This window comes from Eupeodes corollae, chromosome 1 (genome assembly GCF_945859685.1).
Source record: "Eupeodes corollae chromosome 1, idEupCoro1.1, whole genome shotgun sequence".
Lineage (NCBI taxonomy): Eukaryota > Metazoa > Arthropoda > Insecta > Diptera > Syrphidae > Eupeodes > Eupeodes corollae.
In genome coordinates this window covers 28,335,230-29,326,619 of record NC_079147.1, presented here as the reverse complement: position 1 = coordinate 29,326,619, position 991,390 = coordinate 28,335,230, and the positions used below count along the sequence as shown (strand labels likewise).

The 991,390-nt window shown below is 34.6% G+C and overlaps 36 protein-coding genes and 4 long non-coding RNA genes across 61 annotated transcripts; 21 read left to right on the top strand and 19 right to left on the bottom strand.

Moving 5' to 3' along the window:
* Positions 1-14,899: 14,899 nt before the first annotated feature.
* On the bottom strand, positions 14,900-20,682 carry LOC129940089 (uncharacterized). Its single transcript, XR_008780606.1, has 2 exons — positions 15,664-20,682; positions 14,900-15,610 (listed from the first exon to the last, which is right to left on the bottom strand). It is a non-coding gene; the product is annotated as an uncharacterized LOC129940089 (long non-coding RNA).
* Positions 20,683-99,232: 78,550 nt separating this feature from the next.
* LOC129941419 (uncharacterized) lies at positions 99,233-100,051 on the bottom strand. Its single transcript, XR_008780857.1, has 2 exons — positions 99,968-100,051; positions 99,233-99,902 (listed from the first exon to the last, which is right to left on the bottom strand). It is a non-coding gene; the product is annotated as an uncharacterized LOC129941419 (long non-coding RNA).
* A 2-nt stretch (positions 100,052-100,053) lies between these two features.
* On the top strand, positions 100,054-100,942 carry LOC129941420 (uncharacterized). The gene is made up of 2 exons (XR_008780858.1): positions 100,054-100,483; positions 100,551-100,942. It is a non-coding gene; the product is annotated as an uncharacterized LOC129941420 (long non-coding RNA).
* A 34,645-nt stretch (positions 100,943-135,587) lies between these two features.
* On the bottom strand, positions 135,588-149,819 carry LOC129942686 (uncharacterized). Its single transcript, XM_056051726.1, has 3 exons — positions 149,512-149,819; positions 148,714-149,458; positions 135,588-136,367 (listed from the first exon to the last, which is right to left on the bottom strand). Exons 2-3 carry the CDS (start codon positions 149,434-149,436, stop codon positions 135,816-135,818), a joined length of 1,275 nt encoding a protein of 424 aa, XP_055907701.1. The 5' UTR covers positions 149,437-149,458; positions 149,512-149,819; the 3' UTR covers positions 135,588-135,815.
* A 14,956-nt stretch (positions 149,820-164,775) lies between these two features.
* Positions 164,776-167,799, top strand: LOC129940504 (protein lethal(2)denticleless). Its single transcript, XM_056048859.1, has 4 exons — positions 164,776-164,937; positions 165,150-165,334; positions 165,392-165,850; positions 165,954-167,799. The coding sequence occupies exons 1-4, from the start codon at positions 164,895-164,897 to the stop codon at positions 167,709-167,711; spliced, it is 2,445 nt and encodes an 814-aa protein (XP_055904834.1). The 5' UTR covers positions 164,776-164,894; the 3' UTR covers positions 167,712-167,799.
* A 5,348-nt stretch (positions 167,800-173,147) lies between these two features.
* Positions 173,148-176,349, bottom strand: LOC129941245 (ankyrin-1-like). Of its 2 annotated transcripts, none has more exons than XM_056049829.1 (3): positions 176,228-176,349; positions 176,096-176,172; positions 173,148-176,037 (listed from the first exon to the last, which is right to left on the bottom strand). In XM_056049829.1, the coding sequence occupies exon 3, from the start codon at positions 175,953-175,955 to the stop codon at positions 173,370-173,372; it is 2,586 nt and encodes an 861-aa protein (XP_055905804.1). In that variant the 5' UTR covers positions 175,956-176,037; positions 176,096-176,172; positions 176,228-176,349; the 3' UTR covers positions 173,148-173,369. The 2 variants fall into 2 exon arrangements, with proteins under 2 accessions (XP_055905804.1, XP_055905805.1); XM_056049830.1 differs by having other exon boundaries at positions 173,148-176,032.
* Positions 176,350-176,829: 480 nt separating this feature from the next.
* Positions 176,830-177,684, top strand: LOC129953750 (uncharacterized). Its single transcript, XM_056067182.1, has one exon. It carries the CDS (start codon positions 176,830-176,832, stop codon positions 177,682-177,684), a length of 855 nt encoding a protein of 284 aa, XP_055923157.1.
* Positions 177,685-192,391: 14,707 nt separating this feature from the next.
* On the bottom strand, positions 192,392-202,695 carry LOC129941184 (lethal(2)neighbour of tid protein 2). Its single transcript, XM_056049751.1, has 2 exons — positions 202,308-202,695; positions 192,392-193,650 (listed from the first exon to the last, which is right to left on the bottom strand). Exons 1-2 carry the CDS (start codon positions 202,594-202,596, stop codon positions 192,410-192,412), a joined length of 1,530 nt encoding a protein of 509 aa, XP_055905726.1. The 5' UTR covers positions 202,597-202,695; the 3' UTR covers positions 192,392-192,409.
* Positions 202,696-207,985: 5,290 nt separating this feature from the next.
* Positions 207,986-259,010, bottom strand: LOC129954020 (trichohyalin-like). Of its 3 annotated transcripts, none has more exons than XM_056067616.1 (5): positions 258,714-259,009; positions 248,754-249,690; positions 245,864-246,484; positions 208,331-208,385; positions 207,987-208,272 (listed from the first exon to the last, which is right to left on the bottom strand). In XM_056067616.1, exons 2-5 carry the CDS (start codon positions 249,582-249,584, stop codon positions 208,262-208,264), a joined length of 1,518 nt encoding a protein of 505 aa, XP_055923591.1. In that variant the 5' UTR covers positions 249,585-249,690; positions 258,714-259,009; the 3' UTR covers positions 207,987-208,261. The 3 variants fall into 3 exon arrangements, with proteins under 3 accessions (XP_055923590.1, XP_055923591.1, XP_055923589.1); XM_056067614.1 differs by adding an exon at positions 229,065-229,586 and having other exon boundaries at positions 207,989-208,385; positions 258,714-259,007; XM_056067615.1 differs by having other exon boundaries at positions 207,986-208,385; positions 258,714-259,010.
* Positions 259,011-303,275: 44,265 nt separating this feature from the next.
* LOC129939217 (uncharacterized) lies at positions 303,276-305,325 on the top strand. Its single transcript, XM_056047148.1, has 2 exons — positions 303,276-303,740; positions 304,308-305,325. The coding sequence occupies exons 1-2, from the start codon at positions 303,411-303,413 to the stop codon at positions 304,779-304,781; spliced, it is 804 nt and encodes a 267-aa protein (XP_055903123.1). The 5' UTR covers positions 303,276-303,410; the 3' UTR covers positions 304,782-305,325.
* Positions 305,247-386,153, bottom strand: LOC129939218 (electron transfer flavoprotein subunit beta). Of its 3 annotated transcripts, none has more exons than XM_056047150.1 (3): positions 386,149-386,153; positions 306,194-306,252; positions 305,247-306,085 (listed from the first exon to the last, which is right to left on the bottom strand). In XM_056047150.1, exons 2-3 carry the CDS (start codon positions 306,242-306,244, stop codon positions 305,372-305,374), a joined length of 765 nt encoding a protein of 254 aa, XP_055903125.1. In that variant the 5' UTR covers positions 306,245-306,252; positions 386,149-386,153; the 3' UTR covers positions 305,247-305,371. The 3 variants fall into 3 exon arrangements, with proteins under 3 accessions (XP_055903125.1, XP_055903126.1, XP_055903124.1); XM_056047151.1 differs by lacking the exon at positions 386,149-386,153 and adding an exon at positions 344,730-344,734; XM_056047149.1 differs by lacking the exon at positions 386,149-386,153 and adding an exon at positions 306,334-306,379 and having other exon boundaries at positions 306,194-306,265.
* On the top strand, positions 309,838-310,935 carry LOC129939220 (D-aminoacyl-tRNA deacylase-like). Of its 2 annotated transcripts, XM_056047153.1 has the most exons (4): positions 309,839-309,998; positions 310,076-310,166; positions 310,226-310,464; positions 310,534-310,935. In XM_056047153.1, the coding sequence occupies exons 1-4, from the start codon at positions 309,956-309,958 to the stop codon at positions 310,632-310,634; spliced, it is 474 nt and encodes a 157-aa protein (XP_055903128.1). In that variant the 5' UTR covers positions 309,839-309,955; the 3' UTR covers positions 310,635-310,935. The 2 variants fall into 2 exon arrangements, with proteins under 2 accessions (XP_055903129.1, XP_055903128.1); XM_056047154.1 differs by lacking the exons at positions 310,226-310,464; positions 310,534-310,935 and having other exon boundaries at positions 309,838-309,998; positions 310,076-310,170.
* LOC129939216 (interaptin-like) lies at positions 317,018-322,583 on the bottom strand. 3 transcript variants are annotated; one of them, XR_008780520.1, is made up of 4 exons: positions 322,012-322,583; positions 317,746-318,132; positions 317,357-317,665; positions 317,018-317,207 (listed from the first exon to the last, which is right to left on the bottom strand). XR_008780520.1 is itself a non-coding variant. In XM_056047146.1 (3 exons), the coding sequence occupies exons 1-3, from the start codon at positions 322,399-322,401 to the stop codon at positions 317,441-317,443; spliced, it is 1,002 nt and encodes a 333-aa protein (XP_055903121.1). In that variant the 5' UTR covers positions 322,402-322,583; the 3' UTR covers positions 317,270-317,440. The 3 variants fall into 3 exon arrangements, 2 of the variants coding, with proteins under 2 accessions (XP_055903121.1, XP_055903122.1); XM_056047146.1 differs by lacking the exon at positions 317,018-317,207 and having other exon boundaries at positions 317,270-317,665; XM_056047147.1 differs by lacking the exons at positions 317,018-317,207; positions 322,012-322,583 and adding an exon at positions 320,241-320,375 and having other exon boundaries at positions 317,270-317,665.
* LOC129939214 (transcriptional adapter 2B) lies at positions 325,004-339,030 on the top strand. Of its 2 annotated transcripts, none has more exons than XM_056047143.1 (5): positions 325,004-325,139; positions 325,220-325,317; positions 325,476-326,345; positions 337,567-337,631; positions 337,709-339,030. In XM_056047143.1, exons 1-5 carry the CDS (start codon positions 325,133-325,135, stop codon positions 338,265-338,267), a joined length of 1,599 nt encoding a protein of 532 aa, XP_055903118.1. In that variant the 5' UTR covers positions 325,004-325,132; the 3' UTR covers positions 338,268-339,030. The 2 variants fall into 2 exon arrangements, with proteins under 2 accessions (XP_055903118.1, XP_055903119.1); XM_056047144.1 differs by having other exon boundaries at positions 337,503-337,631; positions 337,709-337,972.
* Positions 340,878-342,779, top strand: LOC129939219 (uncharacterized). Its single transcript, XM_056047152.1, has 2 exons — positions 340,878-341,663; positions 341,942-342,779. Exons 1-2 carry the CDS (start codon positions 341,592-341,594, stop codon positions 342,482-342,484), a joined length of 615 nt encoding a protein of 204 aa, XP_055903127.1. The 5' UTR covers positions 340,878-341,591; the 3' UTR covers positions 342,485-342,779.
* LOC129939213 (DNA polymerase iota) lies at positions 345,165-355,747 on the bottom strand. The gene is made up of 2 exons (XM_056047142.1): positions 355,439-355,747; positions 345,165-347,406 (listed from the first exon to the last, which is right to left on the bottom strand). The coding sequence occupies exon 2, from the start codon at positions 347,402-347,404 to the stop codon at positions 345,329-345,331; it is 2,076 nt and encodes a 691-aa protein (XP_055903117.1). The 5' UTR covers positions 347,405-347,406; positions 355,439-355,747; the 3' UTR covers positions 345,165-345,328.
* LOC129939221 (uncharacterized) lies at positions 363,777-364,423 on the top strand. The gene is made up of 3 exons (XR_008780521.1): positions 363,777-364,156; positions 364,220-364,309; positions 364,368-364,423. It is a non-coding gene; the product is annotated as an uncharacterized LOC129939221 (long non-coding RNA).
* On the top strand, positions 364,450-365,064 carry LOC129953747 (ankyrin repeat, SAM and basic leucine zipper domain-containing protein 1-like). Its single transcript, XM_056067168.1, has one exon. It carries the CDS (start codon positions 364,450-364,452, stop codon positions 365,062-365,064), a length of 615 nt encoding a protein of 204 aa, XP_055923143.1.
* LOC129953739 (GA-binding protein subunit beta-1-like) lies at positions 365,084-365,566 on the top strand. Its single transcript, XM_056067154.1, has one exon. It carries the CDS (start codon positions 365,084-365,086, stop codon positions 365,564-365,566), a length of 483 nt encoding a protein of 160 aa, XP_055923129.1.
* LOC129939215 (putative ankyrin repeat protein RF_0381) lies at positions 365,558-367,229 on the top strand. Its single transcript, XM_056047145.1, has one exon. The coding sequence runs from the start codon at positions 365,662-365,664 to the stop codon at positions 367,027-367,029; it is 1,368 nt and encodes a 455-aa protein (XP_055903120.1). The 5' UTR covers positions 365,558-365,661; the 3' UTR covers positions 367,030-367,229.
* On the top strand, positions 379,834-397,928 carry LOC129939212 (protein claret segregational). Its single transcript, XM_056047141.1, has 3 exons — positions 379,834-380,180; positions 380,258-381,075; positions 396,580-397,928. Exons 1-3 carry the CDS (start codon positions 379,994-379,996, stop codon positions 397,792-397,794), a joined length of 2,220 nt encoding a protein of 739 aa, XP_055903116.1. The 5' UTR covers positions 379,834-379,993; the 3' UTR covers positions 397,795-397,928.
* A 6,723-nt stretch (positions 397,929-404,651) lies between these two features.
* On the top strand, positions 404,652-406,429 carry LOC129953735 (uncharacterized). Of its 5 annotated transcripts, none has more exons than XM_056067135.1 (5): positions 404,652-404,782; positions 404,836-404,991; positions 405,117-405,195; positions 405,379-405,492; positions 405,989-406,429. In XM_056067135.1, exons 1-5 carry the CDS (start codon positions 404,780-404,782, stop codon positions 406,210-406,212), a joined length of 576 nt encoding a protein of 191 aa, XP_055923110.1. In that variant the 5' UTR covers positions 404,652-404,779; the 3' UTR covers positions 406,213-406,429. The 5 variants fall into 5 exon arrangements, with proteins under 5 accessions (XP_055923110.1, XP_055923109.1, XP_055923113.1 ...); XM_056067134.1 differs by having other exon boundaries at positions 405,114-405,195; XM_056067138.1 differs by lacking the exon at positions 405,379-405,492 and having other exon boundaries at positions 405,114-405,195.
* On the bottom strand, positions 406,427-407,531 carry LOC129953736 (uncharacterized). Its single transcript, XM_056067141.1, has 3 exons — positions 407,480-407,531; positions 407,002-407,260; positions 406,427-406,946 (listed from the first exon to the last, which is right to left on the bottom strand). Exons 1-3 carry the CDS (start codon positions 407,529-407,531, stop codon positions 406,439-406,441), a joined length of 819 nt encoding a protein of 272 aa, XP_055923116.1. The 3' UTR covers positions 406,427-406,438.
* Positions 407,532-410,155: 2,624 nt separating this feature from the next.
* Positions 410,156-411,115, top strand: LOC129953734 (uncharacterized). Of its 2 annotated transcripts, XM_056067133.1 has the most exons (3): positions 410,156-410,471; positions 410,529-410,616; positions 410,693-411,115. In XM_056067133.1, the coding sequence occupies exons 1-3, from the start codon at positions 410,324-410,326 to the stop codon at positions 411,006-411,008; spliced, it is 552 nt and encodes a 183-aa protein (XP_055923108.1). In that variant the 5' UTR covers positions 410,156-410,323; the 3' UTR covers positions 411,009-411,115. The 2 variants fall into 2 exon arrangements, with proteins under 2 accessions (XP_055923108.1, XP_055923107.1); XM_056067132.1 differs by having other exon boundaries at positions 410,159-410,616.
* Positions 411,116-411,769: 654 nt separating this feature from the next.
* LOC129953733 (major heat shock 70 kDa protein Ba) lies at positions 411,770-413,998 on the bottom strand. The gene has a single exon (XM_056067131.1). The coding sequence runs from the start codon at positions 413,798-413,800 to the stop codon at positions 411,890-411,892; it is 1,911 nt and encodes a 636-aa protein (XP_055923106.1). The 5' UTR covers positions 413,801-413,998; the 3' UTR covers positions 411,770-411,889.
* Positions 413,999-419,967: 5,969 nt separating this feature from the next.
* LOC129953729 (uncharacterized) lies at positions 419,968-424,505 on the bottom strand. The gene is made up of 3 exons (XM_056067127.1): positions 421,615-424,505; positions 420,942-421,435; positions 419,968-420,578 (listed from the first exon to the last, which is right to left on the bottom strand). The coding sequence occupies exons 1-3, from the start codon at positions 424,503-424,505 to the stop codon at positions 419,968-419,970; spliced, it is 3,996 nt and encodes a 1,331-aa protein (XP_055923102.1).
* Positions 424,506-431,693: 7,188 nt separating this feature from the next.
* Positions 431,694-432,131, top strand: LOC129953722 (uncharacterized). The gene has a single exon (XM_056067115.1). The coding sequence runs from the start codon at positions 431,694-431,696 to the stop codon at positions 432,129-432,131; it is 438 nt and encodes a 145-aa protein (XP_055923090.1).
* Positions 432,132-434,337: 2,206 nt separating this feature from the next.
* Positions 434,338-436,634, bottom strand: LOC129954226 (major heat shock 70 kDa protein Ba). The gene has a single exon (XM_056067990.1). The coding sequence runs from the start codon at positions 436,391-436,393 to the stop codon at positions 434,483-434,485; it is 1,911 nt and encodes a 636-aa protein (XP_055923965.1). The 5' UTR covers positions 436,394-436,634; the 3' UTR covers positions 434,338-434,482.
* Positions 436,635-441,134: 4,500 nt separating this feature from the next.
* LOC129938590 (major heat shock 70 kDa protein Ba) lies at positions 441,135-443,277 on the top strand. Its single transcript, XM_056046245.1, has one exon. The coding sequence runs from the start codon at positions 441,272-441,274 to the stop codon at positions 443,180-443,182; it is 1,911 nt and encodes a 636-aa protein (XP_055902220.1). The 5' UTR covers positions 441,135-441,271; the 3' UTR covers positions 443,183-443,277.
* Positions 443,278-445,540: 2,263 nt separating this feature from the next.
* Positions 445,541-445,978, bottom strand: LOC129953715 (uncharacterized). The gene has a single exon (XM_056067102.1). The coding sequence runs from the start codon at positions 445,976-445,978 to the stop codon at positions 445,541-445,543; it is 438 nt and encodes a 145-aa protein (XP_055923077.1).
* Positions 445,979-452,743: 6,765 nt separating this feature from the next.
* On the bottom strand, positions 452,744-563,089 carry LOC129943208 (cystinosin homolog). Of its 6 annotated transcripts, none has more exons than XM_056052494.1 (9): positions 562,898-563,089; positions 483,086-483,184; positions 482,917-483,019; positions 477,690-477,875; positions 477,250-477,610; positions 477,005-477,175; positions 463,767-463,884; positions 463,606-463,708; positions 452,744-452,904 (listed from the first exon to the last, which is right to left on the bottom strand). In XM_056052494.1, the coding sequence occupies exons 2-9, from the start codon at positions 483,150-483,152 to the stop codon at positions 452,784-452,786; spliced, it is 1,230 nt and encodes a 409-aa protein (XP_055908469.1). In that variant the 5' UTR covers positions 483,153-483,184; positions 562,898-563,089; the 3' UTR covers positions 452,744-452,783. The 6 variants fall into 6 exon arrangements, with proteins under 6 accessions (XP_055908469.1, XP_055908467.1, XP_055908471.1 ...); XM_056052492.1 differs by lacking the exon at positions 562,898-563,089 and adding an exon at positions 538,919-539,230; XM_056052496.1 differs by lacking the exon at positions 562,898-563,089 and adding an exon at positions 500,647-500,741.
* LOC129943207 (major heat shock 70 kDa protein Ba-like) lies at positions 454,655-457,110 on the top strand. Its single transcript, XM_056052491.1, has one exon. The coding sequence runs from the start codon at positions 455,027-455,029 to the stop codon at positions 456,935-456,937; it is 1,911 nt and encodes a 636-aa protein (XP_055908466.1). The 5' UTR covers positions 454,655-455,026; the 3' UTR covers positions 456,938-457,110.
* A 5,768-nt stretch (positions 563,090-568,857) lies between the features above and the next one.
* LOC129942403 (ATP synthase subunit d, mitochondrial) lies at positions 568,858-645,873 on the bottom strand. 3 transcript variants are annotated; one of them, XM_056051317.1, is made up of 2 exons: positions 645,864-645,873; positions 568,858-569,549 (listed from the first exon to the last, which is right to left on the bottom strand). In XM_056051317.1, exon 2 carries the CDS (start codon positions 569,521-569,523, stop codon positions 568,999-569,001), a length of 525 nt encoding a protein of 174 aa, XP_055907292.1. In that variant the 5' UTR covers positions 569,524-569,549; positions 645,864-645,873; the 3' UTR covers positions 568,858-568,998. The 3 variants fall into 3 exon arrangements, with proteins under 3 accessions (XP_055907292.1, XP_055907290.1, XP_055907291.1); XM_056051315.1 differs by lacking the exon at positions 645,864-645,873 and adding an exon at positions 569,964-570,085; XM_056051316.1 differs by lacking the exon at positions 645,864-645,873 and adding an exon at positions 569,869-569,965.
* Positions 573,279-573,852, top strand: LOC129942404 (39S ribosomal protein L55, mitochondrial). Its single transcript, XM_056051318.1, has 2 exons — positions 573,279-573,559; positions 573,630-573,852. Exons 1-2 carry the CDS (start codon positions 573,365-573,367, stop codon positions 573,777-573,779), a joined length of 345 nt encoding a protein of 114 aa, XP_055907293.1. The 5' UTR covers positions 573,279-573,364; the 3' UTR covers positions 573,780-573,852.
* Positions 579,268-898,791, top strand: LOC129942402 (uncharacterized). Its single transcript, XM_056051314.1, has 7 exons — positions 579,268-580,713; positions 607,824-608,439; positions 794,480-794,601; positions 885,880-886,078; positions 893,449-893,534; positions 893,608-893,863; positions 893,928-898,791. The coding sequence occupies exons 2-7, from the start codon at positions 608,158-608,160 to the stop codon at positions 896,139-896,141; spliced, it is 3,159 nt and encodes a 1,052-aa protein (XP_055907289.1). The 5' UTR covers positions 579,268-580,713; positions 607,824-608,157; the 3' UTR covers positions 896,142-898,791.
* Positions 898,792-918,485: 19,694 nt separating this feature from the next.
* Positions 918,486-966,037, top strand: LOC129942082 (uncharacterized). Its single transcript, XM_056050882.1, has 3 exons — positions 918,486-918,921; positions 938,676-938,725; positions 961,298-966,037. Exon 3 carries the CDS (start codon positions 961,309-961,311, stop codon positions 965,539-965,541), a length of 4,233 nt encoding a protein of 1,410 aa, XP_055906857.1. The 5' UTR covers positions 918,486-918,921; positions 938,676-938,725; positions 961,298-961,308; the 3' UTR covers positions 965,542-966,037.
* A 5,466-nt stretch (positions 966,038-971,503) lies between these two features.
* LOC129939182 (pre-mRNA-splicing factor 18) lies at positions 971,504-972,835 on the bottom strand. The gene is made up of 3 exons (XM_056047091.1): positions 972,680-972,835; positions 972,490-972,613; positions 971,504-972,429 (listed from the first exon to the last, which is right to left on the bottom strand). Exons 1-3 carry the CDS (start codon positions 972,740-972,742, stop codon positions 971,582-971,584), a joined length of 1,035 nt encoding a protein of 344 aa, XP_055903066.1. The 5' UTR covers positions 972,743-972,835; the 3' UTR covers positions 971,504-971,581.
* Positions 972,836-977,886: 5,051 nt separating this feature from the next.
* Positions 977,887-978,972, top strand: LOC129939159 (coiled-coil domain-containing protein 124). Its single transcript, XM_056047061.1, has 2 exons — positions 977,887-978,478; positions 978,547-978,972. The coding sequence occupies exons 1-2, from the start codon at positions 978,027-978,029 to the stop codon at positions 978,725-978,727; spliced, it is 633 nt and encodes a 210-aa protein (XP_055903036.1). The 5' UTR covers positions 977,887-978,026; the 3' UTR covers positions 978,728-978,972.
* A 173-nt stretch (positions 978,973-979,145) lies between these two features.
* LOC129938373 (uncharacterized) lies at positions 979,146-980,534 on the bottom strand. The gene is made up of 2 exons (XM_056045883.1): positions 979,433-980,534; positions 979,146-979,373 (listed from the first exon to the last, which is right to left on the bottom strand). The coding sequence occupies exons 1-2, from the start codon at positions 980,206-980,208 to the stop codon at positions 979,310-979,312; spliced, it is 840 nt and encodes a 279-aa protein (XP_055901858.1). The 5' UTR covers positions 980,209-980,534; the 3' UTR covers positions 979,146-979,309.
* A 2,859-nt stretch (positions 980,535-983,393) lies between these two features.
* LOC129942060 (serine palmitoyltransferase 2-like) lies at positions 983,394-984,689 on the bottom strand. The gene is made up of 3 exons (XM_056050855.1): positions 984,407-984,689; positions 983,904-984,333; positions 983,394-983,669 (listed from the first exon to the last, which is right to left on the bottom strand). Exons 2-3 carry the CDS (start codon positions 984,171-984,173, stop codon positions 983,640-983,642), a joined length of 300 nt encoding a protein of 99 aa, XP_055906830.1. The 5' UTR covers positions 984,174-984,333; positions 984,407-984,689; the 3' UTR covers positions 983,394-983,639.
* Positions 984,690-991,390: the final 6,701 nt, after the last annotated feature.

The following is a 991,390-nucleotide window of genomic DNA, read 5'->3' as shown; positions in this document are numbered from 1 at the left end:
AAATAACGTTTAAGGCGTCCGTTGGGCAAGTACGCATGGCCCCTGTGGTGCCCACGCAAGCTGTTCTCTGAACCTTCTCTAGCTTATTAATATTATAGGCTTTGCTAAGAGCAGGCCACCACACAATCGAACCATATGTGAAGATTGGGCGTACTACGGCTGTGTACGTCCATAAAATCATCTTCGATTGAAGTCCCAACTTTTTGCCGAAAGTTTTGCTGCGGGCGTAGAAGGCAACACAGGCCTTGCTACAAACGATTTAAAAGAGTCACTAGCAATCCTGCGGGCAAAGCCTTGACAACGAAAGGAACTGGTAAAAGAAAGCCTACCAAAGTCAACGAAGATGAAACAGGATCGGAGCCCACATAGGCCTTATCCTAATCTGCTAATGTAAGGCTAATATTGACATACTCATATTTGTAATAGTGGCCAGCACTTGAAAGGGTTACCTATCTTGAATATATGGAAACATTTTAATGAATTGTATGTATAGCTTCTAAAAGTGCCATGAGGAATACAGCAACTACAGCCCTAGAGACATAAATAAATCTTGTATCTATCACTTTGGCTTCCGTTGCTTCTTCGCATGGCATTGGGGCAGTCATTTCACTTATTTACCCGGATGGTACAGAGAAACCAATCGCGTTTGCCACAAAAACATTAGATGCCTCTCAAAAAGGTTATTTAGCCAGAGAGAAAAGGAGTCTCTATCGATAATATTCTTCGTGACTAAATTTCAACAATATTTATATAGTCGTCAATTTGAGCTCATCACCAGCCGTTCACTATTTTCAACCCTATTCAATTTTTCTAATGGGGTACACCTACACAATTCTCTATCGCCCAACAACAAAGCATGGAAATGCTGAATGCTTGTCACGATTACCTGCGGGCCCTGATGAGGAATTTGATAAGTCGGAAGAATCATGCCACCAAGTGGATGACAGTATTTCAGCCTTTAAAGATTTTCCAATCAATCCATATGTCATCGCAAAATTTTCAAAAATGAACCCGATATTCGCAAAGCACGTTTGCCTGCCACTCAAAATAGTTTACTTCCTTATTTTCGTCGAAGGCTTTGTCTAAGTGTTTCTGCTAACATTTTTTCTTTTTCAGAGCTAAAGTTCAAGGGTGGTTATACCTTCTGTACTGCAACCTAAAGTGCTAACACTTCTTTATCAAGGTCATTGGGGGGTAACTCGGATGAAACAAATGGCCCGCTGATGCTGTTGGTGGCCCAAGGTTGATGACATCATTGAGTCAACAGTAGCTAAGTGCATTGCTTGTTAATCGAATGCAAATAGCTCACCAAAGGATTATTCCAGTTGGACGACATCAGAGATCGTTTGGGAACGCATTTACATAGATTTTGCTGATCCTTTTCAAAAGTCTATCTGGTTAATTGTGGTAGATTCGAATTCAAAATTTCCATTTGTCATTCGAATGTCTTCAAGAACTTCCCAGGCAACCATTCACACTTTACGTTCCATATTCGCATTAGAGGGCTTACCAAAAGTCATCGTGTCCGACAATGGCAGACAATTTACCTCTAAAGAGTTTCAGCAGTTCTGTCAAGATCATTCCATTCGGCACATGATCTCAGCTCCATTCAATTCGGGACATGACCTCAGCTCCATTCAACCCCGATCGATCCACACCGGACGAAATGGGAATATCTCCAGAAGAAAAACTTCACGGTCATCCACATCGAACTTTACTCTCTGCGATGATTTCTGAACAAAAAATATCTATTGTGCCAAATCAACCGAAGTTTCGTACGGGTCAATCCGTATTCTTCGACAGTATCCTAAAGGAAAAAAGTGGGTTACAGGCAGAGTGAAAAAAAATCTCGGGAGAAGGATGTACGAAATAAAAACAGATCAAGGGGTCTGCAGACGCCACCAGAACCAGCTAAGATGTAATGCAAGAAGATATAGCGACACCGACTTTTCTCTTCACCAACAAGAATCTATGGATCGAAGACAGGCAATCTATTACAATTCACTTTCTGATAATACTTCTTTTCCAAGTCAAAAACCAGCAACATGACAACACTTGTGATGACGATGTTTTCATTGATCCGGACTCCTGTCCTCCAATGGTTGACTTGTCAGGAGATCAACAAACAACAACTGCGGACACACCTGTGAACTCAAAAGAACAGGAAAGAGGTCCTTCACATTCAGCAGATAATCGAACCGTGCCAACACTAAGAAGATCATCGCGTCCCAAATTCAAGATCGTTCGTTTTACTCCAACTGAAACGAAGGGGTAATTGTTGCACCCTGTACTTAAAATCATATAATTGCACATGCAAATTCAAGTAATGACAAAAAGTCAAAATATGTTTTTATCTATTCTTGGCGCGAAATGGAGATTCGTTTTCCCGCGTCGTTGAATTAAATAAAGTTCCCGAATTTATTAACCCTACAAAATATTTCTAATAACATATCAGTCATGAACAATACACCAACTACAGCCCTAGGACCATTCCTGAAGGAACTGCCGGCCAAAAACGCATTGCTTCTTTTACAATGCAATAACTAGAAAAGGGCTTCTTTGATCACAGAAATATAAAGGGTTCTATGGATGTAGCCATTGCCACTCAAACAGACTTTCCAAAGATTTTAATTCAGAAGCACTAAGAGAAGTTCCCACAAGAAAGAACTGGATGGAAAACAGAGAAATAGAAATAAATCTTGTATGTCCTTACGGAGGGGTCTGGCATCTTTTCATTTAATGTAAGTGTGTTTCAAGTAGAAGTAAGGCGGTTTCTAAAGCCGATAAGGATCTTTCTTTCAATAATTTTATCGACAGCCTAGCAGCAGTCAAGGGCATATCTGCTACTGTCACAAGTCAAAATTGGTAAAGCAATACAGTAGGGAGCATCGTTTACGAAGCAAACACGAAGTTTCTTTCTTTACATTCTTAAGTTCTCTCAGAAATCAGATTGGTTCAATGCGGCATACTCAATCTAAATCCTTACCAACCTTCATATACTTATAAAATATACTTACCAAATCATTCCCCCCATTCCTTGGGAGCACAATGGATCCAAAGAGATCCAAGTGAGATGTTTCTTGGCCTTTACGAATGCATCACCCCATATAACTTAACCTAACTATTTTCAAGGTCTTAAAGGGATTGTGGAGAATTGTTTTAGAACTTACCTTTCAATTGCTTTAAATTGTTTGAATAATACTTTTCTGCGAGAAAGAACAACGTTTGATTAGGAAAACGTCAATTTATTATTATATAGTGAGAAATAAGCCTTATTTATTGTTAACACAAAATGAAATTGCCTTTAAATTCCAGAATTTCGCTATCAATTCCATCTTTGTTTTTTGACACACACAAAGATTGTTTCTTCTTTTAAAATTGATAACCTTTTAAATGCAACAACATTTAAGAAATTATTAAATACAAGGAATCTACTTGTTAAAATACATTTGCTTTCAATGTTCTATGATAATGTTTTAACCACGAGTTTCAAGAATATAATTGTCCTAAAAACAGCAAAAATTACTCTCTCGTAAAACTTATGGCTAATTGACAAAACAAAATGAATGTTTCGTATCTAAAAATTTAATATAAAGGCTTTAAATCCCTCGATAACTTAAGTGAGAAAAGTTTCTGCAACTTGTTATTTGTGAGTGCCACAGTTAAAGTTTCTTCTCAACTTATTTGCATACCTTAATATGTTTCTATTTAATTTTTAGGGAAATTATCAACCTAAATTCACCTATTTTTTAAATTCAAGAAACAAACATTTTTCTTTCTGAAATTTGTAAGTTTTGTTGACTTCTTTTGATCAAAATATTTGCAAAAGCATCACGCAAAGCAATAATTTTTTTGAATTTGTTTTCTAAAATCAGCTTCAATCTACGAGTAAGCAGACTTAAAATGGTAGTCATAATGGCCTTCCGAAAATTGCGTCAGAATACAATATTCCAGAAAATTCTGTTTCTAAGAAAAATATATCGAATTTGTCTGGTAAGCTTTTGCATTAATAGAAATTGCAACAAGAACCCAATAAATTATTTTTGGAAAAACAAAAACTAAGCTTTAACGCAATTTCTAAAACTTATACATGATACGCAACCCGAAACCCTTCTTAATTTTTGTATGTTTAGAGTTTTAGAAAACTTTTCTTATCTTGGAATACTTGTACGTGTAGGAAGTCGTCCAAATTAAATAGTTAAAAATCTATATATATAAAAATCAATGCCATTTTTCGCTGTAATGTTATAACTCAACAATGCCTTTACCGATTTGGCTAATTTTGGTTTTGAATTATTCGTGGAAGTCCAGAGAAGGTTTGTACGCAGAAAAACTAAAAAAAAAGAAATCTTGAAAAGGTGCAAAATCCACATCTTTCTATACTCCAATTTGTACTAATACGATTTGTTGATTACTCGTACCTTGGAAATGTACTAACGATTGTAAATAAAGCATTAGCACAATTGGGTATGACCGCACCAAATCGTGAGATACATGATTTTTTTGAACGTGAATTGCAGGAGTACAATTCTAATGATTTGCTTTTATCTGTACAATCGAATAGTTAGTTTGTATTACTTTTTATTTAACTTGATTAATACAATGTAATATAATATTATTATGTTTTTTTTAGCAGAAAATCTTAAGGTTATGGCAGTAAGCCGTCTACCAGATTGACATATTTTTTGTATTGATAAACATTATTAATTATACAAATAAGTAATTTGAATCAAAATTAATGCAATTAAAATAAACTTTAAGTTAACATGTATTTTATAACTAAAAATCTCCTTCTCTTATTCGATTTCTATATTCCAAAGCACTTTTAGTATATCTATAAACTGGTTCCCATCCTCTCTCACCATTCAAAATACTCATTATATCGTCTTTTGGTATAGTATTTACTCCAAAATAGATCCTTCGAATTTCATTTAGCATCGGATCACAGAAATGAAATGAAAAATATCCTTTCTCTCAGCGCGGTTGCAGATGTCACATAAGATTGGTAGTTCGGGTCGATGTGGTACCTAATTTAGTGGGATTAGTTCACCTCTTAACATAAAGATTATTCTTATCATCTCAGTTTTATTCTTATCCAGAAAGTAAGTGTTTTCTTGAAGATCATATTTCACATTACTGTAGTACATTCTGTGTTGGGAAGACTGTGCCTCATTCTTGTATTTGTTGTATAGATATTTTCCAGCTTTTTCCAGAATGTGTTCAAATTTCACCCTCAATGAAGAGGCTCCCTCACAACGGTCAAAAATTATGTCACATCCATAGCAATCAGCAAGTTCTTGCCACTCCTGAATGCAGTGTGAGTAATTTGTTATCATGTGCTTTAGAATGATCTTTGGTAAGCGGAGCTCTTCCATTTCCATCACTTTAAGTACATATTTGAAGTGTTACCTCAACGTTACTAAGATAAGGGGTGGGCAACCTGTCTCCAGATGAATCATGTAGTTAGGAGTGCTATTAGGTAATCAAAAAATTCGTTTAATGGAGTAACGTTGGAATTTTTCTACTGGCTCAAAATAGCTTTGTCCCCAAATTTGTGCAGCATACAAAAGAATCGACTGAGCTGTAGCTTGAATGACTTTTTGCTTAGAGCTAGGGGATACAAATTTGTTTTGGATGCAGGGAAGCCAGACTGAACACGTAGCCCGTTTAGCTTCTGATAATTTAACTTTAAGGTGTTTTTCCATATTCAGTTTAGCTGTTATCAAAACGCCAAGATACTTATATTCTCTTATAACTTCTCGTTTCTCGAGAATCTGCCTCCACCGTTTCTGAATACGAGAATTTTTGTCTTTTCAAGATTCAGAGATAAATTCCACGCTTTACAATACTTTTGAAGTCTGTTGATCATAAGTTACAAACTTGTAACTGAACTAGCAACAAAAACAATATCGTCAGCATACATAAGTCCTGGAATCATAGTGCCGTTAACCTCAACTCCACCACCAATATCATCTGTTATATCATTTATAAACAATATGAAAAGAAGTGCGCTTAAGATGCAGCCTTGCTTCACACCCATCGTAGTTTCAAAATCATTAGATAAACCTTCTCCATCCCATACCGCAACTTTATTATTTGCGTATAAAGCTCTTATGATGTTCACAATTTTGCTACTTATACCAATCTTATGTAGCTTGTAAAAGAGTGCCTTGCGTGGAACTCGTGTAAAATGTTATTATTTCTGATCCAGTCTTTAAGTCTCTTGTAAATTAGAGCGGTAAATAGTTTGCAGGTTGTATTGAGAAATGAAATTCCTCTGTAGTTGGCCGGATTTGTATGGTTTCCTTTTTTATGGAGCGGGAATATTATTGATTTTTTAAAGCTTTGTGGGAATTCTGTGCTTTCGAAAAGTCGATTATACTCTTTTAGAAGGGCTTGTGCGAATTAAGTAGAACAGTTTTTGTAGAACTCGAAGGGAATCCCATCTTGTCCTGGGGCTTTGTTGTTCTTGGCATTGTTTAATACTTGAAATATTTCTGATTGTTCGAAGGGTTCATCTAGAAACACATCAATTATTTTAGGCTCTGCATACTGAATATCAAGTGACGTCTGAGCAGTGTTTAAAAGTGTTCTAAAGCGTGTTTTTAGATATTGTGCTTGAAGACCAGTTCTTTCCACTTCTTTTATTCAGAAGTTTGGCTGCTTTCCAAAAGTCGATTGAAGATCTGCAATTGTTTATCTTTGAGATATTTTGTTGTTCATATGCTAGTCTTTTTGCATGACATATGTTTTTGAACTCCTTGTTTGCATTAGCATAAAATGATTTAAATATATAGCAGTTATGCTTTCTAAGCAATTTTAGAAACGTAAATGACTTTCGTCTTGCCATCATGCAATTTTTATCGACCCACTTTTGTTTCTTCGTTTCTTGTTTGTTTGTGCAGTATAAGTTTTGTGAAGATATCTTGATGACATCTGAAAGTTGGTCGATATTCGGGAAAGCTTCGGTTCGGTAAAGATTATGAAGCTCAATGTTTAAATTGGTGTGGTAAGTATTTGCCACTTTTTGGTTCCAGAAAAGTTTCGGTATTAGACTAAGCTCATTATAATTATTTGAATTTTCATTAAATCCCACTTCAAATTGAACTTCTAACGGCATATGGCCCGAGAACGTCTGCTGCCCTATTCGAAAATAACTGGAAATAATGTATTGCCAGTTTCCAGCGACGAAGCAGTAGTCTATAACTGAACATGATGTCCCTCTCAAAAAAGTATATTCGTCTCTAAGATCTCCATAACAACTTCCATTTAGAACTGAGCAATCGAAAGAATCTGTTTATTCCAATATTTTAATTCCTTTACTATCGCACAATTCATCTTTCGACTGGCGTTGAGGATTTAAAAGCTCTGTATTCATACCCGACACAAAATTATTCTGAGAAAGCCCTATTCGGCCGTTGAAGTCACCAATAAGCATCAAGTTGGTGGAATCAATATTATTTAGAAGGTCGATAAATGTATCAAAGTCACGTTGCCAGTAGTTGCAGTTGAGATAGATAGGAACTATATAAAAAGTTTGCATTTTTATTACTAGTTTAACAATATATGAATCGTTCTTTTCTTCAAATTCTAATTTTACTCCTCCAAGGTTTTTACGGTATGCTAATAGTTCTCCTCCACTTGCTCTTCCAAAAGTACTTCTTTTAATACCAGTTATCCATATGAGTTCATAATTCTTAAAAATATTAGTGTATCTATTATGTTCTATGTTAAGTAAATGTGTTTCATATAGTAAATATATGCGGAATTCTTTTAAATAGTTAAAAAATTCAACAATAGCTAATTTAATTTTCATTCCAGCGATCGAATACAATCGAATATAACCGAATCGAATATTCAACAAAACCATGTGTATGACACAATTATGCAAGCCGTTCCCAATAATACAGGTGGATTATATTTCTAGGATGCACCTGGTAGTACAGGCAAAACTTTCGTTGTATCATTGATTTCTGCGATTATTCGGTTGGAACAGAAAATTGAATTTGCACTTGCATCTTCGGGAATTGCTGCTATATTATTAGAAGGTAGTCGGACCGCACACTCTGCATTAAAATTGCCATTGAATGTACGGGTGATTGAAACTCCAACTTGAAATATTTCGATAAATTCTGCTATGGCAAAAGTTCTGCGATTAACTTCAATTATTTTATGGGATGAGTGCACAATGGCGAATAAAAAACAAATAGAAGCATTTAGTCGAACAATGCAAGATTTACGAATTAGTCAACAGCTGTTTTGGTGGTGCTCTGATATTGCTGACAGAGGACTTTCGTCAAACATTGCCTGTCATTCCTCGATCAACTCCTATTGATGCAATTAACGCCTGTTTGAAGTCATCAGTTCTTTAGAGATATGTACCAAAATTGACACTGAACATTAATATGCGTATTCACCTACATAATGATGCAACTGTTATCAAAACAATTGTAAGAAATTTGTGATGGGAAAATACCAATCGACAGTACCAAGGGATCACTTTACCGAACAATTTGTGTACAATAGGGCAATCTATAGATGAGTTGATTTAATGTATTTTCCGAATATTCTTCCGAAATAAAGAAGAAATCATGATTGGTTGAGAGAACGCACCATTTTAGCACCAAAAAACAATCATATCAATGGTATTAATTTTCAAATTCAATCGAAACTGCCAAGTGTAGTCACGACATATAAATTTATTGACAGTGATAGAATCAAGATGAGGCAATAAATTATCCAATTGAATTTTAAAATTCATTGGAACCGGCTGGTATACCCCACATTGCTTGAATCTAAAATTTGGTTCTTTGATTATATTATTGCGAAGCATTAATCCATCAAAACTGTGTAATGGCACCAGATTGGCAGTGAAAAAGTTATTGCCAAATTTGATTGAAGCTACAATCTTAACTGGTAAATCAAAGGGAGACGTGTGTTTGATACCGAAAATTCCTATGATTCCAACTGATATGCCATTTGAATTCAAAAGATTACAATATCCTGTGCGATTATCATTTGCAATGTTCATAAATAAGGCCCAGGAGGAATCATGTTTTTCACATGGCCAACTTTATGTTACTTGTTCCAGAGTCGGCACACCCAACTGTTTATTTATTCATGCTCTAAATGGTAAAACTAAAAATATTGTTTATCCAACTGTTCTAGACTAACCCAATAAGAGCCACCATAGTAAGAGTACCCAATTCTTTTTTTAGGTTTTACTCTTTGCAAATAAATATAATATAAACAATATATCATTTGGGTCATTTGGACTTTTAAATAGCTTCCAATTTAAAATATTTTTTTTGTTTGAATTAATGAACTTAATAATCATTTTTGTTTTATTACTATGCCTTATACTTAGCGAAGCACGTACCGAGCCGCTAGTGAAATATAATAACTTAAATTTTCACTTTAGCCCTTGAAATATGTGAATGTAAGGTTAAGATAATAATTGTGTTATTTCAATTTCGCCAGCCTCCTTGAAAGAATACTTAAGAGCATTTTTAACGGGCGTCTAAAACCTCCTAGTTTAGATCCGTCCTTGATTGTCAATATCTCTATGAGCAATAACTCGCTCTTAAAACTTTTCTTGCTAAATTCGTACTTGTTCTTATTCGGCAATTACGTGAACAATACGTTAACTTCCATAATCACAAAAATCTTATACAATAGCGATACGTTGAGGATGGATATGGTTCTTCTTAAATTGTATGAAGACAAAGGGCATCATCACTGAATATACTGTGTCGATGAAAATTGGGACATGTCGATGCATTTCAAGGATCCGAACAGAAAAGATACTACGTTACACCTGATTGAATGGCTTGAGTTAATGTGTTAACTGAAAATTAAAAGGCTTAAGATGTTAGTTTTCATACAAAACAAAGTGAAGTGTCGTTTGTGGAAGCCTGATTAGACGGCACAGTTTAGCAACTTTACTTTACTGGTGGTTGTGCGTTGGACTGTCATGTCATGCAAGAAGTCTTGGGTTCAATCCCTGCTTGTGCCACCTTAATTTAAAAAAAAAATAATTTTCGCGGGTACTGCCTCTTGCGAGTAGCCGTTCGAATTCGGCCTAAAATTGTAGGTCCCTTCCATTCCTGACAACAGTACTCGCACAAAGGAATGGTTGAGAGTTGTAAGTCACTAGGCCCGGGATTCAACGGACTGTTGCTCCACCCAATTTAATATTCTATAACCCTTTTTAGACCCTTTCCTTCACATTTAATGACTGTCCACGCCCCAGGAACCACGGCTTATTTATTATATTTGAATATTTCAACAACAAAAAACGGAAGAAACGGAATAAAATTTCAAATACGAATATTCTAACTTCAAGAAGTAAATTTTTCTCAGATGGAGATGGCGCTGCATTACTACATGGTATGTCAAAATTATATCGATTTTTTAGTTCGCATATTATTTAACTTAACTTTCATTTATCCAATTTGTTCTTTTTTTATTTTAACACTACCTAACGTAGTTTTGAAAGGCTACATTTAGCATGATTTTAAGTTTTTAAAAATTACTCTGCAAGGTTTTTACTATGCAAAAAGTTGATTAGCTCATAAGGTATACTTTTGCCACACCCTAAAATAATGTAGCTCCATCTTCATGTAAAAATTGAAATTCACTTCGAAAGGTTTTAAAACAAGGAAACTGTGTTATAATCTTTGTATATGAAAACTTTGTATATGACAACCAAAGTACCTTTGTATATGAAAACCATTTTTAATAGTTTTCATATACAAAGGCCTCGGTTGCTAATTTACATACGTCTAGGTTCAGCATTTGACTTTCACTCGGAATAAAATTCAAATTGAAAAATACTGTACAAATTTGACTCAACGTTAGAAAACTTTTTCCTTTTAAGACTCAAGGAAGCTCCTAATAAATAACAAGTAACAAATTTGCTAGTTTTTGAAATTCTAGGTTTTAAATTTTACATAATCCTAGTCCAGTAACTATATTCATCAAAATTTGCGATAATTCAGGTTTTCCAGTTTTTTGGTGAGTTGTTTATGAGATACCCTAATTGTTGATAACACAAAAATCCGACCTATAACGGCTAACGCAACAAGTCCAAAATTTAATGATGTTAAGTCTGCATTACTTCTTCTTTAAGTCTACTTCATTAATTGTAATTAGAGGCAAAGAATGTATATACATGTATGTAATCTAGAACTTGAAAAAACTTAAAGTTGCAGCAATTGAAAATAACAATAACAATTTTCTTGCCTACAAAAATCTAACGAGTGTAAAATAAAGTAATAAAGATTATTATAAATTACGAAATGCTAACACAAAAAGTGGTGCAGACATTTTTATGCGTGATAGTTTATTTGAATCATTTATTTATAATCCAATTAACTCAGGGTGATATAACTTAAAAGTATTCCAAAGCTCTCATATCAAATTGTAAAGGGTTTTCGGGCGACTTTCCATTGCTATTGTAAGGAAGAAGTCTCAACAGACCAGGTTTAAGATATTCAGGCGGGGAAAAACCGTTAAGTTAAAACAAAATGATCTTTTTCAGATTTAACCATACTTTTTTGAATTTTGGTTTTTTGATCCCAAAACAAGTTTTTTTATGAACCATCTTTAGCGATGAAGCAAAATTGCAAGATTTGGGACACTACCAACTAACTAGTGATTCACGACAAGCCAATTCATCCAAATAAAGTTACTGTTTGTTGTGCATTTTTGGTTGGAGTGGAGGGGTCATCGGTCCATTCTTCAATAAACTGAATTCGGTCGCTTAATAATGGGGCCAATCGTGGAATCTGATCAGGACTAAATTTTTTCCCAATTTTGAGGAATATTAAAAATTCCAAAAATATCACTTAATTTTTTATATTTTCAAGCGACCGTTGAACAAGTAGTTTTTAGGGTTTTACCATTAGCTCGATTTCATGACTTTGAATTCTTTCGAAATCACTTGAAATAAAATTATAACAGCTGGCATGATGTACATCAAATCAGGCAATAAATAATTCAGTTGATGGTCATAATTTGTATGAATTCGTAATGTTTTTATTTGTTCTGTACTTTTGAATAAAGTGAAAATAAAATATTAGCGTTGTTGTTTTCAATTGAACTCCGATCAAAAAAACTATTCGTAGAAGAAACTGCCAAACTTCCTATTCATTCGGGGCTATTGAAACCACTTTTTTTACGAATTCCGAATTTCGAAGCAAATTTTTTTTTTTTTAGTACGACGGGAGCAATGATACTTTTTTCTGGGTTCGTATTACGAATTTATTACGACGACGATGCCTGTTATTAGGCTGATTGTTTTACTCGAAATGTTATGGAAAAGACAAAAACAAAAAAATTTAAATCAACCAAATTCAAGTCACTTGAAAATCGGAATCGAAATGTAAAACACGCAAATTGATTTTGTATGAGTTCGAAAATGTAAATCGACATCGATAAAAGTGAAGTGAAAGAACTCCTGTTTATGTTTTGCTTTTGAGCCTTTGTATACATATATATTTCAAATATATATACAAAGTTCGAGCGTTTTTCAATTCCATTTCGAGTGAAATTGAAGTATGGAAACTTTACGGTTATTTGCGATAAGCAGTTTCCAATAATAGGTTGGAAAGGCTCTAATATCGAAGCATAGATTTTGAAAAAACTTTTTTTAAAGACATTTGGTATGTTGAAAAATTGTTTTTAATGCTTTATATTTCCTTAAAAGAAAGTTAGAAACTGCAACTTCTCTAGAATCAATGGAACCAAGAGCATTCTATAAAAAATAACTTAGGTTTGTTTTCTTTAAGTAAAAATATTACTTTTTTTCGTTTCTATTGAAAGTGAAATGTAGAACCCAGCTAATGTGATTTTTGTATTCATTGGTTATACCTTAAATTAAATATGCATCCTTTGCATTACATTCTAATAAGAAAAAGTCCGATATAGCAGAAAAGTTATGTTGAAAAACGCAACAGTCTGGTCAAAACGGCAAAAGTCCATTTTTGTCAAATTTGAGTTAAGTATACAGAAATGTAAAAAAAAATCTACTTTCGTTTAGTCTTAACAGTGTAAGTCCATATAAACCGATTGAAAAGATATTCGATCTTACATTTCTTATTTAAAATTGTGTTTAGTTAAAACGGCATAACTTCACTTACATATATTGTTTTAACCAAACAAAAATGTTCTATTTTCTAAACGCAATGTGGTCCAACAAAATCTTCTTTTTTTTTGTCGCTACATAAAATACTCGAGGTTCTGTAACACACGGTTTATTTTCAGTAAAGTATGTTTCAAGGAAAATTTACGATAGAAAATTTCATAAAATGAAATTTACTTTTAAAAGACGCAAGCAGTATACATGCAACACCTGTGATACCTTACAAAATTAAATTAAGGTTGCATAGGAAGAAAAGAGTGATGAATTAGACCATCCTAAAATGTTGCTAGAAAGCCATCATGAAGAGGCAGATATGGCATATAAAAAGAAGAAAAGAGACAATATTTAAGGTCAAGAAGACCGAACGAAGGCTTGTTTTGTCTTCGATTTGCAACACCAAGCTTGTCTAGATTAGTTGCCTTTTATAATAGGCAGCTTTGGACATTTAATCTTACCAAACATGACCTATCAGATGGAACATCAAAAAACTATATGTGGTATGAAGGAATCGCAGGAAGAGGGGCAAATGAAAAAGCTTCGTGTCTTCTGCATCTTAAAAATCTTCTAGCAACAATCAGATCAGTTAAGGGCAAAATAAAACACACAATAGTTGTTGCAATGTTTCTACTGTCCATGGAAACATCCACAACTAGAATAGAGATAAGTGAGCATACATTTTTAGTTCCTGGTCAAACGCATATGGAATGCGATATTGATCACGCTGTCATCGAAAAAAAAAGAAATATGCTAACTCCGAAATATACCATCCTTATGTTTTTATTCAGCTTGTGGAATCATGCGCAAAAAAGCAAAAATTCTTGGTTCATGAATTGAACCCGGAAGAAGTTTGAAATTTTTCAAACATATTGAAAGGCATGGCGGGGTTGTCCGCAAAAAAGACTAAGACGGAAATATGTTTGGTTTCCAAACAACCAAATGGATAAGATATTTGAAATCAGACCCAGTAGCACCTAATGTTTTTGAAGACAACATTAAATAAAAAAACGGATTTTCGACGTGTAAGTTTCAAACAAAGAGGAACAAATTCGTCGAACCATGTTTTGGAAAATGTGGTACCGGCACCGTTATCTGAAGAAAACAAAATGACATAATTTTCCTTTTACAACTAATTTCAACAATTTTTCATGATTTCTATACAAAATTGAAGTCAATGGAGACCGTAGGAGACAAAGATCTAGTTGATTCATCTGATCAGAAAATTAGTTGTTACAACAAAAACACTAAAATTTTACCTTCGAATTTTATATTTTTTTAAACTATATTTGTTATTGTTTTTGCTATTATTTTTATTGCTGTGAAATAAATGTTTATTTTAATGTAGGAAATTATATCCACGAATTTAAAATGAAATGAACAATTCGCTTGGTCAAAACAACATATATCCCTTAAAACATGTGTACAAACATAGATTTGAAATAAAAACATTATTTTCATATAAATTCATCATTCCTAGATATATTACAACAAAATATTCCTGAAATAAGCACAACGGGATTCAGAAAAAAAAAAATTACCTTTAAACGCGTTTTTCTCAAAACTAAGATTTTTTACTTATGTTGTTTTGACCAGACTCCATAGATTGTATAAAGTTATCAAGGTTTAAAGTTGCAGAAAGCATTTGAAGAAGCTTAAAATGTAAACAGTAGCCTCACAGTAAAACGTCTGGACAAAAATGTTTGTAATCAGGGGATTTTTTTTGCGGGCCGATTGCCATTCGAAAACAAAAACACATAATTGGAAGTAATTTAATTTTTAATTTAAAAATATTCTTTTTTATTTATTTATGAGTCATTTCTTTAGGCTAAACTACCCACGAAATTTCCTTACATGAAATGAACAATCCTTAACTAATTGTAAATATTTTTGTTTTTAATTTTTGAGTACAATAAATTAAATTGTCCTCCAAAATTTGAATTTATAAAATGACTACTTAGGAATGATTACATAAAAACTTCCTTTGATGCTATCATTTAAATATTTAATTTGTTGTTACTTTACTGAATCTTAAAATATCAACTTAAGAAATGCAATACAAAACTAAAATATTCAACTATTTTGATGCATAGAAAGTATTTTATTTACATAAAAGATGTATTTTTTTTAATGTTTTGTTACAATTTAATTCATTTTTAAAAAAAGTTCTAAAAAGTTTTGTTTGGTTTCTGATTAATGATGAATTTATGTAGTTTTTTAGTTTTTATTTTTAAACTATCTTTTACTTTATTTATCTTGAATTGTTTTTTTAAATTTGACTTAAACTAATTACATACTAATTTCTAAATCATTCATGATTCTTGATAAGCTTACTAATTAATTTAAATTAATAGAGGTAAGTTTTATTATTTAACACAAATAAAATGTGTCTTGCAGGTTTAGATGTAGTTTAAGGCATCCATGTTGAAAGATATTTGGAAAAACAGCTTTTGATATTTTCTAATGGCAAATCTGTGAAATAAAAATTAAATTAGAATATGTTCTTTAATTAAATTACAACTCACAACAACAGCATCATCCCCTATAATTACATTTCTACCACTGGATGGATTGTTGGTGTCTTCGGTATCTTCTCTGCGAGCGTTAAAAGGTTTCTCAAATCCATGTCATAGCTTCTCAGATAGGCACGCTCTGTTGTTTAATATCTCTTGTTCGTCATCTCCCAGATGGTATAGGCATATTCATCTTCTAATGTTTCATATCTCTTGTTTTCGTCCTAATAAGGACGTGTTTTTCAAGTATGTATCTCTTTTCAGATTTTATTTTATTTCAAAAACAAAATTGAAATTCAAGTTTTGTATCTCTTTGAGAATCTTTTGGGATGGTGGGATTTGTTTTGGGAAAGGATCAATTATCTTAAAAAAGACAATCGAAAGGTAAGGGATATTATTTTATGCACAAAATTTTATTTTATCATTTCACCAAAAAATGATATAAAATTATAGTTGAACAAATCCCACCGGACAATTGGTGTTTTGAGCATCCTTGTGGATGAAAGGAATTTTATATATTGATATATATATTTAATTTTTGGATCACAAATGTGTCCATTATAATTTATATTATAGTTTTGTTAAGATGCATGAAATGTATGTACTTAAAGTGTAGATTTTATTATAAAACAGCATAATTTTGAAACATAAATAAAAGCTGAATAAATGAATACAAATAAAACATTTTAAAAAGTTTAAATTTTGCGTTCTTTGGATAGAGCAAAACAACCAATTATCAAAAAATTCTTTTATTTTTGAAATAATCGTTAGAAATAATCATTTAAGTGTGCATATGATTTATTTAAGAAAAAGTTAAATAACTTTAAATTAAAATATGCATGAATTGATTTTTTGATGAATCTGTGATGAAATTAAAGCTGAAAAAGCCAATTTTAAACTGTTGATATCTCTCCAGTAGGTACATACCCATGCATCTGTTAATTTTATATTTAAAAACAAAAGTACTTAAAACTGAGCTGAAAATTTTAAAATCCCGTACATACATTCATAAAGGCAACGCATCATTCTGTTCATGTACACATAAAAGTCATCAAAATAACTTTTTAAGTTATAAAAGATGCTTAAAGTGTCCAATATTACGTTCAAATGCATTGCCAAAAAGTTGACCTATAACTGGGAGAGAAATTGTAAAGACCCAATTGAATTCAATCCTTGGTAAAAATAATTGTCAAGAATTAAAAAAAGAAAAACGAAACATTTTTTAATTTAAGAATTATTTTTGTATTGAACTGGAAAAAAGAGGGTCTTTGAAAAGTATGTGTTTTTTTTAAACGGAGTTATTTTCGAAAAAGGAATAAGTAATGTAAAAAGTAACGAAAATAAACGACTTATGTTTTGTAAGAAATTATTAAATCGGAGAAGAAAACAAATGAAGACTTAAATCAGTAAAAAATTGAATAAGTCGCTTTTAGGTCATAAAAGTAAGGAAATCGTAAAGTGTAGGCGTAAAAACTTAAGGCAAAAGCCTAAATGATTTTCGTAAAATTCAAATACATCAATAGTTGTCAATTTTAGGAAAATAGATTTCCTAAATTTAAGAACTATTTTTAAGTGGAAGGAAACGAAAAAAATGTGGTTTTGTAGTTAAAATTTTTAACTTCTTAATAATAATTAAGAAAATATATTTGAATGAGTGATGAATTTAAATGTGTTAAGAGATAAGACCTATTTTTCTTCGACGATGATAAGAAAATTAAATAATTAAGTTTTTGGGATAAAAAATAGTATCAATAAATAACTGGAAAATAAGAACATTGAGAAGAATAAAAACATATTTAAATTATATAAAACATATTTTTTCAATCACAAAAGTGGAAATTATTATTTATAAGGAAACAAAATTTCAAAATAATTAATTCAGCAATATTATTATTTATAGTGCAGCGATATTTTTGTATTTACTCATAATAAATAATATTTATTCAAGTGTTTTGTTTCCATGCATTTATTTATATACCCATACTTCGAATAATGAATAATTATTACGACGCACGTTAGTAATCTTACATTTATTTACCAAAACATTTCTTAAATTTTGCGTTAAGCATTTTTGTTTTTGAATAAGAAAATATTCATGCATGGAACGTCAAAATATCAGCGCAAAATATTCTTTTTTTTGGGTTCGTTTTTCAATTTTTTAAGAGGAATTCATCGTCATCACATCTTTTCCAAAAAAAAAAGGAAGAAAACCATTAAGTAAGTTTTTACCTGAAAATATTATTAGTAACGAACCCCATTTATCTAAAAAAGCATTTTTATTTCAAACTCTAAACAATTAACTAAATATTTATATTATTTTAATTATTTATAGTACGAATTTAATTTGTAGCTATATCTGACGACATTAAAAAATTTCGAAAATGCTATAAAAAGGAATAAAGTAAAATGTTTGAAATATAAATAAAAATCAATTCAAAAACAATTTACCTCAGTGAATTATTTTTTAAGCAAACCTCATGTACATGGTAATTATGGGCAGAAGTAGAGAGTAATATATATGTATATTAATTTAAATATATTAACGATAAATAAATTTTCAAAATTAAGACAAAATATATAAAACATTAAAATTCCAAAAACAAAAATAAAACTTACATTTCCAATAACCAACATTTTAATTTTTTATCAAATGTACTTGTTTTTATTTTTTTTGAAACGTGCTATTTTATTTTTTAAGAGAGACCAGAACTGGATAACATCTTCAAAAATAAGAAATATACAAAGTTGAATTTAATGCAATTTTCAAAAGTACCTGTTTTTCAAGGGTTAATATTATGCGCAAGGAAGCATTTTCTTTCGTTTATTTTTGTGTTTTTTAATTTCATGCTGTATTTAATTTATACTTTAAATAAATCCATCACATTACACATCTCAAGGAGACACATCGATTTCATCAATTTTTCTATGTTACTTTTTACTGTTACTATTTTCGTGTTGTTAATGGGAAAAATACCAAATACAAAATCCATACCAATCTTGCTAAAAATTCGGTTTTCTTTCTAAAAAAAAGATTATTTGAAAACAGGAAAAAACATATTCCTAAAGAAAAGTGATATTAAAAAAAAAGTTTTTGGAAAAGAGGATTTAAAAAATGTTGTTAGAAATAAAATATCGAAAACTAATGAAACAAAAAAAAGGAAATAAATGAAAAGATTTTATTTATACCTTTTATTAATTATGTATATTAAAATGGATGTTATAAATATAATATGGTTAAGTAAGTCGAATAAAACTAGTCTCAAATACCTATAAACATTTGTTTTGTTAAATTATAGAGCATTTTTTAAGCGAATCTAAAAATTTCAATAAAATAAAAACTCTAAAACTTGTTGAAAATAAAAATATATATATATTTTGTATTTTGAAATATAGAATAGCATTATTATACCGACTTACGTATTTGCACGGTAACTGCGGGTATGGGACCCTGATTTATTTCTTTTTGGGTAAATGTTGAGTTTTATACGTCCTGAAACTTGATTCTTGACTCTTGAGTACCTATTCAAAAAAAATCTTAAAAATCCAAACAATTTATTGTTTAAAAGAGATTATTCGAAGACTCGAAGACCTATTTGAAGCTTTTATAATCGTAATTGTTGTTTTAATTTTTATATGTTTTGTACCATTGTGTTTTGATTTTAAATATTTTATTATATTAACCTTTTTCTATTCTCGTCAAATTTATTTAAATGTTTTCCGCTCTAATCACCTTCAAAATTTGTAATTTAATCAGGAAGAAAAAATCTCTTTACAGTACGCTCCGGTTTTATTTAAAAAAAATATGATTTTATTTTATATTTCAAGAAAAAGTTTAAGTTTAAAAATAAAAAGGATCCTAGATTTAATGTTTTTCGATGGTTTATATTTGTTGTTTTTTTTAAATATTTATTAAATATTTTTTTATTCCGCTTGTATAATTAAAAGTTTTTAATATTTTTTTTTTTTTAAAACCTATCCTAATTGGGGATGTTGAGAGAAGTTTGAAAAAGAGAAGTTGATAAGATGTGCAGAATTGTTTGTTGATGATGAAAATTTAATTGTGAATTCTTTTGTAAGTTTTTCAAACTATTACCTAAACTTTTTTATTAAAACCTACATAAAAGACACAGTTCCATATCTGAATTACTTATGCCTATCTATTTTTTCTAAATTAAAAGAAAGAAAGTTCAGCCTTTTTCAAGTCTTATCGAAAACTTTTGGAGTAGGCCTTTTTGAACTTATTCCTTAAAAAGCCTTCAAAGGAATTTTTATTTAAATTCTGATAAGTGCAGATACGTCTGTCTTTTCTAATTAATAAAATAACGAATTTATTTCGATTCTTGTCGTGGAAAGTTCGGCCTTATTCAAGTTTAAGCGACCTTGCCAAATTTTGAAGCAACCCATCTTGAACTTATTCCTTAAAAAGTCTGTTATAAGAATTGTGATATGGTGTTTCATTATGCAGTTCAGTTATATTTATGATAATATTTGGGATATTTTTTAAATTAGCGTATTATTTTTAACTTGATACTTCTAATAATGGTTTTGTTGAATTTTAGGTCCTTTTCTTTATTTTTTATTCTTATTAATCTAATAAATTAATTTTATTTGTATTTATTTAATATTAGAATTGTTCTTTTTTTTTAATATTTAAATTTATTTATTATTATATCGTAGATTAAAATTGTTATAATTTATTTGACTAAGATTTTGGTGAAGAAGACTTAGCTGAATACATTTTCGTATTAAATTTATAATTTTAATGCAGAAGTAAATATTTTATTATATTTAATATATTCAAACAATCCTAGAGATTCTAATACTTGGTTGTTTTGTGAAATTATGTAAATAATTAATGATAAATCATACTCGAAAATATTATTATTTGCGAAGTTATGAAAATAATTCAATGTTTAATCATAATTATACGTACGGCCTAATATTTGGGTATATTTTGCGAAATTATAGAAATAATTAATGATAAACCATAATCGACAGTATTATAATGTGCGAAGTTAAAAAATTAGTTCAATGATTAATCATAATTATACGAACGGCCTAATATTTGGTTATAATTTGCGAAGTTATAGAAATAATTAATGATATTATTATCGAAAATATTATAATTTGCGAAGTTATGAAAATAATTCGATGTTTAATCATAATTATACGTACGGCCTAATATTTGGTTATATTTTGCGAAATTATAAAAATAATTAATGATATTATAATTGAAAATGTTATAATTTGCGAAGTTATGAAAATAATTCGATGTTTAATCATAATTATACGTACGGCCTACTATTTTGTTATAATTTGCGAAGTTATAGAAATAATTAATGATATTATTATCGAAAATATTATAATTTGCGAAGTTATGAAAATAATTCGATGTTTAATCATAATTATACGTACGGCCTAATATTTGGTTATATTTTGCGAAATTATAAAAATAATTAATGATATTATAATTGAAAATGTTATAATTTGCGAAGTTATGAAAATAATTCGATGTTTAATCATAATTATACGTACGGCCTACTATTTTGTTATAATTTGCGAAGTTATAGAAATAATTAATAATATTACTATCGAAAATATTATCATTTGCGAAGTTATGAAAATAATTCAATGTTTAATCATAATTATACGAACGGCCTAATATTTTGTTATAATTTGCGAAGTTATAGAAATAATTAATAATATTATTATCGAAAAGATTATAATTTGCGAAGTTATGAAAATAATTCAATGTTTAATCATAATTATACGTACGGCCTACTATTTGGTTATAAATTGCGAAATTATAGAAATAATTAATGATATTAGTATCGAAAATATAATAATTTGAGAAGTTGGAAAAATAATTCAATGTTTAATCATAATTATACGTACGGCCTACTATTTGGTTATATTTTGCGAAATTATAAAAATAATTAATGATATTATAATTGAAAATGTTATAATTTGCGAAGTTATGAAAATAATTCGATGTTTAATCATAATTATACGTACGGCCTACTATTTTGTTATAATTTGCGAAGTTATAGAAATAATTAATGATATTAGTATCGAAAATATAATAATTTGCGAAGTTGGGAAAATAATTCAATGTTTAATCATAATTATACGTACGGCCTACTATTTTGTTATAATTTGCGAAGTTATAGAAATAATTAATGATAAACCATAATCGACAGTATTATAATGTGCGAAGTTAAAAAATTAGTTCAATGATTAATCATAATTATACGAACGGCCTAATATTTGGTTATAATTTGCGAAGTTATAGAAATAATTTATGGTAAATCATAATTGAAAGTTTAATAATTTACGAAGTTATTAAAATAATTCAATGTTTAATCAAATATTTAGGTTTGATATTTGTTCATGTGATAAAATAAATTATTATATTTTGCGAAGTTATATAAATAATTAAATACGATTATCATACTCAAAATTATTATATTTTGCGAAGTTATTCAAATAATCAAATAATTATCATAATTATCAGGGAAAATAAATAATCTGAACGATTATGTGCGAAGATACGTAGGGCCTGATATTTGTTTATATGATATAAATAATTAACCATAATTATGATAATATAAATTATTATATTTTGAGAAGTTATATAAATAATTAAATAATTTATCATAATTATCAGGGAGAATAAATAATCTGAACGATTATATGCGAAGATACGTACGGCCTGATATTTGTTTATATGATAAAATAAATTAATATATTTTGCGAAGTTATATAAATAATTAAATACGATTATCATAGTCAAAATTATTATATTTTGCAAAGTTATATAAATAATTAAATAATTTATCATAATTATCAGGGAGAATAAATAATCTGAACGATTATGTGCGAAGATACGTAGGGCCTGATATTTGTTTATATGATATAAATAATTAACCATAATTATGATAATATAAATTATTATATTTTGAGAAGTTATATAAATAATTAAATAATTTATCATAATTATCAGGGAGAATAAATAATCTGAACGATTATATGCGAAGATACGTACGGCCTGATATTTGTTTATATGATAAAATAAATTATAATATTTTGCGAAGTTATATGAATAATTAAATACGATTATCATAGTCAAAATTATTATATTTTGCGAAGTTATTCAAATAATCAAATAATTATCATAATTATCAGGGAAAATAAATAATCTGAACGATTATGTGCGAAGATACGTAGGGCCTGATATTTGTGTATATGATATAAATAATTAACCATAATTATGATAATATAAATTATTATATTTTGAGAAGTTATATAAATAATTAAATACGATTATCATAGTCAAAATTATTATATTTTGCGAAGTTATTCAAATAATCACATAATTTATCATAATTATCAGGGAAAATAAATAATCTCAACGATTATGTGCGAAGATACGTAGGGCCCGATATTTGTTTATGTGATATAAATAATTAACCATAATTATGATAATATAAATTATTATATTTTGAGAAGTTATATAATTAATTAAATACGATTATCATAGTCAAAATTATTATATTTTGCGAAGTTATTCAAATAATCAAATAATTATCATAATTATCAGGGAAAATAAATAATCTGAACGATTATGTGCGAAGATACGTAGGGCCTGATATTTGTTTATATGATATAAATAATTAACCATAATTATGATAATATAAATTATTATATTTTGAGAAGTTATATAAATAATTAAATACGATTATCATAGTCAAAATTTTTATATTTTGCGAAGTTATTCAAATAATCAAATAATTTATCATAATTATCAGGGAGAATAAATAATCTGAACGATTATATGCGAAGATACGTAGGGCCTGATATTTGTGTATATGATATAAATAATTAACCATAATTATGATAATATAAATTATTATATTTTGAGAAGTTATATAAATAATTAAATAATTTATTATAATTATCAGGGAGAATAAATAATCTGAACGATTATATGCGAAGATACGTACGGCCTGATATTTGTTTATATGATATAAATAATTAACCATAATTATGATAATATAAATTATTATATTTTGAGAAGTTATATAAATAATTAAATACGATTATCATAGTCAAAATTATTATATTTTGCAAAGTTATATAAATAATTAAATAATTTATCATAATTATCAGGGAGAATAAATAATCTGAACGATTATATGCGAAGATACGTACGGCCTGATATTTGTTTATATGATATAAATAATTAACCATAATTATGATAATATAAATTATTATATTTTGAGAAGTTATATAAGTAATTAAATAATTTATCATAATTATCAGGGAGAATAAATAATCTGAACGATTATATGCGAAGATACGTACGGCCTGATATTTGTTTATATGATAAAATAAATTATAATATTTTGCGAAGTTATATGAATAATTAAATACGATTATCATAGTCAAAATTATTATATTTTGCGAAGTTATTCAAATAATCAAATAATCAAATAATTTATCATAACTATCAGGGAGAATAAATAATCTGAACGATTATATGCGAAGATACGTACGGCCTGATATTTGTTTATATGATATAAATAATTAACCATAATTATGATAATATAAATTATTATATTTTGAGAAGTTATATAATTAATTAAATACGATTATCATAGTCAAAATTATTATATTTTGCGAAGTTATTCAAATAATCAAATAATTATCATAAGTATCAGGGAAAATAAATAATCTGAACGATTATGTGCGAAGATACGTAGGGCCTGATATTTGTTTATATGATATAAATAATTAACCATAATTATGATAATATAAATTATTATATTTTGCGAAGTTATTCAAATAATCAAATAATTTATCATAATTATCAGGGAGAATAAATAATCTGAACGATTATGTGCGAAGATACGTAGGGCCTGATATTTGTTTATATGATATAAATACTTAACCATAATTATGATAATATAAATTATTATATTTTGAGAAGTTATATAAGTAATTAAATAATTTATCATAATTATCAGGGAGAATAAATAATCTGAACGATTATATGCGAAGATACGTACGGCCTGATATTTGTTTATATGATAAAATAAATTATAATATTTTGCGAAGTTATATGAATAATTAAATACGATTATCATAGTCAAAATTATTATATTTTGCGAAGTTATTCAAATAATCAAATAATTATCATAATTATCAGGGAAAATAAATAATCTGAACGATTATGTGCGAAGATACGTAGGGCCTGATATTTGTGTATATGATATAAATAATTAACCATAATTATGATAATATAAATTATTATATTTTGAGAAGTTATATAAATAATTAAATAATTTATTATAATTATCAGGGAGAATAAATAATCTGAACGATTATATGCGAAGATACGTACGGCCTGATATTTGTTTATATGATATAAATAATTAACCATAATTATGATAATATAAATTATTATATTTTGAGAAGTTATATAAATAATTAAATACGATTATCATAGTCAAAATTATTATATTTTGCGAAGTTATTCAAATAATCAAATAATCAAATAATTTATCATAACTATCAGGGAGAATAAATAATCTGAACGATTATATGCGAAGATACGTACGGCCTGATATTTGTTTATATGATATAAATAATTAACCATAATTATGATAATATAAATTATTATATTTTGAGAAGTTATATAATTAATTAAATACGATTATCATAGTCAAAATTATTATATTTTGCGAAGTTATTCAAATAATCAAATAATTATCATAAGTATCAGGGAAAATAAATAATCTGAACGATTATGTGCGAAGATACGTAGGGCCTGATATTTGTTTATATGATATAAATAATTAACCATAATTATGATAATATAAATTATTATATTTTGCGAAGTTATTCAAATAATCAAATAATTTATCATAATTATCAGGGAGAATAAATAATCTGAACGATTATGTGCGAAGATACGTAGGGCCTGATATTTGTTTATATGATATAAATAATTAACCATAATTATGATAATATAAATTATTATATTTTGAGAAGTTATATAAGTAATTAAATAATTTATCATAATTATCAGGGAGAATAAATAATCTGAACGATTATATGCGAAGATACGTACGGCCTGATATTTGTTTATATGATATAAATAATTAACCATAATTATGATAATATAAATTATTATATTTTGCGAAGTTATTCAAATAATCAAATAATTTATCATAATTATCAGGGAGAATAAATAATCTGAACGATTATGTGCGAAGATACGTAGGGCCTGATATTTGTTTATATGATATAAATAATTAACCATAATTATGATAATATAAATTATTATATTTTGAGAAGTTATATAATTAATTAAATACGATTATCATAGTCAAAATTATTATATTTTGCGAAGTTATTCAAATAATCAAATAATTATCATAAGTATCAGGGAAAATAAATAATCTGAACGATTATGTGCGAAGATACGTAGGGCCTGATATTTGTTTATATGATATAAATAATTAACCATAATTATGATAATATAAATTATTATATTTTGAGAAGTTATATAAATAATTAAATAATTTATCATAATTATCAGGGAGAATAAATAATCTGAACGATTATATGCGAAGATACGTACGGCCTGATATTTGTTTATATGATAAAATAAATTATAATATTTTGCGAAGTTATATGAATAATTAAATACGATTATCATAGTCAAAATTATTATATTTTGCGAAGTTATTCAAATAATCAAATAATTATCATAATTATCAGGGAAAATAAATAATCTGAACGATTATGTGCGAAGATACGTAGGGCCTGATATTTGTGTATATGATATAAATAATTAACCATAATTATGATAATATAAATTATTATATTTTGAGAAGTTATATAATTAATAAAATACGATTATCATAGTCAAAATTATTATATTTTGCGAAGTTATTCAAATAATCAAATAATTTATCATAACTATCAGGGAGAATAAATAATCTGAACGATTATGTGCGAAGATACGTAGGGCCTGATATTTGTTTATATGATATAAATAATTAACCATAATTATGATAATATAAATTATTATATTTTGAGAAGTTATATAAATAATTAAATACGATTATCATAGTCAAAATTATTATATTTTGCGAAGTTATTCAAATAATCAAATAATTTATCATAACTATCAGGGAGAATAAATAATCTGAACGATTATATGCGAAGATACGTACGGCCTGATATTTGTTTATATGATAAAATAAATTGATATATTTTGCGAAGTTATATGAATAATTAAATACGATTATCATAGTCAAAATTATTATATTTTGCGAAGTTATTCAAATAATCAAATAATTATCATAATTATCAGGGAAAATAAATAATCTGAACGATTATGTGCGAAGATACGTAGGGCCTGATATTTGTTTATATGATATAAATAATTAACCATAATTATGATAATATAAATTATTATATTTTGCGAAGTTATTCAAATAATCAAATAATTTATCATAATTATCAGGGAGAATAAATAATCTGAACGATTATGTGCGAAGATACGTAGGGCCTGATATTTGTTTATATGATATAAATAATTAACCATAATTATGATAGTATAAATTATTATATTTTGAGAAGTTATATAATTAATTAAATACGATTATCATAGTCAAAATTATTATATTTTGCGAAGTTATTCAAATAATCAAATAATTATCATAATTATCAGGGAAAATAAATAATCTGAACGATTATGTGCGAAGATACGTACGGCCTGATATTTGTTTATATGATAAAATAAATTAATATATTTTGCGAAGTTATATGAATAATTAAATACGATTATCATAGTCAAAATTATCATAAATAAATTATTATATTTTGCGAAATTATAGCAATAATTAATGATAAATCATAATCGAAAGTATTATAATTTGCGAAGTTATGAAAATAATTCAATGGTAAATCATAATTATACGTACGGCCTACTATTTGGTTATAATTTGCGAAGTTATAGAAATAATTAATGATATTATTATCGAAAATATTATAATTTGCGAAGTTATGAAAATAATTCGATGTTTAATCATAATTATACGTACGGTCTAATATTTGGTTATATTTTGCGAAATTATAGAAATAATTAATGATAAATCATTATGAAAATAATTCAATGGTAAATCATAATTATACGTACGGCCTAATATTTGGTTATAATTTGCGAAGTTATAGAAATAATTAATAATATTACTATCGAAAATATTATAATTTGCGAAGTTATGAAAATAATTCAATGTTTAATCATAATTATACGTACGGCCTAATATTTTGTTATAATTTGCGAAGTTATAGAAATAATTAATAATATTATTATCGAAAAGATTATAATTTGCGAAGTTATGAAAATAATTCAATGTTTAATCATAATTATACGTACGGCCTACTATTTGGTTATAAATTGCGAAATTATAGTAATAATTAATGATATTAGTATCGAAAATATAATAATTTGCGAAGTTGGGAAAATAATTCAATGTTTAATCATAATTATACGTACGGCCTAATATTTGGGTATATTTTGCGAAATTATAGAAATAATTAATGATACTTTTATCGAAAACCTTATAATTTGCGAAGTTATGAATATAATTCAATGTTTAATCATATTTATACGTACGGCCTAATATTTGGGTATATTTTGCGAAATTATAGAAATAATTAATGATAAATCATTATGAAAATAATTCAATGGTAAATCATAATTATACGTACGGCCTAATATTTGGTTATAATTTGCGAAGTTATAGAAATAATTAATAATATTATTATCGAAAATATTATAATTTGCGAAGTTATGAAAATAATTCGATGTTTAATCATAATTATACGTACGGCCTAATATTTGGTTATATTTTGAGAAATTATAGAAATAATTAATGATAAATCATTATGAAAATAATTCAATGGTAAATCATAATTATACGTACGGCCTTATATTTGATTATAATTTGCGAAGTTATAGAAATAATTAATAATATTATTATCGAAAATATTATAATTTGCGAAGTTATGAAAATAATTCAATGTTTAATCATAATTATACGTACGGTATAATATTTGGTTATATTTTGCGAAATTATAGAAATAATTAATGATAAATCATTATGAAAATAATTCAATGGTAAATCATAATTATACGTACGGCCTTATATTTGATTATAATTTGCGAAGTTATAGAAATAATTAATAATATTATTATCGAAAATATTATAATTTGCGAAGTTATGAAAATAATTCGATGTTTAATCATAATTATACGTACGGCCTAATATTTGGTTATATTTTGAGAAATTATAGAAATAATTAATGATAAATCATTATGAAAATAATTCAATGGTAAATCATAATTATAGGTACGGCCTACTATTTGGTTATAATTTGCGAAGTTATAGAAATAATTAATAATATTATTATCGAAAATATTATAATTTGCGAAGTTATGAAAATAATTCAATGTTTAATCATAATTATACGTACGGTATAATATTTGGTTATATTTTGCGAAATTATAGAAATAATTAATGATAAATCATTATGAAAATAATTCAATGGTAAATCATAATTATACGTACGGCCTTATATTTATTTGATTATAATTTGCGAAGTTATAGAAATAATTAATAATATTATTATCGAAAATATTATAATTTGCGAAGTTATGAAAATAATTCGATGTTTAATCATAATTATACGTACGGCCTAATATTTGGTTATATTTTGAGAAATTATAGAAATAATTAATAATAAATCATTATGAAAATAATTCAATGGTAAATCATAATTATACGTACGGCCTACTATTTGGTTATAATTTGCGAAATTATAGAAATAATTAATGATGTTTTTATCGAAAACATTATAATTTGCGAAGTTATGAAAATAATTCGATGTTTAATCATAATTATACGTACGGCCTAATATTTGGTTATAATTTGCGAAGTTATAGAAATAATTAATAATATTACTATCGAAAATATTATCATTTGCGAAGTTATGAAAATAATTCAATGTTTAATCATAATTATACGTACGGCCTAATATTTTGTTATAATTTGCGAAGTTATAGAAATAATTAATAATATTATTATCGAAAAGATTATAATTTGCGAAGTTATGAAAATAATTCAATGGTAAATCATAATTATACGTACGGCCTAATATTTGGTTATATTTTGCGAAATTATAGAAATAATTAATGATAAATCATTATGAAAATAATTCAATGGTAAATCATAATTATACGTACGGCCTAATATTTGGTTATAATTTACGAAGTTATAGAAATAATTAATAATATTATTATCGAAAATATTATAATTTGCGAAGTTATGAAAATAATTCAATGTTTAATCATAATTATACGTACGGTATAATATTTGGTTATATTTTGCGAAATTATAGAAATAATTAATGATAAATCATTATGAAAATAATTCAATGGTAAATCATAATTATACGTACGGCCTTATATTTATTTGATTATAATTTGCGAAGTTATAGAAATAATTAATAATATTACTATCGAAAATATTATAATTTGCGAAGTTATGAAAATAATTCAATGTTTAATCATAATTATACGTACGGCCTAATATTTTGTTATAATTTGCGAAGTTATAGAAATAATTAATAATATTATTATCGAAAAGATTATAATTTGCGAAGTTATGAAAATAATTCGATGTTTAATCATAATTATACGTACGGCCTAATATTTGGTTATATTTTGAGAAATTATAGAAATAATTAATGATAAATCATTATGAAAATAATTCAATGGTAAATCATAATTATACGTACGGCCTTATATTTGATTATAATTTGCGAAGTTATAGAAATAATTAATAATATTATTATCGAAAATATTATAATTTGCGAAGTTATGAAAATAATTCGATGTTTAATCATAATTATACGTACGGCCTAATATTTGGTTATATTTTGAGAAATTATAGAAATAATTAATGATAAATCATTATGAAAATAATTCAATGGTAAATCATAATTATAGGTACGGCCTACTATTTGGTTATAATTTGCGAAGTTATAGAAATAATTAATAATATTATTATCGAAAATATTATAATTTGCGAAGTTATGAAAATAATTCAATGTTTAATCATAATTATACGTACGGTATAATATTTGGTTATATTTTGCGAAATTATAGAAATAATTAATGATAAATCATTATGAAAATAATTCAATGGTAAATCATAATTATACGTACGGCCTTATATTTATTTGATTATAATTTGCGAAGTTATAGAAATAATTAATAATATTATTATCGAAAATATTATAATTTGCGAAGTTATGAAAATAATTCGATGTTTAATCATAATTATACGTACGGCCTAATATTTGGTTATATTTTGAGAAATTATAGAAATAATTAATAATAAATCATTATGAAAATAATTCAATGGTAAATCATAATTATACGTACGGCCTACTATTTGGTTATAATTTGCGAAATTATAGAAATAATTAATGATGTTTTTATCGAAAACATTATAATTTGCGAAGTTATGAAAATAATTCGATGTTTAATCATAATTATACGTACGGCCTAATATTTGGTTATAATTTGCGAAGTTATAGAAATAATTAATAATATTACTATCGAAAATATTATCATTTGCGAAGTTATGAAAATAATTCAATGTTTAATCATAATTATACGTACGGCCTAATATTTTGTTATAATTTGCGAAGTTATAGAAATAATTAATAATATTATTATCGAAAAGATTATAATTTGCGAAGTTATGAAAATAATTCAATGGTAAATCATAATTATACGTACGGCCTAATATTTGGTTATATTTTGCGAAATTATAGAAATAATTAATGATAAATCATTATGAAAATAATTCAATGGTAAATCATAATTATACGTACGGCCTAATATTTGGTTATAATTTACGAAGTTATAGAAATAATTAATAATATTATTATCGAAAATATTATAATTTGCGAAGTTATGAAAATAATTCAATGTTTAATCATAATTATACGTACGGTCTAATATTTGGTTATATTTTGCGAAATTATAGAAATAATTAATGATAAATCATTATGAAAATAATTCAATGGTAAATCATAATTATACGTACGGCCTAATATTTGGTTATAATTTGCGAAGTTATAGAAATAATTAATAATATTACTATCGAAAATATTATAATTTGCGAAGTTATGAAAATAATTCAATGTTTAATCATAATTATACGTACGGCCTAATATTTTGTTATAATTTGCGAAGTTATAGAAATAATTAATAATATTATTATCGAAAAGATTATAATTTGCGAAGTTATGAAAATAATTCAATGTTTAATCATAATTATACGTACGGCCTACTATTTGGTTATAAATTGCGAAATTATAGTAATAATTAATGATATTAGTATCGAAAATATAATAATTTGCGAAGTTGGGAAAATAATTCAATGTTTAATCATAATTATACGTACGGCCTAATATTTGGGTATATTTTGCGAAATTATAGAAATAATTAATGATACTTTTATCGAAAACCTTATAATTTGCGAAGTTATGAATATAATTCAATGTTTAATCATATTTATACGTACGGCCTAATATTTGGGTATATTTTGCGAAATTATAGAAATAATTAATGATAAATCATTATGAAAATAATTCAATGGTAAATCATAATTATACGTACGGCCTAATATTTGGTTATAATTTGCGAAGTTATAGAAATAATTAATAATATTATTATCGAAAATATTATAATTTGCGAAGTTATGAAAATAATTCGATGTTTAATCATAATTATACGTACGGCCTAATATTTGGTTATATTTTGAGAAATTATAGAAATAATTAATGATAAATCATTATGAAAATAATTCAATGGTAAATCATAATTATACGTACGGCCTTATATTTGATTATAATTTGCGAAGTTATAGAAATAATTAATAATATTATTATCGAAAATATTATAATTTGCGAAGTTATGAAAATAATTCAATGTTTAATCATAATTATACGTACGGTATAATATTTGGTTATATTTTGCGAAATTATAGAAATAATTAATGATAAATCATTATGAAAATAATTCAATGGTAAATCATAATTATACGTACGGCCTTATATTTGATTATAATTTGCGAAGTTATAGAAATAATTAATAATATTATTATCGAAAATATTATAATTTGCGAAGTTATGAAAATAATTCGATGTTTAATCATAATTATACGTACGGCCTAATATTTGGTTATATTTTGAGAAATTATAGAAATAATTAATGATAAATCATTATGAAAATAATTCAATGGTAAATCATAATTATAGGTACGGCCTACTATTTGGTTATAATTTGCGAAGTTATAGAAATAATTAATAATATTATTATCGAAAATATTATAATTTGCGAAGTTATGAAAATAATTCAATGTTTAATCATAATTATACGTACGGTATAATATTTGGTTATATTTTGCGAAATTATAGAAATAATTAATGATAAATCATTATGAAAATAATTCAATGGTAAATCATAATTATACGTACGGCCTTATATTTATTTGATTATAATTTGCGAAGTTATAGAAATAATTAATAATATTATTATCGAAAATATTATAATTTGCGAAGTTATGAAAATAATTCGATGTTTAATCATAATTATACGTACGGCCTAATATTTGGTTATATTTTGAGAAATTATAGAAATAATTAATAATAAATCATTATGAAAATAATTCAATGGTAAATCATAATTATACGTACGGCCTACTATTTGGTTATAATTTGCGAAATTATAGAAATAATTAATGATGTTTTTATCGAAAACATTATAATTTGCGAAGTTATGAAAATAATTCGATGTTTAATCATAATTATACGTACGGCCTAATATTTGGTTATAATTTGCGAAGTTATAGAAATAATTAATAATATTACTATCGAAAATATTATCATTTGCGAAGTTATGAAAATAATTCAATGTTTAATCATAATTATACGTACGGCCTAATATTTTGTTATAATTTGCGAAGTTATAGAAATAATTAATAATATTATTATCGAAAAGATTATAATTTGCGAAGTTATGAAAATAATTCAATGGTAAATCATAATTATACGTACGGCCTAATATTTGGTTATATTTTGCGAAATTATAGAAATAATTAATGATAAATCATTATGAAAATAATTCAATGGTAAATCATAATTATACGTACGGCCTAATATTTGGTTATAATTTACGAAGTTATAGAAATAATTAATAATATTATTATCGAAAATATTATAATTTGCGAAGTTATGAAAATAATTCGATGTTTAATCATAATTATACGTACGGCCTAATATTTGGTTATATTTTGCGAAATTATAGAAATAATTAATGATAAATCATTATGAAAATAATTCAATGGTAAATCATAATTATACGTACGGCCTAATATTTGGTTATAATTTGCGAAGTTATAGAAATAATTAATAATATTATTATCGCAAATATTATAATTTGCGAAGTTATGAAAATAATTCGATGTTTAATCATAATTATACGTACGGCCTAATATTTGGTTATATTTTGCGAAATTATAGCAATAATTAATGATAAATCATAATCGAAAGTATTATAATTTGCGAAGTTATGAAAATAATTCAATGGTAAATCATAATTATACGTACGGCCTAATATTTGGTTATATTTTGCGAAATTATAGAAATAATTAATGATAAATCATTATGAAAATAATTCAATGGTAAATCATAATTATACGTACGGCCTAATATTTGGTTATAATTTGCGAAGTTATAGAAATAATTAATAATATTATTATCGCAAATATTATAATTTGCGAAGTTATGAAAATAATTCGATGTTTAATCATAATTATACGTACGGCCTAATATTTGGTTATATTTTGCGAAATTATAGCAATAATTAATGATAAATCATAATCGAAAGTATTATAATTTGCGAAGTTATGAAAATAATTCAATGGTAAATCATAACTATACGGCCGGCCTACTATATGGTTATAATTTGCGAAGTTATAGAAATAATTAATGATATTATTATCGAAAATATTATAATTTGCGAAGTTATGAAAATAATTCGATGTTTAATCATAATTATACGTACGGCCTAATATTTGGTTATATTTTGCGAAATTATAGCAATAATTAATGATAAATCATAATCGAAAGTATTATAATTTGCGAAGTTATGAAAATAATTCAATGGTAAATCATAATTATACGTACGGCCTAATATTTGGTTATATTTTGCGAAATTATAGAAATAATTAGTGATAAATCATTATGAAAATAATTCAATGGTAAATCATAATTATACGTACGGCCTAATATTTGGTTATAATTTGCGAAGTTATAGAAATAATTAATAATATTATTATCGAAAATATTATAATTTGCGAAGTTATGAAAATAATTCGATGTTTAATCATAATTATACGTACGGCCTAATATTTGGTTATGTGCGAAATTATAGCAATAATTAATGATAAATCATAATCGAAAGTATTATAATTTGCGAAGTTGGGAAAATAATTCAATGTTTAATCATAATTATATGTACGGCCTAATATTTGGTTATAATTTGCGAAATTATAGAAATAATTAATGATTAATCATAATCGAAAGTATTATAATTTGCGAAATTATTTTTATAAATAATTAATTATTATTATTAAGATCATTAAGATTATATTATATATATAATTTTTCAAAGTTGTATTTATTTAAATTATTTTTAACTTTCATTAAAAGTTATCCATACATTTGTAAAAATTATACTTGTGCGATTGGGTTGGATAAGGGTGTATTGTGCGTTTTGAATTTTTTGATTGTTTTATGTTCCATTATGGTAATTTAATTGTAATTGTTGTTTTTGGTGATTTTGATATATTATTTGAGTGCATTTGATAGGTTATACAAATTTTAAGTAGGGTTTAACTCTTTGCTTTATTTCCATTCTTGTATATATTTAACTTATTATGTCATGCAGTCAACCAAAATCTGCTCCTACAAACTGGAATCTACCTAAAAATTTCTTAATCTATTTTAATGGTGTTTTAGAAGGGGAATTTTAAACAGGACTTTTTTCTAAACTTATTCTAAATTGGAGAAGTAGAAAATACCATGTTAAAAATTGATTTAAATTTGATTTTTGTTTAACGTTTTAAGATTTGTTCGTTTTTGTGTTAAAAATTTTAAAAAGTTTATTAGATATGCATATTTGTATGTCATACATATTCTTGTTGCTATATTCGATTTGTTGATTATTTGTTGAAATAATTAATCCATTCAAAAGGTTTGGGCCTTTTTTAAAGGTTTAAAGGTGTTTTCTTATAAATTTCGAAATAATGATATGAAAAATTTGTTTGTCGCTCAATTAAAATTCAGTGTTGATGTTATTTATTTTAAATTTGTTTAAAATCGTTTATTGATGTGAAAAGAAAGTCGTGAATTAATTTGTACGATCTTAAATATAAAAACGTTTTTTTTTTTAAACTAAATATAAATTTGCAGTCGTTTTAAAAGTGTAAGTGAAGTTCGGAGGAATTCTAAAATTCTTAGTAAGGATGCGAAGAAGTGAAGATATTGGTTAAGGTGTACAATTTTAATTTTGCTTTAAATATATTAAGGATTATAATTATTTATTTGTATAATAACAATTATTTGTCTTTATTATATTATTGTAGAGGAAAAATACAAATATTTATAATTTTATAAAAAGAGAAGATTGAAGGATCAAAGATATTATTAAGATACAAACAAAATAAATAAATTGTTGAACCTAATATTAAAATCTCGATATACAACTGAAGATTTAGAATGTTGATTGTAGTTGATAAATTTTGATTGATGAATAATTGTTTGATTTTTTGAGGATTTAGATATTGTTGCAGGAATATTATTTGAGTTGGAACGGAAAGAATATTTTTGTCTAAATCTATACATAAAAAGGTATTGGTGAATATTTGAATTGGTAAAAAAGATAGTTTCCCTATGCCAGAAGCAATTTTGTTATTCAGAAATATAAATACATTCTTTTTCAGTTCGTTGTCTTGGATCTCAGAAAATTTAGTAAGTAAAATTTATAAAATACAGTATTTGATAAAATAAATTAGTATTCACAAAAAAAGGTTGTATGAGCCCATATTTAACAATGTTTCTATTGTTTTCATTTCAAATTAAAGTTTGAGAGAAATTTTTGAAACAAGGCAGAACAAATTTCACAAAACGAATAAATCAGTAATAAAGAAATTTTAAAAACATAAATAAGTTTAAACAAATATTATAAAAATGAATAAGTTATGGTTTAACAATACTTCTTATTAAATTTGTATCTAAAAAGTTGATGTTACAGAAATATCTACTTATAAGCCAGGCAAATATGAATCATTCAGACTTTTCAGATAAATTCCTCGTCAACAGATTCATTCATACATTTTTTGGTTATTTTATTATTTTGAATTATTGATTATTTTTCTTACATTCGTATTATGTAAGTTTAGGTTTTTTTATTTTGTATTATTATAATTTTTTTAAAAATATTAAAAGAAGAAATTAAAAGAACAAATAAAAAACACCATATTAACACATACATTTTATTTAAATAAAAATCTTTAAAATTCATAAGAGTGGAAGAGAATTGTACAGGAAGTCAGTTCGATTTCTAACACTCATTTACACATTTATTTGAATGAAGTTTTTAATTTAGTACTGTTTTAATTGTTTAAATTATTTTTGAAATAATTTTGAATTTAAAGACAACAAATATCCAATGATTAAATCATGCATAAAATATAAGATTTAGTGTAATAATATTATTTTTGGAATGCTTTCATTTGGAGTACGTGAGATTGGTTTTGTGAATATTTTTAAAATATTTTACTACTCTAAGATACTGAGATTCTAACTAAGATTTAAATTATTATTACTTTTTGCAACACAGGGTGTTAGTTAGAAAATAGTATTAAATATTTAAAATGGATACAATTCCATATAAATAACAATATTTTGTCGTCTTTTACAATTTAAATGATGTATGGAAACTATATGTTTCAAAAATACATTATCGAATATTTGTGCAGATAAGGAGATGTGTACTTTTTTTACATTATTAGAAACGAATATTTAAACGATTTTAAAACCTGATTTTGTGACTTAGATACAACCAGGAATTTACAGATATTATTCTTAAAACAAAATATAATAATAAATAGTTCGTGAAGTAAAAATATGTCTTTCAAAACTAACAAATACGAGTATTATACTGATTAGAAACTACGCACGACACAGGTAGTAAGATACAAAAATCGTAATAATCAAAATTTCCTACAATTTTAGTAAAAATTCTGTACATAATTAAAATAGACACATATCCTAATAAATTACATACAAATGTAGGGTATTGTACATTTTTGTAAGTACCAGTAAAGGTTTTTGTTGCTCTTTGACTACAAAAATAAATTTACAAAACTTTTCGAAAATAATATTAAAAACAGTGAAGTTTGGTTTTTTTGTTGTTTGATAAGTTTTAGTTTTGTTTTAAGAGTGAAACTTTTAATTAACTTAAAATAAAATTTTAGCTCGAAGTAAGATTAACATTTGTTTCAGAATTGTCAAGGAGTGAAATTTATAGATGTTGTTGTTGTTGTTTGGTTCCCTTTTCACCCCCAACATTTTTTTGACGAAAGTTTAAATGAAATAAATTATAATATTTAGTGATTTGTTCTTATTTCTTAAACATAAGGTATAAAAATAAAAAAATTTTGATTTAAATTAAGAAAATAAATAAATAAATAAGCCTATACACATGTCTAGAGTGTGGCCGTTAAAGCATTACAAATTATTTTGAAAATATTTAATTACTGAAAGGCCTACATAATATTTTTTTTAAACTTTTAACGCTTGTTTGTTTTTTTTTGGGTGCATACTTTTTGGTAAAATCTTAATTTTTAAAAAATTACACAAAGTTACAACATATTTACAAAAAATTTCTAAATTCTACTCACATCAGTTTTAAAGCGTTTTGAGACTTTGTCTTTTTTTTGCGAAAAGTATTTTAAAAGATGAATTTTTAAGAAAAATTAACAAAAGTATTTTTTTTGTTTTTAATTTTGATTAAATAGTTGCACGATAAATATACAAAACAAATGCACACAAAATAATTTTGTACATAAAAATATAATTATAAGAAGGAATGACGAATATCGAGAAGAATAATTAATTAATTAAATTCATTATTATGCTTAAATCCTAAAATTTGCATTGATTTATTTTTTTAAATTGAAGTTAAATGAAGTATACATATTTTACACCTATTTAATTTGATACAAATTTGAGGGAAGTAATGTTTCAAAAGTTCATGGAAATGTCGAAATATTTAAATTGATGGTTTTTAAAAAAACTTTTTTACGAATTAGGAATTACGAAAGTTTATTGCTTAAATGTAAATAAATGTTTGATAGATTAACGACTGTGCTTTATTATTTACTACTCTTACTAACGGTACTTTTTTGTGATTTTTGAAATAAGTTATTGCTTTGGAAAAATAGTAGCTTTTCAGGGAGTCAAAAATAACGAACCTAAAGGTGTTTCTAAGTTTGGTAAACATTATAATAGGTTTTGTTTGTTATAATTAGAGGTTCTTGTTTTATGTTTCAGTGGACGAATATTAAATTGTTTTATAATTACTTTTAAAATGTTTGATATCTTAACTAGGAGCAATCAATTCTCTTAATTCAGGGTTCAAAAAACAACGCAAATTTTATATCCCTGGTTCTAAGTATAAGACTATTTTAAAATATATATTTTTACCTAAGCATTTTATAAGGATTTTTGAATTTAAATCGAAGCTCAAAATTAAAATTTAGCATTTGTTTCTGATCTTTTAATAGTTTGCTCTTATAATTCCGCATTTAAAAACTAAAATCAAGCTTAGATTTGAATAAAAGTATATAAGTTTGAAGACGACACAAGTGTCAAGGTCTGAGCAAATTGGACCAATCTTACAAAAATAAATCTTTTTTTTTATTATACAAATCATAATACATATATTCAATAATTATTAATAAAATTAAAATGTAAATATTATATTTTACAAAAAAAAAACCACAGACATTTCGAGGAGGGTTTTAATTTGTTTTACTGATTTGACTTTTCTATTTTTACCAAGAAGACAAAAACATACGTTCTTTTGTATATTTACTCATGCACAAATCTTTACATGTACATTTATCTGATGATGTTATTTTGAGAAATATTTTGAAAGCTTAAATTTATGGAATGTGTGAAATTTTTGGACTAAAAAAGCACATAATTTTGAATTTGTTGTTCATTTTTTGAAGAATAAGAATAAAATAAAAACAAAACAACATTTTTACTTATGCAAGACACAAAGACGTAAAAAAATGATGGGCACACCTTTTTATGGGAACCGCAATGATGGCAACACCTTTTCTACTTTTTTTTGTTTAAATACAGAATGAATATTTTTCAAGAAGCAATAAGTTTTATTATTCTTTTGTGGTAAATTTAATCATTTTTATTTGTATGCAGCAATTAACGACGAATATAAGCGCCTACTAGTATGCAATATGCACTATAATAACATTAAATAGATTAAGAAGAAAATTATTAACATTTGTTTAATTTATGTAAAGTATTTGTTATTGTATAGTATTTTTAAATGAACCCATTTCAAGACGTTTCAGTTTTAAATAAATTGTGTGGAAATTATTAGAAAGTAAAATTAAAACGAATAATTGAGCTAGGCAAAAATATTTGGCGATGTTGTCAAAGCTTTTGTACGTCAACAAAATGATTTATCTTCATTTTAATTAAATTTATTGTTTTATTTGTTTAAACAAAAGTGATTCGGTGATTTTATGATCTTAGCGATGAATACAGAATAACACATATTGATTCAACTTGAATTTATTTATTAGAAACAACACACACCTTTTTTTTGAATTCTACGAGAGACAAAATCAACTAAGTATTAAAATAACACATAATTAAGAAATATAAAATTAGAAAAAAATATTTCGAAATTAATTAAAGCCGAAAAAATGCCCAGAAACAATATTTTGCCTATGAATACTTTTTAAGAACCTTTATTGTCAGTACTATATTAATATTGTTGTATTTTTGTGCAATTTAGATATTTCAATGAAAATTATTATCATGCACCATATTTATATGGAGCTAATTTTACAGATTAAAAACGTACATGTTTACTTTTCAAAAAATACAATTTTTGCGACGAATATTTTCATGCATACAAATTTCTATACAATACCCTACACCTAAAAAGCTCTGCGATGTGTACAGAATTTTTATTTTAAATGAAACCATTGCTTTGTATTATGAACGAGTTTTTAAGTAATAAATTGTTAGCAAACGATTTAAGTACAAAGCATAACTCAAAACATTTAAGGATCAATTGTAAATAATTGTAATTTATTTATAACGTTGCATATTTTTAGGAGGATGTAGTTTTTGTTTACTAAATATTTGAAAGATACAATTTGTACTTTAAGTCTAAATATTTTCATTGTTGCTGGCTAATTGGGCACAAAAGTAAGCCTGTAATAATGTTTCAAAAAATAAATAAAATATAAATGTAAATATATAAAAAAACATATTATATTTTTTGTTTATAATTTATGGTACCAAGTAAATCCATTGGTTTTAGGTTTTTATAACCACTACCTATTATTAAAGCTTTAAAAATTAATTAATTAATTTGAAAATTGTTTAATTTTGGTGTTTTTACATAAAGCGATGACTTTTGTATAAATGAAACTAAAAATGTTGCATATTTTTAAGTAAATATGGTCTTTTTCCTATGCTATGGAATTTAACATATTTTTGGAGGGTGTAGAATTGTGAAATGTACATTTTTGAAATTCAAGCACCCATCTTCATTGTGTAATAGTTTGAAGGATATGCATTTATAACTACAAACATTTGCATAGTTTTAGAAGTCGGTGCGTAAGGATCTTCTAAAGGAGGCTTATCTGTACTATAAAACGCATTTACTATTTAATTGGTAATTTATTATTAACATTAACTATTAAAGCTACAAGATGTACAATTTGTATTATTTTAAGAATTAACGTGTTTTAAGGTGAAATTCGTACATTGCTCTGGCTTAGTTTATACACTGTGAAGTAAATCTTATGAGATTTTTTTTTTCAAGCTATTATTCGATTAGAATGGATTAATGTTTATCAAACATTTTTAAATTATTCAATTCGTGTAGAGGTTCTCTATTTATTATTATATTTTTTAGTTTTATTTAAGGATACTCCAATATTATTTTGAAAAACAAACCAAGACAGACAAATGCGGAAGCGAACAGAAACAGGAGTAATAATTTGATTTTGCATAAGATTTAATATAAAAAACAACTTTTGTTTAAGGCTCACACTTTTAACATTAATAGATTTTTTAATTTTGTTGGTTAAAATAAATACATTTGGTTTGATGTTCTTTTAATATTATAAAGGTATTTATAAAACAGGTTTAAAGATAAAAGTAAAATTAAATTGAAAACATTTATAGGAAAAAATAAAATTATATTAAACTTCTAGAAAAGCATTGAGTGTTTCTAAACATTGATTTTGTATAGGAATAAAATATGTATAGTTTATTCTTAAACAAATAAACGAGATAATAATTTAAAAAGGTATTAAGGCACTTTTGGGAAAGAGAAATAAGGTAGATAATTTTATTTTATGATCTTTTATAAATTTCAAAACCATTTTGCCTTTTAATAAATTAAAATTTACATATTCTTAAACCAATGCATTTTCAAATTCAAAAAATTAAACTTAAATACTAGTTTGATGTTGTGTTGTCTTGATTCCCTTACAAACACGCACCTAAATTTTTTTTCAAATTTTAAAGCAAAATGTGTAAAAAATAATATATAAATAAAGGTATTGGTATAAGAAATTTAAAAGATTTTTAAATAAAATTAATCGTTTTGGGAAAAACTTGCTTTAATTGGATACGTTGGTGTAAAAAAAATATTAGAAAATAAACGCATCAAAGAGTGTGTCGAAAAAGTAAAGTTAATATTAAAATATAAATAAGAATACATTTAACACAGAACTATGTATAAAGACATTAGAATAAAAGGCGATTTCATGATGTTTAGAGAAAAAAGGAATACACTATCAGTAGTAAATGTTTCAAAAAACCAAATAATATCAAATAGGTTCCTATTGCCTCCTAATTCTGGCCAACGGGACCATGCAAATACTTCCCAATGATTTATATTCTCAACTAAATAAAGCATTCTTTAAACTTATTCGATGTATTTCGTAGACACTCTCTTTTATATCAAATACTCATAAAGTTAACTGCCTTAAAAGACCAAACACTCATCGACACTATACATACACTACTCTCTTGATTCAGGACTTTTCAATTCAAGTACGCTCTCAATATTATTCGTGGCCAACGGGACCAAAGACATACAATTTTCATTCTGGCCAACGGGACCAGGGACATAATTTGAAGGTAAATTCTGGCCAACGGGACCATAAGTCAAATTCGTCGAACACTTTCTCGTATCAAATACTCATAAACTTAAATGTCTTAAAAGACCAAACACTTATCGACGCTAAGCATACACTACTCTCTTGATTCAGGACTTTTCAATTCAAGTACGCTCTCAATATTATTCGTGGCCAACGGGACCAAAGACATAAAATTTTCATTCTGGCCAACGGGACCAGGGACATAATTTGAAGGTAAATTCTGGCCAACGGGACCATAAGTCAAATTCTTCGAACTCTTTCTCGTATCAAATACTCATAAACTTAAATGTCTTAAAAGACCAAACACTTATCGACGCTAAACATACACTACTCTCTTGATTCAGGACTTTTCAATTCAAGTACGCTCTCAATATTATTCGTGGTCAACGGGACCAAAGACATAATTTGTTAATTCTGGCCAACGGGACCAGGGACATAATTTGAAGGTAAATTCTGGCCAACGGGACCATAAGTCAAATTCGTCGAACTCTTTCTCATATCAAATACACATAAACTTAACTGTCTTAAAAGACCAAACACTCATCGACGCTATACATACACTACTCTCTTGATTCAGGACTTTTCAATTCAAGTACGCTCTCAATATTATTCGTGGCCAACGGGACCAAAGACATAATTTGTTAATTCTGGCCAACGGGACCATAAGTCAAATTCGTCGAACTCTTTCTCATATCAAATACTCATAAACTTAACTGTCTTAAAAGACCAAACACTCATCAACGCTATACATACACTACTCTCTTGATTCAGGACTTTTCAATTCAAGTACGTTCTCAATATTATTCGTGGCCAACGGGACCAAAGACATAAAATTTTCATTCTGGCCAACGGGACCAGGGACATAATTTGAAGGTAAATTCTAGCCAACGGGACCATAAGTCAAATTCGTCGAACTCTTTCTCGTATCAAATACTCATAAACTTAAATGTCTTAAAAGACCAAACACTTATCGACGCTAAACATACACTACTCTCTTGATTCAGGACTTTTCAATTCAAGTACGCTCTCAATATTATTCGTGGCCAACGGGACCAAAGACATAATTTGTTAATTCTGGCCAACGGGACCAGGGACATAATTTGAAGGTAAATTCTGGCCAACGGGACCATAAGTCAAATTCGTCGAACTCTTTCTCATATCAAATACTCATAAACTTAACTGTCTTAAAAGACCAAACACTCATCGAGGCTATACATACACTACTCTCTTGATTCAGGACTTTTCAATTCAAGTACGCTCTCAATATTATTCGTGGCCAACGGGACCAAAGACGTAATTTTTTCATTCTGGCCAACGGGACCAGGGACATAATTTGAAGGTAAATTCTGGCCAACGGGACCATAAGTCAAATTCGTCGAACTCTTTCTCGTATCAAATACTCATAAACTTAAATGTCTTGAAAGACCAAACACTTATCGACGCTAAACATACACTACTCTCTTGATTCAGGACTTTTCAATTCAAGTACGCTCTCAATATTATTCGTGGCCAAGGGGACCAAAGACATAATTTGTTAATTCTGGCCAACGGGACCAGGGACATAATTTGAAGGTAAATTCTGGCCAACGGGACCATAAGTCAAATTCGTCGAACTCTTTCTCATATCAAATACACATAAACTTAACTGTCTTAAAAGACCAAACACTCATCGACGCTATACATACACTACTCTCTTGATTCAGGACTTTTCAATTCAAGTACGCTCTCAATATTATTCGTGGCCAAGGGGACCAAAGACATAATTTGTTAATTCTGGCCAACGGGACCAGGGACATAATTTGAAGGTAAATTCTGGCCAACGGGACCATAAGTCAAATTCGTCGAACTCTTTCTCATATCAAATACTCATAAACTTAACTGTCTTAAAAGACCAAACACTCATCGAGGCTATACATACACTACTCTCTTGATTCAGGACTTTTCAATTCAAGTACGTTCTCAATATTATTCGTGGCCAACGGGACCAAAGACATAAAATTTTCATTCTGGCCAACGGGACCAGGGACATAATTTGAAGGTAAATTCTAGCCAACGGGACCATAAGTCAAATTCGTCGAACTCTTTCTCGTATCAAATACTCATAAACTTAAATGTCTTAAAAGACCAAACACTTATCGACGCTAAACATACACTACTCTCTTCATTCAGGACTTTTCAATTCAAGTTCGCTCTCAATATTATTCGGGCCAACGGGACCAAAGACATAATTTGTTAATTCTGGCCAACGGGACCAGGGACATAATTTGAAGGTAAATTCTGGCCAACGGGACCATAAGTCAAATTCGTCGAACTCTTTCTCATATCAAATACTCATAAACTTAACTGTCTTAAAAGACCAAACACTCATCGAGGCTATACATACACTACTCTCTTGATTCAGGACTTTTCAATTCAAGTACGTTCTCAATATTATTCGTGGCCAACGGGACCAAAGACATAAAATTTTCATTCTGGCCAACGGGACCAGGGACATAATTTGAAGGTAAATTCTAGCCAACGGGACCATAAGTCAAATTCGTCGAACTCTTTCTCGTATCAAATACTCATAAACTTAAATGTCTTAAAAGACCAAACACTTATCGACGCTAAACATACACTACTCTCTTGATTCAGGACTTTTCAATTCAAGTACGCTCTCAATATTATTCGTGGCCAACGGGACCAAAGACATAATTTGTTAATTCTGGCCAACGGGACCAGGGACATAATTTGAAGGTAAATTCTGGCCAACGGGACCATAAGTCAAATTCGTCGAACTCTTTCTCATATCAAATACTCATAAACTTAACTGTCTTAAAAGACCAAACACTCATCGAGGCTATACATACACTACTCTCTTGATTCAGGACTTTTCAATTCAAGTACGCTCTCAATATTATTCGTGGCCAACGGGACCAAAGACGTAATTTTTTCATTCTGGCCAACGGGACCAGGGACAAAATTTGAAGGTAAATTCTGGCCAAAGGGCCCATAAGTCAAATTCGTCGAACTCTTTCTCATATCAAATACTCATAAACTTAACTGTCTTAAAAGACCAAACACTCATCAACGCTATACATACACTACTCTCTTGATTCAGGACTTTTCAATTCAAGTACGCTTTCAATATTATTCGTGGCCAACGGGACCAAAGACATAATTTGTTAATTCTGGCCAACGGGACCAGGGACATAATTTTAAGGTAAATTCTGGCCCATAAGTCAAATTCGTCGAACTCTTAATCATATCAAATACTCATAAACTTAACTGTCTTGAAAGACCAAACACTCATCGACGCTATACATACACTACTCTCTTGATTCAGGACTTTTCAATTCAAGTACGCTCTCAATATTATTAGTGGCCAACGGGACCAAAGACATAATGTTTTCATTCTGGCCAACGGGACCAGGGACATAATTTGAAGGTAAATTCTGGCCAACGGGACCATAAGTCAAATTCGTCGAACTCTTTCTCATATCAAATACTCATAAGCTTAACTGTCTTAAAAGACCAAACACTCATCTCTTTTTCTTCTAGACATTTCAACTAAAAATAGTTCGCATAAATTCAAGCACACTTTCTAAGCTTTGAAATCAATCATCTCAATATTATTCGTGGCCAACGGGACCATAGATATAATTTGTGAATTTTGGCCTACGGGACCAGGGACATATTTGAAAAGTAAATTTTGGCCAACGGGACCATATGTCAACTTCGCAATGATTTATTTTCATAGCTTAAAATAGCATTCTTTTATTCTGTTCGAAGTATTTCGTAGTCGATCTCTTTTTCTGGCCAACGGGACCAGGGACATAATTTTAAGGTAAATTCTGGCCAACGGGACCATAAGTCAAATTCGTCGAACTCTTTCTCATATCAAATACTCATAAACTTAACTGTCTTAAAAGACCAAACACTCATCGAGGCTATACATACACTACTCTCTTGATTCAGGACTTTTCAATTCAAGTACGCTCTCAATATTATTCGTGGCCAACGGGACCAAAGACATAATTTGTTAATTCTGGCCAACGGGACCAGGGACATAATTTGAAGGTAAATTCTGGCCAACGGGACCATAAGTCAAATTCGTCGAACTCTTTCTCATATCAAATACTCATAAGCTTAACTGTCTTAAAAGACCAAACACTTATCTCTTTTTCTTCTAGACATTTCAACTTAAAATAGTTCGCAAAAATTCAAGCACACTTTCTTAGCTTTGAAATCAATCATCTCAATATTATTCGTGGCCAACGGGACCATAGATATAATTTGTGAATTTTGGCCTACGGGACCAGGGACATATTTGAAAAGTAAATTTTGGCCAACGGGACCATATGTCAACTTCGCAATGATATATTTTCTTAGCTTAAAATAGCATTCTCTTATTTTGTTCGAAGTATTTCGTAGTCGATCTCTTTTTCATATCAAATACTCATAAACTTAACTGTCTTAAAAGACCAAACACTCATCGACGCTAAACATACACTACTCTCTTGATTCAGGACTTTTCAATTCAAGTACGCTCTCAATATTATTCGTGGCCAACGGGATCAAAGACATAATTTGTTAATTCTGGCCAACGGGACCAGGGACATAATTTGAAGGTAAATTCTGGCCAACGGGACCATAAGTCAAATTAGTCGAACTCTTTCTCATATCAAATACTCATAAACTTAACTGTCTTAAAAGACCAAACACTCATCGACGCTAAACATACACTACTCTCTTGATTCAGGACTTTTCAATTCAAGTACGCTCTCAATATTATTCGTGGCCAACGGGACCAAAGACATAATTTTTTCATTCTGGCCAACGGGACCAGGGACATAATTTGAAGGTAAATTCTGGCCAACGGGACCATAAGTCAAATTCGTCGAACTCTTTCTCGTATCAAATACTCATAAGCTTAACTGTCTTAAAAGACCAAACACTCATCGACGCTAAACATACACTACTCTCTTGATTCAGGACTTTTCAATTCAAGTACGCTCTCAATATTATTCGTGGCCAACGGGACCAAAGACATAATTTTTTCATTCTGGCCAACGGGACCAGGGACATAATTTGAAGGTAAATTCTGGCCAACGGGACCATAAGTCAAATTCGTCGAACTCTTTCTCATATCAAATACTCATAAGCTTAACTGTCTTAAAAGACCAAACACTCATCTCTTTTTCTTCTAGACATTTCAACTCAAAATAGTTCGCATAAACTCAAGCACACTTTCTAAGCTTTGAAATCAATCATTTCAATATTATTCGTGGCCAACGGGACCATAGATATAATTTGTGAATTTTGGCCTACGGGACCAGGGACATATTTGAAAAGTAAATTTTGGCCAACGGGACCATATGTCAACTTCGCAATGATATATTTTCTTAGCTTAAAATAGCATTCTCTTATTTTGTTCGAAGTATTTCGTAGTCGATCTCTTTTTCATATCAAATACTCATAAACTTAACTGTCTTAAAAGACCAAACACTCATCGACGCTAAACATACACTACTCTCTTGATTCAGGACTTTTCAATTCAAGTACGCTCTCAATATTATTCGTGGCCAACGGGACCAAAGACATAATTTGTTAATTCTGGCCAACGGGACCAGGGACATAATTTTAAGGTAATTTCTGGCCAACGGGGCCATAAGTCAAATTCTTCGAACTCTTTCTCATATCAAATACTCATAAACTTAACTATCTTAAAAGACCAAACACTCATCGACGCTATACATACCCTACTCTCTTGATTCAGGACTTTTCAATTCAAGTACGCTTTCAATATTATTCGTGGCCAACGGGACCAAAGACATAATTTGTTAATTCTGGCCAACGGGACCAGGGACATAATTTTAAGGTAAATTCTGGCCCATAAGTCAAATTCGTCGAACTCTTATTCATATCAAATACTCATAAACTTAACTGTCTTGAAAGACCAAACACTCATCGACGCTATACATACACTACTCTCTTGATTCAGGACTTTTCAATTCAAGTACGCTCTTAATATTATTCGTGGCCAACGGGACCAAAGACATAATTTTTTCATTCTGGCCAACGGGACCAGGGACATAATTTGAAGGTAAATTCTGGCCAACGGGACCATAAGTCAAATTCGTCGAACTCTTTCTCATATCAAATACTCATAAGCTTAACTGTCTTAAAAGACCAAACACTCATCTCTTTTTCTTCTAGACATTTCAACTCAAAATAGTTCGCATAAACTCAAGCACACTTTCTAAGCTTTGAAATCAATCATTTCAATATTATTCGTGGCCAACGGGACCATAGATATAATTTGTGAATTTTGGCCTACGGGACCAGGGACATATTTGAAAAGTAAATTTTGGCCAACGGGACCATATGTCAACTTCGCAATGATATATTTTCTTAGCTTAAAATAGCATTCTCTTATTTTGTTCGAAGTATTTCGTAGTCGATCTCTTTTTCATATCAAATACTCATAAACTTAACTGTCTTAAAAGACCAAACACTCATCGACGCTAAACATACACTACTCTCTTGATTCAGGACTTTTCAATTCAAGTACGCTCTCAATATTATTCGTGGCCAACGGGACCAAAGACATAATTTGTTAATTCTGGCCAACGGGACCAGGGACATAATTTTAAGGTAATTTCTGGCCAACGGGGCCATAAGTCAAATTCTTCGAACTCTTTCTCATATCAAATACTCATAAACTTAACTGTCTTGAAAGACCAAACACTCATCGACGCTATACATACACTACTCTCTTGATTCAGGACTTTTCAATTCAAGTACGCTCTCAATATTATTCGTGGCCAACGGGACCAAAGACATAATTTTTTCATTCTGGCCAACGGGACCAGGGACATAATTTGAAGGTAAATTCTGGCCAACGGGACCATAAGTCAAATTCGTCGAACTCTTTCTCATATCAAATACTCATAAGCTTAACTGTCTTAAAAGACCAAACACTCATCTCTTTTTCTTCTAGACATTTCAACTCAAAATAGTTCGCATAAATTCAAGCACACTTTCTAAGCTTTGAAATCAATCATCTCAATATTATTCGTGGCCAACGGGACCATAGATATAATTTGTGAATTTTGGCCTACGGGACCAGGGACATATTTGAAAAGTAAATTTTGGCCAACGGGACCATATGTCAACTTCGCAATGATTTATTTTCATAGCTTAAAATAGCATTCTTTTATTCTGTTCGAAGTATTTCGTAGTCGATCTCTTTTTCTGGCCAACGGGACCAGGGACATAATTTTAAGGTAAATTCTGGCCAACGGGACCATAAGTCAAATTCGTCGAACTCTTTCTCATATCAAATACTCATAAACTTAACTGTCTTAAAAGACCAAACACTCATCGACGCTATACATACCCTACTCTCTTGATTCAGGACTTTTCAATTCAAGTACGCTTTCAATATTATTCGTGGCCAACGGGACCAAAGACATAATTTGTTAATTCTGGCCAACGGGACCAGGGACATAATTTTAAGGTAAATTCTGGCCCATAAGTCAAATTCGTCGAACTCTTAATCATATCAAATACTCATAAACTTAACTGTCTTGAAAGACCAAACACTCATCGACGCTATACATACACTACTCTCTTGATTCAGGACTTTTCAATTCAAGTACGCTCTCAATATTATTAGTGGCCAACGGGACCAAAGACATAATGTTTTCATTCTGGCCAACGGGACCAGGGACATAATTTGAAGGTAAATTCTGGCCAACGGGACCATAAGTCAAATTCGTCGAACTCTTTCTCATATCAAATACTCATAAGCTTAACTGTCTTAAAAGACCAAACACTCATCTCTTTTTCTTCTAGACATTTCAACTAAAAATAGTTCGCATAAATTCAAGCACACTTTCTAAGCTTTGAAATCAATCATCTCAATATTATTCGTGGCCAACGGGACCATAGATATAATTTGTGAATTTTGGCCTACGGGACCAGGGACATATTTGAAAAGTAAATTTTGGCCAACGGGACCATATGTCAACTTCGCAATGATTTATTTTCATAGCTTAAAATAGCATTCTTTTATTCTGTTCGAAGTATTTCGTAGTCGATCTCTTTTTCTGGCCAACGGGACCAGGGACATAATTTTAAGGTAAATTCTGGCCAACGGGACCATAAGTCAAATTCGTCGAACTCTTTCTCATATCAAATACTCATAAACTTAACTGTCTTAAAAGACCAAACACTCATCGACGCTAAACATACACTACTCTCTTGATTCAGGACTTTTCAATTCAAGTACGCTCTCAATATTATTCGTGGCCAACGGGATCAAAGACATAATTTGTTAATTCTGGCCAACGGGACCAGGGACATAATTTGAAGGTAAATTCTGGCCAACGGGACCATAAGTCAAATTAGTCGAACTCTTTCTCATATCAAATACTCATAAACTTAACTGTCTTAAAAGACCAAACACTCATCGACGCTAAACATACACTACTCTCTTGATTCAGGACTTTTCAATTCAAGTACGCTCTCAATATTATTCGTGGCCAACGGGACCAAAGACATAATTTTTTCATTCTGGCCAACGGGACCAGGGACATAATTTGAAGGTAAATTCTGGCCAACGGGACCATAAGTCAAATTCGTCGAACTCTTTCTCGTATCAAATACTCATAAGCTTAACTGTCTTAAAAGACCAAACACTCATCGACGCTAAACATACACTACTCTCTTGATTCAGGACTTTTCAATTCAAGTACGCTCTCAATATTATTCGTGGCCAACGGGACCAAAGACATAATTTTTTCATTCTGGCCAACGGGACCAGGGACATAATTTGAAGGTAAATTCTGGCCAACGGGACCATAAGTCAAATTCGTCGAACTCTTTCTCATATCAAATACTCATAAGCTTAACTGTCTTAAAAGACCAAACACTCATCTCTTTTTCTTCTAGACATTTCAACTCAAAATAGTTCGCATAAACTCAAGCACACTTTCTAAGCTTTGAAATCAATCATTTCAATATTATTCGTGGCCAACGGGACCATAGATATAATTTGTGAATTTTGGCCTACGGGACCAGGGACATATTTGAAAAGTAAATTTTGGCCAACGGGACCATATGTCAACTTCGCAATGATATATTTTCTTAGCTTAAAATAGCATTCTCTTATTTTGTTCGAAGTATTTCGTAGTCGATCTCTTTTTCATATCAAATACTCATAAACTTAACTGTCTTAAAAGACCAAACACTCATCGACGCTAAACATACACTACTCTCTTGATTCAGGACTTTTCAATTCAAGTACGCTCTCAATATTATTCGTGGCCAACGGGACCAAAGACATAATTTGTTAATTCTGGCCAACGGGACCAGGGACATAATTTTAAGGTAATTTCTGGCCAACGGGGCCATAAGTCAAATTCTTCGAACTCTTTCTCATATCAAATACTCATAAACTTAACTATCTTAAAAGACCAAACACTCATCGACGCTATACATACCCTACTCTCTTGATTCAGGACTTTTCAATTCAAGTACGCTTTCAATATTATTCGTGGCCAACGGGACCAAAGACATAATTTGTTAATTCTGGCCAACGGGACCAGGGACATAATTTTAAGGTAAATTCTGGCCCATAAGTCAAATTCGTCGAACTCTTATTCATATCAAATACTCATAAACTTAACTGTCTTGAAAGACCAAACACTCATCGACGCTATACATACACTACTCTCTTGATTCAGGACTTTTCAATTCAAGTACGCTCTTAATATTATTCGTGGCCAACGGGACCAAAGACATAATTTTTTCATTCTGGCCAACGGGACCAGGGACATAATTTTAAGGTAAATTCTGGCCCATAAGTCAAATTCGTCGAACTCTTATTCATATCAAATACTCATAAGCTTAACTGTCTTAAAAGACCAAACACTCATCTCTTTTTCTTCTAGACATTTCAACTCAAAATAGTTCGCATAAATTCAAGCAAACTTTCTAAGCTTTGAAATCAATCATCTCAATATTATTCGTGGCCAACGGGACCATAGATATAATTTATGAATTTTGGCCTACGGGACCAGGGACATATTTGAAAAGTAAATTTTGGCCAACGGGACCATATGTCAACTTCGCAATGATTTATTTTCATAGCTTAAAATAGCATTCTTTTATTCTGTTCGAAGTATTTCGTAGTCGATCTCTTTTTCTGGCCAACGGGACCAGGGACATAATTTTAAGGTAAATTCTGGCCAACGGGACCATAAGTCAAATTCGTCGAACTCTTTCTCATATCAAATACTCATAAACTTAACTGTCTTAAAAGACCAAACACTCATCGACGCTATACATACCCTACTCTCTTGATTCAGGACTTTTCAATTCAAGTACGCTTTCAATATTATTCGTGGCCAACGGGACCAAAGACATAATTTGTTAATTCTGGCCAACGGGACCAGGGACATAATTTTAAGGTAAATTCTGGCCCATAAGTCAAATTCGTCGAACTCTTATTCATATCAAATACTCATAAACTTAACTGTCTTGAAAGACCAAACACTCATCGACGCTATACATACACTACTCTCTTGATTCAGGACTTTTCAATTCAAGTACGCTCTTAATATTATTCGTGGCCAACGGGACCAAAGACATAATTTTTTCATTCTGGCCAACGGGACCAGGGACATAATTTGAAGGTAAATTCTGGCCAACGGGACCATAAGTCAAATTCGTCGAACTCTTTCTCATATCAAATACTCATAAGCTTAACTGTCTTAAAAGACCAAACACTCATCTCTTTTTCTTCTAGACATTTCAACTCAAAAAAAATCGCATAAATTCAAGCACACTTTCTAAGCTTTGAAATCAATCATCTCAATATTATTCGTGGCCAACGGGACCATAGATATAATTTGTGAATTTTGGCCTACGGGACCAGGGACATATTTGAAAAGTAAATTTTGGCCAACGGGACCATATGTCAACTTCGCAATGATATATTTTCTTAGCTTAAAATAGCATTCTCTTATTTTGTTCGAAGTATTTCGTAGTCGATCTCTTTTTCATATCAAATACTCATAAACTTAACTGTCTTAAAAGACCAAACACTCATCGACGCTAAACATACACTACTCTCTTGATTCAGGACTTTTCAATTCAAGTACGCTCTCAATATTATTCGTGGCCAACGGGACCAAAGACATAATTTTTTCATTCTGGCCAACGGGACCAGGGACATAATTTGAAGGTAAATTCTGGCCAACGGGACCATAAGTCAAATTCGTCGAACTCTTTCTCATATCAAATACTCATAAGCTTAACTGTCTTAAAAGACCAAACACTCATCTCTTTTTCTTCTAGACATTTCAACTAAAAATAGTTCGCATAAATTCAAGCACACTTTCTAAGCTTTGAAATCAATCATCTCAATATTATTCGTGGCCAACGGGACCATAGATATAATTTGTGAATTTTGGCCTACGGGACCAGGGACATATTTGAAAAGTAAATTTTGGCCAACGGGACCATATGTCAACTTCGCAATGATTTATTTTCATAGCTTAAAATAGCATTCTTTTATTCTGTTCGAAGTATTTCGTAGTCGATCTCTTTTTCTGGCCAACGGGACCAGGGACATAATTTTAAGGTAAATTCTGGCCAACGGGACCATAAGTCAAATTCGTCGAACTCTTTCTCATATCAAATACTCATAAACTTAACTGTCTTAAAAGACCAAACACTCATCGACGCTAAACATACACTACTCTCTTGATTCAGGACTTTTCAATTCAAGTACGCTCTCAATATTATTCGTGGCCAACGGGACCAAAGACATAATTTTTTCATTCTGGCCAACGGGACCAGGGACATAATTTGAAGGTAAATTCTGGCCAACGGGACCATAAGTCAAATTCGTCGAACTCTTTCTCGTATCAAATACTCATAAGCTTAACTGTCTTAAAAGACCAAACACTCATCGACGCTAAACATACACTACTCTCTTGATTCAGGACTTTTCAATTCAAGTACGCTCTCAATATTATTCGTGGCCAACGGGACCAAAGACATAATTTTTTCATTCTGGCCAACGGGACCAGGGACATAATTTGAAGGTAAATTCTGGCCAACGGGACCATAAGTCAAATTCGTCGAACTCTTTCTCATATCAAATACTCATAAGCTTAACTGTCTTAAAAGACCAAACACTCATCTCTTTTTCTTCTAGACATTTCAACTCAAAATAGTTCGCATAAACTCAAGCACACTTTCTAAGCTTTGAAATCAATCATTTCAATATTATTCGTGGCCAACGGGACCATAGATATAATTTGTGAATTTTGGCCTACGGGACCAGGGACATATTTGAAAAGTAAATTTTGGCCAACGGGACCATATGTCAACTTCGCAATGATATATTTTCTTAGCTTAAAATAGCATTCTCTTATTTTGTTCGAAGTATTTCGTAGTCGATCTCTTTTTCATATCAAATACTCATAAACTTAACTGTCTTAAAAGACCAAACACTCATCGACGCTAAACATACACTACTCTCTTGATTCAGGACTTTTCAATTCAAGTACGCTCTCAATATTATTCGTGGCCAACGGGACCAAAGACATAATTTGTTAATTCTGGCCAACGGGACCAGGGACATAATTTTAAGGTAATTTCTGGCCAACGGGGCCATAAGTCAAATTCTTCGAACTCTTTCTCATATCAAATACTCATAAACTTAACTATCTTAAAAGACCAAACACTCATCGACGCTATACATACCCTACTCTCTTGATTCAGGACTTTTCAATTCAAGTACGCTTTCAATATTATTCGTGGCCAACGGGACCAAAGACATAATTTGTTAATTCTGGCCAACGGGACCAGGGACATAATTTTAAGGTAAATTCTGGCCCATAAGTCAAATTCGTCGAACTCTTATTCATATCAAATACTCATAAACTTAACTGTCTTGAAAGACCAAACACTCATCGACGCTATACATACACTACTCTCTTGATTCAGGACTTTTCAATTCAAGTACGCTCTTAATATTATTCGTGGCCAACGGGACCAAAGACATAATTTTTTCATTCTGGCCAACGGGACCAGGGACATAATTTTAAGGTAAATTCTGGCCCATAAGTCAAATTCGTCGAACTCTTATTCATATCAAATACTCATAAGCTTAACTGTCTTAAAAGACCAAACACTCATCTCTTTTTCTTCTAGACATTTCAACTCAAAATAGTTCGCATAAATTCAAGCAAACTTTCTAAGCTTTGAAATCAATCATCTCAATATTATTCGTGGCCAACGGGACCATAGATATAATTTATGAATTTTGGCCTACGGGACCAGGGACATATTTGAAAAGTAAATTTTGGCCAACGGGACCATATGTCAACTTCGCAATGATTTATTTTCATAGCTTAAAATAGCATTCTTTTATTCTGTTCGAAGTATTTCGTAGTCGATCTCTTTTTCTGGCCAACGGGACCAGGGACATAATTTTAAGGTAAATTCTGGCCAACGGGACCATAAGTCAAATTCGTCGAACTCTTTCTCATATCAAATACTCATAAACTTAACTGTCTTAAAAGACCAAACACTCATCGACGCTATACATACCCTACTCTCTTGATTCAGGACTTTTCAATTCAAGTACGCTTTCAATATTATTCGTGGCCAACGGGACCAAAGACATAATTTGTTAATTCTGGCCAACGGGACCAGGGACATAATTTTAAGGTAAATTCTGGCCCATAAGTCAAATTCGTCGAACTCTTATTCATATCAAATACTCATAAACTTAACTGTCTTGAAAGACCAAACACTCATCGACGCTATACATACACTACTCTCTTGATTCAGGACTTTTCAATTCAAGTACGCTCTTAATATTATTCGTGGCCAACGGGACCAAAGACATAATTTTTTCATTCTGGCCAACGGGACCAGGGACATAATTTGAAGGTAAATTCTGGCCAACGGGACCATAAGTCAAATTCGTCGAACTCTTTCTCATATCAAATACTCATAAGCTTAACTGTCTTAAAAGACCAAACACTCATCTCTTTTTCTTCTAGACATTTCAACTCAAAATAGTTCGCATAAATTCAAGCACACTTTCTAAGCTTTGAAATCAATCATCTCAATATTATTCGTGGCCAACGGGACCATAGATATAATTTGTGAATTTTGGCCTACGGGACCAGGGACATATTTGAAAAGTAAATTTTGGCCAACGGGACCATATGTCAACTTCGCAATGATATATTTTCTTAGCTTAAAATAGCATTCTCTTATTTTGTTCGAAGTATTTCGTAGTCGATCTCTTTTTCATATCAAATACTCATAAACTTAACTGTCTTAAAAGACCAAACACTCATCGACGCTAAACATACACTACTCTCTTGATTCAGGACTTTTCAATTCAAGTACGCTCTCAATATTATTCGTGGCCAACGGGACCAAAGACATAATTTTTTCATTCTGGCCAACGGGACCAGGGACATAATTTGAAGGTAAATTCTGGCCAACGGGACCATAAGTCAAATTCGTCGAACTCTTTCTCATATCAAATACTCATAAGCTTAACTGTCTTAAAAGACCAAACACTCATCGACGCTAAACATACACTACTCTCTTGATTCAGGACTTTTCAATTCAAGTACGCTCTCAATATTATTCGTGGCCAACGGGACCAAAGACATAATTTTTTCATTCTGGCCAACGGGACCAGGGACATAATTTGAAGGTAAATTCTGGCCAACGGGACCATAAGTCAAATTCGTCGAACTCTTTCTCATATCAAATACTCATAAGCTTAACTGTCTTAAAAGACCAAACACTCATCTCTTTTTCTTCTAGACATTTCAACTCAAAATAGTTCGCATAAACTCAAGCACACTTTCTAAGCTTTGAAATCAATCATTTCAATATTATTCGTGGCCAACGGGACCATAGATATAATTTGTGAATTTTGGCCTACGGGACCAGGGACATATTTGAAAAGTAAATTTTGGCCAACGGGACCATATGTCAACTTCGCAATGATATATTTTCTTAGCTTAAAATAGCATTCTCTTATTTTGTTCGAAGTATTTCGTAGTCGATCTCTTTTTCATATCAAATACTCATAAACTTAACTGTCTTAAAAGACCAAACACTCATCGACGCTAAACATACACTACTCTCTTGATTCAGGACTTTTCAATTCAAGTACGCTCTCAATATTATTCGTGGCCAACGGGACCAAAGACATAATTTGTTAATTCTGGCCAACGGGACCAGGGACATAATTTTAAGGTAATTTCTGGCCAACGGGGCCATAAGTCAAATTCTTCGAACTCTTTCTCATATCAAATACTCATAAACTTAACTGTCTTGAAAGACCAAACACTCATCGACGCTATACATACACTACTCTCTTGATTCAGGACTTTTCAATTCAAGTACGCTCTCAATATTATTCGTGGCCAACGGGACCAAAGACATAATTTTTTCATTCTGGCCAACGGGACCAGGGACATAATTTGAAGGTAAATTCTGGCCAACGGGACCATAAGTCAAATTCGTCGAACTCTTTCTCATATCAAATACTCATAAGCTTAACTGTCTTAAAAGACCAAACACTCATCTCTTTTTCTTCTAGACATTTCAACTCAAAATAGTTCGCATAAATTCAAGCACACTTTCTAAGCTTTGAAATCAATCATCTCAATATTATTCGTGGCCAACGGGACCATAGATATAATTTGTGAATTTTGGCCTACGGGACCAGGGACATATTTGAAAAGTAAATTTTGGCCAACGGGACCATATGTCAACTTCGCAATGATTTATTTTCATAGCTTAAAATAGCATTCTTTTATTCTGTTCGAAGTATTTCGTAGTCGATCTCTTTTTCTGGCCAACGGGACCAGGGACATAATTTTAAGGTAAATTCTGGCCAACGGGACCATAAGTCAAATTCGTCGAACTCTTTCTCATATCAAATACTCATAAACTTAACTGTCTTGAAAGACCAAACACTCATCGAGGCTATACATACACTACTCTCTTGATTCAGGACTTTTCAATTCAAGTACGCTCTCAATATTATTCGTGGCCAACGGGACCAAAGACGTAATTTTTTCATTCTGGCCAACGGGACCAGGGACAAAATTTGAAGGTAAATTCTGGCCAAAGGGCCCATAAGTCAAATTCGTCGAACTCTTTCTCATATCAAATACTCATAAACTTAACTGTCTTAAAAGACCAAACACTCATCGACGCTATACATACCCTACTCTCTTGATTCAGGACTTTTCAATTCAAGTACGCTTTCAATATTATTCGTGGCCAACGGGACCAAAGACATAATTTGTTAATTCTGGCCTACGGGACCAGGGACATAATTTTAAGGTAAATTCTGGCCCATAAGTCAAATTCGTCGAACTCTTATTCATATCAAATACTCATAAACTTAACTGTCTTGAAAGACCAAACACTCATCGACGCTATACATACACTACTCTCTTGATTCAGGACTTTTCAATTCAAGTACGCTCTTAATATTATTCGTGGCCAACGGGACCAAAGACATAATTTTTTCATTCTGGCCAACGGGACCAGGGACATAATTTGAAGGTAAATTCTGGCCAACGGGACCATAAGTCAAATTCGTCGAACTCTTTCTCATATCAAATACTCATAAGCTTAACTGTCTTAAAAGACCAAACACTCATCTCTTTTTCTTCTAGACATTTCAACTCAAAATAGTTCGCATAAATTCAAGCACACTTTCTAAGCTTTGAAATCAATCATCTCAATATTATTCGTGGCCAACGGGACCATAGATATAATTTGTGAATTTTGGCCTACGGAACCAGGGACATATTTGAAAAGTAAATTTTGGCCAACGGGACCATATGTCAACTTCGCAATGATATATTTTCTTAGCTTAAAATAGCATTCTCTTATTTTGTTCGAAGTATTTCGTAGTCGATCTCTTTTTCATATCAAATACTCATAAACTTAACTGTCTTAAAAGACCAAACACTCATCGACGCTAAACATACACTACTCTCTTGATTCAGGACTTTTCAATTCAAGTACGCTCTCAATATTATTCGTGGCCAACGGGATCAAAGACATAATTTGTTAATTCTGGCCAACGGGACCAGGGACATAATTTGAAGGTAAATTCTGGCCAACGGGACCATAAGTCAAATTAGTCGAACTCTTTCTCATATCAAATACTCATAAACTTAACTGTCTTAAAAGACCAAACACTCATCGACGCTAAACATACACTACTCTCTTGATTCAGGACTTTTCAATTCAAGTACGCTCTCAATATTATTCGTGGCCAACGGGACCAAAGACATAATTTTTTCATTCTGGCCAACGGGACCAGGGACATAATTTGAAGGTAAATTCTGGCCAACGGGACCATAAGTCAAATTCGTCGAACTCTTTCTCATATCAAATACTCATAAGCTTAACTGTCTTAAAAGACCAAACACTCATCTCTTTTTCTTCTAGACATTTCAACTCAAAATAGTTCGCATAAACTCAAGCACACTTTCTAAGCTTTGAAATCAATCATTTCAATATTATTCGTGGCCAACGGGACCATAGATATAATTTGTGAATTTTGGCCTACGGGACCAGGGACATATTTGAAAAGTAAATTTTGGCCAACGGGACCATATGTCAACTTCGCAATGATATATTTTCTTAGCTTAAAATAGCATTCTCTTATTTTGTTCGAAGTATTTCGTAGTCGATCTCTTTTTCATATCAAATACTCATAAACTTAACTGTCTTAAAAGACCAAACACTCATCGACGCTAAACATACACTACTCTCTTGATTCAGGACTTTTCAATTCAAGTACGCTCTCAATATTATTCGTGGCCAACGGGACCAAAGACATAATTTGTTAATTCTGGCCAACGGGACCAGGGACATAATTTTAAGGTAATTTCTGGCCAACGGGGCCATAAGTCAAATTCTTCGAACTCTTTCTCATATCAAATACTCATAAACTTAACTGTCTTGAAAGACCAAACACTCATCAACGCTATACATACACTACTCTCTTGATTCAGGACTTTTCAATTCAAGTACGCTCTCAATATTATTCGTGGCCAACGGGACCAAAGACATAATTTTTTCATTCTGGCCAACGGGACCAGGGACATAATTTGAAGGTAAATTCTGGCCAACGGGACCATAAGTCAAATTCGTCGAACTCTTTCTCATATCAAATACTCATAAGCTTAACTGTCTTAAAAGACCAAACACTCATCTCTTTTTCTTCTAGACATTTCAACTCAAAATAGTTCGCATAAATTCAAGCACACTTTCTAAGCTTTGAAATCAATCATCTCAATATTATTCGTGGCCAACGGGACCATAGATATAATTTGTGAATTTTGGCCTACGGGACCAGGGACATATTTGAAAAGTAAATTTTGGCCAACGGGACCATATGTCAACTTCGCAATGATTTATTTTCATAGCTTAAAATAGCATTCTTTTATTCTGTTCGAAGTATTTCGTAGTCGATCTCTTTTTCTGGCCAACGGGACCAGGGACATAATTTTAAGGTAAATTCTGGCCAACGGGACCATAAGTCAAATTCGTCGAACTCTTTCTCATATCAAATACTCATAAACTTAACTGTCTTAAAAGACCAAACACTCATCGACGCTATACATACCCTACTCTCTTGATTCAGGACTTTTCAATTCAAGTACGCTTTCAATATTATTCGTGGCCAACGGGACCAAAGACATAATTTGTTAATTCTGGCCAACGGGACCAGGGACATAATTTTAAGGTAAATTCTGGCCCATAAGTCAAATTCGTCGAACTCTTATTCATATCAAATACTCATAAACTTAACTGTCTTGAAAGACCAAACACTCATCGACGCTATACATACACTACTCTCTTGATTCAGGACTTTTCAATTCAAGTACGCTCTTAATATTATTCGTGGCCAACGGGACCAAAGACATAATTTTTTCATTCTGGCCAACGGGACCAGGGACATAATTTGAAGGTAAATTCTGGCCAACGGGACCATAAGTCAAATTCGTCGAACTCTTTCTCATATCAAATACTCATAAGCTTAACTGTCTTAAAAGACCAAACACTCATCTCTTTTTCTTCTAGACATTTCAACTCAAAATAGTTCGCATAAATTCAAGCACACTTTCTAAGCTTTGAAATCAATCATCTCAATATTATTCGTGGCCAACGGGACCATAGATATAATTTGTGAATTTTGGCCTACGGGACCAGGGACATATTTGAAAAGTAAATTTTGGCCAACGGGACCATATGTCAACTTCGCAATGATTTATTTTCATAGCTTAAAATAGCATTCTTTTATTCTGTTCGAAGTATTTCGTAGTCGATCTCTTTTTCTGGCCAACGGGACCAGGGACATAATTTTAAGGTAAATTCTGGCCAACGGGACCATAAGTCAAATTCGTCGAACTCTTTCTCATATCAAATACTCATAAGCTTAACTGTCTTAAAAGACCAAACACTTATCTCTTTTTCTTCTAGACATTTCAACTTAAAATAGTTCGCAAAAATTCAAGCACACTTTCTTAGCTTTGAAATCAATCATCTCAATATTATTCGTGGCCAACGGGACCATTGATATAATTTGTGAATTTTGGCCTACGGGACCAGGGACATATTTGAAAAGTAAATTTTGGCCAACGGGACCATATGTCAACTTCGCAATGATATATTTTCTAGCTTAAAATAGCATTCTCTTATTTTGTTCGAAGTATTTCGTAGTCGATCTCTTTTTCATATCAAATACTCATAAACTTAACTGCCTTAAAAGACCAAACACTCATCGACGCTATACAAACACTACTCTCTTGATTCAGGACTTTTCAATTCAAGTACGCTCTCAATATTATTCGTGGCCAACGGGACCAAAGACATAATTTGTTAATTCTGGCCAACGGGACCAGGGACATAATTTTAAGGTAAATTCTGGCCAACGGGGCCATAAGTCAAATTCTTCGAACTCTTTCTCATATCAAATACTCATAAACTTAACTATCTTAAAAGACCAAACACTCATCGACGCTATACATACCCTACTCTCTTGATTCAGGACTTTTCAATTCAAGTACGCTTTCAATATTATTATTCGTGGCCAACGGGACCAAAGACATAATTTGTTAATTCTGGCCAACGGGACCAGGGACATAATTTTAGATAATTCTGGCCCATAAGTCAAATTCGTCGAACTCTTATTCATATCAAATACTCATAAACTTAACTGTCTTGAAAGACCAAACACTCATCGACGCTATACATACACTACTCTCTTGATTCAGGACTTTTCAATTCAAGTACGCTCTCAATATTATTCGTGGCCAACGGGACCAAAGACATAATTTTTTCATTCTGGCCAACGGGACCAGGGACATAATTTGAAGGTAAATTCTGGCCAACGGGACCATAAGTCAAATTCGTCGAACTCTTTCTCATATCAAATACTCATAAGCTTAACTGTCTTAAAAGACCAAACACTCATCTCTTTTTCTTCTAGACATTTCAACTCAAAATAGTTCGCATAAATTCAAGCACACTTTCTAAGCTTTGAAATCAATCATCTCAATATTATTCGTGGCCAACGGGACCATAGATATAATTTGTGAATTTTGGCCTACGGGACCAGGGACATATTTGAAAAGTAAATTTTGGCCAACGGGACCATATGTCAACTTCGCAATGATTTATTTTCATAGCTTAAAATAGCATTCTTTTATCCTGTTCGAAGTATTTCGTAGTCGATCTCTTTTTCTGGCCAACGGGACCAGGGACATAATTTTAAGGTAAATTCTGGCCAACGGGACCATAAGTCAAATTCGTCGAACTCTTTCTCATATCAAATACTCATAAGCTTAACTGTCTTAAAAGACCAAACACTTATCTCTTTTTCTTCTAGACATTTCAACTTAAAATAGTTCGCAAAAATTCAAGCACACTTTCTTAGCTTTGAAATCAATCATCTCAATATTATTCGTGGCCAACGGGACCATTGATATAATTTGTGAATTTTGGCCTACGGGACCAGGGACATATTTGAAAAGTAAATTTTGGCCAACGGGACCATATGTCAACTTCGCAATGATATATTTTCTTAGCTTAAAATAGCATTCTCTTATTTTGTTCGAAGTATTTCGTAGTCGATCTCTTTTTCATATCAAATACTCATAAACTTAACTGCCTTAAAAGACCAAACACTCATCGACGCTATACAAACACTACTCTCTTGATTCAGGACTTTTCAATTCAAGTACGCTCTCAATATTATTCGTGGCCAACGGGACCAAAGACATAATTTGTTAATTCTGGCCAACGGGACCAGGGACATAATTTTAAGGTAAATTCTGGCCAACGGGGCCATAAGTCAAATTCTTCGAACTCTTTCTCATATCAAATACTCATAAACTTAACTATCTTAAAAGACCAAACACTCATCGACGCTATACATACCCTACTCTCTTGATTCAGGACTTTTCAATCCAAGTACGCTTTCAATATTATTATTCGTGGCCAACGGGACCAAAGACATAATTTGTTAATTCTGGCCAACGGGACCAGGGACATAATTTTAGATAATTCTGGCCCATAAGTCAAATTCGTCGAACTCTTATTCATATCAAATACTCATAAACTTAACTGTCTTGAAAGACCAAACACTCATCGACGCTATACATACACTACTCTCTTGATTCAGGACTTTTCAATTCAAGTACGCTCTCAATATTATTCGTGGCCAACGGGACCAAAGACATAATTTTTTCATTCTGGCCAACGGGACCAGGGACATAATTTGAAGGTAAATTCTGGCCAACGGGACCGTAAGTCAAATTCGTCGAACTCTTTCTCATATCAAATACTCATAAGCTTAACTGTCTTAAAAGACCAATTACTCATCTCTTTTTCTTCTAGACATTTCAACTCAAAATAGTTCGCATAAATTCAAGCACACTTTCTAAGCTTTGAAATCAATCATCTCAATATTATTCGTGGCCAACGGGACCATAGATATAATTTGTGAATTTTGGCCTACGGGACCAGGGACATATTTGAAAAGTAAATTTTGGCCAACGGGACCATATGTCAACTTCGCAATGATTTATTTTCATAGCTTAAAATAGCATTCTTTTATTCTGTTCGAAGTATTTCGTAGTCGATCTCTTTTTCATATCAAATACTCATAAACTTAACTGTCTTAAAAGACCAAACACTCATCGACGCTATACATACACTACTCTCTTGATTCAGGACTTTTCAATTCAAGTACGCTCTCAATATTATTCGTGGCCAACGGGACCAAAGACATAATTTGTTAATTCTGGCCAACGGGACCAGGGACATAATTTGAAGGTAAATTCTGGCCAACGGGACCATAAGTCAAATTCGTCGAACTCTTTCTCATATCAAATACTCATAAGCTTAACTGTCTTAAAAGACCAAACACTCATCTCTTTTTCTTCTAAACATTTCAACTTAAAATAGTTCGCAAAAATTCAAGCACACTTTCTTAGCTTTGAAATCAATCATCTCAATATTATTCGTGGCCAACGGGACCATAGACATAATTTGTGAATTTTGGCCTACGGGACCAGGGACATATTTGAAAAGTAAATTTTGGCCAACGGGACCATATGTCAACTTCGCAATGATATATTTTCTTAGCTTAAAATAGCATTCTCTTATTTTGTTCGAAGTATTTCGTAGTCGATCTCTTTTTCATATCAAATACTCATAAACTTAACTGTCTTAAAAGACCAAACACTCATCGACGCTATACAGACACTACTCTCTTGATTCAGGACTTTTCAATTCAAGTGCGCTCTCAATATTATTCGTGGCCAACGGGACCAAAGACATAATTTTTTCATTCTGGCCAACGGGACCAGGGACATAATTTGAAGGTAAATTCTGGCCAACGGGACCATAAGTCAAATTCGTCGAACTCTTTCTCATATCAAATACTCATAAGCTTAACTGTCTTAAAAGACCAAACACTCATCTCTTTTTCTTCTAAACATTTCAACTTAAAATAGTTCGCAAAAATTCAAGCACACTTTCTTAGCTTTGAAATCAATCATCTCAATATTATTCGTGGCCAACGGGACCATAGATATAATTTGTGAATTTTGGCCTACGGGACCAGGGACATATTTGAAAAGTAAATTTTGGCCAACGGGACCATATGTCAACTTCGCAATGATTTATTTTCATAGCTTAAAATAGCATTCTTTTATTCTGTTCGAAGTATTTCGTAGTCGATCTCTTTTTTTATTCTGTTCGAAGTATTTCGTAGTCGATCTCTTTTTCTGGCCAACGGGACCAGGGACATAATTTTAAGGTAAATTTTGGCCAACGGGACCATAAGTCAAATTCGTCGAACTCTTTCTCATATCAAATACTTATAAGCTTAACTGTCTTAACAGACCAAACACTCATCTCTTTTTCTTCTAGACATTTCAACTCAAAATAGTTCGCATAAATTCAAGCACACTTTCTAAGCTTTGAAATCAATCATCTCAATATTATTCGTGGCCAACGGGACCATAGATATAATTTGTGAATTTTGGCCTACGGGACCAGGGACATATTTGAAAAGTAAATTTTGGCCAACGGGACCATATGTCAACTTCGCAATGATATATTTTCTTAGCTTAAAATAGCATTCTCTTATTTTGTTCGAAGTATTTCGTAGTCGATCTCTTTTTCATATCAAATACTCATAAACTTAACTGTCTTAAAAGACCAAACACTCATCGACGCTATACATACACTACTCTCTTGATTCAGGACTTTTCAATTCAAGTACGCTCTTAATATTATTCGTAGCCAACGGGACCAAAGACATAATTTTTTCATTCTGGCCAAGGGGACCAGGGACATAATTTGAAGGTAAATTCTGGCCAACGGGACCATAAGTCAAATTCTTCGAACTCTTTCTCATATCAAATACTCATAAACTTAACTGTCTTAAAACACCAAACACTCATCGAGGCTATACATACACTACTCTCTTGATTTAGGACTTTTCAAATCAAATACGCTCTCAATATTATTCGTGGCCAACGGGTCCAAAGACATAATTTGTTAATTATGGCCAACGGGACCAGGGACATAATTTGAAGGTAAATTCTGGCCAACGGGACCATAAGTCAAATTCGTCGAACTCTTTCTCATATCAAATACTCATAAGCTTAACTGTCTTAAAAGACCAAACATTCATCTCTTTTTCTTCTAGACATTTCAACTCAAAATAGTTCGCATAAATTCAAGCACACTTTCTAAGCTTTGAAATCAATCATCTCAATATTATTCGTGGCCAACGGGACCATAGATATAATTTGTGAATTTTGGCCTACGGGACCAGGGACATATTTGAAAAGTAAATTTTGGCCAACGGGACCATATGTCAACTTCGCAATGATTTATTTTCATAGCTTAAAATAGCATTCTTTTATTCTGTTCGAAGTATTTCGTAGTCGATCTCTTTTTCATATCAAATACTCATAAACTTAACTGTCTTAAAAGACGCAAACACTCATCAACGCTATACATACACTACTCTCTTGATTCAGGACTTTTCTATTCAAGTTCGTTCTCTCTATATTATTCGTGGCCAACAGGACCAAGGACATATTTTTTTCATTCTGGCCAATGGGACCAGGGACATAATTTGAAGGTAAATTCTGGCCAACGGGACCATAAGTCAAATTCGTCGAACTCTTTCTCATATCAAATACTCATAAGCTTAACTGTCTTAAAAGACCAAACACTCATCGACGCTATACATACACTACTCTCTTGATTCAGGACTTTTCAATTCAAGTACGCTCTCAATATTATTCGTGGCCAACGGGACCAAAGACATAATTTGTTAATTCTGGCCAACGGGACCAGGGACATAATTTGAAGGTAAATTCTGGCCAACGGGACCATAAGTCAAATTCGTCGAACTCTTTCTCATATCAAATACTCATAAGCTTAACTGTCTTAAAAGACCAAACACTCATCTCTTTTTCTTCTAGACATTTCAACTCAAAATAGTTCGCATAAATTCAAGCACACTTTCTAAGCTTTGAAATCAATCATCTCAATATTATTCGTGGCCAACGGGACCATAGATATAATTTGTGAATTTTGGCCTACGGGACCACGGACATATTTGAAAAGTAAATTTTGGTCAACGGGACCATATGTCAACTTCGCAATGATTTATTTTCATAGCTTAAAATAGCATTCTTTTATTCTGTTCGAAGTATTTCGTAGTCGATCTCTTTTTTTATTCTGTTCGAAGTATTTCGTAGTCGATCTCTTTTTCTGGCCAACGGGACCAGGGACATAATTTTAAGGTAAATTCTGGCCAACGGGACCATAAGTCAAATTCGTCGAACTCTTTCTCATATCAAATACTCATAAGCTTAACTGTCTTAAAAGACCAAACACTCATCTCTTTTTCTTCTAGACATTTCAACTCAAAATAGTTCGCATAAATTCAAGCACACTTTCTAAGCTTTGAAATCAATCATCTCAATATTATTCGTGGCCAACGGGACCATAGATATAATTTGTGAATTTTGGCCTACGGGACCAGGGACATATTTGAAAAGTAAATTTTGGTCAACGGGACCATATGTCAACTTCGCAATGATTTATTTTCATAGCTTAAAATAGCATTCTTTTATTCTGTTCGAAGTATTTCGTAGTCGATCTCTTTTTCATATCAAATACTCATAAACTTAACTGTCTTAAAAGACCAAACACTCATCGACGCTAAACATACACTACTCTCTTGATTCAGGACTTTTCAATTCAAGTACGCTCTCAATATTATTCGTAGCCAACGGGACCAAAGACATAATTTGTTAATTCTGGCCAACGGGACCAGGGACATAATTTTAAGGTAAATTCTGGCCAACGGGGCCATAAGTCAAATTCTTCGAACTCTTTCTCATATCAAATACTCATAAACTTAACTATCTTAAAAGACCAAACACTCATCGACGCTATACATACCCTACTCTCTTGATTCAGGACTTTTCAATCCAAGTACGCTTTCAATATTATTATTCGTGGCCAACGGGACCAAAGACATAATTTGTTAATTCTGGCCAACGGGACCAGGGACATAATTTTAGATAATTCTGGCCCATAAGTCAAATTCGTCGAACTCTTATTCATATCAAATACTCATAAACTTAACTGTCTTGAAAGACCAAACACTCATCGACGCTATACATACACTACTCTCTTGATTCAGGACTTTTCAATTCAAGTACGCTCTCAATATTATTCGTGGCCAACGGGACCAAAGACATAATTTTTTCATTCTGGCCAACGGGACCAGGGACATAATTTGAAGGTAAATTCTGGCCAACGGGACCATAAGTCAAATTCGTCGAACTCTTTCTCATATCAAATACTCATAAGCTTAACTGTCTTAAAAGACCAATTACTCATCTCTTTTTCTTCTAGACATTTCAACTCAAAATAGTTCGCATAAATTCAAGCACACTTTCTAAGCTTTGAAATCAATCATCTCAATATTATTCGTGGCCAACGGGACCATAGATATAATTTGTGAATTTTGGCCTACGGGACCAGGGACATATTTGAAAAGTAAATTTTGGCCAACGGGGCCATATGTCAACTTCGCAATGATTTATTTTCATAGCTTAAAATAGCATTCTTTTATTCTGTTCGAAGTATTTCGTAGTCGATCTCTTTTTCATATCAAATACTCATAAACTTAACTGTCTTAAAAGACCAAACACTCATCGACGCTATACATGATTCAGGACTTTTCAATTCAAGTACGCTCTCAATATTATTCGTGGCCAACGGGACCAAAGACATAATTTTTTCATTCTGGCCAACGGGACCAGGGACATAATTTGAAGGTAAATTCTGGCCAACGGGACCATAAGTCAAATTCGTCGAACTCTTTCTCATATCAAATACTCATAAGCTTAACTGTCTTAAAAGACCAAACACTCATCTCTTTTTCTTCTAAACATTTCAACTTAAAATAGTTCGCAAAAATTCAAGCACACTTTCTTAGCTTTGAAATCAATCATCTCAATATTATTCGTGGCCAACGGGACCATAGACATAATTTGTGAATTTTGGCCTACGGGACCAGGGACATATTTGAAAAGTAAATTTTGGCCAACGGGACCATATGTCAACTTCGCAATGATATATTTTCTTAGCTTAAAATAGCATTCTCTTATTTTGTTCGAAGTATTTCGTAGTCGATCTCTTTTTCATATCAAATACTCATAAACTTAACTGTCTTAAAAGACCAAACACTCATCGACGCTATACAAACACTACTCTCTTGATTCAGGACTTTTCAATTCAAGTGCGCTCTCAATATTATTCGTGGCCAACGGGACCAAAGACATAATTTTTTCATTCTGGCCAACGGGACCAGGGACATAATTTGAAGGTAAATTCTGGCCAACGGGACCATAAGTCAAATTCGTCGAACTCTTTCTCATATCAAATACTCATAAGCTTAACTGTCTTAAAAGACCAAACACTCATCTCTTTTTCTTCTAAACATTTCAACTTAAAATAGTTCGCAAAAATTCAAGCACACTTTCTTAGCTTTGAAATCAATCATCTCAATATTATTCGTGGCCAACGGGACCATAGATATAATTTGTGAATTTTGGCCTACGGGACCAGGGACATATTTGAAAAGTAAATTTTGGCCAACGGGACCATATGTCAACTTCGCAATGATTTATTTTCATAGCTTAAAATAGCATTCTTTTATTCTGTTCGAAGTATTTCGTAGTCGATCTCTTTTTTTATTCTGTTCGAAGTATTTCGTAGTCGATCTCTTTTTCTGGCCAACGGGACCAGGGACATAATTTTAAGGTAAATTTTGGCCAACGGGACCATAAGTCAAATTCGTCGAACTCTTTCTCATATCAAATACTTATAAGCTTAACTGTCTTAACAGACCAAACACTCATCTCTTTTTCTTCTAGACATTTCAACTCAAAATAGTTCGCATAAATTCAAGCACACTTTCTAAGCTTTGAAATCAATCATCTCAATATTATTCGTGGCCAACGGGACCATAGATATAATTTGTGAATTTTGGCCTACGGGACCAGGGACATATTTGAAAAGTAAATTTTGGCCAACGGGACCATATGTCAACTTCGCAATGATATATTTTCTTAGCTTAAAATAGCATTCTCTTATTTTGTTCGAAGTATTTCGTAGTCGATCTCTTTTTCATATCAAATACTCATAAACTTAACTGTCTTAAAAGACCAAACACTCATCGACGCTATACATACACTACTCTCTTGATTCAGGACTTTTCAATTCAAGTACGCTCTTAATATTATTCGTGGCCAACGGGACCAAAGACATAATTTTTTCATTCTGGCCAAGGGGACCAGGGACATAATTTGAAGGTAAATTCTGGCCAACGGGACCATAAGTCAAATTCTTCGAACTCTTTCTCATATCAAATACTCATAAACTTAACTGTCTTAAAACACCAAACACTCATCGAGGCTATACATACACTACTCTCTTGATTTAGGACTTTTCAAATCAAATACGCTCTCAATATTATTCGTGGCCAACGGGTCCAAAGACATAATTTGTTAATTATGGCCAACGGGACCAGGGACATAATTTGAAGGTAAATTCTGGCCAACGGGACCATAAGTCAAATTCGTCGAACTCTTTCTCATATCAAATACTCATAAGCTTAACTGTCTTAAAAGACCAAACACTCATCGACGCTATACATACACTACTCTCTTGATTCAGGACTTTTCAATTCAAGTACGCTCTCAATATTATTCGTGGCCAACGGGACCAAAGACATAATTTGTTAATTCTGGCCAACGGGACCAGGGACATAATTTGAAGGTAAATTCTGGCCAACGGGACCATAAGTCAAATTCGTCGAACTCTTTCTCATATCAAATACTCATAAGCTTAACTGTCTTAAAAGACCAAACACTCATCTCTTTTTCTTCTAGACATTTCAACTCAAAATAGTTCGCATAAATTCAAGCACACTTTCTAAGCTTTGAAATCAATCATCTCAATATTATTCGTGGCCAACGGGACCATAGATATAATTTGTGAATTTTGGCCTACGGGACCAGGGACATATTTGAAAAGTAAATTTTGGTCAACGGGACCATATGTCAACTTCGCAATGATTTATTTTCATAGCTTAAAATAGCATTCTTTTATTCTGTTCGAAGTATTTCGTAGTCGATCTCTTTTTTTATTCTGTTCGAAGTATTTCGTAGTCGATCTCTTTTTCTGGCCAACGGGACCAGGGACATAATTTTAAGGTAAATTCTGGCCAACGGGACCATAAGTCAAATTCGTCGAACTCTTTCTCATATCAAATACTCATAAGCTTAACTGTCTTAAAAGACCAAACACTCATCTCTTTTTCTTCTAGACATTTCAACTCAAAATAGTTCGCATAAATTCAAGCACACTTTCTAAGCTTTGAAATCAATCATCTCAATATTATTCGTGGCCAACGGGACCATAGATATAATTTGTGAATTTTGGCCTACGGGACCAGGGACATATTTGAAAAGTAAATTTTGGCCAACGGGACCATATGTCAACTTCGCAATGATATATTTTCTTAGCTTAAAATAGCATTCTCTTATTTTGTTCGAAGTATTTCGTAGTCGATCTCTTTTTCATATCAAATACTCATAAACTTAACTGTCTTAAAAGACCAAACACTCATCGACGCTATACATACACTACTCTCTTGATTCAGGACTTTTCAATTCAAGTACGCTCTTAATATTATTCGTGGCCAACGGGACCAAAGACATAATTTTTTCATTCTGGCCAAGGGGACCAGGGACATAATTTGAAGGTAAATTCTGGCCAACGGGACCATAAGTCAAATTCTTCGAACTCTTTCTCATATCAAATACTCATAAACTTAACTGTCTTAAAAGACGCAAACACTCATCAACGCTATACATACACTACTCTCTTGATTCAGGACTTTTCTATTCAAGTTCGTTCTCTCTATATTATTCGTGGCCAACAGGACCAAGGACATATTTTTTTCATTCTGGCCAATGGGACCAGGGACATAATTTGAAGGTAAATTCTGGCCAACGGGACCATAAGTCAAATTCGTCGAACTCTTTCTCATATCAAATACTCATAAGCTTAACTGTCTTAAAAGACCAAACACTCATCTCTTTTTCTTCTAGACATTTCAACTCAAAATAGTTCGCATAAATTCAAGCACACTTTCTAAGCTTTGAAATCAATCATCTCAATATTATTCGTGGCCAACGGGACCATAGATATAATTTGTGAATTTTGGCCTACGGGACCAGGGACATATTTGAAAAGTAAATTTTGGCCAACGGGACCATATGTCAACTTCGCAATGATATATTTTCTTAGCTTAAAATAGCATTCTCTTATTTTGTTCGAAGTATTTCGTAGTCGATCTCTTTTTCATATCAAATACTCATAAACTTAACTGTCTTAAAAGACCAAACACTCATCGACGCTATACAAACACTACTCTCTTGATTCAGGACTTTTCAATTCAAGTGCGCTCTCAATATTATTCGTGGCCAACGGGACCAAAGACATAATTTTTTCATTCTGGCCAACGGGACCAGGGACATAATTTGAAGGTAAATTCTGGCCAACGGGACCATAAGTCAAATTCGTCGAACTCTTTCTCATATCAAATACTCATAAGCTTAACTGTCTTAAAAGACCAAACACTCATCTCTTTTTCTTCTAAACATTTCAACTTAAAATAGTTCGCAAAAATTCAAGCACACTTTCTTAGCTTTGAAATCAATCATCTCAATATTATTCGTGGCCAACGGGACCATAGATATAATTTGTGAATTTTGGCCTACGGGACCAGGGACATATTTGAAAAGTAAATTTTGGCCAACGGGACCATATGTCAACTTCGCAATGATTTATTTTCATAGCTTAAAATAGCATTCTTTTATTCTGTTCGAAGTATTTCGTAGTCGATCTCTTTTTTTATTCTGTTCGAAGTATTTCGTAGTCGATCTCTTTTTCTGGCCAACGGGACCAGGGACATAATTTTAAGGTAAATTTTGGCCAACGGGACCATAAGTCAAATTCGTCGAACTCTTTCTCATATCAAATACTTATAAGCTTAACTGTCTTAACAGACCAAACACTCATCTCTTTTTCTTCTAGACATTTCAACTCAAAATAGTTCGCATAAATTCAAGCACACTTTCTAAGCTTTGAAATCAATCATCTCAATATTATTCGTGGCCAACGGGACCATAGATATAATTTGTGAATTTTGGCCTACGGGACCAGGGACATATTTGAAAAGTAAATTTTGGCCAACGGGACCATATGTCAACTTCGCAATGATATATTTTCTTAGCTTAAAATAGCATTCTCTTATTTTGTTCGAAGTATTTCGTAGTCGATCTCTTTTTCATATCAAATACTCATAAACTTAACTGTCTTAAAAGACCAAACACTCATCGACGCTATACATACACTACTCTCTTGATTCAGGACTTTTCAATTCAAGTACGCTCTTAATATTATTCGTGGCCAACGGGACCAAAGACATAATTTTTTCATTCTGGCCAAGGGGACCAGGGACATAATTTGAAGGTAAATTCTGGCCAACGGGACCATAAGTCAAATTCTTCGAACTCTTTCTCATATCAAATACTCATAAACTTAACTGTCTTAAAACACCAAACACTCATCGAGGCTATACATACACTACTCTCTTGATTTAGGACTTTTCAAATCAAATACGCTCTCAATATTATTCGTGGCCAACGGGTCCAAAGACATAATTTGTTAATTATGGCCAACGGGACCAGGGACATAATTTGAAGGTAAATTCTGGCCAACGGGACCATAAGTCAAATTCGTCGAACTCTTTCTCATATCAAATACTCATAAGCTTAACTGTCTTAAAAGACCAAACACTCATCGACGCTATACATACACTACTCTCTTGATTCAGGACTTTTCAATTCAAGTACGCTCTCAATATTATTCGTGGCCAACGGGACCAAAGACATAATTTGTTAATTCTGGCCAACGGGACCAGGGACATAATTTGAAGGTAAATTCTGGCCAACGGGACCATAAGTCAAATTCGTCGAACTCTTTCTCATATCAAATACTCATAAGCTTAACTGTCTTAAAAGACCAAACACTCATCTCTTTTTCTTCTAGACATTTCAACTCAAAATAGTTCGCATAAATTCAAGCACACTTTCTAAGCTTTGAAATCAATCATCTCAATATTATTCGTGGCCAACGGGACCATAGATATAATTTGTGAATTTTGGCCTACGGGACCAGGGACATATTTGAAAAGTAAATTTTGGTCAACGGGACCATATGTCAACTTCGCAATGATTTATTTTCATAGCTTAAAATAGCATTCTTTTATTCTGTTCGAAGTATTTCGTAGTCGATCTCTTTTTTTATTCTGTTCGAAGTATTTCGTAGTCGATCTCTTTTTCTGGCCAACGGGACCAGGGACATAATTTTAAGGTAAATTCTGGCCAACGGGACCATAAGTCAAATTCGTCGAACTCTTTCTCATATCAAATACTCATAAGCTTAACTGTCTTAAAAGACCAAACACTCATCTCTTTTTCTTCTAGACATTTCAACTCAAAATAGTTCGCATAAATTCAAGCACACTTTCTAAGCTTTGAAATCAATCATCTTAATATTATTCGTGGCCAACGGGACCATAGATATAATTTGTGAATTTTGGCCTACGGGACCAGGGACATATTTGAAAAGTAAATTTTGGTCAACGGGACCATATGTCAACTTCGCAATGATTTATTTTCATAGCTTAAAATAGCATTCTTTTATTCTGTTCGAAGTATTTCGTAGTCGATCTCTTTTTCATATCAAATACTCATAAACTTAACTGTCTTAAAAGACCAAACACTCATCGACGCTAAACATACACTACTCTCTTGATTCAGGACTTTTCAATTCAAGTACGCTCTCAATATTATTCGTGGCCAACGGGATCAAAGACATAATTTGTTAATTCTGGCCAACGGGACCAGGGACATAATTTGAAGGTAAATTCTGACCAACGGGACCATAAGTCAAATTAGTCGAACTCTTTCTCATATCAAATACTCATAAACTTAACTGTCTTAAAAGACGCAAACACTCATCAACGCTATACATACACTACTCTCTTGATTCAGGACTTTTCTATTCAAGTTCGTTCTCTCTATATTATTCGTGGCCAACAGGACCAAGGACATATTTTTTTCATTCTGGCCAATGGGACCAGGGACATAATTTGAAGGTAAATTCTGGCCAACGGGACCATAAGTCAAATTCGTCGAACTCTTTCTCATATCAAATACTCATAAGCTTAACTGTCTTAAAAGACCAAACACTCATCCACGCTATACATACACTACTCTCTTGATTCAGGACTTTTCAATTCAAGTACGCTCTCAATATTATTCGTGGCCAACGGGACCAAAGACATAATTTTTTCATTCTGGCCAACGGGACCAGGGACATAATTTGAAGGTAAATTCTGGCCAACGGGACCATAAGTCAAATTCGTCGAACTCTTTCTCATATCAAATACTCATAAGCTTAACTGTCTTAAAAGACCAAACACTCATCGACGCTATACATACACTACTCTCTTGATTCAGGACTTTTCAATTCAAGTACGCTCTCAATATTATTCGTGGCCAACGGGACCAAAGACATAATTTGTTAATTCTGGCCAACGGGACCAGGGACATAATTTAAAGGTAAATTCTGGCCAACGGGACCATAAGTCAAATTCGTCGAACTCTTTCTCATATCAAATACTCATAAGCTTAACTGTCTTAAAAGACCAAACACTCATCTCTTTTTCTTCTAGACATTTCAACTCAAAATAGTTCGCATAAATTCAAGCAAACTTTCTAAGCTTTGAAATCAATCATCTCAATATTATTCGTGGCCAACGGGACCATAGATATAATTTGTGAATTTTGGCCTACGGGACCAGGGACATATTTGAAAAGTAAATTTTGGTCAACGGGACCATATGTCAACTTCGCAATGATTTATTTTCATAGCTTAAAATAGCATTCTTTTATTCTGTTCGAAGTATTTCGTAGTCGATCTCTTTTTCATATCAAATACTCATAAACTTAACTGTCTTAAAAGACGCAAACACTCATCAACGCTATACATACACTACTCTCTTGATTCAGGACTTTTCTATTCAAGTTCGTTCTCTCTATATTATTCGTGGCCAACAGGACCAAAGACATATTTTTTTCATTCTGGCCAACGGGACCAGGGACATAATTTAGGAGGTCAGGAAATCTTAATTTCAGGCTAATTTCCAACTATAATCTTCGAGGTAATTTTTTGAATGTTGTTACTGTACCAGATTTTCGCAGCACGGCTTTCCGTAACTTTTGTTCTGTGTTTTCATTTCGTCTTTTTAATAAACTTCCCCAGTCTATAAGATCCATAACAATTTCTGGAATATTTTTAAAACGCATAAAACAATGGCTTTTCAATTTTGATTACCTAAATATTGAATCACTTTTCACCGATATTTTGGTTTGATAGAGAGTTTATCACTATTTCTTTTCGTTTAGCTTTTATTAAATTTTATTTGGAGAATATACACATTTCTAAAACACTACTTTTTTTCTAGTTCTGTTAAATTAATTATAGAAATGTTAATTTTGTATGCATTTTTATAGATTTTTATTAATTGAATTCATTAAATTGTACTTTGGGTCACCCCACCCTCATTAATCTTTTGAATTTGTTAAGCCTATTGAAGTGGCATTTAACACTATTTTTAATGCTTTATTGTATCAAAAAATACAAAATGTCATTATTATTTTGATTAATTATTAATTATTTATCTTTATTATAATGTATTTGAATTTTAAGCGAAATAAAATATACTCTATACTCTATATACACTACTCTCTTGATTCAGGACTTTTCAATTCAAGTACGCTCTCAATATTATTCGTGGCCAACGGGACCAAAGACATAATTTGTTAATTCTGGCCAACGGGACCAGGGACATAATTTTAAGGTAAATTCTGGCCAACGGGACCATAAGTCAAATTCGTCGAACTCTTTCTCATATCAAATACTCATAAGCTTAACTGTCTTAAAAGACCAAACACTCATCTCTTTTTCTTCTAGACATTTCAACTCAAAATAGTTCGCATAAATTCAAGCACACTTTCTAAGCTTTGAAATCAATCATCTCAATATTATTCGTGGCCAACGGGACCATAGATATAATTTATGAATTTTGGCCTACGGGACCAGGGACATATTTGAAAAGTAAATTTTGGCCAACGGGACCATATGTCAACTTCGCAATGATATATTTTCTTAGCTTAAAATAGCATTCTCTTATTTTGTTCGAAGTATTTCGTAGTCGATCTCTTTTTCTGGCCAACGGGACCAGGGACATAATTTTAAGGTAAATTCTGGCCAACGGGACCATAAGTCAAATTCGTCGAACTCTTCTCATATCAAATACTCATAAGCTTAACTGTCTTAAAAGACCAAACACTCATCTCTTTTTCTTCTACACATTTCAACTCAAAATAGTTCGCATAAATTCAAGCACACTTTCTAAGCTTTGAAATCAATCATCTCAATATTATTCGTGGCCAACGGGACCATAGATATAATTTGTGAATTTTGGCCTACGGGACCAGGGACATATTTGAAAAGTAAATTTTGGCCAACGGGACCATATGTCAACTTCGCAATGATAGATTTTCTTAGCTTAAAATAGCATTCTCTTATTTTGTTCGAAGTATTTCGTAGTCGATCTCTTTTTCTGGCCAACGGGACCAGGGACATAATTTTAAGGTAAATTCTGGCCAACGGGACCATAAGTCAAATTCGTCGAACTCTTTCTCATATCAAATACTCATAAGCTTAACTGTCTTAAAAGACCAAACACTCATCTCTTTTTCTTCTAGACATTTCAACTCAAAATAGTTCGCATAAATTCAAGCACACTTTCTAAGCTTTGAAATCAATCATCTCAATATTATTCGTGGCCAACGGGACCATAGATATAATTTGTGAATTTTGGCCTACGGGACCAGGGACATATTTGAAAAGTAAATTTTGGCCAACGGGACCATATGTCAACTTCGCAATGATATATTTTCTTAGCTTAAAATAGCATTCTCTTATTTTGTTCGAAGTATTTCGTAGTCGATCTCTTTTTCATATCAAATACTCATAAACTTAACTGTCTTAAAAGACCAAACACTCATCGACGCTATACATACACTACTCTCTTGATTCAGGACTTTTCAATTCAAGTACGCTCTTAATATTATTCGTGGCCAACGGGACCAAAGACATAATTTTTTCATTCTGGCCAACGGGACCAGACATAATTTTTTCATTCTGGCCAAGGGGACCAGGGACATAATTTGAAGGTAAATTCTGGCCAACGGGACCATAAGTCAAATTCTTCGAACTCTTTCTCATATCAAATACTCATAAACTTAACTGTCTTAAAACACCAAACACTCATCGAGGCTATACATACACTACTCTCTTGATTTAGGACTTTTCAAATCAAATACGCTCTCAATATTATTCGTGGCCAACGGGTCCAAAGACATAATTTGTTAATTATGGCCAACGGGACCAGGGACATAATTTGAAGGTAAATTCTGGCCAACGGGACCATAAGTCAAATTCGTCGAACTCTTTCTCATATCAAATACTCATAAGCTTAACTGTCTTAAAAGACCGAACACTCATCTCTTTTTCTTCTAGACATTTCAGCTTAAAATAGTTCGCATAAATTCAAGCACACTTTCTAAGCTTTAAAATCAATCATCTCAATATTATTCGTGGCCAACGGGACCATAGATATAATTTGTGAATTTTGGCCTACGGGACCAGGGACATATTTGAAAAGTAAATTTTGGCCAACGGGAACATATGTCAACTTCGCAATGATATATTTTCTTAGCTTAAAATAGCATTCTCTTATTTTGTTCGAAGTATTTCGTAGTCGATCTCTTTTTCTGGCCAACGGGACCAGGGACATAATTTTAAGGTAAATTCTGGCCAACGGGACCATAAGTCAAATTCGTCGAACTCTTTCTCATATCAAATACTCATAAACTTAACTGTCTTAAAAGACCAAACACTCATCGAGGCTATACATACACTACTCTCTTGATTCAGGACTTTTCAATTCAAATACGCTCTCAATATTATTCGTGGCCAACGGGACCAAAGACATTATTTGTTAATTCTGGCCAACGGGACCAGGGACATAATTTGAAGGTAAATTCTGGCCAACGGGACCATAAGTCAAATTCGTCGAACTCTTTCTCATATCAAATACTCATAAACTTAACTGTCTTAAAAGACGCAAACACTCATCGACGCTAAACATACACTACTCTCTTGATTCAGGACTTTTCAATTCAAGTACGCTCTCAATATTATTCGTGGCCAACGGGACCAAAGACATAATTTGTTAATTCTGGCCAACGGGACCAGGGACATAATTTGAAGGTAAATTCTGGCCAACGGGACCATAAGTCAAATTCGTCGAACTCTTTCTCATATCAAATACTCATAAGCTTAACTGTCTTAAAAGACCGAACACTCATCTCTTTTTCTTCTAGACATTTCAGCTTAAAATAGTTCGCATAAATTCAAGCACACTTTCTAAGCTTTAAAATCAATCATCTCAATATTATTCGTGGCCAACGGGACCATAGATATAATTTGTGAATTTTGGCCTACGGGACCAGGGACATATTTGAAAAGTAAATTTTGGCCAACGGGAACATATGTCAACTTCGCAATGATATATTTTCTTAGCTTAAAATAGCATTCTCTTATTTTGTTCGAAGTATTTCGTAGTCGATCTCTTTTTCTGGCCAACGGGACCAGGGACATAATTTTAAGGTAAATTCTGGCCAACGGGACCATAAGTCAAATTCGTCGAACTCTTTCTCATATCAAATACTCATAAACTTAACTGTCTTAAAAGACCAAACACTCATCGAGGCTATACATACACTACTCTCTTGATTCAGGACTTTTCAATTCAAATACGCTCTCAATATTATTCGTGGCCAACGGGACCAAAGACATTATTTGTTAATTCTGGCCAACGGGACCAGGGACATAATTTGAAGGTAAATTCTGGCCAACGGGACCATAAGTCAAATTCGTCGAACTCTTTCTCATATCAAATACTCATAAACTTAACTGTCTTAAAAGACGCAAACACTCATCGACGCTAAACATACACTACTCTCTTGATTCAGGACTTTTCAATTCAAGTACGCTCTCAATATTATTCGTGGCCAACGGGACCAAAGACATAATTTGTTAATTCTGGCCAACGGGACCAGGGACATAATTTGAAGGTAAATTCTGGCCAACGGGACCATAAGTCAAATTCGTCGAACTCTTTCTCATATCAAATACTCATAAACTTAACTGTCTTAAAAGACCAAACACTCATCGACGCTATACATACACTACTCTCTTGATTCAGGACTTTTCTATTCAAGTTCGTTCTCTCTATATTATTCGTGGCCAACAGGACCAAAGACATATTTTTTTTCATTCTGGCCAACGGGACCAGGGACATAATTTGAAGGTAAATTCTGGCCAACGGGACCATAAGTCAAATTCGTCGAACTCTTTCTCATATCAAATACTCATAAACTTAACTGTCTTTAAAGACGCAAACACTCATCAACGCTATACATACACTACTCTCTTGATTCAGGACTTTTCAATTCAAGTACGCTCTCAATATTATTCGTGGCCAACGGGACCAAAGACATAATTTGTTAATTCTGGCCAACGGGACCAGGGACATAATTTGAAGGTAAATTCTGGCCAACGGGACCATAAGTCAAATTCGTCGAACTCTTTCTCATATCAAATACTCATAAGCTTAACTGTCTTAAAAGACCAAACACTCATCTCTTTTTCTTCTAGACATTTCAACTCAAAATAGTTCGCATAAATTCAAGCACACTTTCTAAGCTTTGAAATCAATCATCTCAATATTATTCGTGGCCAACGGGACCATAGATATAATTTGTGAATTTTGGCCTACGGGACCAGGGACATATTTGAAAAGTAAATTTTGGTCAACGGGACCATATGTCAACTTCGCAATGATTTATTTTCATAGCTTAAAATAGCATTGTTTTATTCTGTTCTAAGTTTTTCGTAGTCGATCTCTTTTTCATATCAAATACTCATAAACTTAACTGTCTTAAAAGACGCAAACACTCATCAACGCTATACATACACTACTCTCTTGATTCAGGACTTTTCTATTCAAGTTCGTTCTCTCTATATTATTCGTGGCCAACAGGACCAAAGACATATTTTTTTCATTCTGGCCAACGGGACCAGGGACATAATTTGAAGGTAAATTCTGGCCAACGGGACCATAAGTCAAATTCGTCGAACTCTTTCTCATATCAAATACTCATAAACTTAACTGTCTTAAAAGACGCAAACACTCATCAACGCTATACATACACTACTCTCTTGATTCAGGACTTTTCTATTCAAGTTCGTTCTCTCTATATTATTCGTGGCCAACAGGACCAAAGACATAATTTTTTCATTCTGGCCAACGGGACCAGGGACATAATTTGAAGGTAAATTCTGGCCAACGGGACCATAAGTCAAATTCGTCGAACTCTTTCTCATATCAAATACTCATAAACTTAACTGTCTTAAAAGACCAAACACTTATCGACGCTTAACATACACTACTCTCTTGATTCAGGACTTTTCAATTCAAGTACGCTCTCAATATTATTCGTGGCCAACGGGACCAAAGACATAATTTGTTAATTCTGGCCAACGGGACCAGGGACATAATTTGAAGGTAAATTCTGGCCAACGGGACCATAAGTCAAATTCGTCGAACTCTTTCTCATATCAAATCCTCATAAGCTTAACTGTCTTCAAAGACCAAACACTCATCTCTTTTTCTTCTAGACATTTCAACTCAAAATAGTTCGCATGAATTCAAGCACACTTTCTTAGCTTTGAAATCAATCATCTCAATATTATTCGTGGCCAACGGGACCATAGATATAATTTGTGAATTTTGGCCTACGGGACCAGGGACATATTTGAAAAGTAAATTTTGGCCAACGGGACCATATGTCAACTTCGCAATGATATATTTTCTTAGCTTAAAATAGCATTCTCTTATTTTGTTCGAAGTATTTCGTAGTCGATCTCTTTTTCTGGCCAACGGGACCAGGGACATAATTTGAAGGTAAATTCTGGCCAACGGGACCATAAGTCAAATTCGTCGAACTCTTCTCATATCAAATACTCATAAGCTTAACTGTCTTAAAGACCAAACAATCATCTCTTTTTCTTCTACACATTTCAACTCAAAATAGTTCGCATAAATTCAAGCACACTTTCTAAGCTTTGAAATCAATCATCTCAATATTATTCGTGGCCAACGGGACCATAGATATAATTTGTGAATTTTGGCCTACGGGACCAGGGACATATTTGAAAAGTAAATTTTGGCCAACGGGACCATATGTCAACTTCGCAATGATATATTTTCTTAGCTTAAAATAGCATTCTCTTATTTTGTTCGAAGTATTTCGTAGTCGATCTCTTTTTCTGGCCAACGGGACCAGGGACATAATTTGAAGGTAAATTCTGGCCAACGGGACCATAAGTCAAATTCGTCGAACTCTTTCTCATATCAAATACTCATAAACTTAACTGTCTTAAAAGACCAAACACTCATCGACGCTATACATACACTACTCTCTTGATTCAGGGCTTTTCAATTCAAGTACGCTCTCAATATTATTCGTGGCCAACGGGACCAAAGACATAATTTGTTAATTCTGGCCAACGGGACCAGGGACATAATTTGAAGGTAAATTCTGGCCAACGGGACCATAAGTCAAATTCGTCGAACTCTTTCTCATATCAAATACTCATAAACTTAACTGTCTTAAAAGACCAAACACTCATCGACGCTATACATACACTACTCTCTTGATTCAGAACTTTTCAATTCAAGTACGCTCTCAATATTATTTGTGGCCAACGGGACCAAAAACATAATTTTTTCATTCTGGCCAACGGGACCAGGGACATAATTTGAAGGTAAATTCTGGCCAACGGGACCATAAGTCAAATTCGTCGAGCTCTTTCTCATATCAAATACTCATAAACTTAACTGTCTTAAAAGACGCAAACACTCATCGACGCTAAACATACACTACTCTCTTGATTCAGGACTTTCCAATTCAAGTACGCTCTCAATATTATTCGTGGCCAACGGGACCAAAGACATAATTTGTTAATTCTGGCCAACGGGACCAGGGACATAATTTGAAGGTAAATTCTGGCCAACGGGACCATAAGTCAAATTCGTCGAACTCTTTCTCATATCAAATACTCATAAGCTTAACTGTCTTAAAAGACCGAACACTCATCTCTTTTTCTTCTAGACATTTCAGCTTAAAATAGTTCGCATAAATTCAAGCACACTTTCTAAGCTTTAAAATCAATCATCTCAATATTATTCGTGGCCAACGGGACCATAGATATAATTTGTGAATTTTGGCCTACAGGACCAGGGACATAATTTGAAGGTAAATTCTGGCCAACGGGGCCATAAGTTAATTTCTTCGAACTCTTCCTCATATCAAATACTCATAAATACTCATAAACTTCGCTGTTTTCAAAGATCAAATACTAATCGACGCTTGATCATCTCAATATTATTTCATTCCCTTTCTAAAATCATTTCTCTTTACTTAAAAGTTATGTATTTACGCATATTTGTTTCAGTTTTCTATTATTTATTTTGTATTTCTTTTTTAAATACTGTGTAGATGTTTTTGTTCATATTTTAGTTTTTAAAGACTTGGATTAAAATGTTGTACATATGAGTTTTTCGTAGGTTTTAGTTCAATTTAATTTCATTGCTTGATTAAATTATAGTTTTAACTTAGTTTCTGTTTTTTATTTTTATGTTGTATGTATTTTGTTTATTGTAGATTATATTTATTTTCTTAAGTTAATTTATTAACTTATTGATAAATGTTTGAATAAAATTTTCTTTTTTTTAAGAGAATTGTTTAAATCATTCGTATTTTATGAAATTCGAAAATTCTTTGCCTAATCTGAATTACAGGGACATGAGATTTTATTAACTATGCGTTATGTTTCTTAGGTTAGAATTATTTATTTTATGTTAAAATATTTTGTTTTTCATTTTATTTTATTTTTATTAAAGTTTGAAAATCAAAGACAAATTGAGGAAATAAGTTCAGATGGAAATATGCTAACAGAATCTGGCTAAAGTTACATCTCAGTCCTTTTAACAATTTTATAATAAGAGTCGGGCTAATTTGAAAATCATTTTCAAAGTTAAACTTTGCAATGTAAAAAAATTGAGGTTTACAGAAAAATTTGCGTGACGGCCCCTTTTTGATTCCCTTTTGGGCATGCAATTTAACTGGTATTGCTCTACATTTTCGAGTTTTAGGACCCTTATTTTTTTTAGTTTGTTTTATTTTTTGAGAGCACCTCTAAGCCAATTCAATATAGTAAAAAAGGATTTTGCGAGATTAAGACATTGTTATGATAATTTCTTTTAAAATTCAGCAGTTTAAATATTTTTCGTTCATTTTTAATTTTATTTGTGTGGATTATTTTGTTTTATTTAGTTGATAGTCAAATTGGTTTTTAATTTTAGATTTAAAAACTTAACTTAATTTAAAATTAAAATAATTTCAGACTGTATTTTTATGAATTCTTTTATGAATTAGGTTCTTGAATAGTTTTATTTTTATAAATAAGATTTGTTGGATATAAATTTCATTGCAATGCAATTATTCGTTGTAATTTTAAATATTTTGGATTTTTAAGATTGAGATTTTTTCTTTTTAGATTATTTTGTGAAAATTATAAATTTATTGACATAGAAACAACATAATATTGGCCTTAACTTTCAATTCATTCATTTAAAATGCATACCTATTATATAATAGCTCAAAACTTTGCTAATTTGTTTCTTATAAATAAAAAAGATCATAGTTTTGAAAATGCAGTAATGCAATCATATGAAGACATTATAAAAATTATAAAGACGAGATTATTGATTCATAGAAATGTATATTTGTATAAGACGCATAAGTATTATAAAGGTTCAAGAATTTCAAATAATTTTTAATACATAAGATTGAAATATAAAATTTAATAAAACGATAGCTTATTTCAGATCTCTCCAAAGCAATGGTGCTTGTTATGTCAGGTATACCTTGAAGTATGTTTTAAGTGATGTTATTACAGGAATGCATCAGGGATGAGTAGTAGGACGATAACTTAATTATATATTAATAATGTGTAAAATAAAGCTGATCCTTAAAAATCGTATTCTAAGATGAAAGACAGATGGAGGGAATGGCAGTAGACCTGAAGATCTTGTAAGTATGCTTGGATGAAATCGACTCAAGGTTCGAATTGATGAAGTAACATAGAATGCTGAAGATCGAAGAGCCATCAGATCATACTCTAATTCCATAAGCTGGCTTTTAACTATTATGCTCATAAATTGACACTTAAGTTCACAAACGACTTTCTTTTAACATTTACACCACAAGTAACGAGACAATAACGTTACTACGACGATAAAAGACTCATTCATACCGAAAACTTATATCAGGAACTTTTTATGATCAGAAACCACGTACACGTGAAAGTTATCTAGACGAACTCTAGACCTCGGATGGATTCTTAAGATTGTGCTGTAAATTCATTCAAGTTGTAATTTGTACTCATTTTGTAGAATTTTTGGAATGATCAAATAATCGTGAATTTCGTTATCGTTGTGAGCCTGCTCTTGATGGAAAAATGAAGTAAAATGAAATCCTGTAAATGATAAAATACTTCTAGGAATATGATGAAAAATAGATTTGATATTTTCAAGTAAATTCTTTTCTTAAGGTTGAAAATTATATGGTGGGCTCGAATAAGAGTCTTATATGTTGATAAAACTAATGATGAGTAACTGCTTTTTCAAGTATTGGATTGTTTCGTAAAATAATTAAGCGTAAACAGGTCCATTCCCAAATAAAGAAATCATTTTATATTTATTTTTTTATCGTAGCATTATTTGTGTCAAACAAAATAATTGAGAAGAATTAAATATTTGATAATTTATAAGATTGTTGGTGACCATTGAAGAAATGTCATGTTATATAGCTTAAAATCTAATGATGATTCAATGTGATGCATTATCGCCTTTTGGCATTACAACTTAGAAGATACAAAAATCAACTGTTTGGTTTTTTTTTTTTCTTAAATAGCTTTAGGCAACTATCTTTAATCTTTTAAAAGTTTTAAACGTCGAAGTTATTCATTCCCATTTATGTACATATATGTACATATCATTTATTAAATGTTGAATTTTTCTTATAATATGCCTCATCTTATAAATACTTGGACTTCATTATTATGTTCTTTGGTGGTTTGGTCCAAAACTTTGGTATTAGTTCCGTGTTTTTTATTTTAACTCAAACTTTACATTTGTTGTGATGTGTTTTACATTTGTATATAAAATTCGATTTGAGAGCAGACATTTTGATGATAATCGTGGATACTTGTGCAGTAATGGTTAGAAATTCTAATTTCGAAGATGGAGGCTATAGTTGCATGTGAGCTTCAATCATTGTAAAATATTTCCGCTTTCTTAATTTCAATTTGAAGTTGATGAAATTAGGAAGCAATTTATCGATGGGAAGAAAATGTGCAATGTGATTTAAGACTCAGAATTTTCTTGTCTTGAAATTTCAATCTTGTATAAGTAGATGAGGATCTTGGGGAGCTTAGATATAAATATGATTTTTAGTGCAACAATACTTATTGTTCAGATGAATGCCAGTTGATGATTATTTTGTAGGAAAACCTTATGACTAAAAAGACGTTCTTATATCAAAAGAAGATGCGAACATAAAGTAATACTCTCCAAGTCTTTAGACTTTAAATCAAAAGCTTTGAAAAACATTCAGATTGGCTTGATATCGGTCGATGGTAGTCATGTAGAAATGTGAATGTGAGTCTAGGTGCAATAATATCAGCATAAAATCATGGGACAAAATCATGAGAAGTCGATGATAAATGTGATATGAAATTCCATGATCGTTGCTTGGTTCTTGTAAATGATGCGATTGGCGAAAAATAATTGTTGAGTCATTGAGGGAATCTTATTCTTATAAGCTGGTGTAGAATTAAAATTCAAAAATTGGTGTATACAGATGGGTTGAAAAAATAAATCATTTGAGTTCTGAAAATAATCAATTTCAATCGTGCCTTTGTAGATAATAAAACGATGCGATGATGTTTTTGTTTTGTCTGGATTCACAAAAATTGATGAATGTCGGTAAAGTGATTATAAACTTTAGGGCTTAGTCATATAATTTGAAAGTGTCGGCTATAATAAAGACTACTTCTTATTTGCTGCTTTCTATTTAGTTATTTTCTTTTGAAATCATAAGAATCATGAAAACTTGAAGACTTGTAGACTTGAAGATATTTGAGGATGAAGATATTATTCAATGATCGTTGACATATTATTAAGCAGACTTATTAAATCCATCAGTTGTAGGTATGATGTGAGTCTTAGTTTCAGTTTAAGAAACTTTTTAATGATTCGAAAATGATGATAGCTTCTTGAATTGTTTGTATTAAAAAAGATAAACCTTAAGTTGATGTTTGGAAAATACACAATAAGATGCATTTGGATGAAGGTGGGGGTTGTTGTGCCGTTGTATTTCAATCCAAGACTATTGTAATGTAGAGATATTCTTGCAGTTATGGTGATTTTCTTGGTACGCAAAGGAGGAAATCTTTGGGGTTTGGTTTTAGTAGCTTATCGTGAGCATTTTTAAATGACTCAAAATTTTTCATAAAAATTCCTATATTAGTTTAAATTACTTAATTGAAGTTGCATTGTAGATGATATTTGAAAAACTTGTGATGTACAGAAATAGAAGTGATCTTGAAGTTAATTATGTAATAAAGGTGCTGTAAACGTTACGCTTTTTCTCTTAATCTATTCCAAGAGGTTTCTTTGTAGGTTATTGGTTCTAAATTTATGTCTCATGTTTTATTGAAGTCACACGAAAGATTATGTTCGAAGATTATTTTGATGGGACCGTTGTCGTTTTGGGGACATATTATTGGGCAGACTTATTAAATCCATCAGGTTTAGGTACGATGTGAGTCTTATTTTCAAGTTAAGAAACTTTTCAATAATTCGATGAAAGGATTTCGAAAATGATGACAGCTTTTTGAATTTTTTGTTTGTTAAAAAAGATAGCCCCTAAGTTGATGTTTGGAAAATACATAATAAGATGCATTTGGATGAAGGTGGGGGTTGTTGTATTTCAATCCAAGACTATTGTGATGCAAAGATGATGTTCTTGTTGTTATGGTGATTTTCTTTGTACAGAAAGAAGGAGGAAATTTTTGGGGTTTTTGAATGACTCAAAATCTTTTATAAAAATTCCTATTTTAGATTAAATTGAAGTGATCTTCATTATGTAATAAAGGTGCTGAAAACGTTACGCTTTTTCTCTTAATCTATTACAAGAGGTTGCTTTGTAGGTTTTTGGTTTTTAATTTATGTCTTATGTTTTATTTAAGTCGCATGAGAGATTATATTCGAAGATTATTCTAATGTAGGTTCTAAAGGATGGTCTTGTAGTTCATTTTCTTGGTAGAGAGATTACGAGGAATGAAGGTGGAAATGAAATGCAATCAAAGCGCCAAAAACGTTATTGGTTCTTAATTTATGCCAAATATATTATTGAAGTCGCATGAAAGAATATGTTCGAAGATTATTCTGATGTAGGTGCTTAAGGATGATCTTGTAGTTTATTTTCTCGTTGGAAAGATTACGAGAAATGAAGGTGGGTATAAAATGCAATCAAAGCGCCGAAAACGTTGGGTTTTTGTTTTTAAATATTTTTATTTTCAAACAAGTACTTTCTTTGAATGGTTATTTGTTCTTAACTTATGTTTACTAATCGAGCATATTTTAAAACTGTTAAAATCTTTTGTTAATTACTATAAACGGTTTAATGGGGTAAACATTCCTGGTGGGTTTCTATTTGTTTACAAGAATACTTAACATACATAAAGTGAAGTGATGGCTTGAAATCATTTTCATTTTTTTTTTTAAACATTTTATTTAGTTATATTCTATTGAAATTATAATAATCATGAAAACTAGAAGACTTGAAAGATATCTGAAGACGAAGAAAATGTTGAATGACCGGTGTTGTTTTGGGGACATATTATTAAGCAGACTTATTAAATCCATCAGTTGTAGATATGATGTGAGTCCTAGTTTCAGTTTAAGAAACTTTCAAATGATTCGATGAATCGATTTCGAATATGACAGCTTTTTGAATTTGGATGAAGGTGGGTTGTTGTGACTTTGTGTTTCAATCTAAGACTGTTGTGATGTAGAGATGTTCTTGTAGTTATGGTAATTTTCTTGGTAGAGTAATAAGGAGGAAAACTTTGGGGTTTCTTTTAAGTAGCTTATCGTGAGCATTTTTAAATGACTCAAAATCTTTCATAAAAATTCCATCGTGGATGATATTTGAAGAACTTATGATGTACACGCATAGAAGTGATCTTGTAGTTGATTTTGTAATAAAGGTGCCAAAAACGTTACGCTTTTTCTCTTAACCTATTTCGAGAGGTTTCTTTGTAGGTTACTGGTTCTTAATTTATGTCTAAGGATGATCTTGTAGTTTATTTTCTTGGTAGAGAGATTACGAGGAATGAAGGTGGAAATAATAAGCAATCAAAGCACCGAAAACGTTATTGGTTCTTAATTTATGTCTAATGTTTTATTGAAGTCGCATGGAGATTATTATGATGTAGGTACTAAAGGATGATCTTGTAGTTTATTTTCTTGGTGGAGAGATTACGAGGAATGAAGGTGGAAATAATATGCAATCAATACGCTGAAACGTTTGGTTTTTGTATTTAAATATTTGTACTTTTAAATAAGTAGTTTTTTTAATGCTTTTTTGTTCTTAACTTATGTCTACTAATCGACCATATTTTAAAATTGTTGAAATCTTTTATTAATTACTATACCTATAGGTTTAATGAGGCAAAAATTCCTGGTGGGTTTCTATTTGTTTACAAGAATATTTAAAATACATAAAGTGAAGTGATGGCTTGAAATCATTTTCGTTGTTATTTGGAACATTTTATTTGATTTTATTTTAAGCTTAAATTAAATAGCATTTATTAAACGCAAGAAATATTAATCTTTTTAAATAGAGATTTTTTAATAAAGTATTTTTGTAAACGCTTTTATTTCTCTGGTTTTTCTTTATATATTATGTTTCATGGTTTTGTTGCGTAGTTTCGATTTTTAGTAAAAATTTCTTACTAGTTTTATTTGTTGTCAATATTTTATCTTGATTTATTGATATTTAAATCATTTTTCTTTGCCTTCCTACATTGTGCTTTAATTTCATATACGGCGCATATAAATTGTATTATACCTGTTTTCTTAGATACTTATAAGAATTCTCTAGAATTCAATCAACTTTATATTATGTTTAACGGAGGTATTATAAATTTGTTGACTTTTTTTCTCAATTTAAAGTGTATTTCTTATTCTTGATAAAAAGATGCTGACATGTAAATATTTTTTTATAGTTATGGTTTGAGTTCGTGTTTGCGTTGTTTTCTTTAAAAAGATTTAAATTATTGGTATAAGTAGAATATTCAGGTTTAAAATTATTTTGATTTTTAAGGTAGGTATACGAAGATAGGTAGTAATAAAAATTGGTTGAATTATAAGAAGTTTAGGTTTAAAATAAATAAATAACGAAGAAGGATTAATTCAGACATAAATAAGTAGTTTTATAAATTATTGATTTAATTGAAATAATTATTAAAATAACGAACGAAGTGAAAATTACTCGGTGGGTTTAAGTTTTAGAAGATTAAGTGTTTTAAGTATGTATTAAATAATTTTTCGCTTTGATAACGAGATTTATATAGTAGTTGATAATTTTTTGATAATATTTAAAAATTATTAAAGATATAAATATTAAATTTGTTGAGTGTAATAATAATAAGGATGATTTTCTTTAAGACTTGTAAAATTAAAAAGGTTTGGTATCTATGTACCTGTGCTCGAAATAATGTTGTAAGAATTTGAATGTGTATTATTTTATAATATTTATGAATTAAAAGTAAAATTAGAAGATGTTGCTTGAAGATAAAAGAATGAATTGAATGTTGATATGATGTCAAAGAAAGTACTTGAAAAATTATTATTTTATTTTGAGAAGCGCTTTTATTTCCTTTATTCTTATCATTTTTGTAAGCTGAACCTTTTTTTTATTTATTTTGGTTTCAGTTTATGTTTTCTTTTTGTTTATTTCATTTTTATTTTTCAAATTAATAGTGAGGGGGCCATTTTATTCAAAATTAACCATTTTAGTTTTCAATATGTTTTATACTTAATAAATATAAATAAAGGCTTTTTGTTTTTATGGAAATCATTTATTTATCTATTAATAGAAATTATTTGTTGATGTTGTTTTTCTCTTGAAGTAAAAAATTGCTTTTTCTTTTGTTTTCTTAATTTTTGTTTTATTTCTAATATTTTTATTCTTATTCTAAAGTGTCATGTTACAGTGTTTCTTCTGTGGAGATATCATTGTGCGCTACCAATGAAGAGAGTATGAGGTTACTTCTTTGAATATATTTCTTGGTTTACCGATGTCTTCCAGGGCGTTCGGTATTTAAAAATACAATTGATGTGGGGAGCCGGGAATGTGGAAGATGCTTTTTTTGAAAATCTGGCCCATGAGGTGGTTGGGAAGATGAGAACTTGAAGGGATTTTAGGACTCAAACTCCAATTCTATGTGAAAGGTGACTTAAGGTCCTTCGAAGTACTTTTTAATTTGAATATCATCATATTGCCGAGAAGAGCGCTGAGAAGGTAATTTTGTTTGGTCATGATGTGGTTACGAAAAATGTGTACTATTTGGTGGTTGGGAAGATGAGAACTTGAAGGGATTTTATGACTCAAACTCCAATTCTATGTCAACAGTGACTTAAGGTCCTTCGAAGTGCTTTTTACTTTAACTTTCATCATGTTGCCGAAAAGAGCGCTGAGAAGGTAATTTTGTTGGGTCATGATGTGGTTACGAAAAATCTCTATCATTTGGTGGTTGGGAAGATGAGAACTTGAATGGATATTATGACTCGAACTCCAATTCTATGTCAACAGTGACTTAAGGTCCTTCGAAGTACTTTTGAATTTGAATTTCATCATAATGCCGAGAAGAATGCTGAGATGATAATTTTGTTTGGGTATTGCAGTGGTTATAAAAAAATCTGGAAAATCTGGACCATTTGGTGGTTGGGAAGATGAGAAATAAAAGGGATACTCGACTCGAACTCCAATTCTATGTCAACAGTGACTTAAGGTCATTTGAAGTACTTTTTAATTTAGCTTTCACCATCTTGTCGAGAAGATAGTTAGTAGTTAGGAAAAATCTGGACCATTTGGTGGTTGGGAAGATGAGAACTTCAAGGGATATTATGACTCAAGTTCCAATTATAAGTTAAAGTTGACTTAAGGTCCTTCAAAGTATTTTTTTTTTTCACTTTCATCATATTGCTGGGGGAACGCCGAGAAGATGAAAGATTTTTTCATTTTTATGGAAAATCTGGATCATGTGGGGTTGGGAGGAGATGAGAATTGTTTTACTTTAACTCTAATTCTATGTGAACAGTGACTTTGGGTCCTACAAAGTACTGGGCAGCACTATTTTAGTGATGGTTTGATCTTAGACTCGAACGAGATTCACAGTGAAGATCTCCAATACATATTTTGTTTCTCTGTAGGTTTTCCGCCCATATTTATTACATCTTGTAGTTTCATCAAGTGAACAGAATGTCTGATATAATGGAAATTATTATGGGTCTCAATGTGTAACCTTTTGCAGTTTTAGGCAATTGAAAATCCTTTTGTAACTTGTTATTGTATAAGACAATCTTCAGCAGTGAAAAATATGCAGTTATTTTATGAAGTGGCAATGTTATGATCAGATCATAAGAAGAGAATGATGTTCTGATGGCTTCTTTTTTTTGTAGAATGGAGAGTGGAATTGGTTGACTTTAGTTGAATTGAATCTGCACTTCAGATCACAAGTTTGAATATTTTCCGAAAATCCTTTAAACGGATGTTTTTTTTGGTTGTATGTATCGGCAGTTCAACATTTTGCAACACTTTTTAACAAAGGTACACACCAAAAGACAAATATTTACTTAAAATATATTAATTAAATCCAGCCGACATTTCATGATAGAACACGAGCCCTTCGGGTGCATAAGTGCATATAATTATTTTATGATAATAAATTAGAAGCCTTGAGTTTTAAAGAAAATCTTATTAATAATTTACAGTTTGCAACATGTTCGTTTTAAAGGTAACTCTTGGTCGATTAGAAACTAAGGACTTGGAATATAGGTATGCTCTTTTACTTATTTGTAATAAAGAAATAGAAGACTCTGATAAAGGTGAGACTTTATATTTTCTTTAGATAATTTAACTTTTCTTCATGATCTTATATTAGTTTTATTATATTTTTATAAGAATTTCCTAATATTTGATTATCAATCAAATTTAATAAAGACATTATTTTATTTGTTTTATTATTTACTTAAAATTGTATTCCTTGGTAGGTAAATAGACTCTCATTTATGAAAGCTTCGTTTAATAACTATTAAAGGTTTTGTTTTGTATGGTTTTGTATTTTAAATATTTAAACGCTCATTTTGTTTTTGAAAAATTTATAGCTTTATACCATTTTATTTTTTCAAATTATGGCTTAAAAGTTGTTTTTAATAAAACTTGTGAACTTTTTTTCGTTGTTCATGTTTTGAGCTTTGGAGAATATATTTTGTAAATTTGTATAAAATGCAGTTAAGGCCAAAATTGTTGTTTTCTATAGATCGTTCTTTATCTATATTATTGTGGAAGTTAGGTTTACTTATTAAGGCTTATAAAAAAAGATTCATTATGTTGCTATTAGAAACTCACAATAATTAATGTAGGTATATATTTGAATACATAAAATTGTTTGATTTTCGTCCTGAATTTTTTTGTGGACGTTTCATTTTTGATCTTAAGAAATTGAATCTCTGCTTTATCTCCTATCAGAGTAGGTTTATATTTTTAACTCATCATTTAGTTTTTGTTTCTATTTAAAACGAATTAGGTTAACTATTTTCGTTATTGTATTTATCATATGTATAAAATTTGTGTTTATAATTTCATTCTTGTTTTATAAGATCTTTGTATTTGAAGTTTTTAGTAATTCTTTTCCGATTTTTATTATACCATAAAGATTTTTCATACTTCTTTCAAAAATATTGCGCTCTCTTTTTTGTTATAGCTTTAAAGCATGGGTTTATAGATTTTTAAGGATGTTTACAGAATGGTCTAAGTAAAAATAGTTTAAAAAATGATGGTCTTTCATTATGAAAATTGTTGTCTTATAAGAAATTATTTTTGGTACCTATTTAAAAATGGTTCTTTAAAAAATAGTTATCGTATTTATCTTGAAAGTTTTATATTTTTGAATTGCATTCGGTTTGTTTTGATCTTTAAATTTTGATGTTAATAAAAATTATTTCATCATGGACTTTGTTTATTTAATTATTTTGTTTGTATTGTAATTTTGTACGTTTTTATGAGCTCATTCTGGGTTGTCTACCTCTACAACTACATATTTCTTAATAATTAATCTAAACAAAACTTTGTGGAATTAGGAAAAATAAAAGCGACGAGATTTTCAGTCGTTTTTTAATTATTTATTTGGGGAGACGTTCTTTAGATTGATGTTTAATTTTATATTCGAAGCAATTATGGAGTGAAGTATTTGTTTAATTTTAGTTCCTAAAAATCATTTTAAAATTAAGTTTTACTCGTAAAAATTATTATCAATTAGTGTTAGATTTTTGTCAATATTTTTTAAATGTTTTAAGGCTGATGTGATAGCATTTTTCAGCATGTTTGATTACGTTTTTGGTGTTGTAGGTTTATTATTTCATTTAAATTATTTTAAAAGTAAAAATATCTACGTTAAAGATGGGAGAATGGACATTTCAACTCCTAACAAACCAAACCTACCATGTTTTCATCTTATAACAAGATCTAGGGGTACCTACTATAAAACCTGAAAATTCATTTAAATTCATAAAAATAAGTAAATAGGTATATGGGTATACCTACTCTGAGTTAAAAATTACCATAATTATTATAGTAAATCATAAAATATACTTAGTTTATATTAAAAATTATTATTTAGTTCAACAATAAATTATGATGGATTTAACAAAAAAGGATGTAGCACTTTGTAAAAATATTTGATAAATGTGTGATCCTGAGATATATTTGAGAACAAACAAACAATTAAAACAAAAAGATTTATGATTTTGTGCGATTAGAGGTATGCTTTTGGTTGTTTTGTTGAAGAAAGAAAAAGGTTATTAACTAATTTTTTAATTAAGTACATTACATACTAAAATATTATCAATTTAAATGTCTACTTACAGTTCGATGAGAATTGTTTTTGTTTGCCAATATTATGTGAAAAAAACTGTTTTAGTTTGTATTTTGAATAAAAATACCTACTTAAATCGCATTTTTATATTTCAATATGGCATCAAAACAAAAGACGTACGCAACTGGGACTCTCAGATTCGATTCAATTGGATTTGAAATCGTTGTTGGTTTGGTCGATAGATCGAAAAGCAACAATATTTTGTGTCAAAATTAAATCGATAAACGATTAAAATTTTGTATTGTGCGCATACATAAAAACATAGATTTTTGTTTAAGATTCATAAATTATATTTATTTATTCCTTTGCTTATTATTTTTTTTTTAAATATTTTTCTAGCTCTTTTTTCTTATATTTTTTAGCATATTTTATTTTTGCAGATTGTTATAAATTATTTTTTGATTGCAAGTAATAAGTAAAATAGACGATTTTCGTCTTGTTTTCTTTGACAAGTATATTATGTTTTGTGTTGATTTAAAAATTGATTTTTTTTTTCTTTTTTTTAAATTATATCAAAAGCTAAAAACGCTAACAGCTCTCGAATTGTGATTTTTTAAACTTTTAACAATTTAACCTGTTACAAAAATTTCGTTCTATTTAATTAATTTTCCTTACAAATCAGTTTTTGTTTTCTTCTTTTTATGTGGAGACCGAAGTCTGCTTTTGTTTTTAAAATAAATAAATACATTTAGTTTTTTTCAATAGTTTTATGATGAATTTTTTAAATTGAATCAAAATTTAAGTTGTGATAACCTGGTATCATCCATTGCGTCGCATCGCGATACATATTTGTCATTCATTGCAGAATTTTGATTGTAGATAGGATTGTAGGTAGGATTCATGAATATGTAGCTATTACATTAAGAAGAAATGGACACACGCCTATGTTTTGTAATATATTTTTTTTTAATTTTTTGGTCGCAAGTAGAATGAAACTATTATTATTATTACAAAACATGCCTCTCTCAGGTCAGGTCAGGCAGGACCTTAGGAGTCGCAATCTCAGTCGGGTCAGAAAAAACGCATATGCCTATTTATAGGTTTTTATCTGTCTGTAAGTCGCTCCCTTTTCATCTCACAATGCATTTATAATGTTGCTCTTAGTGGGAGAGCGCAAGGCATACACATATATATATGTAGTATATTTTGGAAGTATATACATATATATATTCTCTGATCATATATATTCAGACTTGACTGACTGACTATAGGTATACACTAGCTTTTTATTATCAAATTCAGCAACTCATTCATGTCCCAAAACTATAAATTTGCAAAGAAAAGAATTTTGTTTGTTGGTTAAGAGAAAAATAAAATTTGTTGTTTATGTATAAGAATAATAACAAATAAGCTATATTAATAAAAATATTATTAAGTGCTTAGTCAAAATGCTTAATATATCTATAAAATAGATACGTAAGTAAGAATAGGTCTAAGAATATAGAAACAAAAACCTATAAAAACTTATATAGCTTAAAAAAAACAAAGCTTACAATCTAAGGGAGAAAGGTTTTTCTATCAAGTTGAAGCTTTTTCGTTTATCGATTTATTTGCAGCTTAAAGTTGAGCTTTTTTTTGTAAATTAATTAAGAGTTAGCTTTTCTTAAGTTATTTTTATGTTAATATAGATTTGTTTTTAAGTTCTTCGTTGCGTTGTTGAAAACAGCAAGTTTAGATATATATTTTTTTTTGGTTTTAAAGTTGAACTGTAAAAAAGCTTTTCAATCAAACAACCGAGTAGAGAAAAAGCTCCTATTGTTCGGGAAAGTTTGTTAATTTTTATACATCTATATATTTAAATATGTTGAAGATGAAGCGATTTTGAGGTGGTTTCCTGTCCTCACGAAATGGAGGCCAAGAAGAAGAATATTCGTGTGTGATGTGATGTACACGTTCATATAAATTATGTATTTTTTTTTTTAAATGCGAAACTTTTGATGATGAAATGAATATTTATTTTGTTTTTGCACTGCGCAGTGGAATAAAATAATGATATCGATTGAAATTTGTTGTCGAGAAGTTTCTTGAATATTACATTTTCAGTACACAGCGTTAAAGTATATGTAAAAAATTTTAAAACGCATTTTTTGGAAAGATTTGATGTGTTAATAACTTTTCTTTAAAAAAAAAAACACTTATGAACTATTGGATTTTAATTAAAACTTTGCACTATTGTCGATTTCTTTTTTTTTTTGTTTAATTTATTTACCTTCCTATGCAAACCTGGATTGAGGTCTTTATTGAATTAAATCTCATAATTTCCCTTAATTTTGCACGCCCTTAATCTCCAGCACCATCTTATGCCAGTTGGTTCTCTTTAAACTTCTTTAAAATTCCTTCCAAATTTTGTGAGTGTTTCGAGATTAAAAAAACGCCCTTCACAGGAAAATAACGCCTATGCGCAACCTCTTTTAAGGGCCCATCGATGATAGGAGAGAAAAATTTTCTTTTTTCACACACCAGCTATTCCAGAATTCAGCAAATTTTTTATATAATATACCAAACACTATCCAGGATCTAGCAGACGTTGATTGATGCCAATGCAATTTTCCAACAACAAAGTGCACTTTTTCAAAACTTTTTCTTCACACTTCAAATACATTTTCTTTTCTACTTTTTCAAACAAAAATTGAAAACTTTAACCACACAATAAAAAAGAAACTTTTCTTTTTAATTCAACTTTTAAACTATAGATGTCACTTGTAATACACCAGATAAACGAATGAGCTGGCAACTGAATTAACGGTCTTATTTATAGTCAGAGTTGTTGGGAAAGGAAAATTCCATTGCGTTCTAGAAAATAGGGGAAATAAATTGTTATTTACTTTGTTGTATATAAGGGGAACGGACTTATATACTCGGCAATGAGACAATGGAATTGAATTTTGTGTACGTGAGAAACTGAGAAGTTTATTTGTTTGCTTGGTTGGTTTTTGCCTTTTTGGTTTTTAGGCAGCTGCAGGTATTGAGAATCGGAGGGTAGGAAACGTTTTAAAGTATGTAGCAATGAGTGTACACATATCTTCAAAATGTTGTTGTTGTTACAATGGGAGGATGTACAAAATGAAAATGTGCAATGAAAATGCCTGTTTTCTCATCTAGAATGCGCGAATTTATTGATTTTTCTTTTTTGAGAAAATTCTAGAAGCGAAATTTTAGATGTTAAAATTTATAGCTTAATTTTTCTAATAAATTAAATTGAAAATAGCATTTTTCATCAGGTTTTGTGCTTTATCTTTATTTTTCTTTATCACTATAATCTTGATTTCTTTTCACGTTGCACGTAACTACGGAGAAATATGAACCCCCCTTTAAAAGCTAGAAAATAGCCTACAAAACATACCTACAAAGCTATAACTACTAATTTGAATTAGGTTTTATTAATTAAATACCTTCATACATCTTATACTCGTAGATCATTAATGCTTTCTTTTAAACTAGGTTCAACAGTCAGTGACTTGGATGCCGAACCTGTTTGCGGTGCTTTTTCAAGGCAAATATTTCAAATCCATTTGGATCTTTTTTATACCTACCTACATAAATCTCGGATTTGCATTTCAAAGAGGAATCTACATTAAGCAAAAAGAAAATTCATGTTATTGTTTAAACTATAACACAATTTACATAGTATTTTATTACTTAAATTATTTCAAACGCAAAACAATGGGGACCATGCGGCATGCCTATACCTATGTATCTACAATAGTTCTATAACTTATACTTACTCAAGTATATTTGTTTTTAGACTTTAGCATTAATGTATTAGTTACTAAAATAGGTTTGTTGTTATTTGGTATCTAATTATAGTTGTTTGTTTATTTGAAGAAATTTCTTGGCACTTTAAAATTGAATTGAATTAAAAAGGCTTATCGACCTATGAAGGTATAGTTAGAGGTATCTGATAGGTGCAAAAATATTCTAATTTTCTGTATTGTAACATGAAACAAATTTAATTAATTTTAGGTTCTTTTTCTCTTGAATAATTTTTTTAAATTTCTTGGCTTCCTAAAGCTTCCCTGAAATATCGAACTTAAAGTCGATTCACCTTTTATAGGTACCTACCTACCTAAATTTATTTGGTTTCCTAACTCGAATAAGCGTGTAGGTATATAGATAAATATGATTATTGTAAATTAGTCTATTCAAATTATCAATAAAGGAACTTCATTTCGGCAAGTTTACTGATTTCAAGCATTAAACATAGGTACAATTTAAGATAGGAATATAAAACTTTGTTTTAAGACTTAAAATACATGTTGGTCTTAGGAGAGTAGGTACCCATAGTAGAAGTTAAGTTCATTCCGAACTATGAGAAATATTAATATTTTAAGCCTTGCATTTAAATTTAAAATAGAAACAATGGGCAGGTTAAGACAACATAAGGGACTAAATTTACAGTCAGCTACATTTTTTGACAGGACAACTAGTAAGTTTTAGAAACGTCATAATCCGAACTTTATTTCACTAACCTCTACCTTCAGTTGATCGTGGACAAACTACAGACCCACGCTGATAACTTCCCATGCCCATCCCGTCTGTCGATTTGTCTTGCTCAAAAGTTTGTCTATATGTACTAGTATCAATTTTACCAAATGTTCGTACTATTTTTTGTAGATTTTATTTTTTATGAAAAAACGGACTGTTGGATTTTTATATAAAAATCATTGAATATTGAAAATAATATTTTTGAAAAGATATTTGAGCCGAAAATCAATTTTTACCAACTTTTATTCATTTTTTTAGGTTTTTATTTTTTGTAAAAAAACTGTCAATTCGATTTTTCCCAAAATTTTACCCAATGTTAAAAAAACAATATTTCTTATAAGATAAAATTAGTTTGAAGCCAATATTTCAAAGTTTTGAAAAGATATTTGAGTCGAAAATCAATTTTTACCAACTTTTATTAATTTTTTTTCGGTTTTTAATTTTTTGTACAAAAACTGTAAATTCGATTCTATTCAAAGCTTTACTGAATGTTGACCACAATATTTTTTGAAAGATAAAAGTAAATTAAAGCCAATATCTCAAAGTTTTGAAAAGATATTTGAGTCGATATTCAATTTTTACCAACCTTTGTTATTTTTTTCGGTTTTTAATTTTTTGTAAAAAAAACTATCAATTCGATTTTTTTCAAAATCTTACTGCACGTTGAAAACAATAGTTTTTGAAAGATAAAAGTGAATTTAAGCCAATATCCCAAAGCTTTGAAAAGATATTTGAGTCGAAAATGAATTTTTACCAACTTTTATTATTTTTTTTAGGTTTTTATTTTTTGTAAAAAAACTGTCAATTCGATTTTTTTCAAAATTTTATTGAATGTTAAAAACAATATTTGTTATAAGATAAAATAAGTTTTAAGCCTAAATTTTAAGTTTTTGAAAAGATATTTGAATCGATATTCAATTTTTACCAACTTTGAGTAATGTTTTTTTTAGATTTTTATTTTTTATAAAAAAAACTGTCAATTCGATTTTTCTCAAAATTTTATCAGATTTCAAAAACATTGTTCCCCGTTGCTCAAAATTGTTTTCGAGATAAAAACAATGCTCAAAATTGTTTTCGAGATGAAATTATATTTTAGTCGTTAAATTTTGGAGGCGACAATTTTTTTTTTCAGTTTTTTTGATTTATAAAAAAAACCGTTAGATAGATTTTTTTCAAAAAATATATTTCTTTGAGATCACGTTAAAATTTATTATATAAAATTTAATTCAAGTCTCTAGCGTTTTTAGTTCGTAAGATATTTAGGGTTAACCAACATTTTCACCTTTTTTTAAACTGCTATGGTAAAAAAACCACCCACGCAATTTCCTTGAGAGCCCTTTCTGCATCTTTCTGCCTTTTGAAGTCGATATCTCTTCTGGTTCTTGAGCTATGGACAATGAAAAAAACGTCGCGAACGTACGGACGTACGAACGTACGGACGTACGAACGTACGTACACACGCACGCACAGACATCTTTCTAAAAATCTTTTATTTCGATTCTATTGACCCTGAAACGTCGAGAAATGTCAAAATTTTCAATTTGACAAATCGGACCCATTACAATAACTTCCTATGGGAAGTTAAAAAACAACTATGGTAACTAGTGGGTACGTAGTCAAAAATCAACTAGCTTTGTGAATGCATAATTGCACTACAAAGCTAGTCAATACGGAACTGTCATAATTATGACAAATACAAATATATAAAATAAGAAACATTTGTTTTCAGAGCTTTAAATTTCTTTTTAAATTCAATAAAACCAAATAGAAGATATAATATGATTGATTTATATATGTATTTAAATACCGAAAGATTCATTTCATTTTGAATTCTCGTGTCCTTACCAAGCAGCTGACTGTGAAACGTCAAAACCATGTGTGCACTAACTTTGGAGCCGAAATTTTAACACTACGTCGGAGGGGAAATTTCAACTTCTTTTGTAGTTAGATTAAGCCAATCAGAATCCCTTGACTATTTAGCCACTAGCTTTGTGAATGCGACCTATTTTGTTAACAACAAAATATAAAATTTGGGTATACGAGAGATTTAGCTAACGGAACTATTAATGCAAATTGTTGATTGAGTCAAGAATATGGGAAAATAAATCCGGTCACAAGAATACACGTAAATTGTAACGTTTCGGAAAAACGTTACCGTTAATAAATTATCTTTTCTCATTTGGGTACCACAGTTGTTTTTTTTTTTTTTAATCCATCCTGTAACAGGAAAAATATCAATTTTGCTACTCAAAAATGACTGCTTATCACCGGCTGGCATCGTATTTCTTTTTCAAATTGACAAGGAACCTTATTACAATAAACATTAGATGAGATTGCACAGAAAATAAATAAACCATTGAGTAATAAAGTTGAGCTTTTTGTTGAATGAAAAAATATGATCAATTTTGATTTTGACATAAGTAGACTTGACGTAATAGTAAGGGAGATTTTTCTTGACTAACGTTCCAGTCAACTTTCCAATAAAGTTGCCTTAATTGGAAAGCAATTTTTTGGCAACTGACCAATCAGATGCCTAGCTTTCAAGTCCCTTATGTCGTCTGAACCTGCCAAATTAGATTGTGTTATAATTGCATACTTTTGCATACAAAATACAAACATTTTTGCAAAATAAAAAAAAAATTGTGACTTGTGTAGGTATGAAAATAGAGCAGTTAAAAAAAACAAAACATATTCGCTATCGGTATGGAACGCCAAAGAAAAGATTAATGCTTGATGTCGTATTGAATAAAAAAGCTTACCTGGGGCTTTCTGCTATAGAACTTACGATTCCCTTAAATGATGATAAGCGGAAACCCGAATGTGAGCTACACCTAAATGTAATATTTGTTTGCATTTCATTTGACATTTCACAACTTCAGTCTATTACGAAAATGGGCTTTCAAATCAAAATGCGTGGACTTCGTGATTTTTTCGGTCAATTTAACCGTTTTAAGGTGCATGAAATTGGAAAAAATCGTGCAAAAATTTGAGTAAACCGAGCCTGTAGAAGATATGGAAATAATTGCTGTTGTTCACGATAGTGTGGATAAAGAACGGTCCATCTCAATTCGTCGTCATGTCCAACAATTGCACAATTGCTTAAAAACTTGCATTTACACGCCTACAAGGTGCAGGTGACTTAAGAATTAAAGTCTTGTGACCATTTCAAGTGCCGTCGTCAATGGTCAGAATGGTGGATAGAAAAAGCAACAGGGGATGATCAATTTTTGAAGAAAATCACCTTCTCACCTCAGTGGATTCGTCAATGAGCAAGGGCGAATGATTCACCAAATAGTGGGCGTTTGTTTCGTCTTTGGCGGCATCATGAGGCCGTATTTTTACGAAAATGAGGCCGGTCAGGCAGTTACTGTGAATAGTGTTCTCTACTGTGAAATGATAACGAACTTTTTATGACCCAAATTGGAAGATATGGATGTGGATTAAACTGGTGCCACTTGCACACCTAGCGAAGCAATGGCTCTTTTGCGCTTACGTAAAAAATTCAATGGCAGTGTTATCTCACATGGTGGAGATGTCAATTGGCCGTACATTGACAACTTTTGGCTATTGTACCCGGACAAAGATTAGTTTCTGGAATGTGAGAATGCTCTTGGATGCAGAAAGCGAAGGCTTACACGACGCAAAATTCATTTTTTTTTTTTTCATTTCATTTTTTTTTTTATTCATTCATATAAATTACTTAAAGCTAGATACAATTATACAAATTAAATTAAATTGAATGAAGTAAAAAATAGTAATCATTCTTTAACTTATTAAGTTAGTGTTGAATGACACGTTTCAATAAATATAATTTTAATAAAGGTCTGATGTGGGGTGACAATCAGTACAAAGTAAATTCGTTATTATAATTATAATAAATGAACACAATATTTTAATCATTATACAATTATTTAATTTAAGATGCAAAAGTAGAATTAAAAGATAAAAATGAAGAAGAAGGTTAAAAATGAAGAAAAAATCAAAAAACGTAGGAAGAAATAGAAAAAAATTAACTTAACAATTTCAAAAGGTAAATTAATTATTGTTATTTTGTGCTGATAATTAATTTGGGATTCTTAAAATGGATTCAATATGCTCAGTTTCAACAGTGAATAGCCAGTCCTTGACTTTTTTCAAAAAAGAACTCAACCGGGTAGTGTTTCTGATAAAAACAGGTAGTTTATTAAAAAATTTAGGTGCTGTAGCAATGTAAAAAAGTGAAAAATGTGTTCTACGAGTGAAAGGTTCATTCATAAGGTGCAAGCTGTTTGTGCGTAGATCATAAATTTCTGAGTTTCTACTGGGGATGTTGCCACTTTGTTTAAAAAATTCTTTGAGTACTTTAAAAACATAGAGATGTCTCATTGGTAGAATTTGCAATTCCTTGTATAGGGGCCAACTTGAAGCTAGTCGATTTTTGTTAGAAATAATTCTTATCAAGTGTTTTTGTGCTATCAATAGAGGTCTAAAATTATTAGCATAGCACCCACCCCAACTGGTTATACCATATTGAAGTTTTGACTGTGCAAGACCGTTATAAATACATTTTAATACTTTTTTTGAGCAAAATGGTTTTATAAGATACATTTTCCGAGAAACCAACATCAAATGCGATTTTAAAGTGCGAGTATGTTCCTTCCAGTTCAAATTTGAATCAATTAAAACCCCTAAATATTTAAAATGCAATACTGATTCGATTTTAAAACAACTATTGGAGCATTGAAATCTAGGATTAAAATTGCTCCTACCATACTTGTGAATAGGAAGACAAAATTTTTTGCAGTTATGGGCATGAAAGTATAGGTTGTAATCAGGAAGACTATTTCCAGATACTTTGAAGGTCACCAGTTTTGTTTTTTCGCTGATGATAAGCTTATGAGCAGTAAACCATGTCCTTAGTGTTTCTAGATCTTCTTCAATTTTTGTTATACAATCAAATAACGTGCTAAATTGATAAGTGAAGGCTATATCATCTGCAAAAGCAGTAGATGATCCATTAAGTTTTAACTCGAATATTGAGTTTATATAAATTAGGAAAAATAACGGACCAAGGACAGATCCTTGTGGAACACCATTTTTTAAATAACGGGAATCGCTATAGGTCCCATTTACAACAACTTTTTGTTCCCTTTCTATCAAATAGGATTGAAGCCATTCAAAAGTTTTTCCTCTTAAACCTGCACTGTAAAGTTTATCGAGAAGAATGCTGTGTTCAACCATATCAAATGCTTTTGTCATGTCAACAAAAAGTGCAATGGTGGACTTATTTGCATTAAGGCTGCCATATAATTCACTACATAATCGTAGAATAGCATCTTCTGTAGACATGTTTTGTCTAAAACCAAATTGGTTTTTACTAAAAAAGTTATTTTTATCCAAAAACGACATGATTCGCACCTTCATAAGTTTTTCGAAAACTTTGGAGATAGTTGGAAGCAAAGATATCGGTCTATAGTTTGATATATTATTTTTTTTACCTTTTTTAAACAGCGGAATAACTTCGGCACTTTTTAAATTTTTAGGAAAACAACCGCTTTCAACACTTGCATTAAATAAGTACATCAAAACATCCACAACATAAAACGCAATTTTTTTAAGAAGAGTACTAGAAATTCCATCAGAAGTACTTGAATTTTTGTTTTTAAGCGATAGAATAACTTTTAATATTTCTTGTGATGTTATAGAATTATAGACAAAACTATTACATTGTATACCAGACATTAAAATTGAACTCATCGAGCAATCACAACTACAGTAAGAATCAACTCTAGGCTTAATTTTATCAGATATTTCAGTGAAGTATTTATTAATTTGATTAGAAATTGAACTTGAATCAGTAAAGGAAACACCATCAACTTCTAAATTTTTTATTTCAATTGGTTGCCTTTCTTTACCTAAAATGTTATCAACAACTCTCCATTCCTCTCTGACATTTCCTCTAGCTTTTAAAAACGCATCCGTATATCGAGCTACCTCAATATGTTTCTTAACAGTTTTACAGAGAGAAATATAGTGTTTTCTAAGATTTTCATTAAGCGGATGTTTTTTACATTTTTTACTAAAAGCATTCTTCCTATTTATGAGTTTGAGGAGCCCTTTATTCATCCAAGGCTTTAAATGCTTTAACCTTGAACTTTTGGTTGACGAAGATGTTCAAGATTTGATATGCTTTTCTAAGATTGAAAAGAATACATCAAAAGCTTCAGAAGGGTCACTTTCTAAAAACACTGGATCCCAGAATTCATATTTTAAGCACTCATTTAGTAAAAAGTAATCAATATAATTAATGGTTTTTTTGAGATTTTTTTGACGTGGCGTTAAGTCAGAATTAAAAAAAATTAGTCATCGCTATCATTCTGTGGTCTGTTATCATTAGATCATACACTTTTCCATTTGAAGATTTCTTGTAATTTTTAAACCTAGCAAATGTGTGGTCTATACAAGTACTAGAGGAGTCTGTCACACGAGTTGCTTCGTTTATGTAACTTTTAAGACCATTAGCTGCCATAAGTAGTAAATAATTTTCAGAATCATTATCCGTTTCATTTAAAATGTCAATATTTATGTCACCTAATAAGAGTAAGTTCTTGGCCTTAGTTATACTCAAGACATTGCTCAATTCATCAATGAAAATACTTTTACAAAAACTATGCAGCCTATATATACAATACATGACATATAGCTATCATTTTTATAACAAAATGATAACTTCAATACATCCGCACTAGTAATTTCAACTTTTGAGCTTCACAAAAAATATCATCTCTTACATAAACAGCTATACCACCTGAGGCATATACTTCATTGCAATTAGCAAACATTGCGTTTCAATATGCGCTAAAAAAGATGAAAAATTTTTTCTTAAACTACGAATATTTTGATGTAAACAAAAACAATTATCAACAAAATTAGATGCAATGACTGGATAAACACATATTTCAGGGACTGAAGGCGGGACAGAAATAGAACTATTAATATTCATATTTTATCAAAATCAGCAGCACAAAATATTCTTACTGGTTTGTCACCCTCACTCCTACGCATATAAACTCTCCCATTCTTAGTCCAAACATATTTAAATCCCATCTCAGTTTTCAGTGATAATGCCTTGTTAAGCAATTGGCGAGTCTCATATGTTAAGCAATCGTTCACAAAAATATTTTCTGATTTTCTTTTCGCATCAAACAGATTAGTTGTAAGCTTCAATTACAGTGAGAGTTAAGGCGTTATAAGATGGATATCTTAGGGCTTATAGTGAAGTACGATGGTTGAGGTTGGACAAATATAAGTATCTAACGCGTAACCCTGTAATTTTTTATTCCGGAAAATCAGACGAGTCGATAGACCGAGAAGCGTGTGGAGAAAAAATGTCGAGAAGGAACCGTCGAAATTGGGTAAGAGCTCAAACACATCAAAAACATCACAAGGTTTCTATGACATTAATAATAGCCGCGTTTTATTATCACCATGATAGATTAAGATCCAGCTTTGTGTTTGGATCTAAATTTGAAATCCATTCATCAATTTGAAGGCCGAAAACGAAACGAAAATTTATCTTTTAATTATAAAATTTTATATTGCTTTAGCGTAAATATGTCTATTAACATCGTTATCAAGAAATCGACAGTACAATCCCTAACTTATCACTCTTGATATGAAATTTTATTAACATACCTACATAGATTACAGAATATTGCACATTTTTAAATGGAATAACTGAGGACATATAATAATAAGAAATACATTAATAAATTAGGGTATGAAAATAAAAGGTGAAACTTTGTTTTAAAAGTTTTGGTATCATCTTACACCTATAAATTATATAAATAGTTAGGTTACTTCTTTACTGAAAGAATTCGACAAAGATTCCAAAGACTTTTTACTTACCTTCAATTGACCATTTCCCTTAAATTATTTTAGTTTTTAAATCAGGATAGATAAAAACCTAAATTTGTACATAAATAGAATATAGACAGGTAACCAGTTGTTATTATTTGATTTTTAAGTCCAGAATTTATAAAATGTCTAGCTAACTGGTTCTTATCCCAGTTCATTATACATATTTTGATGCCTCTTTGATGGTGTAAATAGGTATGTTAAAAAAAAGACCGGTAGATACGAAAACCGGTATAGTTCAATAATAACACAAGTTCTAAATCTTGTGTCTAAAATAAAAATTCGAAATTAATCTTCCTTGGTTTGAGAATTTCAATTTTAAGAATTTCCGGGAATTTTGCAAATATTCGAGAAGTTTCTGAAACAAACAAAGCATGGGTAGTTTTTATGTTTATATATATTCAGAAAAGATATGTACCTAAAATAGTTATGGACCATCCTTCTTGCCTACATAGCACACAAATGGTTTAACTACCTATGTATCTTTTTATACAAGCCCTGCCATCTGCGCATAATCCTGAAAACATTCAGAAATATGTACCTATCTAACTTATACGCTTATGTAAGATATGAACTCCGTTTTTTTCTGTTTCAAATAAAATATAAACAGAAATCTAGATTCTGGAATATTCTTCATAACATGTTCCTTCCTACATATATGGGTACTTGAACAAACACATTTTTTTTATTTGAGATCTGCTGAACTGGAAATAGGTGTTTCTTCAAAAAGAGTTTATAGTTAGAAAGCTACAGAATATAATTTTTTTGTTACAAAAAGAAGGGTGCAAGGTATCACGTGTGTTAATGTAGAAAAATCTCCAATAGACAAAATTTACGTGGTTAGGAAACTACCTAACTTATTTTTTTAATGACAGGTACCTTTATGAACACAAGGTTCTTATTTTATTTTATTGACAAATTGTTAAATATCGTGGTGAATAAAATAATTATTTAACATATAAAATGGCAGCACTAGACATTGTATCTCAAACGGATTTAGTAATTTTGATAATTAGCAAGCTACTTATTGTGGGCACTTAAGATGCACAAGTCAAATTAAAAAGACAATATAAGGGACTTCATTTGCATTCAACTGGGTTTTTTAAAAGCAAATTTTGACATATTTAACTAGTTGGTTTTCACGTCAAACTAGAAACCTTACTTCACTAACCTCAACCTTTACTTGAGAGTGGAAAAAACTACCAAAAAACAAAACTCTCCTCAGGCAAGCTAATTCCTTCTCTACCTGTATTTTATATCTAAAAAAAAATTAATTATTCATTTTCTAATTTGACAAAGAACCCTTTTACAAAAAGCATTGGATGGAATTGTGTAAAAAAATAAATAAATCACGGAGTAATAAAGTTCAGCTTTCAGTTGAATAAAAAAATTATGAAAGTATCCTTTTTGTGAGCTGTCATTTTGACATATGTAAGTAGAATTGACTTGGTGGTCAGGGATATTTGTCTCACTTCAATAACGTTGCTTTAAATAAAAGGCCATTTTTTGTTAGCTGGCCAATCAAATAGTAGAAACTTACCTTGCTTCAAGTCCCTCTTCTTGGAACTTCAGTGAGGACCAATTTATAAATGTGAACTTCAACGTTCAAATAGAATAACATCCGTACCAAAATTTTGGATCTTTTTTTAAGCATGAGTGATTTCAAAAATGTTTGCTTTATGCCTTCGCTTATTATAATTAGAGTCTATATTTGGTTATTATGTCTTGAAGCTTATAACTATTGACAATATCGAAACCAAAACGGAAACCTTAATCTTTATTAAACCAAGTTTGAAAGAAAAGTAATTTTTCATTTAAAAAATTGACAAACTATTTTTAAAAACTTAACTATAGATAGGTAAATAACTAAATATAAAGTAGAAGTATATGATTCATATTATAAAATTATAGGTACAATACTGGGCAAAACTTTTTCAACTTTTGAGGTTAGTAAGCTTGATTTCTCAAGTTAGTTTTGGCCGGGACTTTGATTCAAAAAACTGTTTGATAGGATAAATTCTTACTAAACAACGTTGAAAAATATAGGGGAATTTGTAAGTTATCTGCCATTCCTACACTTTTAGAAAGTTTAATTAAAATAAAACTATATTTTCTTGTGATCCAACATGGATTTATTTCTGGAAGATCGTCCGTTACTAATTTAGCTAGTTTTTCTTCTTTCGTGGTTGAATCTATTGAAACCCAAAGCCAAGTTGATGCTATTTATACTGACTTCAGCAAAGCCTTCGATTCTGTATGTCAGAATATATTACTTCGTAAGCTTCAATTATTCGGCATACATTAAAGTCTACTTAAGTGGATCGGCTCATTCCTAATTGGTAGAGTGCAAGAAGTAAAAATAGGAATATACTTCAAGGCCTTTTAGATGTACTTCAGGTGTTTCTCAATGTAGTCATCTTGGTCCTTTGCTGTTTATAATATTTATTGATGATGTTGTCAACCATATTAATTTTAGCCAAATTTATGCTGATGACCTCAAACTATTTTTAAAAGTAACAAGAGACTACGATTGCATTAAACTTCAAATGGATTTAGATAACTTATCCTGTTTGTGTAAGTCAAACAGCCTAAACCTCAACGTTAAAAAATGCTTTGTTATTTCTATCTCCAAGAAAAATTTTATTTACGAGTTTCCTTATTCTCTAGGATCCAGCCACCTTCAAAGAACTTTTAAAGTTAAAGATCTAGGGGTTACATTCGATCCCAAATTTTCTTTTGTTCATCATGTTAATGCCACCATCGCCAAAGCTAACTCAATGTTAGGATTTATAAAAAAAAATTCAACTGTTTTTTCCGACCCCTACACCTTTGTTGCGTTCTATACTACTTTAGTAAGATCTACTTTGGAATATGTTGATGTCATCTGGAACCCTCAAAAGATCCAAAATCGTTTTACAAGGTATGTTTTTATAAAATGCATTGGAATTTCTGTCCAAACTCCCTAGCCAGGCAAAGTCTTCTAGGTCTGCAGCTGCTCAAATCTCGAAGAACTATTCATGATATAATTTTTGTGCGTGATATTATGTGCTACCATATTAAATGCCCTACCTTACTGTCTTTAATTTGTATTTATGCTACAACAAGACCGTTGAGGGAAAGACACCTTCTTCTTTAACCTAGACATAGAACAAACTACGGAATGAATTGATCAATTTCAAGGTCAGTTAGGGAGTTCAATGAAATAAATGGATCAAGATGATCATTTCCATTTCCAGAATAAAATTCAAAAATGATTTATTGTACTTATTTAATGTAATTTCATTTTTGTTTAATGTTAACTTTATTTACCTAAATAGTTCTAAGGTAATCTGTGGAGCTTGTTACTCGTAGGTGAAATAAATAAATCAATAAATAAATAAATAAATTTAAAAAAGGTTTTGTTTCAAAAATGGCGGATCGGATCATCGGATTAAAATCCAGAATTTTGATTGATTTCAAAAAAGGAGCATCACAAAAAGAAACTTCAAAGATAAATTCCATTCCCAAATCAACTATTTGTAGAATCTTTAAAAGTGGAAAGGTGTTATCATATAAAGGGGAGGAAGATGATTAAAAAATAACGGATTTCTTCCGGAGAAGAAACCCCACGGCCGCGCAGGCCAGATTCGTTGTTTTCAGATATCAAAAGAGTCATTTATTTAACAAATATAATATGAAAGCTCGTTTGGCTTTTCCAAAAACTCATCTCAATTGGATTCCCCAAAATGGAAAACGGTCTTATTTTCTGACAATTCAAATTTTAATATGCAGTGATCGGGTGGAAAACGACATGTCAGGAGGGCAAAAGGTGTAAAGGTAAATCAAAAATACAATAAAGGGACGGTCAAACATGGAGGTGGTTCAATTTTGGTCTTGAGCTTTTTCTCTGACCAAGAAATCGGGCCAATTCAACAAGTGGAGGTCATAATTAAATCTGAAGACTATGTAGACATCCTTTGTAACACCATACTGCCTTATGCCCATTGTTCCAACACGACAATAATCCCAAACACAAGTCGAAGTTGGCCACAAGGTGGATTACAGAAAAAAAGAGGTTTTACCATAACCAACCCAACCGCCAGACCTAAACTCAATAGAGAACCTGTAGAATATTGTGAAGAGAAGAATTCTTAGCAAAATGTTTAAGCACAAAACTGACCTATTTGCTGGAATTCAGAGGCAGTGGAATGACATTCCAAAAACGGTTAGTAATAAGTTTATAGCTTCTATGCCTAGAAGATATACAGCTGTTGTAAAAAATAAAGTGTACGCTATTAAATATTAGCATTAACTTGTCTGAAAGAAGAAGTTTGAAATTTAGTTGTAAGGTCTAAGTTGCAAAAGTTTTGCACAGCAATTTTACGAAGTATTAAAGTATTTAGTTATTTATTTTTTGTTTAAGTGAAGAGTGTTAATTTTGTTTCCAACAATTATAATAACGTTATATCAAAAAAGTTTAGAAAACTAAAGAAAGAATTTTAATGTTTGATTTTCTAAGCAATCTTTTTTAATGAAAAATATAGCTTCTGTATATAGGTGTACGTTATCAAGATAACTTGTCTTCTTACTCGCCTAACACTTATAACAATTTTTGTTTATTGTAAAATAATTAACCTTTAAGATGAATTCATTGAGTTTGAATTTACTTTTTGAATTCGCACATGTATAAATATCATAAACCGGGCTCTTACGACACAATCTCAATATACCTCCAATTGAGGTTTGTGCAATTAACTAATGTTGTGAATGGTGTTATGTGTGCTGTTTGAGCAGTTAACTGTCGAAAAATTTAAAAAAGAAATTAAAGAAATGTATTCCAAATGTCCTTTAGGACTAAACGAAAATAAATTTATTCGGAATGGATGGAAAACAGTTTGTTCGTCACCCAAAGTGCGAGGCTTACAATCCGCAGTACACAAAACCAAACGTGAAGCATAGTAGTGGCAGTATAACGTTATGGGGTTGTTTTTCTTAGCTGGACGTTGGTCCAATATTCATTATAGATGGCATAATGACAAAGGAGTCGTATGTGGACATACTGCAAAATGTTATGCTCCCGTGGGCTGACGAAGATATGTCACTTAAATGGCGTTTCCAGCAAGACAACGACCCTAAGCATACGGCAAAATCAACAAAGCTCTGGTCTCAGCGAAACAAATTGGACGTAATGGAGTGGCCTTCTCAATCAGCGGATCTAAATGCTATTGAGAACCTCTGGAATGAACTGAAAATTGAGGTTAGTAAGCATAAGCCTACCAACAAAGCTGATCTATGGAGAATTGTCCAAGAAGTGTGGTATTCTATTCCACAAGAAAAGTGCAAGACTCTATGCCAAATCAAATGGATGAAGTGTTGAAAAATAAAGGGTTTTCAACGAAATATTAAATATTCATTGCTAATAAATAAAAACAAATGCATTGGTTAACAAAGTGTGTTGAGTTTTGTTAAATTAATCAAGTGTTGCTCTTATTATGACCAACTTGTTGGGAAGCTTAAAATGGACTACAAAATTTTGCACACCTCTTTTAATTTAAAAAAAAATGTATATACAAAAATAAAGAACATACTTTTAGTGGTATAAAACAATAATATTTTTTAATATTTGCCTACTGTAAGTACTACACACAATATTAGCATTTTTAAGTATGAATGTACATATGTATGTACATATATTAGTATCTTATTTCGGAATGAGTGGATGTGTATTAATTGTGAAAATAATATACATACATATATACTATATACTGTTTATACCACTGTTCACTAAACACCAAATTAAGCCAATTGGATGTGACATTTAACCTTATTGGCTTACTAACCTCGCCTACACTTTTTCTAGGTAAATCAATTTTAAAATTAATATGACTCACTCTACATTCGGCGATGATGTAATTAATTTTAATGTGTCATCATTTTCAATGATTGTTTTATAATTTCACAAGTTTACAAAATTCGTTTGTTTTACATTCTAGAGCAAATTCATATTTACATATACAGCTGCGACCAAAAAAATAGCACTGAAACGTATCAAAAGGTTTATGATGCAGAAAAACTTTATTAATAGATATTATTTAATAATATTCTGTTAAATTAAAAACTTTCTTCAGTTCTTTGAATAATTATGAGAAAAATGGAACTAAAATGCAGTCCATTTTTTTAAGATTTCTTAACTTTTCTCATCTGTCCATAGAACATTCATTTCCTTTGTTATGGGCCATTCTACATGGGTTTGCGCGAATTGCATCCATTTGGTCACGTTTTTTTTGTCAGAAGCTGTACGTTTTTTGGACTGCGGGCATATAAACCATTATCCCTTAATTGCCTGCGCACTGTTTCTACACTTCCTGTCACATTTAACACCACTTTCAGCATTCACTTCCGTAGCTGCTAAAAACGGTTCCTTTTTGCTCTGTCCAATCAGTCGCCTCACCATCAGACAGACATTGCTCGCTTCCGCCCACGTGTTTCGGATTTTATAGCAAATATTAAGGCATTGCCGATCTATTTATTTGAACACCCGAGCTTGAATTTTGGATTTTTCTGTTTCAATGCCGCCACGCGGCTTTGTTCTAAATAATTTCAAACACACATAACCGAATGAAGCTTCACATGTACGATTGGTGCTATTTTTTACCGGCACTGTATCTTGTCTTTGGTCTGCTCTAAAGCATTTAAAAAAGAAACTTTTGTTAAGAAGATATGTAGATCCTATCAACACTTTGCAAATAATAGGCAAACTCCATTCTGACCTGACACGAAGATTCATCATAATGGGATCTGAAACACTTTTGCAATTTTAATTGACTGGGTCAATAATTCCATGTCTATTGTCTTTTGATATCTTTAAGAATACCTCAAGAGGACTTTATCGACTACAAGAAACTAAACTTCGAGAGATTTCAATTTGATATCGAAGGAAAAATTGTGCTTCCACCAGCGAATCGAAACCTCCAGGACAATGAAATTGATGAGGCTGTCGAGTCCATAGAATCAACCATTTCAATCGCTCTTGATACCCAACAAATTCATAGTTCAACGAAGGACAGATACCAATAACTCCCGGAATATGTTTAAAATGTATACTCTCACCAACAAGGCTGGGAAAGCGCCTTCAGAGGATCCATTAGAGGGAACTCAATAGGGTAAACTCCGAATACCGGACTATCAAGAGTGAACTGGAATGTGTGAACATCATGTTCCGAAACTCCATCAGACACCACAATGACATAAAAGAGATTGAGGGAGATAAAACCTGGACCAAATGCCTTCAAGGAAATCAACCGCTTCATCGGTAGGAGGAAATCCCTGCCGGAAGTCATGATGAGCAACAATACCGAGCTAACGTCTTCCTGGACGAAGTAGAAACCTCCATCTAGTTGACTCAACTGCCAAACATTGTAGTTCAATTTGACGACAACTGCAAAGCCGATGAACCAGCTAATATCCACAGATTCTGCAATCCTGAAGAGATAGCTTAACATCATTTATAACTTGAAGCCGAAGAAGCCAACTGGAATGGACGGGATTTCTAACTCTACCTGTCCTGAAAAGACTTCCGCACGTTTTTATAATCTTGACTATTATCATAAATAACTGAATCAACACCGGCTATTTCATAAAAAACTGGAAGACAGCCAAAGTAGTGGCAATTCCCAAGAAAGGCAGCACCAATATGATCTCCAACTACAGGCCGGTATCACTCCTCAACAACATCAGAAAAATTCTGGAAGAAGTGATATTAAGAAGGCTGGAGAAATTCTGCAACGAACAAAACATCATCCCCGACATGCAGTTTGGATTCCGACAAGCTCACTCAACGATCTATCCACTCCTAAGTTTTCAGTCCGATGTCACCGCCGCTCTCAATAGCCACCGAGCCACAGTTGGATGCTTTCTGGATGTCGTGAAAGCTTTCGACAGCGTATGGATTGAGGCCCTCATCCATAAGCTCCGAATTTTTAATATCCCACAGCCAATAATGAAAATTTTGTTTTCTTTTCTTTCTTGCAGAAACTTCTTCGTAAAAATCGACAGTTGCAAGTCAACGATTCAAGACGTAAAGGCGGGAGTCGACCAAGGATCAAAACTTGGACCGTTCCTCTACAGCCTGATGACATCTGACCAGCCAGTGCCAATGGATTGTGAGAACTTGCTGTTTGCGGATGACTCACTCAGCAGCCCAAAAAGTCGAAGCACACATAAGCAAACTCTACGACTACTACCAGAAGTGGGGAATAAGGATAAACACCTCCAAATCGAAGCTGGTGTGCTTCCGGAAATCGTCACCAACATTAGCCGCTGAAGAAGAAAACAATAACTAATTACTAGGTTATCACCTACAGTTTTCCAATATGGTTCACCATATCAAAAACTGCAATGAAAAAACTTAAAGTCTTCGAGAGGCAGTTACTTAGGATATGCACTAATATACAATTCGATCGTCAACCACAGAAGCACTTTAGCAATCGAAGAGTCTACGAAAAAGCTTAAATCAAGCTGGCCTGAAGTCAGCATACTACCACGGCTGAGCGCCGCCACACCCAACCAACCTCCATCAAGACAACCGGGACTGAACGACCCGAGATGAACCTCGCCAACGACAATCTTTTTTTTAGCCATCGATTCCATGTTAAACACATGCCTGTCCCAAAAAAAGGCGAATCCTCCTCTCCCTCTAACTATCATCCAATAGCACTTACGTCCCTTCTTTGCAAGGTCATAGAAACGCTGATTAATTATCAGCTCAGGAAATATCTCGAAGAACGGAAGGTTTTTAATGACCGACACTATGGCTTTCGTAGCAATAGGTCCACTGGTGATCTCATGGTTCATCTCACCGAACAGTGGAACAAATCTTTACATCGTTTTGGAGAAAGTAAGATTATTGCACTTGCTCTCTTATCGAAAATGCATGCATTTGGTATTGATGAATCCCTTCTTCGTTGGGTTAGAAATTACCTTTCTAACCGTTCAATACAAGTTGTATTGGATTGTTTCAAGTCTGAAATTTATAAAATAAATGCTGGTGTCCCCCAGGGCTCCGTTTTGTCTCCGACTCTCTTCCTTATATTCATAAACGATCTTTTGTCTGTCACTTCTAATCTATTAAACTGTTTCGCCGTCAGTTTTTCATATTCGTTTCTAGATTCACATCCTTGTCCTTCGGATGTGGAACTTCAACGTCAGCGTATGATAAGCTCATTAAATTCTGATCTTGACAGCATTGTCCAATGGGGAATCAAAAACCTGTCTCCTGTCGTTAAAGCGTAACGTAACCCCGATGCCACTATCTATGAGTGGCACTTGCATCCAGGAAATCAATCAACTATCAATACTCGGTATGTGTATTACAGACCACCTCTTATGGAATGATCACATATTCGATATCGCCAAAAATTCTGCCAGGTGCTTTGGATTTCTCCGACGATGCAAAAAATTTTTCACCCCTTCTGATCTGGCTATAATCTGCAAAGCTTTCATCCGTCCAAAGCTTGAATATAATTCGCATAAAGATCCTAGAACCAACTCCGCACTCCATCTTTGAGCCGTCAGTAAAGATGGTTGTGTCGAAACCTATCGACACGATGTCATCCTCCCAATCTTCTCTGGATGGGAAAATAACCTTAAAACCCTTACTAAGGCTCAAAGTAGGAGTGCAGTAGTCAGTGCCTACCGAGATAATATCAGAGGGAATCAATTTCGTGGTGTTGCTGTGACCATAAGGTTTTGAAAACAGCTGTTTGATTCCTTCAGCCTAATATCGCTGCAGGAAACTATGTATTTAATAAAAAGGTCGACTGGTAGAAGATCCAAAATAACGTTTAAGGCGTCCGTTGGGCAAGTACGCATGGCCCCTGTGGTGCCCACGCAAGCTCTTCTCTGAACCTTCTTTAGCTTATCCAGGCCCTAGTTCTCAACGAACTGCTGCGCCACCTAATTTATTGTTAAGGCACCAACAAACCTCTATGGAAAAAATAAGGTTTACTGTGTTTTTACGTTCACCCTTCTACAGCCTACTTTTAATTCTTTATCTTCTGAACGTCAGTTTTTCGTGGGTACCAACTACTATGATATTCTCTGCTGTGCATCTGGTTTTGACGATATTTTGCTATCGCTTTTAAGTAGTGAGTAATTGATTTGTATAATTTCTGTATTGCTTCCTTTATTTAAAATAATCTGCAGGCCTAGAAACTTTTTTGAAAAAGTTACAAACTTTATGCTTTTTTCAAATCAAAAGATTCAACGATCTAATGTGAAAGATTAAAAATTTAAAGAAAATATTTGGAAGAGAAGTGTTAATCCTACGAATAATTAATGCACTTAGTAGTACCCATGGTTAGGCCACAGTACTCCCACGCAGAAACGGTTGAGAGTTGTAAGTCACTAGGCCCTAGTTCCAATGGACTGTTGTGCCACCCAATTTATTTATGTATTTTATTTTTAAGTTTGTTGCATTCTAAAACTTATCTAAGAATTCAGGGCAAATGAAACGCCGGAAACCGCTTAGTTACTAAATTGTTAATATACCTACGCATATTTTAGATATGATTTAAACTCTGTGCGTATGTATAATGCAGCTATGCATTTATTTAGATATGTACATGGAAATGTAAGGAGCCTCTTATCTTTTAAATATAAAATGTTTGCAAATTTTATTTGACAAAAATTAAAAAAAAATCCTTGACCTATGAATTTCTTAGGAGGGGAAATAAGTATAGGCAAAGCCAAATTGTATATACTGCTACACATATATACATATATTCATTTTTATCTGTGTTTTAATTCTACATTATTTCAGTTTCAAATCTCATCCCATACCACACACACACACCATTTTGCTAATTCAACGAGTTTTTATATACTTCAACGAGAGGGGAAATGAAAATAAAAATAATCTATTATATCTATATATAACTTTATCATGTCGAAAAATACAGTATGAACCATGTGTGCGTCATTTTTCCCAAATAAATCATATACCTACCTATGTACGTATATATTTAAAAAACACGCATTATAAATTGATTGCCGCCTGCTATGATGAATTATTATACCTACCTATAGATAAAAAAGAAAACGTTTATTTACGTTTTGAAATTATATTTTTAAAATAAATTAATATTTAAAAGTATCTTACCTACTCATTGCGCTTACAGAGCTTCCACTTCGATCAAAAACTACCCGTTGGTCTATATTTTTGAAGAAGTTGTTCACTTGTTTAATTCCTGTGCATAGGTAGGTAGAAACGAGGCTTATATGAGCCTGAGATTGCAATAGTGGTCTACCTTGATTTTTCATTATTTTCATTAAAGCAATAAATAAGAAACACTTGATCTTGAGTTATACTATTTTTTTCGATGGTTGCCCATACCAAATTGCATTGTTTTGATTTTGTATTCAATGGTGCAATGAAAAGCTTTCAAGAATAAAAAATAATAATATGGTTCTACCAGAGACAAATCTTGCCAAATATTTTGATGTCTTGAGCTAAGTAGGTATATAGGTAAATACATCTGTGGCAATAACCCATAACAACATAAGTCGACTTATGCTCAAATTGAGTTAATGATGCAATTTTTTTCCATTTTCTTGTTGCTTCAGTCTGTGAATTTTTCATTTTAATATCTTTGTCCGTTACAAAGATATATGTAGCTCTTTGAAAAAAACATAAGTCAGGAAATTCCAAATAAGCAAAAGGAAAAACAACACAAGTCATAAGTATCCGAAAAACCGAACTACTTATGTCATTAAAGCAATTTCGTTATTCGAAAGCCCACAGACATAAGCCAACTTATACTTTTTTTCCTAATTTTTTTCATTCATTAATGTAGGCACATGTCTACTTATGCTTTTCTTCCGAATTTCGTTAATTCATTCATGTAAGCACATGTCTACTTGTGCTTTTTTCCATTTCAGTGAAGAACACAGTGCCTAGACCTAACTGTACTTAGGTTGTTTTTCCATAATAAGAAATCATCACACATCTGCAGCTAAGTTGACTTATGTCATTTTTCCCTTATTCGTTTCAAACATTTTGTATAAAATAACTGCACTTATTCGTTTATTCCCCAAGCAAATATCCTCTGCTTAAGGTAGTTGTGCTGTATTTGTATAAGGTTCTCATCCAGTTGGTGAACGATCGTCTGCGATTTTCCTAAAAAGTTTGAGTTGTTACAGTGAGTCTAAATTAGTTGATGGAAATAATAATAAACATTATTACTCGTTCCTATTGTTAATTACCTTTAAAAAAAAACTGTGTTAAATATAAAAAGTGTTAAATATATATTAAAAAAAATCATTTGTGAAATAATGAATACTCGGGCAGGTAAAATGTTGGCACTAGCCATTACTAAGGTGGATACAAACTTTGAAAACAAGACTATAAATGCAACAGTGAAGAGTGTTGGTTAGTTTAATTTTGTTTTCTGTTTGATGTTAAACTTAGTATTTGTTTCATAATCTTTTAATAAGTTCCAGTTAAAATAACCGGCAGTAACATTAGTTTTTTATAAAAATAATTATTTGCTTTTATTTTATGTCAAATAGGTCTTAAATATCTTAACTGAAACGAATAAGATATTGTGAAGCAAAGCCTAAGAATAACCTATTTCTCAAGGGATACAATATAATATTACCTTAGTTCAAAAAATCTTTGTAAATTCAGATGCTACTGGCTCTTAACAGATATCCAGCAAAATAATTTTTTTTCTTAAATCGCATCTCCAAAGCACCAAATATTGCATTCCTTTTTGATTTGTGTTTGTTCTTGTTATTAGCATACTTAATGTAGTTTTAATTTCGGATTCTCAATATTGCGTGTAATTTTATTGATAGCCCAACAAAACTTGACTCTTTCCGAGTTTGAAAACGCTCTTCTCAATGAATGCCTTCGAGACGCTACTGCCAATGAAACAACTGTCAATGAACCCGTTTATGACTACTTTGTCCCTTCTCCGTCAGATCCTGTTAACCCCGAGCAGCTAGGAATGACTACTGTCAATAGTGTTGTTCCAGATACCCCCCTTACTGTCCTTGGAGTTCCATCACATCAGCCTTTAGATGCTGACAATGTAGACAAAGAATGCCATGATAATAACAATTCTAAAAAAAAATACGACAGCGACAACGAAATAAGGGCTTGCCCTATAAGTCGCAAGCCGGAAAAGCTGTCGGAGGAAGAAAATTAAAGTACTTGTCTTCATTTCGAAACAACTGCAAGGACAAAATTTCCAATGAAAAACAAAAACTCTTTTTTGAAAAATACTGGACACTTGGGAGCTACAACGCACGAGTTCTTTTCATGAACTCAATGATCACCGTAAAAGATAAGGCCTCAACGAAAGCCAAGAAACCAAACACTGTTTACAAAAAAAAAAACAAATTTCTATTGAATATTCAATTGAATTTGCAAAAGAAAAAATAAAAGTCTGCAAAAAATGTTTCTTGGATTGTTTCGGTGAAACAAATTCATTTATTAGAAGCGTAATTGCAAAAAACATTACATCGGATGGTCTAGATTTGCTGGACAAAAGAGGTTCATCAACACCTACTAATAAACTGCCGTTGAGTAAACTTGATGAGATAAGAAATCAAATAAATAGATTTCCAGCTTATGAGAGCCATTACTGCAGGCGCGACACGACCAAGAAATATTTGCAGCCTGGCCTTACTATAACAAAGATGTACGAGCTTTATTGTTCCGAAGTGGACACCCCAGTCAGTTTATCAAAGTACTCTCAGGTTTTTCGAGAACTTAATCTAAAAATTAAGAGTCCTAAACTGGATACCTGTGGAACTTGCGATAGATATGCTACTAAAATATCGATTACCCATAACCCTGAAGAAAAGAACACCCTACTGGAGATTCAAACGCTTCATCAAAAAAAAGCTGATGCGGCATATAGCTGCAAGAGACAAGACAAAGTTTTGGCCAGAGAAAACCCAAACACAAAAGTGTACGCTTTTGATTTGCAGTAGTGCCTCCCTACACCTTTCCTAAGATCCAACATAGCTTTTTATAAGCGTCAACTCTGGACATACAATCTCACAGTGCATGATCTTTCAACAAATAAGCCCTTCTGTTATATGTGGCATGAAGGTACAGCAAAAAGAGGAGGAAATGAAATTTCATCTTGCTTATACGAACATCTTTTAAATGTTCCAATCAATGTCGGCAATCTGATTTTATATAGCGATTCTTGTGCGGGGCAGAACAAGAATTCACACGTGAGTGTTATGTTTATGGCAGAAAGAAATCCCAGTCTTTTGACAATTGACCATAAGTTTTTAGAACCCGGAAACACTCATTTAGAGTGCGATGTCGATCACTCAGTCATCGAAAGAAAGAAAAAACACACAGGGATTGGATGAACTTGGTTGCGTCAGCAAGAAATTTAAACCCTTTCCACGTAGTAGAAATGCCGAACGAAAAATTTCATGATTTCGCCGATCTTGCAAAGGAAAAATTTACTTGGCGGAAGGTCAATACGGATGGCGAAAAGTATCTTTGGCGCGATTTTAGATGGATCCGTTATAGTAAAACAAATTTCGGTACTATTAACTACAAAAACAGTTTAAATGAAGATGAGCCATTTAAGGAAGTAAACATTCGTAAACGCGGGTATAACGCGATCAACGCAATTACTGACTTAAATGTTATTAAAAAGGCCCCTGAGATTTCAAAAGAAAAGAAGGAAGATCTGCTATTTTTGCTAGATTTTATTTCCCCTGAATTTCATAATTTTTATAAGGAAATTATTAAAGGACCTAATGCTGAGCAAGATATTCATCCTGGTATTTTAAGCAGTGACGAAGAAAATGATTAAAACAAAATTTTTGATACTTAATTCAGTATATTTGAAAAACCCTATAATATAATAATTTATTTTTTTTTATTTTTTAAACCTAAATTAAAATGAATTTCTGTTTTCAAAACACTTTTTGCAATACCCCAATTTTTAATAATACAAAAACATGTATGTAACATTAACAAATTAATATATTTTCGTTTTTATTGAATAAATGAAAATTTGTTGTTTAACAGCATTTTTTGCATAATTATAATCGTAAATCAGAAAATCAGTGAATAATTTTACTTGAAAAAAAAACAAGCGTAAGTTTAAATTTTTGTAAATGCCGTAAAGGAATACAAGCGTAAGTACACTTGACGAACAAATACCAATTGTTGTTAAAAAGGCAAAACAACACAAGTTAATTTATTATTCGCATATTTAAAAATCTTTGTAAGGAATAACGACATAGGACGACTTAAATTAGTAATAAAGACATTTTGTGTTCAAGGCAAAACAACACAAGTCGGTTTTTTGCTCAAAATCACAGAATAATAAAAGAATTTAAAAGAAATTTAAACTTCAAAACAAAGATAATTATTTTTTATCACTTAACAACTTAAAAACTGTTCTTTTGGTAATATTTTTGTCTGTAAAAGCGTTTCTACCGATGACAAAAACTTCAAATGCTTCTCCTGAAAATTATCGAAAATTGACTTATGCTGTTATGGGTTATTGCCACAGACATTATTGTAAGATCCTCCCATCTTGGCACATTTTCACAAAACAATTCAACCAATTTTCTATCAGCCATGTAAAGACCCAATTTCATCTGTCAAAAGTTACAGAAAATACAATTGGATATTAGATTTTGATTTTTTTTTTTACAAAAGTTTAAACGATTTGAAAGAATTTCAAAGCACAAAAATCGGAAAGAAATAAGATGTCACCATTAGGCAAAATAACAAAAAGTTTGAAAAGTGTTGGACGCATGAACAAATTTTATAAGAAAGTCGTTTTTGCCTGCTTCATTATTGTTTCACTTTTTTGTATTTCACATTTTTAAAATTCATAAAAAGTAAGCGTACTTTTTGCCTTGGTCAAAATTAACGTTCAATGAATGCAGTTGACTGCAAATGAAGTCTCTTATGTTGCCTGAACTTGCCCAATTTCCATATTGATCAGGTTCAAACGACATAAGGGACTTGAAAGTAAGTCAAGTTTCTTGCATCTGATTGGCCAGATACCAACAAATTGCCTTTCAATTAAGGCAACTTTATTGGAAAATTGACTGGAATAATCTCCCTTAGTTTCAAGCCAAGTCTACTTATGTCAAATTGATAGTTAATGTGGGAGTATCCGGGGCATGTTGGTTAGTGTGTCGGACTGTCATGCCAGAGGTCACGGGTATATACTCTTGCGAGGAATTGAAAAATTCTTCAAGGGTAACTCTTGTCATAAAAACTGCTTTCTTATGTAAGCCGTTTCGATTCGATTAAAACTGTAGGTCCCCTCCATCTCTGACAACTAGGCCCTAGTTCTGAACGGACTGTTGCGCCACCTAATTTATTAATTACCATATGAAGTTATTGTAATGGGTCCGATTTGTCAAATTGAAAATTCTGACATTTCTCGACGTTTCAGGGTCCCTAGAGTCGAAATAAAAGATTTTTAGAAAGATATATGAAAGATGCAGAAAGGTCTCTCAAGAAGATTGCGTGGGTGTTTTTTTTACCATAGCAGTTGAACATTTTGATTAACTCTAAATATCTCATAACCCAAAAACTCTAGAGAATACAAAATACGAATACAGAATACGAAAACTAACGTTTTTACATCTGGTAAGATTTTGAGAAAAATAAAATTAAGTTCATTCATCCAATTTGTAAAAATTTAAGAAATGCTACTTAAATTGGTAAAAATTTGTTTTAACAAAACTAGATTTGAAAATTTAAATTTATAGTTAGTTAGTTAAATAAACTTTATTTATAATATTTCAATTATATCTACAATAAATTTCATAGTTTAATATGGTTTGGCTTAAAGCCGTCTACCAGAATGACATTATAACAATATTATACATTTCTTACTAAAATAGAAAAATAAAATAAAATTTAAAAGTCGCCTTCGGCTATTCGGGCTCTATAATTCAGTGCCATCGTTGTGTAATTATACAATTTCTCCCAACCAAGACTTCCATTCAAAATACATAAAACTTTGCTCATAGTCATGGTTGAATCTGTAACCTTTCTCCACACTCAACGCCTATTTCTTCCCATTTTTTGACGAGGTTGCCTCTTAAAGTAATTATCGACTTGAGGATCAATTTGGGTAGTCTTGTTTCATCCATCTCCAGCAGCTTCATTATATAATCGAAGTGTATTTTTAGCGTATTTAAGAATAACGGTGGCATTGTAGTTTCAAGGTGCACCATGTAATTTGGAGTACAGGCCGCAACCGAAAAATGCGTTTAAGAAAATATCTTTGAAACTTTTCAACAACCTCAAACTGCCTGCAACCCCACACTTAAGCACCATACAACATGATGGAAGAAGCAGTGGCACGAAATATCTGGATCTTTGCGCTATGGTCCACAAACCTACTCTCTATACAACGTCCCCAGATTGAAGAAATAGCTCTCTTTGCCTCAGCTAATTTAGTTTCGAAATGTTTTTTAAAGTTAAGGTTAGCATAGATCAATACACCGAGATACTTATACTCTCGAACAATTTCCAAATTCTGACCCTTGTAGGTCCACCTTTCGTTTCTCGAGTATCTTCCACCTCCATCCCTGAAGATCATCATTTTAGACTTTCCAAGGTTAACAGTCAGGTTCCAAAGATCACAGTAGCGCTCCAGACGGTTGATCATGAGCTGCATTCCGTCAACTGATTCCGCCAGAAAAACTATGTCGTCAGCGAAAATGAGGCACGGTATTCGTAAACTTTCGAACTCAATACCCCCTCCCACTTCCTCGACAATGTCATTTATAAACAAAATGAACAGCAAAGTACTCAACACACAACCTTGCCTTACTCCCATTTCCGCTCCAAAGTCCTCTGATGTAAATTGTCCGTCCCAAACATAAGACACATTGTTTTCATTCATTGCTTTCAGCAGATTCACAACTTTGCTTGAGATACCCAAGGTATAGAGCTTATATAATAACGCTGCACGGGCAATGGAGTCAAAAGCAGCTCTGAAATCTACGAAGAAAGCATATAGCTTCTTCTTTTTGCTTTTAAGGTAATCGGCAATGTGAAATAAGGTGAAAATCTGACCGTCTTTGAGCATAGCTTTAACTTGTGGAAAATTAGCACGCAAGCACCTGTGGATTGGGACCAAATGGCTTCGTCTGCATCGCATTTTGTATGGGAGATCTTTATGAATGTAAATTTGAGATCCCTTTAAATCCTTCGCATTCTTAAGAACTGTCCATGCTGCATTGCGGCTTTTCATTTTAACAACTATTATTGCTGATCGGGAATCTTTAGCTGATATTGGACGCGCGTAATCAATATCGGAAACATCTGCAGATGAAAGCAAGCCAGCACAAATTGGTTTAGCTTTCTCAGTCAAATCAGCATCTCCAACCGCCGGCATATGTACCACGGCATTAGACTCCGTGCCTTTTTGCAGTAATTTTTCAATTGGTCTTCGAGCAAATTGTTTTTTCTCTCCAACTCAAGAACTCTAGCTGAGATGCGATCGTTCTCCTGCTTCAACCCCATAATTTCGGCGTGGAGCTCCAGAAAGTCGGCCTTCGAAGGCAGCTGTTGATAAAGCTCCTTGTTGTTGTCGCGCAGAATCTGCACAAGATTCTCTGTAGTAATTTTGTTGGGGGCGGTCATTGTAGGTTTGGAAGATACTGTTGGTGATATGTTTATGCGCTTTTTTTCTCGTTGTTGTTCGGGTGATATTTCAAGCAGACCACTTTTGCTCATTTCTATTCTATTTTTAGCTTAATAGCATAAACTTACTCAGTTGTTTTGATTTTTTGTGGAAGCACACTGGTTAGTTACCAAATTCAAAATATTTTTTAAGCACTTTAATGAAATTTTATTACTTTAAAACGACTTTTTTCAGGAGCTTTCTTAACAAAGACACTTTATTTTTGACAGTTCAAATATCATCATAACTTTATATTAAACATATTGTTAGTAATTTTTAAAGTTTTAAGAATAATTCAACCAAAAACTTTTTTAACCCAACCCTACAAACTTTTAAACAAGACAAATCTAGAGATGGGATATTAAATAAAATTGTGCGAAAAATAAATAAATCGTAGAGGAATAACTAAAAAAATGAATAATTGTCATTCTGACATAAGTTGACTTGATAGTTAGGGAGATTTTTCTTGACTATCTTTCCAGTCAAGTTTCCAATAAAGTTGCCTTAATTGGAAGGCAATTTTTTACAGCTGGCCGATCAGATGCTAGAAACTTGCCTTACTTTCAAGTTCCTTATGTCGCCCGAACCTGCCCAATTAATCATGTGGATACCTATAGGAAACATTTAGTTAAAAACTTCAGGTGCTAAGTTGATGATAACAAAGGAATAATGGTCCGAAAAGAATGGAGAGGTTCTAATAACATAAGGGACTTCATTTGCAGTTAACTGCATTCCTTGAACGTACATTTTGAGTTTTCGTCCAAGGGATCTAGTTAGTTTTTCAAGTGTCATAAATTTCAAAGTTGGAACTTTACTTCACTAACCTTTACCTTCGTGTCATCGTACAAAACTATCAAAAACAATATTGTCAATTAAACACTTCTCAGGCAAGCTACAAGTCCAAGTAAGGAATATTACTCATTCTTTTCCAATTCCCCTTATGTCGTCTGAAGCTGCCCAAATAATTCCCGAGATAATCAGAAAAAAATCAACGTCACTTGTGTTACCTTTATGTCCAATCTTCAATAAGTCTCAAAGAATATGTCAGTTTTTAGGTGAATGGAAAACGTCGCGTCGTTCATATCTCCGATTCTCAAGTCCGAGATAAAGCAAAAAATATGTGATTATAATAATATAAAATTATCCGTTATTACAATATTTGAAAACATTTTATTACTTAAGCTTATGTTTCTGCCGAAATAATTCGTAACTGATTCTCAGCATGAATTTGTTGCAGGCGATCTACAGCTACAAATCTTGCTATTTTGCTTAACTCAGTTGTCAATGGATTGGAAATTTGTCTTTAAAAAGATATCATCTTTACTGACTTCGCCAAAGTATTCGATAGGGTTCAATATGAAATATTTTTGCAAAAATTATCCAAGCTTTCCATTCAAAATTTTTAAAATAGGTACGTTCTTATCTCATTGGTTAAACCCAATAAGTTTAAATAGATAGTTTTTTTTAGTTTCTAAGTGCATAAAAGTAACCTTGCTCGTCCAAAAGGTGACCACATTTGTCCTTCGTTCTTTAATTTATTTTTAAATTATACAGCAAAAATTTGTCAATATAAATTCCCAAATTAGTTGTTACTATATGCAACAAGATTTATGTAAACTTGTATTATAGTAAAAATAGGGAACACCCTAATAAGGTACGCTTCGTAGAATGGACTAAGTCAAGAATAAATTTGAATCTTAAATCAACTAAATAATACTTTTGAATGTATTCTTAAATGGTTAATAAAGTCTTTTAAAAATTTGTTAGATTTGTTTTCGTTTTTTAATGCTATATAAACCAAGCAAAACTGCGTTCATATCAATAGACATATCGCCAATTTTCATATTCGTATATTCAAATCCGGACCGGACCTTTCAAGTAGACGTCGAGGAATGTTCTTCGGATCCGATGCATGCTTTGTTGATACTTGCATGCATTATATGAATACTAATACCAAGAATAGCAATGCAATTCAGCACTTTTGGTTGCATCTCTGATCTGATAGAATATATATATATTAATAATGTTTTACTTCCTTAAAAAAGCTACAGCATTTTTTTTTTTACTATGTGTGACTTCACCCCTCCTCCTTAAAAAGAAGCTTATCGTACCAATAGTTTAAAAGACTATTAATCGAATCGGCTAAAGATAACTACCTAAGGGGTTAAGAAAAAAAAACATCATAACTAAGTTTGAATTTGGTCTGTGCCCCACAGTATATAAGGAGTCATTTGGCTCTTGAATTTTACACTCATCCCTAAATGTTCCTATGATATTAAGTACTTACCCTGTTTTTAAATAGCTATAAATTTGCCAAAGTGCAACAACTTATTGGTATATTTTTATTAATATATTACGGAAAATTGTTTTAACAACACTAAAGCCAACGAAAAGGTACGAAAAATCTAAATTGTCTCATAAGACTTTTAACTTAACATAAGCAGAGTGTCCTGCACCCTATGTACAACAAGACCCCTTATTATAGGTTATGTTCGGTTAAAGTGGCTGCGAATTCAGAATCCACGAATTTAGGCCAAAAGAAAAGGCCCATTGTAATACCACATGAATCTAGAGAATTACTTCTTACTAGTCGAACCATTTTGAGCTTTTTTATAAAGCGAAGAAGATATTTGATATCTTTTTTAGCTAGTTCACTGGGATTGTCAAAAGACTAGTCTCCCAGATGAAGTTTGCGTTTTAGTAAAAGAGCAGGGCAAGTGCAGAGAAGGTGAGAGATTGTTTCCTCTTCTTCCTCGCCCATACAGCTCCTGCAGAAGTCATTTGAAGCTACACCAAGTCGTATTGCGAGTCTGCCTATAAGACAGTGTCCCGTAAGGACACCTTTTAGGGAGCTATTATAAAGTTTGCTTTGAGATAACGTAAGTCTTTAGAGCGCTTTAGGTCCAGTGAAGGCCATATGAGTTTTGTGACTACGCATGTTTTTAAATTTTGCCACCTAGAGTTTGCTATCGCAAAAGCTGTTTCTTTTAGTAGAAGTTTACATGTAGTTATCGGTATACCTATCTTCTCCCTTTTAGGTGAAATAGGTATGACGGTTCCATTTTTAGCGAGTTAATCGGCTTTACAATTTCCTGTGATGTCTCTGTGGCCCGGCACCCAAAAGAGGTGAATGTTAAATTGCTGCGCCATCTCCATAAGAGAGGATCGACAATCAAGGGCCGTTAGAGATTTAGTTGAGACACCGTCAAGGGATTTGATAGCAGCCTGACTGTCAGATAAGATGAGGATATCAGAAGTTGATATCACGTTTTCTCTCAGCCAGTAGAGAACCTCTTTGATCGCTAAAATTTCCGCTTGGACGACGCTACAATGATTAGGGAGGTGGAATGAGATGCTTATATTAAGCTTTTCTGAGTACACACCACTACCAATTCACTAATTTGTCTTGGTTCTATTTGTATAAAAATTAATGCTTTTGTTATCCAGGAGTTTTTTGTCTTCCCATTCAACCCTGGATGGAATGAATACCTGAAAGTTTTTTTTTTAAATTGGGGTTTAGGAATAGTGTAGTCTATGTACTTTGGTATAGAACCAAAGAGCTTCAAAATGATGGAATGCCCCACATTGTTGTTGGTCCATTGAGATGAGGCGTTGAGTCGTATAGCTATACTCGCTGCCTCTTGTTTGGTGAAGATGTCTAGGGGTGTTAGGGTGCCCCTTATTATAGAATGATAACATCTAACTTAGCATGTACAGATTCATTTTTGCTTTTAAATAAATGTCCTTAAGATTCTACTTCGGACCACTATTACAGTAACGGACTGTTAAGATTCTACTTTGGACACCTATTACGCTAACGGACTGTTTACTTACTTACTTAAGGTGGCGCTACAGTCCTGTGTGAACTAGGGCCTCACCCAACAAACTTCTCCATCTAGCTCGGTCCTTAGCTAGATGTCTCCAGTTTCGCGCTCCAAGTTGGGTGAGGTCACCTTCCACTTGTGCGCGCCACCTGATCCGCGGTCTTCCTCTACTGCGCTGTCCTGTGGGTACGGATTCGAAGACTTTCCGGGCCGGCGCATTGGTTTCCATGCGCTCTACGTGACCCAGCCATCTTAGTCGTTGGACTTTTACTCTTCTGGCTAAGTCTACGTCGCTGTACAGCCCGTACAGTTCGTCGTTCCATCTTCTCCTCCACTCCCCTTCGATGCATACGGGACCGTAGATCACACGAAGAACTTTTCTCTCGAAGCGACCCAAGGTGCTTTCATCCGCTTTTGTCATGGTCCATGCTTCTGCACCGTATAGCAGGACGGGGATGATAAGGGTCTTATATAGCAACACTTTGGTCCCTCGAGAGAGGACATTACCACTCAATTGCTTTCTTAGTCCAAAGAAACAGCGGTTAGCAAGAGTTATTCTGCGTTTGATCTCAGCGCTGGTGTTGTTTTCTGCGTTTACAGCGGAGCCTAAGTAGACGAAGTCCTTGACTACCTCAAAGTTACGTCTGTCGATTGTGACGTTTTGACCAAAACGTCGGTGTTGTATGTCCTTATTAGACGACAGCATGTACTTTGTTTTGCCCTCATTAACCGTTAAACCCATTTTTGCCGCTTCTGCCTCAATACTCACAAAAGCCCCATTGACATCACGCTGAGTTCTTCCGATTATGTCAATGTCATCAGCATATGCCAGTAATTGGACAGACTTTTGAAAGATAGTGCCTCTAGTGTTGACGTGTGAGCTCTGCACTATTCTTTCAAGCACGATGTTAAAAAAATCGCATGACAGCGCATCACCTTGTCTAAAACCTTTTTTGACATCGAAAGGTTCTGTTAAGTTGTCTCCAACCTTTATGGAGCAGCGTGAATTCTCCATGGCCATCCTGCACAAACGGACGAGTTTGGCAGGGATGCCAAAACTAGACCTGGCTCTATACAGCTCGTCCCTGTAGATGCTGTCAAATGCGGCCTTGAAATCGATGTCGATTAGGTGCTCTTGAGTTTTTTCCAGGATCTGCCGTAATGTGAATATTTGATCAACTGTGGACTTTCGTGGTCTAAAACCACACTGATAAGGACCTATCAGGTTGTTGACGATGGGCTTTAGACGTTCACATATTATGGCAGAGAAGATTTTATAGGCGATGTTAAGTAGACTTATTCCTCTATAGTTGGTGCAGTTTAGAGGGTCTCCTTTTTTCAGGATCGGGCAAACAATACTGAGGTTCCATTCATCGGGCATGTTTTCTTCCGACCATATCTTACAGATAAGTTGGTGCATGCTCCTAACCAACTTATCTAGAGCTGCTTTAAAGAGCTCGGCATTCAAGCCATCTGCTCCAGCGGCTTTATTAGACTTCAACTTAGATATAGCAATCTTTACTTTGTCTAAGTCGGGAGGACGGGATTGTTGGCTTTCGTCGTCTATATCGAATGGGTCATCCTGCCTGACAGCGGAATTCAGTTCTTCATCGCCGCTATACAGTCTGCAGAAGTGGTCCTTCCATATCGTCAGCATTGACTGCGGTTCCACTATGATGTTTCCACTTTCGTCTTTGCAGCCTTCGGTTCTAGGTTTATGTACCTGTGAATTTCGTTTCACCTGCTTTTATACCTCTCAACATCTTCGACCGCACGCTTCTCATGCCCTCTCTTTTTCCTTCTGAGAAGTCGGCGTTCCTCTCGCCTCTTCTGCTCATAGAGCTCACGAGCAGCTCTCGTCCTTTTATGCAGCGCCGCTTTGCATGCCTCTTGTTTGGCTGCATTTGCCTGCCGACATTCCTCATCAAACCAGGGGTTCCTTGTTGGTGGCTGTTTGAAACCTAGCACATCAGAGGCGGCTTCTCTGATTGCATCTTGGCACTGGTTTTCGATACATTGTATTGGCGGCGGAGAACTTCGAGAGAGGTTACTTGTAACTCGGTCGGAAAAGGATTTGGCGATCTCTGGCGATTGTAGCCGTTCGACGTTGTATCTTCTCCCAGCGCCTCCCTGTCTTGCCTTGGGTCTGGAAATCCGAAGTGCTACCTTGGCTACAACGAGGTAGTGGTCCAAATCGATGTTAGCTCCTCGGAAAGTTCGTACATCCATGATGCTGGAAGCGCGTCTGGCGTCGATCGCAATATGGTCAATCTGGTTGACGGTAGATTGATCTGGAGAAGTCCAAGTTCCTTTGTGGATGTTGAGGTGTGGAAAACGCGTACTGGTTACCATTACGTTTCGCCCCGCAGCAAAATCTATGAGCCTGAATCCATTGTCGGAAGTGTTGTCGTGCAGGCTGTTCTTCCCGATTATTCCACCAAAGATGTCTTTCCTTCCTAGCTTGGCATTAAAATCGCCCAGGACTATTTTAATATCGTAGCTAGGGCACTGCTCATATGTTTTGTCTAAATGCTCGAAGAACATATCTTTGGTGTTGTCGTCTTTCTCTTCTGTGGGGGCGTGCGCGCATATCAGGCTAATGTTGCCGAATTTAGCCTTGATGCGTATGGTCATGAGGCGCTCATTGATGCACCTATAGCTCAAGACTTCTTGCCTAAGTCTGGCTCCGATGACGAATCCGCATCCAAATAAGCGCTGTTGGTTTTCGTGGTAGCAGTCACCATAGTAGATATCGCAGTTTTTCATCCTCTTTTTGCCCGGCCCATCCCATCGTATTTCCTGGATGGCGGTGATATCTGCTTTATATCGTTTTAGGGCCTCCGCTAATTCTTCGGCCGCACGTGGTCTGTTAAGGGACCTAACATTCCACGTGCATATCCGAAGTTCGTTGTCCTTTATTCGTTTGCGTTTGCGTTGGTTGTCAAACGGACTGTTTAGTTCATTCAAAATTAGATAGATACAAACTTCAAGGTATCTATATGTTATATACCTACTCACTAAAGAAAAGAAAACATTACCCATACGCCTAGGTGGACCATCGTGGCTATAGTCACATTTATAACACATATCTTTAAATAAGTTGTTTCAACAATGAAAGTTTTTTAGTCATTTAACGAAATTTAAAACGACAACTTTTGAAAAATAGAGCTGAAGCTGTACTTAGGAACGTGTCGACATGTACATATTAACGTGTTTACAATGAGCTTTATAAATTAATCGTTACAAAAATGGAGAAACGAAATCATCGAGTTATTACAAACGATGAGAGCTGGTGGTATAGAAGACGCACTGGAATCGTTGTAAAGCTGCCCAAGGAAACTACTGTTAAGGGGATGACAGAATATGATTTAGAATAATTTTTAAATACATATACGGTTTTTATGGAATAACTCTTTATACTTAAGTGTCTTAGCCCACTTTTTTCTTAAACTATACAGAAATAATGTTACCTGTTTAAGAGTTCTTTTGTGTAAATAAAAAACTGAAAACCCTTATTTGAAGTTCCGAAATAAATGACATTATCCAAACGAAAAACATTCGTACTACGAATTGAAATTAAAAATATGAAAGCAGCAGTTGTAACTTAAAAATGTATACAAACATAATTCGAAATTTGATACAAAAAGTTTTCATTTATGTTTTTAGTTTTGAATACAATGACAATAAGTATTAAATTAAAATAGATATTTTTAATAAACATTTTTTTTTTAATTTTACATACAGAATACAAACAAAATCTTAAAAAAATACCTAAAACTAATCAATAATAGTAAACAATTTGTATTTGTTTTATTTTTTTACTACGTTTCTTCATTTAAAGAAGCGCAATTAATCACTGAACTGCTTGTATTTGTTAAACTTGATGTTGTCCTTAATCTGACTCTGTCATCTTGAAAACCATTCGACTGGCTTTTTGCAGATGAATTTTTCGGACAAGTTTGTCGTTTCTCTTGATAACTCCACGAGTTATTTGTCAGCTTTTGTCTGTTGTTATTATCAACAATACCATTTGTTGAATTATTTTCATAAGGCCTAACCTGAGATACTTCTCGTGCATAAGAACCCATGGACAAGTTAAAAATTACATCATCAATATTATGTTGAGCAATGTATATCTCATAGTTGTCTCTCTCTTTGGCATGTGCCCGTAATCTACGTGCAATGTAGTCACCATAAATTGAATATATATCCTTGGGGTCATTTTCAACAGTTGAATTCTTTGTTTTCGAAAATTGACTTCTTTCATATTCTTCATCGGAATCAATAATTCGATATTCAAAATTTGGTTGATTTTTCATTTCAACTGTTTGGAACGGTTCAGAATGATCTAGAGATTCATCATCTTGATGGTTCTGAAAATAAAACATTGAAAAACAAATTATTATTATTATGTTACAAGCTATAAAAATTATTATGCATATCATTGAGCGTTAGTTTTGTAGTTTGGACAGTAATTGAATAAAATTACAGTCCTGAATTCGAATTCCTTATTATTTTTGTATCACATTAAGTTTTTAAAATATACCTCTTCAAAAATGTCAAAGGCAATCAAAAATCATGTTTTTAAGTCTCAGGTTAAACACAATATAGTCCTTTACAATAAATTATATGATGATTTTGAAAATTACAAATTATTGTCTTCTAGATGCAGTTATTATCATTTAAGTATTTTATATAGTTTCTAGAAATTATCATTACTTATGAGTGAGAACTTTTGAGAAACATTCATGGTTTTAAAGAAATACTTTTTGGAATGGATTTTTAGTTCTGTTCTGTTTTCGATTTTAAAAATACCAATTTTTTTTTTAAATATTTTCCAATATAACGGTTTCAAAAGTATAGGGCTGAAATTCGAAATCTTCCAAACTGAGTTGTTAAAACAACTTTTTTTTAGTTGAAAGTCTAACAATTATTAAAACCTACTACAAAAATGGTGATTCTGCCTAAGCCACATATCGTGCTTTAAGTACAGATTATGGTTTACTTAATCGTTCAACTACGGAGTGGTTACTTATATTGTAAGGCCTGTAAATCATCATTTCGCTAGTACCACTGAAAAGACCCAAATTCTTTGCACAAGGACGGATCAAGATCTTTAATCAGGGGTGGAAGGGTGACGCACTGAACATATAGACGAGTTTTTACTTACTACTTAAAAATGTTCTCTAAAGAAGGCTGCTAACAAAATTCAAATAACATAACGTGCATCTTAACTTTAAATGTACACTTTTCAAGGGCTAAAGTGACAACTTTAGTAATTAAATAGTTTAAGAAGGCTTTTATCCAGCAAGAAATAGTCTAACTATTTAACAAGATTCTAACAGTTTTCTAAATTTGCCATATTTAAGAGCAAAACACAATTGTTTAGAGGGTTTTTATTGCTTTACGAAAATTCAAAAACCCAAAAAATGAGAAAGAATCTCCTGATATCAAGAATTTTCTGTTTTTTTACGTAGTTTTTTCGGACTCAATTTTCGGCAGTCTATTATTACTATCGCTACCAGTCTGCTTACTCGTAGCTGATGCTTCATCTCAAGGGAGTCAACAAAACTTTAAGATTGTAGAAATTAAAATGTTTGGCTCTTGAATTTTAGGAAATAAGTGCATTTAAGTACATAATTTCTCTAAATATAAAATAAAAACAAACTTAGGTAAACAAATAAGATAGGAAGAAACTTTTGTGTGGCAGTCACAAACTAAACGTTTCAGTTCTCTTTTCACTTCGGTTCTCATGAGATTCAAAGCTTTTATATTAAGAAGATATGAAACGTGCATTGTGTTTTTAAATCAGCCATTAGTTTAACAAAAGTGACACTTTTTCTGTTTTTGGGACATTTATATTCTTGAAATTCGTTTTTGGAATCTCAGTTCTAGAACATCCAATAAAAATGTAAATTTCTTTAATTTGTTACGACCTTAAAAGTTTTATTCAACAGAAAATCAATTTTGAAAGAAATATACTGCCCGGCTGCAATACCTGCAAATAAAATGTTCTGAACAATTTAAATGCCATTCAAAAAAATTAAAGACATTTTCGATCATCAGAAATCATCATCAATTAGAAAATTTGACCATCGACAAGAGCTTAAAATCTGATTAAGTTCTAGAGAAAGTTTGATAACAAAATAACGGCTTTAGGAGAGGCACCCTTCTGGAGTAATACCAAAATATTTTTTTCTTGTATAAAGAAGCCGAATTAAGAAAAAAATTAGAGAAAGTTATAAAAAAATCTATCGGTTCATCCCTGATAAAATTCGAATTTTCGAATTTACACCAAAAAATTTGTATGGGGATTACTGCTTTTTTTAGTATTATAACATAATAAAGGGAGGTACTAGCACAACTGCTTAATCACAATCTTCTTAAAAGCTCTTCCAGTAAAGATGAACTAGAGCTTTCTGTAAATCATCTCACCGAAGCCTTACAGTACGTTTCCACAAAAAAAAATAATCCGAGATTTAAGGCAAATGATTTAAAATAAATCATGAGGTGTTTCCACCAAAGAAAAGGAGGTTAATTTGAAGTTATCATAACAACCAATCGTAATTATTTTTATTTTATTCTTGTACCTATGTATTTATTATTTTTGTATACTTACATTTTATTTCGTTTTTGATTTCTTTCGTTTTTGAGTTGTTTATTGTTTATTGTCGGTTCAACAATTATTTTCCGAAACAAAAAATTGTTTGATTTGACAAACTAATGTTTCCAAGTAGATTTCAATGAGTTTTATTTGAAATCTTCATTTGAGGAGATTAAAATTTCTATTGTAAATCTGTGAGATTTCAAGGAGATTTGTGACAAATATAGCTAAATCTCGGTTTAGTGCCCGGTGGAAACGTAGTATGTATTAAATGAATCAATGAGATCTTCATGCCCTGTAACCATTTTAAAGGGTAAAAAGATACCTCATTGGTGGCATAAAGAACTAGAACCATTCAGAAAGAGCTGTCGCAAACTCTTCAACAGATCTAAGTACACTAAATCTCCTTCTGACTGGGACTTATACAAACAAGCTCTAAAGCAATATAAAAAAGAATTAAGAAAGAGTAAGAGGTGTTCTTGGAGAATTTTTTGTGGTAAAATAGAAAATACTTCAGAAGCCTCAAGACTCAGGAAAATTCTCTCAAAAAGTCCAACAATACCCAGTGCTTTAAAGACAGAAGCAGGCACATGGACTATCACAGATGAAGAATCTCTTAATCTGTTATTAGACACCCACTTTCCAGGTAGCTCTAACATAATCAATGACTTAAAATCAGAGTCTTTAGCTTATATTTACAAGCGATTTAGTTGATCTAATAACGCGGGAAAAACTGCAATGGGCCATAGACAGCTTTGATCCATATAAATCTCCAGGACCAGATGGAATCATTCCGGCCGAACTACAAAAATGCTCAGACATGATTATTCCACCATTGGAAATCATTCTGACAAGCTGTGTAAGGTTGAGATATATTCCCAAAGCCTGGAGAATGGCAAAAGTAGTCTTCATTCCCAAAGCAGGAAAACCCTCACACGTTAACCCTAAAGATCTACGACCAATCAGCCTATCATCCTTCCTTCTTAAAACCTTGGAAAGATTGATTGAAATTTATATCAGACATAATTTAAAACCATGTCTTATTTCCACAGCTCAACATGCTTACTCTAAGGGAAAATCAGTAGAATCAGCACTTCACTCACTGGTACGTGAGTATTCCCTCGAATACAAAAAATATAACCTGGTAGCGTTCCTAGATATTGAAGAAGCTTCGAACAACGTCAGTTACCAGGCGATCACAACAGCAATGGATAAGCTGAAATTAGAGAAGTCACTCATAGATCTTATAAGTCTCATGCTCAAAAGCAGGACAATAATTTCTAACATGAGAAGTTTTACTACCACCAGATCGGTGAATCGAGGCCATCCCCAAGGTGGAGTCCTTTCGCCTCTTTTATGGAACATGGTAGTAAACGACTTACTTACAGCATTGGAAACAGAGGGTTTCAAGGTGATTGCCTACGCTTATGACGTTGCGATATCCGTATCTGGAAAGCACCCCCAAGTTCTCTCGGAACTCCTACAAAATGCCCTAAACAGGCTAACTAAATGGGCTAAGCAATGTGGATTGGACGTCAACCCACACAAAACAGAATTAATACTCTTTTCGAGAAGATATAAAATTCCTCAGATTAGCCCACCCAAGATTAAAGGAATACCATTAAGCTTTTAAGACCAAGCTAAATATTTGGGCCTCATTTTAGACCAAAAACTAAATTGGAAGGCAAATACTGATGAAAGAGTCAAAAAGGCTACTGTAGCGCTTTTTACTTGTAAAAAGGCCATAGGATCAAAATGGGGTTTCTCCCCAAAAATAACCCACTAGCTATACACTTCGGTAATCAGGCCGATACTCATTTATGGAGCCGTCGTATGGTGGACCGCACTGGACAAGATGGTAAATCTAAATAAATACATTAAAGTCCAGCGGTCAGCAGGTATGTGCATCACAGGAGCACTTCGCACAACACCAACCGCAGCACTGGAAGTGCTTTTAAACCTAACACCACTTTACATCTTCTCTAAAAAGGTGGCTGCCAACTCAAGTGTAAGGCTTAGAGCCACCTCTCAATGGACCAGTAACAATACTGGACATACAACCATTCTAGACAATTTCAGATATATCCCAGATCGCTTGGACTATACCACCCCAAAAATGGTATTTGGTAAAAGATTCCATGTGTCCATCCCCTCAAGATCCTCCTGGGAAGAAGAGGGACCCCTGGAAGACGATGCGGTACACTTCTATACTGACGGTTCAAAGACCGATCACGGAGTTGGAAGTGGTATCTTTTCAGAACAACTGAATCTCAGTCTATCCTATAGACTTCCCAATCAATGTAGTGTATTCCAGGCAGAAGTAATGGCGATTAAAGAAGCACTATCCTGGCTCAAAGAAAACGTTATATCTTGTAAGGATATACGAATCTTCTCGGACAGCCAAGCCGCTCTTAAATCTCTCGCGTCTGTCTCCACAAACTCTCGAACAGTCCACGATTGTCAATCATCTCTGAAGGAGATGACGGAACAGTTTAACATTCACCTCATTTGGGTGCCGGGCCACAGAGACATTCCGGGAAATTGCAAAGCCGATGAGCTCGCCAAAAACGGAACACTTCTGCCTTATGTTAGACAAAAACATAACATAGGAACACCACTTGCTACATGCAAATATCTTCTCAAGCAATATGCTTTAGAAACAACAAATGCTAGATGGTCACAAAGTACCACCTGCCTGGCAACCAAGCAAATATGGCCAAGTATTGACTTAAAACGGTCAAAAGGCTTGATATCACTGAGCAGACAACGTATAAGCTCTATAATTGAAGTAATAACGGGACACTGCCTCATAGGTAGACATGCTCTGAGGCTAGGGGTCTACACAAATGACTTCTGTAGAAGCTGCATGGACGAGGAGGAAGAGTAAACAGTCCAACACCTTCTATGTACATGTCCAGCACTCTCCATTAGATGGAATTACTTTCTCGGTAATCCCTTCTTCGATAATACCAGTGAACTGGCAACGATTGACACAAAACGTCTCTCTAACTTTATTAAAAGTACAAAATGGTTTGTTTAAATTCATTACTCTCCCATGAGTAACCTCATTAGTGGTATCACAATGGACCCTTGAGGTCTACGTGTGTCAATGACATCTGGACAGCCACTCCAACCTAACCTAACCTAACATAACACAAATAGGTTTAAGCTAATCGGCTTAGTTTCAATCGGCACAGTGGTTTATGCTTTAGGGGCCAGGCCAGACAGACTGACGGATGGAATAGGGGGCTAACATCACAATGTCATGTTTGATTCGAAATTTTTTACGAATGCAATACTTGCCATATACATAGTTCTCATGTGTCGCAAGTAAAAATCATTTCAATGTTCACTAAACAAATTTTATAAAAATAATTTAAAGCATTACTCAAGTTACAAAAACTTTAAATGATTTTGACAACAAACCACTTTTTGGTGAATGTCGTTAAATTACTAATAAATCTCTGCTTACACAACTTAACTGCTTAAGCTTTATGGCTCATATGACCCCCCTCTGGATCGTCCATTTGTCAAAATTTAATGAATAGGGCTGAATGTCAGATTCATATTATGTTCTTGGTCCAGCCCTCAGTTAAAAGTAGTACTTTTTGCAACAAAGTTTAGAAAGTAAAATAAAAATTTTGTTTTCGTATGCAAAAAATAAATAATTCAAAATATAATAGGGGTCATATCCATTGACTCAATACGATTAGTTTTGAATTGAAGGGAATTCCTACAAAAATACAAACAAATTATCTCCCAGGGGGAGATCATGACCCCTACGACTCCCCTCTGGATCCACCATTGATTCGACGTCATTAGGATTAGAATTAGGACTGTCTTACCCTTCACAACGCCGTAGATACGTCGAATGGGTGCTTGACCAACAGGCAATAGACGACGATTTTTCAAAAAAAATAATTTTTTTAGCAACGAAGCACATTTCTCACTCGTTTTTTCTACTAACAAAGCTTAGCGCATGTAAATGAACAAGACTGTACTATTTGGGGTTTGTGTCACCAATCAGTTCCGTGATTGGACCGCACCTCTTTGAAAACGACTAGACATTCGAAGCGTCATATGATAACCAACTTTTTTGCCTGCTATTGAAGAAAACAACTTGGAGAATATGAGATTTTAACAAGACGGTGTCAGTTGCCACACAACTCGAGCGAATATGGCTTATTGCAAGAGAGATTTCCTGGCCGAGTAATTTCTCATCGTGGCGATATCAACTAGCCACCAAGGTCATGCGATTTGACACCGCTGGACTTTATTTTTTGTGGGGCAACACGAAAGACCGTGTTTATGCACATAAACCTTGAGCACTTAAAACTAACATTAGTCAAGTATTAGCTGAGATATAGCCTAGTACAGTCCCTGGCCATATTATTAGACGCACTTTAGATTTTATTCAAAATCTTTATTTCCAGCTATTTTGAGTAGGTTTTCGAATATTGTACTGCATTTAAATTATTTTGTATGCATAATATAAACTACTTCCAGAAATAAAGCAACAAATTTAAAGATTTTTTTAAATTAATATTTTCAGTTTTGTTGTTGTTATTTTTGCAAATTTGTTCAATATTTTGTTAAACCTCCTATTGCTTTAATAAGAGCCTCAATTCTGAGCGGCATACATACAATGCATGATTTGACTGTTTTCTGCATTTGTGGGTGATGATTTCACACGTGAATTACTCTTTCAATAAGTGATCGCATCTTTAGCTTCTTCCCTCTTCATCAGCTCCCACACGATTTCAATTGGGTTCATATCAGGGCTGTTTCCCGGCCAGTCTAACAGAGGGATGTTTTCTTCCCTCAAATAAGTTTTTATGGACCGTGTTGTGATGCATGGTGCTCCATCTTGCAAATTTTTCACACAATATCACTGTATTATTGCTTTTCTTTAAATTTTTTTTTTATTTTATAACTGACATCAAAAGCAAGCAATTTATTTAATTTATTTGCATTTATATCAAATTTTACACTTTTCACTAATCAGCCCAAAGAAATGTCTTGGGCTAAAATATTTTATTCTCTCGGGAGCGCCCTCTTTTACAAAACACTACGAAATTTTTGAGTACGCGAACTGGATTTGGTTAAATTTCGTATTTTTTCGCAAAATTGGACTGTTTTAGGAGGGTATGCGAACGGACCTAATGTTAAGGTTCAAACTTTATAGTAAAAAAAATTTGTCATGCTAACAAATATTTTATATGTGTTTTATTTACGCTTACTTTTGAAACCGTAAATTGGCTAACCCTGTATAAGACATCGCTCAAAATAGGAAGCATATAATCGTGTTAAAGAAATAGTTGATTCGAGTTCAAACAATAATTAATAGTACGGGTAACTAATTTAATGGGGGTTTCCATGGGTCAATCAATTAGTGCTCAAAAGGTAAAGGCACTTAAGTCCACTTAAGTGAGTTTAGCTGTTTAGCACAGCTACAGATCCCTTACAGTTTGTTGACAGAAACGACGAATGTGAAATACCATTTGTCACGCTCAAAGAAGTAAGAAGCATGTGTCAACATATGTTGTCAAACATAAAATCACCAGGGTACGATCTTATAACTGCTCAGGTTCTGAAAGAAATGCCTCTTATAGCCTTCAAGAAACTCCAATTTATAATAAACGCATGCCTTAAACTAAGATATGTGCCACATCATTGGAAAATTGCAGAAGTCATTGTTATACCTAAACAAGGTAAGCCACCAACAGAAGTTACATCTTACAGACCAATATCGCTTATACCAATCATGGGAAAAAGTTTTTGAAAAACTGCTACTGAAAAGGCTTAGCAAAATAATTGAAGAAAGAAGACTAATTCCGAGCCATCAGTTTGGATTAAGAAATAAACATTCCACGATAGACCAAGTGCATCGAATTACGGACGTTGTGGAAAAGGCACTTGAAGAAAAACAAGTATGCTCGTCTGTATTCTTAGATGTTGCTCAAGCTTTTGACAAGGTTTGGCACTTGGGACTTGAGTACAAACTGCATAGGGACTTCCCCAGGCAGTACTACGAAATACTGAAATCCTACGTTACGAACCGACTCTTTAGAGTACGGTACGACCAAAATTACTCGGAACTTAAGAAAATTGAAGCCGGTGTACCACAAGGAAGTGTCCTAGGACCAACCCTGTATCTGTTATGTACAAGGGATATTCCAGTGGACATCAACGCTATCATGGCCACCTTTGCTGATGATACTGCAATATTGGTGCCAGATAAATCCGTTACGAAGGCTACACAAAAATTGCAAAATGCAGTCGATAAAGTTAGTGATTGGACGCACAAATGGCGTATCAAATTAAACGAAACAAAATCGACGCATATAAACTTTACAAACAAAAACATAAACAATGTTCCAATTTTTATAAACAGTACAGAAGTACCTTACTCCAATACCGCCAAATACCTTGGAATGAATTTGGATGCAAAGCTTAATTGGAAAGAACACATCAAAAAGAAAAGAGAAGAACTAAACTTGAAGTACAGAAAAATGTTCTGGTTAATAGGAAAGAACTCTGACCTATCTATCCAGAACAAACTAATGTTATATAAGCAAGTTTTGAAACCCGTTTGGACATATGGCATCCAACTATGGGGCTGTACAAAGAAAACAAATGCTGAACCCATCCAAAAATTTCAAAGCAAGGTCCTTCGTGGAATAATAAATGCCCCTTGGTATATAAGAAATAGCGATCTACATCGCGACCTTCAAATTGAAATGGTTACAGAAGTGGTTAAGAAACACGCTGTATCACACAATCAGCGACTGCAAAGTCATACTAACTCTAAAATGGAGACCGTATTAAATGTACGAGACAATGTTCGGAGATTAAGAAGAACCAAGCCTCATGAGCTGATGGGCTAAAAGCTACGGGAAAGTGTTATAACCTTATACTGATTCACTTAGGACAAGTAACAACTGTTTTAAATACTACACTTATCAAATATGGGGAATGCAAGAATACGAAAAAATTGAAAAGTTTCAAAGAAATTTCATAAAGAAAATATTCAATATTCCCTTAACCGGACCAAACGGTTCTATTTATTTGGAAACAGGCCTGCCAAAACTTTTTACTTTAACTCTAAAGTTACAGGCTGGTTATTATATTAAAGTGCGTGGTCTACGGAAAACTCGGTTTTGTAAGATAATGATGCTCTACGAAATTCGGAATAAGGATTGGTGGATGGGGATATGGGAAAACATTCCTCTGGATAAGTTGTGCAGATCAATCTCAACAATATTATTCAGATGTTCAGATGAAAACGAAGTTCTACGAAATCATCCAAGAACTTGAAAAATATAATCGAAATCAGATGATTGAAAATGCCCGTCAATCGGAGAGCAGATTACTCTATAGCCAGCTTAATTAGGTATGACAAGAACTACTTCCAAGATTTTTTCTCGTATAAAGATATTTCCCTAATTTTTAAATCAAGATGCGAACTTCTACATTTAAAGTTGTGTTCATAAAAAAAGCAGTGCTGGTCACATTTTATCAGATTGACAATTATTTAAATAACGGATATTCTTACAAAAAAAAATATAATATTACTTGCATCTAATGGTCTTTCATTTTCATTATAAAAAATTTTAACTTGAAGTTATACTCTACTTCTCCTAATGAACACACACTATTTTAAACTCTCTGGATATAGAGTGTTCATAAAAATAGCAGTGCTTTTGATTTTATAATTAAAAAGTGTTAAAAATATTTTTTTTTTATTTTTCGGTAAGTAAGTATTTTAATATTTAAAGTTTTAAGTATTTGTAACATACTAGCATATAAAAAATTAATAAATATAAGCTTAAAAATAAACAATGGGACGGTCAAGACACTGCACCGAAAAAATTCGAAGACTTATTAGACAACTGCGTTTGCAGGGAAAAACCTACCAAAATATTCAAGACATCCAAGGCTACTCCCCAAAAATGTTCAGTAACGCCTTAAAATGGCAAAATAAACTCAAAACGCTAGGCCCAAAAAGGATGACTACTGAAAGAACTGACAGAAAAATTGTTCAGTTAGCAATACAGAACCCTTCCATAGGCTCTAGGAAAATAAGAAATGGACTTTAAATGTCTGTTAACGCTGTCACAATACGAAGACGTCTGTTATAAGCGAAGTTACCAGCCCAAAGTCCAAGCAAGATACCATTCTTGACGAAACGGCATGTGGCCAAGAAATGGAGTTTGTTAAAGCGCATAGAGATTAGACAAAAGAGAAACGGACGAATCTTCTGTGGAGCGATGAAAGCAAAGTCGTCCTTTTTGGGTCCAAAGGTCGTCGGGAATATGTGACAAGACAAGACCCTGAAATGCAGCAATCGATCCACGGTACGCTATAAAAACAGTGAAGCATGGTGTATACAAAATTATGATACGGGGTCGGGCCTATTTATAATTTCGGGGGTATAAGGGATGCAACCTACTATGTGAAAATTCTCGAGGAGGTTATGTTACCCTATGATGAAGAGGAAATGCCGTTGGTTTGGGTATACCAACAAGACTATGACCCAAAGCATACGTCAAAAAATGCAAAATCATGGTTTGCACAGAAGAAGTTATCCGTTATGGAGTGGTCCGCTCAATCTCCCCGACCTTAACCTCATCGAAAGAATTGTGAAGCAATGCGTGATTCGTGGAACGAAATACCAGTCGAGAGGTCTAAGGTTGTAGTGGACTCGAAGGTCAATTTTGTAATTTATATAACTTGCATTAAATGAATATTTGAATTGAATACTCCACTTATCAAAATTTTATTTTATATTTTCATAATTGTATACATATATAAAAACTATAAATACAAACTTAAGAGCTTTCGGACACAACATTTATTCCTGATATAGATCTGTCAGAACATAGAACGCCTCTGTATTTGCATTCCATGGGGCAAAACAAAATGATTTATTTTTGATTTAAGATCAAATCTGTAGATCTTGATTTTTTGGCAGATCTTCACCTTATTACACTAATAATAATAAATTTTTTAAAAAAAGCTGTTTTTCAGACATTTCTCGCACTATAAGTTTTTTTCAAATAACAATTTTGAGTAGTGGGGATGAAATGCTCTCAAAAAGATAGCAAACTTTTAAAATGTCTGGAACGGTTTTCGCACCAATTTGCAAGAGTTTGAAATACTATTTTCAAAAAATATACTTGAGCAGAGTTACCGTAGATCACCGATGCATTTTAATCTACTTAATCATAAATAAGAATCCAATAAAAAAAATATCAACAAATATAAACTTATATATACTTTAAATAAAAATAAAATGATTTCTTAAATTATGAAACTTAAATAAATTTTTTTTCAAAACATCATTTTTTGTACTACAAATTTCTTCTTAAGTAATAGTTTAAAAAAAGATATAAATGTTATAATTAAAAAAAAATATAAAATATGAACAATATTCACATTTATCAAAACTAAAATGGAAATAAAAGAATTACTTGCCCCTCCCGCCTAAACGGGGGGAGATAGACCCCCTCCTATAGTAAAAAATGATTGTTTTTAACTGTTCTATACAAATCCGTCATAAAACTTTAACGCCTAAGTCAATAGGCCACTCAAGTTTTTTTTTCTGTCATTACTTGCTGCGAATGTCAAATCGAATTTGACAGCCAGCCCAGAAATCAACAGAAGAAATTCCTCGGGCTTAACCTGGCAAAAAGCGGAAATATTTTAATCTCTCACGCGCTCTCTTTTGTAAGAATTAGCACCACTTTTGAAGTGTGGATACGTCTACTTACTAAAAATGACTAAAATTTTAAGTCTAAAGCTGTTTGAAACTAGGAACTGCTTTAGCGCACTCGTTTACACAAATACAATGACAACAAAAAAGTTCAATTCCAATCGTGTTTCATGCGGCACGAAATCAATTTTTGAAGGAAATCTGAATTTACCCATGGAAAACCTCATAAGACATACAAGAATAAAGTTTAAAATTTTGAATTTGGTTCCCTAAGTCTGTCAAAAATTGCTACGGTTTTGAATACCTACCTATAGTCAATTTTCTATAACGCAAACTTTGATCACTCTATCATAAATCCGAACTTCAATCTATAAACAAACATTCTTCAAAAATGTCTTACCTTTGTTGTGTCGTCTTTGCCATTAATCAAACATTCGTTGGGATAGTTATTTCGACTGGGTTCATTATCACAGACACCTTCATCACGGCTTTCGTTATCAAAAACAACTTCCGCTTCAAAAGGATTCCTTTGAAAGTCATCTACTTCCTCTTTCACAACCACACTCATTTCAGAATGTGACACTCCACTTTCTTCCAACCCATTCGGTATATTCTGCCAAGGGACATTCCTATTCGAGTCATCAAAACTTTGAATAGATGTATTTTCATAAAAATCATTTTTTACATCCAAAACGCTTTGCATTTTTCTTGCTGTCCTTCCCAAACCGGAAGTATTAAATTTAACATTTTCCCTTTGCTGCCAACGCCATAGCCAACCATTATTTGCCTCAAATGTTTGATTATTCATCATTCGGGCAATTTTCACCGCCTGTTGCCGCAATAGCGGTCCATTTACGAAAATATTTTGTTCCTTCATGGAACGATACCATTTCGAAACGGCTTCGTCGACAAGTCGATTGGATCCACTGCGAATGCGCCGCAACTTCGAGTTCTTGCTATTCTTCAATTCAGACTCACGCGACATAATTCTGGTTAATGTGGGTTTTGTGATTTTGTAACGTTCCTGCAGATCTTTGCGTGAGCATTTTTTGTTATTCAACGATTCGATAATTTCTAATTTTTCTTTTATTGTTAGTTCTGTACGTTGGGGTCGAGATGTCATCTTTATTTTTCTATTTATTTACCTACAAAAAGATTTGTTTATTAATTTAAAACAATGTAAATATATTTTGTATACCTATTTAAATGAACAAATTACAAGTGTTCCATCAACAAATGACGCACCACACACAATTTTTGTGTATTCAACAATTTTTATTTAATAAATGAAAAATAAAAACCCCACAAGGAACGACGTACGGTCGACGAGTAGAGTATCGTCGTTCAACCACTTTTCTCAGAGAAACTATGTTTATTAATCGGGTTCTTTTTGAACTGAACAACTGGGGTGCCAGAAGATATACACAGAACATTTATTACCCTACCCGCGCTAGACCTTTTAAGCTATGTATTATAAAAAGGGGAAATTAGAGAAAGGCATATAATACGGCCGGCACAGCAATACGGGTCCCCTATTGAAATGAGGTATTTTCTGAAATGGTGAATGCGTAGCGTTAGCGTAGGTATCTGGAATAGGAATTGAGACCGAGAGAGAGGGTCTCTATCTTTAAGTGTTTGGCTTGACTTGTGATGATGTTAATGATATAAATCCACAACTAAGTCGTTCTTTGTTGCTCTTATATTTCTACATAGGTATAATAACGCGCGTACAATAAATTATACCTGTAAAGAAGTTTTAATAAAAACTTGGGTTACCTTTTTTTATCCTGATAATAATAGATGGTTGCCTGGTTTAAAGAGGTAGGTTCGCAAAATGTATATATGGCCTCATCTACTTTGTAATTGATTTTGGTATCAAATGAAAGATTATTAAATTCTATTTTCAAACCTAATGGAAAGTTGGCATAACCCAGAGTCAGTTATGGTAGGAAACCTAGAACGACATTCAAGATATTTTGCAAATAGTTTTGTAAGAAATATTTGAAGACAAGAATGAAAATACTAAGAACTAGGTACAAGTTAAATGTGATTGAAGAAAATTAACCCTTTCGTTTAAAGCCTTAAAATTGCAGAGTATTAATACATAAATACCTACATAGGTATTTTTTAACCCTAAATGTATGTTGGAATACCTGACAGAAAAAACCGGGAAATTTAATTAAACAACATCGTATAACACCGAATGTGGTCAAACATGACGTTGTCCTACCCTACCCCTAATAGTAATCTCAAGTTCAATTTGTTAATAATGATGTATCTATGTATGTTATAAAGGGCAAGTTTTTGATTCGTGAAAAAAAGTTAATTCGTAATTTTAACCAGATATATGGTTAGGTAAGATGTTCAAATGGTAGACATGTGCATTCAAGAGGACACAAGCGTCCACAGGTTTTTCTCAAAACCCACCTCTGTCTATCAACTCCTACTCTCACCTCCCCGCGGTGAACATCGGGTGCCTAGTACCTCAACTGGAGATTGGGTTCCAACCCCAGTGGAAAGTTGTTGGGGGCAGCAAACGAGAGAGGGGGGGAGAGGTGTTTCCACTAAGGCACCTCTCCTTATCCAGGCGGCAGCGGACGAATTCTCGAGATAGAATCAACGGTGGCGTCTACAGTTCCAGTAAGGTCGAACTACTTAGTGAACACCTTATAGGGCTTCTTCGACATATTCGGAGCCCAGGCCTATAAGGAGCGGTTCATCCGGCTCCCCTTCCTTGGAGTTATACTAAGGATCTGGCCCTCCAGGTTGGGGGTTGTGCCGTCGGGGTGACTTCCTGGCCACGTAAAAACATCATAGTTTCGAAGCAACAACAAGCCTCGGATACGGACGGATTCACTGTTGACAACCCACGCAAACTAAATAAGGACAACGAACTTCGGATATGTACGTGGAATGTTAGGTCCCTTAACAGACCACGTGCAGCCGAACAATTAGCGGAAGCCCTAAACTGCTGCAAGGCAGATATTACAGCCATCCAAGAAGTGCGATGGGATGGACCGGGTAAACGCAAACTAAAAGACTGCGATATCTACTACGGCGACTGCTACCGAGAACAAAGACAGCGTCTATTTGGGTGTGGATTTGTTGTTGGAACTAGGCTCAGGCAAAAAGTCTTGAGTTTCAACAGTGTGAGCGAGCGCATCACGACAATCCGCATCAAGGCTAAATTCGCCAACATAAGCCTAATATGCGCGCATGCCCCAACAGAGGAGAAAGATGAAGACACCAAAGATATGTTCTTCGAGCTCTTGGACAAGACATATGAGCAGTGCCCTGGCTATGACATTAAAATTGTCTTAGGAGATTTTAATGCCAAGCTAGGAAGAGAAGACATCTTTGGTGGCATAATCGGGAGATACAGCCTGCACGACACCACCTCCGACAACGGATTCAGGCTGGTCGATTTCGCTGCGGGGCGAGACGTTCTGGTAGCTAGTACGCAGTTCACGCATCTTAATATCCACAAGGGGACATGGAAATCTCCTGATCAATCAACCGTCAACCAGATTGACCACATTGCGATCGACGCACGACACTTCTCCAGTATCCAGGATATCCGAACATTCCGAGAGGCCAACATTGACTCGGACCACTACCTCGTTGTAGCCAAGGTACGGCTACGGATATCCCGATCCAAGCCAAAACAAGGAGGTACTGTGAGAAGATTCGACGTTAGACGGCTACAATCGCAAGAGACTGCCATGTCCTTTTCCGATCGAGTCTCTAGTAACCTCCTAAGGAGTCCTATGGTTCCTGCATTAAGCATTGAAAACCAGTGGCAACATTGCCTTGCAGCCATCAGAGATGCCGCCTCTGAAGTGCTAGGTTTCACACGGCCACCACAGCGAAACCCCTGGTTTGACGACGAATGCCGGCAAGCGCACGCAGCGAAACAAGAGGCATACAAAACGGCGCTGCACAAAAGGACTAGAGCTGCTCGCGAGCTCTACGAGCAAAAAAGGAGAGAGGAACACCGGCTTCTTAGACGGAAAAAAAGAGAGCATGAGAAGCACGCGATCGAGGAGAAAGAGGGATGTCACAACAGGAATGAGGTTCGTAAATTTTACCAAAAGGTAAAAAAAACCTCCCAAGGGTACCAGCCACGAACCGAAGCCTGTAAAGACGATCAAGGGAACATCGTAGTAGAACCACAGTCGATGCTGAGAATATGGAAAGATCACTTCTCCAAATTATATAACGGCGATGACGAACCGAACTCCGCTGTAAGGGAGATAGAACCACTCAACCTAGGCGACGCAGATCAACAATTCCGCCTACCCGACCTTGACGAAGTGAAGATAGCTATATCTAAACTTAAGTCAAACAAAGCTGCTGGAGCTGACGGCATCACCGCCGAACTATTCAAAGCAGCAGGCGATGACTTGGTAGGGAGCATGCACCAACTCATCTGCAAAATTTGGTCGGAAGAAAGCATGCCCGATGAGTGGAATCTCAGCATAGTGTGCCCGATACATAAGAAAGGAGACCCTCTAAACTGCGCCAACTACAGAGGCATCAGTCTCCTTAACATTGCGTATAAGATCCTCTCTGCCGTATTATGTGAAACTCTGAAGCCATTCGTCAACAACCTGATTGGTCCTTATCAGTGTGGCTTCAGACCAGGAAAGTCCACTATCGACCAAATATTCACACTACGGCAGATCTTGGAAAAAACCCAGGAGCTTCAAATCGATACCCACCATCTCTTTATCGATTTTAAAGCCGCGTATGACAGCATCTATAGGGAAGAGCTCTACCGAGCAATGTCTAGTTTTGGCATCCCTGTCAAACTTATCCGTTTGTGCAGAATGACGATGGAGAATGCACGCTGCTCTATCAAGGTCGGAAAAGATCTTACCGATGCATTTGATGTCAAAAAAGGTTTTAGACAAGGCGATGCACTGTCATGCGACTTCTTCAACCTCGTTCTGGAAAGAATTGTGCAAAACTCAACCGTAAACACTAGAGGCACAATCTTCCAAAGATCCATCCAATTACTCGGATACGCAGATGATATTGACATAATTGGAAGATCAAAGCGTGATGTCAGTGGAGCGTTTTTGAGCATTGCGAAGGAAGCGAAGAAGATGGGTTTAGTGGTCAATGAGGGCAAGACCAAGTATATGCTGTCATCAAAAAAGGACACTGAACGACGACGTCTTGGACAAAACGTCACCATGGACAGCTATAACTTTGAGGTAGTTAAGGACTTTGTCTACCTAGGCACCGCTATTAATGCAGACAACGACACCAGCGCTGAAATCAAACGAAGAATAACTCTTGCAAATCGCTGCTTCTTTGGACTTAGAAGGCAATTGAGAAGTAAAGTCCTCTCTCGAGCATGTAAAATCACCATCTATAAGACACTCATCATCCCGGTTCTCATTTATGGCGCTGAGGCCTGGACCCTGTCAAAGAAAGATGAGAGCGTCTTAGGATGCTTCGAGAGAAAAATTCTTCGGGCGATTTTTGGTCCCGTACGCATAGATGGAGAATGGAGGAGAAGATATAACGACGAGCTGTACGGGCTGTACAGCGACACTGACCTAGTTAGCAGAATCAAAGTCCAACGGCTTAGATGGCTAGGTCATGTAGAGCGGATGGACATCAACGCTCCAGCCCAGAAGGTCTTCGAATCCAATCCCGAGGGACGGCGCAGTAGAGGAAGACCGCGACTCAGGTGGCGCACCCAGGTGGGAGAGGACCTCAACCAACTTGGCGTGCGAAACTGGAGACAGCTAGCTAGGGACCGAGCTGGCTGGAGACGCTTGTTGGTTGAGGCCCAGGTCCGCCCCGGACTGTAGCGCCACCTTAAGTAAGTATGGTTAGGTAAGGTTAAAGTGGCTGTCCATGATGGAATCGGACACCCTTAGGGAAGTTTAATGGCCCATTGTGATACCACATGAATCTTGAGTCTTCCTTCTAAGCTCAATGGAACCAGTTTAAGTCCGCTAAGAAACGTGATAGTCTGATTATGCTGATATGATTTAGATCGTTAAAGAAGAATTCTCCTAGGTTATTCTTGCGTTTGGCTACAACAGGGAATGTACAGAGAAGGTGAAGAACTGTTTCCTCCTCTTCCTCGTCCATACAGCTTCTGCAAAATTCATTTGAGAATACGCCTAGCCCCGTGGCATGCTTTCTTATTAGACAGTGTCCGGTTATGACACCTAGAGATAGCAAGCACCTTGAACGCTTTAAACCTAGTGTTGGCCAGATGTTTTTCGTGACCTGTTGTTCCACCTAGGGTTTGCCTTCTTCCTAGCGTCTTGCATTACCAACAGTTTACAAACAGCGATTGGTATGCCAGAATTTTGCCAGACGTGGTAGGATGGGCTTCACTGTACCGTGCCTGGCAAGTTCATCGGCATAACAGTTACCTGGTGAATATAAAACTGTTGTACCATCTCCATTAGAGATGATCGACTGTTATAGAGTTCGTAGGAGCAGAGTTCTTTTATCGCCAAAAGTTCCGCTTGGAACACGCTACAATTATTGGGAAGGCAGAATGAGAGACTTAATTTCAGTCATTCAGAGAACACCTCCACCAACCCCTTCTTTTGTTTTTGAACCATCTGTATAAAAATGGATTGAATCGTCTTCCAGGAATTTCCTATCCTCCCAGAAAGGTCTGGAAGTTATAGAAATCTGGAAGATTCTGTCGAATTGAAGTTGGGGGATGGAGTAGTGTGGGTGCTTTGGAATTGATTCTAAATACCTAAGAATTACGGAGGGGCCAATGTTGTTGTTAATCCACTGCGACGAAGCTTTGAGGCTATTTTATATCTTTGCTGAATATATCAAGAGGAGTTAATCTCAGACAGATAGGGTATCCGGATGCCTTTTTGTTAGTGTTTCACGTGTAAAATAACAGCTGATCAAAAACAACTGAGATTTCAAAAAAGGGAGCCAAAGGTATCCAAGAATTTCTGGAGTATGTAGGTATCTGACAGAACAGCTGATTCAACAAACTTAAAAATTGATTTCAGCTTTTTGTATTTGTTGCTAAACGAAAAGACACAAAATGTAAGTTGAAGTTGTATTTGAGGAAGTTCTGTACATAATAGACGATAAAGAAGCTATTTGCCAATTAAGCTAAAAGGAAATTAAACATAGATTACAGATAAAGGTTATCTTTTATTTATTCAATTGTTACGCACCTATCAATTCATCATCGTCCTACGAATCATTTGAATTATCCATTAAATGTTTTATCTTACAACAATTTTGACTTCGAATATTTTTTTGCTTTTTGTGAGCAGCTGAAAGTTGTTTTTGTTTTTCGACAGCTATCTCAAAACAGCTATCCAACTCGTTGAACAAGGTATCTGAAAATCCACCTATCCAACACGAGATTGAACGCAGCCATTAAGTTCACTGGAAATTAAGTCAAGAAAAACATCCTTAACTATCAAGTTAAATCTACTTATGTCAAGATGACAGTTAATCAAGTTTTTTCATTCAACTGAAAGGTGAACTTTATTGCTCTGTGTGATTTTCTGCACAATTCCATTTCATGTTTTGTGTAAAAGAATTTCTTGTCAAATTGGAAAATAAATAAGTAATATTACTTGATAACACAAATGGTAATGGACTTGTAGCTTGACTGGTTAGTGTTTTGTAAACAATAATGTTTTTAGCAATTTTGCACGATTAACTGAAGGTAAAGGTTACTGAAGTCAAGTTCGGAGTTTAAAATAAATGACACTTGAAAACTAACTTCAGTGTTCCCCGCTTAATTGCACTGGCCACTTTGTCAGATTTGCCGGTCAATAATCTTTGTAGTTTAATAAGCGAAATCCCGTTTAATTGACCAACCTGTTCAATTAAGCGAAAACCACTCAATTGAACAAATTAGTCAATTAATAGATAAAATATTGATCGCAATTAAAAATTATTCGCAGCGTTTTTTTAGTAAGCCAAGTTTCTAGTATCCGATTAACTAGCTGCCAAAATATTACCTCTCAATTAACAATTTAAATGGAAATTTGAATGGAAAGTAAGTCAAAAATCAAATCAACTATTAAGTCAAGTCTACTTTTATCAAAATGGTAGTTGATATGATTTATTTATTTTCTCCACAACTTCCTTTAATGCTCTCTGTAAAATGATTCTTTGTCAATTTGGAAAAGAAATAAGTAATATTTCCTATTTTTGAAGTAAAGTTCTGAATTTGAAATTCATGACACTTGAAAAACTAACTAGTTGCTTAGTCAAAATGTACGTTCAAAGAATGAAGTTGACTGCAAATGAAGTCCCTTATGTTGTCTGAACCTGCCCAATTTTAAATTTAAAAAAATATCATGAATGATGTACATACATACATATATTTCATTTATTTTAATATTTTCTGTTAAGTAAATTGAAGCAAATTGAAATAAGATTTGAATGAAAGTGGTTCGTTCGTAGATTGTGTTATTATTAAGTTTAGTTTAGTGTGCACCAGATGGCGCTGTATTTGTGGACCCTCGCTTTTTTCAAAATAACAAACGAATATTTCAGCTTATGTTTAGTTTCAAATTATTGACAACTTATGCGAGTTTGCTTATAAAAACAAATAGTCCGAGAGCCAATAACCGATATATATGACCAAGTTCCTCTCAAGTGATAATTAGTAAAATGCATCAGAAAATCGAACCATAAAGCCTAGTGAACGTTAGCTAAGGCTCGGTGGGGGGATGAGAGGTTGTAACCTCCCACGCTTGAAGAAAAAAAATACATTCACTCATTTCCTCTCGGCTAAAAATTTATCAAGTTATAGCTAACCCAATATCTCAACAACAAAAAAAATCAGCTGGCTATAACATAGTGTATTGTTCGTCAGCTGATGTCTCGATCATGGAAAAAAATAGAAAGGGGACTAATGTACGTTTAGAATAGACGAGCCAACGTAGTCAGACGAAAAGAATATTCTAAAAACATTATTGTTGCATCTGTGAAAAACTATAAAAATGTCTAATACAACGCCATTTTGCGTTTTTTGTAAAAAAACAAAATCTACTTCCAATTTAAAATCGTTCAGTGGAGAAAATCTCATTAAGTGCAGTGCTATATTGAGTGTTCGAAAAAATAATAAACTAAATCATCATTAGAGGATAGAGACAATATTTTTGAGAAAATAGAAGAGTTTGTTTGCCATATGTAGGGATTAAATCGTCTGAAATAGGTTCTTGGATACTGAGACATTCAAGTTACCAAAAAAAGGTATTGATAGCTCTTCTCTACCACCTCGCAAATCAGAGCTATATCAGCAATTTTTAAGAGCATGTTACATTGCTCAAATTTGGTCAAATGCACACTTGAAGGTTCCAACTTTTGATGATCCGGAAGACTATGGTTTTGGAGAAATCGACAATAAATATAATTTCACCTGTTTCTTTGGAAGTCAGTTGCCAACATCGATTGATGAAATAACTATCCAGCCCGAAAAAAGTAACATTTTATTATCAAATTAATGATTTTAAAATACGCATTCTAATTTTTTTTTTGTACAGATGATGACGATGAAAATATTAGAGCAAACAGATCTGACAGCGACTCGGACAATGGATCAGAGAGAGATGATTATGACTCAAGCCAAGAAAAAAGTAGTGCAAAAGTCTAGGTACTTTTGCACTTTACTTGTTTTAAATGCTTAAATTTGTACCGGTCCTGTTGGCTTTGTTTTTTTTTACATGAAGCTTGTAATATGACATGTGTGTGTCAATCAGTACAAAGCGATCAGTCGTGCAGGTTAAGGTTAAAGACATTTTGTTTTTTAAAACCAAAAAAGCGATGTTTGGAAAAGAATTAACGGTAAATGAGCGTCAAATTATTATTTATTGCCATGAGCAAGGTAAAAGTTATGCGGATATTAATAAAATAGTTGGACAACCCAAATATACCATACAAAATGTGATTAACCGTTACAATAAAGAAAACCGAATCGAAAATAAAGTCAGGTCTGGTCGTCCGCGCAAGCTTACAGAAAGAGCTGAACGAAAAATCGAGAGTATAATAAAAAAAGATCCATTCAAAAGTGCTCCAAAGATTGCTACCGATACACAGATTAGTTTAAATAAAACAGTTTCTCCGTGGACAGTTGCAAGATCGCTCCAGAGATCTGGGTTTAAGTCGTGCACACTTCGTAAAAAGCCGTTCGTAAGTGAAATAAATAAAAAGAAAAGACTGGACTTTGCAAGGGATTATAAAAATAAATGACATTAATTTTGGGACAACGTAATATTCTCCGATGAGTCGAAATTCTACATTTTTGGCTCAGATGGGAGGATTAAATTGTGGAGAAAACAAGGCGAAGCCTTGTAATGCTATAGGGGTGTATGTCATCCAGTGGTGTCGCGAATTTAACAATAATTGATGGAATTATGAATAAGGAAGTTTATTTGATCATCTTAAAACAAAACTTACAACAAAGTGCAGAGAAACTTGGGATCGTAGACACATATCACTTCCTACAGGATAACGATTCCAAGCATACGGCTACAAATGTAAAGTTGTGGTTCTCCTACAACAAGACCCAAATGTTAGTTACACCCCCCCCCCCCCCCCCCCAAAATCTTAACCCAATCGAACATTTATGGGATGTCTTAGAGAAACGACTTCGAAAACACAATATAACGAGCAAAATCCACCTTAAAGAGCTCCCGGTATCAGAATGGCAATTAATAGGGTCAGATGTCACGCGAAAACTTGTGAACTCTATGCCAAATCGTTTAAAAGAGGTTATTAGGCTCAAAGGTTTTCCTACAAAATATTAGGTAATTATATTCTTAACAAAAAACATTCGAAACCGAATTAAATTCTTTTGTCCTTCTAGGGTACCAAGACTTTTGCACTTTTGTTGTTAGGGACTAATACTTTTATTTCAACTTTTTTGAGATCCTTGAAGGATATTTTTCTGTTTTTCTTGTGTTAATTTGTTAAATAAACTTAAACTTGAATAAATCAAAACATAAATTGAAAATTTTGTCTTTATATCATTTACACAACTCATTTTTCAAGAATACCCACACGGGTACCAAGACTTTTGCTCGACACTGCATATAAAAGTTTAAAAAATATTGATACGAAATGATTGTTTCACCTCAACACTCATATTGGAGTGCTATGCCGAATAATTAAACAGACGTCATTTCCTCCCGCATGAAAATTTGTGAGCTGATTTTAAATATACTTCTGTGATGAATAAAAAAAAATCAGCTAGCAGTAAGTCGAGGGAAACCTGGTCAGCTGATGCCTTTAAATAGTCAGTAAATGCTTCTGGCTAACTTCTATGTAACGATCTTGAAAGTATCAGCTGACTATTTTTCCACCTAGATACAGCCAGCTGACGTATATATTTATCAATAGTTACAAATAAGCTATCATCAAGTAAATTTTTATTTGAGAGGACATCACTGAAATTGAAGATTTTTTTTCCGTGATCGAGACATCAGCTGACGAACAATACATTATGTTATAGCCAGCTGATTTTTTTTTGTTGAGATATTGGGTTAGCTTTAACTTGATAAATTTTTAGCCGAGAGGAAATGAGTGAATGCATTTTTTTTTTCTTCAAGCGTGGGAGGTTACAACCGCTCATCCCCCCCACTGCGCATATCACCAATTATCTATCGAGAAGAAATAATTAACCAAATTTTCACCTGGCTCTCGGACTAAAAGCTATAAGATCTGAATGAAAGGGGCTCGTTCTTAGATTATGTTATTACTGAGTTTATATCTTTGCGTGAAACAGGTGGCGCTATATTTGTGGACACTTACTTTTTGCAAAATAACAAACGAATATTTCAGCTTATGTTGTACAATTAGAGAACTCAAAGATCGATTATATGCTAAGTCACGTTGAAAACATACATAAATGAGAAATAAGACTTGAATTTTCTTATCTCTAAATCTTTTAAAGCCATTCCAAGGTACTTTTAAGGTTTTTTTTTTCTGAAAGGTAGTCGTACTACAGATGATACAGACCAATCACAAAATTGTGTAGGAATATAAACAATTTAAAAACATCACAAAAAGTGGAGCAAATAGTAAAAGTTGTAAGCTTTTACGGAATAAAACTAAATAAGTCCGATATTACACGACGCATATTTTGTCTCACATGGATCAAGAGCGAAAGAGAGAGAGAGGAAGAAAGAAAAAATAAACAGGAGTAGATGTTTTTGACTGGGTTTTTTTGACGTTTCTATTAATGCTAATTCGTTGTTTTCGAATATTTTCTCATAATTAAAATGTATTGAAATTCGGTAAAAATGTTTTCAATTTCCCTTATATTTTATTTTACATTGGTTATTCGCTCAATTATATCGCCTAACTTTAACGGAGTAAGCAACTTTGAAACTGAAGGGATATACATAGGTACAAAGAAAAAAATGCACTACAAAGCTTAGTGGGCATCAGAGTTCTTAAAAGTTACCGATTAAGTTGGAATTCGTGATACCCTTGAATAACTAATTTTATTATGCCATCTCTTGTTTGTAGGTCTCAAGTTTTTGAAACAAAAAAAAGGACATCTATTAGTTAAAAAAAAAAACAAAGTCCCTTAGCATACTAGATATTGACTACTAGTCGATTGATATTCCCATATAAAATACACCTGGTGATTCCACGTATCTAGCTACACATTGTCCTATTGTAGGTTTCAAAAATAATAATTAATTTTAAAACACCATCTCCAGCTCTCAAGCATCAACAAACTATTATAATAAAGTTTGGTTAAAAAAAAATGATCTCCATATTTCCGCTGAACCTACACTAGGGCTAGTAGCGAAGAGACGACATCAACGCGAAGTTGGTGTTCATACAAGTTTTAACAGCCCGAATTCACTTCAAAAATGGCGAAAACATAAATTGCCCACCTAGATTTTGTGATTTAGCAAAAGGAAGGTATGGCGACCATTTTTAATAAAAAGAAAACTAGTGTGCGCGAGATAAAATGACGCCTCGAAAGAGTCCAATGTGAACGCATTCATCTGTTCTAGCATTCAATTTAATGAACTTATAAATACCCTATTCTAGTTAATTGAAATACAGTTGAGATTCTTTTCTTTCTATAACTAATCAAAAGCTTCAGGAAATTTCAAACTACTGCGAAACTGAAAAAATGCCGAAATTTTGAAATTTCCCAAGAAATTGGTCATTTAGCTCAGACAATTTAAGAGTTGTGATCTGTCTTTGTAGAGTTGTTTTACGGGTTAAAAATTGAATTTATTCAAACGACATGTATCATAAATTGGCTCCACCTAGACATTTGGATATCTAGAAAATTAGTATTATTCTACCAACTTTAACTAAACTTGAGTTTCTCCAGTTTCAATAACTATATGATCTTCTAGATTCTAGAACATCAATTTTGTATCGTGATCGTTAAATAAGCTTACATTTGTGCTAAGGTTTTATCCATCGAAAGCGAACAAAACACACTACAACTGAAAACCATGCATAAAGTGGTTCACCGCTAGGGGGATATACATTTTGCTTATAAATACATTTTCCTGCTGTTAAACTCGATCTGTGAAGTTTTAAAGTGACATATTTTTACAGCCTGAGATCCAATTAGCGCTCTCTATCTTAGCGCTGTAGTGCGCAGTTTTGATACCAAAAATTCGTTTGACTTTTGATTGAAAGGGATAGATTTATAGAGAAGCTTCATAGCGATTATGTTAGAGCCATTTTTTTGCATTGAGAAAAAAGATTAGATTAAAGCAGAACATTTGCAGAGGAAATGGATTATCGTTTCACTTTCTCTTTAGTCACTACAACTACGGCAAAAGGTGTTGTAAAAGATACCCAACTTCTCTGCATGAACTCTTATAGGCCAATGTCCGGTACAGACCGCAACAATCCTGGCTATGTCTTGCCTTGGCCTGCATAGTTCGTTTGTACGGGTTTTGTTATAGGTGGACCATATCTTCCTAGATATAATGCAGTTGGGTAAATTGCTCCACCTTCGGTTTGATTCAGTTTGGTAGATAGAAAAGATTTTACCCTTCACCAAGAGGAATGTTAACTATTTCCGCAAGTGAGCTATGAAGGGCCGATCCTTGCCTGGCTAGCTCGTCAGCCCGTTCATTTCCCATGATACCACTATGACCCGGAACCCAGATCAGGGTGACACTGAGGTTAATATTCAGGCTCGCAAGCTCATCGCGACATTGCTGGACCAATTTATATGAGGATATGGCCGAGTTAATGGCTTTGACAGCTGCCTGACTGTCTGTAAAGATATTCGCATTTCGGTTTTGGTTTGGGTTTTGTTTAAGTATCTTACATGCCTCCCTTATTGCCAGCAGTTCAGTCTAAAAAACGCTAGCAAAGTCAGGAAGCCTAAAGGATTTGGCTACATTTAGGGACTCAGAAAAGATCCCAGAACCAACTCCGCACTCCATCTTTGAGCCGTCAGTAAAGATGATTGTGTCGAAACCTATCGACACGATGTCATCCTCCCAATCTTCTCTGGATGGGAAAATAACCTTAAAACCCTTACTAAGGCTCAAAGTAGGAGTGCAGTAGTCAGTGTCAACCAAGATAATATCTGAGGGAATCAATTTCGTGGTGTTGTTGTGACCATAAGGTTTTGACAACAGCTGTTGGATTCCTTCAGCCTAATATCGCTGCAGGAAACTATGTATTTAATAAAAAGGTCGATTGGTAGAAGATCCAAAATAACGTTTAAGGCGTCCGTTGGGCAAGTACGCATGGCCCCTGTGGTGCCCACGCAAGCTGTTCTCTGAACCTTCTTTAGCTTATCAATATTATAGGCTTTGCTAAGAGCAGGCCACCACACAATCGAACCATATGTTAAGATTGGACGTACTACGGCTGTGTACGTCCATACAATCATCTTCGACTGAAGTCCCCACTTTTTGCCGAAAGTTTTGCTACAGGCGTAGAAGGCAACACAGGCCTTCTTAGCCCGTACTTTAATATTTAGTTTCCAGTTTAGTTTAGAGTCAAGTATAACTCCCAAATATTTTGAACTGGAAGACAATGATAGGATTTGACCGTTGAGGTAAAGAGCAACAGTTCAGTTTTACTTTGGTTAACTCCTAGTCCACAATTCGGGGCCTAGTTGCTAACTTTCTTCAAAGCTGACTCCGTGATTTCACTAATCACAGAGGTGTACTTTTCTGACACCAATAGCACCAAATCATCCGCATAGGCTACCGCCTTCACTCCCCATCTCTGTATTTTAACGAGAATTGTATCCATGACCAGAAGCAAGCTTGAAGCTCGCCTCAATTCTTTATATACCTGAATCGAGTTGAGATTTATCTATTCTAAACTGAGATAAACCTTTTTTGGAAACATAGCAAAACATAAATCTCTTTTCTATTGTTTTTTCTTGCAAAATAAGCCCAGTTAGTCCATTTTCACTAACAAAACTAAATAATATCAACAGTAATAGATTCGTTTTTTCCGCAATGGGAAACACACATGATTCCAAATGCAGAACTACTCAACGAACACAGCCATCGAGATACAAATGCAATATCAATCGTACCAACATTTGAGAACGAAATCACATAAGATCCATTACAGGATGGTATAAATGTCAAAAACCTATCCATAGTGAGATTCTACTCTAACTTTTATCGGTGTTATTCTCACTATGGATATTGTTTTTGTTATTCGTGTAAAATCCTACTTTACTATGGATAGATCTCCCAACAAAACACGGGTTATGTCAAATTAAATAAATATGCAGCTGTATGCATCGATAGCTAAATATCTAACTTAAATATTCAAGATATTGGTCGTTAGCGTAATCCATTCAGCATCGTCATTTTCGACTAAGTAAGCTCCAAAAAGGAGTAAAAGTCCGTTGAGAACTAGTTGTAGTGACTTACAACTCTCAACCATTCATGTGTACAAGTACTGTTGTCAGGGATATGTCCCCTCCATATAGTTTTAAACCGAATCGGAACGGATAATTTAAGAAAGCACTTTTAATGACAACACTTACTCTTGGAGCATTTGTTAATTCCTCGCAAGAGACATTGCCCGAGAAAAAACTTTAGTCACTGTCCCAAACCCTTTGGCATGACAGTCCAACGCACTAACCATCATGTAACACGTACTACAGAAAAATAGAATGAAATGTTTCATCGAACAAAAATAAATAATTATGACAATAAACTGACATTTAATACTTATTAGAACAAACTGTTTGTTCCAAATTGTTCAAGAATCGTTTAAAGCGAATTCATGAAATAATAAAATGAAAAATCCCAATTGAAACTGAAATTATATTTTTTTATCAGTTCATAACTTCACAAATTTAATTATCTTCAAAATGTTTGAATTTACAAAATGAACGAAAAACAGAACTTATCATATCAAAACTATTATACAAAGTGGCATCACTGATATGAGGGTCATCACTTGAAAAGAAATCAAACAGTTCTTAGTTTGACAATTGCGCGCAATTTGAATTTTTGACACTTGCATTTTTCCTCAACCAACTACTTTTACACATATTTTATAAAATCCCCGCTCGAATAGTTTAAGCTAGTTAACTTTTTTTTAATGATTTCTATTAATAAATAAATTAATAACAAAATGAACAGAGTTGTGTCGTTTTTCGAAAAACAACAAGGCATATGTAAGTAAAGTAAATTCCAGAAAATATCTTGGAGTAACCAAGAAAAGTCATCTTAAATTGTTGTTTACTGCAACTACTTGGCAAAACTTGGAATTGCGCCAAAAAAAACAATTGCCATAAAATTTGTCAATGACTTAATTATGTTAAATTCCTCATTTATCCATAATTCCATTACTACTTATTAATCTACAATCGTTTAATCAAACTTTCAGCTAACGATTTTACTTATGACTTCGCTCTCCGCCGTTTGTGCGTTGCCAAAGAGGACAGCTGGAGGGGTATAACCCCAAGTACCTATAGTTCAGACTATAATCCAGAGCCACCATTGTTTTCGGCGAAATTTGCCAATTGTGAAAATTATAAACACATCCTGGCAATAGCCAATGAAGACGGAAAGGTAAGTCTTGCAATAACTTTTGCTTTGAAAGCTATTCATGCCTTCATCTCCTTCTAGATTGCGTTGCAGGATACAACCATCAGAAACACAGACTGCGAAGAGAAAGCCCTAAATGCCCCTCAATGCCATTTCAATGCGGTTTTCGATCTGGAATGGTCACCCGGAGAAATGAAGTTTGTTTCGGCTTCAGGCGATCACACAGCACGTCTTTGGGAAGTTGCGGGACCTGATATTCGAGAATGTCGGTCGTTTAATGGCCACACGCGTTCTGTCAAAACCGCTGCATTTCGCAAAAGAGACTCGTCAGTGTTTGCCACTGGCGGACGAGATGGAGCTATTTTGATTTGGGACACGAGGGCAAATTTGAATTTAGACTTGACTCCGAGGGCGGATAACTGCATTTACAGCGGTCATTCAGGCGGGCCTGGTACGCCTGTTTCACAAAAGAAAAAGACTAGGACGCCCAAGCTTGGACACAATGCTACTTCGAGTAGTATCACAGGTTTAGTTTTCCAGGTAAGTTTTTCTAAAGTGAATTAGTTGATAATCTTCTTTTGTTTTGTTTGTAGAGTTCCTTCCTACCTTCGTTTAAAATAATCATTTTTGTTTTGTATTTCAGGACAGTAACACATTGATTTCATGTGGAGCTGGAGACGGCGTCATTAAGGTTTGGGATCTACGACGGAACTATACATGTTACAAAAAAGAGCCTTTGCCGAAATACAGCTTGCCATATGCAGGCTCCTCAACATTTAAGGGCTTTACAAATCTAATTATTGACGAAGCTGGCGCCAAACTCTATGCCAATTGCACCGACAACTCCATCTACTGCTACAATCTGTTTTCATATTCAACAAAGCCACTTCAAGTGTATCATGGCCTTCGGAATAGTACGTTCTTCATAAAGTCTTGCCTTAGCCCCGATGGCAAGTATTTGATAAGTGGCAGTAGCGATGAGAAAGCTTATATTTGGAATCTTAAGCGATCAGAGCCACTGGTGGCTCTTGCTGGACACACCGTAGAGGTGACGTGTGTAGCTTGGGGAGCGTATGGTGATATGCCGATTGTAACGTGCAGTGATGATGCTCGTCATAAGATTTGGCGAATAGGACCCGAAGCAATAGACCAAGCGAATGAAACACTCTACCGTGGACATGCTGAGCTTTGTCAATCGGATGAAAACCGAGTCGCCAAGTCCGGAATGAACACACAACCCAATTTAAAGGAGCTGGAATGTACTCCAAGATCGCTAAAACGGATTGTGGAACAAAATGAAAAGACGCCCAGTACCGAGGAGAAAGTACCATCGAAGAGATCCTTTGCGGATATGTTGGGCGAGAGTTCTTGCTACGAGAACGGAGGCAGTGAACAGAAGCGACAAAAGCTAATCGAGTCTAGGGGAAGGAGATTGTTCAGTCCCACAGGACCATGCACATCGAAACTTTGTGCTATTTCAGAGGAAATGCCCACTGCCCACGAACCAATTATCAGTTCCATTGCCGATAATCCAGAAGACAGTAATCAAGAAAACAAATACAATAGAAATGCGAATGACTCCTCAGCCGCCACCGCAAACGCTGTTCTCCCTTCCACGAGTGCCTTTGCTTTAGCCAAGTTAAAACTGCTCTCGCCACTGAGCGAGCGAATTCTATCGAATGGCAATGCATCCACATCGGGAGCGACTCCATCGCCTCCGGCATCCAATTCAGCCTTTTCATCTGTGATCTTCTCCCCCACTTCAAACCTGCCCAACTATGTTGTCGACGGTGATGCCCCACATCTGGGCATAATGTCACCCAAAAGAAAACTCAAAGACAAAGTCGATTGGCTGACCAAAATTCGAAAGCAAAAACTAATGACTGGTCGCAGTACAATACTGTCGGATAAAATTCAGGACGAAAGACAAGCGAATAGGGACGATAGCTCTGCAAGCAACCCTCCTAGCCAATGTCTTTCGTCGCCTCGATTACAGAGTCTTCGAGCTGTCGAAGGAAGTTCTAGGCTACAGAACTCGGTGTCTCGGAGACGAACCTCACACTCGGGCACAAACAATGCCGACCATTTAATGTCCCCGTCATCGTCGTCGTCACATTCAAACTCCCATCACCCGCAGCATCATACACAAAGAACGCCAACGTCTAGTCGACGGAATAGTGAAACTTCAATTCTAAGGTTTTTCTCAACCCAACATCGTTCAAGTTCACAAGATCAAATGCATCAGATGCACCATCTGCAGCAACACAAAGAAGAAGAAGAAGAAGACGAACAACAGAGGCCTTTGTCAGAGTTACAGTTACAGTCACAGTCACTGACACAGTCACAGTCACAAACAGCGACAACACTTCAGCAAACGACTGCATCATGCGCTGCTGACTAAAATTGTTATCGTTGTTGTTCGGTTTGGTTTATTATGTATTAAATTTAATTAATCATTTATTCGTTGTAATAAATATCTATTTTATTAATTAATTTAGTTAATTATTTGTCTTATCAACGAATAACCCTTTATTTGTTAGCTAAGGGGAAGGGTTTAAAATGATGTACTTTTTCACCTAAAACTAAATTAAGTGGCGCCAATTGACTTACATTTCTCAATCATTTATGTGTGCCAGATGCATCTAGTGATCAAAAATCAATGTGGAGAACAATTAAAACTCTGGTCTTAAAAAAAAATCTATGAAGTTGCGTTCAATAACAGTTTAGAAAATAATAATAAACTAATAGCAAACAAGTTCAATTCTTTTTTCATAGAAAGTATAAACAATATTAGTGATTCAATTCCGGTTAACAATTATTCCATTCATCTAAGTCTCATTTCAAACACCCAAAGTGTATTTTAACTTGACACCATACATTTTCTTGAACTAAATTCAACACTTTGACATCCACAAAGGAACTTGGAGTTCTTCAGATCAATCTACCGTCAACCAGATTGACCATATTGCCATCGACAACAGACACGCTTCCAGCATCATGGATGTAGGAACTTTTCGAGGAGCTAACATAGACTCGGACCACTACCTCGTTGTAGCCAAGGTAGCACTTCGGGTTTAAAGACCCAAGGCAAAACAGGGAGGTGCTGGGAGAAGGTACAACGTCGAACGGCTACAATCGCAAGAGATTCCGACTGAGTTATAAGTAATCTCTCTCGAAGTTCTTTGCCGCCAACACAATGTATCGAAAACCAGTGGCAATATTTTCAAGATGCAATCAGAGAAGCCGCCTCTGATGTGCTGGGTTTCAAGAAACCACCAACAGGAAACACCTGGTTTGAGCCGATCATGAGCTCTATAAGCAGAAGAGGCGGGACGAACATCGACTTCTCAGAAGGAAAAAGAGAGGGCATGAGAAGCGTGCGGTCGAATATGTTGAGAGGTTTAGAAGCAGGAATGAAGTTCGAAGTTTAATGAACAGGTGAAACGAAATTTACAGGTACATAAACCTAGAACCGAAGGCTGCAAAGACGAAACTGGAAACATCATAGTGGAACCGCAGTCAATGCTGAGGATATGGAAGGACCACTTCTGCAGACTGTATAACGGCGACGACGAACCGAATACCGCTGTCAGGTAGGATGATCCATTCAACATAGACGACGAAATCCAACAATCACGTCCTCCCAGCTTAGACGAAGTAAAGATTGTCATATCTAAGCTGAAGTCTAATAAACACGCTGGAGAAGATGCCTTGAATGCCAAGCTCTTTAAAGCAGCTGTAGATAAGTTGGTTAGGAGCATGCACCAACTTATCTGTAAAATATGGTCGGAAGAAAGCATGTCCGATGAATGGAACTTCAGTATTGTTTGTCCGATCCTGAAAAAAAGAGACCTTCTAAACTGCACCAACTGTAGAGGAAACAGTCTACTTAACATCGCCTAGAAAATCTTCTCTGCCATAATATGTGAACGTCTAAAGCCCATCGTCAACAACCTATAGGTCCTTATCAGTGTGGTTTTAGACCAGGAAAGTCCACAGGTGATCAAATATTCACATTACGGCAGATCCTGGAAAAAACTCAAGAGCACCAAATCGACACCCACCATCTTTTCATCGATTTCAAGGCCGCATATGACAACATCTACAGGGACGAGCTGTATAGAGCCATGTCTAGTTTTATAGCATCCCTGCCAAAACTCGTCCGTTTGTACAGGTTGACCATGGAGAATTCACGCTGCTCCATAAAGGTTGGAAACAACTTAACAGAACCTTTCGATGTCAAAAAAGTTTTTAGACAAGGTAATGCGCTGTCAAGCGATTTTTTTAACACCGTACTTGAAAGAATAGTGCAGAGCTCCCACGTCAACACTTGAGGCAGTACCTTTCAAGAGTCTTTCAAATAACTAGCATATGCTGATGACAATGACATTGACATAATAGGCGTGTACCATCAACTGAGCGCTCCGAGCTCTCAACTATTTTTTTAATGATACAAAAAATCTCAGCTAAACACTGAGATTTTTTGCGGAGATTTCTGAACCAACAAAATTCATGGATTCATTTCTCAATTTGCTTGCTCACCCAAAACATCTGTTCAGTTGTCATTTGTCTGGTGTGGCGCGTAATTTAAATAATTTTTAAGAAAAGAAATAAAATTTAAACATTTTTATAAATTAATTAACATCAGTGAAGAAGTTCAGTAAATTTTTTAGGTCGACGGGGTGCAATATCTTTTGATCGATACAGCCGAAAATATAGATGTATTGAGAACGAAAAGCAAATGTTTTTTTTAACTAACTATCTATCTAATACGTTTTTCTTTCTATTTAAGAGTGAGACCCCGTAAGACTACATCGGCTCATCAATGAAAATGTCAACTCCAAACTGCAACACCACCAACCATCAACCAGTTCACCACAACCCCACTCCAATCTGCGACACCACCAACCATCAACCACTTCACCACAACCCTATGAGATTGTATATTCTCAAGAGCTGAAGGAAGAACGCATTCAAATTTCATTGAAAGATCTTTGAAAGAAGCTCATAACTAGACATTGGCAACAAATGGAAATTCAAAATAAAAAGGATCAATTTGGAAATATCAGCAAGTTAGGTTAGGTTAGGTTATAGTGGCTGTCCAAGATGGAACGGACACACTTAGGCCAGTTTAATGGCCCATTGTGATACCACATGAATCTTGAGGCTTCCTACTAAGCTCAATGGAACCAGTTAGAGTCCCTTACGAAACGTGAGAGGCTGATTATCCCGATATGATTTAGATCGTTTAGATCGTTAAAGAAGAATTCTCCTAGGTAATTCTTGCGTTTTCGAGCTAGAGCAGGGCATGTGCAGAGAAGATGAAGAACCGTTTCTTCCTCGTCCATACAGCTTCTGCAAAAGTCATTTGAGAATACGCCTAGTCTCATGGCGTGCTTTCCTATTAGACAGTGTCCGGTTATGACACCTATTATCGAGCTTATATGCGATCTGCTTAGAGAGAGCAAGCACCTTGAACGTTTTAAATCCAGTGTTGGCCAGATGTTTTTTGTGGCTTGACACGTGGTGATGTTGGTCCACCTGGTGCCTGCCCTCCTCACAGCGTCTTGCATTAGTAGCAGTTTACAAGTAGCGATTGGTATGCCAGTACTTGTCAAACGTGGTAGGATGGGTTGTACTGTACCGTTCCTGGCGAGTTCATCTGCCTTACAGTTACCTGGAATGTCTCTATGGCCCGGCACCCAGCAAAGGTGAATATTAAACTGTTGCGCCATCTCCATTAGAGATGATCGACAGTTATGGACTGTTATAGAGTTTGTAGAGACTGAGTCCAGAGATTTGATAGCGGCCTGGCTGTCGGAGAAAATACGGATATCAGATGTTGATATCACGTTTTCTTTGAGCCAAGACAAGACTTCCTTAATCGCCAAAAGTTCCGCCTGGAACACGCTACAATGATTGGGAAGGCGGAATGAGAGACTTAATTTCAGTCGTTCAGAGTACACACCACCACCAACCCCTTCTTTGGTCTTTGAGCCATCTGTGTAAAAGTGGATTGACTCATCCTTTAAGAATGTCCTATCCTCCCAAAAAGATCTGGTAGGTATAGAAATCTGGAAATTCCTATCGAATTGTAGTTGGGGGATGGTGTAGTCTGTGTGCTTTGGAATTGATTCTAAGTACCTTAGAATTACGGAGTGGCCAATGTTGTTGTTAGTCCAGCAAGTACAAAGCCCTTTTTTGGTTTCCAAAGGTTTTGCCCAACGGATTGTTTTGACTATACCGAAACATATGCACCTGTAGCAAAACTAACGACTGTACCTACGAGTACTTTTAGCTGTAGCATAAGTACATTGATCAGATGGACGAGTTGACATTCTTGAATGGCAACATAAATGAAGAAGTCTATAGAAAGCCGGAAGATTTTGAAACAGGCAATACCGTTTGCAAATTAAATAAATCGTTGTATGGTTTGAAACAAGCTTCAAGAATGTGGAACGAGCGATTTCATAAACTTATTATAAATAAAGAAAGAAAATCAATTGATTTGTGTCGATGACCTATTAATCGTTGGAAAAGACTTGGAAGAAATAGACAACGTAAAGAAAGTTCTATCCCCGGAATTTCAAAAGAAAGACACGAATGACTTTCAACATTTACTTGGCATACACATCAAACGAAGTGCAAGCAAAAGGTGTATTTAAGGAACTTGTTTACAAGATTTGAAATGCAAGATGTCAAGGAAATGTATACTCCAATGGAATACAATTTGCAAATCCCCAAAGGTGACAAAATAGACACCCTTACAGAGAACTCATTGGCTGTATATGTGATGATGTCTTGTCGTCCAGACTTGAGTGAATCGGTGAATTATTTCAGTCGCTATTAAAGCTGTTACAGAGAAACTCACTGGAAGCATTTGAAATGCGTTTTAAGTAATATATAGAAAACCATAGACTTTGAGCTGGTGTATTCGAAGACTGACTGCAAGGTTACGCAGATGCTGATTGGGGAAAAGACACAAATGACCGAAGATCTATCCCAGGGTATGTGTTCAAAGTTTTTAATTGTACAGTTTATTGGTGTTGCAGAAACAATAGTCAGTTGGCTTGTCTTCAACGGAAGCTGAATTTGTAGCTTTATGTAATGCTGCATGCGAAGGAATCTGGCTAAAAGAACTACTTGGTGATGTTGGTATAAAAGTAGACACCGTTCACATATTCAAAGATAATCAAGCATGCATCAAAAATGCAGAAGAACCAAGAGAGCACTAACGAATGAAGCATATTAAAAAATTATTAAACTATAATTTATACCTTCGAAGAATCAGATACCAGTTATGATGACAAAGGCTTTACCTAAAGCTCAATTTACTGAATTACGAAAACATTTATCATCAAGCTGAGGAAGAGTGTTTTATTATTACACTTGATATAAATTACTTTATCATATTCAATCAAAAATATCGTACAACCTATATTTTTAATATTATGAATTACTTCTGAAATCATTCTACTGCTCTGCTGTTGTTTTTCATCCAACAATAAATTGTTCATACTATTTTTCTCTTACATGTACTTAAATTGTTTCAATTGTATCTTGGGTAGTTAACAATTTTTTATGTAGCATCCCTTTTTTTGGCAAAAATCAAATGCAGATTAGTTAACATTAATCTTAACTTTAAAAAAATATTTTGATAGAATAACAAAAATTTGCTTAGCGAACAAGAAGCAACAGTGGTTCTTTAAACATAGTTAAAAAGATGTGTTAATAATAATAAATAAAAAACTTTATTTTAACATGTCATCAACAACTATAAGCAAGATGTTCTAAATCTTCTGGATGAACTTTCAAGTAAATATAAATAAAATACAAAGTTTATCACATGATTCGCAACAAATTTTATTTTGACATATGTAAGGGCAAAATATGTAAATACCATAGCGTGAAAAAATTGTGATAGCTATATTTATACAAAAATATTAAATGGTTTTATTTATTGCATACAAAAATATTTCCTTGAGTTTAAATTGAATTCAAAAGGACTATGTATTATGGAAGTGAATCCTTGATTGATTAAGGCATCTTTGATACAATATTACCTAATTATATTTTCCAAATCAGCATCACTTAAATACGTCAATATGAGCTCAGAGCAATCAATTGGCAACTTTAAATAACATTTGAAAAACATATGTCCCTGTTCAAGCAATAAACGCCTTCTATAACCATTCTTGAAGTTTCGTTCAATAAAAGGAGTATATATAACGAACTTTGTTTTATAGTTTTCTGAATTAAAATATTGTATTACGTCTGCATTTCTTGCATAGTTTGCCAATGAATGGATATTTTTCGTCAAAATATCGTACAAACTTATTTTATTATTTGCAATTTTCTCTTGCTTTATTTTATTTATTTCACTTTCACAATCAAAAAAGAAATCGTCAAATTCCTCATTGTAACTCAGAAAATTAATATTTCTTTTTGAAACATATAAACCCGCAATTCTTAACTTTATTGTGTGTTTTTTTAGAACATTGATGATTGCGAAGTTTTTAGTATTATAACAATATCTATCAACATAATAATCATTGTCTTCGTCGTCGCTAATATACATTTGTGGGGTTCTAACATTTTGCGAAATTTCAAATAGTGTGTAATTATCGTTAAGCACAACATTAATATCGGATCCAAAGTCGAGCAGTAGTTTTACAATCGAGGAGTGACATGATTTAACGGCCAAAACAAGAGGTGTTCTACCCTCGTTGTCCTTCAAATCACTATGAGACATGTTTTGCAAGAGAAGCGAAGCTATTTCGTCATTGGGATTACATGAAGCATAGTGAAGTGGCGTTTGACCCTCAGAGTTTGTGAAATACACGTCAGCATCGTTTTCAAGTAATACCTTCAACGCATCTGTATGACTTGTCCTTGCTAAAATATGGAGAACTGAATCGCCATTATTTCGCTTTAAATTAACGGAAGCCCCATTTGCTATGAGCATTTTCATAATTGAAGCATTACCCCTCTTTGCAGCAATCATCAATGGTGAAACATCTCCGACAAGACAATTAACATTTGCTTTGTATTCTAAAAGTACTTCAACGACATCTGGGTTGGTTTGAGAACATGCAATATGAAGTGCAGTTAGGTTTTTGTCTTTCGTCTTAGCATCAACATTTGCACCCATGCTAAGGAGCATTTTGGCTATTTCGGCCTTCGTTGCGAAATTATTAACACTGTAGCTCAGCTCTATTAAGCTCAAAAATAGATTCTGTGAAGCATTCAAGTGCAATGCTGTCCTTCCGTGCTCATCAATGGCGTCAATATCAGCTTTATTTTGAAGCAGAATCTCAACTAAATCCTTACAAATATTTTTGGTAGCAATCCTAAGCAGCTCCGGACTTTTTTGAACACTAGCTCCGTGCGATAGCAGCAATTTAGTCATAACCACATCTGAATTCTTAACTGAATAATATAAAGCGCGTTTCCCCAATTTGTCTGTTGCATCAACATTAAATCCATGGGTAAGAAATAGTTCTACTATCTCAACATTTTTACATTGTACAGCAATGTGTAGGAAGTTACAATTGGCATCCTCATAACATAACAAATGAAGTCCATGATCAAAAATATGTTGTAAAATGTTAATATATGAAGCTTTGATGGCTCTTGGAATTAAATCTACAACATCATTCTGATCAACAGAAAAGCCGTATTTCATAAGGTCTTGAACAATTTCCAAATAGTTATCTTCCAATTTGTTTGCTGCAATTGCAAGTACACTTTTGTTGCTCGCATTATTTTTATCTGGGCTGTATTTAAGAACTTCTTTGACTATTAAGGATAATCCTTTTGAAACAGCTAAGCTAAGTATAGTTTCTTGGGTTTTGAATTCGAAATTGATGTCGGCGCCATAATTCATCAATAACTTAGCCGCTTCGGTCTGAGATGCGTGTACAGCCAGGTAAAGTGGAGTTAACATATCTTTGCAACGAGCATTGACATCGGCATTGCTTCTCAACAGCACTTTCATTGTTTCAACATGACCACGTTTAGATGCTAAGTGCAATGCAGTTTGTCCTTCTGTTGATACAGCATTCACGTTTGCTCCATGTTTTAAAAGCAGTTCAACAACCGAGGAGTTTTCAACATATTGTGCTGCACTGAGAAGAGGAGTAAATTGTTGATTTGAATAATCAGTACAATTTGCAGAAACACCGAGTTGCAATAGTTTTTCAGTAATTTGTCTGTTTTGTACTGCCAGATGAATACAGGAAGCACTCACGTATGCTCCTCTATCAAAAAGAATATCAATTATTTTTTCGTTGCCTATGGTGATAGCTAACATTAGGGGAGTCACACGTCTTTCATTTGCTAAATTAATGTCAGCATTATAATTTAGAAGCAATTCAACAGTTTCTATATCACCACGTCCAACAGCATAGTGTAGTGGAGTATGTGAAGGATGTGTTTCGTTTCTTTTGCTGTTGGCCTTTGCACCGTTTACTAAAAGCAATTCAGTTATTTTTCGGCACCTTGAACCTGAACTTACAGATTTACGAAGAAGAACATATCCATTTGCTTCGGATGCACCGATGCCATATTGATTTAATAAATCCCTTACAGTTTCCACTTTTCCGTACTCAACAGCTTGTAACAGTTTCCTGTTTATTTCATTCATTGTTGGTGTCTAATTAAGATATAAAGTTTACAGCAATGGGGTTTTGAGTTTAACCAGTTCGTCATTCGCTTAAACCTCTGCACTGTGAATGGTAGCTCTTAAAATATAAATATGGAAAGGCCTTGTTTAAATTCACGTACCTTTAGGTTCTGCTTAAGGGCCACTGCAGCTATTAACGCTTTTAGATCCTCTTCCTCTTATATTCCTCGAAAGCCAACTACAATACAATATAGACTTATGTATATGTACTTAGGAATTTAATGAATACCTACTATGTTTTTGATCAAAAACACTTTATTTATTCATATAGTGTTTTGGTCATGTTGATTACTTTCCTGCAGAGTTTTCGATTGTTGATGGTTCTTGAGGCTTGACAGTTCCAGAATCAAGAAGTGCTAATCAGGGATGAAAAATTCGATACAAGTGTACCGAATTTGATACAATTAGTTCAATTTGGTTGGGGTTTTGAGAGAGAGAGTCAAAGTGATCGGTCGCAAAATTATATACGGAAATTAAAATTAAATTATTACCAAAAAGCTAAATAGAAAATAAACGAAGCTTAACTTGTGTTTAAAACTAGTTTCAAATTTTTAATAAACTGTGAAAAGATATGGAATTTTCCTGTCGAAAGTGTGATAAAAACTTTAAAAAAGAAACTCCATTGATATGTAGTGGTTTCTGTAACAAAGCAATACATCGCTCGTGTGCGGAGTTCTCAAAATATGATGTTGATGTTTTAAATGCGAAAGCTAATATTTTCTACTTATGTGATGAGTGCATTGATTTTATTAAAATATTAAATGAAAATCATATAAAGTTAATTAAAACAATTAAAGAAAATCAAGAAAATTTATTAAATATGATGGAGGTTAATATGAAACAAATTTCGGATAAAGTGAGTGAGATAAAAAATGTATGCAAGCCGGTAATGATCGCGAGTGCCAATAGAGAAGTGCATAACGAGAAAGAAACATATGCGTCTAAGGTAAAAAAGGGTCCGCAAGTTATCTTAAAGCCCAAAAGCATACAAGAAAGTGCGATAACAAGGGAAGAAATAAAAAAGAATATTAACCCTTCATCTCTATCTATCAATGTAAGCAGTGTTTCCAATCGCCGGGATGGTGCAATTGCTATTGAGTGCGGGAATGATGAATCGAGTGTAAAAATGCAAAATGCAATCAAAGAGAAAATGAGTGAAAAGTATGATATTCAAATACCAGAAATGAGAAATCCTAAAGTGCGAGTATGCGGCATGAGTGAAATGATGAGCAGTGATGTTATTATTGAATCAATTCAAGCTCAAAATAAAATTGTATTCAAAGTTATAAAATGCATTAAAGTTTATCAGTCTCCAAAAAATAAAAAAATGTTCAATGCTATTTTGGAAGTAGATGGTGGAGCATTTCAAGAGTTATTGTGTGCTAAAAGAATAAATATTCAATGGGACAGATGTGTTATTTATGAAGAAATTAACGTCAAAAGGTGTTTTAAGTGCTGGGGTTTTAACCATAACGCGAAAAAATGTACCGGGGAGGAAACCTGTGTAAAATGTGCCGGAAACCATAGTAACAAAAACGATTGTGATAGCGAAAATACGAAGTGCGTGAGTTGTATCAGAGCAAATAATACCCTTCATCTGAATGTTGATGTAAATCACGATACAAGAAGCTCTAAGTGTCCTGTTTTGCAAAGAAAAATGCAAAGTGAGATGCAAAAAATTGCCTACTAGCAATTAAATAGCTGTAGGTGTTTCTTTGCCAACATACAGGGGCTGATAAATAATTTTAGTGAGCTTGAAAGCATAGTCTATCTGGAAAGTTTTGATTTTATTATAGTGGTGGAAACACATGTAACGTCAAATATTGACAGTACTGAAATTTGTTTAAGTGGTTTTACGACAGTAAGGTGTAACTCTGTTTCTTCCCATACGGGTGGAATTGTTTGTTATGTTAAAGAACAGTGGCAAGTTGTTACTTTAGAAAGTGTTTCAACACATATGGATTGGTGGATTTCGGTTATTAAAGTATCTTCAGGTTCACAAAGTTTTATATTAGCCGGTCTTTATAGGTCCCCAAGTTCGTCTTTAGCAAGTTTTTGCGATTGCTTCAAGGAATTAATGGAGCGAACAGTAATGTATGGAATAGACATTATTCTCATGGGTGACTTTAACATAGACTGGCTTGTGAACAGTACTTATAAAATTCGTGCTCAACAGGTAATTAGTGACAATGCATGTAAACAGTTAATATCCGAACCAACAAGAATAACTCCTACATCTCGTACTTTACTTGATTACGTCGTTACAAACAGTTTTAGAGTTCACGCTGAGGTAGTTAAAAAATGGAAAATAAGTGATCATGAAAGCATAGAAATAACAATAGAAACAAGAGACAAAGTGAAAAACGTAAAAAAGCAAATACAAATTCTGAAATACAGCAAGTCTTCATTCTGTGATAATCTAATCGGGAACATTGATTTATTGAATAATATCTTTAACTGTGATAACGTTAATATTATGGGGGATAACTTTTGTAATATGACAGCTTGCGCGGTTGATTCCCTTAAAATTACAAAGACTGTTAATGCTACTGATAGAAACGAATGGTACAGTAATGAGCTGAAAAGAATGAGAGACACTAAAATTTTAAAATATAATCAGGCCATTTGGTCAAATACAGCTAATGATTGGCAAAATTATAGAGTCGCGCGTAACAGGTTTAAAGCAGAAATAAATAAAGCCAAAAATAAATATGTTTCGAATAAAGTTCAGGGTGCAAAAGACCAAAAGTCAATGTGGCGCATAATTAAATCCCTAGTGTTAAATCAAAAGAAGAGTTCTATTAAAAGTATTAATTTTGATAACGTAATAGTGGACGACAAATACCAGCTAGCGGAAAAACTTAACCATTTTTTCGTCAAGAGTGTTATTGAAATCAATAAACTAATTCCAAATGTTTCTTATTATGATTACATTGAAGACAATGATAAAACATTTAGGTTTGAGTTTGTTACTTTTATTGAGTTAAAGACTTTTATCAAAAATATGAAAAATAAAAAAGATGCAAATATGTTGTCTGTTAATATGATAAGTGATTCATTCCACATAGTTGGTGACGGTTTGTGCAGATTAGTAAATGAATCTCTAAGAGAAGGTATTTTCCCAGATTGCTGGAAGGAGTCAATGGTGGTTCCTATCGCTAAAGTCAATAACCCGTTGTATCCTGAAGAATATCGTCCAGTAAATATGTTGCCAAATGATGGAAAAATTTTGGAAAAAATTGTTCAAAAGCAACTTCAAAAATACATGGAAGAAAGCCAGTTGTTTGTGGAAAGCCAATCAGGGTTCAGAGAGGGACACAGCTGTGAATCTCTGATCAATCTTATTATTGCTGACTGGAAGACAGCAGTACATCAGAAAATGAAAATAGTTGCCGTGTTTATTGACCTGAGGAGAGCCTTTGAAACTTTGGACAGAGAAATTCTATTAAAAAAACTTTACAAATATGGAGTGAAAAATAAAGAACTGAGCTGGTTTCAATCATATCTGCAGAGGCGTACGCAAAGAACTAAGGTGGAAGAAGCTGTATCCGAATCGATTAATGTTAATTTAGGTGTTCCGCAAGGGTCGGTGTTGGGAACATTATTATTTATAATTTATGTTAATGAAATGCCTAGGGTTGTTAGATATTCATTTTTAAAACTGTTTGCCGATGATGGTCTATTATATTTTGTTGGTAAAAGCATTGAAGAATGTATTGAAAAGGTTAATTTTGATTTAATGGAGCTAAACAAATGGTTTCATATGAATAAATTAAGCTTAAACGTGGGAAAAACAAAATGTATGTATATTAATGGAGAATCAGATACTGAAATTAAAATTGATAACCAGGTGTTAGAAGTTGTAGAAAATATAAAATATCTTGGAATTATGTTTGATAATAAGTTGGAATTTAATACACACATTGACTATATATCAAAGAAAATTGGAAAAAAGATTGGTTTCTTTTCAAGAATTAGAAAAAGAATGTCGACTTTATGTGCAATAAATGTGTATAATACAATAATTAAGCCCCATTTTGAATACTGCTCGACCATAATTTATCTTGGTAATATAACGATGATAGATAGATTGCAAAAATTACAAAATAAAGCAATGAGGATAATTTTAAAATGCCATTGGTTAACACCAATTGCAAGTATGTTAAGTATGTTAAAATGGCTTAGTATAAATCAGAGAACCATTATGAATGTGTTAGTCTATGTTTTTAAAATGAAAAATGGAATGCTTCCCAGTTACTTGTGTGATAAAATCAATTATGTTAGTAATGTACATAGTCATAATGTAAGAAATAGATCAGATTTTCGTCTTCCACATTTTAGAACTCGATCAGCACAAAATATGCTTACACATAATGGCCTTAAATTGTTTAACGGGCTTCCAAATGATTTGAAAACAGAAACAAATTTGAAAATATTTAAGAAAAAAGTTGTACACTTTGTAAGAAATAGATATGCATATGTATAAGTTTAATTTTATTATTTATTATTAATAGTAAGTTGTAAATAGCTAAAATATTGCTAAATAAACAAATCAAATCAAAAAATCAAAAAAAAAAGTATGTATGGAACAAAATCGGTGTGGAATCAAAGTATGTTAGCCGCGACCTCGGTGACATACCTCGATCCAATGGACCAAATTTTCCATGTAGCTATAATTGAGGTTCAATGTTCAATTAGAGATGTACCCCTTTTCTTTCAAATAACCTCAAAGGAAAAAGTCTCAAGTTTTCAAATTGCATGATCTTATCGGCAAATTAACAAGGCCACCACGTGAAATAACACAACCATTGAATTTATTGCTTAAAAGAGCCATTGTTAGTTGTGTGGTAAGTGGAACAGTCCTGTTCATCGAATTTGGGCCATAAAAAGTACGTTATCATATCAAGATAACGAACACCATTCATAGTAACTGCCTGATTTTGGAAAAGTACATCGTGTCGTACAAAACATTCACTCTTTATGGGTGCATTGGTTTTCCCATAATGACTTGGATTATCATTTCACGAAATGTGGCAATTCGGCTTATTGACGAATCCACTGAGGTGAAAATGTGGCTCATTATTAAACATGATTTTCTTGGAAAAAAAGTGGATGATCTTTTGCCATTTCTTGCCACCATTCTGACTATTGACGACACTTAAAATGGTCAAGAGACTGTAGTTCTTGAGTCAATTGCACCTTGTAAGCGTGTAAATTCATATCTTTTTGCATAAGGTTTATCAACGTACGACAACGAGTTGAGGTGGACGGCTCTTCAGCCACACTATTGCGAGCAGCAACAATATTTTGCAGTATGAGTTATTCGAGCATGCATTCAAATTTTTGCAAGATTTTTCAAATTTGTACACACTTTTGAACGATTAAATTGACGGAACAAATCACAAAGTGATTTGCATTTTGATTTAAACGCCTTTTTTCATAATAAGCTTGAATAACTTTAACGCGTATCTCGATTGTGTACCTTTCCATTTTTCAAATTGAGTATTCATTTGACATTGTTAACTTGACGTTTAATTGTGGTTTACATTTAACATCGGCCCTTATAATTGTACCACCCTTTCTTACAAAAGATAGTCAATCAGGAACTATCACATCCTCCGTAAAGATAAGTTGTGTTCACCGAGGTTTTGTCTAGATCAGAACAGCACCCAACAGCACAGTTTCATGAGAAACGTCAGATCAAGTTAGAACAGTCAGTTAAACGTCAGTTGTAAGAAAAAAACAAAACAAATTGCAAATTGTGTGAATTTTTCGTTTCTCGCTTATTTTTTTTTTTCATTTTTTGTGTTTTTACTTTGAAAAATATTATTAAAAATTATTGAAATGGAAAATCAAGTGATTGCTAAGATAATACTTAATGAAAATGTTAGTGGTTCAGACACCGATAGTGATTTTTCGTCGGATTCCTCTTCAGATGATTGGAATGAAAGTGTGACGAATGTTACTACCTTTTCTTTTTTCAATTTATTTTATAATTATTTAATTAAACAAATTGGGAAAACAACTTTATTTTACTTTTTTTAAATCACGAGAAAAAAAACACAAAGCACAGCCAAATGAAAGCGCAAACAAAAAAATGACAACTTCGATTTTGACATTTCTCACGAGTCTGTTCTAACCTGATCTGACTCAAAAGCAAGAACAGAAAATCCTGTTCTAGGTTTGTCCATGAACAGGAAAGTAGAACAGTTCAGCACAGAAAACACTTCAATGAACAGCAAAAAGCTGTACTTTTCTGTCTAGAACAGTCCAGCACAGCGTCAGTGAACACAGCTATAATGGAGACGGAATCGGAACAGAATTCAACTGTATGTATACCAAAAATACTCCATTACCAAGATCAAAAATACTCCATTACCAAGATCGGAATCTCAGACTGACATTTCGGTTTGCCTACAAGCTAAGTGCCTGTCTATACGCGTTGTGCCCACAACGTTGTGCCCACAACACTATGTGTCTACATGTGTTGCGACTACTCATGACCCCTTTTCCATTTTGTGTTGTGGAACGATAAACTTGAAACATTTGTGTTTGAAATTTTGAGCCGGTGTTACTTCCGACCGACTTGTATACATATAGTAATACGGTTGCCACTTGAAAAAAGTTTGTATACACAGATTAATGAATTCATCATATTTTGTTCAACATATTTTCCATATTATGCAGATGACATTTATTTTTTAATTACGTACAAATAAACTTACAAAATCCCTAACATACTTTATTAAATTATATTAACCCAAATACAGATGCCGAAATATAAAAACAAAGCGTTTTAACATGAGATCACATTATATAAGTTTTTACAATAATTTAGATTTCGAGAATTTTTAAGGCTTGTGTAATGCGTAGATAATTCTCTCTGTTCCCTAAGTCCAATTCAGATCAAATTTTCTTAAATGATTTTAACAGTTATTTTATTTAGCCAAGTGAGTATGTTAAAAGAATTTTTTCGTTACTCAAATTGTTGAACATCTTTTGCCATTTCCGAAAAGTATGACCAAATGGAATACAAAATTGCCATTTGCCAAGTGAAAAAATAATGACCAAATTTGGTCACATATGACCAATGTGGCAACAGTGTATACACTATGTTCAAAGCCGAAGAGCAAAACAAATGGACCTCTCGCATCGACGAACAGAAAATAATGAGAAATTCGGAACGAAATGAGAAAGGAACTGTACTGCCCAAGCAGAAAATTCAATTTCTGCGATGAGCATCCCGTCCCTTTACTCAGCTCCTCTCTTGCCCACAAACTCTCGTCACAACGTTGTGCCCACAACGTTGTGCCCACAACACTATGTGTCTACATGTGTTGCGACTACTCATGACCCCTTTTCCATTTTGTGTTGTGGAACGATAAACTTGAAACATTTGTGTTTGAAATTTTGAGCCGGTGTTACTTCCGACCGACTTGTATACATATAGTAATACGGTTGCCACTTGAAAAAAGTTTGTATACACAGATTAATGAATTCATCATATTTTGTTCAACATATTTTCCATATTATGCAGATGACATTTATTTTTTAATTACGTACAAATAAACTTACAAAATCCCTAACATACTTTATTAAATTATATTAACCCAAATACAGATGCCGAAATATAAAAACAAAGCGTTTTAACATGAGATCACATTATATAAGTTTTTACAATAATTTAGATTTCGAGAATTTTTAAGGCTTGTGTAATGCGTAGATAATTCTCTCTGTTCCCTAAGTCCAATTCAGATCAAATTTTCTTAAATGATTTTAACAGTTATTTTATTTAGCCAAGTGAGTATGTTAAAAGAATTTTTTCGTTACTCAAATTGTTGAACATCTTTTGCCATTTCCGAAAAGTATGACCAAATGGAATACAAAATTGCCATTTGCCAAGTGAAAAAATAATGACCAAATTTGGTCACATATGACCAATGTGGCAACAGTGTATACACTATGTTCAAAGCCGAAGAGCAAAACAAATGGACCTCTCGCATCGACGAACAGAAAATAATGAGAAATTCGGAACGAAATGAGAAAGGAACTGTACTGCCCAAGCAGAAAATTCAATTTCTGCGATGAGCATCCCGTCCCTTTACTCAGCTCCTCTCTTGCCCACAAACTCTCGTCACAACGTTGTGCCCACAACGTTGTGCCCACAACACTATGTGTCTACATGTGTTGCGACTACTCATGACCCCTTTTCCATTTTGTGTTGTGGAACGATAAACTTGAAACATTTGTGTTTGAAATTTTGAGCCGGTGTTACTTCCGACCGACTTGTATACATATAGTAATACGGTTGCCACTTGAAAAAAGTTTGTATACACAGATTAATGAATTCATCATATTTTGTTCAACATATTTTCCATATTATGCAGATGACATTTATTTTTTAATTACGTACAAATAAACTTACAAAATCCCTAACATACTTTATTAAATTATATTAACCCAAATACAGATGCCGAAATATAAAAACAAAGCGTTTTAACATGAGATCACATTATATAAGTTTTTACAATAATTTAGATTTCGAGAATTTTTAAGGCTTGTGTAATGCGTAGATAATTCTCTCTGTTCCCTAAGTCCAATTCAGATCAAATTTTCTTAAATGATTTTAACAGTTATTTTATTTAGCCAAGTGAGTATGTTAAAAGAATTTTTTCGTTACTCAAATTGTTGAACATCTTTTGCCATTTCCGAAAAGTATGACCAAATGGAATACAAAATTGCCATTTGCCAAGTGAAAAAATAATGACCAAATTTGGTCACATATGACCAATGTGGCAACAGTGTATACACTATGTTCAAAGCCGAAGAGCAAAACAAATGGACCTCTCGCATCGACGAACAGAAAATAATGAGAAATTCGGAACGAAATGAGAAAGGAACTGTACTGCCCAAGCAGAAAATTCAATTTCTGCGATGAGCATCCCGTCCCTTTACTCAGCTCCTCTCTTGCCCACAAACTCTCGTCACAACGTTGTGGGCACAACGCGTATAGACAGGCACTAAGGACACATTAAATGTGAGACAGTGTGCGTGAAATGATGCAAAATTCAAACACATTCTCACATTTAGTGTTCCGGCTCATCAAAATGCTTCATTATAGTCTGCAGGCACATCTAAATGCTTTATTTTGAATGTTTTATGGCCTCGTTCAAAAACTAAACAATCTTAACCAACAGAATCTGAAGTGCTGACATGGTCTTAAATTGGAAGATTTGTATAGCTTTTTAATTTCAATCCAAATAAATGTTGTAAATGTATATTATTTAAAATAAAACTGACCAAATACATATTTAATGATTTATTAGTGCTGTATTTTGTTTCGTTAAGTATAATTAGAAATGGACAAAAGTGTAACTCAATACTTTGTAGAACAACAAAACAGACATAAGTAAGTCTGTTGAATAATTCTGCATAATAACCAAAAATGCTAAAGAAAAATCATTGCAATTTTTGTGTATTTTATGAATTTCCTTTAATTTTTGGAACTCTATTTCTATACTGCAATGTTATTTTATATTTTTATATTTTATAAAATAAAGATATGAAATATATTTTTTTTTTCATATTGTCAAACATTAGGTACGCTTTAATATATCTTTGATTTTTTATAATATTTAATAACTTAACTGTATCACCATTTTAATAGAACATTCGTTTGTTTTCCTTAAACATTTTACTGCAACTGATTCAATTTTATAAAAAAGTTTATTAAAATATCTTGAGTACCAATCATTTTATCGCTTAAAGAAGTAAACAAGATGTTTTTGTCTGTGCATAGCACTCAAATGGAATGAAATTATTAAAATGCAATAATATTAACAATGCTAGTTTTATTTTGTATAAACCAGTTTAAACAAGTGTGTATATACGACCTATTTCATCAAAAATTCATATGAAATGCATGAAATCCCACTTGCAAAGTCCTGCCGTTCCGAAACTATTTGATCCTTTCACATAATTCCAACGGTTCTAAGTCATAATTATCCTCCTCTAAGTGTTTCTCACAACCACTTTCAATTTAAATTGTTTTTTTCTAAAAATTTCTATATAGGACCTATTTCATCAAAAACTTTGGTAATTAAACATTTTTAAGGAACGAATGTAAATTATATTATGCGTTAAACTGTGAAAATTTACTAAAAACAACTTCTGTACGTCAAGAATAAACATTCAAGTCGAATACATGATCTTTTGAATGAGTTGTGCATGAATTCAGAAGGGTTTTTGACATTTTAATTTTGTGATAAATGTCAAAATTTGCATTTTATTCGCTCTGCGTTTATTAAACGGGTTCGCTATAGCCGTTCTGATTATTTTTTTTTAAATTGATGTTCCTTTGATGTGTTACATAGTTTTGTTTGATAGCAAATACACGTATGCTTCCATCAATCAAGAATGTTATGCATAGCTAAGGTATTTTTCGCTTATAAATCTTTTTTTTTTTTAATTTAATATTTATAAATCAAAATGAAATTGAAAAATAGTCCCAAACTTAAATTATGGAGAAAACTATTTACATACTTCGATTAATCAATTTAATACAGATTTTAATTGCAAAATAAATATTCGGGCCGTTCATTAACGAAAATTTAGTAGAATTCAATAAATAGCGCTCGCACCCTTAATTTGATGGTTCTTCGAACGCATCTTTAATACAAAAATTCGAGGTTAATTATGAAATTTAAAGAATTTCGTTGTGATTATTCTAAATTAGTGAATTTATTGCAATTAAATGATGTTGAACATGTTTTTTCAAGACAAAAATGTACATTGGTTCGCTATCAACAAAATGACTGCAAAATTAAAGCTTAAAACTGACTTTTTCATCGAAAAAAGCAAAAAGAAAAACCTGAAAAAAACATATTAACCTCCCCATTTTGTTTTTGCTTTGCAAAGTGCCGCTAGCCCACGGCATCGTTTTTTGTGTTGTTTGTTTTCACATCTATTCATGGACTAATTGTCAAAATTACAAATACAACAATGTAAACAAACGGGTTTGGGAGAGTGAAACGTACGAAAGATTCCGATCTTGGTAAATGGAGTATTTTTGACGTATACCTGAATCGAAATTCAATTTTTAAATTCGATTCAATAGAATTATATAAATACTTTCAAAGTTTAATTTTGAGATTATGAAAAGACACTTACTTAAGGTTGCGCTACAGTCCTGTGTGAACTAGGGCCTCACCCAACAAACTTCTCCATCCAGCTCGGTCCCTAGCTAGATGTCTCCAGTTTCGCGCTCTAAGTTGGGTGAGGTCACCTTCCACTTGTGCGCGCCACCTGATCCGCGGTCTTTCTCCACTGCGCTGTCCTGTGGGTGTGGATTTGAAGACTTTCCGGGCCGGAGCATTGGTTTCCATGCGCTCGACGTGACCCAGCCATCTTAGTCGTTGGACTTTTACCCTTCTGGCTAAGTCTACGTCACTGTACAGCCCGTACAGCTCGTCGTTCCATCTTCTCCTCCACTCCCCTTCTATGCATACGGGACCGTAGATCACAAGAAGAACTTTTCTCTCGGAGCGACCTAAGGTGCTTTCATCCGCTTTTGTCATAGTCCATGCTTCTGCACCGTATAGCAGGACGGGGATGATATAAGGCTCTTATATAGCAACTTTTGGTCCCTCGAGAGAGGACTTTACCATTCAATCGCTTTCTTAGTCCAAAGAAACAGCGGTTAGCAAGAGTTATTCTGCGTTTGATCTCAGCGATGGTGTTGTTTTCCGCGTTTATAGCGGAGCCTAGGTAGACAAAGTTCTTGACTACCTCAAAGTTACGTCTGTCGATGGTGACGTTTTGACCAAGACGTCGGTGTTGTATGTCCTTTCTTGACGACAGCATGTAGTTTGTTTTTCCCTCATTAACCGTTAAACCAATTTTTTTGACTCTGCCTCAATATTCACAAAAGCCCCATTCACATCACGCTGAGTTCTTCCGATTATGTCAATGTCATCAACTAGTAATTAGACAGACTTTTGAAAGATAACGCCTCTAGTGTTGACGTGTAAGCTCTGCACTATTCTTACAAGCACGATGTTAAAAAAATCACATGACAGCGCATCACCTTATTTAAAACCTTTTTTGACATCGAAAGGGTCTGTTAAGTTGTTTCCAACCTTTATGGAGCAGCGTGAATTCTCCGTCATTGAGTTTGGCAGGGATGCCAAAACTAGACATAGCTCTATACAGCTCGTCGATTTGGTGTTCTTGGGTTTTTCCAGGATCTGCCGTAATGTGAATATTTGATCGACTGTGGACTTTCCTGGTGTAAACCCACACTGATCTATCAAGTTGTTAAGGATAGGCTTTAGACGTTCACTACGGCAGAAAAGATTTGTTAAGCGATGTTAAGTAGACTGATTCCTCTACAGTTGGTGCAATTTAGAGGGTCTCCTTTTTTAGAATCGGGCAAACAATACATCGGGCATGCTTTCTTCCGACCATATCTTACAGATAAGTTGGTGCACGCTCCTAACCAACTTATTTCCAGCTGCTTTAAAGAGCTCGGCATTCAAACCATCCGCTTCAGTGGCTTTATTAGACTTCAGCTTAGATATGACAAACTTTACTTCGTCTAAGTCGGGAGGACGGGATTGTTGGCTTTCGTCGTCTATGTTGAATGGATCATCCTACCTGACAGCGGAATTCGGTTCTCCGTCGCCGTTACACAGTCTGCAGAAGTGGTCCTTCCATATCCTCAGCATTGACTGCGGTTCCACTATGATGTTTCCACTTTCGTCTTTGCAGCCTTCGGTTCTAGGTTTATGTACCTGTGAATTTCGTTTCACCTGTTCATAAAACTTCGAACTTCATTCCTGCTTCTAAACCTTTCAACATATTTAACCGCAGACTTCGATACATTGTGTTGGCGGTAGAGAACTTTGAGAGAGAGTACTTGTAACTAGGTCGGAATCTCTTGTGATTGTAGCCGTTCGACGATGTACCTTCTCCCAGCACCTCCCTGTTTTGCCTTGGGTCTGGAAACCCGAAGTGCTACCTTGGCTACAACGAGGTAGTGGTCCGAGTCAATGTTAGCTCCTCGGAAAGTTCGTACATCCATGATGCTCGAAGCATGTCTGGCGTCGATCGCAATATGGCAATCTGGTTGAGGGTATATTGATCTGGAGAAGTCCAAGTTCAAGAAGTGGATGTTGAGGTGTGGAAAACGCGTACTGGCTACCATGACGTTTCGCCCCTCAGCAGAATCTATGAGCCTGAATTCGTTGTCGGAAGTGTTGTCGTGCAGGCTGTTCTTCCCGATTATTCCACCAAAGATGTCTTCCCTTCCCAGCTTGGCATTAAAATCGTCCAGGACAATTTTAATATCGTAACTAGGACACTGCTCATATGTTTTGCCTAAGTGCTCGACGAACATATCTTTGGTGTTGTCGTCTTTCTCTTCTGTGGGGGCGTGCGCGCATATCAGGCTAATGTTGCCTAATTTAGCCTTGATTTGTATGGTCATGAGGCGCTCTTTGATGCACCTATAGCTCAAGACTTCTTGCCTAAGTCTGCCTCCAATTACGAAGCCGCATAATAGTAAACATCGAAGCTTTTCATCCTCTTTTTGCCCGACCCATCCCATCGTATTTCCTGGATGGCGGTGATGTCTACTTTATAGCAGTCTAGGGCCTCCGCTTATTCTTCTGCCGCACGTGGTCTGTTAAGGGACTTAACATTCTATGTGCATACCCGAAGTTCGTTGTCCTTAATTCGTTTACGTAGGTTGAACAGTAAATCCGTCCGTATCCGAGGCTCGTTGGTGCTTTGCAACTATGAGGCTTTTACGTGGCCAGGAAGTCACCCCGAAGGCACAACCCCCAATCTAGAGGGCCATATCCTAAGTATAACTCCAAGTATGGGGAGCCGGATAAAACCGCTCCTTATAGGCCTGGGTTCCGAATAAGTCGAAGAAGCCCTATAAGGTGTTCACTAAGTAGTTCAACCTTACTGGAACTGTAGACGCCACCGTTGATTCCATCTTGGGAATTCCTCCGCTGCCGTCTGGATAAGGAGGGTGCCTTAGTGGAAACACCTCTCCCTCTCTCTCGCTTGCTGCCCCCAACAACTTTCCACTGGGGTTGGAACCCTATCTCCAGTTGAGGTACAAGGCACCCGATGTTCACTACGGGGAGTTGAGAGTAGGAGTTGATAGACAGAGGTGGGTTTTGAGAAAATCCTGTGGACGCTTGTGTCCTCTTGAATGCACATGTCTACCATTTGAACACCCTTATTTTCAGATTGCTTTTGACAATGATCTCTTAGGCGCTGTGGTTCTTTTCGTACTTGACTTCAGAAAGTAACCACCGATCAGCGCATCATATTTCAAGTACATTTATTGTTAAACAGAGTGTGCCCCAAGAGTCAGTTCTAGGACCACTACTATTCACGCTATTTGTAAACGATATTTCTGATATTGTTTTAAGCTGTCACATTCACATATGTACATACGTACATATATACAGATGATGCTTTTGCTTTATATTTAGAGAATTGAACCTATTCGATTATTGTCTTGTGCCGGTAAACAAGGATCTTATTAAAACTCAAAACTGGTAACTTGAAAATAAACCTCTACTTAATCCATTAAAAATTCTGAGTATGATTTGTCGAGAAGTGAAGTTATTCTTGAAGATTTTACCAAACGTGTTGATACACTATATCAAAAAATTGTTCGTACAGGTGATTCTTCAAAATAATGGCTAAGGTATTTAAAGAAAAATAGATTTTCAACCATTATTTTTTTTCAATTTTGGTATTGTTTATTATATGAGGATTAAAAAGAAAACAAAATAAATTAGTACAAACTTCATGAAGAAAAAAAAGCAACAAATTAGCCAAAGTAGGAAATCAAAGGTGAAAAAAAATTCATAGAGAGAAGAAGTTTTGAAGTGACTTCCTGCGAAATTTTGTTTTATTACTTATTTTTGATTCTCGGACCTTTCTTCCTAAATATTCCCAAAGATGCTCAATTGCGATTTAACATTATAGAATGGCCACTCCTTTACTATCCTTGATAAATGTGATCGTTGTTATTTTAGGAGCACTTAACTTGGGAGCAGCCTTTATCATTCTTTCAATTTTTCGTTCCATATGAGCGTCTAGTATTTTTTTCGACCTCTTCCTGCGGAAACTTCAAAGCTTTTATTTTTCAAATAATTTTTTAATACATATTGAACTGTAGACCATGGTCTACCAAAAGTTGACGATATCTCAGCATAACTTTTTCCGCCGTTTCTTTGTTTAAAAGTCAGTTTTCTTACTTCAATAGGAGAAGCCCCCTTTTCAAATTAAACTTCCCAAAATTAAAAACAAAACAATTGAAAAGATCAATACACCACGGCATATTGAGCCTAGCTCCTCCATATCGTTACATTGCACAATTTACATTTCAAAAAGAATGAAATTCCTGGCAAAATTCAACTAACTTTAAAGAAAAAACCTTGAGGCAAAGTTCGAACATTTTGTTGCATTTCCTATTATGCATTATAATTTTATCAAATAAAGTCAATAAGCTCTGATTTTTAAGATTTTTGGTAGGAAGTTCATAGTGTAAGGGAAACCTGTTTATTTTCAATTGCTGTACGTGCAATTTTTTTATGTGGGGTAAGTTGTTGATTATGTCTCAAAAGTAAAACAGTGGGGTTTTAAAATTAACAATTTACTTGTTTTGATGCTGCCTGTGATTCTATAAGACACGTTTTACTATAGTATATTCTGTATGCTACTGTATATTTTCTAAGGATAATTAATTTTGTAAATTTACTTTGTAGGGAAGTTTTAAACATTTTCGGACTTATCCGGTAGATAGCAGAATGCAGATTTATACGAGTATTGCAGAGTAGGGCTGTATAGTGTATAGATAGGCTGATAAAGAACAATTTTGTAGGCTTAAATTCTGTAGACTTAAAGTCCAAAGGGTTATTAAAATCGAAACAATTAACAAGTTAAAATGAAACTTACAACTCACAAAGTAATTAGGAACGGCGGCGGTCACAAGAAAGAATCAACTTCGCTTTTCGAAATGAGAACAAAAATGCAGAAGTAACAATTTCTGGTTTTAATTACTTAATTTTTAATACCTAGGTATTATTATTAATCAAAATATGAGTTGGTGTTATCAAATACACTTAAGAAGTTCATATTTTATGATCCCTGGTGCTATACACCGCTTAAAGAAATTTCTTAATAATCAATATTTAAGAATATGGTTTATACTTAGGATTTGTTAACTTCAAGTTGGAGTATAGATTAAGCTGTTTAGGAAGCTCTTATAACTCTAGAATTGAATCAACAATTATTTTACAAAAAAGAGAAAAGGCTACATAAAGCTTTTTTTTTAAAGGAATTACATTTTTAGATAGAATAAAAAATAGTTTTATTATTTTCTGTTCTCATTGAGATTTATTTAATTTCTCGCTCACTACTTTGGTTTGAAAAACATTTCTTGCTACACCAAGCAATAAAACAAAATGACAAAAGTGTAACATTGCACTTGAGAAATTCGTACTCGGATAGGTGTTCCAACAAAATTCAATAAGACCCAAAATCAAGTAGCGTGTTCCCAAATTAAAGCTCGTACACCAAACCAAATAAGGCAACGAATGGAAATACCATACATAAAATTGATAGTGAAGACTTCTAGCACAAATTACTCCAATAAAGTTGCATAAGAATAACGGTAATAATGCCAATTGGGTGCATTTATCAAACTGAATTGAATACTTCTCTGGTTCATCGGCGGTGTCTAGTTCTTGTTTTGAATCCTGTGCCATTTTATTTGGTTTTGTTTGCCCTGATGATTTTTTGAGGGATTTTTCAAACGAATCAAGGAAGCTTTGTTGATCGGGTGTGATTTCTTCGGAAGTATCTTTAGGAGCAGGTTTTTTGACTTTCATCATCTTTGCTTCCAAGTTCTTCCTCTTTACTTGCGGTTCTAATTGCTTTTGTAGCTCACGTAATCGACAATAGCTTTTAAAGAAGTTAAAGGTCACCGATGCAAAAAGTATTAACAGCCCCAAATGTAACCCAAGCAATGATAGATGAAACACTTTGCTCTCAAAGGTACTGCGACTCAAAAAGCGATAGTTTACTGTCCATTTATGCTCAAAAACTCGTCCCAAATCAAAACTTCCTTTGATATATGCCCATGGATAGGATAGCAAGAATGGAGCTCCAAGAACAAATTGTATACTTGCACAAACAATGAGTTGTTGCAAGGCACGGAGATATCCCAGGTTTGTTATAAATAGTAGAAGGACGGCTGGAGCGAACAGCAATACGTTCATCTTAATAGAAACTCCTAAACTGAAGCATATACTGCCATAGGTCCATCGTTGATCTAGGAACAAATTGATGGCCAAGTATAGGAATAACATTGCAATGGGATCGTTGAAGAGTCGCAGGGTGTATATAGAATGAATGCGGTATGATGTAAATACACTTAGTACGAGGACATACGGAGGTACCTTGCTGCTTTTTGCATACAAACGAATTACAAGATAAATTTGCAATAAATATATAAATGCAAAAATATATTGCGCCAGACGAACATTTGAGCCATGTGAAGTGATGTAGTATAGAGCGCTGTAGATGTATACAAAACCGGCAGGATAGACCAAGGGCCCAGTGTCACCTGAAATTAGATTAAGAATATAGTTAGTAAGGTTTTTTTTTGTTCAATTTTAATAAAAATGTACTATCACAGATTATTTAAAAGGTTTAAATTAAGAACGTGTAACTCTTCCTTGCTATAAGAATATAAGAAGCAATTCGAGGTAGGTCATTATGAGAAAAATCCCACTTGACTTAATTTTTGACTTAGCTCATTTCCCCTTATGAATAGCACCGACGAATACTTAGAGAATCTTTATATGAAGTTTTATTTTATATCTTTTGGGAGTTAATTCGTAGAGGCTCGCAACATAACCAGCTTTATAATCAGTTTTGCTGAAAAAAAAAATATTTTGCCGGAAAGTGTTTTGTTCATCTGGAATTTAAAAAATCATTGGGTCTATTGCGTATTAAATTTCCCACAAAACTGTTCCCATCTTCGAAAATTGGAAATGTGAATCATTTCAAAACTATCACTTAGAACTTGTTAATAAGAACAATTCAGTATCAGTGGAATCTCAGCTCTTAGTTTAATGTGTAAGGTTTGACCTAACATAGTAAAGTAGAAAGTTATAGGCATTTTAAAATTTAGTTGAAGAGCAAAATTTTTTCACTTCAAATTGAAAATAAAATTTCGAACAGTCTTCAAGAAAATAAGAAAAAAATTAAGTCTTCAAAATTGGGAAAATCTGTTTGTTTCCTCGTTTTTTTTTGTCCGTTCTTCACGTCCCAGTGCAGCAATATTATGAACACAATACAATATTTAAGAACACTATTTTGTAGCATATCATTAGTTACTTCCTGCTTTTGGACTTATCATCGTTTTCTATCATTAGGCGTTTTTTCTTTTATTTCTTGGATTGGATATAAACAATAAAATTTGTAATATTAATTGGTTGTGTTTTTCATTATTTAGTGATTTATTTTATTATAATCAAAATCAGTTGCATTTCGAGTAGATGTGTCATCACAAGTGAACAGTTTAGAACAACAACTTTATTTTAAGATTATATTAATTTTTGGCCAGAAAACCTTTAATGTGCACTAATAATCCATTTTTGATCCATTTTTTGATCTTTAACTTAATAATATTATCGTATCTCGAAAAACTGCCATTGCTTACATACATAGATGTGTATATCACTGGCGTAAATACTACTACTAAAAACTGTACCAAAACACCATAGCATATATTTACAAAATACAAGCTGTGATCCTAAATGCGAAGAATGGAAAAGCTCCAGGTGAAGACGGGATTCCATATGAGTTTTTTAAAAATGCTGCACCCACATTCTTTTACAATCTCCAAATTCTGTACAACAAAGTACAGAAAGCTGAAATCCCCTCTTCTTTTAAAAAGTATGTAACATTTCATAGTTTCGAAGCAACAACAAGCCTCGGATACGGACGGATTCACTGTTGACAACCCACGCAAACGAAATAAGGACAACGAACTTCGGATATGTACGTGGAATGTTAGGTCCCTTAACAGACCACGTGCAGCCGAACAATTAGCGGAAGCCCTAAACTGCTGCAAGGCAGATATTACAGCCATCCAAGAAGTGCGATGGGATGGACCGGGCAAACGCAAACTAAAAGACTGCGATATCTACTACGGCGACTGCTACCGAGAACAAAGACAGCGTCTATTTGGATGTGGATTTGTTGTTGGAACTAGGCTCAGGCAAAAAGTCTTGAGTTTCAACAGTGTGAGCGAGCGCATCACGACAATCCGCATCAAGGCTAAATTCGCCAACATAAGCCTAATATGCGCGCATGCCCCAACAGAGGAGAAAGATGAAGACACCAAAGATATATTCTTCGAGCTCTTGGACAAGACATATGAGTAGTGCCCTGGCTATGACATTAAAAATTGTCTTAGGAGATTTTAATGCCAAGCTAGGAAGAGAAGACATCTTTGGTGGCATAATCGGTAGATACAGCCTGCACGACACTACCTCCGACAACGGATTCAGGCTGGTCGATTTCGCTGCGGGGCAAGACGTTCTGGTAGCTAGTACGCAGTTCACGCATCTTAATATCCACAAGGGGACATGGAAATCTCCTGATCAATCAACCGTCAACCAGATTGACCACATTTCGATCGACGCACGACACTTCTCCAGTATCCAGTATATCCGAACATACCGAGAGGCCAACATTGACTCGGACCACTACCTCGTTGTAGCCAAGGTACGGCTACGGATATCCCGATCCAAGCCAAAACAAGGAAGTACTGTGAGAAGATTCGACGTTAGACGGCTACAATCGCAAGAGACTGCCATGTCCTTTTCCGATCGAGTCTCTAATAACTTCCTAAGGAGTCCTATGCTTCCTGCATTAAGCATTGAAAACCAGTGGCAACATTGCCTTGCAGCCATCAGAGATGCCGCCTCTGAAGTGCTAGGTTTCACACGGCCACCACAGCGAAACCCCTGGTTTGACGACGAATGCCGGCAAGCGCACGCAGCGAAACAAGAGGCATACAAAACGGCGCCGCACAAAAGGACTAGAGCTGCTCGAGAGCTCTACGAGCAGAAGAGGAGAGAGGAACACCGGCTTCTTAGATGGAAAAAAAGAGAGCATGAGAAGCGCGCGATCGAGAAGATAGAGGGATGTCACAACAGGAATGAGGTTCGTAAATTTTACCAAAAGGTAAAAAAAACCTCCCAAGGGTACCAGCCACGAACCGAAGCCTGTAAAGACGATCAAGGGAACATCGTAGTAGAACCACAGTCGATGCTGAGAATATGGAAAAATCACTTCTCCAAATTATATAACGGCGATGACGAACCGAATTCCGCTGTAAGGGAGATAGAACCACTCAACCTCGGCGACGCAGATCAACAATTCCGCCTACCCGACCTTGACGAAGTGAAGATAGCTATATCTAAACGTAAGTCAAACAAAGCTGCTGGAGCTGACGGCATCGCTGCCGAACTATTCAAAGCAGCAGGCGATTACTTGGTACGGGTCATGCACCAACTCATCTGCAAAATATGGTCGGAAGAAAGCATGCCCGATGAGTGGAATCTCAGCATAGTGTGCCCGATACATATGAAAGGAGACCCTCTAAACTGCGCCAACTACAGAGGCATCAGTCTCCTTAACATTGCGTATAAGATCCTCTCTGCCGTATTATGTGAACGTCTGAAGCCATTCGTCAACAACCTGATTGGTCCTTATCAGTGTGGCTTCAGCCCAGGAAAGTCCACTATCGACCAAATATTCACACTACGGCAGATCTTGGAAAAAACCCAGGAGCTTCAAATCGATACCCACCATCTCTTTATCGATTTTAAAGCCGCGTATGACAGCATCTATAGGGAAGAGCTCTACCGAGCAATGTCTAGTTTTGGCATCCCTGTCAAACTTATCCGTTTGTGCAGAATGACGATGGAGAATGCACGCTGCTCTATCAAGGTCGGAAAAGATCTTACCGATGCATTTGATGTCAAAAAAGGTTTTAGACAAGGCGATGCACAGTCATGCGACTTCTTCAACATCGTTCTGGAAAGAATTGTGCAAAACTCAACCGTCAACACTAGAGGCACAATCTTCCAAAGATCCATCCAATTACTCGGATACGCAGATGATATTGACATAATTGGAAGATCAAAGCGTGATGTCAGTGGAGCGTTTTTGAGCATTGCGACGGAAGCGAAGAAGATGGGTTTAGTGGTCAATGAGGGCAAGACCAAGTATATGCTGTCATCAAAAAAGGACACTGAACGACGACGTCTTGGACAAAACGTCACCATGGACAGCTATAACTTTGAGGTAGTTAAGGACTTTGTCTACCTAGGCACCGCTATTAATGCAGACAACGACACCAGCGCTGAAATCAAACGAAGAATAACTCTTGCAAATCGCTGCTTCTTTGGACTTAGAAGACAATTGAGAAGTAAAGTCCTCTCTCGAGCATGTAAAATCACCATCTATAAGACACTCATCATCCCGGTTCTCATTTATGGCGCTGAGGCCTGGACCCTGTCAAAGAAAGATGAGAGCGTCTTAGGATGCTTCGAGAGAAAAATTCTTCGGGTGATTTTTGGTCCCGTACGCATCGATGGAGAATGGAGGAGAAGATATAACGACGAACTGTACGGGCTGTACAGCGACACTGACCTAGTTAGCAGAATTAAAGTCCAACGGCTTAGATGGCTAGGTCATGTAGAGCGGATGGACATCAACGCTCCAGCCCGGAAGGTCTTCGAATCCAATCCCGAGGGACGGCGCAGTAGAGGAAGACCGCGACTCAGGTGGCGCACCCAGGTGGGGGAGGACCTCAACCAACTTGGCGTGCGAAACTGGAGACAGCTACCTAGGGACCGAGCTGGCTGGAGACGCTTGTTGGTTGAGGCCCAGGTCCGCCCCGGACTGTAGCGCCACCTTAACTAAGTAAGTAACATTTCCTATTCACAAAAAAAAAAACACATCTTCCAACTTCATTAGAGTGATAAAAGAAATGTACACTAACACAAATGCAGCTCATCCTATACTGAATGGTTTGAGACAAATACTGGCTGGAAACAAGGATGTTCAATGCAGTAGTTAAATCAACTCTTTGCTGTACTTCTCAAGTTTGGGGGTCATATGAGTACGAGAAAATTGAGAAATTCCATAGGAATTTCATAAAAAAGCTCTTCATCTACCCTAAAATACGCTTTGTTACGCTATATACTTCAAAAGCGGACTACCAAAACTCTTGAAAAATACACCCAAGTCACAGGTTGACTTCATAATAAAGTTATGCTGTCATTATGAGGAATCAAAGCTTTCAAAAACACTTCTTTTGTATGAGTTGAGGAATAAGGACCGGTGGTATGAAAAATGTGAACAACCATCGTAATTTTAAAAGACCAACTCTACCGCATTATTCAGAAAAACGAAGACTCCATTCGAGATGCCTTCATCGTTAAGGCTCGGAATTCTGAAAGTAGAATCTTATACAGTCAGCTTAATTATAATCTAAACAAGAAAAACTACTTTCACGACTCATTTAGCTATGATGAAATATCCGTGATATTCAAAGAATGGTGTGAGCTCCTTTCCTTAAATGGTAACCCCTATAATGGAAGCTTTAATCAATTCTGTACGCTTTATAACCTAAAATCGAAAGAAGATTGCTTTCGTATCATAAGTATATGCCCAATATTCAAAGCACAAAGGCAAATTTCCTTTGGAAAACAATCATTAACTACCTATGCAGGAAACTATCCAACTTCTAAACGAGTGTGACTGGAAAACCCTAAGCAATTTCTTAAAAACAGTTTACAAGTATAGGATTTTATTAATACCAGAATACGTTTGAAACTTTAGTTCTTTTTTTGTTCATTATTGAAAATTGAATTAAATTTTAAAATAAACATTTATAAACTTGTCAACCAGGCTGACTGCTTAGCCATAGCTCTTAAATTCATAATTTGTATCCTATTTTGTATATTGAAATGTAAATAAATGAATAACTTACTACTATAGTACCTGAATCTTGCACTAAAACCGCTTTTAGCAGTATAAATGTCACTTTCATGTAAAGTGGCTCACAGCTTTAATGATGCACTTAATTTCTAAATTTAAAAGTTATATTTTATAGGGAAATGATACCATTTTAAATAAAACTATTTGGTCAATACTTTTGTACGTAATTTAACAAATTACTATACATTTAATATTGAAAACATGACTTAAATTTTTGTGTATTCAAAAATAACGCCTCAGCTTAACTGATGCAGGTTTAAATAACGAATAACAAAACACTTAAAAGAATTTAACATTAATTGAAAATAAGTCTCAATACTGAGTTGGATATCCTTTTTGTGTACGCTCAAGTTTTGAACACAAATTTTTAATTACATTCAGGTCTCGGGATTGTGTTTGGCTTCTTCTTAACGTATTCCAAACGCATCCATGAAGGTTACACAAGGTTGCACAAGGTTATATTTACTTTCCCCTGTTAAAATTACCGTATTCCAAAACGTGTCATTCTTTTTAATACGGCCTCGAGTTATTTAGGGGCACTTCTTCTGTGAAAACCTGCATTTCTGAGTATTCTTCGTATAGTTTCGGTGCTGCTCTTTTTTTTACAATACTTTCCTGCTTCTTTAGCTATTTAAGGCGCACTTAAGGTCGGATCTTCCTTTACTTTTCTTACAATCCATCTTTGGTCGCTAAAGGAAATATTTTTTTTGGAACTTCCCTTTCTTTGTTGACGATTCGTTTTTTACTCAATAATCTACTGAACGATCGATGATTCAGCCCTATGTTTGTTGTCTTTAATTTACGTCACAAATTAATAACTTGAACAACAAATTAGTTCGATTGTATGATTAAAACAAAAACATATGTGGCATATGAATAATAACTTCCAAAGACTGTATAATACTCGCTTTTTGAAAACGTTTGCCATATTTTAGTTTATAAAACGTAAGATTTTAGGCAAATTAAAAGAACGCATCATTCAAGCTGAGAGCCACTGTAAGTATGTAACTACTCGAATTGTTTCAGATTCCAGAGATTCAAGCAATTTTTAAGAAAAAGTAAGGAACAAACTGAAGCTTAAGCAATAGACACTTTAGAATTATCAAAGTAACACAAAAAACAGATACTTTTTATGATCTTCGGAAAAACCGCCATAAAACTTGTACTTATCAACTTAATCCAAAATGTTTGTTCCCAATACAAACTTAATACATACAGTGCTGCACTTAATTATTGGCACAGCAAGCTTTTTAAACTTTGAAGCAACATTTTGAGCCTTGGAAACACGCTATTTTGATATTTTTTGTTTGTCTGGTATATGCACATATTACTATCAAACCTAGTTAGTTTGATTAAAAATAAGTTTTCCAGTTTTAATGAAAGAAATATTGAGTTAGAAAAGACCTAATTTTTCTAGCACAAAATTATTGGCACAGGAAGGAATTACTGCTTTTCTACTGTTCTGTCAGCCAAATAAAAAAACTGTATTTTGTTTATGTGGATGTCACTTGTTATTTTGAAGAAAAAAAATTGTTTTGTTGCGAAAATAAATTAAAATAATACTAATGAGCCCAAAACAAAAAAGCCATCGAATCGGAGAAAAAAATAATTATTTTCATGCATAGTCAAGGCAGGTAATATGCGGAGATTGGACAAATTATGGAGAGGGGCCGATACCCAGTTCGCAGCATTGTGAAGCGTTTCAATGGGGAGTCAAACTTTAAAAATCAGTATAACCTATGACAATAAGAAGAGTACTCCATAACGCTGACTACAACAAACTCATTGTTAGCCGTAAGCAAAAGATTTCGCCAGCCAACCAGAGAAAACGTTTTAAATATGCCTTTAAGTACTGGAGAAAGTCAAATTCTTTTTGGAATGATGTACTCTTTTCAGTGGGAGTAAGTTTAATGTTATCTGTACTGTTGGCCATACAAAGTGTGGAGAAAACCAAATACAGCGCTCAAAACAAAATTACTTAACATCTGCAATAAAACATGGTGGTTGTATGGGGGTACAAGAAAGTTAATATTAACATTTTAAAAGGAAGCTTAAAAAAAACGTTGAATTTAACAGGTTCGTTCGCTTTTCAGCACGACAATGACCCGAAACATACGGCTCACGACGTGCGTATGAGGTTTGCATATAATATTGCACATGTGCTTCAACACCCCCCACAATCGCTGGATCTTAATCCAATAGAGCATTTATGGGAAGACTTGGATAGACGCGTAAAAAAGCTAGTTTCTTCTTATAAAGTTAAACTAAAACAAGCGTTGATTGAGTAATGGTATAACATTGGAGAAGAAACTACCAAACATTTAACGCATTCTATGCCAAGGCGTTTTAATACTGTTATAAAGCAAAAGGAACTGCCAACTCAGTACTAATATTAACTCATTTTTATGTAAATAACTTTGTTTAAAACTTATTGGCACCATGCCAATAATTTTGTGAGATATGAATTGTTTTCTTATTAATTATTTTTGTCTATAAATCTGGAAAACTTATTTAAAATTAAACTAACTGCATTTTAATAGTGTTTAAATATATGCATATACCAAACGAACAAACATTTTAAATAAAGAATTTCTCCAAGGCTTAAAATGTTGCTTCAAAGTTTGAAAAACTAGTTGTGCCAATAATTAAGTGCCGCACTATATGTACCTCGTTCATTCCACATTTGGGTTTTTCCAAAAAACCTAAGGGTTTGAAAAATAAAATCAAATAAAAAACGAAAAAAGCTTGTCCCTATTAATGTGACACGAAGTGTACGCACATATTCAAACTTAATTTCAAACATTTTATTGTAATTTTAAGGACAAAAAGGACTTTGCGTCTGGTTTTGAAACGAGGCCTATAAAATAACATATGTAAATATCTGTCCTTTATGGTAAATAACAAGAATTGACAATTTAAAATAAGAAAAGACGATTTTTTATTATTATATAATACTGGACAGGATTCCAAGAGTTCCAATTGAATATTAAGTTTGTAAGGTACGAGTGCGTGTATTTTTAGAAATCTCTATTAATTCACAGGGAAAATGTGCTTTTGGTTATCACAGTATATAAATAGTCTACAGCTACTTCATAAACAGGTAGGTAGGTTTATTTTTATAACTTAAATTATATGTCCCAAAACAATATAAAGCATTGATGATCAAATAGGAAAACAAAAACCATCCAAATGACCAACCTTTGAGAAGTGCATAATTTGTAGTTCCATTCAGAAATCCTTCACATTCCTGCATATATGCAATCCAGTCTATTTCTGTGTACGGCACTTTGTGTATGACTAGAATATTTACTATCAATTCGCCGATAAGAATTAGAGCACCAACAATGGACATAGCCCTTGGATCGAAGATTAAGTACTTCAAAAATTCAATAGTTACATATTTATTGTACAAGTAACTTATTGAATATTTATTGACGTGATTTAATTTTCGGTTAATATGCCGCGTTTGACCTGGCCTCGGAGCCATTCCGACAAGTTAAAGAAATTTGTTTTTAGATGAACACTTTTCCGACTTCTGTTTACAAAAATACAAATAATTTCCACTTGGCATATCCATCCATCCCTACGTGACAAATGAAATGTCATGTTGAAGTTTGTCAAAATAAAGGTCTGTTTGGTAACATGAGTGATGGTAGGTTCAGACAAGAAAATACACAAGTTCGGAGTTCGAAAGATTTCCGATTCGGTTACTTTTTTATATTTTACAGGCACTCAAGGGGCTATTAGTACCCTTTATAACACAGTGCGAGCGTTAGGAAAACAGGGAAGATTTTAACCATTGCATATTGATCTTAAAGTTCTGAATATCAAAATGGGAGGTAAAAACTGATTTGGTCAATGCATTCTATACACTTTACAGTGCGACCGAATTGATCTTAAGGGTAAACTGGTGAGCATTGCTGGAACTGCTTATGGGTAGCGGCATTGGAAGTGGGTTACGCTTTAACGACAAGAGACAGAAATGATTTTTTGAAGCAATCAATTCTACATGGTTAATAATTTTCCAATGGACAGAGCTTTCGAGATAGCAATTTATCATACTTTTTCGTTTGTAGTCCACATGGTAAAAGCTACAATACTACCGTCAAGCGAAACAGTTTAATGGATAAGAAGTAGGAGGAAAGAAATCGTTGATAAATATTAGGAAGAAATTTGCAGAAAAAACGGGGTCCTGGGTAACATAAGCATTTATTTTATAAACTTCAGGTTTGAAACCATCCAATTAAACTGGTATCAAATGGTAAGAGAGATAGTTTCTAATCCAACGTTGGAGAGATTTACCAAAAGCACGCATTCAAAAATCCTACTGCCCGTCATTAAGAAGCTTCCGTTCTTCGAAATGATTCTTAAGCTGATAATTAATCAGCGTGTCCATGACCTTGGTAGGGACCTAAGTGCAAATGTTGAAATCCAGTTCACGGATTAAATCGCTTTCAATGCTCAAGAGAGAGAGCTTTGATAGACGGTTTTGTCCCATCGAGCATATTTCTTATATTTTTCATTTTTGAAAATGAGCGCACTCCAGTGTTACCATCAAAACCAAATACATTCTCAATGCAATTTCGATATTTGGGAATGCAGCTCCGAAATTTTGATTTTCGAGCATTTTGTAGTAAAATAGTTCTGGCGATTGATATGTTCCAAAGTCCTTTTCCTTTCTTATGAGTCAACCAAAAACACAAATTGAACCAACTGATTACCAATACTAGGCTCTAAATCATCCGGATACACTTTCATCAATGCCTCTGCGTGCAAATTTTTAGCAACCATCTTCTTGATGTGATTCAGGAATCCAAATCTCGAACGTACAGCTTCTTTCAGTAAGAAAAACGGATAACCATCACTGGGATGAAGGCGGATACTTTGCTTTCTCGTAATCGAGCGGATTCAACCTCACATTTCTCGTTCTGGTGCGGGTGAGTGATTGTACTATTCATCGGTATGGGATATTTTTTTGGCTGCTTTCTTGTATTTATCAAATTCATTTCGTTTGGATTCCAAGAATGATATCAATGATTCTAGTGTACGCATTGCCGATTCAGGAATCATTTTCCGGTATTGCAACATGTTGTTTGTAGCGTTGAATCGCTCTAAGATACAGTTCCAAAATGTTGTACACAAAGCGGTTTCGAGACTACTCATCTTCTGTAGAACGTACGTTGCTTTATTCTTCACCATGTCTTTTTGCTCTTTATTGGAAGATATGCTGGTTAGAGCTTTTTCGATTTTCGAATAACAGGCTTTCGTGGCTTCAGGTCGACAAGACCAACGAGTGTCGATGAGCTTTTTCAAGACTAAAAACTGGCCACTTTTCTTCTCCGAAAATTTGTCAATCAGAATTCGGTGCAGCTCGGTATTGGTTGTTGAAAATGTGTACAAATTCTGCACGAAATCAAAGACTTGAGCAAACGATGGACAAGAGTAAGTAGCTGCTGAATGGTTTTTCCAGGAAAAATATATCTTCAGAACAATAGGGAGGATACTATCTGGGCCAGCGGATTTTTTATGTCTTGCAGCTGCACGAGTGCAAAAGAAGATTTGTCTTATAATTTACGCTCTCAAGTACACGAGGACTCATAATACTCTGTAACGAGCCGCTTTGCCTGTGTGGGTTCTCGTGACTGGCTAAATAGAACCCTTAGCTCAGCGGTTTCGAAGGTTCTTCGACCCAGGACTCATCACAAAAAATAAAACCAGTCTACCATCCCGGTGGTAGTGATGAGCGATAGATTTACCTTAAACCCTACCTACCTGGTTGTCTTCCTCGCTAAGAACAACCCCATTTCTCGGCTTCTTTTCGTTACCACTTTATCCCCATTTCCCCCTCACTCTCTCATCTCTTTAGAAAAAATTTAAGCCATCATCTTTATGGCTTCATAAAAAATCCATATCATTCCTTTTTAAATAACAAAATATTTTATCGAAATATTTAAATTTTATAAGGCTTTAATCTTAATTCATTAAGTGTAAGCATATGTACATATATATATGTAGCAAAAATTAAATTTAAATTTTACAACAAAAATTGATTTATCACATCAATATTAATTGTATTTATTTTACAAACTAAATTAATTTTAAGTGGCAATCATACGCCAATCGAGCGAAATCTATAATTGATTCGATAAGAATCGTCTTCGATTTTATTAAAAAAATTGGATCTTCAAAATCTCTTTTACTTCTTTGTTCTTTTGAAATCTCAACTCCCCTTTATGCGGAACCCCTCTCTTTATTTGAAGTTATATGTATGTATGCATATCCGACTTACCCAAATAAAGCCGACTTACCCCGTTCTTCTGCTGTAGTGGCGTCTGCTGCTGGAAGGCTGGGTCAATGAATGATTTATATGGTTAATATATGTATGTACGAAATTGTTCACTTTTGCTTAACTTCAAACAAAGTAAATTAAACTAATTTTATATTACGTTTCGCGGAATGTATCTAATCAAAAGATTTTCGTATTTTAATAACAATATTCTTACCACAAAACAAACAAAAATAGTTAAACTTTAGAAAAACTATATGGATTAATAATGGGTTCCGAAGTGAAGTAGGTTTAACTGCGGGGTTTTTTGTCGGCGCCTAGACACTCTAGGCTACCGGGCTTCTATAGCTTGGGTGTGCTGAATGCTGATGATGAGTCCGGCAACGCAATCCTGTTGAAATTCTTTATAAATGTCTCCTTTTTCAGGAAAACCTTGTTGATATTCAATATTATATATATCCTTCAGGATACCTTTCTGGAGTTTGATTGTTGGATAATTAATTTCCTTTTTGTTCCTGGCACACCAAATATTTAATTTAAAAAAAAAAAAAATGTCCGTTGAAAAAAAACTTTAACTTTTATTTAACCAAAAATAATTAGAGTATTTAACTTATATTATTCACAAATTTTATTTTGGTTACATGACCGACTGTTCTTTATTTGAGAATGTTTCTCTCAGGCTAATATTTTTGAAAAGAGTCTAGGCTTCCTAGCCAACCTGCGGACTACCCATTTACATATATTAGAGAAAAGCTCCTATCCCGTTGATGGTTCCCTACTTCACCAACACACGAATTCCAGTTTCTATCTCATGCTTCTGAATCAGCGCGGATTGGTCTCTTCTTGTAAAGTGGAAATGTAGCTTCTTAGAAACTCTACTCAACCTAAGCTTCCTAAGTCTGATATTACACGATGAATCTAGATGCATGCGACATCTTCGAATTCTTCTTTGTGATCCTATCCTGTTTCTCAAGTGCTATTACACGTTGAAACTAGATTCATGAATCTATTTTGACAGTTCTCTTTCATTTTTATTTCGTCATCGACTTGTTTGTTTGTCTATTTACTTTAATTAATCGAGAAAATTTTGTTATTCTTTAAAATCAATAAAAAACATTTTGTTTTGTAAAATCTATGAGTTTTATTATATATAGAAAGGATTTATACTGACAACAATTGTGCGTAGTAAATAAAATGTAAACAAAATGAACTGTCCGTCGGAGTTTGCTTCTCGAACAACGAAACCATATGAAAGAGAATAGCAAAAATACGAATAAGAGAACAGAGAAACGTCAAATTGTCGCAAGGAAAATTTTACCCGTGCGACACAGGTCGATTTTCTTGCGTCTCATGTTTTCAAATTTTTTTTCTCTTTTGCACTTATGTTGTTCGAAGTGTCGCATGCATCTAGATTCATCGTGTAATAGCAGACTCAAAAACACTCTAGTAAAGATATAAATCCTTCGTACGTATCACCCTCCAAAACCCATTTTTTACATTGTTGTATTTGTAATGTGGACGAATTCAACGAGAAAAATTGACGTGTTTTCACGCATACATAGACACACTTACTGAGGTTTTTGGGGAAATTTAATAAATTAGAGGAGAAATTACACGCATACTATGAAAAAGTTTATGAGGCTGATTTCCGGTTTAGCTTGTAGGCAAACCAAGATGTCTACCGCGGATTTATATCTTTATATAGAGTGTTTTTGAGCAGACTAACCAACATTTCCACTTTACCGCCTCCGTATCTGCAAAGATTGCTATCTGCTAGTAAGTTTTAACTTCTTTTTGTTGCATACTTTAGGGATACCGGGTTTCGGTTAGTTTGAAATTGAGCTATGTAGGTAACAACTCCCTGGTAGTGGTGAATTGACAGTATATTGTACTGCAAACAAATTGGCTTTATCAATCGATCTTACTTAAGGTGGCGTCACATTTCTGTGTGAATTGGGACCTCATCCAACAAATTTCTGCATCAACCTCGGTCTGGAGTTGTGCACCAAGTTAAGCGGAGTAACTTGTATTCCACATAATCCACAGTGGATCTGGAAAGGTACAATCTTGCTTAAAACTTTATCAGCTAGATTACCGATTTTATAACATAGCTTCCAATAGTTTTCAAAATTTGTTATAAATTCTTATGTTTTCAATTGTTCTTAATAGGTTCATCGAAAATACCGCAAAACTTTTGATCTTGATTATTTTTGCAAACTTTATAATAACAGATGTCCTAAGTTGAGGTAAAGGAACACGAGATCGCCTTTAGAAAGATGGCAAGCACAGCTTAAGAGGTGGAATCACTTTTAAGGGGGTTTTCTATGAAAATTAGTATCGACTAGTTTACTAATGGGAAAGACATTTGTCGTGCTAAATATTTATTCAAAATGCTTTTAATTTTCCATTATTAAAATTACTTCTGTTTTTAAAGAATTTGAATTTATATAACCCCATTTCCCATTTTGAATGGATTGAAATTTCATTTCGAGTGAAAGTCAATTGTAAAACTCTGATTAAGAATGTTGGAAATGTGTATATTTTTATAGTCAGTCAGCTCTCGGACTAATTTAGGAAACAAATAATAAAAGTTCTGTCCAGCAAATAATTTTTTTATTTTGTTTTACTTTAATAAAATAGATTTCGCCCTCGTTCACACTTTCAAAGTTCTATTATAAAATTATTTTAATTTTATAACATAAGTTAGCACATACAATTATTTTACCCTAAATTATTTAAATAATTAAGATAATTGTACAAGAATTTGAACTGTCAATAATATATTAATAATACATGTCAATGATATTATTTATATCAGATTATAATATTACGGAATTGAGACTTAACGGTGATATCAATGCAATTATCACTGTTGCTGCTACATTAATATTTCTTATTTTATTATAGTTGTCCCAATCTAAAAATATCTGCTTTTCCTGATAGCAGCTTTTAATTACTCTCTTTACATATATGTACATATGTATGACGATCTGAAATATACAACAAAAATTAAATTGATTCAACTTTAGGGCATAACTGCTAAGAATGGAAACATCAAGTTACATAGAAGTGGCGCATATTGGAATTATGCAATAATTATGTAAAAAAGGGTTCATACAAAACAAACAAAAAATACCAGAGCTTAACATATTAATATAATAATAAAACCACAAATATTAATATTCATTTTTTTTAAAAATAATTGTTTAACTATCTAACAAAGCCGTTAATCACTTGAGTATACCATAGAGAAGGTTTGTTACTTTAATGTCGTCTTAATTATCTAATGTTTCGAAAACATATACATGACTAATGGCACTCTTCAGCACCTCCGTAATGTTCAATGGGACTCATATCATAACATTGCGCACATTCAGACGACATAAAGGACTTGGAAGCAAGGAAGTTTCTGGTATCTGATTGGCTAGCTGTCAAAAAAATGCCTACCATTGAGACAGATATATTGGAAGGTTGACTGGAAAGCTAGTTAAGAAGAATTCTTATTACTATCAAGACAAATCTACTTATGTCAAAATGACAGCTGACCATACTTTGTTCATGCAACTGAAAGCTGAACTTTATTTATTTTCTGCACATTCAATTTAATATTATGTGTGCACAGAATACATCACAAATTGGAAAAGAAATAAGTAATATTTCTTTAAAATACAAAATACAAATCTTGAGGAACTTGTAGCTTGTCTGTAGAGTGTTTTGTAGACAATATTGTTGTTAGTAGTGCGATGAACGGAAAATACACGTGTTTTGTTGGAAAATCTATCCATAGTATAGTAGGATTTTACACGAATAACAAAAACAATATCGATAATATGTGTATAATGATATGATTATCTTTAATTTGTTTTTAAAGAAATGCTGGTTCGAGAAAATTATAATAAGAAGAAAATTAATAAAACGCGTGTGCTTTGTTAAGTTATCAAATAATTTCTAGTTTTTATTGAAATTTGTGAGTTTGACAGATGATTGAAAAATTATTTCGAATGCAAGTGTTTTTTTTACTCTTTCTAATGAGTTTTACTTTGTTGCTATTTTCAAATCGAACATTCTCCCGGCAATGACAACATGGTTGTTATTTAATAAGAAAAAAAAAAATCATAAAATCTGTACTTTAAAATAATGGAAACAATAACAAATTATTACGTTAAAATTCAAATCAAATAAAGTATTACATAATATTTAACTGATTAAAAAAGGAAAGATACAAAGGTAATAATTGAGTTATTTATATTTCAAGTAAGAGTCGGTTTTATGATGAGTTGAATGATGGTTGCTTCTTGTCGCTCGCAGAGTCGTAGAGGAGCGTAAGTGACTAAAAACAACCTCGAATGGCAAACTAGTTAGAATCTTATGGTTGGACAGTGGTTGGTATCAAAGCGAGTTTAACGATTGGTCTATTCAAAAGGCCGGTGGGTGTTTTGATTGTAACAACTCGAACGAGATCGTCGCTTCCTCGATGTAATGAAATGACAAGTCCCATGGGCCAATGACCGACTGGAAAACGATCATCTTTGATGATTACTAAATCATTTTCTTTGATGTTAGGTTGCTTGGTTCCCCATTTTGTACGAATTTGCATGCTGGACAAGACATCTTCCTTAAAACGTTTCCAAAAATGTTGAACCATTGACTCCATTAGTTGATGTCGTTTGATCGGATTTAATTCTGAGGGTGGTTGAGGTCGTGATAAAAGAGCATTTCCCGTTAGAAAATGTCCCGGTGTTATTGCCGTGAAGTCATTTGCATTCTCAGTGACTGGCGAAATCGGACGTGAATTGAGAACAGCTTCAATGCGAGCCAATACAGTTGAAAATTCCTCGAATGTGAGTTTTGCATCTCCAATTATTCTTGATAAGTGAAATTTCATTATTTTCACAGCTGCTTCGGCTAATCCATTGAAATGCGGTGCTCCCGGTGGACTTAAATGCCATTGAATGTATCGATTTGCTAGTGCTGGTATGATTTCCTTTTCGATTGATTGAATAAATTTGTTAGATTCTCGTTATTGGCACCAACAAAGTTAGTCCCACAATCGCTAAACACATCATGACAAAATCCACGACGAGCGACAAATCGGTCGAACGCATGAAGAAATGTTTGTGTTGTGAGATCACCAGCTGCTTCTAAATGAACAGCCTTCGTTGTCATGCATGTGAAAACGGCAACGTAACCCTTGTATGAAGTTTGACCGCGGCCTTTTGAAGCACGAATATCATAAGGGCCCGCGTAGTCAACGATAGTCGCTGCAAATGGTCGTGAATTAGTATTAACACGCGCAGTTGGTAATGCAGCCATTTGTTGTTGTGATAAAACTGGACGTGCTTTGAAACAAATGACACATTTGTTTATAAAATGTCGTGCGAAATTGCGTACATCAAGAATCCAATAAATTTGCCGAATTTGATTGACCGTCACTTGAGGTCCACCGTGTAATGTAAGACGATGATAATAATCCGTGATCAACTTTGCAATGTAGCTTTTCGAAGGGAGAATTATTGGAAATTTTTCTTCAAATGACATAAATGCATTTTGTAAACGACCGTTGACACGAAGAATATTGTTGTCGTCGATGAATGGGTTAAGTCGATATAATTTGCTGGACTTCTTGATTGGGTTTTGATCTTGAATAGTTTTGAGTTCACATGAGAATTCATTTGATTGAATCCACCGAATAAGTGAAAGTTCACTGTTTTGAATTTCATCGACGGTGAGTGTAGGAACTAGTTCAATGAGTTCCTTTCTTGGAATCGATAGCATTGATTTCGATGGTCGTGGCAATTTGAGCTTGATTGAAGAGCGAACAATTTTAACGAAACGAATGGCGTATGCCAGGGCACGACGAAGACGGTTGAAATTTGAAAAACGCTGGACACTTCTTCTTTGATGTTGAGGTTAATTGATTTCACCTTTGAACGGAGCTCATTTCGATCGTCGTCATGAACTTCGAATGGTGAATCTGGCCAGTCAGATTGGGGTAGTGAAAGAAATTGTGGTCCATGCCACCATAGTGATGAGTCACGCAGTTCGATGATAGTTAGCCCACGGCTATTAAGATCAGCTGGGTTTTCAAACGTGCGGACATGGTGCCATTGTCCAATTTAAGTTGACGATAGAATTTTGTGAATTCGATTACAAACAAAAACTGACCAACAATTTGGATCTCCTCGAATCCATGACAAAACGACGCTGGAATCAGTCCACATAAAAACATTATTGAATTGGATTCTCAATGATTTTTTTACCAGTTCAAGTAAATTTACTGCTAAAACGGCACCACATAATTCTGCGCGAGGTGTTGTTAACGGCTTGCGCATTGGTGTCAATTTACTTTTAGCCATGATTAAATTTACATGGATTTGCTCATTTGAATCGATGGTTCTGAGATAAATTGATGTAGCGTATGCTCTGTTCGAACTATCGCAAAAAACGTGAAGCTCATTATTTTTGTTGGTTGATGATGTGCAAAAATACTCCATTTACCAAGATCGGAATCTTTCGTACGTTTCACTCTCCCAAACCCGTTTGTTTACATTGTTGTATTTGTAATTTTGACAATTAGTCCTTGAATAGATGTGAGAACAAACAAAAAAAAACGATGCCGTGGGCTAGCGGCACTTTGCAAAGCAAAAACAAAATGGGGTGGTTAATATGTTTTTTTCAGGTTTTTCTTTTTACTTTTTTCGATGAAAAAACAGTTTTAAGCTTTAATTTTGCAGTCATTTTGTTGATAGCGAACCAATGTACATTTTTGTCTTGAAAAAAAAACATGTTCAACATCATTTTATTGTAATTAATTCACTAATTTAGAATAATCACTACGAAATTCTTTAAATTTCATAATTAACCTCGAATTATTGTATCAAAGATGCGTTCGAAGAACCATCAATTTAAGGGTGCGAGCGCAATTTATTGATACTACTAAATTTTCGTTAATGAACGGCCCAGATATTTATTTTGCAAATAAAATCTGTATTAAATTAATTAATCGATGTATGTAAATAGTTTTCTCCATAATTTAAGTTTGGGACTATTTTTCAATTTCATTTTGATTAATAAATATTAAATTAAAAAAAAAAGAGTTATAAGCGAAAAATACCTTAGCTATGCATAACATTCTTGATTGATGGAAGCGTACGTGTATTTGCTATAAAACAAAACTATATAACACATCAAAGGAACATCAATGTTTAAAAAAAAATAATCAGAACAGTTATAGCGAACCCGTTTAATAAATGCAGAGCGAATAAAATGCAAATTTAGACATTTGTCACAAAATTAAAATGTCAAAAACCGTTCTGAATTCATGCACAACTCATTCAAAAGATCATGCATTCATTCATGTTTATTCTTGACGTACAGAAGTTTTTTTTAGTAAATTCCCACAGTTTAACGCATAATATAATTTTCATTGGTTCCTTAAAAATGTTTAATTACCAAAGTTCAAGTTTACTTATTATTATTTGAAGGGTATGTATCGTAAAAATGCTGCTTATAATGAAAAAAATAATGAGAATTAATGAATAAAATTAATTTGAAGTCAATGTCTTCTATTATTCCCGAGACATCGAAAACCAAACATCAATTTTTACGAATTTTCCGTACTTAGTTTCGGAACGGCAGGACTTTGTAAGTGGGATTTTATGCATTTCATACTATTTTTTGATGAAATAGGTCCTATATAGAAATTTTTAGAAAAACCAATTTAAATTGAAAGTGGTTGTGAGAAACACTTAGAGGAGGATAATTATGACTTAGAACCGTTGGAATTATGTGAAAGGATCAAATAGTTTCGGAACGGTAGAACTTTGTAGTTTGGATAAGCCTAGGGAAAAGTAGAACAAGGTACATTTTCGTTACGTTTATTTGGAACAAAGATTCAATCGATATTTTAATTGTTCAAACCATAGCAGCATGGTGTTTCGATTAAGTTTAGTTAATTAAACACATTAATCAATTTATTACCTGTTATCATCAGGAGCACCGAAAGTATGGTTGAAAAATTTACAACCAAGGATGCATTCGCGTTTCTTTCGTGATTTGTCCATATTTTGCATATGAATATGAAAAACACTATGATTTAAATCCAATTTGTTTTTAAAAAAACAATTTTGATAGCTTTTATAAAAAATCAACAAGTTCGTATTGGAATTGAATTCAAAATTCAATGAAATTATTGAAGTTTCATAATTCACCACGAAAAATAACAGTTAATATTCCGTAGGAAAATTTTCCAAAGTGCTTATTTGGGGTGCCTCCACACTTTGTTTAAATTGGTTTATACAAAATAAAACAAGCATTTTTAATATTATTGCATTTTAATAATTTCATTCCATTTGAGTGCTATGTACAGACAAAAACATCTTGTTTACTTCTTTAAGCGTTAAAATGATTGGTACTCAAGATATTTTAATACATTTTTTTTATAAAATTGAATCAGTGGCAGTAAAATGTTTGAGGAAAACAAACGAATGTTCTATTAAAATGGTGATACAGTCTAGTTATTAAATATTATAAAAAATAAAATATATATTAAAGCATACCTAATGTTTGACAATATGAAAAAAATATATATATATTCCATATCTTTATTTTATAAAATATAAAATAACATTGCAGTATAGAAATAGAGTTCCAAAAATTAAAGGAAATTCATAAAATACACAAAAATTGCAATGATTTTTCTTTAGCATTTTTGGTTATTATGCAGAATTATTCAACAGACTTGCTTATGTCTGTTTTGTTGTTCTACAAAGTATTGAGTTACACTTTTGTCCATTTCTAATTATACTTAACCAGTTGCAGCTCATATTGCGTTCGCAAATAATTTAAGTAAACAAAATACAGTACTAATAAATCATTAAATATGTATTTGGTCAGTTTTATTTTAAATAATATACATTTACAACATTTATTTGGATTGAAATTAAAAAGCTATATAAATCTTCCAATTTAAGACCATGTCAGCACTTCAGATTCTGTTGGTTAGGATTGTTTAGTTTTTGAACGAGGCCATAAAACATTCAAAATAAAGCATTTAGATGTGCCTGCAGACTATAATGAAGCATTTTGATGGGCCGGAACACTAAATGTGAGAATGTGTTTGGTTTTTGCATCATTTCACGCACACTTTCTCACATTTAATGTGTCCTTAGCTTGTAGGCAAACCGAAATGTCAGTCTGAGATTCCGATCTTGGTAATGGAGTATTTTTGATGATGTGTTAATCCAACGAGGAATTTCGATTTCTTTGATAAATTGAAGTTGATCAAAAGTTTTTTCCCATTCAGATTGAAGGTCGATAGAAGTTATAATGTCGTCCCAGTCAAATTTACTCTCCCACAATTTGTTCAAAAATAATTTTTCTTTGGTGACAAATGGATTGAGCCATCCAAGTGGGTCAAACAAGCGAGCGACTGTAGATGACACATTGCGTTTTGTGAGTTGTTTATTGGTTGGAAAGTTAACGCAAAATGTGAACAAGTCTTTGATGCTGGACCATCCCAAACCGAGTGTTTTGATAGCGTCTTCGGCATTGAACAAACACATTGTATTTTGATCATGATACTCAATGGGAATTTGTTGAAGAATCTCAGGTGAATTACTAGCCCACTTACGGAGCTCAAAGCCGGCACTTCGCAGCAAATGAATGATTATTTGAATCATCTCAATGGCATTTTCGATAGTCTCGCTACCTGTTGTGATGTCATCTACATAAGTTTCGAGTTTTAATGCGGTGTAAACAGTTGGTGAAATAGCTTTGATTTCTTCAGCTACCATATGAATGGTTTTAATTGCCTGATATGGTGATGGTGCAAGGCCGAATGTGACGGTTTGAAGAGCGTATGTTTGAATGCCTAAATCTCGTTGTGCGTACGCCAGTTCAGAATTATTGAAACCAAATCTGCTTGTAAAACAGGACCGGTAGTCAAAATATCATTTAATGATTTTCCATTTGTTGATTTAGCCGAGCCGTCAAATACTTGGCGGAGTTTTGTTGTGAGACTGGCTTCTTTAACCACGGCATGGTGAGGCAAATAGAAATGTTTTTCGTCAATCTCATGAACTAGTTTGACCTGATTGAGCTCCTTATATTCATTAAATACTTTGAAATATTCTTCTTTGAATTTTTCGTCGTGAGCGGAACGACGTTGTAGCGATTGAAAACGTCTGAGTGCCATATCGTACGACGAACCTAATTGAATTGATGAATCAAAATTTGATTTGAATGGTAAACGTACCATGAATTTCCCATTCGATTGGCGAGTTGTAGTTTGTTCGTAAAACTTCTCGGTCCATTCATCCTCTTTAGACATTGTTTTTTCTGTTGGTACTTCCTCCAGTTCATGGAATTTTGTTAAATATTCACCAATTTCCTTTGTCGAGATGTGATGGCAATCAATCAATGGGAATGTAAGAACATGATTTTCTTGAAATAATTCTCCAAATAATATCCACCCCAAAGTCGTGTATTGAGCAACGGGCTCACCGAATTCACCCTTGCGTAGGCCTTCCTCAATGATGCGACCATAGACATCACCGCCTAATAATAGATCGATTTGACCCGGAGTTGCATAATAAGGGTCAGCGAGTGGCAAATTATCAAGATGATGCCATGATTTTACCTTAACTGAGTGCAAAGGTAATTCTGACGTAATCGATGGAAGAACAGCGAATTTCGAAGTAAAATTAACTTTCGGATTGACGATCGAATGAATGTTGAGACTCAATTCCTTGTCGGCGATTTTGTATTGGATCTCGCCCATAGGACGATAACCAATGCAGAATGGAATGAATGCTAATTTTAATCGTTGAGCGGCACGCTCAGTGATGATTGATTGTTGTGATCCCTTATCAACTAATGCCCGAAGTCGTATGAGCTGACCAGATGCGTCAAGCACATTTACAATTGCTGTAGCAAGAAGAACCGTTGAATTAGTGTGTACCAAATTGTTTGAGACGATTTGGGGATTAACGGTCGGTGCATGATTCAACTGATTTGAAGTCGATGCCGTATTTGGGTTTTAGGAATGAAGCTGCATTCAATGATAAGTTTGATTTATTAAAATGCAAGAGAGTGTGATGTCGACCACCGCACGTGAAACATGTGTGTTTGCTGGTGCATTGTGTTGACGTTGAATGACTAAGGCAATTGAAACACAATTTTTGTTGAGTGGCAAAGTCTTTACGTTCAAACGGTGACCATTGCAAGAATTGCTGACATTTACGTAAAACGTGAGGGCCCTTGCACCTCTCGATCGGACAAACAATTGATTTTTTTGAGACATGAAAATTTCGTATTTCCTTTCGACCCTGAGATTTATTGGAAGAGTTATTTGTTTTTTGGTGCAACGATGATGACCTTGATTCGCTATTGCTCGTTGCGTGTGCGGCATCAGCAATGAGAAATGTCGATTTAAGAAAGTCCAACAATTGTTGAAGTTTTGCAACTTTCTTTGGTTCTTTACGGTGTTTTTCGAATTCGAGACGTGTAGCTGGCGATAGTTTTTCGAGTAAATGAAATGCAAAAAATTCGGAGTTTTCATCGGTATGAAATTTGAGGTTCCTTAACTGGAAAATGCAGGCACGTGCAGAGTCATGGAATGATTTTAATTGCGCTGCTGATTCTGGTTGGGTGTATGTTGGTAAATTCATAAATTTTTTCATGAACGCATTGAACAGAACTTGGTCATTGCTGTAACGATCTTTCAAATCTTCCAGGGCTTCATCATACGTTTCGCCCGTAACATCCAAATGAGCAATAGATGAGGTCACGTTTGCAGTTAAAAAAGATTTCAGATAGACGAACTTTTGATGTTTCGACAGTTTTGAATTGTTGTGAATCGTTTGAAACGCTGCATAAAACGTTGGCCATTCGGTAGGCTCACCGTCAAATTTTTCGATTTTAAATTCAGGTGGCCTGAAAGAACTATCGGTGTGGACTTCGCGTATTATCGTATTGAATGACTCATTTGAAATTTGTTCCGACGACGTGGAAGCCTGGGGAGTAGTTTTTGCGTGACGCTCGGGATGAAATTTGTCAAATGCTAATTCAATATAATCTGTGGCATCCGCATATTCGGACTGAAAAGACCCAAAAATATCATTTTTGAAATAAATATCGTCGCGAGATAATTTTAAGCGTACCAATGTTCGATGATTTGCATTAAAGGTCTGAAGATTTTGTGCAATGCGATTGAGACGTGTCATAAATTGCCCTTTGGATCTTCGACTTGGACCATCTTTGTCGAAATTTGGGCGCTCTCTCCGCAGTTGTTCGAGCAAATCAATTTGTTCGGCCACTAATTGCTCTAGTTCAGTGGGGATTACTGAGGTTTCTTTCCCGTCATTGGACATGTTAAACTAAAGTTTGCCAAACGAAAATGCTTAAAGTCACTTACCCCTATAATCTGCGATTCTTCTGGTTCTGGATGCCTCCTTTCACACGATGTTCCCTTGGAGCGTGGTGCTCGTGTACGTGTAGTGATGAATGCAGGAACCTTGTACAGACACGATTGACGGTGATCAATTAAATTATTTCAACAAATAATTTCTTGGTCGGATTTTAAGTAGTGGATGATTTGTGAGTAGTTACCATGTGGCATAGCACGATATTTGAGGTTAGTACTTAGATGCGACACAATCGATTGGTGCCGGTGTTGAGAATTCACAGAAAACTTGATATGTTTGTAAAATCTACGGAGAACTATTTTAAATTGAAATTAAAAAGTTAACCGGTTCGAAAGACCATGTATAATGATATGATTATCTTTAATTTGTTTTTAAAGAAATGCTGGTTCGAGAAAATTATAATAAGAAGAAAATTAATAAAACGCGTGTGCTTTGTTAGGTTATCAAATAATTTCTAGTTTTTATTGAAATTTGTGAGTTTGACAGATGATTGAAAAATTATTTCGAATGCAAGTGTTTTTTTACTCTTTCTAATGAGTTTTACTTTGTTGCTATTTTCAAATCGAACAATATGAATAACATTGATAAAAGTTAAAGTAGAATCTTACTATGGATGGGTTTTTGACATTTATACAAGTCTCGAATGGATCTTATGTGATTTCGTTCTCAAATGCTGGTAAGATTGATATTGCATTTGTATCTCGATGGCTGTGTTTGTTGAGTAGTTGTGCAATTGGAGTTATGTGTGTGTTTTCCATTGCGGAAAAATCAATCTGTTATTGTTGATATTATTTAGTTTTTTTTTTTAATGAAAATGGACTAACTGGGCTTATTTTGCAAGAGAAAACAATGGAAAAGTTAATTAAGTTTTGCTATGTTTCCACCAAAGGTTTATTTTAGTTTGGATCACATAAATCTTTTTTGTGTTTCCACCGCACAGGAAGAATTAAAAATAATTAAGTTTGATAGCACTTTCTAAATTGCAAATGGTGTTTCGATGTTTCTTATGAAGTGCAAGTGAGATAGTTTGATTCGTGTTAAACAAAGAAAAACTGAATATGTTCCATGTTAATTTTTTTTTGTAATTTGATTAAAACAAAACTATAATTTTTGTACACAAACAAACAAATAAACAGACCATAATGCATTATCTGTTAAACCAACACCCAAGTTTTTTTTTTTTTTTTTTTTCAAATTTTGACTCGACTCCGATCGCCGACGGATATCGAGTCAAATCAAGCTTATTTTAACTCTATCCAGGTATATAAAGAATTGGGGCGATCTACAAGCTCACTTCAACACCAATTGTTAATGTAGTAGTCTACGAACAACCCCCTCCTTGAAGCAATTATTAAATGAACTTTTTTTTTTATAGAATCTCAATTTCCAGATGTTTTCTTACCATTTATTCTTGAAAATTGTCCATTTTATTAGTTTTATTTTGCTAACTTAATTTTAACATTTGATTTTCGTAAAACTTTTTTCTATTTGTGTGTTTTTTTTTCTTATTATTATTCTGACAGATCTTCTTTCATTGGCACCAATTTTTAAATAAAAAACTCTGGCTACTGCGGATCGTTTTGTTGGCAATTCCTCACTGTACTATATATGGAATAACAACAAAACGCACTTATAGTGAAATTTATGACACTTTAAAAACTAATTTGGTCAAAATTTACTTGTTTTTTAAAAAATGCAATTGACTGCAAATGAAGTCCCTTATGTTGTCTAAGCATTCCCCATGAGCCAATTTTCTATCAACTATGCAAATACATTGTAATAAAGGGTGATTTTTTTGAGGTTAGGATTTTCATGCATTAGTATTTGACAGATCACGCGGGATTTCAGACATGGTGTCAAAGAGAAAGATGCTCAGTATGCTTTGACATTTCATCATGAATAGACTTACTAACGAGCAACGCTTGCAAATCATTGAATTTTATTACCAAAATCAGTGTTCGGTTCGAAATGTGTTTCGCGCTTTACGTCCGATTTATGGTCTACATAATCGACCAAGTGAGCAAACAATTAATGCGATTGTGACCAAGTTTCGCACTCAGTTTACTTTATTGGACATTAAACCAACCACACAAATGCGTACAGTGCGTACAGAAGAGAATATTGCGTCTGTTTCTGAGAGTGTTGCTGAAGACCGTGAAATGTCGATTCGTCGCCGTTCGCAGCAATTGGGTTTGTGTTATTCGACCACATGGAAGATTTTACGCAAAGATCTTGGTGTAAAACCGTATAAAATACAGCTCGTGCAAGAACTGAAGCCGAACGATCTGCAACAACGTCGAATTTTCAGTGAATGGGCCCTAGAAAAGTTGGCAGAAAATCCGCTTTTTTATCGACAAATTTTGTTCAGCAATGAGGCTCATTTCTGGTTGAATGGCAATGATAAGCAAAATTGCCGCATTTGGAGTGAAGAGCAACCAGAAGCCGTTCAAGAACTGCCCATGCATCCCGAAAAATGCACTGTTTTGTGTGGTTTGTACGCTAGTGGAATCATTGGACCTTATTTTTTCAAAGATGCTGTTGGACGCAACGTTACGGTGAATGGCGATCGCTATCGTTCAATGCTAACAAACTTTTTGTTGCCAAAAATGGAAGAACTGAACTTGGTTGACATGTGGTTTCAACAAGATGGCGCTACATGCCACACAGCTCGCGATTCTATTACCATTTTGAGGGAAAACTTCGGAGAACAATTCATCTCAAGGAATGGACCGGTAAGTTGGCCACCAAGATCATGCGATTTGACGCCTTTAGACTATTTTTTGTGGGGCTACGTCAAGTCTAAAGTCTACACAAATAAGCCAGCAACTATTCCAGCTTTGGAAGACAACATTTCCGAAGAAATTCGGGTTATTCCGGCCGAAATGCTCGAAAAAGTTAACCAAAATTGGACTTTCCGAATGGACCACCTAAGGACGCAGCCGCGGTCAACATTTAAATGAAATTATCTTCAAAAAGTAAATGTCATGGACCAATCTAACGTTTCAAATAAAGAATCGATGAGATTTTGCAAATTTTATGCGTTTTTTTTTTAAAAAAAAGTTCTCAAGCTCGTAAAAAATCACTCGTTATATGTATGTATGGCCGATTGCTTGAAGTCGTTTGTACTCGTCTACATAATCAATTTTTTGTATTTCCTAATAATTTGACCATTATTGTCCTCTAATTGGATTTTGAACGATGTTCTTTCCAAACAACATCATCCAATTTTTATTTGAAAAGGAAACAACAACAAAAGTTAACAGAATAATGAAAGAAATTGAAAACTACGAAAATCGAAAGAAATTAGAATTCACCGTTTGGAAAACATAACGAAAAAGAAGTTATACAGAAAAAAGATAGAAAAGTATGGGACGCACGTACAAATTTTACAAAGATAGTCGTTATTACCTGCTTCATTATTGTTTCATTTTTTATGTTTTATAATTAACTTTCCATAGGAAGTTATTGTAATGGGTCCGATTTGTCAAATTGAAAATTTTGACATTTCTCGACGTTTCAAGGTCCCTAGAGTCGAAATAAAAGATTTTTAGAAAGATGTCTGTGCGTGCGTGTGTACGTACGTTTGTACGTCCGTACGTCCGTATGTCCGTACGTCCGTACGTCCGTACGTTCGCGACGTTTTTTTCGTCGTCCATAGCTCAAGAACCAGAAGAGATATCGACTTCAAATAAATTTTGTTATACAAATAATAAGGCAGAAAGATGCAGAAAGGGCTCTCAAGGAAATTGCGTGGGTTGTTTTTTTACCATAGCCGTTTGAAAAGAAGGTGAAAATTTTGGTTAACCTTAAATATCTTACGAACCAAAAACGCTAGAGACTTGAATTAAATTTTATATAATATATTAAAACGTGATACCAAACAGGTATATTTTTTGAAAAAAATCAATATAACGGTTTTTTTTATAAATCAATAAAACTGAAAAAAAAAAATGTGTCACCTCCAAAATTTTACGACTGAAATATGATTTCATCTCTAAAACAATTTTGTGCAACGAAGAATAATGTTTTTGACATCTGATAAAATTTTGAGAAAAATCTAATTGACAGTTTTTTTTACAAAAAATAAAACCTAAAAAAAAAATGTATAAAAGTTGGTAAAAATTGTTTTTCGACTCAAATATCTTTTCAAAACTTTGAGATATTAGCTTTAATTTACTTTTGTCTTTCAAAACATTTTGTTGTCAACATTCAGTTAAAGTTTGAAAAAAATCGATTTGACAGTTTTTGTAAAAAAAATTAAAAACCGAAAAAAAAAATTAACAAAAGTTCGTAAAAAATGATTTTCGACTCAAATATCTTTTAAAAATTTTGAGATAATAGGTTCTAACTAATTTTTTCTTATAAGAAATATTGTTTTCAACGTTAAGACAAATTTTGAGAAGGATCGAATTGACAGTTTTTTTACAAAAAATAAAAACCTGAAAAAAAATGTATAAAAGTTGGTAAAAATTGATTTTCGACTCAAATATCTCTTCAAAAATTTTAAAGATTGGCTTCAAACTAATTTTATCTTATAATTCAAATTGACAGTTTTTTTACAAAAAAAAACAATACTAAAACTTGGTAAAAATTTACTTTCGGCTCAAATAGCTTTTCAAAAATTAAAAATATTGGCTTCAAACTTATTTTATTTCACAGAAAATATTGTTTTCAATATTCATTAATTTTTATAGAAACATCCAACAGTAAGTTATTTCATAAAAAATAAAATCTACAAAAAATAGTACGCAAATTTGGTAAAAATTGATACGAGTTCATATAGACAAACTTTTAAGCAATACAAACCGACAGATGGGATGGGAAGTTATCAGTGTGGGTCGCATCCCAGCCTCTTTTTTTTTAAATATTTTTGCACGACCTGTTGTTTTTACTTTTAAAATAAATGTTCATATTCTCTGTCATATGTCAAGAAAATTGGGCGCATTCATAAGAGTAGGGGAGCCCAAGAAGGGATTTTGGGATTTACTACAGCGCGGCAGATTAATATACAGGGAGGTACCTATTACCCCATTGAATACCTCCACCAAGTATTAGCCCTGTATATGTGGCCGCGCGTCAAGGATAAAGGATCAGATTAGTAAAAAAAATTGATCATCTGAAATTCTCGAGCGCGTAAGATTAAGGTAGGGTAAGTTAGTTATATGCTAAAAAGTGTATATTCTACTAATCTGACAATTTTCGATTGACGATAAAAGTAGGCGGGTTACAAACTTGTAAAAAAAACGTCATCTTGACTTTCTCCAGCGTGGCTAAATTTTTTTTTATTTTGAAGGTAATAATTCAAATTTCACAAATAATATAATAATAATCTGACGATTTCCGTTAGCCGAAGTGAGGGGAGGGGCAATTTAAAAAAAAAAATATGATTTAAAATGGGAACAATAATTATAAAATAACGGTGATACTTACAATTAAGATTTATAGATTTTTTTAAAGCCAACATTCTGTTTTATTAGCCAGTTTTTAATTCAAGTCAGAACAATGCGTAGTTTTTAAAAAATTTAATTTTAAACTCAAAATTTGAGTAAAATTAAAAAAAAAAAAAAGGGTTTAAAGTGTAATTTTTCAATACTTTAAGATTATCTACCATTGTTTTTATTTCAGAATTTATTGCTCTTATTTGTTTTTGATCTAAAACTGAAAATAAGATGATTTTATGTCTTTTAGTTTTTGAGAGAATTGAAAATAACCACAACTACTATTTTAATTTAATTCTTTTTTTTTGCTTGAGTGGTCTTATTTTTATAGTAATAATAGTAGGTGTGAGTGTGGGTGTATGCAACAGTGGAATGTGTGCGAGTTTGGCTGTACGCCACACCGAGGTGTGTATGGGGGCATGCTGCCCCCTGCAACCCCCCTGCTTGGGCACACTATAGGTATTGGAGTGAGTCCAAGGTGCAGTATGTGCAAGGTGGGGAGGTTGAAAGGTGCGATAGATGCAAGATGGGGTGCATGCAAAGTTTCTTGCATTTAAATAATAAGGGTTTAAAAAATATTAATTTATCTCAAATACTCAAGCAAGGAAAAATAATTTAATTAAAAAATTTTTGGTTTTTGTAATTTTCAATTAGCTCTTCAATTTGTTAAAAGATTTGAAAAAAAAAATCTTTCCATTGTCAGAATAGGCGAATCCCTCCAGATAATCGTCAGATTAAGAGACCACACGTTTAGGGTATTTCAAAATGGCGATTATTTTTTGCAAGTTCTAATAATGGCCGCGAGTTTGGGTCACATCCAAATCGTCAGATTATTACATAAGAGCATTCTTTTAGGTTCACTTAACATCCCCTTTGAAAATCTGACGCGCTCGGATAATTTTTCTTTTACCGTTTTCAACCCTTTTTTTTTATAATAAGCGCACACTCAAAGGGATATATTACCCTTATTATGAAGACACAGTGTGAGCACTAGGAAAGGGAGAGAGGGTTTGAAAGGAGATGTCGGTGCACATTGGTTTTGAATTCCTGAATATTGCAATAGCTGGGAAAGACAGAGTGTGGCAAGGCATTCCACATTCGCATAGTACGGCTAAAGAACGAATCTCTGTACTTGACAGTAAGACCGAAGTTGGGCTCGAGTGTATATTGATGAGCATTCCTAGAAGCGTGAGTATTACGGTTGAACTGTTTAAGGGGAGGAATGCAGCTGGCTATTTCTCTAGAGCATAAACATATAATTATGGTGGTAATATCACCAATCAATAAGTAAGTTGCAGGAGCACCAGCCCAGATATGTGAGTTATACTCAAGCTTTGGACGTATATAATTCTTGTAAATAACAGCCAGATCAGAGGGGGAGAAAAACTTCTTGCATCGCCTTAGAAAACCCAAACATCTTGCGGCATTTTTGGCGACATCGCGTATGTGATCGTTCCACAAAAGGTGGTTGGTGATACACATACCGAGAATATCGAGATGTTCAGTTTCCTCGATGCAAGTGCCATTTATGGATAATGGCAGGGGGGTATATTTCGCTTTAACGATACAAGACAGCATTGCGTTTTCGAAGCATTACATTCCACGCGGTTTCTTATTCCCCATTGTACAATGCTGTTTAGGTCGGAATTTAATGAGCTTATCATATTTTGTCGTTGCAGTTCCACATCCGAAGAAGAGGGGTGTGAATCTGAAAACGAATATGAAAAGCTAAGAGTACTATCGTCAGCGAAACAATGTATTGGATTAGATGTTGCAGACAGGAGATCATTAATAAAAATGAGAAAGAGTGTTGGAGATAGAACAGAGCCCTGGGGCACACCAGCATTTATTTTGTGGTTTTCAGGCTTGAATCCATCCAATACAACTTGTATTGAACGATTCGAAAGGTAATTACTAATCCAATGAAGGAGGGATTCATGCAAACCGAAAGCACGCATTTTCGATAAGAGAGCCTGATGCCAAACCCTATCAAATGCTTTTGAAATATCAAGTGCAATAATCTTACTTTCTCCAAAACTATGTAAAGATTTGTTCAACTGTTCGGTGAGATGAACCATGAGATCCCCAGTGGACCTATTGCTACGAAAGCCATACTGTCGGTCATTAAGAAGCTTCCGTTCTTCAAGATATTTCTTGAGCTGATAAATAATCAGCGTTTCCATGACCTTAGAAAGAAATGACGTAAGTGCAATCGGTCGATAATTAGACGGTGAGGAAGATTCGCCTTTTTTGGGAATAGGCTGGACAAATGCGGTTTTCCATCCGCTCGGAACGAGACCTGAGGAGTAGGACAGATGAAAAAGCTTACGCAGTGGTTTTGCCAGCGATGAAGAACACCTCTTCAGAACAATAGCGGGGATACCATCCGGACCAGCAGATTTGTGTATGTTAAGATCTTTTAGGACTCTCGCTACAGTACGAGTGCGAAAAAAGATTTGCCCCATAGAATCATTAACTCGCTCAAGTACAGGCGGAGTCATAACACTCACTGGCAGCGTTGAATTGGCGGCGAACTGCCTAGCAAAGAGATTTGCTTTCTCTTAAGAGATAACAAATGGAGTGTCGTTCACAACGAGCGTAGGAACCGAGGAAGAGGAAGAATTCCTCATATTTTTTACAAATGACCAAAAATTTTTACTGCCTTTGGGACATTGCAGAATTTTTTGCCGTAATTTTTGGTCATGTAAAAATTTGGTCCGTCGAATATGGGCGTTGCAGGTCTTCCTGGCTTGCTTGAACTTATTCCGGTTTTCCTCAGTTGGATTGGCTTTAAAACAACGGAAACTTACCTTCTTGACCCTAATAACCTCTTTACAGCTCGCATCGAACCATCCGTTTTCCTTAGGTCTGATGCTTTTAACCCTCTTCGGGATAACAGTTCTCATCCCCAAGAGAATCAAACTTGTGATCATATCAGCTCAGGCGTCAACGTCACTATCGAGGAAGCGTAGTGACCAGTTAAAGATCCTAAAATAATTATTGAGACCGTCCCAGTTGGCTTTCTCGTATTGCCAAACGGTTCTCTTAGGAGCTCTTTCTTTAACTGGAGAGTTTTTACACTAGAAATTTGCTGATATGACACAATGGTCAGATGTGCCTAGAGGAGAAAGAACACTAATAGTGTACTTACCAGGGTCAGAGGTAAGAAACAAGTCAAGAGTGTTTTCTGCTCGACCTACCACGTCCGATATTCGAGTGGGCTCGTTGACCAGCTGAGTTAGGTGGTTTAACTCAGCGAAGATCTCAGCACACACTCCTTCTGGTGTTGACTGGTTGAATTCAGTGGGATCGGAATCCTTTCCCACTTGGGTTTCACTTAGTGCCAATACAGCTGGCTTGTTTAAAGCAGTATGGGAGTACACAGAAAGAAAATTCGATCTAAGCCCACGAATATTACAATAATCTACCCTGAAATTTCCAGCCATTGCAAATAAAAGAAACACAAAAACCAGAACAGACGAAGACTATAAGAAAAATATTACTGAGTTGAACCACAGAATGCAATTCGATACACGCCACTACTAGTGTTATGCCTTAGTAGTGACAAGAATCGAATACGGCCCTGTTAATTCAAAACAGTAAAATTTTTGTTGTCAACAATCTGTTATCAACGATGACGTAGTCTGTGTATCAATTGCATTAGTTATTAAACACAATGCAATTTGATACACATGCTAAGCCATGCGACTGTACGAGAAAAGGGGAAAGTGAAGGATGGTACTCACTGTGCTATGTTGAGTTGGCTTATCATGATAATGTATTATTTTTTTGTTGGTTGTTTGTTGTTTTTGCTTTATTGTAGTTGATTTGGTGTGGCGTGGTTTATTGTTTTTCTATTTTTTTTGTTGTTTTTTTTTTATCATGTTAATATTTTATTTGCTAATTTTTTGCTATTTTTTTTTTGTTTGTTTATGTTCTTATTTGTTTCTTTTTGTTCTGTGTTAACATTTAAAATATGTATGGGAAATAATTAAACACATATCACGTTTAGGCACAAGACTCGAACAAGACGCGCATGGGCAACGGACGCACAACACAGAGGGGACCTTCCCCAACGAAAGTTCACTGACGTCCCTTACGTACGACCACCCCCGTCATGGAAACGGTCAGATTAACATACGTAAACTTTCAAAAATACGTAGGGATGCTATTAATATCTGACGCGCTCGAGTATGTCCATGCAACTGTTTTTTTTACATTTTTTAAAACTTATAGCCGATCCCCCCACCGATAAAAGTGTATATATGATATAACATTTGTTTGTTCTTATCATCTAAGCTTCGCAATCCAATAGGTCTCTTTGACGCTCGAGTAAATCCCGATTTAGCATCCTGGGCTCCCCTACTATAAACCTAGTGACTACGTAGCTAGCTTTGCGTGTGCAAAATTGCACTACAAAGCTAGTCAATTCGGAACTGTCATATTAATGACAAATACAAAAATATAAAATAAGAAACATTTGTGTGTTTCAGAACTTTAAATAGTTATTTTTTTTTTAATTCAATATATACATACATATAAGCTATAATATGATTGATTTATATTTGTATTTAAATAACAAAAGATTCATTAGATTTTGAATTCTTGTGTCCTTACGGAGCAGCTGATTGTGATACGTTGAAACCAATGTGCACTAACTTTGTAGCCGAAATTTGTACACTACGTCGGAGGGAAATTTCAACGACTTTTGTAGTTAGATTTATCCAATCAGAACCCCTTGACTACGTAGCCACTAGCATTGTGAATGCAACCATTGGGCAGGTTCAGCCTACATCAGGGACTTGAAAGTTAGGCAAGTTTCTATTAACTGATTGGCCAGTTGGCAAAAATTACGTTCCAATTTAGGCAACTTTAATGGAAAGTTTACTAGAACGTTAGTCAAGAAAAGTCTCCCCAACTATTAAGTCAAGTCTACTTTTATCAAAAATGACAGTTGATCATGAACGCTGAACTTTATTGTTCTATGATTTATTTATTTTCTGCACAGCTTCATTTAATGTTATCTGTAAAAGAGTTCGTTGTCAATTTGGAAAAGAAATAAGTAATAGTTCTTTACAATACAAAATACAAAGCGTGATGGACTTGTAGCATGCCTGAGGAGTGTTTTGTAGACAATATTTTGTAGGTACTTTTTGAACTATGAACTTAAAGGAGAGGTTTGCGAAGTAAAGTTCTGAATGTGAAATTCATGACACTTGAAAAACTAACTAGTTGCCTTGGTCAAAATGTACGTTCAAAAAATGAAGTTGGCTGCAAATGAAGTCCCTTATATTGCCTGAACCTGCCCATTGTCTTTCAAAGATACTACCAATTTCTAAAACAGTGTTAACAGACAATTATTAATTGGAAAATAAAAAAATTGTCAGCCGGTTTTCTGCCAAAAAATTTTATAATATTTGGATATAATCAACCAACCGTACAAACGGACAATTTTCAATTGATAGAAATGCTAATATTTGAAGATCTTCCAATCGTGCATACTTAGTTTAATTGTCAATTACAAACCTGGCAATTAACTGTTCAAACTTCACATAATATGTGAAGGAATATTATTCCTTTAGAATGTTGCTGATACACTACCTATTGTTCAGAGATTCTTCCACGTAGCACAGTTTCCGAAGACTATTTTCTACCCAATCGTCGACGACAATCTGGTGTGGGTTTAGAAAACCTGGACTCATCAGTAATAAAAACACATGAAAATGTATTACTGCGCCACATTTTTTGTAACTCGTGCATTGCACATATTTCTACTACACAAGAAAATATATTTTAAAACACTTACTTCTAAATTACTTCTGCTTATTCTTCCAATTCAGTCCTTTTTGCCATAAAGTTTTATTGAAATTTTTTGATTCAATCGCTATGAAGGACTTTCCATTATAAATTCATTTTTCAGGACTTGTACACAGTTAGCATCAATTGCCAAGCTTTGCAGCACGTTATCAATAAGTATTTTCGCAATATTAACCTCATCTTCACTTCTTTTGCTATTAGTTAGCTTCTGAGCGATGTGTTTACCAAAAATCGCATAACTATCACCTTTTGCTGTCACGTCTATTAACTCTCTCATACAATTTAAAGATGTTTCTATTGTTGTTTTTCTTCTCTTAATTTTTGTCGAATGATTTCTTGGAAGATCTAAGTGGTATTTTGTTGCTCCAGTAGGCCGGGAATTTTCACTTGATTCTCCATACCAATTACAAGATGGTAATGGTAAATAGGGAATAGTTTTTATATTTATTTCTTGTAGAATTTCTTCTTCAACTTTAATCACTTCAACTGCAATGGGCAAATTTGGGGCAATCTAAAATAATTAAATAAGAATTATTTAGCTTGATATCAATTTAATAAAATATTGAAGAACACAATGTTAATTAAAGCTTAAGTTTGTAAACGTTCCTTTAGATAATTTATTATAAAAATGTATTTCTTTATAGATGTTCAAATGGTAGACATGTGCATTCAAGAGGACACAAGCGTCCACAGGTTTTTCTCAAAACCCACCTCTGTCTATCAACTCCTACTCTCACCTCCCCGCGGCGAACATCGGGTGCCTAGTACCTCAACTGGAGATTGGGTTCCAACCCCAGTGGAAAGTTGTTGGGGGCAGCAAACGAGAGAGGGGGGAGAGGTGTTTCCACTAAGGCACCTCTCCTTATCCAGGCGGCAGCGGGCGAATTCTCGAGATAGAATCAACGGGGGCGTCTACAGTTCCAGTAAGGTTGAACTACTTAGTGAACACCTTATAGGGCTTCTTCGACATTTTCGGAGCCCAGGCCTGTAAGCAGCGGTTTATCCGGCTTCCCTTCCTTGGAGTTATACTAAGGATCTGGCCCTCCAGGTTGGGGGTTGTGCCATCGGATACGGACGGATTCACTGTTGACAACCCACGCAAACGAAATAAGGACAACGAACTTCGGATATGTACGTGGAATGTTAGGTCCCTTAACAGACCACGTGCAGCCGAACAATTAGCGGAAGCCCTAAACTGCTGCAAGGCAGATATTACAGCCATCCAAGAAGTGCGATGGGATGGACCGGGCAAACGCAAACTAAAAGACTGCGATATCTACTACGGCGACTGCGGATGTGGATTTGTTGTTGGAACTAGGCTCAGGCAAAAAGTCTTGAGTTTCAACAGTGTGAGCGAGCGCATCACGACAATCCGCATCAAGGCTAAATTCGCCAACATAAGCCTCATATGCGCACATGCCCCAACAGAGGAGAAAGATGAAGACACCAAAGACATATTCTTCGAGCTCTTGGACAAGACATATGAGCAGTGCTCTGGCTATGACATTAAAATTGTCTTAGGAGATTTTAATGCCAAGCTAGGAAGAGAACACATCTTTGGTGGCATAATCGGGAGATACAGCCTGCACGACACCACCTTCGACAACGGATTCAGGCTGGTCGATTTCGCAGCGGGGCGAGACGTTCTGGTAGCTAGTACACAGTTCACGCATCTCAATATCCAGAAGGGGACATGGAAATCTCCTGATCAATCAACCGTCAACCAGATTGACCACATTGCGATCGACGCACGACACTTCTCCAGTATCCAGGATATCCGAACATACCGAGAGGCCACCATTGACTCGGACCACTACCTCGTTGTAGCCAAGGTACGGCTACGGATATCCCGATCCAAGCCAAAACAAGGAAGTACTGTGAGAAGATTCGACGTTAGACGGCTACAATCGCAAGAGACTGCCATGTCCTTTTCCGATCGAGTCTCTAATAACCTCCTAAGGAGTCCTATGCTTCCTGCATTAAGCATTGAAAACCAGTGGCAACATTGCCTTGCAGCCATCAGAGATGCCGCCTCTGAAGTGCTAGGTTTCACACGGCCACCACAGCGAAACCCCTGGTTTGACGACGAATGCCGGCAAGCTCACGCAGCGAAACAAGAGGCATACAAAACGGCGCTGCACAAAAGGACTAGAGCTGCTCGCGAGCTCTACGAGCAGAAGAGGAGAGAGGAACACCGGCTTCTTAGACGAAAAAAAAGAGAGCATGAAAAGCGCGCGATCGAGGAGATAGAGGGATGTCACAACAGGAATGAGGTTCGTAAATTTTACCAAAAGGTAAAAAAAACCTCCCAAGGGTACCAGCCACGAACCGAAGCCTGTAAAGACGATCAAGGGAACATCGTAGTAGAACCACAGTCGATGCTGAGAATATGGAAAGATCACTTCTCCAAATTATATAACGGCGATGACGAACCGAATTCCGCTGTAAGGGAGATAGAACCACTCAACCTCGGCGACGCAGATCAACAATTCCGCCTACCCGACCTTGACGAAGTGAAGACAGCTATATTTTAACTAAAGCCAAACAAAGGTGATGGAGCTGACGGCATCGCTGCCGAACTATTCAAAGCAGCAGGCGATGACTTGGCACGAAGCATGCACCAACTCATCTGCAAAATATGGTCGAAAGAAAGAATGCCCGATGAGTGGAATCTCAGCATAGTGTGCCCGATACATAAGAAAGGAGACCCTCTAAACTGCGCCAACTACAGAGGCATCAGTCTCCTTAACATTGCGTATAAGATCCTCTCTGCCGTATTATGTGAACGTCTGAAGCCATTCGTCAACAACCTGATTGGTAATTATCAGTGTGGCTTCAGACCAGGAAAGTCCACTATCGATTTTAAAGCCGCGTATGACAGCATCTATAGGGAAGAGCTCTACCGAGCAATGTCTAGTTTTGGTATCCCTGTCAAACTTATCCGTTTGTGCAGAATGACGATGGAGAATGCACGCTGCTCTATCAAGGTCGGAAAAGATCTTACCGATGCATTTGATGTCAAAAAAGGTTTTAGACAAGGCGATGAACTGTCATGCGACTTCTTCAACATCGTTCTGGAAAGAATTGTGCAAAACTCCACCGTCAACACTAGAGGCACAATCTTGTAAAGGTCCATCCAATGACTCGGATACGCAGATGGTAATGACATAATGGGAAGATCAAAGCGTGATGTCAGTGGAGCGTTTTTGAGCATTGCGACGGAAGCGAAGAAGATGGGTTTAGTGGTCAATGAGGGCAAGACCAAGTATATGCTGGCATCAAAAAAGGACACTGAACGACGACGTTTTGGACAAAACGTCACCATGGACAGCTATAACTTTGAGGTAGTTAAGGACTTTGTCTACCTAGGCACCGCTATTAATGCAGACAACGACATCAGCGCTGAAATCAAAAGAAGAATAACTCTTGCAAATCGCTGCTTCTTTGGACTTAGAAGGCAATTGAGAAGTAAAGTCCTCTCTCGAGCATGTAAAATCACCATCTATAAGACACTCATCATTCCGGTTCTCATTTATGGCGCTGAGGCCTGGACCCTGTCAAAGAAAGATGAGAGCGTCTTAGGATGCTTCGAGAGAAAAATTCTTCGGGTGATTTTTGGTCCCGTACGCAAAGATGGAGAATGGAGGAGAAGATATAACGACGAACTGTACGGGCTGTACAGCGACACTGACCTAGTTAGCAGAATTAAAGTCCAACGGCTTAGATGGCTAGGTCATGTAGAGCGGATGGACATCAACGCTCCAGCCCGGAAGGTCTTCGAATCCAATCCCGAGGGACGGCGCAGTAGAGGAAGACCGCGACTCAGGTGGCGCAACAAGGTGGGAGAGGACCTCAACCAACTTGGCGTGCGAAACTGGAGACAGCTAGCTAGGGACCGAGCTGGCTGGAGACGCTTGTTGGTTGAGGCCCAGGTCCACCCCGGACTGTAGCGCCACCTTAAGTAAGTAAGTATTTCTTTATAAAAATTACCACAAATTTAAGCTTTCGAACTGTTTTAACCGACAAGTTGAAGAATATATTGTTCTATGATTGTTAATGTTAATTCAATTTCTTTACATGTTTGGAACGTAACTTTTATATATTTTAATTAAATTGTTTTTTTTTTCTTTTGTATGGATCAAAATTTATTTATCAAATATCTTCCTTTACTTTAGTAAATATTTCTTTTTAAAGTTAATATTTTTACAATATTCAATAACATGAATAGAATACACAAATATTTTTTTAAGATAAGATAAGATAGGATAAGATAAGATATTTATAAGGACGTACAGTAAAAATTGCTAATCGGGACACTATAATGCCACCTTCTATTTTTACCGGATTCCCTGCTATAAATGTATTTCTCTCTCTAATTGTACCAAACCTGTAGCATATAAAGCCTTGCATTTATTTTTATTTTTTTTTAAATTAAAAACTTGATCTTTTTGACTTCTGACATGCCTTAAGGTAGAAATAAGTGGATCCAAAGAGGTTGCAAGCATGTTAAATAGGTCCTCATTCTGCCGAATCCTTGAGACTTTACACGTATTCTGATGTCGATATTTCTAGAAGTCTTTATTTTGGCATTCCTGGGCTTCTTCTGACAGTTCTCCAAGTGGTAGTGATTGATATTCAATGATATTTTGACTATGAACCAATATTTTGTGTAGAATAGGTGTGAGTAGTTTTTTGGGATACTTTAGTTTTAAAGCTCTGCCGTTTTCTTAGTATAGGTAGGTAGAAATGGCGATTTTGAAGCTTCATAGAGATTATGTTAGAGCCATTTTGTCGCATTGAGAAAAAAGATTAGGTCTCTAATTTTTGTCTCAGATAGCTCATCAAGTTCAAAGAATGCTTTTCCAAAGTATTTCATTCTAGTGTTTGCCAAAGCAGGACATTTGCAGAGGAAATGGATTATCGTTTCACTTTCTCTTTGGTCACTACAGATACGGCAAAAGTTATTGTAAGAGATACTCAACTTCTCTGCATGAACTCTTATAGGCCAATGTCCGGTACAAACCGCAACAATCCTGGCTATGTCTTGCCTTGGCCTGCATAGAAGATCGTTTGTACGGGTTTTATTATAGGTGGGCCATATCTTCCTAGATATAATGCAGTTGGATAAATTGCTCCACTTTAGCCCGTTCATTTCCCACGATACCACTATGGCCCGGAACCCAGATCAGGGTGAAAATGAGGTTAATATTCAGGCTCGCAAGCTCATCGCGACATTGCTGGACCAATTTAGAAGAGGATATAGCCGAGTCAATGGCTTTGACAGCTGCCTGACTGTCTATAAAGATAGCCGCATTTCGGTTTTGGTTTGGGATATGTTTAAGTATCTTACATGTCTCCCTTATTGCCAGCAGTTCAGCCTGAAAAACGCTATCAAAGTCAGGAAGCCTAAAGGATTTGGCTACATTTAGGGACTTAGAAAAGATCCCAGAACCAACTCCGCACTCCATCTTTAGCCGTCAGTAAAGATGGTTGTGTCGAAACCTATCGACACGATGTCATCGTTCCAATCTTCTCTGGATGGAAAAATAACCTTAAAACCCTTAATAGGGCTCAACGTAGGAGTGCAGTAGTCAGTGTCTACCGAGATAATATCTGACGGAATCAATTTCGTTGTGCTGCTGTGACCATAAGGTTTTGACAACCAGCAGTTTAATCCCTTCAGCCTAAAAGAGCTGCAGGAAACTATGTATTTAATAAAAAGGTCGATTGGTAGAAGATCCAAAATAACGTTTAAGGAGTTCGTTGGGCAAGTACGCATGGCCCCTGTGGTGCCCACGCAAGCTGTTCTCTGAACCTTCTTTAGCTTATTAATGTTATAGGCTCTGCTAAGAGCAGGCCACCACACAATCGAACCATATGTTAAGATTGAACGTACTACGGTTGTGTACGTCCATAAAATCATCTTCGACTGAAGTCCCCACTTTTTGCCGAAAGTTTTGCTGCAGGCGTAGAAGGCAACACAGGCCTCCTTAACCCGTACTTCAATATTTAGTTTCCAGTTTAGTTTAGGGTCGAGTATAACTCCCAAATATTTTGCACTGGAACACAATTATAGGATTTGACCGTTGAGTCGAGGTAGCGTGAAGGACGGTACTTTAGTTTTGGTGAGAAAGAGCAACAGTTCAGTTTTACTTTGGTTAACTCCTAGTCCACAACTCGTGGCCCAGTTGCTAACTTTCTTCAAAGCTGACTCCGTGATTTCACTAATCACAGAGGTGTACTTTCCTGACACCAATAGCATCAAATCATCCGCATAGGCTACCGCCTTCACTCCACATCTCTCTAATTTAACGATAATTGTATCCATGACCAGAAGCCATAGAAGAGGCGAAAGGACACCACCCTGGGGTGTTTCCCTACTCACGTGTTTTGTTGCGATTGTATTGCCTAGAGAGGCTCGAATCTTCCTACCACTAAGCATGGAAATAATCCATTCTCGAATGAAGTCTTCGGTAAGGACGTTGTTAAAAGCACCTTCTATGTCTAGGAAGGTGGCAAGAGTAAATTCTTTATAATGGATTGTTTGTTCTACAGTACGCACTACCTCATAGAGGGCAGTCTAAGTAGATTTGCCCTTAAGATAAGCATGCTGAAATCTTTCGAGACGTCGTCCAACTAGGATTTGTCTAATATGGTAATCAAGAATGCGCTCCAAGGTTTTAAGCACAAAAGATGTTAAGCTTATTGGTCTGAAATCCTTCGCGGATTCGTGACCTCGCCTACCCACTTTCGGGATAAAAACTACTTTGACCTGTCTCCACGACATTTGCACATGTTTGAGAAGGAGGCATCCTTTAAAAATTTGTTGCAGCCCTGGAGCTGCCACATCATGCAACTTTTGAAGTATAACTGCCAGTATGCCATCCATGCCTGGGAATTTATATGGAGAAAAAGTATTGATGGCCCACAAAATATTTTCTCTGGTTATAACGGAATTGACTTGCTCCACATGAGCTACGTTTAGCTCTGTGGTTTCAAGCGAAACCAATCTACTTTTCCATTCTATTACAAATTTCATCTCCTGTAAGCAGGCACTTAATTCTTACACAGATACAGTGTGAAATAAGAATACCTGCACGCTCTAAATCGTATGATTCCGTATAAATAAGTTTTTTTTTTTAAATACCTCCCATGTTAGTTTCTATTCTATTGACCATTTTTAGTAGTAGGTAGCACAGCAACGTACCTGCACTCTTTTTTCGGAGGCATTTTTATATTGTTTTTTTTTTTTTTTTGTAGAAGAGAACTCACATACAGAGTTACGGTGCATAATACAAAACCTGCGCTTATATTAAAAAGAATATTTCGACCAGAAAACACGCCAACGTGTATACATATGTACATGTTGCTCCTTGAAACTGGCCTACCTCCAATGTACATATATGCTCTTGATTAACACTTCTTGTACAGACCAAAAACTGAAAAACACCCTACCCACGGCTCACAAATAAAATCGGAACTACTTTAATGACCACAACAGTTAAGATGTGTAAACTCCTAAGACTTAAATACGTACCCTACATAAGTGAGCAGGACACAGAATGTACTTTGTGCAATATGAGAACTAGAAAAGACATTTCAACTCAATCAGAAGATCAATTGGGAGCAAAATACCTTTTCTGGAGATGAAATTCAGTGTATTCTAAATGGCGATACTTGAAAACTACTTTACTCCTCTATATTAAACTTTGTACTTAGATCTTATATAAATGTTGATTAAAACACACTTACTACTAAAAGAGCTTTAAATTAAAAGAATGATTTTGAAAAGTTTTCTTACTTCTTCCTTTATTCTCTTTCTAGTATTTTGCTCATCCACTGGCACCAGAGCGGTTCTCCGCCCAATCGTCGTCTTATTTTGATTTTTCCGACGGTATTCCCTCATTTTCTCCGTTGCTTGCCATCTTTTTTTCAATGCTAGAAGACTTGTTTCCTCATCATCATTAATTCGTTTCAGTCTACGATCCTCGATTTCTTCGGGCTTACACAATTGACCCTTACAATCTCTGCCAGGTAAGTTTCTTAGTTTTGTAACAGATCTTCTTTTTTGAATTACTAATTTTAATCGTAGGGCTTCTTTTTCCTCAGGTGTTTTAGCTAAACTTTTTAGTTTTTCACGATAATTTCTCGAGTATTCTTTTCTTTTTTGTAATAAAGCTTCTTTTTCCTCAGGAGTTTGGGCAGCTTCAAGTTGCTCCTGACGGTATCGTCTTGTATATAAGGCATTTTTCAATTTATATGCTTCTTTTTGTTCGGGTGTTCTAGACGATTTATATTCTCGTTGTTTTTCAAGACGCTTTTCCCTTTGTTCAGGGGTTTCATTTAAATGGCGTAATTGTTTTTGTTTTCGTTTTTTATCTGATTTGTCTTCGGATTTCTTCTTTAGTGTATTGGGATTATTTGTTTTAACTTTGATATTTTGATTTTCTTGATTATTGTTTGAACTATTTCGAAAGATAGTTGAAAATTTTGATGCCAAACTAACATCTTTTTGAGCCGGCAATGTCATATTGATATTAGATCCGAGAAGTTAATAATTTCGTCTTTCTTTAGATTCACCAGATTTAGGTTCAAGCTTTCACCTCCAAAGTACTTCGAGCAGTTTTCTTGATTTTTTTTTCTCAACTTGTCTCAAACTGTGCAGTTTATCTAATCAAGAGTTGATATTACACTTAAGTTTAAAAGTGATGTTGAAGATTATTTTATTTAAACAAGTATGCTTTTCAACTTCTATTTTTCTCGGGAGTCAAGAAAATCTAAATTAATGTAAACAAGACATGGATATCGCAAGTTTGAAGTGTCAACTTTGACTAACTTTTACTGAAGAAAATCCGCCTTAGAGTTTTGTTGATTGCGATACATCGCCCTTAACATGCATTCTCTTTCTTTTAATTCCAAGATAAATGTCATCCCCTTAAAATGGAATCAAACATTTTATTGGATGCTTAAAATTGTTCTCTTGCTTTTTCTTGTTTAACAGCTGTTTCTTGTTTGCAGCCTAATGCAGAATTATGAAAAATTATTGTTTATATGGAACGTTTTTCATTTACCAAGCACGTGTTTTTACACAGTCCGTCTCTCTTGACTTGTTGATATTAATAATATGATTTATATGTATGTAAGTTGTTTGTAAATTGAAATCTCTTGTATCAAAGTTTCTGCTTTCCCATTTTTTGTATCGCTAATTGAAATCTTTAATGTTTAATCACATTTCCAAAAAGTTGCGACTAGGTAAATCGTAAACTATATCTAATGTAACGAATAAATGATAACAAACTTGCCCCGAATCCCGAGTGTAAGAAAACAAAACAACTTCAAGCCCGATCGCACTTTGAATTGAAAAAATATAAGAATAAGAATAAGAAGTTTTGTTTCCCCGTGCCTAGGGCATAGTCAAGCATAATTGTAGTTGTAGATGCTCATCTCATACAGAATGAATTAAGAGAATAGCTTAAGAGAAGAAAAGGGGTATGATCTTTTATTGGCTTTTAACACATACTTTGTAATTTTGTATCATCAACAGCTGACTTTTTACCTCAAGCCAAGCTATAGTGACAGCCGAGCCGAGGTTCACGGTTAACAGTCAACATTTGATTGGAGTACAGTCAAACTCAATTAATTGAAGTTTTTAACTAAAAATCAAGAATTTAAAATTTAAAAATAATCGTTAAAGAGTCACTTTTAAGGATGTTACTTGAAGTCGATTCGATTTCAATCTTTTTGGCTATTTTAAGTCTTTAGAGGAATTTTAAATTAATTTCCAATTTGAAAAGTTAATTTTGAATTCAAGCTAAGTTTTATACCTAATAAATTATTAAATGGATATTTGAGAGAGATTAGATTGTATAAGTGTTATATACGTAAAGGTTGAGAAACATCTCTCTAGGATCTATTTAGATTCGTTGTGCTCCTCAGAAAAGGGGGAAGGGTAGTGTATATGGAAGTTGGATAGGATTTTGGTGAAAATCTAGGTGGTAACAGGAACTCATTACAGAGTTTACTAGAACCTGGAGTATCTAGTCCTTCCTCTAACGCTAACGAACTTGACAACAAAGTCAATGACCTTACCTCAGCTATGAACAGATCGCTAGAAATTGCTTGTCCACTTATACACATAAGAGGAAAGAGGAAACCATAATGGTGGGCCTCAGAGCTTGACTCGCTCAGGAAGGAATGCAGGAAACTTTTCAACCGGGCCAAAGCTGCAAGACTAGCCTCTCATTGGGACTCCTACAAAGAATCCCCAAGAATCTACAAGAAGGCACTAAGGAAATACAAGCGATCTTCTTGGCGATCCTTCTGTGGCATGATAGAAGAAACTTCTGAAGCCTCTAGGTTACGGAAAATTCTTTCAACTAATCCAGCTATGCCAAGCTGCTTGAAAAATACAGGCTCCTCGACAAATTCAATTAATGAATCGCTGAACTTACTATTGGACACTCACTTTCCTGGTAGTTCTCTTACCGAAACTTGCAACAGTTTTGATACTTTCAAGTTCAAATACAACATATCCACAAGGTCTGATCACAAAGGATAAGCTACAATGGGCTCTCAACAGCTTCAAACCATTTAAAGCTGCAGGACCAGATGGAATAATACCAGCGGAATTACAAAAGGCTTCTGATATAACTGCACCAATCCTTGAGGCAATTTTTACCAGCTGTCTTTACCTGGTCCATGTTCCCTCGGCATGGAGAGAAGTTAAAGTTGTTTTTATACCTAAAGCAGATAAATGCTATAGTCTATCATCATTCTCTCTTAAGACCCTGGAAAGATTGATTGATATCCATTTAAGGGCACGTATCGATACAAGAAGCTGGGTGCCGGGCCAAAGAGACATTCCAGGTAACTGTAAGGCAGATGAACTCGCCAGGAACGGTACAGTACAGCCCATCCTACCACGTTTGGCAAGTACTGGCATACCAATCGCTACTTGTAAACTGTTGCTAATGCAAGACGCTGCGAGGAGGGCAGGCACCAGGTGGACCAACATCACCACGTGTCAAGCCACAAAAAACATCTGGCCAACACTGGATTTAAAACGTTCAAGGTGCTTGCTCTCTCTAAGCAGATCGCATATAAGCTCGATAATAGGTGTCATAACCGGACACTGTCTAATAGGAAAGCACGCCACGAGACTAGGCGTAGATATTCTCAAATGACTTTTGCAGAAGCTGTATGGACGAGGAAGAGGAAGAAACGGTTCTTCATCTTCTCTGCACATTCCCTGCTCTAGCTCGAAAACGCAAGAATTACCTAGGAAAATTCTTCTTTAACGATCTAAATCATATCGGTATAATCAGCCTCTCACTTTTCGTAAGGGACTCAAGCTGGTTCCATTGAGCTTAGGGGGACGCTTCAAGATTCATGTGGTATCACAATGGGCCATTAAACTAGTCAAGTGAGTCCGTTTCCATCTTGGTCAGCCACTATAACCTAACCTAATCTAACAAAGGTGGTAAGGACGAGACATCGCATAAACCGTCGAAAAAATTATTTTCTAATATTGTTATTCTTCTTTTAGCTAGGCTTTGTCATTCGCATAGAATGTTTGCAATGTGGAAGGTATCTTCGTCCATCTCCCCGTCATCTTACTTACATACTTAAGGTGGCGTTACAGTCCTGTGTGAACTAGAGCCACCCAACAAACTCCTCCATCTAGCTCGGTCCCTAGCTTAATGTCTCCAGTTTCACGCTCCAAATTGGGTGAGGTCACCTTCCACTTGTGCGCGCCACCTGATCCGCGGTCTTCCTCCACTGCGCTGTCCTGTGGGTGTTGATTCGAAGACTTTCCGAGCCAGAGCATTGGTTACCATGCGCTCTACGTGACCCAGCCATCTTAGTCGTTGGACTTTTACACTTCTGGCTAAGTCTACTTCTCTGAACAGCCCGTACAGCTCGTCATTCCATCTTCTCCTCCACTCCCCTTCGATGCATACGGGACCGTAGATCACACGAAGAACTTTTCTCTCGAACCAACCCAAGGTGCTTTCATCCGCTTTTGTCATAGTCCATGCTTCTGCACCGTATAGCAGGACGGGGATGATAAGGGTCTTATATAGTGACAATTTGGTCCCTCGAGAGAGGACTTTACCACTCAATTGCTTTCTTAGTCCAAAGAAACTGCGGTTAGCAAGAGTTATTCTACCTTTGATCTCTCGCTGGTGCTGTTTTCTGCGTTTATAGCGAAGCCTAGGTAGACGAAGTCCTTGACTACCTCAAAGTTACGTCTGTCGATGGTGATGTTTTGACCAAGACGTCGGTGTTCTATGTCCTTTCTTGACTACAGCATGTACTTTGTTTTGCCCTCATTACCCGTTAAACCCTCGTCATTACCTCCTCTTAATAAATAGGATGAGCTGATACCCATTCTGTTAATGAGGTTAATGAGTTGTGGCCTGTTGGAATACCTGTTAATAAGGACAGCGAATGTCTACCTCGAAACTTTGCGATTTCAATGAAACTTTGATGAATTAGTTCATGTACTTTCTCATTGGCTTGTCTCAGACTGAATTTAATCAATTTTGTAGCTATTTCATCTGACTTTTCATTACCGTCAATGTTACAGTGTCCTGGGACCCAACGGAGAATAACCGTGTTGGCTTAGACGAGTTAACGATGCTCCCTACAGTTTTGGCCTTGTTACAGTGGCAGATATGGTCTTTTATGCTGTCTGGCTGTTGATAAATATGTCTATTTTTTGTCTTTCAAATTGTGGGAAGAAAGATCCTTAGCAAATTCAGAAACCTCCAGTACTACTGCTTCAAAGACGTTGCAGTAATTTGGAAGCTTTATTGATCTTTCTAGAGAAGGATTATAGAAATCATCCATAGACAGATACATGATTTATTTCTATTACCCTGTTTTCCATCCAGTCCTTCCTTGTGGGAATTTCTGATGGGGCTACTGGGTTAAAATCTATGTACGACTTTAAATAGTCTATTGGAGTACCAATGACTATGACCAAAAGAAGCCCTTTCCCATTTCGTACACTGTATTATACGTTGTGCGCTTTTGAAAGCTAGTTCTTTCACGAATATATCGAGATGGGCTCATGGCACTTATAGTACCTATACTACATATATACGCGCATCTAGCAAAAATTAACTTTTTTAGTCCAGTTCAGTTTGGGTTTAGGGAAGGATGTTCCACTGAGGATGCTCTTTTATGTTTTTGCTCTTTTATTAACAAAGCCTTGGATGAAAGGAAGTTTTGCGCTGGTCTCTTTGTGGATATTACCAAAGCATTTGACATGGTTGTTCATGATATTCTTTTGGATAAATTATATAATGTCGGTTTTCGTGGCTTTATATACAATTGGTTCGCTTCTTACTTAAAGAACCGTAAACTAAGAGTAAAAATCGGTGATTTCTTAAGTAGCCCCCAGGTGCTAAGGTTAGGTGTCCCCCAAGGGTCAGTCTTAGGACCGGTTCTGTTTTTGATTTTCATTAACTCTCTGTTTTCCCTACCGTTTGCAGGTAGAGTTACAGCTTTTGCAGATGATCTTGGAATCGCATATGGCTCAACGAGCCCACTGAATCTGACAGCTGAAATAAACCACGATATTCACTTATTGAGATTATGGTTTGCTTCACATAAGTTAATTGTAAGTGTAAAAACCAAATTAATGTTTTTCAGATTAGGTTCACTTGAGCCACCATATGTCGATGTCAAGTTCCACTCGTTTGACTGTCAGCGTTTCAGCTTAAATGGTTGTGTTTGTACATCTGTGTCTGAAGCAACCTTTAATGAAAATGAGGCCTGCAGTTCGAACTGTTTTCAAATTGAAGTGGTCAGGAACTTTAAATATCTTGGTACTACGATCGATCAAAACATGAGTTGGATGCAACACATTTCTAGTTTGAAACAGTACTTGCGCTCTTCTATTAGGTGTTTATATCGGTTAAGAAAGTGTTGTTCTAATAGAACACTCATTACTGTTTACCATGGAATCTTCCATTCAAAACTGCAATATGGGATTAGTGTTTGGGGAGGTGCCTACATGTCCAATCTAAGGCCAATCGTCATCTTACAAAAGTGCGCCATAAGAAAAATTAGTAACGCTCATCGCCTTGCTCACTCTATGTCATTGTTTAGATTCTTGAGAATTCTTCCAGTTAGGCATTTATTTAATTTTAGGGTCTCTAAAATATTTTATATGAGAGGTGGCTATATGCAAAGTCCTATATTTGATTCACGTAACTTACGTAGCATTAGCCGTCATGTTGTCTTAATTCCAGCTTTCCGCACTACTCATTATAGGAACTCCTACCCAGTTGTGTCTTGTAAACTTTTTAATAATCTTCCTCATGATATAAGAGTTATAAGAACCCAAAGTAAATTTTTAAAAAATGTTAAATCTTGGCTTCTTGATTTTGATCACGATGAGATAGAAGATTTGCTCTCCTATGTTGCATAAATATTAGTTTAAAATCTTTAAAATTTTAATTATATTTGTAAATTTTATTGTTAATTTTGAAAAAAAGAAAAAAACAAAGAAAAAAAAAAACAATAATGACTGTCACCCCACTTTGATTAATTTTGTCTTTTTTAAAGTGACATCTAACACTATTTATAGCTTTTATAAGCAAAATACAAAATGTCACTAGCTATTCTCAATTGTAAAAAGTAAGATTTTGTAACTATGTATATACGTTAGTTTATTGTGTAAAAGAGAATAATGAATGAATAAACTAATAATAAAAAATAATAAACTTCAAATTATTTTATATTTTGTCATATTTTTAAGATAGATAACCCTTTAAGTACTGGACACCATACCAAACATGCGTAAGTTAACATTGGCCTTATAATGGCTGTGTACATCTACAGAATGGTTTTAGCGCTTGGACCTCATCTTTTTCCAAAATCTGCTGCAAGTATAGAAGACGATTGAAACGACCAAGAATCAGAATCAGTCCAAGATATTTTTATCTGTACCAGTAATGTGTAGAGAAACACCAGCAATAGTTGGGCAAATTGGAATTAAAATTACTGAGCATTATTACCTAATTGTAGAAGTTCACAAAGTGTAGGTATACATAACGATGTCGTCTCTATATGCAACGACCTTTAATCCACTTACACTGAATTCTTTTAATATTTCGTTAATAACTAATGGCCAGAGAATGAGAAATAACACATCACCTTGCGGAAAACCTCTGCATGTCCTAAATTTTTTCGCAACTTGATTATAATATTGGTAAACGTTATATGAATATGTATTAACTATATTTTTTGGGAAAAATTATTAAATAGCTCAATTTAATTTTTTTTAAATTCAAATAACACTATTTGACATTGAACAGGTCCATCCACATAGGGGACATAAAGGTAAGGTAAGTTTTTAAGGCAAGCTAATTAAAAGTTACCTCCCAATAAGGGCAACTTTATTGGAAAGTAAGCCAAAAAATATCTGCCTAACTATCAAACTATGAAGTCTACTTACGTCAAAATGACAGCTGATCATGTTTTTTTTTCATTAAACTGAAAGCTGAACTTTTATACTCTACTCTGCAAAATGTATTAATGTTTTGTGTAAAAGCGTTCCTTGTCAAATTGAAAACGTAATAAGTAATTTATCTTTACAATACACAATACAAAATATGATGGACTTGTAGCATGAAGGTAGAGTAAAGCACCAAGTTTGAAATTATTGACATTTGACAAATTAAGTTATTACCTTGGTATTAGTTTAGGTTCCAAAAATAAAGTTGACTGCAAATAAAATCCCTTTCGAACCTATCCTGACATTCTAGACGAGTGCTATTTCGAGGAACTAACTCCAGCTGTGACTACCTCTTGGTTACAGCGAAGATCTAAGTTGCTACATAAGCGAAAAACGCTTAATAGTTAGGGAGATTTTTCTTGACTAACTTACCAGTCAACTTTCCAATAAATTTGCCTTAACTGGAAGGCAATTAAAGGTGGAGGTTAATGACGTAATGTTCCGAGTTTGAAGTTTGTAACACTTGGAAAACTAACTTGGTCAAAATTTACGTTAAAAGAATGTAGTTGACTGCAAATAAAGTCTCTTATGTTGTCTGAACCTGCCCATTTTCACAACCGCTCAAAGGGAAGTCAAAAAACATTGGCAATTTCAATAGGCGTAAATCAAATCCTTAACTAATTGTAACAGAAATGAAGCACAAAATCAGATAACTGCGGACGTAATAAACGGTTTTAGATTTTGTTTCTCAACTCGCATTTTCAAAACCTTTATAGCATTGGAAAAGTGGAATAACTAACAAGTAGTTACGTGCTACATACATTTATAAAAAAGATGGATAAATAAATAAATTAGGTGGCTCTACAGTCGTTGAAGAACGAGGCCCGTGTGCGAGTAATGTTGTCAGAGATGGAAGGACCTACAGTTTATATGCCGAATCCGAATGGCTAATTTCAGAAATCACTTTTCATGACAAGAATTACTTTTGGAGGATTTGTCAATTCCTCGCAAGAGGCAGTGCCCGTGAAAAAAGTTAGGTGGCACAATAAGGGATTGAACCCAAGACCCCTTGCATGAACCCAAGACCCCTTGCATGACATGACAGTCCAACGCACTAACGCTACGGGACTAACGTCGATGTGAAATGCAAAATTAGCTAATTGGGGGATTTAACTAAGCAGTCGATTAAGTGGTGTTTAACTACTGATAACTGTATTTGTACATTGTGAAACAGGCTCTAAATGAAATTTTACTTTGCGTGAATAAAAAAAAAAAACTAAAATCTAATCAACATTGAATAATTTAAAACATAATCTTACTTGTTTCTTTGTTTTCAATCTTTGTTTATCGCTTTTCTGTTTAAGCGGTTTTCGAGTTTCACATTCTTCAGGAGATTTTCCCAGCCTAGCATATCTTCGATTTCGAACTTGCCGTTTTTTCTTTAATCTATTGTTTTCTATGATTTCTGCTTGTCTTAAAATCTCTTTATCTTCGGGGGACATTTCTTCTTGTTTCACATTTTGACTTAGCAATTCAGTGGCTTTTCTTTTTATTAAATCTTCTTTTTCTCGTCTTTTTTGACGTGCTCGTTTAAAGTATATATTATTTTTTATTCGTCTTGCTGCTTTTACTTCTTCTCTCTGCTTAGCAAATCTAAGCTTTTTGGCTTCTCTATTTTTGATTCGCTCATTTTCTAAGATTTCAGCTTTTCTTAAAATCTCCTTATCTTCGGGTGATATTTCTTCTTGGCTCACGTTTTGATTGAGCAACTCGATGGCTTTTGTTTTTAATAATTGTTCCTTTTGTCGTTTTATTTGAAGAGTTCGTTTTTGATATGCCCTAATTTTTAACAGTTTTGCTTTTTTTTCTTCTGGTGTATAATTTAATCTACGCTGCCGAGCTATTTCAATCTTTCTTTTTTTTGCCATCTGCTGTGCGATCTACATTTATGGGAGAAATAATGAAGACTTGATAAGATGAGTGTTTGAAAATTGGAGATTAATGTAAGTAAGCCTTAAATTTATGAAAGTTTAGTGTATGAACAAAAGGTCCATAATATAATATTATGATTTTTATTTATAAAATGTGAAATGGTAATAGTAAGCTTTTGAAATATTTATCAGATAAAATTCCATCTCATTTAAGGAATTATAATGACTAATAAGAACGGAACAATGTAGTCTAAGCGGAACTTAAACCTCAATCTTACATGATGTAATTATTTATAATAATAATATGAACTATATACCGAATAATAATATGAACTATATACCGAATAAAGTCTAAAATATCAAGTTTAATGACTTAGCAGGAAAAATGTGGTGAGGCTTCTTTACGTATTTCTTGCTGACGTAATTAAAGAATGCTTTCTTGGGGCGGGAATGCTTTATTTGAGAACAAAAAGGATGCTCTTGAGACGATACGACGGATTCCGTTATCTGCTTCTACTAGTACCAGAAATACACACGTTTTAGCAGAAGAAAATCATTTTGATTTGAAACGGCAGTTAAATAATGCAAACTATTACGACTGGGCTATGGATGCATCATGCGATGTCACTGATACGGCACAATTAATTATTTTTGTACGCTACCTGGACAAAACGAGAGAAACTTTTGCTGAGGAGATATTGGCTCTTTTGCCGCTCTTAGGAAGAACCCTGAGGAAAAGACATGATCAAAACAGTGAGAGATGTAATTGATATCCTACCACTGTATTATTCATCAAACTGTGCTTTGCTGCAAACGCAATCATAATTTTGAGCGTATTATGCAAGAAGTAATAAAAATAGTAAACTTGCTCCGTGCTAAATCATCATTGCAACATCGTGAATTGAAATCATATAACGATCTACTATTGCATAATAACGTCAGATGGTTAAGTAAAGGCTGCGTCTTAGAAAGATTCCTTAGCATTTTAGAACACTTGAAGACATATCTTTTTAACAGCGATCGGCCTTCAGTAAACGCTTACTTAAGTTGTCTGAACGAAAAAGAAAATGTTGCTGTCATTGTTTTCTTAACGGATACTTTTAAACATGTCAATGACCTGAACCCTAAATTTCAAGGCAAGGGAAAGACATCTGAGCTCATGTCAGATGTCGAAAGTTTTTCTCGAAAACTTGGTCTCTTACACTTCCCTTACACAATTTAAATAAAATAATCAGCAGTGACAACGAGACTGACATCGGCCAATTCAAGACGTTCATTACGGATCTTAGAGCGGAATTTCAAAAAAGGTTCACAGATTTGAAGAAAATTGAAAATGTTGTAGAAATCCTTCGCAGCATTTACTATCTGCATCTTGATGGTGAATGGAGCAATGAAGTTGCAATTGTTTTCGGATGCGATAAAGCTACTCTGCAGATGAAAATGATCGTTTTCCAAGAAAACACAGTTTTAAAACACAAACAAGCGGAAGTTTCCAGTGAAGAATTCTGGATAAAATTTGTGTGTGGTAATAAATATCCAAAATAACAATTAGCTTTGAAACTTCTTACTTTGTTTGGATCAACATATATTTGTGAAGCAGCATTTACCAAGATGAAGTTCATTAAGAATAATATCGATCTTGAATTACTACTGAACATCTCGAGGTCAATTGCTTGCACCAATTTTACACCAAACTTCAGAGAGATAATTCGCAACTAAAAATGTCATTTTTCGCATTGATATCTATGTATGTAACAAAATACCTTTGTTATTTCCTTAATTACAATTGTTTAATAAATATTTGTTCTTATAAATAAAATGTGCGGACCACAATGATCATTTTTCTTAAAACGGACCCCGAGCGAAACTAATTGGAGACCACTGATATAGTATATTAAAACGCGACAAGGCCATTGCTTCACGCCAACCAACAATCAGTCCTATCGTCTATTTAAAAAAAAAGAGGTACCAGTCAATAGTAACCTACCACCACTAATAGCAGACTTTAAACCGATAAATTTAGTAACATAGTCACCGAAGCATAAGGTATAGTTAAAAATTTGAGCAGCATTTCCAGCAACATCTGAAAGGGAATAATGTAGAGAATATAATGGGGATAAATAAGACCCGCGGTACCAAAACCCCAATTGACATTTACAGATATTCGGTTTTATATTTGTTGGTGGTCTTAGAAACCTAAACTTCCAAAACAAAGTACACGTTAGAGTGCAAAAAGTAATTTACAAATAATATAAAATATTTTAATAAATAATCTTACTTCGTTTTTTGTTTCCAATGAACAATATTCTTGACCTTGCGATTCCATAGCTTTTCTTTTTAAATATTCCTCTCGTTCAATTTTTTTCTTTTGATAAAGAGCAGTTACATTTTTAAGTCTTCGAGCTTCACGTTCTTCAGAAGTTTCCATCTCATATTTTAATTTAAGCCTTCTGTGTCTCAGACGGGCTTTCATTCGACTAGCTTCTAATTGTTCTTGTGTCATTTTACAATTTTTTCTTTGCTCAGCTTGTTTTCGCCTAATGGCTTCCCTTTTTTTTAATCGTTCCAATTCCAAGATCTCAGCTTGTCTTAAAATTTCTTTATCTCCTGAGGAAATTTCTTCTTCACTCAAATTTTGACTTAGTAATTCGATGGCTTTTCTTTTTATTGATTCTTCTTTTTCTCGTTTTTCTTGGCGACATCTCTTATTATATTCAATAATTCTTGCCTGCTCAGCCTTTTTTTCTGGTGTAAGTTTTAATTTACGCTTTTGGTATGCGTTAGGATTATACTTCCTATTTTTTTTCGCTTGAAGGGCTTCATGATCTTCCAGAGTAAGAGGACCTATAATTCGTTTAGGTCTTTTTTCTTTAACGGTTTCTTTTTTCTTTCCTTCTTTTTTATTATACTTTCTATTTTTTTTCGCTTGAAGGGTTTCATGATCTTCTAGAGTAAGAGGGCCTATCAATCGTTTAGGTCTTTTTTGCTTAATGTTATCTTTTTTCTTTACTTCTTGAACTTCTTCTTTTTCTTCATTCTTTCTAGATTCCTTTACAATGATAAACTCTTTTATGTCATCCAGAATGAAAAACTCTTCTATATCATCCATCTTATCGTCTAGTTAATCAAACGGTTGTATTTTTATTTTTTTTAAAGTATGTGCTTGTCCCTTCTTGTTGAAACAGTTGAGTTGTGCAAGTTGTTGAATAGTAATGCTTAAAAAATCAAAAAACACATGAAAATTAAAAATTTATATTAAATTTAATAAAGGATAATAAGAGGTTATATCGAAGTCCACTGATGGACTTCAATATTTAGTTCGTAAGAATTACATTTTTTTAAAAATCTACAGTCTTTGCAATTCACGTTAGGTTAGGTTAAAGTGGGTGCCCAAGATGGAAACGGACACACTTAGACCAGTTTAATGGCCCATTGTGATACCACATGAATTTTGAGGATTCCTCCTCGTCCATACAGCTTCTACAAAAGTCATTCGAGAATACGCCTATTCGCGTGGCGTGCTTTCCTATTACACAGTGTCCGGTTATGACACCTATTATCGAGCTTATATGCATTAGCAATGGTTTACAAGTAGCGCCACAGACCATGAGTTTGACTTGAAACTGATGCCAACCCCCATCGCTTATGGAAGCAAGTGGTCCTGGAAGCTCTCTCAAAATGCTTAAAAAGCCACAAGAGAGCTTAACCTTGACCAGCTGCTAACGAGCAGCCAATATTGTCAGCCATCATCATTGCTCCTGTCAATGACCGCAACCACGACGTCACTGAAACTGGCTTGTTGCTTAATGGGATTGAGGGGAGCGCTAGTGTTGTGCACACGAGGCCGTTTTGGTGTCGGTGTGGCCCCCTCAAGAGACCTTTCACGTTTAGGCGTAGTCTTTATTGGTTCCTGTTGCAGCAAAAAACGCTGTGAGCCCATTCGACGCGAGCGATTTGCTGCGGTGTCCTTTCAGCCCCCAATGATGCACCAGAGGCCTTTAGGATTTTCGCAGCTTGCCTCCTTTATCAATATACCTAGGCTTTTTGAGAGTTTCCCTTTTCCATTTTTGGATGAACTCTCATTAGTAGTGGTAGGGCAATTTTTCACAACCTGCCACTACTGTAATTAGGTATCGCTACCTACCTACTCTCGTTGCTACCAACAGCAGCGGAGGGTCTATGGATTGCCACTACTCCCGTCCCTGTGTTAGCTGCAGGAGATACGACAACATGCTTTGACGCCAAACTACCGCCTAGTCTCGAAGAAATGCCGGGCTCCTCATCTTACGTACTAAAGATTTTATTATCTATTAAAAAATGTTAAGTACTTATGAGAAGATATTTTTCTATAACTGTGCCATAAAAGGGTTTTCTTTTGTTCCCTGTCCCAGGAGTCGTGAGTGCCTTATGAACACGAGTTACTAGAATAATGTCTATCTTAACTTAATCTTAATCAATTTTATAAACAATGCCTTACTTGCTTAGATAGTTGAAATATAGATAGTTTTATTGTCTTAAGTATTCATATTTCAAGTTAAATGTCTTTATAAATGCGTCTTTTTTTACGACTTTTGGTAACCAAAAATATGGCATTGTCTCGAAAAATGGCTCTAACAGCGAGCGCGTAACAATGTAAGTGGTTTGATAGCGTACAATCGCAAGTCATTTCCTAAGAAATTTATATTTAAATCGTAATTAGGAAATTATGTTACTCAGTTCATTTTGGAGCAGTTTAATCTTTAAATTAAATAGATTGAAAAAGATAATTATTTAGGAATAACAATTGTAAATAAAATATTTTTTATGCCCTGAAAATACTGATGTAAGGAGCCACGCTGACGGCGCCTGAAAACTTAATTCTCAAGCACACTACAAGATTTGAGATGTGAGTTTTAATGTATACAGTCCTCTAAGGACGAGGAAGACATGCTCATAGTTCGTAATCTTTCGATCTCGTCGCCACAAATATGTTCGATGCTTTCGCTTACTACATGGAGAAAGACTTTCCGGTAACTCTGTTCAATCACAAGGATTCGGGAGCTATGAGAAAGGAGATAAGTTCGATTTGTATAGGAAAATAAGTATGAAAGAAAATTTCTGGTGGAGGCTAAGTCGCAGTGGGCTAGGAAAATTTGCGCCAAAACATTCCACAATGTGGGAATCGTTGTTCCAGTGAATAAAATCACAACAGTGGGCTATAACGCACTGAAATCGTTGTTACGGGCGATTTCAATGTACACAATTCTTCATGGCTTCAACATTCAGGCCAGACAACACCCGATGGAGTGTGTGCAGTGTTCTATCTCCTCTAGGCACATCTGACCATTGTGTTATATCAGCAAATTTCTCGTGTAAAAATTCTCCAGTTAAGAAAGTGCTCCTAAGAGAACCGTTTGGCAATACGAGAAAGCCAACTGGGACGGTCTCAATAATTACTTCAGGATCTTTAACTGGTCACTATGCTTCCTCGATAGTGACGTTGACGCCAGCGCTGATATGATCACAAGTTTGATTCTCCTGGGAATGAGAACTTTTATCCCGAATAGGGTTAAAAGCATCAGACCCAAGGGAAACGCTTGGTTTGATGCGAGCTGTAAAGAGGTTATTAGGGTCAAAGAGGTTAGTTTCCGTTGCTATAAAGCCAACCGTACTGAGGAAAGCCGGAAAAAGTTCAAACAAGCCAGGAAGGCCAGCAACGCCCATATTCGACGGACCAAATTTTTACATGACCAAAATTTACGGCAAAAAATACTGCAAAGGCAGTAAAAATTTTTGGTCATTTGTAAAAAACATGAGGAATTCTTCCTCTTCTTCGGTTCCTACACTCGTTGATAATGACACTCCTTTTGTTAGCTCTTTAGAGAAAGCTAATCTCTTTGCTAGGCAGTTCGCCGCCAATTCTACGCTGCCAGTGAGTGTTATGACTCCGCCTGTACTTGAGCGAGTTAGTGATTCTATGGGACCAATCTTTTTTCGCACTCGTACTGTGGCAAGAGTCCTAAGAGATCTAAACACACATAAATCCGCTGGTCCGGATGGTATCCCCGCTATTGTTCTAAAGAGGTGTTCTTCAACGCTGGCAAAACCACTGCGTAAGCTTTTTCATCTGTCCTACTCCTCAGGTCTCGTTCCGAGCGGATGGAAAACGGCATTTGTCCAGCCTATTCCCAAAAAAGGCGAATCTTCCTCACCCTCTAACTACCGACCGATTGCACTTACGTCCCTTCTTTCCAAGGTCATGGAAACGCTGATTAATTATCAGCTCAAGAAATATCTTGAAGATCGAAAGCTTCTTAATGACCGGCAATACGGCTTTCGTAGCAATAGGTCCACTGGTGATCTCATGGTTCATCTCACCGAACAGTGGAGCAAATCATTACATCGTTTTGGAGAAAGTAAGATTATTGCACTTGATATTTCAAAAGCATTTGATAGGGTTTGGCATCAGGCTCTCTTATCGAAAATGCGTGCATTCGGTTTTCATGAATCCCTGCTTCATTGGATTAGTAATTACCTTTCGGATCGTTCAATACAAGTAGTATTGGATGGATTCAAGTCTGAAAACCATAAAATAAATGCTGGTGTTCCCCAGGGCTCTGTTTTATCTCCAACACTCTTTCTCATTTTTATTAATGATCTTCTGTCTGTAACATCTAATCCAATACATTGTTTCGCTGACGATAGTACTCCTAGCTTTTCATATTCGTTTTCAGGCTCACATCCCTCTTCTTCGGATGTGGAACTGCAACGACAAAATATGATAAGCTCATTAAATTCCGATCTAAACAGCATTGTTCAATGGGGATTAAAAAACCGCGTGGAATTTAATGCTTCGAAAACCCAATGCTGTCTTGTATCGTTAAAGCGAGATATACCCCCATTGCCATTATCCATGGATGGCACTTGCATCAATGCGACTGAACACCTCGATATTCTCGGTATGTGTGTCACCAACCACCTCTTATGGAATGATCACATACGCGATGTCGCCAAAAATGCCGCAAGGTGTTTGGGTTTTCTTAGGCGATGCAAGAAATATTTCACCCCTTCTGATCTGGCTGTTATCTACAAGACTTACATACGTCCAAAGCTTGAGTATAACTCCCATCTCTGGGCTGGTGCTCCTGCAACTTACTTAAGCCTCTTGGATAGTATTGAACGTAGAGCATTTAAATTGATAGGTGATAATATCATCATAAGTTCATTTACTTCGCTTGAACATCGTCGTAAGGTCTCTTGTCTAACCCTTTTTTACCGTTATTTTAACGGCTTATGCTCTAGTGAAATAGCCAGTTGCATTCCTCCCCTTAAACAGTTCAACCGTAATACTCGCGCTTCTAGGAATTCTCATCAGTATACCCTCGAGCCCAACTTCGGTCGTACTGTCAAATACAGAGATTCGTTCTTTAGCCGTACTACGCGAATGTGGAATGCCTTACCACACTCTGTCTTTCCTAGTCATTGCAATATTCAGGAATTCAAAACCAATGTGCACCGACATCTCCTTTTAAACCTTCTCTCCTCTTCCTAGTGCTCACACTGTGCATCTGCGTAATAAGGGTAGTAATATCCCCTTGAGTGTGTGTTTATTATAAAAAAAAAAAAATATCAACTTGATGAACAGCCTGCCAACATCAAGAACAACCTCAGTGCATTGGACAAACCAAGCCAGTCCTCAAAGGAAGAAGCAAAAGAGATAGTCTTGAAGATTTTACACCCCATCATAACAGCATCAGTGACCGCTTTGGATGAGTATGATTTTGGTACGAATCTGGAACCAGGAATTGACCTTTTCTGCTCCGGACATAAGGACCTACACGAAATCGTTCAGAATCTTTTAAACCCCGCCTATAAGTTACTCGGACGGCCACAATATATGGCGAATCTGAAGGCACATTTGGCCAACAAAAGCAATAGTTAGAAGCTCAGTATATTGGATTGAATTTGTTGTGAAAGAAGAAGAAAATGTTTGAAATAAAATTAATTTTATTGAAACAGTTTTCTTTGTTGTTGATTCTATGATATATTTTCTAGACAATTAGTCATTACGTCATTACGAAATGACTAGCACATTGGATGAGAGTTGTAAGTCACTAGGCCCAAATTCTCTCCGGCTGTTGAGTAACTTAGTTTATGTATTTATTTAAAAAAAGATACTTTCCGTCAATATAATATTATTGACTGCGTCCAATCTCAAACCGATTTGGTATCGGGATACCTTTTTATTAGTGTTTTACGTGTAAAAGAACAGCGGTTCCAAAACAGCTGGGATGTCAAAAAAAGGTATCCGAGAATTCCTGTTATGTGTATTATTGTTTATTATTATTATTAATATATTCTGTATTTCTCGATATTTGTTTACATTTTGTTATTATAAGAATTGTAAAGCTTGACAAAAATTTTGCCGTCTGCCTAATTGACTAATTTCGATTTTTTAGTAAAAAAGAAAGAAAAGGTTAAAGTTATAAATACATATAAAAAAATAGTATAAAATTTACGAAAATATATAAGTTTTAAACTATTATATCAAATTTTATAAAATTTAAATGAATAAAAAACAATAAAAAAATGAAGAAAATGATTTAACAGAAAAAATTAGTTTAGAATTCAATCGATGAAACTGTTACGGTAGCCTAAGGCATGATTCACATAGAGAAAAAGCATTTTCCAACCTAAGCAACCATTTTTAAGATTATTTGTATCTTCAAGTGTAAGGAAACTCTTTGTAAAGCCTGCGAATTTTTTGTAAGATTGGGCACACAGCTAGAATATGGTACACGTTTTCGGTTTCATTGCGGTTGCACAAACTACATATCGGGCGAAGGTCAGTTCTATGAGGCCTATAATTTAAGCAAAGCATTTCGACCTTGCTTTAAAGATAACACTCATTTGATTAAGAGAGAGTTTTTCGTTAAAATAATTTCGAATAAAAAGTGTGGGTTAATTCTTTATATATAAGCCTAGTTTTCGATGTTTGCGCTCTATTCAGGCATTGCAAATACAGGGAATCATCTATTTTAGCTATATAGCTGTAGAATAAGTCCTGCCAATTGGTATGGACTTTATTATTGAGGTCGAAGCCTACGCTGTGTCTAAAAGCTAGATCATTCCATTTTTTGAAAGTCGATATTTGACGTCTATGTGCATATTTTAATAGTATATGTTTTTGAAGATTTGAGTCAGACCTTTTCATTATTATGTAATCAGCATTTGATTTTAGATTTTTTTAAATACTTGTGGCACACCGGATTCAGTATGGATTGCATATGTAGGTGTTGAGTTATCCAATTTAAAGATGCGCTTGAAAAATAAGCGTTGAATTACTTCAAACTCTTCTAAGTTCTGAAAGCCAAACTCTTGATTTTCATAGGTATGTTTTATTGGTTGCATCAAACACTCTAAATTTAGCAGTTTCACCACATATGTACTTGTTGCAGAAGAAATTACTCCACATAAGATTTATTGCCGTTTTGGCTGCAGTACATTTTTCTTTTACATGTGTGCCAAAATCAAGGTACAGAGTTAACAAGAAACCTAAGTATTTGAACTGATTTACTATTTCTATTGGTTCAAGTTCCAAAAACCAATTCTCTTGGGAAGTTGTTCTTCGATAAGTATTTTCATGATTTTCGACTTTGCAACATTTATACTTAAATCCCATAAATCACAAAAACACTTGGGCTTGTTTATTGGTAACTGCAAAGCTATGGGATTATCAGTCAATAGCACAATTTCATCCGCGTATAGGAAAATTTTAGTTAATGTTTCACCAACCTTTATATCACCAGGAAAATCTTTGGATACTTACTTACTTACTTAAGGTGGCGGTGGAGTCCTGTGTACTAGGGCCTTACCCAATAAACTTCTACATCTAGCTCGGTCCCTAGCTAGGTGTCTCCATGCGCTCTACGTGACCAAGCCATCTTAGTCGTTGGACTTTTACCCTTCTGGCTAAGTCTACGTAGCTGTACAGCCCGTCCTTAACTACCTCTTTAGATGCGCCATCGATATATAGTGCACAAATTAATTGACTTAAACGACAACCTTGTGGAACACCAGCACTTGTTTTAAAGATATAAGACATTCTACTTCCATTCCATACAGCAGCAGAGGCATCGGTTATAAGAAGCTTATATATGTTGAGAAATTTTTTGTTGATAAGCATAGGGTAGATATGTAATAAATTAAAGCACTGCTGTTAACCGTATTAAAGGTCGCGTTTTAAATGATACACCCGATCGAAAACCGGCTTGGAAAATACTAAGTAGTTCATTCTCTTCAACCCATTCCTTCAACCTATGGTATAGAAGATGGGTGAATATTTTCTGAAGGTACGGTAAAATCGATATGCCCCTGTAGTTGTCTGGGCGCTGGGGATAACCTTTTTTAAATATTGCGCAAATCCATTCTCTTAAAAATGATTTCGGAATAGATTCTTCCTCAAAAAGCCTGTTAAAGAATAAAGTAATATGAACCCACAAAATTCCCGCTGACTTATCATTTTTCTTTGATTTCAAAGCATCTTGCAACTCTTTCATTGAAATTGGCCCATCAAGTTCCGGGATTTTCACTTAAGGTAGAGCATATTCGAACGCTTGATGAACCGATAACGGGTTCAGAAGAACTTTAAAGTGATCAGCAAGTTTTTCAACTGCACCGAAGATGCCACACTTTTACAACCACCTAACAACCTCACCTTTGACCAAAATGTTTTTGAGTCCTTACATGATGAAAGACGGGTTGCTACACCACTCAAATAGTTTCCATTTTTGAACTAAAAGCTGTTTATATTGTTTGTTCGCCTCAAAGTAAAGTGTTTTAAAAAACACGGAATTGTTCTTCCTAAAAAGGTTAAGAAGAGCGAAACACTTTATGCGAAGTTTCGTCATTCCCAGTCAAACCATTCAGCCATGAATATCCCACCACTTTGGGGTTTTTGTCTTATACTAGATGCTTGCCGTACAATATCTAAAATATTTTCACTAGCCTGGAAACTCTCAAATTTTCTTGTTCATGCAGGTAGTTAAACTGAGCATCAAGTCTTCGTCTGTACACTTCCGCGCGATTTTCAAACCTATTATGCTCCTAATTGTGTTATTTGTACCACCGTCACCCCTGGCAATATGAGAGAAATTACTGTTGGCATATGACCAGCGTAATTTGCAGTTTGAACCTCGAAGTCGCTGATAATACTTAGCCAATTTACTTTTGCGAAACAATAATTCTGGTATGTGTATGTATTGATGAATTTTAAGGAGTAAGTTTTTTGGTCAAAAATTTAATGGACGCCAAAGGTATCCAAAAATTCTTTGATAATGTTGGATTCCTTTTTTGACATCCCGACTGTTTTGGATCAGCTGTACACTATCTGGCTCGCAGCCAATTTGTACAGTCAGAACAAACTATTATCACATTACTAAAAATATAGAGAAAGAAGATTTCAAATAAAAACAAAACAGAACTTTAGAAGAAAACCAACTACCGAGAGCTGGTGAAATGCATTGGGGCATTCACTAAGCTAGTGGCTACGACGTAGTCAAGGTTTTCTGATTTAGCTAGAAGCAACTACAAGAGTAGGTTAAATATCCGCTCAGACGTAGTGTATACAATTCTGCTACAAAGTTAGTGCACTGCACCCTGGTTTTGACGTTTCACAATCAGCTGCTCGCTAAGGACACAGGAATTCAAAATGAAATGAATCTTTAAATACAAATATAAATCAATCATATTATATCTTCTTCTTGGTTTTATTGAATTTAAAAAGAAAGTAAACTATTTAAAGTTCTAAAAACACAAATGTTTCTTATTTCATTATTTGTATTTGTCATTAATATGAAAGTTGCGGATTGACTAGTTTTGTAGTGCAATTTTGCATTCACAAAGTTAGTTGAATCTTGACTACGTAGCCACTAGCTTTATGAATGAGCTCATTGTTTATCCTTAACAGCTGATTTATTAAAATTTAATTTTTTAATTATAAGCCGTCTTTTCACAGACCGGGTCAGTTCACATAGAAATACGACTTCCTATGCTTTAGATACATATCGAATAATGAACGATTAATAACTTTAAATGTAAATTATGTACTTAACCAAAAATTAATGCAACTTAAATTGCTTGAACTTGCCAACAGCTTATAAATAAATTGATTAAAATAATTAATAACTAAGCTCAGAGTGCGTCATGAAAACATCAATACTCAATGCAATATAGTGGGAATGATGTTCCTTCAACCTACCTTTCAATAAGAATGCGCAGTTTTATTTATATTCTTGAAATCACCTTCAATAGCCACTCAATTTTTTAATTTATTAAACTAAACACTTTTATACAAATCATATATTTTACTAATTTGTTTAATGTTTTTATTTGTAATCCCAAAGTCTGACATATGCAATCAACTCGGTTTTTGTTTTCCATTTTGCTGGAGATAGATAAGAAAAGATAGGTCACGCCGAAGGCTTTCAATTTTCAGAGTTAGTAAACAATAAAAGCAAAACACTCTTTTGAATAAAAGCAATGGAAGCAAGTGTGGATTATAATGTGCATGCTAAATATTTTTACGTTTAAGGAGAACATTACTTAGTCGCAAGAGAAGTTACATTTCTCCAATAAGAAATTAACAATCTGCAAAAAACTGCACTGTCGTACATCAGAGTACAAGCAAATAAATATCTCTTAATTTTTACTTCATTTATGATTCATCCCTAATTCTCTTATGAACAGTTAAAATGAGAAGTATCACAAATTTACCTTTAAAATATTACAGTGCTGTCGGATCTTAAACAATAATTTGCAATTTTTGCTAATGTGAAAATTTACCCCATTTACCGAAGTTAACCTTAATATACCCGCACATTGGTCTGTGAGACCGTAAAATTACTTTTTCTAAAATATTTTAGTAACGGTGTAATTTAGCAATTTAATTTATTTATTAAATAAAAAAAAACTAATAAAACTTCTTTTATTTCGTTATTAATATGTTATTCTATAGATTTAAAAAAAAAATTATAAAGATGATTTCGGTAATTTTGACGCGGGTATTAATAAAAAGGACTAAAAATATGTAGGTTTATATTTGTTTTCATTAGTTTTGAAGAGATTGATTCTAAGGGACGTTTGCACGTGGTGAGCTAAGCGCGATTCAAAAAGGTCATAATTTGTTTGGTGATAGGAAAAGTGAAAGTGAGTGGCCTGTCTGAGGTTCCTTGCATTAGTATAAATAGAAATCGTTTCTAACAAAAATACTTTAGTAAAGATATATGTAAATTTTCGGTAGCCATATTGCTTTGCCTACAAGCTAAACCGGAAATGGGACTCATAAACTCATTTAGGTAGCGTGTGATTCTATGTATGCGTGAAAACACGTCAATTTTTCTCGTTGAATTCGTTCACATTACAAATACGACAATGTTAACAAATGGGTTTTGGAGAGTGATACGTACGAAGGATTTACAGCTGTGGACAACTAATTGCTGTACCTGCTGGAGAATCATCATCATCATTTAATTTAGCTCTAAATTTTTCAAATAAAACTTCGATTTCTCATTTTGGAAGAAGTGAACTTTCATTTTATTATCAGAACGTTGGTGGGTTAAGAACAAGACTTGATTCTTTATATCTATCTTTATCTTCATGTATTTATGATATAATAATTTTAACAGAGACTTCGTTATCCGAGAATCATTTAACATCTGAATTTTTTTCAAATTTCTATACTGTGTTTAGAAAGGATAGACGTAAACAAAAATCAGGAATGGAAAGGGGGGGTGGAGTATTGATTGCGGTTCGGGCTTCATTTCAATGTAAAGCAATTGACTTGCAATCAAACTCTTCTTCTTCTAACCTGGATGTTGATCAGCTTATTGTTTCTGTAAAAATAGAAGAGAGTAAATTGTATGTTTTAGAGAGTTACATACCTCCTAAAAGTCCATTAGAGCTTTATAACTTACATTTGCTTAATTCTAAAAATATCTTGGATAATTTAAATTTAGAACATTTTATTTTTGCTGGAGATTTCAACCTAGGAAATATAAACTGGAGTCTAGACTCTGATGATAAATATTTAATTCCGTTTAATATAACAAATGAAATTGAAATAACAGTCATTGATTTTTTAAGTCAGTACGATCTAATACAGGCCAAGAGCACGTATAATGATCCCGGCTCTTCACAACTGTCCAGACATGATCATGAAACTGATCAAAATAAGTAATCCGGAACTGCCTACTCACGACTGGAAAGTACCAAAGGTTGAGAAGGAGACAGTGGGTCACTATGGATCGGCTCTCGTGCTGATCAATAGGGAATCACTGGCTCCACTGGCCGCGACCAAAGGCGTGATTAGGACACCACCACCGCTGTCCTAACAACGGATAAAGTCACCTACTGGCTCATATCCTCCTACCTTGGCCACGACAGCCCAATTCCAGGAAACACCTTGAGGAAGGCAATTGCGGACATGCAATCGAAAAAAGTTGGTCTCCTAATTGGTTCAGACGCTAACGCCCATCACACGGTATGGGGTAGCTCTGATATAAATGAGAGAGGTGAGTACTTATTTGATTATTTACTAAGCACTAACCTACTCATAAGTAATATTGGTCATGAACCCACTTTTGTAACCAAGAATAGGAAAGAGGTACTTGATATTACACTTACCTCTGACTCGATCCACAATATGATTTTAAACTGGCATGTCTCAAAAGAGAATTCCTTCTCTGACCACAAATACATTCAGTTTGAGCTCAAAGATGTAGCAAATACATCTACGGGATTTCGAAATCACCGGAATACAAACTGGGAGCGTTATAGGGAGATACTAGCACAACTGCTTAATCATAACATTCTTAAAAGCTCCTCCAGTAAAGATGAACTAGACCTTTCTGTAAATCATCTCACCGAAGCCTTAAATGAATCAATGAGATCTTCATGCCCTGTAACTATTTTAAAGGGTAAAAAGAAACCTCATTGGTGGCATAAAGAACTAGAAACATTCAGAAAGAGCTGTCGCAAACTCTTAAACAGATTTAAGTACACTAGATCTCCTTCTGACTGGGACTTATACAAACAAGCTCTAAAGCAATATAAAAAAGAATTAAGAAAGAGTAAGAGGTCTTCTTGGAGAATTTTTTTTGGTAAAATAGAAAATACTTCAGAAGCCTCAAGACTCAGGTAAATTCTCTCAAAAAGTCCAACAATACCCAGTGCTTTAAAGACAGAAGCAGGCACATGGACTATCACAGATGAAGAATCTCTTAATCTGTTATTAGACACCCACTTTCCAGGTAGCTCTAACATACTCAACGACTTAACATCAGAGTCTCAAGCTTTTACAAGCCATTTAGTTGATCTAGTAACGCGGGAAAAACTGCAATGGGCCATAGACAGCTTTGATCCATATAAATCTCCAGGACCAGATGGAATCATTCCAGCCGAACTACAAAAATGCTCAGACATGATTATTCCACCATTGGAAATCATTCTGACAAGCTGTGTAAGGTTGAGATATATTCCCAAAGCCTGGAGAATGGCAAAAGTAGTCTTCATTCCCAAATCAGGGAAACCCTCACACGTTAACCCTAAAGATCTACGACCAATCAGCCTATCATCCTTCCTTCTTAAAACCTTGGAAAGATTCATTGAAATTTATATCAGGCATAATTTAAAACCATGTCTCATTTCCACAGCTAAACATGCTTACTCTAAGGGAAAATCAGTAGAATCAGCACTTCACTCACTGGTACGTACTATATTGAACATTCCCTCGAATACAAAGAATATAACCTGGTAGCGTTCCTAGATATTGAATGAGCTTCCAACAACGTCGGTTACCAGACGATCACAACAGCAATGGATAAGCTGAAATAAGAGAAGTCACTCATAGGTCTTATAAGTCTCATGCTCAAAAGCAGGACAATAATTTCTAGCATGAGAAGTTTTTTTCAATTAAATAATCTAAATCGCATTCTAGATCTTATATTTGTATTCAAGGAATATCTTATTTATGTGGAAAAGTCTATTTTTCCTTTAGTGGAAAATTCAATTCATCATCTGGCATTAGAAGGTGATTTTATCTTTTATAATTATTTGAAAAATGAAAATGAATCTAATACTATTATTTATGATTATAAAAATGCTAACTTTGATGCAATGATTGAGTATTTGTTATCGTTTTCGTGGCAAATTATACTCAGCGATTCTAATTTAGATAACAATTACGCAATTTTTACAAATATTTTAAATAATGCAGTTGAAAAGTATGTACCAACGAAATATTTAAAAACAAATTCTAACCCTGCCTGGTATAATAGAAGATTTACTAATCTCAAAAATCAAAAGAATAAAGCATACAAATTACACAAAAATAATAAAGAAAATCTAAGTTTACGAAACAATTATATAGATTGTCAGCGAAAATTTGACTATTTAAATAAATTTCTACATCGTAACTACATTCTTTCAATTGAAAACGAACTCAAATGCAATAGCAAACGTTTTTGGCATTTCTTAAACTCCAAACGTAAATCTTTTGGGCTGCCTAGCTGTATGAAGCATCTAGACACAACTACCAGTGAAGTTTCTGAAATTTGCAACTTATTTGCGAGATATTTTCAATCTGTTTATTCTTCAGAAACTGTTACAAATTACGATCTTCCATCAGGCTTAAGCAAATGCGTTGACATTGGTTCACTTGTCTTATGTCAAAATGAAATAGAGGAGGCTTTATAGAATTTAGATTTAAATAAAAGTGAAGGCCCGGACAAAATTCCACCTTTTCTATTAAGAAAATGTGCAATTGCGTTAGCTCAGCCACTAACAAACATTTTTAATATTTCTTTAGCTACAGGCCAATTTTTGAAAACCTGGAAAATCTCATTTTTATCCCCTATTTTTAAATCGGGATCAAAGCAAGAGGTCACAAACTATAGACCAATCTGCAAGCTATCTGCTATACCAAAATTATTTGAAAAAGTGGTGTATAACAAAATTTCGTCTTTAATCCAAGAAAAGATATCAGTGTTCCAACACGATTTTGTAGTAGGTAAATCTACTGCAACTAACTTAACTATTATGGTGAATGCAATCATAAATAATATGGAAAAAGGGTTTCAAACCGATATAATTTTTACCGACTTTGCCAAAGCATTTAATAGAGTCAATCACAAAATTCTACTCCACAAATTACTTTCCTTTGGTATAAGTTCGTCTCTTTTAAACTGGTTCGAGTCTTACTTGACTGGAAGAGTACAAATTGTTAAAATTAAAAACTTTTATTCTGATAATATTTATGTCCCATCAGGCGTTCCACAAGGTAGCCATTTAGGACCTTTACTTTTTCTTATTTTTGTGAATGATATTCCAACAATTTTTAAAAATTCTGACTGTCTCCTTTTTGCCGATGATCTCAAGATTTACCATAGGATTACCTGCATATCGGATTGTAGCCTTCTGCTAGAAGACCTGGTGAGATTGGTAGATTGGTGCAGGATAAATAACCTTCATTTGAAGGTCAAATACTATCGTGTTTCAGGATTCTTAATCCAATTGTCTTTGATTACAATATCAATAACATAATTCTAACAAGGGTAAATCAAAAAAATGACTTGGGAGTAATCCTAGATGTTAATCTGTCGTTCCTTCCTCATTATGATTACTTGATCAATAAAGCGAATCAGATGCTGGGTTTTATAAAAAGAAATACCAGAGAATTTACTGATTCATTCACTTTATTATCACTTTTTAACTCTCTGGTAAGATCAGTACTTGAGTATTGCTGTACAGTTTGGAATCCTTACTATGCAAATACATCAGAAAGAATTGAAAAAATTCAAAGAAATTTTACACGTTATGCTTTTTTCAAGTTAAAGTGGAGAATAGTAACACCTTCTTATGAAACCAGATGCTTGTTGTTTGGAATAAAAACGCTAGAAGCTCGTCGTAAATACTTTTCAATTATGTTTGTTCGGGATATCATTACAAATCATGTTAATTGTCCACCTCTAGCAGCTCTAGTCCATGAGGGTAATGCTCCTCTAAGAATTACACGAGAACGGTTTTTAATTTATGAGCAGTTTCACCGCACAAACTATAGACGCAATGAACCTATTTCTCGTTGCATCAGAGAAAGCAATTTAGTATGCTCTGGGATAAACTTTTATATGGATTGCACCAGAGAAACTTTTAAATCAATAGTCTTAAACAAAATTTAAATATTGTTATTTATTACACATGTATACCATTTTTTTATTATTTAATAATAGATTAACTATGTAAATCAATTAAATGTAATTTGAATTGTATATACCTACAAATATGTAAATAAATTTTTAATTATGTATCTTAGTCTGTAAGAGTACAATATGCTCTGATTGATGAATAATAAATAAATAAATAAATTAAAAAACATTACTTGCTTCTCATTTCCACATTCACTTTATCAAGTGTGACTAGAACAGCGGTATCGAAAACGGTGTAATGCAAGCGTTATTACATAATTGTTTGAAAATAGCATCATTTGTTCATAAGTCTTTGCAAAGTACACAATAAAATCAAGATAGAGTGTAAAAAGTGTTCGTTTTAACTGGTCGCCTAATTAAAAACAGTTAAATTACATTTGATTTGGGTGAAATAAAAATAAGTAGAAAATTCTGAATTGTCTGCAAACGTTTTTAAAGAATAATTTTTAAATCTTGGATGTAATTACAATGGGAAAAAGTAAAGACGTGTGATCCTACCACAAGGAAAGCGATTCTTGAGCTTTGGAAGCTTAAAATGTCCTATAGAGCAATTGCATCTCAAATGAACTGTTCTGTAAAGAAAAAATGCAATTAAGCATTTTCAAAACTTCGGGACTGCTGAAAATGTACCTCGTAAAAAACGGGCACGTAAGACTTGCTGCCAAATAGATCGAGCAATTAGTAGGCTGGCCAAAAATTACCCAAAAATAAGCTCCACAGAAATACAACGCCAACTCTCGGTTGCATTCGATGTCCCGATAGTGCCACGCACAAACAACAATCATAAGAAGATTGGTGGAAGTTGGGTTGCATGGTCGTGTTTCTCGGTAAAAACCATTAGTAACCGCAAGATAATGTAGACTTATAATAGAGTTCGCAAGATCACACGCCAACTGGACAACAAACCAATGGAAGTACATAGTGTGGAGTGTCGAAACTAAAATAAAAAGGATCGGCCACAATGGTGCAGGTAATGTCCGAAGGCCAAAAGAACAACGTTCCAAACTAAATACGTTTTGACAATAATTAAGCATGGAGGCGGCTCGCTTAACGTTTGGGGTTGGTTCATGTGGTGTGGAGTTGGCCCAATCCATCGAATCGATGAAACGCTGACAGCCGTTAAATACATCGACATTCTTAAGGAACGATTAGTGGATTGGACCGATGAAAATATGCCAGTGATATGGAAGTTTCAGCAAGACTACGACCTCAAGCACACTGCTAGAATTACGAAACAGTTCTTTAGGGACCAATCGACAACATTTCTGGAATGGGAATCATCAAGTGCAGACCGATAGATCATCTTGGGGCAGTTGTTAAAAGAGCTGTTGCTCTCAAAAATAACTTCAACAAGCTTCTTGGAAGGCTATACCCGTAGAGCAGTGCAGGCGGCTTATTTCATCAATGGAACGAAGATGTCGGGAAGTTTTGAAGCAAAAATGTTTCGCTACAAGGTATTAAAGATAAATATAAGGTAAATGATATTATAAAGTTATACATTTTATAATAAGATATGATTTTTCTCTTTGTTTCTAATTTGTTGTCCACCAATAAATGCTGTGTTTTCCCAGAAACTGCCATATGAAATAAATGATATGTTTGGGAAACATTGTTTTAAGTTTAAAAAATATATTTTGACAAAAAAAATAATAATACAGATACTGCTTCAAAAGTGAATTCAATTCATGTTTCTAATTAGTTGTCCACAGCTGTATATCTTCATATAGATTGTTTTTGGTTTCTGTTAAAAAAGAAAGAGAATATCAGCAAATTCTCGGGGATTTTATAGGGTTTACAGATTAATAAGTTTGAAATGATTGTTGGAGCCCAACATATTCAATAATTTTACTTAACAATGAAATGAATTAAAATACCTAATATTAGTTGTAACGAATAAGCTACTAGCCTTTTCAAAAATTTATATTTTAAATATACCGCCTTAATACCAAGGTTCGCCATATTTTTAATGTCATCATATTGAACTAAAAACAGATGTTAAATTTTAAGTAAAATCAATAAAGAAGATCATTGATATCAAGTCACGTTACACAAACAGGTCGTTTTCATTCTATCTAAAAGTAGGTAATTTTTACTGTTGTAGCCTGCTGGAATTTAATATATGTTGAAAATAAGAAAGCTTGAAATGAAAAGAATGTCGACCACGTTTTTCAAAGGTTAAATCCAATTTATTAAAATGTAAAAAAGAAAGAACATTATTCGATGTTTTAGTGAGAAAGGTATATAGATAGTTAAGAGTTACAATATATAATATGAATAAGTTATTTTAAGCTTTAAGGTTGTAGCATAATGATTGATGATGAAGGTCATAACATTTACCATCGTTTGTTCTTGCGTTTATAATTAAAAAAGTGGGTTCAAAATATAATTGGTTTTAAAATAGAAATAGAATTTTTCCTGAACATTAAGCGAACAAGGAGAAGATTCAACGTTGAAAGACTGCAGTAGGAGGATACCGCCAATGACTTTGCCGATGATTTTGATTTTGAATGTGCTCTGGCAAACAATTGTGGCAGCAAAGGAGGACACGATCTTCCCGCCTGCTCTATGCTCTGTTGTCGAGAAGGGATGAGAACCGCTTGCTCAGAAGAAAGAAAAAAAGCCCATGAGCAGTGTGAAGTCTAGGCGACACATGGATGTTTTAACAGGAAACAGGTGTAGAGCTTTTATAGAAGAATCCTGGAGCCTGCAAAGATAAGGAGGGGAATACTGTAGTCGAGACGCAGTCTCGCTGGAGCAGATCTGGTAAGGAGCATGCACCAGCTAGTTACTATAATTTGGTCGAAAGAAAGCATGCCCGACGAGTGGAACCTAAGCCCCTTCTGCCCGATCCATAAAAAAGGTGATAAATTTAAAATTTATCCAAAATGAACAAATGACATATTTGTCAATTCAATTTTAAGCAGTTTAAACCACATCAGTTACGAAATGAGTGGAAGTAGTATACAAGAAATTTTAATTTCATTGCGGCAGAAAATGGGTGAATCTATTGGTAAATTTTTACTAAAAACACAGGAACAGGCTGGCCGTTGTAATTTTGGTAAAAGTGAAACAGAAAGCCGCGAAATAAGCGTTATAGACAAGACTATTCTTCTGGCTCCACAGGATTTACCCGAAAAGTTACTACAAAAAGGAAGCTTGACTTTAGATGATATCATGAGAATAGTAAATTCTTATCAGGCTACTCAAATGACTGTTCATGGTAATAATTCTGAAGAGATTTCAGACGTAAATAGAATTCAAACTAACAAACGATTGATGTTCGGTTTATCTTGTGCTCCAGAGATGTTCGAGAAAGTCATCGAACAAATATTGACGGAGATTCCAAATGCCTTAAATTACATTGGTGACATAATAATTTGTTCAAATGGTAGACATGTGCATTCAAGAGGACACAAGCGTCCACAGGTTTTTCTCAAAACCCACCTCTGTCTATCAACTCCTACTCTCACCTCCTCGCGGTGAACATCGGGTGCCTAGTACCTCAACTGGAGATTGGGTTCCAACCCCAGTGGAAAGTTGTTGGGGGCAGCAAACGAGAGAGGAGGGGAGAGGTGTTTCCACTAAGGCATATCTCCTTATCCAGGCGGCAGCGGACGAATTCTCGAGATAGAATCAACGGTGGCGTCTACAGTTCCCGTAAAGCCTAGTACATACTTCCTCGTGAAGTGAACGTTCGCCAGTGGAGAAAGTGAACTTTTGACATTGCTCACTGGTACACACTTGTGAGTACACGTTGTGAACATTTGACTTCAGCTTCACCAACAGTTCCCGTACATTTTGCACGTGAATTGCCAGTGAACGAAAACTCTCCACTTTGTTCTCCACTCATCTTCACGAGCAAGTTCACGGGTGGAATAAAAACTTAAATTTGTATGGGTTCACGAGATGGTTCACAAGTATGTACTAGGCTTAAGGTTGAACTACTTAGTGAACACCTTATAGGGCTTCTTCGATATATTCGGAGCCCAGGCCTGTAAGGAGCGGTTTATCCGGCTCCCCTTCCTTGGAGTTATACTAAGGATCTGGCCCTCCAGGTTGGGGGTTGTGCCGTCGGGGTGACTTCCTGGGCACGTAAAAATACCTTAAGTTTCGAAGCACCAACAAGCCTCGGATACGGACGGATTCACTGTTGACAACCCACGCAAACGAAATAAGGACAACGAATTTCGGATATGTACGTGGAATGTTAGGTCCCTTAACAGACCACGTGCAGCCGAACAATTAGCGGAAGCCCTAAACTGCTGCAAGGCAGATATTACAGCCATCCAAGAAGTGCGATGGGATGGACCGGGCAAACGCAAACTAAAAGACTGCGATATCTACTACGGTGACTGCTACCGAGAACAAAGACAGCGTCTATTTGGGTGTGGATTTGTTGTTGGAACTAGGCTCAGGCAAAAAGTCTTGAGTTTCAACAGTGTAAGCGAGCGCATCACGACAATCCGCATCAAGGCTAAATTTGCCAACATAAGCCTAATATGCGCGCATGCCCCAACAGAGGAGAAAGATGAAGACACCAAAGACATATTCTTCGAGCTTTTGGACAAGACATATGAGCGTGCGCTGGCTATGACATTAAAATTGTCTTAGGAGATTGCCAATGCCAAGCTAGGAAGAGAAGACATCTTTGGTGGGATAATCGGGAGATACAGCCTGGACGACACTACCTCCGACAACGGATTCAGGCTGGTTGATTTCGCTGCGGGGAGAGACGTTCTGGTAGCTAGTACGCAGTTCACGCATCTCAATATCCACAAGGGGACATGGAAATCTCCTGATCAATCAACCGTCAACCAGATTGAACCAGGTTGTAGCCAAGGTACGGCTACGGATATCCCGATCCAAGCCAAAACAAGGAAGTACTGTGAGAAGATTCGACGTTAGACGGCTACAATCGCAAGAGACTGCCATGTCCTTTTCCGATCGAGTCTCTAATAACCTCTTAAGGAGTCCTATGCTTCCTGCATTAAGCATTGAAAACCAGTGGCAACAATGCTTTGCAGCCTGAAGTGCTAGGTTTCACACGGCCACCACAGCGAAACCCCTGGTTTGACGACGAATGCCGGCAAGCGCACGCAGCAAAACAAGAGGCATGCAAAACGGCGCTGCACAAAAGGACTAGAGAGGCTCGCGAGCTCTACGAGCAGAAGAGGAGAGAGGAACACCGGCTTCTTAGATGAGGAGTTAGAGACTTGTCACAGCAGGAATGAGGTTCGTATATTTTACCAAAAGGTAAAAAAAACCTCCCAAGGGTACCAGCCACGAACCGAAGCCTGTAAAGACGATCAGGGGAACATCGTAGTAGAACCGCAGTCGATGCTGAGAATATGGAAAGATCACTTCTCCAAATTATATAACGGCGATGACGAGCCGAATTCCGCTGTAAGGGAGGTAGAACCACTCAACCTCGGAGACGCAGATCAACAATTCCGCCTACCCGACCTTGACGAAGTGAAGAAACTTATATCTAAACTTAAGTCAAACAAAGCTGCTGGAGCTGACGGCATCGCTGCCGAACTATTCAAAGCAGCAGGCTCTATCAAGGTCGGAAAAGATCTTACCGATGCATTTGATGTCAAAAAAGGTTTTAGACAAGGCGATGCACTGTCATGCGACTTCTTCAACATCGTTCTGGAAAGAATTGTGCAAAACTCAACCGTCAACACTAGAGGCACAATCTTCCAAAGATCCATCCCATTACTCGGATACGCAGATGATATTGACATAATTGGAAGATCAAAGCGTGATGTCAGTGAAGCGTTTTTGAGCATTGCGACGGAGGCGAAGAAGATGGGTTTAGTGGTCAATGAGGGCAAGACCAAGTATATGCTGTCATCAAAAAAGGACACTGAACGACGACGTCTTGGACAAAACGTCACCATGAACAGCTATAACTTTTAGTTAAGGACTTTGTCTACCTAGGCACCGCTATCAATGCAGACAACGACATCAGCGCTGAAATCAAACGAAGAATAACTCTTGCAAATCGCTGCTTCTTTGGACTTAGAAGACAATTGAGAAGTAAAGTCCTCTCTCGAGCATGTAGAATCACCATCTATAAGACACTCATCATCCCGGTTCTCATTTATGGCGCTGAGGCTTGGACCCTGTCAAAGAAAGATGAGAGCGTCTTAGGATGCTTCGAGAGAAAAATTCTTCGGACGATTTTTGGTCCCGTACGCATAGATGGAGAATGGAGGAGAAGATATAACGACGAGCTGTACGGGCTGTACAGCGACACTGACCTAGTTAGCAGAATCAAAGTCCAACGGCTTAGATGGCTAGGTCATGTAGAGCGGATGGACATCAACGCTCCAGCCCGGAAGGTCTTCGAATCCAATCCCGAGGGACGGCGCAGTAGAGGAAGACCGCGACTCAGGTGGCGCACCCAGGTGGGAGAGGACCTCAACCAACTTGGCGTGCGAAACTGGAGACAGCTAGCTAGGGACCGAGCTGGCTGGAGACGCTTGTTGGTTGAGGCCGCCCGGACTGTAGCGCCAAGTTAAGTAAGTAAGTAAGTGAGTAATGCGATTCCATAGGTGGCTTCCAAAATCACCGTACATGCTGCATCTGAATCGACCTCAAAAGATTCTTCCATGCCGTTTATCGATACTTTGGTCAATATCTGATGATTGGACGATGTTTGGATAGCGTTAAGCTCAAATAAATAATTCAGATTATCGCACGATGTGGGCTCCTTTTCAGCATCTGCATCCTCTACTACATGGACATCTTGCTGTTTGCGCACTGCTGCCTTTTTTTTAAACTAGACTAGAATGTCCCTTCGTGTGAAAAAATATGGTTACCCCCACACCGCCCGTGTCCAGGAGCTTTCTTTGCAGATACCTCGAACATCCATTACATGTCCATGGGCAGCCTTATGGGCTGTTGAAATTTCATACGCTCGCTTGAAATCCAATTTCTGTTCGCTGAAAAGACGCTTCTGTAACGTTTCATCCGCTACTCCGCACACTATTTGGTCTCTCAACAACTTCCTCAGGTCTTTTACGAAATCCGCGATCGTCTCGTCCTTCTTTTGGCCTAGTTTATCTCATTGGGCCTTGGATGGAAATGACGAACCAATTTTTCTAAAATTTCATAGAATGAGACATCTTTTGGAGTCAGTGGACTTAATAAAAAAATGTTCCGACATAAACCAAATAAAAAGAGAAAAACGACTTGATAAGTTTAGTTCTTGAATTCTTTTTATGTATTTAAATTTCTATGACTGATTCTTGCTGTGCTGTACTATGGAATGACAAAATCCACGGGGTTTCTTATTTGACAGCTTCCTACATGATGACAGCTACTACGTTTTAGCAACTGCTTTCGACGGGGTGTGTCTAGTTACCACAGATACTATCCAGAAAATAAAGGGTAAGGAAAGTGAAGATTGTAAACGCCACACTAAAGAGTATGAAATTGATGTTGGGGACACGGTGCTGGCCAAAAGGACAGAGCCGTTAAGGAAGTTAGATACTCCTTTCCAACCTAACGAGTTTACGGTTTTGAATAGAACTGGACCAATGGTAACTATTGAACATAAAGCTTCAGGTTCTCTTTTCGACAGAAATGTTGCTCATCTGAAAAAGTTAGTGCCGTTATTAACACCAGCTGCGGAGAGTTTGGATATATCAGAAGATAATAACGCAGATGGCAGTTTTCAAGAAATGACAGTTGAAAAACGCACACGTCTGCTCATGTAACTGATGATTAATAAATGGGCCGATCTGAGAGTTGGGTTAGAATAGGTGGATTCAAATTATATTAAACAACCATTCAATTGAAATCATATCTTATTTGAATCATCATCATCGGCTCGACAACAGAGCTCCGGTCCAGGCGTCACACAACAAGTCTCTCCATTTATCCCGATCGCAAGCCGACGACGCCATCCTCTCTCCTCACCCAAGGCTACGGGTGCTCCGCAACCTTGATTGTTCGATCAAGTGTTCTTCTCGCATATTAACGGGTGACCACACAAAGATGCCCATATTTCTTTTTGAAATAACTCCAGCACCAAAGCACGTACAACAACGATACAAATTTTATTCGAAAATACAGATTACACAAATTATTTATGAAATATTACATCCATTAAATGATGCCCGTTTTGGCTTGCACAATCGTTTAATCTTTTGACAAAATTTTCGAAGACATTTCTTAACATTTCCGGCGTAATCTCAGAAATTTATTGTCGAATGCATGCTTTTAAATCCTCCAAATCATGTACACGAGTCGTGTAGACACGCCCTTTCAAAAAATATGGAACCGTCTTATCGGGAGAACGCGGCGGATAAGCGAAATATGTCGAAATATATATATATATAGAATAGAAAATAGATTTTATTTCATCATAAGTACATTTTTGAATTCGGTTTACAAATCTTTAAAGACATGGCAAAAGCCGTCTGCCAGATTGACAAGTTTATGATTTCAATAATAAAAATTAATGAATAGGTGCACTAGGTTTACAATAAATTTTTTCATTTAGTTAAAAATTTAATTAAAACGCTTCTCTTAAGATTTGGTTTCTATATCCCAATGCTGATTTCACAAAGTTGTAAAGAGCCGTCCAATCACGTCCGTTCAGTATATCAATAACTTCATCCTCTTCGTAATTAGCTTTTCCCAAGTGTAGTTTTCTTAATTCTTTAAGTATGGGACAGATGCCAACAAAGTGCATGATGTCTTCACGGGTTTTCAAGTTACACAAGGAGCATGTGTTAGGCAAATCCGGCCGGTGGGGTATGTAGTTTAATGTCAGTAACTCTCCTCTCACCTTAAATATGGTTGAGATTTTTTCTGCATCGACATTGCTTCCAAAATAGCTAATCATGCTTAGATCGTGTTCCAGTTTCGAATAGTACCTTCGATAAATTGATGATTGAGCTTCTTCAATAAAGGCTTTATGTAGTTTTTCATCAAGATTCTGGAGTATAATGTAAAGTTCAACTTTCATTTTCTGTATGTTAAATCCCGATAAATTGAATGGACGTCCCGTCCTCTTAGCCAGCTCTTTCCATTTCTGAAGGCATGATGCTTTTTTTGCGATGGCGTGCGTAGCAACTATTTTAGGAAGTCTTGCTTCGTGCATGTTTAATACTTTAAGGACGTAATCAAAATGGAGTTTCAATGTTGTGATGAACAATGGTGGGAGCCCTGTTTCAATGTGTAACATGTATGTGGGAGTCGTCCGGGGAAGGTGCAGTTCTCTTTTAAGAAAGAACCTGAGAAGGTGTTCTACACTCTCATATTGTAAATATCCCCAAACTTGCGTTGCATAAAACATAACTGATCTCCCTGTTGCCTCAAAGATTTGATATTTGACTCGAAGTCCTATGCTCTTATTTTTCATACAAGTCAGCCAGGTTGTGTTTATGGCAATTTTTGCACTTCTCAGTTTTTCTAGCAAGTGAGTTTTAATACTATTCTGTGGTGTCCAAGGTCCAAGGTATTTGTAATTATCAACTACTTCCACTGCTTCCCTCTCCAAATTCCAGATATAGTTTCCACTTCGCTGTCTCTTGCCTCTACCAAAAATCATTATTTGGGACTTTCCTCTGTTTACTGTACGGTTCCACAGTTTACAAAATTCTTCGAGCTTAGTTATCATCATCTGGAGTTTTATCGGCGTGTCTGCTAACAGCACTATATCATCAGCGTACATCAAAACTTTGATTTTAGTACGACCTACATCAATCCCTCCATTAATATAAGAATCAATATCATTAATAAAAAGGGCGAATAGAAGTGTACTCAGGATGCATCCTTGTCTCAAATCTGATGGTGTTGCGAAACGTTCAGACATATTGACTCCATCCCATACCTTCGCTGAACAGTTTTTGTATATTTTTTTATATGCCCTCAACATTTTAAATGGTAGACCCAGAGCAGAGAGATTATAGAACATTAAATCTCGATCTACAGTGTCAAATGCGGATTTGAAATGAACGAAGTAGGCATAGATATTTTTGCCTTCCTCACGGTAAATGTCTACAATAGTGCTAAGTGTATAAATTTGATCAACGGTTCAGTAACCTTGAAGAAATCCAGCTTGGCATTCACTAAGTATCCGCTGTTCTTCTGCCCAATTACTAAGGCGTCTGTACAACATACTTCCAAATATCTTACGAATTGTATTAAGCAGTGATATTCCTCTGTAATTTTCCACCATTTTCTGAATTCCTTTTTTGTAAACTGGAAGAATAACGGATGATTCAAAGCATTTTGGCACAATGTCGTTTTCATACAAATCGTTTAGGTTCGCTAGCAGATGTTTGGCAAAATCATCACTGCAATACTTATAAAATTCGTGAGGTATAAGATCTTCTCCTGGTGCCTTAGATTCTTTCATTTCTTTTAATACTGATTTCAACTCTGTTGATGTAAACGGTTGATCCATATCTTGATTCTCGATATAATTAACACAGTAATGAAAAGGTAACGTTGATGACTCTCAAAATACTGGGTTTTCTTGTGTAAACAAATCTCCTTAAATCGTTTTTTTTCTTTCGCATACTCTTGTCTAAAATATGGGGTGTTATATCTTCTAAATAGTTTCAGAAAAGAAAAGACTTTTTCTCTAGCTCTAAGACACTCTGCGTCAAACCATTTCTGTTTTGGTTGAATTCTACCAGATTTATCGGATATTTTTGGTGCTGATTTACGTATTACATCTTGCAAGCTTTCTATTGAGACTATTTCGCCTCTTGTCTTCATGGAAAAAAGTTCAAGGTCTAATGCATTTTGATACTTTTTTTTGAGATTATTTCGCCACATTAATCTGGGCAATGTTAATTCAGTGAAACCTTGACATATTGACTGTTTATCGTTGTTTATTTTCATAACAGCAGAAATTGGCATATGATCCGAAAAACACTTTTCATGAACCTTAAAATCCGATACCTCATAAAGCCAATCATCTGCTACAAAACAATAATCAATTACCGAACACGAGTTTCCTCTTACAAAAGTGAATTCACCCTTTACATCACTTTTAGATCTGCCATTTAGGATTATTAGGTTGAAAGATTCAGCGAAATCAAGCAGTTCTCTTCCTTTTCTATCTGTCTTATTGTCCTTCGATATTCTTTTGGGGGCTAAGGTTAGTAGAGGATGATATCCATATTCATTTTAGAAGCCTTGTTCACTTCCTATCTTGCATTTAGGTCCCCTATCACAAGCAATTTCTCATTTTGAATAGTACAAACTAAGTCACTTAGAGAGTTAAAATTGTTGAAATATTGTTCGACTCAAACGACGTCTACGGCGAAGTTCGGGGAGGATTAAGTTGCTTAACATGTTTCTGTACCGCTCTCCGTTTACCGTTCCATCAAAAAAGTAGGGACTGACCAAATGCACCAAACCGTCACACGCTGGCTGTGTAACGGCTTTTCGTGTATCCAGACTGAGTTATCTTCGGCCCAATACCTGAAGTTTTGCTTGTTTACGGCACCGGAGAGCTCGAAATGACCTTCATCGCTCATTAAAAGATTACCCAAAATGATCTCACCATCTGCCAATTTTCGAAGCATTGTCTGAGCGAAGATTAAACGTTGTCTGTAGTCGGTATCTTTTAATTCATGGGTTATCATGAGCTTGTACGGGTGAAAATTCAAATGCTTGATCAAAATTTTACGCACTGATTCCCTTTTTAGGCCCAAAGAACGTGTCGTCGCGCTGAACGCCGCGGACTAATCTGAATCGCTTCACGAACTCTCTCAATGTTTTCAGCCGTACGGACCGTTCTCAGCGGGCCCAGACGCTTCTTATCGGTTGCTTTGGTGGATTCACGAAAATTTTGAACCCATCTGTTGACAGTTTTCCATGAAGGCACGCGTTTATGACGACGAACTTTGAACTGATGCCGGAATGCACGTCGTACTTTTACATACGAATTTTCGCGAAAATATAACTCGACGCAAAATGCTCGTTCTTTATCGGTATAACTATCCATGACGACTGATAACAAATTTGTCTGACCTGTACTTCAACTTGATCGCGCATTCGACACCATAGCAGTGTTACCACCTGAGCGAGACAAAAAAGAAATATGGGCATCTTTGTGTGGTCACCCGTTATATGAATGACCTCTTAAAATTCAATGTTCAGAAGCTTTATAAAATAAAACAAATTAATATCATGAAAATCTTAAATATTTAATTAATTCTAAAATCGATTCTTTTATCCTTGTTCAATTTTAGGAATAATTAAGTTCGTTGGTGCCACATAATTACTGCTATTAGCAAACATCGAAAAATTTCTTCGATCTCCAGGGACGGAAGCAGGAATCGTAACTTGATTATCATTGGAAATTCCCATGGTTAAATTGAAAATAACATTTTCAATATGATGCTGGGCAATAGTAATTTCTTTATTGCTTCGATTGCAGGTGCGTAGCTTATGAGAAATAAGTTCACCAAAGGTTGAATATTCGTCACGTTTCTTTATTTTGTTCATATTAAAGTTCTTCATACATTCAAGGGTAGTGTCTTCAAGAGCCGATATTTGAGCGTTTATTTTTCTTCTTTTAGGCTTTGGAATGTCATTTTGAAATTTAACATTCGATTTTTCATCAGTATCATCCTCACCCTCCTCATCATCGTCAACTAATTCCAAGACATTAAACATTTCAAACTAACCTGTTATTAAAAGAATAGAAATAACGTTTAGCTATTTTGTATAGGTACTTGTTATTTTTTTTAGAAAAGGGTTTTAGATATTTTTATACAAACTCAATTTTGTGGATATCATGTGAGGTTTACCTGCGAACTAATATCTCAATTTTTCGAGGAGTTTTTCGGATCGGCAACTATGATTTTAATATTAATGTTTTTACTTCCTTATTATTATTTGTATAAGTTCCTTCTTAATACAATTCAAGGATATAGTTGGCTCGGGCTTAATTTCTTTTATTGCTTTTTTTCTTCCATTTTCTACAAATAAAATACAAAAAATGTGGTTACAAATACGGAAACGATAGATAAATTACAGTTATATAATATTAATTTAAAGGTTTAAAATCTAATTTAAGCCGTTTCTTGATCAAGTTTAAAACACATAAAAGCTCTGACACAGATTAAAGGACTTTTCAATTAAGAAACATTTTAAAACCCAATAAAACTTTCACGAAATTGTTTAAAATAAGAAAATAAAAAGTTGCGGACAAAATAACTCTTCGACGATATAAAGTGCTTTGTTAAGATTACAATACTTTCTTGTTGAATCTCAAAGTAGGTAGGTACTTACAGTTGTGTTCAAAAAAATAGCAGTGCTCTCCAAATAAAACAAAAAGGCCTCCAATATCAACGTTATAAAATATTTCATTAAACTTCTAGTTCTAGTTTCGTCACAGTAAAAACCGTTTTTTAAATATATGGCTGTTCATAAAAATAGCAGTGCACGACAACGTACTGGATTTATTACTTAAGAAGTAAGAAAAACTGTAATAAGTTATATAAAAGTATACAAATAATCTTAGCTTACAATTAGTACTTTGTTTAATAACCATTGTTTTTTATGACTGCTTCGCATCTACGTGGCATCGAGTCCACTAAAACCTGACACATCTCCATTTGTATTGCGTTTCACGAATCACGCACTGCTTCCGACAATTCTTTCGAATTCTAGGGTTTTAATTTATTAACTGCGTTCTTAACATCCCTCCACAAATTTTCAAAGGGGTTAAAGTCGGGTGATTGAGCGGGCCACTTCATAACGGATAACTTCTTCTGCGCAAACCATGATTTTGCATTTTTTGACGTATGCTTTGGGTCATAGTCTTGTTGGTTTACCCAAACCAACGGCATTTCCTTTTCAGCATAGTGTAATATAACCTCCTCGATAATTCTCACATACTCGGTTGCATCAATTATACCCCCGATAAGATAAATAGGCCCGATCCTGTAATATTAAAAGCAAGCCCTTATCATAATTTTTCCTCCACCATGCTTTACTGTTTTTATAGTGTACCGTGGATCGATTTCTGCATTAAGGGTCTTGTAACCACGACGACCCACAGAACATCCCTCCATTTCTCTTTTATCTAATCTCTATGCGCTTTAACAAACTACATTCTCTTGGCCACATGCCGTTTCGTTTTGGGCTAGTAACTTCGCTTATAAAAGACGCCTTCGTATTGTGACCGGGTTAACAGACAGTTGAAGTCCATTTCTTATTTTCCTAGAGCCTATGAAAGGGTAGACATGTGCATTCAAGAGGACACAAGCGTCCACAGGTTTTTCTCAAAACCCACCTCTGTCCATCAACTCCTACTCTCACCTCCCCGCGGTGAACATCGGGTGCCTAGTACCTCAACTGGAGATTGGGTTCCAACCCCAGTGGAAAGTTGTTGGGGGCAGCGAACGAGAGAAGGGGGGGGTGGTGTTTCCACTAAGACACCTATCCTTATCCAGGCGGCAGCGGACGAATTCTCGAGATAGAATCAACGGTGGCGTCTACAATTCCAGTAAGATCGAACTACTTAGTGAACACCTTATAGGGCTTCTTCGACATATTCGGAGCCCAGGCTTATAAGGAGCGGTTCATCCGGCTCCCCTTCATTGGAGTTATACTAAGAATCTGGCCCTCCAGGTTGGGGGTTGTGCCGTCGGGGTGACTTCCTGGCCACGTAAAAACATCATAGTTTCGAAGCAACAACAAGCCTCGGATACCGACGGATTCACTGTTGACAACCCACGCAAACGAAATAAGGACAACGAACTTCGGATATGTACGTGGAATGTTAGGTCCCTTAACAGACCACGTGCAGCCGAACAATTAGCGGAAGCCCTAAACTGCTGCAAGGCAGATATTACAGCCATCCAAGAAGTGCGATGGGATGGACCGGGCAAACGCAAACTAAAAGACTGCGATATCTACTACGGCGACTGCTACCGAGAACAAAGACAGCGTCTATTTGGGTGTGGATTTGTTGTTGGAACTAGGCTCCGGCAAAAAGTCTTGAGTTTCAACAGTGTGAGCGAGCGCATCACGACAATCCGCATCAAGGCTAAATTCGCCAACATAAGCCTCATATGCGCACATGCCCCAACAGAGGAGAAAGATGAAGGCACCAAAGACATATTCTTCGAGCTCTTGGACAAGACATATGAGCAGTGCCCTGGCTATGACATTAAAATTGTCTTAGGAGATTTTAATGCCAAGCTAGGAAGAGAAGACATCTTTGGTGGCATAATTGGGAGATACAGCCTGCACGACACTACCTCCGACAACGGATTCAGGCTGGTCGATTTCGCTGCGGGGCGAAACGTTCTGGTAACTAGTACGCAGTTCACGCATCTTAATATCCACAAGGGGACATGGAAATCTCCTGATCAATCAACCGTCAACCAGATTGACCACATTGCGATCGACGCACGACACTTCTCCAGTATCCAGGATATCCGAACATTCCGAGAGGCCAACATTGACTCGGACCACTACCTCGTTGTAGCCAAGGTACGGCTACGGATATCCCGATCCAAGCCAAAACAAGGAAGTACTGTGAGAAGATTCGACGTTAGACGGCTACAATCGCAAGAGACTGCCATGTCCTTTTCCGATCGAGTCTCTAATAACCTCCTAAGGAGTCCAATGCTTCCTGCATTAAGCATTGAAAACCAGTGGCAACATTGCCTTGCAGCCATCAGAGATGCCGCCTCTGAAGTGCTAGGTTTCGCACGGCCACCACAGCGAAACCCCTGGTTTGACGACGAATGCCGGCAAGCTCACGCAGCGAAACAAGAGGCATACAAAACGGCGCTGCACAAAAGGACTAGAGCTGCTCGCGAGCTCTACGAGCAGAAGAGGAGAGAGGAACACCGGCTTCTTAGACGGAAAAAAAGAGAGCATGAGAAGCGCGCGATCGAGGAGATAGAAGGATGTCACAATAGGAATGAGGTTCGTAAATTTTACCAAAAGGTAAAAAAAACTCCCAAGGGTACCAGCCACGAACCGAAGCCTGTAAAGACGATCAAGGGAACATCGTAGTAGAACCACAGTCGATGCTGAGAATATGTAAAGATCACTTCTCCAAATTATATAACGGCGATGAAGAACCGAATTCCGCTGTAAGGGAGATAGAACCACTCAACCTCGGCGACGCAGATCAACAATTCCGCCTACCCGACCTTGACGAAGTGAAGACAGCTATATTTTAACTAAAGCCAAACAAAGGTGATGGAGCTGACGGCATCGCTGCCGAACTATTCAAAGCAGCAGGCGATGACTTGGCACGAAGCATGCACCAACTCATCTGCAAAATATGGTCGAAAGAAAGAATGCCCGATGAGTGGAATCTCAGCATAGTGTGCCCGATACATAAGAAAGGAGACCCTCTAAACTGCGCCAACTACAGAGGCATCAGTCTCCTTAACATTGCGTAGTCAGTCAGTTAGTGTTTAAGTAAGCCAGGAGTTAGTAAAAAATAGTCACGTCAATTTTCAATGTGTTGAAGGTATGTAAGTCTCGTCAGTGAATGCATCGTCCGTACTAGTGTCACTGTGAAGTTCGTTAAGTTCGTCATTGATGGGCAAGAGCCGAGGTTTATTTGGCAGTAACACATCTTCTAGGTGTTCACTGCGAACGTCGTGGGGGTTGAAGTGTTTTAGTTGCAGACCCACACTTTCTTTTCCATCAATCAATCATCTTGCACCTACCGAACCTTGCTCCCTTTTGATCAAAAACAAATAAGAGCAATAAATTCTAAAATAAAAACAGTGGTAATTAATCTTGAAGTATTGAAAAATTACACTTTAACCCTTTTTTTTACTTTTTTTTGCACAAGTTTTGACTTTAAAACTATTTTTTTTTTTCAAAAACTATGCATAGTTTTGAATTGATTAAAAAACAAGCTAATAGACAAAAATGTTGGCTTTAAAAAAAGGTATAAGACTTAATTGTAATTATTACCGTTATTTTTTAATTATTTGTTTCCATTTAATGTACACATTTTTTTTAAATTGCCCCTACCGTCTAAACGGGGGGAGATAGACCCCCCCTGCCATAGTAAAAAAATACTTGTATTAAGCCCCTCTACCAAAAACCGTTCTTATATCTTGTCGCCAAAGTTATCGTTCTCGTGGCACAGTCTCGGCCTTGGAGTCTCATAAAAGCTTATACCATATTATATTTCTTACGGTTTCTGCATCTTATTCTGAAACCTTGAATTTAGGTTTTTTTTATATATTTATCGACAGAAGTTTCTTTATTTCTTGTAGACTTCCAAGCTCGGCGGCTTCTTTTTTTGTTTTCTAAGCTGTATGTATCTTTAAACCATTTTACAATGCTGCCAACCATTTAAAGGCTTTTTCCCCGATCTCAGTAAATGATTTCCATTGCGAGTGCATTTCTAAAATAATTGCTCTCTCAATATTGGTAATTTCCTTACCCTTTTTTGACATTTTTTTAACAATTTTGTATACAAAAAAATTGGAAAGCACTTAAATTTCTCGAATTACAAAAACATTTTATTAAATGTGAAATTTTTCCCGTGAAAAAAATTACCTCTTTTTAAATAATTACAATTTGTCGAAAAAAGGGAAAAGGGATGAAAAAAAGTATTTTTTTATAGTGAAGTGTAAGCAAAATTTTAAAATTTGCTATAGGAATTAGTAACGAGTTTTAAGCTTCTCGTGGGTAAACGTTTTTTTTTTTTTGTATAATAAGCACACACTCAAGGGGATATTATTACCCTTATTATGAAGAAACACAGTGTGAGCACTAGGAAGAGGAGAGAGGGTTTAAAAGGAGATGTCGGTGCACATTGGTTTTGAATTCCTGAATATTGCAATGACGAGGAAAGACTAAGTATGGTAAGGCATTCCACATTCGCGTAGTACGGTTAAAAAACGAATCTCTGTATTTGACAGTACGGCCGAAGTTGGGCTCGAGGGTATACTGATGAGCATTCCTAGAAGCGCGAGTATTACCGTTGAACTGTTTAAGGGGAGGAATGCAACTGGCTATTTCACTAGAGCATAAGCCGTTAAAATAACGGTAAAAAAGGTTCAGACAAGAGATCTTACGACGATGAAGTGAATGAACTTATGGGAGTTATACTCAAGCTTTGGACGTATGTAAGTCTTGTAGATAACAGCCAGATCAGAAGGGGTGAAATATTTCTTGCATCGCCTAAAGAAACCCAAACACCTTGCGGAATTTTTGGCGACATCGCGTATGGGATCATTTCACAAGAGGTAGTTGATGACACACATATCGAGGTCTTCAGTCTCATTGATGCAAGTGCCATCTATGGATAATGGCAATGGGGGTATATCTCGCTTTAACGATACAAGACAGCATTGGGTTTTCGAAGCATTAATTCAACGCGGTATTTTAATCCCCATTAAACAATACTGTTTACGTCGAAATTTAATGAGCTTATCTTATTTTGTCGTTGCAGTAGCACATCCGAAGAAGAGGGATGTGAGTCTGAAAACGAATATGAAATGCTAAGAGTACTATCGTCAGCGAAACAATGTATTGGATTAGATGTTGCAGACAGGAGATCATTAATAAAAATGAGAGAGTGTTGGAGATAAAACACAGCCCTGGGGCACACCATCATTTATGTTGTGGTTTTCAGACTTGAATCCATACAATACTACTTGTATTGGATCCAATGAAGCAGGGATTCATAAAAACCGAATGCACGCATTTTCGATAAGAGAGCCTGATGCCAATCCCTATCAAACGCTTTTGAAACATCAAGTGCAATAATCTTACTTTCTCCAAAGCGATGTAAAGATTTGCTCAACTGTGCGGTGAGATGAATCATGAGATCACCAGTGGACCTATTGCTTCGAAAGGCGTACTGCCGGTCATTAAAAAGCTTTCGATCTTCAAGATATTTCTTGAGCTGATAATCAGCGTTTCCCTTACCTTGGAAAGAAGGGACGTAAGTGCAATCGGTCCGTAATTAGAGGGTGTCATAGATTTATGCCAAAAAAAACCAATTTAAAAAAAGAGGCGTTAATGTTGATGAACAATTCTTCTATTTCATCATTAAATTATTAAGATTTCCTAGATTTTCAATTCAATATCCTGTGTAAAAAAGCAATACATATATAAGTAAATTCAATCTTAAAATATTTTAAATTAATTACCTCAAATATTTTTGTTTTCTGAACAAATTAAGTCTCCTTTTATTCAAATGTTTTGCATAAAGCGGTCCGAAGCACTCAATTGTTTAGTTTTTACTTTCTTCTATTACAATTTAAGTTACAAGTAAGTATATTTCATTTCCAAAGGTATTTTTCCATAATATCACTTCGATCATCAAATTAAAAAATATATTACGTCTTCACTTCGAATGTCCTTCAGGTTAAAATTCACGTTTAAAGTTAATAAAGATAGAAAAAATACAATTGTTTAAACTGCTCAATGTAATGTTCTTAGTGTTTCAAAAGTCGAAAAAAAATGACTTGACAACTTTTAATAATTTTGTTTGTATTCAAGGCATAGATAGTTGCAATAATAATAAATAATATAACGCTTGCGAGCCTCGTTAAATTATATTTTTGCTGCTGTAAACTTTCTCATCTCATTAGCTTTCGGACAAAATCCCATACATTTTACCATACCTGAGTTTACTAGAACCTGGACTACCTAGTCCTTCCTCTAACGCTAGCGAACTTGACAACAAAGTCAATGACCTTACCTCAGCTATGAACAGATCGCTAGAAATTGCTTGTCCACTTATACACATAAGAGGAAACCACAATGGTGGGCCTCAGAGCTTGACTCGCTCAGGAAGGAATGCAGGAAACTTTTCAACCGGGCCAAAGCTGCAAAACTAGCCTCTCATTGGGACTCCTACAAAGAATCCCTAAGAATCTACAAGAAGGCACTAAGGAAATCCAAGCGATCTTGTAGGCGATCCTTCTGTGGCACGATAGAAGAAACTTCTGAAGCCTCTAGGTTACGGAAAATTCTTTCAACTAATCCAGCTATGCCAAGCTGCTTGAAAAATACAAACGGCTCCTGGACAAATTCAAGTAATGAATCGCTTAACTTACTATTGGATACTCACTTTTCTGGTAGTTCTCTTATCGAAACTTGCAACAGTTATATGCGTTCAAGTTCAAATACAACATATCCACAAGGTCTGATCACAAGGAATAAGCTACAATGGGCTCTCAACAGCTTCAAACCATTTAAAGCTGCAGGACCAGATGAAATAATACCAGCCGAATTACAAAAGACTTCTGATATAATTGCACCAATCCTTGAGGCAATTTTTACCAGCTGTCTTTACCTGGTCCATGTTCCCTCGGCATGGAGAGAAGTTAAAGTTGTTTTTATACCTAAAGCAGGTAAATGCTCCCAAGTCAATCCTAAAGATTTACGACCTATAAGTCTATCATCATTCCTTCTTAAGACCCTGGAAAGATTGATTGATATCCATTTAAGGGCACTTATCGATACAAGACTTCTATCTTCGTCTCAACATGCCTATTGTAAAGGTAAATCGGTGGAAACAGCGTTACACACTTTAGTACGCACCATCGAATATTCCCTCCATCATAAAGAGTTCACTATGGTTGCTTTCCTTGACATCGAAGGTACCTTTAACAACGTGAACACATCTGCAATCACTTCTGCACTGACATCTCTAAATGTAGAGCGTTCGCTTCGGGAGTTAATTCATTTAATGTTTACTAGCAGAATAATTAACTCAAAACTGGGCAACTCTTCTAGCAGACGATTCGTTAGTAGAGGGACACCGCAAGGTGGTGTTCTATCCCCTCTCCTCTGGAACCTAGTGGTGAATGAAATCCTAACTAGTCTGGATGCGGAGGGTTTCAGAGTGGTAGCCTATGCGGACGACGTTGCTATAGCAGTTTTAGGAAAGCATCTTAATATCCTAAAAGAACTCTTACAAAATGCCTTGGACAGACTAATACTCTGGGCTGATCGGTGTGGACTGGGTGTTAACCCACACAAAACCGATCTGGTCTTATTTTCGAGGAGATAGAAAATTCCATTTGTCAACCCTCCTTACATTAAAGGAATCCAATTAAAATTCTCAGACGAGGCCAAATACCTAGGTCTTGTCTTAGACAAAACACTAAATTGTAAACGCAACGTACAGGAAAGAGTCAAAAAAGCTATTGGTAATAAATGGGGTTTACAACCCAGAATCACGCATTGGCTATACACATCGGTAATCAGACCGATTTTAACGTACGGTGTAGCAGTATGGTGGACTGCTTTAGAGAAAGGTATAAACAGGGATAAGTTAAATAAAGTCCAACGTTCAGCTTGCCTATGTATAAGCGGATCGCTTCGCACGACCCCGTCTGCGGCACTGGACACCTTGCTCTACCTTACACCTCTTGACATATTTAGTAAACAAATAGCTGCAAGCTCTGCTATTCGCCTCAATGCTTCGTCGCAGTGGACTAACAACAACATTGGCCACTCCGTAATTCTAAGGTACTTAGAATCAATTCCAAAGCACACAGACTACACCATCCCCCAACTACAATTCGACAGGAATTTCCAGATTTCTATACCTACCAGATCTTTTTGGGAGGATATGACATTCTTGGAGGATGAGTCAATCCACTTTTACACAGATGGCTCAAAGACCAAAGAAGGGGTTGGTGGTGGTGTGTACTCTGAACGACTGAAATTAAGTCTCTCATTCCGCCTTCCCAATCATTGTAGCGTGTTCCAGGCGGAACTTTTGGCGATTAAGGAAGTCTTGTCTTGGCTCAAAGAAAACGTGATATCAACATCTGATATCCGTATTTTCTCCGACAGCCAGGCCGCTATCACATCTCTGAACTCAGTCTCTACAAACTCTATAACAGTCCATAACTGTCGATCATCTCTAATGGAGATGGCGCAACAGTTTAATATTCACCTTTGCTGGGTGCCGGGCCATAGAGACATTCCAGGTAACTGTAAGGCAGATGAACTCGCCAGGAACGGTACAGTACAGCCCATCCTACCACGTTTGGCAAGTACTGGCATACCAATCGCTACTTGTAAATTGCTACTAATGCAAGACGCTGTGAGGCAGGCACCACGTGGACCAACATCACCACGTGTCAAGCCACAAAAAACAACTGGCCAACACTGGATTTAAAACGTTCAAGGTGCTTGCTCTCTCTAAGCAGATCGCATATAAGCTCGATAATAGGTGTCATAACCGGACACTGTCTAATAGGAAAGCACGCCACGAGACTAGGCGTATTCTCAAATGACTTTTGCAGAAGCTGTATGGACGAGGAAGAAGGTTTAGTGTGGTTTATGGGTCAGCTGCGTCATTGGGCCGAACTTCTTCCGTGATGATCAAGACCGTCACGTTATGAATGTGAATGGCGATCGCTACCGTTCAATGATAACCGAATATTTTTGGTCCCAAGTGGACTTAGAGGACATGTGGTTCCAACAGGATGGCGCCACAAGCAACACAGGGAATGTCAGAACAATTTATTGGCAACCAAGTTTAGAGAACGTGTTATCTCACGAAATGGTCCAGTCGTTAGATTTATTCCTGTGGGGCTACGTCAATGCTATGGTCTACGCCAACAAGCCAGCGAACAATATGGAGCGCCCCAAAGATTTTAACTTTACTTGTTTGTACTGTGTTTTAAAAATATTAATTTTTTGCAAAGTTATCATTAGATCCCGAAATAATTATGGTTTAGTGTGGTTTATGGGTCAGATGCGTCATTGGGCCGAACTTCTTCCGTGATGATCAATACCGTCACGTTATGAATGTGAATGGCGATCGCAACCGTTGAATGATAACCGAATATTTTTGGCCCAATTGGACTTAGAGGACATGTGGTTCCACAAGCAACACAGGGAATGTCAGAACAATTTATTGGCAACCAATTTTAAAGAACGTGTTATCTCACGAAATGGTCCAGTCGTTAGATTTATTCCTGTGGGGCTACGTCAAGGCTATGGTCTACGCCAACAAGCCAGCGAACAATATGGAACGTGAAACTGCAGCAGTATCGACTGATTTATGCTTGAAAACCGTCCGAAATTGAACTTAAGTCGAAATAATTTGGCACATAAGTTCTTTTACCTTTTTAAGTATTAAACATAAGCTGTTTTACCTTATGCATGCGTTACAGTTGATGACTTAAGCTATTTGACAATCAGTTATAACTGCCCCATTTTTGAAATTATTTACACCTCAATTGGCTTAAAAAAATGATCAAAAAGCCTACATTTAAAATAACATTGAATAAAAAAGTGCTTTTAAAGTGTTAAAATGCGTCTTGGACACACATTTTTAGAATCGGTAAATAGGAAAAACGTTTTTAAGGATTAAAGTTGAAAAATTCTGTTAGTGTTACAATGCGTCTGGCAAGGTGAAGACCGAAAGTAAAACGTCTTGGACACACTGTTTATATATCCATTCAGTGGTTATCACTTCGACCCCAAAATTAAAAAAAAAAACTACTATTTGGAACGCCCACCCGCGCCCCCGTCTGAAAAAAAAACCTTCCAGACGGTTGAATTTGGCATAATGTTGCCTATATCTACACCCACATGTATATACAGTGTCGAGCATAAGTCATGGTACTCAAAGTGCCATGTCATTAAAATCTTTGAAAGAAAAGAAAACTTAAGGACTTAATTTTCATGCATCAAGTTATTTATTATGATAAAACCTTATTCTTTGTTTTACCAATAGAAAAAATTCAAAAACAAATTCTATTTTGTAGCAAAAAATAATAAAATCTTGAAATCTATGAAAAAAGTAGTGCAAAAGTCTAGGTACTTCTGCACTTTACTAGTTTTAAATGTTTAAATTTGTAACGGTCCTGTTGGCTTTGTTTTTTTTTTTACATGAAGCTTGTAATATGACATGTGGGTGTCAATCAGTACAAAGCGATCGGTCGTGCAGGTTAAGGTTAAAGAAATTTTGTTTTTTAAAACCAAAAAAGCGATGGTTAGAAAAGAATTAACGGTAAATGAGCGTCAAATTATTATTAATTGCCATGAGCAAGGTAAAAGTTATGCGGATATTAATAAAATAGTTGGACGACCCAAATCTACCATACAAAATGTGATTAACCGTTACAATAGAAAACCGAATCGAAAATAAAGTCAGGTCTGGTCGTCCGCGCAAGCTTACAGAAAGAGATGAACGAAAAATCGCGAGTATAATAAAAAAAGATCCATTCAAAAGTGCTCCAAAGATTGCTACCGATATACAGATTAGTTTAAATAAAACAGTTTCTCCGTGGACAGTTGCAAGATCGCTCCAGACAGAGAGAAAAAAACTAAACGAGAGAACCAACTTCGACGGTTGCTTTTTGCCTACAAGCTTCGATTTGCACATAAACTTGCATATGTATTAACTCCATATAAAAAAATGTGGGGAACGAATACTTATGCAAGAAGATGTGCATACTCCCCACATTAAAAAAAAATGGCGTCCACCTTCGAAAAATGGCGGATGCCATGCTGTTCAGAGGTGTTCAAAGAAAATTCAAAATTGTGGATGAACAATTTTTTGGTATTCTCATTGTGTTACTTTGGGAGTAATATCATTCGAATATGAAGTGAAATTAATTACTCTTGTTAGGTGCCAGAACAATGAAGATTTAGCAACAATTATAAATTACGCATTTAGAGAAATATTAGTTAGTTATTTGAAGCCAGATTTAATTATTAAGTAAATAAAATAAATTAGGTGGTGCAAAGGTGCAATGAGAATTAGAACCTGGAAACATAAAACTCTGAAAGCACTACAACTATTATTTGTTTTATTATTAGCTGCGTTTATGCGTTTAATTTTCGCTCAGACCGTTGAAAAATGCAAACAAAAACTCAGATTTAGTTCAATTTTCAGAGTTCATCGACTTAATTTTGGCTGCGAGAGTTGCTGGAACATTGACAACGAGAGTTAAAGAATGTAAACATGGATCATTAAAATAAAACAACGCAGAAACATTGAAAACATTTTTATATACTCATCTCTTTTTTACATTCTTATTGTATTTGTGTGTACTCGTTGTTTATTTTCTTTATGTTACCGACATTTCCAAAATGCTGAAAATAAGTGATTTAAGTAGAGACTAAATAAAAACCGTAAACTTCTGTTGCCAATTTTCATCGCATAAGATTTGTGAGTTGGCGATAAGCTATGCTTTCCACTAAGCTAGTGTGCTGTTTTTAAAGGCTTAACTACATATGTAAGCCGAAAAGTACTTTTGTACAAAAGTAAAAGTATTTGTATTCTCGCTAGGTCAGTGGTTTTGTGAAGAGAATATACAAATTTGTTCTTCAACCAAAATTTAAGTCTTATGCACCATTTTTATAAGTTTTCCAGTTCTAATATTTATTTATATCTTATCTTTCAGTTATATAGCGACAAGGAAAAATCTGTGAGGGAAAGTTCTAACTACAGTTTTTCTGAAAGTGCATTGTGGGTTATTCATAGATGTTTGCTAAACTTTTTAGGCTATCTTTATAAATAAATGCAAATCTAAGTTAAGGGCTAAACCTGAATAACTATAAACATAGAAAATGCTGTGTTCAAGTAATTATTATCGCAGCCAAATTTCATAATTAATTTTGTTGGTTTATAAAACAGCTGAAAGACTAATTCATGACAAATAAATGTTACGTTAACACTAAGTTCCGGAAAATATCGATTGATACCGCAATTACAGAAGATATGGATATTTTATATTAATATTCCCGGTAAACTGTAGACCTTTATTATTTCCACCTATTATAATTAATTCGATGTTAAATAATTCAATGCAGTATATTGTAGATAAAACAGCAGTTAAGTTATTAGTTAAGGTATTACTATTGAAATAAACATAACATACATTTATAAAAAACATGTACTTGTTCATAACAAATAAAGTCTAGTCTAAAAAACCTTAGCCTTGTTATACATTCTTTCTGAACAGATCTTTTCTGATTTTGGTTGTTAATGCCATCTATCTGTAACTCAAAGAAAGAGAAAAGAAAAACAAATTCACCACAATCTTCCGTTTTAAGTCTAGTACATACTTGTGAACCATCTCGTGAACCCATACAAATTTCAGTTTTTGGTTCACCCGTGAACTTGCTCGTGAAGCTGAGTGGAGAACAAAGTGGAGAGTTTTCGTTCACGGGCAATTCACGTGCAAAATGTACGGGAACTGTTGGTGAAGCTTTGACAACGTTCACAACGTGTACTCACAAGTGTGTACCAGTGAGCAATGTCAAAAGTTCACTTTCTCCACTGGCGAACGTTCACTTCACGAGGAAGTATGTACTAGGCTTTAACGTTTACCGTAATTCATTCACAAACGAAAATTGTTTGCTAGAATTAATTTGTGAAAACCAGAGAGAGAAAGAAATATCTAATGTCTCGATTCTCTCTGCTCTTCGAGGTGAAAACATGTCGCTCACCGCCTGCAATAATGGCACAACTCAAAAAAATTGAAATTTGAACTGTGAACGCCATTATGGTTAAAATTTAACGCCTTACATTTCTGTAAAATCGGCACATTGATACTTCCTCTCAATTCCAAAAGATGGAGATAGTGCCATCAAACTTTCAAAGCTTTTGTGCTTTCTCTTTATATCAATACTGGCACTTCTCTCAGTATTCTCTTGATCGTGAGTGTGTTTGCGTCTCCTTCTTAAAGCAAATTTGGCACATTACAGTTGTGCCAGGATCGAGGTAAGTAAATTGTTTAGTTTTTAAAGCAATAATGGCATATATCGAGTTGTGCCACTATTACGCCGCTTATGGTAACGAATTCAATATTTACATCTGGAAAGAACGGCACATTTTGATTTGTGCCACTATTGCATCAAAGTGCATTATGAAAACATTATGATTATAATTATTTGTGCCATTACGTATTTTGAAAATACACTCAAAATTAATTTTAAGTTTATAAGAAAGAAATTTATTTAACTTTTTATTTTAAAGTTTATATGAATAAGAAATGAATTTTGTATTGGCTGAATAAAAAACATTATTTGGAGAGCTAAGGTGATTTAGTTTTTTTCGACTTTTTCAATTATTACATCAAGTTTTTGGTAAATAGTTGAGGAATTTTGTAATATGCCGTTATTCTTTGAAATGGCACTTGAAGACTTTCGATATACTCTGCTTAATGCAATAATGACACTTTCCCAAAATGGGGCGATTGCCGCCCACTTTTTAATCTCGGATAAATGTTATTATGAAGGTAATGATTCTAACGTCAAAATAGCAAATCCGTATCAGGATAGCCTTATTTATAAGAACAGAAATCTTAATTGAAAAAAGGCATTATTTTAAATCTCTTATATCTCAAAACTGAAAAAAATGAGTTGTGCCACTATTGCAGGCGGTGAGCGATGTATACACCGATACGAATTCAACACGCTATAAAAAATGAGAGTAAGAGGTTCCAAAGGGACGGAGACGAGGAAATTTGGCTCTCTCATTTAGTTTTTTCTCTCTGGCTCCAGAGATCTATGTTTAAGTCGTGCACACCTCGTAAAAAGCCGTTCGTAAGTGAAATAAATAAAAAGAAAAGACTGGACTTTGCAAAGGATTATAAAAATAAATGAAATGAATTTTGGGATAACGTAATATTCTGCGATGAGTCGAAATTCAACATTTTTGGTTCAGATGGGAGGATTAGAGTGTGGAGAAAACAAGGCGAAGCCTTGAATCCTAAAAACATAATTAAAAATGTGAAACATGGTGACGGTGGTGTAATGGTATAGGGGTGTATGTCATCCAGTGGTGTCGGAAATTTGACAATAATTGATGGAATTATGAATAAGGAAGTTTATTTGAACCCCTTAAAACAAAACTTACAACAAAGTGCAGAGAAACTTGGGATCGTAGACACATATTACTTCCAACAGGATAACGATCCCAAGCATACGGCTACAAATGTAAAGTTGTGGTTCTCCTACAACACGCCCCACATACTAGTTACACCCCCCCCCCCCCCAATCTTAACCCAATCGAACATTTATGGGATGTCTTAGAGAAACGACTTCGAAAACACAATATAACGAGCAAAACCCACCTTAAAGAGCTCCCGGTATCAGAATGGCAATTAATAGGGTCAGATGATACGCGAAAACTTGTGAACTCTATGCCAAATCGTTTAAAAGAGGTTATTAGGTTTAAAGGTTTTCCCACAAAATATTAGGTAATTATATTCTTAACATAAAACATTCGAAACCGAATTAAATTCTTTTGTCCTTCTAGGGTACCAAGACTTTTGCACTATTGTTGTTAGGGACTAATACTTTTATTTTAACTTTTTTGAGATCCTTGAAGGATATTTTTCTGTTTTTCTTGTGTTAATTTGTTAAATAAACTTAAACTTGAATAAATCAAAACATAAATTGAAAATTGTGTCTATATATCATTTACACAACTCATTTTTCAAGAATAGCCACACGGGTACCAAGACTTTTGCTCGACACTGTATATTTTGGTTATCACTCCACTCCCAAAATTTGCTGCCGGCTCTTAGTCTATAAAGAATGAAAGAAATATGAAAAGAACTAGATAAACCACTATTAAATTCAAGTTAGTGGGTTTGAGAGGTTAAAGTCCTTTTTTAATTTCCTTATCCTCATTTTTTTGTTAAGTTCTATAGATATGCTTTAATACAAACGTACATATTTATGTAATTTATCAACCACAGTGGTGGGTTTTGGTGTTTAAGTTAAAAATTGTTATTAAAGATGTTATTTATTTATTTGCACACAGAAATTTGAAGCTCTTAAGTCCATCGGCCGCTCTTTCATTTTATATGTATAAAACTTTTTATCCTTCAGCTTTGTAGATACAATTCTTAAAATATGTTTAATAGTTTATCTTTATCGTATTTCATCTTTGAAATTTTGTTTTAAAGAAATCACAAATCAAAACTGTTTACGCTTACAGGCAATCCGCGAGTCGAACTTTTTTAACCACCCGCATTGGTTTTTAGGAAGGACACATTTCTCGCACGCCTCCCGTTCCCGTATCTAAATCCGACTATTGCTTCTTTTGCTAAATGAAAAAGACATGAAGAAAAATCTTAAAAAGTTTAGTGGATTTGAATTTTTTCCGGTTTAAACTCTCTTTAAGAGTTTTTATTGTAAGGAAGAACGAGTTGGGTTAGTTTAGAAATAAGGGAAAATTACTATACTCCTCAATCTTAAGAGAAATTGATACACAACATTTCACCTTCAGAGTGTTTATGTTTTTCAGCCCTGCTCTTAAAAATACAACCAAGTAAATATTTGTCATGACAACAAGCTTCTCAGGGTTGCCATGTTCGATAACACAATTTTAATATATATTGGAGCCTAAGAAGTGACTCAAATTATAGAAAAATTTCAATACAATACAATTTTGTAGTTTTAACTGGAATGTATTTGTATGGGGAACAAACAACAATAAAATAAAATATAAATATGTTGTTCACTAAAAAGAGCAAGTATAATTATTATTAACAGAAGTTTTTAGCTGTTGAAAAAAGTCTATAATTGTGATATTTTTATTCGAAGTGTCGAGCATTTTATGATTATCGCATCAGGCGAAAGTGGAAACATCATAATGGAACCGTAATCAATGCTGAGGATATGGCAGAAGCACTTCTGCAGGCTTTATAATGGCGACGACAAACCGAATTCTGCTGTCAAGTAGGATGACCCTTTCAATGTAGACGACGAAAGCCAACAATCCCGTCTTTGTAACTTATAAGCTTTTCAAACCAAGTCCAAAACCCGGTTTTCGCGAAATTATCGGCTTTCGTCGAAAACCTACATCGAAAACTCAAGTTTTCACATACATTTTTAGTAGACCACAAGTTTTCGTAAACCACAAGTTTTATATAAAACCTCTCGAAAACTAGTAGCAATTCAAAGTTGAACTAAACAAACAAACCTTTCAAAACATTCAAAGCTCAAATTTTTGTAAACAAAACAACTGATGGCTGCTGTCAAAACAAATATTTTATTTTGAAATAAATTTGGTTGTGGTAAGGAATATTATTTATACAATTTCCTTACAAAATAAGAATTATTTCTTTTTTTTATTTACAGAATATGGAAGAGAAAAAAAAAAAAAAAAAAGGAAACTTTGGGAGACCTGCGTGGCAACAGAAAAAATTTGTGGGAAAATTTGCTAACGTCGAGGATAAAAGCCCCTGTGACTATTTGCGGCACTGGTGGTTCTTTTTTGATCCTCCAGATTTTCAAACGCTCTTTGTTAAGCGAGGAACCGGAATGGCTACTGGCGTGACGACCACAAGGACGAGAAAGACTTGCTCATAGGTCGCATTCCAAGGGATGTGTCTTTGAACTCGTCGCCACACTTTCCGGTAACTCCTTTCAATAACAAGGATTTGGGAGATATAAGAAAGGTGATAAGTTCATTTGTGGAGGAGAATAAGTATAAAAGAACATTTCTGGTTGAGGCTAAGTCGCAGCGGATTGGAAAATTTGAGCCAAAACATTCCACAATGTGGGAATTTTTATTCCAGTGAATGAAACCACTACAGTGGGCTATCGCAACTTGATGAACAGTATGCCAACATCAAGAAGATCCTCAGTGCATTGGACAAACCAGGCGAGTCCTCAAAGGAAGAAGCCAAAGAGATAATCATGGAGAAATTGCATCCCATCATAACAGCTTCAGTGATCGCTTTGGATGAGTGTAATTTTGGTACGAATCTGGAACTAAGAATTGACATAAGGACCTACGATATGGCGATTCTGAAGGCACATTTGACCAACAGAAGCAATAGCCATAATCTCAGTATATTGGATTGGATTTGTTGTGAAAGAAGAAGAAAATGTTTTAAATAAAATTATTTATTAATTTATATTGTATCAAAACTTTTTACTCACAAATTTTTTCATCAATACAAAATTTGACAGCCAGTGTTAAACAAATTTAAATGTCAAATGAAAACGAGTAAATGTTTGGTGTGAACGATTTTCGGGTTTTCGAAAACATTTTGCCCAAAACCCGGTTTAAGGTTTGGTGTGAAAAGGCTATTAGAAGAAGTAAAGATTGAATTTAATCTCAGTATTGTTTGTCCGATTTTAAAAAAGGGGAACCTCTTTTCTGCACAAACTATAGAAGAATCAGTCTCCTTAACACGATTTACTATCTTCTATGTCGTAATATGTGAAAGTCTAAAGCCCATCGTCAACAACCTGATAGGTCCTTATCAGTGTGGTTTTAGACCAGGAAAGTCTATGGTCGATCAAATATTCACATTACGGCAGATCCTTGAAAAACCCAAGAACACCAAATCGACACCCACCATCTTTTAATCGATTTCAAGGCCGCATATGACAGCATCTACAGGGACGAACTGTATAGAGCCATGTCTAGTTTTGGCATCCCTGCCAAACTCATCCGTTTGGGCAGGATTTCCATGGAGAATTCACGCTGCTCCATAAAGGTTGGAAACAACTTAACAGAACCTTTCGATGTGAAAAAGCTTTTAGCAAGGCGATGCGCTGTCATGTGATTTTTTTAACATCACCCTTGAATGAATAGTGAAAAACTCCCACGTCAGCACTAAAGGCACTATCTTTCAAAATTACCTACGTCCTAAAGGACCTAAAGGACACCTACGTCTCGGTTAATACGTCACCATTGACAAACGTAACTGTCAGGTAGTTAAGGATATGAATGCAGAAAACAACACCAACGATGAGATAAATCGAAGAATTACTCTTGCTTACCACTGTTTCTTTGGGCTAAGATAGCAATTGAGTGGTAAAGTCCTGTCTCGAGCAACCAAAGGGTAGCTATATAAGACCCTAACATCTCCGTCCGTAGAACGCATGGAAACCTGTGCTCTGGCCCAGAAAGTCTTCAAATCCATACACACAGGACAGCGCAGTAGAAGAAGAGGTGACGAGCACAAGTGAAAAGTGACCTCATCTAAGTTATAGTGCGCAACTGGAGACATTTAGCTTGGAACCCAGTTAGAGGGAGAATTTTGCTGGGAAGGCTCTAGTTCACATAGGACTGTATCACCTACTTACGAAAGTAAGTAAATTATGTTTTTGACAAATAAGTTTAATATTTTAATAACTTGAAAGAAAAAAATGGTCTGGCTCAGACAATATTAGAAATTCATTTGTAAGCAACTCCATTTTTTTTAAATTAAAGTGGCGCAACATTTCATAGAAAATCAAGGCCTAGTGCCTTATAACTTTCAATCATTCTTGTGTGCGAGTCATGTCAGGGATGGAGGGGATATACAGTTTATATGCAGAATCCAAACGGCTACATTCAGAATACACTTTTCATGACAAGAATTACTCTTAGAGGATTTGTAAAGTCCTCGCAGGATGTAGAACCCTTGAAAAAAACTTCTTTTTTTACGTGGCGCAGGCAGTGATTGAACTCAAGATCCCTGTCGTGACAGTCCTTCGAACTTTTTATTTTATTCATTTTCATTAATTCCATCTTAAACATATCTTAAAGCTAGACAAAAATTCATAAAACTAGCCTAGTTAAACATAACGTACTAACTTACTGGTCCCATGCGGACACTTTAAGTTAAGAGTAATACTTAAATCTAATGCCTTTCGGTCCTAAAATCTATTTTACTGTAATTTTTTTCTATTTATTAGAAAATAAATACAAAAATTCATTATCTTTTTTTTATTTTTACTTAAAAACTACTTAAAAAAAAGTCCTTAATATAAAACTTTAAACTAACTTGAACTACCTATTCTACTTGTAAGCTACTTAAAACTAGAACAACCCCAGCAGAAAATCTAACTAAGTAACATTTTATGTTTTTCATATTTTGTTGTCCTTTTTTTCTTATTCCAAGTTTTTCATTTTTTTTTATTATATTTTGTTTTTATGTTTTTTTTCGTATCACCATACTTATGCTACTCAAAACTAAACCCTAAAACTATAAAACAAGTATGTAAGAAGGCTTAAAGCCCCATTCCGACTACCCACTACCAAGTGCCGATTAAAGCCACCAAACTGGTTCTCCTGCTTCATCCCATCAGTTCGGTCCCGTTCGGACACAGCCCTACTGAACCGAAGGAGCTCTGCTCCACCTTGTGCCATGACGTCCCGATAGTACAGGAGTCACCTATCCACGGTTGGTTGTCTGACGTGGTAGATTAGCGGAACTGCTAACCTATCATGTATCATACCGCATCTATCTAAAAAGAGGAATGCCTCTGGTGGAATGAAGCCGTTGAAGCGTGCACTCTCTAAATAATCGTCGTTTGGATAGAACTCCCCGAAAATTAAATTGTTGGTCGAAGACATAGGTCTTGTAATGTGATCTCGAACGATCTCGTAAACACTGCCGCTCAAATACCCGAAACTTCTGCATCTTGGAAGGGGAAACGTTAAACCACACAGGATAACCATAAACGATCTTCGGCCGTATGAGGAAAATGTAACAAAGTACCTTCACTCTGGGGCTAAGCCGACTGCTGTGAAAGAACCGTTTCGTCAGAGCGAAAGCTCCTCTGGCCCTGGTCAGAGCAGCATTTATATGTCTGTCGAGATAAAAATACTGATCTAATCAGATACCGAAGTACTTCACTACACGTTTGCTCATTAATGGCTGCCTGTGAAGATCAATTATGACTATCTTGCTCCCATTCTTGCACGTATCCCTCGTGGCTTTAGCCAATTAAGTCCGGAACAGAATTGTCTCCGACTTCTGAACATTTATTTGCAGTTTTCAGTCATCGCAATATCACTGAATCTTGTAAAAATTACACTGCAAGAGTATTCTGATAACCTCAACCTTTTGGGCTGTTCTGTACGCAATTAGATCGTCGCCTTACGCAATTGCCTTTGTGAGACTAGCTATCAGATTGCTGGTGTAAATGCTGAAGAGAATCGGCATATTCACCGCTCCCTTATTTTTAAATTAGAGTGTTGTGTTACATTACCACTTTTGACAACAAACTTTCTACAGATAAGCATATCATAAAGTATATACAACATTGTCTTTCTTATGCCAAGCCTGCTCAGTGTTAGGTAAAGACCCTCTAACAGTACGGAGTTCAAAGGCCTTTTCCAAATCAATCAGGACAGCACCTGCGTATATTTTTTTGATTTATTCCATTGGATATCAGAAACAAGTTTAGACGCAGCATGAATTCCTACGCTCTACACGGCAAATACATCATCCAGTCAAATTTTCCAATAAAATTGCCTAAATTTGGCGTCTGGTCAATTGTGATGTTTAATGTCCCATCTCTTTTGGATGGAAATGTCAAAGAGAATTGGCGCAAATTTGATAACATGTGGAAAATATATACGGTGGCTACAAAAACGAACACGGAAAGTGAGGCTATCTAGACAGCTAGATTTGTATCATGTGCTGGAGAAAAAGCCATTGAAATATTTCAAACACTTCCTTTAGCTGAATCTAATAAAACTAAAATTAATGAAGTAATAGAAGCGTTTGAAGCGTATTGCATGCCAAGGAGCAACGTGGTCTACGAGCGATATATATTTTTCTCACGAAACCAAAAAGAAGGAGAGCCATTCCAACAGTTTTTATCTGATATTATTAAATTGGCAGAAAACTGTGATTTTGATTGGCAAAAGGAGGACATGATCAGAGATCGAATCGTTATGGGTATTGCAGAGCAAAACATTCGATTGCAACTTTTGAACACAGACAACCTGGACCTGACTAAAGCCAAGGAGCTTTGTCGCGTGGCGGAGCAAGCAAGTATGCAAGCTCAACAGATGAAAGGAGAACGAGGATCAATTGCAGTAATATCAAATAAAAATCGTCAACAAAAAAAATACAATAATAGTTCTAAACTTAATTTCAATAGCAATGTTTCTAAATCTCCATCATATTCTAATTCTAGATTTCCAAATAATGTGACGAAGAGGAGAGACTACCTAACTAGCGAAGAACAAAGACCTTCGGGTTCGGGAAAAAATATAAACATTATCGGATGCGACAAGTGTAAAAGAAATCATATTCCAAATCGCTGTCCAGCATTTGGACAAAGATGTTTGAGGTGTGGCAAGTACAATCATTTTGCCTTAGCATGTAGATTTAAGAGTGTAAATGACATTAACAGTAACGAAATTACTCATGAAGATGATGAGGATGACTCATATATTGATTCGGTTGAGGTGGTCGGTTTTAGTTCAGTTGGTGACATTCATTCGATAAATCAGGTTCGACAAAGTTGCAAGAGTTGGTATGAAAATATCGCTGTAGAAAATAGTTTGATTAAATTTAAATTGGACAGTGGGGCAGATGTTAACGTTATAGCACTAAAAGAAGTTCAAAATTTGAATTTAGAACATAAAATAAGACCGGTAAGAACTAAATTAGAGGCATATGGCGGTTCTCATATTCCTACAAAGGGTTTAGTTAGTCTTCAAGTTCAGTATAAAAATAAAATGTTGATGCAGATTTCATGGTAGTTGGTTGTGATTCAAAACCATTGTTAGGGCTTAGTTCATGTGTGGACTTAGGGTTAATTCAAAGAGTAAATGAGGTTAGCAACATTGGTGAATTTATTCATAAAAATAATGACGTTTTTTCGGACGACGGACGATTCCCAGATAAATGCTCATTAGAATTGAAACCAGATAGTTATTTTGTGAGTAAGCCACCGAGGCGAATACCAATAGGCATAAGGCAAAAAGTTAGAGAAGCACTAGAGACCATGGAACGTCGTGGAATAATCAGTAAGCGTGATCAACCTTCAGCATGGTCACACCAGCTAGTAGTTGTTGAGAAGGCTAATGGGTCCTTGAGATTATGTCTTGACCCAAGTGCCCTTAACATGAACTTGAAAGACGAGCACTTCATAATTCCTACAAATCAAATGGGGTGGCGCAACAGTCCGTTGTGAACCAGGGCCTAGTGACTTACAACTCGCAACCATTCCTGTGTGCGAGTACTGTTGTCAGGAATGGAAGGGACCTACAATTTAAGGCCGAATCCGAACGGCTAGTTTGAGAAAGCACTTTTTCATGACAAGAATTACTCTTGAAGGATTTGTCAATTCCTCGCAAGAGGCAGTACCCGCGAAAATTATTTTTTTAAATTAAGCTGGCACAGGCAGGGATTAAACCCAAGACCCCTTGCATTACAGTCCAACGCACTAACCATCATGCCACGGGTACTAGGATAATTCCTACACTGGATGATTTTTGTGACGCAATGCGGCAGCTTAAGTACTTTTCAGTTTTTGATTTAAAGGAGGGCTTCTGGCAGCTTGGCTTGTGTGAAAAATCGAAAGAATTGACAGTTTTTAGTACGCCATTTGGATCGTACCAATATATTGTTCTACCTTTTGGTATCGAAACGACTCCAGAAAAGTTTAAAAAATTAAACTCTAAATATTTTGCCAGTTTACCTGGCACATTTGTTTCCATTGATGATGTCATCGTTGGAGGAAAAACTAAAAAAGATCATGATGAAAATGTTGAGAGAGTATTAAAAAGAGCTCGTGAAGTAAACGTTAAATTTAATAGAGATAAACTGCAGCTTTGCGTAAATAGGGTTAGATATTTGGGTCATGTTTTTACTGGTGAAACAATTTGTCCAGATCCAAGTCGAGTTGAAGCTATTATAAACCAAAAAGAACCAATAGAAAACAATTAGAAAGTGTTATGGTTTTGTTCAATTACCTTCGTTCTTTTATACCTAATTTTTAAAATTTAAATTCACCCCTTAGGGAATAGTTGAGAAAAAATGTTGAATTTCAGTGGTCTTCAAGCCACAGCCAAGTTTTTAAAGATATGAAAGATACTCTTGCCAAACATTCAATCCTTCACGTTTTTGATCCAAGGAAACAAATTTTGATTCAGACTGATGCTTCCAAAAATGGGTTAAGATGTTGTCTTTTTCAAGAAGGTAAGCCGGTAGCATACGCTTCTAAAAGCTTAACTGACTCTGAAACAAGGTACGCACAAATAGAAACAGAATTATTGGCTGTTGTCTACGCCTGTGAGAAATTCAAAAATTACATTTATGGTTATTACTTCACCATAAATTCTGATCATAAATCATTGGTTTCTTTGGTTAAAAAAGATGTTGGTGAAATTCATTCGACTCGTTTACAAATTATAAAATTTAAACTCTCAAAATATGATTTTGATATTAAGTTTGTTCCGGGAAAGTTCTTATACGTGGCAGATTTGTTATCACGTAATTTTATAAATGATCCTATAGTTGGTATAGAATCATCATTAAAGGACCTCATACACAGAATCAATATGAGTGATCCTAAAAGAAAAATGTTCGAAGAAGAAACCCGAAAAGATGTAGTGTTACAGACTCTTGTACATCTGTACGAAAATGGTTGGCCAGCAGATAAACAACGGGTTCCAGAAAATGCTAGGTTTTTTTTTGGCAGTTTAAAGACAAAATCTTTGTAGAAGATGGCCTAGCTTTTTATGAAAATCGAGTTCTGGTCCCAAAAAATTTAATCAAAGGTATGCTAGATGTACTTCATAAGTGTCACATGGGAATAACAAAGACACTGAATAAAGCTAAGAACACTCTTTTTTGGCCTTACATGAATAGGGACATTGAAAACATGATTTTCAAGTGTAAAAAATGCGAAAAATTTAGATCCGAAAATAAAAAGCATTCGTTAATTCCCCACCCTATTCCGAAAAGGTCTTTCCAAAAACTTGGGATGGATTGTCTTGATTACGGGGTAAGATCGTATTTGGTTGGAATTGATTACTATTCCAAGTAGATGGACTTCACGAAATCGCAGACAAAACTGCATCAAGCATAATTAAAATTTTAAACAAAATTTTTTCGATTCATGGTATTCCACAGAACATTGTCTCCGACAATCAACCCTTCAATTCATATGAACTCCGAAATTTTGCGAACAATTCAAATTTTGATTTTATATACAGTAGTCCAAGATATCCAAGATCTAATGGTCTTGCTGAGAAAGCAGTCCATATCGCAAAATCAATACTTAAAAAAATCAGCCTATCCGAAGGTAGTTTAGAAGAGACTCTTTTAGAGTATAGGAGTACGCTAATTTCAGGAATTGGGTATTCACCAGCAGAAATGCTCATGAATCGTAAATTAAGAACGTGGATACCAATAAAAGATGAAGACCTTGAACCGAAAATTCCAAATAACTTGAAGGCGGTATTAGAAAGACGTCAAGAAAGAATTTTAAAACATACTAATCCAGTTAAACCTAAGCATACTTGTCTAAACAACAATTATCTCAAAATGAACATTAAAATGAATAACTAAGCATAACATAATCGGCTAGCGTGGGGGTCTCGCTTTTTGATAGTTTTTCTTGGTCTTTCAGTTCACTTTGTAAGCTCAAATAAAGAACACTGAAATCTTAATAAAAGTCTTTCAATAATATAACAAATTGGATACTAGAAACTTGCCTTACCTAACTGTGGCCTGAGCCAGCCCAATATTCTGTTAAATATAACTTTTGTGCTGTCATATTAATGTGTCAGAAATTTTTGGAAAAATATATGGCAAGCCTGTTCTAAAAATTGGAATTCTCTTTAAACTCTCTTTCACTCAGAAATCTAGAGTCCCATACTCTTTATATTTACTTTCGTTGACAACCTTAAGTTGGACAGCTGGCGCTGGGCTGCTGGCATCTCCTCCGGCTTTTTTAACTTTTTTCTTGCATTTGCTTTTTAATTTTCGAAGCTCTGAATATTTTATAAATAATAATAACAATACTTTAAAATGAAAACGTGGACTGACGAGAATACACTATTATTAATTAAACTATACGAACAACATCCGGATTTATGGAGGGGCAATGTGAGATGGAAAAACCCAGAATTGAGAATGAATCTATGGTCGTATATTGCCGAAGTGCAAGAAACAACATCAGATGAAATCCAAAAGAAAATTAAATCATTACGCAGAAAATTTTGCACAGAAACAAAGCGATATGAAAAAAAACCAAGTGATTATTTAAAAAATCATCCGTGGATATTTTTTCGTCCACTGATGTTTTTGTTGCGAGAAAATGAATTCAAAAGTAGCTCGGCTGCTTCGGAAAGTTTTATGGTAAGTTTTTAGTTGGCTTCGTAGGTTGAATTTAAACAAGACATTTGATACAGCATTGCTTTTTATTTCGACCTAAAAAGTGTAATAAAATAATAGTACCTCCCCGTGGTTGATAGTTTGTGAGTAGGACTGTCATAGTAGAAGTCGGGTTCAATCCCTGTCTGTGCCATCTACTCCCTCTTGGGAGGAATTGACAAATCCTCCAAGAGTAATACTTTTCATGAAAAGTGCCTTATTAAATTTGTCTTTCTGGAGGTCTCCTTCCTTGAAATGTGTATTTTTGATTCTTTTTACCACAAAATTGTAGCAAATAAAATTCTCTACAGAATAATAACTTTCAAATGTTTCACTCATTGCTATCGTTTAAAAGTTATAGTTTATTTTGGCTAAAAAGGATTTAGGGGGTTTTGGACATTTTTCTACTATTTTAAGGTAAAACCAGTGGGATCTGGGAATACATGATACCATGCAAAACTTGAAACAATGTCAATTGTCATGTAAACTTAATTTTACAACGCATTATAATCAAATCCATACGTAATGAAACTTTTTTCTTTTAAATTATAGAGCGAATCAAACTGTAGTTCAAAACAATTTGGTACAGAAGAAAGTTCAGTTGCCACTTCTAAACATCAAGATGAAAGCGGAGATTTTGAATCTTCTACTAATTGTGGAGAGAATGAAGGAGAAGAAGAATATGATGTTCCAGAAACTAAAAAAAGAAAATCAAACACAAAAGAATCAACTCTCGAAGATGCCCTGCAGTGTATAAAAACTCTATTGGATGAGAGTGGAAAACGTGATGAACATTCAATCTATGGCGAGCATATAGCCCATAAACTTCGCACATCCAATCGCAGTAAAAATGACATTGCTATTGCACAGCATCATATTGAAAATATAGTTTTCAACTTAACTATGGGAGTTTACGCTCAGGAAGCTTCATCGGATGCATTAGAAGCTAATAGTAAATCAGTGATACCTTCTTCGGTGCCAGATCCTTTTATTATTCCAAAACCAGATCCCGATCTCGGTTCATAGAGTGAGAAATGTTATGAAAAACATGTTGTTACTTTATTGTATTTTTTTTTCAATTCATTGACTTTGGATGGATTAAGGCTGATTTTTTCTTTTCAATCAAAGTTGACGGTTTCAAGTTTGGATTTCAACTCTATGAAAAAGTAGAGTAAAGGAAAAGCAAACTTGAGATTTAAATTCTAATATTGTTTTTGTTGCCTGTTTTATAAAGCATTATAGACATATTCAAGCTTTGCTAAGGTTTAAAAACTGCCAAATATCGAAAAAAGAAAGAAATTTGTATTTGCGTTTCAACTCTTGAGTTGAAGTCAACTTTAAAGTTAAGCAATAGTGAAAAAATTGGTCTTAAGAGACGATATAGTCGTAGAGGTAGTCTACAACCTACAATTTGAAATATCACGTCTGTAGGTGAATTATATTATCCTAAAATCCCTTTATGTTGAGGAACAGAAATGACACAACTAAAAGTTGGGTGTATATAATTATAAATGCATTTATTTCCAATTATTAAAAATAAAAACTGACGATTAATAAATTGTGAAAAAAATCTTTCTTCTTAACAAGAGTTTTATTTTCTTTGTTCTTATTGCTGTTTACTTAACAAAACCTCCCTCCTTCAACTTGGCAACGAGACTGTCAACATCAGGAACTACCGAACCAGCTTGACGCACTGGAGGATCTTCAACTGAAATGATCTCAATCCTCGGAGTGGTGTCGACACCCAAATCCTTGGGAGTTGTCTTCTTGATTGGTTTCTTTTTGGCTTTCATAATATTTGGGAGTGTGGCATAGCGTGGGGTATTGAGACGTAAATCTGCACTGAGTACTGCTGGTATTTTGGTTTTGATAGTCTCAAGACCACCATCGATCTCACGACTAATGGTTAGACCAGCATCAGTTTTTTCAATTTTATTGCAGAAAGTCCCTTGTGGCCAATCCAAAACGGCCGCAGTCATTTGAGCAGTTTGGTTGCTATCATCATCGATGGCTTGTTTGCCAAGAATTACCAACTCAGCCTTTTCATCCTGAGCTAGCTTGGCTAGAATTTTTGAGATATGAACTGGCTGCAAGAGTTCATAGTCCTTGCCGGAAATTTCAACATGAATTCCTCGATCTGCTCCCATGGCCAATGCTGTACGAATGACCTCTTGGGATTGTGTTGGACCAACCGAAACAGCAATCACTTCGGAGGCTAGTTTCTTCTCCTTCATCTTTACTGCCTCTTCGACTGCGATCTCATCGAATGGATTCATCGAATGCTTTACACCCTCTGTAACAACTCCAGACTTGTCTGGCTTAACGCGAACCTAGATTAAGAAGATGATGTATGTAAGTGATTACGCAAATTCATGTAATAGAAGATGGAAGACATGGAATTGGCAACAGGTTTGCAGATAAGGAATTTCGATACTTACTTTAACGGCGTAGTCAATTACACGCTTCACACCGACCAATACTCGAGCCATTTTTTTTTGCTAGTTTCAAATCTAAATTAAATAAGAAAATATTAATAAAAGTTTGAGTAATTTAAATAATTAAAGACGAGGACACTAACCAAAAGACAAAAACTGAAAAAATTAAATAGAAACTTTGGTCCAAAGGTTGTTTTTTGACAGGTTGAATTGTCAGCTGGCTGACATGAGGATTGATAACAGATGGTTGCGTTTCAGGCTGCAAAATTTATAATTTATCTCTATATAAAAAAAACCTAAGTACTATCATCGTGGGCTTTTATAGGGGCGGCATCTAGTGGCTATGGTGGCATTAGCTATTGCAATTTTTGTTTACTTTTTATATAAAACTTGGAACGGTGAAAAAACACCTAAAAAAAACGGCTACATGATGATACCATAATAATTTTATATAACACGTATGTCAAATCAGAATTCTAATGTTAAACGTGTGTTAGCTTTAAATGACATTTGTTAAACGGATAACTTATTTCACGGATTTTTGCATTTTGTTTATTTTGTCAAACTTCATACTTTGTCTTTGAAAAAAAGCTTTTTGAGGTTAAGGTACAAGAGATAGAGTTTAAAAAAAGTTCACTATTGTCACGAAATTTAATACAAAATAAAACAATCAACTCCTAATTTTTTTGTACTAATAAAACATAAAACTCGTGGACACGCTAAACAGTTTAAGCCATCGCATAGTGCAAATATGAAGACGAACATGTTTTGCTAAATAAACATGTATCTGAACTTACAATTGTGAAGAAAGGCAGAGCGAAATAGATATATGCCATAAAAAGTTATTCCTATAATATGCATTAATACAAATCTCTGAATTTTTTGCCTAGTATCTCTATTCAACTAATCAGGGAGGTCATTCCGTAAAACGATTATTGTCAGACAATAGAGTTTCGCCGATAGTCTCACTTCACTTAAGACGATAATCGTCAAAGTGATATCGTCAAAACTATAGCGTTTGCACAATAGCTAAAAAGGTATCGTCTGTCATTAATTTCCAAATGCAAAATAAAGTACAAATGTAAGACATAAATAGGTAACGTTTTAAGTTGGACTATATCGTCGGATGCGGCAAAAAATAAAAAACACAAAATAATAGGTATTCTTGATAACAGGAAATTTCTTGAAAACTTTCACAATTTAGAAAAATAACACGTTTGGGAAACTTGGTTACATTTTCAAGATATCGAATAAGCATTATCACCCATTTTGACATTTCAGTTACATTATCAAAGTAGTGAAGAATCATGAAGTGAAAACGATTGACGGGCGATAGTGATAGATAAAGTTATGTGAAGCAAATTATAGACGATAACTTTTAAAATAATCGTTTTGAAAATAAACGAAATAACTCTTCTTGTTTCAATATTTTACATCTTAAAAACGTCTATCAAGATACCGATTCTCGGTAGCCAAAGCTTGTTTTGCTTACAAGCTAATTAAACAGCTGATTTGATTTGGTTTGAGTTGATTCTATGAGTGCGAGTTAAACTCAGGAGTACTTACATAAAACTAAAAAACTGTAGCTTTAATTCAACTGTTTAGTAAGCAGACAGTGCAATAATAGTTTTTTATTAGCAAAACTGACGAAAAACAGAGTTAAAATCCAACCACATAAGTGCTTCAATTGAAGACTTCGATTCTGTAAAGTGCAAACACAAAAAAGTTATACACACAGAAACAGGCAGGGATCGAAGACCTCTAGCATGACAATCCTACGACCTAACCATCGTGCCACGGATACTAACTATTTTTACTTCCGGGTTTGGTTGTTGGATCATAAGTTCTTGATTTAATAAATAATGTTTGTTTGATTGGGCTTTAATGATCAATGTTCTTGATGCAATTAATAAAAAACTCATTAATCTTCTGTTACCCGACGTTTCGCTGGCTATTTTTCAACTTCTTCAAGGGATTTTTTTTTGTTTTCAAATTTATTAGATGAAGATTTAAAATATATGTTTACTTCCTTTAAAATACTTTCACATTTTGACAGCACAGTGTTGAAGCAAGCCTTAACAAAAGTGTAATGAAAGAAATAAAAAACTTAACAAAAATTGGAAAACTGTAAAAACGCATTCAAATTTAGAAAAGAATCTCTCATGAACCTCACAATAAAAGGAAATTCAAATGAAATTCTATAGTAGAACCCGTGGCATGATGGTTAGTGCGTTGAACTGTCATGCCAGAGGTCTTGGGTTCTCGATCCCTGCCTATGTCCTCTAATCTCGAGGAATTGACAAATTCTCCAAGAGTAACTCTTGTCATGAAAAATAGCTTTCTCAAAATTTGCCGTTCGGATTCGGCATATAGACTGTAGGTCCCTCCATTCCTGACAACATTACTCGCACACAGGAATGGTTGAGAGTTGTATGTCACTAGGACCTAGTTCTCAACGGACTGTTGCGCCACCCAATTCATTCAATTTATTTATTTATATTAAATGAAATTCTGGAACAAAAATGTGTAAAAACTCTAATGAAAGACGAAGATGCTATAAAAAAGATGAACATGTTCTTCCTCACTATAATCTTCATCTGGTTTTCTGAAATCTCCTTTTTTGAATACGTCAGCATTTTCGATCTTCTCTCTGTCTCTGTTCAACAAGTGTGATTTGGTTATTTTGTATCTTCTTTGTGTGAAGACTTCGAAGTTCAGGTACGTGCAAATCAACCAAAAAGATTGCATCAAAAATACTCCATTGCACTTTTGCTCATTTCCCTTGATACTATAAGAGTAGCAGTGTTAGCAAATAATTTAAGTAAACAAAATAAAACACCAAGATGTCATTAAATGGCTACGTTCAATTTCAGACAGATAGGTTATCCGGATACCTTTTTGTCAGTGTTTTACGTGTAAAATAACAGCTGATCCAAAACAGCTGAGATGTCAAAAAAGGAATCCAAAGGTATTCAAGAATTTCTGATTCAAAACATGGTTGAATTTCAAGAAAGTAGAAAATTGATTTCAGCTGTTTGTATTTTTTGGTAAACAAAAAGATACAAAATGTTAGTTGAAGTTGTATTTGAGGATGTTTTATACATAATAGACGGTATTTTCACTTAATAATAGTCAAAAGGCAAATCGTTTAAAACCGGAGATTTCGAAAGTAAATTATTAATCATTTTGAGAGGAAATTTAACATAGAATACAGATTAAGTTATTAAATTGTTACGCACCTATCAATTCATCATCGTCCGACGAATCAGTTGAATTATCCATTAAATGTTTAATCTTACGACAATTTTGACTTGCTGACAGTTATCACAATACAGCTATCCAACTCATTCAACAAGATATCTAAAAATTCACCTATCCAAGATACCCTATACAACACGAGATTGAACGCAGCCAATATGTTCTTGTAAAAATTTTATTAAATTAAAAAAAGTGACAACTTTTATTTTGATTTAAATTTAAAAAAAAAATATAAAAATCTTCCAATTTAAGACAAAGTCAGCACTTGAGATTCTATTTTTGAACGCGCCCTCGATGTTTAAAAATAAGGCAATTTGATTTTCATCATTTTACGCACACTTTCGCACATTTAGACCTCCGCTTTTTGTATACAAACCGAATACAGAAATGTCAGTTTTTGATGTTTGACTCCCACCTGGCAATTGAGTAGTTTTGATTACATCTTGAAACCACACAACATTTGGTGGGCAAATTTTTATTTTAAATAATAATTCAATTAACTTAAAAATGAAAGCGGTAGTGCAAAAAGTAACAGCCTCCAAAGTAACAGGTGGGTTTAATTCAATAGAATTTCAATTAATTCATATAATAAACATAATAATAAATAATTTAAACAAATGATTACAGTTGAGGACGAGGAAGTATGCAGTATAAATAAAGGACTTTGTGTTTTTGTGGGCTTTTCTAAAAACGACACCGAAAAAGATGTGGATTATATGTAAATATACATAAACATTTTGTATTATTTTCATTATTTTAGAAGTTAAACAAAATTAGGGTAAAAAAATTGCTGGCATTAAAACTATTTGAGGATAAGGAAACTGGTAAACGATGGCATAAAAATGTTAAAGATTCAAACTTGGAGATACTTTGTGTGAGCCAGTTCTCGCTTTATAATAAATTAAAGGGTAATTCATTGGAATTTCATCAAGCAATGCAAGGTGACGAGGCAAGAGATCTATATTATAGTTTTCTAAAAAAATTATCATTAAACTATTGTGAAGAAAAGATCAAAGGTACATATATTCTTATCTACTTTTTATTGTAAAATCATAACTAAAATATTTGCTTATTTAACTCTTTAGACGGCAGATACGGTGTTGTGAGAGTTGTTCATATTCAAAATGATGGACCAGTTACAATAACATTGGAATCTCCAGTCGTGTCGGACCAGTCAGCTTCCTAATCAACCTTTTATAGTATAAAGGTTTATACACGTAAATAAAATTAGATAATGTCATTTGTATATGAATTGGAATAGTGCTCGCTCACCCCTATTGGGCTATCGACCGCCTTAACCTTATGGACAAGCAAATACAATACAATACAATACCCGGCCACCTAAAGCATTTGTTTTACTCTGAAGTTAGTTATGAATTGTAGGTTTATCATAAGCATTATTAACTTTTTATTTGTTATCTCTATTTTATTCAATGATTTATTTAAAAAAACTTAACTTATTTAAATAAAAATTAAATAAATTTCAATTTTATAGTATCTTGATTTATTTAAGAACAATTGTAAAAGTGTCCGGGTACAAGTGTTTAGCCACAGGTAAATCTTGTATTCACAACTTTTTATTATTTATTTTTACAAAGAATATTCTTAAAATCCTAGAAATAACTTATACTTTCAATGTACAATTCATTAAATTAAATGTGTTTAAACAAAAATCCATCATTTATTTGTTTAGCCTAGCTCCGATAGATAAAATTAAAAAATAAGCGTAAGGAACCCGTCGTATCTTATAAGTTAAAAACTCAAAATAACACCCTTACACCTAATACTAACGTCTGATTGAAAAGGAACCAACTCGTAAAAAGTGTTAGTCATACATTTCTAGAAGAAAATTAGACAACATTAATTTAATCTAAGGAGTCAATGGAGCAGGAATAGACATTACTGCTCCTTCATTAAAACAAGAACTGCAACCTTCTCGCTTTCCCTTCCACCTTGGAAATAAGTCATTATCGGGCGCTTGCCTGTGCAATAGACTTTTTTAAAGGTAATTACTGAAATTAAAATTCGCATTTACTCATGCTAAAGACTCATACATATATGTAAAAGTAATACTTATGATTTTTTAACCACATCAAAATGTAGCTAGATACCGAACTGTAGAAAATGTAGCTATCGAAAAAATGTTCACTCTACGCCTAATCCTGGAATAGAACATAACATCTTAACACAAGATCTTTTCATCGATTTTAAAGCAGCTTATGACAGTATAGACAAGAACGTACTATACCGTGCCATATTGAGTTTTGGTATCCCTATAAAATTGATACGACTTATCAGGATGACGCTGGAAAATTGGAAGAGACTCGACCGAAACCTTCGAAACCACCAGATGACTTCGACAAGGCGATGCGCTGTCATGTAGCTGCCTCAATATTGTTCTTGAAAGAGTGGTGCGCAACACCAACGCCAATACAAGTGGCATCATCTCTTAAAAATCCACACAATATCTTGGATATGCAGATGACATCGACATTATGGGAAGAACCAAACGAGCAGTGACGAGTGCTTTCTCTAATGTCGAGTCTGAGGCGAAGAAAATGGGTTTTGACGTTAACAAGGACAAAACGATGTATTTACTGTCGTCAAATAGAGTCGAATCACACCGTAGACTTGGTCAAAATGTGACAATTGACAGGTACAACTTCGAGGTGGTAAACGAATTTGTTTATTTGGGCACTGCTGTTAATTCTGCAAATGACATCAGTGCGGAGATCAAAAGCAGAATTACCCTTGCTAATAGCTGTTTCTTTGGCCTAAGTAAGCAGTTGAGGAATAAGGTCCTATCGCGAAGTACCAAAGAGACACTGTACAAAACTTTAATCATCCCAGTCTTGCTGTATGGTGCAGAAGCATGGCCCTCTTCCAGTGAATGAAAGATCTCTTGGTATCTTCGAGAGGAAGGTTCTGCGACAGGTAAAGTAAGATCTGGCGGATAAGATTTAATCAGGAGTTATACGAGCTGTACAGCGACTTGCCACTGGTCAAAAAAATGCGTGTACAACGCTCCGGTGGAGTGATCAAGTTGAGGCCGACGCACGTCAACTTGGTATTCGAAACTGGAGGCAGCAAGCTAGAGATCGAGTAAGCTGGCGAAAGTTATTACTTCAGGCCCAGCAGCACAATGCGCTATAGCGCCAACTAAAGTACGAAAATTGAGTGTGGAACCTAAGTGAGGCGGAAATGAGAGGAGTATATTATTTGTATCTGATAAGTATTAGGGTGTCTGAGGGAGTTAGTTGAATCAGCTATTTACTGCAAAATAGTTGAGGATAATAGCCGCGTTTTATTATCAACATGATCTGATCCGGATCTTGGATTTACATGCATTACAACAACAACACAAGATCCTGCTTTGTGTTTGGATCTCAATTTGAGATCCAAAACTTAATTCTTTTTTTCACAACAAGGAGCGCTCTATCATTGTGATTTCACATGTAAATGTTGGTATCATTGCAAACAAATTAAATAAAACCTGTATTCCCATATAAACATTTTAATTTGACTGAAATAAAATATTTTTTTAAATAAAAAGCGAGAAGCTTTATATTTATTTATTTGGTATATAATCCATGAAATAATTAGATATTTTAACAAAACTAATTAATTGGTGAAATTCAAATAATTACGTCCAAAAAATGTATATTTGACATAATTTATGGGTAATATTTTGCCCAAAAAAAATCATTGAGCAAAATGTTCTATGGGCAACCCTGCTTTAAATGTCAAAAAACATAAATAAAATCGAGAAAGCTGCAGCAGAAAAAAATGTTGAAAATACTTTTACATGGGAATTTTTTGAAATCATTCTTTTAATTGAAAATAGTTGTAAGAAACACTTAGGTGACATAAATTAGAACTCAGAACCGTCTAAACCATCTCAATGAAGAGAGTAGTTTTGAAATGACAGTGGTTTGTATGTAACACTTCCAAGAATTTCGAGAGAAAATCATACAAAATTCTTAAAAGTATTACATACAACCCACCGTCAAACAAAATTCATTTATTGTCATTCATATTATATTCATTTGATTTTAGATTTTCTGTAATATCTGAAAACTTAAAGCACCGTTTCTAAATTTAAGCGTTTTTGTATTAGGATACTACGTTGCCAAATTATGAATATTTAGATGGGAAATACAGTCGATTTTTGATTTTTTTTAAATTTTATATCAAATACTCTCTAAATTTGTATGCATTTTTCTTATTTTTTTCTTTAATTAGTTTCTCTATTTTTAAATGTTCGCTTATTATACATTTCACATAGACTCCGAATTGTTTTAGACTTCTACCAGCAGTCGTTATGCCGTTCGTTCCTCTACATGATAGAACTATTTAAATACATATACAACGCTAATTATCCTAATTTGTTTTACTAGTTTTTCTACATTAAAATGTTGGGTGAATTCAGGGTCAGTTTTAGCAACATTCGTGATTTAAGAAAGAACTGCTATGCCAAATATGTCCACACTGCATCAAACAGGCCAGCTGTTTTGGCATTGAGTGAAACTCAAATAGGTGAAGATTCTGATCATTCGGAATTCAATCTAAAAGGGTATAACTTAGTGTCATTATTTTTTCCTCATCATGGATTACATACCAACTTCAGCCACAATATGGTTTGTGCTCTAACATAAACTTTAACTTCACGTGGTTAAAATTCACGGTAAACAAGCACATCATCCACGCATGTTTTCTTATATCGAAGTCGAAATCTGGACAGAAATTCAACTTTTAACGAATTTGATGCTCAGTCTGACTCCATTGAAAGAATTGTTGCCCATTATCCTTACACTGAAATCGTCATTGCGGGCGATTACAATGTACTCAATTCTTCTTGGCTTCGTTATTCTGACCAGTCAACGCCGGAAGGAAGGTATGTTGACATCTTTGCTGAGTTACATCAATTAACTCACCTTGTCGATGAGCCAACGCAAATCCCTGATGTTGCAGGTCAATCCGCCAACAGCCTATACTTGTTTCTTAAATCTGACCCTAGTAAATACACGATCAGTGTCCCAGCCAACTGGGACGGTCTCAATGAATTCTTCAGGAACTTTAACTAGCCAATATGCTTCCTCGATAGTGACGTGGATTCCAACGCAGATATGGTTACACATTTAATTTTTTGTGAAATGAGAAATTTTATCTCGAATAGGGTGAAATCTATGAAACCCAAAGAGAACTCATGGTTTAATTCGAGCTGTAAAGAGGTTATTAGGTTCAGAGATGTAAGTTTCCGTTGTTATAAAGCCAATCCAACTGAGGAAAGCCGGAATAAGTTCAAACAAGGTAGAAAGACCTGTAATGTTCATATTCGACGAACCCAATTGCAGCACAATATGCTGTTAATTCGACGCTACCGGAAAGTGTCCTCCTGTTCTTGAGAGCGTAAATTATTCTATGGGACGAATCTTCTTTCGCACTCGTGCAGTTGCAAGAGTACTGAAAGACCTTTAGATACACAAATCCGCTGGCCCGGATAGTATCTCCCCAATTGTTCTGAAGAGGTGTTCTTCAACGCTGGCAAAAGCACTTCGTAAACTTTTCATCTCTCCCACTCTACACGTCTTTTCCGAGTGAATGGAAAAAAGCATTTTTCCAGCATGTCCCTTAAAAAGGTGAATTCTCCTCTCCCTCTAACTATCGTCCAATAGCACTCACGTCTCTTCTTTACAAGGTCATGGAAACGCTTATTAATTATCAGCTCAATAAATACTCGTATCTTGAAGAACGGAAGCTTCTTAATGACTGATAGTATGGCTTTCGTAGCAATAGGTCCACTGATGATCTCATGGTTTATCTCATCGAACAATGGAACAAATCTTTACATCGATTTGGAGAAAGATTATTGCCCTTGATGTTTCAAAAGCATTTGATAGAGTTTGGCACCAAGCTCTCTTATCGAAAATGCGTGCTTTTGGTATTGATGAATCTATTCTTCGTTGGATTAGAAATTACCTTTCTAACCGTTCAATACAAGTTGTATTGGATGGTTTTAAGTCTGAAATTCATAAAATAAATGCTGGTGTTTCTCCGACGACGACAGTACACTCAGCTTTTCATACTCGTTTGTAGATTAACATCCTTGTCCTTCGGATGTGGAACTTAAACGGCAGCATATGATAAGCACATTAAATTCTGATCTTGACAGCATTGTCCAATGGGGATTCAGAAACCGTGTAGAATTTAATGCTTCGAAAACTCTATGCTGTCTCCTGTCGTTAAAGCTTAACGCACCCCCTATGCCACTATCTATGAGTGACACTTGCATCCAGGAAACTAATCAACTGTCAGTACTCGATGTGTGTATCACAGATCACCTTTTATGGAATGATCATATATTTGATATCGCCAAAAATACTGCCAGGTGCTTAGAATTTCTCCGACGCGGTGCAAGAAATTTTTCACCCCTTCCGATCTGGCTGTAATTTACAAAGCCTTCATCCGTCCAAAGCTTGAATACAACATGTTAAAATCTCTTGAATAGAATACAAAAAAGGTCTTTTAAAATGATAGGCAATAGAAATATAATCGAAACATTTACATCGCTAGAACACCGCTTGCTGCAATGTTTCATGCCTTTCGTTGTTTTATCGATGTTTTTACAAACAATGTTCTGTTGAACTAGCCAGTTGCATTCCACCTCTTAAACAATTCACCCGGGTATACTCATCAGTTTAACTTTGAGCTCAATTTCGTGCATGCTGTCAAGTATAGTGATTCTTTATTAAATCTTACATCGAGAATGTGGAATGGTTTGGACAACTCTGTTTTTCACTCCCATTTTGAAGTTCAGAACTTTAAGACTATTTGCATCGGTATCTCCTCTTAAATCCTTCCCTATTTTTAAATAAAAACATACAAAGCGTACTTACTAATAACCCCTTGAGTGCATGTAAATTATAAAAAAAAACACATTCGATCATTCGAATCACTGAGAGTGAAATTAAAGTAGCTGACATATGTACATATGTAGCTATATCAAAACAGTTAATAAACAATTTTGTTCGTTGTCATAATAATAACTTAATCTTGTCGAATTCAAATTATTTGAAAATCGTAAATATCGAAATGCAAAACTGGAGAACTGACTTCGCTTTGAGTTCGAAAATAATACAATCGATATCGATAAGAGTACATTTTAAGACTCCAGTTTATATTTTCAATTTAATTTCAAGTGAAAATGAAATGTAGTACCTTTATCTAGAAGAAGAAATCGTTCTGAAAACATTGGACGCGGTTTGTCATGATATGAGTAGAAAATAAATGCTTTTAAGTAAAGAAACATATCGAAAGATTTTAATAAGGCATATTTCAAAAAATTTAAATTTTTGATGACATTTTGCGAAACCATTTTCCATGTCCACATGTCAAGTAAGCCCCTTTTTATTCATATGTAATTGTTGCTTGCAGAAATTACGCGAACTTTCAACAGTTTGCTTTAAACTAAAATAAGCTCTTTTGGACCACAGTTTGTACACAGATTTAGTCCCGAGAATTAAAATCTATGAAAACATAATAATATAACGATTATAGATTAATTTTAAAAAAAAATACTCATATTTGCTCCATTGTCAATTTTCGTATAAATTCAGCAACATGATGAAATTAAATGCCGACTTGATCGCAAATTAAATGTCGTTTTACTTCTATGAACACAAATGTTACATTTATGAATCCAATTTTGGCAGTACGGCGGAAGTTTTACAATTTCGAATTTAGCAATTTTCTGCAACCTCTGCGAAAGGAATTGATTAGACGTCTGCCAAAATTAAGGATATTTGAAAACAGTGATACGAATGCGGTAGGCAGTATTTTCTCTGTATATTTTTATTTATAAAGTGTTTTTACTTATAATGTACATTTTCTCAGAAACGTTGTGACTACCTATGTGTTTGGTAGACAAGCGTTCCCGATATCACCTTACATCAGTATTACTTCGTATCTTTGCACTCCAAATAAATATAACTCTTATATTAATGAAGTCGATTGTTTTTCAAAACTTGAAAGTTGTTGAATTTTAAGTACATGTTCTTCTTCGTCATTTTTTAGTCTATTCTCCAATTTTCTTTTTTCCAGGTTCAAAATGTGTAGTTTTTTAGTATGTTCGATTTCCAAAAATTCCAACTCCTTCTCCTTTATCCGCTTAGCAATTTGACAAATTTCGGCATTAAAGTTCTTATCCTGTTTATCTACCTATAAGACGAAACATTTTATCAATAATTCACAAAATTTCCCCACAAAAGCTGTATTAGTGTAGTAGTATAGTTATTTACATGATTAAAATTATCTGACGCCTCAGATCGCATTCTTTTTGTATTTCTTGAATATTCGAGACATGGATTTTCGATACTATTTAGACGCTGACGTACTAAAAACGATTGTATATAATCCATTGATTCCTGGGCCATTTTTTCGGGGAGTTTTCTCAATTGACAAGCCACAGACGCTCCAAAACAATCAAATTCTTGTTCTTCTGGTGGTTGACTTAGGGCTTTGCATATCATCTTTAAATCGTTCAATGCTTTTTCAGTAGCTATTCCTTTTGATATTGAGTTTGAATGTTTTTGTGTGGTTAAACAACTAGTTTTATTTGTTTGTTCTTTTTTAAAATTATCACATACACCTACAGGGTCTTCTTGGTCTTCAGAATTGTAATGAGTCTAAAAATAAAAGTTTAAACATTAATTAGTAATACATTTTTTTCGATTGGATGGTAGCTATAAACTATGATTTTTTCATAGAAATTATTTCATGACATTGAAGTGTTCTACTCACATATATCTAAAGCTTCCTAAAGGGGATGATTTCTAGTGAAAGAAGCGAACTTCTACGAAAAATTTAGATTTCGCGAAGTAGGGCTAGTTGATGTTATCCATATTATTAGATTGTCAACTCATACATTAGAAGTGGAACATGTTTCATAGTGTGGAAAAATTAACACTTAAGTTCAAATTGTGTGTAGAGTAGATTTATCTATTTAAATGCTAACGCACAATACGGAGGAACATTACCCGATGCCTATGTTGTTAGACGTACAAGAGTCAATACCACTTGAAAACAAATTTTTACTAAAACAAAATTATATATATATAAAAGAGAATTAAGTAGAATTAATTCAAAAGCATGATGATCCATTCAACATAGACGACGAAAGCCAACAATCCTGTCCTCCAGACTTAGACGACGTAAAGTCTAACAAAGCCGCTGGAGATAAATTGGTTAGCAGCATGCACCAACTTATCTGTAAGATAGAAAGAAAGCATCCTCGATGAATGGAACCTCAGTATTGTTTGTCCGATCCTGAAAAAACGACACCCTCTAAACTGCACCAACTGTAGAGGAATCAGTCTACTTAACATTGTCTACAAAATCTTCTCTGCCGTAATATGTGAACGTCTAAAGCCCATCGTCAACAACCTGATAGGTCCTTATCAGTGTGGTTTTAGACCAGGAAAGTCCACAGTTGATCAAAGATTCAAATTACGGCAGATCCTGGAAAAAACCCTAGAACACCAAATCGACACCCACCATCTTTTCATCGATTTCAAGGCCGCATGTGATAGCACCTACAGGGACGAGCTGTCTAGAGCCATTTCTGGTTTTGGCATCCCTGCTAAACTCGTCCGTTTGGTTGGTGGATGACCATGGAGAATTCAAGCTGCTCCGTAAAGGTTGGAAACAACTTAACAAAACCTTTCGATGTCAAAAAAGTTTTTAGGCAAGGCGATGCGCTGTCATGCTATTTTTTTAACATCGTACTTGAAAGATTAGTGCAGAGCTCTTACGTCAACACTAGAGGCCCTATCTTTCAAAAGTCTGTCCAATTACTGGCATATGCTGATGACATTGACATAATCGGAAGAACTCAGCGTGATGTCAATGGGGCTTTTGTGAGAAGGCAAAAATGGGTTTAACGGTTCATGAGAGCAAAACAAAGTACATGCTGTCGTCAAGAAAGGACCTATAACACCGACAAAAATGGCAATACGTCACCATCGACAGACGTAACTTTGAGGTAGTTAAGGACTTCGTCCACCTAGGCTCCGCTGGAAACGCAGAAAACAACACCAGCGCTGAGATAAAACGCAGAATAACTCTTGCTTACCGCTGTTTCTTTGGGCTAAGAAAGCAATTGAGTGTTAAAGTCCTCTCTCGAGGGACCAAATTGTCGCTATATAAGACCCTTATCATCCCCGTCCTGCTATACGGTGCAGAAGCATGGACTATGACAAAAGCGGATGAAAGCACCTTGGGTCGTTTCGAGAGAAAAGTTCTTCGTGTGATCTACGGTCCCGTATGCGTCGAAAGGGGGTGGAAGAGAAGATGGAACGATGAGCTGTACGGGTTGTACAGCGACGTAGACTTAACCAGAAGGATAAACGTCCAACGACTAAGATGGCTGGGTCACGTAGAGTTCAAGGAAACCAATGCCGGAAAGTCTTTGAATCCACACCCACAGGACAGCGCAGTAGAGGAAGACCGCGAATCAGGTGGCGCGCACAAGTGGAAAATGACCTCACCCAACTTGGAGCGCGAAACTGGAGACATCTAGCTGGGGACCGAGCTAGATGAAGAAGCTTGTTGGGTGAGGCCAATACTAAGTGATAGAAGGAAAGCTTCGTTAGGTAACACAATTTCCTCCAAACATGTGAATGGATAAACACCCCAAGACGGTATTCTTTTCCAGCTCCTGTGCATTTTAGTGATGAATAAAATTCTCATAGAATGGGTTATACTGTACCATTTCTGGCGAGTTCATCTGACTTACAATTTCTGTGAATGTCTCTATGGCCCGGCACCCAGCAAAGGTGAATATTAAACTGTTGTCCAGTTTCTCCATTACAGATGATCGACAGTTATAGAGTTTGTAGAGACAGAGATCAGAGATTTGATAGCGGCCTGAATACCTGAGAAAATACGGATATCAGATGTTGATGTCACGTTTTCTTTCAGCAAGGACAAGACTTCTATTATCGCCAAAAGTTCTGCCTGGAACACGCTACAATAATTGGGAAGGCAGAATGAAAGACTTAATTTTAGTCGTTCAAAGTACACACCTTCTCCAACTCCTTCGTTGATTTTCGATCCATCTGGGTAAAAGTGGAGTGACTCGTCTTTCAGATCTGGAAGGTGTAGAATTCTGGAAGTTTCTGTCCAATTATAGTTGGGGAATGGTGTGGTCTGTGTGCCAGATACGATAGCTTATACTTATTTCATCAACAACAAGATCTATAATAGACTAACTTAAAACAATACCATTATTCATACCTCTTGCAGATGGCAGCAGAAACAATTTAGTTCTCAATGAAGCATTCGTATAAAATTACTAGCTGACCCGACACACGTTGTTTTGTCATATAAATAATTTCTAGAGAATATTTTGCGAGAAATAAATATCTTATTGGAAGTGTGTAAGGAGGTGGTATATTAGTGGGAGAGATATAGATCACTGTAAACGGTGACAAAATATTAAAATAACAAATCACCAAACAATGTTTTTTTTATTTATTAAAATTAAGATCGCTAAATATGACAATACTACAAAAAAAACAATATCAATATTTTTTGTGATCCCATCTTTCCCTAATACAAACAAACTGAATTGTTTTTTACATTGCACACTGCGTCTGGGTTATTTTGAATATTTAGTGGCAGTTTAAATTCTGAATGAGCTGTTCAGCTTCCACCCAATAAAGTTGCCGCAATCTCAAAAGGTGCAACAGTGAATGCGATACCATCATATGCTCGTATTTTTGCAAGAATTAGCGATATAAGGTATATTTTGCCAGTTCCACCTGGTGCATCAAAAATAAAAGAATCCACCTTGTCCTGTCGAAACTGCGAGCATGATGTGGTCATAAATGGTTCTTTGTTCTTCATTCATTAGTGGGACATCGCTGTCATTTCTTCATTAGTGAATTGTAGTTCACGATTCAATTCGGTGTCTATTAAATAAGTTGCATTTCGATTTCGTGAATGCATACCGAAATGACCAATAGCAATCAATGCTTCATTGTACATAGCGCCACTGAATACTATCCTTACATCGTTGCACCGTGTACGATGTTGATGCAATTAAAACATAGCACTAAGGAATATAAAATATAGACAAAAACCTATTCTCAGATCCACCGAATGTATATGCAAAATTTTATTGAAATTGGTTAAGTCGTTTCGGAGGATGGCAACTAAGACTTGGCAGGAAAATTTTATATATTAGAGATAAAATATAAAACATTTTGTCTCTGATTATTCGAATTTACACTGTTTTTCTTACTTTTTGGTGGCTCATTTGAGCCAACTGCCATTGATAAGGAAATGTTCAGTTCTGGGCACTATGCAGACCAGGTGTCATACATTTTTGACCATTCTTTTCCACGATTCCAAAATTGACCAGCAGAGAAACAATTAATGTATATGTTAGATATTACAATAGTTATTGAACTTTAATTAAAGTTAAGTCAGTAAACATTTTTCACAAACAATGCGGCATTGGCATTCAAAAATAATATTAATGAGAATGAACGGCAAGTACTTACATCTGACTCCATAAAACTTGTTTCAATTTCCAAGGATGTAATACCCTCTTCACTTTCGTTTTCTTCTTGATCTTTTAAAAAATTTAGATCATTATAATACCACAAATTGGGTTTGTAAACATCTTCAATATCGCATCCGGATTCATAACTTTTAATTACTTTTCTCAATTCACGGCGGTAGCATCCGCGAAAGCTATTTATTTTCTTTTTAAGCATATCTTCGGTAGCTTCAGGTTCATATTCTCTGTATTTGTCCAATAAATGGGCATATGCTCGACGTTTTAACATTCTATTTTTATAAGCCTCACTTTTAACTTTCCATAACTCTGGATAGTGTTTATAAAGAGCAAAGAACTCCTTCCAAAAATTTAAATCCCTTGTTGAACACATTTTTCTCTAATTGAGGCAAACATGGGTACATGTATTGAATTGTTTGCTTATTTATTTAATTTAAAATAAATACTTCTACACAGACAAATAAATAAAATTGTTATTATTTTGTAAATAATTATTATTGTACATAAAATAAACAAAATAATATTCGCGCTCAATGAAGGAAATGAATTTAGTGTTTATGTCAAATTTGTAATTGTCTTGTCTGAAGTTGGCCAAACGATCTATGACAGCTGACAGACAGGTTTAGGTTTGTTCAACCAGAAAAATGCCAATGTAGAGTGCTGTACAGGTTCATGAAAACTGTTAAGAGTTTTGAATCGGCGCAAGTAAAATTCAAGGAATTATTAAAAATACAATTTTATAAGAGTTATTAAATAATTAATGAATACATACTTTCTAAATTTGGAACACTGAATTACCATAGACTGCGCTTCCATATAAATTATTTATATCCTTAGCTATGTGGAATCACTTTTAAGGAGGATATTTTATGGGAATATTAATGGACATATTTAGTATATCAATGGCTTTAAGTTATTTTTTAATAACTTTTAGGCTAGGATTCAGTAAATTCTAAAATTGTTTGACCAAACTTCATCAAATCTTCATTGATGCGGGATATCAATATTTTTTAAAACATTGAAAATTGGTTGACAGAGGTAAACTGTGCAGATTTGAAAGTGCAGAACCATGTAAATACATGACATTCTGCATTACTCTGAATTTCATGATTTCCTTTGCTATTCCTATGTTCTGCCACACTCATATCACGGTGGAAAATTTGCTGGAATTCAGAGCTAAAAAATATACCTTATAAGTTGATTGCCATAGTAAATACTGCTATGCCAACATTAATTCAGACTAAATTAAGCTCATAAGGAAATTATAGTAACGAAATGTCGAACAAGTTATTCGGACTTTTTGACATATTTTAGTACTTTTTTGATAATATTTTATAAATACGAATGTATGCACTTCATAACGATTGACTGTTTGTAGACGTCTTGGCATTAGTTTCATCTATTTTTTTAACGCTACTAACCTTTTTGTAGGTTCAGTGGTAATAAAGATTTTTTTATTTTTTATGGGAATATAAATCATCAACTGTCAGTCCATATCTCGTATGTCAATAAATTCATTTACTAAGTTTGGTATTACACAGCGTATGTTTTGTAGTGTCATTCGGTGATGCACGAAGACTTTTCAGATTTTTAAGTCTGTGCATTATTTTGACAGATATATCTTTTATTTCTGCTTTCGTTGATCGCTCAGTTTACCCAATCGTATACTTATCATCAGCTTGAATTCACTTACTTGTCCCATATCAGTGTATTAGCTCTACTAAACACAAACACGAAGTGAAGCAAATGCAAAAACATACGAACAAAAGGAGGAAAAACGTCAAAAACATGCAAGAATAGCTTAAACGTGCATGCCGAGACAGATTTATTTCTATTTCATTTTTTATTTATTCCTTTCTCTTTTGCACTTCATTGATGCAAGGAAAAACAAGCACTGCGTAATACCGGACTAAGGTAGTTCTATTAAATAATGATGAACCATTTATGGTGAATTTACATGAATCCAAAATAAAAAAATGCAGATTATAGGAAATCTGATGAAGATTATAGTAAAGAAGAAAATGTTGATCTTAATTATAGCATCTTTGTCTGCATAAATGTTTCCGCAATGCATTACAAATGAAACAAAAGCTTTACATATCTTTTTTATTATTAAACTTTGTGACTGTGTTACTTTTTTTTACGACTTGTTACACTTTTTTTAAATTGCAATATTGTTCTTGCATCAGTGAGACATTTTTCCAAATTTTAATGCTTTTTCACTATTTAAAGAATTCAAGGTACGTTTAAACTCTCATTCTAACATTATGTACCTTATTATATTTACCTTTTTTTCTTTTACCAATGTTTTTGGGTTACCTGATATATTTTTTTTAATTTCTTATGATTTTTAAACTTTTTTTTGGTTTTTTCTTTAATAAATTCATTATACTTTCATCAAAGCTTGCGGCAACACTGTACTGTCAACAAATTAAAGTATTTTATAGGAAGTAAAAAAAGTTACCTCAGGTGTATTCTCTCCCACTTTCAGGTTTTGACATATATACCTGCTTAGCTCTACTTTTCTGCATTATGCAGATGTATACACATGTAAATGCACTTTAAAACTGATAATTACCCCCATTAATAACTCTACCTGAATAAGTTCCTTCATGGTAACACAGGTGTCATTTCGGTCGTTCCTCTTAATGATTAAATCCTATAGATTATAAAATACAAAAGTTCAATAAAGTTGATGTTAAATGCAATCCAGTTTTTTGAAGGAATTGACATTTGGCTTCATATTATCTGCACTATACAATTTTTTCTAAAATATTGAAATAAAAAATCAACAAAATACCATTTTCTGCACCTAAACATTAACAACCAAATTTTCTTTCATCATTTCAAAAGAATATTCTGAATATCAAAGAAAAAATCAAATCAACTAATCATTCTATAATAATTAAGAACAAAATATTGATCAATTAAACAAAAAAGAACTATAATTAGAACCATACTGTGTAAAGAACTAAAAAAAAAATTAAACAAAAATACATAAAATTAGACACAGAAAATGTATACATTATTTTAAAATTTTCTATTGTGAATATTTTCCGAGCACGACTCTGTAACATCCCTGAATTTAGGTTCATCAAGCCAATATGGCGGGTGAGTGGCTTTTTTCTCTACTGAGTTCCATCAAATTATTCTTATTTATTCTAATTTCTAAATAATTTTAACTATTTCAGACCTATTTACCAAATATAACTGCACAAATTGTCAAGATGATATCACGGGTATATGGGTGCATTGTGCCGAATGCCCAGCTTTCGACCTTTGTCTGCAGGTGGGTCTGGGTCTTGGTCGCAATCCCAAGAATTTTTTCTTCATATCCATATTTATGTGACGTCACTTGATTACTCATGACATCATAATTCTGTTGTTTATGTTTTGTTTGAGATTTGAGTTTCGAATGTTTGATTCATGAATTCTTTCTACTCCTAGTGTTTCGCTGCGGGAGCAGAAATTGGAAACCATCAACAGAGCCATGCGTACCAGTTCATGGACACGGGAACTGCAATCTTGTCGATTTTCCGTGGCAAAGGGTCCTGGTCAGCGAGGGAAGAACTTCGCCTGCTCGATGCTATCGAGAAGTACGGCTTCGGGAATTGGGAAGGCATAAGCAAACATATCGAAACGAAGAGTGCTGAGGATTCTAAGGAGGAGTATGTAAACAAGTATTTAAATGGCACAATCGGTCGCCACACTTGGATTCCCGCCCAATCACAACGTCCACAGCTTGTCGACCACACAACTGAGGATACCGGTCCTTTGGGCAGTACTGCCATGCAAAAGCTGCCCCAACTCGATATAACTCCCGAAGAATCGGCCCAACTTGGCTATATGGTCAACAGAGACGGATTTGAGCGGGAATATGACCCAACTGCCGAACAGCTGATATCGTCGTTAACCCTTAACATCGATGATACAGAACCTGACTATCTGCTGAAGCTGGCACATGTTGATATGTACACGAGACGATTGCGAGAGCGTGTGAGAAGAAAACGAATTGTGAGGGACTATCAATTGGTGGCGAATTACTTTCGACATAAAAATCAGACGCTTCCCCGTGTGAGTAAAGACCAAAGAGAATTTCGTGATCGATTCAGGGTGTTTGCTCAGTTCTATTCGTCAAACGAGTACGAGCGTTTGTTGGCTTCAATGGAACGCGAAAAGGAGCTACGAATTCGCTTATCAGAACTCAGTCGCTACCGCTGGAATGGCCTGACGAAAATTGACGAGTGTAGGCATTTCGAACAACATGCAGCTATTGCTCAGCATCGTAATTTCGGTCCGTACGGCCACGGGAAGACTGTAAGTATAAATTATGTTGCTGCTGCTTTATTTTGTTATTTTGTTTACCGCGGTCTTTATATTGCACAAACATACCTATATATTCAATTTTTCGTGTTTTGCTTTGCCCATTAGGTGTTTTTGTATGTATTTTTTTGGGATTTTTCAATCTTCATTCTATTTTCTGTGTTAACGTCCTGCTTTATAGAGAATGAGAGTTCTTTATATTCTAACATATTTACACGATCCATTTCAATGCTGATTAGAGAGCATCTACACACAAAAATTATTGTAGAAAGATTCAAAGGACTTTTACTGTGCTCCATTTTTGTCTACAAATGTGAATACGGTAGTTAAATTATGGTCAAGGGCTTTACAAATAATACTAAAGGATCCTATGTAACAACACAATAGTGCCTTAGGGTCATATTGTAGGTTTAAGAGATCTTTAAGATTATTTGTTTTGGTCAGAATTGAAGAGCATACTCGAAAGACTTCTTTCAGGAGTTTATAAATTTTTAATAGTGCCAAAATAGGTCGATGGCCACAATGTTTAAGGGATGGCTTTAGGGCTATCTATCTATCGTGATTATCGACATTTCAACCTCATTCACATTCACACCTTTAGCAAAATTGTCAACCATAGAACTTAGTAAAGTTTTTGTCCAAAACATGTTTTCGTACTTTTAAACATTTCAGTGATAGATGTCAAAAAGAGTGTTTCAATTTTCAAAAGAAAAATAGGAGTGGTTGTACATGATTTGAAATCCCAGAAATAGGTGTAGGTGTTAAGGCTTGTCAGTAATAAAATGTTTTTGTATGGCTCTCGAAATTCATTTTGGAGCACACCCAAACCCCATCAATTAAATAATGTCCATAAAATTATTGTTTTTGATAAAAAAAAACCGATCTAGACCTAATAACTATAGATAGTCTTGCATATTTTTTACATATTTAAATAATAACTAAAATTTGTTTAATAACTTCGTTTTGTTTATCAAACAAAAATTGGGTAGCCGTGCGTTCTTTCTGCAATGTATTTTTGCAAAGTCTGCTCTCTTCTGACCTTAATTTTCTATCTCCTCTAGGCATATCTGACCATTGTGTCATATTAGCAAATTTCTCGTGTCAAAACTCTCCAGTTAAAGAAGGAGCCCCTAAGAGAACCATTTGGCAATACGAGAAAGCCAACTGGGCCGGTCTCAATAATTTGTTTACGATCTTTAACTGGTCACTATGCTTTCTCGATAGTGACATTGACGCCAGCTCTGATATGATGACAAGTTTGATTCTCCTGGGAATGAGAACTTTTATCCCGAATATGGTTAAAAGCAACAGACCTATGAAAAACGCATTGTTTGATGCGAGCTGTAAAGAGGTTATTAGGTTCAAGAAGTTAAGTTTCCGTTGTTTTTTCCGGAAAACCCTAATAAGTTCAAGCATGCCACGAAGGCCTGCAACGCCTATATTCGACGGACCAAATCTGTACATGACCAACAATTACGGCAAAATATACTGCAATGTCCCAAAGGCAGTACAAATTTTAGGTCATTTTAAAAAAATATGAAGAATTCTTCCTCTTCCTCGGTTCCACCCTCGTTGTCAATGATACTCTATTTGTTAGCTCTTTAGAGAAAGCTAATCTCTTCGCCGCCAATTCAACGCTTCCAGTGAGTGTTAAGACTCCACCTGTACTTAAGCGAGTTAGTGATTCTATGGGACCAATGCATAAGCTTGGATGGTAAATCGCATTTGTCCAGCCTATTCCCAAAAAAAGGCGAATCTTCCTGACCGTTTAATTACCGACCGATTGCACTTTAATTATAAGCTTAAGAAATATGACCGACAATACGGCCTTCGTAGCAATAGGTCAACTGGTGATCTCATGGTTAATCTCACCGAACAGTGGAACAAATCTTTTTTTTGGAGAAAGCAAGATTATTGCACTTCATATTAAAAAACCATTTGATATTGTTTGGAATCAGGCTCTGTTATCGAAAATGCGTGCTTTCGGATTCAATGAATCCCTTCTTTGTTGGATTAGTAATTCAAGTCTGAAAACCATAAAATGAAGGTGTGCCCCAGGGCTGTGTTTTATCTCCAACACTTAAGCTCTTTAAATTCCGACCTAAACAGCATTGTACAATGGGGATTAAAAACGCGTAGAATTTAATGCTTCGAAAACGCAATGCTGTCTTGCATCGTTAAAGCGAGATATACTCCCATTGCCATTATCCATGGATGGAACTTGCATCAATGAGACTGAAGACCTCGATATTCTCGGTATGTGTGTCACCAACCACCTCTTATGGAATAATCATATACCCATTGTCGCCAAAAATTCCGCAAGGTGTTTGGGTTTCCTTAGGCGATGCAAGAAATATTTCACTCCTTCTGATCTGGCTGTTATCTACAAGCCTTATATACGTCCAAAGCTTGAGTATAACTCCCATCTCTGGGCTGGTGCTCCTGCAACTTACTTAAGACTCTTGTTCAGTATTGAACCTTGAGCATTTAGATTGATTGGTGATATTACCATCATAAGATCATTTACGTCGCTTGAACATCGTCGAAATGTTTCTTGTCTGACCCTCTTTTACCGTTATTTAAATGGTTTATGCTCTAGAGAAATAGCCAGTTGCATTCTTCCCTTGAAACAGTTCAACCTTATACTCGCGCTTCTAGGCATGCTCATCAATTAACCCTCGACCCCAACTTCGGTCGTACTGTCAAATACACAGATTCTTTCTTTAGCCGTATTACGTGAATATGGAATGTCGTGCCACACTCTGTCTTTCCCAGCCATTGCAATATTCAGGAATTCTCAACAAATGTGCACCGACACCTCCTTTCAACCCCTCTCTCCCTTTCCTAGTGCTCACACTGTGTACATAATAAGGGTAGTAATATCCCCTTGAGTATGCGCTTGTTATACAAAAAAAACAGCAATTTCTCAACTTTGTTAAAAGTTGCTCTATATTTAAATAAAAGCATATCACTTTAAGAGTTTGAAGATTCAGAAAAGAATGAGTAATTTATTTTTATATGCACAAATAAAACAAAATGATAAGCTGATGATAATGAAATGATAACAGGTTTATTTAAACACCCTCACTGAATAAGATAACCCAAAAGTTTGGTCTAAGAGCAGAAGAACAAGTAATATGCTTGGGGCCAGGAAGAGCATAAAGGGATTTTTTTTATTTACATGCTCTTAGCCTTTTGTCATTCAAGCCTTCTGGCTGTACCATACAAATCTCTTCGTTCAGATCGCCTTGTAAGAACGCGCTCACTGCTCCATTTGATCGATATCAAGGCTATATTTGGCGGCAATTGCTAGCGAATATTATTTATTCGTTTACATCAATATGGTCCCTTTCAAAGTAGTTCCCCCAGATATAGTACACTTATGCCATTGTTTTTTCCAATCGATCGAGGAAAAACACCCTGATTCCATGGGTCTCTTACGTTGGAAACGGGGAAAAAGTCACAGGGAGCCATATCTAGTGAATATGGAGGTTGGGTCATGACTACGGTATTGTTTTTGGTGAGCAGGTGCGTTATCGTGATGCAAAAGCCATGAATTGTTTTTCTATAAATCTGAGCGTTTTTTTCGGATTGTTTTACGCAAACGTCGCTTAACTTCAAGGTAATACTCCTTATTATGATTAAGATCTCTTGATGCACTATGAAATTATAATCGAAGAAAATGTGGACGATTGTGTTTGGTTTCGTTATTATAACCGTACACCCATGTTTCATGCCCAAAACATTTAAAAAAATGTTATGAGATGAGCCAATTGACATGCCAACTTCATCAGCAAATTCTCTAATTGTGATTCGGCGATCGATTATTGACGTGCTGGGTCGACAGGAGCGTTCGTCATCTTCAACATGTTCGCGGGTATCTTGGAATCGCTTATACCACTCGTAAACGCTTGTTTTTTTCATTTCACACATTTTGTTACAATTTATTTCATTTAATACGCAAAATTCAATACAAATTCTTTGACTCTTCAATTCTTCCATTTTTGAAACAAGTAAAAATCGCCGAGCTGATAAAAATACGTCGAACCTTAGCAACTACCACATACAAAGTAAACAGTGAATATGGCTGAAAATTGTATCATACTTTAAGGACATGTATAGCAACACAATACAAAACAAAATTTGAACTTCGGACTCTTCAGACCCGCGAAATTTAAAAATTCCGGGTACTTTTTGAACACACCTCGTATTTTACCTTTTGCATCTTTCTTTGTTTTAAAGATCCACTTACATACCTTATTAGACAGAATATTGGTCAACACCCAAGTTTCATTTTCGATTAAACAGTTGTACTCTTCCTTTATTGCATCTTCTCAACAGGTTTATTTTAACGGACTTGGATGATATTGATCTTAAGTGTTTGATTCGTATCCAGATTGTTAGCCCTTTACGGTTCCCCACAACAGATGTTCATAGAAATGACATCTCAAAACCGGCCAATAACACTTTTTTGTCAAGAGATTGATTGTTTCATGGCGCTTCAACCTCCATGAACTAAAGCACGTGAAAATACATATTTTAAATTTCATTGAACTAAAAGTCGGCTTTGTAACCCCAACCTTTGACCAAAATATTGTTGGTAGCCGGCAGTTCGGCTTTTGTAGCATTAGGTAGCATTAATACAAATATTATTCGATGAGTTCAAGTCTGAAAACCACAAAATAAATGCTAATGCGCCTATTTTGTCTTCGACACTCTTCCTTATATTTATTAATGATCTCCTGTCTTCTACTTCTAATCCAATTCATTTTTTCGATGACCATATTATTCGTATTCGTTTCCAGATTCACATCCCTCTTCTTCGGATGTGGAACTATAATGACAAAATATGCTAAGCTCATTAAATTCTGACCTACAGAACATTATACGATGGGGAATAGAAAAACTGAGTGGAATTTAATGCTTGGAAAACCAAAAGTGTCTTGTACCTTTAAAACGAGATACTCCACACTTGCATAAATGAAGCTTGATATCTTGATATTCTCGGTATTAGCATCACTAAGCACCTTTTGTGGAATGATCATATACGTTTTTTGAAACGATACAAGCCATGTTTCTCTCTTTCTGATATGACTACAATTTGCAAAACATTTACAGGTGCAATACTTGAGTTTAACTCCCATCTCTTGACTGCTGCTCCAGAAACTTACTTAAACCACTTGGACATTATTCAAGGAAGAGCTTTTGAAATGATTGGTAACAATAGCCTCATTAACTCAATTACACTATTGGAATATAGTCGTAAAACTAGTTTTACCCTTCTTAACGTTATTCTAAAGGACTATGCTCTAGCCAAAAAGCCAGTAGCATTCCTCCCCTCATACAGTTCAACTGTAATACTCGTCCTTCTGGGAACGTTCATCAGTTTATCTTGAGACCAATTTCGGCAGTACATTGAAGTACAGACATTCGTTTTTCGCAATTTAAAATGCCTTACCACACTCTATCTTTTGCTGCCGTAGAAATGTTTAACAATTTAATGCAAAGGTACACGGCTTCTTCTTCTTTTCTTAATCTTCACACGTGTATTTCTGGTGTATTAATAGTATTTTAAACACTGACTGTGTAATAATTTTAATAATAAGAACTCATTTTCTGACGACTCTACAATCCGCACCAAAGTCTCTTTCTGTGGATGTATTTCCTTCTCGAAAATAACGTTCATGTTTTGGGAACCGCTGATGCAGAACTTTTGTTTGATTTTACGTAGCCGTTGATAAGCTGATGCGCCTCTATAGAAAAGGTGACTTTTTGGACTTTTTGCCTAAACTCACATTGTGCAACTCAAGCTGATCTGAGGACCAAATTGCGAATTAGCTATAGCCCAGGGAGTTTTTGTGTGCCTTTAATTGTCAAGTCAATTAGACCTCGTTAGCGAATAATCCAAGATTTTTGTCCATCACTCCTGACGACGACCAGTTTCAAGAACTTTTCGCACTAACTTAATAAAAATATGAAACTACTGATATTTTAAATACATTTTATAGACTTCGACTGTTTTAAAGCAACTAAATTTGTGCCGCGAAAGTAAAATACTAATTTTCCGTCAAGACTTCAGGCGGAAATTGGGCTTTTTACTGTCTTTGTCCATAACAAGAGTTTTCCGGTCGGATTCTTCTTTGTAATCGGAGTCTACCGATCAATACCTGCTTTAGTTTCAATACAATTCATGATCATTGCGTTTTCTGAATTATACTTCTTTCCAATGGATCCAAGAATTATCTGTAAAACTATCGAATGCGGCTAAGATATAGAAACTTGTTTTACCAAGCAACCAAGTCCTCAAATCCGTATGTGAGTATTAGCAGAACCATATACATAATTTAGGTTAGATTAAAGTGTCTGTCCATGATGAATACCACATTGTGATACCACATGAATCTTGAGGCTTCCTCCTAAGCTCAATGAAACCAGTTTGAGTCCCTTGCGAAACGTGAGAGGCTGATTATGTTAATATGTTTTAGATCGTTATAGAAGAATTCTCCTAGCTAATTCTTTAGTTTTTTAGGTGTCCGGTTATGGCACCTATTATCGAGCTTATATACGATCTGCTTAAAGATAGCAAGCACCTTGATCGCTTTAAATCTAGTGTTGGCCAGATGTTTTGGTGTTTGCCTTCTTCACAGCGTCTTGCATTAGCAACAGTTTACAAGTAGCGATTGGTATGCCAGTATGTGCCAAACGTGGTAGAATGGGCTGCACTGTACCCTTCCTGGCGAGTTCATCTATTTTACAGTTACCTGGAATATCTCTATGGCCCGGGACCCAGCAAAAGTGAATATTAAACTGGTGCGCCATCTCCATTAGAGATGATCGACAGTTATGGACTGTTTTAGAGTTTGTAGAGACAGAGTTCAGCGATTTTATAACTGCCTGACTATATAAAATAAAATGCACGACTGGGTCGCACGAACTTGCTCCTGTATGCTAAGAGTCTGTTTAAAAAAGTACTTATATAAGATTTAAAAATATACCTGTAAAATAAGTTTCTCTTCAAAGTTATAAATGCCATTTGATTTGTCAAAATAAACCGCACGATCTTTGTATATGAAAACCATAGTACTCTCATGAGCAGAACCTTTTAGGGCGACCAGATGCCGAGTCGTTGGCGTGGCGTTAGTATCGAAAGTGGAGAAATTCAGCGGGAGCGAGAGAAAAATATTATTTCCATTCCCTTAAGCAGCCAGCAGAATAAGGGAGATAGTTAATTTTCGACCTAAAAGTCTACACAATTTCCTTCATTCTATTTGAGTCTATAATTGCATATGTTTTCACATAAAGATCTTCCATATGAAAGTTGATGAAATTTGTTTTTGTTTCTGGAAAACAAGTAAAACAAAATGGCTTAATATTGTATCTAATAAGGGGATGAAATATGCTTACGTCAGCTGTTTAGGATCTTTTACCGATATTTGTTTTTATTTACATTCATAAGTCTGCTTTTGTTTGGGTACGATCTTTGTATATGAAAAATGGTGTCTATTATGTATAAAGCTACGTTGCGATTCAACTCGTTCCTTCAAAGCTTTTTTCCTTTAGATAGAGCTTTATTGTAACTTCATATTAGAAGAACCAGGATGGAAAATAAATAAGATAAAAAAGAGGCAGACCATGAATGTTTAAATTGTAAAGCGATCGCCTATTGGTTGATTAGTTAGGTAGCAGGTAGATGTCTAAAGCGAATAAAGAATAGTTCATTGGTGTGCTTAGCTTTATGCAGATAGATAGATAAGGACATGTTTATGATGATAATGAAGGAATGTTATTGGTAGCTAAAAGGTTCATACTACATTCCTTCTTTACTATAAGATTTTAGCGCTAACATGGAGTTTTTACGTTCAGTTTATTTATTTTGTTAAAGTTTAAAAAAATAACAAGCATACGAACAGGTACAAGAAATTGCTATTATGTGTTGTTTACAGTCAGGCTTTTGTGCGCTTTGGATTTTAGTTATGAAGTGACACGTAAGCAGTAGTTGTAGAAGTTGTACGTAATACCTTTATAAATAGGTATAATGTGTAGGTATACGTTGAAAAAGTGATTCTAATAGAAAATACATATACTCTTTCTGGCCCGTTTCTTTAACTTGTACTAAGTATTTATTCTTTTATATAGGCGAAGCAAGTAAATCATGTGTGAAACAACCTTATTCGTAAAGAATAATATATTTAAATCACATATACAAAGTTACCAAGATAATACTTCTTGCTAGACACTTTAAAATAGATTTTTGATTAAATATATCATATCCGATACAGTTGAGCTACATGGGCGGCCATATCGTTGGTGTTTACAATAATTTTAGTTATAAAAATACATAAATATGTACCAAATGAACTAATTTAGATAAAAGCTAGGAATGTAATTACAATTTTGTTAAAGTAATGCGCTCTTTCGGGCTCATACACAGTTAAAATATTAAAAAAAAAAATATTTTAAGATTCAAAATTTCGACCGAAAAATAAGTTTGTCTTCAAAAATTTAAATGCCATTTTATAAATAAAAAAACCGTTGATTTTTTAAATTATTTTTTTGAAAATCGTTAGAGCGGTTTTTTTTTAAATTAATTTTTTATATATAAAATTTTTCAATTTTGTTCTAAAAATATTTTTGGTACGCAGTTGTTTAGAGATTGTTAATATACGCTATACGTTTGAATTTCGTAAAAAAATGTTGACCCGTTTTTGAGATATCGAATTTTGAAAAAATGAAATTCAATATTTTTTTAAAAATCCAAATAACAAAAAATTGCACTTTTGATAATCAAATATTGTTAAAGCAATATAAAAGCTTATTCAGAAAAAAAAATTATTGAAATCGGTTTATAAGTTGCTGAGAAAATTAAAAAACAAAATAACGGTTCTATGAGCGGTACCTTTCCTGAGCAATACAAAAATTTGTTTTTCTTATTAAAAGAAGCCAAGTTAAAAAATAAAATTTTAGAGAAAATTTAAAGAAAATCTATCGGTTTGTTTTTGAGAAAATTCAAATTTTCGTTTTTTGACCAAAAAAATTGTATGGTGGCCACTGTTAGTTTTGATCTTAAAAAAAAAATGAAAAAAACGCCTAACGCGAATCTGCTCAAAACCTTAACTTCCAAGTTTGGACTCAATCGAAGCATGGTTTAGGCTGTAGGAGCGTGGACAGACAGACAAAACCGACCGGACGGAATCGCGGGACCCACTTTTTTCGACTTGTCTACCATCGTAATATCAAGTTTGATTAAAATCTCGAGTTCGAAATTTTGCACGAATGCAAAACTTGCCATATAGTTCCTATATGTCGCAAGTAAAAATACGGATATTAGATGTTTATATCACGTTTTCTTTAAGCTAGGACAAGAATATCGCCAAAAGTTCCGCCTGGAACACGCTACAATCATTGGAAAGGCGGAATGAGAGACTTAATTTCAGTCGTTCAGAGTACAACCCCTTCGTTTGTTTTTGAACCATCTGTATAAAAATGGATTGACCCATCTTCCACGAATGTCTAATCCTCCCAGAAAGATCTGGGAGGAATAGAAATCTGGAAATTTCTGTCGAATTGCAGTTGGAGGATGATGTAGTCTTTGTGCTTTGGAATTGATTCTGAATACCTAAGAATTACAGAGTGGCCAATGTTGTTGTTAATCCACTGCGACGAAGCTTTGGGGCTATTTGTTTGCTAAATATATGAAGAGGTGCTAGGTAGAGTAAGGTGCCCAGTGCTGCAGATGGGGTCGTGCGAAGCGATTCGCTTATACATAGGAAAGCTGAACGTTGGCCTTTAATTTATTTTTCGCGGTTTATAGCTTTCTTTAAAGCAGTCCACCATACTGCCACACCGTACATTAAAATCTGTCTAATTATCGATGTGTAGCCACTGTCCGTTGTAAGCCCCATTTATACCAATAGCTTTTTTGCAAGAAAAGAGAGCTATAGTAGCTTTTTTGACTCTTTCCTGTACATTGCGTTTCCAATTTAGTTTTTTTTATATATAATGAGGTCTGAGAATTTTAATTGGATTCCTTTATTATAGGGAGGGTTGACAAATGTAATTTTGTATCTCCTCGAAAATAAGACTAAATCGGTTTTGTATAAAAGTATTAGTCTGTCCAAGGCATTTTGTAAGAGTTCTTTTAGGGTGTTAAGATGCTTTCCAGAAACCGATTTAGCAACGTCGACGTCATAGGTGATCACTCTGAATCCCTACGCATCTACACTGGTTAGGATTTCATTCACCACTAGGTTCCAGAGGATAGAACACTACCTTGCGGTGTACCTCTACTAACGAATCGTCTGCCAGAAGATTTGCCCAGTTTTTAGTTGATTATTCTGCTAGACAGCATTAAATGAATTCCCCAAGCGAACTCTATATGCTTAGAGATGTAAGTGCAGATGTGTCCACGTTATTAAAGGCACCTTCTATGTCAAGGAGAGCAACCATAGTGAACTTTTTATGATGGAGGGAATATTCGATAGTGCGTACTAAGGTGTGTAACGCCGTTTCCACCGATTTACCTTTACAGTAGGCATATTGAGACGAAGACAGAAGTCTTGTGTCAATGCTTACCCTTAAAAGGACCATGTACATTACAAGTACTAAAATCATTAATTTTGATTTATTCGGCCTTAACACTGAAAACTGATTCCGTTGGAACATAAATAGGTATTTTTCTAAATTTGAAGTCCTTAAAAAGGGACATATCTAGTTTCGAATTAGGATTTTAAATATTAGTTACGACTTTTGGATAGGACAAATAATAGTTAACCAAAAAAAAAAACGAAACTATTTTTAAGTTTTCTAGTTTTTTGTTTGTTTTTTTTTTATATATTGATGTAAGAACTTCTATTGAGCAAAGCAAAAACAACATGATGACAAACAAAATTATTCATTTTTAACATTAAGCTTATAAATAGTATTTAGTAATTTTAAAAACTACACAAATGTATAACAAAAATCTGATAATACACGAAAAGTTGAATATCGTGTCGATTTACTATAAAAAAAAAAGTAAAAACAAAAATAAAATAATCGAAATAGCGGTTTACGTTAATGGTTTATTTTTCAAACAATGTTTACGATTCAATTAGACCTCAATTTTTAATATAAACACAATATATTTTCATTGTTATGCTTTGCGATATTCAGCTTACGTGTATAATCGGATCAAATGGTGAACGTATGAATGGATGTATAAGACAATGTTTAACAGGACAATCACAACACTGGAAATCGGCACGGATCGTCCTTGCACTCTCCACACAACAAAAAACAAACGTACGTTAAAAATGTTTAATTTTTTATTGAATTTCAAAAACAAAATAATCTTCTAACAAATTTTAAAATTTAAACAGAGAACTTCAAAACGCAAACGAGCAAAACTCAAGTTCCACAGGAAAAAACTCCACTTACCACACCGCAGACCAGACTTACTCCGACGTATTATCGCTCAACAAAAACTACTTGGATAGCTGTCGGGGATCGTCGGGTCATACGATGAGCAATCAATCGAACATGACGCCGACCAGCCACCACAACAACTCCCACAGTCAAAGTGCGAACAACAATCAGAATTACAATCTGACAGGAGGAAACGCACACGAAAAACAGGTAACGCCAATTCCCGACCACACAACAAAAACAAGTCTACAGGCCTCGCAACAACATCAGCCACTGAGCACTATTCTCAAAAGCCAACTGGACGAACTGAAACAATTACCTCATCCACTGGCCCAGAATCTGCTCTCCTCGAATGAGATACAATTATGTAATATCTTAAATCTCCCTCCAACGCATTATATGTCCTTAAAGACGATTCTATTGAGTGGCGGTGCACCGCTTACTTCGAACCTTTCGCCTATCGAAAATTCTATCAGAAGGTATCTTATTAAAGCTGGATGGTTGAGCCATTAAGGACGATTTTCGTATTGTTCCCCCAAAAATTGAACTGAACACACATTTAATGCATATTTCTTTAATATTTATTATAGAAGAATACAAAATTATTTTATTGTTAATCGGCGAGATGATATATGTTTTATTTTTCTTTTAATTTTTCCTATTTTATTTTAATTAAATCAAAATGTATACTTTTTAAAAAATTGATATTCAAAATGAAGGAACATCTTAAATTCGATTAAGATCGATCATTCAACCTTTAAGTTCATCTAAAAACTTTTATAAAAACAAATATACATAATAAAATATATATAGTTGTCATTTTACGTAAAGCATTTTCTATATTCATGACACTTGTATCAAGTTAATAAGAGTATATTAATATAAACTCGCCGATCTCTTATCATTTATTTAAAAAAATAATAATAATATTATAGGCTAGTAGTAAAATTAATTATTTAAATTGTATCAATATGCATAAACGATATTAAAAACAAAAAAAAAGTAATTTTTAAAATAGTAATAATTATAAACATAATATTTTGGCTTCAATATTTAAGTTTTCTTTTCTTATGTTTCTAAAAAAAAAGAATTAATTATCTTTATTACTATTATTGTGCTTTTAGCTTGCATACTTAAATTATATTGAAAATTATGTTGGCGCAAATTAGAGAATAGTATTATTCATAAGAATAAATATGAGTTTATAAATTTCAATTATGTAAATAAATAAACGAACAAAACTAAGACAAAATAAAATTATAAGTATAAAAGAAAAGGCATTGTTTACAAGTCTACTATATGCGTACATTTCTGCAATTCGTTTAAATTTTAACGGGAAATCACCGACTAACCGACTAACCTCCAAGCCGATAGAATCGTTATGTCTCTCAGTGTTTTTGTTGGTAAATATCCCGTTATTTTCTTTAGCTTATTTTTCCTTCCATTTTTTCATTTTTGGGTAATCAGTCTACATGTAGATCTGCCTCCCGATCACCCAAATAAAAATAAAAATGAACAAACAATTATGCTGACATAGATCTTAGTCCCTTGATCCTAACCCTAAATTTATTGTGATAGCTCCCGAAGATACTGAAAAACCATTCTCTTTTATTTAGTGTGTTATAACTGAAAGCTCTTTCGGCACAGGTTACGAGTGTATTACACAGTTGCGTGATGACAATTTGCTGCTTTTCGTAAAAACTCAAAAAATATAAAAAAAAACTTTATCAAATCTTTGCCCCATTAACGTGTCGCTCCATACAAACATAAATACCTCTTAACCATAGCTATATCTAAACTGAAGTCAAACAAAGCTACTGGGGCTGACAGCATCGCTACCGAACTATTCAGAGCAGCAGGCGATGACTTGGTAGGGAGCATGCACCAACTCACCTGCAAAATATGGTCGGAAGAAAGCATGCCCGATGAGTGGAATCTCAGCAAACTGTGCCCGATACATAAGAAAAGAGACCCTCTAAATTGCGCCAATTAAAAAGGCATGAGTCTCCTTACCATTGCATATAAGATCTTCTCTACCGTATTATGTGAACGTCTGGAGCCGTTCGTCAACAACCTGATTGGTCCTTATCAGTGTGGCTTCAGACCAGGAAAGTCCGCTATCGAGCCAATATTCACACTACGGCAGATCTTGGGAAAAACCCAGGAACTTCAAATCGATACCCACCATCTCTTTATCGATTTTATAGCCGCTTATGACAGCATCTATAGGGAAGAGCTCTACATAGCAATGTCTAGTTTAGGCATCCCTGTAAAACTTATGTGTCCAGAATGACGATGGAGAATGCACGCTGCTCTATCAAGGTTGGAAAAGATCTCATCGATGTATTTGATATTTGAGGCGATGCACTGTGATGCGATTTCTTCAATATCATTCTTGAAAGAATTGTGCAAAACTCAACCGTGTAACCTCCTATTTTATCTTGGTTCGGTTGGCTGGAGGTATTCCCTTAGACTAGTTCGGTCGTGCTATCTTGAACCTTATGGAGTTACAAAAAAATTATCCAGCCTGCGTCAAGATGTTGATAGACGCGCGAGTAAATTTCCTCTACCCTCCCTACCTTGGTTGCTACTTTCGCCAGAGCAACCCCTTTTTCAGGCTTCTTCTAACTTTCCTATCAACCCGAGTCCTTTCCCTTGTTCATCGTAAGTGTATAATAAAATATTTGATTCACTCAGATACATACAAAAATGCTCAATGTTCAAAGTCAACTTGAAATGACTTTCAAATTTAAGTTTTCTACCGGTCTTGACTGCAGGTATCAAATGCCTTTGTTGCAGCTTTGAAGGTTTTCCTTGAAAAGAAAGACTTTCCTTTCAAACCACTTACTCAACCTATCCATTTAGTACATTTATACCAGAGAAGATTCAGCAAACTCTTTCGATCCGTTCAATCGTGAGATATCGGAATCGAATATTCGAATCTCATTCTCTCACGCGAACGAAAATCTTTCTCTCATTTTGCCCCGCTGTCAGGCTATACTTTGCGAACGCTTTCCAAAAAAATATACCAAAAAAAACCTTGCAACTCGTATAAACTCTAAATTTCCCATCATTCTCAAACTCCCCTCCTGTCATTCTGACAGCTTAGTTTGTCGAGAACATTCAAAACAAACATAAATATCGACATCGTTGTCGACATTTAGATTAATTTTTACTCGTACGCGCATTTCAACTAAACAAGAAAAACACAAAAAGAGTGTAATTCGGTTACAACCGTTAACACTAGAGGCGCAATCTTCCAAAGATCCATCCAATTACTCGGATACGCAGATGGTATTGACATAATTGGAAGATCAAAGCGTGATGTCAGTGAAGCGTTTTGGAGCATTGCGAGGGAAGCGAAGAGTGGTCAATGAGGGCAACACCAAGTACATATATTCTGTCATCAAAAAACGGCATTGAACAACGACGGCTTGGACAAAATGTCACCATGAACAGCTATAACTTTGAGGTAGTTAAGGACTTTGTCTACCTAGGCACCGCTAAACACAGACAACGACACCAGCGCTGAAATCAAACGAAGAATAACTCTTGCAAATAGGTGCTTCTTTCGACTTAGAAGGCAATTGAGTAGTAGAGTCATCTCTCAAACATCTATAAGACACTCATTATCCCTGTTCGCATTTATGGCGCTGAGGCCTGCACTCTTTCAAAGAAAGATGAGACCGTCTTAGGATGCTTCGAGAGAAAAATTGTTCGGGTGATTTTTATTCCCGTATGCATAGATCGAGAATGGAGGAGAATATATAATGACGAACTGTACGGGCTGTACAGCGACAATGACCTAGTTAGCAGAAGTAAAGTCCAACGGCTAAGATGGCTTGGCTAGGTCATGTAGAGCGAATGGACATCAACCCTTCAGCCTGGAAAATTTTCGAATCCAAGTTGGTAGGTGATTTTTTTTTCAGGACGTAGGTTTAATTTCAAATTTAAGATATAAAGGGTATTGGTAGGTAAGATGGTATTTCATAAAATGTCAAAGGGAATTCCTACTAGTATCCGGACAGTGATAATATCCGTACACTTAACAATTTGTTTGAGATAAGTAGATAGGTTGGTACAGTTTTTTTATAAATATGTAGTTTAAAATAAAAACAAAAATTAATGCTTCATGTTGGTCCAGATAATTTGATAGTTGAAATAAATGTCTTTTATTTATGTTCCAGGTTCAGAGAACAGCTTGCGTGGGCACCACAGGGGCCATGCGTACTTGCCCAACGGACACCTTAAACGTTATTTTGGATCTTCTACCAATCGACCTTTTAATTAAATACATAGTTTCCTGCAGCGCTATTAGGCTGAAGGAATCAAACAGCTGGTTGTCAAAACCTTATGGTCATAGCAACACAACGAAATTTTCCTCAGATATTATCTCGGTAGACACTGACTACTGCACTCCTACTTTGAGCCTTAGTAAGTGTTTTAAGGTTATTTTCCCATCGAGAGAAGATTGGGAGGATGACATCGTGTCGATAGGTTTCGACACAACCACCTTTACTGACGGCTTAAAGATGGAGTGCGGAGTTGGTTCTGGGATTTTTTCTGAGTCCCTTAATGTAGCCAAATCCTTTAGGCTTCCTGACTTTGCTAGCGTTTTTCAGGCTGAACTGCTGGCAATAAAGGAGGCATGTAAGATAGTTAAACAAAACCAAAACGGAAATGCGGCTATCTTTACAGACAATCAGGCAGCTGTCAAAGCCATTCACTAGGCCATATCCTCATCTAAATTGGTCCAGCAATGTCGCGATGAGCTTGCGAGCCTGAATATTAATCCGGTGTAACCCTGATCTGGGTTCCGGGCCGTAGTGGTATCGTGGGAAATGAACAGGCTGACGAGCTAGCCAGTTAAGGATCAGCCCTTCATAGCTCACTTGCGGAAATGGTTAACATTCCTCTTGGTGCTATGAAGGGTAAAATCTTTTCTATCTACCAAACTGAATCAAACCGGAGGTGGAGCAATTTACCCAACTGCATTATATCTAGGAAGATATGGCACACCTATAATAAAACCCGTACAAACGAACGGATTCTTGCGGTTTGTACCGGACATTGGCCTATAATGGCCTATAAGAGTTCATGCAGAGAAGTTGAGTATCTCTTACAATAACTTTTGCCGTATCTGTAGTGACCAAAGAGAAAGTGAAACGATAATCCATTTCCTTTGCAAATGTCCTGCTTTAGCAAACACTAGAATGAAATACTTTGGAAAAGCATTCTTTCACGAACTTGATGGGCTCTTTGATAAAAAGATTAGAGACCTAATCTTTTTTCTCAATGCGACAAAATGGCTCTAACATAATCGCTATGAAGCTTCTCTATAAATCTGTCCCTTTCAATCACAGGTCAAACGAGTTTTTGGTATGAAAACGGTGCACTACTGCGCTAATTAGATCTCAGGCTAGGTTGTCTTGAGACCTACCTTCCATGTTCCAATCCTACTTTTGCCTTAGGTATAATTTATAATTAATAATAATACACCTTAGAGGGCATAAACAACCTACAAATGAAGTATATATTTAGATTTGTACATATATGTTGTTTGCTGTTGTAAGTAAATTTAATACAATTTTGTCAACTCATCTATTTTATGATGTGTGACTTTAAGAAAAATCCAATTAAAAGTTTTTTTTTCATAGGAAGTCCGATTTAAAAATATTAACATTTCTTGAGGTTTCAAGGTCTTCAGAGTCGAAATGAAAGGTTCTTAGAAAGATGTCTGTGCGTGCGTGTATACGTCAGTACGTTCGCGAAGTTTTTTAGTCGTCCATAGCTAAAGAACAAGTACAAATATCGACTTCAAATACATTTTTTTATACAGTTAATGAAGCAAAAAAAATGCGAAAAGGGCTCTAAAAAAATGAGTGGGTGGTCTTCTTACCATAGCAATTTTAAAATGTTGGTTAAAATTTTAGTTGACTTACAATATCTGACGAAGCAATAACGTTAGAGACTTGAATAAATCCAATTAATGTTTTTTTATAAATCAAAAATACTCATATTTGTCACCTCGAATATTTTACGAACAAAAATGATTTGAAAGTTTGACAGTTCGTATTAACTACAATTTTTTTCGCGACGAATAAATTTGTTTTCTTAATTTTATTAATATATGACAATGAAAATTTAAAGTATGCATCATAAATTAAAAAGAAACTATATCGCTATCGTTTGGTTAAGAATTTTTGGGGAAATATGTCTTCAAACGTATATAAACTCACATTTTTTAATTCATTCGTCGTACGTTGGTTGCGCTCATGTGAATACTACTTTAGGCTCGTTTTATGAATTTTTGTCTAGCTTTAAGAATGAATTAATAAAAATTAATTTTAAAAAAGGACTGCCATGCTCAAGGGTTTGGGTTCAATACCTGATTGTGTTAACTAAAGTTTTTTTTTCATGGGTACTGCCTTTTGCAAGGAATTGGCTAATCCTCCTTGACATGGAAAGTGCTTTGACGAATAATTCGGTCTGAAATTGTAGGTCCTCTGCATCCCTGACAAAGTACGGGAATTATTGAAAGTTGTAAGTCACTAGGCCCTAATTCTCAACAGACTATTGCGCCATCCGTTTTTTTAATAAACAACGTCATTTTGACTGACTTAAAGGAAAACAACCGTCCAGTGATAAAGGCACCGACGCATGTGTTGAGGTCATCGACATCTCGTCAAGATGTCAGCTGCAACTTTGCAATCATCAATATCTAACAATTGTTTTGGAAAAAAATAGGAATTGCAGTGGCTTAGCAGGTGTTTTTACAAATCCTCACAATAAAGATGATTTCAATCAGGCGTTTAGTGCAACAGCTGCAGTTGGTCGTGGATCGACCGCAAGAGTCCTCATTTCTTCTTCGGAAATGAAAATAAATTAAATATTGACTAATTCTCAAAATGTACACTAATTGACTAGTTTCGGTATACTGCTGCAGGTACGACGCGAAAGCGACGCATGGTTTGTTTTGCAAGTTCTGGAAGTGATGACTTAATAATTTTATATTTGTCGTTATTTTAACTTTTAAAATTAATTTTTTTCTAAACCATCACCGAACGAACAAAACAAAAATACAGATGTCTATGAAGTACTTAAGTACCTGAGCGGAGTATAGTGTAGATATGCATTAGATAAATCTGATTGACTTTGAGTAAAGGAAACGGTTTGGCAGTTTGGTTAAGACTCATGTTCGTTATGGCGCCCTTTCTGAAAGTTGTCGATTTAATTTCCAAAATGTGTTACTCTATTTTGACCTTTTGAGTTGTCCAACTGAGCTATTCCTTGACAATAAATGCGCTAGGAAACTAGTATTTCTTATGGAGTTTGTTGTTCGGCACATATTATTTTTACGAAATAAGCTTGATGCAAAATATCAAACAGCAACAAATAAACAAATATAAATGTAGAAAATTGTTAACTATTTTTATTGGTACAAAAAAACTTTTTAACTCTATTTTATTTGTAACAAAATAAAAAAATAGATTTTCTTATACGCTTGTAATTCATTTTCGAAATAATTTACACTTTAAGCTTTAAGCTTTATTAAATTAAAGTTTTGTCATTCATTATTTGTTCCTTAGGAAATACCTATAGAGGGTGTTTTTTTGGCCTCCAGCCATTGTGGTATTACTTAAATTACTTGTAGCAGCCGTACTTGTATTCAAATTGTTAGCTTTTGTTGCCATTGAACTTCTCCACGAACTTATGAGCTCTTTTTGTACGTCAAGCGGCAGCTCATTGAATACACTTTGGTCGACACCTGTCGGACATGGAATGTTCGACAAGTTTCCAGTAATAGTTGTTTTTGAGGCGGCTGAGGAGTCATTCGATGAGGCCTCTGCGTGTGATGATTCTTGTTGTTGTTGCGATGTCGATGTGTTTGGTTGTTCTGATTTAGAAGCGATTGGATCGCAGACCATATCGCCAGTGTCACGACTTTCGTCACAGCCATTAATCAATGAAGTTTGTGAAGAGTTTATAAATTGTGGAGATGAACTTTTAGCTGTGGGTATTTGAAAGGAAGTCGATGGCGATGAAATGGGGCTCATTGAAATATCCTTTTCACTATCACGGGAATTCAGTCGAAGATCGGATACACGCAGCTTACTTGGTGATGCAATGTCATTGGCGTCATTGCCGGAAAGACATCTCCGTTTGGCAATCAGTAGACTGAAGCGACTTTTCTTCGGTGATGGCTCAACTTCATTTTCGGAAAAGTCTGATATGTCGGAGGATGGTGCTTCCAAATCAACATTCATTGGAATCGGTGATGCAGTTGTACGGCGCCTATAAAACTGGTCACTGGGACGGAATGTTTGAGGGGACGACAGAAAAGCTTCATCGCTAGTTATAGAGGTAACCGATTGAACTTCTAAGTCTGTTTTCTTTATTAAATAATTAGCAATTGACGATGATCCAATTTTTCTCTGTTGAAACTTCGAAAAAGCCAATCCAATTAGAGTGATGTTAAAGGGTTTTTCTAAGTCAACAACTCTTTCGAACAATCGCATGATTATCTTTAAAAGTTTTGAGAGGGCACCTTCAGCCAGTGTGATTTGACCATTGGGATTTGATTTGAATAATGAGGGCAGAATATTTGCTTGCTTTGTTTCTCGATGACTTGTTTTTTTGGCCGAATCAAATTTTCGTAAAACAACTTTTATTGCAATCGGGATGCGACCATCATCGGATACCTGCTCAATAAGTCGCATGAGTAACATGCGAAATTTTTCTTCCACATCTTTCTTCACGGAAATAGGTCGGCAAGCGTCCTCTAGTCCAATAGTTTTTGGCTTGCCAGTTGGACGCACAGGAGCCGTATCTCGTCCAAATGAGAGCGCTTTCAGTCTGGTGGCCGTTTCGAAGCCCAGCTTCTTTTTAAGCATATCTATATCGCAGTTTTGCAGTTCATTAACATTCCCAATCCCGCTTTCCAGCAATAATGCTTCGGTCTTCTGACCGATTCCCGTTATCGCGTGCAGATTATTTATTTCACGCATAAACTCTTCCGCATAGTTGGAAATTAAAACAGTCTGCTTGTTGGGTTTGTTTGTGCTTCCAACAAGCTTCGCCAAAAGTTTATTATAAGAAATGCCAGCACAACACGTAATGCCAAGCGTGACAAATAATTCTTGACGTATTTCTTTGGCAATTTGTGAACCAATAGCTAGTCGCTTGTCACAGCCACAATCACAATTTTCTGTAAGTTCATAATCTAGCGGATGGACGTAACCTTCGATTTCCACACTGACATCAGCTTTCCATCGACTGGCAACTAAATCAGTCACATCGGCAAAGTCTTCGTCAAATCCCATTTTTTCAACCAAAGGCGTGTACTTGTGGACAATTTCGAAGATTTTGTTTGACATTTGCCTGTAATTTGTTAGATCTTCACCATTGACCAATACAATGTTGGGACAGAGTTTTTTTGCTTCAGATATAAGCATTAATTTCGTCACACCATACTGTCGAGCTACGTAGTTACAAGTAACTACAATTTGTTTTTGTTGTATTCCTAATGGTTTAGTTCGTAGCGATACATCACGAAGCTCCTCGACTTGTGCGTAGAAACAATCCATATCAAAATGAATGATTGTACGAGCGTGCGGCTCCTTTTGATTGGTAAGGCTCTCGAAATCCATAGCTGCAACGAAAATAATATAAAAAGGAAGGTTAGTAAACATCGATAGCTAAAACAACAACAGCATATAAGTATATAAAGAAATAAAGGAAGAAACATGGCCCATTTCCGTCACTTTTTCTTTAAAGAGAGGATGACCTTATTTGAGAACACAAGACAAAAAGGATAACGTTGGATATTACTGGACTATTTGAAGATCGAAAAATGTTAGTTTAAATCAAGAACCTGTTCCTTTAGGTTGAAGGGCGTGCGTCAAGTTGACTTCCTGACCTCGTAAAGAAAAACTAGTTGCGGAACAAGCCCCGGATGGATTTACTGTTGACAACCCACGTAAAAAGATGAACATTGAAAAATTCGCGGAGGACTGCTATAAAGAAAATATCACTGGCATCAAGGAAATCTAATGAGATGGGCCGTGCAAGAAGAAGATGAAAAACTACGAAATTAACTATGGCGACTTGTACCAAGAAAAGCAACAAAAAAAATTAAAAAAAAACTTGTTCAATCAATTATGCCAAACCATTAACATATCACCTCCCGTTTTACGCAACATCTACCGAACTATCCGAACTCGGCCAACACTGCGATCATGCTCAAATTCAACTCTCCATACGATAAGAACTTTGTTCTCAAATCAATTGGAGACTTCCGAATTTCAAGCAAACAACAACTCTGCTTGCATCATTTGGGCTTTAGTGTTACGCAACCACCAAAACCTATCTACCTGCGTGAGAGCTTATTTATGCTAAAGTTTATTTCAGCGCGATATGCTAATAAAAAAAAGGAAACATATATCATCTGTGTATACTTCACGTGGAGTCGTGTACGTGAAACGTCAAATTAACTCTGCAGCCTTACCAGTTAAATGCTTTGGAGACTTAGAGATAATAGCCAGTTCTGCAAATGAAGAAGAAGACCAGACCAGGTATTCAGTATATTTTCGTTGATTTAATTGGGTACAATGATAAATTACTCATAGTTGAAATTTACAGGCCTAATAGAAATATAGATCTATCGCCTCTATATGAACTATTGGAGGAATTTACTTTGGATTGTCCCAACATTATTTTGTGTGGTGACTTTAATTGCAATTTGTTATGTGAACATATTTTTTCTGAGCTATTTTGGCAGAGAACTAACTCTTCTTGATTTATTTCTGGTGGATGATAAGAATAAATGATTGCTCCATGATTAGCTTTCTGCACCTGGTTTCTCCAAACATGATCTAATTTTTCTTACCTATAGTTTCATCTTCAATCCAGTAGCAATCACAAACAAATATCGAGATTTCAAAAACATTGATTACTCCCAACTCGAAGCAGATACCCGATAGACTGACACAATATTTTTAACTTGTCTTCGTCCACTGCGCAGGTGCAGTTTTTTTTAACAATAATGTTGCTCAATAATGTTGTTGACGTTGCCTTAAAAACTTTACAAAATAAATCAAAAGATCCGAACTGGTTCACCAATGAAATACGTATCTTAATGCAGCAACGTGATCGAGCGTACAACTCGTGGACTCGTTTACCTGAACTTAGACAAATACGTATATATCAGTCACTTCGCAATAGAGTTGTGATGGAAATTCGTTCAGTCAAAACTATAGGATTCATTCGGGTAAACTTAATACCGCCGCCTTTAATAACCGATAGCTGTGGAGTAATCTGCGTAGCATTGGGCTTGGTAAATCAAAATAAAGTCATATTGAGAATGTTGACGGTAACTTTTTAAATAGAAAATTCGTCTGTACTCCTCTGACGACTTCTCTATCTATTCTGTGCTTCCAGTTCAAATTTTATCAGCGCAAAATACTTCCTCCAACTTTGGCGTTAGCAGTATTGAAGTTTTTGAAAGTCTACTTTCAGTAAAGTCAAATGCCATAGGCCTCGATGAAATGCACCCTTCCTTTTAAAAAATTACACTTCCCGTTGTATTGCCGTATATCACTTATATCTTCAATACGATCCTTACTACTGGAGAGTTTCCTTCTGACTGGAAATTGGCAAAAGTTATACCTATACCCAAAAATGCTAAGTGCAGCGAATATAGGCCAATTTCCATTTTAGCTTTTCTTTCAAAAGTTTTTGAAAGGATCCTAAAAAATCAAATAGGTGAGTTCCTTAAGGAGAACAATCTTTTAACTCCAAGACAGAGTGGGTTTCGAGAGAAGCATAGCTGTGTTACGGCTCTACTTGATGCCATAGAGGACTTCTGTCAAGCATTGGATGGCGATAAAGTTAATTTTTTAGTCCTCCTTGATTTTTCGAAGGCATTTGATACTGTGGTTCACAGCATACTTGCAAATAAACTTCGCCAGCATTATAACTTCTCCTAATAAAACTTATTTTTTCCTATTTATCTGGAAGAATACAAGCAGTTGAAGTAGGTAACAGGTTGTCTGACATTCTTCCAACCACTATAGTGGAGTTCCACAGGGATCTATTCTATGACCATAACTTTTTTCTTTATATCTAAACGACATTCCCTCCGTAATTCATAACTGCACACTACATATGTATGCTGACGATGTACAGATGTATCTCGGCTGCGATCTTGGTCTTATTGAAGATTGTGTTTACCGCTTAAATGAGGACCTTGAAGAACTATCAGGTTGGGCACAGTGTTAAGTGTTAAATTATATCTAAAACAATTCTGGATTTGTCATACTTCCTACAAATTATTTTAAACAATGCAACTATTTAACATGTGGACTCTGCTCGGAATCTTGGAGTCATTTTTACTCGTAATTTGACATGGGATAAACATATTAACGCTATAATTGGAAAATCATACGGAGTATTACGCATGCTTATGGTCTCCCAGGTTTATACACCTATGATGACGCGAGTTATGTTACCATCCGGTCTCATAACTGAACCCATACATATAACTCCAATTATAAGATAAATTCCGAACTATCGCATTTCGCGATTCATCAAAATATAGCTTGTCTGGAGATTGCTCCCACACAAACTATATTTTGCTGATGATACGAAATGACCATTTTCAATATTAATAAAGAGAGACATTTTTCAGTCTCAATCTACCAACCGAACAACACAGTGTTTTTATTTATTTTATCTGAAAGATACAAAGTATCTAAGTTGCAATGCTTGCAAAAAGTTTAATTCTTTCAATTTTGGCCTATGGTTGCGAAATTTTTTTTTTTGAGTTGTAACTTTGCATGCAAAAGTAAGCTTAACGTCATTTTCAACAGCATCATCAGATACATTTATACTCTTCGTAGATACGACAGAGTATCTCAATTTTCAAACAGTTTAATTCACACGCCACTAGAGAACTATTTTCAGTTTCGTACCTTATCATTGTTTTCCGATGTCCTGCTTACATACCAACCACCCTACCTTTTTTAGAAAATAAGAAGGGCCTCTTCAGTTAGGTCTGGCCAGTTGATTCAATCCCGATATGCCTCCCTAACATCGCCATATCAAGAGAATAAACAACAATACAAATTTTAAATCCCAATTACTTCAATTTTTATCAGTATCTTAATTTTTGTTCTCTTCTTCTCTCTCCTGTCTGAACCATTATAGCTTTATAGCTTCTTTTTTCCTCTTCTTCACCACATCTTTCTGCTTTCTTCCTATCTCTTCTTTCTCTCATTTTCTCCTTTTATTTCCAAACATTCATTAAATCTTATTATATTGTAAAATTTTTGCCTACAACTAAAAATTAAAATTTCTATTATACTAAAAACTATGCAACTACCATTTCATATAAAGCAGAGTGATAAAAGATAACAAAGTATTTGAAACATTAATAAATTTAAATAGACGAATGTATAATTAAAATTGTTGGGGAGTGATCACAAGTTCAACATCGCCAAAAATGCTGCTAAGTTCTTTCCCCTTCTGATCTATCTACAATTTACAAAGATTTTTTTCGTCCATAACTCGATTATAATTCTTATATTTGGGCTAGTGCATCAATAACGTATCTGAGTCTTTGGAATAGAATTACTGTTGAATTTACTGTTTTGCATTAACAGGGCCGGATTCGATTCTTGTCACTACTAAGGCATAATACTAGTAGTGGCGTGTATCGAATAGCATTCTGTGGTTCAACGCAATAATATGTTTCTTATAGTCTTCGTCTGTTTTGGTTTTTGTTGTTCTTTCATTTGCAATGGCTGGAAATTTCAGGGTAGATTATTGTAATATTCGTGGGCTTAGAGCGAATTTTCTTTCTGTGTACTCCCATACTGCTTTTAACAGGCCAGCTGTTTTGACACTAAGTGAAACTCAAGTGGGTGAGGATTCCGATCCCATTGAATTCTTTATTCAAGGGTATAACTTGGTGCCATTATTCTTTTCTCACCATGGTCTCACTATATACATTAGGAATGATGTTGCTTATCAGTTTTTGCCGCAATATGGTCTCTGCACAAATTCTTTTTTCAATTTTATGTGGTTTAAATTTTTCGTGAACAAGCAAATCATTCACTATTGCTTCTTTTATCGAAGCCCAAATCAAGACAGAGTATCAACTTCTCGTGAATTTGAAGCTTTGTCTGATTCCAACCCAAGTGTTCGTACTATCCTCGCACTGAAATCGTTGTTACGGGCGATTTCAATGTACACAATTCTTCATGGCTTCAACATTCGGGCCAGTCAACACCAAAAGGAGTGTGTGCAGCGATCTTCGCTGAGTTAAACCACCTAAATCAGCTGGCCAACGAGCCCACTCGAATATCGGACGTGGTAGGTCGAGCAGAAAACACTCTTGACTTGTTTCTTACCTCTGACCCTGGTAAGTACACTATTAGTGTTCTATCTCCTCTAGGCACATCTGACCATTGTGTCATATCAGCAAATTTCTAGTGTAAAAACTCTCCAGTTAAAGAAAGAGCTCCTAAGAGAACCGTTTGGCAATACGAGAAAGCCAACTGGGTCGGTCTCAATAATTACTTCAGGATCTTTAACTGGTCACTATGCTTCCTCGATAGTGATATTGACGCCTGCGCTGATATGATGACAGGTTTGATTCTCCTGGGAATGAGAACTTTTATTCCGAATAGGGTTAAAAGCATCAGACCTAAGGAAAACGCATGGTTTGATGCGAGCTGTACAGAGGTTATTAGTGTTAAGAAGGTAAGTTTCCGTTGTTTTAAAGCCAATCCAACTGACGAAAACCGGAATAAGTTCAAGCAAGCCACGGACAAAATTTTTACATGACCAAAAATTACGGCAAACAAATACTGCAATGTCCCAAAGGCAGTAAAAATGTTTTTCCATCTGTAAAAAATAGGACGAATTCTTCATCTTCCTCGGTTCCTACGCTCGTTGTGAATGACACTCCATTTGTTAGCTCTTTAGAGAAAGCTTATCTCTTTGCTAGGCAGTTCGCCGCCAATTCAACGCTGCCAGTGAGTGTTATGACTCCGCCTGTACTTGATCGAGTTAATGATTCTATAGGACCAATCTTTTTTCGCACTCGTACTGTGGCAAGAGTCCTAAAAGATCTTAACATACATAAATCTGCTAGTCCGGATGGTGTTCTTCATCGCTGGCAAAACCACTGCGTAAGCTTTTTCATCTGTCCTACTCTTCAGGTCTCGTTCCGAGCGGATGGAAAACCGTATTTGTCCAGCCTATTCCCAAAAAAGGCCACTTACGTCCCTTCTTTCCAAGGTCATGGAAACGCTGATTAATTATCAGCTCAAGAAATATCTTGAAGAACGGAAGCTTCTTAATGACCAACAGTATGGCTTTCGTAGCAATAGGTCCACTGGTGATCTCATGGTTCATCTCACCGAACAGTGGAACAAATCTTTACATAGTTTTGGAGAAAGTAAGATTATTGCACTAAATATTTCATAAGCATTTGATAGGGTTTGGCATCAGGCTCTCTTATCGAAAATGCGTGCTTTCGGTTTCCATGAATCCCTCCTTCATTGGATTAGTAATTACCTTTCGAATTGTTCAATACAAGTTGTATTGGATGGATTCAAGTCTGAAAACCACAAAATAAATGCTGGTGTGCCTCAGGGCTCTGTTCTATCTCCAACACTCTTTCTCATTTTTATTAATGATCTCCTGTCTGCAACATCTAATCCAATACATTGTTTCGCCGACGATAGTACTCCTAGCTTTTCATATTCGTTTTCAGGCTCACATCCCTCTTCATCGGATGTGGAACTGCAACGACAAAATATGATAAGCTCATTAAATTTCGACCTAAACAGCATTGTACAATAGGGATTAAAAACGCATGGAATTGAATGCTTCGAAAACGCAATGCTGTCTTGTATCGTTAAAGCGAAATATACCCCCCCCCCCTGCCATTATCCATAAATGGCACTTGCATCGAGGAAACTGAACATCTCGATATTCTTGGTATGTGCATCACCAACCACCTTTTGTGGAACCATCACATACGCGATGTCGCCAAAAATGCCGCAAGATGTTTGGGTTTTCTAAGGCGATGCAAGAAGTTTTTCTCCCCCTCTGATCTGAATGTTATTTACAAGAATTATATACGTCCAAAGCTTGAGTATAACTCACATATCTGGGCTGGTGCTCCTGCAACTTACTTAAGCCTCTTGGATAGTATTAAACGTAGAGCATATAGATTGATTGGTGATATTACCATCAAAAGATCATTTACGTCACTTGAACATCGTCGAAATTCTTCTAGGTATGCTCATCAATATACCCTCGAGCCCATCTTCGGTCATACTGCCAAGTACAGAGATTCGTTCTTTAGCCGTACTATGCTAACGTGGAATCCCTTGCCACACTCTGTCTTTCCCAGCTATTGCAATATTCAGGAATTCAAAACCTATGTGCACCGACATCTCCTTTCAACCCCTCTCTCCCTTTCCTAGTGCTCACACTGTGTCTACATAATAAGGGTAATATATCCCTTTAAATGTGCGCTTATTATAAAAAAAAAGAATTGAATAAAAGCCATTTGCTATTCTTGAACACCGCCACAAGGTCTCATTGGTATCATTGTTTTATCTATACTTTCATAAAGAATTTTGTAGGAAAATAGCCAGTTACATTCATCAAGTTAAACAATTCAACCATATTACCAGTACTTCTTAGAATGCTCATCAGTTTATCATTGAGCCCAATTTCAGATGTACTGTTAAGTTGAATGATTTTTTCTGTAACGGCACTACACAAGAACCTTCGTTATTATAATTAAAATTAAGAGTTATTGGCCGACAACTTAAGATGGTACATCGCAGATGCCATTACGCTATGCCCATACAGCCAAATCTCTACGTTAAGTTGGGTACTATTGGACTTGGCCGAGATGGTATGAAGAAACTCTCTCTCTTTACGTGTATATATATTTTCACTCTATCACAGGAATGTGTGAGTTGAGAGTTACATATAACTCACTAGGCCCTAGTTCTCAACAGATTTTCGCGCCATTACACTGTATTTATTAAAATTAAAAGTAAATATTGTCGATAAATGTGTTGGTACAAAATTACACCTTATGTTTAATTAGGTTCTTCCAATTTCATTTTTAATTTGTAAATGTTATCATCGAAGCTCACCTCTTCTCAAGGTCTTTGTAAAATGCATAAAGTTAAGTTCTAATATTTCCAATAAATACAAATAAACTAAGGTCAAAAACTCAACAACAAGTTGTGCAACTTTAGTGGCCTTTGACTTTTAGAAATATAATTCGTATTGATATTAAAATGTTTAAAATGTTGCCATTTTATTTTTAGTTGTACAATTTATTGTTTTTGTTTATTCAGGTATTTTATAAACATAAAGAAATTAGATTAGTTTAAATTAATTTTTATATTGTTATCTTTGTTATTAGAAACTTTTATTATTTCGTCATAAAAGAAATCATCACCAGTTGTTGTTGTTGTTTTGTTTTGTATAAAACTAATCTAATAAACAAATTATAAAATTCATAGTAGTATGTTTCACTCATATTTCAAAAAGTTTGTAGATTCGAATTATATCATGTATTTTAATTCCGTTGTTAATAAATGTATGTTTAATAACAAATAATAAATAATAATCATGTTTTTCTTTACCGTAGTTTCTCTAGTTTATTATTTTTGACAGCAGCTGTCTTCCTTACTTCGGATTCAGATTCAGATTCAGATTTGGGTTCGGGTACTCTTCTTGTCTTCTTTTATCAATTTACTCGAATTGGAAAGTTTATTAGGAATTTATTTGCTTGAATTCAGTAGACATGAAGTTTATAAATTAAATGTGATGGTGATTTTAATTTTTCTTTCTAATAATCTAGTTTAAAATTTAAAAAAATAAAACTTATCACTCAATTTGTAACCACAACAAAAACTTTCTTCTTCTTCTTTCAGTTTCAGTTTTTGGTGGCCTCCGTGACTCACGTCGATAATCTATTACATTTGTTTTTTTATTTTTTCTCTCTCTTTCTCGTTAACAATTAAACAAATAACCAAGTAAGAAATCTGCTACAAATGATACTTGGTATAAATGCGAATGAATACATTCAGCATCATTTTTATTTTTGTGCAACAAATAGATTACCGGGTTATCTTTAATAAATTCTTAATACACTACTTGATAAGGGGTGTATTGATGAATTAAACAAATATGCACCGTCGACTTTTTTTGTATAACCCTTTGGAGCGACTTTACATTACCGCAGCACGAATTCAGTTCTGAATTTTACAGTTAACCCCTCGTTTTTCAGTATTTCGTTTTTTTGAGATTAAAACAAGTTTTTTGAATTGATAGTACCGCGTACTAACAGCAAGGTATGTAACGAGGGGCATACAACCCCCATGCTTGGGATCACTATAGGATGCAAAGTACTTTTTGCATTTGATAACTAAAATCAAAATAATCCCCAACAAAAAAATCAAGTATGGCAAAACTGAACAAAAAGCAGGAAAGAAATGTCAAAACCAACCACTTTTCCGTGTGCTGTATGTGAAAAAGTGAATTTTGAAAATTAATTTAAAATAGAAATAAATGTTAGCTCGTTCTAAAATTTCTATAATTATTTTTTTTTGCACGAAATTAGTACTGAGCTAATGGAAAATTGAGACCAAGCTTTTTTTATTTGACACATATGTGATATTTATTTTCTTAGGTGTGTAGCTTGGACTCACTAAGCTTTGTGTCTTTCAAAATTGATTTTTATTTAAAGTGGATTAACATGTGCCAGCATCGGGATAATGCAGAAAAGTAGAGAGAGGCTGACACATTGTGTCGAATCTTGAAATTGAAAGAGAATACACCAGTGGACACTACTTCCTATGAAATACTATAACTTTTTGAAGAGTTGCAGTTGAAACAAGCCTTCACAAGTGTCTAATAAGATAAATTAAAAAAAAAAAACTAAGAAGTAAATGAAAAAATGGTAAAATATTCTCGGTCAGCCATAAAACGACATAATTATTGGCACACTGTGTCTTTTCGGAGCCAGGCCTATAAGGAGCGGTTTTATCTGGCTCCCCATCCTTGGAGTTATACTTAGGATCTGGCCCTCCAGGTTGGAGGTTGTGTGTCGGGGTTACTTCCTGGCCACGTAAAAGCTTTCATAGTTGCGAAGCACCAACAAGCCTCCGATACGGACGGATTTACTGTTGACAACCAACGCAAACGAATAAAGGACAACAAACTTCGGACATGCACGTGGAATTTTAGGTCCCTTAACAGACCACGTGCGGCCATAGAATTAGCGGAGGCCCTAGACCGATATAAAGCAGATATCACCGCCCTCCAGGAAATACAATGGGATGGGCCGGGCAAAAAGAGGATGAAAAACTGCGATATTTACTATGGTAACTGCTACCGGCTTCGTCATTGGAGCCAGACTTAAGCAACAAGTTCTGAGCTATAGGTGCATCAACGAGCGCCTCATGACCATACGCATCAAGGCTAAATTCGGCAACATTAGCCTGATATGCGCGCACGCCCCCACAGAAGAGAAAGACGACAACACCAAAGATATGTTCTTCGAGCTCCTAGACAAAACATATGAGCAGTGCCCTAGCTACGATATTAAAATAGTCCTGGGCGATTTTAATGCCCAGGACTGCATGACAACACTTCCGACAACGGATTCAGGCTCATAGATTTTGCTGCGGGGCGAAACGTCATGGTAGCCAGGAATCATTTTCCACACCTCAACGTCCACTTGGACTTCTCCAGATCAATCTACCGTCAACCAGATTGACCATATTGCAATCGACGCTAGACACGCCTCTAGCATTATGGATGTCCGAACTTTCCGAGGAGCATCGACTCGGATCACTACCTCGTTCTAGCCAGATAGGGAGATGCTGGGAGAAGGTACATCGTCGAACGGCTACAATCGCCAGAGAACGTCAAATCCTTTTTCGGCCGAATTACAAGTAACCTCTCTCGAAGTGCTCTGCCGCCAACACAATGTATCGAAAACCAGTGGCAACATTGCCAAGATGCAATCAGAGTTTCAAGCAGCCACCAACAAGGAACCCCTGGTTTGATGAGGAATGTCGGCAGGCAAATGCAGCCAAACAACAGGCACCCAAAGCGGCGCTGCATAAAAGGACAAGAACTGCTCATGAGCTCTAAGAGCAGAAGAGGCGAGAGGAACGCCGACTTCTCAAAAGGAAAAAAAGGGCATGAGAAGAGATGTTTCAGAGGTTTAAAAGCAGGAGTGAAGTTCGAAAGTTTAATGAACAGGTGAAACGAAATTCAACATAGACGACGAAAGCCAACAATCCGCCCTCCCGACTTAGACGAAGTAAAGATTGCCATATCTAAGCTGAAGTCTAACAAAGCCACTGGAGCGGCTGGCTTAAATGCCGAGCTCTTTAAAGCAGCTGTAGATAAGTTGGCTAGGAGATGGACCAACTTATCTGTAAGATATGGTTGGAAGAAAGCATGCCCGATGGATGGAATCTCAGTATTGTTTGCCCGATCGTGAAAAAAGGAGACCCTCTAAACTGCACCAATTGTAGAGGAATAAGTCTACTTAACAACGCCTATAAAATCTTGTCTGCCGTAACATGTGAAGGTCTAAAGCTCATCGTCAACAACCTGAAAGGTCCTTATCAGTGTGGTTTTAGACCAGGAAAGTCCAAAGTCGTTCAAATATTCACATTCCTGCCAAACTCGTCCGTTTGTGCAGGATGACCATGGAAAATTCACGCTGCTCCATAAAGGTTGGAAACAACTTAACAGAACCTTTCGATGTCAAAAAAGGTTTTAGACAAGGTGATGCACTAGCATGTGATTTTTTTAACATCGTACTTGAAAGAATATAGTGCAGAGCTCACACGTCAGCACTAAAGGCACTATCTTTCAAAAGTCTGTCCAATTACTAGCGTATGCTGATGACATTGACAGAATCGGAAGAACTTAGCGTGATGTCAAAGGGGCTTTTGTGATTATTGAGGCAGAGAAGGCAAAAATGGGTTTAAAGGTTAATGAGGGCAAAACAAAGTAAATGCTGTCGTCAAGAAAGGACATATAACACCGACGTCTTGGTCAAAACGTCACCATCGACAGACTTAACTTTAAAGTAGTCAAGGACTTCGTCCACCTAGGTTGCACTGTAAACACAGAGAACAACACCAGCGCTCAGATCAAACGCAAAATAACTTTTGCTAACCGCTGTTTCTTTGGACTATGAAAGCAATTGAGTGGTAAAGTCCTCTCTCGAGGGACCAAAGTATTGCTATATAAGACCCTTATCATCCCCGTCCTGCTATACGGTGCCGAAGCATGGACTATGACAAAAGCGGATGAAAGCACCTTGTGTCGTTTCGAGAGAAAAGTTCTTCGTATGATCTACGGTCCCGTATGCGTCGAAAGGGGGTGGAAGAGAAGATGGAACGATGAGCTGTACGGGTTGTACAGCGACGTAGACTTAACCAGAAGGATAAAAGTCCAACGACTAAGATGGCTGGGTCACGTAGAGTTCAAGGAAACCAATGCCGGAAAGTCTTTGAATCCACACCCACAGGACAGCGCAGTAGAGGAAGACCGCGAATCAGGTGGCGCGCACAAGTGGAAAATGACCTCACCCAACTTGGAGCGCGAAACTGGAGACATCTAGCTGGGGACCGAGCTAGATGAAGAAGCTTGAGTGGTAAAGTCCTCTCTCGAGGGACCAAAGTATTGCTATATAAGACCCTTATCATCCCCGTCCTGCTATATGGTGCAGAAGCATGGACTATGACAAAAGCGGATGAAAGCACCTTAGGTCTGTAACGAGCCGCTTTGCCTGTGTGGGGTCGTAACTGGCTTAATTGAACCCGTAGCTCAGCGGTTTCGAGGGTTCTTCGACCCAGGACTCATCACAAAAAATAAATCCAGTCTAGCATCCCGGTGGTAGCGATGCGCGAGATATTTACCTTAACCCTCCCTACCTGATTGTCTTCCTCGCTAAGAACAACCCCATTCCTCGGCTTCTTTTCCTTACCACTTCTTCCCCATTTTCCCTTTACTCTCTCATCCCTTTAGAAACAAAAACTTAAGCCATCGTCTTCATGGTTTTAGGCTTCATAAAAACTCTATAGCATTTCTTTTTAAATAACAATATATTTAAATGAAATATTTAAATTTTAAAATGTTTTAATTTTAATTCGTTAAGTGTATACACATGTATATACGTAGCAAAAATTAAATTTAAAATTTACAAACAAATTAATTTATTACTTCGAAATTTGTATTTATTTTACAACTAAATAAATTAAGTGGCAATCATACGCCAATCAAGCAAAACCTATAATTGATTCGACAAGAATCGTCTTCGATTTCGTTTCGCGGAACGTATCAAATCAAAAGATTTTCGTGTTTGACTAATTATATTTTCACCACAAATTTAATTTAAAAGAAAACTATACGTATTATTAATCGGCTTCGAACTGCATTAAATTTAACGGAGGGGGTTTTTTTGTCTGCGCCTAGACACTCTTTTTTTTTATAATTCATTTTTATTAATTCATTCTTAAACCTATCTTAAAGCTAGACAAAAATTCATAAAACTAGCCTAATTATCCATAACTTACAAATAACTTAATGGTCCCATACGGACACTCTAAGTTAAACTCTAACACTTAAAACTAATGCCTTTCGGCCCTAAGATCTATTTTACTTCATTTAAATTTCATTTCATTTATTTTTGTATTTATTAGAAAATTTGAACAAAAAACTAATATCAATATCCTTTTTTTATTTATTTTTACTTACAAACTACTTAAAGTTAGGTCCTTAAATAAAACTTAAAGCTAACTTAAACTCCCTTTTCTACCTATAAACTACTTTAAACTAGACCAACCACAGCAGCAAATCTAACGTTTTCGTTTTTATATTTTATTGTCTTTTTTGTACGTTTTTTAATTTTTTTTTGTTTTTTATATTCCATGTTTTTTTTTTTTTGTATTTTTTTTTTGTGCCACCATGCCTATTCTACTTAAAACTAAACCCTAAAACTATAAATCAAGTATGTAAGTCGGCCAAGGCTTAAAACCCCATCCCGACTACCCACTATCAAGTACCAATAGAAGCCACCAAAACTGGTTCTCCTGCTTCACCCTATCAGTTCGGTCCCGCTCGGACACAGCCCTACTGAACCGAAGGAGCTCTGCTCCGCCTTGTGCCATGACGTCCCGATTGTACAGGAGTCGCCTATCCACGGTTCTTCGTCTGACGTGGTAGATTAACGGAACTGCCAATCTATCCTGTATCAGACCGCATTTGTCTAAAAAGAGGAATGCCTCTGGTGGAATGAAGCCGCTCAAGCGTGCACTTTCAAAACACTCGTCGTTCGTCACTGGCTTTATGGCGGAGCTCAGCTAAGAGCTCCTCCGGTTCCGTGCAGGAACTTATGCCCTTCAAAAGGACCGTCTTAAATTTCTAACATTTAGGTGTGTAGCTGAAGAACTCAGCGGTGGCCTGTTTGAGCACTTCTTTAAGTAATTTGTATTCGGCCAGTGAGAAGCACTGTACCGAATACCGCTTTTCTTTTTCATTCAGAATATTGATTAAAAATATGCCCTTAGTGGCCGACTTACATACCTGTTTCAAGTCTTGCAGGTCAACCCCGTAGGTCCTAATTGGTGGCACCTTCTCCTTCTTGGGCTGTGGTTGTTTTTGGTGTTGCTGCTGTTGTTGCTGCTTCTGCTGCTGTTGTTTCTGCTGCTGCTGTTTCTGCTGCTGTTGTTGCTGCTGCATTGCTTTAGTTGAGGTTGATGGGCCCTCAACATTTGGGCCTGTCACTGCTGCTGGCTTCTTTTTATTTTGCTCCGCTCCTGTGTTTTTGGGAGCGGGCTTGGGTTGTGGTTGTTTTTTGCTGCTGTAGTTGTTGTTGCTGTTGTTTTTGCGCTGCCTCTTCCTGTTGGCGCGCCTCTTGTTTGTGTCTGAGTGCAGTGAGGAGGGGCTCGATTTCCTCCTTGAGCTTGTTGAGGCTTTGCTCGAACTGGCTGATGGCTGCCTGTTTGGTTTGCAGGGCCTGCACCAGTTCGGTTTCATCTTGGAGGTCCGCCATTACCTCCAAAGCCTTCGTTGGCGGCGGGACTGGTTCTGGCTCCGATAGGATTAAATAAATATTCGGGGACCTGAAAAGCCCCTCCCCACCTTCGGATACATATTCAATTTTTTCAGACTCGGCGTAGTCATATATTAGAGAAAAGCTCCTATCTCGTTGATGGTTCTCCACTTCACCAACACACGAATCCCAGTTTTTATCCAACGCTTCTGAATCAGCGCGGATTAGCTATTTTCGAGGTCGCTTCGAGAGAAAAGTCCTTCGTGTGATCTACGGTCCCGTATGCATCGAAGGGGAGTGGAGGAGAAGATGGAACAACGAGCTGTACGGGCTGTACAGCGACGTAGACTTAGCCAGAAGGGTAAAAGTCCAATGACTAAGATGGCTGGGTCAGGTAGAGCGCATGGAAACCAATGCTCCGGCCCGGAAAGTCTTCGAATCCGCACCCACAGGACAGCGCAGTAGAGGAAGACCGCGGATCAGGTGGCGCGCACAAGTGGAAGGTGACCTCACCCAAGAAATGTCAAAATCGAAGTTGTCATTTTTTTTGTTTACGTTTTGATTTGGCTGTGCTTTGTGTTTTTTTCTCGTGATTTAAAAAAATTAAAATAAAGTTATTTTCCCAATTTGTTTAATTAAATAATTATAAAATAAATTAAAATAAAGTTATTTTCCCAATTTGTTTAATTAAATAATTATAAAATAAATTCGTCACACTTTCATTCCAATCATCTGAAGAGGAATCCGACGAAAAATCACTATCGGTGTCTGAACCACTAACATTTTCATTAAGTATTATCTTAGCAATCACTTGATTTTCCATTTCAATAATTTTTAATAATATTTTTCAAAGTAAAAACACAAAAAATGAAAAAAAAAATAAGCGAGAAACGAAAAATTCACACAATTTTCAATTTGTTTTGTTTTTTTCTTACAACTGACGTTTAACTGACTGTTCTAACTTGATCTGACGTTTCTCATGAAACTGTGCTGTTCGGTGCTGTTCTGATCTAGACAAAACCTCGGTGAACACAACTTATCTTTACCGAGTATGTGATAGTTCCTGATTGACTATCTTTTGTAAGAAAGGGTGGTACAATTATAAGGGCCGATGTTAAATGTAAACCACAATTAAACGTCAAGTTAACAATGTCAAATGAATACTCAATTTGAAAAATGGAAAGGTACACAATCGAGATACGCGTTAAAGTTATTCAAGCTTATTATGAAAAAAGGCGTTTAAATCAAAATGCAAATCACTATGTGATTTGTTCCGTCAATTTAATCGTTCAAAAGTGTGTACAAATTTGAAAAATCTTGCAAAAATTTGAATGCATGCTCGAATAACTCATACTGCAAAATATTGTTGCTGCTCGCAATAGTGTGGCTGAAGAGCCGTCCACCTCAACTCGTTGTCGTACGTTGATAAACCTTATGCAAAAAGATATGAATTTACACGCTTACAAGGTGCAATTGACTCAAGAACTACAGTCTCTTGACCATTTTAAGTGTCGTCAATAGTCAGAATGGTGGCAAGAAATGGCAAAAGATCATCCACTTTTCTTCCAAGAAAATCATGTTTAATAATGAGGCACATTTTCACCTCAGTGGATTCGTCAATAAGCCGAATTGCCACATTTGGTGAAATGATAATCCAAGTCATTATGGGAAAACCAATGCACCCATAAAGAGTGAATGTTTTGTACGACACGATGTACTTTTCCAAAATCAGGCAGTTACTATGAATGGTGTTCGTTATCTTGAGATGATAACGTACTTTTTATGGCCCAAATTCGATGAACAGGACGGTTCCACTTACCACACAGCTAACAATGGCTCTTTTAAGCAATAAATTCAATGGTTGTGTTATTTCACGTGGTGGCCTTGTTAATTGGCCGATAAGATCACGCAATTTGAAAACTTGAGACTTTTTCCTTTGAGGTTATTTCAAAGAAAAGGGGTACATCGTTAATTGAACATTGAACCTCAATTATAGCTACATGGAAAATTTGGTCCATTGGATCGAGGTATGCCACCGAGGTCGCGGCTAACATACTTTGATTCCACACCGATTTTGTTCCATACATACTTGAACCAAATTGAACTAATTGTATCAAATTCGGTACACTTGTATCGAATTTTTCATCCCTGATTAGCACTTCTTGATTCTGGAACTGTCAAGCCTCAAGAACCATCAACAATCGAAAACTCTGCAGGAAAGTTATCAACTGACCAAAACACTATATGAATAAATAAAGTGTTTTTGATCAAAAACATAGTTGGTATTCATTAAATTTCTAAGTACATATACATAAGTCTATATTGTATTGTACTATTGTAGTTGGCTCCGAGACTCATTTCAGTCTTTCGAGGAACATAAGAGGATCTAAAAGCGTTAATAGCTGCAGTGGCCCTTAAGCAGAACCTAAAGGTACGTGAATTTAAACAAGGCCTTTCCATATTTATATTTTAAGAGCTACCATTCACAGTGCAGAGGTTTAAGCGAATGACGAACTGGTTAAACTCAAAACCCCATTGCTGTAAACTTTATATCTTAATTAGACACCAACAATGAATGAAATAAACAGGAAACTGTTACAAGCTGTTGAGTACGGAAAAGTGGAAACTGTAAGGGATTTATTAAATCAATATGGCATCGGTGCATCCGAAGCAAATGGATATGTTCTTCTTCGTAAATCTGTAAGTTCAGGTTCAAGGTGCCAAAAAATAACTGAATTGCTTTTAATCAACGGTGCAAAGGCCAACAGCAAAGGAAACGAAACACATCCTTCACATACTCCACTGCACTATGCTGTTGGACGTGGTGATATAGAAACTGTTGAATTGCTTCTGAATTATAATGCTGACATTAATGTAGCAAATGAAAGACGTGTGACTCCCCTAATGTTAGCTATCACCATAGGCAACGAAAAAATAATTGATATTCTTTTTGATAGAGGAGCATACGTGAGTGCTTCCTGTATTCATCTGGCAGTACAAAACAGACAAATTACTGAAAAACTATTGCAACTCGGTGTTTCTGCAAATTGTACTGATTATTCAAATCAACAATTTACTCCTCTTCTCAGTGCAGCACAATATGTTGAAAACTCCTCGGTTGTTGAACTGCTTTTAAAACATGGAGCAAACGTGAATGCTCCAAACTGCATTGCACTTAGCATCTAAACGTGGTCATGTTGAAACAATGAAAGTGCTGTTGAGAAGCAATGCCGATGTCAATGCTCGTTGCAAAGATATGTTAACTCCACTTTACCTGGCTGTACACGAATCTCAGACCGAAGCGGCTAAGTTATTGATGAATTATGGCGCCGACATCAATCTCGAATTCAAAACCCAAGAAACTATACTTAGCTTAGCTGTTTCAAAAGGATTATCCTTAATAGTCAAAGAAGTTCTTAAATACAGCCCAGATAAAAATAATGCGAGCAACAAAAGTGTACTTGCAATTGCAGCAAACAAATTGGAAAATGACTATTTCGAAATTGCTATTGTTCAAGACCTTATGAAATACGGTTTTTCTGTTGATCAGAATGACGTTGTGATTTTAATTCCAAGAGCCATCAAAGCTTCATATATTTACATTTTACAACATATTTTTGATCATGGACTTCATTTGTTATGTTATGAGGATGCCAATTGTAACTTCCTACACAAAATGTTGAGATAGTAGAACTATTTCTTACCCATGGATTTAATGTTGATGCAACAGACAAATTGGGGAAACGCGCTTTATATTATTCAGTTAGGAATTCAGATGTGGTTATGACTAAATTGCTGCTATCGCACGGAGCTAGTGTTCAAAAAAGTCCGGAGCTGCTTAGGATTGCTACCAAAAATATTTGTAAGGATTTAGTTGAGATTCTGCTTCAAAATAAAGCTGATATTGACGCCATTGATGAGCACGGAACGACAGCATTGCACTTGAATGCTTCACAGAATCTATTTTTCAGTTTAATAGATCTGAGCTACAGTGTTAATAGTTTTGGAACGAAGGCCGAAATAGCCAAAATGCTCCTTAGCATGGGTGCAAATGTTGATGCTAAGACGAAAGACAAAAAAATAACTGCACTTCATATTGCATGTTCTCAAACCAACCCAGATGTCGTTAAAGTACTTTTAGAATACAAAGCAAATGTTAATTGTCTTGTCGGAGATGTTTCACCATTGATGATTGCTGCAAAGAGGGGTAATGCTTCAATTATGAAAATGCTCATAGCAAATGGGGCTTCCGTTAATTTAAAGCGAAATAATGGCGATTCAGTTCTCCATATTTTAGCAAGGACAAGTCATACAGATGCGTTGAAGGTTTTACTTGAAAACGATGCTGACGTGTATTCCACAAACTCTGAGGGTCAAACGCCACTTCACTATGCTTCATGTAATCCCAATGACGAAATAGCTTCGCTTCTCTTGCAAAACATGTCTCATAGTGATTTGAAGGACAACGCGGGTAGAACACCTCTTGTTTTGGCCGTTAAATCATGTCACACCTCGATTGTAAAACTACTGCTCGACTTTGGATCCGATATTAATGTTGTGCTTAACGATAATTACACACTATTTAAAATTACGCAAAATGTTAGAACCCCACAAATGTATATTAGCGACGACGAAGACAATGATTATTATGTTGATAGATATTGTTATAATACTAAATACTTCGCAATCATCAATGTTCTAAAAAAACACACAATAAAGTTAAGAATTGCGGGTTTATATGTTTCAAAAAGAAATATTAATTTTCTGCGTAACAATGAGGAATTTGATGATTTCTTATTTGATTGTGAATGTGAAATAAATAAAATAAAGCAAGAGAAAATTGCAAATAATAAAATAAGTTTGTACGATATTTTGACGAAAAATATCCATTCATTGGCAAACTATGCAAGAAATGCAGACGTAATACAATATTTTAATTCAGAAAACTATAAAACAAAGTTCGTTATATATGCTCCTTTTATTGAACGAAACTTCAAGAATGGTTATAGAAGGCGTTTATTGCTTGAACAGGGACATATGTTTTTCAAATGTTATTTAAAGTTGCCAATTGATTGCTCTGAGCTCATATTGACGTATTTAAGTGATGCTGATTTGGAAAATATAATTAATATTGTATCAAAGATGCCTTAATCAATCAAGGATTCACTTCCATAATACATAGTCCTTTTGAATTCAATTTAAACTCAAGGAAATATTTTTGTATGCAATAAATAAAACCATTGAATATTTTTGTATAAATATAGCTATCACAATTTTTTCACGCTATGGTATTTACATATTTTGCCCTTACATATGTCAAAATAAAATTTGTTTCGAATCATGTGATAAACTTTGTATTTTATTTATATTTACTTGAAAGTTCATCCAGAAGATTTAGAACATCTTGCTTATAGTTGTTGATGACATGTTAAAATAAAGTTTTTTATTTATTATTATTAACACATCTTTTTAACTATGTTTAATGAAACACTGTTGCTTCTTTATTAATGAACTTCTTGTTCGCTAAGCTAATTTTGTTTATTCTATCGAAATATTTTTTTAAAGTTAGGATTAATGTTAACTAATCTGCATTTGATTTTTGAATTTTTTTTTAAACTCTTTTACAGTATTCATTAATAATTTTCTTTTACAAAATAAATTATTGAGTGCTTAAATCTAGTTAAATTAGTTTCTAATTTAATATTGTTAGGAAGGCAGTTAAAAATTTGAATTCCTTTATGAAATAACATGTTTTGTGTTCTATTATTTCTAAAAAACGGTAAGTGCAAGTAATTATTATTTCTAAGATTATATGGGCGCAATTTACTCCTTGTTATCAGTCTTCTTTGTAAATAAATAGGCATTAAATTATTTTTTACTTTGAAAACAAATATTAAAGTATTCATTACAATTCTTTGCTTTACAGAAAGCAAGTTCAAGGAATTTAACATATAACTTATAGACGTATAACGATTACAACATAGGACTGCTCTCATCCCCTTATTTTGTAAAATTTGTAATTTATGAAGCATTAATTCAGACCCCAATAATAGTATTGTCGGGCAATACTTAAAATGTGGCTGTATAATGGAGTTATATATCTTGATTGCCATAGAAATACTAAGCTTTTTTCGTATTCTTCGAAAAAAACCGATTTTGTTTGCAATTTTTACTTGCGACATATAGGAACTATATGGCAAGTTTTGCATTCGTGCAAAATTTCGAACTCGAGATTTTAATCAAACATGACATTACGATGGTAGAGAAGTCAAAAAAAGTGGGTCCCGCGATTCCGTCCGGTCGGTTTTGCCGGACGGTCGATTGAGTTCAAACTTGGAAGTTAAGGTTTTGAGCAGATTCGCGTTAGGCGTTTTTTTTTCATTTTTTTTTAAGAACAAAACTAACAGTGGCCCCATACAATTTTTTTTGGTCAAAAACAGAAAATTCGAATTTTCTCAAAAACAAACCGATGGATTTTTTTTAAATTTTCTCTAAAATTTTATTTTTTAACTTGGCTTCTTTTTATAAGAAAACCATATTTTTGTATTGCTCAGGAAAGGTACCGCTCATAGAACCGTTATTTTGTTTTTTAATTTTCTCAGCAACTTATGATCCGATTTCAATAATTTTTTTTCTGAATGACCTCTTATATTGCCTTAACAATATTTGATTATCAAAAGTGCAATTTTTTATTGTTTGGATTTTTAAAAAAAATATTGAATTTTATTTTTTCAAAATTCGATATCTCGAAAACGGGTCAACATTTTTTTACGAAATTCAAATGTATAGCGTATATTAATAATCTCTAAACAATTGCGTACCAAACATATTTTTTAGAACAAAATTTAAAAATTTTATATATAAAAAATTAATTTAAAAAAAAACCGCTCTAACGATTTTCAAAAAAAAATTTTGAAAAATCAAATGCTTTTCTATTTATAAAATGACATTTAAATTTTTGAAGACAAACTTATTTTTCGGGTGAAATTTCGAATCTTAAAATAGTTTTTTTTTAATATTTTAACTGTGCATGAGCCCGAAAGAGCGCATTATTTTAACAAAATTGTAATTACATTCCTAGCTTTTATCTAAATTAGTGCATAGTGCAAATTCATCAACCTTCATATGGAAGCTCTCTAAGCCTAGTACATACTTGTGAACCATCTCGTGAACCCATACAAATTTCAATTTTTGGTTCACCCGTGAACTTGTTCGTGAAGCTGAGTGGAGAACAAAGTGGAGAGTTTTCGTTCACGGGCAATTCACGTGCAAAATGTACGGAAACTGTTGGTGAAGCTTTGACATTTGGTTTCCGCATGTTTACAACGTGTACTCACAAGTGTGTACCAGTGAGCAATGTCAAAAGTTCACTTTCTCCACTGGCGAACGTTCACTTCACGAGGAAGTATGTACTAGGCTTTAGATCAAATAGAATGAAGGAAATTGTGTAGACTTTTTGGGTCGAAAATTAATTATCTCCCTTACTCTGTTGGCTGCTTATGGGAATGGAAATAATATTTTTTTCTCGCTCCCTCTGAATTTCTCCACTTTCGATACTAACGCCACGCCAACGACTCGGTATCTGGTCGTCCTCAAAGTTTCTGCTCATGAGAGTACTATGGTTTTCATATACAAAGAACGTGCGGTTTTTTGACAAATCAAATGGCATTTATAACTTTGAAGAGAAACTTATTTTCCAGGTATATTTTTAAATCTTATATAAGTACTTTTTTAAACAGACTCTTAGCATACAGGAGCAAGTTCGTGCGACCCAGTCGTGCATTTTATTTTAGAAAGCATTTCAAAATGTTTTTTTTTAAATTTAAATTACAATCAATAACTATTCCTAAGTATTTGGTTTCTTGTACACATTCAAACTCATTTATTTTACAAATTATTTTATTTCCTGGCAATAACATTATTTTAGTTTTTTCTGTGTTTAATTTTAGTTTATTCATATTTAAATATTTTTGTATGTTATTAATATCCATTACCAATTGTCTTATACTGTTTGTTAAATCATTATCTTCAGCGTAAAATAAACCATCATCAGCAAATAGTTTTAATTTATAATATTTTAAAACACTTTTTATATCATTAATATAAATTACAAACAATAATGTACCCAAAATTGAACCTTGTGGCACTCCTAAGTCTGAATCTAATGCATCCGAATTTACTCCATTAAACTTTACAATTTGTTTTCTTCCTATTAAATATGACTTAAACCAATTAAACTCAGTTTTTCGTATTCCGTACCCATACAATTTTTTTAATAAAATCAATCTATCCAACGTTTCAAATGCCCTTTTGAGGTCGATAAATACTGCTGCAATTTTCTTCTTTTTATGTATCGTTTCCTTCCAATCTGCTATGACATAGTTTAGAGCTGATTCACAAGAGTGTTTTCGTCTAAATCCAGATTGCTCATCAATTATCAGATCATTTAGCTGTAGGTACTCTTCTAATTGAATTTGAACAATCTTTTCCAGCTTCTTTTAATACAGAGAAGCATGTTTATAAGGCCTATAGTCTTCGCATTTCTTTGAATTGAATATTTTTTCCACTGGGGTTATAACGGACGATTTCCAGGAGCTTGGTAATTTTCAAACGAATAATTTATTATGTTTAATAGAGTAGGGCCCACAATCGCAAAACTATCTTATAACATTTGTTTATTCATGAAATTGAAATCATTTTTATTAGGCATCATTTCAACTATTTTTAAGAGTTCTTCTATTGATTTCCCTTTTTTAATTTGAAAGAATGTTCACTATTTAGCCAAAGGTTTGACCATGCAACTTTCGGTATTTGTTAATTTATTTATTACACTTTTAATAAAAAATTCATTGAATTTATTGGCAATTATTTTCTCATCACTTATTTTGTTCCCATTAAACTCAACACAATTAGTTTCTGTTACTTTTTTAACGTTTTCCACATATTCATTTGATCACTAGCCCCATTTAACTTATCTTTCATTAATTTTTTTATTTATATGTACTAAAGTACCCCCCTATAGTAGCACAGAATTCGATTTATAACAAAAATTTGTTATTTTTGAGTTATATAGGAGTAATCTGCAACATGTATGGTTACAAAACTGTTTTGATCTTGTAAATCGAAAATATTTGTAACATTTTGATTTAACTTGTTTTTAAACTATTATATTTCAGTTAAAGTTGTTAGTACAAAAATACCAGTTGTTGCTTAGTTATTATTAAAAAGTTGGTTAGTCGAAGGTTGTAAAAAAGTTCAACCTAAACGGTGATTTTTTAAGAGCTTGAGAACTTTTTTAAAAAAAAACGCATAAAATTTGCAAAATCTCATCGATTCTTTATTTGAAACGTTAGATTGGTCCATGACATTTACTTTTTGAAGATAATTTCATTTAAATGTTGACCAGGGCTGCGTCTTAGGTGGTCCATTCGGAAAGTCCAATTTTTGGTAACTTTTTCGAGCATTTCGGCCGGAATAGCCCGAATTTCTTCGGAAATGTTGTCTTCCAAAGCTGGAATAGTTGCTGGCTTATTTGTGTAGACTTTAGACTTGACGTAGCCCCACAAAAAATAGTCAAATCGCATGATCTTGGTGGCCAACTTACCGGTCCATTCCTTGAGATGAATTGTTCTCCGAAGTTTTCTCTCAAAATGGCCATAGAATCGCGAGCTGTGTGGCATGTAGCGCCATCTTGTTGAAACCACATGTCAACCAAGTTCAGTCCTTCCATTTTTGGCAACAAAAAGTTTGTTAGCATTGAACGATAGCGATCGCCATTCACCGTAACGTTGCGTCCAACAGCATCTTGTTGCGAGGCAAGAGGAGGTGTGGAGGTGGGTGAAGTGGAAGGGTAGGATAAGGATGAGGTAGGAAAAAGAGATAGGAAGATTTGGAATAGGTTAGGTGGGATTGTTGAGATCCGGGGGACGCGGCCTGCTTGCGGTGCACGGCGTCAGCTCGTCGGACGGGGGGGATCTTGCCCCCGAAACTCAACCTCGCCTGCAGACAAAAACATAAATCAGGCCAAGGAATGAGGAAAAGGAGGGAAACATAAACGGACGGACTATTGGCACATCAGGGCACTGCGGATGTTAGTGCAGTGAGGCCATTACCCACCCTACCTTTAGGTATCCGCGGCCAGTTTTGGATACCCCCAATATTGTTGGTCGACGATCGGGTTCAGGTCATCCTAGGTCCATGTCCACTCCGCTACCCTCGACACCCCTGAAAAAAAGAACTTAAGCTCTCATCGTTTCGCTTGGGCGAAACATAAATAAAACTTTTTTTCTATTTCCGGCGTTTCTGTCCGAAGTTTAATTTTATTTAATTGACAGCTTAATCATCAGATTTACAAACAAAATAAATTAACAAAAAAATTAACATCAAAAAAACAAGAAAAAAAACTGGTAACAAAAAAAAAGCCGGGTTGGTAGTCCTACGTCTTTATTTGTTTCTACCTTTGCGTAGAAGTGCCTTTTTTGGTATTTGATTACGGAGCGAATGCGACCGATTAACGGAGCCCTAATTCCCTATCCCTAAAGAGCTCTCAGGAGGTATCTTTTAGGACCCTATACAACAAAACTTACGGGACCGAACACGAAACTCACACCAACCGTTTTTTTTCACAACTCACAATTAAATATAAAGAAAAAAGAACAAGAGTATGGGAATAAACAAAAAAAATAACTTCCACGCCGATGAATTAATTGACGAATTAATTTGTTGAATTTCAAAAAAAAAACTTAAATATAGGACAATCACAAACATAAAAAGATCCACCGGGTTGGTATGAAGATAAATCCGATATGGATATGTACGTATATGTTTATATAATTTATAAATTGATTGCTTTTTTCTCCTTCAATTTGGTTCCCGTCTAAATTTCCTTTTCTTTCAAGTTATTTTTGTTTTTTATTTCCTTTAATTTCAAATTTTTCTTCTTTGGGTTTTAGTTTTTAAATTTTATTTAATTTCAAATTTGTGTTCAATTTTTAATTTTGTTCACTTTCAAAATTTTTTTGAATTTTATCCAATTTCAAAATTTGTTTGAATTTTTATTAAATTTCAAATTTTTTGTTTTTTTTTTTGGGCGGCGGCCCCGCTCTCCATAATTTAATTCGGGCCGCCGGGAATCAAACTATTATAAAAAAAAATAATCCTAAGTAAATTCCTATTCTTCGCTAAATTAACAGACTCACCACCTTTACTTGTTGTTTGCTGGGTTCCTTTATCCAAAATTGTTGGCACCAATTAACATTCCACTTATTACACTTTCTTAAATAGCTTTTCTTTCCTATAAGGAATTAATTTTTAAATATATTTGCGTTTAAAACAAATTAATAAAAAAAAACTAACTATTTTAGAATCTGGTGGTCCAACTGTTTCTTTTTTAATATTTGAATTTAATTCTACCACTATCACTCACTTTTTAATCCACTGTGTGGTAGATGGCCAAATGAGGGAGGGCTGAAATTATCATCCCACAAACACCGGCAAAAAAAAATATTCGGATGATGTATTCTATCTCTAACAGGAACACATCATCCGATCCACCTATCCATACATATACCCCCAACCAACATCATCACACTCAAATAGTGGGAAACCACGTAGGTATTAGAACACTTCCAACAGAATAGGGGTATCAGTGTCCCAAGAACTAAGGGTGTGTTCCACGGTCGAAATCGGAGAGACCTGTAACACCGAACCACATGAAACCAGAACAATTAAAAAAAATCCATACACATAATGTCAAAGTAACCACAAAACGTATGAATACGAATCACCTAACCACTGCAATGACATGCATTAAACGTCAATACTGAAAACTAAACACGGACATAAAACAAAGTTTTATTCACATGCAACTTAACCATTCAACCAACTTAAACGACAATACACCAAACCCAGATCTCTTCCGGAACGCACCCATTACTTTTCCATGGAATTTCTTTCCACTGAGTTATGGAGAGTTTCCATGGAGAGCAACAATGAGGCAAGTGACAGCTAAATAACAAAATAAACAACATCCAACGAGTCAACAACTTTTGGGTAAGTATGAAATTTATTTGTTTCTTATTTAACTATTCTTTTTTATTTTACTACCTTAGGATTGAGGATGCGGTTAATGGAAGGCATCCACAACAATCTTTGAAAAAATACGGTCCAATGATTCCACCAGCGTACAAACCACACCAAACAGTGCATTTTTCGGGATGCATGGGCAGTTCTTGAACGGCTTCTGGTTGCTCTTCACTCCAAATGCGGCAATTTTGCTTATTTACGTAGCCATTCAACCAGAAATGAGCCTCATCGCTGAACAAAATTTGTCGATAAAAAAGCGGATTTTCTGCCAACTTTTCACTGAAAATTCGACGTTGTGGCAGATCGTTCGGCTTCAGTTCTTGCACAAGCTGTATTTTATACGGTTTTACACCAAGATCTTTGCGTAAAATCTTCCATGTGGTCGAATAACACAAACCCAATTGCTGCGAACGGCGATGAATCGACATTTCACGGTCTTCAGCAACACTCTCAGAAACAGTCGCAATATTCTCTTCTGTACGCACTGTACGCATTCGTGTGGTTGGTTTAATGTCCAATAAAGTAAACTGAGTGCGAAACTTGGTCACAATCGCATTAATTGTTTGCTCACTTGGTCGATTATGTAGACCATAAATCGGACGTAAAGCGCGAAACACATTTCGAACCGAACACTGATTTTGGTAATAAAATTCAATGATTTGCAAGCGTTGCTCGTTAGTAAGTCTATTAATGATGAAATTTCAAAGCATACTGAGCATCTTTCTCTTTGACACCATGTCTGAAATCCCGCGTGATCTGTCAAATACTAATGCATGAAAATCCTAACCTCAAAAAATCACTCTATATTTCTAAGCTTCTGTTTTAATATTTCCAGGCTTAAACGTTGTTACATCTGAAATAAAATATACCCTGGAAATTGTTTTATAACAATATTATAATATATAATTTTTGTTGTTACAATGAATTAATATTATGTTTAAACAAATTGCGGCCTTAAAATATTACTTTATAATAAATTATAAATTGATAATTTGATAATTTCAACTCACGAAAAAATGCTTTTTCACAGTAATATTTTAAAAACGTCAATACATCAATCTAATCGAGTGTCAATTATTTTGTTTCTGTTGTATAAGTTACATAAATATTTTTATAATGAAGGTAAAACTAAATCAAATATGAATGATATAAACGTCATTTGGATATTTACAACCCCTTGCATGACAGTCCAACGCACTTTTTTTTTATATAATTCATTTTTATTAATTCATTCTTAAACCTATCTTAAAGCTATGCAAAAATTCATAAAACTAGCCTAATTATCCATTACTTACAACTAACTTAATGGTCTTATACGGACACTCTAAGTTAAACTATAACAATTAAAACTAATGCCTTTCGGCCCTAAGATCTATTTTACTTCATTTAAATTTTATTTATTTTTGTATTTATTAGAAAATTTGAAAAAAAAACTAATATCAATATCCTTTTTTATTTTTACTTACAAACTACTTAAAATTAGGTCCTAATATAAAACTTAAAACTAACTTAAACTACCTTTTCTACCTATAAACTACTTAAAACTAGACCAACCACAGCAGCAAATCTAACGTTTTCGTTTTCGTTTTTATATTTTATTGTCTTTTATGTACGTTTTTTTAATTTTTTGTTTTTTTTTGTTTTTATATTCCATGTTTTTTTTTTAATTTCTTTAGTTTTTTTTTTTGTATTTTTTGTGCCACCATGCCTATTCTACTTAAAACTAAACCCTAAAACTATAAATCAAGTATGTAAGCCGGCTAAGGCTTAAAACCCCATCCCGACTACCCACTATCAAGTACCGATAGAAGCTACCAAAACTGGTTCTCCTGCTTCACCCTATCAGTTCGGTCCCGCTCGGACACAGCCCTACTGAACCGAAGGAGCTCTGCTCCGCCTTGTGCCATGACGTCCCGACTGTACGGGATTCGCCTATCCACGGTTCTTCGTCTGACGTGGTAGATTAACGGAACTGCCAATCTATCCTGTATCAGACCGCATTTGTCTAAAAAGAGAAATGTCTCTGGTGGAATGAAGCCGCTCAAGCGTGCACTTTCAAAACACTAGTCGTTCGGATAGAACGCCCCGAAAATTAAATTGTTGGTCGAAGACATAGCTCTTTTAATGTGACCTCGAACGAGTTTTATCACGAAATTGTCAATTCTGTTGATTCGAGCCCCGTTGTATAGGACCTCGTTGGAAAATTAATGCACATAAGAAGACTCGGCTGTTCGATATAAGCCGGTACAGCGTCGTAAACACTGCCGTTCGAACACCCGAAACTTCTCCATCTGGGAAGGGGCAACGTTGAACCACACAGGACAACCATAAACGATCATTGGCCGTATGAGGGCCATGTAGCAAATTACCTTCACTCTGGGGTCAAGCCGACTGCTAAAAAACAGCCGTTTCGTCAGAGCGAAGGCTCCTCTGGCCCTGGTCAGAGCAGCATTTATATGTCTGTCGAAATATAAATACTGATCTAACCAGATACCGAGGTACTTCACTACACTTTTGCTCAATAATGGCTGCCCGTGAAGATCAACGATGACCATTTTGCGCCAATTCTTACACGTATCCCTCGTGGCCCTAACCAACGGAGTCCGAAACAGAATTGTCTCCGACTTCTGGACATTTATTTTCAGTTTCCAGTCGTCGCAATATCGCTGAATCTTGTCGAAATCACGCTGCAAGAGAATTCTAATAACCTCAACCTTTCGGGCCGTTCTGTACGCAATTAGATCGTCGTACACAATTGCCTTTGTAAGACTACCTATCAGATCGCTGGTGTAAATGCTGAAGAGAATCGGCGAATTCACTGCTCCCTGTTGAAGACCATTTTTAATTGAGAATGTTGTGGTAGAAGTTACATTGCCACTTTTGACAACAAACTTTCTACCGTTAAGCATATCATAAAGTATATACAATAATGGCTTGCTTATGCCAAGCCTGCTCAGTTTTAGGTAAAGACCCTCTAACCATACGGTGTCAAAGGCCTTTTCCAAATCAACCAGAACAGCACCTGTGCATTGTTGTTTTGATTTATTCCATTGGATATCAGAAACGAGTTCAGACGCAGCATGAATTGTGTCATGTCCCGCCTTGAACCCGAACTGTTTATCCGGAATTATTTTGCTGATGCTCGGAAGAAGACTTATCGACCGAAGATTTGACGGGTTGGAGTTGTCATTTCCCTTTTTCGGGAGAGGATGAACCACAGCGGTCTTCCAATGCACTGGATAATATGCATTATTCAGTGCATTGTTGAAAAGTGTGGTGTAAATGTCAATTGCTTCTGTCGGTAAATGTCTTAGTACAACGTTGGATATACCATCGACACCTGCTGACTTTTTGTTTTTTATTGAATTGAAGATGAGCTGAAGCTCAACCTCACTAACAAGGGACTTGGTCCCGTTTGCTCGGCGATTATGGCATTTGCCAAGGAATCGTCATTGAACCGCATCAAACCTCATGATCGCCAATGTGTGATATCATTACGGAGGTAAAAGTGATTAAGTAGGGCTCTGTTTTCCAGGTCGTGGTTGGGACGAATGCTAACATTCACCTTGTACACTTGCTGGAAAGCAGCTCCCACCGCCTCCACTTTTTCCTTCGGATCTTCAATTATGTAAAAGTCATCGTCAAAGATGGCTTCCTCTGGATCTATTTGCGCTGTCCTGAGTACGTCTCTGTTCTCTTCGGTTCTTTGGAGTTTCAGACTGGGAAGGTCATTATCGTTTTTTTTCCTGAATATCTTGTTGATTTTGGGGAACATACTAGGGTCACTCGAGTTAACTGACCGGATCTTGCGGTCCCAGTACTTGTTAATTGATAGCCTGTAGTTCTCCTTAATCAACGGATTGACATTTTTTATTGACGACTTCAGTGTCCTAACCTCAAACTCGTGTGGGTCTGTAAGTCGTCTGTGCAAGTTTTTGAGTCTTGTCAGTAAGCCACTCTTGTGCCTACGTAGTGCGTCAATTGTCGCGTTTCTGTAAGCGTCCATTTGGTCCCGTTCTCTGTACTTTGGAATTGGCCGTTCCATCGTTCGTTTTATTGTTTCGTCCATCTGTTGTAAATGTTGGTCAATTTCTGTATTTGTCAGGTTTCTGTTGTTTGGTGCGGCTATGTCACTCGAACGAAGTTCTCTAGCTAAGGCGTTGGTGAAACGAGGCCAACGCATCTTACTGTAATTGTAAGAGTGCGTTGCAACGTATTCTTCCAATTCCACGCGTTCGTTCGGAATCTGCAATACAGCAGCCAGTCCGCAGTGATCACTGTCGTACTCAACTGTCTGTAAGCAGTTTCGCGGGTGATTACCCACTTTGTCTGTAACTGTCAGTCTGGTGTAGTACAGCAAAATGTCCAGAAAGGAGCCGCTTCTTGGATACGATGGCCTTTCAGTAGCCAGCAGGTCGACGCCATATTCAACGCTGTAAAGATTCATTAAATTAAAAAGATGGTTACCTCTGGGATTACTATGTTGATTTTCCCAATCTTCATGTTTTACGTTCAAATCACCGGCCAAGATGAAATAGTTTTCTTCCAAGCTTAATTTTAGTTCCCTTAAAATAATTTCGAGTTAAATTAGTTTAAAGATCAATTCTAGCTAAAATGTGATCGATACATGTTTTAGATGTATGTAGAAGTTATACTAGTTGCAACCATAGAGGAAACTTAATGAGTGTGCTCTCTTTAGGCCTACAAGCTAAATTTAGAGGATTTTGTCCATAAGGATAGGCATGTGTTAGTTGTCCCGTGCATTTCTTTTTCCATTTTTAATGTAGTTGTTATGGAATTTGTGCCCATATAGCTCAACTGCGGGGGAAAAAAACTATGAGGTGAACTCAGCCGTTCAAAAAAGTGATCCGTTACATTCAAAAATTGAAAAATGGATGCAATAATTTAAGAAAAATTAATGTTATGGTTCCTTTTCAGTGTAAACTGTGCTTAAAATAATATTTGACTGCTTTTGGCAAACAAATTCTATGATTTTTTTTAAGTTTCTCTAAAAACAGAAAAAATCATGCAGAATAGGCGCACCATAGAACTGCAATGCAAACGTGGCCCAATTTGAGTTAAGCCTAGTTTTGACCGGCCGGGACTCTAGATAATATATTTCCTCTATGATCGAATAATCGAATAATATTCAAAGAAAATATATATTTTATTTGTATTATCTGTGCTGTATTTATATACATAATAAGAATGAATAATGCAGTAAAGTGGAAACAAATATATGTATATGTCAAAACCTAAAAGTGGGAAAGAATTCACCAGAATTCACTATTTTTTACTTCCTATAAAATACTATAACTTTTTGACAGTACAATGTCGCTGCAAGACTTAACAAAGATGTAAGTGTACACAGTGTTTTCCATAGATTTAAAATGAGACGTTCTTTGAATTCTTTATGTAGTAAAAATTCGGAAACTCAAAGAAGTATCTCCCTAACGTAGGAAAAATATTGCAATTAGTTGCATGAACCTCACATTTAAAGGTAATTTGAATGAAATTATTGAACAACATCGAAAATGTCACCGTACCCACTAGATGCAACCTAAAAAAAAACCACGATGACAGTACTACAGATTTGATATAAAAGGACGTACCCATTGGTTTTTTATTCAAACTTAGACTTGTACATTTTTCTAAAAACACCATATTCACTGCTTAATATTCTTCGCTTATCCTTTAATCTTGTCCCATAAACCCTTCGAACATCAGAATGCATTTAATTCCTTCACTCCAAAACATTATGTCGGTGGCGCTCGCCTTGTGTTATCAGCTTAATTGCGAATCTCATTTAAATTTCGGAACATTTCCTCAATTTTCGATGTTTTTAAATTCGAACTTTGAAAAATTGAAAGTTCCAACGGGCGGTATCGTTTTCGTTTATCGCAATTTTTGTTTGGATTTTGGAATAAGAATTTTGATCTTTTCTTAAAGTGTTGCGATAGAAATATTCAATAAAAACCTTATTGTTTATATTTATTATTTTATTGTGTGATAAAAAAAAAACTAGACACTAATGGAGTCACGATTGCCGAAACCATCGGGCTTAAAAAGGCCAATTTCGGTAACGAAGAATATTTTACCAATGGACCGCATCAAATCAAATTCCAATATGTTAAAAATGCATCATAATAATTCTTTGAGTTCTGTTTCTGGACCTCTGTCCAGAGATATCGCTAATATTCCTTCGTTTAATATGCGAGGTAAATTGTTGTTTTGCCAAATTAAAGCAAAGTTTTAATGTTTTTTGTTTGTTTTTTTTTTTTCCTTTCACATTAAGGACGCCCTTTATCGCCTAACCTGCCAAGAGTTCAGGAGAATAGAGCAAAACTACGCCGCAGTCGCTCGGTGTGTGATCTTCAAATGAACGCTAAGAGCCGAGCTCTAAAGACTGCTGACAATATACCCACAAAAGCATCATTGCGGCTTCCTCTAGCGCTCAATGGTTTTTCTAACTCTGGCAATGGAAACGACGCATTTAAGTTCAATCAAAAAGCCAAAATGCGAAGAAGTCGTTCGGCTTGTGATTTGCGGATGAATGAAGCGCGAGCACCAAAACGAGCGGAGATTACTCATGCCCCGATCCCAACTAAAATGGCCCGAATGCACACCACTACGAACATAGCACCCCGTACTGCCCTACTTCCCAATCGCAATAAACCTACAGGAGCAACAAACTCAAATACAAGTACCAAGAGCAATGCAAGCAACACATCTGGCCCAAATTTCAAAGCCGGCGCCGCCGCCAAAAACACATCGACTTCTTCATCTACAACAGGAGCAGCCAAGCCCATAAACAAACGAATCGCACCGTATGACTATAAGGCTCGTTACAATGATCTTCTGGAGAAACACAAAACACTCAAGGATAAGTACGAAGAAATGCGAGACAATTTGTCGAGCATGGAAAATCTTCCCGAGCAATTCGAAGAATCCCAAGCGCAGCTGTTCTCTGTTCGAGAGGAATTGAAAAATGCTCAAACCGAAGTCGAATGCTTAAAGAGGCAAACCAACTCACAGAGCATTAAGATAACTTCTATTACAAATTGTCTGGAATCTACAAAAGAAGATTTAGAAAAACTCAAGGAAGATTTTGAGGTATTATACTTTGTTTTTGTATTTAATTCCTTCTTTTTGCTAGATATTATTGGTATAGTAAGACCCGGATAAGTGCTCTTACCCCATAAATTCTTGTATTTTTGAGAACTAATATTGTAAGGATTATTATTTGTATAAAACTCATCTTTTAACTTTCAAATTCAAGAACAAAATCCTATAAGAATGCTCACATTCCAAATCAGCTGAAAGAGTCAAATATTTTGTTTCCTTTAGCGCGTTTTTGTATATGGCTAAAATTCACCAAGGTGCAGAATTGGCTTTGCTAGCAATTTAATGCCTTATATCTGTTTTGTGTGTCCATCAAACAATATAATTTATTAATTAGGTGAATTGTAAATGAAATCAATATACACGCATAGAAATCATTTCGGGAACGCGTCCTAATTTACAATCTTCAACAACAAGTCCAAAATATAATTGAAAAATGCAAGGTTTTTAACACCGGTCATTACTCAATACACCGTATTTTTTAGAGATGATATTTAAACATTATTTATTTTTAACAATAAAAATGCAAAAATAGATTGTCCAATACCGCACAAGTTATTTTAGTGAACATATCGATAGTGTCCGACCGAAGGTCAATTTTCAGCCGAAGCCGAACCGAATTATTAGGCTGAAAGAAAATTTTCGTCCGAAGTTAAGGTTGAAAAAAGTCAAGAATTCTCCTTTCCAATTGGATAAAAATATTATTTTAATTTATTGCTTAAAAAATATAAGACAAATAAAATAAAAATAACTAATTAGCACCACTCCAATTTGATCTTCTGTCCGCATATATCTGTCCGGCAGCGCTGAACAGTTGTTTACTAGGAACGTTAGTGAGTGGCGCAGACAAAAATTGTATAGCTGCGGTCCTTAGATAATTGTATGGGCTAGACGCCCAATATGCATATACATCAGCTTTTCGTAAGAGTAAAGGTTCTTTCAAAAAAGACAACAGCTGTCCCTCAAACGGAGGAGGTTCATTTAACCCTAGACCCGTGTACTATGAAAATTCTATTTAACTGTGCACCTGGGCACTGGGTGCCCAACCATACTTTTCATAGAAAATGTGATGTAGGTAGCTGAAAAATACGATTTTAATTTGAAAAAAGTACAAGTTTTGAAAATAAGTTTATTAGAAAATATAAATATTTATTATTATTAATATTTATTAACAAGCAATTAAAATTACAAGCTAATATAAAATTTAACAAGCCTAGCTGCAGAGACTATTGGCTTATTTGCTTGAAAGTTCAAGTTACAATTTTTGCTTTTTTGAGAAACTCAGTAATATTATTTATATTTGTTAAGCTGGGATTTTTGAGGATTTCATATACGGGAATATTTTTGAAAATTGTTTTAATTATGGGCTGCGTCAACAGACAATGTACCAAAATATGTTTTAGATCAAGTTGGGTGTTGCAAGTGGAGCAGGTTGGAGGGTCGTTTTTGTTGAGGAGATGTTGGTGGGAAGCAGTATTGTGTCCAAGTCGAAGTCTAGTGAAGTTGGTTATTTTTTGTTTCGAACAGTTTGTAGGATAAATCGGCGTAGATTTTAAGGGGTTTATATCCTTGTAGTGATGATGATATAGGCTCCAGTCGTGACTATTTTTTGCAGAAGATATCTTTCTGGTATGCTTGAGGAGATCGGATTTGGTGAAAATGTTGAAGGTTAGTACAGGTGCGTTTTTGGCTGAGTTTGCTGCACTGTCGGCATATTCGTTTCCAAGTATTCCAACATGGCCTGGAGTCCACATTAGTTTAATGTTTTTCAATTTTATGAGTTGATATCTGATTACTGATATGATTTCGGTGTTGTTGTTTGCGTTGTGAATTGCATTGATTACTGAGATGCCGTCGGAGCATATAATGCATTTTTCAGAGAGATTGGCTGCAGCTTTAGTAGCTTGAAGTATCGCAAATGACTGTTGCAGATTTCCAGGATTGAGGGATTTCATGGTTGCTGAGGATTCTGTTGTAGAGGGCTATGATTCTGTGTTTGATTTCGATGGGTAGGTTTTTTAGCATTGGGTAGGAGATCCTGTCTCTGCTTGGAGTCTTTCCCTTTACTTTATTGAGACAGCTTTCAAATTCAATGAAAGTTATAGGGTCTTCAATTCTCTGGGCAGTTGTGTTAGCTGGTTGTAGTGTTTGAGAGAAATGTAAGGTGTTTGTTTTTTCTACTAAGAATTGGTCAGAAAAGTTTATATTTTCTGAGGCGTTTGACCAATTTTGGGCAAAAAGGTTTGCAATGCTTACTGGATCTATGATAGTATTGTTGTTGCTGTCTATATTATTTATAGAAAGTGGGGTAAAGTCACCGGTGAGGACACGGATATTTTGCCATATTTTTGCAGTGGGGGTGTTTGGGTTGATTTTGGATGTCATTTCTATAAAACTGTTGGCTTTGCTTATTTTTAGTAGCCGTCTAAATTTTGCATTTGACTTTTTGTAGACTATCAAGTTTTGAGTTGATAAGTTTTTTTGAAATTTTTTTAATGCTATCATTTTTTCTTTGCGCAATATTGACAATTCGGGGTTCCACCATGCTACTACCTCTTTGCGCTTCGTATTTGGAATAGTCTGAGGGATGGAGAGGTTGGCGGCGGTTCTAATACCTTTAAGCAATATAGCAGCATCCTTGTTGTTGTTGTAGGACATATTTATGTTGGATAATAGTTCAGAAGTTTTTTTCTTGAAAAGTGGCCAGTTGGCTTGGTCGGTTTTAAACTGTGTGCTTTTTGCGGTTGGTATTGTCGTTCGTCCTATATTAACAGTCGTAAGGATAGGGAAATGGTCGCTGTTATGTAAGTCGTCTAAGGTTTCTCAATTTGTTTTTGGAAAAAGTTCTGCTGAGCAACAAGTTACATCAACGTGCGTAAATGTGTTGTGGGTTGAAAGATGAGTGGGGGATCCATCGTTTAATATACAACAATTACTGTCAGTGAAGACATTTTCGATTAGTTCGCCCTTTTTGTTTGTTTTTGGGGATCCCCAAAGAGTATTCCAGGCGTTAAAGTCACCGCCGAGGATAAATGGCGTTTTTATTTGACTAATAATGTTGAGCAGCTCGTTACTGGTGAATGATTCTTTAGGACCTAGGTATAAGTTTATGTATGTGAATTTAATTTTGTGTTGTATTTCGACGGCTAGTGCTTGCAAATTTGAATTTAAAGATAAGGTTTTGTGTGAAATATTTTTTTTAATAAGTAGGGCGATGCCTTGTTTGGCACTATTATTAATGGGTAAGTTGTGGAAGTAAGCGTTATACGCTTTAGGAGGGGTCAGATTTTTAGCAAAGGGGCAATGAGTTTCTTGAAGGGCGATTATGGACGGGCTGTGTTTCTTTATTATAACATTAAGCTCATCGAAATTATTTGTAAATCCATTCATGTTCCATTGAAGAATGGTGAGAGCTTTGTTAAAGTTTTGTAAGTTCCAAGAACTTGTTTTACCTTTGGTAAAAGAAGACTGGTTTATGTTACGAAAAGGTTTTTTGTTTGTGTTGGAAGTTTTTTGTTGGAAATTATGAGGGTTGGTAAAATTATGTTGTTCGGGGTTCTGACTCCGCGGACCGGATGCTGAATCATGCAGGCTCTGATTGGAGATGGTGGTGTGATGGCCTGTGATAAGCCTAGTAGTGAGGCTGGGGGGGGGGGGGTATGGGAATCGTTAGAAGTAGTAGGTAAGTGTGATGTTTTTTTTGCTGTTTCAGCGAATGTATCGTTTAGGGGGGGCGTTTGATTTACATTTTGTTGGTTATACATACGTTTAGCTTCCTTCATCGTGCATTTATTCAATGTTTTTATGGTAAGAATTTCTTTTGCTTGTTTGTAGGCTGGACAGGTTTTTGATGATGTAGAGTGGGATAGCGAGCAATTAGCGCACATTGTGCGGGTGCATGGGTCAGGCGTGTGGGGGTGAAGGGAGCAAGAGTCGCATTTCGTACTACCGTTGCAGCGTTTCAGAGTGTGTCCAAGCAGTTGGCAATTACGACATCGCATAGGGTTTGGGCTATATTCTGTGAATTTGGCAGTGTAGAAACCAATAGCGACTTCACTAGGAATTTGATAAAGGTCAAACGTAAAGAGCATAAGACCTGTTGGCTTTTGCTTCCCATCTTCCCCTTTCTTTAAAAATTTATAAACGTCTTTGACACCTTGGGATTTCATTTCGCTTACAATTTCTGATTCGTCGACATTTATGAGACAGGGAGCATAGCAGATACCTTTTGATGGGGCAGAAACCGGCAAGATTTTTAGTACGAAGGAAGTTGTAGGCTATTTTTTGCGATTTTACAAATATTAGTAAACTGCCGTCACGAAGTTCTCTTACACTATCGTAGTCTTTGCTTATACCATCGATTGCTTTTTTTAAAAGAAAAGGGCTCAATGAGGTAATGGGTTTTTCACTGTTTGTTGAAGTTATAACAACGAATCGGGGGTTTTTGACACTGGAGATGGATGGGAGTTCGGGGAATGCATTTAGGGATGTGTTGTTGACTTTGTATCTTTTTTTTGGTTGGATGTCGAGGTCACAATCAGGATCAAGGGTCCCGAAGCGACCTCCGATGTTTTTAGGACTGCCGGCCATGGGCTTAGTGAAGTAAGATCTATGAGTTGGTGTGAGGTGTGTATGCGAAGAGAGAAGTGGGAGAAAGAGAAGTTTAATAGTGATGTACGGTTTGAAGAGAGAAACCGGTTTACGCACTTGGCGGTACGACTAAATCACGACAGCTTGTGGAACGATGTTATCGGTTTGAGAGCTAGTCGGTGACTGAAAAAATATAAATATGTTTACAATAATGTTATATTAATTTGAATGCTGTTAAATTATTAAGTTTTTTTAGTTTTGATTAAATTGCACTATGTGTTCTTCGACGTTTTTCTGGACATCCAGTGGAGGTCGAGGGTAAAAAATTGTCATCATCATCATCTTCGTTTTCATCATCACATACCCCTTTATGAAGATAACATTTTTTGCACATCCTTACGTAGTGCTTTGTACATGTAGCTACATAGCAAAAATCACAAACGACTGTTGTTTTCTTATCTTTTTTTAAAGTTTTGCAAGTTTCACAACGTTGTCTTATAATGTTTTGTTTCGCAATTGGTAATGTTGAAAGAGTTTGAATCTCATAACCTTCTAGTTTTAGAGCAATTTTCACTCTTGCTTGAAGTGTGGGTTTTATAATTCGTGCTTGAATGTGTTTATCAGCAAGTTCCAATGCCAATTCTTTCAGAAAAAGTTTTCTTTTTTCTGATCTTTTTTTACTTGTGTACTAAGTGGTTACAAATATCAAACATTCTGTAAGCAGCAACCCCAGCAGAATCCAGAAGATTATAAAATAAAGTCACAGGCCATCTGTTAGTTTAACGTTTACTGGTGTAACCATCCGATCTAGAGTATCAACGCCCCCTTTAGTTGCGTTGTAATCTAAAATAACATGTGGTTTTCTTTTGGCTTGGTCAATTTTATCTTCTTGGTGTGTAGTCGATAACATAAGCACATTTTTTTTTGTATTGCTTGCGTAACTACACAATTGCATACATCGTGAGTAGCAAAATACGGACGAAAACTTATTTCTGCTCCTTTTGAATTCTTTGTCAGTGGGTGTAAAAACTTTCGGTAGTTGTGGCTTGTTACTTTTTATAGTGCCGACCAATGTTGTTTTTTTTGTGCATCAAGTCAAGGGCTAATGGCACTGAAGTAAAATAATTATCCGTGGTAATATTGTATCCCTTACCAAGAAACTTTTCCGCCAATCGCATCACAAGTTGATGGGATATACCTTCAGACCGATTATCGCCTGGTTGTTGACCAACATATATTTCTCCTTGAAGAGGGAAATTTGTTTTAGCATCCACAATCCAAAAAATGTTGATGCCATATTTTCCTGGTTTATTAGGCATGTACACTTTGAATGGGCACCTACCCCTTGTTGAAACCAGTTGTTCATCGATAGTCAGTTTCTTTGTTGGTTCATAAAATTTCACTAGGTTATTTTGAAATAAGTTCCACACATACCTAAAATATTATCATTTGTAAATTATATGCATAGGTAATAAGTTATTGTTTTCATACCTAAAGGCAGCTAACTTATCAGTTTGGAGTCGAAATGGACGCGTTTTTCCATCATCGAAACGTAAAAACCGGTTTATCTGTTCGAACCTCTCTAAGGACATTACCGCGCGGTAAAATGCCATACATTTCATCCTCTGTTGTTTCATACCACCGATGCATTACTTTAGATTGGTCAGATAACCGATTTTCCTCGTAAACTCTTTTCGCTTTCTTATTTGTTTCCAGAACTATATATTGGATTATGTTTGGAGTGATCAACGTTTTAAAACATTCCATTTTTGACGCAAATGTCTGAGAACATTAGGCGTTTATGTTTAGCCTTTCATTACGAGCCCTAGCTGCTCTTCGTGTCTCTACTTCATCAGGCATTGACCACCAAATATCAGAGAATTTTATATTTCGAGCTGAGTATTGCATTCCTAGATTAGGTGCTGCGGGTTCATTTGCCACTGATTCCACATGACGAAGCTCATTTTGTTGCTGCGATTCTACTTCTGCCTCTTGCTCCATATCCAACCCAGCCTCTTGAACACGAATGTCCAATATAGCTTCATTTGGATAGTAATTTGGATCATCAGCATCTGAAAAATCTGCACCATTTTCGCTTTCTTCATCATCAGAGTTATTTGGACTAGCCATTTGATCTCCACCCTCTTCATCATTCAAAAACCTATTGTAGTGTTCATCGAAAAATTCCTGCTCTGCTTGAGTTAAATCTCTGCTCGAAGATGCATTGAGCAAGAACAGTATACGATTCATAATATTACTATCCATATTCTACAGAAAATTCAAAAATAGCAAAAAACCATATAGCTTTACACAGTAGGTACCTACTTACTTTTTAAGATTTTTCCAATTTCACTTTACTAAAAAAAAAAACACTTTGTTTTCGTTATATAAGCACAAACTAGCACAGACTAACTCAATGATTATTATTATTATTATTATTATTATCTTTATTTTTTCTTCACAAAGAAAATACAGGCTCACTTACATTTTAAAGATTTACAAGCATGACTATTAAGCCGTCTGCCGGTTATATATAAATTTTAAACATTGAGAGAGAAGTTATTTTTTAGCTGTTATATAATAAAAATTAACAATTTACAAAATAATTTAAGATTAAGGTACTGATTATGATTAAGTATGCCAGATTGAACGATTTATTTGATTTGAAAATAATAGCTTATTGTTAACTTTTTAGGTTTAATCATTGATATTTAGATACATACAAAAAATGGAAGAGCAGTAAAAGACTTTCAATATCAACATTTAAACGTGCTTTAAGTTTAGCTAAAACAAAATTATATTAGAATGAACATTACATTAGAGGTCCACGAATGAATTTCTATACGCAACAGCTTCAGAGAAAAAACGGATAAGTAGTTTCCAACCACCCTCACCATTCAAAACTCCAAGACAGTCCTCAAACGAAAGGAAGCTCTTATTGAAGTAGAAACGCCGGATCTCTTGTAAGATCGGACATAACGCTAGTAAGTGGAAAACATTTTCAATTTGATTGAGGTTACATAATGTACAGTTAGGATTTATATCATTTCTGTGAGGTCTATAGTTAAGCTCAAGCATCTCCGTGCGAACCTTAAATATCAGACTTATCTCAACAAAAGTGAACTCGGTTCGAAAATAATTTGCTTCCCCCAAAGAGAAATTAAGTTTACTATATAATGATCTAGATTCGGACTCCCTTGCCCGATTGAGAAATGTCTGAAAAATGTTGTCATCTATAACAGAAATACAATCGTAAAGTTCACTCTTCCACGAATCTAGATTATCCAAACAAATCGTCAAAGGAAAGTTATGTTCTGAGGCCAAATCACTCCAATCTTTAAAGGGTGTGTATCTGTAGCGTAACGCTGTTAGGAGAATCCTTTTCTGCAAATTGTTGTTAGATCTTTGCATGACTTTGATTATATAGTCTGCATTCGCTTTTAGATTCTTTACAAAAATTGGTGGTAGTCCCGACTCAACGTGTATGGCATAATTGGGGGTATTAGATGGAAGTCTAAAGATTCGCTTGAAGAAATATCTTTGGATAGTTTCTATTTCGTCTAATTGCATGTAGCCATAAACTTCATTTCCATAGCAAAGGCAGCTTTTAACGGTTGAATCAAACACTTTAAATTTCGAAGCCGGATCTATATTTTTGTTATTGAAAAAATTTGACCATATACAGTTAATAGCTGCTTTTGCTGCAGTCAATTTATCTTTTTCTTATATTTTGTTAAGTCTAAGGCTAATAAACAATACAAATACACCAAACATTATAAAAAAACCGTTGTCACAACCGTTCAAAAGATCCATTGTCATATAAAAATCGTATGGGCACTGGGTGCCCGTATACACGAAATTGGCATTTTTTAATTGCAACCCTTACCTGCCTCAAATGTCAAAAAAACAAATGTAAAACGTTCATTTTCGTTTACTTGGGTACTGTATGCCTGAAAATAAAATTCCTTTAGGCATGTAAATGGGGAACTTATAAGTTTTTTTTTCATTTAAAAATTGTATTGGGCACTGAGTGCCCAGTACACGGGTCTAGGGTTTTAAGCAAGTTCCGCTCTAGACTGGCAAAACAAATTTATCATGTGATTCCCATAAATCATCATCGTCATGTTGCAATCCTGATGCTGATGTTGAATAAGATGGCTGGAGATCATCGGCTTCTAAAATTATCGGAACCGTTTGATTTCACCAGTTCTGTTTTAATAATGCCAATATTTTTGCCTTTGTATTTCCAATTTCATCACCGGTGAAATACTTCCCTTTAAACCGAGGATCCATAAGGGTTACTTACTTAAGGTGGCGCTACAGTCCGGGCGGACCTGGGCCTCAACCTACATGCGTCTCCAGCCATTTTTTTTTATTTTGCAATGACTGGACAATTCAGAGTAGATTATTGCTAAGGGCAAATTTTTTGTTGGCATACCGCCATACTGTTTCATACAGGCCAGCTGTTTTGGCACTAAGTGAAACCCAAGTAGGTGAGGATTGCGATCCTGCTGAATTTTTTATTCATTAGGAATGATGTTGCTTATCATCTCTTACCACAATATGGTCTTTGCACCAATTCCTTTTTATATGTGGTTTAAATTCTCCGTAAATAAGCAAATCATTCATTACTGCTTCCTTTATCGAAGCCCAGAGTATCAACTTCTCGTGAATTTGATGCTTTGTCTGATTCATCCAAAGAATTGTTTCGTCCTATCCTCGTACTGAAATCGTTGTTACGAGCGATATCAATGTACACAATTCTTCATGGCTTTAACATTCAGGCCAGACAACACCCGATGAAGTGTGTGCAGAAATCTTCGCTGAGTTGAACCACCTAACTCAGCTTGTCAACGAGCCCACCCGAATATCGGACGTTGAAGGTCGAGCAGAAAACACTCTTGACTTGTTTCTTACCTCTGACCCTGATAAGTACACTGTTAGTGTTCTACTTCTCTAGACACATCTTACCATTGTGTTATATCAGCAAATTTCTCGTGTCAAAACTGTTCAGTTAAAGAAAGAGCTCCTAAGAAAACCGTTTGGCAATACGAGAAAGCCAACTGGGACGGTCTCAATAATTACTTCAGGATCTTTAACTGGTCACTATGCTTCCTCGATTGTGACGTTGACGCCAGCGCTGATATGATCACAAGTTTAATTCTCCTGGGAATGAGAACTTTTATACCGAACAGGGTTAAAAGTATCAGTACCAAAGAAAACGCTTGGTTTGATGCTAGCTGTAAATAGGTTATTAGGCTCAAGGAGGTTAGTTTTCGTTGCTATAAAGCCAACCGTACTGATGAAAGCCGGGAAAAGTTCAAACAAGCAAGGAAGGCCTGCAACGCCTATATTCGACGAATCAAATTTTTAGATGACCAAAAGTTGCAGCAAAAAATACTACAATGTCCCAAAGGCAGTAAAAATGTTTGGTCATTTGTAAAAAGCATGAGGAATTCTTCCTCTTCTTCGGTTCCTACGCTCGTTGTCAATAACACTCCTCTTGCTAGCTCCTTAAGCTAATCTCTTTGCAAGGCAGTTCGCCGCCAATTCTACACTGCCAGTGAGTGTTATGACTCCGCCTGTTCTTGAGCGAGTTAGTGATTCTATGGGACCAATCTTTTTTCGCACTCGTACTGTGGCAAGAGTCCTAAGAGACACACATAAATCCGCTGGTCCGGATGGTATCCCCGCTATTGTTCTAAAGATGTGTTCTTCAACGCTGGCAAAATCACTGCGTAAGCTTTTTCATCTGTCCTACTCCTCAGGTCTCGTTTCGAGCGGATGGAAAACCGCATTTGTGCAGCCTATTCCCAAAAAAGGCGAATCTTCCTCACCCACTAACTACCGACCGATTGCACTGGTGATCTCATGGTTCATCTCACCGAAAAGTGGAGCAAATCTTTACATCGTTTTGGAGAAAGTAAGATTATTGCATTTGATATTTCAAAAGCGTTTGATAGGGTTTGGCATCAGGCTTGAGAGGTCAGACCAAGAACATGCCGATAACTAAAGATGAAGATATTGGACCAGAGGGTGTTTTAATACATCTGATGGAACAAAATTGCCGGTTAGACATCGGTATTATGCCAAATTTTTGCTGTGGATGAGTTTGGATTGATGGTTGATGTGAAGTTTGTGAAAGATTTTGGTTTGCTGATGGTTAGTGCGTTGCACTCAGCACTGTCATGCCAGAGGTCTTGGGTTGGATCCCTGTCTATGTCATTTAAAGTTTTTTTTTTCCACGGGTACTGCATCTTGCGAGGAATTGACAAATTCTCCAAGAGTTATTCTTGTCATGAAAAGTGCTTTCTCAAATTAGCCGTTGGGATTCGGCTTAAAACAGATGTGTCCACCTTGTTAAAGGCACCTTCGATGTCAAGGAAAGCAACCATAGTGAACTCTTTATGATGGAGGGAATATTCGATGGTGCGATCTAAAGTGTGTAACGCTGTTTCCACCGATTTACCTTTACAATAGGCATGTTGAGACGAAGATAGAAGTCTTGTATCGATACGTGCCCTTAAATGGATATCAATCAATCTTTCCAGGGTCTTAAGAAGGAATTATGATAGACTTATAGGTCGTAGATCTATAGGATTGACTTGGGAGCATTTCCCTGCTTTAGGTATAAAAACATCTTTAACTTCTCTCCACGCCGATGGAACATGGACCAGGTAAAGACAGCTGGTAAAAATTGCCTCAAGGATTGGTGCAATTATATCAGAAGTCTTTTGTAATTCGGCTGGTATTATTCCATCTGGTCCTGCAGCTTTAAATGGTTTGAAGCTGTTGAGAGCCCATTGTAGCTTATCCCTTGTGATCAGACCTTGTGGATATGTTGTATTTGAACTTGAACGTATATAACTGTTGCAAGTTTCGGTAAGAGAACTACCAGGAAAGTGAGTATCCAATAGTAAGTTCAGCGATTCATTACTTGAATTTGTCGAGGAGCCGTTGGTATTTTTCAAGCAGCTTGGCATAGCTGGATTAGTTGAAAGAATTTTCCGTAACCTAGAGGCTTCAGAAGTTTCTTCTATCGTGCCACAGAAGGATCGCCTACAAGATCGCTTGGATTTCCTTAGTGCCTTCTTGTAGACTCTTAGAGATTCTCTGTAGGAGTCTCAATGAGAGGCTAGTCTTGCAGCTTTGGCCCGGTTGAAAAGTTTTCTGCATTCCTTCTTGAGCGAGTCAAGCTCTGAGGCCCACCATTGTGGTTTCCTCTTTCCTCTTATGTGTATAAGTGGACAAGCAATTTCTAGCGATCTAGCTGAGGTAAGGTCATTGACTTTGTTGTCAAGTTCATTAGTGTTAGAGAAAGGACTAGATATTCCAGGTTCTAGTAAACTCTGTAATGAGTTCCTGTATGAAGCCCACTCAGTTTTCCGATAGTTTCGAAAAGTCAATGGACTCGGGTTATCATCCACATTTATATTGAACTGGATATATATATGATCAGAGAACGAGTGCTCTTTGGATACTTTCCAGTTCAAGATCATATGGTGTATACTATCTGAGACAAGAGTTATGTCTAAGACTTCTTTACGATTTTAGTTATGAAGGTTGGTTCATTTCCAACATTACTTATTAAGAGGTTAGTACCAAGAATATAATCAAAAAGAGACTCACCTCTGTCGTTGATATTCGTAATGCCCCATACAGTATGATGAGCGTTAGCATCGCTCCCAATAATTAGGCGGATCCTTTGCCTTTCCGCTTCAGTGACGTCTTTCTCCAGGGTTTTTCCAGGGAGAGGGCCAAGGTGGTCATGCCCAAGATACGCCGATACCAGCCAGAAACTTCCTTCGGTTGTTTCCAGCCTAGATACGGTGGTATCTTTGTCACTGAAACGATGGAGTAAAAATACATTAATGCTACGTTTCACTAGTATGCAAGATCTAGGTTCACCTTTATCTGTCACACAAAGTGTGTAGTACCCAGGAGTCCTGAGTCCTCGAACAACGGACCCCAAAATCCATGGCTCTTGGATCAGGACAATGTCTTCCCCGTTACTCGCCAGACGGAGAAGAAGTGAGGCCGAGGCCATAGGTTTGAAAACCCAACATTTGAAACATCTTTTTCCATTAACCTTATCATACATTGCACATTTATTTAAATCAGTTTTCAAACATGGTCTTTCCGCTTCTAAAATTTCTTTTAATAGTAAACAGATTCATAAAGTAAAGAAAAGAGAGCAATTGTCACGAATGCCGAATCCAGTTGAAGAAGACATTTTAAAAATATGATTTTGAGACTGAATAAGTTTTTTTTTTTTTTTTTTTTTTTTTTTTTTTATTTTTTTTTATATCCGATGGAAATCTTCAAAAGACACTCGGTAAGAATCGGTACCGACTAGTGTGGGACTCTTACCGCACTAAAACCACCGGTGAATCAGGACCAATCTATGAAAGATCGACAAATGATTTTTATTTCTTAATTTTTAAAATCGCATTGGGGGAAGTTTAAGGTTATAACACTTTCCCGTAGCTTTTAGCCCATCAGCTCATGAGGCTTGGTTCTTCTTAATCTCCGAACATTGTCTCGTACATTTAATACGGTCTCCATTTCAGAGTTAGTATGACTTTGCAGCCGCTAATTGTGTGATACAGCGTGTTTCTTAACCACTTCTGTAACCATTTCAATTTGAAGGTCACGATGTAGATCGCTATTTCTTATATACCAAGGGGCATTTATTATTCCACGAAGGACCTTGCTTTGGAATTTTTGGATGGGTTCAGCATTTGTTTTCTTTGTACAGCCCCATAGTTGGATGCCATATGTCCAAACGGGTTTCAATACTTGCTTATATAACATTAGTTTGTTCTGGATAGATAGGTCAGAGTTCTTTCCTATTAACCAGTACATTTTTCTGTACTTCAAGTTTAGTTCTTCTCTTTTCTTTTTGATGTGTTCTTTCCATTTAAGCTTTGCATCCAAATTCATTCCAAGGTATTTGGCGGTATTGGAGTAAGGTACTTCTGTACTGTTTATAAAAATTGGAACATTGTTTATGTTTTTGTTTGTAAAGTTTATATGCGTCGATTTTGTTTCGTTTAATTTGATACGCCATTTGTGCGTCCAATCACTAACTTTATCGACTGCATTTTGCAATTTTTGTGTAGCCTTCGTAACGGATTTATCTGGCACCAATATTGCAGTATCATCAGCAAAGGTGGCCATGATAGCGTTGATGTCCACTGGAATATCCCTTGTATATAACAGATACAGGGTTGGTCCTAGGACACTTCCTTGTGGTACACCGGCTTCAATTTTCTTAAGTTCCGAGTAATTTTGGTCGTACCGTACTCTAAAGAGTCGGTTCGTAATGTAGGATTTCAGTATTTCGTAGTACTGCCTGGGGAAGTCCCTATGCAGTTTGTACTCAAGTCCCAAGTGCCAAACCTTGTCAAAAGCTTGAGCAACATCTAAGAATACAGACGAGCATACTTGTTTTTCTTCAAGTGCCTTTTCCACAACATCCGTAATTCGATGCACTTGGTCTATCGTGGAATGTTTATTTCTAAATCCAAACTGATGGCTCGGAATTAGTCTTCTTTCTTCAATTATTTTGTTAAGCCTTTTAAGTAGCAGTTTTTCAAAAACTTTTGCCATGATTGGTATAAGCGATATTGGTCTGTAAGATGTAACTTCTGTTGGTGGCTTACCTTGTTTAGGTATAACAATGACTTCCGCAATTTTCCAATGATGTGGCACATATCTTAGTTTAAGGCATGCGTTTATTATAAATTGGAGTTTCTTGAAGGCTATAAGAGGCATTTCTTTCAGAACCTGAGCAGTTATAAGATCGTACCCTGGTGATTTTTTGTTTGACAGCTTATGTTGACACATGCTTCTTACTTCTTTGAGCGTGACAAAAGGTATTTCACATTCGTCGTTTCTGTCAACAAACTGTAAGGGATCTGTAGCTGTGCTTGCTGGGAATGGCTTGAAAACATTCGCGAGATGTTCAGCAAAGAGATCAGCCTTTTGTTTCGGGTTTTCGATCCATTTACCATCTTGAGATTTTATCGGCGGGTTTTGTGTCTGAGGTCTTTTTAGGCGCTTAGTTGCTTTCCATAAGGAGTATTCTGTAGAAGCATCCGTCGTCAGACTTTTCAGGAATCTACTTAGTGAATCATTTTTAAACTCACAGATTCTTTTTTTTAATTCGTTGTTAAGACGGTTAAAAACTACCTTATCATCTGGGAATCTCGTGGATTGCCATTTTCTTCTAGCTCTTCTTTTTTCCAATATCAACTCCTTTATTTCGATAGGATATTTTATTTCTTTTTCTCTCGCATTCGAAATAGTTTGAGTACTTTCTTCTGCAGCCTGCTGCACATCAGCAATAAATTGTTCTACTTCATGATCAATTTGTTCAATTGTTTGCATAGGGGATCTTAGGTTTATAAAATTTTCAAGTTTGTCTCTGAATTCGTTCCAGTTTGTTCTGTTATTCACGAGCTTGGGATTACTTTTTTCTATTATTTCTGTTTCGCTCAGTGATAAAATTACTGGAGTATGATCTGATGATAAATCATAATTACCTTCGACACTTATATGATTTCGTTTAATACCTTTAACTACGAAAAAGTCTATAAGGTCTGGTATTTTGTTAGTATCAGATGGCCAATATGTTGGCGAACCAGAAGAAGAGACTGAATAAGTGAAATGGGAAAAAAGCTGTTAGATACCAAATTTAGATCTGTCTCATTGCAAATGCACAATCTCATCATGTGGAGGTCGATCTCAGATCTCAGTCTCATGAGACCGACCAAATGGATTAGTAGACGTTGCCAATTTTTGTAGCTATGTTATATTTTATATTTAAAAAAATATTTAAACAACATTTTATTTGCATACATTTCATAATTAAATTTTGTATTTTTGATTTAAATTTTACAGAAACTCTTTAACAACCACGCAATCTTGGAAAAAGAAGCTATTGAACTCCGATCAACGACATCGGTTCTTACGAGTGAAAATTCAAAACTTCTCATAGAACTAGCAGCATGCAAGGACCAGCTTTTTCAAGCCAATATGGAACGCAAAGACTTACACAATGCTGTCATGGATCTGCGTGGCAATATTCGGGTGTTCTGTCGTGTGCGGCCACCACTTGAATACGAAGAAGATCGATTGTTGTGCGGTTGGAATTACCTGGATGAGACTTCGCTCGAAATTCATAATTTAGAAATGCAAGCTTCAGGAGCCAAAAACAAAGTTTCGAGCCATGCATTTTCATTTGATCACGTATTCCATTCGCGATCAAGGCAGGAAGATGTTTTCGAAATGGTATCACCATTGATCCAGTCCGCCCTTGATGGGTATAACATTTGTATTTTTGCATATGGTCAAACTGGCAGTGGAAAAACTTACACAATGGACGGAATACCATCGAATGCTGGTGTAATTCCGCGAACTGTAGATTTGCTTTTTGAATCGGTCAAGAATTATAAAAATCTAGGTTGGGAATATGAGATCAAAGTGACCTTTTTGGAGATCTATAACGAAGTACTGTACGATTTATTGAGCAATGAACAGAAGGAAATGGAAATTCGAATGTCGAAAAATAATAAATCCGACATTTACGTAACTAATATAACCGAAGAAAGAGTCAATAGCGCCAGCCGCCTGCGCCAATTAATGGATGTTGCCAAAATGAACCGTGCCACTGCAGCCACAGTAGGAAATGATCGTTCGTCACGATCGCATGCAGTAACAAAAATCGAACTTATTGGTTCGCATGCCGAAAAAAATGAAATATCAGTTGGAACTATTAACCTGGTTGACTTGGCAGGTTCGGAGAGTCCAAAAACTAGTATACGAATGAATGAGACTAAAAACATCAACCGCTCACTAAGTGAACTGACAAATGTTATCTTGGCACTGCTACAAAAACAAGATCATATTCCGTATAGAAATTCAAAGTTAACACATTTATTGATGCCGAGTTTGGGAGGAAACTCAAAAACTCTTATGTTCATAAATGTGGCTCCGTTCCAAGATTGTTTTGTAGAGTCTGTGAAATCTCTTCGATTCGCTGCAACTGTTAACTCATGCAAAGTAGCCAAAGCAAAGAAAAATAAATTTCTCAATACATCAGCATCGTTTGGGTGAAAAAATATCGTCCGACAACAAGAGAGGTGGTGCAAAGCTGAAACATAATGTGGGTGTTTTATTTACTGTTGCATATTAGTTGTTTATTTTATTCTTTATTTTTGTATTATTATTTAATAAAATAAAACATGTGAAAGAAATGAATGTTGATTTAAGATTTTCTTTTTAAGCTTAAAATGCAAAATGAGACATCGTCTCGGAGGGTTGGGTACCCTAGCCCCAAAGCAAAAATCCCCAACACGAAATTCCCAAAATAAAATCCCCAACACGAAATCTCCTAAACTAAATCCCCAAATCTAAAATCTTAATAACCAATATCCCCAAATTCAGAATCTACAAAAACGAAATTTGGCGCCAAACATAATTTCTTAGATATACTCGAAATAAGGTGAATCCATGCTAAAAGACTTGTGATGAGTACAATGATGACCAGGGTTCGGACTTCGGATTAAAAAAACGAAGCAGATCCAAAATTTGCGAAGTATATATTTATAAATTAAATAAACCGTAATTTTATAAGAAAATGTTTCTTAGCAAAATTTAGTTTTTCAGAAAATATCATTTCTGAATTATTTAATTGAAAATAAAATTTAATCCCAATGATAACAATGTCTTTTATCGCATATCGCATACGCTACCAATAGTATTAATGAAAAAAAATGTCTTCTCGTCCGAAAAATCCGGAAAAACAATATGGCTGTTTCTTGGTTCCGGCATTTTGTGCCAACATACAATTAAAAATGGATTATTTAGATTGGGAAAGAATGGTAGCAGCCAGGCAAAGAGTCTTGAGTGGTTTTGTTTGTGTTATTTTCTTACATTCTCCCCCTCGGTTAATCTGCTAAATGTTTGCACACTTCTAACTTAGCTAGTTTTATCGCTGGTCTTTCGTATATGCTGGTCATAGTTTGTATTGAGGCACTGCGGACTTGGTTGTCCTTACCTAGGAATACATCAACAACTCTTCCCTTTTGCCATTGGTTGCGTGGACTTCTTTCGTCAATCACCAAAACTAAGTCTCCAACTGTTAGGTTGATTCCATTTTTCTCTTCTAGTTAGGGTGGGAAGTATTCGACGATCCAGCGCTTCCAAAAGTGTCTTGTGTGGAGCTGAGACATTAGTACGTTAGACTTGAGTAACTTGGCATCATCACTAAATTATCCCAACTGAACCATTCATGCAGGTAACTATCGAAGAAAATGGTTGGGAGATAGGGCTTCCGACTGTACACTTTCAATGGGTAAGTATGTAAGCGGGCGGAAATTTATCATGTCCTACGGAAAAGCTCATCGTTAGGTTTGTAACGGTTAACATTGCTTACCGCGTATAGGGCTATCTAAATTGATTTTATGAGTCTCTCACAGCATCCATTCATATGTGGGGAGGCAGAGGGGTTAAAGTGCAACTCCAGTTCCGAGGTTACAAACTAATTCGCAATGGTGGATGGTCAATTGATTTTAAGGTTGTCTTCAGTAACTTTTCTGCTCCGATGAAATTTGTTCCACGATCACTGAACATTTTTCTTACGGTCCCTCTTCAACAGGGACCGGACGACTACAGGTGTAAGCAATTTCAATGTGGATTGCTCTGGTTACCAGACACGTAAAGAGACAAATCCACCTCTTTTCTATCTCACGACCATGGAGAATGTCAAATGGACCACCGTAATCAACTGCAGTGTACGTAAAGGGTGGTGTAAATGCTGATACTCGAACTTCTGGTAAATTTGGCCTTGGCTAAATTCATCTTACTGCGAAAGCAGTGTTTCCTCACGCGTTTCAGCAGTTGTCGTAGTTTCGGAATGAAATATTTTTTTCTTAATTAATTGCTCGATTATTGTCGGGGAGTTACTTTAAGTCTTGTGTATACGTTCAGCCACTTTGCATTATCAATTCGACTCGTTTTCTTCTAAATAGGGTTTCATTGGGAGTACTATACTGAACACTGGGATCGTAATTACTGACGTTTAAAGTTTGTTAGAAACAATAGTGCTGTCTTTAACACATACGCTGTAGTTTTCCTGTCGATCTCTATGTATTGATTGACTATTTTTTTTCAATACAAAAAAGAAGTAGAACTTGAAAAGGGAAGAAGATTGTATATTCTTTAAAATTAAAATTATTTTTAAGAAAATGCACCACATAGTATCAAGATTTTATACTTGGGGGTAACGAATTTGTGGATTTTTTAAAGTGTGGAGAGTTTGATTTTGGAAATTTTGAACTTGGGTATTATGTCGGTATCCAGTCTTTGATGGACTTGGCAACAGATAAATCGCGTTGGGGTGTTGTTGTAGAAATTGTCCTGGGATGAGCTAAACCCAACCCGATGTAAAGTCGAAAAGGTTTGAATGTGAAAACTGTGTCTGAAGACAAATCTTCCATACTATTATATCAAGCGAGGTTGTATACAAAAATTTTCTGATAAATCAGCCCTATTACGCATTTTATTGCAATAAAAAGATTCCGATTACGATGGATAAGACTGAATGTCTTTAAATTCATTTAAGAACTGAAATTCATTAGTCTGATTTATTTATTGTATGCATGAACCTTTTTTCTCATAGTGAAAGCTTAGCTCCTTGCTTTGAAGTTAAACAATGGACGTTTGCTTGAACTGCAAAACATTATAAGAGATGCAGCAGGCGTAATGAAGACAGCATACACTATACGAAAAAAATCAGATTGGTACGACCAGTCATGTGAAAATCTTAAAAAAAAAGGCATTTGCGTTGCTTAATTTCTTTAGAAAGTACAACGTTGATTCAATTCGAATTGACTACATCGACACCTCAAAACAGTTTAAAAAGTTGTGCTGAGAAAGAACGTACGAAGAAGACCTGACAAGAAAGTAAAGCCATTGCAGACACCACGGAGTTTTGGAAACTAACAAAAAAATAAACGGAAATGAAGAAGAAACTAAGAATGCTAGCATTTCTCTGGAGGACTTAAGATTATATATTTCAGGATTGCTAAATGGCTCTTCGAAACAACTAGTACGGAGTTATGCGACACCACATGCTGAAGATGATATCCTTGATGCGCAGATATTGGTTTTGGAAGTAGAAAGGGTACTAGAGTCGCTTAAAGATGGGAAAGCAGCTGGCACAGACGGGATTCCCTCAGAGTTCTTCAAATATCATTATTATTATTATTCATTACAATGTAATGAATTACAAGATAATACAATTTAAAGCACTAGCTCGAGGACTATCAGCTAAAAATATGAATAAAAGAGTTTACACTAATTGAGAAGAAGTTAAATAAGCTTATCTAGATCTAATGTTTTTAATATTTTATAGACTAATTTTATATTTCCTTCAGATGGATTTTCCATAATATTTAGGATAGATTTGTTTTTAATAAATTTAGGAAGAATATTATTGTTGATTGAGTCTGTTGTGGTGGATCTTTTTTCTCGAATATGTGGCTGTGGGTGATCTTTGAGTGTCCCATTGGGAGTCGTATAAAGCACCGAATCATGGATGTTGAGCAATGTATTGGATATTCTGTCAGTTGAGCTTCTGGGTTAATGCTGTTGTAGTAATTGCGGTATGTTGCGATGAGTATATCTCTTATGTATCGTATGGTTGGTGAATTGTTGTTTATGTTTTTTACAGCGTTAAGGGTAGAGAAATTATCAGTACATATAATTGTTTTCTGATTGTTGCTTAATTTTATCGCTGAAAGGATTGCAAGGGCCGCGGCAGATAATACAGATGAGAATTCTGGCAGTATACTTTTTTGTAGAATTCGTTCAGATCCATCAACTACCGCGAAAGCAGTACCGTATTGGTTTTTGGTGCCATCAGTGTAAACAAAGTTCCAGTTTGTGTTCCTGTACAAAAATACTCCATTTACCAAGATCGGAATCTTTCGTACGTTTCACTCTCCCAAACCCGTTTGTTTACATTGTTGTATTTGTAATTTTGACAATTAGTCCATGAATAGATGTGAGAACAAACAAAAAAAAACGATGCCGTGGGCTAGCGGCACTTTGCAAAGCAAAAACAAAATGGGGTGGTTAATATGTTTTTTTCAGGTTTTTCTTTTTACTTTTTTCGATGAAAAAAACAGTTTTAAGCTTTAATTTTGCAGTCATTTTGTTGATAGCGAACCAATGTACATTTTTGTCTTGAAAAAAACATGTTCAACATCATTTTATTGTAATTAATTCACTAATTTAGAATAATCACTACGAAATTCTTTAAATTTCATAATTAACCTCGAATTATTGTATCAAAGATGCGTTCGAAGAACCATCAATTTAAGGGTGCGAGCGCAATTTATTGATACTACTAAATTTTCGTTAATGAACGGCCCAAATATTTATTTTGCAATTAAAATCTGTATTAAATTAATTAATCGAAGAATGTAAATAGTTTTCTCCATAATTTAAGTTTTGGACTACTTTTCAATTTCATTTTGATTAATAAATATTAAATTAAAAAAAAAAGAGTTATAAGCGAAAAATACCTTAGCTATGCATAACATTCTTGATTGATGGAAGCGTACGTGTATTTGCTATCAAACAAAACTATATAACACATCAAAGGAACATCAATGTTTAAAAAAAAATAATCAGAACAGTTATAGCGAACCCGTTTAATAAATGCAGAGCGAATAAAATGCAAATTTTGACATTTATCACAAAATTAAAATGTCAAAAACCGTTCTGAATTCATGCACAACTCATTCAAAAGATCATGTATTCGACTTGAATGTTTATTCTTGACGTACAGAAGTTTTTTTTAGTAAATTTCCACAGTTTAACGCATAATATAATTTTCATTGGTTCCTTAAAAATGTTTAATTACCAAAGTTCAAGTTTACTTATTATTATTTGAAGGGTATGTATCGTAAAAATGCTGTTTATAATGAAAAAAATAATGAGAATTAATGAATAAAATTAATTTGAAGTCAATGTCTTCTATTATTCCCGAGACATCGAAAACCAAACATCAATTTTTACGAATTTTCCGTACTTAGTTTCGGAACGGCAGGACTTTGTAAGTGAGATTTCATGCATTTCATACGATTTTTTGATGAAATAGGTCCTATATAGAAATTTTTAGAAAAACCAATTTAAATTGAAAGTGGTTGTGAGAAACACTTAGAGGAGGATAATTATGACTTAGAACCGTTGGAATTATGTGAAAGGATCAAATAGTTTCGGTACGGTAGGACTTTGTAGTTTGGATAAGCCTAGGGAAAAGTAGAACAAGGTACATTTTCGTTACGTTTATTTGGAACAAAGATTCAATCAATCAAAGTTTAAACCATAGCAGCATGGTGTTTCGATTAAGTTTAGTTAATTAAACATATTAATCAATTTATTACCTGTTATCATCAGGAGCACCGAAAGTATGGTTGAAAAATTTACAACCAAGGATGCATACGCGTTTCTTTCGTGATTTGTCCATATTTTGCATATGAATATGAAAAGCTACGGTACGTCAATTTAATATTCGAGCACTTAACACTATGATTTAAATCCAATTTGTTTTAAAAAAAAAACAATTTTGATAGCTTTTATAAAAAATCAACAAGTTCGTATTGGAATTGAATTCAAAATTCAATGAAATTATTGAAGTTTCATAATTCACCACGAAAAATAACAGTTAATATTCCGTAGGAAAATTTTCCAAAGTGCTTATTTGGGGTGCCTGCACACTTTGTTTAAATTGGTTTACACAAAATAAAACAAGCATTTTTAATATTATTGCATTTTAATAATTTCATTTCATTTGAGTGCTATGCACAGACAAAAACATCTTGTTTACTTCTTTAAGCGTTAAAACGATTGGTACTCAAGATATTTTAATACATTTTTTTTTATAAAATTGAATCAGTGGCAGTAAAATGTTTGAGGAAAACAAACGAATGTTCTATTAAAATGGTGATACAGTCTAGTTATTAAATATTATAAAAAATCAAATATATATTAAAGCATACCTAATGTTTGACAATATGAAAAAAAATATATATATATTCCATATCTTTATTTTATAAAATATAAAATAACATTGCAGTATAGAAATAGAGTTCCAAAAATTAAAGGAAATTCATAAAATACACAAAAATTGCAATGATTTTTCCTTAGCATTTTTGGTTATTATGCAGAATTATTCAACAGACTTGCTTATGTCTGTTTTGTGGTTCTACAAAGTATTGAGTTACACTTTTGTCCATTTCTAATTATACTTAACCAGTTGCAGCTCATATTGCGTTCGCAAATAATTTAAGTAAACAAAATACAGTACTAATAAATCATTAAATATGTATTTGGTCAGTTTTATTTTAAATAATATACATTTACAACATTTATTTGGATTGAAATTAAAAAGCTATATAAATCTTCCAATTTAAGACCATGTCAGCACTTCAGATTCTGTTGGTTAGGATTGTTTAGTTTTTGAACGAGGCCATAAAACATTCAAAATAAAGCATTTAGATGTGCCTGCAGACTATAATGAAGCATTTTGATGGGCCGGAACACTAAATGTGAGAATGTGTTTGGTTTTTGCATCATTTCACGCACACTTTCTCACATTTAATGTGTCCTTAGCTTGTAGGCAAACCGAAATGTCAGTCTGAGATTCCGATCTTGGTAATGGAGTATTTTTGTTCCTGTATTTGTTGGTTAATGGTGGATTTACATTCGTCTTTATTTGCAGATCTGCGTGCAAAAGGGATATCAAACACTAAAAATGTGTGTGTTTTATAGAGAGAGAAGATGAAAATGCAGACATCTTCACTATAATAAAGTTATAGCAAGGATGAACATGTTCGTCTTTATTATAGCAAGTTTGCTTTCTTTTAATGAAAGTGTGCATGGGCTCAGCAAAATTTCGAGTATCGATGTGATTTCCTATAAATAGTTTTTTTTTTTTTCGAATGTCAAAACTGAACAAATCGCCATATCATCCGTATTTACTAATTTTCAATTGCAAAAAAATTAAACTAAATCTTATTGACTATGGACGATGGTAAGTTGTTTTTATTTGATTTATCTAAGCTAAGGTATTCTATTTCATAACAGATTTCACGGACTACGAAGTTCTACATAATTATTATGAGGATGAAGAAGAATTTGCCTCACCAACTCCTTCACCTTTTCCCGAACCAGTTGCCAATTCCTGGGAAGTTTCACAAGTCCAGGAGAAAGACCAGAGATCATTTCCCGAAGAAAAAACAGGTATGCACCAAACTAATTATGTTCTTTTTTTTCTGAATCAGTCAGTTTATATTTAACAAAAACATAATCAATGTGAAATAAATTTAAAAAAATATTTGGTCACAATTTCATTCGTCGTCCAGAAGAATTGGGAACAACCTGACCAGACACCAAATCCACTTGTAACCTGCAGCGCAAAAGCAGATAAAATGGTTTGGAATTTTGGTAATAGAAATCTTCAATGTATTAATAACATAACCATTTTCATCAGACATATTAACATAATGTTCATATCTACCCTTGAACTCACCCAGGACAAAATCTATTTGATTAACTATTTATCATTTATTTTATTTCAATTTTTCTCAAATTCTCTAAAAGCACGTTTGCTTTGTTTTTATTTCCAAGAACTCTTAATTGAGACAATAAAAAAGTACCCCTCTCTCTGGAATATAAAGGATAAAAATTATTGGAATCGTGTCGAAAGGAACAGTGACTGGACTAAAGTATTGGTTGAAATCGGTAGGTGTTGAGTTGAGTTGAGTTGCATCCGTCATAGTCATTAACATTTAAATACAAATTTTAGGATTAACTCACAACCATAAGGAATGCACTAGAAAAAGATGGGATTCCATTAAAACTTATTACACCCGTTCAAAAAACATTCCGAGTGGATCAGGGGCGCAAAAAAAATACAGGCATGCGATTCTGCTTGCATTCCTTGATGACACTCAAACACCAAGAGCGTATGTTGTGACGATCTATTTGTATTTTGTATTTACTAAAAACTTTACTTTTTTTGATCATAGGACAAAAACTGTAATGAATGAGGGAAGGGTAAACAAGGTGGTCGAAGGAAAAAAAGTAAGTTATTAAATCATTATTTTAATTGCCATCATCGTAAGTTTCGAATCGCCACAACAATGTTTGCTTATTGCGCGAAACACTACTGCGAATTGATATTGAATTTCTACCTTTAACTTTGATTGTTTTACAAACTTTTATTTCTATTTTACAGATTCTTCTAATCAAGTTCAACAAAAGCTCCAGTCGGAAGCGATTTCTCTATTAAAAGAGATAAACAAACCTAGAGAAGAAAAGACATACGCAACTCTGACGTGTGAACTTGTGCGACAGGATATGGAGTCCTTGCCGGATTCAGAGCAGCGTGCTTTACGCAAAGAACTCTTTGAACTGGTCGATCGATTCGTTGCCCGAAATTGTGAACGAGGTGCAGACTAGGCGGCATTATTTTATGTTTAAAAAAAGCTTTCTGTGAAAACCATACACATTTATGGATTTAATTTTTTTTACCACATATGTGTTCCAAGCAATGAAAATTTTGTTTTGTTTTTTTTTTGTTAATTTTATTGAATTGTTAACCCTTTTTTTTTTGCATAAAATTAATATTAAATAAAGAGCTCCGGCTCCGAGCTGAGAGCTGAAAATTTTGAAGAACCGCTAGCGTTTATATCCTTTCACATTGCCAGCTGACAGCACCTTTTCCAGCAAAATACTTAGCGAACCTGTTTCGTAGTAGCTTTGCTGCTGTTGCTGAGTTCCCTGTAAGTGGGCGAAGACGTTCCATATTAGTAGGCTCTAATCTCCAACTTCCTCTTGTTTCTCTGCCTTCAATATCCAGATCGATTAAACCAGGTTCGATATACTGGTTCCCCTTGTGGTGCCGTAGCCAGTTATGTAGGCAGACGCAACATTGAACAATTTGTTCAATAAGACTCAAGTCAGCATTAATCGACGTACGGAAAATCCTCCATTTCGCAACAAGAATTCCGAAAGAGTTTTCGATTACTCTTCTGGCTCTGCTCAGACGATAGTTGAAAATTCTTTCTTCCACAGTAAGGTTCCTCTTGCTGTATGGCTTCAACATGTTTTCTGTTAATGTGAAGGCATCGTCGGCTACAATGACGTAGGGAACACATTGAAAATTGTCCGTAACATCTCGGGGCGGCGGAATCCTATTATGATACAAAAATTGTTAAATTGAACTTTGTTTGTGAAGGAAATAATTACTGTATGGAGTTGGAGTAAAACTTTTTTCCGAACTCAGAGTTCTTAAATATTCCACCATCACTCTGCCTTCCTGCCGCTCCTACGTCACACATCAAGAATGCATAATCGGCATCGCACAATGCCATTAAAACTATTGAGTAGTGTTTCTTGTAGTTAAAAAACTCTGACCCAGAGTGTTGTGGAGACTGAATCATAATATGCTTTCCATCGAGGGCGCCTATGCAATTTGGGAAGTTCCACTTATCTTCGAAGCCCTTTGCTACTCTTAAGAAAGTAGTGTTTTCCAAACTTGGAAAAACCTTTTTCCAAAAAGCTCTTGTGATGACTTCAGTTGTTTCGAAAAGAATATTATGAACGACAGAAGCCGAACACTTGTAACAAATCCCTAAGCTCTGTTGAGATTCCCCAGTTGCCAAATAACTATAGAAAATGAGCAAAGTAAGCATAAGAACTTAAGAACTAATTTAAAGTAACTTACCGAAGAGTAATGACTTAGCGCATTTTCGGACATATAGGTTCTCGTGTGACATATTCCTTTTTTATTTGAGGACCAACAAGAAGCAGAAGTTCTTCCAGCTGTGCAGAAGTAGTCCTCAAATATTTTAAGAACAACAAAGGGTCACTGATAGCCTCAATTTCCCCAAACACTGACACGAATGCATCACTTTCATTTCTTTTGCGAAGGTATGGATGAACCCAAAATCTTTTTTTTTGTTTTTTGGAATCAATTTCGTCTTCTTGAAATAAAAAAGATGTGAGAAGAAGGTTTGATGCCGTTTTCAACTTATCAAAGTCCATTTCAAATTTTTAAAATTGTTTTTTTTTTCAAATTTTTCGCTTTTAAATTTAGAAATAAGATGTCAAAATCAGCTGCGGTAAAAATTATAGGAAGTTATGGAGACGAAAAAGAAACACATAGAGTGTATTCTGTCTCGCTTCGATGTTCAAAATATAGCTGAGCTCTTCTACTTTTCTGCAAATCTGCAAATAAAGACGAATGTAAATCCACCATAAATCTGTAAAAGCAGCTCTGTAGATTTCGTTGCGTGTAGAATTTTTCGGTAGTTTGTTGAGTTCAGTGATGATAGATGATTGAGTTTCGTGTCAGGAGCCATGGAGAATATGCCGATTCTTTTGTTGCGTTGTTGAATGTGATTGTGAGTTCAAATTGTTCTGCGAATGAGAGGATGTTACTTATGGCTGAAAGACATTTGGGGGTTCTTTTCCGATTGAATGTTTTTTTTTCGCCACTTGTGTTATTGGTCAGTTGTGTGATGATGTTATTTTATACAGAAGTTGCGCTATAACAAAGTCATGGTTTTGTTCAATGGAAGGTAGGCCCGATTCAACCAACATATTCATAATTGGTGTTTTTGTGATAGCTCTTAGGGCGAGCCGTACTGCTGTGTGGTATTCAGGTTTGAAAAGTTGAAGATTAGATTTTGAGCATTTACCATGAATTGCAAGCCCCTAGTCGATTTTTGAAATAATGATTGATTTTATAACCTTTAAAACAGTGTTAGTATGAGAACAGCTAGATTTATTTGTTAAATCTAGGTTAGGTTTTTCTTAAGAAGAATCAAAGATGATTCCAAGAATCCTTAGAAAGTTTACATTACGAACATCGATATTTTTATAGTTAACGTTTAATGTTTTGTACAACTTGTTTTTCGGCATATATGTACATATGTAGGATATTGCTTTTATTGAAAGATATGACTGAGCCAGATTCTGTGCACCAGTTATCGATGTCAGCAAGAATACTTGAAAAATAATCTATAATTTTTGGAATTTCTTTTGTTTTTAGAAAAATTATTAGATCGTCCGCATACAGGGAGTGTCGTGCAGTTTGATATTTAGATAATATGTCACTTATTTACCCTGTGGTATGCCATTTTCTAGGTCATTAATACTGGAGTATTCATTGTTTACTCGTGTACGGAACTTTCTGTTGGTTAAAAACGATTTAATGTATCCGAAAATTTAAGGTCCTACTCTTCGTTTTATTAATTGGTTTAAAACGACGTGAATACCAATTTTATCGAACTCCTTTTCAAAGTCGATTGATAAAATTGAGATATGATTTTTTGTAGATAATGACGAGGCTACATATTCGTCAATGTTTAAAAGCGACTTGATTTTTGCTAATTAGATTATTTTTTTCGATAAACCACTGGACTCTCTTGGAAATTATTTTTTTCTAAAAGTTTCCCAATTCTAGGTAAAAGGGAAATAGGACGATAGCCGTTTAGTTCGAGAGGATTTTTATTTGGCTTTGGCAAAGGTATGATCGTAGCTGTTTTCCAAATTTGTGGAATAATTTCCTCATCGTAGATTTGGTTGTATCTGAATCTTGAAAGAGGGGTATTTTTGACATATACTTAACACGAACACTATCAGTGTTTTCAAACTTGTATCTATACAACTTATAAAAATTGTACCTACCTCCCTATATATGTTCATAAATACCTCAAAATTGAATTTCCCTACCTATATATATGTAAGTATACACCTAACGTATTGTTTCTTTCCAAAAAATGAAAAAAAAACAACACAAATCTATTGCCTATATTTCAATATGCAACTAGATATGTAGAATATTCAAAATTTGAAAACATCGTAGGCATTGAGAAAATATATTTGAATTATTGTAGATTTCCTAAATTTGAAATCAAATTAAAAAAAACAAAACCTACATTGTTCAATACATATGAATATCTCTATGACAACACACAAAAAAAAGTAAATAAATATATTATCATTTGTTTCCCTTACTCCCTACGAGAATGAAAATAATACAACCAACTCTTTTCCTCAACTTTGTTTTCGCTTTAACTTGTGTAATTTCCACAACAATTTTGAGTACCCCCAGCGCTGCCTATCAACCATCAATGAACTAAAAATTCATGTTCCGTAAGAGTCCTATTGTTTATATAATACAAAGATATAACTTAATTTATTTTAAAATTATTTATATTCGATCTTTATTTTGTAATCAATTTTATTTACTGTAGATATATTTTGTATTGTTGAAAAGGCTGCTGTTTTTCTGCTGAACGTAACCATTTTTTTTATCGCTAACGTGGGACGCCCCTAATATAACAACAAAAAAAAGAACACCATCCTTCATCTGTCAGCTGGCAGCTGTCAAAATCGTAGAATACGTCACTCACTATCTATTTTCGAAAATATTACATTTTCATAAATTTTTACAGGCCAGCGCAGCGCCAGGCTTTCTTTTTGTAAATAAACAAGCAAAAGCAAAGAACACGTCAATTGTAATCGAAAGAAAACTCTTTTCCTCCAAAGAGCCAAATAAAATATGAAGAAAACATGGGTTAAAAAAGAGAACATATATTACAAACCTTTCTACAAACACAAGTCGAAGATGCTCCTACTCGGCATATTTCTCCTAGGAATCGTGTTTTTCATCTACCAAGTGTTATCCATAAACCAGCTTCCCATTTCAAGTACACCATTTAGCTTAGATAACACATTAGAATTTAAAGATAGTAAATATATAATAGTTCTGAACCCAGGAAACGCTGTCGAACAACAACACTCCGAACTGAGTAGCACAGAGAAGAACAGCAGTGAACCCATCAAAATAATACGGTAAGTTCCCTTCCAAATAAACAATCACACTCATAATTGATCGCTATATCTATCAACATTTAATGCATCATTTTAGTGGGATTCGACTTTTTGACTATGATGCTTATAAGCCGAACTTTGAAGGAAAATTCCAGTGCCTAGACGGGAGTAAGGCAATTCCCTTTGTTCAAGTAAACGATGAATTTTGTGATTGCATTACGGATGGAAGTGACGAACCCAGCACGAATGCTTGTGAGGTTGGGAAGTTTTATTGTAAATACCAAAAACGACATATCACTGGACGAGGAAGAGATGTCTACATTCCTAGTAGTAGAGTCAACGATGGCATCTGTGATTGCTGTGATGGGTCAGACGAATGGACGACCGTTGAATGTCCAAATCGATGTTCGTAAATGTTCGTTAATTATTTTAGTTGTAACTAATTATAATATCCCATTTGTAATTTTCGTATTCTTAAAAAAAGTGATGATTTTTAAAATATATCTTTTTTATAAACTAATTCGGTACTAATTTTTACAAACTGAGGGCTTCTATCCCAATTTTCGATTATATTGAATACTTTACAGCAAATACATATAATCGTTAGCTCATATGTGATATAAGCCACACTCGGTCTTATCACGGTTCCTATAGGACAAATGGTAAGAAAAACACAACCATACATTCAATTGTAACTGAAATATTGCCACCAAATTCAAAAATCAAGAAAAGGTTTCACTTTTCATAGATGAACTTCAAAATTTTGGATATACTCAGCCAGACATATACAATTTTTTTTTGATTTTTAAAGTGGTGCCAATTTCTCATAAATCAGTTACGCTTTTGTAAGATTTGTTTAACGAACGGTTGAAAGGGGAAGAATTGAAGTGGTACTTCTTGAATTTCTAATATTTAAAATACGTCAACTTATAGTGATTAAACCCAAAATTGCTATTTGAACATATAAATCATTAAATTAAATTTTTGTTCAACTTTGACCTAATCGAAGAAACAAAATGCCAAATAAATGCTCTTAAACAAATCCAAAGCCTGGAATTAAACCAACCTTCCCACAAAACAAACTCCCCAAAAAACCATTTGTGTTCTTTTAAGTAAAACAGATACATTTTTTTTGATAAAACTTAAATTATTTATTTTCAACTTTCTTATTTTACTTAAACCTATTTACATTCTAAAGGTTTTAATTAAATTATTATGACTAATGAAAACAATGTACAATGGGAATGCCTATTCAGTCAACCTATCTTATATAATTCTAGGCTAGGATATCACTTTAATCGACTTCTTCTACGGTGGGACCAGTGCGGCCACCGAATCCACCAGATTGCTGGCCACATCCTTGAGCACTATTTGCTCCTCCATTGTGGATCTTTGTCATAATCGGACTGCAAATGCTCGATACGTTCTTCATTTTGTCTTCGTATTCTTCCTTGTCAGCGAGTGTGTTCGAGTCCAACCATTTGATTGTTTCCTCGCAGGCTTTTCGTGCAATTTCCTTCTCTTGGTTGCTTATTTTATCTCCGGCCTGGTCGATGGCTTGCTTCACCCCGAATACATAGCTCTCGAGGGTGTTGCGAGATGCGATCTTCTGCCGTTGCTTCTCGTCCTCCTCCTGGAACCTCTCAGCCTCGTTTACCATTCTGTCGATTTCGGCTTGTGACAGACGACCCTTATCGTTCTTAATGGTTATGTTCTTGGTGTTGCCTGTTCCAGTTTCTTTGGCAGACACATTCAGAATACCATTTGCGTCCAAATCAAATGTCACCTCTATCTGTGGTGTTCCTCTAGGAGCTGGTGGAATGCCCGACAGATCAAATGTGCCCAGTAGGTTGTTATCTTTTGTCATCACCCTTTCACCTTCATATACTTGGATGGTAACGGCTGGCTGGTTATCGGCAAACGTTGAGAACGTTTGGGTCTGCTTGCAAGGTATTCTGCAATTCCGTTCCACTATCTTGGCCATTACTCCGCCTGCTGTCTCGATACCCAGTGACAATGGAGCAACATCAACAAGAAGAACATCTTGAATTTCACTACTCTTGTCACCACTCAGAATGGCTGCTTGTACGGCAGCTCCATAAGCTACCGCTTCATCAGGATTGATCGACAGATTCAATGATTTTCCACAGAAGAACGACTGCAAGAGATTCTGTACTTTGGGAATTCTCGTTGAACCTCCCACAAGGACGATGTCGTGAATCTGCCGTTTGTCCATTTTAGCGTCATTCAATGCCTTCTCCACTGGTTCCAGAGTTCCACGGAACAGATCAGCGCACAGCTCTTCAAAGCGAGCTCGTGTCACTCTCGTATAGAAGTCAACTCCCTCAAAGAGGGCATCGATTTCAATAGTGGCTTCTGTGCTGGATGACAGTGTTCGTTTAGCTCTTTCTGCGGCTGTTCTTAAACGACGAAGGGCTCGAGGATTCGAACGAAGGTCTTTCTTGTACTTTCGCTTGAACTCCTCTGCCAGATGAGTCACCAAGCGATTGTCAAAGTCCTCGCCACCCAAGTGTGTGTCTCCAGCCGTCGCCCTCACTTCAAACAGCGAACCCTCATCGATTGTTAAGATAGAAACATCGAAGGTACCGCCTCCCAAGTCGAAAATCAGCACATTTCGTTCACCGGAGAGATTCTTGTCTAGTCCATACGCTAATGCTGCTGCTGTTGGCTCGTTGATGATTCTCAGAACATTCAGTCCAGCTATTGCTCCGGCGTCTTTGGTAGCTTGGCGTTGTGAATCATTGAAATATGCTGGAACTGTGATAACTGCGTCCCTCACTGTCTCTCCCAGGTAGGCTTCTGCTGTCTCCTTCATCTTCGTCAACACCATCGAGCTAATCTCTTCGGGGGCAAATCTTTTCTGTTCTCCTTTGAACTCGACTCCAATTTTCGGCTTGCCACCCTCACTTACTACTTTGAATGGCCAGTGCTTCATGTCATCTCGAATTTTTGGATCATCATATTTGCGTCCAATCAATCTCTTGGCATCAAACACTGTGTTCTTGGGATTCATGGCAACCTGGTTCTTGGCCGCATCGCCGATTAGTCTTTCCGAGTCTGTGAATGCCACATAGCTGGGTGTTGTGCGGTTGCCTTGGTCGTTGGCAATGATCTCTACTTTGCCATGTTGGAAAACTCCAACGCACGAGTAGGTTGTTCCCAAATCAATTCCGATTGCTGGCATTTTGTCTTAGTATGATTTTTCTTTTCTGCTTTTAACTTCAAAATTCAAACTTAAATTTTGATATAATTTAACTTGTAGTATATTAGAGTATTTTCTAGTTTTGTTCTCTGCTTTTTATTTCACTGTTTTTAAAATACTTTTATTTACTTCACTTAAGTTTTTCTTTTAGTACGAATAACGACTTGTTTAAAATAACGCTTCGTTGAATACTTTGGTCGCAATTGCTTGAAATATTTTTCAATAATGATTGAGAAGAGAACGAAGTCAGGTATTTATATGATTTGGGGCGAAGAGCGAATATTCTCGAAACACCATCTAGATGTTTGTGGAAAATTGTAGAAATAGAAAATATTATAAATTGGTGGAGAGTTAAGAGAACTCTCGAAGTTTGAGAGGGGAGAGAATAAGGTTTTATTAAATAATTTTGCTGAGAGAGAGCTAATTTCTCCTTTCAGTAGTTGTGTGCTGAATTAAGAGAACAGGGGTTATTTAGAAGGGAGGAAGTACGTTTCTACAGACAGATGTTTTTTCTCTTGAAATTTTCACAAACTTTTTCAGATTTCGTAGATGTTTTGTTTACATATCTATACCTTAAAGATAAAGATTCAATTCTAGAAAATTCGACTATTTGATTCTAAATATCGAGGAAACGAGGAGGGAGGATTCCTTCTCATTCTATGTACATACCTACATACATATGTATTTGTGTATCTCCTTGGTCCTTGCGATTGCTGTTTATTAGAAAAACATGAAAGTTGCATTTTTTCAGACAACGAAAAGTTTTAACCTTTTTTTTTATGATTATGATATTTTATTTTTGAGAATATAGTCGAGTTTATTTTCAAGTTCATAAAAAAGGGACCAAATGCAATAAGAAATGACCATGCGACCAAGTAAGAAAATAATGACCAAATTTGGTCGTTAATGACCAAACTGGCAACCGTGACTATACTACGACCAACAAAAGCATATATTTGTATCTAAATAACTTTATTAATTATTCTAAAATGAGCCTTTATTTTTTTCAGAAACCTTCAGCCATATGAGTATATCCCAGGGAATGTTGTGAATCAAAGCGGGTCAAACCAAAGATATGTTTATAATGAAACGATTGATGAAGAACCTATTCTTCTCCCGGCTGTAGCTTAATAAATTGAAATAAAATAATTAATGAAAGTGTTTATGTTAATTTCTTTGTACTTATTGAATTTGACAATGCCACAGACTTTTGTATGTTAATTGTGATAAATAAAATGTAAAGCTTATAAATAAACGACTGTTGACTGGTTTTGTAGAATTAATATAAGTCATCAGATATTAGTGTAGGTAATAATTAAGTTGCTAAAGACTTAGTTCCTATGATAGATTGATTAAGTTTTAAATTAAATGCTCTCATTGAACTAGAATCTTCTGTTTTTCCCCACTTTTCACTTGAAATAATTTTTAATCTATCTCTTCTTAGCGATCATTTTCTAAAGGAAGGGAAAATTCCTAACAATAGCGAATTTAAAAATTAAGTGTTCCCATAACCGTGCACGTGCTATTAGTCAACTAGCAACGATTCCAATGCTTCTTAATAAAGTAGTAATACTTAAATGGTAGGTGTGTCATAATATCGTCGCCCGAGAATTGGTTTGTTCCATACGCCACTTTTGGCGGTTTTGAGTTAGGAATGGATTCTATGGTTATTTTGTATGCTCTTTCTAAATCTGTGATCAGATTTGCGCTACGTCTTTTCAATCCCGAGATATCCAACATCAATTTTGTTCCATATCCACCAAAATCAACATTTTCTAGAATTGTTTTGTGCCATAAACCATTTTTTGGCGTTTGGGACATTTTTTCCATATAATTTGTGTCAAGTTTTTTGTCAGAATTGCTTTGTTCCACGTGCATATTACGGTGACAAGGGATAGAAAAAATACTAAGAATGTTGAGAATTGGTTTGTCCTACGTGCACTTGTGTTTAAGAAATGCTATTTTTATGGGACAATGATCGCAAACAAAATTTTAGTATTGGTTTGTGCCATATCCATTAAAATTGTGTCGTGCAACTTCAGATAAGAAATATCTGAAATATAAATATATAGATGTACAGACTTTATGTTGAAGATTATCAAAATCCAGTAAAAGAGAATGTTTACCGATCAATTTTCAATATCGAATTCAATCTTTCATTTCATAAACCTAAGAAAGACCAATGCGACAAATGCGTTTTATTTAAAAATAATGAAAACAATCTGACACCGACGAAAAAACTAAATTTAAAGAACACATAAAAGATAAAATGCTTTTGAAAACCGACCGAGATTTAGATAGAAGCATTTTTATTTTTGTTTGGATGCAACAAAATGTGTAATAAGCTATGACCTACAAAGTGTATTCAGCTTGCCAAGGAGAAACGCATCCGCATTTTACTATAAGAGAAAGCTTAATATGTTCAATCTAATTGGAACAGTAGTAGTTGCTATCCCTGGCATAAAAAGAAAAGACAGAACACAGAGGCTCATAGTGGTCGCTCAGGAAATGACATTGCAAGTGCATTAATAAAAATTTTGGAAAGGCTTATCGAAGTATACACCACCTTAAAATCCATCATACTATGGTGTGATAAAGTGTTCCGCAGAATAGGAACAAAATCAATTCCACCGCAATTAAAATATTCCGGAACCGAAGCGGTGTAGATGATTGTCCAGAGATATTCCGAGACGGGATACTCCTTAATTCAGGAGGTGGATTGCATTCATTCGGCAATCGATAAGTATTTGAAAAACCTTGAGATCCATAGTCCACTGCATCTAGTCAAGCTTTTAACAAGCATGAACACAGACAAAGTTGAACTTAAAATTATTCAAATGCTTCCTGAAGATTTTAAGGTATCCATTTGGCTAACAAAATATACTTCAGCAAAGTACCTTTTTCCAAAGTAAAAATATTGCTTTATGAAAAAAATAAATTGAAATAAAATTTAAAAACTCGGCGAAAGAAAAAGAGTACAAAACTGTAAGTTTATTTAAGACAGCCACCAAGGGTGCATTACCAACACCGAACAATTTGCTTTGTGCAAAATTAACACAAACCTTTAAAACACCGATCTCAAAAGAAAAGAAAAAAGACCTTAAAGACTTGTTACCGTTTTTTCCTGAAATAAGCAATATCTTAAAACATTGCTTAATAAACTAAAAAAGTGATAGCAGTAGAACTGCTTTTTTATTTTGTTTTTACCAAATTAATGTATTTACAATGTACTATCTTTTTAAGTAATGAATAAATAAGAATAAGAACTGCTTTAATTTTTGTTTGTTTTTTTGTTTATTTTTAAAGAAAAATATTTATTTTTTATTTAGTTTTTTTAATAAAGACTTTATTGAAAACAAATATATAATCGATTTTCTTTTAAAATTTTAGCATCTAACAACATGCTTTCTTGCCTTTCATAATATTTATTGATGAGAATTGGTTTGTGCCATATTCATTTTTGTGTGTTCCACGTGTATGGAAAAAAAATCATTTACAAAATGTATGAGGTGGGATACAAGCTAAAAAAGTAGACTTTTGTGCTGATTAACGTATCTTGTTAACGGTAAGTCAAACACTTTAAAAATTGGTAGGTGAAGTCTTAATAAGACTAACTTCAATTTAAAAAATAAAAATAAAATCCTATCGCACAGTTTCGGAGTACTAAGTACGCGAACCTTTAAATGCGTTTTTCTCGAAAAAGTGCCAATGGCGTATGGATCAAACCAATTCTCGGGCGACGATATGTATATTGTATAATTAAACGTTGTACTTTTCTAGTTTTCAACATGTTTTTGATCATCTACTAGATTTCCTAAAAGCAATGTAAAATGGATGTGGTTTACACTAATTAAAATTATATGGTTTCGATTGTACCCTACTAAATTGGTTTTGGTCCTATGTAATAGGTGATTTGGAATCAAATCTCTATTACTATTGCAGTTCTTTCAGTTGTTCCTGAAGGTAGTCATTTATTCATCAATGTTTTTACATCGGGGAATGGAGGATGCTTAGTACTTGCCAATGATATACAGAGGATCAAAGCTATAAGGAATGGGACCTTACTTACATGTCTGACATGGTTCGTTATGATTTGCTTCTCGATCTTTCAACTGTTTTGTCTTTCAGTCGTTTATTAAGTCAAACAATTTTTAAATACTCTCTAGGAAGTTATAACTCAGAACTTCTTCTGATTTTAAAGACCTTTAAACCCTGAAAGCAATTTACTATTCGATCATTATGATTGACACAAAACAATCTAATTGATAGGATGGTAAATATTAAACAAACAAAAAAGTTACATTTGTAATAATTATAATAGTAGATCTTTGTTGTTATAGGGATACAGACTCTTGAGCCAAGACGAAGAATGTACTCTGTTTTATTTGTCCGTGATATTCTTTGTAGTAATATTAATAAGTACATGTATTTGTTTCAAGGTCTTAATATAAAAATTCTTTGATGGCATTAATACAATCTTCTCCTTGAATTATATAAACAAGTTTAATTTTACAAATGTTATTTGTTTATAATTTTGAAACTTTTCAAAAATAGAAAATGGAGAATAATAAACAACAAATTTACCTCTTGCGGTGAATTGTTATATTTTTCATTGTTTTATCAAATTTTAACTTGAATTCTAAATTTAATAAAAACTTAACATACCCGAGATTTGCAAATGTAAATAAGAAACAGTGAGCATACTCCTCAGTGTACCATGCTATTGAATGGTTGTTTTTATTATTTATGTTCTGAAGCGTTTTTGTTGTACGTAACAGTGTTTATGTGTGTGTTTGTACAACAGGATAACCAACACTTAGGAAAAAGGAAACTTATTTGGATGAAAGAAAAAAGCAACTCCAACTAGCGTTGTACGTTTACTTATCAATTGTATTCCAACGAATGCTTTATGTTACAATTTGCTTCGCCTTTTATACTCTGAGCTGGAATCTTTTACTGCTACACTTACTGTAATCGCCGTTTATAATATTTAAAACTATTTGTGTAGCTACTCAGGATATGATTTGTCGACGGCTTAGTGGGATATGTTGGGTTTGTGGGGTTGTAAAAATCTTCAAACTATCAATATTGTTTGCGAACGAATCAATAGACTGTATGTAAATGTTTTATATTTATTCTTGTTTAACTCGATTTTGAAGTAACCAACTAAATTAAAGAGGCACCAATCAATATGTGAAATATATGTGTGTTGTATTTGTTAAATTATGTGTTTTGTGATACAAAATATTACCATGTCTGCACAGCTTGACGATCGAAATCCAAGAGATCGATTCTTGCATAAATTCATGATTGCAAGGTGCAAGAATTTGACAACAAAAGAGAATGCGAGATTAAAATTGAGTGAAACTAAATAACTGTGTAGCTGATAAGAAGTTTGTGCATGAATTTTAACATTAGATTTAAGTAGGCAAAAAATTAACTGGACAATTTTAAATTTGTAGAAATAACATAGTGTATGGTTTGAATGTTTGGTAAAATGTGTAAATGATATAACTTTTATGAATTTAGGTATGAATGATTTTAAGTAAATTTCAATGAATTGAATGATTGAAATAAAATAAATAATGTAAAATAGTTTGAATTGATGATACATATTGAATGTTGTTTAATCCTGAACATCCCGGTCCCCTGGAACGAGTTTCAGGACATGGGTACAACTGCCAGCTTGGTGATTGCACGAACAAAGGTTCCACCACTCGTTTTTACAGTTGCAACTCGTACTCGACCATCTGTACCTTGAGTTGTTGCTGTGATTTTGCCAAGTAGCCACTTTGTTGGGGGAAGATTTGGTTCCTTTATAATAACAAGGTCCCCTGGTTTTAGGTTTGGACTCTGCTGCTTCCACTTTGGCCGTTCTTGAAGTGTGGTGATATACTCCATGTGCCACCGTTTCCAAAAACCTTGAACCATATTTTGTAGGTGATTCCATTGTGAGAGGCGATTTAGTGGCGTGTTTGAAGTGGTAGGCTCCGGGACAGAAGTAAACGGTTCACCTATAATAAAATGAGCGGGGGTTAGAGGGTTTAAATCTTGATCGGATATAACACAAAGAGGACGAGAATTCAGAATAGCTTCGATCTGAGTGAGAACGGTGTACATTTCTTCAAATGTAAGAATCGTTGCTCCGACTACTCGTCGAAGGTGAAATTTGACGGACTTGACACCTGCCTCCCAAAGACCGCCAAAGTGTGGTGACGATGGGGGGATGAAGTGCCATGCGATGCAAGTGACGTTGCAACATCTTCGTTATACGCTTCTGATAACACCAACTTGTGCATCTCGTTGAGACACCGACGTGCGCCTTGGAAGTTGGTTCCATTGTCCGAGTAAACGTTCGAACATAATCCACGACGAGACACAAATCGACGAAATGCGGCAAGAAACGCTTCGGAAGTAAGGTCACTCACTAGCTCGAGGTGGATGGCTTTAGTGGCCATACACACAAATAGGCATATGTATGCTTTTGACGTCTTGGGATTACGACCTTTGGACAATTTTATGTTGAATGGCCCTGCATAATCGCATCCAGTATTCGAAAAGGGACGACTTTGCGAGATCCTTTGTGATGGCAAATCACCCATTAGTTGCGAAGTAGTACTTTTTCGCAGTTTGAAGCATCTTTTGCAGTTGAAAACAATCTTGCGGATTGAATTTCGACATCCCAAATTCCAAAACTGCTGCCTTACGATGGCAAATGTTGCGGAGACTCCTGGATGAAGATTATTTTTGTGGATATCTTCTATAATGAGAGAGGAAAATCTTTTATTTGGCAGAATATAAGGATGTTTTATATTAAAAGATAAGTAAGAATTTTTAATTCTTCCTCCTACTCTTAGAAGACCATTGTTGTCAAGGAAAGGGGCGTATTTTAGAAGTTTGGATTTTAAGGGTAGTTCTTTTTTGAGTATTACAGTACGAATATCTTCACTGAATGATGTTAGTTGGACCGATTTTATTATGGTTGTTTTGGCGATATGAATGTCTTTTACAGTTAAGTACGAGGTACGACGCTGACGTTTTGAAGTTTTGCTTAAATAGTTAAATATGAAGCGAATGACGTACGCGAGTATTCTTTGCATTCGAAACCACGACGAGGTCTTACTGATTATATGATCAATGACATCAAAATTTTTCACTGAAGTTTGGAGCACTTGATGCGGAGATAGTCTTTGTTCGAGTAAAATTTCGTTATTTTCTTGTTGTAAGGTTACGAATTTGGGTTTAGGCCATGCATTCTCCTCCAGACACAACCATGATGGACCAGTCCACCAGAGGTGATGGTTCGGGAGATTCGACGGAGTAACACCGCGCGACGAACAATCTGCTGGATTTGACTCTGATGATATATGGCGCCAGCAACTCCTTGGTGTAACTTCCAGTATAGCAGCGGTTCTGTTGGCGACAAAGGTAACCCAGCGACGAGGAGGTGAAGAGAGCCAGTGCAACACTATTTCAGAGTCGCACCAAGCCACAGTTTTTGAAAATTTGTACGAAAGCGATGTTTTGATTAGGTTGATCAGGCGAACTAATAGCAAGGCCCACATAGCTCCAAACGGGGGATTGAAATCGGCTTCAGTGGAGCGACCTTTGTTTTTGCTGCAATTATGGTTATTTTGTACACACCTTCAGCAATTTTGCACCGGGTATATAAAACAGCACCGTACGCACGTGATGATGCATCACAAAACCCGTGAAGCTCTATGTCGTTGAACGAAGATTGGAACAAGTTTCTCGGGATTCTAATTTGCTCAAAACAAGGAAGCTCCTCTCTGTACCTTGCCCATCGGTCAGCTAATCCCAGAGGCAGCTGGTCGTCCCATCCTAGTTTTAAGTCTGAAGACCAGAGTTCCTGAAAGAGGATTTTGAAAAGCACGACTGAAGGCGCTAACAGTCCTAATGGGTCAAATATCCGCGACACTTCTGACAACAATGAACGCCTGGTAAGTGAAATGGTTGGAAGTACTTTTGACATACGAAAAGCATATTCATCACTTGAAGGGTTCCAATGCATACCAAGCACCTTAACAAACGATTTTGAGCGTTCTGTATCAAAGAAAGCGTACACACAATCTTCCTTTGGAAGAGAAGCAAGAAGTGACCAACTGTTAGAACTCCATTTTCGCAGCTGAAGTTTGGCCATTGATAGAAGAGCAACTAATTCCGACTGCAATTCGATGAGTTCCTTGGTAGATTTTGCCCCTGTCATCACGTCGTCAACATAAACATCTTCCAAAAGAACACGGGCTGCATTTGGATACTCGGATCGGTAATCTTTTGCAAGCTGTTTTAATACGCGAACGGACAAAAACGGAGCGGGTGCTGTACCGTATGTAACGGTATGTAATCGATAGTGTTCTATTTCTTTGGAAGGAGAATCGCGCCAAACAATCCGTTGGTAATCAGCGTGGGGATCCTCTATCCAAATTTGGCGAAACATTTTAACTACGTCCGCCGTGAACACGAAAGGATGTCGTCGAAAGCGTAAACACACACCTATCAGATCACGTTGAATCGGAGGGCCTACTAACAGTGTACTGTTCAAGGATTTTCCTGCTGAGTCTTTAGTTGAGCCATCGAAAACGACACGCAATTTTGTGGACGAGCTGTCCGGTTTCAAGACCGCATGATGAGGCAGATAAAAACACCTGCCATTAGAGACCTTAATTTCATCGTTAGGAATTCGAGTCATATGACCTAAGTCAATGTATTCTCGCATAAAATTAGAATACAACTCTCGCAATTTTGGATTTTGATTAAAACGACGTTCCATTGCATGAAGACGAGAAACAGCGAGTGAAAGAGTATTTTCGAACGACGGATTTGGTGTTTTAAATGGAAGCTGAACTACATACTTCAAATCTGGAGAACGAGAAAATGTCTGGCGAAAGTGTTCTTCTGCTTGGTCGACGACAATTGAATGAATTGCTGGAGCAACTTCCTCAAGTTCCCAGAGCCGTTGCATCGAGTTATCTATGTCGATAGTAGAATAACACGAGAGAAAATGATTTGATTCTTCTCGTTCGAAGAATTGTCCCGTAATGACCCACCCAAACGAAGTACTTTGGGCGATTGGATATCCATCAGGACCTCGAATTTGTCCACCTTTAATAATGGTCCAAAGCTTATCACCACCAAGAAGAATATCGATAGGAGCAGCGATGTTAAAGTTTGGATCAGCGAGTTCAAGATTTGAAATATAAGACCAAGATGAAACGTCAATGGATTTAGATGGTAAATTGGAAGTCAATTTGTCGAGAATAAAGGCATCAACGAACAGATGTGACGAGTTGCAACGAGAATGAATATTTAAGGATATGCGACCTTTGGTATATCCTATCTCTGTCGATGATAAACCGAGGATAGGAATTTTCGAATGAGTTCGTTGAACACCGAGTCTTTGAACAAAAGATTCAACAATAAATGAAGACTGTGACCCGGAATCAAGGAGCACCCGACAGTTTATAAAATTTCCTTGAACGTCTTCAATTTTAGCCCAGATGGTTGGTAGAAGAGTTTTCTTCTGACAGCTAAGATCAAGCGAATGATTATTAATGACCGGTATATTAGATGTAGCGAGATTTGACAACGGTAATTGAAGCTGATTAGAAGATACAGAAGATGATTTTGAATTATTGATTTCAACTGGGTGCACTAGCGAATGATGGCGTGATTTGCACACCCTACAACGAAACGATGAATGGCAATTTTTCGACGAATGCCCAGCACGAAGACAATTGAAACATAAACGATTTGTCTTTGCAAAGTTTCGGCGAGATTCAACGTCTAACCCGACGAATTTGGAGCACTGTGGAAGGATATGACTGTCTTGACACATTGGGCATTTAGATGTTGAAGCTGAATCTGAAGGCCCAGCTAAATGTGCCCGAATGCTATTCGATAGCTTTGTACGCGATGTTACCGAACGATTGTTAAGAGATTGGCATGCTTCAAGAGCATCACACCGCTCTTCTAAGAATTCTAAAAATTCTATTATTGTGCAATCTTCCCGAGATCCGATATGTTCTGCCCAAGATTGTTTTGAATCGGAATCCAATTTGTTTAATAACAAATAAATAAGCCATGGGTCGCGGCCCGATTTGTTCAAAGCACTTAGCCCACGCACAACTTCATCGGCACCGTCAGATATTTTTCTTAATGTTTGTACATTAGAGACACTGGCAGAAGGAAGCGACAAAAAGGTTTGTATAAATGATTGTACGATTAATTGACACCGATCATAACGTTTTTCTAAGCGATCCCATGCTTCGGGATAATTTGTATCACTAATTGCAATGTGTTTTATTAGATTAGCTGCATCACCGCGCAAATAGGATTTCAAATAATGAAATTTATGAGTTGGACTAAGATTTTTCCTCGTATCAACTGACCCCAAGAAAAAATCCCTAAAGGAAGGCCAATCCTTATAGCTGCCGCTAAATGGTGGCACAATTATCGAAGGAAGTTTTGTAGTATTCGAATCATTGGCAGACAACGGAGCCGAACCTAGTTTTTCTAGAAATATCGATTGCTGATCAGCTAAACGATCTATAGCGTCAGATGTTTTAGCAGAAATTCCATCGGAATTAACTTTTTCGCGAATAGCTTTGACAATTTGAGAATTCGTTACAAAATATTTTGTTTCGTATACCGAAAACTCATTTTCCATTTCATCGACTTCTGTTTCTTCTGATTGCTGAAGAATCTCATTATGAAGTGCAGAAAATTCTCTCCACGCGGTTTCTAATTTACCTAACCAATTTCTAACATTTCTATCGGTGTAGATTCATCAATTGTCTCTACAAATGCTGCCGCCCGAGTTAAACGCCCTTTAGCATTACCACATTTAACTTTTAATGCACTCGCCATCGCACAATTTAATGCTAAATATATATATACATATTTGTTCTTAGCAAAAAGAAAACTATGTTCAGTTTTAGCGAACAATGAGCGGATAAATTATTATTAATTATAATACAAGCACTCAATGTTCACACTTTAAAGTTTAAATTAATTTAACAAATACTCGTATAATTTGAAAGTCTAATAAAGTTCACGAAACCTTGCAAGTGGAGTAACGTCGCATATACATCTGTACATATAGATTCATGTAATCAATATATTGTACATATGACTAATATGAAACATTATTTTTATACCACTTTTGATTTTTTATCTAATTCAATCAATTATAATTCGGCGTTGAAGGACCACAATGTTTGCGAACGAATCAATAGACTGTATGTAAATGTTTTATATTTATTCTTGTTTAACTCGATTTTGAAGTAACCAACTAAATTAAAGAGGCACCAATCAATATGTGAAATATATGTGTGTTGTATTTGTTAAATTATGTGTTTTGTGATACAAAATATTACCATGTCTGCACAGCTTGACGATCGAAATCCAAGAGATCGATTCTTGCATAAATTCATGATTGCAAGGTGCAAGAATTTGACAACAAAAGAGAATGCGAGATTAAAATTGAGTGAAACTAAATAACTGTGTAGCTGATAAGAAGTTTGTGCATGAATTTTAACATTAGATTTAAGTAGGCAAAAAATTAACTGGACAATTTTAAATTTGTAGAAATAACATAGTGTATGGTTTGAATGTTTGGTAAAATGTGTAAATGATATAACTTTTATGAATTTAGGTATGAATGATTTTAAGTAAATTTCAATGAATTGAATGATTGAAATAAAATAAATAATGTAAAATAGTTTGAATTGATGATACATATTGAATGTTGTTTAATCCTGAACAAATATGTTTTATTATTATTTTTCTAATTTTCATAACTAATCTTTTGTAGCTTTAAGTTGAATCACTCTGTAAATTTGATATATCTTGCTAAGCCGCTTTATAACTGAAGCTATGTACAAAAATCTTTATAATATACCTAGCTTTCAACATAAAGAAATTGCTGTAAGAAGTCAGTCGATAAATCACGGGTTGGGTACCAACACAAATAATTTTAAAGCGCCATAAAAAACTTTGAATTTCAATAAATTTGTTCGCTATTAAAAATTGTGTCGGCTTTACTTGATTTTGGGAATTTCGACTCCAACACTTACAATTTTTATTTACAGTGATGTGAAAAAAAAAATATACTACGTTAAATATATATGTGCAAAAAAATGATTATACAATTTATACATTATTTCAAAAGGTGGATGTTACACAATTATTTATGTTACTTAAAAAAAAATGTTAGGATGTTGATAAAAGATGGTTCTCACAGCTCTAATTTGTTTTTTAACTCAATAGTTGAAAGTTTAAAGTTGGCTTTGTTTGCTTTCTTGGAAATAGGCTTTCAGATTGTTTGCTAAGTTTTAAATTAAATTCAAAAATCGATTTAATAACTCCCGGTTTATTTTTGGAACTCTGTTCTTTAAGGTCTTTAAAACCCGAGAATTTCTTCACTTTTTATAATTTACTTAGAACTCAGGGTACATTTTTCATTGAATTTGTAGGATTTAAATCTCGGTTTTATAATACAAAGTTCTAACGAATAATTGACTGCTTTTAAATTAAATTAAATTCTGACATTCTATCAACAAATAATATTCAAAATTTGTTAGGTTTGGTTTTTCGGTAAACAAATTTGTCATTAGTTTCGTTTCATTAAATAAATTGTCGAATTGAATACATGTGGGAGGGGTGCGCCGACAAAAGACAGTTTTGTTCAGTAAAACTGATTTGAAAGTTTTATTTTAAATACTAATAATAATAATAATACTGAGTTATGAAAATATTATACTAAAGTTAAACTTTAAGCAAAATTTGCAAATAGAAAAAAGTCGATGCGGCACGAAGATGTCGTAACCGTTGCGTGTTCGTAATTGTTGTTCTTCTTCTCTGGACGATGGGATGATATGGTATTGGCACATCGTTTTCCGGCATACTGACTAGGGGTATTGACAGTAGGCACATAATAAATCCGGCCATTCTGGGCTGAATCCGTCTCGGATGAATCAGATTCGTTATCGTCATCATCATTTATCTATCGTTTCATAAGATCTGCACCAGATGACGTTTTATTGGGTCCTTCGTGGCTTCCAATTTTACTTAGTTCGTATCGGTCTTTGCGTTTGATTCTTGTAACTTCATCCATCCCAAGGTACTTAGGTTGAACTTTAAGTCCTGGACCAAATTGCGTGCGTTGTATTGCCACGAGGTCACGCACGGCGTATTTGTAAGCTGGTTTTCGGTTTTTATCGTAGTTTATTCTGTTCTCTTGATGTAACGTTTCTTTTTGTAATTTAGCATCTCTTCGAAGCTCAACTCTGCTTGCTTAAAATTCGTTCCAATTCCCTCTTCCATCATTTCCGAAAGCCTCATATCCTCTTCATTCCTCATTGGTACACCGATCAAAAGTTCAAACAGTGTCTTTTTTGTAGCTCTGGATACTGTTGAGTTAATCGTCCTTTGAAGTCGTAAAACGGGTTGATACGGGTAGCTTGGTGAACATTTCTATGATAATGCGGTTCATACGTTCCACCTGACCATTAACCCAAGGCACTTCAGTCGTGATTTGAACTTTTTGGATACTTCTTTGCTCGCAATACTCTTTGAATGCTGTCGATCTAAAGGCAGCACCTTTATTCGTTATAATTAGGAGTGGGTTTCCAAATATGTCTTCAAGGTATATCATCTTTTTAAGAACTTCATCCGTCGTTGTTGTCTTGACCGGGAAAATCCACACAAATTTTGTAAAAGCATCCATTACACAAAACATGTACTTATACTTATAGTTTTTAGCCGTTGAGGGCATTGGGCCAAGGTGGTCTACATGACAGGTGTGTAGCGGTTTATCAGCTTTTTCTATAGGGTTTAGAAATCCTTCCTGTTTCCCGCTCTTTTTTACTGTAAGAATGCAAGGCACACAATTCGAAATAACGTATGCAACTCTTTTTTGGATACAAGGGAAGTAATATTCCTGCCTAACGATCTTTTCTATCTTTTTTGGCGTTGTTGAGACCTGGTTCGTGTACGTTTCGAATAATTTCTTTTTTCATGTTTTTCGGGACAACAAGTAAACCTTTGAGGAATTTGTATAAAATACCACCTCTGTTAACGTAGTTTTCGTAACTTTCAAGTTGCAGCACATTTAAAATTAATTTAAAAGTTTAATCTTTGCTTTGCGCGTATTTGACACGATGTAAAATTCCGGTTTCGACGTTTGTTATATTAGGTACTCTGCTCAAAGCATCTACATGTTTCATGGCAGTAGCTGGTCTATGCAAAACCTCGCAATCGAATTTTTCTATTTGTAGAGCCCATCTCGCCATCCGTGAACTTAACTTTTTTTTCATAGAATTCTGAAACGCTAAATAGTCAGTATAAACTTTAAATTTTAGTCCCATTAGATAAACGCGATCAACTCGAGCTCGTAGCTGCTGTATTTTTAAGACACGGTCGTTGCACAGAAGATCTTTTAAATGTTCGAACGTGGATCTTTGCTCATGTCGAAAACGAAATACAGACATAGAGTTTCTTCTTCTGATTGGGGTTTCGAAATTCTTGAATAATTGGGTATGAATTTTCTAAAAACGTTTTTAGGATCAGGGATATTTCTTACTGCTTTCGTCTTTTCGATTGAGGGCTTAACCATATACAAAAGATAGTAACATAAATTTGCATTTTTTCCAATTAAATTGAAGATCGTTTTTATTTCGAAGCGATTATAAAGTCATCAACGTAAATACGCACTAGCTTTTTCAAAATGAGATCTTTTAAAATTTTGTAAATATATGTATTTCTGAAAAACAGAAGGAGATATACAAAGACCAAACGGCACTTTACAGAACTCGTACTGTGCATCAGGTGTTAAGGAAGAGGTATATTTTCTACTTTCGGGAGCAATGTCAACGTGAAAGAAACCGTTTTTAAGTCTAAAGTTTTAAATACATGAGCGTTGTAAAGTTCATCGAGAACGTCTTCCATAAGCGGAAGGGGATATCGTATTTTTAATTTCCCATAGGAAGTTATTGTAATGGGTCCGATTCGTCAAATTGAAAATTTTGACATTTCTCGACGTTTCAAGGTCCCTAGAGTCGAAATAAAAGATTTTTAGAAAGATGTCTGTGCGTGTGTGTGTACGTACGTTCGTACGTTTTTTTCGTCGTCCGTAGCTCAAAAACCAGAAGAGATATCGATTCCAAATAAATTTTGTTATACAGATAATAAGGCAGAAAGATGCAGAAAGGGCTCTCAAGAAAATTCCGTGGGTGTTTTTTTTTCCATAGCAGTTTAAAAAAAAGATGAAAATTTTAGTTAACCCTAATTATCTCATGAGCCAAAAACTCTAGATACCAAAGAAGAAAATAATCTAATTAACGGGTTTTTTTATAAATAAAAAAAAACTGAAAAAAAATGTGTCACCTCCAAAATTTTACGACTAAAATATGATTTCATCTCCAAAACAATTTTGTGCAACGAAGAATAATGTTTTTGACATCTGATAAAATTTTGAGAAAAATCGAATTGGCAATTTTTTTTATAAAAATCTGAAAAAACATTACTCAAAGTTCGTAAAAATTGAATATCGATTCAAATACCTTTTCAAATACTTGAGATAATAGCTTCTAACTAATTTTTACTTATAAGAAATATTGTTTTCAACATTAGGACAAATTTTGATAAAAATCGAATTGACAGTTTTTTTTACAAAAAATAAAAACCAAAACAAAATTAATAAAAGTTAGTAAAAATTGATTTTCGACTCAATTATCTTTTCAAAAATTTGAAATATTTAACATGTTCAAAAACTAAAAACAAACATTTTACTGATGGATTTTACTGATAGCTATAACCGGCCCCTTAATATTTGAATGATCGACTTGGCTGGGCCAAAACTGTTATCGTTTTTATTATAAAACATGTATTACCAAAAGACATTTATGTATCTTATTTTAATTTTCGTGCACATAACGAACTTTTGAGATTGAGATATGTTCTCTTATGCATTCTTCAAGTTAAAAATGTCAAATTATTTTTAAACCAGGTTCTAACACCAGATAATACATTTATTATCTGTGGTTCTAATTTCTTAGACCCCCAAAATTTGAAGTTCTATGTCAAACTGAGGCATAAATCAGAGTTCTAACGTTTGATAACTTGATGAAAAAATTAGTTAGAACTCATTCGAGTTCTAATTTTTTTTTAATAAACCGAGTTTCAGTTCAGGGATTTAACTTTGTCGAAGCATTAGTCGTAAATTATTTATACTTTGCTTTAGAATTTCGTTTCAAGTATCAATTTCCTTAAACTGTTTTTGTAAGAGTAAATAATTATTATTATTAAATCATTATCGTCTTGAAGCCGAGAAAGTGACTAGTGATGTCAAAATTTCGTGAACATTTGGTTTTAGACGTTTGGGCATCATTAATGCAGTGATACTTTTATGAATTTACACTTTATTTGAACATTGAATGTGGCCTTTATTTTTCGTCAGACTTCGCAAGGTACACCTTTAACAATTAAACCTACAACATCCCTTTACAATCAGAAACTGCTTAAACAATATTCTGGTATTATTAAAATAAATATAGTAGTTCGTTAGTTTTTCAAAAACGAAAGAAATTGTATCGCTTTTCGTTTTTGCTTATTTGTTCGTTTCTGCATCAAACTCCACAAACTGTGATTGTATATTTCTAGGATGTCGACTATCAAATAGCTATCAAACACTGACATATTATACTATACTACATATGTGTAGTATGTCTATGCTATCAAATATCTCAAAAGATGTTATGTAAAATTTTATCGATATGTAAAACTTGAGCAAATCGATACAAATAAGTAAGACATTAAGTGATTTAAGGAATAAATTGAAGAAAAACTAAGAAAAAAACTGTATATATCTATATCTATACTAATATTATAAATGCGAATGTAAGTTTGTTTGTTACGCTTTCACGCAAAAACTACTTAACCGATCATCATGAAATTTTGCACATACACTCTTGAAGGTATTAGAAGTAACATAGGATACTTTTTATTAAAAAAAATAAAACAAATTTACGAAAAATAAAAAATTGTTTTACAAAATATCGTCAAATTTAGTTATTTCAACTCCATCTAGCATTATCTAGCATCATAGTAATGAAGTTTCAACCCTGAATACTTTAATACCAACCCACTGTATTACCGACGGTGACGACAATATCTAATTCAATTGAATATAGTTTCAACTGTTTCTAACTTTTCTATATTTATTGTTATTTTCTTCTGTCGTTACATGCAGTATAATACTATTCACATTTTTGAGGTTATCCGTAATTTTTGTGGTTAGCTGTTACTTTATTGTTTTAGATCTAACTCGCTGATGTTAATTCTTACTCTAACAAACAAACTTACATTCGCATTTATAATATTAGTATAGATGTCCGTGAGAAAAGACCAAAAATAGCAGTTGCTGTAGCTTCGTCAGGTATTGCCGCGACGCTATTAAAGGGCGGTCGTACGGCACATTCCGTTTTAAAATAACCATTAAATTTGGCACAGGAAGATTCGCCCATCTGTAATTTTAGTAAAAATAGTTCACGAGGTAGGATGCTGCGAGAATGCAAGCTTTTAGTGTGGGATGAAAGTACAATGTCTCATAAGAAGGCTATAGAAGCTTTTAACCGGACCCTCCAGGACTTGCGAGATAGTACAGATATAATGGGAGGCATGGTAGTTTTATTAGCCGGTGATTTCCGTCGCAGCGATTCGAAGGGGGACACCAGCAGATGAAATTCAAGCGTGCATTAAATCATCAAGCTTATGGCCGAAAATTGAAAAACTCCGCCTGAAAACGAATATGAGAGTGCATCTTCATAGTGACGTGGATTCAGGACTTTACGCAGAAATGTTGTTGAAAATTGGTGATGGTTGCTTAGACGTTGACGCTGAAGGCTACATATCACTGTCAAGAGAATTTTGTAATTTAGTTCGAAGTGATGTGGATCTCATTGCTAATGTTTTTCCGGAACTGCAACAAAATTTGTGTAGTGATCAGTGGTTGTGTGTAAGAGCAATATTAGCACCAAGAAATGAAATTGTAAATAGGATTAGCACTGACATTTTAAACGAGGTTCAAGGAGAAATGAAGGAATATTTGTCAATGGATACAATTATGGATACGGAACTAAGTACTTCATATCCTGTGGAGTTTTTAAATTCACTTGAACTATCGGATGTACCGTCACATAAACTTCAATTGAAACTAAATGTAGCAGTAATGCTTATGCGAAATCTAGATGCTCCTCGGCTATGTAATGGAACAAAGCTTCTTATAACAAAATAAGGGAAATAGTGTTATAATACCTCGGATACCAATTATTCCCACTGACCTTCCATTCCAATTTAAAAGGGTTCAGTTTCCCGTCAAGCTTAGCTTTGTTTTTACTATAAACAAGGCACAAGGTAGCAGAAGTGCATTTAGAAAAACCATGCTTCTCTCATGGTCAACTTTATGTAGCCTGTTCACGTGTATCTAATGCCCGGAATTTACACATATTTGCACCCGACGGGAAAACTTATAACATTGTCTATAAAAATATCTTAAATTAATACTATGTATTTTATTTTTTTAAATTGTTCGAATTCAGAATTATTTATTTTTGTCACGGTGAAATATATTTTAACATTTGTTGTTGCATTTCAATAAGCATATTTAAGGTGTTGAAACTTCATTGTCTGTAGTAATTTTTAAAAATTGTTGATCTCAGCCAAGCAATAAAATTTAGTTATTATATTGACACATTTCTATTATTATACCCTTACCCTTTATCTCTCATACTTATTTAATTTCTCCACTGCGGGCGAAGCCGCGGGTAAAAAGCTAGTGTATATATATAGAGTGTTTTTGTTTTGAGTATTTCAACATTAATTTCGTCGAGTGTTAAGTAAAACTACACAAATATTAAGAAAACATAAATTATTGTTTGAATTAAAATTGAATATAGTAAGAAGAAGCATCACTATTATTGTGACAGATTGTTTTTGAATTATTTGTTTTGAAAGAAATATTTGTTAACTTATCTTTTAATATAAGTATTTCTATAAAATTAAAATAATTTTCTTTTAATTTCTGTAAAAGACTTCAAGCAAGCTTCAGGCAGCCTTACTCACCGAAAAAGAAAACAGGAACTTAAAGATGCTGTATAAAACAACGAATTTAAGTCTTAGTTCGTTTTGTGATCCAATACCATTGTGACCTTTAATAACATATTACTTATTTTTCTGATAAATTTACAGTGGCTCCCAGCCAAAATGATGCGCTCAACTTCTGTACTGAAAATTTAAATAAATAGGGAACCACTTCGAAATCAAAAGAAAACCATGCGTAATGTTATTTATTAAGTTTATTTAATTGGTGGTTCTAACAAAAAATAAAGAGTTTATACATTTTTAATAGCTTTCATTTTATCTGCCTAGTCGCCAGACCTAGATCCCATCGAAAATTTATGGTCGAAGCTGGAGCGCGAAATTCGAAAACATGTGAATTCATCCAAGGAAGATTTAAAAAGGCACTTTTGGATGAATAGGGCACTCAATCAATCAATCAATGTCAAAGAGACTGAGACATTGTTTCTAAACAAAATAATTATTATGACTGGTTTAGCTATTAAACATTTATAAATTCTTCATTTTTCGTTAAAAGCATCATTGAAAAAAAAAAACCTAATAAATAACATAACGAATGGTTTTTCTTTTCATTTTCAAGCGGTTCTCTTGTTATTTAAGTTGTTCAGCAAAGAAATTGAGTGCATCATTTTGGCTGGGAGCCACTGTACATATGTACCTGTACCTTCTACATAAATGCAATGTAAATGAATCCGAAAAATCTCTAAGATTTCTTCTTACCCCTCGAAAGTTCAAAGGCTCCTCATTTTACTCTTCTGTATCACTCAAAAATTCTATATATTCATGTATGATATATCTCTTTTCATTTAAAAAAAAAGCTTTATTTTTAGTAAAATGATACAAGTTAATCCATTTAAGAAGAAAAACGTAGAAGAAAATGATGTCGTTTATTTTGTTTCGCATGTGGGAACGAAAACTTTCGTTTTTTAAGTTACATGAAGCAAATCTTTGGCACACGTGAAAACGTTCGTTCGTGTGTGCGATTAGAATGTCACTCCCGAAGTTTCTCTTCAACTTCGAATTTCTTCCGAGATTTGAAAAAATCTAACGTTCTTGATTCATTGAATCTGTAGTTTTAAACCGGAAATCAAATGCGTCAACTTTGATTGAATAAACACAAAATTGCTATTTGAACATAACCTAAATCATCAAATTAAATTCTTGTTCAACTTTGACCTAATAAAAGAATTGAATGATGAATTACACCAAATTCTGGTCAAACAAAGCAAATTCCAAATATGTACTCTGTAACAAATCCAAACACTGGAATTAAACCAACCTTCCCACAAAACAAAGTCCCCAAAAAACCATTTGTGTTTTTTTAAAGTAAAAAAGATTATTTTTTTTTGATAAAAACTTAAATTATTTATTTTCAACTTTCTTAATTTACTTAAACCTATTTACATTCTAAAGGTTTTAATTAAATTATTATGACTAATGAAAACAATGTACAATGGGAATGCCTATTCAGTCAACCTATCTTATATAATTCTAGGCTAGGATATCACTTTAATCGACTTCTTCTACGGTGGGACCAGTGCGGCCACCGAATCCACCAGATTGCTGGCCACATCCTTGAGCACTATTTGCTCCTCCATTGTGGATCTTTGTCATAATCGGACTGCAAATGCTCGATACGTTCTTCATTTTGTCTTCGTATTCTTCCTTGTCAGCGAGTGTGTTCGAGTCCAACCATTTGATTGTTTCCTCGCAGGCTTTTCGTGCAATTTCCTTCTCTTGGTTGCTTATTTTATCTCCGGCCTGGTCGATGGCTTGCTTCACCCCGAATACATAGCTCTCGAGGGTGTTGCGAGATGCGATCTTCTGCCGTTGCTTCTCGTCCTCCTCCTGGAACCTCTCAGCCTCGTTTACCATTCTGTCGATTTCGGCTTGTGACAGACGACCCTTATCGTTCTTAATGGTTATGTTCTTGGTGTTGCCTGTTCCAGTTTCTTTGGCAGACACATTCAGAATACCATTTGCGTCCAAATCAAATGTCACCTCTATCTGTGGTGTTCCTCTAGGAGCTGGTGGAATGCCCGACAGATCAAATGTGCCCAGTAGGTTGTTATCTTTTGTCATCACCCTTTCACCTTCATATACTTGGATGGTAACGGCTGGCTGGTTATCGGCAAACGTTGAGAACGTTTGGGTCTGCTTGCAAGGTATTCTGCAATTCCGTTCCACTATCTTCGCCATTACTCCGCCTGCTGTCTCGATACCCAGTGACAATGGAGCAACATCAACAAGAAGAACATCTTGAATTTCACTACTCTTGTCACCACTCAGAATGGCTGCTTGTACGGCAGCTCCATAAGCTACCGCTTCATCGGGATTGATCGACAGATTCAATGATTTTCCACAGAAGAACGACTGCAAGAGATTCTGTACTTTGGGAATTCTCGTTGAACCTCCCACAAGGACGATGTCGTGAATCTGCCGTTTGTCCATTTTAGCGTCATTCAATGCCTTCTCCACTGGTTCCAGAGTTCCACGGAACAGATCAGCGCACAGCTCTTCAAAGCGAGCTCGTGTCACTCTCGTATAGAAGTCAACTCCCTCAAATAGGGCATCGATTTCAATAGTGGCTTCTGTGCTGGATGACAGTGTTCGTTTAGCTCTTTCTGCGGCTGTTCTTAAACGACGAAGGGCTCGAGGATTCGAACGAAGGTCTTTCTTGTACTTTCGCTTGAACTCCTCTGCCAGATGAGTCACCAAGCGATTGTCAAAGTCCTCGCCACCCAAGTGTGTGTCTCCAGCCGTCGCCCTCACTTCAAACAGCGAACCCTCATCGATTGTTAAGATGGAAACGTCGAAGGTACCGCCTCCCAAGTCGAAAATCAGCACATTTCGTTCACCGGAGAGATTCTTGTCTAGTCCATACGCTAATGCTGCTGCTGTTGGCTCGTTGATGATTCTCAGAACATTCAGTCCAGCTATTGCTCCGGCGTCTTTGGTAGCTTGGCGTTGTGAATCATTGAAATATGCTGGAACTGTGATAACTGCGTCCCTCACTGTCTCTCCCAGGTAGGCTTCTGCTGTCTCCTTCATCTTCGTCAACACCATCGAGCTAATCTCTTCGGGGGCAAATCTTTTCTGTTCTCCTTTGAACTCGACTCCAATTTTCGGCTTGCCACCCTCACTTACTACTTTGAATGGCCAGTGCTTCATGTCATCTCGAATTTTTGGATCATCATATTTGCGTCCAATCAATCTCTTGGCATCAAACACTGTGTTCTTGGGATTCATGGCAACCTGGTTCTTGGCCGCATCACCGATTAGTCTTTCCGAGTCTGTGAATGCCACATAGCTGGGTGTTGTGCGGTTTCCTTGGTCGTTGGCAATGATCTCTACTTTGCCATGTTGGAAGACTCCAACGCACGAGTAGGTTGTTCCCAAATCAATTCCGATTGCTGGCATTTTGTCTTAGTATGATTTTTCTTTTCTGCTTTTAACTTCAAAATTCAAACTCAAATTTTGATATAATTTAACTTGTGGTATATTAGAGTGTTTTCTAGTTTTGTTCTCTGCTTTTAATTTCACTGTTTTTAAAATACTTTTATTTACTTCACTTAAGTTTTTCTTTTAGTACGAATAACGACTTGTTTAAAATAACACTTCGTTGAATACTTTGGTCTCAATTGCTTGAAATATTTTTCAATAATGATTGAGAAGAGAACGAAGGCAGGTATTTATATGATTTGGGGTGAAGAGCGAATATTCTCGAAACACCATCTAGATGTTTGTGGAAAATTGTAGAAATAGAAAATATTATAAATGGGTGGAGAGTTAAGAGAACTCTCGAAGTTTGAGAGGGGAGAGAATAAGGTTTTATTAAATAATTTTGCTGACAGAGACTTAATTTCTCCTTTCAGTAGTTGTGTACTGTGTTAAGAGAACAGGGGTTAGTTAGAAAGGACTAAGTACGTTTCTACAGACAGATTGTTAAGAGAGGCAAATTTAAGCATTTTGCTGATATAAGACAAAATATTTCTCCTGCTTTTCAGTGCTGAATCAAGAGCTAAGCGAATTTGTTGAGAACGGTTGAATGTATGATTTGAATTCCCTTACACAATGTGTAGAAAGAGAAAAATGTAAAGTATAAACAATTATTTTCATCTTTTTTTAAAGGTTTGTTTTTGTTTATATCACGAACACGAATCTATGTACATATATATGTACACTTTGTTTATAGATAAATACATTGAAGTAAGAAAATAGAAAATGTCTTTTCGAGAAATTTCGACTGTTTGATGTCGAGGATTATTTCCTTTCTGTAATGGATTATAGAAAACCTACATATGTACATATGTGTGTATGAACATAGAATGTGCCTAAAATATGTGCTTATTTAATGAGCGTATTATTGCATTTTAGTAAAAACTGACACATGACTAGCTAGGAATAAAATAGATCCAAGTGACATATTATTTTTGTTATTTGCATTGAGCTTTGGTACATTTGATGGCCATGTGTCTTTGGTTTGGTATACAAATTCTGGACCGCGATACCAGCGGCTTTCAGAAGTCAAATCAATTTTTACATTCCGTTTTGTGGCATCATCTGCTGGATTTTCTTCGCTTGGTAGCCATCTCCACTCATCTTCATTTGAGCTTTCTAAGATTTCACCTACTCTAAACATGACAAATTGTTTTATCTTTTGATTGTCGTTTTTGATCCAGCAAAGCACCGATTGTGAGTCTGACCAAAAGTAACGTTTGTCAATTTAAATCGAATGCCCTTTTATAACTGTTTTAGCAGTGCCAAGGACAGCTGCCTCAAGTTCCATTCGTGGCACTGATACGAAAGAACACTCAATATGAAAACCTTTTTTTAATCTGAGATAAGCCACCGCTGCATAAGGTGACATACTTACGTCCACAAAAATGTGAAGCTCAACAGAACATCCAATTTTAAACTTTAAATCGCTAAGGTATTGTCTTTGAATTCGGATTTGTTTAACTAATAGCAAAAGCGTAACCCATTCACGCCATAAATGAAGCTGGTCTGGATGTATTTCTTCACCCCACTGCGTACATATGTACATATATATGTATTTAATGAGCAAAACGTTTAAATGAATAGATATGTGTGTACATATTTGAATTATTTTTATCTGATTTCCTGTAGCGAATTTTTGTATGGATGTGAGCGTAGTGCGTAGTGCACTAGCTCCTCACACGCTAGATCGCTTGTTCAAGCCCAGTTTGGGCAAAAGTTCTTCAAAAATTAAATTGAACATAAAGCGATCAAGCACCACTAAAGGAGTCTGATGATCGGGTTGGTCCCCGTGAAATAGCTATAACTCCAGCCTATGAACTTGGTGGTGGCACACACAAGTTGTTGTTGTTTCATTCTAAATTTTCAAATTGTAAATTCGGCAAGCAGCTGCCTTAAACTGCGAGTATAAAAATTTCATACAAAAACCCCCTTAATATTTTTAATTTTTAAAAGCTATTTGGGTCGTTAGTAAATTTTTACCAAGTTTTAGTATTGCTTTTTTCTAGGTTTGTATTTTTTGCAAACCATAATTTCAAAGTTTAGAAAAGATATTTGAGTCGAAATTCAGTTTTTACCAACTTTGAATAACGTTTTTTCTTAGGTTTCTATTTTTTATAAAAAAAAACTGTCTATTAGATTTTTTCAAAATTTTATCAGATGTCAAAAAAATTATTTTTCGTTGCACAAAATTATTTTGGAGATAAAATAATTTTTTATTCGTAAAATTTTCGAGGAACACATTTTTGTTTTTCAGTTTCTTTGATTTAAAAAAGAAAACCGTTAATTGAAGTGTTTTCCAAAAATATACTTTTTTGGTATCACGTTAGCGTCATTGGTTCTTGACATATTTAGGGTTTACCAAAATTGTCACCTTTTTTTCAAACTGCTATGGTAAAAAAACCACCCACGCAATTTTCTTGAGAGCTCTTTTCGCATTTTCTTGTCTATAGACGACGAAAAAAACGTCGCGAACGTACAGACATACGGACGCACAGACATCTGTCTAAAAATCTTCTATTTCGACTCTAGGGACCTTGAAACGTCGAGAAACGTCAAAATTTTCAATTCGACAAATCGGACCGATTACAATAACTTCCTATGGAAAGTTAAAAAAATACTGTTTAAAGTGAAAATATATGGTCAAACATTTATTTTTTAACAATAATTTGTTTAAACAATGAAAAAATGGAGTGCACCAAAAAATGTTGGGTATCGATCATATTAATTCATTCACTGTAACTCTAATCCGAGATGAAAACCCCCAGGCCCTGCACTATAAGCACAAACTATTAAATAAAATGAATTACCTAGTTAGGTACCTGAGGTATGCACGTAATATTGATTACATACCTATTAGGTACATAATCATACCTCTGTATATACATACATATGTATTTAATTTAGTACCTATACATACATATTATACATATCATCTTACTTTGATTATCTGCTCAGACATAAACATAAGGATTAAAAATATCTACAAAAGCTTTAAATGGCGGCTTAAATTAGTTATTTCTGTAGTTACCTACCTATGTATGTATGTATGTCAATAGATAGGTATGTATATGGAAGTTAAAAATACAAATTGTTAGTTTATACATCCATACAAAAATTCGCTACAGGAAATCAGATAAAAACAATTCAAATATGTTCACATCTATTCATTTAAACGTTTTGCTCATTAAATACATATGTATGTACATATGTACGCAGTGGGATGAAGAAATATATCCAGACCAGCTTCATTTATGGCGGGAATGGGTTAGGCTTTTGCCATAAGTTAAACAAATCCGAATTCGAAGACAATACCTTAGCGATTTAAAGTTTGAAATTGGATGTTCTGTTGAGCTTCACATTTTTGTGGACGCGGGTACCAACGAGTATGTCACCTTATGCAGCGGTGGCTTATCTCAGATTGAAAAAAGGTTTTCAAATTGAGTGTTCTCTCGAATGTTCCAGGACAAAAGTCGGTCACATTAAACAAATATCAGTGCACTGCTAAAACAGTCATAAGAGGGCATTCGATTAAAATTGACAAACGTTACTTTTGGTCAGACTCACAATCGGTGCTTTGCTGGATCAAAATCGACATTCAAAAGATAAATCAATTTGTCATGTTTAGAGTAGGTGAAATCTTAGAAAGCTCAAATGAAGATGAGTGGAGATGGGTACCAAACCTAGCGAAGAAAATCCAGCAGATGATGCCACAAAATGGAATGTAAAAATTGATTTGACTTCTGAAAGCCGCTGGTATCGCGGTCCAGAATTTGTATACCAATCCAAAGACACATGGCCATCAAGTGTACCAAAGCTCAATGCAAATAATAAAAATAATATGTCACTTGGATTTATTTTATTCCTAGCTAGTCATGTGTATGTTTTTATTAAAATGCAATAATACGCTCATTAAATAAGCACATATTTTAGGCACATTCTATATTCATGCATACACACATATGTAGGTTTTCTATAATCCATTACAGAAAGGAAATAATCCTCGACATCAAACAGTCGAAATTTCTCGAAAAGACATTTTCTATTTTCTTCCTTCAACGTATTTATCTATAAACAAAGTGTACATATATATGTACATAAACAAAAACAAACCTTTAAAAAAAGATGAAAATAATTGTTTACTTTACATTTTTCTCTTTCTACACATTGTGTAAGGGAATTCAAATCATACATTCAACCGTTCTCAACAAATTCGCTTAACTCTTGATTCAGCACTGAAAAGCAGGAGAAATATTTTCTCTTATATCAGCAAAATGCTTTAATTTGCCTCTCTTAATAATCTGTCTGTAGAAACGTACTTCCTCCTTTCTAACTAAACCCTGTTCTCTTAACACACTACACAACTACTGAAAGGAGAAATTAAGTCTCTGTCAGCAAAATTATTTAATAAAACCTTATTCTCTCCCCTCTCAAACTTCGAGAGTTCTCTTAACTCTCCACCCATTTATAATATTTTCTATTTCTACAATTTTCCACAAACATCTAGATGGTGTTTCGAGAATATTCGCTCTTCACCCCAAATCATATAAATACCTGCCTTCGTTCTCTTCTCAATCATTATTGAAAAATATTTCAAGCAATTGAGACCAAAGTATTCAACGAAGTGTTATTTTAAACAAGTCGAAAAACTTAAGTGAAGTAAATAAAAGTATTTTGAAAACAGTGAAATAAAAAGCAGAGAACAGAACTAGAAAATACTCTAATATACCACAAGTTAAATTATATCAAAGTTTGAATTTTGAAGTTAAAAGCAGAAAAGAAAAATCATACTAAGACAAAATGCCAGCAATCGGAATTGATTTGGGAACAACCTACTCGTGCGTTGGAGTCTTCCAACATGGCAAAGTAGAGATCATTGCCAACGACCAAGGCAACCGCACAACACCCAGCTATGTGGCATTCACAGACTCGGAAAGACTAATCGGTGATGCGGCCAAGAACCAGGTTGCCATGAATCCCAAGAACACAGTGTTTGATGCCAAGAGATTGATTGGACGCAAATATGATGATCCAAAAATTCGAGATGACATGAAGCACTGGCCATTCAAAGTAGTAAGTGAGGGTGGCAAGCCGAAAATTGGAGTCGAGTTCAAAGGAGAACAGAAAAGATTTGCCCCCGAAGAGATTAGCTCGATGGTGTTGACGAAGATGAAGGAGACAGCAGAAGCCTACCTGGGAGAGACAGTGAGGGACGCAGTTATCACAGTTCCAGCATATTTCAATGATTCACAACGCCAAGCTACCAAAGACGCCGGAGCAATAGCTGGACTGAATGTTCTGAGAATCATCAACGAGCCAACAGCAGCAGCATTAGCGTATGGACTAGACAAGAATCTCTCCGGTGAACGAAATGTGCTGATTTTCGACTTGGGAGGCGGTACCTTCGACGTTTCCATCTTAACAATCGATGAGGGTTCGCTGTTTGAAGTGAGGGCGACGGCTGGAGACACACACTTGGGTGGCGAGGACTTTGACAATCGCTTGGTGACTCATCTGGCAGAGGAGTTCAAGCGAAAGTACAAGAAAGACCTTCGTTCGAATCCTCGAGCCCTTCGTCGTTTAAGAACAGCCGCAGAAAGAGCTAAACGAACACTGTCATCCAGCACAGAAGCCACTATTGAAATCGATGCCCTATTTGAGGGAGTTGACTTCTATACGAGAGTGACACGAGCTCGCTTTGAAGAGCTGTGCGCTGATCTGTTCCGTGGAACTCTGGAACCAGTGGAGAAGGCATTGAATGACGCTAAAATGGACAAACGGCAGATTCACGACATCGTCCTTGTGGGAGGTTCAACGAGAATTCCCAAAGTACAGAATCTCTTGCAGTCGTTCTTCTGTGGAAAATCATTGAATCTGTCGATCAATCCTGATGAAGCGGTAGCTTATGGAGCTGCCGTACAAGCAGCCATTCTGAGTGGTGACAAGAGTAGTGAAATTCAAGATGTTCTTCTTGTTGATGTTGCTCCATTGTCACTGGGTATCGAGACAGCAGGCGGAGTAATGGCCAAGATAGTGGAACGGAATTGCAGAATACCTTGCAAGCAGACCCAAACGTTCTCAACGTTTGCCGATAACCAGCCAGCCGTTACCATCCAAGTATATGAAGGTGAAAGGGTGATGACAAAAGATAACAACCTACTGGGCACATTTGATCTGTCGGGCATTCCACCAGCTCCTAGAGGAACACCACAGATAGAGGTGACATTTGATTTGGACGCAAATGGTATTCTGAATGTGTCTGCCAAAGAAACTGGAACAGGCAACACCAAGAACATAACCATTAAGAACGATAAGGGTCGTCTGTCACAAGCCGAAATCGACAGAATGGTAAACGAGGCTGAGAGGTTCCAGGAGGAGGACGAGAAGCAACGGCAGAAGATCGCATCTCGCAACACCCTCGAGAGCTATGTATTCGGGGTGAAGCAAGCCATCGACCAGGCCGGAGATAAAATAAGCAACCAAGAGAAGGAAATTGCACGAAAAGCCTGCGAGGAAACAATCAAATGGTTGGACTCGAACACACTCGCTGACAAGGAAGAATACGAAGACAAAATGAAGAACGTATCGAGCATTTGCAGTCCGATTATGACAAAGATTCACAATGGAGGAGCAAATAGTGCTCAAGGATGTGGCCAGCAATCTGGTGGATTCGGTGGCCGCACTGGTCCCACCGTAGAAGAAGTCGATTAAAGTGATATCCTAGCCTAGAATTATATAAGATAGGTTGACTGAATAAGCATTTCCATTGTACATTGTTTTCATTAGTCATCATAATTTAATTAAAACCGTTACAATGTAAATAGGTTTAAGTAAATTAAGAAAGTTGAAAATAAATAATTTAAGTTTTTATCAAAAAAAAAATAATCTTTTTTACTTTAAAAAACAAAAAATGGTTTTTGGGGGCCTTTGTTTTGTGGGAAGGTTGGTTTAATTCCAGTGTTTGGATTTGTTTCAGAGTACATATTTGGAATTTGGTTTGTTTGACCAGAATGAACATTTGGTGTAATTCATCATTCAATTCTTTTATTAGGTCAAAGTTGAACAAGAATTTAATTTGATGATTTAGGTTATGTTCAAATAGCAATTTTGTGTTTATTCAATCAAAGTTGACGCATTTGATTTCCGGTTTAAAACTACAGATTCAATGAATCAAGAACGTTAGATTTTTTCAAATCTCGGAAGAAATTCGAAGTTGAAGAGAAACTTCGGGAGTGACATTCTAATCGCACACACGAACGAACGTTTTCACGTGTGCCAAAGATTTGCTTCATGTAACTTAAAAAACGAAAGTTTTCGTTCCCACATGCGAAACAAAATAAACGACATCATTTTCTTCTACGTTTTTCTTCTTAAATGGATTAACTTGTATCATTTTACTAAAAATAAAGCTTTTTTTTTAAATGAAAAGAGATATATCATACATGAATATATAGAATTTTTGAGTGATACAGAAGAGTAAAATGAGGAGCCTTTGAACTTTCGAGGGGTAAGAAGAAATCTTAGAGATTTTTCGGATTCATTTACATTGCATTTATGTAGAAGGTACAGGTACATATGTACAGTGGCTCCCAGCCAAAATGATGCACTCAATTTCTTTGCTGAACAACTTAAATAACAAGAGAACCGCTTGAAAATGAAAAGAAAAACCATTCGTTATGTTATTTATTAGGTTTTTTTTTTTCAATGATGCTTTTAACGAAAAATGAAGAATTTATAAATGTTTAATAGCTAAACCAGTCATAATAATTATTTTGTTTAGAAACAATGTCTCAGTCTCTTTGACATTGATTGATTGATTGAGTGCCCTATTCATCCAAAAGTGCCTTTTTAAATCTTCCTTGGATGAATTCACATGTTTTCGAATTTCGCGCTCCAGCTTCGACCATAAATTTTCGATGGGATCTAGGTCTGGCGACTAGGCAGATAAAATGAAAGCTATTAAAAATGTATAAACTCTTTATTTTTTGTTAGAACCACCAATTAAATAAACTTAATAAATAACATTACGCATGGTTTTCTTTTGATTTCGAAGTGGTTCCCTATTTATTTAAATTTTCAGTACAGAAGTTGAGCGCATCATTTTGGCTGGGAGCCACTGTAAATTTATCAGAAAAATAAGTAATATGTTATTAAAGGTCACAATGGTATTGGATCACAAAACGAACTAAGACTTAAATTCGTTGTTTTATACAGCATCTTTAAGTTCCTGTTTTCTTTTTCGGTGAGTAAGGCTGCCTGAAGCTTGCTTGAAGTCTTTTACAGAAATTAAAAGAAAATTATTTTAATTTTATAGAAATACTTATATTAAAAGATAAGTTAACAAATATTTCTTTCAAAACAAATAATTCAAAAACAATCTGTCACAATAATAGTGATGCTTCTTCTTACTATATTCAATTTTAATTCAAACAATAATTTATGTTTTCTTAATATTTGTGTAGTTTTACTTAACACTCGACGAAATTAATGTTGAAATACTCAAAACAAAAACACTCTATATATATACACTAGCTTTTTACCCGCGGCTTCGCCCGCAGTGGAGAAATTAAATAAGTATGAGAGATAAAGGGTAAGGGTATAATAATAGAAATGTGTCAATATAATAACTAAATTTTATTGCTTGGCTGAGATCAACAATTTTTAAAAATTACTACAGACAATGAAGTTTCAACACCTTAAATATGCTTATTGAAATGCAACAACAAATGTTAAAATATATTTCACCGTGACAAAAATAAATAATTCTGAATTCGAACAATTTAAAAAAATAAAATACATAGTATTAATTTAAGATATTTTTATAGACAATGTTATAAGTTTTCCCGTCGGGTGCAAATATGTGTAAATTCCGGGCATTAGATACACGTGAACAGGCTACATAAAGTTGACCATGAGAGAAGCATGGTTTTTCTAAATGCACTTCTGCTACCTTGTGCCTTGTTTATAGTAAAAACAAAGCTAAGCTTGACGGGAAACTGAACCCTTTTAAATTGGAATGGAAGGTCAGTGGGAATAATTGGTATCCGAGGTATTATAACACTATTTCCCTTATTTTGTTATAAGAAGCTTTGTTCCATTACATAGCCGAGGAGCATCTAGATTTCGCATAAGCATTACTGCTACATTTAGTTTCAATTGAAGTTTATGTGACGGTACATCCGATAGTTCAAGTGAATTTAAAAACTCCACAGGATATGAAGTACTTAGTTCCGTATCCATAATTGTATCCATTGACAAATATTCCTTCATTTCTCCTTGAACCTCGTTTAAAATGTCAGTGCTAATCCTATTTACAATTTCATTTCTTGGTGCTAATATTGCTCTTACACACAACCACTGATCACTACACAAATTTTGTTGCAGTTCCGGAAAAACATTAGCAATGAGATCCACATCACTTCGAACTAAATTACAAAATTCTCTTGACAGTGATATGTAGCCTTCAGCGTCAACGTCTAAGCAACCATCACCAATTTTCAACAACATTTCTGCGTAAAGTCCTGAATCCACGTCACTATGAAGATGCACTCTCATATTCGTTTTCAGGCGGAGTTTTTCAATTTTCGGCCATAAGCTTGATGATTTAATGCACGCTTGAATTTCATCTGCTGGTGTCCCCCTTCGAATCGCTGCGACGTAAATCACCGGCTAATAAAATTACCATGCCTCCCATTATATCTGTACTATCTCGCAAGTCCTGGAGGGTCCGGTTAAAAGCTTCTATAGCCTTCTTGTGAGACATTGTACTTTCATCCCACACTAAAAGCTTGCATTCTCGCAGCATCCTACCTCGTGAACTATTTTTACTAAAATTACAGATGGGCGAATCTTCCTGTGCCAAATTCAATGGTTATTTTAAAACGGAATGTGCCGTACGACCGCCCTTTAATAGCGTCGCGGCAATACCTGACGAAGCTACAGCAACTGCTATTTTTGGTCTTTTCTCACGGACATCTATACTAATATTATAAATGCGAATGTAAGTTTGTTTGTTAGAGTAAGAATTAACATCATCTAGTTAGATCTAAAACAATAAAGTAACAGCTAACCACAAAAATTACGGATAACCTCAAAAATGTGAATAGTATTATACTGCATGTAACGACAGAAGAAAATAACAATAAATATAGAAAAGTTAGAAACAGTTGAAACTATATTCAATTGAATTAGATATTGTCGTCACCGTCGGTAATACAGTGGGTTGGTATTAAAGTATTCAGGGTTGAAACTTCATTACTATGATGCTAGATGATGCTAGATGGAGTTGAAATAGCTAAATTTGACGATATTTTGTAAAACAATTTTCTTATTTTTCGTAAATTTGTTTTATTTTTTTTAATAAAAAGTATCCTATGTTACTTCTAATACCTTCAAGAGTGTATGTGCAAAATTTCATGATGATCGGTTAAGTAGTTTTTGCGTGAAAGCGTAACAAACAAACTTACATTCGCATTTATAATATTAGTATAGATATAGATATATACAGTTTTTTTCTTAGTTTTTCTTCAATTTATTCCTTAAATCACTTAATGTCTTACTTATTTGTATCGATTTGCTCAAGTTTTACATATCGATAAAATTTTACATAACATCTTTTGAGATATTTGATAGCATAGACATACTACACATATGTAGTATAGTATAATATGTCAGTGTTTGATAGCTATTTGATAGTCGACATCCTAGAAATATACAATCACAGTTTGTGGAGTTTGATGCAGAAACGAACAAATAAGCAAAAACGAAAAGCGATACAATTTCTTTCGTTTTTGAAAAACTAACGAACTACTATATTTATTTTAATAATACCAGAATATTGTTTAAGCAGTTTCTGATTGTAAAGGGATGTTGTAGGTTTAATTGTTAAAGGTGTACCTTGCGAAGTCTGACGAAAAATAAAGGCCACATTCAATGTTCAAATAAAGTGTAAATTCATAAAAGTATCACTGCATTAATGATGCCCAAACGTCTAAAACCAAATGTTCACGAAATTTTGACATCACTAGTCACTTTCTCGGCTTCAAGACGATAATGATTTAATAATAATAATTATTTACTCTTACAAAAACAGTTTAAGGAAATTGATACTTGAAACGAAATTCTAAAGCAAAGTATAAATAATTTACGACTAATGCTTCGACAAAGTTAAATCCCTGAACTGAAACTCGGTTTATTAAAAAAAATTATAACTCGAATGAGTTCTAACTAATTTTTTCATCAAGTTATCAAACGTTAGAATTCTGATTTATGCCTCAGTTTGACATAGAACTTCGATTTATTAGACCTTAAAATGTTGGGGGTCTAGAAAATTAGAACCTGGTTTAAAAATAATTTGACATTTTTAACTTGAAGAATGCATAAGAGAACACAAAAGCTTTGGACACTATGTCGGCAAAAAGCTTCAAAATTCAAATCTCAAAAGTTTGTTATGTGCACGAAAAGTCGATCATTTTAAAATCCATCAGTAAAATTTTAAACAGCAGGAATCTGAAATGTTTCACTGATGAGCAGGAATCTGAAATGTTTCACTGATGAGCGTTTATAGCAATCTGTACAGCGCTATTTGTATGCAAGAAGGCTTTTGAGGGGTGCTGCAAAGTTAGCGATAGAGTCAGAAACGGGGGTACATAGTTGGAACGAACTCCAAAAAATATGAACGAAAAAGTTTGGTCAAACAACGTCTAGTTTGGTCGCGCATCGCGCATTAGAGGCACGACTTATTAAGAAGTCGATATTTGACCGTTTAGATGAAAAAGTCGAAAACTCGGGTACTCTCCTTGCGGACTTGGGCCAAGAGATTCGACAATCGATTGGTTCCTTGAAATTATCAGTTATGATTCAGAACACGACATATACGCTTATTTTGGATATTGTAAACGATGAATGGTTATCAGAAGATATATTAATAGGTACCGAGATTTTAAAATACATATTTTCAAACTCATGTTGTGCTAACGATGCAAAATAGAAAGAGATAGTTCATAGGGTGTTATTGTCCCCAGTAACTCTGATTTTGCAAGCCACATAGTGCTGGTGAAAAAAAGGATAGTGCATTGATTTAAGAAGACTTAATACGAAAATTATAAAAATACGATATCCCCTTCCGCTTATGGAAGACGTTCTCGATGAACTTTACAACGCTCATGTATTTACGACTTTAGACTTAAAAAACCGTTTCTTTCACGTTGACATTGCTCCCGAAAGTAGAAAATATACCTCTTCCTTAACCCCTGATGCACAGCACGAGTTCTGTAAAGTGCCGTTTGGTCTTTGTATATCTCCTTCTGTTTTTTCAGAAATATATTTACAAAATTTTTAAAGATCTCATTTTGAAAAAGCTAATGCGTATTTACGTTGATGACTTTTTAATCGCTTCGAAAGATGAACACGAAAATTTCGATACATTAATGTTAGTTTTAGACGTCGCAGCTAAAGACGTTCTTCAATTTAATTGGAAAAAATGAAAATTTATGTTACGATCTGTAGTATTTTTGGGACACATTGTCGAACACGGTACGGTTAAGACCTCGATCGAAAAGACGAAAGCAGTAAGAAACTTCACTGAGCCTAAAAACATTAAACAAATGCAAAGCTTTCTCGGGTTAACAGGTTTTTTAAAAAAAATTCATACCCAATTATTCAAGAATTGCGAAACCCCTATCAGATATAACAAGAACTCTATGTCTGTATTTCGTTTTGGACATGAGCAGGATCCGCGTTCGAACATTTAAAAGATCTTCTGTGCAACGACCTTGTCTTAAAAATCTTAAATCCAAATTTATAAACCGAATTGCATACCGACGCCAGTAAGATAGGCCTTGGAGCAGTCCTACTTCAAATTCACGATACTGCTTTACACCCAGTGTTTTATCTAAGTTTCAAAACTAAGCCTGCAGAAGAAAAATACAGCAGCTACGAGCTCGAGGTGCTCGCGTTTATCTAATGGGACTAAAATTTAAAGTTTACACTGACTATTTAGCGTTTCAGAATTCTATGAAAAAAAAAGATATGTTCCCGGGTGGCGAGATGGGCTCTACAAATAGAAGAATTCGATTGCGAGGTTTTGCATAGACCAGCTACTTGTTGTCGCGAAAAACATGCAAAAATAAATTATTCGAAACGTACACAAACCAGGTCACATCAACGCCAAAAAGGTTGAAAAGATCGTTAGGCAGGAATATTACTTCCCTTGTTTATAAAAAAGAGTTGCAGATGTTATTTGGAATTGTGTGTCTTGCATTCTTGCAGTAAAAAAGAGTGGAAAACAGGAACGTTTTCTTAACCCTATAGAAAAAGTTGATATACCGCTACACACCTATCATGTTGACCACCTTGGCCCGATGCCCTCAACGGCTTAAAACTATAAGTATACATGTTTTGTGTAATGGATGCTTTTACAAAATTTGTGTGGATTTTCCCGGATGAAGTTCTTAAAAAGATGATATTCCTTGAAGACATATTTGGAAACCCACACCGAATTATAACGGATAAAGGTGCTGCCTTCATATTGACAGCATTCAAAGCGTATTGCGAGCAAAGAAGTATCCAAAACGTTCAAATCACGACTGAAGTTCCTGGGTTAATGGTCAGGTGGAACGTATGAACCGCATTATCATAGAAATGTTCACCAAGCTACCCGTATTAACCCGTTTCACGACTTCAAAGGACGATTAACTCAACAGTATCCAGAGCTACAAAAAAGACACCGTTTGAACTTTTGATCGGTGTACCAATGAGGAATGAAGAGGATATGAGGCTTTCGGAATTTATGAAAGAGGAGAATGGGAACGAATTTTAAGCAAGCAGAGTTGAGCTTCGAAGAGATCCTAAACTACAAAAAGAAACGTTTCAACAAGAGAACAGAAAAAACTACGATAAAAACCGAAAACCAGCTTACAAATACGCCGTGCGTGACCTCGTGGCAATACAACGCACCCAATTTGGTCCAGGACTTAAAGTTCAACCTAAGTACCTTGGGCCGGATGAAGTTACAAAAATCAAACGCAACGACCGATACGAACTAAGTAAAATTGGAAGCCACGAAGGACCCAATAAAACGTCATCTGATGCAGATCTTATGAAACGATGGATAAATGATGATGACGATAACGAATCTGATTCATCCGAGACGGATTCAGCCCAGAATGGCCTGATGTAGGATGTGCCTACTGTCAATACCCCTAGTCCGTATGCCGGAAAACGATGTGCCAATACCATATCATCCCATCGTCCAGAGAAGAAGAACAACAATTACGAACACGCAACGGTTTTGACATCTTCGCGATGCATTGACTTTTTTGTATTTGCTAATTTTGTTTAATAAAGTTTAACTTTAGTATAATATTTTCATAACTCAGTATTATTATTATTATTAGTATTTAAAATAAAACTTTCAAATCAGTTTTACTGAACAAAACTGTCTTTTGTCGGCGCACCCCTCCCGCATGTATTCAATTCGACAATTTATTTAATGAAACGAAACTAATGACAAATTTGTTTACCGAACAATCAAACCTGACAAATTTTGAATATTATTTGTTGTTAGAATGTCAGAATTTAATGTCAACAATTCTACCGGGGTGCTTTAAAAGCAATAAATTATTCGTTAGAACTTTGTTTTATAAAACCGAGATTAAAATTCGATGAAAAATGTACACTGAGTACTCTAAGTAAATTATAAAAAGTGAAGAAATGCTCGGGTTTTGAATTTAATTTAGAACTTGGTCGTTAAAGTATCAAACAATCTGAGAGCATGTTTCCAACAAAGCCAACTTTAAACTTTCAACTATTGAGTTAAGAAACAAATTAGAGCCTAAATAAAAATTTAAACTTGCGTTCCAACTCTAGAGTTGTAATGAACCTCACGTTGGGCAATAGTGAACAAAATTCCTAGGCCTATTTTATGAAAAGTTCATCCTAAAAATGATGGAGTTTGTATTAAAATATAAAAACAACCATTCAATAGTATGGTGCACTGAGGAGTATGCTCACTTTTTCTTATTTACATTTGCAAATCTTGGGTATGTTAAGTTTTTATTAAATTTAGAATTCAATTTAACATTCGATAAAACAATGAAAAATATAACAAAATTTTAAAAAGCAAACAAAAATTCACTGCAAGAGATAAATTTGTTGTTTATTATTCTCAATTTTCTATTTTTGACAAGTTTCAAAATTATAAACAAATAACATTTGTAAAATTAAACTTGTTTATATAATTCAAGGAGAAGATTGTATTCATGCCATCAAAGAATTTTTATATTAAGACCTTGAAACAAATAAATGTACTAATATTACTATACAAAGAAAATCACGGACAAATAAAACAGAGTACATTCTTCGTCTTGTCTCAAGAGTGTGTATACCTATAACAATAAAGATCCACTATTATAATTATTACAAATGTAAGTTTTTTTGTTTGTTTAATATTTACAATCCTATCAATTAGATTGTTTTTTGTATCAATCATATTGATCGAATACTAAATTGCTTTCCGAGTGTAGAGGTCTTTAAAATCAGAAGAAGGTCTGAGAGTATTTAAAAATTGTTTGCCTAAATAAACGACTGAAAGGCAAAACAGTTGAAAGATCGAAAAGCAAATTATAACGCACCATGTCAGACATGTAAGTAAGGTCCTGTTGAAATGCCTTCCTTATAGCTTTGATCCTTTGTATATCATTGGCAAGTACTAAGCATCCTCCATCCCCTGATGTAAAAACATTGATGGATAAATGACTACCTTAAGGAACAATTTAAAGAACTGCAGTTTCCAAATCACCTATTACATAGAACCGAAACCAATTTAGCAGGGTACCATCGAAACCATACAATTTTAATCCATTTTACATTGCTTTTAGGCAATCTATAAGTTGATCAAAAACATGTTGAAAACTAGAAAAGTACAACCTTTAATTATGCATATGACATACCATTTAAGTATTACTACTATATTAAGAAGCATTGGAATAGATTAAAAATTATTCCAAGTGGGAAGCTTAAAGGTTCACAACAAAAAAGTGGGGAAAAACAGAAGATTCTAGTTCAATGAGAGCATTTAATTTAAAACTTAATCAATCTATCATAGGAACTAAGTCTTTAGCAACATAATTATTACCTACACTAATATCTGATGACTTATATAAATTCTACAAAACCAGTCAACAGTCGTTTATTTATAAGCTTTACATTTTATTTATCACAATTAACATACAAAAGTCTGTGGCATTGTCAAATTCAATAAGTACAAAGAAATTAACATAAACACTTTCATTAATTATTTTATTTCAATTTATTAAGCTACAGCCGGGAGAAGAATAGGTTCTTCATCAATCGTTTCATTATTAACATATCTTTGGTTTGAGCCGCTTTGATTTACAACATTCCCTGGGATATACTCATATGGCTGAAGGTTTCTGAAAAAAATAAAGACTCATTTTAAAATAATTAATAAAGTTATTTAGATACAAATATATGCTTTTGTTGGTCGTAGTATAGTTCCTGCACGTAATAATAAATATAAATGCAAAAGGTATAAAACGTTGGAGTTATAAGTCTTTTTTGTCCTTTACATTGTGTTCCCACATGTTAGATACTTTTAAAGATGTCCCACAAAAATACTAAAATTCAGAAACGACATGTTCCAGTAAGTGAACAGGAACTTTAATCGTTTTATAGTTTGAAGTTTAAGAACAACATTAGAAGCCGGATCAGTGTAATCTCTGAAAATTATCATAAAGGGTCAAAAAAGGTGTCCCATAGAAATGTTAATTGAATCGCACTTTAAAATGATGTTTTTATTATTTTTTATTTATTAGAACAAAATAACATTGAATAAAATAAATGTAACATGCGCGATTAACAACTAGACAAATTGTTTAGGAATCAGTTTTAAAAAGTCTTCGTATTTGATATCACAGTATTTCATTGATATGATTTTGTACAAGAACATAACTAGGAACACAATCCTCTACCTCTTGTTCAAAATCTTTGCCTCTTAAAACATTTAAAGCTGAAAGTACTTTTTTTTTCACAAATCTAAGATTGTAAAATATTCTCCCACCATATACACTGCTGTACGGCAAAGTCAATATTTTTCTTACAAATTCGTATAAGTTTGGATACATAAATTAATTTAAGTGGGTTTTTTAGTTTATTATTTTGAACAAAAATTGTTCTTTATTTTGAATTTTGAAAATGCTCTTAAAATGAGCATTTTTTCGGGATTAGAAATTAAATTTTCAAATTCTGAAACCAAATCGAAATTAGAATTCATTTCCCAATTTTAAAGCTTCTGGGTTCAAGAAATGTAACATAGATAACTTTTTATCATTCAAGTTAATCCTAATCTGCGATTTGAGCACATATTTAATTAAAATAAACTTCGTGTTTTTTTATTTGTCCACTTTGAATGCACATTTTAGCCTCAAGTCAGACATATGTAATGTACTTACATATCAACTATATTTTAAAATGCTTTTTCAGCCTTATAGTCTGTTCTATGTTGCGTTCCATTTCTCGAACAAATTGTTCTTTTTTTTTTGATAAAATATTGTCCAAAGCGTTGTTAGATTTATAAACAAATGTCCAAAAGAGCTGTCCTGGTTTTTGAACTCTCTCACAATCGTTGAACTAACTGAATTTTATAAGTTAGTGTTTCATTCGCTTAACTATTTTTCTTGCAAAAAAGAGGTTAAAACTTTTCGCTGTCTGAAAAAATGCAACTTTCATGTTTTTCTCATAAACAGTAATCGCAAGGACCAAGGAGATATACAAATACATATGTACATATGTAGGTATGTACATAGAATGAGAAGGAATCCTCCCTCCTCGTTTCCTCGAAATTTAGAATCAAATAGTCGAATTTTCTAGAATGGAATTGCATTGAATTTTACTGACCTTTTTATATAAAAGTATCTTTACGGTATCCATTATCCATACATACATATGTATGTAAACAAAACATCTACGAAATCTGAAAAAGTTTGTGAAAATTTCAAGAGAAAAAACATCTGTCTGTAGAAACGTACTTCCTCCCTTCTAACTAACCCCTGTTCTCTTAATTCAGCATACAAGTCCACTACAGAAAGGAGAAATTAACTCTCTCTCAGCAAAATTATTTAATAAAACCTCGCTCTTTCCCCTCTCAAACTTCGAGAGTTCTCTTAACTCTCCACCCATTTATAATATTTTCTATTTCTACAATTTTCCACAAACATCTAGATGGTGTTTCGAGAATATTCGCTCTTCGCCCCAAATCATATAAATACCTGCCTTCGTTCTCTTCTCAATCATTATTGAAAAATATTTCAAGCAATTGAGACCAAAGTATTCAACGAAGTGTTATTTTAAACAAGTCGTTATTCGTACTAAAAGAAAAACTTAAGTGAAGTAAATAAAAGTATTTTAAAAACAGTGAAATTAAAAGCAGAGAACAAAACTAGAAAATACTCGAATATACCACAAGTTAAATTATATCAAAATTTGAGTTTGAATTTTGAAGTTAAAAGCAGAAAAGAAAAATCATACTAAGACAAAATGCCAGCAATCGGAATTGATTTGGGAACAACCTACTCGTGCGTTGGAGTCTTCCAACATGGCAAAGTAGAGATCATTGCCAACGACCAAGGCAACCGCACAACACCCAGCTATGTGGCATTCACAGATTCGGAAAGACTAATCGGCGATGCGGCCAAGAACCAGGTTGCCATGAATCCCAAGAACACAGTGTTTGATGCCAAGAGATTGATTGGACGCAAATATGATGATCCAAAAATTCGAGATGACATGAAGCACTGGCCATTCAAAGTAGTAAGTGAGGGTGGCAAGCCGAAAATTGGAGTCGAGTTCAAAGGAGAACAGAAAAGATTTGCCCCCGAAGAGATTAGCTCGATGGTGTTGACGAAGATGAAGGAGACAGCAGAAGCCTACCTGGGAGAGACAGTGAGGGACGCAGTTATCACAGTTCCAGCATATTTCAATGATTCACAACGCCAAGCTACCAAAGACGCCGGAGCAATAGCTGGACTGAATGTTCTGAGAATCATCAACGAGCCAACAGCAGCAGCATTAGCGTATGGACTAGACAAGAATCTCTCCGGTGAACGAAATGTGCTGATTTTCGACTTGGGAGGCGGTACCTTCGACGTTTCCATCTTAACAATCGATGAGGGTTCGCTGTTTGAAGTGAGGGCGACGGCTGGAGACACACACTTGGGTGGCGAGGACTTTGACAATCGCTTGGTGACTCATCTGGCAGAGGAGTTCAAGCGAAAGTACAAGAAAGACCTTCGTTCGAATCCTCGAGCCCTTCGTCGTTTAAGAACAGCCGCAGAAAGAGCTAAACGAACACTGTCATCCAGCACAGAAGCCACTATTGAAATCGATGCCCTATTTGAGGGAGTTGACTTCTATACGAGAGTGACACGAGCTCGCTTTGAAGAGCTGTGCGCTGATCTGTTCCGTGGAACTCTGGAACCAGTGGAGAAGGCATTGAATGACGCTAAAATGGACAAACGGCAGATTCACGACATCGTCCTTGTGGGAGGTTCAACGAGAATTCCCAAAGTACAGAATCTCTTGCAGTCGTTCTTCTGTGGAAAATCATTGAATCTGTCGATCAATCCCGATGAAGCGGTAGCTTATGGAGCTGCGGTACAAGCAGCCATTCTGAGTGGTGACAAGAGTAGTGAAATTCAAGATGTTCTTCTTGTTGATGTTGCTCCATTGTCACTGGGTATCGAGACAGCAGGCGGAGTAATGGCCAAGATAGTGGAACGGAATTGCAGAATACCTTGCAAGCAGACCCAAACGTTCTCAACGTTTGCCGACAACCAGCCAGCCGTTACCATCCAAGTATATGAAGGTGAAAGGGTGATGACAAAAGATAACAACCTACTGGGCACATTTGATCTGTCGGGCATTCCACCAGCTCCTAGAGGAACACCACAGATAGAGGTGACATTTGATTTGGACGCAAATGGTATTCTGAATGTGTCTGCCAAAGAAACTGGAACAGGCAACACCAAGAACATAACCATTAAGAACGATAAGGGTCGTCTGTCACAAGCCGAAATCGACAGAATGGTAAACGAGGCTGAGAGGTTCCAGGAGGAGGACGAGAAGCAACGGCAGAAGATCGCATCTCGTAACACCCTCGAGAGCTATGTATTCGGGGTGAAGCAAGCCATCGACCAGGCCGGAGATAAAATAAGCAACCAAGAGAAGGAAATTGCACGAAAAGCCTGCGAGGAAACAATCAAATGGTTGGACTCGAACACACTCGCTGACAAGGAAGAATACGAAGACAAAATAAAGAACGTATCGAGCATTTGCAGTCCGATTATGACAAAGATCCACAATGGAGGAGCAAATAGTGCTCAAGGATGTGGCCAGCAATCTGGTGGATTCGGTGGCCGCACTGGTCCCACCGTAGAAGAAGTCGATTAAAGTGATTCCTAGCCTAGAATTTTATAAGATAGGTTGACTGAATAGGCATTTCCATTGTACATTGTTTTCATTAGTCATCATAATTTAATTTAAACCTTTAGAATGTAAATAGGTTTAAGTAAATTAAGAAAGTTGAAAATAAATAATTTAAGTTTTTATCAAAAAAAAAATAATCTGTTTTACTTTAAAAGAACACAAATGGTTTTTTGGGGAGTTTGCTTTGTGGGAGGGTCCATAGATTATTTACTTTTCTATTCTAAGTTGTTAGTCTTCATCTGTCTGTAGCCTTTATTCTCTATTATTAAACAATTTTTCAAAGCAAGGTTTTGAAATGTGTATAAAACAAATTTCATACGTTTTATTGAATTTGAGGAAGCAATTAAGATTAGTGTTCGGACGAGAGTTAAAAACGATGGGAGTAAAAAATCCAAGATTTTTCAATGTAATATAATTGTTTGACTTTTGGAAAAAAGGACTAAAGTCGGAAACTGGTCACACAGACTCAATTAACTTAAGTCTTTAATATCAAAACAAATGTAAATTTGTCTGCGTTCTTATCTAAAGACTAAGTTAATACGATATTTGGCGGTTTGTCCTATACTGAAGTTGTTACTATTAAATGAAAGACACACAAAAAGGTCGTTACACCAAATCAAAAACCTAAAAAGCAATCTTTTGACTTAAGGGCTTTATGCCTAACGCCAAAGAATTCAGGACAACAAAACCCTTCGGAAGATTTAAAAATAAAAAACATTTAAAAGTCAAATCATAAAATTATCCTCTTCAAATACATTCTTTTATTAATGTATATACAGTGTACTTATTTGTTGTCGTTCTTCTTGAAGGACCGTCTTATGATCCTCGATATTTTCAAAGTTCTTTTGAGCAACTAGGCGTCCCAGTTCAGTATAATAGCCACGATCTTGCCGTGTACTTTGGGTAATTGAAGATAAAATTGTCTTGTATGCCGAGTTTACTGAAACTGCACTACAAATGTTGTTTTAAAATATTAATGTTGGCCATTGTTAGTTCCGAAAATCAGAACTTGCAACTCATCATTCCAAGACCAACCCACCGCCATGCTTCATAGTAGCTCGAGTATGCTTATGAGAAAATTCTTCATTAGCTTTCCGCCGTACATACATTCTTCTATCTGAACCTTTAAGGCTAAATTTGTTTCGACATGTTTCCAAAACCTAATTTATAATATCGTCATATGTCTAACGGTTAACTTACAATCCTAAGAAGATGTATTTTACTATTAAATTTTCACTGGTGTATAGCTTTTTATCTACGGCCATTTCGGTCTTTACATCGGTAATGGTGATAGTGATGCTACTTTTTCTGATGGTTTAGTTGTTGATTTCGTTAACCGTGGTCTCTTTCAAAAAAAATATTTACATACTCGAAAGATGAGATCGGATTTTAGTTGATTAATCTGAAAAGTAGCTTCTTATTGTACGTCTCCAGGTTTTCTTTTTCTTTTACTTTTCTAACATTATGAATCTTATTTTCATTGTTAAACGTGAAATTATTACCCCTATTATGGTAATGACAACTGAAAAATTAACTAGCTGCCCTAGTCTTATCTTATCCCCGTCCTTGGAGTTATACTAAGGATCTTGCCCTCCAGGTTGGGGGTTGTGCCGTCGTCGGGGTGACTTCCTGGCAATGTAAAAAATACCTTTAGTATCGAAGCACCAACAAGCCTCGGATACGGACGGATTCACTGTTGACAACCCACGCAAACGAAATAAGGACAACGAACTTCGGATATGTACGTGGAATGTTAGGTCCCATAACCAAGTGTAGCCGAACAATTAGCGGAAGGCCTAAACTGCTGCAAAGCAGATATTATCGCCATCCAAGAAGTGCGATGGGATGGACCGGGCAAACGCAAACTAAAAGACTGCGATGTATTCTACGGCGACTGCTGCTACCGAGAACAAAGACAGCGTCTATTTGGGTCTGGATTTCTTGTTAAAACTAGACTCAGGCAAAAAGTCTTGAGTTTCAACAGTGTGAGCGAGCGCATCACGACAATCCGATCAATGCTAAATTCGCCAACATAAGCCTCATATGCGCGCATGCCCCAACAGAGAAGAAAGATAAAGACACCAAAGACATATTATTAGAGCTCTTGGACAAGACAGCAAAAGACAGCAGTGCCCTGGCTATGACATTAAAATTGTCTTAGGAGATTTAAATGCCAAGCTAGGAAGAGAAGACATCTTTGGTGGCACAATCGGGCAATACAGCCTGGTGGTGGTATCGTACCACCTCCGACAACGGATTCAGGCTGATCGATTTCGCTGCGGGCGAGACGTTCTGGTAGCTAGTACGCAGTTCACAAATCTCAATATCCACAAGGGGACATGGAAATCTCCTGATCAATCAACCGTCAACCAGATTGACCATATTGCGATCGACGCACGACACTTCTCCAGTATACAGGATATCCGAACATTCCGAGGGGCCAACATTGACTCAGACAACTACCTCATTGTAGCCAAGGCACGGATATCCCGATCCAAGCCAAAACTGTGAGATGATTCGACGTTAGACGGCTACAATCGCAAAAGACTAACATGTCCTTTTCCGATCGAGTCTCTAATAACCTCTTAGGGAGTCCTATGCTGCCTGCATTAAGAATTGAAAACCAGTGGTAACATTGCCTTACAGCCATCAGAGATGCCGCCTCTGAAGTGCTAGCTTTCACACGGCCACCACAGCGAAACCCCTGTTTTGACAACGAATGCCAGCAAGCGCAAGCAGTGAAACAACAGGCATACAAAACGGCGCTGCACAGGAGGACCAGAGCTTCTCGCGAGCTCTACGAGCAGAAGAGGAGAGAGGAACACCGGCTTCTTAGATCGAGGAGATAAATGAGATTCGTAAATTTTACCAAAAGGTAAAAAAAACCTCCCAAGGGTAGAAGCCACGAACCGAAGCCTGTAAGGACGATCAGGGGAACATCGTAGTGGAATAGCAGTCTATGTTGAGAATATGGAAATACCACTTCTAGAAATTATATAACGGCGATGACGAACCGAATTCCGCTGTAAGGGAGATAGAACCACTCATGCTCGGCGACGCAGATCAACAATTCCGCCTACCCGACCTTGACGAAGTGAAGATAGCTATATCTAAACTTAAGTAAGCATCGCTGCCGAACTATTCAAAGCAGCAGGCGATGACTTGGTACGGAGCATGCACCAACTCATCTGCAAAATATGGTCGGAAGAAAGCATGCCCGATGAGTGGAATCTCAGCATACTGTGCCCGATACATAAGAAAAGGGACCCTCTACATTGCGCCAGCGAAAGAGGCATCAGTCTCCTTAACATTGCATATAAGATCTTCTCTGCCGTATTATGTGAATGTTTAAAGCCGTTCGTCAACAACCTGATTGGTCCTTATCAGTGTGGCTTCAGACCAGGAAAGTCCGCTATCGACCCAATATTCACACTACGGCAGATCTTGGAAAAATACCAGGAACTACAAATCGATACCCACCATCTCTTAATCGATTTTAGAGCCGCTTATGACAGTATCTATAGCGAAGAACTCTACAGAGCAATGTCTAGTTTTGGCATCCCTGTCAAACTTATCCGTTTACGCAGAATGACGATGGAGAATGCACGCTGCTCTATCAAGGTCGGAAAAGATCTTACCGATGCATTTGATGTCAAAAAAGGTTTTAGACAAGGCGATGCACTGTCATGCGACTTCTTCAACATCGTTCTGGAACGAATTGTGCAAAACTCAACCGTCAACACTAGAGGCACAATTTTCCAAAGATCCATCCAATTACTCGGATACGCAGAAGATATTGACATAATTGGAAGATCAAAGCGTGATGTCAGTGGAGCGTTTTTGAGCATTGCGACGGAAGCGAAGAAGATGGGTTTAGTGGTCAATGAGGGCAAGACCAAGTATATGATGTCATCAAAAAAGGACACTCAACGACGACGTCTTGGACAAAACGTCACCATGGACAGCTATAACTTTGAGGTAGTTAAGGACTTTGTCTACCTAGGCACCGCTACAAACACAGACAACGACACCAGCGCTGAAATCAAACGAAGTAGAACTCTTGCAAATCGCTGCTTCTTTGGACTTAGAAGGCAATTGAGAAGTAAAGTCCTTTATCGAGCATCTAAAATCACCATCTATAATACACTCATCATCCCGGTTCTCATTTATGGCGCTGAGGCCTGGACCCTGTCAAAGAAAGATGAGAGCGTCTTAGGATGCTTCGAGAGAAAAATTCTTCGGGTTATTTTCGGTCCCGTACGCATAGATGGAGAATGGAGGAGAAGATATAACGACGAACTGTACGGGCTGTACAGCGACACTGACCTAGTTAGCAGAATTAAAGTCCAACGGCTTAGATGGCTGGGTCATGTACAGCGAATGGACATCACCGCTCCAGCCCGGAAGGTCTTCGAATCTAATCCCGAGGGACGGTGCGGGGCAGTAGAGGAAGATCGCGACTCAGGTGGCGCACTCAGGTGGGTGAAGACCTCAACCAACTTGGTGTGCGCTAGGGACCAAGCTGGCTGGAGACGTATGTTGGTTGAGGCCCAGGCCCACCCCGGACTGTAGCGCCACCTTAAGTAAGTAAGAATATAATGTTTAGGCCTACCCATTGACATTTGGAAAAGTACCGTTACAGGGTTACTACAGCTAGTGTCCGATTATTTGAGAGAAATTCAGTTATAAAATTTATTATACATTTTCTTTTGGAAAACTACATTGTACGAGTTTACATTCTCTTCTTTGTCCGTTTAATCGTGGGAGCCACTGCATATAAAGGGTGATTTTTTGAGGTTAGGATTTTCATGCATTATTATTTGACAGATCACGCGGGATTTCAGACATGGTGTCAAAGAGAAAGATGCTCAGTATGCTTTGACATTTCATCATGAATAGACTTACTAACGAGCAACGCTTGCAAATCATTGAATTTTATTACCAAAATCAGTGTTTGGTTCGAAATGTGTTTCGCGCTTTACGTCCGATTTATGGTCTACATAATCGACCAATGATGAGGCTCATTTCTGGTTGAATGGCTACGTAAATAAGTAAAATTGCCGCATTTGGAGTGAAGAGCAACCAGAAGCCGTTCAAGAACTGCCCATGCATCCCGAAAAATGCACTGTTTGGTGTGGTTTGTACGCTGGTGGAATCATTGGAACGTATTTTTTCAAAGATGCTGTTGGACGCAACGTTACGGTGAATGGCGATCGCTATCGTTCAATGCTAACAAACTTTTTGTTGCCAAAAATGGAAGAACTGAACTTGGTTGACATGTGGTTTCAACAAGATGGCGCTACATGCCACACAGCTCGCGATTCTATGGCCATTTTGAGGGAAAACTTCGGAGAACAATTCATCTCAAGGAATGGACCGGTAAGTTGGCCACCAAGATCATGCGATTTGACGTCTTTAGACTATTTTTTGTGGGGCTACGTCAAGTCTAAAGTCTACACAAATAAGCCAGCAACTATTCCAGCTTTGGAAGACAACATTTCCGAAGAAATTCGGGCTATTTCGGACGAAATGCTCGAAAAAGTTACCTAAAATTGGACTTTCCGAATGGACCACCTAAGGACGCAGCCGCGGTCAACATTTAAATGAAATTATCTTCAAAAAGTAAATGTCATGGACCAATCTAACGTTTCAAATAAAGAATCGATGAGATTTTGCAAATTTTATGCGTTTTTTTTTTTTTTTAAAGTTCTCAAGCTCTTAAAAAATCACCGTTTACTTAAATATTTCACATCGGTTGTTTAATCTTTATTACAAATATCCCTATCAACCTTTATTTCTGGATTGAAACCTACTCTCTTAACAATGAAGACAGTGCGATTACTTTAACCAACATCAAAGTGCGACCAATTTAAATATGTGCAAAAAAGCATTTCTAACATATAATTTAAAATTCGTATATATGTATTATTATTATGTACAAGTTGCTTTATAAAAAAATCAAACTACAAGTGCAACAAATAAAAAAACAAATTTATTACAATTTTCGTTCATTTTCTGAAATTTTGTTTTTCTTTTTTTTAGCTTAAGTATTTAACAATAAAACTAACAAATATAAATGATCTAGCAAAACAATAGTAATAAAATATACAACAATATAAAATAACACTAATTACAAATGATTATAAATATTTACTAGGTAATTAATTATTAAAATAGATGAAATCAAAGAAAATAAATTAAGGAGAAACACGAAACAATTCTATTTAATATCGTTTCTCAGAATTATTGTCCTCTTTAATCTCAGTGAGATCTTCGACAGTTGTCACTGGGGAAATTGTTATTTCCTCTGAATTTCTGCAAAAGATTTTCAAATTGTTTGTTTTTTGATGTTTTAAATTAAAGCATAAATTAAATTAAAAAAGAACAATAGTTAATAAAAACAAATTACACAAAATGGAATGAAATGGTGAATTCATATTTTTATTGCTTCATAAAAACAATGATAGTTGTGTGAAGTTAACTCCAATGGATGATTTTTAATAGCGCTTAGTAATAATATTATGAATTATATTGCATAAACAATGGATAAATAATTATTTTATTAATATAAACACTCATGGAAGGCTTTTGTTTGTAGGAACATAGGATAGAATGGGATTTGTTGGGCATACCTGTAAAATACATAGTGTTGAAGCATGAAGAAAATATCAAACAGCACAGAGAATAGACCAAGACCAAATTTAGTTGGATCTCCAAATATTGATATCCAGTCATCTAGAGAGGGAAATGAAGTTATTAAAAAAGTTGATATAAATCAATTGCAATTTCAAACCAAAGTTATAGGCATTTAGAATCATTTGTAACATGCTCAAGGTGCCACCAACAAAATCAAGAAGAATGTTTCCAATGCTCCAGCCAACTGTACTTTTTCGTCGGTAGTTCATGGCGGCCTATAAATATATGAAATATTATTTATGTAAGCTAAAGAAAATGCTTAAGAAAAAATATCAAATACATAAAGTTTATTAAATAAAAAAATGTCTAGTTACACTTTAGGGCTGAAGATCGGTCGTTAACTATGTTTAAAACAACTAAGTTATGATGGTAGCCTAACATATATGTACATCTTTTTTTTTGAATGTTCTTAAAATTATGAATTGAAGTTTTTAATCAAACATTCCATTACGATGGTACAGAATTTGGCGCGCAAATCTTAAAATGTCATAGATCCCAAAACTGGTCAAAATGCTTAAAAAGTTCAACAAAAAATCGTCAACAAACTCAAAACGAATGTCACAACGCCCAAATAACTTTTAAAATTAAAGAACGCCCAAATGTTTAATTTGCATATCATTTTGTCAAAATTAATTTTATGGCTGAATCACAAACCCGCATCAGCTTCGTCTTCGTCTGCGTTACGGTAGCCTTGCTTCGAGGTTGCTTTGAATGACTTTTCTATTATTTCATCCCTCCAAAGAGCAAATATTTTGTTTGTTGACATTTTTTACAACTGTTGAGCTGTCAGACAAAGCAAATGTTCATATAATTGAACTAGAGCTTCCGTTTGGAGTCACATTATTTATTTAATATTTTATTTACATCATTTAGAGATTTTAAAACTTCAGTTAGACTACATGCTAATACATCGAGATGAACTTATAGCGTATTACATACAATAAAATATTTTTAATAAAATAAAAATAAACATTAACAATATGACAACAGTAAAATTATATTGTAAAATTAAAAAATCAATTCAAATGAAAATACAATAACAATCTATTTTTTTAAAGAAGATCTACTCAGATGAAAGTCAAATTCAATATAAGACACAATAAGATTAGTTTCACTGACACAGCGGGTTATGGGTTCATTTTTTGCATAGTTAACTCTATGATCATCTTCACGAAATAAGGAACGTACTCTCAGTTGTCGCGATGGAGCATATATATCAATTAAGGATAAAAGAAATGGGCACTTAATATGGTACGATAAAATATCACTTATAAACATAACTGAATACATTTTTCGTCTATTTAAAAGTGATTGCATACCTAAAAGTTGACATCTGGTAGTATATGATGGAGTTTCGATGTTCAAACCTAATTTCCTAATTGCGAACCTAGTAATATCTTTTTGAATCATTTCAATTCTGTTTGAATGAATGTTATAGAATGGATTCCAAATAACACAACAATATTCTAATATTGATCTGACATAAGATGAATAGAGCGATTTAAGAGCAAAAGGGTCTTTGAAATCATTACTATTACGTTTAATAAAGCCTAGCATGGAATTTGCTTTGGATACACTGAACTCTATATGCTTGACAAAGTTTAATTTAGAGTCGAAAATTACCCCCAGATCTTTCTTTTCCCAAACTCTATCAAGAACATGGCTATTAATCTTATATTCAAATATAATTTGGGAAAAGTAACGACAAAAAGTAAAACATTCACACTTAGAGGCATTTAAATATAATTGGTTTACAGAGCACCATTCAGATAATTTACGAAGATCATTTTGCAACAGATGACAATCCGTAATGGACTATATACATCTAAAAAACTTTAAGTCATCAGCAAATAGAAGTTGAACAGAATTTTCGAAAATATCAGGTAAGTCATTGATAAAAATTAGGAAAAGAAGTGGCCCAAGATGGCTATTTTGGGGAACACCTGAGGTTACCAAAACTGGACTTGAAACCATATTTTCAATTCTAACAAATTGAATACGATTCCTAAGGTAAGAGTCCAACCATTTCAAAAGATTTGAATGAAAACCAAAAGAAATTAATTTTTTCAACAAAATTGAGTGATTTACTCTATCAAAAGCTTTCGCAAAATCAGTGTAGATTACATCAATTTGGTGACCTTTTTCGAGTTTATTTAAAATAAAATTGGAGAAAATAGATAAATTGGTTGTTGTTGACCTTCCCGATACGAAACCGTGTTGAAATGGTGAAATCTGTTCTTTCACGAGGAAAGCTAACTTATTGTATATTAATTTTTCGAACAGTTTTGGTATACATGACAATTTACAAATTGGACGATAATTGTTTATTTGATGCTTTGATCCAGATTTATGAATTGGAGTTAAAAATGATTTTTCCACACTGATAGGAACTCACCGTTAGATAGAGAGCTTTTGAAAATAAAAAAAGAGGTTCTATTATTGCTAATGCACATTTTTTAAGGATAATCGGTGGTATTTCGTCCGGACCTGGATTTATGTCCTCATTCAAACTCAAAAAGGCCACTTTCTATTTCAGACATATTTAGCTGTATTTGGCCAATATTCACCTTACAATTTTGAAATAAAAATTCCCTATTACTTGAAGTAGCTTCGTCTGATCTGATGTAATTTGATTGGAAATAATGAGCAAATGAATTACAAATAGATAAAATATGTGAATGCGTTGAATCAAGATAATGCATGTTACTAGGAATGCCACAAAAGATTTTTTGTTTTTAATATAATACCAAAAACTTTTACTGTTTTTTTTTAAGGTTTGATTCAATTGCTAAAATATAAGATTTAAACAGAAATTTGTTAAGGACATCGAATTCTCGTTGTAATCGTATATAAACACCTTTTAAGTCATTATTATTTCCCGATGCCCGCGCTCGTTTATAGGCCTTGTTTTTTTTATTACATAAATAACAAAGCCTTATATTAAACCAAGGAGGCTTCGAGTTATTTTTTACTTGAACTTTTGGTACATATATTATATCAATTGGCTATTTAATATTATCAATAAAATAATCATAAAATTGCTATAAATTGAAAGAATTAAAATTTTCTTGCCACGGAATATCAGACATATAACTCGCTATTCCTTCGAAATTAACTTTTGTGTAATTAAATTTTAACTTATTATAATTTCAAGACTTAACGTACTCCTAAAATGAAAAATGTGGGATCATGACGAAATCTAGAATGCCAAAAATCTCGAATGCCGAAAATCTCGAAAATAAAAAAAAAATATCTAAAAAGCAAAAATCTCGAATCCACAAAAATCCAGAATTAACAAAAATCTCGAAAGACTCTATCTATAAAAAAATCTCGAAAAAAAATAAGAATACGAGATTTTTTTTTTGTATTTTTAACAGTAAAAAAAACATACATACATCAGTTTACCCAATATTTTATTTTCTGAGCAAGAAAAATAGTTGCATAAGTAGCAATGTGCAATTGTATGTTTGATAACTTTACTTGCCAATTTTAAGTTTGTTAAGGAGAAGTAAGTTATCCAGAATGTATGTTTGAATTTTTAAAACAATGTTTAAAATTCGCGCTGGATTTTTGCATTCGAGATTTTTTTCTAGATTTTGGCATTTCGAGATTTTATTTTCTAAATTTTTGTTTTCGAGATTTTTTTAATTCTAGATTTTTGTTTTCAAGATTTTCATATTCGAGATTTTTACTTTCTATATAATTAATTACTAGATATCGTGGTAGACCCGAAAAATGTATATCAAGAGCAATATGGTGGATCGAGTTGGAAAAAATTGGATTTAATGATTTTTCTACATTAATAAGTAAATCTTTATCTACAAAAATAAGATCTAGAATACGATTTAAATCATTTTTGCAAAAATTAATTTGAAGTAAGTCATAACTTGTAAAAGAATCAATTAATTCGCTTTCAAAATCAAAATTTACATTAAAAGGTAATAGATGAAGCTCTTCGGGATCAAAAACCCATTCTAAATTAGAGAGATTAAAATAACGTAGAATTATAATATGTTCATTGTTTTTAAGATTTGAAAAAATATATTCACAATTTTGTACATGTAGTTTATAGAGATCGAGTGAACTTTTTGGCGGTATATAACTTACAATGACAATCAATACATAATTTTTATTAAAATTGATTTTATATATTTATATATATCATATACATAAATCAAAAGAACGAGACAATACGTTACATTAAGTTCTTTTCCTTACGATTGTTATAGCATGCATTGAATTCCTTTGGCTGAACTCGTAAACGTCAGGCGAAGCCGAAGCTGAAGCGCGTTTGTGTTTCAGTCATTAAATTTAAGTAGGAATTGTGCTTTGTGACCACGGACACACCATATAAAGACCGAAATCTTTCGTACGTTTTACCCTCCAAGTGTCATGCAAGAGGTCTTGGATTCAACCTAACGTTTTTTTTACTAGTATTGCGTTGACAAATCCTTCAAGATTAATTATTATCATGAAAAATAAGCATTCAGGTTCCCTCTATCCCTGATTTATTCTTACATAGGAACGGATGAGAGTTGTGAGTTGTTAGGCCCATAGTTGTCGACTAATTTATTTTTTATTTATAATTGTTTGATAGTGGTAATCAAAAAATTCCTATCGACTTATCATCAATTTTTGCCAAATTTACTGAACTAGAGACCATATTCATCGATAATGTTTTCTAAGTATACTGTTTGTCTGCAGGAGAGACTAATGACAACGAAATAAATTGAAAAGTTCAAAATAAGATAAGTGAATTGATGAAATAAAAATATAGTGATTCAGATATCGATCAAGATGGTATTGTCAAAAATTCAAAGGAATTGTTAAATACTCAAATTGACCAGAATGCTACAGCATAATTTGGATCGGTAATAACAATGTTGCGGAATATAAACAAGAAAGAAGTTTGATTTTTTGGAACAATTATTATGTCGACAAAAATTATGCAAGTGTCATTGATAACGATTTTTGAAATTTGTTAGAGTTTTTCGGCTTCATTATTAGAAACTATTGATCTCTCAAACTACCTATATCAAAAATAGAAACGAATGGCTTTTAAATTCATTTTATTCTCCCAGAACAAAAAAAATTATTTGTCTGTAAACAAATCAAAACGTCAACATCGACAGACGCAACTTTGAGGTAGTCAAGGACTTCGTCTACCTAGGCTCCGCTGTAAACGCAGAAAACAACACCAGCGCTGAGATCAAACGCAGAATAATTCTTTCTAACCGCTGTTTCTTTGGGCTAAGAAAGCAATTGAGTCTTCGAATCCACACCCAGAGGACACAGCGCAGAAGACCGCGGATCAGGTGGAGTGCACAAGTGGAAAGTGACTTCACCCAACTTGGAGCGCGAAACTGGAGACATCTAGCTAGGGACCGAGCTAGATGGAGAAGTTTGTTGGGTGAGGCCCTATTTCGCACAGGACTGTAGCGCCAAATTAAGTAAGTAAATTTAAATGGATTTTTGATCATAATGAATCACAACTTATTCCATTCAATGTTTCTAATGATTATGTATCAGAAATTGTAGATTCTATTGCAGCTTATGATATAGTTCAGATGAATAATTGTAAAAATAGTTTTGATAGGACACTTGACTTAGAATTTGTTGGTAAGGATTTGGAAATGACAGTAAGTGAATCACTTTTTCCAATTTTTTCTAATTCTATACATCATATTGCTTTAACTTTTCATTTCAAAATACTTAACTTCTTTAAACAAACAACTTATAACTCATTTAAATTTAACTTTGCAAAGACAATTTTGTTGGCATAGCTAATTATTTGGACCGTTTAGTTTTGCCCAATGATTTTAATAATAATTTTGATTTATCTTACTTCTATAGTGACTTTCTAAGTACTCTTCAGGAAGAAGTTGACACTTTTGTTGTTAAAGCACAAACTAACAATAACTCTAAGCCAGCCTGGTACAACAAAAGACTCGTAAATTTGAAAAATAAAAAGAACAAAGTTTATAAACTTATGCGGGTTTCTTCGTCTGATGCCACTTTGAAAGTTGAATATATTGTTCTTGAAAAGAGCTTCAAATTGTTATTTATAAAAACTATATTTGCTACATGGAATCTAAACTAAAAAACAGTTGCAAATATTTATTAGGACTTTTATTAAAAATAAAAGCAATAATTATGGAGTTCCTCAAAGTAGCCATCTTGGACCACTTTTGTTTCTTATATTCATAAATGATCTACCTGATTCCCTCTTAAATTTCTTTTCCTTGATGTTTGCCGATGATCTCAAATTTCTGGGATGCATTAAGGATCCGGTTGACTGTGTGCAACTTCAAGAACATCTTCAAAGCTTATCAACATGGCGTAAAATCAACAAATTAAACCTCAACATCTCTAAATCTCAATGTTTTTCATTTTCCCGCCGTTCGTCTCCATTTGTAAATGATTATCATATTGAGAACAAAGTTCTCGATAGAGTCTTAACTAAAAAAGATCTGGGAGTAATTTTTGACTCTAAACTCAACCTAGCTAATCATTTAGAATTCATAGTGAATAAGGCTAACGATAATGACGAAAGAGAAGCAAGAACAGTCAATGAAGACCCAGTCCCAGCCCCCAGCAGAGAAGAGGTAGAAAGAGCCATGCAAAAGTTAAAAAATAACAAGTCCACCGGGTCGGATGGCATACCCGTGGAACTCTTTAAACATGGAGGAAGTGTTTTGATAAACCGCATTCACCAGGTCATCACCAAAGTGTGGGAGGAAGAATGCATACCCACTGACTGGTCGATAAGTTCCATAAGCCCCATTTACAAAAAAGGCGACCCGATGTTATGCAAAAACTACCGTGGCATATCTCTGCTTAATGTTGCATACAAAATCCTATCCAATGTACTTTAAAACTGCTTATGATAGCATCCACCGCCAAGAGCTTATGATGGCCATGTCTGAATTCGGGATCCCGAACAAAGTGATCCAGCTAGGCCGCATGACCCTAAACAATACGCAGTGCAGTGCGCAAATGGGTAACGGCTCATCCGAGTTATTCCAACCTTGCGTTTAGACAAGAAGATGCGTTGTCATGTGACTTCTTCAACATAGTCCTGGAGCAGATAGTACGTAAGGCAGGTGTGAGCACGGAGCGCACTATCTTCAACAAATCCACCCATCTCCTAGGCTATGCGGACGACATAGACATTATCGGTCGATTCAAGAGAGCTATGCTTGAGGCCTTCACAGCGATTGAAGAACAGGCGAAACTAGTTGGCCTTGAAGTGAATGAGGACAAAACAAAGTACATGTTATCAACAAACAAAGCAACATCTGTCCACCGCCTAAGACAAAACGTCACTGTTGGTAACAGCAATTTCGAGGTAGTTAATGAGTTCACCTACCTTGGAACAAACATCAATCACACGAACGACATATTAGTGGAGATCCGAAGAAGAATTACACTAGCAAACCGCTGCTGCTTCTGTTTGGCGAATCCCTGACGTTGCAGGCCAATCCGCCAACACCTTAGACTTGTTTCTTACTTCTGACCCTAAAAAATACACAATTAGTGTATTACCGCCTCTAGGCACATCAGACCATTGTATCGTATCTGCAAAATTCTCATGTCGAAAAAACCCAGTTAAAGAAAACCTCCTATGAGAACTGTTTGGCAATATGAGAAAGCCAACTGGGACGGTCTCAATGAATTCTTCAGGAACTTTAACTGGTCACTATGCTTCCTCGATAGTGACGTGAATTTCAGCGCAGATATGGTTACAAATTTAATTCTTTGTGGAATGAGAAATTTTATCCCGAAGAGGGTGAAATCTATCAAACCCAAAGAATCAGAGATGTAAGTTTCCGTTGTTACAAAGCCAACCCGACTGAGGAAAACCGGAATAAGTTCAAACAAGCTAGAAAGACATGTAATGGTTATATTCGTCGAACCAAATTTTTGCATGATAAGAAATTAAGGTAAAAAATACTACAATGTCCCAAAGGTAGTAAAAATTTCTGGTCATTTGTAAAAAACGTACGAAACACCACGTCATCCTCGGTTCCAACGCTCGTCCACAATGTCAATTTGCTTGCAGCACATTTTGCTGTTAATTCTACGCTACCGGAAAGTGTCATGAGTCCTTCTGTTCTTGAGAGCGTAAATGATTCTATGGGACGAATCTTCTTTCGCACTCATGCAGTTGCAACAGTACTGAAAGACCTTGACATACACAAACCGCTGGCCCGGATAGTATCTCCCCAATTGTTCTGAAGAGGTGTTCTTCGTCGCTGGCAAAGCCACTGCGTAAACTTTTCCATCTTTCCTACTCTACAGGTCTCTTTCCGAGCGGATGGAAAATAGCATTTGTCCAATAGCACTCACGTCCCTTCTTTTCAAGGTCATGGAAACACTGATTAATTATCAGCTCAAGAAATATCTCGAAGAACTGAAGCTTCTTAATGACCGACAGTATGGTTTTCGTAGCAATAGGTCCACTGGTGATCTCATGGTTCATCTCACCGAACAGTGGAACATTTTTGTATTGGATGGTTACAAGTCTGGAATTCATAAAATAAATGCTGGTGTTCCCCAGGGCTCCGTTTTGTCTCCGACACTCTTTCTTATATTCATAAATGATCATATATCTGCCACTTCTAATCCTGTTTCGCCGACGACAGTACCTTCAGCTTCTCATACTCGTTTATAGATTCACATCCTTGTCCTTCGGATGTGGAACTTCAACGGCAGCTTATGATAAGCTCATTAAATTCTGATCTTGACAGCATTGTACAATGGGGAATCAAAAACCGTGTAGAATTTAATGCTTCGAACACTCAATGCTGTGTCCTGTCGTTAAAGCGTAACCCACCCCCGATGCCGCTAGAATGTGGAATGCTTTGGCCAACTGTTTTTCCCTCCCTTTTTGATGTTTAGAACTTTAAGACCAATGTGCACCTGTATCTCCTTTTAAATCCTTCCCTATTTACCTAATGCTCGCACTGTGTTTAAATATAAGCATATAAAGGGTACTAATAACCCCTTGAGTGCCTGTAGATTATAAAAAAAAGGATTCGCAGCCCAGCCCCAGGTTCAAGACGACAAGGAAGACCGAACCTACGGTAAAAGGACCAAGTGACTGCGTATGCCAGAGCGCTTAGTCTCGGTGACTGGAGAGTGCATGCGAGGGATCGTTCACGATGGAAGACTGAAGTATCTCAGGCTGAGATCCTTCATGGATTGTGAGCCGGATAAGTAAGTAAAGTAGTGAATAAGGCGGACTCTATGCTTGTATTTGTTTTCCGCAACTGTAAAGGTCTAAGTGATCCCTATACCTTAAAAACGCTTAACATAGTTTATGTTAGATCAGTTCTGGAGTACTGCTGTGTGGTATGGAATCCGTTTTACAAAACTCATTCTGTTAGAATTGAAAAATTCAAAGAAAATTTACAAGAATAGTTATTTATAAATTTAGATGGAAGGTTGATGTTATGCAACCCTATAATACCCGACGTTAACTTCTTGGCATTCAGACCTTAGAAAACTGCCGCAAAATATTTTCCATAATGTTTATTAAAGATATTTTATCCTATCATATTGACTGACCGTTTTTATTGTCTCTTATAAATTTGCATGCTTCAACTCGAGAATTCCTTCTCTGACCACGAATACATTCAGTTTGAGCTCAAAGATGTAGCAAATATTTACATCTACGGGATTTCGAAATCACCGGAATACAAACTGGGAGCGTTATAGGGAGGTACTAGCACAACTGCTTAATCACAACCTTCTTAAAAGCTCCTCCAGTAAAGATGAACTAGACCTTTCTGTAAATCATCTCACCGAAGCCTTAAATGAATCAATGAGATCTTCATGCCCTGTAACCAAAGGGTAAAAAGAAACCTCATTGGTGGCATAAAGAACTAGAACCATTCAGAAAGAGCTGTCGCAAACTCTTCAACAGATCTAAGTACACTAGATCTCCTTCTGACTGGGACTTATACAAACAAGCTCTAAAGCAATATAAAAAAGAATTAAGAAAGAGTAAGAGGTCTTCTTGGAGAAATTTTTGTGGTAAAATAGAAAATACTTCAGAAGCCTCAAGACTCAGGAAAATTCTCTCAAAAAGTCCAACAATACCCAGTGCTTTAAAGACAGAAGCAGGCACGTGGACTATCACAGATGAAGAATCTCTTAATCTGTTATTAGACACCCACTTTCCAGGTAGTTCTAACATACTCAACGACTTAACATCAGAGTCTCAAGCTTCTACAAGCGATTTAGTTGATCTAATAACGCGGGAAAAATTGCAATGGGCCATAGACAGCTTTGATCCATATAAATCTCTAGGACCAGATGGAATCATTCCGGCCGAACTACAAAAATGCTCAGACATGATTATTCCACCATTGGAAATCATTCTGACAAGCTGTGTAAGGTTGGGATATATTCCCAAAGCCTGGAGAATGGCAAAAGTAGTCTTCATTCCCAAAGCAGGGAAACCCTCATACGTTAACCCTAAAGATCTACGACCAATCAGCCTATCATCCTTCCTTCTTAAAACCTTGGAAAGATTGATTGAAATTTATATCAGACATAATTTAAAACCATGTTTCATTTACACAGCTCAACATGCTTACTCTAAGGGAAAATCAGTAGAATCAGCACTTCACTCACTGGTACGTACTATTGAACATTCCCTCGAATACAAAGAATATAACCTGGTAGCGTTCCTAGATATTGAAGAAGCTTTCAACAACGTCAGTTACCAGGCGATCACAACACCTGGTAGCGTTCCTAGATATTGAAGAAGCTTTCAACAACGTCAGTTACCAGGCGATCACAACAGCAATGGATAAGCTGAAATTAGAGAAGTCACTCAAAGATCTTATAAGTCTCATGCTCAAAAGCAGGACAATAATTTCTAACATGAGAAGTTTCACTACCACCAGATCGGTGAATCGAGGCACTCCCCAAGGTGGAGTCCTTTCGCCTCTTTTATGGAACATGGTAGTAAACGACCTACTTACAGCATTGGAAACAGAGGGTTTCAAGGTGATTGCCTACGCTGATGACGTTGCGATATCCGTATCTGGGAAGCAACCCCAAGTTCTCTCGGAACTCCTACAAAATGCCCTAAGCAGGCTAACTAAATGGGCTAAGCAATGTGGATTAGACGTCAACCCACACAAAACAGAATTAATACTCTTTTCGAGAAGATATAAAATTCCCCAGATTACCAAGATTAAAGGAATACCATTAAGCTTTTCCGACCAAGCTAAATATTTGGGCCTCATTTTAGACAAAAAACTAAATTGGAAGGCAAATATTGATGAAAGAGTCAAAAAGGCTACTGTAGCGCTTTTTACTTGTAAAAAGGCCATAGGATCAAAATGGGGCTTCTCCCCAAAAATAACCCACTGGCTATACACTTCGGTAATCAGGCCGATACTCATTAATGGAGCCGTCGTATGGTGGACCGCACTGGACAAGATGGTAAATCTAAATAAACTCATTAAAGTCCAGCGGTCAGCAGGTATGTGCATCACAAGAGCACTTCGCACAACACCAACCGCAGCACTGGATGTGCTTTTAAACCTAACACCACTTGACATCTTCTCTAAAAAGGTGGCTGCCAACTCATGTGTAAGGCTTAGAGCCACCTCTCAATGGACCAGTAACAATACTGGACATACAACTATTCTAGACAATTTCAGATCTATCCCAGATCGCTTAGACTATACCACCCCAAAAATGATTCCATGTGTCCATCCCTTCAAGATCCTCCTGGGAAGAAGAGGGACCCCTGGAAGACGATGCGGTACACTTCTATACTGACGGTTCAAAGACCGATCACGGAGTTGGAAGTGGTTTATTTCAGAACAACTGAATCTCAGTCTATCCTATAGACTTCCCAATCAATGTAGTGTATTCCAGGCAGAAGTAATGGCGATTAAAGAAGCACTATCCTGGCTCAAAGAAAACGTTATATCTTGTAAGGATATACGAATCTTCTCGGACAGCCAAGCCGCTCTTAAATCTCTCGCGTGGAGACAGCTCCACAAACTCTCAAACAGTCCACGATTGTCAATCATCTCTGAAGGAGATGACGGAACAGTTTAACATTCACATCATTTGGGTGCCGGGTCACAGAGACATTCCGGGAAATTGCAAAGCCGATGAGCTCGCCAAAAACGGAACACTTCTGCCTTATGTTAGACAAAAACATAACATAGGAACACCACTTGCTACATGCAAATATCTTCTCAAGCAATATGCTTTAGAAACAACAAATACTAGATGGTCACAAAGTACCACCTGCCTGGCAACCAAGCAAATATGGCGAAGCATTGACTTAAAACGGTCAAAAGGCTTAATATCACTGAGCAGATAAAGTATAGGCTCTACAATTGGAGTAATAACGGGACACTGTCTCATAGGTAGACATGCTCTGAGGCTAGGAGTCTACACAAATGACTTCTGTAGAAGCTGCATGGACGAGGAGGAAGAGGAAACAGTCCAACACCTTCTATGTACATGTCCAGCACTCTCCATTAGAAGGAATTACTTTCTCGGTAATCCCTTCTTCGATAATACCAGTGAACTGGCAACGATTGACACAAAACGTCTCTCTAACTTTATTAAAAGTACAAAATGGTTTGTTTAAATTCATTACTCTCCCATGAGTAACCTCATTAGTGGTATCACAATGGACCCTTGAGGTCTACGTGTGTCAATGATATCTGGACAGCCACTCCAACCTAACCTAACCTAACTCGAGTGCTTAGAATTGGTTATTTTTTCCATGAGGAACTTCACAGAGTAAATTATGCTGTTAACGGGCCAATATCTCGCTATGTCAGAGAAATTAATCAAATATCTGATTTTATTGATTCTAATTTTCATTTGAGTAGGGATACATTTAAAAATATGGTCAGCCTATTCCTTCTGGTTAATTAACTAAAATGCATGTTAAGACAAATTTTGTATCTCGCTAGTCTGTAAGAGTTACTAAAATCTCTAATTGATGATGATGAAAATAAATAAGTAAATACAATTGCCTTCGATTTAACCCAAGACATAGTAGTCCTACCCATTAACCACCCTTCTAAGGTTACTACAAGATCTAAGTTGAAAATATTATTCTGGACATTTGTCAAAACAGATATCCCTGCTTTTCTAAATGTGAACACATCTTAGATATCCCTGAGTTGTACTTCTAAGTTAAATGCCCGATGACTCATAATTATTTCTTGATAACTATCAATAGGAAATGTTTTGGTTACATCTTTTTTGTAACCATTATTTTCATTCCAAAAGACCTCGTTTATAACAAATATTTATATAATTTTAAAATTGATATTTTCTTACCTGTGGAATATACTTAATTAACGTAATTGTTAATTTAATGTAACTACAGTAATATAGGAAGTCTAGCCAATGAACTACACTTCCCCACGCCAAACCCGCTGATATCACAACGATTAAAATAAATGCTCCTACAATGCCACGAGCTGTTATTGAAATTCTTTGCTCTGCTCTCTGTTAAAATATATTTAATTAATAAAAAATACATTAATTCAAACTTATTGATATTATTATAGTTATGTACTAACCTCATAAATAAAGCACTGGAAAATCGTAATACTAGTTGCAAACACAGCATGCAACGAGAATACTACATCATTTACCAAAACCGGATTCAAACCACGCGGATGACGGCTAAAATATTCGGCCTGCATACTTGGCACCCAATAGAGACCAATATTGAAAATACTGTACAAGAGAAATCCGATAAAATTTAATGCCAGAAAGTCAAAGTTAAGACCAACAACACTTTTGCGCTTGAAATTTGTGTAAATTTGTGGATAAAATGATATTGACCACGCCACAAAGTAGATCCAACCAAATACAGATGAAATGTAAACTATTGGCATGGAATTCGCTACCTGCACTCGGAAAAATATGTCTTGAGTTCTGAAATTGTTTAAAAATAATAATAAAATTGGTTATTCTTTTGGAAAAAGATTAGAAAATTGTTGTTTTTCAATATTACATCCACGTTTCATTGGGGTTAGATTCAGCCGAAACATCTATGGATCCTGGTTTAAGGCCGAGGATATGGACTGTGGTCGCATTGACTGGATTATTGACATCGAAGCTTACGACCGATGGTTCTAGATCGATGAGATCGGGATGTTGTTTGATGAAGGTAATACTGACATTTTGGTTTAATGTTCCACTGAAATTAGGAAAAATTCACATTTTTAGTATAAAACATTAATAAAGTAAATATAACTGCTGAATAGATTTTAGGTTGAGGCATGGAATTATTTTAAGGCATTAAACATTCACGTAGTGAGGCTAAAGAAGGAATCTCTGTACTTTACGGTACGACCGAAGTAGGGCTCGAGAATATACTGATGAGCATTCCTAGAAGCGTGAGTATTACGGTTGAACTGTTTAAGGGGAGGAATGCAGCTGGGCTATTTCACTAGAGCAACAGTTAAAATAACGGTTAAACAGGGTGAGACAGGAAACTTTACGACGATGTTCGAGCGACGTAAGTGATACTATTATGGTATTATAACCAATCAATCTAAATACTCTACTATAATACTTTCCAAGAGGCTTAAGTCAGTTGCAGGAGCACAAGTCCAGATATGGGAGTTATACCCAAGCTTTGGACGTATATAAGTCTTGTAAATAACAGCCAGATCAGAGGGGGAGAAAAACTTCTTGCATCAACTTAGAAAACCCAAAATCTAGCGGCATTTTTGGCGACATCGCGTATGTGATCGTTCCACAAAAGGTTGGTGATACACATACCGAGGATATCGAAAAGTTCAGTCTAATCGATGCAAGTGCCATCCATGGATGGATCGGAATTTAATGAACTTATCATATTTTGTCGTTGCAGTTCCACATCCGAAGAAGAGGGATGTGAATCTGAAAACGAATATGAAAAGCTAAGAGTACTATGGTTAGCAAAACAATGTATTGGATTAGAAATTTTAGACAGAAGATCATTAATAAAAATGAGAAAGAGTGTTGGAGATAGAACAGAGCCCTGGGGTACACCAGCATTTACTTTGTGGTTTTCAGACTTGAATCCAGGGATTCGTGAAAACCGAAAGCACACATTTTCGATAAAAAAGCCTGATGCCAAACCCTATCAAATGCTTTTGAAATATCAAATGCAATAATCTTAGATTGTTAAGAAGAATCGTCTTTTTTGGGAAAGATGATGGTTTTGCCAACGTTGAAGAACACCTCTTCAGAACAATAGCGGGGATACCATCCGGACCAGCGGATTTGTGTATGTTAAGATCTTTTGGGACTCTCGCAACAGTACGAGTGCGAAAATAGATTTACCCCATGGAATCCCTGAAGCGATGGAAGACGGGTGGAGTCATAACACTCACTGGAAGTGTTTAATTAGCGGCGAACTGCCTAGCGAAAAGGTTAGCTTTCTCGAGAGAGCTAACAAGTGGAGTGTCAGTCACAACGAGCGTAAGCACCGAGGAAGAAGAAGAATTTCTCATGTTTTTTACGAATGACCAAAAATGTTTACTGCCTTTGGGACATTGCAGTATTTTTTGCCGTAATTTTTGGTCATGTAAAAATTTGGTCCATAGATTTTAATGCGGGCTAAACAACATAGTAGCCAGTACGCGTTTTCCACACCTCAACATCCACAAAGGAACTTGGACTTCTCCAAATCAATCTACCGTCAACCAGATTGACCATATTGCGATCGACACCAGACAAGCACAAAACAGGGAGGTGCTGGGAGAAGGTACAACGTCGAACGGCTACAATCGCCAGAGATCGTCAAATCCTTTTCCGACCGAGTTACAAGTATCCTCTCTCGAAGTTCTCTGCCGCCAACACAATGTATCGAAAACCAGTCGCAACATTACCAAGATGCAATCAGAGAAGACGCCTCTGATGTGCTGGGTTTCAAGCAGCCACCAATAAGGAACCCCTGGATTGATGAGGAATGTCGGCAGGCAAATGCAGCAAAATAACAGGCACGCAAAGCGGCGCTGCATAAAAGGACGAGAGCTGCTCATGAGCTCTATGAGCAGAAGAGGCAAGGGGAACACCGACTTCTCAGAAGGAAAAAGAGAAGGCATGAGAAGCGTGCGGTCGAATATGTTAAGAGGTTTAAAAGCAGCAATGAAGTTCAAAAGATTTATGAACAGGTGAAACGAATTTTACAGGTACATAAACCTAGAACCGAAGGCTGCAAAGACGAAAGTGGAAACATCATAGTGGAACCGCAGTCAATGCTGAGGATATGGAAGGACCACTTCTGCAGACTGTATAACGGCGACGACGAACCGAACTAGACGACGAAAGCCAACAATCCCGTCCTCCCGACTTAGACGAAGTAGAGATTGCCATATTTAAGTTGAAGTCTAATGAAGCCGCTGAAGCGGATGGCTTGAATACCGAGCTCTTTAAAGCAGCTGGAGATAAGTTAGTTAGGAGCATGCACCAACTTATCTGTAAGGTATGGTCGGAAGAAAGCATGCCCGATAAATGAAACCTCAGTATTGTTTGCCTGATCGTAAAAAAAGGAGACCCTCTAAACTGCACCAACTATATAGGAATCAGTCTACTTAACATCTCCTATAGAATCTTCTCTGCCGTAATATGTGAACGTCTAAAGCCCATCGTCAACAACCTGATAGGTCCTTATCAGTGTGGTTTTAGACCAGGAAAGTCCACAGTTGATCAAATATTCACATTACGGCAGATCCTGGAAAAAACTCAAGAGCACCAAATCGACACCCACCATCTTTTCATCGATTTCAAGGCCGCATATGACAGCATCTACAGGGACGAGCTGTATAGAGCCATGTCTAGTTTTGGCATCCCTGCATCACACTGCTTGGAAACAACTTAACAGAACCTTAAGATGTCAAAAAAGGTTTTAGACAAGGTGATGCGTTGCCATGTGATTTTTTTAACATCGTGCTCGAAAGAATAGTGCAGAGCTCACACGTCAACACTAGAGGCACTATCTTTCAAGAGTCTGTCCAAATAAAGAAACTTTACTCGATATTTAATCTTTAAACTACATTGGCGAATTGATATGCCAACCTACAAAACAAGGTGCTCACTATTCGATATTAAAACTCTGGAAAGTCGGCGTACTTGCTTCTCTGTTATATTCATCAGAGATATTTTAACGTATCACATAAAATGTCCTAATTTATTAAATCTTATAAAACTTCGTGTTCCTCAGAGGAATGTTCGTGAATCTAACCTTTTATATGAATATTTTCATCGCACAAATTATGGACTTAATGAGCCAATTTCTCGTTGCATCAGGGAAACTAATGCTGTATGTAATAAAATAGATATTTTTAAAAGTTGTTCAAGAGATACCTTCAAAACATATGTTTTAAATGAATTAACTATTCAATCAGCTGAACTTTAATATTTTTGTTAATTGTTATTATATTATTGTTGAGTTTTTGTTTTTCTCATTCATATAAATATTATCTATATTATTAATAAATTAAAAAAATTATGTAAATCCTAGTCTGTAAGAGTTAGCTCTCTGCTTGATGATAAATAAATAAATAAATAAATAAATACTAGCTTATGCTGATGACATTGACATAATCGGAAGAACTCAGCGTGATGTTAATAGGGCTTTTGAGAGTATTGAGGCAGAGGCGTCAAAATTGGGTTTAAGGGTTAGTGAGGGCAAAACAAAGTAAATGCTGTCGTCAAGAAAGGTCATATAACACCGACGTCTTGGTCAAAACGTCACCATCAACAGACGTAACTTTGAGGTAGTCAAGGACTTCGTCTACCTAGGCTCCGCTGTAAACGCAGAAAACAACACCAGCGCTGAGATCAAACGCAGAATAACTCTTGCTAACCGCTGTTTCTTTGGACTAAGAAAGCAATTGAGTAGTAATGTCCTCTCTCGAGGGACCAAAGTGTTGCTATATAAGACCCTTATCATCCCCGTCCTGCTATACGGTGCAGAAGCATGGACTATGACAAAAGTGGATGAAAGCACCTTCGATCGGTTCGAGAAAAAAGTTCTTCGTCTGATCTACGGTCCCGTATGCATCGAATGGGTGTGGAGGAGAAGACGGGTAAAAGTCCAACGATTAAGATGGATGGGTCACGTAGAGCTTATGGAAACCAATGCTCCAGCCCGGAAAGTCTTCGAATCCACACCCATAGGACAGCGCAGTAGAGGAAGACCTCGGATCAGGTGGCGCGCACAAGTGGAAAGTGACCTCACCCACCTTGGAGCGCGAAACTGGAGACATCTAGCTAGGGACCGATCTAGATGAAGAAGTTTGTTGTGTGAGGCCCTAGTTCACACAGGACTGTAGCGCCACCTTAAGTAAGCAAGTAAGTAAAAATTTGGTCCGTCGAATATGGGCGTTGCAGGCCTTCCTGGCTTGCTTGAACTTATTCCGGATTTCCTCAGTTGGATTGGCTTTAAAACAACGGAGACTTACCTTCTTGACCCTAATAACCTCTTTACAACTCACATCGAACCATGCTTTTTCCTTAGGTCTGATGCTTTTAACCCAGTTCGGGATAAAAGTTCTCATTCCCAGCAGAATAAAACTTGTGATAATATCAGCGCTGGTGTCAACGTCACTTTTGAGAAAACAGAAGTACAGAATGATCGAAGTGGGCCTTGAGAGAGTACTAATAAGGAATCCAAGGAGCGTGTATACTACGGTTGAACTGTTTAAGCGAATAAATGCAGGTGGCTATTTGTCTAGAACTTTAACGGTAAAAAAGAGTGAGATAAGAAACTTGTCGACGATGTTCAAGTCACGTAATTGAACCACTAATTATATTATGAAACATTAATTTAAATGTTTTACGTTTCATGGCTTAAGTAAATTGAAGGCGCAAATTTTCGATATAAGAGGGCCTGATGCCAAACCTTAGCAAATGCTTATGAAATGTCAAGCCCAATAATTTTACTTTCTCGAAAACGATGTTAAGATTTGCTTTATTGTTCGGTGAGATGAACTATGAGATCACCAATCGACCTATTACTGAGAAAGCCGACCTGTCGATCATTAGAAAGCTTTCGAATTCCGAAATATTTCTTGAGCTGTTAATTAATCAGCGTTTCCATGACCTTGAAAAGAGGGGATGTAAGTGCAATTGATTGGTCATTAGGAGGTGAAAAGTTAAATTAAATTAATATAAAGTTAAATAGACCGCTTTGAGTATGAAAACATCAAAGTTTCATAAACACAGACTTGTGGTGGTATACTTACTGAAGCATTAAATCCAATTCCTCTTTAGAGTTCACAAGAACTGTTATATCAGTTTTCGACAGTGACAAGGAGTAGGAATGTTCTTGACTACTCACACGGGAAACTGAAAGTAAGCCAGGAATTTAAAATTTAAGTAAAATTATGCATTCATTTAAAACAAAAGACTTACCTAGACAAATAACAGCTGTCGCTAGTATCACAGAAGCCATTGTGCTTCGCCACCTTATGCTTCCCATCTTAAGTGTTCCAGATTACGTTGCTTATTTTCCTTCGAAAAATAAAAGTAAAACAAAATAACAATTAAAATAATGCTTTTGAACAAGAAAGTTTCCGGAAATCGAATAGTTTGTAATGTAACATGATATCAAGTTGTTAAGGGTAGGTGGTGGGTCTTCTATATGTTTTGAAAGTTAAGTTGAACTCATAAGCATACCTACTGCCGTTTGAAATTAAATACAATAAGTCAGTGCCTTATAATCCTCTTACGAGCAAACGAATCCAGACACAACAGAAAAGAATACTGAATTAAAGTTATTTCCTGAGTAGGTAAATGTACTTTAAAATATTCTATTACAACAATTATTGTAAATCGAAGGATTTAAAATTAAAAACGAGTTTGAGGTTTTTGATTTATGAACACATCATTGAGTAAGGTCAGGATTTAAGCTAAACGCGTTGTTCAATTGTTAGACTATCCATTATTCCAAAAACCAAACATTAGGCAGGTTCAGACGACATAAGGAGCCAGTTATAGCTATCATTGCCGATTGGGCCTAATACCTATAGTAAACAATAATAGGAACTTGCAGGGGAAAAAAAATTGTATTGGGATCTGCATACAGACCTAACAAAAATATTGATACCACATCATTATTAACTAAGCTAGATGAGTTGGCTAATATATCGCCCTATATTGTTTTAGGAGGAGATTTTAATAGTAATCTGATCTTAGAGTCCTCACTCACTGACGATTTAGAGGCTCTCAATTTACACCCAGTAAATATATCTACTCCAACACACTTTACAAGAGAATCAAGTAAACTGCTTCATGTATTTTTCGTAAGCCATTTAAATAAAGTTCTTCAATTTGAACAACTATCTGCGTCTTGTTTCTCACATCACGATCTGGTGCACCTAACTTTTGAGTGTGAACCTTTAGTTTCTTGTTGTTGGATACTCACCGCTATCAAGAATATGAACACGGCTTATATAGCTGTCACTTGTTAAACAGGTGGCATGGACAATCTGTTAACTATAGACAATCTGTAAACGGGTCTCTTTTGATTTAGCAGCCAACGAATAATGGCGACGAGGATGGGGAAGGAAATTATAGTTGCTGGTGGAGTTATACGTCATAGATTTGCAGATGGTTCCAAACAGCCAGTGGCACATGTTTTAAGGGCTTTAACTAACACGAAAAAGAAGCACTGGCATTGGTGTTTTGTGTTAAGAAGTTTCGCAGATGGATTTATGGCAGAAAATGTTTGCTTCAGACGGATCATCAACCACTCTTGGCTGTACATCTGCACATCGATTACAGAGATGTGCTCTTACGCTGCTATTGTATGACTTTAAAATTGAATATGTAAGTACTTTAAAATTTGGATATGCCAATGCGTTATGGCGATTGATAAATCATCAAGCTGTTGAAAAGGAATTGCTGCAATTCAAATTAAAGATGAAGTCAACAAAGTCTTATCAGTTTCAGTCCAAAATTTACCAGTCATGTTTAATATTCTTTAAAAGGAGACGGCAAAGGATTCAATTTTAAAGCAAGTTCGACAGTTTCTCCTTACTTCATGGCCAAAAGAAATACAGGATGTAAACTTACGTTTGGTTTATTTCCGTCGGGAAGCTTTAAGCGAAGCAAAAGGTTGTATATTATTACAAAATAAAATTGTTGTACTGGGCACCCCGGAATTGTTCACATGAAACATAGATAAGGACATCATGCAAATGGTTAAGAAATGTTCTTCATGTGCAACGGCAGCACCAGCACCTATCAAGGTCCCATTATCTTCGTGGCCAGTGGCAGCGAGTGGGCCCTTTCAGAATTCCATGTTTCTGATTATTGTGGATTCCTACTCGAAGTGGCCGGAAATTCATATGCAGTCGACTAAAACCTCTGTAACTATTAGAGTGTTCCGGGAAGTTTTTGCTAGGATTGGAGTTTTGGACTTCGCGACATCGTTGTTTCAGATAATGGCACGCAGTTTTCGTATGGAAGTTTTGCGACAGTGGTGATATACAGCATATCAGATTGGTACCATTTCACCCGCAGTCAAATGAGCAGGTGGAAAAGTTCTTCGGCACATTCAAGCGGGCGATGAAAAAGCTCGAATGATCATCATCTCAGCTCTCCAGACTTTTCTCCATAGCTATAGGTCTACACCAAACAGCCAACTTCCGAACAATGTCACAATAGCTAAAATTATGCTAGGATGCAAGATGAAAATGCAACTCGACCTACTCAAGCCATTGTCATTCTAATCTAATGGGGTGGCGCAACAGTCCGTTGTGAACCAGGGCCTAGTGACTTACAACTCTCAACCATTCCTGTGTGCGAGTACTGTTGTCAGGAATGGAAGGGACCTACAATTTAAGGCCGAATCCGAACGGCTAATTTGAGAAAGCACTTTTTCATGACAAGAATTACTCTTGAAGGAATTGTCAATTCCTCGCAAGAGGCAGTACCCGCGAAAATTAATTTTTTTTTTTTTTTTTTTTAAATTAAGGTGGCACAGGCAGGGATTGAACCCAAGACCCCTTGCATGACAGTCCAACGCACTAACCATCATGCCACGGGTACTACGAAAGCCATTGTCATTGCCATTGTTTAAAACATGGAGTAAAGCGAAAGGAGTTTCAACCAAACGAATTAATCTTTGGCAAAAACTACAACAAACACCAAAATTCATGGTTACCGGGAGTTATACTTAGAAGGATTGGAACAGTTATGTATGCAGTCCAAGTAGGAGCAAAAACCTGGAGACGTCATTTGAACCAATTAAAGCCTAGACATTCGGTAATTGAGAAATCTAATTTTAACTTTCTTTTTAATTTCCAGGAATGTGAAAAGCAGGCTTGTTAACAAAACCCATTACCTGGAGAAGATAGCTCAAACATTCCTCCCTCAACAACATTAGAGATAACAAGGCGAAAACATCAAGCCAAAACGAGCAGTCCTTCATTTGAACCCTCACATACTGAAGAAGATCTTACAACCATTAATGAATCTCAACGTCCAGTGCGAAACCGGGTTCCTTCAAAAGGACTTAGATTCGCAAACTGAACATATGTTAGACATCTTAAAGGGGGAGATGTTGGGTACCCACCGCTATCAAGAATATGAACACAGCTTATATAGCTGGCACTTGTTTAACAGGTGGCATAGACAATCGGTAAACGAAACGGGCAGCCAACGAATAAATACATATATTAAGATTATACGGTTGTTCTTTTTTCTTTTTTTTTACTTCTGGATACACAACACTTGTAATAGTTACAGCTTTAGGACTTCAAAAATATAAATTACTAACGCTTAGAACACGACTTAATGTCAATTAATTGGTCTCTAATTTTTAGAATGTAATCTGTGAATGATTAACTTGCATTTATTTAGGAAAATTTAAACTTCTTTTTTAATGTTCACGTCCCAATTGAAAAAAAAAATCTTGAGGTGCAAGGACTCTCCTTGGTTTACTAATAATATAAGAACACCAATCAATCAACACAATACGGCATATAAAAAATGAAAACGTTTCAGACTTGCAGTGTTTCGGAGAGCTTATAACGACTTGAGAAACAAAGTTGTGCTTAAAATCAGAGAATCAAGAAAATGTTATTATTCTCCTCGACTAAATCCTTCTCTGGCTGGTCATAAGCTTTGGAAAAATCTTAAGGATATATGTAGATGTTGGTAAACATAAAAATAATTCAGATAATGCTATTAACTGTGATCTGATGTTCTCATCTTTTGAACATCATGATAGTTCCATCACTTTTAATTTGGAAGCTGACAGCCTGTCTTCCATAGGCTTTAGCTATTCCAATGTGAATGAAGAAGATGTTCTTAAATTTTGCTTATCTATAAAATCTAATTCAGTGGGTTTTGATGGAATTCATCCAGTGTTTTTAAAAGCTACCCTTATATATACCTTAAAACCTCTAACTTATCTTTTCAATACTATTTTAGTTTTTCGTTTTCCCGCAATTTGGAAAAAAGCAAAAATCATTTCAATACCAAAGAACCGTAATGAGTACCGAACAGAACAATAGCTAAGCTATTTTACCTTTTTTATCGAAAGTTCTTAAAAAAAACTTAAACACGCAGATAAGACAATACTTGGATCAATATGAAATGTTATTTCCAAATCAATCCGGGTTTCGCACAGGTTATAGCTGCATAACAGCTCTCATAAATGTAGTTGAAGAAATTAGAGAGAGTCTTAGTAAGAACCATGTGACTTTCCTCACACTTTGAGTACCATATTTTATGCACCAAACTACGGAATAAATTCCAGTTCGTGTCATCATCAGTGAAACCAGTTTTTTTCATATTTATCTTCAAGGTATGAAGCAGTCGTTGCTAATAATCAAACGTCTACTTTCCTCCCGCTTAGCCAAGGTGTCCCCCAAGGATCAATTTTGGGACCTCTTCTTTTTGACATGTATATAAATGAACTGCCGTCTCTAGGATTCAACTCCTATGCTGACGACGTTCAACTTCGATATAGCTGTTATCTAGGTTTAATTGAAAATGAAGGTTATGAGATAAATAAAGACCTAAATAAGGTCATACACTGGTCTCCATCTAATGGGCTCTGTTTAAACCCATTTCCAGAAACCCAATAGAAACGACATATTTTCCTCCAATACTGCTTAACAATATTCCAGTTCAGTTTGTTGAATCTGCGAAAAACCTAGGAGTAGTATTTAACAGAAACCTTACCTGGACAAACCACATAAATACGACAATTGGAAGAGTGTATGGAGGCTTACGGATGTTATGGACCACCCAAAAAATTACCCCAATTAAAACAAGAATGATATTAGCTAAATCACTTCTCATTCTCCTTTTACTATGCGGTTGTGAAATGTTTAGTTATTGTGGAAGGAAGCTTAATGTTGTTTATAACAGTGTTGTAAGGTATGTCTTTGGTCTGCAAAGAATTTGTTTTTGAGAAAAAAAAGTTTAGTTGAACATTTGTTTTTCTCTTAAAATGTATTTTTCTAATTTCCGGACGGAAATTCATTTTCCTGAACAGCTGATACTTTTATGTTCAAAAGTGCAACGAATCGTTCCACTGATTTGTGTTCCAATTTCACACAATTCCAATGACAGATTTCTGTCAGTAAACATTTTTCGGTGAAAGAAATTTTTAATGATAGCTATAAACGACCTGTCAGAAAAATTCCAATGCTTGTTTTCAATGATAAAAACCAATGATAACTGGCGCGTAATGGATTTTAAAGTAAGTCAAGTTTCAACCATCTGATTGGCCAGCTCCCAAATTTCCTTTCAATTAAGGCCATTTTATTGGAAAGTTAACTGGAAAGTTAACTGGAAAGTTAACTGGAAAGTTAGTCAAGAATAATCTCCCTAACTATTAAGTCAAGTCTACTTACATATGTCCAAATTAACAGTTGATTATGTTTTTTCAATCAACTGAAAGCTGGACTTAATTACTCTTTTAATTATTTATTTTCTAGACAATGAGCAGGTTCAGCCAACATAAGGGACTTCATTTGCAGTCAACTTCATTCTTTGAACGTAAATTTTGACCAAGGCAACTAGTTAGATTTTTTTAAGCGTCATGAATTTCAATGTTTTTATTTTCACTTGATAGAAAATTTACAATTGTCACCTAATTGGATGCTATTGGAAGACTTTTGACTGTTCGGCCAGTATTAAAAGGTCTTCCAATCGTGTTTACTTAGTTTTAGTCTAAATAGTGTTATACAAACTTTACTTTAGTTTGACAGTTGACAGCTCTCCCAATTTGAACAAGAAAATTGAATGACCTTATACTAAGAAAAAATTAATTTATTCTTTGCAAAAACACTTTCTCTTAACTTGCAAAGCTTCATTTGTTTTTATCCGCGTAATTTGATGCTTATCTATTTACATAGTGAGCTTCTAAAGCATTTCAGTTCAATTAAGATTTCAATTATATTTAAAGGTCAAGACACTTAAAAAATGCAATTGTAACAATATAAAGTCGTGTGGATGATAAAAACAACGCATCGCAGGTATTCGTCATAACTACTCTGATTTATTTTATTACTACAAATTATATATTAATTTGTTGCTGTGAATATTAAGAAAGACAATTTGTATAAGTAGTAAGATCATCATTTTACAGTTTGATTATATATGATTACATTATTTCATCATTCATTTCAGGTTCATTTTAGCTTTAATGTACGGAATGGGGCAGTTCAGATCTTACATCTGTCAAAAAGTAAAAAAATATATTCCAATTAAGACAACTTTTTTCTGAAAAATTGACACGAAAGTAAAGCAATGAATCCGTTGACATTGACGTACGAAACGGATTGGGATGATCCAATAGATACGTTGCATTTGCTGTTCTGACAGAACGAGTTCGGATGACAGCGATGCATCATGATATCAAACATGTCTATTATGGACAATTAATGTTATCGGACATGCTGTAGAGAAAAGTCAAAATTTTAGCTTTTTTGCGTCCGGTAAATATGTTGCTTATGACCTCTTCTGATGAGAAGGTGTTAAATTGATCGAGCTGTCAGTTATATACCTTCCCACAACGCATTCGACGGACGTAAGTCTGCCTCTTAAGCCAATCAAAATGTCACTTACTGCCGAATCAAGGTGCGAACAAGTGAAGTTAACTGTTAGTGAATTAAAGTGCAAATAAAGGGTGATTTTTTTGAGGTTAGGATTTTCATGCATTAGTATTTGACAGATCACGCGGGATTTCAGACATGGTGTCAAAGAGAAAGATGCTCAGTATGCTTTGACATTTCATCATGAATAGACTTACTTGATACTTAATTTACGCTATTGAATGTGGGGTTTGCAAACGACGTTACATTGGACAAACAAAAAGAAGCTTGAATATAAGATTTAAAGAACATTGCAATTGCATCAAAAAGAAAAAACAAAAACAATCGGCTTTTGCCGATCATGTAATTGCGGAAGGTCATGGTTCTGATGAGAGAGAGCACATCATAACATTACTAAAAAATGTAAACAACTTTAATAGACTTGATGCTTATGAAAGCTATTTTATTGAAAAAGAAAACAACAATTTGAATGTGGATGGAGGAGACATTCAATCACCTTTGTTCTCTCTTGTATAGTTTTTACTTACAAAAAATGTAACTGTTTCTTCTTCGCTCTGGATTTACCAAAACTAATAATTGTTTGGACAATTGAGTTAGTGCTGATGATGAGCGCCACTGAAGCGTCCGAAATGCATTCACGTGTAAGTCATTTATAATTAATGTTTAATTTGGTTTTTTTCGTTAATTTGACTAAATCGTTTGTGTGAAACAATAAGGTGTTTATTTGTAATTTTTGTTCGCAAAGTTATATGTTTCCACGAAGTTCGGATATAATGTCGTTTTTGACAAAAATGTTTCATTGAATTTTATTACCAAAATCAGTGTTCGGTTCGAAATGTGTTTCGCGCTTTACGTCCGATTTATGGTCTACATAATCGACCAAGTGAGCAAACAATTAATGCGATTGTGACCAAGTTTCGCACTCAGTTTACTTTATTGGACATTAAACCAACCACACGAATGCGTACAGAAGAGAATATTGCGTCTGTTTCTGAGAGTGTTGCTGAAGACCGTGAAATGTCGATTCGTCGCCGTTCGCAGCAATTGGGTTTGTGTTATTCGACCACATGGAAGATTTTACGCAAAGATCTTGGTGTAAACCGTATAAAATACAGCTCGTGCAAGAACTGAAGCCGAACGATCTGCCACAACGTCGAATTTTCAGTGAATGGGCCCTAGAAAAGTTGGCAGAAAATCCGCTTTTTTATCGACAAATTTTGTTCAGCGATGAGGCTCATTTCTGGTTGAATGGCTACGTAAATAAGCAAAATTGCCGCATTTGGAGTGAAGAGCAACCAGAAGCCGTTCAAGAACTGCCCATGCATCCCGAAAAATGCACTGTTTGGTGTAGTTTGTACGCTGGTGGAATCATTGGACCGTATTTTTTCAAAGATACTGTTGGACGCAACGTTACGGTGAATGGCGATCGCTATCGTTCAATGCTAACAAACTTTTTGTTGCCAAAAATGGAAGAACTGAACTTGGTTGACATGTGGTTTCAAAAAGATGGCGCTACATGCCACACAGCTCGCGATTCTATGGCCATTTTGAGGGAAAACTTCGGAGAACAATTCATCTCAAGGAATGGACCGGTAAGTTGGCCACCAAGATCATGCGATTTGACGCCTTTAGACTATTTTTTGTGGGGCTACGTCAAGTCTAAAGTCTACACAAATAAGCCAGCAACTATTCCAGCTTTGGAAGACAACATTTCCGGCCGAAATGCTCGAAAAAGTTACCCAAAATTGGACTTTCCGAATGGACCACCTAAGACGCAGCCGCGGTCAACATTTAAATGAAATTATCTTCAAAAAGTAAATGTCATGGACCAATCTAACGTTTCAAATAAAGAATTGATGAGATTTTGCAAATTTTATGCGTTTTTTTTTTTTTAAGTTCTCAAGCTCTTAAAAATTCACCGTTTATTAAGACTTATCATACATAAGAAATTAATTTGTTATTTATTATTTTTTTTTAAATAAAAGTTAAAAATCATTTTAAAAGTTATAACTTTGCCAAAAATTATTGCATACTTTTTAATAAAGTCTTTCAATTTTAAATTCAATTTTTAAGGTTATTTGTACGCAGTTTTTTAACTTAAATCAATTGCTGTGACATAAGGAATTCAATAGTTAAACTCCGTTATTTTTTAATGACTTAAATACATAATCTTTTTATGCAAGAATTTAAATTCATTCAAAAATTGACTTAAGTTGAATTGGTTTTAAAAAATAACTTATAACTTTTGAATTTATTCTCGAACGTACAAGTCTTAAAAAAAAAGTAAGTCACAATTTACCTGCAGTAACTAAAGGGTTCTAGTTGACTAGTGGTCTAAATTTGTGTATATAAAATGTATTCATTTTTTAAATAAAAGTTAATACTCATTTTCAATCAATTGCAATTATAATCAATTTTAAATTAAAATTTTCAAGTCATTTAAATGCAGTCTTTAAAATTAAATCAATTGCTTTGATATAAGGATTATATTTAACAGCTAAAATCCATTATTTTTAAATGACTTAAAAAGGTAACCTTTTTTATGCAGGAATGTAGGTACAAACAATTGATTTTTTAATTAATAAATTGAGTAAAGTTAAATTGACTTCTTAAGTTGTCTTTAAAAATAAAATTTGACTTTATTTCCGAATGCAAAAGACTTTAAAAGATTCAAGTTAAAATATACTTGCAGTTATTAAATGGCTTTTGTCTTAACAACTCTTTTAATTGCCTAGTGACCTAAATATAAAATCCCGTCTCTCTTTTGAAAGGGCCTAATTTTTAATAATTATTATTAGTTAATTATACTATTTATAGGGGCATTTCTTTCTTAAATGTGATTTCGAACATATTTACAGGAATTATACTGTAAAGGCTTGAGTTTTGGGTTAATGAGAACAAATTTTTGAACGAATTTCAAGCAGGTTTCAGAGCAGTTTATTCAACAACGGATCACATTTTCCCTTTCTAAAATAACGCAGATTATTAAGCAGAAAATGGGAAAAAGATGTATTCAATATTTATTGATTTCAAAGCTGCTTTCGATAGCATAGATCGAGGAGCATTGTTTTATAAATTAAATCTACTGGGGTTATCCTCTAAGATTTCTAAAGTACTAAGAAAACTTTGGTTTGAAACCAAAAGTGGAGTACGTCAAGGTTGTCTTTTATACCCCCTGTTGTTTGTTCTTTTTATTAACGACATAGTTGACGCTTTGCCAAACGGTATTAAAATTGCAGGATTTGTTATAAAATTCCTCCTACGAGTATATGCCGATGATGTCGTTTTGTTTGCAGACTCTCCAGAAAGTCTTTAGCTCATGATAAATAGACTAGATAAGTACTGTAAAATGTGAAATCTGGTAATAAATATATCAAAATCGAATATTATGATGTTTAGAATAACTCGAGGACGACACAGTAGAAATGAAAGGTGGTTTCTAAATGGTGAAAATATTGAAGTTGGGAATGAATTTACTTACTTGGGAATGATTTTTAGACCCCAATTCAACCCTAAGAAATACTTTCAAAGTAAACTGAAAAAATCGTAGCAAAAGGCTACTCACGTAGATCTCTATATCCAAAGCTCAATTATAATCTGAATGAGCTCAAATATTTTACAGACAAAATGAGCTTATTTGAAATTTCTATCATTTGTCGCATTAGGGGAGATCTTCTAGACTTAAATTACAAACCTTATTTTAATGACCAATCAACTTTTTGCTCTCTCTGTAATTTGCAAGAACAAGAAAACTCTTATCACTTTATAATTATCATAATAATAACCAGACTCTATAAGTATCTTAAATGTAAGCAACTGGGAACTTCTTGCCCAATATTGCATTGAAACCCTAAATTACAGAGAAGATTTTATAAATTACTAAAAGATTTGAACCCAAAAATGTATCTATTAAGCAGCCACGTAGCCAGGGGAGGGGCTAGAAGGGCTCAACCTGGTTTATTTTGTGCGAATAAAGTGTTTTAAATAAGTGTTAAAAGTGAGTTTGAGTGAACCTGGTTTATTTTGTGTAAAAAAAGTGTTTAATGAAAAAAGAAAATAAACGAAAATGAAAAGACAAAGGGTATACGTAACCAGTTCAAAAAAAGCAACCTATATAGCCCAGATATAGCCCAGATATCCAAAACAAAATCTTGGATATATGCTCAGATATTGTCACCAGAAAAATATCTAACCGGGTTATAAGATCGAGTTGTTTTAGCATTCTAGCTGATCAAACAATGGATGTTTCTGGCACTGAGCAACATTCAATATGTGTCCGATATGTTGACTGCTGTACAGAGCCCAAGAAAAGTATGCTTCGGGAAGATTTTGTAGGTTTTATTCCTGTTGATGACCAAACTTCTGAAAACCTGACTAAAACCATATTGCAGCGATGTGAGGAACTACATCTAGATATGAACAAGTGTGTTGGCCAAGGTTATGACGGAGCGGCAAATATGTCAGGCCACTTAAGTGGAGTACAGAGTAGGATAAGGCAACAGTATCCAAATGCCATGTCAACACCCTCGATTCGCAATTGTCTTGGTGTAGTAAGCGAATTTCTTCCGAAACCATTCAAATGCAAATAAGACTTTCCAAATCGCCATCCAAAAATACGCACCAGAAAGCAGAAAAAACGACTTGTGCGCCTTTGTGAAACAAGGTTTAATGAAAAGCATGACAGCATTCTTTCATTTGTAGAGCTCTTCAAATGTATTGCTATTAGTCTTGAAGAAATATCCACCAAGAAGTGGACAATGTCTTCAAAAGCATCAACTCTGTTAGCAGCAATTCAAAGAAGTTTAACGCTACCCTTACCAATTTTCCTTCGAAATGAATCTTTAAATTTCGTGCCTGCAATAAATCACACAAAACAAGTCTTAAGTTCTCTTAAGAACATAAGAGAAACTGCCAGAGACGCTTTTCAATCCGCATCACAACTTGCCATTGATTTATTTGAAGTCAGCATAACAATTCCAAAGCTTTCTTTGAAACAAACAACGCGCTCTAATCTAGAAACATCATGCCCAGAAGACTATATTATAGTTTCTATACTTATTCTAGATTCTCTTATACAAAATCTTACTGACAGATTTGTGGTCAACGAGGACGTTTTACTATCGTTTCAAGCTCTGCTTCCAGGTTTTGCTGCCGCCAATCGAGTAAATGAAATGGAAAATCTAACACTCTGCTTCGATAACGCAATATCCTTGTCAGCTGTTAAAGCGGAGTACATACTCTGGTGCGAAAAAAAATCATCGATGGATCCCTCTTCAATGTGACAAGGCCTACTTCAGGAACATAAGCTACTTGCTTACAATTTTGGCCACACTACCAGTTACAACAGCTAGCGTTGAAAAAACCTTTTCAACGATGAAAAGGATCAAAACAGTATCCCGAAGCTTTATGGGCCATCCAAGACTAAGCGCACTTTAATATTAAAAATATATTTTGTTATTTTTAACAATAAAAAAAGAAACGGCATCTGGCAGACGGTTTCAAAACCAAGGCTATAATTTTATTTATCATTATGTTGAATTGTAAAAATTTGTTTAATGTTCAATAAATAAAGCTATTATTATTATTATTATACTACTTAATTTTGACAGCTTATATTTAGGTACTGGACAGGTTCAGACGCCATGAGGGATTTGGAAGTAAGTAAGGCATGTTTCTAGCATCTGATTAACAAGCTGCCAAAAAGTGCCTTAAAATTAAGGCAACTTAAAACGTTTTTATTTCTAAGCTCAGAGCAAAAAATGATTTGTCAAAAAAAGATTTATTAGCGCGGTCTATGAATAAACTGAACGAGCCAAAAGCTGAGCGTTGCTAACTTTACGTTTGTTTCGTTTGGTATTTAAGAGACAGATGCTACATTCTAAAACTATTAACAGTTCAGTTCTCGAGTGAGTTTCATAAATAAATCGGAGAAATCTGATCAAACCGTGCATATAGAACGTACCCTATATGCTAAGTTTCTGCTCAGTGTTCTTCTTTGAGCTTAAAAAAAAAACACGTTTTATTAAAAAGTTGGCTGGAAAGTAAGTTAAGAATAATCTTCCTAACTATCATGTAAATTCCACTTATGTCAAACTGACCACCAATCATAATTAATGTGTAATGTAAAACGGTTCTGTTCTTTCAAATTGGAATAGAAATAAGTTATATTTCTTTAAAATACGAAATACAAGTTGAGTTGGAATTCTAGCTTCCCTAAAGAGTGTTTTGTATGTTTTTCGTAGTTCTTGAACGATCAAATGAAGGTATAGAGATTAATGAAGTAAGGTTTCGAGTATGAAATTTATGACACTTGAAAAACAAACTAGTTGCCTTGGTCAAAATTTATGTTTAAAAAAGACAGTTGCACTGCAAATGAATCTAGATAAATAACCTTTTTTAGTTGTGTTTTTTTATTGAAATGTATTCAAACCATACTTCAAAATGTGTCAGTAGAAATGATTGACATTCAGCTGTCAAATATTCATAGAAAATTAAATGTTAGTTAAAAATCTCTATACAAATATTAGAACTTAAATAATTTAAATAATAAATCAATTTATTTTGGCGAATTGAATGATAAAAAATAATAGAATTAATTATAAATCAAAAATTTCATTGAAAAATTTAAAAGAAACCCGCTGCGATCAAGTTTATGAACTCGCTGAAATTTGAGGAAAGGTGGAAAACATTGGATATAATCCTTATTTTAGCTTTGAAATGATGAAACAAATGAAATATATTATTTTTTGTATTAAATATTAATACATCAAAGCACTTCATCAACCATTATTTAATTATCAGGGATCAGTTCTATATTTAAAAAAAGAGGATGGGATGCGCCCCAAACTTATACATCTGTGGCCTTGCCCTAAACTTCAACAAAATTAATAAGAATATTTTTTGTGATGTAAAAAAATGCATCAAGACAAATTTGTCTCTGTTGCCTTAATACTTGAATCGAAATCCGTTAATTATCGGGTTTTTGTATGTTTTCGTGTTTTGTAAAAAGAATTGTGAGTTGATTTTTTCTAAAAAATTAAATTAAAGTAAGAAACAATATTTTGCATATGATTAAAAATAAATTTGATTTCAATATCTGTTTTTTTTTTCCACGAGATTTTTAGTCGAAAACCAATTTTTACCAACTTTAGTAGCATTTTTTGAACGTTTTTATTTCTTATCAAAAAAAATTACAGATTTGATATTTTTAGAACTATTATTTCGATTTGACAACAGAATTAAGACAGAATAAAATCGTTTTAAAGTCAATGCCTTTATTTATTCACGTGATATCGAGAATTGAATTGATCAATTTTTACCAATTTTGTGTAGCAGTTTTTGTAGATTTTAGTTTTTATGGACAAACTGATTGTTGGATTTTTATACAGAAAATTAGTGAATATTAAAAACAACGTTTTTTTTTAAAATGAAATTAGTTCGAAGTCAATATCTTTAATTTTTGCAAAGATATTAGAATCAAAAATATATTTGTACCAACTTTTAGTAAAGTTTTTGTTAAGTTATTTTAATATTTTAATATTTTTTGTATAAAAAAACGTTAACTCGATTCTTCCAAAAATTCTACCATATTTCAAAAACGTTATTTTTTGTTGCATAAAATTATTTTTGAGAGAAAATCATTTTTTCTTCGTAAAATATTCGAGGCCACAAATATTTTGTTTCAGTTTTTTTTGTTGATGAATAAAAAAACGTTAGTTGATTTTTTTCAAAATTATAATAGTTTGGTATCACGTCACATTATTTAAAATAGGTAAGGCTTTTTATCTCGTGCGATATTTTGGGTTGAATAAAATGTTCTCTTTTTTTTAAATTGCTTTGTACAGAAACCACAAGCTTAGTTTTTTTAAGTTCCCATAGGAAGTTATTGTAATAGTTTCTATTTGTCGATTTGGACATGTTTTTATTTCTCGACGTTTCAAGGTTCCTAGAGTCGAAAAAAGAGGCTGGGATGCGACACACACTGATAATTTCCCATCCCCGTCTGTCGATTTGTTGAGTTAAAATAGTTGTTAGTTTTGAAAAGATATTTGAGTCGAAAATCAATTTTTACCAACTTTTGTTAAATTGTCTTTTAAGTTTTATTTTTTGTAAAAAAATTGTCTATTCGATTTTTCTCAAAATCTATTACCAGATGTTAAAAACGTTATTTTTCGTGTCACAAAATTGTTTTGGAGATAAAATCATCTTATATTCGTAAAATTTTTGAGTTGACACATTTTTTTAGTTTTTTTGATTTATAAAAAAACGGAAATTGGATTTTTTTCAAAAAATATACTTGCTGAGTATAGCGTTACAATATATTATATAAAATTTTATTCAAGTCTCTAGCGTCATTGGTTTTATTAAACTGCTATGGTAAAAAAAAACACCCACGCAATTTTCTTGAGAGCCCTTTCTGCATCTTTCTGCCTTATTATCTGTATGACAAAATTTATTTCAAGTCAATATTTCTTCTGGTTCTTGAGCTGTGGACAACGAAAAAAAGGTCGGGAACGAACGGACGTACGAACGTACGTACACACGCACGCACAGACATCTTTTTCAAAATCTTTTATTTCGACTGTAGGGACCTTAAAACGTCGAGAAATATCAAAATTTTTTATTTGAATTTGAAAAAAAATTGTCACCTCGAAAATTGTACGAATAAAAAAAGATTTTATCAAAGATTTTTTTACAAAAATAAAAAAGTTGGTAAAAATTGATTTTCAATTCAAATATCTTTTCAAACCGTTAAGATATTGGCTTTAAACTAATTTTATCTTTTAAGAAATATTGTTGTCAACATTCAGTAAAATTTTAAGAAAAATTGAATTGACAGTTTTTTTTACGAAAAAATAAAAACCTAAACAAATTAACAAAAGTTGGTAAAAATTGTTTTTAGACTAAAATATCTTTTCAAAAATTAAACTAATTTTATCTTTTAAGAAATATTGTTTTCAACATTGGATGAAATGTTGAGAAAAATAAAATTGACAGTTTTTTTTTACAAAAAAAACCCTAAGAAAATACAATATTCAAAGTTTGTAAAAATTTGTTTTCGACTCAAATACCTTTTTAAAAACTAAAAATATTGACTTCCAACTTATTTCATCTCATAGGAAATATTGTTTTTTTATGAATTTTTATAAGAATCCAACAAAAAAATGGTTTTGGTAAAAATTGATGCTCGGTTTTCGACATCTTTCAAATTAATTTCATTTATCCAATTTGTATTTGTTTATATAAGAAAGAAAAACTTTTAAGAAATGTTACTAAAACTGTTTAATATTGGTTTTCGACTAAAATATCGTTAGCTAAAGTAGATTTTGAAATCAAAATAGTGTTGGTAATTTTTAAATTTGTAAGAACATTTCAACTAACAACTTTTTAACACAACACGAAAACCTTCAAACTTTTAAGCAAGACAAATCGACAGACGGGATGGGAAGTTATCAGTGTGGGTCGCATCCCAGCCTCTTTTTTAAAAATAGGTTACGTTTATTAGCTCGTGCGATATTTGGTTCAACAAAATATTCACTCTTTTAAAATTGCTTAGTACAAAAGCCGAAAGCTTAATTTTTTTTTAAAGTTTTTTCTGCATCTTTTATTTATTATTATTTTATACTATTTTATTATCTGTGTAACAAAATTTACTTGAAACCGATATCTTTATTGGTTCTTAAGATATGGAAGGCAAAAAATGCTATTCCGAAAGTACTTAAACAAGACAAACATCACTCTTAAAACCTTTGATTTATATTCTAGAGACCTTGAAACTTCAATCGATTACAATAACTTCCTGTGGGAAGTTAATAACATAATCATTATTTTAACATATGTAACTTGTTACCCAGCAACGTTGAGGGATATACTATAAAAGATATCAAATAACTTCCTTCGTTAAAAAATAAACATAAAAAACTGAGTGTTTTATATCTTTGCATAGCAATCAAGTTATCATAAAAAAAAAAACATACGCATGTTATTTTATCTTTCCGTCTTTGCTTAAAACTGAATTCAAATTTGTGTTCACTTGAATATTTTAGTTTAATCAAAATTTAAAAGAATTTTCTTTATTTTAAGTTATTAATGAATTAATCTAATCTAAGTTTAATCTTCTAAGCACTTTACTAGCAAAGATCTCAAAAACTAATTCCAATCCAGTTACACATTTATTTATTTCCACTTTCAAAGCTGATAGGTAGGTACCTTCTTTTTTTGAATTTCTCACATTTATGTTATCCAACTTCTGTTCAACTTAATTTTCACTTTTAACAAATAAACACGAATTCAAAAATCAATCAATGAATTAAAATTAAAATTCATTCACCAATCGAAAGAAAATAAAAACTGTCTTCACTTCACGGGAGACAAAAATAAAAAACACTCATACGCACCGCATGCCGGCTAAAACTCAACTCAAGTACCTTTTACTACCGCTTATTTGTCTGAGCACAATTTTATCGTTAAGTCATAAGCGTATAGTATACAAGACTCGACACTCTTGCCGCAATAAAGATAACAATCAAATAAGAACCGTTTATCGCACCAAACAAATGTCATTAAAAATATTTGTGTGTCTTTTTCTTTTATGACACTACGCGATGTGATCCGACATTAATTTTGTTGTTTTATTAAACTAGGGCCAACAATAACGGTATTGAAAATGCATGGGCTGTCAGTTGATTGTCATAAATTCTCGTAAATTGGTCCGATTAAAAGTCAAATCGATGACGCATTCATTCATTTATCGAGATAAAAACAAACTTGAAATAAAAATAATCATAATGTTTGATAATAGAACATTATGCCCGTCGACACTTCAAATTGATCTTAACTATTTAGCGGTTGTTGTGTGGAGCTACAATCTCTTATGTTAACATAAACAAAAATATCAACCTTTTTGATTAATTTGTGGTGAGAAGAGGTGACTCTTTGAAGCGGTTGAATGTTTGCTGCTGCCGGCCGGTATTCCACTTTTCAACTGCGAATGATGTGTGAAGTTGGTCTTTTACGAACTGTGGTGGCCAATTTAATGCAATTAGTAGACTGAGAAAATAAGCTTAGCAAATGTTACTTGTAGCTGCCGATAGGGGAGAATGGGGTTTTATGGTAAGTAAAGAAGAATAAATGGTATTTTTATATAAATTACAGATTATTTAAACAATGCATTAACTTTTAATCGGAAGCTCAAGACATTATCGCATAATTTAAAAAAAAACTAATTGTTAAGGTTTTACCCATTTACTAGTTAGTAATTTGCTAAATATTTAATAATTTACTAAGGGATTACAACATTTTAAAACTTTGATAATTGCCTTTTAATAAAAAACTAGCTGACCCGATACACGTTGTTTTGTCATGTAAATAATTTCTAAAGAATATTTTGCTAGAAATAAATATCTTATTGTATGTGGGATATTTTTTTTTAGGATATTTAAATTATTTATTATTTATCTTTAATATTACAATAATAATAATTTTTAATATTTTGGAATTCTATATAATATGTAATGATAAAAAATAAGAATTCAAGTTGGCAATGGCGTTGCCGTCTTTCTGATTGACATGATAAAATATTTTTTTTTTTTTAAATATTTTAATGTCTTTATAAAACTTTATTATTTCCTTGTTTTATACAAAATTGAAGATAATACACGAGAAGGAATGAAAATTGACTTTGCTTCTAGACTTCTGCTTTTAGAATGCCCGTCGTTATTTCATTTTCTTAAATCAAATACAACGAGCTATCCTATTGGAAGATAGAACGAGCGATCTCATTGGTAGGATAATTCAGATTCTTTTTGACAGTTCGAAACAAAAAATAATAGGACATTTACATGAGTCAATTTTCATATCATATTACTATGGTGTTACATCATATTAATTATTATGGTATTACAATATACATATATATAATAAATTAAATTACGTAATAATTTAATTTCAAACATCTTTACTTGATAATAATATCATTTTTTACTTAAAAAAGAAAATAGAGTAAAATAAATACGATCTTATAAAAAAATTAAATATTACGAAAACATGACAGTAGTTTTTTTTTTTTTTACTATAAAAATTTAGTTAAAATAATATGTCTATAGGTGTATGCAGTCTCAATGAATTTGTATAAAGCAAACCAGTAACCACCATTTAGGATGTTCTTCGTTTGTTCCATAGTCAATGATAACTTTCCGAAGTGAGATAGCCTCAGATCCTTGTAGATAGGACATATTGCCAGGAAGTGGAATGTTTCTTCTTTCATTCGAAGATTGCATATAGTGCAGAGATTTGTCAATGATTTTTTGAACGGTGCGCCATTAAAATTTAACATCTCGCATCTCGCTCTGCAAATCAGAGATATCGCTTTTATGCTATATCGATCATTAAAATAGTTTTTATTCATAAGGTCATAGTTTAACTCGGGATATGTATATCAGCCTGTTATTTGAAGATATGGCTTTTTCTCTGCTTTCATTTCTGTGACTAATATTAGATAATTCCAACACTTTATAAAGTTGTTATTTCAACATTCCAGGATTAACATATTGTATATTAAGACTTAAGTCATGTTTCACTGCCAGACCTATCCAATCATTAACCCATTCTAACTTATTATCAAAAGTATATTTTGTCATAATAAGTGGTAGTCTATGTTCGGGGTATTTAAGAACTTTGAGTACGTAATCGAAGTGCAACTTTAATGTGAAATTAAATAGGTTTGACAAACCTGTTTCTAAGCTGAGTACATAATGTCGTAAGAGGAAGATGGAAGAGTTTTTTCAAAAAAGTATCGAAGGAGTTTTTCAACTTCGTCATATTGTTTGTACCCCCAAGTTTGAGCACTATAACACATTATGGATCGCATTACTGATTCAAATAATCGGTATTAAGCTGATATTGGTGTTTCTTGTTTGTTTATTATGTTTCGGCAGGACGCATTAATAAGGCTTTGGCGCTTGCCAGTTTATTTTGGAGGTGTAGGTTCAATTTCATATTTGGTGTCATTAAAATTCCCAGATATTTATAGTGTGTTACTATTTCCATCTCATTACCATCAAGGAACCATTTTTCCGATGATAATAGTTTTGCTTGTCGGTTTCGAACAATCATTATTTTGGACTTATCTAGGTTTACTTTCAAGTTCCAGGTTTTGCAAAAACTGTTCATTTTATTTATCATTAGCTGTAGACTATGTGGAGTTTTCGCTAATAGTAAAATATCATCTGCGTCGTATAATAGTGTACCTTTATGACTTGTCCTGCTATTCTTATGCCTGCAGGTAGATGTGCTTTTATATCGTCTATAAATAACGCGAAAAGTGTGGCACTTAGAAGACACCCTTGTTTCACTCCAGACTTAGTTTTAAACCAGTTGGAGACATTTTTGCCGTCCCACACTTTTTGCCGTGTATTTGTATATAAACTTTTAAGAACTGTGAGCATTTTTGTTGACATTCCTAGTTGTGACAATTTATAGAAAAGCGCATTTCGGTCTATACAGTCAAAAGCAGCTCTAAAGTCTACAAAGAATATGTAAAGTTTCCTATTTTGCCTAAGGAAGAACTGAGCTATGGTTGTTAATGTAAAAATGTTATCTACTGTAGAATAGCCTTTGCAAAAGCCTGCCTGGTATTCACTTAGTATTTTGTTGTTTTCTACCCAAGTGTTGATTCTATTCAAAAGAATAGAGCAGAATAGTTTTGCGATCGAGTTCATGAAAGAGATACCTCGATAGTTGCTCGGTGCATTAAATCACCTTTTTTGTATATTGGGTATACAATGGCATCTCTGAAATCTTGAGGTATCTCTCCCAATCTAAAAATGGAATTAAATGTAGCTAGCATTTTATTTAAGAAGACCGGTGGAGCATTTTTGTAAAATTCATTTCCAATGCGGTCTGGGCCTGGTGCTTTATTGTTTTTTGAATTAAGAAGTGACAGTTTGAGTTCACTCATAACTATTTCGGAATCAAGAAGATCATTTGTTATGTATGGTTCAGCAAATTGAATACTTTCTCTAATGCCATGGGGATTAAGTAATAATTTGAAATACTCGGCAAGTTTCGATGCGGATACATGGATACCACAGACAAAGGCGGTACCCTTAATATCTTTATTTTTTTCCAAAAACTTTTACTGTTGGTTGCGGTTGATAGTTCTGCTGCTAGGGACCTGAAATAATAGTTTCGATTGGCATCTATATATCGTTTGGTTACATTTTTATTTGGGCTTGTGGAATCTCGAATTCTTCTAAGAAGGGTAAATGAAAGTTTGTTTGCTTCAAAACATTCTTCGTCAAACCATTTTTGTCGAAATTTTTTATTATTTGATCGCGTTTGAAGTGGAGAATCTTTTTTGATGCAGTTATTTAGTAATCTTATCTCTTCTGTGGGATTGAGTTGTACTGTAGTGGTATTATATGTGGACTCTGTCTCATTTGTTAGTTTATTTACATATGCGTTTCTTTGTGTTTCTTTGCAGACTAATTTTGGTGGCAAGGTATTCTGATTTAAAATCCAAATCTGCAGCTACTTCAAAAGGCATGGGGTCCGAAAAGATTTGGGCTCCCACTTTAAAAGAAGAAATTATTGCGTTCCATTCTCCTGATATTGCACAAATGTCTATAACAGATTTTCCTGAAACCCCTACAAATGTGAATTCCCCATTTGAGTCATCCCTACTACATCGGTTAAGGATATAAAGATTAAAAGTTTGACACATTTCCAAAAGTAGACGTCCATTTCTGTTAACGACTTTGGCTTTTGATTTTCGCTTCTCGCAGACATCCTTGCCGATGAAGTTAGTTTTGTTTGGAATTATCTGACAGCCTCCAATTCTAGCATTAACATTACCAATGAGCATTATATTTTCGGATTCAATTGTGTTAAGTGAATCGTTAAGTTTATAGAAATCGTTATCCCAAGAATTGCAGTTTATGTAAGTTGGTAAGATACAAACTTTTAAATTTAAGTTATTAAAGGTAAGGTTAGACCATTCACATCAACAAAGTTAGCATTAATATTTTTCTTGAAACCAAACAAAGATCGCCCTATGGCTCTGCCGAATTTGTGTTCGTGATAAGCCGCTATTCAATGTAGTTTATAATCGTTAAAATATTTGTTGTAAGTATCATAATGATCGTTTGTAATAAATGTCTCAAAGAGGAAAAAGATGTCATGTCTTTTTACAAATTTAAAAAAATCGACATTAAAAAATTTACTTGGTAGACCAGCAATATTTTGTGATAATATACTTGCGTGGCAGACGGCAACTCTGTTTCAATTATGATATTTTTTTTGTAAAATATTTGGTCATTCGTAAAAAACATAAGAAATTCTTCTTCTTCCTCGGTTCCTACACTCGTTGTCATTTGTTAGATCTCTGGAGAAAGTTAACCTCTTCGCTAGTCAGTTCGCGGCTAATTTAACACTGCCAGTACGTGGTATAACTCCGCCTGTCATCCATCGCGTCAGGGATTCTATTGGACAAATCTATTTTCGCACTCGTACTGTTGCGAAAGTCCTAGAAGATCTCAACATAAATAAATCCGCTGGTCCGGATGGTGTCCCCGCTATTGTTCTTAAGAGGTGTTTTTCAACGCTGGCAAAACCACTGCGTAAGCTTTTCATCTGTCCTACTCCTCAGGTCTCGTTTCGAGAGGATGGAAAACTGCATTTGTCGAGTCCATCCCCAAAAAGGCGAATCTTCCTCTGTTCTATCTCCAACACTCTTTCTCATTTTTATTAATGATCTTCTGTCTGCAACTTCTTATCCAATACATTGTTTCGCTGACGATACTACTCTTAGCTTTTCATATTCGTTTTCAGACTCACATCCCTCTTCTTCGGATGCAACGACAAAATATGATAAGTTTATTAAATTCCGACCTAAACAGCTGTTCAATAAGGATTAGAAAACCGCGTGGAATTTAATGCTTCGAAAATGCAATGCTGTCTATATCGTTAAAGCGAGATATACCACCATTGCTATTATGAATAGATGGCACTTGCATTAGAGTGAACATCTCGATATTCTCGGTATGTGTATCACCAACCACCTTTTGTGGAACGATCACACACGCCAAAAATGCTGCAAGATGTTTGGGTTTTCTAAGGCGATGCAAGAAGTTTTTCTCCCCTCTGATCTGGCTGTTATTTACAAGACTTATATACGTCCAAAGCTGGAGTATAACTCCCATATCTGCGATGGTGCTCCTGCAACTTACTTAAGCCTCTTGGAAAGTATTATATGTAGAGCATTTAGATTGATCGGTAATAATACCATAATACATTTACGTCGCTCGAACATCGTCGTAAAGTTTCCTGTCTCACCCTGTTTTACCGTTATATTAACGGATTATGCTCTAGTGAAATAGTCAGTTGCATTTCTCCCTTTAAACAGTTCAACCGTAATACTCGAGCTTCTAGGAATGCTCTTCTCGAGGGCTCGAGGGTATACTCGAGCCCAACTTCGGTCGTACTGTCAAATACAGAGATTCGTTCCTTAGTCGTACTACGCGAATGTGGAAAGCCTTACCACACTCTGTTTTTCACAGCCATTACAATATTCAGGAATTCAAAACCTATGTGCACCTCCTTGCTGATAACTTCCCATCCCGTCTGTCAATTTGTCTTTCTTAAAAGTTTCTAGGTTTTCGTGTTGGGCTAAAAAAGTTTTAATATTACCAACAATATTTTTCTTATAAAGAAATAGTTTACTTATTTTGTTAAATAGATTTTTATTCGAAAACAAATTTTTACCAATGAGTATATGAATTAAATTATTTTGAGAGATGTCAAGAACCGAACATCAATTTTTAACACATTTGCGTACTATTTTTTGATTTCAGATTCAGATTTTAAAGGACTGTTGGATTTTTATAAACAAAAACTACCGATTATCGAAAACAGTATTTTCTGTGAAATAAAAAAAAAAGTTTGAAAACAATATTTTTAATTTTTGAAAAGCTTTTTAAGTCAGAAGTAAAATTTTACCAAGTTTTAGTATCGTTTGTTTGTTAGGTTTTTATTTTTTGTAAAAAAAAACTGTCAATTTGATTTTTCTCAACATTGTTCTAAATCTTGAAAACAATATTTCTTATAAGTTAAAATTAGTTCGGAGTCATAATCTCAAATTTTTGAAAAGATATAGTGATTTGGTATAAATTTACAATATACGAGTATAATATAAAATTTAATTCAAGTCTCTAGCGTCATTGAGTATAAGAGGTATTCGCGGTAATAATATATTTTCACTTCGGAATTTTCCATTTAGAATAATGGCTTCGATAACATTTGTCATTCATTTTTTAATTACTAATCGCGTGCCGTTGCACAGCCGTGGTGTGTTTAAATTTCGACCCAAAATTACCGGAGATCCAACTTTCAGTTGTAAATTATGCGGTGGCATGCCTGGTAGATCCAATGAATTCAAAAGCTAAGTTTGATAATTAACAGCTTCGGTACCATCACAAGCTGTATCAATAGATTTGTATGACACCAAGATTCCTGGTAACAAATGATGCATCTTGAGATTTAATTTTTTGCTGCCAGCCACTCATGATTTTTTTATTGTCTCGGTACATGGGCAAATATTTGGTCAATGGGAGCATCTTTTGAATGTATCATATGTAGTAACTTTTCGAACCCTATATCCTACAGTTGTTTTGAAAATGTTTTAGCAGAGGGATCTTAGAAGCATTTAAACACGCATGTGTTTTTTGTTTTCAGTTGGACTTTTCCAACAGTACGCCACAATGGCGGTGATTTTAAGCATGCGTTCAGCTCATCATCAAAAAAAAGAATCCACCTTATCCTACCGAATCTGCTAGCATTTAGGAATATAAAAAAAAACAGATAAAAACATATTCTCAGACCTACCGAATGTATATGTTAAATTTCACTGAAATTGGTTAAGCTGTTTCGGAGGAGTATGGCAACTAACACTGTGACAGGAAAATGGTATATATTAGACAAGTATCCAAACATGTCTAAAAAGTGACAATTCGTGAAAATAAACAAAGCAACTACGCTTAAACTGACCTATTAATTTGAATTCAAAACTATTGTCTGGACCATTCTATTTACTGTCTTATAAAAATAATTTAACAGTTGTCATATGGATACAGTAAATTGCTGAAAGTTAAAGAAGCCATTATTTGATTTTAACTTAAGCAAATTGTTAAGAGAAAGTAAAAGTACAAGTAAAAGTGTACAGCAGAACCTGAGGCAGTCTATTTCTCGCCGTGCACAAGAACTCGGCCATTCGATGACTTCAACTTGACGAATTTTGCGTCGGGACTTGGGCCTACACCAACGACATAGACAACGCCGGCCGTTTGTTCGCTGGCTGGCAGAAAATCATCTTACGAGGCGCATTTTTGGATGAATGGGACGACACTAAACCACGCGAGGTTCACCAGATGATAATTCATCTTCAAAAAGTTACTGTTTGGTGTGGATTTTGGGCTGGCGGCGTAATTGGCCTGTATTTTTTTGAAAAAAGTATTATCTACACATTATATTTCATCCCAATTGATGGGTACGATCTCTTATTGAATTACAAGCTGATGTAGATCCAATAGCTTACAAATCTGTGGTCAAGAAAAAAGTATTCCCAAATGTAATGTTTGGCCTTCAAAAAGGGCAACATTTGTTTAATTTTTGACAAGAGAGAATGGTGCAAAATTTCAAACAAATTAGTTAATTGTTCAATCTAGTCTTAACAATAAATTAGGTTAAAAAAGGTGATTTAACTGATTTTAAACGATTCTTTCTTGTTCACGGAAAAGCAATTTTAACTTGCTTGCAAGTCAACAGTTCGGAATTCCAATTAATAGGTCCGGTCAAGAGTATTTCCTTTGTTTATTTTCAAGAACTGTCACTTTTTAGACATGTTTGGATGCTTGTTTTTAATAAAATGCAATTAGCAATTTACTAGTCAGCTAAACGAAAATATTTAACAAATTGCTAACTAGTAAATTGTACTACCCTTCTACTCTGAACGTCGAATTTGTCGAGTTGTAAAAGCTGAATAAGTTCAATGATTCTCGAGAATTTTCTTTAGATGAGTCCTTAAACTAAAGGACGTTCTTATTCCTCTAACTTCCCAGAATCATCATCTATTTCCACATAAACAAGGCATACCAGCCTACGTTTATGTCACCAACTCCCATCCCACCTCCCACGTTGCAATGGCGAAAAAGCTAGCAGCGCTCCTATCTCCTATGGTCCCTCTCACTCTAGGTAACCTAGCTGAATTGCTGTTACCGAATCCCAATCTTTTCCTTACATATCAGAATGATGAATTAACATCAACTGACTTCTCACCCTTTGTGAAAAAAAAACGATGAGACCGGTAACTCTTCAGGACCGGGCGGCAGTTTGGCGTCAAAGCCTGTTGCCGTATCTCCTGCGGCCCACACAGAGAAGGGAGTAGTGGCTAACCATGGACCCTCCTCTGCTGTTGGTAGCAACGAGAATATGAAGATAGCGATACCTTATTTCAGAAGTGTCAGGGTTGTGAAAAATGGCTCTACCACTACTAATGAAAGCACATACAGAAATGGTAAGAGGAAACTCTCAAAAAGCCTTTATAGACAAAGGCGGCACGCGGCGAAAAATCCTAAAGGCCTCTGGCGCATCATCGGGGGCTAAAAGGACACCGCAGCAAACCGCTAGCGTCGAATGTGCTAAGAGCATACTTGCTACAACAAGGACCAGTATGGACTCTACGTCTAAAAGAGAAAGGTCTCTTGAGGGGGCCGTACCGACACCGAAACGGCCTCATGTGCACAACACCAGTACTCTCCTCAATCCCATCAAGAAACAATCCAGTTTCAGTGATGTCGAGGAGGGCAAAGTCGTGGTTGCGGTGAATGACATGAGCGATGATGATGGCACAATATCGGCTGATCGTTGGCAGTTGGTCAAGTTTAAGCTCTCGGGTGGCTTTTTAAGCATTTTGAGGGAGCTTCCAGGAACACTTTCTTCCATAAGCGATGGGGGTTGGCATCAAGGACAAACTCATGGTTTTGTGGCGACCAGAGGTCTTTTGTCTTATACAATCTCGCTGTCAGCCGGTAGGTGAAGTTTGTCCAGATGCAAAGCTGGAGGTTGTCGCTAAGGAAGACGTTCCTAGCAGGCCTAGATCCCGCTAGAGGAAGTGAAGGGTCTTTATAGGAGTGCCATTGTGGTACTCAATAAAGAATCCTTGGCTCCTCCAGACTTAAACGAGGGCTCTATAAACTATGGCTTCGAATCCATCAAAATTCGAATCTATAAAGAAGATGAAGTTAACGCGGAAGGCAGGCCTCCAAAAAAAACCGTAGGTAAACTAGCGGTTGGTTGGCCTGAAACGTCGTCTTTTCTCCTAACATAGGGTGACGATGCACCCATGCCCTCTCCAATCGCGACTCCTTAATGGAGACTGAGGACGACCTTACCATGATCCTTCTGAGCGAGGACGAACTCTTGGGTTCATCGTCAGACTCAGAGGATCAGAACAAAACCGTGGTGGAGCTTGATCTGCCTAATTGTAGCCTAAATGCTGCAGTTAGTACAGATTAATCTCCAACACTCCATAAAGGCCTCGACCTCACTCCTTCTCCGTCTGGAAAAAAACGGGAAGACATTGTCCTGATCTAAGAACAATGGATTGTTGGGTCCGTTGTTCGAGGACTCAGGATTCCTGGGTACTACACACTGTGTGTGACAGATAAAGGTGAACCTAGATCTTGCATACTAGTGAAACGTAGCATTAATGTATTTTTACTCCATCATTTCAGTGACAAAGATACCACCGTAGCTAGGCTGGAAACAACCAAAGGAAGTTTCTGGCTAGTGTCGGCCATGACCACCTTGGCCCTCTCCATGGAAAAACCCTGGAGAAAGTCGTCGATGAAGCGGAAAGGCAAAGGATCCGCCTAATTATTGGGAGCGATGTTAACGCTCATCATACTGTATGGAGTAGCACGAATATCAAAATGTGTTGTATTACTTGAAATGTAATTTTTTAGGTCTTTTTAAGCATTAATATCTGGTTGAATAAATTTCACTAATATTCGCATTAACCTCTGAAAAGTTAAAACAAGTCGAAGCACTAACATCGTCTTTACAAAATATATTCAACCCGTTTTAGTTATTTCATAACGTAAGATAAGATAAAGTTTATATGTCCTTCCTTATTGCGTCGCCAATGTTCCATAACTTGCAAATTAATTGGAATATGCCTTTCCCTTGGGATAAACCGGGACTGCATTGGCCTTCTATTTCTCGTAGTTAAGTCGTTAAAAGTATTTGTATCATTCACAAACTTTATAAAAAACTTCCATTTTCAAAATTGTGAAAATGAAAATATTTACCTCTTTTTATGATAGATTAAATACTCCTATGAACCAGTTTTAGCTTTTTCCATAATATTCATTTATTTATAGAAAAATAATCTTTTAAGAATAAACGCTTTGTAAAGTCGGAATAACTTTACGCCGCTCCGCTGTAGATGATACGATAATAAAAATTAGACTGTATGTTTATTAATGTTGAATTGATGAATGACCAAATCAAACAAACCTTTAAGCTACGGAGACCTGTCAAATCACAATTCAAGAAAACAGTGATGCCTAACTATCAAGTCAAGTGTACTTGTGCGAAAATGACAGCTTATCAATGTTCATGTGAACTTTATTACTCCATGAATTTTGTATTTGCTTTACAATTCCATTTATTGTTTTGTGAAAAAAAGGTTTCTTGACATTTACTGGAAAAGAAATACGTAATATTTCTTAACAATACAAAATATAAATCGGATCGATTATTTATTGCTTGGGGAGTGTTTTATAACCAATAATATTTTAGCTAGTGAAGTAGAGTTCTGAGTTTGAAATGTATGACACTTAAAAAAATAACTAGTTGCCTTGGTCAAAATGTACGTTCAAAGAATGCAGTTGACTGCAAATGAAGTCCCTTATGTTGTCTGCAGATCAAACTTAAAAGATCCGAGAGCTGTCAAATCGGCTGTCAAGAAAATAGTGCTGCCAAATTTGATATTTTGACTGACAAAAAGACATTGATTTTAAATTAACTCAATCTATGTGTGAACATTTTACCCATGTTTACCCTAGATAATACACAAATGTTTATTTATCTTTATAAACTACAGACAAATTGTATATTGTGATTTGTGCCAAGCACTGTCCATGATGACGATGCCACTTGTGTGTTATGTTTTAATGCTGCCAACTGCTTCTGGTGAGCTGATATGTATGCACATATAAATAAGCTCAACGAAGAAGAAAGTAAATTGGCCCTGATTCAGGGTAAGTAAGTAAGATGAAAGTTTCGCTTCAAAGACATGCTTTAGGCATTTCCTTGATGTACCTACTTGTAGAATGCGTGCAGAAGTGGTATGGTACGTATGCCATGTGGTGTCGATGGACGTGTAGATGCTGATGCCAGCAAATTAATGAAATCAATGAACGATTTCGATGGCAAATGGATGAGTTAGAGTTTTATTTTTGTTCGTGTAAATCAATTGAAAGAATTATATTCTATTGTTAGAATTAATTTATTTATAGAATTTAAAGGAATTCGTTTAATTTAGAGAAACAAAAATTGTATATCATCAAGTTTTCAAATATTTCCGGGAAATTAAAGTGATGCCCTAGAACAACCATGACAATGCATTTATTAATTAAAATACAATAGCTTCTCGTGACTGTAACAATTTATTATTGCTTAATACAATATAACATGAATGTACATAATTTTTAACTTCCCTTTGGAATAATTAATCATATTTGTTAAATTGAATTGTTGACATTTCTCGACGTTACGTTACGTACGTTTGGGAAACTTTTTTTTATTCTTCCATATCTCAAGAATTCGGAGAGGTATTGACTTCAAATGAATTTTGTTTTAGAGATTCCAAAATCAATATATGCAGAAAGGATTTTCAAAAAAATGCAGTGGGTGTTGCGCAAAGCTATCTTACGAACTTACGTTATCGACATCAATGAAGTTTTATATGCAAGAGTTATACGTGAGAATATAAGTAATTTTAAAAATTATTTTTCTGGTTTAAACTTTTTTGGGTTGAAGCTATCAAAACAGCAGTTAAAAGCCGCTCTAGGGGGGGGGAGCTGTTTGGAATACGTACATCACTTTTGCATGTTTATGATTTTGAAGAAGTTGGAGGAACTACAGTTGTTCGATGTATGCAACAAAATGATCTATACATAGTTCCGTATTAATTGTAACAAGTGAAGCAATGACTTTGAAAAATTGAACATATTGCGTCCATTCTTGTTGCATATATTGTCTTTTGCCTGTCTATTTCATATGAAACCACTGGGTTGGTTATGTTATTTGTTGTTGTAATTTGAAAATTTCTAATTCTTCCATTGAAATCTCCAATCAATTCTACACTTTTGCTGGTAAGTATTTGCAAAATAATACTAATTTTTGGAGGGCAAGGTAGATCTGTCATCGATCATTGCGCTGCCAATAATGAATAGATTGACAGGATTTCACACTTTGAAGCTCAGTACAAGCCTTATTCTGATCATATGTCTATTAAAATAGAAATCGCGAGCTCTTCACAAACAACAGTAACCAATTTGAATCTACTACCTAGACTTTGTTGGAAAAATTGATCATATGCCCTATACCAACGTACCTTGGATTCGTTTCTTTTAAACAGCAACGCTTCATCAGAACTACCGGAAGTTCTCACTAAAAAGTTGGCTGAATACATACGAAGTTCAACGCATAACAAATCACTCTCACCAAACTTGAAATTTAAGCAAAAATGGTTTGACTAGGTCTGCTACAAAGCTCAATTGAGAAGCTGATATCTGGAGGCGAACGCAAGTTATAAAATCTTATGTATGCAAAAAAATATGCTTATGATAATGAAAAAGCAACTGAACTAGGCCTAACTAAAAACCAAAAGGACTTCTGGAAAATTGCGAAGGAAATTAACGGAACCAACTATTAAATAGGTGCGAGTATTTCTACCGAAACCCTTGCCACTCACTTTAAGCTTTTTCTCTCTAATGATTCCAGCTTTACAACTTTCACAGTAAAGTTCCTGAAAGTAATTACAGAGAGGCGAGGTCACGAATCCGCGAAGGATTTCAGACCAATAAGCTTAACATCTATTGTGCTTAAAACCTTGGAGCGCATTCTTGATTACCATATTAGAGAAATTCTAGTTGGACGGCCTCTCGAAAGCTCTCAGTATGCTTATCTTAAGGGCAAATCTACGGAGACTGCCCTCCATGAGGTAGTGCGTACTGTAGAACAAACAATCCATTATAAAGAATTTACTCTTGCCACCTTCCTAGACATAGAAGGTGCTTTTAACAACGCCCTTACAGAATCCATAGAAGAATCGCTCGTTAAGTTCGGTGTAGAAGACTTCATTCGAGAATGGATTATTTTATTGCTCAGTGGTAGGAAGATTCGAGCCACTCTAGGCAATACAATCGCAACAAAACACGTGAGTAGGGGAACACCCCAGGGTGGTGTTCTTTCGCCTCTTCTATGGCTTCTCGTCACGGATACAATTCTCGTTAAATTAGAGAGATGTGGAGTGAAGGCGGTAGCCTACGCGGATGATTTGGTGCTATTGGTGTCAGGAAAATATTTTTTATACTCGATCCTAAACTAAACTGGAAACTAAATATTTAAGTACGGGTTAAGAAGGCCTGTGTTGCCTTCTACGCCTGCAGTAAAACTTTCGGCAAAAAGTGGGGACTTCAGTCGAAGATGATTTTATGGACGTACACAGCCGTAGTACGCCGAATCTTAACATATGGTTCGATTGTGTGGTGGCCTGCTCTTAGCAAAGCCTATAATATTAATAAGCTAAAGAAGAACAGCTTGCGTGGGCACCACAGGGGCCATGCGTACTTGCCCAACGGACGCCTTAAACGTTATATTGGATCTTCTACCAATCGACCTTTTTATTATATACATAGTTTCCTGCAGCGCTATTAGGCTGAAGGAATCAAATAGCTGGTTGAAATTGATTCCCTCAGATATTATCTCGGTAGACACTGACTCCTACTTTGAACCAGCTATCTTTACAGTCAGGCAGCTGTCAAAGCCATTAACTTGGCCATATCCTCATCTAAATTGGTCCAGCAATGTCACGATGAGCTTGCGAGCCTGAATATTAACCTCGGTGTCACCCTGATCTAGGTTCCGGGCCATAGTGGTATCGTGGGAAATGAACGGGCTGACGAGCTAGCCAGGCAAGGATCGGCCCTTGATAGCTCACTTTCGGAAATGGTTAACATTCCTCTTGGCGCTATGAAGGGTAAAATCTTTTCTATCTACCAAACTGAATAAAACCGAAGGTGGAGCAATTTACCCAACTGCATTATATCTAGGAAGATATGGCCCACCTATAATAAAACCCGTACAAACGATCTTCTATGCAGGCCAAGGCAAGACATAGCCAGGATTTTTGCGGTTTGTACCGCACATTGGCCTATAGGAGTTCATGCAGAGAAGTTGGGTATCTCTTACAACACCTTTTGGCGTAGTTGTAGTGACCAAAGAGAAAGTGAAACGATAATCCATTTCCTCTGCAAATGTCTTGCTTTGGCAAACACTAGAATGAAATACTTTGAAAAAGCATTCTTTCACGAACTTGATGAGCTATCTGAGACAAAGATTACAGACCTAATCTTTTTTCTTAATGCGACAAAACGGCTCTTTCAATCAAAGGTCAAACGAGTTTTTGGTATCAAAACGGCGCACTACAGCGCTAATTGGATCTCAGGCTAGGTTGCCTTGAGATCGCCATTTCTACCTATCTATTTCAGAGATGTACATGGAAAGCTGCTGTTTGGGATTGAGTGAGCTTTTCAGAATTAGCTTTTAGCACCAGCACAGGAGTCAAACAAGGATGCCCAATTAGCGCTCTTTTGTTCTAGTTCTTTAAAAATGATGTTGCCGAAGAACTTCCTGGGGGAATAAGAATAGGTAGCTGCACTGTGAATGTGTTACTATACGCCGATGACCTCATTATACTTTCAGAATCACCCGAAGGTTTGCAATTAATGATTATTCGGTTATGTGCATATTGTGCGACAAAACCCAAAATCATGGTATTTGCCCGTACACAAAGCGCTTATAATGGAAGAAGCTGGAAATATATATTGCCCATGTTCTGCATTTCACTTATTGCGAATACACTTTGCGAAAGTGAAATTGGGTGTTCCATAAATCGTTATTGTGAATTGGATTTTCGAACATGCAAATGGATGTTCCGTATTTCGGTTTATTGCATTTTTTGAACGCATTCAAATCACATTTTTTATTTCTGTGAATTGATCTTTGTTAGCTTCTTTCTACTAGGAATCGGAGGGTTGCAGCAAGTTTTTGAACTGAAGGAATCGATGAAGGTATTATAAAAGGTTTTATTTTCCTTAGAACATATAAAAAGTCGTCTTTGCTTCATCTAAAATAACAATTAAAGCTTAAAAGAGAAAACCAATAATATTCTTTATTTATGAGAACGATTCTACATAATTTAATTCGTCTCCCAAAATTCGTCTCTTATTTTTTCTCTTGAATTCTGCTTCCTTTTTTCACTTAAAATTGAGAATAATATTGCATCTATCTTTAAAACAGCAAACATTTCACTTCAGAAACAAAATAAAAATGGATGATACTGACAGTTCGAAGTAATTTCGAAGTTTTCGAAATCGATCTAATTGAAGAACATGCAATTTCATTTCACGTGAAATTGAAAAGTGATTTCAGTTCACTTTCGAACGAAATTCGGAACATGGGTGTAAATTTCAAAATTCATTTATCGGAGAAAGCCCAAAGCTCACAAAGTTTGATAAATTTAACATGAAAAAATATCTTCTCTAACAAACAAATTAATTTATTTACAAAATACAAAATATTTAATTTAGTAGTGAAATCTGCTCTCTTTTATGCTACACAGGTTTGGGGATCAGAAGAATATGAAGAAATCGAAACATTTTATAGAAATTGTATAAAGAAACTTTTCAACCTTCCTTTGAATACACCTAGTTAGGCGATATATTTAGAAACAGGACTGCCAAAACTTCTAACAAGCACCCTGAAGTCTCAAGCTGGCTACATCATCAAAGTCTGCAGTAACCAATAGAGCACAAGACTATCGAAAAAACTTATTTTATATGAGCTGAGAAACAAGGACTGGTGGTTTGCAAGATGGCAATCTGTTGGCAATGAGTGTGGAGTGAGATTGGATGATGATTCAAGCAATGTGAACCATGAGAAAGAACAAATGTACAGCATCATAGAGAAAAATGAGGACTAAAAGGCTCAAGACTCACTCAGTAGAATAATCTACAGTCAGCTTAGCTATAATCTTGGTGCCAGAAATTATTTCAAGGATTCACTGAGTTATGAAGAGATATCCCTAATCTTTAAAGCAAGATGTGAAGTTCTCAACTTAAATTGAAGTTCTTATAATTCTTAAAATCAAAAGAAGATTGTCTACATTTCATTGGTATCTGTCCAATATTCAAAACTCAAAGACGCTACTTTTTCGGGAAAAATACTCTTACCTTACAAGACACTATAAACATCCTTAATGAGCATAGTTGGAAAACATTAAGTACATTTTTGAAAGATATTTACAAGTATAGATTGTTATTAATAACAGAAATAACCTTGACATACATATCCCTTGTCACAAGGCCTTAGTTGTGATCTCTTCTACGAACCACAACGCGGTCAGAAAATTTTCTTTGTAAAATTGGCTTCACAGAAAGGGTATTCCGAAAACTTTTTGTTATTGTTTTACGAGTAAAAGAACAGCTGATCCAAATCAGCAGAGATGTCAAAAGGTAACTAAGAATTTCTGGTATATGTGTGTATCTAAAAGAACAGCATCAACATAATGGTTGAATTTGTAAGAACCATACAATTTAAAAATCAGGTGAATTATTAAAATTACCCATTGAACAATTTATTTTTTAATAATTTTGGATGTCGAAATTTTTTGCCAGTTATCTCAGTTAAGGTATCTAACTTGTTCTATAAGGTATCTAAAAAGCCACATATCCAGGAAAGCTTATCCAACACTAGATTGAAAACAGTAATTGTGATAGTTTCGCTGTTTGTGTTTGACATAACGTTTTTTTGTGTGTAGTGAATGGCAACGTTCAATCTCAGATGACAGGTCGATAAAAAAAATTGGCTGACCCAAAACAGATAGGGACCAAAAGGGAAATCCAAAAATGTCAGAGATTCTGGTTTATGTGGCTTTGTGGAAGAACAGACAATTCAAAATATGATTGAATTAGAAGGAAGCAGAAAATTGATTTAAATTTTTTGTACTTCGTCTGAAAAAAAGGTTAATTCTTAAAATTATCCATCGAAATTTTGTGTTGTAATCAATTTGGAACTTGAAATCAGAATGTTTGTCTGATTTGTATAAACAGCTGATAGTTGTGTTTTTATTTTTTGACAGCTACATCAATTTATCTATCTAACTCGTTCAATAAGGTACCTAAAAATCACCTATCCAGGAAAGTTTATCCAAAACGGATTTTCACCAAAAACACCCAAAACTGGAATCAATTTTCAGGTTTCTTTAAATTCAAATCAGATGCTTTTGAACACGTGAAACACTTACAAAAATGTATCCGGATACCCTATATGTCTGAGATTGAATATGGCAAACTATGGCATAGTTTAAACTTGTCAAACGTCAAAAAAGAGAACTTCAAAAATAGCAGCTATACAAATAATGGGCTATTCAAAATAAAACTTCTCTTTAAACAATTTTTTTAATAAGTTTAAATGCATTTGTGAGAAAGTAAAGTTACGAAACTGTCAAAATTATCACACATTTATACGGTATGACTCAAAATACTTCTTATGCATCTAAACCACATTTACAAGTTCATTCAACTTCTGCAAGTTGAATGGAGCCAAAAACAATATCAACAAAATAAAAACAAAACAATAAACTCTATAGTAAAGCTTTTATTGTTGGTGACAATCTTTTCTCACGTGTAAATTCACATTTTTAATTAAACAGAGTTAATACTTGTAAATATATTTTGAGAAAGGCGCAAGTAAGTATAAGAAATTATGGTACACATTAAATGATTGTTAATAAAAAAAAAACATTCGTTTTTCGATTTGGTTTATTTGTATTATATGTAAATTACTTGTAGGACAAGTATTATAAAATTATTGATCATGTTGTTCAAGTTATGATTTAATTATGAAACATCAATAAAGATACCTAATGATTGGAGGTTAAATAACATCAAAAATAACGCCTCGCAGACGAAAACATAAGTTATTACAATTAATACAAATGGTTTGCTCCATGATAAGGTTATTCACTTTCACTATAGCATGCTTTCACTGAATGTCTTTCGAATACGTCTTGTCTTTTAAATTAATAAAAATTCCATGGCTGTATTAAGTATTAAGTGGGTTACAAAAATCAAAAAGGGCTCGTTTAAATATTAACTTTAAAAACAAGAAAGTGATTATAAAATATTTTTTAAAATGATCAACTTAACTAAAGGGTGGTTACATTTTAAGGGCCGATGTTGAATGTGAACCACACCTAAACGTCAAGTTTTTTTGTGTATTTTATTTGACAGTTCTCAATTTTAAACTTGCCCATTTTGAAGCATGAAAAGGTACACAATCAAGCAAAACGTTAAAGTTATTTAGGCTTGTTATGAAAATGTGTGTTACAACCATGCAATTCATGATTATTTCTGTCAATTTAATAGTTCAAATGTGGGTACAGTCCGAAAAATTGTGCCCAAATTTGAGCTAACCGGGTCTGTAGGAGCTCGTACAGCAGAAAATATTGCTGTTGTTCACAATAGTGTACCCGAAGAACCTTCCCCTCAACTCATCGTCAAGCCCAACAGTTGCACATCTCACACTCGTCGCTGATGAACAATATGCTTTAAGATTTGCATTTACAAGCTTTCTTTGGCTCAAGAACCAAAGTCTCCTGACCATTTCAAGCGTCGTTAATTGTCGGAATAGTGGCAAGAAATGGCAACAGTAGATGAACAATTTTTGAAGAAAATCACTTTAACCGTTGAAGCACATTTTCACCTCAGTGGATTCGTCAATAAGCAGAATTGCCGCATTTGGGCGAATGATAATCCCAGAGTGATTTTCGAAAAAGATCATCGGGAAGTATTTTTTGCTAAAAAAGAGAATGGTCAGGTAGTTACTGTAAATGGTGTTCGCTATTCTAAGATGATAACGTACTTTTTATGGCCCAAATTGAAGGAACAGGGCGGTGCCACTTGCCACACATCTAACGAAATCATTTTAAAATATAAATATATAAAACGGCGATACATTTTTTTGACACTTCAAATGACAGCTGAGTTTGATGGCTGACAAATATGTCATTGCAATACAAATTTAAAAGCACAAAATAAATGGCTGCGTTCAATCTCAAACAGATAGAGTATCCGGATACCCTTTTGTTACTATCTTACGTATAAAATAATAGCTGATCAAAAACAGATGAGATGCCAAAAAAGTATTCCAAAGGTATCCAAGAATTTCTGGGGTATGTAGGTATCTGACAGAACAGCTGATAAATGGCTGCGTTCAATGTCAGACAGATGGGGTATCCGGATACATTTTTGTTAGTGCTTTACGTGTAAAATAATAGCTGACCAAAAACAGCTGAGATGTAAAAAAACGAATCCAAAGGTAGCCAAGGATTTCTGGGGTATGTACATAGGTATCTGAAGGAACAGCTGATTCAACACATGTTTTAATTTTAAGAAATTTTAAAATTTATTTCAGCCTTTTGTATTTGTTGGTAAACAAAAAGATACAAAATGTTAGTCGAAGTTGTATTTGTGGATGTTTTGTACATATTGGACTATGAAGAAACTATTTGCATTCGAATTTTAGAAAGTATATCTAGGTATTGTCACTTTATAATATTCCTCGTTTCTGTGAGGATAGTTTTCTGTTAAACGTAAATCGTTTAAAACCGGAGATTTCGCAAGTAAATTACTGATCGTATAGAATTCCAATTGAGCTAAGAGGAAATTTAACATAGATTACAGATTAAGGTTATCTCTTATTTATTAAATTGTTACGCACCTATCAATTCATCATCGTCCGACGAATCAGTTGAATTACCCATTAAATGTTTTATCTTACAACAATTTTTGCTTCGAAGCTTAAATGTTTTTCTGCTTTTTGTGAACAGCTGAAATTTGTTTTTATTTTTTGACAGCTTTCTCAATACAGCTATCCAACCCGTTCAACAAGGTATCCAAAAATCCACCTATCCAAGATACGCTATCCAACACGAGATTGAACGCAGCCAATGACTCTTTGATTTATTCAAAAATGGCATAAATCATTGTTTTTAAGTGATACCAAAGTAGAAGAAAAAAGTTCAATGAAAATGAAATCTTACATAGACGGAAAAGTATAAACCAATAAATTTCATCGTCAAAAAATGACAGTCAACTATATGATTTAAGCCGATTAAACCCTTGATTTTATTGATAAATCTTTCAACAAAAATAAAAGAGTTTCGATTGTAAAACTAACATCGTTGATAAAATAAAATAGTTGAAATCGTAAACTTCCATTTTCTAAAATTTCATACGTCTTTTAGAAATATCAACAAAAGCTGTTCGTGGTTTTTAGTTTAAAGTGATTCAAAGCTAATCTGCAAATTCCTAAATAAAAATATTTGCATAGTCATGATGTTATCCGTTCAAAGGTCTTTCATTATTTTTTAATCTTTGAAGCGTACAATTAACTTGAATAAGTACACACAATAATTATAACTTTTTTAATTTATAATAAATCAAAAAATACCATACCGATGTGTAGTTAAACCACTTCGAGCACGTTCTAGTCTACTGTTACGTTATAAAAATTATAAACAAATACAAATAAAAACAATTAACCCAAAATGGGAAAGTACACATGGACATTTTAAAAAATTGCATGTCGTATTAGACTTTAAATTTTATCAGCACTCACACGAAATCCAAATGTTTATTAGCTTAACTTAACGTTAACTTTTTATATTAGTTGTTTGTAGGTGGTTTAAAAATAACTTTGGATTTTTTTAGTATAAAGTTATAATGGTTGTTTGTCCGATAACGGAGCAATAAATAAGTCTGCAATTAATAATAATCTTTAATTTTTTGTATTGTTATAGAGACTTAAAATTCTTTCTTGGTTCAATGATGGGGGTTATTATATCGGTCAATTGTTTATTTAGCAAACCACAATTAAATCTTTTATGATCCGTCTAATTACATTAAATGGTGGCACAACAGCTCGTAGTGAACTAGGACCTAATGACTTACAACTCTCAACTATTCCTGTGTGCGATATATGAGCAGTGTCGTAACTACGATATTAAAATTGTCCTGGGCGATTTAAATGCCAAGCTAGGAAGAGAAGACATCTTTGGTGGAATAATCGGGAAGAACAGCCTGCACGACAACACTTCCGACAACGGATTCAGGCTCATAGATTTTGCTGAGGGGCGAAACGTCATGGTAGCCCAGTACGCGTTTTCCACACCTCAACATTCACAAAGGAACTTGGAGTTCTCCAGATCAATCTACCGTCAACCAGATTGACCATATTGCGATCGACGCCAGACACGCTTCCAGCATGATGGATGTCCGAACTTTCCGAGGTGCTAACATCGACTCGGACCACTACCTCGTTGTAGCCAAGGTAGCACTTCGGGTTTTAAGACCCAAGGCAAAACGAGGAGGTGCTGGGAGAAGGTACAATGTCGAACGGCTACAAACGCCGGAGATCGCCAAATCCTTTTCCGACCGAGGTACAAGTAAATTCTCTCGAAGTTCTCTGCCGCCAACACAATGTATCGAAAACCAGTGGCAACATTGCCAAGATGCAATCAGAGAAGCGGCCTCTGATGTGCTGGGTTTCAAGCAGCCAGCAACAACGAACCCCTGGTTTGATGAGGAATGTCGGCAGGCAAATGCAGCCAAACAACAGGCGCGCAAAGCGGCGCTGCATAAAAGGGCGAGAGCTGCTCATGAGCTCTATGAGCAGAATAGGCAAGGGGAACACCGACTTCTCAGAAGGAAAAAGATAGGTTTAAAAGCAGGAATGAAGTTCGAAAGATTTATGAACAGGTGAAACGAAATTCAGAGGTACATAAACCTAGAACCGAAGGCTGCAAAGACGAAAGTAGATACATCACAGAGAAACCGCAATCAATGCTGAGGATATGGAAGGACCACTTCTACAGACTGTATAACGGCGACGACGATCTGAATTCCGCTGTCAGGCAGGATGATCCATTCAACATAGACGACGAAAGCCAACAATACCGTCCTACCGACTTAGACGAAGTAAAGATTGCCATATCTAAGCTGAAGTCTAAAAAAAGCCGATGGAGCTCGGATGGCTTGAATGCCGAGCTCTTTAAAGCAGCTGGAGGAAAGTTGGTTAGGAACATGCACCAACTTATCTGTAAGATATGGTCAGAAGAAAGCATGCCCGATGAATGGAACCTAAGTATTGTTTGCCCGATCCTGAAAAAACCTGGAAAACCCCAAGAACACCAAATCGACACCCACCATCTTTTCATCGATTTCAAGGCCGCATATGACAACATCTACAGGGACGAGCTGTATAGAGACATGTCTAGTTTTGGCATCCCTGCCAAACTCGTCGGTTTGTCTAGGATGACCATGGAGAATTCATGCTGCTCCATAAAGGTTGTAAACAACTTAACAGAACCTTTAGTTGTCAAAAAAGGTTTTAGACAAGGTGATGCGCTGTCATGTAATTTTTTTAACATCGTGCTTGTAAGAATAGTGCAGAGCTCACACGTCAACACTAAAGGCACTATCTTTCAAAAGTATGACCAATTACTAGCATATGCTGATGACATTGACATAATCGGAAGAACTCAGCGTTATGTCAATGGAGCTTTTGTGAGTATTGAGGCAGAGGCGGCAAAAATGGGTTTAACGGTTAATGAGGGCAAAACAAAGTACATTCTGTAATCAAGAAAGGACATACAACACCGACGTCTTGGTCAAAACGTCACCATCGACAGACGTAACTTTGAGGTAGTCAAGGATTCGTCTACCTAGGCTCCGCTGTAAACGCAGAAAACAACACAAGCGCTGAGATCCAACGCAGAATAACTCTTGCTTACCGCTGTTTCTTTAGGCTAAGAAAGCAATTGATTGTTAAAGTTCTCTCTCGAGGGACCAAAGTGTCGCTTTATAAGACCCTCATCATCCCCGTCCTGCTATACGGTGCAGAAGCATGGACTATGACAAAAGTGGATGAAAGCACATTGGGTCCGTTTGAGAGAAAAGTTCTTCGTGTGATGTACCGTCCCGTATGCATCGAAGGGGAGTGGAGGACAAGATGGAACGACGAGCTGTACGGACTGTACAGCAATGTAGACTTAGCCAGAAGGGTAAAAGTCCAACGACTAAGATGGCTGGGTCACGTAGAGCGCATGGAAACCAATGCTCCGGCCCGGAAAGTCTTCGAATCCACACCCACAGGACAGCGCAGTAGAGGAAGATTGCGGATCAGGTGGCGCGCACAAGTCGAAAGCCATTTAGCTAGGGACCGGGCTAGACGGAGAAGCGTGTTGGGTGAGGTCCTAGTTCACACAGGACTGTAGCGCCACCTCAAGTAAGTAAGTAAGATCAACGCGATCTGTGTTTCCGAAACGTGGTTCTCTGCATCTGTGCAAGATGCAAATTACTCTCTTAGCAGATATAGGATTTTCCGGTCTGATAGGTGCAACCACGGAGGAGGTGTTGCTATATATGTCAGGGAAAACCTTTCCTCTAAGAAGTTATACTATTCGTCACCCCGCTCTTTTTGCGAGTATTTGATTTTGAAGGTTAAAGGAAGTGAAGGTAATATTCTCTTGGGAACCATCTATAGACCTAATAGGCATATCGATTTGGAACAAATCTATAGGGTTATTGAAGAAATTACTGCTATCTCTTCAAAAATTATCGTATGCGGTGACTTTTACAGCGAACAATTAACTGACAAAAGGTTAATTCAAAACATGAGATCCTTTGACTTGTACTAAGTCAACATTACTCAACCAACCCATTTTTCTCAGTCATCTTGTACGCTATTAGATCATTACTATGTGAGTGAAATCGATCGAGAACTGTTATATGATCAGCTCGAAACTTTTTTTGACCTATGATTTCAATTCAAGTGTAAACCAAGTGATTTCTAGAATTCAGTTTAGAGATTTTAAGAATATCAATAAAACACATCTTAAAAATGATATAAACATGACAGCATGGAATGACATTTTCCTTATGCCTTCACCAGATGGCCAAGTCGAGTTTTTAAACACAAGTCCTAGTATTTTATTTAATCAACACGTTCCATTGAAAACATGAACTAGGATTCGCGAAAATAAACAATGGTTTACTAGTAGGATTAAAGACCTTATAAATCAGCGTGATCTAGCATACCGACGACGTTGGAAACGTTTTCGTGTTAACGAGCTCAGTGATTTGTACAAATCACTCCGAAATAAAGTAGTTCAAGAGGTTAGACGCGCTAAAGTACAATTCTACTCTAGCGTCTAGATTTAAGGTCCGATGGTCGTAAACTATGGAACAACCTCCGCCAGCTAGGAATAGGTAAACAAAGAAATAATTTTCCAGCTGCAATGAATATAAATGAGCTAAAGAGTTTCTACACCTTCTACAGACACTTTGTTCAGTTTCGAATGTGTGACCGCCTAAGACGTAGTTGAAAGTTGCATGAGTATAAAGTCCAATGCCACTGGTGCTGATGATTCGAACCCAATTTTCATTAAAGCTATTCTTCCATTGCTTCTACCTGACTTTACACATGTAATGAATACAATCCTGACCACTAGCATTTTCCCGCATCTATGGAAAAAAGCCAAAAAATAATACCTATCCCCAAAAACTCGCTTTGTTATGAATTTTGACCGATTTCAATACTTCCTTTTTTATCTAAAGTATGTGAAAGGATAATGCAAAACCAATTAAGCAGCTTCATCAGTCGCAACAACCTTTTATTCAATGTTCAATCGGGTTTCCGTTCACACCATAGCTGTATTACGGCACTAACTAAAATAATCGAAGCCATAAGGACTGAACTCAATATTGACAAAGTAACGTCCTACTAGACTTTTCAAAAGCATTCGACCTGATGAATCACTCGATACTTCTGAATAAGCACAAGTTCAACATATTTTCAGAAGCTATTAAATTGCTTTCTTCCTTTTTGAATGATAGAAAGCAAGCCGTTTTCTTAAATGAAAATCTCTCTGATTTTCTTCCGATTCAAAAAGGAGTTCCTCAAGGATCAATTTTATCCCCTCTTCTACTTTCATTATATGTGAATGAAATTGGTTTCATTATAAATGAAGTAACAAAACATTTTTATGCCGATGACATTCAAATTTACAAAGCTGTCCTTTGGGTTAATTGAAGACTGCGTTTTCACCCTGAACTAGAAAAGATATCTTACTGGGCGTCTGCAATGGGTTAAATCTCAACCCAAGCAAATGCAAATGCTTGGTTATACCAAGAAAAGAATTGGATCCCAAATTTTAAACGAGAGCCCATTAGAATTCGTAAATTCCAGTAAGAATCTAGGTGTAATCTTCGATAGAACATTGACCTGGAATGATCACATCAACCAATTGATAGGTAAAACTTATGGAACATTTAGAACGCTGTGGACTGCCCAAAACATCACTCTATTTAAAACCACTCCACTCATAAAGAAAGTGATGTAAGTTACACTTATTATGTCAATATTTGGGCCAATGAAATGATATCAATTTTGACATTTGTAACTTAGTTAAATTGTCAAAAGATCAAAAAGCATGATAATAGAGTGGGCAGGTTCAGACGACATAAGGGACTTGAAGTTAAGGCAAGTTTCTACTATCTGATTGGCTATCTGCCAAAAAATGCCTTTCCAATTAAGGAAACTTTATTGGAAATTTGTCAAGAAAGTTAGTCAAGAAAAATCTACCTTACAATTAAATCAAGTTTATTTATGTCAAAATTAAAGCTGATCATGGTTTTTCATTCAACTGAAAGCTGAAGTTCATAACACAGTGATTTATATTTAAATGAACAATTGTAGTTGAAGTTTCCTATTAAAACATATTTTGTCATGCTCAATCTTAAACTTAGTCTACATGATTAGAAGATATCCAATAGTAGCCGACTTTTCACAAACAAATTTAACCAATTTTTTTAGCAACCATATAAACACACAATTTTATCTGTCAAAAGTGACAGAAAGAAAATTACCTGACTTTATCTCAATCGTTCGAACTCGTCTAATAATTGGACGATAATCCACTAAATCTTCCTTACCAAACAACACCATTTACTCACCTGATTGGATGATATTGGAAGACTTTTGACAGTTCGGCCAATATTGGAAGGTCTTTTAACTGTGTATACTAAGCTTTAGACTTTAGTTCTGTTATTTGAATGTAGCATCACAAAGCGCGAACACAAGTAGGTACAGAACATAAAAAAAATGCCTGCAAAAACTTTCATTGGTTGGGTAGAGGGTTAAGTATTGTATTCTGTGAGTTTACAGTTTATTCTATTGCAAAATTAAAGAAACAGTCCTATTTATGACATAAAGTGTGTATGCATAAGTGTTATTTTGTTAAAAGAAAACAATCTACAATAATTATTGTTTTATTAATTCATTTGAGACGTTTTGAAACAACTGTTGATACATAAAATATTGCTTTCCAAAGTACTGCAGTCTGCAAAAGCATTCATTTTAAGCGAGCAACAGTCACATTCAACACTTGTTTTAGTTGTTTAGACAATTAAAATGTCAAACAAAGACTTTTTAGGTGAATGTGTCATCATTTTATAAGTTTTCGTTTACTTTTTTAAACAAGAAAGTTGTTAACGATTAGTCATTAAAAAGTTCGTTGTGTTCTAAAAATGCAAAAGCATTTTTGTATAAAAAAAGGTATATTCATAGTCCATAAAAGAGATCTTGACAGTTGACAGCTGTTTTGTGAATAATCTTTACTCAAAAGTAGAGTGAACAAACGTTAATGACCTTCTTTCTTTCTTTTCTTTCTTACTTAATGAACATTATAATGACAGAACCCGAAAAATAAGTTTAGGATAGATTGGAAGTGTTTTCTTGACATTTACTCAACCCTTTAAAATGCCAGACTATAACTTTCACTAAAAAACTAATCAGTAACGTATTTGACTACTGTATATCACAGCAAAAACTCTGTCGTGTCTCCACATTTAAAGATTTAGGTGTACATTTCTGTTCCAACTTAGAGTTTACACATCACATTAATGTTATTGTTAATAAAGCAAGTTCTATGCTTGGTTTTATAAAACGCTGGGCAAAGGAGTTCAATGATCCCTATGTTACCCTTTCTTTGTATAATTGCCATGTTCGTCCTCATCTTGAATATGCTTCGCAGGTATGGACTCCCTATTACGAAATTCATAGAAAACGTATTGAATCAATTCAACATAATTTCATTCGCTTTGCTCTAAAAGGTCTTCCTTGGGAAGATCCCTATGATCTGCCTCCCTATGAACATCGTATTCTACTTCTTCAAATGCAATCTCTCCATCAAAGGCGTGTTAATAATGACTTAGTATTTTTTCATCAACTCATTAATGGTGAAATTGATGCACCTTATTTGCTATCTTGTGTACATTTGAATTACCGGGGCGGAACTCATCACCTGCGCACGTTTGATTTTATACATATTGACTTCCATAGAACTAACTATGGCAAGAATGAAGCTTTAAGTCGAATGAGCATTTTATATAACTTAAACTGTTCATCGATAGATTTAAATTTAAATAAGGTGGGATTAAAATCATTGTTTAGAACCAGTGCTCCACTATCGTAATTTTTTGTTCTGTAATAGTTAAATGCTAATTTTGTTTTGTATTTTGTGCGTGTGTTAGGCTATATTTGTATTATTTTTTACTAACAACTAACACATGCACTTATGATGAGCCTCTGATCGTAGTTTGACGCTTGCTATAAGCTTACTACTTTCTGAAATTCTGAAGTGTAAAAAAAGAAAGAAATGTCAAAATTCACATTTGCTATTTTGTGAATGATCTAAACTGAAAAGTGGAGTGAACACACGTTGTAATAAACATTTTGACCTTCTTTCGGTTTTTTATAGCTCACGTTTGATTTAATAAATAAACATTATAATGACAGAACCCAAAAAATGAGTTTCGGATAGATTCGAGGACATTTGTTATATGAAAGAAATGTCAAAATTCATATTTGATTCTCTTCCAGAACAAAAACAAAAATAGTGAAAAGTTCAAGAACGTTTAACTAATCATCGTTATCACTGACGAAACAAAATCTTGTAGAACTTTATTTTAAGTGTATACGAGTCTTATTTTGTAAGCACACTTTATTATTATTTTTTTTCTTTTCTATTTATTCTACCTATTAACATCCGAAAGAGAAAAATAGAATATAAAAAAAGAGAATTCATTGTTAGTTTAAGTTCAAAGATGAATACAACTTTATGCTTGGAGATAAAGATTCAAAGAGATTTGTTAACCTTGATGTTGAACAGATCTAAGTTTCTGTTAAGGTGTTATGTGTGAAAATCATAGGCGAAGCAAAGCAAACCTCTCGTCTTGTCATGTTTTTATCTTGGCACAAGCCCCTGATTTGGATTAAATGAATCGCAGCCGGCTAAATGAATATGGTCGACTGGCGGTCGATAAAAGTAGCTTAAGTTAAAATTAAAACATTTAAACGAAGTTTTAATTTATTCAAAGATTTCACATTGGACTTAATTTGTGCTTTATTATTATTTTGACGTTATACATTGTTCCCAAAAATTGTCAGGTTAAGAAGACGAAATAAGTGATTTGTAGGTAGGAAAATTTTCTAGTTTTTGATTGGCCAGATGCCAAAAAATTGCCTAGCATTAAGATAACTTTATTGGAAAGTTGACTGGAAAGTTATTATAGAAAAATCTAAGTGCCACTCATTATGTTCATGGTAGACATGTGCATGTGCATTCAAGAGGACACAAGCGTCCACAGGTTTTTCTCAAAACCCACCTCTGTCTATCAACTCCTACTCTCACCTCCCCGCGGTGAACATCGGGTGCCTAGTACCTCAACTGGAGATTGGGTTCTTACACCAGTGGAAAGTTGTTGGGGGTAGCAAACGAGAGTTTAAACGAAGGCACCTTTCCTTATCCAGACGGCAGCGGATGAATTCTCGAGATAAAATCAACTTAATGAACACCTTATAGGGCTTCTTCGACATATTCGGTTAAAATAAGGATCTGGCCCTCCAGGTTGGGGGTTTTGCCGTCGGGAAGACTTCCTATCCACGTACAAAATACTTTAGTTGCGAAGCACCAACAAGCCTCGGATACGGACGGATTCACTGTTGACAAACCACGCAAACGAAATAAGGACAACGAACTTCGGATCTGTACGTGGTCCCTTAACAGAGTGCAGGCGAATAATTAGGGGAAGCCCTAAACTGCTGCAAGGCAGTTATTACTGTCATCCATGAAGTGCGGTGGGATGGACCGGGCAAACGCAAACTAAAAGACTGCGATATCTACTACGGCGACTGCTACCGAGAACAAAGACAGCGTCTATTTGGGTGTAGATTTGTTGTTAGAACTAGACTCAGGAATCAAGGATAAATTTGCCAACATAAGCCTAATATGCGCGCATGCCCCAACAGAGGAGAAAGATGAAGACACCTAAGACATATTCTTCGAGCTCTTGGACAAGACATATGAGCAGTGCCCTGGCTATGACATTAAAATTGTCTTAGGAGATTTTAATGCCAAGCTAGGAAGAGAAGACATCTTTGGTGGCATAATCGGGAGATACAGCCTGCACGAAACTACCTCCGACAACGGATTCAGGCTGGTTGATTTAGCTGCGGGGCGAGACGTTGTGGTAGCTAGTACGCAGTTCACATATCTCAATATCTACAAGGCGACATGGAAATCTCCTGATCAATCAACCGTCAACCAGATTGACAACATTGCGATCGACGCACGACACTTCTCCAGCATCCAGGATATCCGAACATTCCGAGGGGCCAACATTGACTCAGACAACTACCTCGTTGTAGCCAAGGTACAGATATCCCGATCCAAGCCAAAACTGTGAGAAGATTCGACGTTGGACGGCTACAATCACAAGAGACTAACATGTCCTTTTCCGATCAAGTCTCTAATAACCTCTTAAGGAGTCCTATGCTGCCTGCATTAAGCATTGAAAACCAGTGAGTGGTAATATTGCCTTGCAGCCATCAGAGATGCCGCCTCTGAAGTGCTAGATTTCACACGGCCACCACAGCGAACCCCCTGTTTTGACAACCAATGCCAGCAAGCGCAAGCAGTGAAACAACAGGCATACAAAACGGCGCTGCACAGGAGGACCAGAGCTGCTCGAGAGCTTTACGAGCGGAAGAGGAGAGAGGAACACCGGCTTCTCAGATGGAAAAAAAGAGATCATGAGAAGCGCGCGATCGAGCAGATAGAGGGATGTCACAACAGGAATGAGGTTCGTAAATTTTACCAAAAGGTAAAAAAACCTCCCAAGGGTACAAGCCACGAACCGAAGCCTGTAAGGACGATTAGGGAAACATCGTAGTGGAACCGCATTCTATGTTTAGAATATAAAATACCACTTCTAGAAATTATATAACGGCAATGACGAATCGAACTCCGCTGTAAGGGAGATAGAACCACTCAACGTAGGCGACGCAGATCAACAATTCCGCCTACTCGACGATGACTTGGTATTGAGCATTCACCAACTCATCTGCAAAATATGCTCGGAAGAAAGCATGCCCGATGAGTAGAATCTCAGCATACTGTGACCGATACATAAGAAAGGAGACCCTCTAAATTGCGCCAACTACAGAGGCATCAGTCTCCTTAACATTGCATATAAGATCCTCTCTGCCGTATTATGTGAACGCCTGAAGCCGTTCGTCAACAACCTTAAAGGTCCTTATCAGTGTGGCTTCAGACCAGGAAAGTCCACTATCGACCAAAAAAAAACCAAGGAACTTCAAATCGATAGCCACCATCTCTTTATCGATTTTAAAGCCGCGTATGACAGCGTTCATAGGGAAGAGCTCTACAGAGCAAAGTCTAGTTTTGGCATCCCTTTCAAACTTATCCGTTTTTGCGGAATGATGATGGAGAATGCACGCTGCTCTATCTAGGTCGGAAAAGATCTTACCGATGCATTTGATGTCAAAAAAGGGTTTAGACAAGGCGATGCGACTTTTTCAACATCGTTTTGGAAACTCAACCGTCAACACTAGAGGCACAATCTTGTAAAGGTCCATCCAATGACTCGGATACGCAGATGGTATTGACATAATTGGAAGATCAAAGCGTGATGTGAGTGGAGCGTTTTTGAGCATTGCGACGGAAGCGAAGAAGATGGGTTTAGTGGTCAATGAGGGCAAGACCAAGTATATGCTGTCATCAAAAAAGGACACTGAACAACGACGTCTTGGACAAAACGTCACCATGGACAGCTATAACTTTGAGGTAGTTAAGGACTTTGTTTACCTAGGCACCGCTACAAACACAGACAACGACACCAGCGCTGAAATCAAACGAAGAATAACTCTTGCAAATCGTTGCTTCTTTGGACTTAGAAGGCAATTGAGAAGTAAAGTCCTTTATCGAGCATCTAAAATCACCATCTATAAGACACTCATCATCCCGGTTCTCATTTATGGCGCTGAGGCCTGGACCCTGTCAAAGAAAGATGAGAGCGGCTTAGTATGCTTCGAGAGAAAAATTCTCCGGGTGATTTTTGGTCCCGTACGCATAGATGGAAAATGGAGGAGAAGATATAACGATAACTGTACGGGCTGTACAGCGACACTGACCTAGTTAGCAGAATTAAAGTCCAACGGCTAAGATGGCTAGGTAGTGTAGAGCGGATGGACATCAACGCTCCAGCCCGGAACGTCTTCGAATCCAATCCCGAGGGACGACGCAGTAGAGGAAGACCGCGACTCAGGTGGCGCACCCAGGTGGGAGAGGACCTCAACCAACTTGGCGTGCGAAACTGGAGACAGCTAGGGACCGAGCTGACTGGATACGCATGTTGGTTGAGGCCCAGGTCCACCCCAAACTGTAGCGGCAACTTAAGTAAGTAAGTAACTGCCTATCAAGCATGTCAAAATGAAAGCTGATTATGATATTTCATTCAACTGAAAGCTTAACTCTGTAATGTATTTATTTTCTGCACAATGGTACTTAATGTTTTGTTTAAAAAGTTTCGTTGTCAAACTGAAACAGGAATAAGTAATATTTCTTCGTGTCATAAAGCTTTTTTTATAGACAACAATGGTATTTGACAAAATCAACTGCAGTTTATGACATTTGAAAAACTAACTATAACTTCCTTGATAAAAGCTTACGTCCAAAGAATGTAGTTGATTGCAAATGAAGTTCCTTATGTTGTCGGAAGTTAACAAGCCCAATGTCTGCCCCACTTCCAAGTGAGAACGATTTCAAGGAAGTCAAATCTAAACACATGATTCAATGAAAATGAAATTAAACAAAATAATGGTTCTTTACAAAATTTTACATCAATAACGAGTTTTAAAGTTATTTTTAAAGACGAGAAAAAAGAAAATTTTACATGGTTCGGATGAAAAATAATGTATGTATGTTACATAATACAAAAACAACAAGCCAAATTTCTGGGCATGGGAAAAATACTGTAGGACAAAAACAATTGTCTATTTCAGCATTTAAAGTATATTATATACTTGCAACAGAATATTTTTAGAATACAAATTCAAATATTTTCATTACGCATCAAACTTTGGCTAAACATTTTTAGACAATAATATGTTTCAATATTTTGTGTTTTTAAGGGCCAAGTGACTTTTTTCATTAACGGTCATCACTCATCAGAATAGTGGCAACAGTGGATGAATAATTTTCGGAAAAAATCATATTCAGCGATGAAGCACATTTTCACCACACTCGATTCCTCAACAAGCAGAATTGTAGCATTTGATAATTTTAGGTATTGGCCGGCGCACACAGGTACATTTTCCCAAATTCATGGCCAAAACTTGTAACTGTTTGATCAGTAGATGCTTTCAAAGTAGAAACTTTTAATCAGCTAGTGCAGTAGCAAGTTTGGTTTCTTATAAGAAGTAGTTTTCTTTGTTTTTATTTAATTTTTTTTGGCGATTTTCAAAATAATTTAACATGGATTCTGTTGCTAGTGGTATGTTAAAAAAAGATACTGACACTTTTTTGCAATATTTTAAGTCCAAAGTAAATTTTCAAGCTTTTTTAGAGAATGTGTTTGAGCAGTAAAAATAAACATTTTTTTTTCTTTAATAATGAAAAAGTTAAGTTGATTTGCATTTTTCTGTAATAAAAATAGTGTTAAAAAATAGTTAAATGTGTCCTCTATGAGAAACAATCAATAAAACATTGCGGGTTTTTTCGACTTTTTAAAATATTGGCTTTACAAGATGTGGGGGACGTTGATTTTTTTTAATTAGATTTTTGACACAGGATCGCAATCAAGTTTAATTTTTCTTTCAAGAAATAAGCTTTTTGAATTTTTAAAAAGCTGTACGTCTCGTGATATAACAGAAAAAATATTTTTTGGTAGCAATTGTTGAAACCGAGACCAATATTGAAATTTCGGAGGAAATAAAGAAAAATCAACGAATTTTGCATATGAACATAGAAGAAGATGGCTGAGTGGTTCAAGAAATAACAACACCTTCTTGAAACAAAATATAAATTGGCAGCAATATGAAATTTCGTTTCCATGCAGAGTTCATGGCCTTGTTGGACGGCCTCAAATGGATTTTTCAGACCTAAGCGAACGGTCAAAGAGACGTAAAACAGAAGATTTACGTTCTAACTATAGTGCCGAAGAATTAAGCTATGCTGCGCAGATGAAACTTCGAGAAAGAGGGAAACTTGATTCCTCAAATGTAATAAAAAATATAATATTTTCAACTCCTTCACGTGCTGAAAAATACCAATGACCAAATGAGAACTTGGTTATAACTGAATCAGTCGTAGAATCACCTCTTCAAAGTTTATTGGATCACACAATTCGACGTTTGTTTCAAGGAATAAGAGATGTAATAGAAACATTGCATATTAATGAAATGTCTAACATTCACCTCATTTTCAAATGGGGCTGTGATGGAAGCTCAGGAATGAATGAATATAAACAACAATTTTCAGATCCGAATATTTCAGATGCTTATATTTTCTTAACATCTTTTGTTCCTATCCAGCTAGTGTCAGGTGACCCTGAGTCATATAGTAAAGTTATACTGTGGCAAAATCCTTGTCCATCATCCACAAGGTTCTGCAGACCAATACGACTTCAATTCGTCCACGAAACAACAGATGTAACTGTAAGAGAAGTCGATTACATCGAAAATCAAATATCTCTCTTAACTGAGACACTAATAGATCATATTAGCGGGAGTATTAAAGTAAAGCATAAAATGCTTCTTACAATGATAGACGGTAAGGTCTGTAATGCTATAACTGAAACCTCTTCAAATCAAATGTGTTATCTTTGTGGTCTAACATCAAAAGATTTCAATAGACTTGGTATTGAACAAGCAAATTCAAGACAAGTCAAAACTGAGGTTTGGGTTATCCTCCCTGCAAGCTTGGATATGGTTTTTTGAAAGTTTTTTAGTCCATGTCTCCTATAAACTGCCTATAGGACAATGGCAATCTCGTGGTGTAGAAAACAAGAGAAAAGTCGAAGAAAACAAGAAAAGGATTCAAGAAGATTCAGAAGCCGAATGGGACTGTTAGTGGACAAACCAAAACCAGGTTATGGAAGTACGAACGATGGCAACACCGCCCGTCGATTTTTCCATGATGCAGTTACTTCTTCGGATATAACAAACATAAATGAAAACATTATAAGTCGATTAAGGGTTGTTTTGTTAACAATATCCAGTGGATATCCAATACAAGTTGGTCGATTTAAGGAGTATTGTATTGATACAGCAAATATGTTTGTTCAACTGTACCCATGGTATAATATGCCCACAAGTGTACACACAATTTTAATACACAGCCCTGAAATTATATCGGAAGCTTTTCTTCCAATTCGACAGCTCGGCGAAGAAGCCCAAGAATCACGAAACAAAGATATAAAGCCTTTTCGAGAAAGTTTCTCAAGAAAGTTTTTGAGGCAGCAAAATATGGAAGATGTGTTTCATAATCTCTTGGTCTCTTCTGACCCATTAATAAGTGGTTTGAGAAAACTAAATCCTAAAACGAAAAATTCATTTCCCTCTGAAGTACTTCAGTTTTTTAAAGAACCAGACATTGAGCAAGCAGACTTATTCACAGTCTCATAAGTCATTGAATGTCACACTCAAGTTTATTTACGCGTTCGCTTTCGGGAGATATAAACGAACTTTTTATAGCCCGGATTGGAAGAGATGGATGTGAACGTTTTTTGGTTTCAAAAGGACGGTGCCACTTGGCACACAGATAGCTCTTTCGTGGGACCATTAGGTTAGTTGTATATTATAAAGGGTGATTTTTTTGAGGTTAGGATTTTCATGCATTAGTATTTGACAGATCACGCGGGATTTCAGACATGGTGTCAAAGAGAAAGATGCTCAGTATGCTTTGACATTTCATCATGAATAGACTTACTAACGAGCAACGCTTGCAAATCATTGAATTTTATTACCAAAATCAGTGTTCGGTTCGAAATGTGTTTCGCGCTTTACGTCCGATTTATGGTCTACATAATCGACCAAGTGAGCAAACAATTAATGCGATTGTGACCAAGTTTCGCACTCAGTTTACTTTATTGGACATTAAACCAACCACACGAATGCGTACAGTGCGTACAGAAGAGAATATTGAGTCTGTTTCTGAGAGTGTTGCTGAAGACCGTGAAATGTCGATTCGTCGCCGTTCGCAGCAATTGGGTTTGTGTTATTCGACCACATGGAAGATTTTACGCAAAGATCTTGGTGTAAAACCGTATAAAATACAGCTCGTGCAAGAACTGAAGCCGAAAATCAGAAAATCATTTTTTTTATCGACAAATTTTGTTCAGCGATGAGGCTCATTTCTGGTTGAATGGCTACGTAAATAAGCAAAATTGCCGCATTTGGAGTGAAGAGCAACCAGAAGCCGTTCAAGAACTGCCCATGCATCCCGAAAAAATGCACTGTTTGGTGTGGTTTGTACGCTGGTGGAATCATTGGACCGTATTTTTTCAAAGATGCTGTTGGACGCAACGTTACGGTGAATGGCAATCGCTATCGTTCAATGCTAACAAACTTTTTGTTGCCAAAAATGGAAGAACTGAACTTGGTTGACATGGGGTTTCAACAAGATGGCGCTACATGCCACACAGCTCGCGATTCTATGGCCATTTTGAATGAAAACTTCGGAGAACAATTCATCTCAAGGAATGGACCGGTAAGTTGGCCACCAAGATCATGCGATTTGACGCCTTTAGACTATTTTTTGTGGGGCTACGTCAAGTCTAAAGTCTACACAAATAAGCCAGCAACTATTCCAGCTTTGGAAGACAACATTTCCGAAGAAATTCGGGCTATTCCGGCCGAAATGCTCGAAAAAGTTACCCAAAATTGGACTTTCCGAATGGACCACCTAAGACGCAGCCGCGGTCAACATTTAAATGAAATTATCTTTAAAAAGTAAATGTCATGGACCAATCTAACGTTTCAAATAAAGAATCGATAAATTTTGCAAATTTTATCCGTTTTTTTTTTTAAAAAAGTTCTCAAGCTCTTAAAAAATCACCGTTTATATAATTAGGCTAGTTTTATGAATTTTTGTCTAGCTTTAAGATAGGTTTAAGAATAAACTAATAAAAATGAATTTAAAAAAAAATTAAAAAAAAAAAAACAGATAGCTCTTTTGCGCAACAAATTCAATGGCCTTGTTATTTCACGTGCTGGCGAAGTCAATTTGATGCCAAGATCATGTGAATTAATACCGTTGGACTTCTTTTCTTGGAGTTATTTAAAAGCCAGCAACAATTCAAGAGCTGAAGGATGAGATAATTCGGCACATTATTAAAGGCAAAGACCTTAATTATGCATCAGCGTCATCGAAAATTGGACCATCGGATGGAGGTGTAACGCCGAGGTCGTAGCGGCCATTTGGACAATATTTTGTACCATACACAATTGAACCATACCAAAATTATCATAATAAAAAGAAATGACAATAATTTTGTAAATGATTCGTGTTTTATTCAAAATCAACATCGGCCCTTAAAATTTAACACGAATTTACATACACAATACTTAAAATTTGAAGGGTTTCCAATACAAAAATTAAGACACGCAACATTATTACCAAACAGTATCGTACAACGGAGTTCTGAAAAACAGTATTCCCACCGCTTTCAATTACCAAATTGAAATATTAGACTTGTCACAACTAAACCGATGGTTTCTTTTTTAAGAACCCAATAATCGGCCTTAAAAGGAATATTTTATAGTAGAAAAGAAATCTTTGAACTAATCCTCTAAATAGAAATAAACACACATGAAATTTCGTAAGACCCAGCAAAGAATTCAAGTAGCATAGTATTACTATGTAAACACCTATAAATCATATTTGTTTAAAATTCCGAAACAATTTTGTGTATACAAAAACAAACAACATCGAAACAGATGCTTTTGAACACTTTCAACTTCAATATTTTCAAATAGGTATCGTATCAAAAAAATTGGATATTCAAAAAGATGTTAAGCCCAAGTCAAAATCACTTCCATGCATAACTTTAAACAAATGACATAGGTATACCAATACACAGTTTTGTTTATAACTTACAACAAGCTTTTATTTACCTTGACTCTTTGTGGCATGTTGCATAGAATAAAACAAACTATTTAAAAACAACCACATTTAATACCAGGTAAAAAACAAACTCAATTCATATCCCATATTCAGCGACTTATTGTAAATTATGTCCAACAAAGTCTTAAAAACAGATAACACCAGTTAAAGGTGATTCAGTCTTTGATATCTACAGACCACTAAAAGTTTGATTGATAATTTTAATTAAAAAATACTTACAAATAGTTGATCGATAGACGGTATTAATCCACATATTTTTATGAGCGCATTTCTCTATAATTTGTGTTCTTTATTTTTTATCAAACGATCAAACAGAAAAAGATAAAATTTATATAAAAGTCGTACAGCACAGTTTTAATTATTAACAACAATAAACTCTCTAATCGAACTTATTTAGTTTTTTTTAAATAAAAGTAAAAATATATTAAACACGAGAGACAAAAATTGATTAACTGAGGTTGAACTTGGCCGAAGCTTGCGGTTGAATGAACAACTTCAGACTGATTGGTTTGGTGGTGTGGTGTTAAATGCGATTACTAAGTCGGGGCTTGAGTCTTGAGTCACAACTCTCGAGTTGAGAGAGTTATAGCCTTAGTTAGCTGTTGTAGAAAAATGTTTTAAAGCATTCAGCAACTGGAGCAAGCACAATGTCATCAAGAAGAAAGGAGAGTTTTAATAACGTTTTTTGTTGTTGTTGTAACAGAAAAATAAAATGCAATACACGTGTTGCATGAAAAAGCCCGGCAGCAGCGGCTCGTCGATGTGGCATGACGGTAGCGGTAGCTTATCAACGATGATCTGATTAAAGTATTTTTTGTTTTGGCAGGTGATGTTGGTTTGTACGTAAGTCGGGGACTTGTGGGAATACGCGTTAAATTGAGCTACTAACCCAGGAGCGTAACAATTCTTTTCCTTACTCAGTAAATAGGGGGGGTTAATAAAAACACAATAATTTGGTCAAGACAAAATTATTAGAAAAAAAAGTTATAGGCATTTTCATAAAAATTGAGGGTTATATTTAAATAATTTTATTTTTAAGTAAAACCTTAACTTTTTATTTTGAATGAAATATTATTATTAACTACATATGTACATTATAAAATTAAATAAATAAATAGATAAATACATAAAAAAAGAGGCTGGGATGGGACCCACACTGATAACTTCCCATCCCCTCTGTCGATTTGTCTTGCTTAAAAGTTTGTCTATCAATTTTTACCAAATTTGCTTATTATTTTTTGTAGATTTTATTTTTTATGAAAAAAACGGACTGTTGGATTTTTATATAAAAATTACTGAATATTGAAAACAATTTTTTCTCTGAAATAAAATAAGTTTGAAGCCAATATTTTTAATTTTTGAAAAGCTATTTGAGTCGAAAGTAAATTTTTACCAAGTTTTAGTATTGTTTTTTTTAAAGTCTTATTTTTTGTAAAAAAAACTGTCAATTCGATTTATTTCAAAATTTTATCGAATGTTGAAAACAATATTTCTTACAAGATAAAATTAGTTTAAAGCCAATATCTACAATTTTTGAAAAGATATTTAAGTCGAAAATCAATTTTTACCAACTTTTATACATTTTTTTTAGGTTTTTATTTTTTGTAAAAAAAACTGTCAATTCGATTTTTCTCAAAATTTTTCAGTATTATGAAATCAATATTACTTATAAGATAAAATAAGTTTAAAGCCTAAATTTCAAGTTTTTGAAAAGATATTTGAATCGATATTCAATTTTTACCAACTTTGAATAATGTTTTTTTAGATTTTTATTTTTTATAAAAAAAACTGTGAATTCGATTTTTCTCAAAATTTTATCAAATGTCAAAAATATTATTCTTTGTTGCACAAAATTGTTTTGGAGAAGAAATCATATTTTAGTCGTAAAATTTTGGAGGTGACAATTTTTTTTTTAAAGTTTTTTTGATTTTTAAAAAACCGTTAAATGGAATTTTTTTAAATATACTTCTTTCATATCACGTTAAAATATATTTTATAAAATTTAATTCAAGTCTCTAGCGTTTTTGGTTCGTAAGATATTGAGGGTTAACCAAAATTTTCACCTTTTTTTTTAAACTGCTATGGTAAAAAAACCACCTACGCAATTTTCTTGAGAGCCCTTTCTGCATCTTTCTGCCTTATTATCTGTATAACAAAATTTATTTGAAGTCGATATCTCTTCTGGATCTTGAGCTATGGAGGACGAAAAAAACGTCGCGAACGTATGGACGCACGAACGTACGTACACACGCACGCACAGACATCTTTCTAAAAATCTTTTATTTCGACTCTAGAGACCTTGAAACGTCGAGAAATGTCAAAATTTTCAATTTGACAAATCGGACCCATTACAATAACTTCCTATGGGAAGTTAAAAATAAAAACAATTATGAAGTAGTGATTGTAAAATGCTAAAATGAAGTTTTTAGCGTCTACGCTGATTGGAAGTATTTTCGTTTTTGTCTGCGGCCTTAAACCTGTTATTATTGGATCTGAAGAAATGAGTATATGATGCATCACATCTTCATTAGTCGCAAACCTGCGGTAAGACTCCTGATGAATTTCATTCTCCTGAGCATCTCTAATATGGCGATATCATTGTTGGTTCTCCATGCTTTAAACGCAAATTGTAAGCATCATGGAGGATAGGTTAGGTTATAGTAGCTGTCCAAGATTGAAAAGGACACACTTAGGCCAGTTTATTGGCCCATTGTGATACCACATGAATCTTGAGGCTTCCTCCTAAGCTCAATGGAACCAGCTTGAGTCCCTTACAAACGTGAGAGGCTGATTATACCGATATGATTTAGATCGTTAAAGAAGAATAGTCCTAGGTAATTCTTGCGTTTTCGAGCTAGAGCAGGGCATGTGCAGAGAAGATGAAGAACCGTTTCTTCCTCGGTTTCTGACACGTGGTGATGTTGTTCCACCTGGTGCCTGCCCTCCTCGCAGCGTCTTGCGTTAGCAACAGTTTGGCAACAGTTGCCAAACGTGGTAGGATGGGCTATACTGTACCGTTCCTGGCGAGTTCATCTGCCTTACAGTTACCTGGAATGCCTCTGAATGCAAAGGTGAATATTAAACTGTTGCGCCATCTCCATTAGAGATGATCGACAGTTATGGACTGTTATAGAGTAGTTTGTAGTGACAGAGTATAGAGATTTGATAGCGGCCTGGCTGTCAGAGAAAATACGGATATCAGATGTTGATATCACGTTTTCTTTGATCCAAGACAAGACTTCCTTAATCGCCAAAAGTTCCGACTGGAACACGCTACAATGATTGGAAAGGCGGAATGAGAGACTTAATTTCAGTCGTTCAGAGTACACACCTCCACTAACCCTTTCTTTGGTTTTTGAGCCATCTGTGTAAAAATGGATTGACTTATCCTCCAAGAATGTCCTATCCTCCCAAAAAGATTTGGTAGGTATAGAAATCTGGAAATTTCTGTCGAATTGTAGTTGAGGGATGGTGTAGTCTGTATGCTTTGGGATTGATTCTAAGTACCTCAGAATTACGGAGTGGCCAATATTATTGTTAGTCAACTGCGACGAAGCATTGAGGCGAATAGCAGAGCTTGCAGCTATTTGTTTGCTAAATATGTCAAGAGGTTTAAGGTAGAGCAAGGTGTCCCTGTCCAGTGCCGCAGACGGGGACGTGCGAAGCGATCTGCTTATACATAGGCAGGCTGAACTTGGACTTTATCATGGAGGATACACTCTATAAATTTTATCCTATTTTTAAAGCTTCCCTGTTTACAGCTTTGGTTCTTATATTTGTCAGGTTATTCATTCCAGAAGTTGTAGTTCCACATATGAAACAGGAAGAAGCTGCAGGAGTTTCTGTTACAGATTGGGCTGTCTTCCCTTCCAGCATTGTGAACATGAGTTTGTGTTTGATTGTAAACTGACGTTCGCCTATTTGAACTTTCGTTTGAGTTAAATTACTGATTTCAGTTTTTTTAACAAAAGAAAATTGTATGGGTCTGCAGCATCTTGTAGAGGATAATCGATTATCGTTGTTCCACACAATAATTTCCCTGTTATCCTCTAGTCATTTTAATTAGTACCAAAGATGGTATAAACATATTAGCTTCCGAGGTTTCTTAATTGTCAAATGTTTGACTGAATTGTGGTTGTCCAGAGGGACCATTACATCCCCATTAAGTGTACAGTGTTAAAGACTGTCCTTCAACTTTGGTTATCTCGGTCTTTTTGTAGTGGCACACTTTTCTGAACTTTCCGTAATGTTTATATCTAAAGGATAGCACTTTTTCTTTGCTTCGAGTAATTTAATATAAGGTGGAAAAACATCAAGTACTTCGTATTTAAAGGCATGCCCCAATACTTCATATTGGCGTTTCTATAATTCTGCTTGTATAAATAATGCAAGAGCGACTTATGGACATTTATTTTCAGTTTCAAGACGTCGCTACATCGCTGAATCTTGTCGAAATCACGGTGCAAGAGAATTCTAATAACCTCAACCTTTCGCAATTGCCTTTGTAAGGCTACCTATCAGATCGCTGGTGTAAATGCTGAAGAGAATCGGCGAATTCACCGCTCCCTGTTCAAGACCATTTCGAATTGAGAATGTTGTGGTAGAAGTTACATTGCCACTTTTGACAACAAACTTTCTACCATTAAGCCATCATAAATTATATACAACAATGGCTCGCTTATGCCAAGCCTGCTCAGTTTTAGGTAAAGACCCTCTAACCATACGGTGTCAAAGGCCTTTTCCAAATCGACCAGAACAGCACCTGTGCATTGTTGTTTTGATTTATTCCATTGGATTTTAGAAACGAGTTTAGACGCAGTATGAATTGTGTCATGACCCGCATTGAACCCCTTACTGTTTATCCGGAATTATTTTCTTGTCCGCAGCCCACTTAGTCAGAGCCCTATTGATGATCTTTTCGAAAACTTTGCTGATACTCGGAAGAAGATTTATCGACCGAAGATATGACGGGTTGAAGTTGTCCTTTCCCTTTTTCGGGAGATGATGAACCTCAGCGGTCTTTAAAAGCACTGGATAATATGCATTATTCAGTGCATTATTGAAGAGTGTGGTGTAAATGTCAATTACAGTCCAACGCACTTACCATCATGCCACGGGTACTACTGCCATCACTTTACATTTTGTTTATATTAAGGTCCATTCCATTTGAAGAGCACCATTCAAAATCTCTGTCAATATCATCCTGCAAAAACAGACATTCAGTTGGATTTGAAAAGCTTATATAGCCTCTTAAAGCTTAAAATTATCTGCAAAGATAAAGATTTTTGATTAGTGTAGATCTTCACCAAAGTCATTATTGGTCCAATATGACTGCCTTAAGGAATACTAGACCACACAAACATAATGTTAGAAACACAACAAACTGTGTACGGTTTCTTAAAAATGATTTAATCCAAGTTATGATCCACTCTGGAAATCCTGGAGATTGTCTGACGCTAGCAAATGTTTGCTAAGATCAGCGTAAAAGAGATCAGTTTATTTTGCATATTAATATTAATTTAATTCGTGAATTCCACGAGATTCGTTTGATCTAATTATCAAGTCAAGTCTACTTCTGTCAAAATGGCTGGTGATTATATTTTTTCGTTCAACCAATAATTTATTTTCTGCAAAACTTCATTTGGTGCTTTTTTATAGAAGAATTCTCCCAGGTAATTCTTGTACTGTACCATTCCTGGCGAGTTCATCCGTCTTACAATTTCCTGGATTGCCACTATGACCCGGCACCCAGCAAAAGTGCATATTAAACTGTTGTGTCATCTCCATTTGAGATGATCGAGAGTTTTAGACTGTTTTGGAATTTGTGAAAACTAGTAATTTTTTCAAGTTTAATAAACTCCAGACTCGGAACTTTAGTTCACTAACCTCCTGTTGATCGTGTCAAAACCAATCTGAACAATCTTCAAGCTTCAAATTCATCACGACTTGTATTTTGTATTGTTTATCCAAACCTTTTAACCGATCCGCACCTGTAGCTACGCGGTAAGAATTTTTTGACTGACGTACGTTTATTTTGAGAAGTTGTTTAATGGGTTTTTGGAACTTTCGACTGCAGACGAACAAGATTCATGACTGCCTTCCGATTTACAACAACCAATTAGTCTCTATCTCCCAGTAATTGCTCTCATCGACAAACGTTTGATGCATTCCAAAGGTATTCTCATATTACAGGAAGAAGGATTGAATCCGAAATTTTGACAGTACCTAGTAATTTTGTGTTCTTCTGAAAGTTTAAAAATCTGTATTTATTATTAGCAATATGGGGAAAAAATGAAATCACGTTTCTGTATAAACACGAGGGGCATGAGACAGTGCTCGAGACCTTGATAGGGGTTTGACATCTTTTTTTGTTTCGTTTCGTTAATGATCGATTGGAATTGCATCAGTTTGATTTTGTTTATCAAAAAAACAAAGAGTACCTACAACTTTAATTACGAGTTGTTTGGCAAAGAAGACTGACTTGGTTGAGTGATGGCTCATATGTATAATGAATGTAGTTCGAGAGTAATCAAAGACACATTATTTCTAGTTTAGCAGATAATAATATTAAAAGAGTGCATTGGTTTTGCTTTATTTTGTTTAATCAACGAAGTTGACAATTTTGTGATAAGGAAATGTTGTATTATTGTGTGAGGTCTTGGTATGTTATGAATTTTGTAGAGATAGCGTTGCAGAAAGGTCTGACAAGAACGAATTAATTAAATTTGTATATCATTTCAGTAATTAAACGGTATAGAAGTTTTTTTTAAATTGAGGGCGTTTTGTCGAACAAAAAATGATCCGATCTGGGTGAGATATTTTTGGTCTGGTGAGAAATTAAGAAGTTAGGTCTTTCCACCCCAAACCATACCGCCGAAAAATAAAATGGCATAGCGCCCAAAAAATGTATTTAAGATTTTTTTTTATTTTGTTTGAACAGTTTGGGAAATAATGCCAAACCTTTGGGCGTTAAAACTTTTTTGGGTTTTATGACATTCCAATTAAATGGGAGTGTTCGGTGTTACTGCCCCAGTTTCACACGCCAAGTTAGTTGAGGTCCTCTCCCACCTGGGTGCGCCACCTGATTCGCGGTCTTTCTCTACTGCGCCGTCCTTTGGGATTGGATTCCAAGACCTTCCGGGCTGGAGCGTTGATGTCCATCCGCTCTACATGACCTAGCCATCTAAGCCGTTGGACTTTAATTCTGCTAACTAGGTCAGTGTCGCTGTGGAGCCCGTACAGTTCGTCGTTATATCTTCTCCTCCATTCTCCATCTATGCGTACGGGACCAAAAATCACCCGAAGAATTTTTCTCTCGAAGCATCCTAAGACGCTCTCATCTTTCTTTGACAGGGTCCAGGCCTCAGCGCCATAAATGAGAACCGGGATGATGAGTGTCTTATAGATGGTAATTTTACATGCTCGAGAGAGGACTTTACTTCTAAATTGCCTTCTAAGTCCAAAGAAGCAGCGATTTGCAAGAGTTATTCTTCGTTTGATTTCAGCGCTGGTGTCGTTGTCTGCATTAATAGCGGTGCCTACGTAGACAAAGTCCCTAACTACCTCAAAGTTATAGCTGTCCATGGTGACGTTTTGTCCAAGACGTCGTCGCTCAGTGTCCTTCTTTGATGACACCATATACTTGGTCTTGCCCTCATTGACCACTAAACCCATCTTCTTCGCTTCCGTCGCAATGCTCAAGAACGCTCCACTCACATCACGCTTTGATCTTCCAATTATGTCAATATCATCTGCGTATCCGAGTAATTGGATGGACCTTTGGATGATTGTGCCTCTAGTGTTGACGGTTGAGTTTTGCACAATTCTTTCCAAAACGATGTTGAAGAAGTCGCATGACAGTGCATCGCCTTGTCTAAAACCTTTTTTGACATCAAATGCATCGGTAAGATCTTTTCCGACCTGGATAAAGCAGCGTGCATTCTCCATCATCATTCTGCACAAACGGATAAGTTTGACAGGGATGCCAAAACTAGACATTGCTCGGTAGAGCTCTTCCCTATAGATGCTGTCATACGCGGCTTTAAAATCGATAAAGAGATGGTGTGTATCGATTTGAAGCTCCTGGGTTTTTTCCAATATCTGCCGTAGTGTGAATATTTGGTCGATAGTGGACTTTCCTGGTCTGAAGCCACACTGATAGGGGCCAATCAGGTTGTTGACGAATGGCTTCAGACGTTCACATAATACGGCAGACAGGATCTTATACGCAATGTTAAGGAGACTGATGCCTCTGTAGTTGGCGCAGTTTAGAGGGTCTCCTTTCTTATCTATCGGGCACAGTATGCTGAGAATTCACTTATCGGGCATGCTTTCTTCCGACCATATTTTGCAGATGAGTTGGTGCATGCTCCGTACCAAGTCATCGCCTGCTGCTTTGAATAGTTCGGCAGCGATGCCGTCAGCTCCAGCAGCTTTGTTTGACTTAAGTTTAGATATAGCTATCTTCACTTCGTCAAGGTCGGGTAAGCGGAATTGTTGATCTGCGTCGCCGAGATTGAGTGGTTCTATCTCCCTTAAAGCGGAATTCGGTTCGTCATCGCCGTTATATAATTTGGAGAAGTGATCTTTCCATATTCTCAGCATCGACTATGGAAATAGCTGGAAATTAAGATTTTGCATAAAATCTTAAATGCGTCTAATAATATGGCCAGGGACTGTATATTAGGGTGTCCCGTCGATACAGTATCAAAAGGGGTGTCAAAATTTGCGTAATTTTACTCAGATAAAGAAAACGTCAAAAAACTGAAAGAACATGTTATCTTGGGGGTAGTACCGGGCTTTGAAGATTTTTAAATTTCATGTTTTTTTCATACTTTAACCGTTTGAATAAAACTATAAAAAAAATAAGTTCTAAACGTATTTTATTATTAATATTATTTAAAGAAATCACAAAAAAAAAAAACAAAATAAGCAAGAAATAATTTGTAATTAATGACATAACCTTAGAATTTAAACTTATTTTTGTGTCCAAAATTTGGCATTTCTGCACGAGATTTCAACTTGTTTTTAATAAAGCTATCTCTAGACGTAGGTTCAGTTACACTCTGTGATGCCTCTGTTACCAGTTTAACACATCTTTCCACAGATTGGGTGTGACAGGGAAAGTCAACAATTTTCAAGCTCTTATCTTTTGCCATGATGTGAAGGTCTTCAAAAGACCTGACATTCGTTCCACAAAATAATTTCGGTATAATCTTTAGCAGATAACTTGATCTTTGGTGGTTTATATATTCTGCGTTTGTTGATATTTTCGACTTCTCCCGAATGTGGTCCCTTTCATCAAACAACATACTGATAAGCAGGTTTTCTGGATGTGCAAAATAAGCATTTCTTTCTATAACAGAATCCCCAACACATCTCAAATTTTCGGGTAAATATCGAGAGTAAATAATTAATTGGAAAATATGTTTGGCTCCATCCTTAAAAGACGCCTATCGCTTGATTCGGAACCAAATTGGAGCGTATACTTTTACGACGTAGTTGACAAGCGATACCAAATTCTCTGATGGACGAAGGGTATTAACATAAAGTCTCAGTATGCGATGAGCTGAAGTAAGCCATCTCGAGTGCGCCATTTTTAAAGGTTGACGGTTTGCCAGCTCAGGAGAACAAAAACTAGTAAAAAAGGTTGTGATGGAAGTAAAAATCCCTTTTGCGGTGCCACGACCTGTTGTTGTTTGTCCCAAGTAAATTGATCCAGGTTCTCCCAAAATTGAGATGTGTTCTTTAAAAATTTCTTGACGGTGATAACGCGCCCCGATTCTCTCATTTATCAGGGTCTTGTCCTTTCTTCCATCCAAGTAAATGCTTTTTATAGCAATACCTCCAATATCTTCTAAAGCTTCTTCACGTGATTTCGATACAGCTCGGTGGATATTATGTTTGTCTATAACAAGACATCAGCCAAAACAGCAGAAGCGACAGCATCTGTCAAAGGGGGGTTTTGTTGGGGATGCCTCTGTTACTGATTGTGTTTCTGGGAAGGTTCACGCACCAACTCTTCATTGCAGTTTCCTGAGACAATATCCGTTTCCTGCGTTTCTTCCCTCTTTGAATCTTCAATTTGCCTCTGCTGTCGTTTCTTCAAGATATTTGTTTCTTTCTTGTCAACCCCGCTTATAACCATTTTCCTTTCATTTCTTTGATCCAACAAACAACTTCTCTCATGGATGGGAACTTTCTTTGGTTTTAAACACGAACAAGTTTCAAATGAAGTGCATGTACAAGCAGCAACGTCGAAAAGCTTCTCAGATGACTCCAAAAAACACTTCAGTTTGTTTTCGAAACTAGCAGTTTGTTTGCTTTGGGGTACCGCTTTACAATATTGTACCTTTCGAAACAGGATTTAAGTAATTGAATAACTCTTTCCTTAGTTACTTTAGCTTTAGCCCAAATATGGTCGATTTCTTCAAAAACAATCGCAAATATTTCTGAATGGGAAGGATCCTTTCCGTTGAATGTAAGTTTTAGTTCGTTTCTTAATGACATCTCTTGTAGTTGGTAGCTGCCGATCGTCAAGTTTATTGTATGATCCCAATTTAGAACAAGTAGTCCCACTACGTCTTGAACTCATTATTCAAAAAAAAATCACAAAAATTGCTTTTAAAACTGTTACAACACACTTTACACAACCCGTTGAGGATCTCGAATGAATACTAAGTGTGGCTTTTGTATAAGATCAGGTCTACAAATTATGGAGTTCTTCAACCCATTTAGTCAACAAATGGGGAATGAAAAACCTCTACGTTTCCTCAATAAACCACATAATGTGGTTTTTCCCATATTTGTCCACAAAACGCCCACTTTTCAAATCCTTGCGCTTTAAATCCGACTTTATTACCGGATTGAATTGTGTAGATATTTGTCGTCTAATATGTTCTAAACCTAATAAGATCAAAAAGTTAATATTTTATAGTAAATAGTAGCGCAGGAACCGAAATTAAGGAAGGGATAAAAAAGCATACAAATATCAATTTGTCAAAATTTTGAGGGTCCGTACAACCCCCTAGACAAATTTTAATATTTTTTTGTATATATTTTTGTAATCTAAGTCCAATTACGCAAGTTTTGAGAGGTCTTTTGTTCGGAAAACCCCAACAAAAAATTGTAGAGACACCCTACTGTATATTATGGGCATGCTGCCTCCTGCAATATCTCTGCTTGGAATCACTATAGGATTTGGGGTTGTTTTTACATTTTTTTTAAAATTCTGATTCTTTAAATGTAAAAAAAACCCCAATACCTCACTGTGTATACGTGCCTCAAGGCCTACCCACCAAAAATCTTCTGGGCGTTTACAACATTGACATTTGGACTTTGTGAGGTTTTCTTAAGGGGGTCATCCAATGTGACGGCCTGTATTAAGGAATTTTTATGATTTTTTTACGACCAGTAAAATACAACTTTGTTAAGTTTATTGACATAGTTCGACAGAATAAATATAAAATTTGAATTAAAAATATTGTAAAGAGCACGAGTTAACCGGTGTGAACAACTCCATCTTGAAAAAAAGGGCTTGCACTTCCTCCACGATTCCGGCTGATTAGCTTATCTAAAACAAGAAAAGTAAACGGCGTTTTAATCTGTGAGCCTAAATGCATGGAATGAACTGTCATGAATATACCAAAAATTTGACTTTTGGGAGACATTTGAATGCTGAATCCAACCCACCAAATTTCAAGATGGAGGAAAGTTTGAAAAACTCGTTTAAATCTTCTTAACTATAAAAATATCAACTTACCTTTCAATCGGCGATGGCTGGTACGTAGAGTTTTCCTTCCTCTTCTTCTTGAAACTTTTCCAAATCAGCTCTTGAATCAATTCTGGCTTGTTTAACGGCATCACTTACGCGCCGCTCAGAACCTGAGATTCGCTTTTTATCACGTTTCTCAACATAAGTATGGGATTTACGGCATCTTATTACCGACATTACTTTTAAATTACCTTCAAAACCTTCATTAAAGATTTCCTTTATCAGTAAGTTCACCTGGTCCTTTTCCACCGATTCCTTTATTTGTTTTATCTTTTTTAACAGCCCGAAGTCGTATCTTTAAAACGACTTCGAATTTTGAAAAATGCCTTTACTGCCGTATTCTAGACATACAAAAAATTGATTTTTTTAACCCGTCACATGGGATGTCCCCCTTAATGTCAGTTTATAATTTTGGTTATGGGTCATATAAAACATAACAAACGATAGGAATCATAAGCGTCGTAATATCCAAAATAAATGTCACAAAGCATAAACATTATGTAACCCATAATTAAAAATTATTTTGGACAAAATGACAACTACAAATTTTAGGCGTTCTTTTATTTTAAATTTATTTGGGCATTTTAAGTTTGTTGGCGATTTTTTTTTTTGGCATTTTTGACCAATTTTGGGCCTTATGATGTTATAGTTATGGTCTTGGGCAAAGAGATCTAACGCCTTTTTTAAATAATGGAAAAGACTTATGGAAGTGGTACCCGTGGCATGATGGTTAGTGCGTTGGACTGTCATGCTAGATGTCTTGGGTTCGATCCCTGCCTATGCCATCTAAAGGTTATTCAACGGGTACTGCCTCTTGGGAGAAATTGACGAATTCTCCAGAATAATTCTTGTCATGAAAAGTTCTTTATCAAATTAGCCGTTGGAATTCGGCTTAAAACTGTAGGTCCCCTCCATCCCTGACAACAGTACTATCTCAACAATGGTTGTGAGTTGTAAGTCACTAGGCCCTAGTTCTCAACGGACTGCTGCGACACCTAATTTATTTATTTATAAAGACTTATACATAAGTCTTATAAACTTATTTTTGAAGAGTAAACTCTTAAGAATAAGTGAGTAACATCTTGCATTAGAAACTTAAGTAGGTGCCACTTAATGAGACCGTTAAGCTTAGTCTAAAAAGTGTAATTGATGAGAAAATAATACACTTCATTCATAAGTGTGTATTTCCAATCTTGTTCATAGCCTTCCATACTGTCTTCTGTAAAGTGCCACTTCAGTCAATTTGAATTTGAACGATTTCCACATTGCATTAATTTGGGGCGAATTATTTTGGACATGTCTTCATTTTATTTAGATCTCTCTTGGTAAAAAAAGAGATAAATACACAAGTGAGGGGGACTTGTAAGCCGTTTTCCAATGGTTTTGATTTCCTTAGTTCAAATCTGACTTCAAAATTATTGTATCACGTCAAGTTATAAAATCGAAAAGCACTTTGTATGTATAAGCAATGATTTCTGAGGCTTTCTAAATTTATGAATTACATTTTTTTTTTAAATTCGGGAATCGGGATTATTTCCCAAATCTATAATTCATTTCTCCAATATTCAGTTAAAATATTTACATACAGTGACCCCCACGACTAATCGGACATAGAAAAGAAAAATGTTCGCAATACAATTTCTCTAAGAAAATTTATGGGGAAACTCATATGTAGTTATTTTAAATAAACAAAAACAACATTTTAAATTACTATTTAAAAAAAGGAAACTAAAAACTAAAACAACTCTATAATTTCATCTCACAAATAATCACATTGGATTTAGTATTTTGTGGCGTACCCTTTTGATTTAACCCATTTACGCCCGCTGTCCTCGTTTGGGGACAGGTTTTAAAATGCCGTTATTTATGTTTACAGTTTTCTTTTCCTTTGTTCAAACGTGGTTTTGCATTGCCAAGGAGTGTGTTTTAGTGAAAAGATGTACTTTTTCGTTATTTATAATTTATTTTGCAAAAACAAAATATTTTATTTATTTTTTGGAATAATCCGATAATTGACCAAAAGGATAACAACATTTTTTTATATTTATTTTGTTAGATTGTTCCTAATTCATGTATTTTTATTCGGACAGTATGTTAAATGGTAGATGTTTTCATTTTCGTATGTTCTATTGCAGTAATTGACTGTTGTGATCTCCTCAAATGGGCCCAATGGGCTAATTAGTAATACAACCCACATAATATTTATTTGCAGATTTTTTTGAGGTAAGTAAAATGGCTAAGCGACCAGAATTTGACTATCGGTTTGATACAGCAAATAAAATATTATTCGTACGATGGCTCGATAACAGTGTTTGTACTATGGGAACAAACTACGACTTTGTTCATCCACTTGGCAAGGTGAAAAGATGGAGCGGCGTCGATCAAGCTGATCAGTCAGTTGCAGTATATAGAACAGCTATACGTGTTAAAAAGTGGTGGTGGGTTTTATTCACCTATATGCTCGATTTGGCAGTAGCTAATGCTTGGCGTTTACATTTACTGACCGCTGATGAGAAACTAGATCAACTCCAATTTCGTCACAGTATTGCCCGTTTATATTTGAGGAAACTAGCCTCCTAAATCGATGGAAGACGCCGTAAGCCTTCTTCAGTGGTGCCAAAAATTGTTCAAGATGGACATGGACACTGCGCCCAAAAGTTGAGTAATCAGCTGTGTCAATGCAAAAGATGTTTGAAAACATTATGCATCGAAAAGGGATGTTTCGAGAAATATCACACTTAAGCCCATTGGCCCCATTTGAGGACGGAGTTTTTTTACATATATAAATACAAAACCCCCATTTTTGTTTCATGAAATATTTATTTAGCCTTTAATAGGCACATTGATAAAACAAAATTAAAAACATTCCTGTTTGTTTGTATTTGGGTCCAAATGGGTTAATTACCACCTCAAGGCGTCGAGGCATTGAAGAAACAAGTTTTGAACAAACTTCAGGTTTTTTTGTCCATTCTTCTTGAAGACCCGTTTTTAGCTCTTGAATATTTCGCAAATTCTTATGAACGACTCCACGTCCCAATTCTTCCCAAATATGCTCAATTGCATTAAGGTTAGGGAACTATGCAGGTGTTTTAAACACTTGGGGACAATTATACAAAAACCAAGACCTTGCTGTGTAAGATGTATGTATACTTGGGGTCGTTGTGCTGGTAGAAGATGAAATTGTCTCTAATTTCAAGCTTACTGAAACTTGGCACCAAATGTTGCTGTAAAATGTAGATGCAGCCCTTTTGATCCATTTTAATTTCCACAAAGTATAAGTTTCCAACACCAAAACTGGACATATGTACATCCCCATACCATGACCGACCCACCGCTATGTTTCACAGTTGCCCGTGTATGTTTATGAGAGAATTCTTCATTTGCTTTTCTCCATACTAAAATTCGTCCGTCTGATCCTTCAATAAATGTTACCTTATTCCAGAATGAAGTATTCTAAGTTGAATTTTCCCTAGCAAGTTTAAGCCTTTCTTTTCTATATTTTTTACTTATGAATGGCTTTTTTCGAGCCACGCGGCCATCCAGATCTTGTTTTCGCAGTACTCGTCGGATCGTGTCGCTGGCGCTGTTCACTTCCGTACTTCTGGTCTATTTCAAAAACACCTTTAGAGATTTCAAGGATAAGAAAGGATTTTCCTTCACTTGCCGAACAAGTAGCTTTCCTTCGTACATATTCTACTTTTTCCCTTGTTCTTTTCTGCTTACATTTAGGATCCTACCTTCATTTTTGAAACGTGAAATTATGTCCTGAACTGTACAATGGCTCCGTTGGACAATTTTGGCTATTTCTCGAACTGATTTTCTATCCTGACTATGCGTTCTAACCAATTTTCATATTTCAACAGACGTCTGCTTGCCTTTTAACGGTTAGCGGAAAACTTAAAAAAAAAAAAAAAACAAATTGAATACGAATCACAATAGAACATTTCCTAAAGCCTACCATAATTTGACGGGAAAAGTACTGTTACTGAGCACTCTATAGTGAATCAGTAGCAAGTGTCCGATTATGTGTGGGAGACGAAATATTAGAGTTGTTTTAGTTTTTAGTCTACATTGTTTTGTTTATTAATTCTAAATAAGATTTTATTAATAAATTTACATTTCTACACCCTCCATATATTTAATTAGGTAAATTATAAATAAATAAATAAATTGGATGGCGCAACAGTCCGTTTGAGAACTAGGGCCTAGTGACAACTCTCAACCATTCCTGTGTGCGAGTACTGTTTTCAGGGATGGAAGGGACCTACAGTTTTAAGCCGGATCCGAACGGCAAAATTGAGAAAGCACTTTTCATGACAAGAATTATTCTTGGAGAATTTGTCAATTCCTCGCAAGAGGCAGTACCAGTGAAAAAATCTTTAGGTGGCATAGGCAGGGATCGAATTCAAGACATCTCGCATGACAGTCCAACCCACTAACCATCATGCCATGGGTACTACAATTAGATAAATTGCACCGTTTAAATTTTTCTTTTCTGTGTCCGATTATTCGTGGGGGTCACTGTACATAGTTTTATCAAATATTCAAACAAATTTCATAATTGTTAGATTTCAACTGTCTTAGAAAAGTTTTATGCTAAAAAAGCTTTCGACATAAAAAAGTAAAACGGTTTGAAAGTAAGTTTTGTTCTTCAAACGAATCTATTGTCTAAACAATTCTAAATTATATTTGTATATTTAAACCTCACCAAATAGTTAAAATTATAGTTTGGATTCGAAATCAGTACTAAAAATTAATACCTAGAGTCAAATGAAGACTCATAACTATTAAGAATTTTCGGAAATTAAAATGAATTAAATTGTATTTGAGGTGACTGCGGCATGGCAGATCGGGTAGTTGGTGATTGCTTAAAACTTGGTTTAGGCCAGCAATGCAACGTTCTTACTATGTCGAAGTTCTTGGTTTACCTCCTCATGGTGGCCCCCGGGCAATGATTTGTGTATCCCTATATACATAAGTTAGAAAAAATTTTAAGGGCGAAGTTTCCTGACCCTTCAGGATAGGTTACGGAGATTAGCACTCTTCGTAACTGAACTCCTTTCCGCTACGGAAACCGAAATCACGCCTCGGATAATTAATTATAACTCGTTGACGACTTTTGGCAATTGTACCTGCACAATGATTGGTTTCTGGAATGTGAGAACGCTTCTGGACGCAGAAATTAAAGGTCCGCACAATGTCAGATTCCTCCAATTAGAGAGAGAATTTATGCGGTACAGGATAGATATCTTAGGGTTAAGCGAAGCCCGTCGGTTGGGATCGGGCAAATACAAGTCACCTACACGTAACACTGTACTGTTCTACTCTGGTCAAGATACAGGAAACGCTCGAGAAGCTGGAGTTGGGTTACTGTTTACAAAAACGGCAAACCGAAGCCTTATTTCGTGGGAGCCCATTGGGGAAAGGTTTATTCAAGCTACCACCACTTAATGATAGTTACCCTAAGATTGCGTACAGCTACAGTTCGAAGATCCAACGGAACAACACGAGCCTCCAAATTTAACATCCAACGACCCGTCAACAATTTAGGGACCACCTGTCAAACGAAATGAGAACAATCAGCAGCACAGTACATGACGACATTGAACACCATTGAAGTGCTGTGAAAAATGTTTTCATTTCAGATGCTGACAGAATAGTCGGTCGGAAAGAAGGAAACAACAACACTTGGTTTTCAGAAGAATCTTAGGCAAGGATCAACGAACGCAAACAGTTAACGGTTCGAATAACTGCTGCACGAGAGGAAGAAAGAAACGAGCTGGAGTCCTCGTATCGCATGAAAAAAAGAGGTTCACCGCAGTGTTCCCCGCGAAAAGCGTAACTACATCAACGCATTGGCGCAAGAAGTAGAAAATGCTGCAAATAGGTGCAACAGCAGGACCGTTTACAGAATAACTCAAGAGCTGACCGGTACACATAACTCAAAGCAACACCTGATGAAATAATTAGACTGTACTTTGATAAGTTCGGTGGATGAGCAAGTCATAAGGTGAAAAAAAACACTTTTCCTCAGTTTTAAACCGAGTATTTGCAAACAAGCCGAGCAGTCAATACTTTCTGAAGCACCTGAAGAAACTAATCCCCGAATCCGCACCTCCCAGTAAAGATAAGATCATTGCCACCATTGAAGCAGTTAAGAACAACAAAGCGGTAGGACTTGATGGAATTCCCGCAGAGCTTTTACAAGCAGCGCCAACGTCATCAAGAGAACTGCTTCATCCGCTCAAAAAAGAAGCCTGGTCCGCCGAAAGCTTCCTCCATGAGTGGAAGAAGGGAATTATCGTCAAGCTCCCAAAAAAGGAGATCTTACAAAGTGAGAAAACTGGAGAGAAATTTGCGTTCTACCTGCTGTTGCCAAAATAGTAGCAAAAGTCATACTGGAATCAGAGAACACCTTGAGGCCAAACTCGATGCCGAACAAGCAGGATAACGCGCTGGATCCTCCTGTATTGATCACATCAACACCCAGCGAATCATTATTGAACAGTGCGTTGAATATCGATCACCACTACACCCGCTGTTTATCGACTTCGAGAAGGCTTTCGATAGCGTTAACATGGAGTATATCTGGTTAGCTTTGCGGAGGAGAGGCATCCCAGAAAAACTAATTGCTATTATCAAAGCAGCATATGATGGAACCAAGTTTCACGTTCTGAACGATGGTTGTCAGGTTGTCAGATGATTTTATAATCCGTAAAGGAGTCAGACAGGGCTGTATTCTGTCCCTGATATTGGTTTTGTTGGTGATAAGCGACGATCTGCGCGCAGCTTTGTCAGGTAGTGAAGGGATCAAATGGACCTTGACATCCTATTAAAAGCATTTGGATTATTCGGACGATGTTTGCTCACTCTCTCATAGGATCATGGATCTCCATCAAATAACAACAAGTGGAACCCAACCATCCTCTCAAAACGTCAATAGTCGCATCGACAAAGCAAAAGCGGCGTTCGGTATGCTGTCAAAAATTTGGAGGAATAACTCGATCAGCTTAAGAACAAAGCTACGACTGTTTCGCACAAATGTCGAATTTGTGCTTCTTTATGGGTGCAGCACTTGGAAGGTTACTTCAGTCATAACAACAAAGCTGCAAACCTTTGTGAATAGATGTCTTCGTAACATCCTAAGGATTTTCTGGCCAAACCGTATATCAAATGGGGTTCTTCATAGAAGGACAGGTCAGGAACCTATAGAATCTAGATTACGAAGACGTAAGTGGCAATGGATTGGACATATGCTTCGAAAAGGTAACGACCGCATTGCAGGCCAAGCAATGCAGTGGAATGCGCTCACACAAGAAGAGCTGGACCACCGACAGTGGCGCAGGACAGTCGAAGCGGAATCAGCGTCACTAGGCAATAGGTGGAGGGAGCTGAAACACATCTCCGGAAAGCGTACACGATGGCGCTTAGGCGTAGTAGAGGCACTATGCCCCTTTAGGGGTTCCCAACGGACTTAACAGGTCTGAGGACTTAAGTAAATAAGTAAATTGTATGTGGAAGATAAAAACTTTTACTTTGCAAAATCGTCATGCAATTTATTGTTTAGAGATATTTTGAGTAGCCTTAAAAAACCCGCTTTTGGTTCCTTTTAGTATTTTCATAGGGGCATAATTTAAAATCCTGATGTGATAGAAAATTGTAAGGACGAGATTCGATTTAAGGACATCTGATACAATATAATTGTTTTTGTTGTGGTACAAAAAAAAACTAATTTTGTCGATCAGTAATGAATATGATCAAAATTCGTCAAAATTCATCGGATTATTCTAACACAACAAGCTTACAAGCTTCAGTTAAATTAAGCAACAAAAAGAAAGGTATAAGCAAGTTTCCATCCTACCTTCTCTTATTTCGAGATGAAACTCCTATCTTACTAGACTAGAACTTATGTAAATCCAATTTTCTAAAAGTTAATTTGGTTATTAAGTTGTTTACCAAACATCCTGTATAACATGAGTTAACGTTTGTTACAATTAAAAATAATTTATCAATTTCCGTCATAAATAGCTAACTGACGTCAAATGATATGACTACAACCTCTTTTTGATATCCTACATTTTATAGCTTAACTCAAGTGGTTTTATGAGCATTTTGTAGCGTCTACAATCATCGACGAGACAAAAGTCCAAAGAAAAAAAATCCCCAATTGATAACACAAAATAATTGTATCCGTTTGATTTAATTCTAAAAAAATAATCCGGAAATCTTTTTGAAATAAACAATCTATAACACATTTTAGCGCTCCGTATACAAAATTATAAAAGATAGAATAGATAATTTATGGTTCGAAAAATAAATTGAAATAAATTATCAGGCTGATTTCAAACCTATTTTACTTCAAGGCTGAAAAGGGTGCCCTTGAGCATGAGGGAACATAAAATGGTCAGAAGAAAGCATGTCTGATGAGTGGAATCTCAGCATTGTTCATACAAACCAGAAGAAAGAAGAAATTTTCCAATTACAGAGCTATTAGTCTTCTGTAGTATTTTGCGAACGTCAGAAGCCGTTAGTTTACAACCTGATATGATCAGACCATTAAAGTCGAACATCGATCAAATATTCACATTACGGACGATTTCGTAAAAACTCTGTGACTTCAAATCGATACCCACCATCTCTTTATCGATTTCAAGTCCGCGAATGACAGCATATATAGAGAAGAACTTTAGAGAGCAACGTCTGTAAAACTTGTCCGTTTTTGCACAATGGCGATGGAGAATGCGTAGAATCTTACTATGGATGGGTTTTTGACATTTATACGATTCTCGAATGTGTCTTATGTGATTTCGTTCTCAAATGTTGGTACGATTGATATTGCATTTGTATCTCGATGGCTGTGTTCGTTGAGTAGTTGTACATTTGGAATTATGTATGTGTTTTCCATTGGGGAAAAAAATATGTTATTGTTGAGATTATTCAGCTTTGTTAATGAATATGGACTAACTGGTGGAAATGGTGTTTCGATGTGTGAAGTGCAAGTGAGATAGTTTGATTCGTGTTAAATAATGAAGAACTGATTAGCTCAGCACCATATAAAAATATGCTACCTACTGCATGTGTTTTTTTTTTTATTTGATTAAAACAAATCTATATTTTTCTACACAATCGTGCCAATAAACAGACCAAAATGCATTATCTGTAAAACCGACTCCACCACACAGGTTTTTCTTCGCAAATTTTGACTCGACTCCGATCCCCGACCGGATTCGAGGCGAATCAAGCTTATTTCAATTCGGTTCAGATATATAAAGAATTGAAGCACATGTTAATGTAGCAGTCTACGAACAAACCCCTCCTTGAAGCAATTGCTAAATGACCTTTTTTTATAGAATCTCAATTTCCAGATGTTTTCTTAACATTTTTTCTTGAAAACTGTTCATTTTATTAGTTTGAGTTAGTTTTTTTTGCTAAGTTAGTCTTAACTTTGTATTTTCACAAACATTTCGTCTATTTGTGTGTTTGTTTATTATTATTCCGACAGATCTTCTTTCAGTTGTACCAATTTTTAAATACAAAAATCTGGCTAATGCGGATCGTTTTGTTGGCTGTACTATATATGGAATATCAAAAAAACCCACTTATTGTTCTGGAAAGAAAGAAAGAATTGCGCAAAACTCAATCGTCAACTCTAGAGGCACAATCTTCCAAGGGTCCATCCAATTTCTCCGATATGTCGATGATATTGACATAATTGAAAAATCAAAGCGTAATGTCAGTGGTGCGTTTTTGAGCATCGCGACAGAAGCGGAAAAGATAGTGATCAATGTGGCAAGGCCAAGTTTATACATACAACTATCGAGAAAGGACATTGAACCAACTCGGAGAGACCGTGACCATGGAAGCTATAACTTTAAGATTGTTAAGGACATTTTCTACTTATGCACTGATATAAATTTTGAAACGACACCAGCGCTGAGAGCAAACGGAGAATAACTCTTTCTAATCGCTGATTTTTTGGACATAGTAGTAAAGTTCTCTCTTGAGCATCTAAAGTCACCATCCAAAAGAAACTCATCATCCCGGTATTCATTTCTAGCACCGAGGCTTGAACTATTCAAAGAAAGACAAGAATGTCTAAGGATGGTTTGCGAAAAAAATTCTTTGGGTGATTTTTGTTCTCGTCTGGTATAGATGAAGAGTGGAAAAGAAAATATAACGACAAACTTTACGGGTTATACAGCGAAACTAAATCAAACGATTTAGTTGGCTGGGTCATGTCTTCGAATCCAATCCCTTGCGACGGCGCAGTAGAGAAAGTCCTCGAACAAGTGGAGCATGCAGGCGGGAGAGAACATCAACGAACTTGGCGTGACCTGTGATTGAAAGAGACAGAGTCATTTTGTCGCATTGAGAAAAAAGATTAGGTCTCTAATCTTTGTCTCAGATAGCTCATCAAGTTTGTGAAAGAATGCTTTACCAAAGTATTTCATTCTGGTGTTTGCCAAAGCAGGACATTTGCAGAGGAAATGGATTATCGTTTCACTTTCGCTTTGGTCACTACAACTACGGCAAAAGGTGTTGTAGGAGATACCCACCTAATCATCCGCATAGGCTACCGCCTTCACTCCACATCTCTCTAATTTAACGAGAATTGTATCCATGACCAAAAGCCATAGAAGAGGCGAAAGGACACCACCCTGAGGTGTTCCTCTACTCACGTGTTTTGTTGCGATTGTATTGCCAAGTGTCTCGAATCTTCCTACCACTGAGCATGGAAATAATCCATTCTCGAATGAAGTTTTCTACACCGAACTTAACGAGCGATTCTTCTATGGATACTGTAAGGACGTTGTTAAAAGCACCTTCTATGTCTAGGAAGGTGGAAAGAGTAAATTCTTTATAATGGATTGTTTGTTCTACAGTACGTACTACCTCATGGAGGGCAGTCTCCGTAAATTTGCCCTTAAGATAAGCATACTGAGAGCTTTCGAGAGGTCGTCCAACTAGGATTTCTCTAATATGGTAATCAAGAATGCGCTCCAAGGTTTTAAGCACAAAAGATGTTAAGCTTATTGGTCTGAAATCCTTCGCGGATTCGTGACCTCGCCTACCCACTTTCGGGATAAAAACTACTTTGACCTGTCTCCACGACATGGGCACATGTTTGAAAAGAGACATCCTTTGAAAATTTGTTCCAGCCATGGAGCTGCCACATCATGCAACTGCCATCCATGCCTGGGGATTTATATGTAGAAAAAGTATTGATGGCCCACAGAATATTTTCTCTGGTTATAACGGAATTGACTTGCTCCATAGCGATCCAAGCGATCCGGGGTTATCACTCTCGCAACCCGGAAAGTGCGTCTTCATCAGTAGCTCAAGAGATTCGGATGGAGAGGCTGTCCAGGTTCCATCAGGCTTTTTTAGAAATGAGAATTACAATGTTCCTTCGATAAAACTTTGCTGAGCCTTGCGGAGTCCTTTATGTCTTCGATTGATTGACAGTATTCTTTCCAGCCTCGTCTTTTGGCTGATGACAGAGCTTGCTTGTAAATTTTAAGAGAGTCTTTATAAAACATCTCATTAAAACATGTTTTAAATATTAAGGTGAAGAAACACCTTTTAGTCATAAAACAAAATATTTTCTTTCTCGGAGTTAACCCTACTTTTTTTATATTTCGTTTTTTGGGCCTAAAACAATTTTTTTTTGAATTGATGGCACGGCGGCCGGCGGCGGCGTACTAACAGCTTGAGATCACTATAGAATTTGAGGTGTGGGTGCATGCAAAGTACTTTTTGCATTTGAGCACTAAAATCAAAGAAATACCCAACAAAAAAATCAAGTATGGCAATACTGAACAAAAAACAGGGAAGAAGTGTCAAAATCAACCATTTTTGCGTGTTTTATTAATTTAAAATAGAAATAAATGTTTCCTCGCCCTAAAATTTCTATAATTATTATTTATTTGCACATATCTATCAAATAAAAAAAAACGCGAGTCGAAATTCGTGCTGCAGTAATGGAAAGTTAAGCCGTAAAAATAATTGCTGTTGATAGATAATCGAAAATTACTTCACAAAAGACACGCAAGATATTTAAAACGCCCCTTAACTTTTTATGTGAAGAGAATAAAAACAACTAACACGATTTTTAAATAAGTCTGGCAACGCTGTTACGATAACAACTGGAAAACTGGAACGTAAACAAAACAAACCAGTGGTTCTTTGCTGACAATCACCCCTTCTCCTGACGTCTCTTCATACTTTCACTTGCACTAACTTAAACTTTTGCATTTGCATACCCATTGGCCACTTGTAATTCTATCCACATATCCAAGGCTGAATTCAATTAATCATCAAATTGATAAACAAAACAAGAATTAAATTCATCATAGAGTTCCATAGTTACATAAAGCTGTCTTATCACCGTTTTGATAAAATAAATGAAAAAGGAAATTGCTTACCAGACTAATACATTTTTGATGGAATATGATCCCTCAGCGAAATCAAAACAGCGGCACATTACATATTATTCTTATCTGGCACTGTTGTTATTGTTATTAACAAATAAACTATTAAGGATTCACAATTACAGGTAATTTAAGAAATTATTTGTTTTCATTTTTGAATAAAGTGTTTCACATTTAATTAAAATAATATTTAGAATATAATTTCAGTTCTGCAAATTTCTTAAAAATCACTGCGGTCAGCGCCCGTAAATATTCTACACAACAATCGAAACCAAAACAGAAAACTCAATTAAGCATTTATTGAGCAGTGAGCACAAGCAAAGCACATTTAATCGCGCAAACGTTTGTCATCATCCAGACTGGAATAAATATTCTAGAACTACATTGGAAGAAAGCTTTGAGTTGGGCTTTCGTTTTTAACACAATTTAACTGCCATAAGAAATTTAAAAAATATAACACTTAAATGACCGTTGAGTATGATTTTTTTTAAATGTAGGTACATTGTGTACCATACTCAGGGCTAAGGTTACCGTGAATAAAATTCCCCACAATTTTTCCCATTTTCAAAATTTGGGAACTTAAATAACATAAGATTAGATAACAAATTTAATAAATATCCATCCAATCTCCATTCTTAAGGAAATAATATATTAATAAATTGTTAAACTTAAAAAATGGAAATATTTATACAAATATTAACTTACTTCCCCTGAAAAAAAAAACGAATTTAGAATGGTACATGATCGTTACACATTTATTTACCTTGAGACATGTCTTGAAAATTGTGGTTTTATTATTTAACCTTGAGATATCCTTGTCTTTTGTCCTGTAGTTTCTTTTAAGTTCAGCCCTCTTTTTATATGAAACTAATATTAAAAAAAAAATACTGTTTTTACAAGTTTTGTTAAAATTTTAAAATAAAAACGGAGAAAATGTAAGATACAGGGCTTTTAGTTTAGATAAAACAAAAAATATGGAAATTAATTAAAAGTTGTAGGGCCATTTAGTTTAGCTAAAACAAATTTATCGTGGTGTGGTGGTTAGAGTGTAGGGCTAGCGCAAATAGATTCTGAAGAAGCCATCTTTGACCATGACTTTTACATATTTGAAGATCCAAAGGAAAAAGTGGAGGCGATGGGAGGTGCTATCCAGCAAGTGTACAAGTTGAATGTTAACATTCGCCCCAACTACGACCTTGAAAACAGAGCCCTACTTAATCACTTTTACCTTCGAAATGATATTACAAAATGTCGATCTGATAACCGGGGTTTCATGCGGTTCAATTATGATTCCTTGAAAAATGCCATTATCGCCGATCAAACAGGACCAAGTCCCTTGTTAGTGACGAAGGTTGAGCTTCAGCTCGTGTTCAATTTAATAAAAACAAAAAGTCAGCAGGTGTTGATGGTATACCCAGCGTTTTACTAAGACATTTACCGATGGGGGCAATTGACATTTATACAACACTCTTCAATAATGCATATTATCTAGTGCATTGGAACTTGGAAGACCGCTGTGGTTCATCCTCTCCCGAAAAAGGGAAACGACAACTCTAACCCGTCAAATCTTCGGTCGATAAGTTTTCTGCCGCGCATCAGCAAAGTTTTTGAAAAGATCATCATTATGGCTCTGACTACGTGGGCTGCGGACAACAAAATAATTCCGGATAAACAGTTCGGGTTCAAGGCGGTCCATGACACAATTCATGCTGCGTCTAAACTCGTTTCTGATATCCAATGGAATAGATCAAAACAACAATGCACAGGTGCTGTTCTGGTTGATTTGGAAAAGGCCTGCTCTGACCAGGGCCAGAGAAGCCTTCGAAACAACTGCTTTACCAGCAGTCGGCTTGACCACAGAGTGAATTTAATTTGCTACATGGCCCTCATACGGCCGATGATCGTTTATGGTTGTCCTGTGTGGTTCAACGTTGCCACTTCCCAGATGGAGAAGTATAGGGTGTTCGAGCGGCAGTGTTTACGACGTTGTACCGGCTTATATCGAACAGCCGAATCTTCTTATGTGCATTACTATTCCAACGAGTTCCTATACAAGGGGGCTCGAATCAACAGCATTGAAAATTTCGTGATAAAACTCGTTCGAGGTCACAATTTTTAATTTTCGGGGCGTTCTATTCGAACGACAAGTATTTTAAAAGTGCACACTTGAGCGGCTTCATTCCACCAGAGGCATTTCTCTATTTAGACAGATGCGGTCTGAAACAGGGTAGATTGGCAGTTCTACGACGAACCGTGGATAGGCGACTCCTGTACAATCGGGACTTCATTCCTTCGGTTCAGTAGTTTTAAGTAGTTTATAGGTAGAATAGGTAGTTTAAGCTAGTTTTAAGTTTTATTTAATGGCCTAATTTTAAGTAGTTTTTAAGTAAAAATAAAAAGGATATTGATATTAGTTTTTTTTAGTTTTCTAATAAATAGGAACATTAATAAAATAGAATTGAAGTAAAATAAAAAGTAGGGCCGAAAGGCATTAGAATTAAGTTGGTAGGTATTATTGTTTAGCTTAGAGTGTCCGTATGGGCCAGTAAGTTAGTTGTAAGTTATGGTTATTTAGGCTACTTTTATAAATGTTTGTCTAGCTTTAAGATAGTTTTAAGAATAAATTAATAAAAATGAGTTTAAAAAAAAAATATGAAGGGCTGTCACGCCAGAGGTCTTGGGTTCAATTCATGCCTGTGACACCTTATTTTAAAAAAAAAGATTTCCCGGTACAGCTTCTTGCAAATTGACAAATCCTCCAAGAGTGATTCTTGCCATGAAAAGTGCTTTCTGCAATAATTAGCCGTTCGGATTCGACTTAAAACTGTAGGTTCCATTTATCCCTGACTTTACTCGCACACAGCAATGATTGAGAGATGTAAGTCACTATACCCTAGTTCTCAGTAGACTGTTGTACCACCTAATTTTAATTTTTTTTAACCAAAATTATATTTCGTGTGAACTACTCACGACAAGTTCAAATATACCACTCTGTAAGTATTCGCATGGGAAATATATCGAACCAGCAGCTTCCGTCTTTCGTCTTTTATTAAAATAAAAAATGCAAATTTTGATTTAAATTAACAAGCCACAAATTGGGCCAAATACACTTTGATATGGCGTAAAATAAAGTTTAAAAATGTATGTTCTGACTTTAAATATAATGATCATATCAGAGGTAGACAGTTATTCTTAAATTATTGTTTTCACCTAGATTTAAATTTAATGTTTTTTATATAGCCCCAGAAGTAGCCTTTTCAATAGCCCAGAAAAAAGTAGTATTCCTTTGTTTTAGTTGTTATCAGTTCTTCTTACAACTTTGGTTAAAACTTTGAATTTGAACGTTTTTTACACAAAAGACTTCGAAAAAAAAAATTGTTGACCACATTGAATTTACTATAGACTTGGCTACTGCCAATTTCTCTGTTATGTGAGCATTGATACTCAGATTACTGGAAATAAGGAAACCTATGTATGTAACGTGAATCCACATCTGTGCTGGCATGCGTATCAGCAGATATTCCACTATTGCCAATAGTTGGATGGAAGAACCACAATTTTTAAAGAATCCACCCTTAATCAGTCAGCTTTCCTTATATATGATGGACATTGCAGTCACATAAGTGTTAAAATCTTTCAGATACTTAATGACACTGATTTAGTGCGCCCTCCCAAAACGTAGATTGCTGCAAGAAGATTGTGAGTCCTTGCATTCAATTAGCTTCTTAACCGCTTTCCTCAGATAAAGTTCCTTTTTTGGCTTGCATAGATCCTTATAGACTTTATTTTGCTAAAGGTGAACTTAAATAATGTCGAAAGTATCAGTTGTCATTTATTTACATACATACATATATCGATTTTTTTTATAATTAGCGAACACTAAAAGGGTTTTCTATACCTTTAATATGCCAAAGACACAGTCTGAGCATTAGGAAAAGAGGGAAGGGTTGGATAGGAGATGTCGGTGTACATTGATTTTAAATCAACCATGAGATCACCAGTGGACCTATTGCTACGAAAGCCGTATTGCCAATCATTAAGAAGCTTCCGTTCCTCAATATATTTCTTATGCTGATAATTAATTAGCGTTTCCATGACCTTAGAAAGAAAGGACGTTAGTGCTATCGGGCGGTAATTTGTGGGTGAAAAAGATTCGCCTTTTTTTGGGATTGGCTGAACAAAGGCGGTTCGAGTACGAAAAAAGATTGGTAACATAGAATCATTTATGCGTTCAAGAACTGGGGGAGTCATGACACTATCTGGTAAGGTAGAGTTGGCTTTACCTCTGCAAATAAGTTGGCTTTACCATTAGAGCTTACTAAAGGAGTGTCATTGACAACAAGCGTAGGAACTGAGGAAGAATTTCTCATGTTTTTTTACAAATTAACAAAAATTCTTACTGCCTTTGGGACATTGCAATATTTTTCGCCGTAATTTATATTAATATAGGCGTTGCAGGGCTTCCTGGCTTGCTTAAACTTTGTCCGGTTTTCCTCAGTTGGAAGCTCACCTCTTTCTCCTTGATAACCTCTTTGCAGCTCAAAATGATTTAATCTTGTTTTTAATTGTTTTAACCCTATTCGGGATAATCGTTTCCATTCCCATTAGCTTTCAAAGCTACCCTAGCTTTCATTTTAATGTCTACAATTTCATAAAATTGTCCTGTCCTATGGTTCATTAAAAAACCAAGATGGTCCGTTTTAAGATCCTTTCGTTTATTAATTATTACTGCCCATGTGTCTCTATTTTTGACTTCATTGTACCAATTCAGCTTTTACTGGTTTGTCATGCTGGCCTCTTTTTCTCTGTCATTTTTTTTTCATTGTCACTTTTGTTCATTTTTGATCTTGAAGTCTTTTTGTGTAAGATTCAAGGTTATTGAAAACTTGATTAGAAATCAAATGAAAATTCAAAAGTCATCCCATATTTGATTGAAATTTCGGAAAACTAAATGAGATACTAAACTCAATTCAAAAACATGATTCTTTGCTGTCGTTTTGAAACCTATAGTACTAACATTGTGAGCTTTTGCTGTGCAGTCCCTGGTGGCTACGGTGACATTAGCTTAACCTATTGCAGTTTTATTTACTTAACTTTTTGTATAAAATTTCCTACGACAAAAATAGCTCCATGATAACACTATAGGTTTTATAAACAAAAATGAGGGTAACTTTATAGCTCACAACGAACCAACCTATGATTAATTCTTGTACTTTCTCCTCCTGAATAAATAAGATGAAATTAATGTTGCAAACCGTTTGTCAAGCAATTCCGACCTACATATTTCAAAATAAAACATAATTTAAACACATTGGATAAAGTCTGTCATCTTCTTCCCTGATCGAAAATGCGTATTTTGGACTCGACCAACCCTTCTCTAATAATATTGGTATTGGATACATTCAAGTCTAAAACACACAAAACAAACGATGGTGTGCCCCAAGTCTCTGTTTTGTCCAACTCTCTTTTTTATAAATAATTTTCTGTTTACAACTTCTACTCTTGGCTTTTAATATTTCGGCCTTACTGTGGAGTATAGAGATTCGTTCTTTTTCAAATTGAATGTAGGCCAACACCTCTCTTATCTCCTAAAACTCACACTATTTAGCTCCTTCAAGGTACTTTAAGTGTTCGTGAGGAATTGGTTCATTTTCCCCTAAAAGTTTCACATGTAAAAAATCTAGAGGAGTCCAACTAATAAAACAGTAAGCAACATACATCACAATATAAACTTTTCTAATTAGCTTTACTATCTTGTTGTTCCTTGTTGGAAATACGATCAATTGGTCACGCTAGAAGTAGTTAATGTTCTGATAATGAACAATCCCTTCAACAGACGATTAACATCCCTCAAAATCGTGTTTGTGTTATTGAAAGAGCTCAAATGCATTCGATAAGTTCTTATAAAACCCTCTTAAAAAGTCAAAGTCAAAAAGTTATTATAACAACATCAATTGTGAAAGACTTTCAAAAGGTTTCGTTTATTTTTCTGAATTTAACATTTTCATTTTTTAATTTGAGAAAAATCTATCATCGTATCGTAACATTCACTTTATCCACCACATAAAACTCTTCTTCAGTGGACTCGAACACACTTAATGGCCTTCAGAGGGTTGAGCATTCTTGTCGACATGACCGAGTTGATCTTCAGGGGCATGGGGCCAGAATGTTGGACGATTGATTGGATCCAAAGCCTCTTCGGGGAATGCATCGCGGTAGTCCTCCATGGTCATTTGGTCGTATGGCAGCAGAGACTTCAAGTGCTCAATGTCCTTTTGGAACTTAGCAATGCGTTCATTGGATGCCTTCTTGAAGGATTCAATTTCTGCCTTGGTTTCCTTGGCCTGAGCCTCAACCTGAGCTGTCACATTATCGGCTGGGTAGGGGATTTTCAAAGCTTCGTATTGCTTTTGGAATTTATCAACCAATCCGGGAATTGGAATGATAGCCTTGTATTGAGCCCAATCGATTTTTGGTGGATTTTCGGGGTTAGCCATGACTGCGCGCATGTAGACGTCCGACTTGGTCTTAAAGGACTGGAAGTTGGCCTTTTGGTTTGGGGGAACACGCTCGGCTAGAGCGGCCCAGTTGATCGATGATTGGGCTAAACGTTTTGCCATAGTGAAGTACGAGGTTTTTTATAAATCTGAAAATAAAAAGTTTTTAGTTTAACTGTTAAATTGAGGTTATGTAAAAGAGGGTGATTTTTCTTCTAATCCAGAAATATGGGAATGCTTCTTTTGGAATTGCGTAACGATTATTATTTCTCTTTTTTGGGGAATTTTTGCGAATACAATTGGCTAATGATTTGAAAAATAATTTAATTAAGTGGTTGAATAAGTTTACTTTTTTCGGTATGAGCTATTGGGTGTTATGTAAGTTTGAAAGTAGACACTTTGGAGAGAGCACAAAGTAAAAAATTGGATATTATTAATTTGTTTGAAGAGTGAATGTTAAGAATTTACCAATGAAAGACCTGATATATCAAATTTAATAAAATAAAAAGATATAAAAGTTTTTAAATAATTTTATAAAAATTTTGCAAAAATTATCTACTTACGACCGAAGATGACACTTTTGACAAGTTAGAAAAATCAAAGATGTCGTACGAGCTGTCAAATGTCAAAGCAAAATGGACTTCCAGCTGCATAGCACCGCATTCCAGTTGGAATTTATAGTTTCTTTATGGCTTAAGGTATGTTATCATGTAAGTCTGATATCGTTTTTGAAGAATTTAAGTCAACTTTCGGTCTTATATAATAGAACTTGCTAAACAGGTGAATAGTTATACAGTGCATAAGGATTTATGCAAGCTCTATGTTACGAAAGATCACAGTTATCAAAAATTTTGCTATAAATTTTAGTTATACAATGCTTATGTCAAAAAAAGTACCAAAATATAGCAATCTATTCCATTTATATGTCTATCAAATCAGCTGGAAGAACATCCTGAAATACAGTCTTATTTAAAAACGCTGTATAGAGCCTGCATAAAGTTATGAAATCTCTATAATGCTTCTAAACGCAAAAATGAAAAGCTAAACGCGTTTTGAGGTTGAATAGAGCATACATAAGAAAATTATTATTATTATTTTGTCAATGTCATTTTCATTTACCTACATTATAGCTTATCCAGTATAGTTCGTTTATTAATGATTTTAATAATTTAAATCAAAATTTACCAACTCCGAGAAGGCGGAAAGTTTTTTAAAAAAAAGGTTCAAATCAAATTCCTAAGAAACGAAGAATTTAAAAAAATATAGATTTTCGAAAGAAATACAAATAATCCCAATAGATATCCGAGTAATGGCTGCATTAAGATATTGGGGACGAAACGAAGTAAGTTTGTACTAAATGTTCACACTAATTTCAAATTTGTACCTTTTATAATTTGTTTCTAGATTCTAGACGATGGAGCAGACATGCACGGATTTAGCCAACCTGCACTTTGTCAAATTTGTAAGCGAGTGGCAAGAGTATTAAAGCAAAAGGCCTTTGTTCATTAAAAAAAACTTCTTTCTTCTTGATCGTGGAGCTATTTATTTAATGTTCAGTGTAGTCTCCAAGTGGTGCTTGAAGTTTTAAAAATAAAGGTAATTAAAACAAATGCAATAATAATGCACCGTAGCCATTAGATGTTACTTCCGAAAAACCCCAATATGATAGTACAATACTGAACAGAGCTCTCTGATTTAATCATAGAAGAAACTAGAGAACTGAACTGAACTGAACATTGGTTTAAAAATTATTGATATGTATATCTTTTAAGCCACCCGAAACAAACCTGAAGACATTAACGATAATATTCTTATTCAAAACTCATGGAGTGTGATCCGAGCTAGTTTTGGTAGAAAGAAGAAACACAACCTTAGCACTTTAATATGTCTGAGATAAAAAAAGAAACACCGCTCATTTCTCTTATCTGATCTTAAAAAAAAAACGCCTACATTTGCAATTATGAAGAGAAGTAAAGCGGGATAGCTCTATGTCAATAAATGGAATATGTATAAGAATGACTTCACAAAGATGGGAATGATCGTCTTTATAATTGCATTTTAATATATACAAACTTTATTATTTATCAAACAGAAAAAAAATTTTAAAATAGGTGTATGTACCTCAATACATATTGATGTCACATTTAGTATCCCAAGGATGCCTTTTGGGTCCACTTCTTTTCATATTATTTTTAATAATTTACCATCGGTATGCGACGATATGAAAATACAATCACCCTATTTTGGATATTGATAAAAGAAACCCTCTAAACTGCACTAACTAAAGAGGAATCAATCTCCTCAACATCGATTAGAAAGTCTTTTCTGTCGTAATATGTGAACGTCTTAAGCACATCGTCAACAATTATTAATATGGTCTTAGACCAGAAAAGCCTACATTCGATCATATATTCAAATTATGGTAGATTTGGAAAAATCTCAAGAACATCAAATTGACCCCTTACTATACTCTTCATCGATTTCAAGGCCACATACGATACTATCTACAGTGACGAACTATATAGAGCCATGCCATATTTTGGCAACCCTGTCAAACTCGTGCGTTTGTGCAGGATGACCATGAAGAATTCGCGCTTATCAGACAAGTTTAAAACAAAATTAACCGAACCTTTCGATGTCAACAAAACACTTTAGTCTAGGTGATGAACTGTCACCCGATTTTTTTAACATCGTCCTTGAAAGAATAGTTCAGAGCTCCCACGTCAAAACTAGAGGCGCTGTATTTCAAAAGTCTGTCCATTTACTGAAATATGCTGATGATATTGGCATAATCGAAAGAACTTAGTGTGATGTCTATAGAGTCTTTGTTAGTACTGAGTTTAGCGGTTGTTGGGGGCATAATAAAATACAGCTGTCAGCAAGAAGGGGTCTACAACAACGTCGCTCTATCAAAAACGTCATCAACGACTGACGTAACATTAAGGTAGTTGAGATCTTTGTCGTCCTGGGGTCCGCTTTGAATGCAGAAAACAGCAAACGAAGAATTACTCTTGCTAACGTTTCATATCCAGATAAACATATTTTTGCTTGTGCTTGAAATGAAAAAATACAAAAATAATCAATCTGCTAAATTGGTTGTTGCTCGGTAGTGTATGCTTCATTTTTTGTACTAATATTTCCATCCAAAGTTGCATTATCTGCTTGGGTGGGTCTATGTAAATGTAAAGGCAACATAAAGGTTACTTAGAACTATCATAATTAAAAATAAAAATGGTATCATAAACCAACAATTAAAGTTCTATGTCTTAAATCCCCGTTTATCTCTTAATTTGTTTTTGGTTTGTTGGCGTATACCTTTTCTTTTAAATATAAAATAAAAGGGTTAAAATTATCGGAAATGAAAGCCAAACTATGATTCTTTTTGCTTCAATTTTTCGAAGTTATACTCTTTACATGATATCCTCTTGTTAAAATAAAATAAATGTTTCGCTTTATTAAGTTATTATCATTATAGTTTGTAGTTTAATAGTATCTTAACATCCAAAGGAATATAATATTAAATTACAAGGAATAAAACTAATTCTTTGGTGAAACCGGACGATATGTGTTGAAATCACGACTTCTTTCAAATTGGTCATCCACTTTTAGAATCATACTCTTTCACTCAGATTTGCACTTAGACGAAACGTTTCTTACTGAACGTAGCAAATTAACGTTACTTGAACACTCTCGATTCAACTTTTGTCAAATTGTGAAAATTCGGAAAGTATTGAATGACCAAAAATGTAAATTCACCATTAAAACTCATAGACGAACACATTTACGAAGTGTATTCAGGCCCTTATACGAATGTTCCTATAATTCTGAATGGCACTGCTGCAAACCAGCTGATGGCTGCAAAGTCATCTGACGTTCCTTTTTACACTCATATTCGTCGTAGTTATAAAACATCAATGTCTATAAGTTAAGCACAAATAAATTTTTAAGGTTTGAATTTATTAAAATGCTTATTAAACAATTAACTCGATTTATTTCGAGTCAAATAGTAACAAATCAACAAAGATGCATTTCATCGGCGACGGCATCTGTTACAAAAATTCATCGTTCCGTTTACGCTAGAATGTATCCAACTGTGGTTGTTCTGCCGGATGGTTCTTCCATCAACATTCGTTATCATGAACCAAGGAAAATCATAAAGGTTCGAGATCGACAAGCAGTTAAAAAAAAAGTCTTATTTACATCTTTTAAAAAATATTTATTTGTTACAGCTTCCTTTGGACCTAAGTACCCTGACTGAAGCTGAGCGCAAAGCCCGAATCGATGCTCGCAAGCCAAGGAAGAAGATCAAGATTGAGGAGGAAGTTGAGGACAATTTCAGCTCGAGAAAATACTTGAAGTACATTAAGAAAAAGAAGTAAACGCAATAAGAGGCATTTTTGTTTTAAATTAAATTTTCGTTATCAAATAAAAAACAAAACTTATTAAAAGTGGGCATTGTTCAAATAAATGATTTGAAACAAAACTCTATTTTTCACCTTTTTTGCTAATTAGACTTCTTAAATCGGTGTATTTTTTCAATTTTCTATGTTTGTGATCTTGAAAACAGGGATTACATAAATTAAGTTTTATATTCCGAGTGTTATAATTGTCTCCATATTTTAATGGACATTGTAATGAGTGGAAATATTGAGCTTGGTAAAGCATTCCACATTTGTGCAGTGCGGCTAAAAAAAGAATCCCTATACTTAACAATACGTCTGAAATTTGACTCAAGAGTAACCTGATGAGAATTCCTAAAAGTACGGGTATTAAGATTGAATTATTTGAGGGGAGGAATTGTTTATGAAAATAACGATACAAAATTATAGGCAATAGAACTTGAGGCGGTGCTCAAGAGTAGCAAATGTTCTATTTTAAATTCTATCTAAAAGACTCAAGTAAGTTATGTCAACAGACCATTTAAGATATAAGAATTATACTCGGGTTTTGGACCTATAAAAGCTTTTACAAAAGGGGTACAAAACTTCTTGTATCGTCGGAGAAAATTTAAACACTTAGCAGCATTTATGGCGATGTCAAAAATGTGCTCATTTCAAAAGAAATAGTTTGTAATGTACACGCATAGAATTGGAAGCTGTTCAATCTCCTTGATGCAAGACCCAAACATGGATAGTGGCATTTTGGAAGGGTTACTCTTTTGGGACAAAAGACAGTAGTGCTTTCAAGATCGGTGGTAATGTCGAGTACAGAGATTCGTTGTCTATCTGTATTCAAATGTACAGTGCTTTACAACACTCAGTCTTTTAGTATTGTCAATTCAAAACTTGAAAATACTAAATAATTCAAAAAACCCTCACTTTCTTCCTAATGCTTTGCTTACCATATCTTTAGGTATAAAATGTAAACAAAAAATGAATAAAAATGTTTATTCGTACCTATCAATGTATAGAATGAATGCATATACAATATATTTAATTGTATGTGTTCTGTTTTTGTGAAATCTGAAAATTTAAAAGCAACGTTTTCAAATTTAAGTTTTGATACAATGCTTCGTTGGCATATTTTGAATTTTTCCATAGCAAATACATTCGATGTGGGTATTTTTAAATTTGTTTTTTTTTTTTTTCACTATACACAGACAGATTTTTATCTCCCTGAAAACATATTCCAATTTTTGTTGTCTCTTTTATATATTGGAAGATACGTTTTACCATTGCCCAATGACTTCTCATTGGCTTATTGTTGAAGCGACTTACGTAATTGACTGCGAAACTTATATCTGGACGTGATATTGTAGCAAGATATAGCAGACTTCCAACGACTTCTCTGTATGGCGTGGACTTGTCCAAAGGACTATCGTTAACAAAATTTCCAGGATCTGTGACCATTTTTCTTTCCATAGCTGTGTGTGCAGGGTTTAAATCTCCAAAGTTGTATCGTAGCAAAATTCTTTTAGCATATTTGGATTGATTTACAAATATTCTGTCTTCAGACACTTGAATCTGCATTCCGAGATATGATATTCAGTATCATGAGTGATCTTGAACTTTTGATCAAGTTTCTTCAAAAATGATAGCATCCCGTTTTCATGTTGTCCGACCACTAGACCATCATCGACATGTAAGACAATAGATATAGTTCTCTCTTTGTTATAAAATAACACATGGGTCATCATCAGTGGATTTGAAACTTAGAGACTTCAGAAATTTTGAAAAAGTCTCGTTCCAAACTTTTGGTGCCTGTTTTTATCCGTATAGGCTTTTCTTTAATTCGCATAAACGACCTGACTCGTCATTGAAGCCTTCTCGTTGGTACATGAAAATTCTTTCATCAAGCTTACCATGTAAGAACGCTGTCTGTACGTCAAAAGTCATTAACTTCATACTTTCAGATGCAGCTATGCTCAAGATAAGCCTGATTGACATAAGACGAGCAACATGACTGAAACCTTCAAAATAATCTCTACCTTCTGTCTGTTCAAATCCTCTGTTGACCAGTCTTGCTTTATATCTTCCATCATTTTTCTTTCGTAACACCCAACGACAGGTAAGAGGTGCAATATCCTTAGGTTTTTCAGTTAAGATATATGTTTTCATTTCTATCAATGAATCATACTCCTCTAACATAGCTTTCTTCCAGTTTTCATCTTGAAGGGCTTCATTGACAGAAATATCACTATTTTCACTGGGCATACTTTCCTTAATATCTTGTGTTACTAGTGCTGTGTCAGTTACATAGTCATTGAATCTTTTTGGTGGTTTTATAACACGATGTAATCGTGAGCTTCTTCTTACAGTTGGCACTACTGGACTTTCAGAGCTATCAGATTTACTTCCATTTTTCTCAGTCTCTTCAGATTCAACGCTTCCATATTCTGAGCTTGTATCAGATGTTTCAGTAAGTGGTGTTTCTATTTTAGTAGAGCTTTCGGGTTTAGTCTTGTCATAAAACTACATTGCTAGAACTGATAACGTCTTTGTACTCATTTATGAAGACTCTGAAGCCTAGAGAATCAACATCATAACCGACAAATATACCTTCCGTTGATTTTCTGTCCATCTTGCCTCTCATGTTGCCTTCTTTTAATACGTAGCAGTCACAACCAAAAGATTTCATCTTGTTTATGTCTATTTTTCTTCCAAACCACAAATCCACTGGACTTTTATCTTTAACAGTACTAGTACCAGTATGATTGATTGTAAAAACGACATAGTTTACGGCTTCACCCCATAAGTTTTCATTGAGGCCTCGAGCATGAATGACTGTTCTCGCAACTTCAACTATCGGTTTCATTTCTCTTTCTATACATCCGTTTTGTTCTGGAGTATAAGACTTGCTGTGAAAAACTCCCAGACTTTCTAAAATTTGTGTCGTTTGGCGGTTCTTTATTTCAGTTCCATTGTCTGAACGTAATCAGACAATGGAACAAATCTATCAAATTGATTTTCAACTAGTTTCAGGAAAGTTTCCAGCTTTTCAGCTGTCTCACTTTTATGTTTCAAAAAGTAAACAGTCCTAAAATAAGAGTAGTGTGAGAGGAATTCTACGGAAAAAAAGATTTATTTGAGGATAACTAAGAAAAACACGTCTTTTATATTTTAGGATCACGTTAAAATTCAAATTGCTTTATTATTCCAGTGTTTAAACTTAACAAAAATAATATCAAGTATTGCCAGAAGGGCTGTAATAATAAAAGTTAAAATTTATGCAGGAAGATGTCGCTGTGACAAGTAGTCAACCTTAAAAAGTAGAAAATATTTTGCTCCTCCTAAAGAGTGAATCAACATGTATTAAATCAAGTTGTTTTTCTGAAATTTTTGGATTTAGAGGATGAGATACTCTATGTTGCTTTCCATAAATGCATCCTGGTAAAAAATATTCGTTCCAATCATCTTTAAACTTGATTCCATTTCTATTCAGTACATCTCGCACATGTGCGACATTTTGATGTGCAAGCTTGTCATGCCATTTTCTTAAGGAGATGTTAACAAGACATTTTTCAAACTCTCGGCGAAACTTCATTTTGTATAACTTTCCTTCTCTTTCTGCCAAAGCTCCTACATTTCCACTTGAGTCTTTGAATATCGATTGATCTGCATTTGCTGACTGTTTGTAACCCTTTACAACTGACTGAGAAGAGATTGAAAGGCATTTTTGGAGTAAGTAATACGTCTTGTAATACAATTTTCTGCCAGATCTGACCGTCAAAAGCTTTAAGTTCAATGTCACCTATACCTATGCCTTCTAGTTCGGTTGCTTCACCAATGACAATCATGGTCGGTTGTTGAAGGGTTATGTAGTTCTTAAACCATTCTCTATGTGAGCTCATGTGTTGATCGAGGGGACAAATATTTTTTTTTATTTACGAAAAACATTTTCGTTCGGTGTCTCACAATGTACAATATAAAATTTAACTTAACTCGCTAGCGTCATTGGTTCACCTTTTTTTTATTGACATGGTAAAAAAAGCACCCACTCAATTTGTTTGAGAGTCCTTTCTGCATGAGTCTTCATTAATAACTGTATAAAAAACTTATTCGAAGTCAATATCTTCATTGGTTCTTGAGATATGGACGATAAAAAAAATTGCAGAACTTATGGAAGTACGGACGCACGGATGTACGTATACACACACGCACAGACATCTCTAAACATTTTTTATTTCCACTTTAGAGACCTTGAAATGTCAACATTTTCAATTCGACAAATCGGACCAATTACAATCACTTCATATGGGAAGTTTATAACATTTGAATTTTCTCAAGAAATTTCTGAAGTTAATGTACCTTACATAATTTATTCTTTATAATTATTTATCCCTAAGAGAAAACTAAACAAACAATGTTCCCACTATTATAAGCATGGTTGAGAAATATCTGTCTCATTTGAAAATGATTCGAAAAAAGTGGGTAAAACCTTAATTTTTCCAATTGGTAATCACAAAATGCTTATATTCTAATTCTTTTTTTTGAATTCTTCTGTTTTTTTTTTTAAATTTTCGTCATTCCCAATCAACCAATCAAAAAACCACATTTTACACACTATTATTGCCTCCCTCTAACTTTCGCTGAGTTTCTATACGTTCTTCTCTATCTTCTGTTTTCTTAATAATCTGGAAATTTATTTTTTTATATTGGAATTTTCTCTCATTTTTACTCTCACCCCAATACATTCCACACGCAAAATATGTGGAACGAACTGTTTAGGAAGTGGTAAATAGATGTCGGGTCAAGCCTTCCTCTTTATGATAATACTATTCAAATTAATATACGAAGTTATAAGTGTTTTAATTAACATTAAAACACCAATTGTAAGTCACTAGGTCCTGGTTCTCAATGGACTGATCAGCCATCTATTTTTTTTTAAAGACCATCTCTTGTTTCTAAAAGCAACTAAGGAAATCTATTATCATAAAGTTTGATAAAAATTCACAAAAATCAAGTTCCAAAGTGTCTTTATATTTTCACCGAACCAACAGAAGGTCGAGTAGCGGTAAGCAATAGATGAGACCTACGTGAAGTTGGCTACTAGAAGTCTATATCTAGTATGTCAATGATTCTGATAACTATTCAATTGTATTCATTTTTAAAATATAAGACATGAGTGCTGCAGATATTATGGGATTGTATCACTAATATTGAAGTTTTTAAAAAAGTTTGTTTTCAATTTTCAAAAAATAAATTAATTTCTTATTAAAGTTGATTCATCGGTCTACTACAAATTAATCAACAAAAGAATCAACTTGGCATCACTACTCATCTATTACATTTACGAATTACCCAACCAAAGCAAAATACCACAAAAATTTGTTTCTCTTTTTCTTTTCTTATTTTATGTGTTGCTTTTTCTTGCATTGTAAACACCCCATGCAAGTTGAAAAAGTTGCCATGTTTTGTCCTTCTCGCATTTTTCTCCAATAGTTCGGTTTCAGTTGCTTTTCTGTTGTCGTTCCGTTGTGTTTCCTACTGTTGTTGTAGCGCAAACCGTTACTCCGCCGTTCATTCGTTCGTTTTATTTCTATTTTTCATTCGCTGTAATTTTCTTGGCAATGCCGCCCGCCGCAGTATCGAGACCCGCGACGAAACTCATATCCAACAAGAAAATCAACTAAAATAATAATTTCGTAATTTCAATCGGAGTGAATCTAATGTCAATAAAGTTACAAGTGAAATTGTAGAGAAATTTGTACCAAATTAAAAAACAAAAGTTTTGTAAAAATATTCATTAAAAAGAAAAAACAAGGGCTTCCACGAAATTGAAATAAAATAAAAAAGAAAAACAAGAAAAATTTCATGTTTATTATGAGCCCTCTGTTTATGTGCGTGCGATAAGGACAACCCTTGAATTGTTGTTAAAAAAAACCCAAAAGTATAAACGAGACATCGTGAGCGTTGGCATTTTTGAAGGAATTTTTCACTTCCACTTCCATCGAGTACGACTACGAGTACCGCGCTGCGCCGCCGAGCCGACCAGAAGCAGAAGCAGACCAGAAGGGATATTTTTGTTCGTGCAATTCTGTACTGTGTACCAAAAGTAGAAGAAGAGAGTCGAAGTGATAAATAAATAAAAAGAACCAAAATTTCGATCTCCCTTACCTGCTACACCTCTTCTGTATCTGTATCTGTTCCGTTTTGTTTCTTTCTACTTCTCTAGTTGTTTTGTTGGCCCCGCACCCGCACCGAAAGCCAAAATTGAACACAACCTAAGCCCTAGCATCATTCTATCTCCCCTCGTTTATCATTTTTGTTTTACGTTTTTTGGGCTGTCAGAATTTCCGATATCGAATTCCTGTGTTGTGTCGTCGTCCGTCGACTGTCGAAAATAAAGTGCAACGGCTATACTGAAAAATACACACACAAAAGTGCAAAAGACCCAACAATCTTTCAAAACGGGGCTTGATAAAAGTAAATTAATTAATTAAAGTTAAATAAAGCAAAGCAAAACTGCAATTATTGTGTCTTTCGTCTTTCCAAATTCGAAACGAAGCCAAGGTGTGAAAAATATTTAACAAAAATCCAAGCTAAACGAGGAGAAACACGTCAAGAAGAGAGCTGCAAGAAGAAAGTGCCAAAAGAATCCAATAAGAAATGTGAAATAGTGATAAAAGAAAATAAAAAATAGTGCAAGAAACCGAAGAGCAGCAAATTGTGATAAAAATATTTGTTTCTTATTTTGGTTCCTTCGATGTTTTCATAAATGTTTATGGATGGAATTTTGATTTAGAGTAAAAACAAAACCCTCTAAAAAGTTGTATATGGAAATGGATACATTAACTTGGAGTAACCCTTTGGCAGGGACATCTTCTTCATCATTTGCTGCAGAACCAGAGGCGCCTGCAATGTAAAATAAAATGTAAGGACGCATACAAAAAATATACAACTCTAAGAACCTAACATTTATAGAATTTTTGTCCATTTCCAAATCTATTTTTTTTTGTTTACCTCCATAGTCTTGTTAATGGACATCAGTTTTGCTCATGTCTCGTTGTTGTTAGTTTTTGTTGGTGGTGGATATGGATACCTACTTGGTGGTACTTTTGACAAATTTGATAACATCTGCTTTTTGGCCATTTTTGTGGATTATTTTTTTTATTATTATTGTCTGTCTCGTAGATTTTTCACTAGTATTTTCTTGCATCCCCAAAAAATACAATAAAAGAAGAGAATTGAGTAAGAACTAGAGCAGAGAAGAATGAATTACTGTTAGGTACTTCTTCTTTTTTATTTTTTTTTTCTTAATACGTTTGGACTCGGTCGTAAATTCTTATTTGTGCTCCAATTCACTGAAATATGCCAACAGAAGAAATAAAATAAAGAAAAACTGGAGTTGGATCAGAAACATAGATTTTAATTTTAAGATAAAGTTATTTATAGGAATTTCAGACACTTTCGCAGTAGATATTGAGGGACTTCTTGTTTGTAATAGGTACCTAATTTTTTAGTTACATACATATTACTCAAGGTAATTTTAGGTTTGTCCAGATTCTTTCGAAGAGGATAACGTTTTTATTGTGTATAGGGTGATGTACGGTTTACCATCTCAAATAGTCGGCTATTAACTCTTCAATTTAAGAATAATACAAATTATTAAATAAGGTGGCCCAACAGTCCGTTGAGAACTAGGGCCTAGTGACTTACAACTATCGTCCATTCCTGTGTGCGAATAATGTTGTCGGGGATGGAGGGGACCTATAGTTTTTAGCCGAATCCGAACTGCTAATTTGAGAAATCACTTTTCATGACAATGAATACTCTTGGAAGATTTGTTAATTCCTCGCAACAGGCAGTACCAATGAAAAAAAAATTTTAGATGGCACAGGCAGGGATTGAAACTTAGAGCTCTGCCATAACACACTAACCATAACGCTACGGGAACTCATAAGAGCAATAGGGAACATATTTTATTTATGCGTAAGATTAACACTTCTCTTCCAAATACCTATTGTCTATAAATTTTAAATCTTTTACATTAGATTATTGAATCTTTTAATTTTTAAAAGTATAAAGAAGAAATATTTGACTGTTAACAGTCGAATTCTTCTTCAAAACTCCTCATAGCCAGGTAATGAAAATAGCCACAATTTATCTTCTTTAAAGCAACTATATAATTCGCATGTAACTCGGATTACATGGAATCTCGATTTATTTGGGAAAATATGCGTCGAGATAAGGTGTAATGGTCATCTTCTGATGAGCCCAACCATTACATCGGGGCGAAACATATTTGAACACTTCTATGCTGGTTTATATTTATTTTCGTGATTTTAAATCATATTTATTAAAAGTATAAAGTTTGTGCACCAATACCTCGATTTTCGTCGTTTCGTTTTGCGAAGTTGCGTCGATGCTGAATTAATACCTACTAATTTTTAGTGTGCGTTGTTTGATTTTCGAAGTTGCATTGTTTTGGGTTGCAGTCTTAATTTTATTGTTAATTAAAACAATTTTTTTTTAAAGAAGGCCATGACTTTTGATTCAAATTACACGCCATGCCATCAAAACTCTGGGATTCCTTTTGAATTCTAAGGTGTTCAACAAACATTGGACCAGTACTTTGATAAAGAAAGTAGATTAAATATATGCTCATCAGACAGTGATTAATATTTTTATAAATTGATTCACTATTTTATTTTGTTTTTATTGGATTTATTGTTTTGTTGTTTTTATGAATGTAATAGAATTTAATATTTTTTAAAAAGAAGTTATTTTCGAGCCTCTGGAACCTATCTTCAATTTTTATATGGCTTCCTATACAAAATCATAATTCACTTTGAGTCATTTTTTGGAATGTAACAACGACGCAAAGTGAGGTATTGGAATTTGAAAAACTTTACCTAGGACACTTCTTTTAATGCTGATTATTTTAAATAAAAGAAGCAATACAGAAAGCATATAAATCTATTACTCACTACATAAATGCAATAGCAAAATATCATCAAAACCAGATAAACAGTACTGCCTTCTTATACCAAGGGGTAGAGAACTCTTGGTACCCATGAAAAACTGACGTTCAGAAGATAAAGAATTGAAAATAGTCTGTAGAAGGATTAATGAACGTGAAAACACAGTAAATCGTAGGACACAGTGAGTTACAACTCTCAACCATTGCTGTGTGCCAGTAATGTTCTTTAGTTGTAATAATAAAGTGAAATAGCTTTAGATGATTAAATTTTATTGTTACAACAAAGTATGTTCTGTGTGCTCGCTAAAATATGATTATAGATCTTAAGTTCATTAACGTAACTGCAAATATTGTTAAATACAACTAAAAGTTTTATTTTTGCATCTCTAAAACTAAATAAATAATTTGTAATTATTGGAGATTTAACTAACCTTAATTTGGTAAGAAAGCGCGTATGAAGCTTTGACAAAAAGAGGGTCCTAAGGCACCCGTATACTTTCCCTGATACACTCATAACACTGTCATCCCATCCAAGCGTCATGTTAAACTAGATCCTTAAGTTCATTGTTTTGTCGTCATTATTTCGTAGAGATTTTCACCGAACACTGGAACAAATCTTTACATGGTCTTGAAGAAAGTAAGATTCTTGCACTCGATATTTCATAGGCATTTGATAGAGTTTGGCTCTCTTATCGAAAATGCGTGAATTTGGTATTGATGAATCTCTTCTTCGGTGGGTTAGAAATAACCTTTTGGACAGTTCAATTAAAGTAGTATTGGATGGGTTCAATTCTGATATCCACGAAATAGACACTGGTGTGCCCCAGGGCTCCGTTTTGTCTACGACGCTCTTCCTTGTCTGAAACTTCTTATTTACTATATTGTTTCGCTGATGACTCAGCTTTTCATATTCGTTTTTAGAATCCCATCCTTGTTCTTCGGATGTGGACTACCAGAGGCAGCGTATGATAAGCTCATTCAATTTTGATCTTGATAGGATTGTACAATGGGGAATCAAAAACCTTGTAGTATTTAATGCTTTAAAAACTTAATGCTGGCTGCTGTGGCAAAAGCGCAACCTTCCCCAATGCTACTATCCATGAGTGGTACTTGCATCGAGGAGACTGAACACCTTTCAGCTGTAGGTATGTACGTGCGAAACACAAACCACTTGTTTTGGAGTAATCACATAGATGACATCACCAAAATTCGCCAAAGTGTCTAGGTTTTCTCCGACAATACAAAAAGTTTTTACCTCTTCTGATCTGGCTATAATTATAAAGCCCATATTCGACTAAAACTTGAGTACAATTCCCATATTTGGAAAGTTCTCCTACAAAGAGAGCTCTAAAAATGATACGTTACCGTCGTCTTACTTAAACTTTTGCATCTCCTAAGCACCGTTCGTCGTAAGGTTTTATGTTTCTCATTGTTTTATTGCTACTTCCATAAGCAATGCTCTTATGAAATTCTATCCTTCCATCCTAATTACTTACTTACTCGCACTCATTATTAGGGTATTCATATACCCTTGAGTGCGTGTACAAATATATATAAAAAAGGAAATAATTGATTAAAATCCGGTTTGTTTTTATTTTTATAAATAACCAAACAACAGTTAACTATTTCATTCTGCCCAGTCTACTATGCTTTGCAGATCAGAGTTAAGCCTAGAAGCACCTTCTTCAATCAATTCGAGTTTGCAAGAAAAGTTAAGCAGCACATCATCAGCATTCATAATGGAAACTAGCAGCTTGATTATTTATAAATATTGTAAAAAACAGTGGACCCAATTTACATAGGTCCCTGAGGAACTTGACTCAAAATATTTTTGAACTGGGATCTAGAATCTTTATTCAAAGGCGCTTCTTGTTTTCTACTGTGTACCTACGAATTATATCAAATTAGCAAAATAACTGTGAAATTAAAGAATCTCTTAAGTTATGATGCTAGGAGCAGATGTTCAACGGTTTCAAAAGCCTATGCGAAGTTGAACAAGGTTACAAAAGTCACTAAATCATTGCTGATAGAAGTTCGAATGTCATATGCCTAGGCCTAAAACCAGACAGTTCGTTACATGTAAGAATATTTGTTTTCGGGAAATTGTAAAGTTGAAAGTGAAGAAGTTTTTTAATCACCTTTAACAAATATGAAAAATTGAAATATGTCTTTATTGGGGTACAGGAAGTCTGGTGGAGAACGTTTTGAGAACGAAAATAACTTTCGCGAACTTCCATACCGATAGATTTGAAAATATATGTTAACGAGGTAGAATATGTTCAAGAATTATTTTGACAAATAGTGGATGGATAAGAATTGGTTGTTAATTTTATTACGTCTGATCCCCATGTTCCGCAAATCAAGTCTTTTGGACTTATATAAAATCTAAGCTTGTTTTATTTTGGAATTACCATTTTTACACAAAAAACGAAAATTATTGTAAAACCCGGGTAACTTGTGTCGTTGATTTTTTAATAATAATTAATTCATTGATACCGTAAGTAAACCAAGAAGAGTCTGCACGCCTTTTAACTCATGGCTTGAATGGTTCGTGAATATTGAACAGGTCACTTAGATTATTTTGCAAAAATTCTACTTGCTCATCTAAATTTACCATAAAATAAATTATTGTAAATAAACTTGATAACTTGATTTTTAGCAACTAAACGGTTGCTTGGTATGCTTTTTGTCCTGAAGTTTGAAACTTACTTACAAGAGGTATTTTGGGACATGATCAAAAAGCGGTATCTAGTTAATTAAACTGGGCGGCAGAATTAAGTTTTTTGTATATCTTAGGTTAGGTTAGGTTATAGTGGCTGTCCAAGATGGAAAAGGACACACTTAGGCCAGTTTAATGGCCCATTGTGATACCACATGAATCTAGAGGCTTCCTCCTAAGCTCAATGGAACCAGTTAGAGTCCCTTACGAAACGTGAGAGGCTGATTATACTGACATGATTTAGATCGTTTAGATCGTTAAAGAAGAATTGTCCTAGGTAATTCTTGCGTTTTCGAGCTAGAGCAGGGCATGTGCAGAGAAGATGAAGAACCATTTCTTCCTCTTCCTCGTCCATACAGCTTCTGCAAAAGTCATTTGAGAATACGCCTAGTCTCGTGGCGTGCTTTCCTTTTAGACAGTGTCCGGTTATGACACCTATTATCGAGCTTATATGCGATTGGCTTAGAGAGAGCAAGCACCTTGAACTTTTTAAATCCAGTGTTGGCCAGATGTTTTGATGTTGGTCCATCTGGTGCCTGCCCTCCTCACAGCGTCTTGCATTAGCAGCAGTATACAAGTAGCGATTGGTATGCCAGTACTTGCCAAACGTGGTAGGATGGGCTGTACTGTACCGTTCCTGGCGAGTTCATCTGCCTTACAGTTACCTGGAATGTCTCTATGGCCCGGCACCCAGCAAAGGTGAATATTAAACTGCTGCGCCATATCCATTAGAGATGCTCGACAGTTATGGACTGTTATAGAGTTTGTAGAGACAGAGTCCAGAGATTTGATAGGGGCCTGGCTGTCGGAGAAAATACGGATACCAGATGTTGATATCACGTTTTCTTTGAGCCAAGACAAGACTTCCTTAATCGCCAAAAGTTCCGCCTGGAACACGCTACAATGATTGGGAAGGCGGAATGAGAGACTTAATTTCAGTCGTTCAGAGTACACACCACCACCAACTCCTTCTTTGGTTTTTGAGCCATCTGTGTAAAAGTGGATTGACTCATCCTCTAAGAATGTCCTATCCTCCCAAAAAGATGTGGTAGGTATACAAATCTGGAAGTTTCTGTCGAATTGTAGTTGGGGGATGGTGTAGTCTGTGTGCTTTGGAATTGATTCTAAGTACCTTAGAATTACGGAGTGGCCAATGTTGTTGTTAGTCCACTGCGACGAAGCATTGAGGCGAATAGCCGAGCTTGCAGCTATTTGTTTGCTAAATATGTCAAGAGGTGTAAGGTATAGCAAGGTGTCCAGTGCCGCAGACGGGGTCGTGCGAAGCGATCCGCTTATACATGGGCAGGCTGAACGTTGGACTTTATTTAACTTATCCCTGTTTATACTTTTCTCTAAAGCGGTCCACCATACTGCCACACCGTACGTTAAAATCGTTCTGATTACCGATGTGTATAGCCAATGCGTGATTCTGGGCTGTAAACCCCATTTATTACCAAAAGCTTTTTTGCAAGAAAAGAGAGCTACAGTAGCTTTTTTGACTCTTTCCTGTACGTTGCGTTTCCAATTTAGTTTTTTGTCTAAGACAAGACCTAGGTATTTAGCCTTGTCTGAGAATTTTAATTGGGTTCCTTTAATATAAGGAGGGTTGACAAATGGAATTTTGTATCTCCTCGAAAATAAGACCAGATCGGTTTTGTGTGGGTTAACACCCAGTCCACACCGATCAGCCCAAAGTATTAGTCTGTCTAAGGCATTTTGTAAGAGTTCTTTTAGGATATTAAGATGCTTTCCTGAAACTGCCATAGCAACGTCGTCCACATAAGCTATCACTCTGAAACCCTCCGCATCCAGACTAGTTAGGATTTCATTCAAAACTAGGTTCCAGAGGAGAGGGGATAGAACACCACCTTGCGGTGTCCCTCTACTAACGCATCGTCTGCAAGAAGAGTTGCCCAGTTTTGAGTTAATTATTCTGCTAGTAAGCATTAAATGAATTAACTCCCGAAGCGAACTCTCTACATTTAGAGATGTCAGTGCAGATTGCAGATTGTCCACGTTTGTATATCTTACAAACAAAACAATATTTTTTTTAAGTTTATGTTTTCCTGAATTCAAATTCTACGATATCGCCTTGCATGCAATGCTTAAAGAGGACCTTTTCTTGGATTTTGCCTACCTTTTTGTCTACCTTCGAGTTAGATTGCATTTAGTTAAGTTTAGTTTAGCTGATGTTTTCGGTTGAGTTTTAAAAACAGATTCTCTATTAGACTAAGGTCGAGAGAATGAGCAGGCTATTCTATAAGGTCATTGTTCTTACCTCGGAATCATCGTTTTACTTTTCTATTTATGTGTTTCGGATTAGAATTTTATTGAAATACTCATATTTAAGAAGGAATATGTTTTGTAGTCATTTACATTTGAGGGCTGATCCATGATATTTAAGAGCCAAGTGAAAGGATCACCTCTATAGTTAGAAAAACTGCCCCAGATCATGAGACTGCATCTGCTTTATTTTAAGTTACAAAATCTTAAGTTACATTCTAGCTTAAGTTTGATTTTAACTCACAAGCTAATTAGTGACTTATGGATTTAGAACATTTAATTCACAACTTACTAAGAGAGTTATGGTTTTTAAAAAAATCTGAAGCTTTTTTTCTTACCATGGAGTTGGTCTTACACGTATTTTTTTTCTAAGCAACCGAAACTCTTATCCATATTTGTTGTTATCGGTTGCAATTATTGACCCTGGGAATTTAGAGAATTGCACTACTCGAATTTTATACTTCGCTACTCTAATGTTTTCATCAACCATCGTCCTCGCAATCCTTCACTGATTTGTAGCCTCAGCCCTCAGGTTATACCTATGCAACCTTCGCAACCTGTATGAAGGAAGAGTTGATGATGATGATTCCTATGAAGATGATTCTTGAGTAAAACCAAACAATTACGTTGTCGGAGCTCATTAATGATTTAATAGAGATAAATAATACGAATGGGTATTCATATTGGTCTTAGTCAACCTACATAGTCTTGTAATTTTTTTGAGCTGATGAATTCTCTCACACCTTTGTATAGTTCTACCTCTATGGTAAGCCTGTTTAAGGGTATTCACTTGTGGCTTCGCACACTGTTGTACTTTCAACTTTATGGGGATGTTGGTTCTTGTAAAATAGAGTAGATCCTCTAAAAGGTGGTACTTGTTACCTTTTCATAGTTTGTTAAGGATTTCTTCATTTCTTCCCTCCTAAATTTTGTATAGACGGCAAAGAACCAAACTTGAAATTGATTTTATTATGTTGTTTATTATGTTGGCCTACTTTAAAGTAGTGCACAAGTATAATAAAATTATATTTTAAGCAAATAATTACCTCATCAAATCAATTTTTATATTTATACCTGTCTATTATCAATAAAAAAAATATTACCACAGTTCCCCAAAAAAACGTTTAACTTCAATTTTATAAACTTACTCGTATACTGAAACATAATTTGTCATTTTATAATAATTTGGAAAAACCCAATCAACTAATTTTTTGCAGAAACTTCAAGTCATCGTCTTTCAATTCAATCTTCATTTGATTAAATATGTATACCTTCCTGTTGTTGTTTGGTAATTTATATATTTGTAGATCTTAACCATGTGCCACAACAACCAAAAGCACCTTTCACTCAAAAATAAAACCTGGTATAACCTATTGATTGATATCAATTGAACTAACTCTAGCTAAAGATTCACATCTTTAGAGAAATTAGTATTGTATAGAAAAGAAGAAAAAAGCAATGCTAATTTGACTCATAAGTTTTTAAGTATAATTATTTTAAGTCACTAGTCAACTTTTTTGCACATCTGCTATTAAAAATTTTCAAACACTTTTTTGAGAGAACGATGTGACCTAGGTAGGTAATGGATAACGGTCTATAATAACTATATTTTACTTAAATGAAAAACAATAATCTTAATTCTTAACCGTTGGTTTAGTTTACCAATTCATATAATTTAGTTCAACTGAATGCGTTGCATAGCAATTGATGAATAAATTTAATCATGATTTTATCGATTCGATTGCAATTCCGGTTAAGCTTATTTTCAATTAAATCGTTATTTTGTGATCTAGATTGATTTTATATTGTTCCTTAAACTCAAAACCTTGTCAATAAAAAGATCACTGGTAAGACAAGTTTATTTGGTTTTCAACGTTAGTCTCAAAACAGAAACAGAAAAAAATAAAATAAAAATTGAAATTGAATCAACTCATCCAGATTATGATCTTTTAAACTTTGTTTGTTTCTTTTAAATTGTTGTTTTTTTTTGAAATAATAGAGGAGATTTATATTACCACAGGTAATTTATTTTAAAGACTTGCGAAAAATAAACTAAACTTTGATCACAATGAAAATGTTAATCTTTTTAATTAAATTGATATAATACAAGCGATGAAATTAACCTTGAAGTCTACTAAGCTCGTGATAGTAATAAATATAATAATTACTAACATTTACGATAAATAGCAACTTTTCTATAGAAAGGAAATAAAAATAAGTTAGATAAGAAGTGTTTTAACGACGACGACAACGGACGACGATCATTTCGCAATCTAATAATAAGAACGATATGAGATTGAGTGATTATTTAAAACTGTTTCAGGTGTTTCTTTTAATTTTAATTGCCTTTTTATTTTAAAGTTCAAGAAAAATCTCCCTTACCATCAAGTCAAGTTTACTTCTGTCAAAATAATAGTTCAAAACGGTTTTTCATTCGATTAAAAGTTGACTTTTATTACTCTATGATTTATTTTTTTTTCTGTTCAATTCTATTTAAAGTTTTCTGTAAAAGGGTTCCTTGTCAAATTGGAAAAGTAATAACTTTAAGTTGCCTGTCAGAGTCATCAAAGTAGTTCTGTATGCCAGAGTACATCAAGTTGCAATATTCATTGTGGAATTGAAACTGTGTCGCACTAACTGTAAATTCAGTCCAGTGTTTTTCTTTCATTTCAGTAAAGGAATGTTATGTAAGCTGGGCCGTTCAAGTAGATTCATGTCAAAAGAAAAATCCAACGAACATCCATGGAAAAGATCCAACCATTCCTTAGCCCAGAAGATTTTCTTGTTTATTATTTCTTTCGATAAAATGTTGGGTAATCTATTATTAGGAAGATTTAGATTTCGTCTTATGAAAGAAAAATGCAGCTGGAGGGACGTTAGAAAACCCTTTGGTAAACCGTAGGCGTATTATCGGGCAGTAAAAAGCATCTTTTCATGAAGAAACGCTGCAATTTTTCGACTTGGTTGTATACACGGTATCCCCAAACTTGAGCATAGTACAACATAATAGCTTTTGAGGCGGCATTGTATATTATGATCTTTGTTGAGTGTTGGACGGTATTGTCTTGCAGCAGTCTCGACCACGTTGCATTGATGACATTTTTAGGTGCTCCCAATCTGTTTTTTTAGATGCTCATTCCAAGACATGTTGTAATTAAACACTACGCCAAGATAATTGTATGGATGATAAATAAATAAATTAAATTAGATGGCCCAACAGTCCATGAAGAACCAGGGCCTAGTGACTTACAATCCTCAACCATTCCTGTGTGCGAGTAATGTTGTCAGGGATGAAAGGGATCTACAGTTGATATGCCCAATCCGAACGGCTAATTTGAGAAAGCACTTTTTCATGACAAGAATTACTCTTGGAGGATTTGTCAATTCCTCGCAGGAGGCAGTACTCTTGAAAAAAGTTAGGCGGCACAGGCAGGGATTGAGCCCAAGACCCCTTGCATGACAGTCCAACGCACTAATCATAACGTTACGGGTATTACCCGTATGTATTGATTAGACACCTTTATTTCTGAATTATTGTAAAACCATTTTTCGCACGCTGCTCTTCTTCCACCAATGCTAAATATTGCTAATTCCGATTTATCAAGATTTATTCCAAGATTCCATTCTTAAAATCGTTAATTAGCTGTTGCAAATTGGTTGGATTATCTGACAGCAGTACTATTTCGTCCGCATATAAAAGGGTGTTAATTTGAAGATCGTCTAAAACAGTACCGTTTGGTACGAACACCTTTCTTAGTGGGGAAGAAGTCTGACAAACACGAAAAATCCCAAACAGCTGCAGTGGTATCTTCATAAAGAGACTTTATAGTAGCCAATACCTTCGAAGACATTCCCAGAGTATATAAATAAGAGCATTTCTGTCAATGCTATCAAAATCAGCCTTAAGATCGATGAAAAAAGCTTAGAGTTTCTTCTTTTGGTAGAGTTGAAGTTCAATTATGAATGAAAGATTATAAACTTAGTCCACAATAAAATAGTTGGTTCTATATGCAGCTTGAAATTTATTGATGGCGTTGTTTTTTTCTAATCAAGCTGACAGTCTGTTCAAGAGAACTGTACTAAACAGGTTATAGAGTGTATCAAGAAATGAAACTCCTTTATAGTTTGACACAAAATTTGTATCTTCTTTCTTGAACAGTAAGTATATAATAGATTTTCCGAAAGATAATGCTAGCGTTGCAGTTTCAAGAATCACAGTGAAAAACTTCTGTATTTCTACAGACATGCATTTTTATAAAATTCATACGGTATTCCATCAAAACCTGGAGTTTTAGATCCTTTGATGAAGATATAGCAGAAATTATCTCGTGCAGCTCAATGGGGTAATCTAACTATGGAACAGGCTGCTGAGGAAGAGCGTAGGAGATAGTAGCTGAATAATTTGATTGCGAGAGTAAGCTTTCAAAATGCATTTTAAATTCAATTAATATTCTGACGGTTTGGTTTTAATCGACTGCCCGCGTATTTGCTTAACAATCTGCCACTACTCTCGGGCTGAAGAAATAAATTCAAGACTCATAGAAAGGCTTTTTTTAGTTTTACATAAAATCCTATATTTTTTGTTGACTACTATGAAGTAGTTTCTACGACATATTTCCAGGTCAAGTTTTCTGAAGGTTTTGAGTTGTTTATGAGCATTTTTCCTAGCTATAAAAAAAGCTAAATCAAACCAAGGTTTCTTTGGCTCAAACTTAACATTTTGTTGCATATGCAGCGCTCTTCAATTGAATCTGTTGGTATTATGACGGTGGGTCCAAGTGACTCGAGTTTATTTTTATAAGCAAAACCTCTTTAGTCATACCATTTTATACTAGAGGTTGGTTGGTGTTTTCTATTGTTACTGAAGATTTTGAGGATTTTAGTCAATGTCACAATGCCCTGGGATCCAACGAAGGGTAACCGTTTGACCTCGCTGAGTAAACGTAGCTCCCTTCGGAACTGTTTTACCAGTTTTGACTTTGTGACAGTGGCTAATGGATTTCTGCTTGGCTATCTAAAGGGTGATTTTTTAGCTATTATCTTTTTGGAAACACTGGTTTAAACAGCTGACGCACGTTTCGTGTTTTGTTTCGCTGTCAATCTCCAGTTTGGTCTATAATTTAACCATGAATCGTTTTAGAAACGAACGACGCGTCGCGACGCTTGCAAATTATTGAATTTTATTATCAAAATGCGTCTGCAAAGATGGTTTATCGCGCGCTTTTTACCGAAAAATTGGGTTCAGTGACAAAGCTCATTTTTGGCTAAATGGGTACGTAAATAAGCAGAATTGTCTAATTTGGAGTAAATATCAGCCAGAAGCATTGCAGGAGCTACCAATGCATCCAGAAAAAGTCTGAGTTTGGTGCGGTTTATGGGCCGGTGGCATCATTGGACCGTACTTCTTCAAAGATGATGCAAATCGTAACGTAACTGTGAATGATGAGCGCTACTGTGAGATGATATCCAACTTTTTTTTTGCCCAAAATGCAAGAGCCTAACTTGCATGAGATGTGGTTTCAACAATAATGGACTTATTGAGAAGCGAGTTCGGTGAACATTTCATTTCAGGTTCGGGACCGGTCAATTGGCCGCCTAGATCGTGCGATTAAACACCTTAGACTGTTAATTTATTGTGGGGCTATGTTAAAGCTCATGTCTATACAGACAAGCCCGCTTCAATTGACGTATTGGAAAACAACATTGACGCATTTATTTGTGATATTCCCGCCGAAATGTTGGAAAGTGTATGCCAAAATTAGATTAAGCGGATGGACAATTTGAGGTGCTGTCAAGGTCAACATTTGCATGTATTGTATGGACCGTACTACCGATTCAAATAAAAATTTCATTCATTTTTCTGAATTGAATGTGTTTTTTTTTGAAAAACTTTCGTATAGCTTTTAAAAAATCACCCTTAATAAAAATATATATTCTTTTGCTAACTAAATTTTTGGCAGAAAAGTATTTAGCCGCTTATTTTTTTACCCGTCCATAAAATCCAATACGTGATTTGATTCTGGGACCGTTTTTCATCGATTCTTCTTTAGTAAGGGCTACTTGGTTAAAATCAATGTAAGGCTTTAGATAGTATGTTTGAGTTTCTAGGTCAATGTGGAATGTGTTCATTTCTATGACCCAAAGTATCCCTTTTCCAGTTATAACACTGTACTAGACGTAGTGCGCTTCTGGTCGCTATTTCTTCAACGAATATGTAAACAGTGGCTGCAGTTGTTGTTGACCTCACGACACCTGTAGTATATATACATGCTATTCTTAAATCTTTGTCATATTTTTAAGATTGGTGACCTTTTTAAAACCCAACATACCAAAGATGCATATGTCAATATTGGCTGTGTTCATATACAGAATGGGTTTGGGGCTTGGACACCATTTTGTTTCAAAAATTCTTACAGTTACTGGCCTTGTTTCTGAACTTATTAAGACCTAACTGTAGAAGTTCACAAAGTGCAAGTATAAATTTCCTGGAAGCCATTATTACAACATAGGCAACGACCTTTTTTCAATGTATCCTTAGTTTGTCTAGGTAGGGTCAGGATTTTGGCTGCAGGCTCGCAGTTTCATTTTTGCTCTTGTTTTTAACAACAGGGTTTTAAACAGAAGAATATGGTTAAATTAATTTTAATTTACAAATTGTCCATTATCTACAAAATATTCCAAAAACAATTCAATAAATAAAATTCTCTAGAAGCTTAGTGTAATTAAATTCAGAATAAAATTATCGTCACGTAACGTTTTTAAAGAAATCAAAGAATTGTATTTTAAATTCTTAGGCTTTTAAAAACTTTAGATTAGCTTATAATTTTAAAAGCTTGTTATAAATATTAATAACATTTATAATTTAGAGAATGTTCAATAAAATTATATACACGACATTAAATGAAAGATCAACCTTTGAGTGTCTGCTGTGGAAGTGGTTTTTCATTGCAAAGTTTATTCCTATTGCAATATTATCATCAATTTTTATTTCAAATTTTCCTACCAGTCTTCTTAAAGCATGCGTTTCACTTATAAGAAAAAGACTTCAACATTTCAATTCACTTCGGTCTTAAGTCTTGTTTTATTTTGTTTGTTTTAAATATACAATTTGTTTATATTTTTGTTTGAATTCTTTTCTATTTTTATAGTTCTTTAAAGAAAGTCTTCTATGTTCACATACACGTTCTTCAATCTTTGCATCACAACCTTCTTAAACGACAAGTTCACATTTGAATGAAGAGACGCCATTTCCTCCCTGTCCATCAATGTTAATTATTTTATTTAAATTTCTATCTATTTCTAATTTTGTACCATTTGAGTGCAAATTAAATGGAAGAAAAATAAACAACAACAAAAACTAAGAAACAACTCAAAAATAGACAAAAAATTGAAAAATTCTGTCGCGTCGTTCGGAAAATTTCAAAACTGGCACACGTTGAAAAATAAAAAGACACAACAATATAAAACTATGTGTACAATACGAGACGGCAATAGAAAATCGATTTTCGAAATGCACAATTGCACATCCACAGCAAACACACACACACTAAATTTCAGTTTTTGGTTGTGTTTTGCTTTTAGAAATTCCTCTGAAGGCGCAGAACTTCAAATAATTTTCTTCCTTGGTTTTATTCTTTTGGCAAGAGGAGCATTTTCAAAGAGCTACACTTAAAAAAAAAAAACAATCTATAGCAACATTCTATTGGAATCCACTTTCAAGAGCTCACCAGAGGAGGCCATTACCAAGGAAAGCGGCTTGAAACAATTGTGACACAGTACACAAGTGAAATTTCCACCTCCTTAAATTCGAAAGATATCTGTGGGTGGTCTAACCAAATGGAAGAATATCTTCAAAACACAAAAAGATTGCAACTCCGATAAGACAAACAAAAGTAAAAAGGTCATTTCGGCAATGCATTTCCCTTTTTCTGTTTTTGTTGTTGTTGGTGCTGCTTCAAAACCACTCCTCCAGATTATGGCCCAGAATCAGAGATTTTAGTGCGTGTGAAACAATTTATTACTTGAATGATTTCAAAGAGAAAGAGAGGAGCATTTGAATTTCAAGTGGAGCACAGAATCAAAATCAGCATCAACATCAGCACCAGGTCCGTTGCCGCCGCCACCACACAAAAGAAACATCACCGAATCTGAATATAAAAAGAAATCATTGGTGCTGGTGCTGGATAGCTGGAACTGGAGCTGGTTATGTTGGCTTTATACCGTAGTCATTGGTTTTGTTTCTTTTGGCAGAACCGGAATTTTTTAACAGAAAGATTTATTACAGAACGAACTGCTTTGCTTGTGCACCATAAAGCTCGTACGATGATATTATTTTTTTGTAGGTCTTGGAGAAATATTTTGCCTTCTGCATATTTTTGGGGTTTTCAATTGAGAAAGCAGCCCAAACCTGAGACACATTAAACGAGTGGAGATTGTGTATTTTTGAAGTGTGAAACATTGAATTGATAATAATATTAAAAAAAATTCAATGGAATTTTTATGATTTGGTGCTTCCAAGTGTTGAATTTAAAGAAAATGGTCCAGAATAAATTTTGAATAATGACGACCTATGGATTTTTAATACAATCAACAGCTTAGGGTACCAACATTTTTGAAGTCAGTTCATGTGGTTTCTGTTGCTGTAGCAAACAAATTTAAAAAATTTAAGTTAACACTTGGCTACTTTAAGATTATATCTCCCAACCGCATGGTTTTTAAGTTGAAATTGATTTGCTAAATAATTGGACCTCTAATTGTTAAACCCTTTGTTATGAATGTCACAGCTTGTATTTATTACTTACTCATTGTGGTCCTTAGAACTATAAAGTTCGTTGGTGTTTCCTAGGGACTCAAGTACTGCTACCAGTCATTGGGTGCCGTTTCCGGCGATGTGTTTTAGCTCCCTCGAGCTCTTCCCCAATTTCGCCGATTTCTTCTCGACTGTTCTTCTTTATGTGCTTCTTGGTCTACTTATTCTTTTGCCTTCCTTAGTCAGAAGGTTTCACTGTATTGACAGTCCTGCATTTAATAACTTTTCGAGAGGTGTGTCCAATCCACTACCACTCTCAATGGGTTCCTGGTCGATTATTCTATAAAGCCAGAAAAAAAGAAGCTATTAATAAAGGTCTGCGGTTTCCTGGTAATTGTTGCTGTTAGCTTTTTCAGGTGCTGCAACCGTATAATAGTACTGAATTGACATTTAAGCAGAACATTCGTAGCTTTGTCCTTAAGCTGAGAGAGTTCTTCCTAAGCAGCCTTAGATTACCCGATACATCTACCGATATCTTGTTCGGTTCCGCCTTTTGGTAAAGACCATACTTGTTAGATACTGAAAACTCTCTATCTTTTCTACTAGTTGCTGTGCAATGTTTACCAGAAATGATTGGTGGTTCCAAGGCTAAGAATATTAGTTTTTCCCGTGTCCTAAGATTTCTGTTTCTCTCTCCACTCTTGTTGCCATTTGAAAGAGATCCATTATACTGTGAGACAGCGAGAATACATAGTTTGCATGATCAAGATGTTTTAGGTATGTTGTCAGAGTCCATCTTATTCCTCCGTTTCCTGTCAAGGCCGCCGGCACAACATCACTGATACTCAATAAGAAAAAATTGGTGGCAATATGCAACCTTGCCTGACTCAACTTAGGACTAAAGACTCTATCGACAACCTATGTTCCTTTCGTGTAATACGTGATATTTAGACCCATCATAAGTAGCCTTGATAAAAAAGCTGTTCAAGTTGTTTTAATCCGGGATGTCGTTTAAGTTTGGAAGAGTTATTCAAAACTTGTACGCAGACACGAGAGCAGCGGTATGGAATGGAAATCAGGTATCTGAATGGTTTCTGACGCAGTCGGGAGTGCTTTCAGTTCTAGCTTGTTCGCACTATTTATAAATGACAATACTGACGCATTACCAGGAGGTGTTAGATATGCAGGAGAGGTCATTAAAGCCTTACTCTTCGCAGATGATATAGTCTTGCTGTTTAACTCACAGCAATCCTTACAGCTTATGATAAATCGACTTCGGAATACTGTAGACGATGCAGCTTGGTAGTGAACCTGAACAAGTCGAAAGTGATGGTTATCAAGAAAGATGGAGGAAGGTTAAGCTCAACTGAACAATGGTGCTTCAACAATGAGAACATAAAAAGATTGAAGGAATACAAATACTTAGGAGTATATTTTACCCAAAACTTAAGTATGGCATGGAAAGAATGTTTCAACAACAAAAGCATTGCGCATAGCAGTAAATATAAAGTTTTCGAAGCAGTATTCCAATCAGTCCTGTTTTACACAGCCCAAGTGTGGGGAGCAAAGAAATTAGACACTTTGTGTTGATATAAACAATGCAGGTGACTCCAGTTCAAAATCCTGTTTGTTCAGAGTCGAGTGTTGCCCTTACACGTTCTAAGATAATTCTCACTAATATTTTGAAGACAGCAGGCAAAACGCAAAAACATCTCCATTTTTCGCACTTCATCAGTTCACATGTCTTTTTGGGAGCTTGACAATGATTCCGCTCTTCGGGGAAGTGTTAGCTCAATGGATCGATGAAAGAAATATTTCTTCCTTATTGGGCATGTTGTGGGGAAATTTGTTCCATCAAGCAACTCAATCGGTGTCAGTTTCACGTTTCTGTCGATTACCGAAGTAAATTATTCCTTCCATCTTTTGAGCTGGTCCTCAACCAGCAGCAATTCATTTATATCTTTCACCGTGTATTGTTTTGAGCTCTGAAAAACAGCGAGCTCTTTAATTTTCCTATATAGGGTTCTGCTGTAGCACCTGTTTCCCAATTTTTCTGCTTCTTGAACGAAAGTGTTGGTTTAATCGCGCTTATCACGTCTTACGCTACATTGAACCTCTTTCATGTTCATGCGGTTCCTTTCTTTTACTCGAGCAGCTGCTAATTTGGGCTTTTTATTGTCTCTTTTCTTTTAACTCCATCCACTCCGAAAGATCAACCATTCTTTCAGTACCTGCAATATGAAAACATTTTTCACAGCCCTTAAATGGTTTTCTATGATTTCGAGTGTTGTGCTGCTGATTGTTTTCGTATGTTGTAAAAACTATTGTTGCTAAAATCCAATCTCCGAACTACAGCTGTACGTAATCTTACGGAAGCCCCATGTTAACACCTCTTCTATTTCTGTCAACAAAAAGACTGCTCTTGAAGCGTCGGGTCGCGTGGACTTAGTGCGAAGTAATCGATTTGATTTGAAGAATCTTTCAATCCGTCGACATCCAGCTAATCTTGTGGCACTTCTTCTGTTAAAACTTGGTTCCGCCAATCACAAGACAGTTAACGTTGCAGAAATCCACAAACCTCTTACCATTGTAGTTGCAAATGCCAACTCCATTGTTTCCCATGACGTCGTGTCTGAGAACTTTGTTGTTATTGATAACCTAAGTGTTCGAGTCTCCCATTACGATTACTATGTCTCCGAGCTTACTTCTGCTTCTACTGTTATTTAAGGCGGCTATTGAAGCATTCTCTCTCTTCGTCTGAGGCGAGTTCCGTTGGAGTGTAACACTGTGTGATAGTGACACTCCGGAATTTGGCCTTCAAAATACGTTTATCTAGTACTTCCCAGATAATCAAAATTTGAGTAGCTGTTTAAGTTAGCAGCAGCTCATTTTCAGCTTCCAGAGCGCTCCCGGGTGTCTTTCCGTAATAGAGAAATACAGTGTTACGCGTTAGAGACTTATACTTTCCCGAACCCAGCCACCTGCTTCATTAAGCCCTAAGATATCCATCTTATAACGCATGAACTCTATTTCCAATTGAAAGAATGTGGCTGTGTGTGACCCTTTGTTTCTTGAATCTTGCCTACGCCAAGTTATAAGCAATCAACAGGTACCCGATCAGGCACGAACCAGGCCACCAAATTTGCATTTATTAGAGCTGTGTAAAAAAGAAGTACTCGTGACGTGATGGTTGAGAGTTGTAAGTCACTAGGCCCCAGTTCTCAACTGACGTTGTGCCAACTTATTTATTATATGTATAGTAACGTTGTTAGATTTTTTTTCCTCTAGAAAAATCTTTGACAAATATTATCAATGATCAATGTATCATGATTTGCAAAAATTTCCATGTAAACTGTGATTTTTTAAGAGCTTGAGAACTTTAAAAAAAAAAAAAACGCATAAAATTTGCAAAATCTCATCGATTCTTTATTTGAAACGTTAGATTGGTCCATGACATTTACTTTTTGAAGATAATTTCATTTAAATGTTGACCGCGGCTGCGTCTTAGGTGGTCCATTCGGAAAGTCCAATTTTGGGTAACTTTTTCGAGCATTTCGGTCGGAATAGCCCGAATTTCTTCGGAAATGTTGTCTTCCAAAGCTGGAATAGTTGCTGGCTTATTTGTGTAGACTTTAGACTTGACGTAGCCCCACAAAAAATAGTCTAAAGGCGTCAAATCGCATGATCTTGGTGGCCAACTTACCGGTCCATTCCTTGAGATGAATTGTTCTCCGAAGTTTTCCCTCAAAATGGCCATAGAATCGCGAGCTGTGTGGCATGTAGCGCCATCTTGTTGAAACCACATGTCAACCAAGTTCAGTTCTTTCATTTTTGGCAACAAAAAGTTTGTTAGCATTGAACGATAGCCATCGCCATTCACCGTAACGTTGCGTCCAACAGCATCTTTGAAAAAATACGGTCCAATGATTCCACCAGCGTACAAACCACACCAAACAGTGCATTTTTCGGGATGCATGGGCAGTTCTTGAACGGCTTCTGGTTGCTCTTCACTCCAAATGCGGCAATTTTGCCTATTTACGTAGCCATTCAACCAGAAATGAGCCTCATCGCTGAACAAAATTTGTCGATAAAAAAGCGGATTTTTGCCAACCTTTCTAGGGCCCATTCACTGAAAATTCGACGTTGTGGCAGATCGTTCGGCTTCAGTTCTTGCACGAGCTGTATTTTATACGGTTTTACACCAAGATCTTTTCGTAAAATCTTCCATGTGGTCGAATAACACAAACCCAATTGCTGCGAACGGCGACGAATCGACATTTCACGGTCTTCAGCAACACTCTCAGAAACAGACGCAATATTCTCTTCTGTACGCACTGTACGCATTCGTGTGGTTGGTTTAATGTCCAATAAAGTAAACTGAGTGCGAAACTTGGTCACAATCGCATTAATTGTTTGCTCACTTGGTCGATTATGTAGACCATAAATCGGACGTAAAGCGCGAAACACATTTCGAACCGAACACTGATTTTGGTAATAAAATTCAATGATTTGCAAGCGTTGCTCGTTAGTAAGGCTATTCATGATGAAATGTCAAAGCATATTGAGCATCTTTCTCTTTGACACCATGTCTGAAATCCCGCGTGATCTGTCAAATACTAATGCATGAAAATCCTAACCTCAAAAAAAATCACCCTTTACAATCTATAAATAATTAAATATTTCTTTTTTTGTTTAAAACATAAATTTGATTTTATATTATCGCACAAAGTATGTATTTCTAATATAAGCTTTTTATTTAATCCTGATTAAATTTAATCTTATCTTATCATTATCAATGAAGGAAATTTACGCAGCGACAGGTGAAAAATTAATAATATTTTTTACACGCTATCCATATTGTAAATATGTTTAGAACTTATCTGAATCAACAAATATCTGTGTTTGTGAACTTAAAAACAAATTTGTATGGAAAATGTTATAATAAATGTCAACCTGTTTACAAAAAAAAAAAACAAATTTTGCCACCAACGCATTTAACTGAATCTTATCAAAGGTAAAAATTGCCAATGAGAATATTCTTATTGTTATCTACAAATATTTCAGGTGTTTCTGTTTTATTTTGTTCTTACCATTTTTATAAGCCACGTGATTCTCGATAAGATATTGAATAACAAATAGAAACAGTTTTTATTTTGTTGATTATTTTAACGTCTGAGTTGAATTCGAAACGATACAATATTCATGTAAATACTAGAAAACAAAAATATGTATTTCAAATACGGTCTTACAACTAACATTTGAACATAACAATAATTATATCTGTTTATTTAATTTATTATTAAACTTTTTTTTTTTATTTATGGCAAGTGCTTGACATTTTTATTGATTTTTTATTTTAATCTAGCAATCATAAATTCTATTTCTGTTTATTTTTCAATATGATAAGAATGTTCATTGAGTTAATTCTTTCGTCTCAAAAAACAGCTGCATTTTAAAAACAGGTCTGTTTTAAAAAGTTTATTGATAAAATATTAAATAATAGAAAAAGCCTCATTGTTTACCTTATGTAGGTATTAAAAGTTGATATCAAATCGAAACAAGGGTAAACAACATGCAATAACATATTCGCGTAATAAGTATACTTTTGAGTAAGTCTTATGGATGAAAAGTTTAGATTTATATCTACCTTACCTTACCTAACCTACATACCAACTCAATGGAATTGTTTAAATATTTATTTAAAAGCTTAGCTCTTAAAAATTGCAATTTGGAATTCAAATTTTGTTTGCAAACGTGAACCAATAATATTTACAGTGAAGGGCAATTTAAAAAATAAAACATTTTTTAAAATGGAAATCGTGTTTTTATTTTTTGGCTATTGATTTTATGACTTGTTTCAAGTCAAAAAGTGTAAATATTGATTCTAAATACAGGGTGGGCTTTCTTGTGGTTTGTTTCTAAATCATTGTATGAAATAAAACACCCAACGTGGCTTCTAGAACGCAATTAATGGAAAAAGTTAGTAGACCTTGGACTGTAATGCTTTTATGTACGAGGCTGAGATAGACTCGTGTCGGTGTCCAGGGTTCTTCCCAAAAAAGGGTAAAAGCTTGGATTTAGAGTTTTTAAACTCAGGTTTGTAACTAAGTGTGTTTTCTTTAACTCGTAATTCTGTCCCTAACAAAAAATAGAGTATGGTCAGTGGAGGACTATCCACGATGCTAGGCATGTCCAATGTTCCATGTCTGTATCATCAAACTAGAAAAAGAAACGGTCGGTCTTAGCCTTGTCCGTTGAACATTTAGATGAAGTGAACGGCGTAATAAAACAGTGCTGCAATTCCCTTCAGACTTCTGGTAGCAAACCAGAAGATAATCGGAGCTTTGCCTCACAGAAAAAACTCGTCCAAGCACCCTTAAAAGAAGTTAGCCACGCAATAATCGGTTGAGAGAGTAGCTGCCCTAGCAACAAACTAAAGGATAAATGGGTGGCCTAAGACTTTTCGTCATACATATATTAAAGAGAAGTGAATGGTGGAATAAACGTTATTCAAGATTACGAGAAGTTTCTGTACTCCAAATACTACATAAACCGCGCTCAGAAATTATTTCCTTAAAAGAACACAGGATTAGTACTCAAACTAGGTAAAGGCAAAGAAATTTCACTTTTCTATATTTTCTGTGAAAGGTCACTCTGAATTTAAAGCAGGTGAATGACAAAAACCATATATATTTCCATATTTCCTCGGCATCTTTTTATGTCTTGCCTGTAGCTAAAAGTGTAAAACTCCTTTGACCAACATCAACTTGCCATCAATCTCCTATAGCTAAACATTTTTCCTCACTACCCTGAGAAGAATATTGCCTAGAAGTTTATTATTCGCTAACAAGTTCAACTTTACTCAGTAATTAAAGGCTTAGGATCATCTCGTTGTCGCCTTGCAGTTTTGGCTTTATAGCAGTTTCATTTGAAAAAACGATGTAGGTCGACAAAATTACGTTTATTTTCTGTGACACAAACGAAACAGTACAATTTCTAAGGCAAAGTTGTCGTGAATTCGAAACATTCCTTAAAGTCTTGTAATCACTTAAGGTTTTTAGAATACGCACCTCTAAAGTTGCTTTCGACAACTAAAAACGTGGTTTTAATGCTAGGGTTAGATAATTTATATCCTGTAACGTTTAATTTTATTTTCTTAAATTGTTTAAATGATCGCTCTTAACACTATTTTATTTTCAATGCACGTTCTTTAAAACCCTTACGAGTATGTTACAAAAACAGAAACTAACATTCAAAACTTTTGCCTCTTTGTTTTGAAAACCATTTTAGTTTAATTGATTCAGCGATAAGACAGGTTAAATCTTATGAATATTTTTCGAAAGTTTTATGAAAAACGATAAGTAATTAAGTTACTTGAAGCTCGCGTTAGAATAAGAAATCAACATTAGGATAAACTACTTTAGAGTGTGTGTGCAGACTTTTAACTAGCAATCATCTTGTACTGATTGGAGTAAAGATTGTAGTTATCCATACCTTTCGAAGAAACTCATATATCCTTTCTATAACGTAATTTGCATAATTATATCCTGATAAGCTACAATTAAGAACAAGGCCAAGACTTTTTACAGTTCCACCAATTTTATTTTTTTTTTCTTAGAGGGAAAATGCTTAGAAACGTTTTTAGGGCTAATTTAATTTTAGTTATTGGGATAACTTGAGACGTTTAGGGATTAAGTCGTAATCAATTTGTAATAGATTATTTACGGATTTTACAAATTTCCTCATTTATATATAATAAAAGTTTTTCTACATTTTTAACTTGACGAAACAAGTACATTTAAATATCATCAGCATAGAGGTGTACAGCGGAATGTTTGTAAGCAGATAGCAAGTCATTAATAAACAAACAAAGAAAATAGAACCTATGATTGATCCCTGTTTAACACTGTGTTAAGCCTAAGGCCTGTCAGAAAGATAGCTTTCGAGTAATTTTTCTATAGAGTTTCCAAAACCAAACAGATTTCTGAGTTTCCAGCAAAGAATTTTATGGTTCTCTTCGTCGAAAGCCTTCGAGCAATTAAGCAGACAAAGAAACGTAATATATCCTTTATCATAATTCTGTCTTATATCTTCCAATATTTTAACCATTAAAGTAGAACGACTGTGTTTAGACTTAAAACCAGATTGGCCAGAAAAAAAAAGTTATATTAGGTTAAGTGTTTACTTAAGTATCTGTTTAGCACGGTAAAATTATATATATTACTGGCCGACTTGCAGTCACATAATTGTTGTTTTTGCCAGTAGGCTAACTCTAGCTTTGTTTTATGATATTAGGAAGGTTGAAGTGTTAAGGCAATAGTTAATAATATGAGTTAGACAAGGTTTTATGTAAGGCAGAATTTTGATTTTTAAAACCACAGCGTTTGATTTGATTATTTCTAAACATTGAAAACTTTTGATCGTTTGAAGGTATGAAACTATTCTTTCTGAGAAATCAAAATAATTTTTGTTTGTTTATAGTAGGGACACACTCAAGGGGATATTACTACCCTTATGATGCAGACACAGTGTGAGCACTACGAAGAGGAGAGGGTTTGAAAGAAGATGTTGGTGCATATTGGTTTTGAATTCCTGAATATTGCAATGACTCGGAAAGATCGAGTGCGGTAAGGCATTGATACAATCTTTTGCAAAATTCATTAGATAACTGGTGCCATAAATAACAAAAATGCTAGAAAAATTAAGATGCCAAATGCAATAAATAATATTAATTTATAAGAGAAGAATATAATTATAAAAATTTAAAAAAAACATAAAAACTATTGAAAAAAAAAATACAAAGTTTATTAGCCTACATTTATCAATAAATTTTTGATTTCTGAGCTATCCATTATAAAAAGCCATATTTTGATTCCGTTCGTTTAAAATTCGAATATTGTGAGGCAGTTCATTAAAAAGTTTAGGTGGTATGACATTGAAAAAATTCGAATAGTCAGTTTTGATAGAGGCTGGAACTTTAACTAAAAATTTGCCATTTATCCTCAAGTTGTACAAATTTGAGTTTTCGAATTGAGGAAGTCAAACCACTACGCATAAAGAAAATTTTAAGTACTTTATGAAAATAAAGAAGTTTCAGCTGTAAGATATGAACATTTTTAAATAAAGGCCATGTGCTGATCTGTTCTTCTTGCAGGTAATTCTTATTATATGCTTTTGAGACAAAACAACAACAAGATATACCATATTGCTGTTTCGAGTGAACGAGTCCGTAGTATATTGTTACCAACAAGGATTTTGAGCAAAATAGTCTTAACATAACATGAACTGTTTTAATTGTGATGTGTGGGCTTTCCAGTTCAGATTTTTATCAATTAAAATACCTATATATTTGAAACTCTCAACCGACTCTATTTCAAACCAAGTAGATGAACAGACAACATTTTTGGTATAGTTTTTACTTACAAGTGTGAGTCGACATTCAAATTTTCTTACATTCTGCAAAGTGAAAATAAATGTCGCAATCAACTGTTTTTAAATTTTGTAAGCTGTAAATCATAAGCTTTGTTTTTTCGCTTACTAATAGCTCATGTTTTGAAAACCATTGTCTTAAAACTTGGAAGTTTTTTTGTAGTTTAAATAAAGATTCAAATAAGTAAATGCTTTCGTAAGTAAAAGCCAGATCACCAACAAAAGCCGTTACACTACTACTAAAATGTTGCTGGAATATTGAATTCACATATATTAAAAACAAAACCGGGCCCAATACAGAACCATGCGGCACACCAGTACTAATATCCAGAACCTTGCTAAATACATTTGCAAGTTTAACTTTTTAAGTCCTGTGGATTATAAAGTTTATTCAAAAGAATATCATGATTGACCTTTTAAACGATTTGGTCATGTAAATAACCAATGGTATTACTTTTTTTGTTAAAACCCTCGCATATTTCGCTGCATAGTTTTTATATTGCATCTTCTGTTGAGCGACCTTCACGAAATCCAAATTGATTATCATTTAAAAAAACTGTTTTACTTAAAAATGTTCCCATTCGGAACTTTAAAAGCTTTTCAAATACCTTGGAGAAAGAAGGAAGTATGGAAATGGGTCCTATATTGGCTTAAACATTTTCTGCTGCCTTTTTTAAACAATGGTATAACTTCCGCAACTTTTAAGGGTTTTGGAAAAATACCACAAGTTATACTCTTATTAAACAAGAAGGCTAAAATGTCAGCATGTTGGATATACTATCGGAGGTACTTGAGTGTTTGTTATCAAGCGACATAATACATTTTAAAACTTCATGTGACCAACAAGGTTCGAAAACAATACTAATACATTGAAAACCTTCACAAACATATCACTACTATAATTGTTTTGCGGAGAGCATGGTTTTGATTCAGTTGCAATAAATACAAAAAATGTTATATTATTTAGGAAAACTGCTTGCCAAGATTCACTTATACCCAGCTGCAGTAATTTTTAATATAAAGACCACAACCATAACTGTTCCCTACTAAAATAATAACTCCTCCTTCACGGTTGTGATGAAGCTTTCATCACCTTTTTATTTTCTTAAAAACAAAAGGTTGGCCCATCAGAGACACCGAAATTAAAGACTTTTATCGCCTGAAAAAACCACATGATACCATTATTTTTCCAGATTATTTAAGTTTTGAAAAACTTACATACCATAACTTTTTGTTGTTCAGTTTTATTCGGTTAAGATGGCTCGAGTTTTAATAACTCTTACAACTGCTAAGCCATGTAGATTAAAACACTAAAATTATTGATTTAAACTATCCAGTACTTGAAAACGCTTATAAACATCAATTAAATTATCGTTGCCAGTTGACTCAAAAAAAACTTCCTTGCGTATGACATACTTTACAAGTTGACGAAAACAAGACTCGCAGTTTTACTTTGATATTTTTGTTCTTGCAATTTATCCGTCTTGATGATTTGAACATTTTGAACCCAAAACCCTTCATCAAGGTCTTGAAAAAAGTGACAGAATAAGCTACATGTGAAGCCAGCTAGTAATGTTTTATAATGAATGGGAATGCTCTTACTAACATTTTAATTTCGTTTCATTACCAAAAAGAAACTTATTTTTGACCCACCCTTTGTTCAATATGCAACCAGGCTTAGTTAAGCGGAAAAGTAAATAAAGACTTTTGATTAAAAAAATAAATATTTTTACTTCCTTTTCGTAAAATTGACTTAGAAGGAAACATAAACCGCTTGGGTTTTTGTTTTGTTTTTGGTCGACATTTCATTGCTATCATCTCAAATTTCTTAAACAATTCTTATTTTATTAAATCAAACTTATTTTGTTTGTTTCTTTGCAGATAAACATTAAAAGGACTTTCTTCCAAAAATTGATTGACACAATCGATTGCCAATTTTCATCAATTTAATAAATAAAATAAAATTAACAAACAACACACCCACTTAAAAAGATCTGTTTAGTTTAATTAAGTTTTCTCATTCTCATAGTGAAGTGTGCCAAATTTTGTTAACAAATAAAATAAAAAAGAATCATATTTATTTTGTAAAAGTTTAGAACGTAGCTCGTCGTAGTAAAAGTGTAGTAATAGAACAATAAAAAGAAAACCGCGTCTCTTTCTTTAAAAAAAAAGTTATGGTCAATTATTCGTCGCGTTCAATTAAAAGCTGATAAAAATGAATTTAAATCAACACAGTGGACCAGGACCGCCGCAGCTGCCAATGTCAACGTTGGGCGTTTCAATGATGGTTAATTGTAATGGCGGTGTTGGTGGAAGTGGTGGCGGAAGTGGTAGTAATAATGGTCCACCGCCACCAGTGGCACGAGCCATATCCTCAGACCGTTTAGTTACTGGACCATCATGTCGAGCATTAAAGACCGCGGTTTCAGCATTATATTCAGTGGATGATTTTGTCAAGGAGAAAATTGGATCAGGCTTCTTTTCAGAAGTTTATAAGGTAAGTTTTTTAATTTAAATTCAATGATAATTATAATGAGATGATTAAAATCAAGAACAAGACGTAGACATATCAAAAAACCTGCATTTTATGCAAAAATCCAAAACACCAATCACCAATCCATGAGATGACACTCTGACATTCTTGAACTAATTTCAATTTTATTGTTTTTAGAAAATAAGAGAGTCGTTGTTAGGCAAAAGACAAAAGATTGTGTTTCTTCTAAAGTCTGAACGTGCTGATATGCTGATTCTTATTTTTATTTATTCTTTTATTTTTGTTTCGTTGTTTTATTTAACAGAAGACTTAATTATCTCTAATGCAAATATTTGCATAGTATTATTTTGTTATTGCTTCTAAATGTCAATATAAACATTTTTTCGTTTGCTAATTAAAATTTGACAGAAGTCGATGTGTATTTTGAGAGTTGAAATGAAAACATTCACTTTTATCTTTAGAGCTTCTTAATTGAATATTCAAAACCTAAAGACAACAAAAAGCTTGTCATGTTTTTAATTTCAGATCAAGTTTTAGACTAAATAATGTTTTGGTGGGCTTTCTTAAACAATCTATGTTTATATTTTTGTTTTATATTGTATTTACATATGTACATATATAAATATTGCTATTTCAAAGTGACATATATTGAGTTAAATTTTAAATTTTATCATTTTAAGAAAAAGAGAGTATTTTTTTTTTATTTTTTCAAGGCGTTTTGTTCACTTCAGTCTTGCATTTTAGAAATTTATTTAGAGAAAAATATATTTATTCTTGCAAATACTCTTATGACAGTAGTCAATTTTCACCAAGGTTAAATGTCAAATAATTTTTTTTTAATGACACATGACATTGGATGTTCTTAGAGCTTTCATATTTCTACTTTATCTGTCAAAGAGCATTTATTATTTTTTAAAGAGTTTTTGTTTGTTTAAAAGATTTTGCCATCAAAAACAAACAAAAAAAAAATATCAAAGGAATTTCCGTAATTTGAGTGTGTTGGTAAACGATGAAAATATAAAATGCATTAATATTTAGATATAATTATTTTTATGCGCGTACTTTGACATAAATGAAGGGTATTTCATAATATGAAACAATCTTTGGGGTCAATATTTTGTAGAGTAAAAATGTTAAGGGAGATTTATTCAGAGGAAAAAGGTGAACGTTTAAAAATCTTCATACAAAGTTTATGATTTTGGAGTTGCTAGGCTTGTTTTTTTGTAAATGAGCGCTGCTCCATCATCTTTTGACATTTGACAAGTCAAATATACGCCATAACTTATGGGGTTTACAAGGGAAATTTCAGATTTCGGGCAAAAATAGATTTCGTGGCGCATGGAACACGATTGGATTGGAACTGTTTGTTTTTATTGTCATTGTATTATTGCAACTTCGTGTCATGTATTTGTTTGGTGGAGCTGTCAAATTTCCAGCTAAACATATTTTTATTATAGTATTAGCATTAGTGCTAATTATTTTACCCATAAAAATGTAAATAAAAGCTTTAAGAACGCACAGTTAAAATACACTATGAAAATGGTGAAGACTTTGTAATCACAGTTTCTGAAAACTGAAGCACTTTCTGGTAGTTCTGAAGCAACTTCTTTGCAAGTAAGTATGATTTATGGGCTGGGACTGCAATTTCGGAAAAAAGAAACTTTAGACTTTTTTCTTATTAGCATCTGACTAATTAAAATCTTTATGTCAATCTAAACAAACGATCTCAACGACTTCTTCAGAAACTCTAACTGGACACTATTCCTTCTTGATAATGACTTGGAATTCAGGGCAGATATGGTTTTAAACTTAATCTTTTGTGGAATGAGACATTTTATCGCGGATAGGGTAAAATCTATCAAACACAAAAAAAAACAGACCAGATATTACGAACAAAATATACAATGTCCCAAAGGTGGTACAATTTCTGGTAGTTTGTAAAAAATATGCGTAACACGACTTCTTCGTCGGTATCTACGCTTATTTCAAATGATAATTCATTTTTAGGTTCGACTGATAAAAGCAATATCATTATAGTTTATTTCACGAACAGTAGAACAAATATTTACATCGCTTTGGAGAGAGTAACATTATTGCACTTGATATGTTAAAGGAATTGATAGAGTTTGGCATTAAGGACTTAGAACATTTGGTATTGTTCTGTTCTTTGTTGGGTTAGGAATTACCTTTCGGACCGTTCAACTCAAGTAGCATTGGACGGGTTCAAATCCGATATCCACAAAATAAACGCTGGTCTGCCCCAGGGCTCCGTTTTGTCTTCATCACTCTTTCTTATTTTTATAAATGATCTCTTGGGTGACACTTCTAAACCACTTAATGGTTCTGCTGATGACAATACCCTCCACTTTTCATATTCATCCTTGTCCTTCGGATGTGGATTTGTGTAGTAATAAATGCTTCCTATTCTCAATGCTGTCGAAAAAGCGTAACTTTTCTCAATGATGTAACTTGTATCGATGAGAGTAAACAGCTTTCAGTTCTAGGTACAATGGTGCATCATAAACCGCACGAAAAAGGCTGCTAGATTTGTTTACGTTTTCGACGATGTAAGAAGTTTGTTCCTCCTTCTGATGTGGCCATGAAAAATTGGAGCATAGAGCAACAAAATCCTTCCAACTATCCCGATTCACCGCAATTGACCTCAGCTGTGACCACGATTGAATACCTTAAGACCGAGCCTCCTTAAAAACTGATGACCTCCAAGTTGTGTTTGGTCTTCCAACTCGTCTAATAACCTGGAGATTCCATTGGACGGATGGTTTTGCTATATTGTCGTCCGGTTTCCTCAGTGTATGGCCTATCCAACACCATTTCCGTTGCATGATGTCTACGTCAAATTTTGTCTGTCCGGTCCTATTCCACATCTTAACGTTAGAAATGGTTTGCGGCCACCGGATCTTGAGAATAGAGCGCAGACAACGGTTTACGAAAGCTTGTAGTCTGCTAGAGATGTTGGCAGAGCATTTCCATGTTTCAGAAGCATCTAACAGCACTGATTCGACGTTGGATTCGAAGAGTTTCAACTTGGTGCGTAGCGATACTTTGCTAGAGTTCCACATAGGAGAAAGAATTTTAAATGTACTACGGGCTTTCTTTATTGTACTCTTAACATCCAGGTCGGTTCCGCCATTGAGAGCTATAAAACTTCCCAGATAATTAAACTGCCGGACCCTCTCTATGGTCTCCTGTCTTAGAATAACTTGTTTGCTTTGGCCCGTGGTCATTAATCCGTGGTGTTAATCCAAAAGCCACCCACCTCCTTAATTGCAGCGAATGACACATCTGATTTAAACCTGCCGTGTTGTTTGCCATGAGAGCTTGTCAAACCGACTCCATTGGATAACGTGTCTTTCATTTGTACCCACCATGACACTCATCACATCGTCAATCGCCAGCAAAAACAGAATTGGTGACAAGACATCTCCTTGTCTCACTCCTTGACGCACATCGAAGGAGTCGGCACGATCGGCCACTGTAAAACCCCGCTTGGTGCCTATTGAGGGTAGGCTCGATCCTTGACTTAATCCTCTCGAGAATAATAGTTGCCATTAACTTCGGAAAAACGGGCAGAACTGTGATACCGCGTCAATTATTACAGTTCTTGAGGTTTCCTTTCTATGGTAACCTTACAATAACTCCATCCTTCCAGTCTTTTGGGTAAGTTTCACACTCCCAGACAGCCTGCACGAGTTTAAGCGAAATATGGGAAGCTGCCTCAGGGTCTGCCTTTAAGAATTCTGCGTCAATACCATAAAGTCCAGCTGCTTTGTTTTTCTTTAGAAGATGTATCCCATTACTTATCTCAGCACTTGTTGGGGGGACTGGTGTCAATACCCCTAGAAGATCTGCGCATGTTTTTCAGTTGTGGATTCAATTCTGCATTGTGACCATCATTTAGCAGCGAAAAAGTGATACATTCTTTATATTTGAACATCGCCGCAAGGTCTGAAGCCTGTCATTGTTTTATCGATAATTTTATGAACAATATTCTAGGGAAACAGCCAGTTGCATATTACTCCTCTCAAACAACTCAACCGTAATAACCGTTTTTCTAGGAATGCTCACCAGCTTACACCTCCAACTTCAAAAAATAAGTTCAGTGTGAGTTCTGTACTGATCTTAGCATTTAATTGAGAATTTTAGATATTTCTGCGATAGCTATTGGTTGTCAATAAAACACAGCCTTGTTAATTTCGGCACAATTTTATTCCCAATCTAATTAAAAAATTAAATGGACCAATTTAAAATATTAACGAAAGAAGTCAACTTTTAACTGGATGTCAAAATTAGTACGAGTTTTAAAGAGTTTTTGAAAAATTCAAAGTAAAATACAATTAAAATATATCGAGAGTTAAATCAATTCAAAGTAGACAGAAGTTCGAATAAAAAGGATTTCCACTAAACGATAATGGCTTTTATATGCAAAATTGAGTGAAATGCAAAAATATGGGTAGCAATTTCGAGTATGGGTAAAATTTTTCGACTCAAAAGCTTATATTTCATTGTTAAAAAGATACGTTCTTTTGATTGTCATCTTAGGCTTTAAGAAAAAGAGTTCTTTTAGTCGTTCGATGAAGCAACTCTTGGCTAAAAGCTTTCACAATTTGCTTTGTATACGCTTGTATTTGCGCTACACCATCGTCAAATACTTGGCTTCAGAACATTTTCCAATCAAAGCAAATATCTTACCGATTCGACACACATGCCTTTGCGGGTTATCATAAAACTCATTTTTGCTAAATTAAATTCCAATGCGGAAATAACGTGTAGCGCTAGAGTAAATTGTGCAACTCCTCTTCTATACCTTATAATCTGTGAGTCTATATGGCGAGCGGTGGCATGAGTGTTTTTCATTTCTTCTTTTTTAATAGAAATCATAAATTCTTGCAACAAACAACAATAGGTCGGTCTACTACACTACACTACAGGTCACTATTTTCTTTACATATTGGTGTAAACGTACGTAGAGCTCCATATTTGCATTCCCTCCCGTGTGTAATTTATAGCACCCCAGTTATTATAGTTGCACACATACTTGTGTTCCATAGCATCTCCATAGCACTAATTTCTCTCGCCTCCTATTTCTTTTTTGTTGCCTTCAATAAATGCAAATTCAAATAAAAATAAAAATAAAAAAAATCTAAGAAAAGAAAAGATCATAGACACTAATTTAAAACCATGATCACCTTACTTAGAAAATTGAACAGAGCGGATTCCTTTTGTTTTGAAATAAGGCATAAGGTGGGGTGGTGCAGTGGCATGGTATGGCATGGCATGGAAGCGAGCAGCAGCGCATGTGTGGCAGTAGTAGCATATGCATCAAACCAACCGAATCTTCAAAAGAAGAGAAGAAGCTGGATGCCTCGATAACTCTAGAGCTCTACTTATGTACATGGTATATACTCGTTCCTATGGATGGGGAACATAGTAAGACTAATCTGATCACAATTAAACTTTCAACAGCAGCAGACAATAGCACCAACTAACTTAAGGCATTGCTCGAACTCATTATTCCATAAGATACAACAGATCCATCTTTTTCTTTTTATTGCTTCTGTTCGGAATGGGGTTTTCTTTCAATCTTGTACTTTTTGCATAGCTTTTCTTTTGCGGAATATTTTCAGCACTTTTTCCCATTTTTCTTTCTTTTATTTTTTGTTGTTGGGAAAAGTGCTGAAGCTTGTATCGTGATTTGGTGTATTTCAGCAGCAGAAATCTTTTTGAAAATTTCTTATTTTTTGAAATAAGTTCGCGCTCAAAATGATGTAAAACATAGTTGAAATTCAAAGTTTTTCTCCATATAAATTAAAAAGATTTAAACCGCGAGAAGAAGTGTTTTTATTCTCAAAACAGTCAAACTTAAAATTTCGTGTAAATCCCCATCGTGTCTGAATATTACAACAAAATATACACTTTCCAAAAAAAGACTATCTGTCAAAAACTTCTGAATATTTAAACCAGGATTAAATCTCCAAATTTGAAGGTCCAACTCAGAGTTAAAGTAGTAGCCGTGGCATGATGGTTAGTGCGTTGGACTGTCATGCTAGAGGTCTTGGGTTCGAACCCTGCCTGTGCCATTTTCACGGGTACTGAATCTTGCGAGGAATTGACAAATTCTTCAAGAATTTTAACAGTTTTAAACCGTTCGGATTCGGTTAAAAACTGTAGGTCCCCTTCATCCCTGACAACAATACTTGCACACAGGAATGACTGATAGTTGTAAGTCAATAAGTCCTAGTTTTCAACGGACTGTTGCGCCACCCAATTCATTTATTTATTTAACTCAGAGTTTACTTCAAGTTATTAAAAATTGAAACACATGGTTCAGTAGTTCACCCGAGCTTAATTTCGAAACTAAGATCAGTTCTCACTGGAAAATTGGGCCTTAGGGAAGTATCGGTGCACATTTGTTTTTAAACAGTACGACCGAAATTGAACTTGAGGTTATACCGATGGGCCTTCCTGGAGGCTTGAGTATTACTGTTGAATTCATTCAGTAAAGGCGGCTGTTTCATTCAAGGCTTATCCGGTAAAAAATGGTGATTTTAGAGAGATTATGACATGATTGAATAACAAAGATACTGTCAGTAATCATTTTGAACGATCTTTTTCATTCTTTGATTACCAACAAGTGCTTAGGTGTTACTTGAGCATTCTAGTTATGTAAGTTATTATCCTTGGAAGTATAAAGATAAATGTTTTAGATATTAGCCAGATCAAAAGGTAGGGAGAGGGGGGTACGAGTGGTGAGTTGACATTAAATCTCACCATGGTCTAGCCGTATATGTACTTCTATTACAATATGGTAAGTGCACCAATACAAATTTTAATAATTTGTGGTTTAAATTCACTGTCTAAAGGTGCATCATTCACAAGCGTTTTATTTATCGTAGCCAAAGTCTGGACTTCTAACAAATTCTATGCGATGTCCAACTCTATCCAGACTCTTACCGAGACAGTTTCTTGTCCTAAACACCGCCGCAAGGTCTCATACCTGCCATTGTTTTACCGATGTTTTTATAAACAGTGCTCTAATAGCCACTTGCATTTCTCCCCTTAAATAATTCAACCGTATTACCCGTACTGCTAGGATGCCCATCAGTTTACCCTTTAGCCAGATTTCGGGCGTACTTTTAAGTACAGATATTCTTTATTTAGCCGCACTCAATATTTCCAACTTATTACAATGTTCAGGCATTCAAAACCAATGTGCATCGGTTTCTCCTTTCTAATCCTATCCTCCTTTCGCTCTGTGTTTAATCATTATAAGGGTATTCATAACCCCTTTAGTGCGCGCCTAATACATATATAATAAATTTAAAAAAAATCAGAATTGGAAATCTAAGATAACTTGAAAAGCTTAGGGTTCTGTTGTCAACCAAGTTTCAGGCTGAAAATCATTAAACAAATACAAATCAAAACGTGAAAAAAGAACCCTCCGGTAATCCAAAAAAAAGGAAAATAAAAACGCAAAAAACATATCAGAGAATGACAGAGCCCTGGGGTATTTGGATGAACCTTTGTTGTATTTTTACGAATAATACAATGAAGGGATTCATCAAAAGCACATATTTTTTGAAAGCAAGCCTGATGTCAAACTGTACCAAATGTTTTTGAAATATCAAGTCAACGATCTTCCGTTGTCTAAAACAAAGTAGTAGTGAACAACATCTTCCAGGTTTATGAATGTTAAAATATTTGAAGAACCTGGGTATAGAAGGTTTAGCGAAAGAAAAAGAAGAAAGCATTGAATGAAATTACAACACTTCTTCTGGCAGCGTTGGATTGACCGTTTATTGCTTAAATTCCTTCGATAGAATATTAACAACACAACCAATAGCAAATGACAAAATCAAAAGATTTTGAACTTTTAAATGACAATTTGTAAAAGTCCTAAAAAAGGCAAATTGAAATTTTTCATTCGAGTCTCAAAGTATTTAGAAGTATCATTTGACAAATAAATTGACAGGTTCCGACAACTTACAATCATGATTTGCAGTTAACTGCATTTATTGAACTTAAATTTTGACCTAGGTTTTTTAAGTATCATAAAATTCAAACTCGGAACTTTATTTCACATCGTTTAAAGACTTCTAAAACCATTGTTGTCTACAAAACAATTCTTAAGCAAGCTACAAGTCCCTAACGACTTGAATATTGTATTGTAAAGAAATATTACTTATTCCTTTTTAATTTTGACAAGGAAACCTTTAAAACAAAATATTAAATAAGTTATAGAGTAATAAAGTTCAGCTTTTAGTTAAATAAAAAAAAACATGATCAGCTGTTATTTTTACATTAATAGATTATTTATTTATTTATTTTTTTATTTATTTATTTATTTAATTGGGAGGCAATTTTTTTTCCGCTGGAAAATCAGATAAACGGTGATTTTTTACTAGAAATTTGCCTCACATTCAAGTTCCTTATGTCATCTGATCCTGCCCAATTCCTTCGAAATAAATGAAATAAGAAGTAATTTCTATTAATGGAAAAGTGCATATCGAGTCTGCGAACAAGATATATAAAGAATAAGATTGATTATTTTGTGGAAAAAAAACGTACATTGTGAAATTCACCTCGTCATGTATCGTTCGATTGTTTAACATGCTCAACTCGCACCATCGCGTTCATCACATTATAACCAAATGATAGACGAGATTTGCATTTCAAAGACCTAATTCCATTGTCGGGGTCTATGACTATCTGTGAATAAGATTATGATAAAAACAAAGACGACCATCAACGGCAAAGTAAAGTAAAGCAAAGCAAAGCACAAGCCGCACAATATGCTATCTAGCTAGCCCAGAATGCGGTTCAGTTCAGCAAGCTCAGTTAAGCAAAGCCTAACGCAACGCGACAATGTTATGCCTTAAGAAATAGAAGAAGGTCCAAAACGTTGTATAGCAGCCGCCGCAGCATCGCCGTTTCGTCGTCGTAGCATCAATTTTTATTGTTGTTTCTAATCTGCAGCGTTTTGCTTTACACTTTCCAACATCACCATTCACCATCACAAGTGCTCCTTTTGTGCCAAATTCTGGGGGAGATTGTTTCTCGAGTTTGTGGTGTTTTATGTTGAGTTCTGTTGTGTGTTAAGATACAAAACACTTTAAACTTATTTAGCTGCAGCGTACATTGAGATCCACATCTCCGTTGCTGGCTGCAGAAATCTTCTAAGTCTTAACCTCATTTCTTTTTATTTTTTAAACTTTATTCCAGCAGTTAAATCTATAAGGCGGATTCTTTTGTTTCAAACTGCGAAAGACTAACAACCTTTATAAAGTCTACAACGACGAGCCGGTACTATGCAGAGCCGACACCGTGCGTCTTCATAGCTACCGCTTCCAACACACCATGGATGGCGCGCCACCGCCGACAAGAATCAATTGACCGGACATAGAAGACAATAGAATCCAGCATTTTCTTTTCTCTAGAGTTTGAAATTGATCTCAGATGAAGAGGGAGTTCTTTTCTACTATGAAAAACTTGCAATGCGTTGGCGTTAATGTGATGCACGCTTTCTTCTTCAATTTTCTATGAGCCTATACAAATAATGTACAACGTTTTATGTTGATATGTCATGTTCATGGTTCATTGAAATTTAAATTTGTATATTGATTTAATTCAATTGATCAAGCCCTGCTGCAGTGTTGATATGCTAAGTGTTGAAAAGATGCTAATGCCTTTACAATGATTGATGGAATGTTGTTGTGAAGAAGTCAATATGCTGACTAGAGATATTGATTTCAATTTATCAAAAATTCTAAGAATTATCCAAATATCAGTAAGTTTAAAGGTTTGATATAAGTTACTGAAATTTTTTGTTTGGTTTCTTGATATGCATCTCTTTGGGAAATGGTTTTAGAAAACCTATAAAAGGGTAAGATGATGAATATTAAAAATTCTATTCTTTCTATCGCAAATATGATTTTTGAACATTTCGGATGTTTCGTAAATTACGATCTCAAAATATCATGTTGTTAAATATGAGACTTTTGGTTAGGCAATACGAGAAAGCCAACAGGTACGGTCGCAATAACTATTTCAGGATCTTTAACTGGTCACCATGCTTTTTCGATGGTAAAGTTGACGCTACCGCTTATATGATAACAAGTTTGAATTCCTGGGAATGAGAAGTTTTATCCCGATCAGGGCAAGGTCAAAAGCGTCAGACCTAATAAAAACGCATAGTTTGATTTCAGCTGTAAACAGTTTTTTCGGGTATTAGGGTTTAAGACGTAAGTTTCCGTAGCTATAAAGCCAGGAAGACCTTCAACGCCCATATTCGTCGGACCAAATTTTCGCATGACCAAAACTTACGGCAAAAAATACTACAATGTCCAAAAGGCGGTACAAAATGTTGCAAATTCGTAAAATACTTGAGAAATTCCTCTTCTTGGTCGGTTCCTACGTTCGTTGTCAATAACACTCCATTTGTTAACATTTTAAAGAAAGCCAATCGATTTGCTAGGCAGTAATCGTATTCGTGGTGAGAGTCCTCGAAGAACTCAACACACATAAATCCGCTAGTCCGATTGGTTTCATCGATATTGTTCTAAAGAGGAAGAACCCTTTTCATCTGTCCTACTTCTTAGGTCGCGTTCCAAAAAGATAGAAAATAACATTTACGTCCCTTTTTTCCAAGGTCATGGAAACGCTCATGAATTATGAGCTCAATAAATACCACGAACGACAAAAGCTTCTTAATGACTGGCTTTCGCAGAAATCGTTGGTCCGCTGGTGATATCATGGTTCATCTCACCGAACAGTGAAGCAAATCCTTACATCGTTTCGGGAAAGCAAGATAATTGCACTTCTAAAGCATTTTATAGCGTTTGGCATCAGGTTTTTTTACTTGCGACATATAGGAACTATATGGCAAGTTTTGCATTCGTGCAAAATTTCGAACTCGAGATTTTAATCAAACATGATATTACGATGGTAGAGAAGCCGAAAAAAGTGGGTCCCGCGATTCCGTCCGGTCGGTTTTGTCTGTCTGTCCACGCTCCTACAGCCTAAAATATTGGGTCGATTGAGTTCAAACCTGGAAGTTAAGGTTTTCAGCAGATTCGCGTTAGGCGTTTTTTTCATTTTTTTTTTAGATCAAAACTAACAGTGGCCCCCATACAATTTTTTTGGTCAAAAAACGAAAATTCGATTTTTCTCAAAAACAAACCGATAGATTTTTCTTAAATTTTCTCTAAAATTTTATTTCTTAACTTGGCTTCTTTTAATAAGAAAAACATATTTTTGTATTGCTCAGGAATGGTGCCGCTCATAGAACCGTTATTTTGTTTTTTAATTTTCTCAGCAACTTATGAACTGATTTCAATAATTTTTTTTTCTGAATAAGCTCTTATGTTGCCTCAACAATATGTGAATATCAAAAGTGCAATTTTTAATTGTTTGAATTTTAAAAAAAACATTGAAATTTTTTTTTTCAAAACTCAATATCTCAAAAACGGGCCAACATTTTTTTACAAAATTCAAATGTAAGGCGTATATTTTTAATCTCTAAACAACTGCGTACCAAAAATATTTTTAAAACAAAATTGAAAAATTTTATATACAAAAAAATAATTAAAAAAAAAACCGCTCTAACGATTTTCAAAAAAATAATTTGAAAAATCAACGGTTTTTTTATTTATAAAATGGCATTTGAATTTTTGAAGCCAAACTTATTTTTCAGGTAAAATTTTGAATCTTAAATTTTTTTTTTAAAAATTATTTTTACTGTATTTAAAGTAAATTATTTTGACAAAATTTTAATTACATTCTTATCTTTTATCCAAATTAATGCATTTGGTTATTAATGTATTTTTATAACTATAACTATTGTAAATACCAACTATAGCCGTGTAGCGCCACTGCATCGGATTAACGAATATGATATGTTTAGTCAACAATCTATTTTAAAGTGTATATCAGAAAGTAATATCTTGGTACTTTTGTATATAAGATTTTAAAATATTATTCTTTTGCTTGCCTCCGCCTAAATAAAACAATAAATACTTAGTACAAGTTAAAGAAACGGGCCAGAAAGAGTATTTTCTATTAGAATCCCTTTTTCAACGTATACACATTATACCTACCTACGTATAAAGGTATTACGTGCATACAACTTCTACAACTACTGCTTACGTATCACTTCATAACTAAAATCCAAAACGCCCAAGAGCCTGACTGTAAACAACACATGAATAGCAATTTCTTGTACCTGTTCCTATACTTGTTTCTTTTAAACTTTAACGAAAAAAATAAACTGAACTTAATAACTCCATGTTTGCGCTGAAAACTTATAGGAAATGAGAAATGGGATTGGAATGTAGTAAGAACCTTCCAATTACCAATAACATTCCTTCATTATCATCATTAACATGGCTTTATCTATCTAACCTAACTACCTAACTACACAACCAATAGGAGGCGATCGCTTTAAAATTTAAACATTCATGGTCTGCCTCTTTCTTATCTTATTTATTTTCCATCCTGGTTCTTCTCATATGAAATTACAATAAAGCTATCTAAAGGAAAAAAGCTTTGAAGGAACAAGTTGAATCTATATGAATCGCATCGTAGCTTTGTACATAATAGAAACCATTTTTCATATACAAAGATCGTACCCAAGTAAAAGCAGACTTATGAATGTAAATAAAAAAAAATGGCTAAAAGATCCTAAACAGCTGACGTAAGCATGCAAAAGTTTGTTTCATCCCCTTATTAGATACAATATTAAGCCATTTTGTTTGTTATATAAAGTGCATTGATATAAATAAAACAAAAACAAATTCATGAACCTTCATATGGATGCTCTTTATGTGAAAACATATACAAGTGTAGACTTTTTGGATCGAAAATTAATTATCTCCCTCATTCTGCTGGCTGCTTATGGAAATGGAAATAATATTTTTCTCTCGCTCCCGCTGAATTTCTCCACTTTCGATACTAACGCCAACGACTCGGTATCGGACATCGGTATCATGTCGTCCTAAAAGTTTCGGCTCATGAGAGTACTATGGTTTTCATATACAAAGATCGCGCGGAATTTTTTGAGACAAATCCAATGGCGTTTATATCTTTGAAGACAAACTTATTTTACAGGAATATTTTAAAATCTTATATAAGTACTTTCTTAAACATATTCTTAGCATACAGGAGCAAGTTCGTGCGACCCAGTCGTGCATTTTATTTATTTGGAGAATACGTCGTTTTTATGAATCCTCCTTCATTGAATTAGTAACTACCTTTCAGATCGTTCAATACAAGTAGCATTGTAGGGGTCAAGTTTGAAAACCAAAAAATAAATGCTGGTAAGCCGCAGGGCTTTGTTTTGTCTCCGACACTCTTTCTTATTTTCATTAATGATCTCTTGTCTGCAATTAATTGTTTCGCTGATGATTATACTCTTAGCTTCTCATATTTGTTCTTCTTCTGATGTGGGACTGCAATGCCAAAATATGATAAGCTAATCAAGTTCCATCATCTCGAAAGTTATATACGTCCAAAGTATGAGTATAAATTCCATCTCCCATCTGGGCTGGCACTCTAGCAACTTACTTACACCTGTTGCAAAGTATTGAACAAAGAGCATTTAGATTGATAAGTGACAATACCATCGTTGGTTCATCTAGGTCGCTTGACCATCGTCGTAAAGTTACTTGCCTAGCTTTTTTTCCGCTTCTGGGAATGCTATCTTCGGTGGTACTGTCAGGTACAGATTTTTACCGTACTACGAGAATTTGGAATGTTTTTTCAACACTATGTATTAATCTGTCAGTGTACATTTCTGGAACGTAAAGTCAATGCACTGATACCTCCTTTAAACCCTCAATTCAATTCTAAATGCCCACAATGTGTTCTTGGCATGAAAACGGTACCGCTTATGTAATAACATTTATTGAAAAAACGCATATTAGATAACAGTCTTTAGAGAACTGGTAGAAAGAAGGATTATGAAGTATTAAAAGAAAATAAGGATAATTAATTCAGTTAACAGATATTCCTAAAGCATATGATATAGTAAACCATTATATTTTGCTTGTAGCTTGATATTTGATGAGTTTCAGTTTCAATCCTACATTAAGAATGGGACTTCAATATAAAAATCAGATTTAATCAAAAGTGATATAGAATTAGAATATAATTAACACAAGTGTTCCGCACGGATCTGTTCTAGGGCCTATACTTTTATTGATTTACATTGACTTGTTTCTGAATGGAAATGTCTAGGGTTTAATGATTTAAGTAGTCTCTTCATCTTCTTTGTTTGTTTCTTTTTATTGAATGTTTTTATTCCGACGGTTTTGGACACTCGTTCAAAGGTTTGGTCACCATAAAAGTTCAACGTTCTTAAGTCCCAATGAGAAAACTCTTCACATATGAATGTGGATTCTTCTTAATGTGAAAACTTTGGTAACATTTTCGCCTTTATAGGTATTTTCTATACAAAAATTGTCTACGCCATTGAATTTCTACCCCCACCAATCGTCTTATTCACCATAAAGCGAATGGTACATAGGAGTATGTATATAAAAGTATGTCTCAATCTATAAATAAGTTTTGTTATTTTGTTTCTTCTTATTTTTACAACAAATGTTTTATGAATGAATTCGATGAGAAGAAGATTTACATAAACATTTTGTTTTTGTTTGGTGCTGGGTTGTTTATTGTAGATAGAGGGTTAAATTGAGTTTGAGTATAGTGTCAGGCTCAGTAGCGTGACGGCGTGGAGGTGGAGGCGCAAGGGGTTGGTGATGGGGGGGGAGAAGTCATCCGTCTATCTTCACAATGTATTCATTTTGTATCGTCTGAGAATTTTTTCCCATCATCTCTGGTTTTGTTTTTATATAATGAATTTTACTATTTATATATTTTATATAATGCACAATTATAGTCATATAATTGAGCCAGCGAAATTAAAGCTAAAATTTATGTATTTATTGGAAAATTCATATTTTCTATGTATAATTTATTTATTTTTAAACTTAACTAAAAAAAAACAAAAACTTTAAAATGCAGTTTGTGTTAAGAAACGATTTTCAATAAAAAACTTGGAGATTGTATTTACTACGTTTTATACAACTTTAAAACGTTTTTGTTGTTAGTACTTCTTTGGAAATTATTTTTTTTCTGAAGAACTTCTGCTCATCTGTTCTATTTTGCCTTTTTTACATAACCTCTTACATTTTCTATAGATTTTAAATAAGAAATTCAGAGGGGTTTCTCCAGAACTTTAAAAGAAATTGGTATAAACCAGGGTTTGCCAATCCGAGAGTACTGCTTCGGGAGGAAAATTGAAATATCAAAGCTAAAGGTTAATCATCAGACCAGATCATTTATAAAGGGTGATTTTTTGGGGTTAGGATTTTCATGCATTAGTATTTGACAGATCACGCAGGATTTCAGACATGGTGTCAAAGAGAAAGATGCTCAGTATGCTTTGACATTTCATCATGAATAGACTTACTAACGAGCAACGCTTGCAAATCATTGAATTTTATTACCACAATCAGTGTTCGGTTCGAAATGTGTTTCGCGCTTTACGTCCGATTTATGGTCTACATAATCGACCAAGTGAGCAAACAATTAATGCGATTGTGACCAAGTTTCGCACTCAGTTTACTTTATTGGACATTAAACCAACCACACGAATGCGTACAGTGCTTACAGAAGAGAATATTGCGTCTGTTTCTGAGAGTGTTGCTGAAGACCGTGAAATGTCGATTGGTCGCCGTTCGCAGGAATTGGGTTTGTGTTATTCGACCACATGGTCGTGCAAGAACTGAAGCCGAACGATCTGCCACAACGTCGAATTTTCAGTGAATGGGCCCTAGAAAAGTTGGCAGAAAATCCGCTTTTTTATCGACAAATTTTGTTCAGCGATGAGGCTCATTTCTGGTTGAATGGCTACGTTAATAAGCAAAATTGCCGCATTTGGAGTGAAGAGCAACCAGAAGCCGTTCAAGAACTGCCCATGCATCCCGAAAAATGCACTGTTTGGTGTGGTTTGTACGCTGGTGGAATCATTTTACCGTATTTTTTCAAAGATGCTGTTGGACGCAACGTTACGGTGAATGGCGATCGCTATCGTTCAATGCTAACAAACTTTTTGTTGCCAAAAATGGAAGAACTGAACTTGGTTGACATGTGGTTTCAACAAGATGGCGCTACATGCCACACAGCTCGCGATTCTATGGCCATTTTGAGGGAAAACTTCGGAGAACAATTCATCTCAAGGAATGGACCGGTAAGTAAGTAAGCTACGTCAAGTCTAAAGTCAAATAAGCCAGCAACTATTCCAGCTTTGGAAGACAACATTTCCGAAGAAATTCGGGCTATTCCGGCCGAAATGCTCGAAAAAGTTACCCAAAATTGGACTTTCCGAATGGACCACCTAAGACGCAGCCGCGGTCAACATTTAAATGAAATTATCTTCAAAAAGTATGTCATGGACCAATCTAACGTTTCAAATAAAGAATCGATGAGATTTTGCAAATTGTATGCGTTTTTTTTTTTTAAAAGTTCTCAAGCTCTTAAAAAATCACCGTTTATATATATTACACTATTTGAGATGATACATCTCAAAACCATCATGGCACGAAATCCGCGCCTATTTAGAGTAAAAGTATATAACTGAACGACTACTGACGAAATAGTCTTCGGATTCGTTGTGTTTATTGTCAAGGTTACCATAGCGGAACTTTATTTCATTCGTTTGACATATCAGCCAGCTGTTTAATTTTAAAGTCTGAAATTTTTGTGAAGAACAGTTTTGAATTTCTTACAATTCAATTAATAGTGTCACTTTATTTCTGGAAACAGAAACTCTTAACAAAAGAACAATGCAGAAACAAAAAAGAATGTTTATAATTCTTAAACATAAATTCAATTTCAAACATAGTTTTGAAGGTTTGCTATTAGGTTCCTTCTGTCTTTCTGGGCACCTTTTACTCATCAGACCATTTATAGTATCTTTCTTTATACTTTTTTGATTGAACCACCAGTTTATTTTTACGTAAGATTATAATCACATTAGATTTGAAAATTGAATTAAACATTTCTTGATACCATCTTAAAAAAGTTATCGTAAAAATGTGATTCTATAATTTTCTAAACCTTTTTCTATCCATTTACGTAACGAATTGGCGACCCAAGTAAATTGACCTCGTCTGTAATGTTCTGCCAAAAAATTGAAACTTCATTTGAAATTGGAGGTTTTTAAGTTACGAGCCAGATCTACTTTAGTGGATAAAATTTCTGCAAGTTTTTCTTGTTGCTCACAATTTTGTTGTTTCCATTTTCGGAATGATTCCGCAATAATTGTTTATAATACAACTTTTGCAGAAATACATCGTAACACTGTCAAAATTGTTGGCTATTCGCATTGTGATGTATTTTTTCGAAAGAACTATTCGAAACGCTTATCTGAACGGATACCTACAATTCTCATATCAGGAATAGTTCGAAGACAAATTTCTTTCGAACGGATACTTCGATAAAGCTCAATATCTTCGGTTAATTTTTTATTTCGGCATTTTTATAATCTCCGCAAGAAGCTTTGTTAAAAATCCTTAAAAGCTTTATACTTTATTTGTATAAAATGCATTCCTAGCTTAATTTTGGTAACTTATTGAGGTTACTTTAACAACCTTTTGGAGTTTTTGAAAGCATTCCCGGATGTTTTTTTCCTGCCCAATAGTTGGGTTGAGCTTTAATTGTTTCCTATTTAAGTTCAATAATAAGGGTGTTGACACGCAATGACGTAAAACACTGGATAAGCTTGCCATTTTCTATATGAAGTGTCAAATTTTCCTTGATCAATGATTTACACAATTATTTGGTTCAAAGTTTTTGGAAGATAAAATAAACCAAATTTGTCTAGTAAGCTTATATGATCTACATATTATCATGCAAAATCAAATATTGGGAAAAATATATTTCTTCAGTGACTTGATTATATGACCACAACTGTATGCATGTTTATTGTGACGACAATACAAAACAAGTACTGCTCTGATTGAAGAGATCGTGTGAAAATTGATCATTCAATATTTTTTATCAACAATAACAAAGGGGTTAAGTTTTGGGGTTAATTCGATTGCCCCTTTTATATACATCTCTATGTTGAGCCGCTTCTGTTTTCATATTTAACCGTTGATTAATCATGTTCTCTTCTCAGAATTTAAGGTGATTGATAAGAAAACTTAGGGATTTTCTTATTAAAATAGTCACAAATCGTGAGTGAATAGATACGCTGTTTTATTTAAGAAAACAAAGATTGTGTACAATTTTTTTTTCGGGTGTATCGATCTTTGAAAAAATAAATTTTGTATTTTTCTTTGTCTTTTCGAAAATTTAAATATGCGAAGAAAGAAAACTTAATTGTTTGTAAACATTATCAATAGATTTGAATAATTGATTTCTGATTAGTAAATAGGGTAAAAAGTAAATCGCAGACTTAATTATTAACCTTTAAGGACTACATTTATATATTTCTTTGTTTTTCAGAAAATCGAATTTTGGTCAAATTGATTGAATTAAACATTGGATAATTATTTTACAAACGTTGTAGACCAAAAGTTTGGGTCCAACGTAGTCAACTGACTTCATTCATTTTTGGATTTTGACTTTCTGAATAAAATATTAAGATTCTCATTAGGGTTCTTTACCGGAAACACGGTTGAAAAACGTTTTGCCATTTTCATTGTCTATATAACTATAGAAGGTAAAATATATCTGAAAGTTGCTTCGGAGTTTAAAACATCGGAAGCCTGGATGCTGAATGTTGGTACGATTGTTTCTTAGTTCACCACGAGTTAATTTTTGTATTGAGATATCCGCTGGTAGGGCAGAAGACAAGGTATAATCAACTTATATGTTTGAGCAATCTCATCGAGCTTCATCTTATGCCAAACTTCATGAGAAAAGCACTTTAATTCACATGTGGATTGTTTGCAAAATCGCTTTCAAGAGGTAGTAACCATAATAACTCAAAAACTGACAAAACATGTTCCTAAAAATTGAAAAAAAAATTAAAATAAAGGTTAACATACATTTGATAAAAAAAGACTTAATGCGACTCACACCTGTCTGTTGATTTGTCTAAAACTTTAACAAAATATTAATACAAATATTTTTTGTGAATGACAAAATTTGAAGGCAATATCTTTTTTTTTCTCATTTCTTATAAGTGTTTCTTTGTTGTTTTTGTAAGTTTTCGTGCTTTGTAAAAAAAAAGTTGTCAATTGAAATTTTCTAAAAAACCCAACTAAAAGTTAGCCACAATATTTTGCATATGATAAAGTCAGTTTGAATTCAAAATCTGTTTTTGTTAACGAAATTATTATTCCAATTTTTACGAATTTTAGTAGCATTTTTTTAAAGTTGATAATTCTTGTTAAGGGTTTTTCAATAAAGGCTGGTAGATGTTGAAATATAATAAAACAAGCTGTGTGTGAGGTATAAACAAAATTATTTTTTTATTTGAAAGGTATGCCATTAAGTGTGAAATATGACATCATCCAAATGCCCGCCTCGGTTTCTTATAGTATCACGGATCCGAATATTCCAATTTCCAATAACTCTTCCGCATAGCTCCGGCTGAATTTGAGCGATGGCCTGTGTTAAGAAAGTCACAGGTCTTTTTCCCCACAGGAAAAAGTCTAGCAGGGTCAAATCGCAAGACCTTTTGGCCAATTCACATCACCCCTGCGAGTGGTAACAATACCCTTAAATCGTTCATGAAAAATGTCAATTATGACGTTTGCTTCGGTGGCATGTAGCGCAGTCCTGCTGGAACCACATGGCATCTAGGTCCATATGGTCCATTTTGGGCCGAAAAAAAGTTATAGTTATGTAGCGCTCACTGTTGACGGTGACCGCCTTACTAACGTCGTTTTCAAAGAAGTGCGAATCAAAAACGCCCCAGCGCCGGCTGAAATCCACACGAAACGGTTACTTTTTGAACGTCGCATGGGTTGGTGTCGTCCTATATACGGCAATTTTGCTTGTTAACACAGCCATTCATCAAAAAATGCGCTCTCTGACTAAAGATGGTTTGGGGTACTCTTACAAACGATTCAAAGCCCAATCAGCGAAAAAACGGCGTGTTCTATGATCATGAACTTTGAAAACCTGGGTCAGTGGGATCTTATACGGGTGTAGGCCCAAGTCCTGAAGTAAAATTCACCAATTTGAAGTCTGCGAAAGGCCGAAATTCTTGTGCACAGCGAGGAAGAGACTCCTTCGGGTTCTGCTAAACAATTACACAGACCGCGGCAATGATCTTACGTTCCATGAACGTACGGGTGTTGGCTGATTTTTTACTGAACCTTTCGTCTCGAATTTGGCCACTTAACGCTTAAGAGTCGACAGTGAAGGTCCACGCCTACTGTAAAATGGGTACAATACCCGCAACATTTCCGTTAACGAACAAATTTGAACGTTCTGTTCAATCGTGTAACTTGCCATGATGATTAGGCATTAGCACTAAATAACAAACAAAAGATTTGACAGATATCACCAAAACCAAATGGCCGCCACAATTTACCAGCGCCAATTGAAAAAACCTTTAGATAAAAATACAGATTCCGTTTTTCTTTGACCATTATTTTACGTTAACAACAAAATTAAGCCCATAATGAAATTTAAAGTCAAAACTTTCATATTTATTCACGAAATATCAAGAATCAATACCAAATTTTAACAATTTTGTGTAGTATTTTGTTTGTAGATTTTAATTTTTATAAAATAAACTGACTGTTGGATTTTTTTTATAACATTGTTTTAAAAATTTCTAAATTAACAACAATATTTTCCATACTACGAAATAGTTTAATTTAAAAATCTATTTTTGTGAAAGTAAATTCTTACCAAGTTTTAGTTAGAAAACAATATTTATATAAGATTAAGTTAGTTTATAGCGAATGTTTTTAATTTTCGAAAAAATATTTGAGTCGAAAATCAATTTTTACCAACTTTTATTAATTGTTTTGTTTTGGTTTTTACCTTTTGTAAAAAAAACTGTCAATTCGATTTTTCTCAAAATATTACTGAATGTTGACAACTACATTTTTTAAAAGATACAATTATTTTAAAGCTAATATCTCATAGTTTTGAAAAGATAATTAAGTCGAAAATCAATTTTTATTAACCTCTGTTCATTTGTTTAGGTTTTTATTAAAAAAAAACGGTCAATTCGATTTTTCTTAAAATTGTACCGAATGTTGAAAGTTTTTAAGGTTTTGTAAGAAAACTTTAAAAAATAAATTAGTTTAGGGCCAAAATCGCATAGTTTTGAAAATATATTTGTGTAGAAAATCAATTTTTATAATTTTTTTTAATTTATTATTTTTTATGTTTTTATTTTTTTTTTTTAATTTGTCAATTTTATTTTTCTCAAAATTTTGTCTGAATGTTAAAAATAATATTTCTGATAAGTTTAAACAATTTGGAAGCCATAATCTTAAATTTTTGAAAAGGTATTTGAGTAGAAATTCAATTTTTACAAACTTTAAGTTATGTTTTTTTTTTTGGTTTTTGTTTTTTTTTTTTTTATAAAAAGAACTGCCAATTCGTTTTTTCTCAAAATTGTACCTGATATCAGGTATTCTTATTCTTCGTTGCACAAAATTGTTTTGGAGATAAAACCATTTTTTATTCGTACTATTTTTGAGGTGACACATTTTTTTCAATTTTTTAATTTATAAAAAAAAGCCGTTAATAAGATTTTTTCTCAAAAAATATATTTGTTTGGTATCTCGTTACAATATATTATATACAATTCAATTCAAGTCTGTAGCGTTTTTGGTTCAAGAGATATTAAGGGTTAACCAAAAAACATCAAGAACGTACAGACGTATGGACGTACAGACGCACGCACAGAAAGCTTTCTAAAAATCTTTTATTTCGACTGTAAGGACCTTGAAACGTCGAGAAATGTCAAAATTTTCGATTCGATAAATCGGAACGATTGCAATAACTTCCTATGAAAAGTTAAAAATACTACTTCATTAATTTTTCGAAATTTAAAGAGTATAAGCTCAAAAAAGTAATTTAAAAATGATTCTGGAATCGGGATTGAAATTTTCCCCAATTCGAAAAAATGCAATTTCTTCTCTACATTTATAGCACTGATTAAACCCGCTGCATTAGATTAAGAGAACCTACATTCATTATAAACGATGAAAGAAAATCAAGAAAGGGTGATATTTGTTACTACCTTTAATCTACTGATGAACAATTGTTCATACGAAAAGTTACTTCTTCTTGGCTCCACAATACACGTAATTATTGCCATTTGACGTCATTATAAATTATTCAACTATTAATATTCATATTCTCCTCGTTGTCTAGGGTAAATGACCTGTCATTTTATTTGCTTAGAGACAAGGTCCATGTGTTTTTTCTTTTCATTGGAATTAAAATAAATGGTTTTAATTTTGATTTATGGCAAAGTTTTGACATAGTTTAAAGGTATGTTGCTATCAAAACCATAGAATGACTGAAATTGGCGCCATCTACATCAATCTTATAAAAAAACACTTTATTTAGTTTATTAATAAATTAAATGTTGTTTAACTATGAAGGTTTTTTTGAGAGTCAAATATAAATAGCAAAATTAGAAAATTTAAGTGACCTTGCAATTGTTAATTTCGACTTCGATCACTTAAGGGGTTGATAAGTTTGTAAACATTGTTGTCAAAAAGAACAAATATGGACATTTTAAATCTATTCCTAAGAAAGCTTAAAAAATCATTACGAAACAAAAAAGAACGTAATCATTACTAAGCGCTATTTTTTAAACCAAAACAGTTTGCTTCAGTGGTATTCATAGTTGTTACCTTTCAGTAAAAACAAGAGGGTGTTAATTTTGCATTGGAATCGCGACTACAAGCTTGGATATAAGATAACACTAAATATGGTTTTGTTACATTTGCTCAGCTTAAAAAAATGTTGAACTTATTTTTATTTCTTTACCTACGTTACAAAACAAATTAAGTCTTCTATAGCTTACTAACTTAGGTAAACAAAAAAAAAAACTTTTTACATAAGCAAATTGACAAATCAAGCTCAATGTTTATGTTTTTGTTTACCAAAAATAAATTACAACTTTGCACGCGACCAAAATGACGCCACAAAGAACGACCGAATGCTTTTCATAAAACTTATTATCTCACCTTAATTTACAGAAGAAAACAAACGAATAACTAAAAACTTACTTTAAAATGTGGGAATTCAGAATTCTTTGTTTTGGGACTGTTAAAAGGTATCTTCCAACGGTAAATAACACATTAAGAAATGCAAATAGACTACCGTTTTGTTATTCACAAGTAGGCGTGAAAATTAACTGCGCTAAGAGTCTCAGCAAACCATTGATTAGGCATATTAATTCTGCATGCATAATGGATACGTACCTATTGCATTAATTTTTGTATGAATGATAAATAACACAAGGTGGTTCAAAAGTTTGTTTCCGTTTAAAAAAAGGTAACAATTTGTTAGTTCCCTTAAAGTTCTAACAAAAAGATGAGGATATTTCTAAAATTGGGCTTTAGAGAAGTCCTCTGCGAACATGATTAGATGACTACGTAGCACGATTACGTCAACAAGAAGCTGTAATTGATCATCCTCGAGTTTGAAGACCTAGCTGTATCCAAACCAAAGCAAATGTGGACACCTTCGGGCAGATTGCAAAACATCAGGATTTAAGTCATCATGAAGCTGGTTGTAATTTAAGGGAAGTTTATATTCCAAAAATCCCAAAAATACAAGATTAAATCTATAAAAGTTAATATCACTCTTAATAAGGAAATAACTTTTGAACCACCCTATACTCGAGCTTGCATGAAATTGTTTTAAAAATGTAAATTATAAGTCACTTAATTGATAGCGGAAGACGAAAGATTGATGTTTGGAAAAATTAAAAAGAGAACAGCAAAAAAAGAGATTTTCAATGAAAACAATTAAAATTATAACAACATTTATTCCCTAAACCCGCCGCCTTCGTGCGCCGCGCCGTCGGTATACCTTTCCTATGCCAATAATGGGGTTACTCAAGTGTTTGATTATGCGGTTTATTGAGAAGGGAAATGTAGATAAATTTACATTGGAAGAGAAATGCAATTGAAACAAGAACAACAAACAAGCAAACCAAAACAGCGTAAAGCTGAAGACATTGAAAAAGGGAAACCTAGCACGTTTTTCAAGGACGATGCACAATTGCGGCAGTGATGTTTTTTTTTCTTGTTTCCCATTTCAATGAACAAATATAACAAACACAAACGTAAATGCAAATAGAAACAAAAGTAAAGGATATGAAAAGATAGACACACAATACGAGGGCTTACTGTTCTCAATCTCTAAACATAAATCCAATAATCTTACTTGAAGACGGGTATATTGGTACCAAGATATGAAAACTTGACTTTCAAAAACAAGACGAACTTTTTGGTTTTCAATATTTACCTGAATATTTGAAGAGATAGAAGGACACTCTCATTCATTTTACAGGTACAGGGTTTCATTTTGATATTAAATAAGAGACAGTATTTTTTAAGAATCGAAAAGAGCAATTATGCTATTAACAGTCTAAAAAGCTATCGATTGTCAAATTGCCGCCCAGGTTATGGGTGGTTCTTGCAAACTGTTACTTCAACATGTTCATCATTTTTAATCAGTTTTAACAACTTCAATGTATGTTTGAAGTGTGTATCGTAACATTTTTAGTGGTAGCGCAGTTCTTACTTGTCAAATGACACTTCAAAATTGACATCTGTGAAAATCATGCGCTATTTAAAATGAAACATTCTATCTCATTATAAGTCGTGCTTTATAAATTGAACTTGCAGATTTTTAAATAGAAACATAATTAAATACTTTTACTTGGAAGAATTCCCAAGAATGCTAAAACCTCGACTAGGGCTTATTTGTACTTCTTATTCTATAAAGGCATTAAGGCATTTTGTATTGATAACTTTTAAGTACTATTGATTTCGTAAGTCTTCTTTTGAAAGTTTGAGTCATAGTCAAGACATCAACTGAATTTTGCATTGTCGAGACTTCAAGTAGCTTGTGTGTGGAAAAAAGATGTTATATGGGTCTATACTCTAAAATCTGCAATGTGTAAAGAAAATGATTTCTTAAAAATTGTAACTTTTGCGGAACAGAAATGACATTTTTAGTAATAAGACCAAAAAAAGTAAATCAGGGCAAAGAGGAAATCCTTGTTATACGGTTTGTCTTCAAACTTTTTATTCAATTGTCATGCAGATTTTTTTAAATGAAAGAGGATATCACGGTGCAGGTTTTAGTTAAAGCCCAATAATGTTAGTTAATACTTTGTTATCTATGCATATGAAATCCAAATATTACTGACTCACTGATCTCACGTTTCGATAGGAAATATGAAATCCAATTTCTGTCGTGCATTCAAATAGGCTCTTCTGCTCAGAAGGAAACATTTTATTGGCAGAAATTGCTGATCCACTTGAACCACTAAAAATTCTTTTAATCGTCCTCATCGATATTCTAAACATTTTCTTGATATGATTCGTGTTTACAATTCTGCTTTCTAAATGACGTCATTCGGTGCCAATGAAATCAGACATGGAGATTTTATGCCTACATTTAAAGTTCAGGGTCAAATCTATCATTTAGCTTGATCTCTTTTACCAAACAACCCTGAGGAACCGAAATTTTTGCAAAGATATTTCTTGGGTGATTTAGTGAGCGAAGTTCAACGCCGAATGGCGATAACCCCAAATACTTACAAAGAATTATTATACTTGCAATATTTGTTACACTGTCACAATCCTTACGTGCACAGCTTCAAGAGTGATTTTGAAGCAATGCCATCAAGTATAGAAAATTTGTAAGTCATTATCAGAGCTGACCGTGCGCCACAGACAGAACACAGAGGTCGTTATAATGCACCTCAAGTTGATGATGTAGCCGTATTAATTGTTGGATAAGAATTTACAAAAAGGTATATCGTTTTGCGAGCACGAAATAACACTCTTAAACGTGTAAGTAAAATACACCGGTCTAACGATGCACTGCAGTACCCTTTGATATTTAGTCATGGTGAAGACGGTTATTCAATTAACGTACTACAAGTTCATCCAGTAACAAGAGCTCTTTTAAAAAAAAAATTGTGTTAGCAATGGATTTTTACTCTAACAGGCTTTGAGTCAGAGACCTGAAGCTCTGGATCGTGCACTTAGAGATTTTAGAGCTGATGAACGTCCGATGGGATGTGTTGTGATACAGATTGTTGGTGATTTTCGGCAAACTGCAAGTTGTGCCAAGAGGTACAAAAAGTGATGAAATAAATGCTTACCTAAAATCGTCGTTTCTGTGGGCTTCTGTCAAACTTTTAATATTGACCAAAAATATGCGCGTACATTTGGGGGGTGATAATAATGCAGCACAATTTTCAAGAACTCTTTCGGATATAGGAAATACAAATATTTTAAATAATGATGGTGAAGTACTAATAGAGCCAACACTTGCAACTAGCGTCACTGGAAAAGAAAAATGAATAGCTAATGTTTACCCGCAAGTCCCCCAAATTGAGAGAAAACTAAAAACGATTCTGTTACACGAATAAATTCGTTCAATGTTTCAGTCCCACATAAATACAAACTTATCTTTCTATTGGTAATTTGACTGATCAAAATAATGCTATTGATATTCCAATTGAATTTTTGAATTCTTTGAATACATCAGGACTTCCTTAGCATAAACTGGACTTGAAAATTGGGGCTCCAATAATAATTATGAGGAATTTAAATGCACCGAAATTATGCAATGGTACTAGATTACTGATAGTTATTATGCAGAGGATTGTGATAAAAGCTAAAATTTCTACCGGCTCAGCCCAAGGTCAAGTCGTTTTCATTCCCAGGAAATAAAGACTGGTTGACTGCTAAGTGGGAAAACTTAGGTACTGCTTGTGGTGAAACACTTCATATTGACGTTAATAACTCCAACAACTTAAAGGAACAGCTGTACCGTATAATTAGAAAGAATGAGAACTTGACTCGAGAAAAATTTGTTCTAAATGGTCGAGAATCCGACAGTAGATTGTTATACTCTCAGCTTAACTACAATCTTGAGAAGAAAAACTACTTTAACGATACCTTAACATAAAGAGAGATTTCTTTAATTTTTTAAGCGAGATGTGAACTACTCAGGCTAAACGGATGCCCTAATAACGAGAGCTTTGATCAGTTCTGTTCAATATGCAACCTTAAGTCAAAAGAGGACTGCTTCCATTTTATAAGTATATGCCCAATATTTAAGCCACACCGACGTTTCTTCTTTTGTAAAAATACCCTTTCAAAGCAAGACACGCTTAAAATACTGAATGATTATTGAACTTATTGAAGATAGAATGCTTTTAGTTAGTGAATATGTTTAATTTGTAAATTTATCTACATAATTGTTATCTATAAAAAACGTTTATAAGAATTATAATTCTTGTCAACCAGGCTGACGGCTTCGCTATAGCTTTAAAATTCATGCATACATTTAAACTTAAACAATTATTAAATTAATAAATGAATTTGTTACTACTTACTGTTACTACTACACATGACCCCAAAGATTGAGTCAGTTTTTTTTAGGAAGAAAAGAAAAACATTTAAATTGTGTTAAAGAGTTGAGTATAACAATTTTCTAAATTTAAAGAATATCAATCGTCCAATTTAGTTCCATTTCGAATAAAGAACATATAAAGTATTTATTCCATTTAATGCCGTAGTACCGACTTCATTTCTATAAATAATTGCCTTTTTGCTTATAAACCATCTTTATGCAATCTCGATGTAATGCCTGTTAAAATTCTATTAAATATTTTCCATTTTAGTCTAATCAAATACTTCCGCACCCATTTATCATCATCACTATTAAAAAAATAACTGCATAGAAGGGTTGACTAGCTTGACCATTATAGTCGTGTATCAGAAGAAGTCAAGCAATGGTCATTGCATCATTAACCATTTAAAAAAAAGAGAACTGGTGGTCAACGTATCACTTTTCTTTCCACACCTCTATAAGTCCTTAAATTATATCTGTATCTAGCTCTAGCTCTACTAGACATAGCACATTCCTTTTATCTTTATCTTATCCACAATATATCGTATAACTACTTTAAGCAACATGATGCAGCAACATTGAGTAATGACTTAAGAATCTGATATCTTTCAATTTGAGATTTTTATCTTTAACACTCTCGCTCTCACATCCAAAGTGGCAATTTAACACCTTTAGGGCTTCGTATCTATTTTGATAAATGAATCTTGAAAGATTCCAAGGATATCCATTAAATTATTACTTTAGATGCTGCATCAGGCAAGGCGGCTTAAGAAAGTCGCTGCGATGTTGAAGTTTTACTTTCGTTCTTTAACCTCTAAGGAGAGTGAAAAATTGTCATGCAAAAAGATATTGTATCTTTAACAACAATCTTGATTTGGCAAAACTGAAAACAAAAAATAACTTTCATTCGATTGATGTTGATGGTGTCAGCAAAGGCGCCCGGCATCGTGGTGTCTTCCTAAGCACGATAAGATGATGACATGTTGCTCCAAACCAACCTCTTAGATATTTAATAATATAAAAATCACATCACATAAAAGAGGAGACTTTCATCATTTTTGTATCTGTGAGTATCTTTTTTTTTTTAAATCTCAAAACCTGCAAGAAAATAACAAAAAGCAGTGAAACCATCGTGTGTGAATAAAATGCACGGTTACGATATACGAGCATAGCTACATTTTTGATCCATTCACAATAGGCTTTCTTTTGAGTCCAATTTAATTAAAGTTATATGACAGGGTTTTTCATTTTTTTCTTACACATTATTTTGGTATGTTACTGGAGTTTATTATTTATAATTTATGATTTTTATTAATTGAGATAAAGAAACAACATAAAAAATACTAACTAATTAGCTCTCTGTATTAACAAATGCAATAGGCATGGGTTTATTATGTTGTTATGAATTTGTGCAGGTTTTTACTTTTTTATTTTTCTATTTAACTGTCAATCTTCTTTTTTGTAAATATCTAAGTTTTATCTGGCATTTTTACTTTCTATTGCACTTTCTTCTTATAATTTTGTATAACGTTTATTTATTAATTTTTGCGAAAAAAAGCACACGAAGTTTTGTTATGTTGGTTAAGCTCGAATAAACTGGTTACAATATTTTTTTTGTTAGTTTTTCGATAAATATGACCTAAATTCAACTTGAATTCAATTTTTGTATTTTAAAGTACTTCTTCAATTAATTTTATACAATTTTATCGTTTCCAATGTTTGGTTTTATTTAAACAAACAAAATTGCACGAATTGTAAAAGAATTCGATGAACGCATTCACAATTGATTGCATTCCCTTAAAGGCAATTAATTGAATGCATAAAACAAATATTATTTGAATTTGAAGTTGTAATTGCATTCTCAATGGTTTCTAGTGAAAAAAAACAAATATGCTCATATGTAATTACTTGCTTACTTAAGGTGGGGCTACAGTCCTGTGTGAACTAGGGCTCACCCAACAAACCTCTACATCTAACTCGATCTTTAGCTAGATTTCTATCGTTTCGCGCTCCATGGTGGGTGCGGTCAATTTCCACTTGTGCGTGCCACCTGATCCGCGGTGTTCCTCTACTGCGCTGTTGTGTGGGTGTGGATTCGAAGACTTTCCGGGCCGGAGCGTTGGTGACCCAGCAATCTTAGTCGTTGGACTATTACCCTTCCGGCTAAGTCTACGTCGCTGTCGCGTTCCATCCTCTCCACTATTCTTCTATGCAAACGGGACCGTAGATCACACGAAGAATTTTTCTCTCGAATCGACCCAATGTGCTTTCATCCGCTTTTGTCATAGTCCATGCTTCTGCACCGTGTAGCAGGACGGGGATGATAACGGTCTTATATAGCAATACTTTAGTCCCTCGAAAGAGGACTTTACCACTCAATTGCTTTCTTAACCTAAAGAAATAGTGGTTTGCAAGAGTTATTCTGCGTTTAATCTCAGCGCTGGTGTTGTTTTCTGCGTTTACAGTGGAGCTTTGTTGGACAAAGTTCTTGACAACCTCTAAGTTACGTCTGTCGATGGTGAAGTTTTGACCAGGACGTCTGTGTTGTAGATTCTTTCTTGACGACAACATGGACTTTGTTTTGCCCTCATTAACCTTTAAATCCATTATTGCCGCAATATTTACAAATGCCCCATTGAGTTCTGAGTTCTTCCGATTGTGTCAATGCCAATGATAGTGCCTTTAGTATGAGGGTTCTCCACGATTCTTTTAATAACGATGTTAAAGAAATCGCGCTTCACCTTGTCCACATCGGAAAGTTCGGTTAAATTGTTTCCAACCTTAATGAAGCAGCGCGAACTCTCCATGCTCATCCTGCATAAACGGACACGTTTAGCAGGGATGCCAAAACAATACATGGCTCTATACAGCTCGTCTCTCTAGATGCTGTCATATGCTGCCTTGAAATCGATGAAAAGATGGTGACTGTCGATTTGATGTTCTTCGGTTTTCTTCCAGGATTTGCCGTGAATATTTGATCGACTGTGGACTTTTCTAGTCTAAAACCACACTGATAAGGAGCTATCAGGTTGTTGACGAAGAGCTTTAGACGTTCACATATTACGGCAGAGAAGATTTAATAAGCGATGTTAAGTAGACTAATGCCTCTATAGTTGGTGCAATAAAGAGGGTCTCCTATTTTCAGATTCTCAAAACTCATATGTAATTAGTTTTAATATATTCATCATTTTTTTTGATGATGATTCTCATAGCCGGCCCCTCAAAAATTATGTGTACAAACCATCTAATACTGATCATCTTATTGATCTTTTTGACCTAGTTTTTATGTGTTTCAACTGAAGAAGGTTATAACACATTGCATCTGGCCATTTGTGATCACACATATTAAATCATAATAAAAACCAATAAAATAAAGAGAGCACTTTATTTCCAAATATATTCAATACACATTCAAAAACGCACATTTTTAAAAGTCATTAGCACTTTGAATAACACAAAAAAATCATAATATCTTCACATCATATCCAAAAATTAACAACGTCATTAAACTTTTAATAGCCACATATAAAGTCTCATCTCTTTAAATTGAGATCCTCTTCTTTTAGCATCTAACAATAAAAACTCCATTAATGTTCTTTTTTTCTTTTATTTTTTGATTGATAAATGCATCATGTTTGAATATCTGAATCTCTTCTTAACAAAAAGAAAACACAGATGGTTTATATAATGTAGAATTAATTTATAAGTTATATATTTTTCTTTTCATTTCTTTATTAATGTATTTTTGTTTTAATTTCAGGTAAGCGATTCAATTTGGTTGACTTAGTAGTAAGTACATTTTTAAATACAAAAATTCGCAAACTTTGTTGCAAAAATTTAAATATTACATTTTCGGCAATACGAATGATAAATTTTTTTTGAATAATTTTGTATATCTTTTTTTTTTTGTTATATTAATCTTAATCATCACTTATTTATCAGAGTTTTAAAAACTTAAATCTTGTACTGCCTGAAGTTAAGTCAAAGCTTTTTAAACAATTTAAGTCATTTAAAAAAATAAAATAAACTAAATTATTATTAAAAATATAAAAAAATATGAAATAAATAAATAAAAAAATGCACATTATAACAAAATGATTTCTTTGATGTTTTAAAACAAATACTTAAAATTAACAACAACAAAATCTTAAGTTATTACCAAGACTTAAGTGGAAGAATGAAAGCCTGAATACCTACCAAAGTAATCTAGATATGCATATTTTAGAGTATTCTTCAGTTAATGGATCTATCGAGTTGTTTTCAAAGTAAATTGTAGCGTGTACCTATTATAAAATTAAAAAAAAGTGGTTTGATAAAGAATGTATGAAAGCCAGAAGAAAATCATTTGCCCTTTTAAAAGCACTACGCAACTGTTATAGCGAGGAACTGAGAAAATGGTACGTTGAATCAAAATCCAAGAACAAGCAATTATGCCGCACAAAGTAAGCTGAATTTGAAAATATTCAAGCAAAATCTGTCCAGTAATTCGAAAGAGTTTTGAAATTAAGCCAGAGAAATAAATGGATCCAACTTTGTAATTGGTTCCAATTTGTCTCCAGATCATCTTTCATACTAGTTCAAAAAACTGCTCCCAAATCAATCTGATTTGTCCTTCACTTTTGCAGAACCACTGGTTATTGAGGAAACTTTGGACTGTGAAATAGACGTAAACGAAATAAAAATCGTACTTCAAAGAGCATAACACGGAAAAGCACCAGGGGAAGACCTAATTCCATATGAATACTTCAAAAATGCAACACCATCTTTCATTGATAAGCTAAAGCAGCTTTTCAACAACATGCTTTCAACTGGCTTTACTGCCTCTTCGTTCAAAAAATCTGTTATTTTCCCTATTCATAAAAAAAGGTGATCCTCACAACGTCGAAAATTTCAGGGGGATTATCATTTGCGGTGTTTTATTGAACAGAATAGAAAAGTGGGTTGATAATAACAGCATTTTAAAAAGACTTCCAAGCGGGTTTCAGGAAAAACAATTGTATTGTGGATCATATATTTGTTTTAACGTCAATAATTGTCAACGCATTCCAATCCAGAAATAATAAGCATTACGCTATTTTTGTTGATCTTAAGGCAGCTTTCGACCTTAAGAACAGAAATGACCTTTTTTAAACTCTCAACTCGGAATCTCCTCAAAGCTTTTAAATGTGTTAAGGATTATGTATACTGATACCGAAGCAGTTTTTGGATGGATCTACGTTCTCACAATGGTTTGATACTAATGCTGGTGGATGTCCTCTGAGTGCTTTGCTCTTTGCAAATATCTTCCTAGTGGAAGATATTCAGATGATCTAGTGATCCTTGCAGAGTTACCAGAAAATTTGCATCTTATGATAAATCGGTTGTCAACATACTGCAACACATGGGGACTTGCAATATATAATGAAAGATCCAAAATCATGGTATTCACAAGATCTTCTCACAATTTGGTTAGAGAAGGTTGGTTATTAAAGGGCCATCGTCTTGAAATCACTAAAGAAAACAATTATTTAGGCGTAAAGTTGAACAAAACGATGGATTTCAAAAATCATCTTATTAAAAAGACGAAGTCTTCGCAAAGCTAACTGAATATGACATGGGGGAATATTTTCTCAAACCAAAATGTATTGCTGTCAGCTAAATACAAATTTTTCGAATGTGTTGATAAAACATCTCTTTGTAACGTGGTACAAGTTTGGTTAACGGATGAATTTGAAGCAGTAGTAAACTTCAAAGAAATTTCATAAGACATTTTAAGTCTGCCAAATAGAACACCTTACTACGCAATTTATTTAGAAACGGGAGCTGCAAAACTGTTTACCAACACCCTTAAGATGAAGGCTTTACATTTAGATGCTCGTTTGACAAAGAAAATGCTCCTTTATGAAATGCGGAATAAGGACTGGTGGGTTGAAAAATGGAAAAATATTGGCGATAGCTGTGGAGAAGTTATCCAATTTGATTTGAATAACTCAGCTCATCTAAAGGAGCAGCTTTACAAGATAATTCAAAAACATGAAAACTTTGTTCGAGAAAAATAAGTAGCAGAGGCTGAGCAGTCTGAGAGCAGAATAATTTACAACTAAATCATAACCTTTTAAACAATAATAATTTTATAAACACATTCAGCTTTAAAGAAAAATCGTTGATATTCAAATCCTGATGTGAGCTCGTAATCTTAAATGGCAGTCTATGGAACAGAAATTTCCAGCAATTCTGTACTCTATGCAACATGAAAGCAAAAGAAGAATGCCATTGATTTTCAAAAACAAAAATCATTTAAGAACAACTCCACGACAAGATGCATCCCTTATAACGTACACAGGCCGGTATCTTTGGCATTGGCTGAAAAAGACAACTTATTGCCTGCATTTTTCATACTTTATCTTAGCAGAGTAGATTCCTCTGTGATGGCGTAGTAAGACCACTTTTAAAAAAGCCTGCGGACCAAATTTTTACATGACAAAAAATACTTCAATGTCCCAAAGTCAGTAAAAATGTTTGGCAATTTAAAAAAAATGAGGTATTCTTTTTCTTCCTCGGTTCCTTGTCAATGACACACCTTTCGTTAGCTCTTTAGAGGAAGCTAGGCTCTTTGCTAGGAGAAAGCTAATCTCTTTGCTAGGCAGTTCGCCGTCAATTCTACGCTGCCAGTGAGTGTTTTGACTGTGCCTGACTTGAGCGAGTTAGTGATTCTATGAGACCAATCTTTTTTCGCAATCGTACTGTGGCGAGAGTCCTTAGAAATCTAAATACTCATAAATCCCCTGGTCCGGATGGTATCAACGCTATTGTTCTGAAGAGGTGCTCTTCAACGCTGGCAAAACCACTGCGTCCTACTCCTCAGGTCTTGTTCCGAGCAGATGGAAAGCTGCATTTGTCCAACCTATTAAAAAAAAAATCGAAGCTTCGAGACCGATTGTACTTACGTCCCTTCTTTCCAAGGTCATGGAAATGCTGATTAATTATCAGCTCAAATAATATCTTAAAGATCAAAAGCCTCTTAATGACCGTCAGTACGGCTGTCGAAGCAATAGGTCTACTGGTGATCTCATGGTTCATCTTACCGAACAGTGGAGCAAATATTTACATCGCTTTTGAGAAAGTAAGATTATTGCACTAGATATTTAAAAAGCATTTATAGGGCTTGACATCAGGCTCTCTTATCGAAAATGCGTGCTTTCGGGTTGCATGAATCCTTGATTCATTGTATTAGTAATTACCTTTCGGATCGTTCAATACAAGTAGTATTGCATAAATTCAAGTCTGAAAACCATAAAATAAATGCTGGCGTACCGCAGGGATCTGTTCTATCTCCAACACTCTTTCTCATTTTAATTAATGATCGGCTGTCTTCAAAATCTAATTCAATGCATTGTTTCGCTGACGACGATAGTATTATTTGCTTTTCATGCCCGTTTTCAGACTCACATTCCTCTTCTTCGGAAATGGAACTGCAACGACAAAATATGATAAGCTCATTAAATTCCAACGTAAACTGCTTTGTACAATGGGGAATAAGAAACCGCGTGGAATTTAATGCTTCGAAAACTCAATGCTGTTTTGTATCTTTAAAGCGAGATACACCCCCATTGGCATTTATACATTTATGGCACTTCCATTAATAAGACTGAACACCTCAATATTCTCGGTATGTGTATCACCAACCTTTTGTAGAACGATCACATACGCGATGTCGCCAAAAATGCCGCATGGTTTCCATTGGCGATACAAGAAATATTGCACCACTTCTGACCTGGCTGTTATCTACTCGTACAAGACTTACATACATACGTCTCATCTCTGGGCTGGTGCTCCTGCAACTTAGTTAGTATTAAACGTAAAGGATTTGAATTGATAGATGATTATATCATCATAAGTTCATTTACTTCGCTTGAACATCGTCGTAAGGTCTCTTATCTGACCCATTTTTATGCTCTAGCGAAATAGCCAGCTGCATTCCTTCCCTTAAACAGTTCAACCGTAATACTCGCGCTTCTAGGAATGCTTATACCCTTGCGTTCAACTACGGCCGTACTGTTAAATCCAGAGATTAGTTCCTTAGCCGTACTGCGCGAATGTGGAATTCTTTACAAAATGCAAAGGATATTATATTATGAACTTATATCACCAGAAGCTAAAAAACACCCTTTATTATACAGAAACAAACCAAATATGCATCTCGAAAATCTACTTTAATATCAAAACAAATCAAAGAATTAAGAAAAATCAAATAACTCGACAAAGTCACGTCTGTGCTGTGCAAATCGATTCTAATAAAAATCGTCCACCGTATAACCTCCAACTAACCAAAATCATATAAGCACTAAGACAACATCGATAGTTAAATTGCACTTTGGATAAAATAACAATAAAAACAAAAACTATAAAAAATTCAAAAACTAAAACAATAGAAAAATATCTCCCTCTCTATATTTTATTTTATTTAAGTTTTGTTGACCGCAATCATTTGTTGCCATTTAATTCAATTATCCGGTATAAACAATCAGCTTAAATGGTCCATCTACGATATCTATCTTTTTGTTGTTGCTGTTGTTTTTGCTTTGTTTTAAAAGCCGACCATAACAAAATAAAGCGACAACAACGACAAACCACGACGGACGGCCGGCGGACAAAATGGACGAGCGTCTTCTGTCACGTTGCGATACGGTTTTTGCACTTTGAGAGATGAAATAAATTAACGTCGCGTCGTCTTCTATTTTGCTATGATGACGGTCGGTAGGGTTGACTATCGTCGTCCGTCGGTCGTCGTTTCGTCGCACCGATCTATCTTATTGTTTGACTTTACATAGGTTTCTTTAAGAGTCAGTAACAAGAATGAACCCCAAGGACTTAAATTCTAGGTGATGGAAAGATGAGATAGAGAGAACGAGAACATTAAATGCTCAAATGGACAGTTCGTGATTTTGTGTAATTGCAATTTTTCGATTATACTTTGACTTTGGATGTTTTCAGGTCGATTTAGACAACAAAACAGAAACAACTCTGGGGATTGTCCCAAGGGGAAAACACAAAGAAAGAGAGAGTTTATCTTAATCTTTGAAAATCGATTAGTATAAGAAAGAAAAACGAGAGTATTAGTGAGTCAAAGAAAAGGAGGAGGTTTAGGTCCCCTTATTTCAAATTCTAAGTTTCTTAAAAAAGAAAACAATTAAATAAGGAAGTGGTTGTTTTCGATTTTTGATGTAACTCATTTTTTAACAAAATAAAAGATTCTTAGCGAGGTTCGTTAACCCCTCCCCCTCACTCCAATGTTGCACATTTTTTCACCTTTCAATAAAAATAAAGAATTATAAAAAAAAGTTTGTTACTCTTAAACACATTTAAAAAAAATATAAAAAAAAAAACAGAATTATTGCACCTTCTCGAATTCATTCAGAAAGTCATGCATACGGCTCTGGGCAGTTTTCTTTTTCTTCGATGGAATAAAGATTATAAGATCTTTGCAAAATGAAAATTCAACTTCAACATAAAAACAATAAGTTTCTGGGTCACTTTAAACTTAACCAATAAAGTATCTATACATATCTATGCACATGTATGTAGTTAAAAATTTGTTTAGACTCATAGGTAAATAAATAAGAAACAACAAAAGGAAGAGGGTGGAGATTCTCAATTTAAAATTGAAGTTCAATTTCAATTTCAAAATTGGCAAGTTAAATTGGATGCATGTTTTATTTTTTGGTCTATGCAAGCAAGTTTGTTCATAACGTTTTTAGTGTTGTCTGTTTTAGGAGTTTTGAATTAACTTTTAATTGGAACCGGATTAACATTAGGTACGGTCACGGAGCGACCGAAGCCGAGAGCCGGCAAGTTATTCTTTGTAAAACAAAATTAAAATAAAAAAGGAAAAGACTTTGCTTTAGTTGGTATAGTTATCTAAATAAAAATATAAAAAAGTTATTCTTTCAGGAATTGAGGCCATTTGTCATCTATTTTACTTTTTTTTCATTCTTTTCAATTTGTGGGTCGTTTATTGTTTAGAGAGAATAATCTGATTAGTTGGCGGTGGTGGAGAAAATTGTTGCTGTTTTATAAAAATCCGTACTTTTTTCTATTCATTCTAAATAGAAATCGCACAAGTTAGGTGTATAGAGTGCTTAAGTGGACTTCAATAGATGAAGAAAAAGTTTTGTTAACAGCGGACTTGGTGAATTGGTTTTATTAGTTTTGTATTAATTTTTTTCACTTATAGTAAAAGTTTTTAAAAAGTAGTTAAGACAAGTTTAAAAAAAAATACCAATGGTGTTTTTAAAAGATCAAAACTAAAGAGAGAATAATAATTTTTGTCAGAACACAGGAGAGATGTTTCCACTAAGGCACCTGTCTTTTTATCGAGGCATCAGCGAAGGAATTTTCGTACTATTTAGTGAAAAACTAATAGGGCTTCTACGATATATTTGAAGTTCAGGTCAGGCGACGACCAACCGAATTCCGCCGGAAGGGAGGAAAACCCATTCAATATAGACGACAAAAGCCAACAAACCCGTCTTCACGATTTAGACTTAGTGAATTTTTAAAATCCTCTAGAGCAGATGATTTAAATTCCCAGCTTTTCAAAGCAGTTAGGGATAATTTGGTCAGTAGAATCCATCAACTTATATGTCAAATATGGCCAGAAGAAAGCATGTCTGATGAATGCAACCTCAGTATTGTGTACCTGATACTCAAAAAGTAGCTGTATAATGAAGAATTACTCTTTTTTATCTTTGGGCCAGAAAAACAATTGAGTAGTAAACCCTTCTCTCAAACAACCAAAATGTCGCTATATAAAACCTTCATCACCCCCGTCTTAGGTCGTTTTGAGAGAAAAGTTCTTCGACTGAAACCTCGGACCGGAAAAGTCTTCAAAATCCACAGCTTCAGTAGTCTGCACCTAACTTGTGGTTCGCAACTGGAGACATCTAGCCAGGGGCCAGTGGAGTAGTTTGTTGAATAAGGCCCTAGTTCAGAAAGGACTGCAGTCCAAGAAAGAAAAGACTTTTCTTAGATCATTTCAACTTCATCAACCTTTTGAAAGTTATGTGAACAAGCTTGAATAACTTCTAAGTTTCGGTTTTTGGGTCTTGAATGGTGTATCGAGAAGTGATGTTTGTGGTGAACTGATCTTTGTGGGTGGGCAGGGAAGTTCAGTTATCGATTTGCGTGCAGCGAATTGGCTTTAGGCTGTTAATGATTTTGAAGTATTATTAGCAACTTTTACGTCTTATTAGCCAATTCAGGTGACTTCAAACTTCTTGCATGAAACACATAGCCCAAGCTTAAAAAAATTCCAAAGCTTAAATGGATACTTCAGGAGGGAGAGAGATTTCGAAAAGGATTAAACCTTCACGTGGGGTCGCTGCCACCACCAAGCCCCTCTGCAATTGACCAATTAAGAGAACAAATAAGCGAAATTGTTAGATCATCTGCTTCCCGTATTAGTAATCCCAAACAGCTGCAACCCAAAAATAAATGTTTTGATTCCGAATGTTTGAGACCCAGAAAAAATCTTTCGATTTCTTTAAGTTATTTAGAAGATTTAATTTAGACTATTTCAAGTCTGCATATTTGGAAGCTAACAAAATATACAAACAAGTTTCAGAGGATAAAAAGTATAATGTCCGGGAGTTGGGTGGAAACATGTCTTCAAGTGTATTATAAGCTAAAGTTCTGGCATTCCATTTCTGATCCTTGTTGACATGTCATGACAGACACCGCCGATGATTTGCTTGATTCTGTAATAGGCTTTGATGAACTGGAACTTGCTCTTTTTAACATGAAAAACAATAAGTCCCCAGGAATTGATGGCATTCCCGTTGAATTTCTAAAAAAAATCACCTTTACAATACAAGCAATATCTTCTTTCTTTTGACAACAACTTCTACGATTCCGCTTGCATTCCCACGAGTTTTAATAAAGCTGTTATTTTTTCAATATTTAAGAAAGGTGATGCTAGCTTACCTGGGAATTACAGAGGTATTTCAATACTTAATTCTATTAGAAAAGTTGTTGATAGAATACTATACAAAAGACTTATCAATTGGGTAGAATAAAACAATCGCTTAAGTATGTTTCAATGGGGGTTTTCGTGAGAGCTTTTCAACGGTTGATCATGTTTTTGCTTTATCGAGTATTGCTAACAAATTTATCCAAAAGAAAAAGAAGATGTAATCTTGCTTTATCGACTTAAAAGCTGCATTTGATACCGTCAATCGATAAGCTCTCATTTACAAAATGGCTTCACTTGGTATATCTAGAAAATTTATAAATATCTACTAAAAATTTGTATGTAAAACAGTTAAGGATGGGGCCGAGGTTTCAAATTGGTTTCAAACGACTGCAAGTGTTCCCCAAGGATGTATCCTTAGTCCAAGTTTGTTTGCCCTGACATTGATGATATTTTAGGTTATTTACCCGGTGGAGTTTGTTTTTCTGATATTATATGACTTGGTTATGCTACCGGATAACCCATCTTCTCTTCAGCTACAAATCAATAAGGTCCAAACGTACTGCAATATCTGATACCTTAAAATATACTCAGATAAAACAAAGATGGTATTTGCGGCACGGAGTTGTAGAAGGTTGAGAGAAGAAAGGTGGTTCTTTAACAACCAACCTATTGAAATAGTACAGAAGTTCAAATATCTAGGAGTGTTGATGTCTGCTAACGGTAGCTTCAATAAACATGTTCAGCTTTATAGTAAAGAAGCTAAAGTAGCTCTCAACATAATGTGGTCAACTCTCTTCTTAAGCAAAACGTAGAGTTAAGATCTAAATATCGAGTTTTCCAAGCAACCATTAATCTTAAGGTATTCAATGTTTTGGTCAGAGCTATTTTGAAGTATTTGAGTTGATACAACGCCTTTTTTCGAAAGATTATTTCGGTAACCTAGTTCGACAAGCTATAGGTACAATTTTCAAAGCAAGGGTTGAAATATTGAACTTGAATCATATTCCGCATCGGTCAGATCTACCTCTCCTTTGCAATTATTGTAACAGAAATGAGCGTGACGATGTTTACAATTTCATAGCTATTTGTCCGATACTGCAAGAAATTCGAAGGTTCTATTTTCAACATAGTGCCCTCTCCAGAGAACAAATGTTTGGTGTAATAAACGGATCCGTTGAGTGGACAAATCTCTTTATGTTCTGTGACCATGATTTAAATTATCGAGGAAGTTTTTCAACATTTTAATTTTTTTTAATTCTGTTTTCTTAAAAATATTAATTTACAAATTTCTAAAACAACGCAAAAATCATATTATTTCTTTTGTAATTGTTTTGAATGTAAAACAACAAATTATATTTTTTCGTATAACAAGAAATTTAATGAAAACCTACTAACTATTTATTTTCTTAAAGCAAAGCAAAAAAAAAGTGACTAAAAATTTCACAAAATTTCTGTGTGTATTTCTTTTTCGAAAAAGTAATAAGTTTGCGAAACACAAAGCATTTGTTAAATAAAAACTCAATGAACATTGTCAAAAATTGAACCGTGAACCTATAAGTTTTCTCAAATTCCAATAGTTGTTCGGTGTAGAGAGATTCCACTGTATTCTCACTCAATAAATACCAAAAACAAACGTTTTAAACTTAAACTTATCCCTCATCGAATATAAGCAATTAAAAGACATACAAGTTATATTTATAGTTGAATATTATACGAGTATAATATAATTAAAAGAAGCAAATATTGTATACAATTTATTGAATAAACAAAATAACAGAATACATAATATTTAACTTAAAATGTAAACATTAGAAAAAAGCTGTTACAAAATATTTGTGTAATTATTTATGTATGTTAATTGGAAGAAGAGGGAAAAACTAATAAAAACTTGTTTTTTTTTTTAAACTTTATAGTTATAAGCCGACTTGCTGACATTAAGGGCTTGACTTTTTGGTTATATAGAACCTTGTTATATTTTTATACAACAAAATATTCTGTAGATGGAGACATAAAATTTCAAGGTCGATTGAAGCAAATAAAAATACGTAGTTTTTCTTATACAATTTATTTCATCATCATCAACATCATCTTCGGGAAATGGCAAAATGTGAAATTTATATGTTTTGCGACGGAAATAAAATAAAATGTATATCTTTTAGGGGTCGGTCGGTCGTCCCCTCCTGTGATGCATTTCCTAGTATCTTGTTGGGCGATGCGATGTTGCCTTGTTGGCTTCATCGTTTTCGTCGTCGTCGTTGTACCTTGACATTTCATCATTTTAATCTTCCACATCTTTTAGTCGAGTCGAGGCAGTGCAAAATATAGTCGACTCGTGCGTCCACCCGTTCGTTGTCGTCGTCGTCAGCATTGCCTTCGTCGTCTTCGTATGAAAGGAAGACACAAAACTGTGTGGAACAAGTGAAATGGCTTTTTTCTATATTCTAGACTCAACTAGATATAGGTCTTGGTTAAGACTTATTTCTGGCTTTTTTGTTTCTTTCTTTGCTTTAGCTCAACATTGAAGAAGAATCAAGAACAGATAGATTATTTTAATATGTTTGTTGTTGAATATTTTCATCCGGCGGATATGTTTTCTCAGATTTCAAACGTAGAAGGAGCTTTATTTGAAAATAAAAGACGACTTTTGTGTTATAGTTATGGTCGTTGGTGGTGGTGGTGGCTGAACTAGAACCAGGGAATTTGATCTTAATGCGACCACATACTTTTTTTGTCTTCCAAAGACGTATATACATAAGGATTATGGCAGTCCTCATAGATTTATATACAGTGGTGGTCATACAGATGGACCACAAAACGAACACACATATTTTCAAACACATCAGTTTTTTTTTTTAAATATGTCTATTTAAAAATATCGAATACAACAAAAAACAAATTTTTTAGTACCTTTCGTAGTTTTTGAAAATTCTTATAAGTTACAATATGAATCTTCCTTTGATTCCATATAATGTTTTGAAAAACCTTGAATTTTATGCTTTCAATGTTTTGGAGTTAATTTTTTATTTTACTGAAAAAAAAAAACAAACAACTTCATAAATTGAGACTGTCACTTTTATTTATTTTTAGTGTGTTTAAATCTAAAATTTTACTTACAAAGCTGAAGAGTTTGATTGTTTGTTTGAATGCGCTAATCTCAGAAACTATTGATTCGACTTCGGAAACTTGTTTAGTGTTAAATTGCCCATTTTAAACCTTTTCGCAATTTTTACGTTAACGACGTTTACCACTTATAAATTTTACTACTTATAAATTTTAAGAATTTGTTTGTTTTTTTTTTAAAGCTATAATCTCAAGGAACTACTAGTTCAATTTGAGAAATTCTTTCAGTGTTAAGACTTTTGACAGGCTTTGTACTGGCTTTACCCTCTATAACTCAAGATCTTCAAAATGCAAATTTTTGGTGGAATCAGATAGGTTTATAGTAAGAAAATATATATATATTTTTTTTAATTTTTAAATTGTTTATTATTTATGAATATTTACAAAAAAGAGGGAGTGTAGCTTGTAGGCAACAATGAATTACAATGGGAAACAAAACTGCTTAATTATGAGAAACGATATTTTGAGTAAGAAAGAAAACAATTTAGGAAAGATGAAATTCCTAAAACAATTTTTGGAATAGCATAAAGCTACGCCGCACTTCTCGCGCACGTAATGAGTGAAGTCATAACATTTTGGGAACTTGCATCGTATTTTTGTTCGACCCATTGAGGCCAGTGACCCACTTTTGGTGGTACATGTTGGGTAGGTCCTGTTTTTTTTGCGAGAATATCACTTTCCAAAGATCGGCGTATTGTCACACCGCTTTTTTAGCCGATCTAGCATAGAGTTTCAGCAACTTCCAGGCGCTAAACTGTGGAAGCCATGACAGCCTTGTGAGGAAGAATTTTATCTTTGCTCACCCTTTTGTAGAGCAGCCATGAGTTGGCCATCGTAAGGTCGAAGTAGTAATAAAACAGTCGTATCTGCCATCGTTTGCTACTTATTCGTATCGTATAAATACCCATAATACTATCGATAAGGTCAGCGTCACACATGGGTTTGTTATACTCGCTCACAACATTGGGTCGCGGGATGTTGATATATCTCGAGTTCTTTTAATCATATCTGCGTACCTCAGATATGGGATTTTGCCCAGTAAAAGTGGAAGCCAATGCAACTAGCTTATTATCCCTCCATACAACCGCTTAAACATCGATTCCGTTGATGTTAGCTATGCATTCTTCTGAGTATCCTCGGTCTTTCTTCATAATTACTTTTTCGTTTGACAACTTGCAATCTGGAATTTCATGCCTTCTTATAATACGTATACTATTAATACCATTTTGGCTAAATATTCAAAGTCGATCCCGTAATTTTGGTATCGAGGAATAATGCGTGATAATCTTACTACAACATTGGAAGATGATCCCAAATCTGGCTCTTCAGCTCTCACAATGTTTTCCTTTCCAGTTTCAACCTCTGTCTTATAACCGAACCCCGAAACATCACTCACAACATACAATTTGTAGCCCCATTAATTAGGTTTATTCGGTTTTATGCCTTTTTAGAATATTCCTTGCTTTTGAAGTGCACATTTTTTTATCCACACAAAGCCTTGATTCTTCCGGAACTTTTGCATATGCTTCATTCAAAGCCTCAACAACTGGACGAATTTTAAAAATTCTATCGGTATCAGGATTACTCCTGGGACGATATTTAGTGTTGTCGTTGAAGTGGCGATGCTGTCTGATCTTTTCGAATTTATTTGATGACATTGTTTGTTGGATGAGAGGTGTATCAAGGACGGAACTACAATGGTTTGTTACTTTAGGCAGTGACATTATATAAGCCAGACCAACAAATTGCCTGATTTCGGTCTCAGATACACGAAAAGTGTTGTTTGGATATTTCTGTATCAGAGAGAGGTTTGTTTCTTCGAAAAAATGTTTACAAGTTCCGGGGGAAATAAGTACAGAAAGATCTGTATAGGAGTATCAAGATTTGAAATATCAGAACCCAACGATTCCTTGCCAGTAAAAGCCAGAGTCTGTGCATTTAGCTCTAGATTCTTCTTTTTCCCGAGCAATGTTAGTTTTTCAGTCTTTCTTTGTTTTGCGGGAGCTCCTGATGGAATTTGAATGCATGTTCTTCCTCAGGTTTTGAATTATTGATGTCTTTATCCAAGCTTTCTATAAATTTCTTAATATCAAAATAGTCTTCAAAAGACTCCTTAAGAAAGTATCCAAAATCTGGCTCGAAATCAGGATCCGCTAAAATGATTCCATCCAAAGAATTATTTCGTTCTATCCCCGCACTTAAATCGTTGTTACGGACGAGCTCTATGTCCACAATTCTTCATGGCTTTATTCGGGCCAGACAACACCCAAAGGAGTTTGTGCTAAGATCTTCGCTGAGTTGAAGCACCTAACCCAGGTGGTCAATGAGCCCAGCCAAATTTCGGACGTGAAAGGTCGAGTAGAAAACACTCTTGACTCGTTTCTTACCTCTGACCCTGGTAAGTACACTGTTAATGTTCTATCTCCTCTAGGCCCATCTGACCATTGTGTTATATCTGCAAGCTTCTGTGTCAAAAATGTTCAGTTAAAGAAAGAGCTCATAGGAGAACATTTTGTCAATACGAGAAAACCAACTGGGACGGTCACAATAATTACTTCAGCATCTATAGCTGGATTCTATGCTTCCTTGATAGTAACGTTGACGCCAGCAAGTTTAATTCTCCTGGGAATGAGGACCTTTTGTTGAGGACCAACAGGGTTAAAAGTATCAGACCTAAGTAAAACACATGGTTTGATTCAAAAATGAGATGTCTATTTTCTAAAGTTCACTATAACCTTTTTTATGCTACGGGAAAACTCGTGTATTTTTTGTTCGAGACGTTTTTGAGTGAAATAATTTTACTAAAGTTCTGGAATTGTCGTCAAATTCTGAATTTAAACTCCATTGCAAATTTATGTTAAGTCATACAAAGCTCAGTAAAGTAAAAATAACTAAAAATTTTAGTGTCCTGATTATATGACCATTACTGTATGCACAGAAGAGGTGTACATAATTCTACATAATACAACTTCCCCCACATCAATGTTTGTATTTCTTTGCAATTTCCGTTTGAACCCCAAAGACATGTGTGTTTGCTATCCTTCTTTTTATTTATTTTTATTTTTTTTTTCTGAAAGACCTCGTTGTCTGGGGCACAGAAATATATAGAGTATAGACATTTTGAAAAAGGTTAAGTTTGTTGCCTTAAGAATAGACCGACCTTAAGGGAATCTTGAGATTGAAAAAACAAAATTTACAGAAGGGGGCTGATTTCTTCTTCTTCTCATTCTTGTTTTTGGAAGGGTGACGATGTTTTCTTCGGATATTTTTAATACTCTCATATAACGGATTGATTGGAACTTGAAGGAATTGATAGCTTTTGTGTGACGAATTAAGAATTGGAATGGGCAAAAACGTGAGTTTGCTATGGGTAATTATTTTTATTTCATTCAAGTACGTCTACATTCTAAATACATACACACAGAAATGCAGACCTAAAGGCTTCATTAGGCGAAAAGTATAATTCGGGAAACTTAATTGCAATATATGATAGGAAGGGGTGTCTAAAGCTCCAAGATACACGTGTCCTGCAGCTAAATTGACAACTTTTTGTGTAGCGTAGGGTTGATAAATGAAATTCTATTTATCTTGGAAGGTTGTTGAAGTATGTTTTTGGTGCGATTGATGGTGATACCTGTCTAGACCATAATGCTGTGGGGTTATTTTTGAGTCAATTTATCTTCGGGATGTATGCATTTAATTGATTTCAGAAAATAGAAATCAATTCTAAGAATTTTGCATTTCATTCGTTTTTGAAAACTTAAATAATTTAAATTTAATAGTTCGTCTCTAACTTTAAATATAACATTTATCATACTTATGAGAAAACGGTTGAGGAGGTATGTTTTTTCTTGAAGATCTAAATTTAGTTGACTGTAAATCATGGTATGTTGCGAACTTGAGCTTCTTCTACAAAACTTCCATATGCGACATGGCTTAACTTCTCTATTATTGTTATCTTTTAGATCTGAAGGGCTTATACCGGGTAAGTATTCGATGCTTTCACCTAAGCTAAGAGCCAACTCCTCCCACTTTTTGACTAGATTACCTCTGGCATATAAATTAGTTTGCAAATTGGTAGCCGAAAAATACGCTTTTAAAAATACCTGAGGAACCTTTCCACCTCCTCGTATTGGCAACATCCCCAAACCCTTCTTTTGAAGTCCTCTGCAATGTTGATCTATAGTCGAATAGCTCTTTCTAAATGCTGCTTGAAGTGGATGAAGAATTTTCTTTTCTTCGGTCTAATGTGTAAGCCTATTAAAAATTAGAGTGCTGAAAAGCTTTACGGAAGAATTCAAGAAGGAGATATCCCTATAATTTTCCGGCACATCATAAGACCCTTTTTTGTGTAAGGGGTATATTTTTGACCTCTGGAAGCTTTCATGGACATCTGCGCTCTCAAAAATCCTGTTAAACTCCGCTCTCAATACGGATAAGAATTCTATGGAACAGTTCTTTAAAACTCTACTGGGGTTCGGTCTTTACCCGGAGCCTTACCTATTTTGGCATTTTCAATTACATTTTTTAGCTCAGTAGTCGAGAATGGTGCATCAAGAAATTCATATTTGAAATACGGAGCTGCGTACCTTAGAAGCGGTGCAAATTGCGACGCGTTGAGCAATTTCGCGAAATAAATACGGAGTTCAGACGCTTTCAGTGATTCAAATTGGTTCTTCAGTTGATAGATTTGGCGGCTTTCCAAAATTCTGCGGATGATTTTGTCATATTTAAAATGTTAATGTTTTGACGCTCCAGACTTTTTCTTTTGTCAAAAAAGAGTCGTTTAAATTTTATATTGGCATTTGCATGTTTAAAACAGCGAACGAAGCGTTTGTAAGGTTTCGCAGAGTCTGTTACAATCTCGCATCCAATGTGAACAGTTGAGATAAATATGGGTATACTTATTAGCTCCAATACTTCCATTTCTTCAACTTTTGAAAAATTCGTAGAAACAACATCAAGATGCTTGCGATATCCCCATAATCCTCCACCACTTCCTTTCCCAAATGCGTATGACTTTACTGCTGGGATCCAACTTGATTCATAATTGTTAAATATATCGGACAACAACAAATTTATTTTTAAGTCCTGAGACGTTATATCCTAAAATACTTAAGTTTACATAATTATTTTGATTCTGGTAGACGGGTACTCCTCATTCCGTTCTTTCGTGCGGACTTCCATGGTTAAAATGTGAAATAAGGAACAAAAGTGCTTCGGAGGGAGCGTTACGAACATTACTTATTAAATGTCATTAGCCTGGTGTCAGTACAGTACAGCGAAAGTGACATTCATCAACGAAAAAACGATTTCATGATAGTACCGCGGTATGAAAACCAAAGCATTCAGTTGCTTAGATGAAAAGATGATCACTTAAGGGTTTTAATCCCAGCAAGAAAGCATTTTCAGTTTTTTGACAAATTTATTAAACCAAAAATTCTGTTCATCACTGAAATTATTATAAATACTTTCAAAAATGCTGTCACTGGGTCGAAATTTTGGTAAGAAATTTAGACAAAATTTTAGCCCATAAACATTCACAGAGAATATTCAAAGCTGTCAAAAGCCTAAAATTGAAAAAAGAGACCTCAAAACAAAATATGAAATACTTTATTTATTTATTTATTTCGATATGGCTATACACATTAAGATATAATATCTTATAAACTAGTGATAACCTATTAACCTATTAAACTTTTGAAAATAAAAAGTATTTAAAACACTGAGACTTTTCCTAAATTACGTTAGATTTGTTTGTTTCTCCAAAAGAACTCAATCCGAAAAAATTTAAGCATCGAATAAAAAATTTGAAAAATTCCGATGAACTAAATTAATAACACTGGCCATTTAGGTTTTCTTACTGTCAACAATGGACTTTTACAAAATGAATATCCTTTTTGGCTAGTTCACAGGGATTATCAAAAGAGTAGGGGAGAGTGGGTACGAAAGTAACACGGGGCGGTTGTAACATAAAACTTTAAAAACACCCTGAGACTGTATACGTTCATTTTTAAATGTAGAAATCTTGGCAATTCGGTCCTGAATGCACCCACAAAAATCCAAACGTCAAAGTACCGAATTTTGCCAGATAAAGTTAAAAATGTGAAATTTGGGTCCTGTCGGAAAATTTGTTTGTGTGTTATTTTTCGTTGTATTTTTTCGAATAACATCGTTTTTATAAAGTGGTAGCTGTGTTATTATAGTTATTTTTTCCCTTTATTCAATGCTGTTACGGTTTTTGTGATCGACCCAATAGTTTTTTTTTAATTTCATATTCAATATAAAAAACTAGATGTGGACGGTTGTAACACTTTTTGAGTGGACGTTTGTAACATGTGACAGTTCTTGTTTTGATGCATTCGAAAAAGAAGCTAAGAAAAAATTAAGCAACAAATCCAAGCCAAATCAGATTAAGAAGCCGAAAATAAATCGAACATCAAATCGTAAGAATTCAATTGAGGCGAAAAGCTCTAGTGTAGAAGAAGATTCCATCAGTTTTTATTGCCTTGGAAAATTTTCTGAATCCATTCCCAAGGAACAGTGGCTCCAATGTACTTCCTACAAAATATGGATTCACACTAATTGTGTGGGAGATAAATCAAAACAGCTCTTTTTCCAATGCCGAAACTGCGAGTCGTGTATAGAACAGTAATTTATGTTGAACGTGTTACATAATTTTGTTTTTTATTTTATTTTGAAAATCGAAGATTGTTTTTGTTTTTTTTTTAAGGAGAAACTTATTTGTTTGTCTATTTTTTTGATTTTTTTTTGTTGCCTACTACGATTAATAAATCTGTGATTAAACTTATTTTTACGTATCTCAAGGCTGATATACCATAAATAAGTCTGAAGTTAAACTGATTTTCTCTTTTATTTCATTAAATTTATGTGGTGTTATAACCGTCCTCTCATCTTGTTACAATCGGTACGACATAAAGGACGGTTGTAACATTTGACTTTCATCTCCTTTTTCCAGCATTAACGCGTGAAAAGGATAAAGTTGGATGGAAAATTATTATTTTATGGTAGCCAAATGTCGACTTATCAATACATATGTTGTCTTATTTTGTTATGTCTTTTGGTTTAAAAGTTATTCTACAAAATTTACAAATTGTTACTTTCGTACCCACTCTCCCCTAGTCTCCCAGATGAAGTTTGCGTCTTAGTGAAAGAGCAGGGCAAGTGCAGAGAAGGTGAAAGATTGTTTCCTCTTCTTCTTCGTCCTTACAGCTCCTGCAGAAGTCATTTGAGGCTGCACCAAGTCGTATTGTGTGTCTGCCTATAAGACAGTGTCCCGTAAGGACACCTATTAGGGAGTGTCTGCTTTTTAACAAGTCCTTAGAGTGCTTTAGGTCCAGTGAAGGCCATATGAGTTTTGTGGCGGTGCATGTTGGTAGATTGTGTCACCTAGAGGTTGCTATCGCAAAAGCTGTTTCTTATAGCAGAAGTTTACATTAAGCTATCGGTATACCTTTCTTCTCCCTTTTAGGTGAAATAGGTATCACGGTTCCTTTTTTAGCGAGTTCATCGGCTCTACAATTTCCTGTGATTTCTCTGTGGCTGCGCCATCTCCATACGAGACGATCGACAATCGATGGCCGTTTGAGATTTGGTTGAGACACCGTCAAGAGATTTAATAGCAGCCTGACTGTCAGAGAAGATGTGGATATTAGAAGTTGAAATCACGTTTTCTCTAAGCCAGGAGAGAATCTTTTGATCGCTAAAATTTCCGCTCAAAAGACGCTACAATGATTAGGGAGGCGGAATGAGCTGCTTAGATTAAGCTGAGTACACATCACTACCAACTCCCTCATTTGTCTTGGGTCCATTTATATAAAAATGAATGCTTTTTTCATCCAGGAGTTTTTTGTCTTCCCATTCATCTCTGGAATAGATACCTGGAAGTTTTTTCCAAATTGGGGTTTCGGAATAGTGTAGTCTATGTACTTGGGTATAGAACTGAAGAAGTTAAAAATGATGGAGTACCCCACATTATTTAACACTCTTTCTTAAATATTAGGTTTCCAACTTAATTTTTTGTCCAATATCAGACCAAGATATTTAGCTTCATTGGTAAAAATTAGTGGTACACCTTTTATTGAAGGAGGTACAATTACTGGAATCTTGTATTTCCGTGTGAAAAGGTCGAGGTCTGTTTTTTTAAGGATTAATACTAAGTCCGTAGTGATCAGCCCATCTAGTGAGCATATTGAGTGCGTTTTGGAGGAGGTCTCTCAGTGTATTAGGGTGTTCTCCTGTGACAGCGATAGCAACATCATCGGCATATGCAACCACTCTGTAGCCTTTCCTCTCAAGGAATATTAGTAGTTCGTTGACCAATATGTTCTACAGGAGAGGGGACAGAACACCACCTTGCGGATTGCCTCTACCGACAGACCTTTTCGTACAAAAATCCCCCATCTTGGAGTTGATGATCTTGTTTTTTAGCATAAGATTAATCAACTCACGGATTGAGTATTCCACGTTTAGGGTCGTCATAACAGAAGTGATAGCAGATGAGTCAACGTTGTTGAAAGCGCCCTCAATATCCAGGAAAGCCACCATAGTATATTCGTTTTGCTCAAGGGAGTATTCGATAGTTCTTACCAGAGTGTGAAGACTGTTTCTATCGATTATCGATAGTCTCTTATCAATGCTATTACGTATATGGATATCAATCAATCGTTTCAGAGTTTTGAAAATGAATGATGATAGGCTACTAGGTTTTAGATCTTTAGGGTTGACATGTGAGCATTTGCCCGCCTTGGGAATGAAAACTACCTTTACTTCTCTCCATCGCTGCGACCATAGAGACTTTAGACCACATTTATACAACTTTTGAAGATCATCTCAATGAGGGGCAAAGTTATATCGATGGTATGTTGTAGTTCAGCTGGTATGATTTGATCTGGACCTGGATTTATAAGGTTCGAAACTATTCAGAGACCAAGTCAATTTTTGCTTTTGTAACCAGACCTTGAGGAAAAGTTAAGTTAATACCCGACCCAGGACGGTTTGTTGTATTAACGACTTTGGATCCATGTTCTTAAGACAACTAGGTCTGGTTGGATTTGTCGAGAGAATCTAGCTTATCCTTGATGGCTCCGAGGATTCTTTTATTGAGCTACAGAACGATCTTCATGAGGATCTTTTGGCTATTCTCAATTCTTGTTTAGCAACCCACCAATATGTATTTTTCTTTGCTCCTTTTTGTATTTCTGTATTTTTATATTTTTGTATTTTATTTGGTTTATATTTGAATATACAACAAAATACTTGTATCGGTGATTAAAACCAAGACCCCTGGCATGACAGTTCTTCACAGTAACCATCACGCCACGGGTACTACAAAATTTACAGGGAATTGTTTTTTGTTTTGGTGTTTCCTTCATTCTACCGAAAAAAATACAATAAGCAGCCCAAAAACAGCACCTTAATCGGGGCGCCTTCTTGATTTTTGGGAAGAAGGAAGGAATTAATAGCATTTCAAGTTAATTAGCAAGCCAAAGTTAACCGACCTATGAATTGGAATTCCCATCTTTAGATCATTCCATTTACTGCTGTTAAAAGATTAATTGACAGATGTCATGTGGATTTGGTCAGTATTGTTAAAGTTTAAGTAGCCATTCCGTGATCATAGCTTAAACTAAATTTTTAAATATACTTAGATGTTAAAATCGTTTAAAATTAGCTAAATCACATCTTTTACGCTACTTTAATTGTTAAAAAACGTTTTAACATTTTACTAAATTGTTCAAAATTTTGCGCCATTGTACATAATACGATCAGACTTTTTACCTTACTGATTAAAAAAAACACCATCGTCTTTGATTGAACCTGGGTTGTAAAACCAATTTTATAAAACTTTTTGATTAGCTAACTAAAGCTATGTATATAAACATATGTACCAAAAATGCTTCTCCAAGCGCCTTGTCCTCCAACACAAGATCCTTCTGCTTCCCTTCGACTTTTATACTATTTCCATTCTAATTTTTCAATTACGTCTCAAATAATATTTCAAAAACGAACTCCTTACCACACTTAGTGGTGGTTCTTATCTTAAGTTGACTTCCCTCCGGATGGAAAGAAATGAGTTGTTCACCCTATTTCACTGTAATCGCGCTTAATCACACATAAAAAAGAAAATTATACGTTTTGTTACAAATCAAGCGTGTAAGCAATTATTGCCTATAGACGAACATTTACAATATTTTCTTTTTTGAAAAGTATTTACAACAAACTAAAACGGAAGAAGGCTTGCTGTTTATTTTTGTTTATCAATGCCTCACACTCATTCATGCACTTTGGTTGCACGCAACTAAATGTATATATACATATTTTCTTTCAATAAACACTTACACATGATATACAAAAATGTATATATGTAAAACTTTTGATCCTCTCATAAAATATTCTAACCCCATAAAAATCATAAAATGAAATCTGACAGCTTTCTGTCTGATTTAACTTCAACAATACTTTGCTCGTAGAAGTAAGAAGAGACTCGGAGACTGCATAAGTGCATAAATAACATATAAGTAAAATTCTATCGCCCTCGATAAATAGATGACCATAAAAATGCTTCTCGATTCACATTTTTGTTTGGATGGATATTCAAGCAGATACATTTGAATAGAGACCATTCAACGGAGTCGTTGGTATCGGCTTTTATGTGGGGTGGCTGGCGAGCGGCGCGGCGATAAGATTTTTGAAAAAACCTTAAATTAAATTATCTTGGAAAGAAACTTGGCACAGGATCATAAGTTCAATTGCTGAAAATATTTAATTTTGGAAAGATCAATTATGACCTCTGGTGCCATTTTTGTGCAGGAACATCCACGATGAAAAGTCAATTGGTAATAAGTCCACAATGAGTTTTTGGAAAAGGAAAACAATTTTGAACTGGGGAATTACTTGCCACATTGCATTGTACCAGAAGTTTCTTAAAACATCTGAGAAAAGAGGCTGAGATGCGACCCACACTGATAACTTTCCATCCCGCCTGTCGATTTATCTTGCTCAAAAAGTTTTGTAGGTTTTTGTGTTTTGTTAAAAAAGTTGTCAATTGATTTTTTCTAAAAAAATAAAAACTAGTAAGAATATTTTGCATATGATGAAATAGTTTGATTTCAAAATCTATTCTTGTTAACGAGATTTTGTAGTCGTTAACCGATGTTTACAAATTTTAGTCGCATTTGTTAAAAGATTTTGTTTCTTTAATAAATAAATACAAATTGGATGAATTAAATTAATTTAAAGTTAATAACTTATATTGTTCACGAGATATCGAGAACGGAACATAATTTTTACCATATGTTCGTACTGTTTTTTGTCATTTTTTTAATGAAAAAACAATATTTTTAATTTTTGAAGCGACATTTGATTAAAAATCAATTTTACAAACTTTAAGAAATCCTTTTTTTTAGGTATTTATTTTTTTGTTAAAAACCTTTCAATTCGATTTTTCAAAAAATTTTATCGAATGTTCAAAACAATATTTCTTTTAAGATAAAATTAGATTTAAGCCAAAATTTCAAAGTTTTGAAAAGATATTTAAGTCGAAAATATATTTTTACCAACTTTTACTAATTTTTTGTTAGGTTTTTATTTTTTGTAAAAAAAAACTGTCAATTAGATTTTTCTCAAAATTTGTCCGAATGTTAAAAACAATATTTCTTATAGAATAAAATAAGTTGGAAGCCATAATCTCAAATTTTCGAAAAGATATTTAAGTCGAAATTCAATTTTTATCAACTTTGAGTAATGTTTCGAACAAAATTTTTTTACAGGTGAAATCAATTTTTGTTCGTCAAATTTTGGAGGTGACAAATATTTTTTTTTCAGTTTTTTTTTTTATTAATAAAAAAACGTTAATTGGACTTTTTTTTATTAAAAAATAAATGTTTAGTATCGCGTTACAATATATAATATAAAATTTAATTCAAGTCTCTAGAAGTATTGGTTCGTCAGATATTTAGAGTTAACCGATATGTTCACCTTTTTTTACATTGCTATCGTAAAAAAGTGTCTTTTCTGCATCTTTCTGCATTATTATCGGTCTAACAAAATTTAATTGGAGTCGATATCTCTACTGGTTCTTGAGCTGTGAAAGACGAAATAAACTTTCCCCAAAAAAAAAAAACACGCACGAACAGACATCTTTCTACAAATCTTTTGTTTAGACTCTAGGGAACTTGAAACGTGGAGAAATGTAAAAATTTTCAATTCGATAAATCGGACCGATTATAATATCTTCATATGGGAAGAACTACAAAAGAGTCGGGCTTAAATTCACTTTTTAGTGGGTCTTATGTCCCAAAAATAGCATTTTTTTTGTTTCACAAGCAACACAATACTTTTTTAAAGGACAAAGTTGTCCCTAATTCGAATGCCAACTTATGATTTTTGTTCAGGTCTTTGAAATAAACATTTTTAAAAGTTTTAAATACAATGAAATATACTATTTTTAAGTCTTAAAAAAAACACAACAAAAATTAACGAAAAATGAAAATCTTTGTCCTCTAGATTCAGTGTAAATCATTTTAGTATCTTACTAAGTTCCTGGAAATTCTCATTAGTAGCTATGAGTCTTATGAAGTTTTGGAAAAAAAATTAAAATTTAATGTTTTTTAAGGTTTTGAAAAATATGTTTTGTAGTAAATTTTGAGTGAGTAAAAAAAGGAAATTAGATAAAATTTCCCTGACAAGAGTACTCGCGCACAGGAATGGTTGAGAGTTGCTAGTCACTAGGCCCCAGTTCTCAACGGGGCCTTATGAAAATTAAAAATAACTAATTGGTTTTAATTATAGTTATATAGGAAACTTGTAAATAAAAGGTTACTTTCTATGACGACTTGTTCACTTAGAAGCTAGCATTTATTATTCTGTAGGTTAAAGCTTATTTGAAAAAATTCAATAATAGGTCGTTTATTTCTTTCAATGAATCCGAAACTTAATCTTTTTAGAGCGTTTCATTGCCGTGTTGCACAGCATTGGAGAGTCTTCTCGGTGCGGCCTATAGTTGAGATTAGCATCAATGAAATTGATTCTAATCGAAAGTAAAGTAAAGTTTGTCTGTTGTAGGTTTTAGTTCAGTCTACTTTGAAGGGATCTTTCGTATTCATTCGTTTGTTTCTTCGCATTTTCATCTAGCTTTAGATTTTAGTCACACGAAAGAGCTTGCTCCAACCAATCTCCATTCCAGTCAACTTTACTTAAAGTAAATTAAGTCGACTATCATTTATGGTTAATACTTTGATAAAGGAATCTTCCAGTAATTTTTGAGCTTCAGTAAAAAGACATTGAAACTGTATTAAGTCTATAAATTCAACGCATAGTTTTGTGTGTTTGACGGTAGCCTGAATGTTTGTTTTAAGTAGAAGCGTACCAGTTTTTTCAGCTTCATTATTATCATTGACCACTCCAAACCAACGGACTCGACAACTTTGAACTTGGTACTGTAGCTTAGATATTTCTTAGAGAAACACATTTTTCTGGTTGAGTTTATTGCAGTTTTCGTATTTGGCAGCTTTTCTTTAAAGTGTTTCTCCATTTTTAAATAACTTTTTAAGATCACTCCTAAATACTTATATTTCCTGACAACTTCAAGTCTTTCGTTATTATTGTGCCAAATCTCGCTTGCTCCTAGTCTGCCTCTTTCTTTGTTGAAGATCATAATTTTAGATTTCTCTTGGTTAACAATTAAGTTCTATCTGGCGTATTATTCACTTAATGTATGATCATCGGTTACAGCGTTTCCGGTAAGTAATCTAGGATAATTATATCATCTGTAAACAAAAGTGTTTGAATAATAATTTTGTCGTGTTCAGTTCCAGTAGGGAGTATTTCAGTAACATCATCGATATATAGTGCAAACAGCAAGGGACCGAGAAAAACTTGTAGCACTCCCATTTTAGTTTGGAACCATTCAGACAGAACTTCCCCATCCATCTAGTTTTCTATAACTTTTCCAAACATATGTTAAATTCCTTTCCAATATAATTTATACCACAACGACTATCCACAAAAGTGGCCTTGAAATAAATAAATAAACAGTCCATTGAAAACTAGGACCTAGCGACTTACAACTCTCGGCCATTCCTGTGTGCGAGTACTGTTGTCAGGGATAGAGTGGACCTACAGTCTTAAGCCGAATCCAAACGGCTAATTTGAAAAAGCACTTTTCATGACAAGAATTACTCCTGGAGAATTCTTCAATTCCTTGCAAGAGATGGCACCAAGAGGGATCGAACCCAAGACACTAATCATCATGTCACGGGTACAAAAGCGGCCTTAAAATCCACAAAAAAACGAGTGCAGTTTCTACCCTTGTAACATAGATACTTCAGCTATGCTTCGAAGTTACAAATATATGATTACTGTTGAGTATCCTGCTCTAATCTAGATTGGAACTTTTTTACCAAATTTGTAAGGTTGATCCAAGTTGTAAGATGCCGTTGCAGGACGGAGTTAAAAATGTTGCAATCTACGTTTAAAAAGGAGATTCACCTTTAGTTGTTTAGGATTAGTTTTATCGAAAATTTCAAAGCCTTCTTAAACTCTCGAGGGATAACGCCCTACCAGAATGAGATCCAAACAGTGTGCTCTACCATTTTGAGACCTCTTATCACTGCTTACGTTTCTATTTTATTAATTCTGCATTTAAAATAATGTCTTCGAATTGAGGAGAAGCAGATTGGACCGAATTCGAAGAAAAATGTTTTGAGTTGCTCACAAAAAGTATCAGGATCTATATTTTTTTTTTGGGGTGGACCTCTTTTGATAAATGCTAAGAACTTGTTCTCAAAAACTGACGGTGTGGTTTTTAAATTTCTTCTTGATTCTTTTGCATGAATCTTTTTATTACTGCAACACTAAGTTTTATACAATTTAAATGCATCAATGATTTGGATCCTAAATTCTTCTCTATTACTTTTTCGAAATATACCAAGGCACGCAAACGTTCGTTTTCTAAGTTGCATACATTCTGCATCAATCCATGGTTATACAAAAGTTCTCTTGTTATTTCTCTGTTTTTGATTGTTCACTTAAAACGCTGCTTATGTTTTCTCTTAGTTGACCACCAATAAGTAGTATTTCAAAAACCTGACGCGATGGAGTGATTTGAAAATCAGAATTGTATTAAGTCCACTAAAACCAATTTTAAAAGCGACATTTGATTGCCAGGAACAGAACAGTATTATCTACCAGTGTTACTATTTTCGAAAACAGGCGTTTTTACTTTCTTTTTTTTTTTGAAAAACATATTTAGTCGTTGAAAGAATTGCTTGTCTTTGGTGTTTTCTTCAACGAATCCATAACTTACCCTTAGATCTTATACAATTCACATAAAGTATAAAAGTAAAAGAAGAAGAAAAAAAACTAAGACCGTCCATCAAATCCTTCTCCGCAAGTCCAGAGCCGTCCGGAGACCCGGGATAATCGTTAATTTGAATAGATTGCCTAAAGGGGGAGAAAAAATATAAAATATACATTAAATGAATGAATGGCTAAGTGCGTTCTTTTTTATATTTTATATTTCGTTTGAATGGGGAGCACTTAAAACGACAACAAACCAGGGATAAATTATGTATCTATCTCTTTGAGTAAAAAGTATCTCATCTTCACCATAATAAAAAAAAGAAACAAAAATCAGACAGACAAGTCTTATGTCTGGGTGATGGTGCATCATTAACATCAACATCAGCATCATAGATGATTTGCAATTTTATTACAGATAAACTCGTATACATATTTATCTTTATTTTTAAAGATACTTTTAGCCGATAGCCTTAGCGATACTGCGGATGAATTTGCATATATCATGTTTCTCGAGGATATAAATCCTTTTGGAATACATTTAGATGCGAGTCTTAGAACTAGGAATCTAGTTTCTAGTCTCTATTAAACCTATAAGAGTTGAAATATATGTAGGATCCAACGATATACTAAGACTCAAGCAATCTCATTAACAACAGGAACAGGGTTCTGAAGAGGAAGGTTTTAATGTTGCTTTGAAAATACTAAAAAATTCAATTCCAGATTGCCTAGCCAAAAAAGGGCACTTCGTTCAAGAAAAAGATTTTAAAATCCTTAAGGTCTAATTAGACAATTCAGATCAAAGAGGTATTTCTGTCAATAACTATTACCACTTTAAAATTTTATGGAACTAATAATTAGATCAAACGACGTGAATTGTTGGTAAATTTGTAGTAAACTTGTTGTAAATGTGTCTTAAAAGAAACTAAAAGTGTCGCGCCTATATTTTTGCGTGTTTGTAATACTTATATAAAGCACAACATTTCATTTTGATCTCTTTGATATTTCATAACGTCGACTTAGTATAGTATCCGTGGTATGATGGTTAGTGCGTTATCAATTAAAAAATACTGAGACCGCAAGATCCGCTCAGTTAATTCCAGCGACCATAGTATGTTCCCTAAAATCAACAAGATATTCAGGAAAACGAACGATAATGACCTTCAGTGTCTGAAACTCCAAAGAAGTGAAAAGAACTGAGACGTACTCAGGACTTTTACATAATTGAAGATCCGAAGGAAAAAGTGGGAGCTGCTTTCCAGCAAGTGTACAAGGTGAATGTTAGCATTTCCCCAACCACGACCTAGAGAACAAAACCCTACCTAATCACTTTTACCTTCGAAATGATATGACATTATGGCGATCTGTGAACCATGGTTTCATGCGGTTTTATGAAGATTTCTTGGCAAATGCCAACGGGAGCAAGTCCATTGTTTGTGACGAAGGTTGAGCTTCAGCTCATCTTTAATTCAATAAAAACAAAAAGTCAGTAAGTGACGATGGTTATTCAACGTTTCAAGCCATTGTTGTATATACTTCATGATATGCTTGACGGTGGAAAGTTTGTTCTACCACAACATTCTTAATTAAAAATGGTCTTCAACAGGGAGCGATTTTCTTCAGCATTTACACCACCACCGATCTGATAGGTAGTCTAACAAAGGCAATTGCGTACGCGCACGATCTGAATCGTACAGAACGGCCCGAAAGATTGAGGTTATTAGAATTCTCTTGCAGCGTGATTTCGACAAGATTCAGCGATATTGCTGGAAACTGAAAATGAATGTCCAGAAGTCGGAGACAATTCTGTTCCGGACTCCGTTGGCTAGGGTCACGAGGGATATGTGCAAGAATTGGCGCAAGATGGTCATCGTTGATCTTCACGAGCAGCGATTAGCGAGCAGAAGTGTAGCGAAGTATGCTGCTCTGACCAGGGCCAGAGGAGCCTTCGCTCTGACGAAACGGCTGTTTTACATCAGTCGAATTGACCCCAGAATGAAGGTTACATGGCCCTCATACGGCCTATAATCGTTTATAGTTGTCCTGTGTGGTTCAACGTTGCCCCTTTCCAGTTAGTGAAGTTTCGGGTTACCGAGCGGCAGTGTTTACGATGCTGTACATTCGAATCTTCTTACGTGCATTACTATTCCAACGAGGTCCTATACAACGGGGCTCAAATGAACAGAATTAACTATTTCGTGATAGAATTCGTTCGATGTGTATTCTTGGACACTATAGAAGTTGCTGTGGATAGATGCAGAATGTTAAGGTTCTGATGTTTTCTGATCATCTCTAACCATGCCCTGTCAATTATCAAGGTTTGACTCCATAAGTGATTTATAAATTTCATGGGAATGACCTATTTCATTGCATGCCTTGAATGGAGAAGCATGTGTTTGCAAAAATCTTACTAAAGTAACCTTATAAAGACTTGTCAAAAAACCATAGTGGGCTTTTAGATTTTATGTGTACTAAGGAATTATACAAGATTCCGCATAGATGCCATAGAACGAAGTTGAAGTAGGAAGTCTGAATAAGCGTTTGAAGAAAAATCCTGCACCGTTTCAAACACCTCAAAGAACACATAAAAGAAAACCTGGACCGTTGACCGTTGCATTTGCCTAGGGATTGTTATCTTGCTTAACTTAGTTCATGTTATGCTCAAAGTCAGTTTGGCTTCACGGCTGTGTTGTTTAGAGCGCTTTGAAAAACAAAGTTTATGTGTAGTTAAAACATCCAAGTACTAAAATTCTGGTACAACTTCAAAATTTACATTATTGAGTGTCTAGTATTCTTTGGTCTGCCTTGACTAACCCCCATTCCTCGTATAAGGCATTCAACCTGTTTATTTGCAATTGCTAAGTGAAAGGGTTGTCAGCCAGGAATTCGAAGTCATTAGCTTGAATTAGGACATCAACTTGTATCTTGACAAATGGTATTCCTCTTGCGAGTGCATTACAAATTTAAATAATTAATAAAGCAAAAAGTTATGGACTTAAAATGCAGCCTTGGGGAACACCTGAAAAATTCGTCCCATCCTATATACTGATGCGTTTGATGAAAATTAAAGTGAATTGAGAAATGAATTCTCGTGAGATTCATAGCATTGAGAGTTTGTAAATCACAGCTTGTCTATTGATCTTGTCGAATACTGCTTTGAAGTCGGCAAAGCAAACGTATATACATATGTTTTTTTATTTTTTTTTTTTTCAATTGACGTTGTAGGAATACTTTTCAGGGCAAATATATGGCCCATCGTTGAGGTACCCCGTAAACTGGCTTGAAACATTTGCTTAGAAGATTTCTGTCTTCGATAAATTTTGTAAGCCTTTCGTAGAATATTGAAGTAAGAATCTTCCTTAAATTGCTTAGAATAGAAATCCCTCCGTAATTTTCAGGTAGGTTACTTAACGTCGTTCCAAAATGTCTTCAAATTTTGGCATTCAGCTGATTTTGTTGCTGTATTTTTCAAGTACTCTTTTCTTTTCCCGAACATTTCAGAGAGTGACAATAACAAATTTAAAACAAGCAACTTTTTTTAGAAGCTGATACAAATTGAAGTCTTCTCTGCCCCCTCAACAATCTGTTTTGACATTGAAAAAGATTTAAAATTAAACAATTAAAAAGCCTTACAGTCTAGTCAAAGTAAATAACCGCACAATTATAAATGAACATCGTCGCTACATAGCCAAGGGATTTTCTCTCACCCTCCCCCGTCTCTTCTGTACAGCAATAACGAAGGAAGGGTCAATCGAAATGACAATCGTTTGTCCATTAGCCAAACGCTACAAAATACTTACATCCCTTTTGTGAATATTCCCCTTTTATATTTACACAATATTGAATTATGTGCTTTTGAAATCCATGAGACCATATTCCAAAAATGTTTGAAGGTATCATCGCTTAAAGGGGGAAAAGTATGGATGTTGTGTATTCCAAACGCAAAGAGTAAATATGAGTTTGTGGTTACGGTAATTAATGGTCAAAGTTTAGGTTTTGTTTTTTGGATATCTTTTTATTTATTTTTGTGGCCTCACAGAAGGATACAAAGACAGAAGAAAGGTACCTGTCGAAATTTGATGGTTAACACGGTTTTTGTTTAAAAATCTTTTTAGCCCATCATTGAAGATAAATGATTGTTTTTTCGTTTTTTTTTAAAGATAAACAGAAAATGTCAAAGCTTTCGCTTTTCTTTTTGAAGCTTCCAAACAAAAGCATCTGCCGTGTCATCAGCGGGCGTCTCGTTGTATACAAAGTCCATGTCCTGCATGCTAAAACCTTATCAATTGATGCATTAATCCCACGCTCATCGACCTAGAATTCTCAAAGCATTTTTTTCCAGCAGAGTAGTGTAGCCTTTAAAAACTACAAATCACTTCAACTCAGACAGCAGGAGGCGGCCGGCGAAGGCGATGGTGGTGGAGTCATGAAAGAAATGATGAGGATGGTGCCGTTCGTCGGCAGCAATCTAGACATTTCCATAGCCCAGTTCAGACCTTAACCAGACCGATGCAATTTCAATATAAATATGCACTGCACAGTGGACATATAGGTACGTGCTTCATGAAGCCTGTAGGACTCCAACTACTCCTCGATGCCATGCCGTTTGAAGTACCGAATAATTGCACTCTTTCTCTATATATGTATTCAGATCATGTGATTCTGGCAAAAGATACTAAAGTTAGAACGCAACCCCAATGGAAATTGGAGCGGTGCGGCTCGGTGCGATGCAGCGGCGTTGGTGTGAAGCGCGAAAATTGTGATGCATGCAGAGGGCATTCGAGCAAAGTTTAGACTTTATTTTATTACCTCGATTGGAATTTCATTGCCATCATCCTGTCCTGCCTACGCCTTGAGAGCGTGATGTCCAGAGCAACTATCGGCAAACATTTGCACAAGGATTAAAAAACATTACTTTGAAAATAAAATTTGAAAAAAAAACATTTTTAATTGCCAGCCAAATGTTGAATCCTTGTCGCGTTGACTACAAGCAACAAAAACAACGACGACGACGACGATGGACGCGGTCAATAGTGCTGTGGTGGTGGTCAAGCCCTAATGCCAGCCAGCCAGGTTGCCATCCAGCCAGCTAACCAGCCTAACAAGAGCACCAACAGCATACGGTGCTACTAAAGTGCTATGTGGTGCAGTTCTTCCTGTCCGTCGTGCCTTGCATTCGCCATCGTCATAGCCATGCCCGCAGCATGTCCTCAGAGCCAGCAGATGCGGTATATCGTATATAATGCACCAGCTGAAAACGTCTATCTTTGTATCACGCAAAGGGTGTCTGAGTTCTGGATTTGGATAAAGTTCTATTTTTATTTTTTTTCGTCTTCTTTTGGTTTGGCATAGAGCGGCTTGGCGGCGTTTTTGTTTTTTTTTTTTTTTCAATGCTCGACGTATATACATGAGGCTTTATAAAGTTTAACAAAAATCAACGCCATAGAAATTGAAAGTTAAATCATGAGCCATCTGAACTTGAGTGCGGCACAAAAAACATGCCAATGTGTAGGCGTTGTACGTGCATGTGGAGGAAATCATATTAAAGTTTAAAATTTGTTTTCAGAAAAAAAGCTTTCAAATATGATGGGGAAAAAGGAAAACAGGAATTTGGTGAAAAGTCAATATTTAACTAATTCGTGATAGAAAATAAGTCAATCAAAGTTTCGTTTTAAGTTTTCAAGCTTTATAAACTGAAAAAAACGAACCTTAAATTGATTTAACAACAAATTTTGTCGACATCAGAATAAAAAATTCATAAAAAGGAGCATTCAATGCATTAAAAAAAATAGTGTAGGAAGCAGAACGGAACTCTGAGGAATACCAAAGTATCGTATAAACGTCCACGAAATTCAGACCGCTATAATTTACGAACTATTTGACGTACGACATTAATATACATGGTTATCCAATATCTCAGCCATAACTTGACGAATGTCAATCGTATGATGCTGGAGGCTAGTTGAGTAGGTGACAGTCATTCCATTCCCTTTTTCGAAGAAGTAAGGCCCAATCACATCTCCGGACGAAAGAGCGCACCAAACTGACTTTTTTTTTGTTGCAATGGTCTTCAATTACTTAAGGATTGTCAGAACCCCGAATACGACAATTCCATTTATTAACATACTCACCGACTTCTTGCCATGAAAAGTGTTTTCTCAAATAAGCAGTTCTGATTCGGCATATAATCTGTAGGTCCCCTCTATTCTTTTGTTTATAATAAGCGCCCACTTAAAGGGCTATTACTACCCTTATTATGCAAAGATACAGTTTAAGCACTAGGAAAAGGAGAGAGGCTTTGAAAGGTTCACATTGGTTTTTGATCCCTGAATATTGCAATGACTAGCAAATACAAGGTGTGGTATGGATCCACATTCGCGTAGTACGGTGAAAGAACGAATCTCCGTGTTTGACAGTACGGCTGATTGAGGAGTCGAGGGTATACTGATGATCATTCCTAGACATTACTCGCCAGCAAAATGTTAGATAGTTCGAAGATTATTTCAAGATCGCTCTGTTTTCCTCAGAAAGCAGGTTTCCAGACATAAAACACGAAATGAATTGAACGACTAGATTGAGCGAACTTGGTTCTGTATTCAAAGGCTTTTTTTACAAATAGAACATATTTTTAAAATTTTAAAATTTAGCATTACAATAAATTTGTCTTTAAAAATTTAAATGTCATTATAGTAAAAAAATATTGATCTGTTTTTGAGATATCGAATTTAAAAAAGAATTATAATAATGTTTAAAAATCCATAATTGCTCATTTTTGATCATCAACTATTATTAAAACAGCAAAAGATCTTATGCTGAAAAAAAAATCAATTGGTCCATTAGTTCTTAGAAAACTTGCAAAATAAAGCCCCAAATTTTTTCATTTTTAATCATAATTTTTTTCGTCTACAAATACCAATTTAAAACAAAAAAATTAAAATTTACTTAATTTATCTTATTTACAAAAGCTTTATCCTAACTTGACGGATATAAAATTTCCATTACAGGTAATTTTAAAATCATGTGTTACCTTCTATTCGGTAAAATACAAATAACAATAACAAAAAAAAAACAAAAACAAAACAACAAATATTTCTTTTCATCGTTTCGCCTCATTTAAATTGTCGCCACCATATCCACAAAAATATATTATATTCATTTGTTTCATTAAAATTTTCTCAATTTTTGGCAAACATTTAGGGTGATAATTTAATTTCTTGTATACCTATGTACATATTTTGTTTTTGTTTTTGTTATTATTTCAAAGTCAAGGCCGTTTGAAAACGAAACAATTCAAAATGGATATGAGTAATATTTAAGAAAGATATTCATCACGATGACAAATGTTTTTTCTCTTCGCATAACATAGTTTGAGTTAAAATATTAAAAAAATAAAAATAAAAATAAAAATAAAAATAAAAACAAAGGGTACAAAATATATACATAGATATAGTTAAATGGGGAAATGGGTTAAAGTAATAAATTAATTTTGATATTTTTGGTTGGGAAGTAAAGAATTTAAAAACAATTTGCTTTAAGGTCATTTTAGTACATTCATCAACTAAGACGAAATGTAATTAATTGTAGTTTCATAAACCACAGTACTATGATGTAACAAGCCTTTGTGGTTTTGAAAATGAAGGATTTTGCAATAACAGGTTTCATTTTTAAAAACCCCGCTGTTTAAGCTGCTGTGGCGGCCACTTTTATGACTAGAAGTCCCGCCTAAACATTTTTCATTCATTATTTCTTAAAACTATCTTAAAGCTAGACAAAAATTATAAAACTAGCCTAATTATTCATAACTTGCAACTAAATTACTGGTCCCATACGAACACTCTAAGTTAAACAATAATACTTCATTCTAATGCCTTTCGGCTTTAAGACCTATTTAACTTCAATTCAATTTTATTTTTTTTGTATTTAAAAAACTAATATCAATATCCTTTTTTATTTTGACTTAAAAACTACTTAAAATAAGGTCCTTAATATTAAACTTAATGCTAACTTAAGCTACCTATTCTACCTTTAAACTACTTAAAACTAGAACAACCACAGCAGCAAATCGAACTATCTAACATTTGTTTTTTTTTTTTTTCATTTTGTATTTTACTTCTTTTTTCTTATTCCATGTTTTTTTTTAATTATTTTTTTTAATTGTTTTTTTTTGGTGAAACAATGCCTATTCTACTTAAAAATAAATCCTAAAACTATAAAACAAGTAAGTAAGACGGCCAAAGCTTAAAACTCCATCCCGACTACCCAATATCAAGTGCCGATTGAAGCCATCAAAACTGGTTCTTCTGCCTCACCCTATCAGTTCGGTCCCGTTCGGACAGAGCTCTACTGAACTGAAGGAGCTCTGCTCCGCCTTGTGCCATGACGTCCCGATTGTACAGGAGTCGCCTATCCACGGTTCGTCGTCTGATTTTGACGATAAGCGGAACTGCCATTCTATCCTCTATCAGACTGTATCTGTCTAAAAAGAGGAATGATTCTGGTGGAATGAAGCCGCTCAAGCGTGCACTCTCAAAATATTCGGCGTTCGGATAGAACGGCCCGAAAATTAAATTGTTGGTCGAAGACATAGCTCTTGCAATGTGACCTCGAACTAGTTTTATCACTTAATTGTCAATTCTGTTGATTCGAGCCCCGTTGTATAGGACATCAATGGAATAGTAATGCACGTAAGAAGATTCGGCTGTTCGATATAAGTCGGTGCCTCATTGTAAACAGTGCCGCTCGAACCACCGAAACTTCTCCATCTAGGAAGAGGCAACGTTGAACCACACAGGACAACCATAAACGATCATGAATGCCATGTACCAAATTACACTTCACTCTGAGGTCAAGCCGACTGCTGGAAAACAGCCGTTTCGTTAGAGCAAAGGCTACTCTGGAACTTGTCAGAAGAGCATTTATATGTCTGCCAAAATATAAATACTGATCTAACCAGATACTGAGGTACTTCACTGCAGTTTTGCTCGCTAATCGCTGCCCGAGAAGATCAACGATGACCATCTTGCGCCAATTCTTGCACGTATCCCTCGTGGCCCTAGCCAACGGAGTCCGGAACAGAATTGTCTCCGACTTCTGGACATTTATTTTCAGTTTCCAGTCGTCACAATATCGTTGAATTTTGTCGAAATCACGCTGCAAGAGAATTCTAATAACCTCAACCTTTCGGGCCGTTTTGTACGCAATTAGATCGTCGGCGTACGCAATTGCCTTTGTAAGACTACCTATCAGAACGCTGGTGTAAATACTGAAGAGAATCCCCAAACTCACCGCTCCCTGTGGAAGACTGTTTTTAGTTAAAAATTCTGTAGTAGAAGTTACATTGCCACTTTTGTCAACAAACTTTCTACCTTTAAGCTTGTCATAAAGAATATACAACAATGGTTTGCTTATGCCAAGCCTGCTCAGTTTTAGGTAAAGACCCTCTAACCATAAGGTGTCAAGGCCTTTTCCAAATCAACCAGAACAGCATCTGTGCATTGGATATCGGAAACGAGTTTAGACGAAGTATGAATTATGTCATGACCCGCCTTGAACCCAAACTGTTTATCCGGAATTGTTTTGTTGTCCGCAGCCCACTTAGTGAGAGCCCTATTAATGATTTTTTCGAAAACTTCGCTGATGCTCGGAAGAAGACTTCTCGACCGAAGATATGACGGTTTAGAGTTGTCCTTTCCCTTACGGGAGAGGATGAACTACAGCTGTCTTCCAATGCACTAGATAATAGCATTATTGAAGAGTGTGGTGTAAATTTCAATTGCTTCCATCGGTAAATGTCTTAGTTGGATATACCATCGACAACTGCTGACTTTTTGTTTTTCATTGAGTTGAAAATGATCTGAAGCTCGACCTTCGTCACTAACAAGGCACTTGGTCCCGTTTGCTCGGAGTCCAACGCACTAACCATCATGCCACGGGTACTATTCATAAGAAAATGTATTTTCGAAATATCGAAAAAAAAAAACGATTTTCTGAAATATCTAGACCTAAAAGAACCCTTAAGTTTAGTGCTTAATTAATAATAATGCGAATTTCGTATTCAAAATTTGTAATCCTTTTTTTGTTCCTTATGTTGCATTGTCAAAAAGGAAACATATCTTGTTAATTAAAATCTAAACCAAACATTTATCAAACAATTTTCAGTTACTTGATTTATCAAAGACATTCGATGGACTTTGAAATCAAGATCACCTATCAAAAATGCGTTCATTTGATATTGATAACTCACTTCTTTGTGGGTTTCGAAATTATCCTTTGGACCGTTCCATTTAAGTCGTTTTGGATGAGTTCAAACGCTTGTGTACGCCAGGGCTGCGTTATGTCTACGATACTCTTCCCTATTTCTGTAAATGATCTTCTGTCTAAAAATTCAAACCAACTTAATTGTTTAGCTAATGACATCTCCGCTTTTTGGATTACCAACGGTAGCGTATGATAAGCTCAATAATTTTGATCATGACAGCATTGTCAAATGGGGAATCAAAAACCTTGTAGAATTTAAGGCTATCACTATCCATGGGTGGTATTTGCATCGAAGAGAACAGCTTTAAGAGTTCTAGGTATAGCATCATAAATCATCTGTTGTGAAGTTATCATGTGTTTGATATCGTCAAAAATGATTAACGTTTTCTCCGAAAATGCGAGAAGTTTTTGTTAACCCTTTCTGAAATGGCTATTTACAAAGGTTTTATTCTTCAAAAATTCGAGTAAAATGCTCATGTTTGGTCTGGTGACTCAATAAAGTAATTGAGTCTTTTTGGATAGAATTACAGAAAGTGTTCCTTAAATGATAGCCGATCGTTCTCTTACTAAGAAATTGAATTACCCATTTGTGAAATATTTAGTTTCCCTAGTAAAATAGCCAGTTGAAATGCCTATCAGTTTAACATTGAACTCAATTTTGGACGTACTATTAAATATGGGGATTCTTTCTTTAGCCGCACAACACGAATGTGGAACTCTTTAGCAGCTCAATATTTCGCACTCATTACAATGTGCAAACATTTAATACTAATGTGCATCGGCATCTACCTTCTAATCCTGTCCTCCCTTCCTAATTCCTAGCAAATGTGTTTAATCATTATAAGGGTACTCGTAATTCCTTGAGTGCGCGCTTTTTAAGTTTACATTTTGTTTAGGGTCTATGAATACCCTCGATAGTGTTAAACACACTGCGACAAGTCAGGAAGGTTTTATATGATTTAAAAAGGTGATACCTCTCCACATTGGTTTTTGATTTCATTTCTGTACAATACAATAAGTGGGAGTCGCGTAAGAGAACTTCACATTCGTGTAGTCCGGCTAAAAAACGAATTTCTGAATTGAACAATACTTCAGACGTTAATCTTAAGGATAAACTAATTAATATTCTTAGAATTGCGGGTATTAATGTTCAATTGTTTAAAATTGAGTAAGGTTTTGAATTCTATGCAATGCTTGCAATACGAATAAAATTGTAGACATTTTTAAACGCAATATTCTTCAATTTGTGATTTTCCAATAATTGTTAACTTGAATGAAAATAGCAACCATAAATATACAATAATCAATTCTAAAATTGCTCTGCTATAATAAATCAATAGTACCTATGTGCCAAAGTACCAACAAGAAGAAAAAAATGTTTATGGCGCACGTTCAACCTCATTTCCAACAAACTAGGTAACCTTAATCCTTGACAAAATATATAAAAACCTCCTCACATAGCCAGTCTTATCTTCTTTCAAGCTCTAGCTAAGACGTAAGACACCATTTATAGAATTATTATCAATTTAATTACTCCGCACCGATTTTATTCGTGTATTTTCTGAAGAACTTGAATGTTGTTTTTTTCAAAATACAGTATTAACCAAAAGTAAACAACTAAATGAAAAATAACTAAATTTTTTTAGTCTATAATTTTTAATAGTTCCTCAAACACCATTATTCTACAAAGAAATTTAATGTTTTAGGTAGAAACAAAATTAACTACTATTTTTATTTGAAAGCAGCACTTCACTTTTCATCATGACTGTATTCTTCGTTCAATTCAATTGTTTTTAGCGATTTCTTATCATTTTCGCAATGTCACTCAAAGAAGTCATGAAAAGCAGGAATTTAAAGAATTTTCTTGGCAAATTAAAAAAAAAAGACATAAACTGTTCACAGGGCGTAGTTCCTTTAATTAAAAAGAACGAGTCTTTTTTCATTGCTATCAAAATTAAATGAAGAACTTAAAATTTGAACCCTTCTTCCTTTTATATGTAGGGCGTTTGGTTTAGGCCACCCTCTTTAAACAGTGAATGAATGACGACGACGATGACACGGCAGGCGGTAGTAATAGCAACAGGAACGAATGTGCACTCAACCAAGCGTGAGACTCTTAAAAATCATACTCATATATTTTGCTAAATAAATGGCATGGCAACTCGTACTCGAATATGAATTAAAATCTAAAATAAAATCATAAAACAAAAATATGTTCGCCCCCATTCATTTATATCTTAAAGTACACGCACTAATAAATTTAATTACGCCTAAGTGTTTTAAGGCTAGGTTTTTGGGATTCTTTTTCATGTTTATCTTGAGTTCTTGAAAAAAAAAAATACCAAAACAGCAACAATCAAAAAGCAAGGATTCCTATTTTAGAGCTGCAAGAAGGTTGGGGTATAATAAACCTTAGGCCTTAGTCCCTAGACACTCCTTGTTCTTTTTTCTTCTTCTTTTTTACTTTTGTTACTTTACAATTCAGCGACTGACTTATATGACCATTCTGGCTCGATGATCGTAGTGTTCATGTCCGTTGCGTCGTCTTCGTTGTCCCAGGTCCTCCAAGGCAGGATATAGGGTAGGTCGTCGATACTAATGTATACTCTCTCGTATTGCAAGCAGCAGCACTTCCAGTTGTCCGAGTTTAGAATAATGACCATCGGACAAGACTGCTGCAGCAGCGGCGGCCACGATACCAAATTAATGTGGGGAACCTCCTCAACGGACGCTTCAAGTTGTACAAATTTATCGAAAATTCTTTCTTCGTTGTTTTATTTTTATTTAGTTTATCATTGCATTTCAATAATTCTTTTTACTTGTTGAGAAGATATTTGTACGCGCGCCGACACTGCCGACGCACAGTGAAGAAGTTTGACATTAAATATGGTTTTAAAAATGGTCAATGAAAAAATGAGTTTAAATTTTCTTCTAATATGAGCTTAAATTATTTGTCACTTCCTGGTATAAAAAGAATCACGAAAAAGTCCAAACAATTTGAAGACTTTTTGTTAAAGTGGAATTAAAAAACTTGACATTCAATAGTTGTGAATAACCTCTTATTTCTGATTCGAAACCGATTTTTAGTCATTTTCAAAGCTTAAAAGCCCTACTGTTTGACATAGAGCCTAGCTCTATATTCTTTCACCACTCCCTTGAAACCATCTTCTATCCTTTTTTCATTTGGATGTAATAAATCTTTAAATGATTGCAGTACCGATACCGCAATATGTATTTAAATTCCTATCTACAACTATGTAGCTCATAGTCAGTACACTCAAGTCGACTTAAATTCATTTACAGAAAGAATATATATATATGGATCTACCTTTCCTATAGATATTTTGTCGTATTAGCGCTTGTTCTTTCTTTAAGTTCGTATCAGGATATACGAAAATTTACATACCGACTCCATGCCGTGAAAAAAGATACTTCATTGCGTGATAATTTTTCTTTCAAGGAATAAACGAATATAAAGCATTTCTATACTTTTATTGAACACAGATGGTATATTAACTATAGACAAGAATTGATATTTTGACAGCTCTGCATGTTGTCTAGACTTGGAACAAGCGTTAACAAGAAGCTTAAGATATCAGTATAGGTATTTTTGTATTGCAGTTTTGCCTATTTCTTTTACTTTAAAGTCATTGGCTTTTGTGTATTCATCACTTATTTTTCATAGTATTTCAACAACTGTCAAGGTGACATTTAGCTGTCAAAGTATTCAATGTGTCAAGAGTGCAGTAATTTTTAAAAAACTTATCGACATTTCGGCGTGACATTCTCTGAGCGGCTTGCGTTCAAGAACTTTAGTTTTTTTCAAACTGTAGGTGAGTTTGACAAACGACATGAGTTTCGTGCGTCTTTTATTTTTGGAAAGATCTGAGGCTTTGAAGGAAAATCTAAAAAAGTGGAATTTTCAGCGTTTCGGTTGAAATGTTATAATAACGACCCAGTAATAAGACTTTTGAAGCGTTAGAGCCACAGGTGATTTCATGGTTTATCTCTTCGGACAAAATCTCTACAACGACATTTGGAGATATTTCAATATTTCCAAGGCATTGAGTTTGTCATTAAGCTCTAGTTACAAAATTGTGTGCTTATTATATCGATACATATAAAAATCTTAGAGTAGTTAGAAGTCGCCTTTCGGAACATTCACTACAAATTATATAGAATGGTTCTCAGTTTAAAATTAACAACATAAACTATGGTGTTCCCCAGGGTGCCGTTTTGTCTCCGAAACTATTTCTGATTATCATATTATGATGCCCTCTCCTAAATTTCTAATCCACCTACTTTTTTTTCCTTTAGATTCACAACCATGCTCCTCGGATTTGGATCTTCAACGGCAATGTATTATAAGCTCATTACATTCTGATCTTGACAGGGTTGTCCAATAGGTACAAACCATAAATTCTGTTCAATTTAATACTTAAAAAACTTATTGCTCTCTATGTAAACGTAACACTTTTCAAATGCCATTTTCCATAATAAGTAGTTATTTGCTTTTACAATCTGTAGGAATTTATTCATCTGAGACATCTGCGAGTTTTTATAATACGAGCACACTTAAATTGTCCTGTATACCTTTCCCATGCCAAAGACACAGGAGGAGTACATTAGTCTTGAGGTCTGACACATCGCAATGCTAGGGAAAGTCGTTCCACATTCGTGTTGTACGACTAAAGACGACTCTCTGTACTTTACATTATGACAGAACTGGGGTCCAAGGATGTATTAATGGGCATTTCTAGAAGACCAAGCATGTGTTACAACTAAACTGTTTAAGGAGATGAATTAAACTGGTTATTTCGGAGCATAGTTCGTTAAAAACGTGGTTAAGAAAGGTGAGACAAGAAACCCTTGCGACTATGTTCAAGTGCTTTAGATAATTCAGTTATGTTATTATGTTACCAAACATTTTAAAAGCTTTTTTATATACTGTTCTCATGCTTAGAAACATCCCCGCACATGTGTGACTTGGACTGAATTTTAAAAACAGTTTTTAAATTGATGGAGGACTGTTGACAGACTAGAAGTTTTACATTATTTAATATCTATTTTTTTCCCAAAACTATCCTGAAATAAACAGTTATTTCTCTCCTCAAACATTTCAACCGAATTAGCTTAACTTCTAGAAATGCCTATTAGTTAACCCTTTAATCTACTTTCGAACGGTCTGCTAATTACAGATATTTTTTTCCGCCCGCACTTCACCAATGTGAAATGCCTCACGGATCAGTATTTAACACCCACTTGGTTAGGTTAGGTTAAAGTAGCAGTCCGGGATGGAGAAGAATACACTTACGCCAGTTTATTGGCCCATTGTGATACCACATGAATTAAAAGGCTTTGGTCTGAGCTCAATGAAACCAGTTTGAGTCCTTTACGAAACGTTAGAGGTTGATCATATTTACATGATTAAGATCATTATAGAAGAATTCTCCTAGGTTTTCTTGCGTTTTTGAGCAAGGCATGTGGAGACTAGGTGAAGACTGTTCCCTCGTTTTCCTCATGCATACAGCTTCTGTAAAAGTCATTTGTAAATACGCCTAGCCGCGAGGCGTAGTTTCCTATTTGGCAGTTAAGGCACCGATTAAATCGACCGTATATGCGATTTGCTTAGAAATAACAAGCATCTTGAGCACTTTAAATCTAGTGTCGACAGCTGTTTTTCGTGACCTGGTGATGTTATTCCACTTTATGATTGCCTTCTTCATAGCGTCTTGCATAAGCAATAGTTGTTTACATGCAGCGATTGGTATGCGAGCATTTGCCAAACGTGGTAGGATGGGCTGTACTGTACCGTTCTGGCGACTTCATCTGCCTAACAGTTTCCTGGAATGTCTCTATGGTGTGGCACCCAGCAAAGGCTAATGTTAAACTGTTGCGCTATCTCCATTAGAAGTGACCGACAGTTATAAACAAGGTTTCTTTTATCACCAAAAGATCCACCTGCACCACGCTCAAATGATTGGCAAGGCGAAATGAGACCCTTAATTCTAGTCGTTCAGAGTACTCGCAAATTATAATATGGACAAAAATGCAGGCAAGATTTGAGTCCATTTGACCCATGTGCTAGCACTAAGCACTGATAACCTGGACAATCTGAAACAGCACCTTGAGTTTGGGCATTCAAATATTGGACAAATTTGAGTAGACAGTTAAAATCGAAATTTGGATTCGAAATAAGCAGGAACAATTAGCTCCAAAACTTACGTTAAACTACAAAAACATTAAACTCAAGGTTTCTTAAAACTTCTTATAGAGTCTAAGATGATTTAAACTTTTGAAAACTTTAAAAAACTATCATAAAATGTATTGTTACAAAAAACTGCATTCTTTTATGTTTATCATTAAAAACACGGTTTTTGGTTTTCTTTAAAATTCGTAAAAATTCATATTTAAAAACTTTAAGTGATACAAACATTCTTAGGTGAAATTTGAATCTACAACATCTCGATCCCTCAAAAGAGTTTTCTTCCCTTCGACCAGTGTTATCATCGACATAACTCAACCTTTACCTTCATGTACTTCTACCTTCAAAATTATTAATTGCTTTTTAAAGCTTTACGAAAATCATAAATCGTAACGAAAGAATGTTAAAGTCCTTCAATGAATAAATCAAATCTACACTACAAAACAAAAATGATTTTATTTTTTCTTCAAAATTTCAATTAAATTTCTTTATGCTCTATGAACCGTATTATTACCCTTAACGTCTATACTTTCATTATAAATCCTCAAGCATGAATATCAATCAACACTAAAAAGACACCGCCGTTAAGGCTATTTCAAGCTTCTCCCTTTTGCCCAGACACCCGAAGACGACGACGCGACGCTTGCTCTAATTAAAATTCAATTATTAGATATTATTATTATTATTTATATTTGGAAGTTTTCTTTTAATTTCAAGCAATTTCATAGCCTCCTCCTTCGCTACTGTTGGTCCTCTCGACTTTTGTTGCCATAACAACGACAGTATTGAAGACCAAAGCAATTAAGTAGTAATTATTTTACATCTGGGGAATTTCGCTTTGCAATTTTACCTGTTTTTATTTTTGTTTTTTGGCTGAAAGTAAAATATTTCGCAAACAAATAAAATTAAGAGAGCTTATTTTTCGATCGAACCAAAAACATGATATGAAGAAGAAGGCCTAAAATGCCAGTCCAAAGTCAATATTTAAACATATTACACTGTTCTTTCGTTTCTCACCTGACTGACAGCTTTAGTAAAAATTTCTTATTATATTTAATGATAAAAGATATTATATTTATATCTATTCTTTGTTTTGATAAGAAAACAAAAACAAAATAAGTGCAAAAATAATAAAATAAAAACCAATAAGAAAGGTATTTGCTTTGGTAATGATGGAGGAACAGTGGGAAGGAAGAGCATTGAATAAAGGAAAAACATCAAATCATTTTCACTAAACCTTTCATTACTTTAGTTAAAGCGAATGTCATTTTCATATGCTGGCACAACACAAGATTCTAAAATAAGTCTCATCAACAAAGCCAAAAATGTTAAATTACCTGGTGAAGATGCCTTACCATATGAGTTAGTTTGGTTTGGTTCGCAGACTTGTATAAACCAACTAAACAACTTTTGGATGACATAATCATTATAGCTTGGATTTCTGATTTGTTTAAAAAAATAAGTTATAATCCCAATTCACAAGAAAAGTGACCCAAAAGAATCCCAAAAATACATTGGAATTTAACGAACACCATGCGATGGCAAACATTTCTTGAGCGTTTTTGTAAGTAGACTGAAAGAAAGAAAAAACCTGACAAACTTCCAATCTATCTTCAGAAGAGGCTATTCAAAAGTTGGCCAAAAATATTCTGCTTGATGTCAATAAGCTTTTAAGGCGTTTGATTCAGTTAATTGTGTATCATGTGCAGGTATACTAAAGCGGTTTTGGTTTGGAATGATCCAGGGTACTCGAAATAGTTCTACACAGACTCTGGACTGAAGCAAGGTTGCCTGCTAAGTGCACTACTATTTTTATTTTTCATAAATGACACAGTTTCTTGCATACCTGAAAAGGTGGCTGTGACCATAATGATAAACCAACTTTCCGAATATTGCACTAACTTTAACGTAGAAAAATCGAAAATTATAATTTTTCATAATAGTTCACAAAATATAGCGACTGGCTATTGGTTCTTAAATGGTAAAAGAATTGAAGTTATGTTTTGAAGAGTTAGCAGTAATTGCTGCGCGACATAATTAAAGCTGGAAAACAACTCCAGAGCCATTTTGTCGCGTTCAGAAAGGAAATCCGGTATTTGGGTCTTACCTTTTTACTTAGGTCGTCAGACCTGTTAAGTCCGTTGGGAACTCCTATAAGGCCTCTTCTACTCCTACGAACTATCGTGAACAGTCTCTGGAGATATTTTTCAGCTCCCTCCAACTCTTGCCTAGTAACCATGATTCATCTTCGCCTGTCCTGCGTTAGTGCTTCGGGGTCCTCCAGCTCTTCTTCCTTCTTGTGTAAGCTGATTTCACTGCATTTCTTGGCCTGCAATGCAATCGTAACCTTTTCGAAGCGTATGTCTAATCCATTGCCACTTACGTCTACGTATGATAGAGTCTATAGGTTCCTGACCTGTCTTTCTATCCTTCTTAGAAATTCGATTTGGCCAGAAACCCCTTAGGATGTTGCGAAGAAATCTATTCACGAAGGTTTGCAGCTTTTTTGTAATGGCTGAAGTAACCTTCCAGGTGCTACATCTATAAAGAAGCACAGATTTGACATTTGTGCGAAACAATCGTAGCTTTCTTCTTAAGCTGAGAGTTATTCCTCCAAATTTTCGATAGATTACCAAACGCCCTTTTTGTTTTGCCGATGCCGCAGATGACGTCTTGTTAGGTTCCGCCTTCGATGGAGACGATATTTCCAAGGTAAAGAAAAGTTTCTGGGTATGGAAAATATTTCTTATAGTATTCAAGACTAAGATCCATGGGAGTTCGAAGAGAACACCACCCTGGGGTGTTCTTCTGCTCAAATGTTAAGAAGAATCTAACGAAGCTTGAATCCTTCTATTACTTAGCGTAGAAAAAATCCATGCTTTAATAAAATCCTCCACCCCGAAGTAAATAAGTGATTCGTGAATGGATTCAGTTAGAATGTTATTGAAAGCACCTTTTACGTCTAGGAAAGTAGCAAAAATACATTTTTTTTTTCAATTGTCTTCTCCAGTGCGGGCAGAGTCGTCTCAGTAGACTTGTTTTTAAGATATGAATGAGCATATTGTTCAAAAATCCTTCAAGGGTTCATGACTACACCTACACAATTTCTGGATAAAACCTTATGTCAGCTATCTCCATGACTTAGGTACAAGATTGAAAAAGAAGCATCTTTTTAAGATAAACTCCAGTAATGGTACGGAAATATTTTTTCTTGTAAAAACTTTATTAATTTGTTGCAAAGGAAATAGATTGGTGTTTGATGTTTTAAAAATTTGAGGGTTGCAATTCTCACAACCAGGCAAATTAGTCGTCATCATTGTTTCCAAGAAATCAGCTTGAAAGGCTGTCTATAATCAGCAAGTTTTTTCAGCAATATTGGATAACAATGTTCCTTCAATTAGACCTTATTAAATCTTGTGTAATATTTTTTGTCTTCAATCGATTGACAATATTCTTTGCAGCTTTTTTATGGCTCTTTTATAAACTTGAAGACAATCTTTAAATGATCGGAATCTTGTTTGTAGCAGATATGGAAAATCGTTTTGGTTATTTTTCTAAGAGCAGAAAGGTCTTCGTTTCACCAGGGAGGAATTTTTGTCTACAGTGGTATTTGCTTTTAACTGGACACGAGATCTTAAAAACAGTTTTAACTGATGCTTCAAAGATTTTAACTCTGCTTTCTATGTCTTCTACAGATTCAAGAATTGTGTCTATCTTGGACTTATCAATTTCACGGCATTTCTTTCAGTCAGTTCTTTTAGGATTTCAATAAAAAGGAGAAGTTTCATATTTAAAATTTACATTGAAAAGAATTAATTTGTGATCCGATGAATAGCTCACAAAGGAGTCTTTCCAAATTTACACTCACAAATTATCTTTTAAAAAAACCTAATTTAAAAGTTTTCAGCACAAACTTGTACAAAATTATTTTTCTAGGCGATAGAACTGTGATAGATGGACGACTTAAGTGATTTTTGCTTTAATTTAAAACTAAATTTACTAAAATTGAAATGAAAAAAAAATCATAATTTCACAAAAATCTGTTCCACTGTTAAAAATGTGTTTAATCGCATTCCATTCCATTTGAAATACTTTAAAAAAATAAATAACACCCGCATTATATTTCCATCGTCAAAATGACTCAAAGAAAGACATTAAACAAAAGTTGAAGGGGCTAGAGGAACTTGAGTTAGAGCTCTGCAAATACTTATATGTATAACTAAGAAGGTGACAACGTAAATAAATATGTCAACTTATTTTCTGCATTCCATGTGTCTTAAGGTTGAAAATTGTACAAAAAAATATAATATCGATTGCAAAGTACATTTTCCTTTCAATCCAGGTGACATATGAATTATTTTTACAAACAAAAAGAAAAAACTAGACAACAATAAATATTTATGTCCATTTTGCTTTTGATATTTGTTATATATCGTATATCTCGTCAACAAAAAGAGGTATATGACAATAATTCTTCTATCTTTATCTTGTAGATAGACAACAAATGACACAAAATGACAAGAGAGTTATTTTTGTAAGGTGAAGGCATTTTATTTTGTATTTATTTTTGCGAAATATTTATTTCTACATAACACTTCTAGTGACATTTTGTAAATGAAAAATTATATAAATATAATCCAACAATCGATTGGAATGTCTTTTCTTTTTGTTTTTGAAAATCTAAAAGAAAAAGTAAAGTTCAATTTATTTATACGTCTATTGTTATTTTAAAATATTGCTTCATTAGCACAGCGGTAAAAGGAAATGTGAAATTTTGTATACTTTCAAATAAGTAGAAGAATTTATGAAATTTCTTTAAAGTGGTGTTAATAACATACCTTGGATTGTTAAGATCTTGAAATAATGCAAAATGGCACGTTTGTAAGTTGCGTAATTCAGATCCTCTTTTAGGAAAATAACATTTTTCGGTGTGTTCTACAAACTAGTGACATGTCACGTTAACGACATTGAAGGAATTGGATTTCTATTATTAATTCTGGTTATTAGGGTTTTCCAATAAAAGTGTGACATAAACAATTAAAAATGATATCAAACAATTGACAGCCAAGGCTCCGGTTGCAGCACCATATGACGTTTTCTTCTGTTTGCCATCCATATTTTCAAGAATTCTATCTTTAAGGTCTTAAATAGATTATCATGGATTGGCACTGAACTTAGTACTGACGTGATTCCAAAGGAAAAATATGTTCAATTAAAAGAACTCGCTGGCCAGTTACTGGTTAGTTAGTTATAGAAACTTCTTTATTATATTCCTTCCATATCTACAATATTTTTCGTCTTGAGTTTGAAATGGTCATGCTTAAGGCCGTCAAGAAGAACGATAAAATATCAACAAAATACAACTGGGATTTAATAAAATACAATTTAAAATTAAAAGTCGACTTCGACTACTTGGGTTCTATAATTCAGTGTGTAATTATAAAACTTCTCCCAAGCTTCTTTCATGCTCATTGTACTCATTTACCGACAAATTTGACACAATATTTTTTTAGATTCGGAAATCTGTTACTAAAGTGATAAATATCTTCTCTTGTCTTGAGGTTGCAAATACCACACAAAATAAATATTTCCTGACGATGTGGAATATAAACTGATCAATTTTCTTCTAACTTTAAATATCACACTTATCATTGATAGTGGCAAACGGTTTAAAAAGTCGGAGCGTTCATGTGAGTTGTATTCTATTTCGCTGTATATTATCCTATACTGATAAAATTGAGCTTCCAGGATATAACCATTATAAGGCGCTTCACCATCCAGTTACTTATCAAACATGTTTCTAAGAAAAGCGGGTCCGATTTTCGATGTTAGAATCATTCTTTACAATTTACCCCTAATTCTTTCTATTTTTTTACTAGGTTACCTCTCAAAGTTATAATAGATTTGAGGATCGAATTGGGTAGTCTTCTTTAATCCATCTCCAACACCTTCAATATAATATATAATAAAGCTGCTGAAGCTTGATAAAAGTGTAGTTTTAGTGTAAGTATAGCGGTTGCGTAGTAGTTTCAAGATGAACCATGTAATTTGGAGTACAGGCTGACAATCGAAAAAATGCGCTTGAGAAAGTATCTTTGAAACTTTTCAACGACATCGAACTTCCAGCAAACCCACACTTAAGCACCATACAGCACGATTTTTGCGCTATAGTCCACAAACCTGCTCTCTATACAACGTCGGTCGCCAGATTAAAGAAATGGCTCTTTTCGATTCTGCTTATCTACTATCAAACTGTTTTCTGAATTTAAGTTTGAAATAGATCAATACACCAAGGTAATTAAATCGATTAAATTCCAAATTCTGTAGGTCCTTTCTTTTCTCGAGTATCTACTTTTTTGGACAAGGTTAACAATCAGATCCCAATGATCGCAACAGCCCTACAACCGGCGGTCATGCGCTGCATTCACATAAAAGAAGGTGTCATATTAACAATCGTCGATAGTCAACTTAAAATTTGATCATTAACTACCAAAATAGTCAATATGACAACATTATTTCAAAAAAAATGACCACTGGATAGTCAATATGACAACAAAAGTAGTTAATAAAGCAATTTCGGTAGTCAATATTACAATTTGGTTGTAGTTGGTAGTCTGGTAGTCAAATTAGATTACGGTTTAAAGAAAAAATTGTCAAATTGACTACCGCAATTTTCCTATTGACAACCGCAGTTGTCATTTTGACTTCCGCAGTTGTCATATTGACTACCGCTGTTGTCATATTGACTACCGCAGTTTTCATATTGACTACCACTGTTGTCATATTGACTATCGTAGTTGTCATATTGACTATCGTAGTTGTCATATTGACTACCGCAGTTGTCATATTGACTACCGCAGTTGTCATATTGACTACCGCAGTTATCATATTGATTACCGTAATTTTTCTATTGACTATCGCAGTTGTTATATTGACTACCGCAGTTGTCATATTGACTACCGCAGATGTCATATTGACTACTGTAATTTTCACATTGACTATCGCAGTTGTCATATTGACTATCGCAGTTGTCATATTGACTACCGCAGTTTTCATATTGACTACCGCAGTTGTCATATTGACTATTGCAGTTGTCATATTGACTACCGCAGTGGACGTATTGAATACCACATGAGTCAATACAAAAACCGTAGTTTCAATTTCCTTCAACCAAAGTTGTCATACTACCAAGTTGTACAAAAATTTCGGATCCCAAAATTGACACCCGAAAATTGTTCTATTGACTATCGCGGTTATCGGCTGCAAATTAACTACCAAATAGTCAATTTGACTATCAAAATAGTCAATAGGATGACTTCGTCGTTCTGTGTTCCATCAACTGATTCCGGCAGAAAAACAATGTCATAGGCGAAATGTGGCACGGGTGCTTTAAGCAGATTCACAACATTTCTAGTGATTCCCAAAGTGTAAAGCTTATAAAATAACGATGCACGGGCAAATGAATCAAAGAAATCTCAGAAATCCACGAACAAACATACAATTTCTCTTTGTTATGTCTAAAGTAATCGTCAATGTTGAACAGGGTAAAAATTTGATATATTTTTAATAATCACGGATTTTTCGAGCCTGAAACGCTCCAACTCTGGTTGTTAACGTAGCCTTCAAGTTGAAAATAAATTACTGAAGATGATTGCTCAATACAAATTCTGATAATTTTGAAGCATTTCAGCCGATATAAAAAGTTGCTGTAACAAAATTTTGTGGTAACTGAAGTTCCAAAATCCTAAAACCTTCTAAATCTTTATCCAAATATTTCCAAAAATCGATGAGTAATCGACAAATCGACACTACTGCCTACATCAGCAATTTTCTCAGTTGTTCTTGAGCTACGCACACGGTTTCAATTCCATAACAGTTCTTTAGTTTTAGAACTGTGGGCACAAAATGTTCACCATTTTTTTTTAGTGAATTTTAACAATAGCGAATAGTAATGGTTAAGTTATAAGTCAAAACATGCCGCTCTTATAAGTGCCAGCTACCCATATAGTGGGTTGTTTAAAATAAAATCTCTCATTGGAAAACCATTTACTTTGCTTACTTGGTGTCAACTTTTCATCGAGTGTAAGCCCCTTCCCACGAAACTTGTTTAAAAATCTTATATTGCACTTAATTAGTTTTGAATTAATTGTGAAAGTATCAAACTCCAAGAGCGATGTTTTTTAAAGTTCTGTTTCGATCATCTTATTATATTTAAGTTTAGGTTTAAGAAGTTATCAAAGTTAACACATTTTCAAAGCTGAGTGCAATAATACTTGTTTGCTATTTAATAATTTTCCGCTAATTAGCCTATAATTAGTTGCGGCAAATTAAACTTATCAACTTGTCTTTGCTTTACTTTATTTTTTCGAATTGTTGTTTATAAATTATTAAAATATCTAAATTACTTTGAACTTTAGACTGACTGTCAACTTTCAGATAGCATTCATCGAATATTATTTTTAGACTTTAATTTCGGACATAAATAACTAACTATTTTTAGAGAAAAAAAAGTATTTTAAGTTAAAATTTAAAAATTCCCATACATATAGATTTATTTTAATGATTACCTACGATTTCAAGGACAAATTAAGATTTTTATTAATAGAAGATTTGATTTATACCATTTAAATGTTGATTTATGGCTCTGTGCCGTGTTTGTTATTTATTCAAAAGATTGAATCTGGATCTCTCTCAAATATTATTTATTAATATTAAATGCAAATAAGAATGTTTGTATTTTAGTTTGGACTTCGTTTTAATTGATATTTAATGAATGTAAATAACAAAGTCGAAGTTCTCTTAAGTACATATATATTATACACAAATATTTGAGGTTGATGAACTTTGAATTATCTTTGATTATGAAAATTGTGAACGTGTTATCAATTTATATTAATGGTTTGGTTGCTATAAAAAGATTTATTTTTTGGAGTCAAATGAAAGATAAACAACAAAATTTTAAATTTAGATTTAAAAAATCAATATTTACTTAAAACTTATTTTATTTAATTAAACATGACTTGATTTTATTCAATATTTTAATAATGATATTATTTTTTTTTCAGGTAAGGAAGTTGAAATGTTTGAACAACAAAAACACACACATAAAATAATTACTTCCGGTAAGCTTTATGATAATATTAAAAGGTTAAAATCGCCTGTTAACAAGCTCATAATTAAATTAAAGAAAAACAAATGGATTGCCCTTATGACATTTTAAACAAATACTTTTGAACACCGCATTAAACAAAAACTTAAATATTACATTTAAAAAACAAACTTAAATTGATGCATTTTGACTAAGCAATAATTTAAGTATTCCATTAATTTATTTTCAAGAAAGAATTGCAGAAATGAAATAAAAAGAAGACTTTTACTGCCGTGTGTTTTATATGAAATTAACTTCACGAGTGTCAAAGTAGAATTGACATTTTTCGATTGATCTAAAAATATTGACAACCTCTGAAAGAGTTAGGTTTTGTAAAATTTGCTAATTTTGTGTTATAGGTAGTTAAAAACTCAAGACCTGGTGTTTGTATCTTATTATATAGTTTTTGACACATTAAGTTTAATTTAAATTTTGAGGGACGGCAACGCTGAAAAAAGTATCAATGTATGCGCACAGTGGACCTATAAAGCTTTAACATCATTAGTTTTGAAAAACTACTACAAACTACTTTGCTACAACTTATCAATCAATCCAGTATGCATTATCTCTAGGCAAGTTTCTAGCATCTGATTGGCCAGCTGCCTAAAAATTGCCTTCCAATTAAACAACTTTATTGGAAACTTGACTGGAGTCAAGTCAACTTATGTCAGAATGACAATCGACCATATTTTTTTTCAATTAACTGAAAGTAGAACTTTATTCCTCTACGATTTATTTAAATATTTTTCGCACAATTTCATTAAATATTTTGTGTAAAAGGGTTTTTCGTCAAATTGGAAAAGAAATAAGTAATATTCTTCTACAATACCAAATATAAATTGGACTTGGATAGACTTGTAGTTTGCTGAAGACTGTTTTGTAGAAAATAATGTTTTTGTTAGTTTTTATACGGTTTGTCGATTCTAGAGCGGCTTTGTCAAAAAAATCTCCTTTGATTTATGAGTTTTCAAACTTAGGGTTTTCGAGAAAGTTCCCTAATATATATCAGCTACTTAGTACTGATGTAGTTATTTTGTTGATGTCCCTCAAGGTTGTGGGTTATGTCCGATTATATGTGTTTAGTTTTTTGATGATGTTTCCCAAGATTTCCTGGGTGAAATCAAGTGTTGTTGTATTTTAATTAAGACGGTGGTAGGACTTTATTTAAGACTTTATATATTATATTGGTTACAAAATTTAAAAATAATGATTTTTGAAAGCACAGAGCGAATACTTCTTCACGATTCGATCCATTAGAAAATGTAAAACGGGTATAAACACTTAGTTTCCTGGTAATATACTAACTTGATCTTCAGCCACATTTTAAAGAAAAATGTGTTGCAGCTAAAGCAGCAATAAATCTCAAGTGTACAAAATTGCTTTGAGACAAATATGTTTATGGATCTACCAAAGTTTGAGGCGACCATTAGTACATGCCTTTACTATGGAAATCAGGTATTTGGCTATTAAAACATTAATGTTTTTAAAGTTGTTCAACGCTTTTTGAGGTTAGTTTTCACCTTCAAAGAATGGAAGGAGGTGACTAATCGCAACTTCGAGAATATCTATCTCGTTAAAACAGCTTAGACCAATTGACAGGACGTGTTCTAAAGATGTATAGCTTATGTTTGTAACTGTCTTTATCTTCAATAATTGAAAAGAGGTCAAACATCTTCAACAAGATTGCTTTATAAAGATTAAGATTGTTTCAAAGTAATTATATCAGTGAAAAACTTTCTTTTAACCAAATTAGTAGTTTTTTTTACATTTTAGGATTCAAACGATATTGAGGTTGGAATATATTCTTTTTATATATAAATCATGAATTTTTAAATCCTTCTTGCTTTCTTTATTTTTAAGAAGATTTTTGTCCCACTTATGTCCAAATTTGGCTTTAAAAAACACTATCTTGTCAGGTTTTTGTAAATATAACGTTTTAAGTTTCAAAAAACCATCACCTTTTTTGAAGCCTAAGAAACCCATCTTTCTTTCTCGGTTTTGCCAGTTCATAAGCTGTTAAGGTCTTCCGCCACAAGATTTTTAAATGTCGAAAGTGGTTCTCCTATAGGATTGGCATTGTGGGGGGGGGGGGGGGTTGGCAAATAAACTTAATATCATTTTCTTCAGCAAATTTGATAAAATCTATTGAAAACTGGATGGCAAGTTTCAAGTTGTTAAACATGGACATTTTTGAAACTGATATGGTTGCTCTTCATGGAGTTATATTGATGATGGAGGTATATGGCACATCAATCCTTCCCTGGTAAATTGGAGGTAAACTATGCTACAAGCGAGAAACGCCTCAGTTATGTAGCGATGATCATATTTCGAGAGTGGAAATTCCCAGTTACTAGTGGTAAACAACACGCAATCTTCTTCATTTGTCGAGATTTGTAGTTCTTAAAAGGCTTCAACTACTAATATTGTGGTGATTTTGGTAACCTTCCAAAAAACACGACAGTTATCTTCCTCAGCGTTAAGTAGTGACGGTTAGTGCATTGGACTGGCATGCCAGACGTCTTGGGTTCGATCCATGCCTGTGCCATCTAAAGTTTTTCCTCTAAGAGTAATTCTTGTCAAATTAGAATTTCAGATACGGCCTTAAAGGGTAAGTTCTTTCATCCCTGAGGCCCTTGTTCTAAGCAAAAACCAGGTTAGGGCTTAAGAGATCCTTTATTTGGTATTTAGTTTAATTAAAAACTTCTTCGAAACGTATATTATATCCACAGACTACAAAAACTCGTCTGTATGAATAAAGTTCTTGAATCTTCTTTCTTAAAAATAAAAAAATTCCTCCTTTCGTATAAATTTTTCAGCACTAAAGTAAGTAATTAATTTTTTTTCCTTGGAAAGTTTCAATATTTTCGTCTGCCAAATAAAAACTCCGACGAATTAAAAATTATCTATTGATGTGTGACATCCATTGCCATCGCCATCATCACCCTCATTCTTCCCAAACTTAAACTCAATCGTAATCAATGTTAAATGATGCTTAACCCAAACCTAGAAATTCCAGAATGTATCCCTATCAATTCGGTCTTCTTTTTTTGGGTATCGGTATACCACCATCGTCATCACCATCGTTTCAAACGACGACGGAACGACTAAACGTTTAAATAGGGTTCACTTTATGTATTTATACTTGGAATATTTTCCATTAAAAAGTAAGGGGTTTCCATCGTAACGTAGACAATTCCCGTGGGTAATTCCAACACCATAATTCTTTGGGATCTATTCCTAACATAGAATCTCACTTCTCTGGCCACTTCATCACTCTATATTATTTGTATGGTGCGGCCGTCGTCGTAGACAAAGATGCCCATCGTGCTCTACGGGACACGGGACATCTGCTGCTGGCTGCTGCCGATGCCAAAACCGATGCGCGATGGCTTTGGTTGGTGGTGGTCTTCTCAATCAAACGATCCGATGATGATAGCTTAAACGTGACTGCAGACAAAACCACTATCAATGAACCATAAGTGAATGATTTTTCCACACACCACCATCATAACCACCACCGCTCTACGCCTAGCCTTGAGTCTAAGCTCTTAGAAAAGACGTTCAATGACGACGATGAAAGACTATGCAGAGGTTTTTCTTTTATCGCACCACAACTTAAGGCATCCTGGGTCTGGACTGATGGGTATGAGAAAGAGGGCTAGAAATTCCAATCCGTCTCGTCTATATGTTATGTGTGGCAACTGGCAACAGTGCAGAACGGATATGGGAACAACGCTATTAGAGATCCAAGAATAGTTTGCACTTGGGGTCTAGTTGTGAGTGCATTAAAATTGCCACGATAAAACGCCAAGAATTTACACCCAACCAAGTCAAAGCCAAACCAAAAGGAGTGGTATACACCTCCAGCCCCCATTCTTTCACTTTGGATAAAGGTTTATTTTGTATGTCTGTACAACTAACACTCCCATCTTGTCCTTGGCATGAGCTGAGTTGGGTATAATACCTTTGCTGTCTTTTGTGGGGTTTCTCCCAGCCGAACTACTAAAAGAAGAAGGAAGAAGGGCGAAAGAGTTCCTTAAGCGTTCAATAAAACAAAAACCAAAAAAAGGTTCAAGCCGCATATAGATTTTTTGCGCAAAATTCATCGAAGTCATCGTCACGTCACGTCGCGTCGTTCGTTGTGGGATGAGAGTTGAGAAGATATGAATAGGTCAGCTTAGCCATATCCAGCTTTTTAAGACTCAAATTACTACCTATGTGGCTTCTAGTTGTTTTTTTTTGTATTCCTTTAAAACTTTGAATATTTTACAGTCTTCAAACAGACTTATATCTTGTACCCACCTCTCTTTATAGATTTCATAGACGTACAGTAGGTAATGACCTTCTTGAGTGTTTTGAGAGTAAATTATGGAAACTTTCAACACGAGTAAAGTGTGGGAATTCGATTAGCCGTTTGAATATAAACTATTTCTCTGAAGGAAAGAGTTAAGAGAATGATCCCTGACGAAAATTTTTAATTGAATTCCAGGGAATTTTGAACGTAAATTTAATGTTCGAAAGGTAAAAGAGGTTGGATCAAGAGATTTCCATGAGTTTGGCGAGATTTTTGCATGAAAACTGAAGGAAGAAAAAAAATACTACACTGAGTCAGCTAATAATTCATTAGCATATTCAAAAAATCATAAAGGGTGTTCCAAAATTGATACAAGATTCGTATATGTCGCACCTTGGTGGTTTATTGCTGATAACCCCTCAACGTAAGTATTTAACGATTGAGAATTAAGGGCTACTGACACAAAAACTTTGGATGCTACGTCTATTGAACTTGAGCTGTCAGGTGCTTTTTTGACAGTTAAGGGTTACAAAAACCAATATTTTGTCCACGATTACTATTGCTTCCAGGCAAGGTGTCAAGCATGTTTTTTTTTGAAAACTAAAAACCAAAACCATAGCTATTTCTAATGAACTTGAATTGTCAGCTGCTAACTTAAATCAAAATGAATGACACCATTTGTTTTCTTTAATTCAACTGATAGTTGAAATTTAAACCATTTGGCAGCAGACCGTTGTGGGGACATAAACCCAAAAACCTTGTGCGCCATTTTTGTTGAACTGTCAGCCAAAAACATCCTGAACGCAGTATTTTCTTTTCCAATGCGGCTGTTGTCTTGAGCTGTTCCGCCACGATATAGACCACATTTTATTTTACAAATAACTTAGATTAGTCCGAGAAAGTACTTTCGATGACAAGAATTTCTAGATTGACTGTTACATGGCACAACCCCGATAGCCAGTGTCAAATCAATATTTTTGTAATTTTCTTCATTTCATTCCTGGCATCTAGTTGAATGTTAAGGCGATTAATTAACTCCACAAAATGTCATGACTAAATATTTTACAGCTGGATGTCAGTTAGTTTGGCAGTTACCGAAATATAATATACATTAGAGATGAAAATTTAATTTCATTACAAAGCTTGGCATTAAGTGTGAAAAACAAAATTAATGCAAACGCGGGAAAACCAATAAATTCAGCAGTTGCAACAGTAACGTTTTCACTCTCTTCGAATTTCTTCACAATATCAGCGATTGCTTTCGTGTTCGTCCGATTTTTGATAATCTATTTTTGTAAATGCCAATTATTCAACTAATAATATGACACTTCAAATGACAGTTCACAGTTGACGTTACTGTAGCGGACAGTATTATTAAACAGTATTAAATCCGTTCGATCTTGTATACCAAACTGACCCTTAATAGAATAGAATTATGATAGTGTATTTTGGCCTTGTCCAGCTTACCATCGGACAATTTTTCACTGTCTATTTCATTTTACTTCAATTAAAGGTTGTCCTCCAACATAAATGGCCTTAATTTTTGTTTCATGTAAACGCGCCAGCCCGCCCGCAGATGAGTATCATGCTACTTCCTCTCGAAATACGTACACACAGTACATAGTTGATTCTCAAATGGTTCTCTAGCAGCATCTGTCATTGCACCACTACCCCATTCGCAGTCATGTAGTCAGTGATCGCGGCAAAAGATTCAAAGAAACGCAGACAATGTGGCGTTGGCGCAATCTGTTTACTTTATATATACAAAGTTGCAGACACCCAATATCCAAATATATAAAATTTGTGCTCGCGCATGAACTCAAAGACACAAAATTATGTCAACAAAATGCAACAGCATCTGCTTATCTACGAAATGCAACATCAAAACATCACCTAAATAAATACAAACTTGTATCCATTGCATTCGCCCTCTATCGGCGGGCGGTGGCGGCGTGCGTTACAACAACAAAAACTACAAAACAAAACCATCAGATATTAAAAATCTAATCTTTCACCCAGTTGTTAGTTTCCTGTTTCATTTCGGAAATAGACAAAGGCAGAGGGAGATAGAGAAATAGAGATATAAAAACGAAGGAGGGAGATAATTTATTTTTAAACAAGGGTGCAGCTTTGTTTACACTACGCAATTGCCATTGCACCACCGCTGTTACAGAAAAACAGAAAAAAGATGAAATAAAATACTCTTGATGATTTGTACTCATTCTAAAATAATTTTAATTCACTTTTATTTTTCAAACAATAATAATAATTTAAATTAAATCAATTGCGAATTTTGTTGCATCGTGTAGACTGCAGCTATAGATTCTATTTTTAATGCGTTCTTTTATCAACAAAAGATTCTCGTAATAATAACAATAATTTGAAGAACCGCGTTAACTTATAGGTGAGCTATATTGTTATAAATTGACGCATTGCGTCATTTCGAAACTTATAGACTCTTTTTGATTTAAGTTGAATGCATATGAGTTGCGCATCTTCAACAGAGATAAATAGAGCAAAGTACGCGCAGGGCACAAATTGTTGAAAAGATCAAGGCTGCTGCAGTTGAATTTGTTGATATTAAAAGAATTCTGGAATACAAAAAAGGTGCAAGGCTATGAATTATATTGAACAGGAATTACACAATTCACGAACAAGAACATGAATTTGAATTTCAAATTTTGGAGGAATACAGTGTCGTTAGAAAAAAATACTTCTTTTTTGCCTCCTCAAGAACCTCTGCAACTGACCAATTAGGAGAACAAATAAGCGAAATTGTTAGATCATCTGCTTTCCGTAGTATTAGTCCCAAACAGCTGCAACCCAGAAATAAATAGTTTGATTCCTAGAAAAAAGTTATTTAGAAGATTTACTTTAGACCACTTTAAGTCTGCATATCTAAAAGCTAACACAATATACAAACAGCTTTCCGAGGCTAAAAAGTTAAATTACACACTTAATTTATCGACCAGCTTAGAAAGGTGTAAGGATTCAAAGAATGTCTGGTATTATGAACGGGAGTTGTGTGGAAACAGTCGTGTGTCTTAAAGTGTATTACCAGCTGAAGTTCTGGCATCCCACTTCTGATCCTTGTTGACATGTCAAGATGACTTGCACTCGTTTCATTACGCTTGCCCAGCACAGCCGATGATTTGCTTGATTCTGTAATAGGCCTTGATGAACTGCAACTTGCTCTTTTTAACATGAAAAACAATAAGTCCCGAGGAATTGAAGGCATTCCCGTTGAATTTCTAAAAAAACTCATCTTTACAATACAAGCAATATCTTCTTTCTTTTGACAACAACTTGTACGATTCCGCTTGCCTTCCCACGAGTTTTAATGAAGCTGTTATTTTTTCAATATTTTAGAAAGGTGATTCTAGCTTATCTGAGAATTACAGAGGTATTTCAATATTAAATTCCATAAGTAAAGTAATTGCTAGAATCCTATATAAAAGACTTGTCAATTGGGTAGAATAAAACAATCGCTTAAGTATGTTTCAAGCTGGTTTTCGTGAGGACTTTTCAACGGTTGATCATATTTTTGCTTAATCGAGTATTGCTAACAAATGTATCCAAAGAAAAAGAAGATGTACGCTTGCTTTATCGGCTTTGAATTTGATACCGTCAATCGACAAGCTCTCATTTACAAAATGGCCTAAACATTTTTATGTAAAACTTATGCGACACTTTGCGATGGGGCCGGGGTTTCAAATTGGTTTCAAACGACTGCAGGTGTTCCCCAAGGATGTATCCTCAGTCCAATCTTGTTTTCCCATTACATTGATGATATTTAAGATAATTTACCCGGTGGAGTTTGTTTTTTTGATATTCGTATTAAAGTACTTCTTCACGCGGATGACTTGGTTATGCTAGCGAATAACCCATCTTCTCTCCAGCTACAAATCAATAGGGTCCAAACGTACTGCAATATGTGGGACCTAAAAATAAAGTCAAAGAAAACAAAAATAATGGTATTTTAGACACATAGTTGTAGGAGGTTGAGAGAAGAAAGGTGGTTCCTTAACAACCAACCTATTGAAATAGTACAGGAGTTCAAATATCATGGAGTTTTGATGTCTGCTACTGGTAGATTTAATAAACATGTTCAGCGTAAGAGTAAAGAAGCTAAAGTACCTCTCAATTACAGGAAATCAAATATCTAGAAGTGTTGATTTCTGCTAACGGTAGCTTCAATAACGTGTTCAGCGTAATAGTAAAGAAGCTAAAGTAGCTCCCACATACTGTGGCCCACTTTCTTCTCTAACAAAAACATAGACTTAGGATCTAAATACTGAGTTTTCCGAGAAACCATTAACACTTGCTTGTCTAACGGTATTCTAGTTTTTGGTCACACCTATTTTGAAGAATTTGAGTTAATACTACGCCTCCTTTTCAAAATATTATTTCGGTTACCTAATTCGACTCCAACCTATGCAATTCATGTTGAGTCTGGATTTGCGCCGATTTATGTTAAAAATTTGAAGTTGCATACAGATTTTTCAACAAGAGTAATGAATAAACCAAGTTCGAACCTTCACACATCTATCATGAAGGTTCTTTTGTGAACAGAAGCATCACCATTCAAGGAACGGACTCAACTTGCCCGATATTTTTTCGAATACTATCACAAAAGTTGATAAAAGTATAGATCTTCAACATCTCAATAAAGCATGATCATCGTCAACAAGAGAAATTTATAAGAATCTAAGCCACTCCTTGATGAAACAAATTATTTTAATAATAGACTTTCTGCGAGAGCTACCATTTTCGGAGCAAGGTTTGAAATATCGAACTTGAATTATTGTAACTACAAGAAATTCGAAGGCTCTATTTCGAACATAGTGTCCTCTCTAGAGAACAAATGTTTGGTGTAATGAACGGATCCATTGGGTGGACAAATCTCTTCATGTTCTGTGACCATGCCTTAAATTTTCGAAGAAGCTTTTCAATCTTTAGATTTTTTTTAATGAAATTAAAGAATAATAATAATACTTCTTTTTTGAAATTTTGTTAAGTTACAAAAACCCACCAGGATAAATATTCGAAGACATTTTAAAATACTGCAAATAAACAATTTAAAAGACCATCAATTAATTTTATTTAAACAAATAATCTTAAGTTCTGTTACACTTTTCGAAGTTCAAGTTCGAATTCTTCGATATCAAGAATTCATGCTTTAAAAGGATGTTTCTTGAAATCCAAGCACACTTGATTTCAAGTTCTATTCTTAACAAAAATATTTCTAACGATTCTATACCAAATATGGCGTCATTTTTTACATTTTCATTATTAATTAAAATGTATTTTTTCGAAGATACATGCAATTAAATTAGTTGAAAAATTTGATGGGGAAAAAAACGACAAAAGAATGATAGAAACTACTTTCGTATGTATGTTTAAAGAAGAGATTTAATGCAAATTTGTATGGAAATTTTATCTTAAAAAGATTACACTCTTGCGACGATTTTTCAGCAAAATTACTCATGCTCCACAAAAGTCATTATTTAACTTTTTCGATATTTTTGTATGTGTTGTAGTTTGAGTTCCAGAATTGCTTCATATACTATTTTTTAATATTACGACACTTTTAAAATTTAGTTTCAAAAATAAGGTCTTGGCACTTCCACTTATAAAACAACAAAAATTAAATAAGGACGTAATATTAATTTCCCATTTGACACTGTTAAATAAGTTTTATTCTGACTTAAAATTGTTTGCAAAAACCCCCAAAAAGAAATATAGTATTCAGAATTGCAACTAAGTGTTTTAAATAAATCAATGTTAGTTATAAATTGTTAACATTTAAATTCTATAGCTATTAGCTAACATTAATTTAATGCCAATAATTTTTAATAATAGCTGATTAAATTAATATATGAGTGTCATTTTAATTTTGTTTTAAAATAAATCTAATAATTACAAGTTTTACTTTGAAAAGCAGTTTTTTTGATATCAGCGTCAATTTAGTGAAACAACATTTACCGACAAAAGAAGGGTTAGATAAATAATTTGACTTTAATTTGTTGTTAGTTTAATATTTTATATTTTTTTGGTATTTTAATTGACATCAAATGTTCGTTACAGTTTTGAGCTCACTTTAAGTAATTTATTTGAATAGGATTTTCGTGACTTTTTCCAACAGAGAGCATCGCAGGAAATTTTAATAAATCGGTGTTTTTTAGGAATATCTCTTGTCTTAAGGAGTTCCAAAAGTAACGCAATCGGTGAATAGATTAATCAAAAGAAGGATGTTGAAGATTGTATGTTATTAAAACGAGGTAAAACAAACATATAAAGGGTGGTTAAATTTCAGGGGCCGATGTTCATCTTAAATAAAACACAAATTACTTAGGGAATTACTGTCGTTTCTTTTTATTATGATACAATTAATATGGTTCAATTATGTATGAAACAAAAATGGCCACCTCGACCTCGGCGGCACACCTCTATCCGATGGTTTAAATTTTCGATGATGCTGAGACATAATTGGGGTACTATTCTGTTGATGTGCCTAATTATCTCACAATTTAGCTCTTGAATTGTTGCTGGCTTATCGAAAGAAGTCCAATTGTGTCAAATCACATGATCTTGGCAACCAATTGACGTTGCCACACCGTGAGATAACCCGGCCCAAAAAAAACATTGTTTCGTTAGCTGTGTGGCAAGTGGCACCGTCCTGTTCAAACCAATGCCTGAAATCAAAAGTTTGTTGTCATCACACGATAAGGAACCGAATCAATTTGAAAAAAATACTACCCGTTGATGCCGCCAACCCACAAACCGCACCAAACAGCCACTCTTTGTGGGTGCATTAGTTTTTCGGCTATCACTCTTAGATAATCCATCCCCCAATTTCGACAGTTCTGCTAGTTGACGAATCCACTAGGTGAAAGTGCGCCTCATCACTGAATATGATTTTCCACGAATATTGATCATACTCTGTTGCCATTCCTTGCCGCCATTCTGGCCACGAACAACGCTTGAAATAGCCAAGAGGCCTTAGTTCTTGAGTCAAAGCACTTTGTAAGCATTTAGATGCAGGTGCTTATGCATAATGTTCATCAACGACGAGCGTGAGAGATGCATTTGTTGGGCAAGAAGACGAGTTAAGCTGGACGGCTTTTCAGCTACACTATAGCTATCATCAGCAAGACTTTCTGCAGTTCAATCTGCATTGAGTCGTGATTTTACATCTCGCACAGACCCAGTTTGCTAAAATTTTTGAATGATTTTTTCGATTGTACGCACTTTTGGACGAATAAATTGTCCGAAAATATCCCAAACTGTAAGCATTTTGATTTCAAAACCCATTTTCGATTGTGTATCTTTCCAAGGTTCAATTTTAGGTAGTGTGAAATTGAAACATATCAAATGAAATTCAGAAAAAAAACTTGACGTGAATCTAATAGGGCGAGTATAATGTATTCATACACTGTATTTCTAAAATACCATCTTGCTAACTATTATGCTAAGTACGTATCCTGTATTCATTCAATTGTTGCTATGACATTCTGTTATACACTTTATACATACACATAAATCTATGAAAATCTGTTATATAAATTACACATACGACGTACACTCATTATTGCTAGTTTTTCAGTTCATCGTCGTCTGTGAAAGAGGTTGGCCGTTTTTTCAATTAAAATATTTTCCATAAAGAATTTTCTCGAATATTGAATAATAATATGTATTTTCTTTCAATTTAAATTGTATGCATTATAAATAAAACATAACAGTTAAGTTGATCAAAAATATTCTTACTTTAAATCTTCTTCGAATATTCTTTTAATGGACATTAAATCTTCTAAGAATTGTCTTCCGATTTCTTCCTATTTTCTTCCGATTTTCTGTTTGATTCTTTTTGTTTTATTTGATTTTTTTTTTAATCTTGTTTGAACCTTCTTCAAATCTTCTTCGGACCTATTTTAATCTTCTTCGAATCTTATTCGAACGTTCTTTAGATTTTCATTAAATGTTCCTTAAGTTTTTTATTAAGTGAACTTTCAAATTTTTTTTTAATTTTCTTCGAAATTTACTTGAATCTTCTTCGAAATTTACTTGAATCTTCTTCGAATTCTGTTTGAATCTTCTTTGAATTTTGTTTAAATCTTCTTCGAATTTTGTTTGAATCTTCTTCGAATGAATCTTCTTCGAATTTTGTTTGAACCTTCTTTAAATTTGTTTTGAATTCTTGTATTTTCTACGAATTTTCTTTGAATCGTCTTCGAATTTTCTTTGAATCGTCTTCGAATTTTTTATAAATCTTTATTAAATCTTCTTAGAATTTTCTCTGTATTTTATACCAATTTTTTTTTAATCATCCACTTCTACGTTCCAACACCTGACTTTTTGAGTTCGATGTTCTGTAAAAGCTGCCATTCATCAATTATTCTTAGAATCATTTTCGAATCGTTTTTAAATCTTCTTCGAATTTTCTTTAAATCGTCTTAATATCTTCTTTGAACCTTTTTCAAATTTTCTTTGAACCTTCTTCGAATCTTCTTTGAATCGTACCTTTTTTTACTCTTCAATAAATGTTTCTCGTATTTTCTACGAATTTTCTTTGAATCGCATTCAAATGTTATTCGAGGCTTTTTCGAGTATCTTTTTTCTTTTTCGAAGTATATATGAGCTTCAAATCCGTTTTTAGCCTTTGAATCTTTAGCCCTTAAATCTTCTTTGAATATTTTTAACACTCAGGTAGAACAGGCCACATTATGAAATATTTCACAGTGCCTACATTTTATTAAGTAAAAGTAAACTAGAAGCAGTGATATTGAGAAATTTTCGAAGACCTTTTAGATAGATAAATCTTCGATATCTTTTCGATTTTAAGATGAACAACAATATTATTTTAAAAACAAGAGACTAAGAATTTAATTTCCATTCGAAATCCTATAAGAGTGATCCTTCAAATTTTTTTGACAATTTTATGTCGAAAGATAAAAACAATCCTTTACTTTAAAACTTTTAGAGACTAATTGATGGCGCCCAACATGGAGCTTATTTTATAACTTATTCCCCATACAATTCCCGCAAAGAAATAAGAGTCCGTATTTTTATATCAATTTTTTATTAAATTGATTCGTGGAATTCTTAAAGCAAATATTTAACAATGATAATCAAAAATTCACTGCAGATCCCATGTAAATATTTCAAATCAGCACCAAATAACAAATATCATTGAACTGCATCGAAAAATCACAGAGCACAATCATTCGAACGAGTATATCAGTTTAACTGTTTATTTGTCATCAACATTTCGAACGAAAAAAAAAACATTCAACTATCAACAAATTAAATAAACATTTATAAATATTTACATTTAAATTTTCATTCAAAATATCTTCAACTGATGATTTGCCTCCAGTCTTTTTTTTATTTAGTCATTGCGAGTTTGAGTTTGGCGCGCATTTAAAAAGGTGTATTTTATTTATTCATTCTGCAAAAATTCCGATCTTTTTCTGATCTGATCTTGAAGCTCTGGTGTGTACAAACCATAATGCCAGCCACGTTTGAACGTATTTATCATGTAAAAAGAAAATTACAAAAATGCAAATGAAAAAAACCAGTCGACACTCGGCACAGCGACCAAATCAACATCCCACCGCATTTAATTTAATCAATTCCATCAACATTTGATTTGCAAATAAACAATTACCACGCGATAAATAAATAAAATCAAAGAAAATGAGTAAAAATCAAAGAAGAAAACATCGAAGAAGCCAAAAAAAAAAACAAGATTTAAAAACATTCACGTCTCCCGCATATTTTACTGCATCGCATCGATTGAATGCTATACGTGTAAACATTCTGCACAAGTTCAACGCTCCTCCACTTTAGCAGAGCTTCCATTCTCGTGTCACTTTTGAAGTCGATGGCAGCACCACCAACAGCAGCAGCAGCAGTAGTTGTTGTAGTGGCAGCTGGCAGCAACATCGATATCGGTACATCGACTTCAATATCAAAAACAAACTTCCATAATATCAATCAATAGGGTTGCCACATGTCAGTACAAGTCAAGAAATCTATGAACAAATTTAATTTATCGCTCAAAGGTTCATTCCAATTGTCAGATTCCTGATTTGACGTAAAATAATACTTGACACTTCTTGAAATTCAGTCATTGAACACAACCATTTTGCGCTGAATGCCTTCATTTCAAATGTCAGTTTGATATTTTGACGTAAAATAATAATGAAATTCACATTAAACTTTGCTTCAAACTAAATTCGATTTTGACAACTCCGTTGACATTGAATGTCAAATTTATACAAGCTGTCAAAATAAGTTGAAAATATGGAAATAAAATTGTTTCGATCATTGTCATTGATACTTACTTATCACCTCGTGAATTTCAGTGCAACTATCTATTGCGGTGGCAAGCCTTTTTTCAAACCCACCAAACAGCCTTGACTTTCATGCAGAAAATTTTAGCATATTGTGCGCCACTGCGTTGCGCGCCTCCATTTCAAGCTTAACCAATATGGTGGTGGTTGTTTGATTTGGCAGGCTAGCCACGTTTTTATTCAATTTTTGTGTTTTCTTCTTTTTTATCGACTGTCCCATTGATTTATGCATTAAACAGTTACGTCGGTCGGTCGCTGGCAGTTATTTATCTCTGATAGTTTATTCATCGTTTCTGTCAATGCTTTTCACTGAATCGAATTTCTTCTTCTTTGATTTTTGATATTATTTTAGTTAAGTTGAAGTTGTAGGAAGGTATATTCATTCGATAGTAAGTGAAAGTGCGTGGTTCCAAAAACAAATTAAAAAAAAGAATTAGAAATAGAAATAAATAAATACAAAAATTAACTTATGCAAAATTAAGTATCCATATACTTTATCTTAAACGATGATGACAATCTTGAAGATACAAAATTGAAAGCAAATTATTCTCAAGTGTGTTGGCTGAACGCAGTTTCTCCATTTTTTTGCTTAATGAGTAGGATCTCAAAATCTCCAGTTTTCGAACGAGCAATCCATATCAATCGATATCTGATGGATATCAACTGGAAAAGTATCAATCACTCAATCTGAATAAATTTCAATAATGTTAGACTTTTTTAGGATGATAGGTTTTTTAAGCAGCTTAAAAAACTAGTTGGAAAATTGAGATGACCTCGTCAGGAGATATAAAAGATATCAGTTTGATACGTTCAAAAATAGTCCAAAGAAAGTAACCTCGACGACGTTGATAGAAAGCTACTTTGTTAGTTTTAGAAGAAAAGATCTAAATTCCTTGCCTTGACGCTCTTTTTCAGTTGTCAAATTTCTTCTACTAAAACTTCAAGCTTTCTATACTTATGAAAGTTTTGTAGCGTGGACTACAGTTCGGATTCATCGATGTCATCGTTTCTGGTAACTTGAAGTCCCTATACCTGAGATTTTGACGAAAGAAAATGAAACAAGGTCTGTTGATCAAGTCATCCAATTGTACGAACAAAACAGTGAATCCTTAAAGATGCATTGATGCTTTGGGAAACACTATTGGAGTGGATTATTTTCGATGTCATTTTGAAAGTTGACATAGCCGCTGATTCCAAGAATAGCGCACGCAATAGGAGATGATTTTTTGACAAAAATAGATAATAATAGTCGTACAGTTTATGGTTTGAAGTTGGTAGCGCTGTGGTATTTGACACTTGTCAAACTCATCTGTCATTTGAAGTGTTATTTGTCAATAACGATAGTGGATCGATCAAAAAGTAATCAACACGTCAAAATTATTGAATACTTTCTGCAAAATAAGAGAACTAAGGCCTTTTTCTTGCATTACAAAATAACTTTTTGTCGTTAGGTAAAAAGGTCTTAAGTCAAAAAAATTTTGTTTAGGTTCTTAAGGGCACTAACCCTTTTTTGTCTCTTTCGTGTAATACTAACAACTTGAGTCCAGAAGAAGGACAACTCCTTAATATCGAAATAATTTAATCTATAGGCAAGAGAAAGGACAATTTTTGTATTTATTTTGATATTAACGTTTTAATTCATGCTTAGTCGAAAATGTTGTTGCTGCGAGTGATTAGATTTCCCGGAGTTCGCAGTGTCATACACTTTCGATTGAAGATAACGATATGTGAATCCAACAAGACTAGGCATAAAATTAAGCCACACAACACGAACAGTTTTTTTTTAGCTTTAGAGATTTTCTGGTATTGGTTTACAGTCAATTGGTCACCAAGATCATACGATTTTTGTGAGGCCTCGTAAAAGACCCTGTTGAGATAAATAATCTCCAATTTAAAGTTGTACACAAAATCAAAAGATACCACCTCCAGAAATGTTGTTAAAAATGTCTAAATAATCTACTTTTTCGACACCGAAAACTGAATGAGGCCGCACAAATATTTATCTGGTTGGCGGTTGAAAGCCCTCTGTATGTCCTCAAGTTCAAGCTATCCTACAAAAGCAATGAATAGTGTGAAGTGCTGGTAATTTTATACATTTTCCCGGGCTCTCTTCTCTTAGACATTGCAAACATAAAAATTTCGAGCGAAGTAGATATTTTTAAGCAACTAAGAGTGAAGCAATGCGAAGTAAAACCTGACTAAATTTCTTGACACCTTATATTTATCTTTGACATAACAATGACTCAATGTTCGGCTGTATTTTATAATCGAAATCGGTCCAGTAATTCAATTTTCCTAGTTTAAGGACCCCCAACCAAACCAAAAGCTAAATTACTATAGTTAGGTTAGGTTGAGGGGCTGACAATTGATGTCTTTCACACTTAGATTAATATACAGATCCATTGTGAGACCCGTGAGTATTGCTACAAAGGCTAATAAGAAAAACATATGTATTCAGTTAGTCAAGCCATTTAGAGGCTTTGACGAAGTTCAAAATGTTAGTACCTGGCGTGCTAGAGAGTTCTTCTTAAACCCCGTAGAAATAGTTGCCAAGTAGTTTCTTCCTTTGATGGCAGAGTGCGGGACAGTGACACAGAAAGTGCGGAGTGACTTCATACAACTCCTCGTCACCGCATCCTCTGCATAGATCATCTGAACTGATTCTCATCTTTTTCTTATGCTTACAGGAGATGGAAGTGATCCCTTGTGTAGCTGCAGGGCCAGATCTTTCTTGTAGTGCCGCAGGTGTCAAGAAGGTTCCACCTTTCATCGGCCTTGAAAGTTATTCTTTTTGAGATTTCCTGTTTTAAATAACAGGTCAAGCATTGACCCTAATCTTGCTAATTCATCGACTTTCTCGTTGCCTAGTATATCGCTGTGGCCTGGGACCCAGCAGTCTAATTTTGTGCTGTACGCAAAGAATCTTAAGCTCTTCGCGGCAGCATGAAACAAGCTTTAATTTGACCTTTTATTGTCGCTTAGCTATCAATGTTAAAGGTGATACCAGCTCGTGGTATCGCCATCATTGATACATTTTTAGCAGCTGTTGTCACTGCCAGGACCTCTGCTTGGAAGACGCTACTGTAGTTTGGAAGCCCAAGCGAGGGTTAACTTGAGAGATTCAGAATAGAAATCCTGCCCCTACACCAGTGTCCATTTTAGAGCCATCAGTATAGATAGCTATTGACGACTCACTGGAGTATGGTATATTATCTATCCATTCCTCTCTGTTTGGGATGGCAGCCTGGAATGGTTTATGAAAATCAAGGTCGGGTATTTTATAGTCAGTTGTAGTACTATGACCCTTAACTTTATGAGGAATCTAGGCATGTCCTATGGAACTGTTTATCCAGACTTTAGTTTGACTAAGTTTCAGGGCACTTTTGGCCGCAGATTCCTGAACAAGGAGGTCTAGGGGAACAAGATTGAGTTTAACTTGCAATCCCGCGGTTGGAGTGGATCTCATTGCTCTCGCAAGTCTTTGAATTTTTGTCATAGTTTTCAGGTTCTTGCTCTTTTCTCAAGCTTTCCACCATACCAAATTACCATAGGCTAGTATTGGTGTAATTATTCCCGAATACATCCATCTGATAATTTTAGTGTTTGGTCCCCAGGTTTTCCCGAAAATTCTATTGCAGAAGTAAAAGGCAATCGATGCCTTTTTGAATCTATCTTTAGTGTTCAGGCCCCAGTTTAGTTTTTTATTAAAGATCTCACCGAGATATTTTGCGTGATCGAAGATTTTAAGAGGGCAGCATTCAATTGAAGGTTTTTTGAAATCAGGTATTTTGCTCTTGTTAGTAAATAGCACTAGTTCTGTTTAGCTGGATTAACTGTCAGCCCACAGTTCCTAGTACATTTGCTTACCAATGAGAGGGTGTATTCCGTTTGTTCACTGATAGTGAGTATTGACTTGCCAGTCGCTAGTAATGCAGTCATCAGCGTAGGCTATTATCCTTACTCCACTTGATTTCAATTTAAAGAATATGCCGTTCATGACAAGAACCCAAAGTAGCGGTGAGAGAACTCCACCCTGAGGGGAGCCCCTGGATGTGGTTTCTCTCACCCTCTCTTCCGCTAGCTCAGAGTTAATTTGTGGTTGTTCAAGGTTAACATACTCTCTTTTCTGCATCTTTGTGTGCCATTATTTGTATCCAAAAATGTATTTAAAGTCTATAACTTTTTACTGGTTCTTGATAGAGACATCTCTCTAAATGTCTTATCTTAGCGACTTAAATATAAATACTTTATGGAAGTTTTTGAAATGAAAATTTAACTAAGTAAGGTTAGGGTTGTTAATACCTCAAATTTGCCCGAAATCACATCTTTTAGTCACTGTTTTGCAGATTTCGAAACACCCTTTACAAATGAACATACATATTTTAAATAAATTTCAAATACGTTCTATTTAATCGGTTTAAAAAATAACTGCAAATTCCAAGCCGAATAAATAATTGCTCTTCTTAATCCTCAATTTATGTATCTAAATAAATCTCTTCTCACAATTTCTGCATCTGAAATAATTTATATTTCGAAATCTTATTGTAATACTTTTTTCTTAGATTTTTATTAATGACTTGTCTTAATATTGAATTAAGCATTTTGTTTATTCATAATTTTGTGGTTAATTTATTACACTCATGTCATATATGAAAAATAAACAAACAAAATGTAAGACAGCCATAATAATGAATAATTGAATGATATACATTTATTTTTTTAAAACTTATTCGTGATGAATAAAAAAGAATACGAATTTAAAATACTTTTTAATCTCATCATCAAACACATCAGTAAGACTTGTATACAGATCAATGATCCAATTTCACTTTCTATTTAACTCTAATGAAATAAAAAAGAAGAACAATAATCATTATAATTCACTTATCACTTCAAAGAAAGATATTATTTTATTTTTATTTTTATTTGATTTTATTTCTTTTTTTTATGATTTCGAAATATTTGCCAAACAATGCGAGAATTAATTAAAAAATAAATAAAAAGCGGTAAAGATAGACAACAATCAACTTTGAAGCTATTATAACCAAATCAGTTTTGTGAATTTCTTTTCAAAAAAAAAAAAATAAAAATACAATAAAAATGCATATAAAGATATTTCGTGTGCATCCATTTAATTCGCAGTCAAGTGCAAAGCAATATAAGTCTTCAACTACTTCAACTTCAACTTACGTATCTATTTGAAGAAATCTGCCGTGAAGAAAAAATTGTAATAAAATTTTGTAAATTTACTTTCTTCATGCGAGGGAAAATTACAGTAAAAATATTCATTCAAATTCCATTGAAATCAAAATCAAAACTCAAAACTCTCAGTCTCGGTCTCGGTATGGATGAAAAGTTTGCTTGGACTTGAAGTTTAAAGAGGATGGGGCTGGTGCTGGTGCTGGGACTGGGCTTTGGATATGGATACGCATTTGGTTTGGGTCATAAATATTTCAGACGATTTATTTAAAAAAAAGCATTCTCCGTTGCGTCTGTAATTAAAATAGATGCACGCAGATGCACAAAAATGTTAAAGATATTATTATAGCCAAACGCACCACGCACTGCCGCGCCAAGTTAAGAAATTCTGTTTTGAATTTTTGATCTTTTCTCAGGTGGTCTGTGAATCCATGATGCATGTCATTTGTTGATGGTGATTATTATCGCTCCCGTTGTTGATATTATATACGCTTTGAATTAATCAAAAGAAAGTGATTTGTTGTTGTTTGGCGTGTCATCACCATGAATCTTCAAAAAAGAGTCGACACATAAAAGCCCACCATCACTTTTATGGCACGTCTACGTCTATTCTATATCTTTGAGATACTTTTCTGAAGAAGTGATTGTATCTTTAGATTGGTTTTGTATGTTTTTTGTATCTTTTTTGTATCTTTTTTTTGTGAGCTATTTTGCATAATAATAAAGTTTTTAAGCTTTTGTTTTTATATTGGAAGAAGATAAAAATATACATAAAATAAACACTCTTTTTTTTGGAAGAAGAAGAATTTTTGTTAGAAAACTGAAAGTTAGAATATTTAAAGCTTAATTCTTTGATGTTGGGGATTTTAAAGAATTTATAAAGTTGTCGAGACATGAAGACGAATAAATTAAAGTAATTGAGGAGCTTAGCATAAATTTCGAATATTTTAAATAAAGATTATGTGAAAATTGGAAAATTATGATTTTGCGACACATAAAAGTAAATAACAAAAGATGAGAAGTCTAATGCTTAGACTTGGTCAGGTTTTAACTTAAAGTATTCAAAGGGTGTTCTTAAATAAACAAATAATATGAGTTTTTCAAGCAAATACCAGTTGATAGTCTTAAGTTAATACATACAAAAACGGTTTGTTCGCAGTTATATTTAAAACAAACAATATTTAAAACAAGTTATATTTTCTCATTATTGTCTTTAATTTTAAAGAGCTATATTACAGGGTGATCAGTGATCTTAAAGTGGTATTTATATACAAAAATATTAATATAAAGTGTGCAAATAAGGTTTTATTTTTTAAATGGCTTTATGCCATTTTAGATGGTGTTCTCAATACACGTTTATTTATTCAATCATTAATAATGATACACTTGTAGCTTTTGTCTTTAACCTGATTGTGTACCACTTTAGAGTTTGTAAGCCATAAAAGAAAAACATTTCTTAATGTAGTAGTTTTTTCATACCTTGGAAAGAAACGAACCAAATTGAAATAGGTCCAAACTCTTGCTGTGATAGACGTAATCGTTTTTAAGAACTATTATGACCTTCACAATTTGGCGGAACGAAATAAATGAAGATGTCTTAATGATTGTGTTAAATACATTTGCAAAATCATTTTTATCAAGTTTGGTGGTACCTTATCAAAGCCTGGCGATTTTATTCTAAGTATAGCCAATAGAGCATCCTCATCTTTGGGTCAACAATCCGATAGCCTAAGCCTTTGTTTAGTCGGTTACAATTTGTTAATATCCCTTTTTTCACTATTGTTTTGAATTTTTTCAAACTTTTCGTCAAGATAGTTGGAGTAAACAACGTTCTTCTTGCCTACCAACCCAGTGTTCTCAAATGTTTTACCATAATGTTTTGGACGGTAGATTTTTGCTTAATTGCTTTAAATATTGAATACGTCTTGCTTTCCTGATTTGTTATCATACATTGTATCTTTGCGAGCGAAAAATAAGGATAATTTTAGAAAAGTTGAAGCTCTTCCAACACCGTTTCTTGCATTCTATTCTTAATTCTCACAAACGGTGAAGTAGTACAATAGATTTCGTGGCCTCATTACTGCTTAAATAGTTACCGAATAATTTACATTTCCTACATCGTTTCCTTGAGGTTTCGCACGCAAATAAGACCAGTAGAGTCTGACGCTGTAAATTGACTTATCCAAGACGACTGTTTACACGATTTGACAGTTTGGTTGACAAAAGATCGATAGTGGCGCATTGTTTTTAGAAATCATACAAATGTATATCTTCAAACTCTGAAAATAACAGTCGGTTAATGGCTCCGTAACGCCGACTGTAAAATAAAACGTTGTTTTTATCCTCAGTTACAAAGAAAAATGCTCCAATAATGTTCACAAATTTCTTTTTATGAAATGCCTTCTCGACAATAACAGGTGGGGCTTTCAAGCCCCACTTGATACTCGTACAACGCCTAAACGAAAATACGCTTCGTCAGCTACTCTGATACCTAACTTCTTAGGTGTACTGTACGCCTTTAGTTTCTGTGTCAATTTGACCTATTTAGTGAATAATCTTAGATCTTCGTGCAATACGATTCTCCTCAAGATAGTGTTAGAATTGTTGTTCAATTGGGTCTCACTTTCTGGGCTAAAGCATCCACATTCTCATATGTTCTCTGAGAAACAATTTCCCCAAACTTTCTTGCAGCAATTCCTGACATTATGTGTCGTATGCAAATAGGTGAGATTATCTTTGCCCACTTTTTTGAAAATTTTCTTAAGATGGCATGCAAATAAAAATTTTCTGACCGGGTTAGATCTCAAGGTGTGAGTTTAATTTCAGAGGGATGAGATCGAAGATAGTGCTCGTCTTTGATTGATCTCACAAATTGTTAAGTATGGTATTTCTCGGACTCAATTCACAAAAAACCGTAAAGAGGGCCAAGTTTCTGCTTTATTATGTTGGACAAAGAATTTTTAAATATTAAAGGTGTCCAGTTGGTAAATATTTTCGTCGGCTGTAGCGTTTTAATGAAGTAAGTGTGCGGTTTTTAATGGAAGAATTGTTGGGTTTGAGCACAGAAACACTCGGTTCTATCTTAACTAATCAAGAAATAACAAAAAAGAATCTTTTGGTGATACGTAGAAAAATCCCTATTCCGAATTGGAGTTGGTGAGGACATTAGACTTTATCAATCAACAGTGTCATAGTGGTGCAGCAATTTCTGCATTCCATTATGCAATTGGTGCTCTAGATTGCACTATTGTCCGTATAAGGAAATCTTTGACCCATCATGAGCAGTACATTAATCGAAAAGAGTACTGCTCCGTTAATGTTCATGCTTCATGCAATGCTGAAGAAAAGTTCAAAAGTTATGAAGTTTCCTGGCAAGGATCCGTTCATGACTGCCGTATATTGAAAAATTCTTTCTAACTTCTTCACTTACTTACTTATTTACTTAAGGTGGCGCTACAGTCCGGGGCGGACCTGGGCCTCAACCAACAAGCGTCTCCAGCCAGCTCGGTCCCTAGCAAGCTGTCTCCAGTTCCGCACGCCTAGTTGGTTGAGGTCCTCTCCCACCTGGGTGCGCCACCTGAGTCGCGGTCTTCCTCTACTGCGCCGTCGATCAGGATTGGATTCGAAGACCTTCCGGGCTGGAGCGTTGACTAATTTCTTCATATGAATAATAATTCATCAGTAATACTTTTTGGTGATGGAGGTTTTTAATTAATTAATTATTTCGAGCATAGCATCCCTCTTTTTGGCCTTATGAATTGGCAACTGCCATTTTTCGAGCAAAATTGTATTGTTTTTTAGTTCTTGTAAAATGCACGCGATGGGAAGTTCCCACTGTTTCACAAAATTTCGACTTATTGATTCAGCAATGAAGTCCAATATTGATTTCAGATGTGCCTAAACTATCTTCATCGTTGCTGGTTTTTATGAATGCTAATATTTTCTTAATTTTGAAACAAATTTCTGTTTTGTTTGTGCGGCTAAAAGAAATGCTTAAACTTTTTCATAATGAGAAACAATTCTTTGACAAAATGCACGTTGTGTTTTAAAAAGCGAGTAGCTTAAGAATTTCTATTGACTTATCTTAAGTTGCAAAATTTTGTTGAAAAACTTCTCACTTCAGTTTGGTTACAATCTAAATAAAAAATTAAGGTAGCGAAACAGTCCGTAGAAAACCAGAGGTTTCTTAACCATTCCTCTGTGTGAGCCATTTTAGGGATTTAGGGGAACTACTCTTTTCATAACAACAATTACTCTTGGAAGATCTGTCAACTCTTAGCAAAATGCAGCAACCGTTAAAAAAGCTCACAGGAAGGTATCAAACTCAAGACCTCTAGCGTGACAGTCCTACGCATAAACCATCACGCCACGGCAACTTTTACATAGTTATTAAAACATTCCAACAAATTTAATATTTTTTTTATATAAACTTTAAATTTATGTTAAATTTATGCATCTCGACTGATTGAAGGTAATTTCCAACATATTTGTAGACACAATTTGCTTTAGGTTATTGCCTCCAATTAAAAAACTTGACCTTTTTTTTGATGTTGCTGTTTAATGCCCAAAAAGGGGCGTTGTTGTTCGGTTGTTAATGACATTGAAACATCAAACATATAACAATCAATATGAGAAGAAAAAATAAAAAAAAACGTCACGAAAAAGTGACTCATTTATGTGGCACAAAGCTGTTTTCCAAATTCAGAATGCATTTGGGCATGACATGTGGTTTTGTTTTAAATTTTTCAATAAAACGATTTTGTGTGTGATGTGTGTCTGCCATAATGAATTTGGGTTTATGTCAGGGATGAGGCAACGACTTTTGTGTGTAAAACAATAGCGAATCAATGCCATAATTTAATTTTTGTATTGAAGGAAAAACAAAATATAAGAAATAATAATTAATGGCTGATAAAACACAAACGAATCATTAAAAGAAAAACAAAGTTGACAATATGATGTTCAATTTCGTCATTTCAAGCAAGATTGAAGAATTCACTGAGATTGTTGACTGAGATTGCAAATTGCATTGTTAAATCCGAAAATATTCTCTTTCTTAAATGGGCTCGTCCTTACTTTCAATCCTCACATAAAATGGTTAGAAGAATTACCGAAATAGATGTTTCGAAAAGGAAAACATCTTATCTTTAATCTTCTGTCTAAAAAGTGCTATTATTGATTTTCTTCTGCTTTTACTTCAACTTTCGTCTAACCACAAAAACAACCCTATAGATGCCTGCTTTTGACAAAATAACAAATGAGACCAATCTGCTTCAGCTTCCCATACTTATCCTTTAGGTACCTATGTAGGAGTATACTTTCCCTTTTAGCGCGACAAATCCTATCCTATCATTATTCGGAAGTCTCGATGACTTGTTTGAAATTTTTGAGCTTTTATCTTCCTTCAGAAGCAGCGTACTCAACATTATTTCTATCATTTTCCAAAGAACGGATTTCTGAGTATTACCCTTATTTTTCTGTTCTTCTTTTGAAAATGGGTTAACAACTTGATGGGTGGTAGGGTGGTTGAAGGTTTTTTTTTGTTTAATAGCAGACTTTTCAATGTGGGAATCGATTTTTTATTTTTTCTCGCTTTTTAAATCCTTACCTCTGCACTTTCGTTTTTATACGATTTAAAAATAGGAACACTTCCGCCAACATGAAAACAAAGAAGAAGAACAAGACGGAGGAAAAAAGAAGAGGATGAGGCTACCCTTATAATATCTTACCCTACAACCAAATGCATTGCTATGTGTTCTTTTACTTTGGAATAGATTAGGGCCAACTATAAGTAGGTTACACTTTTTTTTTTAATTTAAAGACTTGAATGCGGAACAGTCTTTTAGTCTTTAATGTATAAAAACTCTTCTTGTTCGTATTCTTCTTCTTCTGGTAGTACGAATAATTTACAAAATGCTAATGGATGAGTTCTGGAAAATTGATACTTTTGGTGGTTTTTTTTATGTTCACATAACTTTTTAAGGTTAGCTCTTAAATAGGATTAAAGAGTTAAAGAGACTTTGTGGGTTATCATTGAGAATTTTGTATGTTATTTTTTGAATGTTGGGGTTTTAATTTTATTTCCATTTAAATACAAATTTGAAGTTTTATTAAAATAACATATTTTTATAATATAAAAAAAATAAGGAAAAGTAAGAGTTCTTCTTGGAGAAACTTTTGTGGTAAAATAGAAAATACTTCAGAAGCCTCAAGACTCAGGAAAATTCTCTCAAAAAAAGTCCAACAATACCCAGTGCTTTAAAGATAGAAGCAGGCACGTGGACTATCACAGATAAGAATCTCTTAATCTGTTATTAGACACCCACTTTATAGGTAGTTCTTACATACTCAACGACTTAACATCAGAGTCTCAAGCTTCTACAAGCGATTAAGTTGATCTAATAACGCGGGAAAAACTGCAATGGGCCATAGACAGCTTTGATCCATATAAATCTCCAGGACCAGACGGAATCATTCCGGCCGAACTACAAAAATGCTCAGACATGATCATTCCACCATTGGAAATCATTTTGACAAGCTGTGTAAGGTTGAGATATATTCACAAAACCTGGAGAATGGCAAAAGTTGTCTTCATTCCCAAAGCAGGGAAACCCTCACACGTTAACCCAAAAGATCTACAACCAATCAGCCTATCGTCTTTCCTTCTTAAAACCTTGGAAAGATTGATTGAAATTTATATCAGACATAATTTAAAACCATGTCTCATTTCCACAGCTAAACATGCTTACTCTAAGCAAAAATCAGTAGAATCAGCACTTCACTCGCTGGTACGTACTATTGAACATTCCCTCGAATACAAAGAATATAACCTGGTAGCGTTCCTAGATATTGAAGGAGCTTTCAACAACGTCAATTACCAGGCGATCACAACAGCAATGGATAAGCTGAAATTAGAGAAGTCACTCATAGATCTTATAAGTCTCATGCTCAAAAGCAGGACAATAACTTCTAGAATGAGAAGTTTTACTACCACCAGATCGGTGAATCGAGGTACCCGCCAAGGTGGGGTCCTTTTGCATCTTTTATTTAACATGATACTTACAACATTGGAAGCAGAGGGTTTTAGGGTGATTGCCTATGCTGTATCTGGGAAGCACCCCCAAGTTCTCTCGGAACTCCTTCTAAATGCCCTAAATAGGCTAAGAAAATGGGCTAACCAATGTGGCTTGGAAGTCAATCAACATAAAACAGAATCAATCCTTTTTTCGAGAAGATATAAAATTCCTCAGACTAACCCACCCAAGATTAAAAGAATACCATTAAGCTTTTCCGACCAAGCTAAATATTTGGGCCTCATTTTAGACAAAAAACTGAATTGGAAGGCAAATATTAATGAAAGAGTAAAAAAGGCTACTGTAGTGCTTTTTACTTGTAAAAAGGCCATAGGACTAAAATGGGGCTTCTCCCCAAAAATAACCCACTGGCTATACACTTCGGTAATCAGACCGATACTCATTTATGGAGCTGTCATATGGTGGACCGCACTGATGGTAAATCTAAATGTGCTCATTAAAGTCCAGCGGTCAGCAGGTATGTGCATCACAGGATCACTTGACTCAACACCAACCGCAGCACTGGAAGTGCTTTTAAACCTAACACCTCTTCTTCTTCTCCAAAATGGTGGCAGCCAACTCATGTGTGAGGCTTAGAGCCACCTCTCAATGGAACATTCTAGACAGTTTCAGATCTATCCTAGATCGCTTAGACTATATCACCCCAAAAATGGTATTCAGTAAAAGCTTCCATGTGTCCATCCTTTCAAGATCCTCCTGGGAAGAAGAGAGACCCCTGGAAGACGATGCGGTACACTTCTATACAGACGGTTCAAAGACCGATCATAGAGTTGGAAGTGGTATCTATTCGGAACAACTGCATCTTCCCAAACAATGTAGTGTATTCCAGGCAGAACTAATGGCGATCAAAGAAGCACTATCCTGGCTCAAAGACAACGTTATATCTTGCAAGGATATACCAATCTTCTCGGACAGCCAAGCAGCTCTTAAATCTCTCTTGTCCGTCTTCACAAACTCTCAAATAGTCCATGATTGTCGATCATCTCTGAATGAGATGACGGAACCGTTTAATATTCAACTCATTTGGGTGCCTGGCCACAGAGACATTCCGGGAAATTGCAAAGCCGACTAGCTCGACAAAAACGTAACACTTCTGCCTAATCCTAGACAAAAACATAACATGCAAATATCCTTTCAAACAATATGCTCTAGAATCAACAAATGCTAGATGGTCACAGAGTATCACCTGCCTAGAACCCAGCAAATATGGCCAATCATAGACTTAATACGGTCAAAAGGCTTGATATCCCTGAGGAGACAAAGTATAAGCTCTACAATTGGAATAATAACAAGACACGCCTAATAGGAAGACATGCTCTGAGGCTAGGGGTTTACACAAATGACTTTTGTAGAAGCTGCATGGACGAGGAGGAAGAGGAAACAGTCCAACACCTTCTATGTACATGTCCAGCACTCTCCATTACAAGGAATAACTTTCTCGGTAATCCCTTCTTCGATAATACCAGTGAACTGGCAACGATTGACAAAAACCGTCTCTCCAACTTTATTAAAAGTACGAAATGGGGTGTTTAAGTTCATTACTCTCCCATGAGTAACCTCATTAGTGGACCCTTGAGGTCTACGTGCGTCAATGACATCTGGACAGCCACTCCAACCTAACCTAACATATTTTTAACAATTCCTAACTCCTGCTCCCAACACGAACTTACAATTTTGTATTCCTTAACAAATTTAAATATTAAGGTTATAAATAAATACAAACTAAAATACTTCCATCTTTCATTTAACAATCAAGAAACGAAACAGACTACAAGTCACATTTGTAGTTCCCTTAATTCTCTTAAATTTGATTCCCATATCAACAATAAGACATAGTCTTATAGAGTTCCTCAGGGATGAATACTAGGGCCTTGCCTTTTAAGTTAATGTTCCATTTGTTTTTGTCATACTCGTACTAAACAAAGCCCCCTAAAAGAGTTAATTAATTCTCTTAAATTTGATTCCCATAAAAATAATAAGACATAATCTTATGGAGTTTCTCAGGAATCAATACTAGGTCCTTGCCTTTTTTGCTTTTGTCACACTCGTACCAAACAAATCCCACTATTAAGGTGACTGATTCGATTTCTGCAGATTAAGATTTCATAACCAAACGGTTTTAAATAAATTGATTGAATGCCTTTAGCATTTATTTCCTTAGTTGTAAATTTGTTACATTCTTGAATGTTGAAGAGTAATGCAAAGTTATTTTTATTATTACTTAACTGAATATTTTGACACTGACACTTTGCGTAATTTATTTAAACGTACATTCACACAAATTTCAAAACTGTCAATTGTCTAAACAAGAAAACATTTCCTACTGTCATAAAGTATTTTATTTTATAAATATTTTCTTCTTTTCTTCTTTATTTCTAAGAAGGATACACCTATTCTATCACCACTATATGAATACCTGTTTGGAAAAATAATTATCCCACCAAACGTCATAAAACACCGCAATTAAACTTAACGAGCCATAGCGCCATCTATATGACCGCCCGCTGTGCTAGTTGTTCCAATTCCATTTAGCAAAAAGTTCCTTGCTCTACGATTTAAACGGGACATTTGAATTAATGAGACAAAAAACACACATATTTCTCTCTTTCTTCAGAAGTAACTGTCATTGATCGCTAAGCGCAGCAGTGAGAGTGCAAAAACTCGAACTAAACGTAAAAAGTCTCACATTATCTTTAACCACATCAAGAAAAGTATACGCACCATATTCACATTGATTGCGAAGTGAAAGATTGAAGAAAGGAAACAAAGATGAATTAAAGTCAGTCATGGCGGGCGAATGTATCTAATTGCAAAGAAGTACTTCTATGGAATGTTAACTGACAGCGCGGGACATATTTTAAACAGTTATTACATCGATGAGAAAAATGGCGATGACATTTATGGCGCTGCTGGTGTCGATGACGGTGGCGGTGAATGATGGTACTTTGTTTCGGTATAGTTTTTTTTGTCTTGATGATTCTCATGCTTCCGAAGAAGATAAATTATTGGTGAAGGGAGTGTTAAAGACAAAGAAGTTCTGGATATTGTTTCAGTACTCTCGCTTCGATGTTTGAAAGAGCAGTAAATGAAGATTATTGCCTTTTTTCATGACAATAAAGTAGTTTCTAGGTGGATAATTTGTCCTTAATTAGCCGTTAATTAAATGTACAAATGTTTATGTGTATCGCGTCGTACAAGTCAACTATACTGACACCCGATTAATATCATAGAAAACTCCTCAACCAAGTTTAATTCATGACAATTCTAATTAATTAATGTCAAATCAATATGCAATAAAATATTCACCAACAAGAGTCTTTACTTGCTTTTGAGAGGGTGCTTAGATTAATTTATAAAAAGTGTTACCCAATATGTAGTGTAACTGCCAATTGTCTGTTATTTTTGCAGCTGTCACTTTTGAAGCTGTCATCAATTGTCAATAGTCTACGTCATTGCTTAAAATCAAACAATGCAAGCTTCATCGAAACATTGACATTGTTAAATTTAATTCTTAAAATTAAAGCATTTTTAAGTTGCTTCTCATCCGTCAGCAATGAAACTGGTAAACAAATTTTAGCTGTTATTCCAACTTAGTGAAGCGAAAAATCGAAACTGCGTATGACACTCAAGACGACTGAAAATATTGATGAAGAAACCCGAAGCTTTTGACGCAAATCCTGGTTTCCGAAATATTGGTGATCTTTAGGATAAGGCATTGCACAAACGACATTACATCGTATTTTGCCTAAGACTCAAGTCTTAAAGTTAAGTTAACACATTAACTCAAGACTCACCTGCAATGGCATCTCTTCGCTGATTGCTTTCGGATTTTTACCGAAAAATCATCTTTTTTCCATGTTGATTATTGAAAAAGTTGCATGGTAGCAATTGGGGCACGGAAAATCCTAGAATGATTATTGAAAAGTTTTTCCGACGTTAACGTTTGATGTGGTCCCTGAACTAGGAGGTAGTTTGATTACTGGGACAACTGATTTGTTGTAGCCGGGAATAGATGATATATTCATTCTATATAAGACGATGCTACGTGCGAAACAAGCACCGAAATAATAGAAATTTTGGAAGAAAAGTTTCCTAAACTTGTGATTTCTTGAAGAATTGATCACTATTATTCTGATTTAACAACTTTAGACTTTTTTTCTTTGAAGAAACGTTAAAGATAACATCTTTGGCAATGTTCATAATTGATAAAAACCAAAACACAGAATCGAATCAAGATCGAAAAATGGTATAATGTTGACAAATGGTGGTAAACGTCAATTCTACTTTTTCAAATGTGAAGTCTTAAGATACGAAATAAACGTCAAAAAGTCTCAAGATTTTTTTTATGTTCGACGTGGTTACAATTTTTGTGTGATTCTGTACACATTTTGTGAAAAATTGCGGTATACGAAATCCTATTTCACCTTGACCCAAGTCGAAACAGGTTTGACCTGAACTTCAATTGTACTCTAAATGGACTCAGTACTGTGTCAACATTCCTGGTATTACATTAAAAGAAAAATATAACTCCTCATGTCTCTCTTTCTTACTGCTGTCGCTACCGCCTGTGTACAGAATTTCAACAACTATAACTGCTGAATAGTGTAACCGGGCCTTACCTCACACTGCTGGCTGTCTATAGCGCTGCTGCTGCTACCAAAACTACTTTGCACTTAACCGTTTAATTGTTTGTATTCCAATTTCATCTGGAATGTAAAGTGCTATGGGTATGGGGACGACATCAAGACATCAGTAGGAGCTCACAAAGTAAATGTCTTCTGTCTTCTGGCTTTTTTCTTTAACTTCTTTTAAGACATTTTTATGCGCCGCGTCGTCTTTCGTCGCAATGTCACTTTAGAGTAGAAAACCATTAACTTGCAGCGGGTTGAACTTGAAAAAAACAGAAAAACAACTTAGAGTTCTTTTTTTTCCGACTCTTATTTGGCCATATCGCTTAGGATCACAATAATTAAATTTGGCTTAGATAAACTATCTAACTATCGCTAGCTGTAGGTACAGTTAGGTATCTTTGTTTAATTAAATAAATTGTTAAAATATTTGAAGAAGTTCCACGGGTAAATGACAATTTTAATTGGCGTTTAATAGTCTTTTATTTGACGTTTATGAAATGTTTGTTTGGAGTCTTCTCTGAAACCATAAAAAGAAAGTCTAAGATTTTAAGATGGTCGACGTGGGGAACTCCATCATTCATACAACTTCACATTTTCAAGTTACTTTCTAAATATTTAATTCAAGGCCATGTGCTTTATGGGGGCTTATAATAAAAGGCTTATAAACATTAGGAATGTTCCCTGGTTAATAGCTTTTAAGCTCCTTTTAATCTTTATACTCACTTCTTAGTTCACTCTGGTCTTATAATGCCTATTTATGATTGATTAAATCAACTTTGTTAACACTTAATCAAAATCATTCAAGCAAAATGTAAATTGGCTTTTAATTTTATTTAAATCTCCCCTCGTGTCTCTTATGACATATTTACAACTACCGTATGTTTATAAGAACAACACAAATTATAGATTTCCTATTTCAATACAAAATGCGGTTAAACATATAAACAAGTCGTGTTTTACAATGGACGACAATAATGAATGATATCTTCGCAATCAAAAAACACACCTCACTTAGAATGAGATGTTTATCACACTTTTGCAATGCGATCGCAGCGCCATTAATTTTAAATGCTGATATGTTGCTGCATCATTCTTGTTTAGCAACTTATCAACAAAAAAAAACCATGTTATCTCTACAGAAGTGACGCGACGCGGACGAGAAGTCTTGAACGTTGCGCCAAGCCATCGCGTCGCTATTGACCTCAAGTGGGACTAGATGTAACTACACCTTAAGACCGTGAAACGAGTTAGAGAGAGAGAGAGAAAGATAGAAGCTTGATGCTGCATCAACATTCAACAATCTTTGACAGCTAAACAAACGTTACGGTTACGGTTACGGTTGATGTTGTTGATTGATTTGTTTGCCTTTTATGTTAAATATAGGTTAATGTTGCCAGCATTAAAAAAAAACTGAGAAATAAATCAAAACAACACACAATTTTTCTTTAATTTGCTGTGCATGTATCTAATTTAATATTTAATTAATATTATTTAACTGTTGCGATGAAAATTGTTTCTGCAAACTTCAGACATCTTTGCTTCATTCTGTTTTGCTGCAAAATGTTGCTTATGCAAGTTTTTATTCGTGATGATTCTGGATCAAAAATTTTGATGATATTTTATAGAAACAGGATTTTAGTTTTCAAAAATAATGCTCGTATTTTTGTATTCTTTTTTTTTTTGTTTCTATGAAAAGGTTAACATGATTGCGCGTTGACAGTTGACGTTTGCGCTGAAGTAGAGGAGCAGCTTAAAGTTGTTTGAACATAAAACCTGGTTTATAATCATTTTCCTATAAATGTTGCATCAGACGAAACGAGACCAGATCAGATTTAGATTTAGATTTTTAGATTGAATTGATTTAATATTATATGATTGACAATTGAGTTGATGTGGTTGCTTAAGAACAAGTTGATTAAGAAAATCAAGATTGTGCATCTTCGTTTTTTATTGTTAGCGGCTTGGTAATCTACTTTCAAGCTGGAACGGATTAATTGATAACTGGTTATTAATATATGTTTTATTGTTAAAAGCAATCCACACGTGTTCTAAGAAATAAAGATTTTATCAAATATTTCTTCAATTAATATCATCAAGGTAGTTTTTCGCAACAAGAAGAACAGATACTGGCTTTACTGACCTGACATTTGTTCATGGATTTCGTTTTAAAAGAATTTATCACAAACACCTACTTTAATATAAACTATACACCGTGAAGCGAAATTCGTTTAAAAAGTCAAAAGTCATATGTCTTCAAGTTGTTCTCGATTAACATGTAAACTTCAAAGTCAAAACTCATTTCATGGTTCATCATAAAAATGGACAACCCTAACAAATTCACATAACGATGAGTTTATAATATCCATTCATAATTAAATTTGCTGAAAATTAATCTAATGTATCGTGAAATTGAGATATTTAAACAATTTCTGAAAGAAAAGAAAGATTCGACTTGGGATGTTGTTAATTTTATATTTTATTTTCATTTTGATTGATTAAGATGTTCATTTAATGAAGAAAAACAAACTTGTGGATTTTTAAACGAAGAAAATTTAAAAAAAATATAGTTGTTTGAGACTTTGGGACGGCTCTTGTTCTTGAATTGTTGTTCAAGTCTATAATTCTTACCATAAGATATGAAACTTTCAAAATGAATGGTTGAAAAAAAAGGATTAGAACTTATCTGAAATTCAACCCTTCTCTAATTTGAGCTCAACAAGTTGCCAAAGAATTACATTTTTAATATTGGAAACGCTTTAGCAAGACACTATTTTTTTCAAAATTCAAAGGGAGAATGAAATATTTCCTAGAGAAAGCTTTAAAATCAAGAATCGGGTTTCTATTTATTGTTTGAAGACATGAAATTTTTGAAGGAAATTGTTGACTAAGTTAAAAAGTGTAGTAAAACAGCACAGCCTTTAAAACGAACCAGAATCGAAATTTTAATAGATTGATTTAAGGATTTGGTAGTATCCGTGGCATGATGGTTAGTGCGTCGAAGTCTTGGGTTCGATACTGCCTGTGCCATCGAAAGTTTTTTCACGGGTATTGCCTCTTGTGAGTAATTGACAAATTCTCCAAGAAAAATTCTTGTCATGGAAAGTGCTTTCTTAGATTAGCCGTTCGGATTTGGCTTAAAACTGTAGGTCCCCTCTATTCCTAACAACAGTACTCGCACACAAGAATGGTTGAGAGTTGTAAGTCACTAGGCCCTTGTTCTAAACGGACTGTTGCGCCATCCAATTTATTTTATTTTTAATTTAAGGATTGGCTTTACTTTGTATATTGCAATTTTGATTATAGACGGTTAAAAGCCTTTGATGAGCCGGTTTAAAGACATTGATAATTCGGTCAAAAGCAATTGATGAGCCGGTTAGAAGCTGTTGATAAGTCAGTTAAAAGCAGTTGATTAGCCGTTGATAAGTTGGCTAGAAGCCGTTGATAAGTCGCTGTTAAGCCGTTTAAAAGCCATTGATAAGCCGGTTAAAAGCCGTTGAGAAGTCGGTTAGAAGCCGTTGGAAAATCGGTTAAAAGATGTTGAGAAGTCGGTTAGAAGCCGTTATTAAGCCGGTTAAAAGCCGTTGAGAAGTCGGTTAGAAGCCGTTGGTAAGACGGTTTAAAGCCGTTGAGAAGTCGGTTAGAAGCCGTTGAGAAGTTGGTTAGAAGCCGTTGGAAAGTCGGTGTAAAGATGTTGAGAAGTCGGTTAGAAGCCGTTGGTAAGCCGGTTAAAAGCAGTTGAGAAGTTGGTTAGAGGCCGTTGGTAAGTCGGTTTAAAGCCGTTGAGAAGTCAGTTAGAAGCCGTTGATAAGCCGGTTAAAAGCTGTTGATAAGCCGGTTGAAAACCGTTGATAAAGATTACCAGCCAAAAATAAGTCAACCTAGGCCACATAACCAGAAATGAACAGCCAACAATCGAAGGAAACCTACCAAAGAAGCAATAAACTAAACACCCGCCCTTTTTATAAGTTAGCAGACTATCAATGGTCAAATCAATCAAAAAAATTAATATTCTTTAGTACTATTTTAAGTTTCATGAAATTAAAGTCATAACAAAGAGTCAAATAAGACTCACAATGAAGAAAAGATCTCTATAGTTCTATGTACCTTCTTAAGCTGATAAGTCTGTAAGGAGTTGTTAATAATCCGGTTAAAATCCGTTGATAAGCCAGATATAAGCAGTTGATAAATTGGTTGAAAACCGTTCATAAACATTGCCATCCAAAAACAAGTCAACCTAGTCTACAGAAACAAAAAAGGAAGACCTACCAACAAAATAATTAGCAGAAGACCCGCACTTTTGACAAGTTAGCAGACGTTAATAATATTTAAAATTTAATGACATGAAAAAGACAAGTTTTAAGCCATTTGCAGTTCTGCCCATGGCCCTGTAGATGCTGTTGTATGCGGCTCTGAAATCGATGAAAAGATGATGGGTTTCGATTTGATGTTCTTGGGTTTTACCACAATCTTCAGTAATATGAATATTAGTTCCATTACGTACTTTTTATTGTTGACTTTTACGTACTTTTTAGACGTTGACATATTATGTCAGAGAAGACTGATTCCTCTATAGCTGATGCAATTTAAAGGGTCTCCTTTTTTTCAGTATCAGGTGAACAATACAATACGTAGTACCCGTAGCATGATGGTTAGTGCGTTGGACTGTCATGCAAGGGGTCTGGGTTCAATCCCTGCCTGTGCCACCTTAATTTAAAAAAATAATAATTTTCGCGGGTACTGCCTCTTGCGAGGAATTGACAAATCCTTCAAGAGTAATTCTTGTCATGAAAAAGTGCTTTCTCAAAACTAGCCGTTCGGATTCGGCCCAAAATTGTAGGTCCCTTCCATTCCTGACAACAGTACTCGCACACAGGAATGGTTGAGAGTTGTAAGTCACTAGGCCCTGGTTCACAACGGACTGTTGCGCCACCCCATTTGATTTTTGAGGTGAACAATACTGAGGTTCCATGGGGCGTGCTTTTTTCCTACTTTATTCTAGAGATAATTTGGCGCCTGCTTCCATTTTTTTTTTTTTTTGAAAAGCTCGACATTCAAAGCATCTGCTCCAGCAGCATTGTTAGACTTTTGCTTAGGTATAAAATCTTTACTTCGTCTAAGTCGTCTTTATTGAGTGGATAATCCTGACTGACAGCGAAATTTGGTTCGTCGTCGCCGTTATACAGTGTGCAGAAGCGGTTATTCAATACCTTCAGTTCTGCGGTTCTACTATGATGTTTCCACTCTCGTCTTGCACTTGTGAATATCATTTTACCTGCTCATAAACTATGAACTTCAGTTCACCTTCTGAACCTTTCAACATCTTGTACTGACGGTTCTCAAGTTCTCTCCTTTTCATTCCCAAAAGTCAGTGTTCCTCTCTCCTCTTTTGCTCATAGAGCACACGGTCAGCTCTCGTCCTTCTATGATACCAAGCAATTATAATTTTTTGTAGATGAAGTAGTTTGCCCTTAACCAAAATCACATTATTAAAAACCTTTAGAAACCTGAAACCTTCTTGAACTAGAAGCAAGTTCGTTTATGTTTCTAAGGGTTTCAGAGTTTCTTGGCTTAACTATAGCCTTTTGATATACATTTTTATTGCATTTAGAAAAATAGATCAGAACTTTTATCTTCTATTCTACTGCTGATATCAAAAATCCAGAGCAATGTAAAGCTTTTATGTTAAAGTTCATAACAGTCTTCATGACGGTGTGTGGTGTAACATTATACAAATGACGTTAATTTATATCGAAATCATGAGAAAATTTAATTTCACAATGGAATGTAACATTTAGTTTTTGGATTATGAGAAACGTGATTCTATATATTTGGGAGAACTTGTTGGTTTTTATGGTTGATTGCCCTCTGGCGCATTAACTTATATTAAACAACTTGAGAAGAACATTAAAGTGCTATAAAGTTTCTTTAAAAGTAGAACTAGTGTGTAAGGGTACCTGTGTACCTGTATACTACTGATTAGAAGAAGAACATTTTAATAACTTTTTAATTGAACGGTAGATTTTAATTATCGTGCCATGGGAACTTCTAAAATATAGAACAATATTTTTGTTCCCATCAGATTTTTGTCACAGCCAAATTAGTTAATAAAATTTAATAAGATTCACAGAATAAATGATGTGAACAAAATAAAAAAGTTTTTTTTTGAATAGGTGCAATTTTGTTAGGATATCAACTTGGAGATTCATGGAATTTTAGTATTAACATAAATAATATTTTATATAATCATATTGTTTTATTACAAAATAGTAAAATTTGTACTTTTATCTCTTTTCAGGTAAGATTTTTTAAATGGATGATAAATTAATGGGTAAGAGCAATTAATTATCACTGATCGAAAAAATTACGTTTTTTGCTGTTTCGAAAATAAACAATACCTTTAAGATGTCCAAAATTCGAATCTTGCCTTTAAATATTTCCATCACATTGGGTTTCTAAAACTGATAAAAATAATCAAAAAGGGAGTGAAAATGTTGATTACTGATTTGGCAAGGTACAAATCTTTCTCTTCTAGATACAATTTAAATCATTTTAGTATCTTACTAAGTTTACGTAAATTTTCATTAGTTATAAGTGTTTATTTGAATCTATGTAGGTACATATATAAAGTTTTGAGAAAACTTTGAATTAGATACGTTTTGGACTTAATTTTTAGTGCTGATTTTGAATACAAACTTCAATTGTAACTGTTTGCTTGTGTAAGTTTAAAAAAAAAAAAACATTTTTAAACTGATTTTTATATTTTTTTAAGGCATGTCAAAAACTTAATATACTAGAATAGATATTGGGGTTTTCAATAAGAGCGCTACCATTACTACTACTGCCATTATGTATGAAACGGGCACGCTTGCAGAAGTCCAGACGCTGAACCCAATTTTCGACGATTCTCAAGAATAAATCGACCGATACTGCTGCAATTCCACGTTCGATATTCGTACGAAGTTCATCAATCGTCGTCGGTGGGTTGTTGGCATAGACCATAGACTTGAATAAGTCCCATAGAAAAAAATTGTTTGAAATTCCTCGCATTACCGAGTACCTACACGCGTATTGAAGGAAGTCGGTAGCCATGCCTTTAATTAAAATAAAAGTTATCAAGATATTCTTGGAGTGATTTTTCTATCCGTAATACTTTATGATGGGCCCTCGGCCATACTAAGTTAATGTTGGTGTGACTTTACTACACACATTGTTGGGCATGGGTATCGTCTTCATGCCTTGATGATCTTGTTCAACCAATGTGTTGGTCAACCGTCGCACAGTTCGTTGGTGTAGAATCCTTTCGTACACTTCGGTGATACCTGTTAAATTTGCTTTCCCAAAATGCTAGGAGAGCAGGTCACTGCCTGATGGTCCAGGTTTCTACTAGACTCTTCTAGAATTTAGGCCGCAGTAAGAATTCGTCAAGGGTGGTTCGCAACAACGGAGGTGAAAATTGTTGTGGTAAAATTTACCGCAATAACATGTCCTCCAAGTCCATATCATCCAGTTGGGGCCAAAAATATAATCGGTTTTCAATAAACGGTACCGATCCAAACTCACAGCAACGTGCCGCTCTTGATTATAATGGAAGAAGTACGGCCAAATGACGCCGAAAGCCCATAAACCAAACCAAACCTTACCGCTTCAGTCAATTTAATCTTCTAAGGATGTAGGCTAAGATCTTTTCGCAAAATTCGCCAAAACGACCTCACAGAGATGCCCAATTCTTAAGAACGACATGTGAGAGACACATTTAGGCTTTTTGTAACTGAAGGGAAACATTTTGTACTGTGCCTGTGGGTTCAAATTTGTCCACTAGACGCTCAATTTTTGGTCACTAGGACGATTAAGACGACCATAAATTGGGCGTAGCGCTCTTAACGTTGATGCCACTAACTCCGAATTTCGGTAGTGAATTTTAATAATTTCGACTCGTTGTTGGCTTGTATATCTTTAAATCATGAAATAGCAAATCTTATATGGAGTCGCCTGCTGTCCCTTTCGCTCGACTTTTGTAACGTCTCTGTTGAAAAACCCTGTAGTTAAGAACAGATTAGTTACCAAAAACAAAACATGCTTTCAAACTTCGAATATCGTATAAAATAACATCAATATTTTAACTGAATATTGAAAAAGAGGATTATAGATTTGGAAAACCATCAAAAATTTTATTGAAATAAAGCTAATTCATTAATTAATATAATAACAAAAAAACCTTAATATCTCAAAAAACATGACGTGATACATTAACTTCGAAGTCGGATTTGAATTAAGGTTATCAAAACACATTGGAAAATACAATTTTGTTGTTAGTTAGATAACCTTGTCGCCGAATGTTATCGCACTTATTTAGTATTGTAAATTATTTGCTTCATGAGATTTTCATTTATATTCCTATGCATTTTAAAGTTTTCTTTAAACATTTTTGTTGTTAAAAGTTACCAATCTTCAATAACCTTTAGTATTTTCCAAGAAAACTTGTATTTTGAAAAGTGTAAGCGACAACATTATTGTTATAATCAATTATATTTTTGTTCATTTATTTTTATTCATAAAACCATTTTAAGCAAATTAAAATTTTGTGCTGATGTTTCCGAGAAAAAATCATTCGAAGCAGTAAATTTACTCACAGAAAAGAAAACCTAAAAATATCAACTACAAAATAAAAGTCGTTTCTCAGAAAGAAATTATAAGAATGTTTTGAATTTGAAATATCAATGAGTTAATTTTCTGTGGCTCTTGATTTTTTTTTCTGCTGAAAATTTCAACAAAATTTCGAGGAAACAATATTTATATTTAAATTATTTGTGTAAAGGTTCAAATAGTATTCAAAGCTTTAAAATTTCTTTTTAATGAATATAATTCTTTACGGCTTTAAAGCAGAAATAAAAAAAAAATATTTATTTCACTCAGCTTAAACTTCAGCAGCTAAATTTTGATTCTCAGAAATTCTGAAGAATTTTGTGTTCTGTACAAACAAATCCTGGAATTCAAGTTTTAAAAATTTGTTTGCATTTTATATATTCAAATTACTAAGAAATACAAAATTGAACTCTGTTTATGTTAAAGTTTGCTAAGGTAATTCAAGATATGAATCCCTTAAAGTGTCTGAAGAAGTTTCAAAATGCGTAGTCAAAAAAATGTGTGTCAAAGTTATTGGAATGTGTCAGTTATCGTGTTTTTAATAATCTATTTTCCGCTTTTAACTTCTCAAAGACAGAATTCAGTTCAATTTATTGAATTGAACGTTTTGATATTTCTCGATAATTTAAAGGAACTTTAATCCATGTTTTTGGGTGGGATAATAAATTACCTTTAGGATAACTTCATACGACGAGAAATCTCGTTTCAAATGTGGGAAACATTTAGGAAAGAATTGAATTGACTGAATCTTTTATTTTTAATGCATACTTTTTAAAGTTCTCTAAATAACAGTCTGGTGTTAAAGAAAATGTTATAAAGGCACCAATGGGAAGTTATCACTTGACCGTAGGCATGAAGAAACGTCGTTAATAGACAGGAAGGGGTCAAGATGGCTTCCAGTCAGTGTATACAAAGTCAACTTTATAACCTTGTTCTTCAGCGTTTGAACATATGTTTGTAAGGAGATTAGTTACGGTTGACCTTTTTTTCATAAAACCATGTTGCTGTTCGCAAATGAAATTTTTACTAAAAAATGCTACACTTTCAAAAACAACTTGTTCAAACAATTTAGGAATGCAAGAAAGCTTTGCAATGGGCCTGTTGTTTGTTATATCCGCTTTGTTACTTTTCTTGAAAATTGGTGTTAGAAATGACTTCTTCCATATACTGGGAAATTTGCCTGTTTTTAGAGAAAGTTTAAATAAGAACTTAAAGGGTTCAACTAAAGCATTACTACACTTTCTTAATACTATCGGGGGAATACCATTGGGACCGGCTGAGCTGTCATCATTCAACGGAGATAAAAGATCAAGGACCGTACTCTGTAGCACAGGGATGTGACAACAGCTAGTTTGCGAAAAGGAGTGAAGATTATGAAAATATACTTCATCAACTTCTTGAGTCCTATTAACAAATGACTTCCAGAAATTTGTTGCGAAAGCGTTACAGATATCAAAAGTTTTATCTAACGAAAGGTTCTTGTAAGTGAAGTTAACTGGAAAGCCATCTGATTTTTTACAAGTTTCCAAATTTGTTTAGGATTCTCTTTCAAAGAGGTGCCCATATCAGTAACATAACAAGGGTATACAAAATTAGAAAGAGACTTAAATTCATTAAATAATTCAAAATAAACAGAGAAGTTGTTTGGAAATAGAGTTTTTGAGATAAGTTTTCCATCCCTTATTTCTTTTGTTACGAAGTAAAAGCAATTCTTTCGTGTACCAAGGGTGGTTAAAGTTAGTATTTTTTGATTTCTTAAAAGAAACATTTTTTCTAAACAATTATAAAAAATTGAAACTGCTTCGTCAATATTAAAAAATGCTAAAGTATCATCAATTCCAGAAATGGTTAAATCTTCAGACAACAATTGGAAATTAGCTCTTTTGAAGTCAAAATTATATCAGTAATCAAAGAAATTACTGTGTTCAGTAAGGTGATTCCTTAAGTCAAGAAAAATGTCCAATGGGGGGGTGATATTTACCAATATTAGTAATTCCTGATCTAGATTCTAGAACAAGAGTACTAATAGAGTCAGAAGAAAATACTAAATCGAGAATTCGATTTTTTGAGTTCTTAATACAGCTTGTTTGTAAGTCAGTAAGAAGAATTTTATAGAGAAAAGGTAGTTCCAATAGTGAAGAAGAGAAAAAGGCTTCAAGGCAAGATTCGTCTTCTGATGGAATCCAGTTAATGTGTGGTAAATTAAAATCACCTAGAAGTAAAATATTGGTGTCAGAGCAGGACAAACTGGTAACAAAGTCTAATGCTAAAGGAGAGTTCGCTATAAACAGACTATAAACTTTTTGGAGGAAAATAAACATTTTAAATGAAAAAAGTCTTAGTCTGTACTGTTATCTTTGCACAAAAGCAGTTCAATAGATAATTCAAATGGAAAATATACAAAAGAAGAGAAATATGTATTTTTTACCGCCATGAGGACATCCCACCTAAATCCTTTCCTTTACCAACATAACGATCATTTCTGTAAAATTCAAACTCTTGGCTGAAAAGCTCTGTGATTCTTTTTTAGGATCTTGAACTGGTCACTATGCTTCTTCGATATAGTGACATTAAACCCCAGTGCAGATATGATCACAAGTTTGTTTCTTTTGGGAATGAAAACTTTTATCCCAACAAATGGTAAATAGTTTGATTTGAAGTTATTGGGAATGGTTTACAGAAATAAATTTCTGTTAATATAAAGCTAACTCAACTCAAGAAAACCGGAAAAAGTTAAAAAGAAAGTCAGGAAGATCTGCAACGCCCATACTCAACAGTTCAAATGCATGCATGACCAAAAACTACTACAAGAAATACTGTAAAGTCCAAACTGCAAACAAATTGTTAATCATTTAGAAAAAAAACTGAGGAATTCCTTCTCTTCCTTGGTTTCTACGCTCGCTGTCAATAATAATCCATTTGTTAATTCTATAGAGAAAGCTAATCTTTTTGCTTGGTAGTTCGTCAAAAAATCAAGGCTGCAAGAGAGTATTATGACTTCGCATATACTTAAGAGTGCAGATGAACCAATATTTTGAAACACATAAATCCGCTGGTTCGGATGGCATCCCCGCATTTATTCCGAAGAGCTATTCCTTAACGCTGAAAAACCACTGCAATAACTTTTTCATCTATCCCTACGTCAGGTTCCGTTCCGAGAAAAAGAAAAAGAAAAACAGCATTTGTCCAGCTCATAGCCAAAAAAGCTGAATCCTCCTCCCCCTCGAATTATCGGCCGACCAGGTCAATCAGCTCAAGAAAAATTACCGGCAGTACGGGTTTAGTAGCAATAGACCCTCTTGTGATCTTATGGTTCATCTCACTGAACAGTTAAACAAATACGTACATCGCTTAGGAGAAAGTTAGAATTTGTACTTAATATATCAAAGTTGTTTGATAGAGTTTGGCACTAAGCTCTCTTATCGAATTACTTTTTTAACCGTTCAATACAAGTAATTTTAGACGGGTTTAAGTCTGAAAACCAAATAATAAATGCTAGTGTGCCACAAGGTTCTGTTCTGTGTCCGACACTCTTTATTAATGATCTTTTGTCCAAAACTTGTAATAGTTCCATTAGCTTTTTATATTCGTATTTAGGTTCACAACCATGTTTTCGGATATGAATCTTCAACGGCAATGTATGATAAGCTCATTAAATTCTGACCTAGACATCATTGTTAAATATAAGAAATCAAAAATCTAGCAGAATTTAATGCTTCGAGGACTGAATGCTGCTTACTTTGATTAAAACATAGCCTATCACCATACTTTTCCACGAATGGCACTTGCGTCAAGGAGACTAAAAACATTGACATTCTCGGTATGTGTATCTCCAACCACCTCTTATGAAAGCATTACATACGCGATGTTGCCAAAAATGCAGCCAAATGTTTGGGATGCCTAAGATTATACAAGAAGTTTTTATCCCTCACTCTATTTTGGCTGTTATTTATAAGACCTAAATACATACTCCAAAGCTTATATATAACTCTCATCTCTGGGCATCTTACTTTAGTCTGTTAGACATCATTGAACGAAGAGTATTTAAATTTATAAGTGATAATCTCATCATTATTTCATTAACTCGCTAATCTAGAAATTTACATCAGCCCTGCTTCAGTCATAATATCAAGTACAGATATTTGTTCTTAAGCCGTACTGCACGAATGTGAAATGCTTTACTATACTCTGTTTTTCTTTTTCATCACCAATCAATATTTAGGAATTCAAAACTAAAGTCACCGACACCTCATTTCATTGCTTTTCTCCCTTTTCTAATACTAACACTATGTCTTCACATAATCAATTAAAAAAAGGTATCGAAGTATCTATACAAATTGGATAAAATATTGCTTTTCCGTCGATGGTTCCTTCACCTTTTTTTCATACCTCTTTGGACTACAAAAATTTCCATGAATGGAAGAAATTCTAGGAACAGCCATTCAAAAAAAAGAAAACAAAGTAAAACAAGTCACTTTGATCTTGTTTAAAAAAAACTCCGCATGCTTATAAAAGAAGTCACAATTAAATTCAACCTTTATTTGATTTTATTCAAACTGAATAATAATTATTGAACAATTTTTCATGCTACGGGAACAACACTCGTGCTTAAAATCAACAATAAAATGAAAATAAAGAAAAGGAAAATGAAGAAAAACACAAGAAATGTGGTGATCAATGATCTGCAGCGTGAGTCGACATCGGCGACATGGAAAACGTGTGCCAAATGGACATTAAAGTCAATTAAACCGAAACTATTCCACTATGTCCGTCGTTCGTCTGTATCGTCGTCGTCGATGTGGTTGTTGTGTGTAATGTTCATTCACAACATCATAGCGTCAGAAGACCATAAAGCCAAGGGTCGTTCTTTAGATCCATCTACCACTTTGAAGTGGTTCTTGTTTTGTTTGACGGCGCGGTGCGACTAGAGCGCCCTACGCTGCAGTGGTGGTATATGCACCACACCGTGTCTGTCAAAAAAGGCCTTTTTGAGTTGAGTTTTACACCGAACCGAACCAAGCCCATTTTAATGGATTTCAATATACACCGGGTAGAATCGATCTCCACAAAGACAATCCAAAAACGGTCAAATTCATCTTTTTTTTTCATTTCGAACCCGCCCCTTAAAAGGAAACCTAGGGGGCAAAACTATGTTTCTTTGTACAGGAGAAGAGAATAAACAACCAAATCTTGAAATCGTGATTCGTGACAGTTTACAAAGGGGATTTGTGTGATGGTTCGCGCGCCTGGCTAAGCTTTTTTTTTGAAGTTATAAACGCACGAATTCAATTTTCTATTCGGAATGACGATCACGAACTAGATTCGTCTCACGTCGCGTCGGTCGTCGGTATAGTAGTTCTGATGTCTGTTGTCTTTGTCGCCATCATTCATTGAATGTTTTGTCTATTTTCATGTCTATGACGTTGAACTATCCTTGTCCAATGTCCATGTCCATCCTGTTCCGGACGTGAATTGTTTTCTATTTTTTTTATTTTGATTTTGATTGTTTGGTACAGAGGTGGATTAATTGAGTCCAAAAACTGCTTAAGGCTCTTCAATTTATATCTTCTGGAACATTTATTAAAAAATGCCTTTGTGCCAAAGTTCAACCGTGATACAAATTGATTTTGTTTTGGTTTTTGATCAAACCAAATAAAATTTACAAATCCGCGTAATTTTTGTCATATTCTAGCTCTGATTTATTTCTGATTATCTTAGTTCGGGAGCAGGGGTTTCCTGCAACAATAAACGGCTGAAAATATAAAAAAGTTTTCCAATGAATTTTAAAAATTCCATCAATTTGAATTTGATGACTTAGATTATTTAAAAGGTATATATATGTAAAAATAAAAAGAATTGGCCCTAACTGACTACCTAGTGGGATGCCTTAATTTGCTTTGAGTTTGTTTAATTCAAAACCTTAAACAAATTTTAAGACAGTGAACACATATAATTGTGAAAAACAAGATATGTCAGGTTACTTAAAACAATTGACATTTTTGAACACTAAATCATCAAAAACATCATCAATACTTTGTCTATTTTCTGACTTTTTTGATCCGTTTATTTACCTGCTAAAAGTAAGATTTATAGTACTCTCTAGAATATTGAATATAGTTGATATCGGGGGATTACAACTCAGTGAAGAAAAAATATATTCATATGTAATTTATAAAGTCCAAGACTCTACCTTAAGCTGATGGTGCACCCGCTTCTATATTTTACCGATTTCACTAAAGCTTTTGATTGGGTCGATGGTTCCATTTTAATATATATACTTATTTGGTTTCCATTCTACTCTTCTTGATTTGCTCGAATCTTAACACCTAAGAAATAACACTTTTTCGAGATCCATACAATTTAGCCTAGGTGTTCCTCAGGGGAGCCATTTAGGTCCTCTTCTCTTTAATATTTTTTATAAATAATATAACTACAATTATAAGATATTCTCAGTGCCTTCTGAATGCTAATGATTTGAAACTCTTCTAAAAATTAATGATTGCCTTCACGATTTCAAGCTGCTGCAGGACGACGCAAGTGATTTAAAATAAGTATTATGTATTTGGAGGGACTAACGAAATGGAAGTATGACTGTTGTTGACTTAAGTAGAAGGCAGAGTTGTGATCGGCGATGGCATGAGTACACGGCCAACCTCAGGTGTGAGGTATGACGACGAGACATCTCGACCACGCGCTCACCTTTAAGTGGGTGTGGAGGTTTGTTAACTTCGTCAGACTAAATTTCGGTGAGTGCTAGCCTAGCCAGAGATCCTATATTTAATCAACACAATTCTACTCCTATAAAGAGCCACATTTCCTCGAGTTATGCTACCTTTCAGTTGTCAGCCGAAAGGTATTGGTTGCTAATCTTGAACTTGAGGCTTTAAAGCATGTTAACGGAGTTAAAAGTTTTTAAAATATTTACTTTATTCATTTTGTCATTCAGTTTCTTCCCATTAGTTGCGAAGACAGGGAGTTCCGTATGTGCAGGGATTCGCATTACAAATAAGGCTAGTTAATCCGGAGGTCGCTAGGTATCCGGATAATCCGGTAATTTTTGATTGGGCACCCAGCTCAGGCTCACGTTTGTAGTAATACCTTATTCCTTAATGCCGCCCAATTGTAAGGGAGAGATAAGCTGAAATGTCAGCCAATGTTGTCAATATACTGCTGACATATAGGGGACCAGGTTTAGTTCCGTAGATAGCAATTAAGAGAGAGTAGCAAGGAACACAGAAGATAGAAGCGTTGGGAAGCTATACCATCTTGGGAGGTAATTTGGTAACATTAGCCGAATTCTTTGTTGTATCTGTATGGAAGAGGGTATGGATAGTGATGGATAATGGATATGGTGCGTCCTTTGATGCCTCGACTTATCTAGAGAAAGTTCTCGTGAATCATTGACCTTACTCATCTTCTAAAACTCTGAAAATTCGACGCTCAAATAGAAGAGTTTGAAGCAGTCAACACAGTTATGTATCTGCTAATTCCATTTGAAAGTAAGATTAGAGAGGCCTTTTATAAAACCGTGCTTATTTTAAAAGATAATTGGGAATCAAACGATTCCGAGAACTTGCTTTATAATTGAAGAATTTATAGTAAATTTCCTGCCAAGTTCATCAACTGATTCATCAAATTAAAATACATTTTTCAATGTGCATCATAAGAAATAAGACTGTTTTTTAAGTCCGAAACAGTCGATGAATTTCTTGACTACATCTTGTCATAATCACACAACAGATTGTATAAAATCAAAGTGTACGCTTTTTTTGAAAAGTTTCCAATTTTTTTTAAACATTATATCATATCCTGAACATTTAAATTCGCAACAGTTTTCACCTTATTAACAAATTATTCCTCCGTGTTATCTAAATCTAAGGTTATCATCGCAAAAAATATCCTCAAGTAAATACATAATACTTCGGCTTATTTATTTAAGTTTACGTCTATTTCTGCTTAAGTGACCCTCACCTTCCTCGAAAAACTTAAAATTCAAAACTCATATTTTTTTTTTAAATAATTTTTTGATCAAAAAGTGCAGATAAAACAAATCCATTTGAGAACCTACGTTTTGACTTTATGAATGAATCAGAATTGAAGAGTAATAGAATTATGAAATCATATCACGTATCCCCAGAAGTCTAAAGTTGATATGCAAAACAACATTTTGTGGCATATGCTAAATGCATGCTCCTTGTGTATGACACATTTTGTGGTTTATAATTATGTACGAATGTTATGTTTGTTATTGAACTAACAATAACACCCGCTTTAAATTATTGTTCTCTATACTTTTAGAAGATTTCACCATTGACTTTTTGCTTTTGGTTTGTTTTGTTTTATGAAACTTTCCATTCATGACTTAAAAGGCCGAGGCTAACCCAACCGCAATTAGTTAATTGCTGATCTTATCTTGATCAAGCAGAGTGTGAATAATTGGAAGCACGTGCTTTTTTTTCCATGAAGTGTAATCGGATTGAAACGATTGAAAAAAAAAACTTAAGAACCTAAGCAACGGAAGGATGAGCTAAACCTGCAAAAAGAAACTCGATGACTTTCACGATTTCTTTGAAACCTTCTAAACTTAACCTTTTCGATTCGATTTGAAAATAAGTTCGTAGTTGTAGTAAATATTATGTGTAGGGTTTTCTAATATAATTTTACATTTTGATATTTTGAAAAAAAGAGTATTTCTTGAGAGAAATGAATAGGTCTTTATTTTTGTAAAATGAACACTATGCCATTGAAGACGATATCAAGCAAATGGCAGCCACGGTTACGATAGCACTGCACCATACCCTTTTTTATGAATCTCTCTTGAATTCTATCTTTAAGTTCCTGACTCGGATTTAGGTGGTGAACTGTATGACCGCCAAAAATTTCCATCATTTTCTAATTAAATTTTAATAATTTCAATACATTCCATTTTATGTAATGCAGAAGTTATTAATTGTTCAACGTGGGAAGAAGAAAGTTGTCCAAATAGGAATCTATTAAAAATCCGACTGGCTGTCAGTGCAGATAGCCCTGTTTCTATTTTAATTTGAGTTCTATTTGATCATTGTGCATGCTTCTCTTATTGCTTAGCAAAATCAGTTAGCCAAAAAAACTCAGAGACATTTAGGAACTCGGAGAAAATTCCCAAGCCAACTCTCAACTCTATCTTTGACCCGTGTGTAAAGATAGTGGTTGGTGAATTCTTATTGAGGTTCACGGCAAGATTGCACTAGTCTGTCACAAAAATAAAGAATGGAAGCAGTAATTGGAGCACTAGTTCAAATATGCGATTTGTTCTCGAGTTTTGGAAAAATAAAAGGCTTCTTAATAACATAGAACATATAACCTAGAACTGATAGCTGTTTGGTATCCTCAATACTTATAATGTATATGAAAAGTTTAGGGGATTGTCGTCAGCAAAAAAATCGAATGGGCTAGAAGTTTCAGACCCAAAACCATTTATACAAATAATTAACAGTGTCGGGGACAAAACGGAGCCCTGTGGCACACCAGAATATCAGAATTGAACTCGTCCAAACATCTACTTCTACTTTAAGGTGCCAAGTAAATTTCTAACCAAATACAAATATTCATCGATACCAAATGTAAGCATTTAAGGGATTGGTTTTTTAGCCGTACTACGCGAATGTGGAATGCTTTGCGACAATCTGCTCTGAGTTTGCGCTTATTACAAAATAAAGTACAAAGTCCTTGCTTTCTCTTAAACAATTTAAACCATGAAATCACCACTGCTTTTCAAATCATACTGAATTAAGTTTCCATTAAGTTTCCATGATTCTTCAAAAAAGAGAAGAAGAAAGGAGGATTCGGAAGAAAAAGGGGAGGGCAGATGGAAAAGTCACGAGAACGAAAGATGATTCGTGGCAATCTTAAGTAGCGTCGAATTAACAACAAACTATGCTTTCAGCAAATTCGAAAAGGAATGAGGTTGATATGGTGTTTAGTACGTTTTTTTTTACCAAGGACGAAACATTTTTAAAACTTTTGGGACAGTGTTGTATTTTTTGCTGTAATTTCTGATCATGTATAAATTTGGTTTATCGAAGTTATGTGACTGTTGAAGTTCTTTCTAGCTTGTTAGAACTTTTAAGGTTTTCCTCCGTGGGGTTAGCTACTTAAAGTTCAAATCAAATCCTAAGATTTTCTTGGGTTTAATGGATTCTTATTGCACAAAAACTAAGTTCTTCATCATAGTTTCAAAATGTGGTGTTAATTTTTGAGAAACTTCTTGACAACCAGCATAACACCATTTTCAATTCTGTTTATTTTTGACTGTTGAACAAAATCCTGTCCTGAAAACGTTCTTCATCTGTTAAAATATTACAAAATAACCGCCTAACCTTAACCATAAGTGACTTGAAAAAAAAAAACTTAACTTTCATACTGAATGCTGTTGAAAGCAACTCCTGATACATTAGTTATTTTGCTTAACAACTTTTTCCAGAGTTTAAGTAGTTTCCTTTTCTTCAAATCTCCATCGCTAGCTACTTAAGTCTTGTTTGTTTTTATTTTTTCTTGTTTACATAACTAATTATATGTACGAATACTCTACGCGAGAAAGCAAAAGTATGAAACTTAAATAGCATCAACCAAACAGTCAACTTCTCATCTCTTCTCCCTAAAAAGTCTATGATCCCGGTATGCCACTTGAAGAAGTGATGCAAGTCCACCAGCATCATCAACATCATAGGTATACCCACTTCCACCCATCATCATCATCATCATCATCATCATCAGCAATCCAAAAGAAACTTAAACCACAACAAGTATCCACTCCAACTTAAACTCCAAATGAGTAGAGCCTGCGATATACCATCCTTATGGTAAAGTCTGGTGATGTCTTAATCAAATTGTTGCTGGCTCCATGCATTTTGATGATTTGAACGCAGAAAGAGGCTCTACTTGTGAAGATCTTTGGAAATTTTACGTTTTTACACAACACAACCTAAGTATAAGTACTTTCTTTTTGGCGTGATGGCTATCCACGAAGTGAATTCCAATTTTGTTCATTTCCATTTCACGACGACGATGATGATAACAACAATGTTGTCTCTGTCTGTCTGTCTGTTTAGCTTCCCGTCCGCCCATCTGTTCGTAACTATCTTTCGAACTTTAACGACAGCGAGCAACGTTTAACTCTAGATAAGCTTTGAATCTAAGAAATTTTCAATATAGTTGTAGTGGAGGTGGAATTTTTAATGACCATTAGGAGAGTAATAAGAAAACACACAAAAAATGTTTCCAGACACGATTTGTCTCAATCTCCCCTTTGCAACTTTTTTTGTTGTTGTTACATTTTCTTATTTTTCCAAAACAATAACACTGACTTTACAAGAGTGTTCCGTTATATATACATAGATATACCGTTAAACTGTTATTATTTTTAAATTAAACGAGTATCCAACCAGAAGGGGGAACTCGAGACCCCCTTACTCTATTAGCAACAAGTTGCTGATTTCAGTAGAAATCCGGAACAACACCTCGAATTAGGGATATTTTGCATTGTTTATTCACCGTACATAGAAAACTAGTCTACGGTTTTTTAACATTATACAACAAATTTTGTTGTTGTTTTTATTTTCAATATGCACTTGGACTTGAACTGTAATAATGGAATAAACTTCATTAAATTATGTATACACACTACCTCGACGTTGTGTTATGGATACAATATTTTGCTTTTGTTTTGAGGCAACATAACGAGTATTTAGGTGGCAGGCATATCTTACGTTGTTTTGTTGTTTATAATTTGAACCATAAGGTGGTCTTCGGAAATGTTTAATAGTTTCTCTTTTTAATCATTTCAATACAGGGTTCAACTTGTATGAGGATTGGTGAAAATTTGGGGGAAGTGGTTTCGCATTGTTTTTCGATTGTTGCTTGGAATTGTTGGTTTTACAATTAGTTAGCTTATTTTATCGATTGAATGTGATTATATCCTCCTCAATACTACAAACAAGAGAGAGATATTGGTGCAAAAGAAAGAAAACTCAGAAATGTCGATTGATCTCCAATCTGTTGAACAAGGAACCGCTAGAGAGTGAACTCGATCTCTTTTGCGGTTTCTTTCAGACCTAGCTCAATAGAATTGATATTTCAAAAGCGTTTATAAGAGTTTGTCATTTCAAATAGTATTGGTCAGATTCAAATCTGACATTCACAAAATAAACGCTGGTGTGCCCCAGGGCTCCGTTTTGTGTCCAACGCTCTTTCTTATTTTTATTAAAGATCTCTTATATGAAACTTTTTAAACCACTGAATTTTTGCTGATGAGAGTAACCTCAGATTTTCATATTCGTTTGTAGATTCTCATCCTTGTTCTTCGGATGTGGACTACCAACTACAGCCTATGTTTAGCTCATTAAATTGTGATCTTGACAACATTGTCTAATGGGGAATACAAAACCGTTTAAATTAAATGCTTCGAAAACTCAATGCTGTCTTCTGTCTCAAAAGCATAACCCTCTCCCAATGCTGACTGAAAAGCTTTCAATTCTTGTTATGTGCATCACAAACCAACTATTGTGGAGTGATCACATATTCGACATTGCCAAACATGAAATGTTTAACCCCTTCTGATCGGGCTATAATTTATAAAAGTTTTATGAATCCAAAACAACTCGAGTATAATTCTAATAACTGGGCAAGTGCCCCAATAACGTTCCTGAGTCTTCTGGATATAATTGAAAAGAGACACTAAAAATTATAAGAGATTGTTCTCTTACCGAGACATTTGCTTCTTTTGCAGACTGCCACAAAGTCTCATACCTATCATTGTCTTATCGTTTTTTTTTATAGACAATGTAGCACATCTCCCCTTAAAAAATTCAACCGAAATACCCGAACTGCTAAGAATGCACGTAAGCCTTGAGCCCAATTTCGGACGTACTGTTAAGTACAGAGATTCTTTCTCTGGCCGCACTACACGAATGTGAAATTCTTTACCAAGTGCATTGCTTTCTCCTTTCTAACCTTATCCTACTTTCCTAATTGATCAAACTTTGTCTAACACTTATAAGTATATTCATAACGCCTTTAGTGCGCGCACAAGATGAAAAAAGCTCTTATCGAAAATGTGTGTATTTGGTTTCGTTGAATCTCTACTTCTATTTCTTCTACTTTCGGATTGTGAATGCAAGTAGTATTGTACGCGTTCAAATTCCATATCCGGAAAACAAAGGCTGGTGTACCCGAGGGCTCCATTTTATCTCCGATACTTTTTTTGCTTAATTTTTCTAAATGATTCTCTGTCTAAAACTACTAACTCACTTAATCCTGCCACAGATGACAATACCATCAGCTTATCATATTTGTTTTAAGTGTAACCCGCCACTTTGCATAGATGATACTAACATCGGGGATACTACACAGCTGTCAGTTCTAGGAACGTGCATTTCAAATAATTTTCATGGAGTGATAATATTAGATATCTCCTAAAATTCTTCTGAGTGCTTAGGTTCTTTTCCGATAGTGCTAGAAGTTTCTTAACCCTTCTGATCTAGCTATAAACTATAAAACCTTTATTCGTCCCAATCTTGGATAGGTTCCACAGAAACCTCTTAATCTTGTAGGTTGCATTATCGAACTATCAAGTAACTGCAAATTTTAAACACCCGCCAATGTTTTAAACGAAGAACATGCATTTTTTTCTTCAAAAAATTCAAATATAATATTCAATGCATTTAACCTTAAGCCCAATCTTCGACGTACTACTAAGTACCTACCTACATAGTCGTCGAAATTATCTGAGTTAGCTTATTGCAAATAGAAATCTGTCTATTTTAAAAGGCTCCAATGGGAAGATAAGAATTTGTAAACATTAACTCTAGTATTCCATAAGGGAGCCATTTAGGTCCCTTACTTTTTATTAGTATTTATTTTGCATGCAAACTACATTTCGATGTACGATGTACCCTTTCACTTCCTAGAGTATGAAAGCTTCTTGCCAAAAACCATTTATTATATGAAATATATCTATTTTTATTAATCTACGCCAAATATCAGCAACAGAAGGTACTTTACGGATGTACCTAAATTGTTTCGCTATTTCCCTCTAATGGACCTTTTTGCAGTAATCTATCAAGGAAATGGATTTAATATCAATATTTCTGTAGTGCTCATATTTCTATTTCTACTTAAACCCTTTTGTGTTCCTTTAAGGTTTAACATCCATCCACTAATAGTTTCTAAATGAACCATCGACGACAGCTATTAGATTTGTGTAATAGCATTCAATTAATCATTCCTTTATACAAACAACTTCCAATCCTCAAATTCTTAGACTCAATTGAAGACTTATGTCTTCTGATGTTTATAACAGACGAACTAAGAAACTTATAAGTGAAGTGATTTCCTAGATTAAATTGTTTCAGAACATTTAAGGAAGTTAGTTGCACTTAGATGTAGTTTCTATTATAGAACTTGTAACAAGATGTTGAACTTATTTCTTCCATGTTTTTTGCTGCATAGTTAAAGATGGCATATGGTACTCCTCTTTATATTGGCAACATGTGGGAAAAGGGAAAACATTTTCCTTTGAAGATTGCCGCCATCATCGCGTTTGATTAGATACGCATGTTTAGCAAAATGTTAAATTCAAACCGAAAGGCTGGTTAATATGTTGTTGATGTTGCACGTACTTTCATTTGATGATGAGGATGATCTAACCAACCCGACGACGAACTATAGAGCTAAGAGCTTGTCGTAGTCATAGTCGTCTTCGTCGTTGTCTTTAACTACGACGACGTCTTTGAAACGCAACGATTGATGTTTTTTAAGAGAAGATTTGCAACGCCAATCCACACAACGCACGTCAACATCGACTAAGATGCCTACCAATCATTTTAAATATACATTAACTTTTAGTATGTACAAGTTTAATGTTATGTTACTGGTTATAGGTTTAAAAGTCATAAAAGAAATGCATTTTCTAAAAACAGATAAGTTAAAATTATATATTAATGTTAACATGACTAAGAAACATGAATGCAATTTCGAGACATCATAAATAACAAATACTCAACAAACTTGGTCGTATCAACTAGCTCTTACAAGCTTGACGTCTTAAAACTGAAGGCTTAAAGTTCAGATAACTTAGAGAGAAATTGTTGTGAGTTTTTGTAATTGTAAAATGTATTTAAGTAGTTGCTTAAGCTTTGAAACAAAAATCCTTTTAAATTTTTTAAAGAACCAATGTTTTGTCCTTAAAGCAACTAAGAGTTTATTTTATCAGAAAATCAATGGAGTAGTAGCTGTGTTTTTGGCGAGTTTATATCTTCAACATTTTCAAGAAGTAACGAGATCATAAACCTGCTGGACTATTCTTTTCTTTTTATAATAATAATATAGATGTCTGATTTATTTTATGTTAATCATTGGACACGGACAGTTACATATAAAACTTTTAGACTTAAATGGCATACATTTGATTTAGGTTCAAAAGCATTAAAAGAGTAAATAAATGGTTAAAGATGATCAACTAAATCTTTTTGGTTGTAAATGTAAACATTGAGAAAGCTATGAGCGACAAGTTCATAAGAAAAAGCAGTTTTATGTTTAGAAAATAGAAAATATTTTATTTATTAACTAATGATTTATTCCAGTCAAGTTTATTACATGGTGTATAGAAATCAGATATTATGAGTTAAACTTCAGGAATTGATGGTTGTCCGTACTCCGTACGAGTTGTGTCTTTTTATCGAGTGCTTCAAGTACCTTTAAAATCAAAATTTGAAGCTTAAAAAAAAGGTTGAACTCAATAACTTGTTCAAAAAGTTAAAGTTAACAAAGTTGTTATTATATTTAAAATGTCCAGTTAAAGAAGGAGCTCCTAGGAGAACCGTTTCGCAATACGAGAAAACCAACTGGAACGGTCTCAATAATTACTTTATGTTACTATGCTCCCTTGATAGTGACGTTGACGCTAGCGTCTGATTTGATCACAAGTTTGATTCTCCTGAGAATGAAAACTTTTATCCTGAATAGTGATAAAAGAATCATACCTAAGGAAAACGCAAGGTTTAATGCGAACTGTAAAGAAGTTATTAGGGCCAAAGAAGTAAGTTTCTCTTATTATAAAGCCAACTACTGAGGAAAGCCTAAAAAAATTCAAACAAGCCAGGAAAGCCTGCAACGCCCATATTCTATGGACCAAATTTTCACATGACCAAAAATTACGCCAAAATTAATGCAATGTCCCAAAGGCAGTAAAAATGTTTGGTCATTTGAAAAATGACACTCTTTTTGTTAGCTATTTAGAGAATGCTAATCTCTTTACTAGGCAGTTCGCCCCCAATTCTACGCTGCCAGTGAGTGTTATGACATCGCCTGTACTTGACCGAGTTAGTGATTCTATGGGACCAATCTTTTTTCGCTCTATTACTGTGGCAAGAGTCCTTAGAAATCTAAACACACATAAATCTGGTCCAGATGGTATTTCTTCTATTGTTCTGAAGAAGTGTTCTTCAACGCTGGCAAAATCATCATCTGTCCTACTCCTCAGGCCTCGTTCTGAGAGTATAGAAAATTGCATTTGTCGAGCCCATCTCCAAAAAAGGCGAATCTTTCTCACCCTCTAAATACCGACCGATTGCACCTACATACATAAGTCCCTTCTTTCCAAGGTCATGGAAACTCTGATTAATTATCAGCTCAAGAAATATCTTGATGATCGAAAGTTTCTAAATGGCCGTCAGTACGACTTTCGAAGCAGTAAGTTCACTGTTGATCTCATGGTTCATCTCACAGAACAGTGGAGGAAATCTTTACATCACTTTGGAGAAAGTAAGAGTTATTGCAATTGATATTTCAAAAGCATTTGATAGGGTCTCTTATCGAAAATACGTGCTTTCGGCTTTCAGAAATCGCTTCTTCATTAGATTAGTAATTTTCCTTCAGATCGTTCAATACAAGTGATATTAGATGAATTCAAGTCTGAAAACCATAAAATAAATGCTGGTGTGCCTCAGGGCTTTGTTCTATCTCCAATACTTTTTCTCATTTTTATTAATGATCTCCTGTCTGCAACTTCTAATCCAATACATTGTTTCGCTGACGATAGTACTCTTAGCTTTTCAAATTCGTTTTTAGACTCACATCCCTTTCTTTCTTCTTCGGATGTGTAACTGCAACGACAAAATATGATAAGCTCATTAAATTCCGACCTAAATAGCATTGTTCAATGGGGATAAAAAAACCGCGTGGAATTTAATGCTTCGAAAACCCATAATGCTGTCTTGTATCGTTAAAGCGAGATATACCCCCCTTGCCATTATCCATGGGAGCAGACTGAACACCTCGATTTTCTCGGTATGTGTACCACCAACCAGTTCTTGTGGAACTAATGTTTCACCCCTTCTGATGTGGCTGTTATCTACAAGACTTATATGCGTCCAAAGATTGAGTATAACTCCCATCTTTGGGCTGGTGATCCTGCAATTTACTTAAGCTTCTTGGATAGTATTGAACGTAGCGCATTTACATAGCACTTTGACCATTTTAAACGTCAATAGTCAGAACGGTGGCAAAAAATGGTCAATGGATAATAAATTTTCCAAGAAAGTAGCCTTCAGTGATACGGCACATTTTCACTTCTTAGGCTTAGTTAATAAGCAGAGTTATCGCGATTTGGGCTCGAAAATTCAAAAAATTATTCTTGAAACATCCTCATTTCCAAAGTATCATTGTTTAGTGGGGCTATTGGGGACTTTTCTTTTTCGAATTTGAGGCTGTTTCAATAGTAATTTTTAAGGTAAATGAATTCCGCTATCGAGCTATGGTAATTTATATTTTATTGCCGGAATCGAAAGATTTGTATATGGACAACGACACGCAATTTTCAACAACATGACACTTCGGATTTTCTGAAGAAAAGTTTTCTGAGAGAGTAATAATTGGTCAACAAAATCTTGTGAAGTAAATAAAGATAAAGTCTACTGCAATAATCCTCAATCGTTTCAAGGTTTTAAAGATCGTGGAGTTTTCAGGGCCATTAAAATCATAGTTTAGTTGACACTGAAAGCTGTTTTCTACTTAAATTCTTGACCGCAAGTTAGCACTACTCGGAAATAAAATAGTCTATTTTGCGAAACGAATTTTACGAAATCTAATATCCACAGCGTCTGCAGGTTCATAAGTTCGGAGTGATAGTGGATATCAATCATGGTCTCAGTAGTCGCACAGTACCCACAGAGGGTAGCCTTCTGTAGCCGATAATGGAAGAATCAATTCATGGACATTAACTGAACATCGATTTAAACAAAAGATTTGGACATTTCACGTACTAGCCTCAGTAGAATTGTGCACATACATTATAAGCTTAAAAGGTATAAAATGAAGTACGACGCACTTCTTTATCGTTTCGCAGTTTCTGTCTAAAAGTATGTTTGCTTTTACTAGACTATATTTTTATTATTTTATTATAAAATTAAACTTTTATTTTGCTCAACCTTAATTTAAATGTTATCAAAAAGGAATTTTCTTGTGAAAGAATTAAATTTGTCTACCAACTTATCAAGTAGTGTAAATACCAGCAAAAGTTATAAGGAAACTTTTCTACTGACACCTGTCATTAGGGTGATGTCTACATTCGTCAAATCTATCCAAGCATTACCTTTATAGTTTATTCCTTTCGTTTTTGTTTTGGTTTTTTCTTTTGCAAAGAAATCTTCTTCATCATCGAGACATTTATGTCTCTATTAATCCCTGGGAAATTGTTTTTCCTTTGGTTTAACATTTTTGATATTCATTACCAATCGCTATGTCACCACTGCCACCGCCACCGACACAGCCGCCGCCGCCATCTATCATCTAAAAGCAGCAAATTAATTTTCCATTTCAATGGCATGACTTTTCCAGAGAAAACAAAACTTCAAAGTACAGACAGATGACAATGAATGGAATTTGATGGGGGGAAGATGTGCAATCGACGCTATACCACCATCCTAGGTACACATATCCACAATCCGAACGAATCAGCAATTCAATTGAAATCATCTCACGAAATGAGGGGCCCATGGCATTGGAAGCGCTGTTGGCAGGGCTGATGATGGTTGGTGCTGGGATAGTGAAGAAGAATGGTCGTCGTCGTCGTATAGACGTCATCATTGTAGGGACTTGTGGGGAACCACCACAAGAGAAGAAGAAGGCTGGGAATTCTTCTTCGGAAAAGAAGCATTCGATATGAACAACAAAAAGTTTTTCTTTAATTCATGTGGCAAAAAGGTCATCAACCTTTTGGTGAAGATAGTTTAGAAACAAACAAGAGGGAGTCGTCATAAAGTCGTCGTGCTGGAAAGATTGATGATCATCTCATCATGACGATCTTGCATCCCAACCAAAGTTATAATAGTTCCAAGTTCAAAAAGGTTTTTCCATTTAACGCGCCGCGCACTCTTTGAGTGTTAATTGAAGTTGATTGAGAAGCAGCACTAAGGCACTAAACAACTAGTTATGAAAATGAAAATTTATAATATATTTGTACATAACATTTAGATGCTTGCTGTCTTTTTAGAGATTTAACGTGAGAAGATTAAAATCAAGGATTAAGGTTCTGTTTTCTTTGAATATGATGACGACGAAGAATGGAAAGAGATAACATTTATTAACAACAAAGTGCATGCCAAAGATGGCTTTTGATGGGTTTTGAAAAATGTTCAGGGAATGTACAATGAAATTCCGATTAACGTGTCTTCTGTTTGTGTTTTAAGATGTACTTTCTTATAATTAGGATTAGATGGACATGTTTATGGAGCAAATACTTGATTCAATTATTAATTCTAATGTCTAAACAACGAATTGTCAATGTCGACGACGTAATCTTTTAAGAAAAGTAAGAAATCACCATTTTGAATTCAAAAACAATTACATTATGTAAAATAAGCCGTTTTCATTCAACTTGAGACCAATCATCATGCCATTTTTGGATGTCTTCGTAAATATGGAACTGCTGCTCGTCGAGACCAATTGACGAAAACAGGCTATAATAAGAAAAGACCATGTCTAGAGAATGACAAGGATGCCGTAGAATCCTCCAGTTAAGTGCCGCAAAGTAGTTTTGGATCATGTTTTTGTTGTTCAACCAGGTTTTAACGTCCTAAATCTTTTAAGGCCGTTTGTCACACTGATGTCTGCTTAAGCACCATTCCCATAAGCTTGCATATTTGAAACGATTCAACAGCCTTATTTTTGCAGTAAAAAGCATATGAGCAGAGCTTTCGCATATGCTATTTTTCTGACTTAAAACTAAACATGATTATCATAAGAAAAATTGACTTTGTGTTACGACTTGATAAATGTTAAGAGACGTCAAACTCAAATTAGTATTAAGTCTGCATATCAGCTTTATAAGCGCTCTAGTGGCATCCATCAGCAAATAGCGGATATACCTTTTACCCTTTGTTTGTTTGCTTGTCTGTTTGCCCATCCTTAATTTCGTAACGGATCAAGATTTTGACATGATTTTTTGTGTGGAGGTAGTCACCAGGCAGGAGAGTGTTTGAAGCTACTTTTTACATCGGTAAAATATATCATTCCCAGCTATTTCGAGAGGATCCGCCGGTAACACTTAAAATAATCTATTCTTTACTTTTAATTTGAACATTAATAAGTATCATATCAAATCGTGACGTGCTTCCTGACTTGACCTATTTCGTTGCCTATCATTAACCGTTTCTTCTTTTATCTGGTGATTGGGTAATAAAAATAGGGCATAGGAGGTTGAAAACCAAGTAACAAGAAACGAGTTTGTTCTCAAAATAAATTCAAACACATTATTAAAGTCGTAGGTGAGAGCATTTCATAACCAATAAAGTTTCTTAACTCTTTTGAGCTGTCCGGAGTGTAAAAAGGGTTGAAAATGTAATTATTGCTCGAATCCCAAGTATTCCTACAGATTTACCAATTCAAATCAATAGGGCATGAATTCCCCATAAAAGTATGTTACGCTATGACAATTAATAATCCTCGCTCCTCTAGAAATGCTCATAAATATACCCTCGAGTCCAACTTCTCTCGTACTGTCAAGTACAGAGATTCGTTCTTTAGCCGTACTACGCGAACGTGGAATGCCTTTCCGCACTCTGTCTTTCCCAGCCAACACCTTCTTTTAACCCCTCTCTCCCTTTCCTAGTGCTCGCACTGTGTCTGCATAATAAGGGCAGTATTGTCCCCTTGAGTATAAAAAAAATAAGGGCAACCACTAAAAGTAAAGCGGTTGAGCATAGAAAAGCTGTCCGGGTAACGGCTAGTATAATATTAAAGACTTCGATAGCATATAAGGGTTTGCACTGGGCGCCTCTTTGAATATAAGAAACGTTGTTTCTTGATTTATTTTTACATTTTAAAGTAAGATCACTTGTTTTATAAAATTATTTAAAACAAAACGTTAGAAGTGATAGACTTAACTATAAGTTTAATTTTTAACGATGTTTCGTGAAAAACAGTGGAGAAAAATAACTTCTTAGAAAAAAAAATAATATTACAAAAAGCAAACTGTGACTCTATTCAAAGCAGTTAGATCATAGTTTTCCAAGAATTTATTAGAAACACATTTAATGTAATTTTTAATTGAATTAAACTCATCAAAAGAATCTAATAACATTTAGGTTTCTTCTAGAAACAAACACAAAAGTCACAATCTTTGATTACCATTATGGATGCCCTAAAATAGACCTAAAATATACCTATACTATAAAGCAATTTTGTTTAAATTTATATTATTTGCTTTTTATACAAGTCACAAGACTCGTCATTAATGCGCATTATGTTTTGATAAATATCTAACATTCAGATATTCATACGAGCATGTATTTTAATTATTGTTAGGTTTTGTTGTTTTTAGTTTTAATAAATTATCTTATAAAATAGCTCACATTGTGCGAACACACATAATTTGTATTATGCTAGGTTTGTAGTTTGTGTGTCATGTTTTGAAGATTGAGTGAGACAAACGTGTCTATAGATTAGACAATACCACGAATAACATGTTGCCATTCAATGTATTCGACACAGATCATTTTTAAAATATTTACATTTGCTTAAGGTTTTAAAGGTCATTCTTTAAATTGTATATAATTTGTCTTTACAAAAAAGAATTACCTGTTTGATGTACTCACGTTAACTTAAAATGTTTTAGTACCCAAAGGTTTGAACCTATGCAAAGGTATTACAAATTAAACATACCTCATTTTGTATGTTCAGTTCTTTATTTGATTAACCGTTTTATTTTTTATTTTGAAATTAAGTCCTATCTTATCATTTTGAGGAAAAATTAGTTACCTAAAAATTACGCCGTTAAAAAGTTCTTATCAGCCTAAATGTAGTTCAACGATATGTATTTATTATCAAAGTGTGTACTTATAAAGTTTGTACTGATAAACTATAATTGATGAATTTTTGTTAAAGATATATTGTTTTGAGCAAATTTTTTAAAAGTTGGTTAAACACCATAATTCTTTGCATATGTTACTAACAATAATTGATTTAGCAAAAACATTGCGAGTTCAATAAAGCCAATTCATAACTTCCAACAATAACTTCGTTCTCGTTGATTCTCATCAATTGATTTCATCATTACTTTGGAAAATAAAATCTATAGTGCTATTGATTAAGTGTTTAAACGGCAGGATATTGCGATTTGGAATTTTGTGAATAAGGCTTTTGTGATAAGAAATTCTATAAAAATTCCCAACTCTTTGACACAAAGTAGTAATTCTATACTAATAAGGACCGAAAATTCTTCCACTTGAATTTTAATTCAAAATAAGGTGTGATGCCTCATTCCAAATATCGACGAAACATCTACAAATCTTTGAATTTTCGTCAACACTTTGTGCTATAGCAGCAATATTCTCAGTTCTTCTTAAACGACGCTCATGTGTTTGATTCTTCTTATTTTTAACCTGTCCCGCCAGTCCACCAATTTCACTGTAGACCGAGTAGATAAATTCACTACGAACGCCCAAAAAGTTCTTTTGAAAACTGACTGCCAAATTGTCAGCTTTTTTTAAGTAAATTTTAACAATTTTAAAACATTGTTGAAGCTTTCATCTTTCCAATACTATCAATGACATCTTAAAAGTTCCAGCTTTCCAAACAGGACGTACATCAAAGTGAAACCTTATAAAGGAAACTTTTTTGCAACCCTTTGACTAATAGATGTTCAATGGACGATTTAATTGAAATATAATGTCAAAATGTGGATTTATAGAACAGATGCTCTCAATATTTTATTCTAGCTATGATAAAAGCGTCAAATGTAAAACAAAGCAGGAAACAAGTCGTTGATTTCATCCGAGCGAACGAACATTTCTGACTCTTTTAACTTAGACTTTCAACTAAAAACATATTATTGATGAAATTCTATTTTCTTTAAAACGCATACATTCCTTTAGAATATTATTTTTTTTGTTTTTTAAATCGTTGGAACTTTTTAAGCACTTTGCTATTTAGATTCCATTTCGAGAGTAAATCATATTCTATGAACCAAACATTTTATTAGTATTTATTCATTTGTGCAAAATCTCGAAAAATTATTCTTCATTTTTATTTCAAAGAAAAAAACTTCAACAAATTTCGTCGAAACACTTAATAATTATTTGCAAATTTTTGTTCCTCTCTTTATAAACTATTTCAATAAAAATGTATGTCATAAAAAGTTCTTCTATTTTCACAAAATATTTCAGCTTTTCCCCAAATTTTGATTTTCCACTTCAAGTGAAAAAATGTTTCAAGAGAAGCATTTAAAAGAGTTTTATTGAGTTTTCTTTTTTTGTCGATACTTACCTATTTGTGAATGAAATTCAAACAAAATTGAAACTTGAAGATCAAAGCAATTCCGAACTTTTTTTTTGAAGCCATTATAACATTCCTCATAGAGTTGCAAACTATCAAACCAAATGACTTTACCCTAGTTAAACTCCATCAAGGAATACCTTACCTATACATAGCTATACCTAGCAACCTATGTGTAATAAAAGCCAATTGCTCATCCTTTAGCCTCACCTACTACCTGCAAGTCTGAGTACCTGTTTCCGTAGCTCGTTTAGCCAAAAGGTGAATGTACTGCTACACTGCCAACAACCAGTCAAGTTTCCCACCCATCATCAACCAGCATAACTGATGGTAGCTGCCTTTTTTTCTCTCTTCTTCTAGGAATGGTTATGAACGTAAAATATTTATAAAGTTTTCATTTTCACTTTCAATGACGCGCTTTTTCATCATCAGATGGTGGCTCTTTATGACTCTGTGAACAGTGTAGCCCCCCTAAAAAAAAAAATTAAAAAAAAGAAGAAGTATGATGGTTGATTATGGTCAAACTACTGGGAGTGGGTTTTCATGTTTCACTGATTCAAGCCAAACTGATACTAAAAAATTGAAGAAGAAGAAACCGAACTGGACTAAACTGGTCGGTTGGTGTCAAAAGATGCTGACGTCTTCAAAGGTTTAAAATATACGAAACGCTATACGCGAGCAATACCGCTTTATGGTTTCCAATTAGCAAACATTTTAAGTCCGCTATAGTCAGTCCGCCTCTAGCTCCTCGATTCGGTGGAAGCTCTTTATAAGTTTCTTAAGATTGTAATGCGGTTTTCCTTGCGGTACATTTATTGAATCTATATTGTTATAGTCTTGTTTTTCATCGGTATCGGTGTTGAGTATGGATGCGGTATGGACACTGGACAGATGACGTTTTAACCTACATTGTTCGAACTTGATTCTGGAATAATGCGTTTTTCTTTAGTTTGTTGACTTTCTTGTTTAAATTAATTTATGACTCGTTTGTCGTTAAATGGGACCGCTCTTCGAGCTCAGCAGCAACTGCAGCAGCATATAACACCAGGTTGCCTTGTCTTCCAGATTGCTGGTGATATTTTGTGTATCTCGAGTTGGCTGTCTTTGCCCACCTCTGAAGCTCTGAACAATCTTCGTCTTCATCTTTGCGGGAAAATGTATCTTATATTTTATTTGTATTTCCTTATCTTTAAACAAATTTTATGTCTCAATTTTTGTATTAACTTTTGTTTGTATCTTGTTCTTTTCAGGTAAGATATTGGTTTACAGTTTGTGATTTATTGAATTGGTAATTTTTTATCCGCCTATGCTGTGACTTCAATAGAAACTTAAAATGGATAAAAAGTAAGTTGTAATATGATAATTTTATTTAATTGAATTAATTTTAATGTGTTCATGTTCAATGTCCCCTTCAATATTATTATCAACATGTTGCATCGAAATAATAACAACAACAACAAAAAAGAAATTAAATGCAAGAGAAAGCGTTTCAATACCATATTGGATGTATTTATGTTGACGTTTTAGCTACTAGTGGTTTATACGAGTGGGTATTAGAAAAATTTCCAGGATGTCACTACTCATATGAAAATGTGTAAAAAACGTATATGGTTGCCAATTAACGTCTTGAATAATTTTTATTTAGAATATAATGTACAAATAGGTATATTGAGATATGCATTTCGCATTTTTCATCGCAAAATAGGCAATGGAAAATGGCTATAGAAGGTGTTCTAGACCGTCCAATGGAAACTTATCGGTTATGAAGAACTCATCAGAAATAATGAATCAATTTTTGATATTTATTAAGAGAATAGATCCTATTCCAAAGTCAGATTTTTGGAGCAAGAATTGTAATAACTTACTTACAAATTTCTCCTTAAACCTAGGAAATCAGTTGGTATTCCTTAGGTTTTTAACTACTCAAACGCGCCATCTTTTACTTTTATCGTTTTTGTAAGTGTTTTAGCTCCTTCTAGCTTTAACCAAGTTCTGACAATTTTCTTCGTGGACTCTTCTTTCTTCTGCAGTAAGTAGATTCCCATAAAAATTCTGGCATATGGGGAATAAAATTTGACTCATTATTTGCCCAAAATTTTGCAAGGCCCCCTAGTAATTTAATTCTTAATAAGAATACATTTCAAAGTATACTTCGAAATTATTCACGTTGAAGATAGGAAAGATTTCGAGGACATTTTCATTCACGATTGCTCCTATTAACTTTTTTTAGAGGTGATTTCTAACCTATTTCCACACACCTGACTCCTTTTCCTGTACAATTTGTTATTGAAGATACGATTGAATTAGAAAAGACGTAAAATATTTTATAGACATCTAATAATGTTAATTTATAAATAGTTTCTTTGTGGAAGTTGTTTTAAGAGAACAATTCTTCAAATCATAGAACAACATATTTAACCAATAACTTTATTGTTGATTTCCAATTTCAATAGAAACATTGTAGGAAACTGGAAACTCTCTACTTTCTCAACCATTTGTTGTACAATCTTAAGAGGTTTTAAAGCTGAACGTCTTAGTTTTTTCCTAATTGATTCTCAACCTCAGAATTTCTGTTTCGCTTTTCACGCTTGTTATCGTTTGATGGAGATCCATTGTCATATGAGGGAAGAAGCATAAACCGTACTCTGCTCGATGTTTTTAGGCAAGATGTCAGAATCCATCGCATTCCTTCGTTTCCTGTCAAGGTTAACCTTAGAGAATCACTTAATAGGTGATATGCAGCCCACTCCGAACTTAGAAATCTTCTCACAGATTACTTTCGTGAAAGAAAACGCATTTAGAACTATCAAAAGTCACCTAAAAAATGGAAATGATTTTATGCCTCCTCCGCCAATCAAAGGGTTAAGAAACTATTTCGGAAATTTAAGGCATTCTTAAAACTTAGAAGTCGACGGATTTCTTCTAATATAAGGCATATCACAATGATGTTATTTTTATCAGCTTGACTTGAACTCATGCTCTAAAGATTTTACATTTCATTATTCAAATAGTTTGCTTCTGATTAAATATGGCGATTGAGCTACCTATTAATATTCCTGAATATTGGTGATGTTGCTCTCGATAGATGCTGACTAAAATGTCTTTCTCAAATTTAAGCAGTTACATTGACATGCATAAGATGCCATTCATCTTCATTAGACTCCATTAAGCTTAGATTAGTATCATTGAATATAATAAGCTTATTCCATTCCTTGAAAGGAGAGGCATTAGATTGAAGTAGACTCACCATGAACGATTTGTGAAGACTTTTTTATTTCATTCATAACTTTGAGATTGTGAGTATATATTGGTGTTAAGCTAGACTCCACATAGATAGTATAATTGAGTGTTGAGTTTGGCAATTTAAATAAGCGTTTGAAGAAATGTATTTCAAGTGCCTTAAACTCCTCGAAAACCAAGTATCAAAAAACCTGAACCCTATAGCAGAAGCATGTATTGTCAGTCGCTTGTAACACGAGGTATTTGAAAACTAGATTCATATTTGGATTTCAAAAAGAACTTTGGCTATCTTAGCTTCAAACTGAAAGCTATCTTAGCTTCATTGCTTTTTTGTTTCGTGTGCTTCGACAAGTTTAAATTATGCTTTAGCAAAATTCTGAGATATACTTTTTACTCTTGCACTTACTCACTGAACACATCATTGAGCAACAGCTTCTTTTTTGACGTGTTTCAAAAATCAGTTGTATTTACATGCAAGCCTTATGTCTCGAAAAAGGAATTTAATTTGTTGATTTGCAGCTGGAAAGTCAACGCATTGTCACTTGACTATCAGCGAAGAGAATTCCTCCTGAAACTACATCATAGGTTTTGTCAATAAACAAAGCAAACAAAATTGGGTCTAAAATACAGCCCTGAGGAACCCCAGCTATAATTTCAAGAAGTCTGAAAACTCTGATCTATCCCAAACAGAGGTTCTAGAGACTCGAGAAATTTTAAATACATTAACCCGAATATCCGGGAGATTCCTAGTTATAAAAGCTTATACATCAGAACCTGCTTGTTAACCTTGTCAAAAGCTGCATTGAAGTCTACAAAACAATAGTATACTTCGTTCTTTTTCTCAACAAACTTTCTATCAGTGCAAAGAAATAAAATGAAATAAAAATCCGTACCAAAATCCTGCTTGAAACTTGCTAAGAAGATTAGTGTTCTCAATCCACGCTTGGTTAGCCTTACTTACAGAATTGAAGTAAGAATCTTTCGTAAGGTACTGAAATATATAGATATCCCTTTTTATTAGTCAAGAAGATTTGAAGCACCTTTCTCGAAAAAGACCAAAAACAACTGTCTCATTTAAGTTGTTTGGCACGTAAGAGTCATTGTATAGCATTATAAACTTTGTTATTTTCAGTTTACTCCAAGAAATTGGGCTATCCAATTCGCTGACAACGGATTTAGTTAGTGCAAAAAGAAATGTCTCAGCTCCGAGAGTGTTCACCATAATTCTTTTACGACCGCTCAGGCCTCGAACTTTGCTCAAAAATTCCTTAGAATTCCTACGAATACTAAGTTTTGTTTAAGCTCATTATACGAACTTTAAACATGATTGAATAAAAACCAAATATATTTGAGATGTCACAGAAAAAGTCTAAGCCTTTAAGCTGCATTTTGACGAAAAACCTGAAAGCCTCCCCATAAAATTGTTTTGCTTTTTTCAAATGAAGCTTGATGCTTCAACAACTACAATTCTCTGAAATTGGAACAGCATCTGGCAAGGAAGCGTAACAGCACAGCATCCGTCAAACCACCTCAAGACCTCCTTCAAAATATCGCAACTGAAAATAATATTGCTTATTTGCCATGTGTAGCTTGTTTCGCAATGAATTACAAACCAGATACAAAACCAATACATTTTCTTTGACTTATTTGCCTTCAAGCCATGAGTGGGTGATAAATTTGGGTGTACTCAATATAAATTTCATATACTCGTATTTATGTGTATTTATTTATGGAGTTGCAAGGTATTCTCATTGAAATCTAACTTTTAAACCACCGTCGCTATTCAAAAGGACTCCTTTTATCGTTAAATCCTCGGGATATCGGCGCCATCAATACCCAAGGAAATAAATATACACGTTGTTGCAATATTCAATTAACAACCAATCGTACATCATGTTGACATCAATAAATATTCCGATGAAACAAAACCGCATCACTTCACTCCACTCGACTCGAATCTATTCGACTTCGAATGCAAATTCATCAAACACATTCAATCTCAAGCCCTCACCACCGACAACACCGTCATCGACCGACCGCCCGTACGCCCACCAACCCACCCACTCATTCGCATCTTGTTGCAATTAAATAATCGCAAATGATTGTTGATATTTTGATGTTGCTCTGTTGTAATTGAATCTAGCAACATATGTATATATGCACTTTTCATGTGTTTTGTATGTTTTATATGACTCCTCGACGAACGCCGCGCCGCCGACGACGACGTCGATGAATTGCCACAGATATGGGGCATCAATTTCAACTCAACACCCACGCTTTAGACAATTTTATTTTTTGTAATTTTTTTTAACGTTGCAGTAATCAAAAAGTTGGGTCGTCTCAAAAAACCCCGCGCGCTCCAATCTGAATCTTATGTGGAGTTCTGTGGCACGTTATGATGCTATGGTGGGACGTGTTGCAAAGCTATAAGTATCGGTTATGGTGGGGCTTCCTTCTTCTTCTTCTTTGCGCTACAGGGAGTTAAATTCTTCAAACATTTATTATGTATGTTGAGAGTGGCGTTGGTGGTGTCTGAAAGAAACCTGGCCTCGTTCTTGGAATTCGATGTGCAGTACTTTTGTTGCTGGAGCAGAAGCACGTTGCACTGCACAGAATATCACAAACAGAGGCACACCATCTACCAATTACTGCACTGGCAATTGTTTTGTATGCCGGAAAATATGTGTCATTAAGGGTTGGACACCCTTAGTATCATCCCTATTTATACGAAACTGAATGAAACGAAGACTCATTTCGAATCAATGAACTCATTTTGGCATAATTTACTTTTTCTTCATTTTTCATTTTTGTTGCAGAATTCAGAACGTGAATTGTCCTTAATGAGATATTTCTTCTTTTTTATTTCGTTCAAAAGTTGGCATGATTCGAAATGTGAAACAAAAATGTATGAAAGCTCATTTTTAAGTATTGGCTAGAAGAATTCTTTCAATATGTTAAAGAACTTTATGTAGAACATCAGCTTTTGTCTGTTTTCTTGGTGTCTGTTCATACTTACAGACAGTAAGTGATTGAAAAAGGCGACTTATTCCAATTCATTTTGTTTTCCTTAGTAATTTAAAGAAGCTTTAAAAAAATAGTACACTTAATGAAATAGAAGTTGTGTCAAGTCTTAACACACGCCAATTTCACCACGCAATATTTAGATGCTATAGTTATACTCGTATCATTGGAAAATTTGTTTCGAGATTTCAGAGCCCTTAAGAGAGTCCGACAAGTCTTTTAGATGATTTCAATTTTGTCAATGAATAGCTGGTTCATAATTCGGAAAAAATTCGTTCCACTGAAAGCGTCCCAATATCTTTGTGTTACCATCTATAATTTTCCTTTCAATGACCAAAAATAACTTCAAATGCTTGATTTCAATCAAAAAATGTGTGTCCATTGACAAAAGTTTTCAATGAAATCTTTAATCACACTGTCCAAAAAATTCCTTATTGGTTTCAATAATGAAAACGAATTAGAGCTATAACTAGCCATTTAAATTCGTTGCCTTTGTAAGTTAAAGTAAATTGCTGATATAATTATATTCCGACATAAAGTTGATTAAAAGGTTTAAAGAAAAATGGAAATACATGCGTCTTTTTGTTTCAATAAGGTTTACTACTCAATTATTTTCTTAGACCAAAGAAACAGCTGATAGAAAAAGTAATTCTTTGTTTGATCTCAGCATTAGTGTTGTTTTCTGCGTTCAAGAAGGTGCCTAGGTAGGCAAAGTCCTTGACTACCGTAAAGTTAAGTCTGTCGATGGTGACGTAATTGTAAAGGTTTATTTTGACCGAGACCGCGGTATTATAGGCTCTTTCTTGATGGCAGTATGTACTTTGTTTTGCCATCAATAACCACTAATCCCATTTTTGCCGCTTCTGTTTCAATAATAAGAAAGAAAAGCTCTATTGTCACCATGCTGAGCTTTTCCGATTATGGCAATATTATCGAAATATGTGAATTGTACAATGTTTTGAAATATAGTGAGTCTAGTGTTGTCGTTGGAGCTCTGCACTATTTGTCCAAGGACGATGTTAAAGAAATCACATGACAGCGCATCAACTTGTGTAAAGCCTTTCTTGATATCAAAAGTTTTCGTAAAGCTATTTTCAACCTTTATGGAGCAGCGCGAATTCTACATGGTCATTCTACATAAACGTACAAGTTTTTTTCAGAGCTAGATATGTATTTATACGTCCCTGTCATATGCGGCCTTGAAACCGATGAAAAGATGATGGGTGTGAGTATTTACCTGGGCTTTCCTGGTCTTGACTATGGGTCTTAGATGCTATGCTAATACTATGTTGACTGATTCCTCTATAGTTGGTGTAGTTTAAAGGGTCTCCTTTTTTCGGTATCATGCGTTCTTTCGAAGATAAATTGGTGCATTCTCCTAATCAAATTATCCCCAACTGCTTTGAAAAGCTCGGCGTTTAAGGCATCTGTTCCAGCGGCTTTATTAGAATTTATTTCAGATGGCAATCTCTACTTGTCTAATCGGAAGAAGGGATTGTTGGCATTTGTCACCTGTAATAAATGGATCATCCTGCCTGAAAGCGGAATTTGGTTCGTCGCATCGTCACCGTCTCAAAAAAAAAAAATACTGAAATGGTTCAAATTCACTGCAAAAGTGATAAAATGTTGCAGTAAATGTTCGTAACACTATTTCACTTTCGGGTCTTTTAGAAGTACCTTCTCTGCAAGCAAGAATAAAACTGGTGAAGAAATTTGAGATGTTGGCACAAGTTATTGATGTAAGTAATTAAAACCGTGTGCATCACTCAAGATTAACTGATAATAGTGCTTTTGATAAAAAAGACAGGCTTGTTTCGTCCTCGTCGATTGCCATTACACCATTACAACACAAAAACTCAGGACAGTACCAGTACTGTTAGTTGTTTTTCGACTTCTTCAATATTGGCGAAGTATTGCTCTGGGAGTAAGTTTTCCTTTGATGCGAAACGTTAGAAATCAGAAGGGCGATGTCTGGAAAATACGGCTGGTGCAATAATGTTTTCCAATTCAATTATTTTATTGAGACGCCGCATTAACCTTCTCAACAGATTTCAATAACTCGAAGTTCACCACACCAAAATGGTTCCAAAAAAAAACATAAAGTAATGTCTCGCGGTCAAAGCGATTTATACTAGGAGTCGATGAGCCGGAAAAGAAACCCTGTCTCACATGTTCTAATCACTGGAAAATGTTCTACAAATTGTCTTATGATTATGATTGTCTTATTTAAGCCGTTTAGAGGCTTTGGTAAATCTTAAAAATCTATTTCGTGAAATGTCTACCAGTTTCTTCAAGATTCTTACAGGAGTGTGTGCCTTAGAATTTGTTTCGGGAAGAAGAAGTGGATTTTGCCTTCTTGCTCTTCCTTCATCACTGCAGACTGTGAACATATTATCGGTGGTAAGACGCACTTTATTTTTATGACAACTCAACAAGTTGTGATCTGCTATTGGTCCAAAGGTATCTAACCTTGCCAGCTCATCAGCTCTTTCCTTCTCAGGCATATTATTGTGACCTGGTACCCAGCAGAGTCTAATGTTATGATGTGAACTAAGAATCCTAAGTTTTTGGCGACAATACTTTACAAGCTGCGATTTAATTATTTTTTCAGAAATCGATTTTATTGCTTCTTGGCTATCAATGAAAAAGGTGATATCAATTCATAAAAGCGCCATCCCTAAGACCTATTTTGCCGCTGTTGACACTGCCAATGACTTAACTTGAAAGATATTGCTTTGATTGAGAAGTCTTAAAGAGTTGGAAAGATTAAGTGTTTCAAAAAATAAACCTTCAACTACGCCACCATCCGTTTTCGATTCAACAGTAAGGATCATGGATCATGTTCACCCATTTGTCCCCATCAGGGAAGATAATTGTAAAAGGTTTATTGAAGTTTAGGCATGGTATCATGAAGTCATTGCTGCCATTGTTCCATTTGATTTCCTGTAGAATCTGCACGGGCCCGATTTGGCTGGTTTTCCAGCAACTGGTCTGGTTTAGCCTAGCCGCAATGGTCTATTTGCTGTAGTTTTCTTTACACAAAAGCCCAGTTGGAAAAGATTGTACATTGCTTTCTTCCTGTATTGAAAGTGGTCCTCATCGTCCCTGCGTTGGATACATATTCAATTCTCTGTGTCTTTGTGAGGGTTTCAAGATTGTTAGCTTCCTCTAACTCATTTCTCCATACCATGTTACCATAAATTAGTACTGGTTTAAAGATTGCAGTGTAGATCTACCGTATAATTCTAGGATTTGGTCCCCATCCTCTACTGACTATCCCATTGCATGAGCAGAATGCGATCTGAGCTTTGTTAAATATCTCCAATGTGTTTGGAGCGTAGCCGTGGCGTGATGGTTAGTGCGGAGGACTGTCATACCGGAGATCAATCTTTGCGGTGCTGTCTTAATGATTTTTCACGGGTACTGCCACTTTAGTGGAATTGACAAATCCTCCAAGAGTAAATCTTGTCATGAAAAGTAAATTCATAACTGTTGGCCCCTCCATCTTTGGCAACATTACTCGCGCACAGAATTGGTTGAGGGTTGTAAGTCACTTAGCCCTAGTTCAACGGACATGATTACGTCACCCGTTTATTCTTCTGCTTCTTTTCCAACCAATTTTTCTGTAGCTATACCTTCTTCTAAGAGCCCCACAGACGAAGCTTGCTCCCGCGAGATAAAGCACCTATTAGCTTCTGGTTTGCTGCCAGGGAGAGGCACGAATGGAATGTTGTCCTATTCACACCGCTGTCCACTTTTTCTAAATCGTCGGTGAAGCGTAGGTTCACCGATTATTCTCTTGTTTGCTGTTAGGGACAAGTAACGCAATCCCAACCGATTATTCTGGAATCACTGTGTAAGAGGATATCAGACAAGCCTAGTGTCGTCGTGGTTAGTTCTCCACTGACCATTCTCTTACATTTGTCTTAATACCCTTACAACCGTAAGCATTCTATTATAAGATTATATGCAATACCGTGTTATTTTATCGTTATATATTGGTTGGTTGGTTACAAATCGGAGTTCAAAAACTCTAAACCCAAGTTTTTTATCTTTCTTTGGGAAGAACCCTGGACACTGATGACTCTACCTCTGCCTTACAAATACCTTTATTTAAACATTAATATAAAGATCCATTGACTTTCCTCAAAAAATAAACTTATCTTTCTGTTACTAATAACATGAAACCTCTTGTTGAAGAAACTAGTACACCCAAAACATAAAGCCAATACTAAAACGGTATATAAGATCCTTCTTTTAGCACCTAACATTTTAATGAGTGTATAATGGATCACGCTTATTTCTAATTGATGTACCTAAATGTTTAATAAAAACCATAATCATAACTTTAACTTCTTAATTTATTTATTACTAAGGATGGGCAGACATTTTTCTAATATCACGCAAAATTCAGCACCACTTGAAATATTACACCCACACCTTTTGTATCTCTAATGGATTTTCTGTTCGAATCATCCTATCAAGCAAAAAAAGAAAATTCTAATAAAAATATTAATTAGTTTTTCGAAATGAATGTAAATCCCACTCCATAGCTAACTTAATTCGGTCTTCTATTCAATATACCTACGAGTAGTACAAGTCTCGTTCATTTATATTCATTAAAAAATGTTATCTTTTGATAGGTGGTTAGGGGTGCCTATGCCAACGTTAACAACTTTAATGGAATAAATTGTCCTTTCGAAATGCCAGCAAAATGAAAATTGCTTTACTAATTCTATACACGCCCAACCTATCATCGTGATATCGTGCAGTACTGTACGTTCATATGAGCAATATTTACAAAATCCTCTAAGAATCAATTTCAATTTATTTTCCAATTGAAATCCTGAGAAATAAAAGATCGAACAACGGAATAAAAAGGCTAACAACAAAAATAGGTACAATACTCGTAGATGATATGATTTCAAGTACATAAGAGTTCGAATTTATATTTACCTAGTTGGCAAAAATTCTGCACGTGTGATATCCCTTTTTGTTGAATTCACATTAATCCTTTGATAGAAGTCATCAAAATAATGAAAAGAAAAAGTAAGAACTTTTGTTTGATTCTATTGTTGGATTTGATTACTTTGAGTGAGTCCCGCTTTTGTGATTTGATGGGTTTGAAAATGAGGACTATAAAAGGGATTTAGTTATAGGATTCATGTTGTCCAGTAATAGCAGCTATTCCGGAAGCCTTAATATTCATATGTGTACATAAGCATACCCTCATACGTCCGCTTGATTGTTTGTTTGAGTCGAAGTTCCCAGTCATTGTTGTCGTAAGCAACACCAGGCGTGCCAGCAACTTAACGAATCACCCTTAACATTTCTGCGGGTCAAACAGTAAGGTGCCACTAACTTTTGTCTATTTTATTCAACAATTTATTATGGTGTCAAAAATAAAACATACAAAAGATTCAATACCTTAACAGGTAAGTTTTAAATCTACAAGTTTGCTTTTAATCTTCTATTTTATAAGAAATGGGTCATAAGTCCACAACATTTTTTGGGGCCAGCATTTGACGGGAAAATAACAGATTTAATGACATATCTTTGACAAATGCAAGGGCTCCATCTTTTGAGGCCTTGGGTATTGCTTCTCCTAAATGTTTGTCAACACCAAAGAAAAGTTTCTGGAAATATTGTTTGTCAGATAACAAACGAACTATTAACCGGTTAAGTTTTCAAGTTAACATTTAAGAAACAGTTCAGAAACCAAAAAGGTTTGAGAAACAAAAAAATATTTCAGAAATGTGTCTGGTTTGTTTTTTTCTTTTGTGTGGACGCTTCCAGAAACATTTTTGAGTTTAAAGGGGAATGCTAGTTTAAAATGGAATAAGCTATAAACACAACAAAAATGGTTAAAAAGTTGTGATCCTTCGGCTTCTAGCTAAATTTTAGGGGATGGAATAATTTGGCTTAATTTAAGCTTAAGATGAGGTTGGTAGAGATTGGGACAGTTTTGGAGACGATGTCTGAGGCATTAAGTGCTTACATTGAAATCAAAAAAGTTTTCATTTGATTTGACGTTCCGTAGCATTCAAGATGTATACGTTGTTCAAGAGTCTTAAGATTAATTTATTAAGGACGTTCTTGATACATGGAAAAGACCAGGGGATCATGCTAATCAAAGGACATGTCTTTGGTCGTTTTCAACACTTGAAATGTGTTAGCCTTAGTAAGAGGACATACTTGCGAGGCGTATTCGTGCAGGAGACGCTTGAAGGATATTTAGAGATATCGGGTGACGTAGTTGTTGAAAAACTCCTTTGACTAACGTCTTATACAAAACCAAGCGCAAGGTCGTGAATAATTTCAACAGAGGAATTAGGTTAGTTATGGAGAAGGTATTGACGGTGTAAAGTACTTACTCGCTTTCTTGAAAAAGTAATTGGCTTACATTTGTTCATACTTGGGTCTAATCATTTTTTTTTTTTACTCAAGACTCAAAAACTTGTCGATATCGAATGAGGTAAGAATCATGCATCGACGAAATGAACTGACATCCACGTAAATTTTCTGACATCCACGTAAAGTGAGTTATGGGAATATTTAGAAATCAATGTAATGTTAAGGATAAAAAGGAGAAGGCCTAAGTGGCTACCTTGTGGTATGCCAGAGTTAGCAAGAAAAGAGATGAAGAGAGCGCATATGGAGTGAACATTATTTACCCGACTTTCTAGGTAAATAGAAATCCATTGCAACAAAATCGGTTAAAATCCAAGATTAGAAAGCTTGATGGGTACTAAAATTCTAATTACTTACAAGCCTGAATAATAAAAGTAATATAGGTCAATTAGTTAAATATCAATTTACAACAGCTCCGTGAAATAACTAGCAAAGAAATAACTTCCGAAATGAAAAAACTGCCCATTTTTGGGGATTTATTTCTTGGGGACCATTCTTATTTTCGATTTGAAATTTTTTGTTGTGGTGTTTTACTCCCCGTAATGCAGAGTGTTTTCCCTTTGGTAAAATATGTTGGTATTATTTCTCAAAATAATTTGGCATTATTTCACTTGGTTAGAGTGGTTAAAACCCGTGCAAAGATCGTCCTGCTTCCCGCCGCCATCCAGCTGAAAAGCGCATTGGAAAATAAATAATATAGTAAGACAATTCTTGAAATTGGTATCAATTTCAATCCTTTTTCGGAACTATTTACATTATTTTTTTGGGGAGTTATTTCCTTATGTTGGGGACTTATTTAATTATTTTTTTTTGGGAATTTATTTAATTTTTGTTGGGGCTTATTTTATAACTTTTGGACACTTATTTCAATATTTTTCATTTAGGGACTTATTTCTTGCCTTTTTGGAAGTTATTTCATTTTCGAGATTTAAATAATGCAATAAAGCCCCAATTTATGGGAACCGTCCAGCACAATTTTTAGTTATAAACCATTTCATTTTAACAAAAAAGTATTACAGATGCAAAAAAGCTTTAAAGATTTTTACGAATTGTTGTCAAAACAATGAAACGTTTGCATGGAGTCACTATCTGTTTTTCAAGTCAATGGCAACGGGTCCTTGGATGAAAAACACGCTACGAACTGAATGTCTTGGGCCTAAGTATATCAACAAGCCAACCTTACATTTGTTCACTTCGTTGTAACTCTAGAAAGACTATTTGTGGTGTTAAACGTTGACTGAGAACATCAACTTTTAAAACCTTGAAAAAATTCGTCTATTCTATAACTTTTAAAAATCTGACTAAATTTTTTCACAAAACTGTATTTTTGAATTCGATTGAAATAACATCAATGACGTGAGTGGAAGGTATATGTGTCTACATCGACGTGATTTTATTGTTTTTATTTGACGTTTTAACGTGTTGACTGGCAGCAGCGCCAACGCCGCCACCGGCGCGCCGCCGTCAGCTGCGGTCACTTCCGTGAGATTTAGTTTTGCTTTTCTTTAAATTAATTTAACGCCAAAATAAAGATGGCCGAGAGTTAAATTGCTCGAAGAGTATTTTCTACTACTTTTGATGTTGTTGCATGCAACATTTATTTTATCCCCAGGGTGGATAAATATGAACAACATTTAAGTTTTAAGGTGGCGGGGGAACAGAGGATATTATAGTATAAATGAGTAATCCTGTGATGTTAAATTAGAAGCGAAACAAAAAATAAACAAATTTTATTCAAGGGTGGGTTGCGGTTGCGGTGCATCATCATCAGAAATGACTAGCGGCCGATGACGACGTCTGGCGTGTGTCGCGGATTACACACATGGTGGTTTTAGGTTTTTATTATTAAATCCAATAAACGGAAGATGGATTTTTATTTAATTTTTGTGATTGTTGTTGTTCTTCTGTTGGCGTTTTGTTTAAATTGCAGGGGTTTAACAGAGGGCTTAAAATGTTAAAATGCTGCTGGAAGTGATTAGTTTAAACAAAGGGTAACATATGCAACGTTTTATCGTTATTCTTATTTTGTTTGGATTCGATGGAAGTTGAAGGTTTACATAAAAGTTAATTGCAGTCGTACTTCAATTGGGGATTAAGAGCATAGGTACAATTTCAATTGTCAAGAGTACAAAAAAAAAGACCGAACAGGGAAGGATATGTTTGTTATTTGAAATGGATTCATTTTGATGCTGTTTTTTTTATGTATTTGCTAAGTTAATTAAGGGCCAATCCACAAAAAAGGTTAAATGAAAATTGTACTTAATTGGTTGGAAAGTTAAATGTTCTATTTGTGTTTTATTTATTACCTGATTCATGTGATTTAGATATCAGAATCAAAAAACCATCGGAAAAGAGCAACTCCACCTATATGTGTCAAAATATGTACGTAGGATAACCCTTGCGCCAGTAAACATAAGCCTAAAAGAGACTAGATGCTGTAAAATTAACAAGAAAAGAGGAACAATAATAATATTAGCGTTAAACTTTAATCCGGGCTCCTGAAACATAAATCCCAAAAATGGGATATTCGACCTTCAACTTAGATGTTCAGTAATTTTGTGTTGAATTTTAATTAGTTTCAATACTGAATATAGAAACAATAATTACTCACAACGTAAGCCAGTTAGCCTTTTTTTGACGGCAAGTTCTTACGCTTGCTGCCCCAAGACCTTGTTATTTCGGTTAGTTTTTAAAGAACACTTAAATTATTCTCAATTACGGATTTGCTCACTTCTTTGGAGAATGCATTAATGGAGCTCCTTTTTCTTAGCTATCAAAATGAATCAAATTAACTTTTTTGGTATCCTTTGGTACTGATTTTTTTTTATCTAAGTTTTAGTTTTTCAAGCAATCAAATCATACCCCTAAGCTTATAACCATAGCCTCTACGATCTCTCGCAATGAGGCTCGCATCAGTGGACTTCTGATACGTCAAAAGTAGTCTGACTGATTGTCTTTGATGAGTGTGCTTCCAACAAGCAACAGGGATGAAACATGCCGAACCTTAGCTACATTTACATGTATTTTTATTAATTGATTTTAAATCCCACTCTACATATCTTTGACCATACCTACAGTCATTTTGAGCACAATGGGTACATTTCTACATTATTTTCTTAATAAATTAGGTTTTGAGATTATCAAAATTGTTTTGTTAAAATACACAAAATCCACTTGTCGTTTGCTTATTAAAGAATGTTAGAAATATTCCATAAGATAGGATATACATTTTTGATAAATAATCTAAATATTATGAAAATTATTGAAACATTAACACCTTTTTGAAGATTTTACTGATTTTTATCTTGAATATCCCACGTTAAAAAAAAGCTTCAAAAACTATAAATGATTGTAAAAACCAATTTGTCATTAATGATCAGAAATAATCTACAAAAATGTTAGTAAAATTATGTTTTGAATATAAGAATGAAACAACAACAGCTCGGGCAAAAAGTTCTTCAAAAATTAAATTGAACAAAAAGCGATTAAGCACCACTAAAGGAGTCTGATGATCGGGTTGGCCCCCGTGAAATAGCTATAACTCCAGCCTATGAACTTGGTGGTAGCACACACAAGTTGTTGTTGTTTCATTCTTATATTCAATAATTATAAATTCGGCAAGCAGCTGCCTTAAACTGTGAGTATAAAATTTCATACAAAAACCTCCTTAAAATTGTAAAAATTTAAAAAATCTTGACCCGTGTCAACTCTTTCGCCCCATCTCCCTCCTCATACGAATCCAATCGAAATCGTTGGCTTATGAAAAAAAGAGAGGAGATAATAGAAAGAAACTGAATAAAACAACAACAATTACTTGTGTGTGCTTAGAAAAATGCTAATCGGTTCAGTATAGTACGATAGAACGAAAAAACCTGTAATTGGCTTACAACTTTCATGTGGGTGCGGTGGCGTAGTGCGTAGTGCACTAGCTCCTCACACGCTAGATCGCTTGTTCAAGCCCAGCTCGGGCAAAAAGTTCTTCAAAAATTAAATTGAACAAAAAGCGATTAAGCACCACTAAAGGAGTCTGATGATCGGGTTGGCCCCCGTGAAATAGCTATAACTCCAGCCTATGAACTTGGTGGTAGCACACACAAGTTGTTGTTGTTTCATTCTTATATTCAATAATTATAAATTCGGCAAGCAGCTGCCTTAAACTGTGAGTATAAAATTTCATACAAAAACCTCCTTAAAATTATGTTTTCTTGCTGATGCATTAGACCTTAACTAATGTAGTATGACTCTTTTCGAATAACACACAAAACTTGGTGCCCAAATAAAAAAAGAACAACAAAAAATCATTTAAAAATCTCCTAAAAAACTTGTCTCTTATCGTCTTACTGAAGTATTTGACCTCGACTGAGACCCTTTTCGAATAACCCAACAAATTTATTGCTAAAACTGGAAACATTCATTAAACAAAATGTCTTTCTGAAGTTTCCTTAAAAAAAATTGTCCCTTATCATTTTCTTAGTTTTTAAAATAGTGTATCTACTTTTATCTCGAATATCCCATAAATGTTTGATAGCAATAAATCTATAAACGGTACAAAACATCAAAAATAATCATTCAGCTTGTTGATGTTCTTTTTTTTTGTCGAATATCCCATAATCAGTGGCTGAAAATCCCAAATCAGTTGATCTTTTTGAAGATTTTGGGATTTTGTATGCTGCATACTTTCATCACGAATATCCCATAAATGGATATACAATCCATTCTCGAATACAAGCTTTTTCATTATGGACAAGTTGTTTTTGCGCATACTTTGGTTACGAACATCCCATAAATGTATCACCATTCTGCAAAATAAACGCTTTTGTATTAGAGACGGGTTATTTTTGAAAGCTCGTGGCGGTCATATTGTTTCTTTTACATACTGTCAAAACATATTCGTTGACTTATGACAAAGCTTAGTGGCAAGTAACAGAGTCGAGTAACATTTGCAAATGATAAAACTTTGTTATCAAAATGTTGATCCCAATTTTGATCAAAAAATCATTCATAGCGATGAGGCCTAATCTTGCTGTTGCCATTGCCGATTCTGGTTAGGTCAACACCTTCAAGGGTGATCGCTATAGATCGATGATCACCATTTTCCTGTGGCCTGAACAAGATGAGATGAACACCGGAGACAAATAACTTTAACGTGAGTTCAAGACACAATCGATGTTCTACGCGACTAACTTAATGGAATGGTTATCTCGCACCAAGCCGACGATAATTGGAAACCCAGGTGATTTGACCACTATAGACTTTTTTTGTGGTGATTTCTTTAGTCGCAAGTCTATACGAATAAACCGCAAGCCAGAGAGGCCCTAAAAGACAAAATAATCGATACCATCTGTCAAATTTAGCCTGATTTATGTGCCAAAAATATCCAACAAGTGGAAAATTGGCCACGCGGTTATATTTTATGATGTAACATTTCAGACATAATGTCATTGATTTTATTTAATTTTAAATTCAACACACCTTTAAAAGAAAACCCTTCATAAGTAACAATCTTTAAAAAATCCGTACAACATCGTATGACCCTAGCCAAAAATGCAATTATTTATTTGGTTTGAGGATTTTGTGGTTTAGATTTACATTTTTTAGCTGAATATCCCACGTGATTTGTTATGAAACTCATATTTTTAAAAAGGAAAAATCCATTTTAGAAAATCTTTAGTTAATCATTTATCCAGATCATGAATCAGGAGTCAGTTTTTGGTTAGTTAAATTTCTTTTCGAATATCCCATATTTATTTTTTTTGCGAATAACCCATAAAAGGATATGCAAGGCCAGAGACTGTTAATAATAAACAGCAAAATCATAAACTAAATTATTATTTTTACAATTTCACCACTTATGCCGAATATCCCACAATTTCTCCACAGACAATTATTGAGCTTTTGAATGAATATCCCATATATGGGATATTCTCAAAATACAAGTATTTAAGGCATCACTGAAAACTAATTTCTAGATTCTACTCACAATAAAACAAACAAGTCAATAGTTAACCTCAATTTAAATTATAATGTACGTACAACATATTTGCCGTATAGTGTACATGAAGCAATCAACCCAACACCACACCGCAGTAAAAGTCAATCAAGGAAAATAAAAACATAAATTCTATTGATGCAATCAGAAGGAGTCCCAATAAAATTGACTTTGTTCTAAAAATACTTCATACAACACAAATAATATTACAAACGAAACAAACGAGGCGACGTTAAGTGTATCTATGCGTGGTTGTAGCAACAATTTCGCATCTAACATCGATTACAACGAGGAACGGCGACGACGACGACGACTTGACGGTGGATTGAACGGACGTCATCGTTCATTCATCAAGAATATTACTTCATCAGCTCAGCACTACTTCCATATCAAAGTCTATTGGCCTTAATTCCTTTGACTATTTCCAACTGAAGAAATATCTGTGTAACTTGGATAGAGTTACTCGCGACTTGTATCGACCGCCGCTGCGCCGCCAACGACGACGACGACGTAACGTTATGATATGGCGTGCATTGCATAAGTTAAGCTATATCTATCTACTTGTATCTTTGTATCTAATATCTGTCGCATGTTACCGGTTATTTTCCTTTTTTTTTGGTTGCAAATAATTTCCAGTAGAATTCACCAAACACATTCCGTGGTGCATATCTGCACGTCAAAGATTAGTTAAAGAGCCTCGTTTTTATATGTGTACCTACCTCATATTCCCTTTTAATTAAGTCTAACTCCTGTCTCCATATCGATATGAATAGTTTTTGATTAAATACAAAAGAAAAAGAAATATTTTTATAGAGAAGGAATTTTCCTGCAAATAAATTTATTGCTCTATGTTTTTTTTGTGTCACAGCGATGAGCCGCGTTCGTTCGATAACCTGCGATGGTTTGAAGGCCGGACTGCTAAAATGACCATGTTCTATGAGCCGATTGAGTCCACCAGATATCAAACCATGTATACCATGAGTTCTGATGTGTGGAATTTAAATGAAAAATAACTCTAAAGCAGGCTTGTCATGTTGCATGACTTCGACTATTCGTACGAATACGAACGTTCATACCTAACTCGCCTAGCACATACTTACGTATATACGTGATCCCTAGTCGGAACAACACTAATTAAAGGTGATTATTTATTCACATGACCAGGTAGGTATTGGTATCTGGCGTCGTTGGTTATTTCGATATGATTAACATGGTTATAATAGTTGGGGCATATTGCTGCTGCAGTAGCAAACAGCATTGCAACGGCAACATAAATGATTCCAAATTATCTAATCGCCTGTGACTAAATGACATATTGGCAGGGGCGGCTTTAACAGAAGGGAAAAGGGGTTAATCTTGCTTTACATTTTTTGAAAACTTAGATTTTGGTTTAGGGGACTTCAACCTTACTATGTGTTACTCTCGGCCTTACTCGCGTGCTAATAGAAAATCAAAATATAACAGAGACTGCTTGCTTGCTTCGTATAATTGTTACCTCGAATTAGCTTGGAATTAGGTATTTTACGGCGGTAAAAAGAACTTTAAAACACTCTTAAGTCTTGTAACTATCACCACCATAAAAATCATGTCATAATATTGTTCTGTTGTGACGTGAGGGACGGACAAACAAACAAACAAGCAAGCAAGCAAACTGATTTTTCCATTTATAGTATTAGTTTAGATTTAGTGGGTACAAGAAATTTTCTTAAATTTTAACATGATCATAATTTTCTTAAAAATTCCTTAGCAAATATTTCTACATTTTGTAGATAATATTTTAACCACACCTACTTTGAAAGAAATTCAGCTTACGTACATTTCAACGGCTTTAGCGATCAAAATATTTTAATTTTCTTATGAAGCAGTGCAGCAGCACTGCAGTTGGAATTTCTTTGCGTAGGCTTTGTTTTATTTTGTTTTTGTTAATTTATGTCTAAACGAAAACTAATCGTTTGGATTTACGATCCACAAGTTATTTGGTAATACGATGACAGGGAAATAAATATGAACATAAACATGAAACTGAAACTGAAGTCGTAAATTTTATTTTAGTAATAAAAAACAAGCTAAATTAACTAATATCCGGGTTTTTCTTAGAGATTATAGATAAAATATTAATAATTACTTCGTGTTACCAAATTTAAATAATAGTTGAGTGAACATTTGTCACTTAATTTTTGTATCTGAAATATTTGTGTCCGATTTTTATTTGTTGCAAATTTAGCATTTTTTTGACTGCTGGGCAAATTTGTTTAAATTATTTGCAATGCCTGGAGACAACTTTGAGAAACAGTAAAAATAAGAAGAAACAAATAGCAATAGGGAAGCAAAATTAGACCTCATGTTTGCCTCCTAGAAAGAGATGTGAATAAAGTCCCCGTTTTGCTGATATTTAAGCCATAGTGATGTAAAAGACTCCAAAATTAATATATAACGATTGTGAAGGCCTTTAAAAAAGAGACTTGCAATAAAAATACAGAATATTTGATTTTGGTAATTGAATATCTCGAGTGTAGAATTTAAAACAGAATTAAAAAGATTTAAAAATGTTCTTTGAAGTTTCCATTTGACTGCAATTAACTGGGACAGACGAAGCATAGTTTAACTTTAAGATTGCATATGTACTATGAAAGCTGATAACTTCGTTAGACTCCATCCAACTCTTTGAACAATCTACTCTATCTGACATCCCTAGATATTATAAGTAAGCAAATAGCTACGAAAACTGACATTCTGTCCCAAGACTTCCTAACAGTTTACCTTCCAAATCTTTTTGGAAAGATATGACAGTTGAAGGAAACAATTCCGTAAGCTATAATTAAAAACTAATGATGCGGTAGATGGAGAAATTTTCAGGCAGAATAAGCAAACAAGACATCTTTTTACGCTTCTTTGCGATAAAAGAAGTATTATCATAGCTGAAGAAAATGTAAAACAAATAGATCTTTCGCTGATAAATTAGTAAAAAATTACTCATTCTATTAGGGTTAAGCTCTTAAGACAAAACAAAAATCAGTACATTGAATGGGCTTACATCTTATGAAGAACCATGTTTTAACGACTTACAACTCTCAACTATTTCTGTGGGGAAGCAATGTGAGGTATGAAGGGGACATACAATTTTGATGTGAACTTGAATTAACTTGAGAAATCACTTTTCATGATAAGAATTTAGGATTTATCAGTTCCTCACAAGAAGCTTGCAGCGTGGAAAAAACATTTTGGTGAAACAGGCGGGGATTATGAAGTTTTTGCAACCATGTTTCTAAAACTTTCCAAGTTTTTTTTTAATCTCAAGCAAATTTAGTATTAGTTTGCTAATAAGTGTAAAGCTGAAACATGATTATAATTAAATCAGGCCTCAAAGTAGTGTTAAATGATGTTTGCAGAAGCTTTTTGGACGATCAAGAGGAAGGAAAAAATATTTCACCTTTCCTTCTTTATGCACCAGTGATGATTCTCATATAATGATCGAAGTGTTCTTAAACACATAAACATCAATAGTCCTTGAAGCCTTAGTAAATAGCTCCAAATGTTTTCATTAAAATTAGAAGACAACTTCATGTGGTATTAAAACAGGCCAACAATTGGACCAAGTGTTTTTTCTTCCTTTGTTTAATGAATAGCTTTTTAAAGAGGCGTATTAACAATAAGAGGAGCTTCGGAGGTGAGAACTTTAACCAACAAATATTTGGAAAACCTAAGGATTCTTAATAACCGGATGTACGGGTTTTGTAGCAATATATCCACTGAACAGTTCAACAAAGCTTCACATCGTTTTTGAGAAAGTCAGATTATTGCGCTTGGTATTTCATAACCATTTCATAGAGTTTGGTATCATGCCCTCTTATTAAAAAACCGTGCCTTCGGTTTGGACAAACCCCTTCTTCATTCATTTATAGTTTGGGATGAGTTTAATTCTTAAAACCACATAATAAGTGATGATGTTACCCAGGGTTCTGTTTTGTATCCGACACTCTTTCATATTAACAATCTCTTGTTTGAAACTTCAGTTTTATTTACCTGCTTTGTTGACGATAGTACTTTATGCTTTACAGACTCTCATCATTCTTCTTCGGATGTGGAACTAAGACTACAAAATATGATAAGTCCACTAAATTCCGACCTGAACAGCATACAAATCTGCGTTGAATTTAATACTTCGAAAGCACAATGCTGTTCTGTATCGTTAGCGAGATATACCACCCTCTAAAGTTTCCATAGATGCCACTTACATCAAAGAGACTAATTCATCAAAAACTGATGACTGAAAAATGCCGCAAGAATTTTGGGTTTCCCAAAGCTATTCAAGACGTTTTTCTTTCCCTTTGCAACTCAAGCCTCTTGGACATGAGCATTGAAATTGATAGTTGATAGTTGATGGTAATATCGTTGCATTTTTTACAATAATAATTTTGTACCGTTACTTTAATTCGTTGTGATCTAGAGTAATAGCTACAGCCATGTTTTTCCCCTCAAACAATTCAACGGTAATACTATACGGACTAATTTTGTCGTACTGTCAAGTACAGAGATTGGTTCTTAAGCCGTACTACGCGAATGTGGAATGCAACACTCAGTTTTTTTTCATTCATTGATATATTCAAGACCACTGTGCCCCGATACGTCTTTTCATACCCTATAATTTTAATGATACACTGTCTTCGCCTTGCTGACCATTTTTTCATTTCAGCTAATAAATCTTCTGAAGTAATTTGTAACCAAGTTTTTTGGCACATAACTTGAATAATAAAGGTTTTTAATGTTTCTAGATTTCGGAGATTATTCGATTATACAGTCTTAAAATTTCTTATCAATTTTACTGATTGCTTGAGTAGTCGATTCGACTAGGATGAACATAATACGTGCGTTTTGTTCGCATTTCATATATAGTAAAGTGAGAGATTCCCAACAAAACGATCCGCAGTGGCCAGATTTTTGTATTTAAAAATTGGTACAACTGAAAGAAGATCTGTCAAAATAATAATAAAAAAAAAACACACAAATAAGAAGAAAGTTTTGTGAAAATCAAAAGTCAAAATTAACTTAACAAGAAAAACTAACTAAAACTAATAAAATGGATAATTTTCAAGAAGAAATGGTAAGAAAACATCTGGAAATTTATATTCTATAAAAAAAATTAATTTAACAATTGCAGCTTTTGCGTGAATTGATCGAGTCCAGTGCCAGCGGGAATGAGTCTGAAGAAGAAATGGTAAGAAAACATCTGAAAATTGAGATTCTATAAAATAAAGTTCATTTAACAATTGCAGCTTTTGCGTGAATTGATCGAGTCCAGTGCCAGCGGGAATGAGTTCATACTAGGAATGTTTTTTGAAGAGCATACTAGTCTCGAAGACTCAACAGAAGACAAAAAACATGCCACTGTAGATTCCTTTATAATGACCATTGAGTCTTTCAGTGAAGAAGATTTCAAATCCCACTTCAGATTGCGGCGTTCAACAATAGAGCGTCTGATAAGTAAGCTTTGCTATTCTTTATTCCATTGAGATTTAACTAAATCATTATTTTTTTTCAGCATCTTATTCTCAGCATTATTTGTCTCTTCACGCAGTAAATAGAGGAGGACGCATTAAAATAGGGTGCAGAAAAGAAGTGTTTATGTACATTTGGTACATCAGCAACACTGTGACCTTTCGACAATTAGCAAACCTTTTCGGTGTAACAAAGTCCTCCTCATGGGTTGTAGTGAATCGAGTTTGCAAGTGGCTGGTATCCAAAGGACAGGACTACATAAAATGGCCTCAAGGAAATGCTGTTACCGAAAACTGCAGAAAATTTGAAGAAAAAAAAAGAATACCTGGTGTTCTGGGTGCAATAGACTGCACCCACATAACAATCGTAGCTCCAAAGATCGACAAAGTGTGCTACTACAACCGCAAGCATAAGTTTACAATTATCTTGCAAGCTGTCGTCGATGCAGATAAAAAATTCATTGACATCAGTTGTGGTGAGCCAGGATCTCTACACGATAGTAGAGTTCTCAGGCGTTCTCAGTTATTCAAAAAGGCTTTGAGCCACACCAACCAACTATTTCCGGCAAATTCTTTTATTTTGGGTGATTCAGCGTATGCCGCTTCAAACTGGCTAGTGCCACCATACAAAGACAATGGCAGATTAACAGAACAACAAAGAACGTTTAATTATGTTCATTCTGCTACAAGAATTGTTGTAGAACATGCCTTCGGCTTGTTGAAAGGAAGGTTTAGACGACTTCTTAAGTTCACTGAACAACGAGATATTCGTTCGGTAACAAATCTCGTTGTCAGTGCATGCATTCTGCACAATTTATGTATCGCGATGGGCGACACATACAACGACGAAGGAATTAGCCAAGAAGAAGAAACCGACACAATAGATGCAGCTGAATCAACCTCGAACCCAACAACAAATCGTCGTCAAATATTGTTCGAATACTTACGTGAACATAACATCATCTAAATAAATAAAATCATATACACATAACATTTTACTTATTTTTTTTTTTATTCAAAATTTCTTTCAACAATTCCAATTTGAGCTTTCTTGATTCTTGTTTTTGTTTTTCTACTTCCATGTATTCTGCCCACTTTCTGTTCTTGTCCTCTCTGTCCTGCTGGAACTCATCAGCTCTGGCAGCATAAAAATCCAGAAGGGCTTCTGTGGACTCCTTCGTCCAGTTCTTTTTGTTTCTAAAGAATATTTAATTATTTAATCATGTAGTTTATAAGCTAAAATTAGTTTTTTATTTACCTTTTTCCTGTTTTCTTTGTGTTTTCCATTTCACACTTGACTTGGCGGTCGATTTCAAAGTTTTAACCAAACAAATTTGACATAAAATACAAACTTCAAGAAGGGGGTTTGTTCGTAGACTACTACATTAACATGTGGTGTTGAAGAGAGCTTGAAGATCGCCTCAATTCTTTATATACCTGAATCGAGTTGAAATGAGCTTAATTTGACTCGATTCCCGTCGGAGTTCGGATTCGAGTCAAAATTTGTGGAAAAAAACCTGTGTGGAGGAGTTGGTTTTACAGATAATGCGTTATGGTCTGTTTATTTGCATGTTTGTGTACAAAAAATATAGTTTTGTTTTAATCAAATTAAAAAAAAGTGAAATTTTTGCACATGGAGTAGGTAGCATATTCTAATATGGTGCTGAAATATTCAGTTTTTCATTGTTTAACACGAATCAAATTATCTCACTTGCACTTCTTAAGAAACATCGAAACACCATTTGCATTTTAGAAAGTGTTGTCAAACTTAATCATTTTTAAATCTTCTTGTGCGGTGGAAACATCAAAAAGATTTATCTAATCTAAACTGAGATAAACCTTTGGTGGAAACATAGCAAAACTTAATTATCTTTTCTGAGAATGACGACGAGGTATACTCTTGAAACCTTGCAAAGCAATGTAAAATACAACAACAAATAAACAACATGTAAGTTTTTTTTTTAAATTAGACAAATTGTATAAAATAATAAATACAATTTTTGTTCATAATGTTAAATAAATATCTTTTCTTTTGTTTTCTCTTGCAAAATAAGCCCAGTTAGTCCATTTTCACTAACAAAACTAAATAATATCAACAGTAATAGATTGATTTTTTCCCCAATGGAAAACACACATGATTCCAACTATGCACAACTACTCTTCCAACACAGCCATCGAGATACAAATGCAATATCAATCGTACCAACATTTGAAAACGAAATCACATAAGATCCATTCGAGACTCGTATAAATGTCAAAAACCTATCCATAGTGAGATTCTACACGAACTTTTATCGGTGTTATTCTCACTATGGATATTGTTTTTGTTATTCGTGTAAAATCCTACTTCACTATGGATAGATTTCCCAACAAAACACTTGTAATAAGCGAAAAAGTAGCTACATTTAAATAAAATTTTATATAAATTTTAATGTTTTGTTAAATTGCATACTAATGAATTTTTGTAAATGGCAAATATTTAACTGATTTTATGACACTTCAAATGACAACTGAGTTTGACAGATGAAAAATTCAATAGCTACCAACTTGAAACCATAAAATGTATAATTGTAAATAAATTAGTTGGCACAACAGTTCTTTGATAACTAAGGCCCACTTATAACTCTCAACCATTCCTCTGTGCGTGTGATGTTGTCAGGGATGGAGGGTTCCTACAGTTTTAAGCCAATTCCGAACGGCTTACTACTAAATAAAATATTGTTTATAAAAAATATCTGTTTAATCAATTTCAATACCTTTTTTGACTCTTAAAAAACAGACTCTTAATAAAAAAAAGTATATTTAGCAAGTAGCCCTTTCAGTAAGAGCTTTTTAAAAATGTTTCCAAAATGTTTTAGAAATATAACATGAAACCGAATATCCCAAACGAAATCATTAAGAAATTCTTTGTAAAGATAGTCGCAGTCTAAATCTTCGTATTCTTTAAAACGAACTTATTTGACATAAATACCAACATTAATCTACTTAACCACCCACGTTAGCTTAATATAAGTTTGCTATTTTTGTTAAAGCTCGCGTTTATTAATTTAAATCATTAACAATATGGCATCATATTGAAAACACGCGTTCCTTCCTTAACAAATAAATTTTCTGTAAACAATCTGTCGCAATTTACTACCGCCTTTTTTACCTCGTAAATTTCTGCAAACCCACACAACAATTTAACACACAAAACTTGACAACCCAATGATTTTGACTTAACATGGCAATTAATTAAGTTTTCGTAAATAAATTTTAGCTTTCCTCATTCATAAAACAGCAAAAGCAATTTAATAATTTAAAAATTATTGCTTTTAAAATAGACATATGAGATATATCACCTTATTGGTTATTGAAGAAAAATAAAACAATTCAAATCAAAATACCAATCCCACGGTTTGAGCTGAGTATTTTAATATATTCGTATTTATGAATGTTAATGAACTTGTGGTTTGTATCTCACGCCTTAATTTGTGAAGACTGAAGAATTTCATAATAACAAAAAAGAATCATGGTCAAACGCATAATGGAGGAAGAATGTAAGACAACATATTTTTGTTTGAAGAAAAACCCAAAACACGCCAAATTACGAGAAGATACTTTTGTTAAACCCTACACAAGTTGCTCTACTATACCATATCGTATTGTATTAACTTTTGTGCTAAAGTAATTTGTCTATACATAAAGAAACTGGAACATATTTTCCCACACTAGCTGCACCTTTTTTAAACTTTAAACAATCACAGTCTCTGTAAAGTTGTTCTTATTTTGTAGCTTGCTTTTAGCTAGAAACATTTATGTAAATTCCACTGAGTCTCCCTCTCGAATAACGACAACAAACCTCCCACACCCTATAATAATAATAATAATTATAGTCACATTCTTGTATGCAATCCCCATACGGTGTTTTACCCAAATTATAACGACACACCGCCGGCAAAAGGCATATTCTTTTGATGAAAACAAAAATGTGCCCAAAGAAAAACCTATACTGCTGCAACATGTTGCGAGATGAAAACTATGCGCAAACTTTACAGTGATAATTTCATAAGAGAACACATGTTCATTGATTTAAACCAAGGTAAAAAGTATTTGCCACAGTCGGGTTTATTTGATTAGAGTCACTTTCCAAAAAGAAGTTTTTAATTTTATCAACTTGTTGCTATACAAATTTGTTTGTCAATGACTTTTAAAATAAGTTAACGGCGCCTTTATATAGGATATCGTTATAGAAAAGTATCGTTAAGTAAAAGCTAAAACTAACACAGTTCTTAAAACTAAAAATGTTGCCAGACACATGTTGCTAGACACATATTTAGATTGCAAATGGATAAAGATACCTTAGGTAAAGATTTCTAATCTCCTTTTCTTTAAAACAGAAATATACCAACTGATAGCTTAAACGTTAAACTCTCTAAAAATAGTAGACGCTCGCAATCATAACCTGGATGGACTGCTTCAGACGTCTTTACCACCGTATTATTAATTCTTATCCATTTTTCTTACACGAAACCACTACTTGCCCTATTGAGCAAGTCATAAATTACAATATGCAATGGAATTTTGAAAGAATTGCGCGCATGATGACGCCGCCGCCGAGCGCCTCCACCGCTGCCAACACCGTTCTTCGCCATCTTTATTGACGATTACAAGTTGTTATATAGACGCCACCGTCCGTCACTACCACAGAGCTACCGCCTGCTGCCGGTTGCTGATGACGACGACGCCAACATGTTGTACTGGATTTCTTGTTGTTGGTTTTCTTTTCGTTTTACTCAATGAAAATATCACTTGAGCGGAAAATTATATCTGCACGACATGACACATAGGTACAGTAAATATTTTCATGTGTAGAACCATAGAGCCATGGTTACATAGAGGAAAAGAGGGACTTCTGTGCTTCTTGTAGACACAACATGACAATTAATGACCATAAATTGTTGTAAATTTATTAGTTATAAGGTTGTTCTTTTTTTATTTATTATTATTTCTTGTGAAAACGATAAGAATCAATTGGGAAATATGTAAGACTTTTCTTATTTGGAAATGTTCATCAGCTCGGTTCCTAGAATTTGGTGTAACTTGATCGTGCTTGGAATATACAAGTGGATGGCCAGTGTTTAAGGACATAATTCTAGCAACAAATTGATGTTTACTTGTTTGAAATCGGTCATGTTCTACAAGCTGTAGCATGTACTCGAAAATATTAAGTGTAACAATGGGAAATTTGATGTTTCCTCCAACTTTTTAATATTTAATTTGTTTTTAATATTTAAGAAAAACTAAAGGGATTTTCGTTACCCATATCATGTTTAAAGCTTTAAATAGGTAAGATTCAAAGAAAAGATCCCGGTCCGGTGCACTTACTAATTTAAGTTTACACAAATAACTTGCGTCTTCAGTTAGCTCGATCCCTGGCTAACTAGCCAAGTTGTTTGAGGTCCTCTCTTACGTGCGTATTTCTTAGATGGGATTTGATAATAAAACTTTTCGGGAGGGAGGATTGATGTCATTGGGCTTCACATGACTCAACTATCTATTTTTTTATACTTTTAGTCATTTAAGTAGTTCAGAGTCGTTGTAAAGTGCGTATAGTTCGTTATTGTATCCCTCCTCCACCCTCCATCTATTCTGACGGGACCGAAAAATTATAGCTTAAATTCTCTTTTCGAAACGTCCTAAAGGTGCGTCCAGTTTTGGACAAATTAAAACAAAAAAATTTAAAATTTTCTGAAGCAATTCAATGCAACATTTAAGATTGATTCAGAAACAGAACAACATTTGTAAAATGTTTCTGAAATGTTTTTTTTTTGTGGTCTGGACACTCAAGAAACATGTCTGAAATGTTTATGAGAATGTTATCCAACTGCTAAAAATGTAGGAAATAAATGTTCTCAAAGCGTTCACACCAAACAAAATTAACTAGAAACATTTCTGAAATGTTTCTGAGATATTTCGCAATGTTTCAGCACTGTTTTTGAGAAATTTCGAAAATGTTTCTGCAATGTTTCTGCAATGTTTCTGAACTGTTTTCTTAACCTAATGAGAAACATTACAGTAACGTTTTAAATAATGTTTCCTGAAATGTTTCTTTGGTGTGAATACATCTTAAAACGTTCTCATCCCGCCTTGATAAGGTCCAAGCTTTATCGCCACTAATGAGAACAACGATGAGTGTCTTGTAGAAGATAACTTTGATAACTCCATTCTCCTCTGAGTTTATCAAGAGTTTTTGCGCTTTTGTTGTCTGAATTTATAGCCATGTTAAAGAAGACAAAGTCCTCAACCACTTTAAAGTTTAAGATGTACCATTAAAAAATCCATGAAAAAATCAAAATAAAATTTAAAAAATCAAAGCTGCTTAAAGAACTTCTCATTCTTGAAATGCGAAAGCATTTGAATATCAAGAATATACTTAATGTATTTTAATAAGAACACCATTTGACTTTTGAGTCTGTACTCTTTATTCATCATCTTAAGACTCACTTATTTCTAACCTATCAGTTGACTTAAGCCTACATCGTATAACTTTCCAATACATTCATATCATTAAAAGAGAAGTAAAGAGAATATTAATACATATATAATCTCGTGTTCTTACATACATATCAAAACTAAACTACAGGGTCCGGAAAAAAAACCTCCCTAATTTTTAGACGTTTATATTTAAAGCTATTTACAGATAAAATGGTATTCCGGGTATAATGATTTATAATTTTGACCAAGTTGATGTTTATGTTTGATTTGAGAACAATTAAAGTGGTGATTCTCATCGGCTTTGTTGATCTTTTTGATGATTAAATGAAAACAGTTTTCATCTGATTTTTCCGAATATAGATAGATATAGATCTACGTGCCATTTTTAGTAATTATAATGGCGTGGCACAGTGAGCATCGCGCTCGTAATGGTGGTTCTGCGATTACTACACTCAGCGAGCATTTCGCATTCGATTTCAACTTGAACGACATGATCCTGTTCCTGTTTGGCTATTAAACTTTAAAGGAACGGGTTCTGCGCTAAAGAGAAAATCGTCTGGCAGACCTTTGGCCGCAACAACGCCGGATAATGTGGCATGTGTAAGTACGTCTATACAGCAATCTCTGAGGCGGTCAGCAATTAAACATTACAATAACTTCCTATGAGAAGTTAAAAATAAAATTTAAAAAAATACGTATACGTCTCAGTGTACTATTAAAGACATTTAATTTGTTTAAATGAATAATAAACGGTGATTTTTTAAGAGCTTGAGAACTTTTAAAAAAAAACGAATAAAATTTGCAAAATCTCATCGATTCTTTATTTGAAACGTTAGATTGGTCCATGACATTTATTTTTTGAAGATAATTTCATTTAAATGTTGACCGCGGCTGCGTCTTAGGTGGTCCATTCGGAAAGTCCAATTTTGGGTAACTTTTTCGAGCATTTCGGCCGGAATAGCCCGAATTTCTTCGGAAATGTTGTCTTCCAAAGCGGGAATAGTTGCTGGCTTATTTGTGTAGACTTTAGACTTGACGTAGCCCCACAAAAAATAGTCTACAGGCGTCAAATCGCATCTTTGAAAAAAAAAACGGTCCAATGATTCCACCAGCGTACAAACCACACCAAACAGTGCATTTTTCGGGATGTTTGGGGAGCTCTTGAACAGCTTCCGGTTGCTCTTCACTCCAAATGCGGCAATTTTGCTCATTTACGTAGCCATTCAACCAGAAATGAGCCTCATCGCTGAACAAAATTTGAACATTTGAACATTTCGAACCGAACACTGATTTTGGTAATAAAATTCAATGATTTGCAAGCGTTGCTCGTTAGTAAGTCTATTCATGATGAAATGTCAAAGCATACTGAGCATCTTTCTCTTTGACACCATGTCTGAAATCCCGCGTGATCTGTCAAATACTAATGCATGAAAATCCTAACCTCAAAAAAATCACCCTTTACTATGGAATTATTAATTTTGGTTGGTGTATAGATTTGGGGTAAGTGTGAGCTCTCAAACAGATATAAACGTGCACTTCAATTAATGAATATTAAACAGTTTGTCTCAAAGAAAAATTAGATTTTTATTTATGAATATCGTATCACAAAGGAAATATTTGTAAAAAAATTCATTTCACAACTTTAATATTATTTCTAAAAGAAATATGAATGTTGAATGTTTCGGAGCTGTCAAAAAATCTTTTGGCAAGTTTTATTGAGCCTAAATTAGAAGCCAACAACGATTGTTTTTAAAATTGCAAGTTCAAAATTAGACATGCATACTCACTTCCTTCAACAAGAGGTGTTCTTACTTTATAAAACTTGTGAAACAATTCATTTGTGAGGCAGTAAAGTAAAAAACTAGAATTGCACATTGTTTTATGAAAAAACGTTTCTGGAGTCACTTTCTATAAATAGGCCTCACAAAAAGTACTATTTTTACCACACTAATTAATTTTTTAGCAACTTAATCCTCTTTCATAAGCTTAAAATTTCCACTGACCTAGTAATTATGTTACCTAATTCCTTCCATCACAGAAAATTCAAAAGCAACTAAAACAACTTGTATAAACAATTGTGACATACAAAATACGGATATGGATGTTTGTATGTATTGTACATATGTTTGTTAATAAATAAATACAATCCAAGACCATAGAAAAAAACAAAAAACATGAAAAAGTAATCGCCTTAGAAAAATTCCAATATCATGAAAAAAGCTATATACTAAATACTAAATCAAGTTTGACTCTGACAACATTTTATAATCTTGGCTAAAAACATATTAATATGTGACGTGAAGCCATATTATTTAGCTTACATGTATTTTTTAAGGATGTTATTCAAATCATAGGAAAAACATACAAAGTGAGAAAACCAATTCTCCGAATTCAAATTCGAATTCCGAACAAGCTTGCTAAATCGTCTAATTCAATTATATCGTATGTCCGAGTCATAGTTGAGACATCGACATGTTGCTGGGGACACAGTTAATATAAACCCAATCAAAGTTATTATAGGTTAGGTAAACTGGTCATAAATCGTTTTGAAGAAGTGATGTCGCTCAGATGTATATTAATGTCTGATATTTATAGTTGTATCTTAAGCTGTTTTAAATGAAGAAATATGTTTGCAGGGTAGACTTTTATATGTTTTAGTGGATCATGCAAGTTATTTTAGAGGCATCAAGAGTCTCATACCGTTTTATTGGAAATTCACACTTTCTTTTCATTCGAATTGAAATTAAATTTGTATCCTAAGTGAAATCATGTTACATTGTAGCAGTTAAGAATTGTTTCAGAAATATAGTTTTTTCGTTAAAGTCTTAAAAACAAGTTGAAATTGATTATATAAGGCTTTTCAGTACTCAGTATGCTTATAGCAGATCACCTCTCTTAGAATAATATCACACAACTTTCTGTTTAGGATTTTCTCGAAGAGACACAAAATTGTTTACCCATTCTGTAATCTGAAAAGCCTTTATTAGTGGCAAACTTTATTTGGGCAGGTGTCTCTTATAAAAGTGTAACTTCAATGTTTCTAGTGCCTCGGTTACTGATAGGCACTTGTATCCAAGAAGCTAAACATTTGTTCTGCAGAACGCTGCGCAGTGATTCGGTTTGTATGGGAGAGCGAAAAAAAGGTCTGTTAAATCTGAACTATTAAACGAATTTTACACACATGTTAAGATTAGTCTTATATAAGTATGCCAGTCAAAATTTGGTCACAAACAAAATTATTAGAAAAAAAGTTACTGACATTTTTATACAATTTGAGGGTTTTGGTGTTTTATTTAAATAAAAGGTTTGTTTAGAAAAAAAATCTTACCTTTTTATTTTGAATCAAAAATTATTAACTATGTATGTATATTGTTAAATTAAATAAATAAATACATAAACAAAATAAATGAAAAACAACTATGCAGTAGTAATTGGATCCATGGATCAAAGCATTATGTACGGTTGCTGCCATATTGTACCATTTATATTTCTCAAGAAATAGTTCAGCAGTTTCCCATGTTCAACTAGATGTGGCATGTACTCGAAAATATGAAGTGTAACAGTCGGAAATTTGATGTTTCCTCCAAATTTTTCATATTTAATTTGTTTTTATTAATTAAGAAGCACTAAAGGGAGTTTGGTTATAAACATGTTTCAAGTTAAAATACAATGCTCGTGTTAGAAAAATAGGGAACATTCAAAGAGAAGATACCGGTCCGGTGCACTTTCTAATTTAAGGTGACACAAATAACATGCGTCTTCAGTTAGCTCGATCCCTGGCCGACTAGCTAAGTTGTTTAAGGTAATAACTTACGTGTGTATTTCTTAGATGGGATTGGATAATAAGACTTTTCGACCGGGAGGATTGATGCCATTTGGCTCCACATGACCCAGGTATCTATTTTGTTGGACTTTAACTCATATAGTTCGTTATTGTATCCCTCCTCCACCCTCCATCTATTCAGACTACACACAAAAATCTTACCGCAAATTCTGTTTTCGAAACTTCCTAAAGATGCGTCCAGACCAAAGAAAAATGTTGGAAAAATTAAAAAAAAATTTTAAACTTTTCTGAAGCATTAAAGAAACATTTAGAAAATGTTTCAGAAACAGAGCAATATTGTAAAATGTTTCTGAAATATTTTTTTTTGTCTGGACGCTCAAGAAACATTTCTAAAATGTTCATGAGAATGTTATCCAAATGATAAAAATGTATGAATGTATTTAAGAAATGTTTCAGAGACAAAGCAACATTTGTAAAATGTTTCTGAAATATTTTTTTTAATCCAACTGCTAAAAATTTATGAAATAAAAAAAATAAAAATGAAATAAAAAAAGTCGGTAATTTCTCTGAAATTTCCGAAATTATAAATTGTGAAAAAGATTAGGGATTACTTCTTAAACAGTCCAATTTCACGGACAAAATTGGATACCTAAATAGGAGACAAAGAAACATTTCAGAAATGTTTCTCAAAGCGTCAACAGCGAACAAAACTAACTAGAAACATTTCTGAAATGTATCTGCAATGTTTCTGAGATATTTCTGAAATGTTTTTGCAATGTTTTTGAGAAGTTTCTGCAATATTTCGGAAATGTTTCTGCAATGTTTCTGAAGTGTTTTCTTAACCTACTGGGAAACATTACAGTAACGTTTTTAAACAATGTTTCTTGAAACAATTCAGCAGTGTCCCACATGTAAGCTGTATTTTTTTTAAATCTAATTTTTGATTCGACATTATTACTTCAAGGATAACAGCAAACCAATTGGGAATTAACTAACTCCAGTGATTTCTGAAGTCATGGTTGGATATGCAAATGGCAAATCGTAGGCAACATGGAGGATACACTCCACACATTTTATCCGAGCGTGAAGAAGAGACATTCCTATTTTTAAAGCTTCCTTGTTTACAGCTTTGATTATTATTTTTGTCAGGTTATTCAATTCAGAAGTTTTAGTTACACGTATGAAACAGGAAAAAGCTGCCGGAGTTTCTGTTAAAGATTGGGCTGTCTTCCCGTCCAGCAATGTGAACATGAGTTCGTGTTTGATTGTAAACTGACGTTCCCCTATTTAAAGTATTGTCTGAGTTAAATTACTGATTTCCGTATCTATTCTTTGTTTCTCGTTTCGTATGATTTCTGCAGTTTCTTTAATAAAAGAAAATTTGATGGTTTTGCAGTATCTTGTAGAAGATAGTCGATCGTTGTTCCACACAGTCATCCTCCATAGTCATTTGAATTGGTAACTTACTTTACTTTACTTAAGGTGGTGCTACAGTCCGGGGCGGGCCCTGGCTCGGTCCCTAGCTAGCTGTCTCCAGTTTCGCATGCTAAGTTGGTTAAGGTCTTCACCCACCTGTGTGCTGCACCTAAGTCGCGGTCTTCCTCTACTGCGCCGTCCCTCGGGATTGGATTCGAAAAATTTCCGGGCTGGAGCGTTGATGCCCATTCGCTTTAGCCATCTAATCCGTTGGACTTTAATTCTGCTATTTAGGTCAGTGTCGCTGTACAGCCCATACAGTTCGTCGTTATAATATCTTTTCCTCCATTCTCCATCTATGCAGACTGGACCAAAAATCACCCGGAAAATTTTTCTCTCGAAGCATCCGAAGACGTTCTCATCTTTCTTTGACAGGGTCAAGGCCTCGGCGCCATAACTGAGAACCGGGGTGATGAGTATCTTATAGATGGTGATTTAAAAGCTCCTGAGAGGACTTTACTACTCAATTGCCTTCTAAGTCCAGGAAGCAGCGATTTGCAAGAGTTAGTCTTCGTTTGATTTCAGCTCTGGTATCGTTTTCTGTGTTTATAGCGGTGCCTAAGCAGACAAAGTCCTAAACTACATCGAAGTTATAGCTGTTCATAATGACGTTTTGTCCAAGACGTCGTTGTTCATTGTCCTTTTTTGATGACAGCATATACTTGGTCTTGCCCTCATTGACCACTAAGACTTCTTCTTCGCTTCTGTCGCAGTGCTCAAAAGCGCCCCACTGACATCACTCTTCGATCTACCACTTATGTCAATATCGTCTGCGTATCCGCGCAATTGGATGGAATTTTGAAAAATTGTGTCTCTAGTGTTGATGGTTGAGTTTTGCACAATTCTTTCCAGAACGATATTGAAGAAGTCGCATGACTGTGCATCGCCTTGTCTAAAACCTTTTTTGACATCAAATGCATCGGTAAGATCTTTTCCGACCTTGATAGAGCAGCGTGCATTCTCCATCGTCATTCTGCACAAACGGATAAATTTGACAGGGATGCCAAAACTAAACATTGCTTTGTAGAGCCCTTCTCTATGGATGCTGTCATACGCGGCTTTAAAATCGATATAAAGATGGTGGGTATCGATTTGGTTTTAGTTTGGAATCACCAACAAGCCTCGGGTACGGACGGATTTACTGTTGAACCAAAGATGTCCCAAACAAATCATTGTCAAATGTTTGACTTTATTGTGGTTGTCCTAAAGGAAGCATCACATTCCCATTTAGTGTACAGTGTTAAAAACTTCCCTCAAATTCTGGTTATCTCCTCTTATGTCATTCCCTCTAATAACTTTGTTACAGTGTGATCTAACAATTCTTGTAGTAGCACACTTGTTGAGCTTTGCGTAATGTTTATATCTAAAGGGTATTATTTTAAATATATACAAAAAAACATAGAGATTATCTTTTTAGTCTTTCTTTTAGAATTTGAATGAATAATAAAACATCCGTTCCTAAATGCTAGCAAATTGTTCGAATATTTGTGTGAGATAGCACCCTTGAGTGCTGCAAGCAAAGATAACTAAAAAGATGAAATATTTCCTTGAGCCAGTAGCCTTTCTTCAAAATGACTACCCTTTGTTATATTCACTATATTCTTCCTCATGATATTCATTCTCAATAAATAGCTTCTAAATGACATAAAATCAATACAAGGCCACAGTATCGTCCCTGACCATACACAACAATGACTTTATTGCCTTCCAAAAAAAAAAACTAAAACCTTCACAGTAAGTCAATGTTGTCATTGCAATATGCCCTACAAAAAAAATATGAATCAGTAAATCATTTTGTCAGCTTTAGCGACTCTTTGGCGACTATTTCTTCGTCGTCGTCGTCCTCGTTGTGGATGCATTTGCAGAACACACATTTTCCAATGCCAAAATCAAATAAGAAGAAAATAAAAAGAATCTAAAAAACACAACTTCCCTTAAATTCAATAAAAGTCAACTCCACAAAAAGCGTGTAATGTGTTTTTGTAACATATGACATGGCAAAAGTTTTCGCTTCATGAACTCTTCTAACCGCCCATCATCCTTTCTGTTGAACTTTGATTTTTTTTAAAAGACTGTTTTTGAAATCAAATCTCTTGTCTAGTTGAAGGTTGAAACGGATATGTTTTGACTCAGCTAAAAAATATGACAACAAAAAAAAACTCAGTTGATGTTTCTACGCCTTCATTGACATGTGAGAGTTTTAAAAAATAAGGAACACAATAAAAAAAATCAATATTGTGTATTGAAACTTATTTTTAGATTTAACCATCAAGTGCAGGCAGGGAGGATTGATGTAGACAACTTGGCTGCTCCTACTGCTATTGATGTTGTGTACTTTTTAGAACAACAGAATTCAAAATACAAAAGACTAAAAACATTGCTCTACTCATTTCTATGGAAAATTTGTGCGTTTAAGTTTCTATTAAAGTTGACTTGTTGTTTTTTTACACTTTATAATTTTAATATTTTTGATTAAAATGTTAACATTTTTTGTTTTTGTTTCTCAGGTCACACACCGAACGACTGGAGAAGTTATGGTACTAAAAATGAATCAATTACGTGCAAATCGACCAAATATGCTGAGAGAAGTTCAACTTCTAAATAGATTATCACATCCAAACATTTTAAGGTAAGTCTTCTAAGTTTTAATTCAGTTGTGTTATAATTTAAAAGTAAATTTTAATAATTCACGCTGAATGATGATTCAAATTTGTTTAAGTGTTTTTGGCATTGGAACTTCATAGATGCACGTTAATATGCAAAAATAATTAATGACACGTTTTGCTTTTTTTTAATGTTCATTATCATCGAATAATTCGAAATAATTAAAAACTGTAGAATCAACCTTTGTTCATTAATTAATAATGCGGAAAAGTAATAGTGCACTCTTTCCGGAAACGATTGATTAAACTTTTTTTTTTTTGCATTAACGATGAAATGATTCGGAGATAAATACTTAAATATATATACTTGCAACATAATTGAAAGATTATATTTAAAATGTTCCCATATTGCTGTTAAAAAAGTTCAAATTTTATTCTGGAGTAACACAAAGTAGCCATTTAGGACCTTTACTATTTATATTTGTATGTATCAATAACAACATCGATTATGTTAAGAATATGACAAATATAGAACTTAATTTTCTTTTATTATGGTAAATCAAACATTCCTATTAATTATGGAACAAAACGTCTTTTACGTTGCTGTCTCGCCTGGCTTTGAAGTAGCGCACTCGTGGCAATCCAATTTTCGAACCTTTTTGATGGTTTCAGGCTGTACCTCAAACATTTTTTCGATGATATTGACCTTAAACGATTGAATCGTTTCTGGATTGTTGCCCTAGCATCGGTTCCCATCGATCACCGAAATCAAGCATCAGTGATCGTGGTAGTAGATGGAGGACCGTCTCGAAACCTACGGCGCGGCGTGCTGTTGTCATGTGTTCTTTCTGTCTGTTGTTGTTTCTCTTCTGTCCTTCTGTCTTATATTAATGTTTTGTGTTGTTATCATCTAACACAGTCTAGTCGCTCAAGGTGCTGTGTTCTCTACTCTGTACATTTATGAGCTTTCATTTTCAAAATCAATTAAACCTTTTGAGAAAATAATCCGATATCCTTGTTGGGCTAGTCTTAAAATTTTGAGATGTTTTGATCAATGACAAATTGATGTTCTGGAATTAATTTTTTGCAACATCTTGAGTGCAGCAGGCGCTTCAATTGGACTGATACATCTTTTTTGTAGAAAATAGAAACCCAACAGGAACGGTCTCAAAGACTTCTTCAGGAACTTTAACTGGTCACTATGCTTCCTCGATAGTTAGGTAGATTCCATCGCAGATATGGTTGCAAACTTAATTCTTTGTGGAATGACAAATTTTATCCCGAATATGGTAAAATTTTTCAAACCATAAAGAAAACTCATGGTTTGATTCGAGCTGTAGGATCAAAGATGTAAGTTTCCGGATTTATAAAGCCAATCCTACTGAGGAAAACCGGAATAAGTTCAAACATATTCGAGGCATAACATTTTTGCATGACCAGAAATAACGGCGAAAAATACTACAAAGTCCCAGAGGTAGTAACAATTTCTGGTCATTTGTAAAAAATGTGTGCAACACTAGGACATCGTCAGTTCCTACGCTCGTTTGCAATGACACTCCTTTTGTAAGTTTGATTGATAAAGCCACAATTTGCTGTTAATTCGATGTTGCCAATGAGTGACATGATTTCTCCTATACATGAAAGCGTAAACTATTCCATAGGACGAATTTTCTTTCGCACTCTAAAAAATCTTGACATTCACAAATCCACTGGCCCGGATAATATCCCCGCTATTGTTCTGAAGAGGTGTTCTTCAACGCTGGCAAAACCACTGCGTAAGCTTTTTCATCTGTCCTATTCAACTAGTCTCTTTCCGAGTGGATGGAAAACTCCATTTTTCCAGCTTGTCCCTAAAAAAGGCAAACCATCCTCCCCCTCTTACTATCGTCCAATCGCACTTACGTCCCTTCTTTCCATGATCATGGTCATAGAAACGCTGATCAACTTTCAGCTTAAGAAATATCTTAAAGAACGGATGCTTCTTAATGACCGGCAGTATGGCTTTCGTAGCAATAGGTCCACTGGTGATCTCATGGTTTCTTATCGAAAATGCATGCTTTTGGTATTGACGAATCTCTTCTTTGTTGGGTTAGAAATTACCTTTCGGACCGTTCAATTCAAGTAGTATTGGACGGGTTTAAATCTGATATCCACAAAATAAACGCGAGTGTGCCCCAGGGTTCCGTTTTGTCTCCGACTTATATTTTTTAATGATCTTTTGTCTGAAACTTCTAACCCACTACAGTGTTTCGCTAATGACAGTACCCTCTGCTTTTCATACTCGTTTGAAGATTCTCATCTTTGTTGTTCGGATGTAGACTACCAACGGCAGCTTATGATAAGCTCATTAAATTCTAATCTTGACATGAGTGGTACTTGCACGAGGAGATTGAACAACGATCAGTCCTAGGTATGTGCATCACAAACCACTTGTGGAGTGATACATATTTGACATCGCCAAAAATGCTGCTTAGTGTTTCAGTTTTCTGATCTGGCTATAAATTGCAAAGCTTTTATTCGTCCTAAAATCGAGTATAACTATCATATTTGGGCTTAATCCCCAATAACTTACCTGTGTCTTTTGGTTAGAATTGAAAGAAGAGCTCTTAAAATTATAGGTCATCGTTCTCTCTCCGAGACATTTGCTTCTCTTGAACACCGCTGCAAGGTCTCATGCATGTCATTGTCTTATCGTTATTTTTATAAACAATGCTCTAGCGAAATAGCCAGTTGCATTCCTCCCCTTAAACAATTTAACTGTAATTTAAAAATAGATGAAAACCTTCACATATTTATCATCTATACTAATATTATAAATGGGAAAGACAGCTTGTTTGTTTGCATGTTTGTCCGTCCTTTACATCGCAACGGAGTAATATTTTGTTATGATACCTTGTAAAAGGGAAGTTCCAAGACTGGGAAGTCTTTAAACCTACTTTTTACCGCCGCTAAATCTCCCATTACAAGATCATTCGAGCAGATCCACCGGTAACACTTGTAATTTCATATTCGATATATTCTTTTAATACACTAATATATATAATTTAGTGTAGCATATCTTAAGATGCTTCTTGCTCTTGGACCTCTTATCATTTAATGTCTTTAAGCGTTTCTTCGTATATTTGTTGGGATGTTTACATACTACCTCCTTGAATTATATGCAATTAAAAATGGGTAATGGATAATTATAAACCGATGCAGCCTATGTGACACTAATAGAAGGTTTTTGTAAGTGCTTACCTTAATTTACAAAATAACAAAACGTGTTGGATGAAGCAGCTGGAGATAACAGGGAGTGTTTTTAAAGGGGGTGCAAAAAACAGTACGTCTTCCTTGGACAGCTATATTTTGCGTTTTCGTTCGTATACTTGCTGCTGTCTCTTTGTGACGTTTTGGTTTTCTTTTCCCATTCGAGCAAAGTCTCAGATAACAGATAGTACTATTTTAAACTCTACAAACTTTAATCTTCGATTAAGTAAAAAACCCCATGAAGTACCACAGGGTAGTTATTTAGTTCCTGTTCTTTTTACTCTTTATATCATTGATTTAGAGCTTATGTTGATGTTCATAGTTTGACTCATTCACACGGTTGTGTATTTTAGGCTAAGAATTCTTGTAATTTGAACTGGACTTTGATAAATGTTGTACTTTAGGCCAAAATGTTAGCAATTCAAGCTTACATTTACTGACTTCCGTTTTATATAATGTTTTTTGTTAAGGTTCAATGCAAAACAATGCAGTTAGTTACTTCGAAAATTCAAAAACCAATTATTATATTAATTATTAATAATTCATCTGAATAAAAACATTCTCGACTTTTTTCAGAGACCAATTTATGTGATTAATTTACTGAGTTTTATAACTAGTTTCTATTTATTTCTCAAATATGAGATTTTTTTAGATTCTCACTTTACTTCACAAAAAAATATAGTAATTAATTTTTATTCTTTATCATGAAGCATTGAAAATAAAAATAAAAAGAAATACAAACTCATCAATTCAACATTTACTGATATGGCAACTAAAAACTGCAACCTCTCCCATAACAGTCTTCAAGTGTACTCGTATACTCGTTTAGTTTCAAATTAAATTTTCCCATAACACAGATAAAAAATGAAAATGAAAAGGAAAACAAACGTCATACCAAAATCAGCAACTTCGATCGATTTGAAATTCATTTTCTAATTTCCCACGTTTAAAAATGCTTCAATAGCAATTAATAAGCGCGCCACTGAAAAATAATAATAAAAGAAAAACGAAGACAAAAATAAAAAACAAAACAACAAAAACCAAATACAAATTGAATTATTTTATTCAATTGACTTAATATTCATTCATTCATCCAACAAACTTCGATCTACCGACCAAAGACGATAGCTTTCAATGCAAAGGTCACAACTGAGTAAATGATGTTTTCAAGAAAAATAAAACTAGAAATCCAAATCGAATTACACGAAGTCAAACAGCACAGAATTAAAACCTCATAATCCACCATAACTGAACCAAGCTTAGATATTTATACCTACCTTGACAGCTACAGGTATGGGAATTCAATTCTTAATGATTTCTATCTCAAAAAAAAAAAAACATCGCATCGTCATCGTGCACATCGAATTTCTGATGTTGTTTGTTTTTGTAGTTTTATTTGGTGGTTTTATTACTACAAGCCTTGCTATATTGCTGACGCCATGCTTGAAGCTTGTAAATAAAATAGTTAACATAAAAATGTAGATACTTAATTCTCATAGAGCGATACATGATCTTTGATATCGCTGATGCTGATGCTTATGGTGAGCTATAATTAGATTTTACATTTTATTGTTTTGCATTCTGTCAGAAATGATTACAAGCTGTCATAATGCCGAGTCGAGAGATTGATGAAGGTAACGTAGCGTAAAAGTTAACTTTTTTTTAATAATCTGTCGAGGGAAGTATGATTATATTTTTGTAATGAATTAGGTGTTTGAAAATAAATGTAAACTGAGATGTCTCAATTAAGAAATAAAAAATAAAATACAAAAATATTGCGTATACGCCCTGGGGATCATATATAATTTGTTAATAATATATTGGAATTTTAGTAAGTTAAAATATTTATGAGCACATACTATGTTTTTAAAAGAATGAACATACTTCAAGTAGTTAAAAGGGTACAATAAGTATAAGTTTAAGGCTTTTTGTGAGCTCCATAAAAAAGAGGCTTATTTGATGAGAAAAGAAATGTCCATTTTTTGACTTTATTACTCTTCAATTTGTGTATTGACTTTTCGTTACGACAAATTTGTCTCTGATTCATTTAATAAAGGGTTAAACTACCATTCGAATATAAGAAGCAGGTTAATAAGTTGTTCGAACCCAGTTTTCCAGTTCTTTTGGCTTGAGAATCGAAAAATTGAAAAAGATGAAAACAGTCTCTTCTAGGTCTCATAAAATTTGGTGTTTGCCAATTTAGTCTCGGTGTCGCTTTCATATCAACATTTTACAAGAATTAAGTCTTTAAGGAAATGTTGATCAATTTCTTAAACTACTATCTTGGCAAGACTCTTTAAATTTTGTTTGGGAAGCCCTGAGGGAAGTATCTGAAATGAGCCAGGACTTGGACGAGACTGTAACGATATTTTTCAATTCCTGCATGAACTGAGCTATTAAGCTTAAAACTTACCAAAAGTAAAGCTGTTAATTTTCAAAGTGACTGTGACTACTTTTCTTTTAAATTCAAAGGGAAATTGAAGCCTTTTGAATTGGAATGATAAATCTGTAAGAACTTTTGAGATTTGAAGAAATATTACATTTTTATCCCTTCCATACGCGGACGGTTAAGACATTAGCACTAATAACATTTCGCCCCAATTGTTTGACACGAAGTCTTCCACCTTTAGCTAATCAACGTGCACCTAAATTCCGCATAAGCCTAATTTCAATTGGAGCGCATGTGATGGTACGCAGGACAGCACAGGTGAGTTAAAAACTGTACCGTGTATAAAGTGATCTATTCTGAGTCCATGGTCTTGTTTATTGTCTAATAATTCCTCATATTTCCTACTATTTGTAGAAGTTTCTTGGTGCTAGAATCACTTTTTGACTGAAAAACTATGTCCTTTTATACTAGCATAGTTTCGTGCTTTAATGTCATTTTAAGAAACGCCTAATAATATATTAATATATTGAATATCTTAATATAAGCGATATGTCAATAAGATAGAGGGATCTCACAACAGGAATGAGGTTCGTAAATTGTACCAAAAGATAAAAAAAACCTCCCAAGGCCCAAGGGTACCAACGACGAACCAAAGCAGTCTATGTTGAGAATAGGACAGACCACTTCTCCAAATTATATAACGGCAATGACGAACCGAATTCCGCTGTAAGGGAGATAGAACCGCTCAACCGAGGCGACGCAGATCAAACGAAGTGAAGACGAAGTGAAGATAGCTATATCTAAACTGAAGTCAAACAAAGCAAATTGACGGCATCGCTGCCGAACGCTGCGATGACTTGGAGGGAGCATGCATCAACTCATCTGCAAAATATAGTCGGAAGAAAGCATGCCCGATGAGTGGAATCTCAGCATAGTTTGCCCGATACATAAAAAAGGAGATCCTTCAAATTCCGCCAACCACAGAGGCATTATTCTCCTTAACATTGCATATAAGATCCTCTCTGCCGTATTATGTGAACAACAAACTGATAGGTCCTTATCAGTGTGGCTTCAGTGCAGGAAAGTCCACTATCGACTAAACTTTCACACTACGGCAGATCTTGGAAAAAACCCAAGAGCTTTAAATCGATACCCACCATCTTTTTATCGATTTTAAAGCCGCGTATAACAGCATCCATAGGGAAGAGCTCTACAGAGCAATGTCTAGTTTTGGCATCCCTGTCAAATTTATCCGATAGTGCAGAATGACGATGGAAAGATCTCACCTATGCATTCGATGTCAAAAAAGGTTTTAGACAAGACGATGCACTGTCATGCGACTTCTTCAATATCGTTCTGTAAACAATTGTGCAAAACTCAACCGTCAACACTAGATGCACAATCTGCCAAAGGTCCATCCAATTACTCGGATATGCAGATGAAGGCATAGTTGGAAGATCAAAGCGTGATATCATTGGAGCTGTTTTGAGCATTGCGACAGAAGCGAAGAAGATAGGTTTAGTCTTAGTGGTCAATGAGGGCAAGACCAAGAATATGCTGTCATCAAAAAAGACATTGAGCAACGACGTCTTGGACAAAACGTTACCATGGACAGCTATAACTTCGAGAGGTAAACAGACAACGACACCAGTGCTCAAGTCAAACGAAGAATAACTCTTGCAAATCGCTGCTTCTTTGGACTTAGAAGGCAATTAAGAAGTAAAGTCCTCTTTCGAGCATCTAAAATGACCTTCTATAAGACACTCACTATCCCGGCTCTCATTTATGGCGCTGAAGCCTGGACCCTGTCAAAAAAAAAATTGGAGAGTCTTAGGATGCTTGGAGAGAAAAATTCTTCGGGTGATTTTTGGTCCCCTATGCATAGATGGAGAATGGAGGAGAAGCACAATAATAATATAACGACGAACTGTACTGGCTGTACAGCGACACTGACCTAGTTAGCAGAATAAAAGTCCAACGGCTTAGATATCTGGGTCATGTAGAGCGAATGGACATCAACGTTCCAGCCCGAAAGGTCTTCGAATCCAATCCCGAGGGAAGGTGCAGTAAAGGAAGACTTCGACTCAGGTGGAGCACCCAGGTGAGTGAAGATCTTAACCAACTTGGCGTGCGAAACTGGAGACAACTAGCTGAGGAGCGAGCTGGCTGGAGACGCATGTTGGTTGAGGTCCAACCCCTGACTGTAGCGCCACCTTAAGTAAGTAAGTATGTTAATAAATGGGAGATTAAAGCACTCTTCAGCCTTGTAACTACCTCCGAACAAAAAATCATGTCATAATATTGCTCTGTTGTTATATGAAGTACGAAGGAACAAGCAAACAAACAAACAAGCAAACAAACAAATAAACCAACAAACTGACTTTACCAGTTACAATATTACTATAGATTGGCAAGTAATTTAAAATAAGCTGATATTATATTTCCAAGGGATGTCCGTTTTGCAAAATTTATATGAATGTATCAAAAAGACTAAAAAAACATAGAAAAAATGTTCCATAAAATTTTTCGCAACTAGTAACCGATAATATATTTTAAACTGGCAATTATTCTAGATCAATACTCTAAACCCGTTTGCTGCCGGAGGAGGGTTGTAGATTGCTTTGAAACGAAATCAGCAAAGCATCTTTAAACTTTGAAAAAAAAATGCACTATGAATTCGGAATTAAAAGAACGAAAGGCCAACAAATATTAATTATTACACCTGCACACCCTTTTTACGTAGGTGCTTAAACAAATTTGCCATCAATAAAAATAACATAGAAAACATAGAACGATTTAATCAAAACTATCACGACATAGGACTGACTAATTTACGTCAAATTATAAGCACATAAAACATTCAAAATAAGACCTGTAAAATAACCGTGGAGTTCTCAACTAATGTGGTTTTGACAAAAGAAACAAACATAGAAAACATAGATCGAACAAATCAAAACTGTCAGAACTTATAAATTTTAAATTGTTATTAGAAAAATTTAAGACAAAACCTTTGAAATTAAATGTCTGTATATTTTTCGTGTAGTTAAAGAAAGCTTTAGAAGCAGTTAAAACATAGAACATAGAAAAGATTGCAAGATGAACCTTCGACTAATTAAACCTTCGAAATTAAAAGCCCGTAGATTATTAAAAATGAGACCTATCAAATATTATTCTTGGGATAACTTTCTACGTTCCTTAATATAAACATAGAACGATACAACTTAAGTTGTCAAAACTAATGACCGGCCAACTATCATTAACCAGAATAGTCTATTTTCTCATGATTGCTTTGTTTGATATTAAAACAAGTAGAAAAACATAGAATGCTTAAATCGAAGTGATTTAACGAAGAACTCCTTGCAAATTGTGCAATTATTAGCATTTCGATCGGTGAATTTTGTTTTACTTAGTTAGCGTTTATTTAATTGGGCTTGTTGACACATTAAGAAAACTTTGGAATTAAAGAAAAATGTCTCACACTTCCTGTTCTTCGAAATAATTTTAAAGTGAAGCTTAATAAGAAACTTCAGCTTTCCTTAAAGCTTCAAGAGCCAATGGTTTCTATTTTAAACTCTTATAAACATGTGTTTTTAATGTAAGCACAATAATTGTTGTATAAACGAAGTAGCTTTTCATCATGAGTCTCAATTTAAAGTTTAACGAAATTGTTGGATGAATTAGTTAGAAAATTGCTCACGCTATTTATCAGGAAGAAAAACCAAAATGTCTCTTTGTCCTCATTAAAAGTTGCGCAACATTTGTTTTCTAAAAACGAAAACTACAGTAGAAAATTTGTATAACAGCGCAATTAATTTAAAACTTCACAAAATTTGCAAAAAAAAAAAAACTAAAATAATAAGTTGCAAAAAACACGCGCTTCTTATAAACAAATTACAAGTTTAAGCATCATTCGACATAACACTTATCTATCTCTCCAAGCCTTACCTATACAATATCTACCACCCAGTGATTTTGTGATTTTACTATGAATTTCTTCTTCCGAGTCAATTTGTCTTCCGCGATTGCGCTGCTCACTGAAGAAACATCAGCGGCCGCGACGACGACAACTGTACAAATTTCAATTAAACCACTTTCTATATCGTCGAAATTACTAAACCCCCTCTTCCATCGCCACTGTCCCGCTCCCGTAAAAATTTAACTAACAAAAAGACAATTTAATGATGATACCGAAATGGTGTTTTTATTAGCAACAAATGTTGCCAATTAAATTCCCATCAATAGCACCATCTGATGATACACCAGTGAACCATTATCATCATCATTTTTGTGTTGTTTTTATTATTTTAATTTTTGATCAATATAAGAAAATTTATTAACCATAATTTTCAATAAATCTGTAAGCGATATGTGAAGTGTATAGTTGAGAGATGAAAATATGTATATTGAAAATTTAATATGAAGACTACAAGAAACGACGACGGTGTTCGGTATTTTGTTGCTGTCGAAACAAGTGGACTTTCTTAATCGGACGCGCAAACATGGAGTATTAACAATAATTATGCCATAAATCTTCACCAAGCTTATTGTGCGTTTTCTCCTCGTAAATTATAACCAAGATTATACCTTCTGCACAATATTTACCCTATTTTCTTCTTGTTTTTCGTTGTTTGAGAATTGTGGGCGCCTCCCTCTTCTAAAAAAACAACACTATAGGACACCATCAACACCATCCAGTCTCTTTTTTTCAACTGTTTCTCATATCTTAACGAGGTGCCCATCGATCGTCATCAGTTTCGGTGCAGTTTTCAATTGACTTGACCTAAATTTTATAAAATAAAAAACATAACAACACCATTCATCCAAGCAACTTACCATCCATCTGAACAACGAAATTGTTTAAGTAAAAAGTATCTTTTTTTTTTGAGAATGTGCATACAAAAATTCGTCCAAGTGGAAAATTGTAGATGAAAAATTACACAATTTAAAAAAAAAAAATAGGGTGACTCGAAAATATAATTTGAATATTTTGTATAGACATTTGACGAGCGATTCAATTTGCTAAACCTTCTTTAGAAACGTTTTCAATATCATTAGCAAATACAAATTTAAAGAATGGGTTCCACTAAAAGTACAATGTGTCAGCTTAGAGGAAACGTCTAATGATAGTCCACTATGATATGTCCAAAAAAGAAAGTACTTAATGATATGCTTAATATTTTACCAGAGTTTCTGCTCGAACAAGCTGAAAATGAAATACTTTACTGCGGTAAAAAGTAGCTTAAAACACTCTCCAGCTTCGTAAGTACCTCCACACAAAAAATAGTGTCATAATATTGATCCGTTGCGACGTGAAAGATGGACAAACAAACAAACAAACAAGCAAGCAAGCAAACTGTGTTTGCCATCTTGTATTGAATTGGCAGATGTGTTAAGTAAATTAAATCTTTAAATAAAGTAAAACATTTAGACTTCTAAGAACAAATACATTATTTTGAATATATGTTTGAAGTTCCCAAGTTAAGGTTCTTACTCAAATAAAGGGTTTTTGACTTATGAAAACTTCTATTTTTAAACAAGGAATTCAAAAACTGGACAAGTTTTTTTTACTATAGTTGGTTGAAAATATCTTCAATCTTTAAACCACCTACAATTTGGGTATTCCTAGAAAACGAAATAGATCTAAATTCCTGTTATAGCTTACTTATGCTAGGTATTTACTGAAACTTACTTTTACTAGCTTTTTAAGCTTCTAAAGCTTTGAAGTTTAAAACTTCTCTGAAGAAGACACTTTTAAATACCAACTTTAATAAAACACAAGAAAAAGAAGCCCATGAGTACAACCCCAAGTAATGAAGAGGTCGAGAAGGCTGTTAAAAGGTTGAAACAAAAAAAAAAACTGAAGAAGGCACATCAGCCGACCTGTTTCAATAATACGGGCCAGCTTTAAGAAACGTCATAAAACTGGCGAAAAAGTATCATCTCCCCCTGGCAAGAAAAGAGATTTTACAATTTGTAGCAACTATAGATGTATCACATTGTTAAGTACCGGCTAAACGATACTCTCCTCTATCGTACAAGAACTGATAGACCTATGTGCTAAAACTATCATCGGGTAATATAAATGTGGCTTCGACTTAGTCAAATCAATAGCCGATATGATTTTTGTCCAATGGAAAAATGTCTAGAATTTAATATTCTAACTTACCATCTTCGTTTAGATTTTGCGTCCATTAACGAAAGCATAGTCAAGGTAGAACAATGCAAAGCCATAAGAGAATTTGGAGAAGCCGAGTTTGAAAAAAAACAGATTGCTATCCAGACCAATCAACATGTACAATAGACTCTGACAAGGCGATAGTTTGGCCTGCATCTTCTTTAACCTGCCGTTTTAAAAAGCAATCCGTGTCTCTGGTACGTCAACGAGAGGTACCATCGCCAACTTGTCCAACTAGGTACTTTCTTAGGCAGACGACATCGAGCTGGCGATACAAAATCTAGGGTCTACATGGTAAAGTCCATTGCGAGAAGAAAAATCAAGGTAAGGGAGTATGAATTTGAAGTAGTTGAACCCTTACAACAAGTTGGGTCAATAGTAGCAGCTTATAACAAAATAGAAAAAGAAAAGGCCCACTGTAGTCGGTCCAAGCTTTTAAACTCCAGAAATCCTACCATAACTCCTGAACTGCTTCTGTAAATGACGGTGGTTCTTCCAATACTCAAATATTTATGCGGGACCTGGGCGTTTAGTAAAACACCTCTTAGAGGCGTTCGAGAGGATAATCTAATGGAGAATTTTTGGCCCTTAAGTCAGGAAAGGTGATTTCGGAGACGCCACAATCTAGAACTGTATGCAATCTACCTTGAAGCAGATATAGTCAAACAAATTAAACTTGGTAGAAGACTATGCTTACGCTTAGAAATGGCTTAAACAAGGACGCCTGAAGCCTTTGGGATAATTGTGCTTCCTTAAGTCTCACGTGCATTTGAATTAATTCTAACTCGAATTAATTTATCATTTTCTCCAAGATTATCATAGTTTAAGTTATCAAAATTGTAGTGTTTAGTAAAAGTCTGAACACAGTTGAGTTATGATACATTGATTTTGGTGTGAACAATTGTTAAGCTTAAAACCTTCTCAGTAACTAGAGTACTATTCGTTGCGAGAGATGAGTGTCTTTGTTTACCAGAAGTTCAGTGGATTTATCCAGTGAAATTTCAACTTTTATTGCTGTCAAAATTATGTCAAGAATCATTGCAAGTTGTTGACACGTATTTTAATAATAATAACATTTCTTCCTGTTAAATGCTTATTTCATTTCGTTTCTCCAATACCTGTCGTCTTATGATAACTTTTAGTAATTTTACATATTTTATCAAAAAATTAATTAGATCAATGTTCGAATTTTCTAGATTGTAAAATGTTTCCAGTTAACAATACTTTAAAATCAATTATCAGTGGTTACAAATTCTATAAGAAAACTTCTTCATTTTTTGAGCCACCCTAATTCGGATGAAAGCCAATGAAGATGAATGAGCGTAAATTTCACGAAAGATGAGAGATGGCTTAGTTTTGGGTGCTGTTGTTATCAAATGAAATGGAATATTGATTGATTGCAGAATCTGTGGCGTTACTAACAATAAGAGTAAGTCTTCTCTATCCGTGAAGGTTTTTCTTAAATTTTCTTCTTAAAAAAAAAAAAAAAAAAACAAACAAACAGAAGGAAAAACCTATTCAAATTCTGTGCCATTGAACAAATGAAGGTTTTTGTGTTTTTTTGGTTACGGATGGTAAGCAAAAAGTTTTTGTTTACTTCTTCTGTTTCGTTTTGGACTCTAATCGATGAATTAAACTGGTAAATTTAAAGTCTTATATTGTATGCTAATGGATAAGCTAAGTTATGCAATAATTGGGCATTCATATTTTTGATTATAAAATTGCAAAACTCACGTTACAGAAATGAAGAAATATTGGAAACATTTAGCTGAAAATGGTTATTGGAATTTTAAATTTTTCAAACAAATTTTCGTTAGTAAATACTTGATAGAAATTTTTGTGAATTTTTTCAAGCAATTTCAAGACATTTAACTACATTTATAATTATGTGCATTTTTCCAATTATTGCTATTTTAAAGCTTCAACGAGCTCATAGACGTAATGTTACCCAACATAAAACTGTTTTGTAAAACAATCCGCCTTTGAGTCAACTTTATTCATGTAACTGCCTCCCGTTTTACAAGCATACTTGTCTATTATTATTTTTGTTTGTTTATATACAATCTGAAAGCAGCCAAGCCCTCCTCTCGAAAGTTTTTTCTAACGAGTGTGTCACACCAAATTTCTATTGTTTTCTGTAAATGGCAGGCCTATTGAGACACAAACACATTCCGTGTAAAACGGTCTCAATTTCTTTGACTGCAAGATTATATAGGTACCTTTCCTTCGACATCAAATACAAAAACTATATCAAGACGTGATTTCGCGTCTTTCCATTCGATGTACGTTCGCTCGTATTATGTCACATCAATCGCCAGACCATTAACCATGCGGTCAAGCCGGTCATCAAAGGCAAAATACATGTTTCTGTCTTTTGAACCAACTCTATGTAGGTACTGCTGCTCCATATCTGCATGCCGCCGCGGTGCGCCGCTTCGTCGCTTACTGCAACTCATGTAAAGATTTCTATACCAGAAAGGTAATTTTCTGCAGCACACACACAAATCATGTTGCAGCAGCAGCAAAGGTATTTCTATACCGCAACAAGTCATTTACCGTCATCGTCAATAATTGCGCAGACTTCACCATCGCGTATAATATGTTCCTCGTAAAATGTAAAAATATGTACTTCTTGGAGCTCTGGTAAAAGATTATTATATGCACGTAAACATAGAGGCAGGGCAGGGTAAGGTGATATTGGCTTTAAGCCCATAGAGGAAAGGAATGCAGAAGACGAAACGAATTCTTCAAAACGAATTCCTTATATCGACGGACATATCAAAGCCACTATGGAACGTTTCGACAAATATTTTGGTGAAATTTCTCATTTTTTATAAAGCTATTAATCAGCACACTGCTTAAAGACACAAGGCCCCTAAGTCTTGAAACCAATTATTTCCTGATTTCGAGAACCTAAATTAACTATTAACTTAACGAAAACAGTTTAAAGAGTCCGTCTTAAGACTTTACTAGGCGCTGTTTCATAGTCTCAATATTATCAGCGATTTGAACTTTGGACTTCCATTATCACCAGTAATGGTACTTTTTATAGAAACATGGCCCTGATTTTCGATCCTGTTGTTTTAACACTGGAAGAATCACTGTGTAAGCTTATTGTCGATCGTGTCCCTAAAAAAGGTTTATCTTCTTTCTTGTTTAATAATATCGTCCAAATGCAAAGCCATGGAAATGCTGATTAATCATCAGCTTTAGAAACATTTTAAAGAAAGAAAGCTTCGTATTATTTTCATAACAACAGATCTTCCAGGTGGTTGAGACTTTGTTAAACCAAAAAGTGGGATAAAACTGTACATCGGCGAAAGTCAGAATATTGCACTTAATAGATTTTAGCAGCAAGTTCTCTAATCGAAGATTCTTATCTTTAATATTCTCGGATTCCTTCTTCGTTAAATTTTAAAATAAATTTCTTAGTGTTTAATACAAGTGCTGGTGTTCTCCAGGGCTCCGTTTTGTCTCCCACACTCTTTCTAATATTTCTAAACGATTTATTGTCTCCAGATTCTAATCTATTAAACTGTTTCGTCGATGACAGTACCCTTAGACGTTTTAAAGCTTGAAATGAGTAACTATCAACAGTAAAGAATTTAAAGCTCAAAGCTGTCTCCTATCGTTAAACCGTTATAAAACTTCAATATTAGCAAAACCTTTATGCGTTCAAAATATGAATAAAGGTAACTTGCATTTTCAGGTTGGTACCCCTAAAACACGTTTAAGTCCTCTGGATAGAATTCAAATTGGATCTTTGAAAAAACTGTAAACAGGGCTTGGTAGTTAATGCGTAGAAATATCGCGCCAGAGGTACAATTCCTGCCTGTGGCTCCTTTAGATTTCTCTTGTGAGGAATTGACAAATTTCCCAAGAGTTATTCTTGTCATGTAAAGTGCTTTCTCAAACTAGACGGTATGATTCGGCATAAAACTAGGTCTTCTCCTTGTCCCCCAGAAATGCCAATTTTGAACGCATTGTCAAATATAGAGATTATTTTTTTAACCGCACATCAAGAATGTGAAATGTATTTCTCTGCCGTTTTGATGTTTCAAACTTTCAAGAGTGTCCTTTTAAACCAGTTCCTACTTTTCCAACTCTGTGTTTAAAATCCAAACATTTTAAGAGTATTAATTATCCGTATAATGTTTAGAATTGAGGGAAATGATGAAGTGAGGGCTATACGGGTTTTCTCCAAAGTCTCTATACGTTCGTTGAAATTCATAATTGGTTTAAAAGTCGAGAAAACCACCCACTGTTTGGCGGTGGACAGAAAAGGAATGTTTCTGCGATTGGACTTCATTTGCGTTATCAGAGAAAATGTGGGCGTAAGTACCTTTAGCTAAGCTGCTTGTGGAGAAAAAAAAACGCAACGCCACGTCATCTTCGTCAAATGCATTCACCTTGAAATATTCTTCATCAAAAGCAATGTTTTATATCTTAGGGTGTGCCGATAAAGTTGAAGTTATTCTGATGTCGTATATATTCAGCATCATTATCACCATCTTCCTCAACTTCTATAGTCATTCCGGATCTTTCATCAAGCCCGACCATATCTGCAGAGTTAGAGTAGAGAGTCTATTCAACTCGGATTTGTATAGTTGCTGCAAGTTAAGTTCCAGGAATGTTCGGTGCCAATTTTATTGGAGCGCATAAAGCACACACCGTCTACAATCTAACAGCTTTAAATTATATCTGTGATGGATTTCAGTTATGTTTTATTGTACTTATACAGTAAAGTAATGTTCAATCTTACTTAATCGTAGTTTCGTTTCATCGTGCGTCGCGTCGTCAACTTGGCTGTTTGTGGTTTTAAAAATGACAACAACCATGAAGGTAAAAGTGTGAAGACCACAAAAAGAATATGATTGTTATGTTATAAAACCCATGAAGTAAAGGTACTTCGATTAAGATATTTTTTGTAATCTCGAACGAATATGAAGTACTGTTCACAAAAATGAGTATTTTTTTTTTTTAGTCAAAAGACATTGAGCTGTCTAGGGTTTGAATGGAGTTGGGGTTTTTCATAATTATTTGCTCCAAAAATTATCAAAAAAAAAAGTATTGTGTAAGATAATTTTGTCGAGACAGAAAGTTGCTCAATATTTTTTTTTCTTCAAACCATATGTGATGTAAAGGTTTCCTAACACTAGTGATACGCTGCCAAGAAGTGATCGATGTGTGGTTAACACTTATAAAAGCTATATAATGTTTTAGATTTGTTAGCTCCCATTCACAAAAATGCTGCTATGAGCTTAGGATTCCATCGACGGTTCCGAAACCTCTTCTGATCTGGTTATAATCTACAAAGCCTTCATTCAGACAAAACTTGAGTGTAACTATATTACACTTTCGAAAAGAAAAATAAGTGATTAAAATAAACCGCACCGCACTATATCCTGTCATTTGTGTTTTATCAAATTTCTTTCATCTCCCTGCTACACTTCTGAAACCACTCATCCGTTATACTCACACTTCTATCAGTTTCACGAAAGAGATTTGTTTATCAGCAGCACATTGAGAATATATATATTCTCAATATATTTCACCCAACTTTGTGTTATCCTTCCATTTTGATCTTAAAAATATATTGTACTATCCTTGCGTCGTCGGGTTGGTTTCAAAATGCTTAAAATTTACTATCGAAGTAAGTTTAATAATAAAATTTAAAAAAAAATATCAATACAATCAAATTGGAAAGCAGACGAGGATTAAAAGCGGGAAAATAGTACGTTGTTAAAAGTTGTGAAAATATATAGAAGTAATTCAATATAAATGGTAACAAAACTAATGAGAACAAGAACAAGAAGATTATTCCACCAATCACAAGAATGTCAGAACTGAATTTATAAGAAACCCTCGAAAAAATCTAGTTCCGTCAAAAAGGTTATACTGGGCGTATACGTACTTTCATTGTTTTATTTTATAAGTTTCCCTTACCTTCTAGTTGGCTAGTTGGCTTATTTACCGACTCCAACTTGGAATCAACTCTTCACAGGACTCACTTCTCAACTGGTTCATTTTAACGCGTTTTGTATGGCATGTTCACCGTCTGGTGGTTTCATATTGGCAGTTTTCGATACGCTTCCACTCCAACTTTTCAACTAGCCTGGGAATAGAAGCATCTCTTTTTGTGTGTTACAAACTATCAGGTAACGTAGATAAGGGTCGTAAGCATGGTTTCGTCAATTTAAAATTAGTGTTCCGGTGGATGTTGCATCATTGGTCTTTGCGGAGAATTTTTGGGCGATAGGTGTCAAAATTCGACCTTTTGTATTTAAGACAAAAAACTCCTTGGTGCTTTGAAGTCTACATATGGTCGTCTTTCGTCATTATTTCCACAATGTAAGTGGCCTCCGAACCAAAGTTCCCGATCTTTTTAAAAATACATGTGTTAGATACTATGATATTATCATCATTGTTGGGTCATGGCTTTATAACGGAATCGTCTCTTCAGAACTATTTGATTGCATTATCTACGACGTTTATCGTCGCAATCGATGTAAATCATCTTTAGAGAACGTGGAGGAGGGATAATTATCGCTGTTCGATTACTATCTTTGCTCTAAAGTTTTTCAGAGGTGTTGAATCGTCGTATTTAGACTCCATAGTTGAATTGTTTGCTAATTATTTCAAATCCTTGTATTCTCATTCAGGATTTAATAATAGTTCACTGAATAACATAATAAATAGGTTTGATATTGGTTCGATCCAGTTAAGTATTGAAGAAGTTAATTCCGGACTAAAATTACTTCAATCTAATTATAGTTCTGGATCAGACGGCATTCCTTCGGCAGTGTTAAAAAATTGTTGTATTTCCATCTGTGCTCCTTTACTAAGCATATTCAACAAGTCCCTCCAAGAAGGTATTTTTATTGATGAATGGAAACTTTCTCCTTGATCTCTATACACGAATCAAGTTCTAAAAATAATGTAGAAAATTATAGGGGTATTTGTAAACTCTCCCCAATTCCCAAATTGTTTGAAAGAATGTTAAAAAAAGCTGTTACAAATTTAACTTATTTCAATTTGTATGTCACTAATGCTGTGGAACAAAAATTTGAAAGTGGACACTGACTTTAGTAAAGCCTTTGATTCTGTGAACCACCAAATACTTCTGAAAGAACTTGAGATTTTTGGTTTTCATTCTCCTTTCTTCGTTGGTTATCGTCATATTTATCTTGTAGAACACAACAATTAAGATTGGAGATACATGCTCTAAGGAAATTCAGTATACATCAGGAATCCCGCAAGGTAGCCACCTAGGTCCGCTCCTTTTCATAATGTTCGTTAACGATATTGTCTCGGTCTTTAATTATTAGGAATACTTATTATATGCGGACGATCTGAAAATATTTTCAAAAGTTTCGAGTTTGGACGATTGTCAACTTTTGCACTCTGACATTGATTCTCTATCAAATTGGTGCCACATCAATAGCCCTACATTGAATATCAAAAAGTCTCTTCCAGAAAATCTTATATTTTGTTATTCAACCATGCAATTGAATCTGTGGATTTAGATAGGGTTTCAAGTATTAAAGACTTAGGAGTTATTCTTGATTCCCAACTTTCTTTTAAATGTCATTTCGATTATATGGTTCCTAAGGCCAACTCGCTGGTAGGTTTCATAAAACGAAGTGGAAAAGACTTTATCCTTGTATATATCTCTCGTCAGATCAATTTTGAAACATGCAGACGTTATTTGGAGTCCTATTTATATAGTTCATTCTGATCGGATTGAAAAGATTCAAAGACGATTTACAAAATATATATTTAAGAAAATTGGTTGGAGCTTTAGTCCTAGTTATGAGGCTAGATGCCAATTACTTGGAATAAAGTCGTTACAATCAAGAAGAAAAATTCATAGTGTAATGCTTATTAGAGACATACTATGCTACCATATTATATGTCAATCTTTTCTTACCTTGGTACTAATCTATGTTCCCGCTAGGTCTATGACAGATAGATTTTTCTTATTTCAAAGAATTCACATGACAAATTATGGTAGTAATGAAACTTTATCAAGATCTATTGTATATTTCAATGAAGTGTCTTAAAATATTGACTTTTTTAATCCTAATCGTAATAAATTTAAAACTGAAGAATTATTTTTATTCACTTTTTAATTTGCTCTTGGAGTGCTTATATCTGTTAGCTGTAATATTGCTCTTAGATTAAATATAAATGATATCAAAAAAGGATATGGCTTGTTGTTCACCACAGTAACGAATCTCGTCATCTTTGAAGATGATCCACATCCACCAGTGACTTTTTCTTAATGTATTTGTAGTACTTTAAGCTTTTGATTGTTGACGTATCCATTCTACCAAAAATAATAAATTAGATCTTCGGACAACTTTTCAACGACCTATTCACAAAAAATTCGGGGTTATTTTCGGCTGCTATTCTTACATCAGTATGACATTTGAAAGGTTTTACATTTAAATACTTCCACACAATTTGTGTCTGCTTATTTAAATTCAAATTAATCAGCCCTATCTGGTTTGAAAAGCTATCAACAGTTTTGCCCGAATAAGATTACACTTTGAATTCAGAATTGACATTTCGAAACATGGGTATGTTTAGAAAACATAGCCCCTGCGCTGTTTCCTTGGCATTACCGTTCAGCTTGTTTGTCAATCAGTCTTTACCGAATTCCAGCATGGTTTTGTTTCTGGAAGATCTACTGCTCCAAACCTTTAAGGCTATGCGAATCTGTACTTTACGGGTTCGAAAATGATTTGCAGACTGATATTATCTTTACTGATTTTGCAAATGCTTTTGATAGAGTTAATCATAGTACACTAATTTTTAAGCTTTCAAAACTTGGTTTCCATTCTAATTTCATAAAATGGATTCCTTTCTATTTAAAAAATCGTGTTCAATTTGTAAAATTGGAAAATTTTAAATCCAAAAGCATTGATGTAACTTCAGGTGTTCCACAAAGAAGTCGTATTGGCCCTTTGTTATTATCGTGTGAATGGTGTAAATCTAACAAGTTGTTCCTGAATGCTGCCAAATGTCAGAGCCTTACATGCCATAGAAAAAAACACTTATCATATTTGATTATGAGTTTAGATAGGGTTACGGAAAAAAATGATTTGGGAGTTATATTGGATGAAAAGCTCTCTTTAATAAGCACATCGATTACATAGTCAGTAAAGCTAATGGGATGCTAGGGTTTATCAGAAGAAACTCTAAGGATTTTTCAGACCCCTACACCCTCCAATCATTATATAGTTAGATCGGTACTGGAATATTGCAGCATAGTTTGGAACCTCTATTATATCACGCATTCTTCTAGAATAGAAAAAATACAAAAAAGTTTTACTAGGTCTGTTTCTATAAATTAAATTGGAATATAATAGCACCATCTTATCCATCTAAATGCCTGCTTATTGATATTCAAAAGCTTGAAGTAAGGGGAAAATATTTTTCCAATAATGTTCGTAAAAGAATTAATAAGCAATCGTATCATCAGATGTTCTTTTTTGTTAGAACGAACACTTTCCATTATTCGCGACTTTTTATAGAAGAAATTATAGTAGAAACGAACCATTTGCACAAACAAACAAATTCTTTTGTTGAAGTTATAGACATTTTTTCTAATATTTTAAGAGATGTTTTCAAAAAAAAAAGATATTGTCTGCTTTGTTATTAAGATTGTTTTGTAGTTAAGATTTATCTATTGCTACTATTTGTATTTGTTATTATTTTTGTACATATACTACTATTTTGTTTAATTAATTATTATTTTAACTTTTTAAAGAAGTATGTAAAAGTTGAACTCGGTTTGATGAAAAAAATAAACTTACCTAAACTAAAAAAAACAGTTCTCCATAAATTAGCTTTTAAAAGTAGTCCCGTTTGGACCCAGTGTAGTGTCTAGTATGTTATTATTAGAGACTGTTTCTTTTTTGTTCTAACATCGATCCTTTCTTCACTGAGTTATAAGATTTGAAACTTATTTTTGTAAACAACTTTAAACGTTTAAAACTCGTTATGATATTTACATGGTTATTTTTGCGGACATATTGTACAACAAGCTAGATGACTCAATTAGTCCCTTGATTAGAATTCATTACCTTGAATCAGTATTATTATAAAATGAATAGAATACAAATTTACGATTATTACACCAGAATTTATTAATAAATATTTAAATTATATTACAATCACATCATAGACGCCGCCGCCGGCTGTAGTACCATATAGTTTTGTTTTTATTGTAGTCATCCGCAATCAACATCACATCACAATCTGTCGCTTAATCTTTTGTTAGCAGAATTCATAATTTGTTTTTGATATTATTATTATTTAATTTGAATAGAATATTATAGTTTAATAATGGAATTTTTGTTTTGTATAACTCACCCTCATTTGGAAATAATAAAATACCTTCAATGCGGTATTATTATTCTTATCATTTAACGTATTTTATTTTTGTTTTTTTGAATTAGTTTACATTTCCCTATTTAATTTAAAATTGTTGCATCAAGCGCCAACTCAAATAGAATGTATACACTGAACAAAATGCAAGTGTCTTTTAATGGCCATAGACGATATTGCAGTTTCAAAAGGTCATCAAAGTCGATAACTTTGGCACAGCTCTTCAGTACAAAAATGGAGTTAATGAATAATTTGTTAGCGTCAAAAACGTTCGAAACAAAATTGGTTGGTGTTGGCGTATCAGTCAGAATTTGGGCAACAAAAAGAACTACTCTCATGAAATTTGTTTAGTATAGCTAAAAAATATTGAGATAATCACTCACTTTTCATAAAGACTAGACGTGTTTTGTGTTTAGCTTTAAGTATTTTTGTCTCTGTGTCTAGTCAATTCACTTTGACATTAAAACCGTTTTTTTCCTGTTTTTTTCGAGCTTAATAGTATATAAATTCATGTTATTTCCCCTCATTGAAAGTATTTTTTATTTGGCAATAAGTTTTAGTAATGAACATTTGGTTTACTTCACCAAATCGAACAAAAGCTAAGAATTCTTATCAAAGAATTTTTAAGAATCATGACCAAATGTGCTGGGCTCTCTGTGATACTGTTTCGGACTATTTTTCACGTTCAAAATAAATATTGCTCGTAATGCCGTACTCTACACAAATCAGCTATACAAATAAGCAATTACATTTTCTCTGTAGAAAAATGGAAAATTTTAATTTAGTCAACAAGAAAACAGCTTATACAGAAATAACGACTAAATCAATAAGTAAAATAGGACCCTTATCAAAAAGTAGACACCATGACCTAGACGATGATATTTCTGATGCAAACTTACTATCAAAAAAGCTGCAACATGAATTTTTAATGACTATGATTTATCTCTTCAAATAGTTATGTTTCTACCCAATTATGTGACGCGTCAAAAACAACATCCTCCTTTTAAGCAACAATGCCTGCTATAGTCACTCATGTATCTACGAATTAGCTGAACAACTCATCTTTAAGACAGCTGCAGCCGAAACTTGATTCAAACAGTTCAAGTGTAATAAGCATAGAAAAAAGTAGAAGCTCGCGTCCTATTGTATCAGGACTTAAAACTTTAGAAGGGCAAACGGTGCTCTTTTTATCTAAACCTACCTCATCGATGAAAGCTCTTGTCATTAAAAACTGTAACGATATGTTTGGTACAAAGTTCATCCAAAATGTGGAGAAAGTTATTTATCGCAATTTTACACAATTTTATCATTAAATTTTTCATATTATTAAATTCGTCATAGTTTTGGCCAAAGAGCGAATTTGAAAATAAATCAAACAACTCTAGAACAGTTGTAAGCACTTTTCGTTAAAATCAACGTCAAAGCTCCTTAATCAAATCGTAATTTGCTAGCAATCGTTACTTCGGATAAAGACCAAACTGGTCTACAAAAACGTAAACAACCTATCAAACGATGTCATTGACTCGGAGCTTTTTAATGCTTCTTATCAAATCTTTCGGAGGTTAAATTATTTGTGATAAACCGGATGGTTTTGTTCAAAAACGTTCTGCTGTTACTAATTTATTTAATTGAATTCCCTTTTATTTAGATGTTTTAAACAAATGTGTACAAATAGATTGTGTTTTTAGCGATTTAAAAAATGGTTTGACAAGTTTTGTCAGTAAAAACTAATTTTTATACTATTTCGTCAAGGTTTGAACTACAATTTCCTAAATTGGATTTCGTAATGTAGGAAATGGACAATTAAGTGAAATATTTCGTAATGAATGTCAGAGTCCTTTTATTGTAAATTATGGTGTTCCCCAGGGCAACCATTTAGGACCCATCTTGTTTATTTTCTCTATAAATTACTTGGTTTCAATCATACAAAATTTGTCTGTTCTCATATGCGCTGATGATATTAAACTTTTTAAAAGAATTAACACTATATTTGACTGCTAGTTTTGCATGAAGACTTAATGTGATTAAGGTTATGTTGGTATAAAAATCGTCTTGTTTCAAGTGTTGAAAAATGTAAAAGCATGACACGCAAGACAGTACTTATTGTTTTTAATTACATGTGTCATTCTTTGTCCATTAGCTGATTATCTATTTCTACTAACTAGGGTGTAGTTTAAGACTGGGCACTTACATTAATTGAGCTTTTGATGTTAAAAAACAAAGAGTCCTTGGTTTCACGGAGAGATTTGGTAGAGATTTCCAAAATCCTTATGTTCTTAAGCTATATTTTTTTCATTCGTGAAGCCAATTCTGGAATATAACAGATTTTTCAATAGGGACGCCATATTTTTTGACGCTCTTTTGACATTTCTCTTCAGTAAGGTTTGCCATTTTATGATGGAAAGACATACGAGCCAACAACTAGTCGAAATTATTAAAATTTACTACCGAAATTCGGAATCAGTGGCCTCACCGTTAATAGCGGTACGTCCAATTTATGGTCGTCGTCATAATCTTCACAGCGGATCATCAATTGAGCGTCTAGTGGAAAAAATTGAATCCAAAGGCACAGTACAAAATGTTCCCCTGTCAGTAAGACAAAGAAGTTCCCGAAGTGCCTTTGAGGCTTCAGTTGCAGAAAGCCCAAATGTGTCTCAAGCGTTGGGCATCTCTGTGAAGTCGTTGTGACGAGTTTTGCGAAAAGATCTTGGCCTACATCCTTACAAGATTAAATTGACGCTAGAACTGAAGCCGCTTGACCACCACAAGCACCATATGTTCGTGAATTGGGCTGCTGAGCAACAACTTGAAAATAATTCGGATTGTCATCAAAAAATCATCTTCGTCAATAAACAAAATATGCGGTATTGGTAAGGCAGCAATCCACACGTTATCCATGAGTCATCATTGCAGCCCGAAAAGAAGAAGGACCGGCATGTTATTGTGATCGGTAACCGAATATTTTTGGGCCCCAATTGGATGATATGGATTTGAAGGACATGTGGTTCCAACAAGACGAGACGGCGCCACAAACGGCGCAGGGACATAAGTCCCCGGGACACAAGTCCCGAATTTCTTTTTCGGGACTTATGTCCCACTTTGCTGGGTCACAAGTCCCGAATTCGATTCGGGACTTATGTCCCACCCTACTGAGACGAAATTCCTGAAAAAATATTTCGGGACTTATGTCCCACGTACATATATGTTTTTTTTATTTTTACATAAATGTACGCATAGAGACAATTTAAAGAAACCACAGCTGACGAAATGGTAGAACCGGTTTTATTCTCTCGATTCGCGCGATTTTGTCATTTTTATTTAATAAAATTCGCAATAATTTGTTTGCTTATAATATTTTTCTCTTCTTTTTAAATTATAGGTTTATATGTATTATATTTTCTTGAATATGATTAAAGAAAATATAAAATGCAATTATATTAGTAAAGTTCTCAAAACAATACAAATATATGTATATATATATATCTTTAATGATTTGATAACTTGCGCTTCCAAAAGTTTTTCTACTACCAAATTACTTTTGTAAACTCAAAAGAGCACATTCTTCAATAATTCTTCAAATTGTTTTTGTTTCATTCGGGACTCATGTCCCATTTTTGGTTAAAAAATTCAGGACTTATGTCTCACTAGGGTGGGACATTAGCCCCAAATCGAATTCGAGACTTATGACCCATCAAAATGGGACATAAGTCCCGAAAAAGAAATTCGGGAATTATGTCCCGGGAACTTATGTCCCTGCGCCGCCACAAGCCACACAGGGAATGTCACAATCAATTTATTGGAAACCAAGTTCGGATAACGTGTTAACTCAGGAAATGGTCCAGTCGCTTGGCCGCCTCGGTCATGCAATTTTACGCCGTTAGATTATTTCCTGTGAGGCTACGTCAAGTCTATGGTCTATGGCAATAAGCCATCGACGATTGATGAACTTCGTACCAATATCGAACGTGAATTGCAGCAAAAGCGGCCGATTTATGCTTGAAAACCGTCGAAAATTGAGTTCAGCGTCTGGACTTCTGCAAGCGTGCCCGTAGTAGCCATGGTAAAGAAATCGAGTTCCGTACATAATGACATCGAACGTACTTTCACAGGAATAAGAAATTTCATTGATATCCAAAGCCGTTTTTGTTATATTTTAAACTTTTGTAGCTTGTGTACTGTGTACTGTGTACCATTCTCTTCCTCAGTTTGGTAGAAAAATTCTGCCATCTTATTCTCAAGGGCTTAATTTTATTAATCTTTCTTCGTTGACAAACAATTTAAAAATTTCAAATTCAAAACAGTGTTTTATAACAGTTTAGATTAAAATTTGATGTTAAGTAGTTTTGAAGCATTTATTCATAAGCATTGTTGATGTCATCATTTAACGAATTAAAATTAATCAATAAATAAATGAAACGATAAAATCAAAATCAAAAAATTCCTGATTAAGGGAAACTTATCCACCAACTGACATTTCGATAGGTGATCTTTTTTTTGGTTGCATCAAAAACGCAACAAAAATCATTAACGAATATGATTGATTCATGAAATAAAATAATGGAAAAGGGTTTTTTGCCCTGCAAAGTTAGTTAAATAATGTTTAACTTTTTTATCATAGAAAAATAGAAATAAAATTGGCACGTGAGAGCCAATCAATTTTTATTTTGCACGTTAAATTAATTAATGCAAATAAAATTCATGAGAACCAATCCAAAAAGTTACTCTTAAAAGAAGATTATATTTCAACGGTGTATAGTTTCATAAATTCGTCGACTAATTAAACCAATGCCACACAATGTCCGTTCATATTCATTTTTTTGCCAAGCGTTCGCAGCATAAATCTTTCAAAAATTTTGCAACCACCAACGCGAGTCATTATGCCAATTTCTATAGCAACAACGGCTCGAGAGAGAAAGGATTTTTCTTCTTTTATTTTTAATCACAAAATTCATTCATATGCAAAATTGTTTTTAAAGAAATAAAAAAAATGAAAAACTAAAATTAATTTTAAATTTCTTGCGGCAGAAATATTATAATAACTCATTTAGTATGGCGCCATCGTCGCATCGCTATGCCACTGCACGCCATCCATATCGCCTTCGCCAACAAACGAACGCGACGACCCACAAAAAGTGTTGCTTCTTGCATCGAAAATAGTTTTTTTCTCAAACCAAAAATATATAAAAATGTTTATATCTCGTGACATTATGTTGGATTTTTGGTGTATCTTTAGGTATTTCTGACCCAATTTTCAAAAAAAGATATTTCCAGAACAACAAATCTAAATATAGATAAAGTATCTTCACCGAGGGTGGTACGCAGCGAAAAGCGAGAAATAACTTTGTAATCGTGGAATTTCAATCCTCACTTTATCAGGTGTCAAATGAGATGCCATAAAATAAATTCCTAGGAACATCATTCAACTCGCATCATAATCGCAAAATAATTTCATGTGATTAATTAAAGAAATAAGAGAAGAAAAAGAAAAGATACAAAGGTCAGAAGATTCAGATTCAGATACGAAGTGTAATTTTCATTGACTGATGATGATGTGAGATTAGAATAATCAGTGAGTGCACACAGTGCGCCGCAATCTTATAATATCTGATGACATTATCATCATCTTATGCCCTGCTGACACTGCTGCATTATTATGATGTTGACATCCATATCTATACAAAAGTGCAGCAGATGCAAAGCCATTAAATTTAATCACCACCAGCGTTTAAGCAATTAACATCAGCGAGACATGTTGAGAGGAAGTTTCCTATACTTATGTGTATAAACATAGAATAAGAACAACAGAACCGCAGTGTTTAAGTACTTTTTCCCGTTTAAGTCAGTCAGCTCGTGAAATTATGTAGACAAAAAAAGAAAATTGAAGACGGAAAAGGGATGATCTCATAAAAGAATATTTAACCGATTTATATGGAATAGATTTTGTATTTTTAGTCTGTTTTCAGAAGTACTTACGATTAAAGCAATTTATAAATGTTATACTTTTTATAAGGAAGACAATTTTAAATGTTGTTTTTCTACGTTTATTTTCGTTTACCTTCTTCGGTCATGTTATTAGGGAACAATTATTGCACTTTTCTGGAAACGTCATATTCAATTTGATTTATTTACTATTTATTGCCTCATTGAAAAAAATAGAAAAAAATTTGTTATTTATAAGTTATTGTTATCGGTCCGATTTTTCGAACTCAAAACGTTAACACTTATCAATGTTTGAAGGTCCCTAGAACCAAAATCCTATGTTTGTACGTCCATTAGTTAGGGAGATCTCAAGAAACAGTATCTAAAGGTATGGACCTCATATAAATTTTAGTTTTTAGATAATAAAATTAAAATATACTAAAAGGACTTTCAAAAAATTGAAAATTTTGGTTGACCCCAAATATTTTCGAACCAATAATAATAGTACCCGTAGTATGATGGTTAGTGCGTTGGACTGTCATGCAAGAGGTCTTGGATTAGATCACTGCCTGCGCCATCTAAAGTTTGTTTCGCGGGTACTGCCTCTGGCGAGGAATTGACAAATTCTCGAAGAGTAATTCTTAACAAACAGGAATGGTTTAGAGTTGTAAGTCACTAGGCCGCCACCACGTTCAACTCGAATATCTTATACTTACTATACATAGGTCCTTAGACCTGTTAAGTCCGTTGGGAACCCCTTAAGGGGCATATGGCCTTTACTACGTCCACGAGCCATCGGAGATGTGTTTCAGCTCCCTCCAACTCTTACCTAGTGGCGCTGATTCCTCCTCGACTGTCCTGCGCCATGTGCTTCTCGATCGTCCAATTCTTCTTCCTTCTTGTGTGAGCGGATTCCACTGCATTGCTTGGCCTGCAATGGAGTCGTTACCTTTTTGAAGCGTATGTCACTTTCGTCTTCGTATTATAGATTCCACAGGTTCCTTCTATGAAGGACCCCATTTAAAATACGGTTTGGCCAGAAAACCCTTAGGATGTTATGAAGACATCTATTCACGAAGGTTTGCAGCTTTCTTGTTATAGCTGAAGTAACCTTCCAAGTGCTGCACCCATAAAGAAGCTTTGCTCTTAAGCTGATAGATTTATTCCTTCAAATTTTTGACAGCATACCGCCTTCTATGGAAATGATGCTTCCAAGTATTGAAAACTTTCCACTTTTTCCACCTGTTGCGAGGAAATATCATTTTTGTTTTGTGGGAATTAATTTTAAGCCCCATAACTTCTGCTTCTCTCTCCACACTTTTTGTCATTTGATGGAGATCCATGATTCTATGTGAAAGTAAGCAAACATCGTTCGCGTAACCCAAGTGCTTTAAACAGGATGTCAAAGTGTATTAGATCTCTCCGCTACCTGACAGAGCTGAGCGCAGTACATCGCTTATCACCAACAAAAATAATATTGGCGACAGAATACCGCCCTGACTGACTCCACTTCGGACTTCGAAGTCATTTGACAACCTACCACGTGCAGAACGTGACACTTGGGCCCATCATATGCTGCTTTAATAATAGCAATTAGTTTTTCTGGGATGCCTCTCCTCCGCAAAGCTAAAGGCCTTCTCGAAGTCGATGAACGCACTGTTCAATCTCCACAGGGTGTTAATATGATCAATACAGGAGGATCCAGCGCAGAATCCTGCTTGTTCGCGTCGATTGCGGCCTCAAGGTGTTTTCTGATGCTTTCCAGTATAACTTTTGCTACTATTTTGGCAACAGCTCCTTTTTTGGGAGCTTGACGATAATTCCCTTCTTCTTTCACTCATGGGGGAAGCTTTCGGTGGTCCAGGCTTCTTTTATGATCGGATGAAGCAGTTCGCTTAATGACGTTGACGCTCGAATATCTTGACAAAAATTAAATGTTGCTAAAATTGGTGAAAGTTGGTTTTAGAATAAACATCTCATTAACAAAAGCAGACTTTGAAATCAAACTTATTTTATCATATGTAAAATATTGTTGTTAAGTTTTAGTTAATTTTTTGGAAAAAAAATCAATTGACAAATTTTTTTACAAAACCTGCAAAAAAACAAGAAACTGATATGAAAAGGGTTTTGACTCAAGTATTATGACGACAAAGAAAGAAATTGGCTTCAAATTTGTCATCTCACACAAAATATAGTTATTTAAAGCTGCTTTCGACACCGTGGATTGCAATCGTTACCATTAAAGCTCTTCTTTTCGGTGACGACATTGTCCTGCTCGCGTATAATCCGCAGGCCCTTCAGCTAATGATAAATAAGCTTGCTGAATTTTGTAAAGGTGGAACCTTATGGTAAATTTAAATAAATCCGTATGCACGTGAGCAATGGCACTATAATGGTGGAAAAGTAGAGTTGGTTAAAGAATACAAATATCTAAATGTCTGCTTTATTAAGAACTTCAGCATGGAAAAACGTCTCACTGACAAACTCGTTAAGGCGAGCTATAAACGTAGCATGGAAGCAATGTTTTAATAATAAGAAAATTACGCATTCCAGTAGATTCAGGGTCTTTGAACTTGTATCGGAATCGGTTATTTTTTATGGGGCGCAAGCGTAGGGAGGTCGGTAATAGTAACAAGTGGAAAAACTGCTCAGATTTTACCTAAAACGTATTTTCCACCTTCCTTCAAGTACGCCAAATTACGTGATCATGTTGGAAACGGGTATATCGCCTTTATTCATAAAGACATTCAAGCTGCAGGTCGATTACATCCTTAAAGCTCTCGATATGCCAAGTTATCGTCTTCCAAAGAAAGTAGCTCGTTAAACAATCCACTTCCGAAGTGGATAGTTTAAAAACTGGATAGAACTAGCCGAGCAGGTGAATGTTGACCTGAACTATAGTAACCTTGCCTCTTTGAAACCAACTCTATATTGCTTAAGATAACAATACACGGAACAAGCCAAAATTGCACTGCACCGTATGATTAACAGTAGACTAGACTAGGATCTCCGTGAAATAAATTACTTCAATAACAAATATACTATATAACAAATTTCGTGCATGTTCCGAGCTAAGAGGAGAACACTCCATAATTTGAAATACATTCCTCACCGCGAGGACTTACCGATTTTATGCGGGGATGTTTTTCATATTGTTGTACGTTGTGCGGTATTAAGCGAAAAAAGAAGACTTATGCTAGGCAGTGACTTTCTTTCAAATAATGAAATCATTAGCTCCGAAGCGTGCACGCGACTTCCGCCAAAATTACCTGAGAATAAGATTAAGGAATTTAGTGTACCAAAATGGCTATAAAGAAACAGTTTCCATAGCGTTCAGCGGAACGCGTTGTTACCAGCCTTATTCTGAGGGTTTTCCAAGTGATGCAATTTAGTTTTATAATGTGGATGCTGAAAAGACTTGTTTTGCCTTTAATCGTTTTCCAATACAAGCTGTTCTAAGGCCCCAACTGTGACGTGGATAGTAGTGTGCCTTTAATTGCTAAATCAGTTGGAGCTTTTACACAAATAATCCGAGATCTTTTTAGCAAAATCCTACTCAGGCTCGTTCGCACTCTGCTACAGCAACTACAAAGTTGTGGTGCTTAACTTCGACCAAAACTTTGAAAATACTTTTCAAAAGTTCTTCAAGCAGCAACTAATTTTTTTTCGATATTATATGATATGATATACTGGCTTTCTGTCAAAATTTCTAATGGGAAATAAGTTTAAGTGTCAAAATTCCACATTAAAGACCACTTTGTATTACAAAAATTACTTAGCCTTCTTAAAACTGAGCAATTTTTATTAATTTTAAAATTAGGAAGCCTTACACCAAACATGATGAAATATAATTATATAATTTTTAATTTTGACAACAGCGTTAGAAAAAGTTTAAAGAATGATCATTGTTCATCTTTTGTATCGTAAATTTTGTTTACCCCATAGTAAAGTTTTCTAACTAACTGCTTTACTACACATTTCTGAAAAACTTATATGCGGTATTTTTGCTATAAACAAACCCAATAAGTACTCTGCTGAATAAATATTATCAGCATTCTTTATTTCATCTTTTGTTTAATCGGGAAAAACCCTTTCTCCGTAATTCTTATTATTAAACAAAACGAATTAACATTATTTCTTATGACTTTCTATTTACATCTCAAGCTGCATAATAATAATATAAAATATTTCACAACAATTGAAAATTGATTTAAATATTAATCATTGTCTTTCTTTTTCTTTTCAGGTTAGTTTAAATATTGTTACTTATTTATGACATGAAACAATTTGTAAGTAAAGTAAATTTATATAACTATTAAAGCAATTCGTTTTTTGAAACCCAATTAACTTTAGTTTCCAAATAATTAAATCTGTGCTAGAATTATTTTTCGATTCGATATTTCGTCTTATTTTCTATTTTGAGCAAATATCACCCTTTCTTCCAAGATTTTTAAAGAAATCTTATCCTTTGTGAACGCAATCTTTAATTTTTTTTATAAAACTTCAGTCATGAACTTTGTTTGAGACTCTTACTCTAATTCGAATGCAATCATCTTTTAGTTGGCATTTGGGAGGATTGCAATCAATTGATTTAAATCTTTTGAGAATTCATAGATTCTTTTGCACTCATTACAGTTTGCGATTGAATTCTTTATGATACAATGAAGTGAGATGGAAACCGAGGTGAATGATTGATATTTAAAAATTATATACAGGTTCCTGTAGCAAGAAATGTAAGATGTGAACGGGGTGTCAACCAAGGTGAGAACGAGTATTGTTATGAATATTGGTTGTTCGATTCGTTACAAGATGTCACTTCAATAAGCATGTAGGGTGTTTGCTTATAACAAGATCATTGAAACGGGCCAATCAGTCATTTAAACACTGAAACGATACCGAAACCATTTTAATAGTGGTTGCCACGGTCGTGTTTTAAAGTTTATTACGACTATGAAGTAGGCGAATAGCTTTGACAAAACTGGTTCTTTGAATCCTGGAACTGCTTGAGGAGGTAATCGAACGGTAAGAACTCCTAAAAATATTAAAAGAGGGCATCAAGAAGTTTAAGTTGGCCGTCGTTGATAAGTTATGTGTCGAGCTCTAGAGATGCCAGACCGCTCATTTCGGCGAGTTTTGATTTGTATTTGTGGTTGTTAAAGAGTTACAACAAAACAACTACAGCAGATGGATTAGGTTTGCAGAAGTAATGTTGTTAATCTTAACGGATGACACTGTTTTTATAATAAGCGACGAAACCCAATTTCATTTATCATGAGTGGAGTCCAAGGTCACTATTTGGTGTGACATAAGTCGAAACTTCATTATAGGTCCGTACTTTTTTTCCTGAAAATTATAGTACTGTCACTGTGAACCGGAAAGAATTTATGTTGAGATCTGTGCTGAGTTAAATAAATTAACTCAGCTTGACGATGAGCCAACTTGAATCCTGAACTTGCAACCCAATCAACCGACACCCTAAACTTGTTTCTTACCTCTGACCCTAATAAATACACAATCAGTGTATTACCGCCTCTAGGCACATAAGACCATTGTATCGTATCTGCAAAATTATCATGTCAAAAAAACTCAGTTAAAGCAAAAACTCCTATGAGAACCGTTTGGCAATAAGAGAAAGCCAACTGGGACGGTCTCAATGAATTCTTCAGGAAATTTAAATGGTCACTATGCTTTTTCGATAGTGACGTGGATTCCAGCGCAGAAATAGTAACAAATTTAATTCTTTGTGAAATGAAAAATTTTATCCCGAATAGGGTGAAATCTATCAAACCCAAAGCGAACTCATGTTTTGATTCGAGCTGTAAAGAGGTTATTAGGTTCAGTGATGTAAGTTTCCGTTGTTATAAAGCCAACCCGACTAAAGAAACCGGAATAAGTTTAAACAAGCTAGAAAGACCTGTAATGGTCATATTCGACGAACCAAATTTTTGCATGTTCAGAAATTAAGGCAAAAAATACTACAATGTCCCAAAGGTAGTAAAAATTTCTGGTCATTTGTAAAAAACGTACCAAAAACCACGTCATCCTCGGTTCCAACGCTCGTCCACAATGACACTCCCCATGTAAGCTCGATTGAAAAAGCCAATTTGCTTGCAGCACGTTTTGCTGTTGATTCGACGCTACCGGGAAGTGTCATGAGGTTTCTTGTTCTTGAGAGCGTAAATGATTCTATGGGACGAATCTTCTTTCGCAGTCGTACAGTTGTGAGAGTACTGAAAGACCTTGAAAACGTGCTCTTCAACTCTGGTAAAACCACTGCGTAAGCTTTTTCATCTGTCATATTCTACAGGTCTCTTCCCGAGTGGATGGAAAACTGCATTTGTCTAGCCTGTCCCTAAAAAAGGCGAATCGTAGCAATAGGTCCACTGGTGGTCTCATGGTTCTTCTCACCGAACTTTGGAACAAATCCTTACATCGTTTTGGAGAAAGTAAAATTATTACACTTGATATTTCAAAAGCATTTTATAGAGTTTGGCACCAAGCTCTTTTATCGAAAATGCGTGCTTTTAGTATTGATAAATCTCTTCTTCGTTGAATTAGAAATTACATTTCTAACCGTTCAATACAAGTTGTATTAGATGGTTTCAAATCTGAAATTCATAAAATAAATGCTGGTGTCCCCCAGGGCTCCGTTTTGTCTCCGACTCTCTTCCTTATATTCATAAACAATCTTTTGTCTGTCACTTCTAATCCATTAAACTGTTTCGCTGACGACAGTACACTCCACTTTTCATATTCGTTTATAGATTCACATCCTTGTCCTTCGAATTAGGAACTTCAACGGCAGCGTATGATAAGCTCATTAAATTCTGATCTTGACGGCATTGTCCAATGGGGAATCAAAAACCGTGTAGAATTTAATGCTTCGAAAACTCAATACTGTCTACTGTCGCAAAAGCGTAACCCACCCCTGATGCCGCTATCCATGAGCGGCACTTGCATCCAGGAAACGAATCAACTTTCAGTACTCGGTATGAATATCACAGATCACCTCTTTAAGAATGATCACATATTCGATATCGCCAAAAATGCTGCCAGGTGCTTAGGATTTCTCCGAAGATGCAAGAAATTTGTCACCCCTTCTGATCTGGCTATAATCCACAAAGCTTTTATCCGTCCAAAGCTTGAATATAATTCGCATATCTGGGCAGGTGCCCCGAAAATAATTTTAAATCTCTTGGATAGAATTCAAAAAAGGGCTTTTAAAATAATAGGCGAAAGAACTATAATCGAAACATTTACATACATCGCTAGAACACCGCCGCAATGATTCATGCCTTTCGTTGTTTTATAGATATTTTTACAAACAATGTTCTGAATTAGCTAGTTGCATTCCACCCTTTAAACTATTCAGCCATAATACTTGAACTTCTAGGAATGCTCATCAGTTTACCCTTGAGCTCAATTTCGAGCGTACTCTCAAATATAGAGATTCTTTCTTAAATCGCACATCGAGAATGTGGAATGCTTTGGCCAAAACATTCAAAAATAAAATTTGAGTTTTGTTAAAAAATTATTGAATTGATTGAATTCTACAATTTTTTGTTGATAACTGCTCGGATAAGTACCATTTATCTTTCACGTGTCACCAAAAAAAGATATTGGTGTCAAAGTTTTATCACCTTTTCGAGAACTAACTTTGTGTTCTTCCATTATAAAGATGGCGTAGATTGTCCCTAGATTTCAAAAGATGACATCTTCAAAAGTGGCAGCTATCCAAGAAGCAGGGTATTCAAAATAAAACTTGTTATTAGAAAAGGCTTAACTTCTAAGATTTGTTTTTTAGTTTCTAGGTCATTGAATTTCGAAAACATTTGAAAGTGCGATAAAATTTGAGTGAACATTTATAACAGAAAAAAAGTTACTTAATCCTTTGAATACATTTCACCCGATTTTAATGCCTTTAAAAAGGCTAAACTCTAAACCGATCTTAAACCTCCTTTGTCGTCTTAAAAAAAGAAGAATCAGATAAAATGCACACCCGTTTCTTTTTCATAACGTCATAAACGTTGCATCTACATTAAAAACCTTAATCGTACAAAAATATTCTAAGTTGTATTTCATTCGAAACATTTTTTATTGCTTTTAAATTGATGCAACCACCTTTTAACGACCTGTTGGAAGCCAACCATAAAAAAAATGATAATTATATTATATTGATTATTTCTTCCGTAGTTAATTTAATTTAATTTAATTCAATTAAAAATGCTACTATTTAATCTCTACTTTGTGGTGGCATTTATTTTATAGCTCTACTAAACTTATCTCCTCTGTTTAAGTGGGATTTTTTAATTATTATTTAAACGAGCTGTCTGGCCCGTCTTTACGTCTTGTCAGTCGATTTATAATATCGAACTTATTATTATCTATAATTGACACCACCCACTCCTGCTTTAGCTTAAGTCCACAATATAACCATGTTAACTAATAACTTGCCTCGTGTGAATATGGAAGCGTATACAAAAAGTCGCATGAGGTCGATTAAAATTCAATCAAAAATATAATAAATTAATTGTTTTGTTCCTCAATTGTGAATGCAAATAAAAAGATTGTGCGAGAGATAACAAACAATAGATAATACGATCACACGTTTAAGCAAAGTCTAGACCTATAGGTATTACGTCGACTAAACTAGCGACGACTCAATGACCGTCAATAGACGTCTAGTCATCGTTGTCGCTGAGGTGTGACCCAACTGTCAACGTTTTTTTTTTTAATAGTTAAATAACAATGTCGCAGCTTAACAAATTGTTTTGTTAACTACACTATCTGCAGATTATTAAAAACTAAAAGCTAAAAGGTCTGTCAGAAGACTGAGAGATGAAAGAGACAGCGATAAGTGCTTTAAATTCAATGACATTCAACAGCTAAGCCATGGCCGTTCAGAGCATTCAGCCAATGCAAAAAGGTCAAGTTCATGTTTACAAACCGACAACCGACAATGAACGAATAAACGAACGCGGCGAACGAACGACCGGCATCGGTATGGCAGTGCAACCTTCATCTAGAGCATGGTGTGTTGTTCAACATCACTGATGTACAGTGGGACGAGATTGCTAACAAATTGGATGGAGATTAATGAGGATCAAGCTTAGTAGAACAACTTGAAACATTTTTTAAACTTCACTTTGGTGTTTTAAAGACATTTCTTCTATATCGCCTTAAAAATGTAAAGACTAATTTAAATCTTATTAACTGAACTTTCAACTGCCAAATGTTTGCTTCTATGTTAACTCAGCTCCAAAGCTAATTAGGAACGGCTTCTCATATAGTTTCGAATTTCTGATCCATAATCTTATATCGCCTTAAAAAAGTTCAGACTTCTCCTTTAAATCTCTTAACTGAGCTGTCAACTTTCACTTTCATCCTTTTTTGCTGCCCAAAATCAAAGCTAGTTCTGAACGGATTCCCTAAGCTCCGAATTCGTGATCTCTGACATTCCTTTTATATCGTCTTAAAAATGTATAGACTTCTTCTTTAAATCTCTTAACTATACTATCAACTGTCACATTTGTGCTTCTATTGTAGCTTTAATTCAAAGCTAGTTGAGAATGGATTCCCTAAGCTCTGAATTCGTGATCCCTGAAATTCCTCTTATATCGCCTTAAAAATGTATAGACAGCTTTCAATCTCTTATCACTGAAGTGTCAACTGTTCTATTTGTGCCTTTTTCTTGAATCAGTTTCAAAGCTAGATCGGAACGGATTTCAACTAAGCTCTGAATTTTTGATCGATGGTATCCCTCTTATATTGCCTTAAAAAAAGTAGAGACATCTTTGAATCTCTTAACAGAACTGTCAAATTTGTGATCTTCTTCTTAGCTCATATTCAAAGTTAGGTCGACACAGACTTCCTGAGCTTTGAATAGAGTAATTTGGCAAGTAGAGTAAAAACCTGATTGGTGAAAACTTCACACACACGCCATTGTTAATGTATTTTTTTGACAGTTCATAAGTGTCAAATGCCTTATTTGATATTTAAAACTTTTTCAAAAAAGTAAATCATCACTCAATAAAAACATCAATAAAATATACGACAATTTCTGATTCTTTTAAGTAAAATCAAATTTCACGAACACATTTTTTTGCCGATATTGCCATATATCTTGTCCCACTGTATCTTTCAACGAATACACGTTATTTTTCTTCTGTTTGTATAAATGAAAACACTTTTTTTCGTATATAAAATTGCAGATAATGACTTGCAGGTGGAGTTACAAGCTCAAGACACCCGTTCCGTTCACGAGTTAAGTGTCTTAGGTCTCTGGTCACGCAATTTGTAAGGCAATGGATGGTGTATCTATAGTATGGCCTGATGCAAGCATCTTACTACCTTTCGTATATCGTATGCAGCCATTAAAAATTTCAGTCATGAAACATATTCAGATTCCGGGGACGGGAGTTCCCTATTGTATTACGGTTCGCTAAAGTAAAAACCGTCCAAAAAAGAAGAAACAAAAAAGTTAAAAATTTAATTCTTTTCTTGTGTTTTTTTGTTTTTCTTTCGAGGCAGGTGATGGGTAAGTCGGACCTATAAATTTTTAAAGTTTGCATTGTTTTCAACTGCCTTCAGTTTTATTTTTTGAATGCGATGATAAAGTAATAAATGCAACTTTAACTCTTTTTTTAAGGTGCGTCTTTTGACGAAGTGGTGGCGTCATTTCATTTTGTTTAACTCATTTCTTAACAAACTGACATTGAAGGGTCAAGATATCCAAAAGGTTTAAATTATTCAAAGTAGAAACTGTCACATCTGTCATCATAATGTGTATAACAAGAAACGTAATGAATTTTGTCCACGTTTTGTTATTATTTTGATTTGTTAACGTAGGTAAATAAATAAGACTGTGATGAAGTGAAGGATAAGTACTACGAGAAGAGACTAGGTAGAGAGAAAAGCTAGAAGTGATGCAATCTTAAATGTTTGATTTATAAATGGCTATAAATGTTTTTGGAATTTCCAAATATGGTTTATTATTATTTATGGAAATTGTACGTCAACCTTTTTTCTTAAAGGTATTTAATAATTTCTTACGTCATAAATTTTATCTTATTATATGCCTTAGAAATTAATTTCTCATTGTTGTTGATTTGTTGCAGGTATATTTAAAATCATTTATAATTGTTAAATGTTACGTTAGTAAATTGTCACGTAAACAAATAGTTAAGTAAATTAACGAGTTTTCTTCGAAAACGCATTAATTGACGTTTAAAATTTAAATTTTCGTTCAGTTGTCACATCGTTAAATTTTGTTTCTTTTATTTATAATTGAAAATCTATGCAAGAAAACAATATGGGTGACAGAAAGCAGCCTTGTGGGATCCGACTTTGGACATCTAATTGTGCATGTACTTTAATTGCTTGGAAAAAAATAGTGAAACCTCACGTTTCCATCAGTGAAAAATATGGCCGAAGGAATAATGCTTTCATTTTGGTTCATATCGGTATAAAACTAGATCGAATTGTCTTCCAGAAATGCTTTTGAATTCTCTCCCTAGAAATCTAGAAAGATATAGAAGTCTGGAAGTTTTTATCGAACTTAAGTACTGGCAGATCAAGCTGTTAGTGCTTTGTAATTGAGTAGTTCATAAGGAGTAGTTCAGAGCTCTAAGGCCCAAATATAAGATTTTTAACTCTATACATGATAAGATCCAAATCTAAATTAGAATTGGATACCGTACAAAGAAGGAGCGTGAACGTTTGGGGTTTTGTATTTTTTGGGTTAGCCCCAGTCTGCATCGATCAGCCCATCTCATTAGCGTATGAGCGTAAATCGGCTGGTCTGGATAATATCCCCGCTAGTGTCAAAACCACTTGCTTTTTCAACTTTTGTGATCCTCATGTTTCGTTCGGAGTAGATTTATTGATTTTGATTAATTAGATAGATTTTCATTGCTCGTCTTAAATAATTTACATTGTTTACAAAACTAAAAAAAAAGCATGGCATTCTGCCGTCTGCCTTGTTGACAAAACAGAAATTGGAAACTTATTTTTTATGAAAAATAATTCATAAATAAACGTTTTAGGTACATGATTTAAAAAGTTGTTTTTTTAATAGTTTACTATTGAAATTTAATATTATCTTCAGAAACTTTCATTAACAATTCTCCCCCTTTAATTTAGAGCCAGTTTGCAGTAGGTATACAGCTTTTTAACGTCGGCTTCGTTCAACAATGATAAAATTTCATTTTCTGATGTCTTTAAGAATTGGACATTTACCCATGAAGTGAAATACATCTTCTCTCACTTGTGGATTACATAAGGAGCAATATATTGGTAAATCCTCCCTATGTGAAATGAAGTTAAGAGGTACGAGTCCACCACACAGATTTACCATACTCGAAATTTCATCTACGCTGTATTCATTCCAGAAATAGTTCTTCGACTCCGAATTGTGATTGAGTTGACTGTAAATTGCTCTGTGAAAAGACCCAGTTCCTTCATTAAGGCATTTTTCCCATAACATATCATCCACTTTTGCAATCAGGTGGTACAGTGATTCTATCCATTGATTAAAATCAAAGTTATCTATCTTAAGGTCCATGTCACTCTCCCTAGCAAGTTTCATTCCTTCTGCATACCATCCCGACCTCTCTCAAATAGTTTGAAGCGCCAATATCTTTGGTAACCGGTAATTATTCATATTCATGGTTTTGAGAACATAATCAATCTGTTTTCGAAGTGTTCGTACAAAGAGTGGCTGCAGTCCTGTTTCCAACATAATCATATAGTTCGGCGTATTTGGTGGCAGCCGGAAGATCCTTTTAACGTAGAATCGTAACAATTTTTCCAAATCTTCATATTGCTTTGCTCCGCACACCTAAGCTGCATAGAATAAGATTGATTCTGCTACTGCCTTAAAAACAGTGTGCTTACTGCTGTGTGCGATATTTCTGTTTGAAAAGCACCTACTCCAAGATGCGCTGATGGCGGCTATTGTACTTGTAACTTTTCCATATTTAAATTTTTTGTCAAAATCACTCCAAGGTATTTGAACTCTTTGACAATCTCTATATTTCACCAATGTAGTTCCATTTTTCATTAAGGCAGTTTCTACACCCTCCGTTCTTAAAAATCATGATCTTAGAGTTTTTCATGTTTACTTTCATGTTTAGGTTCCATATTTTACAGTACTCAAAAATCCGGTTTATCATAAGCTTTAGTGAGTCTGGAGATGATCCGAGAGCCACAATATTATCCGCAAACAAGAATGCTTTTAATTATTCTCGGGCGTGTTCGATACCAGTAGGAAAGAAATCGACTAAGTCTTCGATAAATAGAGCGAATAAGCTTGGACTCATCGTGCAACCTTGTCTAACGCCTGACCGTGTCAAATGCAGATGGAAAACAGTATTTTTTCCAGCCATTTAAAAAAAAGCGAATTCTCTCCACCCTCTAAATGAACCAACGTCCCTGTTTTCCAAAGTCATGAAAAGCTGAATTATTATCAGTTCAAGAAATATCCCGAACCTCGAAAGCTAGACAATACGGTTGTCTCAGCAATGTCACGGTTCATTTCACCGAACAGTAAGCCAAATTCTTCCGTCGTTTTGAAGAAAGTAATTTGATTGATATTTCAAAAGCATTACTTACTTAAAGTGGCGCTACAGTCCTGTGTGAACTAGGGCCTCAGCTAACTTCTCCATCTAGCTCGGTCCCTAGTTAGATGTCTTCAGTTTCGCGGGCTTCCTCTACTGCGCTGTCCTGTGGGTGTGAATTCAAAGACTTTCCGGGTCGGAGCAGTGGTTTCCATGCGCTCTACGTGACCCAGCCATCTTAGTCGTTGGACTTTTACCCTTTTACTTCGCTGTACAGCTTGTCGTTCCATCTTCTTCTCCACTCCCCTTCGATGCATATTTAACTTCAACGAGAAAATATGATGAAGACAAAGCTTAAGTATAACTCTAATAAACAGTTCAACAGTAATACTCATGCTTCTAAGAATGCGAATGCTCATCAATATACCCTCGAAGCCAATTTCTGTCGTAGTGTTGAGTACAGAGATTTGTTCTTGGGCCATACTACGCGAATGTGCGGTACCCTAATAAGCTTCTTTTTCCTTGTTATTGCAACGCTATAGATTTTTGGGAAATTTTTTACCATTGGGAACTTTGTAACCGCGCACTTTTTTCTAAGAGTATGCTTATTCTTAAAAAAAAATACTGGGATATTTTCCTGAAAGCCATCCTACGCATCCAGACTAGCTTGATTACCAGCATTCAATGAAAGAGAGATGAAACACCCAGTTGTTCTTCTTGTGACAAATCGTCTTCATTTTTTCAGTGTGTGTGCTTGATTTTTAAAAACTGACAAAAAAAGCTAAAATGAAAAACGAACCATATCGTGGAGGCTAAAGGATTTCAAAGTAAATTTAAAAATCCTGGGTTCCATTTTCATTATTTTTAAACATCCAAAGTTTAACTCAAATGTCTATCGTTCCATGATTTTCTTAAGATAGGACAGCTTAAACCCTCGAATTCTTATGTTAGGTGTCCGCCCTTAGACTTAAACCCTCATCAATCATTAACATAACACATTTCCCTCATGAAATATTTTTCTTTTTTTCTCAGACAAAATAAAATTGTAAACCTCCAAGAAAAAAAAACAGTCTTTAAAACGGATTGAAAAATGTCACAACCCTCATTTTTAACACCAATTATATAATAATTACAATGCGGTGCTGATGTTTTTAAGCTTTTTTTCAAACCCTTCGAAATGATTCACGAGGTCCAATGTTTGCCTTCTAATCACAATGAATATTAATTTGTAGACAAAAAATTAATTTCGTAAAAATAAATAGAAAATTATTCAAAAAAAACCTCCCTCATAAAAATTTTGTTTATATACAAAAATTCTGTCTTACTAATAAATCCCCTCATCCATCAGACAACAGCCGGCGGCAACATTGGTCAAAAAGAAGAACATTATTATAAAGCGCGCTGGTGCTGTGCTGCACTGTGATGGCTAATGGCTGTTGTTTCCCTAAATGAATGCCTTTAAAACGCCCACAACTCAACGTATAGACCATCAGTCCACCTGATAATTATTATGAATGCGCTAAACTTAACCTAAAAATAAAATTTAAAAAAAAAGCTAACAAGAAAAAGAAACAACTTAAACGAGATCGCAACGGTTGGCTTGGCATCCGTCGGACATTTTTTGAATAAATTTTAAGAAGATTCACTTTTAACATTCCGCCTGTTGTCTGAGTCAGTGCACGACTTGGAGGTTGTTTGCGGGAGACCAACGAACGGCGACATCTTAAAAATTTTAAATATATCCGCGTATTCGAATATGTTTGTATCTTTATCTACTTAAAAGTGATGCGGTTTGAAAATTTGAGCGATTTTAGACCGACATACTTTTGAAATTATTGTCAATTGCAAAAGAGGTGTTGACTTTGTTATTTCTAATCTAAGGGCAAGTTTGGTTTTCATAGAAAAAATCTTAAAAGTTTCTAAAACAAGACAAGATTTGTATTTGATTTAAAAATAAGTACACGAAACCACCAACTATAGAATGCGCTCGAAAACCAAAATTTTCAATGTATGAAATCACTTAAAAAAAATCTGGAGCATTATTGTCAGATTTTAAAATAATGTCAAATCTGTCAGTTAAAACACTGTCCTAGATGTCTCACAATGGTGTAAGATCTCAAATTTGTTTTGTTAATATTGTCGTTAATATTCGACATGGCTTGTGAAATTGTCAGAGCTCGGCATTTTGGCATTTGACACCTGTCAAAGTCAGCTGTCATTTAAAGTGTCATATTATTAGTTAAATATTAGCAACAATTTAGTAAAATTGTGAAGAAATTTAAAGAAATTAAAAACATTATTGCGACTGTTGAAATTGACAGATCTTGGAATTTTTCTATTTGACACCTGTCAAACGCAGCTGTCACATAAATTTTCATATTTTCAGTTAAATATTTGCAATCATCAGTATAAAAGTGTTAAGAAATTTGAAGATATTAGGAGCGCATAATACAGCTGTACATGGGAGGAGCACCGCTTTTTTATTCCCCCTCTCTTGCAAATACTTCCTCATATCCTTGGCTATATCACTTGATAGTCAGGGTAAACACTTGCAATAACTTCAGAATTCCTGTGAGCTAAATTAACCGCCAATTTTACTACTTGGATAGGAAATTAGGTAGGAAGCTTGTCTGTACCCAACTCACCAACATGCAGAAGAAACACCTAATGATAGGCAACGATGATAGGCCCAAAAGCAGGCAGCACATATACATATACTACTAATAAGCATTCTAAAATCGAATCTCAAACTTAAAGTGGTCACTACGGATTTGAATAAGGTGGAAATGAGATACTTTACTACGGAAAAAAGTAGCTTAAAACACTCTCCAGCCTCGTTACTATTTCCGAACAAAAGATGATCTCAAAATATTGGTCCTTTGCGACGTGATGGACGGTCAAACAAACAAACAAACAAACATGCAAACAAACTTACTTTCCATTTATAATATTAGTATAGAATACGTGAGAATTTTCATGGTTATTTTACGTGTTGGCTTTGGCTAAAAACAACTTACTCTACATACATTTTAATTTTCTCCCTATAAACAAGTTCATGCGACCCATTTTTGATCTTTAAACAAACATATTTCAAAAAATAAAACAAAATCTCATGACACGTTTGGGAACGAAAAAGATTATGAAATTAGTTCACATTCAAACTCATTCACAGGTGATGCAATCGCAAAAAGACGGCTTTCAGCGACATGCATCGCATCTATAAGATCAAGATAAAATATCTTCAAAATTAAAAAAAAATTCAAAAGTAAAATAATTTTGATTAGTTACACGTTCGTTTCCTGAATAATTTACACATTTTGAACGTACGTTAATCCTCACGTGTCTCATTGTCCATGCATCACTTGATGTTGAACGCTTGCAAATTTTATGTTCCTCTGGACGCCATCGGCTGCGGAATGGTGGTCAACGCTATCATCATCATCATGTGCAACACACAAGGCTTCGCTGGCGACCTCTTATGACCAAACTATCACTTTCATTTGAGCAAATCACTTTTACTTAAAAAACGACCGACACGCCGCGAGATGGCCGCAGGAAACAGGAAAAAAATCTTCATACATCCGCTTCAATGAGATATTTATAGTTGTTTTTATTTCTTTAACGTTTTTCAGTAATTGTTATGGAAGAAGAGGTGTCTTTTGATTTTTGCGAGGAGACGATACGATGATGTTGCGTAAGAGTCTATAAACATGCATATGCGCATTCCAGCAACATGATGAGAATAATTTGATTATGTAAAAATGTCAGTTTAGTTCTGGGTCGAAGTTTTATTTTGCCTTCAACTTTCAATTGGTAATAAAAAGTTTCTTAACGGAAACCCTAATAGAAAGCCAAACTGACAGGGGTCGAATAATTGTTGAGGAAAAGATGAATGGTCAAAGTTGAATAAACTTGAGAAAGTTCAATAACTTTGAAAGAAAAGAACATTCTTCTTCGTTTTTTCTGCTCCTGACTCAAAGTCAATTATTTTATTACGCCAAGAAAATTCCTGTAGATTAATTTATTTCCTTACATTTCTTCCGGTTTTTATTTTGTGTTTGGTTGATGTACATCTTTTTCTTCGAGTTTCCTCACGTACGAACAAGTCGTTCCCCTTTCTTTCTTCTTTTTTGTAAGAAATTAGCAACAATGTTGCGCTGCTACTTCTGTCTATACTCTCATTTATAACGCCGTCGTCATAACTTATCCCGATAGCAGCCATCATTTATCCCCTTATATCGTATCGGTCCCTAAGTGTATACAAACCTCTATGATTTATTGTAAGACTCTTGGCAAAGTGTTACACAGTCTAATCACTTAGGTAGCTTTTTTTACAGCCTTGACTCGTTCTCATACTCTATAAACATTTTCATTTATGATAACCATCCTGCTGGATAGAGTTTAGGTTTTTTTGTTATTGGAATTTATAGCCCCCACCCAAACAAAACAAGTCCCTGAATATATCTGCCCCTATAGGTGGGTGGGGCCTGAAGGGGTTTTTATGGTCGTCTATAAAAATACAGTCACTTCTGAATTCACCAATTTGTGTCTTGTGCCAAAGTAATCAACGACGTGTAATTAAATAAAGCAGCAGAGGTGTAATCGCGAGCGCGAGATATAAAAATCAAAATAAATAGATCTTCCCTCGGGGGCCTGTTTTTAGCGCGGGGACCGAACGAACGTATTATGGACTGGTAGCGGATATTAGCGGCCGCAGTGGGCAATATCATGGTGATGGTGTGGCACCTGTTTAAAATTGTAAAGGTTTTATTTTGATTTTTTTGTTTAAATTAATAACTCTGTAGGGAGATGAGGGGGAGTAAAATTACAATGTCACACTTTGATGATAAATGATAGTAGTTTACTTTTGAATTATATTCCTTTAAAATACAGTGCGGTGTATAAGATTTAAGACGTTTTTTTCATATGGCTTAAAATATTCTTATTTAGGTGTAGGGTCAAAAATCCACATTTCAAAAGCTAACAATGGGACTTAAATAAACTTTATAGGAAAGTCTGTAATGCAAGCATAAATGAATAGCCGGTTGGGAGGCAAAAGTTTGTATTGCAACCGGCCTGAGGACATAACCAGACCTTTTAGGAAAAATAGAATATAATGAAAAAGACGAACAATCTCAGAAGCAGTATATTTACGTTCAAAAGAAATGTCTTGACGCCCATCCTGTGATAGAATAAACATGTTTGACTCACTTATTCGTGCACACTAGAACAGTAATTAACAATCAGGACTCCAGACATCTTGACCCCTCCCTCCCCCCTAATCATATTGTATTAGGACCAGCTAATTCATATATTTTTGACTCCCCACTCTTGACCAATAAGTATCAACTTATTTAAAAGGACTTAAAACCTATTTAGTAGTACCCCTGCGTAATGGTTAGAAATGTCATGCCAGAGATCTTGGGTGTAAACCCTGAATGTGCCACCTTAAGTTTTTTTTTCACGGGTACTGCCTTTTGCGAGAAGTTGACAATTGTAGACGTTGAGAGTTGTAATTCATTGGGCCCTGTTTCTCAACGGACTGACATTTCTCGAGTGGGACCAAGTCCGTTGTTTATTTTTGGACTATGGGTAATATTCTAAGGAATTGATAAAGTTTTTATTATGCGCCTTTTCTTTAAGGGTCATGAGTGGTGCCCTTTGCCTAAAAATATTTTGCGTGACTAAGATGGTTTAGAGCAAAAAGTGACCATAATCTTAACTTATAAAAGTTCTGTACATTTTTGCTCTATCAAGTAAAGTTTTAAAGATCCCATTTATAAGTCAGGATTATCCGATACTTCTTCATGAAAGTAGAAATGAGCAAACTTCTTTTGAACCATCAAATAATTATAGATTTATAACCGATTTTGTTTGTCAACTTCGAAGAAGTTTAAGGGAAATGTTTTTTTTAAGCCTTTGAAAAAATTAGTCACCAAATTATTTGTCTTCAATTAAAAGCTCCTGATTTCGCACCCTTTTTTAAAACTTCCCATAGGAAGTTATTGTAATGGGTCCGATTTGTCAAATTAAAAATTTTGACATTTCTCAACGTTTCAAGGTCCCAAGAGTCGAAATAAAAGATTTTTAGAAAGATGCCTGTGCATGCGTGTGTGCGTACGTTTTTTTCGTGGTCCATAGCTCAAAGATCAGAAGAGATATCGAATTCAAATAAATGTTGTTATACAGATAATAAGGCAGAAAGATGCAGAAGAGGCGCTCAAGAGAATGACGTGAGTGGTTTTTTTACCATATCAGTTAATTCAATCCAATTAACGGTTTTTCTTTATAGATTAAAAAATACTAAAAACAAAAATTGTCACCTCAAAAATTTTACGAATACAAAATGATTTTGTCTCCAAAACAGTTTTGTGCAACGAAAAAAAAAACGTTTTTAACATTTGGTAAAATTTTGAGTAAAATCGTATTGACAGTATTTATTATTAAAATAAAAACCTAAACAAAAACATTACTCAAAGTTGGTAAAAATTGATTTTAGACTAAAATATCTTTTCAAAACTTTGAAATATTGGCTTTAAGCTAATTTTATCTTTTAAAAAATATTATTGTCCACATTCAGTAAAATTTTGAGAAAAATTAATTTAATTAATTTTCATTCATCCAATTTGTAAAAATGTAAGAATTGCTACTAAAATTGGTAAACAAATGTTTTTGACTTAAAATCTATTTAACAAAACTATATTTTCAAACGAAACTATTTCTTCATATTATTTTTGGTAATTTTGAAACTTTTAAGAATAATTTAACTAACAACTTTTTTAACCCAACCCTACAAACTTTTAAGCAAAATAAATCGACAGACGGGATGGGAAGTTATTAGTATGGCTCGCACCCAGCCTCTTTTTCATGGATCAGATCGCACTTAGAGAATCGCGAATATTGAATTGTTTTCTCAATCTCCGATCCCATTTCCGAAAACTTAGGAGTTCTTCAAGGGAACCATCTTGGTCCTTTAATATTTTTCTTATCTACTAACGACCGACGTTATAGTTTAAATTTCTCTCTCTCTCTTTACGCTGATGACATGAACATAATAGAGGTTCTGCGTTTCACCGAAATGTTGTTGACCCATTCCAAACTTGGTGCGACAAAAATTGCTTAGAATACCGTAAACTATCACATCTTCCCTGCCGAACATACAATCTGCACTATGGTACCATTACTTCTGTCTGTTCTATTCGTGACCTAAAAGTTAAATTTTCGAGTCCTTTGTGATTATAGCACAAACAAAACGAAGGGATGACCCTTGGTTTTTTCAAACGTTGGTCTAAAGAATTCTCGAACCTCTATTTCACTAAATCCCTATACACAACCTTTGTTAGACCTCTCCTTGAATACGCAAGTCAAGTAAGGTCTCTTTATCAGAATTCTGACTCTCAAAGAACTGAATTTGTACTTCGCAGATTTCTTCGATTTTCACTTCGGAGTCTTTCTATCGATTCTTACCACATTATGAAGATTGTTCAAAACCTATTGATCTGCAATTAATCTAAAAAGGCCGCTAAGTCGCTGATATTCTCTTTCTACACCAGCTTTTAGCAGGGACCATAGACTAAACATTTCTACCTTAAAAAATTCATTGTTGTACTAATTCTAGGAACGTCAGGCAGGTCCCTCTTTGCATTCCTCATCACCATACAAATTACGGATTTTTTGAACCTATCACAAGAATGCTGCTCATAGTTGATAACGTTTATACCACCTTAGTTTTCCTTATCAGCCCTTTTTTCTACTCTACAACTCGTTCTTAGTTCTTAAGTTTGTTCATTAAAAAGAATTGTGTAGCTTTCGGGTCCAAGCCTAAAGGTAATATAAAACTGGAGAAAGCTGTTAAAAGCTAACATTAAGCTTACATAAATCTTGTAAGTCAATCAAAAGTAGGTAACTTTTACATCGCTTGAAAACCGATGCAATACTTTATGTAATTCATTGTTTTATCAATATTTTCTTAAGCAATGTTATATCGAAATATCGAGAAAAGTTCATCAGTCAGTACTGTCAAATATGGAGATTTGTTTCTCAGCTGTACATCAATAATGTGGAATTCTTTACTCACCTCTATTTTACCTTCTTATTTTGATAATTATCAAGACCAATGTCCATATGATATGTCCTATTTAATCCATCTCTATTTTCTCAAATATTGTCTTTATGAGCGTTGAAGTTCGTTCTTTTTAAACTGTTTCGGAAGTTTGTTGATATATTTAACGTTTTAGTCCTTTTTTAAAAAAAGTATTAAGGAATTTAAGGATTGAGTTTTCATATTATTAAAAAATAAATTACTTCGCGCAGCATTCCGTAGAGAACCAGGGCCTAGTGACTTACAACTCTCAACCATTCCTCTGTGCGAGTAACTGCAGGGATGGAGGGGACCTACAGTTTATATGCCGAATCCGAACGGCTAATTTGAGAAAGCACTTTTTCATGACAAGAATTACTCTTGGAGAATTTGTCAACTCCTCGCAAGAGGAGGTACCCGTGAATAAGGTGGCACAGGCAGGGATCGAACCCAAGACCTCTCGTATAACTTTATATTGTTGAACTTCGTTCAATCATTAAAACCGCACTGTGTTCGGAATTCAATTTGTGAAGGACTTGTTTTCTAGAGTATCAATGATATATTTCTCTCTTATTGTTTTAAACTTCTCCCATAAAATGATTGTTGTTAAATTTGATCCCGCTAAGATAAATAAATGTTAATAACATTATTTTTTTTTTTTTGGAGTTTCCATTGTTTGGTGAACAAGATTTACAAGTTTATTTTTATTTTTCTGTTTCGATATTTAGCCATCATTAGAGAGTAATTTTGTTTAAGTTGAAATTTGAAATTGGTTAAACGTGACAATAGATTTCCAAAACATGTTTTACAAACTCAATGTCCATCGTCGCGTCGGTCATCGTCGTCGTTGTTTACAAGGAAAGTTGCTAGGCGATAAATACGATGTCAGAGGTTGTTATGGTTGTATACAATAATTGTATTTTATTGGTATTTTTGTAAATGTTTTTTTGCTATCGAAAACATGTTTGGTTAATTTTTTGATAGAATTTATTAATTGTCTATCAGTTTTTAGATCGAAATTGCAAGAGAGTTGATTTATTAGCGAAACTCTCAACACATTCACTTTGAGTAACTCCTTATACTCTTTCTAATCAAAAGTAACATCAAATGATAGAATCTTCATTGTTGATGGAGGAAAACACTAAGCACAAGTCATAGGTCCCGAAACTAACAACTTCAATGACTTCTGTGTACTAATTGTTGGAAGGAAGATCGGGCGGTTTTTCTGTCAGATTTGAATAGTCAAAATGAAAAGCGTTCTAATCGCTCATACATTAGGTGTTTTTTTCAGACCTTTAGAAATTTAAATATTATTATATGACGTAAATGTTTTTGAAATTAATTGTGTGTCAGTCCAATTTTTCACTACTTTTTCCATACTGATGACGCCAGCGCCAACTTGAATAGATATAAGGTGGGTTTGTTTTAGGATTGTCTTTAATCTATAGACGATAATTTTACTTATTGAAAAAGCCATTAATTAGAAATAAGCTTCACAGTAAAATGGCAGATGTAAATTTCCACAGTTTAAAGTTTTAAGCCTGTCACGATTGAATTGCCAAATCTTTCTGAACAGAAATACCAAAAATTTCGGCATTTAGAATTGTTAATTCGATAAATAACTTACTTACTTAAGGTGTCGTTACATTCCATGACTGACCTAGGCCTCAACCAACATGTGTTTCCAGCCAGCTCGGTCTCTAGCTAGCTGTTTCCAGATTTGCAAAACAAGTTGACAATAACCATAATATGTGATAATTTTGTAAAAGGCTAACTTCGGATGTGGAACTTAACTCATTAAATTCCGATTTCGATAGCATTGTCCAATTGGAGAATTATTATAACTGTGTAGAATTGAATGCTTCAAAAACTCAATGATGTTTCTAGTTGTTAAAGCGTTACCCACGAGATTCTTTTTGAACCGCACATCGAGAATGTGGAATGCTTTATTCTATTTTACCTTCTCATTTTGAGGCTCAAAACTTTAAGACCAACATGTATCTTAATTCTTCCGTATTTTCTTAAACCTTGTATTGTGTTTAAACTTTAAACATGTTACGGGTACTCATTTTTAATCCCTTGAGTGCCTGCTAATTGGACTTGCAAGTCCACACATTATTGTCCACAATTTTTCGTAATGAAGCTAAGATCAACGTTTCGACCAACGTTGGGCTTTATTGGCAGTGAACTGACCTTTTTTTTACTGAAACTAAACTCACTGATTTGGACAACCGACCTCTGGGTCATGTAACAATGTTCCCGTTATGTAATTTGGCACCCAACCATGAGAGACCTATAATTAAAGCACTGTTTAGTCCAATTTCAACAAAGAAAACGGTTAACTACTGTCCGAAACTATCAACGATATTTTTACTAAAAAAAATTGTTCGTTTAAATATGCATCTCAAATAGAGGCTTGAAAACGCTACTGAAGAAAAAAATTCTGCTAAATTCTAAAGGAACTTTTCGTCCACAGTAACTTATTTCGAAAAAAAGACACAAAAGTTTGGCAACACTGTACGTGTCGTGTCGGTCACGCAGTATTTACTGAAGACTGAAAATTACTAATTTACTTCCTTATCTGTAATCCAGATTTTAATTATGTGGATTCGCTTTTAGTAAGTTTGCAAATATTGAGTAATTTCTGATTTCGGAAAATCATTTAAAATTTTTCGTTAATACTCTACACTAAAAAGACATTTCAGAAAGAACGCAACAATGTTGACAGTTTAGTGGCGTTGTTAGTTGTATATTGTCTCCATTTTTAGTTGAAATAGTTTTTTTAATCATTCAAAAATCAACTCAATTTAAAACTAGTTTGAAATATTCACAATTCAACGAAAACTTGAAATGATACAATACTATCAGTCTTTTCAAACTTATTAAAAGATGTCATGTTCACACAAAGAAGCCTCTTTAATTCAATTGTGCTACCTTCCTATTCTAATTGAAGAAAAGAAAAACTTAACAACAAACATTTAGCAAAAAAGTAGAGGCCCTAAGATCCAGTGTTGTGTCAATCCAATTTCTAATTGAAATTTCTGAGATTTTTTCTGTCTCATCATTGCTTTTTTTATTTCCATAAGCATGTGCCACAAATTGGCTATAACCACTTGATTAACTCATTTAGTTCCAGTAGCAGTACCATCAACGACTACCGACAACATCTCAATTATCTATTACTTGAAATTAGTCAAGCCTTTTAATATAGGTACGGAAACTTAATAGTAGCTCTTTTGCGAAGGTATAATGGGATTAAAAAGATCACAACGTACAACTATTATTATTTATTTTTTCATAGCTATACAATCAACTCTTCACGATCCACATAGAAAAACAATATTAAATTAATTGGTCTCTTCATTATAGGTATATAAGCGAGTCGATATGATGCCAAACCAATTTTGTCGACAATCAATCATCTATGTAGACTGCACTGCTTTACCATTATGGTCGTATAGACCTCCTCGTAGTAGTAGTTATGGAAGTCTTCTATGTTTGTAGTTTAAAGTATTCCGCAACTTTTGAATCCAATGACGCGCAGTTGGTGTTCATTAAAACACCATCTTGATATGAGGGAAAGATTATACTGCAACTGATGGCAACGCCGCACCACCACCACCGTAGAGAAGATTGCAAACAAAACCAATAACTGTAATGCGACATGTTTTTCTTTTTTTTTTTGTTCTTGTTGCATGGTCTTGATGTGGTATGTCCACGCCATCCATGCCATTAGATGGACAATATGTGGTCGGCAGAAGTTCCATATAATCTTGACAAGTGTGCCAGAGTCCATGTAGGCAGGTATTTTAAGAACCGATCGACAGACCATTCAACCAACCGTTAAACTTGTTAAATGATAATGGTTGTTGTTTAATGATGGAACTTCAGATAAGATTGATCGATCAAAATCATGCTACCGCCACGCCACCAGCCGACATCACCATAAAACATTAACTCCTCCCTAATACAATATATTTTACATCATCTATATAATAAAGTAGACGTTGGACATGGAAGCATAATGGTTTAGTAATGGATTCATAGAAAATGTATTAGTTTAAACATTTCAATGGCAGTTTAAGGATTTTAATCACAGTTTAAACATTTTAATCGTAGTTTAAGCTTTTAATCGCAGTTTAAACACAAAAGGCAAAGCAACTGTTAACAATGGGTTAAGTCCGTAGCATGACTTTCACAAGCTTCAGTTAAATGCAGTTAGTCTTGTGTAATATTCATATTTTAAAGATAACCAAAGGTTAACTAACTGAGTATAAGAACCATTTTTTCCAATTGGTGTTTAGTTTAAGGCACAATTTATCGCCTTAAATTGGCTTATCGTTTGTCTGTTTGTTTGTTTGTCCGTCCTTAACGTCACAAGGGAGCAATATTATGACATTACAGTATTTTAGCTATTTTTAACCACATTAAAATATCTCATCCACAGGTTATTTCAAAAGATTCGCCCGTAGCACTTATAATCAAATATTCAATATATTGTAGTATTCGGCTTGTTCCGACAATTAAAACTTATTCACACTTGTAAATAAAACAAAAATGTACTTTATTTAAATCGCTTCAAACTTATTTATTCAACACTTTTAATTATTACTTTTCCAACACAATCTTTACTTTCAATTATCACTTTTTAAACACAGTCTTTACTTAACGCAGTTCACAATCAATAATGAACCACTCCGCTTCCGAGCGCCTATTTATTTACCGCAAATCGGTTCGAAAAACTGCTAGGTTCTTGTAGGCGCTCGATTCTTAACGAAGCGAGTTCTCCTTTTAATCACTAGATGTTGCCCTTTCTAGGTTCTTGTAGGCGCTGAATGTTCTCGATGCTTAACGAAGCGAGTTCTCCTCTTAATCACTAGATGTTGCCCCGTTTAGGTTCTTGTAGGCGCTGAATGTTCTCGATGCTTAACGAAGCAAGTTCTCCTCTTAATCACTAGATGTTGGCCCTTCTAGGTTCTTGTAGGCGCTGAATGTTCTCGATGCTTAACGAAGCGAGTTCTCCTCTTAATCACTAGATGTTGCCCCTTTTAGGTTCTTGTAGGCGCTGAATGTTCTCGATGCTTAACGAAGCGAGTTCTCCTCTTAATCAATTGATGTTGACCCTTATTCTAAATGTTCTACACAAGTGTTTACTACTACAAATAAGACGGTTGCTACGTACTTATTCTACTATAACACAATATTAGAGTAAAAGAGATAAAGTGTGTATTCACATTACATTGCCCCCTCCTTAGGATTTTTGGTCCCGAGCAAATCCCTCGTTCTTATCACCACTGCAGCGATGTAGCCAATCACGATTTACATCTTTAGGTTTTCTTCTGACTCTCTTTTGTATCCGGTAATGACTGTATATGGACCTTCCCAGTCCCTTTGAAGTTTCGGAGACAACCCTTTTTGTCGATGGGGATTGTAAAGCCACACCCGATCTCCTGCTTGGAACTCTGTTGTTGTCGCTCATATATTGTAGCGCATCTTCATTCGGTCACTGAAAATCTTTATTTTCAACCTGGTATTGTCGTGGATCTGAAGGAGTCTTTCTCTGAGGCCTTCAATGAAGTCATCCTCTCATATCGCATTTTCGGCACCACTTCTCGACATCTTTCATTGCATGTAGCCAGTAGAATCGTTGTCGAACTTTTTCTAGCGTCTTGTTCACTCCTAGATGGCCTCCCGAAACTCCATCATACATCTCTCGTAAACGTCTATAATCTTCGATCGCAGTAAGACTAGCTGCATTCCAGCTGCTGATTCCCATTTACGTCGAAGGACACCCTCTTAGACATGCAACCAGTCCCACTGTGCCCAATAGGCCTTCAGAGTCGGACTCCTGTCGGAGATATCAGTCCATTATGTTTTTTTTTCCTGGTGTTTCTTCCATGCGAGGATATCTGAGTCTTCTTGTTGAGCCTTTCTCAACTCGTCGTTGCTCCAGCCATAAATGGGATCGGCTCTGGTTCTTTGGATGGAAAGCACTTCTTTTCCTAATTGCCGTCTGCAATGCTTACAATCTTGCTTATATGGTCTGCTCTTGTTGTCAAGTTTCGTTTGGTAAACAAGGATGTCGGACATGAGGCAATCGATATCAGAACCAGCTTCTGTTCCTTAAAGTTGGTTCTTTTTCGTTTTCCCGGGTGGGAAACAACTTCGGAAGCAACGTTGTTAGTGTTACTTTCACCAGTTGAATACTTTCTGTTTCCAAAGTGTTCCTTTTTGCGGTAATCTGCACTGTTGCTGTTTCTTACGCGATGCACGTTTTGGGAAGCTTGTTCTGCAGCTTCGATCGTCAGGGCGAAACCCAATGCTTCTGGTAGTGTTCCCTTTCCGGCAATGCGGATAGCCCTTTGGAGATTTTTATCGCCCACAGCTCTCACAAAGGCTTCAACAGCAAGTTGATTTATTATCTCGTACCAGTTGTTACGTCAAGATGTAGAGTTTCACCTCTTTTCTGTGTCCTATTGTCAAGCTGAACTTGAAAGACTTCCGTCATGTGGCTATCCTCAAACCGCTGTTTGATTGCGTTTACCAGAATTGTGAAGTCACCACTCTTCTCTGCTGGGATGGCTTGTAGCAGTTCAGCAGCAGATCCTCTTAAAGTAAGCGAAAGAGCAATGTATTTTTCATGATCGTCTCAGCCGTTTGTTAACGCTGCCGCTACAAGCTGTTTCTTGAGCACGAAATCTGACCATCAAAACTTGGAGGTTTCAATTCTCTCTTTCTTGAGCACTCCTGCTTTTGGACTAATCATCGTTGCCTATCATTAGCCGTTTCGCACGAAACCATGCTGTAACACTTTTGAAATTAAAAGATGGGCGGTTAAAATGTTAACCCCTGTTGGAAGGGGTAAATATTTAATTATTCCTTAATTCTTTATTTAAGTTAAAAAGACTTCAATTCCCCATTAAAGTTAGCTTCGCTATGACAGTTAATAAATCATAAAGGCAAACACTAAACGGATAGGAGGGAAACCTGGAAAAGCAGTTCTTTATCACTTTAAAAGTTAATAGACATACAGTACAGGACAAAATAAAGTACGCAAAGTTAGAATTTTCATGATTATGCTATTTTCGCATAAAATGTGTTAGGTAAAACGCCAAAAAATGTGTTGGAACATTTTTTTTTTAATTTTTCGACATTCTTCAAGCGCTTTAAATACTTTACCATTAAAATTAATTGGAAGGAAAGTAATTAATTCATCAAAGACTCATTTTATACTAGGCAAAAAAAAGTACGCACTTCAATTTTGTTATAATTGCAACAATAACAACAATTCTATTGCAACAAAAAGTACCTTATAAATTTGCCGTTATGTTGACAAACATCTTGGCACAGTTTTGGGACAGTTATCAACATTGCGTAAAGAGCGTGGGTGAAATAAATCGAAATGCCGAAAATTTCAATTCAAGTTAGAAATCTTGTTGTTTTAGACAAAAAAAAGGCATTTCTAATAGGGAAATTGTTAAAAAATATTTAATTAATGAAGCCTCTGTAAGAAAGATTCAAAAAAAATTTCAAATACTCGGTTCGGTAAATGATAAACTTGGTCGCGGTAGAAAGAGAAAGACTAGTTCCTATGATGATCGCAAAATTATACGGGAAGTAAAAAAAAATCCAATGATTTCGAGTCGTTTTATTCAAGAAAAGACTGGAGTAAATGTTTCACAAAAAACAATACGAAGGCGGTTAAAAGAAGCAGGCCTCAAAAATAGTTTTGCTCAACGACGCCCTTTAATTCGAAAAGCGAACAAAGTTAAACGATTAGAGTTTGCAAAAAAACATATCAGTAAGCCGATTTCGTTTTGGAAGAAGGTTATTTGGAGTGACGAGAGCAAATTTGATCTTTTTGGACATAAGCAGCCCTCACGTGTTTGGTGTAAGCCCGGCGAAAAGCTTAACGACAAAAATGTTCAAAAAACAGTTAAGCATGGAGGAGGGAGCATTATGGTCTGGGGGTGTTTCGCATGGTCAAGAACGGGAAAATTGGTGCGAATCGAGACAACAATGACAGCAGATGTCTACATTGATATAATCAATGAAAATCTGGAGGAGTCGTTGCTGATGGTGGGTCTGGAAGATGACTTTGTCTTCCAACAAGACAACGACCCTAAGCATACGGCTAGGAAAACACAGGATTTCTTTCGTTCTTCCAAGATCAAACTGCTCGATTGGCCGGCCCAATCACCAGATTTGAATCCAATCGAGAATTTGTGGTCTATTTTGGACTCCAACCTCGAAAAAGGGGAAGTTACGAATCGCGACAACTTATTTGACACCATGCGTACATCCTGGGAAAATATTGATCCCCAACATTTAAAAAATCTCGTGGAAAGTATGCCAAGGCGTCTACAAGCTGTTATAGAGGCTAAAGGAGGGCATACGAAGTACTAAATAAGTTCAATTCCAATCTTTTATTGATTGCGTACTTTATTTTGTTCTATACAAAAAAATGAAATTTTGATTGATTTAAATATTTCTATATTTATTTTAATTTGTTTAACAAGTATTCAATTGGAAAACATGAAATAAAAAAATAAATTTTCGATATTTTTTGTTTTTTTATTATTAGCTTATTATTTGTCATCCATTATAGCACCAACACAAAAATTACATCGGTGCGTACTTTATTTTGTCCTGTACTGTATCTACTTTTGATTCTTCTTCGTTGTTTTTAAACGTTTTTACTCAATATACAAGGTCCATGTATAGTAGATCCCAAAGCCGAGGGTAACGATGTAGCTTTTACTTGTAAAAAAATGTCTAAGCATGACAGCTTCAAAAGTGGCAGCTATCCAAATAGCAAAGTATTCAAAATCAAACCTCTAATTAAAAAACCATGGTCCACACAGAAAGCAGGATTAAGGGCTGGTTTGTTTCCAACTAGTTTTATTCAATCTAAAGTTGATTCAGGCTAGACAAGCAAAAGCATTAGAACTAGAACTAGAACTCATCTTCTGTATTCTTGAATTAATATTTCGGTTCGCAAAACATTTTGTAATGAACAAACTTTGATTTATATGGGTTTAAGTTAACTCTCTGTCAACAAACTGGTTTGAAGTGTTTTGTCCCTAAACACGAAAGTCTAAACAGCCTGAAAATTAACACAAGTCTAATCCGGAGTTAACTTAAGAGTTAATACAGTTTTAACTTAGGTTTACGGTGGAAAACAATGCCACACGGAGGTTTAACAATGATTAAATATTAGCTTCACAAGGAATACGAACTTTCTTTTCAAATTAGCACATTTCCATTTTAACTTTTTTCCAATTCAAAGTCCATATAAGAGCAAGTCCACACAACCCATTAGCACATTTTAAAATTAAATACGCTCGGTTTTGTTTTTACTCCTCTTAAACTCGTATTCTTTTCCCACACGAAGAATTATTTGAATTAAATCCATATTTTTTTTGTAATAACCATAAAATTATAAAATTTATTAATGACGATGATGATGAATGACCACCATTAAGGCTTTTGTGTTCAGTTCTTCAGTGATTATCTGATGACTTTAAACGGTTAAAATCTGACACAGAATCTTTTAAACCATTATTAAAAAATTATACTCTCGAACATTAAAACCACTCTGAATGGCCATTGTTCAAAGTGGAATTTTGGAATTTCTCCCAATATCCATAAATTCGTATGAAAACAAAATTATATTTTTTTAATGCGATGGAAGTTGTAACTTTTATTTTTGTATCTGAAAATGAGGTGAGATTTCAATTGTTTCTTTTTTTTATCTTCATTCAATTGCAAATGGCAATTACTGTACATTCACATTTTTATTTTATAGATAGGTAATTGGAATTGGAATTTTTATTGAACAATTTAATTTGAGATGCTTGTCAATAATTGAAAATGGTTAAATAGAAAAAAAAGAAACAACAAAAAGTATTTACGAAGCTATATTTGGTGTGAAGTGTGAAATTGGACAATTTTGGATGCTGGTGTCGTATTATAAACTATAGACAATAAACGTTTGGTCTTTAAACTTGACTACTTGATGATACTTTCGAATTAAATAGATGAAAGTATTTAAAACAGTTATGTATATCAGATTTAGCGCAAAGTATGTACAGTCCAAAACGGATATAAGAAACTTCGAAAGCATGTACGAAAAAGAGATGGTATTTTCGATAAGCGATAAGTAAGTCTGGAAGGTAATTTTGTCTGGTTAGTTACAGTTCATGAACTCTTTTATTTAATTAAATAACAGACACTTAAGGGGTTATTACAGTTCTTAACATGTTTAAAATTTTAACACAGTGTGAGGAAATAGGGAAGAATTGAAGAGAAGTTGAATAAAGCATTCCACATTCTCGATGTACGGTTAAAAAAAAGAATCTTTATACTTGACAGTACGTCTAAAATAAAGCTTAAAAGTGAACTGATGAATATTCCTGAAAGTGCGAGTATTATGGCTGAATTGATTGAAGGGGGACGGGGGGGGAACTAGCTAATTCGACAGAACATTGTTAGGCAAAACAATGTAAGTCAAGAAATATTGCGGCTGTGTTCGAATGATGTAAATGTTTCGGTTATAGTTCCATTGCTCATCATTTTCAAACCTTTTTTTTCAGATTCTGTACAAAAGACTTAAACATGTTTTATTAATGAAGGTTGTGTAATTTACAGCCAGATCATAAATGGTGACGAACTTCTGGCATTAGCAGCATTTTAGGCAATGTTGAATATTGATTAAAGTTGATTAGTTTCCTCGAAGCAAGTGCCGCTCATAGAGAGTGGAATAAGGGGTCCGTAAGGATAAAACGACAAGAGACAGCATATAAAGGTTGATTTCTTAGCTATTATCTTTATGGCAACACTGGTTTAAACATCTGGCGCACGTTTTGTGTTTTGTTTCACTGTCAAATATTTTCAGTTTGGTCTATAATTTATTTATTTTTGTTTATTTATTTCGATATGGCTTTACACATTAAGATATTATATCTTATAAAATAGTGATAACCTATTAAGTTTAACAATGAAAGCAATGAAAAAAAAAAAGAAGAGAAAGAAAGATAAAGTTGTAGGCAAAAATTATACGCGCCCAGATGTTAGGAAGGCATATCGGGGTTGAATCAACTGGTAAGACCTAACTCTCAAAAAGGTAGGGTGGTTGGTGTGTAAGCAGGACATCGGAAAAGAATGATAAGGTACGAAAATGAATGTGGCATGTGAAGTACACTATTTGAAAATGAGATACTCTGCCGTATCTACAAAGGCTTAAATGTATCTGATGATGCTGTTGAAAATGACGTTAAGCTTACTTTTGCATGCAAAGTTACAATTCGAAAAAATTTCGCAGCCATAGGCCAAAAGAAGAATAAAACTTTTTGCAAGCATTGCACGCGTCTTCATAAGTGTATAAGCCTGGGGAGACCCCAAGCATGCGTAATACTCCGTATGAGTTTCCAATTATAGCGTTAATATGCTAATCCCATGTCAAATTACGAGTAAAAATGACTCCAAGATTCCGAGCAGAGGAAGTGTGACAGACCCAGACTAAACACTTAGATTTAGATGGATTTAATGTCAGTCCATTAAACTGTGCCCAACCTGATAGTTTTTCAAGGTCCTCATTTAAGCGGTAAGCACCATCTTCAATAAGAGATACATCTGTACATCGTCACCATACATATGTTGTGTGCAGTTATGAATTAGGGAGGGAATGTCGTTTACATATAAAGAAAAAAGTAATGGTCCCAGAATAGATCCCTGTGGAACTCCACTAGTGGTTGGAAGAAAGTCAGACAACCTGTTACCTACTTCAACTGCTTGCATTATTCCAGATAAATAGGAAGAAATAAGTTTTACAGCATCAGAAGAGAAATTATAATGCTGGCGAAGTTTATTTGCGAGTTCGCTGTGAACCACAGTATCAAATGCCTTCAAAAATCAAAGAGGACTAAAAAATTAACTTTATGGCCATCCAATGCTTGACGGAAGTCCTCTATGACATCAAGCAGAGCCGTAACACAGATATGCTTCTCTCGAAAGCCACTCTGTCTTGGAGTTAAAAGATTGTTCTCTTTAAGCAACTCACTTCTTTGATTTTTCAGTATCCTTTCAAAAACTTTTGAAAGAGAAGCTAAAATAGAAATTGGCCTATATTCGCTACACTTAGCATTTTTGTTTATAGGTAACTTTTGCCAATTTCCAGTCAGAAGGAAACTCTCCAGTAGTAAGGATAGTATTGAAGATATGATTGATATACGGCAACACATCGGGAAGTATATTTTAAATAGGAATGGTGAATTTCATCGAAAGTAGACTTTCAACAACTTCAATACTTCTAACACCTGTGAAGCCAAAGTTGGAGGAAGTATTTTGCGCTGATAAAATTTCGACTGGAAGCACAGAGTTAGATAGAGAAGTCGTCAGAGGAGTAAAGACGAATTTTCTATTTAAAAAGTTACCGTCAACATTCAGCGAAACAGTTTAATGGATTAGAAGTGGCAGACAAACGATTGTTTATGAATGTAGGGAAAAGTAACGGAGACAAAACAAAGCCCCGGGGGACACCAGCTTTTTTTGTAATAAAATTTAATATGAAACCATGCAATAAAACTTGCATTAAACGATAAGAAAGGTAGTTTTTAATTTAACGAAGAAGTGATTCATCAATAATAAAAGCATGCGCTTTCGATAGCAAAGCTTTGTGCCAAACTCTATCATATGCTTTTGAAATCTTACTTTCTCCAAAAGGAACGATATGAACATTTGTTCCACGGTTCAAAGCACCATTCTGCTGGTTGTTAATAAACTTTCGTTCTTTGAGATATTTCCTTAGCTGATAATTAATCAGTGTTTCCATGATCTTGGAAAAAAAGGGACGTGAGTACTATTGCACAATAGTTAGAAAGGTCGGAGGATTCGGCTTTTTTAGGGACATACTGGGAAATAAAAAATAAATTAGGTGGCGCAAGAGTCCATTGGGAACTAGGGCCTAGTAACTTACATTTCTCAACCATTCCTGCGAATGCGAGTATTGTTGTCAGGGATGGAGGGGACCTACAGTTTTTAGCCGAATCCGAACGGCTTATTTGTGAAAGCACTTTTCATGACAAGAATTTCTCTTAGAGAATTTGTCAATTCCTCGCAAGAGGCAGTAACCGTGAAAAAAATCTTTAGATGGCACAGGCAGAGATTGAACTCAAGACCTCTCGCATTGTGTTTTCAATATTTTCCAACGTTGTTCAAGTGACTCTTTTCTGACACAAGGCTAACATTTCGAGTAGGAAACAGCTGTCAGCGTCAAAATATCATGATTTAAAAAGAAACCACTAGAAACCATCATTTTTAGTTCGGGTTATTGAGTTTTCTAGTTTATGGAGCACTATCGAATAGATCCCCAAAGTAAACTGTATTTTTTTTTTAATTTTTAGATATGAAGTTTAAAATAAGTCGATTAGGTTTTACAAATTTAAAGTCTAATAACTCGCAGTTTGATTTTTATGATATCAAAAAGTATTCTTCGCTCATTTTTTAAATATCTTTATCTAATGCTCAACTATATTCAATCATTTTAGATGCCCATAACGTACGTCACCAAACTGGGTTTATCTGCTTCAAAGCGCAATCATACAATTTCAATGTGAACGTATACGATCTCACTGCAATCTTAAACGTCGCCTTTTTTTCTTATCCGCATTTAGCCTACAAAGTGTTATCGTTCGTTATCGTCACTGGCGCCACAAATTCCTCATTCGTAGTTCAATTTCTCTCAAATATTATACAAAAAAAAAAAACAAAAAACTTCAACTGTCAAGCAATCGAATTCAATTAGTCAACCCGCCATCATCGCATCGTAACTTATTCAAATAATACTTAACAATTTCTAATGAGCTGATAGATAATAAAGCCACGTATTCGTAGATACTTCTGAAGACGCAATCAACTATATTCCATTTGAATTTTAAACTCATCTCTAAATTTTATGTCTCATGATCTATCAAGATCTCTCATGAAAATCTATCAACTTCATCTTTCCATCACTCATCTTAAGTGATTTACATAAATAAAATTATAGCCTATAGGCTTTATAAGCAAAGGTATCTACAGAGAGGAGGTATTTCGTTTAACTATCTTAAACTGTATCTGAGCCGCACGGAGCCAGCACCAGCGTTTCAAAGTCGATCTGCGATCTGTGTTATGTTATGTGCCTGCCTTCGCATATTGCTGATTGACTTTTCCGTGCGAAATTATTGTGTGGCGCTATAGTTTCAAGCCTTAGGCGACATCCATAAGATCATTATTATTATTTTTTATGTTTTGTTGGTCTTTTTTTAGAAGCTTCAAAGTTTATTTGTTTTTATTTCGATTTGGCATTTCTTTGAATTGATGGTGAAGTATTAGACACGAGAAAAAAAAGCTAGCATTAATAATATCATAAAGAAACTTTAAACATCCGGATCCATGGATTTAATATCCGGATAGTTAGACGAAACAGTTGGTACCCAATACTATCCGAATTAAGTTTAAGGTTCGGATCTACATAGTTTCATACACTCTGTCTAGTTTCGGATCTAAAACATAGTCCGGATAATCTTATAGTTTAACTACACGGATTTTCCATTCATGGATCCGGATTTTCGAAGTAGAATTAAATAAATAAATCAAAATCCGGACTTTATCGAATTTTAACTATCGCATACTCCACAAAATCGGTAAACTTTGAATCTCAACGCTTTCTTTTTAAAATAACGTGTTTCTAACCTGCATTCATTTTTGTTTCAGATGTTCAAATTTTTTTTATACTTTGGATCCGGATACTTTAAGATTTTGAAAATATAGCGCTTCAAACAACATTCGAAATTAGCATGAAATTTTCACAGTATCAAGAAACTTTAGATATCCTATACTTAACACAGACAATTCAGATCCGTATTATCCGGATAAAGACATTAAAAGTGATTTTTTTTTGATATATCCCAATTCCATTCCTTTTCTAAGCAAATAAAAAGAGCATTTTAATGCGACACAGTTCTTGTTTATTTTAATATTTCATTCCGAAAAAACAAATCATTTCTTTTGTTTTCTTTATTTTTTTAATATCTCACGGTCTCCAATGCCAAAACACTAATCGTCATCGTTCGTTTGTCGACAGAATCGCATCAAGCGAACATCCGGAACGTCTGACTGGGCTGCGGTCGGTTGTGTTTTGAACACAAATAAAAATCATCGCCAATCGTGAATGCTATTTGGATGAGTAATTGACGATTTTTGGTATGGTTTTTATAGCTATGGGGTAACTTGGACCCCCTATGACTATAGAAATCAGCAACATCACGGGATTCCATCCCACGCGAAAAGTAAAAACAAAAATAAAAACCGAGATCTGTATAAATTGACGTTTCTGTTGGGGTTTTGTTTTTACGGATTGTTTATCTTTTTATTTTGTTTGAATTTTTTTGACAAATGGAAAAATTTGCATAAAAATGTTGTTGCAATATGACATTTGGGTGATTTGTGGAATCACACAGCTGCTACTTTTGTGGTGCTTTGGTGCTTCTTGTGTGAGCGCCAATCCAACAAGCTTCATTAGCGCAACGTAAAATAATTTAATTGTTGGCTACTTTAGCCGCAGCACTGCTCTGCGCCGAACGCCCTGGGCGCTGATGTGAGGTGAGGGTGTTGTGAATTGAGGAAGACTTTTAACAAATTAATCAACGAAAATTTCGAAACTTTTGTGAATATAAATACGCCGCGTGCCGTGATGTTTTGTTTGCACTAAACCATGATGGCGATGAGTATTCTCTTATTGTTTTAGCTTTAGTCTGGTGTTTAAGTAGTGAAAACGTCTTCTTTTCTAGCTAATGTTTTGAAGGACGGGATTTGTTGGAAGACATTTTCGAAATAGTTTTTTTTTTCAAATAAATTCAAACACAAAATCTTTGATTTCATTTTTTTCTTCCACTAAATTACAGTCGGAGGAAGTAGACTTTACTTAATTACAGAAATATATATAGAAAGTGTCATTAAAATACAGGCTAAGGTGACAGAAGTCGTCATAAAAATATAGTCTGGAGAAGTCGTCATAAAAATATAGTCTGGAGAAACAGACGCTTCTCAATTACAGTTCACGTTGACATACCTCATTAATTTACTACTTGAGGCAACCAACACCTTCATATTACAGTCTGATATCCGTTGCCGTCACTTAATTACAGTCCTGTATAAAAGACGTCCCTAAGTTAGTCTGAGATTGCCAAGATTACTATATTACTGTCTGAGGTTGAAAACGTCACTAAATTATAGGCATGATATCGTACTCTTTTAAATTAAAGTCCTATATTACAGTTTGGTATTGAAAACATTACTGAATTACAGTATAAGACAGCAGACTTCACCATATGACTGTTTAAAGTAGCAAACGTAACTGAATTATAGTTAACATATCACGTGCCAATAAATTACAGGCTGGTTAAGAATCCGTCACTATATTACAGTCTGGTATTGAAGACGTACCAAATTACAGTCTGATGTGGCAGACACTTGTTAATTACAGTATACGGCGATATACTTCAATAAATGACTGCCTTAGGCAGCCGGCACCATTCACTTACAGTTTTATATAGTAGCGTCACTAAGTTAGTCTGAGATTGCAGATATCACTAAATTGCAGCATATTTAATCACTTGTCACTGTAATACAGTCTGGTATTAAAAATACGTACCACATTACAGTCTGATATAGCAGACGCTTAATATCTGTCAGAGTACACAAATTTCACTTAATTACTGTCTGAGAGAATAGATGCAGGTGTCAAATAATTTCAGATTGACGTAGCTAAAAATTACAGCGTTGTAAAGCAACCGTCACTAAATTACCGTCTGATATTGAAGACGCTACTGAATTACAGTGTAAGATAACAGTTTTTAATCAAAAGCAGACTGAGGTAGCAAACGAATCTCAAAAACAGTTTGGTTTAAAATCCATTACTATTTTAAAGTCTGGTATTGAAACGTAACTAAATTGCAGTTTACATATCACAAGGCCCTAAATTACAGTCTCGTTTACCATTCGTCATTATATTACTGTTAAGCATTAGAGACCTTTCAGAATTAGACATCAGATGCCACATATAATTTCAGATTGAGATAACTAAAAATAACAGTGTAAGATAGAAGACTTTAATTTAAAGCCGACTGAGTTAGCAAACGCATCTCAATTACAGTTTGATTTAAAATCCATTACTATTTTACAGTCTGGTATTGAAGACGTTACAGAATTACAGTTTACATATCACAAGGCCCTAAATTACAGTCTCGTTTACCATTCGTCATTATAATACTGTTTAGCATTAGAGACCTTTCAAAATAACAGTCAGATGCAGCAGACTCTTCTTAATTACAGTCTGAGGTGGCAGACTTCACTTAATTACTGTCAGAGTCAGCAGATGTAGCTGTATTGCAGTTAAATATAAAAGGCCACTAACCTTCATTCTTAAGTAGTAGTAGATTTTACTAAATTTTACTTAAAGGTAGAGACAAGCGTCGGTCGCTCAATGTAACATTTTTTATGCTGAGGTAAAATCGTTTGTAAGTACATTTTCTTAAAATTCATATTTTTACTATTTTTGAAACATCTGTTTTTCTATTTCCTTGATTTTTGTTTTGTATCCTGTTCCAAACCACTTAGTAGTTCAATGTTCCTCGAATAATATCATAAGTCCTATAGTGTTTTATGTTTTCAAAAAGGATACTTTTCAAATGCGGAAACATATGAAAAACCTTTTTTAAAAAAAAAGTACCATAGAAAATCTCTTTTCCATATTTTCTTTGTTAACAATATTCTTTTGTTAAAAAAATATAAAAAATCTAAAACATTGAGATGTAACAATGATGTCGAAAAACAAAAAAAAACTGTTTAAATGCATTTCCTTAGATTTTTACTTTGCCACACACCATACAACCGATGATGTTTGTTCCTTAACCCTGCAGTGCAACCTCGTGTCGCGTTGATGGATAAATAAAACTTATAAATTGGCACGTTTGCACGTTTTTCCTCAGACCTCTATAATATCGTGTATATGATGAAGTATGACGGAGCCTGTTAGTGGTGCAGAGTCACTGATTTTTCTTCTTATACTCCACCCTAAAGTGAGTGTCTCACTAAAAGTAGATATAGGTAAGGTATATCTATCTATCCATAAGACCAACAACCGACGACAGAAAAGTGCACATAGAAAAAACACACCTTAAGTAGAGCACAAAGTGCTGTGTCTTGCTTCTAGCTTTTGTTGTTTTTACTTTTAGTGTGTTTTACACTCATCATCACAGAACTCCACCTAGAGATCACTTTACCTTCTCCGTTCTGAAACAAAAGTCGACGACGACGATAACAACGTCAATAATAGTGTCATTGATATAGTGTTGCCAATTGAGTTAAAACAGAGCTTTTTCTTTAAGTTCTAACTCTGGCTTCTTTATAATGTCGAATAAATCTAGGATCTATTTTAGTACATTAAAAGACGATTCCGAAAAACCAATTCTAATTTTTAAGGAAGGAATTCTGTCAAGAAATCAACATTGATTCCTTTGTGAAAAGGACATTTACAACTAAAAATAGTTTTCAAAATATTTTAAGTTCGACTCTTAAGTGAAATCTGAGAAAAGTTTATGTAGACAAATCTTTTACTATAAAATGGGAATGCAGGTGGACGTAAAATTGGAAAATTCTTTGATATTTCCGAAACTTCCAAGAATTTCCGTAGATTGGTTATGATTGTATCGTTTTAGAATCCGCTTTAGTTTGTTCAGCAAAAATCTCTGCTTTATCCTTCAGCTTTGTTAAAAACGTTTCAAACAACTGATCAAAGCGTCAAAAGTCCTGTTCATATTTTCTACGTTGTTGTTGTTTAGCAATCGACTGTACCTAAATTTCCGTTAAACCTTTAATATTTGCTAAAACAAAAGGTGAACTTTTTAAGATTTAGCTGTAATTCACTAAGCTGGACAACATCATTTTGTGAAATGTTGTTCTCCATAAAATATAAAATATCTCTAAACTAAAAAGATTATCAAGCTTTACTGTAATACCCGTGGCATGATGGTTAGTGCATATGACTGTTATACCAGGTCTTAAATTGAATCCCTGCCTGCGCTACCTAAAGTTTTTATTGCACTAGTACTGCCTCTTGCTAGGAATTGATAAATGAAAAGTGCTTTCACAAATAAATTAGTAGTTCAGATTGGGCATAAAAACTGTTGGTCCCCTCCATTTCTGATATGAATCACACACAGGGCTCCAGTTCTTCAATATCACCTTTGCGTCGACAGTCATCATCCGGTACTGGTCTCATTCAACAAGTCTCTCCATTTATTCCAACTGTTAACCCCATCCACTTGCGTATACCATTGCTCAGGGCTTGCTAGTCTTCTGTAAACCGTAAGTATGGTCCGCCAGTCCACTAGAGTCTACCGAGTTAAATTTTCATGATATCTGCTTTTAAATTAGGACTGCATTTTCTCCGGCCTCGTCCTTCTTCACATACGGGACCAACAATTCTCCATAAAACGAGCCTAAGGAGTCAATGTTCCTTTTGCTAAGCACCCAAGTCCCGAATCCATATGTCAGTACTAGCAAAACCACCGTCCTGTACAGCAGCAACTGAGGAGCTATAATACGGTTTTTGAATGTAAAAAACTCTGATAGGTCAATATAAGCTCTGTTGGCTTGGAGCAACCGGCTGCGTATTTCTTCCATATTGCTATCGGCTGTGCTACTATTGAACTAAGGTACTTGAAGCACTTATGACTTCAAACTCAAACTATCTTGATTATTTGATCATCTGTTCTTCTAGCAGACGAGGCTGGCATGTGCTTTTTGGTTTCCTTCACTAATGAGCAATTATTAGGATGCAGGATTCTTTAATGGCTTTGTATAATTCTACTCTGGCCACATATCAAGCCACATATTTAATTTCATGGGTCTTATTTAAATAAACATCTTCGCTACAATGTTCTTTTAGTAGTCCTTATGGGTGGTGTTCCGCAAAGTAGCTGCGTAGTTCCCCTACTTTTTATTTGTTTATTAAATATTGTCTTATCTTACTTTGCGAAGCATGCACTAAGCTCAAAATACCCCTTCGGTAATTAATGTCAACTCTGTCCAATACAGTTTTTCAGTATGTGGTTAAAAATCAGTTTGGAAAACCAAGTAGTTTTCACTTCAGTTGGCAACCCTTACAAAATAGTGCAGTACCTAAAAACACCACATCAGACAACAACCATTGAAAAGGTTAAAAGGTGATGACAAAAGCAAATATATCTATGCACTTACGACTTAGATACTGCTGTTTCGGAAAAGGGAAGTTTAAACTTTGCTTGCACTCTTCTATATGTATTTCAAAAAACATGCCCACATTTTGTCGAAAGGCTCATTTGGATTGTTGCAGAGCAGTTGTACGTATTTATGTCCTACAACAATAATAAAAAACAAAAGTAACAAACTTTAGTAGCTTTCGGCTGCACACTGCACAAGTTAGGGAAGGATTTTTCTTCTATACTTCTGCTGACTCTGGCTTGACTATGGTGGTGGTGCCTGACTCTGCCTGTCTTATTTTTAAACTTATTTAGATACAAACAAAAAAGGGTTGCTTAAGTCTTATAGAATTTGAGATTTTGTTTGTTGTAAAATCAAAAGGATTATGCAATTATGGGCAACGAAATGGGTTTGACACTTTCCAGATATGAAATATGGGGAAGATATGCCACACAATCGATTTGAATTATTGAGTTGGAAATTGAAGGCACTTTTTGAGACGTGGTGTTGTTTACCTTCTTTATGTTGTGGCATGTTATCGAAAACAAAAAAGAATTTTCAACCAGTCTGTCATCGGGTACGACCCTTCTGTGGTAATAATTCAACATAAATATTTTGCAAACTTTTATCATCTGCATTCTAGGAGAAGAAGAATATTAACTCCTTTTTCAAAATCAACCCCAGACCCACCCCAAAAACTTAGAAGCCTGCAAATTTACACTTGACTTAAGTTAAGTCCTTTTTGTTTTGTTATCGGTTATCGAAAAAAAATCTTTGCCTCTGACACTTTGGTAAATAGAATTTGGCAAATTTAAACATGGAAATGGTTTTAGTTGTTGTTGTTTTTCTTTAGGGGCTTGGGGATCAGAAGGATTCTCTATACACCTCCACATAAACATAAGTGAAGTGTGTTGCTGCTGCCACTGCAATATGAGAAATTCAAGCTGTGGCAGGAAACAAGTGGTGTCATTGCCTTTCTTATAACGTACGTACGAATGTACACATTATAAGAACTCTATTCTATAAGGAGTAGAAAAGGGTAAGGTTTATGGGGAAGATGATGAAGTGTCTCGACTATGTTTTCCAGTTGAAAGGTGTACAGAAGTAGGAAGTAATCGGATTTAGGAATATGCTGTGCAGTAAGTAGTTGTGGAGGAGTTTTGTTATTTCTGTCTTCCGTTTAGGATGTTAGGAGAATGGTGGTGGCATTAAGGATGATGCATGTGGCGGTATTTCTATAGAGGAAATTTGAGAATCCCGGCAAGAAGAAGGAAATTGTATATTTGAATGCAAATCTTCAAGGATTACGAACCCACATCCTAAATATACATAACTATCTATGTGTGGTGATGTGACGGAAATGAAGATGATAATTTTTAAGGCTTTATTTTTGTACATAGCAGCTTTGAAATGTGTTTGATGGATGAAAGTAAGAGGCTTTAAGAGATTTGATGAGTACCTCAACAGAAATTGGAAGTTCTTCAAAAGAGTTCTGTGTTTTTGAATGAACTTTATTATTTCTTGAAAAAACAAGACATTAAAAACATAAAACAATATGTCGCAAATAAATCCGAACATTCAAATGTCATTTTTACTTTTGTTTATTTAAACTAAGAAAATTACTAATGGTAAGGGCGTGTTGCGTCCCGTAACGTAAGATTTAAGTTCGAAACCATTTTTGTAGTAAGGTGTAGACAACACTTAAGCAATTTGATAGCTGACAGATGACAGAAGTTAAGACTAGTGCAAGATGCAATCTGACGTTGGTAACATTACAGATTTGTTCACAAGATTTTTGGGCAACAATTGTTGGTTTTTGACAGACCATACATTTCTGCTCCAAGACATTTCTTTCAAAACTGCCAAATTTGAGTAATGTGAAACAGTATTTGGACAACAATTTTTGATATTTGTTAGTTTTGGTCAAGGTTAGGGGCAGAAATTGTGTTTCAATTGATAATAGTAATAGTTGTATTTTTTCTCATTTGTGTAGTTAAAATGTTCGTCGCATTTTAGGGTTGGACTAAAAAATTGAAACTAAATCACTATATAAAGGGTGACTTTTTAAAAGCTATAGGAAAGTTTTTCAAAAAAAAAAACACATACAATTCAGAAAAATACATGAAATCTTTATATAAATCGATAGTAGTCCATATAATTTAATGTTTGAAGATTATTTCATCCAAATGTTGACCTTGACTGCACCTCAGATGCTCCATCCGCTAAGTCCAATCTCACATATAAATGCTTTAATGTTGTCTTCCAAGGCGTCAATTGAAGCGGGCTTGTCTGTATAGACATGAGCTTTAAGATAGTGACACAAAAAATAGTCTAAGGTAAGGTAAGGTCCCGAACGTGAAGTAAAACCACATGTCATGCAAGTCAAGCTCTTGCATTTTAGGCGAAATAAGTTGGATATCATTTTACGGTAGCGCTTACCTGGTATTGACTCCAAAATCGACAATCCTGCTTATTTAGGTACCTATTGAGACATAATGAGCTTCGTCGCTGATCACAATTTTCCGTAAAAATGTGGATCGTCGGCCAAAATTACCAAAACCCATTCACCAAAAATTTTTCGTTGCAGTAGGTCGTTTGGCTTCAATTCTTCCAATAGCTGTATTTTAAAAAACATTACACCTAAATCCTTCCGAAAAATTTTCCACGTTGATAAGAACAATAACAGAAGCTCAATTGCTGCAAACGGCGACGAATCGATTATTGATCGTCATCATTAACACTGGCTGATAAAACTGCGATATTTTTTTCAGTTCGCACTCTACGTAAGCGTGTTGGTGGTTTAATGTCCATCAATGCAAATTTAGTGCAAAATTTAGTCACAATAGCCCGAATAGCCGCTTCAGTAGGTTGATTAAACTGACCATGAAATAGAGGAAGCGTGCGATGAATTTTCTTAACAGAGCACGTATTTTGATAATAAAATTCAATAATTTGCAAGGGTTGTTCGTTGTTCAATTATAGATCAAACTGAAGATGTTTGACAGTGAAAGAGCTGTTTAAACCAGTGTCGCAAAAAAGATAATAGCTACAAAATCACCCCTTATTTATACTCTTTGATAACAGGTTCTGAGTGCCTTCTAGCTGGCTCATAAACAAGTAACCATAAGTTTGGTTTATCAAGAGCTCTTGACAGCTAATCAGCGGCTTTTATGAGAAATATGCAAGATTTAAAACCAATTTATCTATAGCCTTAAACGATCTTAAAAAGATGTTCACCCATTTCTTAACGACTTCTAACCAATTGTTTTTTAACGACTTACAACCAAATTATCAATGACTTTTTACCGATTTTTCAACGAATTTTATAAGACTTCTAATTGTCTTTCCAACAATTTTGAACCTACTTATAAACGACTTTTTGTTGACCTATCAACGACTTTCAATTGACTTATCAACGTCTTTAACAAACATAATCGAATTGTTTACAATTTATAAATCACCAATTGTTAAGCGACTACTGACCAACTCAACAACGACTTTAACTGACTTATCAAAGACAACCGTTTATCCACTACTTAAAAACAAATTTTTTGGTTCTTTGTTATTAACCTAAAAACTAAGAGCTGTTTGAAAATTTTATTTTAAGTTGGAATTTTGGTGTACTACTTTCTATTCATAAATTGTGAAGCAGATAATAGACATTTTTTTTAGATTCTTCCTAAGTGAATAATAAGTCCACCTAACCGGTCTCTTAAGAGGAAATTCAATGGAATTTAAGGAAGCTTACGTATTTTTGTCGTGTTTACGTCAAAAGTCAATTGATTGCAAAAATACATAAGTGCAAATTAATTTAGCAATCTGCCTCTGCCGCTGCATATCATTTCAAATCTCTTTGCGATTTGCATTAATTTTTTGAATTTCAGCCAATTTTATTGGCAATCAATAAAATTAATACAATTTTACTTCGTTTTTTCTTTTGGCTCTTAACCGAAGAAATATTTTAGTGTCACCTTTTAGTTGATCGATAGCTCAACTTATTGAAAAGCAAAGTGAGTTCATGACTTGACGTCCGCATGAATACCTTGAAATAGTATTTATAAATATGAGCAAATTCCTAAATTTCTCTGAATTTTTAACCATATTTTTAAGAAAACATATTTATATCAGCGATTGAAAAGGTGTTGATGACTATTAAATACATTTTTATTTTCATTTTATTATTTATTTATTAGTATTTATTTAAGCTTTATTGGCCCTTTGTCTACAATTTTTAAAAAATTAGATCGCGGATTTGATTAACATTGTTGATAGCGAAAATACAATAAATCGATATGCGGTTATAAATTGCTAACTTCTGAGTATTTGTTTACTAAAAAGTTCTGAAGAAATAAAATTGAACACGTAAGGATTAGACATTAACTATATTTTTAAAGAATATCAATGAAAGTACCAAAAAATGTGAATATTAAACATTTTTGAAGTAATATTTTGGATAACTTTTATTCTGTTTTTCTATAAGACCCTTGTTAAAAGCCCTTTTTTAAGAAGCGTGTTGAAATTTTTTTAAGTTACTTTCCCTAGACGAACAACTTTTTGGTAATGTAAATTTTTGATCTCGGGAAATAAACTATTGAACAGTTGGTTAGTAAAGAAATTTCGATTAGAAAAAGAATAAGATAAAGTTCTATATATATTTCCTCATCCGACTCCCGATTCATTGAGGATCAGCCTGATATATTGCGTTCTTCAATTATTTGCGGTCTCTTGCAAGCTCCCTCAAATCAGCAAAACCAAGCGGTCTTTTGTCAATAACCTCCTGGTGTTTGTTCGGTGTACTATCGTGCGTCGTTCAATTTTTGTTTAGGATTATTGTGAAAACTTGGTCTATCGTTAATCTTTCTGGCCTGAAGCCACACTGGTACGTGCCGATAATAGTGTTACAGAAAAGTTAAAGATGCTCACATAATACGTTGGATAAGGTCTGTAGATTCCTTTGAGCATAGATATACTTCTGTAATTTTTTGCAGGACAAAGGATCACCATTTTTGTAAATTTAATTTTTGACCGTTCTTACGCTGAAAATTATGATCTATTATTTATTCCAGTTTTTTTTTTGTGACACCAAAAAGTTAACTCCGGAATTCACCTCTTATCTACACTTATAAGGACTTTAAAAATATAAGTATAGTGTTTTTCCAGTTCTCAGTAATGAAACAAACCCATGTTGTAAAAGCCACCTTAAGTACAAAATCTAAATCGGTTGGCTTAGATGGTATTTATCCACTATTTGTAAAAATGCTTCACCCAAATATTCTATCCGTTTTAACACTCAATCATTTTTACATCATGCTTTCCTTCGGTGTGGAAGTTCGCGAAAGTTATTCCCGTTCTCTTAACTCCGGATACTTGACTTTCTCCATTTAAATATAGACCTATTTCCATTTGGTCATACTTTTTTGGAAAAATTTCTTCACTTTCAACTTTCCGGTTTCTTGGTTAAAGGTTGCCTATCTGCTTTGCTAAAAGTATCAGATGATATTGAAACTTCTATTAGCAACTTTTGTAATCTTGATGGACTTCTCTAAAGCTTTCGATAACTTTTGACACACGCTCTTTGTATGAAAACTTAAAAGTTTCTTTAATTTCTACTAAATTGAAAAAATCGTGCTTACACGCAGTAAAGCAATTAGTGTTTTAGAATGAAAATTCTAGCTTATAATTCAAAAATATATTGATTGGAGTTCCTCAGGGATCTATATTGGGTCCACTTCTTTTTAATTTATATATGAATGATCTATTTCAAAGTATTAGAGAAGCTAATTTGCATCTGGATCTGGATTGAAGCAACATCCCAATTGCTTCGCTAGAAAATACTTCTGGGGATCTGGTTTAACATGAAAAGACGCTTAGATGGGATGATGATCATCTTATGTAATGAGTATAGTAGGGAAAGTGTACGGGTGCTTTAAAAATAGGAGAGCATTATACGCCCTTTCTTAGTAATTTAGGCAAGTCAGAGCTCTTATAGTTTCTATTACTAAGCATGGCTTCAAAATTACTTATTTCAGTTCTGAAAGTACAAACACAAATTTAAAGTTGCATTTAACAATATTTACCGTTACTTTTATAACCTTAAGAGCCATGAGGGTAATTTAGGTACATATAAAAGATTTAGTTGTCTAAGGCTTTTGCACTTAAATAAAAAATTAAGAACCGAAATACATTTATGAAAAAAATAAGATTCACTGTGTTTTCAAATTCATTAAAACGTCAGTTTTTCGTGGGTGGAAAAGAAGTTTACTAGAATAAAATTTACTTAAAATGTAATTAATTTTCTTTTTTTCATTGTTTAAATAACTTTCAAAGAATATTTTTGGAACTTAAAAGATTTAGTAATCTTAAGTAATTGGCTTAAATTTTTTGAATGAAATGAAATAAAATGTAGCAACAGTCTTCTTTGTCACAATAAAAGTAAATTTTCTTGTATCAAAATTTAATAAAATATAAAGATATAACAAAATTATTAAATAAAAGAAGCATGTTATTAATAATTTTGTAATAGGAGATCAAACATCTTAAATTGAAAATAATAATGTGGCCAAAATGCGTTAAAAAATCGCTTATACGTCCTGGTTTACTTTGTGGAAAAACTCATCTGTGTGCTAAACTGCTTAAAAAAATCAATATAAATCCCAATTCAAATAATTTCCAAAATTTCATGATAATTTCTAAAAAAATATGTCCGATTTCTTTCCTTCAAAACTCCAATTTCGATATTTATGAGATGACAGATTCAATAGAAAGATAATACACTCCACATTCCCATGAATACCCTTCGTTCGTAATAAATTCAATAAAATAATCCAAAAATCCTGACAGAAAATAGAATCTTCAATATTTGATTGTCCTTGTTCTTATAGCAGCAACCAACTCCAACAGGTTCATCAAAAAGTAAAGTATCTTTCTTTCTCTCTCGAAAATCCACCAATTCTTTAATAGAAAACCATCTTGTGAACATCAAAAGACGCATCACGTGCTATAAACTGAAGCAAGCTCATAAAAAAAGGACACGACGAAGAAGACGAAGGCAAAAAGAAGACAAGACACAGACGTTCCATCATCCTTCATCGGATTTCTAATCTTTATTCTTTCAACGCATTCATCCAAACGATAAATCCTTGTTTTTAGTTTCTTTTTCTTTTCCCTATTTATTTTATTCTGTAGCATTTCTGTCGATATCCAGTCATCGTCTTCGTCATCGTCGTCGGCTTCTTCTACGTCGCTTCTTGTCCGTCGGCATCGTCATCATTGACATCATTGTCTTCTTCTACTTTTTTGCCAGATTGAGGGCAAATTTTTCAATGCAGTCTTGAAAGTAGACAACCTGATGCACTCGAGGAATTTCAATAAATTCCAAATCGATAACTCCGATGACGGGATGATGTAGGATATATGTGTGCATCGAGCTAAGAGACTTATTTTTTATTTCAATTAGAGCTACGAGTATCAAGAATCATTGACTTGTAATGATCCAAGATACATAAATTGAATAAAATTGGAAAAAAGAAGAAGACAAAATCTGTCAACCACCCTCACTCAATTGAACAGGAAACACCCTTATCAAAAAAAGTCATCAAAAGTATCTGTCAGAGTTTTCCCTAGTTAGGAATTTTTATTAAATAGTTTCAAAAATTCCAACTTTAGAGAAGGTGGAAAAACGAATCTTTATTATAGTGCTTTAAGTTTTCATAAACCTCCTCGGCACATGTGCTAAATAATTTGTTTGCGAATACGAAAGAATGTTTACTTTATTTATATAAACCCACCAATGACGCCGCCGCCAGGGAACGATATTGCCAAGAACGTATATTATCGCATAAACCCAATTATTACAAAGGCAATAAGAAGTTCTGTAAATAAATTTTATTTTATGAGGAACAAGTAAACATAGACTGAAAAAAATACTTAAGCTTGTATTGTGTAAAATTTTAAAGTAATTTTGTAAGCTCTAAAATGATTTTCTTAAACATTTAAAACAAAGTTTTATTTCAAAAGTTTAAGACAAAAGAAACGATGTCGATGATATGTACCGAACAGTAGATCGAATTTTTACCTTGATTTGGAAATAGTTAGATTACTGCCCTTCAAATTTTTCAAAAAATTTGATGAAGTTAAGCATTAGGTTCTCTTTTTCAAAATGCGTTTCTTCAGTTTTGACGATTTCGTCCTTCGGATCATTCAATACAAACAGTATTCGATGGGTTCAAGTCTGAAAACCATAATATAAATGCTGGTGTGCCCCAGGGCTCTGTCCTGTCTCCTATCCTTTTTCTTCTTTCTATAAATGATCTCTATTCTGAAGCTTTTAATACATATTCGCGCTTACGTTAGTACCTTTGGCTGTTCTAATTCACAACCATTCTCTTTTTATGTAAACCTTTAACGACAATGTATGATAAGCTCACTAAATTCTGACTTTGATTGCATAATTAAATGAGAAATCAGAAATCTAGTAAAATGTAATGCGTCGAAAACGCAATTCTGCCTTATGTGGTTTAAGCATAGTTTACTTTTGCCTTTATCCAAGGGTGTTACTTGGATCAAGGACATAAAAATCTCGACATTCTCGATATATCTCCAACTCTTTTAAAAGATCACTTACGCGATCTCACGATGTATGAGTTTCCTAAGATGCTGCAAGAAAAATGTGTTTTCGTCTGAATTGGTTGTTGTATATAAGACGACCAATATTCGAGTAAAATTTGACTGGTAATGATATCATCGTTACGTTTTATGATTCTCCCTCTTTTACCATTATTTAAAAGGATATAGTCAATTACATTTCTCGCATGAAAGAATTCAACTTTAATACTCGATTCTCCAAGAATGTTCCCAATCGTACTGTCAAGTTCAGGGATGCGTTCTTAAGCAGTACTACACGAATGTGGAATGTTTTAATGTACTGTGGCTTTCTTTGTCATTTCAACATTCAGGAACTCAAAACCCTCCAATTTTCTTAGTAATGCAATAGTTTTAAGTTGCGTAGTTTCAAAAAATGGCAGCTCCAAGATAGACAGTTGGTCAAATGTCAGCCTATTCAATATGAAACTTGTTATTGGAAAACCCTTTGTTATAAACGTACGTAATTTCAAGAATATAGAAGATCACAAAAATACAATTGACTACTAGGATTGAGGTAGACAAGAAATTTTCATCTCGACTTTTGTAATAGCAGCCTGTGTTTCAAGTTGATTTTCATCTTCATATAGAAAATATGCTTAAATTTGACTTGATATATTTTTCAGTGTAAATAAACTGAAACTCTACCAATAGCTTTACTTTATGATTAAATAATTGTTGCAATATCAATATACGCGTTCATAATGTACAGTGTACATATAATTGTGTACTTTGTATATATTTAGTACTCGTACCTGTTCTCGACACACAAAAATATGTTTGCTGAGTTTTATAGCTGCCATGGAAAATATTTACAACTCTATTTGATAACACAGCACGAGTATCTAGTATATTATGCAGAGGTAAAATAATATAAGCTACGTACGTAGGTCATGTGGGTTCTGTCGATAAACTTTGAAATATTATGTTTTTACGTACATATGCCTACGAATATAGATTCAGTTTATTGGATAAAACTGTTGCTGTACGGTATTGGAAATAAAAGGTTTCGTGAAGGCTTGGAAGTTCATGTCATACACACATATAGGAATTAATATATTGTGCAAATTTAATCACAAAATTACATTCAAATGGTATGAAGTTATATTTATTTTCAATTAAATTCAATTTATTAGATTGAAATCAAGTAATTTTGAAATTATTTTATTTATTTATCTAAAAAAAAGTTAATTACTTCCTCCTTTCACATACTTAAGAATTTCTTACCTTGCATTTAATATGAAATGAAACAGTTACACCTTAGCTAAAGAATTCCAAATAATAAAAATACATATTTCTGTAAAGATTTGACTAAAAGATAAATTATGAAAATAAAATCGGCAAAATAACACGTATACGCCTCAGTGTACATAATTAAATTTAATTTCTTTATTCATGGATGGTTTATTTGAAAACTTAAAATTGGATTTTGACAACTTTAAATAACTGTCAGTCAGGATTTAAAAAAAAACAATGTAAATTTTGTATATTTAAGGAAAATGGATAAAAAGCCTAAGCTCGTTGTAAGTAGGGATAAGATTTAGAGTAACACGATTTAAGTTAAAGCGAATTAACGATTTTCCACAAACTTAAAAAAAGTCCCATCGAAAATGTTTAAAAGAATTTACATCACAATTATTGATATATGATTCCAATTAGTTAATTCTAGGGTCAAACAGAGGATACCACAATAGAAGTTTAAAACCAGGGAGGATAGAATTTGCTTGTGATAAGTTAGGATGCGCTGGACAAATTACTGGTATTGATTTTTAAAAATTTTGAATTGATGAGATCGACTTTATGCATTCCATTATTGTTATTTGTGAGTTGTAAGCAAAAAGCTTGCCTAGAAGAGCGATACAAAAAAAGAATTGTTCTGTTTTCGAATAAGAAAGATTTGAAAAATGGTCAGTTATGTTCTAAGGCTTCCAAATTTAAAACATAACCAAAATAGACATTGAAAATTATAAAACGCGAATTAACTTTTCCAAAATAATGAGAAGCCGATGTTGCCTCATGCGTCTGAAAAGTAAAACTCTTGAAACCCGGTTATCCGGTGCACTGATCAAGTACAGAGTTAACGGATAGTCAAGTAAACGTGTATTCGAAATTGTCGGATCTTAATTTATGTGGTTGAAATTAACCATTTGTAATATTGGGATATTTGGAAATGATTATTTTGTGAATCACCCTATGTTTACAGGCTGATGTATGCTCGTCGGAAGCAGGGTCTTACTTAAGAAGGTAGTGAACATTTTTGTATAGAGGTTATTTCTTTATTATGACTCTGACTTTAACTCAGTCATCGATAGTCTGCTAAATTGTCACAAGCGCGGATTTTTGGTGGTTGCTTCCTTCATTGGTCTTCTTTTTTTCTTCTCCTACTTTTCTTCTGATTCGGTCGCCTAGGTTGTTCTTGGCAAATATCGGGCATCATATGAAGGTCGAGGAATATTCCAACGTAATAGGTAAAACATATATCTAGAAAGCCATTTTCTAATTCTTTCTAGTCTATTTGAGTGAATGAGATAAAAAGGATTCCATATAATGCAGCCATATTCCAAAATAGACATGACGTATGAGAAATACAGGTTCTTAAAAGTGAAGAGATCCTTAAATTCCTTTGAATTTCTTCTAATAAATCCTAGCATTGATTTGGCTACTATAGATAGTCAATGGACAACGTCCTAGTCACTGATAAAGCTTCGGTTCCCGTCGATCACCGAAATGAAGCATCAGTGAGCGTGGTTAGTAGAAATCATAAGAAATTGTGAATGAACAAGAACATTGAAAAGTAGAAGAAACAATAAAGGACCCAGATGACTTCCTTGGGAGAACCGGATGTAACCTTAATAGCATTAGAAAGCCTATTGCCAATTGGGTTCGATCACTCAGATACGACTCAAACCATTTCAATAGATTAGAGTGAAAACCATACCCCCAAGCTTTCGAAGCAAATTATGATGATCAACTCTATGGAATGCTTTGGCAAAATCAGTATAAATCCCTGAAAACCTTTCGCCATTGTTGTAAGCGCAAAATTAGAAAAAATTATAAGATTTGTGTAAGTAGATCTACAACTTACAAAACTATGTTGCGTTGGAGAGATCACTTCTTTTAATAAAAGTATAAGTTTCTTATAAATCAAATTTCCGAAAAATATTGAGATAGCTGATATTTTACAAATTAGACGATAGTTTTGGGCATAATTTTTTGAACCTGCTTTGTAAATAGGAAATATAAATGAATTTTTCCAACTTTTAAGAAATATGTCTGAGTCAATAGAACGGTTAAATATAATGCTAAGTGGTAAAGCAATTGCCTGTGCGGTATTTTTAAAAAGTATTGGTGGAAACCATCAAATCCTGATTTTTAACTAAAGTCAGCATGTTTAACTCTACTTTACTTTGGGCCAAATCAAAAGCTCTAGTAATGAGATTCCTTTAAAGTTTTACTTTCAATAGACCAATCAACCAAAGTATGCAACAAAACTAGCTGTAAATTGGTCTCTGGCTAAAAGGGTAGATTTGTTATAGAATGATCTAAACAGTCTTCAAACTTAAACACTATTAAAAACAATGACGAAAGTGTCTCGATGAATACCAATTACTAAACAGAACTGCTTAAAATTGATTTCTGTTGAAAGATATCGATGTCATGTCGAATTTCATTTTCTTCCTAGCCATTTTTTTAATCAGATTTGTATTATTTAGAATTATTCAGTTTGAAACATAGTTGACGGAAACATAAAAACACAACATTCATCATAATCTTTTACTAAGTATTTCGAGTCTATAGGAACATTGTTGTTCAGCGATTATAAAGAGTTTCCAAATAAAGACGTGGCAACTTTCTTTGTAAATAAAACACCAAACATTTGGATTATTTCACAAGCTTTAGTATCGGCTTAAAATAGAATTCAAAACATTAATGAAAGAACTCAACTCATTGCCGAAATATTTGCAGCGACCGATGTGATGACTTGACGTTGCCCAAAAGGTAATGATCTAATCAGCGGCTAATTAACTAGCCAATTTCTTGAGATAAAACGCTCATCAAACTTAATCTTCAATAAGTTTATTGTGTGCTGTGTAGCATCCTGTTGAAACCACATATAGTTCAATTTCATATCGGTAATGATGGCGCGATAACGCTGGCCATTCACAGTAACCTAACGATCATTATTGCACCGGTCCAATTACGCATATTTTGATCTTTGACAAACTCTTTGAGCCAAAATGAACTTCGTCACTAAAAATGAATTTGCCATGAAAATTCATCATCTTGGCGCATCTTCTCCAGAATCCAATTAAAGAATGACATCGCAATAATTAATCTATAGGTTTTAATTCTATAATCAGCTTAGTCTTGTATGGCTGTAAACCAAGACCCTTAAATCGAAAACGCCATAATAAGGTCTAAGCAATGACCAATTCCTAAGAAAGCCGTGAAAATTACCGAATTTGGTTGTAAAAATATGTATAATTTTGTGACGTTTCTTGAACGTGTATTTTATCACGATGAAAATGTTGATTTTACTGAATAAATTAACATTGACAGTTCGATGATAAAAGAAAGGGTGCGTTCACCCTTCACCGTTCAAAGCTGTCAAGTTCTTATTGAAAACCCCTATACAATTTAATCACACCTTACTTTTACAATTATGAACAAATTAATAGTTATTGATTTGTGTGCAGGTTAAGGGGGGCATTATTTTATTAATGTATGTCCTTAAAAACCCGACAACCTTTTTGATGAACTCATAACTGACAGTTCAACATATTTTAGATGTGTTCACTTTGGAAAAATTGTAACAAGAACACGACATTTTATAAATATTTAATATTCAATATGACTTTTATGACACTAAAGAAATCGTTTTTCAAATTGAATCCAACATGCAACATCTTAAGGTATAGCTCCAAAGAAATACTTGTAACTCGTGATTCAAATGAAAAATTATCCTGGTCTAGACAGACATACCCAAGTTCTTTTCTATTTAACAACAATATTGCATGTTCTTCCACCAAAAAAAGCTCATCAATCTTTTCATCATACCACAAAAGTAGTCAAATATTTATCTACTAAATGGCATCTACTTAAAACAACACACACAGAAATGGAAATAGTAAAATAATAAAAAAAAGAAATCCAAATTAAATTAAATTAATGTAGTAAAGTTTTGAAGAAGACAAATCATAAAATACAAACTTTGTTCATATATAATTTGTATTATGTGCTTCCCCAAGGATTACAAGGATATTGTCATAAACTAAACTCAAACTCAAAGTCAGTCCGTAGCACACAAAATGCAAATTCATTTAGGAAGAAATTCAATTTTCTTCATATGCAAACATAGAAATTTCCCGAAGGACGAAAATGAAATATAATGTTCTCTCTATTTCATATCATAGAGAACATCATTAATTTCTGTCCTTCATCCAAAAAAAAAAAGAAAAACGAGACACTTTACAAGGAATTTTAACAATAGCTTCATTTATTTATTCTTTTATCTGGAATCTACTTTTTCTTTTGAAGAATTCTTAGCCGACAATCTTTCTTGTAAATCAATTAAGAAATGCTTTTATTATTAATTCGCTTAAAAGACAATAAGGAATTACAAAGAAAATCCCATTCCTGATTGTGGCCCAAGATCACACACCCATTAAATCTGAAAAAGAATTTAAACTTACAAAAAGGACCTTCAAGTATTTCGTTGACCATTTTTTCAACAATATCCATCAAAATCCAAGTCGATAAAGAAACAACAACGACAAAAGCTATAAAATTTATTTTAAGCGCCTCTTAAAAGTGCACATCCATTCCAATAAAACTTAATACTTTATTGGCTGCATCATTTGTAAAGCAATGCCCAATGTGACAGGTTGATAATAATCAGATAATCACTAAAAAAGAATTGTACCGCATTGAATTTCAAGTATTTTATCTTTTGTGTTTTGTTTGCTTAACAAGAACACAAATATAATAAGGAAATTCATCAAGATGTAAGCTGAAGATTTATTAAACTCATAGAATGCTTAACGTGTCCTACGTGCTTCTTTATGTTCGAAATGGAAAGGCTTAATGTACTGTCCTTCTTATGCAAATTCTCTAGGTTGTGTTTTCTATAACATCATGTCGGCGGCGCTGTGAGTTCGTTCCTCTTTTATTTTTGAATAGTTAAGAGGGTAGAGTTGCCGACATCTAGCAAAAGCTGATACTTTTATTAGGTCCCAACCTTTAAGAATTTAAAAAAAAAGATGGTACTTGCTCTCAAAGTGACGAAAAACAATATACATATATGATGCAAAACAAAACACATTTCTCCTCTCTTCTTTTTAATATTGTTTGTATCCAACTTCTAAGACTTTTGATATCCTTTCTAAGGCCGCACTACATGAATGTGTGATGTTTTAGCCAGCATTTACATTGGGAAACATTGCCAATTTTCATTGATGTCTCCTCTATTTCCTGATTACTTACTGACTTAAGGTGGCGTTGCAGTCCTGTGTGAACTAGAACATCACCCACAAACTATAACATCTACCTCGGTACCTAGGTACCTAGTCTTCAGTTGCGCACTCCAAGTTGGGTGCGGACCACTAGTCGTGAATTCGAAGACTTTTCAGGCCGTAGAATTGGTTTCCACGTGCTCGTCGTAGAGCTCGTCGTTCCATCTTTTCCTCCACTTACCTTCTATGCATATGCGACCGTAGATCACGCGAATAACATTTCTCTCGAAACAATTCAAGATGATTTAATCCGCTTTTGTCATAGTTCAAACTTTTACACCGTATAGCAGGATGATTAAAGTCTTATATAGCGACACTTTAGTTGCTCGAGAGAGGGCCTCACTACTCATTTGCTTTCTTAGCCCAAGGAAACAGCGGTAAGGAATAGAAATTCTTCGTTTGATCTCATCGCTGCTATTACTTTCAGCAGAGCCCAGTTAGACAAAGTCCTTAACTACATCAAAGTTAGTGTTTTCGATAGTAACGTTTTGACCAAGACTTCGCTATTGTAGGCCCTTTCAATTATGACAAAATACACTATGTGTTGCCCTCATTAACAATTAAACCCACTTTTGCCGCCTCAGCCTTAATTAATACTCACAAAACTTCTTGGACAGACTTTTTTTTAAGCTCTGCAATCTTCATTTAAGGACGATCCCCTTTTTCGACATCAAAATGCTGTTTCCAGCCTTTATGGAGTAGCGCAAAATTCTCCATGTTCATCCTTCAGAAACGGAAAAGTTTACCATGAATGCCAACACATGAGACATGACTCTTTCCAGTTGGTCCCTGTTGATCTCGTTGAAAAGACGGTGTATGTCGATTTGATGCTCTTGGGTTTTTTCCAGGATCTGTCGTAATTTGATTATTTGATCGACTGTGGAGTGTGGACTTTCCTGGTCTAAAACCACACTGATAAGGACCAATCTTGACGATTGGCTTGAGACGTTTACATATAACTGCATAAAAGATTTTCTGAGCAATGTTAAGGAGTTGGTGAAGATAAGAGAGTCTCCTTTTTCTGTGTCTGGTTTCTTATTATATAAAATGCCGAACAGCTTTGCACCCCACTTATAAAGCATAGAGATTCTTTCTTCAGCCGCACGACACGAATGTAAAATGCTTTTTCTGGCTTTATAGTTCCCAATGTGCATCGATATTATCTATATTTTCTGATTGCTGTTTCAAAACATTATAAGTGCATTCATTAACCTATTGAATAAAAATGTCCCTCTTAATGTTTAACTTTCTCGAATATTGGGAATCCTTATAATGCTTAAAACTTTCCCTCAGATTAACTTTCTGTCGGGAAAAAATGTCTACGGAAAATAGAGCTATAATTATTGAAAAGTTCTGTTTGAAGCGAATTTATTTCCAATTAAAGAAAAATTCCTAGGGAAATACAATTTCCAAGGAGATTCACGATAGACCCCCTTATTTATAAAAACCTGCGACAACCCAGACGCCAAACTCTACCTCTCGAACTATATGAACTTCCTTTATGATGAATGTTTATTCTAAGTAATCATCAGCACCCAGGTGGAAGTAGACAAGGAGGAACGACGAACGACAGACGACATCAGCAAGCCCACCCAGAAGACGGACGACCCGACCATGGTACACAGTCTTGCTCTTATATCCGGATTTTGCTTAAGTCATATCCGGCACTCAGTAGGAGGACATTTTATATTATTTACCTACCAACGCGACATCATGGGAGGTTTATACAAATTCTTATTCTTCTTCTTTTTTTAAATTATTTTTTTACATATTGTTGTTGTTAAATTACACATGTCATGTGGGAACATCTTCCTTATTGTCCTTGGCAATAAAACAATAAGAAATAGTCAGCGTCACGTCGTCGTGCGTCGGTCGTGTAGTCGAATTGGTTGACTTGACTCGACTCTCAGTGGTATTGTCGCTGCAGTCGAAATTAGTCTTGGAATGGATGACAGAAGAAAAAAAAAACAAAAACAAACAGAACTTGAAATGCCAAGTGTCATGTTGCTTGTCATTTTGTAAATTGTAATTTAAATGCGAGGGTTGCTGGCCTAGGCATCCTTTTTTTTCCTTTTTCTTATTTTTTCTTTTGCTATTTTACTTTGTAGTTATGCCTGCTTTGCTTTTGATAATTGCCTATTGTGAATGTGTGAACTTTTTCTCGCGCTATATAAGGTGAGAGATTGGAGGAGGACTAAAGCAATGTGAACACTCTTCTATTTGAACTTTGACACTTTTTATTTTCTTTTTCTTTTGTCCTTTGTTTGAAATTAATTTTGAAAGCAAAATAAAAAAAAATTATGAAGCAACGACACGAAATTCATTGAAGTTTAATTGCAAATTTAGTCGACAGAAAGAAAAAAGGAGAAAGATGTTATTTCGTTGGGCGCCATTTTTAGAATTTAAATTAAAGTCTACATAAAGTAGGATAGGTAAGTAAGCGCTGTTGATTTTAAACGACAAATCTCATAGAAAAGTTAAACAGAAGTACTTTTCATTCTATTCGATGAGCTCAATTAAAATTTGTAGCAGGTTTATTTGAAAAGGATCTTTTTGTGGCTCTTGGATCCTACGAAAGTCTAGAAGTGTCAAATCATTGACTCTTATTAATTTGCCTATCTGTTTTAAATGATACGTGATGATTGTTTTCATCATTAGGAAAAAAGACGATGTTTTACTAGTGCCAAAATTACTGCTGGTAAATTAGTGGATCTACATTAGATCTTGATAATTCGAATTCACAAGAATTTAACAAACTACCAATTACTTACTTACTAACTTACTTAGGTCCTCAGACCTGTTAAGTATGTTAAGAACCAATTACGGGGCATAGGGCCTCTTCTACGCCTATGCGGTACGGTTTCCGGAGATGTGTTTCAGGTCTCTCCAACTTGCCTAGTGACGCTGAGTCCGACTCGACTTTCCTGCGCCTTGTGCTTCTCGGTCGTCCAGCTCTTCTTACTTCTTGTGTGAAGGGATTCCATTGCCTTGCTTGGCCTGCAATGCAGTCGTTACGTTTTCGAAACGTACATATGTCCAATCCATTGCCACTTACGCCTTCGTATTATAGAGTCTATAGGTTCCTGACCTGTCCTTCTATGAAGGACCTCGTTTAAAATACTGTTTGGCCAGAAAATCCTTAAGATGCTACAAAGACATCTATTCACGAAGGTTTGCAGCTTTCTTGTAATAGCTGAAGTAACCTTTCAAGTGCGGCACACATACAGAAGCACTGAATTGACATTTGTGCGAAACAGTCGTAGCTTTGTTTTTAAGCTGATACAGTTCTTCCTCCAAATTTTCGACAGCATACCGAACGCCGCTTTTGTTTTGCCGATTCGACAGATGACGTCTTGTTCGAGTCCGCCTTCGATGGAGACGATACTTGCAAAGTATTGAAAGATCTCCACTTTTTCCACCGGTTGCGAGGAAATATCATTTTTGTTTTACCGGAATTAATTTTAAGCCCACAATTTCTGCTTCTCTCTCCATACTTGTTGTCATTTAATGGAGATCCATGATCCTGTGAGAAAGTAAGCAAACATAGTCCGCGTAATACAAATGCTTTAAATAGGATGTCAAAGTCTATTGGATCCGTCCGCTACCTGACAAAGATGCGTGCAGTACATCGCTTATCACCAACAAAATCAATATTGGCGTCAGAATACAGCTCTGTCTGACTCCGCTACTGATTTTAAAATCATCTGACAACGTACCATCGTGCAGAACGTGACACTTGGTTCCATCATATGTTTCTTTAATAATACCAATTAATTTTTCTGGGATGCCTCTCCTCCTCAAAGCTAACCAGATGTACTCCCTGTTAACGCTATCAAAGGCCTAATCGAAGTCGATGAACAGCAGGTGTAGTGGTGATCGATATTGCACTGTTGACCAACTACTTACTTTACTTATCCGACTCCCGATTTTGAGGGTTTTAGTCTGAAATATCGCGTTCTTCCATTCTTTGCGGTCCCTTGTGAGACCAAGCGCTCTTAGGTTAGTAATCACCTGATCTTTGAAGTGGAGGTTCGGCCTTCGTATCGAACCTGGGTTCTGAGATTCAAGGACTTTCTTTGCGTTGGAGCCTTGTTGTCCATTCGGTCGATGTGGCCGCTCCAGTGTATTTTAGAAATATTTATACAGCTCGAAAAGTTCACGATTGAATCTTCTCCATTCACCCTTTTCGCCTATAGGACCAAATTTACGTCGAAGAATTTTTTTCCCGAAAGTGCTCAGAATCAATTCTCCTTTTTTAATTTAAGTGAAGTATTTGGCGCCGTAGAGTAGAACTAGAAAAACTTAGGGTTTTGTATAATGTGCACTTTGTCTTTCAAAAAAAGAGTTTTGAACCTATTTGCCAAACCAAAGTAGAAGCGTTCCAACGCAGTCCCAAGCGATTATACCGTCCTGGTATGTGTCTAATTGAACCTCGGACAAACCTAGCCTTGTGCCTAGTAATGCAAAGTAATTTGTAATCTAACGATTACGATTTAAAGAAAATAAAATTGGTTACAAATTGGTGTTTAAAAACTCTAAACCCATGTTTATTCACTTTCTTTGGCAATAACCCTGTACGTACACTAATAGTCTTACTCAGCCTATTGCAAAAAAGAATCACAACAATGAATGACAACTAAAAAGACCCGTTCACGAGTCAATTCCCTACTAGACACTTCTAGCAGCAGATCCACAAGTGTTATGCTTTTATCTTTATGAATGGTCTCTTGTCCAAAACTATTTATTCAAATATATAGAACCATGCATGCAGCTCTAAAAACGATGAAAAAACCCGGTTGCAACCACGAAAACATTAAGTATCAAAACTTTTATGGACAAAACAACTCAAGAATCTTCAATTATATATCAGAAGCATTTCCGCTAGGAATACTCATAAGTTTACCCTTGAGCTTAATGTTGAAGGAGACCAATTCTCTTATCACACAAATATGGAATTCCTTACTCAACTCATAAATTTTCAGCATTTATTTTAAACTGCAGCACTTACTTAAGGCATAATTTTGTTTATAAACTTTTGTTAAATAGTTTCCCATCAATATCAAAAGACTCCCATGACCCTTAGTTAAATTCATTTAATTCGATTTATCAACAGCAAGTATTTGCATATTTATGAGCTTCAAGTAAAATTTCTTCCAAGCTGTAAGTATTCAAAAATGAATTTTCCTTACATTTCAAAACCTCATAATCCTCTTTAGCAAAACAATTCTAATCTCTTCTGAGTATTTCTCCTATCTAATTCTAATTGGATGTACATTTGTTTCTATTTACATATCTACCACAGAAGATACCTTAGAAAATTTGCAGTTAAATTTGACCATGAGGTCTACCATTTGATCCCAACGGGCTTATTCCATGTAATCCCGCGTATAGTTAAATTCAAAAATCCCCATTTGTCCTCCTCTGATGTTTGAAACAAGATTAATGTATAAATGTCATTAAATGCAACCAAAACTCACACCACTCAAATGTCAGTGTCAATCCAATCCAATTGAATGAATTTAACTTCTAGATATAACACCTGTTGAAAATAGCGTTCGTTCTCTGTTATAGTCAAGACAATTGCATGCAACAAAGCCATTTAAGTGGCACTCCATCTACTCAAAGAAGCAACCTTCACTATTTTTTATTTTTAAGAGAAGGCGGTAACAGGCGGTAGTTGTTCTTTTCATCCTTTTGAACCTGAGCTTTACATTACACCTTTGCATTGGTGCACTTCCATTAACCATTTACTATTCACACGTAACCTGCAGCAGCAGCAGCTCAGCGAGAAAATCTTTTGTTAACCTTCCTTCTCTAGGGCATCTACTATGTGTACCTACCTATGCAGTCAGTCTGGACTGGAACTAAAGGAGGTGGTACATCACTGTCCTTCCATCTGACATTGATGGATAGATTAAGTAATAGCCATAGAAGCTACTGGTCTTATATGTTATCGCCTTAACAAATAGAAACGAAATTAAAAAAACAAAAAAAACTATCTTTACACATTTTTCTTTTCTTTCGTTTAACAAAAAAAAACACCCTGTCCTGACAGTTTTCAATTAATAAACTAACAAACTCTTTTTTTCTTATTTTCTCCTTTCAGCTTTATGGGTGTTTGCGTTCAAGAGGGACAACTCCATGCACTGACCGAGTACATTAATGGTGGTTCCTTGGAGCAATTATTAGCTAATAAGAATGAAGTATTAAGTCCTTCCCTTAAAATAAGACTGGCGCTTGGAATTGCCAAAGGCATGCAGTATTTGCATGAGGCTGGTATTTTTCACAGGGATCTAACTAGTAAGGTAAGTTGTTTATAATTATAATGTATACTGTACGTAACGTGCAGCTCTTTGTTGTTCCTTTTTTCCGTCCGTTGTTTATGTTTATAGCTATTAGTCATCGGGATTTAAGGAGGGAACTCTCTTTGTGGGAAGGATAGACTTATAATAAATTATATAAACTGGTAGACTCGTAACAATTGGCCTAGCTAATTGAAATCAAATTGGAGAAATTCTTAAATTTTTACAAAAACTGTTTTCAAGTTTTGAACAATCTTTTGTTGTTTTTATGAAATATCAAGGCATGCTCATGCGTATTTTGCAAACCAACATAAACTTCTTCGTATAGACAATTGCACTGATTGACAAGAGTTTGTTGATGTTCGTCAAATTCAAAATAATTTTTTTGAGATGGTGTGCCTGAGGTTTCTGTTTTGCCTACCATACTCTTTCTCGTTTTTATTCATGATTTGTTACCTGCAACTCCTTATCCCTTTTTTAGATTCTCAACTCTTCACAAATTGAGCAGAATTTAATGCTCCGAAAACTCAATGCTGCCTCATGTTTTTTGCCTCACAAATATGTACCGTTATTTCAACGGACTATGCTCTAGTGAAATAGCCAGTTGCATACATCCCTTTAACAAATGTTGACCATAACTATTGCTCTTATCAGTTTACCCTCTAGTCGAACTTCAGCCGTACAAAAATTAGTTCCTCAGATTTTCCTCGTAAGCTCATGCTGACACTTTGTCTCTGGTAGAATGGAGGTTCAGAATCCTTTGATTGGGTGCTTATTATATAAAAAAAACCTAAATGTCTTGAGCCACGACCGAGGGTGGCTCGATAAAAACTTAGCCTACAAAAGAAAAACGAACATTTTGAAAAAGTCTATTTATTTTTTCACCTCACCCAGCGATTCTCCAATTTCTTTTACCCGTCTAAAAATTAGGTTTTTTTCAAGGTCTGCAAAGGGGGCCTCCGTAGCCTCGTCATTCGATGAAAACTTCTGCCCGGCGAGTGAGTTTTTTAAGTCTAGAAATAAAAAGAAGTGGCACTTATCAAAATCTGGAGAGTACGGTAGTTCGTAACCCAATTCGAACAATTTGGCTGTGGTTAGGTGGAAGTATGAGCCGGTCCGTTGTCATTGTGGAAGAGCACTTTTTTCTTGGCCAAAAATTCGGTTTAAAAAAGCCCTGTGTTCGTTTTACCCTTCCCCAGGTAATAGATGTAGATACACTTTGTAAATCTCTGAAAACAGTGCCCTTACCTTTCCGGCCGATATGGCAGTCATTGTTCTCTTCCGATCACGTCTGCCGGTGACGTCCATTGACTGTTCCTAATCTCTCTGGCGTGTACCAGTGAATCCATATTTTATCCTCTGTCTCAACTCCTTCGGATTAAGCTTAAACAGCGTAAAACACTGCTCTGAATTGATGAGCAAAAGCGCACCTATTTCTCCGAAAACTTTCTCATACCCAAATTTCAGCTATTTCGAGTGCCTTCAATCGGCGCGCGGTCTGCCATTACGAAATCGTGGATTTTTTACGTTATCCTCCGTAGTAGCCATTTTCGTCACACCTGGGCGTTGCTCATCAAAAATCTATGGTAAGAGTCATTGTAGACAGCGTCCAAGTGTTCTTTGATTTCGTTGCTCGATTTCCCTTCTGAAAACAAGAATGGATTCACAGACCGATTTTTTTCTACTTCCGTTTTACTAAAATTTGCGGACATGTTTGTTTCTTGTTTGTTTTCGCGCGTTTAAAGCAATAGTTAGAACTCGATTTGGCTGAAATTTCGACGAGAATGTTTTAAACGATAGTAAACTAATCTTGCGCTAGTAACTATTATATTTACGGAAAGAAATAAAACACGCTTTATCTTTACTGATTGCACTCTTTATTACGACTGACTTAACACTAAGTCTTAACCTAAATTTTAAGATAAATTCACCACACAGGATATGCGCTAAGTGATTTAACGAAAGATTACAATCAGGGATGTCTATTATTTATGAACACAACATCCTCCTCTGCTTATTTTAAAACCTAATAGGTTTAAACATTATCTACTATATTCAAAAGTAATTCAAAAATTAAGATTAATTTAGTTTTAACATAGTTACAAAAAATTCAAAATAAAATTCATTCTCTTGTATTGAAACTAAATTAAATACATTATTATTTTTTTTTTTTTTTTTTTTTTTTTTTCAGGAAATTCAAAATAAATTAAATGTATTGAATTCATTTGTATTGTTTATACTTATAATAAGTTTTATTTTTTGATTGAAGTCTACCACTTCTTCTTACACCATCTAATATTTCAAATTTGTTTCTTAATTTCTTTTTTCTTTGAATAGTTTCTACTTGTTTATCTTTACAATTTGTGTCTTTTATTTTTATTTTATCTTCAATTGTATTTTTAGGAATTTTAGAATGCATATAATTATAATTAGGTTTTAAATTCAGTTTTCTTAATTGATTGACATGTACAATTTTAGTTTGATTTCCAATTCTTATTATGTATCGAATACAAGTTATTTTCTTAATAATAATACAATTAATCCATTTTTTATAATTTTTAATATGGTTTCTGTACATACAACTCTCCCCCACTTTATATGAAGGTAATTTATAATAGCTTTGATTTTCTATATTTTTTTCTTTTTTATATACAAAATTTGCTTTAGAATTATGTTTTAAATTAAATGAAACCTGTTTTTTATTATTAATTAAATCAAGTAAAACTTTAGGCTTAAATGAAAATAACATTTCTGATGGAGATGCTGTTGTAACAGAGTTCGGAGTGTTTCGGTGATGCATCAAAAATTTGGTGATATGTTCGCGCAAATCTACATTTTGTTTATAACACAACATATGTTTTTTTAAATTATTTTTAACAATCTGGACATGCCTTTCGGCCAAACCATTTGACTGCGGATGGTATGCAGGACTGTGAAGTAATTCAATTTTGTTTTTGTTACAAAATTGTTTAAATTCCCAAGAAGCAAAGGGTGGACCATTGTCCGTAACTATGGTTGCAGGTAAACCAAACACCGAAAAAATTGAGTTTAATTTTTGTATTAGGCTTTTAGCATTCGTTGAACTCATCTGTACAACGTCAAGATACTTGCTGTATGAATCTATTAAAATAAGAAACGTTTTACTTTGAAAGTAAAAGAAATCTAAATGGATTCTTTGAAACGGATACATAGTACTAGGCCATTTTGTTTTAACAATTTCTCTTGGAACGTTTCTAGTAGCTTGACATTCTTCACAAGATTCAATAAAGTCCTTAATTGATATGTCCAACTTTGGCCACCATAAATATGACCTAGCTGCTTTTTTCATTAAAACTATACCATCATGGTTTTCATGCAACAATTCTAAAACATGCATTTGTAAATCATTTGGAATTAATACTCTATCATTATAAAAAATACATCCATTCTCGATGCTAAGGAAATTTCTAAATTTATGATAAAGTTTAAGCTCGTTATCAACTTCTTTTGGCCAACCATTTTTTACAAAATTGAACACTTTACGAAGTATAGGGCTTTTCTTAGTCTGTACTTCAACTTTTTTTAAATCTATAGGCACCTTATTTATACAGTTAATTAAATTTATATTAATTGATTCAATATTTGTAGACTCGCTTACTGGCAACCTTGATAAAGCATCAACATTTGCTAAATATTTTGCAGGGCGATGAACTATTTTATATTGATACATGGACAATGTTACTGCCCATCTTTGTAACCGTGCCGCTGCAACGGCTGTTGTACATTTATTAGGGTTAAAAATCTCCTTTAATGCTTGATTGTCAGTCTGAATCGTAAACTCTTTTCCATAGAGATATTTAAAAAACTTTTTTACAGCAAACATGACCCCCAAGGCTTCGCGGTGAAGTTGCGAATAACCTCTTTCAGCATCTGATAAAGTGCTGCTAGCGAAAAGAACGGGTTTCTGAACACCGTCTATTAAATGCGCAAGTACTGCTCCTACGCCGTATGGACTTGCATCTGTAGAAACTATTATTGGTTTAAGGGGATCAAAAAGAGTTAAAACATTATTGTTTATAATTAATTTTTTGGAATTTTCAAATTCCTTATCACAATCTTGAGTCCACTTAAAAGGATTCTTTTTTTGTAGTAACTTATACATCAATTTCAATTCAGTCGATAAATTAGGAATAAACCTCCTATAATAATTAATTAATCCTAAGTACGACTGAAGTTCTTTCAAATTCTTAGGTGCTGGCGCATTTTTTATGGCATCGACTTTTTTCGGATTAGGCTTTACTATATTATGACTTAAAACATGCCCTAAATACTCAACTGAGGTTTGTAGAAATTTACATTTTTGCAGATTAATTTTAACTTTATGTTTGTTCAATCTATCCAAAACTAAATACAGTTTTTGTTGACAATCTTCTAAGGTTTTCCCTCCAATAATTATATCGTCAACGTATGCGAAGACGTTTTCAATACCTAATATAATTTGATCAATGGTTGATTGAAAAATTGCTGGTGCGCAGGCAACACCATAACTTAAACGCATGAATTGAAATAAACCCTTCATTGTGTTTATAGTAAGGAGCTCTCTTGAATCTTCTGTGAGTTCTAACTGCTGGTAAGCACCAGCTAAATCTAAGACACTAAAAAATGCGCAGTTTGAAAGGCTACCAAAAATGTCCTCTATATTTGCAAAAGCACAATGCTGCGTTTTTAAATGCTTATTAATTGTGACCTTGCAATCTATGCAAAGCCGAACGCTACCATCAGGTTTTGGGACGCACACTACTGGGGATGCCCATTTGCTGTGCTTTATTGGTATTAAAACTTTTTCCTGAACCAATCTATCTATTTCTTTGGACACAGCGTCTTTCAAACGAAACGGAACAGTGTACGCTTTGTGGAAGATTGGTTTACATTCATTTAAATGAATCTCTGCCTTATATCCAACAATCATCTGGTTTGGGTCATTAGAAACTACATTTGGATAACACTCTACAATTTTATTACTCACAGTATCATTGTGCGCCATATTAACTACGTTGACAAACCCTTTATCAAGTGCAATTTTGGATTTCCAATCTGGATACAATGACGAAAACCAGGTTCTTCCAAATAATGGCTTAAAATATGCGCCGTCCACCACAATCAACTCCAGCTCTCTTGTTACACCAGCAAACTCCACAGCAACAACAACTTTTCCTAAAACTGACAACTTGTGACCTGAAATAGTACTTAAATCGATATTACAATTTTTTAATTTTAAATGAATAAACTTAGCTCTATAATCTCTAGAATTTATTAATGAAACACTTGCTCCTGTATCCAGCTCCATTCTCAGCAACACACCTTCCACCTTGACCACCAACTCTGCAGCATCTTCTCCACGGATCGCATGTATACTATGCACTGGCTTAAATTGACGTCGTCGTCTCGATATTTTGTGATCGTTCTTATTAAAAAAACATATATTTGACATGTGGCCTTTTTTGCCACACTTGAAACACGATAAATACTTAACTGGACAGTCTTTATCATGATGAAACTTTCCACAGTGCGTACAATTCCTCGTTATCTGGCTTTTACCAGAATCATTACTTCGGCTGCGAACACGTGCTTCAATATTTTTCGATGATCTGTGCTTAATCGCGTTTACATATTTTTCTGCCGGCTGCATCGATCGCTGTTCTTTCTGTGACATTTCCATCGTCAGAGCTCTCTCACAACTTTTTTCGAATGATGTTGTTTCGTCTGCGAGCAGAACTTGTTGGATTTTCTCATTTCGTAGCCCCACGATGAATTTGTCTGTCAGAGCATCTTCCAAAGCAAGGTTTTTTAATTTTCCTGCATCGACTACTGAATCCATAATAAAATCACCGAACTTACAGGTTTCAGCCAGGTTTCGAAGTTTTATAATAAAATCGCTGACTGATTCTCCTTCTTCCTGCTTAGCCCTTTGAAATTTGAAGCGCTCCGCTCTTTTATTAAACTTTGGAGCGTAGTGTTGCTCCAATAAGCGTATTAAAACATCAAACGATTTTGTGCTCGGTAAGGCAGGTGCAGTCATGGACTTCAAGACTTTGTACACCTCACAGCCCACGAGGGTGATGAACACGGGTGTTTGTCGCTCTGATGCAATTTCATTTGCAATGAAATATTGCTGTACCCGATCTTTATAAGCATCGAAGTCTTCTCCGGGTACGAATTCACTTATACTTCCTACGTAAGACATTATTTTTTCAGGTTTTATATCCTTAACCTTTTTATCTTCTGTCATCTACAGGCTTTTTAAAATCACAATTGACCAATTGCTTGAATAGTAATCGAAATTTATTCGATGAATCGTAATTTATTTTAATTTTAAATGTATGTTGTGCAAGTTGTAAAATTTTAACTTTTTAAGAAATTTATAAATTTTCTTTTATCCTCGTCGCCATTTATTATATTTACGGAAAGAAATAAAACACGCTTTATCTTTACTGATTGCACTCTTTATTACGACTGACTTAACACTAAGTCTTAACCTAAATTTTAAGATAAATTCACCACACAGGATATGCGCTAAGTGATTTAACGAAAGATTACAATCAGGGATGTCTATTATTTATGAACACAACAGTAACGCCCTCTAAATAATTATAGAACTGCCTTCTTAATCTTACTTCTTAAACCTTGTTATCCTAAAAGTTTATGTTTGCTTTCTTTTCATCAACTAACGGTAAGACCCTTATTTCATCTAATTACCACAACCAAGCAGATCTTACTAACTTGCTTTGTCGACCTTACCGATGAGTACATCAATCCTGGCACACCCACGATCACTTTGGGGCCTTTTTAATTGTACATCTCAAACTTTCATGGTTGTTGGCCGAAGCACGCCGCCTGATTTCTTACTCCAAGGTTTAAGGTGTCATAGTGGACGCCACAAAGCCATAAAGTGTTCCGCAATGAACTTTCCGTGTGAGTTCTTTTTCGCTCATGCGTGCTACGGGCTTAGCCTACGGCCCTATCTTTGCGGCTACATCAGCTTTAAGGTATATTTCCTATAACTCATTAGTATATCTCCTCCTGAATTGTCTTTCCTCACAACGGGAATTCTTTTTCTCCGTAAGACTTTTCTCTCGCTCATGGATAAGAGGTTTAGGTTCCTTTGACTGACATAGGCTCGAATGCATGAGTCCATAGGCTTATACAGCAGCAAATTTGAAATTCATAGTGAAATTTTTCAACCAACCAGGTTTCCAATTTGCCAATTCCCAAAAAGGTCTTACCATTTATCTCTTCAACAAACAAAACCTACTGATCTTTTTTCTATCAATTTAGCTTTTTAGTTTTCATATTCCAAAATACGTGATTATTAACATCTATTTTCTTATTTTCAGAACGTTCTAATAAGAAAGCTACCTGATGGTCTTCTTGATGCTGTCGTTGGTGATTTTGGTTTAGCAGCGAAAATTCCTGACAAAGGGTAAGTTTCCTTGAATCCAATATACTTTATAAATCAATCATACTCATGTATATCTAAATATTTGTACTTTCAGTGTTAAAACACGACTTGACACAGTCGGTTCACCATATTGGGTAAGTCCAGAGTGCCTAAAAGGTCAATGGTACGACCAGACCAGTGATGTTTTCTCCTTTGGCATCATTTTGTGTGAAACAATTGCACGAATTGAAGCCGATCCGGATATAATGCCACGAACCGATTCCTTTGGTCTAGACTATTTGGCTTTTGTTGAATTGTGTCCGATGGACACACCACCTGTGTTTTTAAGACTGGCATTTTATTGTTGTATAGTAAGTTTAATCAAACTCAAAACCTCAAAAACCATAGGTAACACTTTTGTTTTTTATCTTACAGTATGATCCAAAAAGTCGTCCGACTTTCAATGACATCGTAAAGAAATTGAACATCATGTGGGAGAATTTCTGTGAGGATGTGAGTCCGTTGAGCTCACTTGAACTGACCTGCAGCCCTAGTGGCAGTGACTCGGAGAGTCAAATAACAATCACCAGCAATGGCAGTGGTGGAAGTTGTAGTACCTTAATGAACGGCTGTCCGAATGGACTCGATAATAGTAGTAGTAATGGTGGCAAGCGCTATTCCATCGATTCAAATGGTGCCAATGGCATGAGTCCACAGCCAACGAGTTCCAATGAGAGCAGTAGTCAGGGCTACGATGAGTTCGAGACGAGAATTTTGAAAACCAGAGTGCGGCGTGCCACAAAGAAGCTTGAAGCTGAGCTGCAGCACAGGCGGTCGATGAGCGAGAATATCATACACTTCCCATTGCATACAACGCCAAGCGACAAGGCGCGATGTCATCAAATGCAACGACAAAAGACCGTCTGCACGCCAACACCCGAGTCGCCTATTTCACTTAACCTGACGCTGCGAAAAGTGGCCGAAACGATGTGCCTGAAAGATCCTCAGTATAAACCCATCAAACTAGACCACAATGGGGTCAAGTCCAATCCATTCACAGCATTGGCTCAGCTCAGGGGTGTGAAAAAGATCCTGGGAGCGAATCCAAAGACTTACGCAGCAGGTGTGGGTGATTTGTTTAGTTCGTGCTTTGAGATGTCGGCGCCGTTCTTCAAAGAACTCGCAGCCTTGCAAAAGGCGACAAAATCCGCAACAGAGCCAAAGAGTCTGCCAACCTCGCCAAATGTGACACGCAAATTTAGTGCTATAGAGCTAAAGCTCTCCCCATCGGCCAAGAGCAAACTCGAAGCTTTCTGTGTGTCCAATGACGATCAGGTGAATGGAGCGAGTGGCAATTGTGCCGATGGTGAGTCGAGCAGCGATGGAGAATCTACAATGCCAAATAAAATGGATAACCTCCCTCTGCCGCGCAAATATCGAGCCAATTCGCTTTTCAATCACCCGCTGTTTAGGAACATAAAAAACGATGACGTCGGCGGCACATCTGATTCGCACTCGTCCGAAGAAAACGAGGGCAGTGAGCACAACATCAAAGTGAAATCAGACGAGAAGCCACCTCTACCACCGTCGTCGACGATATTGCAGTCTGGAGACTACGAGACAAAGGGACAAGATTTTGTCACCCCCAAGACGCTCACCCGCCGCGATTCCATCGAGAGTGGCTTCTTTTCGTGCTTCAATGAGGACGCAGATGCCATCACTTTCAAGAATTCACAACCCTGCACGTGCATGGATCAACTTAAGACACATTTAAATCTAGACGGTTCGTCTAGTGATAAACTGGCAAACCTCTGCCGGTGTTGCTATTTCCAAAATAGCCAACTATCCAATCAAAACCTTAATGACTCCTCCTCGGTGCTGATGATTGACGATGCAGCAGCATCGTCAACGAATGTCAGCTCGCTGCGGAGTCTGGATGACCTAGAACTGGCCGATGTGCGGAAGCGGTATCCTTGCCATCACCATCTGCTGAGTAATATGGACGCTACCTCAATCGACATGGGACTTATTAACCGCCTAGCGCTTGATTCTGAGATCAATTCTCTGATTCAAAAGTCGCCGTTTGCCAATCAGTTGCTGTACAGTAAAAACCGCACATCATCGATATACACCGATAGCTCGGATGACATCAGTAGTTTAGCCGGATCGGATTCCCTGCTGTGGGACGAGAGGTCGTTTTCCTCGCATCCCAACACCCGATCGGCACAAATTGCCAAAATCGTCGAGTACTTCGAGCGCAAGGGGCAAACGCTGAGCAACTTTAAAGTACCTGATTCGTTTAAGACCTCGTCGGTGACGTCGTCTTCAGCTGCAGCTGCTGCTGCCGCCGTCAGTAGTTGCAGTAGTAGTAGTGGAGTTTCCTCCACAACCTCATCTTCGTCCATGGCAGCTGCCGCAGCAGTAGCAGCCGTAGCTGCGGCTAACTTACGATCAGAATACCTGAGTGGATACGATTCGAGGCATTTCCGTAGTCGCTATGGTCAAGGAGACTACGAAGCGTTCTGCTTTGACTTGGACAAAAAACCAACGCAACAACGCCTGATGGTCTGTGATGGTGCTGTAAAATCGAAGCTTCAAATATTCGATAAGCCAAAGCAACAACAACCGCATGGCATACAAAAAGAATGAGAGTCAATTGTGGAGGAGTAGGTAAACAAAAACAAAAACAAAACCGAAAAAGATAAAGAAGACAAGTAAATTGTTGTATTTTAATTGTTGTTTTTATAAAGATCGTGCTTAAATGAACAAAAATATCCTTTTTCTCTTTGCAATGCTCCTCCTTGCCCTACATAACATAATACCTACACCTAGAAAAGTTTTTTTCGTTTTTAATTTTTAGTGTTCACTATGTTTACTATTTTTCCTTTCCTTAATAAATTAATAAATAATATATAAGCCAAATCTATTTAAACAAATATTATTTAGTAATCTATTATTATTTATAGTGTATTTTTATATGCATATAAATAAATAATATTATTTTTTCCTTTAATTTTTGTAATTTCTATAATTTTTAAGTGAATTGATTAGGTTAGTAAAGAAAAGAAAAACAATAAAAAACAAATCAATATTATTTAGTTTAAGTCTAAAATATTATTTATAATTTCTTTTTTTACAAACATTTCTGATTCAAAAAAACAATAACAATTAAACAAATTAATTTAGTTTTTGTTATAATTTTCAAGATGTCGGTCTATTTATTTATTTCAAAAAAACTATCATCTGCTCCGTTTAGCCATTTCATCATTTAATGAACTTACAAGAGTTAAGGAAAAGCTTTTTCGGCGATAATGTCCAGACTTCAGCAAAGTCTTTCAATCTTTGACGTTAGGCAATAAGGTCGAAAAGTCAGAGACTGATCACACAGACTCAATGAACCTAAGACGTTAATATCAAAACCTTATATGAATTTGTCTGTCCTATTGTTTAAACACTAAATTAATACAATATTTAACAGGTTTTCTAGACTCAAGTTGTTAGTATTAAACGAACCTAAAATGCTATTTTTTTTTAAGGCATTCTTGTCCAACGCCAACGAAATATAGTTTGTAACCTTTCTAGGAATTCATTGTTACTTTTAAGTCAAATTGAAGCTTTCAGCTTTTATGTTCATCCCAAAATTTTAAAATGACTTAAGCCATTCGGGGATCGGTTATCATGGAACTGTGTTGTTGTCACTAACTTAAAAAGTCTACACACTTAGACCAGTAGTTGATCCTTTGTGATGCCATATGGATTTAAGGATCTTTTCTACTCATTTAAAGATTTGAAGCTGATAACAAAGCGTTTGAGAAAATTAATGTCGGAATTATGAGATCACTGGGAGCATTATTAAAAGTCTCGTAAGTGGCATCTCGTCTTTGTCTTAAGGCGAAAATCCTTTCCAGCAATTCGTCTTTACTTTGGAGTAAAATTTAAGCTTTTAACTTCTATGTTAAGTGCATCCCAACATTTGAAAATCACCTAAGCCATTCGGGGATCCGTTCTTATGGTAATTGCTTGTTGTCACTGACTCAAAAAGCCAACACACCTTAAACAGTAGTTTATCCTTTGTGCACCACATGGATTTACGGATCTTTCCTTCTAATTTAAACATTTGAAGCTTATGAAAAAGTGTTCGAGACATTAAATGTCGGAATTTATCAGATCACTGGGAGCATTCTTAAAAGTCTCGTAAGTGGCGTCTCGTCTTTGTCTTAAGGCGAAAATCAACTTGAGACCTTCTTCTCTAACGCCAAAGAAATATATTAGGTAACATTTCAAGCAATTCGTCTTTACTTTGGAGTAAAATTTAAGCTCACAACTTTTATGTTAAGTCCACCACAACATTTGAAAAAGGCTTAAGACATTCAGGTATCGGTGCTCTTGGTACTTTCTTGTTGTCACAGACTGGAAAAGTCAATACATCTAGATCAGTAGTTGATCACTTGTGATACCATATGGATTAAATGAGCTTTTCTTCTCATTTCAAAATTTGAAGCTATTAAAAATGCTTTTGAATTAATATACATATGTCAGAATTTATCTGATCACTGTTGGCATTATTAAAAGTTTCGTATAAGTGCAGTCCTTGTTTTTGTGTATTATGTCGAAATTCAATTGCAGCAGCTCCAGTCTTCAATTGAGTTACTAAAGGTGTGGGTTCTATAACGTTAAATCTAAACATTTGTCTATCCTTAGGTTCATTTTATATTTGCTTAGTAAAAAACAACCCGATTCCGTAAATGTCTGAAACAGTGCTCATATTTGGTAAATAGAACTATTTAATGGTGTTTTGAAATCTGTTAACAACGAATAATTGTTGATTTCTTTTATGCTGTTTTTCCTTTCAATTTTGATATTCAAAACCTTAAGACCAACGTGTACTAGTAGCTTTTTCTTTCTGAATATTTCCCTATTTTCCTAAAATCCAAATAGTATTGATAAACAGTAGTAAATTAAAAAAAAAAAACATATTTTCAGTATTTCCGTGTATTTTTAATTAGAAGTTGTTTAAAGTTTATTTAATACACTTATTTATTTTTATTGAGCTCTTTATTGAACTCGAGGTTGTAAAGTACAACATAAAAATGAAAAGAATTAAGAGATTTTGTCTTAAAACAAGCATAAATGTATTGCTTTTAAAAAACACCAAGAACAACAAATTCAAAATTAGAGGAAGATGAAAACGACGATAGTCAAACAAATCGAGGGATGGTCAAAACTAATGATGTTCATAATGTGTAAAACGGAAAATTTATATTTATATCAACTTCTAGCCTTTTTATTTGTAAACAAACATAAAAATACCGTCTTTGTTAATATAATTTATACATAAATGATATATACTTCCTAGTCCTTTTATTATAATTTATAAATGAAACGTTTAAGTTCAATTTATTCTTGTATTTCTACACATTTAATAAAATTATTTAATAATTAAAACTAAAAGAAAAACAAAAAACAATGCTTTTGTCAATTTTCTTGTACAACACTTTCAATTATTATAATTAATTTATTCTTTTTTAATAAATTCTGTTTAGTTTTAATTTAAATATGATTTCCTATTTATACAAATAATAAGTTTATTTAAAAACTTTACCAACAATATACTTTTTTTATATCACAAATTATTACTATTAATCTTTTTTGTTTCAATTGTAAAATAAAAGTTATATATTATTACAAATTATCAACAAAAAAAAAACTTAAGAATTGTACTATATTATTTTATAGAGAAAACAAAAAACACAAACAAAAAATATAAATAAATATATAAATATTTTGAAAAATAAATGAAAATATCAAGTTTTTTTGAAAAATTATTATTATTATTAAAATAAATAGATTCTAAGTTTAGAATTTAGAAAAAATACAAAAAGAAAAAACAGAAGAAACAAAAACATACAATGATAATAAAACAATATATAAACGAGGTTGTAAGACTAAAAATGTAATTATGCAAATACATACATATTATTATTATAAATATATAAACAAAAATTGAAAAAAAAGATATTTGAATAAAATTTCTTATTATTTTGTTGGGAATTCAAATTTGAGTTGTTTTTGTCTTTCGTTTGTTATTTATTTTCCTTATTTTTGGTTTATTATTTTATTAGGTGCACATACAAAATAAAATCAATTTTTTGTTAATTTCTGATATTGGTATACAAAAACTACAACAAAAAGATTGAAATTAATGACTTTTTAATTAGTTTGATTTTCGAATACGAAAAACGTAGCAGAAATTCTAAATTAGTTTTTTCTCTGATTACTTCCTAGCAACTTTCTTTAAATGAAAACAAGTTATTACAAAATAACAAAACAGGTGAACTTAAACAAAAAGGCACGCTTTCACTATTATAAGCAATAATTTTAAAAAGAAGCTAACAAAAATCCACTTTTTTTAAATTTAATTGGAATTTTTCGAATTTAATCTGTTAAATATAAAAAAAAGTAAATGTTTCAAAAATTGATCTATAGTTTAAAACATTAATTATAAATTAAGAATTTTCTAACATGTGAGGAATGACTGGGCAAATGCCTTATATCTTTCAAAAAAGAAAATGTTTGCTTCTTGTCAAAATACTGGGTAGGCTAAAATTGTCTTCTTAATGGGCAGGTTCAGACAACATAAGAGATTTAAATGTAAGGCAATCTTCTAGCATCAAATAGATTTTTGTTTTTTTTGTAAATAACAATGGTGTTGGTACTTTCTGCAAATCACTTTTTACGAAGGTCATACAAACGCTTATTAATTATAAGCTCAAGAAATATCTAGAAGATCGAAAGCTTCTTAATGACCGGCAATACGGCTTTCGTAGCTATTGGTCCAGTGGTGATCCCATGGTTCATCTTACCGACCAGTGGAGTATATCCTTACATCGTTTTGGAGAAATTAAAATTATTGCATTTGATAGGGTTTTGCATTAGACTCTCTTATCGAAAATGCGTGCTTTCGGTTTCCATGAATCCCTCTTTCATTACATAATTAATCATCTCTCCTTTAATACATCTAGTATTGCATGGATCCAAGTCTGAAAGACACAAAATTTGCTGGTGTTCCTCAGGGCTCTGTTCTATATCCAACGCTCTTTCTCATTTTTATTAATGATCTCCTGTCTACAACTTCTAATCTAATACATTGTTTCGCTGACGATAGGACTCCTAGCTTTTCATATTCGTTTTCAGACTCATATCCCTCTTTTTTGGATGTGGAACTGCAATGACAGAATATGATAGATAACACCATATGTACAACTTCATCATTAAACAGCGTGGAATTGAATGCTTCGAAGACCCAATGCTGAGCGAGATATACCCCACTTGCCATTATCCATGGATGTCACTTGCATCGAGGAAACTAAACATCTCGATATTCTCGGTATGTGTATCACTAACCACATCTTGTGGAACGATTACATACGCGCTGTCGCTAAAAAAGCCGCAAGATGTTTGCGTTTTCTAAGACGATCCAACCTCGGATCTGGCTGTTACCTGCAAGTCTTATATACTTCGAAAACTTAAGTATAACTCCCATATCTGGGACGGTGTTATTGCAACTTACTTAAGCCTCTTGGATAGTATAGAACGTAAAGCATTTAGATTGATTGGTCATAATACCATCATAGGATCATTTACGTCGTTTAAACATCGTCGTAAAGTTTCTTGTCTCACCTTTTTTAACTATTATTTTAACGGTTTATGCTAGCCAGCTACATTGCTCCCCTTAAACATTTTAAACGTAATACTCGTGTTTCTAGGAATGCCCATCAGTATTACCTTTGGTCGCATTGTCAAGTACAGAGAGTTGTTCCTTAGTCGTACTACGCGAATGTGGGAATGCCTTTACCACACTCTGAGTTTAACTAACACCTCCTTTCAACCCCCCTCCCTTTACTAGTGCTCACACTGTGTCTTAACATAATAAGGGTAGTAATATCTCTTGTGTGTGAGCTTATTATAAAAAAAATATAGCTAGTTAAATTAAATGTTTTATTATTTAATTTTTAAAAAAGTTTTATTAATTTTTACAGCTAACTAGATGTTAGCCGGAGTATCGGATCTTAAGAACTAACTTATACAAACTGAAAAATATTCTCTGTGACTTAAAATCTAGAGTAAAAATACTAAGTCATCACTTTGAAATGTAAACACTCAATCGTGAGAATTTATCCATCAGATAGCATTGATCACAGTCGGATGTTTATACTTCATATCGGACTTGGGTTTGATATTTGATATACATTTAACTAGCTTCATGTAGTTTCCAGTTTGGAATTAATGATACTTGAAAAATTAACTAGCTGCCTTATTCTTATTTTGCGTTCAAAGAATGCAGTTGACTGCGAATGAACTCCGTTATGCTGTCTGAATCTGTCCAAATTCAAATTATAGTAACTTTAATATATTCTAATTCAATTAGTGTGGTATTCTCTAAAGCACTGAAGTTTATTTGAGTACATTTCATAAACTTGTTTTATAAGGGCCTTAAAAATGAAAAGAAACAAAATTATCATTAGAATAGATATGATTTTTTAAAAATTAGGAAGAAACTTCAATCACCTTCTCTTTAGTTCCATTTTGCATTTGTATCCGTAATTTTGTTTTCTTGTTTTTAAAGAAATTCTTACGTTTTAAAATTTCAATTTTGACTAATGCATTGATTTTTATAGAAATTTTCCCCTTATTATGACGACAAGGGCTTTCTCACTGGCAATGTAATTGCGCTCTTTCAATGTTTTCTAATGGGCTTAATTAACTTCAAAATGAGTGTATTACGACAAGTTTTTTTGAGATATTAAATTTTAAAATTTTAAAAACACGTATATAAGGCTTTTTTCAACAAAATCCGTGATGGTTTTTCATCACGTTAAAAATGTATTGATTTCACCTGTTTCGGGCCAACAAAAATGTACTTTTATATATTTTAAGAAGTTTGAAGATTGTTATAAATGTTTAAATATAAAAGATCGTTTTAGTACCTACTTTAACATTACCAAAGAAAACCAAGTAAGGTAAACTAAAATTTCCGGATCAACAAGCTTCCAATTTGTAGAGTTCTGCTTTTTTAAAAGAAAACTGGATCAAATTGAATTTGAATACCGGAAGTGCAGAGGCACAATGTTACGCCGGAAAGTATACCCCATTTTCCCAACAACCTAATTTTAAGTGTCATCTAGATTTGAATAACTAGAAACAAATGTAATGTACTCTATCTCTATAAAAATGTTTCACAACATATTTTTAGGAAAGATTTAATATACCGTTGAACAGTCGAAACCCAGTGTAAATACAAGACATTGTGGAGTAAAAATGTTATATATATATATTTTTGATTTTTGTTAATATTGCTAATTTAAATTTTACATTCTTATTTACTTTCAGAAGTCTTACTTCTTATTTATAATGTATTTCACGTTTGAGATAACATTAACATAAATTGGCTTAGTTGTAACTTTCAAAAAGTAAAACCAAATAGAGCGCAAAATTTTCAAAAAAAATAATTTAGAATTTTTTTAAATTTGAGGTTGGGATGAAACCACACTGATAACTTTCCATTAGTGTCCATTAGTCGATCTGTCTTATACTTTAACAAAATATTATTAACAATATTTTGTGTGAGATAAATATATGAAGTCACTTCAAAATTTTCATTTACAGAGATCTTATTTTTCACCAAGCCCAAAACAAAAGTTTGGAGGTGCTAAAACAAATTGTGATTACCTCTAAGTAAAGCAACACGGTCAATACATTTTCTTCCAAAATGTTCACCATCCGGATTTTTAACAATTTCTATACGTTGTTAAAGCTGTAACATTTTCAAATGTCAAAAGATGACAGCTGTCAGCGTCCGTGTATCGTAAGGAATTCGGGCTATTTAAAATAAAACCTCTTGTTTAAAAACCCTATGCATTTCTTTAGATTATAGACTCGTTCTAGGCTCGTTCAAAATGAAACAAACATTTTGTAGATGGAGCCAGTTTTGTCACTGGAAAATCATAAGAGTTAATTTTGTTATGTTTAGTATTAAAACGAAGGAAGAAACTTTTTCAAAAAAAAAAAAAAAAATACTTCATTTAACCCATCACTTTTTATTTAGTTCATTTGAAATTTTTTTTAATGATTAAATCTTTTTTAATTATCAGCTGATTTTTGACTTCATAATTCGGAACAAAATTGTTTCCCTGAAAGCGTTCCATTTTTTTTTGCATTTCCACCAGTAAGTTTTTTTTTTAATGATCAAATGTTACCTTTAAATGCTTGATTTTAATCTGTGAACAGATTCGAATGAGGAACTTTTCATCCAATGACATAAATATGTTATGAAAGCTACACCCAACCTGTCAAATTGAAAGGGTTCGTGTCAAAATGAAAAACTTTGTTTACTATTTTCTTATATTATTTAACTCTGAACTTTTCTTTTACTTTATTTTTATTTATTCAATGATGAAATCAATCGTTTTCAATGGACAGTTAAAAGTTGAATTAGGATCCAGTTATAGCTATCATTGAAATCGATTTGAAAATTTTTTTTTTTTTTGAATCGATATTTGACAGTGTTTCTCTTTGATTAGAAATGACAATTACTTGCTGATTGATCAGAAATCACACAAAAAATTTTTATTGAGAAAAAAAGGTGTAATAGCTCACTTATTTTTCTCTAAAAATATATTTTTCTATTTTCCCGATGGAAATTCATTTTTCTGAACAGCTGATACTTTTATGTTCTAAAGTGAAACGAATCGTTCCACTGATTCGTGGTAAAATTTCATACATTCCAATGACAAATTTCTGTCAGTAAATATTTTTCGGTGTATTTCAATAAGGATTTTTTTTTCAATGACAGAAATTTCTAATGATCGATATAAACCGGTCGAAAATTTCCAATGTTTATTTTCAATGATGAAAACCAATGATAGCTATAACTGGCACCTTTTCATTTCGGAACATAAGCGTTCCCCTGAAAGCATTCTATTTTGTTTGTATTCCCACCTGTCAATTTTAATTTCAATGATCAAACAAATACAAAATTTTGTTTCAATGACAGCCATAACCGACCAGTCAAAAAACTCCTATGATTGGTTTCACTGATGAAAGCTATAACTGGCCCCTAAATTAATCATTTTGTTGGCCTGATGGTTCAAATTTTATCAGAACTGATCCATTTTTTTAAACAAATTATAATAATGTATATTATAAAGTGACGTAAGACCTAAATGTGAATATTGACAGAATGACAAATATTTCCGAGAAATATTCACATTTGACTTCTTACTGTTTCGATCACAATAAAAAAGATTGGTCTATTTTATTTACTTCTGGTAGCTCCAAGATTGGTTATTATCAATTTTTGAATGGTATTGAATTTCGAAAAATACTACTTTGGGGTCTATATCCTTGGTGCATCGTTCTTTTCTTCATTGTTTCTTTTTTAAATTTGTAAAAATTATAATTTTGAATCAACGACGTTTCTTAATTTATGTGCAATATGTTGAAATCCCAAAAATAAATTTTTAAAACAATTTTAAGAATAAGAAAATTTAGAAAACGAAAAAGACTCTTTTTGCAAATTGTTAAAATAATAATAATATAATTATAATAATTCTTTTAAATGTGTAATACAATTTTAACGGCCTTATATACATTTCATTAGTATACGTATATGTATTTCATTAACATCCAATTTAAAATTCAAAACAAATCATCATTCAACCAAAACATCAATTAGAAAAACTTTAAAATACAACTTTTATTAAAGTTACAAATTCACTTTATATAAAAAAACTAAAATTTTCTTTTTTCGTAAATATATATAAATCTACTTGTGTAGTTAAATGAAAAATAAAATCAAATTATGAAAACAAAATTAATTGTAATTGAAGCAAGAAATAATAATAAATGTAAATTTAAAAGTCTGTGTATTTGAACTTCTAGAAATGAAAATAAAAACAAAAATATAGAAAATCATAAAATTATTATATTTAGAATTTAAGAATAAATTAAAAGGAAATTATAAAAATTACAAACAATACAAATTATTATCTTGATCTGTAATAGAGTGCAGAAATATTCAAAGGAAATGTCGTCCATAAAAATTAAAGTTACAAAAAATATAAAATATTGCAATTAAAAATAAAAAAAACATGACAAACAAAAATACAACAGAATTCAAAATATGAATATAGAATTTGGAAAACAAAATTAGGAAGGAAAACTATATTTTCATGTCTAATACTGAAATTTAAAAACAAAATTAATTTCAAATATTTTAAGTTTTTAAACAAACTGATTGTTTTATAAATTTTGAAACTTAGTATAGCATAATCATATCACTCGTTAAATTAATCAAAAAAAAAAAACAAATATTAATCATTTCGAATTGGAACTTCGCGTAGATCGTATCGACTCACTTTAATCTTCCAGATTTTCTTTCAATCGAACTTCCTAACATCTATATTCTCCCAAAAACTTATGTAGAAATCTTTATAAAAAAGATAAACATTTTAAAAAAATACTAAATTTAATAGCAAATCTATTTAAGTTTTATTTCATTTCACATGATCCAACATCTATCACTATCACTATCTAACATTTACCTTTCAAAGGTAAAACGATAAGCTTTAAATCTTATTATTTTATATAAAATAAATTAAAATTAAAAGAATTTTAATATCAATACCTATCCATATGTAATTTTCACAATCACAAATAAAAATAAAACTAACAAAATGAACCGAAAACTTCGCCAAAAGAAATTTTATTTCAATATAAATCATTGTCAACCATAATTACCATAAAACTCATTGATGCCAAATTTTCCATACTTCAGGACATGTTCTTTATAAGTTTAAGCATCCTCATATCGTATTTATGACAGAAAAAGATATTTTAAAATATTCTTAATTGTGGTGAAGAATTGATTTAATGTAATAATAATTATTTTTTAATGAACTTTTTTTTACAAGAAAAGTAAGAGAATTTGTTTAAAAAATTAAAAGAAAAAGAAATGGATAAATAAATTTAAATTAAATTGTAAACTATAGAATTTAAGTATATTCGCATTATATAAAAAGAATTAAGTCTTAAGAAAGAAGTAAACAAATATATTTGTAAAAAAAGGAAAAAGTATTGTTTTTATTTCACATAACTTTGGTTTCAAAAGACAGGCTCCTAGGTTATAGTTAGGTTGATGATTTGGGAGTTGATTACGTTATCGCCACACTTAGATAAATGTAGATTCATTGTGATACTCCGAAGTATTGTACTTAAAACAAATAATTGAAACGTATGGATTTTTTGTTCTTGTATTGATAAAGCCTATAAATAGGCTGTTTCTTGCAATTTCTTAAAGTTCTTCAAGATTATTGAAGAAGTGCTTGCCTAAGAGTTAATTTCTAGTGTAAAAATTGGAGTGGGCATATGCAGTGTCTTCTTCATCTCCCTCATCATTGCAGCCCTTGCCCATATTATCGGTAATAAGCCTATGGTCCAGTCATTTTACTCACAAGCAATCATAGATGTTTTTTGTTTAGTTGCAAAAACGATCAGGTTTTAAGGTATTCCCGTCTTGCATTGGTCTCTTACAAAGAGTTTTTGAGCCAACACCCGTACGTTCAAGGACCTTGATCGGTCAAGAACATCGCCGCGGTCCGTGAAAGTGTACAGCTGAACCCGAGGCAGTTTATTCCTCGCCGTTCCAAAGAACTCGGCCTTTCGCAGATTTCAACTTGGGAAATTATGTATTGGGACTTGGGCCTACACCCGTACAAGATCCAACTGACCCAGGAGCTTCATGACCATAGACAACGGCCCAGGGGTGATGCGATTTGATCCCGCTTGACTTTTTCCTGTAGGGTTTCTTGAAGTCGCATGTCTGTTCAAATAAACCACAATCAACCAGTGCTTTAAAGATGAACATAACGCAGGCCATCGTTCAAATTCAGCTGGATCTATGCAGCCTTGATCCGTTCTTGGGCTTTTTCCAGGACTTTTGTAGTGTACAGTTACATACACCTAGAACCGAAGGCTGCAAAGACGAAAGTGGAAACATCATAGTGGAACCGCAGTCAATGCTGAGGATATGGAAGGACCACTTCTGCAGACTGTATAACGGCGATGAAGAACTGAATTCCGCTGTCAGGCAGGATGACCCATTAGATATAGACGACGCAACAATCCCGTCCTCCCGACTTAGACGAAGTAAAGATTGCCATATCTAAGTTGAAGTCTAATAAAGCCGCTGGAGCAGATGGCTTGAATGCCGAACTTTTTAAAGCAGCTGGGGATAAGCTGGTTAGGAGCATGCACCTACTTATCTGTAAGATATGGTCGGAAGAAAACATGCCCGATGTAAACGTAAAAAACAACACCAGCGCTGCGATCAAACGCAGAATAACTCTTGCTAACTGCTGTTTCTTTGGACTAAGAAAGCAATTGAGTGGTAAAGTCCTCTCTCGAGGGACCAAAGTGTTGCTATATAAGACCCTTATCATCCCCGTCCTGCTATACAGTGCAGAAGCATGGACCATGACAAAAGCGGATGAAAGCACCTTGGGTCGCTTCGAGAGAAAAGTTCTTCGTGTGATCTACGATCCCGTATGCATCGAAGGGAAGTGGAGGAGAAGATGGAACGACGAACTGTACGGGCTGTACAGCGACGTTGACTTAGCCAGAAGAGTAAAAGTCCAACGACTAAGATGGCTGGTTCACGTAGAGCGCATGGAAACTAATGCTCCGGCCCGGAAAGTTTTCGAATCCGCACCCACAGGACAGCGCAGTAGAGGAAGAACGCGGATCAGGTGGCACGCACAAGTGGAAGGTGACCTCACCCAACTTGGAGCGCGAAACTGGAGACATCTAGCTAGGGACCGAGCTAGATGGAGAAGTTTGTTGGGTGAGGCCCTAGTTCACACAGGACTGTAGCGCCACCTTAAGTAAGTAAGTAAGTAAGTTTTGTAGTGTGAATATTTGATCCTGGTCTAAAGCCATAAGCACGATGGGCTTTAAGCGTACCCATATAACAACAGATAATATTTTGTAAGCAATGGTTAAGAAACTAATTTTTTTATAGTTGGTGCAGTTAGGAGGGTCTCTTTTTTTCAGTATCAGCAAATAATACCGAGGTTCCAACTATCGGGCATGCTAACTTACGAACATATTTTACTTATCAAATTATATCCCGCTGCGTTAAAAGCTCGGCATTTAAGCCATGTGTTCCAGTGGCTTTGTTAGATTTAGCTTAGGTACGGCAATTTTTAATTCGTCGAAAACCAACAGTCGTGAACAGCTCCCGTATGGTATACTGATGAGCATTCCTAGAAGCGCGAGTATTACGGTTGAACTGTTGAAGTGGCTGAATGCAGCTGTCTATTTCACTAGACTATAAATGGTTTAAATAATGGAAAAAGGGTTAGATAAGATACCTTACGACGATGTTCAAGCGAAGTAAATAACCTTATGATGATTATTATCATCTATCAATTTAAATGCTCTACGTTCAATACTATCCAAAAGGAAGGAGCACCAACCCAGAGATGGGAGTTATACTCAAGCTTTGGACGTATATGCTATCATTCCACAAGAGGTAATTGGTGACACACATACTGAGAATATTGTAAGATGCTGTTTAGGTCTGAATTAAATGAGTTTATCATATTTTGTCGTTGCATTTAAACATTCTAAGAAGAGGGATGTGAGTCTGAAAACCAATATGAAATGCTAAGATTACTGTCGTCATCGAAACAATGTATTGGATTAGAAGTTAGGAGAACATTAAAAAAAATGTTGGAGATAGAACAGAGCCCTGGGTCACACGAGCATTTATTTTGTGACTTTCAGACTTGAATTGAACCCATCCAATACTACTTTTATTGAGCGATTCAAAAGGTAATAACTAATCCAATTAAGGAGGGATTGATGAATACCAAAAGCATAAGCATTTTTCATAAGTGAGCCTGATGTTAAACTCCATCAAATTTTACTTTCTCAAAAGTGATGTAAAGATTTGTTCCACTGTTCGGTGAGATGAACCATTTAATCACCAGATTGCTGCGAAAGCCGTACTGACGGTCATTAAGAAGCTTTCGATCTTCAAGATATTTCTTGAGCGATCAGCGTTTCCCATGACCTTGGAAAGAAGGGGATTAAGTGAAATCGGTGGGTAATAAGAGGGTGAGTAGATTCGCCTCTTTTCGGATGAGTTAAACAAATGCAGTCTTCCATCTGATCGGTACAAGATCTGAGGAGTAGGACAGATTAAAAAACTTACGCAGAGGTTTTGCCAGAGTCAGGACTCTTGCCATAGTAAGACAGCAGAAAAAGATTGGTCCCATAGAATCATTAATTAGCTCAGGTACAGGTGGAGTCATAACACTAACTGGCAGCTTAGAATTGGCGGCGAATTGCCTGGCAAAGCGAAGAAGAGAAAGAATTTCTCATGTTTTTTTAGAAATGACCAACAAATTTTACTGTCTTTGGGACATTGCAGGATTTTTTACCGTAATTTTTGGTCATGTAAAAATTTCGTCCGTCAAATATGGACGTTGAAGGCCTTCCCGGCTTGTTTGAAGTTTCTCTGGCTTTCTAGCAACGGAAACCTATTTCTTGAGCCCTAATAACCTCTTTACAGCTCACATCAAACCATGCGTTCTCCTTAGGTCATATGCTTTTAACCCTTTTCCGGAAAAAAGTTCTCATTCACAGGAGAATTAAGCTTGTGATCATATCACTGGCGTCAACGTCACTATCGAGGAAGCATAGTGACCAATTAAAGATCCTGAAGTAATTATTCAGACCTTCCTAGTTGGCTTTCTCGTATTGCCAGACGGCTCTCTTAGGAGCTCTTTTTTTAAATTTGTAGATATAATACAATGGTGCATAGAGGAGGTAAAATACTTACTGTGTACATATCTGTTTCAGAGGTAAGAAACAAGTCAAGAATGTTTTCTGCTCGACCTCCCGTTGGATATTCAAGTGGGCTCGTTGACCAGCTGAGTCAGGTGGTTTAACTCAGCGAAAATCTCAGCACACACTCCTCTGGGTGTTGTTTGGTCCAAATGTTGAAGCCATTGAAATCGCCCGTAATAACGATTCCAGTGCGGGGATAGGACGAAACAATTCTTTGGATGGAATAAGACACAGCATCCAACTTACGAGAAGTTGATTGATACTCTGTCTAAATTGGGGCTTCGATAAAGGAAGCACTAGTAAATGATTTGCTTATTTACGGAAAATTTTAAATACATATAATTAAAAAAGGAAAGACTATATTGTGGTTAGAAGTAATAAGCAACATTATTCCTAATATATACGGAGATGGTGGGAAAAGAATAAAGGCACCAAGCTATACCCATGACCAAAAAATTCAGCAGGGTCGCTGATTTATAACAAAATGGTGAAGCTGGTGGACGTTATATTGATCTGGAGAACTCCAAGTTTCTTTTTTGGATTCCGAGGTATGTAAAAAGCGTACTGGCTACCATAACGTTTCACCACGCAGCCAAATCGATGAGCCTTAATCCGTTATCTTAATGTGGCCAGGAAGTCACCCTGATGCTAAAAAATTAATATACATTTTTTTCTAAGAGGGGAAATTTTTCATACGGATGAATATGTAACATGGAATCTTGTGATCTGTTTATGTTTCTCATGAAAATACCTATCTTTAAGTATTAGGTAACGATAATTATGTCTCCTACACTGTTTTCAAGCAACACCTAGCGTCATACTTAATAAAATCATTTAATTGATAAAATCTTCCAATTGATTTCTCACATATGTATTAAGTACTTACCTACCATCAATTATTTGTAATCCTTATAACACTTTCCACAATGTCTTTCTACATGAATTCTCACTACTTACATACTTATGGACATTATATTTTTAGAGCCATGACATATAATCAAGATTGACAGGTTTTAATTCATTGTACAGATCCAAACATTAACAGACACTAATTTTGTCCGTAATTACCTACATCTGTCTATTTTAAAATAATCAACTGCTTTCTCTTATTTCCTCTCTTAAGATCGTAATGTTAAAATGTGGTGTGGCTTTCCTTTAAGTGCGCGCTTTTAAACAACTTCCATTATGTCACTTTGTATAATTTTAACCAAATAAAAATTAAAAAACAATAAAATATTTACCAGTATAAACGCAATGTTAATAATAATTACCATTAAGTAAAATACTAAATTGCATTCTTAAAGATAACACAAAAGTAGGGTATCTGCGAGATGAAGAAGTTAAAGCTCAAGATTTACCCACAATGATAGTTTTGTTTCAACTAAGGAAATATTTATAGAAGATTCCTTTTCTTGGAGTGGAGGCAACATGGAAGCATAACACATCTGATTCACCCATTTAGATTGAATGGTTTTTTTCATACATAATATATTTTTCATTTTTATGAAATGTTTATAAAAAAAGAAAGTCAATTCGCAACATATTAGTCATTAGGTATTTTGAAGATTCATTTGAGTCTCTAACACATCTCTGCCCTCCTTCTCATGAGTTTTGTTTCGCATTTTTAATTTTGCAAGTGGGAGGAGTTTGACAATAATAAAATGTTTATGAAGCCATTATAGGGAACTTTATCTAGATTGATAGTTGCTTCATAAAATAAATATTATGAAAGAATTAAAGCAATTTTGTGTAATTAAATGACAATCAATTAAAGAAGTAAATTTGCCGTACGCAAAATAAATGTTTGAACGGAATAAGTGACATTATGTTGGGTAAGGAAATGATACCCACGTATGTTATGTCATGCATTAGATTGTCTTCTCGATAGAAACAAAATTGACATGTTGTGCAAATGGATCACAATCAAATTAGTACGCTTAGTACGTCTACAGCTACTGCTTATATTTTTATATTAAAGGGAATTAAAAATAGGAAGGTTAGGTAAGGTTGAAGTAGCTTTGCTGGAAAGAGACACACTTTGGCCAGTTGTTGGGTCATTGTAATACCACATGAATCTTAAATCCTTCTTCTGAGCTATAATTTGAGATTTTATGAAACGTGAAAGAATAATTACGTAAGTGTTTTTGAGATCGTTTAGAACGTTATAGAAAATTATTTTAGGTAGGTCTTTCGTTTTTGAGTAGGTGAAGAACTGTTTCTTCCTCTTTCTTGTCCTTAGAACCTTTGTAAAAGTCATTTCATAATATACCAGCTGCATGGCGTGCTTTCCGGTTATGATGCCAATAACCGAGCTTTTATGTAATGTGCTTAGAGTTAAATTTAGAACTAACCAGATTTTCGTTACGGTCTGGAAGGTGGTGGTGTTATTCCGACTGATGTTCGTTGGTGGGAAAAGCTTGCACGTAGCGATTGATAACATTAAACATTAAGATATAAACATATCGAGCCCTCCCCGCAAATTTATCGTAAGCGCCAAAATAAATTTTATCGTAAGCGAGAAATCAAAAGCTTACTTCTGGTCCTTGAAACAACTTGTGCCCATTGTAGGTATTGGAAATTATTAATTATGCTTAAGTTAAGAAATGACAATAGCCTTCAAGGCTCTAAGTGTTATTAGCAAATTTTAATAATTAAGTTTTCTTTTTTATTGAAAATGTTGCTAACGATAAAATGCCAGGAAGGGCTCGATATATTTTCTTCTAACGCAAAGAAGCCATGATACAAAATTTCATATGATGGGCCATCTAGAAGTTCCTTCTTAAATCATATTCAGTTTTAGAAATCAGAGCTTTTATCTGCTATAGAAATCTTTACGGGAAGTCAATATTACTCCTCTGATGAACGAAAGTAATCATATTGAGAAATATTGAAAAGTTCGTGAGATAAATACGCTAGTGAACAAAACTCATGTTTACCTTCATCAAAGGTTGCAAAGGCAAGAATGTATAAGTGTTGAGTCTAGCAGTTAGTTATAGAAACTTTGTTTATCCTTAAGGTAGTGTTTTTATTGGCCTAAGGTCGTCTTCCAAAATGACATAATAAAAACAAAATACAATGGTGTTTTAATTTTTTGAGAAGGTTGGTTTTAAAAGTAATTACCGACTAGAGGATAAAATTAGGTAGTCTTCTTTTTTCCATCTCCAGCAGCCTCATAATATATATTCGAAGTGTAGTTTTAGTGCATTTAATAATATAGGTTGGATAGTGGTTTCAAGATGAACCATGTTAATTGGAGCACAGGTTAATTCTCGAAGCAACCCACACTTGAGCACCATACAGCATGAGCAGTGATACGAAATTTTTGGATGCACAAACCTGCTCTTTATACTTACTTACTTAATTAAGGCGGCGCTACAGTCCAGGGCGGACCTGGGCCTCAACGTGTCATGCGTCTTTCGCCAGCTCGGTCCCCAGCTAGCTGTCTCCAGTCTGACACAACAAATTGGTTAAGGTCTTCAACCACCTGCGTGCGCCACCTGAGTCGCGGTCTTCCTCTTTTGCACCTTCCCTCGGGATTGGATTCGAAGACCTTCCGGGCTGAAGCATTGATATTCATTCGCTCTACATGACCTAGCCATCTAAGCCGTTGGACTTAATTCTGCTTATTAGGTCAGTGTCACTGTACATCAGCCTGTACAGTTCGTCGTTATATTTTCTCCTCCATTCTCCATCTATGCATACGGGACCTACAATCACCCGAAGAATTTTGCTCTCGAAGCATCCTAAGACGCTCTCATCTTTCTTTGATTGGGTCCAGGACTCAACACCATAAATGAGAACCGGGCTAATGAGTGTGTTATGTGTGATTTTAGATGCTCGAGAGAGCACTTTACTAATAAATTGCCTTATTCTTCGTTAGATATCATTAGTTCATACCTCAAAGTTAAAGTTGTCTATGGTAACGTTTTGCCTCAGACGTCATTGTTCAATGTCCATTTTTGATGCCAGCATATACTTGATCTTAACCTCATTGACCACTAAACCCATCTTCTTCGCTTCCGTCGCAATGCTCAAAAACGATTCACGAATATCATGCTTTCATCTTCCAATTATGTCAATTGTGCCTCTAGTGTTGACGGTTGAGTTTTGCACAATACTTTCCAGAACGATATTGTAGAAGTCGCATGACAGTGCATCGCCTTGTCTAAAACATTTGTTGACATCAAATGCATCGGTGAGATCTTTTCCTTGATAGAGCAGCGTCTATTCTCCATCGTCATTCTGCACAAGCGAATAAGTTTGACAGGGATGCCAAAACTAGACATTGCTCGGTAGAGCTCTTCCCTATGGATGCTGTCATACGGTGCTATAAAATTCATAAAGAGATGGTGGGTATCGATTTGGAGATCCGCAGAGTTTTTTCCAAGATCTGCCTCTCCTGGTCTGAAGCCACACTTATAAAGGACCTATCAGGTTGTAAACGAATGGCTCCAGACGTTCAAATAATACGGCAGAGAGAATCTTAAATGCAATGTTAAGGAGACTGATGCCTCTGTAGTTGGCGCAGTTTAGAGGGTGTCCTTTCTTATGTATCAAGCACACTATGCTGAGATTCCACTCATCTTTCGACCGTATTTTGCAGAGTTAGAGTTAGAGCATTCTCCCTGCCAAGTCAGGCTGCTTTGAATAGTTCGGCAGCGATGCCGTCAGCTCCAGCAGCTTTGTTTGACTTCAGTTTAGATATAGCAATCTTCACTTCGTCGAGGTCGAGTAGGCGGAATTTGATCTGCGTCGCCTAGATTGAGTTGTTCCATCTCCTTTACAGCGGAATTCGGTTCGTCATCGCCGTTACATAAATTGGAAAATGGTCGTTCCATATTCTGAACATAGACTGTGGTTCTACTACGATGTTCCCTTAATCGTCTCTACATGGTACCAGCCACGAGCCAAAGCCTGTAAGGACCTGCTCTCTATACAACCCACGAATTGAAAAAAAAAAAATTCTTTCACCTCATCTAATTTCCTCTCAAAATATTTTTTGAAGTTTTGATTAAAACAGATCAACACACCAAGGTACTTATACTCTCGAACAGTTTTCAAATTCTGTCCTTCGTTTCTCGGGATCTAGTTCCTCTATTGTTGAAGATCATTATTTTGGATTTTCTAAGGTTAACATTTAGGATCGTAGTAGCGCTTCAACCGGTTGATCATGTGATGCATTCCCTCAACTGCAGACTTTGCAGAGTCATAATTGTACTCGAGATTCCCAAAATATAAAGCTTATAAAATAACGATGTACTGGCAATGAAGTCCAATTTGATTAACTGGAGAAAAATAAAGGAAACATCGCTATTTTTGTAAACAATCATGTTTAGTGCTCTTAATGCCATTCTTTAAATACTATCCAAGGCCCCTAGACAATTAGCACAGAGAAGAGAGTTATACTGAAGCGTATGTAAGTACGTTAAGTAAAGCAAATAGGAAGATCAGTTAGGAGGCATATTTTTCGACAATCGTCTCAAGAAAACAAAAAATATCTTCTGGCATCTTTGGTGACATAGTTTATGTAAAAGTTTAACCAGAAATCAGAGGGTTTTCACGAATCCATAATTTGGAGATTGTGACAAAGTGGTAAATTTAACGACAATAGTCGTATTCCATATTTATCAATGCTATCAAGGTCAAAATTTAATGTTGTTGAAGTAGACAAGTGGATAGAATTTTCAGCCGAGAGATCATTTATACAAATAAAAATAAAGTAAGGGATACTGTACAGAGTCCTGGGATACACCAGCATTTATTTGAGTTGTTTAGATTCGACTTAAGCTAATGCTTTTACTTGTATTGAATGTATCAAATGGTAAGTTTCAATCCAAAGAAGGAGGATTTCATCAAACCCAAATGGACACACTTTCAATAAGAGAGCCGGATGCAAAACACTATTATTTGCTTTAGAAGTATCAAGATCAATAATTCTATTTACTCCAAAATTATGTAAAAATTTGTTTTTTGTTTTCTAAAACATTTAAAATCAGATTTGCAGTTGGCAATTGCTGAAAAAGTCATACGGCAAAGTTTTCTATTTTCGAGAAATTTCGTGAGTTAAAATTTAATCAGCGTTTACGGAACCTTGAAAAGAAGGGAATTAAATGTTATCGGTTGATAATAAGGGGCGAATAAGATTGGACACGTTCTGTTTTCCTGCGGTTCGAGTGCGAAAGAAGAACCTATCTAATCTACTCGCAAATGCTAATGATATTTACATAATCGAGCTTTTGTGAGTATTGAAACAGAGGTTGGCAAAAATGGGGTTCGCGGTTAATGAGGGCTAAACCGTAGATGTTGTCATCAAGAAAAGTTCTACAACAACGATGCCTGGGTCAGAATGTCACCAAACGTAACTTTGAGGTAGTTAAGAATTTTGCCTACCTGCGCTCCCCTATTAATGGAACTACACCAGCGATTAGATAAAACGAAGAGTTACACTTGCTAACCGCTGTTTCTTTGGTCTCAAAGAAATCATTTGAGTAGTAAAGCCCTCTCTCGAGTAACTTAAGATTTGCTTTATAAGACTCTAATCATATTCATCCTACTATAAGGTGTAGAAGCTTGGACTATGACAAGAGCAAATAATAGCACCTTGGATGTGGTCTACGGTCCCGTAGGTTTGATCAGAATGATAAACTCTCTACTTTTATTTTTGTTCTTAGCACTCCATTATGGTTATTATTATAAATAGCAAAATATGATTTTGACTCCAAGCCAAAGTTTTCAAAAACTAAGACTGCGCAAGAGTCTTCTTTAATTATGTACAGCGCTATGTCGCAGAAATATTGAACCCTGTTTCACTTCCTATCAAAGAAATGGTTTAAAATGTTGCCAAAAATGTAAGCTGCCTCAAAAAACATCTTTTCAATTCCCCATGACCTGAGTAAATTTTACTTTTAACCCTGACCTAAAAATCTAATTCTGAGGAGAACACATTTTTACTAACACTATTGCCAACAATAATTATTTTCGGTACTCATAATAATGGTAAAGAATAAATAAATCAAAAATATTTGTACAAGTTTCTCTACATTTTTGAATGTTATTAAACAGAACAAAACACATATACACTTATTGCTTAACCATATATGAGGGACACCCAATTTGCACATGAACCAAAAACAACCGCCATACCACTTTCATGCGCGTAAAAAGACCAATATACAGTTCAAAACTAAAAAAACAGAATAGAATAAAGAACTTACGATAACGTTACCTGAATTCTAAAAACCAACAGAAGCGCTAATAACATAACCCTGTGTGTCGCGTATTATAGAGATACTTTTATATTGATTGTCACTTACAGCTATACAAAACATACCATATCGTTTTGTATGGCAGCCGCCCTACCTTCTAACTAAGGCTCGTACCTCAATAATAATAAACAGCTTGAATGTAAATAACTCAAAGAAAAAGCACCCGTAACCATTCAACTTAACTCAAATGTGTGTTCTATTCTTTTGCAACACATATGTCAATATGTCTACATAATGCACTCGTATAGCACCACTTATTTTTGTTCACAAAAAAAAAGATACAATATCTTTTAGATACGCAGTACATCTATAACTTCAACATTCTTATCTAAGCTCCGGATGTACGAAGCAAAACTACATAAAGTCCTAAAAAAATGTTAAGCTGAATGTCAATTCACAATTCGCACTCTTACTTACATTCCACTGCCACTTAATGCATCCAACAGATGTCCATTGAGGAAAAGTCTTTTATTTTTGTATCTCAAGTTTTTCAAAATTTTGTTGTTTAAACAGAAAAAATTAAAAAAAAAAACACACACACACCAGAAGATATAAAAATAACAATTTCTTTTATTTTTCCTCTTCTTTACCATTATCGACGTCGTCGTCGTTCTTCAACATCATCATCATCGTCATCATCATCCATACACACAACATTATGCAGTATGTGTGCTGCCTCAAAGCTTATCCATATACGAACGGATGGTAGACCCGTCTGTCGTCTTATGTACCTACCATCATATTCATCCACTTCCAGGCTTATGCTTTCTTTTTAATAAAATTTCTTTTGCCGACTCTACCAGTTTTCATTCAGTAAGTAACCTTCCGACTTGTCGGATGCTTGATAAAAATAATATTTTAATATTTGGTTTGATGAACAATTCATTTGCCGACCAAAAAGAAAAAAAAAACAAAACGCTTAATTATTCTTTTCCGGGGGGAAAATCTGACGAATTAAAAAATATATAAAAGTTACTCATACTATGTGTGGATAAGTGTAATTAACGGTAGTAAAAGTGACAGATACAAGTTATTACGAAAAAGGTGCGACCGAAATTTCTCAGTGTCGTACAAGAAACAAGAAAAAAATGTGAAAATTATTCAAATTGCAAAATAAGAAAATATACATAATTTATTTTTGAAATTGTGCAACATTTAAGATAAAATTATCTTTTGTACCGTTACTTACGTTAAAGAAGTTAAAATAACACTTTCATTAATTTGGATACTGATAATTTGCAAGTCGATAGAAGGTAACTTAATTTATTGATTAATTTTAAAAATGATTTTCAATCGGGTTTGTGTCTCAGGTCTTTTATGTTGTATGTTTATCTGTTTTTATAAATATCTTCGAATAATTGTCATTTTTTTATGAGAAGATTGATTAAAAAACAAATTTCAATGTTTTAATAAAAAATAAGGTTTGCTACTCAGCTCTTTCGTTTTGCATAGAAAATGATCGATTGAAACTGTCAGCAGAAACAAATATGAGGGTACTTTCAATATGCTTCTAATTTAAATGATAAATACTTTAAGTCTTCATGTTCACATACAAAGTGTCAAAAAACTTTGAACCCAAAAACCTAGTTCTTACATATTAATTCGTATGATTTTTTCTCAAACAGTTCTGTTTTTACTTTTTGATTGCATTTGATATGTTTGGTAAATTAGAGAAAAGAAAACGGAAATTAAAGAATTTTCTTCGCGTTCGTAATTCAACTCTTTTGTTTAATCAGACATTTTCAAGATTTTTGTTCTAAATATTCTAAATTGACTTTTTTTTAAATTATAAATTAAATTTTAAAAAAAGATGAAAAAGAAGTAAGCACGAGCAACTATTTTCTCAATCAAGCTTTCCTGTTTTTTTCTTTTTTTTTTAAACTGGGGGGAAAAAGAATTTTATACCTCTTTAAATATTTAGTTACGTTGACCTATAAAAATGCAATCAAAGAACTGAGAGTATACAGCATATTATGAAGGCAAGACACTGTTTATAATATAATATATGCAGAAACGTTTATTAATAAATGGAAAATGTCTTACAGTTGTTGATGGATAAAGATGATGTATACGATGATGGTAAAGGCTCACTACTGTGGCATGTGTTAATTTATGCTAACATTTATGATTATAGTTCAGTAGGTAGTCTGTTTTTCCTTCTTCTTTTTGTACTCTACACTTCAGTATGTAGATGAGTATGCATGGTTAAGACATCTAATTGAGGTAATTAATATAAAACTAAGCAATTACACTTGCTAGATTCTAGAAAAATTAGCGGGAAATACAAGTCTTTTATGTATGGTATGCTTATCTTTTACTTTGTGTGTGGTTGTTTTTTAATTATTAAGTAATCAAACTTGTTAAATTGTTTATTTAGAAAAAGAGCAGGAAATAGGTAACATTGTGTACAAATCGAGCTTTCAACATGAGTTGGCGTGAAAAATAATTCTCTGATGTATTTATTTAATCATTTACTTTAAATTATTATGTTTGATTATAAGAAAATAAGAAAACGTTAAATTTCATTGAGGTCTTTTTGAAAGAGAAAAATATTAAACAAAAATAACCCGGTAAACTATAAACACCATTGCTTGGTTGATTGATTTTGCATTTGCTCTAAATACAGACCAAAAAAACTAAGGTGCCCGCATAAATCTTCTTTGGCCAGTGCGTTTAGAAACCGGAGTTAAACGTACATCGGTTGAGTGCACTGCTTTTCTGTAGTTTCCTCGAGTTTAAATTTATACTGGACATAAATTAAGTTTAATTAAAATATTTAAGTAAGGCTTATTTATAAAAAGTAGAGGTTTAGATCAATATTGTTTAATTTAATTGCTAAGAATGTAAATTCGAGGTTAATTGGAAATTCTTTGAATGTGCAACGTTAAAATTAATTTTATTAAAGTGCGCACTTAAGGAGTTTTTGGTTCCATTTTATGACCGAACTGGTGGATAAATTTGAAAAGGAAGTCATGTTTTGAAAGGAAGTATCTGTGGACACTTCGAGGAGTAATGCTCATACTTTACAGTACTGCCAAACTTGAGCTGTAGAGTATTCTGATGAGCATTCCTGGAAGCCTGAGTATAACGGTTGAGTTGCTTAGTAGGAGTGATGCAACTGACTATTTTAAAGACACGACTGCTATAACTTTTCTTATAAAGAAATTGACTTATGTTGCAGAGAGTAAGGAGTTATAAAGCTACGAAATATTTGTATATTATACCAAAGTACTCAAAATAAAGGACCAAATAAGTTTCTCTTTTCAGAATTAATTTGTCTTAACAGAGATTGATATGCCCTTTCTTTAAATAACATCAAGAAACAATTGAATGTAATCGGAATGATATAAGTGAGAAGAGTATTTTAATTTTTTAGCGTTAGATAAAAAAGAAATTTATTAAAAAAAGGCATTTTATGTTTTTGATTTATTGTAACGGCCTTTGTTTCACTCTTTCGTTAAATACTAACAACTTAAGTCTAAAACAATTGCTTTATATCGTTTGGCTTTTTATTTGTTTTATTATTTGTTTTATTATTAAAGTCTTAAGTTCATTAATTTTTATGCCAAAGGTCAAACAATTTTATAATAGAATTTTTGTCAGAAAACTCCTTGGCACTTATAAGAGAAATTACAATCATGAACCTATTGATATGTTTATTTTGGTATACATAATATAGACATTAGACGTATGATTTTTCCCGGTAGCATTTAATTTTGCATCTAAAAAAATGATTATACATCCCTTAAATAAATGTAAAGGTAAAAGTGTTTAAACTTGGAATATATGTTAAATTTGTCATATTAGATTAAAAACTAAATATTCTATACAAATATTATAAGAAGTGATAAAACTTCTGTCATCTACCACTTTTTTAAGCTTAAGGAAGTTATTTAGGGCTTCAAAATTTTCAGCTATTAACCCTTGAAATTCCAAATGAAAATATATCTAAAAATAGGCACACCTGATAACATCCCATCCCGTCCATTTCTTATCACTTTCTTGTTGTTTTTATAGGTTTTCGGTTTTTTTTTTAAACAGTTGTCAATTTAAATTTTCTAAAAAATGAACTTATGAACCGATATTTTTGGATTTTTAGTCGAAAACTAGTTTTAGAAGTATTTTTTAAAAGTTTTTATTTCTTATATACAAAAATACGGATTGGATTTTTCTAAGACTTACATTAACAACAAAATTAAGCACAGAATAAAATCGTACCTTAATTTTTTTTTAAAGTCTTTTCCTCAATTTTCTCTGTTATTTTTTATACAAGAAAATATATAAAAAGCCAATATTTCTACTGACTCTTGAGATATAAACGGTTGATTGTATCCTGAACGTAGACATGCACACATCTATCAAAAAATCTTTGATTAAGATTTTGTGGATCTTGAAACATTGAGAGTTGTACTAATTTTCAATTCGACAATTTTTCTATGGAAAGGTAATATATCTTAAAATGAGTTAACGATTTACTAGTTATTCTGCATTTTGCATTTTTATAATTTTGAATTTTGTAAAAAAGGTTTTCGGGCTTTTGTATTTTAAAATTAATTATAACTTTAATCTTAATTTTTGACAATAGTTTTTTAAGTCAGCCTAAAATAAGTAGCATTACTACTTTTAGAAATCATATAAGTTACAAGAATTTAAAGAAAAACTTATGAAAGAAAATTGTGTCTTATTTGAGGGTATCAAATTTTATAAAGGGTGAGTAACCCATAAACGACTCAACGCTTTATTATTTTGTACAGCTTACATTTAAATGATATGATATTAAAATTTTATAAAGTATTATTTAAATGCTGTATAGAGTAAAACCAAGAAATAAGAATATACTATGTTTTGATCCACATCTTCAAAATTTGAAAAATATTAAAAACAAGGCCTATTTTAAGTGCAGATTGTCAGGAACTGATGAGGATTATATTATTTTTTATTTATTTGATTTAAATATACATATTGCAATATAAGATTACAATAAATAGTTGCAATATTAAGGTGTTAACAATAGAGCCATCAACCTTCGCAAGTTGTTACATTTACATTTTTTTCTTTTGATTAAATTGATACATGACTTTTTTTTTAAATTTTGCATAACATATTTGTTTTCTTTAGGAATTTGAAGATTTTAGTACAGTTTTCATGTGTAGGATATTTTATTAAATCCGGTTGATCCTATGGTCGGCTGGTTGGAGGCTTGGACAAACGTTCAATAGGTGTTCTATTGTCATTTTTTGTGGGTTGTTGCAGAATAAACAGGAGAAGTTTGTGAAGCTTTTGTCGATTAGGTGGATATGTGTAAGGTGAGTATGTGAAAGTCTTAGTCTGATAATTGCTTTTGGTTCGGGTCTGGTGAGAGTTTCCGGTATTTAAACTCGAATACGTAAAGGGTTAGTATTGTTCGAATAATAGTTGTTTAAATTTTTAAAATTGCTTAAGGATTTTTCCATATGTGTGTTTATAATTTTTTTGAGGAAGTCGGTAAGGTTCACGACTTTTGACGAGGTAGTAGGCGAGTTGTAGCACCATCAGCTGCTTCGTTACCTGGGATGTTAACGAGGCTAGGGATCCAAACACTCTTAATCTTGGAGTTGTATTGGCATAGCTTGTTACGAATTTTAACGATTGGAATTAGGTTGCAGTTTAGGTTAAGGATAGAATTTAAGGATGAAAGGCTATCGGAGAAAATACAAAATTTGCCTTTTCTTTGCTCCGCATATTCCATAGCTCCTAGTATCGCTGCTGATTCGGCGGTGAATATGTTGTTGCGCTCATAAAGACTTAGAGCTTGGACAGTTTTAAAGTTATTGTCAACTATGGCATAGGCAACTTTATTATTTATTTGTGAGCCGTCGGTGTATAGAAATATATATTAATATTTAAGTTTTGATAGGTTATCGTAGATTTTGTTAAACATTTGCCTGAAATGGATAGGATCAAGGTTTTTTTTTTAAAATACTGCCAGTTTGGTATCAATATTCCCTCTCTTCAACATCCAAGGGGGATGAGGATTATAATACCTACTTACAACTTCTTACAAGTTAGAAATTAATTCATAATTTACTCAAACTCCCTCTATGAAGTCTTTATTGAAAATACCGAACGAATGCGATTTAAAATTCGATGCTCGAAACTTTTGGTCATATGTTGATTGTAAAAAGAAAATTTGTCAGATTTGCTACAAGCCTGTTTTACAAAGATGAAAATAAAACATTCTCAGCATTCTTGAAACATGTTAGCGGAATATTTCAAGAGTGCCAAATTCATCAAATTCTAAATCTTCAAGATTTAAACAATTTCCACGCTGGGTTTTATTATACTGACAATCTTTAAAGCAGTTATTATTAACAAATATTTCAAATCTTGACGGTGATCTAAGTCTGGACATTGTGGCTTACCATCATTTGTACTGAAAAAATGTCCAAATCAATTATTATATCCGTTGTTTGTTCTTTTGATTTCATCTGTTTCCTCTGAATTTGTATTAACACCTTTGAAAGAAATCTGCAAGTTGACTGCGTATTTACGGACTTTAGTAAAGAATGTGTGCTTCTAAGAAAATTGGACGTAATGAAAAGAATATCCTTGGATTTTATAACATTTAAGTGACAGATATTACAGTGTTGTTTTTAAATACAATCGTTCATGTAATTTTTATGCATTTCTGCTGTTCCACAAGGAAGCCATCTTGGTCCACTGTTATTTGTTTTATTTAAAAAATAACCTTCCTTCCTTACACTGATGATGTGCACATATTTCGAACAACAACATTCTTAAATCACTATGAAGAGCTTCAAAACGACCTTAAAAAGCTATGAGAGTGGTGTTATATCATCATTTCTCTTTGTACGATGAATATCTTTTAAATCCGACGTACATTTTCTGCACTATAAATTATTTTTGACCGAAAATTCACGTTCGTATATTCATGACGTTTTTTTTTTTTCGTCGTCCTAGCTCAAGAAACAGTAAAGATATCGACTTGAAATAAATTTTGTTATACAGATAATAAAACAGAAAGATGCAGAAAGGACTCCTAAAAAATTGAATTTGTGGTTTTTGTAATACATTAATTTAAACAAATTTGAAAATTTTGGTTAACCCATCAACAAATAAATTATAATTATTATTTTTGGAAAATATTCCAATTAACTGAAAAGAAAAATATTTGTCACCTTGACAATCTTACGAACAAAAAATGATTTTATGTCCAAAATAATGTTGTGCAACGAAGGATAACGGTTTTAAGATCTGGTAAAATATTACGAAAAATCGAATTGACAGTTTTTTTTACAAAAAAAACCTATAAAAACAATACTAAAACTTGGTAATAATTTACTTTCGACTCGAATATCTTTAAAAAATTAAAAATATTGTTTTCAAAGTTTTATTATTTCACAGAAAATATTGTTTTTGACAATCAGTAATTATTGTATAAGAACCCAACGTCCTGTTAGATTGTTAAGAAATGCTACTAAAATTGGTAAAAATTGGGTTTCGACTAAAAATCTCGTTAACAAAACTGAATTTTGAAATAAAACTTTTTCATTATATTAAAAACATTGTTGGCAGTTTTTAAAATTTTAAGAATAATTCAACTGAGAACTTTTTAAATACAAAGCGAAAACCTAAAAAATTTTAACCAAGACAAATCGACAGACGGGAAGTGAAGTTATCAATGTGGGTAGCATCCCGAACTCTTTTTTAGAACTGTCCTTAATTATGGTTACATTAAACGATAGATATTAATGTACTAGAATGTGTCCAAAATAGATTACTTAGGTTTGCCATAAATTTGTTTACATGGTCCAATAGAGAATTGGTTACATATTACTCTGATAGTCTTAAACTTATTGGACTCCCTTCACGTTTTTGGATTTTTTTCTATTTTATTTAAAAGTCGTCGTTCTGCCTTAGAAACCAAACAATACTTTTTCAAAGGATTTACTTATCCTAAAAAAATGTAAAATAATTTTACAAAAACTTTGTTGTTGCAATTAAAAACAACGATTATACTGTCAAGCCTAAACTATGTTTTCCTCAAAGATAAAACTTTGCAGGCATAACATCAACAATATAAAATCATAAATTCTTTGAATTTTGTTTTATATCATACCCAAAAGCAAAAAGGAATACCAACACCAAAATATATTTATAATAAATTAAAACATTAAATTTCACATTCGTACGAACGAAGAGTGTAATTTATCGAAAAAGAAAAACACCATCATACGCTGTCGTATATGAAGTTCAATACAAGAATGGAATATTGTGTTTGAAAAAGGAAAGTGGTACTGCGCGCACGACAACCATTATCACAGTCAGACAACAATTTCCCTTCCACAATGCTCATATGGTTTTAGCTCTCCATAAGCCACATCGTCAACGTTGCCGCCGCGCATGTTGTGTTCGCTGTGCCGCGGTATGTGGTGCGGCAAAATATGTGTTTACACTCTGTGAGTTGTTGACTTACCAGTGTCTTGAGTCTCGAGTCTTAAGTCTTGACTAGCAAGAAGTATGTACTCTCGTATCTATGGTTTCCCCGCAAAACCAATTCCATCAAAACCAAATACCATACAATGGAAACTAGTTCTTTTCTTCATTTCTTTTTTGGACGAGACCCGAGAGCTGAGACTTGTCGTCGTTATTATCATTATCATTTTTATTTTATTTTTATTGTTATTACGTTTATGTTTTTGCAGGAAAATATTTGTACGTATTAATATTTTTGTCATGGCTGCGCGTATGAGAAGTTATGTCTAGAAGACCGAAGAAAAAAAATTCTTAAGCCTTTTACCCAGAGACCAACCTACCAACCAAACAACCCATCAAAGAAAAGTGTGTCATTTTGAGTGGTTTTAGGTGTTCTTAGCCGAATTGTGTTGTGTTGTGACCTTAAATCCGATACAATCCCCTCCGAAATGCCAATTGGTATGAACCTTAATTGGAATGTGACTACATGATGTGATGGCGAACTTCCTTTTGGCGAGCTAAACTATGTTGAGTTGAGTATCTTGTTTTGCCATTTGGTGGTGAATTTAAATTAATTTTTAATCCGTCGAAACTCTTTTGGTCTAAAAACTACTACGAACTGCTGCCTGTGCCTCTTACCTGCCTATAAGGAGCTCCAATTGTGGGGTGATGAGTGGTTTGGTCAAATTTGTGGTGTGCACCACGAACTGATGTCTGGCTTAAGACCAATTTATATAGAACGTTATGGTCTGCTAAGTTTCGACTTTTCGTTTATTTTTATTTTTGTTGTTGCTGTTTTATTTCCTCCCTAGAGTTTGCTAGCTTTTTGGTTTGGTTATGCTCGCTTTTTACGGTGGTGATGACCTATTTTTTGTTAAATTATTTCAAATGGATTGGAGAAATTGTTGTGGCCTATTCTTTATAGATACGATACTGTGATAACGGTTTCAGAGCTGTGGTTTTTGGCTTCATGCACAATAATTCTTATAACTACATTTATCGATATAATGTAATTATGTGTGGTTAGCCGGTTTGTAAAGTTGGTAGGAAGGTGCATTGCACTATGTTTCAGTAAAACAAAATTAAAATTCTAAAATTAACTACCTCACAGCACACCTCTCGTCTTCTTCTTGGTCTTCATACGATGGTATGCCGTTTTGTTGATGATGTCTTGATTAACGAAATTCGTAAGACTGATAAATGAATTGTTTATTGTTAATTAAATATACCGAAGTGATGGTTTTTATGGTCTTGCTGCAAGTGTTTTGTTCGTTGATCTTGGGTTTGTCCAATCTGACTTTTTCTGTGATTTTTCGAGTTTCTAGATTTCTCCCAAGTCTTTAAGAGGATGGAAGTGCATATAGTGTTTATTTTAAATTGCATTTCGTAAGATAGATAAAGATTTAAAGAGGAATATTCAATTAAGCTGAATTACAATCTTGATGTGATTATGTTTTGTAACAATAAGAGAAAATTGTGTTCATTTTTTAACTGAACAAATTAAGATACAATTTGCTTTTTTGTATTTAGTGTGAATTCAGATTCAGATTGACAGAAGATTAAGATAAACAAAAACAAATACGTTAGAAGTTAACAACTCAAAGCCATCCAATGCTTATTTGTAAGAGACATAGTTGCTTGGCACGTACCAAATAAATAGTATTCCAAAACTTATCGCAAGGATTTTTGACATAGTTTTCAAAGCAATGGATGCTGATATTTTGCTGGGATGAATCCACGTATTATTTTCATAATCCCTCACTCCTCATATTTATTCAAAACTTTATGTTTAATGAATTTGATTCAAATTTCTAACAATATTTTTAAAATTAACTTTTAAGAAAACTGATTATAATACAATGTATACTTTGTAAGCTTTGAAATGCTGAGAAACTAGCCTTTTGATGAAATGAGAGCGAATTTCAATACCTAGATCGAATCTTATTAAATGTGGCAAACATTTTCATAGACCAACTTAAAATTTTGCAGTTTAGAACTTTGCCAAAAATGTTAATAAAATAAAATGCACGACTGGGTCGCACGAACTTGCTCCTGTATGCTAAGAGTATGTATAAGAAAGTACTTATATAAGATTTTAAAATATTCCTGTAAAATAAATTTGTCTTCAAACATATAAACGCCATTTGATTTGTCTCAAAAAACTCCGCGCGATCTTTGAATATGAAAACCATAGTACTCTCATGAGCCGAAATTATTAGGGCGACCAGATACCGAGTCGTTGGCGTTAGTATCGAAAGTGGAGAAATTCAGGGGGAGCGAGAAAAAAATATTATTTCCATTCCCATAAGCAGCCAGCAGAATAAGAGAGATAATTAATTTTCGACCCAAAAAGTCTACACTTGTATATGTTTTCACATAAAGAGCTTCCATATGAAAGTTCATGAATTTGTTTTTGTTTTATTTATATCAATGCACTTTATATAACAAACAAAATGGCTTAATATTGTATCACTTGGCGTGCTTAGCTTTATGCAGATAGATAGATAAGGACATGTTTATAATGATAATGAAGGAATGTTATTGGTGGCTAGAAGGTACATACTACATTCCTTCTTAAGTTTTCAGCGCAAACATGGAGTTATTACGTTCAGTCTATTTTTTTCACTAAAGTTTTAAAAAACAAGCATACGAACAAGTACAAGAAATTGCTGTTCATGTGTTGCTTACAGTCAGGCTCTTGTGCGTTTTGGATTTTAGTTAAGAAGTGACACGTAAGCAGTAGTTGTAGAAGTTGTACGTAATACCTTTATAAATAGGTACAATGTGTATGCGTTGAAAAAGTGATTCTAATAGAAAATACATAATATACTCTTTCTGGCCAGTTTCTTTAACTTGTAGGTACTAAGTACTATTTTTTTATTTAGGCGAAGGCCAGTAAATCATGATGTGTGAATCAACCTTATTCGTAAAGAATAATATTTTAAAATCACATATACAAAGTTACCAAGGTAATATTTCTTGATAGACTCTTTAAAATAGATTGTTGATTAAATATATCATACAAATGTGTACCAAATGCATTAATTTGGATGAAAGATAGGAATGTAATTACAATTTTGTCAAAATAATGCGCTCTTTCGGGCTCATGCACAGTTAAAATAATTTAAAAAAAAATATTTTAAGATTCAAAATTTTACCTGAAAAATATGTTTGTCTTCAAAAATTTAAATGCCATTTTATTTATCAAAAAACAGTTGATTTTTTAAATTTTTATTTTGAAAATCGTTAGAGCGGTTTTTTTTTAAATTAATTTTTTATATATAAAATTTTCCAATTTTGCTCTAAAAATATTTTTGGAATGCAGTTGTTTAGTGATTGTAAATAAACGTCTTACATTTGAATTTCGTAAAAAATTGTTGACCCGTTTTTGAGATATAGAATTTTGAAAAATAAAAATTCAATATTTTTTAAAAAATCCAAACAATTAAAAATTGCATTTTTGTAAATCAATTATTGTTAAGGCAATATAGGAGCTTATTCAGAAAAAAAAATTATTAAAATCAGTTCATAAGTTGCTGAGAAAATTAAAAAACAAAATAACGGTTCTATGAGCGGTACCTTTCCTGAGCAATACAAAAATATGGTTTTCTTATAGAAAGAAGCCAAGTTAAAAAATAAAATTTTAGAGAAAATTAAAAAAAAATCTATCGGTTTGTTTTTGAGAAAATTCGAATTTTCGTTTTTTTACAAAAAAAATTGTATGGGGGCCACTGTTAGTTTTGATCTTATAAAAAAATGAAAAAAAACTCCTAACGCGAATTTGCTCAAAACCTTAACTTCCAAGTTTGAACTCAATCGACCCAATGGTTTAGGCTGTAGGAGCGTGGACAGACAGACAAAACCGACCGGCCGGAATCGCGGGACCCACTTTTTTCGACTTCTCTAACATCGTAATATCATGTTTGATTAAAATCTCGAGTTCGAAATTTTGCACGAATGCAAAACTTGCCATATAGTTCCTATATGTCGCAAGTAAAAAGAGGCTGGGATACGACCACACTGATAACTTTTCATCCCGTATGTCCACTTGGTTTTCTTAAAAGTTTGAAGGTTTTCGTGTTTAGTTAAAAAAGTTGTCAGTTGAATTATTATAAAAAAAAACAAATTACCAACAATATTAAAAGAATTTCTTAAAAATTTGTATTTCTTTTATATATAAACGGACTTTTGGATTTTTACAAGAAAATACTATTTTATTCGACAGAAAACAATATTTCCTGTGACATAAAATAAGTTTGAATTCAATATTTTTGATTTTCGAAAAGTTATTTGAGCAGAAAATCTATTTTCACTAATTATACAAGTTTTTTTTAAGAAAACGGTCAATTCATTATAAATGATAAAATTAGTTTAAAGCCAAAATCTCGAAGTTTTGAAATAATATTTGAGTCGAAAATTAATTTTTATCAACTTTTCTTATTTGTATTGAGTTTTTAGTTTTTTGTAAGAAAACTATCGACACAATTTTTCTCAAAATTGTACCTAATGTTATTTTTCGTTGTGCACAAAATTGTTTTGGGGATAAAATCATTTTAGTTCGTAATGTTTAGGGTTAACCAAAACTTGCACCTTTTTTTAAATTGCTATATTCTGCATCTTTCTGTATTATAATCTGTATAACAAAACTTATTTGAAGTCGATATCTCTACTGATTCTTGAACTAAACGTCCTGACGGACGTACAGATGTACGGACGTACGTGCGCACGCATGCAAAGACATATCTAAAAAGAGGCTGGGATGCGACCCACACTGATAACTTCCCATCCCGTCTGTCGATTTGTCTTGCTTAAAAGTTTGTCTATATGTACTCGTATCAATTTTTACCAAATTTGCGTACTATTTTTTGTTTTTTATGAAAAAACGGACTGTTGGATTTTTATATAAAAATTACTGAATATCAAAAACAATATTTTCTGTGAAATAAAATAAGTTTCAAGCCAATATTTTTAAGTTTTGAAAAGCTTTTTGAGTCGAAAGTAAATTTTTACAAAGTTTTAGTATTGTTTTTTTTAGAGTTTTATTTTTTGTAAAAAAAACTGTCAATTCGATTTTTTAAAAATTTTACCAAATGTTGAAAACAATATTTCTTATGAGATAAAATTACTTTGAAGCCAATATTTAAAATTTTAAAGAGATATTTGAGTCGAAAATCAATTTTTACCAACTTTTATAATTTTTTTTTAGGTTTTTATTTTTTGAAAAAAAACTGTCAATTTGATTTTTTTCAAACTTTAGTAGTATGTTGAAAACAATATTTTTTGAAAGATAAAAGTAAATTAAAGCCAATATCTCAAAGTTTTGAAAAGATATTCGAGTCGAAAATCAATTTTTACCAAATTTTATAAATTTTTTTCTTAGGTTTTTATTTTTTGTAAAAAAACTATACATTCAATTTTTCTCAACATTTTTCTAAATATTGAAAACAATATTTTTTATAAGATAAAATAAGCTTGAATCCTAAATTTCAAGTTTTTGAAAAGATATTTGAATCGATATTCAATTTTTACGAACTTTGAGTAATGTTTTTTTTTAGATTTTTATTTTTTATAAAAAAAAACTGTCAATTCGATTTTTCTCAAAATTTGTCCTTATGTTCAAAACAATATTTTTTATAAGAAAAAATTAGTAAGAACCTATTATCTCAAAGTTTTCAAAAGATATTTGAGTCGAATATTATTTTTTACAAACTTTTGTTGATATTTTTTTCGGTTTTTAAATTTTTGTACAAAAACTGTCAAATCGATTTTTTTCAAACTTTAATTGAATGTTGACAACAAGATTTTTTGAAAGATAAAAGTAAATTTAAGCCAAAATCTCAAAGTTTTGAAAAGATATTTGAGTCGAAAATCAATTTTTACCAACTTTTATACATTTTTTTTTAGGTTTTTTTTTTTTGTTATAAAAAATGTCAATTCAATTTTTCTCAAAATTTTATCAGATGTCAAAAACATTATTTTTCGTTGTACAAAATTGTTTTAGAGATGAAATCATATTTCAGTCGTAAAATTTTGGAGGTGACAAATTTTTTTTTTCAGTTTTATTGATTTTAAAAAAAAACCGTTACATTTATTTTTTTCAAAAAATATTCCTGTTTAGTATTACAATACAATCTATTATATAAAATTTAATTCAAGTCTCTATCGTATTTGGTTCGTAAGATATTTAGGGTTAACCAAAATGTTCACCTTTTTTTCAAACTGCTATGGTAAAAAAACCACCCACGCAATTTTCTTGAGAGCCCTTTCTGCATCTTTCTGCCTTATTATCTGTATAACAAAATCTATTTAAAGTCGATATCTCTTCTGGTTCTTGAGCTATGGACGACGAAAAAAACGTCGCGAACGTACGGACGTACAAACGTACGTACACACGCACGCACAGACATCTTTCTAAAAATCTTTTATTTCGACTCTAGGGACCTTGAAACGTCAATAAATGTCAAAATTTTCATTTCGACACATCGGATCGATTACAATAACTTTCTATGGGAAGTTAATAAATTATTCAGTTACGTAGATAAATTATTATTGTTTATTCAAATCACATTCAATATTTTATTTTAAAAAAACATCAATAGAGCGCTCAAAATCTTTTACATCTGCAAATTTATTGAAAAATGTACAAGCTCGTGTTATTGATTAATTGATGCCATAATTAGTCAAATGAAATGGGATGTACAAAAAATATAATTTAAAAAGCAATTGTAAAGGTGGACAATCATAGGATTAGTTATAAACATCACACCCAAAAGATTTTAAAGAGTAAATGCTTTTAGATTCAAGAATTTTTACGTCAATTAAACCACATTGAGCTTTATATCAGGGCAACGACATGCCCCATTTTAGTTGTTAAAAAGAACAACTCGTAAATCGTTTTTGAAATTTTAGTGTTTAATGACATATTTTAAAGTCGTTAGAAATTCTTATTCAAAATCCAAGCATAGAGTTGCCTTTAGAGATAACGTAATCTTCATCCGTTCTTTAATTTAATTTTGCATCAAATATAACTTTTTAATACTTATGGTTATAGATTTCATGAAGCATATTGCTAAATATGGTATAATCATTAATAATAGGGACAGATAATCTTGAATAAGATAGAACATTACATTTCCTTATATTTAAACATATAATCGAGCAGTTTATTAAAATCATGTTTCAAATTCAAGAAACTGCAAGATATTTTATTGGTATATAGATTTTAGCATCATCCGCAAAGATTAAGCTTACTTACTTACTTAAGGTGGCACTACAGTCCGGGGCGGACCTAGGCCTCAACCAACAAGCGTCTCCAGCCAGCTCGGTCCCTAGCTAGATGTCTCCAGTTTCGCACGCCAAGTTGGTTGAGGTTCTCTCCCACCTGGGTGCGCCACCTGAGTCGCGGTCTTCCTCTACTGCGCCGTCCCTCGGGATTGGATTCGAAGACCTTCCGGGCTGGAGCGTTGATGTCCATCCGCTCTACATGACCTAGCCATCTAAGCCGTTGAACTTTAATTCTGCTAACTAGGTTAGTGTATCTTCTCCATTCTCCATCTATGCGTACGGGACCAAAAATCACCCGAAAAATTTTTCTCTCGAAGCAGCCTAAGACGCTCTCATCTTTCTTTGACAGGTTCCAGGCCTCAGCGCCATAAATGAGAACCGGGATGATGAGTTTCTTATAGATGGTGATTTTACATGCTCGAGAGAGGAATTTACTCTCAATTACCTTCTAAGTCCAAAGAAGCAGCGATTTGCAAGAGTTATTCTTCGTTTGATTTCAGCGCTGGTGTCGTTGTCTGCATTAATAGCGCTGCCTAGGTAGACAAAGTTCTTAACTACCTCAAAGTTATAGCTGTCCATGTTGACGTTTTGTCCAAGACGTCGTCGTTCAGTGTCCTTTTTTGATGACAGCATATACTTGGTCTTGCCCTCATTGACCACTAAACCCATCTTCTTCGCTTCCGTCGCAATGCTCAAAAACGCTCCACTGACATCACGCTTTGATCTTCCAATTATGTCAATATCATCTGCGTATCCGAGTAGTTGGATGGACCTTTGGAAGATTGTGCCTCTAGTGTTGACGGTTGAGTTTTGCACAATACTTTCCAGAACGATGTTGAAGAAGTCGCATGACAGTGCATCGCCTTGTCTAAAACCTTTTTTGACATCAAATGCATCGGTAAGATCTTTTCCGACCTTGATAGAGCAGCGTGCATTCTCCATCGTCATTCTGCACAAACGCATAAGTTTGACAGGGATGCCAAAACTAGACATTGCTCGGTAGAGCTCTTCCCTATAGATGCTGTCATACGCGGCTTTAAAATCGATAAAGAGATGGTGTGTATCGATTTGAAGCTCCTTGGTTTTTTCCAAGATCTGCAGTAGTGTGAATATTTGGTCGATAGTGGACTTTCCTGGTCTAAAGCCACAATGATAAGGGCTAATCAGGTTGTTGACGAATGGCTTCAGACGTTCACATAATACGGCAGAGAGGATCTTATATGCAATGTTAATGCAATTAGCCGTATCAGTTTCGAGAAGAGGCATACTAAAACTGTTATTAAACTACCTTATTTTGGAGAAAAAAAACAGTCTTCTCTAAACGTGTATTTAAATATAAATTAGTTTTTGCTGAAATATCGGACTCTATAGTAGGATTTATTACTAATTAATTTGATTGAAAGAATGATGTGAAATAATTATAAATAATTTTTGGATCACTATTTTGTTATAATTTATAGCAGATGGGATTACAAAGGATTTCCTCTCAAAAAATATTTAGATTTTTTTTTAAATTTTCGATGCAATATTTTAGATATATTACCATTCTAAAATTTAATCAGATTTTCATACTCACGGTGTAAACTAGGATTGTCTTTACTTTTACAATACTTTTTTGTGATAATATTTTTTAATCGAGAGAGACTCTTGCAGAACCTGGGGGCTTACCATTCTTCTTAATCTGTTTAACCGGTACAAATTAGAAAAGTCATTATACAAAACATTCAGAAAGTTTATATAGTTACCAGCTACACCTTGACAACACGTAATTTATCTCCCTCAATATTACTCAGATAAATATTAATAATAACATATTCATCTTTTTTAAAATCGTGTCGATAGTTGTTCTGTGCAATAAATTTTATTAAAAGAGATACAAATCAATAAAAATATTCAAAGCATTATGGTGTACATAATTTGTTTCACTATTATGGGAAATGAAGGATACATTTCAATTGTAAGCTTTAGTATAAGAAAATTCTGCTTGACTTGACTCCTTTTCTGTTAATTTGTCTGGCTACTATTCGGAAAGTTGTGTTGTTAATTTTGGAGTTCCCCCGGATAGTCACTTGGGTCCATTTCTTTTCATATCATCTATAAATTATCATCACTTTTAAAAGTACTTTAGCAGCCTTTTTGACTACCATAAGCTTTAAGTTTATCTTAACGCTTTCTGAAATTATTTATTGTAAAATATCGACAATATTTGTTGTCTATTTTAAGTACAATTTTAAAACGGTGATTCTGTTTGTAGATATCAAGAATCAAATTCACACAAATGAGTTTCATACCTTTTTAATTGTCCTCTATATTCAAAGAAAAAATAAAATAAAATAAAATAAAATAAAATAAAATGCAGATATTCAAAAAACTTTTTTAATCTTTCTCGTGGCTTTTTAAAAAAAAATAAAAAGAATGAAAGCTACGAATAACTTTTTATGCATAGAAAGATAAGATTGTATTGATTTTTGATTTCGTTGGATTTAGACCTTATTTTTGAAAAAAAAAAATATTTTTTTTTCAAAATATCTGTATGTATTTTGTAAGATCCTATGCTTAACATTCCATCTTTCTTTTTATGCAATTTTTGTTTTCTTGTTTTTGTAGACATTTTTAAATAAATAAAACAAGACATAATAAACACCATATAATATATCCCTATTATTAATAATTTCCGAAAGCAACTCTTACAAAGCCCAAACCAAGTTTTTAGCAAATCCATAAGTCAATACTTCAAAAATTGTAACATTTATCCTGATAATTGCAAAGCCATTCATTTAAGTCGTGACTGTGTGATAATGACTGCATTCTTATAATATGCAAGCAAATTGTTCAATTCATTTAAATTCCCATGGTCAAGTCGTCGCAGCACTGTTGTTGTCAAAATTCATCTCCACAGAAAAGTAAAATATTTGATCACGCGCAAAAGAATTCACTTTCACTTTTTTGTTCCTGTCTCAGGCTAAAGTCTCACAAAAAAGTTAAAAAAAGAAAAACATAAATGCTCATGGGTTTCACTATTGTTTCGTTTTTTTTTTGTATTTTTATTTTTTGGTGTTTTGTTTTGTGGTTTTTATTGTAAACACTTTAGGACCGCAGACGGTCACCTCCAATCTGAACCTCAATTAAATTCAAATCTTGTTGGCTTCTTAACAACGTCAACAGATCATATCAGACGCCACTGTCAAAGCCACTGCCACACCGATGCCGCCAACGCTAAGTTAAAGAAAAAAAAAAGACCTAACTTGGTTTTGACCCCATTATTATGCCGGTGGATAAGCCAAGTTAACTGAAGCTGAAATAAATATTGACCGCACCAAACATCGGCGCAGCAGCAGTGGGAACGTGTTGGAATGTTTAAACGGTAGTGGTAGTGGGAACTGCTAGCTTTCATATGAAAAATGGTTAAAAAAGACTTCGTATTTTCTTAAGATTACCTACCTAATCGTCGAGAGGTGGTTGACACAGAGCGTAAAATCCGCAAGTTGTGTTGAGTGTTAAGTTATTCGATTAGGTATTTATTTTTTGGATATAATTTATGTTTGTGTATCTCTTTTTTTTTACTTTAAACTTAGTCATCTTTGTTTAGCAAATTTATGTTTCTTTTTTTTTTTGTAAAATTTCACTTTTTAAGGTGCGTAAAGACTTTTAAATGATGATTGTCACGCAAATTAAAAACCAGTTAAGGAAAAAATAACATTTAACTTCCTATGATGGTGTAAGGTGGAATATTTTAACCATTGTATGATGAATAATTTCACAAAGAAAGAAAATTTTAAACTTTAACCAAATGTTTCTCAAAGCTCGCACGTCAGGTCTTTTGTTTGATTAATGACGAAGATTATTTTTTACCTTAGGGTAGGGCCAAATAATAATAAAACTTCCTTAAAGGAGTGATAATTGTTGTAAAAGAAAGATCTAACCCACTTTTATCAAGTCAGTCAACCACCTGTTGACATTTCATAATTTGTGTTTACACAAAATCACAATCCATTGCCAACTAAAACGCCTTTGACCGAGCATGAAATTGAACTTGACTTTCAGTTGACGAACAACAAAAGTTGAGGAGATCTATTTCGTGGCCACTGATGCTGAACCGTTATTGCATGATTTTCATATTTTTACAATCATTTTCCTTGTTTGAATTTTATATTCATTCAAGTTTGTCGAGAAGAGAAGTTGATGCACTTTCAACAAGAGCATACAAATCCAGTACACAAAAAAGTCATTAATAAATCCAGATCATTTGCAAGTAAACTATAAACTTGATATGCAAGTGTTTCCAATGCGGTTATTTTTGCTTCTCGTCACCTTTACACTCATTATATACAAAGAATGAACGATCTTCTTAGGTCTCCAATTACGTAATATTGAAAATCGCACGCAAAGATATCTCAAACCACATTAACAACAACAACACCGACAACAGTAAGTCATTTGTAATAAGGTGATGTTGCTGCTGACTTCTTCGTTGTATATACAAAAAAGTTCAACTGCAACGCATTTCCATCCGTCCAATGTTAAACCACAAAAGCACTGAACGCCATCATCATACCAAGCCTCTTAAGAGATGGCAACTGGCGACAGCCTTCCGCCAACTAATTCACTACCATCTACCATCACTTCTTTATTCAGTCGAGCAACCGGCCGACCGACAACTGACACGATGGGAAAATCAAGTTCAAGAGTTGTCCATCACAGAGTCGCGTTGTTTATTATCCCCCGCGTCAGGTTTCTTGAATGTACATAAATATCTACTTTTATATTTATACAGAGTACAGCAAGTGCACTCAAGTGCTTCCAATGTTATACCTAAATATATCTATACAGTCTAAATGGCTCGACGACGAGTTGTTGTTGTTGTTAGTCTGCAGCGACCAAACTAGGGAACTAGGTCAGATTTTAGGAAACTTGTTTTCTCTTTACGTTTTATTATCTGATATGGTAATAGTACGCAAACGATATCTACAACTTCAAGTTGCAAATAAAAGTATCTCGAATCGATAGATAGATTTAATGCAACATGTATCTAGGTATCTATAACATGTTAAATTGGGTATTGAGTGTGATGTGATGTTGTATTTTAGTTCATTAGTTGAACGAGTAGATGGTGTTGTATTTGAAAGACACATTTTCTTATACAAAGTTGTCTTAATGTAGATGGGATTAATTCTGACATATTTAGTTTATGTTGAGCAACTTTTTGTCATCGTCAACTAATTTAGTTTTTACTTATTTTTTCTTTCAGATATTTATAGAGTGGATAAACCTGATATTTGGTACACCCCTAACTAAAAGGTAAGTCTATATAATCTGAGTGTTAAATGTTAAATAAAAAGACGTATACTGAAAAAGGAGTTGAATTGGCAACATTGTTTTCTTAGATAAACAATTTGACAAGTTTTGGTTGTTTTGAGATTAATATCTCAATTGATCGCGAGCTTAATTTGAAATACGTCTTTATTGAATGTTCGAGGAAAACCTTAGGCAGTAATGATAACTTACTTGTTTAAGTACAAAAGTTACTGTTTGATTATTATTTATTCTTAATTTTTCCAAATAGTTAAAGGTGTTGCAAAATGTTGCTTTTTATTTAAAGCATGTCATAGATTTTACCCAGTAGTTCTGACAGAAATTTCCACTAGGGAGGACTGGATGGAAAACAGGATTATAAAAACAAATCATGTTTCTGTCTTTAGGGTTGGTTCCAAAGTGAATTAGGGTGCTGGTATCTTTTGATATAATCCTTCCCACAAGAATGTCGGAAATGAAAAGGCAAACAAATTGACCAAAAACAGATTAATGCTTGATCCAAGGCGTATGGTATCAATGACTTACAAGCCACTAGATCAAGATAGTTTAATTGAAACTGTAAAACTCCGCTATTGAAACTTACAGGATTTCGCGGAATATATGCCCAAATATTTCTAAAAATTAAACAGAATTCCTCTTGGAACAAGGCAGGCCTCAGTTATTCTTATCGATAGTTATTATAACAACACATTGCGCAACCACATGAATATATGTATTAGGTAATCAAGTTATCTCATAAATGTAAATGTTGTGAGAATGAGGAGACGGAGAAAGATATTTTCCGTTTTCAATGCAAATACCCAAGCTTAAACAAAAGAAAAATGAAATAAATAAAAAGTTCCTATTAGTGCCAGGACAGCTTTTCAATCAATTCCCTTCATACCAGTATAATCTAGAACAGAGATAAAAGTTATCTGAATGTTAATATTCGTATTACCATTATTGAATTCAAAAACATTCATTTTGTTAACTTCGTAAAGAATTCATGGTTCTCGGCGAATTCTTGCACAGGAATTATATTTCGAATATGGAGGTTAATTTGAAAAGTTATCCGAAACAATTCTCTAGTTTTATTAATTCTAAAAGGAAATCAATTGGCATTCCAACTACGATGAATTTTAGAGGGGATAATTCTACAGACATTATTTAAACTCTTGATCTTTTTGCTCAATTTTTTGAAACAATTTACTCAACTTCACAAGGAAACTTTTATTTTCTTTCAGATATTACCCCTAAAGTAGATATTGGCTTAATACACTTAAAATTATCTGAAGTATTAAATGGTCTTCAGAATCTTAAACCCAATCACATTTCTGGTGTCGATGGCATTCATACTTTTGTCTTGCAAATTATATTCAACTTATCTTTATCGTCCGGAATATTTTTGGACAAATGGAAATCTTCTTTCTGATCCCAATTTATAAGTCTGGTTCGAAAAATAATGTTGAACATTACAGAGGCATTTCTTAGCTGTCCACAATTCCTAAATTGCTTGAAAGTTTAGTAATGACCAAACTGGATTTTTTTGTAAAAGAACATGAGAAATCTCGCATGTTTTCGTTATTAATTGTATAGAAAGTCAAAATCAAGTAGACGCTATCTACATGGATCTTAGTAAGGCATTTTATTCTGTATGCCACAACATACTGCTTCGTAAGCTTCATAACTTGGGGATTCTCTCTAATCTCCATCAGCAGATTTCAACTTTTTCAACTGATAGGGTACAATAAGTAAAACTTGACAACCAAACCTCCAAATAGACCTCGATCATTTATCACACTAGTGTTTGATTAACTATTTTAAACCTAATGTCAAGATATGCTTCGCTATCTCTGTCTCTATGAAACTTTCAACTTATGAGTTTGCGTATTCTCTTGATCGTATCCCTCTTCAGAGAACTGCTACAGTACAGAATTTGGGTGTCTCCTTTGATTCCCAGTTTATATTTGTTCCGCACATGGATGCTAATGTCGCTAAGGCCAACTTTATGATTGGTTTCATTAAAAGAAACTCAACTGACTTTTCGGATCCATATAAGTTTACATCTCTATATACATAACTCATTAGTTAGATCATTACTTGAGTATGCTGATGTCATATGGAATCCTTTCAAACAAACATTTTCGGATAGAATTGATAGAGTTCAGAATCGTTTCACAAAATATGTGTTTTGTAAAATGCGCTGCAATTTTTTCCAGATTCTCAAGCTCGACGTAATATTCTGGGTCTAAAATCTTGAAAAGCCATTCACTAGGCCCTAATTCTCAAAAGGACTGTTGCACCACCTAATTTATTTATATAAAGTATCCTAACTTTCTATTGTTAATTAAGAGAAAGATACCTTCTCTTTCAACCTAAGCATAGGACAAACTTTGGAATGAATGAACCAGTTTCAAGGTCGACAAGGGAGTTCAACAAAGTAATTAGTCATATCGACATAGCATGGCCTAGAAACAAATTCAAATTGATTTGTATTATCTATTTAAAAAAAAATTAATCATGAATTGTAAATTACTTATTTTTTGTGTATACCTATATATTTATTTTTGTTTGCATTTGCTGAGCCTGTAGCTCGCAGATTAAACAAATAAATAAAATAGTTATGTTAAGCGTTGGGTTGAGATCTAATTTAAGTACTTTAGATGTCACCCTATATGCTAGAAATTCAGTTTGAAAAAGACTGTAAAGTTGAGAACCAAAAAGACTTAGAGTCATTTATAGACTTTATATTAATTTTACCTCTCAGTTATATCTAAGTCTTTCTTTATTTCTAAGAGTCTACTCGCCTATGTATTAAATAATCAAGGTTTGCGTGTCCCCCAATTAGCGGATATAAGTCCATACATAATAATCTTTCAATCTTCATTAATCTCAAGGCTTGAGTTTAATTCTTGTAACAGTATAATTGATATGACTTTTGAACATAAGATAAAAACAACCACTTATTTATGCTACTCTCTAGTTTATTCTCCTAGGCAACCATTCCTTATCAACATTTTTCTTTTTTCATCGCTGGATTATAATTCAAATGTTTCCACTTATCATGATAAACATGATGGTGGCCTTTATTTCCTGTCAAATTAAAACAAACGGATGAAATAAGCTTTCATAAAAGAAATTATATAAACATTATATGTTGCATCTATTTGATAAAATTTCGTTTCCTACTTTTATAATTAGCTAAACGATTGTTTAAAGTTATTAATAAAAATGTTCACTGCATCCATAACAAAAGCTGCTTTAAAAATTGATAGCTTAAAAAATTAACTGCTAATATAAACATTTGTTTTTTTTTCTTCTGAAATGCTCATAGCAAATTTCCTAACCACTTAAAAGAAGAAAAAAAAAATAGAAATCATTATTATCAAACAATTTGATTCAAACAAAAGAGCTGAGCAGCAAACCATCAGCTTTCTTTATAAATCATCTATTAACTTCTGGTAAATTATTGTTTATAATTTATTTCTCTCAATCTTCAGGCTGACTTTAATTGTTCGTTTGTTTGTTTATAAAAGAAATTTTAAATAATATTGTTAAGAAAATTACTCGCTTAATGACAGCCGATTATCGTGATGCCTTGAAATCTTAACGTGATAGTAATTTCAAATTTCATATTACAATAACCGAATGTCTTTTTTTGTTATTGTTAAATTGTATCTCTTTTCTTTCATCTTGTCTTATGTGTGGCTTTGTTGTTTATGATTTTTCCTTTATTCATTTGCAACTTCTGTTGAAAGACCTATCTATCCATCAACATCACTGCTTTTATACATATATCTTCAACAATATAAATCGAAAACGATAAATTGAAAACACTGGATACAAAGAAGTTGTACACTTTATATGAAGTTTATTCGATCAATGTGAGCTTGTCCATCGCCAATGCGTTGAGTAAAGCTTCCTGTGTCATCCCTCTCTCGAAGCTACATCATCACTTATGGACGGTTTGCTCGACAGTGTGCGGCTAGTTCAATGGCTTGCCACATCAGTATCTAGTCTTTCAACAACATTATCATCTTCAACAACAACAACAAGGACGACACTACCGATAAGTTCTTAAGTGTGTAAGTTTAAGCGAGATAGATGTACATATAAATTAAGAAGAAACGATAGAAAATTTGCAACATCCGTAGTTCAATCGCGATAAATACAACATATGATGGTGCATCAAGCATCATCACAGGAAGCTGCCACAGGAAAACCTTATTTCTGCACAATAAACACACTTTTGCTTTATAATAACAGCAGCAGCTTCATGCCATCATCATGCGGATTGTTTCAAGACATCAGTCGATAATGATGAAAACGAAGATGAAGATAAATTTTACAAACTTGGATTATTGGATGGATTGTTGTAAATGATGGTCATTAATTATTTATATGGCTTTCGTTTGCCATAATTATGTATAGTGCGGTCTTGATGGTTGGGCAGTGTGACTTACTGTCTGCGATTGCGGCGCAGAGTGGCCGGCGGCGGCAGGCCACATCATCACAGTTTTAGTGTGTTATTGAAGTAAGTGCTTATGAAGCTATTTAGGTTTTACTTTCATCATCGCCATCATCATCGCACCATTCCATCTCTATTCTTACCTGGTGTATAAACACCGACTGTCATTCCACCGCTCACCGCCACACCACCGCCGCTGAAGCAATACTAGCAGTCGTGAAGATGGCACATAAAGAAGTCTCCTTATGAGGGTTTTATTGTTTGCGCTGTGAGAATGCATCAAATATCGACAAATTGCTGCAGATTTTACACAGTTATTGATGATGACTTCTTTTTTCTTCATTTTAATTTGATCGTGTCTGCTTTTGGTAGAGTTGTGATATTATTTTAAGTGTGATTTGCCATGGAACAGTGGGCGGTAATTACTATAGTAAATAGCGGATATTTCAATTCAATACTATCTACAAACTTTATGAATGGCGCATCACGAATATTGTGATGATGATGGTGGTGAAGTAATTGATGTCTTAACAAAATTCGTCAATATTATGAACGACAATTAGCAAGGATTTTCAAAATCGTGAAACTTTCACATTAAAGGGAATTCTATCAGGAACGAGTAAATTTTTTCAGTATTTTTAGGAGAAATTTGAAAAGAAAAGTTAATCGTGACTTTTAATATATTGAATAATACAGATGCCATATGGCCGGTGAATACTTGAAGGAATCACAACGAAATAGTAAGTACTCATAAATTGATATTTTCTTTGATCCCAGAAGGATAGTTTTAGAGAAAGTAATGCTAAAATAAGACCGCTGGTTGTGATCGATTAGAGATGGTGAAATAACGAAACTTTTTGACACTTTGATAGCACGTTTCGTGACTTGCATTTTCACTATTTGAACGATCTTTTGTTTTATCGAATAGATTATATGTAGACCTAAAGAGACTGTTCTAGTCAGCCCAAAATAAGACAATGAAGTCCGACTTTTCAGAAAACATCCAGATTTATGTAGCAAAACGTTTACTCACTTCAAAAAACACACTTTCATTTTTACTAAACCAAGGAGTTTAATATTCTGATATATTTATTACTAAGATCTAAGTGCTCACCTCTCGCTCAAGTTCTCACTCTTCTGCAGTGTTTCATTTGAATAGTCGATGAAGTACAAACAATTTGCTATTAGACAATATACAGTATATGAATACAAACTATGATTCAATGGGTGGGAACCACACCTATTATAAATAGAAAATGAATTATTAAATTGTATTCCAGTTTTACTACAAGGCCTACTAAGCAGCACAAGAAATGAGAAATCTAATTCGACTTTCAACAAATTCAATGCGTTGTCCGACTTTATCAATTTCAATGTACAAAATTATCCGTTGTTGCTCTATATTGGTCATACATTACCTGAAGGAAATTAAATCACACGAATCAATTAGTAGACAAGCCAACTCGGATTTCTGACGTTGCAGGTCAGTCCGTTAAATAAATATGCAATCAGTATATTATTGCTTCCATGCAGATTAGACCATTACGTAATGTCTGCAAATTTTTCATGCCAAAAAAACCAAAGTTAAAGAGACCCGTTTGGCAATATGAAGAAGCCAACTGGGACGGTCTTAATGACTTTTTCAGAAATTTTAACTTTTGGATTCGAGCGCAGATATTAATGGGAAATAAATTCAAACAAGCTAAAAAGACTTATAACGGACATACTGAACGCATTTAATTGTTGCGTGACCAACAATTGTAGAAAAAATTACGGTGGAAAATGTGCGTAAAACTACGTCATCGTTGGTTCCGACCCTCGGTTCCAATCACACTCCTTTTGTAATTTTGATTGATAAAGCCAATTTGCTTGCTGCACAGTTTGCTTTTAGTTCGATGCTGTCAATATTTCAAATGACTCCTCCTGTACTCAAAAGAGTAAACGGTTCTACGGGACAAATCTTCTTTAATACTTGGTCAGTTGTTAGAGTACTTAAACACCTTGACATATACAAATCCGCTGACCCGAATAGTATCCCCGCTTGAGAGGTGTTCTTCACTGGAGTGAATGAAAAACCAGCATTTGTCAAGCATGCCCCTAAAAAAGGTGAATCCTCCTAATTGCACTTACCTTCTTTCCAAGGACATTAAAACGCTGACTATCTTAAAGAACGAAAGCTTCTTAATAACCAGCACTATGGTTTTCGTAGCAATAGGTCCACTGATGACCTAATGGTTTATTTGACCGAACATTGGAATAAAACTTTACATCGTTTTGGAGAATGTAACATTATGATATTTCAAAGGCATTCGATAGAGTACGGCATCAAGCTCCCTTATCGAAAATGCGTGCATTTGGTATTGATGAGTCTCAACTTTGTTGAGTTAGCGCTTACCTTTTGGACCGTTCAATTCAAGAAGTATTGGACGGGTTCAAATCTGATATCCACTGGTATGCCCAGGGCTTTGGTTTTTCTCCGACACTCTTCACTATTTGTATATTATCTAAGCAGCTCTTAAATTAATAGGCGATTTTTTAGTGTGCATTGTCCATTTTAATGAAATGTTTTGCGTATTTAGCACACCCGATATGTGTTCTTTTCAACAAGTCTTTAAGTAACTGTTTCCCTTTATTTGGAGCCGCTCCTTCATAATACCAGTACACAAAAAAGTTCCTAAAAACGAAATAATTAACTACTGATCTATTGCTAAACTATCTGTGATACCTAAACTATTTGAGTCAATCGTATGTAGTGTCCTTTCTTTTCACTGTAGATCAATTATCTGTGATAACTAGCATGGTTTTGTTAAAAAGTATTCAACTATTACTAATCTGTTAAACTTTACGTCCTTTTGTTTTTGAAAAACTTGAACAAGTCGATTGTATTTTTACTGATTTCAACAAGGCCTTTCACAAATTGTGTCATAAAATATTACTTTTGAAACGATCACAACAAGGTTTTAACGACTGTTTTATAAACTGGATCTCCTCATATTAGCAAGATAGACGTTAAAGTGTTAAATTTAGTAATGAGTGTTCAAGTTCATTTGTTGTGAATTCTTGTGTCCCCCTTCGTCCTATTCTATTTGTTTTATTTATAAAGGACTTGGTTTCGATCATACAAAATTCGTCTGTCCTAATATATGCTGATGACATTAAAATGTTTAAAAAAATGAACTCTACATCTGACTGTTTCTCTTGGAATAAGACTTAATATTATTCAGGGAATAGAGCAATAATAATCTTCGTGTTTTAAATGTTGACAAACATAAAACCATGAGTTTTACACGCAAAAAAGTTACAATCGTTTTTAGTTACATGTTTGATTATTTTCCTTTAAGTATGCGTTTTCCTCGATTATGCGTTTTCTGCAGTGAAGTGCGCTTACGGTGTAGTTGTACAATAGCTCCCAGCCTTGTTCTCCCTTTAATATATCGATGGCAGCAACGTCATTCAGAATATATGTAGTGAAAAATTGTTTTCAAATTGCCTTTAAAATTGGACATACTGCTAGAAAGCGTAAAACGTTGTCTTAGGTAGTTCTGGTCGGTGTGGAATGTAATTCAAAATAACTAATTCTGCTCTCATTTTAAGAATAGTGCTTATTTTATCAGATCAAGATTGTATTTAAGTTTGCTATAGTACACCCTGTATTTTGAAGGTTGGGCTTCATTGACATATTTTTGATATACAGTGTTACTAGTTTTTTTTTAATAAGTTATCTAATTGTCTTCTTAGAGATTCAGAATTAAGATCTGGTCTAATGTCAAGGGCTACTCTACATTCAGATACTAGACGCTCAAATTCTTGCATTAGATTTCCTTTTGTTCTTATAATATGCTTGAGGACTTTTTTATGTAACCGCTCTTACTCCATCGCAATCACTTTTACCTTTAATTGAAATGCATTTTTAATGTGTTCAAAAACATAGGAGCCGTTCTCGTTTCTAAATGTATCATGTAGTTACTACTTGGTAATCTAGATATTCGCTTAAGAAAGTAGCGCAGACATTTTTCAACTGCTTCAAATGAACAGTATCCCCACACTTGGGCTCCATATAAAAGAATTGTGGATGCTGTCGATTGGAATAGCTGTTGCTTAGCACTGTGACTTACATCACAACAGATCGCGTGTTTAACTTCAGATTACTTGTTTGTTTGTTTAAGATAACATTAGGGGTGATAAGAACTCTAAGGTACTTGTATTCTTGAACAATTTCAATGGGTTTATCTTGCAATGTCCACTTTTAGTTTTGACTGTATCTTCCGCCACCATTTCTAAAAATCATCATTTTGGATTTTGTTAGTTTTACAGAGAGATTCCAAGAGTTACAGTACCCACTAAGCCGGTTTATCATAAGCTGCATACATTCTACAGTATCATCTGGAAACATAAGTGTTGCAATACTTATTCGGTCTATCTCAATCAGACCTCTTACGATCTGCGTTATGTCGTTTATATATAGTATAAAGAGTAATGTGCTTAATACACAGCATTGCTTCACACCCATTGTAGTCTTAAAAGCTTCGGACAAGTAGTTTCCACCCCCAACGGAAGCTATTTTATTTGTATACAAAAAATACAAAACGTTTATTACTTTTGTCGATATTCCATATCCATATAACTTATAGAAAAGCGCCTCTCTAGAAACAGAGTCGAAAGCTGCTCGAAAATATATACAAAATGCGTAAAGCTTTTTGTAGTTCCTCTTGTAGATTTCAACGATGTTAGTTAGCGTGAATATTTGGCCGATTGTGGAATAGTTCTTTCTGAAGCCCGCTTGAAATTCATGAATGATTTTCTACTTATCTACCCATTGAATAAGTCTGTTAAAAAGCTATGCACCAAAAAGCTTGGTTGAAGTATTTAAAAAAGATATTCCTCTATAGTTTGCCAGGTCATTAAAATCACCTTTCTTGTGCAGTGGAAATATTATTGATTTCAGCATTTTCAAAAATGCGATTGAATTCAGATACAAGCTCTGAAAGACATTCACTCGAACAGTTCTTATAAAATTCAAAGGAAATGCGGTCGTCTCCTGGGGCTTTGTTATTTTTAGAGTTAAAGATTACATTATGAATCTCATCTAGAATTATCGATGAATCTAGGAATTCATCAACAATCCAGGTTGTTGCATATTGAAATGGCTGGGAGATTTGTGTTGTGTTGTGTTGAGCAAGTTTTAAAAGTGATCTTTAAGTTATTTCGCTTGAAAGCTTAGTGCAATATTGTTTTTTCTACCATTGACATGCTTAACAGCTTTCCAAAACTCGCTAAAAGCTTGTTCTATTTGCGTCTGCATAAAGTGTTTTTAATGTATCGGTGTTGTTCGATCTAACAAGCTTGAGAAATGCAAAAGATGCATCTCTAGCTTGCAATCTATATCAAACCATTTTTGTTTGCGCCTACCTTTGGCATTTTTTAATAGTGTTATTTTGGGTACGTCTTTTTTCATTGTTTCTATAAGGCTTTCAATATTTGGTGGCGCATTAATATTTGTCAGAGCTACGAGTTGTTTGTTAAGGTTTATTTGAAACGATCTTCGAAAACTATCTCTCCATAGTAGTTTCGGAAGGAGGCTTAACATAACACAGTTAATTAGTGCGTTTTCGTGCAAGTAAAACCTAACTTCAACATGCATGTGGTTAGAATATGTCTTTGTTCCTACCTTGAATTTCTAAGAAGTGAGCACACTGTTTCCATTAAGTACTCGGCAATCAATTGCATTCATTAATTCCAGAATCGCACTACCTTTGGCATCACAGATCTCGTCCTTAGAGTCGCGTTCTGTGTATTTATCAAGGATGTACCCAATTCACTGACAAAGTTCCATTAAAATCGCCGATAAATACTAAATTAACTTAATTATATATTAAGAATTGTTAACGTTAGTTTTTAAAGAATTATAAATAAATAAATAAAATAATTGTGCGATAGTTAAAATAACGATTTTTGAAAATGTCAAAATTTCAACTAAAAAAAAAATTGGTTCAACAACTTAGTTTGACAGATGTCGAAACCTTAACTTTTGTAACAACAAAATGAATAACCCGTTATAATATAAAATCACATTATTTTCTACAACACACTGCAATAAAACGTCTGTGAGGTCAGCGTTTTCATTACATGAAGCATTTCTGTATGTTTTATAATTATGGAATTTGATTTTATCATTTAAAAGGGTAAACATTAAGTGTTTGAGATTATCATTTAATAATTCGATGTGAATTTACTTTATGTAACTTGATACTTTTAACCATTTCTTTAATTTATTATGTTATTTATTTTTTAAATCTTCTCAATTACATAGTATTTTATTTGGTTTTAATTGTATACAATCTTATATTTTAATAGATTTTCCATCAATTAAAAAATATCATTTTACAAAACTATTTTCTCGGAATTTATTAAATTATTGTAACTAAACACTTCATGCTATAAATTTTTAAAAATTATCTTAATTTAAATAAACCAACTAAATATTCTTCATCTTTTGTTTGCTTTCGTTTGAAATGGAAACTACAAAGCAATAATAAGAATCGAAAAATTATTTGAAAAATGTCGAATCGAAGTCGTAGACAGAAAATAAATTAGAAATTTCTCAAAGCATCTGTCGTAATGAGTGAATTGCTATGCAGTTCACAATGGATGCATCCACTGCCAGATCGTTAGGTTCTTTTATTTCTCTAACAATATAACAGAAAATACTAAATTAAAGAAATAAATAGTTAATGGCTCATAAATTGTTTGCTTAACGATTTTAAATTGTTATTCATTCAAAGAATTTACTTTTCTTTTTAATTTTTGAGGAAAAAAAAACAGAATTGAAAAATAAAACTTTCTTCGGTAAGCTTTCAAAATCAAACATCATTTATATGCGCAAGCTGACACGCTTAAAAGTAATGAGATTGATTATCTTCTCGTAAACCTATGGGCAGGCATCTTAGGTTTTCTTTTATTTTTAAAAAGGAGATTTTCTAATTTTATTTTATACTTCACAAAATATACACAGAAATAGCAACATGATTGCATTTTATATTGACGACGATGACGACGATGATATCTGATCCTGCCAATCAATCAATCAGGAATTCTTATTAGAGAGCTACAATATACAAAATCACAGCGTTAATGATGATGGCGCATAAGCCAAAGTGATCCATAGGCTTAAGAAGTGACATTTCAACATCAAAAAGACACGAGTCACACGAGTCTGTTGCAAGTTGCAAGAGGATCTTCTCAATAATTACACTTTGTGGCTGTGTAATCCGCAAGTTACCTGTGGAATCTATTTCTAAATATGATTGATTATAATGCAGACGGTAGTCATTCACTAAGCTGCGTTGTGCTAAGTCATTGATAATTGAGTCTTTTTATTTCTTAATTGAAGATAAAAGGGAAAATAACATACATACAACATCCAGAGCCAGCAAATTCAATCGGGAAAAGTGCTCTTAATGATTAATTATCAAGAGCGATGACGTTGGAACGTGATCAGTAGAAGGATTTGTATATATATGTATATGTGAATATCAGTCTCTAAAGACCAATAAAAGTTATAATAGCTCTTTTTTATTTATTCAGATATTACTTTGAGTCTGTTGCGTTGATTGATGTTTTTTTCCCTTATCAAAGGAAATTCTTTAAGTGAAATTTTTCCGGCACTGAGAAATAAGTTTAAAATAATTCAATCAATCACTTTATTAAATTAGATGAATATCGGCAATACTAGAATTATTAAAAAAAAATACAAAAAAGTGCACATACGCCCCGAGTGCCAATTTTGAATTTAGAAAAATACAAAAATGATCTTTTATATGATGTATTTGGTGGGTCGATTGAAACTGAAGTTAATATAACAGATGTCATTCATTGATCTCACTAAACATTTAATTACTAAACATCTATTTATTTTACTTAATTCAAGCTATAAATATAACTTAAAAACTCACTTTAATGTAAGCTTTAAGCTATCAGTAGTGGTGAGTCAAAAGGAGTTTGAGGTTATTTGTGCTGATTTTGAAATGAATTGAATTTGGATTAGAATTTACTAACCAAAGCATGGCCAGAGGTTCGTTTAGGCCATAAGAGGTGGGGGTGTTAGTACATAGAAGAGGCGGATGTTTTTTTGTTAAATAAAATAGAACCAGAAAGAAGTCGAAGTATGAAAAGTACCCGTATGTCAGCAAATTTTCTATGTTCCCGTAATAAGTTTAAAAAAACGCTCAAAGATGTGTATTTGAAAGTTTCATATGTAAGTACATTGTTTGCATTATCAATAGAACTATTATTTTAAGCCTTTTAAAAGCATATTAAAACACGTAATTTTAATCAATCAGAGTTTAATAATAAAGTATTTTTACATTGTTCATATATTGACATAGTTCAGTAAGCCAATTAGTAAAACCATTTTTCCAAAGAAAAACTGGAGGCTAATTAAATAACATCTGATAAGATAAGGTGGCATTCATATGCTCCAATGTTATCAGTAAATTTGAATACTCTCGATTCGATTTGATTTGGGAGGAGTTCCATATTAACCACCGGTATCCAAGGACCGGTCTTACATAAGTGCTTAAGGGTTGAACAAATTCCTTAGAGTAACGTTAAATGAATCCAAGTAAGAAATTAGCTGTTACAACAATAAAATAAATTTAAAGGCAAAATGTTACCTTACGATCAAATATGTCTTTTTTGCACTCAACCTTTTATAATAAAATATAATCGATGTTATAAATATGGTTTATTGGAAAAAAATTTCGACAAAATGATAGAAAATCCCATTTTCCTGATTTGAGTTACACCAATCGATTGATTTATTTCGGTCTTCCTGAGGAGAACGCATCTAGGCAGTCATCGAGAGATGCATCGAATTATTTGTATATCGTCCGCTAACATAAGGCAATAAAAAGATCTAATAAAATCGAAAATGTCGTTAATAAGAACCAGAAATAGAAGTTGACCTAAATGAATTGCTTGAGGTATTCCAGAAGTCACAACTAATGGATAAGATATTATGTTATTAATACGGATGTATTGATTGTATCCCATTTAACTATACTGGAGTGAAAACTAAGGGTAAAAAGCTTCTTAATCAAGACCGCGTGATTTATCCAATCGAATGCCTTAGATAGAAAAATCAGCATATATAACCCCACTTTGGTTACCAATTTCCAAGATTTTTATTCTTTCACTAGTTACGTGATTGTTAAATTAAAAAAAATAAGTTGTGTTTGCTGAGTTAGTTGTTAGATAGTGCTTATTAATAAAACTTTAATCAATAATGATTCTTGTATCGCAATGAAGACAAAAACTAATTACTCACACAATGTGTTTAGTCCATATGTTAGCCACCATGCAACAAAGAGAATAAATAAATAATTTTGCAACTTATCTCTACAGCAATGTCCATTGTCTGCAACGTTTAAGTTTTTCTTGCATCAGCCGTGGGGCTATTAAGTCAACGTCAATACCAATATTCTTTTTTTTTACGAAGACCTAAATTCTGCTTAAAGTTGCTTTTACGTCAGAATTTTTTAATTAATTTTTGATTTTTTCTGTTCTTTTTTCATGGCTTCCACTAAAAGATGAAAATGTTTTTCCTCAATATTTTGAAACTACAGGACCTTTAGTTATCTTGCGCCATTTTTTTTCCTAAGAATTTTTAAAACCAACAGAGGGTACACAAATTCCACGATAAGTCAATACTAACGTTCCTGCGTTTAAAAACGATTTAAAATTTAATGTAAAATGCATACAAACACTCAACACTTCTGAGAGCACTGACTTGAGCTAAACTTATATATATTAGTGGAAAACCAGCCTTCCATTTTAACAATAAAGGTAATCGCATAGAATTAGGTGCAGTGACAATTTAACAATGATGGTTCGCAAAGCTCAGTGAATTTTGTGCATATGTACTCTTAATTGAGTTTTATTTCATCAATATTTAGGTCATATATTTATATTACGAGTATTGACCTATTGCATTTGAAAAACCTTCATAAGTTGTTAGATCTTACCTGTCTTACAAAATGTTTGCTAAAATCGTTTTCAACATAAAAAGAAAGAAAGTAAGTTGTGTTCTTGTAACGAATCAGTTGTCCACACAATTGAATCTCTTTGAAATATATTAACAAATATAAAAATATTTTTGAATATGAAAATACGGTTAAAACTTTAGCTTCACCACTACAAATCAATTCTAAAATGTATTTTTCAAAATTATGAAACACTAATGAGGTTTTCTAAAAACCTAAGTTAGATACTAGATTGATTTAAATTCTATCTAGAAGAGAAAGACTTGTTCTTTTTCTTTTTGTACTTTGTATAATCATTAAACTATTTCTTAAGGATATTTTAAGTTTTTAATTTTAGCATTTATCAAGGGTCATATTTTAAAAACCTGATGTGATAGAATCGCAAAGAAAAAAATATAATTTTGTTGACCCGGCATTAATCGCACCTAGGAATGATTGAGATTTCTAAGTCACTAGACCCTGGGTCTCTACAAGTTGCTGCGAAACGTTATTTTTATTTTTATTAGTTAATAGTCAAAGATTAAAGTGATTCAAAAATATCAAAACACATTTTGTATGTTACTCAGATTTGAAATTGAATTATTTAATTTTTGCATGAAAAGTTGAATCACTCTTAGTAAATACATTAATATATATATATACTTAATTACCAATTTTTAAAGTGGAAAATAAAAAAGTATTAAGAAAAAATTTAGTTCGCTGCTCAGCTCTTTCGTATAAAAAAAGGTCGACTCAATGTTGTTCGCTTAGTTACCAAATCTGTGTTTTTAATCATTCATTAGTATTGAAAATACAGATAAGCAAGCAAATAACTATAGCATCATTAATTGTTACACAAGGTATTTAAAATGCCGGTAGGCGGTGGCGCTTCAGTTACTCTTCAGATATGAGATATATACATATTATTAATAAATTTGACAAAACCCAATTTCAACCATTCTACATAGTAAATATTGATCAACATACACAAAATTGTATCTGGGTCACCGAATTGAAAAAGAACTGTCAAAACTCGCAGCTCAAAAATCAACTAAGTATGTGCATATACATATAAATAAATAAAAAAGAAAAGGGGAAACCGTAAATATCAAAATTTCTTACCACCCAAAATGATCTCAATTATCACGAAAGGCCACACCATCGATCTGACTCACTTATAAGTTACAAAAAAGTAACCAAAAAGTAAATAAAACATAATAACTGAATTAATAAGCATCAACCAATCTTGCGATGAAGATAATGGTGATGGCGAGAGCAAAAGAACTAAAAAAAGCCAACAAAAAAAGGTGAAAGTGAAATCCAAAAGAATATTTATGTATTTTTCTGACCGGGTCTTCGTCTTACTATCGTCGTCGCCATGGCAATATTGGTAAATAGAGGAATATAGCAATCTTTTCCTCATGTGCCAAGCCAAGATAATTATTTATTATTCAAAATTGGAATAAAATTCCAGTGTCCAATAAAACGAAAAGATGTATGTATCTATACTTTATGCAGATGAGATGAGCTTTAGGGGGCAAAGATATTGCCGGTTCTTATGTGTTTTTTTTTCGGTCTCAAAACTAAATTTTACTTTCATCTTTGTGAAATGAAAAGTAAAGTTTAGACACAACAAAATTCTTTTCTTAACACACAGATTACAGTTTTTGGACAGTCTGAGGTTTCTTTTGTTTTTCTTTTCCACTCATAAATACAAAAGAATACATTTTTCAGCGTCATTTTTAAAATAAGCCTCAGAAAGTGACATCTTCATTTTTGCCATACCCAGCCCATAGCCAACTTCTTCGGCATTAGCAACTTCAGATATTGGAATCATTCATTTCTTCATAGCTTCATTCGAATACCAGAATGCGTAATTACGTACAAACGAAGATCGGAGAGGGAAGATACAAGATCTAAGAGTTGAGTGTTTGATGTTTTTGTTGTGAATTGTGATGTCGTTTTGCCGCTTAATAAAATGAAAGTTGTCCTCCTACATTCTTTCTGGAATTAGTTAAGTTAAGTTGAGAGTCATCTCATCTCATCTCTTGGATGGATTTGTTGCTTGTTTTATTGTTGTTATATTTTCAATGATCAAGTATTTGTATGGGCATTGGTAGCAGAGAGATGTACATAGATACAAAAATATTTTATGGCAATAAAATATAGAATCAACTATTATAACTTGAAGTTGTTCATTTGTTTAAATTTGGACTGATGTTTCAAGTAATACATACATACGTATTGAAAAACGCATTTATATTCTATAAAAAGAAATACTCGAATAGCAGATATTTCATCATCGCAACAATGTATGTAAGTGAGATGAAAAGTTTTTATTTTTTTTATTTATTTATTATGCGAAATTAACTAGGTCAATCAATATAAATTTAATTTGTTACTCTTTTTCAATGTAGTTTTGAATAAAAATGTAAGGAAATCAATAACCGCTGCTTAATCAAAATAAATGTTCAATATTTGTAGTATAAAGAGATTTCCAATAAGAGGTTTCATTTTTTAAAGGTTGCCATTATTTTTGACAATTGATATAAGGACTTTTATAACACTGCACAATCTTTTAAAAACCTTAAATTAATTGGTTATTGAAAAATTCATGTAAGAGATATTGTGCTGCAATCGTAACGGTGGCAGCCCTTCGGCTGATATCATGTTCAGTTAATCAAAGGAAACGTAAATACAAAAATATTAAAATAAAAACCTTGTAGTTTTTAAATATCAAGATAAACTTCTTTATTGAAAATTTTGCGCTGTTAGCTTTTTGTAATATTTAATCGTAATTTTCTTAATTTGGGAAAAGATATTTTTTTAGCGTCAAATCATTCACTAAACATCACTTTCAACATTGATAATTAAATAACAATAAATTCAAATAATATGGGTAAAGCAGTTATCTTTGCAATTTGCAAAAGTGTAAATGCAAACCTACCAGCAAATTACATCCGAATTTCTATTCAAAACAGTTTAAGGAAGACTTACTTCAATGTTCTACAAAATATCAAAGACAAAAACCTTCTGAGCATAATTCAAGTTTGTTTTCAATCAGGTTTTTCGATGATGGACCATATATTTGCGTTCACAAATATTGATAAAAAGTCGATTGAAAAAAAGAAAACAAAATACGCTTGGTTCGTCGATTTCAACGCAGTATTCGACAAAATAAATAGATATAAAAGCTTTTAACGCTAGGAATCTCCCGGTAGTTCTTGATAATGTACATGACTTTCTTGTTTCATCGAGTGCATCAGTATGAGATGGGTGTACCCCAAGGCTGCATTTTAAGTCCATTACTTTTTGATTTATTAAATGATATAATTTGTAATTTCCAGGAAGTATACCTTTTTTTGAGGTGACAACCCTTTCACTTTAGCGTCGCAAGAATGGGGGTAAGTCATTAATACAAACAAGACTAAGGCAATGATCTTTGAAACGCATACAAAGGGAAGGTAGCCCGAAGGATGTTACTCACTCACGCTTTGAGCATAATGTGGCCAAAGTTCTTTGCTAAGCAGGTTTTTGGTTATGTGTGCTTTGAGCTGTTTGAAACGATGCAGAGATATTTCTTCAAACGCTTATTCTTACTGCCTAATTCAACGCTAATATATGCCATCTATCTATCTTTCTAATGAAGACGTAAGCCATATTATTACCAATTGTCTTATAATGCGGGTTGGATTTTGATGAAAGTTACCTTTCTTCAAGTCGGCTTTATGAAATATTAAACGAAGTGCTAGAATTGTCTTCTTTATTTATGTATTTCATACACATCTTAACTTTTCTCAACAGTTTTGAAGCTTAATTGTTCATCCAGTAGTTAAAAACAATCTAATATTATAAAACACTAGCGACTCGTCCCGGCTTCGCACGGGTAGACATAAATAGGTACAGATATTTAAGTTATAAGCATGCTTATGAAAACGACCATGAATCACTTAATTAGAAACAAAATTGTATGCATATCTTAAAGCCTACACTACGTTGGATGTGGTATTTGTAGGTGGCAACAAAACGTATTGATTTTCAGAAGATCCTACTCGAGAAAAAGCCACATACAATTTCCCGTGGGAAAAAACACTCTTTCCTTAAGTCGATAGCAACTATGGAAAAAGTTGAAACAAAATTGTATGCATATCTTAAAGCCTTCACTACGTTGGATGTTGTATTTGTAGGTGGCAACAAAACGTATTGATTTTCAGAAGATCCTACTCGAGAAAAAGCCACATACAATTTCCCGTGGGAAAAAACACTCTTTCCTTAAGTCGATAGCAACTATGGAAAAAGTTTGTCCCTGGGGTTTATTTATTGTTAGGGCAAAGGATATTTTAAAGAGAACTGTTACCTTTTAAAAAATACGGGCAAATCAGTGGGGATTAGGGAACATGTGCGAGTTGACCGGCCGCGGGACCCGTAATGATAGTTACTACAATCATATAATGTCTTAATTCTTTGAGCAATAGTCTTGTACCATTGCACATATTAGGAGGGCTTAAATTTTTTAAAAGCATAACAGGCGTACTTATTTTTAATTTTAGGTCATGAGGTGGCAAGGCGGCAGGATTGACGGAATTTAAAAATTCCTGCGGGTAGTGCACTGTATCTTCGACGTTGCACACGGTGCCAACAGATTTGTAACATTTAAAACCACCTATTACTTTTCAATAATAATTTTTTCTACCTCATTTACTGAGTCGTTTCTGGGTCAAAATTTCCCTCTCGAACGAAATTCCTTACTGTAAGATTGTTGATGTCGGAATAGATTGAGTCTATAAGAAATTCTAAGCTGTGAACAGTTTGCGCCAATTCAATATCCAACAGTACTTGGGAGGTGTTTGCAATTGGAGTAGTAAATTTTACGTCTCCTAGTTTAAGTATATTTTCTGAGAAATAACCACTGCGGTTGTTGCATCAAGGTGCTCTCATATTCGTGCTCTAATTGAGAATTTTAATTGATACCCATAAAGGTGATGGTTTAAGACTTTAATAACGTCGGCACGTGTACCTTTTTTTAAAATTTGTAGAGTTTGGCGTAAGTCTCCAGCGAAAACAAAAGTTACGCCCTCCATTATATTGCATGAGTTTCTTTTCATGTGCTCTATGGCTCATGGAGCACTCATCCCAAATAATCAGCGACGTGTCCTGTAAGAGCTTTCCCAGTGAACCATTTTTACGGATTGAACATACAGACTGTACTAAACGTAGAGTGAGCCATTTTCCGATCATTTAGTAGGGTTGCAGCAATTCCTGACGATGCCACTTCCAGTGCTTTATTTTCAAGATAATATTACTTTTGATAATACTTAATTGGCAAGAAAGGTTTAACCCGTGCCACAGAACGTCAAAAAAAAATAGCTCACCACTGATATTTTCCAACTTTCAATTATAGCATCGTGTGCTATTTTTTGATCTGTCACTAACTAGGGTACATTTGAATTGACAAATTCTGACAACTCGTATTCTATAATATACTTGAAATTTTGTTTGTCCTATCATTGATACTCTTCGCAGCGTATGCGATGAAAGACATTTTATGTAAAATTTGTGTACATCTTCGGTTGGTTTTAATAGGAATTTCTAAAGATTTCTATTGTTATCTAGTACTAAATATAGCCTATGTAACTCAGTGATAATGTAGCTTTCTAATAAAAAAGAATTATTAAAATCGGTCCAGTACTTTTTGAGTTTATTCGTTGCATACATTTCTAAATTGATAACCTGTTAGTATTAAAATTGTGGGAGCACTGTTAGTTATTTGGCAGACACTATTTTACCAATTGAATATTTTTATTGAATAGTTATACATTTCAGAATTATTATTATCAAAAGATTTTAAAGAAGTTTTAAATCATGGAAGAGTTCCACAGAGCTGCTGTTTGAGTCCTCTTCTTTTTCAATTGCTTATTAATGAATTTGGACACACAAAAATACTCAGCTAATTTTTCGCCAACACCTTATTAACTTCCCATGGGAAGTTATTTTATCGGTCCGATTTATCAAACTGAACATTTTGACATTTCTCGACGTTTCAAGGTCTCTAGAGCCGAAATAAAAAGATTTTTAGAGGGATGTCTGTGCGTGCTGGTGTACGTACGTTCGTGACGATTTTTTAGTCGTCCATAGCTCAAGAACCAGTAGAGATATCGACTTCAAATAAATTTTGTTAAACAGATAATAATGCAAAAAGATGCAGAAACAACCCTCAAAAAAATTGGGTGGGTGGTTTTTTTACCATAGCAATTTAATAAAAAGGTGAACATTTTGGTTAATCCTAAATATCTCACAAACCAATAACACTAGAGACTTGAATTAAATTTTATATTATATATTGTAAAGTAATATCAAACAAATATATTTTTGAAAAAAAAATCCAATTTACGGTTTTTTTTTAAATTCAAAAACAAAATTTTTGTCACCTCGAAATTTTACGAACAAAAAATGATTTAACCTCCAAAATTATTTTGTGCAACGGAGATAGAAATTAGATATTGAGTTTAGTTTAATTTAATGTTACAAAAAATGCAGTTGCCAACATTCTGTAAAATTTTGATAATAATCGAATTGAAAGTTCTTTTACAAAAAATAAAAACCTTAAACGAAATGTTACTTAAAGTTGGTAAAAATTGATTTTCGACTCAAATATCTTTTAAAACTTTGGGATTTTGGCTTTAATTTACTTTTATCTTATAAAAAATAATATTTTCAATATTCAGTCAAATTTGAGAAAAATTAAATAAATAGTTTTTTTTACAAAAAAAGAGAACCTATATAAAACATTACTAAAAGTTAGTAAAAATTTTTCAAAAATTTGATATTATGGTTTCAAGCTAATTTTATTTAATAAGAAATTTTGTTTTGAACATCCGGTAAAATTTTATGAAAAAATTGAGTAGACAGCTTCTTTTAACAAAAATAAAAACCTAAAAGAAAATCTCGTTAACCATAATAGATTTTGAAATCAAAATATTTCATCATTATGCAAAATATTGTTGGTTATTTAAACATTTTTTTAGACAGACGGGATGGGAAGTTATCAATGTAGTTCGCATGCCAGCCTCTTTCTTACAATAAATTAGCTCGAAACTAAAAATTTGTAATTTATTCTATACTAACTGAGAAAAATCAAAAAACACTAAGTCTCAACTTTATTGAAAAAGTGGTTCCTGAAATAGTGCATTCAAAAATTCACAGCAACGTTAACTGACTGACGACTAACTCACTGACACATTATCAAAGTTATGAATTACTTCTAAATATCGCACAAACGACAAAGATCTCGTAATGCAAACAAGGCAAACCCGAAAATTAACTTTATTTTCGAGATATAGAGTTTGTAATCTCCAACGCACTTTTTTGTAACTGGAAAATTCCATAAACTAATTAATGTTACCATTTTGAATTTTTCTTTTCAAAAACATTGAACATAGAATGTTTAAATTTATAAGAAAATCGCTTAAAACCTTGAGCTTAACTTTGTTTTTGTAAAGAAGAAAATATTATCTTCATTCCAAGAAAGAATTCCGTTTTCTTCCTTCCTCTTTTACTTGATGCAGCTTCAAAGAAATTACACACTTGAACTTCTTCCATCTCATAAATGCGCATCTCCTATCATAGGTATACGTAAAAGGTAATATATATGTACTTGCAACTTGCAAGCAAAACATTATAAAAGATACTAAAACTGGTAGCAAAACCATCGACGACGAGAGTCATTTCATTTTAATGTTAGATACGATGGTAAAATTGATTTAATAAAAGAAGATACAAGGAAAAGAGTTTATAAAAGAGACATTTCAATAAACATGATGCCAATTCAACTACGAGTCTCAAGCTGTCTTTGGTTATACAATGTCTTTCAGTTGTATAAAGTGTACACTTGTTCTAGCCATAAAAAGAAGTGTTTGGAAAGAAATATTTCACACTTGAATTAATTGTGTATATATAGACATAGGTTTTTATCATGGGAAGAGATACTAACTAAAAATATAAACAATTTCACTTTTAACAACAAATTTAATACTCGTATTCTTGACAAACCCTTTTTTCTAATAGCCATATTCGACTTTCTTCTCATTTCAGTGTTACCTAAAATGGGGAAGCTTAAGATTGTCATATCAATCGCCTTGGCGCTTAGTACTCTTGGTGCAGCTCTTCCCACGACCTCAGATGAGAATCTAAAACCCGAAGCACGAGATGCCAGTGAATCACAAGAAGATGAATTTGTCCCCTCGAGTTACATACTGCCAAATCAAATATTCAACGATGGGAAGCCATTTTACGTTGGCAAAGATCCTGTATCCGGCCAGTTGGATTTCAATTCGAAAAAGGCTGGATTTGAGACTTCGGCCAATGAGGTCTTCGATCCTAAGGAGAAAATTGTCCTCAGTAGTGGATCTTCACCAAATTTCCACGATTTCCTTAATTTGCCCGTGAAGTATTCTTCGTCTAAATTTGTCTATCCTTTGGTCTCAAGCTCCTATGCGAACTTGAAATATCAGGGAAACAACAAAAATTATAACTCGAAGAAGGGTCAAACTGTGATGCCGACTTCTATGACTTCCACATCATCGCCACACTACTACAACCTTCAGAGAAACATCACAAAGCTGCACTTAGCAAGTAATTCAGCTGTTTATCCTACCACCTCAAGGACTACCACCACTACTGCTTCGACGACTACCCCACCTCCAAGAACGTATACCACAAGAAAGCCGATTTCATCAACAACACCATTCACAGTTGCAACAACAACTACCACAAGAAAGAAGTTCGTCCCGACAAAGAAGTACAACCAGCCCACATCAGCGATTCCCACATCGTCTTCGGAAGAAGTCAAGAAATCAACAAAACCACAAACGAAACCTCCACAAAAGTCTACCACACCGATTCTAACAACGACCACAAAGAGAATAAGCACCACTGCTGTTCCGAAAACGACCAAAACGACTCCCAGCAGTACAACTCCAACTCGTAGAACAACCCCACAATCTTCAATCTTCCCAACCAACCCAACAACTACCACAACTGTCAACAATCCTGTCGTATTTTCAGATAGCCCTCCATCTTTCAGTCCAATTCCATCGTCAGGAACGAAGAAGCCATTATTAGAAGTCAGCGACGTGTATAACAGTGTTGGGCAGAAAAACGAACCCAACTTGTCTTTGGCAGACCTTTTCAACAGTCTCGCCGATGAGGAGGAAGAAAATTCACTCTCCCAGAATCAGGGTCTTGACGCTCAGGGTAACCTAATGAGACCGATTTCACCTTCGAAACCATCTCCATTTGCAGTGAACCAGGCCACCACTGTTGGACCCAGCAGCACCAGGCAGCCAAGTTCGGGAAATCAATCACCACAACAACCTGCATCCGTTCAAGCAACTCTCTCAATTCATCCATCGAAACAAACCCAACAGAACAAGTTGAACTCAGAGCAACAGGAACAAGCCCAAGGAGGCAGCAGCTTCAACGGAGAGTACGTTCAATACCAGGTTCAACAACCCAACGTTATGCAATACCACCCCACCTCGAACATTAATAACGTAGTCATCTCACCGGGACAGCAATCGGCTACCTTTGTCTTGGGCAGCCAACAAACTGTCGGCTCCAACTCCTTCATGGGAAGTGTTGAAAAGGAACCACTTTTCTCCAAAGAACCACCAGTCCAATATGGAACCGTTATCAACGAAGACATCAATTCTGCTTTTCCCCAAAAGGACAATGCCAATAAGAACACCATTAACTTCCAGCAGATCGGAAACCAGGAGCAAACCCAGGAACTCTTAGTTTCCAGCAATATTAGATTCCCAGCTAACGAGGGTCAAATCTCGGATAGCTCAGCGGATGGCAGCTCGGTAAACGGACATGCTCAGCCCCTGACAATGCACCTCCAGATGCAACAGGCTGGAAATCAAGTTGTGTTCCCAAATCCAGAGGTGGGTACTACATCTTCAATCACTCCAAATACGCAGGCAAATGAAATTCAGTACAATACCGAGAATCAAGGTGACGTCCTTATCCAACAGCATGAAGTTCTTAATCTCAACGCACACCGCCACAATCAACCTCAGACTCAAAATCAAGGCCCACCTGATCATCATGTCCAACAGCATGGACCACAAGAGCGTCCGCAACAGATGCCCTTCCAGGCGTATCCACCACAAGGTGGGGAAGGACATAGACCTGCCCAGCACATGGAACCACCTCACTTCCATTCACGTCCTCCACCCGAGTATCATGAACAGCCCAATAGGAGCCCTGTTCCAAATAGGCAACCATTCCCAATGGGACCACATGCGCCAAATGGACCCAACCATGGTCCTCCTCCTCCAGGATCGCAACCACCACCCTCTTACATGTATAACGAATTTACGCGTAAGCCCATCCCCGGCATGAACCGCCCTAACCCTGATCGAACTCTTCCCAACATTCTTCCACAGTTCCGTCCGAATGCCAAACTCTCTCAAGGCCATCCAACAAACTTCAATCAAGAGCCCGGCAATATCCGTATCCAGCATCCGCAATTCCAAAAGCGACCTGGCTCGCCTCAGTTCTCACATCGTCGTCAACCAGTAGCCGGGCGGTATCCAGTAACTCGAGTTCCTGAGTATCCCGGTGGTCCTCCACCACCACCACCTTCGCAAGAGGCAAATCGTAGGATCTACCGAGTTTCCCCATACCCTCCACAATTCGTTGATCGCAACTACCTCCGTCGTCCTCAACAACTTCCACAACTCCAGAGACCCTTGGACTATGGATACGAGCGACATGCAGTCTACAAGACCATTCCCGACCCTTATCAACCTCGACCAGAGCCACCAAGTGGTCCAGCTACCGAAAGACTAGCTGCTTTTGAAGAAGAAGACCTTGTAATCAATGATCCCCCGCAACCAGTCATGAAGAAGGACGAAACTGATGATATCAAGCTAGAACCAGTGGTTACCCTTCAAATGCTTAAATCACAACAGAAATCTTCCGAAGATTCCGGTGAGATAAAAGTTCCGGGAGACTCCCAGAATTCATTCGAGAAAACTGGTCCCAATCAAGGACTCTATGTAGTCTATCCAGTCAAACCTTCTTTGAACGGCCCTGAACATGACATCAATGAGTCAGCTGAAACTAAAGAGCCCGCTCCAGTGATAGCCCCACTAGAATCTGGGTCAATCACAGCTTCTGCAAACGACTACCAAAACACACCATTCTCGGTAGTTCGAGATCAGCCACAGGAACCCATCCTAGTTGTAAAGAACAAGGTGCACACTCTTCAGCAGAAACAGTCCAAAGATAAATTCCCTTACCCTCTAGAGAAGCCAGACCTTTCTTATTCCGGTTTTGGCCCCAAGCATCACAACGAAATTGATAGACTTGATCGTGATCCAGGTGTGATAATAGCACCAAGAATAGTCAATGGAGCTTATCCACATAACGTCATTACCGAAACCCCGATAGCAATTGCTTACACACCCACAGAACCCAACCATCACTACCATGATGTTCGTGGACCCTACATGCAGGACCGATTCTCCAGTGTCAATTTAGCGACTCCGGTGATTCGGGAAATTAGAGATCAGCAAACTGAAGACACACTCAATCAGGACTTGGACACTAGAGGACAGAACTTCGAAAAAGACTTCATGGCTCCCTTCTATCCTAGTATGAGCCTTGACACAGCTACAAGCTCTCCCATTGCATCCAACGGCTGGAATATATTCCATGGTACCACTGAACGACATGGGGCATCATCACTGTACGAGAAGAACAACATCAACCGAGCTGATGTATCTTCAGCTGGATCCTCGGATGAAGAAGAATCTACCACAAAATCTTTCGAGCTGGATAGCTTCCAGCCAGAGTTGCAAGGAGGATTTAAACCCATCTACCCACCAGGCTACAAGCTAGACGATGAAGAACCTGAGCAAAACGTAAAGCCTGCAAATGAACGGCCACTCGCCTTAGCTCTGACCCGCGTCGAACCGAGAACGGCGAGCACAACCACTTCGACCACAGCAATGCCAACAAGCTCCGCTGTTATCACAACAACCACAACGACTACCACTACACCCCGTCCAAAGACTGTACCAACGACGAAAAAGACAACGACCAAACCAAGTCCTACCCCTCAAGCCCTTACAGGAACTTCAACAGTCGCCCCAGAAGTTACACCCGCTACCACAACCAGTCCAACCCAGACATCACCCAAGCCTACAACACAACGAAAGAAGACACCATTCGAAACCAGTCTAGAAGCCCTCCTCTTCGGAGACGATGAAGATTTCGAAGACGAGCCCGTGGCCAGTCCCGACGAAGCCAAGAGCAGCAGCAGTTAAACATTTTAGATAAATAATAGCATGTGTGTGTCTGCGAATGTGTGTGTGTATTGAAATATATGTAGTTGTAAAAAAAGTATCTACGACGTTGACGTTAGATATTCCAGTTCATAAAAATTCCCACAAAACAACGAAGGCGACCTTTGCGAGTCTAATTCGAAAAACGAAAAGGGCCTCATAAGCAAAAAAGCAGCATATAAGACCCCCAAAATAATTGAAATAGTTGTTTTTGGAATCTATTTTTCCCATTAGACTCTCGAATCGTTAAAAAATGGTGATGTTTTTTAAAACCGAAACATCATTTTTTATTTTCATTCAATCCAAATAACAGATTTTTTTTTTATTTTATTCATTTATCAGTTTTAAGTTTAATTTTAATTTTTTAATATTTAATTATTTATGACTTTTTATTTTATTAATATTTATTTTAATTAGTTAATTTAAGCTTCGATATATTTGCGAATGTTTGTTGGACATTTCAAAGGATTATTATGTAACAAAGTATTTTCTTTTTTTATAAATAAAAAATAATTAATTCTTATAACTTAAATAAAAACTTTTTATTTTTAACAATAACATTAAAAGTTGGATAATTGGATGCGATTTTCCATTTCAAAAATAAGATTTTCACCCTTTTCGAATTTTATTGGGCAAAATAAAAATATATTTTGGAGAAATTAGTTGACAGCAACATTGACATAAAGCACCGGTCAAAAAACTACAAAAGACACCCGCTATTTCTATGACAGTTCCTTTTCGAAAGTTATTAATACTATAGTATTCACATGCACATATGTATGTATGTCAAAGACCACTTTTCAAAATTAAAAAAAAAATATCTACCTTCTTCTAAGGTAAGACAAATTTCTAGTACCTGACAGCCGTTAAAAACTTGCTTTGCAACTTAAGCACTATTTACATGAGCACCACCAACGACCAACGAATGAACATTCGTCGATTTTGAGATTTCTTTCACATGAGAGTTTTTAATTCGTCGCGAATGATGTTTGACAAGGAGCCATAGCCAAACCATTCACCACCGATACTAAAACAAGAATGATTTCCTTAGGTTAAGTACGCGCTTTGTTATTCGTTGCGAGTGTGGATAATGTGGAACGCGAATAAAGTTTGACAGTTCGTATCAAGTACGATATTTTTCGCTACGAATAAATTTGTTTTATTAAATTAATTAATATATGATATTGAAAAGCAAAAGTATTCATCATAAATCAAATAGAAACTATATTGCTATCGTTTTATTAAGAATTTGTGTGGAAATATGTCTTCAAACGTACATATATAAACTCACATTTTGTAATTCATTTGTCGTTCGTTGGCCGCGATCATGTGAATACTACTTTAGGCAACTATTTTGAAAATGTGATTGGAGACTTCAAGAAGAAAAAATATCTGTTATTATCAATTAAAGTTTACACAGTTTCATTACTTCTTAAATTAAAATGGGAATAAAGTACTATTCACATAAAACCGACCAACGAGTATTCGTCCATTATGACATTTCTTCCACTTTTTTGTCATAACAGAACATTTTATTAGTTGAAGTGTGGATTTTATGTGGAACGCGAATTAAGTGTGACAATTCGTTACAATCAGATTCCAATTTTCGACGAACAGTTTATATCCTTAAAGTTCTCTTATGTTGGCAATGAGAAAGCCAATTTTATTCCTTTAAGATTAACTTAAGCTGTATTTCCACCTTTTTGTTTACAATTCGCACAGAATTAAGGTGTTTAAAATCACATTTATTCATTTATTCAACGGTCGTTGGTCGCTGTCATGTGAATAGTCCTTAAGTAATATTTCATTATTATCAGGTGGCACCTAATGACTACGAAGACATTAGTTTTGTTCACAAGATTATTGTCCAGAAGTTGTTGGCCTGTCAAATTTTGGAAATTCTCTCAGAGAGAGGAAAACTGCCAAAAAAGTGTGCATAGAAAACTGGACTTATGACTTTAATGGCGGCGTTCAATCTGGTGTTGGATAGGGCATCTTGGATAGGTGGATTTTTAGATCCCTTGTTGAATGAGTTGGATAGCTGTCAAAAAATAAAAACAACTTTCAGCTGTTCCCATAACCATAAGGTTGAACAACTTAGTGAACACCTTATAGGGCTTCTTCGACATATTCGGAGTCCAGGCCTGTAAGGAGCGGTTTATCCGGCTCCCCTTCCTTGGAGTTATACTAAGGATCTGGCCCTCCAGGTTTGGGGTTGTGCCGTCGGGGTGACTTCCTGGCCACGTAAAAAATACCTTTAGTTGCGAAGCACCAACAAGCCTCGGATACGGACGGATTCACTGTTGACAGCCCACACAAACGAAATAAGGACAACCAACTTCGGATCTGTACGTGGAATGTTAGGTCCCTTAACAGACCACGTGCAGCCGAACAATTAGCGGAAGCCCTAAACTGCTGCAAGCCCTAAACATTACCGCCATCCAAGAAGTGCGACGGGATGGACCGGGCAAACGCAAACTAAAAGACTGCGATATCTACTACGGCGGCTGCTACCGAGAACAAAGACAGCGTCTATTTGGGCTTGGATTTGTTGTTGGAACTAGATTCAGGCAAAAAGTCTGGAGTTTCAACAGTGTGAGCGAGCGCATCACGACAATCCGCATCAAGGCTTTATTCGCCAACATAAGCCTAATATGCGCGCATGCCCCAACAGAGGAGAAAGATGAAGACACCAAAGACATATTCTTCAAGGTTTTGGACAAGACATATGAGCAGTGCCCTGGCTATGACATTAAAATTGTCTTAGGAGATTTTAATGCCAAGCTAGGAAGAGAAGACATCTTTGGTGGCATAATCGGGAGATACAGCCTGCACGACCCCACCTCCGACAACGGATTCAGGCTGGTCGATTTCGCTGCGGGGCGAGACGTTCTGGTAGCTAGTACGCAGTTCACACATCTCAATATCCACAAGGGGACATGAAAAACTCCTGGTCAATCAACCATCAACCAGATTGACCACATTGCGATCGACGCACGACACTTCTCCAATATACAGGATATCCGAACATTCCGAGAGGCCAACATTTCAACAATACCGCCTACCGGACCTTGACGAAGTGAAGACAGCTATATCTAAACTTAAGTCAAGCAAAGCTGCTGGAGCTGACGGCATCACTACCGAACTATTCAAAGCAGCAGGCGATGACTTGGTACGGAGCATGCACCAATTCATCTGAAAAATATAGTCGGAAGAAAGCATGCCCGATGAGTGGAATCTCAGCATAGTGTGCCCGATACATAAGAAAGGAGACCCTCTAAACTGCGCCAACTACAGAGGCATCAGTCTCCTTAACATTGCGTATAAGATCCTCTCTGCCGTATTATGTGAACGTCTGAAGCCATTCGTCAACAACCTGATTGGTCCTTATCAGTGTGGCTTCAGACCAGGAAAGTATACTATCGACCAAATATTCACACTACGGCAGATCTTGAAAAAAAACCCAGGACCTTTAAATCGATACCTACCATCTCTTTATCGATTTTAAAGCCGCGTATGACAGCATCTATAGGAAAGAGCTCTACCGAGCAATGTCTAGTTTTGGCATCTCTGTCAAACTTATCCGTTTGTGCAGAATGACGATGGAGAATGCACGCTGCTCTATCAAGATCGGAAAAGATCTTACCGATGCATTTGATGTCAAGAAAGGTTTTAGACAAGGCGATGCACTTTCATGCGACTTCTTCAACATCGTTCTGGAAAGAATTGTGCAAAACTCAACCGTCAACACTAGAGGCACAATCTTCCAAAGGTCCATCCAATTGCTCGGATATGCAGATGATATTGACATAATTGGAAGATCAAAGTGTGATGTCAGTGGAGTGTTTTTGAGCATTGCGACGGAAGCGAAGAAGATGGGTTCAGCGGTCAATGAGGGCAAGACCAAGTATATGCTGTCACCAAAAAAGGACATTGAACAACGACGTCCTGGACAAACGTCACCATGGACAGCTATAACTTCAAGGTAGTTAAGGACTTTGTCTACTTAGGCAACCCTACAAACACAGACAACGACACCAGCGCTGAAATCAAACGAAGTAGAACTCTTGCAAATCGCTGCTTCTTTGGACTTAGAAGGCAATTGAGAAGTAAAGTCCTTTATCGAGCATCTAAAATCACCATCTATAAGACAATCATCATCCCGGTTCTCATTTATGGCGCTGAGGCCTGGACCCTGTTAAAGAAAGATGAGAGCGTCTTAGGATGCTTCGAGAGAAAAATTCTTCGGGTGATTTTTGGTCCATTCCATTCCTGACAACAGTACTCGCACACAGGAATGGTTGAGAGTTGTAAGTCACTAGGCCCTGGTTTACAATGGACTGTTGCGCCACCCCATTTTATTTTTGATTTTTTTGATTTTAACGACGAACTGTACGGGCTGTACAGCGACACTGACCTAGTTAGCAGAATTAAAGTCCAACGGCTTAGATGGCTAGGTCATGTAGAGCGGATGAACATCAACGCTCCAGAGAGGACGTCAACCAACTTAACGTGCGAAACTGGAGACAGCTAGCTAGGGACCGAGCTGTCTGGAGACGCATGTTGGCTGAGGCCCAGGTCCACCCCGGACTGTAGCGCCACCTTAAGTAAGTAAGGCTGACAATCGTGTACACACCAAATTGATTTGCAGACAAATTTGTTCATTAAACATTTTGAAAACAAATGAATTTGGAGATGTAGCAACCGTGTGTACACAAAATTTATTGGGAGATCACCACTTTTTTTTTTAATTTTCTGACGTTTCTGCAAACGTCTGACAGTGAATAAATTTGCAGATGCCGTTTGAGAAACATTTGCAAATTTATTAATTGGCAGACAAATTTGACGAAAACTACAAGGTAAATTTTGAGGTGCTTTTTTTCATTTGAGAGAAAATGTATAAAAACGATAACATTTATTTTCAGATATGGATGCTTTTATTGAAAATGAAAATCCTGAACATTTTCAGCCCATTACAGTTGAGGCACTTACACGGTCACAGTCGCCTAAAAAAGTGTCAAACAAAATTAAGAAATCGGTTTGGAATAGGGTAGAGAAGGAGTGGACCCATGAAGATACGATGAAGCTAATTCAAGAAGTTCAGATGAGGAGTTTGTGGGATGTTGGATGTCGAGAATACAAACTGCCAAAGGAATTGTTATGGCAAGAGGTAGCCGACGCCACAAATATGACGCCAAACAATAGTGAAGGCAAGTGGGCTAACTTAAGAATAACATTTAATGAAAACCTTGAAAAACGAAAAAAAAAATGCAGGTCAAGGCACTAGTGAAGCAATACCTATCACCTGGAAATATTTCCATCCAATGTTATTTTTAAAGTCCAATAAGGTTTTAAAATCAACACCCTCATTTCAACTCGGAAGAATTCATAAGTTCACAATATCTAAAATTGTTGTATAAATGCACTTTTAGTTTTTTTAGAACTCTGCCATTGACGACACGTCGTTTTTAAAGGCTCTCGAGGAGGAAGTGCCTGTTCAACAACAAAACAGGCGTAAGACTGACGTCTCTACGCCTTTTGATAGTGACACCAGCCAAAGCGGGGGATCAAATATCAAGGCAATGGTGGTAGAGGCATTGCAAAGTATGCGTTCCTCTTCTAAAACCCCGAAGACTCCATCCGTACTCCTTTGCGAGTACATGGCTTCAGAGTTGGACACACTAACAACAGAACAGGCTGCACTGGCATATCGCAACTTATTTATTAATCCCCCTTCCTCATAACCGCCAACCGTTACAGCAACCACTTATCAATAAAGTATTAAACATTTATTCAGACAACTTTTAAAAAGTTTAAATTTAGGTATCTAAGATTTCCAAGAAGAAATGCTTTTAATTCAAGTAATTTGGATTCAGTATTGAAGGCTTTCAGCATTTAATTGAATTGTCATATTTTGGTCTCAATTCGAATTCATACCCAGAAATTAATAGAAAACAAATTTGTATAAAGGTTTTATTTTTGTATGTCTTACAAACTACGCAAAATAAATGTATCGAATTCCTTAGTTCTGGTCCTGATCTTTCTTGCTTACATACTCAACACACTTTGACGGATCTGTTGGGAAATATTCCTGGCATTTGGTCATTAATCTCTTAAGGCCCTGAATGTATTTGCGCTGCGTTTCGTCGTTCATCACGTGAGCTACGTTCTTTGAGAAAATCTTCTCACGTCCAGTACGTGCGTGAATACCCACCATAGTAACTCCGATGGGCCAAGGAGCATTTCCGATGGCCATTTCCAGGTACGCATCACTGGCGTGGATGTAGTTCCTCGATAGTAAATGTTTTGTAATATCTCTCAAACTGTCGAGAATATCATCGGGCAGGTTTTTGTGTTTCAACTTTCGAAACAGTGGCTTCACGTACTCCTTGGTTTGGGTATAGATAACCCGGGCCATTTTGACTTTTGTCGATTGCTTTTCCTGGGCTGAATACGAAGTGATCTGATCGTTCCATAGCTTAAGCAGGAATGTCAGAAGAGTTATGATGACGTCCATATCGTGTTCCTTGTTCCCACGACCCATTGTCCTGGCCATTTCGTGGATTGACTCCCAACTCACCGAGTCGTCTATTTCGGCTTCATCTGTTTGTTTTTCCACCTTCGTTGTTGGCGTGTTGGCAAACATTTCATTGAGATAAGCCTGATCTACTTGTTCAAGAGCTTCCTGGAAGTCATTGCGGAAACCACGATTCGTCTCGGGCTGTGAGATCTCACAGTAACGCAATCGATGAAAGGATTCTAATTCTGTTTCACCAAAAAGTGAAATTGGTTCACCACGCTCCCGCAGACGACGGATGACTTCCAATCTGGGCAGGATGTTAGTCTCCGAGACAGAGTTTTGTATGTTGCCTGAAAAAGGAGTCTTATTTAGAATTCAGAAGATATTTATAGATAAATAAGAGTTCTTACTGTTTCCTTCTTGGGAAGCGTCTGTTTTATTTTCTGATTCTGTAATTTTGTAGCCAATTTTTTGGAGGATTTCTTCAGTATTCTTTGCATTCAAATCACCTCTGCGAAAATATTTCTTCTCTCCCTGAAATTAATAGAAACCCATGATTAATTGGCATATTCGGAGTAATAAAATGATTTTCGTACTTACCATTACTTGCTTTTCTTCGAGAAGCTTACGTTTTCGGGCTATTTCAGCTTTTAAAACATCCATTTTTATAGAACTTTATTATTTTTGTACAAAATTCTTTGTTTTTTAAGTTGAAATGAAAACAAATGCAGCTGTCTGTCAGTTTTCTAACAAATTGCTGGGCTTACACTTGAGAGTAGATACATAAAACTGTTATATAAAATGATAGCGTTCAGGAAAGTCTTCTTCTATTTAAAAATGTAAAATTTGTATAAAACGTTTTGATATGATTTGGAGTTTATGAAAAACTTGAGAAATTAAAACACTGATTAGAGACTTTTGCTGTCATGATACATGTTCTTAAGTTTCTGCTTTTTAAATAAAAGTTTTTCATGGAGGTTTTTTGTATGAAATTTTATACGCACAGTTTAAGGCAGCTGCTTGCCGAATTTACAATAGTGTGTGCACTAGCTCCTCACACGCTAGATCGCTTGTTCAAGCCCAGCTCGGGCAAAAAGTTCTTCAAAAATTAAATTGAACATAAAACGATTAAGCACCACTAAAGGAGTCTGATGATCGGGTTGGCCCCCGTGAAATAGCTATAACTCCAGCCTATGAACTTGGTGGTAGCACACACAAGTTGTTGTTGTTTCATTCTTGTATTCAAAAGTTTTTCATGTTTTTCGCGAGCATTCAGCCTCTAGGTGACTTTTTTGTTTGTCATTTTTGTATTTTAAGAAAAAAAGTTTGGAATATAAATAGTTAAGGCTTAACTATATTCAAAAAGTATGTGCAAAAAGTGAAATAAACACACATATGGTAGCGACATTTATCTCTGAAAACCATGTGAAGATTGTATTTAGAACTTTAAAATTATATGTCATCTTTGTATATAGAACCTATAGTACTATCGTCATGAGTTTTTCAATGGGCGGCCCTTAGTGGCTACGGCGACATTTTCTATTAAACATTTTTTCTACTTAACTTTTTATTTAAAACTTCCAACCTCACCTTGGGGCTACGGTGAAAGTAAAAAACGTGATATCGTGCTATACGTTTTTTATAAAATGAATTCATTATTTGTCAAAAAAGGCTTGTTTACTGAAAATATAAGATCTGTGAGAAATCTACCACTCAATTGTTTAAAAAAGTGAGAGCTAAAGCCGTTTCAACTTTTAACTTTTGTTTTAAAGAATTGAGGGATAGAAATTTCAGTACGTTATTAAAAGACAAAAGATTTTTTAACTTTTGAATGTAGTTAAGCCTTAAGCTATATTTTTGTATTTTGTTTATTTTGTCGAACTTTATAATAATATGAGCACAGATGGCGTTTCATTAAACTTCAAGACGACAAGCATAGCTAAAGGGTTCGAATAACTCTATTGGGTATATAGAAACGGAGTTGACCTAGGTGACACATCTCCATTCGGTGGTCCAAATTTTCGATGACGCTGTACCATAATTGATATTTTATGCTGTTAATATGCCAAAATATCTCATTCCTTAGTTCTTGAATTGTTGCTGGCTTATTAGCGTACAGCTTTTCTGTCAAATAACCCCATAAAAAGTCAAATGGGTTTAAATCTCGGTTTCTAATTGACATCGCTACTGTTTTCGATAATATGACCAATGAATTTATCGCTCAAAAGATCCATTGTTTCGTTAGCTGTGCGGCAAGTAGCACCGTCCTGTTGAAACCACGTATCATCTACATCCATATCTTTTAATTTAGACCATACAAAGGTCGTTACCATCTCACTATAGCGAACACCATTCACAGCAACTGCCTGACCGGTCTCATTTTTTAAATGCCGCCAGAGAAACAGTCACTCTTTGTGAGAGATAAAAAGATAGATATTCTTTATTCTGTAATTATAATTTTGATATTTACATACTCGTAGTTATAACTTCTGAATAAATGTTTAAGACATGACATGGACTGTCGGCTGCTTGAGGGGCATTATTATTTTCATTTTACAATTAAATAATTTTACATATTAAAACGTAATTATTATTATTAATATTGTTATTTATTTTCATTTCAAATGACTATAAGAAACAAATTGTAATGGATAAGGACTTTTAGATTAGTTAAATCAAAATAGACATTTTATTTAAATTTAAATTTTTCTTTTTTTTAATTTTAGGATCTTTTAGTTTAGTTAAAACTAATTTTTTGGGCTTTTAGGTTAGTTAAATCAAAATATTGTACGTTATTTAATTGAATTCCAATGAATTTAATCGAAGTCAAATTAGATTAGTCAAATCAAAAAAAATAATTCGATAAACGGTTTCTGTATTTTATCGCTTCTTAGTAGAATTCATAAAGTCGCATCCACCTCGCACCATTCAGATAGTTCATAACCTCTTGAACTTGAAAAAGCTTTTTTCAAAGTGAACACGTCTTATCTCCGTCAGCAATGGACAAATGCCTATGAAGTTCAATACATGTTCTCTCTCATTACGGAGGGTGCAAAGATCGATAACCTCGTTACGATGGGGTCTAAAGTTTAGTCTGATCAGTTTTCCTCTTATCTTAAATATTATCCAATGATATAATTGTTATATTCGCTGGTGAAATAGTTTCTGTCGTTGAGATTAAATACGCAATTAGAATAATATTGCCTTTCCGTTGAGGAGCGGGCTTCTTCAATCTGCGCGTACCTTTCATTCTCATCAGTGACGGATATTACTTGGTTAAGCATCTTTTTTATTTGAACCGCATTCATACTCCAATTCAGGGTCAAGCCACCGCAGCTAACAAGTTCAAATCTTTATATATTTTCAGTCAGTCGCTATTAACTTGTTAGTATTAATTCTTTTCCAATTTACAAATATTGCCGATTTAGTTTGCTTTTGAGATGTTTTTCTCATTTTAAAATAAAAGTGAACTCGGTTGTATAGTGAAGCGTTTCTATTGATAGAATCAAAAGCTGCTTTGAAATCGACAGAAAGGCGTACAGTTTTTTATTTTGGTCGAGTTTCCACTGTGCAAGTGAACGAAGCACAAAGATATTATCCACCGTAGAATATCCTATACGAAAACCACTTTGAAATTCGCTAAGCTTGTTTTCATCTTACACCCAACTGTTCAGTCTTTCGTAAAGAACGATTGTGAATATTTTTAAGTCTTCATTCAAAAAATATTCCTCTATAATATGTAGGATCTTCTACATCACACTTCTTGTGGATTGGGGGAACTTTCCACATTTGAGCATAATGTTTAGCGCTTCTGCCAATTTAATCTTAAACAAAATTGTGTTTTTTTTAAAGAACTCAGCTGGTAGACCATTTGATCTAGCGGCCTTGCCATCTTTAAGACTTTGTAGAATACAACTCACTTCATTTTCTGTTATCGAGTTGCTCAATCCAAATTGATGGTCCTACATAACTGAAAGATATTTGTGTTGGAGAATTTAAAAGTGAAGTAAAATGATAGCTTTATGCCTGCAATGACAATGCTGCTGAAACTTTTACTTTAGAATTTTCATTAAGTTTCCTCGTTGTAGCCCAAAATTCAGCTGAATCTTTACTTCGATTAAAGGAAACTGCTAAATTTTCTTCATACTTCTGTTTTTCGTAACTTGTATTTTTTGGAAAGTTTGTTTATCTCCAAGTAATTTAACCTTACACTTGGAATTTCATACCTTCCCAGGACATTAAGAAGAGCTAATGATCCTTTCCTTAATTGCTCACATGAAAAGTCATACAACTCATTTTTTGTAGTTAATTTGTTCGTATTTTTAATAAACCTCGCTACTTCCATAATAATTCGTTTAAGCTCGCGGATTGGAACAAACTTAAAAGAAATCCTGGTTTCACATTGAGTCAGCATGTTATAGTTAGCATTTGGGTAGTAGAAAGTTGCCGATGCTTACCATCTAAGCATGAAATTATCCGCCAGATTATGAGTAGCACATTCGAGTTGGGAATTTTTATAACTATTCTCAGTATTCAGGAATATAGAAAAGTGATCCGAATATGTTATATCATCAACAGCAAAATCATCTACAAAAGAGCACCACTCTCCTCCAATCAGCCCATAGTCAATTACCGAGCTTCCCATCTTTGAAACAAACGTGAGTTCACCTTTTTTGTCACCTTTTGTGCTACCGTTCAAAATACAAAAGCCGAAATCGTTACAAAGATCAACGATACACTCTTTGTGTATGCATTGGTTTCTTGACAATCACTCTTGGATTATCATTAGCCAAACATGGCATTTCTGCTTATTGATGAATCCACTGAGGTGACAATGTGTCTCATCACTGAAAATGATTTTTTTTTCGGAAATTGTTCCTCCACTGTTCCCATTTCTTGCCACTATTCTGCCCATTGACGACGCATGAAACAGTCAAGAGGCTTTAGTTGTTGAGTCAATTTGCACCTCGTAAGCGTTCAAATGCAAGTCTTTATGGCTACACGATGACCTCAACGAGTTCAGATAGACATCACTTCAGCCACACTATCGCGAACATCATGAATATTTTCTGCAATACGAGCTTAACAAGCTTGCACTGGTGTTTCCACAGCTTCTAAAGACACGGTTTGCATTTGGACAATAAAATTGACCGGAAAAATCACAAAGTGCACTATATGCATTTTGATTTGAACTACTATTTTCTTAATGAGCCTGAATAACTTTAACGTGTTGCTTGATTATTTATCTTTCCTCAGAATAAATTGAATTGGTTTGAAATTGAGAATTATTAAATAAAATTCAAAATATGTACTTGACGTTTAGATGTGGTTTGTATTCAGCATCGGCCCTTTAAATTTAACCACTATATTTAAAACTCTAGCGTGAAATGAATTCTGCAAAATGATGTCGAATTATTATATAACAAGATGTAGTTGATATTGAACCATTATTTTTCTCAACGGTGGGAATTATAAGGACATGCTGTACAAAAATTAAGGAAATGGATTAGTGCGACAGCATAGTGCCAGACAGTATAGTGTTTCATAATTAAATAAATCAAATTCTACTTAAAGCGTTCTTCACATTATCACATCCTGTTCTGAGCTTAAAGAGATAAACGCCAAATTTATGCTCGAAATACCACCCGAAATATTTAAAAAAGATTTTACAATTTTACTGATGAGAATTCCGTCCTTCTAAAATTCCCTCGTGTAATTGAACCCTGTATCAGTTCACCAAGGATCCGCTGTGCATTTTTCAATATCTGTTATACGTCAGTTTTTGTTTGTCTTTTTTCTTCCTTCTGCCAGCCCAGCTGTCACTTCGCAAAACAAAAAGAAACTGAGCACCATCAAAAAAATATCAAAATTTGTCCAATTTACAAAATTTACTCTCAAACATATTTTTCCAATCAAAAATTAAAAACTCTTTAAAATCCATCTCGCCATGCCAAAGAAAATGGGCCTAAACTCAAAAGCAGTCGAAGCACGCGAACGCAAACAAGCCATCAAGAAAGAAGCCATGACCAAAGCTGAAAAGGAAGCCGAGGATCGTCTCTGGCAAGACAACGACAAGAATTTGGCCAAAAAGAAGCAACGCAAAGAAGAAGAGGACCGTAAGCGTGCCGAGGCAGCCAAACGAAAGGCCGAAGCCAAGGCACTGCTGGACGAGGAAATGTCCTCGATTAAAACACAAGGCAAGCAATCGATGAGCAAAGTCAATCGAATGCAAATCCAAGAGGAGGTCGAGAAACGTAACAAGAATGTCGAACTTATCAATGCTCCTAAATTACCTGCTAAAGTTGTTGTACCCGAACCGATACTCGAGGAGAATCTCAATCGAGCCATGTCCGATATTGTGGTGGCGACGAATGTCGATCAGGCTTTGGCTGCTTTGAGGTAGAATCGAAGACTTGTGGTGATTTTTTGTATCTTTTTAACATTTTTTCTCATTTCTTTTTTCTTAGAATCGAAGGTGAAGATAAACATCCCGAGAAACGTATGCGAGCCGCCTACAAAGCTTTTGAAGCTGTCAACCTGCCAATCATCAAAGCCGAGAATCCCTCATTGCGCCTGTCCCAATGGAAACAGATGCTCATGAAAGAGTGGAACAAATCACCCGACAATCCATTCAACCAACGCGACTAAATCAAGACACGAGAGGCTGTGAGATGGTGGACTTCCCGATTTGGCTTTAATTTTGTTCTCTTTGTTTTCGAAACATGGACCAGTTTGTAATAATTTATGATCTTTTTTGTTTTGTATTCTTTCTTTCTTTGTGGAACACTTTTCCAAAACTTTTGTATAGAAACTACCCTAAAAATGTATTTATTTTGAAACCACCAAGCTCCAAGGTATAAAATATACGTAGAGTTAAAGTTAACAAAAGAAAATGTTGTGTTTCCTTGATTTGAAGCCAGGCGAGTCCCAGCTCTGTCCAGATTCTCTTCCAAACCAAACTCCTTCAAACGTGTTTTGAATCTAGTAAAAGTCTAGAGCAAAGAACCTTAAGCGAAACTTCCCTTGTAGTAGGCCCTGCAGGATGTGACACACACAAACACGAATCTTTGTTTTTGGTTAGAATTATCTACAAGTTTTATTTCGAGAGGACACAAATTTAGTCATCAACAATTTGGGAGTATCGTCATTTTACGAGTGTACAACAGTTTAGAGTCCTTAACCAACTCAAACAACACAGAAATTTTGAGAATTCAAAGCTGTCCCATTAATTTACTTCTTCCCAAGTTCGGCAGCGCGTTGGGATGCCTTCTCCACGGCTGTCATCAGAGTTGACCTAAATGAGAAAGTGTCACATTCAAAGGTATCCTCAAAAAATGTTCCTTCTCCACCAACCTCAAATTGCCCTTTTCCAATTCATACACTCCGCAGATAGTAGCTCCTCCAGGAGAGCACACTTCATCCCTCAGCACGGCGGGGTGTTTACCGGTGATGATGACTGTCTTTACTGCACCCAGAAGCATCTGCGATGCGAACTGCAGAGCCATTTGTCGTGGGACTCCCTGCTTGACAGCTCCATCGGCCAGAGCCTCAATGATCGTATACACAAATGCCGGTCCACAGCCAGACAACCCTGAGATCCCATCGATCATAGTCTCTGGAACTTGTTGCGCCACACCCAACGAGTTCAACATCAGATGGACCTTCTCTAAGTCCTGTTGTTTGACATAGGAGCCCGGGGTGTAGACAGTGCAGCCCTCGCCAACTTGCATTGAGGTATTTGGCATGGTGCGGATCATCTTAAGTCCTTGGATAAAAGAAAACGACTCCTCCAAACTCTTTAAATTTACCCCGGCCAGGACCGACACGAACAGCTTGTCCTTATCCCTAGCCGACGATATGTGGTTATTCCTCAGTTGCGCAGCGCATGGCTCGAGAATGTGTGGCTTCACTGCGATAAAGATAATGTCTGACTTCTCCAGCACCACATAGTTATCTTCACTGACCTCGGTGACACCGTGATCGCGCCACCGTTGCAGATTCTCAATGTGCGGCCCCGACACCAGAACTTGAATAGCCTTGACAATGCCACGCGAAATGAGTCCAGCTCCGATGGCATAGGCCATATTTCCGCCACCAATGAAGCCAATTTTCTCATCTAGTTTTGCCATGTTTTGAGAGTTCTTACGTAAAATCTGTCGAGCACGACACTCACAACTGGAAAAGTGTATTCTTTATTTACAAAGGGCGACAGAGTGACAGTGGATGGGAAGGTAAGGTTGGGCTGTGGCAGTGGCACGCACAAATGATGTTTTTGCTTGGATTTGTTTTGGTCGTCCGTCAACAATGTAGAAGATCAAACAAACGATATTAATAGATTGCAATTGTAAGCAGTTTCTTTTATTACACTACACAAAGTTGCACCTATCGTTCACACTTCTTCGGTTCTGATTCTGCTTTGGCTTTCTGTTTTAGTGACGTCTAACGTCTGTCGTGTTCGCGAAATTCTTTCTGCGGCTGCGATTTACGTTTGTTTTGTTTAGAGCGATGACAGCAGCCAGCAGCTCTCAAACTGTTCAAGAATGGTTCGTGTGTGTGGAAACTGAGAATGGGTTGAGGATATAATAGTACAATAGTGGTTTACAGGGTGTTTTGAGGAAACGTAAAATACATAATCAAATGTTGTCTTTCCTGTGATGTGTGTATAATAATTCTAAAGTTCTTTATTGATAATAAGGTTTTAATGGCCAGACCACGGGAAATTCAAACTAAAGGGTTTTCCAAAAGGGATGGGATAATTTTGACAGTTCGTGTCAGCCATATTGTTTTTTAAATTTCTGTCAAAAAATCTTTTAATTGTGTGTTCACTATTAAGTTGACTAGGTGTCAAATTGATCCAAATTACGGTCCAAGAATAATTTTAAGCTGTGAGGCCCATTTTTTGGATAAATAAGTACGTCAATAAGCAAAATCTCCGAATTTGGGACAACACCAATCCACTCGAGATTTCCGAATTGCCAATGCATAGCAATAAAGTTATTGTTTTGTGTGGATTTTGGGTTGGAGGCGTTATCGATAAGTCGATGATCACTAACTTCTTGTCCCTTGAATACGGTGATAAGGATAGCCATGGGTGTTTGATACCTCAGCCATTGTATACATATTTATTATAGTACTCTTATGAAGAGGAACGATCAAAGCGACATCTGAGAGGCGTGGAGATGATTGAATTTGATCCCTTTTTTTATATCCTCAATAGTTGGGAAGCATTGACATACTATACATGGACTGCTAGTAGCCAAAATTGTGTAACATTTACATTTAATACTCAGAATATGTCAGAAAAAGCTTATCTCAACTAAATACATACAGATGTCGCTAAATATTTCATAACTTTTCTTGCCACTGTGCCTGGAAGGGCTAGTGTAGCTAATTTGATTCGTTCCGCATATTTCTGTCAAAAAAAGTTTTTAGTAGACCTGATTATACAAATTTCAAAATTAGTTTCATTGATGATAACCAAGGATACATACTTATATTATATAACTGTGTTGCAATTTATTTTGCCTTATAATTAATAAAAAAAAGAAATTAAACTAGAATCAAAACACCCGCGCGAAATATGAACTTATGAGAAATAAATTATGCCGAACTGTCAAACAACAGCGGCGAATAAGCGAAGAGGCAAAATTGCAACAAGCAGCAAATTAAGTGCTGCCACCACGACGAGCTCAGTGAGGGGTGGGTTCAGCAATTAACAATCAATCGATGAATCGATTGATAAAGTTGCATGGAAATGTGATATCACTTTGATATCAAAATTATTACTTTAATTATAAATTGCCTAAGGGGCGGTCTTACGTTTCGTAAGAAAAAGGGCGCCAGCAAATTTTTTTTTGTTCCTGAAATAAAAGAAAAGGAAATTGCAAACCTTTTTTTTTTAAACACACACCAAGAGAAAAGCACCAACGAAACAGTACAACGAAGAAAAGAAAACAAAATGGGTATCTTTTAGGACACTTTATTTATACGATGTGCCTGAGAAACCTTGCAAAAGCAGGATAAAAACTCAGGATCTTTTCAAAAACAACGACAAGTTTTATGGATTATGGACCGTTAAGGTCTTAATTCCCACAATTAAAATTGGGATAAAAGGAATAAAATAAGTTAAACGGAAATAAACAAAATTTTACTTATCTTTTTTTTTTCTCTGCAGAACCCCAAATAGATATTTCTCCTTTCCTTTCCTTCCTTTCTTTTTTTCCTTTTTCACTTTTTCCTTTTTTTTCTATTAAAACGACACTATTAATTTTTCTGGATTATTCTCAATTTTTTTTTTCTGTCTAAGTCCGAAAGTTATCTTCACGGTTTCAAAGCTCGAAAAGAAATTGACGGACAGATTCCAAGATCTGTCCTATCTCTTCCTTTCCATCTCCCGCCATTTTAGCTTTCAGCCAATGTGGAGTGGCGGATTTCAATCACTTCATCAACAGCCAATCGGAGATCGGCTTGTTGATCTCAACTTGTGATGAAATTCTCGCGATCCCGCTTACTCGCTCTTCTCTCACAGCTAAATGCAAGTCATCCTGGAATTCGCCGTCCGCTGGATTCACTTCCAGGTAACTTCGATTCCAGGCGCTGCGTTCAGCCACCCCCACTTTCTTTTTCGATATCGGACAAAGACCGAGAAATTAAAAATCGAGAAAAACCTTTAAAGCAATCAACTAAACTTTAATTTTGACTTTAAGACCGCTCGGAAGGAAAGGAAAAATAACTATACTTTAAGATCTGTTAGGCTAGGCGCGCACATGCAACTTTTTCGAAACCAAATAGTTTGATCGTCAGTTGCCCAAACATCGCGCACATAAGCAACTCCAAAAGTAATCAACGAAATAAACAAATACACAGAAAACATTTATTCACTATTTCTATCTCATATACACGAAACAAAATAGTTTCAAATTTGTCCTATTTTTTTGCTTATGAAAGAAAAGAGTAGATATATTGTTGGAATACAAAATTATATAAAATATATTTTTTGTTTTTTGAAGGTCAAAATTTTCTAGGCATGGATTTTTACATAATGGCACTGATATGTGCGTTTGAATTAGAAAGAAGGAATAAACCTGCAATCAAAAGGCAATATTGGGTTCACCCGTTGAACTCACAATGCCTTGTAAAAGGGCAATTTCAAAAAATGTATCTAGAACACCGCTTTTTCCTACTGCGATGAAAATAAACGTCTTTCAATTTTGCTTTACTTATTTATTTTTAGTGATAGAAATATAATAGATCTTTAGTAACTAACTTTATACTTATATATATGTATATGGGAAGATACATCAAATAAAATTCTTATTAAACGAATTATAAAATGACCTTATTCATTTATTTATTATTATTTATTTATTCCTTTTAACTTAATAAATAATCGGATTAGAATCTCTTACTTTACATGAATACTTTAGGCCAACTGATTACTGAATCACTTATTTCATCAATCACTATTCACTTGTAAGGCATAATCAAACTGCTCTTAAGCGTATATGTACGTCATTCCACAATTGGAGTGGCAGGAAACCCAACTCCAACAACCGCTACCTTACGGAAAGTTTGTGTACGACCTACAGCTCTGTAAAATAAAATAATAAAATTTATATAATTCACATTTTACAAATAAATAATCAAATAATATTCGACTCAAAGTGAACGCTTGGAATAACTAATATATTTTAAAAGAGAAAAGAATTATATTTGTTTATTATAAAACCAAATGTTTAACAGACCACCAAGAAAAAAAAAACAAAATATTTAAAAACAATGAGTTTTATTTGGATACGATTGACACCTTTTAATAAATCTTTACCTTTGTTCCAGCAATATAACCACCAGCACTGCCAAAGCTCTTAAATTTTCCCATTAGAATATCAACATCTTTCGGATCGGCGCCATAATAGTCAACAGTACCGCGACCATTTGGTCCCATTGCTACCACACTATTCGTCTCATACAAATGCAAATAAGGTTTGTATTTCTTCTTCAATGCAATAACTTCGGACAATCGAACACTCCAACACACTTTACAACGGGGACTGTCTAAAGCCAAGCCGTCTGTTCTGCAACGCTGTTCAAGCATCTTGTTTCTTTTCCAGTGAACTCAAATGTCCAACCGTAATCCTTGGTTATGCGATCTTTGAGAGTTACCTCCCTACCAGGGACACTGCAAATTGGGAAATTCCAGCAATAGACATACCGTGAATAGAATTCTCGAAGGTATCGTATAGCGTAACATAGCCCTGGAAACAAATGGAATTTCAGACTCAATCTGTCAGTTCGTGAATTTCAGATCGATTCAAATCGTCATCTTACCCCTCGATTATTTTCTTTAGCTACTTTTCGGGCACACATAAATTGATTCATGTAGCCCAATATCATGAGCAGGTAAAAGCCAAGATATACTAGGAAGGCTGTGTGTAGAGGAACCTTTACGAATGAAGATTTTCTCCTTTTCCTGATACTGCTGCTCCCGTGGGTGCTTTTCCGTTTCAATGTTGTTTATGTTACTCTTTATTGTATACAATTCCATTTGCAGTCTGGTTGATAGCATTCGACGGCGACAGCGTTGTTTTACTCTTGCCATTCCCATTTGTGAGAGGCGGAACATCATTTGAAATAATTGTGCATTATTCCATTTTTTAAACGATGACGCACTTTGATACGATTGAAGTACATAATAATCTGAAAATAAAATAAAAATTAAAAAATATGTTTTGTTTTCAGTTACAAATAATAATAACCACCTCCTTTCAGTACATAAATACATTTGACGTTTAAAAAGTAGCAATTGAATTATGAAAACAAACATACGAGAAGGATATATTATTCTGCGCGTCTGGAACTATCCTACTAACCTCGTCACACTTTAAAGAATCATTCCACTGAAATGCACTAATACAAACATACGAAAGAAACTATTTAGTTGCATGTGCGCGCAGTTACGTGTATCATAGTAGGATACAGACATTTTTTATGGGTTTAAGCAACTAATAAATTTTCGCAATCAATGTATGAAAGAGAAAACTAGTGAAATTGAGATGTAAGGTGGTACTCTTCCCTCAGAATTTTTTGTGAAAGGAAAACATTGCCTAATTTTTTTTCTCTCTTGCACTTAAAGAAAATTGTTCAACGATTTAGTTGAATGTGCGCGCAGTTACCTAAAATTCCTTGTGACACAAACTAATTAATTGGTTTGGGGTGATCGTTTAGTTTGTGTCAAAACACAAACTAAAAAGTTGCTCGAATGGGCGACCGAATGGTTTCTGCATGTGCGCGGACTCTCGTATAAGTCTATAGTGCTCAGATTAGAAACCAAACAGTTTCGAAACTAAAAGTTGCATGTGCGCGCCTAGCCTTACTCTACCCCCGAGTTAAGTTGCCCGCAACTTAACCGTCCATAAGTCCATAAAACTTGTCCCGTATTACATTATTTTCAAAATGACTACAATTAACGTGAAACAAAAGAAATTAATTATATAAATATTAAATATTAATTCAACCCAAAAAGATTACACAATTTACAAATTTTTATAGTTTATGTTGGGCCGTGGGCCATTCTCCAGTTGGAGTAACTTCTTCTGCAACGTATCGACCAGACCGTCCATCTGGTTTGGTTTCACTTCCATGGAAACCATCCTTCTTTTGAAACCTGAAACGAGACTTGGTATTTTTTTTCCTCACGAAAATGACAGAGAGAACCATGGTCAGAAGGACTATGGCCGTCCCGCTCTCTCTCATCCTCGTGTAGAAGGAATATGACAAGTGTCAAATCGAATATTGTAAACAAAACAAGTGGGAAAGTGGATGCAAAATGCATCATTTTTTTTTTAATTAAAATTAAATGTGGAAAGAAATTGTTGCGTTCATTTATAACGCAACAACTGGTCAGCCTTAGGCGTTTTTAGCATCTGATTGGCTAGCTGCCAAAAATCTCTGGAAAGTTATTGAAGAAAAATCTCCCCTACTATCATGTCAATTCCACTTACGTCAAAATGACGGGTTATCATGAATTTTCAATTGACTAAAAAGCTGAACTTTATTACTGTGTTATTTATTTATTTGCACAATTCCATTTTGGGTTTTGTTTTAAAGCGTTACTCGTCAAATTGGAAAAGTAATAAATAACAATACAAAATACAATGTTTTTGGTAGTTTGTGCACGATCAATTGAAAGTACAGATTGATAAACTAAAATTCCGAATTTGAAGTTTATGGAACTTTACCAATTTAATTTAATTTTTTGTTTTCTTAACCCGATCAATCAAATCTATAACTGGCCCCTTTAGCTAAGAATAAAAGATTGGATGATCTTCCAATATTGGCCGAACTGTCAAAAGTTTTCCAATAGCTTTTGAATTATGTGAAAATTGTCCTTTAATAGGATTGGTTGATTTTATCCAAATATTGAACAATTTTTTGGTAGAAAATGGGCTAATATTTTACGACATTTTTTTATAATCCCATTAATAATTGTTTGCTTACACGTCTGGAAGACTTTATATCAATAAAATTGGTAGACTCATTGGAAAACAATTTTGTTGACAGATGACATATGAACACATATTTTAGGAGTAAAAGCAACAGATCGTGCAAAAACTTTTAAAAAAATATAAAATATAGAAAAAGTGAAACAGTAATGAAACAGGCAGTAAAAAAAATATCTTGGCATTATATTTGTTGGAGACCAGTCAAGAGGAAGATGAGTGTCCACAGAAGTGACATCAGCTTCTTTTTCGTTTTTTTTCCAGACAGTTTTTATTTGTATAATTAGAGAACACTAAAAAAGTTTGTATACCTTTAATATGCCAAAGACACAGTGTGAGGTGTCGGTGTACATTGATTTTGAATTCCTGAACATAGATCATGGTAAGGCATTCCACATTAGCTCAGTACGGCTAAAAATCAATCTCTGTACTTCATAGTCCGGCCTATGCTGTTCTCGAGGGTAAACTAATGGGCATTCCTAGAAGCGCGGGTGTTAACGATAAAAAAGGGTAAGTCATGAAATTTTACAGGGATGTTTGAGTGACGTAAACGAGTTGATGATGTTAATGTCACCAATTATTTAAAAAGCTCTTTTTTGAATACTGTCCAAGAGGCTTAAATAAGTTGCTGGAGCACCAGCACAGAGATGAGAGTTATATTCAAATTTCGGACGTATACAGCTTTTGTAGATTGTAGCCAGCTCAGACAGAGAGAAACATTTCTTGCAACGTCTCAAAAAAATTAGACATCTTGGGACATTTTTGGCGACATTGCGTATGTGATCGCTCCACAAAAGGTGATTGCTGATGCACATTCCGAGGATGTCGAGATTTTCAGTTTGTAAATGCCACTCATTGATAGTGGCAAAGAGGGTTTTTCTCGCTTTAACGATACAAGCCAGCATTGGGTTTTCGAAGCATTAAATTCCACACGGTTTTTTTCCCCCCATTTTACAATGCTGTGTATGAAGAGCTAAGTATACCTAATATCGTAAGCGAAACAATGTAATGGATTAGAAGTAGCAGGGAGGAGATTATTTTTAAAAAATGAGGAAAAGGGTCAGAGAAAAACGGAGCTCTGGGGCAAAATAGCATTTATTTTATGGTGTTCAGACTTGAGTCCGCGAAAAACAAATTGTATTATAAATAAATTGGGTTGCGCAACAGTCCGTTTGAGAACTAGGTCCTTGTGGCTGACAACTCTCAACTATTCCTGTGTGCGAATACTGTTGTCAGGGATGGAAGAGACCTACAGTTTTAAGCCGAATCCGAACGGAAAATTTGAGAATTCCTCGCAAGAGGCAGTACCCCTGAAAAAACTTTAGGTGGCATAGGCAGGAATCGAACACAAGACCTCTCGCATGACAGTCCATCGCACTAACCATCATGCCACGGGTAGTACAAAACAAATTGTATTGAACGGTTCGAAAGAATATTTCTAATCCAACGAAGAAGAGACTTTATCAAGTGCTTTTGAAATATCAAGTGCAATAATCTTACTTTCTTCAAAGCGATGTAAAAGATTTGTTCTTGTTTTAACAAAAAGTCTATTGGTTTGGCATAAAAAGCCGTTTACCAGACTGACATACTTTAAATTCTAATTTATATTTTCATTATTAATTAACATAGATATAAACGGTGATTTTTTAAGAGCTTGAAAACTTAAAAAAAAAAAAACGCATAAAATTTGCAAAATCTCATCGATTCTTTATTTGAAACGTTAGATTGGTCCATGACATTTACTTTTTGAAGATAATTTCATTTAAATGTTGACCGCGGCTGCGTCTTAGGTGGTCCATTCAGAAAGTCCAATTTTGGGTAACTTTTTCGAGCATTTCGGCCGGAACAGCCCGAATTTCTTCGGAAATGTTGTCTTCCAAAGCTGGAATAGTTGCTGGCTTATTTGTGTAGACTTTAGACTTGACGTAGCCCCACAAAAAATAGTCAAATCGCATGATCTTGGTGTCCAACTTACCGGTCCATTCCTTGAGATGAATTGTTCTCCGAAGTTTTCCCTCAAAATGGCCATAGAATCAGCTGTGTGGCATGTAGCGCCATCTTGTTGAAACCACATGTCAACCAAGTTCAGTTCTTCCATTTTTGGCAACAAAAAGTTTGTTAGCATTGAACGATAGCGATCGCTATTCACCGTAACGTTGCGTCCAACAGCATCTCTGAAAAAATATGGTCCAATGATTCCACCAGCGTACAAACCACACCAAACAGTGCATTTTGCAGTTCTTGAACGGCTTCTGGTTGCTCTTCACTCCAAATGCGGCAATTTTGCTTATTGACGTAGCCATTCAACCAGAAATGAGCCTAATCGCTGAACAAAATTTGTCGATAAAAAAGCGGATTTTCTGCCAACTTTTCTAGGGCCCATTCACTGAAAATTCGACGTTGTGGCAGATCGTTCGGCTTCAGTTCTTGCACGAGCTGTATTTTATACGGTTTTACACCAAGATCTTTGCGTAAAATCTTCCATGTGGTCGAATAAGACAAACCCAATTGCTGCGAACGGCGACGAATCGACATTTCACGGTCTTCAGCAACACTCTCAGAAACAGACGCAATATTCTCTTCTGTACGCACTGTACGCATTCGTGTGGTTGGTTTAATGTCCAATAAAGTAAACTGAGTGCGAAACTTGGTCACAATCGCATTAATTGTTTGATCACTTGGTCGATTATGTAGACCATACATCGGACGTAAAGCGCGAAACACATTTCGAACCGAACACTGATTTTGGTAATAAAATTCAATGATTTGCAAGCGTTGCTCGTTAGTAAGTCTATTCATGATGAAATGTCAAAGCATACTGAGCATCTTTCTCTTTGACACCACGTCTGAAATCCCGCGTGATCTGTCAAATACTAATGCATGAAAATCCTAACCTCAAAAAAATCACCCTTTACATATTTTTCTTTCTTGTTTCAGAAATTTTCTTTAACAATGCAATTTCGATATTTATTGCTTTCTAGTGAAATTAAAAAGTACTTCCCAGCCACATGATCCGTTTAAAATTTTTAGCACTAGCTCTAATTCCAATAATTGAGCTCCAAAATACAGCCCTCGAAATTCCTTTAAAATGGGACAGACTACCATAAAATGAAACACATCTTCTCTTACATAACGGTTGCATAAGGTACATATAATTGTATGAAATTGAGGTTCAATTATTCACCCCTTAATCGAAAGATTATACTTATGAATTCCGTAGAATGGTTAGCTAAAAAGTATGTTCTTTAATTTAAGTAGTGTTCCAATTTGCTTTATTCTTCAGCAGTGAATATCTTCCTCCGCCACTTCTTGAGATCATCATTTAAGATTTAACCAGATTGACAGATAGATTCCAACTTTTACAATAACTTCCTAATCTGTTGATCATAAGCTGCGTGCCTTCAACTGTCTCTGCGAGGAAAACGATGTCATCTGCAAATAATAACCCTGGAATTTTCGTCTGACGGAGCTCAATTCCACCTGTAATAGCATCTGTGATATCATTTATGTATGAGATAAACAGTAGTGTGCTAAGGACGCACCCTTGCTTTACTCCTACTGTTGTTTCGAAATCTTCGGAAAGACATTTTACATCCCAGATACGAGCAGTATTATAATGGTACAAATCTTTCAATACTTTTATCATTTTTGATGATATCCCTAGCATATATAATTTATAGAAGAGTGCTTCTCGTGGTGTGGAGTTAAAGGCTGCTTGAAAGTCGACAAGGAAAGCATAAAGTTTTTTATTCCTATTTATGTATATCTCTGCTAAGCTAAACAACGAAAATATTTGGTCAACATTCGAATAGCCTATCCTTGGAACTTATGCAAAATATGATTCTTTTCCACCCAATGAGTAAGCCTTTCATAGAGAACGGATCAGAATAGTTTGGCGGTTGTGTTCAAAAGCGATATACCTCTATAATAAGCTGGATCTTCGAAGTCTCCTTTTTTATGAAGTGGATATATAATTGTTTTCAGGAAGTTATCAGGTGCTTCAGCTTTCTCAAAGATTATTTTGAATGTTATTACGAGTTTTTTGAACTCCAGTGTACAGTTTTTAAAAAACTCAAACGATATTCCGTCTTCATCTAGTGCTTTATTATTTTGGATTTGTAAATAACCTCTTCTATCTCAAGCAGTGATATTGACGAGTCCAACTGTACAGCCAATATATGTGAGAATGCAGGTGAGAATTGTTCTGCGTTAAGCAGCTGCATGAATTGAGTTTTGAGCAGTTCTGCAGAAAGACTGACTGTAATAGAATTTCTTTTTCCTAACACCACTTTAACTGCTTTCCAATACTCTGTTGGCGGTCTGGCTTCGTTAATTAAATGTATGTTTTTTAGATCATATGGTTTTTTCTTTGCGGAGCATAGGTTTTTAAAATGTTTTGCTTGTATAAAGCTGTTATTTATTTTCCGAAACAGTCCGTAAAATGCAAAGGAAATATCCCTTACTTTTCTGCATTTATCGTCAAACCTTATTTTTGCTTAATTTGTTTGGTACTGTAAGCTAGATTATTTAACTTTGGGGCAGCGTTTTTTATCATTTCAGTTAGTTTTTCGACTTTGATATTTTCTATACACCCATTCGAAGCCCTTAAAAGCTCGATTTGGTTGTTTAAATTTCGATGACAAATCGCACGATGACTATCCCTCCATAATAATTTTGGAATTAGCTCAAGTTGTGTAATATCAGCCAGAAAACTTAAACAGTACTAAGGGCATATGATCGGAAAAGGGTTTAATCGCTACTCGAAAATCACTTAAATGTGTAAGCCAGTTTCCAGATAAAAAGCAATAATCGA

Bases quoted from the DNA above. Each gene is read 5' to 3' on its own strand.
- LOC129943208 (XM_056052494.1), bottom strand. From the start codon at position 483,152: ATGGGAAGCATAAGGTGGCGAAGCACAATGGCTTCTGTGATACTAGCG. The intron at 483,020-483,085 runs GTAAGTCTTTTG...GCTTACTTTCAG, and splicing joins GACAGCTGTTATTTGTCTAG to TTTCCCGTGTGAGTAGTCAA. The intron at 463,885-477,004 runs GTAAGAAAATAT...ATATATTTATAG, and splicing joins TAATTAAGTATATTCCACAG to GCCGCCATGAACTACCGACG.
- LOC129953736 (XM_056067141.1), bottom strand. From the start codon at position 407,531: ATGTCACACGAGAACCTATATGTCCGAAAATGCGCTAAGTCATTACTC. The intron at 407,261-407,479 runs GTAAGTTACTTT...TCTTAAGAGTAG, and splicing joins CGCTAAGTCATTACTCTTCG to CAAAGGGCTTCGAAGATAAG. The intron at 406,947-407,001 runs GTAATTATTTCC...GTATCATAATAG, and splicing joins TTTTACTCCAACTCCATACA to GATTCCGCCGCCCCGAGATG.
- LOC129939219 (XM_056047152.1), top strand. From the start codon at position 341,592: ATGGCTTGGCTAGGTCATGTAGAGCGAATGGACATCAACCCTTCAGCC. The intron at 341,664-341,941 runs GTAGGTGATTTT...TTTATGTTCCAG, and splicing joins AAATTTTCGAATCCAAGTTG to GTTCAGAGAACAGCTTGCGT.
- LOC129939216 (XM_056047146.1), bottom strand. From the start codon at position 322,401: ATGTGTTCAACAAGGGATTTAAATTTTTGGAAGGAGTTCTTTGCTCTT. The intron at 318,133-322,011 runs GTAAGTACTTGC...TTTTATTTTTAG, and splicing joins CAAGTTTTATGGAGTCAGAT to ACTCATTACAATTCTGAAGA. The intron at 317,666-317,745 runs GTAAATAACTAT...TTCGTCTTATAG, and splicing joins CGTCAGATAATTTTAATCAT to GTAGATAAACAGGATAAGAA.
- LOC129942686 (XM_056051726.1), bottom strand. From the start codon at position 149,436: ATGACATCTCGACCCCAACGTACAGAACTAACAATAAAAGAAAAATTA. The intron at 136,368-148,713 runs GTAAGACATTTT...TTTTATTTTCAG, and splicing joins GCAAAGACGACACAACAAAG to AACCATCAAGATGATGAATC.
- LOC129953735 (XM_056067134.1), top strand. The intron at 405,196-405,378 runs GTAATAGAAATC...TTTATTTCCAAG, and splicing joins TAAAATGGTTTGGAATTTTG to AACTCTTAATTGAGACAATA. The intron at 405,493-405,988 runs GTAGGTGTTGAG...TCTATTTTACAG, and splicing joins TAAAGTATTGGTTGAAATCG to ATTCTTCTAATCAAGTTCAA.
- LOC129938590 (XM_056046245.1), top strand. From the start codon at position 441,272: ATGCCAGCAATCGGAATTGATTTGGGAACAACCTACTCGTGCGTTGGA.
- LOC129939215 (XM_056047145.1), top strand. From the start codon at position 365,662: ATGACTAAATTGCTGCTATCGCACGGAGCTAGTGTTCAAAAAAGTCCG.
- LOC129953739 (XM_056067154.1), top strand. From the start codon at position 365,084: ATGAAAGTGCTGTTGAGAAGCAATGCCGATGTCAATGCTCGTTGCAAA.
- LOC129942060 (XM_056050855.1), bottom strand. From the start codon at position 984,173: ATGCTTGAACAGCGTTGCAGAACAGACGGCTTGGCTTTAGACAGTCCC. The intron at 983,670-983,903 runs GTAAAGATTTAT...TTTATTTTACAG, and splicing joins GTTATATTGCTGGAACAAAG to AGCTGTAGGTCGTACACAAA.
- LOC129940504 (XM_056048859.1), top strand. From the start codon at position 164,895: ATGAACAGAGTTGTGTCGTTTTTCGAAAAACAACAAGGCATAT. The intron at 164,938-165,149 runs GTAAGTAAAGTA...TCAAACTTTCAG, and splicing joins CGAAAAACAACAAGGCATAT to CTAACGATTTTACTTATGAC. The intron at 165,851-165,953 runs GTAAGTTTTTCT...TTTGTATTTCAG, and splicing joins TCACAGGTTTAGTTTTCCAG to GACAGTAACACATTGATTTC.
- LOC129954226 (XM_056067990.1), bottom strand. From the start codon at position 436,393: ATGCCAGCAATCGGAATTGATTTGGGAACAACCTACTCGTGCGTTGGA.
- LOC129938373 (XM_056045883.1), bottom strand. From the start codon at position 980,208: ATGGCAAAACTAGATGAGAAAATTGGCTTCATTGGTGGCGGAAATATG. The intron at 979,374-979,432 runs GTTGGTGGAGAA...TTTCTCATTTAG, and splicing joins TTGGAAAAGGGCAATTTGAG to GTCAACTCTGATGACAGCCG.
- LOC129942082 (XM_056050882.1), top strand. From the start codon at position 961,309: ATGGGGAAGCTTAAGATTGTCATATCAATCGCCTTGGCGCTTAGTACT.
- LOC129953747 (XM_056067168.1), top strand. From the start codon at position 364,450: ATGAATGAAATAAACAGGAAACTGTTACAAGCTGTTGAGTACGGAAAA.
- LOC129943207 (XM_056052491.1), top strand. From the start codon at position 455,027: ATGCCAGCAATCGGAATTGATTTGGGAACAACCTACTCGTGCGTTGGA.
- LOC129941184 (XM_056049751.1), bottom strand. From the start codon at position 202,596: ATGGCTCCGAGGCCAGGTCAAACGCGGCATATTAACCGAAAATTAAAT. The intron at 193,651-202,307 runs GTTGGTCATTTG...ATCTAATTTCAG, and splicing joins AAATTATGCACTTCTCAAAG to GTGACACTGGGCCCTTGGTC.
- LOC129939182 (XM_056047091.1), bottom strand. From the start codon at position 972,742: ATGGATGTTTTAAAAGCTGAAATAGCCCGAAAACGTAAGCTTCTCGAA. The intron at 972,614-972,679 runs GTAAGTACGAAA...TATTAATTTCAG, and splicing joins TCGAAGAAAAGCAAGTAATG to GGAGAGAAGAAATATTTTCG. The intron at 972,430-972,489 runs GTAAGAACTCTT...CTCCTTTTTCAG, and splicing joins CGCTTCCCAAGAAGGAAACA to GCAACATACAAAACTCTGTC.
- LOC129939214 (XM_056047143.1), top strand. The intron at 325,318-325,475 runs GTGGGTCTGGGT...TTCTACTCCTAG, and splicing joins CTTTCGACCTTTGTCTGCAG to TGTTTCGCTGCGGGAGCAGA. The intron at 337,632-337,708 runs GTACGTTAAAAA...AAATTTAAACAG, and splicing joins CCACACAACAAAAAACAAAC to AGAACTTCAAAACGCAAACG.
- LOC129939217 (XM_056047148.1), top strand. From the start codon at position 303,411: ATGAAAACGTGGACTGACGAGAATACACTATTATTAATTAAACTATAC. The intron at 303,741-304,307 runs GTAAGTTTTTAG...TTTAAATTATAG, and splicing joins CTGCTTCGGAAAGTTTTATG to AGCGAATCAAACTGTAGTTC.
- LOC129953733 (XM_056067131.1), bottom strand. From the start codon at position 413,800: ATGCCAGCAATCGGAATTGATTTGGGAACAACCTACTCGTGCGTTGGA.
- LOC129953750 (XM_056067182.1), top strand. From the start codon at position 176,830: ATGAAACAAATTTCGGATAAAGTGAGTGAGATAAAAAATGTATGCAAG.
- LOC129942402 (XM_056051314.1), top strand. From the start codon at position 608,158: ATGAATTTAAATCAACACAGTGGACCAGGACCGCCGCAGCTGCCAATG. The intron at 886,079-893,448 runs GTAAGTTGTTTA...TCTTATTTTCAG, and splicing joins ACAGGGATCTAACTAGTAAG to AACGTTCTAATAAGAAAGCT. The intron at 893,535-893,607 runs GTAAGTTTCCTT...TTGTACTTTCAG, and splicing joins GCGAAAATTCCTGACAAAGG to TGTTAAAACACGACTTGACA.
- LOC129954020 (XM_056067614.1), bottom strand. From the start codon at position 249,584: ATGGATGATATAGAAGAGTTTTTCATTCTGGATGACATAAAAGAGTTT. The intron at 246,485-248,753 runs GTAAGATTATTT...CCATAAATGTAG, and splicing joins CATTGGAAACAAAAAACGAA to ATCGCACAGCAGATGGCAAA. The intron at 229,587-245,863 runs GTAAGATTATGT...TAATTATTTTAG, and splicing joins GATTGAAAACAAAGAAACAA to ATTGCCCCAAATTTGCCCAT.
- LOC129953722 (XM_056067115.1), top strand. From the start codon at position 431,694: ATGTTGTTGAAAATTGGTGATGGTTGCTTAGACGTTGACGCTGAAGGC.
- LOC129939220 (XM_056047153.1), top strand. From the start codon at position 309,956: ATGAAAGCGGTAGTGCAAAAAGTAACAGCCTCCAAAGTAACAG. The intron at 309,999-310,075 runs GTGGGTTTAATT...AAATGATTACAG, and splicing joins AACAGCCTCCAAAGTAACAG to TTGAGGACGAGGAAGTATGC. The intron at 310,167-310,225 runs GTAAATATACAT...AAACAAAATTAG, and splicing joins GAAAAAGATGTGGATTATAT to GGTAAAAAAATTGCTGGCAT.
- LOC129953734 (XM_056067132.1), top strand. From the start codon at position 410,324: ATGAAGAAAACATGGGTTAAAAAAGAGAACATATATTACAAACCTTTC. The intron at 410,617-410,692 runs GTAAGTTCCCTT...GCATCATTTTAG, and splicing joins GAACCCATCAAAATAATACG to TGGGATTCGACTTTTTGACT.
- LOC129941245 (XM_056049829.1), bottom strand. From the start codon at position 175,955: ATGAATGAAATAAACAGGAAACTGTTACAAGCTGTTGAGTACGGAAAA.
- LOC129942404 (XM_056051318.1), top strand. From the start codon at position 573,365: ATGCTTATTAAACAATTAACTCGATTTATTTCGAGTCAAATAGTAACA. The intron at 573,560-573,629 runs GTTCGAGATCGA...TATTTGTTACAG, and splicing joins AACCAAGGAAAATCATAAAG to CTTCCTTTGGACCTAAGTAC.
- LOC129942403 (XM_056051317.1), bottom strand. From the start codon at position 569,523: ATGGCAAAACGTTTAGCCCAATCATCGATCAACTGGGCCGCTCTAGCC.
- LOC129939212 (XM_056047141.1), top strand. From the start codon at position 379,994: ATGGAGTCACGATTGCCGAAACCATCGGGCTTAAAAAGGCCAATTTCG. The intron at 380,181-380,257 runs GTAAATTGTTGT...TTTCACATTAAG, and splicing joins TCCTTCGTTTAATATGCGAG to GACGCCCTTTATCGCCTAAC. The intron at 381,076-396,579 runs GTATTATACTTT...TAAATTTTACAG, and splicing joins AACTCAAGGAAGATTTTGAG to AAACTCTTTAACAACCACGC.
- LOC129939213 (XM_056047142.1), bottom strand. From the start codon at position 347,404: ATGGATTTCGAGAGCCTTACCAATCAAAAGGAGCCGCACGCTCGTACA.
- LOC129953729 (XM_056067127.1), bottom strand. From the start codon at position 424,505: ATGGAAAATGAGTTTTCGGTATACGAAACAAAATATTTTGTAACGAAT. The intron at 421,436-421,614 runs GTACAGAGAGGA...CCATAATTGCAG, and splicing joins TTAGCTGACCGATGGGCAAG to CAAAAACAAAGGTCGCTCCA. The intron at 420,579-420,941 runs GTAAGACCTCGT...CTCTCATTATAG, and splicing joins TGTCATTGATCATATAATCA to AAGATATCCACAAAAATAAT.
- LOC129939159 (XM_056047061.1), top strand. From the start codon at position 978,027: ATGCCAAAGAAAATGGGCCTAAACTCAAAAGCAGTCGAAGCACGCGAA. The intron at 978,479-978,546 runs GTAGAATCGAAG...CTTTTTTCTTAG, and splicing joins CAGGCTTTGGCTGCTTTGAG to AATCGAAGGTGAAGATAAAC.
- LOC129953715 (XM_056067102.1), bottom strand. From the start codon at position 445,978: ATGTTGTTGAAAATTGGTGATGGTTGCTTAGACGTTGACGCTGAAGGC.
- LOC129939218 (XM_056047150.1), bottom strand. From the start codon at position 306,244: ATGGCTCGAGTATTGGTCGGTGTGAAGCGTGTAATTGACTACGCCGTT. The intron at 306,086-306,193 runs GTAAGTATCGAA...TTCTTAATCTAG, and splicing joins TAATTGACTACGCCGTTAAA to GTTCGCGTTAAGCCAGACAA.